This window comes from Meriones unguiculatus, chromosome 12 (assembly GCF_030254825.1).
Source record: "Meriones unguiculatus strain TT.TT164.6M chromosome 12, Bangor_MerUng_6.1, whole genome shotgun sequence".
Taxonomy (NCBI): domain Eukaryota; kingdom Metazoa; phylum Chordata; class Mammalia; order Rodentia; family Muridae; genus Meriones; species Meriones unguiculatus.
This window is the reverse complement of record NC_083360.1, coordinates 64,868,230-65,981,265: the sequence shown is the minus strand read 5'-3', so window position 1 is coordinate 65,981,265 and position 1,113,036 is coordinate 64,868,230. Positions and strand designations below refer to the sequence as shown.

The 1,113,036-nt window shown below is 40.6% G+C and overlaps 4 protein-coding genes, 1 non-coding gene and 2 pseudogenes across 13 annotated transcripts; 5 read left to right on the top strand and 2 right to left on the bottom strand.

Annotated features, from left to right (window-relative positions):
• The first annotated feature begins 12,737 nt into the window (after window positions 1-12,737).
• Window positions 12,738-50,699, top strand: Haus6 (HAUS augmin like complex subunit 6). 3 transcript variants are annotated; one of them, XM_021649770.2, is made up of 17 exons: window positions 12,738-13,127; window positions 14,799-14,894; window positions 18,091-18,169; window positions 19,643-19,775; window positions 22,269-22,413; window positions 23,614-23,679; window positions 24,153-24,201; window positions 25,650-25,823; window positions 26,445-26,638; window positions 27,887-28,013; window positions 29,104-29,206; window positions 34,826-34,907; window positions 40,216-40,282; window positions 40,856-41,032; window positions 44,709-44,844; window positions 46,137-47,135; window positions 47,898-50,699. In XM_021649770.2, exons 1-17 carry the CDS (start codon window positions 13,000-13,002, stop codon window positions 47,945-47,947), a joined length of 2,805 nt encoding a protein of 934 aa, XP_021505445.1. In that variant the 5' UTR covers window positions 12,738-12,999; the 3' UTR covers window positions 47,948-50,699. The 3 variants fall into 3 exon arrangements, with proteins under 3 accessions (XP_021505445.1, XP_021505449.1, XP_021505451.1); XM_021649774.2 differs by having other exon boundaries at window positions 12,994-13,351; XM_021649776.2 differs by lacking the exon at window positions 12,738-13,127 and having other exon boundaries at window positions 18,037-18,169.
• LOC132646882 (small Cajal body-specific RNA 8) lies at window positions 40,008-40,138 on the top strand. Its single transcript, XR_009585221.1, has one exon. It is a non-coding gene; the product is annotated as a small Cajal body-specific RNA 8 (non-coding RNA).
• A 1,239-nt stretch (window positions 50,700-51,938) lies between the features above and the next one.
• Window positions 51,939-53,535, bottom strand: Rraga (Ras related GTP binding A). Its single transcript, XM_021649765.2, has one exon. The coding sequence runs from the start codon at window positions 53,280-53,282 to the stop codon at window positions 52,341-52,343; it is 942 nt and encodes a 313-aa protein (XP_021505440.1). The 5' UTR covers window positions 53,283-53,535; the 3' UTR covers window positions 51,939-52,340.
• A 3,014-nt stretch (window positions 53,536-56,549) lies between these two features.
• On the top strand, window positions 56,550-184,884 carry Saxo1 (stabilizer of axonemal microtubules 1). 2 transcript variants are annotated; one of them, XM_060365812.1, is made up of 5 exons: window positions 69,462-69,778; window positions 72,298-73,478; window positions 153,696-153,875; window positions 161,087-161,289; window positions 183,526-184,884. In XM_060365812.1, the coding sequence occupies exons 2-5, from the start codon at window positions 73,438-73,440 to the stop codon at window positions 184,527-184,529; spliced, it is 1,428 nt and encodes a 475-aa protein (XP_060221795.1). In that variant the 5' UTR covers window positions 69,462-69,778; window positions 72,298-73,437; the 3' UTR covers window positions 184,530-184,884. The 2 variants fall into 2 exon arrangements, with proteins under 2 accessions (XP_021505462.1, XP_060221795.1); XM_021649787.2 differs by lacking the exons at window positions 69,462-69,778; window positions 72,298-73,478 and adding an exon at window positions 56,550-56,609.
• Window positions 167,562-173,586, top strand: LOC110556147 (large ribosomal subunit protein eL8-like; annotated as a pseudogene).
• Window positions 184,885-197,111: 12,227 nt separating the features above from the next.
• On the bottom strand, window positions 197,112-1,101,523 carry Adamtsl1 (ADAMTS like 1). Of its 6 annotated transcripts, XM_060365806.1 has the most exons (30): window positions 1,101,360-1,101,522; window positions 863,521-863,640; window positions 563,258-563,385; window positions 533,871-533,916; window positions 485,663-485,899; window positions 437,853-437,979; window positions 424,835-424,909; window positions 419,651-419,808; window positions 406,481-406,592; window positions 401,799-401,937; window positions 389,974-390,024; window positions 385,484-385,688; window positions 383,851-383,998; window positions 380,748-380,832; window positions 362,350-362,651; window positions 351,604-351,733; window positions 319,170-319,380; window positions 295,843-296,022; window positions 290,754-290,907; window positions 288,810-289,935; window positions 273,229-273,356; window positions 253,416-253,544; window positions 242,449-242,628; window positions 239,575-239,709; window positions 211,805-212,017; window positions 210,163-210,343; window positions 207,239-207,446; window positions 202,331-202,440; window positions 201,387-201,607; window positions 197,112-200,086 (listed from the first exon to the last, which is right to left on the bottom strand). In XM_060365806.1, exons 1-30 carry the CDS (start codon window positions 1,101,444-1,101,446, stop codon window positions 199,980-199,982), a joined length of 5,433 nt encoding a protein of 1,810 aa, XP_060221789.1. In that variant the 5' UTR covers window positions 1,101,447-1,101,522; the 3' UTR covers window positions 197,112-199,979. The 6 variants fall into 6 exon arrangements, with proteins under 6 accessions (XP_060221789.1, XP_060221788.1, XP_060221792.1 ...); XM_060365805.1 differs by having other exon boundaries at window positions 197,112-201,607; window positions 1,101,360-1,101,523; XM_060365809.1 differs by lacking the exons at window positions 863,521-863,640; window positions 1,101,360-1,101,522 and adding an exon at window positions 594,515-594,945.
• LOC110561653 (nucleoside diphosphate kinase B-like) lies at window positions 812,039-812,492 on the top strand (annotated as a pseudogene).
• Window positions 1,101,524-1,113,036: the final 11,513 nt, after the last annotated feature.

The window sequence follows — 1,113,036 nt, the reverse complement described above, 5'->3', positions numbered from 1 at the left end:
AAAACGAGAAAACCCCACCAAAACCAATGAAACACACACACACACACACACACACACACACACACACGTACACACACACTCAAATGAAACAAAATAACAAGAAAGAGTATGTGACTTTACCTGTGTCCTTGTTGTGGGGGCTGGGACTCCCAGGCATTCTGGCAGTTGTGTGGCAGTTATGGACTACCAGGAAAGGCAGATCATCCATGGGTCTCTGCTCCTTGTTATTACTTTTTTCTTAGTTCAGATCAGCCATAATCTTACCGTTCTGTACCTGTGGGTAGTCTATTGATGGAAATATTTGTATTTGCAGGTATGAAAATGTTTTTTTTTATGTTCATTTATTTGCTTTAGTGGACCTATGGGTGCCATGATGGGTGTGGAACGGAGGACAACTCATGGGAGTCCATTTTCTCCTACCATGTGGGTTCTTCTGTCCAGCTCAACTCATCAGGCTTGGCAGCAAGCACCTTTACCTGCTGAGCCATCTCACTAGCCCAGTGTTTTTCGTTTTGAGATGGGGTCTTACTGTGGTGCTCAAGCTGGCCTAACTCCCAGACTCAAGCAATCCTCCTGATGCAGACTTCAGAGTACAGGAACTCTAGGTGTTGATACCTGGCTGGGAGAATTCATATGTAATAACTACAAGCATGCTTTTTTTTTCTCTTTTCTCTCTCTCTCTCTCTCTCTCTCTCTCTCTCTCTCTCTCTCTTTTGAGACTAATGTTGCTACACCGCTCTGGCTGCCTTTAATCCTCTGAGGACTGAGATTATAGGCAAGTGTCACAATGCTGGCTACTTAATTCTCAAAGTATACTCTTGTGTTTCTCCATGACAAGAGTTTCGGTGCCAATTAAACTGATTATGAAAAGGATACAGGTTTGAAATTTATTCTTCCTGAGCAACAGAATACAGACTACAGCTGGGTGTTGTGGTACACAACTTTAGCCCCAGCACTTGGGAGGCAAGAGCAGGCAGATCTCTGTGAGTTTGAGGCTAGCCTGGTCTACAAAGTGAGTTCTAGGACAGCCTAAGGCTAAGCAGAGAGACCTTGCCTCAAACAAAACGAAGCAACATCAAAGCCAGGCTATAATGCAGATAACTTTTAGAAGAATCCCCTGTGGTTTATCGTGAGCTGTGAGTACTGGCTGTGGTTTTGTCTGCCTGTGTCTTTGTTTAGAGAATTTGTGCAAGCATGCTTTTCTTTGGCTTATCAATGTTTGGTGTCTTCAAATCTCTCAGCTTCACTGGAGCACAAACTGACAGGAATTTTAATTTTAACAGATTTGCTAGCATGTTATCTTACCATGGCAGGTCAGTAAAGCTGTCTGAGATCTGGTGTGGTGAGCCAGAGTGAAGAACTCTGTAGTTACTCATGTGCAAAAACAAAAACAAAGATAAAAACAAGAAGACAAAAACAAACAAACAAAACAAACCCCACCGACCAACCAACCAAAAACCCCAAAGAAACAAAAACTAAAGAGAATATGGAGTATTGCCCATTAGTCTCTTTAGTTCCCTCATCTTTTACAGATCAGTGATGTCTCTACAGATGGCGATGAAATACTGAAGATGAGGGTATCTTTAAAATGTTTCCATTTTGGCTGGGCACGTCTTTAATCTCAGCAGTAGAGAACCAGAGGCAGGTGGATCTCTGAGTTTGAGGCCAGCCTGGTCTACATAGTGAGTTCCCTTGGGTTAAAATTTTTTTTGTTTGTTTGCTTGTTTTGTTTTGTTTTATTCCTCAGCCTCCCCAAAAGCTCAGACTGTAGTAGACACAAACCATTATAGCCATACAAATGGTCTTCATTAGCTTGCAGTAGATATGAGAACACCATCTGTGGGACAATGAAGGTATTGTCTCTAACTGGCCAGCACAGGTAAGTTCATAATGCCAGCACATGATTAGGAAAAACACATCTTCTTTGGTAAGACACTTAAGTACTGAGGAGCTAGTGAAGTAAAAAGAGAAACTGAATTTTGGGTTTTTCTTGATACTCCTTTTAGAGTATTACTTACAGAGGAGGGGAGAGAAATACAGATCTTTAAGAAGCAGAGTCTGACTGGTGCCTGGGAAAGCAGGTGTGGGAGGAGAGGAAGTCTCTTGCCAGCTGGACCTTTCTTGGCTCCCGTGGGATGGGCCAGTTAGATCTCAGATCTGATGCAGTTCTAGGAGTAACTCAATACTGAGGCCTTTATCTGTGATGGTCCTGTGAGGTGTCTTTGACCCAATAAGCTTAAATAGTCATAGCTCGTGTCTCAAGAAAACCTTCAGGCCATAGGTGTACACTTTCCAAAGATGTTTTATGTGATACGGGGTATTCTGTAACATTTAAAAATGGCTATGTGTTAAAGATCTTTCTTACTCTTCTTGCTTCTTCTGAGATTCTGATACCGTCCTGGGTTATAGCAGTTATTTCTGGGATAATCTCGGGCATATTTCCAGGGGTTTTGGTGCAGGCTAGCCTCAAATTCATTGCAATCCTCCTGCCCTAGTCTACTTAGTGTTCAGGATATACAGGATTTTACAGCCACTTTGGCAAGTTGAGGAGGCCTTTTAACCTAAATTCACTGTCTACTTGGGGCTGAGCTATAAGGCAGGGGTAGTGTTCAGGAGAAAAAGGCCAAATTGGGATCATACCCTCAGTTAGTAGTGAGATGGTGACAGGCAGGCCATCTGTGTGCTGCTGAATTTGACAGGTAATAATGATGCTTGGCACAACATATATTCAGAAAGGTGTCAGCTAGGTGACCAGTTGAAGTGACAGGAAGTCAGGGTGAAGGAAGATGTTTATGTTTCAGAGTAGGGTAGACTGAAGTTTTCCTTCCTTCCTTTGTTCCTTCCTTTGTTCCTTTCTTCCTTCTTTCCTTCCTTCCTTCTTTTCTTCATTCTTGATAAGGTTTTGCTAAGTAGCCCAGTCTGGTTTTGAACTCAGTATGTACTGAACTCACTCTCCATCTTCCTCAGCCTTCCAAGTGTTGGGACTGTAAGATGTGCTATCATGCCCAGCTGAGATTCCGCTCTCAACGCTTGCTTAAACTGGACCCTCAGACTAGAAAAAACCAGGACACAATAAGATGAAAAGCTTTGTATCTCACATAAGAACCTAGTCTTCATAGAGAATGAACCTTCTAGATTCTAGCTTGCTACTCACTTCATGAAAGTTCTTTTGGAGTGAGCGAGATACAAGATATTGGGCCCATATCAGTAATCTGGGTTGATACTGAAAAAAAAAAATGCTTCACACTTATTAGGTGGAAACAATGTGAATATGAAAGCAGCTACTATGTATGTATAATATATATGATAGATATGTAGCTATATTAACAAAGTAATAATATATTTGAGTTCCTGATAGTGTAAGGTATGAACTCTGTCCTTGTATAAAAATAAAGAACAGAACTTGTATACTCTTAGAACAAGATTGCCAGTGAATATTTGATAATGCTCCACTATACCTCTATCTATCCCTCACCCTTAGTGATTGAGGCTGCTAATTCTTTTTTTTTTTTTTCCTTCTCTTCTTTGAGATAGGGTTTCTCTGTGTAGCCCTGGCTGTCCTAGAACACACTCTGTAGACCAGGCTGGCCTCAAAACTCAGAGATCCACCTGCCTTTGCCCCCCAAGTGCAGGGATGGTTTTCACTTTTAAAGAGCATTCTTAAATGCTTCTAATGCAGGTGACCCAATGACCACATTTTGAGAAACAAAGGAAATAGGAAGCAAATGATTTTAATCTGAAACAGAACATAGAGTGAGTTTACGTTATGTATATAAGTAACACAGAGTTATCTAGAGCCTTAAAAAAACAACAACAAGATTTTCTGTGTAGGCTCTGTAAAATATTTTAATTTTAGAAGATCCTGGGCACAGGGTCTGGTGGCGCATGGCTCTCAACCGCAGCTACTCATGGTTCTGAGATAGGTCAAGGAAGGCCTGGGCTGCAAAGTGAGTTCCAGGTCAGCATATTTGACACAGTGAGATATTTTATCTCAAACAAACAAACAAACAAACAAACAATAAATAAATAAATAAATAAGGGCTGTTAATACAGCATAGCATGCACAAAACCCCGGGCTCACTCTCCAGCACCCTAGAGGGGAATCAAAGGGATCTGGAGAGGCAGCTTTTAGTGGGAATGTGTTCATCTGGCATGTGCAAGACCATGGCTTCAGAGCCTAGCACGGGGAAGGAGAGAGAGAGAGAGAGAGAGAAAAGGATCGCTCAAATGAATCTGGTGCATAGGAGTGAGCCCTGATTTTGATTAGTTGGTTAACAATAGATGACAATGATCACTGTAACTTGCACCCTATCTTAAGAATTCTAACTGGTTAGACAAGAGCAAACTATTGCGTTGCTCTACAGAGCATCCCATTTAGTGTGAGTGAGTGGGACCAGGTAGGTGTGCATCAGCTCACTCAGCTGTTCCTAGTCGTTCAGTATAGGCAGAGCCAGTGAGGCAGACCTAGGCACTCCAGACCCTCTGGGATGCAAGCACACTCGGGCTCAAAGACAGCACTGTGTGCACACATTTACCAGCAGGTTAAATCCCTACGGATAGCATTTCTGTTCCTGTAGTTGCCTCATATCCAGGACCCAGGGCCACTGCCCATCCTTGAAGGAGAAAAGGGCACCACATCCTCAATGGGTTTAGTGCCATCTTGTGGCTGTAACAAATTCATGGATCTGTGCTGTGTATCGTCTGAATGGTGCCCCCTTGGGGTTGCATGGTGAACAGTCTAAACAATATGCCGCATCTTTGACTCAGGGAATTCTGGTTTTCATGAAAGAATGAATAGCAAGCAGGCTTTCTGACCCTGGGGAGTGTCTGTGGCTGCCTCATTAGTGTCACAGTGTGCATGCCGTACTGACCCCACACTCCATCTTGATAGGCATTTTCAGCAAAACACTGCCTACACTCCTGCTTTGGCAGTACATAACTGCTTATTCATGCCAACAAAACAGGTATTTGTTTTCTAATTCTGAGAAATGATTTTTGAAGCATTTCCCAAAGCCCTGCAAAAGTGGTAGGCAAGATCACCAGCTTAGAACTTAAAATTCACCATACACGACAGACTATGGCTACTTTCCGCTGCCCCTTCCCTCCTCCATTTCCTTCATAGCACATAGCTTCACAGTTGAGTCGGGGACAGCCTAAGACGTCTAAAGGAACTTGCACACTGAATTCGTGTGGCTATATAGAAGGTGAATTGTTCATATGCCACTCCTAAACCGTCCCAAGGCCTTTAAGTGTGTGTGTGTGTCTCTCTCTCTCTGTGTGTGTGTGTGGTGGAGAAGGAGGTGGATGTGTTGTTGGCTTTAGGGACTAGAACTCTGCAAGTGGAACCTTCATTCCACAAAGAGTCTGCAAAGGGTTGGTATTTAGGTCACTGTTGTTTCTTGATCCCCTTTCACGAGTGTGATCACACCACTTTTATTCTGCCCCTTATAAATTGGATATTTCAGATGAAGAAGCAGGTTGAAAAGAACTAAAGAGCACAATGGGGACTTGGCTCAGTGTCTTACTGATGTCAGATCGCATGTATATGGTTCCCATTCTAGCATTCGAACTCTAACAAGAGAAAACCACAGCTGGCTTTCTTTGTTTGGCAACTTGTTATAAATTAAAAAAAAAAAGTGTTAGGCTATATAATGTCTATTATTAGTCCTATGATTGTTTTGGTGGCATTATCTAACCCCCTATCACAAAAAATAAGACACAAACATCTGTTAGGTTTATAATTCTCTTATTTACCTTGGGCTGGTCAAATATTTTCCTTACATTGTCTCAATATCCTCACCATCCATCTCCCAGCCCCCACCCAATGCTATCTGCCTTAACCCTCTTCATTTGGTCTACCTTCCATACATAGTTCTGTGGTCCTTGCTCTTATTCTTATTCTTCATCTGGGCCTTTTCATGCCATTATTGGAGTCCTTTCTTTTGGACCACGTGGCTTATTTTCCATACTAACCCATTGTGGTGTCCTCCTTCTTCCTCTCTTCTGGTCGGTCTTTCTCCCATGATTCTCTCTTCAACCTCAAAACCCAGGGACCTTAGCCATGCCTACCCCATTCTGCCCTACCCGGGTGTAGGCCATTTAATCAACCAATCAGGTATGTCTTAAGCAGGTTTACACAACAAGGATAGGCGTAACCGTTCCTTGAGTACAAGTAGCATGCATCAGACCATCCTCCAACAGCAACTAGAAAATGTCCCTGTTTATATCTTCTGTGCGGTAGCTTCACGTTCTTCTTTACATTTAATAAACATAAATATAGTCAGCCAGGCATAGTGGCTCACTATAAAATCCCAGGATTTGTCAGGCTGAGGCAGGAGGGACTGCCACAAGTTTGTGGTTATTCTAGGCTATGGAGTCACACACACAAAAAAAAACAAAAACAAACAAACAAACAAACAAAAAACCCAAAAACATATGCACAGAAATATTTTGTTATTATATAGATTTAGTAAGATAGAAACGTATGAACGAATGCATATTAAAGGCAAACAGTTTGGTGGCTGCTAAAGTATACATTCTGTAACAATAGCTCAGGGAAGAAACCAGGCAAGTCTATCTTCTAACCTAAAAAGGCTAACATGATAGTTGGCTTTTCTGGCTGATGCTCCAAACCAGTTTCTGTAACACGGCTAGCCTCTGTGGATCTCAGATCGATAGGACCTTTGCAAAGTGAACACTGCTGAAGGGCTAGAATACGAGTTACTCCATCAATGGAAAACTTAAGGAATACGTTGGTGAACATTGTCCCTCAGAGGCACAGTTTTGTCAGCTCCCAAGTTCTTAGGGAAAAGAACAATAAAGGACACAAAGAGATAAAGGGCCTGGTGAACAAACGAAGACTTTCCTTGTTCCCCTGCCCCTCATTTCCTGCATACTGTTATGGAATAAAATATGCGGAGTGCCAAATTTACCATTCTGGGGCTTGGGGAGGGCTCAGCTGGTAAAGCGCCAGATTCACAAGCATGAGGACCTGGATTTGGATCACCAGCACCCACATTTAAACCAGGAGCTGTGATGTGGTCTGAAACCCTCGTGTTGGTGGAGGTGGACAGAATCATGTAGTAGGCAGAACCTGGAGCACATTGGCCGGCCAGCCTAGTGGAGTCAGTGAGACCTGAGCTCAACGAGAGACTCTGCCTCAAAAAGTAAATGAAGAGGTTTGACGAAGACACATTTGGTCGCAGGTGTGGGCCCATGTATATACACACACCCACATGCCACAACATCAACATTTATTTTGATCATTCTAAGACAGGCTTGTGCTATGTATCTCTGTCTGGTCTGTACAATATAGCACAAGCTAACCTGCTTTTCATTTTTTCAGACAGGGGTTTCACATAGGCCAGGCTGGCTTTGAACTTGCTTTGTAACTGAGGCTGATCTTGAACTCCTGATTTTCCTGCCCTACCTCCTAAATGCTGGGGTTATAGGTGTGAGTCACATACTCAGCTCATCTAAGCTATGCTTTTGATATGTAACTCAGCAGCATTAAATATGTTCACAATGTATTCAACTATCACCATCCTTCATTCCGGTAAAATGTTTTGACTATATTTTATGCTACATGGTAAAAACATTAACTCCTTAACCCATTTCTTCATTTCTGCCTCTTTTTTGCAAGATGATGATGATGATGATTGTTGTTGTTCTTGTTAGTTATTTTGGCTATTAGGCCGACTGTATCTCACAGCTCCTTCCTTTATCTTCTTGTATGGTGGTGGTGGAAAACAGGGCCTGTGAGAAACACAAGCTGTACCAATGAGCTACACTCCTGGCACCTTGTGATGACCACTTCAAAGTTTTGTTTGAGGCAAGTTCTATGTAACTCAGTCTGGTTTTAAGTTTACCACCATCCTGGCCTCTGTCTCCAGAGTGTCATATTTCAAAACTAGGAAACATATTGCTGTCTCAGTTCCTAAACAAGTCCTACAAAGGTGGAACACCATTTTTTAAAAAGAAAAATAATAACCCAAAATACTTTTTTTTTTAAGATTTATTGTTTATACAGCATTCTGCCTGCATTTGTGCTTGTGCACCAGAAGAGGGCACCGGATCTCACTACAGATGGTTATGAGCCACCATATGGTTGCTGGGAATTGAACTCAGAACCTTTGGAAGAAAGGCTAGTACTCTTAACCTCTGAGCCATCTCTCCAGTCCTACATTGTTTTGTTTTGTTTTTAAGGCATATCTTACTATGTAGCCTGGCTGGCCTGTACTTATAGAGATCTGCTTGCTTCTGCCTCCAAACTGGTGGGATGAAAGATGATTCACCTGGCACAATTAAAAAAAAAAAAAAAAAAACAAAAACTTTCATCAAGCCTACTCTAGTAAAGAACTAGTGAAGAAAAGTTTCAGGCTGGTATGGTGGCCCCTGCCTATATTCTCACCACTCCAGGGGCAGCACAGGCATGAGGGCTGCTTTGGATCTGAACTTTCACTTCACTTCCCACCTGTTCTTCCTCTGACCTCAGTCAACACCTGGAAACCAGTGCTTGTTCTAACATCCAAGGTTTTTCTTTTACAGATGCTTGATCTCACTACCATTGACTTGACATCTGAGATTGATGAAGTTCCTGATATTATACCATTGGAAGAGGAGGACTGAACCCAGTGACATACTCACAGCCTTGTCCTCCTGGGCAAAAGGCTACCCAACTAACACAAGGAAAGACTCTCTTTTGCTGAAAATGTACTATGTATCAGGGTTTTTTGTTTTGTTTTGTTTTATGTTTGCATCTGTGTCTGTTCCTGTGGCTTTGGAGAATGTTAATCTACTCTTTTTTTTTTTTTTTGGCTGCTTGTTCTTAGTTGCAAATGATGTGAACTTCTAAAAGAGATCTTGTCTGCATCATGTATCATTTTATATAATCCTTTAATGTTTAATTGCTGAAATGCCTTTATAATAAAATTGGGCTGTAGGCCAGGGAGATGGCTTAGTGGGTAAAGGGTAAAGGTGCCTGCTGCCAAGCCTGATGGTCTGGATTTAACCCTTTAGGACCCACATGATGAAAGGAGAGCGTTGACTCTCTCAAATTGTCCTCTACACACACACACACACACACACACACACACACACACACTAACAATATAAAATTTGGGCAGTATAATCTTGGATCAGAAATTTTTTTTATTTAACTGAACATTTATTTTTTGTTTCTTATGATATATATATATTTTTAAATTATCAGTTGTGTTGAAACTTGATTCAGTCAACAGGAAACACAAACTAAATCCCAAAGTGTGTGTGTGTGTGTGTGTGTATGTGTGTTTCCCTTCCCATGTCTTCTTAAATTTAAATTTAATTTTTTTGTTTGTTTGTTTGTTTTTGAGACAGTGTTTCTCTGTGTAGCCTTGGATGTCTGGACTCAATTTGTAGAGCAACCTGGCTTCAAACTCACAGAGATCCACCTGCCTCTGCCTCTCTGAGTGCTGGGATTACAAGGCTCACCCCACATGTGCCTGGATATTTTTTTTTAAATTTTTTTTTTAATTAAGTGTGGTTTTCTTTTTCTTTTCTTTCTTTCTTTCTTTTTTTTTTTTTTTTTTTAAAGATTATTTCATTATGTATACAATGTTCTGCCTGCATGTACTTGTGAATGCCAGAAGAGGGTACCAGAACTCACTATAGTGAGTTGTGAGGCCACCATGTGGTTGGTGGGAATTGAACCTAGGACCTCTGGAAGAGCAAGCAGTGCTCTTAACCTCTGAGCCATCTCTCTAGCTTCTATTTTTTTTTAAATCTTATTTTGCCTCAGCACTAGATTTGTTATAAAGATTAAGTAACTGAATTTGTGAGAAGCTTAGTCACACAAAACATTGCAGGTCACAAAACAGTCTTAAGTATTATTTAGCTAAATATATTTCAGAAACTAAAATATAGAGCTATAATTTAGTAACTATGAATGTTCTTACTGCCTAGGTTGTGGTCAAAAAGTACCATTTTGCACTACAAGAAAGCAGGGCTTCTGGAAAAAATGGCTGATTCCAGGTGTGCGGCAGGGAGCACCCAAAATAAACCTTCAATTTCTTGGGAATTTGAGTAATTTTCATTAGACAAATAAAGGATAATTTGAATGTCTCTATGGATAACATATCTAGCAAATTGAATCCTATAAATATGTGTAATTCCATGAATTCATGTATGGATATGTGAGATGTGGAGGGATTGGGCTGCAAAGTGAGGAAGTTGACATCATGCAAGTGTTTCAGCAATAATGACAACATAAAGTGTAAGTGGAACTTTTACTTGCCTGTTTCAGTTATTGTCTCTGAGGCTCACTGCCTCTGTCTGCTCACCTAGTCCTAGTCCTGGAAGCTTCTAGCCTCTGTACCATCTAACCTAGGCCTAGAATGTTTTCAGCCTCCGAGACTTACTACTGAATAAACTCACCCTTTCTTTTTCTTGCCGATCTCTGGCTGGCTGGTTCAACTCAGCTTTTCTGACTCAAACTCCTCTCCCAGCTGACTTATTTATCTGGCTTTTCTCTCAGCCCCTGAATTGCTCTGCTTCAAACTAACTGCAGAATTCTTTTCTAACCCTCCGGCTTCTTATTTTCTGAGTCATTCTGTCTTCACCTGAGTTCTCTCTCTGCAACCCTTCTTTCTATTAGTGTCCTGGTAAAACTGTCTTTTTTTCTCTGTAAAACTACCTCTTAAATAGCTTCCTTTTCCTCTCTCTTCTTGTCAGAGTTGGGCATATCCTATTTTGTCAAATCTTCTCTGATTTGTCACCTTTTCTGCCACCTAATTAGACATCACTTTTAAACATGGGTGCTTCCTTCTACAAACTTTACCTTCATTTGGGATAAAAGGCATGTACTACCACACCTGGACTTAAGCTTTTCTTTACTTGATACTTGCTCAATGCCAGGCTAGTTTTGAACTCAGATCCATTTGCCTCTGTATCCTGGGTTAAAAGTGTGTTTGTATTCAGGCTGGATCACCCAGACCTAGAAGATCTTTGGATGTGATCTCTTGCCAGAACAGAATGTTCTGAATTAACATTCTTATGCAATAAAGGGTTTCATATCCTGAGAGTGGGTATGTTGAATGAGAGCCAAACTTAGAGAAGGTCAGTTAGCTGAGAGGCCAGGATACTTAAAAGGTCACCTATGTGAATACTTATATCACCAAAACCTCCTGTGAGCAATGTCAGACCTCAGAATGAACTCTGGTGGTCTGGAAATCTCATAGATGTCTTCTACATGAACTACACGATGTTAATTTCAAAGGCGCGGGTGCTTTTAGTAAGTCAGGAGGCAATAACTGCTTGACATGGTAATGTGAAATATGGTATCTCTCACTCTATAGAACGTGTTCTACGTGGGGTGTTGGAGAAACAATACCCATCATTCAGAGTGCTAAAAGGGGAAGTTGTATGCTTAGCAGAGAGCCAGACTTCAGTACAGCAAGATGAAGTCTGGCCAGTGGTGGCTCCCACTAATCCCAGTATCTGGAAGGGGGAGGCAGGATTAGGAATTCAAGGTCATCCACTGAAAAGGGAGTTAACAGCCAGAGGAGGCTAAAAGAAATCCTGTCTCAACTCCTAACCCCTACGACCAAAGAAACATGTGACAATAGAAATTTTGCCAAACATCCGGGATGAGGAGAACAATAAACAACTCCACTGGACTCGGTGGCTCTTGCCTGTAATTTCCGTACCAGGAAATTAGGTACAGGATTACAGTAAATTCGACGCCAGCTACACACCGAGTCGAAGGTCAGTTAGGGCTACATAGCTGTTGGGTACCTGCAAAAGATTTCGTTTTCAGACTCCATTTATTTATAGGAAAAACTAACTTCAAGATCCCAGGCCCGAGGGAAGCTGGGACTTTCCCAGTTGCTGAAAAGTAAGGAGACAGTTGTTTCTAGGACAGCTTTTCCATCTCGCTGGCAGGATGAAACAACCAATTGCCTGTTATGCCCTAATAAAGTAGGTGCAGCTGGCTCACTCTTTTGATCCCTTACCACTCTGAGCTCTGGAACAAATGTCTAGGAGGATAAGTTAAAGGCCTTGAGGCCAGATGTCCTGGATCAGATCCAGCTTCCAACAGAAACTCCCTTCCTTAACCCACGATGTTAAAATTTGCTTGGATGACCCTGACACTCACCAATGCCCTCTTCCGCCTTTCTGGTTTTCACCCTTTAAATATGCAATACAGCTTCCCCTCTGGGACCAGGTTCAGATCTTGAACTGGCCGCCTCTCTGAGTTCAGAAAATAAAGCTTTATTTTAAGCTTCTGCTTCTGAAGTGAGTTTTCTCTGCTTCCACCCCTGACTCAACAATAGCAAGACCCTGTCTTTTGTTTTGTTTTTTTCAACAGGTTTCCCTGTGTAGTTCTGGCCGGCCCGGAACTCACTCTGTAGACAAGGCTGGTTTCGAACTAACAGAGAACTCAGCCTCCCGCCTGCTGGGATTAAAGGCATGCGCCAACACAACTAAGTTCTTGTTTTAAAACAAAGGTAAAAGTGATTTGTTCAGGGCCATCCGTCTGCATTACTCACTCCAAGGGCCTACTGTGTAGCTTTTAACGAACAGTAATCACAACCTGAGTAACAGAAATCAAAAATTCTAAGTATCCAGAACCTAGGTCCCCAAAGACCCTGGAGAAAGTTGCTGGCCAAGCAATGCTTTGTGGGTCTTGTAGTTTCTCTGTGTAGGGAGCTTAGGGCGCATTGCATGGCGGGAGATAGAGTCTTCTAAAGATGACCAGTCCCGGAAATCCGGTGGCGCCGGCGCATTGTGCTTTTCCCTAAGCGCGGGAGTCTCAGTTTGCGGGTGGAGCCGCCGTCACCGACTTGGTTTCCCGGTCGAGGTCGGCGTTTTGTGGTGGTTTGGCTCTGGGCGAGGAGGCATCGGTCGGCCGCGGCGGAGGGGTAGCCGTCGCCCCGGACTCCCCGCAGGAGGGGTCCAGGGGTCCTCACGGTCGCTGGGCCTCCGCTTTTCTCCCTCGCTGACGCCGTGTCTCCTGAGAGGATGAGCTTGTTCCGGAACTCTGCTTTCGAGAAGCAGCATCTCTGGATGTACCTTAAGGCTCTCGGTTTGAATACGAGTTCCGGCACCGCGGTCGGCGGAAAGATGGTGCCGCACGCGCATCTTGGAGAGTAAGGAGACCCCTCCGTGGCGGCGCGGCCCGGGTGGCCAGTCACTGGCGGCCAAACCCAGCGGCGGCCGGCCTGCGGCGGGGACTGTTGGCCACTGTGTAGGGAGTGTGGGGTGCGCTCAATAGGAGTGTCCTGTAGTTGAGGCCAAACAGCGGGGCTGCCTTAACTCTTGCCTTTGTGGCTGCAGTTGGTGGGAGGCGAGAGGAACTCTATGCAAACGCCTAGTAAGTAGTTAACTTTGGGTTTAAACTTTGAATCCAAACGAAAACCTGTTACAGTGTTACAGTTAGCAAAAACATAATAATGTATTAAAATGAAAATAAAAAAAATCGATATCCTTTCTTTTGCCACTTCTATTATGGTTGACACCACTGTTAGGACAAATTAATGAATGATGAGGCCCACAGCAGATCTTATATGAAAGGTTTATTAGATGGAGATGGAGAGAGGGAGACATGATAGGAGAAGAGAGCGGGGCTCTCCGATAGAAAAGGAAGAGAGCCCAAGAGAGACAAAGTAGTGGGTTGATCCTTTCAGGTGTGGCCACTTGGCCAGCCACACATGATGACATCTGGGTTGTTTCTGAGACAACCCAGAAGTAGGTGCCTAAATACTGACATTCCTCCCTTTTTCTGTAATTTAAAAATGAGGAACTTGGGCTGCTTCTCATGTAAGACAAGTTAAAGTTTATAAATTTAGGTTCATCGGAAGTAGCTCTTGTTTGCTATGCAAGGGGGTAAGAGAGAAATAACAATACAAAAGTTCGACTGGTACTCTGTACTCAGATCGCTGTCAGTACAGAAATCAGCATTTGAAGACACGTATATGGTGCACAGAAAGATTATACCCACATATTTCAAGAATTTGTAGTTTGTATGGGCATCTATTTGTGTAACTTCTGTTACAAATTTGAACATACTAAGCTGACCAGTTGTTTCAGTCCAGGGTATTTTTTTCAAATACTGCATTTTGAAAGTCTTACTAGTTTTGTTAAGGAGTGGACAAGAGGGGAAGAAGAGTTGCATAGTTACACACCTCTGTAAATTGGCAGTGGGAAGGAAAAGAGAGGTGGAGGTGATGTATGTGTTCTTTGAACAGATACTTGCTGAATGTAGTGCCTGACCTGGGATATTTTTTGGGGGCCAATTTTTCTAGCTTCTAGATTGAAGTTTTGTATATATAATAAGGGGGGGTCAGATTATTACAGTTTTTAAGATAAGCACACAAAATACACAAAGATGTACAAATTATACATTTTAAGAAAATAGTGTAGTAGAATTTGGGATGATTGCTATCTGTAAAAGTCCTAAAATAATGCCCAGCAAATATCAAGTTCTCAAAAAACGTTAGCTTTTATCACTGCTCTTAGTAAATGTTGATCAGTGCCATCTTCATCCTGTCAGAGTCTGTAGTCTTTGCTAGCTGATTACGTTTGTCCTTTCTGTTTAATGTTTCAGAGTCATAGAGCAGAGGCTAGTTTTTATTTGGATCTCTATTTTTCAGAATCAGAAAATAAAAGCTTTTATGCTTTCCTTGAGTATAAAATGTACTTGAAAAATTAATTCACCTTGACCTCTTGAAGAGAATGAAAAATACCAATTTGAGTACAACATGTAGGCAGTTTATGATGCTGTAGAGTTTTATTAATGGTTTATCTTTGCTTACCATTAGGAACATGTTTGACAAACTGAACCGTGATGCCTTTTATATAGTTTCCTATTTTTTGTTTCAAACGCTGAATGAGTCTCGTGCCAAAGAAGTTTTCAGGTAAGAAAAAAATCTTTCTTTTCTTTCTTTCTTTTTCCTTTTTTTTCAAAGTCATTCTCAGATTTGAAATAGACTTTATGTAATCCCGAATTCCAACTTTGGCCATTAATTTGTTTCTAATGGATGCAATAAAATTTTGGTATGAGCCTTAGGAACTGTAGTGTTTAACTTTGATATAGCTGGGTGAGGACTTGGGTATGTGTATGTGTGTATTTGTGTGCTTATCTTAAGCACACAATTTTTTTTGTTGATTTTGTTTCTTGAAATTTGTTCCTGCTGTTCTTCATGGTCTTTTTCTTTCTTCTTCCTTCATCATCCTTGTCATCTTCTTCTTTCCTCCTCTTCTTCCTTTTTCTTTGTTGTCGTCATAGTCTTTGTCTTCTTTTTTTTTTTTTTTTTTTTTAAGGTTTTTCCAGACAGGGTTTCTTTATGTAGGCCTGGCTGTCCTGGTACTCATTCTGTAGACTAGGCTGGCCTCGAACTCAGAGATCTGCCTGCTCTGCCTCTGGAATTAAAGGTATGTCACCACTGCCCAGCCTGAATTTTATTTATGTATTTAGTTTAGTTTTTTAGTTTTTTTTTTTTTTTTTTTTTTTTTTTTTTTTTTTTGAGACAGGGTTTGTCTGTGTAGCTTTGGCTATTCTAGAACTAACTCAGTACACCAGTCTGGACTCAGACTCTCAGAGCTCTGCCTGCCTCTGCCTCTGCCTCCCAATTGCTGGGATTAAAGGCATGCACCACCACTGCTTGACTTTAAATCTTTTTTCAGTGTTGGAGATTGAACCCAGGGCTTATACATGCTAGGCAAGTACTCTACCATTGAGCCACAGCCTCAAACCCATTTTTTCCCCCTCTTTCGGTTTTTTAAGACAAGGTTTCTCTGTGAAACAGTGCCTGGTTGTCCTTTGAAGACCAGGCTGCCCTCAAACTCACGGAGATCTACTTGCCTCTGCCTTCAAAGTGCTGGGATAAAAGGCATAAGCCACTATGCCCAGCTTTATGGTCTTTGTCTGATGTGAGGTTTGAGACAGGGTCTTACTATGTTGCTCTGGCCTAGCCTAGAACTCATTATGTATAATACAAACACATAGGCTAGCCTTAACACATAGAGATCCATCTGCCTCTGCCTCTGGATTAAAGTGCTGGGATTAAAGGGTATGAGCCACCATATCAGTTTCATGGTATGTTAATTAAAAATTAAAAATTAGGCCAGGCTTGTTGGTGCATGCCTGTAATCCCAGCATTCAGAGAGGCAGAGGCAGGCTGAGCATTGTGAGTTCAAGGTCAGCCTGGTCTACAAAGCAAGTCCAGGACAGTGAGGCTACACAGAGAAACCGTGTCTCGAAAAACCAAAAAACAAACAAACAAACAAAACAAAACAGAGAACCCAAAACCAAAAATGATCAAAGTAAAATTGATGGATTGTGGATTGACATACATTTTTTTTTTTTTCTCTCTTTTTGGGAGCACTAGAGAAATGGCTGTGATTAAGATCACTGGCTGTTCTTCCAGAGGACCTGAGTTTGATTCCCATGCCTACATTTATCTTCAGCCATCTCTTAACTTCAGTTATAGGGGATCCAACATCCTTTTCTGGTCTCTGAAGACACTGGGTGTGGAAAGTAGTGCAAAGATATACATGCAGGGAACACAACATAGACATAAAATAAAAATTAAAACTTTGGGTTTTATTTGTTTTTGTTTTGTTTGAGACCAGAGGCTCATTTGTGTGTTCTAGGTTGGCCTAGAGCCTGTTATGTTGACCAGTTTGGCCTTCAAAAAATATTTCAAGTAAACTAGGTAAAACTAAATAAATAGATAAATAAATCTGTGACAGGATGATCTTAGTTACTGTTCTGTTGTGAAGAGACAACCATGACCAAGGCAAGTCTTGTAAGAGGGCTTTTTGTCATGGTGGGAAAGCACAGGAGCATGTCAGGCATGATGCTGGAGTAGAGCTATATCTTGATCTGTAGGCAGATGGGGAGTGGGGAGAGAGAGAGAAACCTCAAAGTCATTAATCTCTTTTTTTTTTTTTTCTTCCTTTCTGTCCTGGAACTAGCTCTATAAGAATTCAGGGATTCCCCTGCCTCTGCTTTCCTAATGCTAGGATTACAGGCATGTAACACCAGCTGGCTAAATCCTTCCAGTCCTATTAAAAAGAGTTCTTCCACTTCTTGGTGACTACATTCAAATATGAGCCTATGGGGCCATTGTTATTCAAACCACCACAAGAAGATTTTTTTCTGACTTTTTTCCTGATGAAAAGCATCATGGTTCATTGTGTTTTAGAAAATGTAAAGACAGAAGTAAGCATCATTCCTAAACCCACAAAGCTGAGAACATAACTTCTTATATTCTGGCCTTCAGTTCTATTCTTACAAATTTATTGTTGTTGTTGTTATTTTCTACTATGTATTGCGTTTACAATCCTTTGCTAGGCATGTTCTCTACTACTGAGTGATTACCCAGCCCAGTTTTTCCCTCCCTGTGAATATAAAGCCAGGTTCTAAAAGTACAGACAACTTGATTCTACTTTTGAGAGATGGGCTATCTCTGTAGCCCTGGTTGGCCTGGACCTCCCAGAGATCCTCCTTCCTCTCCCTACTGCAGGGTTAGAGGCATGCACTACCACATTGGGCTCAAAGCTTGTTTCTTCAAATAAGTAATTATGTCTCAATAAATAATTGGGCAAAAAAGATTACTGAGAAAGTAATAGGTAAATTATAAGTTCCTTTTAAATTTAATTTTTTATAAGTATTACCCCCGGCTGGCCTGGTAGCCTGTGTAGATTTTTAAATCACAGAGCTGTTCATGCCTCTGCCTACCCAATGCTAGGCTTAAAGGCTTGCACCAAGACTGATGTATTTGCTGGTAAATCTCTATGTAATATATAACTTTTTGTAATAAAATGAACTGTGCTTATAAATATTGACCTAAGAGAAAACTATTTCCTCATAGATTGATGTCTTTAGCTGAATCTAGGAACACTAGTTTAATTTATTTTAATGTTTCTACCACGGGGAATAAATTTGATGTCTTTTAATTTTTGCTAAATTTGTATTTTGGAAGGTAAAGTGGCTTGAATAGATATAATCCCCATAGATTCATGTGTTGCCTTGGTCATTGTATCTCTTCACAGCAATAAAATCTGAACTAATAGTGTTCATTAGTCTACTGCTGTTATGTTTTTAAGAGATTGCTGGCCTCCATTTGACCAAAAACATGATATGGAATTCCGGAAACATTGCTGTGAATGGTTAAAAGAAATTTCTGTAAGTATTGCCTTTGTAAAATAGAAAATGCAAACTTGAAGAAGGTCCAGGTGTGCCTGTAGTCTGAGGGTCTGAGAGGCAAAGAGAAGCAGAAGGATCTGTATAAATTTAAGGCCAATCTGTTTTCACAGTGAGTTCCAGGTCAGCCAGAGTGATATAATGAGACTGTGTTACAAAAATAGATACAACAGCAGCAGCAATAACAGTATCCCTTAAGGCTGAGAATGTAGCTCAGACACTTGCCTGGCTGGGGAAGCCCCATGTTCCATCAACAGCACCCTAACAAAACATTCTACCCAAACCAAACCAAGAACAACAAACTACTGAACTATATAAACTACATTAATGCTTTTTGATAATGAAACCCATGTGATTGAGTGAGTGTGTATGTATACATGTGTGTCTCTAGGCCACAGGTTAAGTTTGGATGTCTAACTTGATTATACTTGTGTGTGTATGTGTGTGGCTGTGTGGCAGAGTTTCCCTTTAATAGCTCTGGCTATCCTGGAACTGGCTCTGTAGACCAGGCTGGCTTCAAACTCAAGATCTGCCTGCCTCTGCCTCCTGAGTGCTGGCATTAATGATGCGGGCCGCTAATACTATCCAAAGCTGGTTCTTCGGAACTTGGAGCTTGTCTGTTACTGCTTGTTTAGCTAGCCAGATTGCCACCAGAAATCTTGTTTCTGCCTCCAGAGTTCTGGTCTATAGGCAGCTGCTATGTCTGTCTGGCTTCTTTTTGTATTCTGAGAATTTTAACTCTGGACCTCATGCTTATGTGATAAGTACTTTGTCTACTGAGCTATCTCTCCAGGCCCCAAAGTAAAATCTTAAAAAAAAAAAAAAAAAAAAAAAAAAAAGATGGGTTTTACTATGTAGCTCTTGCTGGCCTGAGACTAATATGTAGATGAAACTGGTCTTGAGTTCGTAGAGATCTTTCTACCTGCCTCTGCCTGAGTGCTCAGCTTAAAAGCCTGTGCTACCATTCACCCGTACTGGCTTTAGTTCTCTCCTGACGGGATTATAAGTGTGTACCACTCTACTCAGCTTTGTGTTCTCTATTTTCCTTTCCTCTATGCAAATCTGATCTTTCCAAGCCACTGCTATGAAGGGGGCATATTGAGAGTTTACTGCCCTACGGAGAGGAACTCATGTGTGGTCTCTACTGCAGGATTATCACACACCTTTTAACAAATACAGGGATGGGACTGAAGAGATGGCTCAGTGATTTAGAGCACTGGCTACTCTCCAGAGGACCCAGGTTTAATGCCCAGCACCCACATACAGAGCAGATCAGAAGCTCCAGGTCTAGTAAACTCCAGTTTTAGGGGATCTGATGTCCTCTTCTGGCTGTAGCTATCAGTGCATGCATCTCGTACACAGGCATGCATGCAAGCACCCATACAAATAAAGTAATGAAATAAGTGGTTAAAGATCTGACAGATAGTTGGTTGAATGACCTGTCTTTTCTCTTAGGCTGAATGTGGAAGTAGTTTTCCTCAAGTTGTCGGCTCACTGTTTCTTTCTCCTGGTGGTCCTAAGTTTATTCATGTGATGTATCATTTGGCAAGATATGTTGCAATCAAATATCTTAAGACAGAATCTAACAGTAAGTTTACTTATATTTTGTTTGTATTCTTAAATTGTTATTCATATATATATTTTTTTTTAATTTTTTTTTTTTTTTACTTTTTTTACTTTTTTTGTTTTTGTGCCTTGGTGTTTTGCCTGCACGTATGTCTGTTTGAGGGTGTCGGATCTTGGAGTTACAGACAGTTGTGAGCTGCCATGTGGGTGCTGGAATTGAACTTGGATCCTCTGTAAGAGCATTCAGTGTTCTTAACAGCTGGGTTATCACTTTAATCCTATTATTCATAATTTTAAAATCATGATCAAAATGACTTAAGCCATTCATTTACCTGAAAAAGCAAATGGTTAATTTTTTTACTCATCTATGTTGGAAACCTCATAATGAACCTGTTAATATTTGTGTTATTTTAGTATGTTCTGGTGCAGGGATTGGGGTACATTTTCCATAGGAAGGTCAGATAAGTAATTTAGGCTTTATGGATCATAGAGGTGTTTGGTATACTTTTCTCTATTTTGTTTTGTTTTTACAGTACTTTAGAAATATAGAAGGTACAAGCATGGTGGCACATGCCTGTAATCCTAGCACTTGGAGGTTGAGGCAGGATGAACAGAAGTTTAAGCTAAACTGTGCTATATAATAAATTCCAGGCAAACCTGCACTACCTAGTGAGAACCTACCTTAAAAAACAAACAAACAAAAAAACCCCCAAAAAACTATAGAAACCCATCCTACATTGCTTGGCTTAAAAAGCCATTGGGACAGATTATACCTCTGATCCAGCACAGTGAATGTTGTTAGTTTAGTTTGGTTACTGGCATTGGTTGATAATTTTTATTTCAAAATTTTTTAATTCATTGTTTCATAAAAATCAGTGAATTCCCAGAGCTAATAAAAATGAATGATATTTGTAGATTATTAGCTGTGCTGCTATTTTATTTACTCATAAAATACAGACAGGCAGAAGTGTTGAAGCATTAAACCCTGCTGCCTTCTGACTCCCTCACCTCGTGTAGCTCATTTTGTATAGGTAGTATATTTATTAAAACCGAAATGTGAGAACTCACCCCTGGTTTTTGTTGTTTGTTGTTGTTTGTGTTTTCAAGAGAAGCTTCTTTGTATTTCCGATTATCCTAGAGCTCACTCTGTAGACCAGACTTTCAGAGATCTTTTATCTGCCTTCCTGTCTCCCAACAAGTCCTGGGATTAAAGGTACCCACTACTACCACTGACACTTGACTCCCTGTTCTTTAACTGTGGTTTTTTTTTTTGAGACAGGGTCTCTCTACCTAACCCTGGCTGTCCTGGAATTCACTACGTAGACCATGCTGGCCTCTCACTCAGAGACTGACCTGCCTCTGCCTCCAGAGTGCTTGGGACTAAAAGTGTGTACTACCAGGCCTGGCAATTTTGATGTTTTCAGTTGTATAAGCAACAGTGTAATCAGTAATACAAGCAAATGATTCTTTCTTCTCTCTTCTCCCTCTTTTTCTCTATCTCCTACCTTCCCTTCTTTTCTTCCTAGCCCTAGTCTCCCTAGTTCTAGGATTATAGATATGTATCACTTTGCCCAGCAATTTCTTTGTTTAAAATAAATAAATAAATAAATAAATCAGGCCGGATAGATGGCTCAGCCATTAAAGGCTAGGCTAACAACCAAAAATATAAAACAGCAAAACCATATGCACATATAGATATGAAGACATACACACATATATACATTTTAAACAGTAAGTAGATCCAGAAATGGTAAAACATACCTATAGTTTTATTCCTACAAGGCTGAGGCAGGAGGATCTCAAGTTTTGAGAGCTTGGGCTGCATAGTGAATTTAGGCCTCTTGATGGGTTATATAGGAGACCAAGTCTGGTGTGGTGATGGATGCTTTTAATTCTAACACTTGGGAGGCCGAGTCAGGAAGATTGCTAGTTTGAGGCCAGCCTGCACTACCATTTAAATTCCAGGCTAGCTTGTGCTCATAGTGAGACTGTCTCAAAAATACTACCCAAACCGAATAAAAAATAAACAAAGCTTATAAGTGAGACTATAATATAACCTTGGTTTTGGATCTTTTTTCTACTTTGTGTCATTTGGAATCAGTTCATAGACCTTTCTCTATTTTTATTATATTGAGCAAACACCCTAATACAGCTGAGATTTTCAATGTCTAGGTGACTTCTGAATTCAGTGAACTAATTTCCTTCAAGTGGTTGTACATATAAGGTTTCTGTGCAACATGCTGGGGTGTGGGTAAGTTGTTTTAAGTGCAGCGTGGAGACCCCAGCAGAGAAAATAGCCTTATCTGTATTGTTGACTTGTGTTTACAATAGGATTTCCAGGTAAAAGCCTGGCCTCTGATGTGTTTGTTTGGGTTCCTCTTCATTGGTCATCCGTAACAGTGAAGAGTTGCGTGAAAAAATGGCACATTGTATGTTTTTTTTTTTCTTCTCCTGTTTGTCTTACTGGAAGAACAAGCTCACGGTGATGTTTTCTGTGATCTTGCCTTCTATATAGATTCTCAACATTTTGCAGAGACATTTAATGCAAAGCCACAAGATATGCACAAGTGCCTTGCCAGAAACCATATAGCATGTAACAGATTTTTAAAGGTTTTGCAAAGAGAACATTCTGTTGCCCAAATATACCAGGAAAATGGACAGTAAGTAATATTTTAAGGTTAGAAAATGTTTTCTTTTTGAATAAACACCAATATTAAATAAGCCCGGAAATAAGCTATGCCAATTTCAAATTCTTGGCTATTAATACTGTATTTTAAGTATATAATTTTACAATATTTTGCAGATGCGTGTGCCACTGTGCCCAGCTTAATTATACAAAAAAATTTTTTTTAAAAATATTTTAAAAGATTTATTTGTTTATTGTTTATACAGCATTCTGCTTGTATGTGAGCCAGCAGGCCCGAAGAGGACACCAGATCTCATTATAGATGGTTCTGAGCCACCATGTGGTTGCTGGGAATTGAACTCAGGACCTTTGGAAGAACAGCCAGTGCTCTTAACCTCTGAGCTATCTCTCCATTTCAATTATACAAATTTTAAAATTATTTTTATTTTATCATATGGGTGCTTTGCCTGCATATATGTCTGTACACCACATGTATCTGGTGCTCACAGAGGCCAGAAGAGGGTATTGATTCTCTTGGAAGTGGAATTATAGACAGTTGTGAGCCACCAAGGTGGTGCTGGGAATTGAACCAGAGTCCTTGAAGGGCAGCAAGTGCTCTTTCTATCTATCTACCAGTCTACCAGTCTGTCTGTCTGTCTATCTATCTATCTATCTATCTATCTATCTATCTATCTATCTGTCTGTTTATCTATCTATATCATTTTTAGTTGAGAGGGTCTCATCATGAAGTCGTAGATGCCCTGGATCTTGACATGTAGATCAGGCTCGACTTAAACTTGTATTCCTATTGCTTCTGCATCCTGAGGGTTGGGATAGAGGCACATGGTACAAGCTGGTTCATAGTATTTTATATGTGTGTTTATCTACTCAACAAATCTTTGTGTTTTTTGTCTGTGTGCACTGTTGTCACAGCATGAAATACGACAGCAAGACTGTCAAGGAATAGGGCCGTGCCTTTAATTTTACCTGTAAAAGTAAGCATGTATTGTGTGCATACCCTTCATATTATGCCAATGGAAGTCAGAGGACAGCTTTTTGAAAGTTGATTCTCATTTGCTTTGTGGTTCTGGGTATTGAACTCAGGTGGTCAGGCTTGGTGGCAAGTGCTTTACCCCACTGAAGCATCATGCCAGTCCCTTTCATTTTTACTATAAACAAGTGGGCCATACGAGTTAATTACAGTAGAAATGTTGTTTTCCGTTTTTTCTTACAGTCTGCTCCTTAAGCAAGTACAAAATTTGAGATTAGAATGCATGACTCTGGAAAACCAAGTTAAAAGGTAAGTGACTTTTAGAGCTGAAATTTACCTTACACAAAGGTTAGAGCTTGAATTTTACAAGTGATAAAACTCCTAAAAATGGAAATAGAATAATATGTCATTATTTTGTTGATGCTAAGACTAGAACATATTCTTTTTCCTCATTTTTAATAAAATTCTAAAAAATTATTGCTTTGAGTTTGAGGTCTTTGTTTTTGAGACAGGATCTCATTAGGTACGTAGCCTTGGCTGGTCTGGGATTTTATGTAGATCAGGCTAACCTTCAGCTGATAGAGATCTGCCTGCCTCTGCCCCCTGAGCGTGAGCATCAAAGCCGAGCACCACCACACTCATTTGACAGCTTAGGTGTTGTTAGTATTTTTTAACTGAAATGTCTGTTTGTAGACTGGCAGACCAATTGGTTTCTAGGATGTAAAATTACCATGTGATTTTTTTTTTTTTATGACTAATTCAATTGTTTACTTATTTATTAGAATGGAGCCCTGTGATGACCAGAGTAATATACAACAGAAAATTGAAAAGGTGAGACACTTTTTTTTAATAGCACAGGATCGCTTTATTGTGACTGTCTCTGTAGGGTATTATTGTTAGCATTTTTCTAGATCAGTATATTTCAGAAACCTGACAGTGTAATTCCAAGTGAGAAGCAGCAACAGAGAACATATGTAACAACTTTAGTTTTGTTTAAAAATTTAGTTTACAAATATGCACACCCACACATGGGAGATAACAAAACATTAATGGTAGGGCATTGATGGAAAGATTTTGTTTCTTGTATTTTTTAAGTTTTCCAAAATGAACCTGTAGCATATAAGGGCAAAATGTTACTTTAAAAGACAAAGGAAACAGACCTGGTCCTGTAATCCCAGCACTCTGGAAGGTAGAGGCAGGCAGATCGCTGTAATTTCAAGGTCAGCTTGGTCTACAAGGTAAGTCCAGGACAGCCAAGGCTATACAGAGACGCTGTCTTGAAAAAACAAAACAAGTAAATAAAGACAAAAGAGCAGGAGAGATGGCTCATTGGTGAAAAGCACTGTTTGCTCTTCTGGAGGACCTAGGTTTGCTTCCCAGCACCCACATAGCTCCTCATAGTCATCTGGAACTCCAGCCCCAGGATACCTGATGTCCTCTTCCAGCCTTAGGTAGCAGTGGGTGAGTGTGGTACACAGACATGTGCAGACAAAATATGTACACATAAAAAATATTAAAAATTAAATAGGAAAAATATTATTAAAAAATATGCCATTGCTTTCAAAGGAAGCTAAGTCCGTAATGTTTACACTCATTTTACCATCACTGTGAAAAGGAAAGATGTGACTGTTCCTTACTTGTGGTTTTGTGAGTTTTTTTTTCCTTACTGAATCCCGCTTATTTACTTCATCTTTCATTTGTTTTGTTGCCCTGCCTATTTTGGAACTCACTATATAGACCTGACTGCCTAGAACTCATATCTGTCTGCCTCTGCCTCCTGATGCTGGGCTGAAAAGCATGGGCCAATATGTCTGGCATTTATTTTCTTCATTTTTGAGTTTGCCATATAACACAATTCTTGAATGGTTGTGTAAAGACACTTCGTGTTTGTTTGAAAATTGTAGAAGCTGTATCTTCCCTAAGAAATTCCTTAGTTCAGCTCTGGTGGCACAAGACTTTAATCCTAGCATTTGAGATGTAGAGAGACAGGCTGATCTTGGAGTTCTATTTTAGTGTGGTCTAAGCCAATTTTTTTGCAAGCCTACATTATGTGGCAAGACCCTGTCTTAAGCCCCTTCCCCCAAAGACGAAAAAAAATCAAGAAAAAAGTTTCTCAAGCTCCTTTGGAGATAATATTTGTATTTAAACAGACTACAGTTACTTAATTTTTGCATCTGCTATATTTCATTCGTTATTAGGGTTGAACCAATATTTATGCCAATGTTTTCTTAGTATATGTATATGTTATGTGTGGATTTTATATTGTTTTGTTTTCAAAGGTTCGGGCTTTGTGGACTTCAGTAAAGGGGATGTTCATGCATTTGGAAAAGGAGAGAGGAGTTGACATTAGCCCAGTCTTCAGTTTTGTTAACCAGTGTGTTCTGGATGGAAATAATGTTGCTGTTAGTATTCCAAGGCTCTTACTTGACAGACTTGAGACCCAGATGTGTCAGGTAAGCTTTGCTGTTAAAGAAACGTGTTAGAACAGTGTCACTGCTTTTTCCATTGTCATCTCAGTGATTCCCCACTGCTTCCAGCATTTGTGTTTTTCATTATCTCTAGTGAACTCTTCATAGAGGCACTTCAAGCAGGTAGCCTGGATCTATTTGCTTTTGTTATCTCTTCTACCTTTAAAGTTTAATGGAGAAAGCTTAAGATTGCTTAGTATGAAGATACTACTGTTATGTAGGTGCCACATGTGTACCTCGTACCTATAGATGCCAGAAGAGGGCTGCATCTGGTACGTTAGACATGGATGGAATTAGAGACGATTGATAGTAAGCTGTCATGTGGGTCAGAACTGAGCCCAATACCTGCAGGAGCACCAAGTGTTCCTAACTGCGAAGCCATTTCTCCAGCCCAGCTATTTATTTTTTTCCATCTATTTGTATTTCTTTTCTGCTAGATTTTAGCCTTTGTATGATAGAAAATTATATGCGAATTCTTTGACAATTTTTATGATTGAAATTATTTACATAAATGATTGATTGATTCCTTCTTTAAGATAATATATAATAGTAAAAAACTTAAATAAGAACCTACTCATCTTTGCTTTTTTCCTTTTCTGAATGTAGTTGCAGATAGGAAATGTTTATGAGGCTGGAAAATTGAATTTCTTAACAATTATTCAGTTGTTAAATGAAGTCCTGAAAGTAATGAACTATGAACATTGTAAGGCTGACCGAGAAAGGCTGACAATAGACCTTCACTACTTTGAAAAAGAAACCAAATTTCAGAGGGAAAGATTATCGGATATGAAGCATATGAGGTACACAGAAAGATCTTTTGTTATTTTACTGTAGAGTGGATAAGGTGGTTTCCCCAGCAGAAGTTATGTATAATTCTTCAATTTTGGGGAATAAGTTAAGACATACTGGTTTCCAAAAGCTTTATGTAATGAATTTCCAGAGAGACGTGGGAGGTAAAGGGACAAGTAATATAGGGTTTTTGTTTGCTTGGTTGTTTGTTTTTTGTTTTTTTTTTTGGTTTTTTTCAAGACAAGGTTTCTCTGTGTGGCCTTGGCTGTCCTGGATTCACTTTGTAGACAGTGCTGACCTTGAAATCACAGAGATCTACCTGCCTCTGCTTCCCTGAGAACTGGGATCACAGGTGTGTACCACCATGCCCACTTTTTATCTTGTTTGGAACAAACTATTTGTCTTATGATAATTCTTTTTGTTTTTGAGACAAGAGTCTCACTTTGTAGGCCTGGCTGGCTTGGAACTCACTATGTGGAACAGTGTGACCTTGAATTTATACATTGTGGTACATGCCTGGAATCTTAGGATTTGGGAGGCTAAGGTAGAAATACTGTGAATTTGGAGCCAGCCTGCTCTGTACAGTGAGATTCCATGAAAACTGCACTTTAGAAAAATTTCTTTTCCTTTTTTGTTTTTTGAGACAGGGTTTCTCTGTACAGCCCTGTCTGTCTGGAACTCACTCTATAGATCAGGCTGGCCTTGAACTCACAGGAATCTACCTGCCTCTGCCTTCTGAGTGCTGTGATTAAAGGTTTGTGCTACCACTGCCTGGCAAGAAAAGTTTCTTTGTTGAGCAGGGCAACCAGAAGCTTGGGCTTCTTTTAGAAGTTGATAGAGAAGGTGTAGAATTCAGACTGAAGATAAGAGCTGGCAAAAAAGAAAAAAATGCCAGGCCTGGTGCCAAAAGCCTATAATCCCAGCACATGGGAGACAGAGGCAGGAGGATGTTGAGTTCAAGTTATCTGCTAAGTATCCTAGGCCAGCCTGTACTGTACATGACCTTGTCCTTCCCCCCCCCCCAAAAAAAAAGTTTGTTTTTACAATAAGTAAGTAGAGTAGTAGATGTAAGATTGCTTTTTTGTTTTTAAGGGAGAAAAAGTACATTTTAAATTCTGAAGAATCACTGTGAGAGTTAAATTTATATGTAGTTTAATGGTTAATCTGTTTTATATCCTTCTCTGCCCTAGTACTATTGTCTTAAATTGTGCGTAACTTTATTTGTTCTTCAAATACAATTATTTCTTATGATATCATAGGTATAAAATAAAAGAGAACATCACTGCAGTAAAACATTCTATTGCTGAAAAGGAAGGACAATGGCATACGAAGTGGAAAGGAGTGCTTGGTCTGTCTCCTTTTTGTCTGTTTAAAGGCGGGGCTTCAGTAAGTAATGTAGACTTGTGTTTTGGAGAAGAGTTTTGGCAGTTCTCTTGTCTTTTAAGTTTTAAGTCTTTTAATTTATAATGTTACAGTAACCTAGGAATGTTATGTATGTGTATATATTTGTTGTGTTTACATTGAAGTCTAAGCTTTTTTTCAAATAATTGTGTATTGTGTGTAGCAGCACTTATGTGTCATGGTGCACATATAGAGGGTACAGGATGATTTTGTGGAGTTAGTTCTTTCCATCCACTTTAACCTGTGTTTCTGGCATTGAACTCAGGCCCTTAGTCTTGCCAGGCAAGTGTTTTTATCTGCTGAGCCATTTCATCAGCCCAAGTTTGTTGTTTTGAGACAGTTTCTTGTACCTCAGGTTGGCTTTAAACTTGATATATAGCTGATTATGAATATGAACTGCTGATCTTCTGAATCTGCTTTCACATACTAGGATTGTAAGCCTGTGCCACCATGCTTGGCCCAGTGGCTTTTTCCACACAGGTACCTGTTATGCGTGTGCTGGGCTGACTGGAATGCACATAGCCAGAGCACTAGGATTATTGATGTGTGCTACTGTGCAGTTCAGATGTTTTAACTTCTGTAAGTTTCCTAAGTACATAATAGTTTTTCATCGAGCTATTGTCATTTATAGTTACTCATTTCAAATTCAGAGGCTAAAAAGAATACTAGGAAGTAAAACTTGAAACTTGCTTATGTAAATTCTGTATTCTTTGATTTTAAAAAAGTGTTTGCAGGGGCTGGAAAGTTGGCTCATCAGTTACGCTCATTGGCTGCTCTGCTAGAGAACCCATGTTTGATTTCCTAACATCCACATAGTGGTTAATAACCAGCTAAAACTTCAGTCCTTGGCTGTCTGATGTCCTTTTCCGGCTGTGGGTACCAGGAATACACATAGTGCACAGACTCATGCAGGCAAAACATTCATATACATACAAGTAAAGAAAAAAATAGTCACAGGATAGATGTTTGGTAATTCATTGTTAGGGAGAAAATGCATTTGTAGATGACCTTAGCTTTGTCATTGTGCTTGTTAGTGAGTGTGTTTATTTTAATGTTGTGAATTCTGTGTTTTAAGGCTGTGGATCTTTTGCCTCCCATGTCTCCCCTTTCATTTGATCCTGTGTCAGAGGAAGTATATGCAAAGAGTATACTTCTTAAGTATCCTGCTTCACTTCCAGGTTGGTAAGCTTTCCCCATTCCATTTTAAAGACAGTATCTCATTGTGAAGCATTGACTGAGCTGGAACTTGTAAACCAGGCAGGCCCCCCGGAACTTGGAGCTGTTCTGCCTCTGTTTCCCGAGTGCTGGGAGTACAGGTCTGCACTACTGCACTTGGCTTATTTCTCATTGTTTATAATAGTTATTTATATTTTCCTATATTTTTTACATTTATGTGTTTGTGCATGTGTATGCTACAGTGTATGTGTGGCGGTCACAGGACAACGTGGTTCTCTTTTTTTTTTTTTTTTTACCATGTGGTGTACCCTAGAATCAAACTCAGGTAATCAGGCTTGGTGGCAAGTGCCGTTACTCAATAATCCATCTTGCCTGCTCTCTAGTTATTTTTATGGTGAAATGTATAGCACATAAAATGAATGTTTTGGAGATAAACATGTCCTGGAAAAAAGGATAGAATCCTATCATTCGCAAAACATGAATGTTTCAGCTTCTTTGACAGCTGGGATTACAGTTGTGAGCCACCAAACCTGGCCTTTACTTGGTATTGAACAATAGTTGGCTTGGATTTAGAATCCTAGGTTGACATATCTTTAGGACTTTGATGGTAAAGTTTGGTTTTCTGCCTTAAGTTTGAGAATTTGTTTTTTTATGTCTTCTCTAATATTACTTGTCTTTCTTTTGTTTTTTTAATTTTTTTTCTTCACCATTTATTCATAATACATCCCGATTGAAGCCTCTTCCCTCAACTCACCCAGTCTCACCCTCTCTCCCTTTTCCCCTTATCCCCTTCCCCTAATCCAGTGAAAGGGGGAGTTCTCCACTATTGCCATCTGCCCTTTCATTTGATCCTGTGTCAGAGGAAGTATATGCAAAGAGTATACTTCTTAAGTATCCTGCTTCACTTCCAGGTTGGTAAGCTTTCCCCATTCCGTTTTAAAGACAGTATCTCATTGTGAAGCATTGACTGAGCTGGAACTTGTAAACCAGGCAGGCCCCCTGGAACTTGGAGCTGTTCTGCCACTGTTTCCCGAGTGCTGGGAGTACAGGTCTGCACTACTGCACTTGGCTTATTTCTCATTGTTAAGTCTCATCAGGACTGCTTAGATCCTCTTCCTCTGTGGCCTGGCAAGGCTGCATCACTAGGGGGTGAGTGATCACAGAGCAGTCAACCGAGTTCATGATAGAGGCAGCCCCTACTCCCCTCACTCAGAGATCCACATGGAGACTGAGCTGCCAGTCAGCCACATCTGAGCAGGAGTCAAGGTCTTTTCCATGCATGGTCTTTGGTTGGTGCATCAGTCTCTTCAGGACTCCCTGGGCTCAAATCTTTCAGTTTTGTTGGTCTCCTTTTGGGGCTCCTGTCCCTTCCATGTCCCTCTAATCCCGTCCTCTCTTCCTCTATAAGACTCCCTGCACTCTGCCCAAAGTTTGGCCTTGAGTCTCAGCGTCTGCTTTGATCCCTGTTGGGTGACTCCTTTTAGAGGACCCTCTATAGTAAACTGCCATCCTGTTGCCTCTCTTCCACTGCTTCTAGTGTCTATCCTGTTTGACATTCTGAAGTCTTTCATTTTTAAAAAGATTTTGTAAAGTGTGTGCGTTGGTATGTGGTTGTCAATGGAGGACAGCAGAGGTGTCAAATATCCAAGAGCTAGAGTTAAGACATTTGTGAGCTGCCTGATGTAGCTGCTTTGAGCCAGATTCTGGTCCTGTAAGAGCAATAAGCATTTTCACCTGCTGAGCCATCTCCAGCTTCATATTTCATTTTAAAATTCTTTCCTTCCGGAACTCCTATTAGGATTCTGTTTTGTGATGGTTATTGAACATTTTGTTTTAGCAGTGTCTAACTTGTATGCCAAGCCAGCCTCAAACTTGAGATTTCTTGCCTCAGCCTCAGAAGTGCTGAGATTACAGGTGTGTGTCACCATGAGTGCCAAGGATTTCTAATTCTGTCCTCCATCTCTGTTAAGTTCTCATTTGTATATACAGATTCTTCAGTTCTTGAACTTTGTTAATGTCCGTTTTCCTTAGATCTCTTTTATAGTTCACTACTTACTTTTAGTTAGGTTTAATCTGTCTTTTTAACATATTTTAACACTTAGTATTCATTACAGTTTCACTTTCAGAAGTCCTGTTTACTGCCCTTTTTCTGTCTTCTTAGTTTTTTATTAGTTTGCTGTGTGTATGCGCACATGCGCACACTGTGCAGTACATTTAAGGAGGGGACTTCACAGGAGTTGGTTCTGTCCTCTCAAGTGCAGCCTGGAGTTGAAGATGGAACTTAGTCAGCCGATGTTTTTCCTGCTGAGCCATCTTGTCAGCCTGCTATTTCTTAGTCTCATAGAGCTCAGGCTGGCCATGACTTCAAATAGCTGAGAAGACCTTGAACTTGTGATCTTCCTGCTTCCATCTAAGTGATTACAGGCATAGGTATTATAGAGTGCTGTAAAGGGAGCTGGGGCATTCTAATGTTGTAGGCAGTCACTGCAACTGAGTCATGTCCCCAGACTTATTTACTTTCATAGTCTAAGTCTCATACTCCCCCCACTACCAGGATTTCTCTGTATAGCTCACTTCTCTGTATAGACCAGGCTGGCCTTGAACTCACAGATCCGCCTGTCTCTGCCTCCCAAGTGCTGGAATTGAAGGCTTGTCATGTGCTACCCTGCCCAGCTTGCTTATACCATTTTTTCCTTTTTTTTTTTTTTTCTTCAGTTTTAGGTATTTTTACAACTATGTTTTCTTTTTGATTCTCAGGGTTGTTTGCTTCTTATTGAAATTCTTGGTTGTAGTTCTACCTTTAGTGGGTCTCACCACATGGAGGAGCTTATGCTGGCCTGGAACTCACTATCTAGCATAAGCTAATCTTGAACTCAGCTTTCTTTTTTTTTTTTTTTTTAATTATTATTTTTTTGTTTTGTTTTGTTTTTTTCAAGACAGGACCTCTCTGTATAACCTTGGCTGTCCTGGATTCACTTTGTATACCAGCCTGGCCACTAACTGATAGAGATCCACCTGCCTCTACCTCCTCCTCTCCAGTGCTGGGACAGTGGGACCACAGGTGTGCGCTACTGCCTGGCGCTTATGAACTTTTTTTTGTATGCTAAACAGAGAAGTTTCAGCTCTGCCTACCAACAACTGGTGCTATTTATAGTTGTATATAGTAATTCGTTTTTATGGTGCTCTACTTTTGTGATATTTGTGTTGCTCTCATTTGGAGAATGTTTTGTGATTCCATAATAATCAATAGGTATAGAGGGTTTTGAGAAGGTGCAGTTGGCACCAGCCAGTGGTGGTGCATGCCTTTAATCCCAGCACTCAGAAGGCAGAGGCAGGCAGATTTGAGGCCAGCTTGGTCCTTCGAGTGAGTTCCAGGACAGCCAGAGTTCACAGAGAAAGCCTGTCTCTAACAACAAGAACAAAGGTTGAGCTGGCATAGTACTCACACTACTATAATGGATGAGTGTCTTTTCACAGCGTTTCTACTGGATTCTTATGCAGTGGCGCCTTAGCTAAGTGTTCAAATTTGGGAAGACTTTTAGGTGTTAACCTGTTGAAAAAGGAGAGTTCTCTCATCTATAATTTAGCCATGGCTTCATTTACCAGTCTCCTTTCTTGTCATGTCTTGGTGATGTATATTTCCTACTCAAATGCCATAAGGCATGGCTCTTATGTTTTGGCGAATGAAATCTGTTCCTACTCTCTCGGTGACTTTATGTCTTTCCATTCTTTCACTGGGACTGGTGTCTGTCTTCTGCCTCCTTGTATACTTCTGGCATCCTAATGTAACAGAGCAGAGCACTGCAGTCACCTCTATTCCTAGACTGACTGCTTGATGTCAAGGTCTCTTTGCTGTGTTAGTATGGTTGTGGCACATAATTGTTTCATAGGTTGGTGAAAAATGTATAGGCTGATTGATGTCATAAGTGTATTGAAATATGGTAAGTACCTTTTTTCTTTGCTTGCTTATAATTGTTAGCACATGATTTATTTACTTAAAAATGAAACATGGGGGCTGGAGAGATGGCTCAGAGGTTAAGAGCGCTGGCTGTTCTTCTAGAGGTGCTGAGTTCAATTCCCAGCAACCACATGGTGGCTCATAACCATCAGTTCCCTCTTCTAGCATGTAGGTATATATGTAGGCAAAATGTGTACATAATAAATAAATCTGTAAAAAAAAGAAACATGGTTATATAACACTGAATGTGGTGCTGATGATCAAACTCAGGGCCATGTACATACGTCATCTCCCCCACCTTGTTTTGTTGTGTTTTCATGGTTTCGAGACAGGGTCTCAAATTCTCAGTGTAGCAGAAGCTGGCCTTGAATTCCTGCCTTTGTCTTCCAAGTGCTGGACCTGTGCAAGTCCAGCACCATGCATGGTATATCAGTCTTTTTGTAAAAGCCTGCTACCACATAATCTGTTAAATCTTTATTACTTTATCTTGACAATTCGTGGATTTTCTTTCCCCAGTTATTATTTTATGTGTGTATGCTCACTACAAAGTGCATGTGGGAGTTAGTTTTCTCCTCCATATGGATTAGGGGAGCTAATTCAGATTGTCAGGATTGGTGGCATGCACCCTTACCTGCCGCGCCAACTATGTCACTGGCTCTATATAGGTTTATAAGAAACTTTGTCCTGTGTGGTAGCTGTAGGTGTGTGAGTATCTGGTAGGGTCTCTTGCTTTTTTACAAGTTTGCAAGGCCAATTGACCTGCAATCTTCCAGTTTCTCTGTCTCTGTCTCCCATTTCCTGTTGGGGTTCTGAGATTATGGCTGTGTTGATCTCAAGTCATCAGGTTTGTTTTGGTTTTGTTTTTTTTTTAATATTTTTTTATATTTAAATAATTTTATATATTCACTTGTATCCCAGCTGTAGCCCTCTCCTTCTTTCCCTCCCAATCCTCCCCTCCCTCCTTCATCTCCTCCCTGCCCCCTTCCGAGTCCACTGAGAGGGGGTGTCCTCCTCTCCTTCCATCTGGCCCTAGCTTATCAGGTATCTTCAGGATGGTTGCAATGTCCTTATCTGTGGCCTAGCAAGGCTGCTCCTCCCTCAGGGGAGAGGAGAACCTCTTGAGTTCATGTCAGAAAGAATTCCTGTCCCCCTTACTAGGGAACCCACTTGGATACTGAGTTACAATGGGCAGGGGTTGTAGGTTATATCCATGCATGGTCCTTGGTTGGATAAACAGTCTCATAGAAGACCCCCATGCTCAGATATATTTGGACCTTGTGGGGCTCCCTGTCCCCTCTAGGATATACTAATTCCTCCTTCCTTCATATGATTCCCTACACTCTGCCGAAGGCTTGATTATGGGTCTCAGCATCTGCTTTGATACACTGCTAAAGTCATCAGGTTTGAATGGCAAATTGCTTTTACTCACTGAGCCATTCTTTTGGCTCATTACTTGTGTTTATAATTTTTCTGTTTTCTGTGTAGAAGCTGTTAGAAACAATTGGGTGTGAAGTTCAATGATAGAGTACTTGTGTAATGCTAGCAAAGCCTGTGAACAGACCTTGGTTTTAGGTGGAAAAAAATAGGTGTTGTTATTTCTAGAGGCCCTTGACTATTAGACTACACAAACATAATTAAAATAATAAATTTTGTACTTCCTTAGATACACATAAAGAGCATAACCAAGAAAATGGTAGCAGAAAAGAAGCTGAGACCCTAGGAAGTGTGTGTGATCTAGCCAACAGGTAAAACATTTGACTTTCATGCCAACTTGACTCTAGTCTCATCTTGAGCCAGTTTAGAACTTTGTACTGTAGAATAGTGCATAATTTCTTCCTCTCAACCAAGCTGTTTTCTACTGCAGACCCACATTTGCAGGAGATGTTCAATATTTACTATATTACTATATCTGAATATTGGGTTTTATGGGTATTATCTGAGTTTTGAAGAAAGTGCAGGTTTGGAAATTATATAAGGTAAGTTTGGAAATTTTTGCTCTTTAAAAAAATATTTATGTATATGAGTGCTTTGCTTGCATTATGCCTACAAGACAGAAGAGGACATCAGATCCCATTATAGATGGTTATGAGCCACCATGTAGTTGCTGGGAGTTAAACTCAAGACCTTTGGATGAGCATCCATTGCTCTTAACCACTGAGACATCTTTTCAGCCCTTTTGCCATTTTCTATGTATGTGAACTATTTTAAAATCACTCTTAGCTGGGCAGTGGTGGTGCATGCCTATAATCCCAGCACTTGGGAAGCATAGACTGGGTGATCTTTGTGAATTCAAGGCTAGCCTATTCTACAAAGTGAGTTCCAGGACTGCCAAGATTACACAAAGAAACCCTGTCTCAGGGGGAAAAATTACTCTTTAACTATAGAGTGAGTCTAGATTTGGGGGGCAATTGAGATCATCTGGTTTGGTGGGGAAATTTGAGTCTAGTACTTTCTATTGCTATAGCTCAGTCTAATTTAGCTTTCAGTTCGTCTACCCTTTTCCTGCTTTACCTGCACTGCTTGCTCTTTTCATCTATATTACAGATTTTTAAAAGAAAATTATTTGTTTATGTGTATTAGTGCTTTACTTGGATGTATGTAAGTGCAGTGCCAGGTGCCTGTGGAGGCCAGAAGAGGGTGCTATATCTCCTAGAACTGGAGTGATAGTAACATTGTATGTGCTAGTAACCACAGCACATGTGTTTTGAGACAGGGTTTCATTTGTGTAGCTCTGGATATTCTTCAATTCAAGCTGGCCTTGAGCGCTGAGATTCAAAATGTGCGCCATTAAGCCTGCCTTATAATGAAGTTTTTGATTTTTTTTTTTTTTTTTTTTTTTGAGATAGGATTTCTCTGAGTAGCCTTGGCTGGACACTCTTTGTAGACCAGGCTGTCCTTGAATTCACAGAGATCCACCTGCCTCTGCTTCCCAAGTGCTGGGAATAAAGGCATGTTCCACCATGCCCAGCTTTTGACATTTTATAAAAAGTTACATTCTTTAGAAAAAGTACTAGAAGATACCTGATTTGCTCTAATGCCAAATTTAACATGAAAGACTTAAACTTATTTTGTTACCACTTCTTTCAGGCATTCTATTTTCTTTATTGCCTGTTTTCTGTTACCCAATATTAGCTCTTATCAGTGAGATAGCTTTGTTTACTACCAAGCCTAAGGACCTGAGTTCAGTCCTGATCCTTCAGACCCATATAGTGGAGAGAGAGAACTGCCTCCCGACTTCCACATGTGTGCTGTGCCCCACCCCCAGTAAATAAAAAATAAAGTCCAAAACTCTGAAATAAATGTAATCCACATGGGTAGTATATATTTTACTGCAAGTAAGAATCACTCTATAACAATGAAACAGGCATACTGAATAGATCCTTGGGTTTATGTTCTACAACTGTGGCGTGTGCTTGTGTATGCATGCCTGCATATGTGGAGGACTAACGTCATAATCAGGTGTCTTCCTATATTACTCCCGCCTCGTATTATTTCTGTGTTGATGGCTGAGTGCATGTGTGGGGTTAGAGTGACAACCTGTGTGAGTTGGTTCAGTACTTCCTGTTACAGTGTGGGTTCCAGGGCGCTTACTTAGATTTTCAGGCTTGGCAACAAATGCTTTACTTGCTGAGCCATCTTGCCAGTTCCCAGCTATTACATTTTTAAAGGATTTGTTTTATATGTTTATGGGTGTGTGCATGTGAGTGCAGGTGCCTGTGGCGTTCAGAAGAGGGTGTCAGATCTTCTGGAGTTGAGTATGCTAGTGATTGAGTTTGGGTCCCCTGAAAGAGTAACACCTCCTGAAGCTTGGGGCCATCGCTCCAGTGCCACCATATATCATTATTTGATGTTTGGCTACATAGTAGGCTCCTTTTACTACAACTTTCCCATGGAAAAGAGGGACAGATATGAAAATAAATTACTTATGAAAAATTTGAAGGAAAGATTACTTGAAAATCATATGGCTTGAGTATAATATTTAGTTAAAAACCATGAAAAGAGTACAATTTTAAGCTGGGTAGTGTGCTTGCCTTTAATCCCAGCACTCGGGAGGCAGAAGCAGGCAGATCTCTGAGTTTGAGGCTAGCCTGGTCTACAGAGTGAATTCCAGGACAGCCAGGACTATAGAGGAAAAACCCTGTCTTGGAGGTAGAGGGGAAGAGTACAGTTTTTTAGAGTATATTATTAGCCCTTTGACAGGTAGTTGTCATTTCAGGTAACCAAAACACCCTAAGCCTTATTGCTGGTTTTGCTTAGAGTAAGCTGATGGAGATAGCATTGTACTTCAAACCAACATTCAGCAGTAGTAGGTCATTCCTTTCCTGTTCTTTGTGAGTGCTTTATAGCAGTTTTGCAAAATTTCCAAATGTATAGTGGTAATGCTGTTTTACTGAATTTTTTTTTGTTGTTGACATTTTTGCTTTTTAAATCTTTGCCCTGTAGTTCACTATGTAGACCAGGCTGACCTTGACTTCACAGAGCTCTACCTGCTTCTTACTTCCTGGGTGCTGGGTAAAAGGCATGTGGTACCACACCTAACATTTCTCAACTCTTTATCTCTGTTCTCCTTTTTATTTACTTTACATCCTTTCTAAACTTCAGTCTGGTCTTTTTTTTTTTTTAATATTTATGGATATTTTAAATTAGAATATATTAACTATACATGATAGCTTATTATATATTCAAATATCATCTTTATTTTATTAGTTCTTTGAGAATTTAATGCAGTCTATTTTGATCTTATTCACCCTCCAACTCCTTTCAGATCTACTTTTAACCTTCTGCCCACACAACTTCAAGGCTTTGCCTCTAGTTGCTGGGGACGACGTTGTACCTCTAATAATTAGTTTGCTTTCCATAGTATTTTATTATTGTTGTGTGTATGGGTATGATATGGGAGTTGTGTGCAAATGCCATTATGTACACATAAAGGTTAGAGAACTTGGGTCCTCTGAAAGAGCAACAAGTGCTCTTGACCACTGTGCTATTTCTCCAGGCACCACCTCCCTCCAAAAAAAAAAAAAAGACCAAGCAATGAAAAAACAAAAACTAAGCCCTCTTACATAGCTCTTACTGGCCTGGAACTCAATGGGCTACATGCAAGACTGTCTCTCTAGGAGAAAAACCCACCAGATTAATTAGCAAAGTGTTTACTTGTATTCTGTTTCTGAAAAGTAAGCAAAGTGCTTGCTTTTGGCAGTAGTCTCTGGTCTCTTTTTTTCAGTCAAAAAAATTTGATTTTAGAATTTAAAAGGTCTTTTGAAATTAAGATGAGAGTTACTTTTTGTTTTGCTACAGGGTCTCATGTAAGGCAGGCTGGATGGTATAAATTTACCTTGAACTACTTTTTTATTTTATTTTTTATGTGTATAAGCGTGTGTGTTGTGTGTACATGGGCCATGGTATACATGTGATGACTGTGTGTGTAGTCCTGTGTGGCTGGTTCTCTCCTACCTTTGTTTAGGTTCTAGGTATCAAACTTAGGCTATCAAGTTGCATTGATGGCCACCACAAGGTAGAGTAAACCAAAACTCTGAATGAAAGTGTTTCACTCTATATGTAACATAGTTGCTATAGAGCAAGATTCACAGGAGAAACTGATTTTGGACAAGAAATACCAAGTCTTTTGTTAGTTAAAAAATTATGCTCCGCAAAATTATTTTATATGCTAATACATGGGAATAGAAGAAACCTTAGTATTATCTAATCTCTGAAACGGTTAATATCTTATAAATTACTATTTTTAATATTAAAACAGACAGGATATTGCATAATAACTTACACGTCTATGAACATACATATTTTAATTACCATAGTGGATATGTTTAATGGCCTAAAAAGGGAACAATATAAAGAGTATCTAATACAACCACATTAGCATTGGGAATTAAGGTGGGTAGGCTGCTATTTGCTTTTTTCATATTTAAAAATAAATTTATATTATGATTTTTAAAATTTAGTACTTTGTACTAAAATTTTCAGAATTTCATGTAGGACAGTATGTATACTTGATTTTATCCTTGTAATGGGATTTTTCTTTTTTTGTTTTTTTCCAGACAGAGTTTCTCTGTTTAACAGAGCCCTGGCTCTCCTGGAGTCTTTGTAAACCAGGCTGACCTTGAACTCAGCGAGAGCTGCCTGCCTCTGCCTTTTAAGAGCTGGGATTAAAGCATGCGCCACCATGCCTGGTCTTGCTATGGGATTTTTAACCTATAAGTGCTATTAAAAGCCCCCCCCCCAAAAAAAAAAACAAACAAAAAACAACAACCAAAAAAACAAACCAAAACCCAAATCAATCTTCTAAAAGGAAAAAAAAAATTATTACCTGTGTGTTGGTGGGGGGACACAAGTATATTTGTGTGTGTGCAAAAGTCAGAGAACAACTTTTGAGAGTTGCTTCTCCTCTATTGTGGGGTCTGGGAATCCAGCTCAAGTTCTTAGGTTTACATGGTGAGTATTTGGCACTGAGCTGCCTCGATAGCCCTGTTCCTGTTTGAGACAGTCTCACTTTGTAGACCAGTCTGTTTTAGAACTTGAGATCTTCTTGCTTCAACTTCTGAAATGCTGGTATTATAGGTATATGCTACCATGCCTGGCTAATACGTATATATGTCTGTGTGTGTAGTTTTTTTTTTTCCCAATTTCCATTAATTTTGGCTCTTGGGGCAATGTTATCTTTAGTCTAAAAGAATATTAAAGTCTCTGCTACTGTGAAATTGTATTATTAGCATGCTGAGGACATTGTAATAATGTAGTTATAGTTAGTTGAATTTGTTTTTTAAGTTATTTAACCTTATAAAAATGCTATTGACATAAAGATACATAGTGAGAAAGTTTGAGTTAATGGGGAGAGTGATACACAACTTGGGCAGAAGTACTGCTCTAATTGTCACTGGACCTCCCCAGAATAAATTGCCTTTCGATGACCAGGGCGAACTGAGTGAAATCGTCATGGACAGATACGGGGCAGACAATTTCTTAAGTGCTCAGATACATCAAGTTAGTGTGTGTCTTCCTATGCATAACCTGGATTTGCTGTCTTTTTCCTTTCAGCCCTGCTGCTTTCCCTTTACAATGTGCTTCATCATCAAATACAAACAGTATCATACTACTTGAGAAGGTATCGTCTAAAACAGTTTTCATTTTTGTTGTTGATTTATTATGAGACATAGCTTTGCTAGTTGACCCAGGCTTCTCTTGAACTCACTGAGTAACCCAAGCCAATCTTGAAATGGCAGTTCTCTTGCTTCAACCTCTGAAGTACTGGGTTTATGTAGGTGTATAGTAACTGGCTTTAAAAAGTTTCAGTTAATTGTGACTAGTGGTTTATAATAAAATGTTTTTGGTAAATAGGTTAATTATATCAGGTTTTTTTTCTCTCATTTTTTTTTTTGGCCATTTCTTTTATCTTGCTAAATGAAAATGTGGGATTATTGGCTCTGTCAGTGAACACATATTTTCGCAAGATGCCAGTATGGTGATCTACTACTGTGGTCCTGGTGCTTGAGAGGCTACAGCGTAAGTGTCTCCAGTTGAGGCTAGCTTGGGTTATATGACAGACAAGTCCAGCTTGGCTATTTAAAAAGACTCTGTCTCCAGAAAGGAAAATAGTCCTCCCACTTTTAACCTATGAATCTGCAATGAAGAAAGCTTCAAAACTGATCATTAAGTTATAATGTATGTCTCTTTTCAGGATCCAACTCCCAAAGAGAAAAATATGATGACTTACAAGAAAATACCACACTTGGAAGTGGAAGACCCTCCTTTATCAGATACTGCAAAGAATGCACAGAATAGTGTGTTGAGTGCATCGCTGCCAGTGAAAAAGAGTGATCCATTCCAGAAAGAGCAAGATCATCTGGTAGAAGAGGTCAGGAAAAGATTATTAATAAATACACTTACATATTTGTGATTTTCTAAGTGGTGTTGGGATCAGAAATGGAGTACAGTTAATTGTTGACAAATTTGAGGTAAGAAAAGTAACAGTAAAAATTAAGCCTATGGCTTAAGAGATTATTAGTGGTTAAGAGCATGTACTGCTTTTGCAGAGGACCTGGGTTCTTTTCCCAACACTCATGTAGTACCTCACAACTGCTTATAACTGAAGATCCTGAGATTTGATGTTTTCTTCTGGCCTCTTCAGCCACTGCATGTCTATACATGCACATACACATAATAGAAATAAAAGTATATGTAAAATGTAGGCTAAAGTAAAATCAGCCTTTTTTAAAAAGTAAAAATGGCTTTCTTAGAGATCTATTCAGTTAGGATTGATACATTATTTATAGTTACTTCCCATTCTATAAATATTCAACATATAATACATATCTGGTAGTGATAGATTAAACATTGCATAAATTGTTATGTAAATGCATTTAATAATTATAGTCATTTGAGTACTTTCTTCATGTTTCTTAGCTTTTTTCTTTACTATAAAAACTAGGACTGGAAAAATAGCTCAGCCATTGAAAGTTAGACTCACAACTGAACAATAAAAACCAAGATTTTGTGATACCATTGAGTGAAAGTTATGTTGACTTTGTTATCTAAATATTTCAAAGGTGATTAAAGTCATTGATATCTATTCATTGATTTTTTTCTATAAATTCTTTATAGTTTTAATATTTGTATGTTTGCCTACAGTATGGTAATATGTACATACATATGTATGTATTGTTTGTATGTATGTGTGTATGTATGTGCACCGTGTGTGTTGGATCCACTGGAACTGGAATTAGATAGTTGTGAACAACTATGTGGGTGCAGGGAGCTGAACCAGGTTCTTTGCAAGAGCAACAGATGCTCCTAACTTCTGAACCTTCTCTCTAACCCTTGATTTAAAAAAAAAATTTTTTTTAATATTTAAATTTTTTTTGATTTATATATGTGTGGGGTTTTTGTTTTGTTTTGTTTTTTGAGACAGGGTTTCTCTGTGTAGCATTGGCTGTCCTGGACTTAATTTATAGACCAGGCTGGCCTTGAACTCACAGAGAACCGCCTGCCTCTGCCTCCCAGAGTGCTGGGATTACAGGCCTGTTCCACTGCACCTGGCTGTGTGAATGTTTTACCTGCATCTCTGTATATGCATCACATGTGTGCAGTGCCGAAGAAGTCAGAAGAGAATGTTAGATTCTTTGGAAGTAGAGCTACTGATGGTTATGAGCCATCATGTGGGTCCTGAGACACAAACCTGGGTCCTCAGCAGGAGCAACTGCTCTTAACTGCTGAGCCTTCTCTTTGGCTCCCTTAATTTTTGTTTTTGTAGATGAAAAGTTATTTTATTAAATACCTTTATTTGTGTGTGTTTGTGCGTGTGTGTGCCTCTGTGTCCAAGTAGAGGACAACTTTGGCTGGTTCTCTTTCCCATTGGTCTCTGGAATCAAATTCAGGTTGTTGCAGTGCAGCACGTGCCTTTACCTGGTAAGCTGTCTTGCCAGCCTCTAAACTACTGATTTCCTCAGGTAGCGCTGCTTTTTCTTTTTTTGGTCAAGTAACTTGATCAGTTACACAAATTAAATAAAGCTTATGCAAATTAAATATTCAGGCCTTTTATTGTTGTTATCTTGATTATTTTATACTCTAGCATTATTTTAATTAATGTTTGGTTAAGCAATCACAACATATTACAGTTTATTTCTGAGTGACTTAAAAATAGGTTTTAGATTAATTTGGGCTTTAGCATCTCTTATCAGTTCCAGCCCTACTAAATTAGCATTGTACAGTATCAGAGAATGTGATGAATGCCAGTTATTGTCCTGTTTGTAATGAGACTAATTTTATGGTTTCCAAATGCTTCTAAGTCTCTAATATTCTGTCAATTTTCTTTATTGACTGTACACTAAAAAAATAATCAGTCCTTTTAAAATTGGAATTCCCTAATTATGGAAAGCAAAGCACACATTTTCAGTTCATAGAATTTAGATTGCATTTGGGAGGTGGGCGCAGGAGGATCAGGAATTCAGAGTCATTCTCTGCTAAGTAGTGAATTCTAGGTAATGCTAGGCTATGTGAGACCCTGTCTCAGAAAACCAAACAAAATAAAAAAATATGGGCCTGAGAGATGGCTTAGTAGTTAAGAGCACTTGTTGCTCTTCTAGTGGACCTAGGTTCAATTTCTAGCACCCACAGTTCGGCTTACGGCCATCCGTAACTGCAGTTTGAGAGGGCCCAACATGCATATGCTGCATACATGCAGGCAGAACATTCATACACTTAAAAGAGAAATAAATATAAAAAATGAAAAAAGAAAAACCCAAGACATAATAAAAAAGAATTTAGATTAACAAGGGAATAGGGTGGAAGAGAAGAAGAGAATCCTAAAATCTCATGAAACTGAAAGTAAAATGAATATCTATCTGTCTGTCTGTCTGTCTGTCTGTCTGTCTAGTGGTTTGAGGCAGAGATCCTTGAACTGATGGTTTTCCTGTCTTTGTTTCAACAGTACTGGAATTACAGGCACACATCACTGTGGTCAGTGAAGTGAACTTAGTTTTTAATGGTGTTTGTGGCAGGGGATTTTAATATTTTTATTTCAAGAAGCCATCTGGGGCTAGAGAGATGGCTTAGCAGTTAAGAACGCTTTCTGTTCTTACAGAAGACCAGCGTTTGATTCCCAGCACTTACACGGCTGCTCACAACTTGCAGTCACATGGGATCCAGTGCCTGTTCCGGCTCTGTGGGCACCAGGCACATGCATGGTGTGCATACATACATGCGGTGAGGGCACTCCTACACCTGCAAAATTAATTAGAGGGGAAAGCGGCACTCTGCTTTAGTGGCTAATTTGTATAGTTTTGGGGTTTGGTTTAAGGAATTTTAGTTTGCATGCTGTTTGCTTTCCAGTGGGTTAATAGAGAGTACAAGTTTCTTGTTATACATTTTCAGTTCCTTATTTCTTCGCTAATTTAAATCTGATAAGAATATTTCTGACAAAAAAGTCTGCATCATGTTCTACTTGGTAATGGAGGTGCTAAGAGCAGCTGGTGGATGCTTTTGATGCAGAAGTAGGGGTAATCTCTGAGTTTTGGCCAGACTGATACTGTCTCAAAGCAAAAACAAAGAAACAACAACAAACATAAAAGTCTTACTGTGCAAATGGACTGTATGAAGAGTGTGCTTGCTTAAAATTGTTATTTTGATGAATCCAGAGTTGTCAGAACCCAGGTCACTGTAGTTAGAGTGGACTTAAGTCTTCCTGAGTATAGCCTGGAACATATCTTTAATCCCAGTACTTGGGAGGTAGAGGCAGTTAGATCTCTGAAAGTTTGAGACCAGCCTGGCCTACACAGTGAGTCCCAGGACAGCCAGGGTTACACAGAGAAACTCAGTCTTGGAAAAAAAAAATGAGTACAACAAAAAATAGTCTTGTGCTCCACTTATAGCAGGGTGACACCTGGACTACCTGTAGAATGTCAGGGAGCTTCTTTGTTGCGATTAGCTAGTAATGGGCTGCTGACTGCTATGGTTCCTACTGGAGTTCTTGTGGTATTTCTGTCTGGCCCCATCATTTTTCTTTCATTTCTTTTTTTGTTTGTTTCCTGTTGCAGGTTGCCAGAGTAGTTCTATCCAATTCACCACAGGTCTCTGAAGGAAAAGAAATAAAATTGGAGGAACTATTGGACACTCTGATTTCTAACCCTTTCTTAACCAGGAAACAAATACCCCGAACTCCAGAAAACTTGAGTAAGTTAATGTTTTCTGTCTGATTTCCTACCATAGACTCATGATATGACAGTTCTTTGGAAACAATTTAAAACTCTATTTCTTGTTTAGTTGGCAATGGCTCTTTTTTCTGATATAACAGTTATGTTGAAGTTTTCAGCATGATCACTTACATTTATGTAACACTCTTAATCAGTAATGTTTTGTGACTTCAATGTACCTATATAGAAGCATAATCAGTCCTCATAATCTTGTTTTGGTTGTGTTACTTGGCTATTTTTCTGCAAAATATTTTATTTGGCCACTTGAAAAAAACTTCTGGGGCCAGTTGAGCCATCTTCCAAGTGGTAAAAGGAGAGAATAGACTCGTGGAAGTTGTCCCCTGACCTCCATGCATGCACCATAGCATGTGGGTGCTCTCCCACGCACGCACTCCTGCACATGCACGCTAAACAAGCAAACAAAGAAATAAGGAAGTAGATGTCCTCAGCGGCAGGTCAGACTTCTGTGTTTAGGGAATTCTGCTTGCCAGTCAGTAGTCAGAAGCAGCCACCACAGAGCATGTATCTTTGCCCCATGGCAAAAGCAATCATAGCATCGAAAGCTTCCCCGAAGTGCCTGCAATTGCTGTAGGCAAACCTCTGATACTTACTTCCTTCTTTAACCAATGCAGGTCACTTGTCTTGAATGATTGAATACAGTTTCTTCTTTGCTGCTGATTTAATTCATAGCTGGGAACACCTATGTGTTCCACCAGCATAGGTTGGTGTTCTTCAGATGAAAACCTGTGAATTAAATAGGATCCTGCAGTGTGTTTTTCTTTAAAAAAAAAAAAAAAAAAACAACAAAACAACAAAACAAAACAAAACCCCAGTATATTTAAGAGCCTTGCTCATTTGTTGACACATTGTTTATAGCCATTTCTATGCTGCAGTGTCAGATTTGAGGAGTTGTGGGAATGCAAATGGTTGGCAGAGCCTAAAATATTAGTATCTAATCTTTTATATATAAAAAAAAAAATCTGTCCATTTCTGGGATAGACAAGAGGTTATGTTTTGCATGCATGCAATCACATATATCAGCAGCGGGGACATGTGTATACATGTAGGCATGCTTGTATATCAGAAACAGTAGTTGTTATGTGTCCTGACTGGAATAAGTTTTCTGATGTTCAGGTTGTCATGCTGTTGCCATATGTATGGAACTCGGACTGAGGCAGTAGCTTTATTTTTAGCACTAGAATAAAGTATTTAATTGCACGTCTGTGTTTGGGAATATGTAAATAGTGGTTTCTTTTCCCTCACCTTAATTAGTAACTGAAATCAGGAGCTCTTGGAGAAAAGCTGTTGAAAGTGAAGATAACAGAAGTTCAGATGAGATTCTAGTGGATGCCCAAGCTACAGAAGTGCCGTCAGAGTCTTCATCTATATTGAAGAGTCAAAGGACATTTAACCTGGCTATTTTTTCCCCAGAATCTGATTGCTCTTATTTGCCCGAGGAGAAAGCTGTTTCTGATCAGCTCAAAGTTGTACCTCAGAGATATTTGGGGACAAGTCAGATCAGTGAATCCCCAACACAGCTTGATGAGTCAGACTTGATGAATAAGAAAATGATTTGTAAGGAAGATTTAGAATGTACAACCCCCAGCCTTTCAGAAACCAGACAAAAGGAACCATTCTCCCTTGCTGTGGGCAGAGGACTAGATGAGATGTGTACAAGTGAAAAAGACTCCGTTCGAATATTGGAACACTCACAAGCTTCTTGCAGTGAACCTTCCACACGTAAAACTCTGCTGTGGGACTCCTTTCAGAGGTTGAGTGGCATTGGCATATTACATGAAACTCTTCCAGAAGAAGTTGGTCACCTAAGTCTTAATAGCTCTGCTAGTTCAGAGACCACTCCTCAACTGGAACGAAATAGTTATGTGCACAGTGATGCCTTTCCAGATGATGTGGGAAAAAGACAAGCAACCCCAGAATTAGATTCCAATTTACAGGCTATTTTCAGGAGTTATGAGGTTCTAAAGAAATCTCTTAACAAAATAAGAAAAGAATTTCACCAGTCTAATCCCAAGACACCTGGACAATACAAAGTAGAATTGAGCCCTGTAGCCAAAGACATGCCAGCAGATAATACACAATCTATTTTGGACACCGAGAATTTGTTTATTGACTACACAGAGCCATCTTCCCACATGTCCCTTGATGAAAAAACACAGTCTGTATCACCACTAACTAAAGTTTCTTTGATGGAGCAAAAATTGAGGACCATGTTACCATGTAGTCCTGGGGAATTTCTGCCTAATTTAAAAGGTAAGAGTTAACCAAGCCTGAGCTTGGATCCTTTTTGAACCATTCTCTTAACTTTTTTTCCCCGCTAAGATAGAGTAGCATTGTGGTACCTACCACGGGCTAGCCACAAATTCACTATATAGTCCAGGCTGGCTTCAGACTACCATGTAGTCCAGGCTATTTCTATTTCTATTCACTTAACTTTTCATAAATATAGTATAAAGTGAATGTTGCATGATCATGGTGGGTAATCTGACAAATATAATCTTTATACCTCATGTAGGGTAGAGGACCCCTCACTTTGTAGGTACTTTCAGAATGTACATCTATGGAGAGAGACAGACTAAGTCTGTTCTTCCAAATATAGTTACATTTTGAGATACTGGGGTTAGAATTCCAACACTGTGTGTTGGTGGGTACAGTTCAGCCTATAACAGTATAAGTGATTGAAGCCAAGTGTTCCACATTTTATTAATCACGTTTGAAAACTGTATAATAAAGAATTAAAATTCTTGGTTTCTTAGGATGGATTTAGGTCTTGTTCTATAGATTCCTTTCAATCACTTTGGTTTTCTTGTGATAATTAAACACTTTTTTTTGAAAAGTATTCCTAGAATGCATTGATTTTTAGAGGAAAGGCATTTCAGTAGAAATGGTAATTTTATTTATTAGTGAGTCTTGTATAAAGAGGGACTTCTAAATCAAGAAATTTGCTACTACTTGAAATTGTTCCTACTTTTCTTTGTAATACTTATTGTCCTCTTTTAAAAATCAATTTTTCAGAAGAAGAAATCTCAAGTAAGAGCCTTGAAACAAGAGATTCTCTGATTTGAGAAGATGAAGCATTTTCCAGTTAATTTAGCTATGATGCACTTACACTGAAGCCTTGCCGCGCCACTGCAGCTGATTTGTACACACACATTGGAAGTCTTAAACTGTTTCCAAGGTCAAAGAAGTTCTGAATGTACTTTGGCCTCAATGTTTAGGTGTTTAGGTCTGTTTTGGTAAATATGAGGTTGAAATGTGAACTTTTATGAACAGCAAATGTCAAGTTTTGGGAATTCTTAGAATAATCTTGTAACTTAAGTAAATGGCAAATATTATAGTTTTGTTAACATAAGGGTGAGCTTGTAATATAATAGCCTCATCTTTCACTTTAGAGAAATCATCTTATTGGATCTTTATGTAATATTCTGGTACTAACACAAATGAGCAGAGTATAGTGCCTTTGGATATATATTCAAAACAACACATTCTAAAGTTTCTAAAACTGTAAGCAGGTTTAATGAATTCCAAGTGTATTGATCCTGCAGAATGATTCTGAAGGAATAAAATTCATGTGATACGTGAAGGCAAGGTGCAGTGAATTGAAAAAAAGGGGAGTGGGGGGAAAGGTAGATGACCACACTGTATTACTTAGTCTAGAGTGAGGATTTAATTTGTTTATATTTAACAAGCATGTAAATGAAAACTTCACAAATCTGTTTTACTGTTGTCTATGGGTGGTATGTGGTGGGTGTTATTTTGGGGAAAGTAAGATTTTTGTTACTTGCTGCTAGACAAAGTTCCACAGTGCCTACAGAACCTTCTAGAAGCAATGTGCTATAGAAACTATATTCCTGTCAGAGCCCTTCATTATGAGAGTCAAAATATCAAGTATCTGGATAGGTTGGATTTATGAGTCCCTAAAATTTAGGTCATCTGAATGTTCCTGACATGATTATTTCCTGGTTCAGCACCATGAACATAATATCAAATTTGTTATTCTCCAAAAGTACTTATAACTTAGTACTTTCAGTGCCTTCCTATCCAGTATCTACCTTTGATGACTAGGAACTACTCTGATCATTTCAGGTCCTTCCTTAAAAGCCTTAAATGATGGTTCATTGTAATTGTAGAATTGGACTCTGATTTCCCTCTCCCACTGGAATCGGGCCTTGCCCTGCCCATCTAGCTCATCTCGGTTCATTCATTATTCTGACATGAGAAATTTAGTAAGTAACCTTGTTATACCAGTTAGTTTTTAAATTTTTATTTTCACATGTGAGAATGTTTGCCTGCGTGTCTGTGGACCTTCTCAGTGCCTGGTGCCCATGGATACCTGAAGAGGGTGTCAGATCCCTTGGACTGGAGTTACAGACTGGTATTGGCTTCCATGTAGATGGTGGAACTTGAACCTGGGTCACAAGATGAGGAGTCAGTACTCTTGACCACTGAGGCACTCTCCAGCTAGTTATAGTTCCTTTAAAGCCCAGAACAGGACTTAATCAAAACAAAAACAGCTCAGAGCAAATCTCATTTTCCACACTGAAGTCTTAATCTGCATTCCCTAGATCCATGGTCTTATGTCTTTTCTAAAGTATATTGTTTAACTGGTTTGATAGGTGTGAGAGAGGGGGAGGGGATCTTGCTGTGTTTGTTCAGGTAAGCTTCAGTTGACAGCATTTTTTCTGCTTCGGCCTCCCCAAGTGCTGGAACTATAGATGTTTGCCTAGCTTTTACTTAGTATTCGACCTCTCCCCCCAATTGAAAAAGTGATCTCTGATCACAGCAGCTGTATACATATTTAGATACTTATCTTCTTACCTATGCAAATACACACACACCAGGGGTCACACTTCATTGTTAAGTACTGGAATTTTGTGTGCCTCCAGGACAGAATAAAAGAAGTGGTAAATAAGTAGTTTTTTCCCTTGGTTATATAGAGTGCACCTTGTTTTGTTCACAAAGATAAAAAGCTGTGCAAACAGACTTCTGCATTAAATAAAACTTTAGAGCAGGTATGTCCTAATTACTGTGGGCTTGTGAGTGCTCAGTATGTACTCTCGGCCCCAGCCCTTAATGTTGCTAAGCATGAAAATGTTACCAAGTAGGACAAAGAATAGTTGAAGTTAAAAGAGCTTTTGGGGGCCAGGGAGTAAGCTGGACAAAATATACCTAACAAGCATTTTGAAACCTTATTTTTCTTAGCCATAAGGTATGACATCAATTATCTAAAGTGTAAACATGTTTCAAGGCATTTAATGTGTGAAGACAGTATAAAGTTCAGATGCCTGGTTGCTCTAAAGATCATCATTTTATGCCCTGAGAGCTGGCAAGTTCATGCTCTTTAAGTAGGAAATGTCTATCCGTAAGTGTTTTTACACATTACTGTCTAGAATATTCAGTGTTTTACCACCTGTCTGGAATTCCCTGTATTTAAAAAGAATTATGCCTCAACCCCACCACTGAATTATCACATACAAAAGTACAACTTGGTAGACTTGATTTTACAAAAGTCTTAGTGATATAGGTAAGAGTATTTTGTTACTGGTATTTTAATCACTAGAATCTAGATTTACATTTGAGGCAGGGTTTTGCTATGTATGTAGCTTTGGCTGGCCTGGAATTCCTTTCGAAGACCAGGCTGGCCTAAGTGAGTGACTGGTCTTTGTCCCTGCCTCCAAGCTCTGGCATTTTCAGGTTGTGATGTCATGTCCAGTTTATACCATACATTTAGTAGCTTCTTGCTTTTCATGGGTAGGGAACCTGTCATCACACCTACTGTCAAGTGTTTAATAAAAGTTTAAATTATGTACCGCTTGATTTGAGTTGATCAGAAGTCTCTGCTCTAAAATAGACTACTTAATAGCCTATAAGCCATTACTAGAACTGGAATGGGGCAGTTTATGTTTGTATTTTTACCATATTAGGAACCTCAGAATCCTTTCTCACAAAATAAGTAATCTACAAATCTAGTCATTTTCATGCAATTTTCAGGTAAATACAAATGGCAAAATACCAATTCTGCAGCCTTGGTTTATAGATTTGGAATTATATGAAGAAATAATCTATACCTAAAATGGTAGGAATTTTTTTTTTCCTTTTGAAGCAAAACCTTACTATAGCCCAGGCTATCCTTACATTTATGGTAATCATCTTACAGACAATGAGCTGCCTAGAAAGGTTTTAATTTTTTGTTCTTTAAAATAACTTATGTTAATGAAGGTAGAGGGGCGATGGTTAGGAGGCACAAAAGGTCTGGTCAGAATGCCCTCAATGTCTCACCTTAAGTCATGCCAGTTTCCTTATGTATCCGAGACAGAAGTAACCAGCCCTCAGGCTGTGAAGAAAAATACGAGCATGTCAAGTACTTAATACCTGGCATTTAAAGGGCTCAGTGGGTAGTGGTCAAAGCTAACCAGGTGCATTCTGGATGCTTTGTTTTAATCTTTTTGGCAATCTTATATAGTGGTAGTCTTACTGTATCCACAAACAAGAGAACAAGCATAGTGAAATCAAATGTCTTGTCCCACTTCAAAAGGATTAGAACTGGAATTTGAACCCACAGATTCAGCTGTGCTAGACAGGCACTCTATTACTGAGCTATAAATCCCAGTTTTTATGTGCTGCTGGTGTCTGAACCCAGGATGTTGTGCACTGCTAGGCAAGCCATCTGCCAGTTGAGCTACAACTATATAAATATCCAGACTTGAATTCAATTTTAAATATTTTTATGTGTGTGGATATTTTGCCTGGTGATTGATTGCGGAGGCCATAGAGGGTGTTGGATCCCCTAGAACTGGAGTTACAGATGGCTGTTAACTGCCAAGTGGATGCTGGGACCTGAACCCAGATATTCTGGAAAAGCAGACAGTGCTCTTAACCACTGAGTCACCGCTCCAGCCCCTTGAGTCTTAACCACTGCTGCCATCGCTACCAAGCACTGCCGGAGTGATGGAGGCCAAACTAGCAAGATGGGAAGTTTGCCAGTTAAACAATACTTGTGGAAAAACATTTTTTTTTTTTTTTACTACTAGTACCTTCAAATTATTTCAAACAACATTTTAAACTGCCAGTAATAAATGTTTATTCATGATTGAAACCAAGGAGGATTTAGAAATACATTTTAATACCTTGCTGATAAAATAGTAACATTCCACCTTTGTGATCTGATAATACAGAAGATATCTGCTTTAATATTATCTATTATAATCAGGTAACCGAGACATACACAAACCACCTACTTTAGTGTTACACCACACCAACTTTTCATAAAGGCCGTTTTGAAGCTCTCTAACTGGATAGCTGAGCAAATAGCGTCCAATGCTAAGACTAGGGAAGAGGTGGGATAGTAAGCACACGTTTCAAAGCTCACTTTTAAGCACATGACTTGAATATCAAAAGCAAAGGATGCAAAAAAAAAAAAAGTAATTCAGCATTTTACTAAAGAGCATTTGGCATTATTCAACGCATGAGGAGGCTGTGCTTGGGGCCATCTACTCTCTCTAGCTTCTCAAAGTGTTTCCGGGCATTACGAATGTTGATTAGAGTAGCTGCAGAAGGGATGGATGGATCTGACATGACCACCATCACATACGTGTTTGACGTGAAGATGTCGATGAAGGCAGCGAAGTTAGAATTCCTCACTTCCATGCTCTGGAAAGAAGCAGCCAATTTGCTGCAGCTTAGCTTGAACTGCTTGATGATGTTGCTGATCTTCTCAAAGCGGTGCACATCTCGCTGCTCTTTGCACTGGTAGTGGGAAATCACCAAGAACGTAGCTCTCTCGAACAGCAGAACTTCATCAGCCTCAATAATCTGGGCAAAATTCCTTAGGTTCATCTCCAGCTGCTGAACGTTGGGGATCAGCTGATAGACGATGCTGGACCAGGCTTTGTAGAGCGTCTCATCCCAGATGGAGGTTCGAAAACAAGCGCACTCCAGGGGGCGAGACAAACGCCTCAGGTCTTCCTCTCGCTCTTTAAAAATCAGGTCACGTTGATCTTCCTGAACCAGATCCATTTTGTGCACCAGGCAGAAGATTTTGGCATCAGGTGAATTCTGGAGGATGGCTTCCAGACACGACTGGTAATAATGCATGTCCTTTTCCAGTTCGCGGCTCTCTACGTCAAACACGTATATCAGAACCTCCACGTTACGGAAGATGTTGTCCCGCTGGCTGGTGAAGTAATTCTCCATAAAGGTGTCCTGGCCGCCACAGTCCCACAGGTTCAGCACCAGGTTCCCCAGGAATCGGACGTGGGAGTGCTCCACATCGATGGTGGCACCCAGGCGCCTGGTGTCGCGCGCAATATAATTTGCAAAGATGATCGACCTCATGCTGGTCTTCCCCGACCCGCTCTTTCCCATCAGCAGCACCTTTTTCTTCATGGCTGTATTTGGCATCACCTGCCGGCGTCGCCACGGACTGGGCCTGAGGCTCGGCCTAACGGGGGACCGACCGAGGATGGGGGCGGCGGCTCAGGAGGGCTGGGCGCCAGGCACCGCCGGGCAGCGGGAGGCTGAGGACGGGAGCTCCGGGCAGGAGAGACCGCGGCGAGGCGAGTCCACAGAGCCGGAGGCAATGGCTGCAGCCACTCTGAGTCGGCGATTGCCGATAATGATGCGATCAGCTTCGGCCCGGCCGCCACCCACTTCCCGCCGGTGTCTCGCGAGAACTCCGAGCTCTTGCCGCCACCCAATTCCGGTGGTGGCATCGCGAGAACGTAGGCTGCGCTGTGGTGACCTGCGGAATTCTGAGACACTGCTTCTTAAGTTGCAACCTAGCATTCAGGCGTGGAGAGTTAAACGGGAGAGGGAGCCCGCACCGGTGTTTTGTTTTGTTTGGGTTGCTCTGGGGTTTTGCGGGAGGGTTCGCGCGAGAATGGGGGGGATAATGCAGCCCTTGCGTGGCCAAAAGTCCCCACACGCCCACTGCCATAGTCCCCTCACGGAGAGTTGTGCTTCAGGCCTGAGAAGCAGGCAGGTGGAGGCAAGGCCTTAGCTGTCTGCCCACAAAGGGATGATGAACCAGCATAAAGAGGTTTCGAGAAGCTAAGTAATTGCCCAGGTCTAGGCAGTACCTTACCAGGTACTCCAAGTTAGTCCTTTTTCTATTTCCAGAAAAGTTCCTTTTTCATATCCTGTTTTCTCATAATCTCAGACTTGAGAATTTGTAATTAGAATCCAAAACTTGAGGAAAGGGTAATATGAAACAGTATGCATTAACCCCGTCCTCACAGTAAGCCGAACTCTTTTCAAGTGAGGAAATCAGACCTTAGGAGGTTAAAAAGTAAAGAGTCTGACTTCCAGGGTTTTCTTCAAGGAGAAATCATCAGTGTCATCCAGTACACTCAGGATGAATCAGTAAGATTGCCAGGGCACTTCAAATTCCTAAATTAAGACACTGCATACTGTAAAGCCTTTCTCAGGCTGTGTGCTACACGTGCGTGCACAGGTGTGTTGAAGTAGGTGTCTTATTTAGGGCTGGCCATTCATTAGTCACCCTCAGCATTTTGACCAATTATGAGTCTGCATTAACTGCTGCCCACTACAGAGAAAATCCTCTCTGGTTGAGGCTGAAGGCAGCACTCCTCTGTGTGTATAAACATGAATACTTAGAGGGAGTTTGACATGTCCATTTAGCAAGATAACTGCAGTAGGTTCTTCAACTTTTCAGTACCGGGCATGAATTCTCGCCTTTGGAACAGGCGGTTCCAATCCAATCCAAGAGCGGTTGTTTAACCCCATAACCTTTGTGCTGTTATTGTACCAGTGGGCATGGCAAGTTGGTACTGTAGCATTCAGAGTTTCCCACTGTGTAATGCTACTGATGACTTTCCCTGCAGCCTGCTTAGTACCCTGTGGCACTATGAAAACTAGCCAGCAAGGAGGATGTGTTTAGATCAGTTCCAGCTTGCTGTCCTTTTTAAATTTTTTTTTAAAGTTTTATGTCTTTATGTCCTGCAACCAAAATAATTCTGTTTTAAGCATTAGGATCTTAATATCTACTTATGGCCAGTAACCGAGAGTGATAATCTGTGTCGTTTTGGGAGCCTCTGGGGCCTTCCTGGCCCTGATGCCGTGTCTGAACTGAGTTTTTGTCTAATAACCTACATCTTATGGGGGAAGTGTTGTCCACCCATGCTGGGTACCTGTGTTCAAAGTTATACACACACATATACACTATGTAAATATGTAATATATATATTTTATTTAAATATATTTAAATTTGCTTACAGTAGAGGAATGTTAATTTAGAACTTGGCTGTTTTGGCAAGAGAGCATATCCAAAGACCTTCTAGGTCTGTGTGATCTGGCTAGAATACAAACATGCCTTTAATCCAGGAAATAGGGGCAAGCAGATATGAGTTCAAGGCCAGTTTGGTATAGTAGAAGTATCAGGTAAAGAAAAGCTTACAGTGATGGTGTTGCATGACTTTGATCCCAAACAGTGAAGGTAAGGTTAGTTTGTAGAAGGAAGCATTCATATTTAAAAGTGATGCTAATTGAGTGGCAGAAAAGGTGACAGATCAGAGAAAGTTGACAATAGGATATGCCCAACTTTCCCCGAGAAGAGAGAGGAAAGGGAAGCTGCATAAGGGGCAATGAGAGAGAGAGAGAGGAGGAGGAGGAGGCAGTTTTACTGGGACACTAATAGAGAGGATGCAGAGAGTGGACTCAGGTGAAGACTGAATGAGCCAGAGAAGGAGAAGGAGCAAGGAAATTAGAGCAGATTTCTGGAATTAGTTTGAGGCCAAGGAGAGACTAAGAGAAAAGCCAGATTGAATAAGTTAGCTGGGAAAGGAGTTTGAGCCAGAACAGCTGAATTGAACCAGCCAGCCCAGAGCTCAGTAAGAACAACAAAGGGTGAGCTTATTCAGCAGTAAGTCTTACAGGCTGAAAACATTCTAGGGCTAGAGTAATTGTGCAGAGGCTAAAAGCTTCCAGGACTAGGCTAGGTTAGCAGACAGAGCAGTAGTCCTCCAAGACAATGCCTGAAACACGTGAATAAAGGTTACCCTTACAGCTTACAGGTAGAAGGTTTCCGTAAGTGCTTTTCTCACATCCTTAATTTTGGCTAACAAACTCCCCACCCATTCCTCACCCTGTACACGTACTCCCATCACTGCTTAAACTTTTGACCTCCAGTATTTCCTCTTCTCTGTTTTCATGTTGTATGTATTCTACTATACCTTCACCCATTAAGAACTGTCACCCCCTCCCTAGGCCCTTTTTAGCCTCCTGAGTTCAACAGATACTCCAAAGTAAACACACAAGTCTAAAAGTCAGTATACTTTGTTTTGTCTATTTAGTGCTTTAATATTTTCATATGTTTCAGTAATCTCATATGTTTTGTTTTATGTCTGTCTGTGTCTTGAGTGTATGCCTCATGTGTGCAGGTGTCTGAGGAGATAAGAGAAGGCATTGGATTCTGAACCAACATTATAGGCAATAGAGAGCTGCCATAGTTGTAATTGGGTGCTAGAAACCAAACATGACTTCTCTAGAAGAGTGAGGAATACTGATTATAGTGAGGATTTTTGGTTTCTTTAAAAACACATAAATGTTGTGTAAATATATATATATATTTAAATCCCAGGTGTGGGATATGGGGCTGCTTTATAGATTGACCACAGCAGCTAACTATGATTTGTCTCATGTTCTAGCAAAGTCATGGTTTTGCCAGCTGAGGATAGTCTACCTTTTGGAATTTTGGGGACTCTTCAGAGGGTATGTAATGCCAAAGCCCCAAGAGGTGGGTGGCTACTTCTCCCAACCTTCCACACCCCACCCCACCTTACCCTACCCTACCCCTTGGCTGCTGCTCCTTCTGCTGCTGTTTGCTGGTTGGAGATATCCTGACAATGAAGATCAAAATTGTCCCAAGGACCTTGATGCCCCTAATCAGCGAGAGCGACACCTCCTTTCCCCTCAATTCTTCTTTCTCTCCTACCTAGTATTGGGGTGTTGGAAGAGATTGGGGTGTTGGAAGGTTGGTAGATATAAGAACCCAATAAAGTATTCAAAAGTCCGGCTACAGCTGATAACTCCTGCCCTGCCTCTCCAATCCCTAGTGTTTTAGTTATCCTGTGGTGAGAGGAGTGTTTGTTTTGCTCTGTCTGGGCTGTTGTCAATGCCATGTGTGGCTAGACTGGCATCTTTTTTTCTAAATCTGGGAATGTTTCTGTTTGATTCCTTTGAAAACATTTTTCATGTTTTAGAATGAGATTCTTTTTCTTCAATGCCTATTATCCAATAAATTTGGCCTTTATTTTAGAATGTTATGTGTATCTTGGATTTTCCATTGGAGCCTTCTTTTTTTTTTTTTTTCCTTTATCTTCATTGGACTGTTCCACTTTCTCCATCTTGTCTTCAAAGTCAGATATTCTGTTCCCCTATCCATTCTTGCTGATACTTTCCAGAGTTTACTTGATCTGTTATGTTTTTTTTTTTTACTTCCAGATTTCAGATAAGTTTTTTTTTTAAGATTTATTTATTTTATGTATATGAAGACTGTTTTCATGCACAGCAGAAAAGGGAATCAGATTCCATTATAGATGGTTGAAAGCCACCATGTGGTTGCTGAGAATTAGACTCAGGACCTCTGTGCTCTTAACCACTGAGCCATCTCTCCAGCCCTCAGGTCAGTTTTTCTTTAACATTTCTATCTCTGTTGAATTCCTTTCATACCACCCATTGTCTTTCTTATTTCATACAGCTGTTTGGTTGTGTCTTATAATTATTGTTTTGAGTTCTCTCTTTCGGTGTGTTTCTGTGACCACCATGGCCAGCAGAGTAATGACATGTGGGGTTCAAGAGGTAGTTTGTTTCAACATGACTAAGTAGCCAGTGTTGGTTTAAACTTTGGGCATCTGACCCTAAGTAGCTTATTTTAGATGTACTTAAGCACAGCACAATTTGGTCAAAACTCTATTGGTGGCAATTAACTTAATCATGTGTGCACAATAAAGTGTGCAACGTGACTGCATTGGAACGCTTTGTGAATTACATGTGACATCTTCAATAAAGATGGGTTCTATAGATTGACTGTATGGGACACTTTCCATAAAGATGGGTTCTATAGACTGACGAACTCATGATAAGGTTCTAGAGGAGGATCCACTGTGGCCTTGACCACACAGACAGCCCATTGGTTACCAGGCTACTAACCACATCTGCTTCCAGCCTTCAGGCTGATAACAGGTTATACATCCTTCCCTGTGAAGGAACAACCCTGTGTGTTTAACATTCCTGGCTCCCCTAGTACCAATCTGTGAGCACAGTGACCTCTATGCCTCCCAGACCGCCCCACTCCACACTTTTTTATTTGTTTAAAGAGAAAATTGTGGCTGTATTGGAGGCCAAGGTTGAATGTATTGCCTGCATGGCTAGTCTAACTAATATAGGTGAGCATAACAGAATTATAAGAATAGCTAACTGAGGACCAACGGGAGGGAAAAGCCATCTTAGCCATGGTGACCATTCAAAGGTCACTTGAGAGAGTTTGTTTATCTTTATGAAGATCATTAACTTGACCATCCATAGTATAAGAGAAATCTGACACATTAAGGCAGCACACACCAGGGAACTGTTGACAACCAAGGTTGTGCTTGAGCAACAGATAATATAAAGTAACTGTAAAACTGTGGTTCTCAGTTCACCCGTATCTTGATTAATTTTTGCTCACGTTTTTGCTGCAATAGTAATAGTTTTACTAATCATACAGGCCATCTGTGAGACCTCTCTATTTTCCAGTAATCATTCCTGGGACTGGACTTAAAAAAGCCTAAAAACAATCCTTAGCATGGGAAAACATCATACTGTTTTTTAGTATAGGTGTGCCTTTTATCCCTCATGACAAAAGGCATTTGGAGTCTTCACCGACAAGCTGAGGATTAATGTGGAATATAGCCAGGAAACATACCAGCATCATTTTGGAATCAGTAGTACAGTGTCCTTGTTCTTATGTCATCTGCTTACTCTTCCTCTTGGGTGTTTCCTCTTGATGGGTTTATTTTCTACCTTCGGATGCTTTATTTGTCCAGTGGTCTCTGTGATGCTGTCCAGGTCAGATGCATCAGAGCAGGAACCATCTGAGACTTCGTTTTCTGGAAAGTCATAAGCATAGCCTTGCCCTGACCTGATGTTAGAAGAACATCAGGCCTTTCCATTGATTAGTTTTTAGATCTTTCCATTTAACATGTACTTTTGGCTGTGTCTCCTTTAAGCCAAAATGCTTTGCGGTAGCAGCAGCAGTATTATCCTTTAAAGTGAAAAAGTTGAAAGTTAGCCTGGCTAAATGCAGTGTAGTATATGGAGATTTAGGTGAGTGCATATGTCTTTTTATTTTCAAAATTTGCTATTTAAGCATTTGGTGTTGTCGTTCTACAATAAGCCTAACCCTGTAGATAAGGGATTTCAGTAATGTGATTAATATTAAATAAATTGCAAAATTCTTTAAATCATTTGCTAGTATAAGCAGGACCAATATCAGTTTTTACTCGTAATTGGAGTCCTAGAAAGGAAACGATTAAAGAGCTACTTGAAAAAAAGTCAAGTTCCAGATATGACACAACGGTATTTTTTCTGGAGCCCCCAGGTCCCATGCCACACCTGGGCTGTGCTCTGCTGTGGGAGGCTTGGGGGTCCTTGTGCTCTCGCTCTCCGGGATTTCATCCAACTCACTCTCACTAGAGGTCATTGCTGTAGGGTTAATACAATTTGAGGAAGTTACGTTGTCTTGATTTTTTTCATAGTTCTTACATTACTGCCTTAGATGTATGCATCTGACCTTATTTCTTTGATATGTTTTATTTTTTAAAATATTTGTTTTTAATTGTGTGTGTGGCTATGTCTGTGCGTGCACAGTTGTATGTGCATGTATACATGTGACTGTAGGTGTCTGTGGAGATCAGGGGCATCAGGTTCCCCAGGGAACTGGAATTTCAGGCCCTACGAGCCATCTGACACAGGTATTGGGAACCTAACTCCAGTCCCCTGAAAGCAGTACATACTCTTAACAGCTGCGTCATCTCTCCAGTCCCTTGCTTTATTATTATTTTTTTTTTTATGAGCTGCCCTCTTTTGGTCAAAGTTTTTGCATGTTCAAGTGGGGCCATGGATGTGGTAGGGTTGACTGTGTGGTCAGCACCTATTTCCTCAGACTAGGAGCTCTGGGTGCCTGGAGTATACTTGATATTGCTTCCAGAGCAGGCCCTTTAACTGGGAGAGCAGCCACAGCTGTTTGATTTTCTTACTATGCAAACATACTAGCCAATTACTAATGGTGGGTGCTCTGACTTTAGTAACTATTGCGGGATAAACAACCAAGAAGAGAGTGGCATATGCTTGGGTTTTAGTTAATAATGTTAGGACCAATGAAGACAATGATGAGGCACACAGCAGATTTTATATGAAAGAGGTTTATTAGATGGAGATGAAGAGAGAGAGAGAGAGAGAGAGAGAGAGAAGGAGAGAGCAGGACATTGATGGGGGAAGAAAGGGGACGCCCTGACAGAGAAAGGGGAGAAGGCAAGGGCCAAGAGAGCAAGAGGGCAAGAGAGGGACAACGTGGCAGGTTGGTCCCATTAAAGGAGCAAGGTAACCATACCTGCCAGGTGTGGCCACCTGGCTGGAGACACATGATGACAGCATAGATTGCTAAGCAACCCAGAAGCAGGTGCCTAAATACTAAGAAATAATATTAGTCAAGGCCAGAAGGGTAGGTAGATTGAATATTAAGTATCAGATTGACTTTGAAAAACTAGGTTGTATGAGGGTAACAGTTAAATTTGATCAACTTCAGAAAGAAAAAACTTTAAAGTGGGTAAAATAACTAGGAGGCAAAGTACTGACATGGTCAGGGTCCACAGATTTTAGAGATTGCTAAAGCTGTGGAACATTAATTATAATTAGGAAGTAAGGAGAGTAGAAGAGGATAAAAGAAAGAAGTCATGTAATAAGTGTGTGGTGTAGGTCATGTGGCTGAAGAGTAGGGTGAAGAATGACTAAGAGTACACTGGGTGGGGACATAAACAGTGGTCCTAACACCTAACTGAACAATGTAAAAATGAAAGCAAAACCATCACGAGACACACATGCTAGAGGGCAAATCAATAGAAAATGAGAGAGAGAGAGGAAAAGAGAGGGAGAGAGAGATTGATGGAGTGACTTGCTGGCACAGCTGCGTTGAGTTGAAAGAAGTTCTCAGGTCCCTCTAGTAGGCTCTAGTAGGTTCCATGTGGGTCAAAAGCAGGGCAGAAGAGACTTTGGCTTCTGCAGCTTCAGTGTTCTTGTGGTGTGAGGGAGGGGAGGTTTTAAGTCCTTTCCTAATATGACCCATGTTGGCATAATGTTCTTATGGAGTGCATACAATTTATCCTTGTTCATTCAAATGCTGATTTCTCTACCCACACTACCTAGTTTCAATCTGGACATTGCATTGTGATGCTTATTCTAAGCATCACCTGTCTCAAGTTTGTGTAAACTTGTCACCATCTGTTCTCTGAAATTGTCAATTAAACAACCAGCCAGTGATGTGCAATGGTGAGAATAGGGTAGGCCATCCTGGTCTGGAGGGGAGGATAAAGAAGCAGGTGGGAGGGGTAGGAGAGCAAGATTGGCAGGACAGAACTTCGAACCAGGAGGAGAGATGAACTGGGCCTAAGATATGACTAAAAGCAAGTATATTGGGTGAAATACGAATGGTAGGAAACCATGTGGGCTTGGAGGTTTAGGATGGAGTAACTATTGTCCAGCATTGTGCCCTAGGTTACTTAAATAAATCCTAGTCTCTGTGTGGTGATTTTGGTTTAGGAATAACTGCTGATTAACTAAAAGATAGATCAACAATAAATATTACTAACACATAATAGACCTCCCAGACTGCTGCTCATTGCTTGGGGCTTTTCCTTGTCCTGGATGGATGGCTGGTTCACTACAGTCAGGCTGATTCTATTTACTTATTTTTATTTAAACAATTTTTATTACATTTAAAATTTTGAATGTGAGTGGGCATGTGTATGTCATGGTGTGTGTGTGAGGGCCAGGAAAGAACTTTTGGGAGTTGATTTTCTTTTATCAGTAGATGCTGGGGATTGAACTCAAATTGCCTTGTCTTGGTAGCAAGTGCCTTTACCTGCTGAGCCAACTTTCTGGCTCTGATTTTTTAAAAAAACAAAATAATTTTTTTGCACTAAATGTCTTCATTTACATTTCAAATGGTAATTATAATATTATTTTTTAAACGTTTTTAACTTGGGGGAAACATGCCCAGGCACTCCTGCCTGCTGCTGTGTGTATCTTTAGGCTTGGGTAGCAAATTCTACCAAGAATTTTCTACTAAGAATAAGCCTGATATGAAGTTTTTCAGTTAGATCTTCCCTTCTTTCCTTTCTTCCTTCCTTCCCTCCTTCCTTTGTGTTTTCTTTTCTTTTCTTTTGTGTGTGTGTGTGTATACATGTATGTATATTTATTTTAAGGGTTTCTCTGTGTAGTCTTGGCTATCCTGGAACTCAGTCAGTAGACCAGGCAGGCCTTGAACTCACAGAGATCCACCTGTCTCTGCCTTTCAAGTACTGGGATTAAAGGTACCACACCCAAACTGGATTTTCACTGATATAAAGAAGTAGTCAAGCAATGGTGGTGCATACCTTCAATTCTAGCAGAGGCAGGTGCATTTCTTTGAGTTTGAGGCCAGGCTGGTCTACAGATGGGTTTCCAGGATAGCCAGGGCTATACAGAGAAACCCTATCTTGAAAAAAACTACACACACACACACACACACACAAAGATAAAAGAAAAGAAAGGAAATGGTTGGGCTTAGTGTTAAGTGCTAAGGAACTTATATAATGTTAGCGCTAAGGAAGTGAAGGCAGGGGTATTGGGGAAGGGTCTTGTGCACTTGTTTTCAGATGCCGATTTCAGTGACCTGAGATCTGGTTACCTCCCTGCCATGGCATTGTTATACATGCATGTTGAATCATCTTTGTATTCCTGTGAGGAAAGGAATGATCCCCGCTTATCCCTGATTGGCTAATAAGGTTGCTGGTAGCCTGGGCTGGGTAGAAGAAACGTCTACCAGGTTTGGGGTCTCAGGACAGCCATGAGGAGAGGACAAGGCGAGGAAGGAGACAGAGAGGAGAATAGGAAGTTGCCATGGGGTGATGAGAGCCAGGAGCACATGGCCAAGAGCAGCTTGCTCTGAGGACTGGCCTAGTAGAGCAGAAGCAGCCCAAATGGAGAATGCGCAAGCATTTGGGACTTTGGATGGGATGCAGACAAGATAGCTTAAAAGGCTGATATTTGCCCAACTCTAGTGCTTCAAGGCTTATTTTAAATCTAACAAGTTTCTGGGTCTTTTATTTGGAAAATAGGTGGCTTAGGAATAACTGCTGCCATAATAATTTCCAGTATTAATTACTATGTACAGAATAATTAATTCATTTCATAAAGGGGGATCAAGAGTTCAAGGACAGTCTAAACAAAACAAAGCACAAAATGAAACAGAGAAAGATTCAAGAGGTGAGTCTGAGCTCTGGATCAAGAGACAGGCTGGCAGGCAGATGTGACAAACTATTCACTCCAGGCAAATGGTAACAGGACATTCATTCAGAACCACATCAAAGTGGCATTTTGACCATTCACATTCGTTGCTTTTTCATGGTTCCCCAGATATCCGGTAGCGACCGTCTTAAGTCATTCTGAATGCCCACACCAACACCATGTGGTCTAAATGTATGCCATGCTCTTATGATTTCCATTCTCTCACCAGGACTTATGAAAAAAGATGGTTTATTTAGCTTACAATTTTGGAGAAATAAGGCCCAAGTTATCTTAAACCAGGTGCAGAGTGTGCGTGAGAACAAACCAGCTTCTAGAACATCCTCTCATGAGAACTACCAAAGAGAACTGCTTTCTGAAGCAGGGCTTGACTCCTAAAGATCCTACCATACCCGAGGAATTACCACAACCCAGGAGCGTGCTATCTGTGGGTCAAGCCATCATTAACAGTGGCTACTTTGAGGACATAAATGACACTCAAAGAACAATCTAGTTATCAAATAGAAGAAGGTGAGCCTCCCACTCTAAAGTTTGTAGGCAGGCTTTACTTGCTCTTTCTGTTTATAATATGGAGCCTCAGTCCTCAGTGTCAGCTGTTCCCCTAGGCTAGATACTGTGATTTATTGTTTCTGGGGAATGAGACTGATAATCTTTGATGGGGTAATTGCCCACTAATGTGAAACTGGAGGGAGGGAGCTGTGGGTATGAGTGTTTCTTAAAGAGATTCTCAAATGCTCCACCTGTTTATAGTGTGATTTTTATCCTGTCATCAAAAGAAACAATTTTACCTCGAAGGAATAAGAGAGATGGCTTATTTTGGAGCGTATGTAAGTGGCGATGGCCTTGGAACATAGATTTCTGTCTCTCCAAATACAATGTTCCAAGGGAAAAGCAGTTTCATGACATTTCTATAGTAACAGAACAGAGAAAGTTATTAAGTCAAGGGATTTAAAACACACATTGGTGTAAACATCAGAGAGGCAGGTTGCGTCAAGATGGGGTACTTGTTATAGGGCTTGGATGCTGTCCTTTAACTGTGGAAAACTAGGATTTTGTTAACATTCAAAACGATTTTTATCTGTTTGTCAAATGTTAGGTCCAAAACAGATGGGGCAAAGAATTTAGAAGGCTAACCATTGCCCAAGGTAAAATGCTGGAACAACAGCATTGCAACCGCTTCTCATCACTGATGGTTAATCAGCCAGTCAGCTTATTCCTCAGTATTCCCCCCTCCTCCCCCCAGGTATTTATTCACAATATCCAGTGAAGCCTTCAATTCTTTAATGATTAGGGTGTCCTGTGACAAGAATGAATTTCCTTGGCTTTTCCTACTATTGGCTGAAGATTCAGCTTTATTGAGTCAGCTAAGTTAGTTGCTATTTTTGTTTTCCTACTTATCTTACTTCTTATCCCATTTTAGAATTTACCTTCTTGGCCAGGTGGTGGTACAAACACCTTTAATCCCAGCACTGAGGAGGCTGAGGCAGGTGGGTCTCTGTGATTTCAAAGCCAGCCTGGTCTACAGAGTGAGTTCTAGGACATCCAGGGCTACTCAGAGAAACCCTTTCTTGAAAAACAACCCCCCCAACCCAAAAACAGACAAAAAGAATTTACCTTCTCATCATACTAACCTCATTTTAGTGAAAATTTAGGTTAAAGAAAATAAGTATATATGTTGAATCTTCCACTCTATTTGGACAAGAGAAAGATGGTAGTCAAAATATTCAGAACAACAGCAACAATTTTTTTTTTTTTTTTTTTTTTTTTGTGACAGGGTCTTGTTATGTATCTCAGACTGGCCTCAAACTCACCATCCTCCTGATTCTGCTTCCCAAGTGTTAGCATGACAAATGTGCACAGTCATCCCTAATCCAAACAAGAAAAATTTGTTAATGACTCCGAAAGGGATTTTATGCAGGAATTTCTCTATTTTGTGTTGTTTTTGAGACAGGGTCTTTCAATGTAGTTCTGGTTATTTTGGAATTTGCTGTGTAGACCAGACTGGCTTCAAGCTTACTGAAGTTTGCCTCCCTTCAGAGTGCTAAGACTACAGGTGTGCACCAGTATGCCTGGGTTATGTGGGATTCCCCTCCCCACCCCTTATTTTTTGCCATGATGGAGAACAGATCTGGGGTCCCATACTTGTGAGGCAATTGCTCTACCACTGATCTGTATCCTGAGCCCAAATAACTGAACAAATTAAAATAAGGTATAACTTACACATTATGGAAGTCTTCTATTAATGTTACTCCCCAGTTTTATTTTCATGGTTCAATTTAAATATCTACCACCCTACAACTTTTGTTTTGTTTTTCCAACTTGTGTTCAGTCTCTGTCTGACTCTGAGACTCAGGCAACTGTTGGTTTGTTCTTCTTGTTTATAGACTTACCTTTTCTAGAATTTCATATAAATGGAACTATATATGTATGTAAATTGTACCTTGTTTCTTTCTCTCAGAATACTCCTTTCATTACCAAATAAGTATGGAGTCTCACATTCTATTCATTCACCAGATGGTAGAAATTAGGGTTGCTTCAAGGTTTTCGGCTACTATGAAAAATGCCAGTATGGACTATCCTACATATATATCTCTTCTTAGAATTCACCCTCTCAAAAAAAAAAAAAAAAAAAAAAAAAAAAGAATTTACCCCATTTTAGTGGAATTTAGGAAAACGAAAATAATTACGTGTGTGGATACTGTCACTTTATTTGGACAAGAGAGAAATCTTGAGCCCAGATACTCAAAACGACAGTTTTCTTTTGTTTCTGTTTTTAGACACATTATCATGGAGGTCAGAGTTCAGCTTGTGGAAGTCAATTCCCTTCTTTTATCACATGTGTTCTGGGGATTGGCCTGTTAGCAAGTACATTTACCATACTGAACCATCTCACAGGATTTTCTGTAGTAAGAATTTTGGTATCTTAAAAAAACAAAACATCCCAGTTTTGTTATGTAAACATGTTTTTGTTTTATTCCCAGGTGTGGGATATGGGGCTGCTTCAGATTAACTATAGCAAGGCCTTTGGCAAGTCCCAGTGATGCCCCTTACCTCTGATTTCTGTTCTCTTACCAGATCTCTCTCCCTATTCCTAATTTTCACTCCTGCTCCCTTCCCAATCCTTTTTCTACCCAGTTCCCTCTCTCTACTCACCTCCAATGCCTATTCTATTTCCCCTTCTTGGTGAGATTCAAGCATTCTCCCCTGGGCCCTGCTTATAACTTAGCTTCTTTGGGTCTGTGGATTATGACACAGTTATCCTGTACTTTATGGCTAATATCCACTTATAAGTGAGTCCATTCCATGCATGTTTTTTGGGGTTTGGGTTATCTCACTTGGGATGATTTTTCCAGTTCCATCCATTTTCATGCAAATTCAGTATGTCCTTGTTTTATAGCTGAGTTGTATTCCATTGTGTAAATGTACTACATTTTCTTTATCCATTCTTCAGTTGAGGGACATCTGAGTTGTTTCCAGTTACTGGCTATTATGAATAAAGCTGCTATGAATATAGTTGAGCAAATGTCCTGTTGTATGGTGGAGCATCTTGAGTATACGCCCAGAGGTGGTATAGCTGGGTCTTGAAGTAGAAACTATTCCAGATTTTCTGAGAAACTGCCAGACTTATTTCCAAAGTGGTTGTACAAGTTTACACTCTGACCAGCAATGGAGGAGGAGTGTTCCCCTTTCACCCCTGGACTTCCAGTGGAGGGATAAGGACACCAACCTACCCATAAAATATTCTACCCAAAATTTGCCCTGCTTACAAGATGTGCAGGGACAAAGTTGGAGCAAAGATTAAGGGAATGGCCACCAAAGATTGGCCCTACTTGAGACCCATCCCATGGGAGAGAACCAATCCCTGATGTTATTCCACTATGTTTGTAGATAGGAGCCTAGCATAACTCCTCTGAGAGGCTTCACCCAGCAGCTGATGGAAATGGATGCAGAGACCCATAGCTAAATATTAGACAGAGTGAAAAGTTTAAGTTAGGCAGAATATAACTCCATTTTAAAATAAAGATTTTGACTGGGAACTGGATTCAGGTACCAGGAAATATCACAGAATGTGCACCTGGCAGAAAACAAAGTTAACTCTCCTAGCAACAGCCTCCAGGAAATATAACAGAATAAATGCTTCATAGAAAATAGAGACAAATTCCCTGGCAATAATCAATGGGAATTGGTTGAGAATCGGGTGGGAAAATTCTCCCCAATGTTTCAGATGTGGTGTGGTTTAGAAAAATAGCCATTGTGATTATATGCCTTAGCCATTGTGATTATGTGCCTTAGAAAAGGTCACCCCGCCCTGCTAAACTTCACCCAATTCTGTAACACCAAGGCTTGTGCCCCCCTGCTTGCTGCCATGGAAATCCCTGGCTCAGAGACTTTCCCTTTAAAAATCCTGTTCACTCAGAGCTCGGGGTCCCACTTCTCTACTGCTGCGCCAGTGAGACTTGGGTCCCGAGTTCGATCGCTCTCGTAATAAAGCTCTCTTGCAATTGCATCAAGTTGTCTCCTGGTGGTCTCTGAGGGTCCCGTGAACCTGGCATAACAAGAGCTCTGGGAGTCCTATGGAAGAATTGGGGGAATGTTTGAGGAAGCTGGAGGGATCAAGGACTCTACAAGACCTACAGAGTCAACTAACCTGGTCCCATGGACGCTCAGAGAGACTGGATCACCAAAGAGCATGCACAGACTGGTCCTAGGCCCTGTGCACATATGTAGCAGATGCACAGCTTGGTCTCCATGTGGAACCCCAACAACTGGAGTGGGGGTGTTACACCCAGTTCGCGAGCCCTCAAAAGATCTACAGGAATCGACTCTGTTGCAAAACAGATGAGGGTCTTTTTATTGTAAATTACAAGCTGCAGCTTGGGCCCAAAACACCCACCGCTGAGGCAGTGGGAGCTGAGCCCCCTGTGCCCAGGTTAGTTGGGTGATTTATGGATTCTGGTCCCGCCCAGCATGCCCAAGGCAGGGGCGATTCCTGCCTGGCAAGCATCTATTGGTCAAAATGCTACATTTTGAATTGGTTGGCTATAGGAAGGTCCCCAGACCATAATGACCTGGTGTCCCTCCCTAGGGGGATGGGCCAGTTTCCTAGCAACTGTATCTCTAGTGGGTGGGGAAAGAATGCAGTAAGGTGGTCCTTCCCCTCAGGGCATTACTAGACTTCTCCACCCATAGTTCAGGCCTTAATAATAGCTGCTAATTTTTAATCTTTTTGGTCTCTTAGGGGCCTCTCTGACTCTGATGCCTCCTTTTGGATCTTGTTTCCATAACTGGGCTACTTAATGTGTTAGGGCAGTGGGTACCCATGGGGGACCTCTCCCTTCTCTAAGGAGAAGGAAACAGGAGAATGGTGGGGAGAGATTTTGAAGGGGGAACAGGGAGGAGAGGAGGGAGGCTGCAATCAGGATGTAAAGTGAATAAATAAATTAAAAAAAAAGAAGAGAAATTGGAGATATCCTGATGAGAGGAACTCGATGCTCCAATCAGCAGAAGTCTAAAAAGATTCCAATGCCCCCTCTCCCCACTAACTTTCTGTCTCTCTTACCTGGTGTCAAGGTGTTGGAAAGGATTGGGGTTGAGAAGGGTAGTAGATTTAAGAACCCAAATAAAGTAGTGCTAAAAAAAATAGTGCCTACAATTTTCTTATTTATTTATTTGAGAAAAGGTCTCACAATGTAGCTCTGCTTGGCCTGGAACTTACTGTGTAGATAAGGCTGGCCTCAAACTCATAGAAATCCACCTGTCTCCCCGTGAGTTTGAGGCCAGTCTACAAAGTGAGTCCAGGACAGTCAAGGCTACACAGAGAAACTGTCTCGAACACACACATAAACAAAAAGCAAAAACAACAACAAATATCCACTGGTCTCTGATTCCTTAGTGGTGGGATTAACTTACTAATTTTTTTTTATGGACATATTTTTTATTCCTCTTGGGTAAAAAAAAGAGTTGAATTGCTGGGTTTATATAGTAAATAGTGTAACTTTTAAGGAAATGGCCAAAGTATTTTCTAAAATGGCTGAACTATGTGATACTCCAGCTAGCAATCTGAGGAGTCAATACATCTTTCTTGTCCTTGTAATACTGGATTGCAGTCATTCAAATCAATGTGTAGTGGAATCTCACTGAATTCACAATCTGTTTACCCCTAATGGTTATTGTTATGTGTTTTGTTGAGGACCACCCTTGTGCCTGATTCACGAGACACCAAAAGACCACCAGGAGTCGAATCCTTTCCAAAACACGAGGATCTTTTTATTACAAGCTATAGCTTCTGCTAACACCTTCACCGCTGCAGCGGCTGAGAGCAGAGTCTCGTGCTCAGGGTAGGTGGTTGATTTAAAGATCCAGTCCCTCCCATCGCACCCAAAGCAGGGGAATTCCTGCCTGGCAAGCATCTATTGGTTGAAACACAAAAGGGGATGTTGTATTTTAAACTGATTGGCTGTAGGAAGGGCCCCAAACCATTAACTGTCTGGCTTCTTTGTTTGGCTGTACTAGGGGAGAGGGGCGATCTGGGCCAGTTTCCTAAGCAACCGTATTTCTAGTGGGCAGGGAAAGAATGCAGTAAGGCTGGTTCCTCCCTGCAGATGGCTGGATATATCTCCACCTGTCTGGCCTTTTTCAGGCTTGTGCTTTAAACGTTAATTCAATAACCCAAAAAACGAATTTTTAAGTCTTTGGTCTCTCACTCTCAGGTCTGGTGACTTGCTCTCAGCATGTAACCATACAACTGTTATTTATCACAGAGGCAGGGCACATAGAAACCAGCACAAAGGAAAGCTACGCAGGCTAAAGCAGTGGTTCTCAACCTTCCTAATGCTGTGGCTCTTTCATACAGCTCCTCAGGTTGTGCTGACCTCAACCACAAAATTATTTTTGTTACTACTTCATAACCCTGATATGCAGGATATCTGAAATGTCACCCTGAGTAAGGGTCGTTCCACTCCCAGGTTAGGAACCACTAGATTAAAGGCCTCAGGGAACTAGGGGCTAGCATGCTAGAGGCTTTTGCAAGAGGCATTGCAGAAAATCAGCTCCATCCCCGACCAAGACCTGGTAGGAGCTCTCAGCACAGTTAGTTTTTAGGATGATTTCCCCTCCCCTCCTACCTCCACCCTTTTTCTCTTTCCCTTCTCATTTGAATTTGGAAAAGAGTATGAGTGCAACCTGCTACACTGCAAAAAGCTGGCTCTGCTTGTGAATAGTGGGAGCCATCGTGGTGTCAGAGAACTTGGTTATGAACCGACTTGCTGATGGAAGGGTGGCTGTGGTTCCTGTGTCTAAAGAGCTATTTCACTGAGAGGCTGATTTAGAAGTGTATATAGGGTGATCACATATGGGTGGGTACCTTCTCCTCAGTGGAGCTAGATGCCTCAATGGCTAATCTCTGATCCTAAATTTATTACTGTGTGTGTGAAGTCAATTTTTTTCCCTTCCAGATTGCTTCCTGGGCTAGAACTCAGATTGCTAGGTTTTCATGTCAGTCACATTGAACTGCTGAGCCAGCAGGCTGGTTTAATTGAGCTTAGTTGCATAGTCATGAGATGATTCACAGTTCTGCTAATCTTCAAGAACAAGAAACATTTTCTTGGGCTATTTTTAGCACTGATTGGTTTGTTCTTGCGTAGCTTTTGACACAATGAGAAAGCACAAGATATAGGCAGGGAGCAGCAGCCTGAGGTCCCCTTGCTCACCACAGCTTTATACTGGCTGTAATGAGAAAAGAACTCATGGCCTGATCATTATAGAAGACAAGGGCCACATGAAGCTAGCGAGTTGGGAAATGAGTTCTCTCCTAAAAACCTGGCTTAACTTCTGCTAGCCTGTACATGGATAAGGTTTAGGTAGCAGTGGAGAAAATGCCTGTTGCCAGCACTGTTTACTCTGTAAAGACTACACGGTGACCCTGCCCTTACAGTGTGTGCAGGCTTTGGTTCAGCTTCCAAAAGCTCCCATTTCTCTCTGAGGCCTCCTTTTCTCTGTCCCATCTCACACTTCTGCATCCCCAGACAGGCAAGAAGTAGCTTTGCTCTTCTCAAGAATGATCAGTAAATGGTGTGACTGTCTGAGTGTATGTCTTTGACTTTCTACAACGCAGGTTGGGAAACGGTAAATAGTTAGAAAATAAATATTTAGCTTCTGTGGCCGAAGAGACAAAATCAAGAATGTTTCTGTAGAATGTGACAATTAAATCTTCGTAGACAGTGATGTTAGAATTTTGTTTCACAGATCATGTGATATTGTTTTAATTTTTCAACCCTTTCAACCTGTCAAACACTCTTAGCTCAGTGGCCCTACCAACCAGCTACCAAATGGACTTGGACAGCCGGCAATGGTTTGCTTTTGTTTTAGAATGGCATGCAAGGAAAATACGAAAACAGAGCACACAACAGCTCAACTCTTCTGCAGTCAATGAGTCCTCAGATACTTGCAACCCAGACTGATTATCTGAATTCCAGCCCTCGGACCCACATGGCAGGAGGAGGGAGCCAACCCCTGCAGGTTGTCTTCTGACTTCCACATGAGCCAAGGCACAGGTGGCTCTCTCTACCACAAAAACAAGACAGTATTATCCAAATCTAGACATTCTACTACAGTAGTATTCTATACACTACAATACTTTTTCTTGCTTTGGAGAAAGGGAAATGCTATATGGCCCAGGCTGGTTTGAAACTTGTGATCTTCTTGCCTCATTGTTCGAGCTGCTAGGATTCTAGGCACATGCTGCCATGCCCAGCCCTAGAGCAGGGACCCTTGACCTTGCTGCTTTATCACCAGAAAAAGCTGCTATCTTGTAAAAACATGGTTCCCAAAATAATTCTGTTTTTTTTCTTTGAAACAGAGTGAAGTCTCACTTTGCAGCCCACGATGGCTTTCGGCCAGCCTCCTGCCTCAGTCTGTGTACAGGGATCACAGGCCTAAGCATCATGTTGTGCTCAGACTAGCAGTTATTTGATACAGGAGATTCCTGGGCAGAGGTCTTCAGCAGTTTTCAGGACCAGGTTAGCTGTTAGGGAAGCGAGGTGAGAGGGCAAAATAGAATCTTCAGAGTGGTGGGCCTCGAAGTGTGGGCTCTGCTCCAGCTTTGTCATCACTAAGAACTTGGAAGGGACACATTTTCTGGAGCCCATATCACAGAAACAACAGAAACTCAGGGTGGGGCCTGGCAATCTGGTTTTCATCAAGCCACGTGGTTCTGATGCGGCGAACATTTGAGAAGGCCCTGCTTCCAGGCATCATTACCAGCAGCTGGAGAAGCACGAATCACCTGAGCAATAAAGGCTGGGCCCTCCAAGACTGATTTGTTCTCAAGAATGGAGGCCTGTGGTTGAGAGCAATTCCAAGTTGCAGACAGCCTAGGTCCAGATTTTCCAGGAAGATCTGGAAATGGGACTCAGGGTCAACATTCTGGAGGTCAGGGCATGTATTTCTTTAAGGAGTATAATGTGTCCTAGAGATGGCAAGTGCCACCCTGACAAAATACTTCTCAGCGTCTTTGCATTATGTGACCGTGGTGTTGGTTAACTCTGGGACCCAGAGGCTTTTCCAAAGCTCTCCAACATGTCCTCCATCTTCCTTCCAAGGTCCAGTGGGAGAGTCCCTGTTTTGGGTCTGCCAGGTGGGGCAGTTTGTGATGGCTGACCTCACAGGAGTCCCTTGTGATGTCATTGCCACCTCAAGATGCCCTGAAGGTCACAGAGGACTCAGCCCTGGGCCCTGCGGCTTGCAGGGCCAGGCTGCTGCTGGCAGGTGCATGCTTCCCAGCGTTAGCTGCGGGAGCCGCACGCAGGCGTGAGCCAGCCTGGCGTGCTGTCTGCTTAGCAGGTGCTGCTTGTTTGCCCAACGCCAGCTTCAGGAAGGGGATAGACTACAGAATTTCGCAAAAGGGCCACCTAAGTTTTCTTCTGAGCAAGTACAGTGATCGCTGTCCCAGGCAGCTGGGATCCTGGAAGTTGCCGTGGTGGAAGCTCCGAGGTGAAGGATGGTGAGGAGGAAGTGCATCTGCGAACTGTGCTCCTGCGGGTAAGGAAGTCCCCTCCCCCCAACCCCCCAATCTGGTGAAGGGGCCTGATTTTCACACTCCCTAGGGAGCCACGCCGTTTTTATGGAAAGAAGACAGGCTGTGTCTACATTTCACTGCTTCGCCAGGCAGCACCGCGCCGGATTTGGGTTTTTAGACTGTAGCGTTGTCTACTAATATCTGATGCACACCTGTTGAGTGCATCAGTGCTATTCAGGGTTTTTGTTTGTTTTTTGTTTTTCGAGACAGGGTTTCTCTGTGTAGCCTTGGCTGTCTTGGACGTGCTTCGTAGACCAGGCTGGCCTGGAACTCACAGAGACCCCCCTGCCTCTGCCTTCCTGAGTGCTGGGATCGCAGGTGTGCGCCACCGCGCCGCCTATGTTGAGGTGTTTTTGTGTTCCTGCAGGGTAGAGATTCAGCATCCTTGGGAGTGGGCTTGGCTCAGCCTTGCCTACATGCTGGCAGACGGGATGGAAACCCTGGCCAGGTTGGGGCCAGTCTTGTTTCTTCAGTTGCAATTCTTGGGGTTGGGGAGAGTCCTTCTGTGGGAGTTTCCCACAGACAGAAGCTGGTACTTTGTCCGGGAAGCACTCGGCACTGGAACCCGTCCCGTTGCTGCAGTGTTGAAGTGAACAGTAGTCACAAGGGAAAGGACTTGGCAGTTTTCTGCCCAAGCTCAGCCTTCCTGCCACTTGTTTTCAGGACCATGATGAGGTGAAGCAGGGTGAAGGCGGGGCTTTGGAGAGAAGCTTTGGGCTGCCATGTCTGATTGGTCCTTCTGTCTGCTTTCCCGGGGCACCTGGAGAGCTGCAGGACTAGGCCAGCACTTAAGAGGGTGGGTTCTGGAATTGCTTCCCAGGCTTCTTTCTGGAGAAGACCAAGTGAAGAGAGTGGGCTTGGGGTCAGGCCCCTGGGGTTGTCACTATGGGATCTTGGATAGGCGACTGAACTGTTCCCCGTTAAAATTTCCCTACGAGTTTTCCCCACAGGACAGTTCTAAATAAAAGGGTAATGTGTACGCCTGCTGCACGTGGACTCTTACTGTTAGTATCCTGAGACCTGCAAAAGGGTTTTCCAACTGTAGCATGTTACACGAAATAACATTATTATTGTATCTGGGAGAATACATGAAGAGGACATTCTGAAAACAGAAACCTTTGAAATCTCAGGGATCGGTGAATAGACTGCGGCCCTGGCTGCTCATTAGAGTAGACTGGGGAACCTTCCAACGGGTGTCACTGCTGCTGCTCTTAATGAGCAATCTCTAACACAGTCCCATCAGCAGACTCCAGACAATTATTGCCGTTTCCCAAAATTCAGAGCCCTGCCACAAGTGTGGCTCTTGCTGTCAAGGTGTGTCAGGTGGGACTGCCCCAGTGTCCATGGCTAGTTTTTCACACTAGTGAAAATTCAGTGTTTGCTCTAAGACCCACTTCCTCTTGGGGCCCTTTGCATCACTCCCTGGCTCCTGCTCTGCTCTCAGCCTTGGAGTTGGAGTCTTTGAATTCCACTTTGCACAGTATGCAGTCTAGGTAGGAAGGCAGGGATGCTCCCTGAAGGGGCACTCCGCCTCCTGCCACCCCGCCTCCCCCCACCCCACCCCTACCTGCTGTCCTTCTCAGATTCTCTTTTCCCTTCACCCTGCAAAGTTGCTCCTTCCACTGGATTGGTGTTCCTCCCTTGCTGCCTTCTCCTGTGTCTATTCCTTTACGGTTCTGTCAAGTGCCTCTGGTCTGACCCTCATGGTGGCCAGCCTCCCTGCCTCACCTCTGGTCTTTCTAGGTTTTTCTCCTGTGATTTCAGTGGGGCAACTCAGAGGCCCAAGCAGACTTTCTGGTCTCCCCTCACAGGTTCCTCACTCTTGCTTTTCTTCTCTTTATGTAAAATGCTTCTGACCCTTCCTCCTGCCTCCTAACCTCTAAGGTCTTGTTCAAGTTACAAGGCTCCCATTAGGCTCGGCCCCGTAGCACCCCAGCACAGAGGGAGGACCCCATTTCTTCTGCTCTGCTCCTCTAGTTATGTGTCTGCCAGTTTCCTATCTAGTGACGGTGTGTTCCTGGAATGCTGAGCTTCGTGCTGGGTACTGACTGCTCAGGAGGCACACCTTTGTGAGGTGGTGGATGGATCCGCCTGCTGAATTAACAGATTGGAGTGGGCTAGGGACATGCCATCTGGATGCTGTTGTCTACAATGGCAGCCGTGCGATGCTCTTTACTGCAGTGAGTCACAAAAAGCAAAGTGAAAATTTTACTTCTCAGTTGCATTAATCACAGTTTGGAAGTTCAAAAACCACTTGAGGGCTGGAGAGCTGTTTTAGCAGCCAAGAGCACTGGCTACTCCTCTGAAAGACCCCAGGTTCAGTTCCTGGCACTCACAGGCAGCTTACACCCATTGGTAACTCCAGTTAGAGGGAATCCAGTGCCGCCTTCTGGCCTCTGTGGGCCATGGCACACACACAAACATGCACAGGCACACAGGCACACTGGCACAAATATACACACCAGTTATTTTTTATTGAAACTTTTTTTTTGTTGTTGTTTTGTTTTCTGTGTAGTCCTGGATGTCCTGGAATTCTTTCTGTAGACCAGGCCGGTTTTGAATTCAAATATCTACTTGTCTCTGTCTCTTGAGTTCTGGTAGTAAAAGCGTCCACCATTGTGACCTGGTGCGCAGGCGAAACACTCACACACATAAATAAATGAGTAAGTGCTTATCATACTGTACTGAGTATGTGGAATATGTCCATCACTGCAGAGAGTTCCACTGGCCCAGGCTGCACTTCCCTGCTGCCTCCCCAGGTAGATCTACTCAGAGGCTGGTGGGGAGATGGATTCTATAGGGGTTCTCAGGCTCTAGAAGGCTAACGTTTCAGACATTTCTAATCCAAGGAGAAGGTGAGGCAGGGTCTGGAGGAAATCTGTGTGGTGAACTCACTTGGAGAAGAAAGAGAGCATCCAGTGGCAGAGGGGAGATGCAGCTTCTGAAGGAGTCACCGGGCCACCTCTAGCCATTATTTGTAGCCTCCATTGTTTTAATCCAGAGATTGCTTTTGAAAACCAGGACCTCTGGGGTAGGAAGGAAGCCCATACTTAATAGCATGAAGATTTCTTTGATTTTTTCTTGTCTCTTTTCCCATCTCCCTCTTACTTACCTTTCTTTTTTTTTTAAAGACACAGAATTGTGTAGTCCAGACAGGCCTGGGACATACTGTGTATGACTTTGAACAAACTCCTTTTCTTTCTGTGTTCATTTCCCAAATCCTGGTACAGGCCTGTACCACTATTCCCAGCTTTTCTTTGGTTTTTTAATTTTGTTATGTAGCCCAGGCTAGCCTTGAACTCCTGATTCTATTGCCTCAGGCTTCCCATTGCTGGGATTGTAGGCATGTATGCATCAGTGGGGAAAGGCTTCCATTTAAAAAAAAAAAAAAAAAAAAGGCACTGTGCAGGGAACTAGCCACTAAAGGGCAAGTTCTTAGGCTGGCCACAAGATGGCAGCATTTTCTCAGCCAATCCTCCTTGCTGGTTCTTAAGAAAACCTTTGTCCTTAGGAAGTTTTCTTTAATTTTTTTGTTTTTATTTTTTTATAGGATTACCTTAAGTTTTCTAAAATGAGCAATTAGTCAGCGTTTAGGTCCATGCTTAGCTGAGGAAGGTGTTATTCCTCAAGGAGATGAACACAGATTAGAATGAAGGTGTTTCAAATATGTACCACCAGAGATTCCAACCACTCATAAAACTAGCGAGCAAGCTTTACTGGTATAAAGAAGCCAGAAATAGTTCCCCATATCAACACACACTCCACACGTTTCCTCAATCAAAAGCTGGTAAGTGGGATTCCACAATTGAATACTATAATGCTTTAAATATGATCGGTACCAAATAAACAAAAGTTACAGAAAGATGGTAAAGTCATCTTTTCTTTTCTTTCCTTTTCTTTCTTTTATTTTTGCTTTATTTTTTTCGAGACAGGGTTTCTCTGTGTAGCCTTCAGTGTCCTGGACTCAATTTGTAGACCAGGCTGACCTCGAACTCAGAGATCCACCTGCCTCCGCCTCCCTGAGTGCTGGGATCACCTGTGTGCACCACTGTACCCGCTAAGTCAACATTTTTTTTTTTAAAGCCCAGATGTTACTTCTTTTCATATACCTGCAGTCACACTCTCCCTGACCCACCTCTGTGCGTGAGAGAGACAGAGAGAGACAGAGAGAGGAGAGAGAAAGAGAGATTTTAGTGGCATAACCCCACAAGAGGGGATAGTATTTCCAAGTCTATCTGAAAACCACTAGTGTTGCCTGGTATTAAAGGAATTCCCACTTTGGAAGTTCTGCAGTCTTACACCACATTAGATTTCTGGAATTTTTCAGAAAAATTCAGAGCAGCTCCTCTCACTATCATGTGGGGTTGCCAACATGGGAAACGTGGCTTAGTGAGGAGGTGTGACTGGTCTATCTAAGCCTCTTCTCCCTGGGGAACCTTTTCAACTTAGTTGTCCAGTTTGCAACGGAGAATTGGGGCTAAGTTAGCATCTGGGGTCAGGGCTGTGCACTAGACAGTCAGGTGCTCATGTGCCACCAGAGCTGCAGATGAGAGAGTGCTCTCCTGCTCTCTCATCTCTCGGGGAAGGAAACAGAAGCATGGAGCTGAAGTTTAGAAGGATACATTTTGTTATATTGGGACATAAAGTAGGTCAATCAAAGCATGTTCATGTTTAAAGGGTATCAGACATTGCCAGACACTGTAATTCATTCTGGTGTAATTTCAAACACCATGCGCCCACCTTTTCTTCCTTTTCCTCTCCTTTCTGACAGGGTCTCCCTAGGTCGCCCAGGTTGGCCACAAACTTGTGAGTCTTGTGCCTTATAGTTCTTATGGATGGGATTACAGGCGTGCACCGCTGTGCCAGCTTAAAGATGCACCTAGAGGTCAAGTTGGCTCATCAGGTAAAGGTGCCTGCCATCAGTCCCAGATCCCTGGAGCCATGTGCTGGGAGGAGAGAACAGATTTTCACAAGTTGGGCTCTGATCTTCACACATGTGCTATGGTGCCATGGCACACATGTGCCTCAGTACATGCACACATAAGACAGACGGACATAAAAGAAGATTTAAGGGGCTGGAAGAGACCGTCAGTGCTTAAGAGGATTTGCTGTTTCTGCCGAGGACCTAAATTCGGTTCCCAGCATCCACATGGCAGCCCATAAGCATCTGTAAGTCCTGTTTCAGGGGATCCCCTCCCCCACTGGCTTCTTCCAGCACCAACTACACACAGGGTGCTTAGACACTCAAACACATAAAATAGAAACAAAAATTTACAAAAATATATATTTTTTTTACTTTTTAAATATTGTGTGTGTGTTTGTGTGCACCCGCCTGTGAGTTCAGCTGCTCTTGAAGGCCAGAGGCATCAGGTCCCCCTGGAGCTGGTGTTACAGGTGGTTGTGAGCCTCCTTTGTTGGGTGCTGGAACTGAACTCAGACCCTCTACAAGAGCAGTTTATGCTCTTAGCCACGGAGCCATCTCTTTAGTCCTGACATACATCATTTTAATTTTCGTTTGTGCTGTGGACCAAACTCAGGGCTTCACACATCCTAGGCTCCGGCTCTGCTGCTGGACTGAGTCCACACTGAGCCATCTTTGTCCGTCAATCACAAGATGAAGGCTCCTGTCCAACTGAGAAGTATTATCTGATGTAAAAAATCTAGCAATCCTAAAAGCTTTTTAGTAAAGCAATATAAACAGCAAATCTCCCTCCCAAGATTAGAATGTAGTACCTCTGCTTTTTCTAAAATATTGATAAAAATGTAGATGTTAATGAGGGGTTGGCATAGCTTGCTTTTATATCTGATTATTTTATGGCTCATTGTGTATCACTTAAGAGGTTTTGTGCAACTTGCAGGAAATTCCAGGATAGGAATGGAGTTGTATCCTGGACTGTTTATGTGGCATTGGTCAGATGCATAGCATCTCATAAAGAAGTTAGCCCCAGAGAGGACTGGCCAGTTGCTGTGGAGGATGTGGATTTGGCTGTTTCTGGGAGCGTGCGGAGGAAGGTGATGTCCAGGGCAGCCATGTATCTGCAACTTAAATCAGTTATGTGAACCAGGGAGGAACTTGTTATTTTAATTTTGGAAAATATTTTCTTCACATTGATGGAAATTTCCTTAACCTTAGATTTTATTTTCTTAGAGTCTCTGTTACAAATTAAAAGGAAGGGGGAAAAAAAGAAGAAAAAAAAAGGACTTAGTTGGATATTACATGTTTCAAGAAGAATTCTTGTTTTTAATTTAAATAAAATTGACTTCATAAATCCTGATTAAGAGAGAAAAGAAGAGAAAAAGCTGAGAAAAACACTTCACAAATACTTGCTGATGACTATTTATAGAAGACAAGGGGGCAGTTTTTCACTTTATCATGTTTGTTTTGTGTATTTTCTGTACTTTTCATGTTAAGCTACTTTATAAGCTCTTTAAAATGTGGACTTTTGGATACCAAAAATTGCTCACATATAGTTTTCATATTAGATAGAAGGCTCTGTATAGTTGGTCACACTACAGAGGACATAGGGCAAAGCTTTGTACTAATTCAGATAGTGTCAGTTAAAACAGTTCTACCATGTAGGCTGAGAATGGATCTGTTAGAGCATGCTTGCTTTAATTCCTCTTTTTTTCCTCTTCCCCTTCCTTGGAAGATCCCTTCTCTGCAACTGGCTCCTTAATAGGCACATCACCATTTCCATCGCTGATGTTCAAAAATTTATAGTTTGGGAAGATGACATGTCTGAAGGAGGAAAAGTAGCCACCCTGCAACAGATGAAGGCGGGAAGGTTTCAGAGGTGGGGCGGCAGAAGGGGGGAAGAGAGTTTGCATGCTTGGTAAACCGAAGCAGCCAGGAACCTCAGGTTCTGAATCCTGGTTCTTCCCGACTGAGCTCTTGCCTGCCATCTGCTGTCCGTGTACATTAGGGGTAATAGCAATACTTATTCTCAGGGGAGGCGGGGGTGGGGAGGGATGCGTGCTCTGAGGAGAAAGGTGGTGCTTGGGGAGTTGGGCAAGCCACTTGCTAAAGGTGTTGGTCCCAGAAGAGGGAGACTGTGTCAGAGGCACACTACAGAGGGCCCTGTGGCATCGTATTGGCATTCTGGCCATCTTTCCTTTATTTTCCCTCCCCTACCTCGGGAACGGGAACTTAGGATCTTCCCACCTGAGCTGTGAGATTACAGGCATGGTCCACCACACTCAGCTTTCATTTTCTTACCTAGTAATGGAATGATCTATGAGAGCAGCAGAGCATACACATCAAAAGATCTGGATACATACAGATGCTGGACCCTGACATGAGTTCACATTCCAGCCTTAACACAGCCTGGTTGTGTCACACTGACCACATTACAGTGAGGGCTGTGCTTCTATGTGCCTCACTGTTCTCATCTGTGAGGCAGACACGGGAGTAGAGTCTGCATGGCAGGGCTGTTGTGAGGCTGGAGTCTTTATAAAGTAAGAAGAGAGGGAACACTTAGGAGGGTGAAGTTAGCAAGTGTTGTTAGTGAGTGTAGACAAAGGTACCAGTCTGTATTCCCAAGAGAGGAAAATACCACTTTTGTTCTCAGGAGGCTGTGTGTTCTGTGGGAGAGAGCAAATCTTTTTAACTGGCAGGCAGTGAAGGATGCTTCCCAGAGAAGTTAAACCAGGGGACTGTAGTTAAATGGTTTGGGGCGGGGTTATATTTGGCAGTTGGGAACGGCTTACAAAGGTTTGAATAATTAAAAATTATGTAATGTGTGTACATCTAGGTGAGGGGACAGTTTTGTGGAGTTGGTTCTCTCCTTTCACCTTTGTGTAGGCTTGGGGGATTGAACTTAGGAACTCAGGCGTGTTTGGCAAGCACATCTGTCTGCTGAGCCATCTTGCTGGGCTGGCTTGCAAGGTTTAGTTCACTTTGTACTTCACTTTGGTAGGCCCTCTGCTCTGTTGGGGACTTGCTTGTACCTGAACCCAACAGTCACTACACAAGTTCAGATTGACAGGAACAAGCACTCGGAGAAATGTCTACTTGGATTAGAACTTTTCAAGTCTTGAAATCAGTGACTGTGGGGATTAAAGCCATCCTCACTGCATAGCACAATCTACCATTCTCTTTTATCACCTTTTCCTTTTTTTTTTTTTTTTTTTAACTGGCTCTTTCAAAATTACATTATGGTTTCTGTGATTACTGCTCCAAAGGGAAAGGATAGTATTTCTAAGTGGCTGTCAAGTTAACCACTTAGCCAAATACATCCATATATTTTGAATATCCACGCATCTGAAAGCCCCTCATTCTAATGTTAACAAATTGAATTTGTAATGTCAGAAATGAGTTAGGTTTCTGTTTGTGCTGGTCAATTACTTAATTTCAGAAATGTTACACTTTATTGGATGATTATTTTTAAAAGTCACAATTTTTCCCTGCAACTACCCATTTTCTCTTTCAAGTATGATGTATTTTCACTCTGTTCTCCAAATAAAATCTACCTAACACCTGGGAACAAAAGTTCAACATGAACAGTAAAGAATTAGCTGAAAATTCAGTCTTTAATCCTGATTTAATTCAGAGAGCAGCTGGGGTATAGAAAAAAATCTAGGGATGGTTGAGTGGGGAACCCTGGGATTCCTGTCCTGGGCTTGATAAATTGTAAACCTCACCAGTCTGTTCAGGGCCTTCAGCATCCTTGGGTTCTGTGTGTGTGTGTGTGTGTGTGTGTGTGTGTGTGTGTATCCTGAAATTAGATGAATCAGATCACACTTTATTTATTTACTGTGTGTACATGCATGCACCTTGGTGTATGTGTGGAGGTCAAAGGACAAGTTATGAGTTGGTTCTCTCTCCTTCCACCATGTGGAATGTGGGGATTAGAGTCAGGTCATCAGCCTTTGCAGAATGAGCTTTTAACCCTTTGAACCATCTTGCTGGCTCCACTTTTGGACTCTTTGGGGATGGAAGGATGGTTCAGTGGTTAAGAGCACTGGCTGTTCTTCTGGAGAACCTGCGTTCAATTCCCAGCAGCCACATGGTAGATCACACCTGCCTATAATTCTAGTTCGAGTGTCTGACACTCTAACATAGACATATATGCAGGCAAAAAACAACACACATAGAATAAAAATAAATTAATTATTAAAACATTACTGTCTTTCTCAGTAAGACCCCAGGGTTCTGTCCATGACAGTGAAGAAAGAAATGGTGCTCTTGCCGAGCATGTGGGTATTTGAAAGCCATCCTCCCACTTCAGGGGCGGAAGCTGGAGGATGATGAGTTTAAGGTCAGCCTGAGCATCATAGAGAGATCCCGATTCAAAAAACTAGACTGATCTTCAGATAACAAGTTTGGCATCACTTTCTGTGATAGTGACTGTCTGGGATCAGAATTTCTGTCTCAAGTCTCTGAAGGTGTGTGATGAGGACTTTTGGAAACTGTGGGTGAACTTAGTGGGGAGAGAAAAAAGTGAACTGTGTCATAGACCTGGGAAGATATTTTTTCCAATTTTCAGAAAACTCCTGAATGATTAGCCAGCATGTTTCTTTCATGGGCCCTGAGGACTTTTAGGCATGTCTGGCCTGTTTTCATAGGGTATTCTAAGTTTCCCCCAAAATCAACATCGGCAGGCACTCCAGCTGCACATCACCTTTCACTTTAGACCATTGAAGACATTAATTACATTTTACTATCCCCTTTCTCCCCTCCCCTCCCCAATCAGAAGAGGGACCAATTGGCCTTCTAAAAAGATAGTGAGAATATAATTAGATGGATTCTCAGCTCATTGAACAAGTGGGTCCAAAGAACATTGATGGTTATTGGCTTACTTGGAAGAGTATCTCCAGTATGAGGCAACAGGGCAAATCATGTATATATAATTACAATTATTATAACACTTATAAAATTACATTAATCATGTATATATATATGATAAAAATTGGATGAAGATATAAAAGGTACCCTTGTCACATGTACTAAAAACACAAAATGGAAAGAGTGTAGCAAGTATGGCAAATGACAGGATCAAGATCTGAATTATCTTGACAAGGTAGAGCGTTGGATCAAAATCAAACTGAAACTTAGGTGCCAACCTGAAGCTCTATGTTGGGGTGAAAAGCTCAGTAATATATGTTTATAATGGGGGATGTTCATTTAGGTCATTCTTTGTGGAAGGTGCCTTTGGTTTTTATTCAGTGATGTACCATGAAACTTTATTCCAGGCTAGATGGAGATAAGATGTCCATAGCAGAAGGTTCCATTGCTTCATATGCTCTGGCCTGGTCAGCTATTTTCTTCTAAGGATGCTAGCACATGACCTGGATGTCTAGATTATGGAGAATACATTCTGGAAGTAATAAAACTCAAACCTCAGAAGATCAGAGGATGGTCAATGTTTAAAGCTGAATTTTATGGGGAGGTCTTATGCTTATCCTAGGTTGTTCAGATAGAAGAGAAACAAGTGAGGGGTCACTCTTTGAAAAATGGTTTGTCAGTAAAAAAACTCCAGAGAGTTAGGTCTATAGGAGCTTGTAGGGGACTTTCTCAGATCATTGAGCTGAAAATAGGTTGGCTAGGATTTTACAAAAGGATCCTGCACCAGTCAGGAGTTTGACAAAATAGACTATCTCCAGGTCCCCTCCCCCACTTTCATACTGGCAACTCAGGTTTCTGGAAAGGCAGATGAGCATTCATTTTAATATGACTATTGAATTTGAAAATCAAAGAAAAACTGGTGCAGCCAGCTTTTACATGGTGGCATGTAATACGGAGGAATAAGATGATGTCCATGTGGTGCCTGAAAAATAATAAGGAACTTCACAGGGTCATAAGGCATCCATCTTTAACATCTAAACACATGTTCAGACCGTAGCCATTTGTTTGGAGCCTCTGCTATGGAATCTGCCTTTTTCTCTGGTCAATTTGCTTATTCTGAGTTCTCTGGTAACCTCCTTTGGGTAAGTGCAGAAAAGCTTCATCCATGGCTTCCATGGCTCTCTCATTTCATGTTCACGTGAAGATGCTTTTGTATGGTAGCTGGAGACATTAGGCGCTACAGGAAGTATGCTTTGATGGGAAAACAAAGCTGAAAGTTAAAGGTTTTTGACACATATTACACCGCAAATCGGGCAGGACCTCTATTTCTTCTCCTGTCACACTTTATATCTACCTTAAAGCCTTTTCTAAACTGAGCTCTTGTCTTGGAGCCTTTCTTGCCCTCAGCCCCAGCAAAGTCTTGAAATTCTGACACATGAAGGAATCAAGAAGTTCCATTCTTTTCTCTCCTTTATCTAGATAGGGAATTTACAAACCAGTGAGGTGGCTCAGCAGGGAAAGGCACTTGCCGTACAGGTCTGCCCACTGTGTTAGATCCCCGGAACCATATAAAGGTGAAGGAGAGAACTGCATTTACAAAAAGTTCTCTGGCCTCTGCATGCATGCCCCCGTCACCATACACACACACTAATAAATAAGAGGAACATAGGAAATGAATTTTTCCTGAGAAATAGGAAATGCCATAAATACCTTTAAACAGTATAGCACAAGAAATAAAAATCCATCTACCCTAGTACACACTGAAGTATACATGCTCTAAGAAACTGTGTGTGGATTCAGTCTCTGGAATTTCATTTTTATCTTTTGTGTGGCCTTTTGCATGGATGTACGTATGGGAATCATGTGTATGCTTGGTGCCTATGTATGCCAGGAGAGGCTGACGGATCCCTTATAACTGTGGTTATACAGGTGGTTGTGAACTGCCACGTGGGTGCTGAGAACTGGACCCAGCTCTTCTGCAGGACGAACAAGTACTTTTAACCACGGACCATATTTTCCTCCCCTCCCTCCCTCCTTCTTTCATGCCTTCTCTCCCTCTCCTCTTTTCTTTCCATCTCTTCCTCCTTTTCTCTTTTTTCTCTTTGGTAGTTGAGATTGAACCACGGTCTTGAGTATTGCTAGGCAAGTGCCCCTACCACTCAGCTATATTTCCGCCACCCCACATGTTTCTGTCCTGGTGTCCTTAGCTTCTTTAGCTTTGGATTGAGGCTGTGCTGGTACAAATGAATGGTCCTACAATCGTTATTTGATATGGAGTTGAAGTAAGTGAAATGGACAGTGACTGGTTTCAGCAGGTTTAAACAAAGAGAAGACTGTAGGATACCTTGCAGATTTTTTTGGGAAGTCTTCCAGAGAAGTGCAGCAGAAGCCAGGATGTGGGAGCCACAGCCCAGAGGATAGCCAGCGAGCAGAGGGTGACGGCGGCCGCTGTTCCTTCCTCACTGAGGATACTGTAGCTGTAGCCATCACTGTACAGGCTGGGCAACACAACCAGTGTGCTTAGGAATTCTCTACTGTCATCCTATTTAAAAGTTGTTATTTTATTGTTGCAGTCATTATTTATTGTGTGTGCACATGTGTGTGTCTGTGTACATGTGAGAGAGATATGTGAGTACAACGCACACGTGGAGATCAGAGGACAGCTTGCTTGAGTCAGTTCTCTCCTTTCACAATATGGGTCCTAAGAACTGACCTCTAGTTTTCAGGCTTGGCCCCAAGCATTTTTATCTGTTGAGCCACATGGGCAAGCCCCTGTGTATTTTCTTTCTTTATGATTTGAATATTGTAACTGACAGATGGGAACTTGAAACTGAGCCCGTCTTGGTTACGCGCTGACGCCTCACAGCAGCAGTGTCTCACTGGTCTCTGTAGAGGGAGGTGGACCCCTCTCTACCACGGGATTAACACAGTGGGAATTCATCAGATAAGAGGTAGCTAAAATACGGTTGGATGAAAAGAATTTGTGTTTTAATTTTATACCAGTTATGCAACTAAAAGGCTCATGTAGGCTTGGACAAAGGTTCTCATCTGTGGCAGACATAGATGCTTCAGTCCTTGGGGTCTATCCTGTGCAGTTGGTTTTGCAGGATGCTTAGCTATATATTCCTGTCATTAGATGCTAGTGACATCTGTCTGATTATAACAACCAAAACTGCCTGCTACGAACAAAGAGGCTCTTGTTGCCAAACCTGAACACCAGAGTTTGACTCCTGGGACCTACATGAAGGAGAGAACCAGCCACTGAAGGTTTTCCTCCACCTGCCACATGTGCAGTTGTCGCCTGATGTGACATTCCCAAGCGGTGATGATTTGGTAGCCACGCACTGATGCCTTTAATCATGAGAGTGGATCTCATTTTGACTGTTCCTTGTGTCATGGTGGTAGACATCACCAGCACCTGAAGGTGCAGTGTCCTCAGCCTTAACCGTCCCCCAGAATCCCCTGGAAATCTGTACTTGAAGGACACTGATTTCTGGGCTCTGTCTCCATATTCCTTGGTTCCATGGGTCTGAGGCCTTAGGCCATCCGATCAATTAACTCTGAAGCCATGGGGCAGCAGGCTGTACTTTAAGAAACATGATGCTAATTTGATGAGAGAATTAACAAAATAACCTTGAAAACTGAAGACCTGTGTTTGCTGAGAGAACTGGTGCAATTTTAAGATTTCCCATCTTCCCAGATCTTTTTTTTTCTTTCTTTCTTTTTTTTTTTTTTTTTTTTACTATTAATCACAGGTTGTTTACTTTGTATCCCAGCTGTAGCCCCCTCCCTCATTCCCTCCCAATCCCACCCTCCCTCCCTCATCTCCTCCCTGTCCCACCCTACCCCCCTCATCTCCTCCCTGTCCCTTTCCAAGTCCACTGCTAGGGGAGGTCTTCCTCCCCTTCCATCTGACACTACCTTATCAGGTATCTTCAGGCCTGGTTGCAATATCCTCCTCTGTGGCCTGGCAAGGCTGCTCCTCCCTCAGGGGCAGGGAGAGGTAAAGGAGCCAGTCATTGAGTTCATGTCAGAAATAGTGCCTGTTCCCCTTACTAGGGAAACCCACTTGGATACTGAGCTACCATGGGCTACATCCGAGCAGGGGTTCTAGGTTATATCCATACATGATCCTTGGTTGGAGAAACAGTCTCGTAGAGGACCCCGTACCCTGATATATTTTGTCCTTGTGGTGCTCCTGTCCTCTCCCGGTCATACTAACTCCCCCTCATCTTCCCAGATCTTGATAAAAAGAAACAAGGTGAAGATGCTCTCTGTGTTCTGGCAGCGAGCTTGGAGGCAGCATTCATCACCCTGGGGCCCCATCAGCAGGAAGTGTGTTCTCTGTCTTGAGCCCTGACTTGCTTGGGGAGGAAGTTTTAATTCCCTAACTCCCTGTTGCATTGCTCAATCCCCTCAGGGTGGTTTTAGTGCTTTCTGGACTTGGCAGGCCTGTTCTGTGATCTTGATGATGGTCTTCCTGACCACTGTGGAAGCAAAGGGAATCTCTTGAGCAGCCTAAGCTCCCGTCTTCCTGTGGAGCCTCAGGGGTGGGAGGTCTGATGTCCTTACGGTGTGTGTCCTCAGCCTCTGTAAGTCCTTCCACAAAGCTGTGCACAGTTTAAAGCATTCAAGGGTACTCACCTGAGTGTGTGTGCTTGCGCATTTGCGTGTGAGTACGTGTATGTGTGCTGAGTGGGTGTGTGCAGGGATGCCAGGGGTTGATTGATGTCCACTCTCTTTCTCAACTGCTTCTTGTATTTTTGAGACAGGATATCTCCTTGAACCTAGAGTTGACTGATTTGACTAGACTGACTGGCTGGCAAGCTCCAGCCATCCTCCTGTCTCTGCAGCCTAGTACTGGGATAACATGCTCAGGCCACCGCACTCGGCTTTTTGGCATAGGTTCTGACTGAGCCATCTGACTCCCCTGCCTCTTGGTTCGGTTTCCACCTCCTTCCTAGCTAGGACTGCTCATAGTACTATTTACAGCAGCATGTGACTTGAGCCATTTAAAATAGGAGCCCTCAGATCCCCCACCCCATGAGAACAGAGTCTCGTTATCGATGGCCTAGGACTGGATATGTAGCTCAGCCTGGCTTCAAACTCGTGGAGATCTGCCCGTCTCTGTCTGCCAAGTGCCAGGATTAAAGGCAAGGGCCGCCACACTTTCTAGCTCTTTGCCTACGGCGCTCTATTGACTTGGGGGAGACTTGGCATTCATCCCCATGCAGCCTGTCTCTCAGACTCACTGAACCGTGCTGGCTGTCCTAACATCCTGGCTGCCGACAACAGTCTCTATATGAACGACTCAGACCCACCCAACTATACTACACACTAATATGCCAACCGAGTAGGGCCCAAATTTTCTTTCAGATAAATAGACTGGTTTTTAATATCCTGGAAAACCTTCTGAGTTAAAATCTTGAGTTTCTAGATTCTCTTAAAAAGAAGCAAACAAACCAAAATGACATGGCAGTATTGTGACTGTTTTTGTAAGTGGCAGTGGCCTGGTTGTGCCCTGAGAAGACAGGTATGCTCTTTCCAGATTGTTCTTGGTGAAAGATAGAGGGGAAATACCATGAAAGTTTATCCTCTGATTTCCCACAAGAGGGCAGTCTAATTTCTAAAACGGTAGCAGCACTAGGCTTTGCAAAGCTGCGGATTTGACTTTGCTGAAATCGTTTGTCCAGGCACCCACCTACGTTTGCTTCACGCTTTACAGCCATATTTTCACCAACTCCTGTCCTCAGGCCTGGTTCTCTCAGTCCCACTCCTGCAGCTCCCCAATCTTCACAAGTTACTCTGTGGAGATCAAAAGGGGGGACGTTGATTACGTAGCTTCAGAACCACAAGTTGAGCTGAGATGACAGCTGTGGAAGCTTAATAGGGGCCTTGTGAGTCAGGATTCTTTCTGGGAGAACATCCCAAGCCACAGAGCCTCTCAGCCTAATGCCTCCTCTTTTAGCTAGGGGTCCTCTGCCTGAGCTGGTCTCCATCTCTCTAAAAAGCTGAAGATGAGCTTGAATCTGATCCTCTCGCCTCCAACCTCTCAGGTACTAGAAATATCAGCTACCCACGCCAGGATATCTCATGCAGCTCATGGGCTGTGGGCTCGGCAAGAACTCTACCAACTGAGCTATGTTCCATCCCTTTGTGGTAATTCTGATTGGTATAGAATCCTGAGGCAGAGAATGCAGCCCCAGGCATGCCCTAATACTGACTAGGCCCCAAAGAGATGCTATGTAAACCCAGATGCTTGCTAATTCAGAATGAGCCACATCTGCCGAGGAGACCCAGAGAACTCACATTTGCTAACCAGCATATTTTTCTTTCAGAAACAACAAAACAAAACAAAGCCAACCAGGTCAAAATATAAATCAGAAACCCACACAAGGGTGGTGATAGAATTGGACATTGAAGATTCCATGCATTGTATCCAAGCCCTGTGCCCAGAGACTGCATAGTTGGTGCCAGCCCCCATGTTCTAGCAGTGCTATGGGTAACTTGCTCTAGTTACTTGCCTCTCTGTTCTCTGGTCCCCCTCTCCACACCTACCCTGTGTAGTCCGCCCAGATTTACCTGTCATTAGCTGTGCCTGACCGCCATGTTTGTTTGCATTGACTTGTAGCACTTTCAGCTTTAGATCCTGTTCCCATTTTATCTATTTCAAATTATTTTAATAATTCGGCCGCAGGACTGTGACAGGCTCAGGATCCAAGACACCCCCCAACCTAGGACCTCTGAAGATACCTGAAGAGATTTCAATGGTTTGGAAAAACTAGTTTAGCCAGCTGATGGTGGCTGTGTGCTTTTAATCCCAGCACTCAGGAGGCAGAGGCAGGCAGATCTCTGTGAGTTGGAGGCCAGCCTGATCTACAGAGTGAGTTCCAGGACAGCCAGGGCTACACAGAGAAACCCTGTCTTGAAAAACTGAAAGAAAAGCAACAAACAAACAAACAAACAAAAAAACAAAAAGCAAGACCAAAAGAATCCTGAACTCATTGGTTTTAATCCTAGGTAAAACTAATATTGAATTGGGTGTACTGGATATAATATATCCCCTGTGCAAGCACAGGCACAGGCATACGCGCACACACACACTTGTGTTTGTGTGTAATATATATGTGTCTACATGTAATATAGACACATCTCATGTAAGCTAATATATGTATAAATACCTTGTTGTGTGTGTCCTGTTTTTCACCCTAGTTTCCACCACCTTGCCCATAATCACCGAGGCTACTGACTCTGTCTTGGGTTTTACAATCCTGGGCAAAGAACTTGACTGTCTGTCGATGTTGTTGTAAGTGCACTTGGAGGAATCTCCATGTGTTCGGGCGTGTCTCCTTCAGTTATGTTAAAGTCATCCGGGCCCTGCGTTTCCGATACAATTGGAATGTTTGGTCAGCATTGTGTTGGGTCCATCCCTGCCTCCCCAGTGCCTCCTTACTCTCCTGAAGGAGAGTGGGCACAGATGCCTCATTAAGTAGCTTGATAGGATTTGGAGAAATCGGGCAGTTAGAAAATGAGTTATTTGGTACTAAAGGGCAGTGAAGCGTGTATTTAAATGTTTATTTGATACTTCAAACCTGGCTTTGGCTCATGGTGCTATTAGGAGAGGTAGGAGACCTACTTTTATTTTAAGAAGGATTAAAATCTATGCAGCTGGCCTGCTATGCAAGACTGCGATGCAATGAAGCCCAAGCGGACTTGAGCTTTTTTTTTTTTTTTTTCTTGTAATTGTTTTGAGAGTTCCTTAATATTTTAAAGAGATTATGTAAGGTGATATATGTAAATTACTCAGCCCAGAGTCTGGTGTGTGGTGAGATGTCCATCATATGGAAATAGCCACAGTAATTGGGTCTAATGAAAGGTTTCCTTTCTGTACTCACCGATCCCGATAATCTCGCTGAAAGTTTCCTAAAACAGCTGTATATGTCTACTGAGTTTCTGAAACATATCCTCAAGATAGAATTATGAGCTTTTGATTTTGTTTTTTTTAAATCTTCTGTCAGTTTCATATATGAATGTATTGTGCTGTGATCATATTCACCCTTTACCTTCTCACCCCAAGTCCTAATGGTCCTCCTTTTCCTGCCCGGTCCCCTTCTCTGTTGTGTGTGTCACTCTTGCTTTGTTCTCCCCATCAGTAGGCTTGCCTTTTTGTTTCTTTTTTCTAAGAGGATTTCACTATGTAGGTCAGGCTGGACTCCAGCATTTGCGATCCTTCTGCTTCCTGGTGCTGGTGCTGGCATTACAGGCATGAGCCACCAAACTTGGTTTGTGACTGCTTTTTACCAAAATCCCCTACTTTTTTTTTTTTTCGGGGAGCGGGGGTACAGGTCTCATACAGCTCAGGCTGCTCTTGAACGCATGGTTAGCAGAGACTGACCTTGAATTCCTGGTCCCTCTGGGCCCACTTCCACTGAGGTCACAGGGGTGAGCCCCTACGCTCAGCTCCCCTTTTTCTAAAGTGCTTCAGTCTGGGAAGCCAGCTAACCAGAGCATGCTTCTACATAAAGAGTAAAAAGTACACACGTTTATATAGGATGAAGGAGTGAGGCCTTTGGCCACAACTTGAGTGTTTCGGGTGTTCAGAATCCTTTGGCTTCCAGTCTTGTTGCTGTGGTAAAGACCGAGCTTTTCTAGCAGCGTGGTTATGGTTAAAGGGAGAGTTTGCTGAGAATCACAGGACACAGGCACAGGCAGTGGCCACTGGGTCCACTCCAGAGGTTTATATGAAGGCGTGTTCAGAAGCTTGACGAGTGTTGCTTCCAACCCCAATTACGTAGCAGGGCCCTGTGCAGGGGTACCCATGTGACACTGGCTGTAGAAACAGTAAGGAGTACAGTGAGTTTACTACATCATAGTCTTTTTACTTTCTTTTTTCAGTTAAAAAAAAATAAAACCCAAAAAACCTCAAACAAACTCAAAACCAAAAACAAAACAAAAAATAAAACCACCCACCCACCCACCCAACTAACCAACCAACCAACCAGCCAACCAAACAATCAACCAACCAATCAACCAACCAACCAACCAACCAACCAAACAAACAAACAAACAAAAAAACCTCCCCAAAACCTCTTTAACAGGCTTCAACTCTTTGGAAGGTGAACCTACTCTTTGAAGTGATGAAAGTTACAGGAGCAGAGGAAACTCTGGCTTTGGTCATGAAAGCGTGTGAGGACTCCAGGGTTCTCACAGCTGCTTTAGTAGGTAGAGGGTGTCCACTTGGGGAATCCCACCACAGGAAATCTCAGCTTTTCTTCCTGATGTTTGTTCCATTTCATTCTGTGTACTCCTCGAAGTCTCAAATGCCAGATCGTGTCTGTTACTTACAGTTTCCACGGGGGTCTCTGGAGTTTGCCGGAGGCCGAAAAGCATCTGCAGTTTCCCGTTGGCCACATCTTATAACCCGGGGCTTCTTTTTGGGCTGTTTATGTCATCACTAGAATGTCTCTGGGTATTGCTAGTTGAGTTTTCAGTTTCAGCTGGAGCTGTAATCTCAGAAGTAGGGAGATTCCCTTTACTTAAAGTCCAAGGTCATTTTGGGAATATTTTTTTCTTTTGCTTGTGATGGTTTGGGGCATTTGAATCAGTTTTAACCTCTCCCCCTTTGTCTTTTGGAATTTTGCTGCTATTTTTCTTGTATTTTCTGAATGTGGATTAACATTAACAAAATTAACAATAAATCATAACATTTATTTCTTAGATGCACGGAGTGGCTTCAGTGTAATCTCGTTTTCATGTTTCTTTCATTCTCTATCATGGATGAAAAACTGCAGGCAATAAAGATGGAAACTGATTCAAATGAAGCATATTTATTTTCAAACTAATGAGGGCTTTCATTGAGGAATACCATTGCTTGCATGGGTGAGTTTGGAATTTTTTTTTGGTGGTGGTTTCTCTGTGTAGCCTTGGCTGTCCTGGAACTTGCTTCTGTAGACCAGGCTGGCCTTGAACTCACAGAGATCTGCTTGTTTCTGCTTCCAGAGTTCTGGGATTAAAGGCATGTACCACCGCTGTCCCGCCATTTTTCTTTTTCCTTTTTTTTTTCTTCTTTTCCTGAATTTGCATATTTTGACTGAGCAGACGGATCAGTTCAGTTGATGACCAGTTCCTTTCAGTTTGAGATTACAGTCTAGGTGCTCCTGAATCTGTTCTAGAAAAGGCCCCTTCTAACAGCTGGGCCTTCCCTCTCCCCTCGTGATTTGTTGCTCTTCATCCAGGGTCAGTCGTAGTTGGGTTGAGGGGAGGTTACTGTGACAACAGCCTCACAGGAGGTAGGAAGTCATGAGACCTGGGCCCATTTCTCCCAGCTCTGTTGTGGTTTTGCATTTCTCTATAGCCTGGTAGCCCATGCTTCAGGAGCTCTGAGGCCTGAGGCTTGCCAAAGATATCAACCGACTTCTGACACTCCAGGGTGTTCTCTGTTTCACACATTCGTTTCCTTCCTTGATTTCAAAATTCCTTGTTGTTTGCATGCATCTTCATTTAGGTTTTTATTTTATTTTTTAATTCCTTGTCTCTGGCTCTTATAACAGTTGAAGATAATAAGTAAGATTTCCCTTAGTATTTGAATGAACACAGGAACAACTATTTTATTTTAATTTATTGGCGGAAATCAATCTGACTAAGCTAAGGCCCATTAAAATGCAAATGACTAGGAAGGGAAGATTGCTCAGTGGTTGCAGTCTACAAGTATGAGGACCAGAGCTTGGATCTCGAGAACCCACCTAGATGCTGTGGTGAGGTGAGGTGGCCTGCCTGCTACAATTCTAGCCTCGGAAGGCAAGTGGCAGGAGATCCCCAGAGCAAGGTAGTCTCAGAAGTGACTAACTGTATACTGGGGACCTTTTGTTTGACGGACAGACCTTCCCTCAGTAAACAAGGCAGGAGAAGGATGGAGGAATGACTGATAGGACATCAACCTCAGGACCCTAGGGGCCTGTACATGTGTATCTACATACATGTATACCACACACAAGAAAAAAAAATGACCAGCTGCCCCAAATCTTTCATCAATATCACTTTAAACATTATAGGGAATTGTGCTTTGATTTATGACATGTGTAACATTAGTTTATTGTTTTCAAAATAAACAAAAATTAAAGGAGGACCAATGAGATGTATTTGGATGTTAAACCTGGGTTTGACCCTGGGCCCCGCAAGGGGTACTTGTGATTCCTGAAATTTGTTCTTTGACCTGCACACAAGTTCTGTGGCACAAATGCGCGCACAGACATGTGCATGCACACATACTTTTTTTTCTTTCTCCAGTGCTTTATTTTTTTTCAAATTGAAAAATTTGTAATTTATTTTTTTTATCTATTTATTTATTACAATTTATTCACTTTGTAGCCCTGATGTAGCCCTCTCCCTCATCTCCTCCTTTTTCTATTTTTTAAAAATTTTTATTAATTACACTTTATTCGCTTTGTATCCTCCCATTAGCCACTCCCTCCTCCCCTCCCTATCTCACCTTCCCACCCCCTTCTTCACACATGCCCCTCCCCAAGTCCACTGATAGGGGAGGTCCCCCTCTCCTTTCTGATCTTAATCTATCAGATCTCATCTTCTTGGCCTGGTAAGGCTGCTCCCCCCTCAGGGGGAGGTGATCAAAGAGCAGGCCAATCAGATTATGTCACAGGCAGTCCCTCTTCCCATTACTATGGAACCCACTTGGACACTAAATTGCCATGGGCTACCTCTGTGCAGGGGTTCTAGGTTATCTCCATGCCTGGTACTTGGTTGGAGTATGAGTCTCTGGGAAGACCCCTGTGTTCAAATTTCTGGTTCTGTTGCTCTCCTTGGGGAGTTCCTGTCCTCTCCAGCTCTTACTGTTTCCCACTTCTTACATAAGATTCCATGCACTCTGCCCGACAGTTGGCCATAAGTCTCAGCATCTGCTTTGATAGTCTGCAGGGTAGAGACTTTCAGAGGCCCTCCGTGGCAGGTTTCTAGCTTGTTTCCCGTTTTCTTATTCTTCTGATGTCCTTCCTCTTTGCCTTTTGGGATGGGGATTGAGTATTTTAGTCAGGGTCCTTTCTCTTGATTAGTTTATTTAGGTGCATAGATTTTAGTAGGTTTATCCTATATTACAATATATGAGTGAGTATATACCGTGTATGTCTTTCTGCTTCTGGGATAGCTCACTCAGGATGATCCCACCATTTACCTGCAAATTTCATGATTTCCTTATTTTTCATTGCTGAGTAATATTCCATTGTGTAGATGTACCACAATTTCTGCATCCATTCTTCAGTTGAGGGGCATCTGGGCTGTTTCCAGCTTCTGACTGTTACAAATAAAGCTGCTACAAACATGGTTGAGTAAATGTCCTTATTGTGTACTTGAGCCTCTTTTGGATATATGCCTAGGAGTTGTATGGCTGGATCTTGAGGAAGCGCTATTCCTAGTTGTCTGAGAAAGCACCAGATTGATTTTCAGAGTGGTTGTACAAGTTTACATTCCCACCAGCAGTGGAGGAGGGTTCCCCTTTCTCCACAACCTCTCCAGCATGTGTTGTCACTCGAGTTTTTCATTTTGGCCATTCTGATGGGTGTAAGGTGAAATCTCAGGGTTGTTTCGATTTGCATTTCCCTGAGGACTAATGAGGTTGAACATTTCTTTAAGTGTTTCTCTGCCATTCTATATTCCTCTACAGAGAATTCTCTGTTTAGCTCTGTTCCCCATTTTTTAATTGGATTACTTGGTTTGCTGCTTTTCAGCTTCTTTAGTTCTTTATATATACTGGATATTAGCCCTCTGTCAGAAAAAGGGTTGGTGAAGATTCTTTCCCAATCTGTAGGCAGTCGTTTTGTTTTGATGACAGTGTCCTTTGCTTTACAGAAGCTTTTCAGTTTCATGAGGTCCCATTTATTGATTGATGCTCTTAGAGCCTGTGCTGTTGGTGTTCTGTTCAGGAAGTTCTCTCCTGTACCAATGAGTTCTAGGGTCTTCCCCACTTTTTCTTCTAACTGATTTAATGTCTCTGGTTTTATGTTGAGGTCTTTGATCCACTTGGACTTTTGTGCAGGGTGATAAGTATGGATCTATTTTCATTTTTCTACATGTAGACATCCAGTTAGACCAGCACCATTTGTTGAAGATGTTATCTTTTTTCCATTGTATGGTTTTGGCATCTTTGTCAAAGATCAGGTGTCCACAAGTGTGTGGGTTTATTTCTGGGTCTTCTGTTCAGTTCCATTGATCCACCATTCTGTTTCTATGCCAGTACCATGAGTTTTTATTACTATTGCTCTATAGTACAGCTTAAGATCAGGGATGGAGATACCTTCAGAGGATCTTTTATTGTAGAGGATTGATTTAGCAGTTCTGGGTTTCTTGTTATTCCATATAAAGCTGAGAATTTTTCTTTCCAGGTCTGTAAAGAATTGTGTTGGTAATTTGATGGGAATTGCATTGAATCTGTAGATTGCTTTTGGTAAGATGGCCATTTTTACTATGTTAATCCTGCCAAGCCATGAGCATGGGAGATCTTTCCATCTTCTGATATCTTCTTCTGATTATTTCTTCAGAGATTTGAAATTTTTTTCATACAAGTCTTTGACTTGCTTGGTTAGGGTTACATTTGTGGCTATTGTGAAGGGTTTTGTTTCCCTAATTTCTTCCTCAGCCCTTTTGTTTAAAGTCTTGGAGAGTTCAGGGATACAAGGCACATATCTAAACATAGTAAAGGCGATATACAGCAAGCCTATAGCCAACATCAAACTAAACAGAGAGAAACTTAAAGCAATCCCACTGAAGTCAGGGACAAGGCAAGGCTGTCCACTCACTCCATATCTCTTCAACTTAGTGCTGGAAGTCCTTGCTAGAGCAATAAGACAGTTGAAGGAGATCAAGCGGATGCAAATTGGAAAGGAAAAAGTCAAATTATCACTATTTGCAGATATGATAGTATATGTGAGTGACCCCCAAAATTCTACTAGGGAACTCCTACAGCTGATAAACACCTTCAGCAAAGTGGCCGGGTACAAAATTAACTCAAAAAAATCAGTAGCCCTCCTGTATACAAAACACACACACTTTTTTAAAAGGAAGTAAAAGTTCCAGGATTAAAAGTTCAAACAGTCCTCATATTCCCTTTTTTTGGTCAGTCTTGGGGTTTGAGTAGGCCTTGGGCATGCTGGGCAAATGCTCTATGACTGAGTTATTCCTAGCTCCTCTTGTGGCATCTTTTGTGATAAACTACAGAAATACCCGTGTGTGTGTGTGTGTGTGTGTGTGTGTGTGTGTGTGTGTATGTGTATGTATATGTGTGTATGGCCTGCTTTTTAAATAATGTGAGACAGAATACACACTCTCATGTTTAGTTCCCTGCAACAGGCCATAGGGCTGCCTTTAACAAAGACTCTCGTTCAGACTCTTCGCTGTTTTGTAACTCTATTATTCTAGTTTTTAAGGTAAGTTTAGTTGTATGGTTCAGAAGTCCCTCAAATAATAGTGGCTTAACAAGATAGAGTTTTTCTGTCATTTGAGAGATGTGTAGGAAGCATGGGGACAGCAGGGTGGCTTACAGTGCTAACTAGGAGCCCAGGCTCCTCCTTTGTCTTTTGGTGTTTTGCCTCATTATACAGGATGGATGATTAAAGTGTGTGTGTGTGTGTGTGTGTGTGCTCGTTGTACTACCGGGAGGGAATAGTCTCCTCTAACCTTTTACCCTGTACTGGAGACCTCACAAGTGTACCGTGTTAGACTTTCTAATTGGCACAGCTGAAAAATAGGGATCCAGGTGCTGCAGAAATGGCTTAGAGGTTAAGAGCACTGTCTGTTCTTCCAGAGGTCCTGAGTTCAATTCCCAGCAAGTGGCTCACAACCATCTAGAATGGGAACTGGGGCCATCTTCGGGCATGCAGGTATACATGCAGATAGAGCACTCATGTGTGTGTGTGTGTGTGTGTGTGTGTGTGTGTGTGTGTGTGTGTAAATCTATATCTGTCTATATAGTGATCTATTTACCAAGGAAGCAGAAGTAGGTATCTAATGTGTTTTGCTACAATAACTCTGCTCTTAAAACAAAGCAATTCAATTGCCTCCAAACTTCCAAATCATCATGAGTTTCAAAATACCTTCTAGATCCCTTAGAAATTCTGTTTCTAAGTTGTAAATGCAAAGGCTGCTTTGCCTGGCAAGGGCCATGTAGCCCAGATCTTTATAAGAACAAAATGAATGTTGTGTGAGCTCAAAGGCAGTTCAGCACCACTGACTGATATTACAGTTTAGCTGTATTTGAATTGATCATTTAGGTCAGGGCTTTAGAGCTGGTGGCTCATGCCTGTAATCCTAGCACTTTGGAGGGATTTCCCAAGTATCCTACTGAAAAGCAGCAGGACTGCCATGAGTTCAAGACCACCCTTGCCAACAAATAAACCCTGCTTTAAATAAACAACACACACACACACACACACACACACACACACACACACACACAGGTTTATCAACTTTCTTTAAAGAATCATATGCAAATATTTTGCAATTTGCAAACTGCTGTAGTTTGGATCTGGAATGTTCCTTAAAGGCCAATGTGTTAAATAAAGGCCTAGTGTCTGCAGTTCAGTGCTCTTGGGAGGGACAGAAATGTTAAGAGGAGGAGGTGTTAGGTCCCCGAGGATGTTCCTGAGAAGAGAGTTGTGGGTATCTGGCTCTTTTTTCTCATTTCCCAGCCATGATCTGAGCATCTTCAATTTGCCATGTGCTGTGCCTTTGATGTACTTCCTTGGCACAGGTCTAAAAGCACAACCAACCATGAATTGGGATCTCCAAAATTGTGAGCCAAAAGAACCCTTCTCTCTCTGGAAGGTGATTGTGCCAGATATTGATGTGATGGAAAACTGATGCACACATGACCTCCTATGAAGCTTTGCCTTCATTTCCTAAGAGCAGGTAAAGATGGCACATAGAGCATCGCATAGTCATGCCTTAGTGAGACTCTACCTGTCACACTGAAATTTGGGTTATGCAATAGTTTCTATTCTTTCAGCAATTTCAAAGTATAAAGATTATTCTTAGCTTTGGAAGCTGAACACACAAGGAAGCAATCTGAATTTAGTCCAAGGATCATAATTTGACAGTTCTCAGTTTTAGTTGATGTTTATAGAAGTTGTTCCTAAGGAGGTGTAAGGTTCTTTAAAATGAAAATTCATTGCATAGGCTAAGATTCTGGAACAGACCAGGGGGGCGGAGTCTAAGTGCTTAGAACTGAGTCAGACTTAGTTTTGAGGTCACAAGGTCTAAAATATGGAAAAATGTCTCACTAGCTTAAGAAAATGTCTGTGTTGTTTAAAGATGAAATTCTAGTGTGATAATATAGAGGTGAAATGTGAAACTTCCCATTTAAGCCAATTTTAAGTGTACAATTTAGTGACACTAAGAAATTTACAGTGTGGTGAAACTATTAGCACTCTCCGCTTCCAGAAACTTCCCACCAGCCCAGACCGAAACTCTCTACTTCACACATGATCACTCCCTGTACCCCCTGCAACTCCAGGGAGTTTTGAAATCAAGAAGCTTGAATCCTCTAACTTCTTCATTTTCAAGTCTGTTTTGGCTATTTGGGGTCCCTTGGGCTTCTATGCAAATTTTAGGATAGGTTTCTATTAAAAAAAAAGGGGCCAGGTAGGGTTTGTATTGAATCTGTAAATTACTTTGGTTAGCATTGTCAGTTTTAAGCTTTGGTTTGTGTGCCTTTAAAGGCAGAGCTCTCTCTCTCTCTCTTTCCAGCCATTTATATAATCAAGTCTTGTAGTCCATGAGCATGGGATGTTGTTCTTTTTATCTGCATTTTTATTAATTTCTTTCAGCAATGTTTTATAGTTTTTAGTGTATGTATTTTCCTTCCCTGGTTAAATTTATTCCAAAGCATTTTATTTTTCTACAATTAAAATAATTGTCTTAATTTTCTTTTTAGATGTTCATTGTTAGTGCACATAGATTCTGCTAATTTTTGTATTTTGCATTTTAAAACTTTACTAAAATTGTTAGCACCGAGAGAGTAAAAATGTTTTAGCATTTCCTATATAGATAGTATCTGTGATCAGAGATAGTTTTACGTCCTTTCTGATTGCATGATTTTACTTTTTTATTACTAAGGGTCTGGCTAGAACTTCCAGGATTATGTTGGCTACTAGTGCTGAAGTGAGCACCTGGGTTTCTTTCTGATTGTAAGGAGGTCTTCAATCTTTCATCACTAAGTCTGATGTTTGCATATGTCTCATACATGTTCTTAATCCTATCATAAACATTTTCTTCTAACTTAGTTTTTTCTTAGTCAATGAAAGATTGATCTTATCAAGCTGGGTGGTGGTGCACACCTTTAACCCCAGCACTCGGGAGCCAAAGGCAGGCAGATCTCCAAGTTTGAGGCTAGCCTGGTCTACAGAGCAAATTCCAGGATAACCAGTGCTACACAGAGAAACTTTGTCTTGAGCCCCCTCCCCCCACCCTCCAAAATCAAGTGCTTTCTCTTGAGATTCACATGGAAGTGCATTACCATGATTTCTGAGATCTACTTTAAAAGTCTTCAGCAAAGTAGAAAGAATTGATGTGTGGTGAGATCGGAATAATTATGAGGAACGGATGACACAGAGTTAAGAATTAATCATGCAATTACTTCTAACTATTTCTATTTGATTATATTTGGATATTTACATAATGAAATTTTTGAAAACATTCATCTAAGTTTTCTTGCTTGCATGCCCTTTTAAACTGTCTTTTTGATTTTAAAGTCATTGTTTTATTTCGTTTATTTATTTTGTTTTAGGAAGTTTTGTGATCTTTGGGGTAACATACAGTTATACTAAAGTTTTTCTCCAACATAGAAAAGAATGTCCTTTTGCTCTGTGTCTAAAATTTCATTCTTTCCTTAAGTACTGTATTTATTGCCAGAAGCCAATGGGTTCTAAACTCATCATGTATTAATATGAGTATGTGTATGTTTGCATGTGCATGGGTATACATGGTGAGTGTGTGTGTTGGGGGAAGGGTGCACCTACGTGTGTGTATGTGTGTGTGTGTTTGTGCGTGTGTGTCTGTGAGTAGAGGCCCAAAGTTGATGTCAATTGTTTTCCTTGGTAGTGTCCTACTTTACAGAGTCAGTGAACCTGGAGCTTACCAACTCCTGCTGGTCTAGCTAGCCAGCTTGCCTTGGGCATCCCCTGTCTCTGCCGCCCAAGTGCTGAGAGTCCAGATGACCTCCATATCTGTGGGGCTTTTACATGGGGTCTGGGAATCTGAACTGCAGTCTTCATGCTTGCATGTGAAGTGCTTTACCCGAGGGGCCATCTCAGGCCCTATGCAGACATTTCTATAGGGGAAATATTTGAGAATGTTTAAAAAAACACTGTAATTCCTGGGTGCAGGTTCACGAGGCCTAGAGTAGGACTTGGTCTTTGGAGGTGACTGGGCTGTAGTCAGGTGAAGGCTTAAGAAGGGGAACAGGGGCTGTCTCTGACATGAACTCAGTGGCAGGCTCTCTGATCACCTCCCCCTGTGGGGTTCAGCCTTGCCAGTCCACAGAAGATGATGATACAGCCAGCCCTGATGAGACCTGATAGGCTAGGGTCAGATAGAAGGGGAGGAGGACCTCCCCTATCAGTAGACTAGGGGAGGGGCATAGGGGGAGAATAGGGAGGAAGGGTAGGACTGGGAGGAGACGAGGGGTGGGCTACAGCTGGAATACAAAGTGAATAAATTGTAATAAACAAACAAACAAACAAACAAACATATACATAAAATGTAAAAAAAAAAAAAAGGAACTATAGCAACTCCCTTTGTATGTTTTCATCAGCCTGTATTAGTAGGTGTCTTAGGGTTTCTGTAGCCGTGACGAGACACCATGACCACACAAACTCTTCTAAAAAACGTTTAAATAGGGCTGGCTTACAGTTTCAGAGGTTTAGTCCATTATCATGGCGGGAAGCATGGCAATGCACAGGCAGATGTGGTGCTGGAGAAGCAGCTGAGACTTCTACATCTGGAGCAGCAAGCAGCAAAGAGAATACCGCTGGGCCTGGCTTGAGCATTTGAAAGCTCAGTGACACACTTCCTCCCACAAGGCCATACCTAATGCTGCTGTAAATACTGAGATCCACGAGTCTATGGGGTCAGTCTTACTCAAACCACCACCGTGGGTGAAAGCGGGACTTGGAAGCAAAAGTCCTAGTCAGAAAGTGAGCCTACATGCTTGACTGGGATAGGTCCAGTCCTATCCCGGCTCCAATTTCCCCTTAGAAAAACAAGGCCAATGCTAACCTTCCCAAGTTTAGAATCCCGCAAATGAGGCTTTGGCTGATGCTACCTTCAGCTGGGGGTGAGGTGGGGGTGCCATGGGATGTGATGTTGGTCACTGTAAGTGGGGAGATTACTGTGGAATAAGTATGTACTAAAGGGGATATTTGCATGTTTACATTAGGGGTTCATAAGATAATTTAGAGAACTCACCGAGAAATAACATTCGAAGGTTATTTGGGAGCAAGAAGGTGTTACTTCATTAATCAATTATATATTATTTAACTAAAACCCCAAAACCATTAAACATTAGTAGAGGCAACATGGCATTCTGGCAACATGGCACAGGAGGTGCTGACAGATTGCCAGGGCCCGAGACCCCCAGGCACTGAGATCAGCCTCAGATCACATCCCGGGCTAGTGTGGGGCTGCTAACAGGTTCCAGGATTCAGAGGGGAAAAGACCTGAGAGAGAGCTGGGGCAGCCTTTCCTTTTATGGATGGCAGAACTGAAGCCCTGAAAGGAGGCATGCTGACCCTGAACAGAGAAGTCTCCTGCTGGGCCGGGTGGTTTCCATTTCCCTGGGACTCAGTTAGCACTGCAGAACCGTCAAAACGCATAACATACTTTCCTGCCGGAAGCCACATCCTTCAATAGTGATACCCAAAGGTGGCTCCCTTGGTCTTTTGATTGTTTTGGAGAGATGCAGCGTGACTCCCTTTATTGCTACAGCCATTGGGTGGTCTACCAGGGAGCACATAGCATAAATAACAACTAATAAATAATTTTACAGCAAAGGTCCTAAATCTTTCCAGATAGTGTACTGGTGTGTGGCTGTCAAATGCCAGGCAGGTCCTAAGAAAACAGTAACTTTAACCCATCCATCTTTTACAGACAAGGCACGTCGTTGTCATAATTTTTTCCTGAGGTTTTAACGGCTCAAGGGGAAAAATGTGCATGTAAAAACACACATACGAAAACACGCCCTCCTCTGCATAGTTTCCCTAGCTGGCTTCATGATAACTTCTGTTTTTAAATACATTATAGCCCATTTGGAATGTTCCTTCTTTGGCCACAGTAATGTGTTTTATTTTGTTGCCAAGAATTTGAGCATACTTGATATTTTTGAAATACAATTCCTCTGATTTCTGCCTTCTTGACTCTCCATACTTTTGCATTTAAATTAGTATCAGTAATGCTCAGAAGATGGATTTCACTCATTGCCCCGGCTTGCTTTTTTCCTCATCAACTCTTGACCGCAAATGACCTTGTGTTATACAAGTGACCTTGCGTTCTGTGTCACCAATAACCTTTAGTTTTCCTGATGAGCTGGGGGATTCTGGATTTTTCTTGTCTGGAATCTCTCAAGCTTTAGTTTCATCTTCTGTAACTTCGGGGATAAAAATGTCTGCCACATAGGAGTGATTTCACAGACAGTAGCTAATACAATTCCCACCTTCCGGTAGTGTTTTGTAGCTGTCATTCTTGCCTTCTTGATGTTGTGTGCTGTCTTCAGTTGAAATTCCACCCATAGCAATACCTGTTCTTTCTTTCTTATTGTCACCCTGAGTCTTAGAATGGAAGCCATGCTGCTCATTCTTTCTTTTTTGTCTATATGGTGCACGTGTGATTGCAAGCACGCGTCCACACACAGGCAGATGCCAGAGGAAGGTGTCGGCTGTCCTGTTGTATCACTCTCCCCGTCATTCCCTTGAGACGGGGTCTCTTACTGAACCTGGAGCTAGGCTGGTGACCAGCAGGCTTTAGCAATCCTCCTGCCTCCACAGTGCTGGAGATACAGATGCCACTGTCATCTTGCCAGCCCTTGCTCTACATCTGCATGGTGGGCCATGCCTCAAATCTGTCCTGTCTGGCCTTAGCTGGGATGTCTTTCACTCTGGTGACTACAGGGCACATGTCTGTCTCACCCTCTTCATGCTCCAAGGTGGTTGAGCCACTAGACTGAACGCTAAGAGGCTGGGGCTGCTAAGCCTCACCAGCTGCTAATAGGACATTGACACAGGGCTGCCCACACCGTAGCTGCGATCACTTGTGTAATCCCACAGAAGGGTGGGACAATTTAAAATGAAATCTTAAGTAGCCATAGAAGTTCAAGTTTGAGATGGCTGTCATCTTCTTCATTCTTGCTGTTTGTCCATCCATTCTCTCATGTTTCACTTGGAGAGGCCCTTGGCTCTTCACCTGAGAGGGTGTGGCTGCCCTGGGGTAGGAGATTGGGGCTTGTAAAGTAGTGGTTAATTAGGGCAGTCTGACTACATACTTCCTGTGTTTTAGGGCTTGGCTTGTGTCCTGACTCTCCCACCAAAAAATGTTGAAGGTCTAATCCTCAGAACCTTAAAAAGTGACTTTATTTGGGAAAGGGTTTTTATGGAGGTCATCAAGGTAATGTGAGGTCATCAGAACAAGCCTGTATATTAGGACTAATATTGTTAAAGGTGATAGGTGGATTGAGAGAGACAGACATAGCAGGAAAAGTCAGACACAGAGGATCTCATGTATATCCCATGTACGTTCATTTGAGGCTCCTGGAAGCTGGAGAGAGGCATAACATAGATTTCCCCCAAGAATAGAAGGAGCTAGCACCTTAAACTCTTCTAGAACTATGTCTTTTTTTTTTTTTTAACTCTGAGATAACAACTTTTTTTTTTTTATGTCTCCATACAGTTTCTTTGTATCTTTCCCCTCATTTAGTGTGGAATTTTTTTTTTATAATTTTATTTTTCTCATTAGTTACATTTTGTTAATTCTGTATCCCAGCTGTATCCCTCCCTCCCTCATCTCCTCCCTGCCCCTTTCCAAGCCCACTTATAGGGGAGGACCTCCTCCCCTTTCATATGACTCCCTTTTGTCAGGTATTTTCAGGACTGGCTGCAAAGTCCTCCTCTGTGGCCTAACAGTACTGCTCCTCCCTTGGGAGGTGGGGAGGTCAAAGAGCCAGTCATTGAGTTCCTGTTAGAAATAGTCCTTGTTCCCCTTACTATGGGAAACCTATTGATTACTGGGTCACATCCGAGCAGAGGTTCTAGGTTTTATCCTCTCATGGACTTTGGTTGAGTGTCCATCTCAGAAAAGACCCTGTGCCCAGATACGTTTGGTCCTTGTAGAGCTCCTAACCTTTCCACATCAAACTCCCCTTCTTTCATATGATTCCCTGCACTCTGCCGAAGGTTAGGTTATGAGTCTTAGTATCTACTTTGGAGCACTGCTAGGTAGAGTCTTTCAGATGCTTTCTGTGGTAGACTCCTGTCATAAGTTCAATGCACATCCCATCTGTCTTTCTAAATGAGGATAGATCATCATACCCCGTGTCCGCTTTCTTGATTATCTTCTTTAGGTGTATAGATTTCATTATGTTTATCCTATCTTTTAGGTCTATATAAGCGAGTATATTCCATGTTTGTCTTTCTCCTTCTGGGATACTTCACTCAGAATGATCTTTTCTAGATCCCACCATTTGCCTGCAAATTTCATGATTTCCTCCTTTTTGATTGCTGAGTAGTATTCCATTGTGTAAAAATACCACAATTTCTGTATCCATTCCTCCGTTGATGGACATCTGGGTTGTTTCCAGGTTCTGGCTATTACAAATAAAGCTGCTACAAACATGGTTGAGCAAATGTCCTTATTGTGTACTTGAGCAAATTTTGGGTATATGCCTAGCAGTGGTATAGCTGGGTCTTGAGGAAGTGCTATTCCTAATTGTCTGAGAAAGCGCCAGATTCACTTCCAAAGTGGTTGTGCCAGTTTACATTCTAGAACTATGTCTTAGTTTCTTTATCTGTTGCTGTGATAAGATACTCTGACAAAAGCAACTTCAGAGGTAAAGGGTCTATTCTGGTCCACAGTTTGAAGGTATAGATAGTCTAATATGGCCTGGGCTTGAATCATGGTGCAGGAGCTTGAATCAGTGGTTAATATGACATTCAAAATTGGGAAGCAGAGAGCGATGAATGCACGCTGCTTCTAAGCTTCCTTTCTTCTATACAGTCCAAGATCTCAACTAGGGAATGGCCTTCCTACCTCAATAAATAACAGCCAATATTCTTATCCCCACAGGCTTGTCCAGAAGCACACCTCTTAGGCATCACGTTGACAGCAATAACCATGGCAAACAAATTATGATAGCATGTATAACACATTAATGGAAGCCTTACAGGAAGGTTACTATACAATGGGAAGGAAGCAGATACGTTCATTATCTCTGGCTTTTTTTCTTTATATGATGTAACAGTGTGACAACTCCTACCTACCTATTGGGTTATTTTGATAATATAATGGCACTGGTGCTTTGGGGAGACCTTTGTAAATCGTGCCCCATTCCTGCTGTTATTCCATAGACTTTTTTTTTCTTTCCTTGACCCTGGATCACTTTCCAACTCAGTGGTCTCTCGTTGCCTACCTCCAGAGGTTCTAATTATGAGTAGGATATGACTAGGTGACCATCTAGAGTGTCTACCCATCTGAGAGGCTGTTTGAGGTTGAAGTGAGGTAGTATGGGGAAAGAAACTTCTTTTCTACATGGCACATAAGTTATCTCCCCATCTCTCATCTCCCCATCTTTTAACAGCCTCTTCAGTCATGAAGTGGAGGTGATGTTCAGGCATGCAAGAGCGCATTGTAGTTTTCAATTCTGCAGAAAGCTGTGCACCACCCATCTGCTCAGAGCCTCCCAGTGATACTTTGTAGACAGTCACTTTACACCAGCACGGGCTGTATTGAATTTGCTACTCTGCTTAGGAGTTATTATTTTATTTTATTTTATTTTTTACAGAGTCTCAAAGTACTAAAACACTTGAAGAGCAGTGAACATGTACTCATAATAACTAAAAAGCACATTTTCCTGAAGCTCATGTTCTGTAATTAGAATTGGCCATCTCTATGAAAAATGTATATTTTGAATTTCTCTATGATAAATCTGTATTAATAACCATAGATATTGTATGACTTAGGATCCCAGATAACATCAGTAACCTAAAAATCACAGGGCCCTTTATAAACATCGAGTCCTATGTTACAAGACTCGAGCTGAAGTTTAATTGAATTAGTCATTTGGTATCGTCTGAGGAGTCAGTTTTCTAGTTCCACTTAAAAAGCAGTGGGGTAGGGAAGGAAAGATGTATAGAATGTTATGTTTTGGCATAATTTTATTTTTTATTAATTTTTAGCCATTCTCAGCTTACTCCATTATAGGGAGGTAGGTATTTGCTGTTTTCCATGAAAGTAATGATAGGTGGTAGGAGGGATCCTTCGTTTCTCATTGTAAGTGATGTAACTCATTCTAAACTGGCTTGTGCCTTGGAAGTCAATTGATCTTATTTCCTATTTTTTTAAAAGAATGTGTAATTCTCTTTTTAAAAAATATTTATTTATTAATATGAATGCTCTGTCTGTGTGTACATCTGAAAGTTAGTAGAGGAAATCAGACCCCATTACAGATGGTTGTGAGCCACCGTGTAGTTGCTGGGAATTGAACTCAGGACCTCTGGAAGAGTAGACAGTGCTCTTAACCACTAAGCCATCTCTCCAGCTACCCCCTTTAAAAAAATTAATTACAGTTTATTCACTCTGTATCCCAGCTGTAGCCCCTCCCTCATTCCCTCCCAATCCCACTCTTCCTCTCTTATCTCCTCCCATTCCCCCCTCTTCCCTATCAGGTCTCATCAGGACTGGCTGCATTGTCTTCCTCTGGGGCCTGGTAAGGCTGCTTCCCCATCATGGGGAGGTGATCAAAGAGCCAGCCACCGAGTTCATGTCAGACAGTCCCTGTTCCCTTTGCTAGGGTCCCTACTTGGAGGCTGAGCTGCCATGGGCTACAGGAGTTCTAGGTTATCTCCATCCATGGTTTGGGTTGGAGTATCAGTTTCAGAAAAGACTCCTGGGCCCAAAGACCTGGAGGGGGCAGGAGCTCCACAAGGAGAGCAACAAGAAGGTTTAATTTTCATAGGGCAAAGGTCAAAACACAGAGGCAATTGCCCAAGGTTGTTCTTCCTTTCCCCTTGATTGATAATTATTGTCTTCAACTGTGTTCAGATTCTCCGGTTTGCATTACCACACTATCTGGTAGTTAATAGAAGGTGACTCCTTATGAGTAAGAGGAAGATGTTGTTTTCCTGTGCATGGAAGTCCAGGGTGTGTGCCAGCGTGCATATCTCTGAGTATGTGCATGTAAATGCAGAGGCTAGAAGCTATGGATCCTCCTGGAGCTGGAGTTACAGGCAGTTGGGAAGTGCTGGACCACATTTGAGTCCTCTGGAAGATCGGTGTATGCACTCTCCTCTGCTAAACTGTTTCTTCAGTCCCCGGGAGTCCAGTTTCTTTCTTTTACCCTTAAAAATAATTTTGATATTCAAGGTTAGGCTGGCTGTTGTAGAGAGGAGGCGCAGCACTCGCAGAAGCCAGCACCTGGGTGGGGGCACTGAGGAGGAAGCTCCCAAACCGTCTCTCCCTTACCAGATCCCACTGCTGAATGTGAAGGGCGTTACACAGCAGGCTGGGCAGGTGAGCCGCCCTGCTACACCTGGAAAAGTGAAGTGAGGTCGCCTTTCCTCGCTTTAGTCAAGCGATGCTTGTTTACGCCACAGTGCCAATGGCAAACCTAGAGAGTTGGTTCTTGCAAAGGTTCATTTGTGAGCCATGTCAAGTCAGAGGCTTATTTTTGTTCGGTGATGCAGTGCAGGGATGTGCTACCTTACAGGTCTCCTTCGTGACATTCATTTTTTTTTTCCAGGCACAAGAAAGGGGGAGAAAATGTGGTTATTGCCGAGCTGAGGCACGTAGTCTGAAGTTGGCTGGATTCCGTCATGCTGAGGCTTACCTACCTTCTGCAGCCAGGAAGGCATGGCACAGCCTTTAGTAACATCCTGGTTAATATCCATGCCTGGCAATCTCTTGGTTGGTGGCTTTTTGTTTAATAAAGGTTTATAGGTGCTTATGTACAATGTCAGAGGGATTGAGAAGTTGATTCAGAACAGTTATTCGTACCAAAAAACCACCCGAATTGTGCTTCTGCCAGTAATCATAATTTCTCCATCAGGGCCGAGACAGCGTATGTAAAAACCTTCATGCAACTAAAACAGGTGCCTTTCTTCTTTTGCTCCTGTCAGAAAACTGTCGTGCTGATTTTATTAGAATACTCTCCTTGACTGCTGTCCCCTGGAAGTGTCAAAAAGAATAACCAATTGATGGTATCTTTGAAGTGAACAGGGCCATCTTAGACATGTTGCATTTGTGCAGTGAATGTGACAGTCCCTCCTCTTCCCCTCCCGGCATTGCATTCCTGCTGCCAAATCTTTCTGAACTTGCACTGTGATCTCAGGTGAAAACTTTTCCACTCTCTGTAAACACTGTGGGGTCCTTTTTTTTTTTTTTTTTTTTTTTCTATTTGGTTTCAGTTCTGTTAGGTTGCAGGGGGGAATATTTTCTGCCCTGCATTGCTGGGAATTGAACCTAGGCCTTCCTTGCTTATGCTAGGTAAGTGGCCCAGCACTGAGCTTCATCCTCAGCAAACGTGAACTTGTTTTGAGTCAGGTGTCTGTGCCCTTGTTGGCTGCAGAGATGAGCTTCAGCTGCCCTCAGCCTAGTTTGTCTCAAAAACGCTACCTGCCTGCCTTTGCTGAGGCCCCCTGTGCTGTGGCGGGGTCACTGGCTGTAGTAGTTGCGACTCAAAAGCCTTTACCTAAGAAGGACCTCAATGCAATAAATATCCTCGAGGGATAGATTCTTGCCATGGGCTAAAATTATTGCCATTATTAGAAGAAAATGTTTGCTTTCAATGAATGGATGGACTCAACTCAACAGTAATGCTATTATTTTTTTTATAGGAACAAATGAAAGGATACATTGTGAAGGACATTTTGTCTGAACTGGAAAGCAGTAGGTTTTCCTAAAAACGAAAAAAAAAAAAAAAGCAGTTTGTTTTATGATCATGTTGTCATAGAAGGACACAAACATGAAAGCCCATTTCGATGCCTTTAAGCTAAGGATCTGTGCTAAAAAATGAAAGCGCGCAATCATGTGTGAAGAAAGGATAGTTCTGTTTAAAAAAGTTCCACGACTGGCCTAATTGCACTTTGAGTACTCTCTCGAGGGAGCAATTCTTACTCCTGGGTAGGAAACCATGGGCGAGTTCAACCATTTGGTTTTGTGAAAATAAACTTGCTTTAATTTATTGACATGTTAGACATTACCTGCCCGCGTTTCTCATACTTTTCCCTTGACATGTGTCTTGTGCGACGGAGTTGCTGCCCTGTAGTCTATGTGTTTTCAGAGAAGTTGTGTTTGGCTAAGGAATGTACTGAAATGGTTGCACCTTGTTCTCATTAGGCTTTGGAATGTGGCTCCTGGAACAGTAAGAGCTGGGGCCGGGGTGGTGGCTAAGTCCCCGCTCCAAGACAGGCCCACTCTGCTCCATTCTGGACTACCGTCTGGGCCTCCGTGGGCAGTGTGCCAGGAGAGCACAGCTGGGGGAGCCTGCCACCCAAGCCCAAGGCTGCTCATGAGACCTACCTCACGGACCATCCAGCCACAGTTGCCCCAGTGGCAACTAACTACCAACATCCTATTTTGCATGGCCAGCACAGGGAGGCTTGTGTGGGCTTTGACACAAGCAGTGGACAGTGAAGAGAAACTCGGTCTCAGCCTGACGGCTGGACTTCCTAATAGAGCTTCTGCTTGCTCAGTCCGGTCTTTTTACCCTGATACCTCTCCCTAGCTCAGTTTCCCACTTGAACTTGGCCAATAACTTTCTAGTCAGACCTCCCATTCTGTTTTATTGGCCATACTGTTTGGGCTGGGGAAGTCTTTTAACAATGGCTGGCCTTTTCAGAGTTCAAGATGAAAATTCCTTTGCATGTTCCATCAAGGCTCTCTCTTTCAATATTTTGCCTCTACTTTCTTGTTCATCCTATCTCCTTTTATTTCAGGCTCTCGGAATATAAAGTATTTTTGAAGGTATCTTTGCATCATGTTTCATTTTATTTATTCCTTGACTATCTTGTCTGGCATAATGGTCCATCTGGATAAACTCTGCCTAGGCCAAATGCTGTATCATCTTTGAGCCTTCCCCACTTCCTCTCCTGGTTCAGGTACTCACTATCCTATTTGCCCAAGAAGCTTATGGATGTACAGCCATGAAAGCAAGTAGGTACTATGAGTACTTCTCCTGATTAGATTGTGAGCAACTCAAGGACTATAGCTTTCAAGCGGTAGCTCTGCTAATGATCACAGGTGTTTGATAGATGAATTAAGATTGCTACAGTGCTTCTTGGAAAAGCATCAAAACCAGCCCCCTGTTCAGTGAGTTACTACAGGAGACTGGAATGGCTTTGATGTTGGTCCCATAGCTCAGTGAGTGCTCAGCTGATGGTCCGTTCATCTCCACATAGAACTGCCACTTCTGTGTGGATCTGACGTATAAAATCACAGGAAGCTGCGTTCCACATCCCCTGCCCTGTGTGGTAATGCTTGGGACTCAGTGACAGGTCTCACTGTAAGCAGCAGTCCTCCTGGGCCATCTTGTATGCTTCATTTTGAAGAAATTTCTTCAAAGTGCAGTAGTTACTTTTCTATTGCTCTGATGGAACACCATGACCAAGGCAACTCAGAGAGGAATGATTCTATTTGGGATGTATGGTTCTAGACTAGTGGTGCTCAACCTATGGGGTCCAGATGCCTTTGTGGTCGCCTATCCAATATTTACATTGCCTTTCATAGCAGTAGCAAATAATTTTATGGTTTGGAGTCACCACAACATGAGGAACTGTTTTAAAGGGTTTCAGCACGAGGAAGGTTGAGAACAGCTGTTCTAGTGCTCTAGAGTCACCACTGTTCTAGAGGCTTAGAAACCATGGCAGTGGGACAGAGGTGGCAGGTGGCAGGCAGCTGGAGCAGCAGTTGAAAGTGCACGCCTCAGATTTCAAACAGGAAACAAACAACCCACCCTGCAAACTGCGGTGGTGGGCCTTTCGCCATTCAAAGCCTGCCTTGAGTGACATTCTTCCTCCAGCAAGGTCCTGCCTCCTAAGCTTCCTCAAACGGGACCAAGTATACAAATAAACTTTGGGGAATATTTCATTCCAGCCATCACACAAAGTTTCCCCAGGACGCTGTATGGCTTCTTGGGGTGAGAGCTTGTGCCTGTCTCCGAGGGTTGCTTGTCTTCCTGTGCTCTGGTACTTCCTGTCTGGGGAGGAGGAGCTTTTTTTTTTTTTTTTTTTTTTAAACCAAAACCAAACAAAACTCACTGTGTAGCAGTGGCTGCCTTGGCACTCACATCTGCTTGCCTCTGCCTCTCTAGTGTTGTGATCAAAGTTGCATGCTGCCACACCTGGCCTGAAGACTTTTGTTGCCTGATACAAATTGCTGTGGAATGCCACGAAGCATGACATCTAAATTCGTTAGGCTGTTTTATTATGACTTTTTTTTTTTTTTTTTTCCTCCCGGTGCTTTAAACAGTTGGCCAATGGGTCTGAATGCTCTGCAGCTTGGGGGAACAGCTGTGTCCTGCCTGGCTGGTAGCTGGTTTTGGCTGAGCTGGGTGGAGAAGTTCTATGAATTGATACACTTCAGGCTGCCCTGGTGCTCGGTCAGGGGCCTCCCAGTGTCTGGGATGGAGCCTGCCTCTGGGGGCGCAGGACTGTTTTGGGCCATGAGAGTTCTGCAGGTCCAGGAGTCTATGCTGGTATGAGATTTTCTTCCTCCTCAGGAATAGGGGTTCAGCCCACTCAGCTTGTGAGAGTCACATGTTTGTCTAAGCTTTGCGAGTGACAAAGCAGGGAAAAAAGTTGAGCAAAGCTGGCTGGGTGTCTGGTGCTGGCACATACTCAGTTGTTCTCTTTATCACTTGTGAAAGAGCTCCCATTATCCTCTTGGGGTGGCAGGACAATCGAATGAGAGTGCAGGGTAGCACTCCTGAGCCATGCCGGGCCCTCAGGATCATACTTACAGCAGTGTACAACATTCTGACTATGCAGTTAAGGAACACACAGAGAGGGACACAGGCTCCTGCCTTTTCAGACAGTATTAGTGTCACGCCGGTTCCTAGCACCGCTCCGTTCAGAGGCAGCAGACTCTATAGTGGGAGCTTTACCTGCCATCTTTCCCAGACCTACCCCGGGATCCTTTTCAAAAGGCGCTGTAGGGTGGGCTGTGCTCCCAGCCACCTCTGTGACCTTGGAGTTTCTAGTCCTCTGTCTGTCTACATTTCCAGACCCATTTGAAAAGGGTGTGGGCTGTCACCCTGGAGATGGAAAGTGTTGTTGTAATGGGGTGTTTTCTGACGGAGAAGGGCATGGGTGTTATGACTGTTCCCTCCTTCCCCTCTTCTGTCTTTCCATCAGCAAGTTAGTTAATTATCACATCGCAAGAACTGGGAATCAAGGGGCAGACTCCTTCTGTTAAAGTGATTTCGTGTAGATGTCATCACGGCCATTTCCAGAGGGGCTCGGGAAAGACTTTGAAGTTGCTTTCTAACAGGCTACACCTGCTTTGCTGTCAGATGTTGGGTCAGACCTGAATTTCTCAAGTCCATTTATTCTGCAGCTCTCAGGTAATGCTCTACCAAAGAAGCTTATATATTAGAGGTGAAAATCTCTCAACTATGTTAAAAATACCAGTGGGAAGACCAGCAGGTCACATACCACAGCATTAACTTTCAGATGGTAGGACCCCAAACAAACTTTTGTTTCTTGATGCCCTTTGTCCTTTCTCTGCTTTTTACTTTTGAAAAAAAAAAAAAAAAGCCTCACAAAGCAAATGTGGCACTGCTACTTAGTATTATAAAAAATTATGATGTTTATGAGTCTCAGTATCTGCTTCGATACCCAGCTGAGTAGAGTGTTTCAGAGGCGCTCTGTGTAGGCTCTCATCCTGTTTTCTGTTTTCTCCCACTTCCAATGTCTATCACATTTGCTTTCTGAGTGAGGATTAAATAACTTTCCTAGGATCCTCCTCCTTGTTTAGCTTCTTTAGGAGTATAGATTTTAGTATATTTATCCTATATTATATGACTAATAGTCACTTTTAAGTGAGTATATACCATGTGTGTCTTTCTGCTTCTGGGATACCTCACTCAGAATGATCTTTTCTAGATCCCACCATTTGCCTGCAAATTTCATGAAATTGCTGAGTAGTATTCCATTGTGTAAATGTACCACAATTTCTGTATCCATTGCTCTGTTGGGGACATCTGGGTTGTTTCCAAATTCTGGTTATTATGAATAAAGCTGCTACGAACATGGTTGAGCATAGCCAAACTTTGGACAGAGTGTAGGGAATCTTATGAAAGAATGGGGAGATAGAAAAGACCTGGAGGGGACAAGGGCTCCACAAAGAGACCAACAGAATAAAAAAATCTGGGCCCAGGGGTCTTTGCAAAGACTGATACTCCAGCTAAGGACCATGTATGGAGATAACCTAGACCCCTTGCTCAGATGTAGCCTATGGCAGCTCAGTCTCCAAGTGGGTTCCCTAGTAAGGGGAGCAGGGGCTGTCTCTGACATGAACTCAGTGGCTGGCTGTTTGATCACCTCCCCCTGGAGGGAGTGCAGCTGTACCAAGCCAAAGAGGAGAACAATGGAGCCTGTCTTGATGAGACCTGATAGGCTAGGGTCAGATGGAAGGGGAGGAGGACCTCCTCTATCAGTGGACTGAGGGAGGGGCATGGGAGGAGAAAAAGGAGGAGGGAGGGTAGGATTGGGAGTGGATAAGGGAGAGGGCTACAGCTGGGATACAAAGTGAATAAATTGTAATAATAAAAAAATAATAAAAAGTAAAAGCAAAACAAAAACCCACTAGGATGTTTAAAGAGAGGGTGACTGGCCAGTAAATTAAAGAAAGTTAGAGTGTGGAAAATCCCAGAAGGCAGGCATGGCAGTGCAGGCATGGCCCAGCCAGGATGGGAGCTGTTCAGCCCCAGTGCACATACTTCTCCCAGTCCCTGCCTCTGTGTAGAACTGTGGGATAGGAGTGGGGGTGTGGACCTCTCATATGAGCTGGGTGTTTCACCAGTCCCATAGCAGATTCTGTGGAGAATTAATGAGCTGCTAAGACTTGGCACCTGCATTTCTTCAAGCTTCCTTTCAGACTACAGATTCCAAAGATCACCAATGTAGCCTCTGACTACCTCCTACTCTCCTAATTTCTTCTCATCTTCTCTTTCTTTTTTCTTTTTTTTTTTTTTTTTTTTTTGGTTTTTGGAGACAGGGTTTCTCTGTATTGGTGGTGACAGTCCTGAACTCACTTTGTAGACCCGGCCGGCCTTGAACTCACAGAAATTCACCTGCCTCTGCCTCCCTGAGTGCTGGGAATAAATGCATATGCCACCTTGCTCACCTCTCTCTTTCTTCTTTTTTTAAATTAAATTTTTATTTTTTTATATTAATTACAGTTTATTCTTTTTGTACCCCAGCTGTAGCCCCTCCCCTCCCAATCCACCCTCTCTCCCTCTTCTTTTCCTATGTGCCTAATAGGGGAGGTCCTCCTCCCCTTCCATCTGACCCTAGCCTATCAGGTCTCATCAGGACAGGCTGTATTGTCCTCCTCTGTGGCCTGGCAAGGCTGCTCTCCCCAGAGGGAGGTAATCAAACAGCCAGCCACTGAGTTCATGTCAGAGACAGTCCCTGTTCCCCTTCCTAGGGTACCCACTTGGATACTAAGCTGCCATGGGATATATCTGAGCTGGGGTTCTGAGTTATATCCATGCATGGTCCTTGGTTGGAGTATCAGTCTCAGAAAAGACCCCTGTACCCAGATATTTTGGTTCTGTTGCTCTCCTTGTGGAGCTCCTGTCCTTTCTGGGTCTTACTATCTGCCCTTTCTTTCATAACATTCCCTACACTCTGCCCAAAGTTTGGCTCTGAGTCTCAGCATCTGCTTTGATACATTGCTAGGTAGAGTCTTTCAGAGTCCCTCTGTGGTAGGCTCCTGTTCTGTTTCCTGTTTTCTCCTTCTTCCAATGTCCATCCCATTTGTCTTTCTGAGAGAGGATTGATCATCTTACCCAGAGTCATCCTCCTTGCTTAGCTTCTTTAGGTATATAGATTTTAGTACCTTTATCCTATATTGTATGTTTAATATCCATTTATAAGTGGGTATATACTGTGTGTCTTTCTGCTCCTGAGATATCCCACTCAGTATGATCTTTTCTAGTTCCCACCATTTGCCTGCAAATTTCATGATTTCCTTGTTTTTAATTGCTGAGTAGTATTCCATTGTGTAGATGTTCCACAATTTCTGTATCCATTGCTCTGTTGAGGGACATCTGGGTTGTTTCTAGGTTCTGGCTATTACAAATCTCTCTTTCTTGAAACAGGGTTTGTCTATGTAGCCCTGTCTTTCCTGGAACTTCCTATGTAGACGAGGGTGGCCTCAAACTTGAGAGATTTGTCTGCCTCTTCCTCTTGGTGGTTTCTTTCTTTAAAAATTAAAAAAAAATTACATTTTATTACTGTTATGTAAATGTTTGTGCCTGTACATGGAGGCCAGATGTACTTTAGGTGTCATCACTTTTCACCTTAATTTTTTGAGACAGTTTTTTAGTGAAATGTTCGGCTAGTGAGCTCATCTTTCGGCTAGATTGGCCATAGAACTCTGGAGAACCTCTTACCTGCTAGGCTTATGTGCTAGGTATGTGCTGCAACACCAATTTTTTTTTTCCTTTTTTTACACAGATTCTGGGAATCCAAACTCAGGTCCTCACGCCCACACAGAGAACATTTCACCCACTGAGCCATCTCTTTAGCCCCAAGTTAAGGTTTTTAATTATTTGAGTTTGTTAATTCTGAAGTATCGACAGTTGAACAAGCCAGAATATTCAAAACCTTGAAATCATTTCCTTTTTTGCCAGGCAGATTTTCTTTCTACCTCATGTCAAAACAATTTTCCCCATCTGTCAGTGGGATTGTTCCTGCTCACTCTTCTACATCATCTTACAACAGACAGCTATTACCTGAGTCTCCACTTCTGGACCCTTGGCCCTTCAGTCCAAGCTACATTTCCTAGAGAACAGAGCTCATCAGGACCTTTCCAGCCCACAGCCTTCATCTGCTTCCTGTTGCTCTTAATTAAGCAGAGAATCAGCAGGTTTCAGTGCTACCCTGAGCCTTGGACCAACCACAGGCCAAGGGATCTGGCAGAAAATGGCTGTGGATCATCATATGGCCTCCTTGGCAGGGATGAAGTGTCTCTTCAAATACTTGCTCAGGTTGCTCCCACCAACTCTGTCCACTCTTGCTCATGCACTCACTCATCCCAGGCTATTTCCTGTGAGGGCTGCACTTGCCACGTGACTTCCCCTTGGACAAACCACAGAGACCTCATTTTCTTTCTCTCACTTCACTAGTATACTAAACAGTTGGTCTGGTAACCTGCTCCACAAATGGGAGATTCATGAGGGCAGGAGTGTCCCCCCTCTTGTTATCTCCCTGATGTCTAGCCTAATGTTTTGAACTATTTTTGCTGAATGCAATTGAGTAATTTGCATTCAAAAGTACTTTTTTTTGGCCAGTGAGATGGCTTGGGCATGATGGTGCTTGCCACCAACACTTTATGACCCAGTTCAATCCTGGAACCCACATAATGGAGCGAGGGAATCAATATCCTCAAGTTATTCTCTGACCACCACACATGCTGTTGCATGTGCACAGCCCCCCAAAGTCACCAATGTAATAATAAAACAACCCTCCCCCAATGTGCCTTTAAAAGTGTGTGTGTGTGTATGTGTTTGTATGTATCTATATAAAATTATGTGGGCACACATTTTCAATGGTGAACATACGGTGGTCAGAAGACAGTTTTGTGGAGTCTTTCCTTTCACCTTTGAATGGCTTTCAGGGATGAAACTGAAGTCATCCAGGCTTGCATGGCAAAATGCTTTTACTCGCTGGCACCAAAAATGCATTTTATTGAGTCATCTAGAATAGGTTTAAGAAATAAAATATTCACATTTTTCTCTTTGTGAAGAATGCAGAGCAAAACCGATGTGTTACTATGGTAGCGTGCTATAAAATGTGTGTGTGTTTTCATGTTTTCAGCCACTTTACCTAGTCCCACAAGTCTACTATTTTCCAACTCAGAATTTCCTAGAAAAGAGAGTCACTCAATTCTGTGAGGAAGTGGGTGCAAGGAGAGATGGACATGAAGAAATGCTTTGCTGTAGACCCAACGTGGCATCAACTCTTGACTCCTGCACAAATTATTTCACCTCTCTCACAGGACTTCGGCTCTCCCTCTGCAATTGATATCTGCCTGTGCTGTCGTGTGGGCTATGGATGGTGGCTGTGAACTTCTAGTACTGTATCAGGGACAGAGTGGGCAGGCTGGGAATGCAATCATGCACACCAGTTTTCTTACCCATTCCAGGGTTCGGTGAGAAAAGTGGTGCATCTGTGCCTGCAGCTGCAGATGAAAACGACTGGGGTTCAAATGCTCACCCTACATGGTGACCCTTATTAACATGTGACACTGTAAGACAGAAGAGGGCGACACTGATTCTGAAAGCAGAGCCTGAGCTCAGGGAAGGAAGGGACAGGTGTTTGGTGCTAGTCCACACTGCACCGCCCCCCCTCCCCCCACCCCCAATCAGGCCGCTCTTCAGGCGGAACCTGTAGATCCTAGGACTTCCGGGGTGAGAAGGTAGGATGGGTCCTGTTTGCTCGGTCATGGTGTGAGTGCTGTGAAAGGCTCGTTGGAAATCGTGCAGCTGGAGACCCCATATGTGCACACAGAGCTTCCAAGTGGTCCTCATGCTTACTGCATACAGCTCTGTTGGCGATGGCATAGGAGCAGACCCAACAGTTGCACCGAGGGCAAGAGCCAAGATGGTAGAATAGCCGTGAGCAGTAGAGGCCTTTCTCATGTCCAGCCTTGCGCTACGTCCTCACTTTGCCTTGGTCTGTGGCTTGGTGGGGACCTGGCTGACAAATCGCGAGGATCCGGGTGCAGTTGGAGGGCAGCAGGCTGTGTGTGCACACATGGCAAACACGCCAGCAAAAGGCATTTCTTCTTATCAGCTTTCACTCGTTTGATTACTACCGGGCTCACCCTTTTGGAATGTGCCTGCTGAAGAATGAAGGTTTATCATGCAGTGTAAGATTTCAACCCTGAGGTTTAGAAAAACCTCTCCGAGCTAGGGGAGAGTTACAATTAACCTCGTAAAGAGCACAGATGAAAGTCTTTCCTATCGTTACAATCAAAGACACTTTAGGCCACTCTTGCCCCGGTGGAATAGTTGCTTTTTACAGCACGTTTTAAAGTTTTATTTCAAAAACAGCCAGCGTCTTGAAGTAGAAGGCCGCGCGTGTGCTCCCCAGGCCTCCACTTACAATGTGTTTTCGGTTTTCTTAATCATATAACCAAGTTCTGGCTACAATGTCAATCGCTACCCTCCTGGAGCTGCATGCAGAAGGTTTTAGCTGTGACTCTCTTGTGCCCCGCACAAGATCTTTCCCACATCTTCCTGCTACTCCGGCTTCACAGTTAGCCTTACTATTTTAGCAAATATTGCTCTAGTTAGCCCTCCTTTTCCTTCCTTCCTTCCTTCCTTCCTTTTTCTTTCTTTCTTTTTTTTTTTTTTTTGAGACAAGTTTTCTCTGTGTAGCCTTGGCTGTCCTAGACACATTTTGTAGACCAGGATAGCCTCAAACTCGAAGCAATCCACTGCCTCCACTGCCTTGGGATTAAAGGCGTGTGTCACCATGCCCGCCATCCCTCCTTTTTCATTCAGGTAAACTGAGTCCTGAGAAGTGATAAACTCCATTCCGCCTGGTGTTTCTTTCACTAGACTCAGAACTTAGCTGCCCTTCAAACTCAAGAAAGCAGTCTATGCAAGTGCTGTTGTGTTAAAGGAAAAATAACACCAGCCACCCATTACAAGCCCTCTAAAACCCCCAATCACTTCAGTCAGGTGGTGATGGATTCCATTTTAGGTGGCAGCTGTAGGAGCGCAGGAAAGTCTGTGATTACTGAGGGAGTCACAGCAGGTGTTCACCGTCACCCCAGGCAGAGGCTGCCATCTAAACTTCCAAGCCTGGCGCGGTAGATTCTTCTTGGCATAGATGGTGTCTACATGTCCAGAACCATTTACCAGCCCTTGCACTGCCCCCTCTTCCCATGCTCAGGAGGAATTTCCCAAGTTGATACCATCAGGTTAATACAGATGAAAGATTAAGACTGTGCCAGGCACACAGACAGTGTTCAGTGTCAGTTACTTACTATGCTGTCCTCAAAGATGAGCAAACTTACTGGCTATAAACTATATTTATGAAGAGAGGGCAGAGACCCCATGAAGAAGTTTCTAGCAGGTCTATAGAAGTGGTGGAGCTTTACCTTCCAGTGATGTCAGAGGAGGAAGACAGGAGGATTAGCTGTAAGCATCATAGATAGCTGAGAGTTTTACGTTTGTGAACCTTTTTGTAAAGATATATATTCTACCAGAAGTCAGAAGTTGTACAAACACCTGTAGCCTTGTTTCCTCCTAACACCTTACCTAGTTCCCCAGGACTTTGGGGGGATCCAGTTAGACAAACTCCTTAAATCCTCTGTGTTCTTTCAGCAACCTTAGGGGCTTATCAAGTTCTGATTCTAGATTCTAGCACACATGTGGAGTGTGTGTGTCTTTTTTTTTTTTAAGGTCAGAGTCCTGTACAGATGTGACGTGAAGCAGAAGCTGGTTCTTTTGCTCTTGGTGATTGGTCAGTTAGCATAAAGCAGGCTATCTTCAGATAAGATAGTGGTTTGCCTTTATCTTTTATAATGGCGTCTCTTATTGAATGAGTGGGCTTACATCACTGGTAAACATTACTTTCCAGAGGTAACATGTTGAAAGGGACAACTGGAAGGGAATGATTTCAAAAGATTCCATTTAGGCAAAACATTTGGAGAGAAACAGAGGGAAAAAAAATCTTTAATGAAATCAGAGACCACTTTGACATATTGAATTATAAATACATAGCACAGAAACATAATTTTGTTCAATCTGCTCAGCTGCTGTAACAATTCAAGTCTCCTACTTTTTGGGGGTAAGGGGAAGGGGAGTCTTATACCGGTGACTTCATTCCCTAAGAATCAAATGCTTGTTTAAAAGTATTTATTTTACTCAAAGGAATAAATTCAGTGAAATAAGACTATTTTCCTAAAATCATCCCATTCATTGGCAATTTATTTTTCTTTCAGTTTAATGACATTATGGGAGCTTTGGCTCAATTTTTGAAGCTCTTCACAAAAGCACAGAGGAAAATGAGGTAGATTAGCACTGCTGAGCACTTTTTGATGGTGGATACAAGAGCTGTTGAAATCTGGCCATCAATAGATACCGTAAAGATTTCAAGAGTTGAAGCAAACAGCACTGGAATCTGGGGACTGTTCAGTTCACGATGGTAGGCATTGGTTTATGAGCAGCAGAGAAATTCCCACTGTTGGAATTAGCCATTGGTAGACTGGGAACTTCCTGTCTGCAGGCCTGGGTCTGCCATTTGTTGCTAGGTAGGCACTTTCATTTATTTATTTATTTATTTTATTTTTTTATTTTTTTTGTGGCTGGTCAGAGAAAAGGCACTTGCTGGGTAGAAGAGCTGTGGATGGTAAGACTGGGCAGAGGGTGTATTGAGAAAGCCAGATCTCTCCTTTGCCCACAGCATGAGGCAGGGTCCATGTTTAGAGAGGAAAGGCATTGAGAGTATGAACATCTGACATGATGTTCCTGAGGCACCACCTTTGGGTGCCTCAGCCAGTGGACACTATAAAGTGTCTGACAAGCTGCTTGAAATCAATAACGTAGATTTATTTATTTTCACTTTATGTTTTATTTAACGTTTTGCCTGCATACGTGCAAGTACATTGCATGTGTGCCTGATGCCCAAGGAAACCAGAAGAGGGTGCTGACTCCCTGTGACTGCAGGAATATAAGCCTGAGATCTTCCATGTGGATGCTGGAAACCTAAGCCGGTTCCAATGCACGAGCAGCAAATGTCCTTTCCAGCTGAGCCATCTGTCTAGCACCATGATCAGTGACTTTGAAGGCACTCAGAGATTCCCAGGCCTTTTAGTGACTATATAGGATATCATACTTAGTATGGAACCCTAGAGGGGGACGTACAGACCCCCAAACAGAGGAATGTACAGAGCTCAGGACCCTTTTCAAGAGAAGATGGTAGCAGCTGCCCTTCAAGCCACACTTGCAGGCCCTCAGGCTCTACTTAAGTTGCTGCAGGTTCGACTTTGAAACCACAAGCAGAAATGGAAGGTTGTGTCTACACCGAGCATAGACACACACATGTGGGTGGGGGAATAGCACCAATAATCAAGACCGCCTCTGGCCAGTACTTATTTATAAACTCACTGGGAACATTCAGTTATCTCCCAGACTCAGGAAGCAGGGGAGGAGGAGGAATCTCATGAACTCCTGCTTGGGGTCATCTGATCTCCATGATGACAGTGCTGGGTGATCCTAGCCAGTCCCTGTGTGGCCCCAAAGGGGTCCAGACATGCAGGGATTTGTTTTTTTTTTTTTTTTTTTTTTTTTTTATGCAAGATGAGGAAAAGGGCGTGTGGGGTGGGAAGAATTATTAAATAAATGCATTCAGAGCTCTTGCCAGAGATTAACATGGTGTAGCACAATGGTTTTCTTTTTACCTGAATTAATTATATGCGACACTTAACATGTTGAAACAGCAAGCCAAACATCTGGGGTTTTATGGATGGTGACATTTATTCAACTGTTTGTTCTCCTTGCTTTCCAAGTAAGTCCCCAATCATCAGGTCCCATACACTTGTAATTTAGTCAGAGACCTTATATCCCCAACTCCATGCTTGGTGCTCATGCAGGAGGGCATTATATTCTGAGAAATTCCCTTGAACGTTCCTTAGAATGACACTGAATAGGATAAAAAGGGTATTCCTTTTATGAGCCGACTAACTCGTTAATTCCAGTTTTGTTGCTGATTGTTCTATAATATTGATTATGAAATTAACCGTCTTGGCCTGGCCTCCTTGACTGGGATATTGGTGTTTGTAGCAGTGTCTGTACATGGATCTGTCAAGTTTGATGGCCAGCTTAGCTCTCAGAATTGCACAAAGAATGAGGCAAAATGGCATATCAAAGCTGTAGAAACTGTGCACATTTTACAAATTGTTCATCTAAAATATTAAGTGTAAAAATATTAAAATATTGAGTGTCTCAGTTATTGGCTTAGCTGGTTATTTAATAGCAAACAAGGTACCTTTCCACTCAGTAGGAACCTAGTCCAGGGGACATGCACTTTTTTGAGGTTTTATTTTTATTTTTGTTTATGTGCTCATACTCACACAAACACATACATGCACAAGTTCTTGCAGAGGCCAGAATGGGTACTGGGTCATTTGGAGTTGGAGTTACAGGTGGCTATCAGCTTTCACCGTGGGTGCCAGATACCAAACTCAGGCCCTTTTGGAGGATCAGCAAGTATTCCTAACCATTGAGTCACCTCTCCAGCCCCATAAGCAACATAGGGACTAATGCTGCATTGAGAGCAATCTCAGGCTGTAAGGCCACTGTGCTCAGTGGTGAGATGCCGTGTCTAGGAGAGTCTTTTGTTTTAAGATAGGGGATCAAAGAGGCCTGAGTGGGTACTTGTTATGCCTGTAGGAGAGCCTTGAAAAGATTTGTTTGGTGTAGCTGTTGGGTTTCTTCAGCTTTCCCAAGGTCCCAAGCGTTCTTGAGAAGAGAGTAAAACTCCAGTCAAGTATGTAGGCCTGCTGCTTTTTGGCTGGAGGATACTGTGAGACCATGTGGTAACAAGCCCAGCGCAGCTGACGGCACCTTCAGAGCGTGAGAAGCGAGGCTTCCTCTGGCTGTCGGCTCTGCACTTATCATCAGTTTAAATCAAGGGCCTGTTTTGTCCCAGGTGGTTGGACTGGAGCCCTATTGGCCTCGAGGGGAACACTTGCTTAAGCAGATACACTCTTGTTTGTGTAGGCGCAACCTCTCAGGGATTTGTTTTAATTTTTTTCCTTAATTTGAAGAATTTAAGTCTGCAAAACAGAGAGAACGGAGTGACCCCCCCCCCCGCAAGTCCAACTCTTTAAGCATAGACAGCGATGAAAGTTTGACCACATTTGGTCCATCCATCAATTCCAGCCATCATGTCATTTCACTACTGCATTTCTCGTCATGCATCTATAAAAAAACAGTTTCGGATGCAATCATGATGACACAATCATATCTAAAAATCCAAGGATTAAAGAACCTTTTTTTTTGCCCCTTCTAAACCCCAATTCTCTATGAGAAATTGCTAACATACAGAAAATCAAAAGAATTTGAAAATGAATGGCTCCCAACATTGACAAAGCTCTCCTGCTCATCCCACCATTCATCCCACCAATCTATCCTTTCATGTATTTGAAAGTAAATCATGGAGATCAGTAAATCTTTCCTGTGAATAGTTCAGCATTAATTTCAAAACCTAGAGTACAACAGCTGCTTACTTTTACCCTTTGAAGTAAACTTTGCACTGAAATGCATAATCCCTCAGGCATATTTGTTGAGTTTTGACAAACTCAGGTGCCTAGCCTCCGTTCCTATCTAGATAAAGCCACTGCCAGCACTAGAGAGTACCGGTGTACCTCTACATCAGCCCTTCCTTCTCTCCCTGAGGTAATAGCTGATTTGATTTGTTTTTTCCACTGAAGATTAGCTCCTATTATCTGGTTTGCTTCCTCTCCTTTGAGATTCTCTCTCTCTCTAGCCTCATTCACCTCCCTTCTTTCTCTTTATCTCTTTGGCACCTCAGGCTCTCACCGTGTTATTTTTGCTTGTCAAAGAATGTCTATCTGGCCATCTGTTTCTCTCCCAGCAGGCTGGCCTAGCTCGATTTCCCTTACAAACTACTGTCCTGTGATGAGCATTGCTTTAGTTGACCTTTCTTGTGGCCCTCCTCAGTGATTTTTTGTGAGCTTCTACTTTCCCTTTCTTGTTGCTTTTGCCACTTGATTTTTAAAAAAATATATCTGTTCTTTGGGAATTTTACATGTATGCAATGGGTTTTGATCATATTCACCCCTAAAGTCCTCCTAGCCCCCTTCCTTCTGGACTTCATGTCCTCCCAACCCCTTCTTAAAAAAAAAGCTACAGAGTCCAGCAAGCTTCTTTTCTCTCATTCTTAAACATGGTATTCTCTATAAAGTTTTCTTTGTATTCCCTTTCACTTCTGGCAACTTCATCCATGTTTTATGGCTCCGTTGTCAGTCCGGATGTCTTCCAAATATGTTATTCCTTCAAGTCATCAGGTTCAGCAGCCCGTGGACATTTCTGCCAGGATTTCTTTGCTTCCCCCCCCCTTCATTTGATGCCTTAAAAGACATGGCTAAACAATCAGGTGTTCTTTGTCCTTAAACTTGGTGTGACCTCAGAACCTTGCACAAACAAGGCAGTGGCCTCTGCTAGTTGGTGTATCATTTTATCAGTTACTTTTCTATTGCTATGGCAAAGCACTATGACCAAGAAAAACCAGTTTATTTTGGCTTATCATTCCAGAGGGGATAAGAGTCCAACTTGGCAGGGAGACATAGGAGCAAGCAGCAGGTGTGGCAGCTGGAGAAGCGAGCTGAGAGCTCACATCCTCATGGCAAGCACAAAGCAGAGAGAAAACTGGTATATCCGAGGCTTTGAAACCTCAAAGCCTACTGCCAGTGATGTACATCCACTAGCATGGCCACAGCTGGAGACGATGGGAGATAATTCATTCACACTACCACAATAATCATCATCTCCTTCTTATTCTTCTCCAGTAGCCCACTGAATCCATTTAGTGCCGTCTGCATCTGTATAGGTATAGGGCCTTCCTTCCACTGGAACAAGAACAACCTAACAACAGCCATACCCCTGAAGAAGATTGACTCTTTTTTTCTCAGTAGCTATCAACTGCCAATAGCTCCTTAACTAGGGGTGGGGCTGTGGTGAGTCCTTCTTCTATCCATGCTGGAATGTTGATGGGCTTAGTCCCATGCAGGTCTTGTCCATGAACCATGGCTCCTGTGATTTCATGCATCACATAGCCACAATGTTTCATAGCATACCTCTTTATCCTCTGGCTCTTACATCTTTCTGTCCCCTCTTCTGTGATATTCCCTGAACATGGCAGAAGTAGTAGTTATGGGGTGATGTAGCTCTCTCTTTTAGGGCTAAGCACTCAATTGTCACGTATACTTAGCACTTTGAACAGTTATCAGTCTCTGTGTTAATTGCTGTCCATTTCAAAGAGGAGCTGCTGTGACCAAGATTGAGAGCAGAACAAACGTATTTGTATAAACCTAATTATTTAGAAGGCATTTGGGTGACCTGTCCATTTAGTGAAACAACCATAGTAGGCTTCTCTCTAGGGCCTATGATTTCCTTAGTTATAGGCTTTGACCAGATATATACTAGTAAGCACTCATTCTTTCCTGTAGAGCAGACCTCAAGTCCAATCAGAAAGTAGTTGGTTAACTCCATAACAATCATGCCACTATTTCAACAGTGGGCACATCTTGATTGGCAGGGTGGTACTGCAGCATTTACTGCTGTGTAAGACCATTGATGTCTTTTCTGCCCTAGCAGATACATAATACCTTCCAGCACTATCCAAACTAGCTGGCAGGGAGGAGATTTTAGGTCAGTTGCAGGCTGCTTTCTCTAGGTCCTGCAACCAAAGTGTGTCTTCAGCAATAGGGCCTAGTTGTGGATCTAGTTGTGGAGGGCAACCAAGAGCAATGGCAATAGGTTGTGTTGTTTTGGGAGCCTTTGAGCCCCCACCCACTTTGACCAATAATGCACAGGGAGTTAGTTATTCTATGCCTGTCACTGGGATTTTTAATAACCAATGTTTGTAGGGACCAGCATTTAAATGCCTTCTTTTTAGAAAGTTATGCATTTTAATTGGGTTATAATCCACTGGTTTTCAATAAGATCCTTAATTTGTCTGTAAATTCTTAGTTTTGGTTAACCCACACCCTACCAGCTCCTTTAGGCCCCACCCCCATCCCTGTGTGAACTCTTCATCCCTAGAGTTCCCTCCCTGTTCCCTCTCTCTACTTCATATTGCATGTATCATCCCTTCATTTACTTAGGGCCTCTTCCCCTATCACGGCTTTTCTAGCTTCTTTCCTAGCTTCCTGAGCTTTACAAGTCCTCCAGATAAAACACACACATCTCAGTTTGAAGCTAGGCTCCACATACAAGTTATATGTGACATTTTTCTCTCTGAGCCTGTGTCGCCTCACTTCATACAGCTCTTCAGTTCTACCCATTTTCCTGCAGATTTTGTGGTTTGATTCTTCTCTACACCCAAATAAAATTTCATTGTCTATGCAACACATTTTCATTATCTAGTCATAAATTGCTGGATATGTGGACCGATTATTTCCCAGCTCCAATGAATAGAGCCACATGAACGTGGATGTGATAGTATTTCTGTAGTAGGATCTGAGGTCCTTTCCATATGCCAGAAGTGGTATGGCTTAGTTATATGGTAGTGCTATGTTTCATTAAAGAGACATTCACACTGGTTTCCAGAGTGGGTGGTCTCAGTTTATACTTTCACCAGCGCTGGATCACGGTTCTTTCCTTCCCTCCTCACCAGCATTTGCTGTCATTTGTTTCCTTGACAACAGTCATTCTGACTGACATGAGTTGAAGTCTCCAAATAGTTTTAATTTACCTCTTTCTGATGGCTACTGCTCCTGAACAGTTTTTAAAAGGCTGGCAAGATTTAGCAGGTACTAAGCCCAATGACCTGAGTCCAGATGGCAGGATTAAACCTGGTGAAGGAGGGAACCAACTCCTGAAAGTTATCCTCTCATCAACACAGGCACACAGTGGCATGTCCCCCACTCCTCCATAACCAAATTTACAAATATAAAAAAAATTAAAAAGAATAAGACCACAAAATATTATAAAGAAAAAATAAGTTTTTCAATAGAAAAATAACGGTTGTTATTATCATCACATTTTCATACATGTATACCCATGGTACATTTCTCATATTCAGTCTCTTATTAACATTTCTTGTCACCCCTGACATCAACTACTGGTCCCCCTCTTCCCTCAAAGACCTCATCTTTCTACTGCATGTCTTGTTTACATGTATGTTGTTTAATTTCCCATTAGGTAATATTTAAGGTTATATGTTCATCAATACATGCAAGGGTTGTGATGTGCTTTTTGTTACCCCGGCCCTGGTCCCCCGAAGGCTTAACCACCACTAAAGTGTTCCAGCTTGTCACCCCTGCTCCTTCACTGTCATGCGGATGGAGTATTCACTGGAGTTATTTGTATTTTTTATGCTTAAAAAAAAAGAAAAAAAAGAAAAAGATCTGTAGGTAAGGTGAGGTTAGGGAGTAGGAGGAGTGTTGTCTTAAGATTGCCATGAAGTATATGAATACATGTTTAAAAGTTATCTTGTTTTCTGTTGAATGCTCAGCCATAAATGAGACCTCTATATCACCTCCTCCAAAGCTCAGGAAACATTATGGAAGGGAGAAAGAATGTAAGAAGTGGAGGGTGGGGCAGAATGCAGTTGAACACCGTCTTCAAGGCATGGTGCAATGGTTGAACTCTTTTTTTTTTTGTTATTTTTTTATCTATTAATTACAGTTTATTTACTTTGTATCCCAGCGGTAGCCCCTTCCCTCATTGCTTCCCAATCCCACCCTCCCTCCCTTATCTCCTCCCTGCCCCTCTCTAAGTCCACTGGTAGGGGAGGACCTCCTCCCCTCCTGTCTGACCCTAGCTTATCAGGTTTCATGAGGACTGGTTGCAATGTCCTCCACTGTGGCATGGTAAGGCTGTCCCCCATCAGGGGGTAGGGGAAGGTCAAAAAGCAGGCCACTGAGTTCATTTCAGAGACAGTCCATGTTTCCCCTTACTAGGGTACCCACTTGGATACTGAGCTGCCATGGGCTACATCTGAGCAGGGGTTCTAAGTTATATCCATGCATGGTCCTTGGTTGGAGAATCAGTCTCAGAAAAGACCCCTGTGCCCAGATATATTTGGTCTTTAGGGAGCTCTTGTCCTCTTCAGGTCTTACTCTCTCCTCTTCTTTCGTATGATTCCCTGCACTCTGCATCTGAGGCTCAGCATCTGCTTTGATACACTGCTAGGTAGAGTCTTTCAGCAGCCCTCTATGGTAGGCTCCTGTCCTGTTTCTTGTTTTCTCCTACTTCTAATGTCCATTCCATTTGTCTTTCTAAGTGAGGATTGATCATCTTACCCAGGGACCTCCTTCTTGCTTAGCTTCTTTAGGTGTACAGATTTTAGTATTGTTCATCCTATCTTATGGGTCTACTATCCACTTATAAGTGAGTATATACAGTGTGTGTCTTTCTGCTTCTAGAATACCTCACTCAGGATGATCTTTTCTAGATCCCATCATTTGCCTGCAAATTTCATGATTTCTTTTTTTTTTTTTTAAATTGCTGAGTAGTATTCCATTGTGTAAATGTACCACAATTTCTGTATCCATTCCTCCATTGAGGGACATCTGGGTTGTTTCCAGGTTCTGGCTATTATGAATAAAGCTGCTATGAACATGGTTGAACAAATGTCCTTGTTGTATACTTGAGCATCTTTTGGATATATGCCTAGGAGTGCTATAGCTGGATCTTGAGGAAGCGCTATTCCTAATTGTCTGAGAAAGCCCCAGATTGATTTCCAAAGTGGTTGTACAAGTTTATGTTCCCACCAGCAGTGGAGGAGGGTTCCCATTTCTTCACAACCTCTCCAGCATGTGTTGTCACTTGAGTTTTTGATCTTAGCCGTTCTGATGGGTGTAGGATGGACTCTCAGGATAGTTTTGATTTGCATCTCCCTGATGGCTAAGGATGTTGAGCATTTCTTTAAGTGTTTCTCTGCCATTCTATATTCCTCTACAGAGAATTCTCTGTTTAGCTCCGTACCCCATTTTTAATTGGATTACTTGATTTTATGCTTTTTTAACTTCTTTAGTTCTTTATATATTCTGGATATTGGCCCTCTGTCAGATATAGGGTTGGTGAAGATCATTTCCCAGTCTGTAGGCTGTCGTTTTGTTCTGACAACAGTGTCTTTTGCTTTACAGAAGCTTTTCAGTTTCACGAGGTCCCATTTATTGATTGTTGATCTTAGAACCTGTGCTGTTGGTGTTCTGTTCAGGAAGTTGTCTCCTGTACCAATGAGTTCTAGGATCTTCCCCACTTTTTCTTCTAACCGATTTAATGTCTCTGGTTTTATGTTGAGGTCTTTGATCCACTTGGACTTTAGTTTTGTGCAAGGTGATAAATATGGATCTATTTGCACTTTTCTGCATGTAGACATCCAGTTAGACCAGCACCATTTGTTGAAGATGCTGTCTTTTTTCCATTGAATAGTTTTGTCTTCTTTGTCAAAAAATCAAGTATCCATAGGTTTGTGGGTTTATTTCTGGGTCTTCTATTCAGTTTCATTGATCTGCCATTCTGTTTCTATGCCAATACCATGCAGTTTTTATTACTATTGCTCTGTAGTACAGCTTGAGATCGGGGATGGAGATAACCTCCAGATGATCTGTTGTTGTACAGGATCGTTTTGGAGATTCTGTTTTTTTGTTTCTCCATATGAAGCTGAGAATCTTTCTTTCAAGGTCTCTAAAGAACTGAGTTGGTATTTTGATGGGAATTGCATTGAATCTGTAGATTGCTTTTGGCAGGATGGTCATTTTCACAATGTTAATCCTACCAATCCATGAGCATGGGAGATCTTTCCATCTTCTGATACCTTCTTCAATTTCTTTCTTCAGAGACTTAAAGTTTTTTTTTTCAAACAGGTCTTTTACTTGCTTGGTTAGAGTCACCCCAAGGTACTTTATGTTATTAGTGGCTATTGTGAAGGGTGCTGTTTGTCTGATTTCTTTTTTGGCCCTTTTGTCTTTGGTATACAGGAGGGCTTCTGATTTTTTTGAGTTGATTTTATATCCTGCCACTTTGCTGAAGGTGTTTATCAGCTGAAGGAGTTCTCTGGTTGAATTTTTGGGGTCGTTCATGTGTACTATCATATCATCTGTGAATAGCGGCACTTTGACCTCTTTCTTCCAATTTGTATCTCCTTGATCTCCTTTAGTTGCTTTAGCTAGGACTTATTGCTTTAGCTGGGACTTCAAGTACTATGTTGAAGAGATATGGAGAGAGTGGGCAGCCTTATCTTGTCCCTGATTTCAGTGGGATTGATTTAAGTTTCTCTCCATTGAGTTTGATGTTGGCTATAGGCTTGTTGTATATTGCCTTTACTATGTTTCGGTATGTGCCTTGTATTGATGATCTCTCCAAGACTTTAAACATGAATGGGTTTTGGATTTTGTCAAATGCTTTTTTGGCATCTAAGGAGATGATCATGTGGTTTTTCTTCTTCAGTTTGTTTATATGGTGGATTACATTGATAGATTTCTGTATATTGAACCACCCTTGCATGCCTGGGATGAAGCCTACTTGGTCATGGTGAATGATGTCTTTTAGGTGTTTTTGGATTCTGTTTGCAAGTATTTTATTGAGTATTTTTGCATCAGTGTACATAAGAGAGATAGGTCTCAAGTTCTCTCTTTTTTATTGTTGTTGGGTCTTTGTGTGGTTTAGGTATCAAGGTGACTGTGGCTTCATAGAATGAGTTTGGTAATGTTCCTTCTGTCTCTATTTTGTGGTATATTTTGAAGAGAATTGGAGTTAGTTCTTCTCTGAAAGTCTGGTAGAATTTTGCACTGAAACCATCAGGCCCTGGGTTTTTTTTTTTTTTTGGAAGGGAGACTTTTGATGACTGCTTCTATTTCCTTGGGGAATATAAGACTATTCAATCTTCCTACCTGATCTTGATTTAATTTTGATAAGTGGAATCTATCAAGAAAATTGTTCATTTCATTTAGATTTTCAAATTTTGTGGCGTATAGGCTTTTGTAGTAAGACCTAATGATTGTTTGGATTTCCTCAATGTCTGTTATTATGTCCTCCTTTTCTTTTTTTTTTTTTCCAAAAATATATTTTTTATTTTTTTTATTTTTTTTTATTTTTTTTATCAGTTACATTTTATTAACTCTGTATCCCAGCCGTGTCCCGATCCCTCATTCCCTCCCAGTCCCTCCCTCCCTCCCTCATCTCCACCATGCCACTTTCCAAGTCCACTGATGGGGGGACCTCCTCCCCATTCATCTGATCCTGTTTTATCAGGTATCTTCAGGACTGGCTGCAAAGCCCTCCTCTGTGGCCTAACAGGACTGCTCCTCCCTTCGGGGGTGGGGAGACCAAAGAGCCAGTCATTGAGTTCCTGTTAGAAATAGTCCCTGTTCCCCTCACTTTGGGAAACCAATTGGTTACTGAGCTACCACAGGCTACATCTGAGTGGAGGTTCTAGGTTATATCCATACATGGTCCTTGGTTGAATGTCAGCCTTTTCATTTCTGATTTTGCCTATTTGGACAGTTTCTCTCTGCCTTTTAGTTAGTTTGACTAAGGGCTTATCTTTCTTGTTGATTTTTTCAAAGAACCAGCTCTTGGCTTCATTGATTCTTTGAATTGTTTTATTTGTTTCTAATTTATTGATTTCTGCCCTGATCTTGCGTATTTCCAGCTGTCTACTCCTCTTGGATGTGTCTGCTTCTTTTTTTTTCTAGTGCTTTCAGGTGAGCTATTAAGTTGCTTGCATGCAATGTTTCAAATTTCTTCTTGAAGGTACTTAGTGCTATGAACTTTCCTCTTAGCACTGCTTTCATTGTGTCCCATAAGTTTAGGTATGTTGTACCTTCATTTTCATTGAATTCTAAGAAGTATTTAATTTCTTTCCTAATATCTTCCCTAACCCAGTTGTCATTGAGTAGTGATTTGTTCAGTTTCCATGAATATGTAGGCTTTAGTTATTCCTGTTGTTGTTGAGGTCCAGCTTTAGACCATGGTAGTCAGATAGGATACAAGGGATTATTTCAATCTTCTTGTATCTGCTGAGGCCTGCTTTGTGACCAACTATATGGTATATTTTGGAGAAAGTTCCATGAGGTGCTGAAAAGAAGGTATACTCTTTTGAATTTTGGTGAAAAGTTCTGTAGACATCTATTAGGTCCATTTGATTTAGGGCCTCTGTAAGTGCCTTTATTTCCCTGTTTAGCTTCTGCCTGGATGATCTGTCCCTTGTTGAATGTGGAGTGTTGAAGTCTCCCACTATTAAGGTGTTTGGATCGAAGTGTGATTTCAGCTTTAATAATGTTTCATTTAGAAATGTAGATGGTCTTGTATTTGGGGCATAGATGTTCAAAATTGTGATGTCCTCCTGGTGTAATTTTTCTTTGGTGAGAAGGAAGTGCCCCTCCTTATCTTTTTTGATTAATTTTGGTTGAAAGTCTATTTTATTAGATATTAGGATAGCTACTCCAGCTTCTTTTCTGGGTCCATTTGCCTGAAATACATTTTTTCAGCTCTTTACTCTGAGGTAGTATTTATCTTTGTTGCAGAGGTGTGTTTCTTGGATGCAACAGAATGTTGGATTCTGTTTCTGCAACCATTCTGTTAGTCTGTGTCTTTTAATTGGAACGTTGAGTCCATTGATGTTGATAGAAAATAGTGACCAATGAATGTTAATTTTTTTTTATTGTGGAGTTGGTGGTGTTACTGTGATTCATTGCTTGTCTTCTTTTAATTTTTTGTTGGGAAATTATCTGTTTCCTATGTTTTCTTGAGTGTAGTTGTTTTCGCTGGATTGGAGTTTTCCTTCTAGTATCTTCTGTAGGTCTTGTTTGCTATGTAGATATTGCTTAAATTTAGTTTTTTCATGGAATATTTAGTTTTCTCCATCTATGTTGATTGAAAGCTTTGCTGGGAATAGTAGTCTGGGTTGGCATCTGTGGTCCTTTAAAGTCTGCATGACATCTGCCCAGGCCCTTCTGGCTTTCATAGTTTCTGATGAGAAGTCTGGTGTGATTCTGATAGGTCTACCTTTATATGTTACTTGGCCTTTTCCCCTTCCCTTTAATATTTTTTCTTTGTTCTGTAGGTTTAGTGTTTTGACTATGATGTGATGTGAAGAGTTTCTTTTCTGGTCTAGTCTATTTGGTGTTCTATAGGCTTTTTGTATGTTTATGGACATCTCTATCTTTAAGTTGGGAAAATTTTCTTCTATGATTTTCCTAAAAATATTTTCTGGATCTTGGAGCCTGGAATCTAATTTTCATGTATTCCTATTATTCTTATGTTTCATTTTTTTCATGGTGGCCTTAATTTCTTGGATGTTTTGTGTTTGTGACTTTTTTTATTTTTTATTTATTTATTTTTATTATTATTAATCACACTTTATTCATTTTGTATCCCCCCATAAGCCCCTCCCTCCTCCCCTCCCGATCCCACCCTACCTCCCCTTTCTGCATGCATGCTCCTCCCCACGTCCACTGATAGGGGAGGTCCTCCTCTCCTTCCTTCTGATCTTAGTCTATCAGATCACATCAGGAATGGCTGCATTGTCTTCTTTTGTGGCCTGGTAAGGCTGCTCCCCCCTCAGGGGGAGGTGATAAAAGAGCAGGCCAATCAGTTTATGTCAGAGGCAGTTCCTCTTCCCATCACTATGTAAGCCACTTGGACACTAAACTGCCCTGGGTTACATCTGTGCAGGGGTTCTAGGTTATCTCCATGAATAGTCCTTGGTTGGAGTATGAGTCTTTGGGAAGTTCCCTGTGTTCAAATTTTCTTGTTCTGTTGCTCTCCTTGTGGAGTTCCTGTCCTTTCCAGCTCTTGCTATTTCCCACTTCTTACATAAAATTCCATTCACTCTGCCTGACAGTTGGCCATCAGGCTCAGCATCTGCTTTGATAGTCTGCAGGGCAGAGGCTTTCAGAGGCCCTCTGTGGCAGGTTCCTAGTTTGTTTCCTGTTTTCTTCTTCTGGCTTTCAGAAGCCCTCTGTAGAAGGTTCCTAGGTTGTTTCCTGTTTTCTTCTTCTTCTGATCAGGATGGGGATTGAGCGTTTTAGTTAGGGTCCTCTCTTTTGCTTAGTTTGTTTAGATGTACCGATTTTAGTGGGTTTATCCTATGTTGTATGTTTATATGAGTGAGTATATACCGTGTGTTACACCAAGGCACTTTATGTCATTTGTGGCTATTGTGAAGGGTGTTGTTTCCCTAATTTCTTTCTCAGTCCTTTTGTCTTTTATATGTGCCATTTTTTTGCTTCTGAGACATCTCACTCAGGATGATCCTTTCCAGATCCCACCATTTACCTGCAAATTTCATGATCTCCTTATTTTTCATTGCTGAGTAGTACTCCATTGTATAGATGTACCACAATTTCTGCATCCATTCTTCAGTTGACGGGCATCTGGGCTGTTTCCAGCTTCTGGCTGTTACAAATAAAGCTGCTACAAACATGGTTGAGCCAATGTCCTTTTTGTGTACTTGAGCCTCTTTTGGATATATGCCTAGGAGTGGTATGGCTAGATCTTGAGGAAGCGCTATTCCTAGTTGTCTGAAAAAGTGCCAGATTGATTTCCAGAGTGGTTGTACAAGTTTACATTCCCACCAGCAGTGGAGGAGGGTTTCCCTTTCTCCACAACCTCTCCATGTATTGTCACTTGAGTTTTTGATCTTGGCCATTCTGATCGGTGTAAGGTAAAATCTCAGGGTTGTTTTGATTTGCATTTCCCTAATGGCTAATGAGGTTGAGCTTTTCTTTAAATGCTTCTCTGCTATTTGATATTCCTCTACAGAGAGTTCTCTGTTTAGCTCTGTTCCCCATTTTTTAAGTGGATTACTTGGTTTGCTGCTTTTCAGCTTCTTTAGTTCTTTATATATACTGGATATGAGTCCTCTGTCAGATAAAGGGTTGGTGAAGATTCTTTCCCAATCTGTAGGCAGTCACTTTGTTTTGATGACAGTATCCTTTGCTTTACAGAAGCTTTTCAGTTTCAGGAGGTCCCATTCATTGATTGTTGCTCTCAGAGCCTGTGCTGTTGGTGTTCTGTTCAGGAAGTTGTCTCCTGTACCAATGAGTTCTAGGGTCTTCACCACTTTTTTTTCTAGCCAATTTAATGTTGATGGTTTTATGTTGAGGTCTTTGATCCACTTGGACTTCAGTTTTGTGCAGGGTGATAAGTATGGATCTATTTTCATTTTTCTACATGTAGACATCCAGTTAGACCAGCACCATTTGTTGAAGATGTTATCTTTTTTCCATTGTATGGTTTTGGCACCTTTGTCAAAAATCAGGTGTCCACAAGTGTGTGGGTTTATTTCTGGGTCTTCTGTTTGGTTCCATTCTGTTTCTATGCCAGTACCATGCAGTTTTTATAACTGTTGCTCTATAGTACAGCTTGAAATAAGGGATGGAGATACCTCCAGAAGATCTTTTATTGTAGAGGATTGTTTTAGCAATACTGGGTTTCTTGTTATTCCATACGAAGTTGAGAATTTTTTTCCAGGTCTGTAAAGAATTGTGTTGGCAATTTGATGGGAATTGCATTGAATCTGTAGATTGCTTTTGGTAAGATGGCCATTTTTACTATGTTAATCCTGCCAAGCCATGAGCACGGGAGATCTTTCCATCTTCTCATATCTTCTTCTAATTATTTATATCTTTTTTATATATTCTTTATATAAGATTCTCATATCTTCTTCTAATTCTTTCTTCAGAGACTTGAAATATTTTTCATACAAGTCTTTGACTTGCTTGGTTAGGGTTACACCAAGGTACTTTATGTCATTTGTGGCTATTGTGAAGGGTGTTGTTTCCCTAATTTCTTTCTCAGTCCTTTTGTCTTTTATATACAGGAGTGCTACTGATTTTTTTGAGTTAATTTTGTATCCAGCCACTTTGCTGAAGGTGTTTATCAGCTGTAGGAGTTCCCTGGTAGAGTTTTTGGGGTCACTCATGTATACTATCATATCATCTGCAAATAGTGATAATTTGACTTCTTCTTTTCCAATCTGTATCCCCTTGATCTCCTTCAACTGTCTTATTGCTGTAGCAAGGACTTCCAGCACTATGTTGAAGAGATATGGAGAGAGTGGGCAGCCTTGTTTTGTCCCTGATTTTAGTGGGATTGCTTTAAGTTTCTCTCCGTTTAGTTTGATGTTGGCTATAGGCTTGCTGTATGCTGTATATCACCTTTACTATGTTTAGATATGTGCCTTGTAACCCTGATCTCTCCAAAACTTTAAACATGAATGGATGTTGGATATTGTCAAATGCTTTTTCAGCATCTAGGGAGATTATCATACGGTTTTTTTCTTTCAGTTTGTTAATATGGTGGATCACATTGATCGATTTCCGTATATTGAACCACCCCTGCATACCTGGGATGAAGCCTACTTGGTCATAGTGGATAATATCTTTGATGTGTTCTTGGATTCGGTTTGCAAGTATTTTGTTAAGTATATTTGCATCAATGTTCATAAGGGAGATTGGCCTGAAATTCTCTTTCTTTGTTGAGTCTTTGTGAGGTTTAGGTACCAAGGTGACTGTGGCTTCATAGAATGAGTTTGGTAATGTTCCTTCTGTTTCTATTTTGTGGAATATTTTGAAGAGAATTGGTGTTAGCTCTTCTTTGAAGGTCTGGTAGAATTCTGTGCTGAAGCCATCTGGTCCTGGGCTTTTTTTGGATGGGAGACTTTTGATGACCCCTTCTATTTCTTTGGGGGATATAGGACTATTTAATTGATTTACCTGGTCCTGATTCAGCTTTGGTAAGTCAAATCGATCAAGAAAATTGTCCATTTCATTTAGATTTTCAAATTTTGTGGCATATAGACTTTTGAAGTAAGTCCTAATGATTGTTTGGATTTCCTCAGTGTCTGTAGTTATGTCCCCCTTTTCATTTCTGATTTTGTTGATTTGGGTGGTGTCTCTCTGCCTTTTAGTTAGCTTGGCTAAAGGTTTGTTGATCTTGTTGATTTTCTCAAAGAACCAGCTCTTGGCTTCATTGATTCTTTGAATTGTTTTATTTGTTTCTAATTGATTGATTTCAGCCCTGAGTTTGAGTATTTCCAGCCGTCTACTCCTTCTTGGTGTGCCTGCTTCTTCTTTTTCTAGGGTTTTTAAGTGAGCCATTAAGTTGCTTGAATGAGCTGTCTCAAATTTCTTCTTGAAGGCACTTAGTGCTATGAACTTTCCTCTTAGCACTGCTTTCATTGTGTCCCACAAGTTTGTGTATGTTGTGTGTTCATTTTCATTGATTTCTAGAAAGGCTTTAATTTCTTTCTTTATTTCTTCCCTGACCCAGCTGTCATTTAGTAACAAGTTGTTCAGTTTCCATGTGTGTGTAGGCTTTTTGCTATTTCTGTTATTGTTGAGGTCCAGTTTTATTCCATGGTGATCAGACAAGATACAAGGGATTATTTCAATCTTCTTGTATCTGTTGAGGCTTGCTTTGTGACCCACTATGTGGTCTATTTTGGAGAAGGTTCTGTGAGGTGCTGAGAAGAAGGTAAATTCTTTTGTGTTTGTGTGTAAAGTTCTGTAAATGTCTGTTAGGTCCATTTGATTCATGACCTCTGTCAGAGACATTGTTTCTTTGTTTAATTTCTGTTTTGTTGACCTGTCCTTTGTTGAGAGTGGGGTGTTGAAGTCTCTCACTATTAATATGGGGATCTATATGTGGTTTAAATTTTATCAATGTTTCTTTTACAAATATGGGTGCTCTTGTATTTGGGGCATAGATGTTCAGGATTGTGATGTCTTCCTGGTGGAATTTTCCTTTGATGAGTATGAAGTGTCCTTCCCCATCTCTTTTTATTAATTTTGGTTGAAAGTCTATTTTATCAGATATTAGAATGGCTACTCCTGCTTGCTTCTTGGGTCCATTTGCTTGGAAAGTCATCTTCCAACCCTTTACCCTCAGGTAATGTCTATGTTTTTGTCTTAGGTGTGTTTCTTGTATGCAACAGATTGCTGGGTTTTGTTTACGTATCCATTCTGTTAATCTGTGTCTTTTTATTGGAGAGTTGAGTCCATTGATGTTGAGAGAGATTAATGACCAGTGGCTGTTAGATCCCTTGATTTTTGATGTTGGCTGTGGTCATCAGGTTGTGTGCTTGGTTGCTTTTTGTTTTACTGTAGTAAGGTTAATTATTTCCTATGTTTTCTTGAAAGAAGCTAATTTTTTGGGGTTGTATTTTCCCTTCCAGTGTCTTCTGTAATGCTGGATTTGTTTGTAGGTATTGTTGAAATTTCTTTTTGTCATTGAATATCTTGTTTTCTCCATCTATGAGGATTGAGAGTTTTGTGGGGTATAGTAACCTGGGCTGACATCTGTGTTCTCGTAGGGTCTGCATGACATCAGTCTAGGCCCTTCTGGCTTTCATAGTCTCTGTTGAAAAGTCAGGTGTGATTCTAATGGGTTTGCCATTATATGTTACTTGGCCTTTTTCCCTTGCAGCCTTTAGTATTTTTTCTTTGTTCTGTATACTTACTGTTTTGATTATTATGTGGCAGGAGGATTTTCTTTTCTGGTCAAATTTGTTGGATGTTCTGTAGGCCTCATATATCCTAATTGGCCTCTCCTTTAACTTGGGGAAATTTTCTTCAATCATTTTTTTGAAAATATTTTCTGGGCCTTGGAGAAGGGAGTCTTCTTTTTCCTCTATACCTATTATTCTTAGGTTTTGTCTTTTCATATTGTCTTGGATTTCTTGGACGGTCTGTGTCAGGAATTTTTTGGATTTAATATTTTCTTTGACAGATACATCAATTTCTTCCATTGTATCTTCTACACCTGTGATTCTTTCTTCCATCTCTTGTAGTCTGTTGGTTATGCTTACCTCTGTATTTCCTGTTTTCTTCCCTAGATTCTTCCTCTCCATTATTTCCTCCATTTGTGTTTTCTTTAATTTTTCCAATTCTATCTTCAGGTCTTGAGTTGTTTTGTTTCCTTCCTTCACTTGTCTGATTGTACTTTCCTGTTTTTCTTTTAGTTCCTTCAACTCTGTTTCTTTTATTTCATTCAGTGCTTTAAGCATTTCCTTTCTAAAGGCCATAAACTGTTTGGCTGCAGCATCCTCTATTTCTTTATGGATGGCAATATTCTGTTTGAGTTTATCTTCCTCTATGTCTTTATGAATCTTATTTGTTTCCTCTGTTATCATCTTCATGAGCATAGTTGTTAGGTCATCTTCTTGGATTTCAGTTATGCTGGGGTGTCCAGGGCTACTTGCCCCTGGGTAACTGGGTTCTGGAGATGCCATATTGCTCTGTCTTTTGTTGCTTGAGCTTTTACGCTGGCCTCTACCCATTGTGCTATCTTAGGTGTTTGGGGTTATTTTCTGGTGGTTCCTGGAGATCTTGTGGCGGAGAGAATCCCCTTTGCAGAAAGCTGTTTTTTCCTGAAGGATGTCTTCTCAGCTTTTTGGGTGTAGTCCCTGGATGGCTGGCGTTTTTTCAGGAGTTGCTGCTGCTCACCTCAGGGATAGAGACCTGAGTGGTAACTGTGGTCTTTGTTAGTCGAGAGGGTTCTCCTCTCACCCAGGGAAGTCCTGAGGACAGCTGTCCTGTTTCTGGGTTTCTTGCTGTAAACTTAATGATCAGCTGTTGTGACCCAGTTGGACATCTGTCGCACAGCAACTGTTTGTGCCTGTGTCTGGAGCACGGCTTATTGATGGCGGCTCAGTCTCCACCAGCTGGTTGGCTGCAGAAACTGCCTGTGTCTGGAGCACAGCTGAGTGATGGCGGCTCAGTTCCGCCAACTGTCTGGCGCTCAGAAACTGCCTGTGTCTGCCTTTCTGGTCTTTGGGAGCCTGGGTGTCTGCCTAAACTGGGTAATTTTCCTGAGACCTTTTCGGGGTGGGGGTGTCGGCTGAGTGCTCTGAGATCAGACCAGCCGTTTCCCTCCCTGTGTGTTTGCACCGGACAGTGAAACTCATTGGCTGGTGCCCTGGTGCCCTGGTGCCCACAGTTCTATCTCAGGCGGCGAATCAGGCGCACAGGCAGGCAGGGCTCTATGCTGGAGCCTGGGTCCCCGGCTCTGGCTCTGGGCTGGCTCCTAGGGTGCCCATGGAACCTGAGTCTTTTCCAGGGGATGTCTGGGTGACCTAAGGTGGGTCCCAATCGTTTCCTGTACCGTGGGGTTATCTCTCAACTGAAAGAGAAAAAAAAGCCACTGGCTTGTGGCTCTGGGCTGGGGCTGGGGCTGGAGGCCAGCAGACAAGCGTCTGGCGGAACCGGGATCTCTTCCGAGGTTTAGACGGGTGAGTTAAAAGCTGATTGAATCCCCCACCGTGGGGTATCCTCTCACCTGGGAAACACAATGACTGTATTTTATGGCCGCGAGTTCTGATTGCTGGTCACTGTGCTGATCCTGCTGCTGCTGCTCAGAATGAGAGTCCTCCCAGCGCCGCCATCTTGCCCCCATCTCGTGTTTGTGACTTTTTTTTTTATTTTACTTTTTCTTTGAGAGAAGTATCAATTTCAGCAAGTGTATCCTCAGCACCTGAGATTCTCTCTTCCATCTCTTGTATTCTATTGGTGATGCTTCCCTTTGTGGTTCCTGATCTTTTCTCTTAAGTTTTTCAGCTCCAGGGTTTTCTCTGTTTGTGTTTTCTTTATTTCTTCTAATCCTGTTTTCATGCCTTGCACCATTTCCTTCATCTGTTTGAATGTGGATTCCTGTCTCTCTATGATGGTCTCTTTATTGTTTGTTTCCTTTCTATATGCCACTAATTGTGCCTCCAGTTGTGCCTCTATTTGTTTGACTATATTTTCCTGTTTCTTTGAGAGCTTTGTTCATTTCTTCATTTGCCTCCATTTGGGTGGCTATTTCTTTGAGAGTTTTGTTTGTTTCCTCTTTATGTGCATGTAATAACTGGCTAAGCACTGCTTTAAAGTCATTTTCCTGTGTTTCTGATGTATTGAAATGTCCATTGATTTTGGGGGTTGCTGGTGGAGCCATGATGTCTTGATTTTTGTTGGGTGTGTTCTTATACAGACCTCTGGCCATCTGCTTATCTGTAACCTTTACTGTTTGTTCCTGGCATCTGTGGTTCAGACTGGAACCATCTTTCTCTGGTATCTGGAGTATTCTTCAGGAAGATGAGAGAGGTCCACTGGTTTGAGAGTGTGTATTGGTGCTTCAGCTGTACCTGAGGGAGGAAAAGCTGCTGGCACAGAATTGCAGTTGCAGGGGGAGCAAGTGTGTGGATGTGCGTAGAAGTGTGTCTTGAAGGAGGGGGTACTAGGGAGTATAGGTACTTGGGATATGGGGGAGGGGAGCAGGTGCAGGAGGGGGGTGTGGATGCTAGTGCTGTTCCGTTTGCAGCCGCCAATTTCCTGAACACCTCTACAGTGATCTACAGTCTGTGGCTGGCCCTGTGGGCCGGACTCTGTGCTCTGTGGCTGACGCTGCAGGCCAGACCTCTATACTCTGTTGCGGGCTCTGTGGGCCTGGCACTGTGCTCTGTGCTAGGAGCTGTGGGCACAGTGGGCTGGACTCTTTGCTCTGAGTCAGGCGCTGTGGGCCTCCTCGGCAGCCTCTACCTCTGCCAAGGAGGGAGAAGGGAGGCCTGTTGTGGGGAAATGCTGGGGGATTGAGTGTTCTCTGTCTCAAATCTCAAGCAGGGAGATCTGTGCTTGGAGCAGCTGGCACTGTGATCTTTGCGAGGAGCTGGGTGCACTGTGGGCTGCCTCTGCTGACTGTGGTGCCTCCACCGCTGCCTCTTCAGGTTACCAGGAAGTGCCTGGGAATTGAGTCCCCAGGAGGAGTCCACGGAGATGTCTGCGGTTGACCTGTATCCTATTGGTCTCAGTCAGGGTTTGTCCCCTTTCTCCCTGGAAGCCTTGGTGTCATTGTTTTGGGTTCTGCTGCCCCTCCACTCACCAATTTCAGAGTTTCAGATCCTCTGCCCCTCAGATATGGTGTGTGCCGGTTGCCGCCATCTTGGATCCCAACCAGTTCTTTGTATGAGATATAGTTCTGCTCTCCCCTGCCTACAGAAAGTTTATGCAATTGTACCATTAATCGACATATTGCTTTAGGAAATTAAATTTCTTAAACCATTTTTTTTCAAGTATAAAGGAGCATCAACAGCTATTTAAATGACAGTATCGTTTATGCCTGAAGGTTCAACATGCTTGAATTCTCTTCTTTTTTTTTTTTTTTTTCAAAGTTAGTAAACAGCAAATGTGAGACTGTATCATCACAAAAAAGGACTCTGCAACCGGTTGTTAAGGCAATAGCATACTCGTGGTCTCGGAGCCCTTCCCACTGATGTGTCACGGTTGAACTCTTGAACTCATAGCAGTTGTGATACCTGCACAAGACCCACACAAGACTTGGCCCCTCAATGTCCTAGAGAAGTTCTTGAGGCCCTGTCTTTCCCTGAGGATTTATAGTTAATTGTTAAAAGAACATTTTTTCAGTGGTGTAACTATTGGTAAGATGTTTTTGTAAAAAACCCTTCGCTCTTGTTTCCTGTAAGCAACCCTAATTATTATTATTATTATTATTTTTTCTTTTTTTTGTAATTGAATTTTTTAATTTTTATTTTTTTAATATTAGTTACAGTTTGTTAACTTTGTGTCCTTGCTCTATCCCACTCCCTCTTTCCCTCCCAATCCCACTCCCCCACCCTCATCTCCTCCCTGCCCCTTTCCAAGTCCACTGATAAGGGAGAACCTCCTCCCCTTACATCTGATACTGGTTTATCAGGTGTCTTCAGGACTGGCTGCAAAGTCCTCCTCTGTGGCCTAGCAAGGCTGCTTCTCGGGGCGGAGGGGGGGGTGGGGGAGGGGGAGGTCAAAGAGCTCGCCATCGAGTTCATGTCAGAAACAGTCCCTGTTCCCTTTATTAGGGTACCCACTAAGCAACCCTAATTAAACTCATTGTGTCTCACACACATATACACAAATGGGACTAGAAGGAGACTAATTGGGAAGAGAAAGGGGATTAGTGGGAGTTGAAAGGGGACAAAGTAGGTTAATGGGGTGAAGATGGTCAAATATATATATGTATATATATATCATAATAAACCCACTATACTATACTATTAAAAATATAAAAAGTGTCTATTTTGCAGTCTATAAGACCATTTTACTTGACGCTTATCTTTGGGTATGTTATGAAGATAAGAAAACAAATTAATAGATACGTTAAAAGCTTATAAACTACTGCTGATAGATTGATTGACATGCTTTTGGGAAATTTTGGCTCTGTCAGTTGGCCTGGATTTCTGGAACTGTGAAGAGAGCAAACTTTCTGCTCCAGGGACATGGATCCTCATCTTAAGTCCTGCATTTAGTATCTCAGTTTCTGTTCTCCAGCGTAAACTAGCAGTGTAGAGTGGCAATTTTCATGGCTTGAGGGAAATCCATGGCTTGGAAATCCTTGTCTCCAGCACACTGAGAACATATTTCTTGCAGCAAGTGTCGTTCCCCACCCCCAAGCAGCTGTGATGGCTCACAAGCTTCCATCCACTGGGAAAAAGGAAAAACAGACTGAAAATCCTTTAAGAGCTTGAACTTCGAGTTCTAAATTGGGTAGAAAGTGGGAAGCCAGTTACGTGGGAGGTGATACAGGGCTGTGAGTGAGGCTGTTACTGGCCAGCTGTGTGACCCCAGGCAGGGACGCAATGTCTTTGAGTCTCAGCATCTACATCTGCATGGTGAAGCAGAGAGGCTGGCTGATCTCCAGGATCCTCCATGATCCAGCAGTCTGTATTCTTCTCTGTTCCTATTATTACTTTAATGAGAGTCTCCTGTTTACACAGTAAAGGAAGTCCCAGAATTTTCAAGAGTATTTGGAATTGTATCTACTTTTTGGTTTGTGCTGAGATATTTTCTGTGTCGTCGGAAGACTGAGTACAGCTGACGAGAACTTGTCTGGACATGTCAAAGATCTGTCCTTTGGGTTATCTGAGAAACCAGAAGCAGGGTTAGTAGCGTACAGGTGTATACCTAACTAATCCCTATGGCAGATGGCTGTAATGAAGAACACAGTTTGGCAACATCAGCTTCTGGCCACATGAGCTTGAGAAAGATGCCATCTCCTAAGCCTCAGTTTCCATGTTTGTTAAATGGGGATTAAAAAGAAATGCTTCCCTCATAGCATTGGCATGACAATTACTTGGGCAAAGAGAGAAACTCTTCCCTGTGGTGCATAACAATTGCCCCATACTTGAAGCCTATTAAAGATAGAGTGTTTAGCAACCAAGTTGTAACCATGGAAATTAATAAGAAGAACAATTATGCAAAGCATTCTAGGAGATAAAGGGTACCAAAGAACACTTGTACAGTAGGGTAAGTATGATTGACCTTTTGTTTGTTTAATTTTTTCCTTTTTAGAGTACTACATTTACATTTTCATTTTACTCTCCCCATTCCAACTCTTCCTGTGTTTCCCTGTCTAAAGTTCGTGACCTCTTGTTTTATAATCATTGTGTGTTTAGGCACACACACACACACACACACACACACACACCTACCACACCACAGAGCCCACTAGGTATTACTTTTATGTATATGTGTTTAGGGCTATTTGCAACTGGACAACCTTGAGAGGTTGTCCATGAAGAAGAATGTAGTCTCTCTCTCCCAGGAGCTACTTACTGATTGCCCATAGCTCTTCATTTAGGGGTGGGATCTTGTGAAGTTTCCCCTATCTGAACTGGCATGTTGACTGGTGGTATCATTATATAGGTCTTTTTTAGTCAACTGTACTATTTAGATTTCATGGGTACTGCATCGCTGTCACACCTAGAAGACACTCTAGCACCGGGCGTCTTGGTCCTCTGGCTCTCCCAATCTTTCTGCTCCTTTTGCAGTGTTTTTCTGAGCCAGGTGTAGAGGTTGTATTGTAGCTATACCAGCTGGGGTTGGTTTTCTCCAGCCAATTAAACAGCTATTGGTTACCTCCAGGATAAGAGTGTCACTATTACACCATTGGGGTTATTTGGCTAGGCCAGTCATATTGTGGTTCCTAGGCTATATTTAATTGTATGTTTTGTAATAGCTAGTAGTAATGATTTTGAATATTCTTAGTACAAAGAAATGTTTGAGGTGAGGGACATGTCAGTTAGTTTGATTTGATTACAGTGTATTTTATACGTGTGCAGAAATGGGCTCTAACACACAAAATACGTACACACAAAATACCAGTGAAAACCAGAACATTTTACATGGTGAGCAATTAAGAGGGTGAAAAACAGGTGGAAACGTATTATTATTCAGTGTCTGAGCAGAGGGAGTGTCACAGTCAGTGACAGTGTCCAGTGGGCTCATCAGTAGCCCTGAGGAGAGCTCGGGGTAGATGGGCTAGTAAGATGGCTCTGTGGGCAGATGGTGCTTGCTGAGCAAGACCAGCGACCTGAGTTCGATCCCGGAATCCACATAAACACGAAGGGAGCAAACAGACTGTCAGTTGTTCTTTGACCTCGACACATGTCGTGGCTTCCCTCCCCGGCCACCTGATTATTTAAAATATTTGGATGTGGTGGCATCTTGGATGGGCCTTTGAAAGGGAAGCATTTTGTCAAAGTGGAGTTACAAGAGAAGAGCAAACGCAAGAAGTGATACAGGCTCGCCAGGTGGAAGCCCCAAGCTGGAGGTTGAGATAAATTGTGGGAGAGCTTCAGTTTCAAGCCTTTTTAATGTTTCTGATTATGTCACATGAAGGCAATTTTAGAAGATTCAAGGCTCCATTTGCAAATTGGAAAAAAAATCTTGTTTTTTGAGAGAAGTGTTGTATAGCTCAGGCCAGCTATGAACTCACTTTGTAGCTGAAGGTGGCTGCTTTTACCTCTGGAGAGCTGAGATCATGGGCATGCACCATCAGGCTTGGTTAAGAAATATTTGTAAGCCTTTGGGTCCAGCTACATTTATAGAAAAACCTTGAACACCTATGTGCTGGCAGCTCCTTTGAACCTTGAAATTCTAGTCCCTGGCTTTCCAGGGTAAAGGCTGCTATCACATGTGGCTGCTTGAAATGTGGCGAGTCCAAACTGAGATACACTACAAATATTCAATAAATACTGGATTTCTAAGAGTATAAAATAAAATGGCACAATAATTTTTATACTAATGGTTTGTTGAAATGAAAGACTTTGGAAAAAACTGAGTTCTGTGAAGCTTTACTTGTTTCTTTTTTACCATTTTAATGTGACCAACAGACTGAAGGTGGCATGTGGTTTGTATTTTATTTCTATTGAATGGCATTATTTGAGGGAACTAGTCTAACTCCTGTCATTCCTTCTAGGGTAACCTGAGTCACAGATGGCTTGAGCCAGATGTGTGGTGGGGGAGTACCTTGTCAGAGGACCTGCGCTGTATCCACAGCTGGGTTGTGTCCATTATTCTGAGCTGCAAAATTGTTATCTGCATATGAGTCATTGGGTTGGATTTTTTTCAACACCCCCCCCCTTGGTTCTGACTCTAGTTTGGAGTCAGTGTTCAGAGTCAGCTATTATTAATTTTCTTGTGAATTTCGTCAAGTCCCTGTTACACCCTTTCCCAGGTGTCAGAGTAAGTTAGGACTGTTTCTTTTTCTCTCTCAAGTGGAAAGACTTCAGAGAGTTCTGTTGAATTAAAACACTTTTGCCCTCTCCGTTTCATCCCCTGCTATTGCCTCCATCCGGGCTTTTGTGAGTAGGCACCAGAGCAAGGTGGCCAAGGCAGCTGTTCAATGACATAAGCACCTCAGCTGGAAGGGCTTTCAGGAATTTTGCTCATGGTCATCAAACCGACTTTCAAATGTTCCAAAAGTGGGCATCTATAATCTTTGTGTAGATGCCACTAAAACAAGACTCTAAAGCTTTTGTACACATAGGCTGCACTAAGGGGACACATGAGTGAACTTTCTTTTTCTGGTGTCTTGTAAATATCTGTTTTTCACATGCATGTATGCCTTTAGTGTCTGTCTGTCTGTCTCCTTGTGTCTCCCTGTGTGTGAATGCAGGCACCCTTGGAGGCCAGAAAAGGGTATCTGATCTCCTGGAGACAGAAGTGATTGTGAGCTGCTTGATGTTGTTGCTGGGAACTGAACTCAGGTCTTCAAGAGCAGCAAGAGCCATTTAACAACTAAGCTGTTTTCTTCAGCCATGTAAACATCTTTCTTTTGGGAGTTCTTCCTCCTACATAGTACCCTTCTTCTGTCTCCCATTCATCTATTATTGGAGTCTATCAGATGCTAGGCTAGCTGCAAGAATCTGAGACCTCAGACTTAGTCTCTATCCCTCGGGGCAGGTAGATGACCAAAGACATGGATCTCAGAGTCTTGAGAGATCTCACAATGCTACAGTACAGGCAGAGGAAGGAGATGACCCCCTGGAGCAAACTTAGACAGGGAATCATTTATTTTTTACTTAAAATTTTTTAAAAAGGTGCCATACATAAGTACCGCATTGCCAGTTTTCCCCCCTTTCCCTGTAATGCCTCCCATTTCCCTCTGACTCCCTCTCAGGTTTATGGCTACTTATATTTAATTATTGACACACACACACACACACACACACACACACCCCACACACACTGTGCTGAATCCATTTATTGTTCTTTGTACGTACATGTGTTTAGGGTTGACCAGTTGAGGTTGGATAAGCTCTGAGGGGGCTTGACCCATGTATAAGACTGAGTCCCTCTCAGCTACCATTAAATACCTGTAGTTCTTTATCTAGGGCCGGGGCCTTGTGAAATTTCCCCTATCCAAGTTGATATATTAACTGATGGTGTCATATGCAGGTCATATGTTTGAGAAACTGTATTGCCAAGATTTAATGGGTACAGCTTTCCTGCTGTATACAGGTGATCCTACCTTCTGGAAGATGTTCTGATTCTCTGGCTTTTGCATCTTTCTCCTTTCTCATCCATAATGCTCCCTGAGTTTTAGGTGTAGGATTGTGTTGTAGATGTATCAGTTGGAGCTGGGCACTCCATGGCCAGTTGTTTTCTGCATTTTGACCAGTTGTGCATTCTAAAATTGTACTTTTAAAAGATTTATTTTATTTTATGCATTTGAGTGTTTTGCCTGCATGTACACATGTGTGTATGTACTCTATGTGTGTGCCTGGAGCTGGCAGATGTCAGAAGATGGCGTCAGATTCCTCTGGGACTGTAGCTATTGATAGTTCTAGGACAGTGTGTGAGTATTGGGAACCAGGCCCTTTGCAAAAACAAGTGCTCTTCACTGTTAAGATATCTATCCCCCCCCCAGTTATCTATTTCTGTAATGGTCTCTGTCTGCCATAAACAGAAGCTTCTCTGGTGAGAGGTGGGAGCTGTACTTATCTGTTATATGAGTAAGTACTTAGGATGTGGTTGGGAATTAGACTGGTTTGAGAAAAACGGCAGGAGTGAGTTTTGTTTGCAGTCCATGATCTCATCACCCACAGGAAGTAGGCTAGGTTTATAAGCCTTGTAAAATTCCAGGTATGAATTCCCTCCTGTGGGTCTTAAGTCCAATTAGAGAGCTGTTGGTTATATCTGGGACATAAGCGCCACTGTTGCAACTTTTGGGATATCTTGCCAAATGAAATATTTTTTGAGCAAAAGTTTTTTGATATGTCAAGGTAAAGACAGATGTTTAGTTAACTAATAGGTCTAGTAAATAAAACCTGTTTAATAAATGTATGTCAATACAAATCTCCTTTAACGGAACTTCAATCTGTAATGGAAGCTTATTGCCATATTGAAATCCACTTTAAGATACAGACCACACTGCAGAATTTTTCTGTTAAACTTATTTTTCTCTTGGAATAAGTGGTTATAATATATTGCACTTAAAAGAAGTAGCCACAGTACAAAAAGAATATTTCACTGGTTTAAAAGGCAGGGGCCCTAAAGAGGGAGGAAAGATTGCTCTGCCTGTAACTTTCATTATACTGAAAATGCTAGGTTTAGTAAGATCTTGACTTTTCTCTCAAGAGTGTGGGTGAGCAAATTACATGTGCAGTGGTATTTTTGTTAAGTTGAACTTCCTGGCTTGGTTTGAGGTTTGTAGGAATCCTAAAATGGTTGGCTTAGAGTAAAAACTCAGATAATTGGACTGATTGTGAACTCAGAAATGATGAGAATATCTCTCATATACAATGAGAGCCATTTCATTTTATTTTGTGAACAGCAGTTTATATCTAGAGTGAACTTATTTATGCAACAGTTATTAAACATTTTATAAATATAAATAAAATACCATCAATATCATACATTAAATGCTAACAATGTATGCTTACAAAAACAGTAGTTTTATTGATCATTTAACACCATAAAGTACAGGGTCTGTAGACGATCTCCCTGTATACAGGGATACAGTGACCTCCTCATCCCTGGTTTCTCTTTGTATTTTCAGTCACTTCACAGTAAAATGCAGCCTGGCCATATTAAGTGGAGGGATCTAGAAGTCACTCATAAGTTTAAAATTACATGCCATTCTGAGTAGTGTGATTAAATCTATTGCCAGCTCACCAATCACCGCTTTATCCACTGTGTCTACCCCGTGTTGCCCTCCAATATTTAGTTAACTGTTCATCTATCAGATCAACTTGTGGTATTGAAAGAATTATACTCAGTAACCCTTGTATTACCTAATAATAGTCTCAAAGTACAAGAGCATCTGGACACACCAAAGGGAACTAATAAAGTGCCTCCTTAAGAGCAAACGTGAGTCCTCAACTTAATGAAGGAAAACGTCATATGAGGTCACTAAGATCTACACTCAGTTATGACTAACCTCCTTCTAACCTCTTTTTGTGCCTGATTTACAAATTAAACTTAGACCTAGGTAAGTATGGATCATATAAATATGGTACAAATAGGGTTTAGCATTGTCTACGGCTTCAGGAGTCTGGTGGTTTTGGAGTGTATCCATAAAGCTGAGAGACTATATATCAAACATCTAACATGAGTCAAAAGCATTTTACAATAAAAACGAACAGTGATCAAGGCAGAATCTGAGGCCTTTTCTATTTACGGCTTTACAAATGAAACAGAAACGGACGGGAGCGTCACGTGAAAGCACTTGCTGTCCAGGTTGGCTGTACTTTAGAGAGGGTCGCACAGGGCGGCAGTGGTGGCGGTAATACAGCCGGGAACTCTGAACTAAGTGCAGGGGCCACTGGGCCGCTGCCGCTGCCGCCTGGAGTGCAGCCTGCCCGTCTTTTAACCTTTTAAAAAAGCAATGGACTACTTTGGGGACAATTATAGAGTTACAGAAAATAAGGTAGCTCGGAATTAGGTACCTTTTCCTATGCGTGTAGTTTTTCCTTTTATTAACATTTTGTTATTAGCATTGCGATTTGATAGGTAAACAAATCAACTTTGATAAATATAAACAAAATTTAAATAGATATGCATAACACATATATTCACTAAATATATTTAACATATTTAAATATGTCATATTTAATATAGTATTTAATTTTAAAATGTAAAAAGATGTGTGTATATGCATATGTATTATTTGCTGGTGCTTATAACTGAACCTAGGATCTATGGCATGCAAATCAGGTTTGCTACCACTGATCTATGTACCCCCAGCTGTCATTATTTTATATTATGGTTATTATTTTTTTTGCCAAGTGTGGTTGGATCACGCGCCTGTAATACCCCAGGAAGGCTTAGGCAGAGGATGTTTAACTTTGTCGGAGACCAGCCAGGGCCACATAGCAAGATCCTGCCTCAAATTTAACTGACCAAGCAACCAAAACAAGAGCTTTTTCTGTATTGTTACTTTTATTTTTTTCTTTTGATATTTGAGATAGAGTCTTACTATGAGGTCCAGGCTCACCCCATACTTCATACATGGGCTGCTTCTGCCTCTACTTCCTCAAGTTCGGGTATCACAAGCTCTGCCTTAGTTCTGTTGATTTTTGCAAGTGTCTAGATCCCACATGTTCTCATTTGCTTCCTGTTGTGATGAAACACTATGACCAAAAGCAAACTGGGGAGGAGAGGGTTTATCTGGCCCGCCACTGAGGGGAGTCAGGGTGGGAACTCAAGCGGAGTCCGTGGAAGAATGCTGCCTACTGGCTTGCCTACTGGAGCAGCTGTTTTTGTTTTAAATACAGCACAGTTCCATCTTCTTAGGGATGGTGCTCCTTATAATGGGCTGGGCCTGTCACAGACATGCCCACTGGGCAATCTGATTGAGGCAATTCTTCCAACAGACTGCCTTTGCCCAGGTGACTGAGTTGTAGCAACTTGACCTGATGCAGGCCTCGTGTGCTTACTGCCTCAATCTCTGTGAACACGTGGCTTGGTGATATGACAGGTCCTGCTGGGTTGATTCTTGTGTGAGGGGAGAGTCATGTTTAAAGTTCTAATCTTTGGAGCAGATCATGATGTCATGTCTTCACCAAATCCAGGGATAGCTCCTTCTTTTGACCAGGAGGGCCAAGGAAAGGGGTACTTGTGATGTTCTCCTTTCTAGAGTTAGACAGGAAGTGGGGTCTAGGGTGGACCTCAATGGCCTCCAAGGGTACTAATTCTCAGGTAGTTACCTAACATTCTCCCTCTCCCCTGTAAGAGCCGAGACTCTAAAATCCCAAGCTGAAATGACCCCAGAGGTCCAGTTCCAAAGCTGTTCACCAGAGGAGATTGTGTCTAGCTGGAACTGAGGTTGCATCCCAATGTGAAACTTCCATGCAAGGGGCCACACTTAGGAGAAGAGAGGTACCAAACCAGAGCCTGTCTGGCATTCCTGGCTTGGGGCCAGGAAAGGACCAAGGGTATTTCCATCTTCTGACCAAGGATAAGAGTGGAACTCCTGCACTGGGGATCTGGAAGCTGCCAAAGTAATTTCTCTCTCTAGTTTTTCAGAAGAGCAGTTGGGTATGGTGACTCTCAGAAGGGTTAGACACCATAGCCATTTATTATGATAGACTATTTTAAACACTTTCACAAGCAATGTGACACGTGACAGTTGAATGTCAGCCATGCTGTGTGTAATTTTACGGTTCACATATTTTGATTAAACAACTGATGTTTTAATTTTTGACATCCACATAATATGATAGAGGGAAGAACAGGTTAAATTCTGAATTTCAGTGGCAACAATCACTCTACCTCCAACTTGGAGGACATGGCATTTTCAGACTGGATGCATTCCTTTCGAGAAAGCAACATAAAATAAAAAAAAAAGAATAAAAATAAATTAAAAATATTATTAAAGAAACTCAGTATAATTACAACTTAAAAAAAAGAGTAATGAACCAAACTCTCCACTTATCTTTTGTAGGCGGCATCACTGTCCACATCTCCCTACGAAGATTTATGACAAAACAGAGAAACCATGTCTTCTCTCCGAGTACACCGAGAACTATCCAATCTACGACTCTTACCTGCCCAGAGATTCCTTCAAGCCCAAGTTGGTATACGAGAAAGGAGCCATCCCAATGGATGGCCTGACGACATCCAGGTGAGGGCAAACAGTGCTCAGGGGCAGATGGTGGGCACGAAAGCAGTAGTGCCAAGTGTGATGATGCCGAGGAAGCAGCGTGCAGCGTTAGCGCAGCGTGACGTGTGCTAATGTGTTAGTTAGATAGCTCTGAAAGAGATTTTACACTTGTTAGCTTCCTTAATGGTTCCCGAACACCCTCTTACGGAGAAAGAACTCTTTCTCGTTGAAGTGGGGGTCAGGAGACTAAAGTGGCCTGTCTAATTAAAGGTGGGAGGTTAAGTATTCAAAGGGAATGGGAGGGATTGCTGCTGGAAAAGGAATGTTCGGCTTTGTGAAAGGCTCCATAACAACTTGGGTGGTGAGAGAAGACTGACAATAAAGAATGGCTCTTGTGATGTTATGCTGTGGGTTTTGAATTGGAGATCTCACAAACGTTCAAGATGTGCAGCGTTATGACAGACATTTATTTTCTGTCCTGGAAGTACAGGAAAGAGTGCCTGAGATGCAGATGTTTGGGGACATTCTTGTTCATTGTCCATATCTTAGGAGAACAAACATCCATCCATCCTCTACAGGGGGATCCCTGTCCCACCTCCCAGCTCTGAGGCCCTCAGATGTGGAAGCCCTACATACCTTCTTCCTTCCTGATGTTTCGCAAATCATAAAATTAACCTCTGACCTGAGCTGAGTTATCTTTGCCCAAGTCATTTGTAACAATAAACCCATCTCCCAGCAGGTGCCCCGCCTCAGCCAGAACCCCTCCAACAATAAATCCAGTTTACATCAAGAGGTCCCCAGCTACTGAAAGAATTCCCCAAACTAGTAATGACTACAGAGCTTTAGAAAGAGAAAGGGGTAGAATCCAGTTATTAATGGGGAGTAAGAAAAGCAGGCCTGGGAGCTGGGGCATGCCTTGATCCTAGGGCACTTGCTTATGTGGAAGGTCCTATGTTCAAGACCTCAAACTGAGGTTGGAGGAGGAAAGGTGATAAGGGAAATTTTTTCCCTTTTATCCTACCCTAGGATCAGGCACAAACTCAGCGGCAGTCGCTCTCCTGTACCTTCACTGCCTTTGCTTCTCAACTTGTGCCTGCTGGGGTGATTTTCACAGACTGAGGAAAAGTTGAGCTACTTTCAGGAATGTAAAGTAGTCTGCCTCCCCAGGCTTTTAGGGGATGGGATGACTATCTGCATAGCCCCGGCCTCCCTCCCCCCTCTGCTCCCATAGCACCTTGCTCGAATTTCCTTATCTACAGGTGGACTCTGCAATGATGAGGCTGGTCGCCCAGCTCCCACCTGCTGCATGAAAAAGTCATTTGGTCCCGGCTTGGCTGAGTTTGGTGATTAAGTCCAGACACAAAAACCACCTGGCTTCTGGAAAGGTTATCATCCCAGCACGAGGCATGATTACAGCTGCATACAACCCTTACTGACCATAAATTGTGGGGATTTAAAGCAGACGTCAGAAAGGGAATGCCTGCGATTTCCATCCCTTCTTACAGGAAAACCTCTCTCTCTATATATACATATATTTTCTTTTTTAAAAAATTTGCAGTCTTTAGTAATTCTCTTGCAGAGGACTTATCTTTAGTTCAGCTAAATCCATCATCAATTTATGAAGAAAGTTTGCATTTCTAGCCTCACTTCCCACTAGGCATGCCACTGGACGAAACATGTGGAGCCCACTTGGGACAGTATTTCTGTTGGCTAAGCCCGCTTCAGTAGTGTTAAGTAGTACCCTAAGAGGGAGTAAGATATGGACAGCCAATTGGAGGTGCTTGTGTGTGTGTGTGTGTGTGTGTGTGTGTGTGTGTGTGTGGTGGTGGTGGTGGGGAAAGAGATGGATTGAAGGTAGGGGACAGGGTTACAGGGATAGTGGGATGCTGGGAGTTACTAGTATAGACTTGCTTATTGATAAGACTTATTGATAAATCGGGGAGCTTAAGGGAGGCAAGAGCTAATTGATTTTGGTGGGCTTTTCCACAATCAAGAAGGATGCAAGAAACGGTAACGAGTTGAGTCTTAACATGCTGGTTCAACTGTGTGGGTTTTCTTTGTGGATAGAGACTGGACTGTTACTCAAAGGGACAATGGTGGGGTTGCCTGTGTTGTCAGCGTGGGCCTGAGGACTGATGAAGACAAGCAGCTAAGGTTCTCAGCACTAGGCGTGCCTGGGGAACTTGAGAGCCTTCCACTTCTTTGATGTGCATTCTCATTGAGTTTGATGGGCATTTCGTTCATTATTTAAGAATCTTCTTGTGTCCCTGGTGTTCTGTGTCCCCGGTGTTCTGTTTTCTTCTCTGCCCTAATCTTCCCTATTTTTGTTCAGATTAGATGGCTCTTAATAAATTTTCAAGTTCACTGACAGTTTCCTCCTTTTCCTAAGCCCAGTGAATTATTTTTTCTCAGATAATGTAGTTTGTATCTATCTATCTATTTATTTATTTACTTACTTACTTATTGAGAGGAGGTCTCATTCGGTATCCCAGGCTGGCCTAAACTTATGACCAGACTCCCATTCTTATTCCAAGTGCTGGAATATGGGGATATTAGGGGTGTACTACCAGGCCTGGCTTTAGCTTTTTGAATTTCCATTTGGTTCTTTGGATAATAGCTTTTATTTCTCTTGTGTCATTTTCTAGCTCTTAGTTTATTATGACCTTATTTTGCCTTTTCCCATTAAGCATAGTTGAAACTGCTTTGAGATCTTTGCTATGTTCAACATCTGGTCTGCTTGAGGTACATGGGTCACATTTTCCTACAGTGTGTCAAGTTGGTTTGTGTTGGTTCTGGACTGTATTGTGAATGCTTCGTTTTGATTGCTTTCCTTTTATTCATTCCTCTGAAAAATGTTTTTGTTTGTTTGTTTATTAGACAGGTAATTTGACTAGGCTCAAAGTGCAAATTTCATGTCTTGAGTGGCAGCCCAAATTCCATTTTAACTCAGTTATTTTTAGTTCAGAAGCCTGCTTCTGGCATGTGAGGCAAGCAGGGATCCAGGCCCAGCAACATACAGAATGTTGGCTTTAGTTCCTTTCTTTCCAAGACTGCCGCATGTTTGCTTTTCTGTGTTTTTCTTTTTCTTCTTCTTCTTCTTTTTTTTGACCAAAAAGAATCTGGCACAGGCTGGTTTTACCTGCCTCATCTGGCGCAGGCTGGTGACTGCTTTCGGCTAGAAGCTGCAACTCACAAGTAGTTTATGGAAACTGAAGGAGCAAACACAGCCAGAGCCATTTCTTCTCCCACCTGCTGGCTCTGCTCCAGAACCTGTTTACTGGGCTGACTGTAGTCCTTTCAGTACTTAAACATGGCTTCTTCTAGGCTACATGGAATGGTGACAATGTTGGCTTCTGCCTCAGCGGGAATTGAGGAGTTGAGATTAGAGGAGGAGATAGCATTGTGTAATCTGAATCCTGGGTGGTTGTACGAACATCTCCTGGCTTCATGGGTGATGTCCGTTGGGATCAAGCTTTGTATTTCTGTTGAGAGATCCTTCTTAGAGTTCCGGAAAAGGCTCTGCAGCCTGCCGAGGATGACACCTTTGAAGGTGTCTTTTGACCTGGGGAAGTTTAAATTATTACATACGGAAACAATGAATTAAAGGCAAAGAGCACCTCCCCACCCCTTCAAGAGGAGATGGCTAAGATGACAAAACACAAACCTGAGGACAGTCACCGTGGTTAATCTATTCATGCAGTGGGCTAAGGATGAGAAACGGAGATTGGCTGTAGGATGCCTTGGCTACTATGTGGGGTAGAGCCAAATTTGGTGGTTGGGAGGAACAGAAGTTATGTTTATTCTTTCTAGAGGAGAGAGGGCATGAGGCGAGGCCCAGGAGAGAAGAGTCTCTTGAGTGTGCGTGCATGTGTGTTTATATTAAAAATAAATATATATAAATAAATATTATAATATGTTATAGAAATTATATATATATTTGTGTATATATATATATTGGTTTTCAATACAGATTTCTATGTGTAGTCTTGGCTGTCCTAGAACTTTCTCTGTAGACCAGGGTGGCCTCAAATTTACAGAGATCTGCCTCTGTCTTCCAAGTGCTGGGATTAAAGGCATGGGCTTTAATACTGTGAAGTATTTTGTTTTAAAAAATTGTAAGATATTTTATTTTTGTTTTAATTATGGGAAAGACTGGGGCAAGCTTAAATATTGGCAGAAAGGAGACCAAAGCCATAGGCGAGGGGATGGTCTGTGAATGAAGTTTTTAAGAGGGCAATTTAGGGGAAGGGTGACAGGGATCTGCTTTGCAAACAGGAGGGGGTCTTCCTAGGATACATTCCATTTCAACGGGGTTGATTCCTTGGCTACTATAATTAATTCTGAAATTTGCATAAATATTAAACTGTTAAAAAAAAAAGTAAACGTTGCTTGGCTCCCGTAAAACTTCTCCATTCCCCACTTTCAGGCAAATGTTTTTTGTTAGCAATTATGTAATTTCCCCTTTCCTTTTCCCCCTCTTCTTGCCCAGCACCTTTCTTCAGCCTTAGCCAGATGATTTGAAATGAAGTTGCTATAACTTCCCCTGCAGGGCTGTTTTAACCCAGACTTGAGTCTAGTTTAACTCTTGGCTCTCCATGCTGGGCAGCTTTTTTAGCTATCTACCTAAAGGGAACTTGGGTCTTTGACCTTTTTTCTTTTTATTCACAGTCACAGGGAGGCTAAGCACTGGGACAATGTACCACAGGGAGAAGCCACTGATGTTGAAAAAAATGTTGTTAAACTTAAGCAATTTCTGGGAAGAATAAATTTTTTTTTTTTTTTTTTTTTTTGCATGAACTTAGAGGATGTAAGTTTATGTGTGATTGGGGACATGCAACTATGCTGTGGTTAATGACAGGTTTCAGGGAATGGGTCCCAACATAAAAATCTAATGAGGAAACACATAAATTCTGATAAAACTCACTCTCAATCCATGGTGACTATTTTTGGGCCAGATACAAATGAGTCCTCTCTCTTGAAGGTGAAGGGGTTCTCTTCCTCTTAATCATTTGCCTTCTCTGTAGCTGGTCAGTGAATTCAAATATAGGTGCACATTTATAATAGGATTTGAACTCTTTATGCAAGGAAATTTAATAATAAATCTATTCCCCAAAACGTGGTGAGGAAGAAGTTTTATGTCTGCTTCTGTCTTGAGGAACAGCTTGAGGACAGCCCTTGGGCTGGTGAGTTTGAGCATTCCTTAGCAGTTTTCTATGAGTGAACAGTAGATGGGGGCATTAAGCCTGCTTCAGCTATTAGTGTCTGGAGACTCTTGGAAGATGGCACCTCAGAGAAGAGGTAGGCTTTTCAAGATAGTCATAGAGCTCTGGAGCAGAAGGACTCAGCATACAAGCTTTTGGACATCTGGCTTTGCTCCTCAGTGCTGGCCTTTGGTATCTGCTGCTATTTCTCGGAAGTACAGTGAACCACAGTCTGGGTAGCCATGACTTGAACACAGTTAAGATGGCCTCAGAAATCCTACTTTAGTCATGGAATTAGAGAAACTTCAGCTTCCCTTAGGTATGTTCTCTTCAGAAGGTGAACTTTCAGCAGGAAGTTAACTCTCAGGTTAACTGGTTTTCAGATGGGGTTTCATGCATTTTCATTAGTCTATTCAGCCCATAGAGGCTTAGTGTCTCCTAGTGCCTTGCTGCCATTGGTTGAGTATTAAGCAATCATTATATATGAGGGTCTTTGATCTAAGAAGGCTAAAAGTGTGGAGCTGACCCTTGGCTTCTTATTTAGCTTTTTGTCAGCTTGTTTCCTCCAAAATTCCTGTTTATATAATCAACTTCCAGATGCTGGGGTCACTTGGCTTCTCTTTGCTGTTAGCCCCCAGTGAGGCCACTGAGAAGGCAGCTAAGGCTGCAGTTGCTGTTCTTGCTACTAAGATATATTTCAAGATGTACCTAGAGGGTGATATGCGAGTGCAACGGAAGCATCTCCCATTTCCCACTTGCAGCCCTAAGGAGACTAATTCTCATGCTTCCATGCTCAGGACCCGCTTTGGGTTTATCGACAACCTTGTGTGTAATTCATGCAAGACAGAAGTTACAGTGGAGTGTGTTGCTCTTGCTACTCAAGCATGGCTCCGTAATGCTGCCCCAGGTTTCAGCCTGGAAAGTAGGTTTTATTAGTGTTTAGCCTAATGTTTTCCTGTCCGGAAACCTTTCTCTTCCATTGACAGGGCTGTTCAAGCAAGCACCTTTAGGTTAAAAAAAAATCTGCTTTTCCCTTGTTCTCTTTGGCCAAATGCGATTCAGGAAAAAACAGTGTTTTAATTTTAATTTAATTAATTAATTTTTTTGAGGCTCTGGTAGCATACAGATATAGGCAGTGGAAACTGTTACAGTGGGAAGGACAACTGGGTGTTGCCTGGGTGATGGGCAGGTGCCACCTGGGCCTGACATGACTGCAGGATGATCCGGGAAGGAATTTTTTTTTGCTTTGGTGAAAAGCATTCTGTCTTCTCCATTCTACTGCTTTCTTACTCTTTGATGTAACAGGGGCACTGACAGCAGCAGAGAGCAAAGAAATGAAGACTTTGTGTCTCTATTGCATTTTTTTTCTCTCGTCTGGGTTTTCTGTAAGGCTGAGTAGAGGAGAGAAATGTTAGTAGAAGCTCAGAACACAGAGAGAAAGGTGACTGTATCTGAAAAACAGATGTTAGCCTTACACAAGGGGTTGGATGGAAGGCAGGCAGGGGATCTGCTGCAGAAGAGCTTTCCTTCTCAATGAGCCTCATGGTTGACATACTGTGTGGGCAAGGATGGGGAGTAAGTCAGGGGACTGATCTGGGAGAACTTGTATATCGCACTGGAGAGTGGGGTTTTATCTGGAAGACATTTAAAGCGGTGGGCCAGCTGATCAGATCTTTATTTACTCTGGATACACCAAGGCAACTGAAACAGGACTAGGAAGATCAGGAGAAAGGCTGTCACATGGGCCAAGTAAAAAATGTTTGGGGTCTGGGCCAAAGGGCAAAGAAAAAGCAATGAGGTAGAGGGGCTGCTCCTGGTAAATGATAGACCTCTGTGGCTTTGAGGGGAGGCTGACACCCAAGGGGTCAAACATGGGCAAACATGGGCAAAAGTGAATTATGGTGTCATGCTCCAAAATAGATGAGAGGAAAAGAGCAGGTAGGGAGGTAGAGTAGGCATTGTGAGAGGAGTGGACGACACTGTCTTTTTCTGAAAAAGGACCCCAATGACATGTGCTTATTCTCTTCCCAGGAGAGATTTTGGACTTCACAAAATAGCACCAATGAAATTCCACGAGCGTGAACCGTACATTCCAAGCGAAGAGCCTATGGATTTACTCTCAACGTATAAACAAGACTTCAACTACATCCGTGGCAGTCAAGCTGGCCCCATCAAACCTCGGGACAATAAGTTTCCACGTGGTGACAAGATACAGTATCTGCCTTCTTACAAAGGTGAGAGGACTGAAGAGAGGACAGGCCAAGGCTATAGACCACCAGGAGATGGTTGTATGCACATAACCCTAGGGCAAAGGTCAAAAAACCACTTCCTGCCAGCCAGATCCTGCTAACAGCCTGTTTTTGTACAGATGGGAAGCAAGGGATGGCTCTGTAATTTTCAATAACTGAAAAAAATTATTTCAGGACACATTGACAGTTACAGCATTTAAAGTTCAGGGTTGACAGGCACATTATGTAAGAACACAGTCATATCCATTTTTTTTTTAAAAAAATAAATTATTTATTTTTATGTGCATTGGTGTTTTCTCTGTATGTGTCTCTGTGAGGGTGTCAGAGCCCCTGGAACTAGAATTACAAACAGCTGTGAGCTGCCATGTGGGTGCTGGGAATTGAACCTGGGTCCTCTAGGAAGAGCAGCCAGTGCTTTTAACCACTGAGCCACCTCTCCAGCCCCATATCCATTCTCTTAATGGGTCTGTGATGGCTGCTTCTAGATGGTGTTGGCACAGCTTACGCGGTCCTGGCGGAGACCCCACAGATGGCAGACATGCACACTATCTTGACTTGATGGAATATATTTTATGATCCTTGTCTTAGCTTTCTGTTTAATCTTACAACAGGGAGTCTGTTCAAATTTAAGCTAATTAGGAATATATAATTTGATTGTTTAGTTTATCCATCTATGAGAAATTTTGAATTAACATATACAGACAGGAAAGTAAATGCATTATGATAAAACAGATCAATGAATTTTTACTGTACACACTGTGCTTGGCCAAGAAATGCTAAATCTACAGAAGTGAACTCAACCATTGTGCTTTTTAAAAAAAAAATTTTTTTTTTCTTTTTGCCCGTGCTGGGGATTGATGCCAGGGCCTCCCAAATGCCAGACAAGTGGCCTGCTATGGAGCCACATTTTTTTGCCCCATTATACCATACCATAGTAAATTAATATCATAAATTAGTTTTGCCAGTCAAATTTTTTTTATGTTATACTGATTTATTCTTTTAAAAATATCTTTATTTTAAATTGACAGATAATAGGTTTTATGAGGTGGCATTTTGTTACGTATGTGTATTGTATAAAGATTTCAAAATATATTTACTTTTAATTTATGTATTTAATTTACTTTTGATTTATATGTATGTATGTATGTATGTATGTATTTGTGTGAGTCTAAGGCAAGTACAGGTATGCCCGAGGAAGCCAGAAGGGTTTCGTATCTCCTCAAATTGGCATTACAGGTGGTTGTACAGCATGGATGCTAGGATCCATACTTGTGTCCTTTGGAAGAACAGAAAGTATTCTTAACCATGGAGCCATCTCTCTAGCTCCTACTTTTAAGATTTATTGTTATTTTTATCATGTAAGATTTTGTCCTAAGTGTGCTATGCTAGAAACACAGACATATTTGTGTTTCTTCAGAGTGCTAGCATTTATTGAAAAACAATTTGTAAGCTGCTTCGGATTGATTGGTTGCACATGGCCAATTAGTCTTGATTTCCCTTTGAAGCTGGCCAGGAAAAAACACAGTGTCTTTTATTCCAATCCAACTACAACTACGAATTCTCAGATCATTCCTTACACATCACCTGGCAATTATATCTCTCTATATGTAGGCTTCAGAATGGCTGCAAAAGCTCCAGAGGCAGGGGCTGTTGTAAATGCAGAGAATCTTTGCAGGCAGAGAGCTGCTCGCAGGGTCTGCAGGGCTGCATTGCAGAGGTGTGGGAACTGCAGAGGTGCAAGGCAGTAGAGGCCAGGTGTGGGACTGGGTCCTGATGGAAGACAGGATGGATCGATGGAGGGGGCGATTTGGTTGGCCTCATCAAGCAGTAGGGACTAGGCTGAGCTTGAAGTCTCGGAGACAGGTGGGAGTTCTCTGCTGGTGGATCTCTTGAGGGACATCGTGGGTGTTCAGATGACATGTCTGTGGGGTCATTGTCATTGCACCCTTATGTATCCTACTCCATAAGGGTGTTACACTTTGTTGGTCTTCATGTGTTTGAGAAGTTCTTGGGCCTGTTTTTCTGATGTGTTTTTTAAAAAAGAGATTTACTTTTATTTTATGTGAATTGTTTACCTGCATATATGTCCGCACATTATGCGGATGATGGGAACTGAATTCAGGTGCCCTGCATGAGCAGACAGTGTTTTTTGCCATGGAGCCATGTCTTCAGCCTCCTGATGTGGTTTTAGTACATCCATGTGCTCACGTGTTCCAGGCTACTTTGCTAAGTTTATAGATGGCGTCTTTGAACTCTTTGGGAAAAATTGTCATTTGTGTTTCTTGGTTAGTGCTAGACAGGTAGTGACGTCAACAGGAACAACAGAGTGCAGAGTCATCCTCCATCTTCCTCTGCCCTCAAAATGGACTCAGATACCGCTTTGTAAAATGGAGTCAAGCAGGGCAAGGCACAGTCTGAAGTACTGTCTCCTGCAATATGGAGTAAGCCTGATCTCTACAGTTTCAATTGGTAGCATAGTCTTTTCAAACATATCTTTGGGGTGAAAACTCTTCTAATCCTCTTAATTATTGCTTTTTTTGTTAGCATATGTTAATTGCATAAACAAATGAGTTTCACTGTGGTGCTTTTCATACACGTACATCATATACTTTGAACATATTCACCTCTCTTTTGTTACCCTTCCTTGTCCATGCCTCCCCTCTCCTACTGGGCCTCTTCCTCTTCCAAGTAGTTCTCTTTCTTTCTTTTTTTCTCCTGACAATGTTTGAAATATGCATGTTTGTTTTGTTTGGTATCTGTTATGTACTAGGTATGGTGAAGGAGCATAACGACCAGTCTCTGATCTTTTAGGAGACAAACGATGCAGCCCTGTGGATTTGGCAGGAAGAGTAGCAGCCCGGATTTGGTGGCACACAGCCACAAAGCCTGAGGTCAAGGAGTGAAAAACTGGGCTTCTCACCAGTAGCTCTCCATGCTTGTGATGCATCCTGTTGTCCCAGGAAGACAAGCTAAACAGTTGATGTGGAACACTTCGGGGCCTCTGTGGGCTGTAATGGAGGGCTGCTTTTATTCCTCAAGTCAAGTGTGTGGGCTGGAGATGGCAGAAGAGGTGGGTGGCTGTGATGATGTCAGACTCTTTCTTAGGGGCTACAATCCGTTTGTCAGGGAATCTGCATGTGGGCATGTGGGTGGACTTCTCTCCTTAGTCCCGGAGCTGACCTGAGGTGACCTGCATCCTGCCCTTTCGCTTCCCTTTTGTTTCGCTATTTTCCGTTTTACAGCCACGTCTGTCACGCTACACTCTGAATGTTATCAAACTCTGAAATGGCCCTCCTGCAAAGGGCTTGTAAACCTCAATATGCTATCTTTCTGTCTTGCTCTGTCTACACACATGAGCACAGTCCAGGGTATCGCTGGAACCCCTGGTGCCTTGACACTTCGGCCTTTTCTCCGCCCTCAGCCTGTCCGTCCCTGCCCACGTAGCCTCTCCACCCCCGATAGTTCATGCAGCCCACTTGTTGTTACCAGTGTCTCAGGCTTCCCCCCTTCTCTCTTGTTGTTGCTTCGTCTAGCGGAATCCCAGGTCTGCCTCCGTAGGTCTGCGCTCAACTCTCCACTTGAGCATATCTCCGACCTTTCGTCTCACATCTAAGCTTCGTCTGAGCTTAGAAAATGATAGCTTGCCATCCGCTCATGTAAGTCCCTTCAGTTGTTACGGTTCTTAAGATGCCAAATCTTTCCCGACTCCTCTGTGGTTGTGCAGGTTCTGGCACCTGCTTCCTAAGCCCCTTTGCTTCAGTCTACAGTACTTTCCTCATTCTCGTTCTTTTCTTCCTCTTCTGCCAGAGGACATTCATCGTCAGTGTGGTTCCCTCTGTGGTACCTACCCTCCTCCAGCTAGTGGCTGCGATGACATGCTGTCAGAGGCTTCCCCAGGACCCCCCACAGTGACTCCACATGCTCAGAATACCCCAGCACACCTCTAGTGATTGTGTAGGCTTCTTCTCAATTGCTGTTGGCTTGGGAAGACTGGAAGCATCACTCTCTCTCTCTTCTCTCCCTCTTCCTCTTCATCCAAAGTTTTTGTATTTTTGCAGTTTGTTTTCATTTTTTTTTGTATTTTGAGACAAGTCTATATATGAGTCTCACTATTTAGACCAGGCTGGCCTTGAACTCATAAAGATCTGTCTGCCTCTGCCCCCTAAATGCTGGGGTTAAAGATACGAACCACCATCACCAGCTTTTTTTTTTTTCAAATTAAAAAATAAAATACAATTACAGAATTTTCCTTCTCCACCTCCTCCCTCTAACTTCTCTCACATCCTCCCCTATTTCCTCTCAAATTCATGGTCTCTTTTTCTTTAACTATTATTGTCTTACGTAGGCACACAAACACATGAATGCAACTTGATGAATTTGTTTGGTGATATATACATATTATCCATATATATGACCCTCCATATGAATGATTTCAGGGCTGACCACTTGGTATGGGGCAATGAATTAGGGGGCACACACATATTGGCTGCTTTCCTCCCTTGACAGCCTGCATAGCACCTTCCCGTACTATGAAATCTCGTGTGTGAGGCTTTAAGGTCAGCTCCAGCTCCTGTCCTCTGAGCCCTGTGTCCAAAGCATCATCAGCAACAGGGACTTAGACTCAACTTCTGGGAGGCGACTAAGGTAAACAGAAAGAGTGTCTTGTTTTGGGAATCTCTTAGACTCTCTTAACCAGCTCAAAAGGAGGTTTCTCATGCCTGGGGCTGGGGTTTTGTCAGATAGTCTATGGCTTTTGGCAGTGGTGGTGTATTATCTCTTTAAGTGCTACAACTTCAATGAAAGTACACACCCAAACACATACATACACACTTTATGCACATCTATCAACAAACGTGCATACACTTGTATATTATATGTAATTTTAACTAAATATAAACCATGATTCCTTATGACATTTTCAGGCATCCTGTTATCTATCCTTCCTCCATGTTCTTTTATAATGATCTCCCTCTCCACCCTAAATTAAAGTTACAGGCCTCCCCCCCCACATCTTCCCACTTTCTTCTTTTTCCCCTATAATTCTTCTCCACCCTCATGGTCACTTTTTTCTCTGCTGTTTTTTTTATAGCTTTTCCGGGTTATAGGCTCACGTCTGAGGATTTGGAGCTAGGAACCACAGATAAGAAAAAAACATGTGACACGTGTCTTTTTCTGAGTCTGGATGACTTCACATAATGTAACATTCTCTTAACACCCACATTAACCTAATTCAGAAGGAGCCAATCTGATCTGGGCATTCCCTTCTTGAGATGGTCTTCCTAGGGGATGAGGTTGTGACAGGTTGACAGTAACGATCATAGCTCCCCCACAGCACTGTGGGCAGGTGCTTTCTGGAGGACACAATACAACCCAGCACATCACGGGGTCGCGTGTGCCTCATTAGGATGTGAACTCATTTTCTGTTTCAGCCAGTGTTTGCCTAAAGGTGGAAACGGAGGTTATCTCAGAACCTGGGAGAGCGGGACAGCTGAGCAAAACCGGCATAAGCAGAGGGTAGCAGTAGGGACCTCTGATAGAGCATGTTTAACCGTAAATGATCCCTTCCTCCATATGCTTGTGGGTAAGTCTCAGTGAGGTTATAGGATCTGACTGCTCAGTTCAGTCTTCTTGTTCCTGCTCGAGTGCAGTGACAGGTCTGGGGATAAAGATAAACCTGGCTTTTCTTAGGCAGTAGCAAGGATGTAGAAAGTCCTGTGGTGTTTTTTCTTCTGCTGCTCCCAACAAACTATTCACCCCTCAAAATAAATACGCAGAAATTACAAAAGTAAGTAGTGAGGCTTCGACCTCTTCCACTTCTAGCTTTCTTATTCACCTCCTTTGTCCATATAGTTCCAGCCCAAACCATCCACTGTAAAACAATAGAATATTCTGCTGTTGAAACTTGGCTTATATTAAAATGGAACAGTCCTATGTTCTTTGATTTTCCCCTTAAGGTGTGTAGGCCTGTCAACCATTTGCTTACCAGAATAGAATTAATAAAGTATCAGTTAGATTACTCAAGACCAGGCATGCATCCATGGCAGCCTCACCCCCCGACATATAGATGAACTTCAAGTTGGATTCCTAGTTTTCCTAGGTTTAAAAACAAATGAGCGTGTGGTTGACTCAGGTGCTGGTTTGCAGTCTCCGTATTATAATAGTTATTTCTTTTGTTTAAGTAACACCATCTTATCCATTTACGCTGCAGTGAGAGCAAACCTGAGACAAGTGTAAATAGTAAGTTATTTCTCACAGTGATGGATGTTGGGAAGTCAGTTATTGAAGAAGCATCAGTAAGTTCAGAGTCTGGCGAGAGCCCTATCCTCGTTCCAAGATGGTACTTTGTCAAGTTGTCTTTATAAGGTAAAAGAAAGGGGATAAAGCGTCTGAATGAGTTCCCTGTAGCCCTTTCAAGGGATTATCCCATTCACCAGGACAGGGCCCTCATGACCGAACTGTTTCTACAAAGGCCCATCCTCTTCATATCACTACAGTGGAGATTAAATTTTATCATTTGCATCTGGAGTGGAAGGTGTAATTCAAACCATAACAAATACTTATATTTTTTAAAATGGGACTAGTTTATTTGATTTCCAGTATGACATCACAGCTTCTAAAAGCTGTGCTTTTAAATTTGTTATGCCCATTCCCAGAATTTTAGCACAGGGAACCACAGCAGAGGTATGTACTTGAAGGGATAAATAATGAATAGTTCTGAACCACTGCTTGCAGGGCTCTAGATGACAGTCAGTGTTTAGTTAAATCCAAACCCCCATCCTTGCAATTACTCCATGGGTCCCAGCCAGGATCCGGGAGTGAGGTTGGAGGAAGGCCCATGACATTTACTCTGCCCTTGAGTCAGTCCTGAGCCACTTTCTGCATGTAACAGGCACCCTACCCTACCTTCATTTTTTGGTTTATTGCCCCTTGAATAACTTAACTCTTGTGAAAATTTGCTGCTTTAGTAAGTCTTTCCCCAGTAATCTTTATAATTTCTGGCCATATATTACTGTCTGTCAAGTAATAGGGCTGTCAAGGAAAGAAACCAAAGACTAAGGTAATTAAATATGTGCATTTTAATGGATGCCATTTATATTTTGCTTATATGTTTTATTTATATTATTTATGTAAGAAAAATATTCAAATTTCCTTTTCTACTAATGACTAGTACATTTACTGTGGTAAAAGAAAGAAAAAGAAAGAAGAAAGAAAGGAGAGAACCCACCAATAAAATATGCTCAGCACCATTTGGTTGTAATTTGTGACATTTTCAAAACACTGTGCAATTGAAAAGATTGAGAGTGTAATTACTTGATGCTCAGTTTTAGGCTTTGCTAAGTTTTTTTCTTTTCTTTTTTTTTTAGGACATTATTATTGAATGGAATCCCTTTTAAAGAGGTTCTTGCCAATTACCCACATGACACTCTGACCCTGAAGGGCTTTACTGGTGTGTGAATAGTTTGTCATGTGGAATTCTGAGGTTTTTCAGGGCCTTGTGGAGTTTGATTTTTTTTTTTTTTAAATAGTGGCTGGGTGGAGGAAGTCAGGATGCTAAATAATAATGTGGTTTCAGTTATGTTGTTGGTGATCAGGAGTCTCATGAGGCAAGTTTGAGCTTAGGAACCTGTTTTCATAACACTTCATCCATCAGAGGAGAGGCTCTGTTCTACCCACCCGTAAGCATCTCAAGGCAGTGTGAAGGTATCTGCAGGTAGATGCTGCATCTCAGGGCGGCCTGACGTGTGGTGGGTTGAACATGTGGTTTGCATTCGGCAAGATGGTTCCTGCTAAGGCCCCTAATGCTTTCAAGATGCTGATAGAGCCATTAATGGCCTTGGAGAAAGATTAGATTTTCAATTAGAACGAAGCCAATTTTGAATAGCTAGTTGGTAGTATTATTGGCCTAAAATAAACTTAGGAGTATGCCTGGGGGGTGTCGAGAATATTGGGGGTTTCTGGAGTGGCAGAAGCTTAGTCGATCCCCCTCCCCCAAAAGCAACTATAAACCTTGACAAGGTGGTAAAATCAACTATTGCGTGACTCTGGAAATCAACCAAAGGCATGGGACAGATTGAGAGCATTTGTTCAAGAGAAATGATGGACTTATAAACGGGGCGTTGGTGGGATCTATCCTAGGGCTCTTTTGTCAGCTCGCCCTCTTCCACCAGTTCCATTTGCCTGGTGCCTCTGCTAGGGCAGGGAAGGCTGGAGGAGGAAAAAAAGCAGTCATGCTGTTAGAAGGATCTGAGGTTTAAAGAGTTTTGACAAAAAACAAGTTATTTAATAGGAAAACCATTCAGAGATGATAACTTGTGCAACTAAACCTAGGTTTACAGGTCTTAATTGTGATGAGCAACATAAGCAGATGGATGAGAAATTTCACAGGGAGATGCTCAGAGGGTGATAGGCTTGGTGATCTGAAAAGCTGTATTTGCAAGCCAGGCTGTGCGCTTTCTCAAGAACCATCAGAAGGGCCTTTCTATCTACTCAAGTGATCTGGCTGATTGTGAGACCTCATATCTATGCGGCAGAGGCATGAAAAAAAAAAGCAAGTTAGGATTTGTAAACCGCTTGATCTGTGTACTCTCTAGCTCCCCACAGATGCACTCCTCTGACTTGAGGTGCTTCAGTCTAACTTACCATCAATCATGGCTTAAGTATTTAAGTGACAGAGGATGAATCTCAGGAAGTTGACTTCCCAGGCAACACAGTAGTGACCATGCACTACAGAGGAAAAGATTATAGAATGGGTGCAAAGAGTTCCCAAATAGGAAAGATAAGAACTCCTAATGTAGGGAGCATATATTATCTAAGGCACTATGGCTTTTACAGAGAAAGGGAAAGGAGGGGGGGGAGAGGGAGAAGGAGGAAAGAGAAATCATCAGAAAGAGGGATGTGAAGGCCATGCACAAAGGCAAAAATCAGTCAAGAAAAACTGTCTTTGAGGGACCCCAGATGTTAGAGATACAGAAAAATATTTGAAAGTAAATATTGTATATATATCTAAAGAATATTATAAATATATCTAAAGAGTGGTTAGAAGTCATATTTAAGGGAATGAAAGCAACTGTGATAATTATTCATCAGCTAGGGAGTACCACTATATAGAACTCATAAATAATAAAATGAAAGATCCAGAGTTGGACAAGCAACATTTTTTTTTTTTTAAATTAAGAAGTTTACCAGCAATTTTGAGTTGACAGAAGAATCAATGAAACAAGGGCAAATCAATAGAGGTTATTCAACCTGAGCATAAGAGAACTTTAAAAAAATAAACAGAAACTAAGAGATTCAAAAAAAGCTGTCAAGATTACCAACATACTCATAATGGGAGTCCCCAAAAAGAAGGGATAAAAGGGCAGTTAAAGAATTAATTGCTGAAATATCCCAATCTTGTGAAAAATTTACCTATATACTCAAGGGGCACTATGCAAATAGTATAAACATGAAGAGATTCATGCATTATTGGCAGACTGGAAAAAATAGTGTTATAAATATAACTATGTAAATATATGTCTTTATACAGGTAATTTTTTTTCCTTTTTCTTTTTTTGAGGCAGGGTCTTGAGCTGGCCGGGAACTCACTATGTAGTTTTGGCAGGCCTTGAACTTGCAACAATCCTCCTGCCTCAGCTTCTCAAGTGCTGGTATTATAGGCATAAGCCATCACACTCAGCTACTTTTCTCTTTTTCACTCCTAAGTTTTAAAAGCCAACTATTCAACAAATTATAAAGTAGGGAGTTTGTTTTAGGGGAAGGTAAAGTAGAGGTGAAACATCAGAAAGTCAGTTAATTAAATCCAGTCCTCCTACTTGTCCTAAACTCAACAGAAACAAAACAAAATAAGCCTAATCCAATCAACCAAATAAAACAAACACATGTAGATTAGAAGTGAGTCAAGAGGGCTGATGCAATGTCCCGGCAAGGAAAGGCTCCCGACACCGCATCTGTCATCTGCATTCAGTCCTGCACGTGTCCCCACAATAAATAAGGACAAAAATGCAGTTAAAAATCTAAATTAAGGATAATATTTTCAGAATGTATGAAGATAAAGCAAACATAGAACAACTAAACGAGGGCTTTTGAGATGGCCCAGTGGGTAAAGGCACTTGCCACACGAATCTGGGGACCGACCTTAATCCTTGGATCCCATGTACAGATGGAAGGAGAGAACCGATTCCACAGCATTAGCCTTGGTCCTTGACATCTGCCATGGCACACGTGCTCACACACACACAGAGCACATACCCATTGTAATAATAGTTCTAAAATTTAAAAAAGCAATGGGTCTGTTTGGTAGGTGTCAGTCCTGAAGAGTAACACATAACATCAGTTACATTTCTATATATTGGCCTTGGACAACCAATCTGGAATTGAGAAAGACATCTTTGGGGCTTTGAAACACAGCTCGGTGGTAGGAAGGGTAGAGCATGCTCAACTGTACTTGATTCCTAGCATCATTCAAGCACAGAAAAAAATGTTACTGGAAGAAACAGTTCTCCATGCTGAGGAAGTGCTTTACTGCTGAGACATGGGGATGGTAGCAGCTATCCCCAGCTCCCATCTGAAATGCCAGGCCTAGTGGTGTGTGCCCATAGCCCCAGTGAGGTGAAGTAAGAAAGTGAGCTGGGGATTCTGGGGCCTCCCTGGCCTATCATTCTAGCACAAATGGTTAGCTCCAGGTTTAGTGAGAGAGAGAGAGACCCCATCCCTAAGGAAAATAAGGTGGAGAACATTAAAGGAATTCAGCAGGCATTGCCTTCTAGCTTCCACATGCACACACATGAAAGATCAACAGAAGTCACAAAGAAACCTTAGAGCTAAACTACCCTATATATCAAATGAACTCAGTAGATATTGATAGACCTTTCCATTTAGTGACTGCAAACATAAATGTGTGGAACTTTCTTCAAAATAGATCATATTTTAGGCTATGAAGATGTCTTAAGTAAAATTTAAAGAGAAAAAAAATCTCACTGTTGCTTTTTATTTATGTATTTATTTTTTTAGACAATGACTCACTACATAGCTCTGAATGGTCTAGAACTTCCTATGTAGACCAGGTTGGCCTTTTACTCACAGAGATCTGCCTGTCATGGTCTCCTGGGTGCTGGGATTAAAGGATACTATGCCAAGCATATCTTGTATCTTACCAGATTCGAATGTAACAAAACTAAAAATCAATAACATGAACAACTCTACGAACAGGGAGATTAAACAGGACACCCTGGAATAACCAGTGGATTAGTAAAGAAATTAGAGAGGTTAATGAATTTCAGGAATCAAATGAAAGTGGACAACACAGCATCAGGATCTGTGGGAAACAGCCCAAAGCATTCTACCAGGGAAGCTCTATGACTGTGAGTGCTTATTATATGAAGGCAGGTAGCAAGCATATAGCTTGATATTGCATCTCCAGGTCTTACGAAAGAAAGTAAGGGCAAGCTGAATCCAAAAGCAGTAGGAGGAAAAAAAAAAAAGGAATGATTGTGTCTGAAATAATGTAGCAAAGCCACTCTCTCCTCTACCCCAGTAATTTGCCCACAGGAAAGGAGGCCAAGGGGAAGGAGGTGGCCCTGGGTCCTGCTGTCATGAAGAAACAGGAAGCCAAAAAGGTGGTCAATCCTTTGTTTCAGATAAGGCTCAGAAACTTTGGAATTGGACAGGATATCCACTCCAAAGAGATCTCACACACTTTGTCAAATAGCCTGCTACTATAAGCAGCTCAAAGTACCTCCTGCCATTAACCAGTTCACCCAGGCCCTGGATGGGCAAACAGCTACCCAGCTGCTTAAGCTTGCCCATAACTACAGGAAACAGACAAAGCGGGAGAAAAAGAAGAGGCTACTGGCCCATGATGAGAAGAAAGCTCATCCCAACTAAGTCCTTTGAGCAGGGGTCAACACAGTCACCACCTTGGTAGAGAACAAGAAGGCTCAGCAGGTGGGGATTGCCCATGACGTAGGCCCCATTGAGCTGGTGGTTTTTCTATCTGCTCTGTGTTGAAAGATGGGGGTCTCCTACTGCATCATCAAGGGAGAGGCCAAGCTGGGGCAGCTGGTCCACAAGAAGACATGTACCACTGTTGCCATCACACAGGTTAACTTGGAAGACAAGGGTGCTCTGGCTAAGCTGGTGGAAGCTATTAGGACCAATTACAAGGACAGATATGATGAGATCCGCCACCAGTGGGGAGACAACTTCCTGGGTCCTAAATCTGTGTCTCGCATTGCCAAGCTGGAAAAGGCAAAGGCTAAAGAACTCGCCACTAAACTAGGTTAAATGTACATGGCTAAGTTTTCTGTGCATACATATAATTACAAAATAATAATAAAAAAGCATAGCCAAGCCAATACAGAGGATCTCAGAAATGGACACTTGGCATTTTGAAAAGATAAACAAGATCAAAAATTCTTTAGCCAACTTAGCTGAGAGAGGACTCCTGTTAAGACCCATGTTAGTAGACTTAAAGATGAAATCTCTGGAGATATTAAAACAAACGCTGAACTCTAAAGGATCGCCAGGGGTTGTTTTGAAAACCCATACTTCAATAAATGAAAGAATTTAGTAGAAATGAATAGTTTTTCAGCTCTGACTTACTATAGTCAAATTAAGAGGAAGAAGCAGATTAATAAAGAGATGAGACTGAAGTAGTGACAAAGTTTTCTAATAAAGAAAACACTGGGAAAGACAGCTTCATTCCTGAATGTTACCATATTTCCACAGAAGAACTAATTCTAATGCTCAGACTAGTTTGTAAAACCAGAAGCAGTGCGTCCAAACTCATTCTGTAAAGGTCAGTAGCAGCCTGATATTTTAACCAGACTAGGGTATAGCTAGAAAAGAAAATAGCCTCAGTGACCTTTATGAGCCTAGATTCAGATGTCTTCAACAAAACACAATTTAACAACAACATATTAACAAGAATACTATAGTTTCATTCCAGGGATGATAATTTGATAGTCATGAAATAGTATGATTTAACACATAAATAGAATAAAGCACAAAACTCCCAATGTTCGGTAGATGACTCTTTAATAAAAATTAACATTGCTTTCTGACCCACGACCCAAAAGAGGTACCATTTCAGGATAAAGTCTATATGTAACAAATCTGTAGAAAATACCTTGAGTGTTGAAACTGTATTTCCTCTAAAATGAGAAAATAAATATGACAGGGTACAAGACATTCTCATTCAATATGGGAATTAAAAATTTTAATAATAGTAATATGGCAAAAAGAAATACCAAATAACCACCCCACAAACAAACAAACAAATGAACAGCAACAGCAACAACAACAAACAAAACAATGAACCAACCAGGATAAAATTCAGGAGGAAGTAAAATATTTGCAGATGCTAGGATTCAAAATTAGAATGTATTCAAGATTTGAACAACATACTTTTAGGCACAGAATATTCAACAAAGTAGCAGGGTTTAAAATAAACACTAAAAAAAATTGTGGCTTTTTAACACACCCACAATAAACCCAGTGAAAATGAAAATAGTTCCATTTACAAAAGCTTAAAAAAAACAAAACAAAACAAACCCAAACTGCCTAGCAGAGAGACCTTTACAGAGAAATTTATAAAACACCGAAAGACATTGAAGAGGATTCTGTGAGATGGAAGGGTCTCCCATGTCTATGGATCAGTAGAATTCACATTGCTAAAATGGCCACTATATCAAAATACTAATGACCTTCTCAGCTTGAAAAAGAACTCCTAAAATACATATGGAAGCAGGGAGTACCTTGAATAGCTGAAACAGTCCTGAACATAAGAGTGAAGCCGGAGGTATCTCAGTACCTGATATCTGTCACACTGCAAGTAAGGGGGCGAAATCCAGCAGTGTCTAGGAATAAAAACAGAAACATTGACCAATGAGGTAGAGATGAGTGCCCAGAAATGATTCCAAGCACCTATAGACGCTTGATTTTCAACAAAAGTTATATCCTGGAAAAGAGAGCTTTTAAACAAATCATGTTGGAAGAACTGAATATTCACAGGCAGAAGATTGTCTCATAAAAAATTCAAAATTGATGGGAGACCTTATAAATATACCTAAAACATTGAAACCACTAGGATAAAACACACCCATTGCTTATTTTTAGCTGTGACCAAATGCCTGACAAAAAGCAAGGGGAGAAGGTTGGAGGCTACAGTTCGTTATGGTGGTTTTATACCCAAAAGTGTACAGAGCTCATATGGTAATTCTATTTTTAGTTATTTGAGAAACTGCCATCTTGATTTCCAGACTGGCTGCACAAAGTTACATTCTCACGAGTAATGACTTAAAGGTTCTTATTCTCTAACATGCTTGCCAGCATTTGTTGTCATTTTTTTCTTCTTGATAATAGCCATTTTGACTATGGTGATATGGAATCTTAAAAGTCTGAGTTTGCATTTCTCTAATGGCTAAGGATGTTAACACTTAAAAAATATTGTTGGCCATTTTATTTCTTCCTTTGAAAACCTTCTATTCAGTTCATTAGTCAATTTATTGATTAGATGATTTACTTATATGAGGGTTATTTTACTGTTCTTTATATATACTGAGTACTAATCCCTTGTATGATATGTAGTCTACAATGAATTGAGTACACACACATGCATACATGTTTCACTTTCTAGGTTATTACCTTACACTGGCAATTGTTTCCTTTCTTGTTCAGAAGCTTTTTAATTTATATGATCCAATTTGGCAATCCAAATAATTATTTCCTGTGTCATTGGAGTACTGCCTAGACCTTGCTTTTGCCTTCATATTGAAGTGTTTTTTTTTTAAAAGCTTTTCCACCAACAGTTTCAAATATTAAGGTTTTTTATTTTTGTGCAGGGTGAAGGATGTGGATTTAATTTCATTAATCTACATATGGAAATCTAGTTTTCCTAGCAGCATTTGTTGAAAAAACTGTCTTTTCTCCAGTGCATGTTCTTGAAACCTGGCTATAGCTATGTGCATTTATTCCTGGATTTTCTATTATATTTTGTTGGTTGGCAGGTCTGTTTTTGTGCAAGAACTATGCTGTTTTTGTCACTATGGCTTTGTGTTTTGCTGTTTCTGCTAAGGATTACTTAGATATTCAGGGTCTTTTGTGCTGCTGTCTGAATTTTAGAATTATTTCTATGGGTCTGTGAATAATGTCATTGAAAATTTGGTGGGGTTACATTTATTCTATAAATGGCTTTCAGTAATATTGCCATTTTTACAATATTCTGCTTTTGCACGAACATGGGAGGTCTTTGTATCTTCTAATGTCTTCTTCAAATTTCTCTTTGGTATCTTAAAGTTTTCATTGTAGAGATCTTTTCTACCCTTGATCATGTTTATTTATTATACTACATATTTATTTAGTTCTTTTGAAATTATGTGATTTTTTTCTTGACCAGTTTGTTATTAATACAGAAAAACTATTCATTTTTGTAAGTTTATTTTGTAACTTGCTTTTTTGCAGAAAGGCTTTTTCAGGCCTAAGCATATTCTAGTGAGTCTTTAGGGTCTGTTATGTATAGAATCACATCATATGCAAATAGGAATAGTTTGACTTTTTTCTTTCCTATGTGTAACCCTCCCCTTTCCCTTTTTCTTGTGTTATTGCTTTGGCTAAGAGTTTAAGTTCTATGTTGAACCAGAATGGAGAGAGTAGTAGTTGACAATCTTGTCTTATTCCAGATGTTAGAAGAAATTCAATTTTCTCCAGTTAGTATAATGTTGTCTATAGTTTTGTTGTATACAAACTTTAATATGTTGAAATATAGTTCTTCTGTTTCTAGTTTCTTCAGGACTTAAAAGAAAAATATTTATTTTATGTATGCGAGTGTTTTTCCTGAGTATATGTGTATTGCATACATGCAGCGTCCATGGAGGCCAGAAGAGGATATTGGATCTCCTGGACCTGGAGTTCCAGACAGTTGTGAGGTATCATGTGCATGTTAGAACTGAACATATGCTCTTGACAGCTGAGCTTTCTCTCTAGCCTCCTCAGGGTTTTTCTGAAGGGCTGTTCTGCTTTGTTAATGGCCTTTTCTGCATCGATTAAGATAATCATGTGGTTTCTGTGCTTAGGTCTATTTATGTGCTGAATTATACTTACTGATTTGAGTAAGTATACCTTACATCCCTGATATGGAGTCAACTTGGTCATGGTGTGTGATCTTTTTAATGTATTGTTTAGTATGCAAGAATTTTATTGAACTTTTGAATGTTTTCCTTGGGGAAGTTGGTCTTTAGTTTTCTTTCTCTGTTGTGTCCTCTCCTGGCCTGGTTTTGTTATCAGGGTGGGGCTAAAAGTCCTTCCCAAGAAGGTATCCAACCCTCTGCTTGTCCAAGCCTAAGCTTCTTTGAAAACCCAGCAGGCTCTCTCTGACACCAGCATAAGGGCATGTGCTGTCAGCTTGGGCTGCAGATTCAGAAACTGAGGCATAAGCAAGCCATCTACCCCAAATCCTAAGGTCCTGTAGACAAACCAAGACATGATTCTGCCAAAGTTCACTCTGGAGGAGCCAATGAGGTTTTTGGGTGTGTCTGCAGAGCATAGGCTTACTAACAGGGGTGTGGGTGTTCCCTCAAACAGGCTATACCTGTGATTACTGTGTCAGTGCTGCCTGGCCTTTTATGTTCATTAGTGTTTGTTTTAATAAAATCGGAAACCCCAATGTTTTGTGCATGTGTATTTAAAAACTACCATATCCTTATGAATTTTTTCCGTTATTACCATGCAATGGTCTTTTTTTCTCATCTAATTTTGAGCTGTGATAATTTCATAAATTATCAGAACAACTATACACCAGCTTACTTTTTGGTTGGGGTTTGCTTCGTAGATTAATTTTTATCAGTTGATGTTCAGTCTCTGTATCTTTATTAATAAGACATGATTCTTGGAGACAACAGATTTATTTTCTAATCTGGTAGTTAGGGCCACTTACATCTAAAATTATTGACAAATGTTCACAAGCTCTTCATAAGGTGTTTTTCTTTTCCTTTTCTACTCTTTCTCTCTCTCTCTCTCTCTTTCTCTTTCTTTCTTGTCTCTCTGTCTTTTTCTTCCCTCCCCCTTTTGACAATATCTCCTGTAGCCTAGGTTTGCCTTGAACTATGTAGCTAAGGATAATCTTGAACTTCTGATTGTCTCGCCTCCACTTTCAAAGAGCTAGAATACAGTCGACACCACCATGCCTAGCTAATTTCCACATTTTTTTTTTTGTTGGATTGTTTTTTCTTTACTCTCCTCTTCATTAGTATCAGAGGATACTTGTTTGTTTTGTTCAGCATGTTAGATTCTTCTTTAGCTTTGTTAGTCATTTATCTTATGGAGTTTGTTTTGCTCTGTGATCTGTATTTCCCCAATATGTAATATTCCTTTAAGTCTTCTGCAGTGGCAGCTGTGAATGCTCTTATTTATTTATTTTTTTGGAAGAAGCATTATTTTTTTCTACCAATTCTAAACGATAGTTTTCCTGTATCTGGTACCACTGGTTGGCAGTTATTTACTTTCAGGGGGTGAAGTGTATCAGTCCTGGCTTTGAAGGTTGCTGGCTTTGAGTTTTGCTGACCATAGAGCTGATGTTATTCTGATGTTGCTGTCTCAGTAGGTGAGTTGGTGTTCTCCTCTTATTAATATTGTTTCTTTGCTTTGTATTTTTGATAAACTTGGCTATAATATGTCTTGAGGTTATGGCTATTTGGGATTTTTAAATGCCTTTGTTTTTTTTTAATGTAAATCTGCCCACTAAATTTAGAATGTCTTTGCTGTAATTTCACTGAATAGTTTGTTCAGCTTATTCCTAAGCAGAGTGTTTGGCTCCTTCTATCATATGGATTCTGAGGTTTGCTCTCATGACCATGTGTCAGAGGTCTTAGACATTATGGTCATGCAGATTTATTTTTTTCCTTGTTGACATTTATTTGATCCTAGAAAGATTGTTTTTATTTATGCAGGTGTAAGTCTTTCTCTCTCTCTCTGTGATTGTCCATGGAAGCCTGAAGAAGGAGTTGGATTTCCTGGAGACAGGGTTAACGGTAGTTGTGAGCCGCCCAACACAGGTGCTGGAGCTGAATTCTAGTCCTCTACCTCAGCAGCAAGCACTCTGAAGCCCTGAGCCATCTACCTCTCCAGCCTCCTTATTGAAATGCTAGTGTAGTTTTATCAGCTTTGTTCTCCATACATGATAGTGTTTCTTCCCCTTGGTTGAGTCAGTGGGTAACAGTTTCTTCCCAATGTATTCTGTTTAATTCACTGAGTTTTTAATTTCCAATATTTCTTTTAAGAAAAGAACCTCATTTTCTTGCTAAATGTTTCTTCTATGTTGCTGACATTTTCTTCCCTGCTTCTGCTTTTCTCTTCCATTTTGCTGACTTTTCTTTCATGATTTTCTTTTCTAGGGTCTGGACTGAATTCATCTGCTTGTTTATATCCTATTCAGATCAATGATAATTTTTATCATAAAACTTTAAATATTATCAGACATTTTATTTATTTCAGTTCAATAGTTGAGTTATATATAACCTTCTGGTAAAGTCGTTAAATTCCTTTTTTTTTCAGGATTCTTGTATTTCTCTATTGGAATTTATACATCCGCTGGTTTGGATATGTTTTTTTGGATTTGGGGGTTCTTCTTGAGCAGCCTACTCTTGGGGGCTCACCCCAAGAACCACTCAATGAGGAAGAAACAATCTGTGGTGACAGAAACAACAGCACAGCACAGCAGATGCCAAAAGACAAACATGTAACCAGTGATTATGGGTGTGAAAATGGCAGCTGCTCGGTTATGTGCAGTTAGAAGCCACCCAGGGTAAGAGTGGAAATAGCAAATGATGTACCGGAAGGAGATGAAGCCAGGGGAGAAGACACAACAAAGCTGAATAGACAAAGGCAGAAAAAAGGGTAGGGGATAGAAAAGAGGGTAAGAGAGAGGAAGAGAATAGAGCAGAAAGGAAAAAGCTAAGCAAGAAAAAATTTCTCAATAGTATGATAGTTCAAGGCCTAAATTAGGAAACTGCCAGAAGGGGAGTAATAAATGGAAATGTAAGGGTGAAAACATCGGGAACTAGAGTGATGGCTCAGTGGTTAAGGGGTGCTTGCTGCTCTTTCAAAAGACCTGGGTTTGTCTCTTAACAGCCATATGGCAGCTCACAACCACCTGTAATTCTAGTTCTCGGTGATCCAATTCTTTCTCTCGTTGGGCCACCATGGTGTCTGGTACCCACATGGTGCACATAAACTCACAGAGACAAACATGTATACACATAAATTATTTTAAAAAGCCAGGCATGGTAGTACATGATATGAGGTTAATCCCAGCACTTGGGAGGCAGAGACAGGCAAATCTCTGTGAGTTCTAGGGCAGCCTGGTCTTCACAGTAAGTTCCAGTCCAGCCAGACTACACAGGCCCTGGTTTCTTTGTTGTTTAGTTAAGAGAAAAAAAAGTCAAATAAAATAAAAATACTACTATATGTAGAGATGGGAAAAAGCAGTAAGCACAAGGGAAGAAAGAAAAAGAAAAAAATGAAGGGAAGAAAAAATTGCTGAAGAATAGGGAAAAATGTAGAAATGAAATGAGATGAATGTATAAAGAATAATAGCAAAAACAAAAACTATACAGCAGTCAAGTCCCTTCAAGCCTGTAGTAATAACAGTGTAAGCTGAGGTGTTGGGCATCTTCTTTCTGGGGATGATGAGCATGAAGGGAAGGGTGGTTGCTTGAACTTGAAATCTGGTCTTTCTTTGGTTTATACCACTGCACTGAGTCTGTATTAAACAAGTGTCTGATGTCTGTCAGACTTGGTTTCCCAGCAACAGGTTTTTTTCTTTGAGCATGAGCAGCCTCTGCACACTTAGTTTTGTATTCTGCAGGCTGGGCACATTCTCTTCTCTCATGAAAACCTGGTGACTGTTAGTTGAAGGATAATAAAGCTTCAGGCTTTCCCACTTGTGCCCGAGTTCCCAAATAAAACACAGAGGGCTTAATATTATTTATAAACGCCTAGGCCACAAGCTAGGCTCGTTCCCTGACTGACTCTTATTATCCCTTTATTCTAACCTGAGTTCAGCTACATGACTGATTTCCTCTCCTCATTGTCTTACCTCCAGTCCAAGAATTCCCAGACTCCCCCTACCCCAAGTCCCTGCAGGAAGTCTCACCTTTTAATCCTGCCTTAGCTATTGGCCATTAGCTTTTTACTGACAGCTTCTTTTTACTGACAGCTTCTTCACCCCAAGACTTCCACAACCTTCCCAACTAGCACCACCACATAGAGATACACAAAGCTCTAGACCCCTGGTTCTCAACCTGTGAGTTGCAACCTGTTTTGGGTTTCGCCTAAGACCATCAGAAAACTGAGATATTTACACTATTGTTCATAACAGTAGCAAAAATATACTTAAAAAGTAGCAACAAAAATAATTTTATGGTTGGGGGGGTCATCACAACATGAGGACATGTATTACAAAGTCACAGCATTAGGAAGGTCGAGAACCACTACCCTAGAGCATCACAGACTCTAGCAGGGCTTGTACAATAAGATCAGTGAATCTCTGTATGCATACATGAAATGTTACAGTGGAACCCAGCATACTGTACAACCAGCATATGCTTAAAACAAAGACAAAACAACAGCAGCAAAAAACTGGAAATGTGTGGTGTTCTGGATTATAGAAAGGTTTCATAGGTGGTGTGTTTTGTTATGCAAATCATACCTCTACAAAGCTGTTAAAAATTATGCCCATGGCCCTGACTCCTATTGATTATATAAGTCCAAGGCTCCCGAGAAACTGCTTGTAGTCTTCCTGTCCCTAAAGCTATAAGAGAGTTTGTGGGTCTTGAGGGCTAGGCTCATCCCTGTGCTCTTCGTCTTGGCAATTGGTGAGTATACTGAGGCATTGCAAGCCTCAGCTGTGAGACAGGCATTAGGAAAGAAAGGCAGTCTACACTGTGCTTACTGTCCTGTTGCTCCCTACTGGACTTTCAGTCTCCGAGCGGTCCTGCAGAGTTGAGCTAAGGTTCACTGATGTATCTGTGAAATCTCCGGGGTAGATTTCTTTTGTGTTGGGTCCTCTCATCTTGGCCGTGCCAACCCACCATGGTGACTCCTCTTCAGATGAATGTATACTTGATCCAGCTGCTCAGTCTTCATTTCTCAGACACTCTGAAGTTAGCCTTTCTCTACAAATCTTCCCTGGTTATTCTTTCTCAGTCTTTATTTAGAAACTTTCATTCCCCTGGTTGTGACTGGGAATGTTTGGAAGCTTGGCTGTGGAGTCAAGTCTGTGGCTTAGTTTTGGGCAAGCATTTTAGTTTCTCTGAGACTGTCTTTTGGAAATCTGGAAAACAGAGACAACTGTAATCATCACAAAGGATGACTTTGGAGATGTCACAAGATTATATACAGAATGGCTTGAGCACAACTGGTTGGGACAGAGTGCCCTCAGGAGTAGAGTGTATTTGACCATGGCCTCTGAATCTCAATCTGGGCCTCTGAATCTCAATCTGGGCCTCTGAATCTCAATCTGGGTTTGAACCCATGTTTGTTTTTATTTATTTATTTTTTGATTTTTTAAAATTTGAATCCAAGTAATCAGGTGTGAATTGCCGAATTTCTCTGTGCTTCTGTTTCTGCATCTGCAAAGTGAGTGTTTTGATAGTATATATTTCATTAGAGGTTTCAGAAGACAAAATGTACTAACAAACAAAAAATATAAGGATGGGGAGCTGTTGCAATTCTGTCTTTAGGCACTCCCTTACTCTTACTCCCCTGGTAGTGGTGTAGTTGGTATATGTGGATTAGATATAAGCATTACAGGGGCACAGTAGTAGTTGCTCTGACTAGGTAAGCCTGCTTGGCTTTGCTGGTGGATCATCTGTGGTGGGCCATGATGGTGGGTGTTACTGCTCCCCCCATGCCTCTTTCCACATCCTCTCCAGCTGCCTTTGGGTCAGACTCTGCTGGAATAGGCTCCATAGATTCAAACTCCAGGTCTCTGTGCACAGCATTGTGGTGTGTGAGGAAAACCTGAGTAGGCTGGTCTCCCCGCACGGCAGGCTGCAAGCACCATGCCGTTGAAATAGCAAGCTTGTACATGAGATGGTGGCAGGAATCTCTTCATTCTGTCATGTCACAGATCTTCACAGGAAACTGGCGCATGGCTTTGGGGCTCTGTAAAACACATGCAAGTTAGGAGACAGGATAGATCAATGATTACCTCTCCTTTACTTTCAGCTGATTATTTACCCTGGAACCAACCAAAACGAGAGCCTATTCGTCCGTCACACAACTACCGGCCACAGTCTACCAGCTTTGAAAACAGAACCACACATCAGGACGACTATGCCCTGAAAGGCCTTGTGACTACTGTGAGCTGTAAGCCTGCACTCAAGACAAAGCTCTGTAATGTCCCCTTTGAGGATCTGACTAACTACAAGATGGACTATGTGCCCCACCCGATGGAGAAACCCTTTGTTAAAGAGGCAGAAAAATTTAGACCCTGTGACCTTCCCTTTGAGAACCTGACCACCCACAGAGAGTCCTTCCGAGGCCTCCGGGGGGAGCCTGCCAAGAGCTCAAAACTTCCAGCCAAGTGGTCTGCACAATGTATACCTTTTTCATACACCACAGAGGTCCAAGAAAAGTACCAAGCTTGGCCAAGGGTCCCGTTGTTTTCCAAAGAGCCCATCGAGTATATCCCTTCTGATGAGAAGATGGATCTTCAGACAACTACGCAAACCCACTACAGATACATTAAGGGTAGCCGCGCTCAATCTTGCAAACCCCTGCTTTCTGTCAAGAAGGGTGGCCACTTTGAAAGCTCCACCACCACCAAGGAGGCCTACAAGCAGTGGGCAGTCGTGAACACAAAGCCGATCAAACCCGTCCCCCATCTGTCCCTGCCTACTGAGCCTTTGGACTACCAGACCACCACCAAGACCTGCTATGTGCCCCACCCACCGACCAGTACTAAAAACTACAAGCCCCTCTGGACTGGTCCTCGGAGAAATGTCCCCGTGGAGGGACAGACTACTTACTCCATTAGCTTTACTCCCAAGGAATTGTGCCTGTGCCCAGCGTCATACTCAGAGCCTCCTGGCTATGTCTTTGAAGAAGTAGATGCTATGGGGCACAGGATATACAGGTCAGTTTCTCAGCCAGGTTCTAGGCAGGACAGCTGTGTTTCTATACAGGATCCAAAAAAGCCTGGCCAGAAGGAACTGGAAGTGTCAGCCTGACTTTGAAAAAAAAAATTAAAACAACAACAAACAAACTGCACAGTCCCTTTAAAAGCAGACAACTAAAAAAATTACTCAGTGAAGAATTTCCCAAAGTAAAAACAAAAATTAAACCACCTACCTCAAAAGGCAAAACATTATCACCAGTTCCAGGATGGCTGAATAACGTGAGAATTACTTGAATAAAGAAAAATGACAGGTACTCATTGGCTGATTAGCACCCCATGTAGCCCCACCCACACCCCCTGCTGTATCTCTTTAACCCTTTCAGGTCCCGTTTCATGGCATCAAAGATGATCAGTGACATTTCTGTGATCTTGATCTAATTTAATTATTGTATCAATTGATATTAACCTTTGCCAAATTTGAAGTGCCAAAGAATAAACTTTATTTTGGGGCATTGACTTTGTATTGTAGGTTGGTTTGTTCACTTCTCACTTGATTTCCATATAGAGAGCAGTCTACATGGGACCTTTAGAGAGATTCCATGCAGGCACCTTATTACTTCTTGGCAATGGAAGAGGTTCCTTGGGCTCAGTCTGGCATCCTGGTCCTGTTTGGGTTGTCTGAGTCCAGAGCTCCTTCACAGGACATCTTGTCTACTACTTGCATACCATCAAGGATATTTTATTTGGTGTGGTTCTTGTCAGTCATGGGCAAAGGAAGAGGAGGAGGTCCTATGGGAAGGAATTCTATGGGTATGGCTCTGGTTCCAGGGAGAAGAAGGGAAGAAAGAGACCCTTGGCAACCAGAGAGTTAGGAGCTGGCCCCAGAGCTGTGAGCAGAACCTATGGGATCTTCTAAATGCTCAGAACACAGAATGGATTGCCCTAGGCAGTGCAGATTTTAGGGAAACTCTGGGCTTGCTTTTCCTAGCTGTGACCAGATCTGTGATAAAACTTGACATGGTAATGTCATACCAGGCTCCGCCCTGGGCATTTCTTGGGCCTAACATTTTTTTTTAACCAATTTTTGATTTTTAAGGTTAAGTAACTTGGATTAGGCAGAATTGAGAAAAGCTATTTCAAGGGGGCCTTCTTTCCTGTCCTAGATAGCCAGGTGATGCCAACCAACACCTGCTTGACTTTCAAGTCCATTTGAAGCCTTAAACACTCTCGTGGTCCCAGGGAACATGGAGATAGGGTGGAGGATGTGGGAGTTCAGCTTCAGACTTTTTGGCTTAGACCAAGAGGTTGGGTGTTTCAGTGAGGAGCCTGTATCTTCTTCCTAGGTCTCCATCTGTTTATGGCTGCCATGCGTGGCCTGAGCTATTTAAGTTCCACTTGTACCATCACCATGAGCTTAGTTGTCATCCATTGCTTCAGATCTTCATCATTTATTCCCCTTGTTGGTCTGAAGTCTGGTGTGTATACCTACCTCTATGGGGCAGGGAAGCTCAGAGCGTCAAGCCTGCTCCAAAGCCAAACAGGAGAGAGGCCAAGCCACTATGTAATCTACATTTTCAGAATTCAGGCCTGCATCTCCACCATGCAGGCCTCATTCATCTTATGTGTCTTCGACATCCTGGCTCCGTGAACCATGTCAGACCATATCTCCAAGCTTCCTGGGATCTAAGTTCACGGAGAACACGGAAAAGGGTGGTGCCAAACATGACTCAGATGAGAAATGTGCTCTCCAGAGCTCATGGATTGCAATGTGGTACTCAAGTGGCAGTGTTCAGAAGTGCAAGTGTTTGGGAAGTAATCGGATCCTGACGGTTCTAATGTCACCAGTGGATCATGGGATTCATAGCTGAATGGCTGTTGATGACAGGTAGGGCCTAGAGTCTCATTAGAGGAACTGGGCTCCTATCCTGGCAGGGTTTATTTTTGTCCCAGTCCCTTCCTATCTCTTTTTGCTTCCTAGGTACCATGTGATGGTCATCTTTTTCCCCACTGTGATGTTCAGATTCACCCCAGGAGCAGGAAAGTAGAGCAAGTGACTATGGACTATAACCTCTAAAGCTGTGAGCCAAAATGCATTCCTCTTCATCAAGAAAAAACATGCCTTGGTACCCATAGAGTGCTGGGAACAGGACGTCTGAAAGACAGATCTGTCTGGAAGGCTGAGGGGTAAGGCCACCTTTGCTGGCATAAGCAAGTTCTCTGGAACTAAAGAGAGCACATGGATCTCCTAAAACTGAAGGTGTTTATACCTGAGATGAAACTGAATTTTATTCAGCCAAGAGATATGCTTCTGTATATAAAGCAAAACTGACACAGTGACTCTTGGAGGCAAACCAGCCAAAACCAGAATAATCTGGGAAAAGGTGACTTGGGCCCATGGAAATATTGCCATGGTCCATGCTAAAGTCTGAAGCAATCTTCCTGCAAAGGCCACTGGACAGAGCCTATGATGCCTCACTCCTCCTGGATTTAATGACACCAGATCATTAATGGTTTGGGGGCCTTCCTATAGCCAATCAATTAAAAATGCAACATCTTTTTTGTATTTCAACTAATAGGTGTTTGCCAGGCAGGAATTGCCCCTGCTTTGGGCACGCTGGGAGGGACCGGAATCTTTAAATCACCCAACTAACCTGAGCACGAGGCTCTCGTGCTCACCACTTCAGTGGTGGGGGTGTGTGAGCCCAAGCTGCAGCTTGTGATAGAAAGATGCTCATGTGTTTTGCAAAAGACTCGACTCCTGGTGGTGGTCTTTTGGGGGCTTGTGATTCGGGCATAACACTATCTTAAAAAGAATTACTTTTCGCTCAGATATTTTGTCACAGTGATAACAGGGTCTACAATAACAGTTTTTATTTTTGTTGCATCTTTAAAAAAAACAAATTATTTTATCTGAAAATGCTTATGTAAATTCAGCCGTCTACACTGCATACCCCAGTTCACCATTGCACCTTTACAGATATCTCCCAAGCAGGTCGTTGTGGGTCAGAGGTGACACAGCTGGGTGGGACTATTAATTGTTTCTCTCTGACAGCTTGTACCTTCCCTTGTTGGATTCTGGGGCTATGGAAGCTGTGCTTTATCTGTTTTTGTTAATTCTTGTCTTTACATTCCATTACTTTGGATGTGGCTTGCTTGGGTAGCTGTGTGGATTTTTAAGTTTTTTTGTAGTGTCTCCCTTTCTCCCTTCCCCTGTTAGATGACAATGTTTGGTAACCTTGAGACTTTCTATGTGCTTGCCAAGAGCAAGCTGTTGAGGCAGGTAAGGGCAAGCACAGTCCCAAATTGCAGATTAATGGTTCCCTAGCCCCTCCAGCTATTGCCCAAGGCCCACATCTGCTTAGCAGGCAGGACTTCAAGGGGGTGGGGAGACAACAGAGGCCCTTCTGAGCATAAATGCTGGAGGTGTGTGTGTGGGGGAGCAGGAGGGGTGTTTTCTTTGGCAGAGTAGACCCTAAATTTGCACGTGGCTTTCTGAGCAGGTGCTTGGCTCCTCTCTACCTTGGGGGGTGGGGTGGGGGTGGTGCAAAAGTAGCCTAGGAGCCTGCGAACCTTCCAGAACTTGTGTATTGCATTCTGGAAAAGGCATCGAGGTAATGGTAAGCTGGACTTTTCTCTGCATCGTGTCCCGAGCCCCAGGTGCCCCCAGTCCTTGCCTCTGGATCTTTAGAGACTGACAGGAAAAATCCTGATATCTTTTCCTTGCCAAGCCTCAGAGAGGCTCCAAACCCAGCTTCAGTTTTTCGGAAGGACACAGGATTCCCAATCCTCTGCTTGAATCTGCATTGGCTGCCCTGCTTCTGCCTACCTGCTCTGGGTCAGTGTTGCAGTTTCCCTGACAAAGGAAGGTGTAGTTACCTCCTATTTCCTAAATCCCTATCCATTTCATTACAGAACCATAAACAGGGAGGCCACAGTAGTCTTTACAGGCAAACAGCAACTTGAGTGTTAGAGGCTCACAACATGCCTGAAAAATGACTGAAACCTGACTTGTGTGCCAATGGATGACTTATAAACTAAGAAATGGAATTTTTCTTTGGACTATGGGTTCTCCTGGGTTTAAAGAAGAAAAAAAAAAGACATTTTATTTTACAGTTTCTAAGAACGGTTCAGTGCTTACTGTTAAATTGGAGCTCTTCTTTCCTTAGCAAAGACTGCAACACTTTGCATCGTCGAAGTCACTTATTTAGAAACGTCAGCTGTTCTAAACCAAGCAGAAAACCTAGAAACCAGCAGGAACCTGGAGACCAGCTGCCATCAAGGTGCCCAAACCACCCTAAACAGGATAACCAGGCGCAGCCGCTCATCCAGTGCCTCTGCTGCCTTGGTCTTCGCACTGAGCTCTGGTCTGCAATGCCGCTCCTCCCAAAGACTGCATGCCCAGGCCCGGGGTCCTTGGGGCTTCATGGCACAGAAAAGGGGAGGCATCGGGTGGAAGATGTCCTGTGCAGATCTGTTCTCCTGCAGCCTCAAAGCTGTAAATCCCTTTGTGGGGAGGATGGTATGTTGATCTTATCAGGGGCTTCTGGATGCTAACTTCCTTCAGGAGCTGTTATCAGTGGGTCTGCTTTCCAGACAGGAGTTTCTGAGCCCACCTGAGGTTTTTGGGCTATTAGCCTTCCAACCACAGAGGCGTTTGAGGGGTTACAGCTAGAGAGAGACACATTTATAACAAGGAAGGATAGCTGATAACTTGGCAGTGAGAGCAGAGACCAAAAATATTTTAAAAGGTGGAAATCAAAAGTATAGTGGCTCAGAAATTATGACTCCAATGTAATAAAGAGAAGTCTATATATGTGCACACATATTTTATTAAGTCTGGGAAAAATATACTATGGTTTGGGCTTATGACCCCAATTTAGGAAAATGACTAAAAAATTACACACATACATTTTTAAAGGCTGGAAAAATGCATCAACAGTGTTGAATAAATGAATTCCCATTTGTCTCATTTATCCAGAATAACAAGGGAATGGGGATTTGCAGTATTTTAATATTAGGTTAACAGACAGGTAGTGTGTTTTAGCCTTTCCTAAGGTGTTTTCTCGTGGACTGTAAGCCCTACGATACAGTCTTTCTGAAGCAGTTCATTAGACACGTGTGGAAAATGCTTCCTGGGTAGCTTCCCAATGCACATCCATAATGCATGTTTATATTTTGAAGTCTCTGGGATGCTCTACAGTAAAGAAACCTTGTTTAACTTGTATAACCCAGAGTAGGAATTAACATGCCTTCAATAATAAGTGCTCAAGGAGAAAGAATTTATTGGTTCAGGCAACTGGTCCATCTAGGACTTCGTAGTTGGCTGTAGGTGTGCGAGGCAGGGGCTCCAGCAATGTGATGAGGTCTTGTTTTTCTTGTCTGTTGGCTCTATTTTCTTCTCAGTTGCTTTCTAAGGCAGGCCTGGTCAGCACGAGCATTTCTAGCGATTCTAAGCTTACAGCGTCCCCTCACCTCGAAAGCCCAGAGGTTCCAGTAAAGATCCTGGAGTTGAGTCTCTTGCTGGCTTTAAGTCTCATATTGATTCCCAAGCCGACTGTCATGGCAATAGAAAAATGCCTATTGTCCAGGTCTAAACTGGGGTCCACCCCTGCACTGGAGTATGTGTGGGGTCAACCCATGTGAACCACATGAATAACAGAAGGCTGGAGGTGGGGTGAGCTCTCAAGAGAGAACTGAAATGTAGTTTCCAGGGAAGGGAGGAATGAATGCTGAGCAGACAGAAACATCATTTTTAAACTCTGACAATAAGTCCTTTTTATTGTGTAAAACCTATTGGAACACACATCAAGAAATACTGCCAAGTGCTCATCATAAATTTTTTTTTTCAAGTAAGTTTGGAAGACAATAAAATACACATGCCATGCAAACATGTGGTGTACTCTCCTTTGATGATCTGGGAACCTCACTGGACTCTGCAGGGCCTCAGGGTCCTCCCTGAATGTTGAAACATCCTGGCTGTTGACTGCTTAGATTGTGGCTTCTTGATAAATGGGAAGTTAGGTACAGCCAGAGTGCAGGCTGAAGGGAGCCTGGGAAAGTTTATGACGGGCCATGGGCTTGTGTGTGTCCTATGGAAAACCCCGTGGACTACTGTGAAAGCACAGTCTGTGCCATCTCCCTTAATCCACACGACTGTGCCCGGGCCAAGCAGGCAGCCGAGGCACAGATAGGTTAAGCAACGTGGCAAATTCTTCACAGGGTTGCTCAGATTAGATGAAATAATTGTCTATAAGGTGAACCCATGGGACAGAAAAGCACTTTTTCTTCTTTTTTTTTAAAAAAAATATCACTTATTAAAATTTGTTCAATTTGTATTCTGTAGCCCCCTCCCTCATCTCTTTCCAAACCCACCCTCTTCTCTCCCTATGCCCCTCCCCTAGTCCACTGATAGGGGAGGTCCTCCTTCCCTTCTATCTGACCCTAGCCTAGCAGGTCTCCTCAGGACTGGCTGCATTGTCTTAGAAAAGCACTTTTTGAATGGTCCTATGGAAGAAAGAGAGTACTAGAGAGATGGAAAGGCTATTTAGATTGGGAGAAAAGGCTCTTTAGGATGACTTAAAGATATGTAGTAAAATAAAATAAAGATATGTAGTTTATAGATACCTTACTTTGAGTATGGTAGCTGTGGGGTGTGTGTGTTTCTGTGTGTCTCCTCTCATACAACTTGCAGAGGTTAGCATTCAAATTTATCCTGTTACATGTATGAATATGTGTGTGTGTGTGTGTGTGTGTGTGTGTGTGTATACATATGCCTGAAAGACAGGGAGGAGGGCAGGAGAAAAGAAAGGAGAGATAGGAAAAATAAGAGAGAGAGAGAAGAGCCAAAGATAGAAACAGAGAAAGCCAGAGAGATTCAGACTAAAGCATTGATTAGATTACAGTGGGCTACTTTACACAGCATCCATTTTCTTGGAAATTCAAGAGAGGAAGGGTATTTAAAGGGAGTGTAAAACAACAAAATTTTTTTGAGGTGGGTTTTTTGCTATATAGTTGAGCCTGGCCCTAAAACTCACTATCTTCAGCTTCCTGTGTATTGGGATTACAGAAACGCATCACCGTACCCATAATTTCTCTGTTTAAAACAGTTTTTTTTCATCACTGTAGAAAATGGCCCCTTGAGAAGAGAAAAGGTATTTTTCAACTTGTGATTTTATAGTTGTCACTTATATCATGTATATCTCCAACAATGGTATTTCAGGAGATTTTGAGTTTTGGTTAACAGGTTCTTGAAGAGTTCATGATTCTCCTACTTTGCTGTGGGTCTAAGGCTTGAGTCTCTCTGGGTACCCTTTTTGGGTCTGTGTAATTCCTCTTTCAGAGACTGGGCTGGCCGCTCTTTCCAATGCACTCTTGCCCCTAAGGAGTGCCTCCAAGTATCTCTTGGTTGCTCTGCAGCAACTTCCTCTCAGCCATTTTCTCTGCTTGTCAGGTGAGTGACCAGTGTGATTTATAACTCCAAAACTCTGCCTCCTGCCTCCTGTGTCTCACCACATTCCCCTTTTGGACAACCTAGTCTTTTCTCTCACAGTCCCATGTAGCTGTCTTAACTCTGGTCATGGGATGTCCTGCTTATCCAGCAATGACCCCTCCTTCCTCCCTCCCTCATCCTTCCTCGTCCTTCCCTCTATTCTTCCCTCCCTCTCTTCCCTCCTTCTCTTCCTACCTTTCCTCCCTTCCTACCCCCTTCCCTCCTCTCTTTCCTCTGCCCATCATCTATCCATGTATTCATTCCTTAGAAAGTACATATTTTGAAATACACTTCAGAAAATGCCAGATTTTCATCTGAGTGTTTTAGGCTCATATCTTGCCCATTGAACTTTCCATGAGGGAGATAGGTAAAGTTCAATCATAAAAATTCATCATAATAAACAATTAGACAATACTGTGCAGCCTAACATTAAAAGAAACACACAAATCATTATTAACACGAGTGTATGACTTGTCAGGAGGCCACAAGCACAAAGCAAATCAGGATGGAGTGGAATTCAGGAACTCACTAGCTAATGGAATGGCTAAGAAGGGAAGAGGAGGAGATGTGTGAGGTTTGAAGGATGAAGCCAAGTGGATATCGGGGAAACAGCTGGAATAAGGGCTCTGATCTGAGAATATTTCCGTCTAGGTGTGTCCAGGAGAGGAAAGGAGGCCAATCAAGGGGTGCCAAGGTCAAGCTTGGGATTGGCTAACATGGAGATCTGGCCTGTGAAAATTAGCCCTGTGGTCATTCAGACTGCTTGAGGAGGCTGTAGGTGGCCTGGCTGAACCAGGCCCTGCTGGCAAGCACACTTCATGGAGCACGATTCAGGCTCACCCTTACGGAGTAGAAGTGGGAGTCATAAGAGTAGTGTTACATTCTGGATATGTTTCAAAGGCAGGCCATGGGTGTGACTGATTGGCGACCAATCCAGAATTTTGTCTGAATAATTTCAGGGTCTTAGTTGTTATCCTGAGATTAGGGAGGGGTAGAAGTGGGACATTTGGATGCTGGGCAGCTAGCGGTCTCCTGTAGAATGAGGCTTGGTGCCTCCCGTGGTCTCTAATTGATTAGTGGTAACTGTGTTGTCCTGTGACATGGAAGCTATGTTCTCTGTTTTCCCTCCTCCAGCCCCCTCACCCCTGGCCCTCTAGGAGAAAAGGGCTTTCTGCCATGGTGTTTTTCAGGCACTAGGGATGGGTAAGTAACTTTGGTTGTGCTGGATGATTCAAGAAAGAGAGTGGCAATTGGTGCAGACGGCAGGCTTAATTTTGTCCTTTCACCACAAGTCCTGTAAGTAGATATAGGCAGTGGGGGAAGGGAAGAAGAGGGAAAGGAGGAGATAGCTTTGCAAAGAGTCTTTTTCTTTGTCAGCAGGAATTGTAGCTGGGTTTAAAGCAGGGCTGGTATAACCTGCATCATCCTTTGAGAAAGGAAATTTCTTGTGCAGAGAAGTCTTTTTTTTTTTTTTTCCCAGAATAGTAGATGTAAGTTATTTTGGTAAAAGCAGGCAAGAGGCTGATGTGCTGTGTCTGTACCTGTATGGTCTGACCATCAGCAGCAGTGTGTGACCCCAAGGCCAAATTCTAGAGTAAGCATAAATGTTAATCAACCCAACCCCAAAACCATTTGTATAACCTCCTCCTTGGATCTGAATAAGTCCTATTGTAAATATACAATTGCTCCAAGGTTGGTGTTCCCATGGTAACAACTGTTGAAACCTCCTCTGGTTGGGCTCAGAGAAGCCAAACCAGCTCTAGCTAGATTTTGATCATGATGCCACTCCATTCCCTGGGTAAGGATTAGTCTGTTTCTGTTGTTAGAATGTAGCAGAATAAGTAATTTACAAAAGAGAGAAATTTATTTTCTCATGGTTCCAGAGGTTAGGAAGTCCAAAACCAAGGTGCCAACATTCTCTGGGGGCTGCTTTCAGGTTCCAAGATGGCACTTGGAATGCTGCACTACTTCCAGGATGTACATTTAATTTCTTTCCATAAACGTGAATCTGTACTGAGGTTTCTACAGAGACAACAGTTCTGTCTTAAATTGAAATGGATAGTAGGAGAGTAGAGTGAGTTTAAAGGGCTGTCGCCAGGGCCAGGTGAACTTTGCAAAAACTCCACGTAAGAGGATGAGGGGAACAGGGTAGGCTTTGCCTGTGGGAAGAAGCCCCAGAGACTTCCCCAGAACTCTGCAGACTTCATATTTGAAGTAGGATGAACTGTCATTTGTTATGGGTTATGTCAGGTGTCTGTGTGGACGGCAAGCTCTAGAAAGACAGGGGTTGGGTGCTCAGCCCAGTGTACTTGGGTCTAGAGTTGATGGCTTATTAAAAAAAAAAAGGCAAGGAAAGGAGTGTGATGGGAGAAGGGGCCGTGGAATAAGGAAACAGGAAGTTAGAGGCTCATCTGGCAGAGAAAAGGCAGAGTGAGAATCACGAAAAGACAGGTTGTTTTCTATGCCCACCGTAATGGGTGAGGGAGGGGACAAAACAGACCCCCCAATGAATGGGAGATTTGGTTATGGGGTCCTGCTTTTAGGTGATCATCTTTCCACTCCAGCAGGGAGGGGCCTGTGTAAATGGAAGCATTCAGAATGGGAGTCCTTGGAGCTGCCTTCTGCCATATGCCCTTGCGTTCTGACCCAATGATCTACAGCCGCAGGACAGGATTATATGGATGGTGGGTAGAACAACTTTATCTTCCTCCACTGGCCTCAGCTAAGTCATTTATTGACCTTTCAACTGCTCTCCAAAAAAACAACTGTGGTGGGAGTGAGTGGCAGAAAAGCAGGGCGTGACACACCTCTTGACCCTGACCGTTAAACATCGCATGGAGTTGCTTACCTGGTAACTAGGTTGTTCACGGCTTGTCTATTCTCCTTCATGAGATTTGTAGAAAGGTCAACCTTGGATATCATGAGGTTCCAGAGGAGGAGGTGATTTCCCAGCATACTCTCTGGTCTGAATGCTGACTGGGTAATCTCTGAGGCCTTAAGCATTCTGCTTAAACAAACACTATTTACGTTCAGCAAGAGAACTATTCCCCATTGTCTGTTTTTCCTAACTCACATAAAACTGTACATTTAACTTCTGTTTACATATATATAAACTGTATCGTTAGGAGTAGCTTGGGAAATGCTTGGTTGGAGATGAATCTTGCCCTTTGAAAACAGAAGAGTGAGTGACAGCTGTATATTGTCTTATCAGAGGCGTGACACATGTGGTTGATTAGGACCATGTGTTTCACAGAAGCCATCTGAGTGAAGCTATAAACTTCTGGTTGACAAGGAAGGTGACAGCCCAGTTCTCTTTAGTAAATGGTGGGTTGCCAATATCTGCCTTCCAAGTGGAGGGCTAATGGCAAAGCAACTGAAAAACTCGGGGTGCTGTAAGAAGCTGAGAGAGGCTAAAGATAATTTGTGACAAACTCTGTGATGAACTGATCTAGACTTGACCTGTAAGAGCATCCCTATGTGGACAGGAAGGATGGGTGGGAGGGAGCAGAGGAAGAGATTGGGTTAAATTTGGTCAAATTCACCTTACATTTGATTCCTCATTCTTTCCAAGACTGTATCAACACTGGTCATTTCTGAATTGGCACTGTGTGAGTTGAGACAATCACCTTCTCCGATTTAACTTATATCCAATTTATACTGAGCCTGAATCATGAAGTCATTTATTTAGCTCAGCTAGCTCACTGAACAAAACGGGGTAAGAGAGATCAAAGTGTTTGTTTTGCTTTTTAAGTTAGCTGTCTACAGGCTAGCTCACCAAAAAAAAAAAAAAAAAAAAAAAAAAAAAAAAATTAACCCGAGAATCATTAAGTTTGATTATTCCTTTTTGGCTTATTTGCAGGATGAAAAGATGGGCTATGGCGAAAAAAGTGAGAATTGCTATTTTAGCCCATGCTTTAGTTGTATATTTGTTTAGGAGTACTTTCCTATGTTTTACAGTAACTTCAAAGGAAATGGTAGTGATGTGTACATTTGGGTCTGTTGACTTCAGTCAGGGCTTTGCGCAGAGGTTCTAAGATAACATTTTCTCTGCGAAGCATTTATCAGTGCTTGTTGGTCATTTTGTGGGTCTGAGTTGGCTAAATGCTTTCATCTTTTTTTTTTTTCTCTCTAAGACACAAAGTTTGGAACTTGATCGCTAACGTCTTTCTTGTTTATTCTACTGGGCAACACTAAGCTCTGAAAGACAGACTGGTTTTCTTCTCAGTCCAAAGTGGAAACACAAAGATGATGGTGGGAAATAACATGAAGTAGCCATAACAGTCTTTCATCTCCCTGCCATTCCAGGGTTAGTTTGGACGGTGATGATAAAGGCGATTACCACCAGTGAGTGCTTGAGCATGTGCGGCACCTGATAGGTCCTCTGCCGGAAGGAATTAGCACTTTTTTCCCCACACCATGCACCCTGTGTGGGCTGCTGCCTTTACAGGCCAAAAGGCTGAAGTGTGAACGAGTTTTGGTAACTCTTGACCATTCTGATCCTAATGTCCTACATCGTTGGGGGCTCATTTAGTTTGTTCTGGTTGCTTATGATAATCAAGGACTTTAGTATAACTCTCAGATAGCAGCTGGTCTAATTTCCAAGCATTTACACAGCTTCCATAAATGTTTCATAACTGTCATCTTTTAGTAACCTCAAATCAGTGGGAAAGGATGGTGTGTGTGTGTGTGTGTGTGTGTGTGTGTAGGTGGCCATATGCACATGAGAATAATTGCGGGGTTGTGTGAGGATTGAATGTATTGGCTGTGAAGCTCAGTCTCCACTTAAAATGCATAACCAGGATTCTGTTATGAGGCTGCCTCATACCATGCACACCTGCTGGCCGGAAGCCATGGAGTCATCATCTATCACGAGACAACCTTCCCTTGCTTTCCTTCTAGAAGGTACTATGGCTTTCTTGTTGTCTCCTACATAGGGCTGGCAATAAGATGACCAGTCTTTTTGGTAGACAGTACTCAGCCAGAATGTGTGTGTACCTACCATTGCTTTTCCTCTGGGTTCATTTACTGAGCTGGCCTTTCTGAGCATGGGCCCCCAGCTTCCCAGGGAAAGGCCAAAAACTGTAATTCCTCCATTTCACCAAGAGATTTGCAATTTGTTGGGAACCACTCAATTAGTGAACAGGGCCTTTTTCACCCTTTGCATAAAACGTGAAGGGAATGCTGAGTTTAACAGAGACTCTGACACAAGATTTAAATAAATAAGCTGTATTATCTGTACAAAAAAATATAAATACAGTTTTGTGTTTTAGAGGAGGAAGGGCCTCCTTCCACATTATCCAGCAGCCCCGATAATTTCTGGTACTGCTGAGTCACAATTCACAGAACAAATATTAAATGTACATTCATCTCATGCAAGGAGCACACTGCTTTCCACTTCAAACCTAAGCTCTCCAACTTGTTCTGAAAGGCAGTTCCAACCTCACATTCTGACACATGCAAGATCTGGAAGATGCCTCTTCTTAGCAAATTCAAACATTGGCCACCAATTTTCAATAGCTACAGAACTAATCAACTGTATTAGTATTACAGAATTTGTGTTCGATTCATGTATAGCTAGTGTCACAAACAAATCAGCTCTATTGCCCGACCCCCACCCCACATTAGCTTTTGCAATGTACTCTGTACACAGAGAATAATTAATCAGAGTTCAACATCAGTTTTGTTTCTTTTAAAATTAGGAAGAATACAATTATCGCCAGAGTTTTTAGGAACACAGCTGCAGGAAGTTAATAAAATTCCCCAAAGAGTTTTTGTTCTTTCTGGATGACAATGTACAATTACTAATATTGCACTTTTTTTATACAAGAAATCCTAATAAATATTCACAAAAGATATACATAGAAACACTCTCTTTTATTTTAAATAAACATTACACTGATTTTTAGTAACACATTTTTTTAGAGCCTATTTTTGTGATGAGGAAGAGGCCCATCCTAATTGTCCACCGCGCACCTAGGAAGACACTGTTGTGGATATAAACATGTTTTTGTTTTGGTCCCAGGTGTGGGACGTGGGGCTGATTCAGATGGTCCACAGCAGCAGGCTTGGAGAGAAGCTCTTTGCCAGCTGCAGATAGTTTGAATCTGAGGACTTTAGAGAGAGATTAAATGCCAGAGCCCAGAGTGTGTGAAAGAAGAGAGAAAGAACAAGGCCTCTCCTGCTTCCCCCTTCCTGCTTCTAGTTGCTGTTGTGAAACAAGAAGTTGGAGATCCACTGAAATGAGGACTGGAATGGCTCCAAGGGACCCAATGACCCTGATCAGCAGGAAGCAGCTAAGAAAGAACTGTGCCCCTTCTCCCATTAACTCTTTCTCTGCTACCTGGTGTTGGGGTTTTGGAAGGGATTGGGGTGGAGTAGGAAGAAAAAGATATAAGAAACGTACATGAGAGATTTTTAAAAGTACGCCTACAAGACACAGATTAAGGTTGTCTTCCTAACTTAACTTCCCAGCTGGCTGGGAAATGTAGCCTTGATGTCAGTGGTGGCCCTGCGGTGGTAGCATTTGGTGAGTGTGCATGTGAGCGGTGGCTCGTCTGATGGCCACTGGGCTCTGGCTGCCCAATCTGCCTATCTAAGACTGCTCAGGGGAGGAAGCAAGTATCGCTGTCGAAGCTTCTCTGCTGAATGAGGATTTGCCAAGGGCTTTTGTTTTAGCCATGTCTGATATATGTTGCTGAATCCTGTGTGCTTCTTGGCCCACTGACTGGTGAGCTAATTACCATAGGCAGATAGCATTTGTGTTGGGAGGATCGCTGAAAAGCTTTTGACCTATCCTCTGGCTTTACCATAGCACCTTATCACACCCCTCCCCCAAGCCTGCTGCGTGACCAGGATGCACAACAGCTCTTCTGTGTTACTGGATGGGCCCACAGGCCCACTGTGTGCGGCTGGGATAGACAAGGCACACTGTGGGCATGCACTGACCCCTCTGTCCTCTCCTGTTTCCTGGCCAGCTCTGGTGGGAAGGGATCCCACACCCGTTAGATGCTTGCCAGCTAACAGATTGCTTGATGAATCCTTTGTGAGCAATGACTCTAGTCCCTGGCCCAATGGGCAGCAGCAGAGTCATTCAGATAGAAAACACAGAATACTCATGCTCAAATACCTTTGGCCCACAACAGCAGTTAGTCCAGGGCTAGGGACCCTTGATTTAAGCGAGGAGATGTTCCGGGCTGCCTGACTACACAGCCAGACCCTGACCCCTTGCTGGGTTTTCCACAGCTGCAGACACAAAGGTTACTTGGTAGAGTAGAGCACGTCTGTAATCCCATGAAGGGCTCACCTTCTATCATGCAGCATGGGCACCCCGAGAAGACGCTGAATACCCTTCCCCACCTTTGCTAAACCCACAGGACTGTGCACATGTACCAGGGCACAGGCTTGTCAGATGGGTCCCCTGTGGGCTGCTTGAAAATCTGTCCTGCCTGCTAGCTCCTCCCATCAAGGAGCACACACAAGCTTCCTTCCCTTCCCTTCCTTTTGCTTCTGTCTTCTGTATAACTGCATGCCTTCTGTCTACTCTGTTCGTCTCTTTTGGTGAAACCCGCCTTCCCCATAGTTCACTTCTCTTCTTTCTTGGTTTCCCACCCCAATTCCAGAAGAACTAGATTCTAGCCTGGTTTCTACTCCAGCATGGTGTTCCCCTGGTTCTTACCATCATATCACCAGGAAACGAAGGAATGGCACTCCTCGTCGGCCTGTGCCTGTCCTTATGTGTTACCATCCTCAGCTCCTTGCTGTCCCTTATTGGCTTGCTCTCCCTGTGTCTCTGAGACGCTGAGTGGGAAGGAGCCAGCTCTGCAAGGGAGCTGCTGTCTACCTGGCCTGCTCTGCAGCCTCCTTTAGACATCTCTTTTTCTATTCTCAACACTTGCCTCCAGCTAACTGAATAAGAAAACATGCCAAGGTCCTCAGGAGCATGGGTGCAGGTGGACATGGGTGTGTGGGGGAAGGAAAATAAATAAATAAGAGGAAGAATGCATAAGTCATGTCCAAGGTGGCTGTATGAGTCCTTTGTGTGGCCAGGGTAGAGTTCGGCCCCGTGCCCTGTCTTCATGCTTTGCCACATGTTCCACAGCAGCGAGATCGGAACTGGCCGAGCTGGCAGAGTTTCAACTGCCTCACCTTCTCGCAGTACCTGGTGGTGTCTCTGCACTCAGCTGAGAAGGCAGGAGGGGAGGAAGGGGACAGAAAGGAGATGTGAGACAGAGGCTCCTGGACGCAGCTGCTGCTGAGCAGCCGAGGCCCTCGGCAAGATGCCTGTGGGGTCTACCTTAGCCATGGTTCTCCAGCCCCTTTGGACAGCCATCCCCCTGGCAGAGCTCAGCCCTTTGCCATCCCCCTGCCCACCAGTCTGCAGTGGTGTGGCTGGCTGATGGGGGCTATCTCAAGGCCGCCTTTTCTTCCTTTTGTAAACTACTTCTACTTCAGAATGGCAATTTTAATGTCCTTTCTCTTGGGATGATCTTATCTCCTTGCTTGCTTTTGCCCACCCATGGGCTGTTTGATATTTTAGTGAGAAATGGCTCCCTGAAGGACAGAATTTTATTCCTTATGAGAGAGCAAGCAAGGGCCTGATTGAAGGTCCATATCCTCAGGTGCAGCCTGAAGTTGGTAAGCTTTTTAACTCCTTGCACTGCTGGAACTTTCTGAACACGGCAGCCATCTGACAGGAACATCAGCACTTCACCAGAATAACAAGATCACACATCTCCAGTGAGTCAAAAGGGATGGGCCATGTGCCTACAGGCTATCGGTCTCAGTGTTGGCAACTGACTACCCGGTGAAGTTCAGTGAGGGGCAAAATTGGGCTCCTAAAGTTACTTTTTATCATCTATACTTTGCAAAGACTTATCATCGCCCTTTGTGGGGAAATATCTCCAATTTGGGTGTGGGAGGAGAGACTAGAATAGAAACACTGGTCTGGGGCTGACAGGCTCCAGAGCTGAGGGTGGAGGGAACGGAAGGGCAGAACCCAGGGGCACCTTCTCCTGTTCCTTTCCAGTGGACGTACATGGGCTGGGAAGGAGGGGTCAGCAGGTTCTGGTTTGGTGGGAAGCAGAACAGTGACAGGCGCAGAGCCGGCTGAGTGGTCTGTGCTCTGCATGCTTCTTCAGTGGTACCAGTTAGGAGCCTGGTCCCTATGGACCACTGTTTAGTCTTCCCCTGTGCACCAGCCAGGTTGACAGCAGGTGAGCTGGAGTTCGACCTTATCCAGCCCTTGGCTCCCCCAGGGCTCTGGATGAAGACAGTGGGAGCCCCCGGGACACATCCTGGCATCTTTTGTGGTCTGAACATGCGTACGCAATCCTTGCACACACCCATGTACCCCACTTAAAATGTTCCATCCTTAGGGAACTTGATCCAATGCCCCGTGTTCAGGCTGAGTCCCAGGGATCGCCCTCTGAACCCGATGACCTGTGGGGAATTTGCAGAATGTTCTTTGGGATTGGAACGTACTGTTTTCACACGGAGTGATGTTGCAGCGCTGCCAGTTGGCAGGCCGGGGCCCCCAGGAACACAGGTGCTCGGGCACAGCCTTGTTGGTGCGGGCATGAACGCACTCCACCCGCCGGGACTGGAAGCCATAGTTGCCACAGGTTGCGGTGCATAGGGTCCATAGGCTGACTCTCCAGTGTACACTGCAGGCTTCTGACCAGCAGTTTTGGGTGCTCACAGGCCTGTGGGAGGAGAATGGCAGAGTTCAGGCCTATCTCTGTGGGAACTAGCTTTGTACACAGACTACAAACCTAGAGATATAGGTAAGGGGAGATCTTGATTTCTGCTCTTATAATGAAAGAATGGGCAGAAATCTTAAGGGGCCACTGTCCTGAACATTCATCTGCTCTTTTCTACAATCCTTCATGACCCAAGAACAAGCTCTACTGAGCATGGAGACTAGCAAAGGTGGAACTTGGAATCTGGTCTTGGGCTAAGAGGTAGAAGTAAGGAGCCATTTTCCTAGAAGGTCATCTACAAGGGGGTACACTAGGGACCAGGACTAAATAGGTACAGGTACAGGTTGAGACCCAGGCATAAAAGCCCTCATATTGACCTAACTTCTAGAGAGAGACCAGCAAGATGCACTTGTGGAGCTCTGGTGGTCTGATGGCCATGGGGTAGGTGCCTCTTTGTCACCTAGACACAGGCATGGATTCCTTGTGGAGTCCTTTCTGAACCCCCTTACGCGTGCTTCAGCCCTGAGAGAAGAAAGGCCAGTCTGGCTTATTCAACAAGCACAAGTGCACTGTTTTCAGGAGGCAAGGGACTCAGGCTAAGATGGAGGAGGGCAGGAGAGCTGACCCCTTGTGTGAGACTGGAGGAGCAACCACATTCTTTCATCATGGTCTTTTTGTGCTGTTGATAGTGGGGCTAGGTAGAGGTGGACAAGAGCTTTGGCTTACCTGGGGAGGGCACTGCACTGCTCTGATGGTAAGGTGATGCCATCCCGGGTCTGGCAGAAGACTTGTCTGTGTTGCACAGCAAGGCGAGGGCCTATGCAAGGCCCATTGCACTGGGAGGGAAAAAGAGTATAGCATTTCATCTATGTCTAAGGTGGAGGCTGTAATGCTCAGGCTACTTGGGTGGCAGGATCATTGAGTAGGATCTCATTAGACCTGTGGCTCTTCTTTTTCTTCTTTGGATCAAATAACAGATACTCACTGGCATGTGATTTATGCCACAATGGGGAAGTTAACTCCTATAGTTTGTGGGCATTGTGCTAGGGAATGCCAGGGAAACTGTGATATAGACCAGAGAAGGCTGACCCGGATTAACCCTTGAAACTACTGTGTTGGGACCCTCAGTACCCTATCTGGTCACAATGATCATTTTAAATATTTAAAAATATATATTTTTTTAGTACAGTGCATGCAAGGCAATGTGAGTAAAATAAAAATATTGCAGTGAGTCCTCAGGAAATGAACTAGAGGTGTGACCTGTGCATGGTGCTACCATCTCTTTAGAAGGGACCTGTTCTTGGCTAACACACTGTTGACCATTACTGTATTTGGTTAGAAGACTGCAAGTTATATGTTCCGAGCTGTGTACAGGTAAAGGAAAAGCAAACAAGGAAAACACATCAACTAACTCAGCAGCCTACTTCCACCCTCTCCTCTCCAGACACAGCTGATGCCAAGGTTGAAAAAGAATCACTGTTCCTCTATTTTTGATATTTAGTTTCCTTATAGATTTGTAATTATAATTAATAAAAATAGTACTGCTACAAGCATCTGATGGGTGCTGCTTCATGCTTCCGGGCATGCGACTTTGTTGGGTATATGTTTGTATGGACTCTACATGTCCAGGTTAGAGAGACATTGTCTACTTAGGTTTATAAATGCTTTTGTTTATTTCTTCTCCCACCACTGGTAGATGGGGTTTCCATTTGGTTGAAATCTTTGGAATTTCTTGGATGGTTATCTATTTTAAACATTAAGCATTCTACTAAGTATATATTAATGTCTCATCTTGGTTTTATTTGTATCCCCCTTCCTACTAAAAACATTTAATACATTTTTATTGGATAACTTTTCACTTGGATAAAGTCTCCCCCAGTTTTTTTCTATCTAGTTCCTTTAGTGTCAATTATTTTATAAGTTTCTTGTGTGTTTGGACCCTTGCTTAGATAAGGGTCTTAATTATTTTTCTCTCTTACAAAGTTCACCTCACTCACTCCACTAATGTCTTCTCATAAACACCAAACTTTGATTTAGTTCAATTTATTAATCACGATTATGTGTTATTGATTTTAAGTAAATTATTCTGTTTTATACTATTATTCTGCCACATGTAGATAGTCACTTGTTACATAATGATGGAGGCACATTCTGAAATTTTTTTTTTTTTGGTAAGTGATTTTATTGTTATGCGAATATCATATTTAAACCAGGATAGCTATGACATCATCAGGTGATAAAATATTTAATTAAGTGTGTGTGTGTGTGTTTGTGTGTTCACCATGTCTGTTCAGGAGGCCAAGGACCTCCTTAGACATGGAGTTACAGGTGTTTGTGAGCCACCATATACAGATGCTGGGAGCTGGCTCTGTCTTCGCTGAGCTCTCTTAACCATGAAACTATCTCTCCAACACAGATGATATAATCTTACGGGACCACTATTGTATGTGATAGTTAGTCATTGGATGGAGTATCATAAATAGATTCATGAATATGCAGCTTTGGTATCCAGAGCAGAACTGTTATTCTTGGGGCATGCAGTGATTGTTTTTCATTTTTTAAATTATTAATTCTTGGGCAATTCCATATATATGTATAGCAAATTCTAGTCATATTTTCCCCTCCACCATTTCCTTTGTTTTTGCTTTCTTTTTAAACTTTTGAGGAACTGACAGTAGCTAAACTCCACAGTGGCTAAGCCATATTTTATCTCTTATGGACAACACACTAAAAATTCGTTTTCTTTATCCTTACTAAACTTTTTTCCCCCTCCTGGTGCAGAGGATTGAATGCAGTCTTTTGCATATGTTGGGTGAGTGCTCTCCCATGAGCTTCTGCCCCAACCCACAACTTGTTACTTGATAATCATCATCCTAATCCCTAAGGATTTGTTAACCTCTGATCAGAAGTATTGGTGTGCAAGTATGTTCTTCTATGCATAGGCTGCCTTTCACTCACTCAATAGTATCCTGTGATGTGCAGAATTCCTTCATTTTGATGTATTTCTGTTGTCTGGTATGGTTCAAATAGATTTCAGTTTTCATGTTTGGAATTTAACTCCCATTTTCATATGTTAATGGCATTTGGGGGGGTTGAGCGGCCCGGCACTGTGGGGAGGTTAGGTGTTGATGATATTAGTGGCTTTGTAAGAGTTGAGCTTGCTTTCTCACAGGTTGTGCCTGACATGGCAGAAAGTTTTACCATGTAGGCACCAACCCTTGATAACGCACTTCACAGTTTCTGGACTGTTAAGAAAGAAATGTATTTTTTAAAAATAAATTATCCATATGTGAAATTTTGTTACAGTAACAGAAATGAACTGTCGTATCTAAGAAATTATTGCCAAGCCCGATGTCCTGAAGGACCCCTTTTGTTTTCTTCTAAAAATTTTATTTTTAAATAAAATTTATATGGTGTAAGGGACTATCTTCATTTTTTTGACATTACTCAACATCAAATGTTGAAAAATGATTTCTCCCCCCCTACTAAATGCTCTTGGCACTCATGGGAGGGTTTAGTGTTTTTTTTTTAAAGCTCTGAAACACAAATTATATTGCATGTTGGATAGAAATGTGTGGGTAGCTAATTCCCACAAGTTTAAAATTTCTAATTGCCTCCAAACATTCCAGGATCACACCTGGCTAGTCAGAAAAGTCACTCTGCCAATTAGTGCCAGTCCCAGACAAACCAAGACAGACAGATGCTCCTCCCTGTCGTTGGGCACCACCCGAACATCAGTCTATTGGTATCTCCTACATGATAGATCCCCAATGTTTCTTGAACACAGAGTTTGGGAAGAAAGTAGATATACGATGATATTAATTCTTACAAACACCTCTACACCCAACTCTTGTGCATGTGAACAACAATGTAAAGTTGTAGAGGGTGACTTCGGGCACTTGATGAATTAGGTGTAAGAGTAGGGTGACTACTCTTTTAGTTTATAATATAGGCCTTATGCCAGGACAGAGGTCTGACAAGTTCGCAAGTCTCACTTGGACCAGACATAAAAGTGCAACCATGACCATACTCCCCTTGACTTCCTTCCTCTCATCCCTAGAGTCTTTTGTTTGTGTTGGTGTCCTTTTAAAATCACAACTAAACACAACGCTTCTTCTCAGTGGATAAAAGTTAATATGGTGCCTCCATTATATCTAAAGAAGACTCCATTTCTGGCATCTAGACAAATGGGGACCGTTCTGTTGATCTTGTGATGCTTAACATTAACTTTTGAGTCTAAATTACTGTGCTTAAGAAATAAATAAAACCTATATATCTGTCTGTCTGTCCTTACTTGCCCAAGGACAGACAACTTCCCAGAATGCTGGGAGCTGTTCTTTTAATTTCCTAATTTTATACAATTTCAGTGAATCTATTGTTCACGTAAGGTAACAAACCATGTATTTTTGCAGATTCTTTAAACAAGCTTGCTTGCCTATGATTTCACATCAGCAGGATGTATGCTTGACTGCGTGTAGGTGGGATGTGTTCTCAGTTACATGTGGGCAGGACATACATCAGGATGTGACTTGCTCCTGATTGCATGAAGGAAGTGTTCAAGCCTTGTGAGTTTTACCTTTATAAGCCCCTTGACTAATGTTATTTGGAACTATACCTTGGGAATCTCAAGTGTTGAATATAGACCTGGCACCAGTATCTGAATAAAGCCTCTTCTTTGTTTAAAACTTATTGATGTCCATCCTCTTTGCCTTTCTGAATAGGGATTGAGCATCTTAGCCAGAGTCCTCCCTCTTGATTAGTTTCTTTAGGTGTGTAGATTTTAGTATGTTTATCCTATATTACATATCTAATATCCACTTACGAGTGAGCATATACCCTGTGTGTCTTTCTGCTTCTGGCTATACCCTGTGTGGACTTGGGAAGGGGAATGGGTGGAGAAGGGGGAGGGAGGGTGAGATTGGGAGGAAAGGAGGGAGGGAGGCAGCTACAGGGGGATACAAAGTGAATAAACTGTAATTAATAAAAATAAACATAAAAAATACAAAAAAAACCTTATTGATGGTTAGACTAGTGAATCTCTGAACAACTCCAGACCCCTTGCCACCTCACTTGGGACTGTGCATGTTAACATCTAGGCAGAGAACTGCGGAAAGAGGCATAGGTTTCGAGGTGCGTCAGCTAGGCTTGTTCATCCTTTCCTAGCTTGGGATAATGGTTTTCTACCGAGGATGCAGATCAGAACCTCGAGGACAGTTCCTAAAACCTGCACGAGTCTCACTGCAGTGTGGTTGACTTAGACCATTTTTAGTCTGTGGAACTGGTGGAGAACCCCAGCCCAGAGCAACAGTGCAGTCTCCAGGAGGTTCTCCTCTTAAGTTCCCAGGACCATTTCGAGTTCAGTCAGAGGAAGTGGCCTTGAGGAATGTCATCCTGAAGATAATATATGGGGACCCAATGATGCTAGGAGGATGGGAGATCTTAGGGTCACAAAGTCAAAAGGAAAAACCAATGGGCCTGAGGAGTGGGCTAAAGCCTCAGAACACCCTACACCCATTGGGACAGGGTTTTTATCTACAGACCTTCCTTCAAAACAAAACAAAGCAAAGCAAAGCAAAGCAAAACCAAACCAAACCATCAACCAACCAACCAACCAACACCTCTTTGGCTCCTCACCTGGCCCCAGCTGGAGAAAGCCCATTCCACACACAGCTGCTGGTTACAGGCCTGGGTGTCCACAGGCCGTTTGGCCAGTTGGGCACACATGTCGTTGGGCACTGGGGTAGATATCCCAGAAGCTTTCAACTTCTGACAGGTCACCCTGCGGGTCTGGACACCTCCACCACAGCTTCGGGTACAGGGGGACCAGGAAGTCACCATCCACCTGGGGAAAAGAAAGAGCATGAGGGTAAGCCTTACTGCAGAGGGTAAGGCTGGGGGGAAAGGAACCTTTCTTGTCTCTTTCAACACGCACAGGTGTTGATATGAGGGCTATTTCCCCAAGATTTACTCAGAAAAATGCAAGATGTCCACACAGTGTCTCTGGAACCTGTGAATGCTAACTTGTTTGTAGATACCGGCTTTTTGATGCTTGCATGTGAAATAGGGTCTCATTACATAACTTACTTGGCTTTGAACTTGTGATGCTTCTGCCTCAAGTGCTGGAGATATAGGCATGCACCATAGTTAGGATTTTGAGATGAGATTATATGAATGGACCCTATATGCCCTTATCAGAGGGAAATACATATCGGGGAGATGTGTCAGGCTGACCAGGGAAAAGGAGCTGCAGCTTTATGCAGCCACAAAGCAGGGACTTTAGAGGTACTAAAATGTGAGAGTGGCAAGGAGCAAATTTGCTCCTGCAGTCCTTCTAAAGGGCACATGGCCCCATGGATGCCGTGATTTCTGGTCTTCAATGTGGAGTTTTATAATGCCATCTGGATAGATTATTTTTTTCTTGCAGCTCCAGAAAATTAATAAAATCTGGATGTTGATGAGAAAAATAATATTTTGAGGTTTGGTTGCTTTAAGTTGCCCCAAACAAGTGAAACTTCACTTGAATGCTTTTAGGTAGTAACCCACTCTGCAGCATGTAAACCCAGGACACTTTCCTCCAAAAGCCAGATCCAAACGCCTGTTGCCTCTCGATGTAGGAGATTAATCTGGGTTTCACTGAAGTCTGAAGTTTTGTCTGGAAGTTCTTTGGTCACTTCAACCCTTGCTCCAGTGGTTATGTTCGTCTTTCAGAAACAAAGATCATTCTAGATTTCTCGGGTAATTCCTAGTTAGTAAGTCATATATCTTGCGGAGCTTTATGTGGAGTATAAAAATCCATTCTCAACTATAAGTCCCTAGAAGTAAAACTGACCAATACTATGACAAACGGGCTTTTCTCATAAAGCCATTCTATAACCTGGGGACACTGTGAAGTCCTTAGTTCATTACTGTATATGTAATGGTGCAGGAGCCCTTTCCTGAAAGACTGGGAAGCAGGACCAGGCATGAGGCTTTTCAGCCGATTACATAGGAACACCACACTGGTTCTGTTACCTGGAGTCTGGGACTAGAACTGTAAAGGAGAGGGAACAGCTGCCTGAGTTAAAGCTGACTTTGGAGGATGGTCTGAGCAATGCCTATGTGTATGTGTGTACAAAGGAGGACACTAACGTGGCCCTCAAGCCTGACTGGCACTCTAGTCAAATGGAAGCCTATGGGGCTTCCCCGCCTAGTGGGGCCACAGAGGAGAGATTCTGCCCTGCTTCAGGATCCGCAATTGACTCAGTTTGTGGCAATTTCTGTACTTTTTGGACTGTGACAGATGACTGTATGTGGATTTCTAGGCCAAGGAAACACTGAATTTAGGAAGTAGGAACAAGGTGTTTCAGAGCCTCTGGAAGCACTGAAACCAAAGATGAGATGGCCATTACTACTTCAGTTGCTGAAGTACATTGGGCTGATTAACTCTGACCATCACCAAATCAAATCACAGCACTCCTGGCACATAAAAGATCTCTTCTTCATTTCACGCAGCTTGGCAAGGGCAGTCTTCCAGATCCTCCTGTCCCTGGTGAATGTCAGGCCTGCATTTCAATCAACTTTGATTTCTCAATATACATTTCAGTGGTGTTTTCAGGAGCTGGGGTGGGGGTCTTGAGAAAGGAGAGCTGTGGGCTACGTTACTGCTCAGGAAGGGTATAAAAGGACATTAATCATTCCCGTGGAAGCCTTCCCGTCAGCAAGTCAAACTGCTGATATTAATGAGTGTTTCATATTTCATGGAGTCTCTCCTAGTCTCAGCTGCTCCCTACGACTCAGCTGGCAAAACACAGAGCAGTTCCTGAGGAGTATAGGAAAGTCCTACAGACAGGTCATAAAGGGGCACTGGAGGTCCTAGCCAAGTCTCCCAGGGTGCAGAGCGCCATGCTGGTGCCAACTCCAACCCCATCCATTATCCTTCAGCTACTGCCTGAAGACGTGGGGATACGAGCTCACTGGGACTTGTAGATTCTCGAAGCTGGAGTTACATATGAGAGGATGAGATGTTGGGTGTCACTGTAGCCTAAATACAGATCTCAGATGCAGACACTATACATCCAGAGTTAAGGTGACTACAGAAAAATGGAGATGTATTCCAAGTTTAGTGAGATGCAACTATTTGTAAAAAGATAAGTTTTTGTATCGAAACCAGAGTACTGCCTAGCAGAGGTATTCAGACAGAAAGAGGAAAGTTGGGGTAGAGCCCGGTAGTCCAGTAGTCCTCGTCCTTTCAACATTTCAAAAGAAAATATGTTTTAAACAGCCCAGAGAGTCAGGTTATTATTGCAGGATGGGAGTTACCTCTGGCCCTACCCTGGGAAGTATTTCTTTACTGAGCAGACTCTCGGGCCTTGAACGCCCAAGTAGCCAGCAGCTGGCTGAAGGGTGAGAGAATGAGTAGAACTGAAAGCAAAGGTCTGCTCTGAGGATACTTCTAGTATGGTGGATGGGTGCCTATGGGAAGGAATGGCTCCTTGAATTCCATCTCCTCTTCCAGCATGGTGATAGATGACTGGCTCAAAGTCAGGGCCAGTGGTTGGGGGAAGGACAGGGACACTTACCGAGAAGGACAGTCTCTCCGGTTGCAGGCAATGGGCTGCACAGCAGGCCGAGGCTTTCCTGCACAGTGCTCGGGGTCAACCTCCGTGTTGTTCAGCAAACACTTGAGGCGGGGCTGGTGAACCCCTCTATTACCACAGGATGCTGAGCAGGTCGCCAGTCTATCCACAGACCACCAGTAATCTGTCATAGGAGGAGGATCAGAGGGGAAGAGAAGCCCGTGTTACTGCCCATGCTAGTCCTTTGGCAGAAGGTAGCTGGGGGCGGGAGAGCTGAGAGGTGCTATTTATTATACAATCAAGCCACCTCCCGGGGGGGTGGGGGGTGCAGGGCAGTGATATTCCAACAACTGTGGGCAAGGAACCTCAGTCAGCTCATCCAGAAGAAGAATTCGGCGCCTCTCACCTAATCACTGTGAGGACTGAGCAAAATGGAAGGAAAGACCCTAGCTCCATGGAGTACCTGGCACACAGCATTCAAACAACCGCTGTAGTGCTTATTATTTTTAAACATACTTGCTCAAATCCTTTTTTTTTTCCTCTTCTGGTTCACCAGACAGTGACTTTATTTTTCTAGAGAGAGAGGCATAAATATACCAAAGTACTTATTCATATCCAAAAGCACAGACTTGAGATGGATTTTTGCAAATTTTACGAAACACTATTTATCCAGAGAGTTCTCATTTACACGAGACAATGATGTAAGTGAAAGAGTCCAGTTCTTTGGTTTTTCTGTTTGGGGACCTGTGACGGGCCGGGGCCAGGGCTGGGGAGGCTGTTAAAATAAATGTGGGCTGCTATATTTTTGGTGCACGCTTGCGAGTGCTGTTAGACCCTGAGGATAGGCAGTGAGCAGAGGGGCCTTTGCTTTTGTATTTGGAGAGCCAAGTGGTAGGGGAGGTTTCTCCAGCACGTGTGTGTGCTCGGAGGAAGCTCCCTCCTTTCGGGGAGTACTAGGCAGAACAGGCCATCCTCCCCGCCGAGAGTCCTCGGCTTGGGAGTGTACTCCACAGCACTTCCTTAACAGAGTCATACAGGGCACAGTGGACCCAGCCAATGGAAAGCGGCCTCCCACATTCCATAGAGAGGCCAGCCCGGGCTATCTTCATCTCATTAGTAACTGGCTGGTGCAGAGGCTGTGGACTTGCTGACCTGCTTGTATTCCTGGAAGGCTCACGCCCGAGGCATGCCGGCGAGCTGCTCTTTTCTTTTTTTTGTCAGCGCCAAAAGAAAAGCCCTTTGCATATGACTATGGCTGAATCCCCTGGAATGTGAGGAGCCTGCTCTGCTCTCAGCAGGCAGAAGGCAAGCGACCAAGGTGGTTAGGTCAAGACATGCTTTTTAAACAGAATCAGTAGAGAAGACATGGATTGATTTTTTTTTTTAAAGTACTGTGTGTGGTCTTTCTTAGTTAAGTCAGCTTAAAGGAGACCCGTGTAACCCTGATAAGTAGTCATGACTCCTCCGACCTGACTTTTCCAGGTCCAGCCGTGCGTTAGGTTCCAGCCACTCAGCTGAAGGCCGTGGTGGCGGAAGTAAGGTTTCACAATACAGAAACGTTACTAACCAGAGACTAGGTCACTATGTTCTACCAGAGAATGGATTCCCAAATAAGTCTGCTGCTCAAAGGCTGGGGATTTCTCACCTTGGATCACCAAATAGGCCTTTTGCATGAGCGTTCCTGCTTCATTCTGAGCCAGGCAGCTGAACTCCCCCTGAGGTCCTCCACTGAGATTTGCAACATGGAGGATCTGTCCGGCTCCCCAGATGTGGTGGGTCAGCCCCAGGGCAGAGGCAATTGGCTGGCCATTTTGGAACCAGGTGATGTTGGGGGTGGGGTGGCCTTTGATGGGGCAGCCTAGCAGAAGAGAGAAGACAGTAATTAGCACAGCCAATAAAACCCCCATTCCTGGTGAGTTCAGGAGTGTTTCCATGGTGCTAGGAACTGTATACATGTCATGGCCTTATTGATCGTATTTTTATGATGCTTGCTTTTCCCAAGGAAAAGTGGGTGTTTTCACTCTCTAGACTTCTGGGAGGGCAACTGTTCATCATTTGGTTCAATAAAAATGCTTGAAGAACACAAAGGGACTATTTCTCTTCCTGCCTCTACACTAACTTCTAAAACAATGGCACAGTTGGTATTAATTCATTGAAAAGCCTTTTCCTGGTAGGTCTTCCACTGATTCACCAATTCATTTATAAAGGAAGTTTTACTTCAAATGTTGGGGAAGCCCCCCCACCCCCAACATTCTTAAAACTTAAGACTCACACTTTTACCAGTTAAAATCTAATCCCTGATGCTATGTTACATTAATTTGAAGTAATAGATTTTCAGCAGACACTAGGAAAATAATTTTGTACATTGGCCTCATTTGTCCACAAATGAAGAGCCTTGGTCTTTTGATGGCTCTAAACCAAGCATGGATTAGATATGTGCAACCTTACTCTATGTGGTTACAATATATTTTGATGCATTAGAATTTTAAGATATTAAACTGAACACATTACAAAATTGGTAAAATAGATTGCCATTGTGAGGAGAAAGATTCCCTCTGACCTTGGAACGCTTGCTGCATTTGCTGTTGTTAGCCTTGATGGCTTAGCCTCATTAAACAAGTTATTTTAAAGCTCCCAGAGCATGTAGAGAAACTGAGGTTTTCTTTCAGTTCAATTAGACAAGTATCTGCTTGCTACCTCCAGCTCTGGGGATTGCAGAGGAAGATGGGACCACCTCCTCTCTTTCGAGGAATTAAGGAGACAAAGGAATGGTGACTTCGGCTGCAGGAAGAAGGCCTGTAGAGAACAGTGTAGAGAGGAAGGATAGAGTGTGGGGGAAATAAGAGTCGAGTGCAGTGAAATGTGCATGTGCGAGTGCTTGTGAGCACACACGCATGTGCATATGGGCATGCGCGCACACACACACCCACACACCAATGAAACCCATTATTCTGTAAACTGAGATTTAACTAATGAGTTCACAGAAGTTGCATAGTCAGAGACCTTATATTTCAACATTTCCAAGGTTTGGGAAGAGATGGAGAGGGCTGCAGGAAGGAGCAAATACAGGAATGGCCAGAATGGTATTTGACGCAGCTGGATAGCGAGGCAGGCAAGTTCACGTACTGTTTACTTAGTAAGCATCCACAATTATTCATAATCCATGTTTCCTTTATTTCATTCATCATTCTTCAGGAATAACAATGTCTAAAAAATTGCTTTTTCCCATAGTCTATTCATTCAAATATTTTTTTCCATAAGATTTTCAAAAAGTTAAAAATAATTGTTTGACTAGCCCATTTTTGCACGTGTCTTCTATTAAAATTTATTTATTTTTATTTTATATGTGTGAGAGTCTTGCCTGCATATATGTGTGTGTGCCTAGTATCTTCAGAGGTCTGAAGAGGGTTGCAGATACCCTGGAGCTGGAGTAATGGATAGATGTGAGCCTCCATGTTGGTGCTGGGAACTGAACCCAGCTCTTTTGCAAGAGCAGCCAGTGCTCTTAATCACCGAGCCATCTCTCCAGCCCCTTCCTTAATGTTCTTTAGTTTACTTCAAAGTTCTTTGTGGTTCACTTTCACTCAGCTCTGTTGGAGTCAGAGATCATTTTCACTCTGTCACCTTTGATTCTGAGGATTTTGTCTTGGCTGCTCTCTATTACGATGCCGGGCACCCCTTTCTATCTGATTTTTTTTTTCTTTCTCAGAGCCAATCAAGTCCTGAATTACAAATGAAATGCTGGGTCTGAGGTGTAAGAACTTCAGCTCCTAGTTTTTTTCAGGGAATGGAAAGGGAGAGTTATGGCATAGAACAAAATGTCTAGTGCCTTTCCCCTCTCTCCATTCTGCCAATGAGGGTGTGCACAGCCAGCCAGCCAGAGCCAGCCAGCCATTCTGTTGGCTGCTCTGCTGGGAAGAAAAGGGCAATAACCCCTGAGGGATGCCAGAGCCATAGAGGTGTGAAGCAAGTTTGCCCCTGAGCAAATTGGGTATTTGCCAGCCCAGGCTGGGCTGTCTTCTCTATACCAGGACTTGAAACGGGAAATGTCCTTCAGGGTTAACTTCTACAGGCACACGGCAAAGGGGACCAACTCTTGGTGTCTGCTCAGTAGGCTTGGGGTCAGCTCCATATGGACCAAGTGCTTGGACTCAGTGGTTGGTTGGCTGGTTGGATGAACATGGGTGGATGGGTGGGTGTGGAAAATGGCCCTGGGAATGGTCCTGCAGTTCAGGTTGGATTGTAAGGAGGTGTGGGCATTTGAGGTCTTTGTTACAGGTTGTTGAATACACAACTAACTAAAGCATTCTTAAATTGCCTTAACCCTCCTAAAGCCATGTGCATTTGGTACATATGTGATGGTATTTCTTCCACATTAGGACAGTGATCACAGGTCATGTACTTTTAGTGTTTGAGATTATCCATCTTGAATTGAAATATTCTCTTAGGAAAGTCTATCTTTGGTCTACTTCTCAAAGACAGACACAAAAAACATGAGTTCTAACCAAAGTAAATAAAAAAAAGATATGCCTGTCACCCACCTTTCCCATTACTGTTTCTTTCAGAAGTTTTGACTGTGCACACAGGTATCTCTTAAAATGTCCTTTGTACTCAGAAGTACTGTTCTTAGTACCTATGTAGTACAGGCCCCTGAGCTTTTATGTCCATATTTATGTGTATGTCCCTGTCTCCGCAGATTGCCAGAGGCAATAGTCAAAATAAGAGTCTAACAGGAATCCCCACTGTGTATGTTCCCAGTGAATAATTATCCATGTTTCATTGCTAATGAGAAAACCTGGCTTGTAACAGGGTTCCCTTTTGTCACGGATATTTCTCATTTGTTAAGGTAAAGGACATATCAATCATTTTTTTTTTTGAAGCGGAGCACTCTCTCTCTGTGCCATTTACAAGGACATCCAGAACTCTGCTGTGTATTCCATGCTTCCAAAGAGGCCAAATAATAACTTCCAAATCCCAATTCCTTGCATTGGTGAGAAAGTTAGTAGTAGTTAATGCAGAGGGTATGAGGAGGGGCAGGAATCTCTTTCCCTTGCATTCTTCTCAACTCCATAAGTGCCAGCTCTTTCCATTCTTCAAGCTTCAGCGCCTTCCAGAGGAAATGGACAATCAGAGGGACTGACAGTACTAATTCCACAGACCTCAACTTTTGAAGAACTTGGGTTGTGAGGTGGCTGATGGGGAAGCAGTATTTGGGAAAGCTGCCTAGTTAATGAGAGTTCTGGCATTGGAAAGCCTCCCTCGATCAACCCTTCTTAACCAGAGAATGAAAACGCTGCCTTCAGGCCTCCATTCCTAGGCCCACTGTGGTTCTCAGATGAGCCAAAGCTAGTTGTAATCACACAGATGAAGTTTTGCTCTTCCAATTTTCATCATCACCATCATCATCTCCTCTTCTTCCTCTGACATGATGACTTGTGCAGTGGACAATGTTTAGAGTGAAGATGTACCAATTAAGAAAAAATTATATAAAAATTCTTATTTCTGATTACTCTGAGGGTGTATGTGAAACTGAGTCTCCTCCTAATGTCTGTAATACCCCTGTACATGATAGGATGCAGGTAAGAGACCAAAGAGCATTTGTGTGTAGGAAGCATGTGTCAAAGGCTGAGGAATTCTACATCATTTGCTCCACATCTGGCAGAGTCAGTGGGCTCCAGCAAACCCAGGAATTCAGTCCAGCTGACAGTCTTGCTTCTAGTAAATGCTCCTCACTGACTTTCATTAGCTCTGCATCCTAATTTTTACATTTTTTTTTAAGAACTGTAGTAGCCTGTCCCAGGGAGACAGCCCTAGTTTGACAAGTGAGGGAAATACTGGGTGGCCTGGTGGCCCTGGCTTCCAGCTTCCTTTCATGCTGTATAGGTAGGACCTTACAGGCAATGTGATGAGGCTGCCTTTGAGGCACTGAACTCACAGTGATCATTACTCAGTTGATTTTTGTTGTTGCTGTTGATTCAAAGGGCTGAAACCCACCAGGAGCTTGCTTCGTGGGCTCCTTTGTAGGTCTTCAGATTCATTAGCTGTCTCTTACTTGAGTGAGCCATATATCCAGAGTTGATTTTTGTGAGTTCTGAGCCTTAACGAGCAGAAATAAGGATTCAGAGCACATATCCTTCCCTCCCTTTCTCCAGGGAAAGGAACTAAAAACAAACAAACAACCCCCCCAAAAAAACAACAAAAACCCAACCCAAACAAACAAACAAACAAACAAACAAAAAAGCTCAAAAAAAAAGTGGGGGGGGGGGGCTAGCTTAGGTTGATACATCAATCACACAGAGCAAAGACCATACCTGGGCTTCAGGAGTTTATGAGGAAGAAAGCTTTGGAAATGGGAATGTACAGTCCAGGAGGAGAAGAAAGCAGTGCTGGGAATTTTCACTTATTTCATTGTATCTAAAGAAAGGGAAGGCTGTGGCAAGTTGGGACATGCTGTGTAAAAATATTAAAGACGTGGCATCATTACGTCATGAGCTGGCTCCAGGCCTGTCAGCATTTTCATTATAATTCTGTGTTTTTCACGGAGTTAAAATGTTACTATAAAAATGATGTGTGTTGGGATGAAACTTGGCACTCGGTATAGCCAGTCTGGAAGTCCTTTCCTTAATTTAATTTTACAAAACTGGAAAACACTCAGTCGGTACTTTAAAATTTATAGAGGCCTCTCTGGTCTGCCAGTGGTCTGAGCGGGTATGGGGGACCAGGCTAGGACCATGGGGTGACCAACCAAAGCAGGCACGCTACTTCACTGCCTTTTCTGGACCCTGCTTTTTTCAGCTTGTCCCCCTGGGCAACAAGTATGGTCTCTAAACTAGCAGAGAGTGAGTGGGAACTGGCATCAGGAAAGTGAGCTGGGAGAAATGATTAATTTATATTGGAAAACCCCAGTTCCTGACTCCCCATTTGTCAGCTGGACCCCAGAAGGCCATGGAAGAAGACAAGCAACTTTAATTTTCACTCAGATTTCTGGGACCTCCCAATAAGCTGGTCAAATAACCAGGCTAGGACTATTCCCATGTACATTTGCCCAAAGAAAACGAACTTTAAAACATTCCTGGAAAAATGGAATTATACGAGCCCATTTTCCATTCCCCAAATGTCTTTCTACCCCTAAGGGCAAGCTTTGGGTTTCCATTGGCAGAGGGTATACAAATGTCTCCCATGCTCCTGGGCATCTGGTAGAAGAACTTGATATATTTCTCAGCATGAAAAGTAGCTCTCTCCAGCTTTATAGCTTGATCGAGGGCTTGCCTTCTCTACCATGAGTTAAGTACTGTTGGTCAGATGCCCTTATATATACACCAGGATCTGGATAGGCCCTTACAGGTAAGGAAGGTGAGATGCCCATGTCTGTGACACAGGCACACCCAGTCTTGGCTGTGAAAAGAAGATTTCATTGTTTTCTAAGGAAGAGTTTGGTGGTGTTGAATACCATACTGATTCAGGGCTGCCTGGACCTGGCTTCAGGAGGGAGAATGGGGAGAGAAGAGGGAAAGGCAAGGTCAAGAATATTGGTTTAATTTTTAAAATTCACAGTAAAAATTGTTTGAGGTTTAACTTATCACAAGTGGATAACACCCAGAATTCCCCTGTGTCCCTTCCTGCCAGTAGGCTCTTGGCATGAAGCTTACCTCTTAAAAAACACATCAGCATTTTTAAAAAGCTTCAACTTTCTGGGTTTATAAATCCCTGGTTGACTTTACCTTCAGGCTGCTGGCAGGTGCTCCCTAGCCTGCAGGAGGGGAGGGCAGGATGGCCCCAGGGAGGCCTGGCTGCCAGCTGTGTGGGGCCCAGGGAGGAGTCTCAGCCCACTGACCAGATGCCTGTCTATGCACCCCCAGATGTGGATGACGGGGGGGCCACCCCACTCGAGTCAGAGCTCTTCTCTCTGCATCTGTCATTCCCAAGTCATGCTCTGTAAGGAAGGGGGCTGCTGTTTCATGTTTGGTTGAAAATGAATCATTACTCTAGGACGCTGGGAATAGAACTGAAGTGCAATCGCCCTGGCATGGAAACAGCAGTGTCAGGGTAAAAGCTGTTGACCCTGGGCAGCGTACATGCCTCTCCTGAGCAACCAATGGAGAGGCAAGCTAGAAAATACCCAGATTAGGATATGGGGAGTAAATACAAGCCTGCAGCTATCCAGAGCCAACATGCCCTCAGGAACTCAGGCTAGCTTTGGCTCTGTGTACCGGCAAGAGCCCTTGCAAAAGAAATAAAAACTCTACCCGAGGGCACACACAAAAGAAACCTTCGCTCAGAGCCCTGTATACACCCCATTTCAGTTCATTTCTACTGAACCAAAGCCACAGAACAGCAGCGGAGATGAAGAATGGCTAATATTCATAGCAGGTATCCTGAGAGGCTGCATTGGGGTTCACTGGTAGGGCACAGGAAGGAGCAACTGCTGACGAGGAATTCCAGAGTGTGGCGGAGGGGTGGGGCTTTGGGGGCAAGTGAAGACCTTTGCTGAATTTATTATTTGCACATAAGCCTCCTGGGTCTTGAGGCTCCGGGAACTTCTCAACAAAGTAAAGAAAATAATAAACAATGTGAGCGAAGAGAATAAGGACTGGAGTTAAACAGGCAAGGTGGAGGAGGGATGATAGCCACAGGAAGGTTTGGGAAGAATGAGGACCAGAGGTCAGCGGCAGCTCTGAGGAGTCATGCCACTGGCTGCTGGACGGTAACATCTGGCTTCTGGCAGGCAAGCTCCAGGAGTGTGTGGGTTTTCAGGAACCAGTAAATAGAGATATCTTAAGGAGCCGGAAACCCAAAGCTGGTATTGGGAAATCCGTGGCTGCCACAGGACAGCCATGTGAGGGGCTGATAGTGGCTGTTCAGATGCATTGATGGTTGCTTGCTACCAATATTGCTAGTGCTTCTTTGGCCTCTGAGGCACCTTGGTATGGTTTTGGATCTATCATGGATCTATATAATCCACAGATTCGCTTGGAGGCTCCCTGAAGGCATATGGACACGTAGCATGGTTTAAATCCTCTGGGCAAATTCAGACATTTGAAAGAACAGCTTGGATTTAGGGGCTGTAGAACCAATGCTGTCTGCTTAGGCAATCGTGATTTGGGTCAGTCTAGGCCTAGGTGAAGCAAAGCACACACTGTCCAGATGGGAAGAGGTAACTGCTAGGTTGACTTTTCTTTCTTCTGGAGACTTTGTTCTCTGGAACATGAGAACATCTACCTGGAGGCTGAGGTCTGGAGCAGAGAATATATTTGGGAAGGGTTGTGTACCTGGTCTCTGTATAAACAATGGAGGTGTCAGGGCATAATCCAGTATTTCTTTGGAACTTTCGAAGCCAGTTCTCTACCAAAGAAACCAGTTCTTTTATGACTGGCAGAAGCTACAAATGGCTATTTGTGGTAACTATTAGCATACCAAAGTGCATGCTGTCCCTCAGGCTCCCTCAAATATCTCAAGTATCTAAATCTTCTCACGTCTTCCCCTACTGTAAACTTCTCCAGTTCAGGATCTTCCTGCCCCCAAGCAACTCATTTCTCCTTATAAACCTGCAATTTCAGCTATCCTCCCTCTTTGCCCCTCTTTCTTTTGTCTTCTTTGCTCCTCTTTCTTTTGTCATCCTCTCTTGCTGCTCCTTCCCCCCACCTCTTCTCCTGGTGGGGCACAGTCTGCTGGCCATGTTCAGTCTACTTCTTTGATCACGTTTTCAAATGTCTCTGACTAGTCTCTCCCTTGTATCTACCATAAAAATATTCTCCTCATCCATACCTTGGATTGCTCATGTCATCATTTTGTATAGCAGGGGAGACTGAATATTCCCATGGAGTTAGTTTCCCAAATATACTCAAGTATGCTAAAGACATAGACCCCTAAAGGTTTAGGATTAGCTAGAACAGGGGCCCTTAGTTTGGATATCTATATTCTACTTTAATATGCAGATTTAGAATTTTCCTAAAATTTTACTATTAACTTTCTCTGAAGACCAAATATGGGAAATCCTAGATAATATGTACAGGAAAACTACCTTTTCCTATACTTCTGAGTTTTCCCCTCCCCAAATGCATTTCTGGGTTATGGTGGTGAGGAAAGGGTGAAGGACAAGGTTCTGAAATTACAAGTGTTTACAATAAGATGTTTATATAAGTTGTAATCTGACTGCCAGAGACTTGATTAGAGACTGCCTAGTGGATTAGTGTCATCGGTGCTGGTAAGAAAGCCAAGAGCAAGAGGGCTTTTATCAGCGAAGGGGTAGATAGTGAACATTTTGGACGGGGCCATATGATCTCCATCATTGCTCAGCTTTCATTGTAACTTGAAAGCAACCATAGACAATATTTAAGTGAATCAGCATGGCTGTACCCAAATACAACTGCATTTCTAAAGAGGTGGCAGTCTAGAAGTTGTAGTCTGGGACATGAGATCATCAGGGTTTCTATATGCTGAGAATGAACAGTCCAGTAAAACCACTAAATGCCTGTGCAGTATATATTTTTACCTCCAAAGAAAACAGCCATTTTCACCAGAGAAAGAATTTGATACCTCTTTTCCTAGTTAAAAGTCTCATTTTGCTACTTTAAAAAACACCAGCAAAAGTTCTTTATGGATTAAAAGTTCAGAAAAATATAACAACTAAGAAAACCCTCAATTCCCACTACTTGAGGATAGACACCTCTGGACACTGACCCTTCCAACGCCACAGGGCACATATTTCACTCGGTAGCTTAGTGAATCTTAAAAGTCTTTCCATTAATTCGTAAGAGATCTGTCCCATCCCTCAAACTGTTGCCAAAGAATCAAACCAGGATCTTTTATTTATGATATATCTACAGGTAATTACCCAATTTCCAGTTTGTCATGCACATAAACTATGGTAACGGCAATTTCCTAGCAGTTCTGTTCCCATGTACTGGTGGCTCATACATCATCTCACTGAAGGATCACAGCTGGGTTAATGAGTATCACTTGAGAATATTGATACAGATAAATTGTCACCCAGAAATGTGATGTTAATGTATGTTTCAGGCAACAAGGCATGATGGTTGGTATGTGATTTCATTCTTGAATTTTATAGTCAGTAAGCAGGACAATATCCTCCATCTTAAAAAGTTCATATCCCAATCCTAGAAACCTATACTACTTTGCAGGGTAACTATACTTTATAGCTGAGATTAAGAAAGGATCTTGAGTGGAGGGATTATTCTAGAATATTGGGATTAGTCCAATGCAATTAAATGGCTTCTTAAAAGAGAGGAAACAGAGGTAGTGTTAGAAGATTTGTAGTGCTCTGTCATCCTTAAAGATGGAACAATGGTCACAGCCAAAGTACAGGGGTAGCTTCTAGAAGCTGGTAAAGACAAAGGGATGGATGTCCCTTTAGAGCTTCTGGAAGCTTCTTGGAAAACCTTGATTTAAGTTTAGTTATGTCTGTTCTGCAACTCTGACCTCCACAACTAAAATTACATTTGTGTTGTATAGACCATGAAGTCTGTGGTACTTTGTTACGACATCAACCACCAATTAATACAAAATTTGTGTTTTTCATCTTTAGGGATTTCCTACTCAATAAAGAATATTTCTTTTTTTTATCTGCTTTATGTTGATTTCAGTAAGTCATTGGCTCTTCTAACTTTTCGTATAGTGTAAGTCGGTAAATGTTGATGGATTACAGATCTCTTAGAGATTCTGAAGTTTTATACTATTTCATGAGAAACAAAACACAGCTGGATTTGAAGTTGGGGCTTAGGAAGTGCCTGGAGCTCCTGGTCCTCGGCTAAGAATCCCATGTGGACAGCAGCAGTACAAAGCGTGCCACCACCAGGTTTCTCTCACTTAAGGTTGGAAGTGTACAGTGTACTTCCCACGTGACACTGGGTGAGATAGGACCTGTGAATGTCTTCCCACCGCTTACAGTCAGAGACCTGGCCAACCAGATGTTGCCTGACCCAGGGCCCCAGAGGCATTGCCCAACACCCCTTCTCCTTGCTCTCTGCCTTTCTAGCTTCTGAATTTGGCAGCAATCTTCTTTCTGTCTTACACCAGAAGTTCCTCAGCCTTTCCCCTTTCCTTCTTAAACAATTCAGTCCGAAACCCAGTGTGTGAGGCTGACTGCGGCAAAGTTCGTAGAGGAGGGGAGGTCACAGAATGGGGCACTGAATCTGAGCACTGAAGACTGAAGTCACACGAAGGATGTTGCTGCAGTTTGACTCATATGTTGGAACATTTGGTATTTGGAGGTGAATCCTGGTAGGTGTTTGGATCAGAAGGACAGATTTCTCATGAATGGATTAGTTTTTTTGTTTTTTTTTTTTCCTCACAGGAACAACTTAGGAAGAGGAGTCTGGCATCTTTTCTACACATTTGCTCACCCTTCTCTTTTCCACCAGGAGTTGAAGCAGAAAGACATCCTAACCAAGAGCTAAGAAGATGCCCATACTACGGTCGTGGAGTTTCAGCCCCAGAACCACAAGCCCTCTACCCCTCAAATCTTTTTAGAATGACTGAGTCTCTCTGTCCTTTCTCCTGTAATCGAAAACGGACTGAGATACTCATGGTAGTGGCTTAGTGGACGGTTAAGGAATACAAGTGGGATGAGGATGGTGTATGTGTAAGAACAAGAGACAGCAGTGAGAGGAGATCGCCTATAGAAGGGGCTTCAAATTAATAAATATATTAAGAACAGTAGAGACCATAGACCTACAAATACAGAAAGAGGAACTAGAAACCGAATTCTACAATGTTGTGTCAGACCTGGGGATACTAGGGAGAACTCATGGTTTAATACATAGATAAACACAGAAATAGTAGTATTGTTAAATGTGTATACAGCTATGCATATACATACTTACGCACACTGACAACAGTGACGCCCAGTAGTAACTTCCAGAAAGAACTATTCTGTAGGTCAGGAGCAGAGATGAGCCTAGAATATCTTTCTGGGCTAGGAAGTAAGAAAGTTCTCAGAGAATGACATGGCAGTGTCAAAAGATACAAGAGCTATTTTAAAGTCTCACTGACTGCATCTTGGAATTTCAAAATAAACAGGACAGCAAAAGATGATAGCTCTGTGGATGGCAGGAATCCACCTATAAATTATGCAAATATAAATGACTTTTAAGCCCGCCCTAGAACAGAATATTTACCATCACTTTAAAGTACTTCTTGAAAAATACTACTAATGGCAAACGAAGTTGAATAACTTTACAAAGGAAAACCCAGCAGACATTTTACCAGGTGATGAGAACGCACATTAGCTATGAGGGTAGCGCTGCTGTCACAATCATATGGCTGGATGCAAGGAGAAGAACCCAGCTCCAGGCACTTGTTTGTTCCTGTCAAACAGTCACAGCCTGACTCTAACCATGAGTTGACCTCAGACACACCTGAATTGAAGGATACACTATTTAAAAACAACAACCACAACAAAAAACCCAAAACAACTAAACCTATGCCCTTCAGAAGTCAAGGAAGTCCAAGGACTGTTCACGGGGGGGGGAGGGGGAAGAAAGAGAGACAGAGAGAGACAGAGAGAGAGAGAGAGAGAGAGAGAGAGAGAGAAGAGAGAGAAAGAGAGAGAGAGAGAGAGCGCACAACTAAATGCAATGCGTGGTCCAGGGTTGGATGCTTTTACTGTAAGGCTGCTACTGGCACAACTAGCAAACCTTGAGAAAATATATACTGAGCGATGGGGTCAGAAACTTATTCTTAAATGGACCAGGCAGAAAAATGAACCAAGTCTGTTGTCACTCTCTGGCCAGATCTTCGATCTTGGGTGTGAGTGCTGACTGCACAGAACACAGCCAACAGAGCTGCTGAAGTCTGCGAACATGGGCTTGGTGCTCAGAGCACTTACACACACATGATTTCCCATCATGCTTCCTTTCTCTCTCTACCCAGGGTTTGTCCTTCTTATAGAGTTCAGTGCCTGCAAGAGAATGTCTTTATTTCATTCAAATGTTGCTTCTTTCCCAATATTAGCAGCTCTTCCTTAAAGTTGAACAAAACTAGTTCACTGTCTCATTGCTTTATTGATTACAAAATTAAGAGTTCTTTGGAGCAAAGTCCAATGACCAAATTGCAATTGTTTAAATAAGCAATGCTCTACTCTCTAGGGCTACAGCAGAGTGACTTTAAGACGAGCCTAGAATAGCTTCTTGTGCCAGTAAGTAATAAAGTTCTCAAGGAATGCATGTGACAGCAATATGGGGATTATTTTAAGGTCTCACTGGGTGCATCTGGGATTATCTTTTTTTAAGTGTCAAAACAAAGAAAAGGGCAAAGGCAGCTGTCTGGATGGCAGGAATCTATGGAATATGGAAATAGAAACAGTTTTTTGTTCACCCAAGAACGGAATACTCACCCCTTGGTATGTATGCATGGGAGGACACTTTCTGGACCCCTTGGGTGTAGAAAGCAGAAAAAATGTTCAAGCCGCTGTATAAAATGACACAGTATCTACGTGTAACATGCACACTTTGTTCTGTGTGCTTTGAATCATATGTATCTCCTGTGTGCTTTGAATCATATCATTTTTTCCTGACTATTTTTGATCCATACCTGGTTGAATCATTGAATATTGAACTTACAGATACAGAGACCAAAATACCATTTTACAATCTAATCTAGTTCTGTATGGAGCCTGGTTAGGTTCTAAAATAAAAGATTTCTGCAGTGTTTGCTTAGGAAAAGCTTTGTTTTACTCTGCTTTCCATTCACACACCCCCCCTTTTTTTTCTTTCTGTCGTCAGGATGATTTTAGGGTTCTTAGCAGAAATGCTTCATTTACCCTGTGACACCCTGAATCTCCATCATATCACCCAGAATTAACTGTGGTGAGTCAGTCTCTGAGCCATGGAACTGGATGAGGATTTGAGAGACTAAGAAGGTTTGTTAGTGTTGAGAACAAGATTATAGGGCAGGAATTAAGAGGATGTGCCGTATTTGTTGTGCATATAAGAGTGCATTGGCCACCTTCTTTTGGGCCCCAAATCCTTTTCTGGGCTCAGGAAGCTGGCAGGACAACAGACACGCAGGCTTGTGCTGATTTATCTGTCTTGATATCACTTCAAAGGGTTACACACTGCACACAATGGTTCCTGCCAGGGTCCAGAAGGACCTCAAATGAATTTTTGGTCTTATCTCCTTGGAAACAAAATATACAGGGAGCTCATTATGTCAGAGCTGCCCAGCCAAGAGAGAAATAAGGAATTCCATAATTACAATGGATTTTCACATAAAAAGTCCTTGGTAGAATGATGACTTTGGGGTTGAACTTGTCATTCACATACCTTTCAGAGGTAAGGTGTTAAAAGTGAAGGTGAAAGACTGTGAACTGCTAGGTAGATGGAGATGAATTACAAAGTTCTATATTTCACAGTTGATAGTTCAGCTACTGTAATCATCATTTGTTCCCCTTGGCCCAATGCTTCTCTTAGGGTTTGTGCTCATAGGCTGTCACAGGTGAGGAATAGCCACAGGTAGTCCGTAGAACACCTTCTAAATGATACATTTTCCCAAGAAGAGTGAGAACCCTTTCTAATTTTAGGAATGTAATCCACAGTCCCTGCATGAACATGTCCTGGCAAAATGTCCCTTCTACCTTCTACAATACAAACATGAAAGCAGCTCTATGGAAACAAAGCTGAACTATACCACTATATTTCTTGTTAGGCTTTTAAAGATGCTCAAATGTTATTCTGGCCTAATCCCTTTGCCTTCTTTCTCTGCACATGTGGGAGAAGCTTTCCAAGCTGGCCTCTGTTTCTGAGGCTCAGTAGCTGAACACATAATCCATATCCTCCAGTGAGGGCCAAGATAGTATAGCCTTCTTGGTACACAGAAATGTACAGAAGACAGTTGTAGGGTTGAACCGTATTTCTAGATTTTATTCATTTGATTTTGCATACTCCATACACATTCCTGGTTTGGAATTCGATGGGAAGCAGAGGAGATGGAAATTCTTTCTGATACCTTTCTCTCAACCACCTGCTATCTTACAGGCAATGTTGCTAGTTTCTTACTTATCTGAAAAGCACCTTTTTGAAATAGAAACAGTTAAGTTAAGCCACACTTCAGCCCTTTTATATAATGCATTTTAAACTCTAGGGACCTTAAGGTTGAGGAGGCTCCCAGGATTCTATAGTTATAGACCCAGTGATGGGCAGAGGAGGAAGTTAGGGAGTCTATTCATGGTAAGACAATTTCTAAACATTTGCCTGGAAGGTGTAAAGGAGTGCAGGTGAGGTGGAGGCTAGTAGTGTTTCTCCTGCTGTATAATATGCAGACGCTAACTATGTAAAGAGACGAACTCATCCTACTTCTACATTATTAGCCAAATTCACATCTCCAAATGCTAGATGCAGCACACGAAAAGGTACAACATTGGAAAGCTGGCTGCCCCCTCTCCCCAGTGGACTTCACTGGGGGTCGGATTCTGCTGAGTTATACTTCCATGAACATCAATTATTTACACACACAAAAAGAAATAAAAACTTTGGAGTCCAGAGGTCCTGTGTGGGATATAAAATGTGTTCCTTGCTTTATTTGCATCTTCATGGCTCTCCAGCAGGTAGGGGTGTGTGTGTGTGTGTGTGTGTGTGTGTGTGTGTTTCTAATTACCACCTGTGCTTTCTTGGCTTGTCTAATCCTATAGATTCCTCTTGATGCTACTTAGCTTCCATTTCTTCATAAAGTCTTCTCAGATGCCATACTCTAGGGCAGACTGCATCCTATTTCCCCAAGGTCCTTTATAGAGAAAACACTCTCTATACTCCAATGAGTACAGGAAAATGAGAAATGAGGAATGGGAAGAAAGGAACTGTTTATAGCTAGGAGAGCTTCTAAGCGGCCTAGAACATCTCCTCAGGGTTTGGCCCTTTGATTGGGGGTTCTAGGAGCCCTACTTTGCGGTCATTCTTGCTTCTTAAGAAAAAGGCAACCAGTAACTTATAGAGAGTGGTTTAGAGCTTGCAAAAAATTATGCTTTATCTCATTTAGTTCTTGAGCCAATTATGAAATAGAGGTTATGTCCCTGTTTTAATAGGAGGGAAGGAATACTCAGAAAGGCTTTGAAACTTGACCAGAGAACAATCTCACAGTTCATGTTTGCATTACCCTTTTGGCTAAGCAGTAACCTAGACCTCTTGTTTAATTTATCTGAGATGAGCTGGAACTCTTTTTATTTTCCTTTCTTTTTTTATTAATTACAATTTATTCACTTTGTATCCCACCTGTAGCTCCCTCCCTCCTCCTCTCCCAAACCTGCTCTTCCTCCCTCTGCCCCACCTATACCCCTCCACCATCCACTGATATGGGAGTCCTCCTCCCCTTTCTTCTGATCCCAGTCTATCAGGTCTCATCAGGAGTAGTTTCATTGTCTTCCTCTGTGGCCTGGTAAGGCTGCTCCCCCTCTGAGGGGGAGGTGATCAAAGAGCAGGCCAATCAGTTCATGTCCGAGACAGTCCCTCTTCCCATTAGTATGAAACCCACTTGGACACTGAACTGCCATGGGCTAGCTCTGTGCAAGGGTTCTAGGCTATTTCCATGAATGGTCCTTGGTTGGGGTTTCTGTCTCAGAAAAGACCCCTGTACCCAGATTTTTTGGTTCTGTTGCTCTCCTGGTAGACCTCCTGTTCTCTCCAGGTCTTACTATTTCCCCCTTCTTTCATAGGATTCCCTGCACTCTGCACAAAGTTTGGCTATAGGTCTCAGAATCTGCTTTGATACCCTGCAGGGTAGAGACTTTCAGAGGCCCTCTGTGGTAGGCTCCTGTCCTGTTCCCTGTTTTCTCCCTCTTCTGATTTCCATCAGAACATTTTAGCCAGAGTCCTCCTTCTTCATTAGTGTCTGTAGGTTTTAGTATGTTTATCCTATATTATATGTCTAATATCCACTTATGAGGGGGTATATACCCTGTGTGTCTTTCTGTTTCTGGGATGATCTTTTTCAGTTCCCATCATGTGCCTGCAAATTTCATGATTTCCATGTTTTTAATTGCTGAGTAGTATTCCATTGTGTAAATGTACCGCAATTTCTGTATCCATTCCTCAACTGAGGGGCATCTGGGTTGTTTCTAGCTTCTGGCTACTACGAATAAAGCTGCTACAAACATGATTGAGCAATTGTCCTTTTTGTGTACTTGAGCATCTTTTGGATATATGCCTAGGAGTGGTATAGCTGGATGTTGAGGTAGCACTATTCCTAATTGTCTGAGAAAGTGCCAGATTGATTTCCAAAGTGGTTGTACAAGTTTATATTCCCACCAGCAGGGGAGGAGGGTTCCCCTTTCTCCACATCCTCTCAAGCATGTGTTGTCACTTGAGGTTTTGATCCTTAAGGAGAACTTGACTAAAAAAAAAAAAATAAGCGAATTTAACAAGCAAACAGTTAAAGAACTAAGAGCACTGTAATATGTGAAAGTTAATGAAAAAGTAAGCTGACTGAGGCCTGAATCAATCCATCATCCTCTTTATCCCTGTTGCTAGTACTTGGCCAACAAGTTGCTTCTCTGCTTCTTCAAGAAGAAAAGGGCTGGGGCAAGTAGTGGCCTATAGGAACTGAACATATACCATGTGCAGATAACCCTTTAAATACTATATTTGCCCCCTTCAAGAACTATGGAAGGCTACACAGCTATCCATCTTCATTTTATAGTCTAAGGCAGGAGAGCTTGCACAATTTGCCCAAGGTTCTCCAGCTGGACGTAGGTAGCAGAGCCAAGCATGCTGGTTCTAGCTTTCATCACTATACCATGCTCTGAAATGCATGGGAAGGGCCCCGTTGGGCAGTTTGGGCATTAGAGAATAGAAGGGAAGAGGTCTTCCAGGAGAGGATTCAACCTTGGTCTTTTATTAATTCCCAGAGTGGCTGTTTCACCCTCTCATCTCCTCCTTCTATTACATTGCTCTCTCATCATCACTCTCGGGCTGATGGTTTTACTTAAGCAGCCCCTTCATGTCTGGGCACATCTGGGCCAATACCTCTGTGTTCCTACCCAGGAGGTACCACACATGAACCCTTGAATAAGGAACTCATCTTCTGAGCTACTTAACGTTTGTAATGGCAGCCAGCAATTGTCCCTAAAATCTAGGGAAGAGCTTAGTGTAGGCTACAGTGAAGAGGAGAATTGATTCTTAGGTTTATAACAACAGAAGTGTTCCAGCCAAACAAACAAAACAAAACAAAACAAAAATGAGAACATAATCAGCTTTCACTTTTGTACTGGGCACTAAAGCTAGGGACACTGAACATTGCTTCTTATTTAAGTCTTACAAGAATCGGTTCTGTGGGCTGGGTTATGTATCAACAAGGAACCAGCTTCTGTGGATTTGTAAACGGGTCTTCCAACAGAGGTGCCTTTTCCTCTACAAAGCTGACTGAGAACTGAGGTGGAGAGTTTTCCTCTCTTTTCACATATCATAACGAACCCTGGGACACAATCCTGCCCTTTCTCTTCTCTATACTCCTCTAGGCGCTGTAGCTGCTGTAAAACTGCCACTCTAGCACCACACAAACACACAGAGGGGCACAGAACAGGGGGGTGTTTTCAAGAGCCATTTCATGGCGAGGAAGGATTTATTAGGGAAAGTGTAGAGTTCCTCGTTTTCCCAATGGTGGACTTTCAATACCTGTCTATTTCAGGGACACCAGACTCATTCATATCGTTCCTGTTGAGTATGCTAGGGAGGGCACTGGCCTGGGAACTCCGTCTTCATGCCAAGAAAGGGCAGGAGAAAGTGTGAGTGGTTTTTTTCAAGGTCCCATTTCCTGATTATCTAGAATCTTAAAATAAGCCTGTGCCTGGATACTTGCTATGGCCTGGAACAGTGGCAAGTGGGGAGATTTACTGCCTTGCTGTCTCTGTCCAGCTATTTTAAGTGTCACTTATTCTTCGGTGTCTTTTTAGATTTATGGATGTGTACTCCAGCCTGAAGAACTGGTATACTTCTTCCCATGGCTTCCCCATAAACACCCTTTGGAATACTGATTTCATTTTACATGCAATGTGATGCTGAGTTCAGTGTTGTCCCTACGGGTCTCTATTATCCACTTCAAATTTTATCATAAAAATAACGGATTAAAGTAAGTCAACATGGGCTGTAAACAAGCACAAAACACTGGTCTTTCTTCTTCAGGACAAAGCATATTCTCCTTGTGGGCAATGCAGTAGGAAACAAAAAATGTTTTCCTTGTTGCATGAAATCTCAGCCTCCCAGTGTGAAGGAGGAAACAGAGGCCAACTGTTCTTTGAAGAGGGTCAAGGTAAAGGTCTTCTTGCACTAGCTTTCCTCATCAAGGATGCTGGTCCTGCCCTTCAGGTTGCCATGCCCTTCCTCTGCATCACTTTCCCTGACACCTCTGGGCTGGGTCCCCATTGTGAATTAATTTTTACCTAACCTTTGGCCTTTGGGACTTGTTGCTCTCACATCTATCTTTGGAGAGGAAGCCGTGATGATCCTGGTCTTCCAAATGATTGTGATGAAAATTGCTTTCCCAGCAGATGTGGCCTAGAACACCCACTGATGTCATAGTGTGAATTTCCTCAGATCTGGTGTTAGGAAGTGCCTGATGTAGCCCATACCAAGGGAATCAGGAAGTGCGCTTCTAAGGGTGAGGGTGGAGGTGTGTGAGACGGATGAAAAAGCTGCAATTAGACTAGAGATCGGATATGGAAATGACTCAAGAGGACTAAGTCAAGGCCCTGCCACCAATCCCTGTTATAAACTGCTAGAAAATGGTTATGTAGCTCCTTTTCCCACTAGGATCTGGGAGCAAGCTGAGAGATATGTTGCAGACATGAAATATCTCAGGTAATAAATACATGTCTTATTAGCAACTTAGAGAAAAGTTGACAAATTATAGCTTTGATCCTTGCTCTGGAAAATACAGTTTTTGTATTATGGAACATAACTATATCCATTAGTTTACTTGCTGCACAGGGCAGGAAAATTGCTCTGTAATCACAAAGTAGAGTAGGTGCCACAGGGGCAGGCACAATGCACAGAGCCTAAAACAGTTCCTAGTTTTCTCCTTACAGAAAAGGTTTGCCCAGCCCTGGTGTAGAGTGGTCCTTAGGGGGTTCAGAGTGATCATTCAAGGCAGGGATTCTCAAAGGAGATGTCATAGAGGGCATGAGCCAAGTCTCAAAGATCTATAGGATTTAGTTTGAGGACAAGAGAGTGTTCTTTTATGCACAGAAAGCACAAGACACTGGCAAAAACCAGGGAGAAATTTGACAGAAATGAAATTATTGTATGAGACAAGATTTGGGCGTAAGGACACAGACACATGCAGATTTAGACTTGAACAACAAGTTACATCCTAAGATAAACTATTCTAAATAATGACATATTTCATTTTTTCCCACTCTAAGCATGTAGTAAGTAATGGGGAAGTGACTTTGGAAATCCATTCAACCCTGAGAACACTTTCTTTAAAAGTACTGATGCTTAGCTCCACCCCGAGAGATTCTAGCTTAATTGGTCTTTGTTGGAGTAGTTTTAAATTTCCCAGGTGGTTCTATTATCCATTTGGGCCTCTCTTACAGAGGGAGGAAATGGTCAGGCACGTGCCTGCCGAAGCTTCAGGCCAGGTAGGCTAGCAGGTGCCCAGCACATGTGAGTCAAATTAAATCAGCAATATTGGCTTGTACCAGAGCCAGCTTGATAAGCCTCTGGTTTACTAGAGTCAGCTATACAGCATGCCGTTGGCCACATGGCTTCCAATAAAAGAAATCACTCCTGCCTGCCTTTGCCTAGTCCTGGAAAAGCTCATGATGCTCAATGCAATATTGAGTCAGTTTATAAATTGGACATTTATAGATCTTTCTCTGTTGTTTTAATGGGACTATTTACAAGGTCTTACAAAATTTGCCCTCTGCTTGCTTGCCTATCTACTTGGCTCCCCAACCCCCATATTTTCTCTTTGTGACGCCACTCCAGCCACTCTGGCTTCTCTGTTGTACTTGGAGCACATGAGGCACGTCCTGCCTGTGCTGGGGAAGCACTTAGCATCTCTTTTGGCAGACATGCGCAGTGCTCAGGAGGTCACTGCACATCTCTGCTCATGGGTCATGCTCTTAAGAGGGGCATCCTCCTTCCCGCATACTTAACACATGTTCCCTTCTACTTTGAGGCGATTTTACATGAACACCACGAGCTTCATCCATAGACTCCAGCTCTGGGTCTTGTATGTTCCAGCCTTGGATTGCCCACCAGTGCGACAGTGTTTATTGGCGTGGCCCAGTTCTAACTTAGTGCCAGAGAAAGAAACGTTCACCTTTTTGGATGAGATTATGGATCACCACTGCTCTTAACAGAGGTCTCGGGCCAGTTGAGTTTTGTGGTGCCCAGCAGAGAAATAAACATCCAGAAACTGCAGGTGTGCAGGGGTGGCGTCTGAGCACAGCCTGTATGCCTTGCCCCTGGTGCCTGATGGGCTTTGGGGTGTAGAGAGCATGCTAGTTGCTGCGAGGCTGTGGTCTAGGCTAGGCATGTGCTGGGGCCCTGCAGAGAGAAGGACCAGGAACACTGATGATGGACTGGTCACCAACACTCCCTGCTCTTTGTAAAATCACTGGGCATGAGAAAATGGCTCCTGTGGGGCTGGGCCACATGCCTCTAGCAGGGATGCTCGTGAAGTCTGTGGAGCTGAGCTTGTTCACCCATGAAGGAGAGAGTGTTCTTAGAGCAGCAGTTCTCAACCTCTGGGTTGCAAGTACTTTAAGGGTCAAATGACCCCTTCACAGGGGTCATCTAAAACCATTGGAAAATACAGATATTTACATTACAGTTCACAACAGTAGCAAAATTACAGTTATGAAGTAGCAATGAAAATAATTTAACAGTTGGGTTCACTACAACATGAGGAGCTATATTAAAGGGTTGCAGCATCAGGAAGGTTGAGAAGCACTAGATAGAGCAGGCTGGCCAACCCCTACGAGCCCATTCTATAATGCTCTTACTTAGCCTCTGAGCGTCAACAAGATATAATGAAAAAGAAAAGTATACTCAACTTCTGTCTCTGTCTCTCTGTGGTGTGTAAGAGAGAGGATGGCACTGGATGCATTTCTCAGAACCTATCTTATTTTCTGAGACAGAGTCTCAGTGAACCTGGAGCTCATTGATTTGGCCACATTGGCTGGCCAGCAAGCACCAAGGATCCACCTATCTCTCTTCTGACCCACACAGATGCATGCCAGCACACCTGGCTTTTTACGTGGATGCTTGATATCCAAAGTCAGGTCATCATGGTTGTGGAGCAAGAGCTTTACTCCCTGAACCCACTCCCTCGCCCTAACTATTTTTCCCAACACACACACAGCTATCTATGTATTCTGTTGGCTAGAGTCACCCTGGAAAACTCCAGGACCTATAGAATGGGTTTTTTCCTCTTTCCCAATTGGTAGGACAGCCTTTCAGGGTCTCACACTTTAGGAAGAAGGAATGCCTAACTCAGTGATAGGACACAATGACAGTGGAAAGTGTTGTGACCTTGAAGCAGGATTTGTGATTCCCATTACAGACCTCAGTAATTAATAAAATTAATTACTGATTTAATTAATCAGTAGTTAATAAAACGTTTTCCAACATGGCTTCAGGTGAAGGTACCTTTGGCGCAGGGATCACAGGGCCTCCACTCTAAGTGCTCAGCTCTGTTCTGTGGTGTGGCTGCTGCTAAAGACAATGCACTCCCACTGAATGGGAGTAACTTGTAACATTATCATTCTATTTACAAAATGAATAGTTTTTGGAACTCTGTAATGAACCCCCTCAAATATGTTGAAGACTCTGGGTCACATAAAGATTTCTTAAATATAACACTCAAGAACAAAAAAATATGAAGTAGACCCTTACCAAGGTCTCAGTTTTCTACTCCCAAGAGACATCATTAAGAGAATGAAATGACTCCCTGCCCTTTCAGTGGACTAGGAGAAGGGGATGGGGGGAAGAAGGAGGAAGGGTGGGGATGGGAGGGAGTTGAGGGAGGGGTCTTCAGTTGGGATATATAATGAACAAACTGTGAAGAAAAAAAATAAAAATTTAAAAGAAAAAAAAAGAGAATGAAATGAGAACCACAGGTTGGGACAAAAAAAATTGACAATTATATATCTAATAAAAGATTTTTAAACTTTAGAAAGATTTCTGATGATTCAATTCTAAGTGAAGAAACACTCAAGTTTAAAACGTTGAAACAACTGAAATGGCATTTTGCCTAAGGTGTTGGGATGGCAAATAGGGAAAGTTGCTTAGCACTGCTGGTTATCAGAAAAATGTAAATCCAAACCACACCATGATCACTCCATGGCCAGTAGACTGAAAATATAAAACCATGACAGCAAGGAGAACAAGCTTTGCTGAGGGTGTGGAGAACCTAGAGCACCATGAGGTGATGATGGGGATGTGAAGTAATAGGCTACTCTGAAAAGCAGTATGACCATTTATTAAAGTCTTAGCCACACCTGCCATATAATACAGCCATGTCTCCCCTAGGTGTTTAGTGAGGAGAAATGAAAGCATATGTCCATTCAAAGACTAATGTACGAGTTTTTATGCCAGCTGTATTTTTAATAACTAGAAGCTGTCCATTCCATTTCTCACTTGGTGAGTGACTAAACAGACTGTAATATATCCATATACAGAGTGCTAAGTAGCAAAAAGGAGACATGCTTTAATGTCAAATGTGGTAGCATAGATGAGGCTAAATAATTATACAATGAAAGAAATCCTAGCTGGGAGAAAGGGAGTGAGCAATGATGGGAGAGGGAGGATAGTGTTTGTGTATGTGTAGCTGTCAAAATAAAAAAGAGTCGTATAAGAAGGCAAGTCCCCAATGGTATCAGGCCCTTTATGTAACACTGAAGACAATGTAATTGCCTACTCTGACAGCTAACACATCAGTGGTTAGCTGAGGCGGGAGGGGTGGGAGAGAGTAAGGTTTCAAGGAATGACTGTGAAGAAGGGGAAGAAAAAGAGATCAAGAAAGGAAAGAACACAACAAACAAACAAAAAAACCGCTTTATGTGGAAATGCTGTATGTTCAGTCTGTTGGCTATAGAAGCAGTTTCTATTTCAGATTATGTGTGATTTGTTTCATGTCAACTACAAAATGGTTAAGCATATATAGATACACATGTCCTACCCATCAATAAAAAGAATAAGTAGCTATCATAAATGGGCAGATGACATGGATGGGCAACTCCTAAGCAAAATCAGGAAACTGACAAATTTACTAAATCACAAAAGGAACAAAAGTAAGAATGTACTTATAAATAATGCTTCTTGTATTTTACATCATTGCACGCTACAATTACAGTGATAAATGTAAAATCTCTTGGTTATAACTCATGTAGATAACACTTCTGAGACAGGGGCCTCTCAGTTCTGGTGAGTATATAAGAGGCATACAATTTTTCTGGGGGGGGGGAGAATTTAATAATACATAGTAAAAATCCAAACACTATGAAGCTTTGATACAATAAATACTGTTAGGAACCAATCCTATGTAAACAGGGGTCACATGAAGATATAGAAGTCACTATATTTATTTTTTAAAATAGTGAAAAGACCAAAAAGAACACAAAATTCATCAAAGAATTGATTTAATAAGACACAGCATATTTTGCCAAGGCAGCCATGAAAAATGAAATTATAAAAAAGTTTTAGAGACATAGAAAGATGTTTGTTGGGTATCACCAACTAATAAAATCCACAAAGCCACTGTGCAAACTATATTTAATTTTAGGCAAAATAAAGGATATACATTGATGTTTAAGACAAAGATATTTGTACTCATTACGTCAAGGTTGAGTTATTAGATATATTTTCTTTTTTTGATTTTATTTTTACTTGTTCTACAATGGAGATATTGCTATGATAATTAAAACTCCAATAAAAGTTATTTCAGAAAAAAAAAATCAAGATTCTAGCCTATAAATGAATACTATTGGACCTGGTGGTCCTTCTAAAAACATTAAAGTTACAAAAGATTTGGATACTTTGGAAGTTTTGCTCTGACAATGGAGACTGTAGGGTACTGCTTTAGGGCTGGACCAAAGGTGGCAGTGCCACAGGACTGGCTCTTCCTTCTGGAGAATCTGGTATACCTTTGAACTCCTTTCAGGAAGGAGAACTATCACCAACTTCCAGAGAAGTAGTGCTTGTGTTGCTCAGGACAATGGCTCAGGTAGCCTGTGTCCTCTCTCTACAGCAGACCCCAGTAGGCATTTCCCACACAGAAACCACACAGGCAAGAGTGAAGAGCAACAAGAGACTCGAGTCCTAAATTTCTACTTTACATTCGTGGGAAGTAAGGCCTAGAGGGCCCACTCAAGTGCCATTCCATCAGCTGCAGCTGTGGCTTGAAGGGAAATCAGAGCCAGTGGGTCATATAACTAAAACGGCCATTTCTGGAAATAGATTCACTCACTTGCTGGAATCTCAACACTCAAGTCTCGATGAAGAAGAGCTAGCTCTGAGACATGGCTTTTAAGACTCTGAATCTCCCTTCTCACCTTCCTCTCGTGAAACAGGAGAACCAAAGCCTAGAAACCACTCTTCCTCTACCAGAGAACCACGTGGTACCACCATACATGATTAGGTTACAGGAGTTATCCCCATACACCAAGAAATACTTGAGCCTAACTCTGCTGGCTACAACAGGGCTGGAAAATGGCTTTTGTGCATGAAATTAAGTGGATCATGCTTGGATATTAATGAGTTTCAAGGTAGTGTCTGTCCTGAGTGACAAAAGGGATCATAATCAGGGATTTTTGGTGTGGGAAGAATGCTAAATAGTACTTTGATAGATGTTTTCATCTTGGTCTAGAATATATTACCCTTAAAATAAGATCAATCGTTCAGAGACTAGATAGATGCACCTTGAATTCTTATTTTTACTACATCATCTTGTAAACAAAAGCTAGGAGCTGGGCAGATGGCTCAGTGGTTAGGCATGCTCATTCCTCTTGCAGAAGATCTGAGATTGATTCTCAGCATCTGTGTCTGGTGAATTAAAACTTCCTATACTTCTAGCTCCAAGAGATCTGACTGCAATCATGTTCATATACACACATGATACAAAAGTTAAAAATCGCTAAGTATTCATTTTCGCATCCTATCATAGTACATCTGCTTTTCTTAAACTCAGAATTCAAGATGCTCTGAATTTGATGCTCCTTATTGTTTTAATTTCTTAGGAATTCAGTGTAAAACTGCCTTCTAGGGCTGTTTCTGGTAACAAGCCCCAGCCAGAGGAGCCAGGGGTAGGAACGTTTCCAACTGGGACAAACGGGTGAACAAATCTGAGTAAGTCAATAGCAGGGGAAGCTCAAGATGGACAGAAGACATTATAATTGTTGAACTCTGACTGAGCCTTGCTTATCTAGAAATTCCAGTCATCAGGCTCAAAGCAAAGTGTTGTACAATTATTTCTAGAAGGATCCCTGATAAATCTTTTGCATATTTCATTTCAGGATTCATAATACCTTTCTTTCTTTTCTTTCTTTCTTTCTTTCTTTCTTTCTTTCTTTCTTTCTTTCTTTCTTTCTTTCCTTTCTTCTTTTTTCTCTTTCTTTGTTTCTTTCTTTCTCTCTTTCTTTATTTTTTTTCTTTCTTCTTTCTTCCCCCTGAATGTTCATTTCTCCTGCATTCTGCTTATTTGAATCTCATTCATTTTTCTCTTAGCACACATTTCTATAGCATCATGGAGGCTGTGGTCTGTGGAAACCCAGTTCTCAGAGTCCTGATATTTGACACAATTTCCCAACCCTAATTTATCTCTACAATTGCACACAGGGCTCCCCTAGGTCTACAGTGCTGGGGCGGCACTGATTTTTGCCTTGGCTGTTACACTCAGGGGCTTTATGAACACTGGCTCACTGTCTCCTTCAAATGGAGCAGTCTGGATGTAGACTGGGATATTTAAGGTGTCTTAGCTGTTAGATTTAAATACCAGTCTAAGGTAACAAAGCATCATAAACCAGCAATGGAATGCAGCAGCAAGCACAATAAATCCTTATTGCCCATGGCTAAAATGAGGCAAAAATATTATTTCAGAATAAGGGAGAAAGAACTTACAGCTATCACAGAAAGGTGTGAGTCCATGAACCTTTCCTGGTACCCGAGTAATCCAAAAGAGTTGTTCAGCTTGAAGATCAGTTACTGCTATGTGCTTTCTTAGCGACTGGGCTCTAACTAACAGGATAATGAGGGGTCTAACCAAAGATGCTTACAATGCACACATTTAATTTGGAGTAAGTTTATCACTGGTAAACCAAAGAACTGAAATGTGAAGCATGTGTAGCTCCTGATCAATAGGATATAAAAAAGCACGATGCCAAGTTTTTCATGTATTGGGAAACATACTATGGCTGCTTATTAAGCGAATCAATGTCCTACCTTTACCAAGACCAGAAATAGTGAAGAAAGACATATTTTCATCTGTTGATAAGGTATAAGGGCTCCTTACTGATTCCAGGTTATAATGGAAATTGAAATTGAAGGAAATCTTTCTCTGCTCTTTAATTCTAAACCCACTGAGGCCCTTGGCCACTCTGATAGATAGTTGCCAGTGTGACTTAGAAACCTTCGGGTGGGAAAACAGAAGAACTTTAAATGTTGGAGTCAAGGGAATAGTTCTAGCTACTGCCATTAACATTTAGGGGCACATAGTATGAAGAATTTCTCCATTTTATGGGGTTAAAAAAGTGGTTGGAACCTTTGGTTTTTCTTCCTAACCAGTGTTAAGTCCTAGTCCACACACAAACAAACAAACAAACAAAAAAGCACACAGACTTCCCATATATTCCCCATTCTTTTATCTGTATAGCCCTGTCTTTCCCATGATTCCAGAGTGAGGAGTCCAGGGCTCAGATGTAAGCAAAAGACTCTGCGACTCTGGACGGTACCACTTATGTAGGCAATAGCTCGACGGCAAGGAGATTTTGCCTTGGGAAATCTGTCTGGGCTGGCTGTAGACACAGCACAGAGAGAGCTGGCCTAGATAGAATTGCTGGCCTCTGGGCTGAAAACACTATAGCTTTACCCTTAAAAACTGAGTCTAGCTGTTTCAGAGTAAGAAGTTAGAGGGTTCATGGTGGGGAGGAGACACAGAAGGGGTTCTTCACAGCTACCCCTTTCTGAGTTCAGTGAATCTCCCTGAAGGAGAGGGTCTGGGCCATGGCATCAGCCCAAGAGGGGCCATATTGGAATCCAGACAAACTAGAGTCCAGACTGAGAGCCGCACTCACCTCGTGTGGAAAGTCAGCCAAGTTTCCACTGGTGAGTCTGGATTCTGTAGGCAATTTAGTGATTTCCTGTTGGCTACCCCCCACCGCTGCCTCCCTCCCACCTGCAGGCAGTCACCCATCCATAAATCCTGTCCAGCCCTGGATTTTTGCCCAATGTTTCAGAGGGTTGGACTCACCAAGGAGAGCGGAATTCCCAGGATCCAGGACCAGCTGTGTTCCCAGAGGAGACATCAGCACTGAAGGAAGGTTCGGTCCAGTGGCTAAGAGCAAGGCCTTGATGTCTTCCAACTGTGTGGGGACTTGAGGGGGATCTGGGAGAAGACAGATGGTGAATCAGAAGGTTGATCATACAGGCTATATTAACCGGGAGAGAGGATAGGCATATCCCCCCTGTGTGTGTATGACAGACATTGCTGCAATTGTCTTGTAACCTCAGTTTTTTTTTTTTTTTTCCTATAGAGAAGGTATACCTATGAAGGTGAGTCTGAATTTCAAACTTAATAGTTGATGCCTGAAATAACAAGGTCTGTAATAAGAACCAGGCCTGTGACTTTCAGGAGTCCTCACTTTATACCCCTTTAAAGCACAGCACCACTGGGTGTTTCTAACAATGTAGATAAATTGAAACATGTTACAGAGATGATATTTTTTTTAAAGGACAATTTTAGCATTTACTATACGCCAAGTTGTGAGATAAGTAGTTTTCAACCAATTTTTTACTTAACTCATAATATCCTTAGGAATGAGGCAATTTGTAACTGTCCTCACAGATAGAATACTATTCAAGAGTTCATTTAGAGGGATTTGTACAAGTGCCTTTTTCAGTGAGAGACAATCTAGTTGTGAGGTTGATTTACTTTATGGCCTAATTCTTATGCCCAAGTAGGACCCAGATAAAACGGTTAGGCAGGGGTCACTGGGGGGTGTCATTTGAAATCTTCCATGGAGTTAGAGCTGCAGTCTTCAGCGGTAGGTTTGGACAGGCCCCTAACCGTGCATTTTGTTAGCACCTGTTAGCTATGTACTTAAACAAGTGTTGGTGGTGTCTACTTCAGAAACAACCTTCTCACCTTCCTGCCTTTGCCGGAGACGCCATAAAAAGAAGACAATGGTGAACGTGAAACTATGTATTACATAAGAAAGGGAGCGCCCTCGACCCTTTTCACAGGAGAAACGTGCTCATATTCAGGAATATGAATATTTGAACTATGTAGTTTGAATTACGGCTGTGCCACTTAGGTGAGTACTTAGTCTACTGGGGCTCAGCTGCCTCGCTAGAAAGATCTCTCTGAGTGAACAGCCACCATCAAAGTGTCTTTACTCATCTCCTCCTCCTCTATTTATTAAGAGCAAAAGGGGAAGGCTAGTCTCATCTGAGAGACAATCTATTCTCCTTGGGTCAAATGTCAGCCCCTGCTTATATTCCTAAAGCTTCTATGGCAATTCTCTGTGTGTGTGTGTGCGCGCGCGCGCCTATTTTATCTTCTCAGGGGAAATGTAAAATCTCCAGGAGCACATACCCACTCCTTTTTTTATCCTAAAACTCTAGCAGTATCCACAAATATCTATCCCCTGACTACATGAATGAAGGAATGAATGCCCACATCATTCCATGTTGAGCTTTTGCACTACATTACATCACAGGACTTGGCATGACATTTCAGTTTGGCATACAAAATTTCCCCCTTTAAAATTAAACCATATTATCACCGATGACAAGAAGAAGTGATATCCCCACGTTGACATTTGCTTTAATGAAATGCCTGTCAGAGCCTCTGAACAGTGACTGTTTCCTTCTGGGATGTTTGATTAAAATGGGAAAGGAGTCATGCTCCTCCACTGTATTCATAGTCATACTCTATTTGGAGTGCAGTAAGAATTGATAAAACACTTCATTGCTGATACCACAGTAGCAATCCTGGGCTTCCATCTCTGTTAGCAGAGACAACAAGGAAGGGTTACTGGGGAGAAAAGTCCCACCAGTGAGTACTATCACTCAGCGTGACCCTAGAATAACAGCTCGGTTGATGAAACCCAGTGGAAAACAAATGACATCCTTCTCGCCTCTGAGCCAACTTTCTGTGGCTTCCTATGAAGTCTGCAGCTTTAGGCAGCCACCAGTGAGATGAAACCGCAGCTGGGCCGTCGAAATCTGGGTGGGCGGGGGTGAGGGTGTATCATCAGCGGTGGCTGGGCAAATCCAAGCCTGAGTCCACAGTGTATGTTCATGTATAGATGTGTGGCACGGAATTATTAGTTCTCACATCTTGCTCCCCCTTCCCCTAGAATGAAAGCCTTCTCTCTGTGAGAGACTCAGGATACAGGCCTTAATTATTGCTCTCTTTTAAAAGGGCACGACCCCACCTAGAAGTGTCCATCTCACCCACCACCCCCAGTGAACAGGAAGCAGAAGTAGGGAAAAGGAGGTGTAGCCTGCGAGACAGCCTACCCCACCCTGGGGAGACATCATGGAGCACCCTTATTTGTAGAGACCTTCTATGTAAATGGTTATTTTACACCAGGACCTGTGACAGGCTTTTTAATAAGGAGTTCTTATGCCTGGGACATGCATGTGAAGATTTTAGGCAGACTAAACACTACCTGGAAATGGATGGAAAATATTTTTTTACACATATAAAATTTTTAATCCATGTTTTTCATATGTTCTTCAAAGAAAGGCCTAACATGGGAATTAAAAATAATTTTCTTCTGCCATCTCCATTTGATGACCCTGATTTCCTCAGCAACGTGGGCAATCCTCAGTTGTCAGGTTTCTTGTAGACAACAGCATCTAAGGTTTAAAAAGGTGAATAACACCCAATGCCACAAAGGTGACATCACAAGAGGTGGAGCCAGGTTTCACATTCAGCTTTGTCTAGTCTGGCCCCACACTTTCTATTTTCTGTTGGAAGGGCTGATTGTGGCAGGAGTGAATGAAGGGACACTGAATTTGTTCTATGTTCTTAAGCAGTAAGGTAAAATAAGAGGCAGAGGGTGGGTTGGTCACCACCCATGGCCCAACTGAGGCCATGGTTTTGAGAAGTTTTTACCTAGAATCAGGAGCTGTGTGTTCTCTGTCAGCTCTCCATGAAGATTGGCTGCCCTGCAGGAATACAGGCCCTGATCAGAGAAGGACACATTTGTGAGCAGCAAGGAGCCCTCGTGCAGATGGTGGGAGGCCCCCAATTTGGTTTTATTTCTGAACCAAGTGACTTCAGCTTCAGGCACACCTAGGAAGACAAAAATATGCTTGTCAGACAAACGTTCAGATGAACTCAGGACATTTAGAGCTTCTGGCCAGCCCACCCCACTCTGCAGGAAGCATCTGCCTGGGCGTCTTCTACCAACCTTCAGCCAAACCAAATACCACCTTGGATTTCTTGCTGTCTCTAGAGCTTTTGCTTTTTAAGACTTCTAGAGATGAGGCAGGAAGGGGGAGGGAGGCCAGTTGAGTGGGGAGGAAACAGTGGCAGCTGGCAAAGGGCACTTGCCAAGTTACAAGAGTATTCAAGTTCTTTGGAGAAAACATAAAATAGAAAAACTAAATGTGTAAACCTCATAAAAATGAAGGTCCTACAACTAAGTGAGGCAAACAGAATGCTCAGTAAGAAAAGCCAGATATAGGAATATATCCTGTCTGATTTCATGTCCATAAGTGATATACAAAAACTGGTAGACTGTGAGGTCTCATCAACATAGCTGTTTAATAAGGCCTGAGGAAGAACCACACCAATAGACATGCCAACATGGAAAGGGGAATTTCATGGGGCCTCAACCTTATACAAAGAACTATAGGTAACTAAGGAATGCTGAGATCAGGAGAAATAGTCCTCCCTAGGGAAGATCACCTAAACTGCTTATCCAATACCAAATGGCCAGCCCAGAAGTCATATACATACAAGCAACATTGCATAGATTGAGAGGAACATAGATAGGGGAAGGTGGGGGAGGCACATGGGAAGGATTGGAGGGAAGATGGGGAAGGAAGAAGTTATGTAATAATATTTTAATAAACAGAAAGACCAGGTAGCATTGATTAATGTTGTTAGTAGGTAGGAGGAGGCATGGTTCTTCTGAGGAGTGGAGTGAATACAGAAGGTTGTGACATGGAGAGGGACCCAGAGTCTGGGTCTTTGGCCATACTAGTTCTTGACCTGGAGATGCTTGGTTGTGTTGTGCTCTCTTGGCACCTTTTGGCTTTTTTCTTTTTGTAGAGACGTTGCATTAAAAATAAAGCCAAGATATGAAACAGCAAAATAGATGTTTGATCCAGACAAATAGAAGCTGCTAGGAAACATACTTTTATTTTTCAGGCTGCCATGGTTTATGTTTTTATGAAAGTTTATATGCATGCGTGTTCATCTGTGTGTAGAGATATGCATGTCAGTGCAGGTGCCTACAGAGGGAGGCCAGAGGCATCAAATCTTCTGGAGCTGGAGTAACAGGTAGTTGTGAGCTCCCTGAAATGGGCGCTAGGAACCTAACACATGTCCTCTGTGAGAGCAGTATACAATCTTAACCACTGAGCCATCTCTCAGGCTTCTGTTATTTGGATTTTGAGTGTCCTCACAAATCCAGTGTTTCCCCAGGCACAGTTTTCTGGTTGGCAGAACTCCTAAGAAGTGGGGCATAGTAGATTGTCTGTTGGGGGAGTACATTTGTGGAGGGATCACGGGACCCCAGGCCCTTCTTTATTCTTTTGCTTCCTGGCCCTGAGGTGTATGGTTTTATTCTTCTACACACCTATGCTGTGATCTATTATGTATCTACAGAATTCAGCCTCAATGTAACAAGCCAGTTGGTAACAGACTGATGCCTCCAAAACTGTGAGTCAACAGAAACTTTCTCTTTAGGAGTTGATATCTTGTGTGTATTGTTTTAATGTCAGAAAGGTGACCACATCAAAGGATATCTTCTCAAATCAAGAGAACATAAAGTGGAGACATCAGTAGCAGGAGAGAAAATGGACCAAAGGACAGGCCCCTGCTTTTTCACAGTCCATTCTGATATTTTGTCTGTGAGCTTCAGGGAGATTGGGTATATTCACGGGATGGGTGCCCTTTCTTGGAAGCCCGATGCTGTACTCTAGGTACAACCTAGACTGCTCAGGAAGTTTCCTTGAGGTGGATATTCAGGTAAGCAGTCCTCAGTTTGTGACAAGAGTTCCTAAGTGGCTTTCTGAAGAGGTTCCACAAGAGGATAGACTCTGACAGCGCTGAGAGACTGAAGGTCTAGGCTGCTGAATGCCAGGCTTCTAGGCAGCAGAAGCTTCATCTCTAATACCAAGCAGCCTGCTGCCCAGCCCTATTTGCTCATAGAACTCTTCAGCAAGCATGCAAGTAATGTTTAGAATGTCAAATACTGGAAAATGGGGTCATTGCCAAGAAAAGCCAAAGACTAAGACTTTTAGTCTAATGAGTTCCCAGAGCCAGGGCTAGACTTTGTCCTCAGGACAAGGCAGCGTTGTCTTGAACAGACAGCTTACAAGGACGGGCTTCTAAGCCCTTCAAGGATTGACCTGTGCACCCACTATTTGCCTTAATTGCCCAGAAAAAGTAGGGTTAATGGGAGGAAGTTCTGTTTTGGCTGCTGAAGCCTTGTCACCCCAGGGAAAGACATACAGCAATTCAGCTCAGTGATATAGGGCCTGAGTCTACAGGAGAGATGCTGAGGGCATCTCTAGACACACCTTGAGAAAAGATACAGGTGAGAGGCAGAAGAGCAGAGTTTCCATTGTAGCACCACTAGGGCGAGCAAGCGCATCACGATGTCTGCCCGTGCCAGCTGGGCCTTTGAACCCGGAGCTCGAAATTTTACATTCAATTTTTTTTTATTGGAAAACCCCTGAAAAGGAGTTGAAGGGGGGAAAAAAAATCCAGTTCTCTCTCAAAAGCATATGAGAAAATTAGGTCTAATAAATTATTTCTATGAGGGTTCACTCTTCCTGCACTGAATTGCTTCCATGTAGCACTTAGTAGTGGCATCTTCCTCGTGGTCCCCAGTGGGAACTAAAGGATGTTTTGGAGAAAGACAAGAGGAGCAAGGGAATCAGATGGCATGAGCCTTTCATCTGATCCAGAGGGAGTGCCACTCAGGAGAACAGAGGAGTGAGCACCCCCATGGCTGCCCTGAGGACCTGGAACTTACGTTTCTAGATGTGTGTCTATAGCTGTTCCTATGGCATGACACCCTTGGCCAAGAGATGCAGAGAGGAGAACAGATACATGACAGAGGAAGGAGAGAGAGGAGGGAAAGGCAAAGAAGCCAGGGATTAGAGGGGTCAGGGAGCTATTTTTTACTTTTCTGGGAACTAACTGAAACTTTCCTGTTCCCTGTATTATTCCTTGCTTGGTGACTCATGAAGTCAGGCTTCTCTATGAGGGCAAGACTGGGCATACCCTGGATGGGATGATTTCTCCAGTAAGATCAGAGGCCTCATGGGGGAAATGGAAGTGTTCAGAATAGGGATGGGCAGGGAAGTCATTTCCGGTCTTTACAATGCACTCCCAAGGAGAAGACGATTTTATGGAAACCTTTCTCTGGTCTGTTTAGTAGCAGACTCTCCTCAGGCTCACTCTTGAAGAGACCTGTATCATGAGCTTGTCAATGGATTCTTGCTGCTGTCACAGTTGAGGGAATTTCTCATCTGGGATGTGAACCTTAGGGCAGAAAAGGACACTATATCTGGAGTGACAACCAGCCCTTCCAGGATTGATTTTGACATTATGAACAAAGAATATGGAAGTAAAACAAGCAGTCACTAGAGAGCCAGTCTCCTTTCCCCATTAAGAGATGGCAACTCTGCTTTGGAGAGTCTCATTAGCCCCTAGGTATGCCAACAAATACTTGGAAGGGTACCAGATACACTAACCTAGTCCTGTTGTCCAGAATGCCTTGACACTTGAAGTGTAATAAGCTGTGAAAAAATAGTCCACTGAAGTCATTAAAAATTATACTAAGCACTCACATTACAGATATGTAAACACTCACTTTCCATAATGATCTCAACAGGGCATTTACTAATCACAACTCCATTATATAATGGAGAAAAGTGGGTCTTGAAGAGAGTAATACTTCTGGGGAGATAGCTCAGTGGTAAAGTGATTGTACAGCTTGAGATCTGGAGCTGGGGTCCCCAGTACCCATGTAAATGGCAGGGTGGGTGTGGCAGCTTGTCTGTAATTCCAGAGTTTGGGAAATGGAGACAGCTGATCTTCAGAGCAAACTGGCCAGCTGGTCTATCAAGTTTTTGGGCTCCAGGCTTAGGGAAAGACCCTACCTCAATATATATGGAAAAGGACCAATTGAGGAATCTACCAACCATCAATTTCTGGCCTCCTAAGATATACCTACACATGAGTACATGCATATACACACATACACATATCACATAAACGTGCCCATAGTCACATTAGTTTGGGTCCTTGAATGATGATCCACGAGTCTCTGGGTTAGTCACTAACCTACCAGTCTCAGGGTGGAGATCTAAATGGAGACACCTTCAATGTGAGGAAGCCCTTTCTCAACAAGTCTACCCCACAGCCTGTTATCATACCAGACTGCTTCTTCAGATGTGCCTTGCTGTGATTTCTAGTTATTGTGTTTTTTATTTTTTATTTTGTTATTGTCTTTTTTAGTTTTTTTTTCCCCCAGAGCTGCAGATCAAACCCAGGACCTTGTATTTGCTAGGCAAGTGCTCTACCACTGAGTCTGCAACCCTTTGTTGTGATTTCTAAACTGTTAGATTTTTATATATGGTTATATCATGTATATATATATGTATATATATGTATGTGTATATATATATATGTATATATATATATATATATTTTTTTTTTGTGGCCACTGCAGTACCAAAACTGGTGTGAGGAGTGGGACTTCTAGAAGCCAGAAGAGCTAAATTAGCTATCTGTTGTTGGAAAGTTCAGTCATGTTTTGGAAACTCTCTCCCATTCATGTTATACCATGCCAGTACAAACTACAGAGAGTTGTCTGAGAAACGGCAGAAAACACTGCCACAGGGTGCAGCCTGGAGCTTTACTTCTGTTGACCAGTCATGTGTCCAGGCTCCACACTGAATTTCTGGCACTTACTTGTGTCTACAAAGGGGACGCAAACCAACCTGTGTCTGCTTTATCCCCCTGTGGCATTTCTTAACAGCAACCCAGTGTTCTCCCTTGGAAGGATCAATAAATGGGTCTAGTCAGAATGGCTGGTAACGGGACCCGATTATAAGGATTAGTGCCTTTAATCTCCACTGAGCTGCCAGGAAGCGTGATGCTATAATATCCCTTTCTTCTTTAATATCCCAGACAGGATATTCTTGCTAACTGGACCATTTGTTATACTTGGAGGGCTGCTTGCACCGTGGCAGCTTGTCAGCACCTTGAGGTGGGGCGTCCAAAGGTGTACTTTTACATGATATGTTCTTGAAGTTTCTGAGGGTGTGTGTGAGGAGTGAGGGGTGGGGGTTGGCTTGGTACAAGGAAAGAGAATGGATACAGTAATTCAAATGTTAGTTTTGGTGACAAGTTTAAGGAACCACACCGGTCTCTGCAAGAGACTTTCAGCTTCCTTTTCATACTCTTCCTCATGAACCATAGCAGACACTGGTAGTCCTTCCCCAAACCTTTTTATTCTTTTTTATGAGTACTCCAGGAGGGTATTTCCCAGTATTTCTCATAATTGTAAATGTCCATAGACTAAGGTAAGTAAAAGTATTAGTGGCTTCCTTCGTTATGGCCCTCAAAAGCTTTCTCGGCTCTATCTTTCACCCTCTTCCCTGGGTCTGGTTCACAGGAGAGAGAGTCCATCCGGGGATACCTTAGACGTTCCACAGAATGAAAGCCTAGCACCCCACAACCCTGAATGATTTAGTGAGGGCACATGCCTTCTAGCCGAACACTGTAAATTCTTCAGAAAGTCCTTCCAATCTAAACTGTATCTGAACCATTAGACACTAGGGAATAGTAGGATTTACTTTACACTACAATCTAACCTACCCCGACTGCTGCACTCATAGCTGGCTCCCGAACCACTCATGTCTACACCTCTAGTTGTATTATATCATCAAAGCCTTCAGAAGCATTTAGGATCAAAAAACCCTTGCTTTTAGGACCCAAACTTGAACTGTAGAATAATCTACGGGCATTTGTAGATCTAGTCTGTGCCGGCTTCTTCCGGCCCAGCCTGACTTCCTTCTCTCTGCCCCTGCCAGCTGTGGTTCTTCTTCAACCAGATCTCACACCCCATCCAGAGTTCACACTGTCAAATGCAACATGCTCTTTCTGCCTCGGGCCATTTGCACACAGTTTCCTCCACTGATCTTCGATCATTTCCTTAGTTTTCTGAAAGAGTGGGTTGGATCACTTTTGGAGGAGGAGGAGAAGGAGAAGAAGCAGCCCCATTACTCACTGCTGATTTTTTTTTTTTTTTAATGCAGAAGGGTTGGGAAGAATGTCTGAGGCTGCATTTTACAAGTTGAGAGCACATGTGGAGAAAAATTCTTTAATGAGAAACTGCTAATGGCTCAAATATGTGAGGATGTTAGGCAGTCTAGGTAAAGCATGATATGTTCTTTAAATAGACTTTTATATATACTTTAAAATTAGGCTCATGACAGACAAATGTTAATTAGGGAGTGGAAAAGAAAGAAGAGGGAATGCAGTGATGAAGGGACCATATTGAAACGTCCATCATGGGGCAGTTTGAGGGGAACTATGAGCACATTCTCTTAGTTTTTCTGTATTTCCTCAATTGTCAAAAACACCCTGCTATTCTTGAATATGGAAATAATGACTCTCCCTATATGGGACTGTTTTGTTATGTGTTTCTTAACCTCTTTTCTCCCCAGATGGCGAGCTTCCTGGTTAATCTTGCCATCTGTGTATCCTTGGATTAGGAGACCTCTGATCTAACCTAGATTAGATACTCAATAAGATACTGTCGATGAGAGTTGCAAACAAACTTGACAGACAGCCTTTCTTCAAGCAGCCTTTATGGAGTCACTCCTCTGTCTCTTACAACGGCCTGGATTGTTAGGTCTAAAGTATTGCCAGCCACTGATGATATTACTAAGGGTAGTGAATCTTATCCAACCAGTTGGAAGGCCACTGAGCCCCCAATTAGAGACACAGTGGAGATGATGAGGAGTAAGAGAGGGACAGTTAAATATAGGCAGTTCCTGAGCCATGTCACATTTAGCAGTGTTGTCAGAACACTGGCTAGAAAGGTAGTGGGAATCATTTCCCTGCTGTTAATTATATCAAAACTGGGATTTCCCTCAATTACTTTGAGTAAATGTATGACTTAATAAGAGGCATAATGACTGAGGCACAAAGAGGGATTTAGTTTTAATTGGGATTAACAGACATGGTTCTGTGGGTAATGTTGTTTCAGCTAGACTGGCTGGCCACTGAGCTCCAGGGATCTGTAGCCAAATGCAGAGTAAGTCTGCCTCAACAGTTAAGGTGGAGAGTGACTAAACAATGTCAGCTTTTGGCTTCTACACATGCATGCTCTTCTCCACCCCCCCCCCCAATAAAACCCAACTCTAACCTCATAGCTAGGCAAAGGCAATCAGCTGAACTTCTGGATAAGGTCTAGGGGACTGGGTCTTGATTGCCACTACAGTGGGGCAAAGCATTGTTTTCATGTCCTAGCTTCAACCACCTTCTTCCTGACTTGGCATCTGGCTTTCATGATCTCTTTCAAATGTCTCATTCAGTGGTTCTCAACCTTCCTAATGCTGCAATCCTTTAATACAGTTCCTCATGTGGTGTTGACCCCCAACCCCCAAATTATTTCGTTGCTACTTCATAACTCTAATTTTGCTACTCTTGTGAATTGTAATGTAAATATCTGACATGCTGATGGTCTTAGGCGACCTTGTGAAAGGGTTTTTTGACCCCTCCAAAGGTCACCACCTTTTTCTCCCCCCATGCACCGGCCTGAAAGTTCTTGGTTCTAGAACATTTCCAGCATGATTTCTGTGTACACTGTAATGAAGATACGTGGTATCTTTAGCAACAGGGTCTTATCAACTAGTTCCGGTGGCAACCAGGAAGAAAGGCAAGGGTTTGGCTGGTTGGGGGCCTTTGGAGCTTCCCTGACTGACTCCTAAGGAGATAACTTTAACTCGACTCTGGAGTTTTTGTTTAGTAACTCTGGTCTTTCAGGAACAGCATCATTCAGAAGCACTCCCCTGCCACTCTCTTTCTCTCAACCTACAGTTTTTTAATTGGCTTACGCAGTAGTAAGCTTCCATATTGCGTTGACATACAATCTCAGTTTTGGCCAACGGTCCTTTCTTCTTCCTCTGCCTTCCCTATCCCTGCTTAAGCTCTCTACTCCTAATGTTTCCACTGTTTTCACATCATCTATGTTCTGTTGTTTCATCTACTTTCAGACCCATCCCACCGCCCCCTCTCCAACTTCCTTACTTCTACAGGTACTCCAGGTTAGGACGCAAATCTAAAGATCCGTGCTTGAGAGAGAACATACAGCGTTTTTCTATTTGAGTCTGGGCTATCTTGCTCAATGTAATTTTTCTGGCTCCATACATTTTTTTCCTAAAAATTTCATTTTTTCTTGACAGTTGTATAAAATTCCACTGTGTCTATATGCCACATTTTCTTCGTCCATCAGTGGATGGGTATCCAGGCTTGTTTAGTTTTCTGGCTATCGTGAAGAACGCAGCAATGAAATGCTTGAGCAAATACCTCTGTAGTAAGATACAGAGTTCTTCGAGTTTACACCCAGGAGGGGGTACTGCTAGGCTAAGCAGTAGATCTCCTTCTAGTATTTTCTGAGGAAAATCCACACTGATTTCCACAGTGGCTTCTAGGTTTAAGTTCCCACCAACAATGGACAAAGGTTCCTCTTTCCCCACATCTTCACCAGCCTTTGCCGTCATTTGCTTTCCTGATGATAGCCATTCTGACTGAGATAGGGTGAAATCTCAAAGTAGTTTCCGTTTGATGAATAATGATGTGGAACACCTCAAAATGGTTATTAGACATGTGCATTCCTTTTCAGAACCATGGCCAACTTTTCGATTGAGTTTGTTTGCTTAATGTATAGTTTTATGAGCTCTTTGCATAATATAATATTAATCTGCTAGGGGAGACAGAGCTGGCAAAGATTTTCTCCAGTTCTGTGGCCCGCCTCTTCACTTGATTGATGGTTTTCTTTGCTATACAGAGCCTTTTGGTTTCGTGAGATCCCGTTTCTCAGTTGTTGGTCTTATTTCCTGAGCTACTAGAAAGTCCTTCTACCTGTTGAAGTGTTCACCCCATTTTCTCCTCTGACAGTTTCAGGGCCTCAGGCCTTATGCTGAGGTCCTTGATTTTTTTGGAGTTGAGCTTTATGCAGGGTGAGAAGAAAAGATCTAGTTTCATTTGCTTTCATGGTAACAGCCAGTTTTCTCAGCACAGTTTGTTTAAGATGCTATCTTTTCTCTGTGTATTTTTGAGCTCTTTTTCAGTAGTCAGATGTCTTTTGGAGTGGGGGCTTATATCGGAGCCCTCAGTTCTATTCAGTTGATCAGTGTGTCTCTTTTTGTACGGGTACCACAATATTTTTATTGCTATGGCTCTGTAGTATTACTTGAAATCGGGCACAGTGATAACTTCCAGAAATACTGTTCTTTTGTTCAGTATGGTTTTGACTGCCCTTGCTCTTTATTTCTTTATTTAGAATTTAAGATTCTTTTTGCTATTTCTGTGAAGAATGATCCTGAAATTTTGGTTGGGACTGCATCGAATTTGTAGATTGGTTTTGGCAGATGGCTGTTTTTCATAACATTACCTCTTTTGATATGGGCATGGTCAATGCTTCTATCTCCTAGCATCTTCCTCATTTTTTTCTTCCTTCCTGAGGAAGTCTTCCTTTCCTTCCTTGTATGTATGTGTGCACATGTGTGTGAGGGTATACATACCTAGGACATGCATTCAGGGGCCAGAGGAAGACATCAAGTATCTTCTACTGCTTTTCCCCTTATTTCTTGAGAGCTTGTCTTTTGCTTAGGCTGTAGTTTACCATTGTGGCTAGGTGAGCTGTTAGGGTCCACTTGTTTCCATCCCTTAGTGCCGGAGTATGTGCAGCCATGCCTGGCTTTTCCATGGGTGTTGGGGGTTCAAACTCAGGTCCTCGTGTTTGCATAGCAGCAGTTTTCTTACCCACTGAGACATCTCCCCAACTCTGAGGCAGCATGGCTCTCTATTTTCCTCTGTCTGGGCTCCTTGGTCAGCCATCCAAGGTCACCCACGATCTAACTGCCATCCACCTTGTAAAGATTTAAGCCCTTCACATTCAGATTTAAGCTCATGTTATTTCCGGGACAGCAGCTGGCTTTCTAGCTTTCAGGAAAATTCACATACTGGCTTTCTTTTTCTACTTGGACCACCTTGCCCCAGTCCTTGCATGCCCACATTCTGTTAGTGTGGAAAATTAAGATTAAAATAAAACAAAACAAATAAGCCTAGCATGTCACCCAGCTGCAACCCTAGCACTTACAAGGCTGCTGGAGAAAAGTCTTGGATTTGAAGCCTGAACTACATAGTGTGTTCTAAGCCAGCCTTAGACTGCCTTAACAACAACTACAAAACCCCAAACACAAACAAACAAACAAAACCCACAAACACTACTGCAATGGGTACATAAGCAAACAAAATTTTGATTAGCTTGGTTTAATCAGTCTGTGTTATTTGACACTGTACCCCATAAATACACACAACTATGATTTGTCTAATAATGATGATGATGATGATGATGATGATGATGATGATGATGATGATGATAATAAACCCTAATGTCTCTTTTGGTCCACACAGACTTAGGCAGAATTAACCTTCCCTCTCTAACTTTCTAAAGCACCTTCACTTTCTGAATGAGGTTTGTGTTTCAGCTCTGGAGTCCCTGAGAGGAAAATTTGTATCTAATTTATGTTTGTGTTCCCCAGCCTCTCCCAAAGCTCTATCAATGTTGGAACAGGTCAACACAGGAATGGATTCCTCACCTGCCACTTGGCAGTTAATTGTCACATTCACTCCTTGGATGGTCCTGATGGTCCCGCCAATATCCATTGTAACTGTAGGCTTCTCTGTGTTGACCACAGTCATTCGAGATGATTTCACTAGTGGCTTTCCTGGAGATGAGAAAGAAAGCAAGCTGTCACTAACAGTGGTGTGGCCTGGGCTGCTAAAACACGAGGAGACCAACAGAGGACACATGTTCGGCTTGGGCATAGCCTACCATGCTTTGCCTTGAAATAAATTCTGGAACCCGTTACCTGCCAACTCATTCCTACCATAGACTTAACAGGAACAGAACAAAGTTGAGGAGTTTGAAGATAAGAGCATGGTGCCGAAATGAAGACAACATACACTTTCTAATCACTGAATATAAAAGACAAATTTTAAGGGCTTAATTTTTTTCTTTTCTAGATTCACATGTAGTTGTGAAAAATAACATAGAGCAGTCCTGCACAGACTGCATCCGGCTTTCCCTGGGTGCAATCAACATTATGAAACTACAGCACAGTTTCGTCATTTCAGTGTGGACCTTCACTTGGTCGAGCCACAGAACATCTGCCCCTACACGCACTCCTCATGATATCCACAGCCCCACCCCCTAAAGGCTTTGACCACCATGAGCCTGGCTTTCATATCCTTGCTTTCAGCATCTGAAGTAAGTTGTGTAAATGGAGTCAGACATTTGGTAGCCTGTTATGTGTGGCTCCCTGCCAGCTCTCTCAATTCCCTAGAGATTCCTATAGCTCTTTATCATATTATGGCTGCATTTTTTAATGGTGTGGCCCTTTTTATTGCAGAGTAGTATTCTGTGACACAGGAAAACCACAGTTTGCCTAGCTGTTTACCGGCTGTAGAGTATCTGGGCTGTTTCCAGATTCTGATAAAGCTGTTAGAAACACTGGTGCAGCTAGCTGGGGGGACATCTGTCTTCATTTCTTTGGCATAAATGCGTAGGAATGCAGTTTAAATGTCATGTGGCAATTCCCTCTCCTTTCCTCCTCTCGACCTTTTCTTTCTTTCATCGGATACTCGCACAGTGGTATCTTATTGTGGTTTAAGTTTTATTTCCCTAATGGCTGATGCTATCGGCTCCCTCTCACCTGCCTATTTACCACATGCACTTTCTTTCTTTCTTTCTTTTTTTTTTTTGGTGAAATAGCTATTCATGCTATTTGAACATTTAGAAATTATTAGCCAGAAGTTTAGTAAGTAGTAGAATTAAAACAGAAAAAAAAAAAAAAAACAACAGAGTTGAAGGTTTAAATTTCTTTTCAATGCTTGAGCTATCTGTTGTATAAGACCACGTGTTCAAACTACTGGCAATCAAATCTAGCAAAGAAATTGTCTCCCCAGTATCTGTGCTGAAGCAGGCTTGTTCTTTGTATTTAGTGCCCTTTTTACAAGGAGAAGAGGAGCAGAAGTCTTTCCAATGAATTCTTTCTCTTCTTCCTTTCAATCGAGGGTAAAGATTTCTTTATAAAATAAGGATTACCATTAAACTGTTCCGGGGGGGTGAATATCTGAAAGGTGACTCTGAGTAAATGGCACTCTTTCCTGCCTTCCTTCTCACAGCTGCATTATAGAGGGGCGCAGAATGTGAGGACGCCATCACATAGGTTAACACTGGCCAGCCACAGCCAGCTCCCCTTCTCCCTGGTTGTTATATAAACTCCTTCTGCACACCGCTCTCACATCTCTCCCAAGGCTCGGGCTGTGCGCTGAGGCAAGGGACGGGCCCACGGGTGCTCCATGGTAGCTCCCTCATCCACATGGATTTCTCTTTTACTTCCAGGGATAAAGGCTTTGCCTGGATTTGTTTTTCTTCTCCCATGATTTGTTTTTCGTCCCCTCCTCTTGGTCCAGATTTACACAACTGCTACCTTCAAGAATTCTTGTCAACCAGAAATAAAATGACTGGTCTGGAGATTTGACATTTCTTCAAGTCTCCTCGATGGTACCTGTATCTACGTGTTGCCTCATTAAAGGGTCAATTATACGGCTACACAGTCACCACCCATAGTAATATCCTATCTCACCAGAGGCCAGCCCTCTCCGTATCCATTTCCCCTCTTTCTAAACCTTCTTTCTAAACCTCTTTCTTAGTGGTTCTCAACCTTCCCAATGCTGTGACCTCTTTAACACAGTTTGTGCTGTAGTGACCCCCAACCATAAAATTATTTTTGTTGCAACTTTCTAACTGTAATTTTGCTACTGCTCTGAATCATATTGTAAATATTTTTGGAGACAGAGGTTTGCCAAAGGGGTTGGGACCTACAGGTTGAGAACTGCTCACTGTTCCTAGAGGCATGGTTGCTTTTTGTGGTGGTCACTTCCAAAAGTTCCTCAGCCCTGCTTTTTTTTAATGGTAAAATTCTAAAAGCATTCGCACATTTACACGCCTTCTCCAGGTAAATCTTGTTGGTGGAAGTGAAAAAAAAAATGGAGATGCAAAAAGGCATAATCTGGGCTCCAGGGCACTTAGAAGCAAGTAGACAATAATTATGACACCAACAGACTCTGTCAAGTTCCCTTCAAAGAGTCTGGATAGAAGCAGGGGGAAGCACAGAAAGCAAAGCTGATAGAAACATTATTTACCATTAGGGAAAGGAGTCTCAGAGAGGCAGGTATCTAAAGAACACCCCGTGTCCAGGAACCACTTCTCTGAAGGGCACCAGATCCCACGCTGGGATAAAATGATTTCTGCTGCAGCCGGGATGCACTCCGCTGCAGAAGTGAATGGTGCCAGCTGGCAGCTGCAGTGCCAACCACCATGCTCTATTTGAGTATTCTGTAAATGGATTACTTATTTTGCCATTGACGCTCCATTTTTAAACATTAGAATCTCACAATGCATGTTACAAGGCTAAATCCCAGTCCTCATGATGGGCTTATCAGTAGAATTTCTGCTAGCAAGCACTGTCAGGGCTTCCAAACTTTTTGGGTTTGCAGCAAAGCTACTAACAGGGGCTGGTCTTATAGGATCAGGATGGCTCTGATATCCTTCTTCAATGCCTCATCTATATATTTCTGGTTCTAGGCTACCAAGGCTTTGGAGATGAACAGCATAAATGTGGGCCACACGGCCGCCATCTTCACATGGACCTGGATGGCGTCGCTCGGAAGCCGAAGTGACTCCAATAGCTTGTGCCGCGGTGAGGGTGGCGCATGCTCTCCAGTGCATGCTCGTGCACTTTGGTGAGGCAGTCTTCTCATTCTCAGTGTGACACATCTTCTTGCATCCAAAAACCTGCAGCCACTACCTATTTTACTCTTGACTCTTAAGAGGTCTTTTATAGTCTAGATATAATGCTTCGTCAGATGTGTGCGCTGCAAATGCTCATCCAGTCTGTAGCTTTCCTTTTTGCCTTAATAGGACCTTTCACAGACCTAAATATCTGACTTTAATTATATCCAATTTATCATTTTTATGGATGATGCTTTGCTAGGAACTACTTACATACATCTGAGTTCTGAAGATAATTTCCTATGATTTTTTTTCCTAAAAGTTTTATGGTTTAGCTTTTACATTCAGCCTAGTGATGCATTGAGCTAATTTTTATATTTATGCATTATTTTATTGTTCTCAAGATTTAATTTTTATATCAGGAAATCAATTATTTATTGATTTTTGAAATTTGGAGTTCCTGGTTGGTGATTTTAAAATAACATTATATGATTTTAAAAAACAAACAAACTTTTGGGATTCCAATAAGCATTAAGATAAAAAATGTATTGGGTGAAAACAGCTATTAAAAATTCTAGTCAGCATCTTCCCTAGGATCTTTCTTGTTGTTTAGCATCTTTAGGAGTATAGACTTTAATATGTTTATTTTATATTATATGTCTAATAACCACTTATAAGTGAGTATATACCATGTATGTTTTTCTGTTTCTGGGATACTTCACTCAAGATGATCTTTTCATTTGCCTGCAAATTTCATGATTTTCTTGTTTTTAATAGATGAGTAGTATTCCATTGTGTAAATGTACCCAATTTCTGCATCCATTGTTCAGTTGAGGGGACATCAAGTTTGTTTCTAGATTCTGGCTATTGCGAATAGAGCTGATATGAACATGGTTGAGCAAATGTCTTTGTTGTGTAGTTGAGCATATTTCAGATATACACCTAGGAGTGGTATAGCTGGATCTTGAGATAGCACTATTCCTATTTTTCTCAGAAAGCACCAATTGATTTCCAAAGTGGTTGTACAAGTTTACATTCCCACCAGCAGTGGAGGAGGTTCCCCTTTCTCCACAACCTCTCCAGCATGTGTTATCATTTGAGTTTTTGATCTTAGTTATTCTGATGGGTGTAAGGTGAAATCTCAGAGTTGTTTTGATTTGTATCTCTCTGATGACTAAGGATGTTGAGCATCTCTTTAAGTGTTTCTCTGCCATTCAATATTCCTCTATCAAGAATTCTCTGTAATTGGTTTATTGTTGTTTCATCTTAAGTTCTTTATATATACTGGATATTAGCCCTTTGTCAGATGTAGGGTTGGTAAAGATCATTTCCTAAAAGATGCTCAATCCTCATTCAGCAGGGCAAACATGTTAGACATCAGAAGCAGAAGAAGACAGGGAACAGGAGAGAGGCCTACCTCAGACAGCCTCTGAAAGACTAAAAACCTGGCTCAGATGTAGCCCATAGACTAAGTCTCCAAGTGGGTTTCCTAGGAAGGACAGCAGGGGCTGTCTCTGCCATGAACTCAGTGACAGGTTCTCTGACCACCTCCCCCTGAGGGGAGGAATGCAGCCTTGCCAGGCCACAGAAGAAGACAATGCAGTCAGTCCTGATGAGATCTGATAGGCTAGGGTCAGATAGAAGGGGAGGAGGACCTCTCCTATCAGTGGACTAGGGGAGGGGCATAGGGGGAGAAGAGGAATGGAGGGTGGGATTGGGAGGTGATGAGGAGGGGGCCACAGTCAGGATACAACTTGAATAAATTGTAATAAATGATAATAAAAAGTTCTAGTCAGTGCTACCCATACATGAATTAATTTCTGTATAAGGTATGACACTCAGATAAAATCCCCTTGTTCATAGCCTATGGCTACCCAGTTGTTCTGATATACTTTATTGGCAGTCTGTCTTTTCTATCTTGGATGGCCTCCTCATTGTTGTCAAGACGAGTTGAGCATGTTTGTGCAGATCTGCTTCTGAGATCACTATTTAGTTTCATTGCATTTTTCTCGTGCTAATAGCATACAGCCTCAATTACTGTAACTATATAATCAGTCTGGCAAGCCGATGCTTCCTGCCTTATTCTCCTTTGCTACTCTACTGTATTGTTTTATAGTCATTTCAAACTAACTTGTGCACACCTATGAAGTCTTACTAAGATTTTGAAAGGAATAATATGAATTATATATATATCAATTATGGAAAAACCAACTTCTGTGTTGTATTGTGCCCTTTAGTCCATGAAAACCTTATGCCCACTTATCTTTACTCGTGGTTTGAAGATTCCAGGATACAAATCTTGATGTGTTCTGTTGGATTTTCACCTAGTTCTTTTCAGGGATGGCTAATACTGTGTTTTAAGTTTCTCGCATATGGAAATGTGGGTACATGTTGGTCCTAGGCTCTTTTTATTAGCTTTTTTAAAAGTACTTCTCATACAGACAATCTGTCCTTCTGAAGAAAAGGATGAGCTTTACCTTTTCCTTGCCATTCTGTGTGGAAATCCTGGGTGAACGTGTAAAGAATGGATGAAGTCCTGAGTGAATGTGTATTGCTTAACATGGCCGTGGCCATGTCAAGGTCCTCAGTGCCTCAGACCCATGGGAAAATGGCAAAGCCTTCCCCTGGGGAGAGGCTCAGAGGGATGGCAAAGCTGTCTTCTGGTCTGACTTTTGATTTTGGTGGTGTATGGAAAAACCAGCAACCACAGCTTTGTCCTCCCAGGTGACTGCAACCCGGGGCTGCTCCCCTTCAGAGACTTCCTAAGGAGACTGGTTAGCCTCCCCCCTGAGCTGTGAGGTTCTTTCTGCATTGCTTTGCATAGTTGGGGTTGCTCCATCCTAGTGAGCATAGCCCACCTCATCCTGGCTTTTCTGGACATGTGTCTCTGTACCTGCTCTCTTTTTACCCCCCTCTCCAGTGACAGTCAGGTCAAACACCAGTCTCAACAGACAGAGCAACTCCATATGTCTCTTATTTCCTTTCTTACATCATTGCACAGGCTAGATCTTCTACCATTATACCGAGTAAGGATAGTGAAAGTGAGTTTTTAAGTGATGAATGATTTAAAAAATAGCCCAGGTATTTTGTATTCTGTTACATGCCATCTATATTCTATGTGAGTCTTCTGTTTTAAGTGTTTCAGCCATTTTCTCTGGAACCATATAGAAACGGAAGCAGAGAAGGGTAGAAGTCCAGCTTCCTTGCTTGACTTCTCATGTTTCCCATGTCAGGGGATCCTCAGTACTGCTGGGCAGGAGTGGGCTTGCTGGATCTCCATTGGTCTTTACTGCCATCACAATGGAAACAGCCTTCATGACAGCTTCTTTGAGGTGAAGGTCGAGGTCCAGGCTCCCCAAGTGTTCTCATTAACTTCCAGTAGGGATGAAACTCCTCATTTTCTGTGATACCACCTCCATGGGTGTGTTGAGGTAGGTATCTCATTTTATACTGTCCATGAGGGAAGGTGAGTCTAGGCTCCTTCACCAGCCTGCATTACTATGTTGCATAGATCACAGTGTGTTTCTGTGATGTTTGGTCAGAGCTCAGCAATATTTCCTAAACATTGGTCTTGCTATGCTGTCTCTTTCCTGTTCCTTTTGCCAGAGAGAACAGGCTTCTAGTATATGTTTTTTTTTTCTTTCTCACATACTCATTGGTATTTCTTGGTAGCTCCCTTTTCCAGCTCCAAGTTTAGAGTTTATGATGCAAAAAGGAAGCCCAATAAATTCACAATTGTGTGAGCTGAACTGTCCCTCGGTTTCCAAGGTGTCTAGCCAGTCAGCTTTCATCATTCTACTTTTTAACCTTGTACTTGTACACACAATGGTCAGGGTTTTAAACTGCACTTAGCAATAGGCATAAGGGAACAGCACAACCACGTCTTCTAAGCTTTCTTTCCGGAAGTGGAAGTTCTTTGTATGCTATGCTTTAACAGGCTTTTTATCATCTGGGGAAAAAAAAATACAGCAGTGCGTGCACATGACCATAAAATACAATGCAAAGATTCATTTATTAAGCACCTTGGGGAAATAAGGGTCCACATGAGATCATTTCATATACCTGAAGCATAATCTTTTGTAAGCCAAATAGATTTAATTTTGTTTTAACCATTTAAAGGCAGGTCATTCTGGAGTGGCATTCACTCCTCTCATCCTTCATTAACTGAAGAAATTCTTGTTTCAGAAATGCTCTTTTGAGTCTGACACCTGCTTTTCATATTTTGCATATTCTTCCTCATTTCCCATGCGTGGCCACTCAGCTTCATATTTGAAGCTGTCCTTCTTTGTTTTGCTCTCCTGTTTGACTTGACCTCTGGTAGAAGTAATTAAGCTCATTGGAATTGTATTTAGGAGTGGAAACTTGGTGCAGGTGAGTATGGGTATAGGTTTTCCATGTCTGCTATGACTGTGCAGAGTTGTGCCCACCTACCATCCATTTAAGATCATGTGTGGCCTGGTGAAGAGGAATGATGAAGTACTATAATGATATGCTGACATATAAATGCAGGCAAATATGGCAGAACGCTGTACTAATAAATATCAATTCTAATTTCAAATCTAGCCCAACACTAATGGCTGCAATTAAATGCTGTCCTCACCTCTGTGGTCAGGGTGGGGTCTCCACTCTGACCTCACTACAGTTTTTTTCTTAAAACAGAACCTTTTTTATGAAACATCAATCAGAACACATGATTTGCCACTTAACATTTCTAATGCTTCTTCAATAGAATCCAAACAAAATTTATAGCTCCTTTTTCACAACTAACTGTCTTCCTTAATTGTCTGTCTTTCCTGCCTCATGGAGACCAAAATTCCCATAAGCCACTATATTCTATTTACTGGCCTTTGGTTTCTCTAGCCAGCAGCCCTGCTCTGTCTGGTCCCCATTCCTGATCTCTTCTACCTGCCGATATCTACATGGATACATTATCCTAGGTCTCTTTGCACATAACATCTCTTAGTGAGGCCCTTTCCAACCACTCCATCTAAAGCATGCACAGTCACTCCCTTGCCAGGCATTATAAATCTCACTTATTTGGATTTTTTTCATAAGACCATCAGAAATTAATGTTCTTTATATCATTTCCCTTAATCAAGCCTCATTATATAATCTCCCTGCCATCTAGTCCTGGCAGAAAGTAGGTCCTCAAAAAAAAAAAAAAAAAAAAAAAAAAAAAAAAAAGCTTTGAGAGGCAGACAGGTAAAACTATCTTTTTTGAATAGCCAGGGCTTGGAGGTTCGGAAAGGCTTCACACTTTGCGTAAGACCATAGCGCTGCCATTTTATAATGCTGAGCTGGACACCAGATCTTGGACCTATATCCAGTGTTTGTTAGGGAGGGTCCCTAAATCCTGATCCGCAGACTGGCTGCGGCAGAATCCCTAGGGCACTTGTTAAAGACATAATCTGTCCTTCGCCAATACAAGAGCTGCCTCACCGTGTTATAAAAACCATTGTGCCAATGGGGAAATGAGGCCAGGGACCAGAGCAGACCCACAATTACCAAGTTATTTTTCCTAGAGGAATTTTAATAATAAAGGTGGTTTTTATAGCTGCAAGTGTATGGCTATAAAATTCAAATGTCACTGAATTAAATCCAGCCCTTAATTAATTATACTGAGGTTGTGCTGAAAAGTAATGGCCTTGCCCACTATCAGTAGAGGTGCTGTTGTTAGCACAGGTTTCTACTTCTGTGCTTTCACTACCGTCATGAACCACTTTTAATACAGAGTGTAAAGGCACTCAAACATTTATAATCAATAGAAGTTTAAAATGAACAATTTTTCTTAATTAATTGACCCTCTCACATTTATTCCAAAAATGCTTATATGTATATTTTTGAAATTTCCAATACTTTGAGTTCTTTTATTTTTTATTTTTTTAATGAGACAAGGTCTTGCTATGTCGTTCTACATGTGGTCCAAAACTTGCTATGTAAACCAGGCTGGCCTCAAACTTATAGTCTTACTGTCTCTGCCCCCAGGAGTGCTGAGATTATAGATTTGTACCACCATACCCACCTTTGTATATGCTTTTGAGTCTCATTCTTAATTTACTTAATCTGAATCTGACATGCAGCAGGTGCCTTGTGAAAAGGGCAGACCAACGTATAGCTAACACTTGTATGTTAACAGCAGTGCGTGTGACACCTACCTGACATGAGTGAGGTCTTGTGATATCTTTAAGAGGAGATGCTCAGCAATCTAGGAAGCCCAGCTCCTAGAGAGTGAGGCCCTCTGGAGGCAGGCAGGGACACACGAGAAGCCTTAGAAGCAAAAGCTCAAAAACAGTTCTGTGCATGGTAGGCTCCTACTTCCTCTCCTCATATGTGACTCTAGGTAAAAATCAAAATTGCCTAGGAAAAATTCATGAATAAATACGTTTGAAAACTCTCCGGACCGGTGTAAACATGACTGACACAGCAGCTGGAGGAGATGGGAAGGTCTGTTAGCTAGGGTTTCCGTTACTATGATTAAACACTATGATCAAAATCAACTTTGGGAAGGTTGAGTACAACTCTCAGGGTAAACTCTGTTTCTCCTCACGGCTTGCTCAGCCTTCCTTCTTATACACCTCAGCACTAGCTGCCCTAGGGAGTGGCACCACCCACAGTGGACTTCGCCCTCCCACATCAGCTATCAATCGAGAAAATGCCCTACAGGCTTACCCACAAGCAAACCTGGTGGGGGCCTTTTCTTAGTTGAGGTTCCTTCTTCTCAAATGACTCTAGCTTGTGTTAAGTTGACCAAAAATTAACCAGAAAAGAAGGGTTGTTATTGGATTAAAGCCAAGAACAGACAGCATTGTCAAGTGCTCTCAGAGCTGTGCTGAAGCCTCTACCTTTGGTTAGAAGCAACATGGCACCTTCTGCTTTAGGAGTTAGGGCAGGAACTAAGTGGATGAAACCAAATCCCTTTCCTCTTTATCCTGGACCCACAGCGTGGTCACTCTCCAATCTGGACACAGACACAGACACAGACACAGACACAGATGGAGTCCTAGTAGATGGAACAGGAAAGGAAGTGTGTCACTTCTGAGGTCAAACTACATAATTCTTCTGTAAAAGAAGAAATAAACTATCATATTTTGTACACTATATAATTTGCATGTTTTTCAATGCAGTTAGCAAGTGCTAATTAGTATTCACTAACTTACTGAATGAATAAATGAATGAATGAATGAACCAATTTCTTATTTAGGTTCTTCAGTATGAGTCACAGATTTCAGGTGAAAGTGATCTCTCCCATCCTTAGCCACCAAAAATGAGTTAGGAAAATGAATGAGTTTAGGTTCTCAGTGTTCAGCTACAGACAACCCACACCAGGAAGTAAACATGTACACCTGTCCGTCTTAACAAAAGAAACCTGTCGTTGATGACTGGAGCAAAGGAGCAATGATGGAAACAAGAATTTGAGGAAGCAGGAGTGGGGATCACCTGAGGTCTAGAGAGCACGCACCAAGGAAAAGAGTTGGATCCAACTTTAGTTTTTGGCAGACTCTTCCAAGGATACTGGTCAGATGTGGAGTTTTGAGTCATATTAATAAAGACTAAGGAGTAAATATGAATGATAATCAGTGGTACCCCCAGTGGCGTAGGCATGAGAAAGCGCAGCTTATGAGTTGAGCACCTGAGAGCTCTGTTATTACACAGTCATACAAACTTCGCGTAGTTCTACAAATTTCTCTATGCTTCTACTTCTCTGTCAGAAGTTGCTGAAAGGAATAGGTGAGAAACCAGCCTTAGAACAAGTCATGCCTCTGTATAGTGTAGGGTTTCTATAAGGGCGAAAGTTAGCCTTGAGCCCCACTTGCTCAAGGACAGATAGCTTCCTGTAACGCTGGGGGCCATTGTTCATGTAAGAGAACAAACCTTGTGATGTTGTCACTTCAGTAAACAAGGCTGGTTGCCCCAAATGCGCAGGATGTGCTTGATCGCACATAGGTGAGAGGTACATAGGTGGGATTTATGTTTGCTCCTGATAGGACAAAGGTAGAAAGTAGCCTTGTAGGTTTTGCCTTTATGAGTAACTGGCTAACCAAATTCAGTACCATTCTTTGGGACTTCTGGGTATAGACCTGGCCAGTGTTTAATAAAGTTCACTTTAATTGGGTAATCGTGGATGTTGTCTTTCTCCTCACAATTTTCAGGCTTAACAGTTTCAACACTGGTAACTTTTACCAGCTGCATCTCTGCCACCACCCAATGAGGATGCAATGTGAGGAGCGGTGCTGGGAACTTCTGGTATAATACATGTAGGGACAAAAATGGTTAACAGGGTGAAGAATAAAGAGGAGAAGAAGGCAAAAGAGGTGAAGGAGTAGGGATGGGGGAGGAGGAAGTAGCAGCAGCAACAGCAATAATAGTGTAAAAAGAGAGAGAACAAACCTGTCAGTGAGCAGGTGAAGCTACTATTTTTGAAGAAGGATGGGAGTTTCAATGTATTTGAAAAACAAATAATTTAAGTATGATGGATTTTTCTCTAAACTTCAGTCAGTTCTGAGGTGATCCAAAAGGCTTAGAAGTCATCTGCCGTGGTCTTGTTGGAGATAAGCTTTAAAATCTGTGTCTCCAGAGAAGATCTGGAATCACCTAGGCTGGGCAGACTCTCATCTGCATGAGACCATCCAAAAAGACAGTCATGACAGATCTGAGAATCAGTTCAAGAGAAGGTGAAGACACTGGCGCCTGTTAACTGAAACGTGAGTCTACAACAACATTGAAGTTGAAAGCAATGAAATGCTGTAAACCTTGTTCAGTCTGAAATCTAAAATTAAGCAAATTATATTCATTCCAAATGCCATTAATAGACAATGCCGCACAGTGAGTATATCAAAGCATTGTCTCAAACACTGACTCTGCCTACCCTGCAATTGTCACAAGTCTCTTATACGTGCCAATGTAGTTACACCTGGGGGAAAAACTGCTTGAAATGGGAATTTTCAGTTGAAGTATTTAAGGTGCCTAGCTTAGGTTTAAAGTACCAAGATCAGCTCGAGCCTATGAAAGCCTTTATGAATATTAATAACATCCTACACTGATATTTGTTGTAATGGACACTGTCTGTCAATGTCAACTAGCTGTTTCTTGATGGCCAGAAGTATCCCAGGATCTTACCTCTTAGCAGTTTAACATGAATTGCTCTGTCACAGACAGCATGCATCTGTTTTTTCTCAGTCTGATTTCCCTTCCTAAAACCTCCCCCATTTTGCGGTTCTGGAATGAGCCCTTTGCTCTTCTGCCATCTGTGAAGGTCTCCTAGCCTCTCCTTTCTCCCTTGCACTTGAGCTCCAGTCAAGATCAAGTTTAGCGTGTTCTAGAGACAGTTCCATTTCATTTGCTGTTTTTAAAGACTTCACTGTAAAAGCTTCGTACTGCTTCCGTCTATTCCACAAAGGAAAACGTGTGTCAACTTTCCTTGCTAGATCTGCAGGTGAGGAGACCTCAGAGCTGGCAACAGTAGGTGGGCATTGCTGTCCTTTATTCGCATGTAAGAGAGCCACAGGATTCTCTGGTCTGTGAGAGCCAAGAGCACATCTATTTAAAGATCCTCTGTTTACAATCAAGCAACAGGTTTATAGTTCTGCTTCTGCTTCTAAATTTGGTAATGAGGCAAATGCATTCCCTGAAGTCTTCCATTATTACAGCAACTTCCCTTCTTTAGTAATATTAAAAAAGCAAATCTTTTCACATCCAAACTACCGCATGACTTCCATGGCTGCTGTTTAGCTAAATAAACTGAGATTTGACTTTATCAAACAGTGTCTTTGGGAAAGAAGGTGTGCATGTGAACAGAAGTACAGAAAATGGACCCTTAACCGGAGGCCAGTATTGGAGCACAAGCCTGTTTAGTCCAGGAAGAATTTTTAAATTTTTGAGTTGGATTAACTAAAAAAATCTGTTATATTTGAAAATAGTTTTTGGTTTTTGGCTTTTTTTTTTTTTTGAAAAATTAGTGCAATGTAGATTTGCACTTTATTCTTTGGCAGCAATCTGATGGAAATGAGTTAGTGTTCTCAGACGTTGTACACAGGCAAAATCATGACTTTGGGAAGAGGTCTTAATCCCTGGACCCTGTGACGTGGCAGAAGGAAATTAAGGCTGCTAGCTTGCTGAATCGAGAGATGATCCTACGTCGCCTGGGTGGGCCCGGTATAGTACCGTGAACACTTAGAAGACACACAGAAGAAAGTGCAGGTAACACATGTGAAGGGACAACATACTATTATTGGCTTGAAAATGGAGGACTCAAGAGCCAAAGAATACAGCGGTTTCTAGAAGCCAGGAATAGTTTTTAATGTACAATCAGCAAGAAAATGTGGTCCACATGCCTACATCACATGGAACAAAATTCTTCCACCAATTTGAACATCAAAGAAAGGATTCTCCCCTAGAATCTTCGGGGAAGAAGAGAGCCTATCGCCAACTTGATTTATTCTTTCCTTCAGTCTTTCCACTTACAGGACTGTCAGAACTATGAGAATATTTGTATTGTTTCAGGCCCTGAAATACACGGTAAGGTGTAACAGTAGCAGTTACACCATTGAATATGCACACTGTATAGACTGTATACATAGCTCAAATTATCCCCGCAGGAAAGAAGACATAGAGAAGAACAATGAGCAGCAGAATGATGCTTGGGTGGGTGAAGAGGAGAAGGTGGGAAGATGTGGGAAATTGTTGCAACTGTCTTTAACATGAATTAAAACAATAAAAGATATTTAACATCACCAGTCATGAGGACTGTGGTAATAAAAATGACAGACAATAATAAGCAATGAGGGCCTGGAGAAATTAGGGCTCTTTACACTGCTGATGGAGATGAAAAATAATACCATGGTTTGGAACAGAGTTGGCAGTTCTGTTAAAAAGTAAACAGAAGCCAGGCATGGTGGCACACGCCTTTAATCCCAGCACTCAGGAGGCAGAAGAAGGTGGATCTCTGTGAATTTGAGGCCAGCCTCGTCTACAAAGCAAGTTCCTGGATAAGAGAAACCTTGTCTAAAAAAAAATAAACAAATTTTCCACACAATGGAGCATTTGTACTTTTAGAAACGAATTAACAAAGAGATGAAACTTACAGCTGCATGTGAACTTGCACACGCATCTTTAGTATCATTGTTCATTATAGCCCAAACGGAAGCACACAAATGTCTACTCTACCACCCGAGGAAGAGATGAATGAAAGGTGGTCTATTCACACAGTGGACTATTATCCTACCTGAGGAATAATAGTCCTTAAAAAGGACTTTTGGCCATAAAAAGAACGTGGCATATGTGCTACAAGGGGGAATGGTATTAAAAGCATCATTTTTTATTATTTTGCCCAATGATAGAGGTTAATAGCAAAGGACAAAAGAATGTATGATTCTATTTATGTGAACTTTTCAGGACAGACAAGTTTGTAGAGACAAAATGCTTTGGAGTTTGCCTGGGAGATTGGGGACTGATGGCTAAGGGATGTGAAGTTGATTTTGGGAGGAATGAGAATGGGTTCTGAAGTTGAGTGTAATGACGGATGCAGAACTCTGAATATATCATATGCCACTGGCTTTTGTGCAGTTGTCTGGTATATGGACAGTCCCTTGATGAAACTTTTAAAAATGAAAAAAAAAATCCTTATTTGTGGGGATAGTTTCAAAAAGACACAGATTTGCTGAATAACTATCTGATCTCTACATTCACGATGGATGGATTCTGCAATACATAAATTATAGCTCAAGAAAACTGAAAAGGTTGGTGGTCATTCAGGGTCTCATTGTGGTTACTAGTTAACTTGTTCAAGTGTGAAAAGTAATGGGGATTTCCTTACCCTTGAATTTCTGCTTACTTGGTGTATTTTGGTACAAATGCTGTAGAGTCTTAAGCAGCAGAGGACATGAATGTGGCTCACAGTCCTTTCCTGAACATGTCCCAGCTGCCTTGATCCTATTACTAATCTTCCTAGATATTTCTTTTTGCCCATGCCAAGGTGTCATGTTCCTCAGGTTCCTGCCATTACCTCTTCTAATTAATCAATGGAGTTTGACACCTTAGGAGGAACAGACAGCAAAGGCTTCTGCCATTTCTGTTGCATGTTCTGCATGGAGTTCTAGACGAAAGATGCAAAGTGGGGATGGCTACGGACAGTGGCAGGCTCTACGGACATGGCAAAGACATGCTACATCCCTCATCTGCCCGATCCCCCATCCTTCTCCTCTACTGGACAGATGAGAAAGTTTTAATTTTTCCCATAGGGTTCAGATGAGCCTGCTTCCAACACTTTCTGGTCCCTTATTTGTTTCCTCAAGTGGCTGTACTCTCATTTTTTAGCTCTAAGTTTTATAGAAGTGCAGGTCTTCGGTGGCTTTTGGTGCTCTGTACTTGATGTCTCAAGGTCTTGGTCACTTAGCATTCTAGCCAGTAATAGGGTCCTCCTGATGGCAGGTTGACTCAGTCAGTGGCTAGTACTGTGTGACTCACACTGCCACTGAGGCACACTCAAACTTGTCTAGCTTTCCTTTTGATCTGGGCACTGGAGAAAAGTTTCATTTGTCAACCTTTGCTACTGGTGGACAAGGCCCTCTTTTGAGTCTAACTTGATGAAGAAAACTCTCTGGTTAATAACTGCTGGTTGAAAAAATTTGGGGACTGCCAATTTGAAATTACCTAACATTATGAAAAGCTTACACAATTCCTTTTCTTTTTATTGCAGCTACTAAATCACAATGAAAAGGGGCAGAGAATGAATTTCAAAACAACTACCTTTTAAGCTTTATTTTCTCAGCAGGGTCTCTCTGATCTCTTTATTAGTCCCAATATGTGTGAGCTACTCAATTCACATGAAGACAGGAAAACTTGCCAGGAAAGAAGAGGCAATCTTCTAGCTCTCTGCACAAACTTGAGATGAGCTCAGCTGTGCTCTCTCCTTTCCATGACAATACACCCATCCCTTAGCCCTCATCTTCTTCTCATTTTCCACTGATGATGTCAAGCTGGCCTTATAGTATCTTTTTTGTGATCTTATAAAATCAATGACAACCAGAAACACTTCCCTTTTGGGTATGACTTCAGCAGTGGTCTACACCTGGAGAGGCTCTCATCTGCATTGGCAAGTGGGGCTAACCGATGCAGACGGAAGCAATTTAGTAGGAAACTACTGCTTTTCTTCAAAACGCTGCCAGTGCCATTCTGATTGGGAAGGCTTCTGAGCAAAGTGGCTCAGCCCAGAATCTGACTGGCCAAGATGCTGCTCTAATCTCTTTACCTAGCCCTGTTATAGCTGCACATTAAGTAAGTGGTATTCAAAATGAAACTTGGGCCTCTCCCTGTTCTCATCACAAGCTACCTCCCTTGCTGGAAACAGGTCTCCTGACAAGCCACCTCAGTCCAGGTGCTTATGTACTTTACAGCTGGCTAATTCAGCTTTTCTAATTGTCTTGGAGACACTGAGAGAAATGTGCTTCAGAAGGTGCTGGTAAGCATTTTGGTCTCTGAAAAAAGGTTTCCCTCTGCTCTAAAGATTAACTGATTTTGGCTTGATATTACAGATAGTAGCTCTATCTAACAGGCAGTGAGCATGTAAGATGTGTTGTGCATGACTGTTCTGAGCATTTTTCATGAGCGAGTTAATTTAATTGTCACAGACTATTTCTGGGAGGTACTGGTGATTCTCATGATTGGACTGATGAAGAAATGAAGTCAGCAAATTAAGAAACAGCATAGGTTCTTAGGAAGGGGCCAAGTATGATCCAAAGTGATGTGCTGAGGCCCTCTGGATCTACATGAGGGGACAGCCACAAGACCAAAGCCTGGACTTTTCTTATAGAAGTATCGGGGCACTTTATTTCTCTTGAGCCTCAGTTTTCTTTCTCTTTGGCCTACATTTAAGCTGAAGTCCAGAAAAAAAGCACCGCAATTTCTTCAAGTGTGCAACAGCACTGGAATTTACAGGAATCTGACCACAAGTGAGCCATGTCCACACTTGAAAGACACCAGTGTGGAAGACTCCAGCTAAATACAGCGTGGACACAAAGCTGGGCTGATGCTTTTCAATCTTGGAGCTATTCTCAGGGGCTTTAGCTTTAGAAGAACTAGAGAAAGAAAGCTAACATTTACTGAGTGTGAATGATGTTGCCAGCATTGCTCTAAGCCTTTTTATAAACACACACACACACGGGGGTGGGGGAGAGGAAGAGACAGAGATTATAAGATAATTACACTTCTCCCTTTCCTTTTCTCTCTCCAAACCCTCCCATATATTCCTTTCTACTCTCCTTCAAATTCATGGACTCTTTTATTGTTACTGAATGCATATATATATATATATATATATATGAATATATATATATGAATACACACATATATTCCTAAATATAACCTCCCCAGTCCATGTAATGTCACTTGTATGTATGTGTTAAGGTTATTGTGTAATTCAAATTCTGTATCCCCCATATCTGGTTGCAGGCCTTGTTCTGAGAATCTCCTGTTTCAATGTTATATAAACTCTGCTCCCTAATTGTCCCCTGATATGCCAATAAAGCAGCTTGCAGCCTATTGCTGAGCAGAGGAGACAATAGGGCTGGACTTCCTTTCTGCTAACCAGCAGAGGAGGACTGAGAAGAGGAAGTAAGGGATGGGGCTATCAGAGAGGAAAGAAGATCAGGAGAGAAGCTGGATCAGAAAAGCTACAAAGTGCAAATATCTCTGGGATGTACACTGGGAGGAAGCTGAATTAGCTTAGAGGGTTAATAACTGCTCAGCTCTTGTGCTATGAAGCTTGTTAAAATAATAGAACAGAGTCTCAATTATTTGTGTGATAACTGGATTAAAAGAGAAACTGAGAATCAAACATAATTTTATAAAGATAATGTAAACAATCATGTACGTAATAAGCAGTATAACTGATAATCAAATGTAGAAGAGTCAATATTCATCCCCACCTCTTACTTCGGGTTATGTTTAGCTCATATAACGTATATTGCAAAGCAGCATCTTTGCTTTGAGATGGAGTTTCACTAGGGAACCTCTCCTCACCTGGAACTTGCTAAGTAGGTCAGGCTGGCCCAAAACTCTTATCTTCCTGTCTTAGCTTCTCAGGTGGTAGGATTAGAGGTCTGAGCCACCGTGCTGCACTTGAGCAGGACGCTAGCTATTTTTCTATCTAAGGTAGGTATATCTCCCACCTTCCATAATCCATAAGCTTGAGTTTTATCAGTGAGTGTTTTGGAACATTGGCTGCAGTGTGCATGAAAGTCCCAGATAAAAGTACAAACATGGTCTTAAGGCAACATGCACATTGTCAACCTTGCTTTTAGAGGAGCAGCTTGAAAGATTTGTCAGCAGACCTGGACAAACCCAGCAGCTAAAGGATGGGGAAATCATTCTCTAGATCCTGGGCATAGTGTTTATGGTCATATTTTATCACTAAGCCCCTTTCTCAGTGCCTCTTTAGCACCTCTGTTCCTTTTCTCTGGCTTTAAACCTCATGGCAGCTTCCACCATGGAACTCTTTGCCTTCAAAGAGTTGACGATGAGCCTGATGTTACAATAGCTTTGCTTAACTCCAGACAGGTTTCTATTCATTGTGTTAGATTCTGGCAAATGAGGGCATTTAGTCTGTGGCAGAGCTGAACTGTATCTAGCTCAATATAAACAAGAGAGTTAATCTGCCATCAACCAGCAAATGGAAGCATGTCAATAGTGCCCACATAAGTGTGGGTTTGGGAGAAGGGAGCAGAAGAGACTTTAGAAACTTGAAGATTTTTGCTGAGCATCTGGACTCTGTGTGGAGAGAATGAAGATTGGAATTGGAGTGCAATTAGGGGAAAGCAAATGTTACACACACACACACACACACTTTAATCCATGTCAAGGCACCTTAGCTTGCCTTGTTCATTATCGACTTTCATCTTCCAGACAAAGCTGCTACAGGTCCCTTTCCAGATCAGGCTTAGGTCATAGGGGCAAGAAATACTGTTGCAAAACCAGATATGAAAGGGAGTAGCATGTGTGACTGGAGAACAGTGTGACAACATAATCTCCACATGGATGGATGATGTCAGTGTGGGTGATGCCGGCTTTCCTAGCATCTACTGAATCATCTGATGGGAGCAGCGAGTGAAAAGAATAAATACAAACACATGCAACACACCGCCAAAAAAGCTGCTAGCCCAGGTCTAAGGAAAAGGGTTCTGCCTTGATAGGATCAGTTGGGCAACGGGGGTAAGGACGAGCTCAGCATTAGGAAATGTCAGTGCCTTCTTGTTCCTCACGTCAGCTAGGCAGAGGTGCGACTTCAGGTTGCCTGGCCTAAGAAATGAGGTGTTAGTGTCTATGGGCTTTCATAGTTTCAAAGGCAAGGATTTGCCTCAAGTTAAGAAGTTTTATAAAACTTACATTGCTTCAACACTGCAGCCTTGGAAGGCAGTGCCAGAAATTTTAGTCACAATGTGCAGAAAGTTTTGTTTAATCTGTGCAGATATGGGGAAATAATTGGCAGGAGTACATTTGAATATAACTCCAGTTTTGGGATTGGGTCACGTTTATCTATGTATCCTAGGCCCGTGTGACACATTGTAGGCATTCAGTCATAAAGATTTCTGAATATAACCGGACAGGTGTTTTCTTGTTACCTGCTAATGTGACAGCAATGGAGACAGAGTCATATCCCAAGGCATTTGTGGCATTGCAAGTATAGAAACCCACATCAGCTTCCACTGGTGCCAAGATCTGTAAGGAATCATCTGGCTGCAGAAGAATCCTGGAGCAACAGAAAGAAATAGAGATCTGGTCAAGTCAGCTGACTCCTTTTGGAGTTCATTTTGGGGGAGGGCATGTAGGGGTGTCTTGGGAACGATGTTCTAACAACCCAGAAAGACATGCTAGGATATTCAGGAAACCCAGGCTCTCTTGTTGATATGATTGGCATTTTGGCCATCTCAACAGAGACTTTGATTTTTTTAAAAGTTTACTGACCACCTGATCTAGTCATACTAGTTGGGACAGACAACAGTTATACACCAAATACATATAACACACAACATGAGATTCTGAAACAAATGCCTACATGGGTTTGAAAAAGAGGCTTATTAAGGAAAATGAAAAGTAACAAGGGAACAGTGGGTCCTGGTTGGATGGTAGGAAGATAACAGGGCTTCAATATATAAAAGAAGGCACCATTACAACATTACAGTAGAAGAGAAGAAAATTTGAAAAAAAAAATCATTGACAAGAGGATTATTATCTGAAAGAAATTACATGCCTTTCAATTCTAGGCAGTAATATAAACATCCATTGTTTTCATTAACCTGTAAACATGCATGCACACCATAGGCCATATTGTTCTCATCTATAGCAGTATTACAGGGGGCCTTCTCCAGAGACAATGTCCAGTATAATGAAGCAAAACTTGCCCTTCAAGGTTATGGAGAGACGATTCTAGAACAGCCATGTAATGCTTTAGATATTTTTGTCTATCCAAAAAGAATCACATGAGTTAAATTGTGGGCACCTATAATCAACTTCAAAACCCAATTCTAGTTTCTGTCCACTGATTTTCTCCTTCAAAATGGGTACCATTTCTAAGAACTACATGCTCTTACCACAGCAGGTTAATGATTAAGGATGGTGCCTTCAAGCTGATGGTTCAATGATTCAGCGAGGCTGACAAAATCTAGATATGGAAAATATATATTTGTAGAGGTAGGAATGTAGAGGTAGGAACATAGAAGAGTTAGAGAAACAGGGTAGGAACTAACAGATCCAGGGCCTGGGGCAGGCAGGTCTTAGGTAGACAGACCATTTATGCCTCAGAAAGGTATTTGTGACATTCCTGGACCATTCTTTCCACCTTGGTGTCTTTTGCATTTTCTTTTTTTTTAATGTTTAGTTTTTTTACAATTTATTCATTTTATATCCTGATTGTAGCTCCCTCCCTTATCTCCTCCTGGCTCCACCCTCTCTCCTTCTTTCCCCCCTCCTCTTCCCCTAGCCCACTGAAAGGGGACTATCTCCTCCCCTGCCATCTGCCCATAGCTTATCACATCTCTTCAGGACTGCCTTCATCCTCTTCCTCTGTGGGTTGGTAAGGCTGCCATGCCAGGGGGATGTGATCAAAGATCAGGCAACCTCTATTCATGATGGAAACAGCCCCTGTCCCCCTTACTTGGGAACCCCCATGGAGACTGAGCTTCCTATGGGCTATCTGAGCAGGGGGTCTAGGTTCTCTCCATGCATGAGCCTTGTTTGGTGCATCAGTCTCTGCAGGATCCCCCAGCTCAGAGTTTTTGGCTTTTTTTTTTTTTGTCTCTTTGTGGAGCTTCTGTTCCCTCTCAGTCCTTCTACCCCCCCCCTTTGTCCATAAGACTCCTTGCGCTCTGCCCAAAATTTGACTGTGAGCCTCTGCATCTGCTTTGATCCTCTGTTGGGTGGAGTCTTTCAGAGGTCCTTTGCATTTTCATAGTTTCCAAGAACTGGCCACTAGTGTTAACATTCATCCCTAGGAATCAAGCAGCCATGAGAGGGTCACTTGTTCAAGAAAGAGCGGGACTATTAAGGCTTGGCAGTTAACAGAACACCAGGAATCAGGTATCCTGCCCCAGCAACATTCTCCAACTGGATAATCACTCTTTTTTTCTTACTGTGTCCTTTGCAGGGTCTCTCTAGACTCAATGGCTTTGCAGTTCAGCACTACCTCTGGCCATCTCTCATTTTTTTCTATGGTGAATGACTAGTCTGGCAAAGACTGTGTCTCTTTAACTCTTTTTCTGATTATGGACCTATTTATTGTATTGCTATTTTTTACCTCTGTCAGAGGGAAGGCAAGGACTATCTCCCAATCCAGCTACGTATGGGCAGTTGTGTTTAAAAAAAAAAATGGAGAAGAAAATAGAACATCTTAGCCAAATGTAAGTTTTACAGTAATTTCCACTTACTTTAGTACTCTTCTAGACCATCACTATGTTACTGGGGACAGTCACGCTTTTAGAGCAATGGGCAGAGCTGAAATTGCATGGGTAATGACAGGAGAGAAAGAGGAGATTGTAATGTAACTCACCCACTCATTCACTCACACGTTCATTCATTTTTGGATATTTTTTCTCTAAGTCAGACAGTTACATGCCAGTGTATTTCAGAGAAGCTAATAAGAGAAAGATGGCTATGTAAGTTTTTATCTTTGATAGCAGCATCACTGTTTCCTAAAGGGATCTTATCAGATACAGCATAATGCAACAGCACTGCTAAGTCTCTTCAGGTGTTCAAGATTTAAAAGGTGTTTTAGATTTAAAATTGCAAAAAAAAAAAAAAAATAGTAAAATTGACCCATGATTTAAATCTTTATGATATCCCAGGAATATGCACACTTCCACACAATTGTTTTATAAGAATAGCGAAAGCAGACGGCATCAATTTAAATAGAACATAGTAGATCATATTCCGTTTCATCACACTGAGCAGGCAGGGGTTAAAGTTCACTAAATGCTCAAATCCATTAGCCTGCTCGCCTCCTTCCAACAAGCAGCCTTTCTCCTTTTCTTACAGGAAGGATTCCTCAGTACTTGGAGCAGGAGGCTGTATGATTGTTCTTTTGACCTTATTTTGGTCTTGCCAGGATCTAAGTACTGGTCCCTGGCAAACTGACTTCCTACTTTGCAGTCTATCAGCTACCAAAATGTAGATTCAATATGTTTCCTACTTAGCAGACAGACTACTATTCTAATGAATAATGCAGAGAACTTTCAAACCATTGTTTGGTAGTTATTTCACTTCTCAGTATCTCCTGTTAGTAATCAGGTAATTTGTAATGTTTGATTCCTGTGATTGTGTATGTGTGTGTGTTGGGTGTGAGGAAATAGAAGGGTCACATGACACTGGATCACAGATCTCTGAGTTCATTAGATTTCCATGTTCAGGTTTCTTTTCCACAGAACTATTATTTTATCTGATCTATACACACAAGTACAGACCTCACCCATACTGAGCCTGAACTTCTGTTTTTTTTTTTTTTAAAGGTAAAGTTTACCTTTCATAACTACATCAGTTCTTCTGAACGCCAACACAGCTAAAAAAGCCATAATGCCTAACCCCAAGCATGAGTCTAACTTTCTGGAAAAGAATTCCTCTATAGACAGAGGCAGTGTAAAGAAGGGAGGAGGTTCATTACTCTCGGCACAAACTCACCTTTTGCTCAGAAGATGGGAAGGAACACATAGTGACCATGACATTCAAAACTTGTTTATGCTTTTATCCCATAAACGGAATACAAGAAAAATAAGCTAAATATTTGTCTTTATAAAGGATTTAAATGTTATCTTAATAAAACAAAACCACATTGGCTACTGTATACATATAAAGTACTTGCATTCATAAAACTTTAGGTGAAGGGTACACAGTTATTTGCGGGTAGAGCCAGGATTTGAAATAGGCTTTCTTGTTTAATTCAACGTTTTCCTTCCTCCATTCTGTAATATATTCAGGACACATTGTTTCATCTTGTTTCTTGTAGCTAGAAAGCTGTTCATAAGTGGATTTTAGGTACATTGGTATATACAGAAATTTTATCCTTCCTCCTAACAATCTGTTGAGGCCAATATCCTTTTAGGGCAAGGGGAGAATTTGATTCCTGTAATTGTTATAATCTAGCTATGGAATTGGCAAATTGGGATTGGGAGGCTGCCGCTAGGGGGAGCAGGAGTTTGGGAGAGAGTTTTGGAGGGCTCTTGAGGAAGAAAGGGCTAGCTGTGGAAAATGGGGTTTGCTTCTCCCTAGCCTGGCAACTATGGAGAAAAACTCCTGGGGGGACTTTCTTCATTTTAGGCATCTACTCCATTAATTTAACTTAATTTGTTAGTAGATGATTTCTGTCAGCTTGCGATTAAGTTTTAGGTTTGATAGGTCTGTTTTGAATGGTTAGGCATAGGAACAGCGGGTTGTTTTCCAAGTGAAACCAGAAAGATTTTGGGGGGGCTGAATTTGAATTTAGGAAACCAGAAGGTGAGGGGACACAGAATGGGCACAATTAAAGCCTACGAAATGAACGCTAGCATGGTCATGCATGGTATGGAGGACTCCATCTAGACCCTCATGTACACCTCATTTCCCTTTTGAGTGGCTGGGATGAACTGCATTAATTCTTTGACTGTACTTTTGATCAGAAAGGACACATTTGGTTTTCTGAGACCTTTACATACACTTCTTCCATACCTTACTTTCAGATGGTTCCTTTGTTTCTTGGGCATTAGCTTGGGATAGAAGAGAAATCCTTCCACATCCTGTCTGATCTTCCAAATTATCCCCAACCCTGAACTAATCCAATTCTATTCTGCTAAGGTTCCACAGTCCGAAGGAATTCTTTCTTCACATGATCCCCCCAATTGTCCTACAAAGATCTTTTCAATCTATAGTGTACCTTTTTAATTTTTTTTTTCAGCTAGACTATAAATTATTAGCTCAAGGGTGAGGACTCTCTTATAGTTTCTTATTTCATGTTCATCTGAGTGTTATAATGTTGAATAAATTCTTGTTTAAGGTACCATCAAAGCAACTTGGCTGAAGGTGATCAAAACCACACTGAACCACATTGGATAGTACACTATTTGGGACTCTATGAACTGGGTTACGAGTCAGCTCTATCACGATTAGTTCTGTGGGTTTGGACAAGTCATTCTTTTAGCTTCTTAATGATAGCCTCCTCTGTAAATGAGAATTACAGCATCTACCTGGCATGTTGATCCCATATGCATTCCTGCATTTGAGGCACACAGGAAAGGCTGGGTACATGATATACCACAGAATTATAGCTATTTTTTTGTTACTGCTACTATCATCATCATAATTACTGGTTCTCCTTCATGCCTGGACCCACATATTCTGGATGCTGCACAGCAATGCTTTGATGATATTTAGTGTCTTCTATAGCCTAGGTCTGTCTGGATTTGTATTCCTCCTGCCTCTGCCTTCCCAGTGCAGGATGACAAGACTATGCTGTCGTATTCATCCTGGGGAGTGGTTTTGAGATGAGTGAATGGAAAGACAAGGAGCTTTAAGGCAATAGCATAAACACTGCACACAGAGGAGAGAGCAAGGGCTGAGTGTATAAGAAGCCAGGTAGAGGAGAAGAAAAGAGGCCAAGAGCCACACGGAGCACCGCATTGGCCACAAATGCCTCAGTTCTTGCCCTAAGACAGGAATCTCAGATTGAGGACGACTAGGTATTCCATAACCATTTTAGCACTGTTAAGCAATAAGTGAACAATTCAACAAAAAACAGCCAGAATCCTGCAATTTTAGAAAAGTATAAAACAACCAATTCAAAAGAATGAGCTCAAAAGCAGTGAATTTAGGAGCAAACAGGCAATCTTAAGAGCATGTACAAAGAACTTAAAAGTCCTGTGTAGAGTGAGGGATGGGTCTTTTCCTTATCTAGATGAACATTTAGATGTTATCTAGATGAACATTTCTTTTCCTGCTCACAGATTCTTGAGATTAGGGTAAAATGTACCATAGGGTAAAACGAGAACTAATGTTAATTGCACAGGTATACACATTTTAAATCATTTTATTTTCTCACCATGTTACTGGCTTGGTTTTATTTTCCTATTTCTGAGAGGAGGCAAAAGCTTAGACATAAGCAATTTGTTCAGGTATTGCATGATGGATGAGGAATTACTTTTGACCTTTAAAACACTTGAACAAATGCTGTCATCTACTGAGGTCAACTAGGAAGGTTTGAGGACTGCCTTTATTTTTGGTAGGTGGCAACTTCTGCCCAAGGTGGTAGTTATTTAGAGAGACGGACAATATGATGATTCAAGCCTCATTTTAGGAAGTTTGAAGCAGGAAGCGAAAAGACTGTTGTAAGACCACCTCCTTTGCGTGTGAGAATTCTTTTGTGAAACCAAATATCATAGTAGCCCAGAAGCTTGCAGTGGAGTTTTATTTTATGAAGATATTTCGGGGGAACTGACTAAGGTTTGTGAAGAGTTTCCTATCACCACTTGGCCAAAACAACTTTTCAGCCTTCAATGTTTTTTTCATGCAATTGCCAGTGAGAAGTTATTTAATGCTGAAGCTTTCCAATTGTTCAAATTGAAGCACAGAAAATATTTTTGGAATGGGAAAGGCCACCTGACCACACATTCTTACCCCTTCCTTATGTTTCCTGCCAAAGATTTTGCCTTTTTTTCTCTTAGAAATTCATAGGATCTTGAATTTGCTAATGTGGATCAAGTTTTATCAGCATGCTTGGTAATTCATTTCAAACTATAAGCTCTACATGAAATGTGTCTAACTGAATTTCCTGCCTGGGGGGTGGGGGCATCTTCAAACTCCAGCCGGAATATGCTTTTGTAAGTAAAGTCCACTGCACAGTGTGGGCACTGTCTTTAACTGTGCTCTGGCTATGAGGGCAGAACTGAGCAGCTGACACAGCTCATACCCCAAATGTTTACTGTTTGGCCCTTTGCAAGGAAAGTTTGCTGACTTTCAACATGCATTTTCAATTTTGATGTGTCTCAGTGACTTCCTCATTCATCAAAACAATACCCCACAGTTTTCAGAATCCTGCCATTCACCAAGGACTGCCCTTGTAGCAAGAATAAGTTAAACACAAGCGGGACCTGAAGACGCCCTCTCCGTAGCCACTGGCGGAAGACCTGGAGCTGACTCTATGCCTCGCTTGTGCTTGTGGGTGTCCCCTGGCGTGCTCTGCCTGCCCAAGTCATGAGCATCATTTCTGTGACCTCCACACTCTCCCTCAGTGCTTTGCTTTTGCTGAAGCATAAGTATTTATTGGGATGGTTCCTCCTTCTCTGGCTTTCTATTCTTACACTTTTCAACTGGGAAAAACATTTGTCATCTCCATTTCCTTTAGTTCTGTAAGGGAAATAAGCCAAACCAAATTGAAACTGGTTTATTTCCCCCCTCCCATCTTCCCTGCCTCCAGTTTTTATATTATCTACAAACTTGGAAAGTAGATTTCATGGACTTATGACTTTTACATATAGCATTATTCACAACTGTGGTTCTGAAATTGACCTTGGAGGGTTTTTTTTTTTTCTTTTTTCATCTCACTCTCTCTTCAATTCTGAGAAGTTTCCATCTGTGGATTCTCTGTGTTGCCCAAGTTAAAGCTTTCCAAATACTCCTTAATTCATCTCCTGTTCAACACTACTTTGGAACATTGTCCAAAGTGTTCTGGCCAGAACACCACTGAGAGCCTTACAGATTTCTCTCTTTTGCTAGATCAGGAATGATAGTGGAGAATGTCAGCAGGATGTGAGCGTGCTCTTGTAGTGCCTCTCCATCACACTGTGCGTTATTAGACTCCTTTCTGTCAAAACCCCTGCAACAGCTGCCCATTTACTTCTCACATTAAGAGGGAAACTTCTCTTCTTTTTACAGGAGAGTGTGGGTAAGGCAGGGACCCACAGCTTGTCAACACGCAAAGATAAGAGACTGTGGAGTGCTCAGCTCTAAATGGTACAGTTATAGCACCCCTAGCTCCATAGCTCGGGGATCATATCAGCAGAGGGGGTGGAAAGATTCTGTGAGCCGGTGGCAGTGAGACAGTATTTGTTGGACATGACAGAAGTATTGCCCACATGAATTCAAAGCAGCGGTGACTTCACACAGTAGATCCACACAAGATCAGGACAGCTAAACTCTCAGCACAATAGAGGAAGAGGCCCACGAAGTTCTGGCACTGGCTATAGAGCTATTTGGCAATTGATGGCTTCCTAGAAAGGGAGAATCAGTTTTCTTCAGGTATGTGGCTCCAGAGCAACCCATGCTCTAGGACACAGTCCTGCACACACACACAAAGTGACTCCCTGGGTTCATAAAGTTGGGAAGAAGAATGGTGGGGAATAGGGGAGAATTTGATAGGGAAAGGGGTGGATTTGATCAAAACTTACTATATGCATGTATGAAATTCTCATAAAATAAAATATCTCAGTAAATAAAAAGGAGTGAAGCTTCTTACTTTGTGATGTGCCAGAAGATCACGTGAGACAATGGCTGAAGGTCTAAGTGACAACGATTATGGATTCTGAGCATCCATCACGTATTTGGAGTGTTACAAACATTTTTTTTTTGGTTCTCTACCGCTATGGTTTGGGTAAATATCCTCCATGGTCCATATGCTAAAAGTTGGTCTCTATTCTGGGGCAATGTTGGGACATAGTGGAATCTTTATGAGGTGGAGCCTGGTGTAAGAAATTAGGTCACCCAGACTATGTGGCCTGCTTTCTGATCACTTCCCCCTGACGTGACTTCCCTACCAGGCCACAGGGGAGGAAGATGAACTCAGTCCTCATGTGAATAGATGAGCTGGGGTGTCTGGGTAGGGAGCACCCATATTCTGAAGAATAGGGGAAGCGGTATGCAGGAAGAAGGGTGGGACTGGGAAGAGAGGAGGGAGGAGTCTATGTCTGAGATGTAAATTGAATTAATTAATAAAAAAAACAGAAAAAAAAGAAATTAGGTCACAGCAAAGTGTACTTGAAGATCTATTGAGATTAGAATTCTCCGCTCTTTGTTTTTTGGCTGCCATGAGTGAACTATTTCTCTGTCATGTGCTTCTGTCATGATATACACAGGCCCAAAGCAACAGGAACAAGGGACAGATGCTGAGATTCGGAGACCATGAGTCAAAATAAACCTTTGCTGTTTTTAGGTTGTCCACCTGAGGTTTTTGTCAGTGATTAAAGGCTAACACATCTATACCCTTGCTGCTCAGAAAGATAAGATGGAAGTTAATGTCTGGTTTTACTGATATCATTTTAATTGAACTAGCAAGAAAATCAAGGTTTTAAAGGGTTACAGTTGACTTATTAAGTGGCAAAACTGGAATTTGTGTACAAGTTGCTCTGATTCCACTCAGACTGCTTTTTACTGCCTTCTGTAAATGGATCTGAAGAAAGTGAGAGAATAGAGTAGACAGAATGAAAAGAAAGGAATGGGTACAGGCTTGAGGTGTAAAAGGGGAAAAAAATGCCCAAGCATTCCCTTTCTCCAGTTCACTGTGTAGGTAGATTAGGACCTAAGAACTGTCTCCCACCCCTAAGAACAAAGGATTTTCTCCAGTATCTAGTTTCCTCACCTTCACCTGAAGTTCTTTTGAAAATTCTGTTATTTTAGGGGTAGTCCTGCTTGGATGCTTCAAGACCTTTATTTATTTAACTACAAGTAGTATTGCTACTGGCTCACTTTTAGTATAAGAATATTAAAACCAAAATAATCCTGAGGCTATGGTTTGGTCAGTAAAATTTAGATATTTTTTGATGGCAAAGATCAAACTTTATCTGAATTTGGTTAAGTCTATCACCGGAGCCAATTTTGCAGAATGTGGCCATTCCTTTCTACAAGGAAGTCAGCATGGTCATTCTAAGGACTGCTTCTAGTCACATTCAGATTGAGGAAGACTGAACTGTTTGCATATACTACATAATTTCTTGCTGTCACATAGGATGAAGGGCCATAGGAGAGGTTCTTCAGCTAGAGGTGTGCCATATGCTACACCCTACTAAAAAACAATACAGGCGAATTTCAACTCAACATGTGATGATTTATAAAGAATACTTAAACAATAAATAATTTAGCTTCTTCTTGCTTATGGTGTTGGCCTCTGAATATGTACATGCAACTTTGTAGACATACAAAGGGTGGCACTTGGATATAACAATTGTACCGCTGGCTGAGGACCGAGTGTGTGCCCAACTGTGCATATTAGTAGCTGGCTTCGTATAGGTGAAGGCAAAGCTACATCTGTAAGAAAAAGTTACCTCTAAGACAGACGGTGAAATATGAAAGTCTTACAATTTGGAAGCCAGCTGGCTGGAACACTGAGTAATAATTTGCATCAGGTTTAGTTGGCTCCAATGGCTTCCTTAAAAACAATGGCAAGCCCACATATTTAACCAAGCAAAATTCAATAAAGACAAATGTAAGTCAGAAGAGAATTCAGATTGCTTTGGCTTTGAGCTCCAAGTCTGTTCCATATTGTGGGATTTTGAACAAGCCTGTGTGACATCCCTTTACTACAATTTCAACATCTGTGAAGCTGGGATAGTAATGTTAAAGGGTTACTGTGAGGATTAACGGGGGCCTGAAACTCAATGGAAGAGCTCTAAATATTAGCTGTGATGATACCAACCATAAAGATTTCTCCATGGGTCTAGATGTCATGGAAGACAGGATGTCAGAAGGTATCTGCTCCCCATTTTATTTGATTATATTAGCACTTTCAAGTCATGTGTCCTGTGCCACAGAACCTGAAGACTCTCTGAAATGTCTCCAGGAGCAAACATGTGAGCAATGTGGCACTTTACATTGTTTCTCAACCTGTGGGTCATGACCCCTTCTGAGCCACATATTAGTTATTTACATTAGGATTCATAGCAGTAGCAAAATTACAGCTCTGAAGTAGCAACGAAATAATTTTATGGTTGGGGGTCACCACCACATGAGAAACTGTATTAAAGGGCCGTAGCATTAGAAAGATTGAGAACCACTGTTTGGGAGTAGATGTCATTCTCCAGCTCTGCCTATTTGGAACAAAAGCCACAGAGACCATGGCTTCCTGGCAATTAGGAACCTCCCTACTACACACTGGCATCCACTAAGATTCCTCTGTTCCTTAACTTCACCTTTGTGTGCAACAGGTTCTTAGAAATCTGGAGCAAATAAGGCAGATTTTAAACATCTTCCCTTGAGGAAGATCAACGCAATTCAGAAGGTAAGTTCAAAAAGTAGAGAGCTAATTCTGATGGACAATGGCATTGGGGGAGAAGGACTTCAGACTTGGGTACACGGGGGTCCTATATCTGATATAGCCTTTGGTGTAGGCTTCTTCTGAAGAAGAGCAGGAATTAGTCAGCCACAGTGGTAGGAAGGCCCCATGCAAATTCATAAGCTGCAGGTAACTGATTTTTGCTCAAGGGCAGGGTTCAGTGCCATGAGGTGGGATCTGGTGAGAGATGAGGCTGGAGGGATGGGCAGATGTTAGAGATAAAAGGTGCAGTGCATTGTGCAATGGTGACTGGAACTTATCCTCAAGTGATGACAAGCTGCTGAAGGAGTTTTAATCTCAGAACAGCACAGGCAGGTTTGCCAGAGAGATTCTCAGAAGCAGCACGCTGAATAAATATGGAGCAATAGGTAAACATCTAAGACTTCAAGGACAACAACTGTGATACACACACACACACACACACATATATCAGATAATACATATGTATATACAATATACATTACATATATAATATATATCACATATATAGTACATATTTATATTCCAACTTCTGTTTGTTTTGAATAACCCCATTTAAATGTACAAACCATTCTCTCTCTCTCTCTCTCTCTCTCTCTCTCTCTATATATATATATATATATATATATAACCTGTGTTTTATATATATATAAAACCTGTGTTCAAACCCCAGCTCTCCCAATACTAAGAATGAAATCTTGTGTAACTTAACATCCCGGGCTCAACTTGATTAGCTCTTTTAATAAGCCTCATTCTGCTCATGTGTTGTGGTTTGTGTACTTGTGTGAAGGTGCGCATGCTGTGCATACTCATGCAGGTCACAGAAGGACCGTCTAGTTTTTCAAAGCTTAGGAGGTAGAAGTATCCTGGCTGTTGGAATTTCATACCAACTGAGTCCTGAGCTGGCATGCTCATTTCTGGAAAGCAGCCTTATGTCCTATGTCTTATGTATCATCTCACCACCTAGGGCCTATCATTTGACTGCCCGGCAGGTACTGATGGCGTTCACATGATTGTAGCAATGAACCCCCTACCCAGCTCCTAGCTCCCGCTCCCACTTTGCTACAATTCCTATGCCACAGCATACATACTTTGCACTAGGCTGTAAAATTGGGAATGAGACTGTGTCCCTTGCTTACTTGCCTCCTATTCTCCCCAATGTTACCCCGATCCCTAGAGAGAAAAGCCCCCCCCTTGGGACTCCATTCTTTACTGCAGCCAAAGGAATCTCTTTCGGGGTTCTACAAGACAGCAAACTCATTTTCTTTTCCTTAGAGGTTTCGTATAACTTTCTTTCGCCCAGAAAGCCTTTTTCTGTTGGTAACACATTCTGAGCACTCGCCATCATTTGAATTCTGGCTTACGGGACATCACCCCAGAGTGTCACCAAGGCTTTTTCTATCAAATATTTGTCGTATTTTTTTGTACCCATACACTTATTACTTATTATTTTTTGCTTAATTTTTTTGTGTTTAGCTTCTTTCCCTTCCCTCTTCTCCCTGTCTGTTTCTTTACATTATTCACTGTCTTTTTGGTGTCAATTACCATCTAAGCACTTGAATTACAGTAGTAAAGAAAGGCTGTGCCATCATGGATTGATAATTAACAAATGAATATATGATGTATCAAATATCATAAAATCCTATAAGTCAAATATCAGAATTCAAGAGGCAGAGAAGAATTGGGGATTGGAGACCTGCTTTAGATGTCATGATCAGGAAGGCTCTCTCTGATATGTACTATTGGAATACAATCACAAGTGCATGGACTCTTGTTCCAGTCAGCACAGTTATCCCCAGCGCGTTGATACATATGAAGAGTTGGATGTATTGCTCTGTTAGCCTGATAAATATTGCCCGTATCCCTTTGCTTTCCTAAACAGATCATGAGTTTCATCAATGGGAAATGAGTCTTCTTTCCACTCTCCTCAGTATCTCACACAGGAAATCGGAAAACGAGGAACACAGTGAACCAGGCTGCCACAGTACACACTCAGGCCACCTTGGAAACTACCGCCTGAGAAGTTGACATGTGCTTCTAAGAATCATGTGAATCATGTGAATTCACTTCATGGAGTAAATTTTACATGTAACACCGGGTTAAGAGTATCTGAATTTTTATTCATTCTTTGGTAAAACTAATTTCTCTCATGTCAAGTTTTGGCTCTTTTTCTGGATTGACTTATTCTTGATCGTCCAGGATATTTATTATATACTTTAATATTTTGGAAAGTCTAACAGAGCAACTAGCAGCTGGATCTTGCAGACCCCTAGGAAGGTGGATTTGGGCACTAAGCAAAAACAGACTAACTGAACTAACGCTAGCACTGGACATTTCAGCACATCTCTTTCTGAAATTGAATGAGCATTTCTGAACTATGACGACAAAGTGATGAAGACAAGTAATGACACCCAACATCAAAGGGGTCACAAAAAGTTCACAGCAAAGTGTTCCCCATGATGGTCCCATGACTCATGCATGCTCTAAGAAGATATATTTATTCTCCTTTCTCAACTAGAACTTGGCACACCAAATAGAAAGCCAAGTTACAGCCATATTTGTTAGTGGCTAGCAGAATAAATTGCAAACACCATAACGTCAAACATCGGAAACAGAGCCTCAGGTTTTTTCTCGATTGCATGCAATTAATTGACAAGGCAAGTATTTTCAAGGCTAGATCTAGGGAAGAAAATCTTCACGGTGGCAAAAACTGCATCAAAGTGTGCATATATACATGCAGGCAAACGCTGATACATATAAAAATATGTAAATAAAAATGCACCTTGTCTGTCCACAGCCTCTGGTGCATTTCTCTCAATGCTACCATGTCTCAATCACTGTCCTGGGTGACTGACTCCAAGCCTTACTCTCTGTTGGCGAAGGTCCAGCTTTCAGATCCTTAGCACCTGCCTACCATGTTAAGTCTTCCGACAAGATTCCACTAATCCTCCTGCATCTTAAAGCTGCTGAAGCTAGACTCTCAACACCCAGTAAGGCAGAGTTTGCCAAGTGCCTGTTCAGAAATTCTTATTGTTTCTCAAAGTACTAAGCCTCTCCATCTCTCCCTTTCCCCCTCCCTCCTTTCCTCTCTCTCTCTCTCTCTCTCTCTCTCTTTCTTTCTCTTGTTCTCTCTGTGTGTGATCAGAGAAGTATTCAGGAAGCATTGTACATGACATTGTCTTCTTTGAAAGTGAGAACACACAATGAGATGCTTACAAAAGTTAAGAAAAGTGAAAACCCCCAAATAATTTCCAGTTGGGGAATTGTAAAGCACATTCAGGAACAGTAATCAGCTGTTAAAAGGGTGATATGGATCTCTACACACCATTGTAAACACATGAAATAAAAAGATAGTCAAAAGTTCTCGGCATGACTAACATCCCATTAAAAACCCAAATCCTAAGTGTGTATGGCTTTAAATAACACAATAAAATACAGAAAAACTCTAAAAGGATGTATACCAAATCATTACGAGTGACGGTCTCTGGGGAGTGAGACTGGGGACGAGGGAAAGTTGCACTTTTTACTTTATAGATTTGGATATCATCTGAATTGCTTTATAGACATTTTATTACCTTTCTAATAAAAAAATCAAGTTCTATATTAAAAAAAACAGACATAAAATACAGTGGTAAACACATCTGTTTAGCCTTAACAGAGCACTTTTCTGACTCGTGTGATCACCGAACCTCGATGTGTGGAGCACCCAGCTGTGGCTTGTGTAGGCAATAGTGGCGTGCCTGAGCTCTAGCCTTTCCCCTTGCCTTCACAGCCTTTGGGTTTTGAGCTTCTGTGGTCCCTCATGCATGAGTGAAAGAGGTTCCAGTGACCTCGGAGGTTGCCTGGCAATTTGTCAGGACCCCACTGTACTCCAGCCACTGCAAAACTGCAGGGAACGCTTTGGAAATGAAGCGCTGTTCTTGGTACAGAGGCAGCGCTAAAAAATGGTAGTCATTTCTACTACCATTGGTAATTTTAGTTTCATGAATGGCTTTGGTCCAAGGAGCCCAGTAATAGGACATGCTGTCATCCCGACAATAACATACCCAAGCGGAGACCCCGTGGGACGTTAGGATATATGGTCACAGGTCCAATAGAGGGTAAAACCTTCTGAGAACAACAGCTGAGTTCAGCTCAGACAGAGGACAGGATTGCCTGGCAGGGAGTCTCTGGGAGGTCTGGGAGACTAAATAAATGTAGAGATGGTGCCCATGTCCAAGCTTTTCCATGGCTCAGCTCGTGAGGCAGAAAAAGCAGTAAGGCTGCGGCTTGGAATGGTATCCTTCTACCCAACATTCGTGGTAGCGTTCTGTTCAGAGACATTAACATGCTTTGTTTTTACTTCAATACTATCTACTAGAAACAGGTCTGAATGCTAGGGGGCGATTGCTGGGTCCTCCTTGCCTTTTCCCAACCCTTCTCAGACCAGGGCTCTATGAGGCTCACCTGTCACTGAACTGCACCGCTTCTCCGTTCCTGGTCCAGTGGATGGTAGGCCTCGGGTTGCCTACCGCCTCGCAGTGCAGAAGCACACTCAGGGTCCCGCTGGCTAGAGCCACGGTCTGCCCCAGGTGGGTGACCACCTCGGAGGCTGAGAGCTGCTGTGCCGCCGAGATCTTCCGCAAGATGGTGGGCTTGCGGTGAGGCCTGCGGGAGCCACCCCCGGCCTCCCCGGAAGAGCTCCTTAGGGAGCTGCTGAAGCTGGAAACACGTTTGTGGGGCGGGATGGCCACGGGAGGGAACCTCTGCTCAGAGGGCTTGTGAAGCATGTCCTGGCTCTCCAGGTGGCTGCGGAAAATGTCCTGGGCCAGCTGTGCCACCAGGTGCTTGCTGTAGAGGTCCCGTAGCTCCTCCGGCTGCTGGGACAGGTTCCTGAGAATGTCATCCAGGCGCTTCTGTTCGGCCACCATGGTGAAGGGGAGGTGCAGGAGGGCCTGTTCAGCATTGGGATCCTCCTCCGAGGAGGCGTTCCTTTCTGCAGAGTCCTGCACCTCCCAGGAGGCCAGGAGCTCTCCTGGCCAGCCGCCCTGCTCCAGCAGCCTAGACACAATGTCATCATAGCGGTTCCCAGGGTCTGCAGTGAGGCCGCGCTTCTCGGCCTTGCTGCCGTTGGAGAAGATGCCATTTTGGTGTTTGTGGGTTTGCAAGGCCTCCTTTGGATTGGCCTTCCTCACCTGCAGGGCCTCCTCCTCCTCACTCCAAAGGCTCAGAGGCCTGGCCACCAGCTTGCGGTTGCCTCCAATGAGCTTAATCACAAACTGCTCCCTGGCGGGCCCTGCAGAACAGGTGTAGATGCCTGCATCTGAGGGCTTGAGGCGGTGGATCTTCAGGTAGCCGAAAGGGGCCACGGTGACGTGAGCCGAGCTAATGCTGTGCTGGCCGTCCTTCTCCCAGGTGATGAGGGGCTTCCGGAATCTGCGGGTGGGGCACCGGAGCACCACGGTAGTCTTGGGTAGTAGGTAAGCGAATCCTCCCACCACGAAATGCAGCTTCCTCTGCCTGCGGGTCTGGATGTATATATTCCGTGCAGCTGCGATGTGAGGGCCGTGCTTGGTGGAAGGCCTTCCAGGCCCTGGTTTGAGAGGGATGCCGGACCGAAGGAGAAAGAACCAAGAGCAGGGAAAAACCAGAGTCAGACAGGGCCACTAAAGAGGTGAGGGGGCAAAAAGCACCAAGGGGCAAGAACTATTCTGTTAATTTTGGCCAGGATTGTCATTTACCACTGCCCGTGGACCCGGAAGGAGCTGGCTACCGCTGTGGATCACTAGGCTATCCCACCTTCAAAACCTAGAGCACTAATGAGGTCTGTGGTATGGGGCAGCCCCACAGGAACTGAAGAGGTGGAGGTGCCTAGAGCCCAGAAGAAAGGCAGTTCTCATTTGAAGCATTTTAAAAAGCATGTAAAGAGAGGCGGGCAGAGGACAAAGAGAAGTGCGTTTCCCTGTTAACTGTCTACCCTTCTAGGCTATGCGAAGAAAGAGGTCCGTAATGTACATGGTGAGGGGAACTGAGAAGTGTTATACCTCTAGGGATTAACGTTACGCAGAGCAAGTGCGTTTAGAGCAGTTTTAAACCCCAGGTTGGGTAACATTAGACCTCATTAGGAATAAGCAGCCTTCGGTTTCCAGACCTCAGGATGCTAGAGGGGTGACCTTTGCTCTACCCTTGCAAGCTGTTGTTCCAGGGGAGGGGAGAACTCCACCTGGACACTGGCTGATTAAGAGTCCCTTTTCATCTCCATCTAGGCAGTCCAGCCACAGCTGTCCTTAGGCTCTGCTGTCCCACCATGCCCCGCTGCTCTGGGGCTCAGGGAGGATCCTTGCCTAATGGCTATGGCTGCTGTTACCTATGGGGTTCCATATCCCACTCCCAGAACTCTGACATACTCACTTGCACAGGTTGCCAGCATGCACGGTCTGATGGAGGAAGAGAAAGGCAGGGGAGGGCACAGGGTAGAATTGACAACAGTGGAGACCCCGGTTTTCAGCACCCTCTGGCAAATGGCACTTCGAGTCTGGGTGCCCTCCCCACAGCTCACAGAGCACTGGTGGAGGAAGAAAGGATAAACGTATGAAAGTCCCGTTAACTGGAGCAGCAGTTCCCTCCCTGTGTGTCACAACCCCTCAAAGGGGGGGAGAGGCGTGTCAGCTATCCTGCACATCAGATATTTACGTCATGTTTCATAACAGCAGCGAAATTACAGTTATGAAGTGGCAACAAACATTTTTATGGTTTGGGGTCACCACGAGATGAGGAACTGTACTAACGGGTCACAGCATGAGGAAGGCTGAGAACCAGTGGACTAGAGTCTCATGGTTGTTTTGTATGGTCCCGTAAATTCACTATGATTTGCCCAAAAAAAGCATCAGCCACCGAAAGAGAAATATTTACAATAATGTAGAATATCTGTCTTGCCATGAACTCAGTGGCTGGCTCTTTGATCACCTTCACGTGAGTGGGGATTCGGGGAACAGCCTTACCAGGCCCCAGAGGAAAACTATGAAATAAAGTCCTGATGAGACCTGATAGGCTAGGGTCAGATGGAAGGGGAGGAGGTCCTCCACTATCAGTGGACTGGGGAAAGGCCATGGGAGGAGATGAGGGAGTGAGGGTGGGACTGGGAGGGGATGAGGGTGGGGGTTACAGCTGGGATACAAAGTGAATTAATTGTAATAAAAAATTATATTAAAAAATGAATCTGTGTCTTGCAGCCATACTCTGCCCTCCAAACACTCTGCATTACTCTGAATTGTAAGGGTTCCTATGAGCATTTAACCCATTCTTACATACATGTGGCTTTAGGTTTTATACAGTCATAGAAACACAGAGTCCCATGTTCAAGTCTTAGCTCAGTTTTTCAATAGTTGGACAGCCACTGACGCTCTCGGCACTGTTTGTATTTTTATGGTTATTTTACAAGTCTGTGAGTTAAATAAGAGACTACAAGAAAAGACAACGCAAACCCAATAAATGATATGCTTCCCGTTGGATAAGTGCTGTCAATCTACTTTGTTTGGGGAAAATGTCTAGGCTCTAGAAATAGTCTTTCAAACAAGGAGACAAAAAGTCAACTGCACTGCTAAAAAGGAAGTAAATTAAAGTAAAAGGAAGTAAAGTAAAGGGAAAAGTCAATCAAAATGACAACGAGGTATCACTTCACAAATACTGGAACGACCATGTTAGAAAGAATAACAATAGTAAGTATTGGTGAGGCTGGAGAAAAAAATGAAAACCCTACTACCCCTACCCCCAACTCCCAACCCTATGCATTGTTGGTGGGAATGTAAAATGATATGCTCCCTGCCATCCACTTCCAGGCAAATGAGTTTATTAGTTTTGATAAAAAGAAAGTTTACTCTAGGGCCCAGGAATTCTACTCATAGGTGTCTACCTCAGAGAAATGAAAGCGCACATCCATACAAAGACTTACATGGAGATAGTCACAGCTGCACTGCTATTGTTTAACAACATTCAACCACTTTTAATAACCAAGAAGTAGAAACAACTCAATGCCCATTAAATTGTTGAATGAATAAAGCAAGTATATTAACAGAATATTATCCATCCACATAAAGAAACATGGTACTTATACATGCTACAACATGGACAAACCTTTAGACAATTAAGCTAAATTGAATTTTGTGATAGGTCAATTCTATGTCAATAAGGTTTGTTGAAAGAAGAAACAGTAGTTAAGGAATTTAGTAGAAGTGTACCCGTAGGGGGCAGGTTTTTAGATACTGTAAAACGTATGGGTTTTCCTGACCTCTGCTCTGACGATGGGGAGGGTCTGGGTGGGGTAAGGATGGCAAGCAGAGAAAGTCCTAAAACAAAGTAAGAGAAACCAGTGCACAAGACCAGTGTGGGCTTGGGACAAACCCAAGCCAGTTTTACTGACTAGTGGCGGAGGTGAGTGCAGGAAGGAGTGTGAGGAGGACTTTGGAGACCTTTTGTTTTCAGACAGGTTTGGAATTGGTCCACACAGCACTGGGAATCCGCGAAGGGGGAGTGACATGACGAAAGAGGTGTCTGGGGAAGTGAATCTGGCAACCCCGTGCAGAGGGGAGGGGAGTGGAGACAGGACAGAATGGAGGGCCTTGACTGCCCCTGCTTGAGAGGATGGAGGCCTGAACCTGGGTCATGGCAGCACGCCCCTGGAAAAGTGACAAGAAAAACAACAGAAAACTATCCCACACTTTGAAGGTTTATATGTGAGGATGTTGAAGTGACACTGATCCATGGGACAGGTGACTGTGACATCTGCCACCCCAAGAGAAATTCAAGATGCCGAGGACCGGAGTGGGCTGAGAGCAAACCCCTGCTTGTGTTGCCTGATGATCACGGATGCCAGATTCTATCTGACACTTGCTTGAACTTAAATTAAATGACAGTACCAGATCCAAGGATCAGGAGGCATGAGGCAAGGAGCCTGATAGCTTAAAACATGGCCTTTGTAGTTTGGTCAAGTGGAAAAACAGACCAAGAGCCAGACTGCAGGCCGAGGTCAGCTGCGACTATAGTAGTAGCACCCAGCGCCACACCTCTGAAGCAGGTAAGCCAAGCTGAAGTCAAGTCTCTCAAGCCATCCCTAGTTACCATGGTGAGGAGGTGATGCAGGGGCTGCTTCTCAGGGATGGGGACACCCAACACTGGAGGCCTGTCGTCCCACTCCTATTCCAACCACAGAGTTCTCATTTTGTTTTAGATTTAAAAATGATGTGTGTGTGTGTGTGTGTGCGCGCATGTGGATGCACGCTTCATTTGTTTACTGCACTCGAGGAAGCCAGAAGATGATATACACTGTTCTATTTTGTCACAGCCCATGACTTCCTTTTCTCCCTCACTGAACTTAGAAGCTAGACTGGTAGCCAGGAAGCCCAGAGCTGCTCTTGTGATTGGGAGGTTAGATCTCACCATTCCCAGCCTCTCCTCAATGCCTGCAATTCCATTCGCCAGCCCAGATGGCTCAGAGATTGAGATAGGGGCTAACTCCTCCTAGTTTCCCACATGTGACCTTTCCCCCCCTGAGGAAACCAGCCAAGCCTGAGAGGGAGCTGGACTACAGCCCTGAGCCCAGCCACTGAAGGCAATGGAGTGCTTACCTAGTTTCTTCTTTCTCCTGAAAGTGAGCCCAGAAGATAGAGAGCCACCGTCATAACAAGAGTTGAGTTTAACTAGACACAAGTACTTCATATGTCTCATTTAATCAAAGCTCTGCTTACATGATGGGTGTTGTTATGTCCATTTCAAAGACAATCAAACTAAGGGTTAGAAAGATTAAGCAATGAGCCTCATGTTATGCTGTCACTAGGAGACAGGGTCAGGGTTTGGGGCCAGGTTTGCTTGTCTGTGTGCCTGAACTCTTAACTCTACAAGATCCTATTCTAAAGGTCTGCTTCACTTACTGCTGTCCAGCTCAGTGGATCCTTTCTTTGGTGCTTAAACCACAAAGGGCCTTCTATAAAATCACTTTTCATGAATGTTCTGTGTTCTGCATCCTCTAAAGGCCACAGATGTCAGCAGGATGGAGGGGGTGACAGTTCTTATACATATATATATATTCCTTCTCCACTGTCCATCCATGACAGCCAAAAGACACTTTATACCAGGATTTACTACAGCCACTTGGCACACACACCAGGACTCTTTTCTGTGCTGGTATTTTTTTAGTATGTTTTAAAAATATATAACATCACCCAAATCAACAGTCTCCTAGAAAAACCAGCAACAACATGTCTGTGCACACACATTTATACATGCACATTTTCTTCCTCCACTCTCCCATTCTTGTTTCCTGCTGAAATACAAATGGTTTCTAAAAAACAAAAATAACCATTTTCCTTTCTGTTCTGAATAACCTGGGGTGAGGCACAGCTAGAGGTAATTTTGCTGATAAATTATGATGGGAATATTGGCTCCTTCACAACCCCAATGCCCTTAGTAGGCACCGTCAGATGGACTCTAAACAGGCTAAAAATGTACAAGGTAAGAATTCCATGCTGAGAGGCTGGGCATCTGGACTTTTCTGTCTGGAAGTGAGTGTTTGTGCGACACACTTTTCAACTATCAGCAGCTCCACTAGATTATAGACTAAAACGACCATGGGTTCTGAAAGCCAATCTGGATGCTTCTAGGCAAGAAAGAGAAAGGTTTTGCATATGATTTGGATGCAGCAATCTGTTTGCCAGTTGCTGAGTTTGCTTGTTCAGCAATGACTTTTAGATTTCTCTGTGGAAGACAAACAGGTCTTTGGACCTGGGTAGTTAAGGGTGACTCAAAGAAATTCTAGAGGCTGAAAAAAGTTGAGCTGAATCTTTGAATCCAGCTGCAAATGAATCCGTGCCATGTCAGAACAAGAATTACTTAGAGAAGCAGGTTAGTTGGAGGTGTTCGTTTGGTATCCCTAACTCCAGGCACCATCTGGAGCTGTGAGCACTGAGCCTTCACGTCCCTAAGTGCACAGCAATGGGGGAAATCAAGTGCTCTTGCTGGGAAGTTGTTCAAGTTTTAGAGTCAGGAAACTTACAGTAAAGAGGCAGGATTTCCTTGGCCTTCTTTTCCTAATAAATCACATCCTTTATTGTCCAGAAACTTGGAAGAGAAGGACCAGGGAGGCCTTGCCCTTCCTGAGCAGAGACTGGAAACATCTGGGAGTAGGACATGGGAGTGGGAGTGTCAGGAGGAGGAGGGGGCTAGCTGGAGAAAGACGTGAAGAACCTTGTATTCCGGGTTTGTTTGAGGGGAACCTTATTTATAATTGCAGGTTTTTGATTTTCAATTGTTAAGGAAGGGCTGGCTACAAAGCCTTGGTCTCCATAGTGAAACAGGTCCTCATAGCCTAGTTGTTATGCATCCTATGTTACAGGCCAATGGCATTCCAAAGTGCTCTTCCATACCGTCAGGAGAGCTTTTTTGGTCTCTTTTCGATACATGTGTTTGGGTGACTTTTCTTCCCTTCCATGCTTTCTTTCATACCTACCTCTGACCAGTCTGAGAGAAGCCACTCACTGGGGCAGTCATCTTTTTTGCATGCTTGCTGGGAGGTTGGTTTGGAGGCTGAACAAAAGGTCTCTGGAAGCTCCAGGAAGCTGCCATCAGCCATACGTTGTTTGCAAAGAACATCCCGTTTCTGAACCCCTCCTCCACAGGTCCTGGAACACTGGGGAAGCAAAAAGGGTCAAGGGTCAGCACAGGCAAGGACGCTGAGCACTACCTTATTCTTGTTTGAGTGAATAGTAAGGGTTTTTTTTGTTGGTTTGATTGTTTTTTTTTTTTGTTTGTTTGTTTTTGTTTTTTTAAATACAACTAGGAGTCAGGCCAAAGGGCTTCGTTTCTTTTCTTTGCAGTGAATTTTTTAACTCTCTGCTCATAATCTCAGGTATTTAACTTGAGCATCCAGGAATTCAGGAGCCCTGGAATCTTAGAAATTTGCCTCTGAACTGTGATTTGTAGCTACTCAAGAAAACTGGTTTAAAAGGTTAGTATAATAAAGTGTTCAACATATTTATGATCCAATGAAAATAATCTGTGCAGCTTCCAGAATGAGCAAGAGCGACCTCCTGCCATCAGAATCGACCCCAAAAAATTAATTTGCAGAGAGAGGAAAAAAAAAAAAGACTGTCTTCTTCCTCAATGTGGGAGCACTCACTCAACCACACTGGGCAATGTGAGATTTAGGGGCTGGCTTTCTGAAGAACTCATCTGGACTGGTGATTTCTAAGGGCACTGGGAGCTGGAGGCGCTGAAATCTGGTATGCAAGAAAAATAGCCTCATGTCAGGGGTTTTCAGGGGGACCGCAGTAAAACACTTTGTTTACATGGAACTTAATAGTTATAATCTGGCTGCTTGCGGCAGGAATGAGGCCTCCCGGGGCACAGACTATTGGCTTTTTCCAAGTATTTGTCCCTTCCCTTTTAAGGGCCCTCAGTTTTTAGCATGGTACATGTTTTTTTTTTTTTTTTTTTTTTTCTGTATAGGCTATATTTGGCAAACTCCTCTGAAAGCAGACACAGCCACCGGACTGAATGATGGCCAATGGGATATAAACAGACGGATGTATGCAATCACAAAGACCTCATCTAAAGGGAGATCAACACCCCACCCCCCCTGCCCGCAGGGATGGGTATGGTGTGCACGCGATCTGCAAAAAAGACAGAAGAGGTTTTCTTGCTAACTGTGAAACTCTGCTTGCCTCTGCTTATGCACGATACCTTTCTACTCATCAAAGCCACTGTAATTTTGAGATTTCTATTACTCCAGTCCAGCTCATATATACCAGACCATAACTTAGCTAGGTTAGCCAGGTCATCCCAGACATGTCAGGGACAACTTTCTGGTTTCTTAGGAACAGTCTCTAGTTTGTTTTTTTTTTTTTCCTTGCTGTTCTTGGGTTTGTGGAGACATTAAGCCTAGGTTTGAAAGATGGGAGTTTGCATTAAAGGAATGGCTTCAACAGCTTCGATGTCCCCCTCCTTGGAGGAGGTCTTATTAGGTAGCCAGTAAGATATTATGGTTAAAACACGCCCCCGTTCTCCCCTCAATCAACTGCTCATATAAGCAGGGACAGGAACGGTAGGACTCTAGCTTTTAGTCAGAGGACTGGGACCCAAGTCCTGTCAGGAAAGCCATTTGCATGACTCCCTAAACCTGGTTCCAGTGGCCCCACGCCTTATAAGATCATTATCCTGTGAGAGATAAAAAAAAAAAAAAAGACTTTATACTGTTGCCCTGTCTTATAAGAATCAAGTCAAGGGATTGGAGAGACGGCTCAGGTGTTAAGAACACTGGTGGCTCTTACAGAGGAGCTGGAGCCTACATGGCGGCTCACAGCCATTTGTAAATCCAGCCTTACGGTATCTGACATTCTCTTTTGGGCCCCTGAGGCATTGCATGAAGGTGGTGCACAGACTACCCATGCAGGCAGACTACCCATACACTAATAAATAATAATAATAATAATAATAACGAATCGAGTCAGTCCATAGGTTTGTCAATCATTAGACAGTAAAATAAACTTCAGGAAATCTGTCAATTCTAGAAGTGTAAAAAAAGTATTTTATTAATTTATTAATGTATATGTTACCTGTGTGTTATGCGCACACACACACACACACACACACACACATACACACACAGTATGCATATTATGGTATGCATGTAGAGATCAGAAGGAAAGTGTGTAGAATTAGTTCTCTCCTTCTGCCCTTAAGCAGCTCCTTGGAACCAAACTCAGGTCAGCAAGTGCTTTTACAAAATTTGCCTAAAAACATAGGTTGATACAGTGGTTTTTGGCCATTGTCACCCTGACCTGGTGAGAGTATTTTTCTTTGCAGGAGTTATTTTGGTCACTGCCCCATCGTAAGAGCCAAAGTCAACCTGTAAACCCCACCTACCCACACACAAGGTAACTTTCTGGATTGCTAGGAGCTGTAGTTCTTGAAAAATAATAAAGCCACATGGGAAATCATGGTTTGGCCCTTAAAAAGCCCCTACAACGCTTGACTCTTTACCACTTGCTGGGATTCTAGAGAGTGAGCGGACCTGACCAGAGTCTATACCTCAGTATGTAATTAAACCTTGTTTCAAATTTGGCTAAAAATTGTACAACTGTTTTTTCTCTCTCATGAATCTGAAGATTAACATTTAGAGACCCAGTAAGATGAGAAAAAAAAAAAAGACATTCCAACTCAAATTCTAGAGCTAGAATTTTCACCACAGGACTGGTGTGCTGCTGCCTCAGGGTGCGCACTGTGGGGTGTTAATTCAAAGCTCTGGGGCAGGCCTCCAGGCTGTCAGATACCCCTGCCCTTTGCAGTGAATGACCGTGCTTGATAAAGGGAGAGATAGCAAGCATTTTTATGGAAGCATCCTTTTGGTAAGTCATAAAAGTTTTTTTTTTAAAAATAATATATATTTTTAACGCTTCCCGTATTATTTTTCGGCCTGGCTCTGGGTTCTGGTTGCAGAGTATCCCGATCTGGCAACAGAGAGGATTTGATGAGGTCAATGCAACATGGTCCCATGTGGTTCTGCATCTCCTGAAAGAGCTCCTGGATGCCGCCACTGGGGTACGGAGACAGAAGGTCCCACCATCAGTCTCCAGGTGGAAAAGGATGAAGTGCTGGGTCCCAAGTGAGCTGGGGTGGGTGGGAATGACAGAAAATCTGTGTCACAAGATCTCTGGTCCAGCTACGGTTCGGGAAAAGGAGGTTTTTCTCCACGTAAGTGTTACTATTCTTTTTGCTGGGCTGCTAGCACCAGGCCAAGTGGCAGTGGGGAGCCCAGGGCTCCAAGGGTCAGGTGGTGAGTTGTGTGGCTGCTTTGGGAACAGCTAGATCGGCACTGGGGCAGGCAGAGAACAGCAAAAGCTCGTGGCTGCTCGGCGGCCGGGCCAGCTCCTGGCCACGGTGGTTCTGCGGCCTGGCTGTTGAGTCAGGGGGTCCAGGGAGGAATTCTTCAGGTATTTCCCCAGAGCTACAGCTCAGAATGAGCAGCCAGTCTCTTATGTCCTTCGGGGAAGTAGATGATGCTCGCCATTTTATTTCTTGTGAAACAGCGACTTATAAACTTTGGGCAGTGGGAGAGGCTTTGAGGGTGAATGCGTCTCACTGGCTGGGACCTAGGATGCTGGCAACAGCTCTATTTGCATGGGAAAAGACAGGTGACAAGCTCACGTGACTGACCACCTGGAGCCACCTTGAGGCTGTGTCACCTGCTTCTGAGGCAGGCACAGAAACAAGGAGAGCTTTGCCCCACACCTTCTCGTCGCAGTGTGAGGTTTTAAAACTTAAGTTTGAGATTTCCCAGGGTTGAACATGCTCCATCTTGATAGTCCCGTGCCAATATCCCTGGAGGCACAGTCCGTGAGCCCCACACCACCACACCCATTCAAGACAAAGGGAAATATCACAAGGCTCACTGGCTGTTTCCTGGTAATTGACGTTCTCTACCCGTTTTTCTCTTCTGACCTGCCTCAGAACACTTAGCACTCCCTGGTCAGACCAGAAGCTAAAGTAGTACTCGAGGCCTGGCACCTTGAGGCCTGGCACCTTGGCGCCTGTCAACAGGATTCCAACATCTAGGCTGCACAACAGAGCTGAGGAAACAAAGGGGCATCCCATGACACTGGGGGTCAAGCTGAGTGTTTGGAGAGATGCGGCATGTACCCAGGAGCCAAGGAGAACTCAGAGAGGCCTGGCTGCTCATGGGTTCCTAGCATCTGGGTTCGGGAGGGCTATAGAGCAGCCTTCTATTTGTGAAGAGAATTTCTTTTGGTCAGACCAGTGGACCTCTAAACGACTCCAATTGTTGATGTTATCTTGTGTTTTCTTTGTTGTTGTTTTTGTCATTTTGGCTTTGTGTCCTTGTCTTCTATCTGTACCTGTCTTTTAGACTCAAGGTGACTGACTGGATGGATGATAAAACTGATAAGCTAGATCACTGCTCCAAAGATCACTCCAGAAATGGCAGAGCTTTGGGGACAAGAAGTTTGATAGCATTATGTCGCAGAGTGCAAGGGTTGGGGCTCAATGGGCAGCTGTGAAGAGAATCCCCTGTGCTTAAGCTTGTAGGTGGGCCCCACTGCTGCTGCCCCTTCTTCAGCAGTGCAGCTGCGGCATGCATGTGCACGTGTGGCTGCAGCTGCAGCTCAAGCACCGTGCCCTGTAACCATTTACTCCAGCAGCTACCAGCGTGGCTCTCTTGCAGCTAGCGCTGGAGGAGGTAGAAACAATTGCTCCATCTCTTTTGTGTGTATGGACGGGTCTGCGACTTCTGATGTGCCTTTAAGTTTTGTGGCAAACAGGAAGCTGAGGTAGAATTGCATCGGGCTCAGTTGAATGTATGGTGGCCACTGTGTATCTCTGACTGGTTTTGAATGTGCCACCAGCTCCTAGGGCTCAGAATTTATCTCTGAGCTTTCTGACCACAGGAACTAATGTAAGAGGAATCCAAATGTCAATTGGGTATGGATAATATTAAAATTAGCTTATGTTGTTCTACTTTAGTGAAAAGCTGTCTCTAGAATGGGGTTATGGCTCACCCTTTTCCAGACACAGGCATGTTTTTAAAGTCTCTATGTCTGGAGTCAAGAGCTATGAAAGAAGGGCAAAGCAGAACAGCTACAGGAATCGTTGGTTTCATTTAATTGCTTAAAACTATTATATGAACTTTCTATGTTTAAAAAATCTGAAAGACCTGTAACAAATGTTAATTTAAAACTTATAAAATGGGTTGGTAATTAGAAATCTACATATAGGTAATATTAAAATAATGATATGACATGATTTAATTTTGGGATATAAGCAATATGTGGCTTGTTGCCATCTTTAGGCGGCCACTTGGCTGTTAGCTGCCTTTGCTAGGGTTGGAGAGGAAAGACAGCTTCACTACCATCTTGATTATGGGCAACCATGTGGTATGGGCTGACCAAAGAGACAACAGGTCTCTGAGATAGTCTGGACAAGAATAGATTATTTTTTGTTGTATGATAATTTCAGTCCCATCCTGAAAACAAGGTTTATGAAAGATAGGGTTTAAAAACAATGCTTGTTTAAAAAGGTATTAAAGATGTTCCTCCATGTGTTAATATACAAGAGTGTACCTTACTGGTAGCCAAACTTTGTAACATAAGAGTAATCCAGATGGTATTGGCTTTAAAGACATAAAGATTCATGTTGCCTCCTAGACTTTAGAAGGGCAGGCTATCCATACTGCCAAGGGTGAGACCAGAGAACGACCCAAGCTCCCTAGAAAAGCCAATACTGGCTTTGCCTTGTGTAGATTATGCTGTAGCCTGTATCTTCACTCTCGAAGTAAACAGGTACTTTATTTTTGATGTTGTAGGAACACACAATTGAGATATTTTAAACTTAAGGAGGAAATTTTGGAGTTTTACCAAAAATTTAAATGAAAACAACAACATCAACAAACCCTGCATATTCAGGAACAACTTTGAAAAATATGTAAGCTTAAAAGGCTTTGTGACATTTAAAATTTATAGAATATTTATTATGACATCTTAATAACTATGTGACATTGATAAGTACATAAGAGGCTAAAAATTAGGGCCATGGCTATGAGCACCAAACATTAAGCATCAGAGCCTGAGTCATGCAGCAAGACAATGACCTAAGCAGTCTGGCAGAAGGGTCTCTCCTTACCTAAGATCTACTCAGACTAACAGAGACTGATTTAAGAATGTATGTCTAACCTCCTTGTTCTTGCTAACATTGTTAAGCTGTGGTTATTTTGTTAAACTGAGTCCTACAAGACACTGTTACGTTCCATAATGGCACAAGATGTAAGGACAAGGAAAGTAAAGTTGCCAGTCTTCCTGCAGACTGTTCATTAAAAAGAGCTTCAATTTAGAAATTGTTATTTTTGTTATAAATTGGCCAATATGATTAAGCTTTAATATGTTCAGAACTATACTTGTATCTATGCAAAGTACTAATGAAATTAACTATAGAAAAAGCTTTATTTAGCCTCCTTTATATGTTTTCAATGCGTAACCTAAAGCAAGTAACAAAAACAAGAACAAAAACAAAAGTCCCCCCCCCCCCCGGAAAAAAAAAAGGAAAGGTTGTTCAGCTTATATATACTTAATAGATAATGGTCTTTAAACGTATCAGAGATCTTCTGAATATGGAATTTAAGATGTTTAAGCTTACTATGACAGACAGAGACCCCAGCTCCTAGCAGTGACCTCCCCCTTAAGATCTCTGAGAAGTTGATGGGGTGCTGTGTTGACTCCACTTCGATTTCAGTAAAGCTAACCACTGGGAAAAACTCCCTCAGTGCCTCACCTGCTGCCAGGACTCAGCTCACACTGTAGATAATCAGGGCACTGGAGAGCTGCTTGCCCCGCTTTGCTTAGACAAAGTAAGGTCAGGCCTTCCCATGTTCCTCCTCCACAGGAAAGCCTCTCAAGCTGGGCCACCGAAGACGGATGCTACCTTGGTAACTCTGCCTCCAAACAAAGCTATAGAGTCCACAAGAGCCTGGGATGGCCGCTTAGGTAATGGACTCATCTCTGTCAGTGTAGTTGATGCATAGGCCATTTGGATCGTAATTCCTGCTGTAATTCATCCTTCTCAGATTTCTGATTGCATTTATGACCACACTAACTGTAGCTTTGTCAGCAGCAGAAAAATCAGCTTCTACTACCTCCAAGACTGCAGCCACCTTATCAGTTTATCTAGAGTTACTAGGTCTCTTATTAAGGAAAGGCAGGCAGGTTTGCCTTGCTAACAGGATTCATATGAAAGGACAAACAGGTTTTAGGCAGAACTTTGCACTAAATGAACATACCTTGAAATGACTGTTCTCAGTAACTTCTCATGTCTTTGACAAATAATTAGATGGAAATGAAATGTTCTAAGGTATATAAAGGTCTGAAGGTATGAAAACTTATTGAAGTTCTGATGCTATAAGAAAATGTTTTAAGGCATGGAAAAGTGGAAAATGTTTTAGATTCCTCATTCCTTTTATGTTATCATTATACTATGATTACAAAAACTTGGAGTTTTAACATTGATCAGTGCAGAGCACTGACTACTTACTATTCAGTCACAAGTTCAAGATTTAAAAATGTTTTGATTGTCTAAATACAAGACTTAAAGATGCTCCCCATTCTAGCTCTCTGGACGGAGGCAAAAATGCTCATGCTTCCTAACCCAAAGCGATAGTTTTTGCTAAGATTCGAAGGTGTGAGTCTACTCTAGCTACATTACAATGTGGAGTTCTGTACAGGTTAATATATCTAGAACTTTTATCTCCTTTTATAAGCTAAAAATTCATGTAAGCTTCAGGGAATCAAAAAAGTCATAAACTTGCATCTACCTGCCACAAGCCAAATGGACTCCAGGTAAATACAGCCTGTCTCCCCACCTGCCTATTCCTGAGAACGGAGTCTCTGCCCTAGTCTTGAGACCCCTACCCTTTCCCAATTACTAAGAAAGTTCCAAATGTAAGATTTTCTTTTAAGTTCCTAAACTGTAACTTGTGTCTTTAGCCTATATTTGTCTCAGAAGGTTTCCGCTTGGCTGACAGACACCATCCAGGGAACACCTGTGGACTGCAAATTGCTATGCTCTGGACTTGCTGAAAGCTGATGTAAACCAGCCCAGCATATATGACTTCTCCCTGCCTCTTCATCTGGGTCAGCTAACCAGATAAATACCCAGTTGCCTAGCCTTTGACCAGCTTTTCAGCCTTCCTGGCCCCTGAAAATGATGCTGCAGTTTCAGCTGGAAATGCTTACAAAGAGAACGTGTGGTCCCTTGCTGACGTGCAAAGTCAAAAGGAAACTCCTTGGCATAGGGGACAAAATGGCTACCTGTAATGCCCATTGGCATGCCTGGAAAGGGGGCCTAGATTTATCAACAGGTAGGTTCATTAACTGAAATAGTTCCACAATATGATAGGGCACGTGGCCTGCTTTATGCAGAACAAAGAGATGTTACATGGCTTTAAGAATACATTACTATTTTTATATAAACCATTCAGGATTACAGTCTGGCTGTACTCAAAGACAGACTATTACAAAAATGGGACCTGAGATGGAATAAATGGCTGGTGTCCTGTTCTTTTCCAGGCTCTTTCTAGTTAGTAGCTCTAAATCACAAGGCATTTGGCCCTTCTTCGCTTGCTAATTACTGTTGGCTCTTGCGTCAACTAAGTGATAATTTCTGTCTGAGTATATTAGATCCCAATATAAACGAGCACCCATCACAGAGTCAAGGATTTTTATCCATGATACAACTCAAGGGGTGGCATGTAGGAGTCAAGGTCCCCACCTGTCAGCCCCACCAGCCCGAGGACAAAGTAGCTGGAATGCTGGGAGTTGCAGTTCTTAAATAATAACCAAACCACATGGGAAAAAAGGCGGTAGCATGGTTTTGCCCTTAAAAAGCCCCTACAGCATGTGACTCAATGCCATTTACTGGGATTCCAGAGAGTGGACCTGACCAGAGCCCATCCTGGTCAGTATTTAATTAAAGCTTGCTTCAAATTTGGCTCAGAATTGTAGCACTGGTTTTTCTCTTGAAAATCTCAGGACTAACATACTCTTACCCTAAGAGTACTTTATACTGCTGTGTAATAAGCTCCGCCTATCTTATTCTACTTGTTGCTTCAAGCCTCTCTTCCTACTTCTTTCAATAGAGACCACAAGCACTCCTCAGTCCTTGTGGAGGGAAGTCCAGAGCAAGATCCCAGGATGGTCTCAACCTGAGCTTTAAAAGAGGGCTAATGGCCAAGCCTGATTTTAGACTATCATCAGAAATTCTGGAATGTTATTCTAGCCTCTAGCACCTTCTCATCTTTTTACACATGACTTCCTGGGCCCTTCTCTGTTAGATGTTCCTAATGTGGCAGAGCAGAGAGAATCTCTTCAAACTAATGTGCTGCCACCATTTCAAATCAGAACAACACAAATACAGAAGGAAAAGCTGAGGCCCAGGGAGGCCTCCGTTGGCTCCTGTGTAGTTTGGTTGCACTGTGAATGGTTTGAGGCCATGAAGCTATTGGGAAGTATTAGAAGGGCTGTAGGCTTTTTCTAGAAGGACTTTAAACATAGAGCCTTTGAAATGGTTGGGAACAATAATGAACAACGTTTTAATTTACATTGAAATATTTAAAAATTAAAAATAAAATAATTACCTTGGGTTCCATAATAAAGAAAATCAAAATTATAGCTGGAATAATAAACAACCTTTGGTAGCCACACTATCAAGTAAATCTTTACTATCAAGTAAATCTTATTCCTTTGCAACAGATAAAGAAACTAAGGCCTGGAGAGATGAAGTTGCACAATTAAGGCCACACAGTGCTGGAGCTGGTTCATTTCCAGTCAGTGCTGGAACTCCAACAAGTCCATGCCAGCTTAACGAGTTCATATCGACTAGCGGGCTCTGGACACAGCTGCAGAACAGGCCTAAGCTTAGCCTACCTCCCCATGATGGCAGCAACTCCTCTTTGCTTGCAGAACTGAGGGAAGTGACTCGCACCTCTCCTTAAGGCCAAGGGCGCAGGTTTCTGATGTCTTCAATGGAGGGTTGCTTTGCAAGGCAATTCTTAGCTTCTACCCTGTGATTATCCTTGTTGGGTAGGAGTCAGCCCAGGATCGGTGTTTGGGTGCCAGCACCCTGAGATACTTTATTTATATGTTGATGACCCTGGAAACTTGTTGTGCCTAAGCTTTTTCTATTTGTGAGCTGACGTATATATGAACGTAGGTCCTATACAATGAACTGCCAGACCTCATGTGGTGGTCTTCTGAACACTTGATAATGGTCATAGAACCAAACAACTCCTTCTAAAGGCTTTCTGGAGTCTTTTGACTTTGACTAATATGTGGTCTCCAACTTGTGGAGTGTTTTTCCCCCATAATGCCTTGCACCTGCTGGAGAAGTACTCTCCCACTGATCTGCAGTACTCACCTAGAGCTATGGCTTCTTTGGGGGATCTGGGTGGTTTTGTGAAATTTTTATACTAAAGGGAAACATTTTACTTCTTAGATATAATTCAATAAACCACTAGAGGACTTCTCTCTCACTCTTGGCATACCTGCACTGTGCCCAGTAGTGCCTTCTGTGAATGCAAGGCCTCAACAAATGACTGTAGCACTAAAGTTGGTTCTCAGTACAAATTTGAATTAGTGGCTAAGAATTCCACTTACTTAGAATGTGTTTGTTATTATGGACAACTAAAGTTTCACCTTTACTTGTATTGTCCATCATATAATTTCTTACATTCAACTTTTTATTCCTGTTAACTTTATCTTCTCTACCCAACCAGAAAGACTTTCTAATCAGATTAGTTATAACTTTTTAGAGTTTTAATATTTCTTCAGAATCCTTTCATAACTAGACCATTAGCCATGAGGATTAATGATGTCGAAAGACTGCCAGAGGGACCATACTCCTGGTAATGGTTTCCATTCTGTGAATTACTAAAAGAGTTTTTTTTTATTCATAGCTGTTTCAAAGAAATAAGTTTATTGTGATAAAATTTTTGATTTTAGACTTTGATTTCTTCACTATGACAAAGTAACATGCTTACTTAAAATGTAGATGGGTAAATGTAAACTTGTCCCTAGCCAACTCTTTTTAAGTTTCATTTATACAGTTTTGTGTATTTACAGACTGTGTACATACACTCATGTGCTATTGTGGTGTGAAGGTCGGAAGACAATTTTGGGGAGTAATTTCACTCGTTCCACTATGTGGGTCCCAGCAATTGAACTCAGGTTGTCAGTCTTGGCCACAAGTATCTTTGTCCATTGAGTCATTTTGCTAGCCTCCAAACCAAACTCTAACCTTATTCTAAGTTGCTCCTCTTTGTCTTTCCAATCATTTAATGATGTCAGGTGCTGAATAAAAGTACATTTGAATTTTCTTGTTCTCTCATTTAACACTAATTTATGAGCAATGCTGTATATTATCTGTAAAACATATAAACTATACCACCTATTTAGACTACTGTAAACTTTTTCTTAACTGTTTTCCCACTGATATAGTCTAAGTGTTTTTTCCCTCTGCTCCCTAGCCTTCACTCATACATGAAAATCATAACTCTAAGATAATTGTATTAGGAAGAGATATAATGCTTCCTAGTTGAGCTGTGCAAGGCCTTGGGTTCCATCTCCAGCAATGCAAAAACAAAATCAATCAACCAACCAACCAACCAACCAACCAACCAACCAACCAAACACAAACACACACAAACAAAAAGCTGCTTTTGGGAGCTTCCTAGGCCATGAGGATGAGGCTGTCATGAATAGGTCTAAGATCCAGAGATTTATTCCTTCTACTATAGAGGTGAATGGCTAGAATGGTATCCACAAACTAGGAAGAGGGTCCTCACTAGACACCAAATTTTCAGATATCATGGCAGTAGACCTCCTCGGCTCCGGAACTATGAGAGGTACATTTCTCTTGTTTGTACTCTGCTGAGTGATTGCTATTCTGTTATGGCAGTCTTAATAGACTAAGGGATAGAGTCCTTAGTTTTCTTAGCCAGGACCTTGCAGAATATTCCAAGGTGGTATTTTGAAGAAAACTCTTCCCTCCCTCAAATGGGTGCCACAAACTTCCTAGTTGGACACAGCTGGAAAGCAGAGGGAAAGAACTACTGGAGTAGTATCCACAGGCCACCCTACCCCCCTCCCAGGGAAGAGGGGAGAGAATGCATAGAGATGGGCAGTAAAAAGTACCCAGAGAACTCTATGTCCCCCTCAGTCTGTGATGAACAGTAGTAAGAGTGATGTTTTTAAAACATAAAGCAGATCACACAATTTCTACATGTAGAACCCTCAAATGGTTTTACTTTGCAATTAGAATGAAAGACATCATGGTCTAATCACGTTCTACACAACCCTGGTCCTTTCCCTGACGGAACTTAAGAGACTGTCTAGCTTGGGCCCCTTCCAACGTTACATAAATGTAAGTACCAGGCACATAAAGCACGGTCCCCGCACAGTTCCATCTAGGCAAAGACACAGTTGTGACTAAGAGCACGTCTCTGCGGCCTCTTCTCTTTCTGCACACACCAGCTGCACTTGTTCCAGTTTTCTTTGTTCCTCAGGCAGGCAAAGCTTTTGATGCTGCATTCCGTCTTCTCTCTACCAGCATTCCACTCTGAGATCCACACTGCTTGGGCTTTTCTGATCACTGAAGTTCCACTCTGTTTTCAACCACATGGAGAGCTCATCCCTAGCCCTCCTGACTAGAGTAGCCCAAGCAGTTACTACTCCACTATATCTGTGTGTCTGTCCATCTGTCTGTCCAGCTATCCACTTAGCTGTCTAGTGATTTAGTAGTGCTAGGATCGAGCCCAGAGCTTCTGCATGCTTACCAGATATTTCCCTGCTGAACTATACCCCTAGACGGCATTTTGATTTTAAGATAGAGCTTTCCTCCTAGTGTTGAGACTGAATCCAGGACCTCGTGCTTGTTAAAGGGTGTGCTCTGCCATGAAGTCATATCCCCAGACCCAAACAGCAGTTTTAAATAGGTCTTATTCTTTCAGAAATCCTCATCCATCAACATGTTAAATATAGGAAGGAATAAATTTTCAATCCTCACTCAGAAAGGCAGAGAGGATGGACATCAGAAGAGGGAGAAAACAGGGAGCAGGACAGGAGCCTACCACAGAGGGCCTCTGAAAGACTCTACCCTGCAGTGTATCAAAGCAGATGCTGAGACTCATAGCCAAACTTTGGGCAGAGAGCAGGGAATCTTATGAAAGAAGGGGGAGATAGGAAGACCTGGAGAGGACAGGAGCTCCACAAGGAGAGCAACAGAAGAAAACATCTGGGCACAGGGGTGTTTTTTGGGACTGATACTCCAACCAAGGACCATTCATGGAGATAACCTAGAACCCCTGCACAGATGTAGTCCATGGCAGCTCAGTGTCCAAGTGGGTTCCCTAGTAAGGGGAACAGAGGTTGTCCCTAACATAAACTAATTGGTCTGTTCTTTGATCACCTCCCCCTCAGGGGTGTGTGGCCTTACCAGCCCACAGAGGAAGACAATGCAGCCAGTCCTGATGAGACCTAATAGAGTAGGATCAGATGGAAGGGGAGTAGGACCTCTCCTATCAGTGGACTGGGGGAGGGGTATAAGGTGGAGCAGAGGGAGGGAGAGTAGGTTTGGGAGGGGAGGAAGGAGGGAGCTACAGGTGGGATACAAGATGAATAAACTGTCATTAATAAAAATAAAATATTATTTAAAATATTTTTTGAGGCACACAGGATCCTCTTCAGTTTGGATACATACTCCAACTATAAGCAAGAAGCTGTGTATGAAAAGTTCTCAGATTCCAGGTATTCAGTACACACTTATTAAATGTGTCAATAAAGGGGTAACATAGACTGGTTTTTGCTCTCCTTCACACTTAAGAAATAGATGGTGAAAATAACTTATCTTGCTCCCGCAGTCTTTTAGATTAAGCACTCACTTAAAATAAGGGGTAGGCATATCCCAGATAGGCCCTGATTAAGGTAATTCTCTACAACCCTGTGCAGAAGTATGTAACGGCACAAGGACAAAAAGAGTTGTAAGAAAGAATTTTAAGATCATCTGGATGGTTTGCATACCCTAAAGCTTCGGGGAGATTCTGAACACCCACAAGATAAAGACCAGACTCTGGAAAACATCTTTCTGGGCCCTCATACCCTAGACTATGGTGATCTTTCTGGTTTATTCTTTGAGACTCTACCATATGCTAGGGTGCTAGTTGTAATAGACAATTCATCTGGGCACATAGATTTTTCTGCCTAGGCCTTTGGTCATGTTGTTCACTATGCTTTTCAGTTCCTTGCTCATGCATACACTCCTAAGGTATCCTAGAAAGCCCAGTTCACAGACCACTCTTCCCTAAGCCTCCTCAATCCCCTGTGTGTATTGGCAAGTGGTTCCCTTCCACCACACCCTGACTTAGGATGGGTATCTTATCTCTTCTGTAAATGCTCATAGTTTATGTGTCTGCTATTTCCTCTGCCTCCCTGAACACATCTAGGATTAGGAATCTTCCGAGAAAAGGGAATTATTCATCTGTGTACTCCCCTGTAAAGAGCATAGTGTCTGGCAAAGAACACACACTTCATCTTTGTTTCCTGAATTGATGATTGGGTGAATGAAAAGGCTCTAAATGCAGATGTTGCAAAGACGTAAAGCAAACAGCTGTGACAGATCCTCTTTTTATCAGACTGTTTGATCACTGCAGGAAGCTGTGTTCCCAGTCAGCAATTTGATTCAGCTCTTCTGCACATTATGACATTACAGGCATGGGTGAGGATTAACTCCATCCTATCTATCTATCTATCTATCTATCTATCTATCTATCTATCTATCTATCTATCTATGTTCTTCTTCTATTTATGTTCAGATCCTGTTCCTAAAGGTTGCATCATATTTGCTTAATACATTTCTCCAGTATGGATAAAAAATTGTTTATAGATTTCTAGAATTCATGGAAGATGAAATTTTGCATCAGAAAAGGCTTCAAAGTCTGTGGTAACTCTGTGACCATATTGAGATGACGCAGCGAGGCTTCAGTTCTTTAAGTGAGAGGCAGTATGCAAAAAGGAAATGTTTACAGAGGAAAGAAAGCAAGGGAAATTTAATAAAATTAAATGAAAAATATTTGTCTTCATGAATCATCATTTAAAATCATATTCTGGTATAAAAAGGTAAATCTCTGGCAAGGGGTACTTTAAAATAGAAGTAATAAAAACAAATAATAAAGATACCATTTACGCTGTATATATTAGCTGCCATACATGATTCATGGCAAGGTTGTGGCTTCATTATTTTTATAAGAAATTTAAGAAATATACAATAAAGAGACCACTTAAAAGCTGTATTTCTATATAAAAATATGCTCATGTGACCTGTATTTTCAAAGATTTCTCCATGATTAGCATGTCAATAAATCCTGCCTGCACTGATTTTTTTTTTTTTTTGGTAATGTTTCATTTGGTAGTTTAATTTAGAGTTGAGTTCATTTCCTTGGTACTTCAAATCATATTACTGTCCTTAATGCAAAATGATGTTTATTTTCTGTTTTTAAGATTAACTTTCCAGGTTTAACATGGCATGAATTGCTTATTATGCTTATAACTCATTTCACCTATTTCTTTACTCATTCGCTCTTTTACCAAACACTTGGCTACCCACTGGGTACTGGGTTTGACACTGGGGATTTTAGATGAATGTAAGTGGTTATTATATTACAGAGATCTGCCATCCTGTGAAGGAGAAGGCTACTGAAAAACATGATCAGTTTTGCAATGAGAAACTACATTAAAGAGTGCAACTACATCTTTATGGAAAGGTTGGGGGCAGTGCTGCAGAAGAAGCATCATGAATACTTAGCTAGGGAAACAAGAACGGGGGACGGCAGCTAACCACGTGGGGATGAGGCAGGGGGGTCATGAGACTGCAAGGCCAGGTGAGGGGCAAATAGTGAAAGGTCTTTGAATATTATCTTAAAATCATAAGGTGTCAGTAGGGGTTTTAGAGAGGGATAGCATGATAAAATTTGTAGGAAATGATGTAGGTGGCATAAGTCAGATGGTTTCAAAGAATACTGCCCAATAAAATATTAATTGGTATCCTCCGTGTATCAATTTCCTCTGAGAAAAAAACTGTCCAATTTTGGGGGGGGAGAAGCTTGTTAAGACACAAGAAATTAAAGGAGAGGTACAGCAGTTGGATATTCTAAGAGGTCGATATGGGGATGGCTGTGAGATATGATGAAATATTCTATCCTGCAGTAAAGCTGTTAAGCTCAGGAAATAAACAACTCAGGAGCTTCAGGAAGTTTCTGAAACTGACCAGATTGATTAGCTCCCCTTCCCCCACCAAGTATAAGGATTACTGAGAGATATTCTCAGATAAGCTGAACTTCCTGGAAAGAGAGACTAGCCCAGTGGCCTAGTAGAAGTTCAGACCCACTGAGCTATGTGGAAGGAATACTTTCCTACCTTTTGAAAGGACTGCAGGCTGTGCAGTGTGGTCTAGATTGGTGAGCTGTCGCCCATGCTGGGGTGGATTTTGCTTCCATAAGTAACCTTTCACCCATATTCCTATAAATAACCCCAATCAAATTCATTGTTTCACCAAGTTGGACTTTCAGTGGTATTAGTACTTTGGTCTATTGCTGATTCCAATTAGTAAGTAGATTTTAGTTCACATCTCTCCAGAAAATATCTGTCACTTAGCAGTGTTCCATGGAGGAAAGGCTTCTTGGTCAGATTCGCCCATAAAGCACTGCATATTGTACCCTGATTTGATGGCTCACCACACATGGCATTTTGAAAGCCCAGTAGAAGGTTTGTATTAAGGAGTTATTGATATCAGGTTGGGAGAGCTATGCAAGACAGCTCTGTGTATAACAGTTTGGTTTCTGGCTGTGAGAACTTGGATCAAGGCTCATGGAGAAAGCTGAGAAAGGAAAAGAATGAAGGCGAATTGCAGGAAGTGGAATTAAAGCAGACACGGGAGTTTCCTGAGTGTGAAGGACATAAGGAGCTGAAAAGAGCCTCAGATTCCAAAGAGGGAATGGCTAGATAGCGGTGTCTGCGCATGGCAGTGATCCATGAAGGAAGGCCAAGTTTCCTGGAAAAGGTGGCCAGGTATATATGGGGCTTAACGTAGATCTTTTGGGGTCCAGGCAAGTCAGCAATGTAGGAGACTGGGAAATTCTACATAGAGTAGAGGCCAAAATTGAGACACACTAAGTTAGGGCTTGTAGAAATAAAGGAAAACCAAGACTCAAATCTTGCTGAGAGCGCTGTTAAAGTGAGGGTAGTGTATATAGATCAGTGTTGCTTTGGTCACTTGCTGTGAGTTAAGGCTTCCCAACTGTAGAAACACAAGTCTATGCCGTGAGGCTTCTGGGTCAAATAGTCTGTGACGATGTGACATCCAGGCTCAACAGGATTCAGAGTAATTAAGCCAAAGAGCTTTCTGCTAGTAAATAAAATCAAAACCATTCCACATGTGAAAGCTGACTTTTGATCTCCATACTGTTACATTTATTGCTGCTTCTAAAGATAGGACTGAATATTTATTTCAAAGTACTACTGAAAATGCATTATGCATTTTAATAGTTTTAGGGAATAATTTCTTGAATAAATATGACTCCTAGCTTACATAGATTTATATTTTACTCACAGAGATCTAACATAACTGATGATTACTGTGACAGAATTCAACCCTCTAGTCCAGACCTAAAGGTTTGTGTGTATGCACACATGCACACGTGTGAACCTAGAAAATAAAATTTACTTCCTGGAGCACAGCTATCGCTAAATTTCTTCTTTTTTCCTTAATATCATCAGGAGACATTCCTCTCTCATGTGGCTTTTTACCCAGCTTAACTATGTGCATTTTTGAATTGTGATAAAAATAAAAGGTTTATGGGGAAACGCTGAGCTGATCACAGCTTTAAGCCAGGGGTGGAGTCTGTAGAAGGCTCGTGGTGACTGCTGGTCTTCTCAGCACAGATGTGTGCAGTATGTGCGCACACTTGGGTGGATGCAACCCTGAACATAAAACATTTGCAGTTCAGGGAGATCTAGATTACGCTCCAGAGCAAGCTGCTTCATTTCTGTGTTACCCCTCAGCGTATTTCTCCTTTTCTCCTCATCCTCTTTAAAACACCATGTTTAGAATTGAATTGAATGAAGTCATGCAGATGTATTTGTATACAATGCCACAGGTGGTACCTGTGTGGAGGATGGTAAAACGTAGGTTATCAATCAAAAGGACTGCTGCTGCTGGAGAGTAGGTGCTCAGCAGCCTGCTTTTGAGCAGACTGTGGTTGGCTGAACAATGACCAGGAAGGCTTCCATGTCTTGATCTGGCAAATGGGACTGGCAAATACATTTCTTAGAATAGCCAAAGGGACTTTGCTAATGTAGTAACAGTCCCATATAAGCAAGTGTGCTGATACAGGCACCATGGTCCTCATAAGAGGGATGCAGGTGGGTCAGAGTCTGGCCAGTTATAAAAACAATGTCTGGAGAGATTCATTCTGATGAGGGAAGAAGGAAACAGGAGAAAGTAGGAGATGGTCATGATCAAAGTTGAGGTGGGAGTACACACCAGGCACCCTAAGGTCATGGTGCTGTAACTCTCTAGTGTGAGCTTATCTCTTGGGCATTTTATAATACTTGTTTACAAACAATACCAAAGATGAAGACGAGAAAACATTTAGTAAGTTAGAAAAGATACAGTAGAGCAATGCATAGAAATAATTAAAATAATAATAATAATTATAATAAATAGCAAAACCTCTAAATATACAATTTTCAAGCTAGACTGATAAATAAAATAAATATCAGATGAGTTTTTCTGAGGCCAAAGATTAAAATACAAGATTAAAATATAAGTGGTGCACACTAAAAGATGGGTGTCTGACAACCAAATCAGATTTGTACTTTTGAATAAAACAAAAGTTTAACAGATACCTAGAATTCCTATTTGGTCTCTTCCAGACGAGCAGAATGTATAAGCATCACCTATTAGCCAATTTTAGGCAACTGCTCTACAAAGGACAAAGGATGTTGTGTTTCCATCTAGCAGATGGCAACTCATACAATACTTTAACTTTTCCAGGAAAAGAAACACACAGATAACGTTGGTGGCGACCCTGAGGTCAAGCAGAAAAGGAGGAAGAGTTTTCCCACTCAAATGGGCTGCCCATCAGGTTGTCTCTCGGCTTTAAAGGAAGGACTTGAAACTCCTATCTGTTGTTCTTTCATAAAAAAAAAAAAAAAAAAAAAAAAAAGGGCTCCAGGCTGGGTGCTGAAAGGAGCCCATTGGCAGACTACAACTAACCTATAAGGATCATGATGACATGCCAGGCTTTCTTGTCCCAGCCAAAAGTTCTGAGCAATCATAGGGCTAATGAGGCAAGGGGGTTTCAGGAGCTGGTATCTTAACTCATGGCATCCTGAGACCACAGCTAAGGGATACCTGAACTTCCTTGTAACTTACTCTACCTACAATGAAAACAATGACTTTCTTTTGTTTAAGAAGTGGTCAGTAAGGATTGAGCATCTTACCCTGGTCCTCCTTCTTGTTTACCTTCTTTAGGTGTACAGATTTTAGTATGTTTAACCTATCTTATAGGTCTAATATACACTTATAAATGAGTACATACTGTATGTGTTCTTTCTGCTTCTGGGAGACCTCACTCAGCTGGGTTTAGCTATTAGTATATGTACAAAATACTGTGGTTTTTATTTCATGTTTTTAGATTATAATATAATTACCTTCTGCCTTTTCCTTCCTTCCTCCAAGCACTCTCATGTAAACCTTCCTGCTCTCCTTCAAACTCATGGCTTCTTTTTTTCATTAACTGTTATTGTATACATATATGTGTGTATGTTTGTATACTTTTAAATTCCTAAATACATGGGTTCTGTACATAAAGATAAAAAAAGAAGTGGTCAGTAGGAGGTCCTCCCCTATCAGTGATCTGGGAAAGGGACATGGGAGGAAATGAGGGAGGGAGGGAGGGATTGAGAGGGAAGATGGTGGGGGTTATAGCTGGGCTACAAAGTGAATAAATTATAATAAATAAAAAATTATATCAAAAAAAGAAGTGGTCAGTAATAGTGCATTGGATCCAAGAGCTCACCTAAAGAAGATTCTAGGAAGCAATAGAAGAAAAATATTTCTGCTAAGCTTAATGAGATTTTAAAAGTGACCGACTATCAAATGATTAATAGACATGCTCTAGAGGGTGTATTCACTGGTGGCTTTCAAATTCTTTCTTATTGTTTTAAAATACTTTTGCTAATTATTTTGTTTGGTATACAAGGATATGCTTAAGTGAAATCACTAACCAATTGGATGAACTTTAAAGAGGTGTCTAATATTAGTTTCTTGGTTTGAAAAATAGGTCTAAACCTGTTTCATCCCTAAAGGTTTTGCTTGTGGAAAGAATAGAATAGGCCTTCAAAATAAATTCCTGTCTTCTTAGGTCAAGGCGGATGGGATCTGCTGTGTCAGAATGTTTGCTGTGGGGATGAGGCTGGCAATGGCAGCTGTTGACGACGGAGCCATACCTGTGGGATATGCACTAAGAACTGGGAAACATACTGGGCCAAAATCATTTATCAGCAGCATGTGTGGCTACTGAGAGGAAGGCAGAGTTCCCCTGAAGGCCGCTCCAAAGGCAACTTTACGAGCCACAACTGCAACCGTGAGATACAGCCAGGATTTCATGGCCTATAGGGAGGCACTCCGCATATCTCTGTCATAGAATAAACCCTGTTCACACAGTGCTCCTCACATAATGACAGAACACAAGCTCCTAATACTCATGATCCAGAGACTTAGTAGTCGAACAGTGGAGACTGATGTGAGCAGACTCCTCACTGTTTCTCCTGGAATGAGTTAACAACACAGCTTAAAGCCAACAGTTTCCTCCTGTTTAAAGCAGCTCAGTGAAAATACTCCAGAAATCAGGAGGGCCAGGCTCTTGTGTAGGATGCATGATCTTGAGCAAGGTCACATCTAGACCATAGTTGTGTGTTCATAAGTCAAGGGTACTTTTTACAGAACCAGGGGCCTGTAGTCACAAAAACTGGGTGATGGTCACCCCTTAATTGAGTTGATGGACTCAACCATACTATACACAAGATTTTAAGGGAAATTCACGAAAATGTCTATTTTTAGTTGTTTTTTTAAAACTATCACTCAGAGGGCCTCTGAAGGACTCTACCCAACAGTGTATCAAAGCAGACGCTGAGACTCATAACCAAGCTTTGGGCAGAGTTCAGGGAATCTTATAAAAGAAGGGGGAGATAGTAAGACCTGGAGAGGACAGGAGGTCCACAGGGAGAGCAATAGAACCAAAAAAATTGGGCACAGGGGTCTTTTTGTGAGACTGATGCTCCAATGAAGGACCATTCATGGATATAACCTAGAACCCCTGTTCAGATGTAGCCCATGGCAGCTCAGTATTAATAAGGGGAACAGGGACTGTCTCTGACATGAACTCAGTGGCTGGCTCTTTGATCACCTCCCCTTGAGGGGGGAGCAGCCTTGCCAGGCCACAGAGGAGGACAATACAGCTAATCCTGAGGAGACCTGATAAGCTAGGGTCAGATGGAAGGTGAGAAGGCCCTCCCCTATTAGTGGACTTGGAAAGGGGAATGGGAGGAGATGACGGAGGGAGGGTGGGACTGGGAAGGATACAAAATGAATAAACTGTAATTAATATAAGTAATAAGAATAAAAACCCTACCACACAGTATCTGGAAGGGACTGATTCTAGGACGTGTCTCAAGATGATGCTGAGACCCCATATCCATTGATGCTCCAGTGTGAATATAATATGATACAGTATTTCTATAACCTACACACCCCTCCTGTATATCTGATATTATCTCTACATTACTTATAATACCAAATAAAACACAATACCACATATTTATTAGGAAATTTAAAAAGAGTCTATACATGATCAATAAGCATACAAACACCACAGGCCTAAAAAAGAACACATAGTCGAAACTGGCTAAGTTGGAAAGCACGAAAACCACAGATACCAAGTGCTGACCCTGTAATATTTTGCTCACTCATTACTGTTTGATGTTTACTAAATCACCATTCTGTGATAGCCAGGAAGAAGGAAAGAAGAAACAGAAGACTTTTGGCTGCTTGGGCTCAAACAGAGATATACATCCTTTCCAAATTTCAGGCTTACTTTTGTGAACATTGTTGTCACTTTAAAGATATGTCTGATGTCCTAATGAGTAATGAACTACAAAATAAAGTTTCCTCCAAACGAACAATTTAAAACTTTTGTGTTCTTTAGAGGCATGCCAAAAGGCCATTTAATTTTGAAGAATGATAATTTTAATAATATATTACAAAGTGTAGTTTATTTTATTAATGGTTTGGTGTGTGTGTGTATGTGTATGTGTCTGTGTGTTTAGGATCCAGAAACTTTATAAAATGGCTGATAGTAAACAATTTAGGTTTTGTGAGTCATATTGTCTTTGTCACAATTGTACAATTCTGTCCTTGGAGAACAAAGTCAGCGACAGACAATATGAAAAAAAAAAAAAGCAAAAACATAGGAGGCTGTGTCCCAATAAAACTTTATTTACAAAAAAGGAGAGAGGCTAGATTTAGCTCACAGGTTGCAGTTTGTTATCTCTTGCTTTAAAACTATGGTTCTCAGACTTTCAGAATTCATAAGATCAGAGAAAATTTAAAAATCGGAAATTGGCTCGGAATTTCTGACTTAGATTAACTAAGTAAGAACGTCCTTACAGTACATAGAAGGAAATTACACTGGGAGGGGGACGTATTCCCAGGCCATGAGGAAGTTGAGGAGGAAAAACGAGGGATACATATGATCATATGTGATTGTATACATGTATGACAACCTCAAAATAAAGAAAAACGGTAAAAACCAACTATTAGAATTTGAAATAGCAGAAACTAGAAAAGGCATGAACCCTGAACAATTTTATCTTCATGGCAAACCTACAATAGTGCCTTTAATTGAAAATGTTTTCTTGCTTGGTGGCAGTTCATGAGGAATATATTCAGGTCAGCAGATGGACAGCATCTGTGTACTGCTTTTGGAGAACACTGGGCTGTGTCATGTAGAAAGAACATAACATTTACAATGAAAAGGTTGGAGAATAACTAAGAAGAGAGAGACAGCAGAACTTGGGTGTTCATTTAAGCTATTCTGAGAAAGTATCATTTTGTCTTGGATCATTGCTACCAACAAAAACTACATTTGGCAGTAACCTCAGGACTTACCAGTTGCCACTGTGCAGGGTACCAGGCTGGCGGGCAATTGAAGCGGTTGCACGCTTGTACTGTGCTGGGTTTAGGGTGGTGACACAGCTCATCAGCCAGGACAACCACCTCATTCATCTCTCTGGAGAGGAGATGGGAGCAGACAACGTCTCTGGTTTGCAGGCCAACCCCACAGGTGAGGCTGCATGGGCTCCACTTGCCAATTTCCCACCTGAGAAGAAATAGGACAGAAAAGAGACTAATTGAGTTCCTGTGTAAACACTTCACAGGCAATCAAAACCTCTTACTGGGGATTGGGAAGGTTCTCCAAGACTACTGGTTAGGGATTGGGGTCCTAAGCTTCAAACCCAAACATCTCCTTCATGCTTAGAGTTCATCCAGAATAAAGGTAAGAGGTTGATAGAACAGCCAATGTTTATTTACAAAACCACTAATAAAGATTGTAATCTTGTCTATTTTGTTGGAACGTGCAAACCTCATCATAACAGGTGAGGGGGTGTATCAGATGAGGGGTAAGTTGTATAATACAGGATTTAGGGCTCATATTTTCAGCAGTGGCTAGAAAGGCTAGAAGAAGCTTCTCTGCTTATTTCTCTAGCCCCCATTATATGTGATATGGAAACATTTGCGCTTCTTATTCTTTGGCTTCAAAGTGAAAGGTCATTGGCTCCAACTTCCTTTAAACTTCCATCATAGCATAGAAATGTCTCTGTCTTCTGTATAAATATCATCGCTGCCTGGAGCTGGATAATGTAACCCAAGCAGAGGCTGCAAAACAGATCAGTCTTTCTGAAGGGAAGTGAAAGGAGTGAGCGGCTCATTATCTGGACGTAGAAGTCAAATACACAGATGAGCTGAGTGCCTGAATGGGCAGTTCCAATTGGCCGTGCCTTGAAAAGTACATTTATGGTGAGCTAAGGGCCTATAAAAACAACCCCACTGCATTTCCCTGTCGTTCGGTCCTCTTAAACTGGGCAATAAGGACAAAGGTCAGTTGCCTGCGCTCTGACTCAGAAGAGCTCTCTAATGGTCAGTTTTAGGTTTTCTGTTCCCAAATTGAGACACAAGATTGCATAATTGGTTGTCAGCCCTGGAAAGCACAGTGGGGCATCCTTCAGTAGCTCGACCTTAGGCTGTCTAGGTTTTTCAGTGGGCCCAGAAAATGGGAAGGTTTCTTTAGCTTTGATGATTTTCATCAGACTTGTGACACTGGGTAGAAGTTCCCATCTTTTCTTGTTACTCTAGCCTCCCACCCCTACCCCGCCCCCACCCCATCTATAATGAGCAGTAAATATAACCAACTCCTTTGTTATTTCCATTTACTCCTCATGGCCCTCTACTACCATCTTTGTGAAAACTGAACCTAGGTTCTGGAATATGTTTTGCTCTTTCTTCCTGTTTCAAAATACCCTTTATTTCTATTACATATCCATTTATATCTGCTACAGGAACGGGTCATCATTTTTTCTCATCTGGATTACAGTTTCCTGCCTTTCAAGTTACAGTGTCTATTGTCTCAGTTAGAGCCTGTGTTGGAGTGTGGTTTATTCCACTCACAGAATCCAAAGCAGCTTCATCTAGGTGGTTCATGAGAGAGCTAATAAAGTCCTGATAAACTGGCAGAAGGAAAGAGTTTACCATTAGAGAGGGCATGTAAGCCTATCTTACTAAGTTACCTACGGAAAGATAGGTTTCATTGATTTTGCTCATTTTATAGTTGAAGGGATTTGAGAAGTGAAGTGCCTTAAGTACCCAAGTACCTATAATTAAGTAGTGAATCCAGGGCTGAAACCTACATGGCTATATCTGACACCTAAGCCTTTGTATTTCCTAGTGTGTGTAATGTTGTCTCCAGGAAATATCTAAAAAATCTGCCATAACCATTCACAAAAATTTCAATGGATAGAAGAGGCTGGTGGACCACAGTTCTTATGGATTCCTGTGTAAATGTCTATATTTATGGACCTCAAGTACAGTTAAGTCTAAGCTTTAAAACACATGGGTTTGAGATAAATGTGTACGGCCTTTATCACCCTTTCCTTCCAAGTTGGATTCTCCAGTGAGTTTGAGGCTTCCTTCCCCTCAGTAGAATGAGACAGAAGTGATACATGTGACTTTAGGGGCACGATCAGGAAGGGTGTGGGCTTTACTTTCGCTCTGATATCTTACTTGTGCTGAGGAAGGAAGCCACCATGTCATGAGCTCAATCTGGAGGAAGAATCCTGCAGCTGAAGAACCACAGCATTCTGACACCACCCACTTGACACGATTCTGTGGGAAGCACCTTATAAGCACATGACCCAGTCCCAGGCCAGCTCCAGATGACCTCAGCCTCAGGCAGAAGCCAGGCCAGACCCACCTTTGCAGGATGCTTCCAAATTCCTTTCTCAAGTAGGCAACCAGAGCTGACAAATATTGACAAATATTTAGTCTTGTAAGCTTCTTGGTCACGGGTGCATTTGTTAAGCAGCAAAAGATAATTATATACAAATATCCATCTTTCCCCAATGTAACCTATTCATAGGGACAGACAGACAGACAGACAGACAGACACACACACACACACACACACACACACACAAGAACTTTCATAGAAGCACCATGCACAATAGTGCAGAGTGAGAAACACTTAAATATTGATCCACAGGTAAATAAATAAAAATGTAGGATACAGTCATAAAACAGTGACAATGAATTGTTACAATGAATTGTTGAGTCTCACAAACATGGAAGTGAGTGACTGAGGCCACAAGCACAAAGCTTCATACTGCTGCTTTACAAGTCAGGAAGGTAGTTAGCATTGGTGGGTAGAACCAGAAGGGGAATATGTGGGTCTTCTAGATGGGGGAGCAATCTCAGAGCTGGGTGTGGCTACTTCTGAAAAGGGTCACTGGATCGGGGTACACACTTGGGATTTGCGCACACTTTCCTGTGTGCGTTCAGAAAAGGTGTTTCCCTCATCTCATCTTCAAGTGAAGTGCTCGAGCATGGATGTAAAGCAGAATTCACTCTCCACATGACTCATAAAGAAGCTGCCTCTGTAGTCGATGCTGTCCCAAGGGTAAAGCTTGTCAGGGTTAGGCTTTGTACCCTCATCCCCTGCCCTTGCTTCATTCCTGGCAAAATCTCAGTAACTAGGTCCTTGAAGCAGAGGCATTTTGGCAGCTACAAGGCCAGTTGAATACCATCAGAGAAACTCAGCCCTAATAAAGCAAGTCATACATCCTCCAGGAAGGGGTCAGCAGCAGCCGTCTGTGTAGTAAGCACTTGGCTGATTCTGGGTCAAGAATAATTTAATCAACTTTGGCCAAAGGATGGGAGGAAGGAGACATTCTCCTCAGCTCCTGTACTATAAAGAGACTGCAACTGTGGGCTGCAGATCTGGCAGGTTGCTGATAACATCTGACCCTTATGCCTTTGGTCACTTCTAAGAGAGGTGCTGTTCCAGTGGAAGTCAGCTGGGGCAAGATTAGCCATGGCTGACCGTGTGAGGACACTGCTAGCTCTTCGTTGGGGTGCTGAGTCCAGCATGACATAAATGCAGTTTTGAAAAGGTCTGAGGTGTGCTCTGGATATATGGGCCTCCCCCTCTCTTCTTGGGTGAATTTGCGTATCTATTTCTCTCCATTTACAATGTCACTTCTTCCACTGAGTAAAATTCTCCATCCATATGGTTTCTTAGTACTTTCTTCTCTGGAGGGTCAACCTACTTACAATATCACTACCTCAACTCAGCTGCTGTCTTGAATAGTGCGTGTGGCTGTGTCTAATTTGTTTTGCCAGTTGTTCTACATGGGAGTGCATCTAAAAGATATATTAGAATTATAGCCCACAGGATCACAGAGTATGATGTTACATGGAAAAGGCTCGTTGCAGACGTAATTACTTCAGATGGTTCACACTAGATGCATTAGTAACTTCTCTCATTGCCATTACTAAATACCTGAGAGGAACAAATTAAGCAAGGAGAGGTTTGTTTTGGCTCACTGTTTCATTTTGGCTTTTGGTGGGAAAGACATGCTGGAGTTCAGGACACTGTGAGCTTGCAGCTGGGGATGCCTTTCAGTCTCAGCTACAGACCAGAGGCAGACAGCTGAGACCAGAAGCGAGACTGTAATCTTCAAGGCATACCTCTAGTTGCCTTATGTTTGGAAGTTCTATAACCTTCTAAAATAACACCACTCACTGGGAACCACCTGAGCTTGCAGGGAGCACATCACAGTAAAACTTGGTGTATAGAAGTTTCCTTCCAGGTTACAGCCTTTCTGGGAAGGATGTGTCTTTAAGACATGGGCTGTCAAAGGCAAGGGGCAGAGGGTGAATGCAGCCGGTAGGGAGCAGCAGGAAATGTTAAGACAGTATGTTTACAGTGAGGGAAGTTGCTTAGGACAAGAAGTAAACAATTCAAAACAGCTTCAGGAAGGAAGTCCCTGAAGCTGACTAGATTCACTATGCCCCTCCCTCCCCAAGGATACATAAGCAGTAAGAACTGCCAAGCCATGTTGCAAAGAAGACTCTCAGACAAATCCCAATGGCAAGAAGCAGCAGAAACCAGCTGAACTGCATGGAAGAAAAAGAGAGCCGCTGAGCGGTGTGGCAGAGGCTCAGACTACATGAAAAGGCTACTCTCCAACTTGTTGAGCTGTCTGCTCTCTGTGCTGTGGGCTCCAGGTTTCTAGCTTTTGCCTGATGTCACCCATGCTGGGGTGGACATTGGTGATACAGCTGTCTCAGTCATGTCTGCTCCCATAAATAACCTCACATTCATATTCCTGTAAGTAACTCAAATAAAACTCATTGATTCACTAAATTGGACTTTAATGGTATCTGTGCTTCTGTTGTCAGCTTCCTATTTGTGTGAGTAGATGTTTGTTCACATATGCCAGGAACAATGTCTCACACAAAAACCATTGCACAAGAGCAGGGTGCACATATATCTAACATCATTGCATTTTTATAAGAAAGAGGGAGACACATGGAGAGGATTCCAGAGGTAGAGAAAGGAATGACGAAGCTGCAAGCAAACAGTGCCATGGCAAACAGTGCCAAGGTTAGCTGGCAAACCCTGGAAGCTAGACATGTGAAGCCTGGCACCTTCATTTATACTTGAGTTTAGCTTCCAAACTGAGGCAATGCATTCCTGCTGCTTTAAGTCTCTTACGTTGTCATTCTCGGGTACCACAGTTCTAGGAAACCAAATCCCTGTAACCTTTGCACCTAGCATGGTGCCTAGAACGAAGCAGGTGCCCAGGAAGTATGTGGTGACTCTCACTGAGGTGAGTGGCCAGTGGTCTGCATGCGCCTCTGGATCTCCACTTGCAGTGGTGCCCTTCCTAGGGCCCACTTCTACTGTCAGCTGCAAAGCTGATGCCCCACAGGCTTCTTCAGTGTGGGCAAAACCGGTCCTAAATTGATGTCCTTTTGATAGACTGAATCCTATTTCATGTAAATATTTATATGTTTTATTGTAGTGCTTTGGCCTACTGGAGTTGGGGGGGTGTGGTAACACTCTCTTCCTCCTGCAAAATATTGGAAGTACTAATGGACCGTATGTTTTGGCCATTCTAATACAAAAAAAATTCTCAATTCTGAAGTGCCCCTGCAGCACTGATTTTGGCTGGAGAACCTTGGCCTTGTATAAGGAGGGCAGTAGGGCTGGTAGCTCTGCTTTCTTTCAGCTTCTAGGCTTTAGGTGTTTAGCTCATGGTTGGGCCCTTGGCCAACATTCAGTAAGATTTCGTTTTCTCCAGAATTCTTTTTCTGTACTTCCTTCCATTGAGCCCTTTGTGCTCTACTTTACTATGCCTTATGTCAAAATCTGCTTGTACGAAAGGCTCTCATGACCTGAAATACTGTAGTGGAATTCTCCACACTTGCCCATCTTCAGAGTTAATTGACTCCTGACTAAAGACAGACAGAGGGCGGAGGGGCTGCCTTCCATCTCAGTCACTGGAGTTGTCTTCTTTCCCTTTGCCAGCCTGAGTGTGCTTGGGGTGACCACGTTACGCAGTAGACTTGGCTTCCAGATTTCCTCAGGTAGCACTGGAGCTCTGTTCAAAGTCCAGCCTAATGAATAGTCCCGTCACCCTACTGAGGTCCGGTCAGCTCTTGGTTTGGGGATGGGCAAAACTTTTAGCCATGAACCACAAGCCGTAGCATGACGGCAGTCCCGCTGGAATCTCATGTGATCAGCAAGCAATAGGAGCAGTCACTGACAATTGCATAGCCCTATCAGAAGCCACAGCCTGGGCAAATGCTTTAAATGCACCAGTCCTTTGATCACCCTCACAGCCCTACGGGACAGGAATGGTTATTGCCTGTATTACAGCAGGAATTCAGGCCTGGAGAAGTTGAGTGAAGGGTCCCACATACATATGTCAATGTCAACCTGTATCACAACCAAGGCACTATGGCTTGGACTCAGGCCATAAAATACGGAGCTGCTCTCTGTCACAGGGTAGCACAATAGAGTTTCAGTTCTAGCTCTGCGTCATCCAGGCTTCATTCACTGAGGTCCCAGCAGAACCCAAGGGGTGAGCTGATACATGTGCTTACATAGATGATCCTATGGAGAAGATACTTGAAGTCTCCTGGTTTTACAGAGTGAGCTAACCAAGACTCTGAGGCATTAAGCAATCTGTCCCAAGTTACACAGCTGGTAAAAAAGAGAGCAAGGATTCAAATCCAGGCAGCCTGGCTCCTGTATATCTCATTATTCAACCACATCATCTCTGGAGGCAGGATAATGAACTCAGAAGAACAAAGCATCTTTGAATGGCTAAATCCAGGATCCCTTGTGCTCAGAGTTTAAGAAAATGACAAATGGCAGAGCGATAGCTCTATTTCTTACTAATACCGATAAACATGCTGACCCACTCAGGTCTTGCACACACTTGCAGTTGGCATTCCAGTGAAGCGGATATTGACATCCAAGTGGGCAAAGGTAGAGTGTAGTCTCCTGAGGAGACTCACTTGGCTTTTGAAATATGGCCTTTGGAGCTAAGTGGGCTACTGAGGCCCATGGTGGCTGACACTTATTAGCAGTTTCTTACAAAAATGCATCTTTGGCCTCATTATGAGAGTTGCTAAATCTTCTTTCCTACTCTTCCTGGGAAGGCACTGACCTTTACCTCCTAGCAACTCAGAGTACAAAGGCACAGAGTCTCCCTGCTTTGACCCATTACATTATAAGAAGCCTCTCCTATCTTAACCTTTATGGAAAAGTAGACTTAAAGATTTATCCAATAATTTTAAATGTAGTTCTTGTGTGAAGGAAAACCACTTAAACTTAGGCTTTTGTTACAAGCAGTCTTCAAAATTCTACATAACCATCCAACATCACATCTCTGTCTACCATTTTTATCATGATATTTAAAAAAATAAAGTTCCTCAAAAATCTTTGTATTCTTTTGACTACATCTGAGATCAAGAGGTAGACAGTGAATGGGATACTGTGAAGTGTGATGTTCTAATATAGAAAAGATTAAGGTAGGGTAGTCAGGTAATGTCTAGGACCCTTCTCCTCCTCAGTTTCTTGGAAGACTATTAGTCACTCCAAATTTATCTTCACATCTCCCAGTACCCAATCTACCCATTGCCCCAGTCTCCACAATGTCAGTTTCAACGCAAATCCAGTCAACTCTGACTTCTCAAAATTTCCTTTGGGAAGACACATCCTACAGAAAGGGAGAAAAAATGTTTACTATCTATCAAGGGATTAGTATTCAAAAGACAAAAAGAACTAAAAAATGTTAAAGCTCCAAAGAGCCATTAATCAAAGCAACAAATGGGTTAATCAATAGACAAAGAAGTAAAAATGGCCAAAAAAATTACACAAAAGTATTCAACATCTTTAGCCATAAAAGAAGTGAAAGTCAACACTGTTGGTTCAGACGGTCTGAAATTCATCTCTTGGACATAAACCCTGAGTAGATGTAGCCTAGGAGGAATATCTTCTGGTGCAAAGCAAGGCCACAAGGACAGGGAAGCGCTGAAGGAAGAATTCACGTAAAGGGGACAAAGATACTATTTGCTCCAGCTCTGCTAGCAATGAGATCTCAAGTAGCTAGGTAAACGATATATAACCAGTAGTGGGAAAAATTGTACATTCTTGAAGTGAACCTGGAGGATTTTGTTTCTATCTAGTGTTACCCTCCTTTCCGTGTCCTTGTTATGGCCATAGTTGAATGAGAAAACAAAACAAAAGAAAACAATACTGAGATTCCATGTCACCCAAGTCAGAATGTCTATCTTCAAGAAAACAAGTAAAAGCAAACGCTGGTGAGAGAGAGTAGGAGATAGGGTGGTGGCAGTAGTTGGTGCCCTGCTGATGGCGATGCAAGTTAGTGCAGCCATGGAGTCTCTCCAAAACAAAAAATTATGATGCAGCTAGGTCATTCCTGGGCATGTGGGACCCAAAGGAATCGAAATCGCTGCATAACAGACATTTGCACGTACATATTTATTACAGCACTATTAACAAAAGCCAAACTGTGAAATCAGCCCAAGTGCCCAACAATAGATAGATGGGTAAAGAAAATGGAGAACTACTCAGCTTTAAAGAGAAAAAAATGATGTCATTTTCAGAAAAAAAAAAAAAAAAAGGAACTGGATATCATCATGTTATCAAAATAAGCCAGACTCAGGAAGACAGCTACGTTTTTCTCCTCTGTGAATGATCTAGACTTAAAAAAGAGTAAGACGTAAAAATAGAATGGTGATTGTTTGGGTAGAGAAAGGGAGCCAGTAGACAAAGGGACAGGAGAGAGGAATGTGTGTGTGTGGATGATATGATCAAAGTGCATGGCATACATGTTTGAAAACATAACAAAACATGTAAACAAGTACACAGTGAACATATTCTAATGAAAGTACTTGAAGAACAAAACAGGAATGTTTGAATGGATCTATTTGGGAGAATATAGGAGACAAGAGAGAAGAGAGAAGGGGTCAAGAGAGGGTTCAGGTGGTAGTAAACATGATACGAAGTGCACTGTAGATATGTATAAAAATAACATAATGGAAACCATTATTTGACTCCTTCTGGAGTCAGAGCGGAGCTGTCAGTGGGGCATGCAGCTGGTATGGCCAGAGCTTAGCTTTGGGAGAGAGTGGGGAGCATCACAGCTTGGAGTTGAGCATTCCCAGAGGCTCTTCCTACCTCACCCCCCCAACCCCCACGCCGTTCTCCCCCCCTTGTAAGGGATGCACTTTAGTGTTGGTGGGGAGTGGCTCATTGGCAAGCCATCCAGTTCCTCACTGGGCCGGGGAAGCAGGAAGTCAAACATTCAGGCGAGACTGAACAAACAAACACAAATAAAAGTAATGTGAGCCAGGCTTCTTACTGTCTGTGGGGGCTGTTACAAATACGTGAAGGAGCAAAACCAGAGTAGTCCTTGAAGAACAGAGTTGGATTAAAAAACAGTGTGAACTTATGGCAGTGAGTGTGTATGTGTGTGTGTGTGTGTGTGTGTGTGTGTGTGTGTGTGTGTGTGTTGTGTTCAAAAGTAGTGTGAATTTCCGGTAATGCACGTATGTGTGTGGATGTGCCTGTGCATGTACATTTACATGTGCAAGTGTGTATGTATGCCCCATAGAGCTTCCTGTCCCCACCTGTCCAATGCTCAGGTCATAAGCACAGGCTGGGACACCCGGCTTTTATGTGGGTGCTGAGGCTCCAGCTCTAGGCCCTCATGCTTGCCATGGCAGGTGCTTCATCAACTGAACCATCTCTCCAGTCCACAACTCATTGCCTTTAATAAACAGCCTTCCCCATGTGTGTTCAAGGAGCTCTCTCTAAACAGCAGCCCTCCCCACATCTTGCTCTTGGACTTACCATGATCCAGAAGGGTGAGGAATTTCTCTTCTTTATAAATAACCCAGTGTGGTGTTCTGTTATATCAGCACAAGTGGACTAAGACATTTCACATGAAATACTTGTTACTTGCTATTAATAAACACAACAAACTTTTTAAAAACCTGAAGCTTTGTTAAGAATGCAAGCTAGAAAAACAATCATTTTGGCTCCATGTCCCACACAGTTCAGGCCTTCAAGTCCTTGGCTAGCCTCTGAGGTGCTTTTACAAAGAAATTTGAAATGCTTTTCTGGGTTAAGCTCAGGTTGATAAGCCTCAGCTTTACACCAGCATCTACTGACAAACTGCAGTGACGTCCAGCCTCTCAGGTTGGCTTCCAACCCTCTCCTTTGGCCTGTTCTTTCTGATCTCTGTCCCTGATGGGCAGGGGTGGGCCTTCTTCAATGTGTCATTGTCTCTTCTCCACAGTGGGGTTCATTTCTGTCTTTGGTTTCAAGTCCATTACACCATTGTTATTTTCTTGGACTCCTTTCCAGGGCCTCCAAGGCCCTTTTGCATCCCAGCATCTTTGGGAACTAGAATAGTGCCTGATGTTCAGGGAGGCCCGTGTCACCTTGGCCTTGGGCTCTGGCACCAGATTATTCACAGATGACTTGTGTTCTGCTACTCGTTATAAAATCTTGGGAAAGTTATTTAGCAATTTTCCACATTTAAAATAGGAATAACAGAAATTATGATTTCACAAGATTGTTATGAGGTTTAAGTGAGAACTTCTGGGTAAGGAGCTCAGGACTGGGCCTGGGACATAAACAAGAGATAGCAGAAAATGTTCCTGTTGTGGACTTAGTAAATACCAGCTAATGTGTGAGCACAGTGGTGAGGACGAGGGAAATAGTGTAGAAGAATTTTTGGGACATGTGAGAGAAGGGAGTCATGATTTTGGGGATGGACACTGAGGGATAGGGCATTGGTGACATGTCTGTCTTAACTCCCTTAGCGCTGGGTGCCTTGCAGTGTGACAATACATACATGGGAATAGTGCTTACCCAGGATACAGAGCAAAATTGACGGGTACCAAGAACACTCTGGCTACTAAGACTGTGGAATTTCAGAAAAATTTCAAGCTCATCACACCAGGAGTAAGCAAACAGGTATTAACATCTCTGTGTGTGTGTATGTGTGTGTGTGTGTGTGTGTACGTGTATGCAGGCCAGAGGATAATCACAGGTGTCATTCTTAAGGAACTATTCACCTTTTTTTTTTTTTTTTTGAGGGAGTAGGGTCTTTTACTGGCCTGGAACTTACCAAGTAGGGTTGGCAAGTTAGGCTAGCTGGACAGCAAGCCTCAGGGACCTGCCTGTCTCTGTCTCTGCTGTACTGGGAGGAGAAGTGTGTAGCACCAGGCCAGCCTTATTTTCCATGGGTTCTGAGGCTTGTAGATAGGCCCTCATGCTTAAAAAAAAAAAAACAACAAATAATAGTCCTCATTATCAATACTTAATAAATCACAAAATAAAGGCATCACTGTTTATTTTAAAAAAACAAGGACTTTGCCAACTGAGATCTCTCTTCAGTCTAGCCTCTTCATTTTTGTAATAAGCAAACTGACAATCAGAGAAATAAGCAGTTTCTTCAGAATTAGGAGTCGAGCTCAGGCTACCCTTTCCATTCTGCTCTGTCCTGAAGAACCAGAGGAGTGAATCATTGAGGGTTACGGAAAGATAGACAAAGAGACGTCATTACACATAGCAACAGCAAATAGATGTGCTACCCATCACCCATAATCGGTGCACTTTAGAAAGCCCCTTAAGGGGGCCTAGAAGAAACACAAAAGAGATCAAAGAGGATGGCAGCATAAAAACATGCTGGAAGGCCAAAACTTAACCGAAAGCATATATGATAAACAGCACCAGGAAAATCAGGGCTTGCTATAAAACTGTAATTGCTACAGCTCAGGAAACAGGAGATAGACCCATGCTTCTCTTGGACGCTGGTCAGCTTGGCATGAAGTTTTGGCTCCATAAAAATAGTTGTAGCCAAGATTACCAAACACCTGAGGTGGCAAAGCGCTGGCTTCTACACGAGAACTATGTGGCCAGCATGAGTGCTCCCACCATGCCAATTGCCTCGCCGTCTTAACCATTTCTCAGCATTGCAAAGAATACTGAGAGCTTTGTTTGGTATTCTTAATAAATTATTTATTTTAATTTTAATTTTATGTGTACGTGTGTCTGAGCATATGTGCTTATACCACGTGCGTACGAAAGCCTGTGGAAGTCAGCGTGGAGGTCAGATTCCCTGGGACTGTGGTTATTAACAGACAATTGGGACCCGCTATGCAGGTGCTGGGGACAGAACTGATTCTTCCATAAGAGCATAAATGCCCTTAAACACTGAACCATCTCTCCAGCCATTATGACTGGTATTTTCAAGGTACTGAATAGCTCTTGAGATCAAGTCATGCTTGTAGTACATCTATTTGCCATTTCGTGGGTAGTATGCTATTAACCTCTAATGTACCTCTTTCATGGTCAAAAGGCAGATAGCTCCAAGACTAGTGACATCTGTGCAAAATATCAGTGTCTTTTCTCATCTCCACACTCCTCTGTAACAATACCCACCATCTCCAACATCTACACGCTGGCTCATCTACACACAGTTTGATTTAATTAGAACATCTAAGCTCTGGTTCCCATTGTCTGATCATACTGTTTTGTTGTAGGAGACCATGTGTTAAAATGATATAGATTTTTTTTTTAATTTCCCCACAAGAGAAACAAAATTGTCACGTGCAGCCAACAGATGAACTTGGAGGGTATTAGATTAGGTAAAATAATTTAGGTACAGAGAAATAATGCATATCCTCACATACATGCAGAAGCAAAATAAATTGCTTTCATGAAAAGAGAACACAGCAAAGAGATTGCCAGAGGTGAGGAGGGTATGGGAAAAGAGAGACACAGAGAGGGGGATAACTAGTGGTCAGAATGTGCCGTGAATGGTAGGACCAACTTCTGTTGCTGTGCAGTACAGCAGATCACCACAGCCCATAGCACTTAACTGAATATCAGAATACCTAGTAAAGATGATTTCTTAATGTTCTCAACATGAGGAAATGGTAACTGAAGTGATGTATCATGTCAGTTACTCGATATGATCTTCCTGATCAGGCACAAATGTGCCTATGAATAGAAACGTTCACCGAGCCTGACAAATATGTGCAATTAGTAAATGGCAATTAGACATAAAAGGGAGAATTCCTGCTGCCTGCTGTAACTCAGATTTGAGTTTCCCTAGAGCTTAGCAGTGTAGACATAAACTCACTTTGATTCTCAGGTATTTGATATTTTACTTGGCTTGTCTATATTTCAAGGTGGAAATTTTTTATTCCAGGTTTCCAGAGTTGCTTTTCTGTGGTCAAAGTCACAGAATAGATTTCTGGGGTTGTCAATGTAGAGCTATTTGTTGTTTTGCCCAAACATACATTTTATTCCTGCTTTTCTTTTTCTTAATTTTTGCTAATTTGACTAGTGTCTGTACACTAAACTCCCATAGTGAAACCTCTTCTAGACTGATCTCCTTCAAATAAGTGAACTTCTCCTGGGTCCAGTTACTTCCCAACATGCTTCTTTGGCTCCTTTGATTTTTCACCTTTGAAAATTTATTTCCAACATTCCCTGCCTAAAAGCACTTTCTTTCTTTCTTTCTTTCTTTCTTTCTTTCTTTCTTTCTTTCTTTCTTTCTTTCTTTCTCTCTCTCTTTCCTTCCTTCCTTCCTTCCTTCCTTCCTTCCTTCCTTCCTTCCTTCCTTCCTTCCTTTCTTTCTTTCTTTCTTTCTTTCTTTCTCTTTCTTTCCTTTAATTTCTTTCAAGATTTATTTTATTTATTTATTATTTATACAGTATTCTGTCTGTATACCAGAAGAGGGCACCAGATCTCGTTATAAATGGTTGTGAGCCACCATGTAGTTGCTGGGAATTAAACTCAGGACCTTTGGAAGAATAGGTAGTACTCTTAAGCTCTGAGCCATCTCTCAGGCCCCTAAAAATAGTTTCTTGTTCCTACCTGAAGGTCTGATTCCAGCCCTTTCCTCATTGCACTCCTTGCAGCTCTGAGGCCAGTACCAGGGCTACCTTGTGATCCTATTTGTTCTTTTTTTCCTACTTATCATTCCAAGCAGAGTACAAGGCTTTTGTGATTTGGGATGTAGGGTTTTAGAGTTAAGGAAATGGTTTGAATCCATCTCATCAGGACAGATATCTCTATATACACAGTGTTTACAGATGATATTTCTCATGGAAACTCTACAAACCTAAGTACTATATTTCTTTTAAGGGTTGAATTGTGACCCCCCTCCCCCCACCCCTCCATGTGTACTGAAAGGCCAAACCCCTAGCATAATCCACCAGAGTGTGCTCTGATTTTACAGAGATAATTTTAAATGAGGTCAACAGGACAAATCTTAATTTAAAATGGTCTCCTACTTAAAGGATTAAGTTGGGCACAAAGACATATGTGAACAGAAAGAATATGACCACACAGAAGATGATAATCTTCTGGTCGACAAATGCTAAAGACTGTTGCAAATCCTCAAGTTCTAGGGAGAAGCAACCAGTCGCCCTCTCTAGAGCCTCTTGGGAGCACGGCCTTCACATCTTCACTTCAGACTTCTGGCCGGTAAATAAACTGTTACTAGAGATCGCTCAGTTGCTGTACTCATTTGTGGAAGGCCCAGAAAATGAACAGGGTCCTTGGAGTTAGTTCTTGTGAGCAGTTTTAAATTTGCCTATGGTGCATGGACTCTTACATTTAGAAGTTTTCTAAGAGAAATGCTTGTGAGTGTCAGCCCTTTGTGTCAGGGTTCAGGAAGAACATGATTGATCTTCCTCTTTTATCACACTGTAGGACTTGAACAACTCAACCAACAGTCACATGTACAGTGTGTTTGCAACTATGCAGTCATTGCTCAAAGCCTCATGTTATATATGAGACTGAATAATTAGAACAGACACTTAATGGCTTTGATAGTCATTTTAAAGACATTGTGATACAGGTGATGCATGCCATCCATTTACTTATTCATTTCAGTAGTATCCGTTGAGTACCTTGTATGGGCTAGCCGCCATGTAAAGGGGCAGAGTAGTTAACAGAACCAATATGAACCCTATTCCTGAGTCTCCAATTCTAGACTATGAAACCAGTTAGTGTGTGAGCCGAGAATATGGGCATAGGCATCAAACCCTGGAAGGGCTTTCTGGAGCCAGTGAGTGCTGGGGTGAGTCTTGACATGTGAGTGGTAGTCAGCCAGTGGTGTATGCAAAGAGAAGTTCAGCAGAGTAAGGTAGAGGAGAGCAGGAGACACTTGAAGGACTGAGAAGTTTAATCCCACCTTGGGGCTGAAAAAAGTGTTGAACAGAAAGTTTAGTATATCCCTGGAAAATTCTGGTCATGTTTGTCTTCTTCAATGTACTTGTAAGTACTATAAGAGGGACTGGAAAGCAAAGGCACTTTTGGCCACCGAATCCTTCATGAGAATGATAACTTGAGATCACTGCATTATAAACTCACGGCCTCTGGGACACTCCTGGGTATAATATACCTAATCAACTGAGAGCTGAAATGATCAGTGGTCTCAAGAGCTGTTAGCTTTCAATAGAGTCCAACAGGACTGTGGAACAGGATGGCATGGTGCTGCACACAGGCTTTTCACCCTGACTTATCAGCCCACAAATCCATTTCTAGTCTGGCTATAATTTTCTTGAAGATATCTTAGTGTCTCTGTCTCAGAGGTTTGATAGATGAAGACACAGAAGTATCCAGATCTTGATGTAGGGGGCAATTAATTCAATCAGAGAATCCACGTACACAACACATACACTGAAGTTAGACAGAGACATACATGCAGACATTGTCATACACAGACAGAGACAAGAGGCATATACTCACAGATGTTAGACATAGATACATCACATTCTCAGAATCATACACACAAAGAAACAGATATACAGACATACACATGCAGACACTGATGTTACCTTTTGACATACATACAACTACACGCACATGTGCATGCATGGATGCATACATATATGTACATGGCCACTCCCCCCCACCCCTACCTCTCTGGAGAACAGGATGCTGATATTCTCCTTGCGCACAGAGCACCTGTTCTTTCTAGACCTGGAGTTTGTTTACTTGTATACCACAAATATTTTTATATTTGCCATGCAAAAACTACCTAAACGCATTTTTCTAATTATGTTCAAAGACCTCTTTACATAGAATGTGTTTTACTTCTGACATGAACTCAATGGTGGGCTCTTTGACCTCCCCCACCCCCGAGGGAGGAGAAGCCCTGCTAGGCCACAGAGGAGGACTTTGCAGCCAGTCCTGAAGAGACCTGATAAACCAGGGTCAGATGAAAGGGGAGGAGGTCCTCCCCTATCAGTGGACTTGGAAAGGGGCAGGGAGGAGATGAGGGAGGGAGGGTAGGATTGGGAGGGAATGAGAGAGTGGGATACAGCAGGGATACAAAGTTAACAAACTGTAACTAATATTAAAAAATAATAAAAAGATTTTAAAAAGAATGTGTTTTACTTGTAGACATTTTCTTACTTCAGGTTGCTTTATGGGACTGTATCTGCCTAAAAGTCTGAGCAAACAGAAACCTCATATTAGGATTCATATTGGCTTGTTAAATCCCTCAGTTGTTTTTGATTTTACATGATGCTATTTATTGCTGGGACTGTTACACTGAGACTATTTTTAAACATGCTTGGATCTGATAGAACTGATAAAGCAACCTGATTTCACTTACCAAGGAGGAGGCACATGACCATAATGTGAACACATTGCACTGGGCCAAATATTGGCTCACAGTATGCCAGTGCTGGACTCTGCTTCCATTAGTGTTTTATAATGTTGGGCAATGTTGCTCTCTTTGAATGTCAACTTGTTTACTTCGGAATCAGAACGATGGTAATTACCACGAGAGCTTGCAGTACCTACCAGGTACTGCTGAAAGGACGTCATGAGTATTAACTCATTTGTTCTGGCCATGCTGTTTCGTGTTGGGCCACTTGAAGCAACTTAAAAAGATCACACAGTTAGTAAGGATGCAAGAGCTAGCCCTATACTTGGTCTAGAGTTTTGACTTGAGTTCCTCTCTGTCAGCCTCTAGCTTGATCAGGGAATAGAAGCAAAGCAGCCAAAGGCAGCTGCCATTGATATTCTTGTGTTCATTGTTGCTATAACATTTTTCATGTACAAGAGAGAGCAATAGTAAAATAGGTCTTTGTGGTTTCTTTTTTGCTTATTATTTGAATTTTTAAATTTAAAGTAACTACTCTATTAAATTTTACTTTTTACTCCACTTATAATGGACTGTTTGACTTCATGCAGCCCAATATTCCTCAGGTCACAAGGACTATTACATACTTTTCCAGCTAGGAAGGGTTAGGCACTCTAGGAGCTCAGTTCTCAATGACAGTAGTACCCACGTGGCCTGTGGAAAACCATGGAGAGTGCTTTAGTCCATGCACTATGAAGATCAAATGAACTTCTAATTTATTTATACTACATTACTAGGGAAAAAAATCCCCAAACTCTGTGAATGCTGTCATTTTTAAATTTCCTCCTTTTATTTCTCACTTTACTCATTGTCCTCGACTCTTCATTCCCAGACAATCATGAGTCATCGTGATACTGCGCATGCAAAGTGTGAAAGTCTGTACCTGAGGTAACTGGTCTCCCTGTAACTCCACGTTATATTCAGTGGTTGCTGTTGAAGACTAAGCCACAGAGAAAGAATAAAAACCTTTTGCAGAAACGTAAGAAAACCCTTTCTTCTTCTAGTAAAGAATACATTCCATCTACCTGTGACTATCTGGGTCCTCAGGCCACCCGTCACTTTAGTCAGCTTCTTACTGTGCCCTCAGTGACTAGGGTCTCTTATATACAGCCTGGAAAGCCAGATGCTTATCCAAAAAGCCTATAAACTAGCCCTAAGGTGGGTAATGTTTAATTCTTACTTTGTGGATAAGAAAGGGAAGATGGTCAAAGAGCGGCAGAATCAGTGCTTGAACTGAGAGTGTGGCTCTCAAATTGCATTCTGACTCACTACAACAGCTTCTAAACCTTCCTGTTTATGATAAACTCCAAGTTCAAAGTTGGGGATCATTTTCTAGGCTTTTAATTTGAGCATTGCCAGCCAATATCTAGTTGGGCAAGTCACTTAATACCTTTGGCCTCTCTTTCCTCAGATAAAATTTGAGAATTGGACCAAGTCACACTCGGAGAGTCTATAACCCAAGGCTCTGACAGGGACTCATCTGTCAAAAATTCCAGACAAGCTGATTAGCCAAACTTCTTGCAGATTTCTGGTTTCTTACAGAAATGGAAATTGTAAACAGCGAAACCCTGTTATCTTTCAGTATTGAAGTGATGGGATATAGCAAAAATTAAATAACCACCAAGTTCTTTACATGGCCATGATCCCTTGGTCACCAAAAGTGAAGAAAACCTGCTTCCAGAACGTGGCTGGCAACATTGTGACCCACAGCAAATATGGGTTTTCTGGTGTAATGATGATCCATCAATATTATCTGGCAAAAGGCAGAGGACCTAAGGCATAGGCCACAGTATCTGAAGGCATAGAATATGGACTTTGGAGAGTAAGTCTGTATTTACAACAGCATTTTCAGGTAGCGAATGTGTTTTGTGAACAAATGAGTACACTTAGCATTTAGAAAGTGCAACCATGGCAGATACTCCTCAGGTCATAGACTAGGGCTTGGGAAGTAGGGGGTTGTTCCCAAATGCCTTATGGGATAGACTAGCAATTATGGAACTGGTACAAATGTTAGGGTGAACTTCCATTTAGAATTTATTTACAATAAGAATTATGGAAAGGGAATTCTGTGTATTTCAGGATGCAGACAGATGTAACCAGACATTATCACTGTGGGCACCAGGCTTCAGCAGGCTTGTGTTCCTTTATGTCAGGAGTACAAGGCACGAAACCACTTTCTCCACCTGCCTGATATGCAGCTGCAGCAAGACGACATGTGGTAACCTACAGTCTAGTTTTCGCCAGTCTTGTTCTGCACAACCACCTTCCTGGAGATGGTGAGCAAACAAAGGGGAGCTGAAAACCAGCACCTCCTCCTATAAATCAAGGTGGGGTCAATCCAACCCACATATGGTTTTACTTCCTCCCAGCATGGGTCAGCTCTATCATCAGCCTCCATCCATTTAAAGAAAGAAATGTATGACAGTGACCATTTTCACATAAAATATTTCTAGGTGGTGCCTGGGATGCGCCTTCAAATCTGTGTAAGTGTCTGGCAGGTAACAAAGATAAAAGGAGAAAGGGAGGCCTTCCTGGCCTCCGAGCTGTCAGCTTACTGTCTCTCTTTCCCACAATTGCAAGCAAATGGACTCCCATTTCGGAAAGCTGCAAAGCGTGGGGGCGCATCTTCTGAGAAGATCTGGTTCTACGTCAGCATCACCCCCATATTAGAATCCCAGCATCATTTTATTTTTTTCTCACACAGAAGAGCGTTGATAAGTGGCAACGGTCTAACTATGGTATTTAAAAAAAAAATCCACAAGCACCTTGCTTATAACAGTTTCCTTCTGTGATTTTTATCCCAAAGCTTGATGAAGTTTAAAACTGGGGAGAACGTTCTGTGATTTTCCTGGTTTGCTCAGCCAGGGAAGGAGCTGAGGCAGGAAAAATGTGATAAGTGGGGGAGGAGTAGAATGTCTGTTACTCACAGAGATTATTTTTTAAGTTGCAGGGAATTTCTTAAGCAAGTGCATTTGTCAAACTACTTTTTTGTCATTAAGAATGTCAATTTGATCTCCTAAAGGGCATCCAGGGCGTATCACATCAGGAATTACGTGTGGACTCCTCTCATGTGTGCCTCTGTTACTACTAGAGCAGAGACCCATGTGGTGTTTCTTTAAGGTCAAAGCATGACTTTCCTGACCCTTTCTTTACTCTCTAAATTTTGAAACAACTTGAAGTTTGATTTCCAAACAAATGTCTCTATGACACCGCCCCTTCCCTCTCTGTGTTAGGCAAAGCTTCCAATGACACTTGCACAGCAAGCACTCTTGGAAGGTGGATCAGATAGCAGAGCCCAGAAAACCAATCTCCTGAAATAGCTCATGTGGCAAGGGATGAAGGGATGGCTCAAAGAAGGCTAGAGAATAATAGTTCTGTATCTTGCACTTACACAGCCCTAAGCTTCACAGAGCCAGCAAAGCTTTGCCAAATGTTCTTAACCCAAGAGCTCATGATCCCTGAGTTTACAGCTGAAGATGATGGCATTAGATTGCATGAGCCAAGCTGTCCTTGTATTTCCCACAGTTTCCCACTATTCCCCCATGATGCAAGGTAAATGAAATGCTTTATATGTCAAGCCTCTTACCTTTTGAAATAATAGAGCTGCTTAAGCCAACAGCCTATCCAAGAGAACTCACAAAGTATGGAAATGATAGGCAGATGGTGTCTGTAGGGACAGAGGTCCAGGGAAACTCCAGTAAACTGTTTTGATTCTCTTTTACCAGTTGCTGTAATTTCTGTTACAGCAACAATTTCTATGTCATCTCCCTAGTTTTTAAGCATAACTAAAGGGACCCTTGCATAGGAGAATGGAGTGTTTTAAGTCTTATGTGGGAAAGAGAAAGGGAACAGATGGCCAGGTACAAACAACTCTGTAGGCTTTTGAAAAGTCTATCCCGAGATTCTTAGATCCAAGAGCATGCAAACAACATGTTTGATCAGAATTTTAGGAAAACAAAACTCTTTACATCTACAGCAATAAGAGAATTATCTGGGCCTTATTGTGCTTGATCTAAGTTAGAAGACCATTTGTTTTGTTTCTATGTGCTAAGTGTTCATGTCTTGTCCATGGCCCTTATGCCTGGCATGGTGCTGAACGACTGGTCTGTAGACTGATCTCCCAGTGTGCTTTTCTTGCCTGTCCCGGTATCTGTGTCTCAGACTAATTTTTCTTCTCATCTAGAGCCTACAGCAGAGCAAGAATTAAAAAAAAAAATGTTCACTGAACTAAGCTGGATTTTTCCTTTAGTCAGCAGAAAATTGCTACCCTCCATGGGCCCGAGTTAATTCGGGGATACTTTTGGATCAGACATTCTCAGGCACTCCAATTTTCTGAAGTCCACAAAAATTGCCTGCTTCCTCTGAATAGGGACAACTCTTTATAGAGATATATAAACCTGTCCCCTTCCACCCGCATGAAATCCCCAACTAATACCTGTTAACTTAATATATGCTAGGCACCACACTAAACACTCCAGGTTTAAAGGGAACAAATGGAGTTCTGAAGTTACACAAGCTCTCTGCAGCCAGGCAGCTGGCAAATTCATATGCACTAGATCTTAACCCTAATTTGTGCAAGTCCATGTCCTCAAGACTGGAATAAGAGCTTGAGGTGAGAAATACACATCTTTGTTTGCTTATCAGCTTAAGCAGTTTTGCATTACTTAGTTGAATTGAACTGAGTGGATGAGGAGGGAGGATGAAGGAAACTGGAATATTGTGCTTTGTATAATAGGAAGAAAAGAGCCAGCTAGGGAACTGAATAGTTAGGAGGCAAAGTGCTTTGAGAATAAGCCTGTAGAGGGGAGAGGAAGAAGACATTACCAAACTATTGAAAAGAACGGAAAAGAAATAGAGGCAGTGACCCAATTTTGCAAAGAGGAAAATGTGTGAGAGAGTGTGTGTGTGTATATGTGCATTTCTGCATGCACATGTTCAAGAGGTGGTGACAATTTATCATCTTAGCACACATTGGCTCAGCGCAAACTGGGGCAATGGTTGTTTGTGTTGGCAGACCAACACGTCAAGGTGCCAAGGCAATCCGAAGCATCTTCCAGATTTGCAAGCCTAGGCTACATCTTTCTTGATGACTCAGGATTTCTTCTTCTTCTTCTTCTTCTTCTTCTTCTTCTTCTTCTTCTTCTTCTTCTTCTTCTTCTTCTTCTTCTTCTTCTTTTTAAGGGAAAGGCGTTCTATGTGTAATGAGTCAGCATTGGGTTTTAAAGGATTCACGCAGGTCTATTTGAGCCCTCTTTTCACATGCTTCATTTGTTAAGGGTTTGGCTTTGACCTGAGAAGTGTTGGCTTTGAGGAATTTTTGACTCTGTCCCAATCAGTGAGAGCTTTCTCCAGCAGCTGCATTCTGTTCTTGGTAACTGGAAGCACGCGATGAAGAAAGAAAACCTTGTAACTTGCTTGTTATGGGCTATAGGCAACTGGTGTTGATACTTTTCCCAGAGGTAATTCCTGTGCCTACAGGGAGTGTCGGAGCTAGGGAAGGTAGCACCTGCAGTGATAAATCTACAACTATCATCGATAAAGGGAAGAAATGACCCCCTAAGCTTTTTTATAATTTTATTTATTCTTTTCTCCTACATTACATTCTGACCAGTTTCCCCTCCCTCCATGTCTTCCAGTTCCTCCCTGACTCCCAAGCTCTTAGTGACTGCTTTGGAATTATGTATAACTTGTGCCAAATCTGGACCTGCCACTTGGGGGTTACATGTCTCTCTAAAGCAGTGGTTCTCAACATGTGTGACCCCTTTGGGGCTCGCGTATCAGATATCCTGCATTTCAGATATTTATATTACAATTCACAACCGTAGCAAAATTACAGTTATGAAGTAACAACAAAACAATTTTATGGTTGGTGTCACAACATGAGGAACTGTATTAAAAAGGTTCAGCATCAGGAAGGTTGGAAAATCACTGCTCTAAAGACTTATTTAGCTTATATCTAAAGACAGCACAAGAATAGGATCATCATAAATGTACGGGGAAGTTGTATACTATAGTCTATATGAACAGATTGGCTCCATGCCCAGTGTGGTGGCTTTGATGATAAATGTCCCCTTTGGCTCATGTATTTAAATACTCATTTCTCAGTTGGTGACAGTGTTCAGAGAGGTTATGGAACAATTAGGAGATTTCAGTATAGTAGAGGAATTACCTCACTGGGGGTGGGCTCTAACGGTTTATAGCCTCACCTTATTCCCTGTTCTCCCTCTCTCCTTCCTGTGTGGATAAAGATGTGATCAGACAGTTTCCTCCTGGCAGAAATGCCTTCCCTGCTTTTATGGACGTTAGCTCTCTGGAACCATAAACCAAAACAACCTCTTTAAAAAATTGCTTTTGGTCATGATATTTCATCACAGCAGCAAAAGAGTAACCGATACAGAATGTCTGGCATATTGATTGCAACAAATAAATGTTAAGCATTAGAAAACTATGTTAAGCATTAGAAAACTTCTCACTGGAAGTTGGCCTCAGGCTATTGTCTGTACCACAACGGGATTTTCCTTCTCTCTTCTCTTTGTTTTCTTTTTCTTTCTACCTTTCTTATTCCCTTCCATTACACATCTATGAAACCAATCAGCTAGGAATAACACAATTTATATAAACCCCCTGATTTTGTTTCTACTTGTCATGGGATTCTTTTGACTGTCAGCACAACGTTGCTCATTCTCTGTCATCCTACTTGCCAAAAGGACTTACCTCCCACCCCCACTGAAGTTCCTAAGACATTGATATGTTTAGGGATTGTGGTGATTTGAATAAGAATGGACACCATAGGCTATATGTTTGAATGTTTAGTCATGGGGAAGTGGAACTCTTTGGTAGGATTAGGAGGATTAGGAGATGTGGCCTTATGTCACTAGGTGGGTGGGAAGGCAAGGAACATGTAGTGTGGCTGGGAGCTGGGTTAATTCAGAGCTTTGGTCTGCTCTTTCTGCTCTGTGTTCTTAAACATGTCTTTTGTCTTTTTGTGCTATGCCTTTCTCAAGTCTTTTTATAGCTTGCTCTCTCAGTTTGAGGGACATCGAACCCTGAGAATCTCTTCATCTCAAAGTGTGCATCAGGCCTTCTGCTTAAAACTTCAGGACTGTTTCAAAGCCTTGGACTTCCCTTAACTCCAGGACTTTAGAAATAGATTGTAGGAAAAGGCAAAAAATGTTTGAAATGTGAAATCCTTACTTTTCGAGGTACCACTTCAATGCTGTTAACCCTTTTGTAAGCAGGAAGATTCCTGAACTGTGAACCTCCCAATGTTTCATCACTACAACCATAGAAAATGCTATCTGGAGGTGGCATGCCCACCCTCAAGGTACCTGTGAGCAATGGGGTATATGACTGATATACATATGACAGCCCCTGGGGCAGTGAAAATGCAGGGGCTGTTTAACTGAAATCTACCTTGAGAAGGGCAGTTTGTAAGACATCGAGGTTTAAGGAAAAGAAGTCTTCCTCTATCAGTGGACTTGGGGAGGGGCATGCATGCAGAGGGTGGAGGAAGGGAGGGATTGGGATGGGAGGAGGAAGGGAACAAGGGGGGGATACAAAGTGAATGAAGTGTAATTAATAAAGAATAAATAAATTTAAAAAATGAAAATAAAAAACAAAAAAAAATAGATGGAGCTGAGGTTAACTCAGTTGTACAGAAAATGCATAGTATGATTGAAGCCCTAGCTAGAATTCAAGCACCAAAACAAAACAAACAAAAACTCAAACAAATGAACAAGTGCTGATGCCCAAAGGAAAAAGCCTTGACCATCTCTAAGTCCTGGCATTCCCAGATTCAGAGAACAAAGCAATATTTCTTCATGATTATAACCACAGCACAATGCCTGGCATGGGAAACAGTCAATAAATACTTATTTATTGGAGACTGAACAAAGAGAAATTCTGCTTATCTTTAAGGGCATCATAAACTTCTAAGTAGAGGGATGCGGGGTGTTTTATATTCTTTGCACACATACAAATGTAATTAAGGTGTTGTGAAAACATTCACCATTTCAGTCTACAGCTGTCCTCAATGCCTGAATGCCGGGGCTGAGTGCTTCCTATGAAAAGTGAAATCTTATTCTCAGTACGTGTTTTGGTTCTTTATCATGGAAGCCAGTTCCTGTTTTGTGCAGAGATGTTTCCGTGTGTTAAATTTGATTCCAGGTATACATTTTTCCCCCTAATAGGATCCACCCACATTTTCTTTTTTGCTTGCTAAACTTTGATTCTGTAAGAAATAATCCCTATCTTCGAAGGATCCCAGAATGCCAGTGCTTTCAGGGCCTCGGTAATCAAGTACTATTGGCTGGCTTGATCATGACCTCCTTCATGATTCCCTTACTTGGAACGCCATTGTCCCGTCAGGATAGGCTGAGTTAGCACATACTGGGTTACTCGAGAGAACAAACAAAATGCTAACACTTGTACTGCTTTTGTCAATGAAAATATCACACAGAATACATCATTTCTGATTCTTCAACAAGAAACAGTTGAGATATATCAGTGCAACTAAAAGCTAGCCATCATCACTGTTTCATTGTCTTAGGTGGTCAGTAAGAATAATCTTTATCCAAGCAACACTGTTTTTTTTTTTTATGACTCTGTTTAAGCTCCTTTATTGAGCTTCACTTACTGTAGGAAATAAAGTCCAAGTACCTTTAGGACGCAAGGCCTCCCTGGGTCTGGCCTCTGCTTGTTCTTTTCAGCACTCACTTCCTATATGTTTTCCTTTCATCTGAAACATGTCCTCCTCCTTTTACCTGGATGAAACCCACTTTTATGCGTCATCATTTAGCATGGGCTTCACCTCCTCCAGGGAGAAGCCACCTTGAGGCCTCATGCTTTCTCAGAATCTTATAATGGGCTTATCCCCATCCCTGTTTTGAGAGCTTTCCTTAACAAGTGACATCTTCAAGATGGGTTCTGTGTTCTGGTCATTCTGAGGACTGCTACCAGCAGCCTGGTGGACATGAAGATGCCCATTTCATTTTTACTTTTTCAGAATTGAAATGGAAAAATCCTCTGCTTTAATTTTCATGCACAAAGCTAATAGCAGTCAGTGGTCTATAGAAAGACTTCACGGAGTTTAGGCAGGGTTTTATGGTCTCAGGGGATGCCCAGTTATTTAGGTATGAAGAAACCAGAAAAGACTTACTGCTTAGGACTCGATGGATGGGGTTTCCCGAAGCTGTTGTTTTCACCTTTTTAGAATGAATCATATATTATTTCAGGTGACATGTTTAGAAGGTACATTTAGTCGCCTCATTTTCTCTTTAGCTTCACACAATGAAATCTATGCATACCAAGTAATTTTAGTCTCCCGAATATGTTACTTTGTTTTTGTTGTTGATTTCAGAATGTTACTAGAACAATGCAAACATTCCTAGTGGAGAAGCAGCCCAGGCTCCCACTGGCCCAGTGAGTCTCAAGAATTAAGAAGCACGTTCCTCTGTTGTAACCTGTCCATCAGTGGAAGAAAGGGAAAGGGTGAAGCGACACGTGGATGTGCCGGAGAAGGTGTGGCAGTAAGAGTTAATACTCTCAAGATACAGAACATGGCCCCCAAATCTAGGCTTAATTTCTGTGGTGTTGGTGAGCTTTGCTGTGCTTTTGCTTTACGTATTTATAAGTTAGTGTGGACAGAGTCAAGAGGTAGCAGACGGACGCTTTGGAGAACCAGCAGAGGTTAAACCAGTCTTTGGAGTACCTGATGAAAAAGTAACCCTTAAAACAAGACCAGGGTGCCTGAGAGGCTTTGAAAGCTCCATCAACTGAATGAAAACGTGGCCGTCTTAAAAGGCGACACCATTTGCTCTGGCCATTTTAAGTGAATATAAAAGAAAACTTGAAATTGGAAATCACATGCTGTCAATGTGCATGGGTCTTGTTAGTGCACAATAAAGCGGGTGTTCTGGTGTGCTTTTAAAGAGGGGGCTCTGTGACCCCAACACTCCCCTTAAATAAGGATTCTCGGCTTCTTTTATTCTTGTTGGTTCTAAGAACAGTCCTAGGAAAGAAATTAAGGCTGCTGCAGGAGGTAGAGAGAGGGATAGAGAGAAGGAAGAGGCTGAGTATCATTCTTGGAACTAGGAGATCCTCCTCCACTGTTTATCTCCTCGCCACCACTCAGCTGTTCTCTGCTGCACAGAAATAAGAGTTTAGTTTAAGAAGTATGTTAGAACAAAGCTGCAGAAATTGCCTGGAATTTCCTTCATTTTCAGCCATCTGGCTTTCATTGCTCACTCTATTCCCCTCCTCCACATACATTTACCAAATCTTTTCAACACACACTGGCCAAGCTATCAAATGCTTATAATTAATAACAGTCATACTTTTTTTTAAAGTAGTGATTTCTGGCTTTCTTTGGCTGCTCATGTCACTGCTATTATAAACCAGGGAGATAGTAACTTATTTATTAAGACTTAGCTCAAATCTAAATCAAATTTAAGTCTTGAATTTAAAAATGTCATGCTTTCATTTAAATTATGACTATTATTTCTCAGTCAGTAAAACTAAAAGATGACAATGCATTTCTCTAAGTGACTGACTATGGTGATTCTGTTTTTATTTTTCTTCATTTTTAAATTTTGGGACAGACTTGGGTGCTCGGGTACCTCACAACCCTCTTGATTCTACTTCTGAGTTCTGGGATTTTAGGCATGTGTTCTTATACCAGGCAGAAAAAAACCTGTGTGTATGTGTGTGTTTGTGTTTGTGTGTGTGTGCTAGTCTGACACTGAGTTACACGGCAGCACAGATCCTATTATTGCTATTGTTTTATTGACAGAGTCTCACTCTGTAGCCTGTGCAGACATGGAACTCACTACTTAACCAAGGCTCACCTCAGCTCCATGGTAATCCATCCACTTGCCTCAGTCCCTCAAGTATTGAAGCTGTAGTTTGACTCGCCGTATCCAGCATTCTAAAGTACTACCCCATTTTATGGAAAAATAAAATGAAGAGACAAAAATGTCTATAGCTTCTCAAAAGTTAGCTAAAAGTGACCAAAGAGGCTTAGATCACAGCTCTCCATGTACTTGCTAGTCTTTTTGAGTGTCCTAGGGATGTGAAAGCCCTATCGTGAGCAGTGCTACGTGAAGAAAAAAATATTTTCTCAGAAATAAATGTGGTAAAATCTTTGTTACAAATATCAAAGGCTTTCATATTTGTATGTGTTCATAAACATATGAAAATTCATGGAAAGGGGTCTTGAAGTGCATAGACAAGCTACCAGCATGGTGCTCTCTGGGCGAGAGAGGATGGGAAAGGTGACTGAAGAAAGGGAGGCAGCACTTGCCTTTCTGTCCTGATTACTGCTACTGCTGTCCCTGAGGAGTCTGTAAGGAATCTTGTTTTAAAAATACAGGGATACAGTGTAATCACCTCATTTCTACCCTTCCTTGCCCTTCCAATTCTTCTCACGTCCCTACCGCCTCTGGAATTCATGATCTCTTCTATAATTATTATTGTTAGATTGTTATACACACACACACACACACACACACACACACACACACACACACACTCTTACTGAGTCTAGTTAGAGTTGCTTGTATGTATGCATGTAGGATTGGAAAACATACCAAAGGCCTCACCCCTCAGAGCCGGGATTGTCTATAGTTCTTCACACAGGGGTAGGGCCTTATGAATATTTCTCCCCTACACAATGGCATGTTAGCCAATGTGGTCACTGTGCAGGCAATGTGCAGACAACCATACTGTTCAGAGTTCATGACTGCAGTGTCTCTGTCACGTCAAAGACACTATCTCACAGCAGCTCTTTTGATTCTCCGGCTCTTCCGATCTTTCTACCTTCTTTTCCTTGATGCTTCCTTGAATTTAAAAAAAAAAATAAGACTCTGCTTGAGCTACTTAGATAATTAGAACACCCAGAAAGCTTTAAAAAAATAAATTTAGGAACAGAGACTAACTTCTTTCCCTACAGTGGGTCTTGGCTCCTTCTAAAAAAAAATCTCCAAGCCAACCTCACCCACTGATGACCCACTTGGGAAAAATAATGTAGCCAATGAAACTCAAGTTGCTTAGTGTTAAATATGTACACAAAAGTTTTTCCTTCTCTATGATAATAACTCATTTCCTATCAACTTTGAAGAAAGCTCTCAATGGTGCTTTACAAGCAAAACTGCATCCAGTGCTTTATGGCCAATTTTCAGAAAGGTTGCAAATGAATAAATATCTTCTTTTCTCCACAGCCTGATCCCTCCCTCCCAGAATCAAACTTTCTACTAGTCAATGCTAACAACTACTCAACCTCTTTGCCCTTGGCCCTTCCATCAATGCTTACCTTGTGTCTTTCTTTACTTTGAGTATACTTTTCTATATATAAGTGATAACATAAATGCCCTAATCTCAAATTTACATTATAGCTTGACAAGGCCTTGAGTTGAAGAAAAAGATCCTAATAATGGAATTTTAAACATCGCTTAGAAGATGGAAGAGAGGGATAAAGAGGACAGAAATAGCAGTGAGGCCTTCTGGCTCTCAGCCACAGCATGCTTTAAATCTTGCCAATTACAAACACAGTTTCCCAATGAACAATCATCTGCCACCTGTTGGTTCCTAGATCATAGAGATCAAGAGAGGAGGATCAAGACATAAAGCTGAGAGCAACAACTTTACAAGTCTAGCCTCTTCAATAGAAACTACTATTCACTTTAAGTTATCTAAAGAAGGTAAGCATGGAACTCAGGGAGTCATAGGAAAGAGTTGGGGAATAGAAGTACTAGAGGGGACATGAACTCCATGGGGAGACCAACAGAGCCAACAAATCTGGGCCCAGGGAGACCTGCAGAGACTGATGCACCAGCCAAGAACCATGCATGGAGAGGCCCTAGACCCCCTGCTCAGATGTAACTTATAGGCAGCTCAGTGTCCATGTGGATTCCCTAGTAATGGGAGCAGGGGCTGTCTCTGGCATGGACTCAATTGCCTGCTCACTTCACCCTGTGTGTTTGGGGGGGGGGCTTGCCAGGCCACAGAGGAAGAAGTTGTAGGGAGTCCTAATGAGACTTGATAGGCTGGGGTCAGATTGTAGGGGAGCAGGGCTCCCCCTTTCTAAGGAATAGGGGAGGGAGATGGGAGGAAGGACGGAGGGTGGGATTGGAAGGAGACCATGGAGGGGGCTACAACCAGGATGTAAAGTGAATAAATTATAAAAAAATAAAGTTAAATTAAAAAAAACAAGGTAAGCATTATGCATGTGCACACATATGCACTCAGGCATACACACAGAAGCTGGAAAAGCCAGAGTCCTTCCAGCTTGCAAACAGACCTGTAAGTGACCAGGCCTGAAAACTGCATGGGGGAATGCTGGGGAAAGTCAGACATGTGCTTCTGATACAAACTCACCTTTACACAGGGGAAGCCAGAAGGAGCAAGTGTGGGCCTCAGAAGCTGCTCCAGAATGACAGAGGCCTTTGGCACAGTGCATGTTACAGCACTGGTCCCGGCATATGAGACTGGTGATTTTCCCCCCCCACTGGCAGTCATCAGAACTGACAACTCCCTGAAGATGGAGGCTTACCTTTTCCCCGAGTCTCCTCACAGACACCAAAAGTGAAGATTTGTAGCATTTGCTGTGTAGAAATGCTATGGTTTTCTTTTTTCCTCTTTTTTCCCCCCCAAAATGTGTGGATTTCAATAAGGCTAAGAGCATAAAAGACTATGTAGAAAGTTTTGCCCCATCATAAGATACATTAAAATACATAGGGAATGCAGAAGTTTGCTGAAGAATGGTGGATCAAAGATCTGAATAACCTCTGACTGGATTGAGGGTGTAGAGGAGAAGGGCACATGGCTACATCTCTACCAAATACATGTGTGGAAATCAGGAAGGGAAGACTGCTCTAAAGTTATCCTGAAATAGTCCACAGGAGAATCAATTAAAAAGGACCAGTGTAAATTAACCTTACCTAATTAACCTTAGTTAGCCCTTTGAGAATAAGAGAGTATGCTTGTGTCCTATTATTATTAGTTATCATCATCATCATCATTGTTACTATTTTCTGCTCAGATAAAGAATGGATTCAGGGGCTACACATGCCAGCAATTTTTACCCACCCCAAGTACTGACTCCCTAGCCTTGCCTCAGCTCATTATAGCACTGGAATGTGCTAAAATGACACTTCTTGTTTTCTAATGACGGCAAACAAGCAGGACATAAATGACAGCACTTGACAACACACAGAAGAGCTGATAGCTGTGGAAAACTTCGGCCCTTGGGATAATGAACAATCATGCGATATTTGTATGGGGCATGGCAAACTCATGTTATCTTGTTCAGTGATTTTATTTTGTTCTTGGGGGAACAGAGAGTAGTCAACTTGATCAAGGCTACATAGCTGGCTGGTGACAGGTAGGTTGAGACCCATCCCTGTTGACCTTCTATCCCAGGGTCTTGCAGCCTTCTTTTAATATGAGGGACTGTCAACAAGTAAAGGAGTCTGTATTCTTTTCTAATGAACTAAAGTCAGAGGGTCACACACCTATGAAGACTGGGGGGTTTGAGGTAGATGAGGGACTAATTCTGGCAGGGACACATGGTAATAGCCATGCTATACACTTGCTTGGGATTTGATGCACTGGATCTCTCTTCTCTCTCTCTCCAGCACTTGACTCTGTTTTCCTGGCTACTGTTCTGATAGGCAGGGTGCTGTTCAAGGCAAGTGGATGGCCTTGGAGTATGTGGCACTGGTGGCCATGTTCCCTTCTATATTGGAAGGGGAAGCTCAGTCTTGGCATGCAGACCAATACATGGAACAATTACAGTGACCAGAATGTCACTATAGGGATGTGCAACATGACTGGAAAAGGCCTGAATCTGTCTCTTTTAAGTCTCAAAGTAAGGAGTCTTCTGGAGCTGGCTGAGAAAGAAGACAATCAGCACAAAGACTTTACCAGCAAACTACTGTTAGCACCTGTAAACAATACAGCGACTCTTCTATGATGGATTTTGCAGAGAAATGAGAAATATTCAGAAGCAACATTCCTTTCATATCTAGGACATGACCTTATCCAGTAATGCTCCTCGCTGAAACTGTAGATGTGCAAGTCTGGCTTTAGTTCCTCAAACATATCCCTTCCAAACCAGAATCATACAGGAGGTTTGCTCCAGAAAGTATCTAAAAGGCAAATTTCCCAAGACACCATAAAATCGTGTGTACCAAAGCAGTGATTGGATTGGTTAGCGAAGACTCAAGGTTGGGTGATAATGAGACACAGGCAAGGCTGAACAATGAAATGCCTAATTGATTTTACGCATGTGGAATGACACACACACACCCTGGAGCATGCTAGAATGAATCTGCATGCTGTGTGCACACAGATTTCACAGCAGGTCAGTTATGCCACCCGGGCACTTCAGGACCTTATACTCTGTAATTTGGAAGCCAGTTTATTACTATGGTGTAAGGGCTTGGGATGCAGGCTTAGGGCTAGCATAGATCATGAAGTTTGTGGTCATGTAATTTTCACTTTAGGGGGAAGCAACAGAATGTTACATGCACATAACAGCCCTGCCACAAATTTGCTTAGTGTATGGAGCCTCTGGACTATCTGACCATTGATTGGGCTAGAATTCCAGGGCCCTGCTTTCAATTAAATTTAAGTGGATTTGACTAGGAGTTTGAATTGATGCTAATTGGTTTTCAAAACATTGGGTAACAGTAAGCGTTCCTGTGTTGCCCATAGAGAGATGCACCCAGTTCAACACATGCTCCTGGCTGGCAGGGCAGCAACACATCCCTTACCTTGCTGGGCAGGGATCCAAATTACAGGATCTCAGGAGCTGCGGGGGCCTTCGGCTGCTCACACACAGGTTCTCATCCGCGAGCTCCCGGGTCTGTTTGTTCAGGCAGCTCACCACGGCCTCCTGGACACCTGTGTACAAATCACACTGTCAGGCCGGAGTGCAGAACGAGCGTGTGCTGGGGTGATGAAGTGTAGACAGGCAGCTGGTGGGAGGTCTCTGAGAAGGGGGACCCTCGCTGCACAGGAGAGGCTACAGTCGGAAGCACGGTGCTGCCAGTCTCGTTAAGCAACATTTGATCTAGGGCTGGGAGTGTAGCTCAGTGGTTCGGTGATTGCATAGCATGGGTTTGAACTCAGAGGTGCCACAATTCTTTTAAAGTAATCATTTCACTTGAACGGAGAAATGAGCCTGGGGCCTCTCTCAGTAGACTTCTTAAGGAGAGCAAGTTTCTGAAAACGTAGGTGGCTGAAATGCTTTAACAATGCTACCAGAGGGTCCGGCCACTCTGGAAATCAGTGTTAAGAAGGCTCAAACAGTTAAAATAAATCTACCATATAACTATACCAAAAGGACTTGCTCTTACTCTTCACAGATACTTGCTTGCTCAGTCATGTTCATTGCTCCTTTATTCATAATACCCAGGAAATGGAAAAAACCTAAATGTCCTTAACTGATGAATGGATAATAAAGATGCGGTATGTGTAGAGTATGGAATACTATTCAGCTTTAAAGAATACCATGAACTCCTCAGGTAAACGGGTAGAACTAGTGAAGACCATATTGAATGAGGTAACCTAGACCCAGAAAGAAACATAACATGTTCTCTCTCGTCTGAAGTTCCTAGTTTCAAATCTTCAAATGTGAGTATATAACATGGAGTATCTGTAGGAACCAGGAAAGAGATTATTGCCAGAGTAGGGGTATGGGAAAGAAATAGATGGAGGATACAAGTGATTTAAAGGAGAATGTGGAAAAATGGGGAGAGGCTTTAACTAGGAAGTGGGGAGATTACTTCAGAAAAAGGAAGGAGGGTAAAATAATAATGATGTCTGAATAATGATACTTGAATTATTTACCTAAAATTATAAATAAATATGTATATACATACACATGTATAGTTTAAATGAAAATTTCCCATCTGGGATGATAATGCTTCCTTCAGTATCCATAGACTACAAAAATCCAAACACCAGGCATGAGAAACCCATTTTGAATTGTTGGTCAGGCTTGTTCAAGAGACTTCCCAAACATAGGCTATAGCTGTTACACTTGTTTGCTGCCTAATGGTTAAAGACGTGCTCTTTGGATACATGTCTGAGATGATCTGAGCTGGTTCTGATCTGAAAACATCTTTCTCTAGAACTAGTTTTTATGATAACAGAAGGCACCATGCAAGCCTCAAAGTGAGGGAAGCAGTAAATAATTCTATTCAGTTGTGATGCCCATGAACTAAGACAACATTTAGCATAAGCATGGAAACACTAAGCGTACAATAATGGTACACATACCATGGTGGTAACCAAGAGCTCTCTAGTTGGACTTAAGGCCTGCATAACAAGAATGAAATCATGCCTGGAAAACCCAGCCAATTAACCAGAGTGTGTGAAATCATGTATTCTGATAGATTCTATTACTGCCACTTAACTAAACCATCCGATTCCTAACTACATTCTAAATATCTATCCATATACTCTCTGCAGAAAAATGCACAACCTAGATGGTGCTAGTATAGCATTTTGAGCAGTGGTTGACAAAGGTTACTTAGATAACTCAAGATGGTCCACAGGGCACCCTGTGGAGACTTCCATGGAGCACAATACACTTAACTGAGGCCATTTTTTTCCAGACATTTTTTCCAGACACTGTAGCTAAGTACTTACATGCATCATTCCATTCACTCCACAATTCTATGAGGCAAATACTATTTAAACCTCAGGTTTACAGAAATGGAAACTGAAGATTAGAAGCACGAAAAGACTAGCCTGAGGTCAGGCAGTTGCTGAAGGGTGAAGTTGAGTGTGTTTGAGGCCCTATGAACTCAACATTAACTCACTGACAGCATTAACATTTAAAAATACCAAGAGGCGGTCATATCTGCTTCCCTGGAGATCTTCAGAAATAACCTAGACATTTGTCTGGAATCATGTCAGCAGCATGCAGTTTAAGGGAAGTGGCGAGACAAGACATTCTTGTGAATTCACTCTCAGCCACGTATAGTTATGTATGCAAAGATACCCACATCTAAAGACATGGTTATATTCTTAGAACTTTGAATGAATTTATGCCTGATATATGGATATCCTATTCTCTCTCTTCTGTTGCTTCATCACGTGATTAATAACAGAATATAAATACCCACTACTTGTTAGTTTTCTTCTAATCTGTCCTTGGTTTCTCTAAGTCTCTCAAACTAGAGAATGCGTTCTAAGTCAATGTTACGTTGACCTAGGTCACCAAGCAAGGACATCACTTAAAAAGAATCCAAGCTGACTTCCTTCCTTCCTAGACGTTATTTTTGTCTTTAATAGGTTGTGGTATTTGTCATGTGGGCGACATGCAGTTTCAACATTTAATTTCTTTCCCCTTAAGCTTTTAGTCTCTAAATTTTCTTTAATTTGTGATGGTTAGTTCAAGATGAACCATCTATGATTTATGGATATTGAAATCATTCTATCATAGTATGAAATGCCAACTGTGGGGAGATCTCCAAATCTTGAAAATCATGGTATTACCACATAACAAAACAGATCACAAGATATTGTTGCTACCATCTGTGATTTCCCAAGGGGATGATACAGGATTCTTAAAGCCATGATGACAAGCCACTGCATGCAGCTTACTGTTATGGTTTTAATCTGAGCTATCCCCTGGAGGCTCATGAACTGGGGATTTGGTTTCCAGCTGAAGGGAATGGCATTGAATCCTGAGGCTACCACCAATGCTGTGGTAAATGCCACCAAGCCATAGAGCCACTAATGCCAACATGTGATAATTTAATGCAGAAGGATTGCAGCACAACAAGGTTACCAAGACTTAACAAATTATCTGTAACCTTGTTGGCTGTGATTGCTCACACCTATAGTCTCAGAATCCAGGAAGGTGAGACAGGGGGACTGCTGCTAGTGTGAGGCCAGGCTTCTACACAGAAGGCTTGTGAGTTCTGGGCCACCATGGGCAACAGAGTGAGACCCTGGCTCAAAAAGTAAGAATTTAAAGTCTAAACAACAACACAGTTTTCTGACCAAGTCAGTAATACCCTTGATAGATTCGTAGTATGACAGCGAGGTTTAGGGAGGAAAGTGGGTCACTGGAAGTGTGGCCTGGAAAGATCCATGAGCCAAATGCTCTCTTTCCCCTATTGTCGAGGATTATGTGAATAAATTTTCTGTGCTTCCTGGTCCTGCTGCCGTGACATTCTACCTCACCACAGGCATACGACAGTGAAGGATGCTAACTATTGACTGGAATTTTTTAAAACTGTGAGTCAAAGCCAACTGTTCTTCTTCTTTTTTTTAAATTATTTTTACTTTTATTAATTACAGTTATTTACTTTGTATTCCCCCCCTGTACCTCCCTCCCTCCTCTCTTCCCAATCCCACTCTCTCCCTCTCCCCCCCCTGTACCCCCCTCCCTCAGTCCACTGATAAGGGAGGTCCTCCTCCCCTTCCCTCTGATCCTAGTCTTCCAGGTCTCATCAGGAGTGGCTGCATTGTCTTCCTCTGTGGCCTGGAAAGGCTGCTCCCCCCTCAGGGGGAGGTGATCAAAGAGCAGGCCAATCAGATTATGTCAGAGACAGTCCCTGTTCCTAAACTGTTCTTCTTTGAGAATGTTTCCCTCAGGCATATGCCACAGTGATGAAAATACTAGCAACCCTGCTTACTGTCCCAAGCAGAATCTAGAGCTGTGTTATGCTAGAAATAATTTTCTATATCCAATGCACAACAGTTTTCACAAGAAGTGGAACATCTGGAAATACATCTAACTACACAGGTGAATAACCCTCCATAGTAAAACCATAAGGCACTAGAACAAGAAACCTGAAAAAGCCACTAGAAAAGGCAAAGACCTCACATACTCATGGATAAACACATTTAATATTGTAAAAATATCTGTATTAAGGTGCTTTATAGATTCAATCCAATTCTAATGACATTCTCCACAGAAAGAGAAAACATAATCCTAAGATTCATATGTAACCACCAAAGGCCTTAATCACTAATATAGTCCTTAGTAGGAAGAACAACACTGAAAGTGTCAAAATACCAATCTCAAATTATATATCTATGAAATCAGGTTACACTAGCATGAAACCAGACCGATATTCCAGCAGAATAAAACAGAGGACCCAGAAATAAGCCCACAAGGTTGTAGCAACCTGATCTTTAACAAAGATAGAACAACCACACACTGGAGAAAAGACAAACTCTTAAGATGTATCTGGAAAAACTAGACTTTCATGGTAGGAGAATGAAACCAGACAGTACCTCTGCTTTTGCGTGAAAATCATGTAAAATGGATCGAAGACCTTAATGGGGGGCTAGAAAGTTCACAGGTGAAACACTTCAAGATATAGGTGTACGCAAGAACTTCTGCACAGTTTCCAACAGTACATGGACCAATCTCCAGAACTGCTAATTGGGGCTACATGAAACCAAGGTCTCTGCCCAGCCAAGGTAACAAGCCCTTGAAAACTTGTACCAGTCAACGATTAATATTAAGGATAAACAGAGAATTGCAAAAATTAAGCACCGCACACACACAACCAAAATACGATCAACAAATGGGCTAATGAACCGAGTAGACAGTTCTCAATACAATAAATATACGGTTGGAGAGCTAGCTCAGTGCTTAAAAGTGCTTGTGGCAAAGGTCTGACGACTCAAGTTCAGATCCCTGGGGCCACGTAAACAGCCAGCTGCAGCAGCATACATCTGTAAATCCAGTGCTCCTGTGTTGAGATGGGAGGTGGAGAGGAGGACTGCTGGACGCTCACAGGGCAGATAGTCAGGATTTCATGGCAAAGTGGCAGAAACAGGACAGAAAGTCAGAACCAACTCCTAAAGTCATCTGTGACATCCACATGCATGCTGTAGCACTTATGTGCATCAACTCACACATAAGATGCAAGCGAACACACACATTGACACACATCATACATACCGAAGAAGGAAGAGCAGGAGGAGGATGAGAAGAATGAGGATGATGATAATGATGATGATGATGAGGAGGAGGAGGAGAGAATACAAATGACTAGTAAATACTGGAAAATGTTAAATGCCTGTAGCCACAGGAAATGTAAGCTAGAACCGCTTTAAGAGTCTATCTTACTCCAATCAGAATATTTCTTATAAAAAAAACAAAAAACAAACAAACAAACAAACAAACAAAAAAACAACAAAGGGCAATGAATGTTGATGGGGAATGTGGAGAAAGAGGAACTTCTGGTGGGAATGAAAACTTGTACAGCCACTATGGTAAATAGTACTGAGTTTCCTCAATACACTGAAAGTAAAAACGTCATCTAGCTGTGCCATTTTTGGGTATATAACCAGAGGACTGTAATTAGGTATACCATAGAGATACTTGTATGTCCATGTTTATAGCTGCCCTGTTTATAACAGCCAGGAAATGGAACCAGGTTAAGTATTAATCAACAAACAGCTAAAGAAAATATGTTGCATATATACACAATGGAATTTTAGATAGCCATAAAAAATAAATTCATTGTATTTGTAAGAAAATGGATGCTACCAGAAATCATTATGATGAATGAAATAAGCCAGTCTCTGAAAAACAGATATGTGTTTTCTCACACATGTGGAGTCTGTGTGTGTGTGTATGTGTGCGTGCGCGTGTGTGTATCTACATATGTGTATCCACATGTGTTTAGGGTTGGTGTATAGGTTACAAAGCGAGGAAGGGGAAGAATAGATTTTCCGGGGGGTTGGAAGTAGGGTAATGGGTTACATATAAAAAGAAAGTAGAAATGGCGACTCTTTGGAGGAAGAAAGGGAACCAGCTGGAAGGTGCATGATGGGGAAGGGAAGAGGAGGAGGGAGACTAATTGAGAACAGAGTAAAATGGCCATGTGTGAAGACACCATGATGAAATCCAATACTTTGTATGCTACCCTGAAAATAGATAAGACACTTTCTACTAACTTGTTCATTTAATAGCACTGTAGAGATTCTAGAAAACACATTTGGGCTTCATTCAGGCTGCAGGAAGCCTTATGAAACAAGGTCTATCTCCAGGAACTCTGAGGCAGTACATGACCAGAGAACTTGAGCCATTTGCCTTACTTGATAGTGCCTGCTTTAGGTGAGTGAGAGCTGGAATTTGTTTCTACTCGGAGAACTCTTTGTTTACAGAACTTAAGCCTTTCCAGAATTGCAAGGAGTGGGGTACAAAAGACAAGGTTTCTGCAGGACATCAGGAATCTCCCCCCTTGGATTTCTAAAGTCCAAATATATACTTTAGCATTAAGCACAGCAGATCAAAAGCACCCATGGGATAGCCACAGACTGAGATCAAGAAGGTCTCCAGAGTTATTAAGTTTTAATCTAAGGTATTATAAAACAATGTGCCAGGCTCGGCAACACTGTGTATTAAGTCTGTTTTGCTGTGGGGTCAGTTGCCTGGGCATTCTTAGACAGAGGAACCCAAGTCATACTTCAACAGTACATGGGGCCAACCCTGTGATCAACATAGTTCACTTTTCTATGATGAATATGTCAATGACTAATGGGACAGGCCCTCTAAACACGGAGGGAAATGGGCTGAAATGGGAGGGATGGGATGCCTGGAGAAAAGAATCATGGGGTGAGGTGCTGAGGTGGGGAGTGTGGAAGGAATGGCCAGGACTCTTTGTGCTCCCTGCGTTCCTGGCAGGGAGAAAGGCAGAGACATAGCACAGTAGCTTTCTAAGTTCATGCTCCTTGGAGAAGAATAACAGAGTCCTGAATCCACATATACCATGTATGTTATATATGTGTGAGAGCATAGCGTATGTGTGTGACATGCAAACATGCAGACTCCAGACGAGGATGTTGGCTGTTCTGTTCTATTATTCTCTGCCCCATTTCCCTAAGACGGGGTCTCTCACTGAGGCTGCAGCTAGGCTGTCAATCAGCAAGCCTTAGCACTCCTGTCTCTTCAGCTCACAGTTCCAAGATTACAGGCATGCAGTTACCCAGCCACACCCAGCTTATATGTGGTAGTCGGATCTGAACTCAGATCCTCAGAGTGGCATAGCAAGCACCCTTACCCACTGAGCCATCTCCATGTGGCCCTGCAACCAATATTATGAAAGCAACGGAGAACCTGTGTTCAAGCGTAGTATATCCCGGCTCTGGGTTCTCCTCTTCTGACAGATGGAGAAGAGAGGAGAGAAAAGGAAAAGTAGCCACAGGTCCAAGATTTCACCCTAAATTCCGCTGAAGTTGGTTCCCTGTTTTTTCCTAAGCTAGACCTTAAAGTTGGTTTGTTATCTAAAGTCAACACCACGGTGCTGCTGGGATTCAGAACTGCTCTCCTGGACCACATCTATCAATTCACACGAGGAAATTACAGCACGACTAGTACGAGATGGTAGGGTGCCATTCACAGGTCTGAGGACTTTTATCTCCAAGCAAGTGGTCTCTTCCGTGTTTATATCTCCCAGAATCGCATGATTGTTGCATGATATTTGATGACAGCCTTTTGAACCTCAGCCACCAACTACAGATGGAAGGTGCTAACTGGTTCCTTCTGGTTACTACTTCTTCCAGGTGAAAGATTACCTTTGTTCTATCCAAATCATTGCTTCAGATTATAGAAACGGTAAAGTAGCCTGACTGGCTCTATAACGCCAACTGATTTAAAATCTGTTCGTTAATTCTGTGCATTTTAGGTAGGTTTCAGCAAGAATGATTAATCGTATAGGTAATCTTGTGATTTTTTATTTTTGTGGAAGATCAAAGTTGGTAATACAATATTTACCGTCACTGACAAACTGATTTGAAAATATACATGTTTCGTACATTGAAGTGATTTGTTAGTGCATATGGGCATCATATGGAAGATATAACCCAAGCATATTTTCACCACTTTGGAATTTTCAACTCTAACATTTTAGGTGTAAATATATTACCTTGGCACATTGTGCTCAGTTGTTGACAGTTAAAACCCAAGAGATTTTAGTAACTTTGTCCTCTCTTGGATATATATGAAGAACAATTTATGTCATACAAAACTTTTCAGTTCCTATAGGTAGAGATCAATTGTATATCAAACATTTGAATTTTATTTCTTAATGAGTTTCTGCTGAAAATTCTTAAAATTAATATTTTCAACATACGTATGCATATCCCCAAAATTCAATTTGAAACTCCTGGCTGGGTCAAGTAGAAGAGTTAACTCTTAAAGATAAAGGTATTTGGCTATTTATATATCCCATTACTGCATCTATTTTTCCACCTTCTTATAAAATTCCAGGCTTGACTTAGAGCTGAGAACCATAACAGAGAGACCATGGCATGCTTCTGAGGACATTTGTTTATATGATGTTTATATGATGTACCTTCAATTCAGGTGATCTTGGAATTTGGGGGTAACAGCACAACCATTTGAATTGTGAGTCATTCCTTATATTTAACAGAGCAACTGGGTATGGTAGTGTATGCGTGGGGTACCAGCACTCGGGAGGCTAGGCTTGCAGACTCCACAAGTTCAAGGCCAGCCTGTGCTACAAATCTCTGTTTTAAAACACAAAGCACAAAACAAAAGAAGCAGTAGTGACACCAGCTACATCCAGCTTTCCCCCTGGCCTCTTGGCTCCTATAGGAGCTCAGAGAGCAGTGAAGTTTATTTAACACATCATTCTCCTTAGGCACAAAAGAAAGAAAGGGCATCCTCAAAGTGAGGGAACCACCCTGGATGGATACAGCACATTAGCCGAGTTCCAGGAAGCTGTCTCTCAGGGTCATCTGGTATTTTAGAGTCTAAAATACCAGGGCTCTCCATGAAAACACTCCAACAATTCCAGTCCTTGAAATTGGAAGATGTGCAAACAGACAAGAACCTTGAGGTCAGAACTATTAAATGTTTAAAAAGAACTGCTGGAGAAAAGTACATTCTTTGCTAGAAGTATTCATTCCCTTTCAACTCCATGTGAATGGACAAAGTGGGCACATTTATTCTCACATTCTCGACCTGAACAAAAGATGCTTTTTAAAAGACTTTCCCAAATGTCATGGTTTAGAAAGCAGTTTTGGGAAACTATTTGACTATTCTCCCTGCCCTCTGCAATGGTTAAGTGAAATCTTTGCTGGGCTTGTGGATCCTCAACACTCCCTAAGACTTTGGTGTGTGTGTGGGAATCAGTCTGCATCTTGTCACCCGTCAAAACCTCTCTTGGGACTGATATGGACAATAGTCGCAATATCAGTCTCATGTATTTGTTCACTGTGGCAAGGCATATCATAATCTTGAAGAATGAATTGATTTTTCCAGCATGCTTTCCTTTCCCTAACATTTTAAATAAAGAATCACGGAAGAGGGCTGGGCAAAAGCTTCAGCACAGAGTGCTTGCTGTGGAAGCATGAGCATCTGATTGTAGATCACCGGCCCCCCACCCCCTAAAATGCTGAGCATGGCAGCGTGTGCCTGTGATCCCTGCACTGGGGGTGGGGTGGAGTGGGCAGACACAAATGGATCCTGTGGGCTTGCTGGGCAGCCAGTCTCGCTGAAGCTGCATGCCTCTGGTTCTGAGAGAGACTGCCTCAAACATAAGGTAGAGAAGTAATTCCGGAAGACACCTGACATCAACTCCTGGTTTCTCTCTATACGTGCCCACATGGGTTGGTGCAACCACGCAGGCACCTTCCCTGGCCCCCTCCAGAATCGCTGAATGGATTAATTAACTTGGTTTTAATGTTCCTTCCATACATACATCAAATCATGCACTACTCCATAGATACATGCAGTAATTGCTCATCATTAATACAATAAAGTAAGCGTTACTGAAGTTATTTTTAGAGAATCGTGGACATACCCATGGGGATGAGGTGAAGATACATGTAAACATTTGATATTAAATAACATTCATAATGGGAAAGCTTCAGGGATTCTGTATGAGCCTAATGAAGGTACATTATGATGAAAAGACTGAGTGCAGACAGAAAACAGAAGCCTTGGCCAGGGCCCAGTGCTCTCATTACTATCTGTGAGAGATGGAAAAAGTCCCCCTGTTTCTCTGCATCCTGGTTTCCCTCTTACAGAATGAGCAGGCTCTGCCTTTGGTCACTGCTCTCCTGTTTCTCTAGCTCCTGTTAGGTACAGTGAGTGTTCATTGTCTTTAAACACCCTCCTTTAGTTGGAAGACAAAACAAGAGGAATACATTTCAGGGACTCTGCTGCATTCTTGAGAACTGTAGAATGTGCTGTGGTGGGGTTTCCTTTCACCCCAAATGCACTGAAGAAAGACACAGACAAATAAGACCGAACAACGTCGAGAACAAAACATTGGAAGGACAGCTGCAAGCCAAGGCATCAGTTGGGCTGGACGCTCACAGCTGACGTTGAGAGCCACTCGGGAGGAAAGAAATCCATCAGGGTTTCATTTGGGATGTTTTACGTTTAGAATAGCTGCCTCTCCTTTCTCCACTTATCAATCTTGGACTAATACAGTCACCTGCTACAGTTGCATGCAGGGACAGAAGAAGCCAGGAACATGGTAGGCTCTGATCTGGGCTCCCCTCCTTACCTCCTCCACAGGACTCAGAGCACCTGGTGAAGCCCTCATATTCCCAATCATACAGCTCGTCCAGGTCCGGCAGGCCACCCAAGAGTCCGTCTCCATTGTCTGGGTTAAATTCAGGAATTTCCCCGTTGCATGGTCCGGCATAACAGGTACGCTGCGAGGCTGGCTTGGGCCCTTCACATTCATCCATAGGCAGGTCAGCCACGGACTGAGAGAAAGACAGGAGCACCTGGCATCTTACTGTTCGCACCTGGGTTCCCACACCACAGGTGACAGTACAGGCCGACCAAGCTTCTGGAATGAACCTGCAGTTGGTAAGCAAACAAGAGGACAGGATGAGAAGCCCCAGGCAGGAGGCTACGGGTGCTGTGAGGGGCTGCATCGCACCTGCCTCCGGGGCCCAGAGCTGTGTACCAGCATGTGCGTCGGATCCTCCACCCAGTTCTGGGCTGGCAGCTTTCCTTTAGTTCATGAGCTCACTGGCCACTGATTCTGGAGTGCGTGTTTCGGGAGTGTCATGTGAACTCCCAGCTGCAAGCCATTCCAGCCACAGACCACCTGCTCGCTCCTACTCTGCACCCCTAGAGGCAGCAGGCCACTGGTGGGTCTCCTCACGCTAAGTCCCAGCACTTGTGTCTCTCGGAGGATGCTGGCTCTTCTTACACCAGACTAATACCGACACTAAAAACGATAGCAAAACAAGCCTTTGGAGATGCTGCAGAAGAGTTTTCTCTTGGTTTGAAACTCCTATCTGTAACTTTTCCTAGCTCATGTTCAGTATGCTTCCCAGGATTTATTTTTGTGCATAAAGACGGATTTTTTTTTTAAGGTTTCCAAGAATGGTACTGCCTTTCCCCTCACACATTCTTTGAATCAGTCTGAACTGCATGTCTTTTTATATCACATAGAAAGCCACACTCAAATTGAAAGCCACAGGCATGTTACAGTAAACAAGAGGTTCTGCAGCCACACACGTTTGTTCCATATCCTCCTCCACCTCCAATCCTGGAGAGGAGCTACACTAGTAAGAACTCGGTCACCCCCCCACACCCCGACTTTCTCTAGAATGTATGAAAATATCCAAATTCCCCAAAAGCTTTTGCTCCTCGTTAATCAGCCACGACCATAACTTCAGTGGCCTTGAGAATTCCCAGGGGAAAAAGCCCAGAGGGAGCCATTAACATTTTCTTAAAAGTTAGTATAGCAATTTGGAAAAAGAACTTTGGGATGATTACCATCCCACCATGATCCTTATGCTTTCTCACAAAGAGGCATGCTGAAGAGACAGGCAACTTGGCTTCGTCACTGTGACTTTGGCAGAAAATGAAGAACTGGTAAGAAACTTAGGGCATTAAATCTCGGGTGAAAATGGGTCAGAGCTGGTTTAGGGACACTGACATTCTAACAGCAAACCAAGCCTTTGTTCACACAACAAAGATGCTTCCTGAGTCCGAGGTTGGCCTTCTGAGGGACAGAAGGGATCAGTCTGCCCAGGAGGACTGTCCTTGCCCAAAGCACACATACTGTTTAGGGGTGTCATAAAAGACCCTTCCCAAAAGAGCCTCACTCTAGTTATCTTGGAAGAGGCACTTACTTGCAAGACTGAAAAGGTTATTAGACCATGCATGGAATGGCCATTCAGGATGATCGCCAAGAAAATTTCACCCCAATATTATATCACATCCCTAGTCTTTGGCTTCTTTATCTTCTGTCATGGAGACATAGAGGCAAATAGCATTTCCAAAAAATTTCAAAGCCTTTTCTCCTTTAAATAATGACACTTGCACGGACTCTTTTGAAATACAAAACTGAAATCCATTATTGAAATCACTTTAATTTTCTTATTGCACATTCACATACGCCTGCCTGGCTCCTGGAATAAGAATCATGATAAACGCACAGCCCTGGCCTTTACAGCGCTAATGTGGGCATAGAAGGAAGTGCGCTAAGGTCATCTTGTATATAAGAGAGCAACTGATGAACGATGCAGTGAGGACTCGTCTCGTGATACCTATAACAGACTTCTGTGATTAGCACACTGGAAGAGAACCAGCAAGCTTTTCCTGAAAAGAGCTAAGTTAGAAAACAGTTTCGATTTTGTGTGGGCTCTGTTGCAGACACTCAAGTCTGCCATTGTTGGAAGAAATGAGTAAGTAGATGAATGGGGCTGTGTTCCAGCAAAAGTTTAGTTGTAGAAACTGGGTAAGGGAAGAAGAGGGTGTAGGATGCTTATAAAAGGACCTGGATCTGGCCTGTGCCCAGAACAGAATATCTGCTAAAAAGACCAAATATTCTGAGATTCATAGACAGTTCCCAAAGTTATTTTAGGTCTAGGTAGTGCTCTCTCTCTCCATATATATGCAAATATATATGTATATATTATACAAATAAACATATATATATATTTATATGTATATGGTAGCCAGAGTTTTTGTTTTTTTTAATTTTTAAATTTATTTTTATTAGTTTATTCACTTTGTATCCCAACTGTAGACCCCTCCCCCATCCCCTCCGAATCCCACCCTCCCTCCCTCTTCTTCTCCTATGCCCCTCCCCCAGTCCAGTGAGGGGAGGTCCTCCTCCCCTTCTATCTGACCCTAGCCTATCAGGCCTCATCAGGCCGTTTTTGTGTTTTATTTTCCAAAGTAAGTCTTAGAATGACACAAACCGTGTCCTCAGCTCTCCCTGCCTATAAGATGAATGCTTTTGCACTTAGTCTCTTCCCAGAATTTGGCTAACAATTTCCCCAAGTACACAGAGCCCTCATTAAGCCAAGGTTTAAAAGTAGTCTATGGTCTATGGCTAGAGCCACTGCAAGAGTCTATGGTCAGAAGAACCTGTGTTTAGGAGTCAGGAGTAGACTGGATTGTTAGTTCATGCGTTCAGGTGTTGTTGTGGAGATGTGTGAAGATGGGACTGTCTTTGGGTTCCATGGGCAATTAGGGCCACGTGCAGCTCTGTTAAAGAGTGAGGGGATTGTCTATGTGGTTTCCCAGTGTTTGTAAAATGTCATGGCAGCAGAGGTGTAAATAGGTGACCTTTTGGTTACGAGCACAAGCTGAACTACTGAACCTGTGAGCATAAAGGCTGAGCTATCACTGGGTCCGTAAATAGACAAGGTGATTCTGTTACCAGATGGCGAGGTCTGCCTTCTCAATGAGTTGTAAACTCGGTGTTGTAAACTCGTGCGTAAATCTCAGAGGTCTGATAAAGTCATGTTTTACCTGTAGATGGTTATTAAGTCTAAAGTGGGAGATCTTCCATTCTGCCAATCATGCTGATATCTCTCTATTTATATTGTATTTTAATTTTTTGGCTTTGATAATAATTATTTTTACAATAAAAAGTTGTTCCTTAAAAAACAAAACAAACAAACAAACAAACAAACAAAAAACAGATACAGAAGCCCAGGGGACCTACAGCAGCAAAAGTTGATTTTTCTAAAGTAGTGTTTCTAAATAAAAAAGAATATGTAAATTCACACACACATATATACGTAAGACTATATGGATGGTATGTTAACAGAAAAAAAAACCCACCCCTGCCTCATAAAAAAAGGCAAGTAAACTGTTTTATCCCAAATGACAGTCTTATCAAATGCAAAACAGCTTCACTGGCATAGATCCCAACCTGCTATCCTTGAGACCCCATCAGTTTCAGTCCAATTAAAAACAATTTGATTTTGAAGTGGTGCTGTCTCTTGGCAGTCATTTTAAGTTCTCTGTTGCACGCACTATGTGGTATAATACATTCTCCTCTCACTGAAGCCAGGAGATTATATTTCAAAGAAAACCATCTGATTCTACAAATGGCTGCATGAATGAATGCTTTTCTTCTGAAGCTTTTCTCCACGTCCCTACATTGTCTAACTCTGCATTTGCTATCTTGAGTCTTGTGGCCACAAGCGGGAGGAAGCCAGGTCACAGAGAGGGCAGCAAGTAGAGAGGTTCAAATGTAATGTTTTAAAGTCTCATCCTGAATATCCCTTGCTGAGTTAGGATCTTTATAGTACGTCACTATATTAACAGTCCCATGTTCTTACTGAGGTTTAACTTGGGCATTTCAAAAGTTCTTTGTGTTACTATAGCACTGCTGGATGGATGATGAAAAATGGCTGCTCCAACGAAGTCTTCAAGAGATGGGTGTGAACTTCAGAGGTGGTGATGTGATCGCCACATTTAGTTTTTTCATTCCTAAGATCTCTCTCTTTCTCACACTACACACACACGCATACACACCACTTGGCAAATGAATGAAGTGGGCTTTTGGTCTGGCCTTTTATTGAAAACTTAACTGCTCATTTCACTAACACAGAGCTTCTGATTTAGACTTATGACCAGAGTCCCTTTTATGACACAGAAAGCAGTGACAATCACCCTCACATGTTAAGATCTTAATAAGTTTAGTTTATTACCAACTATTATGAAGTAGGGGCATGCCCTGAAGTAATAAAAACAACCATTTGTTAATAAATGGCTAAACAAAAATAATACCCTCGTGATTGATTAGCCGTCTACATCAGCACTGAGCTTGGAGTTTTATGAGTATGTTCTATGACTGACATATTTAACTTTCCCCTTCCCTCCACTGCTTTGCTTTCTCCCTCCCTCCCCCTCCCTATCTTTTCCATTTCCCCTCCCAGCCCCTCCTTCCTTCCCTCCCTTTTCCAGCTCTCTCCTATACATAAACCTGTTTCAAAAGGTGCTGTTAAGAGTTGCAGGAGATGGCTTGGAGGTAAAAGTCCTTGCTGAGCAAGCTTGGTTCAGCCTGAAAACATGAGTTTGATTCCCAGTATCCATGGTGTAAGGAGGGGACCAACTGTCAAAGTTGACCTCTGACCTACACATGCATGTTCATGCACACGCATACACATACACGCACCCATGTATACACACACAGTAATAAGGATTAAAAATGCATCCAGATTAGTCAATGTAAGAATAACTTTTTAGGTGTGCTATTTTTGAAAAAGATGAATTTTTATGTGTATGCTTGCATATATATTTGTGCCTGGTACGTGTTAAAACATCAGATTCCTGGAACTGACTAAATGTTGTTTTTAGCCACTGTGTGGGAACCGAATCAGGGATGCTCTCTCCAGCCCGGCAGGAATACTATTTTCCTGCTGATTTCAATCTCAAGCACTGGTTTCAAGATTCATATTGGAAGTTTCAGGGAATCACACTATAAGCATCGAATGTTGGTAGTTTTTAGTTTTAGTTCATTTTTCAGCTATGAGTCTATAAGGGTTACAGCTTCCTCATTTTTCTGGTACATATTTATGTATGGAATTTGTGGCATGGCAAGCATAGCAAGAAGAGAGGTAGGAAAAAAAGGGGAGCACTTGGAGAGGGAGAATAAAGAAATGCTCTAAAACGTACCACAGAGGAAAAGGAAAACCCTGTTAAACACATCGTCTTTAAAGGCCTTTTATTGACTCTGAGTTATTTTACCTCTCTATCGGTTGCATAAAACTGATAATCCAAGTGATTTTCCTCAAGAAACGCAGATCAATTACCTTATGGAATGCAATGTTTCACTGTTTTATGCAGACACTGATTTTGCATCTACTTGCAAATTCCTTCTATTTCATTTTCCATGGTTTTAATTAGCCATGGTCAACTATTGGTCCAAAAATATTAGGTAAAGAGCTAGAGAAAGAATTCACAGTTTTAAACTACTTTTAAAAAGTATACTATTTGATTCAGATCACTTGTTATTAATACCTTAATTTACATAATTTTATATTATCTATTTTAAATAAATTACTATTGCCATACTTGTTTTAGTACCAATGGTAGTATCAGTGTGCATATAATCAACAGTGATTTTATCATTCAGTGAGCTTCATATTTTTCACTTTTTTAATGCTTCAACTTCATTTTCTTTTGTATTTCTTGTAAAGAATAATTAAGTTTTATAAAATAGCTCATACTTTTGTTGGCTTGGAAAAAAGTATACTATTATAGTCACTTTATTTTGTTATTGTTAATCTCATTGTGCATAACCTATAAATCAAACTTTATCATAGGTAGACACAAATAGCAAAATACCGTATCTATAGAATTCAATATTGTTTATGGTTATGGTCATGCACAGGGGTCCTGGAGTGTATCCCCGTGGATAAGAAGGAATAAATCAAATGCAAATTTTGACAAATATTCACTTTATGTTTGCACCGAAATTATGAAGTTTCTTTGGAAAACTTTATCAGCTTTTAAAAAGAACATTTGTTTTTTAATTTTTTATGTGAATAAGTCTTTGTTTCGATGTATGTATGCACACCATGTGTATTTCTGGTGTCTGTGGAGGCCAGAGGAGGGTGTCAGATTCCATGGAACCGATACTACAGGTTTTTTGGGAACTGCCACACACGTGCGCAGGTGGTTACCAATTTGGGTCCTTTTCATGATCAGTTAGTATTTTTACCTTCTCAGCCATTCAGCAGTCCCAAAACATCATTATCTCCTATTAGTAACCATAGATGTATCTATGAAACATTATGTTGGAGAAATAAAATATAAAAAAGTCAGCCCTGAATTAGCCAGAAGAATGTTACTGGGGGCAAACGTTCCCGGGGGGGCAGACTTGACTGCTGATGATGTGCTTTTCTGATGTCTAACCCGAGCTTCCTTTTTCCTATTCTATTTATGTTTGAAAAATTGGTTCCTTTGCTTCCGGGTAACCCTTGAAATAAGAGAGAAGTTAGAGAGTAAAAGCTTTTGGACCAGATACAGCTACTTAAATATATGCTGGGCATTTGTGAATCTGAAGAAAAATGTCAGCGAATAAGAAAAAGACTGCAGCTGGTAAAAGGGAAACTACGGGAGGAACAGCCTTCCCTCTGTTTCTGGTCTTCTCTAGCTTCCACCTCTACACAACATCAGAAAGGCTTACATAAGGCTCCTTCATGTCTCCAAGTGAAAGATAATTTTTTTCCCCCAAAAGCTTTCTAAAACAAGCAGGTTAAAAGAAATAACTACAAAGGGAAGAGAACTTTTCCATTGAATCATCTTAGGGCTTCTCAAATTATTAGTATAATCTGCAGTTTTACAGGAACCTTAAAGATGATCACCAAGGAATATTTTTGGCATCTTTGTCAAACATAGGGTGGTGATAGGTGCTTGCCTGCTGGGGAGAACTTCAGTGGGAGGGGAGGGGGTGAGAAGGGAAGGATTAAAACTTATCATATGTTTGTGCAAGACTATCAAAGGATAAAAAAATTACCAAGTTTAAACAGGATTACTGAAAAGAACTAAAGTGTGTGGACGGTAACGACCCAAGACACTGTTCTCTATTTCCTCAGAACCTATGTCATCCCGAATAAAGGAGACTCTCACTTAAAGGGCAAGTTCTGTAGCTGAGGGCACCAGGTCTGAGGCGGAACCAGGCAGTGGCCCTCCAGCTGTGTCACCTCAGCCTCCGGAGCTGCATGCTAGCGATGCAGCCCATACTGAGGTTTCCAGGGAAAATGTTTCCCAGCTCACTTCTCAACACAGTCTCTGGCAGCACCAGCTTTCGTGGATTCTCCACATCCTTTAAGGGTCATTCCTCCCTGTGATTGAGCGTCACGAACACTGTGGTGTGTCTCAGTAGCAAGACTAAGCACAGAGTGATGGATCCTAGAATTTAAATGAATGAAAATTTGGTAGAGCCACCAATATAACCTATCTGGAGAGACAAGGGAAGAGAACCAGTGGCTACTCTTGTCTTATGCTGTTAACCCCTACTAATCTGAAGGAAGGACCTGGTTCCTGTACACACGATGCAATGTGGGAGAGCTATCCTTTAGAGGCCCGTGACGGAATTCATGTGGGGATCTCTGAGAGTCAGCGGGCCTCTGTAAGAATCTTTCCATGGCTTTCTTGTAGAAAATGCTTAGTGCCTGAAGTAAAAGAGAACTGAGTATATTAAAGAGACATCGCCTTTCAGAGGACTTTTCACCGGGAGGAAATCTCCTGGGTGGAGCCGCTGAACTGTGAGCTGAGATAAACCTTCTCCCCAATCCCCACAAGGTTGCTTTTGTCAAGGCATTGTCACAGTAACAGCTTCCTTCTTGAGGCACTTTCTTGAGTTAAGTGACACCAAGCTTAGTCACCTTCCCTAGGTCCTTTGTCCCCAAACCCTAAGGATTGCTCTACCTCAGAGCTCAGGTTTGCAGCTTCCAATGGATTCATTAACTATTCCTAATTTCAATTACCATTGACAGTAAATTTCTAAGTATTTCATCTTAGAACTTTTTTTTAAAAGAATAAGTATTAATTTAATCAATTCAAATAAATAATTAAAATAATATTAATCTTATTTAAAGAAACAAACAAACCTAGGGCTGGTGAGATGGCTCAGCAGTAAAGGTGCTTGCTGTCAGGACTAAAGACTTGAGTGTGTGTGTGTGTGTGTGTGTGTGTGTGTGTGTGTGTAGGGGTTTATGCATAAGATTGGAAGTTGAATACATTGCTGAGGGAGGGTATCAAGAATTCCATTTTGGGGGTCTGGGAAGATGGAGCACTGGGTAAGAGTATTTGCTCTTCAAGAATGAGGACCTGAGTTCGAATCCCCAGCACACAAGTGAAAAGGTGGGCATGGTTCCATGTTTGCATATGACTTCATGGTTGTGCTCGTGGGTACATGTTCACATGCAGGTAAGAGTGGGGTATTGGCTGTCTTCCTCTACTGTTCTCTACCTTGTTGCCTTGAGACAAAGTCTCTCATTAAACTAGAAAATTCATGAGTTAATCCTGATTCCTCAGCTTCCTTCAATCCTTAATTCCAACTGACAGGCCAGTTCTATCCGTTATCCCTTGAAAAACTAGTTTAACTTCATTAACTTTTTTCCACTGTCCTTTTCAGCGCCAACCATTAAATAATATTGGCTAACAGTTACACTTACTGCCATATATATTTCAAGTACATAATTCACCAAACCACTGGGAGATGGGCGCTGTGGGTTATGCTGTAAAATGGGTATCTTTTCAGTGAAGCTCCAGCAGCTCCTACAGGGGTGGTCTAACTCTATAAGAGAGACATTGTAACTCTATAGAGAAAGAAAATTCCCTGTAATGGGCTGGTAATGACACAGAGTTTTCTTGTCCACAGTTATGCAAATTTTTTCCTGTTGGTGTAAATGATTTTGGCTTCTGGAAAATATGAACCTTTTTAGTCCCAACTCTCTGTTTGAATTAGTTTCAACATCTTAATTGAGCTCCCTGAATAATCATGAGTTAAGAAATTTGTTTGATGTATTCACTTTGTGTTTGTATGTGATTCATGGTATTTTTGAAAATTGTGTTTTCACTGTGTTATCTTCACCCCAACATCTAGACTGAGGCACAGAAATCATCAGGGTCAAAGTGTTGACTAGACAAACTGAGTCAGTACGTGGGCCCTGGCTTGAAGCTCTTCTCCACGCACCAGCCCCTCAGTGGACTGCCAGTGAGTAAGACCATGACTTTTCTGGATGACCATGGCCGCTGCTTCTCTGTCTCCTGGCTCTGCTCCTTTCAAGCGTCATTCTTTGAATGGTTCGCCACGGTGCTCAGAGACAACGTCTTCCTATGAGTACAATATGCTGCCCTCTGCCTCCGTCTCTCCCCTCCCCCCTAGCCACACATGCCTGCTCTTCCACTTCAGTAAATACACGCAGTTCTTCCCTGCTTCGAGAGCCGGACATCTGGGGCTGCTTTCTGCGTGACCCTTCTCTGTGTCTCCGCTTAGATTAATTTTCTCAGTTATCCCCAGGCCTCAGTTTGCATATTCTTTTTCAAAGAGGCCCTCCCAAACCCCTAGACCTTGGTGGACTACCTAAGGGAAGCCTTTCTTCCTTTCTTCCTACTGTGTGTGTGTGTGTGTGAAAGATGTCAGCCTCAGTTGCCATTCTTCACATGCTATTCACATATAGATATATTTTAATGCGGTTTCTCTATATAGTTCTTGCTGTCCTGGATCTATATAGTTCTTACTATCCTGGAGCTTGCTAGGTACCAGACTGGCCTCAGACTCACAGAGATCCTCCTGCCTCTGCCCTCAGAGTGCTGGGATTAAATGCATGTGCAACCACACTCAGCCTCACCTTGATTTTGTTTTAGGCAGGGTCATTTATGGCTTGCACTCACCAGTTAGGATAGACTGGCTGGTCAGTGTGCCCCAGGAATCTGTTCCTGTCTCCCTGATGTTTGGATCACAGCTGTGTGCCAGCATGCCTAACTTTTTAATACAGGTTCAGGGGAACAAATGATGCTTTTGTGGCAAGCACTTTCTTGACTGAGCTATCACTCCTTCCTCACCTGTTCTTCCCCTTTCTCCCTTCTTCCTTCCCTTCCTATCTTACTCCCTCCCCCCTTTTTTCCTTTGCTTGAGACAGGGTCTTACTTATAACCCAGGGTAACTTAGAACATACTATGTAGTCACAGTCAAGACTGGCTTCAAATTTGTCGCAATCTTTGTGCCTCAGCTACCCATATACTTGGGGTATGGTGTGAGAGCCAGCACACATAGCCCAGTGTTTGATTTTTGGATGGTAGTTACCTACCTTTCATAATTATGGGGTTCAGCTTATATTGGTGAGTTGTTGGGTAGCCAAGGAACTTGAGGCAAGTTTAAACTCTCTGCTAGCCCTTTTCTAAAACCTCACTGAAAATACTGCTCTTATTTGTAAAAGAGAGGATTTGAAGACAGATGCTGACCTTGTAATTCATACATGACTTTTGGGTTAAACATTGCCTTATCTTACTGCTATCTATGCACTCAATAGAGAAGGCCTTGGAACATTCTGGAACTCCTCTGAGGTTACAGGGACTCACCAAAAGCCTTTATCTTTTTTTTAAAAAAATTTACTTAAAAAAACTCAGCACACACAAAGCTTTTGTGGGGGTAAAGTGATATGCTATTAACTGCATCTAGCAGATAGAAACAGAGCCAAATTACCATCCTCACAGATGACAGAGGACGTGACACTGCCTCAGACCACCTTTCTGCACTTTTCTGGTGTGTGTGAATGGAGCATGATTTGCAGGCCTGCTTTCCCTGTAGGATCCTCTGTCTGTTTAAAAGACCTTATCCCAAAGGGCCTAAAGACGCCATGTGGCTGACAGCTATCAGCGCATCTGTGGTTCTCGGCTTCACACCACCATGAAACTTTAAGGCCCCAACCTTGATAAAAATCTAAAGCACTGTAAACTTAGACTACTCTGTGTGACCGCTTCTTCTTCCAATGGAGTGAAATGAGTTTATCTTGCATTTCTGTAAAGCTTTCTTTCCTTTAATTCAACAAGTTTGGCAGAGCTTTCCAATGAAAAGTTCAGTTCATTAAAAATGACCTTAATGGACTTAACATATATTGGTGGTGACAGGGTCCATACTTTATTTTGGCACACGAGGACCCTATTAATTTGTCTTTGTCACTCTCTGGGGCTCAGCTGAGCAAGTGCTGGGAGTGAACTTTCTGAAGGCAGCTGCAGAGTGAGCCACGCTGGTGATGGTGGGAGGCGGCTGATGAATACAGGACTTCTTGGATTGCAATGAAGGCCTTTACTGACCGCATAAAAATGGCTCTGTCTGTGCTTTTGACTTTATTATTGATTTTGCTGTCTCTGTGCATGCTGGGAGCAATGAGTGGGGATCATGTGTACTAACTCAGAGTGGGAGGAGGCCGCTTTCCCACAGAAGCAATTTCTGAACCCTCCTTACTTGTTTTTGTTTTTACAATTTTCCATACATTTCTTCCTGATTAAAACACAAGTGCTATCCTTTGTACGATAGAACAAACTCTGGAAGCATCATGTGCAAGAAGTCTTCAAAGAACTTCTGACGTCCAGGGGAGTAGAGGCGGGACGATGGTGTGAGAGGGAACCACAAGCTGGGTTTCAGGTTAAATCTTGTGGTTCTTAAACGGCTTTAGAACAAGATGTATTTACAGTGTTGATTGTAATAGATTTCAACTCTCTTACGGACTCTCTAGGAAAACCAATGATTTGAGGAAAGATTCAGCTATGGCGACAGGTAACGTATTCAACGCGACCTACGCTAGCTACTCTACATACGCTGATTCTCCTCTTCCAGCACTGTAGAGACCATGGTGTTCAATTTACAAATGAGGAAATGGAGGCTTATGGGGTCCAGTGATTTGCTCAGGCCCATGGTTGCTAACAGAGACCCTAGTTGTGGCCCACACTTAACCACTGGGTACTGCTGCTATGTGGAGGGATGGCTGATGGCTTTTAACCCTTGGTCCTAACAGGGCTATGTCCATCTTAGGACACTTGAAAACACTCCTCACCAACTCATGGGTGGCAACTAGATGCATCTGAGAAAGAAGAGTGAGTTTAGGAAACAGTGGGTGTTTAGTATGGTTTCAACATACAGGTTTGCCCACTGAGGAACAAATGTGACAGAAATGTGTGGTTGTATGCCATGGGAGATCCAGTCATCTTTTCCCAAGTAATAATTTTTATATCAGTGCCAGATTCTAATAAACCGTCATAAGCTACCAGCTATTGGCTCACATCAACATGTTCCTTCAAACTTTACCGTGTACATACTCTGCTTTTTTAATTTATTTCTTATTATTTGTTTACTATCTAGCTTAACTATTCTGATAGCTTAGATCAGAGTTAGATATAATTCTAACGTAGATAGTACAGAACTGGGGTTCTAATATCAATCATACCGCACATACCAAACATCAAATAACTATCAATTAATTAATTAATTAGTTAGTTATTTTATGTGTAGGAGAGTTACGCTTTCATGTATGTATGTGTAGCACACATGTGCCTGGTAGCTAGAAAGGCCAGAAAAAAAAAACACAACACAACAAACATTAGATTATCTGGGACTAGAGTTATAGACAGTTGGGAGCTGCCGTATAGGTTCTAGGAATCAAGTGTATATCCTCTGGAAGAGCAGCAAGTGCTCTTAATTGTTCAGTCCCCAGCAACATTTCCTACACCCTGTAGAGCACATTTATTTAATCTGTGGACACAAGGCCAATATTCAGGTTTGACTCACAATTCTATTGCTTCTGTGACAAGAATACCCGGAGGTTTCTTTCTTTTAAAACCTTTATTGTCATTTCTTATGTGCATGGGTGTTTTGTCTGCATGCACATCTGTGCACCATATGTGTACCCGGTGCCTGCTGAAGCCAAAAGAGGGCATCAGGCTCCCCGGAACTGTAGTTATAGAGAATTGTGAGCTACCATGCGGGAGCTTGGAATGAAACTCAAGTCCTCTGGTGGAGCAGCCGGTGCTCTTAGCCCCTGAGCCATCTCTCCAGCTTCAACCCTGAGATTTCTCAAGAGTAAAGCACTGCTGGTAAAATTTGAAACATCTGCATCTTCCAGGCTGTCATGGGTCAGTTTAGCTCCAGGTATTAGAGGCGTGAGCAGTGAGCAGGTGGTGTGCTCTTCCAAAGTTATCTATCATGGAATGTGTATTAGTTGGAGAACGAGTATCAGCAGCCTGCTATATCAGGAAACACACAGGGCAGCTATGGATGAGGCCGGGAAGGGAGGAGACGAGACTGTAACCTATGAGGAGATAATGACTGTCTGCTCAGTGTGAGGCATTAGCTCACCACATGCCAACTTCTGAAACTAAGTGCTTTCATGCCTTTTCACCCCATGCTCCTGATGCTCAACCTGCTGCTGCTCCAGCATCCTTTCTGGTCACGTGTATTCTACAATATACCACGTAATTTCTTGCTATTATATGAAATGGCTCTTGATTCTTAAACTATGTCTATTTCTATGCATGGAGAAGATATTTCTTGGCTCGGTCGTTGAAGATTAAGACTCACAACCAAAAATACAAGAAAAAAACTTTTTCCTTTGTTACTTTCTATGGCCCAAGACTCAGGAAGAAAACACAACTCAGGTATCTCATGCTGAGAATGTAAACACCAGTACTGTCTAAATCCCTCACTGATGTTTGATTCCCTATCCCCACTTTGGGGAAATCTAAGAAGTGATGCCATACAGCTGAGATTTTTAACCGTTTTTTAAAAGTGCGCCTTCTTGAGCACTAAGTTAAGAAATACACATTATCTAACAACTTACTAGGGTATAAAGAGTAGCTAAATATATTGAACCATAGTCCTACGGGTATTGAAATGCTACTTCCCACAAGATAAACAAGGCATGTAAAGACTGTAGGATCATCATGGGGACTCTTATTGGTCCTCCGGTTTCCACCTAAATTCTTGTGGGTTCTAAGCACACAAACGCATGACAATAATTTCCTTTTGTCTCTTACTGAATCTGCCCTGTGGCTAACCCAATGCCATGTGGCATCCAGATATCCATATCCTTCCCGAGCGCTTGGTTTTCTTTTCTTTTCCTCTGTTTATGTCAAGGTTATTTGTGATGATACATTTAGTGCCTGGCTATCACATCGAAGCTTCCAAATGACTTACTAACCAAAAGTATTGACTGAAAATCTGCTAAGAAAACTCAAAGATATTTAAAATGCAAGATCGAGGCAGAAGTACTACCCAACCTTACTGTATCCGGCTTTCTGCCTGGTGACTGCCAGCTATTTGATGAGGGGATGGTTAATATTAGTATTAATATATTGGCTACATTGAACGGGAAAGGACATCTTTTCATCATTGCTTACTCTGAACCACCAAGGAAAAACTACCAGCAACTGAAGTATAGGTGAGAAGAACGAAGCTAGTAGTCCTTCTTTCTCTGCCTCTGATGTCTAGAAGGACAAAGCCAGAGTGTGTGGTGCATCTAGACCGTACCTTTGCATGTTGCAAACATATCTCCTTTGAAAGATACCCTCTAGGACATGAGGTGGTCTGTTAAGGAGTTAAGGAGACAAACATTTTTTTTCCTATTCCATGTCAGATCAGACTTTGAAAAATATCCAGATGGGTAACAACTGTCTAACATTTCTTTAAAAGTCTCATAGATCATCATCGTATGACACATTTTCTTTTCCTTCAGGAAATTAAGCTGTCAAAGAGGTCATAATGTGTATTTGTCGAGTGGCAGGGACGGTAGTGCATACATCTCAGCTAAGGCTGCAGGTGAGGCGAAAGACACGCGATCGGGAATCTATTGGTACTAAGTTTCAGTTTCTACCACCTTCAGAAAAACCCAGAATCTTAACTGTGGATGTTTACCGCCAACCAGGTGTGTCTTCTTAGAGGCATGGATTCCCATAAGTGGACTTGCGATTCCTTTTTTTTTTAATCTAAAGATGATGAATCTGCCATAGTCCATCTGCCTAGGATACATCTTCTGTTGTTGGGGACAGAAACAATATCTGAAAATGTTTGTGTTTTGTTTCTGAAAGTGCTGGGGGTGTATGTTATCAGTGAGCTGCAAACTCCAGCCCTCGGATGAAACCTAATATGATGACTGTCATGCAAAATGATCCAATCTGTATACTTATTTCAGTGCTTCTGGGAGATAGATCTGGATTCACAAATTTCACACAATGTTTGGGTTAGTGGACCCCACAAGTGAGAACATTCTTGTGTTCTTCAATACTCTACTTATTTCTTGGCAATTCATTATAGGTCTTTTATCATAGTTTTCCTTTAAACATATCTCAGAGATATTGCCTTCCAACATACTTCCTGGTAATGGTAATCAATTTTTCCTTTACATTTTGGGGCTACTAAGACTATCTAACACTCAATAAGGGCATTTTCATATGCTAAGGGCTTAAATAGAGTGATTTTCCTGTATTTATTTAATGAGACAGGCTGTTGATAATATTTTCGCTTTCCATATGGGAAATTCAGTGACATTTGCTGCTTTCCTATATAGCTTTCCCAAGCCTGCTGGAGCTAGTACAGAAGATATCAGCTCTGGACCTCTGTTCCCTCTAGCCCCAGAGCAGCAGTTCAGAACTGACAGCCGCTGCTTCTACACATTACCCTTTAATTTAACCAATGTGAGTCTCTTGGTGCAGGAAGAATGGCTTGCTGACAGTATATCATTTTTTCATTGTGCTTTGGAGAGTAATTATAGTTGTTATACACATTTGGAAGCATGTCTATGTGTTTTTTTTTTAAAGAAGGAATTAAGACCATGGAAAATTATGCTTTTAAAATTCATAATCAATTAAAAAATGTGACACTTAAGACCTATCGGAGGGCTCAGCACATTAAACATGTAAAATGTATTAGAATGTGGAAAACATATAGCTTTCATTACCTAATTCTACAGCTGTCATTTATTTCATTTTGGTATTAATGTAATTGTTGTTCTGAACATAACTGTATGCATTTCCTTTACATTAAATTGGCACTTCAATTACAATCTACTTCAGCTCAGATTAATCGCACCAAGATGGCAATTCTATTACATGAAGAGTGAAATTTAATGACTTAATTTTATATGGCTATAATTTCAATGGGTAAAAGTGTGTTTAGTTGCTTTAGCTTTTTTTTTTGTAATTAAAATTAGGCATAATGCACCTTAATTGGAATGCAAGTGGAAAATATATATCATAAAATATGTACGATCATGGTGTATGAAATGCTTCTTCATAAGCATTTAGTTCCACTTTCAGGTTTCATGGGAACAATATAGACTAATCAGAAAGAAGTATAATTTTGGATGCAATATGTTTTTGTTCAGCAACAAGAATATAACTGTTATATTCTTAAACATTAGTCAGAATGCAGTATTACAGACAGATATGCCTTAGACCAGATGGCAGAATCTAAAGTATAGGGAGAGAGATTGTTTACATAAAAAATACACAGTTGGTTGGGAACATGTTTAACCATGGGATACACATGAGGAGCAAGCAGAGGCAGTGAACACAGCCCTTCCTCTGTTTCAGACAGAACTCATAGTAGAGTTACTGGCCTGACAGCCTACTCAGCAATACGATCTGTCAAACTAGATCTGGGCCAGAGACTAGGCTCTGGCCAGGGGACTAGATCCTGGCTGGAGAAGGAGGGAAAATGTCTTCATCTATTTGACCAAAGATTGCTTTGCGACCTTCAGTCACCATCTTTCCCCCCAAATTTGGCCACCTTTAGTTGGTTTTTCTTAAAAAAATTTTTTTTATTGTACTTTACTTTATGTTTATTGTAGTAAATAAATACTTTATGTTGAATTGAATTGTTCTCTTAAATCAAATCATGGTCTTTAATGCATGTACCATTTTGTATTTTTATTTTTAATTTCTGGAAAATCAAGTAGTTTGGTACAATTGCTTTGCAAGTGACCACTGATTACTGAGATTTGTTGATACTTCAGAACACAATTTTACTTCCTAGAAAAATCTTTTCAGATTTAGATTCAAGCAGAATAAGTTGGAGAAAATCATATTTGAATATCTTCATTTATATCTCTAGTAAAATTTACACTTTGGCTTGAATCTGAGAATTATGGGATACCCTATGTGTTCTACTGAGAATTCTTGAAGATTGCATCACATGTCCCGCCACATCCATGACTCATATGGATGGACCCTAGTCTCTACATTAAAGTGACCTAGAAAGGCTTCCAGCTATGCAACAGCTTTTGCCATATATGGGATAGATCAGTAAAGTGCATTTCCTTGTGTGAAAACTGTAACAGATATGCCTGTCAGTGTCTCTAGTGGAATCAAGGTATATGGACCTTCCAGCAATCTGCTCCTCTCTCTCGTCTGTGTTACTTTTCTGAAGTCTGGGGTAGATCTGTACCTATTGGTCCAGATTTCATGGTTTACAAAGAGAACTCAGATAGGACCGTAAGTAACTGGGTAAAAGCTACAATCCTTCCAATCAAGAGGTAAAGCTATTATATGCCCTTTTACCTGTATATATCTATTATTTATGCCTTACTTTTTGTGAATTTCCATACTGCAAAGCTCAGGGATAAGGAAAGTGGAATGGTTCTCAGATTTTCATATTAAATCATTCTGTCTCCTATCCATCCATCCACCCACCCTACCCACCCATCCACCCATCCATCCATTCATCCATCCACCCATCCATCCACCCACCCATCCACCCATCAATCCATCCATCTACCATTGTACTGAGGATTAAGCCCAGACCCTTGCAAACACTGGGAAAACAAGTGCTCTGCCACTGAGTTCCACCCACAGCCCCTCTAATCTCTTTTCATATCATCAGCCTGAAGTTTCTCACCTTTGGCTACTTGACAAAGAAAATGAATCTGGAGAAGTGGAAAAGCATCTCCCTTTGTCAGGCAAAACTGAAAAGATACTTGGTTTCAGACAGGAAGAATGTGAGAAAATTCTAACTCTCATCTGAATGCGACTGAAGGTTTGACCAGCACTTGGCAACAGATCCATTTCTGATTGGGAAGCCGAGAGGGCTCATGCCTCCTTGGGCAGATAGTTGCACACAGCTTAGCATCCATGAAAGCCACAGCAGTGAGACCCTGCTAATTCCCTCCAGGGCCTTCCCCATTCTGAACTTACGAAGGCTCTTCAGACACAGCAGCTCCTTCCTCTAGCTCCTGGGCTTGCTTGAACCATGGCAGCTTGGCCTCTACTGGAAGTTTCTCTGAGAATAAGTACAGCAGGAAGAGAAGAGATTAGAATCTCCTTAGGGCTCAGGGCAGATCTTCATTCTCAGCAATTTCTAGCTTTGCTGCATAGATAGAAGTCATGCTAATAATTGCAAATATTTAGTGTTGTGGCAAATAGTAGTCTCTGAGGAGAGCTGGAGCAAGAAGGCTTGCCAGCAGATTTGAAGAAGACTTCCTAACACTCATCTCTACTCACATGCTTCTCTTCTCTACACTGAGCTGCAAAGTCCTTTTGTATGAGAGTCCCTGTTCGAAGCACTGACAATAACCATACAGAGAATCAACAAAGCTCCTTCGACACCTTTTAAAATAAACACAAAACAATTGATGATATTGTGGCATTTTTACAACTGTTTTGCCTTTTGGCTAAGTGTGACCTCATTTGCATTATATTAAAATCAAATAAACTACCATGCTGAAATTTGTAAAACATTGTTTTAAAGTTCTGACTTATTCAATATCACTCCCAAGGTTCGGTAACAATGGAAATATGTGCACCTGAAGGACCATAAACCGTGATGTGATGTGTTTTACCTATTCATCTAGCCTTGGGCAAATAACTCAAACGATCTTCTTAAGTGCTTCCTGGGGAAAATGCGGAGGAGCAAAAAAAAAAAAAAAAAAACAAAACAAAAACCTCGGGAGGTTCTAACTTCTCCTACAGAAGTAACTGCCAAGATTTTCATTTCTGATATATTTATTAAGGTCCTTTATGGGCATATTTGCCTTTATAGTATGAGCCAGTGAAGCTCTGTCACCATTTTATAGCATATAATTGGGAAGATGAAAGAAATATGTCCACATATGCATGCACCATGGAGTTATGTGGTATTTTAATGATGCTTACAGAGTCAAGATCACTTTAGCTGTGAAAAATCCAGATTTTCTTCTTGATAGTTAACTACAGACTGACTTTTCTTCCCTCTAAAGCTACTCGATAAAGATAGAGATAATAAAGAACTGGCTATTTTTAGTTGGGTTTTCACTACTTGTCTTTGCAGCTAGAAATATAGAAAGAAACGCACAGCTGCCGAAAGTCAAGGCGACTGGCTTGTGGGTGTGGACCGCCTGCACATGCACCATTTTATAACTCCAGCATCCACTTTAGCCAAAGGACAGCCAGCATAACTGAGGGTCCAGCTCGGCACAACCGCAGTCTTGCAATACTTCACTACTGACTTGAACCCATGAGTGCCTATGGCCATCTCATGTGCTATTTGAAGACACTAAAAAGTGTCTTCAATAATCCACTTAAAAGTGATGTCTGGAGAAAACCTAATATATGGCAGGGAGCAGACTATAAATCCTATTGCATCATAGCTATTGTAACCTTCTCATAATCTCCGATGTGCATACCATATAGTGTTTTCCACGTTTTACAGACTTAGACTTAAAAATTATTAGGGCAGCCTTACCAGGCCACAGAGGAAGACAATGCAGCCAGTCCTGATGAGACCTGATAAGCCAGGGTCAAATGGAAGGGGAGGAGGACCTCCCCTATTAGTGGACTAGTGGAGGGGCATATGGGGAGAAGAGGAAGAGAGGGTGAGATTGGGAGAGAATGAGGGAAGGGGCTACAGCTGGGATATAAAGTGAATAAACTGTAATTAATAAAAATAAATTAAAAATTAAAAAAGAAAAAAGAATAATCTTATGTCTTTTGTTTTCCTTTTAGACTATTAAGAGCTCGAAATGCTACTCAACCCCAATAATAAGTATAATGCAGGACTACTATATGGCTGATTATCATAGAAAGATAATGTCTCAAAGAAACAATACAAACAAAGAAATGGGAACTATGCTTCTCATTAAATATTAGAAGAACATATCATAGAGAATCCTGAACATCTAAATGGTTTGTAATTTTGAGTTTTCATTTACAGACCAACAACACTGACCAGAAAGCAGATCAAAATTTACAGATCACAAAGACCCAATATAATTATAATGACCCTTGCCTAAGTAGAGTTTTTCTAAATTCTTTTTAAAATTTAAATAGTTTCTGACATCTGTTAAATTCAGATATATACATATCACAGTTCTATTCCAAATTATACTTCTGGAATTCAGTCTCATATTATTATAAGTTTTCCACATAGAAATAGTTTTCTGCTTCCTTAGTTTGATGTTTGTGACTTCCTAGCATGTGTCGGGCTCAGTAAAGTAGGATGTTTGGATTCTCTCCTTGTTTTTAAAAGTAAGAAATGTGAGCAGTAAATTACACACATAATTGTAGATATGTAACTATATATGTATAATCTGGGTTTCCTTTATGAAGATAAACCCAGTATTTTTCAGCAGTGATATTCAGACAGCTTTATGATTTGGAAGACAAATACATACTTAGATTTCTATATCTGCTACTTCATAAAGAATGTAATCAAGATCATTTGAACTAGTAATCATCATGTTAAGTGAAATTAGCCAGATTCGGAAAGACACAGTTTCTCTCACAATCAATACATACACACACGCACACACACACACCACACGACACTGAAGCACACAGAGGGACAGACGGACACACACATACAGAAGGAAAGAGAAAGACAAGACATACAGACATAGACACAGAGACACACACAGGCACACGCATGACACTGAGGCACAGAACAACTATTTCGGCAGAGAAAGTGGACCAGTGAGTGACAAGAGCAGAAAGGGGCTGTGGTGGGGTGAGTAATAAAAATAAAAGATATAATGATATATACACACATACATAAATGCATCTATATGAATGAAAATGCCACAATGAAAACTATTATTTTACACAAAACTAAAAACATTGTAAAATAAAACAACAAAACATTTGAAAATGCAAAAAAAAAAAAAAAAAAAGAAAAAAGAAAAGAATCAAGTCTATTTAAAGTAGCCTATGTTATAAAGAATCATTGCTTAGAACATTTGGGATATTTTAACCCAATCTGGGGAGATTAGAGTTGCCTGAGGATCCATTGTTGCCAAGGTCGGGTGAAGGGCTCCTGTGCAATTACCTCTGGGTTTGTAGCAGGGCGTGGGTATGATGCATTCTTCTTTTATGTGGGGCTTTGTTTTCGCACTGCAGCCTCCTGTGTGCATTCCTCGGTGGTCAATGCAGAGAACCACGCGATATCTGAGTCCCTGGCCACAGGTCACCGTGCACTGGGAAGAAACAGCAAGAGAGAGAGAGAGGGAGAGAGAGAGAGGACTCATAGGCAAAGCCCGATTTACTTATTTGACTTTCCACCTAAAACTTACATAATATAATTCTTAAAAAAAAATAACATACATGAGTTCTTCTGGTGGATTTAAGCCACTTCTCATCAGTTATTAGATCTGGCTTCAGAGGTTGAAAATTAACTTAATTTTAATTTAGTTGAAAATTAACTCATTCCTTTAAAATTTTAGGATACGATTAATTAGTGATTAGTTGTACTGTGTGCTAAGACACACATACAGTACCATGAAGAAGACACAAACCTATAGGTACACTCAACTTCGATTACCCAAGTAACTTCATTTAATCACTTTGCACATATCTGTCCGAAATATGAGAACTACTTACTCCTGCAAGGATATTAGGAGGTGTTAAACTTCTACCATAAGACATTTATAATGCAGCATAGGGAATGCAGCTAAGATGGGAATAATCGTTGGCGCTCAGTGGGCAGACAGAGAGAGCATCTCTGAGAATTCCACTAGTCCTGCGGCAGGTCTGATAGAGGAAATGCCCGGTTCTTGAATTTGTCATGATAGCTGCAGTGCAGAATGTTTGGTTATATCTGTTACTGTTTCTGTGGAAAGGACACGGTGGTTTGCTTCCACATCTTTTTATCTCCTCCATTTTCTTTTTACAATGTATGTGGGAAACCAAGAATAACTGTGTGTGTGTGTGTGTGTGTGTGTGTGTGTGTGTATGTGTGTGTGTGTGTGTACAGTGCTGGGGACTGAACCTGATCCTGGGGCCTCAGATATACTAGGCAAATCCTCTATTGTTGAGTCATATTACCGACCTTTTTTAATTTACTTTTTATTTTGATACAGAGTTCATCTCTGTAGTCCAAGCAGGCCTTGAACTCGTATCACTCTCTCAAGTCATTGGGATTACAGACTGAGCTATAGGCCCAGCTAAGAATAATGCTTTGAGCTCAATTATAGCAATGATGAAAGCTAATGTAGGTAGCATTTTTGGTATCAATAATTCTACTTCATATCCATTCTTAACTATTGTGCTGTTCTCATTTAATCCTTTTTCTTCTCAGTGAAGATATACATAGTTACATTTTTTTCTTTTTACTCTTCACAACCCTTTTACATAAGACACAGTCTAATAAAAACGAAATTAACCAAGCCTCTTATAGAAGCAGCTCTCACAGATTAAGGATCATTCAACACCAATAACTCTTGGAAGGGACTTGTTTCCCAATAGGGAAGAGAAGAAGCCAAGTTGAAGTAACTTGAAGAAAGTTTAACAAACATTTGGTCATGTTGGACTGGGACCTTCCTCCTCCAGGAACTAAGATGGCGGGTGTTGAGCCACCTAGGGTGGAGAAGGCTGATGCTGCACGGGGCACTCAGTGGAGCATGATGGCGAGAGGTAAGAGTGGACTTACTCTCCTACTGAACAAAGAAAGAGGGCACAGTTACCGGAGACCACTCCTGTGCCAGCCATTTAGGGCAGTCAAAAATGTTGCAGGGCTGCACGATGGGCATCTTAGGGGTGTACATGCATTTCCACTCTTCCACTGAAGTGACATGCCCCAGGATGTCCTCCTCCACACAGGAAACTGCCCGGCTCTGGGTGCCCCCCCCACACGAGGAGGAGCACGCGGTCCACGGGGTGGCCTCCCACCTACAGAAGCAAGGGGAGTCATCAGGGTGGACATGCAAATTGCCAAACCTCCTCAGTGACCTGTCACACCAACCCCACGCCCTGAGCTGGCCATTGGTTCTCCAGAGAACCGAAACTCTCTATTGGCTGAAATTTCATTAGGACGGAAAGCTTCAACCTTGGCAAGACTGTTTCATACATCTCTACAGAAATGTAGGAGATTACAATCTGGGGAGCAAGCCACAGGATGCCTGGGCTGTCTGTAACCTATCAACAATGGAGGTTCGGTTTGCAGTCCTCTTTCTGTGGTTTCTCTGTACACAAATACTATGTGTATATAACACACATATATATATACGTGTGTGTATGCTTACATATGTATTAAAGCTTAATTATTTTGTACTAAATCCCAGTATATATTTCTGTAAAGACTAAAACTGAAATAAAGAACTAAAACTTTTGTCAAGATTTGGGTGGATATCTTTTTCTTTAATGTTTTACTTTCACTTCTGGATTTTTTTTTTTTTAATAGGAAAAGCTCATACATTATATCCCCACATAAAAGCTCTTTCTTTCTCCCTTCTGCAACTGTCAGCTCTGGGATTCCACACACTCAGCACAAAGCTGTCTACTCAGCCTGTGCGTCTGCAAGTTGAGGAACATAAGTGTCAATAACAAGTATTATTTTCTAGCTGGTGACAGACCCACAGACTTCCTTCAGCGAAGCACTCCTCGACTTGTAAACATGCTTGGTTTTGGTTGAAAGGCTTATGGCAACTGAATAGAGATATGCTGATAAATTAAGGCAGAAAATAACAAGATTTCCAATGATGCTTAAAAGAATTTAACCTTTCTCTTTCTTTCTTTCTTTCTTTCTTTCTTTCTTTCTTTCTTTCTTTCTTTCTTTCTTTCTCTTTCTTTTCTATTTTTCAGTTTTGTAGCAATTGGGACCAGATCTTCACCTCCTAATTCCTTTCTCTCCCTCTGTAGATTTAGACACGTAGAACTCCTGGGAGCATCATGGGACCCAGTGAGCTATCCTTGTTTCTTATATGTACTTTCTCAATAGTTAGGATTGCTATGGAGGCTTAAGAGTTCTTAAAGAGTCACGAGAACTCTAATTTTAATGGGAGAGCACCAAAAGGACCCTGAGTAGACATACTTCAGTAGCTACAATTTTAAGTATCACATAGTTAATAACTGTAATAATTTTGTAAGTTTCACATATACTGTGGACTTCATTTCTCTTCTGAAGGAGCCAGAATAGTAATGCACATTTCCTATATTAGAGAAGTTTTTGTTGTTCTGTTTTGTCTGTGCTGTTCAGGTTTAGGCACGGGCCTTTGTCTCCACTGCCAATAGACAAGCTATGCTGCCAAATTCAGTACTTTCCCCCAGAAGACACATAAAAATGTTATTGTGGGGAAACTGAGGTTCTCTGACCCTTACAAGATTGAATAAAAGTTATTTCAAGGGAATGGAGTGGTTCTGCAGAGTTCTTCTTGCAAAGGATGAGACAGTTCTATTCTGTAAATCTCCATATGACTTCCTGCTGGAGGTGGAGAACAGGCCTGGTTCAGATGGAAGATGGGCTGAACATGTATGTATATACTCAGGCTACATTTAATCTGACAGTGGAACAGGAATATTTTAATGGATATTTAATCACCTAGATGATTGCAATTCTATAAGGGAAAACATTCTCTAATTGGTACTCTAAAATCTTAAAATTTCACCCCTTATGAAAGGGAGAATGATTACTTTCTGTCTTAATGCTAGCTGTACCCATGTGTTTCACAATGTATGCATATTTTAGTGTCATTATCATAACAAGACAGATAAGGATAATACTACTTTGCATAGCATGGCTCAAACTTACAAATTCAGGTTGGTATGCGAAATAGTATGTGACTTCTCATGTAATAATAAAGAACATAGAGGATTTTAAAGCACAGCATATTTAAGTATGTTAAAATCTAACAAAAGGTGAGAGATGGCATTCTTTTGTCAAGAGATATTAAAACAGTGAACAGCATGAACACTACAAATAAAAGAAAATATATCCAAGAATCTTGTCCTAGAAGAATATAAATGAATTTACATGCCATACATTTCAGCTTGCTTGAGTTTTAATCACCTTAAATCTAGACTATGTTTAGTTTAAGAATGTTTCAAAATTAAAAAGAATGTAGAGAAAGAGATATGAGCTCACTGTCAATTAAGATAGTTCATAATGATGTATTGTTACACTGCAATTTAGGCTAAAGGAAGGGCAGAGGGCAGGAAATTACAACCTAAAGTGTATTAATTGTGTATTGTATCTATACTTGTGTGAAACCTGCTTAAATGTTTTAAAGAGGGAAGTTTTCTGCCTTAGTTATCAAGACTTTCTATTTGAAAACTATGTGAGCTTTAATTTTGTTAAATGATAAGCCATTTATAGGAATAGCTGCCATTTGCTAGAACTTTGTCAGCACAGCCTACTTTGTGTATTTGGAACTACTGGAAAACAGAAGTGCAAGGGGCAAGAAATGTAGCCTGTTTGCTAATGGATCTGCCCTCTTCAGCTGAGATGCATAGACATATCAAATAACTACACAGGACACTGTGCAAAAACCAGCCAAGTAGAAAATAGGCATTTGAGGCAGCACCAGAGTTTAGACACTCAAGGGAAGTCTTACTCTATAGGAAGTCAAGACTACCATGTGAAAGGTATTACTTACACCAGAAAAAAAGTAAAGAAGAAAAATTGTAGAATATGACAGGAATCTCAGGATTTCCTGATAGGAGAAACATAAACTCAGTGCTCTTCACACTGACACCCGGCTCTACGTTTGTTTTAAGGTACATGGCTTTCCTCCATACGAACAGAGCAAATGTCCTAGCATACTTACTACTCTACAGATGCAGAAATGGAAATCAAGGAAATCTTGGCTCAGTTATGTTTATCTTTAGATTTCTTTCAGTACATTATAGAGAAGACTTCTGGACAAAGATACCCAAGGAGCATTCTGAGGTCATTTATCATTTTCTTTAGCAGGTCATTTATCAGTTTCTTTAGCATTTTTCTTATAGCTCTGTAGGAGCCAGCTGACTGGTGAGGTAGCCATTTTGCAACAATGGTATCTAGTGTCGGCCAATCTCCCTTTGAACATGGCAACTGTAGTGCTGACAAGACCGTCTCCTGCCAGTCACTGGGAATTTTTTTGCTGGACACTGGACAACATTATATGCATTTATACACGTGTGAATACTTACATAGGACACACTAACTCATATCTGTGAACATGCATGTTTATTTATCTAGGTTGCTGAGCTAGGACTGAGAGACTGTAGGATTAACATCTAATTAAATTAGAATAGATTAGGAATTCAGAGACTTTCAATTAAATGTGCTGAATGTTGCTGTTCAAAAACAGTTATTTGCTGGCATGTTTTAGTTTAGGATTTAGCAAACTACTGCAGATTATGTTAACTGCTCATGGTCTCATAGAAACCTGGGACTCTAAATAGCAGCTGAGTCCCTGGGGGCCAAATTAGTAAAGAAAACAGCAGAGCTATTTAAAACTAATTCCAATTTCTGCTACCTGTGGAGCTACTTCCGATACAGCAAGCAACACAACTGGTAACCAGTGCGCTTCTCAGCAAACCCCCTTTTCTCACAAATAGAAAGATAAAAAACCATTTAAAAAATATTTGAATACCTTTTCTCCTAGTCTTTAAAATATGCTTTAATGAAACAATGCAGCAACTGATCTTTACATGTTGGGGGAAAAAAAAAACTTACTCTGGAAAATGTTCTTAACAATAAGAATATGAAAATACCAGTAGGTGATTGTAATTCTTCAGAAGTAAAGAAGGCACACAAAGCCCCTGTAGGAATAATTCCACGTCTGGGATTTTATGCTGTGGTGTTGCGATCACACTTGGGGCAGTGTTTGTTTAAGTCAGCAATGGCTCGGCAGTGAGCTGGCTCCTACCCACAGGAGCCGGAGAGGGAGTGAAAAGGGAGGGAATGGAAGACATGGCAGAAACGGACGTACCGTAGCTAATTACGGTGGGTTACCGTGTCCACTCCAATAAAATGTGCTTCCATCAAAACGGTTTCTGAGCGACAAGCCTACACTATGGGGAGGCCAGGATTAGTCAAGAGGAGAGCTCAGGAGGGATTTGCAAAACCTACCTACCACCTACCATCTCGTTTGCAGGAATAACAGAATCTGCAGCTCTACGTTTTACATGTACACACTAAAGCATCAGAAGACCGGACTGCCCGTTCTGACATCAGGACGGTTGATTTACGTACCGAGGAAGGGGATGGTAGAGGTCATAAGGCATGATCTGCTTGTATCCGCCGCTGTTAGAAACAATAATGCCAGCCCTCTGAGTAGAAGGTACACACAGCAAAGTAAACACTACATGATTACGTCATACACATTTCTTATACAAGTGCAAAACAACATCCATAAATCATCTCTGGGAACAACACTGAAACAGTTCGACATTTATGCTAGTGCGTGCTGTGGGCTGGGGAAAGCTCTTTGAAAACACTATTTTCTATAACTAGTCCTCTGATCCACGCAGGAAACACCACTGGAAAGGGAGATGGTGAGAAACCTTGGCACCACATTATTAGCTATGGCACAATAAGCTTGTAAATGTTCTTTAATCCCCCAAATTATCCATCCTATGAGGTCATTATTATTATCATCATTATTAATGTTACTTCCAGATGCCCGTGGAGCAATTACAGTTACCATCTCACTGTTGATGAAAGAGAAAGCTCTGTGAGCAGGAGGTTATGGACCACAGAACTGACAAGACTACAACATGCATCAGCAAATAGGCTCCCACTTCTGGCAGATCTGAAGCTTCACTAATACCTGGAGAGCAGCCACTTGGATGTTTCATCAAGGGGAGGGAGGAACTACCAAATGTTATAGGCAACAGTTAGCAAGAGCGAACTCCTTACCAAAAGGAAGTAATGAAACTGTTCACAAATATGAAAGTGTGTTCGTCTATGAAATATTATACAGCGCTCATGCTCACGGCTTTATCAGGCTGCTTCTGATTGTTGTGGCTGTCATTAATACCCTGGCGACCTGGTGAGGTTCAGAGACTGAGTGCTGCCACAAGACAGGCATTATGTGCTGCGTGGCTGAGGGATGAGCAAGAAAGGACGGCATGGGCTGTGTTGAAGGTCTTCGGGTATCCAGTGCACTAGGTTACCCAATTCTTTGATTTCAACTAGTGTCTCTCATTGGTAACATGGTGTCCTTGCTGAGGACTGTACTGCATTCCCCCCACCCCCCGGCCCCCGTGGTGAAAAATGTCTTACTACCTGGCTGTCGAGATGCTAGGGTGGCAGAGGCTCCCATCATAAGGAGGAAAGAAAGAGCACAGAAGGGCACAAACAGAAGATGGCTTATTTTCATATGACAAGGGAACCCCTCTCTTGAACACTAAAGAGAGCCGTATATTCTGCTTGTGTTTCTGGGATGCATGTGTATATATTTACATATCTACATAACAATTAAAATATGTTCAGTATGTTTACACTAACATCTAAGTGAACAGATTTCCACCTTGACTCTGTCATCTGATATGGGTTGGTATCACACCTTTAAAACTACAGCTACCAAATCTAAACATTTCATTAGGAAAACTGGGCCGGGCTTACTGTGGATCAGACAGCAGAAAACACTGACTAGAAATTATGAAAAGAAACAAACAACAAAAAAAGAGGACTGACTGTAAGGCCCTAAGAAACTGACTAAAATTGAAGGAGATGCATGAGAGAATCTAGGTGCATTTCAGAGAAAGTAGAAATGGTCGTAAAAGCAGATTTCCCAGGATGGAATGTTTATTCACTAACTTACTTTACAGAAGTAGGTTTTCTGTGTTTATTTATTTGACTATTTTTTTTTACCCATTTCCTGATAAAAATGTTCATGGTATGCAAATGAGGGAACACACCTGTGTATATTCTGTCACAGTGCTCAGGAGAGAGATACTGCAATGGGCATGAACTGTGTGGGTCTTTAACACAACAATGAAATGATTATCATATTGAATTTTGTCCCAGCTTTAGGAGTTAAATATCCCTTTTTGTTTCTACCTCCTTCTGATAAAAGCTTAATCCTGGTTTTTGTTAGAAACACAAGATCTCTTTTAAATAATTTTTTTGTATGTAATAATCAAGAGAATTTTTCTTTTAAAATGATAGTATTTTAAAGAATGCTAGTATCTCAAAATTCTTTTAAAACCTTGGAATATATTGTTATTTAATAGAAGCAAATTAAGGTATAAATCAAATAGGCTGAAGTTAGGTTTTACCTAACTGGTGTATCTATTCATTTCTATATCAATTTCTAAATGCAGAAATGCATACCATTACCTTCTCCCCTGGAAAAATTTATGGCTATAATTTGTCATCTTCAATATGAAAATGAGCTGTTGCAGGTCTCTGTCAACTGATTTATCGGCTGATGATATTTGAAATGGAGATAGTAACACTGAATAAGACAAGCTGAGCTGAAGAAAGGGGAGAAGTGGGGAGAGTGCAGAGACGTTGGGATGTTACGCTTTGCTTTGGATTGATTTAGAAGTCATGTTTGTATTTGAACAAGAATCTTTAAACCTATAGGTCTGTTTGTCTTTCTGTGGCATGGGTCATGTCGAAGACTCTGAGGCACCTGTGAAAACAGAGCTATAGCAAAACAATGGTGCTCTGTCCAGCCCTCAAATGCATCTTCATGAGCCTGGGCTCTGCTCCCTCCTGCGGCTCTGGCCACAGCCCTGATCTTTGCCTGCACTGTGATGGAGGGGAAGGGAAGCTTGCCTAACATCCTCATTGCTTACCTTTAGGACACATTATTATTATTATTTTTCCCTCAGTGTACATCATAAAGGATGGTGGAAAGAGACACTGCTAAGGGACTTGATGAAACTCTTCCCAGGTTTAGGTCTAAATGTGAGTGTGTTTATGTACATACATTTAGACATGTCTCCGAATACATGGACAGGAGGGAAGGAAGTGAACACAGTTTTAAAAATTATCACCAAGGGACACCGTAAGAGCAAGGCACTCATTCTCCACTGCTCCAATAACCTGACCCCTTGAATATTTTCACAGTGGCAGTGACTCTACTCCATTGTAAGGAGGGTTGAGAGCAGAAGCCAAAGATAAGAAAGACAAAGACACTTTCCACCTAATCGACCCAAAGCACCCAGTTTACGCAACTGTCTGATGTTATGACAGGTTCTTATAATGAAATATGACACAGAACAGAAATGTACAAAGCACTCTGGGCCACCTTTAATAATAAAGTACCTGATAAAATAAGTATGAAATAGAATATATCATTAAACCCACAACATTAGAGAATTTATAATTCACACTTCATCTATAATACAATTATCAGCTTGTGTATGTGTGTTCCCAGGTCTATACACGTAAACAGATAAGCACACATGTGTATATACCTAAATGTATATGTATTCTCACACATGTAGTAGGGAAATACCTAACAACCCTGGTTTGTTCCTATGGGTTGGATATTTTTCTTTGCAGTAAAAAACATCTTCCTGTTTTGCAAGTTCTAAAATAACGTGTCTCGTACAACCTCAGCAATTAGAATACTGAAATACAGTAAAATTTAAATTAAAAAGTATAACATGGGAGCGTTTGGAATTGAAACCAACGAATTAAATGAGGTCATCACCTATAATTCTACATGCCACCTAAATATCAGTGAGGCTTTGAGGAGTGATCTAAGATGCACTTTGAACAATAGCCATGACCTTAAGAATTCAAGCTAGAATCGGGGTCACACTACTCAGTTGTGGAATTCACGTATTTCGATAAATATTTCCTTACAAGAAAAACTCAAATGTAATTCATGCCACAGACACCTAACACACGTTGTTCTCTCTTTCTCTCTAAATACATATATGTGCATATGTATTATATATATATATATTATCTATATCATATTGCATCATATTGCTTCATAAGTGTGCAACCCAACTCACTTTGGGCAGATTTGTGTCCCAGATTTTAGCTGGCTCCTCTTCACCTTTTCCATGGTACCAAACATTAAGCCTCAAAAACTGGGAAACTACAGTTGTTGTTTTTTTTTTCCTAATTATGAAGTTATATGTGCTACAGTATTCTATGAGGTTCCATCTTCCTTAGATGATTTCCAGGCAGTATGAGAAACCACACTCTTCCTAACTAGCACTGCAGAGACTAAGGAAATGTCAAAAGAAGCTCAAGCGTTTTGATTTTCCCTGAGAGGCGGAGAGAGAGGATCAGGGTCTAATGAGGCGAGGACTACATGAGAAGCTTCCGAGTTGAATGTCAGTGTTCTCCTTGCTACATCCTTTCTATGTATATGACCTTGAGTACTGGACATCTGTATCTTTGTTTCCATCTTATGAAAAACCCAAGCGGTGGACAAGACATGAATTTTAAGATGAAGGGAGAATGGAAGGCAAGAAACTCAGGCTTGGAGAATTTGTATTACCTTTTCCTGCCTGGTGGCTGTTGAGTTGCAAGCTTGATAACCTTAAGAAGATTGTCTCCAGATTCTTCCTGCTCTAACACCTGTCAACGTTCCAAACAATGGGTGCCCTTGACAGAGAGTCAGGTTGGAATCAACTGATAAAATATGTTATATAGCAGTCCTTATTTTTTTGTGTGTAGCCTTTGCTGTCCTGGAACTTGATTTGTAGACCAGGCTGGCCTCAAACTCACACAGATCCACCTGCCTTTGTCTCCATGAGTGTCAGGATTACAAGCATGTGCTATCGTACCAGGTGGTCCTGAATTTTTTTTTTTTAACCACAGTAATACCAAATTATGGTGTAATTTGTATCAATCAATGATACCTGGGTTGCAAGGGAACCAGGCTCAAGAACCCTGATTCACTGACATGATGTAAAAAAAAAAATTATCAGACAAAAACTCATTTCCTCCTATAAAACTAACTTCTGAAGAGTTTTAGCATCTTAAATGATAAAAACTTTCTGCAATTTAAATTTCTGGCATTTCCTTCTTGACATCAATAAATGCCATTTCTGTATTACTTTTAAATAAGTAGGACTGTTTTTTCCTTAGGATTTATTTTCCTCTTCTGTTGCATGTCCCAGAAAACGGCTCGAGTGAACACCAATACTTGAGACTCCATGGAAGATGCTTGCTTCATCTGGATTCTGCTCACTTTGTCGAACATGCAAACTTGCAGTGAAACGGTTCTATGTCGCTTTGGAAGCAGACCTCCCTGGCTGCCGAAGGCAACACGCATGACTGGGTGACTGCGGGTGACTGGTAATGGTCTCAGGGCTGCATTTCTGTAGCGTGAGAGACACCGTGGAGCTGGAAGCATGGAGCTCCATATCCTAGCTTGCTTTGATGGAGCAACACTCAGAATGCTCCTTACCCTCTCTGGCCTGTTACCCCCACAGGGAGCAGAAAACTAAACCAAAGTAATGAACATGTGAGCATCTGAAAAACTTTTAATGGACATGATTTTGGGCAGGTCAGTTTAGCTGCCTGAGTCTAGCTGTGTATTCACTGAATACTGGGCACCTTTATGTCACAGAATCCTCACAGTACCTGCCAAGAATGTTATGTTTTTACAGATGGGAAACTAAAGGTGTGAAGTAAAGAAATGTCTTACACAGTGGTGGGTAAAAATAAAAAATGAGGATGACATTCCCTTTCTGAGTAACTCACAGGGCGATTAAAAGAATTGCACAAATTAGTTACACGTTTTAAAAATTTGAAAGGTAATATAAGAAGGGAGCTAACTGTTAGAATGAACTGGATTGATAGAAGACATGAATTTCTTGATAACTGAGTTATAGGTATGGTCAATTATTTCACTGTCAGGTAATGGGTGGTGTGTCTGTGAGCTTTGGTTCTCTTTGATCACACACCCTGAAATGCAGTACGACTTTGCTTTGCTAGCCTAAATAAACCTACAGAGGCAGAAATAAGATTTATTTTTACCACCTATTTAAATGAGATTGGTCAGATGAATGTTGTTAGTTTTCTAAATCATTCATTTTTTTCTAAATCAGTCATTCATTTGTTGCAATAAAACAGAGTACTTCAAGACGTGTATTATTATTTTTTTCCTTGCTCAATAAGTCATCCATTTTCTAGCCCTTGAATAGGGCTTTCCCTTTAGGAAACCAAAACAACAAAATCCCTTATGGGTTGAATGGCAATGGCTCACAGCTGGTTCACTTCAGGAATTAGTCTAAGTAAGATCATCTCTACCTTAAAATCCCAATAAATGTGATTTAGCTTCAAGGTGACATTTTCCTATGAATTGTCTCCTATCGTAAGAACTACTTTCTGGGCTCAGAGAATTTTAGAGTTCCATCTTTCCTTCTCATTGGTTAAAAACAAAACCAAAAACAAAGCAAAACAAAATACCCCTAACACCCGGAGAATGGTTTTTCAAGGTAGCATCAGTACTACCAGCTGGGCCGTGCTCTCAGTCATAGCTGCAGGAACATTTACTGAATGCTTACTGTGTGTCAGGCCCTCCACTAAGCCCTGCAAATGTATGGCAGCATTTATTTCTTGTGACAATTTTATGAGGTAAGGTCTGTTATTATTGTCACTTTACAGGATGAAAATCTGAGGCTTAGTGAGAATAAGTAATTTGCCAAAGGCTGTTCAACTTATAGGGGCAGATCTGTAGCCTCAAGCCAAGTCATGTCCCTCCAAAGCTTTCATTCCTTCCACCAGGCTCTACTGTTGGTCTCCCAGTAAGCATGAGAATCCAGTTGTGTGTTGTTTTTTTTTTTTTTTTTTTTTAAATGCCTATGCCTCTCACTGCACTGTCTTTGCAGATGTAGAGTATTTCTTTATAGTTTTACTAGGATTCAAATCTAAGACCCATTTTCACAATTTGGTACTAACCAAATTGCGATTTAAAAAAATTTTTATTATTAATTACACTCAATTCACTTTGTATCCCCCCATAAGCCCCTTCCTCCTCCCCTCCCGGTCCCACCCTCCCTCCCCATTCTTCACGCTTGCCCCTCCCCAAGTCCACTGATAGGGGAGGTCCTCTTCTCCTTCCTTCTGATCTTAGTCTATCAGATCACATCAGGAGTGGCTGTATTGTCATCTTCTGTGGCCTGATAAGGCTGCTCCCCCCTCAGGGAGAGGTGATCAAAGAGCAGGCCAATCAGATTATGTCAGAGGCAGTCCCTCTTCCCATTACTAGGTAATCCACTTGGACACAAAACTGCCATGGACTACATCTGTGCAGGGGTTCTAGGTTATCTCCATGCCTGGTACTTGGTTGGAGTATGAGTCTCTGGGATGTTCCCTGTGTTCAAATTTTCTGGTTCTGTTGCTCTCCTTGTGGGGTTCCCGTCCTCTCCAGCTCTTAGTATTTCCCACTTCTTATATAAGATTCCATGCACTCTGCCCGACAGTTGGCCATAAGTCTCAGTGTCTGTTTTGATAGTCTGCAGGGCAGAGCTTTTCAGAGGCCCTCTGTGGCAGGTTCTTAGGTTGTTTCCTGTTTTCTTCTTCTTCTGATGTCCATCCTCTTTGCCTTTCAGGATGGGGATTGAGCATTTTAGTCAGGGTCCTCTCTCTTGATTAGTTTCTTTAGATGTACAGTTTTTAGGAGGTTTATCCTATGTTATATGTCTATGTGAGTGAGTATATACCGTGTGTGTCTTTCTGCTGGATTTTTTTTCTTTTTTGTCAAAGTGAAATAGAGCTGGAAAAACAAAACCAAAAACCACAAAACAGCTGACCAACCCCAAACACCACCTGGATCATCAGAACTGCCACTTGGAGCATTCAAGTTTAGGCATCTGTTGGACATTGTTGCTCTAAATTCCCAAGAGGAGGTGGAATTTAGATGCAATTTTGTTTACTAGTGGCTGTGCCCTGGTAGCATAATGAGAGTGTTTTACACCTGTCTAACCCTCACTGATTCAAGCTGCTTCATTACTGCCTTGGAGGGAAAAGCCAAAGGTGTATGCCACATCAGTCTGTAAAGGTGGCTCTCTGCTATTTTCATAGTACCCTGCACAGGGTCTCCATCAGCAAAAGGTTGCATGCTCCCTACTTCAAAGTGCTCTATGAACACTGTGCTTCTTACATGGGCAAGTGAAACCTTCTTTACCACAAGCAAATACTCTGAGGCTTTCTGGCAACAAAATAGGTAATGACCTTCCCCCCAAGAGACAAAAGTAGCATGAGCCACTGTACAGATTTCAACAAGGCTGCCCCTGGTGTAAGGGAGAAGCGACAATTATAGCAATGCAGACAACATGACAGGTTTGACATGTGATTAGATCTCGGATGTCTGTGGCATGGGAGAAGGCTCATAAGTGTTAGAAGTACAAAACAGAGGACTAAGCGTGCAGTGGACCCCTGAGAGGTGGGAGTGGCATATCTTTGGACTTCCAGGAGTGCTCATTCTGGACTATCAAGGTACCTGCAGCAGACTGTGTAAGAACACGGGATCACCCTGTGACATCATGGCCCCGAGTTGCCAGTGAAAAACAGTACTATTTTTAGCAAAAAGCCATTAAAGCTTTATACCTCTCCTTCCCTTTCCTTAGTCTGATGTGTTGGCTCCCTTTGGGGGGCCACTTTTGGCTAGGAAATGAACTATTTTATCACTTCATAAAAATGACTGCATAAGTGACATGAACAGAGATCATCAACTCCAGTGAGAGCAATGGCTGGGCAGCCAGCTAAGGTCTACCACTGGGCAGACAGGGCAGCATTCTGAATTTTTGCCTCAGCAGGACATCAAGTTACTACATGGCCTGGGTGTTAAGGCTTGCTTTTAGAAGAGGAAACGAAGGGTGAGGAAGCACTGAATCCCAGGTGTCTGCTCTGTGTAGGAGAGTCCCGTCTGTCCAACTGACAAAACCAAAAAAAGAAACAGCGAATGCAATAAACAATGCTCATCCTGGGCACTGGGGAATGTTAATGAATTCCATTATTTTCATTAAAGCCGTTTGGCTTATCAGTGAACGTTGAGAAGCAGAGAAAGTGATAAAACCAGAAATCCTTTTGAAGAGAATAGGCCAGATGCTCACTGTCTGTTCAGGATCATCTGTAGCCATGGCAGCTGGCTGGTGTGATGTCATGAAGAATATAAGAACAAGAAACAAGAGAAGGGAGGAAAAGCTAAACAGGAGATGGGAAGGCAGACAGGGAAAAGAAGGGAGGACTCCCACAACTGGACAAATGGTAAGTAGTGTGGCGTTCCCGAGGGAAAAGCCGAGGCTTGCTAGTTATTAACTTAAAGTTGAAAGATTATTTAGAGTCATTACTAAATATTATGTGTGGTTCAAGCGTGTGTGTGTGCGCGTGTGTGTCCAGGTGCTGTTATAGCAGGGAATGTCAAAGGACCACATTGCCCTACTATGGAGACTACTATTTAGTCTTTTAAGGCAGAGCGTCTCACCAGATCCGGAGCCAGGCTAGAGGCCAGCCAGCCCCAGGGGTCCTTCTGTCTCCACTGTGCTAGCTCTGGAGTGACAGGCGTGTGTGGCCTTGCATAGTTTTGTATTTGGATGCCAGGGCTTCATGTTTAGGCAGTGAGCTCTGTCACCTACCTGAGCCATCTCTCCAAACCCTAGTGTCATTTTTGCTGTTCATGGCACATCTCTCTCTTGAAAGGGAACAAGACTTGAATTCATTGTCTGATATGATTTTACTTCTATTTTATATAATGAGCCCCAGATCCTAGGGTTTATAGGAAAGACAGGAGATCTAAGTGACTATATATAATGATATTTTATATAACAATATAGGAATTAAAAATGTGTGCTTTTATACTAAGAATGCCTTTGTTTTTGCTCTTTGAGGATTTCTGATTTTGGACAGAAAGGTGTTGTTTTAATGTCATTGTACCCCTTTTCACTTAATAAGACACCATTAAATCTGTAAAAGTTAGAAATCAGTTGCTCAGTGACTTGATTCCATTGTCCAACAAGATGATGGAAAGTCTCTCCTGTCTGCCCTGAGCCGAGCCTTTCCGGGGTCCTCGTGGAGTGCAGAAGGTAGTGCCATGAACTCCGCAGGAAGCCTGGAGCACCTTAAGCTGAGCTCTACACTCCCCTTCCCCAGGCTGGCTTCCCTCAAGCATCTCCTACTGCTAAGTCTTAATTTTTACAGCTTTCTCTAATTAGATCTTCAATTAAAAAATAGTTTTCTAGCTTCCAACTTCTTTTTTTCTTTTCTTTCTTCTTTTTTAATAGCCACCTGTCCCAACATTTATGCATGTGCTATATTAGACAGTTTAAAATAACACAGGGTATAGACTGAACAGGCACTCTTCTTTCAACCTAACTTTTTTTTTTTTGTCTTTGGATAATAAGAAATGGGCCAAAAATGTTACTCCCACAGAGAAGAGTGGGTAAAAACCAGAGACTAGAAACAAAGGCTAAATTTTTCTCGTTACAAACATTTTCTTCAAATTGATAACAACGGTGCTTTCATTCCAAACCCTCATTCATGGCCATGTCTTCCTGCAGGCTGCTTTTCCCAAGTGAGGAAAAGCTGAATGGAACTGTGGGGAAATGGATCTCTCTCTCCTAGAAGCACGCATATAAAATTTCACAGACGTGTATATGTGAGATTTTCAGTCTCCCTGTGACTAAGTTGGAATAATGAATACTCATCTGAATTAAGGCAAATATGCCATTTCCTGTTATAGGTATGGATAAAAATTTATAAATAGTGTAATTTTAAAATCAGGCTCAATTGAATTGGTTATAATTATCATAGTTAAAAATACTTCAGTTACTCAATATTTCTCAAGCAAAGCCAAGCAAAAACTTAACACCTTATTCAGTTTTATTTCATACCGATTGTTTAGTATTCTGATGTAAGCAGGAAGCTAAATTAAACTAAAATTTAAAGCTATAAGGTATCTATTCTTTTTGTTCCTTCAATGAGTTTACTTTTATGAGGTATGTATATGATTTGTAAACACTAATTATTAATAGCAAGTTCAAATTACATGTGTAATTTAGAATTTATGACATAAGCTCAAAGGAGCACAAACATACATACTTTAAAATGTCAAGAATAGAAAAAAAATCTTCACATCACTCCAAATGCACAGATAGAATGTTCTCCACCTATAACACCCGTGTAACAGCCTAGCTCTTTAGAATTTTTCTTTCATGCATATATAGTTAGCAAACTATGATTTGAAATATAACAGATGTCATTTATAAATAAGAAAGGATGTTTTGGCCATTGGCATTTGTGACTGATGATTGCTTTTGTGGAGAAGGGTTCTCTTAGATCCTCTCTAGTAAGCTGCAGATGAGTAAGCTGCAACTAGCAAGAATCACTCACCAGTGTTTAAAGAGCTAAGCAAAGGCACCCCACAAGCACCTTCTCCACCTGCACATCCACAATTACTCATCATCTAGACATTTCATTACCTCCCCTGATTCCTGATCTTGCAATTAATCAGGGAGCCAATTATGGTTTATCCAAAACAAACACCAGTGTGTGAAGGTGTAAAAGGTTTAAATCCTTAGATCTTCTAATTAAAAAGATCCTCAAGAAAATTTCACTTGGAAATAAGCCCTGGCTTCTATTTAGCAAAGGCCGAGTTTGTTCAAAGGTGGCAAAACTGTCTTGAGGCTGGTGATGGCCCTAATTAATTGTGTGAATTGATTATGCTAGAATGGATCAGCTATATTCCTGACATGCAGCCTTCTGTGAACACATCCCTGATCAGAGACAGGGAAAAGAACAGGAAGAATTGTGAGGCAATAAGTCATCAAATTGGCTATGACACCAAGATGATCACTGGGCAGGACTTTGTCAAAGAGAGAAATAAGATGTCAGGATGTGAAAACAATGAAAGGAGAAAGAGTGTTCTTCATTTTGAAGAACACATTACAGAAAGAAAGTCCATAAGCCCTGAGGTAGCATTGCATCACCTAGGAGCAAGAGCTAGGAGTGTGGGTACCATTAACGTACAGGCGGTGGGGACACTGGACAGTAATCTGTCATTTATTTGTAAGTTAAACATTCACTTTCCTCTAAGAAGTTAATTGGGAACCTGATTTCTGTTTCTGCTAAACAAACTGTTAAACTGGACTGACCTGGCTGGACAAGGATCCAAGTTGCACTCCTGAAGCTTAGGTTTGGGCTTGATATTCTCTGGGTAGTAGTGACAGTACTGGTCGGCGACCACACGGCTGCTGCGGAGATCGTAGCACTCAGCAGACGTCAGCTGGTAACCTGTGAATAGCAAACCAGCCAGGCTGCTCAAAGCACGTGTCAGCACAGCGTCCTTCTGTATGACTCTTGGCTATCTCCCATTAGTGGAAATTATTCCCAATGCCTAAGCCATTTCCAAGAGAAAACAAATATATAATTGGAAGGCTCATTAATGTTGTAGGACTCAAACACTACATTTTTCTTGAGTAATCGCGCATTTTAAATACTCAATTATATTACAGGGCTTGAGTTATGTAAGACCATAGTCAGATTATAAAACTCTGTGGTAAGAAATATTGTTTGTTTGTTTATTTTATATAATATAGAAATATAACAGAAATAAAAACACCAGTATGTTCTTTTAACCAAGCCTGTTATATGAGGATGCTAAATTATCTCTGCATCTCTGGGGCCTCCAGGAAGAATAAGCTCATAAATTACTAATAAAGTAAGCAAAAAGTGACTAAATAAAAACAAAAATAAATCTCAGTGTTCCCTCTTTGAACAATGGAGATTTATTAATCCAGTCCCACCTGAATCAGGTATTGCTGAGATGCCTAAATTCAACCTGAATGAGTTAAACTGAGGAAATGGATAAAGTCCCCATAACAGCTACCCGGGATCCAAGTTTCTTGCAGAATTAAACAACAACAAAATCAAACACAACAAAAAAATGAAAATAAAAAATCAAAATGAAAAGTCTTCCTGAGTCCTCCTTACTACTTAACTTTTACTTTCTCCGAAATATTTGGCCTTTCCTCCTCAAATTAAATATATGGCTCATATTCTGTAGACTTCCTTTTCCACTGTTTTGATAAATCTCTCCAAAAAGTCACTGAGTAATACTTAATTGTATTTATAATGTGTTTGATCTTTTTCACCTGTTTTGTGATGTTATGGAAAGTAGTGACCAACACTTGTCAGACTCTTGGAGTGAAAACAAATAAACATCAAAAATTTTAAAATATTGCATCTCTCTATTCCAGACCCCTCCCTCCGCCAATATTCTTCCTGGCAGGTTGATGAGTTATTACTAAATATGTATTCGGAAACAAGATTGAAATCATTGAGGGACTTGCAAAGGTTTCAGAAAGTCAGAAGGAGGCTTTTGATGCCAGATTTCCTGGCTTGAGGCTATGTTCTCAGACCACCCACAAAATGTTAATTGTTCATTAAAGGCCTAAAAAAAGACCTTTAAAAATTCTACTGGGAAGATGAAAAGCACAGAGAGAAGCAAAAGCGGTGGGCAGGAACACACATCCATCGAATGTTTGGCTTTGCAGAAAAGCTAAGTAACAAAACGACATTTTAGAGAAGTCAACATACTTTGATTTTTCGTCTCCATCGTCCTCCAAAGCAGCTAAGGTTAGAAGCCAAACACTTAGGAGTTTTGCAGAGAATAGTTTCTACTCAAGGACAGAATTTATCAGGTGGTGAAACATGGGAAGACAATGAATTATTAGGCTGAGACTGTGGTGTTTGAAAACCATCATTCCTCTACCTAACCCCAGGTTTTTGGAGCTCATACATACAGTGTGACTTAAAGACATAGAATGAAAGTACAGGACCAGCATGGTCAAAGGACACTGTCCTCTGAGGCTTCCCAAGGAGCTCTTGAAGAGCATTCTTTACACCTGAAGTGGCCAGCCAATGGAATCTGACAGCAGGAACACACACAAGGAGCCGCAGCTTATTTCTCCCAGAATTTCAGACTGCTCCATGAGGTGAAAGGAAGACCCTGGACCCATCACACTTCCCAGGCCATTTTTGCGTCTACTTGGGCCTCCTGATAAGCTTTCCTGTGAATAGAGGCTTGACACTGGCAAATCATAGCTAGCTCTACTCTTATGTGTGAGTAAAAGGAAACCCAGTGTAACACTATTTACTTTATTTAATAGTAAGCCATTGTCAAGGTTGCTGAGATTATATTGTCACAACAATTCAATGTGAAAATGATACAGGGTGCATACAATCGCATTGCTGTTTTATGAAAGGTATGGCTTACATTTAAAAAGAAAAAAATATTACATTAGATGACCTTTCCTTTAAGCTTGTTTTCTCTATGACTCATTCATAGATGTGCAGAAATTTATTTGCATGAAACACCATCATAGTTGAGAGTTCTGTTCCTCTTTCTTTCCTCCCTCCCCCTCTCTCTCTCTCTCTCTCTCTCTCTCTCTCTGTGTGTGTGTGTGTGTGTGTGTGTGTGTGTGTGTGAAGCATGCATATGTGTGCATGTGGTAGCCCCAGGTTGATAACTGGAACCGTCCTCAATTGCTCCTCTTTCAGATCCTTCACAAGATTTCTCAACCAACCCCAGATAGGCAGCTACATCTACCCAATATTTACCTAGATTCTGGGCATCTGAACTCTGGTTATCTTGATTTCATGGCAAGCTCTTTGACTGTTGAACCATCTCCTCAGCCTGGCAGGTTTTTTTTTTTTTTTTTTTTTTTTAATAATTTTCTATTCAGGTCAGCTAGATCAACTATAGAAATACTACTGTATTGAAATGCAAACATACTTGATGGCAACTTGACTTATTATTTTTAAGTTAAAATCTATGTTGATTAGGTAAGGCTGCTTCCCCCTCAGGGGGAGGTGATCAAAGAGAAGGCTAATCAGTTCATGTCAGAAGCAGTCCCTGTTCCCATTACTATGGAACCCACTTGGACACTGAACTGCCATGGGCTACATCTGTGCAGGGGTTCTAGGTTATCTCCATGCATGGTACTTGGTTGGAGTATCAGTCTCAGGAAAGACCCCTCTCCCCCTAAGGCCTTACCAGGTCACAGAGGAAGACAATGCAGCTACTCTTGATGAGACCTAACAGACTAAGATCAGAAGGAAGAAAAAGAAACCCTCCCCTACCAGTGGACTTGGGGAGGGGCATGCATGGAGAAGGGGGGAAGGGAGGGATTGGGAAAGAAGGAGGAAGGGAACTAGAGGGGGGATACAAAGAAAATAAAGTGTAATTAAAATAAAATAACAATACAATTAAAAAAAGAAAAGAAAAAAATCTATGCTGATTAGGTTTTTGTTTTGTCAACTGGACATAAGCTAGGGCCAGTTAAGAAGAGGGAAGCTCAGTGAGAAAATACACCCACCAGATTTGCCTATAGAAACTTCTGTGGGGGACTTTCTTGATTAATGATGGCTATGAGGTGGCCCAGTGCGCTGTGGGTGGTGTACCCTGGACAAGAAGATAAGAAAGCAGACTGAGCAATGCTTCTGTAAGAGCTCTGCTTTGGCTTCTACCTTCAGGTTCCTGCCTTGAGTTCCTGCCCTGACTCCTTTGGATGAGGGACTGTGCTGGAGAAAAATTAAGCCAAATAAACCCTTTCCTCCTCTAGTTGCTTTTGGTCATGGTGTTTCATCAGGGCAATAAAAACCCTAACTAACACAAAATACAACACTGCTTTTAGAACCATGTCTATTATTCTGCTCATATTATATAGAGAGATAACATAGCTTTTAGTGAATTCTGTCATATATTGTTAATGTTTAAAAAATGCAATCTTTTACACGAATTTTGAGGTACTATGATTTTAACTATTGTGGATAATTCTAGTGTGTGTGAACTATTTAAAGTTAGTCAATCAACCAGCTTCCATGAAACTAGAAAAAGAATGTGTCAGATGTACCAATTTTCAACAGAATATATATATATATATGACATATATTATATATATAATTTTGAACCTATTAAGATTCAAAACAAAAAATAACCCACAAATGTTGACAATCTAAAATATTCACACACCTAATTTTCTGGAAAGATTTTGGTAATACATTCATCTACGAAAATTCCCAAACTCCTTTATCTAGTAAGCATACTGTTGAGCATTCATGCCAAGAGACATTGTGAAGGGATAAAAACATCTGAGCACTAATGTTGTTTATTACATTACAATAGTATAAACTTTAAAGAAACCAAGTGACCTCCTACAAGGAAACGATCAAACTATTAAAAAATATTAAAGCAAGTATGACATACCCACTAAAATGATAAAAAACAGAAAATAGGAAGAAACCCTTTTTCTAGTAACACAAGGCACTGTGTGACGTGGTCATGACAGCACAGGGTCAGGAATTCACTCTGTGAATTTCCAGGAGAGATACATTGCAATGACTATATGGAGTGAATACATGCCTTCCACTGTGCGGCGATGGGTGGAGCCAAAAATAAAATAACCTAGTTCAAGCCAACAATGAAGTGAACTGTTTTCTGGTCATAAACTTTCTCTAACAGAGCAAGCCTGACAAACATCATCACTTGCTTCCTGAAGAAGTGACATCACTTCCGCCAGACGAATCTACGCTTAGGTGAAAGCAAGCCCCACAGGGTAAAGCTGCTGTTGGATATAACATTATAGACCAAGCTTTCGATGATGCCAAAGAAAGAGGTGCTTGCTATGAGCATCCACAAAGGAAAGGCTTCCTGGGGGTCACCTTGGGTAGCTTAGGAATTGGATTCTTCCATGCTGAAGTCTCTCTACTCTTACAACACCCAGCCTTTTCCTCAGAAAGGACTGGGCCATCAAGGATAAGCCAGTACTGTTACCTCCTCCACAAGTTGCTGAGCAAGGGAAGAAGTCCGTTTCCCTCCATCGGTGGATGATAGGCTGGTAGAAGGTGAACTGGACAGTGCTGTCCGCAGGCCCCAGGTCATGGATCTGCAGGAATAAAAACAGGAAAGTTGGGCATATGACAGAAGCAGGGCTGGCTGTTGGGTCTCTGATAACCTGGGCTCAGAATTCATCATATGCAGAGGTCTTGGAGATGTAAGGACAAAGACACAGCCACTTACCCCATTATGTACTAGAGAATGGTCCTCACCATATTTTTTATCATCCTTACCTCCACAAACGGATGGCTTAGAAGTATGGAGAAATCTCCGTGTGTGACTCTACTACAGTTCCTCCCCGCCCTATTTCTCCTCCTCCTGGTAGAGACTATAGAATTATGTGACCTTTTAAATTTTCATTCAGAAATAAACGATGCAGTCAGGCATGGTGGTGGGAGACAGAAGCAAGAGGATCTCTGTGAGTTCAAGGCCAGCCTGGTGTATATATTGAGTTCCTGGAGAGTTAGGGATATACAGAGAGACCCAGTCTCAAAAACAAGAAAAACAAAGCAAAAATGGAAACAGGCAATTTATTTTAAGGAAATCATAAATGCCATACACTACAGAAAATAAAGGATATTATCTGTAGTTGAGAAAGAGAAAAATTTCAAGCATTAAGATGTTTTTCCCATTTAGGGACATACATGGGTCTTCCTGTCACTGTGGTGATTCATGTATCTGGATGTGCTAAGTCACCAGTTGGAAGCTACTGAAGTGCACATTCTTGGGCCCAAGCCCAGAGATCTGGGCAATTCTAATGTAGATATTATGGAATAGCAAATGTCAAGATACCAAGTTATAAAAGCAACTACTTTCAAATAAAACTGGTGCTTATGGAAATTAAAACTTGTTTTTAAAAGAGGGAATATGAGACAGTAAATTTTTAATGGTTCCTAAAATTACAAGGTTGAGCAAACATACTTAAACTACAAGAGAAGAAAAAGTGCCTAACACGAACAATGAATTTCACAAGGACTGGATGATGTGACAGTCAATATTTACACTGCTGGGCCAGGCTTGGACTATTTGTTATATTAAGAGAGGTTCTTGGAATAATGACAGAATTACTTCTCACTCCAGTTTTATATTGTGATAATTAGAAAAGTATCAGGGTCCAGTTGAATCACATGGCCTAAAACTTTGTCAAGTGTTCGTAAGTCTTCCTAACGTCCAAACTGCTGCCCTCTGTTTAGGGTAAATGGATGGAGGTGGACGTCAGGTTTTAGTAAAGACAGCCATATTTCTCTGCTGCCAATCTCAGTAAGTAGCCCTAATGCCTAGAACTAAGGAGAAACAGGAAGAGTGGCTAAGAAGGAGTGATAACCTGTGAGTGCCAAACTCTACACTGACTTTGGCGTTTATATGAGCAGATGGAACTGTTTCTCTAGAGAGGATGGGAGGACCAGAGAGGAGAAAGAGAGAAGGTTCAGGAACCTACAGATGGGCTCATTCCGCACCAGGACTCTGATGAATGGACTGTTTTCGGGCCTTTCCAATTGGAGCAAATATTGAGACACACATCTTTCAAAATGAAAGCAGCCAGTGTAGTAAGTGCTTTTACCAAAGAACATTCATGACCTGTGCATTCACCAGTGCATTACCTGAACATCAATCTTCCATGGTCCCGCTTATCAGACACACGGTACCTAACTGCTGGCTTAGGGATCCAGCATTCACTTCATCATTTGGTAAGCATTTGTTTGTTAACTCCACCATCCCTTCAGTTCCTTCAGAGATGTGGTTCTCAGGCGGGAAGCCCTCTGAAAATCAATCTGGCACTTTCTCAGACAACTAGGAATAGCGCTTCCTCAAGATCCAGCCATATCACTCCTAGGCATATATCCAAAAGAGGCTCAAGTACACAATAAGGACATTTGCTCAACCATGTTTGTAGCAGCTTTATTTGTAATAGTCAGAAGCTGGAAACAACCCAGATGCCCCTCAACTGGGGCATGGATACAGAAATTGTGGTACATCTACACAATGGAATATTACTCAGCAATGAAAAATAAGGAAATCATGAAATTTGCAGATAAATGGTAGGAATTGGAAAAGATCATCCCAAGTGAGGTATCCCAGAAGCAGAAAGACACACAGGGTATTGATGATAACTGGGAAAGGATCTTCACCAATCCTATATCTGACAGAGGGCTGATATCCAGAATATATAAAGAACTAAAGAAATTAAAAAGCAATAAATCAAGCAATCCAATTAAAAAATGGGGTACAAAGCTAAACAGAGAATTCTCTGTAGAGGAATATAGAATGGCAGAGAAACACCTAAAGAGATGCTCAACATCCTTAGCCATCAGAGAGATGCAAATCAAAACGACCCTGAGATTTTACCTTACACCCATCAGAATGGTAAAGGTTCAAAACTCAAGTGACAACACATGCTGGAGAGGTTGTGGAGAAAGGGGAACCTTCCTCCATTGCTGGTGGGAATGTAAACTTGTATAACCACTCTGGAAATCAATCTGGTGCTTTCTCAGACAATTAGGAATAGTGCTTCTTCAAGATCCAGCTATACCACTCCTGGGCATATATCCAAAATATGCTCAAGTACACAACAAGGACATTTGCTCAACCATGTTTGTAGCAGCTTTATTTGTAATAGCCAGAACCTGGAAACAACCCAGATGTCCATCAACAGAGGAATGGATACAGAAATTGTGGTATATTAACACAATGGGATACAACTTAGCAATTAAAAACAAGGAAATCATGAAATTTGCAGGCAAATGGTGGGATCTAGAAAAGATCATCCTGAGTGAAGTATCCCAAGAGCAGAAAGACACTCATGGTATATACTCACTTATATAGACCTATAAGACAGAATAAACATACTAAAATATGTGTACCTAAAGAAGATAAATAAGAAAGAGGGCCCGGAGTAAGATGATCAAGCCTCACTTAGAAAGACAAACGGGATGGACAGGGGAAGGAGGAGAAAACAAGTAACAGGACAGAAGCCTACCACAGAGGGCCTCTGAAAGACTCTACCTAGCAGTGTATCAAAGCAAATGGGGAGACTCATAACCAAACCTTGGTCAGAGTACAGAGAATCATATGAAAGAAGGGGGAGTTAGTATGACCCAGAGAGGACAGGAGCTCCACAAGGACAAAGTATATCAGGGCACGGGGGCTCTCTATGAGACTGTTTCTCCAACCAAGGACCGTGTACAGATATAACCTAGAACTCCTGCACAGATGTAGCCCATGACAGTTCAGTGTCCAAGTGGGTTCCATAGTAATAGGAACAGGGACTGTCTCTGACATGAACTGTCTCTGACATGAACTGATTGGCCTGCTCTTTTGTTACCTTCCCCTGAGGGGGAAGCAGCCTTACCAGGTCACAGAGGAAGACAATGCAGCCACTCCTGATGAGACCTGATAGACTAGGATCAGAGGGAAGGAAAGGAAGACCTCTATCAGTGGACTTTGGGAGGGACATGTGTGGAGAAGAGGGAGGGAGGGATTGGGATGAGAGGAGGGAGGAAACTACAGGGGGGATACAAAGTGAATAAAGTGTAATTAATAAAAAATAATAAAAAAGAAAAAATATACAAAGTATATAAATAAAAGGACTCTCACTTGAACCCAATACCCCTGGAAAAGTAGGGAAAATAATTTGAGAGTGGTTTTTCTATTTCATTTTCTCCTTACATGGTATATATAAGGTTTATGATGTGTTTCCACCAACTGTAACCTAGCTGGAGTCAAAAGGGCACCAGTGGGTCCCAAAGTGTGTTTAATCAAGGCAGTTGACACTGCGGGTACAGCTCACAGACACAGCAACGACCCACCCAGGGCTCTCTTACTCTTCTGCCCCCAGCAGAGCAGCTGCTGTTGTGGCGGCCATGACAGTCAGCACCCTACTTCCCACTTATTTTGCTGGACTCTTTTTGCTGGAGACCTGGGCAGACGATGGCGGGGGTAGGGGTGGGGGCGGGGGTGGGGATCATAAGTAGTTATGATTAAAAAGAGAAGGCAAAAAGATGGAGCAGGTCCTTTTACAGGCTCGCTGGAAGCCAGCGATTAAACTCTCCGTAGCCTGTGAGGAGGGAACGGATGACAAGAATGTTTTTTGGTGTTAAGGGGGGAGAGCTGGCAGACACAGCAGGTTGTTGTCATGTGTGGGTCCATGGAGATTCTAAAGAGTGAGTACAGGCTCTGAGGCTTAGAACTTATATCCAAAGAGATCAGAAATGAAAAGGAGCCTCTTCAAATAGACGAAGTGAATCATGAGAATGAAGATCTCTTGCTTCATAACCTTGTTTGGGTCTGTCCATATGCGAAACATTTCTGCTTTTCCTTTTTCCATAGTCATGTTTCCTGATTAACAATGACAGCAATGGTTATCATTTACTGCATTCGTGCTAAGGCTGAGGTATATTTTACTTATATTATATCGGATCTTAAGACTGTGATGATCTGTGATGATCTTCCACATTTACTTTTTTTGTTTGTCTGTTTTTGTTTTTTGAGACAGGATTTGTATGTGTGTGTGTGTGTGTGTGTGTGTGTAGCCATGGCTGTCCTGAACTCACTCTGTAGACCTGGCTGGCCTCAAACTCACAGAAATTCTCTTGCCTCTGTTTCCTGGGTGCTGGGATTAAACACATGGGCCACCACCACCCTGTCACATTTAAATCACAATGAGAAAAAAATGATGCAGAGAGGCTCAGTGATTTGTTCAAGCTGCACAGCTAAGAAAGAGTGATGTAGAATTTGGATTGAGGTTTGTGTATCTCTAAAGATAGTATTCTTTTGTTATGGTACCACCGACATCCACAGTGGTGCCATGAAGAAATGTGAATTTACCTTTTATTTCGTATCCTTATTCCCATCATCATGTCTCCTTCAATTTTCATTTTAAAGCAGAGACAAGTGCTTCAAATAAAGATAAGGCCGACATGACGCGTATCTTTGGTGGTCTAACAGTTGCTCATGGAGCTAGGCCAGCCATCGTTGTGTGTTCTGGTTCTCTTCATTCTGGGCTGCTCAGTCCTTGTTATCATTAAGCTCTGCAGTCCCACGAACTCTAAATCCTCAGCCGTCATGTGCTAGCCCTCAAGAGAATTTGAAAAGCTTCAGTCTGACAACCTTAGAATGTTGGTGCAGGGAGCAGAACACATCTGGCATATGTAATTTTGACCTCCTTATGCTAATAAGAATAAAAAAAAAATGTTCTGGACCAGTCTCTTCTTCCTATAATTGTAACAGCTCAGTATTTCTAACTAAGCTTAAGGACTTCGCACACTGAAAATGAATGGGAAGGCTCATGGTTGACAGCACCTTACAGATGGGATTGGAGGAGGGCATATGTGCTTGTGGAAAGGGGAGATAGTTGATCTCTGAATCTGTGTCCAGCTCAAAGAACAACGGAGACACTATAAACACATGAGGACAGAATCAAGTCCACCGCGGTCCCCCCAGGAATACCCCTGCAAGCACCCCCTCTTCTCTCCCCAGAAAAGGGGGACTTGTGAGCTTCCCTCTGTTACCCAGCTAAGTGTCTTTGCCCCACTGATGCCAGAACCTCCAGTCAGGACTCCCCTCCCCCAATATGCAGTAGTGGAGCTGCTACCCAGGGAGTCCTGGGTGAGCAGGCACTGACCAAGACCTGCTGTGTGAGCTGACTCACACTCACGGCAATGCTCTTGTGGCATTCTGTCTCCCACATGACTTGGGAGGGCTTGGAGACTGTGGGCATAAATCAACTTGCCTCCTAGGACAAGGAGAAAATGAAACAATGCCCAGGTACCCGCTTCTTAAATGTCTTGATCTACTGTATCCAATTGAAGGCTATTTTGGCAATTGTCAGAATACTGCTTCCTTAAGTGTGTGGAAAAAAAAAGGTTTTAAATGCTTTTGTTTGAGTTTTCAATGATAAGCAACAATAATAACCCAATCTTTACAGCATCAAGTGTCTGTGAATTAAGTGGGGCATTATTGTTTCTTCACTGCTCCTTTCCATAGTCCCTCACCTCATGATCCTCCTGATCACCACTCTTTGGCATCATCTCCAATGTTTGCCATACAGCAGGCAACCGAACAGTTGCTAAATAAACCAATGTATTGGTGAACAAATGAATGATATATGAATCATAGTTTTTTTTAAAGTACTTTTGGAATAAGCTTTTATTTGTGATAAGTCCTAAGACCTCTGTTATATTTTAAATAGACTTGACAATTTTTTTAGAGACATTATTTACTTCCTCACAAAATGATACGTCTCCTGAAATGAAGCAGAACATTAACGGCAAACTCCATCTAAGACCGCTCTCCACTCTCCTTCCAAAGACACCTCTTGTGCTGACAAGATGTCTGAGAAGGTGAAAGCACTTGCCAGACAAGCCTGAAAGTCTGATTTGATCCCTGAAACCTAAGGTGGAAGGACAGAACTGGGTTTGGAAGTTGCCTTTGACCTCTGCACGTGTGCTATGGCGCATGTGAACATACACACAAACAAAAAAAATAATAATAAATAGAATACAAAAAAAACATCTTGTGTCTCCACAGGAAGGGTAGTAAGCAGAAAGGGCTTGGAAGAAGTGCTGGCTGTTAGTGGAATGCAGCATGACTCAGTCTCTCACTGTCAGGAATACTTGACGATTTTAGCATTAGGAAATTCTGGATTAAATACTTAATATTTGTTAGCATTCAACTTTGCTTTTCTACACCTTAAAGAATTTTCAAACACTCTGAGACCTGTAACACTTAGTATGCCACAGACAATGTGGCTTCCAGGTGGCACGGGATATGGTTCTAGCCAATGCTACTATGACTCATGCCTAGATGCTGTTCTGGGAACAACAGAGATCATGAACCAAGGAATGAAATGGTTCAAAGATGAACCCAGAAGGAAATGGTAAGCGGAAGAGTAGATCTGAGGCTAGGCAGACCACCCTCGTGTTCAGGAGGAGGGCAAGGACGTGAAGGAGAGTAGAGACAGAGGTGGGAAGGGCCAGGTAGCACAGCAGTAAGAGCGAAGGGGTTTCTTCTACTCAAATTCCTGCCGTCTAACAATGCATGAAGCCCAGTGAGAAATGCACCATCCTCAAATCAGATCATTCCAAATCCTGAGAGTCTGTTTGCAAACACGGGATACTTGCAACGGGAACCACTATGTGCCCAGGTCGAGGAGGAGGATGAGCCACTTGAGTCACTATATAATCACTGGCTGCTTTTCTTTCCTATAGTTGACTTCACTTTTCTTCTCCTTGAGGTTCCCTGAACAATGATTTTTCCTCCCTGTGAACATGGAGTAGCCAGTGACTAGCATTTGCCAAGTCTGCAGCTTCAGAGCAGACACATATAGGGCACAGGGGTAAGGGTTTACAACCCAGCTAGTTAACCCCAGGGATTCACACATCTATGTCACAGACAGTCCATTTCCACATCTATTTATTTCATTGGTCATACCTGCCAAATTGTTGTTGGGATACCAGTAGTAAACTGATTAGCCTGTGACCGTCTTCAGAGAAGAGCATGCACTGTGATTGATTAACTGAGAGTTAAAGCATTTCAAAAATAAAAGAAGGAAGCAATTTGATGCTGTCCACTTTTATACACATTATCTCATTTAATCCCCCACAGGGGCTCCATTTGGAGTGATCCTATTTTATTACTATTTTATGAAGGAGTAAACAGGCTCAAGTAGATAAAACATTATTCAAGAGGTCACACAGCCAATAAATAGTGGGACATAGTAAATTCTAGAATGCTTACCCATCATAGCACACTAGCATTGCCAAATTTGCTTGTATGACCAATGTTTGGAGTTTAAATTTTTTTGGAAGACATACTTCTTTAGGGATCAAGATAAGTAAATGTAACTAAGGAACACTAAAAAAATGTAAAATATTGTACTAAGAAATTGAATAATGCACAAATGAATGGAAAAAATATCATGCCTATGTATTGGAAGAATGTTAAAATGTCTACATCACTCAATGTGATCCACAAATTCAAAGCTGTCTTTATCAAAATTCCAAAAACATTTTTCATAGAAATTCATATAGGACAGAAAACTTTTGAGTAGACAAAGCAATCCTGAGCAAAAACAACAAAGCTAGAGGCATCACACGACCTGATTTCAAAGTCTACTCCAGTGCTCCAGTGATCAAAACAGCAAGGTGCTTGTGTAGGCACAAAACTTGAACTGGTGGAACAGAATACAGAGTTCACAAATGAACCCAGGAATTTATAGTCAATTTCACTTTGACAAAATTGCCAAGGACACAGAATAAGAAAGGAAATATTCTCTTTAATAAATGGTGTCTGGGAACTTGGTTGTTGCAGTTCAAAGAATAAATTAGGTCTTTATCTCTAATTATACACACAAACCAGCTCATACTTTTGTACACAAAAAACAAGATTTGAAATGTAGATCATAAAACTATAAACATACTAGAAGAAACACTGAGAGTAGTTTTTCTCAAAAGAAAAAGCAGGAAAAGCAAAGTAAAAACATGATATTGTACTAAATTAAAAATATATTGTATTCAGCAAAGGAAACAAACAACATAATAAGAGAACATTCCAGAGAATGAGAGTTATGTGTAAACCATAAGTAGCCAATATCCAGAATACTCTAGAAACACAACTGAATAGCAAGAAAATAAATGACTTGACTTAAAACAGGGAGGAGAAGCCTTGCTAGGCCACAGAAGAGGACATTGCAGCCAGTCCTGAAGAGACCTGATAAGCTAGGGTCAGATGGAAGGGGAGGAGGTCCTCCCCTATCAGTGGACTTGGAAAGGGGCATGGGAGGAGATGAGGGAGGGAGGGTGGAATTGGGAGGAAATGAGGGAGGGGGCTATGGCTGGGATATAAAATAAATAACCTGTGATTAATATAAAAATAGAAGGGGGAGATAGCAAGACCTAAAGAGGAAAAGTGCTCTACAAGGATAGCCACAGATCTAAAATATCTGGGCAGGGGGGTCTTTTCTGAGACTGATACTCCAACCAAGGACCATTCATGGATATATCCTGAACCCTCTGCTCAGATGTAGCCCATGGCAGCTCAGTCTCCAAGTTGGTACCCTAGTAAGGGGAACAGGGACTGTCTCTGACATGAACTCAGTGGCTAGCTCTTTGACAACTTCCTCTGGATAGAGGAGCAGCCTTTCTGGGCCACAGAGGAAGACAATGCAGCCAGTTCAGATGAGATTGGATAAGCTAGGGTCAGATGGAAGGGGATGAAGATCTCCCTTATCCTTGGGCTTTGAGAGGAGCATAGGAAGAGATAAGGGAGTGAGGGTAAAACTAGGAGGGGAGGAGGGAGCAGGCTACAGCTGGAAAACAGAATGAATAAACTGTAATAAGAAAAGAATATAAAGCTTTGTAACATGACAACTAAACTCCTAATTTTGTCATCATTGGATTTTCAGCTCACTGTGAAGAGTACAGTGATAGTTTATATTTTATCCTAAATTTGTGGGTCAGTAGGAGAATTAAAGTCTCTTGTTTCCAAGCATGGCAAACTGAGTTTGATCTCCAGGCCCCACATGGTAGAGGGAGAAAACTCCTCCAAGTTGTCCTATGATTTCCACATATGCAATATGGTATAGGTATGCCAACAAACACACACACACACACACACACACACACACACACACACATGCACACACACACGAGAGAGAGAGAGAGAGAGAGAGAGAGAGAGAGAGAGATGACACACAAAATAAATAAGATAAAATTAAAAAAAAGACTATGACCATATCTATGACTTTGACTTAAATTTTTGGTATTGAATTATTTGTTTTGCCTTTAGCATTAAAGAATATCTCAAAGTAAAAAAAAATAAAATATTAAAAGTATTACATATTTTAAATATAAATATTTTTATATTTATATTTAAAATATAAAAAATAAAAAAAAAAGTAAAACAGGCAAATGATCTGAAAGGTACTTCCTAGAAGGGGGATTGCAAAGGGCCAACAGACTTAAAAGCAAACACCCAGCACCACTGATCATAATAGAAATGCAATGAACCCCACAGTCACCTGTTGTCCTATACCTGCCAGGATGACTGTTATCCAACTGAGGAAAGCTACAGTTGGCAAGAATGCAGAAAGAAGGGAACCTTTCTACTGAGTGTGGGAATGTAAATTGGTTCAACCAAATGAATAAGAATTTTCCAAGAAGCTGTAAAAATAGAAATACCATAGAAGTATGTATAATGCAATAATCCCCATCTGGGTGTATAAGCAAAGGGCATGAAGTGTGGATGTTGAGGAGACATCTGTTCCCTTGTGCCCATACTCTCATCATTCACAGCAGTCAAATTCGGAATCAACCTAGGTCAAGATGAATTTTAGAAGTTAAAATTGGAAGATTATAAAATGATAATCATTTACTTTTAGGTACTTTAATGAAGAAACAGAAATGTATTTCATTATGAATCACTGGTGAAAGGGTGATTTTATTTTATTTTTCTATATTTCTTAAATTACCTGGCTTATTTTCAAATTGGTATGAATACATTAAATTTTTTACATAATCTCATTTAGAATAATTTTACATTCATTTAATTCCAGATGTTTTCCAATGAAAGCTTAGGGAAAAATACATTCTTAGGAGAAACACAAAAATAGAGAAGAGTTTTGGACTGGCAGAAAAGGAATATGACAGTAGTCCAAGGTTACCATGGTATGACCTCAGGAGAGTCTCCTGAAGCTGAATTTCATGCTGTATAAAATGTCATCCCCGCTATTCTTACGCTGATCCTGTATGAGAAGTGGAAATTTCTTATTCTTATAGCATTTATTCATGCTTCGTGGTTTTCTCTTGTTGAGATATGAAGCCAAGTACAATACAGCCCCTTCTCTAGAAACAATGAGTGGGGAGGCAAAAACATATTTGGGATGAAGAAAGAAATGGTAAGGGAGAAACAGGGATTTGTGAAGAAGATGCCAGAGGAAAAGAGAGGAGCATTTCAAGTAGAGGCCACGATGTTTCTCCAAGACTATGAATTCTGACAGTGTTGGGGGACTTGCCAGTCTCTCAAGCCTCAATAGAAGGGGCCACCTCAAAAGTAAGGATGGAATGACATCAAGAATCCTGATTACCAGAATAATAGGTGCTGTGCTGTGAATATACATCTTAAGCTCAAAGGGGAAGGACTGTGAAGGGTTCTGAAAAGGGAACAAATAATTCTAGAAAACCATTTCTGAATCCAATTATATAAGGGACCTGAACTGGAAAAAATTCTGTATTTACAGTATTAACTTAGTCAAGGAAATGCAAAGGTCTAAACTAAAACAAAGGCAGCCAGAATGGAAAAAGACCAGTATTGAGAAATAGTATGAAAATAGAATAAATTTTTTTGTGTAAAAAAGGGAAACCAGGTGATTCAAAGGTTTCTGATTTTCTTGGATAGGCTTTATATACAATTTCTATATATAGAAGGGTTGAGAAAAACCAAAACACTGTATGTATAGAGCCTAGATTTTAGATTCAAAAATACACATATATGCATAGTCATATATGCATTATGTCATAGAAGTACAAGCAGGATGATTTAGGTGGAGGAGGGGAACTATCAAAAATGGAGGAGGAGGACTGGGAAGAAGAGTGGTCAACAAACAAGCCACAATGACAAATGTCTAAGTGAAACCCATTATTCTGAATGCTAACTAAACGTAATTAACAGCAACATTTAAAAAGATGGAGACGATAAAGGAAAAATACGGCATTGTGGGTTTCTGAGTCTCCTTAAGTTGAATCTTGGATATGCTGACTTCACTATACTTGTAGAGGATCAAAGGGATGATGGGCAGATGGTAACTAGGGGGATGGAGAATGTTGGATGATGCTACGAACTATTCAAAGATGCGTAGTATTACCGGAATTCAATTCTATACTTTCAGCATGCAGATTAACGGTTGTAAGGCCACCAGGGAAATGACTATTCTTTAAATGGTCTATTCAGCAGTACTCTGTGGGTTTCGGAGAATTAATATATAGCTTGTTTTTTTTTTTTTTTTTTTTTTTTTTTTTTTTACTAGATGTGCTATTGTAGGCTATCTCTAATAGTTTGTAGCTTCTTGTTCATATTCATATGGCCAGCATCTGGACTGAATTAAGAAGAGCTACCATACAGATGGAGATAGAGGACAGTATTCTGGAACCCTTCTTCTATACAACCTCACTGCCTATCACATTTTTCTCTATGCATTCTTACTTTCAGCTGCCATGGGGTCACCAAATCTTTGCTTAAATCAAATGTCCTCTGGCTCCAGGTCTTATGATGAAAAAATTTATGGAGTCCTGGACACATTACAAGTTTTACAGCTTTACAGCTGAAACCCTTCAGGTCCTCCTGACCTACTAAAGAAAAAAAAAGTTTTATTTTATTGTGATTCCCAAGTGTTCTCCCAGGGTGTGCATTTTTCCAATAGAATGTCCTGTTGCTTCCAGCAATGTGTTTCGTATTACCTTGAAGAGCAGGGCAGCTCTGATACAAGGAAGCCAGTCAATCTTCTTGCCAGCACAAGAGAAAACAGAATTTGCCATTGGAAACATGACTGGTTGGCTAGGTCTGTGGGTTATCAGTTTTCATTTCTCTCTTACTGGTGATAACTTATATTAGCCAACAACTGTACCCTAATTATTTAGAAATGATTTCTATCCAACAACTAATGATAGATATATTGGATATATATATATATATATATGCATATGAGGCCATTTAATTAATAATATATTTGAAGACTCTCCTTGAAAATATCTTATGTTCTCATGAAATCCAAGATGCAGCTAACAAAACTCTTGAATTAAACATTTTTTGGGAAACAAATGATTATATACATATTATCTATCAATCACCTGACTATCATTATCTATCTCTCTCTTTATTATCTCTATCACCTATCTATCATTATCATCTATTATATATCATCTAAATATCCATCATCTATCTATCTCTCTATCATCTATCAATCATCTATCTATCCATCTATCATCTATTTCTATCACATCTCTCTCTCTATCATCAATATATCTACCTACCTACATCTATCCTCTCTTTCCTTTAGAGCTTATAAGTGCCATCTGTTTTGGTGTAGCTTCTTATCAAGAAAGCAAACAACCTTACCTTGATGATGAAATCTGCTGTTAGTGGCCCGGCCATCCTCAGTATCTCTTTGTCTGGAAGTTTCTGGAAGTCCACTGTAGAATTGTCCACAAGGAAAGTGCCTGTAGAGCTCAGACTGTTTTCACCTTTAGTCCCCTGGAGCGTCTTGGTTTCCAGATCTGTATAATTAAAGGCAAGAAGAGGAGAAGCAGGTATGCCTGGGGCTACCACAGAGCACATGCAAGCATATTTTATGAATTAAAACTTGAGCTACTTAATAGAGGAGCATTATTCTTTTGATAGCTGACACTGTTGAAATTGTAATATAAATAAGATATATAAACATGCCTATGTCATACAGAAGATTATGTTGCATTTGGGATTATTTTAAAACTATCCAAGAATCCACGGCTCCCTGTCAAAATACCCTTTGACTTTCCATTGACCTCATCTGAGCATCCCACTTTACTGTAACCCACTCTTTTGGCTAACCCACGTCTCATATATATATATCTACCTGATTTCTGTCCTGTTTGCCTTCAGCCCAGCAATATTCCCAGTTTCATTTTTGCTTACTGAGGTAGGTCTAGGTACATCCGTGTGTTACGTCAGCATTTGTGCAACTTCCTGTTCATGCGCCGACCTACATCCTTTTATACTTTCTGTTGCTTACTACACATATGTTGTGTATGGATATAACATGGAACCTCTGCTCGGATGTGGCCTGTGGTAGCTCAGTAACCAATTGGTTTCCCATAGTAAGGGGAACAGGCACTATTTCTGACAGGATCTCAAGGGCAGGCTCTTTCACCGCTCCCCCTCCGAGGGAGGAGCAGCCTTGCTAGGCCACAGAGGGGGACTTTGAAGCCAATCCTGAAAATACCTGATAAACCAGGGTCAGATGAAAGGGGAGGAGGTCCTCCTCTATCAGTGGACTTGGAAAGGGGCAGGGAGGAGATGAGGGAGGGGGCGTGGGATTGGGAGGGAATGAGAGAGCAGGATACAGCTGGGATACAAAGTTAATAAACTCTAACTAATATTAAAAAAATTAAAAAATTAAAAAAAGAATAGGTGCTATCCATTGAGTCCCCCCTCTTCTTAAAATGACTTTTGATAATCAATTTTATCCACATATGATATTTATAAATGCTTAAGGAGAAAGAAATGGATTCTAGCACATTCAATTTGTTCAGTAACACAGTCAATGAGGTGTCTTTTGTTGTTGGAAATCATAGCATGCTGAACATGATTGTGACTACATATGCATATATTTGCGAATGAAGTTACTGTGATTATATATTGATATATATTAATATGTCACAATATATATTGATTATGTATGAATTATCTCATATAAGCACAAGCAGGAGGATTTGGGTACAGGACGGGAACTATCAAAAGTGTGGAAGAGGGCTGGGAAGAACCATGGTTATTATACATATAGTGACGAGGCTGTGATATATATCACAGAGAGGACAAGGTTGTGACTGAGGTTATTTAGGTTAATTGTGGCCTCTATGAAGAAAGACAGAGGGACTTAGGCAAATTATTTCTACAAGAAATCGCATGAGAACCATTGCTTCTGTCAGGAGTCCTTCCATAGAAAGATATGGGAGGCTTTGTGACTCTCACCGCAGCTTTAAGCGTGGCTCCTCTCTTCTATTTTGCAGAGTGGGCTTTTGGCTTAAAAACAAACATAAAGCCTCTGGAGATGCTAGAACCCTGGATATGCACCCTAGTTCTGAGCACCAGAACCGAGAGACTGCCCTGCTGTCCTTCTCAAGATCCATCTGATTAAAGATGAGCTGGGGCTGGAGAGGTGGCTCAGAGGTTAAGAGCACTGGCTGCTCTTCCAGAGGTTCTGAGTTCAATTCCCAGCAACCACATGGTGGCTCATAACCATCTATAGTGAGATCTGGTGCCCTCTTATGATGTGAGGGCATACACGCAGACATTATATACATAATAAATAAATTAATTAAAAAAGAGAGACAACCTGCTGTCAAATAAGTAACTGCTAAATTTTGATACAAACAGAACATACAAAAACCTCATATTTCAACAAGAAAATTATAAGCCATTCAGCCAGGTGGTGGTACATGACATTAATCCCAGCACTCAAGAGGCAGAGGCAGGTGGATCTATGTGATTTCGAGGCCAGCCTGGGATACAGAGCAAAACCAACCAACCAAACAAACAAAATAAAGATGAACTGGTGCAGCCAGGCAGTGGAGGTGCATTCCTTTAATCCCAGCACTCCGGAGGCAGAGGCAGACAGAACTGAGTTTGAGACCAGCCTGCTTTACAGAACAAGTTCCAGGACAGCTAGGCCACACAGAGAAAGTCTCTCTCAAAAAAAATAAACAACAACAAAACAAACAAACAAAAAAAAACAGAGACAGAAGGAGAGAGGTGGGGGAGAAAGGGAGAGAGGGAGGGAAGGAGATAGGTGCCTCTGTGTGTATATGTGCGTGTGTGTGTGTGTGTGTGTGTGTGTGTGTGTGTGTGTGTATGGGTGTTTTCCTCAATCTCTCTGCACCTTATTTTCTTGAGACAGAGTCTCACGTTGAACCTGAGGATCACTTCTTGGGCTGTGGTGATTGGCTAATGAGTTCTGGGGGACCAGCCTGTCTCTGCCTGTAGTGCTGGGCTTACAGAAACAACTATTTTTTCTTTTTTGAAAATTTTAAATTATTGTTATTATTTTCACTTATCTTTTTAAAAATTTCATGTGCATTGGTGTTTTGCCTGCATGTTTATCTGTATGATGGTGTCGGATGCCATAAAACTAGACTTACAGACAGCTGCAGTCCACCATGTGGATACTGGGAAATGATTCCCAGGTCCTCTGGAAGAGCAGCCAGGGCTCTTACACACTCCCACACTGCTTTCTTACCTGGCTTTTTACTCAGGTCCTCGTTTATGCACAGCAAGCACCTTAATAACTCTCTAGACCCCCAGTTCATCAGCTCCTTTGCAATCATAAAACTAGGAAGTCCAGGAGATTAACATATTAATAAATATAAGATTTTATTTTAAATATTTCTTCAGCAATGTCTAGTCATTTTCCCATGTGGTGACGACAATCTCAGCCTGCCTATTTTATTTCAGTCTCCGCCACTGCTGACAAACTCCATTTTAGAGCGCGGTTGTTAAACAGCAGATAGCTGTGTCCTGTTCTCAAGGGGATAAACAAATCATTTGGATGGTATAAAGTGTACACATATATTATCTCTTGACATGTGAACACTGGACTTTCTGGGACTGTTCAGGATTAGAAAAGAACTCAGGTCCATATAAGGATGACTTATCAGTGTTTTCTTGTTCTGTCTAAACTGTGCCTCACGTACTCCTTGCTTCACATGACCTTCTAAACCTCACCTCTTTGATTAAATGGCTTGTTTTTGTTTTTAGAGAGACTTAGTAGGATACAGTAACTTTTACAGGCTCCGATCTATCTTCCTCTTGTTTATCTGATTATAATGATCTTTATAGTCTAGTTGCCAGAAAGTGATCCCTACTACTTAAACTGTCTTCCTGGGCATGTGGGTCGAAGAGGAGGCGGAAGACCGTAACTGCCTGTGGGAATTTAGAGCAGAGTGAAGGGGACCAGAAATGCTGAGGGATCAACTGAAGAGAAAGCCTTTAAGTGAAAGTGAACTTTAGAGGAAATGTTACATAACCCCCAGCCTTTGTCTTTGTTTACAGACCATAATTTTCTGGTTGTAATTTACAGATCTCTCTCTAACTAGCACGGAACCATAAGGAATAAGATGTGGCTGTGTATTGTTACCTTGGAAGGACTAAAGGTCGGTTCTTAGACCAGTGGTTCTCAACGTGTGGGTACAGGCCTTTTTGGGGGGTCACATATCAGATATCTTGCATATCAGATATTTATATTATGATTCATGTCAGTAGCAAAACTACAGTTATATGAAATAGCAATGGAATAATATTATGGTGGGGAGGGGGTCACCACAACGTGAGGAACTGTATTGGCTGCATGAGGAGGTTGAGAATGGTAGATGAAGCTACCATTTTATCTTGTGCTTTTTAAAAACCATTTTATCCAAAACCCTACCACTTATCTTCAAGATACGAGGTCTCTGAATTAATTCACAGAATTGAGTATTCTACAAAGGTTTGTTTTAAATGTCACAGTTTGTTACTTCTATGTATTTGTGGGTTGATGAAGTAAAGATTTAAAATAAGAAAGGAAAAGGAAAAGAATGAAGAAGAAATGAATTTTAGAAGGAGGAAAGGAGCCAGCCACTTAGTTCATATCAGAGATGGTTCCCTGAGGGGGATGCAGCCTTACCAGGCCACAAAGGAAAACAATGCAGACAGTCCTGATGAGACCTGATAAGCTAGGGTCAGAGGGAAGAGAAGAACCTCCCCTATCAGTGAACTTGCAGAGGGGCATGGGAAGAGATGAGAGAGGGGGGTGGGATTGGGAGGAGATGAGGGAGGGGGGTACAGCAGGGATACAAAGTGAATGAACTGTAATTTATAAAAATCTAAATGAATTTTTTAAAAGTGAAAAAAAGGAGGAAAAGGAAAAGAGAGGAGAGGAAAGAAAAAAGTAAGAACTATAAAGAAAGAAGACAGAATTGAGGTAATGGTCACAAAGGCTTAGTGACTCAGCCACATGCATAGCCCATGAATGACACACTGGCGCTGGGTATTTGCATGTTCCTGAATGGCTTGTGCCTGGAGATCATGGCTGCAATGGCCTCTTCCGTCTCATCAGGCAGCCATTCAAACTATCATGTCACACTGTGGGGGTAGAGGTGGAGAGACAGGCTCTCCTGTGCTTTAATCCTTTCTGGGAACAAAACTTAATAGTGAAAGTTAAAATTTCCAGGGACTGCCTCTGACATAATGTGATTGGCCTGCTCTTTGATCACCTCCCCCTGAGTGGGGAGCAGCCTTACCAGGCCACAGAAGATGACAATGCAGCCACTTCTGATGAGAACTGATAGACTAAGATCAGAAAGAAGGAGAGGAGGACCTCCACTATCAGTGGACTTGGGGAGGGGCATGCATGCAGAAAGGTGAGGGAGGGTGGGATTGGGAGGGGAAGAGGGAAGGGCTTATGGGGGGATACAAAATGAATAAAGTGTAATTAATAAAAGTTAAATAAAAAAAGATTAAAATGTGAAAAAAAAATTCTAGTCCCCCACGGAAAACAGTGGCTCTACTTACACAAATGATCTGGCCCCTTTAAGACAAGGCGGATGTGTCTGCTTCCATAAGGAATGGCAACCACGGTGTCATCCGCTGGAAAGAAACAGAACAAAGCTTTAAGAGTATATAGTTTGACATAAATATATAAATAAATAGATAAATAAATAATAAAATCACCAACAATAGATCTCAATATTTTTTCCTTAGTGTTTGAAATGTGAAAGCCAATGGTTTAGAATTAAAATGCCTACTTTCTCCAAAATAAAACATGCTAAAGAAGCTATTGCTGGGGCTGGAGTGATGGCTCAGTGGCTGTTGTAGAGGACCTGGATTCGATTCCAAGCACCCACATGGTGGTTCACAAATGTCTGTAATTCCAATTCCAGGGGATCTGATACCCATGTCTGGCTCTACAGGTATCAGGCATGCTCATGGCACACAGACATATAGATAGATATGTCATCATACACATCAATAAAGAAGTGAAAAAACAAAACAAAACAAAACAAACAAACAAACAAAAAGAAGCTATCACTGCTTAACTTAGGGGGAGTTAGGACTTTTAAAATAAACATTTTTTTAAGTGATTTATTTTATTTTTTAAGAGAGTAGGGGTTGTGTGTGTGTGTGTGTACATGTGTGTATGTCTAGGTGGGACTATGTGCGTATGTGCGTGCACTCGCCCATGGAGACCTGGGGAGGGTGGCAGGGGCCGTGGAGATGGAGTTGTGGGCCATTGTGAGTCACCTGACCTGGCTGCTGAAAACTGAGCTTGAGCGGTCTGCAAAAGCAGTATGTGCTTTTAGCCACGGAGCCATCTTTCTAGCCCCCTCTACATAAATTTTGGTTTAAAGATGGCTTTGCAAGGAGCTCTTTTTGATTTTAAATTGTCATCAGATTTTCCTGGATTACAGCATTTGCACTGGACTAAAAACAAAGCAAGTCCCAGTGTTCAAAGGATGATGTTCAATACTAAATTCGTACGTCTCTCTGTCAGCATTGTGGCTCAGTGGGTGGACAAAAACAGTACACTGTGTGCTTTAACCCTCAAAACCCTTCCTTCTCATTCCTGACTACAACTACCTTCATTCTTAATGAAATACTATGAAAACTTGGTAGATGATAGTGTGATATTTTCCCACATTTCCCGTCTCTGTTTTGAAATACCTTTAAAAATCTGGCTCAACCAACATTATTTTTACCATATATTACCCTACCTATAAATTGAGCACACATTCATGGGATGCAGACATTTAAAAAACAAGGAGGTTGGAGCTGTGGCTCAGTGGTTTACAGAGTTCTTGCTGTTCTTCCAGAGGACCTGAGTCCAGTCCCCAGCACCCACCAGCATCCGTAACTCCAGCTTCAGGGATCAGATGCCTCTGGCCTCCCCAGATACCTACACTTACATGCATGTACCCATTTGCATATGCATACAGCCGCACATAATTCAAAATAAAAATAAAGCTTGAGAAGTGATTGAAGGTAGATTACAATCACCCTGATGGCATCATAGACATTATCATTCAAAACGTCATCTGTGACAATGCCTAATGATTACGTTTGCTGCATGTCTACTTTCACTTAAACAGTTTACTGCTTCACTCATGACTGGTGACATGAACAAAGGGGATTTTATGATGAAAAAATGGAATCTCCAGAAGCATAGTAACTAAAGCAAGAGCAAGTGGATAGAAAATCACTCGAGAAACAAAAAGGCAAGTTCTTAAAAGATGAACTGTTATAGCCAGAAATTATGTGTGATTGTCTATTCCTATTTGTATTTCCAGCATTAGACACTATCATGGTACTGGGATAATTAGGTTTGAATAAAAGATTCTTAGTGGATGTTAGTTCAGCAAGCAAACCACTGAAGTTATCCAATGAGTATTATTCAGTTTGTGTGCTTATAAAATAAGGTGACATCTAATACTGCCATGTCTAGCTATGAATAACAGATACACATACAGTTATGATGTTTGGAACACAGCAGGTACTTAATATACTTATTTTCCTTCCTTTAATCCAAGACTCCAGGAGAATGGGGTCAGCCAGGCAGAGAGATGGCTCTGAGGTTAAGAGCACTGGCTACTTTTCCAGAAGCTCTGGGTTTGATTCCCAGAACCCACATGGCAGCTCACAACTGCCATCAAGTCCAGTTTCAATACCTTCTTCTGCTTTCCATAGGTACCAGGCATGCATAGGGCTGAAATATTTTTATTTTATCTACTGCTAAACACTGTAAGTTCTCTGGGATATAACCTGATGATTGAAGAGGGTGAATCATGAATCTTCATTCCTGCCCTGAAGGGGTTACAATTATTGATGATGCTGCATATTTGACTCACTTTGTGACTTTAATGTTGTTTTGAATGCCATACGTTGTTGATTAAAAGGCTATATTTCTGACAGCTAGGACTTTGTGGCATATAAACAGAGTAAAGGAAAAATAGACGAGAAACACAGGAACATTAAGACTGAGCCTACAGAACCTTAAGTTCCATAAAGATGTGCATTTTGAAGTTTGCAAAAGAAATTCAAAGAAGTTGAAAGACTAGGATTTCCAGAAATAGCAAGTCTTTGTTTATCCATAGGTCAAATGAAGTCCAAGTGAAAGGGAAGCTTTATGCTTGGCACTGCTGTGCTCAGCTGCAGTCTTTTCACCCCCACACATGGGCCCAGCTCCCGCCTTGTTAGAAGTAACTCACATTCCACATGCTGAGCCAGTAACACTGCCTTTTGGCTAATGCACTAAAACTTGTATGTTCCAGTGGGGAGAGTAAGGAAGAACCCGGAAGGCTGCAGAGTGTGTGAGGCAGGATGAAGAAAGCCCACTAAACAAGAGGGAAGAAATATCTTTTGACACTTTTCTGCAGGTGCCTACTCAAAGAGGAAAATGAGTTAACACAGGTGCTAGAGTGATGAGCAGCAGTCAACACAGAGGTCAGAGGAGCTACAGTCTGCTTGCGTGTTGTGAGAAGATAGACCTGACAGTCACCGGGAACTAGTCAATTCGTTATTTTGTTCTACAAAGTTCTTAAGAGTATTTTCAAGTCACCCTTCATGTGAGAGATTAAGGAATTGAATAAATGAGTGAATCATTAGCCTCAAAGATGGTATCTTAGGGTTTCTATCGCTGTGAAGAGACACCATGACCACAGCAACTCTTATAAAGGAAAACATTTCATTGGGACCGGCTTACAGTTCAGAGGTTTAGTTCATTATCATCATGGCAGGAAGCATGGTGCTAGAGAAGGAGCTGAGAGTTCTACATCTGAATCCACAAGCAGCAGGAAGAGATAGTGAACCACTAAGCCTGCTATAAGCTTCTGAGACCCACCTCCTAGTGACACACCTCCGCCAACAAAGCCACACCTCCTAATATTGCCACTCCTGATGGACCAATGGGGGCCATTTTCATTCAAACTAACACAGATGGTTCCTGAAAAAGGGACTGTAGGAAAAAATAGGAAATCCTGCTGACTATACTCTATTCATGGAAACTCTCAAAGCCCTTTCATTAATCTCCATTAGTCCCTTAGCAACACTGAATCAAAGAAACCATTTCAATCTGTTTAACCCAGGGTATATCCAACATGTATATCATAAGAATTACTAATAGCATCAAATGTATGTAAGAACATAATGTCGGAAATGGGCTCCTGATGTGACAATCCTAAAGACAAGTATATACAGGCATTGCTAATTGGACTCAGTAGGTTGCACATAGTCTATACTAATTCAGTAGCAATTTTGGAAGAAGAAGAAGAAGAAGAAGAAGAAGAAGAAGAAGAAGAAGAAGAAGAAGAAGAAGAAGAAGAAGAAGAAGAAGAAGAAGAAGTCATTGAATTTGAGAGGGGATACGGGAAAAGCATGGAAAGAATTGGAGGTGGAAAAGGGAGGGATGAATTGATATGGATACAGTTTTACTCATACATGACATTCTCACCTATTAAAATATAAAAAAGGAAAATGGGAAAACTTAAATTTCATTTTTCATGTTGATAGAAAAAGCTATTCTTTGAGCTGGAAAACATTGCTGCATTTAGTGATAAATTCTCCCTGATTTAGGGTGGGCTAGAGGGTTATTCTAGTTGGTGTCACTGTTATAGATAGAGGTGTTTAGGAGGTTCCAGGAAACAGTGTATTGTGATGCCTGCATCCTCAGAGACTAGTACAATTGATGCGGTTGGCCACACCTCACCTCACCTTGCCACACATTCCTCTGAATGTCCTCTTCTACAAAGGCACACTGTTTCATGATCCATTGTACCTGTCCTAATCTAGTCTGGCCTTGTTGACAGAGTCATGATGTCAGCCTTCGGGACATATTTTTAGGCTACTAATCAATATTTTCATAGAGATTAGATAACATGTTTCTGTGTTAAATAGATAAGCTCCTTATGGGAATCATTAATTCTGTCATTTCACATACCTGGGTTTCAACTGACCTTTCACAAAAAATTGTTACCAAGGAATGTACTTAAAATATTTCCTTGAAAATTTCATAGTGTGGCACATAGTTTCTTCACTTTTCTACATAGAAACCATTGGAAAAGAGTTTTAAATTCTATCAGTGTCCTGAATTGATGAATCAGATAATGGTAAGAAAGCTAATTCTTCAAAAATATGGGTTTGTTATCCTGAAGTCTGAGTTTTCCTTAGTTTTAGATCTGCTGGTAAGTTCACATTTTAGGGGAATCTTCCCAAGAGATAATACTTGATATTATTTTTTAGATGAAAGGATAAATGTTAACACAAAAATCTGCCAACATTGAGGGGTTTTGATGCTATGTCTTACATCTTTATCCAAATTTTAGTGCTCTATAAACACAGCCAGGAAAGCAGGAGAGGCTTAAAAGATTTAAGCTTTTCAACCTTCCATACCACCCAAGTTTATCAGTAATTGCATAATGAAAGATAAATGCTAACTAGGCCAAACAATGCTTTCTCCATTATCAATTGGAACGTTTTATCTTTTTTAGCAGCCTAGGCCAAAAACTGTGTAGTGCTATCAAGAAGTAAATTTCATCAGAATAAGCTCTGTTGTCAAGATAGTCTATTCATTGATTCTAAGAAGAACACATTCATATTTTACATTAAAATATATTGCACAATACTGTCTTAAGTTCTCTGTTATGCAGACAGTAATTCTACCTCATTCCTTTTTAGCTGTATAGACATTGACATCAAAATTGCAGTGTATGACTATAAAATTACCAAAACTTACAATATTATATTAAGAAACTAGCCGGCACACTGGTAAAATGGGTGTCTAAGCGTTAAAGAAAATTCCACTGTGGAGACTGCCAAGTCATGAGATTTAGAAGAGCTATACAACATCCTCATAAAGAAGTTAATGCTGTTTGGGTCTACATAATTGCAAAGATAAATGAAGAACCCAGCACCAAAACTTCTACTTTCAGCCAAGAAGAAACAGGGAAAACTGTTTAATATCATGCCTAAAATAACCAAAAAATCAGACAAAATTTAATGACAACATTCTGTTTAAGACACTGGACCTCAGGTAGAGAAGAGCAGTGAACCTGAGAGTCAGGAAGCAAAGTAGGTATAACCTAGTATGTCTTATTTTCTTGAATGGGTTTTCTGGCTGTGGCTTTGGGAGTGGAAGTCTGGGAGAAGTTGGTAGAGTCTCTGAGTTGAAGAGACAAACCTAAGAATCCAAGTGATGAAAGCAGTTAGAATTTCTTGAAGAAAAAAAAATCACCAAAAAGAAAGGAAAAGAGAGTAAGAGCAAGAGCCAAGAGTGAAAAAGTGAGAGAGAGTGAGAGAGACAGAGAGGACACTAAGGTGGTCTTTTAACCTATGTATCAATGCATCAAAGAAAAGACAATGCCTTAGTTTGGGGAAAGGACGACACCAAGAATTAAGGAATATATTATAGTCACACAGGTCTGAAAGAATGTCTTATCCTACCAGTCAGAACTGAAGACATCATAATTCATGGAACATTGAGTATTTAGAAGGGTTGTAGAAGGTTACAGTTAGCTCTAGGTCAAGCATGACTTTGATTCCACCTACCAAATTGTAAGACTCCAAAAGATCACATTGAGTTCAAGTAACTTAACTGCTCCCGGAACAAAGCTTAAGCATTTTTATAGGAATACAAAAATATCTCATACTCAACAAAGTAAAATCTGCAATGACTGGCATATAGTCAAAAATTACCAGACATGTAAAGAACCCAAAAATATAGCCCAACTGAAGTGAAAAATCCATCAATCAAGACACAGAATGGACATTAAAATAGTCACTATAACTATATTCCATATGTTCGGAAAGTTAACTACTGAAAAAAAGTCTTTAGTCCCATAAGACTTCACTGGTAAATGCTACTATGCATTTAAAGAGGAATATTTCAAAAATATTATTAATAAATAGCAATTCTATATGTTTTTCCAGAAAATAAAATACAAGGGAACATTTCCAAACTCATAATATGAGGCCAGTATTAGAAGGATATCCAAACCAATCACAGACTGTACGCCATCCCCGAATACAGACTACTGAATTTCATTAAAAGGGTGCAAAAACACTCAACAAATATTTGGCAAATCAATTATCAATCTATGAAAAGAATGGCTATGACTAATTAGGGTTTATCTTGACCAGTTTATCCCAGCTTGCTAATAAAACTATGAAGAGTTTGTCCTAGAAAGATGGGGCTGTTTTTTTTTTTTAATCTGAAAACCAATTAATGTAACCTGTCACAAGAAAAGCTATGTGATCATACCAAGTGAGACATAAGAGACATTTGATCAAATTTGATATTCATTTATGATGATAAATCTGTGTGTGTCTTTGTGTGTGCACACTGTGTCTCTAAGAATCCAAGTAATGAAAGCTTTAAGCTTTCATTTACTGTGTATATATGAGTGTGTGTCTCTGTGTGTGTTCATTGTGTGTGTACAGTGTGTGTGTCTGTGTGTATGTATGGTATGTGTATCTGTGTGTGAGTGTGCATGTGCAGGTGTGTCTGTGAGAATAAAAAAAAAACTTTGTCAATTTAAAAAAGAGTTCTAGTAACAGCCCTTCAGCTGACATCATACTTAGTAGTGAGAAATGGAATTCTTCCTCCTTACGAAGGGGAATGAGAAAAAATGGCATTTACTTCATAATCACAACATCAGATGCCCTGGATAAAAGAAGGTCCCCCAAAATTTGACTCACAAATTGAAACTGAAGAAGAGGAAAATAATCCTTATCTGTAAACAATATGATTTTTTATGTATCAAGTCTCAACATTTACCAACACTCAAAGGGCTAGCAAGTAAATTTAGCTAGACAGCAAAATACATGGCAGACATACAATAAATAAAGAGTCACATTTATATAAATTGCAATACCTAATTGCAGGGTCAAATAATAAATATAGTACCATTTTAATTGATGAAAAATACAAGAGGTATAAACCTAAAAGCAATAAGATCTGTCTGCTGAGGGCGATGAAGGATGGATGAAGAAATTAAAGAAGAGTTCATTAGTGAAGAGATATGATGTCTTGACAGGTCAATGACTTCATATACTAAAGTTGGAAAGTACTTTCCTCTCTACAAAATCAGTCTGAAGAATTGATGTACTTTCAGTCAAAGTCCTGGGGAGAACTTTTGTAGATATGGACAAGAAGACTATAAAACTTATGTAGAAAGGCAAAGAAGCAGAAAAGAACAGCTGAAATTACTTTCAAATGAAGAATAATTAAAAGCTGCAGGGCTTACATTACCTTGTTTTGAGACTTACTGCAGAAGGACCACAAGAAAGGCCAATAAGGCATACTGGTGTGTAGAATTGAGAAACTAAACTGAATTACCTTCCTCTTTTTTCCAAAATTACTCTAGCCATGTCAAGTTGACATAAAAACTAGCTAGCAGAATTACCCAATCTCAAGTGGTCAGCAGTAAACATGTGTGTGTGTATGTATGGTAGCAGCAGTAAACAAATTCAGAGAGAGAGAGAGAGAGAGAGAGAGAGAGAGAGAGTAAAATAGTAATAATCAAAGAAGAAGAGGTTATAATTTTGGCATGGAAGGAGTTGGACAGGAGAGTCGGAATGGAAATAATGTAAATACAATATTCATGCATGAAATTCTCAGAAACTCTTAAGAGTTTCAAAAGAAATTTAAAAAGAGCTCAATTCCAAGAAAAATGTTTTGTTTTAGTTTTACTTATCAATGTACTTCAGTTTTACTTAATTTTTTCACATATACAAAAGTATTATATGATTAAATATGTCTAAATGTAAAACAGATCATTCTAAAGTAAGGTATGAAGTAAAAATCCAGAGTGATCAGAAAGCTATTATGTCCGGATCTTAGTTTAAATGACAGTTCCTTTCCTCTTTCTGTGGCACATGGAATAATGGCACATGTCACAATCAATGGTGTTCTGGACCCTGAGAAAAGAATAGACCTAGAGCTGAACCTTTCTTGTCTTACCCACAGCTACTTCTCCAAGCCATCCCCACCACCACCTGGCCTAGCTTCCTACAATAGCTTCCAGACTGCATACCCCACATCCACGGTCATCCCAACTCCACACTCTGCTCCAAAATGAAGAGAGATCCTTTGATCCAAGACAGGCCATTCTGTTCAAAGTCTCTCACAGTTCCTTATCTCATTCAGACTAATCCAAACTCCTTTAAAACTCCTTTAAAACATACTCATGGCATTCTTCACCTCACTGCCTTCCTGCCTTCAACATTTCTCTAGGCTTTTTCAGACTCTTCATTGTCCCTCATGGAATTTGTCACAAGTGTATATACTTTGGGACCATTGTATTTGTTCTTTCTGCTTGGAATTCTCTTCCAACTGATGTTTGCATCATGACCTCCTTTCACCTCTATCAACTATCAAGCCCTTTTCCTACTACCCTATTAACAACTGCAACTTATTGCATTGGCTGGCAGCTCCTGCACATCTTGTGTTTTTCTTCTTCCTTGATTAACTGTTGCCATCTCTCCTAGGACCCAATGACACCCATGCACTTTATTTGTTTATTTGTTTGTCTGAGAGTTCTTCATACTAGTCTGTAAGTCCATCAGAGAGATGGGATTTTGTTGGGTTTGTCCTTTGCTGTGTTTCCAGTGCTGGCAACAGTACCTCAGCATGTAGCCACTGTCTCAGAAATGCCTGCTGTTGAATGAATGTAGGTTTCTTTGAGTTGATTGTGAGTACAGCATGAAGAAGTCAGATTCAAGGTACAAATTTTATTACCACCTCCCTTTTTAATTTTTTTCTGTATTTTTTTTTTTACTCAGAAGGCCTTGTGTTTTATTATAAACATACTGCATCTCAAATTTTTTGAACCTGGATGAAGGTACTGGAATATGCTAACCCACAGGCATTATGAATCAACTTGCAGTCTCTGAGGCACATCCTTTGAATTAGGATATTTTATCTCGATATAAGTTAGCTTATCTGACCTTTGCAGCTCAAGGAGTGTGGCAAGAGCACCTAAGGAGGTCCTGGTGTTTTCAAAACCTACAGCTACATTAGAAAGTTCTGCATATCAGACACAAATTCATAGCAAATAGGCTGGATAAGGACGTAAGGGTCTAGGAAGACTTATTGCCACACATGTCAATAAGACTTATAAGAAAAATGAGTCTTTACATTTTAAGAATCAAAAGCAAGGTAAAGCTAGCTAATTATTTTTTTCTCATTGATCTAAGCAACTCAAGAATTGAGTAGGAAAGGGAGGATTGACCATTATCACTGGAGTCTCTTCCTATGGAAGTGGAGTGGGCAATTATAATGTCTTTTGATAAAATGGTGGCTTCCTTTTCATTCACCAGCAGCCATTCAATAAGTTACTTCTATTTTTCTGTTTTTGCTCTGGCACTTTCTGCAATGGTTTTTCTCCACTCGTCTGTTTTCCCTTTGTTCCCATGAGTTTGATAACATAAGAAAAAAAAAAAATCCAAAAAACCTTGGATATAAATTTAGAAAGAAAATGAGTTCAGTGTGGGGAATCCGAATGCTAGGAGTTAGAAGTAAGCATGTGGCTGGCTTATGGCTCCTTTTGGCAAGCCATGGGGAGAGGCCTGGCAACACTCCTCCTGAGCCTCTAGGGTGGAGCATGCTCACCTGACCAGCACAGTGCCTGTTGAGCAGCTAATCACCCTTGCCTGTGGGCTGCCTTGAAGTCTGTAAATACGGGAAGGGAGATTCTTCTGGGGTGGAGGAAATCCACGTGAGGCAGCGTGCTCAGCATCTGCTATAGATTGTGGTGAGGGGCATGGACTTTATTGCTATAAATCATTTTGTCATGAGGCATCATCGGAGCTAAGGTAAACGAATCAATTGCATTTTGTCATTATGTACAATCGTCAGGTTGTGTATTATATAATTTACCCACTGTTGGCCTTGAATGGAGTCCCTTTCACTGAAGGGTATGTTTACAGAACTGGGGATGACACATGGCTCTTGACTTGCCTCGGTCTGTTCTTTCAAAGCTTCTCCTCCTTCTTTGCAGTGACTCAGGGTTTGGGGTCACCAACTGCCCCCAGTAGTAGGGTAGTAGGAATACCTACAGGAGCGCTCTTCTGGCTGTGCTATGAGGTCAGGAAGGTGTAGGCAGATAAAGGAAGACCCCTAGTAAGACAGGTTTTACAAGTCGCCAGAGAGCAGTTGTTGCACACATGCCTATGTTTTTTTCTTCTTAATGGCAATTCCGGCATCCCTGGACAGTAGGCACTGATTCAATCATGTAACCAATAATTAGAAAGAAACAAATAATTAGAAACAAATAATTCTTCAGCACTCCTTAGAGAATTCTGTTATCAGAAGAAGAAAACAGGAAACAACCTAGGAACCTACCACAGAGGGCCTCTGAAAGCCTCTGCCCTGCAGACTATCAAAGCAGATGCTGAGCCGGATGGGCAACTGTTGGGCAGGTGAACGGAATTTTAGGTAAGAACTGGGAAATAGTAAGAGCTGGAGAGGACAGGGTCTCCACAAGGAGAGCAACAGAACAAGAAAATTTGAACACAGGGAACTTCCCAGAGACTCATACTCCAACCAAGGACTATTCATGGAGATAACCCAGAACCCCTGCACAGATGTAGCCCAGGGCAGTTCAGAGTCCAATTGGGTTACATAGTAATGGGAAGAGGGACTGCCTCTGACATAATCTGATTGGCCTGCTCTTTGATCACCTCCCTCTGGGGGGGAGCAGCCTTACCAGGCCATAGTAGAGGACAATACAGCCACTTTTGATGTGAACTGACAGACTAAGATCAGAAAGGAGAGGAGAACCTCCCCTATTAGTGGACTTGGGGAGTGGCATGCAAGCAGAGGGAGGAGGGAGGGTGGGATTGGGAGGGGAGGAGGGAGGGGCTTATGGGGGGATGCAGAATGAATAAAGTGTAATCGATGAAAAATTAAAAAAAAGGGAAAAAAAAGAGTGACACTTTAAATGCACTTTTTAAATAAAAAAAGTACTTAACCCCAATTTCAGAGATTTACAAAAGATTTCTGCCTCTATCAGTTCTGGTTTCCATCCTTAATTCTTTATCATATAAAAGAAGCTATGAACATACATGAGCGACATATATGACCAAAGAAACTCTTTCCTGGATGTGCTGTATTAAGGTCTGAGTCAACCTATCCTTCGTTTTCGCTGCCGGAGTTTTTAGAGGTTTTAGTTTTTCAGGGAATCTCATTTTCCCCCCTGCCCCCAGGGTAGTAAATATGCGGTGAACTTCCTAAGTAGGCATCTCCAATTCTTCACTTGCTAAATGGTTCCTGGTCACTCTTCCTGTCTCTATTCCCAAGGGCGCCTCCCTTTTGGCAAGGTGCCTTTTCAGGCCTTCATGGAATAGTTCTCCAGTGCTTTCCAAAATAACTCCATCTGCCTTTTCTCTTGACATTCAAGTCCATTTAAAGCCGTCAATTTGCCAAATGTCAATTGTTTTCCTCTAACTAGTCAAGAAATAAAGAGAACAAAAGCACACTCAAAAGCTTGTTCTCATTTCCCAGGCTAGGATATGAAAGAAAATAAATATTGGAAAATGATATACTGAAGGGTTGTAGATAATGAAAACATTAGGCCAGGGTCAGATAGCTCTAAAAATTCATTCACTTGCGTTTAAGGGTCATGCTTCTTTCTGTGCAGTGGTCCCCTCAGAGGAAACTATTATAAAAATTCACGTGCAACTCTATGGTTGTAGATACCATGGCATTTATGCCTTCTGCTCTTGCAAGGCTCAACTGGGAAGGTATCCCTGATCTTCTGAGTTGATCTGTCCACCTGCTTTCTAAATATCCAACCCCAGAGTTGGTCAGTAGCATGATGGGACTGCAGAGGAATGGCCAAGTGTTTAGGTACTGGGATCAAACTCTGGGCTCAAATATTAGCTCTTTATGTGACCACAGAAAGTCATATCATCTGGGAAGGTCTCATCACAGCCTCTGTGAGATGAAAATGAAGACTATCTTGTCACCATGTTTCTATAAAGACTATGTGAGGTGATAGTGTAGAGTTCAAAGCTCATATGGGTATAGTAAGCACACGTTACTGATCTAGGACACCAAGATCATTAAGTGGCTTCACAAAACTTTGGCCTACTATTAATTCTGAAAGACCCTGCTGTCAGCACTGATCACAGGCCACCTTGTGCATGAGGGCCATGTGATTTTGCAATAGTAGGGATGAATTTGTGCTGATCCCCCCCCCCCCCACACACACACTGGTGATACTTTTACTAGGCATCTCAGACTACATATCTGACAGGAGCTAGGATGCAGTCTGTACTTCCACTGAACAGGAAAGGCTCACACATCTTTAGGTCCATGTCTACTTCTCTCCCATGATACCCCAGAAGGAAAGAGGTTACAACTGGCAATCTGACTTGTCCTACATAAACCCACAAAGCAGGAACATTCACCCCAAACTTTCAGATTTTTCTCTACCTCGGTAGATGCTTTATTCACCAGTGGCAGAGAGGAGCCACAGCTAGGTAAGGGCTGAGTAACAAGCCGATAAGGACAAAACTGCTCATCTCTGTAGTGTCTTACATTTAGTTGCAGAGAGCTGGGATTTATACTGCCCACGGACCAGCCTGCAGGTGGACCCATCTCCGTTGCAGACTCCACAGTTATCTTCCTTAGCGGGACTTCCCAACTGGTGATCACAGCCAACGATCTGATAAGAAAGAGAAATGTATAATTCAACAAGGCACCATGCACGGTGGGGATCTTTAGTAAGGCCAACGGCTACCAAATGATGCACACACACCCAATCTCTGAGAAACGTAAGATGTGCTTTCTTTCCTTCTTTCTTTCTTTCTTTCTTTCTTTCTTTCTTTCTTTCTTTCTTTCTTTCTTTCTTTCTTTCTTCTCTTCCTTCCTTCCTTCCTTCCTTCCTTCCTTCCTTCCTTCCTTCCTTCCTTTCTTTCTTTCTTTCTTTCTTTCTTTCTTTCTTTCTTTCTTTCTTTCTTTCCCTTCCTTCCTTCCTTCCTTCCTTCCTTCCTTCCTTCCTTCCTTCCTCTCTCTCTCTCTCTCTCTCTCTCTCTCTTTCTTTCTTTCTTTCTTTCTTTCATAATGACTGCCAGTTTAATTCCTCTGGCTAAGAAATCCAGAGATAATTCCAGGTTTACATTTCTTTTTAGTAGCTCCTCATCAAGAGTTCAGTGCCTTTGTTGCCTGCCTCTACAAGCTGGTTACAAATTAATTTTAATTAACTCCCACTTACTAAAAATTCTGCAGTCCTTGGTGAGGCACATAAGAAAAAGGCAAAATCAAAACATACCACACAAATATGAGCACTGTTGAGTATTTTGAGATATGTGTAATTATATAGGTACACACGTACTTAGGAATTTTCCTAAATATGTGAGCTGACCATTAATATGCTGCATCTTAATTTGTTGTTTAATTGTATAATATGGAATGAACATCATTTCCATAGATAAGTGTGAAACTTTCCAACTGAAAAATAAGCATTGGAAAATGGGTCAAAATCCAAAATCCAAAGAGATGCTGGTAACAACAAAACTACCTAAAAGAAAATACCACTAGGTAATTAAAAGTAAAATGAAGTTCTAAGATACATCAGAAAATGCTAAGAGAAAGAAAGCAGTACCCAGATTCAATATCAGAGAAAAAAGATTTCAAGGCCTGGAAGGTGAGGTTGGCTTCAGGAATGTCTTTGCTTCCAATGCAGCACCACAAACTCGTTTCTTAATCTCCTCATCTCTTCCCAAAGCCTTTCCAGCTCATCTACTCCTTTTATCGCTTCTTCAGGGTTCAGATGCCTCGCATGAGTGTCCTCTTTAGGTTCTAGGCTGGGCTGAGCAGACTCTCCTCTAAGGCTTCCATCAGCTTCCTCCTGCATACTTTCTCCAGAAGCCTGAAGATTTTTCTCCTGCCTGCTGTGGTGGATGTTCCAAAGGATGGTCTTCATCTGCCTTTGGTGTGTTCTGGGGTGTTCCTTCGTTCTCAGCACATTTTGCATGTTGGGCTTTTTTTTTTCATCAATTACACTTTATTCATTCTGCATCCCCCCATAAGCCCCTCCCTCCTCCCCTCCCAATCCCACCCTCCCTCCTCCCTCTGCTTGCATGCCACTCCCCAAGTCCACTGATAGGGGAGGTTCTCCTCTCCTTTCTGATCTTAGTCTATCAGTTCACATCAAAACTGGCTGCATTGTCCTCCACTATGGCCTGGCAAGGCTGCTCCCCCCTAGGGGGAGGTGATCAAAGAGCAGGCCAATCAGATTATGTCAGAGGCAGTCCCTCTTCACATTACTATGTAACCCAATTGGACTCTGAACTGCCCTGGGCTACATCTGTGCAGGGGTTCTGGGTTATCTCCATGAATAGTCCTTGGTTGGAGTATGAGTCTCTGGGAAGTTCCCTGTGTTCAAATTTTCTTGTTTTGTTGCTCTCCTTGTGGAGACCCTGTCCTCTCCAGCTCTTACTATTTCCCAGTTCTTACATAGAATTCCATTCACTCTGCCCAACAGTTGCCCATCAGGCTCAGCATCTGCTTTGATAGTCTGCAGGGCAGAGGCTTTCAGAGGCCCTCTGTGGTAGGTTCCTAGGTTGTTTCCTGTTTTCTTCTTCTTCTGATGTCCCTCCTCTTTGCCTTTCCGGATGGGGATTGGACATTTTTGTTAGGGTCCTCTCTCTTGCTTAGTTTCTTTAGATGCACAGGTTTTAGTGGGTTTGTCCTATGTTGTATGTCTATATGAGTGAGTATATACCATGTGTGTCTTTTTGCTTCTGGGACAACTCACTCAGGTGGGCTTTTTTTTTAATTTATTAATCCTGTAGGTATCTGGAGATTTCCCTCTCTTCTTGCACCTCAATTTTATGTTGCGCCCAAAAAGATCAAGAGTCCTGAAAGAAGCCAGGCCACTATTCTCTAGCAAGACTGAGCTGCTACTGATGTATTTCATTTCAAAGGGACAGAGTTTACAGAATTTGAAACAAGCTAAGGGTAAAATATATAGTATGAGTAAAAATATCTTTAGAGTTCAAGTATATAGGCCAGAAGATTATAGAAGACAGAATAGGAACTGGGAAGCGTAGGGAAAATAAAAATAGATCTTAAACTACTGATGTTCTGGAACCTTAATGCAAAAGTAATTCTCAGTGTCAATAAGTGATGTTGTTTTCAAATTATAAAATACACAGCTGTGAAGTAACTGCATCTGGAAACATTTTATCAATAATCTCTAGTTCAGAATGTTAGAACACAAACTGCATTAAGGTTTTGTACATTAGGTTCAATAATGTATTTTAAGAAATCAGAAGGGTACTGCAATAGTAAGTTAACATTTCTTTAGTGCTGTTACATTATATTTTTTCCAGTAACACTAACACAGGTGTGTGTGTGTGTGTGTGTGTGTGTGTGTGTGTGGAGTGAAGTGAAGGTATGGCTCTGTCTAGCTCTTTCCTATATAAAGCAAAAACAAACATCTCATTTACTTTCAAAATGACCACACAAGATACCTCTATTTTACAGTTCAAATTGTGTGTTTTGCCCAAGGCCACTTGGATAATAAGCAGTCATTGTGCAAAACATTCATAGTTGGTTCAAATCAGGCTTATTGAAACCATAAACCTTGACCAAGTAGGCAGACACGCGTCCTTGTAGCTTGTATTCTCTCTTGTGTTTAGAGAAACGTGGCACATCCACACTATACCCGTTTGTATATCTTGGTATACCAAAGGCTTGTCATGCTACCAAATTTCAATTACTTCAATTATCGTTTTTGATGAAGTAAGAAATGGACTGACATTTCAAGAGGCTTATCACTAGTAATTACAACTTCTTTGACAGGCTTCTGTAAAACTCTAGTAGTCATTTTCAAAATTTCAATCTGCAGATGTGTCTCCACATAAATGGACCAAGAATTTATTTACACTTGTATTTTTAAGGACAGTGTGAAATGGAAATTGCTGAAATACCTACTTCAAAAAAGTGTAACCATTTAAATAATTTTTTTGAAGACCTACAAAGGGTTAGGTGCTATACTAGGAGCAGAGTTCAGTGATAAAGTATGTATGGGCCCACCTGCAGGAGGAAGATAATATCTAAATCATCAGGAGCCAGATAAGAGGATGATTATGAGAAAAAAAAAACTACAAATATAGGCACATAGTATTCTGAAAGCATAAAACAGGGTGACTTTGATGAGGAAAAACCAGAGAGAATCTGACTGAAGGAGAATCTTCTGTAAAAACATACGAGCAGGCACATGCAAGAATGTGGTACTCTTCTGCCTATGCTTTTCCTAGCAACAAATCCTGTGGAATCTTTGTAGAAAGCAAAGAATGCCTTTGTAACGAAAACCTCAATACGCCTACGAAACATTTGTTTCTGGTGTATGAACACATCAGTAAATGTGTTAGATATTGGGCACGTGTGAAATCACTCCTGTGTGAAAGTACAGCGAATACAGCCCGTTTCATTGGGGGAGCGTGAGAATCAGAAGAAGGATTAGGGTTAGCCATAGGGTTAGGCTTACTGTTCACGGTCAAATTTGATTGCCTAAGCATTTGCAAGCAATCCAATGGATGGAGAGGCAGAGTTAATGCTTCAGGGGTACATGAGGCTGCAGGGCTTCACATGGCCGCAGGGGTACACACGGCTGTTATATTCACAGCACACTCTTTAGAAGGTGCTACACTAGATGTTAGCTAACTAGAAGGAAGAAAAACCCAGAAGTAGGGGAAAGTGGTCACAAAATTAGATTCATCAGTGACATTGACCCAAGAGACTACACGGTGACCTAAGTCACGCCAGGCCAGGGTCATAGGTTCAGTGCTCTGTTGCAGGACTGAAGGGAGGCAGGTTTAAGATTACAGGATCCTCACCTATGTAGGAGGACAAGATGGGCTGTGGGCATGAGAATCTGTGCTCTTGGGCACCTCAAATCTAACTCGATTCACTCCTTAAGTTACAGAACTTTCAGGTTTCTCAAAAGGTTTAAGTTTCTCTGGGAAATTTTTAACGGACTCTGATGTCTCTGATGGAACCAGAGGAGACAATCATAAAAGACCTTCCATAATCCTAAAGACTTCTTATGGCTGCAAAACCATGTTAAGAAAGGAATAACTTAGCTTTCTTAGATCCAAAGTAAAAGTCATTTTAGGAATTGCTAAATAAGAGGTGACATACGTTATGAGTAACTTGGCCAGAACCTGACTTATTGCTCTCAGGGTGGGTGGGTGGACCCTAGGCTATGAACCTAGTCAGTTCTGAGGATTGCCTAATTTCAGTGCTTAAACACAAATATCTCCCTGACACGATTGCTTTTTTACTTTTACTTTTCTTTGTATCAATTCCCTTTTAAGATGCCAAAATATTCTAATTCAATTATTTTAAAATGTGGAATACTTTATCATCAGATAAAATGTTCTTATTTTGGTCCAACTAGAAAATTGTTTGCAAGTATATCAAGATTATCATTCTTGACATGTTTTAATCTGATGATTATGAATAATTATTAGGCTAATTGGAAATTAAACTGTTACTTTCAGATATATTATTAACAGAAAAGAAAGTAGCCAGGAATGTAGAAATGGGCTGAATTGGATAATGTAATGCCAGAACTTTCTGTGCCTTTGAGCATTTTATACTTTCTGTATGGAACTCTCTTGATCAATCCTTTGCTTGGAGGATGCCTTTTGCTGGTACAAAGAAAGCCTTTTCCAGGATCTAATTATCTTCTCTATAGCTTCATGCTTTCTGAACCTTTTGTTTATGGATAATAGAGACTATGAATTGCACCTGGTATAGATGGTTCCGTGTTCTTCTCTGTAATGCAGGCTCTAGTTGTATTGGGATGGTAATATTTTGAGTTAAAAGAAGGTATTTCTCCTTGGCCATACATCTAAATCGTAATTGTTAAAACATAAATGTAAATACAATGTGTCCCTGGGAGGACTAGTTAAAGAATCTGACTTAGCTTAGGAAGGCCCTCTACTACCCTCTGCCTGCCTTCCTTCTTGATGGTTCCTGGAACCATCTTGAAAAACAAGACAATCTTGATAATGAAAAAACCATGCTAAGGATGGAACAGCACAGAGGACAGAACCTAGTTCCTATACCACATTGTGACTAATTATAGCTTAGCTTCTTCTTTTCCCCCCAAAAGAACATATCTTTATTATTATAAGTAACTATTATTTTGGATTTTTTTAAATTTAATTTAATTTTATTAATTACACTTTATTCACTTTGTATCCCCCCCATAAGCCCCTCCCTCCTCCCCTTCCGGTCCCACCCTCCTTCCCCTTTCTGCATGCATGCCCCTCCCCAAGTCCACCGATAGGGAAGGTCCTCCTCTCCTTTCTGATCTTAGTCTATCAGATCACATCAGGAGTGGCTGCATTGTCATCTTCTTGGCCTGGTAAGGCTGCTCCCCCCTCAGGGAGAGGTGATCAAAGAGCAGGCCAATCAGATTATGTCAGAGGCAGTCCCTCTTCCCATTACTATGGAACCCACTTGGATACTATGCTGTCATGGACTACATCTGTGCAGGGGTTCTAGGTTATCTCCATGCCTGGTACTTGGTTGGAATAAGAATCTCTGGGAAGACCCCTGTGTTCAAATTTTCTGGTTCTGTTGCTCTCCTTGTGGGGTTCCTGTCCTCTCCAGCTCTTAGTATTTCCCACTTCTTACATAAGATTCCATGCACTCTGCCCAACAGTTGGCCATAAGTCTCAGCATCTGCTTTGATAGTCTGCAGGGTAGAGCCTTTCAGAGGCCCTCTGTGGCAGATTCCTAGGTTGTTTCCTGTTTTCTTCTTCTGATGTCCATCCTCTTTGCCTTTCAGGATGGGAATTGAACATTTTAGTCAGGGCCCTCTCTCTTGATTAGTTTCTTTAGATGTACAGATTTTAGTAGGTTTATCCTATGTCTAGATGAGTGAGTATATACTGTGTGTGTCTTTCTGCTTCTGGGACAGCTCTCTCAGGATGATCTTTTCCAGGTCCAACCACACACCAAACTCAACAGTTACAGAACTGATACAGACATTGATCAATGAATACATTTGCCTGAATATTAAACTGTGTCTAATTTGAGATCTATTGTTCTCCCTGGTCTGGAAAATGAACTTCCCAGACAACATATACTATCAAATAAAAAAAGCCCAGTGTCAGATATGGGTTACTTATTTGTGAGATGTCAGTCAGTGGGGGTCCCATAGTACCCCCTTCAATCATTACAGCCTATTACCATTGTTCTTGGCTATCCTGTGGAACCTAATGGTAAGATTCTGTTGCTGAAGATGCCACATGCCTGCATCATAAAACATGAATAAATAAAGTTAGTGCTGACCTCATAGATTCATGCCCATTGCCTAGCTTTCATAGTGTTGCAAGATTCTATGGATGCCACTAGGGGAGAAAATTCTCCAGTGGTCTTACCGAGCTGTGAACATTAATGACCACTCTGGCAAGATAAGCCCACTGGTACAACAGTGGCACGGGTGTTATAGGAGTAATCATCCACTTCCTGATGGAGTTAAGGCCCACTTCACAAGGTGAAATTTATTCTTGGCATTATTAACTGGACCAAACTACTTGACTGGTTTGGTCATAAAAAGTGGGGGAGAACCTAATGCTCTTAATCTGCTAAAGGGAAATAATATTGTGAATCTTTGTATTTCTGCCACTTAGCACCTTTTATGGACATTTGAGATACACAGTGAGTGCTGAGGAAGTACCGAGCCACAACATGCCAACTTGCACATAGTGGCTGATTTATAATTTCTATTCAGGTTACAGATATGCAAACTTAGTTTTCTTCTCTTTTCCAGAGTGGAAATTATTGATGACAATCATTGCTCGCTTGCTTTCTCTCTCTTTATCTCTCTCTCTCTCTCTCTCTCTCTCTCTCACACACACACACACACACAGAGACACACCACAAAGTGTGTGCACGTGTTTATGTTTGTGCCTGTGTGTATGTATCTGTGTACACACACACACACACAAAGGACATATCACAAATGCTAAGGAGCCAGATTTAAATCTCTGTCCTGACACGCAAGCAGGGATTACTGTAAAGGGCTCAAGTTTACTAGAGACTATTTCCCAGGTGCACCTACACTAATTATTAGTAAAATGTCATAGAAGGATATGTTCAGGTCACTGAGTTCCCAGACACACCCCATTCTGGACAAGACACTAAAGTGAGATAATGTCCACTTATTATTTTGGCAACTACAAGGAATCTTTGGGAAAAAGGATAGAAATCTAGCTGAATATTTTGGCTTTATGAAGCTTCTTCATATTCTGGTACTAAATATTAGATGGAGCAGCAGCCTAAGCTCATTTTCATCCAAAATGATTGCACAGTGCAGCTAAGCTCACAAGATACTTATTCAAGCACTAGAATGTGTAAGCCATTCTACAACAATGCACAGACAGGCAAAATAGCACCGATGATGTCCTGAGACTAACTAGTATTAATAATAATCTTTTGGATGTTTATATGCAATGAATAAGTGACAATGTTTGCCTTTTACATTTTAAATGCATGATTTAAAAAAAAACTTTTATTAATTACACTTTATTCACTTTGTATCCCCCCATAGACCCTTCCCTCCCCCTTCTTCACGCATGCCCCTCCCCAAGTCCACTGATAGGGGAGGCCCTCCTCTCCCTCCTTCTGATCTTAGTCTATCAGATCTCATCAGGAGTGGCTGCATTGTCATCTTCTGTGGCCTGGTAAGGCTGCTCCCCTCTCAGGGGGAGGTGTGCATGATGTTTTATATGCTCTGTTGCATACATGTCTGCACACAGACATCCAGCCACTTTATTTATGAGTAGAAAATATGGACACAATACTACCAATGCTTCTTCATTTCTCAGGGCTTGCTAAAAGCCATAGGGAAGGGGCTCCTTAAACAAAAACTGCTACTATAGTCCGCATTCCCAGTTGGCTCACTGACTTTCAACACATTTTGCAGGTTTTAGGCAGCAGGCCTTCAGTGCATGCTGAAAGGGCTTTCTTCCTTCACTTTCTACAGCTGATAGCAAGTGAATAAGTGAAACATAAGACTGGAATTCTCTAGATGCGGTAATGTATAAAAACATCTTGACTGGAAAAAAAACAAATTCAACAAACCAGTCATTTTTATAACACAAATAAATGTAATCCATAAGCAGATGGTATACCCTAGATAAATATTCTTAGATGGGTTCACGCTGGCCCTATTTCAAATGGTTTCCCATAAAGACCTCAACTGCAAGCATCAAATACTGAGCCAATGATGTCAAGCTTTTCATGATCCAACCCATGAGGTAAGATATTGTTAAATTCTTCTATTTTCAGCACTGGGAAAGACAAATATGGAAAGCTAAACTGCAAATCTGATCAGAGCACCTCTGAATTATTTAATCCAGACAAAATTATATACAAAACAGTATGCTCTGACAGATGCTATACTTTATTTCCTAGTTATGTTTAGAAGTGGGGGGGGATTATAAACTATCCAATTATATTATTCAAAGATTAAGATCTTTACAATAAAGATGTATAGTACATATTTCTGATGTATTATAATGAAAAACTTTTAAATGGGTAAATGAAGCCAAAAGAAAAACCAAGACTAGGAAGAATAAATCCAGACTCAGGGAAGCCATGTGCATCCCGTGAACTTGCGTAGACTTACTGCATGGTAAGTGGGTTATGCCCTGTGTTTATATTTGAACTTTGCCCAATAAGAGAAAGAAGAACCCTATTGGACCTTTACAAAATGTATAGGTGATCTGTTCCTTGTAGTAGACATAACTAGTGTCTGTGTAATGAATGGATAAAAAAAAAATGGGTTCAGGAAAACCTCAAAGGACCCAAATGCCAGATGGATATTTTCCCAAGGACCTCTAATGAGGCATAACGGTTAGAGAATATTGGATACAAGGCATTTTAAGAATCATAAACAAATCATCTAAGTACAAAGCACTGGGGTTGTCTGCCCTAGTCCCAGGGTGAACACTGGGGCACGTAGGACTAGGCAAAAATATGGCACACGCACAGCTACTTTTCCCGCCCAGATCCATAGCAGACATTGCTGAGCAACTGCAGCATTCTTTGCGACTGAGCTTTTAGGTTGCTCTAGATGCTTTAAGCCATTATTCTCTAGGAGCCAAATCCAATAGACTATGGTTGTCATATGAGAAGACTAAACCAATTTACCCTTCCAGAGCCAGAGAAATAAACTGGCTGCTTCCCTTTCAGACAATTCTCCACAAATATTATTTTTTCCACAAGTACTACTTCCTTTTATACTTGAATGATTTTGAGTACAGATTATAACACTGAAGCTGAGGAGATAACCTCACCAAGATCAAATAGCTAGGAAGTAACAACCTCAAAATTCTGTCTTGTAGAACGCCACGGACCACAGGGAAGTATACTGTGAAATATGTGTATTGCAGCGGTAATGCTCAGCTTGAATAGTATCATCTAAAGCACCATGACCAGAGCAGAATACATGCACAGGGATGGATGGATGGTTTCATGTGCAATTTGTGACTTGGAAGCACATGTAGGGATAGGATGAGGTATCACACTCAATCTAAACTTGTGGTCTACACCCCTTTGCACCCCCCCAACAACAGCATCAGAGCATCACACACACACACACACACACACACACACACACACACACCATACTCCCTGTCTTATACCTGTCCTACAGTTTGCAATGGGCACCAGGTGTTCTCCCTTTATGATTATTTTTTGAGGGGAGGAGGTTCTAACTAAATTTTCAGTATGAGAAAACAGGATCCCTTCAGTTCACAAAGGCACCCACAGTGGCCTGTGAGCTAGGTTGACTATTTTCAAAACCTTAATGGAAATATGTTTATCTGCATTAAAACCATATAAGGTAACCCAAATACCATATAAGGTAACTGCTTAATTATATAATAAGCTGAAGGCTGGTCTTTGCTGAATGTATTTCTTAACTGCAAACTATGGTCTTTAAGTCACAAGTTGGAAATCAAATTATTGCTTAACACATGTAGTGTTTTGAATTGATGCTGACTTCCAAAACACAGGGTCCACATAGAAAAAAAAATACAGGACACTTTCATATTAAAATTACTTATATAGTGCTTTGTTTGTTGTGTAAATATCCTTGGGAGAAGTAACATATGAAGCTGTTGATTGTACCCAAGTTAAACCAAACCACTTGAATCTAAGCAGTATGGCTGTTAAGGCGCTATGGAGAAATCAGATAGACTGTAGGCATGGTCTCAATCAAGGGTGAAGAGGATGAATCTCACCATTTTCCAGAAACAGGTGAGAGCAGAAAGGAAGTAAGGTCATAAAGACTAAAGGTCAAAAGGGCACAAATAGAAGGACTGAAGTAAAAGGAACTAATATCTGAACTAATATGGATTGAAACTAATATGCCAAATATCCGCTATATATTATGTCTTCTCACTTCATTCCTTTAATAATGCTGAAAACTAACCAAAATCACATCTGTATTAAAAACATTCTGCGATCCTTCTGAAAGGTTAAGGTACTTGCCCAAGATCACATTCCTAAGACATGGTATTGTCAGAGCTGAAGTGCTGGAAGAGCAACAAATATCAGTAGGGAGTCAGTCCCTCCAGACTGTGACATAGTGTTTCTTGGTGGTTTGAATCACAAGAAACAGGGGGGAGGAAGATGCTCATGGTTCTGTCAGTCACGCCTTGTTGCCCAAAGCAACACGTCTGCGGCTCTAAGGTAGCCAGGATCCAGGAGACACACACATACTATCAGAGGATGCTAATAGCTGATTAGCCTAGTTGCGGTACGGGGCAGCTCTCCCATATTCTAATAGATCATTAGATAATAGGAATTTACGTGAAAATAGAATAGGCCGAAGACAGACTTTTTCCAGAAGAATCCTTCCTATATATGGTATTCTGTCCTCTGGAGCTTGTCCCTCAATTATAAGACTGCCTTCCCACGCATCCAACACCATTAGAAGGACCCACAAGATCCTTGTCTGCCCAACTGAGTCTCCCTTCTGACTCTGTCTCTCTCTAACTAATTTTTTCTGGTAGTTTTAAAGTGAACAGAATGTGTCCTCCTCTTAGGACAACCCCACTTGTTGTCTCTGACTGGAATGCTCTTCCCCAGACCTTTTTTCATTGGTCTTCCTGTCTTTTTAGTATGTGCTTGAAGAAACATCTGCTGCCTTAGGAAGACCTCAGTTGGCTAGATATTGTATCTCATCCCAGTCCCAAGTTCTTTGATCTTGTTCTGATGTCTTATTTCAAAGAACTAATTTTATATAAGTAATATAATATGATATAATATAATATACCTGTATGTGGTATTTCTTTTTTTTTTAATCTTCTAGAATGCAATACCACAAGGACAAAGACAGCTAATTATCCTGAGAACAGTGTCCGCACACAAATATTCAGCACACAAATAATAAATATCTCGTGAATAAGTGAATTAACTTCATAAGCAGTGACATGGATGACAGGGATATATTGTGATTTCAAAGAATGCTCCTCTTTGTCCCAAACTACGACAATATGTTAGCCATCACAATTTAAGCCCTACCCCATTAACTCTAAAGAAAAGGGAGAATGGGAGGAACATCTCTTAACAGCACTGTAATAGGAGAGTTTAACCCTCATTTCTCATGTTTCTTCCCTGTCTCTGGCCAATTATTCACTATTCCAGAACTGTCTGGAGTGCAGAAATGAGGTAAGAATGCTCATTTCTTTTAAGGGTGGGTCTCTCTGACCTAGGCACAGTCTCTGGGCTTTGTGCCCTTGCTCTTACAGAAATTTGCATCTGGAGATTCATTCTGCTGTTGGTCTTTTTAAGACTTGATACTTGGTCCAAGTATGAAGCTTGTGGACTTCAGCTTGGGTAACCTCTCACCCAATTCTCCCATTCCCTTGTGGCTCTCCTCTTTGGCTGTCTGACCACAGCCCTTCCAGCTCCAGTCTATTTGTTCATACCTACCCAGAGATAAGGGACTTCAATGAGCTGTATGTTTAAATTGTAGAGGACAGCCTAGTTATACAGGAATGGATTTTTTCCCAGTGCAGGTTTTATTTTTTATTTTTATTTTTTGGGGGGAGGATCCTGTTATGTATAAAAACCCCTTAGTAGCATGCTCACTGTCCATTCTAGAGAACACAGGTCATTCCCAATGTTCTTACCTGGTAAGTATTCATGTGTATCTGTATTAACATGCGTGCATATGCACGTGGAGGTTTGAGGGTGATTTTAGACATCTTCCTCAATTACTTCTTGATCTTATTTTACCCTTCTTTTGGAGACAGGGTCTCTCACTAAACCTGGAGCTCACTAACTGACTAGTCAGCAAGTCTCTAGATATTCCCGTTTACACCATGTCTAGTTTCTTATGGTTGGGAATTGAACTCAAGTCCTAATACAAGCATCTTTCCCTAACCTGAGCCATCCTCAGCCCCCATGTTCTTACCTTTTTATATTACAAAGCAAATAAAAGAAAATCAAGACATCAAAACTAGTGTTATGGGACATCAAGAAGAATAATTAATTTTTCAGGTTGCAAATATTTTAAAGAACTTATCCTTCTCTGTCTTTATTGGAGTCAGGAATCTTATCTGTCTCATGGTTGAATAAATACTCTGCAAGGGAAAAGGAGCATGAGGAGGTTCGATTTCCAGCAAGTACTCACTCTCAGGTGCTCCTGATCTGATTTATATTTCTCCTTTGTTTATTCCAGGTTTCAGGCCACATTCTTGTGTAAATTTATTGCTAAACACATCTGGATTTTTTCCTTTGCATATTGTTTTTAGTAAAATTTGTTTATCTAGTAGTCTCTAGCAGAGAGCCTAAAAATTACTCCAGTATAGACACTGGTGCTTCCAGACACTAGTATTCATTCTCTGCAGATGGCCAGGGACCTTTCTTTAACAGGCTGCGTTCTCTCTTCCCTGCTTCCAAAATTAGGGTGTCTGGAGAATGCGAAACAAAATTATACAAAGACCTGACCTCTGGCCTTGCTTCTGTCTCTCAGACTGTGAAGTACCCAAGAGGGAAAGTGTTGGAATTGGCCCCACTTCACATGGCATTAACTGTAATTCTTTGTGAATTGTGGTGACATCATGGTATACTTTGACATCACTGCTCAGACTCCCTTCTGCTGCTGGGCATACAGTGTTTGTTCAAACACAGGAGTCCTTTGTTGGGAAGGAGGGATAGCAGCTGTTCTTCTGTCCGGGTAGAATGTGCCTGTTCAATAAGCCACCACAGAGCAGCCACTCTGCTGTCATGGCCGGCAGTTGCTTGTGCATGTAGCTCTGGATAATTTTGTTGACATTTTGATCTAAAGAGTTCAAAATTCCAGATCTGGGTCATAATTCAACACATTTTTTTTTCACGCAATAAAGCTCTCATTTAAAAGTCAGTAACTATCTGAAGTTAGACAAGAGTGCTAGTCATATATATGTGTTAAGGTTAGAGAGGACAAAAAGGAAAGGCAGGGAGATGCAATGCTAGCTTAAGTGTCCTGCTGTCTCAGATACCTAGGGAAGAGGTCTCCTGCTACCCCTTTGCTGTCAATCCTCTGCTTGATCATCTCCCCCAGACATTACTTTCTATCAGTTTGAAGCTTCTTGGAGAAAGTTATGTGTATTATTCAACATCTGTTAAACTGGCCCCAACAGATAGACTTATTTTATTTCAAATAAAGATTACGGATTGCTCTATTGCCATTTCTATCCATACCTATTGAATCTCTTTTAGGTAAAGCCTGAAGAAATCTGGTCAAAAACAGAGTTTATCTTAATATTGCTTTTGTAGAATAATTCCAAACCTTTGTCCGTATGTTCAAAAACAAGACAGTAACTTTTTTTTTTTAGACCAGCTTGAGCCAAAGGTTGTTAATGTAAGTTTTCCCAAGGAAATAAGCCATACCATAAAGTAGTTGAGTGGGACAGTGAAGTTCTTATTGAACAAAGAGTAAATTTTCTACTCTGACCCCTAAGAAACTGTGCCATTGTGTGAACCTCAGTTCTATCACGAGCCTTACAGTTACTGCTCTAGATGTATTGTGTTTATTACTACTAAGACCACATACTATATCACAGCACACTCTCAACATGCTCCCTTCTTGTCTACTTCTTAGCTTTAGGCATCACTACATTTTACCAAGAATCTGTGTATTATACACTCCTAAGAGTCGCTATGCTCTTTAGCACATTCTACTATGAAAGAGGAAAGGTGACGTTATGGGGTAATGCATGACTCCTCTTGGATGTGCTAACTCATTACCATCTGTTTCGATAAGTCACGTTGTTTGAATGAAATTAAGTTTCTCATGAGTTATAAAAAATAATGATCTATTTTAAGGACCTAGGATTATTTGATATCACTTACATAAAGATCTAGGACATTTCATATAGAACATAAAATTTTCAAATAGATATTTCGGAATTTCTGAGATGCTTGTGTTTTTTAAATCTTTCATCTCATAGTCCACATAACTGTCAAATCATGTGTGTTAGTAATGTTGTGGGAGGCATGTAGTCATTTGTTTCTTAGTGATCTAGGTCCTATACACTAGTGGTCTCACAGCTCTGGACATAGTCAAGTTTTGCAAAGGCTGCTTTTTAGTTCTTCTAGATTTGACCACAGTGGATGTGAAAGAAGATTACGATTCTGCTCTGTAGAAGAAATTAATTCTGTGATATTATTAGAGTGGATGGAATTCCCATAGAAAATAGCTTTTAAACTCTATCCTTACATACCACATACAGTTAAAGGAGCCCAGTGAAATGGCCAGCACCAAGCTAGGTTGGCTTATAGAGAAACTACTTATAAGAAGTTCAGTGGAGTCTGTTAGAAATTAAAGTTAAAAAGTTCCCTAGCATTGCTGGGGAGTGGCAAATCATCTCTTCTAAAAGTTACTCAGGTGAAAGAGAGATGCTTAGAACTTAGGAGAGTCTTAACTTTCCAACTTCAGACCACTGATCCAAGGTCGAGGCAGGAACTACTTTAAAATATATCCATGTAAGCAATAGTCACTAAGTCTTTTTCTTAATACAGAATAAAGTTGTCTCAAATATATTCTTTTTAAGACATTAGATGCTAGGAAAGTCAAATTTTTAGGGGCTGTGCTTTTTCTACCAAAGTCTATTCATATTGTATTAAGTAGGGGTACTGACAGAAAACAGATAATCAATAGTTCATTTGTGTTTAGGAATGTTCAGCATGCATTAATTTTTCATGGAAAAGAACCACTGAATCTAAACATTTTTTTTGCTTTTTTTTTTAAAGGAAAGTAGCATTGCTAAAGCTGTGAATTTGATTTGTATAGTCATGAAAATTAGCAATAAATCAATAAACATGAATCACAAATTACAGACGGGAAAACTATGAATTGGCTGATTTTTAATGGGTGCCAAAATCTCTGGGTCAGATGAAAGGTTAGCTGCCAGTAGCATGACTGGACTGGCTGGAAGAGTTAGTCAGTGACAGTGTGGCCACGCTTCCACAGTCCAAGCTTGTGGAGGGTATAGCCAATCAACCTCATTTTGCTGCATCACTGCACTATCATGATAATGGCCAATGAGCTGTTTTTTTCTTTCATGTTTGACATAATAAGTCCAGTCAAAGAAATGACTGCATGCATTTTTTTTTTCTCATTCAGAAAGATTAAGAAAATACCAGTGAGTACCCACGTCTCTACAGAGAAACAAATCCTTGTTTTGTTTTACTGTGACCCTGTTTAAGTCCAGATGAAACTGTGTTTCAAATCTGACAATAAAACATTCATCACATTTCTAACTTAAGAACACAAATGTAATGAGAATATTCAAATTTAGAAATATTTGAAAATATAAGTTTTTACAGTATTTGTAATTATTTTTAGTTAAATCCTACAAGTTATCTGAAAAGCATTTCAACACAGAATGTATAAATATTAACACAGAAAGATTCTAACCCTTCTAAAAGTATTCAAAGTTCCTGCTTTTATGTCCTAAATTTAGGGCTTTGTTATGGGCCATAGACAAATAAGAGATAGGATACATGTCTCATGCAAAACAATAATTTGGCTACATTGTACCTTGTAGTATTTCTACTGCATGCATTTTTATAATGTATACTTGAGAGAACCTTATTTTATTTTAAAAATAGATAAAATGTATCACTTTCAAGATACCTATAAAACCCTGAATAGAAAAATCTTTAAGTTTTATATGGATGGTTTTATCGTGGCAAGGCAGGACAGTACAGAAGTTTCTCCATTTTCGATTCTTACTGAAGCCATTTTAGGTATGACAAGAATTTGGTCTCCTTCATGGGAAGCATTGTGGAAAAGTACTCAACTCTATTCTAGGATCCTGAGATCAAGAGTTCCTAGCTAGCTTAGCTTCTGTTAAACTGCTTGCTTGTGCGAAATCTCCCCCTTACATCTGCTGGGTGAGATACTAAAATGTGATTTTTGCCTTTAAAAATCCCTTACTTTAAACACTTGGTGCTGAACTTGGGTCACGAATGTCTGAGTGTAGTCCCTGCTGCCTGAAATAAAGACTTCCAGTTGGTCATAAACTGTGTCTGAGTGGTCATCTCTGGTTGGCTCCCTGTAACACTATCAGATATATTTTATAAAAAATATGATCTTATCACCAATTCTAAGGTTTCCCAGGGTTATTTCAAATTGATTTTGAACATGATATTGACATAATCATCGTGCAATTGTTAATATCATAATTCTTTTATTTCAAGTTCATTATCTCTTGTAGGTTCAGTCAAGTTGCAAAGAACCACTTAGTCAATATATATCTCAGAGTAGGGGAAAATATTTGTTAGTCTTAGGTAAGAATAGTTATGAGTAGAGTGCTGTACAGAACAATTGGGTATTGAGTTGTCAGATGATTGTCCATCTTTGGTGTTTGAATTATTTTTTAATAAATACAAAAAGAGAAAGTAGATTGCTAATTGTTAGCTGTTTTTTTCTTTTCCTACTAATAGTGGTTCTTTAATTTGTCCAGGGGTAACTGCAGAATCTGCGTAAGCAGAACGGTAGCATAAAAGTTACTTGCAGACTGTAAGCACCACAGGCCTAAGTTGACTTTGTTGTTCTTCTTCTGGAGTTCTTGTCCCCTCTGGATCCTTCTATCCTTTCCTCCCACTCTTTCACAAGACTCTCTGAGCTCTGCCTAATGCTGTGGGTCTCAGCATCTGTTTCAGTCCACTGCTGGGTGGAGCCTCTCAGAAGACAGTTATGTTAGGTTCCAGTCTGCAAGCATAGCAGAGAATCAGGAGTGTCAGCGGTTGACTCTCTCTTATGGGCTGGGTCTCAGGTTGGGGTAGCCATTGGTTAGACATTCCCTCAATCTCTGCTTCATCTCCATCCCTGAATTTCTTATAGTTAGGGTAAAGTTTGGGTTGAAGGTTTTATGGAAGGGTTAGTGTCCCACTCCCTCCATTGGAAATCCTTCTTGGCTATGAGGTAGCGCTTTGGTTTCCATGTCCCCTGCTACACCAACCAAAGATCAGGCATGGACTGAACCTGGGCCACTGATACATATGTAACTAATGGGCATCTTGGTCATCATGTGGGTCCCCTAGCAAGTGGAGTTGGGGCTATCAGTTGCCTGATTTTGGATCACTTTCCCCTAGTTGCTGCCTTGCCTGGAAACAGAGGAAGAGGATTCCCCAGTCCTAATGTGACTGAATATGCCTGGGTGGATTGGTAAGGGTTTTTCCTCCTTTTCTGACGAGAAGGAATGGGGGAAGAAGGTGGGCTTGGAGGAGAAGAGGGAGAGGGTGCATTTGGGATATGAAGTGAATAAATAAATAGGAAAAAAGAAACTCAAAAGAACGTTACTTGCAGAGTAGAAAACCCTGCTAGAAAATTACAAACTAGGGCAATAAGCCCAATGATAGAAAGAGCAAACAAATGAGTGATGGGAAAAGGATGATGGTGTTTATGAAGGGTATTGTGTGTGTCAGGCACAGTTTGTTAGTCCTTTATAGACTTTGTGTAGATTGAACAGTAAATCACAATCACTTTTGTGACTATACATAAGATATAAACAATCAAGTTCCTAAGTCACCTACTTAGGAATTCTGGTCTTTGGGATTCTGGCCTTGTAACATGCGCTTCCTACCACCCTATAATCCACGACACTGGCGGATGCTTACGCCAACAGTGTGTACATCCAAAAAGCTGGCACTAACCAGATGCCCGTGTGAGAACGCACTGTTTATTGAGTAGGCTTATGAGGAATGTTTCTGACATTCTCCTTGAAAGCCTAGCCCAGCAGCAACCTCTCACTAACGCTGACATGGTTTCTTAGCATCAACTCAGAGTCACCAGGGAAAAGATGCTGAAAAGTTTCTCTGGAGACAAAATATTTGCCCCAATCCCAAGGCTTTTCTAATCCTATGTAAGAACAACTTTTCCTGAAAATATGTTTCTGATGCTTTCCTGTAACTTGGCTTCAGCACTGACTAGGCTCTTACCTGAAAGAGAGGGAAGAACATCCTAAAGGAGTAGCTAATGATGGCAGGAGAAGAGTGAGGGGCCAGAGAATGGAAACAAACTGAACCCAGCCCAGACACATCTGGGCGACCTAACCCTGCAGAGACCTCTCATTAGAGCTTGCCAAAAGCCAGTGATTATAACCCCAATGTGAACTTCTGATTTGTACCGCACAGTGTCAGAAGGAGAGGAAAAGTCAATTCTGAAGCATGCTGACTCCAGCACCCATCTCTTATTTCCATGGTGGCTCAGGGGTCAAGTATCATAGCCCGAGGCAAGCCAACTGTGTCACATCAAACCATTACCTTAGCTCTCCCTCAGTCAACGGTAAAATGCAAACACTGGAGCAAGAGAATAGAGCATGCTCCCACCATAGGAATGTTCCACTTGGGAAAGTTACAACGTTGCACAAAAGGAGAAAAACTGGCACCCTTATCTTCCAGAGTTTCCAAGGTAATAGCCTCAGAGGTGATGAAAGTACAAAATGAGGATTAGTGGAAAGTTATGTGCACAGCCTTTATCCTACACATCTCCCCTAAGGTTCAGAACTATTACTAGCATAAGTGTTTTTCTCTCCAGCCATGTCTACATGCAGCTCTGACTCCTGATCCAGAGTAAAAGCAAAATTTAGGGGTGGGGGAAAGGAAATACTCAAAGATGAAATCAAAAGCATCCAATGCCATTCCTATTCTATTTTTTTTTTTCAAAAGTGCAAAACCCTCTGGTTTCTACAAATAAACATGTTCTTGACAAACAAATACCAGCCAGGTTGCATTCCTGCTTGGAAGACAGAATAGCTTTCTCAATTACCATGCCAGCCATGAAGTCTAACTAGATATTGAGGGCTCCATTTTTTAAACAGTCATTTAAATTGTAGATGTGGCTTCAGCTGGCCCAACTTGTGCTTGCAATAGTAAATCAACATGTGACGGGTAAGGAGGCGGCCATTCTCTGAACCATCTCATTAGAATGTAAAGAGGCACAGTTACAGTTTTGTTTCTGTCTTCTTCCCTCTGCAGACATGCATGTCACTATTTTCATGGCTATTTTCCGAGTTTGGGAATAGCAGAGGGACAAAAAGGAGGGGACAAATACTGGGGAGGGGAATTCCCAGAAGTCTCAGCATCACCATCTCCATCACAATGAGCAAGTCTCCGCTCAGCAAACTGGGAACAGTATTGTACTAGCTGTGGGAGGGCAAGAGGCTTAAAGGTCACAGCTGTTCTTTAGAGGATGATGCTATCAGGCTGAATCTTGGAGAATTGTGGGTATAGGACTGGGAGGCAAAGCACTGGGAGTTTAAAATGGTGCAGTACTGGGAAAACCAGTGTAGAAGTCCCTGAGAATTTTAAGCACAGAATTGCCATTTGATTCAGCAATTGACTTCTCTGTCTAGATCCTGAATAACTGAAACCACTGACAAAATATGTGCTTGAGTGTTCAATAGCAGCGTTACTCATTACTGCTAGAAGCAGACAATGCCCCATCCATTATGAAATGTTACTATAAAAGAATGGGATTTCTCATCTAAGCTAAATAATCTACATAATAATTTCTGATCAATATGGATGAACTTTGAACATTTTATATTTACCAAGTGGAGAAAATACCCACACTGGGCAGAAAAATCAATTTTGTATGATTCTACTTATGTGAGCACTAAAATAGATAGACGCAGCCGGTAGAATGGGGGATACCAGGAGGTCAAGAAAGGGGTGAATGGGGAGTTAGTCATTAGTAAGTGTGGAGTTTCTTTTGGAAGACAAGCAAGCTCCTGGGGTGCCTAATGGTAATGGGTATACAACCATGTTAGTGAATTCAGTATCACTGAACCACATGCTTAAAAGAGGTTAAAATGGCAAATTGTGCGTTACATCTGTTTTGCCACAGTGGAGAAGGAGACAAATTTACACACACACAAATAATCAACACAAGGAACACACAGATGGAACAGTGTAATTAAATGCATCCATACAAGTAAACATGTGATAATGTTTGTTATTTTTGCAACTCTGTGCTGATGTCCTTATTCTGCCCTGGCTAGCTCGATGGCTCCTTTACGTAGATATGGAAAGAGAGGGGCCTGTGTGTTTGACCTTGCCATTCTTCCACAGAGCAAGATCCATATGGACTCAACTATATGATGTCTATAGGCTGCTGTGGTATCAGGATAGTCCAGAGCTCTGTGCACTTTGGAATTAGAAGACATAAATGGAAATCCAAGTCCTATTACCCATCAGCTGTGTGGCTTTGTCTGCATCACCTCATGTCTCTGTTTCTTGGCCTAGCCATCTGAAAAGTGTAGCAGCCACTCCTCTAAAAGATGAAGAATCCATGCAAGGATGCAAAGCTCTTAAAGTTTAAGGATGAGAGCAGCTACAATGACTATTAATTATAATAAAAAACAACAACAAATTATCCACGGAAGCAGAAGACACAAAGGAAAGAAGAAATATGAAAGTGTGTTAAGAACTGTTCTGTAATATTCTTCAAAAGCCAAAAAACTGGGAATACTCAAATATACACAAAACTTATTTAAAAAAAAATCAAACACAATTAAAAGAAAGAAATAGATTTTAAAAAATAAAAAAAGAGAGGGGCTTGGGAGGAGATGAGGGAGGGTGAGATTGGGAGGCAATGAGGGAGGGGCTACCGCTGGGATGAAAAGTCAATAAACTGTAATTAATATAAAAAATAAATTTTAAAAAATTGTCAAAAAAACCCCAAAAACCAACAACGCAAGCTACACATGTTTAGTAATGACATTGTGAAACCCATCACTTTGAATGCTAACTTTTTAAATTTTATTTTTAATTTATTTAAAAAAAATAGAAAAGACAACTGAGCTCTCATTTCATCTGAAAGGTTATTATTTACTATTCATGTGACTTAATTTGCCCTTTTAGAAGATATACACAGGTCTAAGATGAACAAGAAAATTGAGACCACTCAGAGAGTATAAACCAAACATTCAGAGAAAACTCACTGTCACAAATTAACTGCGGCTGCTGATGGCCTTCCAAACCCATCACTTGTCCGTATCCTGCAGATTTATCTTCATGGGTCCTGTACCTTTCTATGAGGGTGGAAAGTCTCCACAGGCATAATGACAGATGATCTCTAGGAACTCAGTCCTTTATCAGTATGGACAAGACAGAGAATCACTCTGTCTGATAGACTTGACTAGTAGAATGAAAGGTTCTTATGTGCTAGGTTTGGGATACAGATGGGGCTGATTTCTCATCAGCCTGCAAACAGCTGATGGAATAGGTGAGACGTGAGCTGTGAATTACAGAATGGCAGCGATACTTTAAAACAATAAAGGCAGGCTGCCAAGGTCCCCCTCCCCTGCCAAATCGGAACCAGACTGGAAGCCCAGTCTGGGGCTTGAGTGCAGGTGGGTCCCGATTTTAGTGTGGTACTGAGTTAGGCACATTCCTCTAGGCTGCAAAACAGAGTCTTCTTTCCTAGACCTTCACAGAGTCTTGCTGGAATCCATTAAGAGCTTGTTTGAGCCCTGGTGAACTTTTGGCTGAAGAAGAGAGGAGGCTCTCTTTGCTTGCGGAAGGTTCATCTTGTCCTAGTACAAAAAGATTCTGCTATGAACCAAGACGGGGGGGGTTTTCATGGCTTGTTTATCATCATTAACATTTGAGTAGTCCCAGCCTTTTGCATTTATCCAAAGCATGGAGGTGGTAAGCCCCTGCCCAAGGAGAAGAAAGACCCAAGGTTTATCTACTCACTCACAGCAGCGGACAGTAGCAAGCCTACATCCATTTGCAAACTAGGAGACATTTTTTATGCATGAGCTTTAATGTGACTTTCGAAATAACCTTGCTGCAATTATTTCTTCTCACAGGAAAGACGTAGGGTGTTATTCAGCCTCAGTCTCTAACCACAATTTCAGGTTTTTTTTTTTTAAGCTGTCAGAACATTTATCTGATAATTTTGCTATGTTTCAGTACTGTAAATTTTTCTTTCTACAGAGATTTAGATATTACGTGAAATACACCCAGTAAGATTAACTACTCAGGCATGTCCAGCCATGGCCTGTAAGCCACACGTGATCAAGGACAGCTATGAATGCAGTCACGTGATGTCATAAACTTACTCAAAACACTATGAGATTTTTTTTTTTTGTTTTGTATCTCATTTGCATAGCTCTTGGGCAGCACAAAGTTTGTGGAATATAGATGATAACGTCATGCAGTCATATCAATATGTTGGACACATCTAAACAGGCCAGAGCCCTTATTTAAAACACTTCTAAGAAAAGCATGCCATGACCATGATCACCCATGGAACACCCAGTGGCTATTGCTAGTGAACATCTCACTAACTAGGACAGACATTTTGGGAAGGGAGAGAGAAAGAATATTACTGGATATGAACGATTAAGAATGAATGAGAATGAATATGACAATGTTGCAGGGGGTCCCACAGATACTGTAGCTGCATTTCTTGATGCCAGGCCTTTCCGTGTGATTCCGCTCACCCTGTAAATACGTTTTTGAACGACTCATTGACGTTCCTGCCATAGATCTCTAGTCTTTCAACATTCCATTTTTCTGGGCCCAGGCTAAGGAGATTCAAATTATTTTTCTTCCACCCCAAGAATCTTAAAATGGAACAAATCTATCTTATTGGGATGGGCATTTATCCTCCTAGGCTGGAACTGAACATATGATGGAAAATTTACTGAACGTGTGAGAACACACTCTCTGAGTAACCCCTCTGCTCACATCATATGTATCTATACCTAGAGTTGTTCCTAACTGGATGATAAGATCAGAGCTGCATGTGTTGTCACTTGAGTTTTTGGTCTTAGCTCTCGAGGCACTGTAGAGAACCAAGGACAATACATGGAGATGATCTAAAACCCAGACTCAGATGTAGCCCATAGACTCAGTCTCAAAGTGGGGTCCATAGTAAGAGGAGAAGGGGCTTTCTCCAGCATAAACTCAGTGACAGGCTCTCTGTTCACCTCCCCCTGGGGGATGCAGCCTTGCCAGGCCACAGAGGAAGACAATGCAACCAGTCCTGATGAGACCTGATAGACTAGAGTCAGATAGAAGGGGAGGAGGACCTCCCCTATCAGTGGACTAGGGGAGGGACATGGAGGAGAAGAGGAGGGAGGGTAGGGAGGGAATGAGGGATGGGGCCACAGCTGGGATACATATTGAATAATTTGTAATAAATGAAAAAAAAAAAGATCAGAGCTGGAAAATCTTCACAAGCAAACAACGACCTTCACTTGTTCAACCTCTTGATAGAGGCGAGAAAACTCTCAGCTGGAATGTAGCTAGTAGATATGAGCACTGCTGTTCTTCTAAAGAACCCGGGTTCAGTTCGCAGCACCTACATGGTGCTCTCAACCATCTGTAACACCAGTTCCAGGGAGACTGATGCCATCTTCTGGCCTCCAGAGACAGCACATACTTATAGTGCACAGACATTTGTGCATGCTTTTCATAGAAATAAAAACCACCTTCAAAAAGAGAGAGAAGGAAAGGGGGAAACCCAAGGCTAATGGGACCCCAATGCACAGCTAGAAATTCTCACAGACTAATTCTCACAGGGAGAGAAAGGAGTGATTCAGTAGGTAGCATGGCCAAGCAAGATGTAAGCTTTAGAGGCATGCTGACTGAGAGTACACCCTAACTAGCCACCAGCTATGCCGGCTGAAGCAAGCAAGTTACCACTTGGGCTGTAGATGGGTCTTCTGGGAGGCTTCACATGTGTGTGAAGAATGTCACACACATCTGAAATAATACAGGTTTATGTATTACCATGTATTGTTACATAATGTATGTTTATGTATTATTATTTGTGTACTACAATGGTGATGATGATGGTAGTTCTTTCTCTGTCCCATTAGCCACACCTAGACTATACGTCCCGTGGAGAAGGGCAGACATAAAAACAGCCATGGGCCAGGCTGTATGTTGTATGGATGTGCAAATAAAGCTCCTAGGGCTTGGTACCATTTCCAGGCCATAGCAGTTCTTCGAGCTGTCTTTCGGTTAGTGGTGCCAGTTAGAAGGGCAGAGAATGGCATGATGTGAGTGTTTAAAAGGTTATATTTTCACGTTATGTTGAAAATATTACGCTTAAAGTCTGCAACTCTCAGATGTCCTCTATGTGGCTCTGGGTGGAACACGAGCTGCCCGTAGGGTCTATCTGGATGGAACATCGCTGGTTTGCAATTCCTACTTTAAAGCTGTGACAACCATCGGTGGGAGAAGATGAACAAGCTCTGTTTTGAAGTGTAGAGAGACACTTGAAGAGATCCTCTGGGAAGCGGAAGTCTGAACCTGAGCAGCCTTGACAAAAACCATTCAGCTGGCACACTGCCAACATGCTTCAAGTGAGCGTTCAAGTAGTTCTCAGAATTAAGAGAAGAGAAAGGCTGAGCATGAAGGAACTCGGAGGTCCTTCTTCCTGGCGGGACCACAGGTCCTCTGAGTGCCAATGCTCTCAGGTATAAATGAATCTGTATACGAATCCCTTCCCTACCCAGACACCTTCATGGGGGAAGACAGGCAGGAGGACTATGGAGGCCCTGACACTGGGTGGACTTCCCCACCTCAATGGCAACTTCTATATCCTTCCTTTTTGCAAAGTAAATTTTTGCTATGTGTAATCAGAAAGTAAGTAAGTTAGAAAGACTGGATGGTTGGATGGATAGATAGTCAAATGGATGGAAGGAAGGAAGGAAGGAAGGAAGGAAGGAAGGAAGGAAGGAAGTTAGGAAGAGCAGCCAGAAACTTTGCTCAGAGGATAAAGGTGTTTGCCACCAAACCTGACAACTTGAGTTCAGTTCCCAATACCTACATGATGGTGGGAGAGAACCAACTCCTGTATGTTGTCCTCTGACTTAAACATACATAATGGCACAAACATGTGTATGCATGCAAACACATGCACATTAAATAAACTAATGTAAAATTTTGAAAGAAAATTAAAGAAAAAAGTAAAAAAACAAAAAAAAAAAACCAAAAAAACCCTCAAAAACAAATAAACAAACAAAACCCCAAAAAACTCTGGTTATGCTGGTGACAAACACCCATAATCCCAGCAGAGGCAGGAGGATCTGGACTGAGTTCTTGGGCAGCTGGACTACAGTACTGAGTTCAAGGCCAGCCTGAGTTCCATGGCCAGCCTGAGTTCCATCGCCAGCCCCTCCTGTCTCAGAAAGACCTCACAGCCATCACTTGGATTGCACAAAGTAGAGAGACGTGGTTGCTCAGACGTGATCTGTGCTTTCCAATAAAACCACTCAGAATGATGACCAAATGAATAATCACAACTAAGCAAGAGTACTGACATTTCCGGCTAAGGAGCTGACAGCCACCTGAGAAGGTGAGAGGTAGCCGGAAGCCTTCCCACTAATGAAGGCTTAGGGAGCAGCAAGGACAATGGTCAAGTACAGCTGACTTGTGAAAATGGACCCTTGCCACATCTTCCCAAGCCTCCCTCCCCGTCCTGCCTCTACTTCTTTGCCTGAGGTATCTGTTTCTTCCTTTCAGTCTCCATAAATTCAGCTGCCCCAAAATGTGAACGTGTGCGAAAGTGCAGGCACCCACCCCGGTGCACATGAGGCCAGCCAGCCGTCAGGCCCTGGCTGCTGTGAGATACCACGGCATGAACGTGGAGCAGCTTTGTGCCTGCATTTCTGCGAGAGTGGAAATGTCCAGTATTATGATTTTAGTGTTTTGCCTCGTTGGCGGGGTTTGCTGCTTGGGCTTTCTTTTATAATATAACCATTTTTAAATGAATGGAATGTTCCCGTGATAATCTGGCCATAAGTCAGGGGCTGAAATTCACTTAGCAATGATGAAAGAGGCAAGAACAAATAAACACAATGAATGCAAACACCTGAAACTGCTCCCTGGGACGATCTTCAAAACAGATAGACATGAAGCATGTTCTCACTTAATCCCGACCGACCGGGAAAACCTGTGCTGGAGTCTGCCTAGTTCTGTCACTTGCTAATTGAGAGACCTTGAAGAGGTCTCGTTCTAACTCCAGTTTTTCAGCTCTTGATCCCTGAGATGAGGAGATTTGGCTGGTGATTTCCCCAAGGTCCCTTTCTGCTTGTGATTAGCTTTTTGAGATGCAAAACTTCCCAGAAGGTCCTAGAATTTGCGCTGGCGTCTCTGTTCTGCCAACCACACGGAGCCTTTCTGGCCATACTCCCTTGATTTCTGATTCTGAGGTGTTCTCTTGGATCATAAGTAGGTCAGACTGCAGTGAAAACACTTTGTTCCCTCTTGATTTGGGCTCCTTGGGGCAGCAGAACCAAAAAGGCAATTGAAGGACAGGTGGGGTTTATTAAACTAATTTTAGGTGCTTGTGTGGATTTTCCTGACTGGCAAAAAGCCCTTATTAGGATTGTTCCAGGACAGTCTTTGGCAACTTGGATGTGCTAAAACTTGGGTAAAATTATATTCATGGCTCAGAATCTGGAAGGTCCCTGGTGCTTTAAATTGTTCTTATTAAGGATCTTGACAATTAAAGTAGCTACAACATTTTAAAAAATCATCCCTTTATCTAACATGATGTTTCCTTGGAAGCATGCCAATTAGCCCTAGAATAATTACTAATTGCTTTTCACGTTTGATTTTTAACATTTGAAAACAATTACATGAAGTGTCATGACACTCAGTCTCACAATGTTTTCTTCAAGCCTATTTGGCCTAGTTTTAATTTAACTTTTTTCTTCAAAGCCAGGGACAAAGTGTCAGATCTTGTAAATTTCTCCTGTATGTAAATTGCCATTTAAGATTCTGATTTTATAAAAAAAAAAGATTCTGATTTTATGATAAAAACTTGATAACCATATTAAATTAGAGAGAGCTGAACTGATTAAAATGGATGACTGAAGATCAGCTAATTTTGTCATGGAACACCCCCCTAGGTACAAACACTTGTTACATCTGTCTTTTAATATACAATACAGAGAAATTCCATCTGCCTGTGGTGTTGACTAATCTATATGACCTTTGAAACCTGGCGTTTTGCACAGTTCATCTCAAGAAAGCTCTAATTGCTTCAGCAATGAAGGATAATCCAGAGGATCTGGTTAGCATACAAATTAATCAAGCAGTTCTCCTGGTGGGGAATATTCAGGGATCCCTTTAATCATCTCTTAAGCTATGGGATGGAGGGCAGGAGCCCTCAAATTCAAGACTGCTTTTGCTTAGTACATGACAAATATATCTGAGTTCACCAAACAGGCTGTTTCACAGCCCACAGGAAGTGAGAACAAGGCCCACATACATATATTAAAAGATAAAAACAACATTTAAGATGAATAATTCATGTGAGTTAGAAAGGACTTGGTCATCAGGGGACAGAAATAGCCAACAGAGAGGTTCATTGATTCACTAGACCATGCATGTAATGGTCATAATGAGCCACACAGTCAACAACACGAGTAAGCTACGTTCACTGTTCAGTGACAAGATCTCAACTTAACAGTACAGATGATCGTGAAGAATAATAAGAGAGAGAATGTGGAGGAAAATGGTTGCCAGAGCAGATGTGAATGTTAGCTCCCTGGGGACTCTGAATGAGGGAGCACAGAAGGAAGGTGGTGGCCTTAGAGCAGGACAGTGATGCCTTCCCCACCTCTCCTAACTGGGTTTCAGTGACCTTCGCTTCTGTCCTTGTTTCCCATGGGCCCCTGCACTGACAGTTGCTTCCCTAGGTTTTGAAAAGAACATCTGGTATTAGTAGGCACTTAATAGATGTTGAATTAGTAAATCCACAGCACCTGATCTGTCATCTTTCCCTTCTGTGAACGGTAATAACATCGCCATTTTTGAGTTCATTTGAGGATTAGATTAAAGGCCATAACATAGATAATGTTCATACAGCACAGTGCTGTTACCATTTCTTTGTAAGATTTTTTTTCTCACCCACCCCCGAAATATCTCAATATGCACTGTCAATCACTCCCTGTCCCCTACCTGCTCCCTGGCATAGATACCCCAAGCTCATGTTTGTCTCCCCAGAGTTGCTTGTGCTGGACATTTCACGCCCATATCGAACGACAGAATGCATGACTGCTACAGATTCATAGGTAGAAGAACCCCAAATTCAATATATTACTGCTATTGGGAGGTGGAACTTTTGGGAGATAATTAGTATCGGGCGAGGTTTAAGGGTAGGGTTCCCATGACTGCATCAGTATCTTACGAAAAGAGGAAGGAAAATCCTGAACAAACCATGTTTTCTCTGCCTATGCTCTGGTATGCTTCCATGAACCAGAAGCCAGCATTATCTTCTTAGACTTTCTCTATTCCTATCAATTATCAGCTATGACTTAGTAGCAGCAACAACAAGCACACACACACACACACACACACACACACACACACACACACACAGAGAGAGAGAGAGAGAGAGAGAGAGAGAGAGAGAGAGAGAAAGAGACAGACAGAGACACAGCGAGACTAAGGCAGTGGCTCTTTGTTACTGGCTTCTCTTATAATACTTTGAAATTTATGTTAGTTTTTTTAATTTTAAAATTAGCATACAAGACATTAGATTTATTTACACATTAGCAGGTGATATGCATTCCAGTTGTTTCTACTTATTAGCTAACTTACATGCAGTATTATAAACATTTGAGAATAGGGTATTTGTATGAATGTATGATTTTATTCTTTTGGGTTCATATCTAGGGGTAGAATTGCTGGGTTACATGATAACTCTATGTGTCACCTTTTGGGGAACTGCCAGGTTTTGCTTTTAAAGGAGTTGCACCATGCTTCAGCACATCCTCAGCCACTTCTCATGGAATTCTCATCAGTGAGGTGATTCTCAATGTAAATAGTAAACAGGGGAGGAGGGGGAAACTCCCATTCATTTTGGATGCCATCTACAGAGATGGGATCCTTGGGGAAAAGGTCAGAGTCCTTCTGGCTGCTGTAGTCTTAGCATACAACCTAGGGATCATTCTCTGGATACTTTCTGAGTGAATGAATAGCTCCAAATTGTCACCAGGTAGTAAATAACTGACTTCATTCAAGAAAAGATCTGTCCTTTGCCCTCAGGTCTTGGGAGATAATCTTCAAGCTTTTGTAATGGCATGATTAATAAGAATGCCTTTGTCTGGGGACTGGGAATGTGTGTCTGTTTTCACAAGATGATTTGTGAGAGTGTCGGGCCACATGATATCAGGTTGACCCCTGGAGATTCTGAAAACCAAGGTCTGCTACACAGGTGGTCTACTGTGTCACTGGCACCAATCCTCAGCAAAAGTTATGAACACCCAGAAATGCACTGTGGTACATTTTCCTGATGTCACTGTTCCATGAATACTGTGACACACTTATTGAGGAAGAGTTACCTTCACTGTCCTACTGAGAAAAGGCATAGTGGCATTTGACTTTCTCCTGGGCCCTGTTCTATGCATCTCTTTCCTTGGTTTGTCAGCATTGCCTTATAATAAACTACAGCTACAAGCATAACAGCTTTCTATATTTTCTGGTTGCATTTCTAGTGAACTATCAAGGCTGGACATAGACCTAGAGACCTACAAAATAAAAAATGGCGCCACAAGTGACTGTCTTAGAGATGCCCAAATTCTTGGAGTCAGTGTTATTACTAACGGTGGTAAAAGGTGATCAGCTAGCATTTACTATATTTGGTGTTTCAAGCAGCCCTATGTGTCATTCCTCAAACAAAGCATCAAAGAATGAACTAAGAAATCTGCTTGATAAAGATAAAACGTTGATTTAACGGAACACAGAATTTATAGGCCCTGAGGATCTCCACTGGAGAGATCTCCTACCTCATACTCCTACCTCTATTAAGCGATAGGTACTTCATTATGAATACCTCTCTCCTCAAGAGGAGAGGAGGCCATGCAACAGAAATAACATAGTCTGATTTTAGCACGGCCTTTTCTTGTTGTATACCCCTGTGATATAAATCCCCTCATTTTTAAGCTAGAAATAAAATTATGTCACACTATGAGAACAAAAGCACATGGTAAGCACGGCCACACTCTGAGATGTGTCCAGCATTAAAATAATAAAATATGAATTGTGTCTATTATAAGTTAGATTTACTGTCATACATACTTCACTGTCTTTGGGCAAAGAAAATCAATAGAAAACTAAGTTTTTCTTAGCCTATGTTTAAGTTGAAAGAATAAACTACATAGATATGCTTTCCATATATGTATTTTTATATGTATTTTTAATGTTGGGGATGGTGGTAGTACATGTCCATAATCCCACCATCTATGTACCTAAGGCAAGAGGACCCAGAGTTCAAGACCAGCCTGGACTACATAAAGAGTTCTAAGACAGCCTACATATGTAGTAAGGCCCTATTTAAAAAAAAAAGTTGGGCTTGTTGATGTAAGCCTGTACCTCTAATTAGGTGGAATATAGAAACAAGATTGCAAGTTCAAGGCCAGTCAGTGCTACAGAATGAGTGTAAGGTCAGCCTGGACAATTTAATGAGACCTTGTTTTAAAATAAAAAGTTAAAGAGAGGCTGGGGATATGGCCCAGCGCTAGGACAGTTCTTTAGCATATGCTACACACTGGGTTCTTAGTACTGAAAAAAAAAAATTCATGAAGCTTTAGTTACTCTCCACACCACAATTTGAGCAATGAGATGTAAAAATCTTCCTAATGAAACCAAGAAATCCTTTCCATTAATAGCAATGGCATTTGAATATGCATGGATACTGAAAGATGGCTGGATCTTTGGAATGTTCTCTATATGCTTTAATTTTCAAAAGCTGAAGATACTTCAATGAACTTCAAAACACTAAATACTGTTTGACTCTATTGTTTCCCAAAGAAAACAAACGTTGATGCTGACTTGTCACCCAACTGATACATAGTCACAGAGAAGTCTAATCTAACACATTGTTAGATATAAATAGCCTGCTAAGTATGTTATCTTGATGAAAACAAACTTTTCATCTAAAAACAGAGTTAAGATAGAAGACAAGGTGCAAATTCACTGAGTATCCTGTAGCAGACCTTGTAACAAATGTAATTGTTTTATCGTCCCTTTAGAATGGCCACATGTTAATGTTGGTCCTTTCTCCTATGTGCAACAAAATTGCACCATACTTTGGCAAAATGGCACCATACAAAAGATGGCAGCACCATACTTTGTAAAAAATAGAAAACTTGACATTATCTTCAATTCTCTCCTTTTCCCTTTCATGCTGCATTTAACCAATCACCAAGTCTCCCAATTTAGTATCAGTAACCTCTTCTTTTCTTTTTGCTCCACTACCGATCTTTGCCGTATTCCCATCCACTGCCTCACTGCACATGGAAGACTCTCGCTAAGGTTTACATATCACCCTATCTTCTTTCCACTGAAATTATTTCAATGCCACTGTATCACCATCCAAACAACACAATCTTAAATTTCTTATATATGTCTTCATGAGCAAGGTCCCAACAACCTGTTTTGTCTTCTGCCTTCTCAAGTCCTTCAGTTCTAGAGACTAGCCTGGTTTTTTGGTCACCTCTGTCTTTGAGCATGACCTCAGGTAACAGGTGAAGATTCCTCTCTGTGTACTACATTCTACTCTACCCAGAACCATGGCAAAGTATAGTCTGATGATTCTTTGGTTTCGGATTTCTAGTTTCCAGAAATATGAGAAAATAAATTCCTCTGGTTTTAAGTCACCATCAAGAAAGACACCATGCAAAGAAATGTGGTCTCTAAGTGAGGCCAGCTCACATGACCCACACAGAGGTAGCAAACATGGAAAAAATGACCTAAGATGCCTCACATTCTTATAGACTAGAATAAGTTAATATCATACTGGCAATATACCAGGCTAATAACAAAACGTGATGCTCATGAACAGAAAATAAACTGGGACATTCTTTGACTAAACACTAAGGTAAGGGAAGGTAGCTGAATGGTTCAAGAAAGTGAGAAATAGAAAGACTCTACCCAGCAGTGTATCAAAGCAGATGCTGAGACTCATAACCAAACCTTGGGCAGAGTGCAGGGAATCATATGAAAGAAGAGGGAGTTAGTATGATCTGGAGAGGACAGGAGCTCCACAAGGACCTAATATATCTAGGCACAGGGGTCTTTTCTGAGACTGTTTCTCCAATCAAGGGCTATGCATGGATATAACCTAGAACCCCTGCTCGGATGTAGCCCATGGCAGCTCAGTATGCAAGTGGGTATCCTAGTAAGGGGAACAGGGACCATTTCTGACATGAACTCAATGGCTGGCTCTTTGGACTCCCCCTCCCCAAAGGAGGAGCAGCCTTGCTAGGCCATAGAGGAGGACTTTGCAGCCAGTTCTGAAGAGTCCTGATAAGCTAGGGTCAGATGGAAGGGGAGGAGGTCCTTCCCTATCAGTGGACTTAGAGAGGGGCAGGGAGGAGATGAGAGAGGGTGGAAATGGGAGGGAATGAGGGAGGGGGTGACAGCTGGGATACAAAGTAAATAAACTGTAACTAATATAAAAAAATAAAAATTTAATTAAAAAAAAGAAAGTGAGAAGTCAAGCCCATACTTAGAAAGAGAACCTAATTTACAATGACGTAAACAGGGAACAGTTAAACCCTCCCCCTGCAGAGTGTGAATTCTGAGACAGTGGGACTGCTCTTTACTTTTCTGTCCATTTAAATATGTCCAATACTTATCACATCATTAAATACCAAGTAAAATGTTGATAAGTGATTAGATAAAATTCAAATTATAGAATTTCCCCACAAGTTTACAAATGCACCACCCTTGGGAAAACATTTAGTTCAGCTTTGCCTTCCCCTTAACTAACACATAACAGAGCCTTGCAAGAAACAAAATGTCCAGCTTCAGTAGCTATATTCAATTAGTTTTATTAGCAGCTTTCTTTATCTTTAATGTATCAGGCAAAGGGGAGAAAAACAGACTTTGCAACATGATGCTTCCACGTGGAATTCAGTTATAAAACATGGGGAGAAATGGCCAACTCATCATATCTGACATCACCACCTTTGGACTTACTGGAGGACATTTGATACTAGTGACTCAGGTCACAGACGGAGATGGAGAAATAATCATTTCATTTAATTCATTTCGAACTGCTCATTTCAGGAATTATTAAATATGAAAAGAACTTTGGTGGAAGTATGGTTCATTTTTAATGCTGCCACGAAGTAGACATAAAGACTAATTTCCTTTGTTGTTTACCTCTCTACTGTACCACTCATTTAAAAACATCATCAAAGGCATGGCTTGAAAGGAAGTCTCCTTTTCATTTTTATAATGCTTTGTTTTCTGAACAGCATCAGGAAATACTATAAATGTGTGGATTCAATATAAAAGGTTTGTCTGCATTCATACTTGTTCTTTCAATATGCATATAGTAGGTATCAGCTGATGAATCTCATTAATTGTAAAACCAAAACCAACTTGTCTATTTTCTTTCAAAATAACTTCAAAATTATTTTTAATGGCAGCACACATTCTATCTGCAGACATATGCCATTCTTTAAAACACAGACTGGCTTTGTACTTTACACCATATATAAATGTGGGCATCCGAATAATGAAAATCATTGACTTACAAGCAGAACTAACAGAGCTGATCCTGTTTGTGATGGTTCGTTACCTTTCCACAGGACACAATTCACTGCCCTGGAGCTGGAGCGGATAATGGGATAATGTGGAACTTCTAGGTGAAGAAGGCTAGAACAGGAAATCGGGAGGTTTTTCTACTCACGGAGCCAGTGTCCCTTGTGATAGGCATAAACATACGGAACCACGCACTCCATAATGCCACACAGAGTGAAAAGACAAAGATAAGGAAGATCTTGGGGACTGTAACAGCTGGTATTTACTAAGCTCTTGGTCACTTACTTTCCACAGAATCTTATCAGTGACAATTATTCTCATAATGCAGAGAGGAAACTGAGGCTAATACTTTTTATTTTATTGAAATTAATTTTTTTTCATTCAGTATATTCTTATTATCCTTTCCCTCACCTCTGCTCTTCCCCGTTCTTCCCTATCTCCCCTCTCATCCATATCCACCTCCTTCCTATCTCTCCTTAGAAAACAGACTAGATCATCCCCTCACTTCATCCCACCACACACACTCAGTGCTTTATCCCAGCCCCTGAATATAGCAGACACTCCCTGGGAACCTGTCTCCCACTCTGGATAGGAAAACAGGCGGGGTAACTGAAGATTTCACCACACTCTCCTCTCCTCCAAATCAATATCCCAAGTCTCATGCCCAGCTCTGCTCCTGGTACTCCCATCCCCAGTCGATCACATAGATCTTTCCCTGCAAACTTCCTTCCCTCCACTCATTGCTTTACACCAGCCCCAATTCCATCAGGCATTCCTGGCAACATACAGCACATTCTGGCCAGGGAAGCAGGAAGCCTGACCACAGATCTTCACCTCTTATTCCTCTCCTCCAATCCCATCCCCTGGTATCACCCTCATCTCTGTTCTAGACCTCCTGTTGTGGCCTCCCTCTCCTCTCAACTAAGCTTGATAGAGAAGCAAGCAGGCTAATGAAGTAGGTGGGTAAGCTTCAGATCTTCACTCTCCCTCCTCTCCTTTATATTCTTTCCCCATTCTCTGCTCCCATCCCTAGGGGACTTAGAAGACCCTCCCTTCCTCCAGTGGACTTCTTCATCTCTCCAAAATTCATCCTCATCCCCATCAGCTGCCAATACCTAGAAACTCATTTTACACACAACACCAGTACGACAGCTATCAGGATCCCAAAAGAATTCCCTACCAGGGAATACACAGCTACCACATTCTCCTACGAACCAGAGAGGGCAACAGAAACCAAGGAACAACACACCCTCCCAACAAAGACAAGACCAGATACCAATACCTAGAGTCAGAATCGCCTCAAACTCAGAATCCAAAACACTAGTACAGAAACACAATTAATGATAACCAGGACAGTACGTTTCTACTAGAGCCCAGCAATCCTGCTATACTAGGCTCTGAGTGTTGAAACATAGCTAAAGCACCAAAGTAAGACCATAAAGTAGCCTTTATGAATACGATAGAGGTCCTTAAAGCTGAAACAAATAAATCCCTTAAGGAAATCTATGAGAACACAAAGAGTAGAAGGAAATAATTAAAACAGCTCAAGACCTGCAAGTGGAAATATAATCTACAAAGAAAACCCAAGTTGAGGACTATCTGGAAATGAAAAATTTAGCAACTCAACCAGGAATCTCAGAGTCAAGCCTTACCTGTAGAATACAAGAGATAGAAGAGAGAATATCAGGCCTTGAAGACTTATAAAAGAAATGGATACCTTGGTCAAAGAAAACGTTAAATCTAAAAACAAAAACAACAACAACAACGACAAACTCCTGGCATAAAATATCCATGAAATCTGGGACACCATGAAAAGATAAAATCTAAGAATAATTGGAATGAAGAAAGGAGAAGGTCAAAGGCACAGAAAATATTTTCAATAAAACTAAAGAAAAAATTTCCTAATTTAAAGAAGATGCCTATCAAAGTACAAGGAGCATACAGAACACCAAATAGACTAGACCTGAAATGAAATTCCCCTTAGCACATAATAATTAAAACAACAAATGTATACAACCAAGAAAAAATATTAAGATCTACAAGAGAAAAAAGACCAAGAAACATATAAAGGCAGACCTATTAGAGTTATACCTGGCTTCTCAGTGGAGGTTCTAAAAGCCAGATGAGCCTGGACAGATGTACTGCAGACTCTAAGACACCACAGATGCCAGCTCAGACTCCTATACCCAGAAAAACTTTCAATCAGCATAGATGGAGAAAATCAGACATTCCATGATAAAAGCAAATTTAAACAACATCTATCAACAAATCCAGACACCCAGAAGTCACTAGGAGGAAAACCAAAGCTAGTGAGATTAACCACACCCAAGAAAACACAGAAAATAAATAATCTCAGACCAGCTGCTGCTGCTGCCGCCACCTCTGCTAACCCTCCCTCCCCAGTATTGATAAAGCTCGACACCAATGGACTCAGTTCCCTAATAAAGTGACACACATAGACCAACAGAATGGATGGGGAAACAGTATCCATCCTTCTGCTGAATCCAAGAATCCCAACTTACTAAGACATCACCTCAGGGTAAAAGGATGAAAAAATATATTACAAGAAAATGGAACTAAAAAGCAAGCTAGTGTAGCCATTTTAATATCTGATAAAATAGACGTCAAACCAAAATTAATCAGAAGAAATAGAGAGGAATACTACATACTTTTTTTAGTATTCTTTTTGTAAATTTATTTTTTATTCACTTTACACCCTGGTTGCAGCCCAATCTCTCCTTCCCTCCCAGCCCCATCCTCCCTTCTCTATCTCCCCACTTGCCTATTCCTCAGAAAGGGGAGCTCCCTTTCTCATCTAGCATAGCTCAATCAAGTTGCATCAGGACTGAGTGTGTCCTCCTCTCTTGTGGCTTGGCAAGGTAGTCCCATCCCCTACAAAGATACTACATACTTATCAAAGAAAAAAAAATCCATCAAGAGGACATTGCAGTTCTTAACAGTTATGCACTAAACATAAGGGCACCTGAGTTCATAAAAGAAACAGTACTACGGCTTAAATCACATACTGACCCTCACACACTGATAGTGGGAGACTTCAATACCCTACTCTCATCAATGGATAGGCCATCCAGACCAAAACTGAACATAGAAATTCTGGAACTAACTGACATTATAAACCAAATGGAAATAAATAGATAATTGCAAAACATTTCACCCAAACACAAAAATATACCTTCTTCTCAGCACCTCATAGAACTTTCCTCTAAACTGACCATATATTCAAACAGAAAGCAAGTCTCAACAGATACAAAAAATTGAAATAACACTCTCCATCCTATCTGACTTCCCCAGATTAAAACTGGATATCAGCAATAAAAGAAATGATATAAAGATTAGAAACTCATGGAAACTGAACAACTCACCGCTGAATGAAAAAAAAATGAAAAAAAATTGAAAATTTTCTAGAATTGAATGAAAATGAATACACAACAAATCCCAAATTACAGACACAATAAAAACTATTCTAAGAGGCAAGTGCATAGCACTAATGCCTAGATATAAAGGAAAATGGAGAGATTTCATAGTACTAACTTATTAGTACAACTGAAAACTCTTGAACAAAAAGAAGATATCACAATCAACGGAGTAGTAGCCAGCAAGAAATAATTAAACTCAGGATTGAAATAAATAAAAATAGAAACAACAAAAACAATAAAAAGACTCAATGAAATGAGTTGGTTCTTTGAGAATATCAATAAAAATTGGCAAACCCTTATCCCTATTAGCTAAAAGGCAGAGATAATATGTAAATTAACAAAATTAGACATGAAAAGGGGACATAATTACAGACATCAAGGAAATCCAGAGACTCTTAACTTTGAATACCTGTACTCTACCAAATTGGAAATTCTCAAAGAAATGGATAATTTTCTTGATACATACTACTTATCAAAGTTAAATTAAGATCAGATAATCAATTTAAACAGATCCATAACACCTAATGAAAAAGAAGGAATAATTAAAAGTATCTTAACCAAAAAGAGCCCAGGGCCAGAAAGTTTAGCACAGGATTCTACCAGACTTTCAAAGAAGACTTAATGCCAATACTCCTTAAATTATTCCACAAAGTAGAAGCAGAAGGAACATTGCCCAATTTGTTTCATGAGGCCACAGTTACCCTGATACTTAAAAACCTAACAAAGAAAGAGAATTACAGACCAATTTCCCCAATGACCATAGATTCAAAAAATCTCAAAATACTTGCAAGGTGAATCCAAGAGCACATCAAAAAGACCATCTATCATGACCAAATAAGTTTCATCTCAGAGGTACAGAGATGGTTCAATGTACATAACTTGATTAATGTAATCAACCATATAGACAAAAACCTACACAATCATCTCATTAAATGCAGAAAAGGCCTTGACAAAAATCTGACTCCATTTCATAATAAAAGTCCTGGAGAGATTAGAAATACAAAGAGAAGGCCTCAACATTATTAAAGGGCAGTTTACAGCAAGCCCATAACTGACATCAAATTAAATGAATATAAACTTAAGGAAATTCAACTAAAACCAGGAACAAAACAGGGTTGTCCACTCCCTCCATATTTATCCAGCATTAGCTAGAGCAACTGAAGGAGATCAAGGAGATACAAATGAGAAAGGAAGAAGTCAACATATCTTTAATCACAGATGATATGATAGCATAAATGTGACTTTAAAAATTCTATCAGGAAACTCTTAGAGCTGAGAAACACTTTTGTATCTAGCAGCTAGATACAAAATTATCTCCCCAAATGAGTTGCCGCCCTATAATCCAATGCAAATGTCCTGAGAAAGAAATCAGGGAAACAACACATTTCACAAGAGCCTCAAATAATATAAAATACCTTGGGGTAACTCTACCAATGAAATGAAAGACATGTATGTAAAAAAAAATTAAGACATTGAAAAAGAAATTGAAGATTTCCCATGCTAATTAATCAGTAGGATTAATATAGTAAAAATGGCTATTTTACCAAAAACCAATTTATTGACTCAATGCAATCTTCATAAAAATTCTAACAAGTCTTCACAGATCTTAAAAGGATAATTGTCTACTTCATATCCACACACACACACAGAGTAGCTAAAACAATTTCAAATAATAAAAGAACTGTGGGACATTTCATTATCCCTGATTTCAAGTTGTACAGCAGAGCTATAGCAATAAAAACAGCGTGGTATTGGCAGACAAACAGACATGTTGATCTATGAAATCAAATTGAAGATTCAGACATAAATACACACACTTATGAAAACCTGATTTTTTTTTTTAAATTAAAGAAGCCAGAAATAAACCCTGGGGGGGGGGGGGGAGACAGTATCTTCAACAAATTGTTCAGGTTAAACTAGACAGCTGAAGATAGAAGAATCCAAATAGATCCATATCACCCTTCACAAAACTCAACTCCAAATGGATCAAAGACCTCAACCTAAAATCTGATAGAAAAGAAAGTGGAAGTAGACTTGAACTTATTGGCACAGGAAAAGACTATCTGAACTGAGCACCATCAGCACAGGCACCAATATCAATAATTAATAAATGGGACCTCACGAAATGGAAAAGTTTCTGTACAGCAAAGAGCACGTCAGTCAAAGAAGTAGCCTACAGAACGGAAAAAGATTTTTACAACTACACATTCAATAGAGGGCTAATATCCCAAATATGTAAAGAACTCAAAACACTGGATATAAATTAAGCAAGTAACCTAATTAAGAAATGGGATACAAGCTGGGCATGGTGGCACATGACTATAATCCCAGCACTCAGAAGGCAGAAGCAGGCAGATCTCTATGAGTTCTAGGCTAGTCTCATCTACAAAAGTAAGTCCAGGATAACCAAGGCTACACAGAGAAACCTTGTCTCAAAAACCAAATCCAAACCCAAAACAAAACAAAAAGAGAAAGAAATAAGATACAGATATAAACAGAAAGATCTCAAAAGGCTGAGAACCACCTAAAGAAATGTTTGTCACCATTAGTCATCAGGGAAATGCAAAGTACTTTGAGATTTCATCTTATATCTGTCAGAATCACTAAGATTCGATAAAATAAACGACAGCTCACGCTTGTGAGGATGTGGAGTACAAGAATGCAAACCATTGCTGGTAGGAGTGCAAATGTATACAGACAGTAGGAAAATTCGTGGCAGTTCCTCCATAAGATTGGGATCAAACTACCTCAAGATTCAGCTATACCACTCTTCAACATATAGCTCAAAGATACTTCATCCTACCATAGAAATACTTGCTTACCTATGTTCATAGATTTTCTATTTATAATAGCTAAAAATAGGAAACAACCTCAACAGAAGAGTGGATAAAGAAAATGTGTTACATTTACATAATGGAGTATTACTCCAGCTGCTAAAAAAATCACGAATTTTGCAAGTAAAATGGATGAAACTAGAATATAATCATACTGAGTGAGGTAACCCAAAACAAGAGAAACATAATATGGTATATTCAGTTATATGTGGATAATAGCTTTTAAATCGATAATAACCAACCTGTAATCCACAGAACCTCAGTGGCTAGATACAGAGTTTGAGACTGGGAGGCAGATTGCACTCCTTAGGAAAGGAAAACAGAATAGATAATTATGGGTGGGGGTGGGGACTAGAATGGGAGGATCAAGTGTAGAGTGGGGCCAAATAGGGATGAGGAAGGGAGTATAGGAAGGGACAGCTAAAAGTAAGGAGCATTTGAATGGAAACCTAATACAGTAGAAATTTTCCGAAATATATACATATATAAAAAAAGATGTAAATGAAATTGCTAAATAAGGGGAGAGACAGAGCCCCAACTGACCATCTCTGATCACTAACTGAAGTTTCCAGCACTGGGATTGGGTTACATATAAGTGAGTTGTTAGCCAAAGAAGTCCCATGAAAACCCTCAACCCTAGTCTGTTGACAAAGGGGGCCCATTGTTGAAGACAACATCCACATAACTCATTAAGCTTGGGAAAGTCAAGCTGGTGCCTATATAGATCCATTGCCCCTACTGGCTAGGAGGTACTCTGCAAGATACCAAAGAAGAAACAAACACTAACCCAGCCACGAATCCTTAGACATACAATGGTGACCTGCCTGCAAGATAAACTGATGTAATCGAGGCACAAAGCTTGTGGGAGTAACTAATCAATATCTGATTTGATTTAAGGTCCATTCCATGAGATGGAACCCATTCTCATCTCTGCTTGTATGACCAAGAACTTGAGACTAGGTAGCCCAGGAACCTAGGGGAAAAATCAAATACTACTGTTCTACAAAAGGACTTAGCAATTAAATGATTCCTAATGACATTCTGCTGTATTCATGGGTGAGTGCCTTGTTCATCCATCACCAGAGAAGTTTTCTCTTGAAGCAGATGAAAACAAATGCAGAGATCTATAGCCAGACATACACAGAGAGTAAGAGACCTTAGAATACTTAGTAAACAGGATGCTTTCATCCTTTCAGGACTCAGGAAACCCCATGGAAGAGGAGATGGGAAGCATGTAAGAGCCATAGATTGATGGCATCAAGGAATTAAGGCCTTCTAAGGATAACAGGACCAGTGCACATATGAACTCACAGCGTGCACAGGGCCTTAAAGGGTCTACCACATGGAGCCAAAAAAAGCAGACACATGCTCTCATTCATAATCCAGAAGCTATCTCCAATTAACAAGCACTTATAACTGAAAAGTTAGTTTTCTACAAGGGAATCTCACTAGCCAGTAGGGATGAAGGCTCCAGGTAGACACCAACTTTACTTCTCCATGTTCAATGAGTTTGTGTGTGGGTTATTTTTAGCAATAGGGCCTTGCTTTCAGCCGAGGCTTGTAATTTTGCCTAAAGTGATACAGCAACAAAGGATGAAGCTCAGCTTGTGGCTCGTCCAGAGCCTCTGGCCTTAAACATTCAAACTTGTCTTCCTATTCCTGCCTTATCTACATCTTTCCTGCAATAAGCAACTAAACATCTCAGTGTTTATCAACCTAAGACAGAAGGTAAGGGTGCACACCCTCACAGTCAGCCCCAGGGGAGGATTATCAGATCTGGGAAGGAGGGAGGGAATGGGAGGGTGGCTTAAAAAGCTATAGTCACTAATCTATTGTTTTCATAATAAATCGATGACAGAATTAAAGCTGGACAAAACTCTTAGCCCATGGGATGTGCTGAAGAAACAACACTGAGAGCATATTTTCAGAATGTTGATAAACACTGCCACTCCCTGACCTTCAGTCTGCTGTTAAATAACTGTGAAGTCCCTGGGAGAGGCACACAACTCAATTCAGCCCTGCTCCTTGAGGGTGGACTAGGTAATTCTCAAAGTAGTGTTTTCCAAAAAGCGCTTCCTGAAAGCCCTGCTAGTGACAGTTTCTGTGTTCTGGAAGAAGAAAGAGAGTACAGGGAGGTAATTGTCTCACAAGGTGTAGAGTTGGGTCCTCATGCCTGTCTAGTTAGGATCATTTTAACTGTGAAGCAATGGCGGTGAGAGTAGATAGACATTGCTCTTGCTCTGTTTCTCGTGTGCGGTTCTGGGAATGAAAGACGGGATCTTAGGGATGCTAGATGAGCAACCTACCACTGTGCTATCCTCCCTCCATCTTCCTCGCTTTTTTTCCTTCCTCCTCTCTTCAGCCTTTCCTTCTCTCCCTTGAAACCAATACTCTAGTGCCATATTACTAAACATCCTCAGGGTCTTCCACATTTCCACAGCTGTCTACAGCTTCACAGCAGTGACCTCACTCGGTACTTCATGCTTGGCGGGACATTCTCATTTAGACTAAAACAAAGTATCAGGACACTACATACCTTGACCAACATAGAGTTGGTAAAAAAAAAAAAAAAGGGCCAGATTCTACCTCTTATCCTTTATCTTTAAATCCTACCCTCTCCCCAATCTATAAGTAGTTCATGAATTTGGCTTTGCCATAGAATCATAGTGTGAAAGACTTAGAACTCATACATTTGAATGTCTGGTGGATGAGGCTTAAGAGCTGTGCCTTATAAGTGTTTTCCAGATGATTCTGGTATGTAGCCAAATTTGGGAACTATTACCAAATGAGGCTCATCTCTGGTGCACCTGGCTGTGGCAGCAGTAATAGGCTCCTTGGAGTCAAGCAGGATCAGGTAACCCTGGGCAACTCATATAATCCAATTAGCCTCTATTTCTACATCTGAGAAATGAAGGTAGGTAGCATTGTCTGACATGTGAACCACAAATATTTGGAAAACTGCATGTCCATTGAGAATAAATATATTTATTCATATATATTTATAGATAAATTATGTATATATATATGTATATCTGCTGCTATAGGCAGAAGGGTAAATAAATTGCCTACTGTTTCGTTCTGCTATTATCAAGAAGAAGGAGGTGTGTGGCACAAATAGCAACATTTCTGATATTTTCCTGATGCAAAGTGCCAGCCAACCCTCTTCTTAGCCTCACAGCCAGGCCTCAGGTCTCCAGAAGAGGAGAGTCTCCTTCCTCCTCTTCTGGAGCTGTCTTCTTATTAGTAAAGCTGCAGGACTCCGTGCTTCTGTTGAAGAGCAGAGACGAAGAACAAATAGTTTTGAGGAATTGGCTCTTAGAAGGGGATTAGACAAATGGAAAGAAAGTAAATTTGTGCTTGTGAGTGAGAAGTCACTGTAGCCCTGCATCATTTTCTAACAAGGTGATTATGTCAAATTAAAAAAAATTACTCTTCATAGTTTGTGATTCATATTACTGCCCTCATAAATATTCAAAGCTGCTTTTGAGAAATTCTAAGACAAAATGCCAGACAAAAAGCTAAGAATCTTTAACAAATGGTGTAGGAAAGAGAAAGGAAGAAGAAGAGGCTGGAAATGTATTTTTCAGGGAACCAGACCAAGTTTATATAATTGTACATTAAGTTACCAATTCCGAACTGCATTTTAAGATAAGGCATTTTCTTACTAAAAATGAAAGTACAAATCACGGATACAAATCCAGCTAAATACTTTACAACTAGGATAGAAGTTGACTATTTTCTCTCTATAGAAAGGAGTGCTTCAGTTTTTCTTTTGTTGAATAATCTCTGTCTCATCCTGAGGGTGCACACAGCGCCCTTAAGATCTCTATCCTTCCATCACTTCGGTGGCCTCTGCCCATATCTATTCCTCCTTCAATCACCTCTCCCTCCTCGTCCTTCTGTTTCCTTTAGAAAATTTAGGTTGGCTTGACTGAAACACACACATGATGATAGAGCAGGAAGCACCGAGCTTACACCCTTTATGAATCCACATCAAGTTGTAGTATTTGATGTGTTTGGTCTGATTAATTTATTGATTTATTTATAATTTATTAATAATTAATCAATTAAATTTATTTGTTAATGTAGTGCTTTCACAGCCCTCCTAGTGAAAGTGTCCTCAATCCAGATGTAGTGTTCTTTCTGTTCCTGCTGTCGTTACCCAGGGCAGCACTGATGCTTTGGCCTCCTGGGCTGGTACAGGACCCTCCATTACAGCTGGCTTCAGTGGCTCCAGGGCTTCTCATCACGGAGGCTATAATGATCTTTTTTAAAATTCATTTTTATTTTATATATTCACTTTACATTCTGATCATTCTAAAGAAGAATTATGAGCCTGTCTTTCCATGTTAAAGTCTTTCTTGGTCATTTACTTCAGATATTGTGCTTCTATCTGCCATGTAAGCCTCCATGATTATTTACAAAATTATCTTTTTTTTTCTCACTTTCAACCAGTAGTCCAGTCTTTCTCCAACCAAATCATGCTACTTTTTGGAGTTCCAATGAAATTTAAGTTTTCCTGCCTCACGATGGCATTGCCCCTCACATATAAAATAAATCAGTACTCTTCAGTTCTAATTTTTATATATGGATCACATTCATTTTAAATCTGTGATTCTCAACCTGTGGGTTATGACCCCTTTGGTGAGTTGAACAACCCTTTCACAGAGGTCACCTAGGAACTTTGGAAAACACAGATATTTACATTACAATTCATAACAGTAGCCAAATTACAGTTATGAAGCAGCAACAAAAATAATTTAATGGTTGGGGTCACCACAACGTGAGGAACTGTATTAAAAGGTCACGCACTTGGAAGGCTGAGAACCACTGTTTCAGACAATGCTATAATTTACATTTATTCCCAAATCAAACAAATCACAGTTGTGTAAGTCTAAATTAAAGAAGGTCCGTGTAGGCTTATCAGTCCCATCTGAGCACTATCTCTCCATACTTATTCATGTAGAAGTTTTTTTTTTTTTTTCCAGCTGCTGAGATAGGATTCTCTTTTAGTTAACAAGGTACATGAGGCCAGCTGGCAGGAAGAACCCAGGGAGAAAACATGCCAGGTTGTGCTATCATGCAACAGAAACAACTGAAACCTAATTTGCTGACCTGTCTTGTTGATTTTGGATCATTCGCAAATGTAGTGTTGTAGAAACAACACTGACCTGGATATCAGAAGACCTGGAGTTTAGTCCCGTTTCTGATGTGATGTAATGGCCACACGATCACGCACATCTTCTAGCCCTTGGAATTTTCTTTGTAAGCACTGAAGCGCTGCACACAGACAAGAGGGCGTTCCTCCCCCCGCTCTCAGTGCAGTCTTCTCTAAATGTTTATTTGCTTTGTGATTTTTTGCTATTCCTATTTTATTTTTTTACATATTTCATAATTCCATTTCAGCAAATCAAGAGTCCTTGATGGCAGGATGCTTAAAAATTGATTTGTACTTGTGTGTATGTATCTGTGTGAGCATACACCATGTGTGTGCGGGTAGAGGTGGGAAGAGGGTATTCCATTTCCGGGAGGTAGAGGGTCAGGTGTTTGTAAATCTCCTAACATGGTGCTGAGAAAGGAAGCTGGGTCCTCTGGAAATGGACACCCTTAAGCCTCTGAGCCGGACATCTCTCCTGCCTCACTAGGTCTATTGATGAATAATCAGAAATAATTTAAAAATACCACAAATAATGTTCTATACATGTTGCTTTTAAAGGTATGTAGATACTGAGACCCTTGCAATCTTGAGAACAGTGAAAAACCTATATTCACGTTTACATCTGGAATTCATATATCACCTAGAAAAAGAAATAGCTGATATATGTATCTCTTCTCCCTTCTCCTCTGGGAAACCGTGCACATGCTCCTTCCTGCATCACTGTTCTAACCTGTTCGGAGATAATCTGCATCTGCTTCCCCCTCTCACACATAAAACCTTCTCTCACATCTTATAACAATTTACATGGCATTTTTCTTATAAATCAATATGTAGATTAAAGTTCTTAAAAAAGTAAATTTAAAACAAATCACTGAAGCATGTTTCATATTTTTCTCATATTATAAGTTTTTATACCATGGAGTCAGACTCAATCAATGTCTTCTCACTTGAGGCAAACATTCTTAAAATTTCTGTACTGTGACACGTAAGAGAACATTGTGGATAATAACATTCAGAGGACCTTCTCACTCTATAATGTAGATTGCTCATCACATTCCAAAAGGCGAGCCTGCAAATAAAGTTCATGGCAAACACACTAACATAACTTGTTGCCTTGCTGAGTCTTCAAATACACTCTGATGAGTTGATGGCAGAAATCAATCCCTTTTTATATATTCTTGGATTTTAAGTGTTACTTGTCTGACACCCAGCCTAATTCTTAGATGCCAGGCCTTGCTTCTTGCTACTTAATTTGTGTGAATTTTCAATATAGTTGCAAGCAGTAAGGTGAGTTCTCCTACCCAAGTCACTCTGAAATTTTATGTAAATGAAAATGGATGTCTGAAAACACACCTAACACACCTCTCTCTGTCTCTGTCCATCTCTGCTTCTGTCCCTCTCTGTCTCTGTCTCTCTCTCATGCATACACCACACACACACAAACACACACACACACACACACACACACACACACACACACACACACACCCACAAACACACACGCTTCTTTTCTCCTGTCCTTCCTTCATCGACCCCTTTCCAATTTTCAGGAACATTTGAACTATAGGTATTTTCAAAATTCATCATCAAAGTACAATATTCAATTATTTTATTCTCTCCCATTCAAGTATCATTCAATGAATGAAAACGCAAACAAACAAGCAAGCAAGCAAACAAAACCCAACTGCAGTCTTAACACCAGCATGGAATACAGCATCCATGCCATTCACTTAAATTACCATCTTCGCATCTGTAACTCTTTATAAACTCCCAGAAGGTAACTGAGTAACTCTGAGGAGCTTATCTACCTGCAGGCACAAGAGCTCTGGACCAGTCTCACGGTGAGACTTCAGCACTTACTTGGCATAGGCCGCTGATGCACATATCCAGTGATTCTGTATAGCATCGTGTACCATCTAAGACCTTCGGTGCTAGTTCAACAACCAGGCTGGTTCCTTTGGCTTGGCACTTGAGTGAACAAGGGTTGTCAGGGTCGTTAGCCACAGGAAGCCATTCATAAAACTGGCCGTGGTGCTTGACGTCGTTATGAGCGGAACACTGCTGAGCTCGGAAATCACCTGCTTCTGGTGGGCAGTCCTGCAGAAGATGGTGAGAGGGTACAAGTACACATCATAAGAAGAACCCCAATTAGAAAACTGGAACAGTTGTATGGTCTGGGAAGGTCACAGAAGACAAAATGAATGTCCTAATTATTACAGATTGTGCCTCTTTAGAGGTTATGTGATTATTTGGGCCCTTAAAATATAAAGATCTGATAGAGAAATAACCTTGATAGACTTTCTTATTGAAGGCAAATGAGAAAGTAGTTGAGTTGACATGAAGACAAAGTAGCCATCTTGAAATACTTTCTGAAGATGTCTACCCATCCATGATCTCTTCAACATTGTGACACTTCTAGTTTTGGATAGCTGAAAGTCTCTCTCTCCATCCTGAAAATTAGAGGCATGTCAATGTTTTGTTTGTTTGTTTGTTTTTTGTCATACTGGGTATTGACATGATGGCTTTATATAAGTGCCCTAGGCAAGAGAGAGGAGTTCTGTTGTTGAGCTACAGCGTTAGATCCTTACATTTAAAAAATATTTTATGAGTTCGGGTGTTTTTTCTTGCATGTCTGTCTGCACACCATGTGCATGCCTGGCACCTGCAGAGACCAAAAGAGGGCAGTGGATCCTTGGAACTAGAGGCCCAGATTGTTGTGAACTGCCATGTGGGTACTAGAAATTGAAACCAGGTCCCCTGGAAGAGCAGCTAGAGCTCTTAATCATCAAGCTATGTTTCCAGCCCCACCTAGACTTTTAAAATTGATTGATTGATTGATTGACCTATTGATTGGTTGATTATCAAGGCAGGCTTTGCTTTTCGCTTTGTTGCCCAAGCAGATCTGGAACTTGTGTTCCCTCTCCCTCAGCCTCTTGATTTCGGGGTTGAACCATCACACTTATGTAATAGGTATTAGAAAAGAGTTCTGATAATTTTATTTAAAAAAAATATGTGGTGTCATTTGTGGTCTGTTTTCTAGAACTTAGGTTTCATAGCTTCTAAAATTAACATGGGGAACAGAGAGGAGAGATCGTCCTTTCTATGTGAATTGCTTTAGGCTCGGGCAGAGTGGCAGAGAGAAGAGAACATCCAGAGACAGGTGTGTGGTGGTGAGACTTCTTACATCTGACTTTCCATGCTGTGGACAGAGGCAAAAAGAACACTCAGCTCACAAAGTGTATGGGAAGTTCATGAGCATAGACTAACTATTGAATGGCACAAGAAAGATGTTCAGTAGCAATTCCTTTGAATATTTAATGAATTGATTGACAAAAAGAACCAGAGAATTCGGACATTCTATAAATTTAAATTTTAAATAATGTTGACAAAAGCTGATGAAAAATAAAATCCTCTAAATGTATATTTCATAAGGGGAAACTTAAAATATGAAATTATAACTAGCAATAGTCATTGTCTAATTGAAGATAAAAGTCAGAGAGAACAAATGCAATCATGCTTTCAAAAGGAGAAATGGGAAAAACTGGAGGGGGCTCTTTAAGTGGGTAGGGAGAAGGAAGTTCAGTACAGGAGAGGGAAAAGGGACAAATAATACTAAGTATGTTTTAAAAAGCCTCAATGAATCATATTAATTTATATTTACCTGAAATTATGAGCAAAACATGTATGTGTATGTACATATATTAATGTGTACAAGTGCATATATATATCTGAATGTATGCACATACATACATATTTACATATGTACTTGAAATGATGTTATCATACTTGGGCTGACAAAATGTTCCCTACGAGCTATCTAATAAAATCTCTAGTATCAGGCATGAGAACTTTCCTTTTGAATTGTTGGTTAGCAGAGTCCAAGAGACTCACAAAACAATATAGGCTATTGCTATTGCTCTTGGTTGCCTCCCAAAGGTAGAAGGTAAGTCCCTATTGCTGAAGACACCACACACCTCTGACACATAGCCTGGAAGATTCAAGTTGGATCTAACTTTGAAAGCCTCCTTCCTACAGTTTAGTTTTCACAGTATGAGAAGGTGTTATGAAAGCTGATAAAGGAGGGAAGCAAACGATGGCCCCACTCAGTTGTGATTTCTATGAATTACAACAATGACCAACATGACAAGATCTTTCTAAAGGTACAATAGTGGCACTCATATCTTGGTGGTAACCAAAATATGAGTTAGAACTGCTCAACAGAAGGGGAATCATGTATGATAATGAAAACCTAGCCAACTACCAAGTGATAGTGAGCTTGCAAATCTTAGAGGAGAACCTATTCCCTTCGCTTCATCAGATCAGTGTAATTTCTAACTGTATTCCAAAACCTATTCTTAGACACAAGGTAAGTGTAGCTTTCACTCCTCAGTCAAGAAACTTCTCTTTGTAGAATATGGAGACCATCAGAGAAAACTCGTCAACATGCAGAGCTTAACTGATTGTGGGGTACCCAACACTCCAGTGGAGACAGCTACAACACAACTCCCAAATCTAAGGCTCGGAGAACCAGGAAGTGCGCTGTAAGATTGTATCTCTTAGAAATGACAGAGAAGCTACATCTATATCTCAGCAATATGGCTTTCTAAATAAGATCTGACCAAGGACAACACCAATGAGTACGTTAAGGTGGAATGGGAAATCTCACAGGGCCCCACATGTAGACAAACAGCTGCTAATGACTGCTAAGAGAGGGAGAATTCGTCTTTCTCAAAGATGGGCCTCTTAGATGGTTATCTAATACCCAAGTGGTCAGCTCTGAAATCATAGACACACAATGAACACCAAGCTGACTCAGCAGGTGTATTTCTATATTTACTTATATCTACTATTACTATACTACTACTAATAACAACAACAATGATAAAACAGGCCATGTGTTTGACAGGGAGTGATGGGGAACATGAGAGGGATGAGAGAGTCAGGACATGAGAAAGGCTGGAGGAGAAAAGGGAAGAAAGAAAATGATATATTTTAATTAAAATTATAAATACTAAACCACAAAGGGCAATAGTGCTTTTACTTTAGGCTGGAGTTTTGATAGTGTCTTAATTTGATTTTCTCTTACTAGGCCAAGACATTTGGACCCAAACCACTTGAAGAGTAAAGGTTTATTTTAGCTTGCAATTCTAGATCTTAATCCATCTTTGAGGGAAGTCACGGCAAGATCTGAAATAAGACCCATGGTGGATGTTGTTCATTGGCTTACTCTCAGGCTTGGGTTTAGATAGATTTCTTACACAACCCAGATCTGTGTGACTCGAGATGGTGTCACCCACAGTGGGCTAAACCCTTCCACATCAATCATCAATCAAGACAGTCTCTTATGGTCTTGGCCACAGACCAATAGGGATCTGGGCAATTCTTTAATTGAGATTCCCTCTTATCAGGTGACTGTAGAGTGTATCAAGTTGACAATAAAAACTAACTAGCACAGATAGGTAAATTTTATTCATTATCTTCAGAATAAGATTCTCGATAAAATTCTGGACTATCCACCTATGGAGAGGCTTTCCTTACAGCCTTTTATCTTAAATGATCTGTATGTTGTCAGCAATTCTCATTTATAATGTTCTCAATCTGAGAGTTAATTTATTCAGTTCTTTTCCTGATAAACTCATTATTGTTGGTATAATGTTCTTGTGGAATGTATATAATATATCCTTTTTCATTCAAATGCTTTTTTCTCTACCCCACTATCTGGTTTCAATTTAAACATTACATCATGATGTTTATTCTAAGCATCACCTGTCTCAAGGTTATGTAAATGTGCCACCATTTGTTCTCTGTGTTGTCAATAAAACAACCAGCCAATGCCAGACAATGGAGAAAATAAGGTGGGACATCCTGGTCCAGAAGGGAGGGGAAAGAAGTGAGTGGGAGGAGTTGGGAAGAGAGAGCTAGGAAGAGAAGACCTGGAAACAGAGGACGGATAAACCAACCAGACCTAAAATATGTCTAAAAAGCAAGTATAATGTGGGAAATCTGAATGGGAGAAAGCTATGTGGGCTTAGAGGTTTAGGATGGAGTAATTATTGCCCAGCATTGTGCTCTAGGTTAATTAAATAAATGCTAGTCTCTGTGTGGTGATTTGGGTATACAGCTGGTTTAGGAATAACTGCTGTTTAAGTAAAAGATAAATCAATATTAAATATTAATAATCAACAACACATTCATAGAAGCATTAGAGAATGCTTTTGCTATTTTTTTTAATAAAATTCCATCTTGACTCTTCTATTACTTTAGTTTTCTATCAAGTAGCATGTAATGCTCTGATATTTGGGGAAGGGGTATAAATTCTTACTGGGCAAGGTAGGATATAGGTAATTAAACATTTATTTGGTATAAACTTAAAATGGCTCAAAATAGAAAGTAGAATTTTAAAATATATTTTCTTATTAGTATTATATTTGTTTATTGAGAATGAAATACAGTAGTAAGAGAAAGTCCAGTTTTTATAAAATATTATCTATGCATAAGTACCCAACAAGGTCCATGTGACTTTAAGTATCACCAGAAAAGGTTCATGCCTTTACAGTCATATGACACTGCAATTGGTACTGGTTAGCTTTGTAAGTGCTAGGATACAGTCTAATCTTGGAAAGGAATCATAAATGAATGAACGTGTGGCACATGTGCATATTATATACTACATTTGCTTTTTTATTGTAAGAAAATCAAATGGCACACTTTGCAAATCTTCAGAGACTGCACACGATTGTTCTAACACCAACTTGTTTCAGAGCCTCTGTTCTGAGAGAAAAGTGCTCATCAGCTGGTTTAACACAGGCTCTTTGGAGATCTGTATTCTACAGGTAATATTACCTTTTGCCTACTATAAGAATTCTACCAACATTTGTTTAGGCCTCACTTCTGAACTTCTGCCCTAAAACAACCCTTATAGTAACGTTAGTCCAAGATAAATATCTCTAAATATCTCTTTCAAGCGGCTACTTTCCCATGTCAGCAGGTTGAATAAACCTGGCTTTATATCATCCACAAGTTAATAACATTTAAATCAAGTATTTGATATGATATCTGTCATTTCAGCATCTACTTGCTTACTCTGTAGTGCAGAAATACTGAAGCAGACTCATTGACAGAGAACATTAGGGAATTGCTTCAGACAGTCCCAAATCCCTCCCCTAACTATCTGTGCTTCTATGGACATAACTGAACTAGCTTAGAAGGGAATTCCGAGGTCAGAATTAATCATCTTTGCCAGGCAAGAAGACTGACAAATAACTAGAAGGTATACTAGAATGAACCAGAGGTAATTTTCTGCATTTTTCCAATTCCAAGAGTAGAGTCCATTGTATTTTCAAATGGAAATGGTACATCATTCCAGTAAAGACATGAAACTCCTACAGACTCTTCAGTTCCTTCTGCTTGACAAGCTATGTTCACATGTTTCATAAAATGTTTAAGACTCAAAGTGGTAGAAAGAAAAATGAATGAAAAACTCAGGATGTTCCAACGAGGGGTTAAGGCTTCTCATAATATTTCCTATAAGCCCACACCTGTTTGTCTATATCCCCCATTTTTATTCATTATTAGCCAGATAGAGCCAAGTAATTGTGGTAATGATACTCGCTTTTTTGCCCAATGCTGGAATGCTAGTAAAGTTAGGTATGCCCTGGTTACTCGCATGCCTCACTGGGTGCCTATGCCCATTGATGCCCCTCACGCTATGACTCTCTTCAGACAGAAAAGGGATCTTGGAACTACAGCCACCATTGTTACTACCATCTCATTGACGGCTGTTGGAGCTACCACCAGGGCATTAGCCATAAGTCATACTGGGCAGACGGCTCAGACCCTGAATAATCATTTAGCCAATGTAGCTCATGCCTTAGTTGTACATAAAGGAATTAATGCTCAACTAAAAGGAAGCTTGATGGTGTTCAATCAGATTTGACCTCTTGCAGGAGCAAATTGATACCCTATGGCAAATCGCTCAACCTGGCTGTCAATGAAAGTATGCTGGACTTTGTGTCACTAGCATACAACATGAGAATTTCTCCTGCGCTGCAAATCTGTCTAAACAATTGTTGAGCTATATTTTAGGTAATTGGACTGGAGAATTCGATACTACGATGGAGCAGCTGAGAGTGGCCATTGTCACAGTAAATTCTACCGGAGTGGACGCAGGACTAGCCACAGGATTATCAACATGGATTGCTGCAGCCATGAATCATCTGAAGGAATGGGTGGGCATGGGAGTGTTAGCAGGCCTTCTGGTGTTGGTCTCCTTGGTTTGCCTGTGGTATATATGCAAGATTAGAGTCTCACAACAGTGTGATGCAGCCATGATCATTCAGGCCTTTACAGCCATTGAAGCAGGACATTCTCCCCAAGCATGGTTGGATACCATAAAAAGCTAAAATGATACGCTCAGGATGCGAGGCTAAGCACTGCACTCAGGGTCAGCCGCTTTGGACCCAGAGAAGAGCATGTCTGATTGCATGCGGGTTGATGCCCCAGGTCCCGCCTCTGAGAAAAAGGTATCGGACGGGTCTGATGCTCTTTGGGTGGATGACACCTAAATGAACATCTGTACAAAGTCCCAATTTATTTCTAATATCAGAGATCAGACCTCTACTCTTGCCTGATGCGTCTAAAACAAAAAGGGGGAACTGTAGAGAGCTGCGGAATGCTATGCCTTAAAGATGGAGCTGGTTTCTGCCTTCCACCTTCCCGATGGTGAGTGCTCTCTGTCACGAACAACTCCACATTTGGCTAAGGCCGAGGATCTGGCTTGCTTCTATGTATGTGGACCTATCTGCATTGCCCCCGTGGCACGCCTGGGTTGGCTACCCAGAGGCTATTTAAGCTGTGGGCTGGCTTTCCCCGGGGTCCGAGGATTGTTCAATGTTCCTGAATAAACTGCATTGAAAAAAAAAAAAACAAAAACAAAAACAAAAACACTTTCTGTGATAAAACTAGTGAACATATTCAGATATTGTAGAGAATCGAGGTGAAACAAGTGAATACCTGCAAGGACTGGTTCTGAGAATACCCCTGATCCATTTTATGATTCTTTCTATAGTTGTAAGTGTACTCCTGAGAGTCATAATGCGTACAAATACCTTTTCATACTTTTATCACCTTTGTTTTTCAGTCAAAGTTTTGTAGAGTTGTGAGGATGTATTTTGTGAAACCACGGATGCACCTGACTTGGAGTTCAGAGCGGGAAACTGAACTTGAGCCTTCTAAATATTTGGGTTTACTTGTACTTGGCAAAATGCACCTTCCTGTTTTAAGAAAAGGATTAAGAGGAATTATAAAAGAGGCCAAGAAAACTCCTTGGACACCTAGTAGCTCTTAGGAAATAACATACTGATGATTTAAGTGTAAATGATTCAGAAACATATGAATCAAATTTCTTGTGAAGTACTCACACTTAGAAATTAAGGGAGGAATGATTTGGCAAAAGACTTTTTGTTTGAACCAAAAACTTCTCAAGTGTCATTCAGGACATTCATTGAAGTCCTAGAGGAAGCTCAGAGAAAGTCCCAGTAGCCTCTTTCCCACAAGTACCCTGATGAACATTATTATCATCATCAACAACGTAGCAATAAATAATAACTGGGTTCCTGTAGAGAGCTACCATCTACAGAGATTTTAGTTTTTAACAACAGTTTAGTGTCTTACAAGCATATATCTCAAGCATTTCCCAGGTCAGGTTCAGAAATGAATGTCCTAAGTGACCTTTTCTTGGGTATCATCTTTGAGAAAAAAGCTTTCAGGGATGCTTTTTAGCACAAGCCACAGTTCTGAGCCTTTGGGTATAGGAAATGCAGAAGGTAAAGAACCCACATAGCTGTCATAAAATATTAAAGGTAGAAATAATAGTCTTTCAATGTGATATTTAAAATAAAAGCAAAACCATATATATATGTATATATATATATAAATGTATATGAATTTTTTTTCACAGAAGACAAAAATCATAGGAAAGTCAGTGACTGGGTCAAACACATCCTACATTTTACAAAAAAAAAAAAAAAAAAAAAAAAAACCAAAAAAAAAACCTGACAAAAACATTGTGGGAAGGATGAAGTGGATAGTAGATCCTCCCTTCCTGTTCCCCTATGGCTCCAGAAGTACTGTCAATTAGAAACGGAACAAGGCAAAGAAAAAGAGAAGGGGGAGGGGGGAATCTTGAAACTCTAACACACTTGTAGACACCTGATGCCCTGTGTACGTAAAGTTACTGGACAAGAAACTGTGCATCTGTGAAATATTTTCAATTTTGTAATAGATGATCCTGCAAATTACTGTAGTTAGCCATTTATTATAACACATTTTTTTCTTTCCAATTCTTAAGCATTTAATCCTAACCATGTCAAAGCTGTGTTCTTTAAGAACACAAAAATACAATCTGACCTTTTGTTTGCTCCCATAATAATTCATACAGTACGTGGGGTTCTGCCATATATGGACCCAATTCAAAACATTCTCTAGTTAATCAACCAGTCTGTGGGAAAGATACGATATAGCCCAGATGTTCCCTGATATTGATTCATGGATCCGATTACACCACAGGACAGAACAGGCTCAGCCTTTCAGAGCCTACTCACTGATTATATCTCAGCAGCTAAGGTGACACAAATGAAAGGCCTTAAGATGGATTTTTTTAAAACACACGGATTTGGAGGTCAGCAGAAATATCACTTTTTAAAAAAATTTTTCAATGTATTTATTTAAACACTAAAATTTTAACAGGGTGTCATGTAGCCCAAGCTGACCTCAAATTTATTATTTGTAGCTGAGGATGACCTTGAACTACCGATCTTCCTCCCTCCACCTCCCATGTGTTAGGATTATAGGTGTCCATCACCATGACTGGATTTTTATGTTCATTCTCTTTAAAGAAGGCATGTTCTTCCTGGTGGCGGTCCATCTGCGTTAGCTCTGCTCTTAAGTATTTGGTGGATGTATTACTCATTTAACTTCGCATAGGAATGACATGGCATAAATATTCTGTCACTGTGTTTTAAAGCTCTTTTATTTTATGTGTATGGATTTTTGCCCACAGGTAAAAATCCATTTTTGCCCACCACAGTCTTCTCTAGCCAACCAGTGTCCATGTCATCCTTTTCATGCCCCGATACCTTAAAGCTATGGTTCTCCAGTTTAAGGGAGAATTAAAATCACCTGGAGGCCTCATTAAACAAAATATCAGAAGCCCCTCTTGTAGAGCTTCTTTCTGACTGAGTAAATGGTGAGGTGTGGGAATTTAAACTTCAGAAAGTTCCCAGTGATGTTCATGCTGCTGATCTGGTAGTCTCCACGTGAAAACTAGAGAATTGTTGACTCTAGTTCAGAAGTGCCCTGACTGTCTACAACTCAGGCTGAGCCATCATGTCTAATGCAGGTCCTGGAGTGGGTTCCGCCCTGTCTCTGCTCTTCTGGGTACTTTGGTCAATGAAGCAGAGTGATCTTTTTAAAGAATTAAGCAGATAGGTCATGTTACCCCCATGCTTCCTCAACTCAGAAGCCGGCTCCCATTCAGATCAAAAGCCAACTCCCTGTCTTAGGAGGAAAGATCTCCTTTGTCTGTTTGGTCTGAGAATGACTGTAGCCCTTGCTCACGTGGGCCTGCCCCCACTGAATTCCTTGACACCTCATGCACTCAAGAACGTTCTTGCCTCAGGGCACATGTGGCACTTCTATGCCTTAGAGTTCCTTTTCGTTATATTATTTTTTTAAAGTTATCAAGTTATGTTACAAATTTTATTTTTGATCATCGTAAATGACTTTATAATATGCCACAAAAAAATATTGTCAACATTTGGCCCTGACTTAGCTACTTTACAGAGAAAATGTAAATTCTGCCAGCATAGTCAGCATCAAGGAATTCCTTAAAATTTTAAAGAATACCTAGAATTGACAAGGATTTAAACTCTTGGCTCTTATGAAATAATGTTACCTCAAGATCCAGCTATGCCACTCCTGGACATATGTGAAAGATGCTCAACCACACAACAAAGACATTTGCTCAGCATCTTTATTCGTAATACCTAGAATCTGGAAACAACCTAGATGTCCTTCAACTGAGGAATGGGTACAGAAATTGTGGTACATTTACACACTGGAATACTACTCAGCAATTAAAAACAAGGAAATCATGAAATCTGCAGGCAAATGGGTAGACTTAGAAAAGATCATCCTGAATGAGAAGCAAAACAACTCTCACTTATAAGTATATACTCACTTGTAAGTGGATATTAGACATATAATATAGGATAAATATACTTTTCTCTATATTCTATATTTACCTTACCAAGTTTTATCTCAAACATCACCTTCTCAATGAGGCCTATTTTGCCCTCTCTACATAAAATTTCAGCCCACTTTCCCTACCAATTCCACACTATCTTGCTCAGTCTTCCTTTCTTCTATACCACTCAGTCACCTTTGAGTGCACTCTTTGATTTACTTATTTATTATGTTTGGTTTTTCATTGTCTATTTCTATTTACTCTGTAGAAGAACAGGGGCACATTAATATTTGTTGACTGACTGAAGAACAACATTGAAAATGGAAGAAATGCCATCCTTTTTATTACAGAGATGCCAATTCTATTTCTTAAAGTTTCCAGCATTTTAAATGTTGGTTTCCTCATTGACAGAATGTTCAATTATTCCTTTTTAAAAAATAAAGCCATAAGAATGCTCACACATTTTAGACATTAGGAAAGTTGAATAGGGGTCTTGCCTACCTTCTGAATAGGCAGATTGATATTTCTTTCCCCCATGTAAACAAATTTAATAGGGCAATATTAAGAAACATAAAATGTGCTGAAATCATTTATTATTTAAAAAATAGCCAGCTGTTTATAAATTTTATTAAACACTTAAGTGTTACATGCATGCACCATAAAGTGCTAATGTTGAGGTAACAGGCTTTCTCCCTCCAGTTTTGGCCACCTGCTTATACTAACATCAACATCATCATCAAGAGCATTTATTTGTGCTAAGGCTGCTCCCTGCTATGTAAAGTGAAATTAAGCAGACACAGTCCCTGCCCTGTCTAGACAGTCTGTATGGATACAGTTCTATTATATTTCAAGAGCATAATATTTAAATTTCTAACATATCACTATGAGTGCAAAGAACAGAAGACAGGGTTGTGTTTGGAGGACGGTGCCATAGCAGGTAAAAACCGTTTGTGGCTCATTTTCCATTCTTTTTCAAAGGCCAAGAGGCTGTCTGTTTCCTAAGTCAGTGCTAAAGGTTTGGAACACTGTGTTTTAAATCAGATAAAAACCATATACCAGTATAAAGGCACTTGTTTTTGTTCTTTTCACCTGGCGCAAAAGGTTTGTGTTGTTTTTTGTTTGGTTGTTTGTTTTGTTGTTTTTTGAGCCAGGGTTTCTCTGGGTGGCCTTGGCTCTTCTGGACTCACTTTGTAGACGAGGCTGGCTTTAAACCCATAGAGATCTGCCTGCCTCTGCCCCTCTGAGTGCTGGGATTACAGGCTGTATGCCTGGCTGCTACAAAAGGTTTACAGATTTTGTTTTCACTTCTTTTCCTCCAATTTTAATATTAAGAAATGGCAGATTCAAAGGAAAAAGAGTGCTCTTGAAAAATAAATCACTAACTATTTTATTGACTGACTATGGTTCAGGTTCACGCTCAGTTAAATATCTTGTGATTGTGAAAAGTAATGTAGCACTCCAATCTATCCCGGCTTTGGGTGTGCCCTATGGTGTGCGCAGTCTAGTAGATGCCGGCCATGCAATGTTGAGTAGCTTCAATGCATGTCCACCCGTGTCCACACTGGACACGCAGAACATGTGCACAGGGACATAGCAGTCTCACCCCGCTCGCTCTGTTACACTGTCTTATCTGGAAACAAACGGTTTGTCTGGCTAGTTTTTAATGTCTCCAGGCCTCTAAGAGCTGATCTAAGTAAAAATATTGAAAACATTTAGTTTTAAAAGTTCACTTTCCTCCCTCTTTTGGATAGCTTTTATTTCAGTGCTTTTATTTTTTCTCCTTTGAACAATGCAGACATTGGAATCCAGTTCCCTAGAGGTATTTGTAAGACTGGTTATAGTTTGTCATGTTAGACTCTTAAATTCTCTCAATTTTGAAAATATTCATTCCTTGAGGCTTTTATTATTTTTAGTTTCTTTCTTTGAATCTGCTCCAATTTAGCAGTATCTTTTCTTAAATCAGCATTTCTGACTTTTTATTATTTTTTACTATAGTCCGAAATGAATGTTCTTCACTCCATCCCCCAAATTAGCATATTTGGCAAGGTAATTTGTAAGGCATTTTGTAATAGGGCACACTATTTCATTTTATAAGCACACAATTATACAATGCTATGTTCTCAGACTGCATTTCACCAAATAGCTGTGGTGGAGAGGCAGGTTAGGGGAAAGCAATCACAAGGGGACATATTTGCTAATGAATACTTAAATGGCTGATACTTCTGGTTCTTTATGTTCATTTATAAGTGGGAAGGGGTGAGGTTGATGGATGACAAAAGGCAAACAAACATGAGGACTGAAACTGCTTTGGAACAACTTCTCTTCAGCTAGTAATTTACAATAAAAGAGGCAAAGACGTGGTCAATGCTAGTCCAAAGGCAGATGTTGGAGGCAGACCGCTATGCTTAATGTATCTTTTCTCCTTCTTCTTATTTTTAAAATACAGAATTGTAGACTTTAAAGGGAACAGATAAATGAAATTATTTAAAATATAAACAAAACAAAAATTTAAAAAGGAACAAGGATAAATGCAATGTAGACAAGTTTGAGAAGACCCCAGCAGCCAAATATCTTCTTCCCTCCTTAACCATCAACAAGCCACCTGGCTGTGGCTGTGGGCTTTACTGCTTTCTGGTTCTCTTCGAACCCTGACAGTACCGTCCATTTTCCAAGCATGATGTCTAATCTCTGCTGCCTTTTTGGAGATACGCAACATGCAATGTATCATCATGAATGACATGAAATGCCATTGGACACTCTTGTGGTGACATTTGTGCAGCATCTAATTTTGTATTAACCTGGCTAAGTTTCTAAAAACTCACGTAAGGCTTTAATTTGAATCACTCTTGCTGCAGGAGCAGCTTACTCAAGAGTCATGCTGGGACTGGAGGCCCTCAGTTGGGAGACGACCATAGGGAAATATATTGATTATTTAACCTGAAATGGTAAAGCATTTCTTCTCGCCCAGGGTCTACTCTCACACAGACCACTAACATGAGTTTTGTGTGTAAGAGATGGGGAACATTTACACGTGTTGTGTTTTCCAAAGAGAAGAAACAGTGGACTCTCAGATGGTTACAGAGTACCAGTAGAGATTTGCTGAGTCTTTCTTACAGACATTGGGATGAGGCCAACTTGTGTTACTATCAACCATGTGAAATAAAGCTGCATGGCACTTTTCTCCATTTCTTTCCTATTCTCTTTTTAACCTCTACGTAGGTCTGAATTACTCCTGCAAACATAAGCATGACAAATAATGCCACCTAAAATACTTTTTGTAGCAGAAGTTTCTGGAAGCATCATTGTAGACATGATGACAATACTTTCCAAATAAAAATTCAGAGCCCATACCTTGCTCCCTCCAAAATGACTTTGTTTTGTTGTTTAAATACAAATTTAATTAAAGTGACTTATATGGATGTCTTAACATATGAATATAATCAAACAATACTAAGTGCCAAATTGACTGGGTTATAAGTTTAATGGATGACAACACTCAATTTTGTTCTTATGTGCTCACGGTTCTCAGTTTGTTGATCTTGGAGCATGGACATGTTTTAAGAAACTAAGTAGAATCAGAAAAACATATTTCCTAACACTGAAAACCCCAGTGATTCTGGGTTGTTCTTTGAAGCTTAAAGCACAGGCCTTGAGCGCCAGCTCATCTTGGAGCATTCTGCATTAAGGTTCAGTTTCTTTCTTCTCCTTATGAAAGACCCATTTCCTTCTCTATCCTGTGTCTGGGAAAAGGTAAAGAGAAAAGCAAGCTGTTTAATCATATCTGGAGTGAAGTTTGCCATAGCCAGGATTTCTGCTTAATCATGCTCATCAACTATTAATAGCTTGCATATGTTCACAACCCACAGAGACGCTTAGTAAGTACCAGAAGCACTAGGCTATAGTAACCAGTCAATGACAATCCTTGTCTTCATGAAGTTTGCAGATTAAAGTAGGAAGACAAAAGCTGAGCCCAATGACATCACAGCTTTCATTTTAGCTAAGGAACTGCAGGCAAGGTAGGAGACAAGCTCAACGCTGAAGAATTCTTTTAGGGTACAGGCAGCTACCCATCCTATTTGGGCTCCTCACCATGCTGAATCTGGACATAGTAGCAAAGGAAACTAAATGCTCAAACTCTCCTATTCTGTAAGCCATCTGTGTACTTCCAGATTCCAAGACTGACTCTCTGTTTTCTCCTTTCTTAAATGCTATCTAAGGCAGCAAAGAACTCAAGAAGTTCTTCATGGAGCTGACCTACATTTGCCTTCTTTCCATTTTCCTTCTTTCTTGTCACCAGCCAGCCAACACTCGACACTGGAACATTTGCCTTTCTCTTGATTCTTTGCTTATCTGGCAGATATGATCCAAGATGTCTTTTCCTGGCCATCTGGTTGGCTTCCTGCGTGTGCAATTGTCACTATTCAGTTTTCTCTGACAACTCCCTACTGGCTGCCCAGTGAAGAGGTTATGTAGCACCTGCTTTGTATCTTGTCTTTGCACTCAGCATGTCCATTGGGCTTTCTGTCTCCTCCAAAATAATGAAATTGCAAAAGACTATGTCATATCCCAAGGTTTTTCTATAATGTTGGAACAAAATGAATACTAGTTATCATCTGTCCAAAAAGAAATCAAGGGACTTCATTTGTGTTAGAGTGTTGGATAAGCTACTCCAAAGATGCTCCCAACTACACACAACCTACAAACACTAGCCTTAAGTAAATTTAAAAATTAAAAAAAAAATTGTTAAATACACAAACGATGACAAGAAGTTGAAGGAGATTCATTATAATGGAGCTGTTGGTTTCTGGAGGCTTAGAAATTTCCTTTAATATCCTGTAGAAGAAGGGAGCCAGGGTCATGTCTATGGACTACAAGTTATTCGAAAAGAACAAGGAGCTCATAATGCAGATTGTAAGGCAGAACTCCCAGGGAAATAATAAACTAGGGAAAGAAAAGACACTTGGCTTCTCTTAAAGGCCAAACTCTGAACATAGTAAAAAAGGTCAATGTTGCCAGGGCATTGGGAGAAATGTCCATAAGGAGATGGATCTCCTAAGAACAGAATGTTTTCTGATAAGCAAAATCCTGAGTGACTGTAAAATGGCTGACAATCACTCTAAATTTGTCAACATGAGGTGAGTTTTAACATCAGCTACGCCCTTGGGTGGTAGAGATGCACTAATTTAGGACCATCAGGTATAATAACTGTATGACTGTAGTGTGGCAAGCTGACCGTGAGAAAGCTTGTGCATGATGGTACGTGGTGGTAAAGGCGTATAGGGAAATGCCTACTGATTCCTGCTCAATTCACAGCTTTAAAGCAGATATTAAGACTCATAACCAAACCTTCATCAGAGTGCGGGGAATCATATGAAAGAAGGGGGAGTTAGTAAGACCTGGAGAGGACAGGAGCTCCACAAGGACCAAATATATCAGGGCACAGGGCTCTTTCATGAGACTGTTTCTCCAACCAAGGACCATGTATGGATGTAACCTAGAACCCCTGCTCAGATATAGCCCATGGTAGCTCAGTATCCAAGTGGGTTCTCTAGTAAGGAAAGGGAACAGGGACTATTTCTGACATGTACTCAATGGTGAACTCTTCGACCCACCCCCTTCCCCCGAGGGAGGAACAGCCTTGCTAGGCCACAGAGGAGGACATTGCAGCCGGTCCTGAAGAGACATGATAAGCTAGGGTCAGAAGAAAGGGGAGGAGGTCCTTCCATATTAGTGGGCTTGGAAAGGAGCAGGGAGAAGATGAGGGAAGGAGGATGGGATTGGGAGGAAAAGAAGGAGGGGGCTACGGCTGGGATACAAAGTAAATAACCTGTGATTAATATTAAATAAATAAAGAAAGAAAAAGAAAAAAAGAAACATAAGGGTTTTCCCCCTTAGATTCAAGCATCCTCCCTTAAGCTCTCCTTGTTACTTAGCTTCTTTGGGTCTGTGTTTTATAACATAGTTATCCTGTACTTTATGGCTAATATCCATTTATAAGTGAGTACATACCATCTCCATTTTTGGGGGGTTTGGGTTACCTCACTCAGAATGATCTTTTCTAGTTCCATCCATTTGTCTGAAATTTTCATAGTGAAATAGTATTTCATTGTGTAAATGTACCACTTTTTTTTTTTTAAATTATCCATTCTTTGGTTGAGGGACATCTAGATTTTGGCTATTATGTATAAAGCTGCTATGAACATGGTTGAGCAAATGTCCTTGTTGTATGGTAGAGCATCCTTTGGGTATATACCCAGGAGTGATATATCTGGGTCTGGAGGTAGAGCTATTCCCAAATTTCTGAGAAACCTCCAGCTTGATTTCCATAGTGGTTGTACAAGTTTGCACTCCCACCAGCAATGGAGGAGTTTTCTTCTTGCCCCACATTTTTGCCAGCATGTGCTGCTGCTTGAGCTTTCTTTTTTTTTCTTTTCTTTCTTTTCTTTCTTTTCTTTCTTTCTTTCTTTCTTTCTTTCTTTCTTTCTTTCTTTCTTTCTTTCTTTCTTTCTTTCTCTCTCTCTCTCTCTCTCTCTCTCTTCTTTCTTTCTTTCCCTTCGCCATCCTGACGGGTATAAAATGGTTTTGGTGGGTGGGTTGGTGATCTCCTCCATTTGCTAGAAGTCTTATCTAGATTAAGAGTGTCCTCTTCATTCTCCATGGACCCTGCTACTAGGAATCTTATCTAGAGTCTCCCTCATATCCTCTTAGAGGCCCATCTGAGTTAGGTCTGTAGCTTGTCGCAGTGATGTCCCCACCCGCCATTTCTCTTTTCTCTGCAGGCCTCTGTCCTCCTACCCCTACTTTCTCTGATCTCTACCCTTATTTCTCTCTGTGCTCCCTCTTCTACCTTGTTCCCACTCTTCAACCACTTCCTCTGTCTATTGTATTTCCCCTTGGGTCCTTGGGTTATTTTTCTTCTTGGGGTCTGTGCACTGTGGTATGTCTATTCTGTACTAGATGACTAAAATCCGCTTATAAGTGAGCACACACCATGTGCCCTCTGTTGGATGTAGGGTTGTTGAAGATCTTTTCCAATTCTGTAGGCTGTCATTTTGTTCTAATGATGATCTTTGCCTTACTGAAGCTTTTCAGTTTCATGAAGTCTCATTTATTAATTGTTGTTCTTAGAGCTTAAGCTGTTGGTGTTCTGTTCAGGAAGTTGTCTCCTGAACCAATGCATTCAAGGTTATTCTCCACTTCCTCTTCCATTAGTTTAGTGTATCCAGTTTTATGTTGAGGCCTATGATCCATTTGGACTTGAGTTTTGTGCAGGGTAAAAAGTATGGATCTATTTGCATTCCTTTACATGCAGACATCTAGTTAGACCAGCACCATTTGTTGATGATGCTTTCTTTTTCTTTTCTGTTGTATGATTTTGGCCTCTTTGTCAAAGAGTCAAGTGTCTGTAGGTGTGTGGGATTATTTTTGGGTCTGTGATTCTATTCCATTGACCATCCTGTATGTTTTTATGCCAGTACAACGTGATTTTTATTACTATTACTCGGATGTGCAGTTTGGTCCTCATGTGGGTCATGAAGACCCTAACAATTGGAGCAGGAGGTGTCTCTTATTCTTTTTCTGAATTTGCATTCCTTTCCCCTAGCTGGGCTGTCTTGCCTGGCCCCAGTGGAAAAGGATGCACCTAGTCCTGCTGCGACTTGATGTGCCATGGTGGGTGGTACCCATAGGAGCCTTCCCTCCTCTGGAGGGGTTGAGGGACATCATCCTCTGTAACATTATTTCCTATAACCACTAGTTGGAAGAGGAAATGCATCTACAGTAAATTTAAACACCAATTCTAAAAGCCATTGGGGATTTCAAATATTTCATAAGTGATCAGATGCTAGAAAACTCAATCATGGCTTTGTAAGTCTTACATATAGCACAGATGACATTCACTGAGACTGAGAGAGTCATTTTCTGCTGAAAGTGTTTCCCCTTGTGGACTCCTATGTAGATAAGCATATGAAAAAATAGAAGCTGTGATCTGCAAATGAGAAAAAGCAGGCAGTATTTGCCTTTCTGGGCCTGGATTACCTCACTTAATATTTTCATTTCTAGTCACTTTCCTGAAAGCTGCATACCTGTATTTTCTTTGCAGCAGAATAAAACTCCAGTGTGTATATACCATGTTTTCATTATCCTATTATCGGGCTTATTCTGTCTTCTCTCAGCCGTGAACAGCGGCAATAAACACAGATGAGCAAGTATCTCTGTTGTAGGGTATACAGTCCTACCCAGCAGTGGTATAGCTGGGTCCTACGGAAGATCCACTTTTAACTGTGTGGGAAACATCCACACTCATCTCCACAGGGGCCACACATGCTTACACTCTACTGCACTGAATGGGTGTCAGTTCCCCACACCCTCTCTAGAATTTGTTACAATTTGTTTTCTTGATAAAATCCGTTCTGACAGGGTTGAGACAGGAATTTCAGGGAAGCTTTAACTTGTACTTCCATGATGGCTAATAATAATGAATACTATAAAAGTATTGAATGTCTGTTTATGTTTCTTCTGTTGAGATTTCTCTGTTCAGCTCTTTAGTCCATATTGCTCATTGAGTGATTTTTTTCTTTTTATTTAAACTCTTGGTATATTACAGATATTCATCTGTCATACAGATTTCCCTTCAGTTGGTAATGTACATCTTCACTTGGTTAACTGCTTCTGTTACCATACAGAAGCTTTCTAATTTTACAAGGTCCCATTTGACAATAATTGGCCTTATTTCCTGAGAGTTTGGAGTCAAAGTCAGAAAATGCTTAAGTGTGCCTGTGTCTTGAAACGTCTTTCCTACTCTTTCCTCTAGAAATGTTCAGTGCTTTGGATCGTGTCCTAAGGTCTCTGATCCATTTGGAATTGATTTTTATTTTATTTTATTTTATTTTGAGCAAGGTGAGAGATGGCAGAGGCATTTCATCCTTCTACATGTGGATATTCAATTTTCCCGGCACCATTTGTTAAAGAGACTGGCAATTCTCTAATGAGAATTTCTGGCATTTTGTCAAAGATCAGGAGGCTGCAACTATAGAGGTTTGTGTCTGACTCATCTATGTTGTCCTCATGGCCTGCACGTCCGGTTTTGTGCCTGTGTTTATTTCTACAGCGTTGTGCAGCTAGAAATCAGGTCAGATGCCACCATCTCCAGCATTACTCATTTTGCTCAGGGTGGCTTAGCCAATCAACGTCTTTTGAACTTCTCATTGAATTTTAAGGTATGTTTAGAAGGGTATTACATCGAATCTGCTGATAACTTTTGCTCAGATAGCCATTTTCTCAGTTTTGACCCATTTCAGTCCATGAACAATTGGAGAAGGAAGGCTTTCCATCTTCTAGGGTCTTCTTCAATTTGTCATGAGGGTTTTTAAAGTTTTTATAACTCAAGTCATTTACCCCTTTGGTTAGGTTAATTCCAAGATATTTCTGAGGCAATTTAGAATGAAATTGTTTCTCTGGTTCCTTCCTAATTATGTTTGTGATCGGCATGAATATAGAATTTTGTGTTGATTTTTTTGTCCTGTCACTTCTCTGAAAATATTAATTAGTTGTAAGAGTTTTTTGGAAGTTGTCTTTAAGGTCTCATATATAGAATCATATTATCTGCACGTGAGGATACTATTATTTCTTCTTTCAGTTTTTACACCCCCTTTCTCTGCTTCTTCATCTCACTGCTCTAAGGCCTTCTAGCACTATACCGAATAAAAGCGCAAGGAGTGATCACCCCTGTCTTGTGTCTGGTTTTAGTGGAAACACTTTATTTTTTTCCACCTAATTTAATATTGGCTGTAGTTTGCCGTATATAGCTTTTACTACTTTATGTTCCGTCTATTTCAAGTTTCTTGAATTTTATTAGGAAGGGATGTCGGATTTTATAAAATTTAACTTCCTTTCTGCATCTATTACAATGACCATGTAAGAAAGGTTTAGCTCAGTGGGTAAAACCCTATTTGTTAATGGATTCTTTTTTTTTTTTTAAGAATGGTAAACATTTTATTATTAGTAGTAGTAGTGTTTTTGAAAACTATACAAATTATAAATTTCAGATTCTTTGAGATTTCCATGCTGTATCTGAAAATCAATTACTGGATTCTGATACATTATTACAATAATGCTTAAAGATATATTTTTCACTTTTTTATTAGGCACTGAATTAGTTTTCAGTGTTTCAGCCAATCATAGATCTGTGAAGGACTCATATGACCCAACCTCTTCATGCTGAACTAGGAGCCACTAATAAGTTCTGAAAAGAGACAGAAGTGATTATTAGTTATGCACCCATGGATAAGCTCAATGTGTTAAAAAAATAGTAGTAAACTCTTATCACATCACCAGCCCCAGTTAAACTTAGTGAATCACAAACAAGGTAAGAATACTTATATGTAGGGAAAAGCTTGAGTCTTGGAGTTGGTGGGAAATGAAGGATGAGTACAATAGTTAGAATCCACTTCATATAATGGTGACATTTTCAAAATAACAATTTCAATAAGGAATTATGTACTTTCTGTAATTCTCATTTTACCCAAGCTCCTACTACCTTCTATGCATACATCTTTTGACTTCCTAGCAGCCTTCTTATACTCTTTTTTTTTTATTTTTTATTTTTTTATTTTCGTTGGTACTTTATTTTTTTAATTTTTCATCAATTACACTTTATTCATTCTGCATCCCCCCATAAGCCCCTCCCTCCTCCCCTCCCGATCCCACCCTCCCTCCTCCCTGTGCATGCATGCCACTCCCCAAGTCCACTGATAGGGGAGGTTCTCCTTTCCTTTCTGATCTTAGTAAGGGCCTGGATGGATATCATGCAGACCCTAAGAGAACACAGATGTCAGCCCAGGCTACTATACCCTGCAAAACTCTCAGTCCTCATAGATGGAGAAAACAAGATATTCAATGACAAAAACAAATTTCAACAATACCTACAAACAAATCCAGCATTACAGAAGACACTAGAAGGGAAAATACAACCCAGGAAAACTAGCTACATTCAAGAAAACACAGGAAATAAATAACCTCACTTCAGTAAAACAAAAAGCAACCAAGCACACAACCTGATGACCACAGCCAACATCAAAATCAAGGGATCTAGCAGCCACTGGTCATTAATCTCTCTCAACATCAATGGACTCAACTCTCCAATAAAAAGACACAGACTAACAGAATGGATACATAAACAAAACCCAGCAATTTGTTGCATACAAGAAACACACCTAAGACACAAAGATAGACATTACCTGAGGGTAAAGGGTTGGAAGACGACTTTCCAAGCAAACGGACCCAAAAAGCAAGCAGGAGTAGCCATTCTAATATCTGATAAAATAGACTTTCAACCAAAATTAATAAAAAGAGATGGGGAAGGACACTTCATACTCATCAAGGGAAAATTCCACCAGGAAGACATCACAATCCTGAACATCTATGCCCCAAATACAAGAGCACCCACATTTATTAAAGAAACATTGATAAAATTTAAAGCACATATAGATCCCCACACATTAATAGTGGGAGACTTCAACACCCCACTCTCAACAAAGGACAGATCAACAAAACAGAAATTAAACAAAGAAACAATGTCTCTAACAGAGGTCATGAATCAAATGTTAATGGATTCTTTAAATTTTTTTTTCCATTTCTTGCCTTTATTCTGTTTAAAATTATTTCCTTCTACTTACTGATTTTAGGTGTAGCCTGTTCCCGTGTTCCCAAGGCCCTATAGGATATCATTAAGTTATTTACTAAGAATCTCTCTGATTTCTTTTTATAGGCACTAAGAATTTAAATTTTAAGTGGCTGCTTTTATTGTATCCCATAGATTTGATTATATTGTATTTTAATTAATTTCTGGAAAATCCTTGGTTTTCTTATTGATTTCTTTGATGAGCCATTCATCATTCAGAGTGTCTTATTTAATATTCATGAATTCATAAATGTTCTATAGTGTCTTACTGTTAATGTTTGATTTTAGTCATTGTTATCTGAGTAGAAGAAATAATTTAAATATTTATATATTTCTTAATACTTGCTTTATGTCCTACTGTATGATGTATTTTAAAGAAAGTTCAGTGGGCTGCTGAGAAAAATGTATGTTCTGTAATATTTGGATGGAATTTTCTACAGATGGGTCTATTAAATCCATTTGACCAGTCTTTTCATATTTTTAAGTGTTTTATTTTTAACTTATGTATTATTTAGTAATTTCATTGATTTATGATACCACTTAATTTATATGTTTTTCTTTCTGTTTATTTTTGCCTGAATGACCTCCTGATTGACGATAGTGTGACACTGAAGTCATCTGCTATTCTTTTTTAGGGCTTATACTTTGGCTTTAACTCTAGTTATGAGTTCCCACGTGTATATATATTTAGAACTGTAATGAGCTTTTGACGGATTATTACCTTGAGCAGTATGAACTGATGTTCTTTATTGCTTCTGACCAGTTGTCTTTCAAAGTTCCCAACAGTAACACTCATGAGTGTTTGGGACATAATTAACTCATTGTGGACACTCAAAATGGGGTTGAGTTAGCAATAAACAACTAAAGGATTAAGAAGAACTCAGCTTATGAAAAGGAAGCAAATGTTTTCAAAATATCAGTAGGCAGAATAATAAATAGAAACACAAGACAAATTGTTTAAAGAAACAAAGTATCCAAAAAGTCACATAAAATTCAAGACCGAGGGATGAAGTTATAAAAAAAAAAAAAGGAAAGAGAAGAGTAGAACTGGAAGTGAGAATTATGTGCAAAGAGTGATTCTTGCAGAAATACTTAAAAACAAAAAAATTTCAGCATTAGTATTCTACTACTGAAATAAAATAAATAAACAACCAATTTCTACATAGATTGTAGTTAACTACAAGATACTACAATATACAAGATAGTAAATGCAAAATGAAAGTCAAACATTTTTATAGCACAGGAAAAAAATAAATGTCAACATAGAGTTAAAAGACAGATTTAATCTAATGTGAAATTTTTTAAGGAAAACTAAAGTATACCCATTACTATAAGCAAAACAAAACCCAACAATAACAATGAATTATCATTAAAAATAAACATCCAAAATACGAGGCAGAAAAACAAATGGCTGGTGAAATGCCTCAATGGGAAAAACTGTGCAAGAATGAGGACCTGGTTCTGAATCTCAGCATTCATGTGGAAAGGCCAAGACTGTGCTGTAAGCTCACTGCTAATGAGGGAGAGTCGGGAGGTTTGCTGGGGATCTGCTAGTTGCCAGCCTTGTTCCAGATCAACTGGGAGACCCATCTCAGAGGAATGAAGTGGAGATGATGGAGCAGGACACTGGGTGTCCTCCTCTGACCTTCAGGCATGTGCACAGGAGCTCACCTTAACAACACACATGCAAATGCCACACACATGAACACACACACACATACCATAATCTGAGAAGAGCTATGAACTAAGAAAGTGTAGGATCTAGGAAAGTCTAATATCTTGAAGCATAGCTAAGTAAGCATTGACTGCATGAAGTGTCTACTCTGGAATCCATAAACATGAACTGATGACTATGTTAACTTGTGGGTTAATAGACTAGAGCTGAACACTGACAACAATATACCAAAAGAGCATAAGGAGAGTTAAAAGACAGGGAAAAGAGAATCATTGGATAGGAAGGTAAAGAATTATTTAAACTTATTCTCTAATTATACATGCTAAAATTTAGGGCAGCTACTCAGAAATTACACATATAATTTTATTATATATATAATTTTCAACTAGAAGATAAAGAAATAAAGAAAATGTTTCCAAAGTTCAAAGGAAGCATGAAAGGGAATGAAAATGGACAACAGAAAAAAGCTGGTTGAAATAAATCCTAATTTATCAGTAATCATGCCAAACACAAAGACAGCAAAGATCATCTGGGTAAACAGCAGCAGCTTTTGTATTAGATGCTTATAGCAAATATAGCTATTTAACTTTCATTTGATTAGGCTAGCCTGTTATATCATTATCTGTTCTTTCAATTCCAATCTTCCTCTATATTTGCTATAATAAATATACATATATACATCAAATAATACAGACTTCATTACAAAATAGTGTAGCTATCGAGAAAGATGATCAAGGTAGTTACTAAATTATGGGAAAAGGTTCAGGTCTTTAGGAAGACAAAATGAATTTAAGGTTTGGTGTGAGTTTAAGGCTACACTGGGCTATAGTATGAAACATAAAAAAAAGGAGAGAAATGAACTTTATCATTTATCTATTTAAGAAAACAGACACAAAATAGTCCACATAGACTGCCAAGTGAAATTAGCAAAGTCACCCATACGAAAGAGTTTAAAAATCAGTCCCTTGAGTAAGCTAAATATCCCCAAAGAAACAGAAGCTCATTCACAGCCAAAATATTTATTTATTGTTTTTTATTGTGTATGCACGTGTGGTGTACGCCTATGTGTGTTTGCAGGTGTTTGCACATGCAGAGGACAGAGGTTAATGTCTAATGTCTTCTTCAATCTCTCTCTGACTTCTTCTTCTTCTTCTTCTTCTTCTTCTTCTTATTATTATTATTTGAGACAGGGTCTTTGACTGAACCTGGAGCTCACTTGTTTGGCAAGACCAGCTGACTGGCCACTCCAGAGCTCCTCCATCTGCCTCTCCAGTGCTAGGCTCTAGAAGTGCCTGCCACCACACACACCATTATTTGGGGCAAGAAAATAAACTTGGGTCAAGCTTACGCGGCAATCACTTTACTCTCAATCATCTCTTCCACCCCTTCAACAATGTTTGATACGCTTGTGTACGGAAGCTTACTCCTCTTTCCACACCAGAGAATGCATGTTCTTCTGACAGATATAGATACTAGAACATAAAGCAGAATCTTAGCAATTTCGTTTAAAAATAGAGTGAAACATTGTTTTAAAATAATGTAATTGTTAGAGGTTAATAAATATGTTAAACTCTCATGTATTTAGAAGTTAACAGAACAGACTTGTAAGTAATTTATACCATGTAGAAAATATAGAATTTAAAAACATGTGAGACTAAATCACAGCAGCAAGAGCCTTCATAGTACCACGAGAGGCCTCATGAAATGGAAAAGATTCTGTAAAGCAAAAAATGCTGTCAATAGAACAAAACAACAGCCTACAGACTAGGAAAAAATCTTCACCAACCCTACATCTGACACAGGCCTAATATCAAGAATATATGAAGAACTCAAGAAATTAAACACCAACAAGCCAAATAATTCAATAATAAAACAACGGGGTACAGAACTAAACAGAGAATTCTCAACAGAGTAATATTGAATGGCCAAGAAGCACTAAAAGAAATATTCAACATCATTGATCATCAGGGAAATGCAAATCAAAACAACTCTGAGATTTTATCTCACACCTATCAGAATGGCTAAGATCAAAAACTCAGTGACAACACATACTGGCGAGGATGTGGAGAAAGGGGATCACGTCTCCAGTGCTGGTGGGAGTGCAAACTTGTACAACCACTTTGGAAATCAATCTGGTGCTTTCTCAGAAAATTGGGAACAGCTCGACTTCAAGACCAGCTATACCACTCCTGGACATATACGCAAAAGATGTTCTACCATACAAGAGCATTTGCTCAACTATGTTCATCGCAGCTTTATTTATAATAGCCGGAAACTGGAATCAAACTGTAGGTCCCTCAACTGAAGAATGGATAAAGAAACTGTGGTACTTCTACACAATGGGATACTATCTGGCTGTTAAAAACAAGGACATCAGGAAATTTGCAGGCAAATGGATGAATCTGGAAAAGATCATCCTGAATGAAGCAACCCAGACACAAAAAGACAGACATGGTATATACTCACTTATAAGCAGATATTAGCCCTATAATATAGGATAACTACACTACAATCCACAGACCTAAAGAAGTTAATAACAAGGAGGACCCCAGGGATGATGCTCAATTCTCACTCAGAAGGGGAAACAGGATAAAGACCAGATGTGGCTGAAGAGAGGGAACAGGACGGGAGCTTCCATAGATGTCCTCTTGAAAAACTCCAGCCAGCAGAGGATCCAAGCAGACGCTGAGACTCAAAGCCAAACTTTGGGTTGAGTGCAGGGAGTCTTATGGAAGAATCAGGGGATAGAAAGATCCAGGGAAGACAGGAGCTCCACAAGAAGACCAACCAAGCCAACAAATCTGGGCCCATGGTGACCTGCAGAGACTGATGGACCAACCAAGGACTATGCATGGAGAGGACCCAGGACCCCTGCTCAGATGTAGCCAATAGTCTCCATGTAGGTCACATAGGGGACCAGGAGCTGTCTCTGACATGAACTCTGTTGTCTGCTCTTCTATCACTTCACCCACAGGTGAGGCAGCCTTGCCAGTCTACAGAGGAAGAGGATACAAGCAATCCTGAATAGACTTGATAGTCTGGGGTCAGTTGGCAAGAGAGGAGGTCTTCCCCTCCTCTCTGAGGACTAGGGGATGGGGTAAGGAGAGAGGGAGGAGTGAGGGTAGGAATGGGAGGAGATGAGGGAGGGGGCTAAGATCAGGATATAAAATTAATAAGTTAATTTATAAAAGAAAATTAAAAAAGAAGTAGGTAAATGGGAACTGAGTAGATGAGAGAAAAAAAGGAAAGAGTTTCTGAAAGAGCTTCACTCAATGATAATACGAATAAAACAGAGGTCTTAAACATAATTAGAGTTGCAAAAGAGAGGACACAGACAGAGCTAAAGATTGCCATGAGAAAGTCTGAGCCTCCTCAAACTGATGTATATGAAAGGAATCAGACAAATGAGGGGACAAAAGAATTCCAAGAAGAAAGAGAAACAGCAGGAGCAGGTGTTCATGGAGAGGCATCTTATGCTGGGTGCAATTCTTACAAAAGCCATATAAGCCCCACATCACAGTGGAGAAAAACAAGGAAGTGGGTGGTTGAGGCAACCTTGGCCGCCAAGCTCCTTCTCCCACTATTCCACTGCTCTCTTTATCTTTTAAACAGATTCAATGAGTACTCAACTCCCCCCGCCACCTCCCACACAATTCCTAGATGGTGATTTTATAAGCAAGGGGTGTGCTCACCCTCAAGTGGCAGATGACCCCAGACCATTTTATTTTCAAATTGCCTGAAGAACTAGGAAGAAAAAAGGACATTTCCCAATCCTCCAAAAGCCTCTGGTCATCACACTTTTTCAGTCAACTTATCGAAAGGTAACCTTGTTTGGTTTATGTTTTTGTTTGAGGATACCATATTTAATAGATACTGTTGGCTTGTTAACATTGAACTCCTACACAACAGCACTATAGTTCACAACTCAAGGAACCTCCTCTAACAGCCATGTCCTCTCTGAGCTACAGCATAACCTTCCTGAGCTTAGACAATAGACAACAATTCAGTATTATGCTTACGGGCCATTTTAAACAGCAAAACCTCTCAAACAGAAACACAAAATAAGTGGGGGAAATGTGACCTTAAGAAGACAAACACACATGAAAGCCTACTTTAATCGTGTGAGAGCTGACTCAAGTAGGCAATGTCACCTTGTTTGACCCCAGCTGGAAACACAAGCTCACTTTTTTCCCCCTCTGCCCTTTCCTTGTCCGTGAATGACCACAAAAGCACACCACAAATACTTACGTGGGCATTGCAAACACATTTTAGCAAGTAGGCAAATCTAAAATGACCTGAACTCATGAATAAATCATTTTTGATGCCTTTGTCAAAGAGTTTCACACACTTTTACCTGCAGTAAATATTAACTTTGTTGGCTTTCTTGGTATTCCGTTTCTTTATGTGCTTTGGAATTTTTATTTGTCGACTCAGAAGGGTCTTTCCCCTCTTCTAATAGTTTTATGATTATCTCCATGTGGTTCACACGACTCCCTGTCCAGAGTCAGATACTATACTGGAATTTGGGGATTTGTGCCATAACAAGGAAATTTTACATCCGGGTCTAGAGTCACAATGCAGCTTGAAGAGATTCCGTTTATGAAAATACCTACATTCTCCAACTAGCCTTCCTTAGACCTGTAACTACAGACAATGCTTTCATCCCAAGCAATGCAATCTTTCAAGCCCAGAGGCCCATCCAGGTTTCTGACATCAAGTTCCTCACCTAGCCTCTGCCCGACTTCTCTTGTGAGGTAAGCTGAGCTCTGGTTGTCCTCAGGGGGTGAGAACGCTTGCTGACCTTCGCACACTTCTGGACTTGGAACCCAAAGCTGTACTGTCAGCACAGATCCTCATCTTTCGTTGTGATCCATTTGTGGTCTATGGAAATTTATCAAGTTTTTGAAACTGGCTATACCTTTATATTGATTTTTGTCATTTTTATAAAATGTTACCTGTTCAGAAAGGAAAGAATTAACAGAGCTCAGTTCCTCTCTTTTGTTTTGCTATTTGGATAGCTTATCTCATTTGAATTTGATTTAGAGTAATAGGAAAGAAAGTATGCCTCAGGTCTTTGAAAGAAATACCTTCTTGATCATTAGGACTGTACTATAAATGTATATGTATATGTGTGTGTGTATGCATGTGTGTTTGTGTGTGTGTGATGGAAAATTTTCTCCCTTGGAAGTCTTAGGGAAGCTTAGTGGACTTCGGAGACTTCCTATCAGAATGCAGGCACTTGAAGCGCCATGTGGTACAGAGCTCTGTCTCATCAGAAGCCTCAGGCAGGATGCTCATAATGAAAGCAGAGCTGTTGCAGGCAGAGCACGGCTATACCTCTGGAGCTTCTGCCCATCTGATGGCATAATCCTATATCGATTGAAAGGTTTATGTGAAGTATTTTCAAACTTATAGTAGCTCGAAACTGCTCCAAACACTAATTTTAAGGAACTAAAAATCAAGTCATAAGTGATGCACTTTGAAATAGACTGCAAATCAAGTATCCTCATTCAGCAAGTATAATGGGATAGACATTGGAAACAGGGGAAAACAGGAAACAGAATAAAAGCTTGCCACAGAGGGCCTCTGAAAGACTACCCAGCAGGGTATTGAAGCAGATGCTGAGACACATAGCCAAACTTTGGGCAGAGTGCAAGGAATCTTATAAAAGAAGGGGGAGATAGAAAGACTGGAGGGGACACGTGCTCCACAAGGAGAGCAACAGAGCAAAAAATCTGGGCCCAGCATTTTTTTTTCCAGAGATTGATTCTCCAACCGAGGACCATGCATGGAGATAACCTAGAACACAGATGTAGCTCATGGCACCTCAGTGTCCAAGTGGGTACCCTAATAAGGGAAACAGGAGCTGTCTCTTACATGAACTCAGTCCTGGTGAGACCTGATAGGCTAGGGTCAGAGGGAAGGGGAGGTCCTCCTATCAGTGGACTGGGGGAGGGGAATAGGAGAAGAGGGAGGGAGGATGGGAATGGGAAGAGACAAGGGAGGGGGCTACAGCTGGGATAAAAAGTGAATAAATTGTAACAAAAAATTTTTTAAAAGATTTAAAAAAAGAAACAGACTGCCAAATTATTTAAAATTTTCTGTTTGGGCAAGAATTTTTTTTTTTTTTTTGTACTAAGTGTACTGCTAAAGAACAGAGAGTTGGAAAAATAAAGGATGTAAGTGGTGATGAGTTAGTTGTGAAGGTTATTCACAGTAAAGAATCAAAGGGGAAGAGACGTTATTAATGTCTTTTCTTCCTTTCTCTTCTCATGACCATGTTGTACTCAGAATCCTGAACTTCATTGGGATCTTGAACCATTTACTCTCTAAAAGCCACACTGGCCGCTGCTTGTAGTAAAATTATAAGGAAAATGTAGCAAGACTTTAAAGAAAGCCTCTCTTAAAAGCTATAGCTTCCTTGGTAAAGAAAGAAGATACGTAAAATGCAAAAAGCACATAAAAGGCAAAGTCTCCAGAATAAAGAATTACTACATGGTATCAAAGCTAGCTCATTAATGAAACAATGGCCCAACTCATAACGCTTAGCACCAAGGCCTGTGGGAGATGTCGCAGGGCAAACCCCCTCAGTATTGCTGTTGTTTGACCTTCAGCATATCTGGGTGTTAATCAGAAGATCTGATGTTGCTTATCATTTTCAGGCTCATGGAAACCAGGCTGAGCATAAGCAAGTATCTGCAAGTTAGCAGCCTATGCAGGGCAGCTGGTTTGGTTTCATTCCACAAGGCACCCTGCCAAGGGATGAACAGCAGTAGTCATTTCTCTCTAAATCACTGTCAAGACCCCGCTTCAAGCTGCTATTTGGTTCACCAGAGGCCAGCACATGGCCTACGGAATCCAGAAACTGGGACTTGGGAAAGGCGATGCTGAAGAGTACTGACTTCTACATTTATATCTTCTTGACAGGCAGAGAGGCTCCTAGGGACAGGAGCAGGGATAGGGGAGTGGGGGCTGTTTTTAGCTAGGGTGTTTGCATTTGTTCTTCCTCCTGTATTTAATTTGCACATTTAAAGTTCTCAGAAGTTCATATGCTTTTAACCTGGTGGAATTGTAATTGCCACAATAAACTCGAATATCTCTTTTCTTTAAAACAGCATATGTTGTGTGTTTTTTTAAAAAATGCTTGGCTTTTAAAAGCTTCTTCTATTTCAGTTTTGTTCCTTGCTAAATGAGAGTTAGCTTAGACCATCTCATGCTTGTCTTTCAGTGTTAGGAGCATGGACTTTGATATTTATGAATCTGGAAGGGCCATGTTAAAGCATGTGAGCTATTTCTCTTTAAATGTTTCAATTTCTTTATCAATAAAACTGAGGTAGAACCCATTTTTCAGAGAACTAAATGAGCTAGGCAGTGAAAGCCATGAGACACCACGATGACATATGACAGATATGAAAAGAACCTTGGTTCCTTTCTTCTTCTGTTATTCTACATGTATGACTTTGACTCTGGGATATATGAACTATTTTATCTGTAACTTCCGGGGAGAGAGATGTGGTGTAGAGAAGCTATCATCATTGCTTCTTGCCCTTTTGGCTAAGATTGAGTGAGAAGCAATTGCTGTTTGTGGAAGGCTATGGAACTGGCTGGCAGATCAATTTTCCCCAATGTGATATATATTATAATTCTATAGAATGAATGATTCATCCTTGAATTCTCTTCATCATTTGAAAGCTTAACTGATGAAGATTTCGACCTGCAGAAGTCCTTCAGTTAGCATAGTACTATTACTACTGAGAGGCAGACCTGCCTCAGGTCTATCTGAACATTCACCCTAGTGTATCACAAGCTGGCATCACTGTAGAAGCAAACCCTGGGGTTGATTCAGTAGACATTTCTGCTCATGTGCAAAGTCATAGGACAGTAGATACTTGACGTGAGCCATCAATACATGGAAGTAGCACAGCCATCAAATGAAGCACTTTGATGTCTTCTTGGTGGTCAGCATCAGAGTCTAGAAAAGCCAGCTCAGGTTGCTCCAAATCCATTCCCAACCATTGTCAGCACTCGTTTGACAGTCCCTATGAGATGGTGTTTAGTAAAAAATCAAGTATGATCAATTTAGGGGAAATGATACCAGAGAGATGCTGCCATGCAGAAGCCAGTTGTATCAATATATTCTCTTTTACATCTTCTGTAAACATTTGGAGTTCTCCATACACCTTGAGCTAAGGACAGAAATGCAACTGTCCTTAGCTCGGGGGGAATTTAGTTGGTCTGGAAGAAAATGTGCAGTTTTCATGAATGTTAAGGCTGACGGGATTTTCTTGGTTTCTGTTTCACTGGTTCCCACCCTCTCTAAGATTGCCACTTTCTTTATCTTTGCCAAGCAAATGTCAAAAAACAAAACAAAACAAAACAAAACAAAAGCCCCCTGAGCAGTGCTCACACCCATATTTGCATCATGGCACTCACTCCACAAAGGTTCGCTACGTTAGCAGGGCTTGCTTTAAGATTTAGGAAACTGAGGCTACAAAACGTTAGAGAGATTTTACCCCAGAGTTTGTACCAAGTCTGAGTTCTTTCAACAGAGCAGTGTTTACACCTGACCTCTGCTGGGAGAGGTCAGGTTTGAGGGAAGGGATACAAAATTAAGAACACATGAAGGAGAAAGGAAAAGTGGAGAATTAGGAGCCCAATAAAGATATGTCAAAAAAGCATTAAGAGAGAAAGGAAATGTGGGGAGCGTCAGCAGAAGGCTGAGGGGAGAAGAAAAGCAGAAGGCGCAGCCCCTGAACATGGGGGGCAACCCAGTGAACTTGGCTGGCAGCCCAGCCACGAGCACAGCAGAGAGACCTATGGCCACGGGAAGGAATCTGTGAACCATTAAAAATTGTTTATTTCTTTATGCCACAAATGATAAAACAGTCATAAAATGCAACGGTTGTTTTCCCAGAGTAATTGCTGTGAATATTTTCAACCGTTATTCTAAATGCTCAGTGTTTAACTGGTATAAAAGAAATGATGTGTTTTGAACCAAAATCAACCTCCAGTTGTCACACAGCACACTGTGTACACACAGTTAGAGATTAATTTACTCCCAAGATCTTCAGAGCTTACTTAGTATTGATGCTATCACAGGTTGCTCTCTCCTGCAAAATACAAGTCACCCATCATGGCTCTCCTGTGAAAAAGTGTTTGTCTTTCTTATCTGATTCTATCACAAATAATACCAATGTAGTAATAATAATCATTACCAGGCATCCAACCCAGGGAAAGAAGACACTGTTAAAAATACTCTCCCTTGAGGACATTGTTTTTCCCCCCAGTGCCCAGTAGGGAAAGGGCACACAGAAAGCCAAAGACCTTTAGCTAATTTAGTCACCGTCCACATTGACACTGGCTTTGTGATAAACTGTAGTTCATATGGTAGATAGGATGGATCTCTTGGCTATCATTCTGAGCCTGTGGACCAATTCTAACCCAGTAATTTTCTGACTAAGAATAGCCAACCATTATAATGCTAAACACCTAACTGCCTAACCGAAGAAGCAGGCACTGCATGAAAAGGAAGGAGCTTTGTACGTCTGTACTTCAGCCAGAGATGAGGTCGCATCTTCCTATTCTAGTCACTTGCAAAACAATGACAACTTCTCCATACTGCCAGAGGAAGGCTGATCTTCAGAGACTCAAAATGATCTAACAGTTTACTTTTTAAAAATAATGTCTTCCTTAGGGCTGGAGATACAGATCAGACATCAGAGTGCTTGCCCAGCATGTATGAATGAGAGACCCTGGGCATCCACAGAACTCCATGGAACCCCATAATCTGTCTACCCTGGCACATGCCTGTAATCCCAGCACCTGGGAGAGGGAAGCAGGAAGATCACGAATTCAGTCTTCCTCGGCTACCTAGAAAGCTGAATACAGGACAGCCTTGTTTGTATGAGAGGTTGTCTAATACTCAAAACCAAAAGAAGTAAAAATGCCTCCTTAGGGCATTTTGCAAGAAGCTGGGCAGACGCTGAAGAAAGGCAGGGTTGTCATAGCAACTTGTCATAGGCTGAGTGGGCTAAATGTTGGAAATGTATTTATATATAATTCTGGAGACTGAGAGTCTAAGTTCAAGGTGCCTTCCATCAGTGCGGGTTGCCTCTGACACCTCTCTCCTGGGCAGAGGGAGGACTGCATTCTCTCTCTCTTCCTCCCTCCCTCCCTCTCTCCCCATCTCACTGCTATCTGCTTATGTGTGTATTTGTACATCCTGACCTCCTTAGTGGTCATGCTGTATTGGAACCCAAAGTAGTGCCCGTGAAACTCGATTGCCCCTATAAAGATTCCATCAGCAAAAAGGGTTACATTCTGAGCTACTGGACTGTTGGGACTTCAATGTGCACCTGAGGGATGCAAGGGAAGCCAAGGTGGGAAGGGAGAGCAGAGGCAATGCTGCTAAGGGCAGTAACACATCATAAGTCTGGCCTCTGTGCTCCTCAAGACAACCCACGATTTGAGATTTTTTTTAATGTTTCAAAAACAAATATAAAACTCATAGAGTAACTTAAAACGCATCCCTCAAATCTCTTTATTTTAATATCTTATTAAAATTATACCACTGACAGAATTATACTACTGACCCTTTTGTTTTTCTTCCTAAAAACTTAGAAACACTATAAGGAATGAGAAATGTAAGTGAGTCTTCACTCCTTCAGTCGCTCTCTGTCTGATTTTAAGTAATCTCTGCAATCAGTTTGATGCACATCCTTCTGGGCCTTGCAACTGTGTCACATATACAGGCACAGTCCACTTAGGGGGATTTATAGCTAGATCACTGTAGCCATCTGGTTTTTCAAACTTAGGAGAACCCAGAAGACCTTCCTAGGTTTGTGCCTATCGCACTGCCTGTCCTTTTACATGACTGTATAGCATTCTGGCATTGCTACATCCTAGTTACTTAGCTGACTCTCTTCTACTTGTTCCCACTTTTAAACTAACAGAAACCCTCATATTTATGGTTGTGAGCCTAGCCTTTAGTGGCTGAGCCATATCTCCAGACACACTGAACCCCTTAGAAGAAAAAGTGTGGAAGAGCCTTGAACTCATTGGCACAGGGGACAACTTCCTGAACAGAACACCAACAGCACAGGCTATAAGAGCAACAATCAATAAATGGGACCTCATGAAACTGAAAAGCTTTTGTAAAGCAAAGGACACCATCATTAAAACAAAATGACTGCTTACAGATTGGGAAAGAATCTTCACCAACCCTATATCTGACAGAGGGCTAATATCCAGTATATATAAAGAGCTCAAGAAGCTGAAAAGCAGCAAACCAAGTAATCCAATTAAAAAAATGGGGTATGGAGCTAAACAGAGAATCCTCAATAAAGGAATATAGAATGGCAGAGAAACACTTAAAGAATGTTCAACATCCTTAGTCATCAGGGAAATGCAAATCAAAATAACCCTGAGATTTCACCTTACACACATCAGAAGGGCTAAGATCAAAAACTCCAGTGACAACACATGCTGGAGAGGATATGGAGAAAGGGGAACCCTCCTCCTTTGTTGGTGGGAATGTAAACTTGTACAACAACTTTGGAAATCAATCAGACATTTAGGAATAGTGTTTTCTCAAGATCCAGCTATACTATTCCTGGCACATATCCAAAATATGCTCAAGTATACAACAGGACATTTGCTTAACCATGTTCATAGCAACTTGATTTGTAATAGCCAGAATCTGGAAACAACCCAGATGTCCCTCAACTGAGGAATGGATACAAAAATTGTGGTACATTTTCACAATGGAATATTACTCAGCGATAAAAAAAAAAAAAAAAAAAACAAAAAAAACAAGGAAAACTGGAAAAGATCATCGTGAGTGAGGTATCCCAGAAGTAGAAAGACGCACATGTTATATACTCACTTATAAGTGGATATTAGACATATAACATAGGATAAACATACTAAAATCTGTACATCTAAAGAAGCTAAGCAAGAAGGAGGACCATGGGTAAGATGATCAATCCTCACTCATAAAGGCAAATGGGGTGGATATTGGAAGAGGGAGAAAACAGGGAACAGGACAGGAGCTTACCACAAAGGTCCTTTGATAGGCTACCCAGCAAGGTATCAAAGCAGATGCTGAGATTCAGAGCCAAACTTTGGGCAGAGTGCAGGGAATTTTATGAAATAAGGGGGAGATAGAAAGACCTGGAGAGCTATTCCTAGTTGTCTGAGAAAGCGCCAGACTGATTTCCAGAGTGCTTGTACAAGTTTATATTCCCACCAGCAGTGGAGGAGGGTTCCCCTTCATCCACAGCCTCTCCAGCATGTGTTGTCACTGGAGTTTTTCATCTTGGCCATTCTGATGGGTGTAAGGTGAAATCTCAGGGTCGTTTTGATTTGCATTTCCCTAATGGCTAATGACATTGAGCATTTCTTTAAGTGTTTCTCTGCCATTCGATATTCCTCTGTCAAGAATTCTCTGTTTAGCTCTGTTCCCCATTTTTTAATTGGATTACTTGGTTTGCTGCTTTTCAGCTTCTTGAGCTCTTTATATATACTGGATATTAGCCCTCTGTCAGATAAAGGGTTGGTGAAGATTCTTTCCCAATCTGTAGGCTGTCATTTTGTTATGATGATGGTGTCCTTTGCTTTATAGAAGCTGTTCAGTTTCATGAGGTCCCATTTATTGATTGTTGCTCTTAGAGCCTGTGCTGTTGGTGTTCTGTTCAGGAAGTTGTCTCCTGTACCAATGAGTTCTAAGGTCTTCCCCACTTTTTCTTCTAACCGATTTAATGTGTCGGGTTTTATGTTGAGGTCTTTGATCCACTTGGACTTCAGTTTTGTGCAGGATGATATGTATGGATCTATTTGCATTTTTCTACATGTAGACGTCCATTTAGACCAGCACCATTTGTTGAAGATGCTATCTTTTTTCCATTTTATGTTATTGGCATTTTTGTCAAAGATCAGGTGTCCATAAGTTTGTGGGTTTATTTCTGGGTCTTCTGTAGCACTTCCTCAAGACCCAGCCATACCACTCGTAGGCATATATCCAAAAGAGGCTCAAGTACACAATAAGGACATTTGCTCAACCATGTTTGTAGCAGCTTTATTTGTAATAGCCAGAAGCTGGAAACAACCCAGATGCCCCTCAACTGAAGAATGGATGCAGAAATTGTGGTACATCTACACAATGGAATATTACTCAGCAATGAAAAATAAGGAAATCATGAAATTTGCAGGTAAATGTTGGGAACTGGAAAGGATCATCCTGAATGAGCTGTCCCAGAAGCAGAAAGACACACACGGTATATACTCACTCATATAGACATATAATGTAGGATATAATATATAATAACCTACTAAAATCTGTACATCTAAGGAAACTAATCAAGAGAGAGTACCCTGACTAAAATGCTCAATCCCCATCTTGAAAGGCAAAGAAGATGGACATCAGAAGAAGAAGAAAACAGGAAACAAGTTAGGAACCTGCCACAGAGCGCCTCTGAAAAGCTCTGCCCTACAGACTATCAAAGCAGACGCTGAGACTTATGGCCAACTGTTGGGCAGAGTGCATGGAATCTTATGTAAGAAGTGGGAAATAGTAAGATCTGGAGAGGACAGGAACTTCACAAGGAGAGCAACAGAACCAGAAAATTTGAACACAGGGGTCTTCCCAGAGACTCATACTCCAACCAAGTACCATGCATGGAGATAACCAAAACCCCTGCACAGGTGTAGCCCATGGCAGTTTAGTGTCCAAGTGGGTTCCATAGTAATGGGAAGAGGGACTGCCTCTGACATAATCTGATTGGCCTGCTCTTTGATCACCTCCCCCTGAGGGGGGAGCAGCCTTACAGGCCACAGAGGAAGACTATGCAGCCACTTCTGATGAGACCTGATAGACTAGGGTCAGAGGGAAGGGGAGGAGGACCTCCTCTATCAGTGGATTTGGGGAGGGGTATGGGGGGGAAGAGAAAGGGAGGGTGCAGTTGGGAGAGGACAAGGCAAGGGGCTACAGCTGGGATAGAAAGTAAATAAACTGTAATTTATAAAAATATATATAAATTAAAACAAAACAAAAAACATACCAAAAGTATTCATGTTCTTCTTTGTATGTTAACGAAAAAGTAGAGAAGGTTAACAGATTTGTTTCAAGCATGTATTTAGTAGTGACAGTGCTCAAACTCAGGAAAGACCCACTGATTCAGTGATTCAGCATGGCTACCGGCCTACAATGTCTCAGAACACAAAAGTGAAGAAGAGATCTTTGCCTCTCCGCTACTTCTTTGATCTATACACCTCAGTCCTCTCAGACACCCTCCAAGTACAAAGCACATGAAGAGACTGGAGAGAAGGAGCCCTTGATTCCAAATTTCCTGAGTGGTTCTCAACCTTCCTAACGCTAGGCCCCTTTAATACAGTTCCTCACGTTGTGGTGGCCCCCAACCATAACATTATTTTGCCGCCATAATGTAAATATAAATATAAAAAAAACTTAACCATGATTTTGTTACTTTTATGAACTCTAATGCAAGTGTCTGATAGGCAGGATATCTGACCTATGACCCCAAAGGGGTCGAGACCCACAGGTTGAGAAATCTGCCTAAATTGGCTTGGGCATGTCCTGGATGACTTATGATCTCAGAGATGATATCAGCAGAAGGAATTTTTCCTGTTTCCAACTGCCCAGGACAAGGCATGTAGAGCAGATGGGTCTTGTGAGAAGCAGTTTCTTTGGTCCATGCTGGAGAGAATGAGTCAGCCACGGGGAGAAGGAGCCAGGACGCTGAGGGTAACCTTGGAAGCCCCTCTGGTAGGTGGGGATCGTGAACGTTTATTAGGAAGAAACCAACATTCTTTCCCTCAGAATTTCCTTTCCACTTAAGAGACTTTGTACTTGAGGTTAAGAAATCCCTCCATGCCTCCTATATATTTTGCCTGGGAAGGGCTGGCTTGCAGCCTAGGAGAGGAGAAACAGAGTGGGTGGCGAGAGCAAGCTAGTTTCTTGTCAGCCCCTCTCCTCCCAACAAAGCCCATCACCCCGAGTGAGCAGCTAGGAATGCCCCTATAAATAACACACAGGGTGAGCCCAGATTTCAGCTCAGATAAATATCTCACCTCCTTCTCCACAACAGGCCTTGTGCTGCACCTCATAAAACCACACACCAGGGTCTCAAGCAATCTCGGCCCCTTCATGCCTTGCCCTTCACACATACTAACTAGTCTCCGATGTCACCTCAGAGAGAACTTCCTGACCACCCACAGCAGCCTCCTCGCATCTCTCTCCACCACACTACCCTGCTTTATTTCTTCACAGCCTCTATCATGTCTTCTTTATTTGCTTGGATATTTACTCTGTCTTCACCAGCCGACTGTGAGCTTTGTGCGAGTCTGGACTGTGCCCTTCTCTGTGATTAGCATATCCAGTGCCTAGATAGAGTGCCTGCAGTGTGACAGGTCTCAGTTGGAGTTGTTATGTGAATTCCTCCCCCATTTCTCAAAATCATCTCTAATTGTAGCTTGAAACCTAATCCCTCTCAACCTCCATGGATCCACTCACAGGACATTTTACTTGGATGTTATTCGTTTATCACGCATCAAATTGTGTTCACAGCACTACTGATGCTTTAGTAATTTTTTTTTAAAAAGATACCCATAGGGCAAAAGGAAGATACATCAGTTTCACTTGTAAGTAGGTAGGTCCATGCAACCTGTTAAGTATTGGTGTCCTAATAACGCAGTATCAATTTGAAAGAGCAACACATACCACTCCCAAGAAAGTATTTTGCTTCATTCACAATTCCCTTTTTCTTAGTAACGGATGAAATTGCTTGCTGGGACTATTCAGCTTCTCTAAGTGTCGATCACATCAGGCAGTATGCTGGATAATTTTATGTCAGTTTGACACAGGCTGGAGTCACCTGAGTTGAGGACAACCCAATTGAGAAAAAAAAATGCCTCCATAAGCTTGGGCTGTAGTCAGGTCTATAAAGCATTTTATTAAATAGTGTTTGATATGAGAGGATCCAGAGCATTGTGATTGGGGCCATTCCTGTCCTGATGTTCCTGGTTCTATAAGAAAACATTCTGAGCAAGCAATGGGGAGCAAGCAAATAAGCAACATTCCTTCATGGTCCTTGCACTAGATCCTGCCTCCAGGTTCCTGCCCTGTTTGAGTTCCTGTCCTGAGTTCCTTTGATGATGAACAGTGATAAATAAGTGTGAGCCAAATAAACCCTTTACTCTTCAAGTTGCTTTCATCATGGTGTTTTGTCATAGCTGTAGTAAGTCTAACTAAGACAGACCATGTCACTGTTACTCTTCATCTGGCATTGGTTACTCATCACTCTTGTTATGAAAACCAATGCTCCCTTAAAAGTAAAGATGCTATAGAAAGTGCTTGAGAGGTTTGTATATTGTTCAGTGGGTGTCAGGTATTGCTGTATTTTCATGTTTAAGATATCCTAAGGCAGTTCTGAGTTTGCTGCTTCTGAGGTCAGTTTTTGAAGTATGGTGTTAGGCACAGGACTGGATATCACATGTACATGTTATAAAATAATCAGATGGGTTCTGATGGGACATTTTGGCTTTCTGTGCCCACCTCCACATGGACAGTGCAAATCACACTTTATTTAGTTATGTGTTTATGGCTTGCCTTTCACAACAGACTCTTACTTCTTGAAGAACAGGTGTTCTGTCCTTATCCTGATAGCAGCAGCTCCTAGACTCTCGAATGCAGAATAAGAGCTGGGAATTCAACAAATGTTGGTAACATATTTAATTTTATAGGAAAGGAATGAGATTGACCCTGTCAAATAACATCACATCTTACTTTCAGCTTCCAGAACAAGGATGACAAAGACCATAAAAGGACAGTAACAAGATAAGAAGAACATTGACCTATTCTCCACTTTAGATACCTTGGATTGAATGACAATGCACAGACTCTAACGGACTCCCACAGATGATTTTACTGCATCTGTCCAGACTGTAGGATGTGCCACTTTCATGAACTCCAAAAGTCGGTCTCAAAATCAGGCCTAGGAAGTCCTGTAGCAAAGCTGTCATTCCTCAGAGCTTTTATATTTGACCCTGAATATAAAGCAGCAGATGTTATATGACTTTATTTCAGGCAAAAGCTGCCTAAGGAAAATGGACATATGGACCAAGTGGGAATCCCACCATTAACGATCTTGTGCTTTCCACAATTTTTCATAGTCTCAAAGATGAGAACTAAATAGATGGGTAAGCTGCAGCAAGTTGAAGACTCCACACCAACTGTCCATGTTGGCTTTCTATTATGGGCTATAAATGTTTTCACCGTGGTATTCACCACTTATATTTTTAATGATTTATATTCATATCCAAATCCAGTACAGTTTACATACGCTTTACAAGAACTCAAAAGTTTGAGGTGAAAGAATGCATGAGGTCACTTGGTTCAACTTTCACAATATTTGGATGTAGAAGAAGCTCAAAGAAAGTTATAAACTTGAGAAGGTCACTGTGTTCTTTCTGGCCATGAGACATCTTTGTCTCCTGAAAAAAAAAATTACTGTCCACAGAAACAATGCTGGGGACGACAGAGAGAATTGTGTCGAATGGAGGATGAGGCAAAACAGCTTAGAGATAGTCCATCTCTAAAATCTGTTTCAAACCTTCCCACCAGTGCCATACTGGCCCAAACGACCACAGACACTCGCCTATACTACTGCAAAGTCTCCTAGTCAGAAAAGTCTGTCTCATAATCCCACAAGTTCAATTCTGTCCTCCCTTGCTTAAGTTTTCCAGATACTGTATGGAAATATAAGCATCTGGTAGTGTCTTGCATGAGCTAGCCCCTTCCAACTAGGAAATACCTTAGGTTTGCTTGGCCTCTTACACTGTTGCCTTCATTCAGTAGACTCTAGACACACTGCCTTTATTGCTCTGAAAAGCCTGCCTTTTCAATCATCCAAATATGAAGCATCCATCAACTCTGAGTTTCTGCACAACACTGAGCATAGCTTGATATGCTTTTCTTCTCTTCCTCTTCCTTCCTTCTTGCTTCTACTTCTTGAACCCTTCCCTTTTTGTATAGTTCTGGAAACTATAAAGCCAATGTCTCATGAATACTAAGCAAGCATACTACCAATGAGCTAGTTCCATAGAAATATTTTTAAAACAATTTGCATGTTTTTATCATAGTCCTCCATTATAATAAAAGCTTAAGAAGAATTAGATATTGCTTATCCATATATTCAAGGCTGTAAAACACTTTTATTGATCAATAAATATTTTGTTTTAAGGACAGTAAATTGTTTCAGTGGAACAATATAATCTTAATAAAGTATTGAAGAACACCAAAAGCTTCCACAAGCACCTTGACCCATTATGGTGCCAATTCTGGCCATCATCTCCTAAATACCAATTTGTGTGTAGACTAAGAAAATTTGGGAATAAAGTTTAAAACTAATAGGTGAGTTTTCTAAATACTCATGGAGGGTATTTAAAATATCGAGTTAAGCTTGAAGGGTTCAGGTTTGAGGTTTAGTTTTAAATAAAGAACTACCTCCAGGAGGTCCAGGACTGGCATCCTGAGATCTAAACATCTTGCTTGGATGGTTTGTGAGTTCTGTTTGTTATTTCTTTCAAGTGGTCTGAGTCTTGTTTTCCAGGGAGGACCTTGCTGCTTTCTTAGAAACAAGCACCCAAACATTGATGGGGCAATATAGATGGGGCGGTGTCCTTAGGGATTGCAGTAGTTGCTCTTGCTGTGATAAACTATCATGACTCAAAGCAGCTTACAGACTAAAGAGTTTACTTTGGAGCATAGCTCCAGAGGACTAGGAGTCCATCGGGGCGGGGGTGGGGTGAGATGGAGGGGTTAGTGTGGTATAAGCAGAGTACATGCCAGTAGGCTCAGGAAGCAGAGAGATCACATCTCCAGCAGGAAACATCGAGTGACAAGAGTGACGTGAGAGCTCTAAGCTGCTTCTTCCAAGAAAGCGACACCTTTCACGGGCTCCACAGCATCCCCAAACAGCACCACCAACTGTAGGCCAACTTTTCAAGTACCTGAGCCACAAGGAACATGAAACATTTAAGCCACCACAGGAATGAGAAGACTTCGGGCTCAGTTAGAGCCAGGACCCTGAGAACTTGGGAAACACTGTGGAAACGTTGATGCTGCTGTCTTGATATAGCTCATTATTTATTTTTATTTTTTCAACCTATGTGCACATGTGTGTATCTGTGTAAATGTATGTACACATGTGTAAGGTGCCTACAAGGCCATATTGGGACATCAGATCCTCTTGAGCTCCAGTACAGGTATTTATGAGTCACCAGACATGGGCATTGGGAACAAAACACTCGTCCTCTGCAAGAGCAGCAATTGCTCTTAAGTGCTGAGCCACCACCCCAGGCCCTGGAAATCAATTTATTAAAGCCTTTGAGCTGCTTTTTTTTTTGTTTTGTTTTGTTTTGTTTTTTCTCAGACAGTCATAAAAATTGGAAAATATTTTCTACTCTTCCTTTTGCTTTGGGGAACTAGAGTCTAAAAAAAAATATGTAGTATTTAACAGCTCTACAAAAATAATAATGAGTTGAATTCTTTAAGACATAGTGGTTCAAAAGTGTCCCAGAAAACTGCCTAGGGAAAAGGTGTAATCCTGAAAACCAGCTGAAGGACTCTCAGCTTGCCAGACTTTGCTGATTTGTCCTAAACATTTCAAGTTGAAAAGTAGGATATGAAAAAGAGCCTTTTTTAGGAGATTTATTTATTTATTTATTTATTGGCACTGTTGCTTCTGTGAAGAAAAATCCTTCAATTATTTGAACACTCTAGGTGCTCATAAAATAATCCAATGTCAGTTTGATTCTCCAAGCTGTAAAAATTGGGCTCATGTAACATTGTAGATTGCAAGTGATTTGAGGTCAGCATTGATCTGAGCCAGCCCATGAAAGCACTCGAAACAAAAGTAAGGAACTTATGGACATTTCTGAAGAGCTCTTGGACAGAACAGACATTCTGCTGCTTAAGATGCGGACAGCTCATATAGAGTCCAGCTCAGGTCATTTTCTCTAGCCTCCATACTCAAAAGGCAAGAAGCAAGAGAGGGAGAATTGGGTCACAGCAAGTTTCTTTAAAAGGAAAGAAAGAAAGAAAGAAAGAAAGAAAGAAAGAAAGAAAGGAAGGAAGGAAGGAAGGAAGGAAGGAAGGAAGGAAGGAAGGAAGAAAGAAAGAAAGAAAAACCTATTTTCCAACATAGTGCTACCAAGAAAGGGCGACCAGAAAAAAAAATCAATAAGCTTATGCACATTTCCATCAAGATATCTTTTCATGCCATTTCAAGGTGTTTTGAGCTTAGGCTTTTACAAGGTGAAGGTGTCCATCATTCCAACCCTTTTCATACCATTACTGTCAATTCGATTTAAAGAATGCAAAAATCTGTATTTTTCTTAACAAATCAACAATTGAATGATGTATATGTGAGGAGGAAAGTATAGATGACAATGATGTACACTGTATTACCTGACATCTTCTATCCTAAATAGAAACAAAGATCTAGCTACACAAAGGTTTTCATTGAATCATGATGTCTACTTCCCAGTTTCACATCTGGTTCACACCTGCCTCTCCTTGAGCATTTGAAACTCTACAGAGCATTTCCCACTTATTTAACTCTGCCATCTGTGCTGCAGCCTTCTTTCACATGCAATGTCCATGCCTCAGTGTTTCTCAGTTTCTCAGTATTTCTGTTAAGTCTTCAAGCCCTGGGAATTCTCATCTCTATAGGACCAGCTCTCTTTATTGCCCAAAAAAAGTTCTATACTGATTGCTGATCTCCTCTTTGGCCAGTTCAGGACTTTGCGTTCACTTCCTCATTTTCAACTTGCAACTGTCTTCTGAGAATGAAGTATACGGCCTTTTTCTTTGTCAAGATGACTTCATTTGTCACCTTCTCCAGCCATGGAGAACCATGATGAGATCCAGGGTGTCCGCACCACCTCACATCACCATTTATCTTTCATTCTAAACTCAGCTTTGTCATTTCTTAATGTGTATATGTGGTGCTGGGACTTGAACCCAGAACCTTACACATGTTGGCTAAGTCATGTTCTGCCCGTGAACAAGAGCCCCCAGAAGTCTCAGGTTTGACACAAGCAAGCATACCTCCTTTGAGTCTACACATGAGATGTTTCTTTCGCACATTAAGAAAAAAATAATGCTGGTATTTGAATATCCTCTAAAAGCGATAGTGCAACTTAATTGCCATTGTTAGAGTATTAAGAGGAATTGTGTTCCTGTCAAAAGGATTAGTTCAGCCCATTTGCCCTGACTCACCCAAACTGCCCTTGCCAGATGCTGCGACCAAAATCCCGAACTTCTCAGTGTTCAGCACCAGGTTCCAAATGAGCCTTCAATATTTATAAACTAGCCAGCCTGTGGTATGCTGTGACAGCAGCACATGAACATCCACCCCATTTCCTCATTAGTATACTTCTTCATTCTGTCCCATTTTTCTTTTATTCCTAATAAAACATGAAAATTACTCCCCTATTGGTTTCTTCCTCCTTTATTCTTTAAACTCTTGGCAATATTTTTTTTCCTTTTAAACAACTTTTAGATTCTCTCCTACATTCTTCTGCCTCACCCACAGTGGTTATTTGATTCCTTTCTTTCTCCTTCTTTCTCTTCCTCCTCCTCCTCTCCTTCTTTTTAAATAGCTGGATACTGACATCCCAAGAAGGCCCAAAGCTCCTTCCCTCATAATTCTGTACTCTACCTAACATGCTGCCTTCAAATGTTCAAGCTCTGTGCTTTCTGTTTTGAAGTCCTGTGGCTTACGCCTTCACTTCTGTGTGTGTGTGTGTGTGTGTGTGTGTGTGTGTGTGTGTGTGTGTGTGTCAGGATCCTTTCACCTACTCATATAGATCATCTACAAGTTGAGCTTGCTAGTCAGTCTCTCCAGTGCTCCTAGATTAAATATTAAATTTGTTACCTTTCTAACAACCTCTTCAACTGTCATTTCTTTTTAAATATTTTACTATTTTATCTGTACAAATGTCTGCACATTTGTCTATGCATCATATTTGTGTCCAGTGCCTGCAGAGGCGGGAAGAAGACACTGTGTCGTCTGGGATTAGCATTGCAGGTGGTTATGAACCACCACGTCGGTGCTGTAAAGTGAGCTTGGGCCCTCTGGAAGAGCAGCCAGCACCCTTAACAACCACTGAGCATCTCTCCAGCCCCCAAACTGTATTATTTCTGATAGTGGTTCTCATCATTCATTTAGAATTCTGGACACTCATTTTGTATTCGGCAAATATCCGTTATGCACTTAGTTTGTGTTCATGGACAGTTCTAGTCCCCAGGAACGAGACTGAACAAAATGAATAGGCCTCTTGCCTTTGTGGAGTGCGCAGAAGAAAAGTGACCCGCTAAGATGAATTTGAGTAGAGAAGAGTTCTATAAAGAAAGGTCAGTGCTGCTTGGTGCGGTGCTACACTTCTTTAAGCTTATCATCTCAGGGTAGAAGCAGGTGGATCTCTACGAGTGTCAGGTTAGCCCGGGCTACATAGCAAGTTCAAGGCCAGCCAGGGCTAAACAGTGAGACCCTGTCTTTAAAAAGTTGCTGAATGAAACTACCACTGTGAGGAGTGGAGCTGAGTGGTAGGACAGTCACATCAATCCCCATTCAGAAAGGCAAAGAGGATGGACATCGGTGGAGGGAGAAAACAGGGAACAGGACAGGTGCCTACCACAGAGGGCCTCTGAAAGGCTCTAACCTGCAGGGTATCGAGGCAGATGCTGAGACTCATAGCCAAACTTGGGGCAGAGTGCAGGGAATCTTATAAAAGAAGTGGGAGATAGTAAGACCTGGAGGGAGCAGGAGGTCCACAAGAACAGCAACAGATCCAAAAAGTCTGGGCACAGGGGTCTTTTCTGAGTCTGATACTCCAACCAAGGACCACTCCTGGAGATGGCCTGCACAGATGTAGCCTATGGCAGTTCAGTATTCAAGTGGGTTCCATAGTAATGAGGACAGAGACTGTCTCTGATTGGCCTGCTGTTTAATCACCTCCCCCTGAGGGAGGAGCAGCCTTACCAGGCCACAGAAGAAGACAGTGCAGCCACTCCTGATGAGACCTGAGAGACTAGGATCAGAGGGAAGGGGAGGAGGACCTCCCTTTTCAGTGGACTGGGAGAGGGACATGGGTGGGAAAGAGGGAGGGTGGGATTGGGAAGGGAGGAGGGAGGGAGGTATGGGAGGATACAAAGTGAATAAACTGTAATATATATATATATATATATATAAAGATGTCCAGGAGGCCACTTTGAAAAAGGGACATGCCAACTTAGTCTAAATGTAAAAGTGCCAATCAGGCAAATGATGAAAAAAGTTTCCAGAACAAAGGGATTAGAGAGTGTTCAGCTCTCATGGCATGCTTATGTCTTTGCTTCCTTTCTTCCAGCTTTGCTCTAACTCCAAATGCTTGTCTGCTCCTGTCTGCTCACACAGTGACCTTAGTCTTTATCCCTCTAGGATGTATTTCCTCTGAGGCTAAGCCCTGATACATTGACTATCCCATATACTACCTGATCCAATGCAACTCAGCCAGTGCTGCAGAACTTACTTTCTGAACACAAAACTCCCAGCACACCCTCAATTCAGAGCTTCCCCCCCCTCAGAGTGTCCACTGGACCCACAGACTTGAAAGCCAACATTCATAGCTCTTCACGGTATGACCTTAAAATATATTTCAACACTTTCCTGCATGTTGGCAGGCACAAGCCACTAACATGACTGTACAGTACATCTTTAAACCCTTCGGCTTCCAAAAAGGCCCATGATGTTCACTCAGTTGGCATAATTGTCATCTCCTCACACGCAGCATAGGCCAGTCATGCCCCTCCAAGTGCTATCTCGTTCCGTCTTTTCCTTTAGTACCCTTCAGAATTCTCTGTTGTCATCCCCAAACAACTTCCTCCCTACCGGCGCTCGTCGTGATTGCCCAGGAATGAGGTTATGTGTCCATCTATCTCCCTCTCTCCACCCCACACTCTGCTGCAGATGTTGAGGGCAGTTACCATGTGTTATTCCTCCCCGTGCTAGCACAGTGCCTCACACGTAGCCGGCATTAAATATTTGTCGGACAGATGAAGGCATTCAGCAAACCTGAATCTGATTAGCTGGTATTTATTTCATGATACTCCAAGTGTTTTCCTTTTTAAAATTCCTCTGCCTCATTTCTCATGAGAGCTCTATGTGAAAAGACAGGGCAGGGGGAAATGCAGTTTGTTTTGAAACAGTCTAGCTAGTTTTAATCTGGTTGAATGAGCAAAGGTTTATACTGAGGACCAGTAGAGAGGGCTGGGTAATCAGTACAGAACACAATAAATAATTTTGTAATAGACAAATTGATTAGCTTCCCACTCAAGACCCATAGCACTTCTTAGCCTATCCCATGGCCTAAATATTACACTCTCACAACCAAAGGAGCTCACACTTACCACGTTACTGCATGTTCTGTACCGGATATTTCTTCCTTCACAGCTCCTAGGTCACAAAAAGAAAAGAAAAGAAAAAAAAAATAGCAATTTTCATTATTACCCGTGAAAGGCTCAAAGTTCTGAGCAATTTTCTCTAACAATTTGTTTTTAATTCTAATTGTAATTCTAATTCTAATTGTTTTTCTTCTAAATAAATTCTTTAAGTCACTGCATTAAACACTGACTAGAACAGATCTAAAGAAGTTGGATGTATAAATTACTTCTGTAAAAAAAGAAATTAAACATTTATTTCCTTTAAAATTTTAAGAGCTGAAGAAGATTCAGTTGATATTTCTGCATGGATAAGAAAGAGAGGACCGCCAGGAACACATGCAGAGGAAGAGGGATTGGCCGTTAATGGCTGCAGAGGGAGGGAGAAACAGTTTTCTTCAGGGACGTTGCCTGTGATAAGCTATCCGAGTTCCAGTGGGTGGCCCTCTACTCATGCACATACAGGTAGCAGGTGGGCACCACTAACTGAAATTAGTGAGTTGTATGTAAAGGGAGCGAGGCTAAGTAGAGAGAAGCATGTGGACAGCAAGAACTGGAGGTGGGGAGCGGCAGTGTACCTAATGAATACAAATTGTATGTGTGCATGAGATTCACAAAGAACAAACAAAAAGCATGTTTAAACAACACACCACTATCACTTCATTTATTTCCTTGCAAGGAACTCCCATCTCTTACACCGTTTTGTAGATTGTTTTTGCCTTTCTACTTAAAGATTAAAAAAAAAACAAATAAAAACCTTCATTCATAGTGTGTGTGTTTGCTTGAGTGTGTGTGCATGAAGATCAGAAGACAACTTGGAGAAATCAGTCCTTTCTTTTCACCTTATGGGTTCTAGGTCTCAAACACAGACCAACAGGATTGTTGGCAAATATCTTTACCCACTGAATTTAATGGCACTGTCAAGTATACTTTAAAGATACTTTATTGACAGGTATATAATATTTCATCAAATGATACAATTTACATGCCCACATTCATCCCTTGTCAGTTAAGGGCTTTTCAAAGGATTCGATAAATATAACACACCATCTCCCCGCACATGTTTTATCCAAGTTTCTGACCATGACTTGAAAATAGATAAATTTCTAGAAGCAAAATTCCTGAACTAAAGGGAATAAACTTTGGTAAGGCACTTGAAAATTATTGCCAAATTGCATTCCATAATGGGTGTGCTATTACTCCTACCCATACTACATGGGAGTTTCCATTTTACTAAATTCTCATGAACAAAAATAATTGATTTTTGCTGAAATATCCAATGATGACAACTCAAGAACAATAGTGTTCTACTCTATTCAAGTACACCCACACTCTTCAGAAAGCAAGGACATTTTTATTTCAGAGAATTATTATGCAAGTAGTTAACAGGTATGGAATTCCATATATAATTTTAAGTTTGTTACATGTTTTTCATTTCTCCTCAGTTTGCTGAGTGATAAGCTATCACCATTGCACTCATTTCACAGATGAGATTATGCTTAAAGAGGATTGTCAAAATCCCACAAGAGCTAATTGGTGGAAGGATACTGACACAGGGCCACTTGGCTTTGAGCTTTACATTTATAATCATATCTTCCTCCTGCTCCCAAGATAGCAAATATTTTGGAGCTACAATTACAGGCTAGGAATGAACTGACTTTGAAAATACAAAGTAATAAATATGACTTGGACATATAAGTAAACATAAAAATAATGATTGTGGTAGATACTAAACATGTTAACAAAAACAAAATGTTAATAACAGAGACAAAACAACAAGAAATCTGAAAACACAATTACGCAAGGATTACAGAAAAAGAGAGAACTGACATAGATGCATGGGGTCAACAAGACCAGCAATGCTCTAGAGTCAACGAACTTGAAACTGGTCATTGGCTACTGCATTAATAGAGGACAACACTGAAGGTTTAGCTCATATGAAAAGCATCCCTCATCTGATGCCATGTTGGCTAAGATGTTTTCCAAGAGTGGCCTAACTCTAATGACTGCTGAGAGGTAGAATGTTGGCTATATTGGCATTAGTATGCTTTTCCATGCTTGAATAGGCAAGGGAGACCACAGGGGGTGTTAAAACAGAAAATGTATGATAGCTCTATACTAGGAAAGCTGAACTTTACTTGAAAAACTGAATTCTGTGTAATCTTTGAGGCAAAAATGTAATTTTCCATCTTTTCATCTTCATGTTTTAAACATCTCTCCATGAAGATAATAATGGAAATACATCCGAATCGGGAGTTTGAAGATCATAATCATGATTTTGCTCTTTTACTTGAGTCAACACTTTGCCTTTAGGATTAAATCTTAGGTTTAAAATTAAATTAAATTCAAGATTTTTAATTTGGTCTCCCATCAAATAGCATCAGAAATGTCACCATAAAGCTTTGTTCAAATGACAGAGCCTATTACAGTGCATCACACAAAACAAGTCCAAAAACAAACAAACAAACAAGCAAACAACAACATGAATTTACCTGCTTCAATAATTTAAATAAGTTTTCTTTCAGAGATTTGAAACTTTATCTATGTAAAATTTACCAGAATAATAATAATTAGAAATAAGAGAGATAGCATATGGTATAAAAGATTGGCTGATACAGAGGAGGACAATGCAGCCAGTCCTGATGAGACCTGACAGATTAGGGTCAGATGGAAGGGGAGGAGGACCTCCACTAATAGCGGACTAGGGAAGGGGCATGGGAGGAGATGAGGGAGGCAGGGTGAGTGGGATTAGGAGGGTACAAGGGTGGGGCTACAGCTGGGATACAAAGTGAATAAGTTGTAATAAACAAAAACTTATATTAAAAAAAGACTGGCTGAAATACTTTTGATTGAGGCAAACAAGCAAAATACAGAGGGAATGCTTTTTATTTTCCAAGGAATATCCTGTAATTAGCTACTATTTAATATTATATATAAGTTACTTATATGCCTAAACAACTTCTTTTTATATGTTATCCAATTAACTTGACAAAAATATGGTATTAAAGTGACAGTGTTCAAGTTGGCAAATTTGTTTTTACCCCTCCTCCTCCTCCTCTCCCTCCTCTTCCTGTTCCTACTCCTATTGGAGATTGAACTCAGGGTCTTGTACATTCTAGGCAAGTGTTCTAGTAACCAAGCATAGCCCTAGCCTTGACAAGGTACTCATTATTTAAAGATATTATAATATGTAAATGATAAATTTAATAGACACACCCTGGCCCAGTGTTTGTGTAGTATCTTTAACTTTTCAATAACTGAGGTTTATTATTCTCACTTTACAAACAAGGAAATTGAAGCTGAGAACATTGAACAGGTTTAAAGCTACATACACAAAGAAGAGAGCCATGGATTTGGAGCGCTGGCTTTGACTAACTCTGAAGTAAGGCAACAGGAAAAGGAGTATGATGTGAATAGGGTGTATGAGACAGTAATAGCATATATGACTGTGGGAAGCTAGAAAAGGAGAAGGTCTGAGGGCTACAGTTCATCAGCTGCTTCTTAATTCTAGTAAATCCACTTCTTATAGCACAATATTACACACACACAAGGAGATCTTCAAAGGAAACACATCCATCAATCCATCAGTCACACACAGTGTGGAGGATTTCAGGGCAGAGGTTTTTTTTTTTTTTTTTTTTTTTTTTTGAGACAGGGTTTCTCTCTGTAGCCTTGGTTGTCCTGTTGTCCTGGGCTTGCTTTGTAGACCAGGCTGGCCACGAACTCACAACATACCTGTACCTCCACAAGTGCTGGGATTACAGGTGTGCACCACCATGCCAAACTCTGAGAAGCTAATTCTTAAACAATCAAATTTATTATATTTAAATACAGATTATTTTCTAAGTAACAAAGTGACACTTTTATGATGAGATTTAGTTACTGTTGAGTACGAATTTCTCCATCCTAGGCATATGTCAAGATGCAACATCTCACCTGAGAATTATATAGTCTGTTCTTCCTTCCTCCCTCCCTCCCTTCTTTCCTCCCTCCATTCCTCCCTTCTATTCTTCTTTCCTTACTTTGTTCCTTACTTTGTGTTTTTAAATTTTTTTCTCTTAATTTTATTTTTTTTCTTCACAATCTATTCATTATAAATCCCGATGGAAGCCCCCTCCGTCAACTCTTCCAGTCCCACCCTCCCTCCCTCTTCTGCTCATCCCCTTCAAACTTTGTTCATCCAAAACATCTGAGTGGGTTCCTTTGTATTTAGGTGACTTATACCACCTCTAGAGATGAAAAGCCACAGAAATTTTGACCCAAATCGTTTCTGAGAGATGTTACTGTGCTTCAGTAGAGCGAGATTTGCAGGGACACAGTCCCCCAGTGCAAACCGAAGCACTTGGAAGACTGTGCTGAGCTAAGCACAGTGCCAGGTGAGCGAGCGCAGAGGCTGGCTCAAGTGTGAAATACAGCAAAGACAAAGCCTGGAATACATTACAGCCCCCACTGACCAGAAGATGTGTTCATTTCAGCACCTCACTGTTAGCCTACCACTGACCTAGAACTAACTCAAGCTCCTCTCTCAAAGAACGGAAGATACCCCAATCACAAAGCGTTCTTAATGCGTTAATTAGTCTTTAATTCTCTTATGCTGAGATTAGCGTGGCCTCGGGGTAACTTTTTTTCTAACACACGAAACCCTCAGACTCCTCTGGCTTCTGGTGTTACTGTCCTGGTTTCAATGATGGTAGTTTGGCAACCGAAGAAGAGATGACAAAGTCAGGAAGAGTGTCATTCTCAACAGGGGTTTATTCACACATGGAAGGCTCTGTTCAGCCAGCTAAGTTCACTCTAGAAGGGGTGTACCCTCCCTTTCTCCAGATGCAGCTGCTCTGAGGTCACCCGCAGGAACCCAGTGTAAGCAAGTGAACTGTAAGGGGAACGGGTCCTTTCGGGAACCACCCCATCATGCCAACCCACTCAGCCCTTGAAGACACAGCCGCCTGAACTTCTGGGGGCTTGTAAATCTGCCTCCAGCTGCCCACTGTCCTCATCTGGGTTCAAAGAGGATGTTGAAAACCTGGCCTGGAACTGGCGCCCGTGCGTAGCAGCAGGGAACATCAGGTCTTACCACATAGGGCAGAAATACGTGTGTGATACCAGGCCACACATGCATAAGATGAGGAGCTCTCAGGAGCTAATCTTTCCCTTAGGCTCCGTTCCATGCTTGCATATAAGAGCGCATCCCTTTAAGCGCTATCTTTTACTCCACATTTGAAAGAGTTAATAGTTATCTCCAGTGTAGTTTCTTAAACAAAAGGCAAATATATGTATATATATATTAATAGTAAAACACTTTCAGGGAGGGCTTATTTCAGCAAGAGCCAATTAAGTACTGTCTCTTCAAAGTGTCTTCACAAACCCTTGCTTACATTGTATCTCCAGTATATTCTGTCTTAAAATAATTGGAAATGTTCTAATATGACGATCTAGTGGGTACTTGATTAATCTCGGTAGATCTGAATTGCCTTCAACAAGCAGTGAGTGCCAGTAGCTCTGGACCGTGGTCTTGAGCCCAACTCTCTCTATCATGTACCCCAGAATCATCTACTTCAAATATTAAGAAATTGGCTTACAAAATTCCCCTTAAGCTGGGTGCGGTGATGCACACCTGTGACACCAGAATTCGGGAGGCAGAGGCAGGCAGGTCTCTGTGAGTTCGAGGCCATTCTGGTCCTCAAAGTGAGTCCAGGACACAGAAACACCCTGTCTTGAAACAAAGCAAACCAAAACTGAACAACAACAACCCCCAGAATTCTCCTGAATCAGTCATGTGATTTGGTAACATCTAGCTAGGAAACCTGATCTTAGTGAAAGGCATCTTTACTTTTCTTTTTAGCTACATTTCTTTGTGGCAACATTGTTGATCCTCCCCCCACCAACACACACACCATTTGAGATCAAATTTCATTCATTCAAAAAAGCCACTCAAATTTAGCAAATAATGCATCCTTACTACACCGGTAGAGAAGTAACCTTAAAACGCAGGGCTGAGCAGGCAGTGGTCAAGTGCGTGCTGTAAAAGCACAAGGACAGAACTTCAGACGGGCAGTGCCCACCTACTAGCTAGAGATAGCAGTAGGCACTGTAAAGCACTAGGGGCATAGAAACTAATGGGTCCTAGGGACTTGCTGGCCAGTTAATACTAGGTGTAGTGACAGAGAGACTTGACCTTAAAAATTAGGTAGAGAAAGGAAGAGTAAGACAAACCACTGTTGACTTCTGACCTCTACACAGAAACATGTCTGAGCATGCATACCTACACACACACACACACTCACACACACACACATACCTATACATGGGCACAAACACATGGACACAGTACATGCAAACATGTGCACACATTCACACAACAAAGCAAACCACAAGAGGAGAGAGACAGGAATTCCTGGTGCTTTGGGACTTTCAAAAGTATATAGAAAATATCTCTATCCAGTGAGCATTTGGCTGAAAGCCCCCCCCCCCCCCCCCCCCCGTCCTGTGCAGAATGCCTGTTTCTTTTTTACCGACTCTTCTATTAGGTTTTCAGGCAGATTAGTGCTGAAGGGGATGCTTTTTTATCCCGGGAGATAGGTATACAGACCAAACTATATGACAGCTTAAAAAGTGTATCATTTGAAAATGCTTTCTGTTCTAAAATTTCAAGAAGGCATGCTGCCTGCTGCCATCTTTCGGGAGGAGAGCTGGCTGGGGATGGAGAGCCCTGAGTGATTCCAAGGCATCACAACTGCCCTAATCTCCAAAGCAGCCTAATGAGCCCAAAGTGTAGTCCATTTTAAAGCTGTCTTTTCAAAGAAGTTTTAAACTGACTTAGGGGCTGGTGGGAGCATAAATTAGGAACCAGAGTTACAAGCATTTGTTACATATTTTTGTAACCTCAGTTATATATTTCAACACGTCTGCTCCGTAACAACTTCCTGGTTTAAGAACATACTGAATGCGCTGGCAGCTTGGGGACCCCGACTTGGTGTATGAGGCAGGAGGGAAAGAAAGAGGAAGGGAGGGAGAGAGAAAGAGAGAAAAGGGGGAGGACTAATGTGGAGGCTCAGTTCAAAATGGGGATTATGTGGGTTCAGGGAAAGCACTTTAAGTCACACTGAAATTTGGCCTTTCCTGGGGCTGTGTAATCTCTTTTCAACCTCAGACAACAGTGGCCTGGGGGAGGGGCATAGGAGAAGAAGAGGGAGGAAAGGTGGGATTGGGAGGGACGAGGGAGGGGGTTACAGCTGGGATACAAAGTGAATAAACTGTAATTAGTAAAAAATTAATTAATTAAAAAAAAGAAAGGTGTTTGGACCTTTTGGCATATTCCTGAGACACAGTCAGGGAGCCACAGTCCTGCAAACTAGAAACTTAAAGACATGTGAGAATCTTTTATGCTGAAGTTTAGAGTTTGTCTTGAGAGGTTCAAATTGTTTTACTTGCCATTATGAGTGTTTAGTATGTTATAAATCACAACTAGAGAAATCGCTGACAAGCTGTTTCCACAAACAAGTTTGCTTTCACATATATGACCTGTTCTTTATGTAAAAATGTGCTGCAACAAGCTAGCAGGCATTCCCAAACACAGGGCAGGCTTATGCATGTGTGCTCACAAAGAGAAGAGAAAAGGAACAGCAAGAGCTATCATATTGTAAACCATAAGGACGATGTCCACCTCAAGTGAGGCCAGGCACTGCTCAGTGTGCACAGCTGAGACCATCTAACGAACCAAATATAGTCAACACTCCCACAGTGAAAATGAGCCCTCAGACAGTGCTTCCTGGTTAACAAGCTTTTGTATAATGCTTTCTGGTTTATAGTCATCTAACACATTCACTGAACACTGAGTATAAGCCAGCAGGGAGGAAGACATTGAGGAAGATACAAAAAAAATGATGAAGTCCCTTGACCCTCAGTGCAGCTGTTAGTTAGCTGAAACAAACTGACAGTGATCAGAATTGCACATGCAACAATTGGCTGCAGAAGCAAGGAGCGGATATAGTTTGGATATTCAGTTCCAAAGGAGTTCGAAAAAGAGCAGAGAGAAATCACCTTTGTAGAGATGCCTTAGTTGGGGCACTCTGTGAAGGGTAGCAAGAATCTGACTAGAGAGAGGAATATTAGAGAACAAGCTCTCTTCCCCTTCTATGCCCAGTAACACCCAACATTGATGAGTGTTTATTATGTACAGGTGGGACAAGGTAAAAATCATAGACTCGTAGAGAGGATGGGGCCATAAAGGAACTATGACATATCCAGACTCTGTGAAGGTGGTGATATCACTTTATAGACATAGCTCAATGTTGAGGTGGAGGTGGCTTTAAGTAGCATTAAGGATTCCGATTAAACACCATGGGGCTGGAGAGATGGCTTAGACGTTAAGAACAATGGCTGTCCTTCCAAAAGTCCCAAGTTCAATTCCCAGCAACCACATGGTGGCTCATAACCATGTAAAGTGAGATCTGATGCCCTCTTCTGGTGCACAGGCACACATACAGTCAGAATGCTGTATAAATAATAAATAAATTAATTAATTAAAAAATACCATGGCCGGGAGGGTACTGTAGGTGTCCTGGACCACACATCAGAACAAGAGGCCTAGCGATCATGATTTCAAAGGACTAGAAAACATCTCTGTAGCTGCCCAGGCCTTTGATCACTTTCAGAAAACCCCATTTTGTCTCTTGGTGATCTATGTGCTTACTCTATGAGCTGCAGTGCTTAGCAAGATGGCTGTTGTACTGTTAGCATTCTATAAGCATTTCCTGAGCTCATGGAGGGAGAGAAAGATGAAAGAAGAAAGAAGGGAGGGAAGAATGGAGGGAGGGGGGAGGGAGGCAGGAACTAATGGCTAAAGTAGAAGAGAGGAATATGTAGAAGAAAACATTATGAAGATAATTTCAAGTGAGCCTTAACTTTCACCACCACATTTGTCCCGATTTTTGAGCCCCAAATCTTGAGGTAAATCTTTTAACATCAGAGAGAGAAGAAAGTTCAAAATGAAGCTAAGTAGCCACCCAAGGGCAGCGCCTTCCTTCTCCTCTGTGGCTGGCTGTCTTTATGAGTTGACACCCACGGGGATGCCTTCCTCGTCTAATGCATTTGTTGCCTTTCAGAGATGGGAATGGAGGAGGTGGAGGTACAGGATAGGCCGCTGCCTTTGCTACCCATGGGGAGGATGGACATTTATGCTGTCTCTTTAAGATGCACTTCCATGTCCTAAGATTTACAGATGTTCTTATCTTTGCTTGGTAGCCAAAAGAGACAAAGAGAATAAAAACAAATGTGTTTTAACAACACATCCAAGGTCTCTATCCTCCCCATGAGGAAAATGTTTATTATGAAAAGCTAGTGCTCTCTCTAATAGACTCACCAGATATAACACTTGAGAACTTAGGAATTATCTTGGCCAGAGAAAAAGTTCTCCAGGCTTTCTGTGTCCCCCAGATGTCTACTGGAAAATGGGGTTCTAGCCAATTACAGCAGTTTCTCTTCAATCGATTCTACTGGGCTGGTAAAAACAGCTCACTAATAAAGCACTCTCCCAGCATGCATCAGGCCCTATCTATTATTTAAGAACAACTTTGGGTTTGTGTGACTTTATCTATGTAGCAACAAAACAGGCTGTGACTACACATCTGGAATGAAAGTGTCTCTTTTTCAGGGCCACACCTTTTGATTCTTAAAGATGAAGGGCATAGCTTTTCAATTACTTCCCCCTGGAGGGACTGCCTTGCCTGGCCACAGGGGAAGAGGACACCTCCACCCTGATAGGACTTGATGAGCTGGGTTGAATGGGAAGTGGAGGGCTTCCCTTTTCTGAAGAATAGTGGAGGGAGATTGTGAAAGGGAGGGAGGAGGGATGGGGCTATGACCAGGATGGAAAGTGAATAAATAAATAAATTAAAAATAAATAAATAGATGAAGGGCACCTTCAATATTCTTTCAACATATATTTACTGAATTCCTCTATTGTTCTAGGCCAAGAAGTGCTTGACGACTGTGAGCACGCTGAAGAAAACAATGACTAACGTCACAAAGAGAGACAACAGTGAAGCCAAAATTTGAAGTCAATTGTTTTATAACAAACGAAAGAGATCATTTACAAAGCAGGCTTATCACTATCTCAGAGGCAATGAAACTCTCACTTGGGAGCCCTGATGTCTGTAGCATGGGCATCTTCTCACCTTTTCTAGGTTTTACCCAGACTGGAAGTACAACCGTAGCCCCAATGTGGAGACTGACTCTGCAGCTCTCTGAGACAGCAAATGACGTGATGATCATGCATGGATCATCATACTGTTCTACAGTTATCTTTCCTGTCCTTAGGTAAAGCACCTCTCACTGTGTACACTATCCTCATATTCCTATCTTTCTTTTAATAATACCCAAGCCCTTCGTGTCTATCTAACCATTCTCTATCTATATGCCCACTTGCCTGCCATTTATCTCACTGACTAGAACTATGCAAATAAGTTACATAACTCTTCAGTTTTCTTTAAAATGTTTCTTTTGAGGATTTTTATACATGAGTACAATGTATTTCCATCTTATCTACCCTCTTTTCCTTCAAGCTCCTCCAAGTCCCCCACACCCTCTCAAATTCATGAGCGATTCCTCTGTAATTATTACTGTGATATGTCCTACTGGGTCCAGCTAGTATTGATGTATATGGGTGGGCACAGGGATGACCACCTTGGCATGGGCCACCTCTCAGGAAGCTTGATTCTGAAGAAAACTCATGTGCTCTCTCTCAAAAGCCTTCGATATTCTGTAGCTCCTCAACTCAGGTGAGTCCTTGTGAGCCCTTTTCTATTCATGCTGAGATGTGGGCTGGCGTGGCCTTCCGTTGCTCTAACGTGGGCAACTATATGGGTGAAGATGCATTCAAGTAGAACCAGGAAGTATTTTTCTTCTTTCACTATTCAGCCAAGGGGAGGGCCAGTGAGATGGGTGTTGAATTTAACGTGAAGAACTAAAATTTATATCTTCCATAAGGTCAATGATATTTTTGGAGGGAAATGTCCTAGACTGTACAAACGATACAACCCCTGAAACACTTATCTAATCAATCACCAACAGCACTGGAACCATTTTCGTTGTCACTTTGTTTTTAAGATGGGAACCCATGTAATCTAGTCTGACCTTGAATTAGCTATGTAGCCAAGTATTATCTTGAATTCTTGATCCTTCTCTTAAGTACTGAGGTTATAAGTATGCAGTACCATGATCAATGACCTAGAGGCTTAAAAGACCATATGATAAGCATAATTCATGCACTGAAAGAATATCTCCAAAGTTATTTGGTACATTTACCACTAGGGCAGAGCTGACCTTGAGTGTAAAACTATACAACTACCTAGAAAAGTTATCCATGTGGCTCACAGTGAGACAAGACTCTTACCACATTCATATCTTGGCATATTAGCATCCATGTTTCTCTCTTACATAGCAGACAGTGTCACTCGACAGAAAACAGAATGAAGAATTTTAGCATAAAAAGGAAGAGAATTCTTTTTCTTCATTATCCCACTTTAAAGACACATACTTCATGTTTTTCTTAAGTAGATAAATAGTTCTAACCCAAACACACATAATTTAAAGAGCTTTTATATAAATAATTTAAAGAGATTTTACATAAATAAAATGATTTAAAGAGCTCTTAAAAAGTCCTGATGGCAGAGCTCTACCCGTATAGATTTCTTTTCATTAACTGGTCTCTTCAGGGCCCAGACTTTGCATTTTCCAAAGCTTGCTATGTCATTTTAAAGTACAGCTACCTCTGTAACAAAAGAAGGAAAAGGAAAGCACACATCATTTCAAAAGATACAGAAAAATCAGTTGGCAAAATTTAGTGTCTTTCATGAGAAAATTCCCAAAAAGTTAGGAAAAGGAGGAAATTTCCTCAAGGCATAATACCCTTCTTTCCAGAAGCTAAATGCATACTCTGGCTTTTTCTTTAGGGTCAGGAATAAAGAGACAATCCTACAAACCCATTTCTGTACAAATGGTCCCAGAATCCTAGCAAGGACAACGGGACCAGAAAATAGATATAAGGTACCCAAATCAAAGTGGAAGAAGAAAAATAGCCTCTGTGGGTGGCATGCCACAAAATGTTTTTGCAACTAATTTAAAAATTCAGTAAAATTACAAGAAACAAAACACATATGAAATGAGTTGTAATTCTATACATAGGTAATGGACTATACAGAAAGGTCAAGGGTCATACTGACAACAGACTCAAGAAATAAGTTACAGGGAAATAAGCTTAATTAAGTAGAAAGAGATTTAAAACTTTGATGAAATAAACTAAAGGTGAAACAAAGAAGCTCAAGGGCATTCACAAGGGGGGGACCTGACACTGCCATAATGAGCAAAGCTATTTGTGGATCCAATTCAATCCTTCTCAAACTTCCAGCAACATTTTTTTTTTCATAATTAACAAAGAGAACAAGTCTGAAGTCCATTTGTAACAGAAAAGAATCTCATTGGTGAAAACAATCTTGAGAAATAACAAAGCTGAAGATGTCACAGTTTCTGGTTTCAAAATATTTTTAAAAACTACAGTAAATAAAACAGTATGGAAGTAGTATAAAGCCTGATAGACCAGTTCAGCAGAGCAGCTCATCCGGAAGTAAAGTTGCTTATCCACAGCTGACTGGTTGTTGACAAGGGTGCCAAGAATACACCAAGGGAAAAGGATAGTCTCTTCAACAATTGGTTTTGGAGAAACTGGATATTCACATACTCATACTAAAGAATAAAATTGGAATCACCATTCACCCGTATGTAATAATAACTCTGAAAATGTGCCAAAGATTTACTTATGCATGAGACCTGAAATGATATGCTCTCACCACGATAATACTACATAAAACTACCTTTAGGCATCATTTCTTGAATATGACACCAAACTCACAGACAACAGGAGTGAAAAAACAGGCAAGTAGAGCCACACTGGATTCTGCAAAGCAGACAGCAACGAAAGGGCAGCTAACAGGACAGGCGGCAGCATTTGTAAACCACACTGCATAAGTGACTAACCACCAAATGCATAAGAAGTCCCTCAGTTCAGCAGCAAAAAAGGCAACCTGATTAAAAATGAGCGGTTTTTTGGATAGATATTTCTCAAAAGAAAACATAAAATGTCTTAAAGGCATGTGACTCGATACTCAGTCTCACCATCTCTCACGTAAATAAAGATCAAAGCTACCTGGTGCTGAGGAGAGGGCTCAGTGGTTAAAGCATTTGCCAGAGCAGCAGCAAACACGAGGACTGGACTTTGGATACCCAGAATCTACATAAATGCCACTGGGCATTGGGTAGCCTACCTTTAATTCCAGGACTTGGAAGGCAGAAACAGGAGAGCCTCAGCACAACCTGACTAGCTAGAGTAGTCAGGTTGGTGAGCTCTGGGTTCAACTAAAAGACCTTGCCCCAAGAAATAAAACAGGTGAGTGATTGAAAAAGACTTTCAACTTCAACATGAACCCCCCCTCCCCATCCCATAGATGCACACACATATGCAAACACACATACACACACATACAGAAACGTGAGGTATCATTTCATTTTTGCTTGAATGACAGTTTTTAAAATGACAAAAGATACATGTTGGTGATAAAGGAAATACTTTGTAACAGAATTTATTATACCAATCATGAAAATTAGTGAGTTTCATTATGGTATTTCTAAGTTTTCTTATATTGCGATTCTACTGATTTACCGTCCCCAATACCCTTTCTTGCTCATTCTTCTTTTGTCTTCACTTTAGTCCCCCTCCCTCTCCCCAATAGTTTCCTCATCTGCTTTCGGAGTCTTTTAAAATCAATTCATATGATTAAAAAAAAAAAACCCACATCTTATGACACCTATCTTTCTGTATTTGGACTTTTTTTGCTTGACATAATGGTCTCCAGTTGTGTTTATTTTCCCATAAAGGATATGGGAAAATATGAAAATATGGTTTCATTCTTCTTTATGACTGTATAAAACTCCATTGCATGTACTGCATGTATTCACATATGGATAAAATTATATACATATATACACGCATGTGATTTCCTTTATTCATCTGTTGATAGGCACCTACACTGATTCTATAACTTAGCTATCATGAGTTGGGTTGTGATGAACATGGTACTCAGGCATAGCTTTTGCATGACTTCACTGCTGTTGGAGACATGCCCAGGGGTGGTAAACTGAGCGAACCGGAACCTTCACACTGTTTTCCATTGTGGCTGCAGCTATACACATTTGCATGCCCACCAACACTGCATACGTAGGTGTCCTTGGGAAGGGAACACTTGCACACTACCGGTAAAAGTATGAAAGGGTCTTCCATATGGAGAACAGCAAAGACATCCCTTTAAAAACATTAAAAGTAGACATACTGGGGGATCTGACACTCTCTATCTAGACACTATCTCTCAGTAGTGAAATCAAGATCATAGCGAAATGCCTGCACCCCCACAGTCACTGAAACATTAGTTATTCTAAATGTTCACTGATGACCAATGGACTGATAAAGTATGGCATATTAGTCTGCCTTAAAATGAAGGAAATTCAAGCTGGGCATGGTGACACACACCTTTAATCCCAGAACTCAGTGAGGTGGATTGCTGAGAGGCCAGCCCCGTCTAAGTAAGTCCAGGACAACCATTGTCTTCTGTGGCCTGGTAAGGCTGCTCCCCCCTTGGGGGAGGTGATCAAAGTGCAGGCCAATCAGTTCCTGTCAGAGACAGTCCCTGTCCCCATTACTATGGAGGCCACTTGGATACTGGACTGTCATAGGTTACCTCTGTGCAGGGGTTACAGGCCATCTCCATGAGTGGTCCTTGGCTGGAGTATCAGTTTCAGAAAACAGCTCTGTGCCCAGAATTCTAGGATCTGTTGCTGTCCTTGTGGAGCTCCTGTCCTCTCCAGGTCTTACTATCTCCCACTTCTTTCATGAGATTCCCTGCACTCTGCCCAAAGTTTGGCTATGAGTCTCAACATCTGCCTTGATACCCTTCAGGGTAGAGCCTTTCAGAGGCCCTCTGTGGTAAACTCCTGTACTGTTACCTGTTTTCTCCCTCCTCCAATGTCCATCCTCTTTGCCTTTCTGAATGGGGATTGAGCATCTTAGCCAGATTCCTCCTTCCTGATTAGTTTCCTTAGGTGTACAGATTTTAGTATGTTTATCCTATATGTCTAGTATCCACTTATGAGTGAGTATATACCCTGTGTATCTTTCTGCTTCTGGGATACCTCACTCAGAATGATCTTTTCCAGTTCCCGCCATTTACCTGCAAATTTCATGATTTCCTTTTTTTTTTTTAAATTTTATTGCTGAGTAATATTCCATTGTGTAGATGTACCACAATTTCTGTATCCATTCCTCAACTGAGGGGTATCTGGGCTGTTTCCAGCTTCTGGCTATTACAAATAAAGCTGGTACAAACATGGTTGAGCAGATGTCTTTGTTGTATACTTGAGCATCTTTTGGATATATGCTTAGCAGTGGTATAACTGGATTTTGAGGATGCACTATTTCTAATTGTCTGAGAAAGCACCAGATTGATTTCCAAAGTGATTGTATAGGTTTACATTTCCACCAGCAGTGGAGGAAGGTTCCCCTTTCTCCACAACCTCTCCAGCATGTGTTGTCACTTGAGTATTCATCTTAGCCCTTCTGATATGTGTAAGGTGAACTCTCAGGGTCATTTTGATTTGCATTTCCCTGATGACTAAGGATGTTGAACATTTCTTTAAGTGTTTCTCTGCCATTCGATATTCCTCTGTTGAGAATTCTCTGTTTAGCTCTGTTACCCATTTTTTAATAGGATTACTTGATTTGTTGCTGTTTAACTTCTTGAGTTCTTTATATATACTGGATATTAGGCCTCTGTCAGATATAGGGTTGGTGAAGATCCTTTCACAATCTGTAGGCAGTCGTTTTGTTTTGATGACAGTGTCCTTTGCTTTACAGAAGATTTTCAGTTTCTTGAGCTCCCATTTATTGATTGTTGCTCTTAGAGCCTGTGCTGTTGGTGTTCTGCTCATGGAGTTGTCTCCTGTGCCAATGAGTTCAAGGCTCTTCCACACTTTTTCTTCTAACCGATTTAATGTGTCAGTCAGGTTTTATGTTGAGGTCTTTGATCCACTTGGACTGTAGTTTTGTGCAGGGTAATAAGCATGGATCTATTCACATTTTTCTACATGTAGACATCCAGTTAGACCAGCACCATTTGTTGAAGATGCTATCTTTTTTTCCATTGTATGGTTTCAGCATTTTTGTCAAAAATCAGGTGTCTATATGTGTATGGATTTATTTCTGGGTCTTCTATTTGGTTCCATTGATCCACCATTCTCTTTCTATGCCAGTACCATGCAGTTTTTTATTGCTGTTGCTCTATAGTATAGCTTGAGATCAGGGATGGAGATAGCTCCAGATGATATTTTATTGTACAGGTTTGTTTTTAGTGATTCTGGGTTTCTTGTTATTCCATATGAAGTTGAGAATTTTCTTTCAAGGTCTGTAAAGAATTGTGTTGGTAATTTGATGGGAATTTCATTGAATCTGTAGATTGCTTTTGGTAAAATGGCCATTTTCACTATGTTAATCCTGCCAAGCTATGAGCATGGGAGATCTTTACATCTTCTAATATCTTCTTCTAATTCTTTCTTCAGAGACTGGAAAATTTTTTTTTCATACAAGTCTTTGACTTGCTTGGTTAGGGTCACACCAAGGTACTTTATGTCTTTTGTGGCTATTATGAAGGGTGTTGTTTCCCTAACTTCTTTCTCAGCCCTTTTGCCTTTTGTATACAGAAGGGCTACTGATTTTTTTTTTTTGAGTTTATTTTGTATCCAGCCACTTTGCTGAAGGTGTTTATCAGCTGTCGGAGTTCCCTGGTAGAATTTTTGGGGTCACTCACGTATACTATAATATCATCTGCAAATAGTGATATTAAAAGGAATAATAGTACCAAAGGTAGTGTGTGGGTGTCTGTGTGTGTGTATTGAGGGTGTGGGGGAGGGTAACCGCAAAACTTTACTTAGTTCAGTCTAGATTCAAGCCTGAAATATCTGCTCCACTCTGCAAAAACATGATTGCTTCAACTGACCTTGGTTGTATGGTATAAGGTTTCTATCAGTACATCATTGTTTTCTTCTTTCTTCTTGGAGTATATATTAAGGAAATAAATATACATTTTAATACCATGTATATAGATTATAAGCAAACCAGGAAACACGTAAGTATCTGCTATGTGTTAAACACTGGAAAGGCAAAATAAGAATAGTGCTTATAATATAATCAGGAAAATAAAAAGGATTCCTTAGTTAAGGTAGAAAGTGTTGAAAATAAGGTTGTATGAGGTTACAAAAACATAAATACAACTGACCATCAACTTTACTATTCATGAAAATTGGAGAAATGTTTTTACTTTCGCTGCAATCAGTACACATCAATGATAAAATCTTAACTGGTTTATTTCTAGGGGAAGACTCTTTCCCTTCTGCATTTAGAGCTCCACTTGTGCCTAGTAATTGCCTGATACATAGTGAGAGCATAATGAATATTTATGGATGGATGAATTAAAATTGAGAGGAAATAAAGACTTTATAAGGCCTACCGAACCAAATAAGGAATTTTTACATACTCAGGGGGAGGGAAAGCAAACTATGAGTTACAGATTCCCAATATAACAAGTAAAGGTTTTAAATCAAACACATTTCTCAACCATCTTTTATTCCAACAAACCGGTTTATGGGATAAACCAGACCATAAATTGGTCTTCAACATTCAGTCGTTACCCTTTGTGCATGCCTTTCCTGAAAGGAGATCAGATCTTGGAACGATGCGTTCAAGATATATGACCTGGAATATTAGAAGTCCTACAAGTACGTCTAGACTAGGCAATGCACCACAAAAGTGAGAGGATGACAACCTCAAGCCTCTAACCTATGTCCTCAAATGAGCAATCTCGCTCACAGAAGGCAAAGACCACCTTATTTAAATGGCACATGGATTCATACCCACTCTCAATGTGTATGTCTTTATTTTAACAAACTCCAAAACATTTTTAAAAGGAAAAAAAACCCACATGTGACATTAGATGAAGAAAGGGAGATAGATATTGCTTCAGAGTTCACTAGAGCTGCAGACTTTAAAATCTTAAAACGAGTCCCATGAGGCTTCAGTGGATGTCATGATGAAGATGAGATGTCATTAAAGAAGACCAAGACAAAGAGTATGCATTTAAGAAGCCAATTCTTATTGGTGATTTTTTTCCTTTTGGTATACTATTTGGTATAGAAACTGGTCACCAACTAAATTCTAAATTTACGTAAGTATATATATTTTCATGGAAGAAAATCTGTTTACAAATTCAAAGAATGTAGCTTACTTTTCCTACATAATTACTATAAAAATGGGTTTGAAATAATATTCTCCATTCCTATGGAGTAAGATTTCTTGGAGCTATTTATCTTAATTTTTCTATGTTTATGTTGACATCATTCTGGCAGCACATCTTTTTGGAATAATACAATAATCTTATCATTTTAGGCACTCCCCATAATGTGGTGATGATTTTTATCTCTTGTTCATCTGATAATTTTGTCCAACTCAAACATTCAATTCAAAATGTATTAACTTTTGAAAAGGGCTATCATTCTTTATAAGTAGGTATTTTTCTATCTATAATCTATTTCTCTATCTTCATCTATCTAGCTAGCAATCTGTCTGTCTCACTTAAGTCCATTATTCAATCAGAATTTAATGAATATTCATACTTTCAATGCACCAATAAATATATATCGTTAACCTATTCATCCTTAGATTAATCAATTTGTTAGGTTAATTTGAGTTTTCAGAAAATAAAAAAATCTCTCAAAAGATGCTTACATCTTTTTAAACTCATTTCCCAAAGGTTAACTTTGTTCTTAAGAACATTCGGCTATTTGACCCATTACCATCTCAAAGGAGCTGCAATTCCCCTCTTGACCTCGGACTTGGCATGGACCTAACACAGTGGTACAGATGATGCTACTCACAGTATTAAATGCCTTAGGCATCTGGAACTCCTTATGGGCAAAGTGCAGTGAACTGCCTGAAGACAAATCTAGAGCCCTCAGAGATGGATATGGACTATCAAATTTAAAAGAGAAAGTAGGAAGATGAATTCACCATAAACATTTTGGCATAGTTTATGAGAAGGGTGAAGAACTGGAGAGAGAAAAAAGCAGGTTTTTTTTAAGGTAGTTGGCTAATTGCTTAATTTACTGGAAATAAAATAAAATAAAGTACCACCACAAGAACAAGTGAAAAATAATAACAAATATTATATTTCACTTGGTGATGTAAGATAAGCAATAGCCACATTATCTGAGTTACTCAGTGAAACTGTATCTAATCTTACAGAAATCAGTAAAGGTCAGAGGGTGAAATGAGGGTCATGAGTAGAAGTAACTGTGAGTGCTCCAAAACTGTGTTAGGCAAATGCATCCCTGTCTAGAATAAGAACAGGGAGAAATCGGGAAAGGATTGTTTTCAGTCAGTGTCTTCCAGTGCCTGGCTTTTTCTGCACTAAAGCACCAATAGTTGGTTGAAGGCTTTATTGTTATGCTTCCCGGCCTTCACTGAGTTCCTTTTCCACATACTCATCAAATGAACACTTGGTATATTCTCCACAGAGGTTAAAGAAGGCTTTCTAGCAAACTTTCAGTCTGTGAGAGGTCATATTTAACTCCAGAAACTGAGAGGTGGCCATCTATTCCATAACATCTGGGAAATCTAACTCCATTTATAGTTTTATCAAGGTGGAGGTAGGGTAATTATTATTGATAGAGCTAGAAAATTCACACTTAAAAAAGACCTAAGAGATTGTATGGCCAGGCCTGAAAGATTCAAAGAATCAATTCGCCTTTGGTTTCCCTCTCTGTAAAATCTGCAGTGAGCCAATTTGTGCCACCAGGGCATAATAGGCTAGTAAGGTCCCACTGTGGGATGCTCTTCCCAGAAAGCTATCTTTAACCACAGATTGAATAGCTGAATCAACCGCTATGTTGCTTCTATCAAGAGGACCAGAATCTAAGCAGTTTAACCTAAACTTACCCTGTGATCACTGGTAAACTTGTATGGTTGAATTGCCCCTGCCCTCATTACTTGACTATTTGCTGAGTGATAGAATCTAACTTGTGATTTAGACATATCCCACCATTTCTTTTCAATCTCACTCATTTAACATTTCTAACGCAATGTAACATTCATACTGCTGGGGCAATAGGAAAGCTTCTCACACCTTTCAGTTTTGGGAGTTCCGTGTTTTGGCTCATTCTCATTGAATACTCAAAGATGCTAATTTGAAAAAAAAAAAAACTACAAAGTAGGCACATTCTAAATTTGTATATTTTGCTGTTACCGATGTCAGATTGCTATCTGTTATATTATCTGCATGTAGCATCATGTATTACACATTTGGTAAGCTTTTTATGTTTAAGGTTAATGAAACAGGTGAATCACAAGTTGGAATAAACTCCATTCTGTCCTTTCAGGTTCCAGTTGACAGGCAGCTGGAACCAAAAGAAGATGGCCTTGCCAATGGAGGCAGTCCAATGAAGCTGTCAATTGCCAGAGTGGACAAATGTCAGGATTGGCTTTACAGTTTGCAAAATATGCCTCCTGGTCATGTTTTGCAGTGTATGGCACTTTCAGTGAAAACCAGTTAGGAGCCGAAATTGTTCCCTTTGCTGGATCTCAAGATTCAGCTCTTAGTATCTCTTACATGCTGTTAAAACCCCATGTGAGCAAACAGATGAATTCGACTCACACTCTGATTTCAAGAGTTTCCCACTGCCGACACTTTCTCCAACTTGCATCTCACTACTTTTGCTGTGTGTTTATGAAATATGAAGGAGAGGAGTCATAAGACGGCTGACAACATGCAGGCATGATCAGCTAAGCGTCCAGGGAACAAACTGAGGAAAGCTGGATGACAGCTGTCAGAAAATACCAAATACATCCAACTACAATAGCCTGTACAAAAGGGAAGTTTTACAAAGGGGGTATGTCGGGTGTGACTGGAGGATTGGCTCAGTTTGAGGAGCCCCTTGCTCTGAGGGAGAAGGAACAGAGGGACTCAGAAATCAGCGCTGTACTTTCATTAAGATTTTAAAGGGCAGAAAAAGAAAAGAAAGAGACCCAAGCGAAAGATACCCAGAACCACTGGCGGGGGCGGGGGAGAAAACACCAGGGAAACCCTTTCTCTTGGCACTTGGCACTAGGGTAGAGCAGCCACTGGATGCCACATAAAATAGACCCCTGTTGAGTCAGCCACTTGGTTGCCTGAGACCCTCTGGAAACCACACTCACAGGGAACTCCGAAGAAGTGTCACAGGCCTACACCCTGAGAGCCAGCCAGCAGAACACCTCCGGCGGCCAAGGAGGAAACTCTCTGTTAGCACTGTGTGGGTTTCAGTAGAGTAGAAGTTTTATTGATGCTGGAGTCTTCAGGGAACAGGGACTGGGGGTTCATCTGCTCTGGGAGACATGATGAAGACTAGCAAGGGGCCGGGTCAACATTTGCAACCCAACCGATATCTGTAGTCTCAATATCTGTAGTCTAATTTCCCAAAGGTCAGCCTGGTTGACAATTAGGCAACTAGGCCTATGAGGCTTGACCAGTATCAGAGACACACAGAAGGATGGCTGAGAGGTACAACACGCACCTGGCAACCCAGGAGAGAATACCCAGAGACTGGAAGCAGAATTAGGCCAGACTGCATCCACACTTATCTCCCATGCAGCCAGGCTCACACTTAATCCTTCTTTACTTAGTACCCAATATGAATTTACCAGGCCAGCTCTGTCTTGCCCGGCTCTTGTTCTCTCTCTGATCTTTCCCCACCCCACCCCAATTCTTTCCTTGTTCTATTTCCTTTACATAAGCTTTCCTAAATGACATAGCCTAGTCTGGTTTATGGAATTACTGCATCTTAGCATCCTGACAGTTCAGATTGCATTATTGTTTTAGGTTATCTGACTGCATGCCTTTCCTTTCCTTTTCACTTTCTTCACCCCTGGCCTCATTCCCTCCCATTCCTTCTGTCCTCACATCTATGCATACTTTCCTTCTCTTCTCTTGTTCCTATACACCTAATACAAATCACTAATCTTAGTCCACTGTTTTTATCATTTCTACTCTTACACATGGCAACTAATACATTAGCATACATAGGACTATCGGTGTATATTTACTTCATGAAGTGATTGGTGCATAAACGGTTATGGCTTTTTATTTGACTATTACTGTTCTGTATGAACCTACCCCTTGATAGTAACTTTACAGAAGTATTCTGTTCTCAAAGGAGATCTGGGGAATAAGCCTGGTGCCCTGAATACCAGTCTAGCACAGGAAAATATCTTAACTCTGCTACAACCTCATCCCTCTTTACCACTGCAGACATTTTAGACAGAAAACAAACATGACTGAAAAACCAATAACCAATAACCTCCTCAATGCAAAATCACAAGAAACACAAACAACAATGATTATCTGACTCCTCCAAAAATCACCAACTCTACATTAAGGGTTCCAATGGGAGTAAATTGGGAAAAGTCACAAAGAATTCAAAAGAGTGGTTGTAAATATGTTAGGAGAAATCAAAGAGAACACAAATTATCAAAGAACACAAACAAACATCTGGGTGAAGACAGGAGGTCAGTACAAGCTATGAAAGTGAAATTTGGTAATGTGACATGCTGAAGAAAAGTACACTGAAAATGGAAATTCACTGCATCAAACAAACAAACAAAAAAGCTCCATGGGTAACAGAATAGGTCAAGGAACAGACAGAATATCAATAATTAAAAACAAGGTAGAAAAATTGAGAAACTCAGAGACATTGATAAAGATAAATACATTTAAATGTATGATAGAACACATAAAACCTATAAGTAACTATGAAAGGATCAAATCTATAAACCACAGGCACAGAAGGAGAAATTTCATGTTAAAACCATAGAAAGCATTTCATATTTTCCCTTCTATTGAAAATGGATTTTCTCATAAAACATATTCTAATTACAATTTCCCCTCCCCCCTCTCTACTTATCCAAGTTCCCCCCCTCCACTTCCCCTTTCCTCCAGATCTACTCCCTTTCTATCTCCCCTTGGAAAAGAACAGGTTTCTAAGAGATGCCAAAAAAACACAAAAAAATAAAACATAGTAAGAGGAAACAAAAACTACCACGTAGAATTTGGACAAGGCAAACTAAGAGGAGGAAAAGAGCCCCATGAAAAGGTACAAGATTCTAGAACAGACACAGAGGACCTGTGTGCAGACCTGTGAAGGCACTCTGCATGCTGCCTTAGTTTTTGTGAGTTCAGATGAGCTTTGTGCAGTTGGTTTAGAGGGCCTTGAATGCCAATTCTATAGAAAGAGAGGCTGATTTAGGTTCAGGGGTGTTTAAAGCACCAAAGAGACAAGAGCAGAACCCACCCCCACGTCATCATGTTATAACTAAAACACTCTACAGAACAGAGAATGTATATGGAAATCTGTAAGGAAGAAAGAAACACTGTCACACACAAAGGCAGGTATTAAAAATCTTATCTTTCGATCATCCTGAGTGAGTTGTCCCAGAAGCAAAAAGACACACATGGTATATACTCACTCATATAGACATACAACATAGGACAAACCCACTAAAACCTGTGCATCTAAAGAAACTAAGCAAGAGAGAGGACCCTAACTAAAATGTCCAATCCCCATCCGGAAAGGCAAAGAGGAGGGACATCAGAAGAAGAAGAAAACAGGAAACAACCTAGGAACCTACCACAGAGGGCCTCTGAAAGCCTCTGCCCTGCAGACTATCAATGCAGATGCTGAGCCTGATGGTCAACTGTTGGGCAGAGTGAAGGAAATTTTATGTAAGAACTGGGAAATAGTAAGAGCTGGAGAGGACAGGGTCTCCACAAGGAGAGCAACAGAACCAGAAAATTTGAACACAGGGAACTTCCCAGAGACTCATACTCCAACCAAGGACTATTCATAGAGATAACCCAGAACCCCTGCACAGATGTAGCCCAGAGTAGTTCAGAGTCCAACTGGGTTACATAGTAATGTGAAGAGGGACTGCCTCTGACATAATCTGATTGGCATGCTCTTTGATCACCTCCCCCTGGGGGGGAACAGCCTTACCAGGCCATAGTAGAGGACAATGCAGCCACTTTTGATGTGAACTGATAGACTAAGATCAGAAAGGAGAGGAGAACCTCCCCTATCAGTGGACTTGGGGAGTGGCATGCAAGCAGAGGGAGGAGGGAGGGTGGGATTGGGAGGGGAGGAGGGAGGGGCTTATGGGGGGATGCAGAATGAATAAAGTGTAATTGATGAAAAATTAAAAAATAAAATAAAATAAAAAAATCTTATCTTTCTTTTTCCTCTTTTTGTTTAGTGAGAGAATTTGACATTTATTCCTGAAAAGACAGCAAATTTTGGAGGTGAATTTGTCAATCACAGAAAGGCCAGCTAAGAAAATACAAACTGTTCACTTCATACCACATCATGAAATACTTAACACTTTCTTCCAGAAGCTGAAAAATGAAAAAAAAATGATGCCCAACATTGTACCATAATGTCCAGCAGGCGAAATAAGATCAAAGAAAGACACAAAGGCACAAGAGAAAAGAAACTTTGTTCTATAGTTTTCAAATAACAGACAAGAGTTTTACACTGGAATCCTAAAGAATATACAAAAATCTACCAACATTAATAATTCGCTTCAGAAAAATTTGATATGATATAAAATAAATGTTTCCATATGCTTGTATTCCCATATATGTATGTTTTAATATTACTTAGGGAATAAAAACTAAAATAACATTTACTACAAAAAAACCCAACCCATCATCAATTAACATATGATATACATGACAATTACTAAAAATTAAAAATATTACTGAGAAATATGAAAACTTAAATATGAGAGAAGGATGTCATGGTCATGGGTAAATATTCACAATATTATTAAATGTATTGTTTTTTCTTTTTTGGCTCTAGATGCCTTGCTTTTATTTTTTATTTATTATTATTAATATTTTTCCCTTAATTTTAACTAGATTCTTTTCTCACATAATATACTCTGATTATGTTTTTTTCTCCCTCTATTCCTCTCAGTTCCTCCTCCCATCCCCTATTCTACCATCTGGATTTACTCTTTTTCTATCTTTCATTAGAAGTAGGCTTCTAGGAGAGAATAATAAGATATAATAATATAAAACAAACACTGTTGTGTCAAATTTGGACAGGAATTGAGATATACTTTAAAATAACTGAATACTAATGATATCAGATCCACAGTCAAAACACACTAAAGATTAACCAACTAACCAACCTGTTTGTTGCCTCCTAGAAACATACCTCATCATCAAAGGCACATGCAACTTTAGGGTGAAAAGACAGAAAAGGAGTTCCAAATTAATGGAACTAGGAAACAAGAACCTCTTATATCTGAAAAAAAAAAAAAGAAGCTTCAACCTCACAACTTGTCATAAAAAATGTCACTTCATACTGACCGAGATGATTATATAATTTTAGATGTGTGTGTGTGTGTGTATGTGTGTGTGTGTGTGTGTGCTGAACATGGGTACACCAAATTTCACAAAACACAATTCTATGAAAAGTCATAAATTCACTCCAAGACAGTAGTAATAGTGTGTGAATGTAATGTCCCAGTAAATCAAAAGGTTATCAACAAATTTCTTGAATCAAAGATACACCATAAGAACTCTGAAAGGCTCTACCCTGCAGGGTATCAAAACATATGCTGAGGCCCATAGCCAAACTTTGGGCAGGGTTTAAGGGATCCTATAAAAGAAGGGGGAGATAGAAAGACCTGGAGGGGACAGGAGCTCCACAAAGAGAGCAACAGAAAATAAATCTGGGCCCAGGGGTCTTTTCTGAGACTGATAATCAACCAAGGACCATGCATAGAGATAACCTAGAACCCCTGCACAGATGTGGCCCATGGCAGCTCAGTCTCCAAGCAGGTACCCTAGTAAGGGAAACAGGGACGGAATGGCCTGTTCTTTGATCACCTCCTCCAGAGAGGGGAGCAGCCTTACCAGTCCACAGAAGAAGACAATGCAGCCACTCCTGATGAGATCTGATAGACTAAGATCAGAAGGAAGGGGAGGAAGACCTCCCCTATCAGTGGACTAGGGGAGGGGCATGCGTGGAGAAGGGGGAGAGTGGGTAAGATTTGGAGAGGAGGAGGGAGGTAGCTACAGAGGAGATCCAAAGTGAATAAACTCTATTTAATAAAAAATAAAAATTAAAAAAAATTAGGGTGGAAATTATTGAAATAGAAACCATAACAGTAATACACAATGAAACAAAGAGTGGGTTCTTTGAAAAGACAAACATGAGCGATGTGTCTGTAGCCAAACTAACAAAGAGAGAAAGTATCCAAATTAATACAATCAGATGTAAAAACTAATTCACTACAACACATTCAGAAAACCCTTAGGACACACCTTAAAACTACTTCCTTAATTTTGAAAACCTAAACAAGGTATGTGAATTTCTAGATTCATATGACCTACTAAAATTAAGCCAGGATGAGAAAAAAAGCAAAATAGATTTATAGCAAGATATATGATTAAAGTAATGATAAAAGTTATCTCTTGGCTAAAAACCATCCAAACCTAGAGAGTGTTCCTACTTGTCTCACCAACTGTGACTGAACAGCCTGCTCATATATCCAGCAAAGGACCAAGCCTAACCATGTCTCTTTAGCACTGTCACAACATCAAAACTCCCCTCAGAGGACCTGCTTCCCCCTAATGAATGGACTGTCAGAGATCAATGGGCACTAGAGAGTTAGGGTGTATCCCAGTTGGGAGAGCACTTGCCTAGCATGTGGGACCCACGGTTCATCCCTCCTGAAAAAAAAACAAAAACAAAAACAAAAAAATAGCAAATGAAGGTACCTAGGAGGAAGAAAAGATATTGCAGAAAGAAGTTGTGTTTTAAAACCTATTTCTAATATCCTTGAAGACACAAGAAGACCTAAAACAAGATAAAGATAATTAAGAGATCAATCAACTAAAATAATGCAAATATGGGTGATGAAATTGTAAGCACAATTAGGAAATGATTACACTATAGAAGAAAAGAGTTTGTCTACTGGCATAGGAGATGGAAGGTCTTTAGAGTGTTGTAACTCGCAACAGAAAGACTCAGGAAAGTTCTGGAGTATTCAGAATATAGATCCTTTGCAACTTATGGTAGGGTTGTTATCTAAAAAGAAAAAAAATTGAAAAGTAAGAGCTAAAAGCATTGCTTATGAAATTACTCCACAGAACAGAAAAGGAAGGGAGGTTATCAATCCCTTGTTTGATGAAGCCAGTATTATCCAGAAACTATAACCAAAAACGCTACAACAGAAAAGAAAGGTACAGGCTAAAGTGTCTGTCTCATTTGCAAAGAGAATCCATGATTATATTTAAAAGACTGTTCACCTTGATTAAGTTGCCTTCATTCGGAGATGGAAGCATGTCAAAACATGTGTAAGTCAATAAATTATCTCACATAAGTGTGAGATAATCACAGAAATCACAGGATCATCTTAATAAATGTGGAAAGGGCTTCTGACATAACCCAGTCTCCCCTCATGAGAAAGCCTTGAGGAGGCTGAGCAACTTCCCTCACACAGCAAAGGTTCTCCATCATAAGCCTGTCTCCAACACTAAACCGAATTAGGAAAAACTCAAGCACTCCCACTAAATTCAAGACAAGCATGCCTACTTCCTCCACTCTTAAAAAAGGTAATAATTAAAGTCTTAGATGGGAATTATAAGACAAGAAAAAAAATAGTTACACTACTCCCGAGTATTTACCCAAGGAGTTCAAGTGAACATATCACAGAGACACATGCACATCAAAGTTTATTGCAGCACTCGCCACTAAATCATGAAACCATCCTCAGTGCCCAACATAGAGATACAGATACAGATACAGAACATGTATAATGCAATTTTACAGCTAAAAAGAACAGTTATGTCTTTTGCAGGAAAATGTATATAACTAGGCTTAATCCTATTAGTCTTAAAAGAAATAGTGTTTATTTTTATCTCACTTGTGATTCTCATGTTTTATACAAATACATAAACTCTCTCTCTTTTTATATCATATATATATGATATCATATGATATATATATGTATATATATATATATATATATATATATATATATATAATATGCAGACATGATCAGCTAAGAGTCCAGGGAACAAACTGGAGAGAGTTGGATGACAGCTATCAGAAAATACTGCATACATCCCAGTACAATATATATTATATATATATTAATATATATATGATGTAAAAATAAGAGTAAATCTGTCAAAGTTCCAAAAAGGGCAATTATAAGAGTGAAAGGGGCCAAAAGGGAAAGTAGGGTGCTATGGAGGGACTGTCCTCAACATACAATATACACTTGTATGAAACTTTTTAGTTAAGACTTTAAAATGTGTCAGAGAATCAGTGTATACATGGATTCTTCTGCTTCACACTTTATACTGCATAGTGACTTTGACTAAATGTTCCTTCTTCATGCTGCCTTTAACACTTTTCACTGTCAAATAAAATCTTTCATTAAAAAATATTGCCATGGTACTTTATATTTTATAGTTTGGAGACAAATCTAGTCATAGACCACACAGCTCAGAAAGCAGCTTTGAATTATTATTACTCTTAGTAAAAACTTTCCATTCTAAGGCCCCAGGCATTTTCCATTCTGCCCAGAAGACGCTAGCAACTTCTATATCTGGGTTATCTCTCTTTCCAGCCATGCCACAGCTTCTATTGAAATTTCTATCTTTCCAAACCTTCTTATATTAAAATCCATCATCTATTGAACTTAACAGCTTTAAGGAATATCTGGTTACTAGAAAGGCTCTAAAAACAAAGCCAACATATCACTCATTTGCAAACTCTCTGGTAACAATGGAATGTTGATGCTATTATTAGCACCATAACTCATACATTCTACAAAGAGTTCCATGTCTTCATTAATGAGTCCAAAACCATTTCAAATAATAAACTGTTCTTCCAGAAGTAACATAAACAACTTAATTTTCCTGAGAAGTAATATGACTTCTCTGTTGTTTGTTACATAACACTATTTAAATACGTAGTTAGAGATGACCTTAACAATCCAAATACCTGTAAAGCTTAATTTGTTGTGTCTTCCTTTTCTTTCCCTTCCCTTCAATTACTTTAAGAGTAACACAATGGTTTGCGTAACCCTACCTACAAAACCCTGCTTCAGGGTAGCTACCTCTGACTCTGGAAGTCCCTAGAGGAACAGGACTTACTTGCTGCTCAGGCAGCGTCTCAGGGAGTAGGAGGCACCTCCACCACAGGTCCGGGAGCACTCACTCCAAGGGCCCCAGGCATCCCAGAGGCCTTCGCGGTCCTCCTCTGAGCGCACGGTCCTGGAACTCTGCAAGGAATGAGAGGACTGGTTAGCATCATGGTCCCTTCCTAACCTGAACACTCATCCTAACTCTGGATGCCTGTCTGTCCATGACGGCCACACGTGAAATGAGAGCCTGCACCCAATTCTTTCACTTTAGTAATGCATGTCTATTTGACTAGAGGGATATTTGAGTTTAACTATAATGGCAATGACCTAAGATAAAGATCGTCCTAAGAGGCCAGTTGGAAAATAAAGGCATGAACAGAGGTATCTAAACGAGAGACAGACAGACTGTACTGATGTCACCTTGCCCTGGATCCCCGTCCTCTCCTTCCTGCAGGGAACTGCGGCTCTTGAAGGTTAGGCATGCACCCAGCAACACAGCTTCCCAAACCCGACCGTGGCGTACACAACCAACATCGGAACAATTATATGAAATGATCTTAGTCAGGCAGAGATTTCCTCCAGGTAAATGGATTGGTTTGCTATTTAAAAATTTTCTAGGAAACAAACAGGGCATCAGCTGTAAAGGTAACTGCTGTAATATTCTGGTCTCTGTGTTGGACTTCACAGTCTTCACAGGTAATGTTTGGGCTTTAGCTAACAGCAAAAGTGGCACCGTTAGAAACTATGAATTTGGATGTAGATTCTATGTTTCACTGGCTTTTAATCAAATATCTTATAACCCCCTAGTCTCTTTCTACCAAATGGAGATAACATTATAGCCATGCCATAACACACACACACACACACACACACACACACACACACACACACACACACACCCTACCTAGGTGATTAGCCGAATAATTTTAAATTGACCTTTAGTGCTGGAGTAAAGCATTAATTCTATATTCTGCAGCAATGTGAATAGGGTTTTAACCGACACATACCTAACTTAAATCCTAAGTCACTGAAAGGGGAGCAAGGATGTGTAAGGTTGTAAGCCAAAGATATGCTCCACTCAGCACATCAACTCAGCAGAATATCCTGGTTCCAGGCCCTCCTGGCTACAGAAACTTCTACATAGACCCTTTGTGGTTGTTTTCTTATCCTAAGAAAAGTGAATACAGAAAAGACATCACATTAATGACTCACTTAGGGGATTAAAAGCCAATTCGCAGAGAAGTCAAAGTAGGAACAACTCAATGTCTATGCATAGATGGATGCAAATAAAATGTAGAACAAGCATGCAATGAGATGTTACTCAGCCTTAAAAGGAAACTGTGACCCGTGTAACAACATGGGTGAGCCTTGAAGACACTATTCTAAATAAGATAAGCTAGGTGCAAAGGACATACACTGAGTATGACTAGAATATGGCTGCCTAAGGTACCTTGCATGAGTGATTCCAACTGCACAGTACCTTAGGTGGCCATATTCTAGACACAGAAAATAGAAGGTGGTTATTAAGGACTAAGACAAAAGGCCTAAGGAACTGGTGTTCATTGGTTTAGATTTTCCATTCAGAATGGTAAAATCTTCCTCAGATGGATGGTGGTGGTTGATGCACGAAAATGTGAGTGAGTATTCTTGATGCCACTAAGTTGTGTGTACCTAAAAGTGGTTGAAGTGGTCAATTTTAAGTACTTTTTATCACAACAAATATTTTTAAAAATCATGTAAGACCAAAATAAAAAAAAATCATTTAAAGCCTTTTTCCTAGTCTTATTTAATGTTATTTGCTTCTTATTCACACCATCTATCATCACAGCGGGCATGGTAAGGTACAAGAGATATGCTTGTAAGGTAGTTGGAAAATACATGATAGTTGTTTCTGTCGAATGTAGTCGAGGCCCTATACTCTTCGGGTATTTCCCTGCAATCCCTGACTTCTCACAGTAGTGTCCTAAAACTACCTGCATTACTGCATCTCTAATAAGCTGCCAGAAGTTGGAGGCACAAAGCACAGGTAACAGAACATCGTCAGCATCCTCATAGCCTGTGTCCTACCTGAAGAAGTGAAGTCCAAAGCCCCATGAGTGCGCTAAGGGGCGCTCAGAGTCCCTATATTAGCTAGTGAGAAAGGAGTTCACATACGCATGTCACACCAAAGTAATTTCTTTACTTTGCCAAAAATCATCAGGTATTTTGGAACACACTTTGTTTTGCCCTCTGTGAGCAGATGATAGGATTGTTGAGTCAGTCTTGACTGCACAGACCTGGAACCCCAGATTTTTAAGAGCCTGAGTTTGGAAGATCAAAAGTTCAGGCCTGGCCTCAGTTATAGAGAGTGCAAAGCTGCCAGAGTGACTCAGAAAGACCCTGTCTTGAAGCCAAGTAAAATGAAGGCCGGGGCTACAGCTCAGTCAGCCACAGGGTACTTGCACAGCATGTGCAAGGTGCTAAGTTTCATCTCCAGTTCAAGAGGATCACTGGGGGGCCCTGTAGAGAGAAGTACAGGGATCTATTGAGGAACTATTTCTGTAACAAATATATGTTTTTGTGATGTCATTTTCCTTATCTTACTCAGATGCAGTGTGACCGAAACGGAGGCAGTATACAAATACTGTGATTCACAAAGTGAGTGAAGTGAGTCAAATGAGTGTGACAACTTTGATGAGATCCAAATGTGACACTAAAAAGGCAAAAAAAAAATTTATTTGTAGCATTTTAATGTGAACTTTTTCCATATGAGGTGAGGCCAAAATATTCAATGGAGTGTCCCTCTCTGAGGAACACACTTAGAGAATGATGGAATGTTTTGTGTGTGTGTGTGTGTGTGTGTGAGTATGTGTGTGTTTTAAATAAATCACTGGTTCTCAACTCTCCTAATGCTGCAACCCTTTAATATGTTCTTCATGTTTTAGTGAACCCCAACCATAATTATTTTTGTTGCTACTTCATAACTGTAATTTTGCTACTGTTATGAGCTGCAATGCAATGTTCTTGGAGATAGAAATTTGTCAAAGGGGTCGCAATCCACAGGTTGAGAACCACTGCCTTAAATGGATGCTCGGCTCTGCCATTGCTATTTCATGTGACTTGTCAAAGGCAACACTGGAAGGCTCTACAGTCAGATTTCCCTGACTATATTATTGCCAGATTTCAAGTTACAAGGGTCATCACAATTAAATACAGTGAGTACCCACATTTCTCTGAAAGAGATCTTGTGCTGGTTTAGAGATGAGGTCCAGATCTACTTTTCAGAGTAGAAGAAATTCCAAGTTCTCTTTTAGTAAGTAGGATAAACACAGTTTATTCCAACTGTGTTTGTGTTTAATGTTAGAGAAAGTGATTTTCCTCCTCTTTGACTGTGCCAGAGTTCTACATCTGCAACCAGAAACAACATTTGAGCAGTTTCTTAAAAGATTTCTTAAATGATCTTAAGATCATTTAAAATCCAGAATATTTGTTTATTGCGGTTCTTAAGGCAGTCTTCAATACAAGCAACTTTTTTGTCTGGCCGATTGAGCTTTGTTTATTTTTCTCTTTTGAATATGCAGCCCTTTTGACTTTTTGGCAGCATATTTTTTAGCTTAGTGTTTTGAGTTGATCAAATTATTATGTAGCACACAAATATGGAACCATATACAGAAAAAACATATAAACACTCTCATAAATACACATGGAAGTGGATATATATACAACTACTAACCTCAAAGCACATAATTAAAGTCTAAAATGAAGAGCCATCAATTCTAAACTGGCTTAACTTAAGAGTAATGAGTTAATGATCATTTTGCAATGATCCAAATTGCAAAATTCTAAAATCTCTGCCTTATTTTGGAGTAACTCTATTGTTGGAAAAGGGCCTGCTGGCTGGCCTTTCCGGTTCAGTTTGGTTCAAATGGATGTGCAGAACAAGGGATTTCTCCTTGCTGACACTAAAATATTGATAGGAGGGAGGAGATGGTTCTAGATTGTGCTTCAGAGGGAAAAAAAAACCCACCAATTTTTAATATGAGCTCAAGCTGTAGATCCTGCTACAGACCCTGGCCTTGTCCTTTCATGGAGGCCTATTTGCTCTGTGCTTCTGCCAACAGGTACCTATTTTGTAGTTTAATGCTTTGTTTTGTGACTCGCCCTGAGTTAACCACTCAACAGTATTGTTTTAAGTGTGTAAAATATGAGTTATATATTTATGGAAAACTGAAGCTCATTGAAAAAATAATGGTAGGTATCAGGTAGTTATAAAGCAATGCTGGATGCATCTGAAACCAAAAATCTAGACTTCTATAGAGCCAGTGTGTTCCAATTTGATTCTTACAATATCCATGTAAAGCTTTAATTTTAGTGTTTCAAATAGTCATGCACACTATTAAACACAGTGGTCATGAGATTGTCTCTGAAAGCAGAATAAAAAAAAACCAGTAACAATGGGACAATGGCCTTAACTAGCAACATCAGCGACAGAGGAAACAAGCATGAAATTGTCATTAAGTCAATGTTTAACCAGTAGGAAAATTACCACGACCAGCCAAAAGATCGCCCATATCACCAGACTAGTGCAACTGTTAGCCCCCACCACCTGAGCTTTCCTGTAGAGCTGATAGTGGTTAACACAGAGAAAGCAGAAAGATTTTAGAGCCACTGGTTGGGGAAGATGGCTGCAAAATAATGTTTCCTGGGTAATGCAGGACCTCTGCGCTCATAGACCTCTGACAAGAGTAGAGCCAGCCTAAGACCTTCACAAAATAAAGCCAGTCAATTGTGCCTCCTCTAGAGGGGTGGGATCACTGGTGAGGAGACAGTGACAGCTGATGGCTACTTGGGGGGGAAGGTGAGACTCATTTCCTTTTCATCAGTGTGACTTTTTGTAGATGACCAACGTTTCAGAGGCGGCTGCTCTACACTCCTGTGTGTAAGGGTAGTCCTAACTGGACATGGTGGCTACGAACAATGATACAGATACGAAGTTGAATTTGGGGGCGCTGCCTGAGAAGAAGTGGTAGTAGAGGAAAAGATGGATATAACCTAAATATGTCATAGGTATGCATAAAACTATGAGAGAACAATTTTTTAAGTGAAAAGGCTGTTGAACAGAGGGACTAGCTCACTTGACGTTGGAGTGTTTGTTTTATTTCTGTTATTAGATGAATGAGAATGGTCAGTAGGCATCTGATCCCCCCCACCATTGGACAAGTCAAGCAAATAATGAGAGAAGGAAGGCCCAAGTCATGGTTCTAGAATCATATAAAATTGAGTATCTTTATAAAATTACTCATTAGAAAATATCATGTCTGTCCTCTCCAGGTCTTTACTAACTCCCCCTTCTTTCATAGGATTCCCTGCACTCTACCGAAGATTTGGTTATGAGTCTTAATATCTGCTTTGATACACTGCTAGGCAGAGTCTTTCAGAGGCCCTCTGTGGTAGGCTCCTGTCCTGATACTTGTTTTCTCCCATGTCCAATGCACATTCCATTTGTCTTTCTAAGTGAGGATTGATCATCTTACCCTGAGTCCTCTTTCCTGTTTATCTTCTTTAGGTGTATAGATTTCAGTATATTTATCCTATCTTATAGGTCTATATAAGTGAGTATATACCATGTGTGTCTTTCTGCTTTTGGGATAGCTCACTCAGGATGATCGTTTCTAGGTCCCACCATTTGCCTGCAAATTTCATGATTTCCTCATTTTTAATTGCTGAGTAGCATTCCATTGTGTAAAAGTACCACAATCTCTGTATCCATTCCTCTGCTGAGGGACATCTGGGTTGTTTCATAGGAGCTCTACAAGGACCAAATATATCAGGGCATGGGTCTTTCATGAGACTGTTTCTCCAACCAAGGACAATGTATGGATATAACCTAGAACCCTTGCTCAGATATAGCCCATGGTACCTCAGTATCCAAGTGGGTTCTCTAGTAAGGGGAACAGGGACTATTTTTTACATGAACTCAATGGTGGGCTCTTTGACACCCTCCCCCTGAGGGAGGAGCAGCCTTGCTAGGCCACAGAAGAGGACATTGCAGCCAGTCCTGAAGAGACCTGATAAGCTAGGGTCAGATGGATGGGAGGGGAGGAGGTCCTCCCCTATCAGTGGACTTGGAAAGGGGCAGGGAGGAGATGAGAGAGGGATGGTGGGATTGGGAGGGAATGAAGGAGGGGGCTATGGCTGGGACACAAAATAAATAACCTTTGATTAATATAAAAAATAAAAAAGACAAAAAATTAAAAATTAAAAAAAAGAAAATGTCATTTCTAGGTTTTCAGTGCCATGTACTGACTTTTAAATGAAATGGTTGATGAAGCATATGCTTTTTCATTGGAAAACTCAACAACCAATCACCCAATATCATTGATCCACTGCTCCAGGCCAGTCAACAAGTCTAAAGCATAAAAATATACCAAGCTCATAAAAATATAACAAGCTGAGGTGGAAGATCATTACATATCTTCTGTGAATAGCAGAACTTTCGTTAATTCAAATGGTGTCATTTTCTTGCCACTACTGGCTTATCTAAACATGGTTTCCATCTGATGATTCCGGGATGAATTCCAGAACCAATTATGCCAACAAAGTCTCTGGTGAACAGCCCTAAGACTGCTACAATAGGCAAGTACTTGGATCAAATCAAGCAGTGGTTTCCCTGCATTTCATTGTCCAGTAGAAACTTAACCTTAGAAGGACCCATGAACCTAGAAATCCAATTCATTGGAACCTGGACAGGTTATCAGATTTATAGTATTGGAGAATGAAGCACAAACTAGTAAGGAAATTCTCTAAAGTTTCAATGGCTTAGAGGCGGGCATGTATAGATTATTTGGAAAACATTTTTTCCCAAATGTTGTAGTAAAAGGTCAAACTGTAGAGAACTAAAGAAAAATGAAAGTGGGTGCTGAGGAAATGGTTCATAGGTGTTGGTAAAACTGAAGTCATATAACAGCTGAAATTATGTTAGAGGCAAAGTGGCTATTGGACATCAGCAGAGCCTCAAAAACAACAAAATGGGCTACAGAATGAAGCAAAGACTGCTGTTTACAATTGCGATATCAGCAGGAAGGAACCTGAGCCTCTAGTTTTCTTACTATTTATTCCAGACAGACAGCATGTAAGTCAAGCCAACTGGAGCTGTGCATGCGGTTGCACAAATTGAAGTCACACATTGCAAAATCCTGACAGGGACAACTTCTTCTGATGAGGGAACTGGTTTTCCCCAGTGTGACCATGCACAGTAGAGAATGATCCACAGAAAAACGCTATCCATGCGTGACTCGAGCTTTGAGGAAACAATCTGCAGACTGAATTTTTAACTTTTCTACACACATCAGTTCTCTCTCAGTCTTATCTAATCCTTGGCTTCTTTTAACAATGTGGAATACAGGTTCTGCTGCCAGTGGGTACATGGTAAGGGCTGTGATCTCCTGCCCTTTGGAGCTTAGAGACATTAAGGAGTAACTGGGTTCTTGTAAAAGTCCATTAGCTTTTGCATGTACTTCCTTAAGGAGTATGGCGTATGGATACTGAGGAGTGTGCCTTCAAAGACGAGGTTTGCTGCTAGCTTTGCTTTGGAAATTAGAATCATCTGGTTCTTATCAGAGCTGCATTGTTGAGGGATATGATGAACTGCCAGTGACATAGTGCACAGTCTTACAGGGGCCACTGCATTGAAGCCTGCCCTGGCTACTGAGGAGAGAAGCCAGTTCTGTAATAGGGCATAAACACTGTCCAGGACAAATGAACTTTTGGGTACCAGTTTATCCTATCTTTCAATACACCTTTGCACACATTCAAGCACATTCTTTTCACAACCTGGTAGGGTACCTTATACTCAAGCCTGGATGGCTAGTGGCAATGGAAAACACTAGGAGGTATTACGTAGCTCTGAAGAACTTCAAGACTTTCACAAATTATTGTATTTAGTCCTCATGATGAGCCAGGCCATTGTGCGGACCTCCCTCTCATTTTACAAATAAGAAAATGGATTTTCTTGTTTGATCAGTTTGGATCATGTACGGGAAGAAGAACGGCAGCTTGGGAGACAGGTCAACTTCACTAGCTAGATACAAATCAGCTTGGCTTGGGCTAGGGATAACATTTGTGAGCCAGAGATTTTTCCATCTGCAAAGTGGGAGTGTTGCTACTAGAGCTCTGCAATATGGGTGTTGATCATTTTTTCTCTTCCTTCATGCCACCGATACACACACACTGCCTTCCTCACAAGACACACCACTAGTACTCAGTGAGGCAGGTTTTATAATCCTCAATGCTTTAAATTTTTAAAAATCATTTGAGATTTAATCATGTATAGGTGTGTGTTTGTATGTGGATAGGTATGTGTAATGGTGCCCCGTGGGGCCAGAGGCATCTGATCTGAGCCATTCTTTCCTCTGACTCCCTCCCCATTTTTTAGAGAGTTTATGTCACATAACTGGAACCCAGGTTATCCTCGAACTTACAAAGAAGCCCAGACTGGTTTAAATTGCTGGCAATCTTCTGCCTTAGCTCCTCAGAGTGCTGGGATAAAAGTGTGAGCCACAACTTCCCAGCTTCTCACTCCCCTTTGAACAGCATCTACCAGTACACAAGGTCATTCTAAAATGACAAGAATCAGTGCTGTTGTTTCTACTTTTCAAAAATTATTTGTCCTTAGCTTCTTCCCCACCCTTGGAACAACAACTTGGAGACAGAATTGAGACAGTTTCATTTCTTTTTAGGAAACAAAAACCTGACTCTGCTCAATGTCAAATGCTTCAGTAAGATTTGCATTTCAGAACTATAGTAAGCTAATGTTTTTGTATTCTATCCAAGGACAAGGCTGGATTACAGCTCTCCTAGCTGAGAACCTCTGCATATTCTGGAAAGTACTACCAGAACACCATGTCATAGGCAGCTGAATTAAAATCAATAACTGTTGATATGAACAAAGCTTAGCATTCAAGAAGTTTGCAACTGATCACGGGAGGGCTTAAATTAAAATATTTTATCCCTCTCAACTTGTTACTTTAAAAGCATTGACTTAGTTCATAGAAGTATTCCAAATGCTCCACTGTGGTACCAGTAGAACATTAATATAAATACTATTATGCATTTTCTGATAGAGATTACAAAACCAGGATAAATATATAAACATATGTAGTATCTTATCTATATATCTAGATCGTAGCTACCTAGCTATAGAGATACAGATATAAACACACCATAGATGTAGATGTAATAGACCGTAGATCTAGATATGTGATAATATGATCTGGATGACTTGAAGAAGACGTGCCTAGCCAGCCCGGTTTTCTTTGTTTGTCCTCTACAATAATTTGCATTTTTATAACAATTATAGCTCAAGTACTGAAGCCAGACACTGACCAAGTATAAGACTGAGGGCAGTATTAATTTCATTGCTTTCACAAAGAAAAGAGAGCAAAGGTAAACTGCAGGGTCACCAATTCATTTTAAAAATTCATCATTCCTACGTTTGTGATCATACCCATCGTCTTTACAACTCATGTAGGGGTATTTGGACATCTCGAGGCTATTTCATCTCAGGTGTGAAACAGTAGCTACCTGGAGTCCTACGAGTGAGGCTGCTGTTGCTGCTACTGCTGTTGTTTCTTCCTATACTGAGAAAAGGAAAGCACTCTCCAGTGGACAACAGTATGTAGGCAGGGCACCAAGAAAAGCATGAGGAGCTGTTTGCACACCCCTCCCCACACTACTCAAAACAGGCACACTGGAAACTCCCCCTCCAAGGAAATTCCTTCCCCTGCTCTTTTTGTGAATTCTTGAGCTCCTGGTGAGCCAGGAAGAAGTTTCAGTTTCCATTTCCATCTAATCTAACTCAAGCTCTGTCCAAACCGTGAGTCCAATCAGCCACAAATATTTTCTGCAGCACTGGCAACTTTTGCCGAAATGAATTTACAAAACATCTGTAGTGCTAAGGAAACATCTGAGGCCCTGGAAAGCGTATGTTGGGGTTGGAATCATGGAGAAAGCATTCCTTATGAAAAAAAAAAACAACTTTTTTTATTCAGTGGAAAGTTAAGAAATTAATATGGCTTAGGGCTTGATGGACAAAAGCCCAAATTAGAAATGTTACTAGAGAACTGGAAGAGATGGCTAGTTACCATGTCATTGTCAAGCAAATTGTTGGGAGAACTTGGCCAGCTCTTGTTCAACTGACCACTGTGCCATTGGTGTCCAGAGAAGTTTTAGTGAGATGATTCTAAATGAAGCTTCACAGGGTTCTGGTGTAATTTAGGTTCCCCTCCAATATTCACATTAGATAAGTTCTCAAGTGTCCATTTCAATATTATGGGACAATTAGGAATAATGTTCCTCAAGATCCAGCTATACCACTCCAAGATATATATCCAAAATATGCTCAAGTACACAACAAGGACATTTGCTCAACCATGTTCGTAGCAGCTTGATTTGTAATAGCCAGAATCTGGAAACAACCCAGATGCCCCTCAGTTGAGGAATGGATACAGAAATTGTGGTACATTTACACAATGGAATACTACTCAGCAATTAAAAACAAAGAAATCATGAACTTTGCAGGCAAATGGTGGGAACTGGAAAAGATCATTCTGAATGAGGTATCCCAGAAGCAGAAAGATACACATGGTATATACTCACTTATATGTGGATATTAGACATATAATATAGGATAAGAAGCCAATCAAGAAGGAGGACTCTGGCTAAGATGCTCAGTCCTCATTTAGAAAGGCAAAGGGTATGGATATCGGTAGAGGGAGAAAACAGGGAACAGGACAAGAGCCTACTATAGAGGTCCTCTGAAAGACTCTACCCACCAGGGTATGGAAGAGATACTGAGACACATAGCCAAACTTTGGGCAGAGTGCCAGAATCCTTATGGAAGAAGAGGGAGATAGAAAGACCTGGAGGGTAGACAGCATTTTACTTTGTGTACCTTGCAGGCAATGGGTGGGGTGGGAGGCAAGCATGGGTAGTGGAAACAGCTTTGCAAATTTGACAGTTTGGGCAATAAATCCTTCAGAGTATCTACTTAATGGCCTTAGTAATACTTCCTCATTCTAAATGTAAACCAAACCAAGCACACACCTCAGTGATTCCAAAATTACTCTGAAGCCAGGAAGGCCCAGGTTAAGAAAGATATGGACTTGAGCAGATTGTCTGCTGCCTGTGGCTGCTTCTTCTCCAGAGTTAGTGTCTGCCACAGCTGTTGATCTTTTTCTGTGTCTACCAAAAACTATCCCTCAGCTTCCAAATTCCCTACTCCACAGCTCTCTGCAGGCTGAGCCTTTGGACAGACTTGAGGCTTTTGAATGAACGTGGAGTTCAAATCCTCCAGGCTTGGCTTTTTCTTCTTGCTTCTGTGAGTCCAGGCTGGTGCAGCAAACACTTGTTCAGGCTTTATACTTTAATGGGAAGAATAAGATCAAGTAACCACAGAATATTTGTTCAATATCCTTTATATTCACTCAGGGTCATCAAACCCACTTCAGCAATGTCTATTTCTTTCACCCTCACCTCCTTCAAACTCTTAATTCCAGTCTTACTGTTGGCACCTTGTGTTTTACAGCAACCTTACCATCTGATTTATTTATTTATTTATTTTCTTTTACTCTCACCTGTCTGTCCTCCATACTGTTGCCAGCTATCTTGGTAGAAAACACACAGATGAACTGTTCACTCCTTGCTAAGAGACTTTCTGCAAGTATAGCTGGTGGGATCTAATAATGGATTCCAGGTGGGCTGTGAACGCTCAAAAACCCTATGCAACATTTGGGGCATATGTGTGTTATTATTATACCTCTGGAAAAAAGATTCATAGCTTTCATCAGGTTCTCAAAAAAAAAAAAAAAAGAGGTTAAGATTCGTTGGAAATAGGATAAAGTCCAAATTACCAAAGCAGAATATAAAATCTTTTTCTAGTTTGACCCTAAATGTTCTGGGTTCATAGCTGCTGCTCCTGATGACACTTCGCCCTTCTTGGTCATACAAGGTGCTCCCAGATCCTTTAACACTGTGCTCACTAGCTTGTTGCTTTGATTCTGATCTCCCTCATCTTCTTCACACCTGTTTTATTTCCCTTGACTTGTGTCTTCCTGTTCTTGCTCTCTGGTGCAGCTACCATGCCTTTGTCTAGTGAAACTTCCTGTTCTCCAGGTAGAGCACCACCTGCTGCTCCTGCACGTTTGGAGCACATTGCTAGGACTTGATGCTATAGCTTCCTGAGCATTTGGGAGTCTTTGCATTGCACTTTGCTGAAACAGCTTTCATCAGAGGCTGGGTGCTTTGTGAGGGCCGGGACAGAGATAAATACGCAGTTGTCCTCCAGTACCATGGGGGACTCTGAATATCTAACCAGTGTCAGTAAATATTCCTGGAGCAGAAGGCACGCTAGGACAAGTTGTGGTTGAGGGCCTAATTCATAATGGCTGGCAGTTTTGCCTCTTGTTCATGTACACTGTTTCTTTAAAGCCTGAAAATAAATGCAACCTGTAGATGAGCGAGGGAATGGGAGAAGATGCAGGTAAGCCTGACTCCTAGGAAAGAAAGGCAATCACATCTTTGTTTACTCACACAGCTCTTAATGCCAATATTGAATTTACCCAAAACGTTTAAATCTGAATGGCAATTAACTCGCCAGATCTTTCCTTAATGTAGCCTAATTCATGCCCCCATTGAGTATTTGTCAAATCACCTCAATAGTCAGTAACAGGCTACCCGCTGCTCCACATGGGAAGAATACTCTTAGGAGGTAATGTGCTGGGATTAGAGGCTACACAGACAGGAATAGTGTGGGCGCATGAGGTTCTGGGTAAATCAAGGGTAAAGGTTGCAACCAATAAAAAAGCTAAATGGTATAGTCAAGAAAGCACACAAATTAGTGCAGTACAGAATATAGAAAAATCAAATTAGTCATAACCAGGAAAAAATAAATTTAACATAAGGAAGAGTTTTAGACTGGGGACAGTACATGCTATATAAATCTAAATCTAAAAATTCTAATACTAGACTTATGATGTTAAGATTTTCAGAGGCAAGTTATTGTTGCAAAACCTTGATAGACAGAAGATGAATAGCATTCAGCTTCAACAATAAATTCTGACCAGGACTTGGCACCAAGATCAATGGTCAGTGTTTCACTGGTGTGTGTGTGTGAGAGAGAGAGAGAGAGAGAGAGAGAGAGAGAGAGAGAGATTGTGTGTCTGTGTCCATGTGTGTCTCACTGAGTCTGTATGCGTTTGTCTGTCTGTTTGTTCTCTGTGTATATGTGTGTTGTGTTTATGTTTGTGTGCAATCACATTTGAATTTAAAGCATTTCTGAAGGTGTACATGGATAATACTGACGGAAAACTTTTAGGCAAGGACACAGGCTGGGCATCAGGTCACAATGGGTCATTTTGGTACATTTGTTCTGACTTAACATGGCCATTGTTGTATTTTAAATAACTTAGTGTAGTGTACCCTAGTTTGGGCATCAAATCACTTCTGAGGTGCCTAGACCTCTAAATTAGCCTATTATGAACATTTATAAATATTTTTCTGATCTATGAGGCAGGACTCAGGCATTGCCTTGGTTTAACTCACAGAGTTGCTATAAAGATTTCCTTAAAGGTAAAATGGTAATATATGAATGACTATTGGGTGGTATAATTGCTACATCAAATTTAAGAGATGGGTGGTCTTATGGCTTATATCTTATTTTTTTTTTTTAGCAATGTGACTCTTGAACCCGATAATTTCCATTAGGATTCTTTTCTTTCTTTCTGCAGTTCTCTTCACCCAGAACCCATGGAAGACATTAAAGTGACTTCTCAAAAAAGATAAATGCGAAATTATGCTCTATAGTCTTTATTAATAAATGTTTACTATTTAATTCCTTACAATCACTTGTAAGCAAAAGTCAGCCAGATGCTGGGATAAAAGGCAGATTTGCTTTTTTGTTTTTAGTTTCCACAATGAGAAAATTCTAATCAAAGTGTTAGAGAACAAGATTGAATTAATTATGAATGTTTCCACGACACTGAGGTCCCAACAATATTCACAAATTATACCAGTTTAGAAACTACTACTGTCACTTTCTGTCCCCCACTATGTGGCTTCAGCAGTAATTTTTAAGTTGTTTTCTAGTTGTACTGATGCATTTCCACTTATATTCTGCCATTTATTTTGCGAGCCCAGGCACTGTCTCTGAGGATGCTTTTGTTAGAACTACAGCAAACTGGCACTCTGCGCTCTCTAGCTAAAGGAGTGCATCACAGTAACTCCTTGCAATTGCTCTTTTCTCTCATCTGGAACAGAATGCATAATTCTGTAATTTTGAATCAGTAAAATGTATTTTGTCTCTCTAAACGGATGGAGTTTTCAACAGTCCATTCTAATTCACTGTCACCAAAATAAACAGTATTTGTCTCCTTGGACTGAGCCAGGAAATAACAACGGTGGTTAGCATCAGCCAGAGCTTGTTTTCTCGAGTCTTTCCAGTCAGGTTCAACAGACTTTTTTCTTCTTCTTCTTCTTCTTCTTCTTCTTCTTCTTCTTCTTCTTCTTCTTCTTCTTCTTCTTCTTCTTCTTCTTCTTCTTCTTCTTCTGCTTTTTGAGCTGGCTAACTTCCATGAACTGTTGGCATTTTTTTTTTTTATTCACAGGTGAAATTTTTCATTTAGTCTTGTGCATTTGGGAGGTGAGACAAGGTTCTGTTGTTTGCAAATTCAATAACAACACCAAGAAGCCATTAGTTAAAACACTTGGTAAATGTTTATTTGTGTATGAAATACAATACAGTACTGTATTTGGGATTCTCATAAGATTCCTTAGTGTTTGAAAACTTGGAGCAGATGCTCTGAGGCTTTATATAGCTGGTAGTTTGCTTTCAACATGAAAGCATTTGGAGCCTGTCACCTTTATATTTTCAGCAAGATGCATTAGTCCTTCAAGCACCATTTGAAATTATTTAATAGAGTGATAATATTTATGTGCCTTGCACAAAACACTCTTAGCAATAGGACATGTTAATAGATTAATGTCTGAAGTCATATTATGGTCATTATGGTCACCAAACTGTCTCAGAAATATATTAAAATGGATGCCAGCCACAGACAATATCAAGGTTGCTGAGGCGCACCCCAGGCACCTTTTTAAAAGCCTGCTTTGTAATAAGCAGGGGGAGTGAAGGCGTTAAATCATGCCTTACTACTGCCTGGCCTCATAGTCTTACTGTCTCTGGTGCTGGGCCTCAGAAATCAATTTCACACATGGCTGCTATCAGCATTCTTTGAGCTATTAAGACAAAAGCACTTTCTCCTCTTTTTATTAAAACCAAGTTCACTTTTATCTTCCTGCTCCTGCTCTTTGCCTCCCAGTCTTGCCTTTCCATGCTGTCAGTGGTGAGTAGCCTGCTGACTCCTGCCTGCCTGCCTTTCACCTCAAAGCTTCTGGGAAGGCTAATCCACCTCCCTCGTTGTCCCCACTTCCTCACCACCCCTGAATTCCATCATGTGGTGCAATCTGGCTTCTGCCCACGTCTTGACTGACTGGGCGCCCCTGCCACTCATCTGGATCCTGTCATTCACCACATCCTCTGACCTTCCTCAAGTCTTGATGTGCAATATACTCCTTGGCAGCCACAGCTTGCCTGTCCCTCCCGCTGTCTTTTCTTACTCATCCTTCCTGGTAAATGCTGGAATCTCTGAAGGGGTTTCCCAGTCACCTCCCCCCACCCACCCCATGGTATGATGATCTTCTTGACCTTTTCTCTTTCTCCAGAACTATCTTTTGTTTGTGTTTTTGGTGACTTACAAAGTGACAGCTTTCCCAATCTCTAGGATATCATTCCATTCCTTCAAATGCCTTGGCAGTACTTTTAACTCAGCATTTCTAGATCCAAACAATATTTGGGGCTCCGATCCTAATATCAATATGAAAAATTTCCCCTCCCTCAAGTCTCCTTCATCTGTCCCATCCCACAGACACCTATATTCACTCTCACACATTCGATTACCTCTGATATGTGTTCTCCTTTGCGGGGTACATCCTTCCTGTCCCCACTTCCCACTCCTTGTATTAGTGCTCTAGAGTGAACATTTCTTACAGTGGACACAATACACCACGAGCTTTCCAGACTGCTCATGACCTTGGCCCGATCAGTGCCTCCACAGTGTGGCTGTGTGCGCCTAGACAGCTGTGAGTGAGGGTGCAATGTGGTGTCTGATAGAGCCTTGCGTTCCAGCTGAGGAACTGAGCCACAGTGAAGTCACAGCCAGAACCAGTAAAAGGAGTTTGTGTGATGCATGTTGCGTTTTGGTTTTCTAGACTTCAGGGTACTTTTATTATTCATTTGAAGCTCACTTCAATGGGCACTAAAAACATATGGACATTTTTTTGGGGGGAACGATGAGGAAGGGAAGTTGCTGCCAAAGGAATAAGTGAGGAATTAATTTTACAAGTATTTCAATAACAGATAAGAGGAACTTAGACTCCCCGACTGATTAAATGAGCTACGGCTCGGTAAGAGTTAGTCATCCAGACCCGAATTAAGCTCAGCTGCCTGAGGACAGCAGCGGAGCATCCAAAAATGTTGACTCTGATATGGTGGCCACTAAGAAAAAAAGGAAAACCAAAGATTTGAATGACGAGCAGATTCAGAAGACTGGAGGCCTCGGAGTGCCTGCCTTGCTTTATCTGTTTTCTCAAGTCAGACTGAGAAAGGCTCGAATTTCTACCTTGTACTAAATGTTTTGTTCTTTCCATGGCCTCCATTTTTTTTTTAATAATTAGACATTTACCCATTCAAATGAGTAGTTTTAATATTATACTACAGTTTTCACAACTGGGCAAGCTTTTTGTGCACACCAATACACGTGAGGATCTTAATCTTAAAACTATGCATAACCATTCTGTCTGACATGCACACCTACAACTTATATCCACAATCCATTCCCATTCACTGGAAGAGCTACTGGAACCAGCACATGACCACTATTGGAGGTCACGAGGCTCATTGAGTTTTAATGTTGTTAGGGAACATTATAGTGACTCTTCAGTGTTGAGACCATTCCTGGGTCAGGGCAGGTGTCTGCAATCTTTTCAACTTTCTTTTAGAGCAATGTTGGCTTTTTGTTTGTTTGTTTGTTTGTTTTAAGCCTGGCCACATATTCAAATTACTTGGGATATCTACCTGGACTCTTCTTTAGACCACAGTAGCTGAAGCTCTTGGTCAGGTGGTGGTAAGGGTGCCAGAAGATGGCCAGACAATATTCAATCCAGAGTTCTCAGTGCGCTTTGATAAAGAAGATGATCAACGCGGTTGGCATTTATAAGCGGATTCATGGGATAACTTTCCTGAGCTAACCTCCAGTTTTTTTCTGTCTTACACTTACTGGTTTCAGTAGATCCAAAAGCCCCTCTTCCATGTGAAAGAAGAATCATTTTTCTTCTCATTCCTATTCTCTGAGGTTGCACAGGGAAGCTGTTGTTAGTAAGCAAAGCTGTCAGCTGTCTTGAATGAAGAGAAAGAGGGTAGTTCTGAGAATGAAGTAGAAACATTTCAGCATCTATGGTAAAATAAGAATGGCTGTGGTGTTTACTGGGTCCTTGCTACCCAAGTGAGGGCCTGTGCTAACTATGTTGTGTGAATCATTATATTTAACTTTGTTATGATTTTGGATGTGGGTGATACTGCTGACAGCTGTTTAATAGGCAAGGACACAGGGGCACAGAAGATTGTAGAAAGGTTATCATCCTAGCGGGCGGGGCTAAGATTGAATACCAGGCCATCTAGCTCAAGATGTCTTGTTCAGGAGCTGTCAGAGTCAGTGTGTTTGGGAATTACATGGAGATCTTACAAATTACCCAAGCCCAGGCTCAATGAAATGAGAAGGGATGATGTATTCTTAAGTGTAGGAAGATTTGGAAGTAGAGAAAACAACAATGACTACACTATACTAGCCTGCAGATAAGGAAACCGAGGCACACTGAGACTGAGATAGGTAGATCCTTTTGACCTTGATAGGGAAAAGCATGGGCTCCTATAAGTTCTAAGTAGAGACTATCCATTGCTCTAGAACAAGACAGAGTGGCAAAAAAAAAACAAAAACAAAAACAAACAAACAAAAAACAACAACAGCAACAACAACAAAAAACCAAAACAGAACAAAAAGCAAGACTGCACCAGAGGAGGCTGCAGAGGAAGGATCGAGCAGGAGGAGGGCTATATGATCTTATCTCTCTACAGGACTCTTCAGCCTGCCTTATCAGTCAGACACTGGAAAAATCCAGAAAGCGTACTCTATCAAATGAAAGACGCCTAAGACTGAAGTCACACTATTGTTTTATATAATATTATGCATTCTTAAAGAAATGCCACCCACTAAACTGTGACCTGCTATCAATTATAAGTGCATCCAAGTTCTAAAGTCAGGGAAAAAAATCTGTGTATCTTAGGATCGATGAAATACGGTACAAGCTGTGAACTCTCATGAACTTGGTTTAGAAACTGTGGAAATCACTCAGCATGTTGGGGAGGCGCCTGCCAAAAGAGGCCAAAACATAGCTCAAACAACGAGGAACATAATCTGTGCTGCATATTTTAATATGATTTGTTTGCAGTAAGAATTGAATACACAGAGATGAAAGGTTGAGAAACTCACACCACCTTTAGGCTTCAGTACTCAGTTTTCTTATCTGTGAAATAGGTGTGGCAGAGTATTTTCTAGCACAGATAAACACGGCAGTAGTTGGCACACGGGTCCACATGAAAAATCACATTTTTCCTCTTTGCCAAATCTGGAGAGATGTTTACACTGTTGAAGTCCATTTTGAGGAAGAGAGAAGGAAAGTAAGAGTGGTGGATGTCCAAAATTATTATGAAAAAAGAACCATATGATTTTAAACATAAATACCTGTTTGATGTTGTTGCCAGGAAAGTCTATGTTATGGGGCAAGGCCAACCCAGAATCAGCTTTATACTAAAGCTGTGTGAAAAGCTTTGTGTGCAACAGAGCCTATTTGCTCATAACCAGGAAGGAGGACTATCCCCAAGGACCCCAATGTCTAATTAAAAATCAGACTCCTTGCTAGGTAAACTCACACACAAATACATACATATATATATATATATATACATACATATATATATATTAACATGTATTTCAGGCTTCTTTCTAAAATTTGTGACTTTTTTTCAATCAAATGTCACATAAATGAAATCTCTAAATTCACAGTTTTATACTAAAAGTGGTTTCTCTTCTAGTGAGGATAACAGGCATTAATCAGAGCAGATGACTTAAGCATAGGTCCACAGTGCTATTTCCTTACTGGATATCCAGCTGTTTGAAAAGGGGGAACCTACATGTGGAACCCAGATTAGATGGTGTGGGGTGTTGAGAACGAGGGCAAAGGCACATGTTGAAATCCTAGAAAGATTTATGGCTGGGACATGAATCTGAAGGGTTTAATAGGTTCTTCTGATGAGGGAAGAGACAAATTAATGACCAAACACGAGGAAACATTGTTACAGCCTTAGATTCCAATAATCAGGAGAAAGTACAAAAAAATCATGTCACGATACCAGCCTGCTTTGACAAGCTTACCAAGAGAGAGTAGAGTGATCAGTCTGAAACTGTGAGACCCTCTTCAGAGAGAATGGTTCCATATTCACCCTTTGATGGAAAACATTCTTAATTATTTTAGGGTATGGATATATTTGTTTCTCTAAAATGCCTTCCGTAACTTTTTAAAGAGATAGACCTGTACTTTGGCTCACAATATTTAACAAGGAGATCTTGAGTTAAAATTATTCACTCTTGCACACCTTCACCCTACAAGCATTTCCGGGGCACCTACCCAGTGCCAGGCTCTAGCTCTTGCATAAGCAGTGGGACCTGAGCCCTAGTACCTAAAAGGAGTCCTAGCCAATCCTGAGTTTTAAGATGAAAGAGCCCACAGGTGGGTGTCCTACCAGTGGCTCTGCAGCCTGCTAGCAGACACTCCTCCTTGGCATTAGTGCATTTGTTCCTGTTAGCTCCCTGGTGCCACACTGGAAGAGGGCTATAGTATAACTTCTGGGCTCCTCTCTGTCTTCTTCACTCTATGTGGCCCCCAGAACTGTCTTTCTAGAACAAGTACTGTAGTCCTTGCTCCTGCTCATGGCTTGAAAGGTGCACTATGGCCTGTCTGTGCTCTGTCTCCTGAACTCATCTTCCTGTTTTGTCCTTGTCAGATCTCTGCTGAGCATGCCCCCTTCCCTCTCTCCTTGGCTTGGCTTCGATGGAAATGCTGCTTCCTTCGGAGAGAGAGCCTGACAGAGAATATGTCAACATCCTTTCTGTTCTTCTTTCTTTTGACCCAGGGAGAGAGACTGGCATGGAGCAGGCCGATCCATTGCAAAAATGTCAGTGATACTCAGAATAGGGAAAAAAACAGAAAGGACCCAAGTTAGTTTTTCAAGAACCATACGGATTTTTTTGTTGGTGTTTTTTTTTTTTTGTTTGTTTGTTTTTGTTTTTAATTTGCTTACACCTGGCACTTTTGGCTTTTCAATTAACTTTCAACTTCTTCCATGCATGAAAAAAGCAAAGTGGAGGGTAGGGGTGGTGGGACAAGATTAAACTCATTTAGTCTGTTTGTGCATTAGAACTGATCTTTGCCAGAACTTCCTTGCCCACATGAGACACCTCCCAGTTCACTGGTCTGTGATTCCCCAAGGCTGTTATGAGGAGGTAGATTGATACACATGAGGTGTTTTTTACACTAGTGCAATCACACTCTTTAAAATTAATTATCATTAACATTGATATCATTGATTAACAAATCAATGATATTTCATGTATTTATTTATTAATATCCTTAGATAGAAAAAAAAAACCCACTGTGTATTTTCTTTACTTCCTAACTACCTGCAACCGTCCTTTAATTTTTTTTTTTTTTTAATTTAGGGGTCTCTGAAATGTAAAACTTTGTGAATCCCATTTAAATCACAATTTTGCTTCTTTTAAAGATTCTGTAGCCTGGCTGGGGATTCAGCTTAGTGGCAAAGTGCCTGCTTCAATCTGCAGCAGAAAAGATCCTACAGCTTGTAGCTTGCTGTAGCCTCACCCAGCTGAGGTGAGAAAGCTTCCTGAGGGAAGAGCACAGCAAGAGGGGCCTGTACTCTGCTGATGAGCCTGCTGTTAGCTTGAGTGAGGGGTTAGGTTAAAGGTTTCATTTCTTTAGCATAGCCGTAAGATGGAAAAGACAGGTGTTTATGTATCAAATAAACACAGAGACAGCATAACACACTTGTTAATCTTAGGTTTCAGCATTGCTATTTAAGAAAAAGAGGGCTTCAGGGTGTGGGGGGAGGCGCAACTCAGAAAATGATCTTAAATATAAATCTTTAGAGACTTAGAGTTTTTCTAACACATTCCTTCCCGAATCACTATAAATAATGAATTAATATGTCTATTTCTTTAGGCAGAGACACCCTTACATCAGCAATAGTTAAATATACAGTTTAAAGAAAATAATATCATGACAGCAACATAAAACCAGTGGAAAGCACTGGCCAGTTAATTCCTGTCTCGCCTGCCCCTATCCCAAGCCCTTTCTGATATTACATGTAGAAAGACCCACTTTTTATACCATGCTTTCTTTAATGCAACCTACCCAGCACCAAACATAGGGCTGACCCTGGAATTACACAATTTTACATTGATTCAAGGGAGGCAGCCAACTCTTAGAGACTAGCTACATTCAAGACCCTTAGGAAGTTACTTTTATATATGGGCCAACAAATTATTCACATTTGTTGGTTTGGAAGGAAGGAAATGACATTTTACTATTGTGACACAGCTTGTCACCTGGACTACAAGGTCATAGTGCAGCAACCCTCTCCACCTCCCAACTAAGGACAGCTCCAGGATTCTAGAAAAGAGTGACCTAAAGGAAGGGAATCCGGATTTTATGGTTGTCCCTACCTAGGAGTGTTTACTGACAGACATGACTCAAATTTCCCAGCCAACGCTTTGTATTTTAAATTCAGTTATTTGTGAAACAAAAGTACAATGGCGGACAACCAATTCATTTATTCACACAGCAAACTTACATTAAATTAAATCATACATTAGTTAAATCAAACTCTGCCTGCTGCCAAGGAGGCAAATAATGTGGGGGTGGGGGTAAGAATATGATGACACCAAATTCCTGTCTCCAAAAAGATCATTGGAGCATATAATAATCATTCCCGTCATTGGAGGCCACATTCAGTATACAGGGTGCAAGATTTGGTAGTCTAAATGCTACCAAACACTTCTACAGAACAACCAGGAAATTCAAAGCATGTTTGTCATCTCAGACAAACCCCAAGCAAGGTCTCAATGACCAATGGCTGTAACAAGTGATAAAGCAGGAAATTTCTCCGAAGTTCCCTTCCAAATCTCACTCTAGTACCTGAACAATGGGTATTCTGGTTGTTTCCATTACCCTCTTCATTTCTGGTTCTGCTGATGAAGTTCAAAATTTAAACAATGCATGTAAAGACATCAAATGGTGGCTGAGATTATAGCCTACGAAATGGGTTGGGAAATCAGATACCCAACCATACTTTTCTATGAGAATGAAGTGAAGTATATTTATTTTATTGGACAGTTTGAATTTATTATAGGTTGCTGACAATTTCCTGTCTCATTTCTTTCATGCTCTTGGAATTTATGTCAGGATGTCCTAGGTTATCACACTCCTTTGTTCTAACATTTATAGCAGTAGGCCAAACTAACTTAAAGAAAGTCCCTAGGCAAAAAAATTGAAGGGAAAATACCCAAAGCCTTAGTAGGAGGATGGCAGAAGCTTTGGAAAAAAATCTGAAAAAGCAATGAAGATGAAAATGGAAAATCCGTGAAAATTAATGTAGTGTAGAATTGGCGAGCATATCACTCATTTCTTTAAACAAATAGAAGAAAGAACCCACTTATGAGGTGCACCCAAATAATTCACAGGTGGCAAAACTATGAGAGCCCTAAAATTTCTTGCTTCAGAAATAAAATCAATCCATTTTAGAAATGACCTATTCCTCATACAAAAGATTTTCTGTTGTTTCTTTTTTCTTTCCTCTGATACACAAGATCATTTAAGTCTTATTAGAACCAAATTATTTTAAGAAGACTTCAGGTGAAATTCTAATAACTCCCTGAGGTTCAAACTACTGTGGTATGTTCAGATGTATAATTTCAAATAAAGTGTATTTGGTTTTGCATAGATTTTTGCATATTGCCTTGCTAGTAGAATATAATAAAAACAAGAGACTGTAACCTAGCATCGTGCAGCCCCGTAAGAGAGGGACGGGTAACTCCCCACATACTGTTCACATATAATAATCATTCTTACAATAATAACAATTTTTTATCTCTTTGTTTGTTTGTTTTGAGACAGGGTCTTGCTCTGTTATCCTCCTTTCTCAGTTTCCCAGTTGGGCAATCATTGGCAACCATGCTTAGCCAAAGATTTGCTCTGAAACAAAAGTTTTCGTAAAGAATTAATCTTAACTATGTAACTGTTGCAGTGTGTTTTCTTATACAAATAGTTATTCTTTTTGTTTTGTTTTGTTTTGTTTTGTTTTCTGAGACAGGTTTCTCTTATGCAACCTTGGCTGAGCTGGACTCCCTTGGTAGACCAGGCTGGCCTCAAACTCACGAAGATCCTCCTGCCTCTGCCTCCCAGAGTGCTGGGATTACAGGTGTGCACCACCACACCCAGCCAAATTGTTATTCTTAACTGCAATAATTTTGAAAAGTGTTGATGTTTGAAGACAAATATTTACTGATATCATTTATAAAAAGAACATGTTCACAGTCTGAGGGAAGCTATAATACATTTACACAGAGTTGTTAGGGTTTAACGAATAGCATCTAAATAGGTATAGGTGGCTTATTTGTAAATGAACCGGTTTGGAGGCTAGATAAGAATGATAATGTGCATTACAGAAATGTTGTCCATGAAAACATTATTTTTTAAAGGCAAAATTAATATTCTAAAAATAACAAAATGCCCAACAGACCTCTGAGATCATTATTACAAGTACTATGTCTTATTCTGTCTTTCAACCTTTACCTACTGCTACAGATTCTGCCTCTGTATTGATCAGATGGTGAAAGGTAAATGACTTTTGTCTGGATAGTCTTAATCGCCTGAAGTGTGACAACAATCACATTTATAGAAGAAGAAGAAGAAGAAGAAGAAGAAGAAGAAGAAGAAGAAGAAGAAGAAGAAGAAGAAGAAGAAGAAGAAGAAGAAGAAAGCCGCTTAAGCCTGTAACAGTCTTTTTCTCTCTCAGCATCCTAGAGTGGCGATGTGTGAGGGCGCAGACAGGAGTGGAAACTGTCTTCAGTTACGGGCTTAGGCGATGGAGCCGGGACCAGTGCTGGAGCCCAATATTCACACTGATGTCAGAGCTTCTCCTCAGCAGCGTGTCTCTGTGAGAGTTTTGTTGTGGACTGAATACTCCCAGGGTCCACTGTGACTGGAGGCTTGGACCTTAGGTGGCAGAACTAGATAACGATGTGGATCTTTAAAGGGCGGAGCTACACTGAGGACTCAAGGTCACTGTGGAGATTAGTGAAGAGAAACCATGGGATGCCAGGCTCCAGCCCTGCTTCTGCTCGGAGATGTAAACTTTTTCTCACTTGGCTATCTGTGCCGGGAGGTGAGGCAACTCTCTCCACACAGCCTGTACCTACCAGGCCAGGTGCATTTTCAGCCCCCAGAACTACACACTGAAGAAACTTCTGACTCTTAGCTGCCTCCGGGATCTTGCTGTAGAGACGGGAAAGTGATGGAGATTGCTCCAAGAAAAAAAATAAAAATACATCAGAGATAATTTGAGAGCAGGTATAGTCAGGAAGTAGGCTTTGCTTTTTTTGCTGCTGCACAAAAGTCTCCTTTGCCTTCGGGAGCCCGCTTTTCTTTGTCAACTGTTCAATTTTTGGTTTTCTGGTGTTCTGTCACTGGAGTAACTGCAGTGTTAGATCTTGGATTTCGCTTCTTGGTGTCTTTTTTTATTTTTTTTATTGCCTTTGCCTTGCTTTGGATCTGTGTGCCTATATGGCGGTAGTTTGGTTGTCTGGAGCTGGGGTGCGGGAGAGGAGAACTCAGATGACTTGCTACAATCTTACGCTGTTTCCTTTTCTCCTTGCCATTCCTCTATGCACCCATGGATTCCATGCACGAAAAGTTGATCCACTCTTTCTGCTTTCCTGGAGAACCATCCCAGCTGCTACTTAGCACACTCAGAGCATGCAGTAAATAACAAACGGTAAAGGTTAAACCACCATTAAGGTGGTGTGGCATCTTCTTATTTTTCTTTTTCCATATAATAAATGGAAAGAGCTATTAGCGCTTACAAGTATGTACTAGAATGCATAAAATCTAAATTTGAAGCATATGTTATTTATAAAGGTTTTGAGCATTTAACACATTTCCACAAATTTTAGGATTTTCACATAGCAAAGGCTATTTCCCGTATTTAAATGAGCATTCATGGTGTAGGTTCCTGAGATCTGGAGTCATCTGGAGACCCAGGCCACTTGGTAGCCTGATTTCCTAAAAGTTTAAACTTTTTTTTTGTACTAGATTCTCTAATTTTGTTGAGCAGGTATAAAAGAGAGCTTCATTCTTGGAAAATCAGCTGTGAGGGGTCCATATGACCCTTTTAACCATACTGACCTGAACTCAATTGAGTAGCATAATCTAGCCACAAGAAAGGTTGGGAGAGCTAGTTATTTCAATGCCCAGTAGTAAAAAGAAATAGGTGAATTAGTAACACTGGGTCTGTTTAAGTGAGCGTTTATAAATACTTTGTTTTGTGAAACTGTAGCTAATGTAAATACTGTGTTCTCCCCAGGACAAAGTTTGTGAAAGGAAATATACTTAAGACCTTAATGGATAAAAAATATACATGAAATCTGCAAAATGATTCATTTTAATTGAGAACAGCCAAAGGAATTACTGTTCAGTTACTATTCACTGTGTGCCTGTACATATCTAAGACAGAAACACAAAGTAGGTGTCTTCTCTTTTGAATTCATTAAGTGACTTTGACATGATCTTGCTCAAAACAAAAAGAGTGAAATGCTTCATGTTGAAAGCAAAGGTTCACAGTTTTCTCCTCCACCTGTAAGATTACTTGCTGAGTCATTCTTCCTTACCTACTAGCTCATTTGACCACATTGATTGAGATTCTGAGAGCAGTAGGAGGAGCATATATCACCCATTCTGATGTCCCTCCGTGGCTTTATAGGGCAGACAGAAATCCAAGTCTATCAGAAGAAATAGAAGCACAGAAAATGCAAGGACAGAAATAGATGCACAGTAAAACAAGAACTATAAAGCTACATGTAAATATTTTAGACAAAGCAATGAATTATAATTTTAATACCTTCTGAGACATGATTTGGTGCTAACTATGTATGTAGCACTGGTAGGATTTGGGGTGGGGATATTTAAGTACAGAAATTATGGTATTTCTTATAAGAAAGTTTATAATTAATTATTGAGATATCTATTTCTTTGACCAAACCAGGGAATATTACTGAACGTAATATAAGAAACAGTTAACCCAATTCATAATTTCTGAGCTTCTTGGAAATAAAACCAGTAAAAGGTCAAAGGTCACTGTTGGCTGCAGACTAGCCACTGGGCAGCTCCTTGACATGGCCAGAAAACTTGTAACTAACTAACTAACTAACTAACTACCCATCATTCTGGTTGCTCCAGCCAACAAAGACAAAAGAAAGTGAGAACAGTTAAGCTTTATTCGATGTAGGTTTTAATCTTGAAGTTTGGGAATTGGGGCGATTTAGTCATTTATTTTTGAGCTCATGGAAAGAAGGGGTTGATAGCAACAGCTTACCCAGTTAGCAGGCCGGCTCCCCACACAGCTGTGCTGGCCTATTTCAATTAGGATCCTTTCAGACTTACATCACCTTGGTATGCCAGGCCTAAGCTGCTCATGAGCCAGTACTGCCAATCAAGCCAAAGTCCGACCACATGGTACAGTTTTTATGATGTAGACAGAAAATGACATGAATCTGTCTCACCCTGGTCAAAACACAAAGCCTGAAGGCAGCTTTCTGAGGAAAATGAGTAAAGATGGCAAGTCTGAAACTCGAATCATGCACATGTCCCTGAGGCCACCTCAGCACATTCAACCAGTAGGTCATTCGTGGTGATTCAAGGACCCCTCCCCGTCAAAATGAGACTCATGTCCTCATTCTGAGAAGAGGTCACTCTAAGGTCACTTGGCTCATGAGACCTCAGAAATCGGAGAGTACATTTGCCGAGGAAAAGGCAGAATGGAACTCAAATAATTGAACCCAAGAAAGTGTCAGTCCTGGAACCTGAGAGATACACAAATTAAAAGCAGAACTGTCATTTGACCAAAGAAACTGGATTGTGCACATGAAGTCAGAGGAGAGAAATGGGAAGATAGAGCCACACTGGATGGAGACGATCAGTCCTTCTCTTAGTCAAGCTCACAGCAGGTCTCATATCTGTGTATAAAGGACATCGTCTAGATGCTTTCACATATATAGTATCTTATGCTCATATGAAATCGCACAGACCCTTACTTTAACTTTACAGAGTAAGAATGAACTTGTGCAACAATGAATGCGGAAGACTGATTTCCACATTCTTCACAGACATTTATAGAGGGCACCAACATGATTTACCATCATATAATGGGACAGACACGCGCTTATATTTGTCCCTCATCTGCTCAAGTCTTTACTATCCATAGACTTTTCCAAGGGTAAACTTCCCCAGTGTGACAGGTTTCTTCTGTGGTTCACTAGTGACCACTATTGGACATTCTTCCCTCCACTAATATGAAATGGTACACTGGTTCTCATGAAAGGGATATTGGCCCTTGACATCAAACTCACTAAAGATGGGAAACCAAGATGACAAGGAATGACACAAAATTGTAAGGAAAGTAATTTTATAACAAATTCTATTACTCCTATAGATTTTTAAGGAAAGTCCTTAGTCTTGATTTAAAGATTGTATATATATATATGAGAATAAAAAAATAGATGGAGAGCAAGCAGTTATTCAGAAGGCTTGTACATGCATGCATGTCTGCACGTGTGTGTGTGTGTGTGTGCACGCACACACACACACACACACACACACACACACACACTTCTGGAACAGGACACAATCTGTTGTAATAAGGCATTTAACATTCATTCCACAGGCTAATGGTGCTTCTCACCATCCAAGACAGATTCACTTAGATAATAGTCGAGGAGAATGCCAGAGGAGCTGAAGGGAATGGGCTATTGTGTTTGACCAGTTTCCATGTGTAAATTAGTGTAGAGACGAAAAAGAAATTCAACAGAAAAACACATGTACTTTATTATAATTCCAAGTGTTACTGTTGCAACCCTCACAATAGCAGGGGAAGGGCCTTGCAGTCACTTAACAGAAACACAAAGCAAACTCGGGCTTGATTAAATGCATCTCTGACAGGAAGAGATTCAAGTGTAGATGGACACAAGTGTCAATGGCCGGTCATGGGTTTTGGCACATTTCTTTTGATCTAAACAATTGAGACAAAAGAGAGAAGGGTGGGAAGACTGGGGAAGTTGGGTAAGGACAGAAACTTTAATATGACCTGAATAGCAAGATGAAACCTCTTGAACACTTTGCTGAGAGAAAAAAAGAAAGTCTATGGTGACACGATTACTGTGCATTAAAATATGGACAGTAAGCTAGGACAGACACTGGCACACAAGGGCCCCATTGTCTCAGGAATAATGTTCTATGAGAAAAGAGGATTGTGCACAACAATAAGGCTCCATATCATTCTGCATTTGTACACGTTCAAGAACCAAGTTCTAATACAGATTATGTAGCTGTCAATGAAATGAAGTATCGTTTGCTCGGGTAACAACTGGGCTTGTCGCTAGACAGACAGGATAGATATGCTTAGTTAATTCTAATACTAGACAGACTCTTGTAATATATGAAAGAAATATAGAAATAACAAATCCTCCAATTAAATTCCTGTATCAAGCCTGAAAGTTGAGCCGATGACGTCACACTTCTGGTTCTAAGTCGACCACAGGTCGAGCTAAAGTTCACTTTCTCTTAAGCCAATGATTCATTTTGGTACAAAGCTAAACAGAGCATTTAATGACGAAGCACAGTGAGCAGCCGTTGCACCTATCTTTAAAGGCCTTACTGATCTGTAAAGCTGGCATGTCTCCAATGAAGAGTATGTCTTTAACTCCTGAGCACCTGATACCCACAGTACAAAGTACATATAAACTTGATTTCCCATCTGTAAAATGGGCTTAAAAGTATCTCTTTTACAGGGCTATTCTGAGGAGCGCCAAGAATGAATTTCAAACAACTAACCTAGTGTTTGACATCTTCAGACACAACCTGCATGACAGCCATTATAATTCTTTCTTTTCTAGCACAATCTTCAAACTCATAATCACTTAAGCATATGCTTAAAACAAGTCTTGGTGATTTCATTCTAATTCCATAATGTAATCATTATAATTCAAACATATATTAAATCGTTTTGAAATACACACTTTTTTCAATGCCAGTCTAATTACTTGCTCAGATATATGAATATTCACGATATCAAAAGGGAATGTAATGTATTTACCAAATGAGTAGAAAATCAGTCTGCTGATGAATGAGAGTGTTGTTTAAGTATAATGAAATCATAATTCCACATGAAAATAACATAGCCCGTAATGTGAACTGGTAATTTGCTTTATGATGCAATTTAATGGGAGAATAACATACATTTTAAAAACAATCACAAAGAAGGAAAGATGAGACAAACTAATGATGTATGCAAGTCACATACCCCCTATGGAAAAAATGAGACACCTTTCCCAAACTGCCTGCTCCACAGCCGTAAAGCACACCTCCCACACTGCTGGTTTTAGTCCACGGCATAACTAATGCTTAGTCTACTCTTGCTCACACCTTAGTTTTTGTTTAAGTATTCATGAAAATCGAAACTGTTTCTAATTGCCAAACAGTATTCCAAGTTTGTAGCTACAGCGATGCAACTGATTAAGATACGACAATGCAAGAAAATACTTCATTGCTGTCTAGTCACTGCATCCCACTGATCTTCCTTGAGTTTTCCAAATTGTCCCAAATGGTTTGATTCCCTTCATCAAAATTCCAGTGTCGATCAAATTTGTCAGAATCAGAGCAGAACAAAATATTCCTTCCCCATTTACAAAACAGCATGTCCTAGACAATGGTTGTGCTTTTACCTTGGTCCCCCCTCTGAAGACCTTCTGGCATGCCATAGTTGTGACAGGGAGAGCTAGAGTCACGTTTCTTTGGAATTGGTGTGTGCAAATTTTGGAAGCAAACCTTCAGATGAGGTTTACTAAACTGCCTGCCCAGAATACTCTGGTTTAAAAGAAATGTGCATTGCTATTAATATTTTGAGTGTAGATTTTTTTTGGACAGTATATGTTCATTTTCTGCCCATAAAACCAAGTATGACTCACAATGGAACATTTACTTTGAGTCAAAAATGCAATCTGTGCTGATGTTCAAGAGACGAGCCTTATCACTGTGACTGGTCGTCAGAAGGACAAGAAGTCATCGATCCCTGTTTGCCTTCAGAAGTAGATCTGAGATCAGAGACTTTAATCTTCAGTTCATAAACACTAGCATTAACTTGAACCCATAAACGAGTATAGTAATTAAGGGCTATAATCTGGGTTGACTGTAAACAGGGCTCTCGTTCCTTTTTTTTTTTTTTTTTTCACCTGGTTCAGTAGTCCTTATGTATAGAGGAACGTAATTCAGGCAAGGCACTGGGGGAACAAGAAGCAGGCAAGCTCCTCACCGGCTATCCTTCAGAACACCCAAAACACCACAATGAGTTTGATCTCAGTACATCTGTCCCCCAAATTCCAGGCAAACACCCAACTGTTCATATAGTTCTCAGCACTACTAACTGCCATATGTCCTGAAGTTTAAGTCTTGCTGTGAGTATCATTATGTACCTGTAACTAGTTTCAGAAAGTCTTTTATATTTGATTTTTCTGGGAAAGTTGGGGTTAAAATTCTCAGAGGAGTTGAGTTTGTATTTTGTTGGGTTTTGTAAACCCTGCAAATTCTTTTACCTGGAGTTTGAAGATCACACACACACACATACACACATACACACACACACACACACACACACACACCCCTTCCAAGAGCACCCAGACCAAGTGGCAATAGCAACGTATTGAAATGAAAAGGCATTTACCAGGAGTAGGAAAGCCAGAAAGAGCAGCGGTGTGCCAGGAGCTGCCCGACGGCAGCATTCCATGCTTGGATCTTTGCCGGAATCCGAATCGGACACTGAATAAGCTGCTAACGCTCCTCTGCCCGGTGCTGTCACATCCAGCGCTGGGGCTCGCACTCCAGCCCTGCCTATCAGCTTCCATCAGCCTCGCTCACATTTCCTGAGCGAGGGTGGGTGGGTGGATGGGTGGGGGGTAAGCTGAATGGAATCTCTCTAGAGCAGGCAGCCAGCCAATCAGACTCCTGCTAATCAGACATGCTGAATAACAAAGCGGGGGTGGGGGGGTGCAGAGAAAGTGAACAGTGTGAGCAGAAAAGAGGGAAAGGGACGGAAAGGCAAGGGAGCAAGGAGCTGATCTGAGGAGAGATGTGCAGAGGCAGAAGCAGTTCTGCGCTCGGAACCAACCTGGTTAGTGCTCTTTGAGGCTGCGGGGACGCGATTCTGTTTGCCGTTTGCCTGGGCTGGTGTCTGTTGCTCTGGAAAGTACAGTAGCTCCCTGAGATGGTGCATTGTTCCATTCAGGAGAGAAACTTAATCCCCGTCAATATAGAACATATGCTATAAAGGGACCAAGCCCTACTCGGGACTGAATGTGCCCTTTAAGTGTATTCGGTGCGAGCACTCTCCTTCTCTTCCATAAAGTGCCCTTTTACTTTCCCCTTTGAGTGGAAAAGAATACTATAGGTGGTTTTGAAAGGTCCTTACTAAACCTAACAACGGCGTTAGTTATTTTCTGTATTAAGGTCTTGGTTTGAAAATAAAGGGATGGCAAAGTACTTTCTTGTAGAGTGACAAGTTGAAACATCCAATATTGATGAGTTTTAAAGGTACAATTAGACTCATTCAGAACCCTAGTTTAAAAGGAACCCTTGACAAAGACTTCAGGGTGAGGATACTCAAATCTGGGGTGAAACAACGCTGGGTTTTGACTCCTTGCCAATATTTAATTATTTGATTTAGCCCATGACAGGAAAGAAGGGGTGAATTAACCCTCAGTTAACCCCGAACCTTCTTCAAAGGATACCTGACTCTGGTTTTCTCACAGCTTTTGTGATGTAAAGAAGGATGACTGAGGTACTACTTCTTTCTCTTTGCTATGACACGATGATTGGGCAGAGAAGGATGAGGCGGTGCCACCTCTTTCCTCAACACTTGGAAAGAGGGTCAGACAGCTTGACCTCTGAGGTGTCACCCAGGGGTAGGACACACTAATGAGCTCCAGGGTGACCACATGGCCACAGGAAAAGGCCAGAAGATGCTGAGCCTGCTGCATCCATGTCAGGCAAAGCCCGAGTGGGCTAGGGGGTATTTTATTACACTATTAGACACGTGTTAAATGTTCAACAAGGCTGCCTTTCCTCCTTATCGGCTCAGGAACTCATCCAGTTTGAAAAGAATAAAGCAGTAAGCATAGCCCTGCATTTCCGCAGACGTGTTTCCCTTGCAGATCTGACAGCCCAGAAATACGCAGTGGAAGAGCGAGAGGGCACTTGGAATGCACGCTCTTCGCTTTCCTTATTAAAATCCACCTCCCTCTAATAGGTGTGCGAATACGGGCAAGCCTGCCATATCCACACCTGCTGGAGGCCTTGCAAAGAGGGAAAGAGAAGCAGCTTGCTCAGCTTTGCATACTCTTCCCATGTGGTGTATCGATTAGAGTGGAGCTTTTAAAAATCTCGCTTTCAACCTGTCATGAAAGTTTAGGGCCTAGGAGGACTCACCTTGGTCCTCAACAGTTTATGCTGAACTTGGAAAGCCCTCACCTATAAGCCCAAGAGGTCTTATTTTTGAAATATGTTTTTCCCTTTTAGAATGATTAGTTTCACAAATCTCTGAAAAAGTACAGAATGTGTATAAGCTAAACAACACCGCAAGTAAATGGAGCTAGGCTGGGTAGTATCTGCAGTCTTCACCACAAGGGTGAAAGGTTGATGGACTGAAATAAACCCTCAGACCTAGGCTATGTCTTATGTCTTTCTCTCTGTCTCTCTGTCTCTGTCTCTGTCTCTGTCTCTGTCTCTCTCTCTCTTTCTCTCTCTCCACACACACACACACATACACACACACACACACACACACACACACAGAGGAACATTCTGCCACAGAGTTTTCCAGGCCTCTTGCGTCATCAGCGGAAGAGTTTTAGCCACTTCTACGAAATGGAACATCTCACTTGGCACCACTTTCTCCTTCTTGTGAACACTCACACATCAGACAGTGTCAAACCAGAAGGAAGAACAGGTAAGGTAAAAGGAATATTGTGAATTATTGGAATTGAGGCACACCGTGACACTGTGAATAGCAAGATGCTATTTGTAGGGAAAGAAACTGACGTGATCAGAAAATACCACTTCTGCGCTAACCCAGATTCTTCTCTTTGGAAATAGTCTTCCGAGTTTTAGTGTCACGTCAGCATACAGCAAGGGGGTCCCTACAGTGAAGCCCCAGAATAATTCAGCAGTGTAGTCAAGATGTCAATTGTGAGTCAAACCTATGGAGGATCCCAATCCCAATGTCTCAGATGTGGTCACTAGGCTCACAGCATTTTCTTTTCTATGAGGAGTACCAAGAGACATGAGAAAAATCAGTTGCTTACTCTGTGGCTCATGTAGTACAAGGGAGATGCCATGCTTAATTTAACTTAAAAAAAAAAAAAGAACAAAACCAACTTGGGTTTGAGTCACTGGGAAGAGTTTTTAAGATGAGCTAGCAGATAATTTCTAGTTTCTGTGATTTTGGAGACTTTTCAGTACTTTGTAGACCTGCTTAAGTGTTCCTACTATCCAGGAAGTGTGAAACTGGGGCTCAGAGGCAGCCCGATAGAGGCCCCACAGGCTGGAGCTGGCCGCAGAAGCAAGTCGTCCAACTTTAGGTCCACTCATCTCATACCTACATAAACACAGTTTCACCTACTTATTTACACACACACAGATTCCGAGGTTGGCACCGGGTAGAGGGTGAATGAGGCTGCTTATGGCAGAGGAGAAAGAGCAGAAATGGAGACGACCGGGGTTTCTTGTGTGTGTGTAGCTTACCTGGCTGTGGAAAGTATCTTGTTTTAGTCTGCAGCTTCTGTCTCCCAACTTTGTCACTTCTAAGAGGTTTTAAGGGCCAAGGGAAAAATAACATAAACCCTAGGTAATGTAGATCATAGTTACAGCAGCTGGGGAAAGACCACTTATGGCATTGAGCAGGGCGTTGGCCGCGTTCCTTTTTTCCTCTTCAGGTATCTAAATTAAAGCCGTCTGCAAGTGTCTGTGCACAGCAGCCCCCAGAAGCTGTGGCAGCCGTCAGCCTGGTTCCTGGTTCCATGCACAATATATTAGGTGAAATGAAAGCAGCAGCAAGAGCGAGTGTCAGGGCTGTCTGAAGCATCATTCCAAATGGTATGGATTTAACAATACTTAATTTAAAAAACACCAGCTTGGACAGCAGCAAGCTGTTAACAGTCAGTGTGCTTTATGGCAGGAAAGAGTGAGCTAAACGTTCGGAATTTCTCTCCCTGAGGAAAACGCCTCACAGCTTTTGCTCCAGAGCCACCTGTCTGGTCCTTGAAGTTGGGCCTCTTTGCTTAGCCCTGCAGTAGCAAAAATTGTAGGGCATAGACAGGGGTATTTCTGGAGAGTCTTAGGCAGAGGGGCTTTGAAGAGCTAGGAAAGAGCTTATGTTCTCCTCCTTGAGGCAGAGATAGGAGCAAGCCAGCCTTGTTTTTTGCCATGGGGCTGTAGGGGAGCTGTTTGAAATTAGTGGATTAGTAGAGAGTGAAATGGTGAAATGGTGGCAGAAGACAGAGACAGAGGCAGAGCGCGTTCTCCGGGGAAGGACTGCAATCTGAGTACAGATTTCAACTCACCCGGTATCCGTTTAACACCAAAGTGCTTTCACGACAAGTTTCGAGTCGCCCTTTGCAGAAACCGGTGAGGGAGAGCATGATTCTTATCTAAAACTTGCAAGGAAGACCTGCTATTCTCATGCAATAAATAGGTACATTAAAGTTTATCAGGTGGGTAATTTGGAGAATCTAGCTCCAGGCTGTTTGTCTTTCCCAAGGACCACTGTCTGACAGGCTGGCTGGCAGAATAATAGGTGTATATGTTTTGCATCTTCAATGTGGCCCCAGGCACAGCCATAAGTAGTTGGTATTTATTACTTAACTGCAATCCGCTTGTCAATCCTCAAAGGCAGATACCATCGATTAGCCTTATGTAGATACCACTTATAAGGCATTAACAACCATCCCCTTTCCCAGCCTGTGCCTTTCTGCTTGGCAGAGGCCTCAAACTTCAAAATTACATTTTCCAGACTCCTTTGCAGCTAAGATGCAGGATCTAACTTAGATTTGCTCCCTATGAAAATCTGCCATAAAATCCAGAAGGGGGAAATGAGGCAGAGACTATGCTTTGCTTTCATTGTTTATAAAAATGGCCACAGAACTATATGATTGCAAACTAGCCATTAAGTACAGGGCATTCATTTTATTAGCTGGATCAGAGAAAGTGGGCACCATTCTTGTCACCCTTTCATTTGCACAGCCTCTGCAGCCCCCCCCCCCCCCCCCCCCCAGATAACTTCCTGGCTGTGGGAGAACCAGCAGTTCCCATGGTGCTATGTTTCTGAAAAGTAGACTGGGACTCCTCAGAAAGCTTGTATTGCAATCTTTTTTTTTTTCCCTTGGAAACTCAAACTTCATGGTATTTACTACCCTACAACATCACTTTTTATTTAAATTGACAAGAGTGAATTCGGTTCTCTACAAGAATGCTAACTGATACATCCCCTTTGACAGAAGAGAGCCGTAAAGCACAGGTGAGAGAGGCTGCCTTTCCAACTACTAAGTTACATGGTCTCTGAGTGGCACAGAGGGTTCTGGGAGTTCAGAGTATGAGCAGTCATGGCTAGTCTGAGGGCTTAGTGAGGACAGCCCAGAAAGATAACGAAGACAGACTCTACAGAAACTTGCAGGAGATTTTAGAAGAGCAATCCAAGAGGCAACAAAAAGACAGCAGTGAGTGAGAACATGCGTTTAAACCCCCAGCTATGCCAGCACAGGTTATGTAGTGGGTATGTTTTCAAGTTCTTGCTCCATGAGAGCCTTCTAATTTATGTTACTTCCTGGGGAACTCAGATCTGATTTCCTTTATCTCTTAATGTCTGAGGGCACCAAGGGCATCAGCTTAACTCCTTCCCCACTTCCAGGTCTTATATACCTTACCTGATGTCTGTTATGTGCATACTGTAGGCAGGTGGCTAACATCCTTGACATCAGCCAGCAGCAAAAGCGAATATGGGGACTTCTGGGAAGGAAATAGCTGATTTGGGGCAAGAGAGTTCAAATCCTAGTTGTTATACTTATTCTTAGCAGGTCTTTAAGAAACAAGTAGATGAGAGCAGGTGTCTGTGTGTTTTGCGGGGTGGGTGTGTTGTGGGGTGTGTGTGTGTTTACTAGCATTGACGGGATTTGAACATTCAAGCCCCGGGTCAGATGTGTGCCTCCATCAGGCTACAGTCAGCACAGTGAGATGAGGGATTTGCCATGTCTTCCTCACAGGCTGATACAAAGAGCCCAAGGAAGCATTACCAATCTACAGACACACACACGAGCTGTTCTGTCTCTTAAGTGTTCTCTGTCTATGAACATTTGAATGAAACTCTGCAGGAAAGTGATCATAATTTTGACTCTAATCACAGTACATGACTCCTTTCCTACAAACCACAAAATAAAACTTAGAAGCGAACACTGGAATGAACTGAGAAGGTGAAATTGTCCTGGACCTGTAAGCTTGAAGTCAACGCTCTTCGTTGTTCTGTGTGGTTGGAGCTGGGTAGTGGATCTCAGAGGTTTACTACTGAATGATACTCAGTGAATGCTCACTGCAGACCTACTGTGTGCAGGACACAAGTCAAGAATTCTCAGAGTGAAACTGCAGATTTTTCTGGGCTCCTTTTGACACAGAATGACTTATCAGTGTAATTGCTCAGGTTTGAATTATGGCTGTAATATCCATATATTAAACCCAAGTGTAATGTATAAATCCAAGGGCCTTGATTCTTAGTTCCGCACTATTTCCATGACATCATCCACCACAGATAAAATAATTATACCAGAGCCAGACAATAAGGTGAAGGACTGTTAACAGATTTATAGACAATACAGAGTGAGCAGGATGGAAACACAAAAGCCAAATTCCTCTTCGTGGCATTCAAGGACCTCCCTGATCTGCTTCTCAGTCTAAGAGAGAAGACAGTTATCCTCTAGCCCCCTTTGAAGTCCCCTGTTACCCTGGAACCATGGCCTGCAGCTCCGGCGGACCTGTTCTTCCTGTCCTCACTGCAGAGGGCTTTCATGCTATTACTGTCCTGCTTGTCAAGGACAATGTCACCTCCTCCAGGAAGGCTTTCTCTAAGGTCGTGGTCATCAACCTTTCTAATGCCGCAGCCCTTTAAAACAGTTCTTCATGCTGTGCTGACCCCCAACCCTGAGATTATCTTGTTGCTGCTTCATAACCGTAGATTTGCTACTGTTCCAAATCATAAGGTAAATAGCTGATATACACAGTACATGACTCCTTTCCTACAAACCACAAAATAAAACTTAGAAGCGAACACTGGAATGAACTGAGAAGGTGAAATTGTCCTGGACCTGTAAGCTTGGCTGCTATCTGGCCTGGAAGTGGGTTGTGACCCACATGTTGAGAATCACTGCTCTAAGACATTTGTTCTTTGAGTTGCTTCTCCTGGCTCTTTGCCTGATGATCTCCTTAAGTTTTTAGACATTTGTAGACATTCTTTACCCGCCGCTGATACCAGCCATTCTTCTGATAGAAGATGTTTCCCTGCTATTATTATTGCATTGATCTATTATTGCATTGTTTTTGTAGGATGGACATTTTAAATTCCTGATCATTGTTACTTCTGATTTGTTTTTGACTCCATACAGCTTTAAAAGCTATTGTTCCCCCAGGGATGACGTCTTTCTATTTTCTAAATTATGATTTCAGCTCTAACTGTGTAGTCGGCTTCAGGAGAAAACTCCCACAAAACTGCTCTTCATGAGCACAGGTATTGTTGACAAACTTTCTTCTTGTTGCGAGTGAATTAACGTACGTCCACAGGATATGGGAGGGACAAAGAAAAGCAAGCCAGAAAGAAAAATGAATCAGGGAAAAAGCAACCAGGGACATTGCAAAAGAAACGATAGTCTCTGAAACTAAATATATATATATGTATATTAAATGTAAAATATAATTTAAATTTCAGTAAAACTCCTAACTCATGGAGAATCAGAATACTTTTCCTCAAAAACAGAATTGATCATTGGTCTTCTCTCTCTCTCTCTCTCTTTGTTTTGCTATTTTAGCTGTATTTCTAAATTAATAAGTATGTTAATGGTTTTTACTCAAAATTAAGATCATCTCGTGACATTTATAAACATTGTGATGAAGTTAGTAGAACCTATTAAATAATGACATGATAAAAGAAATTTTTAATTTAAATTAATATTAGGAGTTTATTTTCTAAGTTATTTGCTTTTTATATTTGACAAAAATTATATATACTTCGTACAACAGAATGGTTTAAAGTGAATATACACTGTAAAACAGATAAATCAAGCTAATTAATGCACATATTATCTCCTATGTTTAGGATTAGTTTTTGTGCTTAGCTAATATATATATTTTAAATTTCCAAAAAAGGCTTGGAATCTGTTTCCTTTTTGAAATTATGGTAGACCTTCCTAGCAAACAAAGACTTTTGTGAAGAAATATGGAGGTTGAAAGTATGATTAAAAAGAAAAGCAAAATCAAGCTACAACTCAGGGAACTGGATAAAAGCCATCGACAACAACAATTCACCATGGGTGCAGGTGTCTTGCGGGAAAGCTGGGGTGTGGTAGAGGAACTCAGGTAAAGGATTCCGGAGTTCTGCCTCCTTCACACATCCATTTCCTCTCCATTAAAATCCACATCTGTTTTCCCGGTACAGAAATGAGCGGTGACCGGAAGAGCTGAGTCCAGGAGGAGCCGTGTTGTTTCCATTAAGACTTCCGGATTGCAGCCAGTCACACGAGCTTCTGGGAAACAGCTGGTCAGGACACAGGTACCAACCTTGAGGATTCTTGTGTTTAAGGGAAGCATCCAGCAAGCTTGCTATGAGACACAAGAGCATTCACAGAGGATCCTTGTTGAGGACATGGCTGTGCCTAATAAACGGGCAAGCCCGCTCTGGGCTAGCGACTGCTTTCTCCTATACTTCCTTAGGGGGAAAAGCGAGAACCTCCCCAACCAAATGCTTCTGTAGCCTGGTGGTTGGTCACAGTATCCTCTCCCCCCATGGTTCCTATCTATTTCGCTATTACCATTTCCTGCTACTTGAACCAAGACAGAAATGTCTGTCAGATTTATCTGACTCAGAGCAGCTTTGTGAGATTTTTTTTTTTTTTTTTTGTCAACATGGTCACACATCTGCTTGTAACAGTTTGAATTTTAAACCACAACCTGCATTTTCAGGGAAACTTTATTTTAAATAAGATTTCTGTGACAGAAAAAAAAAATTAATGGTCTCTCAATATCTTTTCTTTCTACACTCTGGTAACAATGTCTTGTGCACATGGCCGCTCTGACCGTGGAGAGGACTATGTGTGACCATGAGCCCAAATGCTCACCAAGACGATGGAAGTGGAGGAAGCAAGTATATCTGAACACTTGACCACAGGGAGAGAGCCACCCCTGTCTCATCTTCCTGATTTTGTGGCTAGAATGGTGGTAGGAAGACGGGTGCAGCCTCCTCGAACCACAAGAATGTACTCTGAGAAAAGAGCCTTCAATGCCCAATGCTCTCAAATAGCACAACACACCTGGAATTCCCTCCTGCAGACTACAACGGGAGAAAGATGAGTGTGTGATACACATGCTTAAAACACATGTGTGGCAAGAGTATGAAAAAACAATTAAGTAGGCAGGCAAGGCTAAGCAAGCCATCTCATACTGGCCTTTTTCACAATAACTACAGGTGATCTATGAATGAGCTGTGTGGCCAATGTCTAATTTTAAAAACACATATACCTAATTACTCCTGAGATCTTAAAGACCTAGATGATTTTCTTCATCCTGTTCGAGAACATAAAAATCTCTGAGACAAATTCTTAGAAGATAACGACTGAATATGAAAAGTATGTCTTTGCAGAGCTAGTGCATTTCATTTTGTAGGTAACAAGAACCACATAACTCCCTGAGTTGCTCTCTCCCCTTTACTTCTCGGCGGCTCAGAACAGTAGCTGTGCTCAGTTATCTCCTTTTCCTCAGTCCCTAGTTTTAAAACCTGTTCTCATCTTTTGTCTTCTGAATTGTGTAGTTTGAGGTCCCATTGGAGGTCGTTCAGTTTTTACACTGCAATTGTGTTCCAAATAATCTTTCAGTTCATTTGGGAAAAGGTGGGTGATAATTGCCACCTCCACCACCACTACCACCACCACCAGCGGAGGAGGCAGCAGCAGCAGCAGCAACAACAACAAAAAGAAGTTCTTGTAATTCTGATGAGGAAGTAGGTCTCAATGACCACTTAATAAGACTTTACTTACACAGTGATTTTTTTTGTGCCAAGACACTGTTCTTAGGGTGATTAAGCTGAGTTTTGTTGTCTGTCATAACTAACTTTCAAAGCTTTATATTTCTCCTCATAAAAGTCACTTGTTCCTTATGAGTTACTTCATGGGAATAATATCATTCAAATGGAAAGGTTTGTTGCCTCATCATCCAATTCAATATCTTCATAGAACCTAAATAACATACAATGGCATTCTAGCTTCTTTTGCATACATTTCACTGAATTCTATGTTAGACCTAGCTGGAGAAATTTTCTCCTCCACCTCCTGCAACAGGTGACACAGAGACAGAGAAGGAACATAGACAACCTGTGTCCTGACATCGTCTGCATCAGGTTCTTATTGGCCTGGTTGCTCACAGCCCTAAAGTTAATGAAGCTTGAGAAGCTGTGTGTCGCTAGGAGCCTGGAAGAGATAGTCTGGGCATTAACTGCCATTATTACTGCCAAAAGATAAAACACTGAAACAGGCTATACTTGAAGGCAGCATATCTTATCTATTTCTTCCTAGTTGGGACCTAATCTATGTCTGCTGAAGTCATAAATTTAAAAGCATTAATTCAATTACTCAAAAAATTAAACAAAGAATCATGACATGGTTCAGCAATTCCATTCCTGAATATGCACTTAAGAGAAAGGAAAGTGGAGCCTAAGGAGTGTTTGTACATCTATGCTCAACACGGTATCATGTACAATAATCAAAGACAGATGCAAACTGAATGTTCACTGACAAATGAGTAGATAATAGCACATTACTTATGAGAAGTATTACTCAGCCCCCAAAAAGATGGGAATTCTGATTCAGGCTACAGCACAGATGAGTCATGGAGGCTGACATGATCCTCCTATTTAATATACTTGGAATAATAAAATTCACAGAGACAGAGGGAGAGAGTGGTATTTTCCAGGAGTTTGGGAAACAGGGTGTAATGGGTCAGAGTTAAATGGTGAGAATGAGGAAGTTTCAAAGTAGATGATGAACATTAGAACAAAGTGAATGCATTCAATACTGCCTAGCTATACACCTAAAATGGTTATGTTGGCAATTTTTATGTTGTATAGATTTACCACGAAGTATTTTTAAAGAAGAGAGAAAATCTGTGGAAATCATCTCCCGCTTTAAACTCTTAAGTCCCAGAAACCCGACCCTCGATGTGACGAGGAACACCGAGCTTATCTAATGACTCAGTTTCTTGCAGTTGAAAACCCAGCAATTTTACCAGTTTATAGCTATCTCACCCTAAAGGCAAAAGGCTAGCTAGCAAGAACGAGGGATATGCTTCGCCAGACTGTTTTCACACGTGCAGCAGGGCCTCAGCCCCCTCCAGCGCACTCTCCCAGGAGGCCTGCGCTCTTGCACAGGACTAACGCTGCTCATAACTTCAAGTATCTCCCTATCTGCATTCGTATCTATCTTTGTGTGATTGAGAGACTCATTTCAGTGTGCTCCTGCAGTATCTAGCAGAGGGCTTAGGAAGCATGAACCCGCACATACATAGTGGATACACACACTCTAGCATTCAGACTTCATACGAATGCGCACATGTGTCTTCATGTATACACATCTCGAGAGATGTTTATAAATATTTTCCAGCTGTCAACCAGCAAGGCAAAAAACCTGCTCCCTTTCTCGTTACTTCTCCAGGACCACTCTTGTGACTCCCTCACGCGTTCTACGTCTTCATTATTTTCACACCCGAGGTCTCCAATCAACAGGTCAAGATAAGACACTGCTTTGCAAATGAGTGCAGTGCCATTCTCTTTTAAAATTTTATTCTTGGATACAAGGTTTCTAGTGAAAGAGTTGGGCAGATTTAATTAAAGGGTAGAATCAATTCGTCTAAATTTACCTTACCTATAGACAATAATAATGTGTATGTCTGCTAGTAAGGGCATACAGGCAGAGATAATAGTGTGATGTAAACGATGTGCTGGTTGGCTCAATTTAGCCATTCACATTGTCATGTATATTTCAAAAATAGGCAGTGTATGATAAAGACATGCAAATTTTGTTAATAAAAACAAAATACATGATGTTTAAAAATAATGAAATTCTACCATAAGTCAATAATCAATAAATCAAAAGGTCTAATCATTGAATTTTCTCACCAAAGAGAAAAATATTTCTTGGTATATTATCAGTAATTCCACAATTTTTAAAAAAATGCCTAAGATATGATATATAATAAGATTTGATACTGAAGTGTACACACTTTAGTAATAATTTTCTTAGCAATGGAATAAGGGTTTGTGTACAGGAAAATTCTCTGCTCTGTGGAAATCAAGAGTGTCGTCACGCAAAATTTTCAAGAGTCTGTTTGAAGAAGAACTTAATTTTGCCACATATGAAAGCTATGAGAAGAAGCCCGGGTTACAGGGTGTCAGGGGGCAAGAAGCCACAGCACCCCAATGTAAAGCCTGCATATACACCCAGTAAAGTTTGGAATTTGAATTCACTCTGCCTCAGATTTCATTTTCTCCCTATTAAATCAGAGTACAACACAGCCATCACACAAGCTGCTATAAATAATTCTTCACAACTGTCTGCTTCACTTTGGAGTGTCCTGGCCTCTCTCCAACCATAAACCTGCATTTACTTTTACCACTGAAAGGCCAGCCCAGTGGATTCAGACTGAGGAATCTGAATGAGAGTGGGATGCTCAGACAGCTCCTCTGCCTGCAGCATCGTTCACAGCAAACAAACAGGGCTTTCGTCAGGGAGCTGGGCAAGTCCTTGAAGAATCCTGACAAGATTTATAAATAAGATACAGTGTTTATTTATTATTGAAGAAAACTTTCCATTGTGCTTTCCTTCGTAATATAATATGGTCTATATTTTTTGCCAAGAGGAGGGTGTGGTTGCTCAGTGGCTTAGCTGATCATGAAATGTCATGCTTCAGACTTGAGTCAGAGCATCAAAACAATGCAGCTCAGGCCTGAGGATGCCAGCGCGTCCCCTGCTTCTGCTAGATCCCACTGTATCCAAGTGGGGGATGTTGGTAGCCTCCCTCCTCAGCATGCCTGCTCATGCCCCAGGTAATCTGCTGGCGAATCTTGGCTCTGTACTCACTCACTTCACCTGTTTATTTCTTCATTCTGAGGACATCATTCTTTGCAGCCAGACTTTCACCCATATTTCCCTTATCCCTTTCTTCCCTCCCTGTATTTTCAGTTGTTAATTAAATTTGAATGAGAGGAACCAGGCTTTGTGATTGCTGTCCCAAACTCCTAGCGTTATGGGGTAATGAACTCTCATTTTAAAATAATGTTCCATGTTCCAAGTGTACATTGCAGGGCTTTCCCTTTGAGAGCATTGGAGATTTTTTTTTTTTTAAATAGAACTCGACATACTTTAATATTTTCCCATAGAATCTGATTAAGCTTCAATAGTTTAGTTAACTAACTCGACTAAGAGTGTGCTGATTTGTTGACTTTTGCATGTAAATTTCCTAAATGCAGGAACTTGGCATCTCCTAATCACCACTGGAACCCAGGCACCCAAAACAGGGCTGTCCTGAGGGACCCAGCCAACATTCATGATTAAAATAAGAAGTGAGAGGAGGTCCCCCATTCAGCAATGTGCTTGAAATATTAATTGCAACATCCTTAGCATTGAACTAAGGTTCAGAGTGGCATATCCGGCATGTTCAATAAAATACCAGCAAGAGCCAATGAAAGATAAAAAGGACACTTTGTTTTATGATGTCTTATTTCCTGAATAATATCATTTTAACCTAGAAAAATTTTATATCTCTTTAGTATGACCTGGTTGACAGCAGATATTAAGTTCTCAAGTTCATATTTGATGAAAGTTGGATGGTTGAACACACACAGAGCTATTGACTCAAACAGATGTGTGAATTATAAAAACAGGGTGTCCTCGACAATTCAGTAATTATGACAACTTTTAGAAAAACATACAACTTTTATTTTTAAAGGTTCTTTTTGTTTCGAACATATCTGCTCAAGGCAGCCGATATTGTGTATTGAAATATGGGTGATACAGGATCATGACCGTGCACTCAGAACATGCAGGAAAATATTTTTTGTCATAAAATCAAAGAGCTGCTCAAGGCCTTTCTAGTTCCAAGATTTTATTGCTCTGGCCTTAAAAACTCACCCATGAGGAAAGAGTGCTTTTACAAGTCATTCAGATTTCTTGCTGCCATTGGACAGAATGCCTCCTCAGTCAACATCTTTCCGGCCCAACCCTCCTCAGCATATTTTAAACCTTGATTAAGCTGTCTTCTCTAAGGAATGCTCTGGAAATCTTGTGAATGCTCTGAAAATCTTGTCAAGGAAAAGCTAGCATGTGCCATCGCTGAATGTACAAACCTTACACCCAAGTGCTCGCATCGTACACCCTTAACTCTATGGGGTGAGTAAGTCACCTTTAAAATTTATTTATTTGTTTATTTATTTATCACAATTTATTCACTTTGAATCCCAGCTTTAGCCCCCTCTCTCATCCCTTTCCACTCCTGCCCTCCATCCCTCTTCTCCTACCATGCCCCTTCCCCAGTCCATTGATAGAGGAGGTCCTCCTCCCCTTCCATATGACCCTAGCCTATCATATCTCTTTGGGACTGTCTGCATTGTTTTCCTTTGGCCTGGTAAGGCTGCTCTCCATTCAAATGGAGGTGATCTTTTAACCATGAGTTCATCCACTAATAAGTCAGAGAGTTAATTAGTGTGCTATTACCAGCATCAAAAACAAGAGAAAACATATATAACAAAATACCAAGTATATCTCACATAATAAGGATGTAACTGTTTGGTAAAACAGTGTGTGTGTGTGTGTGTGTGTGTGTGTGTTTTAGTGTTGGAATATTTCCACTAAGTCACCGCCATGTAAAATTATTTAGTCCTATAAACACACACACACACACACACAAATCTTTTCAAACTATTGATTTCAACAAAAAGTTTTCTTAAATTCTTTTAAACTCCATCGTCCTTCTTTAAGACCCTGAGATCCAATGGTCAACTTTTACAACAGCAGAAACAGGGTAGGATGTGAATGGACTGGTTATATTCTTCAAAGGCATGGAAGGCAGCGCTGCATGGATCTAGCGATTTAGAATTCCAGAAGCCAAGATCACTGACCCCAGCCCCTTCCATGAAATAGATTTGATTGCAGAGACACAGGCATATCCTCTTCTCTGTCCCTGGGGGACGGTGGATGTCAACTATGCCTACCAGAGATTGTGCATGAGCTAAGACAGAATGTAAGCAACCTAAGGAATTCTCAAAAGAAACAAAAACCTTTTTGTATTGAAACACATTGTGCATAAAGAAAATTACAATTAGGAATTCTTTCTATATTCTGAGGAGAAAGGCAAGGTGCAGTTGCTTTTCCCAACTCCTTGTCCTCTAGCTTCTTGTGCTTTTGTTGAAAGAACTGCTCACAATCCATTCTGGTTTCTTGAGAATAGAGAGATGTTTCATAGGTGAAAGTATTCTATGCAGAAGTTCTTCTCTTCTTTGTTTATGCCTGGTAATATTGGGTTATACCTATGCTTTTGTATCATTTCATTTGATATTAACTGATATATTGGTACTTGCTCCTAGTTCTCAAAATTGTTTTCCATGTTTGCATCTCAGCTTCGTGCTAGTGCCATAATTCAAAAGTCCAGGCTATTGCAGACTTTCGTAGAAGTTTATCTTAAATGAAACCATTAGGTATTCCCTCCACTTACTCTTACTCAGCCTGCAAAGAGTGTTCTTGTGATCATCCCTTGGGTAGTGCAGTTCACGACCTTGGTGGCCTGGCTAAGAGATGTTGTGTAAGAAAACGGAAAGTCTAGTAGCCTGACGAATCAGAGAGCACTGATGAAACATGGAGCAGTGAGTAGTGCTGTCTGCTACAGAAGGCGGTATATATGTGAGGACCTAGACCAGGCTGTCGGGCACACACGGCTTGGTGAGCACCAACGGCACTTGTAGAGACCTTTTCTGGAGTCCGAGAAATAATTACAGCATCTCTAACCTCAGAGGAGTACAGAAAACTTGAAGGCTGTTCAGAGGAAGTCAACGAAGATGATTAAGAATTGAATAATGGGGCCTCTGAGAAAAGGTATAGCCAAACTGGAGTTACTTAGCCGGGATTATTTATCTTGGTGAGGACACATCCAAGGTGGGGCTTAATGTGGCCTTCAAGAATATGAAAGGTAATGGTGACTAACTGTTCTTTATGACCTCAATGAAGAGAACAAGTTGAAATAGGAGGGCTTTTAGTTAGAGATAAGGAGTTTGGATTATGAGGTATCCAAGACACAATGAATTACCTAGCACACATTTTGAGTTTCCTTCTTTAACATTTAATCAGCAGGATATTAACCCTAGATCTTTGAGCCATTTCCATACTGCTGGAGTAGGGAATTCTTAGTAAGTCAACTGAAAATTTTTAGATATGTCTATATACGTACACATTTGTTTTCTACGAAGAGAACTGGCAAATTTTGTTAGGTGAGATCTATGCTATAGATGCCTTTTTTAAAAAAAATCACTGCTGCAAATTTTCGTTTATAGTGTCCTGGGTTTGAATCTACCAAAGAGTACCTTGTTCTGGAGAAGGAGAGTGGACAAGATGCCATTTCAAGTCACCCTAGTATCTTATCAAATGTTTTGGAAACTTTGAGAGATGTGTGAAAAGACAGCAAAGAAGAAAGGAGAGTGGGAAGAAGAGGCAGGCAGGGAGGGAGAGAGACAGAGAGGGGGAGACTATCAGGACTTCAATGCTAGTTTAAAAATACACACAAGTGAAATGCATTTATGAATATATTTAGGAATATGTGTCATAAAACGGGGTGTAAGTGGTACTCCTTTGGAATGGTACCAGCTTAAAAACATTTGTAGCATATGAGCACATGGGAAAAAGGTATTCTGTGAAATATTTAAAACATATGGGTTTTGTTTGTATTTCTTCCAAATGTTTGAGAAAAGTGAACAACTTGTACCTGTATACAATCGTGACTATGAATGCACTACTCTGTTTGAACAAAAAATGTATTTATAAGTGAGTCGTAAAGCACTGAGAGAAATCATAATGTTAATAAGTAGGGGGCTATCAGGTTCCATATTAAGCCTCTCATACCTGAAGCTCACTTCGCAATGAATAGCAAATTTAGCTTGATGGATTAAGCAGTTTTCAATAAATTTAAATTTAGGAGATCCACAGGAAGTGATGTAATAAAACTCATGATTAATTAGGCATGTAGATAATGCTCACACCCACTCAACCCCATGAATTAGGTGGAGGAGAGAAAGTGCTGTATTAATGAAACAGGTGAAACACAAAATTGCACTTTGTCTCCCCTCAGTATTTGAAGCAGTAACAGAGCTCAGTGTTTGTGAGGCCTAAGATGGCCCTCAATATCGCCTGGGGTGATGGTGGTTGATTTGGAACATGCTTGCAATCATTTTTGTTTGCTGGTCATTAATCTCATTTCCTATAATTACTTTATAAGATACAATGAAACCTCAAATTTTCATTAGTCTTGGTTTTATTATCAAAAGGAAAGGGTTTAGTGCAAACTGACAAAGAATTTGAGAACCAGGAAGAAATGAGAGGTCAGACTCAAACTCTACTCTCTAGAATTCTACACTCACCGCACCAAATGCCAGCCTGTGTTGTCAGAGACTAGCAGATAAAGAGGTAATGTGGACTTCTGGGGCATGCTTGAGATATTTGTATTAAGGCTTTGATCTCCATCCTTTTTAAACTTCAAGAAGAATCAAAATGAACCAACAAGCTTAGATAGCATTAATTAATAACATGTGAAGCTAAACATTTTAAGTTTTATTTCTGGAGTAGCCAGATAAATATTTTCACATGAAAAGCTTTTCGAGTCACACAAGATTAAGTATTTTTAAAAAGTGGCAATAGTTTCTCTGAAAGATGCCAAGCAATACTTTGAGTGAAACATTATTTGTGTCCCATTACGTGACCAGAATAAGCGTGCAAAAAATGACCTCATGTAGACACATATGGCTTTATACACCATGTTACAGACACAACGTAGGTGCTATTGTATATATTAAATGAACTCTAAATGATGATGAGCTAAGAGATGATAATGGTGATGGTGATGATGATGACAGAAGGCCACTGTATATGGTTGTCCTACTATGAAAATCAACACACCAGTGAGTGCACATTGACGTGTGCATGAGGGTGCCTCATGCTTTTTATACATTCATGCAAACATGATGATTTTCAGAGAAGAAATTTCCATATGGACTTTCTCCTAAATCTGGAGTTCAGGAGAATTCGAATATATTTGCATGTTCTGACGGCCTCCGATCTCAGTTCTGTATTGTGTATGTGTGGATAAATATTTGTGAATGTGCACACACATGCGTGCACATGTGCATGTATGTTTGTGTGTGTGTATATGTGTTCATGTGTGTGTGGATGCGTTTTCATATGTGTGTACATGTGTTTGTGTACGTGTGAGTGGGTATGTAGAGGCCACAAGTCAACTCTGTGTCTTCCTCAATCATTCTCCGCCTTGTTTGCTGATATAGGGTCACTCACTGAAGCTGGAATTAGCCATGGCAGCTATACTAGCTGATGAGCAGGTCATGAGAATCCTGTCTCTGCCTCTCAGGGATGGGAATGCAGACCTTCCTCTTATAGGAACACTGAGGGATCAAACCCAAGTTTTCATGCTTGAGCAGCAACCACTTAACCACTCCCAAACCACTTCTAAATCATATTTCTTGGAATTTCTCAAAGTACCTGAACTTTGCCTAGGTGAAAAATCTAGGGGGAAAAAAAACACCTCAGGATACCAAATAATAGAACAATTCCAAATACCAGATTCAAAGATGGCTCCTTGGAATAAAACCACATACACTAACACCACAGTGCTTGTCTTAAAAGTCAAAGAAATGATTCTTAATGATATTCTGCTATACCCTAGTTTTATATAATTTTAACTATATTAAAAACATGGTGTTAGAAATAGATTTTTATAAAGATTAATTTTTAATTTTTTTAATTTTTAGCTATGTGTTGTGTCTGCCTGTGGGTATAGGCAGATAGCCTGGAGCTGGAATTAGAGACAGCTGTGCCATCTTATAGGAGCTGAGAACCAATGCGGGTGCTAGGAACTGAACTCAGGTCTCCTGGAAGAGTAGGAACATGATCTTAATCCATGAGCCATCTCTTCATCTCTGGACAGAGGATATTTTCATCGACACAAAGATTCTAAGTCCAGCTGTACTGCAGCTCAGTGGCATCATGCTTGATGACACTTTATATTTGACTACATTGCTTCTCTAATCTCCCAACTCAGTGTTTTGTTTGTTTGTTTGCTTGTTTGTTTTTTAAGTTAATCACTTCTGAAGACATCCAGTAAAAACAAAGATTGGCAAGTTTGGTGTTTCCCAAAGATCTATGTATTGAAAGCTTTGTCTTCAGCCCCTGGCTGTACTGGCAGATGGAGCCCTCAGGAGGTATAGAAGTTTAGGTCAACAGGGAAGAGCTCTGAAACTGGCTGGCATGACACTCCCTCTCCACTACATGCTACTACTGGGATGTACTCCATTACCATAAACCCAAACATTGGCACCAATGAACCACAGAGGAAAAACTCTGGCTAAAAGGCTAAAATTAACCCTTCCTCCTATTTAATTGATTATTTTGACATAGTTACAGAAGGATGACATATATGTTCCTATGTATTGATGTATGTACGTGTGAATACGCTTGAATCTATCTTTCCAGCATTAAGAAAGATAATTTTTTATGCAGCTTACTTACCCATTTTAATTAAAAATAATGGAGCTGGTCTTTCATTGACTGATTCTGACTAAATCGTAACAAATATTATAATACTCGAATAACAATGCTGTCATGCTATACCTCCAACACATTTTGTTTTAATATTAGGTTTGCAGAGATATCAGTTAAATAACTAACATCCACCCATTTCAACTTTCAAGTCTAGGCATTTTGACAAACGCTGCAGTCATGTAACTCCCCAGACAACCATAATGCAGGATACCTCCATCACACTCTGAAGTGCTTGTGCGTCCCTTTGTTAATCTCCCTACTTCGATTACTAAATACCCACTGTGTGGACAGAACACATCCGTTTATTCATTTAATGGTTAGTGGCTATTTGGGAGGCTTCCACTTTGGGGTGGTTATAAATAGAGCAGCCATAAACATTCCTATACGTATATTTGCCTGGAGATACATTTTCATCCCCCTGTATAAATATCTCAGAATGGATTTCTGGGTTATATGGTAAGTGCACGTTTAACATAAGCAACTGCTAAGCTGTTTTCCAAAGTGGCTCATTTTACATTCTCACCACAGTGTTAGGGCACCGGCTTCCTGGCATCCTTGTATCCTTGCCAGCTGTTGATACTGGTAGATGTTAAAGTGTCAGCCACATTACTAGGTATTGTAGCAGTCTTATGTCACTGTGATTTCAGTATGCCTTTTGGAAAGTTCATGCAAAATCCTCTCGTGTGAATTTGCCGGATATATCTGTCTTCTGACTATTTTGATATGTTGTCCGGTTTATGCTGAGTTGTTCATTTTCATATTACTGAACTGTAGAGAACTTTATATATTCTGGACACAAGCCCTTACAATATTTGACAACATGAGATTTAGTAAAACCATTTATCAAAGTGGATTGTACCAGCAAAGGGGTATTAATTATGCTTTGATCTTTCTAATTATTTATGATTTGAGTAAGGCAAACACATTGCCTCTCAGAGAAAAGCAGCATATATTTAAGGCAAAGTATAGCCATGTATTAAACATTCCAGAAACTGAAAAGTAAGTGGCCCTAAAGATAAGGACAAATCAGTCTACAAGTGAAGATATTCACAATCCATTATTAAAATTAAATAATTGAGATGTTGACAACATTTTCAGGATAATTTTTGCTACTTAATCAATAAATGATTTCTAATATCCATTTCCAAGGGAGTTCAAAGTGTTGAGTTATACTGTCACAAAATTCCTCCATAAAAGCCCTCAATTCATTCTTTTTACAGAGTCAGCATTCTTCAACACCTACAGGAGTAAATATAAAAGTTAAAAGCATACAAAGTTGCCTGGGTAGGGAGGTGGGGAGGATCTGGAAAGCATTAGTGAAGGGTAAAGAATATAATCAAAATAATATTGTATGAGAAAAAATTTAAACACGCATACACACATATAAATACACATATAATTTTTGAGTAGCTGCTTCTCTCTCTGGCACTGAATAGTATTTCTCCATTGATGGGCATACTACTTGGGACTAAAGAAAGTTCCTGTATTTTATATCATAGATACCTTTTCTCACAGAAAGGATATTAATCATCAAAAATTATATTACCTAATACTAATAATAATGGAAATGATCTCACTACTGAGAAATAATCACAGAATCTTCTAAGAAGACAGATCAGCATGATGGCGTGATCCTAGTTTTGGCACATGGTGATTCGTAGAAGGCAGCTTGTTAGAGAAGAGGTTGCACTGTGGGGACCACAGAAAGAACAGTGTATAGTGTGCAGATTGATGGGCAATAACATTATTTACCAGTGTGGCATTTAGAGGTGGGGAGAAACCATCCAGAATTATGTTAATATTTATAACTCTTCAGGTCCTTCATTTTTTTGCCACTATTTTAATTCACAGTGATGAATCTTAAGGTCAACTTTCAAATGTGCTTTTGGTGGGTGACTTTTCTAACTGAATGTTCAGGGGATTGAAAGTGATACACTTGAAAGGTAGGTCCTGACCTTTATAATTCTTTCCTCTCTGCTCCTGGCTGCTGTGACACTTGGCCCTGATCTCACTGTAGTTTTCAGGCTTCTTGGTTTGTGATTACATTAGCAATCACTTCCCCTTGACACCAAGTGGATGACTGGCTCATCCAGTGTTCTGTGTCCTTCCCACGGTGGCTCGCTGGCAGCATGGTTGTCCATGCCAAACTTCTCTCTCCAAGGCTCTTTGACATTTTTCCTGAGAAGCTCAGCAAAAGCAACACAAAGGAGCAAAGCCCTGGAAATATTTTAAACTGGGGCTTCAGATGTTAACAAAAGGACTCCTTACTGAGGCTTAGGGCTTTGTTTATTAATTGTTTTATGTTCTCCCTTCTTTTCTGGTTAGGAGAGAAGGCAAATCTTTTGTTTCTATAGAGTCCTGAAAATGTCAGGGCTATCAAAGCTTTCCACTGAAAACTTTTGGACAAACCAAATGGGACTTCTCATATGCCTTGTGCATGAGTCCTCATCATCAAGTTTTTGTACATCAAGGTTCAGGCTCCTTTCACTAGAGAACTTCTGCCATTGCCCCCCACCCCAACCCTCTTGGGAGCATACATAAAGAGGGATGCAAGGAGCAGTGGGCAGAGCCAGGCTGGTCATTCCAAGAAGGCATGAGCAAGCAACCTTGGATATTTGAGAGGAATTTGTATAGATCTGTCTGAGGTCAAGTCCTTCCAGGGACCTGCTCAACCTCCACCCAGGTGGCAGGCCAGGCTTTGGCTTTACATCAGGTGAGTCAAGTTAACTTCTTAAGGAGCACTAAGACAGTATCCTTACTTTTCTTTTGATGGTTATCTTTTCTCTTATAGAGGTCTCTGTTATCCTTGCTTTCCCTGACTCCCCAAGGTATAACACTCATTTTTCCCATTATCTCAATGAATAATGACACAGAGGGCACGAAGCCAATTCTACCAGCACTTTACACTTTCTACAAAATAAAAAGGCACCAAAGAAAAACAGTCTTCAACCCTCAGCCCCAGGGATTGTGACTAATTTCCAAGCTCTTTGCTCTGTAGTAGAATTCTGGCTGTCATTTCACATTTGGCTTTTTATTTTTTTCTTCACAGAGCCCTTGAGCAAACTTTATTTACAGTGTACACGGACTTTCATTACTACATAATGCAGAAAATATTTGCTTCATTATGAAGCCAATTGGATATTTATTTTGATTTTTGTTCCTTGTGGTAAACAGAACTCAAAACACTCTCTACTACCATTGTTCCAAACTAGTCAAAAAAATATGTAAACAATCAGCATAGCGATTGTGTGGCCCAGATCTTGTGATTGCCTCACCTCCCCTCCAGCTAAAGGAAAGTTTTGCTTAAAAAAAAAAGGAAGAAAAATAAGTTTATGTCAAATTGAAACTTTAAAGCAACTCTCACTCATCAAGACTGTCTTCAGCTCATATTCGAGCCTGCCCTTTTCAAGATGTCACTGCACAATAACATCTTTCAAGGTTGTTTTGGAATGAAACTTTTTATTTGGATAAGGTCCAAAAGCAGGTTTCGTTTTGCATCAGACAAACAGAACAACGTCAAGTGTGAGCCTCCTATCTGGTTTAGAAGGACAAAGGCAGAGGAACGCATGTTTGTACCCAGATGCCTTTGTCTCTAGTAACATATGGGACACTGGCTTTTCTGGTTTTCCTTCCTTCAAGAACCAATGTGTCCTGCGTACCTCCTGTGGCTTGAAAAGATTGTCCAGGCTTGGAATGGACCCACCTAACCTTCTGTTTGGTCCAGTTTCTGCATATTCACAGTACAATAAACGTATCAGCCCTAAGTGCCTGCTCAGCTCCCTTGCTTGTGGACTCTGTGATAAATACTTTTTTATAATTTGATAGACTTTTGATTAATGCTAAATCCTGCCCATAAAACCCATACCTGATTATTTTTGCTTTTTAAAGAAAGAAAAATAAATCCAGAGTAGCACAGCGATTTTAGTTCATCTTTTTAAAATGCTTTGAGTGAACCACAGATGCATGCCAGCACAAATCCAGACTAATATTGATGTCAACACCCCCCTTGGGCATACCTTCCCACTGAGAATTTGGAAGTGAGATTTACTTTCCATCTTAGACTTAAGCCCACATATAGTGTTTCTGGAACTTTAATCCTAAAAGATCATTGCTGAGTTGCTTTTTCTCGTCTCTATCCCAGTGGGCACTTATTAAGGTTCTGCCTTCCTGCTGGAGGTGACCAACAAGCGAGCTAATGTGCTGGAATCATGAGCTAGGTTCTGGAATCAAAGCCTGGCTCTGTCACTTCCTGGTTACATGATCTAAAGCAAGCTACCAAACTTCCTGCTCACAGCTCTGCTATAAAACAAGGAACAGCCTGTAACAGTGCATGTGTCTGCAATTGTAGCACTTGTGTGGTAGAGGCAGAAGGTTGGTGAGTTCAAAGCTAGCTGGGGCTACAAAAAGACCTCACCTTAAAGAAAAGAGTTGGGGGAGATATATCAACACAATATGATTATAATAAGGATTAAATGTAAGACTGCCTAAAATATTTGATATAGAAATATACATATCTTTTGGGTTTATGCATATTGTTCTGCATCTTTTTAGGTGTAATTTTTCCACTTTACAAGAAATATTGGTATTTTAACATATTTGATTTTTTTGCATGATCATAAATGTGCTTTATTTATAATTTATATTTTCATCTTGATGTTTTTGAATACAGTATAATGAGAATACTAAATCAGCATCATAAATTTTCATATTAGTAATAGCCTAAAGTAAATTATTGCTCATATATTAAATTTTCTATACGGACACAAGCAACAGTCAATTAATGACTATTCAGAAAAATTTCAAATGATGAAAAAAAATTCAAGATGTCACCAGTCAGTTAGAGAATCAAATACTATCAACAGGTGAAACATTTTTATGTGTGTGGGTGGGGGGGTACTATATGTGTGATACACATGTATGGAATATACATATATTCACGGGCATACTTGTATGCACTTACGTGTGTGCACATGCACGGGGAAGAACCATGTCAATGTCTGGAAGCTTTCCTCGGTTACTCTGTACCTTGAGATTTAGAGACACTGAACTTGAAGGTAGACTGGGTGGCCAATGAGCTTCATGGATCCACCAGTTTCTGCCTCGCCCTAAATCTGGGGCTACAGGTATGACCACCACGTGTGGGTCTGGGGATGTGGACTCACGTTGTCTTGCTTCCTGTCTTACCAGGTGAGCCATCTCCTCACCTGAGTCCAGAACCTTGTAGGCAGGAATATTGACTAATACTTTCTTCTTTGGCGAACATTTGCTAACTTTTCATTTATGGTAGAATATCTTTACTTACTCAGTTTCTTCCTCAAGAAAAGGGAATGTCAAAATGTTGAAACCCTAGAATAAAGCAAATGCTGGTGTTTACTATCTGTTAGCCATTTTTTAAATATAATAAGATAGAGTGGGAGAGATGGCTCAGTCTGACGAAGAAGGGAAAATTACTGAGAAGTTCCTAGAGGTCAGGCTCTGTGTAAGATGCTTCATAACTGCCATTTTGAAATTCTCACATCGATCTTCTGAGCTGCTGGGTGATGGTTCCCTTCTATAGATGAGAAAATTAAAGCTTACAGATATTAACAAACTCCCACAGGTTCATGTGCTTACTACGTAAGCAGCAAAAGTAGGGTTTGAAATTACTCCTCCCTGTTTCAGAAATGTATGTTCCTTTAGCATCGATTTTCATGTGAACAAAAGAAAAAGTATGTGTATCACTCACACGTGACATACCACCAGTTTTCATTGTTGTAAATTTTTCATTTAAGAATAAAAATACCAATCTTGAGGTATTTTCAAACAGCTTCTGTGTATTTCACCTGCGCACCTTTCTCTGTCGTAAGAATGCTCATCCTGAGAGGCCAGGATTAGGATGTTTATCTTAACATAAATAATTTGTGGAGGAAGAACAGACGCAAGCCATGGTTGTGTGACTAAACACCAAACAGATGGGACATGGGCACAAAGGTAGGAAAACATTCTTAGGACTTTCGCACCAGAGAAAAATGGCCGTGTTTATCTCTTACCTCCTACCTTAGCGAGAGCTAAGGCTATGGAGTACTTAAATCGAGCCGTGCCCTTTTCTCCAATCCATTACAAGCCACATTCAATTCATTTATTGAATGAATTGAATGTCCAGTGTGGTGGGTAACATGACTAACCTCATCTCACAGATGAGAAAAAAAAAATAGTTATGAAGTTAAAAGTTAAATGTAATTTTCCAAAGTCAAGTGGAAAGATATAGATCTAGGATTCAAACTCAGGCAGTTGAACTTTCAAATAGAGGTTCTTAAACACCAAGACACTCTTCCATATGACAAATCTAATATTATTCCTTGTCTGTGGTAGGAATGGGTCTTTGTCCAGAAGATTAAGAGTCCGCCTGGCTTGTTCGACAGTGATGGCCAGATTCTTTCTTCACTAGCTCAGCTTGGTGATTTGGTTCCAAAACTGACCCATCTGTAGTAGCAGCAAGTGTGCTTAACTTTAGAGTCATCTTTCCAGCTCCTTGGTCCTTTTTTTTTTTTCCTTATGGAGTATACAGATCATATATTCAAATGCATACTGGCACTGTTTTATGAAAGATGAAAGAACACCGTTCTAGCTAGCTTTTCTCCTCTGAGTTGGTAGTTTCTACTTTGGCAATCCAGAGCTGTAGGCCACACGTACTAAATTCTTGAGTTAGGCCCTACATTCCTGACAGAATTTTCTAGACCCTTATAGAAAATTTGAAAAAATGGTGTACACCACCTATGCTGAAAAGAACTGCAAATTAACAATTTATTCCATTGATTCACCCTGCTCTGATTTATGAAGTCACTTTCTTTCCTGTAATCTCCGTGTTTTTCAAATGTTCCCTCTGTGCTACCTTCCAATTTTGAGTGAGTTCTAGTCCTCTGACCTTCATGGATTATCCTAGAACAAAAGAAAAAACCCTGGGATGAGCACTGCCTTTGCCTTTTAATCTAGTCTGGCTCACCGAGAGGGTTCAGTTTTCTCACAGATAATTCTTTAACATTTATATAAGCCCTGGTATTCATTACACACTGAAGGAAAGAGACTAAAATAATGTATCCTTAGCTAGATCATAAAAGACTGTCAGCTCATCAGTGACTTCCTATGACGTCATCATCAGGAGAGCTGGAAGAGTTAAGCTCCACGCTGAAGATGAAATTACAGCTTCGGCATTGACTCACTTACGTGGCCTAGCGTGCAGAACAGCGCTGACTTTAATATATGTTCCCTTATCCCTATAAAACACATCAAAGGCCAGAACTTCAAAGCCTCGCATGACCGGCCATTTGGAGAGAGGTATATCCGGGCCCCAGAGGCTTCATCTTAAGCAGATGGTAGTGGCAATGGTGAGGCTAGAAACTTTGAGCATGGGCTTGTAAAGCCACAGTTTAACACCAGTCCTGGCTCAGGAAGGGGTGGCACCAGTCCTGGCTCAGGAAGGGGTGGCAGAGAGGAAGCTGGACCCTTCACTCTGTTTCTAAAAATCAGGTACTGAGCTGACTTGAAGCAGGTAGTAGAGCTGAAACGCAAATTCCGGTGTGATTTCCCTCAGCCCTGCTCTCCCGTGGAGGGCAGCACCTATGAGCCTAGGGACCTGTATGCCACTAGGTGGTGCTCTCTTTACTCCTGTCCATTAAAAAAAAAAATAAAGAGGAAAGAACAAGGTGTCAGGTCTGGTGCCTTGCCACAGAAGCTAAAGGCGTGTCATTAAACTCATTTAAAAATACTGATGTTAAACTCTACTGCAAGACTGTAGGAACACCTAGCATACCCAAGAGATAGAATAAATATTAACAACATAGAACAGAGCACTCAAGATTTCATCTTCCTTCCTTCCTTCCTTCTCTGTCTCTCTCTTTTTCTTGATGGCAAGGGGAAGTAAAGCTATGCAATTGAAATGCCAATTTCTAGTCCATTGAAAAGACAGTTCCTAACGATCTTGAGCCTTTATAATTTTCTTTGAAAATCTGAATAGAGGTGGCTTAGGCCTTGAGAGGCCTGTCCATGCTGATGTCCTTAATAAACTGCAGACAAAAAAAATCAGAAACAGCAAATTACACACACACACACACACACACACACACACACACACTGTCTCTTTCTCCCTCCCTCCTTCTCTAAGAAGATAGAAGCTTGGAGTCTGTCACATGGATTAGAACATTCTTTCATTACGTATCCTAAATTACTTTGAGCATGTCCTTTAAAGTTTGAAGTGAACTCTTTAGTATGGTGTTTCTTTAGCATCATACTCTAGCTAAGTCTTCAAAAGCTGTTTTGTGGGGGGTGGGGTTATGGCTCAGCCGGTAAGTGCCTGTCAGCATTGGGGACCTGAATTTTATGCCTAACAGCCATTTAAAAGGTCACATGTGAAGTGGTCACGTGTGCACGGTGGTGCACATCTGTAATCCCGGTGCTGGTGGTGAGGAGACAGGCAGGTCACTGTGACACCCTGGCTAGCCGTCTGATCCAAACTGAAGGACTCCAGGTTCACTGAGCTACCATGGGTCAAGGAATTCCCATATGAAATGACTGAGGAAGACACCTGATGTCCACCTCTGGTCTCCACCCTCATCTGTACATGCGTGTGTATGAACACACATGCATACACACCAAGATACTTTGAGTTGCATCTCTCAGAGGTGTTAAGGAAAGACAAATTTTCATCCAGCAGGCCACAGAGAAAGCCAGCCATTCTTCCTCCACAGCTCAGTGTTACAACTGGTCTGCATGTCGGCACTGAGCACATTACCGTCACACCAAAGCTCGAGTTTTTATCTCACGTTGCCATTTATCAGCATTATCATCTTTTGCCTTTTAGATATCTGTACACTTGTTCAGCATCAAGAACTTAGTTAAAATTCAACTGAAGCCCCTTTGTTCAGGCGACACAGTTCTAAGTGCTGCATTCAGCTACATGGAGAGACTGTATTTTCAATCTCGCTCTCTTCTAAGCTGAGGCCATTTCATTTGAGGCCTCCAGGGACACACATATTTAAAGTTTTTGTCTTTTTAGCATCTCCTACTATAGAAAAAAAAAGTGGATTCCTTTTACAAACGCAGCAGGCCTTTGAAGGGGCCTCCTGCCATTCTTCATCTTTCGACATTACACATGAGGCTCCAGCTTTGTTTGTATTTTCTGTAGTGAATTCCTTTCCTTTCCATGCCAATCCATGGTGAATTTCAAAGATCTTCCTTTCTATTCCCCAATAGAGGGAAGGAGAAGCCTGGAATCCCGTCTTATTTTAAAAGTGATTAGAAGTAAGATGCGCATAGCAGCGTAGTGCCTGAAAGCTGGTATTTACCAACTCTCACAAATCTCCCACAGGTATAAATTTCCCCACAGAGATTCAGATGTTAGAAGGATGAAGAGAGTGGGCATTTTTCTCCTTTTATAAAAGCCGTGATTTTGACTACAAGTTTGTGCACCCAGAATTATCATCAATGTTTAGTGCCAGAATATTCTCGTCACCCACCCGTTCCCTCTTCCTGCTGCCCCCAGCCCCTTATACCTGCACAGAGGTATTCTGGATACCAGATATAAATGAAATCATATATGACCTTTAGTGCCTTATTTCTTCTACTTAGTATGTTTTGGGGATTCATCTATGTCATACCATAATCAGCACAACATTTCTTTATATGGCTGACCAATATTCTAAAAATTTCTTTTCTAACTTCCCACCGTAAATTGTTACTTTTCTTAGTCAAACAGACAGCATCAGCCTCGTAAAGAGAATATTAAACTGGGTGTTAGCTGTTGGGTAGCTCAATTACAGACATCAAGTCAACATGTTTCTGGTATTTTCTGCTATTTAAAAAATAAAACTCTTCATTATTTCATCCTGCCACTTCTCAGTGGTGATCACTGGAAAAAGTAAATGTGTTAGATCTCTCTTCAAGCTTGTATGCATCATTTTTAAGTGTGACACACATTTAGCAAAGCCCAACTTTGAGAAACTAGGAGGAATTTAATTTTAACTTAAGGTAATATACATCTGATACTATCTACTGCTTATTAGAAGGCAGTGTTTCTTTTATTTACCTAATAATTTAATAAGATGTTTTCCACCAAGTAAGTTTGTCAAGATGACAACTCTATTTGATGCTGTTGAATGGGCGGAAGAATGGATGGACAAGTGGATAATGATTCAGATGACAGAGTAAAGATCTTTAGCAACACCAAGTAATCTGCAGTGCTGATATGGATTACATCCTGTATAGTTCAAAGCATTTATATTCAAAATATGGAGTTCAAGAATATACAAGAAGACACTATGGATAACTCATGATGACTTCTGGAACATGGACCACATATGTATTAGATACAAATGCATAACTCTTGTGTGGTGAAACAGTCATCCGTCTGCGTCATAATACAAAATAATATGTAAACGCTCGCACTTGTGTTCTCTGATGAGGGACAAAAATTCAAACTATCTTGGTTTGAAAAGGTTCCAAATACCAGGCACTAGGGACTCGGGAGGTGGAAAGTGGTAAAACTGGTGAGAAAGAACAAATGAGACAATTCCTTGCTACAGTGATCATTTATTAATATTGTGAATGTGCTTTCCACGTGTGTATATCTGTCATGTATGCTTCCCTAACTGAACATGCTTAGCAAGGAATCATAAGGAAGTTCAGTGTTGGGATGTAATCTGTTCTTCACTGCTTTGTGTCCTCACTACAAAAAACAAAGCAAAACAAAGTGAAGCTAAAGGACAAGGATGATTTCATTTTAGAATGGGGATGTGACAGTTGACAACGCAGAACAAGGAAGACCCTGGAGGTGCAGTCATGATCTAGTGAGGCCGTCACTGTTTCATAAGGACGTTTAAGGAATGCACTGCCAAATAACTTTCAAAGTCATTTTGCTGAAAAACAATATGGATCCATGAGAAAACTGAGAGAGAGAGAGAGAAAGAGAGAGAGAGAGAGAGAGAGAAAGAGAGAGAGAGAGAGACCCTGTATAGATGAGGGTGGGGGTTGGGACTGTGGCATGCTTGGAGACTGCACACCTGATGCAGCCGCTGGCGTCATCATCAGGAGATGGCTGCCCAGCGTGTGCTGACTGCGTGCAGCCTGCTCTGTGGGTAAGCTGAGCACAGGGGTCCTTACTCGCTGAGCCTCTGGCTCTTAGCAAGGGACTTGCAGCCAACAACAGCAAATGGTGGCAGCCAGGAGGAAGCCTGTGGAGCTGCAGCCCCCTCTAGGGTAACATTCTCAAGCCCTGGAAGAACCCAGGACGGTGTAGCTGGGACAAGGCTGAAACCTCAGGGAAGGGATTTCACATTGCGGAGGTGGTTCTAACATCTTGCCTTCAGATCCCGCTGATACCAAAGGACATTCACCCTTCACCACCCAAGGGACCAGGAGCCAGAGGTCAGTGCCTATGGGTGGCTGTCCTGGTGGTGTTGGGTTCCCCCTGAGAGACCAAATGATGCTGCTCGTCTGAAGACAAAGATGTAGCTTTGCTTTTCAGAGAAGGCTCTGTTTTCATCAGAAGTTACTTTTTAAAGGCTAAAAATTCTGAGGCCTCCCTCTGCTTTTTTTTTTTTTTCTTTTGTTCCTTTTCGATTTCTTCCTCTGTTCCACTCCCTCTTTGTTCCTTTCATGATTAAGGCCAGAAATGAGCAATGAATGCTTTCCTGTCACGTAAGGCCAGTGACGATAACTTGATGCTATCTGCCTTGACGTGGAGAATAAACACGGCTCAGGATACCACCTCCCGGCACACTCACACCGTGGCGGTGCCTCTCCCCCTACCCCACTGACTCAGAGTGACCTGGCTCCTCTCCTTGTCACTCCAGCAGGCAGGGGTATTAGCAGGCAGGGATGTATCCCTGCCTGGGGAATGGTGCCTGGCCTTGGCACTGAGTGTGTATCAGTGTTAACAGCTGGCACATAAGTCATGCTCAGTAAGGATTTAGTGGCAACATTCAGTCTGGGATTAGTCCAGCAAACAGGGACTAGCTGTCTTCTTGCCAACACTGGGAAGCCCAAAAGGTCATGTGATCTCCTGGGATTAATCCCGGTATTTAGGAAAATGTCTTCCTTATCACCACTCTGGATCAAGGGCTTTGCTTCTTTGATGAGAAGAAATGGCTTCTAAATAGCATGTGATCTAGTGTTGGGGTCACCTCCTGCACTTTGAAGAGTGTGCTCCATAAGTCAGACACCGCAGAGCCAGTTAGCTAGGGAAACATACCAAGGAGAATTCAGTGAGGGAGGGAGAGGGCAGTGGCATGAGGCCGGTCAGCAAAGAACTTCAGTAGGAGAGTTTAGACCTGGCCATGCACCGTGAGAAGGCAGCTAAGGCTTCTAAGTGTTGTGTAACAAAGGATCCCAGTGCAGTCCAGTCTTGACTAAAAGCAGTCTCATTGGTGGAAACTGGGGGTGGGTGAACCAAAAGCCGAATGAGAAGACTATCGTTGGAAGTGGCACAACAGGCTCCATGCAGGCATTAATGATACAGCATCTATAGGACATGGTGATATTTGGACATGGTGTACACAGAAAAGGAGATGAGGTAGAAGATAGACTACAGCTTCTCCAGAGCAGTGGACCGAATGCTGCCGCTGCCACTAAAGCTGGCAACTTAGGCAGCAGGTTTCCTGGTAGAAGAAGAATCCAGCTTGGAAATGCGTCGTGCGAGGCCCCTGTAATGGACAATGCCCCTCACTGGGAATCCCTTGAAAGCACTCCTATTTCCTTTTCCAGAATTACAGTTGTCCTAGATGTCCTAGTTGTCCTAGTTGTCCTATAGCCAGTGACTGGCAGCTGCCCAGATCCAATGCCCAGCCCCTGGCTTCACTCTATTGCACATCCATGAAGTTATCCTAGCATTAGAAGTCGATCCCTCTTACAGCTGGTTTCAATCTCACGGTGGGTCAGCTTCTTCCTCTGGGTTCTTCTTGACCTCTTTATGCCCTATCAGGCACACCTTCCACAGTAATTCCCCAAGAGCCTCAACGGGCAGCTCTCCACCACAGAGACAGCTTCTAAGAAATGTTATATTAGACAGAATAAAGCAAAATGAGTTCATTGAGGAAGAATACAACAAAAAAAAAAATAGGTATTTCTGGGAACTATATATGGATTTTCCAAGAGGAAGAAGAAGCTCATTAGGTCAAATGCCACAGGCACAAGAAAACAGGTTGAGACATCTGAGCACAAAGAAGGGACCTTGACAAAGGCAGTATAAAATATCAGTGGGGAAAAGAAAGTGAGCAGTGGGTCAGCAAGTTAATTAGGAGCTTAATTAATTAATAAGAGGAAGTGGAGGATCAGGGTAGACTACTGTTAGAAGTCTATCTATGGACGCTAAGAAAGGAAAAAAAAAAGGTGGCGTACATCCAAGAACTCAGGATCAAGGGTGCTTGAAGAGAGAAGAGCTGAACTCAGGCCAAACAGTAAAGCAGTAAAGGTTGATGCCAGTGGGAAAGGGAGGCAGCAACCCTGGCTGCAGTAGAGTGAAAAGGGTTTTAAAGTGCTAAGAGGTTCCACTGCACTTCCCAAGTCTGGCCCCAAATCCCCACTGAACATCTGTGTAATTTTCACCAACCTCAATTACTGATCATGTTTTCTGCTAACCTCTTTTAAGGAGTCTCAACTGATTCAGACCCCTGGAGGTATACCCATTCTGTTTCTGGACCTTGTTCTTCCCCATTCCATAGTCGCCCATTCTGGTCCTACCTTGGGTGTTTACTGCTTTAAGATTTCTCCCTATCCTTTTAGGGTAAAAGATTATAGGTTATTTAAGTACATTCTTCCTTGCTCTTAGTTCTGGCCTCAGAACCTTCTTCAGATTTCAACTGACTTCCATTTTCCCCAGGACTCCATGACAATAATTCCCTCTACTTGTGCAATACCAGCAAGGTCCCTCCCTATCTTTGCAGAGTTTCCCAGCTTAGAAGTGAACTCAGATGCTAAAGAATCCTGTGTATGAGAGGCACTGGTTGTGAGCCAGAAGGGATGATAGCAAACTGGGAAGGATACAGGGTGAGATAGTGGAAGACGGTAAAGCTGGACTATGAAAATGATGTGGAAAATCTACTCAAAGCAAGCATCCCAGTAAGCAAGCACACTCCTTAGATACTACTGCCTTCAAGGTGGAAATGGGTCGGAGATAAGAACCTCATAGTTTTCTGAGTCATTTCTCAATCTACAGAAACCCACCAGTCTGTCCACCATCACATCCCACACTCTGTGTTTCCTGAGACAAGGCCTCATCTGTCCAAAACTTACCCTGAATTTGCTATTGGTCTGAGGCTGGTTTTGAACTCCTGATTCTTGTGAGTCATCCTCCAAGTACTGGAATTATGACAGCTACATTCCACTCTAAGGAGAACATACTTTATGCTCTTTTAAACCATAGTCAGTTACAAGTATTTTCTGTTCTCATTTGTCCTGTCTTCCTGCTCAAGAAGACCCAGGAACCTGGTTTTCTAGTTCTTCTATAGACATAGTTCTATAGACATCAAATAGTTCTTGGCACATAGTAGATAGTAATTCAACCTTTCCCAAACTGAATTTTTATTTCCATAGTTGAGAAGTAAGAAGTTGTATGTTGGGGTTTCTGGAAATAAAAACATGTTCATGACTAACTTGCCACAGCTGCCCAATTTCGCCACAAAAAATGGGTGTATAGGCTCATGCCCCAAACATTTACAACACAAGACCTTATTGAAGGAAAGGACCTCGGACATTCAGTCTCTTGGGGGTTGTCTTGGCCAGCGTGAATGTGTATTCTTCCCTGTGACTGCCCTTTGTAAAATGCTGCTGCTCTGGTCTACAAAATAAATGCCTTCCCTAAGTTGAAGCGGTCACATAAAGTTTCAGAGTTGTCTACTAGACAACTTGTTATCATAACCCATCTGCATGAAACACTCAAATGTACAGTTTCTAATAGCTCCTTGGGTTGTTGGAAAGATATGAGGACAGCAATTAACATTCCCCTAAACAGTAAAGTATTCTATAGGCACACTTTGTTTAATCCGTAGGAATTCTATGCTCTGTATGTCAGGACATAATACACATTGTAGACCAGGTCTGTTAGAGTTTTATGAGCCATTTGGTTGAAGCTTGTAGAACTACTTGAAAGTTCTTCTGCTTTACTGCTAACTGAAAAGTTTAGAATCTAGCCAGTGTTTTGGGCTTAATTAGGGTAGTGTGAATAAACTGAGTTTTCTGCTTAGATCCCTGGGATTAATATAAAACTGGTTATAAAATCATGGCTTCCTTTTCAAATTGTGCCTTTAATTTGACCTTTCTGAACAGTTGCCAGTCAGTTCTGAGGTATATCACTATTTTAAACATATCCAGATTAGGGCTATTAAAAGAAGCTTAGGTTCCTCAGTTTCCTCTCACCAGAGAAGTTCAACATTGCATGTTCAAAAACTGTCAGCGTTACACAGCAATTAATCCATTATATCCCCAGGAAAGTTTAATAATTTATATTAGAGTTCACAAACAAAATCCAATTGTTTGCCAGAGGGAACCAGTAACAATTCTCTTACATTTACAAAGGGATTTGTCCTTTTAGGGGAAATAACCACATGCATAGGTACGACTTGATTATTAGGGGATAACCATTGAGAATCAATCCATGGTCGTTAAAATCGTTCACAAGCTTTTCCATCCAGAAGCTATCCAAATGGAGTGGTTTTCTTTGTGTGCTTTTAAATGTGATCAGAATGGTAAAGGCTGATAGACAGGTCCTTTTTAACATCCCTGACTGTTGCCTCCCCTATCTTTTTAAAAAATAAAAACAGATAAAGAGCAAGTTAGTCGGTTTAAAAAGTCTAACTAACTTTACATATTTAACATGGCCTATGTGCCTACTTCAGATGAGAGTGCCAAAATCATTTTTTTATTATGATAGAGCTGTCTAGTGGGGGAATGTTGCATGTTTAGAGTGAACACAAAGAAAATGCTACTCTTTTCTAAGTTGTTTAGCACGAAGTTTCAAAAGCACACCCTCAGTTGGAAACACAGGAAAGAGGGACATCTGCTACTATCTGAAGATACGGCATTCCATAACTCAAGGGACTAGCATTAATTTCAACTCAAAGAAGAAAAGATACAGAAAATCCTGCAGAGGATGAGCTCCAGCAGCATTGTGAAATAAGGCACTCTCTTCCACGCTGCTTAAGGAATTTCATATACATAGTAACTGTCGGCCTCACCATCTGGTTTTCTTTTTCTTCTTAAAGGAATAAAAGAAGTGGGCTCAAAGAAGAAATGCCTCAGAATTAGACTTAAAGATAAAATAACAGCTCCCCTAGATATTGACTTATTATTTTGCCGTGTTCTGTGACGATATAGAAAACTGAAGTTATTACCAACATCAACCACAGCTTTGATAAGAACAGGTTCTATTAAACTAATCTTACTCATTTTATTTATGCAATCGTAGATGGCATCATTAGATAAACATGATGATGAGTCCTAATGCTCAGGTAGATACAGGCCTTCTTCACATACCTCACGTTTGTTCCTTGTAAGAGCAATCATATGAGTAGCAGAAAATTCTTGGAATTAAAAAGAAAATGAGACTAAAGCGTTAGAATTTAGGTTGACTATCTCTACTTAGCATTAACTTACATTCCACGATTATGCTCAATTTGAGAAATGCTTATAATAATTCTTGGTGGTCTGCCATGGAACACAAACAAAAACCTACCCAACTCAACATCTACAGGAATATCTATCTATCTATCTATCTATCTATCTATCTATCTATCTATCTATCTATGCCCTGTTATCAGGGCAAAGATAAAGGAGGATATTAGAGACTCCATACTTGATCTTGTCAGCATTTTAATCCGACAAGATTAATTAAAAATGCCATCGACAGTTTATACCCCAAGATGAGTAGACTTTAAAACATCTGGTCAATGATAATGGTATACAGCATCTACTCAGCTGTCATTTTTTTCTAAAGATCATTCTTGGTTTTTTTTTTCATTTTACTTTGTTTTTTTTTTATATTAGTTACAGTTTATTAACTTTGTATCTCTGCTGTGTCGCTCCCTCATTCCCTCCCAATCCTACCCTCCCTTTCTCATCTCCTCCCTGCCCCTTTCCAAGTCCACTGATAGGGGAGGACCTCCTCCCCTTCCATCTGACCCTGGTATATCAGGTATCTTCAGGACTGGCTGTAAAATCCTCCTCTGTGGCCTAGCAGGGCTGCTCCTCCCTTGGGGAGCGGGGAGGTCAAAGAGCCCACCATTGAGTTCACGTCAGAAATAGTCCTTGTCATTCTTGTTTTTAATTTTTATTTTTTCACAATTTATTCATTATATATCTTAACTGAAGCCCCCCTCAACTCCTCTCAGTCCCACCCTACCTCTGTCTTCCCCTCATCTTCTTCCCCTAGTTCACTGAAAAGGGCAGATCTCTACCATTGCCATCTTCTTGTAGCTTGTTAAGTCTCATCAGGACTGTCTGGGTCCTCTTCCTCTGCAAGGATGCAAGGCCACATCACCAGGGGCAAATGATCAGAGAGCAGTCAACTGGGTTCATGATAGAGGCAGCCCCTGATCCCCTCATTCGGAGGTCCACATGGAGACTGAGATGCTTATTGGCCACTTTTGAGCAGAGGGTCTAGGTCTCCATGCATGGTCCTCGGTTGGTGCGTCAGTCTCTGCAGGAACCCCTGGGCTCAGATCCTCTAGCTTTGTTGGTCTCTTTGTGAGGCTCCTGTCCCTCCATGTCGCTCTATTCCTACCCCTCTGTTCTTCCATAAGACCTCCTATGCTCTGCCCAAAGTTTGACCCTGAGTTTCAGCATCTGCTTTGATCCCCTGTTGGATGGAGCCTTTTAGAGGACCCTCTATAGTAGGCTCCCAATCTGTTTCCTCTTTTCCATCGCTTCTGACATCTATCCTGTTTGACATTCTGAATGAGATTTAAGCATCCTCCCCAGGGTCCTCCTTAGTGTTTAGCTTCTTTAGGTCTGTAAATGGCTATCCCGTAAATCTGTATCTATCTGTAAATGGCTGTAAATGGCTAATATCTGCTTATATGTGAGTCTATACCAAGCCTATCTTTCTGTTTCTGGGTTACCTCACTCAGAGGTATTTGCCTGCAAATTTCAGGATTTCCTTGTTTTTAGTTGCTGAGTAGTATTCCATTGTATAGATGCACCACAATTTCTGTATCCATTCCTCCATTGAGGAACATCTAGCTTGTTTCCAGATACTGGCTATTATGAATAAAGTTTCTATGAACACAGTTGAGCAAATGTCCTTATTGAATGGTGTGGGGCATCTTTTGGGTATATGCCCAGGAGTCTATTAACCTTGTGCTTAGTCTGCAAAGAGAAATCTATCAATACGCAAGGGAGAAGAGTATTCCTTTGAATGTGTGGCAAATTTTTGGTTTTCTAATGACTCATTAAAATTCAGAGGTTTTACTGGCTTGGGAAAAAGTGGCGATCACATGTCACATGAATAAAACCACTCTTGTTCATGCAGACAGGAGCTGTTCTGCTACCACCACAGTTCAGTCATCATGCCACACTTGGGTCTGAGGAGCCTGAAAATATGTTCCCCATTCTAGTGGGTGAATAGCTGTTGGACCTGTAAATAAAGCTGTAAGAAATAGAGGTAATGATGTGATGTACACAAAACCTTGGGGGAACTGAGGTGGAAAAGAGGAAAGCTTTATAGCTCAAAGGAGTTGAGCCATAACATAGAACCAACAGTTTAAGGATGGTGTATTTGGGCTCTGGAACAGGGAGAGTGTTTCAGCATTTGGCTCTGTCATTAGGGGATGGGTCGACCTAAAAAGTGCTGCATTTGTCACTCCTAGAAGTGTTGAAATACAGGCTGGTGACCACCTGCCAAGCAATGAGACACAGAAATTCAGCTTTGTGTAGCACTTTGGACTAAAGACATCTAGTGTTGCTTCCAACTCTAAGATTTGGAGTGTCCTGCATACAGATAACTATCCTCATTGTAACTTCTTCCAAATAGTAAAGATCTGTGTCTTTAACAATTTCAGAGAATGTCCATAATTTTCTCTGAATGAATGTACAAAGCTTAATCGAAAAAGAGACTTAGGAATGATGAGCCATAGTGATGCACTTTTAACTTCTTCCAGTAATCGAATATTTTATGAGATTTGCCTCTAACAGTGCAAAATACTCAACAGCCATCCAAGAAGTGCTTGTTTGTGTTTAGATTCTGAACTTATAATGTCAACATATCAACAAATAAGAGCACCTGTGAGCCATTTCTTAGCCAAAACTTATCCCTGCTTTGTGTTGAAGGAAGTCTGTTTTGATCTTATCTAGTAGGTGAGCTGAAGTTGGTAGGACAGGTTTGGTGCATGAATGGTATGCAGCTCGGTCTCCAAGTGGGTTCCCTAGTAAGGGGAACAGGGACTGTCTCTGACATGAACTCAGTGGCTGGCTCTTTAATGCTCCCCTCCCCGAGGGAGGAGCAGTCCTTATCAGGCCACACAGGACAGAAATTCAGCCAATCCTGATGAGACCTGATAACTAGGGTCAGGTGGAAGGGGAGGAAGACTGCCCCATCAGTGGACTTGGAGAGGGGCAGGGAGGAGATGAGGGAGGGTGGGATTGAGAGGGAAAAAGAGAGGGGGCTACATCTGGGATGCAAAGCAAATAAAATGTAATTAATGTAAAAAATAAAAATTTAATTAAAAATGAAAGAACACATTATGAGCATTCTGTATATCTAGCTATATAGCCTATTTGACACTCCCCGACTAGTGAATACATCTGGACAGTTTGGCAACATTTCCTTGCCATCTCTGTGGGGACTTAACATATGCAAATATAGCATAACCTATCCATACTGTTTTATAGCTACATAGATAACCCATAAATCCTAGAGGTTCAGTATTCCTACCCATTTCGGGCTCCAGTAGTAGTAATAATGAGCACTGGTGAGCAGTACATATGGAGTTTACTTTCTCACTTTTTCAATCTCCATTCAGCAAAGGTTTATTGACCCTTTGACTAGTACAACTTTCATCCCATCTTGAGGGGTGCCTGCCAGTATGAAGAGTTTTCCCATAATCAGTGCAGTTGAAAGAAAATGGGCTAGCATTATCTCATTATTATTGTATAGTAGGATACAGAGTTTCTTTTAATGCTGTGATGAGTGGAAATCAAGGGAATTATAGAGGTGATCAGAATGGGATGAAGCCTTGGAATGAGCTCATGAAACTCACTGAGATATAATTAGTATGTTTTCAAAACATGCTTTAGTTTTCTATGTACAGAACTTCTTCAAAAGTCTATACTGAAAGTTTAATATTATTGTTATTTAGGGACATGACTCTGAATTGGTAACCTTTAATATAAGCAATGTAAAGAATGAAAATGCGCCAAAACCATTCAATGGAAAAAAGACAGCATCTTCAACAAATGGTGCTGGTCCAACTGGATGTCTACATGCAGAAAAATGAAAATAGATCCATATTTATCACCCTGCGCAAAACTAAAGGCCAAGTGGATCAAAGACCTCAACATAAAACCAGATACTCTAAATCGGTTAGAAGAAAAAGTGGGGAAGAGCCTTGAACTCATTGGCACAGGAGACAACTTCCTGAAAAGAACACCAACGGCACAGGCTTTAAGAGCAACAATCAATAAATGGGACCTCATGAAACTGAAAAGCTTCTGTAAAGCAAAGGACACTGTCATTAGAACAAAATGAGAGACTACAGATTGTGAAAGGATCTTCACCAACCCTATATCTGACAGAGGGCTTATATCCAGCATATATAAAGAACTAAAGAAGTTAAACAGCAACAAATCAAGTAATCCAATTAAAAAATGGGGAACACAGCTAAACAGAGAATTCTCAATAGAGGAATATCGAATGGCAGAGAAACACTTAAAGAAATGCTCAACATCCTTAGTCATCAAGGAAATGCAAATCAAAACGACCCTGAGATTTCACCTTACACCCATCAGAATGGCTAAGATAAAAAACTTAAGTGGCAACACATGCTGAAGAGGTTGTGGAAAGGGGGGAACCCTCCTCCTTTGCTGGTGGGAATGTAAACTGGTACAACCACTTTGGAAGTCAGTCTGGCACTTTCTCAGACAATTAGGAATAGTGCTTCCTCAAGATCCATCTATACCACTCCTAGGCATATACCCAAAATTTGCTCAAGTACACAACAATGACATTTGCTTAACCATGTTTGTAGCAGCTTTATTTGTAATAGCCAGAACCTGGAAACAACTCAGATGTCCCTCAATGGAGGAATGGATACAGAAATTGTGGTGTTTTTACACAATGGAATACTACTCAGCAATAAAAAATGAGGAAATCATGAAATTTGTAGGCAAATGGTGGGATCTAGAAAAGATCATTCTGAGTGAGGTATCCCAGAAGGAGAAAGACACAGATGGTATATACTCACTCATATAGTCCTATAAGATATGATAAACATAATGAAATCTATACACCTAAAGAAGATAAACAAGAAAGAGGACCCTGGGTAAGATGATCAATCCTCACTTAGAAAGACAAATGGGAGGTGCATTGGATGTAGGAGAAAACAAGTAACAGGACAGGAGCCTACCACATAGGTCCCCTGAAATACTCTGCCTAGCAGTGTATCAAAGCAGATACTAAGATTCATAACCAGACCTTCGGCAGAGTGCAGGGAATCATATGAAAGAAGGGGGAGTTTGTATGATAGGAAAGGATAGGAGCTCTACAAGGACCAAATATATCTGGGCACTGGGTCTTTTCTGAGACTGACACTCCACCAAGGACTATGTATGGATATAACCTAGAACCTCTGCTCCAATGAAGCCCATGGTAGCTCAGTAACCAATTGGTTTCCCATAGTAAGGGGAATAGGGACTATTTCTGACAGGAACTCAATGGCTGGTTCTTTGATCTCCCCACTCCCCAAGGTAGGAACAGTCCTGCTAGGCCACAGAGGAGGACTTTGCAGCCAGTCCTGAAGATACCTGATAAAACAGGGTCAGATGAAAGGGGAGGAGGTCCTCCCTAATCAGTGGACTTGGAAAGGGGCAGGGAGGAGATGAGGGAGGGAGGGAGGGATTCAGAGGGAATAAGGGAGTGGGATACAGCTGGGATATAAAATTAATAAAATGTAACTAATAATAAAATTAAAAAAATAAAAAAGAACAACAACAAAAATAAGAAAACCAACAGTCATGTGAAAAAAGAATGAAAATGCTAAACACGGCAGATAAAAAGGTAACTCAGAAATATTAAGCACAGGAAGCCAATGCTGTCTACAGAAAACAAATGCTATTGGGGAAAGCTTACCATATACATTTTGGCCTTGCCATTCACAGTGCTGTTGATAGGTCTGTGATACAACAACTGGTACTTAAGAATGCAGACGCCTAGAACCCCTCCAGACATTCTGTACATGTCAGGAAGATACTCAGGTGATTCCCATGCATTAAAAAAAGTACAGAAGCCATTGTTCTAAAAACATACCATTAAGTCAGTGGAGACTTCAAATGCTATGATTTTTTTAAATGAAAAAGCACTCCAATGTTCAAAAATGGAAATGAAATGTGGAGGCCCTTTTCCCCTAAAGGGGAATGATAAATTTGTAAGAGAATTACTTATGCCTAATGAATAAAATTAATGGTGTTCTGCATTTTAAATTACTCTTAATCTTCTTTCCAGGGTCCATAGAATCTTGAGAGCATTGTTCAACTGAAATTTAATTAGTAAGTAGAGATTCAACAGTCAGTTTGGTTTAAAAGGTTTCCTGTGAGGGTTGTCCTCACACAGGCGCATCGTACACTGACAAAGAACCCTAAGCCTTTTTAAAGATACATCCTGAGAAGTTATGCCTTCTTCCTGTAACCACAGAAAACTATTTTAGAATCACGATAAGCTTGTGCGAAAATATGGAGTGAATGCTATAAAAGTTATGGAGTCATATTTTGATTGACCGAGAGGTTATGGTTTCCAAGCAAAGAGTGTAGTGTTTCCAAATATAATAAATACAGCTGATGTAGTGGCAAAAAAAAAGTCATAATGAAATGCTAAGTTTACAGATGCAAATATATGTAAGTGCATGCATGAATATGTATATGTGTACATAAAATACTACATGCTCTGAAATTCTATGAAGTGGTGGGGTTAAGCAATTGGTAGTAACAATTAAGTAATTGGTCTGTAACAATGCTATAATTTAGACACGTACCATTAACAATCTCACTGATAACTCATTGGAACTCATAGCTGCCTTTTGATTTACCTTTGCGCTGAGTGTGGTTGTGACTCCAGGAACATGTTTATGCACCAAGCATTTCGGTGCGGGGCAGCACTAGCTAATCTGCTCAGTTTTTGAACTTCAGGAGTTATGCTTTGAATTACGGGAGATTTATGAAGGGAGCAATGGCCTTTTATGGATTACATGCAAAGGATCAGAATGAGTAAGAAAGAAGGCATTCAAAAGAATTGAGCCTTTTTATTTATACACATTAAGAAAATATACAGTCAGGATGGCCTGAAATCACATATATTACCTCATTTTTATACACTGAACAATTTATCTCTTCTTATTTAGATACTACTGTTAGAATATGTTTAACTGATATACAATGTGTTCTAATTTCCATTGTCTAGGCTCTTTCTTTCTTTCTTTCTTTCTTTCTTTCTTTCTTTCTTTCTTTCTTTCTTTCTTTCTTTCTTGGCAAACAACAGAATCATTGTAAACTTCAGGGACCATGTAACATATCTTCTAGATTGTCTTTAATGCCAAGCACAATGCCAGGTACATGACAGATTTTACAAAAACCTATTGAATTTTATGAAAAAAGTATATAATGATCTAAAATTACTTTACCATGCTTGGATGACTGGAAGATGTATAAAACAAAAGGTAACCCTCAAGTAATCACCTAGAGTGTTGTGGGGGTGCACAAGGTGGATGGAAGAGAAAGGTGGCCCGCTGCCTGACAGCTCTGGCGAAGCGGAACTTGGAGACATTAAACATCAAAGGCCTCAGCTAGGCACAGAGAAGGCAGAGGCACACATGAAGCACAAACTGTATTCTACTGGAACACAGTCATGGGAAAGGAGGGGGAGCTGAGTAGGTTTCATCATCTTTCTATTCATCTTGAATGGCATGGTAGGCTCTACCCCTGCTTTAGAGCAGAGAGCCAACAGAGCCGCAAGCAGGAGTCAAACGTTTTGGCTAACCAAAAGTCTAGCAGACTGAAACCTGGAGGACGTAGTGCTTACCGCTTAAAGGCAGGCACTGTGCTCCTGTCACGACATGGACACTCTTGAGACTTGAAGAGAGCGAGAGAAGTGTGTGGGCGGCAGTACTGGTTAGCTATTCTAGTGCAAGGAGAATTGCACTAAAATGTTGTTAGCCAAAAGGCAGCAGATTGTTGAGGTTCTTAAAAATCCAATTGCTCTTCTGTACACCACCTGATTAACTTTTACAACTCAAAAGCATATGGCAATTTCTACAATTTTTTTGAAAGAAAAGTCACACATTTATATTTTTGTTTAGCTGTGAAATAGCCAGATTACCTGTTTTCTCAACCCACCAAATTGCTTTCAATGCAAACTACAAGAATGATGCTTGGAACCACCCATCCAAGGTGTATTTGATCTGGGTTAATCTTACTACATGGGAGGCGGAAGTAAGCAGATCTGTCTCTGAGTTCTAGGTCAGCCAGGGCTACAGAGTGACACCTTGTTGTAAAATTAAACATAAGCTACTCAGGCAGTGGGAGAATATAATACGGATGAGATGTATAGCCACACTTCACACTGCAGCACACGGGGACACTTTGGTAGTCATGTCACACAGGAAGCCAAACACTTATCTACCTCTGCCTGGGTTAGGTGACCATTCTTTTTTAAAAAATTTGTTTGAAAACATGGACTGTGCCAAATACTCAGTGGTTTATCCAAAAAACAAGGACGGTAGACTAAATTCCAAATCCCCGAGAAAACCCTTCAGCCTCGTTAAGGGACTGCCTCATTTTGAGTCTTTATTGCGTCTTGTACAAGGCATCTTTTGTACTTGCTTGCTGTAGGTATAAAATAATTTGTGAGACAGCTTACATGTGCATTTTATTTTTCATACTTCTGCATCTCTTTCAAAAGTAAATGTATTGGAGATGCATATATTTGTTAAAGTAAGATAGAGTTGAATGTGTTCTATCTTCTACTATGTGGCCAGGTATGTAGGTCTGAGTCCTTGTTTTTTGTTTGTTTGTTTGTTTGTTTTGTTTTTTTCCCAGAGATTAGACACTTTAGAGCTCTTTAATTGGGTGTTTGGAGCAGGTGTAAAACCAATTTTTGAGAAGCAAGCCTCCATGGTTGTTTAAGTTGTTAGAGCCAGAGGAGATCCCTCATGCCTATAATCCCAGCACAGCTTATGCTGGGACGGAGCTACTTTTAGATCCAGGCCAGCCTGGGTTGCAGAGTGAGACTGTCTCAAAAAAGGCACTCAGCTTGCTAGGATGTGCTTTGAGTGGGTATGCTCAGAAGCCAGATGAAATATGTGAATTGACGCTTCATTAAAGGACCTGAGTAGTGCTGTGCAGAAACAACCATGAAATGTTCCCTGCTGTGAATGTGAGGGATATTACGGTTTAAAGAAAAAAGGGTGGATTACAGGCACCCTGAACACACTGCCTAGAAAAAGCCTGCCCTCTGAAGGGAGCCTGGGTAGGTATGTCCATAATAACTACTTTTGCACTTCTGTGACCAAAATACATGACAAGACACTATGTAAGGACCAGAAAATTTATTTTGTTCCACCATTTTGTAGGGGATCAGTCTCTCTGTGTGCAATGGCAGACCAGCTTGGTTCACTGTGGCAGGAAAGTGTGGTGGTGGCTATGTACCCACCACAAGCAGACCGAGAAACAGAGATGATGACTGACACCAGGGAAATGGTCATAAGCCCCAAAGGCTCCCCCCTATTGGCCTATTTCTGCTAGTGAGACCCCACCTTCTAAAGGTTACTCAGTGTCCCCAGATAGCATCATCAACAGGGGAGCAAGCCTGTGATCCCAACATGGGTTTATGGGGGACATTCAGATTCAAACTATAACATTCAACAAGAACCACCACCAGAGAGAGCATAAAGCCCCCCCTTTGTCTACTGTGACGGAATGAATAATTTTAATTCTTTATACTAACAGGAAAATGTAGGTAGGATTTTCCTCCCCACATATATGCAATGGGCTTTGCTTTTCCTGTTTTCTGACTTTGGGACCCATTGTTGAGTACTCTCCCAAGCCACCGGTTACTGGAGGTCTTTTCTGGATAACTGCATATCCTCTGGCAGTTGCCTCACTTTGATTAGGCATTTTTAAAATTACGTCTTGATTTATGGTCACACACGCTCACTGTTGCTCTGCTAAGCTGTGCTTGCTCTCCTGGGGACTGTAAGTCTGGCCTTTCCCATCTCTCTGCTGCCTTCAGAGTTTAGCCCAGAGCATTCGCTGTACGTCACTGGGCAGTGTATGGATCTTTTCAGAGCAAGAGTTCAACAGGGCATCTGTCCTCCAGTCCTTCTCTCTTGGGCTTTGATTGGCTGAGAAGACCATCAGAGAGACTTGGAAATGGAAGAAACATTAATAGCCCAGCTTCTTGTTCACTCCCTTACCATTAGGCCAGGCCGTATCTAAAATATCCCAGACACAGGAAAATTGATCTTATTTTAGAAGACATTCAGAGATACCACTGAAGTAATAATTTCTTTGAGGTTAAATTTAGCATATCTTTGAGTAAGTAACTAAAATGTTCTCATGTTGACTTACATTTTTTTCCCTTCACTCAGAAGCACTGGTAACATAGCAAAACCCTGTCCATTAGCCTGTGCGATAAAGACCTGAAGGATAAATGCCATTAAAGGATATGTTTATCTTAATCTCATATTGGAACACTGAAGATATGAAATTTAGCACTAAAGACACACACACACACACACACACACACACATATATCTTTAGATTCCTTTAAAATGTCATGGAAACCATGTTATTTTGTCTCTGCACTGAAAAGAAGATATGGATTTCTTACACAGTTTACAAGACTTTTTGGCCTCGACATCTAGCTATCTATAACAAAACTCAGGCAAATGAGGCCTTCTTTTACTCTGACCTCTAAAAGCACATCCCTGTGCTTATGTTAAAGGTGTAGGTCATTTTTGCTTTGATATGTACCCAGCCAATTGGCCTGTGATGTCCTCGAGGCACTGCAGCCATCCAAATGCTTAGTATAGTTCTTGTCTCTAACTGGGAGTCTGTCTGAAGTGAGTAAGTGAATAATAAACTCATTCAAGGCCATTCTCACTCAAAAAATAGAGAGATAGAGAGATGGTAGATAGAACAATGAGAAGACAACATGGATTTACCTATTTAATTTTTTTTTATCTTCTGAAAGATGGTTACTTTAATTTTTGTAAACTGCTAAAAGTTTTGAAAATGGCATATTTCAAAATAGTGTAGCCATGCTAACGCACGGAACACACATGACAATTCTTTTTCTTTCCTTCTTCTACTTCTTCTTCATTATTATTATGATGATGATTATAATTATTATACAGTTTATTCACTTTTGTATCCCGGTGGTATACCCCTCTGTCATCTCCTCCCTCATTACCCGCTATGGGGAAGTATTTCTCCCTTACTATCTGACCCTAGCCTATCTGGTCTCATTAGGACTCCCTGGATTCTCTTGCTCTGTGACCTATTAAGGCCGCCCCACCAACTACAAAAGTGATCAAAGGTTAGACAACTGATTTTATGTCAGAGATTGTCCCTACTCCCATTACTAGGAATCCCACATGAAGACTGAGAAGCCTATGGCTATATTAGAGCAACGGGGGACCAAGCATGGAAAGTACCTATTTAATTATTAAGGAATATGAAAATACAGATCTCAAGTACAAATCTTAGATCGCAAGATATAAGCAATTGGCTTAGGGGCTTGAGGGCAGTCAATTTCTAGCTTGAAACTCTCACAAGGATCGTGCCTAGCCAGGTGACCTATAACCACTTAAAGCCCTCTTTGCTAGGGTCTGGATAATTTATGTTTATTTTTCCCATTATTTTCTGAAGTATACACGGAAAGAAAACCCAGTTTAAATTGTCTAGAAAGTAATTTTGCTCTCTGAAGCAATAAACCATTCTTAGGCTGAAAGCCAGGTTAGTTCCTACACATGTAATAATCCCCTAGGACCTGGAGGTCAATAGCAAATGGCTTTGGAAATTTTAATTAAAGAGATTTCCCGGAAGGAAGAAGGAATTAAAGAAATTGCCTCTACCCCACATCCTATACCAAGGTCTTAGATACAGCACACGCTGAAGTCTAGAAAACAAGTGGGGCCTTCCAGAAGCCTCTATGATTAACACTACTTAACAATTCAAGTGTTTTTTCAACCATAAGGAAGAACAGAAGAGGGTGAGATTCTGTATGGAGTCACTCATCAATCACTAATTATGTTCTATTCTATGTAAGCCTGAGACCATGAGAATTAAGGATATAGAAGGAATGAAGACAAAAGCCTTTTCCACAAGGGGCTTTTTAAAAATAATAGGATGATGAGAAAAATTGCAATAAGTTACTCAGCAATGTGATAATGGCTCAAGCAGCAGCCACACCACATCCTGCAGGAATAATAAGGAGAGATCTGCCACCTCTGAGGATACCTCAGGAGGGTTTGAAGGGTGAGTTCAATTTAAGAACCAGCAAAGACGTTCTGGGTGCTAGGGGAGATATGCAAAATGGTACCAAGGAAGCAGCAGTTAGGAGGTGGGAGCCAGGTCATGGAATGGACTGGTAACAAACTGATAAAAATGACAAAACGCTTACAGGGAAGTGGTCCGAGTGGGCCCCTAGCACAGCTTAACATTATTCAGAGAGGAGGCCATGTGCCTTTCATGTAAGATGCATGAAGCGCCCAACAGAAGACAATGAAGAATCAGACCAAGAGAATGGGCCTCTTGGGATGTGCCTAGGAATTCCAGGAACCTCATCAAAACTCAGAGAATAACAAGTTTGCAAAGCATGCTTTCCTCTTTCAAGGGAAAGCACAAGATATGAATCAACAGGCTGGTCACGGTACAGTTGTAACTGCAGAAAATCACCAGGGAGATTTGATAGGAGACTCGGGAAAAATGAAATGAAGATGAGCCGGATGTGCTTATAAGTTGCCAATTTTATTGCAAGTTTAACAGATACAGGTCATATGACATATGTTTAGCTACCATCACATTAAGGATACCGAAGAATTCCTTTATCCCACCCAAAATTCTCTCATGCTACCAGTTTATAGTGAATTTTGGCTACTCCTCCAATGCTTGGAAACACAGATCTGTTCTGAGACACTAGAGTTTTGTTCTCAAAGTACGTCAGATGCATGAGTTATTTGATGCTAACTATAGCCCTCTGAGAGTTGCTCCTTTCACTTAGCATAACACCTCCGAGATCGCCAGTTACTGCATGAGTCAGTAATTTATCTCTTAGTCCAGGTAGACTAACCCATTACATTCTGCTGTTGAGTTTCATCTTGGAGAATTAGGTGAATGATTATAAGGAGAGGTGTTATGAATAGTCATGTTCGTGGTTTTGCCCAAACATAAGTCTTTATTTCTCCAGACTAATGTCCGACAGGGAGACTGCTTGATTATGTGGTGGATATATTTTCATCTTCGTGAGAGGAAAACAGTAGTTTCTGTTAACCCTCCTCCTTAGTCTCCTGTTGTATGGCTTCTCCTTTTGTTGCTACATTGAAGACGCCCTTGCTACTCCTTGCCCAATTTTAGGTCACAAAGATTTTTCTACTCTGTTTTCTATGAAAAACTTAACAGTTTTGTTATTTAAATATATGCCCTATTTTCATTTAATCTTTGTAGAAGCTCTATGGTTTTACCTTGTGGTTTTGTTTTTTTGGCATGTAGAGATCCAGTTTGTTCATTTGTTTGTTTTTTTGTTTGTTTTAGAACAGTGTTTATGGAAAAGACTGTTTCATTTCTATTGAATGGCTTTGAAATGCTCCAAAGTCACTTTGGCCATATTTGTACTGATCTATTTGTGGACTGTTTATTCTCATTCTCTCTGTCTGTCTGTCTGTCTGTCTGTCTGTCTGTCTAGTACTACAGTGTTGTGATCACCATAGATTTATATAGTCTTAAAACTGAGTAGTGTAAACTTTACTTAAAAAATGGTTCTAACTGTTCTAATTTTCTTGCCTTTTAAGTTTGTCCATATGCTCTGCAATTGTGATTAGAATGGCAGAAAATAGAGCCCAATCTGAGAATGTTGCATCTTCACATTAAATTTGCCATCGCATTCATCGGGTATGCCTTTTCGCTCATCTAAGACTGCCTTGATATCACTCACCAACACTTTATTTAATTCATAGAATTTATTTTACATAGAAGCTTTATTAAACTTCACCCCATTTTGTTTTCCTCCACTTTATCCCTATTTCTTAAACAGTGGTTCTTAATGCAATTTTTCAAATTTTATTCAGTTTTTGAAACAGTATGTAGAAATTTACTCGTTGTTTTGTGTAATCCTCTCGTATCCTCTCACCTTACTAAGAGCACTTTAAGAGCTTTTAAATTATACTTTTAAAAGATTATTCATTTTTTAAAAAGTTTATGTGTATGTCTGTGCCTGTGTGAACATATGTGTCTCATGGGCATGCATGTGCCTACAGAGGCCAGAGGGTATCGGATCCCCTGGAGCTGGAGTAACAGATGGCTGGTAGCCAGCTGGGAACAGACCCCAGGTCCTCTGGAAGAGCATCAACTGGTCTTAGCCACTGCACCCATCTCTCCAGCTCCTTATGCATTTTTACTTTTTTTGGTAAATTCTTTGGATGTCTTATTAATAATCACACACTGTGAACAGGAATACTGTTATGCTTCCTTTTCAAGCACTTTGTTTTTCCCTTCTTTATTGGATTGACTTTCAACAACAGGTTTAAGTCTGAGTGTTGAGACTCAGCCATGCTAACCTTCTCATGGTTAGGGCGAAGCATTCTGTCCTCCACAGCAGGCACACTCTTCCCTGTGTAGAATTTCTATAGGTGACCTTTGCATTAGAAGGTTCCTTTTAGTCCTAATTTGCTGAGAGATTTTATTGTAAATGTTGAATCCCGTTAAATGACTTTTATACATCAACATATATTTTTCTTTGAACTGTTAAGATGGTAGACTGACTGAGATTTAATAAAGATAATAACTCATCCTAGCATTCTTAGAATAAATTGCGCTTGGTTGTTTCATTCCTTTTCTCTAGCATTCAGTTAGTTTTAATAACATTTTGCCAAGGACTATTGTGTTCTGTAGTATTTTTCCTTATTCTCTTTGGTTTTTATATCAGGTTCGCTCTGGCCTCATAAAACGAGTTTGGGAATTTTCTCTCCTTCTCTAACTCCTGGATGACACTGTATTCAATCTCTATTATTCTTTCTTTAAATGTTTGATAGAAAATTCCAGTGAAACCATCTGGGTCTAAAGATTGCTTTTTTGGCAGGATTACTACAAACTCACTCTCTTTAATAGTTAGAGCGAAGCTCAGGTCATCTGCCTCAGCTGAGTGGCTGCACACTGTTTGTGGTTTCCTGTGACTCAGTGCACCTCATTTGTGCTGATGAATGGAAGCGGACAGAGATGCTTATTGTTTTTCTATCCTTTCAGCTGTATTCTGCTCTCCTTTTCTGCGTCGGCCTAGCCTGATGATGTTTTATTTTATTGGATTTCCAACCAAACAACTACCTTTCATTTTTATTAATGGTCTCTGCTGTTTTCTTTCTTTTAATTTAAATTAATTTCTGCCCTGATCAGCATTTGGCCTTTCTTCTTGCTGCAGATCTCATTTAATCTTTCTAGTTTTGAGCTGAAAGTAGATCCTGAGGTCACTGCTTTGTGACCTTCCCTCTTTTCTCGGTACCATGAATTCCCTTTCTGATGGGGACTCTCACAATTTTAATATGCTGTGTTTTAATTTGCCCCCAGCATACTAGTAAGATGTAATATCCCTAAGTGCACATACTATAGAGTTCTTGATTTCATGTTTAAACCATGGCTTCCTAGCAATGCTTATTCCATTTCTAAATATTCTGGAAATTTTTAAGAATTTTTTTTTTGGTATTTCATTTGGTAATTTAATTCTGTCCTAATTAGAAAACATACTTTGTGTGACTTGGATCTTTTCACATCTATTAAAGCTTGCTTTGTGGCCCAGAATGTGGTTTGTCTCAGTATGCTGTTGACTAAGTCATTAGCTGGTTGTGTTTTTCATGCCTTCCATGTTTTGTTGGGTTTCTGTCCTGCTCTTCTATCAATGCTCTGGGTGTTTGTCTCTGCGATTTATCTATGCGTGCCTTCTGCTTCAGGTATTTTGAAGTTTTGAAGTTTTTGAAGTTCAAAAAGGTTGTAATGCCCTTGACTTCTTTATCCCTAAAATACACATTCTGTACCATTGATGATATTCCTCACAGAGAAATCTGTTAATATTTTGCCTCATATTTATAGACCCATTGTTTTCTCAAGATTAATGTTGTTTTGATATATTTAAAAAGTACACTTTTAATACACTGACACTTTTAATACACTGACACTTGTATTTGCTATTTTATGGTGCTGCAGATTCCATTGTGCAGCCTCATAGCTCCCCTTGATTTCATTTCGAATCTACTTGGAGAATCTCTTCTAACATTTGTTGTAGTAGGAAAGTGCTACTATTTAATTCTTTCAGTTTTACTCTATCTGAAAAGGGTTTGTATAATGTTGTGTATCAAATACCTTCTGGGTATGGCATTTTTGGCTGACATTTTTTTTTCCTGGTACTTGAAAAAGTAGTGTTCCGTAGGGATCACACTTCAAGATACAGGCATAGGTAGTTGTTTTCTGAAGAGGTCTCCAGTAGTTCAGGAAATAAGACCAACACATGACAAATGGGACCTCACAAAATTACAAAGCTTTCTGTACACCAAAGGAAACTGTTAATCAAGTGTAGATACAACCTAAAAATCATGAGAAAATCTTAGCCATTTATAAATATGAAAAAAGGTAAAGATCCAAAATATACAGATAACACAAAAATATATTAAAAAACTAATAAAAATTAGCCAAGGAACTGAGCAGAGAGTTCTAAAAACAAACAAACAAACAAACAAACAAACAAACAAGTACAAATGTTAGAAATGGTCACCATCTTTAGCCAGCAAGGAACACAAATTAAAACTACCCATGATCCCATTTCACCCAAGTCAGAATGCCTACCTCCAAGAAAATGATGACAACAAATGGATCATTTGGATGGGTATAGAGAAAGAAAAATCCCTTATTTACTGATGGTGGAAGAAGCAAATCGGTGCAGCCACTATGGAAATCAGTGTAGAAGCATCTCAAAAAGCTATAAATAGAGCTAACATATATCCAGCTATACCACCACGGGGCATATCAAAGGATTCCATATACTACCACAGAAATCCTTGTATGTCCATTTTTACTGTTGCTCTCTTCACAATAGCTGGGAAAGGAACCAGCCTAGACATCCCTTAACTAAGGACTGGATGATGAAAAATAATACACCATGGAATTACAATTATCTACAAAAACAAAATTACAAAATGTACAGGAAAATGGATAGAACTGGAAAATATTATATTAAGTAATATTATGTAAAATGGTCAGGATGAGAAGTGCCACACATTTTCTCAGGGATTTATATAGTTTTAAGACTATATAAATCTATGCCCAACACTGTGAATTTTACTTTGCTCAGTACTGACGCTTTTGTATTCATGTAAACATTCTGAAGCTTTGCTCTGAGTTACCTTCAAATTACCTCAAAGTTGTTCTATCTTACTTTTAGAATTTATTAGGCAGGATCAACATCATGTTTAGGGGAAAGCTAATGATTCCCATCGCTGAGGCAACACTTTCCTAACACCCTCAAAGCCTCACAAACTGTAAGGCTCATTAGTTTGGTTTGTTGCAACAGGCATCACCCTTGCACTTTGTCGGTAGGGCTCTTTTTGCTCCAACCCTCTTGGCAATGGGTGTTTTTGTTTGATTTTCTTTTCTTCTTCCATTTTTTCTTTCTTTCCCTCCTTTTCTCTTTTTTTTAATTTCCTTTCCTTTCTTCCCTTCTATTTCCTTCCTTTCCCTTTCCTTATCTTTTCTTTTTCATGTGTATAATCTGTTCAGCTGGGTGCTCCAGGAGGTGGGTCATTGGTAGCCTTGTCTCTGTGCAATTTTCTCTTTGTCAGTGTTATGTGAACTTTGTACTAGTCTTCCCAGGTCACAGCTCGTTTTCACAACTCGGTGAACATGCTGGCTCTGCCAGTTTCTTATTCTGTTCCCACAACCAGTATATTCATTCATGGGAGTAAGCTAGAGCAGCCAAAGGGTTTGCCTAATCTGCTCAGCATCAACAAGAGGTCACTGATTAGTATCCAGTATCTTGAAAACCATTGCAGAGCCTGACTGTTTTTACTTAGCTTCAAGCATGAGAGGAAATCTCTTACTCCATCGTAGCCAGAAACTTAATGCCTCTACATCTATCTTTTCAACTATTTATCTATCAATCTGTAGATCTATCTATCTATCTATCTATCTATCTATCTATCTATCTAATCTATCTATTAAAATGGGGTCTCTTTGTACAGCTCCGGCTCTCCTTAAGCCTTCCAAATGCTGGGATTGTGACAATATACTACTATGCCAGGCTCTTTATTTTTTTAAAAAAATACTTAATTGAGCTATTTATGCTGAAAATATATAAGTATTGTATCTGAGAGGAGGACAAACCATGATATTGTATGAAAAAATCCATTTTCAAGTAAAATTAAAATTATAAAAAAAATAGAGAGGTTGCATATCCCTAACAGTTATCACTTTAGAATCATCAATTAAGGGAGGGAATATTTTCTATATTTTGGATGCTGATATTTTCATTAATCTGTGTATTTTATGTAAAATTGAATACTTGGTTTCTTTGAAGAGTTACAATTTCAAATTGATGTGATAAGAGCTTTAGAATGCCTGTGATATTCACATTTGAGTAGTCAACTGCTAAGAGAGTTTTTTAAAAAACTTACAAGAAAAAAAAAAAAAAAAGCAACCATGCCTGCCATCTCATTGCCCCGGATCAAAGGGCAGTTACTTTTGCTTTCCTGCCACTCACTGTGGTCTTCCAACAATGCAGATTTTGCAATTTTCCAAAAGATTTAGTTTTTTAAAATATATTTTTTCTGCTTTTCTTTGAGAAAGAGAAAATTTAGCCAGGATATCACACTGTGGCCAATCTTTTATTTTAAAGCTCTGTTGGAAACCCCATAAACATGTCTTAAATAATTCTACCATGATGGAAAGCAAGAGAAATGGGACGGGAAGCTGTGTGAGGAAAAAGACTTTACAACCCAGACTTTGAAGCCACAGCAATTCAGCAATAAAAGAGAATGAAGAGTTAGGCTCTGGGGTAATTGAAACTTTTTCTATATCTTTCCCCCACTTAAAAAAAATAAAACATGAGTCAATATATTGTACCAGATGTGCTGAGACAATGTTCCCAATAGAAAACACCTAAAATGCAATGGAAAATATTAAAAAATATTTCTTTTGTTTAAATCATTATTGAGCTGGTGGTAAAATAATAATTACAGACATGGGATCGGTGTATAAACGTGTTTTCACCAAGACATCATCACTCTAAAAATTTTAACAAGTAAATTAACAGTTATAGAAGAGGTAATCCCACTCTGTAAAAGTTACTTTAGAGCACAGAACTAGGGGAACAAGTCCTTAATTTTCTGTGATGCTACTAAAATCTTGACAAGACAGCACACACACACACACACACACACACACACACACACAGAGAGAGAGAGAGAGAGAGAGAGAGAGAGAGAGGGAGAGAGAGTTTCTTCTCTTGCATTTACATCTTCAATCTCACTTTTGAGCCTAAATGCAAAAATTACATGCAAAATATCAATTTACACCCCAGAAATAGAGTAAATGTTCACATTGCCTTGATACATCCTGTGCTAGAAAACAAAGAAATTTTCATTCTTAGAATGTGTGTTGAAGACAAATCCAGGTCCCCTGCCTGCTGGGAGGCACTCTGTCATAACGCTACCTTCTCAGCCCAATCCGAGGAGACTTTTAAAGATGAATGGAATAGGGTCAAACAAAAACAAGGCCGACAGGATAAGTCACGAAGGGGTTCCCATTGATTGAATATAGGATAATTTGAGAATGAATCCTGTGAGCAGGATACCCTCTTGATGAAGAGGAAAGTTTTTGCCTTGTTGAAACACATACACAAACAAAGAGTAACTCAATTAGACTGAACATTAAAGCACACAAGTCCTCAGTCTTGCTGAAAATAGAAAAATAAAAACCACCCTGTCCCATTAGCTATCATTGTTAGTTAATAGGGTACATACACATCCGAAAATTGAGAAACAAGGAAAGAAAGGAATATTTACTCTGTTTCCTGCATGAATTCTACTTGACTGTGCTTAAAAGGTTGATGAGAAAAAGGTCTACGAAAATGGAATTAGGTAATAAATGCAAAATTCATTACAGAATTAGAAAACCATTGTTTCGTGGCTGGGTTGGTGTTCCAGTCCCTCCCCTGGTGGTCTTGCCTGGCTATAGATGCCCAGTTCAGACTCTGTATCCCTCACTGCTAGGAGTCTTAACTAGAGTTACCTTAGCAGATTCCTGGAAGCCTCTATTGCACTGGTTTCTAGTTCATCCCTGAGGCGTCACCAAATTCCAGTTGTCTCCTTCAGTACTCTTCCCCTCCATCCTGCCCACATGTGACCCCTCCTGTTCCTATCCCCGCCTCCCGCTCCCTTATCCCACTCCTGCCGCTGCCCCAAAACCTTCTGCCTATGCTTTGTCCTGCCTGCAAGATGAGGTGCCCAACCCCATTGTCAACAGAGAGGCTTCATCCACCAGCGCATGGAAACAGATTCAGAGACCCACAGCCAAACATTAGGCAGAGCTGGAGAATCCTGCTGAAGAGAAGGAGGAAGGATTAGAGGAGCCAGAGGGACGGAGGATACCGTAAGAAAACCCACAGAATCTGCTAACTCATAGGAGCTCACAGAGACTGACCCAACAACCAGGGAGCCTACAAGGGACTGACCTATGCCCTCTGCATGTATGTTACAGTTCTTGTAGGACTCCTAACAGTGGGAGCAGGGGCTGTTTCTGACTCTACTGCCTGTTTGAGGGACCCTTTTTCTCCAGCTTGGTTGCCTTGTCCGGCCTTAATACTAGAAGATATGTCTAGTCTTACTGCAACCTTTCTATACTGTGTTGGGTTGAGGCCTGTCCTTTTCTGAAGAGAAACGGAGGAGGAGTGGGTGAGGTGGGACAGAGAGGGAGGTAGGGGAGAGTCATATGTACAATATGGATAGATGTTAAAACCAGTCAATAAAGGAAAACTTGATGGCGGGGGGCGGTACTTTCTCTTTACTTGAGTTTATTGATTAATTTTAAGATTATGTTTGGGGCAATTAGAAGCTTTGTACCTACAGTGTGGCATACCAGAATCAGAACTCCACACCTCTCTTATGGAGTAGTTTTCCTGAAAAGCTGAATTTAAGATTTATTTATTTGTATCTTATGAATATGAGTGCTGCTTGCAGGTGTATGTAGCACGGGCATGCCTGTTGCCCTTGGAGGCCAGAAGAGGGTATCAAGTTTCCCCAGAAACAGTTACAGTTTTAAGTTGCAGTGTGGGTGGTGGGCATTGAATCACGGGCCTCTGCAAGATCAGATCATCAAGAGCTCCTAACTGCTGAGTCACTTCTCCAGCCTTTAGAAAAGCTGAATCTAAATTCAGTGTTTTCAGCTCTGAATTTCTATTGCCAAGATAACCAAAATTAGATGGAGACGTTAACAACATGAGGAAGCAACTTATGTAACCCAGAATGAACATTTAAGAACCAATGACTCCGTTTCTCACAAGTCAGTGAGAATAATAAGAAAAGGAAGTCAGGGCAGAGAGATCACTAGAGAATAAAGGAGCCCAAAGACAAACCATGAAGGTATAGTTCTTGTTAGTTAATAATTTGGTGAGAACAAAATAATGTGAAATTAAATAGTTGAGATTTGGACTACAAAATAAGTATTAGGTTATATTCAAGTACTTTTAAAAATTCTCTTTATATAATAATGGGTAGGTTAATGCATATTCTAAAAATGTCCAAGTCACTGGTGTCTTCTGTGTAAAATGACATGCCTAACTAATATTTGAGATTGTACTTCAAACATCTCACCTTGAAACACAAATCATGGGCAGGGGAAGGATAGTTAACACAAGAACGGTCCCATGTTAGTGGCTTCTGAAGGCGTGTCATGTCCTGCACTGTTCTGGTTAGGACATATTTAGTAATTCTGATAACCTGTCTTCAAAGGCTAAAGGGGCAACAATGTGCTATAATCATATTGGATTGATTTAAAAAGCTGAGGCCTGATGATGCTCGAAAGCGTGCCAATGAAATCCGATACAGTAGCTGTTAAAGAGATTTTGGTATCTTAGGAGATCGAGGAATTAAATGGTGATCTCTAATAAAATACTCAAAGTCAGGAAATATAATAACAAAATACTCAAAGACAGTGGAAAGCTTCTTCCAGTGTAACAAAGGACATCTACAAAAATTTGTGCTAAGAAGTACAAGTGGATCTATAGAAAAATGTTTTATAATTAAACTCTGGGAGAAGGCAAAAATCCTGTGATCAGTGGCTTATTTAAGGTATCTATAGTTTGATGACAGTAAAGAAGTAACATAAAAAGTTAAAAGGAAGTTCTCTCTCTCTCTCTCTCTCTCTCTCTCTATATATATATATACACATGTCTATATGTCTCTTTCATATATTATATATTTATCATGTATGTATGTATGTATATTGGACACACATATGAGATAAAGAGGAGGGATGAGGAAAGGAGTTAAGAGGAGAGCAAAAGGCAGAGACTATGTGCCTACGCATTAAAACTGAAAAAATTGCTACTCTGAGTACCAAGACTACTAGACAAAGTGTGCTGCCAGGACTGAGCATATTGCAGAAAATTAGCTTAACTTTAATTTTTTTAATTAGCTCTTTGAAAATGAAAACTACAATGTAATTTACTCTTATTTGCCTCTCCCAAAATTCCCTCCAGATTTGTCTTCCACCCACTTTTATGTCCCTCCCTATTTTGCCCACTAAGTCCAGTTTTTGCTGCTCATATATTATTGGGTGTGTGGCCTTCCCCTGGAATAGGGTGCATTTAAAGACAACTTACTCTCCCTTTCCAAGCAGCTATCCATTGTCAGTAGCTCCGCAGCTAGGGAAAGACTTCACATCCACCTTCCACTGTAGCTTGATTTTAATGGCTTTATAGGATGTAAATGGAAGCATATGGTTAGAATTTCATGTTTTGATTAAGCTATCAGATTTTTGGAAATTTCCCAGCTGTCATCTCCTGGCTGTGAGTTTCTTCATCTATAAAACAAAGTATAGGTTATACAATCAAGAAGATCCTCATTTGCTCTGATATTAATGAATTCAATGAGCAATTATCAGAAATGGGGTTTTTAAAAGTTGATAACCTAGATGCAGAGAAGAGTTACTAGAGGTGAGATTTGGGGAATGCTGGTCAGGGAGCACATTTTTACTTTAGTTGCAAAAGTTGTTCTAGGTATATTTAATGATGCATTGTTTGCATGTATATACATACAAGCCTGTTACATGAGTGTATATTTTAAGACAGATAAATGACAGCATTTTGAGTGTGGCCTCAGAAAGAAATGACAAAAGCTTCAATGATAAATATGTTAATGATAAATATGATAAATTACTCTGATTGGCTCAGAAGTGGCTCAGTATTACTTTTTCAGAGGACCCAAGTTCCCAGTACCCCATCTTGTGTGGCTCACAGTTGCTTGTATGTCCATCTTCAATGTATCTGATTCCCTTGTCTGGCTTCCTTAGGCACATGTAGAGATTATTAAACACACAGATATTTTAATGTTTAAAGAAAGAAATAGAGTCAAGCCAAGCTTTTCAAAGCCATGAAATAGTTAAAAGGACAAACAGCCACTGATAACATTAATTTACATGATTAATATTTGACTTCCTCTTTCACAACTTCCATATCCAAATACAAGATCTCTATCACATAGTTTTCACAGTAGTATCACACTAGATCTTGGCAAACTTGATCTGCTGGCAATCACTTTTCTACTTTTCTCTTTTTACAAGCTTTTCTCCCCCCCCCTCCCTTTTTTTCTCTTTAAAGGTAAAGCCTGTAGGAACACGAGTGTGGCAGGTCTTCTTTCCCCCATCTAACCTGTTGTTTGCTGGACCAGAATCTGTCATCCCAACACATGGGGTGGTCCAAGGCCAAGCCTGGCCACCTGAGGCTAGAATTTAGGCTGAATTCAGAAAGGTTTGGAAAATGCTCCTGGCATCCCTGTTTTCCATTCTCATTTTTTTTTTTTTGCACATCTCAGTATTGGAGGATAATTTAATGTTTACTATCTAAGTCACAAAACACAGATGCTGTGTTGAGGTAAACAAATTGATGCCACAGAGTAGCAAATTAAGAGGTATTTGTAGTAGCTAACATGTCAAGTCATGTGATTCTTTGCCCTCAGAAGACATTATTTTCACCTTCTGTTTCTGTTTCATTGTAGCCAGAACTGTGTAGTACAATGAAGAAAATTACACACGCCTACAGGTAAAGCCTTAACCCTTGTATCACAGGGTTAGAGAAAGCATGCACCAGGACACTTATAGGCTACGGGTAGGGTCTGGATCTAGTAATAAAGGAAGAGGGAGGATCAGAAAAATTCTAATCACTTGCCATAGGGAGAGAAATGAATCAGTGAAGATGGAGCAGGGTGTCTTTGGAACCTGGGGAGACAATCTGTAAAATGAAGAAATGGAATAAAGGAATGAGTAATGGTTTCCATTCCAGTGAGCCAGGAGTGCCCAAAACACCTAGTTTGTTCAGCTCCTGAAATGGGAGCTGTTGCAACTCTCAATGGTGGCACCAAGAGACATAATGGAAATCCCACTGATGAGCTTTAGTGGAAAGAGGTTGGGTTTTACTTCACTGGGCAGAATGCCAGGGCCCTGAGAGGAGAGGTGATGAGAGAGGAGAAAAACTGATTAAGATACTCAGACTATTTCCTGAAAGATGCTTAGGTGGATTGAAAGAACTGGGCTGGAAAGGAAAACCTAGGCAAATTCATCATTTGGCTATCCGGAAAGAGATCAAGATTAACAGGGCACCATCACAGAGGTAGACATGAGCCTGGTTAACAAAACCCCAGTGTGATTTAAAACTGTGTTTCTGTGGGGCCAAAGCAGCTGGAAATATGTTAAAGCTACACACTCTGGGCTAAAAAAAGAAAGAGGCTATTTAGACTCAAATATTTATAAAATTCCATCTGTTATTTGGTATAATTACTTTATTGGTAAGAGGAAAGAGGATTTCAAATGTTCAGCTTAATCATGCCAATTAGAAAGAGATAAAGGGTGAAATAAAGAGTAAATTGCTTCTATATAGAAAGAACTTTCTAAAAATTTTAGATACTTAAGTTGATTTAGCATCTGATGAAACATAAAAAAAAGAATAAATGAGAAAATTCCTATGAGAGAAGACACAGCAACATTGCCCTGAAGAAAATGACAGTGTGATTTTACTACGTCACAAAATAATAGAACACAGGCCACAGGCTCATTACCTCTCCCATATCTTGCCACATAAAACTGCATTTTGGAAATTCCTTCAATTTTATTTTTACATGAACAGCTCATGTATTACCATCATCATCCACTCTCCCTCCAAAAATTGCTCTGAGCAGAAATGAAGAAATATTTAACAAGAACCAAAACCTTCTTAGGTAACAAAACATTGTCACTTTAAAAGAAAAAAATTAGAAACCCAAGACAAGGTTATGTAGTTAACTGGGAAAGGGAAATGAGATGGAGGCAATGGGATGTTAAGGGGAAGGAAAAGTCAAACTGTATTTAACATGGGCATCTATATCCAGCTAGTCAGTGTCTTCAGGATGCCATAATTAATTCATTCATTTCCGTTTCATCAATCAGTCATTAAAGCTGTTTTCAGTTACAGTTTACCATGTATCCACCTCAATGTTTGGTGCTGCAGGGTGTAGGGAGCTCAGGCAATGTCTCCTCCCTTGAGAAGCCAGCATAAAGTTTAATGGTGAAAGAATGAGGAAAATGAGCATCAACAGAAAATATGATAAATGGGCTGTCATTAGGCTGAGCTTGACAAGAGTAGCTTTGGAATCTATCATAGAAGCCTAGATCTAACTCATACCTCTATCAATTACTGGAGGTGTCACTTGGAACAAACCCATTCATTTTACAAAACCCTTGCTCTTTTACCTACAATGCAAATAAAGGAAATGAATTGGCCTCTTCATTTTGTGAAAATTAAAAGCACATCAATGACAGATACCAGCACTCAATGATGACAAATTAATATTGACAACAGCAGCAGTTTTGATGCTGACCATCATCCAAGAGTAGCCACAGTGTAGGTGTGCATAGAGCTTATGCTGGGAGGTCCTATAGAAACTGCCTTTGAGTGTTCAGTCTAGGGAAGGCCCTGGAAAATGGTGGTCTCTATGCTGAATAATGAGAAAAAGAAAGTCACTAGAGCAATGAAACAAAGGCCCAAGGTTAACTGATAGCGTGACTCATGCAATGGACCTCAATTTTCAAAATGACAGAAGAAAGATGGCAAAGACATAAATATATTATAGAGATGTTGAAAAAAAGTTGAACCTCATTCTGAAAGTCCAGGAAACAGAAAACAGATAAGCAGACGAAGGACATGATGGAGTGAGATGATACATGGACATTAAAAATGGCTTAAACACAAATGAGGGAAGTAATGGCTGAAAAGACAGCTAGCCACAGACTGCCTGCTTAGTCTTTCTGGGAGGACGAGTATGGCACTAATGAGTGACAGTCAGTTGGAGAGAAGCAGATGGCTTGATAGATGGTTGAGTTGGAATTGCTACGTTTTATTAACCAATTAAACAAGAAGGCAGCAGTACAAGTCAAACTCTGCATCTTTGGCTGTAAGAATGGAAGGAAAGTGGTGCTATCACTGTGAAAAAAAAATAATGGCACAACAAGTGGAAATGCAAAAAGTGTGACTGTGAGCCAACATGTGCTCTGGACAATCTCATGCAAACTCAGGAGAGGAGAATTTGAGAGGAGACAGGGATCCAAGAGTTCTCACAGACTAAGGAGAAGAGTAAGAATATAAACACACATGAGCAGATAGTGCCTAACAATTCTGCTTCGCTTTAGACAGACACGACCCATTACAAGACAAGACATCTTAATGACACTTGCACATTTAATATTCACAGGTACTAGAACTGCCAATCACGAACGCTTTGTGTCTCCCCAACCCTCTAAATTTAAAAGGGAGCCACATAAAAGCACAGCTGGAGTCGGGAGGTGGGTCTTTTCTCACCACAGTGCATTTATAACTGTCTTGAAGTATCACATCAAGGTGACAGTTACAAACATTCTCATGAAACAATTCATTATGAAGGAAAGCCTCCAGGGGACAAAGTAATCAAGGCGCGTTCTTTTCCGTGCCGTCTCTCTATCTTAGTTAGGGGTGTAAGGTGCCACCATTACCCATTTTCTCATTTTCCTACTCTGCAGAAGTTAGAAGAAGCTGATGTTTGGAGACAGTCCCAGTTGGTGCATGGGATGTTGCCCTGGACTCTCCACCATCCTGATCACAGGTGACAGTTCCAGGAATTGGCTGCTTGTTTGTTCCATTGCTGCCCTTCGCTGTTTGCTGTAGCTGCACTGGTAGGTACCCTGACAACTGAGATTGCCCCAAAGAACCCGACGGCCCTCACCAGCTGGAACTAAGTCTTTTAGTTTCTCTTCTAACCTTCTTTCTCTCATCCCTCGGGTTGGGGTGGTGGTGGAAGGGAGATAGAGGCTTAAGGAACCCCAAATAAAATAGAGTTTAAAAACAATGCCAGCACACTAGTCTCTGAACAAGCAGAGACCCTTCCCTGATTTCCTCCTACAATAAGGAATTTTGTCTGAGAACCATGTGTGATGCAAGCCAAAGCAGGAGATCACCCAGGACTCAAGACAACCAGAAAAATCACTGGCTTCTGAGCTGGACAGAGTAACCTTTATGGCTTGGAACTCATTTGTTAACCCTGGTAATCTGATACATTCGCTTTGAAAGCTCGGTCACAGAATATTCTAAACTAGGAGCTGAAATGTAAGACAAATTGTTGTAGGTGGATGGAACTATAGACATTGACAACCTTTTGTCTTGATGTTTTTAATTGTTTTAGAGTAAGGTGAAAGCATTTTTACTTCTTTCAGCTCTTGCCTGTGGGTTTGTAGGTTCCCTAGCAGCTCAGAATGTAATTAGGTCCACCTCTGTAGCTCTAGGAAGGAAGGCCTACAAAGTTGATATGCTGGACATTGGTGTATGTTGGACTGAAATTTTCAACCATGGTACCTTCAACATGCTTTTCTCAGATTGCATCCTGGGGATGGCATGTGACATCACCTTACATTGTGCTCTTTCTTTTTTTTTTTCCTTTGTCACTTGAATTTCATTTTACAGGTCCTAACACAATGCCTCATATGTAAGACCTGATTGACACTTGTTGAATAAATAAATTAATTCAATTTTATTGATAAGAAGTTTTGGTGTCTTTATTTCTTATCTATACCAGATTAGGTCATTGCTTTGCCTTCCCATTCCAGCAGCCCATTAGACTTCACCAGATCCAACTGATGCTTTTCTCTTTAATTCCAATGGAACAGACATTGTCAGGCTCCAGGTCAGCATCTTACACTGTGGAGCAGAAAATATAAAGGTGTCCCATGTGGAAAAAACAGTCTTGTGGTAAAATGACTGAAAAAGTTCATAGGTCTCCATCAGACAGGTCTTCTCAGGGGATTGTAGTATTTAAATATACATGATAACTGCTAAGAGAGGAAATAGAACATGCAAATTGTTTATATTTATTTAATTCTGATAACTAGACTAAGGATCCAGAAAAGAAAATGCTTGCATAGAACAAAGTAGAGAAAAAAATATGCATAGCTAGTATAGGACAAATATATTTTTTAGGTCATTCTTATATGAAGAAAAACATTTTAAGTTATTTTTAGCTCAATATGATCTCACCCTCCTATTTTATTAGACTGACAATATATAAATATATATGCATATTTATTTTTATATAAATTATATTTATATATAATTTATATATTATATATACATATAAATATATATATATTTTCAGAACTGTGGGACGGCAACCATTCAGTGTGATTGAGAAGCCTGATTCCACTTAATCTGAGGAATTTAGAAAAGAGATAGTCTATCATGGATCTGATGGGAAGAGGAGAGAGAGTGTTGAAACCAGACCATAAAACCAGCTGTTGGTTCGAATATATTTTCGGTGTCATTTTACACGCAGTTGCATCTTGATGGATACTGCCCTGGGCAAGACAATTCTGCATTGCTCCAGGGGTCTTTAAAACGTACACACCTCATTATGGGCATTAGACTCAAAATGTTCCATCTTTATGGAGGCTGTGAGAAAGCACTGAGCTGAATCCAGTGAGGTTTACTCAGTGATGAATGACCTCAAGACATCTGGAAATCCAGTTTGGAGGAAGACAATAAGGTATAGATGCTTACACAAACCTTGTAGATGTTACAAAAATATAGGCAAACACAACCCTTAACCAATTTAATTCAGTGTATTTAACTGATTCCTAAGACAAAGATTTTTCTTTACATATTTCAACATCTGGAATTGAGATAGGTCTCTCAACCCAATAGGAACAAGCAATCATTTTCAGGAATTAGAAATAAAGACCTGTGTCGTTACTTGGTTTTGGTTGAAATTCTTAAGAGAGAATTGTTTTCTTCTTCCTTCGGGTTGATGGTGAGGGAGGCACATTTTCCTGCTGCCTCCTTTCCTTCGCAGGGTTTTTTGTTTGTTTCCTCAGACCATAGGCAAACATCCCTGTTCTGTACAAGTCTATTATTAGATTCTTCCCTTCAAGTTTCTTTTCTGTTTAGGATGCTCATAGAATATTAATGCATCTTATATCAAGGCCTCATTGATTTGGTACCAACACAGGCTCAAGAAAACAGGGGCTTGCAATGCTTAGAGGATTTACCCCTTCCCTTTCTCTTGGGAAGAGGGGCAGGAAACAAGGGTTCCTTCCTCCAAAGAAGATAACATCATATCGGAGGGGAAGTCAGGCACTTTCCACTGAGATACATAACTTTCTATACCATTGGGAATTATTCAAGACCACCATCTGTAGACAAGAGTAACAGAGTAAGAAAAGGAGAAATCAAACTTGGATAAGGAATCTAAATAAACCCACACTTAGTCTAATTTATGCACCTTATTTGAAAAAAATAACAGATCCTTGTTAATGGCATAACATGGGGAATTAAAATTAATACCATATATTCTTCTAGGAAGTAAGGAGATCTGAATGAGCCTAAAACACAAGTAAACATGGTGTAATTAAACTTAAAACAATATTCTGAGGAACTTTCTTCAGGAATGTAACAAGTAGGGATGCTTGAAGTGACAAATTATTTGAAACAGTATTTGCAAAATGTGAGTGATTTAAGTTTTCATGGTTAATGTATTATTTTTGTGCTAGGGCACAGTTTTTTTGTTATTGGCAATATTTTAGTTAGCTATGAAAAGAACCTAGTAAAAGCATGTTAAGTGCAAGAAGCCAAAATTTCAAAGATATTGGGGTAATTCCATTTATAGAAAAAGTTCCAAATAGGCAAAAGTCCTATGACAGAGGTGTATTAGTGGGTGCCTGAAGGTTGGAAAAAAATGGAGAATGGCTGCTAGTGGATAAGGAGCTTTTTTCCAGGTAAAGGAAATACTCTGAAATGGCTTTTTAAATGGTTACTCTATTTTTTAAAATATACTCAGAGATTTAAGTCCGTACCTTTAAGTGGGTGTAACATATTATACACTGGAATGGATAATGGTCTTTAAAAACCATTAAGGCTCTGACTCTGTAAATCCTACTTTACATGGGGAAGGCGTTTATGCAGTCAAACTAAGAATTAGGAGTGGGAAATTATCCCAAAGTAAGCAGGTAAGCGCTAAATGGAATCTCACTTGTCTGCGTAAGGGGGAGATTTCTCTGGGAGAGAAGAGGAGACAACATGATTGCAGAGAGAGAGATTGGTGAAGCTAAGTGACCTGAAGTAGAGGCAACCTTTCTGGGGAGCTGGGGGGCTGCTGTCTTGCACACCTGATTCTGACCAGTAATCCTGGTCTTGAATTTCTGGGTCTGTGAGACTTATGTTGAAACTAACTTTGGCTGGATGTGATGGTTCATGTCTTTAATTCTAGCACTCAGAGGCAAAGGCAGGCAGATCTCTCAGTTCAAGGCCAGCCTGTTCTACACAGCGAGTTCCAGGACAGTGAAATGCTGTCTCCAAAAAGCAGCAGCAGTAGCAGCAGCAAAAGGAGGAGGAGGAGGAGGAGGAGGAGGAGGAGGAGGAGGAGGAGGAGGAGGAGGAGGAGGAGGAGGAAGAGGAGGAGGAGGAAGAGGAGGAGGAGGAGGAGGAGGAAGAGGAGGAGACAACACTAACTTTGTAGTAATTTGTTATAGTAACAATAACAAAGAAATACTATGTGAATTCTATTCCAATAAAGCAGTTACCAATGAAGATTTTAATACCTCTATAAGTACTGCACATTTTTGTTCATATATCTTAATATTTTAATGTATTTTTTCTTTTATATATGCTCCTGAAATGGAGCATAAGTTTTAAGCAGATCAGGGTTGTATTCTACCTGGATAAAATAATGTTAACTGAAGAAAAAGTTCACCAGTGCAAGGGACTTGGGTCCTAAGGAATATAGCAACTTTGCTGTGGATCTGTCTCATTTTGAATTAATCTAGGAGGAGCACCCTGTCTTCTAGAGTTTAGACGCCTAATCACCTCCCTACAGAGCTCTGTGTCTGCAACCATGGTCCCTGACTATCTTGGCATCAGCTATGAAAGCTATGAATGCACAGTGACAGACATGCCAAGAAGCAAGCCTCCAGCTTAAAGCAAAGGACAGGACGCTCTGCTGACTGCATAAAGTATGATCCCCTGCCCCTCTTAGGTTACAGCAGATAGCTCCATCCAAGTCCTCCTGGGGTAAGATCCGGCTTCAAGAATTTCCAGCCTCACTGGTTTAATTGAAATGCTGATCAGCATCAAAGAGTTCCTTCTAGAGAAAGGCCAGACTCAAGGGGAATAAGTAAGTTCAGGAACATCTGGAGAACAGCAGACAGCATCCAGGGATCCTGCACTTCCCCTTTGATGTCAGCATCACCTATGCATAACAACAGCAAGCTTGTAAATTTTCATTCAGCTTCTAGGACAGCACTCACCCAACAGCCATCTGTGTCACAGATCCTAAGCAACAAAATGTGTCCCTGTTAAAGTAGGCCAAATCTTCCTCTCCAACTAGGTTGCCTACCATTGTCCAGTTGCAAATCCAGACTCAGTGCTCTCTGCCCATTTGCCATTGGGAAGTGCACATCCAGATAAATCCAGTTCATAAAGGATAGCGGTCAGTCCTGAAACTACAAAAGCGACTGTGACCTGACTCCTCTGGAATTGTCACATAGGTGCACATTTGGAAAATGGGTCAGTTTCCAAGACGCGCTTAAAATGCAAATTTCAAAAGCCTCTTTTGGAGAGAAAACATGGTCTACAGTGCTGTCTGTAAATGACTTTTATTAATTGATAGTCAGGACTTCTAAATAAAGCACGAGAAATCAATTTTTCCTTGAATTCTGTGTGCTCCAGGTCAAGGCTTTGCCTTGCAACAAACAATATTTACATTTTGCAGTTCTAAAAGTCTCTAGTTGGAAAAGCAGATTTAAAGCAACTGTGGTAAAACAGAACTTTCCCTTCAAACCTGGGTAAGTTCGCCTGACTTCCTCTGCGCAGTGCTCTGAAGCACATTTTACAAATCTTACGGATGCTTTTCCATGACATAATGCAGAAAAGCTGAAATAATACTAATACACCTGGAAACGGATACGGACAAGGCAGAGATGAAAGCAGGGTATGAGGGAGGTCGCTGACAGATCTGTTCTGAAAAATGCACTATTTACCAACTTGGGACATCAACCCTCAGAGAAGTTAATAAATAAGACTGCCCAAACCTAGGTTCCCAAGAATCCTTGTGAGTTATTCTTGCTGACAAATGATGACTCCAGGACTCTATGAAACAACCAAAGGAAGCAGATGCAGCTCTGAGGCCTTTCCGCTGCAGACATTTTTTTTCCCCACATCCCTATTTACATTACCATAAGGGGGAGTTTTCTCTTGGCAAAAGAGCTGATTAAGTGTTCCATTTAATAGTGCAATGCAAAGAATGCTTTCTTCCATTTCAGAACGGTTGTTCTTATGCTGTCCCAGGCAGTTTTAAATGGAGACTTGTTCTGGGTCTATGTTCTCACTATGTTCTGGGTTGTTGTCGTTTTATAGTCAATGCCATCTTGACATCTAGGACAAATAATTAAACTCACGTTGAGTTTATGTCAACTTCTGTTTATCTCCACGACATTATGTTGGCCTGCTGTCTTTGTAGTTTGAGAATTCAGAAGTTGACTTTTCTTGATAACTTTAAAGCAAAATAGTTCATAACTTTCTTCCTCCTCATCTTTCTTCCTCATTATTCCTTTTGGACTGTCTGTTCTTTCTCTCTCTCCCTCCTTATAATGTCAGAAATAGTATATTTATTCAATAAATAATATCTGAAAAGCAAATATGTACTTACTAAGGCATGGGAAAAGAAAAATAATACAGATTTAGCTAGTGAATTCAGGGATCTTAGCTCTTTACTAACGCACATAGATTTTGTAAATTGACTCCAGGAATTAAAATAGTGTAACTTCTAGCTAACTAACACTGTTAAACAGTCCACCCAACTGTGTCCTTTTTCCTCCTTTGACCCTCTCCATTTCTGTCCAAGCTGTACATTAGAAGCTCTGCTTTCTTGTGTTATCCCCTTCTGGCACTTTCTCTGTCTGCCACCCACAAAACCTGGAGCTGGGATAAACTTGTAAAACCAGTCAGAAGCCTGACTCAAAAGTTAGGACCTTTGTTCACAAACCATCAGTCAGGGTAGAGTGGGCTTTGGGGTTTTTGTTTGTTTGTTTTTTCATTTATCAATCATGTCATTAAGAACCCAGGTTTTCTCTCCTGTTACTACTGTTGTCTCTTAGTATCTGTTTACACCTCTTTCCTTTCAAGATCTAGGAATACTGATAGGTGTCCTGGGACGTAAGAGAAAAGGGAGCCTACGTTCCTGTGCATTTCTCCCTGCAAGTAACAAAATCCTGCTTCTGAAGCCCCCAGCAAGCTTCTCCTCAGAGCTCTCCCACCTAAATCTACTTTGCGGTCCCACTTCCAGCAAGACACTGGCAGAGGGTGGGAGTTTACTGGGTATAGTCGATGCTAGGGATGATTGCTAATGCTCACCACATTGTCTCTCCATACACTGACTAATTTCACAGATGTAAACTAGAAAGGAAAAGAGTAGAAGGTTGTACAGAGATGATTATCCTAGCAAATGAGTTATCTAAACTTATCCAGAACGGAGAACTTTCCAAGGAAAACAAACTCTTAGTGCTGGAAGCCACTGAGTCCTGAGTCCTCTATTCTAGGGGCCCTTCATTCCCTCCCAGGCCCAAGTTACCATGTCCTACTCAGAATAGGTTGTGGCAGTGATTCATTTGTGGACAACTGAGTAAAATGTATCGGCAACAGCACTTTCAGCATCCAAATTATCATGAAAACATACTGTCTAAATCAGTAATAATAATTAGCATATTATGTATCTTTCGTACACAGAATGAAGGTGGAGCGAGAAGTTCAGAGATTATTCTTTGTTTAATCTTCTGCTCATTCATTCCTTCATTCACTCATCACACTGGATGGACTATTCATGCTCTCTAGGCCAGTGTAGCCCAGGACCAGCTAAGACAAAGACCTGCTGTTCAGATGGGAGAATGAAGGAGGCACAGAGGTACATGGAGTTGAACTAAAGACTCTTTCAACTAGACATAAGATTGAACTAAAAATTTCTTCCACTGACTTATAATCAAGGTGATTCTTTTTCTTCTTTGACCTTAAGAGCATCCTGTAAAATTAGAAATAGATGAAATACGTTCACAAATCATAATTTTATAATGAATGATGCTTCATTTATTTAGTCTATTCCTTTCGCTTCTCCCACCAACCTCCTTCTTTGAGGTTATGTTGTAAGCTACAATAGAAACCCAATATGCAGAGGCCTAGGATAGAAGTTTCCCAAACAGTAAATAGGAGAGATGAAAGTAAGGGCTGTGAGCAGGAAGGATGGTTAAAAAGTGAGTACTGTTTGGAGGGGCCCACATGCAAACCCAAAGTATAACGTGGAATGAAGCAGTGCTTGTTTGTTTGAGAGAAGATTCAGAGGTGATGCTGATTGCATGGTAAGTGCTAGACCTCAAAGGTTTATTAAGCAACCAACTACGCCACTCTTTACTGCCACAGAGCTGAGCTAGTGAAGAGCCACCTTAGTAATCAGGTTACTGAGAAGCAACTTATTAGCTACCTTGAGTAGTTTAAATGTTTTCATCCATGCCAGATCACTTTGGTAATCAGTTATCACTATAAGTTAACTGTGCTCATATCACTCATCTGATTTGCAACAAATACAGGAACTGAGCCTCCGAGAATTCAGAGCCTACTCCAAAAGAAGGAAGGAGTCCAGAACTTGAACCTAAACCCTCTGTCTTTGGCAAATGTATTCTCTGATGTGCTGTGTTCTATTTTTTAAATTGAAAGATCTTTCAAAAACTAAAGAAAAAAATTAAATAACAGAAATATATTTTAAGTGTTGATTTTGGAAAAGGCAGGAAGTATTAGAATGATTCTGAATATGATGAGTATATGACGAGAGCAGCCTATATTTCCATTCTTTACACCAGTATCTTTAATACATGAGTTTTTCTTTCCACATATTCTCCCTATAAGGATGACTTTTGTTTGGGAGGTAAGTAAAATCCTTTGGGCATTTATATTGGGGTGGGAATTAAAATGATCGTATGAAAAAAAAAAACAAACTTCTTTAATTTGATAGAATCAGAGATGGCGTGCTAGACCTCTTTCTTCAGGAGACAGATACAGTCTCTGAGAAGTTCAACAAACCAACATTTCTAGCAAAAGCTGGAATGCTGGGAGTTTTCCCTGCCCTTCCCAGCATGCACAGAGTGCTGTGATTCCTAATTGCCTGTAAGTTTCCTAACTTAGGTTTCATTAATCATAACAGTGATATCTGAAAGAAATACATCACTAGAACCATTTTCTTCATGTAGACGTAAAGGAAATGTTAACAACGATCCATGTAAAAATAATCAGTAAGAAGAGTGACTCCTGGGAATTGAGAAAACCATATTCAGGACTTTTGTATAGAAAGAGGACTCATGACTTTTTAAAACCCTACCTAGCGTTTACAGTCTTCAATAACTGAAACTGTAGGATTCTGTAGTGCAGACGATGATTTTAGAAAATTTATCAAGCTATCCTAACAAGGACAAAACTCTCTAGAAACATTTCTCTAGTTATGTTGCTAAAAATATAGTGGGGGATAAAGAAGGAGCTGGGGGGAGTGGAGGGAGGAGTAAATGGTGAGGATCTATTGTATGAGAGAAGGATCTATTTTCAGTTTTAAAAAAGCTAAGATCTCAAAAACAAGTAAAATAGATTTGAAAATACTAGAGGTTTGGCAGGGAAAGATGTAATAGTGGCTCAAGGTATCAAAAGTGTTCCCCCTGTTCAATGTCAGATAAAAATAAATGAGATCCTCCCCTCCAGGCACAAGGCATGGTTTTGCTGTTATTAAATAGCAATGGTGTGAATCGACAAGAGGACAAGAGGCCCAGCTCACTCACGACTGCCAGGAAGAAGGGCTCATGTGGACCATTCATCTCACAGCCAAAGCAATCATTTTCCTTTGATGACCCCAACAGTCAGCGCAGAGTTAACCACCGTAAACAGATTAGCGCCTCCAGTGTCTCAGGCTCCAGTGTTATCCCATCCTGTTTACCTTGGAGCGCTCCCTTGTACGGCTTCCATTAGTGAAGGCTCTCATGTTGTGGGGCTCCATGGTGAGGAGTTCAGAGGGTTTACCTATCTGTCTGTATGCCAGTGTGTGTCCCAAGCTGTGTCCTGAGAAAACATGGCTATCCAGGCTTTTATTTTCCTCCTTGGGGAAGATGGTAGAAGTTGAGGGTTAGGGCTTGGAGTTTCGGGGGGGCTGGGGCTGAGGAGTTAGGGCAGAGTTTTCTCCCAAAACATCCTTACTGGGAGCTTGTCAACATATGAAGAGGGCCTTATCCAAGGGCAGCTGACTGTCCTGGCCTGGGCATGCGACTCTGCAGGCTCCCACTACAGATGCTTGCCGTGGGATGCGGGAATCCTGTGCATGCTGCAGCATGAAAGCTACAGTGACCAAGGCAAAGGGAGCTTAGGTCCATGTGCAGGGTTAGTTCAGATCATCTAAAAACTCACCAGCACAAACGGCCCTTGTTGATTTATGTTTGCCATAGAAACACCTGTACATTTTTTAGCAGGAGGGACTGAGCTAGTATTTATGGTCACATGGTTTCACACCATGTGACACCCAGAGGAAAGGTGACTTCCTCTACGCTTGACCACATAGAGTTGGATGTTCTTTTTTATATCTTTTTTAAAAGGTTTTAATTGTTGTGTTTTTCTTTTTAATTAACTAATTATTCACTTCACATCCGGATTATAGGCCCTCCCTTCTATCCTCCCATTCCCATTCTCCCTCCCACTCCCCACATCCCTCCTTGCCTACTCCTGAGACAAGGAGAGCCTCCCCCTACCAACTCAGACCAGCACAAGTTGCATCAGGACTGAGCACATCCTTCTTCCCCTGTGGCCTGGTGAGGCAGCTCTACCAGGGGGAAGTGACTGAGAAGCAGGCAACAGAGTCCATGTCAGAGACAGCCCCCACTCCCCTTTCTATGAGACCCCATGTTGGTCTGGCTCCCCATCATGCCACATACGGTTATCCCTTGGCATTTTTTAAAAGGGTAGCCTGAATGCTACGGATTATCTAACCATCTTTCTTCTCCTTTGTTTCAGCTCTTAGAGCGTTTACAATCAAACTCATTCAGCACTCTAATAAACACACAGTGGCCTAGAGCAGAGAATCCCTAACAACTGGCTGAAATAAAATACTCTAATCTTTAACTCTTCTAAAGTTTTCCTTGTATTTATTCATTTTTTAGTTCATCTAATTGTATATCTTCTTTTGTATTTGTTTTTGAATATCAGTTCTGGAACAATGTAAGCTGAAGTTTTAAATACATTATGATTTTCACTATGAAGGTGCAATTTCTGTTTGTTTTTTTTTGTAGTGATGCCAGCTATATGTTTATTTTTTCTTCCATTTTTTAATTTTTTTAATATTAGTTACAGTTTGTTAACTTTGTATCCCTGCTGTATCCCTCTCCCTCTTTCCTTCCCAATCCCACCCTCCCTCCCTCATCTCCTCCCATGCCCCTTTCCAAGTCCACTGATAGGGAAGGACCTCCTCCCCTTCCATCTGACCTTGGTTTATCAGTTATCTTCAGGACTGACTGCAAAGTCCTCCTCTGTGGGCAATGTCTGTTTTTAAGGGAAGTTTAGGTCATATCTGAATACAGACTCTTAAAAACCACTTAATGAAAGACTGTAATTTCCTTTCTCTTTAGGATATTCAGTATGTGTGTGCATGAACATGTGTGTGTGTGTGTGCATACTTGTGTGTTCACATGTGTGAAGACCAGAGGGAATTCGTAAGTGTTGTCCCCAAGGTACTGCTTACCTTCTTTGTTGAGACCGAATCTCTCACTGTCCTGGACAAATAAGCCAGAATGGGTGCCAGCACTGGGATTGTAAACATGCTTGGCTTTATTTTATTTTTTTAACAAGGGAATCTGGAGATCAAGCTCAGGTCTTCAGGCTTCCAAGGCAAGCACCTTATCAATTGAGTTATATCTGCTTCACCCTAGTTTTTGTTCAAATACTCATATGATGGTTATAGCTCCCTTTATTTGTTAATTACTTACTAAAATTTATCTCATGCTCAGAAACTAATCTATTGGTGTGAAGAACGTGTGATTTGAATTATTTTTTCTGTCTATAGGCTTGTTATAAAGTTTTATGTGTCCATAAAATAAATGAACTCCTTGCCATTATGATTTAAAATATGGATGGAGACCATATAAATGATGGTGTTTAATTCCCAATTATATATAACTATAATGCAACTCTGAACTATGGCTGAATGAATTATCTTTCAAAATTAGAATGCAGTTGAGAAAAGGTAGAAATACTACTTTTATATTTAATAAAACAAAATCAAATGATAGTTAATGATATTTAATAAGAATTTAAATTAACTTTAAAATACTACAGAAGAAAATTTAGATAAAAGAATTCGCCACCAAGCCTCAAGGAACCTGCATGATGGAAAGAGAGAAACAACTCTTGGAAATCGTCCTGTGACCTCTACAGATAGACTGTGGCATGAGTACATGCATACTGTGCTGGTTAGTTTCATGTCAGCTTGACATACAGTAGAATCACTGAAGAGAAGGGAGCCTCAATTAAGAAAAAGACTCCTAATTTCTTTATGTTATTTGTGGCTATTATGAAGGGTGCTGTTTCCTTGATTTCTTTCTCAGCCCTTTTATCTTTTGTATGCAGGAGGGCTACTTATTTTTTGAGTTAATTTTGTAGCCAGCCACTTTGTTGAAAGCATTTATCAGCTGAAGGAGTTTTCTAGTGGAATTTTTAGGGTTACTTACATATACTTTCTTAGCATCTGCCAATAGTAATACTTTGACTTCTTTTCCAGTGTGTATTTCCTTGATCTCCTTTAGGTGGGACGGGGGGGGAGCAAAGGGAGGGAGGGCAGGATTGGGAGGAGATGAGGGAGGAGGCCATAGCCGGGATACAAATTGAATAAATTGTAATAAACTATGGTAATAATAATAATAATTAATAATATAAAAAAAAGACTCAATAAGGGGTCATTTCACTGTGGGTGAGGCCATTCCTGACAGGTAGTTCTAGGTTGCATAAGAAATCAGGCTGAGCAAGTCATGAGGAGAAAGCCAGAAATCATCACACTTTCACGGCCTCTGTATCAGCTCCTGCCTCCAGGTTCCTGGCTATTTGAGTTCCTGTCCTGACTTCCTTCAGTGATGAACAGTGATGTGCAAGCGTAAGTTAAATAAACCTTTTCCTCCCCAAGTCTCTTTGGTCATGGTGTTTCATCATAGCAATAGCATCCCTAACTAAGACACATACATATACACACTAATAATAAATTGATTTTTTAATTAAAGAAAGTATACTTATGCATTAACAACATAAGTATGAACAGAAACAATATTTATTAGAAGTCTTGATATTTTATTTTGATATTTTTCTTTTTTATTATTATAATTTATTACAATTTATTCATTTTGTATCCTGGATGTGCCCCCCTTCACCTCCTCCCAATCCCAACCTCCCTCCCTCTTCTCCCCCTATGCCTCTCTCCTAGTCCACTGATAGAGGAGGTTCTCCTCCCCTTCTATTTGACCCTAGCTTATCAGGTCTCATCAAGACTGGTTGCATTGTCTTTCTCTGTGTACTGGCAAGGCTGCAGAGAGATCAGAGAGGCTGTCACTGAGTTCATGCCAGAGAAAGCCCTTTCTTCCCTTATTAGGGAACCCACTTGGAGACTGAGTCTATGGACTACATCTGAGCCCGGGTTTTAGGTCCTCTCCATGCACTGTCCTTGGTTGGGGTATCAGTCTCTGTAGGCCTCCAAGGGCTCAGTTTTTATGGCTCTGTTGGTCTCCTTTTGGCGCTCCTGTCCCCTCCAGTTCTTTATATCTCCCCTTCTTTCATAAGATTTCCTGTACTCTGCCCAAAGTTTGGTTATGAGTCTCAGCCTCTGCTTTGATACCTTGATCAATAGAGTCTTTCATCTTCATCGGCCATCTTTGGTAGGTTCCTGCCCTGTTCCCTGTCTTCTCCTGCTAAAATCTATAGTCCTAAAGAAGCTAAGCAACAAGAAAGACTCTAGGGAAGATACTCAATCCTCATTCAGAAGGACTAACATGATAGACATAGGAAGCAGGAGAAGACAGATTTGGTATTTTAAATAAAAACCTAGGGAAACTTGTTTATAGAAAATATTGTTTATAGAAAATAGAAAGTTTGAAGAAGAAGAATAGGAACAAGAATGAAAATTACATATATAAAAGGCATGTATTAGATTTTCTCAAAATGTTGTCTGATCTTGTTGGTTAAACTGCGAGATCCTCAACTCACAGGTCAGTTTTGTTTTAATGAAACTTTTCTAAGCTTAGTTAGTTAAGAAAAATTTCCTTTCTGTAGAGTTGGCACCAATTGAACTAGTAAGTAATAGATTAAGTTATAGAAATATCTTAAAAATTGAAAGCAAGGTATGGCAGCTAAGAACAATCCATGTTCTTTGAAGGCTGAGGGAGGAGAATCAGAAGTTCAAAGCTGTCTATGAGACCATGTTTACAGAACAGAAAAAAGAAAACCAGTGACTTCACTGCTACTTCATCACTCATAATCTGTTATTGCACAGATTATGAGAGGATCCAAATCATCCAATATAGAAGTAAGGCTTCAGTCCTTCATGAAATTTAACTATAAAAATAAAAAACTGGACATGGGAGCCATCATCAAGTTGCAAAAGGCAATCTCCCCCAGCTCATACTCCAGATGAATGCCAATCCATCTACGCTTTTCTTGGAGACACGGAATGGCTGGAGCATTGTGGCATTCCTACTCTGCAGCTGATTATTCTGCAGCTGGTTGTCCTACCAGCAGCCACTTCCCATTGCTGGAGGGAGAGTCTTTGCAAAACCCTATAATCCATCAAGACTTGTCATCCACTTGTGCCTCCCAGCAATGGCGGGTGAATGAAACCTATGAAAACCCAGAAGGCCCAGATAATCCAAAAAAGGTGCTGACTTGGATGAACACTTTGCTCTTTCTTCATGAGAGCCACAGACGTTTTGTTATTAGAGCCAAGCAGATTAGGATGTGCTGTTTTCAGATCTGAAGTAATATTTCTAAATTTCCATCTAATGTTCTGCCGAGTGGACAGTGGGGGCAAGACTCCTCTTCTGGAGGCCATTGAAGTCACTGGATTCTCACTGGCTCACAGTCATGGAGGATGCTTTTGATACCTACCAGCAACTCCACACTCTTCTTCCCAGCCTCTGTGACTAGACCTCCCACTCCACAAATGGGATTCTGAATATTTCCTTCTTGGCATTAAGTTCCAACCCATTTTCCATTCTTCTTTTCCTGACCTTGACAGAACTGTGTGCTGTTCATTATCTACCAACTGCTCCAAGTGTTTTCCATCTTCTTTCAGTAATGTTTTCTGTTCTGCCTGACTAATAATTTATGAACATTTATCACTTTCTTGTTCAAGGACTCCATAGAAGTGTGAATTTTCTGTGTGATGAGGAACAGCTCTGGGAGCAAGGTGGCTAAATGCACTGACACAAGCAGCCTCTGGTGGTCTTCACTGGAAAGGGTCAGAACCTGGTTGTGCATCTGACACGATGGTGTCTCTTCCCCGTCTCCCTGTTGTTCAGCCAGCTGTGGACCTCGCTGGCATTGAGAATAATCCTTCCCATCCAGGCACTGCTCCTGAAGTTCTTCAGTGTGGACACACACACAACAGGAAAACTCACTTGCTGGATCTGTTTGGGATGTTTGGTGCAAAAGAAAAAGGGGTTGTGTCCACATTCAGTGGCCATGAAACCTACTGGGTCATCTAGTCAGATGCGGCACTTGGATCCTCCCTGAAGATTTTACAAAGTGACTCTCAGCTCCATTGTGTTGTGGTTCATGATCTGGACTGACACTTACTTTTGAAGATACAGAAACAAGCAGATTGGCCCTCAGATTTCATCATGTCTCAATGTCCTGTGAAGCCAATGGCCTCACCAAGAGACACTGTGCCCAGCTGAGTTGTGCTACCACCTGCAGCTGGTCATGGATCGGTTCTATAACTTGTAACTATGGGAAAGAAAAAAAAAAAAAAACAAAGCCAAAGCAAACTCTCTTTTTTGTTTGTTTTGTTTTGGTCAGTAAGTAGGTACCATTGTAAACAAGCAGGCACCACAGTAAGCTGCTTAGATGATGTGGAGCTGGTGGTTCTGAACGGGCCCTGGTAGAAACTAGCCCAGGCATGTCTTCAAAGCAAATCCATACATAGATGTTTCTCCTTGCAAGAAAAGCCAATCAGAAAGATACAGCTCATCTAAATATGAATTTGTCTCAAAATATGTAAACACAATTTCTGGAATTTCAGAGAAAAATATTTTAAATGTGTGTCCTTAATAGAAGAAATAAATTTTAAAAGTTAGAACACAGGAAATGTGAACAGTTCACTCCCCTGCATCCAAAAGCTAGATACCCAATAGTCTTTTAAAGCCTCCATGATAGCTACAAAAGATGATTGTGAAATAGGTCGGAAAGAAAATCGGTAAAACATCGCCTTATAAATAGTGTTCTTCCATTATACTGAAGCAAAAACCCAAAAAGAGAAATCGAAAATTTAAAAATACATATTGGAAAATTTAAACTCCATTTACAGTGAATACCACCAACAAAGTATTGAGAACAGCCTAAATATTTAGCTACGGTAGAACTGCTAAATCACTAGTGCATAGTCATATGTTACGAGATTATAGGTCAATGGAAAGAATTGGATATAGCGCATATGCTAAAAGGAGCAAATCTAAAAAATAAAACATTAACAGCTAAAGCACATTGTATAATGTTACATACTAATGAAATAAAAAGTGAAAAAGTAGCATACTGTCAGGTATAATCTATAGATACCTACATGCTTAGTAATAATTTAAAAAATACATGACATTTCTGGATGCCACATTTAGAGTCATATGTTTGGCAAGGAAGGGAGAGAGTGAAACATGGCTACATAAAAGACTTCAAATGTATGTTCAACAAATTTGGCAATATTTGATATTTAGAATGGAGAGACTTAGGAATGGCCGCACAAGTTATTATTTTTGCTTATATATGATTATATTTCTATTTATAGTCCTATCTATATGATTATGAATTTAAAATATCTAACAATGAATCAATTTTACAGATATGCTTATATTTAATAAATTTTCATAGGTAAATTATATATTAAATAAAAATCTAATATTACCTGTCAAATTATTTAATTGACTTGTGTAAATACATAAAATAGAATGTCATTATATATTGATTTTAGAAAAGTATTCTTCACCCATTGACATTTACTGAACACCCTTTCTACATCAGTAAGTAGACTCTCGAAACATCATCTATAAGACCATGACATGTCCTCACAGAACCGTCCTTAGAAGTTTTGATTTTTGCTTACAGAAAGCACAGAAAATCTGTGTGACTATTTAATGGAGGAAAAGGAAAGATGACTGCTAAAAAAAAAATTTTTTTTTTTAAAGAAATCCAGCTCCTACTGCTTGAGAACAAGTGACAAAGACTGCTGGAAAGAAAAACAAACCAATGAAAATCCTAAGGACTCTGTCTACAGATCCCAAAACACCAGGGGGAAACACAATGACCATGAGCAGAGAACTCTGGATTCAAAATGAAACAGTCACTTTTAACACGTAAAGAAAATGAATGAAAGTCTTAGCTCCGTATGTAAAAACTAAGGCTATTTGAAATGCACTGTAAGAAGAGTGTACACAAAGAGCTCAGGCAAGCACTTTATCAAGCATGAAAGCAGTAGGGGTGTCCCCTTATTAAATAAACACTCAATACTCTCAGAAAAGAGGGAAATTCTTTAATTTTTTTTATAAAGAAACCCGATATCAAATCTGTGGGGAGGCCGCCTACTATCTTGGAACATAGAAGTGATTTTCAACCCTAGTGTCCCTGAGTCTTTAATGTGATATAGTGCCTAACTATGCTGATTCTAGCAATTATCTTACCACTAACCACCATGGTTAAGAAATCACAGAGGGCTAGAAAGTTGAACCATATCAAATCGAAGGTTCAACACTCAGCAATTTGTCATCTCACTGCCTTTATTTTGAAATGGTATAACTAGTGATCAGTTTCCACTAACCAGCAGTGCATTTCCAATGTTCTCTAAAACAATATCTTTGGCACTCTTTACCAAACAACTGTGTTAGATAGTGAATCCTGAAGTACTTTCTGTGACAAAGAGGAACACAAGACTGCTTCTAATATCATGCTGATTAAAAGAAAAAATACAGATAGGACACATTAACACTTTGGAATGCCTGATTTATTTTTGCCCCCATTGACCTCAGTGGTATTTATATGCTTCCTTGAAATTATAAATACCATTGTAGCTTAAAATCAAGAGGACACAAATTGGGGAAAACTACTCGGGAAATGAGAAAGAATAATGAGTGTTATCATATCATTTAGAACAAATTCTGCCACCATCCACCTAGAACTCTCTTCCTGTCCCATGTGTCTCTAGTCTGGAACTATGAACTTGACATGCTTAAAGTAAAACATCAGCCATGTGTCACCAGGGAGAGCAAAACAGTTCATGATGTGCTGAAGATTTCAATTTTTATTTGTGTTCTTTAAGAAGACGATTAAAGCTTTAGGTGTGAATAATTATTCTTTTTTTGTTGGAATTAAAACTTAATATTCATTTTACTGTTAATATTACTAAAAGCATTTGGGATTTGGATGGAGATGGCATCAGAACAGGAGGAGCTAAATAGCTGTGGTTTTTCATTATTACATCTCTTCAAATTACAGGTAAACAGACATCCAGACTGAGTGCCAAGAATTTGCTATAATACATTATCCAAGGTAATTTCAAGAATTGACAAAAAAAAAAAGACAAAAATCCTTTAATGCCCAGAAAAGTGATTTCTGATCATTACTTTCCATGGGAATCTGGACTTAACCAAAGGATGAAAAATACCAACCCTGCTCTCAGTGGATGGCAACACAGTTGAAAGTTGATCCTGGAGGTTAATCTGGGTATCTGGAGAGATGATAAAACTAGAGAACCAACAGTGAAATGTAAAAAAAAAAAAAACAAAAAAAAAAAACACATTTGGAAGGCAATTTTGGTGCAGAAACTGGAGGATTACATTTGCCCTGGGGACCACCTGTGCCTCTGCTTCTCTGCTTATCCTTCCTTTTGTCTGTAATCTGTCCCCATTTGAATGTATGAATTGAAAGATCAAGAAGACTAGCATTCATCTTTCCATCCCCCATGGACTCTTGTACAAACAGCAGAGTATAAAGAATGTTTCTCATTTAGTGGAAACATTTTCAGATAAAGGTGCAAAGCATAGAAGACTTACAGGGGTGGTTAGCAGGAAGACATTTCCAAGATAAGTGGAAAGAGAGTTGGCTATAGAAAAGGGGAAATAATGTGATCTAGATGTGTAAGCAGGGTTGAGAAAACTCAGTAAGAACAGCAAGGAGAGAAAATTTTAAGAGTGAAAAGGTGGTAGTGGTGACAGATGAAGAATAAGATCAAGGAGAAAGAATCAGAAAGAAATCCTCCTTCCCTCCCCTAAGGCAGTGAGTAGTTCTCAACCTCCCTAAAAATGTGACCCTCTAACACTGTTCCTTATGTTGTGGTGACCCCAGCCATAAAATGATTTTTGCTAAGGTTATGAATCGTAGTGTGAATGTCTGATATGCAAGAAAGCTGATACGGGACCTTGTGAAAAGGTCATTTGACCCCTCAAAAGGTTGCAACCTGCAGATTGAGAACCCCTGCCCTAAGGGTGACTTCCAAAACTGAGGAGCCTAGCAGATAGCAGGACGCTCACGAGTCTATAGGGGCCAGAGGAAGTGAGGTCACATTCCCAGCTCATAGGAGAGAGGAGTCTTTATTCTCTATAGATGTGACAATATGTATGGGTTCTGTGTGAGGACTCCCACGGATCTAGGAAGGAGAACGTTGAGGACATTCAAAGAGAAGGAACTAACAATGACTGTGCATCACCTTCCATAAGCAGCCATCAGGCATTGCTACTTGCTGTTGTAAATAAATTTACTCCCCAGGGCAGCAAGTATGGTGTCGTCAGGTCTGGACAGCTTGTGGGAATAGCAGAATCTGGGTCATGAACTAGAGATGAGGCCTCTGGAATCGAAAGCTGCCTTTAATCAGCCCCCAGGTGGTACATAAGCACAGGGTGTTTGAGAAATGCTGTTTTTGGTTTACATGAAAAGATGTTCAGAAGTCTAGGAATGTTTCATTATTTCTTCATACCTGAACTCAGGCTCATCAGAAGCCAAGTGTCTCCTAGGGGGAACAAGAACTACTCAATTCTTGTCACCTCTGGGCAGGGCAGTGACTTTCTGTTTCATGCTGAGGCAAACATTTGACTGAGTGGGGATCTAACTTTTCTCAAGTAGGATGGTCAACCAAGACAGTTCCACAAGCTCAGAAATCCCACATGTGTTACTGATTGCTTGGTAATAAATGATCTTCAAAAGCGGTGGTTGGAAATAAGTGTCACTTCAAAAATTCTTCTGATTCTTGAGTCTGCTGGGGCCATTCTGGTCTGGGCTGATCTCTGGGCTCAGCTGGATAGTCAAAGAAATATTTCTTAATCCCAACCCCACCTTTTGTGCACAAACTTCAAATTTTCAAGCCTTCAGCCATGCTGTACTCAAAGGGAAAAAAGGCCTTCATTCTAGGGTGCCCATGCCTGTCTTACCTTCCTTTCCACAGCTGAAAACAGCACAGACAGGCAGCTGCCCTAGCACAATCAAGAGAAAGAACAAAGAGAATTGTCATATTTAAAAAAATGCCCACTCCGTTGGCGACCTACATTTTATTTAATATTTCTTCACTGCATCGACACACTGCTATTCTATAATTTAATATCATCAGATTAGGAAATTTAACCTCAGAGTATTTAAATGATTCCCAAAGAGGAAGCATCTCCAGTCAGAATGCAAGGGCGGTTGTCCCAGCTCCAGCAGTGTTCCAGCGTTCAAAGCACTACTATTCCTCTCTTCAAATAAAAACTATGCTCGCCATCCTTAAGCTTGACATGTGACAGCCTTTGGAAATGTGTCCTCAGGAGGTCCAACCTGCTATCCTGACCACTGTCCATTGTCACTCAGAACGTCATTAGTGGGAATCTCTTTCCAGTGTGTGTTCATGGAACTGGAGGTAATTTCAAGAAACTCGCAAGAAGCATACCATGATGCTGCTTGCAGACACCTGAAGCCCAGGTCACTCTTCTGCCGTTAATTTTGCCTACTTGTCCCTGAGTTTTATGGCTCCTTTGTTTCTTTGGAGATCCCTGACATTTCTTTTCGTGCTTTACGGTAGGGTCATGTGCCTGTAGGAGGTCGCCAAAATCAACATTCCACCCACTATTCCCAGGCTCCAACACTACTCACTGTTCAAAAAAAGGTCACTCAACCACAGTCAGAAGACAAAGTAGCTAAATTTAGACCAGTATTTTAGAATACTCTCTCCTGCCAGGATCCTGGCAAGATGAAACTTTCTGAACAATTCTGATTTAGAAAACTCCAAACGGTAAGCCTAAGAGATAAGGCAGAGTGTGTGGTAGCTAGCATTGTGGGCCCTTCTGGAGACACATCAGCAAGAGGTGCTGTTCCTCACCATCCTAAAGAGCATGTGTACTGGAGCTCAAAGCAATGCTTTGCATTCGCCAGCCGGGAAAGCATGTTTTCAGTCACAGCAAGAGTTTAGCTTTCAAACGCGGCCACTTTCCAAGGCACGTGGCCAGAATCAGCAAGTAACTGGTAATCTTCGTGAGTTCTTCAGTGAACCTACGTTCATAGTTGACTGTTCATGTGTGGAAGAAGTCCTCAGCATGTAGCCTAGATGCAGTATGAGGATACTTCACTGGGCTCCCTATGAACAGTATATTATAGGTTACAGAAAGGAGGTGCAAAATTTAATATATATTTTTGCAGTCTTTGCCTGTCTTTAAAATGGCCCTTACTGGTAATGGGGAAATCATTTTCTGAGATAATGTTAAGAGTGTCAAAGCACAATTTTCTGTCCTTTACTCAAAATGAAATTTAAGTGGCATGCAGTATCTTGTTGTTTTTAGGATTAGCATATACTAGTTGTATAAATTTGTAAGTTTCACTGCAATGGTTGGTTACATATATCCTGGCCTGGTAATAGCCACCTTCCCTCTGACTTCTCTTTCCCTCTTCCTCTTCCCATGTACAAGTCCCTAGTGCTTTTCCTTACCTAAAAGACTTTCTTTTTTTTTTTTTTTAAGTTTTTATATGAAAGAAAACATGCTTCTTGCTGTTCTGTGTTTGGTTTGTTTTGCTTAACATGATATTCTTCAATTCTATTTCAGGTTGATTGGATGATTTCCTGACATTCCATTAAGTGCGAACACCAGATCACAGGAGGCTTCTCACCCTCTGTAAAGACAATTCCTCCTTCTCTAATCTCCCAAGTTACCCAGCCATGTGGGAGCCTACACACACACACAAACACAAATGCATGCATGTGCACTGCATGAACATACACATGTACACAGGGACATAGAAACAGAGAGAGAGAAAATAAGAACCAGAACTCCCTGGATTCAAATTTCTCCTTGAATAAGCATATGAATGCAGTGAAAAAAAAAAAACTCCCATTTCTCCAGGATTTTGCTGTATAACTTACGAAATAGAATTATTAATACCTGCTTCAAAGAGTCCCTCAAAAGCTGAAACTTCAAATTCCAAACAATATCTGGTACAAAGTAAGCACACGTAAGTGTTAGCTGTGGATGCTACTATCATAGCTTTTAGAAAGGATGAGCTGCTAACTCCCCCAGGAACAAAGTTAATCTTTAAACCTGAGGGGGAAAATGAATAGGAAGAAAGAACAATAGCCTATAGATTAGACTTAAAGTTCCTGTCCATCATTTTCAAATTTTAAAACCACTTATATGAAGGAAGTCTGCTTGCCTTGGGTCAGATAGCCAAGGAAAGGTGGAGTTTGGCCATATGAAACTCAGTGTTCTTTTTTTTTTTTTCAAGTTAAATGTATGAACACTATCGTGTCTCCTGTGGTATTTCCACCCACTCATATGCATTCCACTTGCATGAGTGCAGCCAGAAGGACAATTGAACAGAACAGTCTGGAGAAAAGTCAAATCTAATGTGCTAGCACATCCTACGGGGAAAAGGAAGTGGGCTGCAGGGACCAGGGCAGCACACCTGGGGTGTCTGTGAGTCCAGTTAGGGCTCTTCTGAGATACAGCGTTCTCCTCAACGCATAGGCCAGTTTCCCTTCCTCCACGGTGTCACAACTCATGTGGCCACTGTTCTGAGACTTGTGTCCACCTGAGACACTCTACTAAATGAGAGGGAGATGGGGAGGAAAATGGAGGTGAGTTCAGCCTTAATGAGAAAAACATGAGAACGCTTTTTTCCAAAAAGTTCTAATATGTAAAATGTGAACTCTCCAGATTGGTTGAGTCATTTAGGAGTTTATTTATGAAAAATAAATGCATTTTCTTCCTTTCCTACGTTTTTCATTAAGCTGCTCTTTGCTTCATGGTAGGTAGCTAATTTTTATGTTCTGCTCCCAGATGGAATGGCAGGAAAGCAACATCAACAAGTAAAAGATTATTTATAACTTTAAAATAACAGCTTCGGTTATTGGTGGGAGGAGAGAGAAGAAATACAAAAGCATGCTGCCTTATAATATCCATTTAAAGTATAGACATTATCCCTTTATCTGTTCCTGATCTCCTGGACAGTTTGTATTTCAACATTTATCAAACACCATTTATTCATTTTACTTTGCCCCATTCATCACTTCTGCTTTACCAGTTTCAAATTGTGTGCAACCTTCCAACTCCTTATGTAACCAGTAAGTTTCTCTTTTGAAACCTACCCTTTCCCATAATCATCTTTCTGAACACTTAATCAATAGGTTATGTAAAACAGAGCACTTATGGCCTAAATACATGGAGGGAAGGTGATTAAGATAAATAGTGAAAAAAAAATCTTAAACTGGTTATAACAGGTGAAGAAATACGAACACAGGAGAGAAAGAGGACAGCATGAATAAAGACTGGGGGAGAGAGAGAGAGAGAGAGAGAGAGAGAGAGAGAGAGAGCAGGAACGTGCTCAGAATTTCTTATTTTAACAGCCCAGAGTCCTAAAGTTCAGCTGTCCCATTCAGTGCGTGCTTTATTTCTTAAGCCCATGGGATCTCAAAGCAGGAAGGGAGACTTTAGTGAAAGCCCTTAAACCCCAAGGGATGACAGAGTAAAGGAAATGCACTGAGAACACACAGACAGGAAATGTTCCCATTTCCTCACTTTCTCCCTCACATTTGTCCCTCTGTGCAGCAGTCTAAGTCTGTCCCATGACACAGTTCAGGTCTATATTTGCATTTACACCATGTTCATCATTTTCTACTTCCTTTTCTCCTTGCCCCTTATAAAATCAGTTTCCCTTTTCTTAGATTCTAGACCCTGCAGGAAGCTGGGGAATTCTTTGATAACCCCATCAGCTTCCCTTTACCTTCTTCACATTGCTACATGGACTTCAAACTCACCTCCACTGTCATCATAACAACAACAGCAACAACCAGAACAAAACCCCAAAGCTACAACTAATTATCAGTAAAACTGGTTTTCATCTGATATTCACAAGTCAGGGCAGCCTCCATTTTACAAACTAGAACGAGAGAGTGCTGGACAACAATCAAAATAAAATGTGGGAAACCAGGACAATAGGCTAAAGCTATTTGGCTAATGTCAAGCTACTGCAGAGTATTTTCTTTTCTTTCTTTGCTTTTTTTTTTTTTTTTGATACTTAAAAGGATACTTGTTCATTACACTGACTCTTAGAGATTGAAGTCTCCTGTTTTCAGGAAATACTGATCTGTCCAGGGATCATCTCATTCTTTAAAAGTTCCATTTGCTTATCTATCATTTAGCAGGAGTGACTCCATGTTGGTTTGACTTAGACTAGTAGTTCCTACCATAGGAGCTCAGTGGAAACAACAGCTTCCATTGTTTCAAGACCGTGTGTGTGTGTGTGTGTGTGTGTGTGTGTGTGTGTGTGCCTGTGCCACAACACTTGTGTGGAAGTCAGCCTCTAAGGCCAAACAATGAAGTGTAGGATTGGATTCCCTGAAAGTAGGCTCTGAGAGGCCATTGCAGGAAGCTAGGAAGCCTAGGTTGAAATGAGGAACTCAGAATGTTGGAGAACCATGGGATATCTAGCAAGGAAACCTGATGGCATGGGATGGATCTAGACCAAGAGAGAAGCCATGTGTGCCTCCAATCAGATCTAAGGGGTGAGGCCGCCTTAGTCCTAGACAGTAGGCATGGAGCTCCAGGCTTTGGTGTTTTTCCTCTTGCCCTTCACCCTGGCTTTGGTCTGATTGTTTACTTCCATGCACCATTCTTTGTTTCAGAATGGGATGCTTACTCTGTGTCATTGCATTTGCCATCTGCTTACTTCTTGCTTCTCTCTGGCCTCAGACAACTTTACTCTATCAAGTCTTTTTACCACTAAGCTTGCCTTGATCTCACTGGCTCTGGTGAGGGTAAGAAGCTTCTGCACATGGACTGGTCAGGGAGACTTAGGCAAAGGAAGTGAAGGGCTTAAATAGGTAAAGGAGATTTCATTGTGTATTTTAGAATAGCTGTATGAGAGGAGCTTTAACTATTTCACCAAAGAGAAATAGTATTTGAAGACTTGGACATGCCAGTTACCCATTTTTGAACATTATATAAAGAGGAAGAAGGAAAGCCTGAAAAGGGAGGTAGAGAAGGGACTCTTGTTCTGAACAGGAGTTGGTATGGGAAATAGAACATTGCCTGGGAGATAATTTGGATTTACTTTGCCATCGCCTGAGAGATATCATCCCGTCCTGGTTGGATAGACTGCATTTAATGTGGCATAAAATGGGAGACTGTCAATGTGTAAAAAGTGGTTTCTATAGGGTTATATTGGTATCACCTATTTTAAAACTAAAATAAAAAGGAAATAGCATTTTTCAATGTCTCAACTTTAGAGCCTTTCTGCTTACAATGCCAAAAGTCTTGAATTTTTTTAAATTTAAATTTAAATTTTTTATTAATTATAGTTTGTACATTTTGCATCCCAGCTGCAGCTCCCTCACCCATCCCCTCCCGATCCCACCCTCTCCCTCTTCTCCCATGCCCTTCCCCAAATGATAGGGGAGGTCCTCCTCCCCTTCCATCTGATCCTAGTCTATCAGGTCTCAGGACTGGCTTTTTTGTGTTCCTCTGTGGACTGGTAAAGCTGCTCCCTCCTCAGGTGGGAGCCCTTCTTCACCTTGTCTATCTTGACAGTAGGAATAAATTACATGGCTCCAGGGTCCACCCACATCAGGCCTTTACAGATTTCTAAAGACAATCACTATTTACACTGAATACTCTCACCCAAACTCAGGCACCTACCTGATAAATTTAGACATAGAAAATCCTACATCCATGATATCAATGAATGCAAATCAGAATTTGACATGCTGTCACACACATGTAACCCCAGCAGCAGACAGGGACAATGCAAGCTTGAGTCTAATCTAGGTTACAAAATGATTCTGTCTCAAAAACAAAAACAAAGGATACAAAACAGTAATTTAAATTTTTATAAACTTATTGTTTTGTAAAACAGAGAATTCAAAAAATCTGGATGGAAGTAGTCATTATTCTACCACTAGAAAGAAAAACTAGAGTAAAATCAACTATTATAAGTCCCCAGATGGCCACTAAGGTGTCTGGCAGTGTGTGTGTGTGTGACATGCCCTAACTCAATAGCAACCTAAGAAATAGATACGAGATTGTAATTACCATCCTGTTTCACAGTTTATCAACTCAGTGAGGTGACTTGTTTAGACTCATAGAATGAGAGGAGTTGAAACAATATAATCCAGTTTGAGACTAATGATCTTAATCAATGTCTAATATTTCTTAATACATATTTGAATTTTTACTTGTTTTTAATATGTTGAAATTTTAGTATTTTTAAATTAATATTTATAGTTTTAAATATATATTAGAAATTTTAACTATATATTAGAAATATATAGATAGATAGTAAGCTTACATAAGGTTAGATAGGCCTATTTCTCCTAATGTTTATCACTTCTTCATTGAAAACTGTTTCTTCTAATTTTTTTAGATACATAGTATACGGATGTGTTGTACAGTCACTCTCCTGCACCACACCAGTATTTCTTACTCCTACCATAACAGGCCACACAGACATATGAGGCTAGGTATAATTCCATGAACATATAAAACAGGCTTTCTTTGAGGACTATGTCAACTTAGTCTTGGTCATCTCTTTACTTATAAAGACAAATAAATATCTCTACTTGAATAACCACTTTCATGATGGTTCAAAGGAAACACCAAGGTAAAAACTGCTGCTTAATAAGCAGTAATAAGAAAGGGTGGTGATGAATGAACTTGGACCACACAGAATTACATAGAGACCTTTAAATTTTTCCTGGGCTCAGGTTGTACTAAATTGCAATTAAATCAGAATTTCCTTGAATGGGACCAATTATCAATGTGTAAATTTTCCATGGGTGACAAAAAGAAAGAGAAACATTGGCAGAGTCCATCTCAAAGGGAAACTGGAAAATTCCAAGGTGGAGTCGAAAGCTGCTCACATGGAAAACTCCCTTTTATATTTCCTACTCCACAATACTGCCACAGCATTTCTCTTTCATGGTCTGGAGACTATTGAGATTTCAGTTCAGAAGGAACACAAGTAGAAAGACACATGATAGCATCCCTTCTATTTCTCTCTGTTCCCACTAGCCTAGTGAAAATTCTGGAAAGAATGTCATGAGGAACAAGAAAGGACAAAAAGGATGGATTCTGCATGTGGTGACTTGAACTTCAGTAGGAACTGTGTCACAGTGCTTTCCTTGCACTAGTTGGAGATGCCTTCACCAGAGGAACATTTTTGGTGTAGTAGAGTTAGGTGATGAAGTTGGTAAGGTACTGAATTTATATCTCCAAAGTCTCCCTTGATTTTAGAAGCGTCTCTATTGACAATACCAAAGAATACACCGTTATGAAAAAGTATAGTTGGGGCAGTGGCATACTGCTGGAGTGATAGTTCAGCAGTTATGAGCTCTTGTTGCTCTTGATGAAAGGACCCGGTTTGGTTTCAAGCACCTGCACGATGGCTCACAAATTCTGGTAACTTCATTTCCAGGTGACGTATCTTAGTGTTCTATTGCTACGAACAGACACCATGACCAAAGCAACTTACAAAAGAAAGCATTTAATTGGGGACTTGCCTATAGTTTTCAAAGGGTAAGTCCGTGACTGTTATGGTGGGGAGCATGGTAGCAGGCAGGCATGGTGATGGAGCAGGATCTGAAAATTTATTCATATCTGTTCCACAGGCAGGGGCAGGGCCTAACATAGGCTTTTGAAACCTGAAACCCCATCTCCAGTGACACACATCCTCCAACAAGACCATACCTCATAATCTTTCCTAAATGACCCGCCAACTAGGAACCATTATGGAGGGCATTCTCATTCAGATCAGCAGTAGAGTTGGAGCTCAAGAGACATAGTACAGATTTATAAACTCTCTGTTAAATCCAAGGGCAGAAAGAGCTGAGGACCTCACACTCAGATGCTGTCTTGGGAAGGAAACTTAAGATAAGATCCAAAAGGAATGTGGAAAACATAAGGGTGACTCAACTACTCTTAACACAAGTACAGACACCCCCCATCGTCCTTTCAGAAAGGTAAGGACTCATAAACAATATTAAATGATTTTGCTAAATGATGATACTTTTTTTTGTAGATTTGTACTAGCTTAGCTTTCATATAACCTCACAGAAAAGTAAAAAGCTTTGGCTAGTGCTTAATCTAGAATAAATTCCCCCTGAATGCCAGTCGGGCCAGTTAATTTAGCGTTCACTTTGCAGTACAGAGATTAATGACCAAAACATTGAGTAATAAGGACTCAAGTAACTGAATCTTTGAATTGGATGGGGACAAATCTAGAAATAATCCAAGTAAAACCTGTAATTTTCAAAATTATTGCAGCAAATTCAAGAAAATAAAGGATTCTTCAGATCATCAGCTCTGACCATCAGACCCACTCACATTGTAGAATTTACCCCGGGCCCCAGACAGGATCATGCCTGTAATATAGCCACAGCTTCAGCATTGGGAATAAGTAGGTAGGTGAGATAGACCCATGGTCTTCTGCTTTGTCTTATTTTAATGATATTTTTTTATGACAGTTTTAGTTTTATTATGATTTGTCTCATATCTCAATGTGGAATGAGAAAATAGGGTCACGTATTCAGAAAGCATGTATTTTAGATAGCCCCACTTTTAACCAGAAGCCTCATGATTGTATTATGTCCATGATGGATGGTGGCAAGCCTTTAATTAACAGCAGACCCAAAGACCTTGATGATAGATTGTGGTGATAATGTGCTTTTTCGAGGTTGGTCTTATGAAATTGGGGGTTTGGGTGTATGGTAATGGAAAGGACCCAAACTAACAGACTGAAGACTTCGATTCAAGTCCATTGGTAAGACCTCTGGCTGGGGTCAGGCTGCAGCTTCCTCTTTCTAGTTTTTCTCTTGTGAAAATAGGTAATATCTTTTCTTCCATAAGGTGTTGATGGTAATCAAATGAGATGTTTATCTAGTGGTCTTTGTTACCTGCAAAACTGTGTAGATAAAGAGGTGAGGGTGGAGAGAGTAGGAATGGAAGGAATTGGAGGAACAGTGGTAAAATAAAATAAAATAAAAGCAAAACGAAGAATCTAGATGGTAGTAAGCTGTTTTACCTGATGATTATTTATACAATGAAGAAATAGGTCATATAACAAAGATCTTATTTTGCTAGCAGGGTATTTTTCTCTAATCCTGACAAAAGGTTAGCTAGCAGATTCCCCTTTGGTTTTCAGGTAACTGCTGCCTCAGTCTGTTCTTGTATTAATTAAAAACTCCTGGTTCAAAAATGCTTGGAAAGCTACTGTTGTTCAGTTACTTGAAACTACATCCCTGCTGTGGTGTCCAGTGGTGAGAATGGGCCACGCATGATCACAGGCCTGATAGCAGAGCTGAGCCCAAGGGCCTTGTGGGGGAGAAACTTGGTTTTATTTATATAACATATCTACCCTGTAAGTTCTGGGTTTCATCAAAACCATATCTGGCTCCAGAGAGATATTCTAAACTAGAATAAGCCTTGCTTTCTCAAATCTTAATACCCACATTTATTTATGATTGCAAAATATGTCTTCTAAATTCAGAACATAAAAAAAGAACCAATAAACTTTATAGTGATGTGTATTTCACAGTTTTAAAACCATGTTTAATATAACTTTATTATTCTTCTGTATTTAACAATATATGTTCAAAGAATTACCTAAATCTAGCAGGATAACCATACTATTATGCTTTAGCAAACATAAATTTATAAAGCAAATAAAAATACCCAGTAAATGTAAGAGTAACAACTCGAAAATATAAAATTCCATTAAGAGGAAAAGCCTTGTGCTTTGTGTGTTTTTAAGGTTTGGCAATATATTCAGTTTGCAATGTGATATAAGTTTGAGATGCACTCCACCCTTATTAAAATACCCACTGCAGGAGACAGAGGTTTGGTACATAATCACAATGTATTATTCTAATGATGGAATGCATGATATCTATGATAGCTTTATATCAAAAAACAAACATAAATCATGTTTCAAAGTAGGTCCGAATGGATAATGCATGTCCATTTTAAAAGCTCAAAATGCAAAGCATCAAAACATGAATAAAATTATATGAATCTTTCACTCAGAGATTTTATTCCACCAAAGCCAAGTATTGCTTAAAGTAAGGAATAACTTTCAATTTAGAAGTGGTGTTATTCAGAATACCAAATAAACAAAGCTTTAGGTTTGAAAGTCCCTAGGAATTTTTATCAAATCCATTGTTCTTTTAGACAATGGTTTGCAAGGAATTGTCTCACGACAATTAGAACGACATCTAAATATAACTTCCTCTTTTTAGAGTATTTTCATCTAAGTACTTTTTTTAACTCACATGTAAATTTATGGTTTGAGATGATCACTTGAGAGTAGAGTTTTTCAATCCTCTATCTTGAAAAAGAAAGAACATCTGTTTCATCTGTGCAACAAGTTAAAAAAACTATGTCCAGTTTAGTTCTGGCATTGCTGAATTAAAAGTGAAAGAGCTGAGCTCTCTTTCAGTAAGAGTTTTTATAGCACATAGAAGGAAATACATGACCACCCACAACCCCAAAGAGAAGATGCTGCTTAGGTATATATTAATTCATGAAATAAGGCTATGCCAATCTCTATAACTAGTCCTGTTCCCAGGAGTATAAACAGCTATCAGTACCTGAGCCGTTAGCAAGCACAAGGCACCTTGTTTAGTGTTTAGCATGGTCATGTAATTTACAATTTTGGGCAGATGCATAATTACAATCTATTTATAGGTGCAATCTATTTATAGGGAAAAATTGAGGCTAATTATCTTCCCTAAGATCTCACAAATTGATAGTCAATCGCTCTAACTGAGTCCAACCCAGGCAATCTGATTCAAGAGCCTTTGCTAACCTAGTATCACTTATACATCAAGTATAAACTTTTTCTAAAATTGTGAATTCGCCCTTAAAGGTATTAATTTTAGCAAATCCCTCCTCTCTGTGAAAACTACACTTAACTGCTCTGTTTCCACATTACTGGATTATTACTTAGCTCTGGTTTTTGCATTGCTATATGCAGATAGCTTTTTGCAAATGAAGAATATTAATTCCAGAATAGAGTTCTTATTTTGCATATAAACAATACTAATCAATAGTCAAAAGATAAAGAAGATATGCAGTTTGGACCATCAGTGAATTACTATGATGCATACTTTCCTTGTAAAATCTTGGGCCAGGTATCAGACCCCTAAGCACTTGATTTAAGTAGTAAGTGATTGATAGCTGTAATTTCACTACATCTGCGCTAAGAGAATGCTCTTGAGATGACTGGTTATTGTAGCACGTGCTTATACAGTGATCATTTCTAAAATCAAACGTATTCGCCGGCCCTAAAAATGATCACTGCCTCTCCACAGGCTGCAGCTTATGATACAACTGTAAATTCTCAACTGAAAATAGTGTTTCGCAAGCGAAGGCAGGAAGTGAGCATAAAGCCCGCAGACACACTTTGTGGGGGAAATGACTCTGCTTTCAGTCCTGCCACTGTTAGCTGACTGGTGAGTTACTCGACATCTCCTTAACCTCTCAGATTTCAACATCCTCTCCTAAAGCGGTGGAATTAGAATCTGTCTACATAGAGCATACACGAAAGCATACACAGTGCTGGACATGCTGTGCTTCTCTACGTGTCCTTGTCTCCTTCGCCCTGGGTTTAGGCTGCCGGCATCCTGCAGGGTCACACCCTTGGATCACAGCACACAGCTGAGAGCAGGAGTCCTTCCTATGGCTTCACCCGTAAGCATCTCTATGATGCAAAAACTATTGTAACACATATTCATGATGACAGCTGTGTGGTGCTCATGTGAGGTGGCTGAATTTTCGTCTCCAGAGCCAGGGATGCATGTGATCCAGTTTAGGAATAGACCTCTGTGTTAAAAATGCTCCTCCATATCCAGGAGTGCCTGCCTGACCACACAGCTGCCTGCCCATTCAACTCTCACCTGGACTGGACACCAGGCTCACACACTAATTGTGTCTAGGAATATCATTTGACTCCTTTTATTTTGCCCCTATTTCCACCCTTGTTCTGACCAAGGATAATGACATCATTAGCGCATGGTGTTACTTAGAGGATTAGGAATAGTGTGGAGTGGGGTGGGGAGGTGGCTTAGCTGTTAAGAGTCCTTATTGCTCTCTCATGGGGGACTGGAGATCTGATTTCAGCATCCATGTTCAGTAGTAGTATCTCCTGCTCTGAGAGATCTGGCTTATTTTTTCCAGCCTTCTCAGGCTCTCTCATATACTATCACACAGGTACACACACAAAAAAAATAAAAGTATACCCTGTATAAAAGAACTTATATGAAAAAGGCATTTCAATAACAAAGGATGGTACCTTGAGGCTGTTCATTAAGTCATTTACATACACATTAGAATATTAGGGAGAATATGAATGGTTTAGCATTTGAAAGATTGCTTGAAGGTACTTTAATTCCACTAACTAAATGACCACGCATCATGAACTGAAAAAGCATGAGTAGAGGATTAAAGAAGAAACAGAGCTTTGTAGGCAGTGTCACTGTTTAAGTTCTGAGTAAATCATGGGCAGGAATGCATTTGTCAGTATATGAATGACACAAGGATGACCCAGTTCCAAGTTTTCAACTCTGAATGGTTGGTGTCTCAGAAATGAGTAAGTCATCTCTGCAATAAAACTTTGAAGTGTCATAATAAGTGAGAACTCGTAGTGCTTGGGAACAATGAGAAAAAGGAACAGAAATGGTAGAGAGATATGGGGACATGTGATGATGACTTCCCCACATGGACAGAAGCAGGCTATGGGAGGCTTGGCTTTTTCTGGCATGAAAAATTTAAAAATCAAATACAAAAAAAAGCAAAACAGAAAGGTTACAGACTCATATCAATTTAATTTCCCTAGTTTCTCCCTTGGTTCCATTCAGAAAAGCATCACTCTAGTACCCCAACATGAATACAAAGTAGATTGCACCATTCTTACCATCTGTCAAGAACACACCGCAGGGAAATTGTGCTCAAACACTGCAGCTTAACTCTGAATCCTATTTCTTCATTGTATTTCCCTCATGTGTTTTCCTTTTCTGTTTGAACACCTCTAACCCTTCCTTCTAATTAAACCCAGTCTAAGCAATCACTTCTTGGTTTGCATTTTGAAATAGTGTTTTACCATATAGCCCCAGATAGTTTTGAACTCATATGTAGGTGAACCTACGTATTAATTTATGGCAATGTTACTGCATCAGCCTTTTGAATTTAGAATTATATGACTGCCTTAATGCCTCCCTGAAGCCTCACAATTCCTTAAACACTTTTTCTCTACACTCTATGATTTACACTATATTGAATTTTGTGTCAACTAGTGGGTAATTTTTTTTTTTATGTTCAGTTTTACTCTATCTGATGTGCTCCCAAACAACACGATGTCTTTGACCTTAATCGTGATGTCACATCATGTAGTCTTCTATGATATGCCCTTTTCCTTGGTGTTTTTTGAGAGATAGCTATGTTGATAAGCATGCCTACATTTCCCTAATTTTATGAGCCCTAATAGCACATAAAGCACCCTTTACTTCTCTGGCCTTCTGTTGATGGAAACTTAGTTTAATGCTGTAAAGAAAAATGTGGTTAAACCTGTACTTTTCTACAAGAGTGTGTGGCAAAGCCTAGCTTGAGTATACTGGGTGCCAAAGAATGTGGTCATGGCATTAAATATGATAATTTCAGTATTTTGTTTGAGCATCCATATATATATATATATCTATATATCTTATTATTACTATTGATCATATTTTATGATGGCTTTCATAGATTTAGTGATTTTTGATGAGAACTCATGCTCCTATGTTTTCTGAGGATTAAAGCCAAGGATTACATATCTGAAAAAGGACTAGGTTGCTAGTTTGTGTGTGTGTGTGTGTGTGTGTTTGTGTGTACGTGTGTGTTATTACTCTTGATGTATTAGCAACATGGCCCCACTTTAGTCTAAGTTGTCCCTGAGCTTTTATTTGATGCCCCATATCTGAACTAGTCTATTTGGAGTACAGATCAACACAAGGAAGGACATGGCACCCCTCTGCCAGTGGCTTTCTCACTGCTTACTTCCTCACTGGTGTGTGGGAGTCTTCCTGCTTTTCCTTGGATCCCTGGCTTTGTCTCTTGAGCATGAGACACCTGGTCATCATAGCTTCCATTCACACTTTCTCTTTAATCTTAGCCTCTAAGAATTTCTTTTAACTTTAGACTTCACCACACATTCAAATGCAATCACAATACTGCAGTGAGTTTCTCCCCTTGTTCTCTATCTAGGATTTCTGAATGCATTGCTAGGAACTATGTTCCCTTTCTTTTCCAGTGGAAATTAATTCAGCTCCTCCTTTGTCTGTGGCATCCAGATTTTTTTTCTTGCTTTTCATATTTCATCACTTCTTCCTTTACCAAAATTCTCTTCTTCTCTATTCTTGAACTAAAGCAGTAAACTAATACGTGAGGCATGTTAGAAAAGAGAAAGTCATGTTAGAAAGAGAAGGTCATCGGTTGTGATTCTCTGAATCTTCAAATGTTGATCAGAACTTGTTGCATGGTACCCTCCTTGTTTCAGAGACTCACAGGTGTCTTAGACAGACTGCCAAGACCATCTGTATTACCTGCAGCTGTGTGCCATGTCCTGTGTTAAGTGGCTCATAAGCATTCCTTACTAAAAATGTGAGGATTCTATTCCTGTTTTAGAATGAGTAAACCAAACCACAAAAAGCTAAGTAATTTAACTCAAGGTCCCACAGCTTAAAAGAGGCAGGGTAAAACCAAGCGACCATCTGGCTTCTAAGCTCAAGTTCTTTCCATGCTGCCTCCCAAAGAGTTAATTAAGTCTTGTATGTCTTGGTCAGCTTATACAGGCAAAAGGAAACTCAATTGCCTGAACAATAGAGTTTATGGTTGTTTTGGTTTTTTTGTATGTTTGTTTGTTTGATTTTTAAATCATTCCCAAAAGAAGCACATTAAGCATCAGAAACAATTTGGGACAAAATCTTTGCCATGTGGCTTAGTGGGAGCAGATTAACCCTCAGTCAACACCTCATCTATTCCAAAAGGGCCTCCTGTTTTAGAGAAGGAAATGATGAGAGTTCCCATCCTACCAACTGTCTCAGGACATTCTTGGTCTCACTGTCAGTTTCCTGGGCCTCAGTGTCACTCTGCCATAAGGGAGAGAAGGGAGGTTTCCATTATCAACCAACACCACCTTGGCTAGAGGGAGTCCTTTTATTCTCAACTAGAAAGACAATCTGTTTCACATCCATCACAGACATTCCTGGAATAATTTGAAATGCCAACATTATGCTTATTTGGTTATTTTTCCTTTGGATACTTGGTTGGATTGCTTCACTCTATTACAGTAATCAGCAGTTTGGTGCTTCCCTTTATTTAAATTTAAATTATTGATAATTCAATAAGCAGAGGTTATTTGGGGTTATGATTAACTACCAGGGACCTCTAGTCTCAGTAGTTTGATGGATGTGGGCACTGGCTCAGGACTCACTGAGGGAAGAAATAATGACATATTAACTGGTGCTACACCCAGGCTGCGTTTACCTTGTTCCCCACAGTTAGCCATAAGTGACATTAGATTATAATTGAATTTCTGAATAGAAATTATAACAACATGTCTAGAAATCTCCTCCTTTGGTGTTAACACAGCAAGCTGTCAGCAAAGCGCCAACCTTTTAAGAACTAGAACACGAAACAAAGACTGTTTTGCTATTCAGCAAAGTCCCTCTGAATAATTAAAACACATCAGACCTGAAGATATGAAATGTAAGAGGAGTGGACCATGGAAAGAAAACGTTAATTGTTACAATTTTCATTTCCTGGGTTGGCCTTTATTTAATCAAGCAATTATTCTCTGTTAGTGCAACACTAGACATATTTGAGATTTCTAGAGATTCATAATATATTTGTTCCAGCATATTAGGCACCTCATCAAGTCTGAGGGTCTTTTTCCCCCGATGACTTCTAAACTGATTTTGCAACTTTCTTTCGGTGCCAGAGTTACAAGAGTAAAATTTTTTCATGGATCTTAACTCACCTGTGCTAATCATAGCAGAGAGTCTCCGTGACCATTTGAGTTTGAATTGTCACCTTTTGTCTCAACTGAGTCTTGGAGTAAGGAATTTGAAATGGTCAGTAAAGTAAATGCCCAGTGTGCGTGTGTTCCGAGGTGCTCGACAAGCCTTTGACCCTATCTTTTTCTACATGGAGCACAACCTTGACCTAACAGAACTGCTCCCTCCAGGCACAAGAAGTCTTTTATGCTTCCTTTAACCCTAAACAGAGGGCCTCTCCTAAGCAGGGATTGGAAATTGTGCCAAATTGCACATAATTGTGCATGATGAATTCGTAATGCAGGCTAAAACTTGCTGGAAACTCAGCTGAGACCACCAAATTCATTTACTTGGGTTTGGTTAGGGGCCAATCCTTTATTCACTTCTCTACAAAGTCTCTGGAGCTTTTATTTGCTCACAAAATATCTGAATCCAGCACTCGAATTTTTCTCTGCATGGAAACTAAGTCAGTTTGATGTTACTTTTCAGAGTTGTGTGCCTTGAAGTCCTCAGGGGAATTAAATGTTGGAAAAAAGAGGTGGTTTTGGAGTAGAACACAAACAAATCTGGATGCTGAAAAATTAAATTTCCCTCATTACTTGTTTTAAGGAGCAACACATCATTAAGTTCAAAGTCATTCAATTGGAGAACCTACCCACCCCACCCCCAGCCTGTGACCACAGACATTTATAAAAAAATAACCTCTAATTTAAAAAAGAGTCATATGGATATTAGATATAATGGTTATGAAAAAAACCTCTTAGTATAAAGTGCACATATATCAAGTGGAACTCGCTAGAAGGAAACACAGCAAGATTTTCGTATCAGCTATTTGGGGGAATGGGATGATTATAGGTGATGTGTTTATTCTTCTATTTTCTAAACTTTCTATAATGTGAGAAAAACTCTTTTGCTGCTGCATCTGGCTTCGTTTCTTCTCAAGTCATTCACATAGTGCTATGAAATGTGAGCCTGTCGACAGTACAACATGTATAGGCGCCCATCCCCAGGAAAACAACGTCATCTTGTAGCCTTGGAACTCCACACACTCCATGGGCTCAAGATATACTTAACAATATCCATGGCATAATAACAATTACCCACTTCCCCAAGATAATATTTCACCAACCATTAATTCCCAAGACTGCCTCATGATGAGATGTACTTATCTATTCAGAAGCAGGGAAAAGAGAGCATGGGAATTATCAAATGTACTCTTTGGTCCATTTTCCTAAGAGGAAAGAGAAAATTCTCAAGGTTTGTGAGGCACAGAACCTAGAAGATTGCTTCTTAGGCTGCTCCTAACATCCCGTGGTGATCATGGGCCTTGGCATGATCGTTTTTTCATGAGAATTTTCAAATGTTCTTATGAAATGCAGTCTGATCCTGGTGTTTTCTTCTTTGCTGTCTGCTTTACCTCATAGGTCTTACAGAGTCCTTGCTGTCATGTCCCAGACGAGCCTCTTATGCCTTCCCCTCTGCTCACTGGGAAGTTAATTCTTTTTTCACCAGGCACCTCGCTTACGCACTTGAAGCATGCTTATGAGGTAATATGGGACTGTTTCATCTTCCAGAAAAGGGAACTGAAGCTGAGACTTTAAAATTCTTTACTGGATTCTTGTATTTATCAAACGATAGATTCACAACTGGAACCAGTGCCCTAACACTGCATCTGGGCTCTGAAACTGGTTTCTTATTCTTTCAATATGATTTTGCAGAGATCCTTGATCAAATGTCTTCAAGTTATTTTCACTCTACCCTCTTTCAATTCAGCTTACTCCTGTCTGGGGTTAAAGCCACTGAGTGAGTTGAACATTCAGAGCAGTGGCTTCAGGGCACAAGGGGTATGGGGTATTTCTCAGGAAAGCCTCACTCGACATATGAGCCTTCCATGGACAGGCAGAATCCTGAAAATGTACATCTGGCTATCCTCATGCTGAGTAATTCCAACAACAGAAGTCACTTTATACAAAACAATAATCAAGTGACTGAACACTGTGCAACATGCTTTGTTCTCTAATCCTCATGATAGTTCAGGAGGGTTGACTAATTACTATGATTCTTGATATATTCTTATTGTTATCAAGCTTAAAAAAAAAAGCTCCAACGAAAAGAGGTGAAACAACTTTTCCAATGTTAAGACCAGAAACCAGGTGTATCAAATGTCAGGGCAGACATTAGAGGTGGAGTTGATGAGGCAGGAGTGGGGATTGCATGACACCTGACACAGTGCCTATTAAAACTCCTTGCAGACCCTCTTGGGAGGGGATTTGTGGCATGATGCTCATACTCTCAGGAAAACACCCATAGAAAGTTTTAAAAATAATACATATTTTCCTATTTCTCAAACAGCATGTAACAGGTTTAATATATAACCTTCAGGACCGGGGTAGCTGAAAAGCTCTCAAAAGATGGGAAAGATCTGAAAACATATTCTTCTGAATGCACAAGAAGAGAAACTGCAGTCATCTCTCCCAGGAGAAGCCAGCAGTGATGGCAAGCACACGAGATAAAAACCTCTCTGTGTTAGTAAAATCCACCACCAGTAGCCATTGTCCTTCTCTAATGTGGAGCCTATTTCTAAACCCTAAATCACTGCTAAACTGTAGAAATGTTCCTTGAAGAGATGGCTGTCCAACGTTCTGAGGTCAGGGTTAGATTCTGAGTGCAGGAGAATGGTAAACTGGGGCAAGGTTTAAATGCAACCCCCTTAGCAAGATAGCCCAGGGCCAGGTACGCTTTTGTAGTAAGAAACCATTCCATCCCGTGTATTGTTATGGTTTACATGTACAGTACAGGTTATATACATTGCTATGAAATTAGTGATGGGGCTGAGAAGATGAATCAGTGGGTAAAGTCCTTCCTGGGTACGCCTGGGAACCTCTGTTAAGATCACAGAACCTCTGTTCAGCAAATCCAGGCCTGTGGCTACACTACACTGTGACATCACTACTGAGGGGGAAGACACACAGATCTTGGGTCTTGCTGGCCAGCCAGTCTAGCCAAACTGCCAAGTTCTAGGTTCAGTGAAAGAACTTGCTTCATGAAATAAGGAGGATCAAGGATGAAATAAGAGATCAAGGATGACATGGTGTCAGCATCTTGTCTCCTCCTCAGGTGCCCACACCTGTACAAATGTAAGAGCATGCAAACACACACACACACACACACACACACACACACACACACTGATTGGGTTTGTCTTTACCTAAATTACTAATTAGGAACATTGCAGTCTATCTGCTGGTAACATATCCTCCCAAAGGGGGAAGAGCTCAAACTGAAGGCAATTCAAATTTCCACTCACTCAACTCAACCCAGTCTGGAGTTAAAGCCACTGAGTGAAGTCACAGAAATTTAATATACCCCCATGACTCTGAGTGTCTGTTTTAGGCAATTACAATAATCCCTACTAGTCACCATGTGATAGTGGGAAACAAATTTTTAATGATCATAATTGAAAACATACACTTACACAAAAACTTGCATGTGAATGTTCATGGTAGCGTTATATTACTATGGCCATTGCATGAAAACCCAGATGTCCACATGATGAAAAGAAGAACACTAAAGGATATGCACACGATGGAATATTATTGAGGTATTAAAATGAACTTGGTACTGATACATGCCGTACCACCGATGAATCTCAGAGACACCATGTTGTTTAAAAAGCAGACGCAAAAGGCCGCCTACTACATAATGACATTAGATGAAATGTCTAAAATAGACAAGGAGAGGCAGAATGTAGATTAGTCATTTCTAGGAAATAGAGGACGGGAAGAATTAGGAGTGATAGCATAATGTGCGTGAGGTTGCATTTCGGAGTGGAGAAAGCCTTGTGGAATTAGAGGTTAGAGTTGCACAACACTGAATATAAAGTCACCGAATCTTACACTTTAAAAGTGCTGAGCTTGATGCTAGCAGAATTTTATCACTATAAAAGTTGCAAAATAAAAAAAAAAAAGAAACCCTTAATGGTCTTCATTTTCCCATAGGAAGAAAAAAAGAACAGGAAAACAACAGAATCCAACTGTCATTTCCTCCATATGTGGGAAAAATAGTTGTATAGTTAACTAGCATTCTTGAAGTTCTTCCTCATGCCAGGCCCCATAATGCACCTAATAGAGCTCTCATTACTTCTCAGACAACGGTAAGTGTATCCTGGTATCCTCAGCACAGAAGAATGTACCACATTTGTATGTCTAGTAAACAGCCCAGCAAGGATTTGAACAATTAGTTCAGTCTTAGTCCTCACTGTTTAAAACAGTCTCTTTGGAAAACAAGATGAGAGGTTAGAAAAGCAACAGGAAGTTTGCTCTGGATTCTTCGGAGGCTGTGAGCAGAGATCTGGGAGGGAGGGAGGATTAGGGTCCGAAATAACAGCAATGTTCTACTAGCACAGTACATTCAGTGGTTCACAACCATAACTATGACTCTCGTTTCATCTGTTCCTGTCCTAAAGGTTATGGAAAAACACATGAAATCCATATTCCACCTTGTAGCTGGCAATACTTAGACTTTTGAAACTTTGCCATTATATTTGACTATACTTAAGGACAAATAAACAACAGATAAAATTTAGAGATTCAGATTAGCCTCAGGGAAACTTCAAATAGTTAAAATTAAAAAAAAATTAAAAAAACCTGCAATGTCACAGGAATGTTTACAGCTAATCTCTGGTTGCAAAATATACCATAGGACTCCAGTAAACATTCAGGCATTTCTCTGGTGAGGAAAACCCTGATTGGAAAAAAAAAAAGTTTTTACCCTTTGGGAATGCATGGGATGGAGAGCTCTATCCTTGTCATTTTTTTTTTTTTCAATGCAGTTTATTCAGGAACATTGAACAATCCTCGGACCCCGGGGAAGCCAGCCCACAGCTTAAATAGCCTCTGGGTAGCCAACCCAGGCGTGCCACGGGGGCAATGCAGATAGGTCCACATACATGGAAGCAAGCCAGATCCTCGGCCTTAGCCAAATGTGGAATTGTTCCTGACAGAGAGCACTCACCATCGGGAAGGTGGAAGGCGGAAACCAGCTCCATCTTTAAGGCATAGCATTCCGCAGCTCTCTACAGTTCCCCCTTTTTGTTTTAGACGCATCAGGCAAGAGTAGAGGTCTGATCTCTGATATTAGAAATAAATTGGGTCTTTGTACAGATGTTCATTTAGGTGTCATCCACCCAAAGAGCATCAGACCGTCCGATACCTTTTTCTCAGAGGCGGGACCTGGGGCATCAACCCGCATGCAATCAGACATGCTCTTCTCTGGGTCCAAAGCGGCTGACCCTGAGTGCAGTGCTTAGCCTCGCATCCTGAGCGTATCATTTTAGCTTTTTATGGTATCCAACCATGCTTGGGGAGAATGTCCTGCTTCATTTTTAAAAATATTTTCTAGAACAAAAGGGAATATGTCAATACTGCTGTTGCCAAAGGGATTGCCAGTTTTTGGCTTTCAGTGCTGTTTGCCTTAAAGCTTTTAATCAAAACTTTCAGGTTTTGTTTTTCCCCCCCTTATATAATTCTTCTGATTTAATGGAAAAACAATACCTTGGTGAGAGTAGCCTTGCTTAGATTTTGAAGCGAGCGCCTTCAAAGGAGTTTTCTGATTAGGACATAAAGCTCTAGGTCCTTTCCTTTAAAAAGCATTTCCATGCATACTTCCGATAGCCGTCGCTTCTTTGCAGATTCAGAGAGAAGCGACCCTGGTATGGCTTCCATGTGTGTAGGACTGAGAGATGGGGGCCAAGGACAAATTGGAGGCCTCTGAGCTTTGATAGTGTTGTTGAGTATGTATTCAAATTGTCCCATGTAAACATTACTGATTAACTATTGGGGGCCCAAGTAGAGCAATTTACGCTAGGGGTGGTGGGATTTAAAAAAAAAAAAAAAACTGAATAGAGATCAGCACAGATGTCTGCAATGTGTGTAGTATGTGAAAACTTTTATGCTTTTTAGAGCATGAATTAATGGGCCAAAGATCATTCTTTCTGTGTGAGGCTCACCAGAGCTTGAACTAAACTCTTCATTTATTTAGAACTGCTCTTTTATTATACTTTCTTAAAAGATTATGCTATGATTACGTCATGCCTTTGTTTCCTCCTTCCCTTCCAGCCCTACCCAGGTATTCCCCCCTCCCCTCCTTCACACACATCTAGCTCTCATTAGAAGTCATGGCCTATTCCCCTTTTTTTCTTTAATTGTTGTTTCTGAGTCCATATATTGCTACCTGTATGTTTTCAGGAATGACCAGATGCTATTGAATAACCATTCAGTGTGCATTTAGCATTCATTTCCCGTAGTTCTTCATCTATGGTTTAGGCATCATGATCTTTCCCCTTTCTGCATACACATGTCTATTGGTATCTTTCTTGTTTAGGTCACCTTTAGGTAGGCATATTGGTGTTACTTCTAGGAGGCACAATCTCACAGCAATCTTCCTGTTCCTCTGGCTCATAAATTCTTCCTGTCCCTTCTTCTTCAGTGATCCCCAAGCCTTGGGTGCAGGAGTCATGTTGTAGATTTATCAGTTGGGAATGGGATCCACAACTCTGCCTTTTGATTAGGTGTGGTTTTCTATAATATCAACCTATTCTTCTTAGCCTACCTCTCTGACTGGGGAGCTTTTTGCTGCCATCATATATTAGATACCATCTCATTGCTGTGACCAAATATGTGTAAGAAGCAACTTAAAGAGAGACAGATTTATTTTAGGTTCTCTCCCGAGTGTGCAGACCACTATGGAAGTGAGGGCACAGTGGTGAGAGAAAGTCTCAGCCGTGATGGCAGTTATGTGAGGTAGCAGAGAGCTGAAAACTGAGTTCACCTCACTCCTTCATCTCTTTTTGTGCAGCCTGGGTCCAAACCCAAGGGTTGGTGGCCCCTACACTATCGTGGCCTTCTTTCCTCAGATGAACCTGTTTGGAAATGCCAGTATGTGGGCCCTATGTGTCTGCATATTCAGTTGACAATGATGAGTCCCCATCACACCCTCAGTGTGCATCAACTTAAATGATTCATTTTAATACTTTCTAGAAAGTGGTACTATAGTAACTAGAGACAATATTTTTCTTTTTTTGAGGGGGTTTATAAAGCATGTATTGAGTAGATTCATGGGATTTTTTTTTAAGGTAGTGATAATAGTATCTTAAAATAAGAATCATTTCATGGTATCATTAAGGAAAGGGAAAAAAAAAAGACTAAGCCCAATCCAAACAGCCCCTTTGCAGTCTTTATTTCAAGGTGCATCATGGTGGGTACTCTACCATGCATTCATGCATTCAGGAACATTCACTCCTTCAAGAAGACAGTGACAGACTGGTCTAAAATAAGGGTTTTTTTAAATATGGTTACATTGTTTAATTGTTTTGTTTTTAGAGCTGGGTATTAAACTCAGGTAATTCTGTCTGATAGACAAGTGTTACATCACAAAACTATATTCACAGGTCATTTCTTATTGCCCTTCACTTACTACAAAACCACACTAAATAGGTTGAGCAAGATCCCATAATCCTATCTGTTTTTGAAAAGGTATGTTGCTATGCAGTGATAAGTGATGTGGCTGACATCACTGCATCCAATGTTTGAGCCAGCTTAACTTTCTTCTTGTGGGACTAACATATACAATATCATTTCATTATCCTGCTTAAAAGATTTTATAAAAAATAAAATATTATATTTGGTATTACATATTTCCATGATAAAATAATTGCTTCTAGAATTTCCAGAATAACTAATATTTGTCTCATTTTTTAGCACCACCTGAGAAATGTGATACAGTAAAACCATATTACAAAACAGGCAATCCCAAGGAAGCAAAGAACAGGATTCTGACCCTCTCCAGTGAGGTAGCCTTAGTCCCAGGCTCCAAAGCAGGGATTAATGTCATGGTCTTGTGAGGTACACTGGAATCCAGCCTGAAGAAGAATGTGCACTATAAAAGTGCTTTTGCGTCTCTTCTTTATTTTATTTTATTAATTACACTTTATTCACTTTGTATTCCCCCATAAGCCTCTCCCTCCTCCCCTCCCAGTCCCACTCTCCCTCCCCCTTCTTCACGCATGCCCCTCCCCAAGTCCACTGTTAGGGGAGGTCCTCCTCTTCTTCCTTCTGATCTTAGTCTATCAGATCACATCAGGAGTGGCTGCATTGTCATCTTCTGTGGCCTGGTAAGGCTGCTTCCCACTCAGGCGGAAATGATCAAAGAGCAGGCCTATCAGATTATGTCAGAGGCGGTCAGTCCCTCTTCCCATTACTATGTGTTTCTCTTCTTAATCCAATCTTCTTAATCCATGATTCATCACACCACATGACACACAACATTCTCCCACTGTACTTCTGTGTTTTCTCTCCTTGCCACTAGAACCATGCTGTCTTGTATATTGCTCTCATGGAAGTTTGAGTATTACAGTAAGTAAAAAACTCTTTGTACTAAGCAAAATATATTATCATTTATAATAGTAAAAAGAGAAATCCACAATAACAACAAGGGTTTTGAATCATTATTCCATAAAAATTATTGCATCTCATAATTAGATGCTAATTATGAGATGCTAAAGAACCTACTTAAACTTATGCACTAGACCAGAAACTTAAACAAATGCACTGGACATGTATGTAACATTCTCTGCTTAACCACGGAGATCAGTTCCAAGGAACCAACAGGTGCCTGAAATTGAAGCTAGTCAAAGCTTACATGACACTAAGGATTTTCTACACACATAGTGAAGACACAGAGACAAACATTATATACTTGAGATAAAATTTAAATTATCAATTAGGCAAAGTAAGAGTTTAAGAATAATGAAATGGAAGAGTTACAACATTATGATAACTTCTACTTTTAAATTATAAATTTAAACTATAAGTGATTTAAATTATTAAACTATAAGTGATGCTTAAATTGTGGTACATCCATACAATGGAACACTATACAACTATTTTAAAGATTATGTAGAAATGTGTATATACACTTAATATATACATATACATGTATGTACATGTAAATGTATCCATAGAAATAGGCTATACTGAACTATGGAAAATGTAGCAAAAATACATTATTTTCTTCTAGAAAAATTACTATTTATAGATATGCTCATCTTTAAAATGTATAAAAGTATGTTCACTAAAACATTAACAATTACTTAGATTTCTGTAAGGCAAATTTATTACTGTTAATTTTTTAATTACACTGATATTTTTAAAGTTTTCTATAGCATGCATGCCTTAATTTTATCAATAAGGTTATTTCCAATTTTCAGATAAGATTTTTCACACTTAAACTCCCTCACATACACAAATAGGGTAATTCAGATGTTTTATAGCACATCAAAATGAAAGACATGACTATGACTTTCCATTGCCCTCTGGTGGAAAAATAGAGTAATTTTATGGGCATACTTATTAGCTAAATTACACCGATTAAATATTTGTTTTCTAAGTCAGATAAATGATAGCTTTAGTACCACAGGCAGACTTGTCTATCTTCATTCTTGATTAAACCTTGGAGGAACTAAGACAGAAAAGTCCTCCTGATCTAAAAAAGAAAAAAGAAAAGAAAGAAAGAAAGAAAGAAAGAAAGAAAGAAAGAAAGAAAGAAAGAAAAGAAATTAAACATGCCTGTGTAAAGTTATCAATGCAATTCTTTGGGGGATGAATTTCTCATAGTTATCTCTGTTACACTTCAAGAACTATTTCTGTCTTCAAGAACTATTGGTCACTGACAAGAAAGAGCACTTGAGTCAAGGTTAAAGATTAATTATACTGCATTTTAAATGCATTAGAAAAAAGCAAACACTTAAAATTTTCTGGTCATTACTACTGCTGAGTTAAGTGTCTGTTACTTTACTACTGTTAATCTTCTTGGCGCGGTAAAAACGTGCTGCAAAAATATCCACAAGATAAGACTATGAAGGAATTAGTTCCCCCAGTTTGTCTCTCTCTGTGCATGGACACACATACTCTAAGGTTATGGGTGGCCACACAGAGAAAGCAAATGGCACAGTCCAGGATGGAAATTTACTTTCCTAGGGGTACTCACAGAGACTTCATGTCAATACTCTAGAGTTTATGCCTCTACCACAGAAGGGACATCTAGTCTGTCACAGTTTGTTCCTACCTGTGTGAAGAGCCTGTGGTGGACTTAGTCATGACATATCAAACATGCATATCTGCTTACATGTGTTAAAGTGTGTGTAAGAGAACTCTTACGAGACAAGGTAGGAGGCTGGAGAGATAGCTCAGTGGTTAAGAGTGCTGGCTGCTCTTCCAGAGGACCTGGCTTTAATTCCTAACACCCACCATGGTAGCTCTCAAGCATTTCTAACCCCAGTCCCATGGATCCAGTGCCTTCTCTGGCTTCTAAAGGCACCAGGCACACAAGTGGTACACAGAAATGCACCCAAAGACACAGAACAAACAAACAAGGTGTGTAATATAGATCGCATCCTATCGGAAAGGCTTGGTGACTGAGAAGGAGCCTCCTGAACCTTTTCCTTTTTGGTACCTCATGTACCTGTCAGCCGATCAACAAGGAAACAATTTCAATAGCAATCACACCTTGCAAGGGAAGCCTTGAAGCACTAAAACACCCTTACTACCTTCTGCAAGATCTTCATAAAAAAGTCTTTGGACCACACACAAATTTTCTTATTTGATCTTTCACCTTAAGTTATTTTTCTCTCCTCTCAGGGAATCTGGTGCTTTAAATCTTCCCCTGCCAGATGATGGAGTGTCCTGCATTGCCTTGTTAATTCAGATACAAGGCATTTGTTTCAAAGAAGAAAATTCATATTTAAGAATGCCACTTATTATTAATGTCTCTTTACAATTTTAGCTATTTCAAGACAATGACATTTCAAATACATTCAAAGGTCCTCTGCTTTTGAAAGTGCAACTTCTCTTCTATAATGAAGATGCAGATAAGAATTTGAGTTTCATCTCTGTACCTACACAATGATATGTCTCTGGTTCCCTTTAGACACAATTCTGCTTCTGTTACCATTATTTGGACAGAAAAAATTGAAGGCATCATATCCAGGTTTTGCCTTGGGACTATGCCATAAAAATGTGAGGCAGACGTGTCCCTCCATCTCACTCATGTCTCTATCTATACATGGCTTCTAACCACACTAAAACAGTATCTTTTCAGCCTGGACTCTGTCATTTTGCCCCGCTTGTTCCAAATGTGAGATAATGGATGTCAGAACAAACTTTCTAGCACTTGTTTTATGCTTAAAAAGCCCCCAAAGAGTAAAAAATTTCCCAACTTTCCATTCTGATAACATCTTGAATTAGACTTAAATTATTGAATTTTCAAAGAAAAAAAAAACAGCTTTCTTTTCGCTCATCTTCCTTCTCCATGCTCAGCCCACCCACCTTCAAATTAACATCACACTGCTGGTGCAGGTTGCAGGGAGAACTGGAAAGGTCAGGGTTCTTATTTTCTCTGGGGCATTTCTTAGTATTTTCTGATTTTTCAGATAGAACAGCAGCAGCAGCAGCAGCAGCCTGGTATACACTTTGATTTATCCTTGGATGCCTGAAAGAATAAAGCCATTGTTCCAAGGTGTGCAGCCCAGAATGTGTCTGGTCCACGGCAGCAGCATGAATGGGATTCTGTGGTCCTTACACACCTGGGGACCAGGTGGGGATGTATCAAAACAACCAGGAGAGGAGAGCGTGCGATGGACCATTTGTCACATTAGCTACACTTCTTTGAAAGTCACTCCTTCTTCACCTCTCTGTGGGTGTTTTTCCACTTCTAGCAATGCTGTGGCAGAGCTAACCACAGGCTAACACCCACATTGTGTCTTCTGTCTTCAGAGAATTTAAATTTGGGCCCAGTGTATTTGTGAAAGAAAAATGCCTCAAGGACTATGTGGGACAGAATTCTCTCCTTTAAAACACCAGGCAATAGGTGATGGGCCCTAGTCCTGTTTTTAGGATTTGTTCCTGAGACAGGGTGATCTAGGAAAAACTGAATACTGCCTTGACTTCATGCCAACCTGAAGGAAATGAGTAAATGAATTATTGGGCTGAATTATCTGAAGCTGGTATAGGGTTCGGGAAACTAGAAAAAGGCACTAAATTTCTTTCACTAGTAGAGACCACTTTGAGGCTCTCTCGCAGATCATGTCATTGTATTTTGATCTGGATAGAACTCCCCCTCCCCTTTATACCTTAGCTCAGCATACTCATAACGAAGTAGGTAACTGAGGATCAATGGGGTATGAGTGCAGATTTGGCTGTGGAGAAAAACTCAGGCAGAACCTGAGTTTAGAAGTTTGCATGCCTAAGCAGCCTTGTTCATGAAGAGTAACCACCAGTGTTCTCTGGGCATTCATTTAAATGAAGCCAGAAAGTGATGACAAGCGAGATGCGGTGGTCTGAGATGATCATTATTTGCAACGTGCCCTCAGTGTGCCCATGAAAACAAGAGTGATGGCTCTCTATGTACGTCTCATTTACTGGAGACAAGTATGCAGCCAGTGAGGTAAAGAGGGCTGACTCCAAAGAAAGACTTTATAAGTTCCAGCCACACAACCGCCATCAGTAAATGAATGATTTAGGGGAAATTACTTAAAATTGGTGTGTCTTTCCTTAACTTCAAAAGTGGGTGCAATGGCAGGACTTATCTCATGAAGTCATTATGATGATGAAATTAGATAATGCATATTCACTGAGAGTGACTGGCAACACATGCTCAATAAATGGTTAGTTATTATTTTTATATAGCTAGTATATTTTATAGAGCCACAATAATGTACAGTTTATAGTATTTAAATTTAAAGTAGCCTTATATATTTATACAAGTGTGTTTCCTGGGGAAAAAAAATGAAGTTCTAGGTTCTTGACCTGGCTTTGCACATGGAACCTAGGGCCCATATCACTCTGTGAAGCATCCAGCAATGATTTTGGCTAATTCTTTCGTGGAGCAAAGTTAGCTGTAGAGGTCTTTGTATCCCTTACTTGTTTTTCTCAGAGTTGTGTGACTTAGCAGGTCTCTGACACGTACAATACATGCAGTGTGCTGCACAAATACTTTATTTTTGTTTCTCCACCAAAATGTCACAAGACATTCCCGTTTTATGGATGATGACAGTGAAATTTAAAGATATTCAGTGAGTTCCCTGACATCGTTACGTTCCCAACCTATGTGATGAAAGCAGTGTTCGTTTAATTCAGTGTGCTGGCCCAAGGCAGTGGGACTTCCAGTCTGTTCATCTAGGGACCTGTTTAACAAGCTCTGTAACAATGGCCTCGGTTTTAGCCCTCCAAGTAAAAGTTAGGACAACTATAAAGAGAAAATACTAAATCAGTTCTCTGTTAGTAACAATGGTTATTTTCACTCCTAAAAGATTAATAAGTGTGAGAAGCTAAATTTAAACCTACAATTGGCTAGAGATTAAACTAATACAGCTCTGTTTTGGAAGGAAGCTTTTAAAAGGCCAGAACTCCACTTTTCAAGTTAACGGGATTCAAGCTTTCAATGCTTTCCTTTCTCCTTCCTTTAACTAAATTCAACTTTGTATTTTTCATCTTGTTGTTGGAGTCTTTCCAGGTCACCTCTGTTAAGCAACACAAGGCCCTTGGCGCTGAGCTTTTGGGAATGTGCCACATCTGCCTCTGAATGCCTGCCTGCCCACCTTTGACGCTGCAGTCAACACCCAAGTTAAAACAAAGCAGGGCCTGAAGCAGAAAGCGACTCAGAGCACAATGTGTCCAGCTTACCCACCCGCAGCCTCAGTGATAAATATCCTGAGCAGGAAGACCTGAAACCCCCAAAACAGTTCAACATTTCAATACAGGGCGAACCAATTTTCGTTCAGGGGACGAGAAAGAACAGTGCTACATAAGAGAAGAAGAAAGGGATAAATGATGATGACAGCTATGCTGATTCATTGTTTTTTTAAATAATTCTGAAACATTCTAACTATTTTGGTGTCATGTAGATACTCTGCAGAGCTGAAGAGATTTTGTTCCAATGTGTGTATGGACTTTTATTTATAATAAGGTTTTCATTTTGACATGATACTCCAATTTAAAATGTGGAATTCTTCTCTGCCTTAGTTCTCTAGAATTGAGTATGTAATTCATCATCTTGGTGGTCCCAGGAAAGTGCACTGGAATTCTCAACCCAGTTTTTAATAGTTACATATCTACCCATATGGTAACAATATTACCACAATCAATCCCCGCTACCAGAGACATCAAATAGTTCAATGTGCCCCACACCCAGAAATATCTTCTTGTCTCAGAGAGGTACATTTCCATCTCTAGATTATCAGAAGAGAGTTAATTCGATACAACTGAGGCTAACATGGCCTACTGAATTCAACCTATTGATCCAAAGGAGAGCAATGTCCACTCACTCGATAAATGCAGGGATGTTTCCATTTAAAGATGACCCCTTTGCAAAGCTTGCAGCAGTAAGAGATCCACGTCTCTGCTTTACAACAATAGCTTCCTTATTGCAAGGAAGAGAGTGCATTCGGAGACAAGGAATCGCTGCTACTGGGAAACAGATGGAAACAGGGAATGTGCTGTGGGCTTCAGGCTCCACAGGGTCACCTCCAGTCTAGGGCACTGTTGGCTTCCACAAGCCTTTCAAGTATCTAATCAGAAGTAAGCGTCTTCGGTGCTTTGTTTTCTTATGAATTAGCTGATGACTTAAAAAACAAAACAAAACACAAATTTTAAACCTTTCTGTGTTTCAGTTTCCTTATGCAAAAAGGAGAGATGCCAACTAACAAAGTTCTAAAGGGTCTCTGCGTTCAGAGGTTTCAGCCAGGTGCAGTTTATCAAGCAAGATTTTCTCCACAATCCTGCGCCAGTAAACAGAAGCCTCAGTGGCTATCATTTTCTAGCTGTTTTACTCTTCTAGAATCTGGGCTAGTTTCCCATGAGGTGTCTAGCCTCATCAATGGCCTCTGATATGCATCTTCAGATGAAAAACTTCTAAATAACCTTAGAGTCATCCAGCTCATGAGTAGAAAAAAATTCTAAAGAGTATACTCTGATATTCTGTCTCAAGAGTTTTACTCTTGTTATCTTACAATGTTCATTGTTCCTCCTGCTTCTGAGGGACACATTGGCAGGAGGGTGAGGATGCTGATACTTCCTACCGGGGTCCCCAGAGGTCTGGTGATGTGCTATGTTCAGGAGTATAAATAAGAAAAGTGAGGGCAAACTCACCACTAATAAATGATAACAGAACTCTCTTAGTTGGAGTGTTTATATTTATAAATGGCTCCATACCCATAGATGGTATAGAGCAATCAGTGCTGCTGTATTTCCATGTGTTTGCTAAATTAAAACAAATAAGGACTGTCAAAGAGAAGAAGACTAATGACCAGTGGGAGGTAGAGACTAGAGAAAATTAGGAGTGGGTGAAACCAGGAACAGGGAAGGGAGGGGGAGCAGTAATGAGAACAAAGTGAGAGTACTGGGCCAAGTTTCAGAAAGTGGCCTCAAGTTCTGACTTAGTTTTACTTGCAGAACTTGAGTGGACTTTCTCCCCTAACCACTGATCTCTGGTATCAGTTGTCACCTGTATTCATGGCTATTATCTTAGTTTGCTGTTTATTGCTGTTATAAATGCCATGATCACCAACACTGTGGGAAGAAAAAGATTATTTTCATCTTACAGCTCACAATCTATCACAAAGAAGTCATGGCAGGAACTCAAGATAGAAACCTAGAGGCAGGAACTAAAGCAGAGACCAAGGAGAAGTGCTCCTACTGGCTTGTTCCCCATGGCTTACTCAGCTTGATTTTTTGTACAACCCAGGCTCAGGGATAAGTCACCCACAGTGGACTGGGCCCTCTCATGTCAGTCACTAATCAAGAATTTGCCCCACAGACTTTCCTACATGCAGGTCTGACGGAGGCAGTTTCTCCAAAAAACCCTCCTATCAGATGAGCCTAGCTTCTGTCAGTACAACACAGGTGCTAAGTGACTGATGAAGCTCAGGGCTTGTTGTGGTACCAATGACACTTAAGATGTGAAATGCAGTAGCAGATACTGGGAAAGGAGATGATCTCATGTCTGGAAGCCAGGTCTACTAACTCTTAAAACATCTCCCTTATTTAGTGAAAGGCATTAGGCATTATCATAGGATAATCTATGATCATGATTATATAATATATCGTGTGGCAGAGGACTAGATCTAGTAGGGAACTGAAGTCAGGGTCATGTTGAAGAAAGCAAAGCCCACAACTGTTTCTTATGCTGAGTAGAGGCATACCCCATCCATGCAGCCTTCAGAGAGGGCCTCCTGAGAACACTGTATAAGCAGCTCCGTGATGATGGCTTTAGCGCTTTGAAGCTCCCCTGAGGAGCATCCTCAGCCCAAGAACTCAATTGAGATTTGGGACACTATGTCGTGTGCTCAGATTTGACCCCTGATGTTGCTCACGCTTCTGCCTCCAGTTCACTGCTGCTTTTCCCCAGCTTCATAGGCCGACTCCTGTGTTAATTCCTCCAGATTTTTCCTTGCCAGCCTCAGCTCTTTACCATCCTGAGAAGCCCAGAATTGGTTTCCTGCACGTGGGATCCTAAACTATATACTGTGATTGCTCTCAACAAAACCTTCTTGTGAATTTCATATGTCAAGTCAATTTCGTTGACTTGAAAGATTCCAAGTGTAACAGACTCTGCATGTGATTAGGCCATTTAATAATAGGTCATTAAAAATAACTAAAGTGAAGGGCTGAGAGATGGCCCAATAGTTAAGAGCACCAGCTCCACTTCAAGAGGAATTGGGTTCCATTTCCAACATCCACATGGCATCTCCTAACAGTCTGTAACTCCAGTTCCAGGGGTTCTAGTGCTCTCTTCTATCCTCTGTAGGCACCAGGTACAAATATGGTAACATACATGTACATGCAAAAATACATATACATAAAATAATAAAATTTTAAAAATGAAAAGTAACTAAAATAAACAAGAAAGCCTACTATAGTCAGGAAATATTAGTTTTCTCATCTAAGAATCTGAAGCTATATATATATATACATGTATATAATATTTATCTATTGATTTTAATATATTTTATATAATTTATATTTTTATATGTATGGGAAATTATTAGGTTAAAAACCCCCAAAGATTCATGACTAAGCTGAACAAAAGAATTTCAGCCTTTGAGTGAATAAAAGCTTTTCTCTTTTTGATGATTCAGACATCCCCCCCTCATGACAAGGAAAGCATTTGTGGACAGTAGAGATAGATGGTGTGCTTTCACCCAGGTATTCCGTGTTTGCTTTAGAAAGATGCAGTACTTCTGGGAGGAAGTGGATTTAGAACTTGGTACTGAAGATGGAGAAATGAAGTTGGATTTCATGAATAGACAGCTTATGCAACCTCACAGGAGAATTCTACACAGATCACCATGAGCCCTGCTTCTCAGTAGAGCCAGCATGCCCATTCCATTCCTAAGACAGAAAGCTGTTTTAGCAATGGGCTGAGCTTGGTGTACTTTCTGCATAATCAAGGACTCAATCGGTGGACTTCTTCCAACCGTCAGTGCACAGGGATACTGAGCAGAGGAAATGCATCAGAGTTTATTACATCCTCTAAGACAAATTCTAAGAAGCTTACAGAGCATGAATGGTGTTCCTCGTCACTGCTGTGACAAAGCTTTGAAATAAGTTTTCATCTCCTCATTCTTAAAGTGTTTGCTGTGGCATAGACATGAGAGAAGGTAAGAAAATCCATAGGCAGGTTTAGAATTAAGAGCCTTGGTGCTTCATGAGCACTCACCAGCAGTGGCACAAATGTATTCTCTGGGAGTCATCAGTCAGGATTATGTATTCTCTTGGTTTATCCAGGGAGGTTGATTTTAAGCCAAACTGGCTCCTGCTAGACTGCTGCTTGTAACTGATACCCTCTTTATTGATCATTGTTGGGGCTAAGATTGAGGAGAATGAAACCTCATTTTTAGATATTCATATGTACAGGAGGGAGAAAGAAAAGCAGAGTAGGAAAGGTTTAGGATCAGATTTGAAAACTTAAAGGCCAAAGCACTTAGGTGGATGAAGCTTTCCTTTAGTAGAACTCAAATCCATAAGATTCTCAAAATGTCCTAGCTGATACACATGTTAAAGAGAAAAATCTTTGAAAGACAAAAAACAGTGAGTAATATAGTAAGATTAGGCTAATAATCTCCAATCCTAGCATAGGGGACTGACCATATAGAGTCACTGGGATAAGAATAATTTCCAAAACAGGGCAGATGAAAATGGGATTGTGCCTGGAACAGCAAAGAGAATGGGTTTTCTAAACCTATTTATTATTTGGGTATTAATATCTATTCTACTCTAAAGAGTCTAGTTTAAGGCTGAGGTGGGTGTCCCAGTGGAAAAATGACTTGCCAAGCAAGAGTAAGGAGTTAAGCTGTATAACGCAGTAGCATACATTTGTCATCCCAGTGCTATCGTGGTGAGGTGGGAGGTGGAGAAAGACCCCCTCAAAGTTCACAGACTAGCTAGCCCAGCATAGGCAGCAGTAAACAGGACAAACTGGCTCAAATAAGTTGGAAGCGGACCAAACCTCTGAGCCCGTCTTTTGACCTTGATGTGTGCATGGTGACATGCATGAACCCTCAATCTCACAAACAAGTACACACACACACACACACACACACAATAGGAAAAGATTTCAGTAAAGATAGAACAGAGTATGTTATGATATTTTATGCCAGGAAAATATTAACAAAAACAAATAGATATAACCCAGCGTACTCTTTACCTAAACAGTAAATTAGTGCCTCTGCAATTTTGATTTTAGGCACACTTGGAATAGCTCTTTCCTCTTCCCTTTCTTTAGTGTACTTTTTTCTATTTCTATAGGAGTAGTGGTTTACCTACCAGTGTCCACTGAACTTCCAAATGGTGTTATACAAAATTGCAATGCACTTGTGTTCAATTGAAAGTGACGGACCGTGGGTTTTGATTGGCTTTCCTAAATACTGAAAGAAAACCTAAAAGTATTATTGCATTTACATTATTTAACTACGCGTTTATTAAACATACACAGCTGCTGAAGTCACAATACAGTGTCAGAGGTCATCCCAGAAACCCAAAGGGCTGCAGTCTGGGACATGGAGAATGAATACAGTGTCAGAGGTCATCCCAGAAACCCAAAGGGCTACAATCTGGGACATGGAGAATGAGAGTTAGGAGGTTATGAGTTGTGAGGAACTGAGTAAACAGAAGATTAAAAAAAAAACAATTCAGATGAAAGAAAGAACATGAAATGCTCAGGAATGGGCATTTTCCACAGTGTGATTGACTATACTGTAGAGCAGAGAGAGGAGCATTGAGAATGGAAATGGAGAGATGATCGGGGACCAGCTTGGGAAGAGATCTGAAAACCATTTAAATAATTTAGTTTTAGAAGAGAGGAAAATTTGAAGCTGTTAAAATATTTGGAATGAGCACATGAATGATCCTGACAGATCATCTTACTGCAATGTTGGATAAACCCCAAACACAGCAGATGAGTTTCAAAACTGTACTTAACTGTTGCGAGATGGTGGCTGTCCAGCTTGGTAGTGACAGCAGCAGGCATGAAGCTAAAGAAAGAATGAAGGGTTTAGAAAGAGAGGCAAACACTCTTGATAGAGCTTGGTGATGATGGGTTATAGGGAGTACAGAAAGAGGATGAGAATATTTAAATGTAAGAAGACTGTGAGTTCAGCTTAGGTTAGGCTGAGTCTTCATCTCTGTAGAACGGTGAGAGTGCTGAACTTAACCTTCTATAGAGTCTTCTAGCAGGGGAGCCCAGCTACACACAAGCCCTTGCCCAAAAATGGACTTCCACTATCAGGGAAGGTCTTCTTCTTTGACCAAGCATGCAGGTGTTTTAAAAGGAAAACACATTGAGTGGGGAGAAGAAAATGAGTTATTTTACTTATCTCAGACTTGTCTAATCTAATACAAAAATTAGTGAGGGGAGAGATGTGGTAGTGAAAATGATCTCACACCTAAGAAAGGTAGCTAGGTGTTTGAATTTGTAATTCAGAATTTTTATCTGGTTAAAGACAGAGATTCTACTAATGTAGAGAAAGTATGTACAGTGAGAAAGGCATGCAGCCTAAGAAAGATTCCAAGTAATTTGCATTCTGAATTGGGCAAAGACGGAGGCAACTGGATGAGAAAGAAGTAGCCAGAAAGTCCAGATAAAACAAAAGAACTGATAACCTGGAGGCGGGGGTGGGAGCAGAGCTTAGAAGACACCATTTGTTGTCTGTCTACCAGGATCATTGACGGATTTCAGCAAGTAAATGATCCATGCTGTGGAGAGAGGAGTCATGCAAGCTGTGAATGTTCTATGGAATTTATCAAGAAAGAGGTTAGCACTGGCCTTGCTGACAGGATTTCAAATACACATGAGGAGGAAACCCAGTTTGCAAAGGGTTTATCACTGGGAGGGGCAGGAGGTGAGCATGACTCGGGGTTAAGGGTTTTAATGGAGAGAAAAGAGATAAATGGAAGACAGAGAATCACATGAAGTAGAGGATAGATGGGTTTTAAAATACATAGGAGTGCCTTTAATGCATTAACAGACTGCTAGAAAGAAGCCATTAGAGTAGAGATAGAAGACTAAAAACAAAATCAGCTACCTGAGGTCTTCAGGAAAAAGGCAGGGAGAAGTGAAATAGTCCTACAAGTAAAAAGTCAAGAAGGTTGCTGAGAAAAAGGGGTCCAGCTTATGCATGGGAGGTCAAGGGAGTTCCAGACTGAAGACTATGGTCTCTGCTAAATAAAAGAATCAGGCTGCTGCTTTTTAAAACGTCAGAAAGAGAACAAAGTATTCACTATGGGTATCAAAGAGATAAAGTGAGAAAACAAACAGTGATTAGATATTACTTGACATCTAGTTTAATAGACTGATGGTTCATTGTAAAAGAATCTACAAATAGGTATGATTTTATTCGTCAGAACCTTCCTTCATGTGCCCTTTCATCTTTGTTCTACTATCCAATCAGTTCCACTCTTAAACCTCCATGCCTACCTTATCTGCCAGCAGCCAGCCTAAGTGGAACACAGCATTTCTGTTTTGTTGTGATGGAGTCTGGCTGTTCTCCCAAGTTCCATAATCTATCTGTCATTTCTACCATCCTTTATTATTATGTATCCACATGTGTCTCTTAAAAATAGAGCTGTGGCAGATTACCCAGAGGGAAAGTGTCTTTTTAAAAGTAACCATAAGCCGGACATTAGGGAGCAAGAGAGTCATTGGAACACACAGCTCTAAATGGAATGTCAGCATCAAATTCCTACAATCTAAGCTCAGGGTGTCCCAAAGAAAAGTAGGCAGAAAGAGTGTGTAAGAGCCAGAGGATTCAGAGGACGTAAAGAGGACAAGGCTCTCCAAATCAACAGAACAAGGTTCATGTGAATTCACAGGGACAGAAGCAGCAAGCACAGGGCCTACACTGATCTGCACTAGGTCCTCTACATATATAATATAGCTTTTAGCTTAGTATTTTATGGAACTCCTGAGTGTGTGAATGACTAGGTCATTCTTGTGCTTGCTCTCAGGGCTCTTTTCCTTCTGTTGGGTTGCCTTGTCCAGCCTTGATGTGATGTTTTGTTTTTTTGTTTTGTTTGATCTTTGTACATTTTATTTTGTCACATTTGGTTGTTACCTCTTATAAGCTCATTCTTTTCTAATGAGAGACAGAAAAAGAGTGGATCCAGAGTAGAGGAAAAACTTGGAGGAGTGGGGAGGAACTTGAAGGAGTAGAAGGAGGGAAAATTGTAATCAAGATACATTGTACGAAGAAAGAATCTATTTTCAATGAAAAACTATCAATATACTGAAGCCTGTTTATGTTATGTATCATTCCTACCTTGTTAAAGTAATTTTCAACTTTCAACTTCAGCTCTGGGAGAAATGGTTAAGGAAACATGATATTTCAGCATTTGTCCCTTGTGCCACTAACTGGAAGTTAACCTGGGCTTAGCCATATGAACTCACTTTGCTTTGTTTTCTCATCTGTAAAATGGGGAGTTTTAGAAAAAGCAATATGATAAGCAACCTGTTGAACTAACTCAAGGTCAGTTAATAAATCAAGAGGCTTGGAGGAGTCTGGAAAAGTGATGCTTATAAATGTGGTCATGTTATCATTACAATGATATTAAGATATCAGATATTTTTGCCCCCACATGTTCCCAATGAGAGGAACACCTCTACAAACACAATGTAATATTTATTTACATAAAGACAAAAGATAGATGTCTAAAATTTAGTCCAACGTTTGAATCAGTTCATATGTGTGGTTAAATCATTTTACCCATCTATAAAAATACATCATGGACTCCATTATAAATTAAAAATTCTGCAGAGTAAAGTCTGTGTATTGTCTACAGAATTTTATGCAAAGCACATGCTTTTGCCTTTACATACTTAGCTCTCAAGATGGTTATCTTGAATATCTTGAATTTTTTTTTCTCAGGGTTCTATAGCAAATTATATTTTCTCTTTAAAAATTTGAAACACTAAATGTATAAGGAAAACTCAAATATCTACACCTATAATGAGTAACTTCAGCAGCTTGGGCTATTTTTTTCACCATGCTAGCCTAGACCTACGCATACACCCAGGCTGCTAACCCTTGTTCAGGCAAAGGATAGCTATGCCCAAGGAAAACAGAAGTTGTGACTCCCTCCACAAATCAATGTGTTTAAAGCTCTTGATGATCCCCATAAGCAATCCTTTTATAGCCTGTCTTAGAGAAAAACAAAAACAAAAAACAAAAAAACAAAAAAACACAGCTCTTCTCTAAATGCAATTTAAAGTCATTTCTTGGGTCCAGCTTCACTGAACACCACTTGCCAGTGGTGTTTTAACTGTAACTTATTTAAATTCCATGACATTACGTTTTTGTGTAAAGATTAAATAAATTATTAAATTCCAGTTTTAGCTGTGTGCAATGTGATAAAACTTGACCTCCTTTCTTTGTCTTGCAGAGACTTGTTTCCAACCTCTTTTCAATGCTAAGTTAATTAGTCTCCCCCATAAGAATGTGATTTCAAACTTTTCTTACAGAAAACCAAGGGACAACAGTTTTCTTTTGTCTTTTTGGAAATGTTTCTATAACCTTTCAACTTCAGTTAGGCAAATATCAAATTTTACATCTTTTGGTGCTAATGAAAAATCTAAAAATACTGAGAAAATATTAAAACATGAAAGGTCCTCCAAGTATTTTTAAAATCTTGTAGACAACACCCATGGCTTAAAGTTCCATATCATTTTAATTCAATCAACTACAGGGAATTTATTTTTTAAATTGTTCCTTAACATGTACAGTCTTTTTTTTCCCTCATCATTATTCTCAAAACAGCACAGTACAACTATTACTATGGTATTTAGATTGAGTTAGACATCATAAATAGACTAGAGTTGGCTTAAAGCAAATGGAGGGCTACACACTCATTTTCTACTCAGTGGTGTTGTAAGAACAATGTATCCGTGGTTTTGGTATTCGTGGAAGCTCCAGAACCCTATGGACACGAAGGAATGTCTGCTTGATGAATATATCCTCATGTGGATATGGCATTCGTAGTTGAAATTTTCCCTCTCGAAGAATTTATTAGAATGGAAAAAATGGCATGGATATTTCACAGAGGTAGTATATAGGGATATTGTCTTGAATTTGTCCCTAAAATGTGTGGACCCCACAGGGATATTCAGAATCTGTTTTCTTTACCGAGTTATTCTGGAGTCAACTAGTCTCGAAAGGCTAGGCTACAAGAGCAAACTTACATGGTACCTCTGTGTAAATTACCAACACGTGGTAAACTTCACTATGAAGGCCATGATACATTTGTTCTCTGTTGGAAACCGGTCAGTGTCGGTAAGACACTGGTAAGATGAATTATAGCTTAAAATATTTTTACTCTGTTATTCTGGTCTCTACTATCAGTAAATTTATACAAATATTCAATTAAAATAAATAGGTTGCCACTGTGCTCATAAGTACTGGTGCCCCATGGATTAAAAAGCTTGCATATTTAGCTAAGGTTTGCTATTCCTTTAATTATTGAGGCCAATACACTAAGATACTGACATACTTTCATAATGTATTTCAACTTTTGTGAAGTACTGAACTATTGAGAGTTTTTATAATATAATATAAATAATAAATATAATATAGTGTAATAATTATATACCTATTATTAAACTATAAGATATAATAATTATAGTAATGTCACAATATAATTATATTAAATATTATCATACATTATTTACATAATATGATCTATTATATACAATATATTATCATATATTAATTATATATTTATATAATTATATTTATATATAATATAGAATGATATATAATATATAAATTTATATATTTATATAATTATATTATATATTATATAGTTTTAATATAATTAATATAACATTAATTATATTATATATTATATAGTTTTATATATAATATAATTAAATTATAATACTTTATATTATGATATATAATAATAATATGAAATATAATATATAATATATAATAAAATATAATAATATATTACATCATATCATTATATATTCTCATATAATGTATAGCATGCTATGTATAAATTATATATAATTGTGATCATATTATTATATTATAATAATTGTGATTATATTATATTATATTATATTATATTATATTATTACATATATATTCCCTCAAGAACCTTTGATAATTATACTTACAAGGAGCTATCTTGGTTAAAACAGTAACAGAAATGTCACAGATAAATGCTCAGAGAAGAAAACAATCAGAAAGTTTTCCAAATGAAATCTTTCTCTCAGGAACTGACTGCTAGGCCAAAATCTCTCACCCTTACTGAGTTGTCCTTCCTAATTTTTTTTTCTTATAATGGAAGTGGCATTTTGGAATGAAAAGACTGAGAAGACTTGATTCTAGCTGATTTCTCCTTTCCTAACTTCCAGGAATGGTTCTAAACTGGTAGCAAAATCTGCCTGTGAGGGGATGATGCCTGTGAGCATGGAAGAAACAGCAGAAATTAGATTAACTGGATGTTTTTAGGGAATAATTTGTAGGTAGGCTAAATATTAAAATATAAACAAAATGTTGAGTGGAAAATATAATTATTAGGACCAAGAACCTAAGTTTTATAAAGTAGCCAACAATGGAAAAACTAAAGCATCTCAAGGCTGGATAGGATTGTTCCTTCATGATTCACGGAGAAATTCAGAAAGGCCAATTCCCTGCTTCTATGTGCACATGTGAGTATCTCTCTGTTGTGGGATCTGAAACAGAGTAGGGGCATGGAACTTGTCAGACCTTTGTGTTTCAATCCCACACTTCAGCAGAGAAAATGAGTGTTACTCCAGAGACCAAAGGCCAACCATTCAGGCCTTGTCCACACTCTGTCTATTTAGTTTATTATTTTAACTACTATATAATGGGTAGGTATCACTATTAACAACAACAACAATAATAATAATGTTCCTCTTTTTCAGAGGATTTGGGAAATTAAGAAAACTCATTGCAGACTTTCAGGGTGATATGTGTATCTTGGATGGGGAGAGAACACAGTCAGTTTCATTTCTATGACTGAGGAGTCTCTATTAGTATCTTTCTTGATTTCTTTTAGATTAATTTTATTTGTGATCGTGTGTGTGTGTGTGTGTGTGTGTGTGTGTGTGTGTGTGTGATGTTGAATACATCCACCACACATATAAATGCAATGGCTGTGGAGGCCAGAAGAGGGGTCAGATCCTCTGAAGTCAGAGATACAGAAGGTTTGCTAGAAATCTAACCTGGGTAGCAGGAACCAAACTCAGTTCCTCTAACAGAGGAATATGTGTTCTTAACTGTTGAACCATTTCTCTAGCCCATGTAGTTTGGTTTTAAAGTTAGTAGGTTTTTAGACATGGCTTCTAATCCAGGTCAGACTCTCCAAAACTTCTGCTGTCTTGGTTAGATCTGACTACTTCTGTTGGGTTATCACCCATCTTATTAAAATTACAATGCCTTGAAAGAGACCCCGTAAATATGATCCCCCCACATTGTTCACAGAACTCAAAGACAGACCAGTATCTCTCTCTTTCCACTAAGTGTTCTCCTCTTTTTATTTAACACGTTCACTAGCCAATAATGTATCCCCAAGAAAAGGGTGCTTTCCTCTTTTCTTTACAATGGAAAAATGCACATAGTGGATATTTTTTGAGACTATCCCCCATCCAATTCTTGACTTGCACTCACAGGTGAGCACTAGGGAAACCATAAATATTAAACACGAGGTGTCTCTTCAATAGAAAAGGTGTATACCCATTTTCTGGAAACTGGAAATCTGGGCATGGATAGAGTTAATAGCCTTGTGATTTGTGCCATCTTTAGGGATAGGCCACAGCTGAATTCACTCAGCCTACTATGTTATTACAGACCATTCATCTGAAGACTTTTATCTTGAGCATTATTTCTCAGGCAATAGGACCCACCCTTAGGGAAGATGTCATATGTACCTTATAGCTTGGTGACCTCTATGGTGATCTGAACCACACTAGATTCGCCCCTATTTCTTTAAGCTTTAAAACCCATTCTTATGGAAGAGGTCACATGTAGTTTGCAAAAGAGTTTTGGTATAGTCACACCTTAAGTTTTATTGTGATAATAAACTAAACTTTCTGCCAACGTTTTGCTATACTTAAATATGTGACTTAATGTGCCAGGGTGCGTTCATTCCTGTTGGGGGGGCAGTTCTCTGAGAAGAAGAGGGAAGGGAAAGGAGAGAAGGGGATGTAAGGGTAGGAATCCGAAGAGAGGAGGGAGGGGCTGTGATCAAGCTGCAAAGTAATTAAATAAATTTAAAAAGTGGAAGAAAAAAAGTGTGTCTAAAATAAGATGTCCTGGTGTCAGACTCTAGAAGTTTGAATCAACGCTAGCTATGAGTCATGTTGAATTGAATTTTGTTTTTGCCTGGATCTTCTTGTATGTATTATTACTCTGCTGGTCCTGGCATTGAAGAGACCCCAAACACTTTTGGTTACAGGAACTAATTGGAGTATTTTATCATTCATTATTGTTATTGTGCCGGGGAGTACATGTGTGTGTATGTGCATGCAGGTGGTGTGTGTGACTGAGCTCACAAATTCATAAGCAAGAGGACGATGCCAGGTGTTTGTCTACCTTAGTCTCTTTAGAGAGCACTCCTTACCAAACTTTACCTTGCTGGGTTTTGTCTTAACTGGTGGCTTTCTGGATCTATCCTTCACTCCTCTGTACTGGAATTACAGGTGTTTGTGGCCATGCCTGCTATTTTTTTAAACATGGATTTGGGATCTGAATTAAGGTCCTCATGCTTGCACAGCAAGCACTCTCTCCAGCTCCAAGGTAAGAGTTTTCTGTCCCTGTCTTTGAATATTGTCTCTCTTACTAACCAATCATTTATCATATTTGGAAAATTATCTCAAACTATCTTTGCAAAATAATGACTTGGTATTAATATATGCTATTAATATTTGGCAACACAACAAATAACCACACCCACTTTAAAACAATGGCAACTTATTTGTTTACTTGCTAAGCAATTTGTGATACAAATTTCCTGGCATTCTGGCAATTCGTGCAAAAATATTTATGTGGTGAGGTGGAAAAGAGAAAACAATGAATAAAAGTTGTATTACTTATTTCTTGCTAGTTGCCAGAGGTAGGTGTGTGTGTTACTGGGGTTCTCTAGAGGAACAAATCTTAGAGTGAAGAAGTCAGAGCAGTGGTTTAGTCTCATACAGAAGAGGCCAAGAACCCTGTAACTGCACAGTCCAGGAGGCTGAGTGCCCCAGGATTTCTTGTCTGTCCACACAACCTGGAGGCTTCCTGGAAACCACTGGATGCTCAGTCAATGACAGAAGCCTGAAAATGCTCTCTTAGAAGACTAGTATCAGTGAAAGAGTCATCATCAGTAACAAGGTAATTCAACTCAGCTGCAAGAGGAAAGGGCCAAGCTAGGAAAGTGTGAATCGCCTTCCTTCTGCCACTGGTCCCCCATTCCTTTTTAAAAACTCAGCTGCTCTCCGATGGTGCTGCTCACATATGGAGGAGAGTCTGTACATCAACCAAGGCAGTCAGGACCACTCTTCAGGCTAGGCTCCAACCTCGGGGGATTCTAGCCATTTTGTGGCAATCTGAAATTAAAAGCAGCCACTGCGTCACTCTAAGTTCCTAATCCTGTTTTGTTCCTTAGATGCTTGTAGCTGATGTTGAGACTCCCATGTTCATCAAGATCACGCAGGGTGAGGAGTCAAGATTGTGAACTCAGGTATATCTGGTCCCTGAGCTTGATTGCTTTTCACTATGCCAAAAGCTTGGGGATAGTGACATTCAACCCAAGCTTTTAATGGACCAAGGAAAGTGATGTGTGCAGTTTCATCTATGGAAATTATTGTGTTGGTTGCAAAATAATATTGTTTTATTACATTTATTTCCTTGTGTGTATGTAGTTTAGTGTGTGTGTGTGTGTGTGTGTGTGTGTGTGTGTGTAGTGTGTGTTTGTATGCCATGGTATGCATGTAGACATCAGATGACAAGTTTGGAGTTGGTTTTCTCCTTCCATGATGTGAGAATCAAACTCAGGTGGTGAGGTTTGATTGACAACAAGTGCCTTAACCTGCTGATCCCTCTTCCTGACCCTTGGTCCCAACTTTCATGAACTTTATTAATTAAGTGCTCAATAAACTCTATTCTTTATGCATGTATTTGGTAACTTTTTGGAAAAGATTGGACCGATGCTTTTAAAAAGAGTGAAAGAGAGCATAACTCAAAATACATGGTAGCATGGGGCAGGCCATATTTTTATTGCTGCTTACTTTTGCAGAACTTTCAAATTAACTTCTCTATATGCAGCATGCTCACCCTTAACTATAAAAACCCTGAACACTTTATAGGAATTGCACCCCTTTCCAAATGTTACGTAAAGTGTATGTTTGCAGCTCTCTAAGATACATGGGTTGGGCGGGGTCCGGTCAAGAATAAGAAGGTATGATGATGAGTTGCCTTTTGTAGTTAGGTAATATATTGACTTTGGGCTTGTGCTAGAGGGATTGTTTCTTGCCTCCAGCTCCTGAATTTACTATAGCTGCCAAGCACTTCCAACCCCCCCCCCCACTCTCAATCCTAGGGCTGGAAAAATTCCACAGCCCTGAGAGATCAAGTTTCGCATCAATATTTTGGTGGGCTCCCTGCCAATGCCTTATCAAGGAAAAATATAATTATAGGCGAGACTGCAGCAAGCTGATTCTATAATATTCTCCCCTCCTGTCTCAGCTGCTAAAATATAATATAATAAAAGTGATATAAGATACTGCATCTGCCCTTTTGGTAATTCTATTTTCAATCTAGTTCCAATGTTGGATGGTGGACGACTCCAAGCTGTGCCAAAGCTACTGATGCTCAGCCCTTAAAACTTCAGTATCAGATGCAGGAGAGCTGAGGCTTAAAATAGAACTCTGATGGAAAGGAAAGATGGCAGGGGATAGACTTGGGGTCTTAGCGGAAAACGTGGCTTTGTTTTCTTTTGAGAACTGCTTCAACAGTTCAGCTTCTACATCACAATAAAGTGAGCATAAGTGCTCACTACTGCATTCATTTTCTTTATGAGTCTTTGGGGACTTAGCTTCTATCCCCCTATATGGCTAACTATAATACCAGGACTAATTCCCATTGTTCATTCAGATTAGGTTATGCTAAGGCTTGCTCTCTCGTACACCTAGAAGGGTACACACTTTGACCTGTGGTATCCTAGAAACTATAACATCGTGTGGTTGCTTATATGACACTTACAAAATTAAATGTAGGCCCAAGCAAAGACATTTGTATGGTACTTCACTGATTATAGACTCAAGACTAAATGCCTTAGCATGATACCAATGACCTTCCTTTCATCTTGGCTCCCCTCAGTGTACTTCCTAGGTGTCATTGCTAGCTCTTCTCTATATACATACTATTCTTTTTTTTAAATAATTTTTATTTTTAAATGATTTTATACATTCATTTGTATCCCAGCTGTAGCTCTCTCCCTCTTTCCCTCCCAATCCTCCCCTCCCTCCCTCATCTCTTCCCTGCCCCCTTCCGAGTCCACTGAGAGGGGGTGTCCTCCTCTCCTTCCGTCTGGTCCCAGCTTATCAGGTTTCTTCAGGATGGTTTCAATGTCCTTATCTGTGGCCTAGCAAGGATGCTCCTCCCTCAGGGGGGGATACACATGCTATCCTATCTAGTCAAGTCACTTTGTGTAATTTCTACACAACTTTCAGATCTTCATACCTTTGCTATCTTGTCACACTGTCAATCTTAACTCTGATGCATCTCTTCTGCTGAATGGTCCCTACAACAAATTACATGAGAACTATACTCCCATGTCCTATGTCTCTTTCTCTAGCTACAACAACTCCTTTGGAAAAGGTCACTTATCTATCCCTGCACTGAGCATCTTGAGATAGTGCCTAGCATATTACTGGCACTCAAACACTATTGGCCAATCCTGTTGTGTGCATTTACATCTAGAAAGGCTATGTGCTCCTTAAAACATCGTCTTCATTATCTCATCTAGGGCTACACTCTGGGTGGTTTCTCTGTATAACTTGGATGTACCTTGACAATAAGGAGTGAACCTGCAATGAATTGGGAGATCCAAAATGGCAGTGCCTAATTCTCAGGGCATCTGAACAACATCTTATCAGTGAGAGAATAGTGACCAGTAGGCAGTAATATTGATTCCCAAACCCTGACATCTGTCTTTTTCAGGTGAGAAGAGAACCCACAGGGGAATGCCAGGTTTCATCTTAGGCCACCAGCTAATAACGGGAAAAATTCCTGGCTCTTGCCCAGCATGGCCGCAGCCCTAGGCCACTATCTGTGGATACCTTCCTGGTATCAGCAGCTTGCAGCTCCAGTCTCGGGAGCTCACTCTCACAGTCCTGTGGAGTGGATACCTTCCTGAACCAGGAGGTGTAACTCCAATCTTGGGGTCCACTCTTACCATCCCATGGACCCCAGGATCAAATATCCGAGGAGACCCATGGGCAATTCCCTGAGAACCACCCACCAGTCTGAGAAGGGCTTCTGCAGGAACATCGAGCTTTCTGCTCTGAGCTATTCCCACATCTCCAAGAACTACAGGAGGCAACAGATCTAACATATAACACCAGAGACAACCAGATGGCTAAAGGTCAGAGTAAGAATACAATCAACAAAAGCCAAAACAATAAAACATTCCCAGAATCCAGATATCCAATGACAAGCAGCCCCAGATGCCCTAATACAACTGAAACACACAAAAAAAAAAATTACCTTAAATATATGCTTTTTTTTTTTTAACAGTGGAAACCTTTTAAATCTACACTTTGGAAGATGATAACAAAGGAAAAGAATAAGATCATAAAGAAATACGGGAAGATACAGTCAAACAGATTGAGGCCTTTAGAGAGGAAATAATTAAATCACTAAAAGAAATATAGAAAAGTTCAAACAAACAGTTGAGGGAATTGAACAAATCATTTAATGAAAGGCAGGAAAATATAAAGAAACAGGTGAGGGAAATCAACAAAATGGTTCAAGATCTGAAGATGGAAATAGAAACATTAAAGAAAGCACAAACTAAAGAAACCCTGAAGAGGGAGAACTTAGGGAAAGAAACAGGAACTACAGAGGTAAGCATCACCAACAGAATACAAGAGATGGAGGAAAAAAACCTCAGGTGTAGAAGACACAGTGGAAGAAATCCATGCATCTGTAAAAGAAAATGTTAAATCCAAAAAAAATCCTGACATAAAACACTCAAAAAAATCAAAAACTCCATGAAAAGAAGAAACCTAAGAATAATAGGAGAGAAGATTCCTGGCTCCAAGAACCAGAAAATATTTTCAAAAAAATCATAGAAGAAAATTTCCCCAATCTTAAGAAAGTGATACCGATAAGCATACAAGAGTCCCAGGGAACACCAAATAGATGAGATCAGAAAATAAAATCCTCCTGCCACATAATAATCAAAACACTAAATGCATAGAGTAAAGAAAAATATTAAAAGTTGCAAGGGAAAAATGCCAACTAACATATAATGGCAAGCCTATCAGAATCACACCTGACTTCTCAGCAGAGATTATAAAAGCCAGGAGAGCCTGGGCAGACTTCTTGTAAACCCTAAGCGACCACAGGTTCCAGTCCAGACTGCTCTACCTAGTAAAACTTTCAATCACTGTAGATGGAGAAAACAAGATTTTCCATGACAGAAAAAAATTTAAACAATATCCATGCACAAACACAACCCTACAGAAAATAATAGAAGGAAAACTCCCACATGAAGAAGTTAACCCCCCTCTAAAAAAAAACACAGGATATACATAACTTCACTATAGCAAAACCAAAAGTAGACCAGAACACAAACACATTACCACAATCAACATCAAAATAAAAGGAACTAATAGTCACTGGTCATTAATATCTCCCAACATCAATGGGCTCAACTCTCCAATAAAAAGACACAGACTAACAGAACAAATGCAATAAAAAGACCCATCAATCTGCTGCATATAAGAAACACACCTCAGCCACAAAGATAGACGTTACCTGAGAGTAAAGGGCTGGAGAAAAGTTTTCCAAGCAAAGGAACCCAAGAAGAAAGTTGGAGTAGTGATTCTAATATCTAATAAAATAGACTTTCAACTAAAATTAATTGAAAGAGATGAGGAAGGACTCTTCACACTCATCAGAAAAATTCCACCAAGAAGACATCTCAATTCTGAACATCTTTGTCCCAAATACAAGGGCAACCAAATTTGAATAAGAAACATTAATAAACCTTAAACCACACATAGGTCCCCACCCACGAATAGTGGGAGAAATAATTACAATAACAGATGTCATGAATCAAATGGACCTAACAGACATCTACAGAACGGTTCACCCAAACACAAAGAATATACCTTCTACTCAGAACCTCAGGGAACCTTCCCCAAAATTGACCAAATAGTTGGTCACAAAGCAAGCCTCAACAGATACAAGAAGGTTGAAATAATCTCTTTTATCCTATCAAAGCTGGAACTCAACAACAAAAATAGCAAAACGTTTACACATGCATGGAAACTGAACAACTCTCTACTTAGCAACAATTGGGTCAGGGTAGAAAGAAAGAAATAAATTAAAGACTTCCTAGATTTCAATGAAAATAAAGCCACAACATACCCAAACTTATGGGACACAAAGAAAGCAGTGCTGAGAGGAAAGTTAGCACTAAATGCCTTCATAAAGAAATTGGAGACATTTCATACAAGCCACTTAACAGCACACATGAAAGCCCTAGAAAAAATAGAGGCAGACACACACAAAAGGAGTAAATGGCTGGAAACTATAAAACTCAGGGCTGAAATCAATAGATTAGAAACAAAGAAAACAATTCAAAGAATCAATGAAACCAAGAGCTGGTTCTTTGAGAAAATCAACAAGATAGACAAACCCTTAGCTAAACTAACTAAAAGGCATCCAAGTCAACAAAATCAGAAATAATAAGGGGGACATAATGACAGACACTGAGGAAATCCAAAGAATCATTAGGTCTTACTTCAAAAGTCTATATATCATTAAAAAAGCCTATATATCATAAAATTTGAAAATCTAAATGACACAGATAATTTTCTTGATAGATTCCACTTACCAAAGCTGAATTGGGTAAATAAATTAAATAGTCCTATATTCCCTAAGGAAATAAAAATAGTCATCAGAAGTCTCCAATTAAAAAAAAAAAAAAAGACCCAGGGCCAGATGGTTTTCACTCCAGAATTCTACCAGCCCTTCAATGAATAGCTTATATCAATACTCTTCAAACTATTCCACAAAAGAGAAACAGAAGGAACATTACCAAACTCATTCTATAAGGCCAGTCACCTTGAAACCTAAACTGCATAAAAAAAAAAAAAAACAAAGAAAGAGAATTTCAGACCAATTTTCCTTATGACATTGATGCAAAAATACTCACAAACCAAATCCAAGAACACATCAAAGATATCATCCACAATGACATCCCAGGCATACAAGTGTGGTTCAATATATGGAAACTGAGTCAGCAAATCTGAGGCCAGAGGGGCCTGCAGAGACTGATGCACCAACCAAGAACCATCCATGGAGAGAACTAGACCCCTTGCTCAGATATAGCCTTTGTGAAGCTCTGTCTCTATGTAGGTACCCTAGTAAGGGGAGCATGGGTTGTCTGACATAAACTGGGTTGCCTGCTCTTTGATTATTTCCCCTCAAGGCCTTACTAGGCCACAGAGGAAGAGGATTCAGGCAGTCCTGATGAGACTTGATAGGCTAGGGTCTGATAGGGGAGGAGGACTTCCTCTTTCAGTGGACTAGGGAAGGAGATAGGGGGTGGGGAGAGTAAGGCAGTGTGGGACCAGAAGTAGATAAGGAAGGGGCTACATTTGGGATATAAGGTGAATAAACTATAAAAAATAGTAGCAATAAATGAGTTAACCTGGGCATCATATTGAGCATGCTGAGGGCCTTAGTATGTATGGAAAAGCCTGTCCCACCTGTTACAAGCTGGTTCAGGTATGAGAGTTGGCTCCACCCCTCTCCTGGGCAAAGCTGGCCTGGGTGCAGGAGAGCTGGAGGGTTGACTAAACCAGCTACCACCCACACCCAGATCCAGGGCTTTGGGATCACCTACCCCAACATCTACCCCATCCATAAACTGCTGAAGCACTTGAAGGGGCCAGTCCTGCAGATCCAAAGCTACAGGATCTTTATTTAACAGGACAACAACAGGCTATCCCAGAGGACTCATGGTGAAAATCCAGTATTGATGGTGTAGTAGAAGGCAGAGGCCTTGAACAAGACCAGTGACTTATTACAATGAACATTTGCAAGTCTGAGTAAAAGAGTACATTGACACACCATGAAACACAGCAGCTTCCATGGTGAGGCATTTTATGTATGTATGTATATATGTATGTATGTATGTTTTCTTTTGCAGGAGGAGGTTGCAAGGGTAAATATGGAAGAATGGGAAGATCAGTGGGATTGGGGTGTGTGATGTGAAATTCACAAACAAGAAGTTAAAAAGAGTTTATCATAGTCTTACTACTTCCTACTCTTTTAATTCGTAATACTGTTCCTCAGATCTGCAAAGTGCCAATATTTGCCTGAGAAGACCATAATAAGTACAAAATGCCTGGCAGGCATATGACTCTTAGCAAATAAATCAGTAAACATAGGAAGCAGCAGAGGAAGCATTGAACAAGTGAAGTCCTGAGTACGTTTGTGTTGTTGACAAAGGCACAGCCATGTTAAGGATCCCATCGCTTGGCAAAGTGTTCTTCAGGAGACTGAGTGTGACTGTTGACAGTGGCTGCAGAAATCATCCAACATAGCTTTCTTGCCCCAACCTCCTGGATATTTATGGCCTGAAGACTGCTCTCCTATAGAGACTGCTCCTACTGAGTTTAGCTAAATCTGTCTCCTTGATCCAACTCCACATCATAACCCCTGCTTCCTTCTTTAGCTCTATGTATGACCCCACCCTCCTCTTCAGCTATGAGCAACACCCTTTGCTCTCAGTTCAACCCTACCTAATAAATAAGCTAAACATCCAGAGTACTATAATTTCTCCAGCAGAGAACCAGTCCACTGATTCCATCTTTTTTCTCTCTGTCTGTCTGTCTTTTTCTTCACTCCCTCACTGCTCACCAGTCAGGTCTAAGTCCCTGAAGGCCGTACAAGAATTCAGTAAGTAAGATTTATGCCTGGTACAAAATTTTCCAGTATTTGGTTCCACATAGAAGAAGGTTGTTGCGGGAATGGGTTAGGGCACTGGTTTCCACTGACGAAACACCAACTAGATGGTGTTTAGAGTGGTAATCAGCAAAGTACAGGCATCTGTGGAGATAGGAGAGTGACATAAAGCCAATGGATGTGGGGAGTGGTTGGACCCAGGCGAGCGGGATGGGAAAGGTAGGAAGAGCAGTAGTAGGAAAATAAAAGAGCTGACACCTGACTCCTGGACCACTGAAGCTCCTGGACACGATTGCTGGCATTGGCAGAAGACACACTGGGTGGTCTGCAAACACTCACTGCCACCACAGATACCTTGCAAGGTATGTTCCACCTCTTCTTTAAGATAAGGAAGCTGAATTTCTGGAGATTACGTAACTCATCCAGGGAGGCAAAGATGTACATGGGAGTGTCTAGATTTACCATCAGTTTCAGAAAAGCTAGAGTACTCGTTCCACACTAGAATTGTTCCACCAGTTCCTAAAAGCCATCAAATAGCCACTGGCCCAGCCACCACCATTGCTTTCCTTTTATAAGTTGACCATCTTCAGACATTCTATTTTTGAGTTTTGTTTATACATTTCTGAAAAATGATTTCATCTGTTCTTTCACTCCTTCCCACAAAAATGTCAAATGTAACCCTATAATGCTAATGAGAAAAAAAGGATTCAAAAATTAAATTCCCAAGAATTACATGTGACATATATGTCTGTTTACTAAGGCATGTTTATATGTTAACAACACCAAGCCGAAAACGTACTAAGTGAAGCAAATTCTGTGCCTACTACCTAATTTTAGCCACTGAAATAGGAAACACATACACACACAAATTGGGATGCTGCTGAATGAATAGAGCACACATCAACACATGAACACTATGTATGAATGAATTAAAGTAACACATATTATGGGGTTTGGTTTGGGTCAGAGCTTCTGTTATGCAAAACTACCTTAGTATTGCTAATAAAAATGGTGTGGCACCTATTTTAATTTGAAGCCTTACGTCATGTCTTCATTTTGAATACTGAACCATGATTTTTAAAAAGTAAACTTTACATGACAGTTAATTCATATCCTTCAGTGCAACATAATGTGGAAAACATATTTTAGCACACTTATATCTTGAAATGATGCCTGCCTTATTTAGGTTTTGCACTGCTGTGATAAAACACCATCAGCAAAAGCAACTTGGGGAAGATAAGGTTTATTTTACCTTATAGCTTGTAGTCCATAATCCATGGAAGTCAAGACAAGAATGGAAGCAGACTGAAGTAGAGGCCACAGAGTGCTTGTTTGGTCCCTTTCTTACAGCACCCAAGACCAACAGCCTCAGGTGGAGCCAGCTGCAATGAGCTAGACTCTCCAACATCAACCATCAGTCAAAATGCTGCCACACCTTTTCCCACAGTCCAATCTTGTGGGAGTATTTTCCTCAATTGAAGTTCTTTCTTCCCAAATAACTCCAGATTGTGTCAAGCTGACATAAAGCTAGCCACCACAGTATTTTGTATACTATAAAGGCTTATATGCTATATCCAATTCACATAGATTATTATTAGGTCACAGCTAAGGTCGTTGGGCACGGAGTAGAGAAGGAGTGGTAAGAAAGAAGAAGAGAATAGCTTCCACCGTTGGTATTGTGATGCTACAATAGCAATATCTTCACTCTACAGAAAGCGGCTCACTGTTTTCATGGATGACAACAAATATGTTCATCAAAACAGTGAAATGCAATACATTGTAAGCACCTGAACTGGTCCTTGGCGAGGTCTTTGCACAACCAAATCCAGATCTCCCTAGTTAGCTTTCTTCTCAAGTTTTGCATGATCATGTTACTAATGATCTTTTCACTATGTACTAGTCTTTTTGACAGATTTGTGACAATATTCTTCGAGACTTATTTTTGCCACTATATACATCTTTTACATAGAACTAGATTCTATCTTGCTTTGAACAGAAAAGCCATCTTAAATGTGGCAGGGATTACATAATAGCATGCCAGGCACTTGAATGAGTGAGAAATCAGTGTGGCTAGGTTGGTAAATAAGTTATATTTTGTCCCAAGATTTATCTTTCTAATTGGCTGGCACATTTGAATTCAAAATAAACTTGTTTTTCATTAATCTTTTAAAGTTCAGTCAGCACCTTTCATAATCATTATTACTTTAGGCCAAGGGCACCCACACACCAAAAACTATTATCCATCTGCCTAACGAAATGAACTCCTGAAGCAAGACCGGGAGACAGAAAGCCAAATGACATCAGTCTCTGCTTCTCTAAAAACTCATCGATGTCAGTCTATTCTTTAGAAATCCATACCTAAAAAATGAGAAGAAATATCCTATGGAAAAAAGAATGTTTAAGTGACTTAATTGACCTCCTTTACCAAGGAAGGTCCCCAGGCTCTCCTGCACTGAACTGCATGGTCAGATTCTAAATCGCCAAAGTTAACAGAGGAAGTATGCTCAGGGGGCCTGGATCTACCAGGTATTCAATCAAGGGCCTCTTCAGTGGTCCCATTTTCAGACTAGATCATTCATGGTGAGAAAAACTCATCCACATCATGCCAAATACCCATCAGTCAAATTGCATTTACATCTCACGTGATTTTGTAAAAATACCAGAAGAGCAGGGGCCAGGAAGTTATTACATCCACAGGCGTGTCACTGCTCTTTAGCACAGAGCTGTATATAATTAACAACGACTTACCTTAAAACTCAATAAATTTGAAAAATTTTATCAGCTCTTACTAAACTTTTCCTTATTGTAAACTGAATTACCATTCTTCAGTTGAGAAACAGATGTTAAACATATAATTTCGTTGGCTTAGTTGCTCTCCCATATTAGCCAAAACAAGACTTTTGGATGAGTTATTTAACCTGGTCTCAGTTTTTTTGTTTTGTTTTTTTGTTCATGGTTAAACTTGTATGTCCAACTTCAAGCAACAGGTCATATTTCACTTAAATAGTAATAAGCTGCCCTATATTACAGACATTCGTACGTCAAACTTCTATATCAGGGAAATGCACCCCGAGAACTAACCAAATGGAGTGAAGAGCTCACGTTTTCAGATGGGGTGCTCATTGTGCAAAGCGAACCCCACAGGCTACATTTACCACCACGAGGGGAGGGATGAGGGGAGCCGTAGAAGCTGATGCACGATTTATAAATGAGAACACTTTAATACCCAAATGTTCTAAATCAGTTGATTACTATATGAGATGTCAAATGTATGCTCAAACGTATGTTCTCAGAGTCAATTGAATTCAGATCATACTTACACCCTGTGACCTGAATTTATTTTAATTATTTAACATCTGGTCTCAAATTCTTGCTGCCATTTCTCTGTATGTGTGTGTGTGTGTGTATTAAAAGTTGTACAGAGAGGAATACAATGCAGCCAGTCCTGATGAGAACTGATAGAGTAGGGTCAGATGGAAGGGGAGGAGGACCTTCCCTATCAGTGGACTTGGAGAGGGGCATGGGAGGAGAAGAGGGAGGGAGGGCAGGATTGGGAGGGGACAAGGGATGGGGCTACAGCTGGGATACAACGTGAATAAATTGTAATTAATAAAAAATAAATTAATTAAAAAAGTTGTACATATAAAAACAGCACAAATTAAGTATAAAATATGATGGCTTTTGATAAACTATGCCCAGATAAAGAACAAGCAGCATGAACAGTACATAATATTTCCATGCATCCTTCCTTTTAGTCCAGTCTTTCCCTCAGAGGTAACCACTGCTGTGATTCACTTTCAAAACCATTTATCTATTCTTACACAGCCTAGCTCTTAATCCATCTTATTTCTATTTTTTTTTAAGAAAACATCTAAGTTGTTTCTTCATCCAGCCTTGATATGAGGGTTTGTATCTAGCCTTATTGCATTTTGTTATGCTGTGTTTGGTTGGTATCCCTGAGAGGCCTGCCCTTTTCTGAAAGGAAGTGGAGGAGCATTGGATCTTGGGGAGAGGGAATGTTGGGGGGTGGGCTGGGAGGAATGGATGGTGGGAAGGCTGTAGGGGTCAGGAAGTATTGTATGGGGGAAGAATGAAAAATATGTCACCTTAAAAATAACAGAACTTTGTCACTCACAGTTTTAAACTCTACAAAATCCAAGAAAAAAGGTGTTCATAGATTGTGTGCTGATGGGCTGTTTGATTTATATATGATTTGTTAACTCTTTTATCTTTATTACTCATCATACGTCTTGTCCTAAGCATGCCTGTGTGACATTAATAGACCACATCAACTTTCTCATGCGTGGTGTCCACGTGCCACATCTCTTTCCATCATTCCTAAAACTTACCTGTGCCTTTGAGGCTAAATGTCTTATAGAGAGCACGAAAGTTGAAAGTTCCTGTAATCTTTTAATTATTCTATCAGTAAGAACTGCACCAATAACCGCCAAAGTAATTATGATAACAGTTGTTGTTACATTTTCCATTATATTTAACTGTGATATTCTAAACCTCTTCCGTATTCCTGTCCTCTCTCCTTGTGTTCTTTGGGATAGACAGTTTCTAGTGTTTCCCTGTAACCACACTAAGAGAATTTTAGCTTAGGTTTTTATATTATACACATCAATGCTTGCATTGTCACAATCTTTTTGGAATTTGTAACATACTACATCACAATGAGCAGAAGTATTTTGAAACTGTATAACCCTCCTAGCCTGTCTCCTCGCTTTATGTTAAGGTTTTTGTTGGCTTTCCACCCACCTACACACATCATAATGCAAGGCTGACATTTTACAATACAAATCAGTTATCTGTCAATGAGATTAAGGACAACCTTCGGTGTTTACTGCCTCTTTAGCCATTTATGGTATTTTTCATTTGTTTCTTCCATCAGATTTGGGATTCAGGGTTTTGTCATTTCTCTTCATTTGTACAACTTCCTTCACCATTTTATAGTGTTTGTGGCTGGCATCAAATCTCAGCTGTCATTTCTTTGAAATGAGCTTAGTTCACTTTCATTCATAAAAGGCAGTCCAATTGTGCATTTTTTTTCTTTTTCTCCTTAAAACCTTTTTTAAAAACTGACATATTTGGGTTTTTGGCTTAAAACAACAAAAATTATGACCTCACAAATCCACAAAGCAGATGCTGTACCACTGTATGGATTGTTCATTCTTTGTGCAACTCATAAGACCTCATTTAGGCACTGGCACAGTAGGAGGTCTTTACAGAAACTCTGCTTCCTTGCCCATTCTGCTGACAAAATTCAGTCCTTCCTGGTTGCAGGATGAAGGTCAAAGTCATCATTTCCTTGCTGAATATCGCTGTCCAATAAGGACAGTTCTTAGCTTCTAGAGGTCATTGTATTTTTTAGCTTGTGGCTCTGTCCTTTATTTTCAAACCTACCAACAGTGGCTCATGTTCGTTGTATTGGTTAGTATTAGGTCATCTTGACACAAGGTAGAGTTGTTTAACAAGAAGGAACCTCCACTGAAAAATGACCCCACTATATTGCACTATGGGAAAGTCTGTCCATTTTCTTGATAGGTGATTGACAGGGAAGGCCCATCACATTGTGTGGTGGTGGCATTCTTGAGCTGGTACTGCCAGCCCAACCATTATTTTTAAGAAATCAAGCTGAGCAAGTCATGGTGAGCGAGCTAATAAGTAACACTTCTCCATGGCCTCTGCTTCAGTTCCTGCCCTGCCTTCACACTTAGTAATGGAGTGTGAACTGAGAGTTGTGAGCTGAAATGAATGCGTTTCTCCCTAAGCTGCCTTTGGTTATAGTGTCTTATTGCATCAATCGAAACCCTAATTAATCGAAAGACATCTGCTCACATATCAGAGAATTCCTACCTCTTCTTATGTATTCCTGACTCTGGCTGGAATAGCTTCTCTGTTTTGAAGGACATGATTAAATTAAGAGAACCTGAGCCTGAGGTGGGAATTCAGCAGCAGAATGGTTATGTTTCCTGTGTTCCGCCACCAGCACCACAAGCAGAAAAAGACAACCTAGATAATCCAGGATTGCTCCTCTTCTCCAAGTTCTTACCCTAAGTCCCAGATCTACAGATCCCGTTTGTCATAAAAGGTTACCTACTTACAGGCTCAGACTGTTGGGGCCCCTTAGAGAAAGGCACAGCATGCTGCCAGTCCCGGCTGCCATCCTGGTGAGAACTCAGAGGCTGTTACTGTGAGTGAGTTGCTTGGCATGGATCTCAACCAGGGAAGGTTGTGCTCTTCTCTGAAGAGCCAAATCTGCTCCAGTGACTGTCAACTTTTTCTTTTATTCTACCCACTGTCTTATAATTGTTCTTACTGTAAATTTATACAGCTATTTGGGGTAGGGCCAGCCATCACTGGAACTCAAACCTCCCATCCTTAGCTTTGATTTTATAGCCTGAGAAATATTAGTCCCAATGTTCACAATGCCAAAATGATTGATGGTAGCAGGATGACTAAATTGAAATTGTTTTACACTTGACCTATTGCAAAGCGACACAAATAGAGAATGCAAACATAACTGAAAGAGTAAGTTAGGAAGTGATGCACTGTAGATTTACACCCATGTCCTGTTATTACCTGTGCTATCAAAGTTGAGTTGCTTATATTTTTTCCTCCTCATTTTCATTATTTTTAAGCTATAACATCAAGAGCATGTGCACTGAATAAAATTGTAGCTATGTAAGTACTCACAGGCAGGTGAGCAGATCACTTCCCTTCAAGTTAGGTTGCCTGTATCAGGGAACTTTGAAAAGTACATCTTAATGCCAGAGATCTGTACATTTCCTACAGGTGGGATGTAAAAAGCTCTGGGTACATTTTCTAATCTCATTTGTCCTTCAGAGATCTGATGTGCTCTGTAGCAAAAAGTGCTGTCCTTCACTGTCCTGGTCAGGACTCAATGGTTTGGCTACGCTGAGTATCCTGAGGAAGGCTGTGAAATGTCCCATGAGCAGTGACTCTTCTAAATTAATGTTTTGCAAACTTCAGCATATATCCAGATAACCTCAAGGGCTTGCTGGGCTTCATTCCCAGATTTTTTTTTTTTTTTTTTTTTTTGATTCAGTGAGTCTGGTCTGGTGCCTAAGAATTTGCATTTTTAACAAGTTCCCAGGCAATACTGAAATGGGCAAGGACCACACTTAAAAACCACTACTCTAAACATTTTGGGAATGGTAAAAGAAAATAGTTGTGCTCATCCTTAAAGCACACTTCTGGGCTCAGACTGTTGGGGCATCTTGGAGAAAGGTACGAGACGCCAGTACTGGCTGACATCCCGGTGGGATCTCAGAAGCTGTTGTGGTGGACAAGATGCTTGGCGTGAATCTCAACCAGAGAAGTTTGTGCTAAATGCACTGCTAGGTACGGGCCAATGACGTACTATCGTCCATCATTGAAGGGCCATCGTCCTTCAATGACAATGTTGAAGGACGTATAGTCAACTCACCCACACAAATTAGCATAAACTGGCTAACTTTTCCCAAGTCACTTATTACACACTTTCCATCTTGAGAAACACTTTATAGTAATAATCACTTCCAAATTCCACGTCAGGGTTTTGATTGCAGAGAGAAAGAAATGAAGTTCAATGGGGCTAAAAAAAAGAAAAATGTATCTCCTGCCCAAAGATGGCATGGAACCATATCAGAACCCTATCCATCTATGGTGCACCATCATGGAGGACAAACAGGTCTCTCCTCACCATCAAAACCTGGGGGAAATCCTACTCTTCAGACGCTAGAAATCAACGGGATCTCAGACTGGCTACTTGCCCTTAGTAAGTTAACCATAAAACAAAAGAAGCTGATTGAGCCCAAGGAATTTTAAAGGTTATGTTACCATTTTCCTGGATCTGTTACTATCGAAGGGAAGGGTTCACCTATCCTGGCTCTGGTGGTACAAGAAAGGCCTCTAGGGACCAGGCTGGGTGCTCAAGCATGTAGTTTAATAAGGTTGTATGTATGTGGTGGGGGGTAGAGAGGTAGTCACCATTAATAAGCTTCAGATGAACTCTGGTTGAACAGAACAAATACCCTGTACGCTTAACAAATAAAGGCTTTTCTGGGATCAATATTTGTAGTCATTTGACCTAGATATTGATGCACTCAAAATGCTCCCCAAGTGGTTCTCATGGGTGTGCAAGGCTAAGATTCTTGCTTTAAATGATCCTTGGAGTCAGTTGTTAGGGATGATAGCCATGTAACTCACCCAGGGTGAGCTGATGCCTTTCTTAACTCTGCCTGAGAGCAGAAGCTCCTGAACACTTCCGAAATGGTCAAACCTATGCAGGCATCTTTTGTAACATCTTTTCAGTTATTCAGGTAAGACTTGTGTGTATGATGACTCTTCTCCAGGTTTCCCCAAGAAGCCTGGATATCAGCCTCCTCTGACATGCTGGCAAGAATGCGGAATCTCAGCTCCCATCCTAGGCCTGCTGATTCAGAACGTCTGGAGTATAGCTCAGCAGCCTGTGCCTTTAGAAGTTCCATAGGATTCTGAGACATGCTGGGCACCAGTGCTTAAAGCACTGTTCTGTCTTCCGTGGTTAGAGCCAGGAGGCCATCTGTATGGCAAAAAAGCATTTGTTTTTGCTGTTGTGTGTTAAGTTAAATTTGCATAAAATGTGAAACTTCTTTTGAGATTATTAAGTCAGTGCAGGCCTTTGGTCAAAGGCAGTGTGAATCAGGATACCTTAGCACTTGAAAGAACGGGTGTGCATGTAGTGGTGGGTGATGGACAGAAACTGCACATTGTAAATAAATAAATAAAAAGTCATCAGAAACACTTTATGCTAGAGGGGAAGCCACAAGAGTGACTCCCATAAAAATAATCAGTCATCCCTATGGAAAGTTGTATGTGGTATACTTTCAAGAAACTGCAAGACAGTGGGAGAGGAACATGGCAGATGAGTCAACAGTTTTGAACCCTGTTTTCAAACTAAGGGTGAGAAATTGGCTTCCAGCTGACACAATACTGTACTTTGCACAGAAGTCTGTGTGACTCTGGCAATATTTAAAGTACCCAGTGGGGATATCTTGGCATAGCGTTTGCTCTTCTCGATGTGGTCGCCTCTGGTAAAGTCATGTGCACCCTTTAAGCTACTGATGAGCTAGAGGAATTTGGGTTCAAGATCAAGGCCAGTGTGCAAGGCCACTCTTTTCCAGCCACTTCATACAACACTTGCTCTCACAGAGCCTCCCCTCACATCTTCTTACATGCTGTTCGTGTGGTGTTTTCGTACCTATACAACAGAGGACGTCAATTCAGCTCAAGGAGGTTTGCTCAAGTAAATGCCAGGATGGATATTGCTGACCTTTCACACACAGCACAGGGCTTTAGTCCACTCGAAGGCATGGTCAAGGCTGTCCTACAGAGAATACATTGGGTATCTCTCACAGATACCCCATGGTCAAATCCCTGAGCTTGACCATTAAGCCCATTCGGATGGGCTGCTTCATCTTTCCCCCTGCCCTTTACTTATGTTAATTATTTGTCATCAGATGTACACATAGTCATCCTCTAGTGGGCTAGGCATTTCATGGGACCTGGGACTTCAGTTACCGTCATGCTCAGCAACCAGAACATCATGTCATGCTTTTAACACGCATGTAATTCTCTGTGCTTTCCCGCGCTCTGCCTTGTCTATGGGGTTCAACGTGCTCACTTGCCCACTTGGCAAATGCCTGCCCAGCCTTTAGATCAGGGCTGTAGGCCTTTGTAGGCAGATGGGGCTCTTTCCTGCGGCTCTATACACTGTACGATGTGTATCTATTACACACCGTCCTATACCAGCCCCCTCCGCCGGGCTGTGTAAGTCCTGAAGGTAAGTCCTGCCCCATTTTCAGCAGAGCACCTACGGGGCTTGCCGGTCCGCGCTCCAGAAACGCTTGACGTACTCTAGATGATCCCAGCACTGCCAGCACTGGATTCCATTAGGATCCACACTCTGGTTCAGAGAAACCCCTGGAATATAGATCAACACTGAACAAACAACGGGGTTGGATTTGTTCCGCCATTTCCAGCTGCTGTACCTGTTGACTGTACCTGTTCTGCTCTGATGATCCGTTGACTCGACTAGTCATTCTTCCTTCTACCTTCCAAAGGATAAGGGGATAATAATCCAGGCCATTCTGAAGCATCCTGCTTTAAAAATGATTTAATTTTTAATTATGTGTGTTAGGTTTGGGTCACTGTGTATATGCACATGAATGCAGCGTCCAGAGAGACGAGAGTAGAATCTAGGAAATCAGATCCCTTAGGGCTGGGGTTACAGGCCTGTAAGCTGCCTGGACCTGAGGTCAGGTCCTCTGCAGGAGTCGTGTGTAGTCTTAACCACTGACCCCTGTGTCCGACCCCAGCATTATATTTTCATAGTATATATTTTCTTAGAATGAAAGAAACATTTTCTCAAAGATCTTCTCAAAGTAAGGGTCACTCATTTAATCATACAGAAAAGTCACTTTGAATTAATACACATATGAATTATGGGATATTCCTAAAGCATGTACTAGTAACTGAGATAGGATCTTTTTGAAGTATCATACTTTTCATTAGAGAAAAATGATTTTGTGTTAGCATAACTAAAGACTAGATATCAAAAGAAAAATCCAGGTCCAAAGACAGCTAACATTTTTGCCAACAGCTTTAACACACTTGGAAGCAGTTTGTTCTTCCAGGAGAGATACATGAACTATCTTTAACATTTTAAAAATGGGGACCTCTTTGAGAAAACCTTCAATTTCTGGAACAGTAGGAGATAAATGTGAACCTATAACAATGGAGGAATTATTGATCCTTCATCAGCTGAAGTTTCGTTATTTCAATGTCATATAATAAGCAGGCCTGGGTATATTACACAGGAAATAAAATAAACAGCCCCACTGTCCAAGAGTTCACAGGGCTTTCTTTTCCTTTCTTTCCTTCTGATAGCCCCTTTATTCAGGGCCCACAGAGGTCGAGGTGGGGGTAGAATTGGCCACATTCTGGACCTCCTCTTTCCACTAGCACTTCAAAGCACCCCAGGTTCACGTTGCTTTGCAAACAAAGAGGGTTCCATAGGAGAGTGAGGCAATAGAAAAAAGAAAAAAGGAAAGGAAAAAAAAAAAAGAAATGTCTAAAAGCCACTGTTTTACAACAGTGACAGACATAGAGAGGACATTTGGACGGGAAAATAAAAATATTCAACATTATATATAAATAGAGCCTGAAAGATTTATATGTCCCACAGGCCAAGGCTAAATGCATTTTATTGGTGCGGGGCAATGTAAGCGTCTAAGGGGGGAGCGCTGTGGAAAAGGAGCTGTCACCTCCGCAGCGCTCCACCTGAGGGGCTCTCTCGGGGCAGGAAGAGCTGACTGTCTGTGAGAGAGAAGGAAGACGTCTTAGCAGGGGGCGGGAGAGGACAGCGGGAGAGTCCAAGCCCGGGTCAGAATTACAAATGGACTCTGCTGTTATTAAGTGGTAACAATGTCGCTGCTAAATCCATTAATGGTCATAAACACGTCACCCTTCTCCTCCTTGGATGGGGCTGTCCTCCTTTCTCTGCTTCAGCCGTGCCAGCTCTCCCGTCCGCTATGGCTGTGCCCACGGCGGTCTCTCCACCCCTGACCCTTGTCGTTCTTGTCTCCCAATGGAGGGCCTTGTTCCCTTGGCCGGGTGTTTGAGCACCTCTGGAGAAAGGTACTCCCGGCAGTGCTGCCGACCTCCAGGGACTGCTGGGAAGCCCAGGGAGCTCTGGGGCCAGACTGCTAGTGGAATGACCTTGGCCTCTCATTCACCACAGGACAATCCAGAGCGAGGGGGTCGAGAGAGGAGAGAAGGCCTGAGTTGTACTCCTGCCGGATGAGGTTACAAGACCTGCAAAGGGAGGGGAGAGTTTGAACTCCAGGCTAGGAAGTAACCTGAGGTGGGAAACTTGACAACTCTTTAAAAGGAAGTTACCGCAGCTTTACTCTAAACTTTTGCTTTGGTCCCTGTATTTTCTTAATGGTTTCCTGATTAATTTAAGTGTCAAACCTGGAATTCAGTACCTATTCCATATTTCCTCTAATGAGTGCCTACTGTTTACCCAGACAATGGAAAGCATTTTCTATGCGCTCTTTTTTAATCTTTGAAGACAGTCAGTAAATAGCAAAAGTCGAACGAGTCAGCTCCCAGGTTTTTCTTCTCAAGCATTTAAAACGTCATTTTGTACTCAATTTTAATAAGTTGTCATTCAGAAACAATCAATTGTACTTTTCTGGAATGATTTCAGTTAGACGTCTAATCACTTTGGCCCTATCTCCTTAACATGTACACCATGCCAGTCAATTATACTAGTAAGAACCAAAATATAAAATTCCTTGGTAATATTTTAAAGTTATACAGAAATTGGCTTGTTTCTGTGAACATTTTCTCATTATAGAAGCTTCAGGTGCCCGTGATTTAAAAGATAGCTGTAAATCCAAGGCACCATTTATATTTGTATGAAAGGTGAAACGAAGGTATTAAAAACTAGCCGAGCAAATGGTTATTAGGGTATTTTATATACACCTAACTTTTATCAGCCCCAAGCAAAAAAAAAGTTTTAAAACATATTAAAATAAAGTAGCTAAAGTAGCTGATTGTATGTATATATATATACAACCTGTGATATTCCTAACACTCTGGCATCAGAGTGGCATGAGCCAGGGCCTCACATAGTTTACAGCTTCTTGGCAGATGGAAGAACATAAAGAACCAAGAGACACATAGTCCGTTTACACATCTATAAACAGGGAAAGTGCAGAGTAAAAGCCTCCCAATGTCTTCCACCCAAAGCCCTAAGGAATATGGTATGTTTTCATCAGAAGAGGGGCAAATCCTCTAGACAAATGGGCCTCGGTGTCATGGGCTAGGTATGGTGGAGAGCGTGCTCTTGTTCCAGGATGTCATGGAAATTGAAGTATAACTTGAGAAGGCTGAACTGTGACCCCAGGGCTGCCCAGAAGGGTGGATTCACTATCCCTGTCCCCAAGCTACACGTCCCCCTATGGCTTGGAGAATTGCTGGGATGACTTAGGAGGGAGAGGGTATAGGACGGACCTATACACAGCATCTAATGAAATGGGGACTCCATGGAAACCCAAAGGTGGTGCAGCTTGAGCTGTGATGATGAAGAATGGTGTTCTTCCACACTTTTCTCTGATATCTACTCTATGGATACGATAATAGTAATTCTGAACTTCAGGAGACTTGCCCATAACACACAATATAGATTATGGGTGCAGATTGAATTTAAATAAAGCTTTAATTAAAATAATGTATTGTGATGTTAAAGAAAGGCAAAAAGTAATAAATAATTGAGAAACAAAGACAATAGACTTTAGGACAATTTCTTCTACCATTCACCTCACCACATAAAGGAAACCCTTTCCTCTTGTTTTCTAAGCATTTTCTTCTGATAGTTTTATTATCACTGTAATCTCCTGGATAATCAAATTCAAATAATATGTAGTAGTTTCTAGTTACAATAGGTAAGGATTTGGGGTGTTCATATATTTGTACTTCTTAATAATTTTAATAAGCTGCATTTCAGCAATCCTACTATTGTACTGTATTTACATACTTGAACATTTGCAAAGCTGATACACATTTTTTGTTTGTTGGTTGATCTGTATTTTGGTTTTGGATGTTTTCAAACATCCAAACATATCCCTGGCTGCCTAGGTCTTTTAATCCTCCTGCCTCTGCCTCCCAAAGTGATATGGTTACAGATATGTACCACCGCTCCATGCTTTGATAACATTTGTCATAAAAGTTTTCATATATATGTATTTTAAAAGGTCTTACCAGTCCACTTGGCAGAATAAAAGTATTGGCTTTCACCCTAGGGCCCAGGATGTCACCTGGCTACAGGTTCTTGTTCTTGCGCAATTAAAATGACTTCCATGGACTGTTGCTATGCCTTAGCTCAGAGACTCTCTCAACCCAAATCAGAGCAACTTCTCCTTGCAGTAACTGGCAATTAGCACAGAGACCTTTAACTAGTCAACATGCAGAGAATAAAAGATTATGGAGAGCACACCTGCAAATGGCACATTCATCCAATACCCATCTCCCCTAGGCTGGGGGAGCTTTGGGGAAGAGGGGCTGGAAAGGTTGTAAGGGCCTGAGGTGGTTAACATCAAGGAGACGGCATTTTCCAGACACGCCAGGGCAGGTGCACACATGAACTCACAGTGATTGTGCCAGCTCCAAGTTCTAGCCAGAGCAAGTCCTAGCATAGACGTGGGGAGATAACCAGCAAAACCCAATGCTGGCTGGGGCATTATTGCCATCTTGATGCTGCTGGGAGTTTACTTCAACGATAGGACCCTCGATAAGGTGACCACCTTCCAGGGCAAGACCCGCTCCTAAGAATTGCTGGGCAGCACAAGCTGGACTCAGTGGGGGAAGGAAATTTTACAGCAGGAGTAATCTCAGAATCGGGTGGAGAGAGATGGGAGGGTAGAGACGGTGGTAATGGGAGGAGTTGGGGGAGGAAGGTAAAATATTCAAAAAAATTAAAAAATCATTAAGAAATGAAAATTAAACTAAACAATGTACCAGTATTTTAAATAATTGTGTACCTTTCAGTGGAAGTTGGTTTGGGTTGATAACAAGTTCGTGCTGAATCTGTTTTCAATATTTCATCATTATGACTACATACATACAAACATTCATTAATAGCTTCCTTGTGAGTTATTTTTCACTTAGAAATTTGAAAACCTTGTCCTGCCCTCTAGTCAGTCCTGTTGCCACTTTCTAACACAATTCGGATGCTCAAGTCTCTGCAATATTTTAGAGTGGCTTCAGTTTTCAGTGTGGACCTGTACCCATGCATAGGTCCCAATTGTGGTTATTCTATGATTCTTATTATTCTGGCTTTGGGTCCCTGGTCCTGTTCTGTGGCTTCTAGTATTCTAGCACCCTTGGGATTTTCTCATAGCCACAGCTTGCCCATCACCATCACCCATGCCTCCTGGTCTTGACATTGAAAGCAACAGGCATATACTGCCGAGTACGCAGTGTCCTCTGATTCATCTTTTCCCAGGGCAGCTGTGGAATGACTGAGAAACAGCCCAGGTCCCTGTGCTCTGCCTCTGGGCCCCCTCATCTCATCCATGGTATGGGGAACTGCCTGACTTTTGATCAACACATCGATAAAGACAATGCCTTTGCTAAGTTTGATATTTAGCCTTCGGTTGCTCTGGTAAACTATATGGCATAAACAAACAAAGGAAGATCTTCTTTGGGCTCATGGTTTCCATTAAGGCTGGTTGGATGCACTGCTGTGGATCTGAGACAAGGCAGGATATCATGGTGGAATGATAGAGACTGCTTACCTCATAGTGGCCAGGAAAAAAGAAACACAGGAAGAAATGTGGCCTAGCAGATGAGGCAACTATCTCTGTTGTCTAGCACTCATGTTACTAATAATCACAGAGCTGACGAAATTACTCTGAGACTTATTTCTTTGTCACTTTATTAAAAGAGAAACCAAGGGTTTTCACTCTACAGGGTAGTTTTGCAGAACATATAATTAATTATATCTACACCTAGTAAGTATAAAACACACACACACACACACACACACACACACACACACACACACACCTCTTTATTCAATTCTTTGAAGCTTCTGAGTCAAAATCCAATGCTTTATGTCCTATGGTCCCTGCTACCAGATTCAGAACAATACCCCGCCAGAGGCACTTATTTTGGCTAAGTACCTATTTGTCAACTGATTTTCGTTTTCTAGTATCTCATTCAATTAAGGAGGAAGGGTCCATATCTCTATACTACTCACAGGCTATAAATGTATTTTTATTTTACAGCACACCAAGCTTTGGTGTTGTACACACTAAGCCATCCCTTGCTTGCCTGTAATTGCCTCTCTCTGTGCTCTCATTTTAACGGTGACTCTCGGGTTTTTACCTTTCCTTCTAGTCACCACTTCATCCTAGTTGTTAATTCTCACTTTAGCCTACTGGGAATCTATCCCAGCAGAGAGAGTTTCTGGCTGGTTGTAGCAGACTCCGAATGAGAAACAATGGGTTAGCTGAATGGAGACTAATTCAAACCTGCAGGTCTGTTTTTATGATACTACTTTATCATCCTCTGCTAAGGAAAGAGGTAAAAATAGGAAGTGGGGTTGAATGATAAATACTGCCAATAAAACAATAGCATCGAGTCCCCTGCTCCAAAAGGATACCAAATGATTCCCAAAAGACTTCTGCTGAGGTTCAAAGAGTTCTCCTTTCTGAAATACTAGGTACAGTATTTTTTCACAGGGTAAATAGAGCCCAAGAGATAGTAAGTCATTTAAACACTTCTCTCCTTTCCCCATCAGTTAAGAGGAGCCAACTTAATATATTTTTCTTCCAATTGAGCCCAGGGGACAGTCTTCACTACTGGGGGCCTATAAAAGGTATTTAGGCATCTAACCAACAGTGAAAGACAGATGGCAGGTTCCTCAGCCATCGCAGGTTCATCTGAAGGATGCATATTAAACCCGTGCCCTTTTTCAGAGCCTTTTGACACACAGCGCTTTTGAATTTGACCCCTTTAATTTTCATGTGGCAACTTACAGCTCATGATGCCTTGGGGCTAGTTATAAGTAGTTCATGTCTGAGATTACACATCTGATATTTATAAAAACACAAATACTTCAGGCAGGAAATGACAAATCTCTGGTAAGCTATTTTCAGGTCTTAAAGGGAAAAGAATGAAAGAAAAGAAAAAGAAAAAGTTGGTGATGAACTAACCACTGAGAGTAAAATGATGTTGCCTTGCTGCATATTAAAAACAGCCCCTTCTAACAAAAATGCCAAAAGCTATTATCTACACAGTTTAATACTGGCACTAAGTCCCTGTCAATCGCCAGTAATCTGTAGCTCTACACAGCACTTTGCAGGACAGGACGTGAGATAAAATGAGCTGATTTAATTAGACTTTGAGTTGCCGGAAAATCGTGACTCTCTAAGTCCAACTTCTCTATTTTCCAATGAGTTGCAGTTGGAAAATATGACCTCAGGTGATAACATTTCCTTAACTTTTATGTATCTCCTTTATTGCATCCGAGGAGCCTGGTGGAGATGATGGTGGTGGCCAGTGGCAGTTGTGGTATGTTTTCTTTTAAAAAGTACTCAGCATCAGCATTTGCCAGAAAGCATTGTTTAAGCCTCTAAGAGACAAAGTCCCCAATGCAACCCTGCCTCTTCGGCATCAAAGATATGGATTTATAATCATATTTCACTGCCAGGAAAACTAAGAGAAACAAAATGGGGGGGGGATGATTTCTTCACCCAGGATAGCCTGCTCTATAAATATTCAACCTTGGCTCTACAAACTGTTCAGAACCAACCATTGCAGCAGTGCATTTTAGGTTGGTAATATATATGACTAAGAATCACAATTCATTGAACTATTAGCTTTTTAAAACATTTTCCCATTAGAACTGAGGTGCAGTGGAAAGAGCATTTGTTGCACACACATACAGCCTAAAGTTGAGATCCACAGAACCATGGCAAAACTTCATTTGAAGATTTCAAATATATTGCAAAGTTGAAAGGGTACAATGTGACATTATGCTCTTATTTTTCTTATAAGTATGGCATATTTACTTCACTCGTATTAATATAGATTTATAAGTATTGCTACTCTTTCTGAAGCAGTTGAAAGTGACTGTTCCACCTGACAGTCAACTTTTCTTGCCCCTGGCCATGCAGCCTTGCAAGGCCACAGAGGAATAGGGTCCAGGTAGTCCTGATGAGACTTGATAAGCTAGGGGCAGATGGCAGGGGAGTGGAACTCTCTTTTTCAATGGACTAGAAGAAGGAGATGGGGGGGAAGAGGGAAGGAAGGTGGGACTGGGAGAAGTTGAGGGAGGGAGCTACAATTGAGATATAAAATGAGTAAGTTGTAAAAATAAATAAATATTAAAAAATAAAGAATTTAACATGGATTCTGCCATGTACCAGTTATCACAGACAAAGAAATTTAGAAGAATCCTCTAATACAATCTGCCATGTAGCATATAAAATTCTCCCTGAATGTTGCCTAAATATTTGGTTTATAATCACTTGTTTATTGGAACTATCATCTAACAAAGAGCCACATCTTGCCTTTGGCTGCTGTGTCCTAATTCAGAACAGTCTCTATCCCTAGAGCTATTTGATTTGTTTGTCCTTTGCTAGTCTTGACTTTTTTAAAGAATTTGTCTGATTATTTCCTTGATATATAATTTAATTCTTTCATTTCATAAGTCTTCTGTCAAATACTTGCTCTAAAGACGCCAGAAAAGGCAAATATTTTGGGCTACCATATTTCACTGATTAGTCACTTTGCATTATACCATGTCATTGCCAGGAGACATTTAGTGCCAGATTGGTCCATTGTCTGTGATGTTTGGTCAGTTAAGGTGCAACACAGCAGGGCTCTCCACAGTAAGGTGTATTTACTCCATTTTAAAATCAGATGTTATTAAGATATTATTTATAAGTCATGATAGACTCAACTAGCACAGAGATATTTTAACCCAGGATCTATGCATGTGTTTGTACCATGACCCTAAACTCTCTACAACTGTGTGGGGGAAAAAGTTGTCTGAAGACATATTCTAGGTAAAAATGAAATCCGTGCAATTTCAAACAGGATGAAGACAAAAATGTGATTAAGCACAATTGCAGGTGAAAAGTTTCATTCTTGAATTCTACTTTAATGCCATCAATTTTACTTATTTTGCTCAGCAGTTTGGTACCTCCTGCAGTGTGACTTCTCAATGTGCCTTCTTTGCCCCAAACAAATCATCACTTTGGGAAGGCAAAGCTCCATGACCATTGTAACCATGACATGTAGGAGAGCACAGAAGATGACACTTTGAAAATACATTAGCAAAACTCTGTTGAGATAGCATCATGGCACACACATGGCAAAGAGGAATGGAGAGGTGAATAAATGAGAGGCAGAGGAAAAGAGCCACACGTTAGGATTTAAGCTGATGCTGGTGTTTATGGGAGGAAGGGAGAAATGGTGCAGAAGAAAAGGGCAAGGGAGGAGGAGGTAAAGGGGGAAGAGAATGGAGGGTCTGTCTAACACAGGCAAAGGAGTGGGACCATGACAGGCCCTCATCCTCCTCTTGCCACCTGTGGAGATTCCATAAAACATGCTTATTTAGCTTTCTCCTGCCATTACTCTTTCATTAAGTCATATCATGTGACTTCATTCTGCAAAGTTTTATACCATGAAGGACTTTGGAATGTGTGAGAGGAAGACACAGAGCACAGCCTGTACTCTACCCCTGAATCCTGCTGGCCTGTCTAAGGAGATTTTTAGCCTGTTACAGCCTTCCTTTTTTCCCTAAGACGTCATGTTGGCTCCAACCATCCAATGTCACCACCACCAGATCATGAGGCAGAAAATTCACTAGGTCATATGCAAATTTAGAAACAGGTGACCCAGCTGGGAAGATGAACAAGACAAAGGAAGGTATTCATACCTGGGTGGATTCAGTTCCACTGCTCCCCAGATTTGGCTACCAGAGCCTGGGCAGGATTGAGTCTCTCTTTGCCCTCTGCGGCTGAGCAACACTGCTGCTGTTTTTAGCACAGGGAATGAGAGAATACAATAAGCACATGCAGGGGAAAATATTCAATGAGGGAACTTCCCTTACCTCATGTTTCCAATCTGAGAGGAAACCTGAAAGATCCAAGTTTATAAACACCCCCTGGCGAAGCACCCTATTCCAGTAATAAACTGGATTCCATTTGAACTTTGAGGAAACCACTCCATATTAACCTGGGATTCAGATGGTTTTGGCATGAAGTTTCAGGTTGGCAATTTCAGGTATTTTGCTCATTTTGGCTCATTTATCCCCAATAATGCCTCTATGTTTCATAATGAAAATCTCAGCACAAGAGCACTCTCTGTAAGCCTGTGCAGCTGGATGACAACTTAGATTCATGGGTTTGACTCTATTTTTTTTTCTATTAGCTTCAAGGAAACATTTCCCCCATTATTTTAAGTTTAGTATACTTTAATATGGCTATTACAATATGTCACCCCCTCCTCTACAGCACCTTCCAACCTATTATTGGCTGATCAGAAGCATCGTTTTCCTTATTTAGCACTTGCAAATCCTTCAGGTGTATAGGCTATATAAGTAACACATGTAGTGTCTACAGTGAGAACCCATGCTTTGGGCGGAAGGTAATACATCTCGATAATAACTAGTCAAAAAGAAGTTTATTTTTCCTTCATCTATGCACCAGTGCCCTCCTCATAATCCTGCAGAGAGGAAGTAAGATCAAATGGCTTTTGAGGTTCGCAATATCTTATTTCCCACACAGTTCTTTGTTTTCTTACTCTGTTGCAGCCGGAGACAAATCATAAGTTCATCACAGTTCCTGCTCTGAGCCACAGAGCCCTTTCTGTGTGTCTATAGACATTTTCCTCTGAGCAGGGCACTCAGAGCCTCCTGTTAACAAGCAGCCTCACTGGATACAACTGGATGGACATGACTTTATCTACTTATAGATAAAGATCCCCTGGGAAATAAATTGAGTATTCAAGACATCCCAGTCTATACTTTATAAGTACATACACCTTCTCTGGGGCTAACAATAGGGTAGGTTTTCTAGACTTGAATTCACCTAACTACTACCTGTGAGCCAAATCCAGACTAAAACATGTTTCATTTTTTTAAATAAAGTTTTATTGAAATGTAGGTACACCCCACTTGTTTACATATTTTCCATGGTTACTTTTATATTATAATAACAAAGCTCAGTTACAGGACAAAAAAAAAAAAAAAAAAAGGTCTAAAATAACCATCTGGCATTTTACAGAAACATTGACTCTGCCCCAGCTGATCACTATTTTTACTTCCTTTTGGGGGTATACAGTCCTATTCATTTGACAGCTATAGCTGATCAAAACTCAACGTTGTATTTATCCTCTTAACATACAAGGGCACTGCCTGCCACATCTTAACTCAAATATGTGATTCCTATGGTGGAAAGTAGGCAGCTTCAAAAGCTTATGTGATGATATAGTTAGAAAAATCTGCTTAGCTTCTGGACATGTAATTCTGTAAATTATTGCTGTGAATGTGACCTGATCCTAGTCTCTAAATATATTCATCTCCATACAGAATAAGTTGGTATAGGCCAGTTAGTTACTCTTTCATCTCTTTGTAGGCTGACTAAATAGGAAATATTGACTCTGGAGTTAGAAAAACCTGGATTCTATTCCAGACTCTGTAATTTTCTTTCTATGTGACCGGAGTTCAGTTTCCTCATTCATCAAGGACGTACCTTGGCTTTATTTAGCTCTCTATCACTAATCATTCAATATAAATAACTTATAGGGGGGGATTTATCTTGGCTCACAATTATAGAGGCTCCAGATCATGATGGATTAGGCCAATGCCTTAGCCCTCCTGATTAAGGCGCTAGACTGCTATGGTAGCAAGATGTATGTTGGAGCCAATTTCTTACTTCATGCAGGAAGAGAAGGGGGATGAGGAGTGGGCTTGCATCCCACAATCCCCTGTAGGATCACACACTCAAAACCCATAGGACTATATCTTTAACCTGTGGACCTCCAGGGGCCATCACCTTCTACCCTACAGCAGCCTACAATTGATCTGTGCCTTCTCTCCAAAAAAAAAAAAAAAAAAAAAAAGTGAGGAAGGAATGGCCAGTATTTAATCCTTTTTTTTTTTTTTTTTTTTGGTTCTACTTAATCTGGCTGCCTCCAATTTCTTAATAACCACAACTACAACCAAGAATCTGCCTGTGACACTAGTTCTCACTAACAATCCTATTTATCACTCAATCACTCCCATCCCAGATGGTGACATGGCCAAACCTCTGCTGACAATGTGCTGTTCACCTACTTTAGCCAGGGGTAGGAATGTGAATGTTTAAATGAATAGTTCTTAGAGGGTTACTGGAATCTTCCTCTAAAAATTCTCCCACTCTGTCTCTCTGACCTCTGTCTCTGTCTTTTTCTCTGTCACATTTTTTCTGTCTCTCCCTCTTTCTTTCTTCTGTATTTTTGAACTGCTGTCTTTATAATGTTCTTCTTTCTCTTAAAAAATCAGATTTTATTAAATCAATATTATGCCCTGCACATTAGAAATACATGGGTCATAATTTTACATAATCTTCACATTCATTTGGCACAATATTTTTCAAAGTAAAGAAACTCACAGCCACAGAGATTAAGGAACTCATACACAAGCTCACAATGCCAGCCAATTAGTTTTCTTAAACTTGGCCCCCATGTCATTAACTTTCCTATCCATAGCACGTCGGTTATTTAACTCCTGATTCTTCCATATCTAATCCCAGCTAAATAATCCTGGAAGAAACTTCCAGAAAAATGCCTTCAAATAAGCTGGAAATCCTGGCTATTACTCTTGTTTCACCCATCATTCTTCTTAACCTGTGAATCTTTTCAAAAGTTGGCAGCTTTCTTTTATCCTCTTTCTCCTCTTCCTTCTTTGGGAATTATTCTTTCCTTCTTTTTTTTTTTCTATGATGCAGTATAGACAACGAACCATAGAGAATTTCACATCATATTCCTAAGGCAACTATAGAACATGACTAATAATGTATAAAATATTAAGAACTTTAACTAAATTCCAAAGATATCCTTGTAGAGGATATCATATTTGAAAGTTGAGAATTTCAGACATACTGCCTTGAAAGGATGATGAAGAATGGCAAAGTCTGCAGCAAGCAGGCAAACAGAAACAGGCAGGGAAACGTCACTTCTCTCTGAATCTCTCAGGATGCTTTGCCTAGCCCACACCCTTCTATATACCTAGTTGGCTTTTTACTACGCAATGAACTGGGGATTATTTCCCAATGGCAGTCCTAATATTTGTGTTTTCTCAATGCCATGTTTTCACATATGTGTATGTGCCAACTTCCAGTATTGTTGACTGAGTATTAAAATAAGGTTTTATTCCTACTTGCCTAGAACTTCCCAGTCATGAGCTTCACTTAATTTCATGTAACGTGTAACATCCCAACTAAAATTTGTCATCCACTTTCTCCACACCAACTGATGATGTCACACTTGGGTCCAATTATTTAAACCCCAGTCCTAGACATGTTGCAAAGTAGAAACCACACTCAGCACAATACTGGAAGACACTACAAGAAAGTCTTATGTAATTTAATTTGCTAATGTTAGCTTGCCAATAATCATATATACTTCAGGGTGTAGAAGAAAAAGTTGAACAAAATTAGAAAAATCCGTGGTTATTTTAACAGCCATGTAACTAATCATGATCAGGCTACTGTTCTACTACGGCATCTTATACACAAGCGTCTGACACCAGGAGAGCTAGTTCTTGGGGAGAGACATATCTTGGAAAAGTAATAAATAGTCCTATTCCTCTGTAAATCCTACAAATCACAACCATGACCAGCCTGGCAACATACCTCCAATGGTGTAGTAGGGCCACTTTTGTCTCGGGTATAACCAACAACTATGTAATAGGACCTAAGGTCTGCTCAAGAGGAAGGAATTCCTGGATGGTACTGTAAACACAGCCAATTACCATGGTTGGAGAAATAGTAAACCATGAAGGGAAATTAAGTGACTGTGTAGTTTCCAGCCCCAGTGGATGGATACATCTATAATATAATTCCAATACCCGAGACATAGGTAACAGTGTGGAAGGGAAGGAAGAGAGACTGTAAGAACCTGAGTATGAGGACACTTGCTGCTAAATAGCATCTTCCAGACATGACAAGAAAGGTGAGCTCATGAAATTCAACACTGTGGCTGTCAAAAGAAGACTTTTATAATGATACTATCCGTTAACATGCCAGTGTAGAAAAGGGGAATTTCACAAAGTTCTACCCCTTAGATAAAGAGTTACTGGCAATAGATAGATAGAGGGAGGGAGAGAGACAGACAGACTGACAGACAGAGAAAGAGAGAGACAGAGAGAGAGAGCAGTCATCAGTCTTCTTCAGGAGGAGCCCCTTCATAGTTATTGAATCCTAAATGGTTATATATAAGAACACATAGATAACAGAAACATTAAATGTGTGTGTTTAACAATAATAATTATAGAAGAAGAGATCATGAGGTCAAATTTTTTAAATGCTCACAATAATACTTGGGTTAGAATAAATAAGAAAATATGATTTTTTGAAAATAAAACAGCAAATCAAGATTTGTGGAATGGAGCTCAAGCAACACACATTGGGAAATCTAGAAATTTAAAGCCACTATAAACATACAGTGACTTTCGTTAGATTAAAGGCTAAGGACTGACGTACAGTTAATCTACAGACTCAAGGTAAACCTGGTAACAAAACTTGAAAAATTACAATGCCACCAAACAGAATGTTTAAGGCAAATTCAGAATATGATTAATGAATTTTAAAAACCACCACTTATACGTATGAAAGAAAACCTAGGTAGGGAAATTATATTTTCATAGATGTTAAAAATTTAATACATTCAAATGCAATACTTGACAAGCCTGTCTACAGATACTTTGCTATCCCGATAAAATGTATAAGGGCTTTCTCTCTCTCTTGAAAGAAAACAATACTGACTTTAAAATTTAGATGGACCACCCCAGACTCCCAGCCTGCCTGTTGAGGTATGTTGTGTGAAGGTGTGTCTCTCTATGTTCACTTGTTGCTAAACTGGCAAAAAGCTAAATGCTAGCTTACCAGCCAGAGCTTGGCACTGTTGCTTTTATGGTTCCTGACTGGTCTCATGGTTTGTAAACATTCACTCTTCCTCTCTTGCCAATTGGATGCAATACAGATCTGATGGCCAGTAGGTGGGCAGAGTGTGGGGGGCAGAACTTCTAGGAGAGGAGAAAGAAAGAAAAAGCAAGAGTTTTGCCACGGACACAGGAAGAAACAGATGAAACCGGGTGGAGAGAGAGGAAAAGAACTAGTGACATGGTGCGTTGTGTGCTAAAATAGTAGGGATAAGTTAGATAAGCGAGCTGAGAGTCTGCTCAGCAAAATGCATGCAATTTCAACATTACCAAAAGACTCATGTCTTATTTAAGCCACTGGTGGGTCCAACAAGTCCCCTTATTCCTGTCCCAGTGTCAGGCCAGGTCCCATAACGCTAGGCTACAGACAAGGATGGATTCACCCTCCAAAGCTCAGCTCCAGAATGTCGCCCACAGTCCTATCACTAAGCACGCTCAGATCTAAATTTCAGGTGAGTCTTATAGACTCATATGAGTAAACATTATAAAATTCATGTTTTCTCTTATAAAATGATTGTAGAAAAAGTCATTCTATCCAAACAGTAACCTAAAGTGTTCAACAAGGGTGGCAAGGGTGTCTGCATCATATAAAATAAACTACATCTCAAGTAAAAATATATTAAAAGCAAAATAAAAGGTTGTTAAATAATGACAAAAAAAACCCACTTTGTCGGGAAGATGTATGATCATATGTATATATCTACCTAATTTGGAAACAGTATATACATATATAAAACAAATACTGTCAGGTCTTAAGAGAGAAACAAATGTTAAGAAGATTTAACACAGAGGTGATACTTCACCGTCAACAATTAAAAGTACATTAGGCTAGAGTTACACCAAGGTACTTTATGTTATTTGTGGCTATTGTGAAGGGTGTTGTTTCCCTAATTTCTTTCTTAGCCCCTTTGTCTTTTGTATACAGGAGGGCTACTGTTTGGGGGCTCTTTGTTTGTTTGTTTGAGTTATTTTTTTATCCAGCCACTTTGGTGAAATAGTTTATCAGCTGTAGGAGTTCTCTGGTAGAATTTGAAAGCTATCCAGAATATATAAAGAACTCAAGAAATTAAACACCAACAAACCAAATAATCCAATTAAAAAGTGGGGTACAGAGCTAAACAGAGATTTCTCAACAGAAGAATATCAAATGGTGGAGAAACAGTTGAGGAAATGCTCAATGTCCTCAGTCATCAGGGAAATGCAAATCAAAATGATTCTGACATTTCATCTTACACCCATCAGAATGGCTAAGATCAAAAACTCAAGAGTCAACACATGCTGGAGAGGATGTGAAGAAAAGGGAAACCATTCTCCATTTCTGGTGGGAATATAAACTTGTACAACTACTTCGGAAATCAATCTGGCTTAAAATTTGGGAATAGCACTATCTCAAAACCCAGCTATATGACTCCAGGGCATATATCTGAAATATGCCCAACCATACAACAAAGACATTTGCTTATCTATGTTCATAGCAGCTTTATTAATAATAACCAGAATCTGGAAATAACCCAGATGTCCCTCAACCAAATAGATACAGAAATTGTGGAACATTTACCCAGTGGAATACTACTCAGCTATTAAAAACAAAGGAATCATGAAATTTGCAGGTTAGTGGAAGGAAATAAAAAAGATCATTCTGAGTGAGGTAACTCAGAAGTAGAAAGATATGCATGATATATACTCATTAATAAGGAGATATTAGCCATATAATATAGGCTAAACATACTAAAATCTCCAGACCTAAAGAAGCTAAACAACAAGAAGGACCCTAGGGAAGATGCTTAATTTTCATTGAGAGGGCAAACAGGATAGACACATGAAGTGGTAGAAGAGAGGGAACAGGGTGGAAGCTTACCACAGATGTCCTCTGAAAGACTCTACCCAGCAGGAGATTGAAGCAGATTCAGAGACTCACAGCCAAACTTTGGGCAGAGCACAGTAAGTTTTATGGAAGAAAGGGGAGATAGAAAGACCAGAGGGGACAGAAGCTCTGCAAGCAGACCAACAAAGCAAAAAAATCTGGGCCCAGGGGGGCCTCCAGAGACAGATGCATCAACTAAGGATCATGCACCTAGACCCCTGCTCAGAAGTAGCCTATATACAGCCCAGTCTTCATGTGGTTACCCTGGTAAGGAGAACAGGGCGGTCTCTGACATGAACTCTGTTGCCTGCTCTTTGATCACTTCCTCCACATGGACCTACCTTACTAGGCCACAGAGGAAGAGGATCCAGGGAATCCTGGTGATACCTGATAGGACAGGGTCAGATAGGGGAGGAGAACTTTCCTTATCAGTGGATTAGGGGTGGTGAATAGGAGTGGAGGAGGGAAAGAAAGTAAGACTAGGAGGAAGTGAGGAAGGGGGCTACAATCAGGATACAAAGTGAATAAATTGTAAACAATGATATTAAAAATAAATAAAAATAAAATGTGATTTTAAATCATAAAAAAAAAGAAACTACATCAGGCAAAAACTCAATACAACAGTTGATTTGAATGACGCTCTAGATCTAAGACACCCAGAGAACATAAGCAGAGCATTCCATCATATAAGCGATCAGGATTTTTTTTTTTTAAAGGGTGGGCTGGATCAGGATTCTCCCTAAGATGGATCACAGATTTAGTCATTAAGAATAATTTGACCAAATTTAAGAGGACTGACATTACATCATCTTTCTTTTCTAGCCACAATGAAAGGAGACTAGAAAAATTTAAGAGGAAGAATCTTGGAACCTCACAAATATGTGAAAATTAAACAACATACTTCTAGGGAGCCAATGAATTATTTAAGGAATTAAACGTCTCAAAATTATCATTCAGAGAGGCAATAATACTAGTTATTCCAAAACCTTTTTGAAAATCTGAAGATGAAAGAGCACTTCCAAGCTCATCTTATAAGTTCAGAATTACCCAGATATTACAAGAAAAATCCCAGGCTGGCAAGCTTGATGAACATAAATCAAAATGCTCAACAGAGCATTGTCGTAGTGATTTAACAGTGAATTAAAAGTATTATATGCTATGACCAAGAGGAGGATTATGGAGGCTGGGGAGATGGCTCAGGCAGTAAAGTATAACACTCAGCATACAAGTTTGAATTTGAATTCTTAGCAACAATATAAAATGCTGAGCATGACATAGACCTGTATCCCAGTGCCTGGAACGTAAGGTCTGAAAAGTCCCTGGGCTGGCTGGTCCACTATCCTGTCTGAATTTGTGAGCTCTACATTCACCGAGAGAACTGTAAATGAGCGAGACACTTGCCCTCTTCTTGCTTCTACACACAGAATGCATACATTGATTCATACTTGGATGTATAGGTACACATACACAAACACATATACCTCATATACACATGTGAGAGGGGGCATTGCCCACAAGATACAAGAAGTGTTCAATGTAGGAAAAACAATACAAGTGACACATCATGTTAACACACGGGTATTTATAATCATGTGAACCAGACACAGGACAGAGGGGCAAGTCTATCCCATGGGCCAAATCCATGCCAAACTTAATTCTAATATTACTCATAAGCAAAATTTATCTTTTATATTTAAAAATTATATGAGTATCTCAGAAAAGAGTTAACATTATTCTTCTTTCTTTGATGTTGAAAAAAATCTTAGCCATTTAGGTTTAGAAAGAGTGTACATCAATAAAATAAAGACCATATATTTGCAAAGAACATATCTCGTAAGCAGTTCACATCCAAAATATGTGAGTAATGAAATCCCTTAACACAAGAGCATGGCAAACGAAAAGTCCGGTGCCAAGAATGGGTTCCCTCTTTTGGAGTTGTTGTTCAGTGAAGTCCTGTGCATCTACAAACATTATAAGGCATAGCCAATGCTCTTGGCTAGTCTTCCAGGTTTGACGGGAAGACCCTGTTGCTGAAGATCCCACAAGCTTCAGTCATAGAAGATGGAGAAATCCAGTTGGTACATAACTGGAAGCCCCTTCCTTCCTGGCTAGCTTTCACAGTGCTGGAAGGTGCTGTGCACACTAACAGAGGAAGAAAGTAGTCATCCATTTGACTTGGGTCTGGAACATGTAAGTTATAATAAAGCCTGTTCTGGAAAGGTGTGTTTACTGCTGCAATAGTGGCATTGATGTCATGGGAGTAAAAAACAAAACAAAACACTTTTTGATTGGATTGAAAGCTATTCTAAATGACGGAACCCATAACTGGCACCATTGAAAGTCCCCAAAACCTGTAGGCAGGTAGGTAGGTCATAGGTTCTAAGGAAGAGTCTACTACAACCATTCTATTAAATGGATATAGCACCAAACCTATTTCTAACGACTAATTGCTATAATCATAGATTAGTTCATATTTCAAGTCTTATCAGAGATTTGCTATGTAGTAAATGGTAGCTAACACAGAGACCCAAAACTTGTTGAGGTGTGGATAATATGAGACTGAGGGTTACTTAGCCATAAATGTGATATCTAAATCACACCTCCTCCTCCTCCTCCTCCTCCTCCTCCTCCTCCTCCTCCTCCTCCTCCTCCTCCTCTTCTCCTCCACTTCCTCCTAAGGCTCAGGGATCTTTGTTGAAGAAGGAGGAAAAAGACTGTAAAAGCCAGAGGTGGTGAACGACTACAAGAAAACAGTATTTTCTGGACATAGCTGGGTAGTTGCACACATAAACTCAAAAAGTTGTGGCAGCATGCACAAGACCTACAGAAGTTCAAGCCAAGAGTACTTGGGCAGCAAAATGGCTTTTTGATTTTTTTTTTTTTAAAGAGAACACAAAGTACTGTGAATTTTAAGGTAGGAGAGGATCTGGAAAAAGATTAAAATCTCTATTGTGTGGAATTTTTATGCCAAGAACAGAAGAAGAAATAAAAAAAATAGAAAAAGCAATTAGCAAGAGCAAAACTCCAAATAATCTAAATTTGAAGATAAGCAAATTAAAAAAGTTGAACTACCTTACAATCCAGCAAGTATATGTCTGGGTTTGTGTCACAAGAATAGGAAATCACAGTGATGAAAAGCCGTGTGCACTAACATTCACAGTAACATTACTCCCAAAGCTGAGAGGTTGAAACAACTCAACTGGCCACCAATGTAACATGTATATTATGTATACATTAAGTAGTATGCAGTCATTTAAATTAATAAGTCCTGTCTTAGAGAGCACAGGTAAACCTGGAGAACATTATGCTAAAATGAAGGCACACAAAATATATGAGAGCATATATATTATCACAACACAGAAGAGAAATGTGTTTGCACGTATTGATGTGTGTGCATGTGTTTATGTGTATATATACGTATGCATATAGGTGCACATGCTTTTGTGTGTGCATGCATGAGGAGGCCACAAGTGAACCTCAGGTATCATTGTCCAGGTAGGCTAGGACGGCTGGCCAGTGAGACCAAGGGATCTTTCTGTCTCTGCCTTCCAAACACTGGGATTAACAGTACAGACTGCACAACACCAGATTCTTTTACGTAGGCTCTAGGAACCAAAATCAAGTCCTCATCAGTCTATAGCACTTTCCCAATTGAGATATGCCTCCTAGGCCAGGTGAGAAAAACCTTAAAATAAAATCGACATGGGAACTCAGAAGGTTAAGATAGTTTTGAGAAAGCAGAGTGAACCGTATGCTGAACCTAACTGACCTGAAATCTTTTTAACAAGCTGCACAAAGATTAGTTTCAAGAACTCGGATGATTTCACTTCTTTGTCAGCAGAACAATATTCCGTTGTGTAATTGTACCACGTTTTCATTTCCCATCCATCAGTTCATAGGCATTTAGAGAGTTTTTCTGGCTATGATGAAGCTGCAAGTGAACATGGATAAGCAGGTACCTCTGTAGTGAGCTACAGAGCCCTTTGTGTATATGTCCAATAGGGGCACACGTGGAACACATGATCAATTCCCTGCCTTTTGAGGGACTCCACACCGATTTCCACAGTGGCTGCATACGTTTCACTCCCACCAACTGCCCATAGCTCTCTCCCTTTCCCCATGTCTACCTCAGCATCTGTTGTGAGAGGGGTTTGATCTTGGCCATTTTTGATTGAGGTACAATGAAATCTCCAAGAAGTTTCAATGTGCATTTCTCTAATGACTAAAGATGTTGAACATTTTTTAAAAAGTTTCTGAAATAAATAAAAGTTTCTGAGCCATTTGTATTTCATCTTTTGAGAACTCTGTTCACTGCCATACTCCATTTTTAAACTGAATTTTGTTTTCTTGATATTAAGTTTTTTGAACTCTTTGTATTTTTCTAGATACTACTATCTGCCTGATATATAGGCAGAAAAAAAAAATTCCCCTGTTCTCCAGGCTGCCTCTTCACCTAAATAATGGTGTCTATGTTTAACAGAAGATTTCTAGTTTCATATGATCTCATTTGTCAACTGTTGGTCTTAATGCCTGTGTTACTTGGGTCCTGTTTAGAGGGGTCCTTTTTGTCCCACAATGTCAAGTGTATTTCCCTACTTTTTCTATCAGATTAATGGTAGAATGTCTTATGGTATGGCCCTTGGTCTACTTGGAGTTGAGTTTTGTATAGTATGCGTGATAAGAATCTAGGTTTTTTTCTTAATCATCCAACCACCCAGTTAGACCAGCACCAAAGTTTTTAACCTCTCTGAGTTTTGATTTTTAAACTTATTGCTTCTTTGTGAACTTCACAACATGCGCCCCAATCCCAGCCATCCCCCCATCCCTTTGTACCTGCCCTCTACCCTTGTAGCCTCCCCTCCCCCAAAGACAAAATTTTTCTTGGAAGCTCTAATGTGTCATAGGTGTCCCACAGTATATCCTTTTGTACACACATCTTTACTTGCCAATGTTCACTGCAGTGACTCATTGGTCTGTTTGGGGGCCTCTGGATTCTGCTACACCATCAATACTGGATCCCCACGGAGACTGCTCTAGGATATCCTGTAGTTACCCTGTGTCAGGGAGACCCTGCAGCTTTGGTTCTGCAGGACTGGCCCCTTCACACACTCCAGCACTTCACAGATGGGGTAGATGCTGGGATGGACCAACTCAAAGCCCTGGATCTGGGTCTGGGGTTAGTTCAGTTGGTCAGCCTGCCAGCTCTTCTGCACCCACACCACTAGGCTGAGCTCTGTAGCACTGCTCTGGCTCTCTTACACAATGCTGCAGCTGGCAAGAGACCAAATCTTCCTGTCATGTTCCTGGGCTGGCTCACCCATGCCAGCAGGGCCAGATATATTATGTTGTCCAGGAGAGGTGCAGAGCCTGCTCTCCTGAGTGCTGCAGCAGGTGAGGGGCAGGGACAATTCTGCTCTCATGACTTCAGGGCCAGCTTTCTTATCTGCCATAAGTAGCAAGGGGTGGGGGAGGGAGGGCAGAGCACTGGCAGGACCAGATCTCTCATGCTCACACCCCCAGGGCAACTCCTGAACCAGTACCAGTTCTTATGATACTGTTATTTATTTTTTCCTTCAGTGTGTATTTTTGGTTTCTTATCAAAAAAAATCAAGTAGACATGGATATGCAGACTTATATCTGACTTCTAAATTCTAGTCCACTGATTGAAGTATCTGATTTTGGTTTGTTTTTGTTGTTACTGTACTGCTATTATTACTATAGCTCTAACATGTAGTATGACTTAAAATTAGGAACACTGCTACCTCCAAAAGTTCTTTTATTGTTCATTATTGTTTGGCTATCCTGTTTTGTATGAGTGTGTGTATGTGTTTCCAAACAAAATTTAAGATTAAAATTCCAATTCCTGTGAAGAATCATGTTAGAATTTTGATGGAGATTATATTGAATCTGTAAATTACTTTTGGTAGCATAGCCATCTTCACTATATTAATTCAATCCCCCCAAGATAGGGGGTCTTTCTATTATACAGTCATTAAAAATAAGATTATGACATTCACACCTAAATTAATGAAGCTGGAAGCAATCATCCCTAGTGAGGTAACCCAGACTGAGAATGACACCACATGTGGAGAGAGATGTTAGCTTTGAACTTTAACATATGCATATTTTAATTGAAATACCTACTGAGGTTAGGGTAGTAGTAAGGGGCTGGGCTATGGAGAAGGAAAGGCTCTTATAAGGAAGGGTATACAGAATAAAATGTTATAAAGAGAAAAAGGGGAAATGGAACGGGGTTAAATGTGGTGGGGTTGGGAGGAAAAGACAAAGGGAATATAGAAATAACAAACACTAAAAGCTCTTTTCAAAAGTGATATAGAAACCTACAGCTGTAGAAACTTCCTAAACTATATACGGATATATGCATACACATACAAAAGTTGGTATAGATGGTGTTATCATGTAACAGGAGAACCAAACTCGACATAGCTTGCAAGAAAATATATACCCTAGTTCCAGGATTGGGTGTTCACTTTTTTAGCCTTTGGGCTCACACAGACCTGAGAACATTACAAGCTATTGTAATTGTTCTTGGTTACTCTGCAGAACTTTATTATAAGGCTGCACTGCTAAAGATGCTGCATTCTTCAATTATAAAACATGGAGAAATAAGATGGAGCTAACAGAGGAGAAAAGTAATCATCAATCGTATCCAGCTGCGAGCCCTGTAAGTTACAATTATGATGATGCTCACTGGTGTAACAGTGACACAAATGTTATAGGATAAGCAACTGCCTTCTGCTTGGAACTAACACCAGCTTCATGAGATGACTTCCATATTTGGCACTGTTGATGAGCTAAGAACCTATGGGTAGATAGGTCCTAGGTCCTAGGGAGAACCAATCTTAATGACTTATTGACCATAGATCTGTGAATCTTTCAAGCTTCATCGAGGACGATTCATTTTGCAGTAGATGACACCACAGGTGGCCAATGCCTAGAGAATGAGACACTGAAGCTCTCTTTGCCCTGAATGGGATGCCTATATCAGATCCCTCCCTCCAAGGCTAAGGGATCTTTGCAGAAGAGGGAAATAAAGATTGTAAGACACAGAGGTGGTGGATAACTACCATGAAACCGTTTTCTGTGCACAACAGGGCAGTTGCACTGTGCATATAAACGCATAGCAGTTGGTATAGTGCACATAAGACCTGGGCAATCTCAAGCCATACAAAATCCCAGCACACAGGGGAAGGGAGCTGGGCACTAAGTTCTGCCACCAGCTGAGGAGATTTTGTCACTTACTAGCAGCTGGGAGAGAGAGAGTCAATCTTTTAAATTTTGTTTAAAAGCCCTGATAAGTTTGCCACTGTCCAAATCAGACCCCACACCTAAGAATAGTTTAACAACACAAATTGGTCTTGATGGGGAGAAAGGAGGAGGAGGAAGAGAGATGGGGGATGAGGATGATTTGGACATGAGCAGTTATGAAAGTGGATCTGGGAGAAGCTGTGGGAGAGGTGGTAGAATATGATCAAAAAAACATTGTATGAAACTCTCAAAGTATCAATAATTATTATTTTAGCAAGAACAGGCATACGTTAAATAAATATTCTAATGTATGATATTATATTTGAAATGGTCCTTGAAAAGGTGTCAATATAAGCTCTTAGAGTAACCCTGCTGGAAAAATGACACAGTGACACAGGTAAGATAAAAAGATGCAACCTTAACTCTCACTGTAATAAACATTGACTGGAAATTTGTCATAAATCCAGGCTATTACAAAATCTTGTAGCGACATGATTCCTTCACCTTAACATACCTACCCAAGATCTATTCATACTGGCTAAACACATTATCCATGCTTTCTTTCAACAGCCACAGCCATCAAACAATGTGAAGAAGAAAAAAAATCCAATACTTTGGATTAAGTGAGTATTTCTTAGAGCACCTAAGTAAAAGAGCCACGGGGGGAAAAATGATATACACTGGAGTTTAATAAACAAAGATTTATTGATAAAAAAATAGCAGTAAAATGCAAAAGGGACCAGAGGTTGTTGCTAAGAAGTACAGCATATGCCAACCTCTGGATTTGGTCCTTGGCATAAAAAATACAAGAAAAGAAAAGAAAAGCATATATTGGGAAAAAACATTTGCTAAACATACATCTGGCAAAGAACTATTTTCCAAAATACATCACAAAAGCTTAAACTTAACAATAAAAAGACAAACACATAGTTAAAAAAAAAACTTTGGAGGGGAAAAGCCCAACTCATGAAAGCAGATGCACACATGGCAAGTACACTCGAGGAGATGTCACTGGAAAAACTTTGAAAAAGACGTGGTGGCTGTAAGGCAACTGGGAACCACACTATGGGTTGAGAGGGAAAATGATACAGTCACTTGGAAGTCAATTGGATGGATCCATTGAGGGCTCATCACAAAGCCATATTCTTCCTCGTAAGAAAAGATAAAGCATTTGTGCATAAAGACCTGCGCACCCAGATGTGTGCAGCTGGATGTGTAGCAATATCACTTGTAATACTTACCAAGTGAGAAGTGTATTCAAAGGCCCTCTGCCTCCCTAATTGATTAATAAGTTGTATTATGTCCATTTAGTGAAATACTACTCAACAATAAAAGTGAAAACTTTGCCGACGTAAGCAAGACCATCAATAACTCCCCAAAATGGTTTGCTACGTGAAACGAATTAGACATAGGTATAAGAAATTACACATTAATTAATTTCATTTGAAGACAGCTATAAAAAGGGCAAGTCTACAGTCAGTAGTTGAGTTACGTGGAACTGAGGTAGGTCAGGGGTAGGGTGAGTTTCTGCTACCCTGCACATTTGAAATTTGGTGGCAATGAAATTGTCCTGGAATTTTACTGTGGTTTGTGGCAATTACAATATACATTGAGCAAAACTCAAAGCCACACACTTAAAATGTGTATATTTTGATGTATGTAAATTATCCACCAAAAAAGGCTGTGAATGTGAAACTAGATAAAAATGCTTCGAAGAATAGTTCTTATAAATAGCTATAAAGCAATGTGTACAATTAATCGAAGTAGTGGATAAGATAATTCACACTCCCATTTGATTCTTCTCAGCTTTATTATTATGGGCAATGGATGAGTAGTCTTTTGAAATTAGTTTTTATTCCATCTCTAAGTGCTCCCCACTGAATAGCATGGCTTCTCTACATAAAATACGCAATGCAGAGTCTGCCCAGATGGACAAAAGATGTATTGTCTTCAAATCACTGGCTTGGCTCTCCTATACTCAGCTTTTACTTCAGATATCCAAGCTTAAAAGCAACCAGATGAAGTTTTATGGAATTTTTAAAGAAGGGGGGAGGAAGGTCGGGGGAGAAGACAACGATGAAGAAGAAATAATGAAAACAACTTTTGCTCATGGGAGGAAGTTTCCTGTGCCAACTCTTGGTTCAGAATGATCTTTTCTTGGCCAAATTCCAAATTCTTCCAAGTACAGGCTTCTAATGGAAGCGCTGACATGAGCTCCATCGCAGCTCTTCAAACAGGGTGATACAATAAACGCGGGTGAAGCCACTCACTGTCATTTACAGTGAGTCGCTTCCTCAGCAACAGTTACCCTCACCTCAGTTACTGCTCTTGTCATAATAACTCGCTAACGTGACTGAAAATCACCACTTCCCCGAGCTCCACATTAGTATCTTCATTATATAATACAAATTAACCTTGATGATGAAACTTTTCAGACCAGTTTTTCTCTACAGCAGTATAATAAATCTCCCTTCTTTTTTTTTTTTTTTTTGCATTAAGCTCAAACCTTCTGTTTATTTTGCCTGTTTCCGCTGCATTGTGAAATAACCCAGACAGCACAGAATTCTTTTGAAAGTACTAGCTCTTTCCATGAGGACACAATCAATGTCTGTAATTGAAGAGAATCTAAATGAAAAACTTACTGATTTGGGGGCAAGAAATATTAGCTCAGCATCCACATGTGTGCCTTTGTATTCTGCATTTCATGCCTTATTAACAGCTGGACAACTCAGCGAAGCTGCAGGATAGCCACATGTTAATCAGAAGTGTAACGGAGGGGAGGCACCGGACATACATACACTGATCCAGTGTGTATTTTTATAAATGCCTCAAATAAGAATAACGACCTGTGTTTCCTTACCATAAGGCATTTGCAATAAGTAGACTAATTTGCAGCAAAGTCACAGTTCTTGCTTTTGCAATACAGTGAGACACCGAAACCTTCTTTCAGCTTTTTCTCTGAGGCTTCATCATGGATGTATTCTCCAAGCACCAGGCAAGACTTTCAAAAAGCAATTCACATGTGTGCTCAGAAGGAAGCATGGCTTCCTTTTTTTTTTTTTTTTTTTTTTCAGGAAGCATGCCCTAAACTTTCCTGAATTTAGTCCATGTAAGATTTTGCTCTATGGGTCTTGCTGCACAGGTGACAATGATTAAATCTGCTGGGATAAACTCAGACATGTGATACTCAGCAGGACAGACTGGTCATTCAGAAGAAGGTAGCAGGGTGTGGAGGCTTCACGTTCCGTTCTGTCTCTTGAAATTTGGTCACAGCCAAGGAGCTAGCTGGGGCTTACCACGTGGTTGGCACTGTGCATGTACTAAGTCTGGTTTCAACTTTCAGGTGTGACCAACACATAAAAGCGGACATCCTAATGCTACTGCATTTGACACCCCCACTCCTAAAATCAGAACGATGCCAAGGACTGCATTAGTTGGAAATATATTGTCAATTGGGAAGATGACTGTAATGGGAGGGGATGATGCTCAGCCAAAATCGCTAGTGCTGATTTCATTACTCCCAACCAGTTTCCAATTTTCTGCTTATACAGAAAAGTCTCTCTTTTGTGAACAGCTCAGTCGTTACTGTATTTCAGAGCACAGCAAAATGTTCAGTATGTGTGAATATTACAGAGAGTTATAATTAACCCTGCACTATTCTCTCCTGCAAACATCCTATAGATAAAAAGGAAAGGGGATTTTGTTTTCAGTACCTTAGTCTAAGTTTTATATTTCCTTTTATTATTTTGCATAACATTTTTTTATTTTTGAAATTATAATATAATTGTATCATTTCTCCTTCTCTTTCTTCCCTCCAACCCCTCAAATGTATCCAACTCCCTTGCTCTCTCTTAAATTCATGGACTCTTTTTATTTAACAGTTAGTGTGTGTGTGTGTGTGTGTGTGTGTGTATGTGTGTGTCAGTATGTGTGCCTGTGTGTGCACATAATACATACATACAGCCTGTTCACTCCACATAGATTTTATTTTTCTCCCTTTATCGTCATTTCAAGTTACAGAAATAACATTTACTCATTGAAAATATTATATTAAGATGAGCGTTCCCCTAGTCAGTATGTGAGGCAGAGCAAAGATTGGTATAGGTTTAAATTGCTATTGTCTTTAAGAAAAAAATAAGCCTTTAATTAAAATTTTAAAAAGGTGATAGAAGAAAAGAAAGCAGCAGGGGGAAGAGCAAGGAAAGATGGGTAAAGAGAGATAAACAACTAGAATGAGCTTAATACTACTCAGGAAAACCATCTTCCATGACAGAGTGGGGAGGAACGGGTCAGCAGCCAGGGGATATATTTCTCTTTTTTCTCTTTTTTGTCTACAAGCTGCAACATTGCTGTGGTTCTGCCTTTTCTACGGAAATCCCAAGACTCTGGCATAAACGAAGAACAGGACTCTTCCCAAGTGTTTATTAATGCCTGTATCTGCTAAAGTGGTACTTGCTGATGTACAGGTTAAGTCTCCAAATCCCACTGATTTCAAACAATTCTTGCTCACATTTAAAACTTATGAGCACACTTCACATTTGGCAGCCTTCTACATTACTCCTGCCTATTACCTATGCTCATTTTGAGACTCGGGCTCCTTTCTATATTGTGGCCCCACTCCCTTGGAGTTTTTCTTACTTAGAACAACAGAAAAATGGGGAAAGAATTATCTGCCTCTTCAGCACTTCCCAGAATGGGAAGGATCTTCACCGATCTTCATACTTGCTTTGTCTGCAATGGTTGGTTTTCCAGTTAGGTTCATGGAAACTGGAAAGCGTAGTCTGCGTGGCAAGCTATCTCCTCACAATAACCTTGTGGAGATGAACATAAATCTTCAGTGGCTAGCTACGTAGTAGCTCTTCCATATATATGTTTTAGGTCTTCACATGTAAATTATCTTAAATGTCAAATAAAAAAAAATACACTGTTGGAGGGGTGAATAGATGACTCAATGGTTACGAGCTCATATGGCTTTTGTGGAGGACCTGAGATTAGTTCTCAGCACTCATGACACTACCTGTAACTCCAGAGCCGTTGGATTTGAAGATCTCTTCTGGCCTCCAGGGGTATCTGCACATATACAGCAAATGTACACATGGACACAGTCACACACAATATGATTTAAAATAAAATAATGGATATTTTAAGAAAATATTAATTAAAGCAATAGGTTGATGGGATTAAGGTATTAATGTTATTAAGGCTGGTGCAGAAATCGTTCCCTTTTAGACTATTACTCATATTTCTTTGCTTGCATTCATTCTTTACCATTATCAGCTAACAGGTTAACAAATAGTCAAGTCTCCACAAAAGTTTTTCTCACACTAGAAAAGATATGAGATGGCAAGGTCTATAGATTTTAGAATTCCATTTGAACTGTCCCATTGGAAATCTGCTATAATCTGTATGTACATCTATCCCTCAAATTAATAATTCAGAACTATAACATTTCAAGGTAAAGCTTTAGGAAATGGACTTCCAGAAGGCAATTAAGTGGTGCTGTCTGAGCCATTGTGACTGTTATGTCCCCTTATAAAAGAAATCCTAGAGGCTGGAGAATTGACTCAGGGAGTAAATAAAGCACTTGCCTGCCACGCAAGTGTGAGGAGCCACAATCAGATTCCCAGAACCCAGGTAAAGAATGGGTGGGCACAGGACCCCATCTTAAATCTCAGCACTTGGAAGAAAGAGATCAGAGATCTCCAGAGACAGCTGGCTGCTGACTAGATAAATAAATTGGTAAGCTTGGATTCAAGTGAGAGATCCTGCTTCAAATGAGAGACATCTAGGAAGGAAGATGTTAACACCAACCTCTGGCATTCTCGTGCATACACAGATCTGCCCATGCACTCATACTCATGCGTACCCACTCTAATCCACACACACAGACATCCACACACACATGCATGCACACATGAACAAATACACAACCCATATTATATGAAAAAATGAAAAAAGAAGCCCCATAGTCCCTTCCATTGTATATGGATACAGTAGCAAGGTCTTGAGCATACATCAGGAAGTGTGCCCTCATCTGATACCAGATCTGCCAGCACTTTGTTACTGGACTTTCCAATCTCCAGACCTGTGAATATAAGTTTCTTTTATCTAGAAGATATCCAATCTATGATATTTTGTTATGTCAGAATAAATGGTGAAAGGCAACACTTTTTAGATTCTTAAGAGAAATAATTTTGTATTGATGGCTTCAGGTTATGAACCTCTCCAAAATTGCAGATCTGAAACTCTATTACCTGGGGTTTTAGTACACAGAGTTAGCAGTGCACATGATAACACAGGATCAATCTAAATAAGCAGTTGTGGTGGAGAGGAAGCAAACTCCTTGGGGAATATTTCCCTTTTGTTTGTGACAACTCTACTATTTCTTTCAAGTTCTGGAAAAGGTTGAGTGTTTGGCTTTGAACATGATCCGATTGCAAACGGGCTTGTCTACACGTTTTTACGTGGGCCTGCTCCTTTATAGTTCACCATGTAATCAAGTGACAAGATATACAATGAAGGGGGGGGGATCTGCACCAAACATGGTTGTGCTCTAGCTTTTTCGTGTTTTGAAGAAAAACTACCACCGATTTGCCAATGGTAAAACACACTGCCTGCTGTTAAGAAGTGATTACGTAGTCTTCCTTTGATGGTTTTGTTTTGATGATTTTTATCTCTTTTCATAGAATTAAGTTTTAAGTAACTTAGTCGAACTTACAGTAAAAGTCTGCCGAGAACGATGCAGAGGGGTCTGCTAGTGGTATTCCTTCACTTGATAGACATTTATTAGAAATTTATGGCACTGAGATTTCATACAAGATGTGGCTATATGACCTCAATCCATACACCATCGCTTTACACAACAAATACCCGTCATCACTGGGTAAATGATGAAGGAAGAAATAACTCATATATAGTTTTCTTTGTCTCATGTGATATTATAGACCCACTGGAATGTACGCTAAATATATTTGTATATATTTAGAATCCCAAATGTAGAAAAAAAAATGTTGGCAAACAACTTTCTCATTGTAGTGTTCAAGATATGTTTAATGCTACTGAAAACTCAATTTGCTAAAAGATACCTACTCCTGTTGAAAGACTGCTACAAAATATCATATGAACCAGGAGAAATCAGCGCATATCTGATGAACGGTTACCCAATTTAGTTGTTTTCTAGTATAAAAAAATTAAGCCACGCCTGCTCTTTAATTACCTCCCCCTGAGGGAGAAGCAGCCTTACCAGGCCACAGAAGAAGACAATGCAGCCACTCCTGATGAGGCCTAATTGACTAGGATCAGAAGGAAGGAAAAGAAGACCTCCCCTATCAGTGGACTTGGGGAGGGGCATGCATGCAGAGGGTGGAGGAAGGGAGGGATTGGGACGAGAGGAGGGAGGGAACCACAGGGGGGATACAAAGTGAATAAAGTGTAATTAATAAAGAATTTTTAAAGATTAAAATAAACAATAAAAAACTTAAGCCGAGATAGTTACGCTGCCATGTGCTCTTGGAACATAGTTTGGCTCTCCATCTTTGTAAACATACACTGAGAATGAGCCAGTCTGTCAGCCGAAACGGTATTTGGTGATTTAGAGAGGACTACACGGCCCTTTTCTCTTTCTGTTTTTTTTTTTCTGGCTAACCCGCACTCCTGGAGGAAAGAAAGAATATATTCCCCAGAGCCTGGGCCGTGAATGGAGGCATTGTCCACCTAGGGAGGACGGGAACGTTTCACACGTGCACCAGGCCTGTCTTGTCAATGTGTGCTCGTCCTTAGGCCCCTAAATATTTTTGAATGGCTAATATCTTATAAGGTGACAGAAAGAGAAGCTCAGTAGATGTAGTCCGTGTATTTTTGTTAAGCTACAATGAATCTGCAATTCAAAAAACACATTTGCTAAGTAGGAAGGGCATAAAAGTGAGTGACTTAGGGCTTAATAAACACCCAATGAGAGTTATTAGATAGTTACAATTAATATAAGTACCAAATAATGCAAACCCAATTTATTTTGAATATAAATTGCTTCAAATGAGGCTACATCGATCGAGATGTGAAAATAAACAAGGATCTCAATGCTGAGCATAATATTCAGGCTCTAGAGCTTATGCCAAAAAGCAAAGAATTTACCCCGGTGAGTTACACTATCAGAAGGGTTCCAGTTACTGCTTATTATAACCCATATGTTGTAGAAACAATAAAAATATAATTCCTAAAAAAATGACTGGCAGTTCTAAGCATATTGCTTAATTTTTTTAAGCTCCACATTTATTTTGTAAAAAGCTGTTTATAAATGACTATATCAGCAAGTTTATAACAGCAAATTTCTCGCAGTTTACAGTAAGAGAGATAATTATGAGAAATTGCAACTCATTTCTAAGGAATCTTTCATTCTTAGAGAAAGCCATACATAAGAACACTTTGAAATGCTAGCTTGGCATCTGGGCTCCTTGCCTCACTTTGAGGAGATTAAGACATTCAGAGAGGTAGAAATACATATTCTTTTAGCAGGGCACACAAATAGAAGTGCTGGGGCTATTCATAACTGAATTTCCTATAACTTTTCTTTTAATTGGAAGAAAAAAATTTAAAACATACACATTGGTACTATTGAGGAACTGGGTTATTTACATAAGATACAGAACATTTAGAGATTCCATTCTGGGATATTCTTTCTATATTTTCATAGACTGCCTCTTATAAGTGAAAATGTCTATAGTACCGAACACAATGACAGGTTAATTTCTGCGAACCATGTGTTGAAGCACAGTAATGCACAAATTTTACATTTCCTGTCATTTGTCCTCTCTTCTGGTGGCAAGAAAAATGTGCTTCTGATAAATTGTGGAGACTGAGGTAATCTGAATTCAATTTGGTCACTTGTAAAACTCTGGTCTTATGTTTACCAGCTCTCTCACCTGTAAGAACCATAAAAGATACACGTTCTGATACCTCTTAAATACATCTGGAACTGAGCTTGGCTGGTGCCTATATTATGAGGTAAGCAATTGCTGCATGATTGACTGTATTGCCCTGAAAATATTCCCCAAATGACACTGCACCTAACTTGGCCTTAGAAGTCAAGGCCAAGATTCAAGGTAGGTCTAATTCATTTCAGAGAAGAGCATATTCAAATGAGGCCTGTAGAGACCAGGATGGTGACTGCCATGTGCCACCAAGGCTCTTTAGGCAAAGCACATAGACTCCAAGTCAAATGAAATAGTGCCAAGGCACCACAGCCTCCAGTTTCTCCTGAGCCTGAGCATATTGTCTGCAGGTGAGGTGCTGAGGGCATCAGGCATAAACCATTCAGTGGTGAAGACCTGGAGTAATTGCCCAAGGAGCCCAGATCTAAAATGTGACTCTAACTTGGCAACAGAAATCTAACATCTAACGGACTGCATGCCACCTGTCTAGAGAGAGAGCTGAGGTGGGGAGAGAAACCGCCCACATGAGTCACAGAAATGGAAAAATTCCAAAGAGACATCTGTGAGTCAGGTTGCGTCTGTCATTGAACTGAGCAGCTGCTTGCCCCTCTTGAAAGGATACCATCTTACCACGGGGAAGAAGATGGTTGCAAGCTCTGCTCCCTGAGGGCAACTCCACAGAGACATCAGGGTTCTATTGTTTTAGCTTCACAGATTTGTGAAAAATAGAAACAAGGGAACACTTTAGCTTCTAGACCTGGTTTCAGTGAGCCTGCAGCCCATGTAGAGAGCCCACCCTTTAACTGGCAATTCACACATTCTAGAGGTTCACAAAACATTATTTTTAATTTTGAATAAACAGCCAGTTTAAGAAAGGATTCAAAATGCCATGCCAAAGAGACCATAAAATTCCATAGCCACGGACTCGAGGGAGGAAGCTGCAGGCAACTTAGCTCATACTGGCCCAACAGACTAGATAATAGTTAGCTTAGATAAAAGCCCTTTCCTAATTATTGCAGTTCTTAGCTGAAATGTGTGACTTAAGTGATCAATGACCATTAGCTTTCTATTCATTCTCACCAATTAGGGGTCCACACAACAGTAACAGCTATCTTGTGACCTCTTCAATTCCTCTTTAATTCCTTTTTAGCCCATGAAACCAGGCTTGTGGATGCCATTTCAGGAGCATCAGGAAACAAGGATCTCCATGTTTGCTCTTTGCAGCCACTAGCATTTTGGCTTGTGTACCTTATTGTTTTGTTTTGGTTATTTTGAGACAAGGTTTTGCTATAATCCTGGCTGGTCTGAGACTCACCAGTATACTAACCTGATCTAGAACTATCAAGGATTCTTTTGACTTTGCCTCGAAGGCATGGGTCATGTTCTACCATAGCTGGCCTTAAATAAAATCTTAAATCTCATGTTAGAAGTGCTTCTGCTCACCTTGGCGTTTAAAAGTTGGGCATCCATCACTATCTGCTAGAATCAGGTACATTCTTAAGTCTCACTTTGGCCCTCTTAGCTCTTGATGTCTGGAGTACCCAACACTGATGAATGTTGGTGCTGACAGTGAGACCCAGTCCATCGTAACTTTGCTACAGCAAGGGCATCTCAGAGCCCTCACCATCTGCCGTGTTTCTTCTACCCAGCCACAGCTGAGCCTGGTGAGAATTTATGAGAACAAAAAATATATATGCAAAAGTAATCTTTGTGGGTAGGGGAACCTGGAAGCTATACCACCACAGATGGCTGCCCTTAGAAACCCGGCTGATTTTCCCACAGTCTGTGACTCAGACATGTGGAATCTTCAGAAACACAGTCCTGCAATCAAGTTCTAGAGAGTAACTGAGAACAGTGGTTAAAGTTCAACATAGTATCTAATATTTGGGGGTCTATGGGACCTCACTGGCCAACAGAAGTGATCCATTCCTGGCACTGAGCTTTGGAATAGGAAGGGCTAAAGGGGGAGAGGAAGGAGAGAGCAGAGGACGGGGGGGGGGGAGTTAAGGAAAGAGATAACTAATAGTAAAGATCTTTTCAAACAGTCATATTAAAAAACTAATACTGCAGAAGCCCTCAAATATAAATACATAGATACATTTTAAAGGGAGTTACTTTTAACAAGCCAACAATGCCCCACTAGGCACCACAGGTTAACAAAGAAAAAGCCTGTTTTATCTGTTTTCAAGCCATTTGATGCAGAAATTTCTCAGTGTTCCTACAAATACAGTATCTCATCATAACATTTAAAAAGGAACAGAAAAGCTTTCTAATCTTAGCAGACATTTAAATGAACATATTGTGTTCAAAGAACTTATGTTGAATATTCATTTAGTCATTCATTAAATACTTGCTGAGAAACTATTAGTGTTAGGCAATCAAATAGATCAGAATCCCTGGCCTCCTGTAGTGGAAAAGACAACAAATGCGTCTCTTGTTGAGTAGGAAAATACACAGCATGCCAGTGAAAAGTATTCAAGAGGAGAGAAGAATCCAGCAGAGCACTGCTAAGTGCTGGCTATGAGGAAGACTGTAAACCAGGCTGCAATGGAGTTGTGATAGTCAGCGCTGGTCTCAGGGCTTTCCTCGCTTAGAGATCTGAAGGAATTGAGGTAGCAATGCATGTGGAGTCTTGGGAACCCAGTAACCAGACAAAGCCACAGAGAAAAGGAAAGGCATCTTTAAGAAATAGGAGGAGTCTTAAATTCTGCTTTCTAAGTGAGGATTGATCATCTTACCCTGGGTCCTCTCTCTTGTTTATCTTCTTTAGGTGTATAGATTTCAGTATATTTATCCTATTTTATAGGTCTATATGAGTGAGTATATACCATGTGTGTCTTTCTGCTTTCCAAACCTTCAGCAGAGTGCAGGGAATCATATGAAAGAAGGGGGAGTTAGTAAGACCTGGAGAGGACAGGAGCTCCACAAGGAGCAAATGTATCAGGGCACAGGGGTCTTTTATGAGACTGTTTCTCCAACCAAGGACCATACATGGATATAACCTAGAACCCTGCTCGGATATAGGCCATGGTAGCTCATATAGCCCATGGTAGCTCAGTATCCAAGTGGGTTCTCTAGTAAAGGGAACAGGGACTATTTCTGACATGAACTCAATGGCGAGCTCTTTGGCCCCCCTCCCCCGAGGGAGGAGCAGCCTTGCTAGGCCACAGAAGAGGACATTGCAGGCAGTCCTGAAGAGACCTGATAAGCTAGGGTCAGATGGAAGGGGAGGAGGACCTCCCCTATCAGTGGACTTGGAAAGGGGCATGGGAGGAGATGAGGGAGGGAGGGTGGAATTGGGAGGGAATGAGGGAGGGGGCTATGGCTGGGATACAAAGTAAATAACCTGTGATTAATATTAAAAAAAAAAAAAGAAATAGGAGGAGTCGAGTGTGGTTGAAACTTCTAGCAGTTTTCAAACTGAGTTCCTTTGGCCCTCGAATTTTCAAATGACATTGGTAGTACTTCCGCTAAAGACCAATAGAGAATATTACCTATACCAACATGCATTTGCTAGAGGCCAGGCACCATGCCAAGTTGAATGTTCTACCTTATTTTAACCTTTATAACAACTTTTAGTAAAAATACATTCTTCTTATAATCATTTGACAGAAACAAAGACTTGGCAAGAAAAAACTTTCCCAAATTTAAATCCTGGTTTCACACCTTGAAACCAGGATTTAAATTTAGGTAACATGAATATGAATCAGTATCCTATATTCCAGGAAGCAAGTGGAAAGGCAGGGTTTTAGGGAAGAGAAATGGGGAAAAAAAAGGGTATTTTAAATTTCATCTGCTTCCATCCTTTGTACAGCAACCCAATATCAGTAAATGTTCATTGTTCATCAGAAAAATCACCTGTGACAAATGTCATTAAATTAGAAGTAGAAAGTCCTAATGACAGTTACTATATTCCCTATAAGAAACAGAGGCCCATTCTGGGTTAATACACTCGGGGCCCTAGATAAAGAGACATTAAAGCAATGTTCCTGACTTTGGACTTCCCCCATGTCGAGTGTGTGGAAACCAGTTCAAACACCACTTCCCACCCCCGTATGTGCTTCTTCTGAATGAGCCATTTAGACAACGGTCAGAAATAAAAGCGTTTTACTCAGATGACTGAGACATGACTCTTCATCTAAGGAGGCAGATGGATGAGAGTCCAGCAGGTTAGAGAACAGTTAAGAGAAGTCCTTGCAACAGAGATGGGAACCAATGTCATGGTACAGCTTTGAAGGTAATGGAGGGAGAAAGCCATGGACTGGACTGAGTAGATGTTACAGTAGAAGTTGAAATAGTGGAAAAAGTCTAGAGAATCTGGGAGTTAGAAACGAAGAACACTGTGCATGGCTAGAGGACCAATACTTCTCCTTTGTATCATTTGTAAAAATGTCCAGCAGGTCATTGTCTCAATCAAGCTGCCATGACAAATTGCTACAGAGTGAGTAGTTTGAACAGACGTCTGTCTATCTATCTGTGTCTCTCTCTTCTTCTTTTTCTTTTTCTGTCTCCTTTTCTTTCTCTTTCTTTTTTAGTTTTATAAGCTAAAAGTCTACGACCAAAGTGACATCAAGTTTGATGTCTCCTAAAGTTTCTCCCTTGGCTTGTTAATGGCTTGAAATCTAGAGTTATGCTCACATGACTCCTCCTGGGTGCACTTGCAGGAACTCTTCAGTTAGGCTAGGTCAATCCTTAGGACCTCAATTATCCTGAACTACTTTCCTAAAGGCTTTACCTACAGACAGAGCCACAATGAGCTTAGGGCTTCATCATATGTCCTGAGGGTGGCCACAAGCAGTACATAACAGTAACTGGAAAATTGGGTAGGAATCTGAGTTCAGATTGGATGATGGGGTTTATCAATATATCAGCCGAAACTGAACCAATTGTGTTAATGAGATTGCTGAAGTTCACTGTGGCAAGGGTAGGTCTGAATTGTTCTACAATGCCAGGTGACACCAACATTGAATAAATATGGGACGCGGTTTCAGGAGCCATATAATTACTTAAAACATGAAAAGATATAAGAAGACAGGAAGGAATGGAGGGAGGAAGGGAATAAGGGAGGAAGAAAAAGAAAGAAACAAAGAGAGAGAAAGGATGGAAGGAAGGAAAGAAGGAAGGGAAGGAAGGAAGAAAAAGGGAAGAAGGAAAGAAAGGAAGGAAGGAAGGAAGGAAGGAAGGAAGGAAGGAAGGAAGGAAGGAAGGAAAGAAGGACAAATGAACGGTTTAGAAGGAAGGAAAGAAAAGAAAAAAGGAAGAATATTCAGGAAATTGAGATCCCAAGAAGTTCCAAAACATTATTAGAGTTTAAATGAGAGTAAACCTCTTTCATTGAGATTTAATTGTGAAATATCATCAAATTTGCCAGAGAGGTTCTTAGTAACTCATGTTGCTTGAAGTCTAATATATGCAATGTTCTGTTTATGTTATTTCCTTCCTTCCTTCCATTCTTTCTTTCTTCCCTTCCTTTCTTCTTTTCTTCTTCATCCTCCTTTTCCTCCTCCTTCCACCAGGGGATAACTTGTTTCATATTTTTCTCACTCGGTGACCCAGGCTGAGCTCATTACTGCTGTACAGCCTTTTATTTTTTTTTAACTGAATTAATCTCTCCAGAAGGGAGGAAGAGACTCATGACTCTAGATGTAAGCAAAAGGTCACATGTCTGGAAGAACAGAAACTCGGATAATTCTCTATGACCCGCCCCAGCTTTATAAACAAGGAAAAAACAGTTGCTGGAGGAGGAGACTATGGTCTGCAGAGCTAAGGAGAAGCGATTGAATTCGCAGACTCCATGAGCTACATGTAAGTTGTGCAAAGAGCTCCACAGCCCACTGTCTTCCATGTTGGGGTGCGCTTTTCAGTGTTGTGGATGCTTCTTTAAGTAGCTCTTAGCCCATTCTGCCATTATCACCCTCAGGGAAAATTCACTGGTCCACCAAGTTGTTACTTTGCTTCCATTTCTGGCTTAAACAGGTGAGTGTGTGTGTGTGTGTGTGTGTGTGTGTGTGTGTGTGTGTTTGTGGTGTGTTCTGTTTGTCTCCTCAAAAAAACAGCTAATTGAAAAACAGGCTAATCTTGAAATCACAGTTACTTTCCTGTTTCATCATTATAAGTGTTGAGATTACAGGCAGGCGCCACCATTCCTAGATGAACATGGTGTCTTTACTGAGCATTTCTCATCTCTTTACAATACCCAGTTGTTCTAAAATCCTCATATGTATTATAATTGCACTTTGCAAGCCAATGAATAATTCTGATAGAGACTATCCAAACCACATTTCCTTGATGCTATAGTCACATTTGCCCCTCAATGGCTAGCTGCTTCATCATCACCCTCTGAAGGAATGTTCTTCACGTTCTGTATTCCATGCTTGATTTTATTTAGGATGCTTAAATAAAGTGCATACCCTATGAGCACCAACTACACTGGCTCATGCTTTGCTTTTGGTAAACATGAGTTCCCTTAGGACTGTAGTCTGGTCTACCATAGATGCTCTTTGGGACTGTGGCTATTTAAAGTGGCCACACACTGATAAAAGGTTGACCATGGGCCACAGTAGTACTAACCCAAATCCTCTGACAATTTTTGGAATCTACCCATCACTGCCATGCACATACTAAACTTTCCAGATGCAAATGTTTACTTGAGAAACACATGTGTGGATTTCTAGAGTAAATAGAGAGAGTGAGATGTGTCCATAGTTGAAAGGTCTGTGGGTTAGAATTCACATGTTGTATGCCTAAATGTGTCTGGAACTTCCTGAGGGATTTCAGGAAAATCACTTAACCTCCCTAACTCAGACATGGAATAGAAAGTATATTATTTACCTGCTTTAGATTGTCCAATCATGCTTTGCTTTTTATAGTCTTAGATACTGTACAACTCAAAGGATCCCCAGGATATTAGAAGGATATTAACGTATGCCAAGCAAACTGCAGCCTGAGATGTATCAAGTTTCCAAAGGTCCTTGTTTTTTTTTTTGTTTTTGTTTTTTTGTTGTTTTTTTTTTCCTGAAGAAATTTGAGATCAGGGATGATATCTGTCCTGTGACCACATGAGCAGGCGCCTCTCTATTTCTGCTTTACAGGGCAGACTTCCATTGCTCCCTCGCTTTCTATTCTAGTTAAATATGGGGTCTTCCTATCTTCTCTCTCACCTCCCCATTTAATAGGAAACACATTCTCTTTCCTTAGGACACAAATAGAAGAAAAAGAAAAAAAGAGGAGAGATTTAAGTAGAACTGCAGAATCCATACCTACATACAACTTGCTAAATATATAGAGAGATGAAAATAGCCAGAGCTGAGAGAAAGGGAAAAAAAAGAAGAGTGTTTTAACAGTAAAGTAAAACCACAACTAATGACTTCAGGAGACAGGAGCTAGGTGGACAAGCAAAGCACTGCAGTTTTAAATATATGGGATTTGGCTTCACCTCCCCAGTAAGTGGCCTGGCATCAATTCAAATAGGCTGGTCTGGCACGCTAGTGCCTCTGAGAGGGACCACACTGGCGGATGGAAACGACCACAAAAGCCACAGAGAAAGTGCAGGCTTCCAAAGGCAACAAGGAGGCAACCAGACTGGCAGCTAAAACAATGCCAAGGCTCCTGCATCAGCAGGGAGGAGCCAGCCTTGCCAAGGCAGATTTTCTTTCTCTGTACATTGGGATGCCCAACCATAAGCCTGATCAGTGGCAGGATGGGCAGTGGGGTATCAGGTACCCTGGAGGAACCCAGACACTGATGGCCCAAGGGCTGACCTCAAGGGAAGACATCACTCAAAGGATGAGGGCAGAACCATCTCTAGTCCGGGTGCCATAGTGCAGAAAGCTGAGAGAGTCATGTTTGTGGAATATTTCTGTGTACTAAAAAGAGGCAATAATCTTTATGGGCTTCTAGCTCTGGAAAATATTTTTCTATACAAACAAGTTGTTTTTCATGCCATTGATGACTGCCAAATGATTTGGTACATGAAGCATTCTTGCTTTACACTGCCTGAAAGTAAGGAATCTACTTCAGAGCGTGGAAGACACAGCAGGGGGCTTTTGTTGGCCACCAGCCACTCTTAGCATCTATGGTGGTGTCTACACAATGCCAACTCTGCTAGCTGGAAAGCTGAAGTGGAATTAAAGCTTTTTCCAAGGCTGCACAATACATAATGGTATCACTATTTGCTCTGAGTTGGCTGATGTCTTTGATGGTCTAACAGCCAGGCTTAGTTTTCTCAATGTTAAAACGAGGGCAAGAACTAACTTCTGAGGTTTCCAGAGGAGGCAGCTCAGATGAATTATGTCCAACTCGTTGAATGAGTTAAAAAGGCCAAGCACTTGTCAAACGTGGTACGTTCTCTAGGAGACAAGGAAACAACCATAATTGTGGAGCTTATGTGTTAATTGTTCTCCTTTCCTCTCTCTGCCTGAGGAGACCAGAATATGTAACAATAATTATAGCAGCAAGTGCGACATTTCCCACTGTTCTGTACACCTCACACAGGAATTGTATTTACCATGAGGGTTAGGTGCACTTCGACCAAGACGGCACATCTGAGAAGCATCAGGAGCGTCTGTGGCAAACAAACAGTAAGTCAAAGCAAGTATGATATGGAAGAGTTGAGTTAGGTGATGGAGCTGTTCTTAGTCAGCCTTTCGGTGCCAGGTGGAGAACTGGAAGAGGGGTTTGTAGTGGGCAGTTTGACCATACAAGGACAGGGTCCTCATATTCCTAAGTGGGACTTGGTCTAGATACATAACTTCAGTAGTCTTACAGACTGTATATTAAGGACGTATGACCATATGGCATCATCTAGGAAGAGGATAGAGAGAGCAAGAAAATGGATCTAAGACTGAGCCTGAAAGAATATATGGAAGACAACAACAAAGACGTAGACAGCCAAAGAAAAGCTGTCTTACTAGGGCAGAGACCATTGTTAGAAGGGCATCACTGACTGTGCTGAACAAACCTGGCAGGTCTGATAAGGACTCAAAAGTGATTACTATACTTGGTGAGATGAAAGTCTCATGGGCAAAGGTCTCTGTGACAGGGTGGGAGGCCAAACTAAGTTAAAAACTCCCAGGACATATTCATGACAAATGAAGATGCCTGGCTGCAAAGAGCAGAAAGAGAAGAGATCATTTGTGGTGGGGTGTGGCTGACCAGAAAGGCATTGCAGGCTAACCTCGCTTATTTAGTGCCTATCTAAGCACCCATGATGCTGCTCCAGGAAGAAGAATCCAAAAGTCAAAGGAAGGCTGGGTTGTGGCAAGGGATACGGGCAAGCATGGCAGGGTGTATGTGTGTGTGGGCAGGAGAGGGAGAGGTGGGAGGGTAGGTGCACGCATCTTTGCTGAGCGGAAGTTTCTTCAAGGACCAGAAGGCAAGAAGCAAGGATGGACTGACAATAAAGGAGCAGAGAGATGGAGAGCCGCAGGTGAAGGCCTTCTTTGGCATGCTCACCCTGTATTTCCCGGCCCGTGCTATTGCAAGAGCACCTGACGCAGGATGCTTCTCTCCCTAGGGTCCTTCTGCTAGCTGCAGCTCATTTTCTCTCTCATCTTTTACAAAATTACCCTCTCACTTCATTTTACAAAGCATCGTGACGCATCTTTTCCTTTGCCTTTTTCCCCCATAGGGTTAGACACCTTATTTGAGAAAGTTATTTTTTGTTGCCTGTTTCATTGTGATAAATACAGAAAACACGAAATTTGCCCCTTGGACTAATTGTATATACACAATTCAGTCTCACTCGGTGTATTCATTTAATATGTGCGGCTATTGCCAAAATCCATTTCTAAAGCCCCAAATACAGATTAACTCCTCATTTCCCTGCCTCCCATCTCTAGAATCTCAACCTACTTCTAATCTATGAATTTGCCTCTTGTAAGTACCTCAAATCAGTGGATATTTGTCCTTTATTCTTGTCTTACTTGCGGTAATACTTCCATCCACATTATATGTCACTTTCATTCACTAATTAAATAGGATCATTACTTGAATGTATTGCATTTTTTTAAATCTATTCATTGGCCCTCGAGTTGCTTCCACCATTTGAGTATGCATTTGATGGCGAATAATGCACTATGAGCATGGGTGGGCAACGTACTTGTTTGAGTACTTGCTTTCAGTTCCTCTGAGTATATACTAAGAAAAAAAAAATACCCTTACCATATGTGTAGTAACACAGTTGGATAAGATGGCAGCCATCTGAGTTGTAATTGCCAAGGGATTTGGCACATTCCGAACCTTATAGGACAAAACTGTTAAAATAATTGAATGTGTTTTGTTGGCCGCTGACACCCAGGCTGCTCCTTAATTGACATTGGATTTGTTACTATTTTTTCAGAAAGCCCAGGTATATTCTAGTTGGTCACAGCCCACCTTTAATCTTACTTATCTGCCTTGAGAGACAGAGATCTAGCAATATTTTTGTTGCTTAAAATTAATTTATGTCTATCTGAGCTCAGTAAGATGTACTTTGTACAACCCTGGGTCTGTTTGCCTCTTCCTTTTTTGATCTCATAACACCTCCTACTGTTTGGTTCATTCTTATAAACTCGGATTTGGCTTTTCTGAAACAATGTGGTAATTTTGTGTATGACTTTTTAAAGCGATTACTAAGAGATTTTCTGTAGAGCTGACACCATTTCACATTCCCACCAACAGTGCATAAAATTTCTAACTTCTCCATTTCTTACCAATACATGTTATCTTCTGTTATTGTTGGTGCTTTTATTATTACTATTTTGAATTTTACCATATGAAGGATATATCACGGTAAGAATGCACATTTTCTATATATATTTTTAAAAGGCTCGTTTATTTTTATTCATGCCTATGGATGCTTGCCCACATGAGTTTATGTGTACTATCTGCATGCAGATGCCTGGAAACGCCAGAGGAGGGCATCAGAACTAGATGTAATGCAGTTAAGAACTGCCACATGGGTGCCAGGAATTGCACCCAGTTCTCTGTAAGATCAGAGCATGCTCTTAGTTGCTGAACCACCTCTCTCGCCCATAATGTGCATTTTCTGAATGACTGGTAGAGGCTGAGTAATCTCCACAGAATTATTGGGTAGATTTTATCTCCTTTGTTGAACTGCAGACAAAGTCTGATGCTCATTTCTTAATTGAGCTGATTATTTGTGAACTCCTCAGCTATTAAAGTTCTGACTCTCATTCAGTTCAGTGCAAGACGTGCTTGGCCAAAGGACAAGATTAAGCTATGATTTTGTTTTTCTTATGACAGTCTTAAATATTCTGAAAATCTGAAAGAACTATAGAGTAAATACCACCAAACTTATCTCTAACTTCTACAACTGGTATTTATTATATTTCACTTATAGCAATCCATTATCTACCCTCCTAATTGTTCATCAATTAGTTTGGTTGGCGGATGCTTTTAAAAATAAGCTATAAACACCAAGCAATATTTTTAAGTGAACAAAAAAGTATAAGTCATATGTGTAAGCTTGAGGAAGGGGTACGGTGATCACAGACATTTCTCTGGCAGATAATGCACAAGAACAGAGAGGAGTTAAAGTCAGTGGGGGTGGGGTTAATGCTTTTACTTTGAACATGTCTTAATGAAATTTCTTGGGAAAATGAATCAAAGCAAACAGTCCCCGGGTACAGGTAGTGTTGACAGGGAGATGTCACTATCCCAGCACCCGGGCTGTATATTACGTTAGCTGCTCAGCAACATTGCTGGCTCATCTGGTCCACGTGGAAGCAATGAATCCTTAGGCTAGACGTAAAACTGCCCGAACCCCGTAGTTTTCAGCCCTTGCTCTTACTGTCTTTGTCCTTCTGCTCCTGCAGCACCAAGTCCTTGGTCTTCCCCACTGGGCTGTTAATGCCTTTGAAGTCAGGGGCCTGGTTCGATTCCTTCCTATAGCCACCTCCTTGGCATAAGGACAATAAGCATGTGTTTAAACGCGAAGGCCCACAGTGGATATCAGAAACCCCAGAAAGCACCTTATCTCTACTATGCGACATTAGGATCCCTTAGACCCAGCACTGTTATTTCTACCCAGGATCCAAGTACTACCTGTAAAGAGATCCCATAAATACCACCTAGAAATCAAAGGTTCATGTTTCTTCTTCTTCTTTTTTTTTTTTTTAATCATTAACCTAACACTTACTCAGTATCTTCCATCTTTTCTAAAGTCCTCATGTGTAGTTAAGCTTAGCTGAGTACATAGCACCCCTTTTCTTTGCTCTAGTGGGTACACACACACACACACACACACACACACCAAAGAGATTGAGCTCATTTTTGAGATATCATGAAAACTAAGAAAGGAAACATTCATTCTCAAAGTCCCAAATACATACTTGTTCGGAGACCTGGAGCATGACTCAGAAGGTAATAGGAGATATAATCTCATGATAATACCAAGAGATATAATATGTTTTCGTTGGAGGCAACATTTTAAACTAAAAAACACGAAAAACAGCCAAAGAAAATGTTTGTGAAATGTGACATGAAAAATCAAAATCAAGGCCCTTTGATGGGGCAAAAGTCAGTGGCATTTGAGAAACAAGACCACAAGCGGTTTGAAAACAGATTCAAATCTCTTTCTCATTTATGCTGCCAAAAGGCTCCACTGGTCTTTTGACAAACAAAGTAGATGGAAGACTCACCATGGGCCTTCTAAGATCAGGAGACAGGCAGTGAGGGAGGGTGAGTGGGCGGGGAGTGAGATTTCTGCAGAGCTATGAATTGCATCCAAATAAATAAGATTTAATAACAGTATACGAGAAGACAAATTCCTCATTTTCACTTGTCTCGGGATTTGCAAACACAGATATTTCCTTCAGAGAGGAAACCGCCGTATTTATGAGTGGTTCCTATTTCACACCTTTATTCGTACATATCCTGAAATGTAAAAGGCCTATTTCTTCTTAGGTAGGAAATGCTAAATGCACTGGGGACTCAGAGACAGGCACAAAGCTCTTCTAGAAGTCAAAGTTAACATAAGTAGTTGGTCACAGGAGTGCAGCCTAAAACACAAAGCCCTCTTTCTGACTCGGCAGAAATTAAGCACTGACATGTGAGACCGGCTGAGAGTTTCATCTGTTTTTACTCTCAAAGCCTCATTCCCTTTTTTTTTTTTTTTTTTTTTCTGAAGCATGTGCACACGCACATCAAGCTTTTTAAACTTCAAGATGCCGATGTGCCTGCTGGAGGGTGATGCATGTAGCAGCGCCCTCTTGTGCTCACTGGGTTAAGTTACAGCCAAGAAAGACGTCGCAGGATGAGACTTTTTTCCTTCACTTTTTATTTCTGGCTGCTAGAGCACAAAATAATAAATGTGTGTGTGTTTTACTCTTATGATGCTAAAAATGTTAACTATTATAATTTTTATTGTATTATTGTGTATTATCATAGGAAGAACCTGCGAATGATCTGCCATTCCAAAACTTCTATGGCATTTACAATTGCAGCGAGGATCTTCACAATGTCACTGCAAACGGAGGTAAGACATACTTTGACTACAGAGATATTACTTGTTGCTTGGTGGGTATAGATGAATTGGCTTTAGAACATTTGCTCCCTGTTGCCAGTATAAGAAAACAGACAAGAGTTTATCTCTTGTACTTGATAATATTTTCATTCCTTTGTATCAGATTTCAGTTTATCTAAAAGTGAATTTAAAATGTGAGAAATTGAAAGGGATGGCGTCTCCAACAGAAAAGGAGGACGGAAGGTCAATACCATGGGAGTTTATGTGTATACACAACATAATCACATACATATATATACACATACACACACAACATGCACACACATACATACGCACAACAAACGCATACACACACACACACACACACACACACACACACACACTTATTCACTTAAAGTACGTTAAACCTCTTGGGCTGACAGTGCTTTCCACAAAGGCTGTAAACTAACAAAACCCCGAGTACCAGGCATGAGAAACCTCCTTTTGAATGGTTTGTCAGGGTAGTCCAAGGGACTCCCCAAACAACAGAGACTATTGCTGTTGCTCTCGGTTGCTTTGTCCTTGTTGCTGAAGACACCTCACACTTAGAACACAGGGCTCTGGTGATTCAAGCTGGACGTGACCTGATAGTCCCCTGACTGCAGCCTTAGCTTTCCCCAGAAAGTACTGTCTGCCAAGAGAAGGGGGCAACTGATAGTTCTATAATGACTATGCTATAATACTTTATAAGTGACAACAATGCAATAAATGGTACTCATGTGTTGATGGTGACCAACGCCTATCTAATTGGACTTAAGGACCAGTCAAGAGGGAAGAAATCGGGCCTAGTACTAGAAATCTAGACTAGGTGGGTTATGGGCCTTAGAGAAGTATGTCCTGCCACCACTGTGGTGGACTAACATAATTTCTTACTATTTCTAAATCTCACCTTTATACCCTACCATCAATCATCAAAGACACTTCTCTTTACAGCAAATGGAGATTATCACAGAAAACCAGCTGAACACAATGCAGAGATAAAAAGACTGTGAGAAGCCCAGCACATACATATAATACACACACACACACACACACACACACACACACACACATATATATGTAAAATTATAGCTCCTGCAATCTGTGGCTCAGTGAATATCATAGAAGAAGTCACAGAAAGATTGTAGGAGCAAGAATACCAGAAAGTCTGCTGTGAAACAGTCTCTCTTGGAGTGGCTTCATAAACAAGACCAGACGATGGCAATATCAATGGACATCTTAATATGAAACAGGAAAGTTTTGTGGGCTCTTCCTCTAGATAGAGAACAACAGGCAACCGATGACTCTTGAGAGAGGGATAATTAGCCACTCCTAGGGATGAACTCTCAAGGGCTATCCAATAAAAAATGGACAGCCCTGAAATACACACAAACAACAAAATACATAACTACACAAACATCAAAAATAGGTCTAGTAGGTTGTACTTGTAAACACACACACATATACATATAAATAAAAGAAAAAGAGGCTATAAATTTCAGGGGCTCATGAGAAGCTTTGGAGAGAGGAGACCTGGAATGGCCTGCCAAGAGAAAATATAAAGGGGTAAGTAGATGAATTCTATTTTAATCAAAATATATAAAAACAAAATGGAATTTTTAAAAAGGCAAAGCAACCATTTCCTTTCTTGACATCTACTGTCCAAGACCTATGTGCACTACGTGAATTAAAAATTATGCCAAATGCTGTCCTCATGATTCTCTTTGTCCTGCACTTTCTTTTTTATTTATTAATTGGTGTCAAATATGGTCCCAGACAATGGCTGTTTAAAATAGTTGTCAATAGAAACAAAAAGGTCTCCACAAATTTGAGTGTATCAGACAAAGATGCTTAACATGTTGTCTGTTGAGAGTTTTCTAGTCTTGTCTTATAACAAAGCAGAGATGCAGGCTATTTAAAAGAGAGAAGATTAGGCCTATACCCGCACAACTGACGGACTGTTTGGGAAAAATGCAAACCTAGGAAGTCTTACTCCAAAGCTCACACTCTTTTTCACTGAGGAGACACACGCTTCCTAGACAGAATGACAACACACACAGAACACTCTGGAAGGGTGAGCATGTGAACTGGCATGTCAGCTTGTTGCTAAGGGACCTAAGATGAGGATAGTAACGTGCTATGTCTATGTGTGGCCTTCAGGAATAGACCCTACTAGGGAAGCAAGGAAAAGAAAAAAAGACAGACATGCAGAAACAGGACTGAATGGACAGGGACTTCTGGTGGACTCCCAAGCTCAGCATATTTATGATATCAAGATGAACAGAGGGGTGGGGTTATTGCAAACAGCTGAATGTACAGATGGATAATGGAGGCAGGGTTTGTTGTAAATGGCTGGATCAGGAGACAGGTTTAGCTAGTCATGGTAGGAGCCGTCTCTGTAGGGGAACTGTCTTCAGGCTGTAAATATGAACTATGATGGACATTTTGTACAAACAATGTCAGCATCCACACACACAACAGAAGGGAAGGCTTTACCATTCCTCCCTGGGTCAGAGCCTATGCAGTCCTTGACACGGGTATCTGCGTGTTTACATTCACTCAGGACTTCATTCACTCATGGCTTCCTTCACTTCCTACAACAATGTGCTTGCAAAGTTGTATGGTTTCAAAGAGTGCCTCATCGATGTGCCATAGAACAACAACCCTTTCCTCTGCCCAAAGCTCCTCCGAGACCTTTTCCAGGAACAGTTAGTAAAGGAGAGATACCCATGGGAACTTTGGAGATGCTCCACTTAACAGGTGAAAAAAAAAGAAACTAAAAAAAGCAGCTCCGACTAGAAAGAAGGGATGGATGATGATAAGCTTGGGCTCTTTACAGGATCTTCTGCAACCAAGCATTCTTTTCTACTGACGTTCGCACAGTAGCCAAGGATACATAGCCCACATCACTGCACTGTGAATACGGCTGATGCCCTGCTTTTCTACAAGCCATTTCTCCTCCTGGGATTTAGAAAGTGATCAGTGACAGTATCCATAGCGATTGTGAAAGTGAGTTTCAGCTTGGCTTTCAGTAAAGAAGTGCAGGCCATGCTGGGGCTGAAGCTGCTCAACAAGACTAGCTTACACGATCCCCGGGACGAAAATGACACATGCCCAGGGTTATACACTTTCTGATCCAATAGGACAACTAGTGTGGTTTATTTTCTCTGCCTCCTTAGGGCTGCTACTTGCTGCTAGACTGATCTATAATGATTTTCGCCAGTAAAATCATGAAACCATCCAAAGGTATGCAAAGGAGGAAGAAGTCATTTCCAGGATAAGAACCGCTGCTTTCATCCCTTTCATCCGGAGGTAACCATATCAAAAGCTTGCGTGCTCGTGTTTCTGCTTTCCTACACTAACGGAGGCTCACACACTCAACTGAGGTGTTGCTTCTCTATATTCCGCGTGCACGTGTGTGTGTGCATGTGTGTGTGTGTGTGCGTGTGTGTGATCACAGCATGCCTGTGTAGGTCAGAGGATAACTGACAACTATTGGGAGTCAGTCCTCTCGTATCACTATAATCTGAGAATAATGAGATTCAAATTTTCAGGCTTAGTGGTGATCACATTCCCCTCCGAGCCATCTCTCTGGCCCCATGATTGTTTTTGAAGATGTCACTATTGGTATTGATCCTGCAGTTTGGTTTTATTACTCATCACAGATTGTGACTAGGGCCCAAACTGACAGATATAAACATAACATTCTGCATAGTAATAGTAAAAAATTAGCATTGTGTAAGGCTACCCATTCTCAACCTCCTTACTAGTAATCTATCCTTTCACTTTTTAAGCTTTACAAACATGACTTGCTTTCAAGCACATCATTTTAGTTTAATTCTAATTTTTCTATGTGTAGTAAATTAGGTTGAGCTTTTTCATATCTAACAGCTATTTAGGTTGTATTTCCATATTCTTTGCTCTTTTTTTTACTGGATTATGTAGCCTTTTAAAAAGAATTGTAGAAAATTCCTGAATATTAAAACTAGTAACCCTTCAAATTTCTTCCATACTGCTAGCTCCCTCTCTAAGCTCCCATTTTCCATCTTTATTTTTATAATACCTTTTGCCATCTAGTTCAAAGAGCTTCACCATTGAATATTCACTTTTCTATTAGCTTTTTGACTATCTGTCTTATGAAGAAGCAGTCTTAACATTTTTTATTTATTTTATACTTATACTTTTAATCGACCTGGAATTCATTTTGGAGCATGTATGGGCATTAAGGTTTGTTTCCTCCTGCGTGGGAAAGTCATCATGTCAGCAACACTCTCCATTTGTATCTAGGCAAACCAAACTTACCCCCAAGACTTGAAATGCCTTTGGCTTGAAGTATCTGTCAGCACTTCCTTGCCTCCATCTCTGGACCATCATGATGTCACAGCAAGATCTCTGGGAATGCTGCTGCCAGTTCTGTTCTCTCTGGTTATCTTTATAGAACTTTTGATAACCAGTTTCCCCATGCTACTCTTTGCCTATCATTTCTTGGTTCTTCTTAGACCCCTATAAACTTATTTCTTACTTCTACATAAACCTTGAATGCATTTTATCTAATCCCTTTCTACAGAGAAAAGAAAAAAACCAACCTAATTGATATTCTACCGTAAATGAAACTTAGAAATAGTTAGGCACACATGCTGCTATCCTGCTCTCAGGAGTGTACTCACAAACTCTGTTAACAAGCTGTGCTTCCTGCCCAGAAGCCTGTAAAAGCTCATTCAGTCTGCTTAGAGTTCAGAAAGTCACCGCAAAATTCCAAACGTGTTTATTCATTAGCCATATGAGACATCTTCCTAGTCAGAGAGTCAAGGTGTTCTTTAGTTCAGAGGGATTTGTTTTTGTTGTTGATTTCCTCCTCTTTCTAATGCCCACTTTTTTTGGATCCAGGGTTTCTGTTAGTGAGTGTTGTGTATACTGGCTGTATACCATGAGCCTCAGACAATTCCTTATTATTTTGATTACTTTGATGACTTTACTTCATTAGGGGTATTTCTGCCCCTCAAATTTCTAATCTACTTTGGGATTTCAGTTTTCTGGCACAATTATTCTCCTAGTTGAGTTAGCCATAGCTTTTTAATTATAAACATTTGTTAATATTATTATTTGTAGAAGTGAGTTGGATTTTGAATTGCATGTCAGGCCATAGGGACAACTTTCTGGGTGTTTTCTACCATTCCTGCTGCTTGTAGAAATTTTCTCCTGGTTTTCCATCCTCTGTATCTCTGGCATCTGCCACTCCAGGTTTGAAACAAAGGCACACATTTTCAACCGAGAGTTATCTCTGCTCTCTCCTTTGACACTCAAATGAATCAAGCTCGTAAACACACATGCCCAGAGGGGAATCAACCAGTGATGAAGACTAGCAGCTTCTCCCATGCTGGCTTTTCAGTCTACAGCTCATTAGACCCCTACGGCAGAGGTAGAACTGCCCCCTTTGCTCTATTTCTTCTCGAGGATGAAGACACTCTGTCTGTCACTTGTCTATGATTTCTTCAGAAGGAGCCATCTCTCAGGGACATAGCAACAAAAGTCTAGATTTGGGCTTTGTCAAGTACCTACGGGTCTCTCTGCAGATGAGGAGCCTCTATAGAGGGGACAATTTCCAGACTTCTAGTGTGGAAGAAGGCTGTCTATGTTTGGGTCTTCACTTCTGCTCTAGGGTTCAATTTTAGGTCTTCGGGGAGTTACCAGAGACACAACGCGCCCTGGGTGCTCTGTTTCTGGTGCTTCCTAGAAAAGTCTCACAGTGTGCTACAGGTATCTTCCAGATACGGAGAATCAGAGTGACAGCCATAAGAAGTTAAAAACCAAAATGAGAAACTGGACGGAGTGTCTAGAGAACACTCTTCTGTGTGCAGCTCAGCACTATACTGTGCAGTTAGTGTGGACTCTAGGTAATGGAGGGCCAGCAGGGCCGGGAGAGACGACGGAGAGCACTTGTTGCAGATGCTGAGGGCAAGCCCTTGCCTTTGTGAGAAGCAGATATTTTTGAAGAGACTCACAGTACAGACCCCATCAGAAAAATCTAAGAAGGATTCCAGGCAAGTCAGAAACGTATCCTTGGGTAAATTCCATCCCTGTCTATGAACTACATCCCAGTCAATAACTGAACCCAGGCCAATATCTGTACCCTGAACTATTCCTTCCAAAAACTATTTCAGCTCAATAATTTCTGAGGCATGTATTTTGATTTTGGAATTTGGTTGTGAGTAACATGAGGAGCCCTGAGACCTATCTATCCTCAGAGTTTTCAAGCAGTGTAATGTTTGACTACTCTTGACGCACAGTGCTTCAGCAATGCAACAGAAGAATTTCTGTGAAATATAAAATTTTATAACTAGGCACGAACCAACAAGAGAGGGCCAGAATAACCTATTTTTCCCTTTGATATCTTGACCTAATCAGAAAGAATTCAAATCAAATGTGGCAGATGCTGAAATCTGTCAAATATAGGGATGGGTATAAGGTGTTTGGAGTGTCTTTCCATTCCATTTTTTTTTTTTTTTAGTAATCTGTATTAAAGTCAAAAGACATATGTTGAATGAGTACAACTTTCTACAGGAAATCACCTGAGAGTCAGACCATTCAAATGCACTTATAATTTGCCAGCATTCACTTTAACAAGTCTGAAAGGTTCACCAGTGATTTAAGCAAAAGGGAATATTTTTACAATAGCCTGTCATTTCTATTATTTTCTGCTGACAATTCCTTTGTCATATTTCAGGACTAATGAAATAACTACACAGTTGGTTTTCTTGTTTCAGGAGGCAAAAAGTAGGCTTTCTGCCCCAGTGGGTCCTTCCAGGGCACCAAGAGCTTGGGTCCTTATGACATTCAGTGGCCTTAATAGTCCATTACCTCCTACTCCATACTGAAACCAACCCCAAAACAGATGATACATATTTTCAGGCTGTGTCCACTTACAAGGTGGACATATTTATAAGCCTTCCCAACTGTATACTTTGTTCTCTTTGTTCAGATTCTGTCAGAAAACAAACAAACAAACAAACAAACAAACCTACATATTGCCACATAACACATGCTTGAGAAACTTTATTTTCTGATGCGAAAGACGCAGGAGCACCTCTGCACTGACAAAGCTCACAAGCCTGAAGGAGCCATGAGGTTTCCCCCACCCCACTGGAGGATGCATTTGCTGAAGTTCAGGCACAAGAGAATTCTGCCAACGTTGTATGGTCTGGCTGCAGTGTTAAAAGCTCCTGCTTCTCCCCCTTTGTCTTGGCTTTCCTGACCTCCCTTCCTTCTTTCTTTATTCCTTCCTTTCTTTTTGCTTTTCTTTATTTTTCCTTGGTTAAAGAATTTAGTTGTTGTGCTTTTATTTTTTTTTTAAACTAAAGGTTGCCATTGTTAAGTACTGAAGTCACTGTTTATGCTGATACTTACTCTTTCAAAGTATAAGACAGAAGAATACCCTGGAAATTAAATGGGCAAATGGGCTCTGGGAAGCCACATGGGCTGGTTGAATATTATCTGGCTTTACTGACTACAGAATTATAGAATGGGAGCCTACGTCACCTACACACTTCACAGTCCATGGCTATCGCGCACCTGTTTTGATGCTGCTTGAAGAAAAGGGAGAGGAGAAAGTTCATATCCCCCTCCTCCTCCCCGGCTTCTCACTGACGTCCACCCATAAGCAGTATTAAGTGCTGAAATTTGAGCTATTTCTGAAAGCATCCAGACTAGGAAACCAGTGGATTACTGTTTTAATCTAGCATCATTCAATTTTTTACAAAACAATTAACTTAAGATTTTAATAAGAGATATATTTCTTGAAAGTCAAAATACCCCAAGGCAATATACGAATGAGAAGCTTCACATGATCTGCACACACACACACACACACACACACACACACACACAAATAATAATAATGAGCTTTGGAGTTCCTTCCCTTGTCCATGGAGAGGAAAGCCAGATGACACCTGGGCTAACAGCTCAGCTCACTCTTCTACGCAAAATACTCTGTGAACTGCCTGTCGCCCTATATGATCTGACTCTCCTGCCCGCTGGCAAGGCCTCTTTCACAAGCACTTTAGCTGCTCTTATCCCTTGCTTATAGCTGGTCCTCACTTGCTTATGTTCTAGCTGGCACACCCTGGCCACATGGTCCTCTCACAGCCTTTGCTCCATTTCTGCATGGTCCTTTCTGGCCTTCCTTTCTGAGACATTCCTAGACGTCCATGTTAAAACAGTATTCTGGGGCAAAGGAGAAGGCTGAGTGGATAAAAAGCGCAAGGGGCCACGGTTCAAAGTCCAAGCAGGCAAGCAGGCACTTAAATGCTATGGGGCGTGATGGCACACCTACAGTTCCAGTATTCTGGAGGCATAGGCAGGATAGACCTGGAACAAACTGGCTAGCCAGACTAGCTTTGCTGGTGAGCTAGTGACACTCCAGTGAGAGAACCTGCCTCAACATATAAGGATTGATCAAAAAAGATAATCCTAACCCTTGACCTCCAAATGCATATCAATGTACGCATTGATATGCATGTGCTCATTCACATCTGGACACACATACAGAAATGTGTATGCACACACACACAAAACACAAGCAAAAAGAAAGAAATCAACCAGAAACCTCTATAATTTTAGCACTTCTTGCCAACTGGTGCTAAGCTTACAATTGGGATCCTTGTCACCCTAATAGTAAACTACATTACAAAGGAGATTTGAGCCGCTGCAGCACAGCACACCTAGAATGCCAGGTTTCAGTACAAGTTTGTTGATCAACATAGTTAAAGGTTGTTGGAGTCAGTGAATGAATACATGTATAAATGACATGCTGTCTCAATGCCTTAAAAAATGTAATTTTGATGATGATTTGAAGTTTGCTTTCTAAGCATCTGAACGAATATTTTAGAGAAAAACTATAGCTGCCTTTATCGGTCACTGTTAACATTGGAATGCAGGATAATTGCTACCGTGTTTCATTATTTGTGAATGAAATCTTCCATATCCCTTGCCTTCAATAGCTTCTGCAGTTGCAGTGCTTACCCAGTGGTGCTTAGTCCTTTGACTGCCATCCGGCTCTTTGAAAAACTAACTCTAAAGAAATCCACTGGATTCTACCAAGAAAAATATATGTATAACTAACCTCAATAGAAAACGTGTAGGTGTATGAGCCTCCCAAGAGCCCAGCCAACTCTAAAGGACCTCATCAGCAACCTTTAAAAAGATACATGGGTATGTCTTGGAGCTATCAGTAGACGTTCTCCTGTCTTCAGTTGCACAGCCAGGACACTGTTCATGGAGTCACCCATGCTCTTCATGCAGTGTGTGAGAGAGTATGTTCCCACCAGAATTCATGTATCAAAACAAGCGGAAGCACAATGGAGGGACATTGGCTTGCATCTCAGCCATGTCACTTTGCAGCCAGCAGACTGTGTGCAGGCAACGGAATTTCTCTCTGATTCACTTTTCACGTCTTTAAAAGTGGGGGGATTTGTCTTAAAGCACAGTCATAATTAAATCAGATGTGGGTAAAGTCTTTTTTGGTCCTGCTGACTTCACACAAATAAATATGACAAATGTAACGGCTCTTCTTTAGATAGAATTCTTTTATCACATGTTCTAATTTGGTACCCTTAGATCATACATTATATATATATATATATATATATATATATATGCACACATAGATATGAAAAATTTTAAATAATATTTAGTTTCCATATAGGAATACATATTGGCCTCTCAGCATTTCATTTTGTTTATACTGTTCTAAAAATGGAACTAATTCAGGCTTTATTACAGTTCACACAGAATGTAAGATTGAATCATTGTTGGATTACACACAGAAATTAACCCAATTGTTGTTCTTCAGACTGGCACTCTATCTGCTGCATTATATCAGCATCATCGAGTAAGAGTCAAAATTACATTACTCTAAATGTACACCAGATGGCTCTGGAGTGACATGGTTATTAAAAAAAAAAAATAGAAGTCTCAATTGTTTATAGTTTCCCCAAGGGCAGATCTGTGTCTAATATGTGCCTGTAATTTATCCACGGCAGCGGCAGAGGGACACAGGAGCAAAACGTATTTTAATTTATGGTAATAGCAACAATTTGCCATTCTTTTCAGAGCATTAGTCTCTGCTAATTTGTTTAAAAAGAGTTCAATAATGACCACAGAAAAACAGCAAACAAACAAATAAAAAAAATGAAAGTTGACATTTTGGGGTTTTTCGGGTGGGAATGAATTGATTGCAAATGTCTTAGTTTGTTTTCTATGCTTTGAGATAGGCCACAACCAAAAGCAACGTGGGGAGGGCGGGTTTATTGTGAATTACAGTGTGTAATCCATCATGAAGGGAAGTCAGGACGGGTACCCTAGGTAAGAACCTGGAGGCAGGAACTGAAGCAGAGGCCATGGAGGAACGATGCTCGCTGGCTCGCTCCTCATGGATTCCTCAGCCTGCTTTGCTCTAGCTCCCAGGACCACCAGCCCCGTGCTGGCACCACTCCAGATCAGCTGGTCCTCCTACAGCTATCATTAATCAAGAGTATGCCCTACAAATTTGCCCCAAGGCAATCTGATGGCGGCATTTTCTCAACTGAGATTCATCTTCCCAGATAACCATAGCCATGTATCAAGTTGACAAAACAAACAAACAAACAAACAAAACTAGCTAGGAAAGCAAAGGACAAGCAAGAGCTGGCACTGTGCTTGTGGGAGCTCGGTTTGGTGTAAGGATGCAGCGGGGTGAATGTGCCGCTGAGAGGTGAGAGAACTGGATAGGAACTTCAGGCCAGGTGCCTTTACTTGTTGCCCTGCAATGAAATTCCATGGCCAAAAGCAAGTTGGGAAGGAAGGCTTACACTTCCACATAGTAGTCCTTCATTTAAGAAATCCAGGCACAGAGGAAGAAGATGAAAGACAATCCTGATGAGACCTGATAGGCTAGGGTCAGATGGAAGGGGAGGAGGACCTCCCCTATCAGTGGGCTTTGGGAGGGGCATGGGAGGAGATGAGGGAGGGAGGGAGGGCGGAATTTTGAGGGGATGAGGGAGGGAGCTACAGCTGGGATACAAAGTAAATACATTGTAATAAATAAAAAATTATATTAAAAAATTTTAAAAAGGAATCCAGGACAGGAACTCAAGCAGAGGAAGAACCGAGAAGCAGAAGCTGATGTAGAGGCCATAGAGAGGTGCTGCTTACTGGCTTGCTCCTCACAGCTTCCTCAGCCTACTTTATTTTTTTTTATTTTAATTAATTAATTTATTTATTTGTTTACGATTTATTCACTTTATATCCTGATTGTAGCCTCCTCTCTCAACTCCTGGTCCCACCTTCCGTCCCTCTTTCCTCACTTTCCCCTTCCCCTAGTCCACTGAAAGGGGGAGTCCTCCTCCCTTGCTATGTGACCCTACTCTATCAAGGCTCATCAGGGCTGCCTGGATCCTCTTCCTCTGTGGTCTGGCAAGGTTGCCCCACAAGGAGGAAATGATCAAAGAGCAGGCAACAGAGTTTATGTCAGAGATAACCCCTACTTGCCTTACTCAGGGACCAACATGGAGTCTGAGCTGCCTATAGGCTACATCTGAGCAGGGGTCTAGGTACTCTCCATTCATGGACCTTGGTTGGTGCATCAGTCTCTCTGGGCCCTCTTGGGCCCAGATTTTTTTGCTTTGTTGGTCTCCTTGTGGAGCTCCTCTCCCTCTGGGTCTTTCTATCTGCCCCCCCCCCCCGCTTCCATAAGACTGCCTGCACTCTGTGAGTGCCTGTGAGTCTCAGCATGTGCTTTGATCCCCTGCTGGATGGAGCCTTTTAGAAGGCATCTGTGGTACTCAGCCTACTTTCTTATAGAACCAGGGACCACAAGTCCTGGGATGACACCACCCTCAATGGGCTGGGGCCTCCTCCATTAATCACTGGTTAAGAAAATGCCTACAACATTGCAAGAAGGAGAAAACAGGAAACAGGACAGGAGTGTACCACAGAGGGCCTCTGAAAAACTCTACCCAGTAGTGTATCAAAGCAGATGCTGAGACTCATAACCAAACTTTGGGCAGAGTGCAGGGAATCTTATGAAAGAAGGGGGAAATAGTAAGACCTGGAGAGGACAGGAGCTCCACAGGGAGAACAGAACCAAAATATCTGGGCACAGGGGGCTTTTCTGACACTGATACTCCAACCAAGGACCATGTATGGAGATAACCTAGAACCCCTGCACAGATGTAGCCCATGGCAGCTCTGTATCCAAGTGGGCTCCCTAATAAGGGGAACAGGGACTGTCTCTGACATAAACTTAGTGGCTGGCTCTTTGATCACCTCTCCACCCCCAGTGGGAGGAGCAGCCTTGCTAGGCCACAGAGGAGGACATTGCAGCCAGTCCTGATGAGACCTGATAAGCTAGGGTCAGATGGAGGGGGAGGAGGACCTCCTCTATCAGTGGACTTGGAGGGGGGCATGGGAGGAGAAGAGGGAGAGAGGGTGGGGTTGGGAGGGAATGAGGGAGGAGGCTACAGCTGAGACACAAAGTGAATAAACTGTCGTTAATATAAAAAATAAAAAAACTACAGGCTTTCCCACAGCTTGATTTTATGGAACATTTTCTTAATTGAGGTTCCCTCCTCTCAGATGACTTCAGCTTGTGTCAAGTTAGAATAAAACTGTCCAGCTCGGGCAGACACAGCAGCATGTAAGTCTGAGACTTTGGAGTCAGTGGTGACGCTATGTATTTTTCCTTTGTTTTCGGAATTTTAAGGAGCTGTTACATGGTGACTATAGTGATTGTGGCCTAACCCATTACACAGATGCCCAGGCTGAGCCTGGGGGTGCTATATCCTCAACTCTCCTATCCCCATTTCTCAACCAGGGCATCAGAAGTACATAGTTGCTCATTTTTTTCTCTTCGCTGTCATGATTTTCAATTCTGGACTCAGGTTTCACTCACATTGAAGTATTGTGCCTTTGTCAAATGCTTTTTCTGTGTCAATTGAGAGAACCATGTGTTTTTTAGCTTTCCTTTCGTGAATGTGATGTATCATGCTGATTGATATGAGAGTATTAAGCCAGTCTTGCATGTCTGGGGTGAGTCACAATTGGTTTTAATATAAGATTCTTTTGCTTTACTAATTTCATTATTTTTTTATTGAAGGAATTTCTATTATGTAATAGAAAACCTGTAGCATTCTATTTTTGCAATCTCTTGTTTTTTTTTTTTAATTTTTTATCTTAGAGTTGATACAGATTGTGACCAAATAAACAGTGTTTGCAAGTATTTCTTCTCGCTCTGTGTTTTAAAAAAGAATTTACTAAATATTGCATCATTTTTTTATTAATGTTTGGTAGAACTCAGCCACTAAGCTATGTGGTCCTGGGATGCTTTTTAGCCGTCTCATCTCCCCTTTTTATTTATTACTGGTGAGTTCTGGTTTCTATTTTTTCTGACTCACTCTTGGTCAGTTTTACTTTTATATTTATTTGTTCACTTATTTACTTGTGTTTGTGTATGTTTACTTGTGCATGTTTGTGTGCTCGTGTGCACACGGTTACACATGCATTCATGCGGAGGCCAAAGTTCAAGGCCGGGCGTCTTCCTTAATTGCTCCCCATCTTAGTCTTGAGACAAAATTTGTCACTGAACCAAGTGCCTGGTGATTTGGTGAGACAGGATGGTCAGTGCACTCTAGTGAGCTGTGTGCTCCTACCCCTACTGTGATTCCAGGGTATGTGCCTGGCTTTTTAAATGGCTCTGAGGCTTCTGGACTCAGGTCCTGATGCCTGGGCAACAGGTACTTTTACTGACTAAGCCATATCTCAAGCCGCAAGCTGTATTTTTCAATGTACTCACCTATTTCTTCTTCAGTACCTAATTTTTTTTTTTGCATTTGGTTATTCATAATTGTCTCTGGTGATCCTCCAGGTTCCTGAGGCATCTATTATAATTTTCAATATATTTGAAAATATTTTCTTATGTTCCTTATTATGCTGGCAATGTTCCTCAGCTCTTGATGCTGTTGATTGGATAATGGTGTGGCCAAATACACAAGTCACAGCAGACTACAAGCTATTTCACAGAACCATGTCAGAGATGTCAGACTTACTATAGCCTAAACTATATTTTCTTATACGCTTGAACTCATAGAAATTACAACAAACATTTTTTGGTAGCTGGGCCAAGGGGGGCCTGCAGAGACTGATGAATCAACCAAGGACCATGCATGGAGACCTTGTGCTCAGATGTAGCTCAGAGGCAGCTCAGTAGCCATGTGGGTTTCCTAGTAAGGGGGGCAGGGCAGTCATTGGCATGAACTTGGTTGCCTGCTGTTTGATCACCTCCCCCTGGTGAGATGGCCTAAGTAGGCCACAGAGAAAGAGGATCCTGACAGTCCTGATGAGACCTCATAGGGTAGGGTCAGATAGTAGGGAAGGGAACATCCCCTATCAGTGCACTAGGGGAGAGGCATAGTGGGAGAAGAAGGAGGGAGGGTGGGAGAGGAAGTTCATGAGAGAGGGGGCTATATATAGATGGGATACAAAGTGAATAAATTGTAAATGATAATAATAATAATGAAAAAATAAACCCACAAACATTCTACCACTGATGGTCTTAATAGCAGCAACTGATTAATCAGTCCTATTAGCTCTGCCTTTGGCTACCTTCTGCACAGACGATCCCAATCCCACACAGGTGTAAGCCAGACATCTCCACTCCATTACCATAGCTGTCACAGTATTTTCCTACTAATCCACTTTCATCCTTCATTAAATGACATTCAACCATCTAAAACCTCATGCTATGCCTAGGTGCCTTAATGACATTATTCATGGCTATTTATGCTTTCCCACAGAGTGGCATTAAAATCCGTCATATTCTCTGCTTCAACTAAACTAGGATTAATAATAGAACTAGCCAATAGTCAATCCCACCTTGCTTTTTTCACATCTGCCCATGTGCTTGTTTTAAAGAATTTTTAAATGATGTGAGTATGTGTAAATTTGTGCAGGGGCTATGCAGACATATTTGTGTCTTTGTGTGGGTTTGTGCATACAAGCGTACTTCCCCACAAATGTCAGAGGAGGAATCCAGATCCCCTGAAGCTAGAGTTAAAAGTGATTGTGAGCTGCCAGACGAGGATGCTGAGAACTAAATGTGGGGAAAGCAGCGAGCACTTTTCAGCACTGAACCATCTCTCCAAAAGTGTGCTAATTTTAAAGCTGTACAGTTTATCTGTTCACAATCCATTTCTCACAATATCTGGAACTAGCTGACCTAGGCAGAACTATAGCATTCGGTATTTCCCATTAACAACTGGAAGTTGAGACTTTAATGGGACACCATTCCAAATGCTCAATTTTCATATGCTGCATAGAGTATGCAAAATTGTCTTTTAATGTTTTTAGAACAACCCCAATTTCTCCCACTAAGTGACGTAAATGTGAAACAACACCTTTTAAGAATAACAGTCGAATGCCTGGATACTGATAGAATCTTTATAGAGCTCTTAATCTCAGACAACATTACTCTCATAAATACTTCTCAAATAGCTACAGCTAGGATTCTCTCCAACTCACTGCCGTCTACCATAAGCACCCCCTGAAACTACCTCAAGTATTCAACTGTCTAGCTCAGCATCACAGCAAATAACAGAGTGACTGAACTTTTAATTCTTACTTGAGTCTTTTCTTGCTGCATCTGGCAGGTTAAGGATGTGTTGGCGTTGCTTAAATGTGTCTCATAATAAAATGTTACCTACTTTATATACACAACTTTAGCATTCAAGAAGAAGTGCATTTGAGAAGGTCTGAGTAGTAGGTTGAAGAGAAGTTGGTCAAAGAGAAGTTTCTACTGCAAAAGTCAGGATTAATGCTAACTGGAAAGTCACAGTTGATGGAGAAGACATAGGACACCTAAGACAATGTGGCCAAAGACATGAGTGGGATGAAATAAGAAGTGGGGGGAGGGGACTCCTGCAGACGCCGTGAAGAAGAAAGATGGAGTGTCTAGGACCTTGAGTTAGATGATGCACAGCTGGTTAGCCACCACCATGGGATCTGAATCCAGGAGTGTCTGAGTCCAAAGATGAGGCTCGTGCTCAGCACCCTCAACTGCCAAGGAATCTGAACTGCATCTTTCATGACGGCTTCTTATAGACAAAATCATGTTTGGGGAACATTAATGATCTTAATCTCTGTTACACAGTACTTGAGATGTAGGAGCCATATAAAAATAGGCAGAGTGTATCGCGGCCGCTGAAAATATCCACGATGTCATTCTAGCGGGGTCATCCTGAGGCTGCGGGCCGTTCAGCCTGCTCCTAGGCGAGATCCCACAAGCGGAAGAAAGGCAGCTTATTTTGCTGAACACTTTGGGCGTGCGCACAGTAGGGACATGCTGTCCACACAATTGCTCGTTTACATTAAAAGGCAGAGGGTGCCCTGTTGTACAACTTCTCTTCAAATATTAGCTTCCCAATGGAAATTTCTAGTCCTGGCATTTTGAAGGCAATTATTAGGGAGTACTTTTGCCCTCTCTCCCATTAATAACCATTGTATGATTTGATTTTTTTTACTTCCCTCAATACTGACTGATCTTGTCTCCCATTTTTCAACAACCCCAACCAGCCTCTCGCTGCAGGCGGGACCCATACTCAGTCAGTGCTATCAGAGTTCCAAGATATACTTTCAAGATGGATTCACTGAGACTTTGGCGACATTCTCGACCGAAGTTATCAGGCACAAAGGAGTCTCACATTCACTGTCAACAGTATAAAGTGGGACCACTTTTAACGTAAATTATAGGGTCCCGTTTACACTTATTCTCTATTTCTATTTCCTAAATTCAAAACTACATGGGAAGATCCTGAAGATTGTAATTACCAAGCAATTCCCGGGCACATCCATTTAAGAATTTTTAAGGAAAACAGTGTGGAAGCTGTTCCTATGGATGGAACTTGCCAGCGTCTCCCACACCCGTGACTTTAAATCAGAATTTTAGATGAAAAGCATATCGCATCTTGAGCAATAGAACAGTCAGGAGGGTAACTCTCCGGGGAAGAGGGCTGAAATTCTTCATCTGGCCACGAGAGGGCGGGAGAGTGCGAGCAATGACGTTTCACCGCCTTTTCTCCTAAATCTGGTGTACCCTGACTAGAAAAGGATAAATGGAAGAGTGGGTCGAGATTGTGATGGATTTTATCAAGCTAATTGCGTAAGGGTATATGAAAGATACTGTTTATAATAGAAATATTATTAACAGGAAGAATCCTGGTTTCCTGGGGTTGTGAAATCTTTCCAAACGCAAACAAAATACCCAGCTGATTATTTACAGTTAAAAAATGATGTTTCAGTTGTATGGCTTGGCAGTAAATTAAATCTTTGTACCTCGGGGGCAATTTATATTAACTTACTGAATAAAAAAAACATATTGTAGATGGACAGAATTACAGTGGTTTGTTTGTTTTTGGTTTGGGATATTCTTTCTTCTAAAGCGCTCAAAGGGTTCAGCCACAAACTATACACAAAAGATGCCACACTGTTTCTCAAAGCCCCAAAGCAATGCATGTCAACAATGGGGCATGAGACATGAGTGAAGTAAGAGAGTAAAAACCAAAGTGCAGATAGCGGCGTAAGTGTGGATACTGACATGGTGCAAATCCCGGCTCTCCCCACAAGATGCCCACTGACGAGCGCTGTCATAGTCCCGAGGTACTAAACAGATGTGCTGTATCAGGTCGTACCCATCGCGTGTGTGGTGATTTATCATAATTGGTGGCGATCCCTGGGGCTGTAAACGCGCAGGCAGCGCCGTCATCCATACCCCCATGGCTGGCTGTGCACGACCCTCTTTCTAACGGTCCTCGTCTATTCTGGAAATCTCTAAGACTGTAACATCAAAGGACACATCATGCTATCTTTTTTTTTCTTTTTAAATCTAGATCTGCTTTCACTTGCAGACACAATGCATACAAGCCTGGAAGCTTCTGAAGCGGTCCTTGAAACTCAAAAAAAGACATATATACTCTAGGCAAGCTGTCCTCTGAGAGGCTCCACCCAGCCACGTGTGGAAACACATTCTGAGACTCACAGCCAAACTTTGGGTGGAGCTCGGGGAGCCTTGTGGAACAGTGGAGGGAGGGGGGATATAAGGACCCTGAGGGAACAGGGGCTCAACAAGAAGACCAGCAGAGCCAACTAACCTGGGCCCAGGGAGACTGAGGCACCAACCAAGGACCATGTATGGACTGGATGGACCTTGGGCCACCACACATTTGTATGGGATGGGCAACTCCATCTTCATGTAGGTCTCCTAGTAAGGGGAGTAGGGGCTGTATCTGACTAGGACGCTGTTGCCTGCTTTTCGATCACTTTCCTTCTGGTGGGGCTGCCTTGCCAGACCACTGCAGAGGAGATTGCACTCAGTCCTGATGTGACTGGTTGTGCTGGGATGGGTAGATGGGAGGAGCTTTCTGAAAGGTGGGGAGGAGAGCCGGGGAAGGGGGGAAGATGGAGGGAGGGTGGGACGGAGAGGAGAGGATGGAGGGGGCTACGATTGGGATGTAAAATGAATAAATAAATAAATTAATTAATTAAAAAAAGAAAAATAGCACAAAACAAATATCTAAACAAACAAAAGCAAAAACAAACAATCAAAAACCCTGGATTTTTTTTTTGTGTGTTGGCCAACTACACTTGGATATAGGGCCTGGGTATACCAAGGAAGATTGTCTGTTCCAGTTGTAGGATATTTAACACATGAATATATGATATAAGGGTATTTTCACTCTGTGGATGAGCAGTTACCACATTAATCATATGCATTCCCATGATGGATGAAGGAAGGAACCTCTGTGGTTTTCCATGACAGAGGTGTATATCTGTTGCATTTTGCACCTATAATGGAAAGATGGTGGTGAAAAAGCACATACTCTTTCATTGTTAAATCTCATGGCATTATGGACAAGAAGCCTGTTAGAAGACTTTTGAAATGAGGTGTGGGGAATCAGGAAAGCCTTGTCTAGCTGCTTTGAGAGGTACTTATCAGTGGTTTTCAGGTAGAGTTCATGGTGCTTGGGCTACTGTGTGCCTTTCTGTTCCTGAGGAACCAAGACACTCTCTCATTCAGTGAAGCATTCAGGCTGCCCGTGTTTCTCTGTGCTCCCTAGAAGTCATCAAAGCACGTAGAACGTTTGCTGGACAATTGTTGTTAAACATTAATCTGTATCCCTATAGGGCTTGCATACATTATTGCATCCTGGCAACTACCGCTATACTGATCCCGTCAAGCGCCACTGTATTCTGGTTCTGTAGGGGTATAAAAAGACTCATTGCTTGCAATAAACTTGTCACAGCCTCAGTCTTGCTGGGATCCGGACCACCCCCAAGAGACATATATTATGTTCTGGGTAACTGATGAACACTACAGTGTCAACAGTATCGATTGCTCGGATAGCAATACCCTTTGCACTCTCCAAAAGGTTAAACATGACCAATGTGTAGGGTTTGTTTTTTGTTTTTTTTTTTTTTCTTCTTCATAGTCTCCTGAAAAGATATCAAAGCTTAATTGGGTTTACAAGCTTCTGAAATAAGTTAGTACAATAAAGTTAACCACGGCCACATGGTTACACAGTGAAGTCAACTGTTGCTTCATGACTAAGCATTGAAGCCAGCAGGCAGGCTCGCAGCTTCTCATCTCTTTAAGGAACGTACAAAAAATGTGACAGAACATACCCCAAGTTTGAAAGAAACTGCAAGCAAATATTTCCCATCCTGTGGCAGAGTTTGTCTCTGTGCCTCTTGGGAAGGAGCAGCCTGTGAAGTGAGAAGTACAGGCTGTCTCACCCACAAACACTTGGGGGATGTCTGGGGATACAGCTAGGCACAGCAGTGTGTTGGTCTTATCACCAGAGTACCACTCACAGATCCTGGGTGAGCTGTCAGACTCCGGAGAATTTAATTTGAACAGCAGCCATCATTATGGGGTGGGAGGTAGCAAAGCCATTGCCATTAGAATCAGAAGAGGCAAAAATGGAAGACTTAGGGCAGCAGTTTTAGGAATGGTAAGCTGGAAAAGGGTACCAAGCCTCGTGAACGTACTTTTGAACAATATAGGAGTGATTAATAAATGCTAAAAAGAGGAAGTGCCGAAAGCAGATTTCCGAAGACAGAAAAAACAAACAAACAAAAAACCTCCAGAGACATTAGCAAAGCCATTGAATAGTCTTCAGCCTGGCCTTTTGTGTTTTTTATGGCCTCTGGTTTTTGTGGTTTCAAAAGCTGTGGTAAGGTGAAGGGTCATGAATACCAAACACCCCTTAAATAAGACCCAGGGCCACCCTGCCTTCAGTAGAGAGCTGGGAAACTCCAAGAGAGTGGTCAGCCTCCTCTTTATTCTTGCTACTTGCAATTATGTGGCATTCTTTATGACCATTAGAGGCAATAAGATACATATTATATGCGTGACTATATTATGTATGTTCTATAATATAATGCGTATAAAATGTGGCAGCTCAAAACATATGGAGGAAATAAATACATTAAGATATGCCTCCTCGGGAGGAAATGGTGGTGTTTCTACAGCAGAAAACTGGAAAGACCTATCTCCAATTCTATTCAGTCCTTGGAAAATTCCTACCCACATCATCAAGAAGAACAATCTTAATAGGACATGTAGATAACATCTAATTTGATAAGTGAAGATAAAGGCACACCCCCCCCATACGCCTTCTTCCCAGGAACCCAGTAAAATCTGAAAAATGTTTAGAATTCTTTAAATAATAACGGATCAATAATGATTCCTTAGGGCGTGTGTGTGTCCATACTCAGGAGAATCTGAGTTTGGTGTACAGAGCTATTACATTAATTTTGAAATATTTCTATGAATCTATAACTGTTTCATAATCTAATGCTTATTTTAAGATATCACAGGAAATCTGTCATTCAGTCTCCAATAGAACACATTTGACACATTGATAGAATACTGGGGATGTAGGGTTAAGATTGAGGGGAATCTTTGTTCCGAGTCATTCAGGCAGCTAATTTTAAGGATTGCTGAGTCAAGTGGATAACACACGCACGCACGTATTTTTATGTATTCCTAAAACTGGTTAGCTGAATGTCCATCTAGCTACTCATTGCTCAGTAAAATGGTAATGAGATGAGAACAATTTCTAGTCTCAAGGAGAACCAGGGATATATTCTAGAGCTAGGCAAAGCAAATTCAGTTCTCACCTGGACACTCTTCTTATTAGCACGCACACTAATTCAGTTCTAACACTGCGCCTTTGTCTATGAAATGGGGCTCGAGGTGTGATGAAGAACATTTGGGCCGTATCTGTAAGAACAGATGCTCAAAAAAGTGTCATTTTCCCTTTTCAACTACTTCTCTTCTCAGCAGCTGCTGTCTGCATGGAAGTCTCCCAGGGCTTACCCTGAAACATATTCCCAGCACTTCCCTTGCCAGCATAGTTTTCTCCTAGGCTTCCTTATCTTCATAGATGGCGCCTTTAGCCCACCGTGTACTCAGGTGTTTTTGCCATACATGTGAGTGTCGGCCATGATCCCATCCTTTGTCTCCTGCTTATCTGTGCATCCCTTCGTTACACCCTCTTTATCTGCGAAGTCATTCATAAGTATGTTCACTCCCGCTGCCTTGATGCCTTCTGCTAAGTGCTCTCCACACATATCCAAAAGCCACATAGTTTTGCTTTTTTGTTTTTCTTGTCCTGTAGGCTTCCTCTCCCTGGCATTTTTCAGGGGACAGATTTCAAGCATGAGTCAGGGCAGGTTACTTCCATTCTTAAGACATTTCAATGCTGAATCATAACTAGGAATAACAGCAAACCCCACCATATCACGCCAGCTCTCTGGCTACCTCAACACCACAGGATTCTTTTGGGCCCTCAGCAGAGGAGCCATTGCTGTAGATAGAATGGTACATGTGTCCTTCTCACTGTCCACATCACAGCCCAAGGCTGGTTAAGACCTTAGGAGATCGATGGCGGCTCTCTGTCTTCATCCTTCCCAAAGAAGTTTTTCATTTTGCATCTCACTTTTGCTACTAGCCTTACAATTGTGAAAGCCCCTGGAAGGAAAGGACAAAGGTTCCTTATTCACAGATAAAGCTCTAGAACAGGTAAAGAGCTTGCTCTGGGCTACACTGAGTGCTTCTAAAGACCTCCAGAAGAGAAGAAGATCCATTCTATTTAAAACACATATTGATATGCTGAAATAGGAAAGTGAGATATTCTCTATAACCAAAGTAATTTTTCTATCACTTACTACTGTACAATTGAGCTGGATGCTATTTCTCTAAATAAAGATGCCAGAAAACATTAGGGTAATAATACCACTGCTCTCATGGATATTTAGAAAGACAGATGATTTTGGTGACCCAGACATTTCCTTTATCAAAATGATTCAAAGTAGAGATAGAGGGAATATGAATGAGTCAAACTATAGAGGCCTAACTTCAGATATTCATTCACTCAATCCATTAATCCACTTACTCACTCAATCAATAAACAGATATTGATTGAAATTTAACAATGACCCAGTGCTTTGCTGGATCCTACCCATAAACACACACACATGCATACATATATGTGTATATATGTGTGTGTGTGTGTGTGTGTGTGTGTGTGTGTGTGTATGTATCAGCTTAGGAAAAAATCAAATTTGTCAGAAGACGTAAGTTTAATAAAGAAATAATTCAGGCTCGGAGCCATGGGTATGAGAGGACAGAAACAGAAATAACAGCCAGAGAAGTAGGAGGTAAGTGAAAACTGCTATTCTAAAAGACAGATAAAACAGGATCAGATGAATGGGGAGGAGGTCCTCCCTATCAGTGGACTTGGAAAGGGGCACGGTGGAGATGAGGGAGGGAGGGAGGGACTGGGAGGGAATGAGGGATCGGGACACGGCTGGGATACAGAGTTAATAAAATGTAACTGATAAAAAAAATTCTGTTTATCTGTCAAAAAATAAATAAATAAATAAATAAATAAAAGACAGATACACAAAGGCTTCCAAGTGGGCTATTGGCTTTATACTTCAGAGGTCAATGTTGATGCTAAAAATGAGAGTTCGGGTTGAATGGCCAGGGTAAACACAGGACAGGAATATAATTAAGGGAGGAGGGGGAGGGTAGAAATGGAAGCAGCCAGAATAGGGCACACTTGAGTGGTCTTGTTTCTAAGGAATAGTAAGGAGAATGAGCCAGTCCATACAGTCCATGACTTCCAAGGTCTTCTCCAAAGGGAGTAGGAGTGAAATGACTGGAGTTTGAAAAATATATATACTATGGAAGGAGAGCTGGTCTGAGGCATCAGAAACCTCTGCCCAGTCTGGTAAGGAGCTTAAGAAAGGAAGTGGTATATTAAGCAAATTGTTGCTTAAACAGAATTGATAAATGTTGTCTGGGTTAGAATATAGAAAAAATCCCCCAGGGAAAGGGAATGTTAGGCCCAAATAGGTATTCCAGATTAGCAACTTTCAGCCTTTCAACTCTCGTTTGCTGTAAAATGTATTCTCAGTTACTTGACGAAGAATAATGGAATATTAATATCCGATGCCTAAAAGTGTATGGCATAAAGCTACCATGAATCAGACACCCCTCTATTGAATTCCAGTTTTAGTCATAACAGTGGAAGCAAAGGCGGGGGTAAAGCGTCTATGTTTGAGTCGCTGTGTTATCTTTCCAATCTTCGGGCAGTGTCTGATATGTACACGGCCTGGCACATTTCAGGATAGGTCTGAACAAGGCTGGAGGAAGGCAGGTTTCACGCTGCATCTTCTCTCCAGCCTCGCTCATGCATTCCACCATGCACTGAGCATGTATTGTGTGCCAGGGCCTCTTCTGTCTGTTTGCTTGTTGAGACTTTACATTCCAGCCAGGCAAGGGTACTTTCCCCAAGCATGACATTACTTTGGCCTCTAGCCAGGGGCCTCCACCCTTCCCTTTTTCAGCTTCCAACTGTCATTCTGTTCTCAACTGCAGAATTCTCTGGAACTTTTGGCCTCCTCCACATAGATCAGGCAACATAGTGAAATGAGAAACTGTATACAGTGTATGGCTAAAGTATCCCAGGTGTTTGGAGTAGAAAGCAGATAGTGGCTCTGGAAATGGAGAGCAGTTAGTGGGTAGCAAGGAGCCCAGGAAGAGTCTAAAAGTATGCCCATGCCTCTGGCTTCTTCCTGTGTGCAATGGCCTTTGCTTTCCTGGAAAGTAGTCAATTAATTAATGGGAAGGAAAATGTCTATGTTACTTATTAGTGCTTCTCTGGAGAAAAAAAATGTGTGGAATGCTTGTTGAATGAGTGGGAAAATGCTGGAAGTACAGACAGATCAATTTATAATTTCAGGGCTGGAAGGGACCGCTGTAGATTTTTTAATATCCTGTGTTCTTTCAGCGTCATGTAGGCCAAAAGTCACCAAGTTCAGGTCACAAAATCTCCAATGGGATACAAATTTTCTTTGGGCAACAAACTTTTATAAAAGGTTATTCCTGTGAGAGGTTCAGTGGGCAAAAAGCTGGTAACACCAGTCAAAGCCTGATGACAAAACTTTGATCTCAAAACCCACACTGGAAAGGTAAACCCAACTTTTGAAAGTTATTCTCTGATTTCAACATGGGCCTTGGCATGTGTACCCCGCTACATATACACCCCCCTCCCATACACACACGCATGTACACAGACACACAAATGCACACACACAGATAACAACAGCAGCAACAACAATTAATAACAATAAGCTAAAAGGAAGTTATTACTTATGTTGGTCTGAAACCCGTCTCCTTTCAGATTTCTCTTCAGGCACGTGGGATGGGGGGGGCCTTTGAAACAAACACAAAGCCAGTATCGTATCTCAGCTTCTCATCTTTTAGTTCTTTATTAAAATTATGCCTTTGTGAACTTCTCCTCTATGTCATAAATGGTCTCCAATTCACCCTTCAGCAGTAGTTCATACAAATCAGTGCTCCAGCTTTCTGGTGCTTTCCTTTAGCCTAAAGTAATAGCTACTTGACTTGCAATTGTCTTCAATGGCTCTAACTAGAGTGAAGGGTGGTGCTTTGGGGATGGTCTGACCTGCACTGATACAAAACTGTCTGTGAGAAGAAGTCATGTTTTCTTCCTCACATAAGCTGTGAAGGGTCTGTTCTCTATCCTCTGCCTATATAGGTGGGATGCCTTACAGTGCCTGTGGTTAAATGCTTAGTTGCTACTACCATGGAAACCTGTAAAATGAAGTGTATGTCAAGGAGACGGGGAGAATGAAAAAAGAAAAGTTAGAACAATCTGAGATGGTGGAAGGGAACCCAGTGATCCAGAATAAAATAAAATGATAAAACAGAACGAACTAAAACGATGAATTGTCACAGATAGAACATGTTTGAGACTACGTGGCAGGAACTGAGTAACCAGGGGAAAATTACAGCCACAAGTTGAAGGTTCTGAATCTTAGTACTTTCATATGCAAATAAGAATAACAAACACATTGTAGAACTGAATTTTTAATAATATTCCCATTTATTCTTAAGTACTTGATTAGAATTTAGGAGTAGAACTTATGGTTTGTATGAAAAATTGACCCAAGCAGGACAGAAGGATATAGCCTTTGCCCTAGTCAGACTTGAGGATGTATGAAGGAGGGAAGTAAATCAAAAGAAGGGGCTGTCCTCTCTTTCCTGCTCTTCCTTAGGCAGGTACCCTAAACAGAGGCTATTGCATGGATAAGCACTACCCAAAGCCCTTGTAGTAAGAGCTTGATTTTCAGGATGTAGTGGTGTTGAAAGGGATGGAAGCTTTAATCTGTGTGGCCAAGTGGAAGGGAGTTAATTGACAGAGTGCCTTTGAAGGACACCTGGGGCCTTTCCTTTCTGCCTTTACCCCTGTTTCCCTGAGGTAAGCTATGTCTGCTGCCCTGTGCTCAACTTATGGTGTACTGTCTGATCATAGGCCAAAATCCAATAGGACCACTCTTTGCTCCCACCAACACTAGTCAACCCACACCAGCTTTTAGACCATGGCCAACCTTGAGCACACTTTCATTGCCATCAACGAACATGGTGATCAGCATGACTTGGTGGGTGAAATCATCAAGTACTTTGAACAAAACGGTTCTGCCTGCTGGGCATGCAGTTCCTTTGGGCTTCCGAAGAACACCTGAAACAGCACTACATTGACTTGAAAGACCATCCTTTCCCACCAAGGCTGGTTAAATACATGAGCTCAGGGCCTGTGGTGCTCAAGGTCTGGGAGGACCCACCGTGGTGAAGATAGGCTAAGTGATGCAGGGGAAAACCAACCCAGTCGATTCTAAGCCAGGCACCATGTGAGGGAGCGTCTGCCTTAAAGTTTGCAGGAACATCATTCATGGCAGTGACTCAGTGGAAAGTTCTGAGAAAGAGATCAGCCTATGGGTTAAACCTGAATAACTGATTGACTACAAGTCTTGTGCCCATGACAGGGGTCAATGAATAGAGGTGGATAAAATGGGGTCTTTTTCACCATTAGTGATGGATTCCTGGACACAGCTCTTTATTCCATGGAGTGGATCTTTTCTAAAACTTATTCATCAATAAAGACTTTGGAACTAAAGAAGTACAACAAAACAAACAAACAAACAAACAAAAACAACAAACGAACAACAAAACTCCAGTAGGGCCAGTCAGTGACAGACTGAAAACCTTGGAATCTTGAGTCAAAATTGCTTTCTTGCTTGTAACGTACCTGCTTCAGTGTAGAAACCTGGCCAGCACTGCAGCCTTTGCAGAGTTTGAGTCTCGCTACAGCCAAACACGAGACATTATGAAGTTGACGCTCTGTCTCTAAGGGAGAAGGTTTTAATATCTTCTAGTGACATTTTGAAAATGCTTATGTGATTATTACTACATATTCTTTGGTATTTACATGGAAAATAGCTCTTGCACTTCCAATTTATTTATTTTACTGTTTAAAAGAGACATTTATATGATAGACTAAAACACTAACTCTCTATATGATGTTTTTGCAGTAAAAATGGAAAAACACAATTTCAGTTCCAAAAAACTGGCTGTATTATTCTCTTACTGGTTTACTTAATAAAAACTCTTTGAACAGCTTACACCAAGCAGAATTTGTGGTTAAGGAATGAAAGAAGACCCTCAAGGAGCCACCAACCATGCCTGTCCTTTCCTTGTCCTGAAATGATTATGACACGATCTGTTATAATTCATGCCATGGAAGCTTCTGTGGGAATCCATGTTAGGGAGAAAAGCCTCATGAAAATGACACAGGTTTTGATATATAGCCAGATTCTCTACCCTTCGGGAGGATGGGTAGCCTGCCATCTTCCTTAGAGTTGGCTTAAAAGTACATGAGATTTTGACTTAAAAATAACTAATAATACAATTCCTAGGGTAAATATCATATATTATATTATATATATGATATATGTATATATAAGATATATATCTTAATGGTAAAACTCAAGTGTAAGTATGGAATTTATTTCTGTTTCATAATTATATATAACTTCAAGTTAATTTTACACAGTATTTTCAGTACACCTGGTGTTTTGGCTATGACATGTCATGTGAGGTCAGATGTGGAATTATCCACATGTGACAAACGTCTCAGATTTTGGAGCATTTTGAATATTGGATTAGGAATTCAGTCTGTAATTAGAAATAAGAATATTGTAGAAATGAAAATAAATAAATAAAACACAAGAGCAACCATTCGGAAAAGAAGAAAAGATCACCGTTGGATAGAGATGAAGGAGTTATGAAAGAGGTAGAACCTGCAAGAATTGATGTCAGCATCAGTGGGGTGAGTTCAGAAGTAAAAGTCATCTCAAACCAGGATGACCAAAAGCACATGAGACAGAGAAAGGAAAAAAAGGAGGAAGACGAGAAGGAGGAGGAGGAGGAAGTAGGGAAGCAGCAGAGAGTGTGGTGGGATAAAGTGTCACCAGTACATTTCCCATCTCAGAAACACAGTTAATCTAGGTTGCCTCAAAAATTACGCTTTCCCTATCTGCTACCACTTGGCTTCTCCTCACCTCTCTTGGAAAATAGGTGTAACTAACGGGGAAATGGCGGTATGCTTGCCAGTCACGAGGCTTGACTCTAAAACTTAAGTTTTACTGAGAGACTAGCACCCATTTATCTGTGGTTACAAAAAAATCAAGAAGGCTAATCAGTACAAACATAGGTGAAATGTATTCTCTCAACTCGCAAGGGCTTTTGGTATCTTGATATATACCTGAGGCAAGAATAAAGAAAGATTAGTATCTAGGGATCTTTAATTGAACTGCACAGAACAACAATTATTCCACAAATGATTATAATTAATATTAACTGTCTTAGAGCAAAATTCATCCTTTTCCTTTCCACATTAATTATCTCCAGCATTACTGAAGTGCTTCCGAATGAAACAATACTACTGTCAAGCTAATTTATGGACGCTCTGGAGAATAATTGGGGATCTTCTGAATCAGCCACAGTTCAGCATTATTAATACTTTAGAGAAACATGATTGTATCACTTTCAAATTTGAGAGACAATTCAAATTGCGCTAATAGCTCACTGCTTAGGATGTGACACTGGCAAAGCAATTCTTCTGAGTGAACGAATACGTATTACAGTGACTTGAAAATTGTTGATAATTTATTTTATAAAAGGGATGTTATTAGGACAATGCACATTTTCATATACATAATATTTTATATATACTGTGTATGTTATATATTATACACATATATGTATATAGGTTAGGAGTGAATTTTAATCTTCACAGATGAGATTTCACTTTGCCTATACGTTCTTAGTTGTGCTCACAATCTAAGCCATGAGGTATCCCTTGCCAGGTCTAGAACAAGCTAGTGCTTCATTTTCCAGATTTTCACGAGGCCATACTCACCATCTGGGGCACCCCCCCAAAAAAAAAATGACCAAAGCTTTCTCCATGTCAAAATGTTATGGTATCTATAGGCCAACCTTGCAGCAGCGCCCGTTCATTTTTAATTTAGGTTTATTTCTAACAGGCATCAAGTTTTGTTATCCTATAGCAATTCAGGTAAAACCAGTACGTATAGGATATATTTTATAGACTTTGGAGATATAGGAATATAGGCTATGATCCTTAGGCAAAGTGATTGCTGCAGAGGCAAGAGGCACTGAGTGCTGCTGATCCCTAGAACGCACATGAAAGTCAAGCATGTATCTCAGCACGGGGAGGAAGGGGTAATGGATCACGGTGATCCAGATGATCACTGGCCTCCAGTCTTGCCAAAATGGTGAGTCCCAAGTTTAATGAAAGGCCCTATCTTAAAAACATGGTAAAGAGATGGATAGAGATGAAGGAAGCCATCTGACTTTGACCTCTGGCTTCTACCTGTGCTCAGCTGGGAGACCATATGCACAAAATACACATACATGAAAGAGTGTGAATAGACATGGGGGAGAGCACGTGTTTTTTATTAAAGCCTTGTTAGGCAAAAAACAAACAAACAAACAAGTAAAAAAACACTACTCCAATGCACATAAAAAGAAAAGCTTTGTTTAGGCAGATATTCAATGAAATAATTTACAATATTAAAAATGGCAAATTTTGACAAAATATAAAATAAAGATTCATGACAGGAAAATTATAGCTTCTCAGGTAGGCAATAGTCTTGGGTTGTGTGTCACTAAATAAAGGACGTGAGCTATGATACCAGAGCATTGGTATGGTAAGATCTTGGTTGGCTATGCCCAGTGTCCGAAGATAAAATTGTGAGCATGCTTTCATTTACTCCTGTATATAGTAAGAAAAAAAATGCATAGGCAAATGAGGTAATAATTAGAAAAATGGCTACACTGGGCCTGGATAAGCACTCTAAGAAATCCAGATCTTATTTAATTGAGGGTTTGGACTTAGATTTGAAGCTGATTTCTGGAATGGGTAAAGGCTTTCGGGGCTATTGAGATGGAATGTGTGTGCTTTGATGTGAGGACATATATGAGGAGGGATGAAGAGAATACTCTGATTTACATGATCTTACGTTCTGAGATTTAGCTCCAAATACAACAGTGCTGGAGAAATGGTTAAGAGGTGTGGGTTAATTAGGTTGGGACCTGGCATGATAAAGGGCGGGGCATTGGTTAACTACTCTTTTTCTATCCTTGTACCTTTTGCCCTGTGAGGACATGAGGTTCTGTCCCTCCAGGAGACAGCAGCAGAGGTGTTTCTTAAAGGAGAGAGTGGCACTGTACCAGTCACAGGATGTGGCAATGACTTCATCACAGCCTTCCTCGGTTGAAGAACTATAGGAAATGCATTGTTCTCTTTTTCTGTGTTTCCCTGCTGGTCTGCATATGCAGCATGAACACGCAGATGACCATGAAGGTTAGATGAAGATGTCAGACCCTTTGACATTAGAGTTACAGACAGTTGTGAGGTACCCCATGCGAGCGCTGAGAACTGAACCCGGGTCCTCTGCCAAGAGCAACAAGTGCTCTTACCCACCGAGCCGTCTCTCTAGCCCCAACTGTCTGCTCTTTATAAATTCCACGGATTATAGCATTCTACTAAATCATCACAAATAGCTAAGCACTGCCCACACAACTGCTTATTTAATGAGAAAATCGTCCTGACCTCTGAAGATCAGGCACTCTGCAGTCTCCAGCTTGATGTTAGAGCAGGAAAAAGAGAAAAACCCACCAGCCATAGGCTGTGCCTCATACTCATTTGGGACCTGAAGTCACTCCCTTTGCTAAAGAAAATAACACAATATGAAGAGTCCTGGGCTAGGAATGTTTCCATGTGAGACTCAGCGGCAGTCACATTGCCTCTGCGGGAAAACCTCACTTCAAAGCTAACCTTCAAAAACGTCCCACAGGTGACTTTACAAGAAAACGAACTTAAAATTTCCACAAGTCACCAAAGCCTTGAGGAAACAGGCCCAAGAGTGTGAGGCAGAGAAGCAAGGCCTAGGGAGTTATAAACACGCTCACCACACATGCTACAATTCTTAGTATAATACACAAAAGACGCAACTACAGAATAAATAAAATCTGTGAAGTAATAAAAAAATGATCTGTACTTACCAAGATCACCTGAAAATCAGCAAAATTGAATTTCTAGTACAATAGCTTAAATATAAAAAACTCAAGATTATTACATAAACAACACTTAGATTTCAGTGTGGCAGAATTGTCACACAGGAATAGGGATGAATGCATGCAGCAAATGGTGTAAAAAGGTGATAAAGAAGCAAAAAAAAAACCACTAAAATGACATTTTTATTTATGACTATTAAAGAAGGTGACAGAGACACTGGATAAGACGCAGGTTTTGAGATGTATCAGCTGAAAAATGATGAAAACCACAAAACCTTAAGTTTAAAGAAACCCAAAGTAGATCTCAGAGAGAGTTAATCAAAGCAAGACGAACTCCCGGAAGCATCACATGAACTACAAAGTTTTATAATCAAATATTTGAAAGCAGACAAAGAGCAGAGTAAGCTTGCCTCCCTGCCTTATAGAGGATTAATTTCAATCGCTAGGTGATTGTGGTTGCCACAAAGGGAAGGGCAGTGCTATGAAGTGATGTGTACAGAGGGCTCCGCCAGTAACTCTGAGCCTAGAACTCACGACCACTGTTTGTAGCTTAGGATAAATTGGTTTCCGAAACTATCCTTTGCATGAAGAAACATTATAGAATTCTGGATTACAAGGAGGAATGGCAAGAAAAGATTAGGGATATAGAAGGAAAGACAAACAACCAGAATCAAGAGTATGCAATATAAATAATCAATGGCAGGGTAAGTATAAAGACAAGACAGGCCCTCAGGGAGGCAGAGGCAGGTGGACCACTGTGAGTTCGAGGCCGGCCTGGTCTACAAAGTGAGTCCAGGACAGCCAGGGCTACACAGAGAAACCAGAAAGTGAGTTAGAGAGAGACAGACAGTCACACACACACACACACACACAGAGAGAGAGAGAGAAAGAGAGAGAGAGAGAGAGAGAGAGAGAGAGAGGGAGAGAGCAGGACAAAATTAACAAAATTAGAAGAGAGTGGCTAGCAGTGGAACTTTGTAAATTTTTTGTTTCTGAGATGATTGAGGGTACTGTTTGACTTTAGATTTAAATACATATATTTTTTTCAGGATAATTTACAAAATAAACAGAGAACACAAGTCTGAAACTATTAAGGGGAGACACAGATGAATCTATTCAAATAAGCCAACCCATAGTGAAGGATAAAATGATTAATATGGAATAATAAAAATAGAAATTAATAAAGATTACATAAATGGGCTAATTTATAAAGTTGGCTGGACTGGATTAAGACTAGAGCCAAGCAAGCTATTACTATAACAAGAGCCTTGCAAAGAACAATTTATTGAAAATTAAAGAATATAGAAAATTTAACAGGAAAAAGGCAAACAGAAATCAAATGTACTTATTTATATGTAAAATAAAATAAAAAGCAAGGCAAATTATCACTAGATATAATGTCTAGTAATGAAAAGATGTTTAAACACACAAGTTTTAAAAACGAGGAAGTTATAATTCTAAAGTGTATATACTAATTCATATAGCCTGAAATATGAAAAGTAAGCATTAAGACTATAAAAATACAGAGACAAATATATCACCACCCCAATAAACAGCAAAAATATGAAGAAAATAATCACTCCAGAAAGTGACTGAAACATACACACACAACTGGCCGCTCCGTCGTAGGCCAGACACAGAGAGAGAGCTTCAGTGCATTGGGAAGACTATAAATGCAATTTAAAAAAAGAATATACAATGTGATAAACCTGTGGTCATGATAAAATATTATTCAAAACATGTAGAAAGGAGTGGAAGACTGTTGCTTTTGGAGACAGGAGACGACGAGGAAAATAAATGCACAGAACGCTAAGCCAGACGGAAGTCAGGTGAGGTCAGACTACGCAAAGGCCAAGAGAGTCAACGCCGTCTAACACAGCCCTAGACTGTAAGAATAGGAAGGACAGGAAGGGACAGCATATGAACACATAATGGCCAACATACTCAGGAATTAAAGGAGATAATCTAATCCGCATACCTAAGAGTCACAGTGACTCTTAAAGCAAATAAAAGTGTGTTTACCCTCGGCTGTACTGCCGCAGATGGCAACAGCAGTCATCTTGTCCAGTTTGGCAGGGTTTACAAACAAAGGAGGGAGGGACACGTGATTTAATAAAAACAGAATCATGAGGTTCCTGTCATCTTAAAAGGATAATAAAGGAGGGCATGCAGGATTATTGCAGAAAGGCATGCGGCATGTCGTTGCACGTGCCTGAGTCTGTTGCGTAAGGGCTGACTTGTCTTGGCTTTCCTTCCTTGGCTCCAAGGCTTTCCTGTCAGAAAGAGCCTGACGCTGTCGCCAGGCTTCTGAAGTGTGTGGAGCTGGCTCCACTCACACCTTGTGATAAACTCTTGTCCCATTAAAACTCTTTTGCATGTGTTTCATCTAGAGGCATCTAACAAGCATGTAAGAGAATTAGTAGGGACAGCATTTGCTTGATCGACAGCTATCCTGTGGTAGAATCTTTAGCCCTGCCTGCAAATGGGTTAAAATGAGACGCTAAGGAACAGTGCACCTCGTGATCTTTTCTAATCTCAGATGGAAGGCAACTTCTTCCTTCAAACAGAACACAGCCAGAGGCGGGGAGCGAATGAGTGCCCGTGAAAAGGAACAGCAGACGCTTGACACAGGTGTGGCACTTTCTTACTTACTGGGTGTTGTCTCACTGAGGATTCTTTTAGGAAAGGGAGCAATGTCTGGGTTCGAGGATTCATTGCAGGTTTTAGTGCTAGTGTTTACAACAGTTTGAGAATCTAAAGCAGATATCACATTGACTCTTCAGGTGAATATCTATGATCTGGCAAAAGTGGCATGCTCTGTTGGTCCTTGTCCTGCTACTGTCCACCTCAGATGATAATGACTGAGATCTCTATGGGCTGGGGGATTTGCAGGTCTCCTGTGCTGAGGTCAGTCTTAATATCCAGAAGGACCAGGACAAGGGACACACAGAAGCCCTCACATCACAAATCTAAATAGTTAAAAGGTCACTAGTCAGTTAATAAATCCATAAATAAACTATTATACTTATTACCTTGGGTAACATGCCCTCACCACAGCAAAATTGAAAGAGTATAAAGTTTTTCTTCTGATTGATAATCAGGAAAACATCAAAGATGGCTGACTTTGGAACTGGGGAGATGGTGCAGCAGTTCAGAGCCTGTACTGCTCTTGCAGAGGACCAGAATTTGGTCCTTAGTACCCATGTCTGAGCCTGCAACTGCCTGTTAACTACAGCTCCAGAGACATTTGAAGCCTCTGGACTCCATGGACGCTTTCATTAACAGACACATGCAAACATGTACATAATATAAAAAAAAATAAACATTTTCACTGACTTTAATTATTATTATGTACCTGAGAATTCTTTGACATTGATAGGGCAATAGTTTTAAGATGGGACATAAAATAATATTCCACATAACTTTGAAGTATTCCAATATGTTTGCATGATGTTTAGAAGACAGAAATGACTACATAAACTAGTTTCAGTACTTACACAAACTCTTCTTATTAGTGTTCAGTGGTTATTGTGTTGTTTTATTACATTATATACATTTTCCACTCTAAAACTATTTCCTATAAAGTATTTTTAAAATATTTTTTTAACTTTTGTAGAACGAATCAGTCATAGGTTCATATTTTGAATGTTTTATCCAACAAAACATTACAAACTAACTAATAGCAGACAATAATTCACACAAATATAAATAGCACAGATTCAAAATAAGTTTTGCCTATTATTCCTTTCTTTGTTATATCACAAAAGTTGTTTTTTGTAAATTTTAAATAAAAAGGATTATTTTTAAATGGTGAGAGAGAGAGAGACTGGTTATGACATGGGTACTGGGAACTAAACTCAGGTTCTTAGCAAGAGCAGTGGCCATTCACTGCTGGGTTTTTAAGAATGTTTTTATGAATTGAATCTAAATATTTTAGTAGTATTTACTTGGCATTGCCAGGGGCTATCTAAAAGTGGCTCTGAGGTCAATTTTGATGAGTTTCATCAAAACCTTTCATATTTGGGGCTGGGCATCTCTTTCAGATTGTAGAGTGTTTCCAACATGCATGAAGCCCTAGGCTCAGCTCTTAGTGACACAGAAGAGAGCCAGGCCACGTGGCACACACCTATATTGCAGCGATGCTGTAATTTTAGGCCCTAGAAGTGGAGGCAGGAGGATTAGAAGTTCAGGGTCTTCCTTGGCTAAACAACAAGCTTCAGGACAACCTGGACTACATAAGGCCCTGTCAAACAAACACAAAAAATTGTGTTTAAGAACATCCAGAAATAAGGAGCATACTTTTTGAATTGTTCTAATAACTGCCATTGCTATGAGCGTATCAGAGGTTATACCTGGCAACAAATGCCCTTAGCAATAAAGAATAAGCCACTAAAGTGAGTGGAATTTCAATTTTCAATTAGGGAGATGTTTTAATTGGGGATAAGTAGAAAAACTAAGTCTATCAGTATTTTTGTATTGAAAATTTTAAATTCCTTTCCTATTGTGCTTCCGTGTTTTCTGATAAGCCCAGTATCAGAAGGAAAAGGACACAGAGATAACTCAACCCTGAGGAATGAGCTTAAAGAAGCTCACACACACACACACACACACACACACACACAAAAACATGCTTAATTTTTTATAACGTGGTTCAAAAGTTGATTTATTTATGTTTTGCAAGCTGAAAAGGATCTTGTCTTGCTTGCTGTTATTATTCTCCTTACCTCAATTATCCCATTACCTCAATATGGACAGCTTTTATTGCCTCTTGAAGAACAGTACTTACTACTTTCCTGATACTTATTTGGCAACTTCCCATTTTTTATGTGTCCATTTGAAAATGTCTCTGTATTTCTACTTCTGTTACTTTTGTTTTATTTTATTGAAAATAAAACTTTCATGAAATACCTTCTAATTACAGTTTTCCATCCCCCAACTCCTCCAAGATCTTTCCCTCCTCCATTCTCATCCAAATCTACACCCTTTCTGTCACTTTTTAGAAAACAAACAGGTATCCAAGGAACAATAAGAAAAGAAAAGAGAAACAGAAAAAGAAATACGACAAGACAAACACACAAACGGAAGAAAAAGAGCCAAAGAAAATGCATGGAAAACACACAAAACTGGGTATCATTATTACATATGCAAAGTGCCTTCAAGGTTAAAAATGGGGGGAGGGGGAAGAAAAAAGAAAAAGGCCCTGGCAAAATAAATGACGCGAGGAAACTCTAAAGGTGTTAAATGATTTTTTCAAGTTAGAAAATTAGAAATTTAAACTCTGTTTGGCATTTTAGGCTTCTCAGGTACACCTTGCCACGTTAAGAACCTGCCAGAACCTCCATCACAGTTCCAAAACTGTGCACGGAAATCGCCCCGTTTTCCAGTGACGGACACGGAGCAACGCAAACTAAGACATCCCTAGGCAGTCCTGTCCGTTGCCAGGCTGAGAATCCCAGCCAGTCTCCGGCCTAGCATCACTTCAGCCAAAGCTGTGTGCTTCCTCCACGGAAACGTCACTAGGGGGCGCTAGCACGTCGCAACACACAGGCTCCTCAGCCAGGAGCCGCAGTGTATGCGTGCATGCGCGCGCGTGTGTGTGTGTGTGTGTGTGTGTGTGTGTGTGTGTGTGTGTGTGTGTGTGTGTGTGTGTGTGTGTGAGAGAGAGAGAGAGAGAGAGAGAGAGAGAGAGAGAGAGAGAGAGAGAGAGAGAGAGAGAGAGAGAGATGCCAACTACATTTTAGCCCCTGTAACTGTCACTTGCTATCACTGCTTCAACGCAGCAAGCTGCTTAACTTACAAGTATATTTTGTAGGAATTCGAACAGAAATAGAAGAGGAAGCATATGAACTCAAAGCATGTCTCTCACCGAACGAGGTGACTCAGTTAAGAAACAGGAATAAAGTCTCACTGTATAGGTGTGCTGCCATAAAGAATAGATGTAATGAATTATTCTTCCTCTATTCCTTACTTTTTTCCCTCTATCAGATCTATTGAATATTCATTCATTTAATAACATCTACAATTACTCTGCTGACAGATGGAGAAAAAAAAAATTTAAGATAAAAACTAGACCTCTTAGAGGGAGACAATGACCTAGTTTACTCTTGTTCTTTCTAACACTTACGTTCAAAATTGAATGAAGAGGGTCCCGGGTCCACAACTCCCATCTGAACTACTAACGAATGATAGGCTCCGGGGGAAAAGGAAGCCATTTCTACAGTTGTGTACCCAAAGGTAAGGACACCAGGCTCCTGAAGACAGTTCTAAACCCATGGTCATCCAGAAAGTTCTGATTGATCTCAGGGGTGGGGTTGGGACAGTGGCACAAAACAATACAAAGACATGAATGTTAGAAAAGGATTTGTACAGTGAAGGAGGGTTAGGCAGGGGTGGGAGGAATAAGAGATCTTCCAGGACTTGGAAAAGAAGTGTTTCAGAAAATGATTGAAGATTCAAGTGTGTGCCAATGCACACATACTTTTGATTTAGTTCCAGAATTGTTTTTGACATCAAAATTTGTTCTTAATAGCTTTGTTTCCTTTAGAGGCCATCCCCCACCCCCAAATAAAACAATCCTGGGAGAATTCTGGTTTCTATCCCTGAATGAGACTCATTTCTGGCAGCTTGAATCAAAACTAAAAGGCACCTTTCTTGAGAACACTGCCCTGAAACAGGTGAATTTGAAACTGCAGTTTGTTCTCAATTTCACGGGGTTTAACTGTGCTGCTAAAAACGGGCCTTAAAATGTAAAATAACTCTAGGAAGGGGAACAGGGACTATTTCTGACATGAACTCAATGGTGAGCTCTTCGACACCCTCCCCCGGAGGGAGGAGAAGCCTTGCTCGGCCACAGAAGAGGACATTGCAGCCAGTCCTGAAGATACCTGATAAACGAGGGTCAGATGGTGGGGGAGGAGGGGAGACGTCCCCGATCAGTGGACTTGGAAAGGGGCATGGGAGAAGATGAGGGAGGGAGGGAGGGTGGGATTGGGAGGGAATGAGGGAGGGGGCTACGGCTGGGATACAAAGTAAATAACCTGTGATTAATAAAAATAAATAAATAAAATAAATGTAAAACTCATTTTTAACATTGTTGTTCTGGGAACATTTGTTTTAAGTTTCATTATTTAATTGTCAAGGGATCATCTAAAGCCATGCTTGCAAAGTATAAAAGGAAAGAAACTGATAAGCTCAAAGTCACACAGAGCTATTACTGGAGGCAGATAGTAACGGACAGTGGACTGTCCTCTGCATGGAAAGCACGCTTCCCAGGGATCTCGGCACGTCTGCAACCAAGCACTCTTTGCGAATTCACGCAGGGACTCTGTAGATGTCAGTTTGGCTGATGGTAGGGATGGGGTCCGTCACCAGGAGATCCTCAATACCGGAGCTATCGGAAGTTTACAGGGACTCTCTTCTCTTCTCTTCTCTTCTCTTCTCTTCTCTTCTCTTCTCTTCTCTTCTCTTCTCTTCTCTTCTCTTCTCTTCTCTTCTCTTCTCTTCTCTTCTCTTCTCTTCTCCCCTCCCCTCCCCTTCCCTTCTTCCTTTCTTCCCTTCCCTTCCCTTTTTCTTTCTTCCCTTCCCTTCCCTTCTTCCTTTCCCTTCACTTCCCTTTCCTTCCTTCCTTCCTTCCTTCCTTCCTTCCTTCCTTCCTTCCTTCCTTCCCTTCCCTTCCTTCCCTTCTCTCCCTCCCTCCCTCTCTCTCTCTTTCTTTCTCTATTCTTCAGCTATTTTAAAATAAGATGTTCTGTAACAGATGCTGAATGATGCTAAGTGAGAGCAACTTTGGGTATGTAGCATGCTGATTTTTCCACTTCGGTGACTTCTGACTTGGCTTAAGAAAGCAGGTGCTTGAGAACAGAATCTTGAGAATGAAATAAAATAGAAAAATGGAACAAGAAGTCTGCTTCATAGAATAGCTGGGTATGAAAGGTATTATTTTGTGAAATAACTATTGTTGTTTTTGTATTGTGTAAAAGGGGTCCACATTCCCTATTATTTTGATAGTCATGTCACAAAATAAAAAAAAAATAAAAAACAAAACAAAACAAAACCAAAAAAAAAAAAATCAGCTCTGGCCAAGATGTTAGCAAGAGGTATATAGTTAAAAAGCCAAAGACATGTTAGGAATGAAGAGGCAATAGTGACAGAAAATGTCATTGCTTTAGAGAAAGAAAGAGAAACTAGCAGCAAGGACTGAGGGATTTGTTACCCTCACCTTGTATTCTAGGGTTTAAGCCTGTGGTCTAGGAAGTGGTTTGACTAAAACAAACTTGGGGTACCTTTCCCTCTGCCTCTGCCTAGCCAGCTTCCACACAGTTTAAGTAATTTAAAACACCCTGCCACTGTCCACCCTCCTCATATTTCCTCACTGTTTATGTGGGCAATATTGTGTTCTTTATATGTATTCACTACTGGCAAGCATATCTAGTTCTCAGACCTGCAGCTCAGAAACACTGATGTGTACAGAAAAGATGAAAAATAAATAAATAAAAACCAGAAAGGGTGAAAGTCAGTTGCTCTCTGTTTATAGGTAATCTAGCATAAATGAAAGCCACACTGAAAAGATAATTAAATCAAGGAACTAAATGTTACTCCACTAAGACAGAGGAAGGAATGGTGATGAAAACTTGGTTACACAGATGATAAAGTCAGAGGGACATGGAAATGAATGGGAAAAAATTAAATCAGCAAAGTTAAAGTTAAACTTAAATTTTTAAAGGTCAACCGTTTATCTATGGAAGAGACTGAGATGGATAAAGTGAATACAAATAATTTGCTTAGAAAGAAGAATTAAGTTGATTAGGCTTTCCCCATAGATTTATTAAGTTAAAGCCCACTTTAGATCTGGACAGAGGCTGAGCAGGGCTCAGGTTTTTTGTTTGTTTGTTTTCATAATCTAAATATTTATCTTACTCTCCAGTGAGTCTACATGACTCTGAGGAATAGGTTCAGATTCTGTAACAAGAAAGCATTATACTGCGCATTCCAGTGCAGCATCAAAATGATGGTAAATGTCATATCCAGCAGAATAATAGTGAAGTCCGTAATGATGATCTAGGCTTAATAAGAAGCCCAAACAGATCCTGCCAGTCACCACAGTCAATCCTGCCCAGTATAAATTTTATGTGCACACTTACCTCAAAGCTTTTTCAGCTATAAACAAAACACCTAACACACCATTTCAGGAAGACAAAAGTAAAAATCCTTGTGTAGGGTTCTTGAAAGTTCACACTATGCGGACTTGAATTCTCAATGCACACAGACATGTTGGTATAGATCATGACATAATATGAATCTCTGAACTATAAACACAAGATACTATGTTTCTTTATATAGCATGCCACAGTTCCGAAGGACTTGAGTATTTCGTTTTTCTCCAAATCCTTATAAAATCATTCATCACTCTCATCCAATTTTACAGATGAAGAAGTCAAGGATAGAAGGTTAGTGTGTCTCCACAGTACAGATGAGACAGTGTTAGACATCAATCAAAGCCTGGTCTTTCCAATTTCCATGTTTCAAGTACCAAATACAACTCACTGGGATCATTCTGGCACAATGTCCATGATGAAATAGTTTTTACAATGCTATCTTATCTACTTTGCCTTCAGGCATCTGGCTTACCTTTGTAGCCTTGAATTCCTCCTTTCTAGCAAGTATAATTGCTGATGGAGAGACAGGAAAAACACATTGCCATTGGAAAGGCAAAACTCAAAGTGAGATGCTTAGAGGATAAGTGCTAACTCTATTATATAAAGCTATGAGAATAGATTCACTGATGTATCAAATAAGTCAGTAAAATATACAAGAAAAATATGAATGTTATTTCTTAATACTAGATGATTCTATTTCTGGAAATTTATAATCTTTTATCTTTAAATTTTGACTCAGGCTATCACTAAGATTACAAGGCATATATCTACAGCTCCTACCTGAGTATCCAATTATGCTTCACTTTCTACAATAAAAAAAAGAAAATATAAAACAGAAAAAATTTGATATTGTAACTTACTCACTTATTATAATTTAAAGTAAAACTACATTGTGAGTCAGAATCCCAGCTCTAGCATGGGCTACCTTGAGCCTCACATGCTTAGCTTCTCCATATGTGGTTTATTACCTACAAATTGAAGATCATAGTATTACCCATCTCATAACATGGCCTCCAGAATTCAGGCACACACACACGGCACTGTGTGTGTGGCACACAATTGATGGAATACAAGTCTTCTAATTTTATTTTCATAACATTTTTCTGAAGACCCAGTTGATGCTGAACTTTTCCTGTTGTCAGAAATCTAAAGATCCATGGGCTGTAGTGCAAACCCATTCAGTAAGACAGAGCTATAAAGCACTACTATCCAAATTGTCACGTGAATCCTGCCACCAGGAGTCAAATAGCCCCTCTGTACATTCAACGGGTAATTTCATAGCCACCTACCCAAGGAACAGTGCTCACATTGTTCTAACCTTAGACACTAAGTGTATACTTCAGAAATATATACTCTTTCATATTTTTATTTGGTTTAAACAATAGCTGCCAGCTGTAGAGCTCTAGGTAGATGAGAGAGAACATGCAGAGTATTGATAATCAGCTGTAACATAGCTCAGCACAGAGCTCATTAGCATCCATATCAGAAGCAGGAGACCCCAACCATCTAAGGGACCCAACGGTTTTTATGAAGACACACAAGCTTGAAAAGGAACAGTGCAGGGTTTCCCAGATGCTGTCTGGCTCCAGAATCTACCCTCTCATTAGAGAATACAATGTTTCACTGAGGGGTGCCACATTTCTTCCCCTTTCTAGTTTTACTGTTAAATGCTTTGCATTTGTATACATCTACATTGTACAATGCCACATTGTACAATATGTATTTATTCTATCTTGGTTTTTTTTTTAAACTCTTATGTTGTTTAAAAAGGACCTTGCACAAAATGAACTGAATACTTTTTTTTTTCTCTGAAGGGATATAGAAGAGAAAAAAAAATGGAGATAAGGCCACAATCCTCTGCTCTTAGAGCATTTAAAATGTCAAGCATTATAGCATTATTCTGCATCTTATTGGAATTAAAGAGTTTATTTGTCCTCCATTGTGGATTAATTCAATATTCAGAGGATTCTAATTCCAAGCCTGTATCATAAACACTTAAGCACATAGTAGATTTTTAAAATAGATTTGTGCTGAAATGACTTTTAATACCCATTTGGTCACTACCTAGATAGAGGGTCTTTTTGCTGTTGACGGTGGTTTCAGAGAAATTAGTGAATTTAAGTTCTAGGTTTATTTTTACTCACTTAAGAATAAGTACTTATGTCACATAAAGTATGAAGTGAGTTACTTTTAAAACACTGTCAAATATTGGGTCATAGTTAGCTATTTATAACCATAGCCTTTTCATCTGCTATCTTTTGTCTCTTCTCCTCCCTGCTCACTCCATAGTCTACTTTCTTTCTTTCCTTTCATTTGACTTTTCAATAGGTTTGTTACAGGATCTATTTCAATTCTGTCTACTTCAAGAGACCTCAGGTTAGCTATCAATTCTACTGTCAAGAATGATTGGAGGGAAATTCAGAAATATGAAACAAATTCTACAAATATCAAAATTCTAAATATATGAACGTCTTCATTCCTGGGTCAATTGTCTAATTTAATGTTTCATTTCTTAACTTATAAAATAAGAACTTATCTCGTAATGTTACCAGGTCATTAAATGAGACTTTTTTTTGTAAGACAAATTATTGGACAATAAAGATGTTCAATAACAGATATTTTTATATGATTACACACTTGCAATTTAATTAAAATGAGGACTTTAAAAACTAGCATGATATAATATTAACACACAAAAATCAGTAGCCTTCCTAAATAAAATGACAAACATACTAAAAGAGAAATCAGGGAAACAGTACCTTTTGCAGTAACCTAAGAAAAAAAAATTGTATTAACTCCAACCAGTTGAAAGTCTCATATAATAACTTTAAAACATTAAAAGAAAAAATTGAATAAGATATCAGAAAATGGCCAGACCCCCTATGTTCATCGCTTGGTGGAATTAAAAATATGAAAAGGGCCATCTTACTAGAAGCAACAACCGATTCAATGTAATCCTCACTAAAATTAATACAACTCTTGACAGAAATTTAAAAATCAATCTTAATATGAAAATAAACAAACAAAAAACTGGATCGTTAAAATAATTCTGAATAATAATAATAAACTACTAGAGATTTCAAATTGCATGACAGGGCCATAGTGATAAAACATCACCGTATTAGCATAAAACAGAAACATTGATTGATGGAATTGAATTGAAGACCCACACTAATTCCATATACCTACAGAGAGAAACCTGATTCTTGACAAGGAAGCCCAAAAATACACATGAGAAAATACAGCACCAACAAATGGTGCTGCTCAAGCTGCATAGCCGCATACAGAAGAATGCAAAGGGACACGTATACTTCTGACCCTGCCTGAAACTCAACTCCCGGTGTTGATAAGACCAGCTACCTTGAACATAAGAGAGAAAGTAGAGAATATGCTTGAACTCATTGGTACAGGAACGGGTTTTTTGAACAGGACACTGATGGCCACGGACATTAAACAATTAATAAATAGCACTAACGATTAATAAATGGACCACTTCATTAAACTAAAACGGCACTATACAGCAGAGGACACCGTCACTAAAAGTGACAGGCAACAGAATGGGAAAGATCTTTACCAATTATGTATCCGACAGAGGATACATACCTAGAACACACAAAGGACTAGAATGCCTAACATCAAGAAAACTCATAACCCAATTAAAAAGGAGCTAGAACTAAACCAAGAACTCTTAAAGTCTGTGAAAAACAAATAAGGCCTTTTCAAAAGCCACATGGAAACCGATTAGAAAGTTCTTAAAATATGTAGTAGAAATTAAATGGACCACCATATAATGGCAGAGACAATGCCTCATCTACACATCACACGTTACCAAGAAAAACCTCCAATGCTAGGGATGGCTTAGAACTTGTTAAGTTATTGCCAAACGGGCTCCCATAGGTTCTCCTAAATATCACAGGCCATCACCAAGGCTAGTCATTACCCCCTACAGCCTGATGGCAAGTTCCTATTGCTGAACACGTCACTCACTTATTTTTCAAACCTTGAAAAATCAGGCTGATACCCCACTAGAAGGTTCACTCCTACTGATGAGTGTTCTTGGTGCCAGAAGGTCCTCTTTACACTACTGGGAGGTGATCATCAATCTTAACTCTCAATGAATACTGTGACCTACAACAGCAATCTGCCTGCAAGATATATTGGTACAATAGCAGCAGAAATGCCATGAAAGTAACAAAATACTTAAAAAAAATGGATTCAAGGCCCATTCGATGATATGGAGACAACATCCGTCATTTAAAAAACAAGAACTTCAATCTAGGTAAGTCATGGGCTACAGGTGGAAAACTACTACAACTATTCTGCTCAATGAACACAGAAATAAGATGACTCTTATGGACATTGGCACAACCATAGATGAGTACACAAAAAAGGGGAAGTGGGCATAAGGGCCCGCCCCTAACTACAAAGCTATTTACAATTGAGAACTGTGGAATGAAGATAAGTGTCCACTTCAGTGGGGGCAGGAAGAAGCAGGAAATGTCATAGGCCTTTGTGTGAAGAACAAGCATGAATGATTTGATGCTATTCACACACTGCTCTGGGATCAAAGTCTGAGTTTAGACATATCCTAGTCAGAAAGACTGAATATTTCTAGAGTCTTGTCTCTCCTGAGAAATTAGTTTCAGTTCAATTGCTTCTGGGAGGCAGAGTTTCTGGTTCTGGCTCACTAATTTCCAGGCACTTTGGAAGGAGCTTTTTACCAAACAATCTGCTTATTATTTTCACTCTATCTATCTTTCAACTCTATTTATCTAATAAACATATGTACCTACTCCATAGAAAGAAATGGGGGTAAAAGTAAACAAAGAAAACATGATCCCAGCTTTGAACAAATGAATCTACCTGGAAAGAATTATACATGCAAGTGAATAAGGAGTCCAAAACAAGGCTGCTGTGACAGACCTGTGCTCAGTACGGTGTGGAGGAGCAGACCAGTCATTACCATTCTGCATGGGGTCTTCAATGAGCTTGAGAGATGGTAGTGATTAGGCATGAAAGAATAATTCATCGGACAAAGAGAGTTAATGTGATGTTCAACTTGAAGATAATCAAAACATTCTAAGATTAAGACTTTACCCTGGCTCCAAAGGACTGGGGTGTCTTTGAAGACTGTGTTGCTATTAGCTCAGTTCCATAGCAAGTTCCCAATACCCGTTTTGATATTCAATGTGTGCTATGTTTAAAGAGATTCTTTGCATTTTAGATAGTCTTACAGTTCTTTGCATATCAAAGAAATCAAGATAGCAGTTTAAATTTCTTAACATTACACAGCTTTAATGATTTAGAAGCAGAATTTTAGCTTTCTTTTTATGCCAATTTCATACGCTTTATATATTAATGCAAACATTGTATTTATCATTAAGTGCCTGGATTTTCACTGTTTATGTCACCAGCATCATGATTATCGAATATACAAAACGGTGTGTAAACTGAGTCATATGAGCAAAAGCAAATTACATTGGATAATTTTATGACATTTATCAATTTAATATTTGCAATTTTAAAATCCCCTCCTTATACCTGTGTGTGTGCATAAACTGTTTAAGAAAATCAATGTACTGTGTTATTATTCATATTTTGCACATGGAGAAACTCAAGGTCAGTTGGTTTGATCATAATTCAAAGTCATGTCATGCAGAGGAAGTAGGATTCAGTTGAAATGTATGTGGATCCCTAAGTTCTTTGTTCAGAAATATCATATGATAACAGTATTAACAAGACTAGAACAGAGTCAAAGGGATACTTCTGAGTAGCTTGAAGTTTTATGTTCATAAAGCTCAGGCATTGCCCTAAAATCCTGTACTATTAAGACAAGATGAAAAACGTTTGAGATCCTGATGTCTTGAAAGGGCATATGCAGTGCTGTAGTAGGTAAGGTGGGACAGAGAAAAGGGGGAAGTAAAATGTTCTTAGGAGCTTTCCAAAAACATTTGGCAAAATCCACATAGACTCTCATTTTTAATGAGCGAATACTGGGAAGCTACATGAAAGCAATGAGGTTAAAAAAAAAAAAAGGAATCAAGATAAAAAACAACTTAGCATCACAAAGCATGCCTCCATCATCAGAGACAGCTCAGAGGCATCCAGCCCGGCAGACACAGTGGAAGATGCAGGACTAGAGTCATCAAATTTATCACTCAGGGAGGATCCCAGGAGGATTCAGGCCAGCACTTCCTTAACAATGCCAACACACTGAATTCATTTCTGGACTAAATTTCACTCAGTTTGGAGAATCATCTTTTCTTTCCCCTTTAACTCCAAAGCACTGACAAACAGTCCATCCTTTCAGGAAGAAACTGACCTCTTAAAGTTATAGCACATAGGTGAATTTTCAGAGGGACTTAATCAGGAAGCTTTCCAGATTGAATACTTCATAGCTTGCTAACTTTCCTCAGTGTTGAAAAAGCTCAGCGGAGGTGAAAGCCGGTACTCGAGCACTGGGCATGACATGGCTGTGTCTCTATCCTGTGCAAATCAAATCACGTGATTCTGAGTCACCATGCTCATTGTTCTGAGTAAGAAAGTCACACTCAAAAGAGGTATCATGATTCTTTAGGCCTCCTTTATTTACCCCTTTATTCTACTGTTTTTATTCTATTGAACAAATTGGGAAAAGACATTATGATTATTTCTATACACTCAGATCTATTAGTTTTCAACTTACTCATAAGTAGAACTCGGTTGATTTGCATTTACCCATTTGCTGTGGTGTTTCCTTGAAGAGAAAAGCATAATTGCACTACCTTAATGAGGATTTGCAACAGTGTGTCAGTCAGAGTCACATGACCTTACTGTAGCATACATTTGCACTCCACAAGGAGTGTCAGCACAGCTCAAGAGTGTGGGTTGGGCCAATTTGGGAATGCGATGATTCATAAAGTTTTAAACTTCCTACTTAATAATCATTTTCAAAATCAAGTAGTGTAGTCCTTCTGGTATCTCAAATACAAAGTAATAGCTTTTCAATAAAACTCTAAAAGATGCTTAGTTCAGTATAGGAAGAGAGTGCAATAATCTAATCAAAATGATAAAGTAAAATCATCTGTTATGATTTGTTCATTGATTTTACAAACTCAGTTTGTAAATGTCCATTTGGCATATTGCACACTCCTGAAGTCTGCATTGTTCTGAAGTTCAGGCTCCTGTTCTTGCCCTCAAGAGTAATGTCTTTTGGGAAATCAAGCTGAGGGCCATTAAGATTATAGTGAAAATAGAAGCCACACCTGTCAATCATATAAAAAAAATACAAAAGTACCCACATTCCATCGATGAATATTGCTGTTTCCATTTTTAAAACTCTACTTTACTTGAATTGTTTATGCTTCAAGCTTCCTTCTGCCTCCCAACCTTTACATGGGAGAGAAAAGGCCACTGGAGAAAAGGGACCCAGACCCCTTACTTCTCCCAGCTGTTTAGGGGCAAGGGATACTTTTAGGGATCTCTACCAATCTCCATCAATTGCAGGTGCAGCTAGAAGTCTCCTCCACCTCACTGCGCCCCGACACATTTCTTTCCATCTGTCTGCTCCAAACCGTCACACTGTCTCTGTTCTTTCCAAACGGTTACATGCCACACGCCAACACCAAATGCCACACCCTCTCTTTCTCGGCTCTCATATTAATACTCTCAGAGTCCTAGGCCACGCCCTTCTCCAGGAACCAGCAGGTTCCTGCTGCACATGGAAGGCCTTACCAGCTGGCAAAAGCCACGCTCCACAAGAGACAATTAATAGGTATGGACAAACTATAGCCCAACTAAAACTCCACATTTGGGATTAAAACGAAAACACGTTTATATAATGGAGTTTACAAAGAAACCAAAACTTCTATTACAGAATATTATTTGGGTTTTGACCATAGCTATGCCTATGATACTCTTTAAAATCAAAGGAATGAAAGTAACTTTAAACCATAAAAATTTATCAGCCTAGCTAGGGCTTAGCACCCAGCCTGAAACACATGGCTTCCATCATCTAGTTACCAAATCCTTTTGGCAGGCACACGGTGAGGAGAGGATACAGTCTGAGAGGTGATGCATAGTTACGACCTTGAGCTTATACTTGCAGTACAACATTTTAAGAAACAGTTCCTACCATAGCAAGGCTTTTAGGCATTGACTCTTTCTTCTTTGGATACTCAAGTTTGTCTCACCCTTAAGCTCTAAGAAGCACAATAATTACAGAAGACAAGATAGTCACTCATAAGAAGACACATTTAAAGGCATCAGAGATGCTTACACAGTAGAATGATATAGATACATCAGAATCCACCACATTTAGAAAATAAACAAACAAACCATCTGTCTACTTAGCAAAGTATCTGTGACACAAAACTAGAACTCCCTGGTCTTCAATGAACACAGCAAGAAAAGCTTTTACATTTAAAATAAAAAAATGGAAAACCAAGGAACCCTCCTCCATGACCAAAGTCCAAATTTCCCAATCCTGAGCTCTGTTAATCCTGGCTCTCTATTATTCTGAAAAGCACCTCAGAACACTGACTGGAGCAATCAGTGTTGACATGGAGGGCCTTCTGCTCTCCATGGTGCTAGCTGTAGTTGAGAGGAACAGTTGGACTGGTTAGTTCACTCAGTGGGTGTGGCTAATGCAGCCCATCAGTTCAGAGCCCAGCCTGGGTAAGTTCTCTATGCTCCCTAGGCTTCTCACAGTATGATACCTTGGTTCCTGCAGTGGGCCCATCTGAAGACTTAGGAGCTAGAGTGATAACTCAATTAGTAAATTACTTGCTGTTTAAGTATGAGGATCTAAACTCTGGTCACCAATGACCATGTATAAAATCCAGGTGTGAGAACATGCATTTCTTCCCCGTGTTAGGTAAGTAAAAACAGGAAGATCCATGGGCTTGATGTCCAACCAGTCTAGCTGAAGGGGTTGGCTCCAGGTTCTGAGAGTCCTTGCCTCAAGCAAAGCAAAACAAAGGGCTGGAGAGATGGCTTATCTGTTAAAAGAACTGGCTGCTCTTCCAGGGGACCCAAGTCCAATTTCCAGCACTTACTCAGCAGCTCACAACCATCTGTAATTCCTGTCCAGGGTATTTGACACCCTCACACAAACATGCATGCAATAAATAAGATAAAATAAAAATTAATTATTTAATGAATTAAAAACAAAACAAAACAACCCTCTTCATAAAAAAAAAAAAAAACAAAAAACAAAAAAACAAAACAAAACAAAAAACCCAAAAAACAAAAAACAAAAATCAAATAAATGGGGAGATATTGAAACCTGACACTGACCTATGGCCTATACACACACACACACTCTCTCTCTCTTTCTCTCTCTCGCTCTCTCTCTCTCTCTCTCTCTCAATAACACATGATCACACCCCAACTATATTTAAAAAAAAAAATTAGATGGTCCTCTATGACCTTAGTGGGATCTGTAAGGCCTCAGAAGTCAAGAAGCCAAACACTCACCATGTTCCAACTATCAAAGACACGGGCCAGCCCAACTTCTTAAATCATGAAATTACAAGTAGTTTTGAATACAGGGGTTGAAGTTTACTGCTGCCTATCTCTAGAGACCTGATACAGTCGTGTTTGTGGATTTCATTCCTACAATTCTAAAGGCAAAACTGCAAATAATGAATCCGATACAGATACACTTAGAAAATATATGGGACATTTGTATCTGTGGATTCATTTTTTAAAGCGTTTAAACTTAGATTTTGCTCTATAACATACAATGATGAGAGTTACTACTCTTTACCTCAAGTACAGAACAACCCTGATAGGCAAGAAAATGCTTTTCACTTTTGTAGACTGGTCTCAAATTGTCCAAAGGGGCCTCAAACGTATTATGTAGCTGAGGGTGATGAACTCCTGCTCTACTTCTCAAGTACTAGGATTACAGGTATGTGTGTGTGTCTTTGTGCATGTGCTTGTTTGGGGGCTATGGGCACCTGTGCATCTACACAGAGGTCAGGAGAGGACAATGGGTATCTTGTTGAATCTCTTTCCGATTTCTTCTGAACCTGAAGCTAGGCTGACAGTCATTAAACTCCTTTGATCCTCTTTTCTCAGTTATGGGTTACGTGTGTGTTCAGCCACGCCCAACTTTTTACAGGGATTCTGGGGATCAGAACTCAGCCCTCACAACTGTGCAACAGATGATCTTACACAGTGAGCCATTGTGCTGGCCCTGTGGTGGCTAATTTTGATTGCCAACTTGATAAGACTTAGCATAACCATGAAACCAATTTGGGGTATATTACCTATGAGGGATTATCTAGATTGGTTTAAATGACTTGGTGAGACCCAGCACTATCTGAAGGCCTGGGATATTTATTAAATGGACTGAAGGAAGCAAGCCAAGCTGAGCACATTCTTCATTCCCTGATTCCCTAGTGTGGATATGATATGCTGTCCTGGCTCTGGGGCCATTCCACCCAGGGTTCACATGTACTGGATCCCCGGAACTGTCAGCCAAATAAGCCCTCCCTTCCTTAGGCTGCCTTTGTAATATATATATATATATATATTTTGTCACAACAGCCAGACAAGTGATCACTACAGCTGCAATGCCTGGGTCAAGTATACATATAATACTGAAACTCTTACTAAGCAAAGAAGTAAGGAAATCAGGTGTGTATGTGTATTAACCCTTAACAGTAATATTAAATACTGTTGCATTTAATAGTACACTTTTCCAGCACAAAAAACATTTCTCAGCTATGGGCTTTTAGCCATGGGTATGTCATTTTTAAATTTTAAGTAGGACTGACAGTAACATTGAATTCAAAAAGAACCAAAATACAAAAGCCTGAATGACTTTATATCTGCAAGTCACTTTCTACGGCTTTATTTTTTCTGAATTGCTCTATATTGTATACATGAACACTTCTGAATTAACACATGAGGATACACTGCTGCATTACTGATTAAGAGTTATATATTTATAGACTCATCATCCTAACATTCTCTCTTCAGCTTTGAAAAGCCATTATACACCAATTTACATAATTCCACCGCAAAGGAAAGCTTGAATACTGTAGCTGAGAATCCAGAGTCTCTTAACTTGCTCACTCATTTACTGACTCGCTCAATCATTAACATAAACAGATAATCACAGTCCTTAGCTCCCTAACTCACCGGTAGTAAAGAAAGAGGACACTAAACCCAGTGGATACAATTAGCAGGTGATTTAGAAGCACTTTGATGGCAAGGAAAAGGAGGCAAAGGCAGGCAATTATTTTGCATGGTCATGTGTGAAGTAAAGCAGGCAGGAAGGCTTCCCTTGATCTGACATATCTAGAAGGCTGAGGAGAGGAGACTTGCCAGGAACCAAGGACCGATAGCACAGGGTGAGGGTAGGGTATAACACACATGGTGGAGATGGGAAACCTAGTATAAATGGCGTAATAAAGAGGCTTGGTACAAGGAAGTCTGGGACAAAGAATAGCATGGGACAAAAAGTGATCCAGGAGAGCGGGATAAGCCTCCCAGATCTCAGAGCCGGATTTGGAAAAGACTAGGAGCTTGAAGAGTGTGTACAGATCACCATGGTGGGAAAGCACTGCTGAACAGGATGCCTCCACCTGTGGAGTGTGGCAAAAGAGAGAGCAGGATCGGTTCTCACTTCTAACCATTGCAAAGGGAAGACAGCTACATTGCTATGTTCACACAGGGACCCAATCAGGACTGGGAGACTGTTGCAGGATGTTGCTAGTGGAGATGCCGCTCTGACAGACATGCTTCTCCTCTCCTGCTGCAAACTGAATATTGTAATGCTATTTGTTTTTTTTTTTTTATCCTTTATTACTTCTCCCATGTTGGTGGCCCCTTTAATTCCTCACAACTGGCTTTGAAGTTTGTAGCCACATCAGACCTTTAATAGATTTTAAAAAAGAAACAAAAATAGTAAATGTGTTGGTAGCAAGGGCTAGCTGGCCTTCATCCAAGGCAAAAAAGCTGTTTTTGCATCTTCATTGCCAGCAGAGTACCTCATCTCTCCGCCCCTTCCCAGTCTATACTTTAAGATAGCCTCTTTGTCCTGTATATCATCAGCATTGTCTCTGATAATATCACTTTAATATGATCCTTCTCCATTCCTAACTATCTGGATTGTCTTTCAAAATTACTCAAAGCCATTCTCCTCTTACAGTGACAGATATCCCATTGGCTTTAAATCATGAGTGTTGTTTGGTTCTTTGGTGATGAGTTCCAAGAGAAAATGAAAATCTTGAGCAACAGAAGTTTTGTCTCCTTTTTAAATTTTTGTTATTATTATTTTTTATTTATTACAGTTTATTCACTTTGTATCCCAGTTGTATCCCCCTCCCTTATCCCCTCCCAATCCCTTCCTCCCTCTTCTCCTCTCATGCCCCTCCTCTAGTCCACTGATATGGGAGGTCCTTCTCCCCTTCCATCTGACCCTAGCCTATCAGGTCTCATCAGGACTGGCTGCACTGTCTTCCTCTGAGGCCTGGCAAGGCTGCATTCCCTCCCCCTTCCACTAGGGGGAGGTGATCAAAGAGCCAGCCACTGAGTTCCTGTCTGAGACAGCTCCTGTTCCCCTTACTAGGAGATCTACTTGGAGACTGAGCTGCTATGGGCTATATCTGCAGACGGCTAATATCCAGAATATATAAAGAACTCAAAAAGTTAAAGAGCAACAAATCAAGTAATCAAATTAAAAAATGGGGTACAGAGCTAAACAGCAACTTCTCAATAGAGGAGTATTGAATGGCAGAAAAACACTGAAAGAAATGCTCATTTTTCTTTGTCTCCTTCTTAACTTAAGCCAGCCAGGAAGCCTGTAAAAGGCACCTCTGGGCTGGTGCAGTTCTTCAGTGTCTCAGTATAGCTTTGTTAGAATTCATCAGTACAGTTTACCCCAATATTCTTTATGTATTTTGGTTGCCTTGTAAGCATATATTGTATGTAAACTGAAAAACAAAAATTGTGGAAAGTGAGAAAAAAAATCAATAATCTCCTTTGAAGTGTTTGCAATGCTTGAGATAAAAGCTACATAATAAATATACATGGATAAATAAAATTAATAGTAGAGAGATAAAAGCATGGAAAGCCAGATTTTTATTCTATGTCAATTCTTCTTTAAGACAGTACTTACTATAAATATTTTCTTGGGTTAGCAAAAATGTAGTATTGAATACTTGTCAAGTGACCCATAAATTATACAGTGAGAGAGATTTAGAAATGTCTGTTCTCCAGCATGTCAATTCATTTAACTAAGAAAAACACTAGTGAAGAGAACAGTTTCCAAAACTGTAGTTCTTTTTAACAAATATGTTTTGAAAATCAAATCCTAAAAGGATTCAACAAGCTTAATATACTCTCCCACATTCAGGTCTTATGGCTAGAGGAGTTTTTCAGTGCTTCCATGATGTGTTCAAACACATTAGCTATGTTTACAATTATAATCTAGACAGCCAATTGAGTATCTTTCTTTATTGGGTGAGAAGAAATTGAAATGTAAACAGCTTTTGCCCAGAGAGCAATTCCACTTAGAATTTTGCTTTTTTAACATGTTCCAATCATTTGTCAGTGTATTGAGGGGAACAAAAGGATAGAAGAATAAATATAATAAAGACACTGTAAGATTCAAAAGCTCAAAAATCTAAGTTAAATGGGCTTAACTTTCAACATGGAGGGTTCAATATAAGAAAACAAAATGACCATGAAATGCTCTACTCTCATGGGACATACATTCTGTCAGTGTCAAGAGTCACATCCACAATTCATAGGTCATACCATCCCAAGTAGAGCTTAATGATATTTATCATCTGGCCAATTATGAAATTATCCCTAAAACAGCAAACTTTCCTTTGCAAGAATCCAAGAATACTTTCATTATGCTCTTCCTTTAGGGTCTCTTTCAAATGTCATGTTATCGTCTCCAAAAGCAGAGAATATGGGCATAGCAAAAACATTTCAAGGAATTAAGTAATTCAGGTTTCTGGATTAACAAGCTATCAAATCCTTCTAAGAATTGATGTCAGTTGCCATAATTATTTCTGGTCTTAAATGACAGCTTAATAAGCATGCCTGGAAATTCACCGGTATCCATGCTGGCAAGCGTAAACTTGAAGATGGTAATTAGACATAGTGACAGCACCTTCTTGCCAAGGCCAATGCCTAAAGGGTATTTTCAAAGGGGATTCTGAGGCTCAGTTAAGATCCCTGTTTTTTTGTTTTTGTTTTTGTTTTTGTTTTTTGGGGGTGGTGGTGTATATATTATTTAGTTATTTATTTATTCATTCATTTTGCAGCGTGATCCCAGCACCATCCCTCATATCCTCCCAGCCCCACTCTCACACCCCCTCCTGCATGCATTCCCACCTCTCCTCTGAGCCCTGTTCTTCAGCATCCAAAGTGACAGATCACTCACTCTCTCTAGTCTCTTGTCTAAAATTGCCAGTGTCCTTCACTGAGATGTTTACCTACATGGCTGAGGAAATAGCTGCACGCAGTCATTCTCTATTACCAGGGAGGACACCGCTTCCCAGGAGCTTGCTGACTGGGATTCTTCGTATCCTCAAAGGTTTGGTGCGGCCTTAAGTCTAAGGGACATCAATGACAGCTTTGACTAGCAATCCTTTCTGAGGGTGCAACAGAGGGAGGGAAAAGCACACAAGCCAGTTTCTTCTTTCTCTTGCTCCTACTCACTAGGGAAACAAATAAGCCTGCAAAGTAGCTATTGTGCGAAATATCAAGCCCCATTCATAATCATCTTTGACTGAATCCCTTCTCAACTGCTATATCTAGGAGAAATACTATAATGACCTAAATACTTATTTAATGCTCCTTCCCTGAACTCCTCATCACAGTAAAACCCATTGCAAGAGGATAATTTTCACATGGTTATTTATAATATCATCCTGGATTTCATGTGCAAATGTGAATTATTTTGACACATGTAGGTTGATTAGCAAGAAAACAGGTAACCTTGTTTGCCTCAGGGGTGCATTAAATCAAAAGCCATTAAAATCATACTTCTGTACCTATTGGTTCTGCATCCACAGATTCAGTCAAGTGTAGATTAAAAATATATTAAGGATGAGTTGGATTCCAGCCTGGTCTACAAGGGAATACAGGGCAGCCAAGGATACACAGAGAAACCCTGTCTTGAAAAACTATGTGTGTGAGTGTGTGTGTGTATGTGTGTGTATGTACATACATGTATATATGAATATATATATACATATATAGTGTTAATTGTATCTGTAGTGTGTGTATGTATATACATATACATATGTATATATGTGAACATTTATCCTTTTCTCCATCATGCCTGATATGTGATGGTATAGCAACTATTTACATGGTATTAAAATTATTTTGGATATAATATAGAGGTGATTTAAAATAAATAGGAGCCTATATGTGGAATATATGCAAATACTAATCCATTTCCTATAAGAGGCTTGAACATCCAAACAATCTTGTCCCCATAACTGCCTTTAAGCGAGATCCATTGCTCCTAAGGTTTTAGACTGTGTTCTCTGTATTCTGGTTAGGAATGATGACACATACCTTTAACGACAATATTCAAAAGGCAGAAGCATGGTGGACTTCTTTGAGTTTGAAGGCATTCTAGACCCTTTCTTAAAAAAGCAAACAAAAAACAACTCAAAAGTTCATATTCTGAAATGACAATGAATTAGCACCATCTAATGGTAGGTAGTTGATGAAAACGGTCTTTTCAGTCTTGCCACAGGATTTATGAATATTTGAAAGAAAAAGGAGTTAAGGTTAAACCAAAGAGACTGGTTTTAGAATGCACTGGGGAAAGCTGAATAAAGCAAACATAGTACTTAGAGAATGTATGCACAATAAAAATTCTGGTAGTCAAATTTAAAATAGCATTTGTGGTTCTTCACCAGAATCTTCATGATTTACTTAATGGGTTTAACCATGGAGAAAGCTGTCACTAGACTCCCTGCCAGAAATTCATGCTTATCTTGTAAATAGCTGAATTCTTTCCCTGTTTGGGAACAATCAATAAAAGCCCGGCTTGAGATCTGGTTGAAAGCAGCCACTCTAATTAACAAAATAAAGCACATAATTCAGACAATCATCGTTGAGTCCTCTGCTTAAACTGCAAGAGCATGCTGGTCCCAGTGACAGTTCCTAACCCCTGCTGCTGAAAAGTGACTTCCAGGGAATCAAGTTGGCTTAGGCGGATTTTCCATTTAAATGGTCAAGGATTAAAAGGAGTTGGTTGGACAAGCATAACTCATTCATACAACATTCCACTTCAAATACACATTCACATCATGATATCCTTATGAAAATAAGCTGTCTTCTTAGTCCCTGGAATCTAAAAGCGAAGGCGGACACTAAACCATTCTTGATTAATGCGTGACATAGTTGGAGGACTGTGCTACACTTTATTGCCCCGTATTTCTGAACTCCTGTGATCCTTGCATCGCGTAATGCAGCTTGCAGAGCTGGGTACCCCTTGAGGTTATCTACACAGAAACACACATTTCATTCCAAACCTGACCAGCATTCCTGTCCTAGATAGATTCATTGTGACAACCTTTAATAGGGCAAACTGCCAATGTGTTGTCATTTTAACAGCCTTGTTTCCATACAGCACATATGCTAACATGCTTATTTGACTTAGTTGTTGAGAATGATTTATTGAATAACACAGGTTGGGACCTTCAAGGGGCCGTTCTCAAAGTGCTTACGAGCCTTCAGAACTCATCAGAATCAAAGCAAGAAATTCCACAAGCTTGCAAATCGTACCTTGTTAAACAGTTAAACTCTGGAGCAGAGTAGAAGCAAGAAATGAGTTAGGGAGCTGAAAGAGTTAATTCCTAAGAGAAATACATTTACTTTAAGTTTTTATTGTGCACACACACTGGCAGGGAGCTGCGTGAATGAAGAATGAGAGGCACATATGTACTGCAACCTGTGATACACACATAGTATTCTATTTTTATTTATTATATTCATTTGATTATTTATATAAAATTGAGACGGAAAGGCATTTCATTTTGCCCTCTGGGATAACTTAAAAAAAATTTCTTAGATGTTTTTGATAGAAAGACTTGTACGTGCTTGCCAGGTATCTTGAGAAAAATCTTGTGTAGACACAGACACCTTATTACAGAAACAGAGCAGTTGGAAAGTTTGCTGGTTTATGAATGGCAATGATGGACTTCATCAAACGATCATTATCAAGCTTTGTGAATTGATAAAGTTATATCTAATAATTTTCAGCATGACTCTTCCCACTAGTTTCAAGAGCAGTTTTCTGATGATCTGTGCTGGACAATGTTCTCCATGCTCCCACCCCCACCTCTGTTGGAAGCAGTATACAGCTCAGCCTGGCAACTGTGGAGTGGAACTAATTTCTTCCTCTTAATGCCTGTCTCCAATTAGCTGGTGGGAAACACAAATGATTTTCGTAAGAGCCTGCTTTCCCATTTACTCAAGCCTATTATCATTCTTGCCCAAGCATTGCACAGCCACTAATTGTCTTGGGAAAGTCTGCTGGGCTCCCGTTACCTAGGTAAGTTATTTCACATACCCAAGCCTCAGTTTCCTCAACTGAAAATGGGGATTATTTCTACAGACACACACCAGATTGCTAGATGACGGATGCTGCCAGCAGCACTGAGATTTGTCTGGTCCATGTAGTGCTTGGCAAATCAACCATCCCTGCCATGGACTAAAATGGGAAAAACACTTGAACAGACGGTTACTAGAAACTAAATAAATCACAAATGGTCTGTACAAACTCCACAGACCACACACCTCTTCCTCATACATCTCTGGCAGTCTTGCTGCAAAGAACTCACTATCTCAGGTGGCTGCATCGATGATTACGATGATCACACTGTCTATCTCACCTTAGCAATTGGTCCTAAGCCTTTCACTGATTTTTTTTCCCAACCATTTGTCCTCTTTCTCATCCCATCAGCTCAAACTCATCAGTTATAATGCAGCTATTGAAGACAGTACTCTCTATTCCATTTGCTCACGGAAGGTCACCTGCACAGTTCTTGTATTTGCCAATGAGAAATTACCAGAGTCAAGGCAGACAGTCAAATCCTCAAGAGTTTCTGAATGCTGTTACAGAGTAATGCCTCTGCCATTCACACCCCTCTCACTGCCGGTGCCTACGGATTAAGCTAGGGGGTGGGGTGGGGTCTGAAGGATGTCTGGGCTCTTAGTAAGAGTGCCACAGTCAATGAAAGACACTGTGGGTGGCTGGGGGACAATGTGCCAGCCATTACCATATTTCAATTAATCCCCTGATTTCTTTTAAGCCAGAGATGTTAATTTGTTTTTTGTTCCCTCACTCATGACTCCAATGAGTGATGAGAGTAGAAGTGACTTTTTTAAATATTTTATACACTCTACAGTGTCTATTTAAACCTCATGTTTTCAAATTTCTGTAGCATAGCTGGGATACCCAGGATAGAAGGCAAAGTGGAAGAAGAGGCCTTCCCCGACCCCCTTCTCTTCCTCATAAAGAAAAATACTGTGCTGTTCATCTATGAAATATTTCGATTTGGTATATACTTATAAAAATGTCACCATATGAGGCAGGTAATATGGCTCATCAGGTAAAAGGGCATGCAACCAACCTGACTATGTGAGCTCTGTTCCTAGGAGCCACACCATAGAAAGAGAAAGCCCACTCCTGATAGCTCTTCTTTAATTTCCACATGTATCACACCCCTTGAAAATATATAAATGTAATATTTTTCAGTTATTATAAAGGTTATGCTTAGGAAAATTTGCTTTACTTACCTGTAAGTCTGAAATAAGATTAAACTAATGCCTTCCTCCCATTGAAATACCAGATCCCTAGGCCTTCTTTGGTATCATAAAACAGAAACCATAGGTAAAATACTTAGTGGGTGAAACGACTTCACACCAAAATTGCTATCAGTCTTTGAAACCTTTGAGCAATCATTTGGAGAATAAGACATGTGTCCTGCTAGTGGATGAACTTTGGAACCCTTCCCAAGAAAACCAAGTGCTTGTCACTTCTGTCAACATCTCTTACATTGAGGGATTATTTGTTGAATAATGACATAAACTCCTCGTTTTTCAGACAGTTCTGACAACTGAAGCAATAGGGAGAGTTTATTCCTTGGCCAAAACCTATCTGAAAATCAGTGTCTTCAGTTTCAAATTACAAATGAATTTCTTCTCCTAGTCCCAGTGTTTAAATGGTTTGAGCTATTACAACTGCATAAAATTTAATCCCATTGTGAAAATTTGAAATAATAAATAAAAAATGTAAGTTCAAGAACGTTCAAACTACAATTAGAATATTAGAATTGTATCTCAGTTAGCAATCAGCAATCTGCTTTGTTTGTTTGTTTGTTTTCAGAAAATGCTGAATTTTACACTAAAGTTGCTGTGGAAGAACATTTAAGATTTGATTGAGCTGACATAGAGGTCACCATGAGCTCCAGGCTGGTTGGTGATCAGGTCAGTACAGAGAGCAAAGAGCGCCGCTTCAGAGTCCTGCTCAAGGAGACTTGGGAGCAGACAACTCCAGCATGGCATTCTTCATGCCATGATGAGAATTCACAGAAGCTGGAGTGGTGGGAAATGACAATGCCAGAAACCGTATGCCTTTCCTGTCCCAGGGCACAGAGAAAGAGAGCAGAGTGTATTTTATATTAAAAGACAGGCTTGGGAATCTCAGAAAAGGCATTGCTTATTTTGTCTTGGTGGAAGAGGGTATCAAGTCATAGACAGTGTGTTCCATGGTACTGGTGGCTGCAGAAGAAATGGTGGCATGGCATTTAGCCTTATGCTTAAAAGGACAAAGCATGCTACATACATCTATACTGCAAGAGGAAAATGGTGATTTGTCTGTCAGAATTACTTGTTTTTGACCATGCATCATTAGAAGGACAAGGGCTTCACAGTTTTACCATGAATCTTCTGTATGTGGCCTTTCTTTGAGAGATAGGTAGCAATGCTCTGGGTCCTTGCCAACACTGGCAAAAGACACAATGGTGATTTTTGTTTTTGTTCTGTATACATTGGGAATGGAAAGTAGGTCCTTGCACGTGCTAGCCAAGTATTCTACCACTGAGCTCTATTGTCCGCCACATTTTTGACATTTTATATTGAGACAGACTCTCACTCAGTTGCCTAGGCTGGTCTTGAATTCACTTTATACTACACAGGTCTTGAACTTGTGGTCCTTCTGTCTGAATCTCTGAAATCATTGGGACTCTAGGCCTACACTACCAAGCCTAGCTCTAAGTTGCCTTTTAAGTGATCATAGACCACCATGTTAAAGACCTTTGGAGTGAGTTACCACTTGAGGGGTCAGGTTCAATGCAGCCTTTCCATCTTCAGCAGTAAGCAACCCAGAAAAGAAGGTAGCCGTCCTCTTGCCCAAGCTACTAACATGGACTAAATCATCTGAAAGAAACTACAGAAACTTTGTGTGTAAGAACAGGGGAGCTGGGGACACAGATAGATGTGAAATAGAAATCGAAGTCTGTGTACATGGCTGTGGCAGTAACAAGCACCCCCACCCCTACATTGGTACTTGGGGAAAAAATGACAAATAGGGAGCTGCAGACATGGGACCTGCTTTGTTCCATTTTAGTGCAGATAGAAGATTTTTATCGTTTACTTCTTCGGGGGGGCAGGGTTGCAGAAGTGGGGGTACACAGACATGAAAGTGCTTAGAAGTGATTTTGTTTGGAAGGCATGATGTGAAACTTCCAGAGAATCAATAAAACATGTAGGGGGGAAAGAGCATAACCAAAGTCTATACTTCAAATGGGCAGAAAACTATAACCAATTTCAATCTAACTTTAAGAGAAGATGCTATGTCTGTCAAAAAAGAAGCACTGTGGTTACTAGCACCATATAGGATCATTTGGTCTGAGGAAGAGAAAAGAAGAAATTTGTTTACTTGTATCACATTAGAGGTGACAGAGAAAATATGTGCTTTAAAAATATAATAAAAGCAAGTCCTGTGAGGTTGAATCATAATCTCTGCCCGTGTGCAGGCAATTGGTAGAGTTCTTGCTTAGCAGACACAAAATCCCAGGCTGTTTTAAGTTCTTGGGCATAGTGCCTCTGCACACAGCCAAGCCATCAATGGTCTATCATCAAGAAGCAGCTAAACGTGCTCAGCTCCCACCGCTTCGGCGGTGGGGCTGTGTAGACCCAAGCTGCAGCTTGTAATTTACAATAAAAAGACCCTCATGTGTTTTGCAACGGAGTTGATTCCTGTAGATCTTTTGGGGGCTCGCGAACTGGGTATAACATTTGGAGGTTCCACCGAGATTCTGGGGCCCCCCAAGACCTCAGGACTGATCCGGAGGGTCTCATACCAGCTGGTAAGTGTCGTGTCTGTGTCTCAGTCTCCGTCATTGTCACTTTGTGCGGTGTGCAGTGTTCCCGTTGGCGCCTATCTTTTGTATTCTGTTCTGCCTGGAGGCATCTGTATGAGTGACTAAATGTGATTTAGACAGACGTGTCAAACAATCACAGTCACTGAAGTTGAGAGAGAAGTCCCCCAACTTCATCAGTATCTGGAGGTGGTCTAGAACCACCCATCACTCTGAGGCTTCTGTGGCAGAGGAGCCAGAGTGGGAATCTGAAGGTCTGTTTTTAATTTGGCCAGCTGGTGGGTGTTTTTTGTATCAATGTCTCTGTGCAGTATTTGTTTGTGTCTACCTTCTGTTTTCTGTTCTGAAAGGCCTCACGAAACTTGTTTAAAATGTGTGCCTATATTTTTAACCTATGAACGCATATGTATAGGTTACCACGTGGTATATGAAGTGCCTCAGTGCCTCACCGCCATCTTGACTTTACCATGTGGGTTATAATGTGACCGCCATCTTGGTATGGGTAAAAAAAGAAAAAAAGGAAACCTTGGTCAAATAATTCTCATTTCCTTCTAGGTTAAAAGGATGAGTTATTTTAAATTGGTATTGGTTTTAGAAATTAACTTGTTTGCACTGGTAAATTCTGCTTTTAAAATCTGGTTTTGATTTTAAAGATTATGATTATACCTTGTGACTTCTCTCCTATAAAAGGTGTACTTTATTTTGATATTGCAAAAACGGGTTTTAAAAAATTATTTAAATGTTTAAGGCTATAATAAAACTTCTAAAGTTTATCAGGCATTTGGGTATGACAATGATCTTGGGCAGTCTAACAGAAAATTTAAAAGTTTCTCGATACTTTGGGGGAAAAATACTTTGGTATATTTACTAAGTAAAACTGAGCCATGTGGTTTGCACTAATTGAGAAAATTGCAGTTTTTAGAATGTGTCTTATGGAGAGCTGTTTGTTAAGCTGCTTTGTTTATGGAAAACCATGTTACCACCCTGGTCTTTACCTTCAGAAAGAAAAGAGAAAGTTTCACCAAGTTCCTTAAAGCTTGTTCTAAGTTCCTTAGAGTTTATGTGACCTTGGACCATCTTATCTGCTACAGGGAAGTAATTTTAGAGAAAGAATTTGGCAGTTTCAAAACTCCTCTTTGTATTAATGTAACTTGCTTTTTTTTTTTTTTTTTTTTTTTTTTTTGCTTTGCCTATAAAAAAGCAAATCGTAGACTCTGGGCTCCAGCAGGATCATGTCAGAATGGATAGGATTTTGATGAGAGTTTTATGTTGTCTGAAAAGCAAGAGAGAAAGCAAAAAAGTAAGAATGTCTGGTTAAGCCAGAAAAAGGAATCTAGGAACCTGAAGGTATATAGAACATTGCAGAAGGTTAGCGGATGTATTATAAAAAGCCAGAGAGTTAATATGATTAAGAAAAAACTGTATTTAAAAATATGTTATAATTCATTTAAAAAGGCTGGTGAGTCCTCATTGCAAAATGTTTTCTTATGCTCTTTTAAGGGGAAAGAATTCTGGCTGATAGGTTTGGTGTGGCCAGAATAATTCATAGTTTAAAATTGTTCTGTTCTGTTATGCAGTTGGTTCTAAAACTTTTTTGATCACTATGTTAGAACTTTTGGTTGTGTGGGATTGTGGATGCTTCACAATGGTTGCTGTATCATCAGCAACACCTAATGGCTATGTTTGGTATTGTCAGTCTCGGCCTGTGCTAACACGTGGCTAGCTGCCATGATGGTTCAGCAATAAAGAGGGTGGAGCTATGTATTTGCTGCCATTTTGTTTAGGTATCTCAGTTATGTTCAGTCATCTGATTTGTGCTAAATGCAAAGCTTTTTACTGTTCAATTTTAATGCAAGTGGTAGGAGCAGCAAGATTTACTAGCCTCTCTATGAACTGTATCTGATTAAAAGGTTTGCTTTGATTTTAGTTCAGAAAGAGCAGATTTAAAGTCATGCTAAATTCTGCAGTTGAGCTTTACCTAGTGTCTTTGTTTAGGTTTTTTTTAAGGTTAAGCCTAGGACGAGTAACATGCATCTCAGAAAAATGTCAGAATTAGATTGTATAGCATTCTGTTTTATAGGACACAGTTTAGAGCAGATGATAAAAACAGAGTAACTCAGATATGCTGGCCCTCAAACTTGTCAGAAATCTGAATATGGCATTTTAACTGTGTAAGCTTATTGTGACAGAAAGTCCCGAAATCCTGGCAGTAGCTCCCCCAAGGTCTCTGAGAAGATTTGGGCACAACAACAGATGACTGCGACTCTGGATTGTGGTATGCTAACCGCTGGGCAATACTGCCTCAACTGGCCCACTGCTAGGGCCCAGCCTAAACTGTGGACACCTGGAGTCAATGTTTCACGTTGCTAAGGGCGAGGTGAGGTTATTCTCTCATTTATTTCTCCACAGAAACAGTCTCTTATCTTCTGTACCTGGCTGGACTGCCTCTGTTCAGGATGCTGTGAGACACAGGAGCCAGGGACACACTGCCTGTAGGTGATGGACTAACTAGTCATCTCTGTCATTTTAATTGGCACATAAATTGGGATATCTATTTAGCTTATAATTTATCCTTCTCAGGTCTCTGAACACCTTGATGGCTATGCTAAGCTTACGGTAGCTTTGCAGCTAGAGAGAAGACAATTAGAGCGACTGTTAGCTCATTGATCAGTTCATTAGCTAGAACTACTGGGTACTAGATCTCTTATTTAGAAAAAAAAACAGGTTTGCCTTGCTCACAGGACTCATGTTAGTTGCCTGTGTCTTAAAATAAATAAATGGAGCCTATGTAGGGTCTGAGGATATAGGAGTTTAGAACAAAAAAATCTAGAGAGTGTTCTTTAGTCTGAGAAAATGTTTCAGGGTTAATAAATGCAAAAAATTGGAGAGTCTAAGTAGGTATTTTAAGGTATATATTTATGAGTTATAATGATATAAAAATATTTTAAAACATGTCAAAAATGGGAGATATTTTAAATTTCTCCCCCCTCTTTGCTACTGTTGTGCTTGCTTACGTTATAAGATTTTAGAGGTTCAAAATTTTGGCATTAATCAATAGAGTTCTGATAAGTTGATGGAGCAATGACTGCTTATTATTCAGTCACCAGGTTAAGATTGTAATTTCCTTTGGTTGGCTTCTGGAAATAGACTTTAAGGTGCTTCTCGTTATGTTAGAAACATCTGTTTAATGTGTATATCTGACCCAAAAGTCATAGCTTTTAGTATGGTATTCTTAATATCTGCCATTTCTGGGGTAGATTTTGACACAGGAATATATTAAACCTATTCCTTCTGGTTGCTTTGTTAAAAAAATGGTCCAAGCATCCAGGGTTTAGTACTAAAGCCAGTAATATATTTCTGCCTAACTTTCCAGTGTAAACATAAAGATGGGGTCTAAAAGTAGATGCTGAATGTATAAAAAAAAAATGGCCAAGCTCCATTCGTGGCTAATTACCAACAGCTATGCCCACAGAAGAAATGTTACCGTGGACACACTTAAGTTGTTTATAAAAGTTATAAAACAGCTAACTGATATGCATTCAGTTGGATGCAGTTTTACCTGTTACTCTCAAAATGTTCGATTTGCTGATATGTTACATTTCTGAGTATTTAAAATTATGTATTTCCTTTTGTGTACTAAAAAATTTCATATGAGTTTCAGGATGTGACCTGGATCTGGCATAGCTCAGAAGGATCACAGATGAGATTTTCCCTGATCTTTCCCATTTAATAGACAAATTTTAACTTCTGTCTCCAGTCTGAATTTGTCTCAGCAGATTTTCACCTGTTTAACTCTGTTCCGGGATCAGCTGTGGACTGCAAGCTGAAATCTGGACTTCCTGGAAACTGACATGATTGCTCCCTGCCTCTTCGGGTAGATCAACTAACCAGATGCTTGGGACTGCCCTATTGCCCAGCCTTTGACTGACATTTCAGCCTTCCTAGCCCCTGATGCCTATGGTTCAATGGTCAGCATCGAAGAAGCTCCAGAAGACGGATCTTCACCCAAATCCCCCCTAGCAGGCTGAAATGCTAAGTCAAAAGGGGGCTCTCTGGCATTAGCTATTATCTTGGGCATCTGCTTAGCTGAAATGGAAACTAATATTGCAGCAACTGGGCTAAAAGCCTAGAGAGACCCTAGAAAAAAAGGATATTAGTTCTCCTTGGCTTACTAACCCTATATCTACCCTGAAGGGACCCCTACTTATTTTTATTTTTATTTTTGGGCCTTGTATTTTCAATCGCTTAATGCCTTTCATAAAAAAAAAAATGCTTGAGAACAATACACTAATGGTACTCAGATCCCATTATAAAAAGGTAAATCTATAAAATACAAGGGGTCATGTCTGGAAGACCCAAGATTGGGTCTTCAAATGATCATGGGAAAGAGGGAAATGAGAGACCAAAAGATAAAGTAGCAGCTATCATTAAGACCTAAAGTAGGTACAGTAAAAAGTTAGTAATGCCCTGAGGGGAGAGCTACCTCACTGCATTCTTTCCCCACCCACTAGAGATACAGTTGCTAGGAAACTGGACCCTCCCCCTAGGGAGGGACACCTGGTCATGGTCAATGGTCTGGGAACCTTCCTATAGCCAATCGATTCAAAATGTAGCATCTTGACCAATAGATGCTTGTCAGGCAGGAATTGCCCCTGCCTTGGGCATGCTGGGAGGGACCAAAATCTATATATCACCCAACTAACCTGGGTGCAGGGCGCTCAGCTCCCACCGTTTTGGCAGTGGGGCTGTGTAGGCCCAAGCTGCAGCTTATAATTTACAATAAAAAGACCCTCATGTGTTTTGAAAAAAAAAAAAAAAAAAAAAGCAGCTAAACACTGCACAGTTTGGGGTTTTAGCGTAATCTTATAAACAAGTAACAAACTCCTTTAAAAAGGTATGCTTTATTGAGCTTAATTGTCTCTTTATATGAAAGGCATTTAATACATAGAATCAGTAATTACTCTTTGGTATCCCAAATGATTTTCTGACTTGTAATTTAAATTCTAGTCTCTCTTCTCTCTCTCTCTCTCTCTCTCTCTCTCTCTCATTTTCTTTCGTTCTTTCTTTCTCTCTCTCTCTCTCTCTCTCTCTCTATATATATATATATATATATAAACACACACTATATATCTACATCTTTACCTATAGATATAGGGGGGTTTAAAGACTGTTTCAAGAACTATTCAGTTCTTTACAATTTTAGGTATTTGTGAATCGATTTAGATTACTAATTTCTCTAAAAATAAACATAAATGGGGGTGTTCGAAATAATGTGAAAACAAACTGAAGGTCTTAGTTTTGTTTCTGTGATAGAAAGTAAGTAAACAAAACTACCCCAACAAAAAAATTCTTAATGAAAAAAAGGTGTTATTGCAGTTTACAATTTCAGGTTATGATCCATTCTTGTGGGGAAGTCAAGGCAGGAACTTTACACATCGCATGACATAATATTCAATCATGGAGAGAGAGGAATGCATACATGCTTGCTTGCTGCGCTAAACTGAATACTTCACCATTATACAGTATATTATACATTCCCTCTGCCTAGGGAATGGTGGTGCCCACAGTGGCCCGAGTCTGTCTGCAAATATTAATTTAATAAAAACGATCTCATAGATATGCCCATAGGCCAACCCAATGAAAGCCATCCCTTACTGATCCTCTTCTGAGGTGGCTCTAGATGGTGTCAGGTTTTCAATTAGAACAAACTGTTATACTGAATTAAAGAAAGAAGTTGCAGTTTGGTAGGGTATTTGACACTCAGAGTCCAGCATTTGCAGTGGGACTTTTGCTTTCTTTAAAAACTCAGTTATGTCATGTAAGCATTTTTGTTTTGTTTAATTGCAGGTGTGGGATATAAGGCTGCTTCAGATTGTCCACAGCAGCTGACTATTTGACTTGGGGACTCTGAGAGGGGTGTCATCTTTATCAGCTGCAGATAGTTTAGTTCTGGAGACTCCAAGAGTGTATAAATGCCAGAGCTCAGAGTGGGACGAGGCGGTGGGCAGTGCGCTCTGAGGAAGAAGGCAACTGCTGAGGTTTGATGAGAAGACAATAAAAAGTTGAAGATACCTTGAAATGAAGATTGGACTTGTCCTAAGGACAACCAGAACAACAGGAAGTACTCAAAAGAGAACTACGGCCCTTCTCCTCATTAACCTTTCTCTCCTACCTGGTGTTGGGGTGTTGGAAGGGATTGAAGAAGGGAGGGAGACAGAGGCATAAAGAAATCCAATAAAATAAAACAGATCAAAAGTAGACAACAATTATAGATGAAATTATTTTGGAGGAAAGGCCTTACAAAATGGCATGGAAATGTGCTAAAAAGATGTGCCATTCACATATGTTAATTATGTATTTCAAATTGATGTCACATTTAAAAAATTTTATTTTGTACTCAAGAAGTTTGATCTTAATTATTGCTTATATTAGCACTGACATTTTAATACTTCTTATTTTATTACCTCTGGTGTATTTTCTATCATTAATCTTAATATCTATTTGTTGTTTGGCAAAAAGGACAGACTTAGCAAATGGTAGACATCTCATAAACAACAGATAGGGGATATGCAAGCTGTGTGGGAATGAGAACTTGGAAGAGGGAAAAATATTTTTCTTCCGTTCAGGATAATGGTTTTCAGTTAATTCCAAAGGTCAATTGTAAGAAATAGTCCCTTCCCTTAAATACTGAGATTCATCATCCTGACACTGTTTACCAGAGTTGCAGTTCATGAACTGATAGGAGGCTCGTGACCTTGTGTTCAGCTGCCATGCTGTTCACTAGTCCTTAATTATATCTGAAGGCAAACATGTGAGCGCTGAGCCTTCTCGTGTCATGCTTCCATGAGTTTTCAGTTCCATCGTTGCTAATAAAAACAGCATTTGTTCTATGCTATTTGTCAGGCATCGTCCTAAGGTTTTATTACACACGTATTATAAAATCTTTCAATCACAAAAGTACAGGGAATAATAAAGCAAATGCTTATGCAGCCACTAGACATGTAAACAAACACTAACATTTGGCCATATTTTCATTGTTAAAGATATTATAAGTGAGGTTAAGATATGCTATGCATAATGACCCAATTCAGTTCTTCTCTTTTCCTTCCTGTCCAGAGTGTAGCCAACAGTACGAAGGGAGCATGTTTTTTCACAAGATGTTCTTTCAATAACATTTAATGATATTCAAATGATATTAAAACTAACGTAACATCTATCAAAATGCTATTATTTCCTTTCAACAGTATGTATTTAAATGTATACTGCAGATCATTTCTACAGTACTTCGTTGTACTGTTTGTATGCATGTTTCAATGCATTTACCTTCTAATAGATACTTGATTTTTCTTGCAATTTCAGTGTACGGCATGTAGATTTTATTGGATATTTGCATATTTCACTAGAACAAATTCTTTTTTTTAGTATTTTTAAAAATTTTATTACTGTTTTCCAATTTCACATATGTTCACCCTGCACACTGATCACGCTCATGCTCCAATTCCCTATTTACCCCCAATACCACCCTTCACAAATACGTCTCAGGTTTATGTCTATTCATTTAGTGTTGTGACTCACCAAGATTAAGCAAGGCCATCTATGTCACCTTGAGTTTAGAGGTACCTGTAGGAGCCTGGTGGCTCAGCTAAGACATACAACTAAGGCGGTGATTTCTGCTTCTCCCAGAATCTGCAGAGCCAACTGTAAAGGGCAGAGTGAGTTCCTCCCATTTCCTTGACCAACTGTAGAACAAATTCTTAAATGAAGATTAATGGGACTTAATACATTATTCAATTTAATTTTGTGTACACTGATAAGGTTTTCTCTAAAGAGGCTGCATCAGTGTATATTTTTAAAAGCAATTCAGGGGGCATTTTCATTACCTTATTTCCTAATGACATATGCCTTTATTAGTTTTTTTAAAAATTGCCAATCTAAATAAATGGCTTTGAATAAATGCTCTTTCAACATACTAATTCCTGAAGCTTAGTAAGGCTGATTAGCTTAATGCATAGATACCATGCATGTCTCAATTTAATGATCCTTCTTTTTTGCATACTACCTGTCTTGCTAATAAAAATAACTTATAAGCTTTGCTTGTATGCTATAGCCATCTCTTTTTCACTATATTGCTGCAATTAACATATCTTAGCAACTATGTTGTCTTTTTTTTAAAAATGTAACTTTGAAGAGTTTTCAGACATACAAAATTGTTACTGAAAAATAAAAGCATCAATTTTATTGATTGGGGCTTTTATTGTTCGGGGCTCTTCATTTCATTATGAAAACCTTCTCAACTACAACTCATAAATAAATTCTTACACTTTATTAGTGGTATGTCTATGTATGTAGGCATGCATGCTACAGCACATGTGTACATGTCAAAAGGCAACGTTGTGGAGCTGACCCTCTTTTTCTATCTTCATGCAAATCCTGCAGATCAAACTCAGGTCTCTGGGCTTCTTCCAAAAGCACTTTTACCTCATGAGCTATCTCACTGAGCCATGTTTTCATATTCAGATTTTAAGTGATTTATTTATATTGTACATATACTAGATAATACAAGCCTTAGCCAATTATTTGTAATTGTCTGCTCCTACTTAAAGATTCCTCAGTTATCTACATTATTGTCTGTGTTCTGTCACTACTCTCCCTTAATTTTCATAGGTTCGTGATATCAGTATTGTCAGAGAAAGAGCTGTCTTTCTCTTCTTCAATTTCCAGCTATTCTACATTGCTAGATTGAGTTTTAGGGAAACTGACATCTTTATGAAGATTTGCCATTCATGAGTATTGAATATCTCCCTCAATGTAGGTTTATTCTAATAAATCTCAATAGAGTAAGTGATATGTTCCTTGTCTAGTAGAATGGAGGAACTAACAGAGGATCTTGACTTACAAGAGTACAGAGGAAGCCTGGCATATAAGCATCACAATTCAATACCGAAACTCTCCCAGAAAATACAAGGGTTACCCACTCACCATCTTAGGGACAGAAGACTGACCTACATATTTGGTAGCAGCTAGATAATCACAGGATGACTAATTCATCCAATAAACAAAATTTGGTATTTCATATAATCATGTTTTCCTCTACTCCTCGCCCCCTCATTCCCTCTAAACTCAGTTTGCCTTTCATTGATGGAATTGGTGTTTCTGTGTGATACAACCTATAGCATTCTGTCAGCTCATTGCTTATCTTTACGTAGTCACTGCCACTCCATTCATATTTTACTCCCTATTCAGGACGGGTCTTTCAATTTCAGCTGCTATTTTAGTAGTATCTTTGCAAGCAGCATTTCACATTAGTTGTTACAACCTTAAAATGGAGCTATTTTTGGCTTTCTTGGATAATTTTGAGGAACTGTATTAGTTCTTTAGTAGATTTCTTTTGTCCTTCCTATATAAATGTAAATATAACTGAGAATATCAGTCTATAAAATAAAAGATAATGAAATATGAAGTTATATAAAATATATGCCAGACTTAAAGGCCTTTATCTAATACACATATTTGTTCATGACCATCAGACTCATAAAACACTAAGCAAGTTTTATAAACTCAGGTAGCTAATAACACTTAACATTCCGCTGGGTAACATTTATATCCTGTCCAGGGTGTTCTGATATTTATTAAGTCATCTATAACTCAACTATTATGCAGCGGTTTCCTCCTAATTGAAATGCTTTTTCCTAGAAGGAGGAAGGAGGCTTAGACTCAGAAAGCTAATGAAATGTATAAGGATTGGGAAGCATAGAAAGTCACAAGATTTTCAGGGCCCTCCCCAAGGTCATGAAAGCATGAGATAGCTGAGCTGTCTGAACGTTGTACATACAGCTTTAGTGGTACAGCTGTCCTGAGTCCTCAGTCATGCTGGATGGGCCTTTTGGTGACATAGCTGCTGCCTTTGTGTTACCCATTACCTATGCTCCTTGTAAGTAACTCAAACTTACTGCTGCCCTGAGCTACATTTGGGTGGGATGTGTTCTATCTATCTATCTATCTATCTATCTATCTATCTATCTATCTATCTATCTATCTATCTTCTTTGATTTGTCATCAGTACCCTATTTGGGGCAAAGAGACCCTTGATTCAAGTTCCCCCAGGAAGAGTCTCATATCAATGTAACTTATATGTTATACTTCAAATACTATCTTCTTTGCTTGTACATATTTGAGACAGACAAACACAGAGAATGCTTAGCAATCCACGATCCTACTTTTGACATTTGACCCTTAACAAAGTACTTAGAAACCTGGGGACACTGCCCCCCCCCCAGCCTGTACAGAACTTCATGCACACCCCTATCCAAACCTATAGCTAACAAGAAATTCTTAGTACTTTTTTTTTTAAACCAAATTATTCCGTAATAGATCTAGTAAATCTATCAATCAAGTGGATGATCTGTCCTGGACTAGCTCAGGGTGTGTGCTCAGTAAGACAAACTGTGTCCCTTGAGAGAACTACTTGGGAAAAATCCCTACCATATTCTTACGCCTCTGCATTATTAGAAGTGCATATGATTAAAAGTCAAGTGCATCATGGGAAAGGGCATATTCAACGAACGAAAGCTTACATACCCCCTCCTCCAGCCCATACTCAGCCTTGGATCCATAACAGAAAACCTCAAACCAGAATGAGCTGCATGCTTGCTCAGGGTCCTCTGCCTTTTATAAGCATGCTGTGGTGTCCTTCCATTCTTCCTGTGATGAGAAACCTTTGCCACTCTTTCAGTGTCAACTTCTTCAGGCTAGAAAGATTTGTTCCAGATGGCAACCACAGGTAATTGTTAGGTCCCAAACCTCAAAAAGGCAGTGCCACTAAATATGTCCCCAAATGACAGTCTGGGTTCAGCTCAAGCTGAATTCTGATATGGTAAAGAGAATAACTGCTGCAGGATACATAAAAGCGTACCCTCAGCATTCCTCAGAAACCAGTGAAACAGGTTTCCATATGCCACCAGAGAGCCATCACTTCTTATCTCTCCCTACAACCAACTATGGCAAATTTGGCATCTAGCTCCCAATTAGCACACACCTGTAACACATACCAAATCAAAGCCCTATGCTAATCTCCAGGCTCCTTTGGTCCTAATACACTTCTGTAACTGCAAATCAGAGCCACCCAGCTCTTCTGGCCTGAAAATACCCTCCCTGATACCCTGAATGGATTGTTTTAGATGGAATAAACTCTTCCTTTCCCATCCACTGAGCAGTCCAGAATGGCAGTTTTCCCTAAAACCTTGCTTACAGTGAGATATTCACAATAAAAGAAGTTTTGGTGGCCAACTCAGGTGATACCCGTGTGTCGTATTGCACAGAACTGAAGACTGAATTGGAGTGGACGTTTTCTTCTAGAGCTCGGGCCCCTTTACTGCATGTTTTTTCCTTTGGGCAAACTTACTTAAAAACAAAGTGGTCACTTCAAGGCTGAAGCAGCTCACTAGCTGAGTAAGAAAGGCTGAAGCAGCTCACTAGCTGAGTAAGAAAAGCTCTGCGGTTTTGTAAAGTGCCTTCAAGGAACGTTACTCCATGGTAAGGAAGGGCAGTCCAGTCGCTGCGTTGGCCAAAAGTAATCTGTTAGTTGGGGCTGAATGCGCGTATGTTTTGATATGTTGCTACCCTCCTTGTATTTACGCTCCCTTGATTTCTAGCATTGGAATCAGGTTGGAAGTATAATTAAGCAAATTAAGTTATCTCCAGGTGTTAGCACTTAAATTGTTTCCCTTCCCTCCTCGGCAAACATCGAATCGGGGTTGCCCAAAGCCCCAAGAACACATGGAAGTCGTTTTATTCCATTTTATTTGAGTTTGTATGTGTTGCTTGGACTGATTTAACAGGTCATAGAAATACTCTGACCCTCATTCTCTGCTCTGTATCTACCAAGGGAGGATTAAAAAAAAATGCCTTAAACCATTTTTAATAAACTACATGTTTTCTTTCAGTTAAGACTCAGTAAATTAGTAAGAATTAGTGACCTGCTATCCTCTCTCTGTACACAGGATATATACATATATATTACATAAATATACAAATATAGAGACTTCTGAACATGTCCCTTCAGCCTCATCCCTCTTCCACAAAACACATTTTACTGATCATCCGAAAGAACATTCTACCCTCAACTAAATATTTAACTAACTTTTCTTTCTACCAACACAGCCTTAAATAACCATGTAGGGAACCACAAAGCGACAAGCAAACGAGGTTTGTTTTAATTACATACCGACAAAAATCCCATTCTGTAATGAATTTCATGTTAATTATTATCCTGGATGTTATATCCGGCTAACAACCAAGACCAACAACCCAAACCAATGTGCCAACACGTGATCTGCGTCTCTGCTGCTCCAATAATGAGTAACAGCTTTCGATGAACAGTCTGTTTCTTCTCCACAAACAATGCAAATCACAAACAGGAGAGCTTCGGGCTGCCTAAAACCTGTTGCCTGCTGAGCCTTCGCTTTCTGACAGCAGTTGCTTCTATGGTTTCCCTGAAGCACAGGGAATAGATTCCTCTCTCATAGAGGAAGCTACTGGAAACAGAAGAAAGCAACCCAGAAAGCTTCTCTAACACGATGTAAAATTCAATCCTTGCCGGGTGGCTCTAGTTGGGAAAAGTAGAGACTGTTCCCTCAAGGTCAAAACTGAACTTTATTTATTTAGGTTAAAATAAATCAAGCCGCTTTTAGGTGAAAGTGTTCCCCAAATAAGGTAAATTAGGCTGTTTGTTGGTCTGTCTTGTCTTTTCTTTTTACATATTGTATATAGGTCCTTTGCTTGGGAAAAAAAAAAAAGGTGTGCGAGGTGGGGGGGAGAGGGGGAGGTCTGAGCACCGTGCAGTACTGAAGGCAGCCAGAAGAGGGCATCAAATCCTCTGAGCTTGGAGTTACAGACGGTTGTGAGCCTTCTTGTGGGTGCTTGGTATTGAACACATGGCTTCTCAGGAAGAATATCCAGCCCTCTTAACTGAACCATTCTCCAGGCCCAAGACTTTAACTTTTTTTTTAAAGAAATAATAATGGTTTAACAATTATTCTAAGTTTTGAATGAAAGATTTTAGACTTTCCAATAAAGGATAAATAAGAAAAGAAATATTTAAACAAATATTACTATCTTCAGGCAGTGGTGGTGCACACCTTTAATCCCAGCACTCAGGAGGCAGAGGCAGGCATGTCTCTGTGAGGTTGAAGCTAGCCTGGTCTACAAAATGAGTTCCAGAACAGCTAGGGCTGCGCAGAGAAACCCTGTCTCAAAAAACAAACCAACAAGCAAACAACAACAAAAAAATAAAAAAGAAAGGAAAAGAAAAGGCTAGCAATGTGGTTTGCCCTGAAGTCTGTCTGTTCAAATGTTCTCTATACTCTCGGTAAGTTTCCTTCCACAACTATGAATTTCCAGTTGGCAAATATCCTTGAATTCACATCATTTGTGATAAATCTGTACACAGCTTAATATGACATTATGGCAGATAAGCCCAAATGCCCTTTCATCTCCTCATCAAAACGGAGATCATTCAAACCACTTTTGCAAGCCTGTGTGCATTTAGGATTTTTATGTAGTTGACAGGGCCGTTTCCCTGAATTAGTCTGTGATGGAATTTTTCTTGCTCTCGAGATAAAATTCTAGGAATAGGGCAAAATAGAACAGCCGCCCCGCTGTCCCCCATCGCTGCCCCCTCAGCAAACACAGCATGCAATTGTGGGCGCATCGCACAGCGCTTGGCCAGGCGCTGGCGAGCCCTGCGTCAGAACGGTCCTGAACTTAGGAAGCTCAGCTGCTTCTCTGACTGTGGAGGTGAAACCTGTTAAAAAGTCCTCGGGCTGCTAAATTGGCTTGAACTGATGCGGACTGGCGTGCACAGACAGTGTGGGTCTGCTGTTTCCCCCCTCCCTCCCTCATGCTCTTGGCCAACGAGTTGTATGTCAATATGTCTACACCGTGTCTACACTGGCGTGAGTTCTTATTCACTCTCTCATTCCCCAAATTGCCTTCCCCCTAGAAAGTAAACAAAGAGGATGAAAAGAATGTCCATGCCCCTAACTAATTTTTCTAAGTGTTGTAGCATGTCTGAACTCTTCCCGACAACAAGCACAGTGATTGTGTGATTTGCCTTTTAGTATCTACTTATGATATGAAGTTACATTTTAGCAAAGCTTTATATCTCAGGGGACAAGCCACGTCCTCGGATAGAGAAAAGCCTCCCTAGGAAATAGGATTTCATCAACTTGCAAGAAGGCTGAACTTTATTCCTGTATTTAGGAGGCCTTGACATTTCCTTTTCCAATCTGCTTTCTAGAAGAGTCATAATTTTAACTACTTGTTTTTGTAGGCGATTCCTTTTCGGGTTCCATATCTCTACCTACTCTTTATGTCTGACTTTATCATCAGTGAAGACTTCAAAGCAGCATGCAGTGTTCTCATGGTAGAAATCTATGGAGTTAGCTAACTACACGTTAGCTCTGTCTGGTGAAATCGTCGGTGTTGAACGAGGCCGGCAGCTCTTTTCAGTGGGACTGCCCTACGACTGACTCATTATGTTCATAATCAAACCACACTATTCAACTTCTTTATGTTATGAGAGTGACATAATAACTAGACTCCCATGGTGATTTCACATAGTGCCCAATCTCAGCCCTTCATAGTTGGCATTTCAGACCTCAGGATGGGGCAAAACTAAGATATAGCTGCAAGATACTGTTCGTAAGAAAGAACCCTAAGTGCAGGTGGTAATGTCTATGCACCATACTACGTCATAATAAAAGCTTGATGGAAGCAAAGGGAATATAAGACGCTAGGCGCTGCATTTTCAGACTCATTGGTGAAAATGACACACACGAAAATTAATTACAGGATCCCTGAGAATCGTCACCACTGTACCTGCTCACGCCTGGACGCCCACCTTGAGAGGTTCACAAGAGTCTACCGCCCAAAATGAGTGAAGTACAAATGCCCCACGTGGAGAAGATGTAAATGACGTAAATGACACAAGCAATGCTGATAGCATCTTGGGAATCACTGCAGAGGGAAGCAATTTACTTAGCATCTATAAGAGAAAGACTATATGCAGGATATAGCCAGAAAGTGTAGTGAGGGAGAACAGGCTAGATGAAATAGACCTAAAGGCATCTTTGTGTTTGCTTTGGGATATTGTTTTTCTGTGTTCCTGCTATTTGACGGTTGTGTAGGAAACCCACAGGCCTGTGTAGATAGCAGCCTCTAGCCAGGAGGTCTCCTGAATAAAAGCTCTGATCACCCAGAGCCACAGTCAGGTCTCAGAAGCCTATGGTCCAGCTCTAACGACATAGCCCCAGTTGCACCTCAGAATCCAAATGCCAGAAGAAAACGGCCATGGCTTGCTGTTGTCAATCAACAATACTTATTTTCATTTGAGAGTTCATTTGCTAGACCTTCTAAAGCAAATAAACAAACCTCAGACCAAAATGCAAAGCAAAACAAGAATCCTACCAGACAAAAAAGCATATTTCATATAATAATTGTAACTCATACTTTGAAGTGAAAGGATCGGCAGTGGTGCCAGGAATGGAGGATGTTGGGATTCCCATCAACCAATAAAACAATCTCCTTTTTTCTTTACTCATTTAAGTTATTACCGTTGCATGTTTAGACTCTGGCAAAACATCAGATATTTTTGAAAGTGAATCCTCCACAAGCTGCCTCAAACAGAGTTTAACACTCAAGTAAAACATTTAGAACCTGCCAGATGCCGGAAACGTCCGGAAGTTCGCCCACGGAGTCTGTGTGATGCCTTTTTTGTTTTACCTTTCCCTCTTACATGCACGTGCAGGTGTCACTCTATGTCTTGCCTTTATGTTTGCTAGAAACGACCGCCATTGGCCAGAATCAGCCACTAAACTGCTGTGTTTCAGTGACTAGATAGAAGAGACACTGTACCGGGTCTTCAGGTTTGTGACTATTCAAGAAGTCAGACAGGAAATCTTCATGAAGGCTCTCTCTTCGAATCAGGGTGAATTCCCTCAGGAAAACAGCCCCCTGGCTTTGGTCTCCGCATACCTAGAGAGATAAGAAAGCTGAATTAAGCCTTCAGACAGAGCCTCTCGGGAAAGGGCATGGGGGATTAACATCTCTTAGTTGTAAAACCTCTTGGATTCATTTCAAGTCCGATTAGAGCAATGAAAAACAATGTACACAAATACAAATTAATGTGAGAGGCACGAGGATCTTCTGGCATGTGGCCTCTCTGACAGATGCCAGGACAGTTCCCTATTAGGGTGGAGCCTCTTCACGAACTGGTTACCCATGATGCTGAAGTTCAGTGATTATAGGTTATTTTTTTTTTTTTTTATAGTCAGGGACAGGTCCTATGCCACTGGGCCTATGTAGGTACCGCATAGAAAGAGACTACCAACTCTTAAGGATCCATTCCTAGAACAACAGGTCTGAGCCCATAGGGAAGGTCCTGGTGTCCTGTTAAATGTCCACCAGATACAGAAGCCCTGGCCTGAGCCCAGAGCTGACTTCCTGGAAGAGCTTTAGAATGAGACATGCATTGGCTGCTCCAGAAGGAGGTGCTGGAGAACTCTTCCATGGAGCTTATCACATAGCAGGTTCTTTACACTTAATCTTGCAATAGCCTCAGAGGTGTCTCGTAGCAGCCACACTTGACAAATTAGGAACCGGAGGGACAAAAGGTTTCAGGGCTTTGCCAAGTGAGTAAGTGTTGAAATCAGCATTCAAATACAGGTCTAAGCCTAAAACCTTTATCCGTTCTTCACATCATTTGCTATTGAGCTGCTCAAGCCTTCCTCTCTTGAGTGACACATTATTCTTATGTAATGTCTATAAATCGAAGAAATGGCCACTTTGCCCAGGCTTCTCAATGTCCCCCGACCCTTTACAGTCAAATGGCAGGAGTAACTGCGGCAGCTTGGATTGTCCAGAAGACATACCATGTGGACAATAAGTACTCAGCAAATACAGACAGCATCGTTACGAAACCATGTCCTGCTTAAGAAATAAGGACAGATCTGAAACTTTCAACATCCAGGAGGTTTTTGTTTTTGTTTTTAACAATATTTAATAAGGATATACGCCTATCCATCCAAGTGTTTTCATTTTCCTGACTTCTATTTCAATTTTACAGTTTTACACAACACTGAAGTTAGCAATGAACAATGTGAGGGTGCGTGTAAATTCACGAATGTCTGCGATAGCTCGTAATGAATTAAAGAAATTTTAAACCCGACATCTTTGGGAAAAGAGAACAATTTCCATAACGTATACGTGCTATTGTTCCCTGAGGTTGAACATCCAGGACAGTTTTGTCACGGGAAACAGCATCTCACTTCTAACGTCTTTCCTTCCTGGTGTCACTACCCTGACCATGTTGCTTCTCATGGCAGAAAGGACTTTGCAGTTGTAATCAGGGATACCGAAGAGTTGACTTTGACACAATTAGTATCTGGAAATGTTTAAGTGAGCTCAGTGTAATCATGAGACATTGCCAGCAGAATGTAACAGATTTGAAGGCAATGGGTTCACACCTGGATGAGTACAAAAGATTAAAACAAAACAAACAAACAAAAAAATGTAACTAAGAGCTTAAAAAACACAGAGAATGGTTTATGACCTTCAGCAGGCAAGGAGATTATTTTCAAAGCAATACCATCTTGAAACAAAATCCATCTAATTTTATTTAGGTATAAATATTCATAAAGGAAAAAAAACCTGTAGGAACCAGTACAGCCCTTACCACACTGTTTAAGTAGCACATTCCTGAGCATGCTCAGGTCAAGATTATAGTAAACAAGGACAGATGGCTGATAGGCTTCATTTCTGAGCAGGCTTGGTCACAGAGTACATACTCAGAATATTACAATGGTAGACACGAAATCTCTGGGTAAGTTATGGTTTTACATAGAATTTCAGTTGAATCATCTTTTTAATTTTTATTTTTTAATTAATTAATTTTTATTAATTATACTTTATTCACTTTGTATCCCAGATGTAGCCCCCTCCCTCAGCCCCTCCTAATCCCATCCTCTCTCCCTCATCTCCCATGCCCCTCTCCAAGTCCACTGATAGGGGAGGTCCTCTTTCCCTTCCCTCTGACCCTAGCCTATCAGCTCTCATCAGGACTGGGTGAAGTATCTTCCTCTGTGGCCTGGTAAGGCTGCTCCCCCATGGGGGTGGGAGGCTGTGATCAAGAGCCAGCCATTGAGTTCATGTCAGAGACAGTCCCTGTTCCCCTTACTGGAGTATCCACTTGGAGACTGAGCTGCCATGTCTACATCTGAGCAGGGGTTCTAGGTTATCTCCATGCATGGTCCTTGTTTGGAGCATCAGTCTCAGAAAAGACCACTGTGCCCAGATATTTTGGTTCTGTTGCTCTCCTTGTGGAGCTCCTGTTCCCTAGTTGAAACATCTTTAAAAGGGCACTGTGAAGATATGATAAAATTGGATTTTGCTCAGTTTGGGAGCTAATAAGAGCTTTTCTTTGTTGGGAAAGAAGTTAAAGTCATGACAAAAGGGTAACTCAAAGTGTCACAGGGACTTAAGCTGCCATTGCTAGCATGAACACATAGAGGAACACGCAGGATTCTTAAAAGTGAAGTACATTTTTCCTGCCAGTGAACTTGAAAGAGGAACCCAAGCCCTAAAGGAATTAGGTTTGGCCAATACTTCGATTTTAACCAACTGAGAACCTGGGAATTCAGCTACACCTTGCCAGACTTTTATCCTACAGGAATTGTGAAATAATATTTTCATGTCGTTTTTAAGCTACTATGTCTGTGGTAATTTGCTATGGCAGTTGAAAAGGAATACCACTGTTGAGAGGTAGGGCACAAAAAAAGGTTATCTTGCTTCTTCTGTGTTAATTTTCTGAGAACCAAGTGACACTAATCATGCAATATAGAGGTTACGAAAAGCCTTCCTTAAAAATGTGTCTTTTATGCAAAACCATTTCTGCTGACTTTAAAATTCACTGTTACTTAATTATTTTCTCTTCAGGATCAATCACTCAATCCTCCCTTGAGTACGTAGTTTAATACTCCTCAAAACTTGTCTCCATCATCAAACTTCCTTTGCCCAAAGCTTTCCTCATTCCCTTCCCGCTGACTGAGTTTCAAGGTCACAGAACTGCCATATAAGACTACTCATGGCTCTTTTGTTCCCAAGCAAGACACAGTCTAGGCAAGAAAGATCAATGCTTCTTTACCTCTTTCTGGAAAAGTGAAAAAATTGAGTTCAACATGATGTACACTACACGCGCAGCAAACACAACCTGCATGACATTCTCAATACACACACAAATGTGCTGCAACTTGAGTATTTTCAAAAGGATGTAAGCACGGTGAGGACTCCTGAATGCTACATTTAGTGAAATATTTTTTTTCTTCTGAATCCACCTCTAATAGTTTGAAATTTTTTGCCTATCATCTAAAACATTCATTCTCTCTAAGTCTTCATTGCCAAGGTTCATAAAAGAAAATTAACAAACTTTGTCCATTTCCTGGGGGAAAACTTTTGTGCCTATAGCAAACTTGTTTTTCTTTGTTCAACTGATTAAGGAAATATGAAGAAATTCGTATATCCCAAATAGACAGTGAAATATTGAATAATTACTAATAACACTAAAAGACAACCAGGGGTCATTTTGTCCATTTTGTTTATATCCTAATTCTCAATCATAATTTTGTGTTTAGGAAAGAGTGTGTCTATAAGGCCAGAGAAATGACTTAGACATTAAGTCTACTTACCGCTCTTGCTTCCCAGCCCCTACACCATGGCTCACAACTGTCTGTAATTCTGGTTCAGGGATCAGACACCTTCTCTGAGGGCACTGAATGCACATGGCACACATAGACACACCTGGGCACACATATATCTCTGTGCTTTTAGGTCTTAAGAATATCAGCATACCTTATGGTTCTTGCCAGGATGCTCAACTCGTGAATCATTTTTATAAGGCATTAACTTGAATTTAACCCCAGGAATAGATAAGAATATACAAGGCCAATGTATTTCTTTTAAATATACACATACAGTGCCTATTTTTTCAATTTAACTGTGTTTCATGAATATTATTTCTAATTATGTAATTTAAAAAACTATGTTTTTTGCTTAATATTATTGGTTTTGAGTTATTTGCCTATTATTCATAATTATAATTACTTTTTGGCTATTAAAGCAAACCTGGTAGAATAGAATAGAGGAGAGGTAGCAGGTTGTGCCAATAAACACATTTCTACATCAAGTTCAAGGTAACTTTAAAAAAAGCTTTCCCTCTGAAGCGCTGCCATTACTCTACTCTTCTACCTGTTTTCATGTGCACATATTTGCTCAAGTCCTAGTGTCACCACCTTTCCTATGGAAACAAGGAACAGACTACACATTCTTTTTCATGCCATAGATTAGCTATGTACACCAACATTTGGCAAAGAAAACAACAGTCGCTCATCAAAGCAACCATCTTCCTGCCATGGTGAGAACAGACCTGGATAACATTTCCAAGCCCCCTTTTTGGCTAAGAAGGAAGTAAAATGGCTACGGGGCACAGCCCATTCAGACACACATAAACACACAAACACCCACGCACACACCCTACTCCTCCCTCTATGCTCTTTCAGAGTTTGTTTCATTTTAAATACACTGCTTCATAGAAATCCAGGGGTCAATTTGTTGACAGTAAAAGAGCATAGTTTCCAGAATAAATGCATGCAGGAAGACTTGGCCAAAATCAGTTCACTTATCTAAGTGATCAAGAAGCACAGATTTGCATCACTGTCTATTTTAGAGCCTATTTGTGCAGTGAACTTATCCCTAACCATGCCATCAAGAACTTGCAGGCAAGAGCACGGAAGGTTATGAGAATACAGGGCAAGAATGATTAATTCATTTAAAAGGAATTATGCAAGGATTTAAAGTGGAGTTAAAGGGACAACGGGAAGTTACCAAATGGTCAGCGGGAAGGGTGTGAGGGGGAAACACTTGACAGCAGGAAGAAGATGCAGCCTGGGTAACATGAGGCATGAAGGGGTTCGGAAGACATGCATGTGAGTTCATGGAGCAACAGTGAAACTGAATCTGTACGGTAGGCCTGGTCACACTTAGACCAGGGTGAAACCATGAGAAATTTGCTTGCATGCATATCCTAGGAGACTATTCTGGTAGCTGTCAGGAAGGAAGCCTGGAGGTGAGAGTTTTAGATAGCTGGAATCTATCAAATGTGAACTTGTGAAGACCTGAGCAGCTGGTGAAAAAGGAAAAGATTACAAGACTTGGCAGCCGACCACGTTCAGAAGGTACATTTCAAGTTATGACTCTATCTTCTTCCTGAATTTAAGCATTAGAATGGAGAGTGGCATGCAAAACAGAAGGGTAAATATAAGAGGATCGAGTACTTGAGTTCAATGAGAGGTGTGGTGAGAAGTGACTCTAAAGTCTTGGGAAAGAAAGATGAGGATACTGCCTAGGACAGACCGGGCTAAGGACTGCTTTGTGGCTATTGACATCACATGAGGCCAGGATGATGCCTAACATTAATGAATAGCCAAAGCAAAGAACGGAGGGTGAAAGTCATAAAACCTGAGGCACACTGTTATTTCACGAACACCTTGCATCCATCTCTGGCGTCTCATTCATAACAGGAGAAAGTGTTAACAAGAAGGATGAAATCCATTTGGACTTTGCATTTTAGACCTCCTTCTACTGGCTGTCTATGAAAATACCTTATATCACTATAGTGGACAATTTGCTGCAGCCTGCAGGTTCGCTGAGGACAGAGGCCATGGACAATTGGCCAACTTCCAGAGTCTGAATTCAACTAACTTTGACTCAGACATTAACTTTTCCAGGGCAAACTCAGATTTTACAAATACTATATTCTGAGGTGAGACCACATTTCCTGATTTGAGGGCTCCTGGGGCTCCTGGGGCTCCTGGAGATCCTGGGACTCCTTTATTTGATATGTCAAGAAGTACTTTGTAGTCATAAGGTAATTAAAATATAATCATGACTATCACTCATTAGCTTTAGGTTTCAGTAGCATTAGTTCTGAATATGAGAAAATGGAACTGTGTGGTTTGAGAGGATTTCGTATGTAACCAATGGCTAAATCAGGTTGAGGGACTAGAGATGGTGTCTTGAAGAACTGAAACCATTGACCACCAAAAGCCCCATGGCTCACCTGTGAAGAACACAAAATTGTTACTGAAACACACGTCTATTCTGATTGGATTTCTAGAGCCCCAAGCAGCTGTTCTATAATAGAAGGAAGACTGTTTCTGCCAGCACATGTACCCAGTCAAGAGGATGCCCTCCCACGGCAGTCTCGCCTTCCTGCTTCAATCACCGACTCCTGTCTTTCTGACTCTTGGGCTGCCAAGGTACTCCTTAAAGAATCCTGGAATGAAAAATTTGTAGCTTCCAGAAGAGAGTCGTATTGCCTCCAGAAAGGCATAGAAGCAATTTCTTATCGTGCTGTTATGTTCTCTTTAATGGGACCAAGCAATAAACCTCACTAAAGATAATTTTAAATGGACATAGGTAAGAGCAGGAAACTGGGTAATCCTTCAAACAACTTTCCACCCTTTACCCCAGGAAAGTAGAGGGAGGTAAATATGGCTTGAACCTAAAGCAAAGCCATTGACTAATAAAACCATCTTTTGTATCGTATATTTGAGATGAGAGCAGAGACTCAAAGCTAGTTCTGAGACTTGCTTTTGTCTTCCCCTTCACATTTGCTACATCACACACTGGCACCAAAAAGTCTTCAGCCTGACTTAGCTTTCAGTGTCTGCAGGGAATACTGATTAGGATTAGGACTCTTCTGCTCATAATGAACATGTTTGGTAAAATGAAAGATAAAATACTCCCATTCATATTTTCCTACTCATAAAATGTTTTCGATATGGTCTGTGGCTAGCATCTGGAAAGCTGATATCCAAAGCAACTGGTTTGAATTTTTGAATCTACGTTATTAAAGAAAAGCCATAATTCCTCTAATAATTGGATGCTTATAGCTGGAATTTTCATGAAACTATAATTTTCTTATAATTCTAGGGCATGTTGTACCCTCGTAGGCTGGGAGGAAGGGCTGCAGAAATAATTGAAGCTTAAACATACAAACATGTCCTCAAATTATCAGTTTATTGTTCTTATTTCTTCATGTAGCTCTTCTGTGAAAACTGAAAGGTAGCCAAGCTTATATCCCTAGGGAAGGATTTGGGTTTCAACTTTACTTACAAAGTATAGCACTGAAACCACAAAACTATTAAATTTTTTTTCTACCAAAAGAATTTTATAAAGTAAGTTTTATGCTCATATTTTTGTTCACAGTTTACTAAGAATTAAGATAGTGAACCTATAAATTCTCAGTGGGTTAGAATAATATCTCAAACAACTTTAATAACTGGCCACTGTATTATCCAACTATGAACCTATATTTAAATATCAGGGAGTAGTGAAATAATTGAGCTCTTGGCACAATAAGGACAATGAACTATTTATTGAACAAATAACTCAACAAATATCTTTCTGGGGTCAAAGTGATCTTCAGTTACAGCATTGGGAATGACTGTGAAGCAGGAGGGAATGATGGCAGCCCAGTTCAGTTCTACCACATCATGCCATGTCCATTGGGTCTTTAAAGCCAAATGATTCAGAAATTAAGAGATGTGTGGAGAAAGGGATAAATGAGAATGGTCTAAGTGAAATTAAAAAAAAACAACAACTACATTTTCTAACAAGCTGCTTCTAAAAAGCAATACATATTAATGTTTTAATTAAAATCTTATCATTTAGTAGCACGTGCTTAATTTTAGTTAACTTCACTTGCATGTAAATAAGTGTCTCTGGCTTTCAGCTGTGATAGTAGTTTTGTTCTCTTAGGACTATTCTAATGGCTCAAATGCCATGAAGAATGGTCAAGCTTACCTTCACTGATCTCCATTCATTAATCTAGGTAACTACATTCCTGGCTTGAATATTCAAGAGTAGTGAGATAAATATTAGTGTGCAGTAATTCGATTACAAGGGCTAGGAAACATCCTGTGCATATAATCTGAGTAAAAGTTTGTCTGGTTATAACAAAAGAAAAAGAGTAGTTCAGAGGTTAATAGAGTCCCTAAGTAGTAATCCCTATAGAAGTCTACAAACTCATTGTCACCAATCAGAGAGGTTCAATCACATCATCAGACATCAGCAACCCCATTTTGCCTAGACTCAAACTCCCAGAGACCTCTAGCCAGCTCTGTAGTGTACAAATCATTTCTGCAGAGAGCAGAAGGCAGAGTCCCTTAAAGCTGTGCTTCCAATATTGAAAGGGTCCAGTTGGAAAACCATTGCTTTACTTGGAACATATTTTTGGTTGTTGTGTCTGAACAAAGACTCTTAGACAAAGACTGTGACACTAATATACCTAGCCATGCCTTCTGATGTAGCAGGCTTGTCTGAAGTCAGGGGAGAATGAAGCCTGGGTTAGCTTCAGGTATCCCCAGCATTGTGACGGCTGCCAACTATGCAAGCTGATTAGCACTGTTACACTCCCTGGAGGAAAGGCTAAATATGATCCCCAAGAAGGTCAGAGGGGGGAGTTCATAAAAGCATTCTTGTAACAATATTTAAGCCACTGACATTTATATACCTGGTGTTTGGAACGTAAAAACATCTAGAGTATTCTGTTTGTTCTTCTACCAACTTTAATTACCATTTCTAAGGATTGTAAAGATAATTGCTAAAATGTTAAGAGCTGAAAGAAGTGAGATGGAACATGCTGGTCCAAAAATGTTCAGCTGGGCCTCATAATTCTTGCTACAGATGTTCTTGCTTAGCTCAGGTCTGATTTAAAGAAACAGCTATAACATGGTTGGAGGCAAGGTGACCAGATGTAGCTGAATTTAAAGACCTATCCCAGAATGTCAATGAAAAGACGCCACTTCACTAGCACAATAACCATTATGTATAGGAAGCAAAAGTTAAAGGAATATCTACCTTGGCTTTATCCTAGACAGATACATACTTTGACGTGAAAGTTATTCTAAATAATAGAAATAGTCAAACAGAAAAGATTGGGAATGGTATAGGCTAATTATAGATAAGATATGGAATTTCTGTGAGTTAAAAAAAATTTAACACCAACAATGAAATAAAAATATTGAGATGATCTTCAGAGACATCTTCTCAACAATCAATTCAGAAATAAATTTCCTCCCTAAGTGTGAGGCATGAGTAACATGAGTCTCAAGATATCTCAAAACCTATATATGATGACAAAGTTATCAAATAAAACCAGAATGACTTTATTCCCCTAGTCATATGTAGTGAAATCTCTTCATCCTAATCTTTTCTGATCACTTAAACCCATCACGAGGGGAATGGTGCCTCTCCCATAGAATTCTGAGGACTCCCTAATCCACAAAGCATTGCCAAGGACAGCTGTGATGCAACTTCATAGGTGGGTAACAGAAATGTGGCATTAAATAGGTAGGGTCTTAAAATGGATGGGCACAGTTTTGTCATACCAACAAGACAAGGAGAAACACATAGGACCTTGAAGTTGTATCAATGTATGTGCTTACATGCCTGATTTAATGTAAAATAAAGGACTCATACTATGCTAGGAATCAAGAAAGCTTAGCTGTTGAAGATTTTTATTAAGATTTATTAAGATGAAGAAAAGCTGAAGAAACTATCTGTATATCTGTATATGCTTTCAGTTGTAGAAATAAGCCTTTGGGTGTGTACGTGACATGTGTTTATATACGTCAGCATTATTATTGAGGCTTTTGTAAAGTGAGTCACTCAGCCAATAAGTTAGAAGTCACTGTACTGCCCATATGCTGAGCCAAGTGGAGGATCAATTAGGCAAGGAAATTTTCTCTCCTTCTATGTCTCCTATCATGGAGTACTTCATCAACATTGTCTTGGATGCTACATTCTACATGTATGTCCTTGTTTGAATTAAGGCACATTTCTCATGGGTTATATTAATGACTAACTAGCACAGCAGTCTTACCAATGTAGATTCATCCATTCCTGAAAGGGTAAGAGAATTATATCTTCTTAAGGAGTCTCCATTGTTTATCAAACTTTCCTTAGCACTGCACTGCAGCTTGAGGCTCCTCCTCTCTAATACTTCTAGAACCCTTCTCTCTAGCTCTCTGTACATCCCATCAAATGATTCTCTTTCCTTACTAATCCTGTGCCCCCTATCAATTTCCAAGAGAACCAGAAATAACATCTTATTGTAGCCTTTTGACCAAGAACTACTGTATCAGATCCAGTATTTTCATTTTGCCTTCCTACCTATATCAAAAATTCCACAAGGTCTGTCTCCACAATGGGTGGCAAGGACATAGTACTTCTCTCTTCTCCCTTCACATCGAAGGCAGTTGGACTTGTCTACTGTGTTCTGAAATAATGATCAGTAGATGAGAGAGCTTTCTGGCTCAACTCTGTCTTTTCTAATCTTCTCACAGTTAGCCCGAGGCCAAGCTCGGCCTCATTCCAACATTTTTTTATTCACCTGATCACTGAAATTCAGATGTACATAAAACACCGTAATCAGCTAGCTCAGTGGTGCTAACTGCTTACAAGAGTCCACATACTAATTTGAATTGATTAGTGGAGATGTTACCTTTTACAGTTTCACAAATTCTAGAAGCGTTTCTGCTGTCGGGAAGTGTCACGACCAAGAGTTAAATATAGAAGAGAGTAGTTTGGTCTCAGACAGATGTACGTTCTATTTAAAAGTGTTCAAAGTACAACATTAGGAGCTTTAGGGTTAATGATAGTGTAACTCAGATGTATATGAACTCATCTCCACCTTTATTACCCCACAAACACATGTTTTAAAAAAAAGTAAACACATGAAATTACAAGACATGTATATGAGGGTTTAAATTGTATTTTTGCACTAAAGAATTTCAAATATTTGCTCAGTATCTCAAGATTTGAAAGCACCCAAGAAGGGTATAGTTCCTACTTAACGCATAGCAAGCATTCTTAAATGCCTTATTCTCTCCTCCACACCTACTCCATCATTCCTAGTGTACTTCACACAAATGGTTGCTTTTTCTTCAAATCATTGCCTCTCACCTTCCAGGTTACTTTTAAAACTCACCTATGTATTTCTTAGAGGAAACAGAAGAAGAATTTTGCATATATTTGTGTATTTATGCTTTTTCTTCTTTCTAGTGAATTCATATATGGAAAAGAAAATAGCACGTTTAGGTACACACATGCATATGTGAAGCACCGGAGTAGAGACAGCAGGAGGCTGGAACATGCCCTAAGACTATGCCTTCTAGAGCTCAGACATTGCAGCATTGGTGCTGAGCCCAGCCAAGCATGAGGCATGTGATCAAGTCACCTCAGGCATGCTAATCCAACTAAGCCCCCAACTGAGTGTGGCTGGACTGAAACAATTGTCACCTAGAGCAGTCATCCAGTCCCATCCCAGGCTGGTCGCAAAGCTCTAGAAGGTAATAATCATGTGGCTATTACTTTATGCCTTTTGGTTTTGAGTTGATTTGCCACTTGGCAATAACAATTCATACGCCATGGTATTGGATGCTGAAGGGAAAAAGGAAAAGCATGTTCATGCTCACACCAACTCTGAGAAACACAGGGCTTGTAGGGCATTTCCTTTCCTCTTGTTCATATCTACTGAGTAACAGGATTTAAAAATTTTTAATTAATTATTTATTACAATGTTTTCACTTTGTATCCCGACTGTGGCCCCCTCCCTCTTCTCTGCCCAATCCCTCCCTCCTCTTCACTCTTCTTCCCCTATGTCCCTCCCCTAGTCCACCAATAGGGGAAGTCCTCCTCCCCTTCAATCTGACCCTAGCCTATCAGGTCTCATCTGGACTGGCTACATTGTCTTCCTCTGTTGCCTGGCAAGGCTGCATCCACCAGGGGGAGGTGATCAAAGAGCCAGCCACTGAGTTCATGCCAGAGGAAGCCTCTTAAAACCATTGTAGACACTGACCTTCAACTGATGCTGTGAGAAAGAAAACAATCTTTTGGTGGATCTCTCTGATTTTTAAACTCTCATGCTACACAGTTCAAATTGTCTGATGTTAGATTTTTCTGGTATTCTTCTCTGGGTTTCCATTTCATGTAGCTAATAGCCAAGCTAGGTGCTCATGTTGTCATATCATGGATGACATAGTTATTATCATATCAGTATAATATGTAATATATGAATATAAGTATAATTTCCTATAGGAGTCACAAGATAAAGGTCTTTCTGTGTCTTGCTCAGTGTCCTGTTCCAAACACAAACTTGAATATAAATACATGGAAAACATGAAATATAAACAATATGAAGTCATTACTTCTTGATTAAATTGAAATTTTAAAGACTCTTCTTCATTCAATATTGTAAAAGTTTCCAGAACCGCTGCTTTTCTACAAACTCTTCAGCAGAAAATATTTTGGGAGTATTCTATGAGTCTTTAGTTTTTAATCTTTTCTTCCTGTGTTGAGCAAAGCAGTTTCAATATCAAAATGACACAATGAGGCTTTGGGGATCAAGACCCATGGATTAGGGCCACTGTCAGTTTACACTATATTTTAAGATTGCCGTAGACTGGCAAAGTGTTGAGTTCTATACATATCTCAGTGATGAATTAATAAAGACATATGCTATCAGTTATTGATTTCAGAACATTTTTACAGTTAGACAGAGGCTTAAAATGCATCCAATTAATTCCCTCTGGAGCCCAAATAGAGTAGACTGATATTTCCAAGAATAAATTTCTGAAAAGTATCAATGTCTATACTGGGGAATGTAGACTTCCTGGTGTCAGCCCTATGTCCTTTCTGCCTCAAGACTCCAGTGTCCTCTGCTTTGTTTGGGTTTTCTTTCCAAATAGCTGGCAAGTCTAGGAGGTGGATGACATGGGGTCATAGGGAACAATGAGCTCAGTGAATAAAGAGTGAAATGTGGCTAAAATAAAAGGAGGATGTCGTTCACAAGTAAAGCATATGAAAGCTTTGCTTTCCTAATTCCAAGCCCTGCAGACCATAAACACAAAAAAGAAAGTTCAGTTTCAGGTGGTGAACTTTAAGAAGTACCATGAGCAAACCAATGATTCCTGAACAAAGTGTTAAGCAGTTAAGCAACAACTTGATGTGGGGGTTGTTGAGGGTGGGGTGGGGTGGGGGTTGAGGGCTTGCCTTGCCTCTATTTCTAACTACCTGCCTGCCTTTATGTTTATTTGTTTTTGTCTTCTAACTTGCATTACCTTTGCTGTTTCTGCCAAGCTCACAAGGACCTTTCTCCCACCCTGTCACTCTTGTGCCCCTAGTCACAATCTCCTGCTGGTCACTATCCTTTGAGATCCCCCCTACCCTGATTTTCTACAATAATGAGAAGACTCTAGCTCTCTGGCCATTCTTTGACTTTCTCTTCTGCAGACCGCTCTTGCACCTAACCACAGGTGAGCTCAAGGTCGTCCAGACAGGTATCTTCCTCTCTGTTGTTTCTTCAAATGCAACCCTGTTAGTTCGAAGAAAGCCATTTCCTCTGGACAGATGACTTTCACATTCTGATAGATCATGAACCTTACCTGAGTATATCCGTATCCAGAGTTGGAGCTTTGCTGTGACTGTCATGTCACCGTTCTGTCTCCTAATATTGTAATTCCACTGGTACTTAGGAGTCTCTTCTATTCATCATTCCCCTGTGGGACCTCTGATTCCACCGGCACTGTACCCACAGGGGCCCTGCTGTGTAATACGATGCCTTTCCTGAGACCTGCCCTGCATGGAAGAACTACTTCACCTCTTCCCTGAGGTGTAACGTGGGTACCACGACTTAAAGTGATCTGTAACTCCTTCATTAGGGATGAGGAAGAACATAATATGATGTTCTGAAATTACGGAAAGTGATTTGTATCGTAGGAGGTAAAATACAGTTTCATAGTATCACTAATAGCAGGATTCCTTTTTACATTATGAATTAATAGAGACTGTCCATTCAAATTAATTAGTACTTCCATCTTGGCTGATTTACTTGGCTCAGAAAAAGTGTGGATGTTCCAATGTAAACAGCACTGTGCGGGGGTGTATGAGACATATCTCAATTTGTTGAGAAATGACTTCTGGCTCCTCATCTTTAAACAAAAAGCATAGAATATTATTACTTCTCTAATGACGTGCATTTTCATTACTCTTCTGGTCACTTTAGGAACTCATTTTATCCTCCAAGTAAGATCAAGAACCCTGATCTCCTGATTATGCTGTAAACCCAAGAACAATATCTGAAACTTGGTGTGAGAATTTTCGTTCATTCATTGGATAAAAACAAATGTATAGGTGACCCAGTGGTTAAGAGCCTGCAATGTTCTTGTAGGGAAACTGAGCTCAGTTCCCAGCACCCAAGTTAAGCATCTCACAACTGCTTATAACTCTAGATAAATGGGGTTCTGATGCCTCATGCCTCTGAAGGCATTTACATGCATGTGCACAAACCCTTACACAACTAAAATACATACAATTAAAAATAATGAAAGTAATTTTTCCATTATAATCATACACAGAAACTTTTCCTTATTTTTTAAGATTTTCTTATATATTTCTATTTTTTTCTTTTTTAAGCATTTTTTCTTTTCTTTTTCCTTAATTAATTCAATTTACATATGGGTGATAGGCCCCTCCTCTTCTCCTCCCAGTCCCACCCTCCTTCCCAATCCCCTCTCCCCTATTCCTTAGAATATGGGAGCCCTCCTACCCAGACACCCAGCTCATCTAGTCACACAAGGACTGAGTTTGTCTTTCTCCCCTGTGGCTTGGTAGGGAAGTCCCATCAGGGGGAAGTGATCAAAAAGCAGGCAACATAGTCCATGTCAGAGAGATCCCCTACTCCTGTAATGAGTGGACCCACATGAAGCCTAAGATGGCCATCAGACTTATCTTTTGGGGGTCTGTACATTGTAGTATGTCTATCCTGTACTATATGACTAAAATCTGCTTATAAGTGAATATATACCATGAGTGTCTTTCTGGATCTATGTTACCTCTCTCAGGATGATCTTTTCTAGTCCCATCCATTTGCCTGAAAATTTCATAATTTCCTTGTTTTTAATGGCTGAATAGTATTCCATTTGTGTAAATGTACCACAGTTTCTTTATCTATTCTTTGGTTGAGGAACATCTAGGTTGTTTACAGTTTCTCGCTATTATGAATAAAGCTGCTATGAACATGGTTGAAATATAAATCTTAACAATAATAGCACATTGAGTCTCAAGAGAAGCCCCTCTACTTAATAAAAACAGACCACTTAGATGGTGTCTTGGGTTTGAAATTAGCTACTTAGCAAGTAACAGAGGCCAGACACAGGAGCATTGACTTGGTACCTAGGGAGAGCTTTTTCCAGATTTAGTCCTTCCAACTTTGAAAAGCCATGAATCAGCGAAAATTATCATAATTGTTCCAAATGTTACTCTGGATTTTTTCTGGATAATGGGTGTTTGGCAACAGGCTATCTGTGGGATTTGCTTCCCCTATACCGTGGTTATGCAAAAGTCTTCTTGCTTGTGTTCAGCATGCCTGGACCTCTGTCTACTTCTTAAGATACGAATTATAAGCCTTTTGACCACACACTGAGAGCACAAATGATGGGCAAGCAAATACATTCATTCTATTTATTCTGAATAGGTAAAGGAATATTGTGTAACCCCCCCTCAACCTCTGAATTAAAAGATTGCCTCTTGGAAGGAGAAGAAAAGCTCACTCAATTTACAATGCTTAAGAAGCTCATGCAACTAATAAAGCTTTGGAAGCTCAGAAAGATGTAAATTCACAAGTTTCCATATGGACAGTTAAATAAATAAAATTCAATTGTGTGCTGCATCACAGTCATGCTGTCACAAAGGAATCTTGTTCCATAATCTATTCCTCTTCCTAACTCTATTTCCTTTCATTGATTTTTCTCTGTGCTCATTCCTTCATATTGAAAAAAATAAAGAGGTAGGGGGTGTGTGTGCGTGTGTGTGTGTGTATAAAAGAGAGAGGGGAAGAGAGAAAGAGAGAAAGGAAGAGAAAGATTTCTCTTTTGTCTAGGAGCCAACATTTGCCTTTCTTTCATAAATATTTTTCTAAATAGAGTCCTTTATTTAAAGACGTTACAAGTTCAGAAATCAGCAACTCTGTCTTCTGATATCACCATCCAACTGAAATTTCTCTGGCCATTTACCAAATTACATGAACCAAAAGTTAAGTCTCAATTCTAAGAGACGTTTGTCAGTCTTTATCTTACACATATAACTGATGACCCAGACGGCCACGCCCTTTTGCTTGAAAATATCTTTCTTTCCCATGACCCCACATCCCATAATTCTCTACAATATTCCCCTCTGCTCACCCCTAAGAGCCTACTGTACTCTACTGTTTAATCTTTATACCACTTTATATCATTCTATAAGCTGTTCCTGTAAATCTTTCTGAAGACCAAGGATTCAAACAATGTTGATATAAATGTGGGTAATGTTGACATGTGGTCCCAGCAACCACATTTCAATACCAAAGTTCTATTGATCATAAAATTATCCTGTTTTTAAAAGCCTCTAAATTGTTACTGTTGGGCCATGATCTACCACTGCAGCCTCTCCCCACTGCCTTCCTTCTTTGTACTGACACAAACCTGAATGTCTTGTGGATCCCCAAATATAGCACGGTAATCTTCTCTTCACGACTTTGCACTTTTAAGTCTACCTGGCCTGCTTAAGCACCTAAAGAAGTCCATCGGCTTAATTTCTATCCAGTTCAACTCTTTCCTTACAAGAACCTGAGTTCCAGGAAACAAAACTCTAATTCTCTCATCTCCAAAGTCCTAATTCTAGTGGAGTATCCTGGAGAAGTTAGCTGGTAAAGCTTGAAGAATTGGTACCTGAGTTACTCCGCTATAGTATAAGCCCCCACAAAATTCCCAGCTCTCCATAAACACTTCCTAACGGAGGATATGATGATTAGTAGTCATAAAACACAAACTTCCGTGAGATCGGTCCTGAAGTTATTTTTCACTTTTCAGTGTTAAAGTTGTAGATAAAAGAAAGCTCTAGAGGGTATTAATTTATTGTGTATAGAGTTAGAGCCTATCTTATGCTTAATCAATTGGAGTTTAGGCAAATTTGAAACTACTAAAATATTTGCATGTTTTTCAAATGGCTTCACTAAACTCCTTTAATTTAAAAGTACCCCTGAGTACATTACTAAATGTGTTAAATGTGTCACGCATTACAAAATGGATAATCATGAAGGCTTAGCTAATGAGTCATTTGAAGGTCCTGCTTATTAATTTTTATAGCCTCATTGCCTGGAACCTAATCATGAGCTGTTATCAATACCCTGGGAGAAATTAAAAGAATCCTCATTTATTCAAGGTAGGATTTCTTATCACTGTAGGTCTCAATTCTTCCCCTTAGAGACGTCATGGGCACTGCCAACACCAATCATTCTTCAAAGACGTGGCAGGCTTTTCTTTATACGCCTGCAGATCCCCTTTGGGTTTGCCTTTCATATCAGATCTTTAAGAGACATTTCTGTTTTATAGTTACCAAATAAATTCCTATACTCTGTTAATCATTTTCTTTTGGCTGTCAGTGAAGTGTAGGTGACTAGATGTTAAACAAACATTCTTTTTTAAACTCAAACTGAAATTGGGATGTTCCATTTGTTTATACTATGTAGACATGAAAAAATGTGAGAGTTTCAAGTTCCCAAAGGCCCTTGCTTTCATTTACAAAATTCTATTTCTTTCTATCTTTTATTTTAGTATGTGTTGTATGTGTGTATATATGTGTGTGTATGTGTGTATGTCTGATGTATTCACACATGTGTGTGTCATGGTAGGCATATGGTGGTCAGACGATAACTGACAAGAGGCAGTTCTTGCTTTCTACTATGTAGGTTCTGGGGTGGAAGTCATTTCTGCAGGCAGTGTGGTAAGTGCCTTTCTTTAGCTGCTTAGCCACATTGCCAGCCTTAGGCTCTCATTAGACCCTCATTAAACCCTTGTTATGGTGTTTCTGTTAGGAAAACTGTGTTTTCTAAGATTTTATTCTTGTTACTGCTTTCTTACCACCAGTGTTACTTCTACCACTGTTTTACTACTATGGCTGCTTTGTAGAGACTGTGACACACACATGCTACATAATGGTAGATGCCACAATAAATGTGTTTTCCCCATCCATGAAACACAATGGAAGGTAGAGAATGGTGGAGAACAGCTTCCTCAACTGCCAAAGAGAGTAACATCAGTTCTACGGAGACAGAAGCTCTGTGTGTGCTTGTGCACTGAATTGTGAGATATACTTTCCAGCACGTGCCCTGAAAACTGCAAACCACCCACCTTTACTTCTAGAACTGCTTGTGAGCACTCAGCGGAAGTCCAGTCAATGGGAGAGTCTCTGTGTAATAAGTAATTTGGTCGCCCTGGTCTTCTGAAACAAGGACATTGGTCCGTCAGCAAACACTAATTGGGGCTTTATTATGTGTGTAAGTCTCTGTGGGGGCTCTATTCAGGCTGCACAATGTCTGTGAAAATAAGACTTAGAAGGTAGCCATTTCTTCACTTCCTTTAGCAACGTTAACAACAGCAAGGAGGAGGCAAAGCCTGCAAATTATGTTTTATTCCTTAAAAATGCCAGTATATGGCTGTAACTTCACTCCAAGAAATGGATTTTGAATGGAAACCAAGACTATGCTCAGCAGGTGATCTCCACTTCCTTCCCACCAACATCTTTTCTGTTCGGCTGCTGCTGAGCCTTTCTATTTATTAAAAAGGGTTACTTGATGACTCTTCCTTCATTAAACACCATGGCATGCTAAGATTCTGATGATTTACAATAGTATTCCCAGAGAGAAAGCTGTTTCCATAATTACAAAGTTAACACATGCCGTGACATGTTCTACCCCATTCTTCATCTAAACAGAATATGCTATTTTAATTTTTACATTTAAAAAAGTAAATTATCAAATCTACTTCATCTGCCTATGCCTGCCTTCTAGTTCCCCCTTTACCTATACTACTATTCCCTCCAAACTTCATGTGCTCCCCCATTTTAAAAAGCTATTGAATCCATCCACTTTTGCCAGCAGGTGCATGAATGCAGCAGCATCAAATGCATGTACAGTGGCCCCTCTGGTTTGACCTTGTGCAGGCCTTGTGCATGCAATCAAGTTGTTGTGGGTTCATGTGAGTGACTGCCTTTTCTTGTCCAGGAAACATTCTTTGCTGTGGTCATCTTTGACCTCCAGCTCTCAGTATTGTTCGAGCTCCCTCTTCTGTGATGATCTGTGAGGCTTGAGCTGAAGAACAATATTACAGATATTTCATTGGGGGTATCAGCATTTTATTCTTGATCAATCAAAATATCATGTCACGGAGCTACCACAGAGGGCCTCTGAAAGGCTCTACCCAGCAGGGTATCGAAGCAGATGCTGAGAATCATAACCAAACTTTGGGAAGAGTGCAGGGAATCTTATGAAAGAAGGTGGAGATGAAAGACCTTGAGGGGACAGGAGCTCCACAAACAGAGCAACAGAATAAAAAAAAAAAAGCAAAAAAACAAAAAAACACACACACACACAAAAAACAACTGGGCAAAGGGATCTTTTCTGAGACTGATACTCCAACCAAGCACCATGCATAGAAATAACCTAAAACCCCTGCACAGATGTAGCCCATGGCAGATTGTTGTCCAAGTGTGTTTCCCTAGTAAGGGGTACAGGGGCTGTGTCTGGCATGAACTCAGTGGCTGGCTCTTTGATCACCTCTCCCTGAGGGGGGGAGCAGCCTTACCAGGCCACAGCGGAAGACAATGCAGCCACTCCTGATGAGACCTGATAGGCTAGAATCAGATGGAAGGGAGTAGGACCCCCCCCATCAGTGGACTTGGGGAGGGGCATGGGGGGAGAAGAGTAAGGGAGGACAGGATTGGGAGGGCATAAGGGAGGGGGCTACAGCTGGGATACAAAGTGAATAAGTTATAATAAGTATAAATACATAAATAAATAAATATGTCACCTCTTGCTATAAATCTTTATTCATTTCTTTTGTCAAAATCCCTATTTTTTATTCAGATTTATCCTAACTTTTCTAAAACTTAGTCCAACTTCTCATAAATGTCAAGATCAATTTTTCCTAACTATCCTTAATCTTATACTTGATAGGATTAAATTTCAGAAAAGTTGAGTAGCCTGCCCAGTGACAGAGCTGTAGTCCAAAGCCAGGGATGTGTTTTCTTAGAAATGAAGGCACAAAGTTACATAAATACATATTCTTGAGTATTTAAACACATAAAACCCTCTGATGAGAGCTGTTAGAAATTCAAAGATAAAATTTGATGCCTCACAATTATATTATTTAAAATCAGAGACAGAGAAGAAAAGAAAGAGTAGTGGCCACTCAGAGATGTAAGATAACGAGTTTGCCTTATATTTGTACTAACCATCTCAAAGCCTACAAGGAGACTCCACCTTCTAACTCTGGCAACCAATGATCTGTTTACTGTTTGCATATTTCTGCCCTTTTTGACATAGTGCAACATTAGGAGCTTATAATAGGTCACTGTTTTCAGAGTGACTTCCTTAATTTGTCATTATGCATTTATAGTCCATCAGCATCCTTACATGGCTTCATACTTCATTCTTTTTTATTACAATAATATTTCATTCACATACTGAAGATAATTTTGGTGGCTTCAAGATTGTTTTAGAATTATTATTTTTACTATGAATATTTGTGTATGTGTGTGGTGGGGGAAAGGGGTAACAAGCTATTCCTGGAGTCCAGAAGAAGGTCTCAGAGCCCCTGAAGCTAGAACTATAGGCTGTTGAGAGTCACCTGACTTGGTTGCTGGGAACTGAACTGTGGTCTTGTACAGGAACATACATGCTCTCAAACGCTGAACATCTCTCTCCAAGCCCAACATTCGGTTTTGGATGAATATGAAGAAAGCAACTGTAAGTGGTCGACCACATTATGCATTACATGGTAAAATTATGTTTTGTCTTGTAAAACATAAAAAAAAACCCTGCAAAACTTCATTTCAAAGTAAGCATAAAAATTTTATAATATCACAAGTAAGAATGGGAGTTTCTGCAGCTCTGACTCCTCCTCAGCAAGAATGATCGCCAGGCTTGGAGATTTTAAAGGTATGTGTAGTTTTTTAAGTGCTTTTGAATTACCGAATAGTTAAATCACAAACCTCATTAGTTTTAATTTACTTCTCCAAGGAGAGGTTATGTAAGCATGTCTTCCATGCTTGCCTCCCATCGGTAGGTCTCTTTGGTGCTACGTGATTTGAGGCTTCTGCCTACTTAATCATTTGCTTCTTGATGTTAGGTCCTCCCTGGATACTCTAGTTAGAAGATTTACATCATATATGTATCATGCACATGTTTCCTTCCAGTCCAGGGCTGCTCTTTCCTTCTCCCAACAGCATGTTCCATAGACCAGAATGTTTAAGTTTGAGAACGGTCCAGCGTATTACTTTTCCTTTGATGGTGTTATGTCTATATCACATCCTCAAATACAAAGTCAGATAGATCTTCGTGCTTTTGTCTAGAAGATTTATGGTTTGCATTTTACGTTTATGCCCATGAACCATCTTTGGGTCAGCCGTTGGGAAAGCTTTAACAGCTATGTGTGGTTTCATTTTGTTGCATGAGGTCAATATCCAAGTGTTCCAGTACCACCATTTGCAATTCTAATGGCAGTGGAAGGCAAATGTCTTTGCAGTTATTGGTGGTTTAATGAATGAAATTAGCCTAATGATAAAACATTTTTATTTTTAATTCTCTGAATCTCCAGGAGTTGTGATTCTGAGCCAGTATTACCAGGTTATACTTCCATAACAGTGCTGTAGATCTTGTGCTAGCATGAGGCCCTTTCATCTCTTCATCCAACAGCAACACTCATGGTCGCTTCCAGGAGACTTCTTCCATTTGTAAGCTTGCTTCTGGAGACAGCCTGTTGACCTTCTAATAGTTCTAAGTCCAAGGGAGAAGACATTTTCATTGTGAAACTCCAGCTTGCTTCAGGGGAACTCCACCATAGTCTTTGTGTTTTAAGACACAAAGTACCATCTGAGGCTTGGCAGCCTGGAAGGAGTATTGACTTAATTTGAAGAGCAGAGATATCCATAACAGAGCTGGGCGATTCTGCACTGGGTGTTGTATTCTTACGTGTATTAATTCTATGCTTGGAACAAACATTAAAATTCTGTACTTCTGAAGACCTCATGTCTTCACAAAAGATAGTCTTAGTTCACCAAAAGTGAAGATAAGCAGTGAGAAACTACCCGGCAATCTGGAAAACAGCAGGAAGAATGAGGGAAGTATTGGCATAGACGAAAGTGACTTTGCCTACTTGTCAGTCCCATCAAACAGAGACTTAGGATACTTGTAACACTAAGTGACTTTCCTGGCCTCTGTAGCAATGTCTGTCTAAAAAATTATTTATTTTTATAAAGCATTTTTTAACACAAAATCAACAGAGAAGTTGACACACAGCCACTGTGGCGATACTAAGAAATTGCCATGAAAGCACTGATCCAAACAGCACTGTCTGTCTTGCAGGAGTGTTTGAGTCAAGTGTTAGAACATTCCCACCAGAAATTGTTTTGACAGTCTTGAAATGTATTTTATTTGCCTCCTCCCCATTTTTCTTCCAAAGCCAAAATTAATTGTTCCCTCTATTACAGTCCCCTTACTCCTTTTAAATATTTGTGAAGGAAATGTGGCTTTCTTCAAATTATTTTCATTCCTTTAACATGTATAATGAAAGAGTCTGTTTAAGGCATTCACTGAAAGAATTACTTAAGCTCCAGCACAGCCCTTCATTATTGACAAGGATAAAAGAGACAAAAGGTGATTTGCACTTGAGAATTTGCAGCATGATTGTCTCTTAAACAAAGCCAGCAGCAAATAGACTCAAAGCAGGCATCCGCAGAAATGGGAACCATCTATAAAGCATGCACAAGCCTACATTTGGCCCATGGGGTTCTGACAAGAGAGAATGCCAATATGATTCCTGCAGGCAGAGTGAGAGCCCTGTGTGAAAACAAGTGCCCAGATCTCCGAGACTCACTGCTAAGCAACGCTTACCTCTCCCAGATCCTCCTCTCAGCTACCACAGAAAAGGAGGAACATGGAACCTGCTGTCTGTGGGAATGAACGGAAGACATACTTCAGATTGGGAAGCTGCAGACCACTTCCCCAAATCCTTCAGTGTGAGCTGGTTCACTCACTCTCACACATAGTAACAAAGGGAGAAGCTCCACAGCCTGAACACAATGCTTGTGTCCTATGTTTCTGGCTTGCCTTGCTCAGTGTAGATAGTTTCTCTGCAAACTTTTGATTTCCAATTGATTCTACATTGTCCAGGCTCATCACTGACCTGTCATGCTGGGAAAGAAATGACTGCCTAACAGCCTTTCACATCCTCATCACAGCTCACATTTGCCAAGCTCCTAAACCATACAGTAGTGCTTACTCTAGGTTATTTAACCTTTAAAACCATATCAAAAGCAAATACGAGCTCAGTTTCCTGGACTAGAATACATGCTCAGGAAGACTGGGGTGAACACTGGCTGTTCAGTATTTGAATTCAGGCTTATTTCATTCCAAGGTCTGGAAAGTTTTAAGCACTTTAGTGTGGACACACATCTGTAGCCTGAGTCACTTGCAAAGAAGATGACTTGATGATGTGACCCCATGGAAAGCCATCTTCATTTTTAGATAACTGAGATGGCATGTTCAGGAACTGAGTGAACTATAGGATTACTTTGTTTCAAATACAAAACTTTGTGTTTCAGTTTCCTCAGTTGTAACTACTTCAGGATTTTTTTTTGAGGCTGGAGTAAATATTAACTGTCAAAACATTAGAGGAACATTTAGCCTATCAAAGAGAATCACTGAGTGTTTACTAATATTGTTTAGCTTATAGCAGTCTGATGAGAGGACTATACCATAATAAAGTATACAAAATTACTCTTGACACTGATGGCTTTATTTTTGAGACACACACACACACACGTAGAATATACTATGCACAAGTTTTATAGAGAAAGCAGGAGGATGTGAGTATTAGCTCTTTGTCATCTCATGTAACTGCTGTTAAGCCACGTGGTTCTAAGCTTTGCTGTGGACAGAGCCAATAAAGTTGGAGTCAGTCAATCATTGCGCCAATTTTTTTTTATTTAGTTGCAAAAGCATTTGTTCCTCAAGCATTAAGAGTGCCTGAGAACGAGAGGTTAAGTAACTCACTTAGAGGTTAAATCAATAGTTAGACTAAACACAAGCCATAATTCCCAATTCTCAATCCACTCTGCCCTTTGACTCAGATTCTTCTTTTGACTACATTCTTGGCTGTGTTTGAGAATAGTCATTACTCTTCAAATCAAGGGGAAGTAAAATATCTACATAGAAGTTATGATTGCCTCAGAGAGAGGGGAGGAATCAAAAGTACTGATGCCACTTCATGAATTACTTTTTTCCTCAAGCCTTTGTACATACTAGGTAAAACTATCACTGACCTTCATCCCCAGTCCTTGGATTTTGGGGACAGATTATTAATGTAGCTCAGGCTGGCATTAAACGTATGATTGTCTTGTCTTTCCCACTACAGAGTGGAATTGCTAATTCTTAATAGCACACTTGGTAGTTAATTACTTTTGAAATAGAATAAGATAGAGGAAACCAATTATGAGATACCAATTTATTGATTTATTTAGTGATTTATTAAAGCACTAGTTGTACTGCCTATTTACCAAGCATGACACTTGCTACCTGAAGCAGGATGACCTGGAGAAATAACCATAACAATGAGTCATTGTCCTTAAGAACCCTCTACATACCACATACACGTCTCTGAAATCTCTCTTGCTCACCCACCCTACTTTAGAGTATAAGATGAAAATGCAAACTGGACCCAAGATTGAAGCCTTTCAAGAGCTATCCTGGCTTCAGTCCACTATTGACATCTCTCTTCCACCATCACTGGTGCTAGGATGCTTATTCCAGAAATTTTCTACAACACATACATAATTTGGGTTATACTAGTATAACACAAGTTAATATTTATATATTTTCACAAACATTACTAGTTTATCTTTTAATGACAACTGTGATTAAAATTTCTTTCTGAGGCCCATTCTTGAGCATCTAGCTTATTTCTTGGGGTCAAGGAAATATATAAGGCAAATTATCTAGAGCTGAATTATGAACAGGAATCTATAATCATGAACTACTCGGTTATGTTATGGAGATTGAAAAGCTTAGATTCAAGAGAGTTTTAATTTAATGTACTTAAACAGATGGCAAATGTTAAGGAAAGAAGAGTCAAGGTTAATTCAATGGTTACTTAATCCATTCACTATTTCTTTGTCCTTTGATGGCAAAGACAAGTCAGAGTGGAAGAAACAGCAGTGTGTGTGTGGGGGGATATAGAATGGAGCCAAAGAAGAAGCATGGATCCTCTCTGTATTTTTCATCACAGAACACACTACAAACCAGAGAAAAGGGAAGGCTTGAGTATTCTTGGAGGCCAAAATTCTATAACCAGAAAAATTGTTGTTAGCATTTTCAACACGCACAGCAAGTTACTACAAAAGAAATGGGGAAGAACACCTACTTCCCGAGTTTGGCCCTGTATCAGAGACCATGCCAGGTGCTAAGGGTTTAAAGTTTCATGTAAAACTGGCATAGCTCTGAGAAGCTCTGTTATAGTCTTGCCTCGGTGAGAACATGTTTACTTGTAAAGGCTGAATCTCTTGCTTGTGACTGTACAGGATTTATGGGGATGTTAGGATCTGGCCACTTCCAACAGTTCACAACAGTAACTCCTTTCTTAGTAGTGTTTGCTGGGAAAGTATCTGTGAGAGGCGCTATTGGGTAACTGTTGTGAAGAATCTGACAACTATGACGTTGTTGAGGGGTTCCTCCAGTCCAGTATCTCCCCTAGGAACAGGACAGCAGTCTGGAGATGGAAGGCTGCCCACCAGGAGGTTATTCTGGACACTCCTGTGTAAACTAGGCTGCTGGGCCCCACTATGCTGCCTTTAGCTTGTGGCCAGATCTCTAACTGTGCCCTGGTGCTTCTTTGAACTACTTGAACATCCAGGCCAATGATTCTGCACTCTGGAAAGCCTGGCCACGTGCTCCAGGGGAGAACAGCATGGGGAGAGAATCCAGAATTATTTGCTCAGGGACTTCTTTCCTGCTCTAGAGTTTCCAGGCCATGGGAGAATATGTTCCCAGGATGAAAGAAAGTCTAACTTTCTTCTGATCTCACCCCCTACATTTACTCTGAGCTGAACATTCTTGCGCTGGGATGCAGAAACCACACTGCGTCCCTGAGGAGCTTGAGGAGGGCAGGAGTCTGCTCTGAGCAGTCGGGCTACTGGCTCTTCATCCAGTGTTTGGTCCAGCATAGTCACTCAGTGGGAATTTGTGACTGTAGCAGAGCTACGTTCTGTTTCCTGGATGCTCAGTCACATGGTGGACTGTCCTGACTTAGAAGGCCTTCTCATTCATTCTGTATGTTCTTGTTCATTCTGTTTTTTTTTTCCAAACACTTCACAGATGCTGAATGGATTACATGAAGGGAGCAGGTACACTCTAGTTTTCCCCTGTTGGTTTCTGTTCCCAGTTGCCTTATTGGAGAGTGTACCATACACAGTTTGCTCCAGGGCTTCATTTTCCATTGCTGGATTTTTTATTCTCATAAAAATTTAATATATCATTATGATTTTCTATCTATTTTTGAGCAAAGGATTATGAGTATAAGATATAAACTGTGATGAATTTGGTAATGAATTGTCTAGATTTGCTTCATTAGCTTTCTCAAGAAACCCCAATTTTATGGGTAGTATTTGTATCTTTTATATATATATTTTTTATGTAAGCTTTCATAACAAATTTTAATTAATTAATTTATTTTATTAATTACAGTTTATTCACTTTGTAGCCCAGCCGTAAAATTACTTTATTTTTGAGGTTGTAAAATAATTGCATCATTTCTCCCTTCCCTTTTCACTCTGAAAGCCTTCCCATATACCTCTCCTTGCTCTCTCTCAAATTCATGGCCTCTTTTTTTCATTTGCTGTTCTTATATACATATATGTATATATGTTTACATTCATGAATCATACATACAACCAGCTCAGTTGGCACAGTGTTACTTATATGTATGTTTTAAGGGCTGGTAAGTTTTTGATTGTGTCAAACAAACAAACAACCCACAAACCCAAACAGCATAGACAAAAAGCAGAAAACAATAAACCTTTAGTCCAGAGAGCTGTTCTCTAAAACCTTATTTAGTGGGTCATTTCCCGGCTGGCACCGGGAAACCTCGATTTTACCGGTATTCCATCGTTTTCGGAGCTGATAAAGAATGACTCGTTGTGTGATTTATATGCAGCACTTGCTTTCCTTCTGGGAGTCTGAATTTGGGATAGACAAACAACGGGTGCCGTCATAACAGGCCTCCATTGAACATATGAATTCTCCAGGAGCGATCACACCGGCGGACATCCCTTCACTCACGTTGTCGCATACTGGGATGACAGACTGGGAGCAAGAATCTTGGAAACTAGCCTCCAGGGGCTGGAGCCATGGCTCAGCGGCTAAACACAACTGCTGCTCCTACAGAGGACCTGGGCGCCATTCCTGGCACCGACCCGACACGGCAGCTCACAACCTTCTGTAACTCCAGGTCTGGGGATCCAACACCCCTTTCTGTCCTTGGCAGGCACCAGCAACACGGTTCACAGGCATACGAGCAGAAAAAATACTCATACATGTGAAATAATAAAATAAATATAAAAAGAGAAACTAGCCACGGGCTTCCTCTGGGCTTTGCCCCATCCACTTTTTCCACGTGATGATTTGACACTGTAGCAAGGCCGTGAATGCTAAGACTTGCCGAATCCCATACATTCAGCAGTCACTGAACCCGAGGAAGCTCTTGGACTCGGGAACCCAGAGCCTGAAGAGGCTGTTCTGAAACCTCACACATCCTTCCTGTTACTGCCATACCTCCCCATTTCTGTTTACTTTGTATTTTCTCATTTTTGTCCAGGGCTAACTTCCCTCCTGGGGTTTGTATTCCTCAGTTGTAGGCTAGGGCTGAGACTGCTTTGCACCACCCATTCAGTACAGAATGTACACAGAGACAATGGAAGCTACCTTAATGGACAAATGCCACCCAGTTCTCTCAGTTATAAGGTCTAGATCACGATTTGACTTAACATCCTTTTGCTTGACTCGTTTGAGTGTGAAGCCATTGCACTGGGAAGTTAATAGATTTATAATATTGTTACATTACAGTCACACAGCAATTAGACAGAATTTTGTACGCATCATCTGATACAAAGGTTTTATAGCTTGTCATGCATTTAGCATCTGTTAATTCATCACTCCCTGATTGCCTAAAAGTTGCATAAAATTAATTTTATCAGAGTATTCTATTTAGAGGTATTTTCTATTCTAGAGGTAGATTTTCCAGAATTTTATCAGATTAGGAATGTGACCAGATGTTAGAATGTAACAAAAGAGATGTTGATTTGCCTTTCAATAGTTGCCTTCTATAACCAATTTGGAAACTTCATCACAATGAAATGTGTGTGTGTGTGTATCCCATATTTGTGTACAGCAAACGAAAATGTTCTTTTTTAGAAAATATTATGTGTATGGTTGTTTTGCTTGCTTGTATATCTGTACAATTTGCATGCAGGGCCCACTGTGGCCAGAAAAGGGGGCTAGATCCTCTTGAACTAGAGTTGTAAACAGTTGCGAGTCACCATGTGAGTGCTGGGAATTGAAACCCTGGTTCCTCTGGAAGAGCAGTCAGCGCTCTTAACAACAAAGCCATCTCTCTTGCTCACAAATAAAAACACTCTTGATATCATTAAATCCCCTGAAGATGACTGAAAATGCAGATATGGGGGTTTGTAGAATTAGATGCATGTGCCACGTACAGCCTTCCCTGCCTACGAGCCTTAGGTCAGGGGCATTCTTTCAAATGCCTGCTTCTCTTCTCACATTTGGAATGGTTGTTGATCTCTACCAATGGAATTCTTAGTACCCTAGTGGGGAAAAAGTGCCTTAAAGTGAAATTTCTGCTTATTAAAACTAACCTTACTGGCTAGATAGATAGTGAAACAGAATACAGGCCTCTACCACAGCAGGCATTCCAACATTTCAGGTGGGAATTCTTTCTAATTATTTTTTCTTCCATGGGGTTTATTTTACACATTGTTTTAGCTTTCTCCCAAAGTCATTATATAAATCCCACTGGAAAAATTCATCCATTGCAGAGCCACAAAATGTTTTCTTAAAAATTCCATCACCCATTTTATGGCTGGTAGCAACTCCAGAAAGACATGCATGCAAAGAGATTTCAGTTGGGCCTGTGTTTACAATATTAATGCATCAGAATTATTTTAAATGTTTTTTTTAACTTTCACAAGTTTTCTAAAGATTAATACCAAAAGCTCAAGGCTTAGTCCATCCTGAATTTAACTAAATAAAATTACAAGGATACCTCTTTTTATAAAATCACTATTTTAAAATAGTCATTGGTATCATATATGTTCAAACTGACATTTTTTTTTCTTACTTTGAGTAAAAGAAAACACAACCAATAAAACAGGAAGGAAATGTACTGTTAGCATCTTTATTTCAGGAGCCAGTCTATACATGCCCGTCTCTTCCTTGAGTGTTCTCTTTCCCCACTTGCCACCTTCCCTATGCCCATGCAACCTCCATCTCAGTAACAGTCTGGTCATGGTCCTTGGCGATGTCAGCCTCATTTAAAATGTTATTCAAGGACAAACTTCCCATAGAGAGATTGTTGTATCTTTGGGTTTTGTTCCTAGAGAACCCCCAATTGACCTGCTATACCATAAAATACAAGGAGAAAAGTCAAACTAACTTACTGGGGCTCTTCTAATACCTTAATTAAAATAAATGATACCAAAAGATGAGCATGGGTACTAATACATATGCTTTAGTGGAGTATAAAGAACATGGAATCTGGAAGGCAGTGGGTACTTCCTCTGGACGACAGGAACCAAGTTGTACCCTATTTCTAAAATAGTTTCTACTTCTGACCAGTTACTCCACGGAGACCCTGGTTTCTCTGGCTTCTTAACCTATTTTTGAGGCTGCCATCCCACCCAGGGTTACGTTTCTGATAGAACTGAGTAAAATCTCCAAGCAGCTAGTGTCAACTGCATTTCAAAAAAACCTTAGTGATACAGGCTTCAGCCCCCAAATCCTAGCAGGCCATGCCCCTCTCTGTGCTTCATCTGCTCGTGGCCCAAGTCTGTGGCAAAAATTAATCATTCATTATCTCTTGTGGGAGTTATACGAGACAACAGCCAGTTGGAAGAAAAATGTTCCTTCCATGTCTGGTTGTAAAGCTATATTTCACATAATTTTTGCTGGGCTATATTCCTAAGATCCTGTAAAACAGCAGTTCTCAACCTGTGGTTCGCAAACCCTTTCACAAACGTCTATCTCCAAAAAATTACCTTATGATTCATAATATAGTGAAATTGCAGTTATGAAGTAGCAATGAAGATAATTTTACAGTTGGGTCACCACAACATTAGGAACTGTACTACCAGGTCACAACATCAAGAAGGTTGGAAACCACTGCTCTATAACCTCAACAATGTGTTTTTCTGGCCACTTGAAATATTTAATTTGTATGTTTTAGAGAACTTGCTAACTTCTCTCCGCGAAGACAAGCCTTTGGAAGCCTTCACCCTCATTTGACAGCTGGATCATGTACCATCCCAGGGGCTGTGAGCCTGATTCTACCCACAGGGTGTGACAAATGTGTATGCATGACTGGCCAATGTAGGAAAAGTTAGCACGATGACTGGTTAAATGAGACAATGCATTGAAAGTACGTAGTAAATGTTGATTTATATTTTTATCTATCATACATTTCCTTTATTTTCTTTAAGAAAATGGCTGTCTGAGTCTTCATAACTTTGTACAAGAAAGTGCTCTTTAATGGCCACATTACACCCTGTCTGCCAGAAGAGGAGAAACAAGAGGAAGACACAGCTAAGGAATCAGAGAAAGGCCCAGTGAGGTTAGAACAGACATCTGAACAAGCACACTGTGCTAACCCCATTTCAAGAGGCCCAAGGGTTCCATAGGCAGTGGTCCTTCACCTACACCCCTCTCTGAGCCAGTGCTCTGAGGTGCGATAAATGTCCCTGTTCCTTGAACTTAGTGATACCATCTACTATAATTCTGATACATGTGAAGACATGGGCTCAGCTGTGGACAACTGGAGGAACACACTGTTGACAAGGGCTACTTATTTGAGATGTCTTCTTATGTGCTCTGCCTGTCTTAGCTTTCCCTCCTGTTGCTATAGTAACCAGTCTCTGACAGAGCAACAACAGGGAGGAAGAAAGAGCACCATCTGGCTCATGATTTGAGGAGGTGGGGAAGTCAGACAGCAGTTTAGCTGCTCACATCACAGAAGCAGAGAGTGATAAAAACGTGCTGCAGACCAGTTCCCTTTGTCCATCATTATAGTTTAGCATCACCACCAGAGACAGTGCCACTCATAGGCAAGCCTTCCACTTTGACGAGTTCAACTAAGATACTTTCTCGTAGCTCCTGTCCAAGGGAACAACACTAACAATTGCATTTCTCCCTTTCCTCTCTCTGTTTTCCTGGGGAACAGGGGTGATTCCTGGATTCTAGGCCACTTCCTGTTGGATACAAAGCACCCACTAGATGCTGTTTGTGTTAGTTACTTTTTATCATAGTGACAAAATACCTAAGAGAGTCAACTTTAAAAAAAAAGAAATGTTTACTTCAACTCATAGTTTCAGAAGTATTAGTCCATGGTCACTTGGCTCTGATTTTTCTAGGCCATATAGTTTGACATGGCACCATCACAGTGGGAAATAGGTAGTGGAAGAAAGACGCTACGTCATGGTCGGGTAGGCTGGAGAAGAAATAAATGAGAGAGACACACACATACAGAGACACGCGGAGAGAGACAGAGAGAGAGGGAGAGGGAGAGAGGGAATGAGAATGAAAAAGGAAAGAGGAAGGCTCAAGGGTAAGATATCCCCTGCAAGAGATATGCCTCCAATAACCTACTTCCTCCAAGTAGGTTCCACAAATGTAACAGTACACTCATCAATAAACTAACCTATCTATAAAGTTAGCACCCATGTTATTCAATTATCTTACTATTAAATGAATGGGATAGCTATTTAAGAAGGTTGTGCATTCCTCTGCCTTATGACGTATAGGTTTATATATCACCTGGGAACTGATACAATGAAGAGGCCAAACCCAAAAAGAGATGAGGTTGCAAAACACAGTGAGGGGAGAATTGAGAGGAGACCATCAGTTCTCCTTGGATGCTTTTACTTCTTTTGGGAGAACAGCTGGACACCGATAAGCTATAAGAACTGAAAAAACAAAAAAACAAAAACAAAACAGCAATTGCTGTCCTTTGAACTACAAAGGACTTGTCTTTAAAGGGAATACAGGACAAAGTACAAATATCCTTATGAATTTCTTGCAAGCTCCAATAGGCTGCAGTTCTGTACCTCAGTCATGTAATATGCGTTCCTGATAAGAATTTCTGCACGCAGAGAAGCTTTTAGGATTTCATAGTTTAACACCAATCAGAATTGTGTTCTGAGGGAAAGATATATTTAGCAGGTGGGCCTTTTGTCTCTTTTAATCATAATATTATGCTAAGCTGAGCAAAGTTTACCCTTCTCTAGACATAGATATGAAACAGAGTCTGCCACTGGTAAAATAATGTGTTATTAAAATGAGAAATTCCTTCAAATTATTTAGTAAAAATAGGAGAGAGACATACTTACACTATTAATGTATCTTGGCATGGCTTATAGAAAATTTTATAGGTTGTCTCTATGCTTTTGTTATAAATTCATCCAGAACACAATTTCTTTCTCTCCTGAAGGAAACTGTCCCCTGACATGCTCTTCTTCAAATAAGATCCACAAAAGCCTTGTATATTATTTGTAAGGGCCATGTCTTCCAGACCGACTACCTATTTTATTTTCTGGACAGCATAAGGAAGGGAGAGGGGAACTTGGGTGGGAGGTTAAGGGGAGACAATGAAGGTAGGTGGAAGAAAAAGGAGGAGAGAGGGAAATGGGGAAAGGAAGCAGAAAGGAGAAAGGTGAGGTCCTGGAACCTGAGGCATCCTCTAGCCCCTTAGAGTGGTATCCACTGCCCTGATTCATACTAAACAGCTTTGCCGCTTTTTCCAGGTCTGAGACGTCAGCTGTGCTGTCAGTGTAAATGTGATGCTTATCTCCTTCCCAGTCCCCTCAGTTTAAAAGGAAGCATAACAGTTTTCTGGTTTTTCTATTGTAATATCCCAGGAAAACTATAATCTCGGGTAAGTCTTCCTGAGCCTTTCCTGGCTTAGAGACAGCATATACCCAGATGCCTTTCTTCTTAAAACACCCTGATGACCCTGCAACACAAAGCACTCGATAACTTTATGTAGCCAACATAAAAGCCAGGGGAGCACCCATTAAGCAACCTGTCCCCTTTAAATGAAAAATACACAAAATGATGATTACTTCATTAGTTACTTTTCTCATTCTTGGGACAAAATACCTGACAAGGGCCACACAATGGAGCAAGGCTTATTTTGGTTTACAGTTCAATGAGAGAGCCCATGATGGTAAGCAACGCATGGCCTGGAGCTGGAGGCAGCTGGTCACATTGCCTCTGCTGTCTGGGGAGCACAATGGGATGAGGGCTCAGTTAGCTTTCCCTTTTTAATTAAGTCTTGGGCAAATCCCTGGGGTGGTGGTGGGGTGCTGATGCCCAAATTCAGAGTGAGTCTTTCCTGCTCAGTAAAGTATTTGTTTCTCAAAATACCCAAATAAGCCACGCTGGAAAGTTTGTCTTTATGGTGAATCTAAACTCCATTAAGTTGGCAATCCTTCTCATTTACTTGCAAGTATGCAATCTAACAAAGTCAAAAAGTCTCATTTTAACCTGCGGCAGCACCATACCATGAAAGGCGCATGGGAGAGCAGGCGGGGGACCCTGTTGTGGGGAAACAAAGCGAAAGTTGCCCCACACAGTACTGCAAGGCCATGGCCAGTGTGCTCATGGTCATTTCTCCTTCTCGGTGGGCTGCCAAAGTGATACGCATCTTTTGTCTCTCCCCACCCAGTTCTGAGGTCACTGACCTTCTCAGTGCTGACAGGGAAGACTCCTTAAAACAGAGATGACAAAAACGGGAACATTTTCCACACGTAGCTTGCCAAGCATCTCAATTGGATGTGTCACTTTTCAAGCCCACCGAGCTAGAGAAATATTCTGGCATTGGTGAAAATGTTTGTATTCTCCTAGTGTGTGTGTATGCATGTGTGTGTGTGTGTGTGTGTGTGTGTGTGTGTGTAGAAACATGCATGTGACTGCACTACACCCACACATTCCATTTGTTTAAATTTTTCTTTAATTTTCCCCAAACCCACTCCGTTCACAAACACCCACGTCCACGCCCATTTTACATGATTATTACATCATAAAAACGATGTCTCCGGATGTTGTGTGAGATGCAGTAAATCTGGCAGTGCAGATATTGAATCACAAAAGGGATTTCCGTAGGCCGTGAAGTAAATGTCTTTCTCACCCATTTTCTCCGTGCAAGCCTCCCTCTGCTTTTAAAATAGACTGGTAATGGCCACATGCTTTCATTTGTTCCCCTGTCGCGTCCAAACCCCTCACTGCTGTGCCATGTATGACATACAGTTACAATCCAGGGGCCATCTTTACAGATCCCACATGACTTTATGCTGGCTGCATCGCCTCTTGGCAGACTCGGGATTGGAAGACCTCCCTTGTTGTTTCTTTCCCACCCAGGTTGGCAGCCAATGCAGTGGTTCGGAAGAAATAACTTGTGTAGGAAAACACCCTCAATCTTCATAAACTGCAACTATTTCTTGCAATCTGCATTTTCAATAGTTTCAGCATACAGACTCATAAGCAGACACTTGTTTACAAAACGTTCAAAGACAACTAATTAAGATGTACAGAGTTGTTTAGATAACCACTTGGTTTTATGGTTTGCCCTAATTATGAAATTACTCAGCCTTCTTCCACCTCTATGCTAGCACACCAAGGTACCATTACTTTGGGATTTCTAAGGCAATATAATAATATTTCATATTAAATAGCTGTTGTTCCTATGTGTTCCAAATGGCATCCACTGTTTTTACTCCCAAGGGTTGGAAGCAAGGCTTGAAATTTGCTCATTGCATGGCAATTATAAGTGGTTGGCACTCTGCTATGAGTGGAAGATGCAAAGGAAGTTGGAAGAAAAACAAGAAAACAGATGGCTGCAGTAAAGGCCATGACAAAGGGGTTTCAGAAGCATGTGGAAAAGTACTGACCCCTAAGGGGGTGTCTGAAGAAGGTTGCCTAGGAGGAAAGCAGTACTGGAATTCAATCTTAAAAGAACTGGCTGCTTATAAGGAAGGTGTTTTCAAGAGAGATTCTATAATGTATAGCGTCAAGGTTGGGTTTTTTTTTTTTTTAACATGATGCCTACTTAAGCATGTTGTTTAAAGTAACACAGCCTTTCCACTTATAGGACTACAATAATTAAAAAATGATATCTTGTGCCCATTTCAAAGCATGTATGCCCAGGTGCTGCAAAATCCTGTAATTTCATCACTTGGGAGGTTGATGTAGGCTGACCGTGAATTAAGGTCAGCCTGAGCTAAACAGTAAGACCTTGTCTTTAAAAAATTAAAACCAAACCAAAATCTGTGGGTAAATGTTTAAAGCACTATTATTTGCAGAGGTCCAAAAGCTTAAATAATCTATATGTCTATGAACTTATGAGTGGTTACATGTTATATTGTTCAACCCTAAAAAATATCTCATATTGATTCAAAATAAAACAAAGATGAAACTTGAAAATATTATCAAAAGAATGAAAGTGCCTAAGGGCTGGAAGATACAGTGCAATTAATAAAATGCTTTTCACACAAGTTTCAAAACGTGAATTTATATCTCAAAAACTCACATAAAAAGACAGGTGCAATTGCATATGTCTCTAATCCCAATCCTGAGGAGGCAGAGACAGGCAGATCCCTGAATCTCACTTCTGCTCTCTATATATCCAAATCGGAAAGCTCCAGGTTAGCAATAAACCTAGTTTCAAACAGGTTACTCTCCAGAATTTGATGGTAGGCCCTGTTTCTAAAGATACTGCAAATCTAAATAATAGAGCAAGGAGAACTCAAGCTGGTGCCCACCTGGACTCTTCAACCCTTCTATCTATCTGTCATAATGTTTGAAGGCTCTAAAAAAGCTATCACGAGACAAAAACAATCAACTCTCTTATCAGTTATAAATTCCCAAACTTACAATAATGATTAGCTTGACAAGATATGCCCACAGGTACCATAGTGTCTTGAACGTTATAAGGGTAACCAACCACTTCAGGACTGGATTGAAAGACTGTTCTGTCACTCATACCTGGCACTGTTAACTGATCAAAAACTTATGATTGGCTAGGTCACAGGTCTTCAGAGATAACCTAGTACCAGTATTCTAAGTGGACATAGTAAACTGTTCCCTAAATTCTCATCCTTGTACCTGGCGATTAGTCATTTCTCTCAACTCATACCAAAGGAACCTTTTTGCCACAGATGGCAATTAGAACATAGACCCACAACCACCAAAAGGCTATAAAGTATCTGGCCCTAAATATGACATTTATACCATTGAGGCTCAGGGATAATAGAGGAAGAGGAGGTGGAAATGCCTCTAGAGCCACAGCGAGCAGATTTCTGTAGTGAAACAGTATTCACTGGACATGGCAGTACAGTTGTACCCATGAAATCACAGCTGCTGTGACTAGTTGTACAAGACTTACACAAGATCAAACCAGCAAACCCCCCAGCATGGGTGGGAGGCAGGGCTTATGAAGCCCCACCCCTAACTGAGGAGCTATTGAAAACAGATGGATGCTAGGGAAGGGAGAGTCACTTTCTTCAGGGATGAGGCCCCTGAGAGGCTAAAATGCTCCAGTAGAGACATCTACACCCATGTACGCGCAGGCGACATTAAGTGACTGGTTGGATTTTTCAAAAACAGCTCATGAAATTGAGAGGGAATTGGTGAAGTGATAAGAGAGGCAGCATGGAATTTAAAACAATAAAATATAAAGCTACTAAGGAAGCAGCACATCAGTTTCTGCTGTGTGTTTGTGTGTGTGTGTGTGTGTGCATAGTAAAATAACTAAAGCAAAAAGCCCTTTATCATATGATTATTTTTATATTAAATGTTCAGAATAGGCAATTTCATACAAACAGAGTATAGGGTAGTGGTTGCTGCAGACTGGGAAAGAAAATCACAGAGAATAACAGCTCACTGGTACAATGGTTCTGTTTGAGGTGATTAAAAATATTCTAATGTAGCTGGGTGTAGTGGCACATGCCTTTAATCCCAGCATTCAGGAAGGCAGAGGCAGGCTGATTCCTATGAGTTTTGAGGCCAGGCTGGTCTACAAAGCAAGCCCAGGACAGCCAAGGCTATACAGACAAGCCCTATTTCATAAAACAAGTAAAAAGAAAAAAGAAAAATATTCTAATGTATTTTGAGAGTAGGGATGCTTGGAAATACTGGTTGGGTAGCTTAATAGGGGATAAACAGCAAAAACAGCCACCGAGAATTCACTAGTTTCAGCCTTTGTGTGGTTTTCCTCTTACAGCAGGAACCCTGGCCATGTTCTCCCTGCAGGATATGCATCAGCTGCTGCTGTAACATGTATTTCAAGCGCATGACAGCAAGAAACTGGTGGGAAATAGGATCAGATATTAATAGAGGCTATTTTGTAATGCTGAGTGTTCAGTGGGCTTTCAAAGGACTTTATTTTTGTTATAGGTTTTGCTATTTCTTACATGTTCTATAATGACTTTGTATTACTCATGTAATTATAGAAACACATTTTAATCAGTTGTTTAATGGGCTACAGGCTGTGAAATTGTCTTTACTTCAAAGCTTCCTTTTTAAGATCTGTCCATTTTAAACAAAATAGTGGGTGGGCATTTCAATCTCCAGGCCAACATGACCAATACAAATTCATTAATACCATGAAACAAATTAGTCTGCATTTTCCTTTTTGCGGTACTTCAAGCTGTCTTGTGAAAATGGAATCATTTCAAACACATGGCTGGGTTCACTCTATGCAGAAGCGTCTGTATTTGTTTTAAGCAAATGGGAGAAAAGTTCTTGATGACATTTTGCTAATACCAGTTGAAGATTTCAAACTATTTCTTTTTCCTGGAGCCAACCGTGTCCTTTGGAAGTTTCTTACCATCTGCCATCAATAAAAAACAAGCTTTATCTCATAACACAGCTTTTGAAATCTCACTATATGACTCCAGCTCGTTTCTTTTGAGGAAAACAAAGCCTTTGGTTTCCTTGTACATTCTGGAAGATCAAACTATGTTTCTGTGAGACCAAGGCATGCAAGGGTTAAGAAAGGGTCTGGGAAGGGCCTCATATTGGGCATTTTAGTATCAAACATTAGTGAGTAATATTACTAATTATTAATTTTTAAGATACATTAATCTTATGATTGAAGATTTTGATAACACCCCCTCCCATTTCCCCCTCCAACTCCACCTCACATAACCAATAAATCAATCTCTTTCTCAATTTCATGCCATCTTTTTAAAAATTTGGAACCCATGTTTGACATTTCTTGGGTAACCAGGAACCAGAAACCTAGGGTAAAACCAAAGATGACTGGTCTTAAAAAAAAATTCAATAAGATGATACCTAGTGATAGTCTGCTATACTCAGAGATCAGTGCCTTATCCATTCATCATCAGAAATGCTTCCACCAGCAACGAATATGAACAGATGCAGAGACCAACAGCCAGACATTATGAGAGGAGATAGTCTAAATTGGAGGTCTCTATTAAATACCTCTACTCAGAGCTCAGGGAATCCTGTGGAAGAGAAGGTAGAAAGATTATAAGAGTCAGAGGCTATGGAGGACACCAGGAAAATACAACCCTCTGAATCAACTAAGCAAGGTGCATATAAACTCAGAGACTGAACTTACATGAGCCTACATGGGTCTATGCCAGGTCCTCTGAATATATATGATAGCTATTAGCTCATATTTTTATGGTACTCCTGACTGTGGCAATGAGTGGGTCTCTGATTCTTGCCTACTTTTGAAGCTCCTTTCTTCCTGTTAGGTTTCTGTGTCTTTAAATATGAAAACTTTTGCTTGGTCTAATTATAATCAGTGTTTGTTACTTTGTGGGTTGTTTACTCTCAACCAGCCTTATTCTACCCTTCCAACACCCCAACACTAGGTAGAAGAGAAAGAAGAATAAAGAAGGAAGAGGCTGTTGAGTTCCTTGGTCATCACCATTAGGATATTCAATTTCTTCTTCTCAACTCTGCACATGCTCTTTTGACAAACTGCAACAAAACACACAACAGCAACCCGAAACCACCACCACCAGGAGCAGTAGCAGCAGATGTCACAGACTCTTTCAGGGCTCTATCATTTATATACCCCCAAGAGTCCCTAGGATTCAAAATGTCATCTACTTGTAGAAACTGTCTGCAGTTGGCAAAACCATGCCCCTGCTAGAGCATGAGACAAATCATAGTCAGCTGCTGTGGACAATACGATGCTTTCCATATCCCACACCTGGAATTAAAACAAAAACAGATTCTCATAACTTTTCTGTGGGATTTTTTTTAAGAAACAAAATTTACAAAATCTTCACTACATCTTATTATACTTTATTTTGCCATGTTTAGTTGTTAACTCTTAGAATCCTGTACTTTTCTAATGAGAGTCAGAAAAGGAATGGACCTGAAGGGAAGGGCAGGTGGAGAAGAGCTAGGAGAAGTAGAGAGAAGGAAACTATAATCAAAATATATTGTATGAGAAAAGAATCTACTTTCAATTAAAAAATTATAATCTGCTGAGTCCAGTGCTTTTTAAGTGTTATATGTTGATTTTCAATATATCTAGTCAAGATGTGGATACCAACTCAGTTTGTGAAGAATTAAGGTTCCATATTTCTAATAAATGTGGGCATATGGCCATTTAATAATATTATGCAAATATAAATTAGCATATTTAAGAAAGACTGCAAGGTACTGCATATAAGTTTTACCGTGTTATTTTTAATTTAGACTGTTTTGTGGCTGTCAGCCTTTTACATAAAACAAACACATAAATTCTTGCTCCAAAAGTTAAACATGGCTGTGGTAACCAAGCTTCCAAGATGATCCCCAACAATCCCTACATCTAGGATTTACATCTTCTTTTAGTCCTCTCTTCTACTGCTTGGGGGACCATATACGACCCAGAAGGACTAGGAGAAACACTGTTGGGCTGCTTTTCCACAAACCAGGTAACAAAAGTACAAGGGCTTACATCTTAGGCTCTCTTTAAAGCTCATTCGAATCACCTTCTTTGGGCAAAACCAACTGATAGGTCACACAGAGGGCCACTGAGTAAGGAAATAGCACTCTCTGCCGTTATACGCATGAATGACCTTGGTTAGGGTCCTTCAGCCCAGTCAAGTCACTAGATGACCTCAACAGAGGCCGTGTCTCTATAGCTACAGGGAAAGCATGATGCGCAACTTAGCTAAGCTGCTGTCAGATCTTTGATTCTTAATCTGAGTTTATAAAAGCTCATCATTTTAAGTGATTTTTTTTTACATGGTAATAAATACCAACTACAAGGTCAGAAAAGATACATAGAGAGAGTAAGCCCATGGCAAATCAGTCTTTTCCTAGAGCCTGTGATACTGTTTTGAAAGGTCCTTTTTCATATCTACAGGTGGAAGTCTATGTTTGTAATCTAGGACAATTTTTGAATCTCTTTTCTCTACAGTAGTGTTAGACGAGGATGAGCCTAAAGCTAGCACCTTCTCGTAGATAGAATGCCAAATTTCATATTTGGAAACATCATTGCTCAAAACCCCTGTTCTCTAGCTCTGGTGGCTAATCTTGACAGCTTGACACGCCTTGGAAAAAGATCCTCCACTGAAGAACTGCCTCTATAAAATTGGCCTGTGAATTTGTCTATGGAGCTTCTTTTGATTTCTAATTGATGTAGGAGGGCCTAGCCCAGGGTAAGTCGTGCCATCCTTATTCTGTTTGGCCTGAGCTATGTAAAGACGGGAGCTGAAAGTGAGCTTGGACCATTCATTCCTCCGTGAGGAATGACCAGCATTCCTCCATGGTTTCTGTTTTAAACTCCTGCCTCGGCTTCCCTCAGTGACGGACTATAATATGTAAATTAAAATAAACCCCTTTCCCAACCAAGTTGCTTTTGATTCCCCTACAAATCTAATAGTGACTAAAATGGTGGGAAGACACACCTTGCCTCATCTATAACATATACCAAACAAGGAAAGCAATTTCATGATAAAGATACGCAGAAAGGCAGTACCTAATTCACAGGCCAAACTCACAATGCCTAGCCTACCTCTACAATAAGAAAGTTGTGACAACCTGAACTTCTTATTATAATACCAGCAGAAGCCTTTATGGTTTCTGTTGCTGCCCTTTTTGTTTTAGTTCTCAAATGTTCCTGGAGCAGGTTCGGTTATTGTTGTCTTTTACAGATAAAGAAATTACTGATGACATAACTTTCTTCAAGCCTTACAGTCAGTCTATGACAGGAGCACACAACTTTCAGAGTATGTGCAACTGCATTTCTTCTTACACATAACAACGGCTGTTATGCCAATATAATATTCATTCAAAAGTCACAAAGTGTATTCTGTGGAAATGGCTCCTCTTCATTATTTGCCTTTGCAGCTAAGAAGCAGAGGGGACTAGAGCTACTTTCCAATCAACTACCATTTTGAATGACGACGTGAGAGTTGTGAGCCTTTGGCTCTACTCCATGTCAGTGCAGATGACACTGCAGCATTTTAAGACCTTCTTAATCCTAACAGCTGAGTAGAGCAGGATAAAATTGTCCCCTCCGCACTTTGCAATCTCAACGTTTGTCCAGCCCGTTTCTATGTTCATCTTTGTTTTCTGTTTCTTGCTTCCAAACACGTTTCTTTCTCACCCATTAAAAAATATCTCAGACTGAAAGCTGGTTGGCCCACTTCTCTAAGAACACCAGTTGTATCATGAGTAATGACTGGGTACTTTCATAGGGATATTCCTAACAACCGGACTGAGTCCAGCTGTCATGTGTTGCCTAAACTGAATATTCAAACAAGGTGGAAAACACCAGACCTGTGTCCTTGGATACTAGGAGCTTCAAGGACTGTTTATTGCTCAGGATCTTAAATCAAAATAGACAGAGGCTTCTCCCTGGGCTCTCTGATCCCAATACACATCGCCTTAGTTAATGTTGTCAACGTTCTGCAACAGATCTGTTTTTTATATGAATCACCCTGTGAAGCAGAATGGATGGCTGCCATTTCATCTCTGAATAGCAGCAATAGCTCTTTTGCAGTTAAATCAGGATGAAACAGTTTATGAACATGTGAGTGTTATCAAATCTTTCTCTGTCTACTAGATGTTTCTACAGGAGTTAAATTTTGTATTTTAGGTAAGTTCTCATCCAAAATGGATTCTTTGCAATGATGATGGCCGGTCTTAGGAGTATCTTATAAACACATCTATTAAAAAGAACCTTAAGATCTCAAACTTTTAAATAATCAAGAATTGAAGCAAAAGAAAAATTTAGTAGAAAATTTCAACAATCCTAGGATGCTTTGGGACTAAGATTCATAGCTCTGAAGTGTGGAAGACAGATAATAAATAACAGATGCAATAAATAAGTAAAGGTGTCCTCTGCATCTGTGGTTTCAACAAACTCTTCAACAAATAAATGCATAAAGTTGCCTCTGAGCCTAGCATGAATTTTCTAGTTGTCCCTGTCATTATTCCCTAAATGAGATAGAATAATGACTATTTGTATAGCATTTACATTGTATATGCATTATAAATAATCGAGAAGATTTAAAGTATGTAGGAACTGTACATGAGTTACATGCTTATATTAGTGCTATTTTATGAAAAGGATTTGAGAAAGCTTGTGTTTTGCTATCTTTGAATGGTCCTAAAAGTAATCACCATGAGGGATAACTGAGAATTTCTCTTACATGCCCAGTGCCATAGGAAAAGAAGATGGAGAGGGGCGCTGAGAATTCTAGAAGGCTTACTTTTTAATAAGCTAGCAAAAGAATCTTAATAATAATATGAGTTTAAGTGAGATTCAAGGAAGGTGAACAAATTTTGTTTTGGGTACCTAGAAAATAGCTTTCCTGTCAATGGAATCAGATAATGCCAAAGGCAAGGCAAAGGTATGGTTCCAGATGAGAACCAACAGTGAGCCAGAATAGGTGGGCCACAGAATAGGGCAGACATGCTGATGTCAGGTGTTGGGAGGCCGTTTAGAGAATTTTGAACTTAGCTCTGATACCACAAGGACTTTATCAGGATAATAACCTTTACTGCATACTTGGGCTATGGAAAGGGTCAAAGGAATAATAGAGACACCCCTAAACCCATCCTGGTCCTCTGGATTTCATAATCTTTCTGCTCCCTTCCCTTAAAGTTCCCTGAGCTGTAGTTGTAAAGATTGTGTTGAATGTGTTATCAACTGGAAAGGGGTGCCCTATAGTCAGGGACTCTCTGCATTTTGGCAACTGTATGTTTCTGTGATGGTCTCAATTTTCTGTAAAAGCAAGATTCTCTAATGAGGAATGTACCCATGAAACCTTAACACCATGGCTGCCTAAACAAGACCTACTCTGTGAAAACATAGTTGGGATTCCAGTGAAGATGAAGGAAATCTTACAAGGACTCACATGTAAATAAAAAGGTACAAACAATTAGTGTCTGCTAAAAGGGGGAATATCAGTCTTCTCCAGGAATAAGCCTTTTGATAAGTTATTTCTCCCAAATGGTCAGCCATAAAATAACACACACACACACACACACACACACACACACACACACACACATACACACATGATCAACACTAAATAGACTCTGTGTATGTGGATGCAAAAATACTATATATGTGTAACAATAATAATTAAAGAAGAGACCATGATCTTGAGAGTGAGTGAGAGTGACATGGGAGAAATTGGATGGGGAAAGGATGGGATAGAAATGATACAAATATAGTACTCAAGTATGACAGTCTCAAAAATAAAAGTAAATGTTAAAAAATAAAAAAAATCATATTGAGAAGTGAAAAGCAAACAAACACGGAGAGATTTTTATGGGAAACAAAGTGATGCAAAACCAGTGAGAGCATGAAGCAGAATAAGGACAAAGGGGATTCTGAATATGCTCTGAGGGTACAGATGGGGCCAGTGCGGAACTGGATGGAGAATTTGAAAAGTCAAAATGGCTCCAAGCTCCAAGACTTTAGTAATCTGAAGGACTTGTGTAATTCTCTTAAGGTGGAAGGCAGCTGTAGGTAGGAAGATGGTTCTCTTTGACATTTACTTTTGAGATGCCCAAATGTAAGAAGAGATGTCAGAGGGTGGCCTACACCCAAAAAGAAATGAACGTCAAAAACTGGATTCAGTGGGTTACAGATAAATAAAAAGGACTGAAGTTAGGAAGTGGAGGAGTTAGAAGGAAAAGCAGGAAGTGAATATGATTTAAAATACATTGTATGCATGCATTAAACTCTCAATGAAATAACATTGTATTTTAAAAACATATGTCATGATAATGGTTGGGCAGTAGAAGTAAAAACAGAAGTTTGGACTAGAGGTAGGGCATTTTAGCAAAAATGGGCTGATGTTTGGATACCAGAAGTGATATCTATCATATAAAGTACACACCCCTCCTTCCTGAGCAGTTGGCTTGTGGGGGAGCAGCTGCTGGCTGAGGAAAGAACAGAAAGGGGGTGAGTTCCTGATAGCATAGGGAGAATACTTCTTCTGAGCATCCTGCCAACCTGCCAGATGGACATGTGTGTGAAATAGAATCATAGTAACCAAAAGCCTTTATGTCTGGAACACAAATCTCAATTGAAATAATCAGTGTAACTGTTGAAAATGTACTTGTTTTGTTCCCAGAATTGTATATCCCAAGGGAAAAACACTATGTCAAAGCTATTTACATGTCTCCTTCTCACTTTCTGCTTCTCACCATTTGAGAAGCTACTGGCAGAAAATATAGCCCCGTTAATGGCACATTAACTATCTGTAAGCACCTGTGCCTATGGCTTACTCAGGGGACACTATTCTTATTCATAGTTTTTCAAGCTATACCAGAAATGAGACTTCAAGTACTTAAAAATAACTCAGCACCTCCTCTCCACCACACAATATCACTAATGGTGTGTCCCTCTCTCTGCTTCCTCTAGCTGTACCAGTATAACATGGCACATTTCTATATTGTAACTTCTACCCTACCCAAATAAACAGAAAACAGTAACCCCCCTTAAACAGTGTCCTAAGGTACAACGTAGTAAAGCTAGCTAGCATTGGTGAGAAGCACCGCTATGGGGAAGTCATTCTGTGTTTTATTAGAGACCATGAGTTTGAATACTAGAAAGAAAATGCTGCCTGTTTCAGTCTCCTTTGAGGGAGAGTATGTGTGATGGCGTAAAGCATGGGCTCTGGGGCCAGGCTCAACTCAGTCAGGTTTAATTCCAGCTTATTACCAGCTCTGGGATGGGATGCAAGGTGCGTGCCCTTTCTCCAGTTCCCCATTCCTCTTTGGAGAATGATGATAAGCACAGGATTCACTTCAGACAGACTATGATCACTACATGCACTAATATTCGTGAAGTCAAGAAATGTACCTGGCGCACAGTGAATCCTTCAGAAGTGTCAGTAAGTTAAGATGCTGAGATTTTTAAATATTTTTTTCTCTCTTTCCAAGTCTATTTTTTTTCTTCCATTTCTTCCTACCATGAGTATATGTTTTTAGTAATCTTTATAGCGTTTTAGAAAGTGCTGTTGGTGGTTAAATGTGCTGGACTTTAATTCCCATAACTGTAAACTTGCTTCTCTCTCAGGCTCATCTCTGAGGTAGTTTCTGAGGCATGCCGGGTCCCCCTGCTTGCCTTCCAGAATTGCCTGCAGCGTGCCTGGTGCTCTTCCAAGCTCTCCACGGTCAGCCAAGTAAGGTTTAGTGTTATTTTTCATCACCTTGACGTCAGTGAGAAATATCACTAAATTAATGCAAAAAAGATGTTCAATAGGATTTCATGAATAACTGAGAGCCCACTGCAAATACAGAATCATTTGTGATGTTTTGAATTGACGGAGATCTGTCTAGAGACTTCCAGCAATTCATAAACCGACATCAGCTGACTGATTTAAAGTTTTGTTTTCTAAAACCTGGCAAGCTGGAATGAAAGTAGACCCCTTTCCAGGCAAACACCGCAAATTGACTCAATTATCATTTACAGCTAATGAATTCACAGCAGGTGGCATCGAAAGTCTTTTATAGAGAAAGTTGAGCATGTCAGTTTATGGCTAAATGCTCTTAATTTGCCCTAAAACATGACAAAGAAAAGAACTGCCCCTGTCTCTTCAGGTCTGCATGTTTCTGACTCCCACCCTCCTGTCATCTTTCACTGCTGGATTTGACACCTTTCCCTGTGTGTGCAAAAGTTGTTCCTCTTGAACTTGGGTGGGGAAGTTTCTCCCACATGATTCTTACAGGATGCCAATATTCATCAGCAAGAACTCAGGAATATTCTTCTCTTTTTTTTTTTTCTCTTCCTGCTCGATAGTTTGAACTCTGGGATCTGATGTGGTATTCTTATTTCCACGTATTTAAGAAAATACTGCACATCCCTTCTGTCTTTCTAAATGAGGATTGATCATCTTACTCCATGTATGCTCTCTTGATTATCTTTTTTAGGTGTATGGATTTCATTATGTTTATCATATCTTATAGGTCTATATAAGCGAGTACATACCTTGTTTGTCTTTCTCCTTCTGGGATATTTCACTCAGAATGTTCTTTTCTAGATCCCACCATTTGCCTGCAATTTTCATGATTTCCTCCTTTTTGATTGCTGCAGAAGGCATCTGAAAGACTCTACCTAGCAGTGTTTTCAAAGCAGATACTAAGACTCATAACCAAACCTTCGTCAGAGTACAGGGAATCACATGAAAGAAGGGGAGTTAGTATGATGCGGAAAGGATAGGAGCTCCACAAGGACCAAATATATCTGGGCACAGGGACTTTTCTGAGACTGACAACTCAGCATTATTACATACTATGACAATCCTGGTTCCTAAAACCTTCTTGCTATTTCTAATTATCATTTTGTCTTGTTAAAGTCAGAAGAAAAGTGGCATAGACTAGATATTGGAGCACTAGAGACTGACATCAGGCCTACCAATACTGGTTGACTAATCTTGCAATGATGATTTCCTTTCAATTCTGTTTCCCTGTCACTCATTCATCACATTTGTGTTAAACTCTGATATGCCAGCTCCTGTGCTGGGTCACAAGAAAACAACACTGAATAGATGAAGTTACTACTAGCTTTGTAAGGTTTATCCTGGAGGGAAAAGTTGATATTTTGGCAAGTAATTCCTCTATAAATCCCCACCAAGTGAAATTACTCTGTGTTTTGCTACAGTGCCTTCTATTACACAAACCCCAGTTACATTGTATTTTACCTATTGGCTTTCTTTGTGCTTTACTTTAGGCATATTCCAGAAAGAAGTGGTCAAACAAGGATCAAGTGGTTTTAGGTAACTATCTCGGTAAGTATAGATGATAAAAGTGAGATAGGGAATTCAAGAAACCTGATAAGAGAGGTGTTCATTAATAAATGGCTTCACTAATGACTCAGGCTCAGCCCTCACCCAACCAACATCCGGGAAACTGTGTAGAAACACATCTCGATTTAATTACTCCAGAAAGGCATGAGAGCAGAACTAGTCAATCCCTGCTCACAGAGTGTGGCCTGTCGTAGACTCCACTGAACTTCCAAATAGTTCTTGCAAATGTCAAGGCTGCAGGTGTTCACCTTCAAGATCAAGGCAAGAGTAGGTAGGACCTCAATGACACCCACTACGCTGCCCCAGTGCCTGGACTTCCCAGAATTCATAGGACGGAGTGATTTCTCAACACCTGTGAATGAACAGATAAACCTCTAATACAACAATATATTGCAATAAGTACTTGAAACAGGTTCCTTTTTCTCTTTCTTTCTTTCTTTCTTTCTTTCTTTCTTTCTTTCTTTCTTTCTTTTTCATTTTTTTAAGGCCAAACAGGTATAGGCCACCTGTTGAGAGGGCAGCAGTTTTGTGCAATTTCAGATACAAAATTCACTGATTAGATACCTCAACAGATGGTTCGTGTCTAATTATTGCCCATAGACAGTGCCTTTATGGGAGACCCCTCAGTGTCTTTAAGACTTCCCTTGGCATCAACAGTTGACATTAGGAGATGCTGACTCCCATTTCTTGTTTACCTTTGGGGCTGCATGAAGCTGTAAGGGCCCCCTAAATACACAAGACTATCTGTGGAGAATAGATGCAAGTTTTTATATTGCTCAGTCTGGAATGGGCTTAGAAATTTACTACTCTGATTTTAAAATCAAACATGAAATTTTACGGGTAAATATTTGCTTAACAATGGTGATAGGCTTCACACAGTTTTCTTTTTGGCACAAAATGACTTCCCATTTCATAGGCACATAAAATAAGCACATAAAATAGTTAAAAAGACTTCTTGGACATCAAATAACCCATACTAAACATACTGATGAGTTAAGTGTAAATAAATGAGAAACACATGGATAAAATTTTCCTTAAATACATAAAGCTTTAGATAGTCAATGAAAGAGAGACTGACAAAGCGCATCTGGGGATTTGCCCACTGCAAAAGTTATTTTTAGTTTGGATATTAAAACAAATTACAATTCAGCGTGTTTAGCTTAAGCATAAACTCTTGTTTTATAAATTAATGCCGGTCCTATCATGACTGGAAAGATAGTACAGACAGTTATGAGAACACAGCCCTAACCCCTGTGAAGGACAATTCTTCAATAATCATTTAAAATATAAAGGCCAATGATTTTGCTGTGATTTTTAGAAAAAAAAATAATATTTCTATTCTTCATCCTGAAAACTGAACACCTGGAAATGGTACCATTTTCATTGTAGAGAATGAAATTTTGAATATGTTTTAATATACGCTAAAACGGATTAGAGGGTAGATGTGGAGGTACTTGCTTCCCTCAAATTTGTTAGTAGAAGTTAAGTAAAATGAAGACGTCAGGGCTTGGTGGGAGCTTAGGAACAGAATATATGATTGGCATAGATGAGGACGGGGTTTGATCTCTGATGCCAAGGAAAAAAACTCTTTTGTACCGCCCTGAGTCAACTGGTCAGTATTTCCTGAGGAGTGAGGGTGGGCTGAGTTGTGGTGGTCACATACAAACAGGCTTGTTTGTTCCTCAGCTACACTTACGACGGGCACAGCAAGCTGTGACTGAGAAGGTGGTACACATTAGGCTGGAGAGATGGCTCAGCAGTTAAGAACACTGTTTATACCTACAGAGGACTTGGGTTTGATTACTAGAACACATACAGTAGCTCAAAACCATCTCTGACCCTAGCTCCAATGGATCTGATGTCGTCTTCTAGCTCCGCTGATGTGAGGCATGCAAGTAGTACACCAATATGCATATAAGGAAAACGCCCAGACACAGAAAACAAAACTAAAAAGTGGTAAATTTAAAACTGAAAAGAAAGAAGGAAAAGACCACCTTGGGCTTCTACCCTTTGTAAACACTGGGCACATTCCTTAGAAGCATAAACAGTTGGTTTCCATTTACTCCAAGTCTTCTCACAAGTCAAGTTCTTGGTCTCCAAGCAAGGGACAGCAGCAGCTGCAGTCCCGACCATGGGTGTTTCTTCTTCAAAAGAGGCAATAAACTGACTCAAATCTGGACCCTTCAATATCTATGGAACATGGTGTTCCAGTGGGAGCTGTAGCTTTCTCAAAGGCTTCTGCAAAGGAGGTAGTTACTATAGACCTATCTCTTTCTGGGATTGTTTCCTGAACTAGATTTAAATTTTAGCCCAAGATCCCCACAGGCTGCGTTTTAAAGCTGCCCAGCCCTAGACTCTATGTTCAGTATTCTCTGGGCCACAGCTCATGAAAGTAGGTTCTTTCTGAGAGTTACCTTACTGTCCAGGAACCAACATGAGTGAAAATGGCTTTGTCATCACCAGCTGGCTTTGAGATACACAAGAGTTGAGAACAAGAGCCTGTAAGGCCGGCTGGCCTCAGAGCAAGTTCAGCAACTGCATTTGCTTGTTCAAATTATTCAGAGTGGAGCCCTTGGGCACCCACGAGGAGAGAGCGCAATTTAAAGAAAATCGAATTACTGAAAATAGTCTATAGGGAAAGAAGCAAGCTATGAGGTAATGAATAAACAAAAGGCATCTGGAAGCCAGGGCTCACTGTCATCCTTGACAAGCCTTTTAGTCTCCCTCCCTTGCCTGTCTCTCACTTTGTTTTCTGGCTGATTATCTATTCCTTTCATCTCCCAAATTAATTTGCACAGAATCACACACACACACACACACACACACACACACAATACTATCACTAATGAAAGAAAGTATGGTTCCTTCTCTGGCTGTCTCTGTTCTCTCTGCTTACAGGTAGAGGCAAGCGTCATTAGGAGATGATTGTGATTCACTCCCATGTGGATGCCAGAAAGTGCCACATACCACAGAGCTCCAAGAGTGCCAGACAGTCAACAGCTAAACTTTTGGAGGAACATTTCAGCTTCCATCGAAAATAGGCAGCAGGTGGGTCGCATGGAACTGCAGTGGTGTCTCAGCCCTGTCCGTGCGCTGAGCAGGTCAGTCCAGATGCCCCTTTTGCTCAGCTTGAAGCCCTGGGCACAGAGCTTTCTGGTGCTCACCAGGACACACACCTGCCCTCCAGTCAGAGTCTAAAGGCATGCAGGCGAGCCGCCTTCACAGTGAGCACTCACTGTTTCAGGGAAAAAGGCAACACAAAACACAAATAAAACTTTATACTTTTCTGGTCTGAAATTCAAGGAATTCTATGTTTCCTTTCTGCTTTGTTTTTGTTTGATTGCTTAACTTATTCTTATGTTTTCAAGCTGTTATTTCCTTTTCCCACATTCAAACCTGTATTTTTCTCTTCTTGGGCCCTAGGGTTTTGCTCTAAATTTTCATATTATTCCTTTATCTACCTGAACCTTCATCTCCTTGTTGCCTAAGGCCCTGCCGTGTGTCATGGGTCATGCTTCAGGACAGCACACTCCTTTCAATATCATCTCACAGTGGATTTCTTTCCAGACAGGTCTGCTTCAGCTTCATGCGTGTAAAGAAGCGCTTCTGGCATAGGAGGAAGAGGTGGATGTTGGCATTAACATAAGCAAGATTTGCTTTCAGGAAAGCAAAATCCCCCAGCCTTAGATTCAATCAGTGCAAAGCACAGGCTTATGAACCATCAGGCTCACAGGTGGAAAAGGAAGACTACATCATGGATTAAGTGTGGGCACTCTACCCGTGAGTCAGAAGACAACTGCAGATGTCTGATCCACTAATCCCTATGTCCTTAGGACAGGGCAGAGGTGAGTAAGTCTGCAAGAAAGATTGGGACTATGTTAAAAAGTTAGAATTTTTAAAAAATCAAGGAGAAGAAAAAAATGGAAAAAAATAATATTCTAGTCGCACAGAAGCTAAAGAAAGTTGCACTCAGAAGCCCTACTTAGACAGTCCATACCCTATTCACTCAAGGGAACAGAGTTCTTGTGGATTTCGCAAGATCTTTCAGGAATTTCTGATCTAGACTATAGACCTGGTAAGGTATAATCCACTTGGGTAAACAGGGATGGGTAATGTAAACCTACTCATATAATCTAAACCCATGTATATTTACATTTAACTGGAACAATTAAAACCCCAAACTTAGATGTACAACCGGCTAGCTGTTCTCAAAGTGCTCATTGGACATAAGCAAGTGGTTCTGGGCACGACATTTCAATACCAAGAGGTTAGGCGGAGTTCATTTTCACTCGTCTACATCCCTCCATTCTGATCACAGGTAATTGTGAACTGGCTCTAACTTAAAGCCAAACAAACAGAGCCGTGAAGCACATGCAGGCTTTACAAGCTCCACAATAGCATGCCCTGCTTATTTGGGCCTATTCTCCTTAGCACAATAAATGTGTGCAAAGCAGAGTTGAAACCTGCCCTGAGAAAGCAGGGCCTTGGGCTCCATTGAGAAGTGCTGTGTGGACAAACAAAGCTCCCTCTCTGCAGCTTTACAAATGATCGGTTTTCACTGTGTAAGATGTTTTCACTGCATTCTTAAAGCATCCGCTGAGGCAAAACAGCACGGGCCAGCAATCCCAGTGCCACATTGAATCTGAAAACAAGTGTCTATTCATGAGAGCCTCACCCTCACCCCTTGTGAGTTGCTTTCATTCAGAAGCAGGAAGAACAAGACCGGGAATCAGGGGACTGAAGCAAGAAGCTTGGCTTAAGCCCTGTGTTCCCACTCACCCTGCGGTGCCCCTCTCTAAGCTACCCAGGGGGAAACTGGGTAGCTTAGCAGTGTAAGAAGCTCACAGGGAAAAGGTGATGAGAGCACCTAGGAGCTTAAAGATAAGAAACATCTGCTTAGAGAACAAAGTTACTCCTGACCAGTATTGTGGAACAGCCACAGAACAGGGCACATGACTGCTAAAACTTACGCTCTTGGCACACAATTTGTTTGAGGAGGTTTTCTTCTTTATTTCTTTTTTTTTTTTTCCTTTTTTTTTTTTTCTTTTTCTACAACCCTGGCCTGGTGCAGACTACTGATATATGTTCTACTCTCCAGGGAAAAGCACTTGACTCTTGTCATTGTGCATTTCCCAGAAGGAAACACATGTTTGCAGCCTATGATGCCACAGACTTGAACAGATTTATGTCTATGTCCACATTCTGATGAGGTTCTATCTATCTCCCCATTCTCCCCAGGGAAACAGCCTGGGACCTCTTGATTGTGACTGTCATCATGAGTAGGGTGTGTTCAACACTCTGTGAGGCCAATTTACTTTCTGCTGCTTATGCTATGTCATTTCTCCACTACAGTAATATTGTCCGAAGTACAATATTCTCTGTGCTGAGACATCAAAAACTAACACAATGGCATCTTATAAATAAGGGACTCTAAATACCCTGTTACAAACAATAAGGCGATTTCAACTTTGTAATATTATGAAATAATATCCATAACTTGTAAGGCAGTGAGAATAGAAACTGGCCATTTACTGTGTGATGTTCTGAGAAGGCCTTAAGAGATGTGGCTTCGCCTTCTCTTTCCAGGCCATTCTTTTAGGATGCTGTCAGACTAAACAATTACGGCCAAGTCATGATTATCCACAGTGATCAGGTCATGGATAATTAAGGCTTACAGATCATAAAGACAGAAAATTAGAGCTAAGGGGAAACTCAGCAAGCATGTAGTCCAGCTCATTCATTTTCAGGTGAGACAATCAGCATTCAGGAGGGGAGTTGTCTTGTACAAATGAATACATCTCACAAGGGATAAAGGGTATACTAGCACCATTTCCAACATAATTTCCAACTTCTTCCTTTTCCCCCCTCTCTTCACAAGCTGCTTATTTATTTATCCGAGCGTATAAGATTGACCTCTTTTCCCCAAAGTAAAAACTTTTTATGGAGTGCACACTAACCACACTTTTAAATTTAACTGACACACATTTCTTCTGTATGTTCTTTGTTTGAATCCCCAGGTAGGTAATAACAGAACTGATAGGTGCAGAAAGCATAAAAAGGGACTTAGGAAATGAATAATTAAATATGAGATCTTGACAGTCTAGCCAACTGGCTCCTAAAGGAGTCAGCTTAATACCTGTGCCATGGCCACATGCAGGTTACAGAAAATGTAGGTGGTAACTAACAGTAGGCAGATGGGAGAAAGTGCTGAAGTAGAGTGAAAACTGCAGGCACTCTAGCACCAAGTACAAGGTTTCCTGTTCAGGATGGAGTAGTGCCTTTGACTTCATGATCCTGCTGGATCAAAAGTTTTCCAATGAGAGGAAGTTTACATAACCTGTGAGACAAGAAAAAAGTAACCACAAGGCTACTCATCCATGAATATTCATTGATGAATACCTGAAAAGAAGAGTGGTGTGGGAATGGGAGAACTGGCCCACACCTCTGTCAAAATCTGAACAACCTGAGCAGACTTACTGAACCTTCCTAGGAAATGCCAATTAGAACTACTTTGAGATTTCACCTTACTCCAGTCAGAATGGCCAAGATCAATAAAGCAAATGATAGCACATGCTGGCTAGAATGTGGGGAAAAGGGAATATTTATTCATTACTAGTTGAAGTGCCAACTTCAAAATCATCATGGGATGTGAAGATTTCTCAAAACTCTAAAACTCAATCAATGACAAGATCTAGCTATACATTGGCCATGTATTCGAAGGATTCTACATCTTACTGCAGAGACACTTGCAAATCCATGTTCACCGACATAATAGCCAGAAAATAGTCATAATAGCCAGAAAATTGACACAGTCTAGAAGCCTATCAACTGATGAACCGATAATGGAAATGTGGCAAATTTACACAATGGAATGCATATTCAACTTTTAAGAAAAATAAAATTATGAAAGGTAAATCATTTGCAGGTAAATGGATGGAGACAGAAACAATTATCCTGGATGAGGCAACCCAACCCAGAGAAAAGTTGACAAATATTGCATGTTTCTCTTATATGTTAGTGATAGCTTTTAGGGTTTAGATATCTGTGTTTTCATCTGAATAATCATAGAAGTTAGGTATCTAGTAAGGGACCAGAGGGTGGAGGTTATCTTTCAAAAAAGGGGAGTATAATATTATAAAAAGATAATGAGGAAATGAGAATAGGAGGACAAAATGGGGGGAGAAATGAGAGAGCAGGGTAAAGAAGGAAGGGCGAAAGGCCTTTTGCAAAGCTATGTGGAAACCTACTGCTCTAGAAGCTTCCTAAAACATATACATATATGAAAGAAATCCAAATGGAATCACCATACAATGGGGAAGACAATTCCCCAATTGGGCATCTATGTCACTAAGAAAAACTTCCAAAAATGACTTGCATCTTATTGGTCAAAGGGGTCCTACAGACTCCCTCTACCGCAAAACATCATGATATATTGCCTAGACTATTAGTTCCTCTCCATAAACTGGTGGTAACATCCCATTTCTTAGCATACATTTCATTAATGTGGAACATGGAGAAATTGAGTTAGTGCCAAACTAGAAGCTTTCATCCCTGCTGACTGCAATTCATGGTGCCAAAAGGTACTTTGCATGCTGTCAGAGGGGAAAAGTAACCATCAGTCTCTAGCTATGAAGACTGTGACTTACAACAACGACCTGCCTTCAAGAAACATTGTTTTAACAGTGGCACAAACATTATAGGAGCAACCAAGTACTTTTTGATTGGATTTAAGGCCTATTCCATGATATTGAGATTATACATGACACTGCTAAACTAGCCAAGAACCTGAAACAAAAAAGGTCACAGGTATAGAGGGAAAACTTACTACTATTATTCTACTAAAGGAATATAGCAACAAAATGATGCCTAATGACATATCACTTTACCCATACAGCAGAACATGACTCATATCTTATTAGACAAAGAGATTCACAATTGGACAATGCACAGAGTGTGAGAGACTTTGGAGCACTTATCCTTAAGTGGGATGTCATTGTCAAACCCTCCCTTAGAGCCTCAAACATCTATGCTGAAGAGGAGGCGGAAAGACTGTAAGAGCCAAAGGTTCTGGGTGACTAAGCAAAGGGTTATCAAGACGTATGAACTCACAGAGACTGTGACAGCATACATCAAGACCTGCACAGGATGAAGACAGACAAATATCCCAGCACTGAAAACAAGAAGTAAATGATAAAAATTCCACCCCAACCAAGAAGCTATTTAATTTGGTAGTCAGTTTTCTCCAATAGTGTTACTGGGTTTATGAACTACCAGCAGCGCAGGCCCCATGACTAGAAATAATCCATCTGTTTTGTTTTCTTTTGTTGAGCATTTTCTTTTGTCTAACTGATTTTCTTTATTTTAGCTTGTATGTCTTTTTGGGTTTTTTGTTGTTGTTGTTTATTTTGAGAGAGAGAAAATATGAAGTTTCATGGGTAGGGAGATAAGGAAATCTGACAGGATTTAGAGAGTCAATGTGATCAAAATAATTACATATAATTTTAAAAAGTAAAACAAACAAATCTTCTCAAGCGGTGGCTTTCCATGAACTAAAACTTGAGCTATTAGTTGCTCCATACATATCATATAAATTAGTGCCACAGACTGTTCATATTTCTCATGCACATGAGCACACATACAATCAAATGCATTCAATTGATGTGTTCCACAAAGCCAAATTCTTATTGGCAGTAGAGCCTTGAAAATGCTAATAAACATATTTGTCTACAAGGTTCCAACAGCCCTTGAACATTCTCACTGATCTGATGAGAAAGGGAAAATCAATTTTCTCCAATGCAATGCCATTGGGAATATCAACCATATCCAGGGTAGGTCCCATGACAAAGAGTAATTAGTCAACACAAACAGATCCCACCTCTCCTACAGCTTTGAGTACTCTTTGGACTAGAGTTCCATAGAGCACACATTCTGAAACATTGGCCTAGGAGATATCAATATTTCCCCTGGCTCATAAATTCTTAAGTGTGACTGCATGAAATACAGGTTGAAGAATTTATAGTTTGGCTATTGAAGTTTCTCAAATCATACACTGGTGATTTTATATAGCAGGCACACAAATGCTGCTGTATACTGACAATGATAGATATTTTATAGCTGGAAAGCCTAACATACACAATTTTCATGCTTTTAGAAGCGTGAGATCAAGCAGAGAACATCATCCTGGGGTACTCACTTGTGAATGAAGTTTAAGAGTGTTGTGTAACAATGTTTACCAAACTTGTACTGCTGAGATTACAGGAAGAAAAATCTGGGCTCTATTCTCTTCCTCAGTTCATTAGACTACATCTGCATACTTAACATCATTAAAAAAACCTCCAAAATATTATAATTCTTGAGACAATGTATGTATCATGTCTAACTTTAAGAATGTATGTAACATGTCATGAGCTTTAAAAATCACATATATTATTGAAATTGTCCCTAAAACCATCAGTTAGCCTAGTTGTAAGCATGTAAAATATGTCTAATGAAAAGTGTATATGGAAATGACCTAAGACCCTTGCACAGATGTAGTCCATGGCAGTTCAGTGTCCAAGTGGGTTCCATAGTAATAGGAACAGGGACTGTCTCTGACATGAACTGATTGGCCTGCTCTTTAATTATCTCTCCCTGATGGGGAAGCAGCCTTACCAGGCCACAGAAGAAGACAATGCAGCCACTCCTGATGAGGCCTAATTGACTAGAATCAGAAGGAAGGAAAAGAAGACTTCCCCTATCAGTGGACTTGGGGAGGGGCATGCTTGCAGAGAGGGGAGGAATGGAGGGATTAGGACAGGAGGAGGGAGGGAACCACAGGGGGGATACAAAGTGAATAAAGTGTAATTAATAAATAATTAAAAAAGAAAAGTGTATATGTCTTTAATTTTAAACTTAACACATGTTTTGTGTGTGTGTGTGTGTGTGTGTGTGTGTGTGTGTGTGTTTTACCTTTTCCAATCTCATTTGTGACTATCATCAAGGATCTCCTTATCCTGGAAAATTCTGGCCTCTTTCCTTAATATGAAATTTCCTAGGAATAGGAAATTCTCGCTTCACAGTCCGTCTTTCAGACAACTGTCACAGAAGTGTGACATGCACATGTCTACAGGAAGGAGGCAAGTAGAGCCAAGGGAATCCACTCAAATTGACGAAAATTACCCAGCGTTGCCACAATCTAGTCCAAGGGTATCACAACTGGGCTCCATGACTTTGAGCTGTTTCCTTTCCGAGTTACCTCTGTAGAGCAGACCTATTTTTAAACAATGTGAAAGGTGTTTGGATCGCCATCAAATACAGATTCCTCCATAAGTCATTCAGTCTTTTATCTCATGACATGCGTTATCTTCCCAGTGTAGTGATCCTATAGCTTCCATATGCATACTGCACCTTCTCAGTGTTGAGTGAGGTCCTCCAGCTGGCATCACCTGGTATGCCCATCTTTTCTTCACTGGGGCCTTTCGTCTAGCCTGCCCTGACGTTGGAAGGTTAGTGCTGTGCTTTATTACTGATTTTTTTTATTCTCTGACCAGATTCTTACCATCACCAAGACACTGCTCATTCAGACTCTTTCTTGAAGCATTTTGAATCATTCACATGGATGAGGCAAATAGCCCTTTCTGATTGTCAACATTGTCATGAATTTTATTGCAAAGTGTCCCTAAATAATTTGTTAGCCAACGTACAAGCATGTAAAATACTTATAATGAAAAGCTTATACACCTTTAATTTTAAACTTAATGTGTTTTCTTGACTTTCACAATCTAGGTTGTGACTATCATCATACCACAAATAGCCATGCATGTACATGGCATAAAGAAAATAGTACATAATAACAAAAAATCATGCCTTTATCTTAAACACTTGAAAAAGTAAATTTTCAAAAATAATGAAATTTTATACTTTATATCATATAACCAAGATACATTATAGTAGAATTACTAGATTTTGTACACACACACACACACACACACACACACACTTACACACACACAAATGTTTAGGAGAATAATAAAATATTTCAGTGGGTAGAGGTTACTTGATATACAAGCTTCAAACAAACTGCTCATAATTAATGGGATGGTTAGTTAATTCCAGCTTCTTTTTTATAAGATAAGGAACAAGAGTTTCTACTTATACCATTAATATTCTGTAATCTGGAGGTCCCAGACAGTACTCCAGGCACTGCAGACCTCAGTTCAAACTCTAGAAGTTTTGTTAGTGTGGAAGAAGAGAAATGACTTCACAGAACTTGTCTTAAGACTTCCAGACACACATCACTGCAAGTGTTAGTTAGAATATCTACTGCTGTGATAAAACACCACGACCAAAAGTGACTCAGCAGGAAAGGGTTTATTTGATCTTCACATCTCAGTCCATTAGCTAGGGAAACCAAGGTGGAAACCTGGAGGCAGGAACTGAAGCAGGGGCCATGCAATAATGCTGCTTACCTGCTGGTTTACCTCAGGACCACCAGGGCAGGTGCAGTACTAGTACCCTCAAGAATCTGGGCCTTCCCACATTGATTTTAACGAAGAAAAGGTTTGACAGACTTGATGATAGGCCAAGTTTATGAAAGCCTTTTCTCAAATGGGATAAAGGCCTTTTCTCAATTAAGATTTCCTCTTCCCAGCTATGTCTAAGTTTCTGTCAAGCCGAGAGAAAACTAAAGCAACACACTGCCTTTGTAGCACACAAACAAAATAATAAAAACATTTTAAATAGTGTTTGGTAGTAAAGCTAAAATATCCAATACTTTTTCAAAAGACAATCCAAATTATGTTAGAAGAAACTAAAGTAACATGTGCAGATGCAGTGTAGTTCAGTGTTGGAACACTTACATAGTATGTTCTTAAGGTTTAGGTCCTGGCTTCAATCCCCAGCACAGAGAGGAGGAGAAGGAAGAGGAAGAAAAAGAAGAGGAAGATAGGGGAAAGGAAGGGAAGGAGAAGCTAATGGGGAGGGGAGAAAAGGAGGAAGGGAAGAGAGAAGAGGAAAAGAGGAACTTATTTCCAAAGTCCAAAAGATTGCCCACAAGAGTTAATGGGAAAGACATAAAATTATTTCAAACTTGTTCCTTAAAAATTGCAGACTGTGAATGCCTAATAACTACTCAGAAATAAACAGCTTATAGACAACCAGACACAATGAATTCTTGCTTTCCTCTCAGACTAGGAACAAGACAAGAATATCTCCTTTCAACACTAATATGCCATATGATACTCTGGAGGTTCTAGCCAGTACAGCCAGGCAAAACACTAAAATAAAAGACAGGTAGAGAGGAAAATCAGTTACTAAATTGCTTTTCTTCACTGAGGTTGTCATTTGCATGAATAATTACAGGGACTGACAAAATAAGTTATTAAATTTGCTAAGTCTGTTTAGCAAGACTGTGCCATGCAAAGAATGTGCCATGCAAAGTCAATATTTATTAATGAACAGTACATCTTATTAGTGATGTTATCTGAGAAGTGAAACTTAAAACAAAACATAAGTACATCAAGAAAAACAAGTAATCAGGAGTCAAATCAACAAGAGATATACAAATTATTTACCCTAAATGCTATAGAGTAATGCTAAGAAAAATCAGAGATTTATGCAAAGACATGCTTCCTTACCCTCTAAACTGTCCATTTTGTTCAACAAACTCAGTTACTATGTCAACAGAATGTCTGTATAAATGAAAAATTAACCTCAACATCATCTGGAAATATAAAAGGTCGAGGATAGTCAAAATAACCTTGATGAAAGAACAAAAACTCATATTCTCTGCTTTAAAAAGATACTATAAAAATTATATAAATCATTCTGCACTAGAATAAAGACAAACATTTAGCTAAAACAAGTTATAGAAAATATCCACAAAACTACGTTTTGCAAACGGCACTAATGTAATTCAGTGGGGAGACTGAATCTTTTTTATTTTTATTTTTTTTCAGTAAGCATTGCTATAAAAACTAATCTTCAATCTGAAAATAAAATAAGCTTTGATTTCTACTTTTGAACATATACTTAAAATTTTACTCAAAATGGATCAAAGACTTAAAACTGAAACTATAAAAATTCTTAAAAATATACATTGGACAAAATCTTAGCTACCTTGGATGCATACAAAAACGTCTCAGCACATACACCGACCACCAATTATAAACCAAACAGGAGGCAAGTTGAACAAATGCATTTGGTCAGTAGAACTCTTAAAAATGGGTAATAAACATTAAATATAAAAGAATTACAAATGGAGATTTATGAGGGATGGGCTGAGGAGATGGCTCAGATGGCTAAACACTTGCAGTCCAAATGTGAGGTCTGGAGTTCAAATCTCCAGCACCCATGTGAAAAATGCTGCTGGTCTGGTGGTCTTGGTGGCTGCATGTAATCCCAGAATATATGACACAAAGGCTAGGTTCCTATAGAAAAAGATAGGCAGCCAGAATAGTCAAGCAAGTGACCTCTAGACCCAGGGAGAAACACTGTCTCAATATTTAAGTTGGAGAGAGAGACAACCAATATCAATCTTAGGTACTCGCCATGAACACACATGCATGTGTATCCTCTCAAACATACGTGCACACATACATGAACTCTGTCTCTGTCTGCCTGTCTGCCTGTCTCTCTCTCTCACAGACAGACACCCTGCATATACATATACATATACATATACATATACATATACATATACATATACATATACATATACATATACATATACATAGAAGAGATAGAAAATATAAGAGTGGTAAGTTCTCACATGTAATGATAATAAAATATCATTACCCCCCCAAATGCCTATTAAAACAATATCATGCTACCTCCCTTTGATTAGACTGTCAATTTGGAAAATTTCCCATCGAAAGTATTAGCAATTATGTGACATGAGTATAGTTTTGAACATTTCTGATAAAAGTTTAATGACTTGGAAACACAATTCTTTACAGACCTTGAAAGAACAATTCTCAAATTCATGTAGAAAAACAAACAAACAAACAAACAAAAAACCAGAATAGCTAAAACAATCCTGTACAATAAAAGATCTTCTGGCGGTATCTCCATCCAAGCTGTAATATAGATCAACAGTAATAAAAACTGCATGTTCTGGCATAGAAACACACTGTCAGATCAATGCAACTGAATTGAAGAACCAGAAATAAACCCACACGCCTATGGGCACTTGATTTTTGACAAAGATGCCAAAACCATACAATGGAAAAAAAGATAGGATCTTCAACAAATAGTGAAGGTTTAACTGGATGTCTACATGTAGAAAAATGAAAATAGATCCATATTTATCACCCTGCACGAAACTACAGTCCAAGTGGATCAAAGACCTCAACATAAAACCAGACACACTAAATCTGTTAGAAGAAAACATGGGGAAGAGCTTTGAACTCATTGGCACAGGAGAAAACTTCATAAAAAGAACACCAACAGCTCAGGGTCTAAGATCAGCAATTAATAAATGGTACTTCATTAGACTGAATAGCTTCTGTAGAGCAAAGGAAACTGTCAACAGAACAAAATGATAGCCTATACAGTCTGGGAAAGGATCTTCACCAACCGTATATCTGACAGAGGGCTAATATCCAGAATATATAAAGAGCTCAAGAAAGAAAACACCAATAAACCAAATAACCTAATTAAAAAATGGAGTGAACAGAATTAAACAGAGGAATATTGAATGGCAGAGAAACACTTAAAGAAATGCTCAATATCCTTAGTCATCAGAGAAATGAAAACCAAAACGACTCTGAAATTCCATCTTATACCCATCAGAATGGCTAAGACAAAAACTCAAGTGACAGCATATGCTGGTGAGGACATGGAGAGGTACATTCCTCCACTGCTGATTAGAGTCCAAACTTGTACAACCACTTTGGAAATCAATATGTCGCTTTCTCAGAAAATTGGGAATAGTTCTACCCTAAAACCTAGCCATACCATTCCTGGGCATATACCCAAAAGGTACTCCACCATACAACAAGGACATTTGCTCAACTATGTTCATAGCGGCTTTATTCATAATAGCCAGAATCTGGAAACAACCTAGATGTCCCTCAGCTGAAGAATGGATAAAAAAAAATGGTGGTTCATTTATACAATGGAAGATTACTAAGTTATTAAAAACAAGGAAATCATGAAACTTGTAGGCGAATGTGTGGAACTAGAAAAGATCATCCTGAGTGAGGTAACCCAGAACCAGATCCACATAGTATATACTCACTTAGAAGCAGTTATTAGCAGGATAACCATACTAAGATTCACAGACCTAAAAAAGCTAAATAATAAGGAGGACCCTAGGGAAGACATTTAATTTTCATTCAGAAAATGGAATAGACACTGGAAGTGTCTATTGAAGAGAGAGAACAGGGTGGGAGCCTACCATTGATGTACTCAGCAGGAGCTCGAAGCAGATGCTGAGACTCATAGGCAAACTTTGGCAGAGCACAGGGAGTCTTAGGGAAGAAGTGGGGGATAGAGTGACCAGGAGGGTACAGGAGCTCTACACGGAGATCAACAAAGTCAACAAATTTGGGCCCAGGAGACCCTGCAGAGACTGATGCACCAATCAAGGACGATGCATGATGAGGACCTAGACCCCTGCTCAGATGTAGCCTATAGGAAGCTCAGTCTTCATGTGGGTTCCTAGTAAGGGGAGCAGGGGTTATCTCTGACATGTACTTTGTTACTAGCTCTTTGATCACTTCCCCCTGGTGGGGCAGCCTTGCCAGGCCACAGAGAAAGAGGAGGCAGGCAGTCCTGAGGATACTTGATAGGCTAAGGTCAGATGGTAGGAGAGAAGGGCTCTCCTTTTCTGTGGTTTAGGGAAAAAGGATGGGGGTGGTAAAAAAGAGGGAGAGTGGGATCAGGAGGAGACGAGAGAGGGGCTATAATTGGATAGGAAGTGAATAAATTATAAAAATAAAAAATAGTATGCAAAGTTTCTTATCAAGTTAAAGATACACTTTTCACATAACCCCACAATTCTACTAAGAGAAATGAAAGCATATTGCTACTAAAGAACCTCACACTAAAGCAGTACTCATAGCAGCCCCAAAGCAGAAACAACCTCAATACCTAGCAAAAGGTAGAGTGATTAAGAAATTGTGATAATCCCCAAGTGGAGCTGTAAACAGCAAAACTGACACTTATTTAAGGTCTTTCATGCACCAATGAAGCACAGTCAGGACTATGTAAGACCATTTGTTCAAATTCCATTTGTAATTACAGTTGTAATTCCATTTGGACAAAACTCATGAAAAAAATAATCTAATTCTGACTGACACAATATATCTATAGTTGTTAGTAAGAGGATGTAAGCTACTGCAAAGATCACAGAGGTAGGGGATGCCTACATACATACACACATTATCTATCTATCTATCTATCTATCTATCTATCTATCTATCTATCTATCTACTTGCCTGTATATTTTTTTTGAGACAGGGCTTCTCTGCATAGTGTTGGCTGTCCTGGACTTACCAAGCTGGTCTCAAATTCACAGAGATCCTCCTGTTTCTGCCTTCCAAGTGCTGAGATTACAGGCGTGCGCCACTGTGCCCAGCTGGGAATAATTTTTGATGAGACATGTTCTGTATATCTTGATAGTATATTTGATACATGAGTGGAAATATTTTTAAAACTTATAGAAATATACAGTATAATAGAAACCTTATGAAGTGTATACACAGATAGCTCATAACCCTGAATTCACACCCCACCCCTCATGCACAGGCAAAATCAGCACCTTTCATTCTATTTCTATTATACTTAAACAGAATCAATTACTAGCACATCTAGTTAAAGAATGTAGACCAGGGGAGAAAGCAATTAGTCATTCGGAGTGAATAATGAGAAATTAACTGGGAAGGGACACTTGGACAGTTTCTGGTGTTATGAAACTACTGAGCTTGATGTGTGTGGTAATGTGTTGACAACTGTCAAGCCCGTTTCAAAATTCTTAATGTGAACATTATACAACCATTACACTTCAGAACAAAATTTTCTAAAACACAAGTCTCCAATGAGTGCATTTTAAATACCTTAATGAAGAGCAGATTTCTGTTAACTAACATATCTTGAAGTGTGCTATATAACATTACACATCCAATAGCTACACATACCTATTCTAAGTGAATTTAAGTTGAAAGCATAAATCCTAATTCTATTAGCCACATTTCAACTACTTAACAGAGATGTGAGCCAATGGTAGCCACATTGCATGGGTCATTCCCTTCACTGGGGATTATTGGACAGCAGTGGCATATAAAAATGTTGAAATGCTGGGTTAGTGATGAACATTAATTGTGTATCTACTAGAAGAAGAAGATTAAATAGGCAACAAGAACAGGGTGTGGAGAGATGGCTCAATGGGTTAGAGCACTTTCTGCATGAGCAATGTCCAGTGGCCAGCCAGCTTAGCTCAAATGGAGAGCTTCAGTTTCAGCTAGAGACTTAGGAGACTTCGGCAGAGAGTATGAGAACATTCTGACATTTTCCTCTGGCCTCAGCCATATGCACATATGCACACATTTGGATATACCACATAAATACAACTTAAAGAAAAAGAAAAAAATTGCAGCAATTACCATATACTCAGCCACTGAGATTATAGTTCATGGAATGTGTAGGGAACAGGTAACTTACTATATTTTTTTTTAGAAAATTTTCCTCTTACTAAAAATAGATCCCTTTCTCACACGATGTATTCTGATCACAGTTTCCCCTTCCTCTACACTTCCCAAATATTTTCTCTGATCCAGACCCACTCCCTTCCTGTTTCTCATTACAGAAGGCTAGGCTTCTAAGGGATAAGAACAAACATAATAAAATAAAATGTAATACAACAAAAACGAAAACCATCACGTTGAAGGCAAAACAACAGAAGAAAAAGAGCCCCAAGAAAAGGCACAGGAATCAGAGATCCACACATTTATGCAGGAGTCCCATAAAAATACTAAACTGAAATCTATAACATGTATGCAGATGACCTGGTGCAGACCTGTGTAGGCCCCATGCTTGCTGCTTCTGTCTCTGTGAGTACACAGGATCTTTATTAAGTTGATTTAGAGGGCCTTGTTTTTCTGCTGTCCTATATACCCTCTGGCTCTTAACATTCTTTTCTGAATCCTTCTCTGCAGAGTTCCCTGAGCTTTGAGGAAAGGCATTTAATGGTGACAGTCCATTGAGAGCTATGTGTTCCACGTCTAAGCTAAGTGTCTCTCTGTATTTTTCTCTCTGCAAAATATCTGAATGTGGGTCTCTGTATTTGTTGCCATTTTGAAATATTCTAAGTTATTATTTGGTGATAGTGCCATTCGAATTTCTGCTACCATTCTTGTTTGTATAATTTGAGATGATATAATTGACCTACTGTGGGATATTTCAATTATATTATGTCATGTGTTCCTGTTCAGCTACCAGCTAGAAGATGAAAAACAAAAATGCCACTGTCGTCCTGAGGTTGAATTAAAAATATCTGTGTAAATTCAATTTATACTTAAGTGGCCTGGGTACAATGAACAAACCAGAGGCAATACTAAATCGTTAACTGTGCATGCAGATCTAAGCTACCATCTTCCACTACAAAATGCTTGTTTTTTAAATAGAAATGTCTCTTTCTGGGACTAGGCCAGTAAACCTACATAATGATTTTGAAATATGCTGTCACTCTAGCATTGCAAAACTCATCAGAGGTGACATAAATCACATAATGATACTGCTCCCTTGAGCAATTCTGGGACACTTGTTGACATTATGATAATTAAGAAAATGATTAAACTTACCAAGTGTTCTTAAATCCACTAGATAAAATATATGCATGCAACACTTGCTGCTGATTTCTATTTTCACGTAATTTCCTTAAACCAGACTGTGTACATGATTTCCCCAGAGAGCTTGCTACTAAATGTAATTCTGGTCTAGAGGGTCTCAGGTGAAGCCTGGAGATCTGTTTTCTGGCACCTCTCCGATGCCACTATAAACTGTGTCATGAGCGACTCTTGAGCAGCAGTCTTGTAGCTTGAACATATGCTCTGTACAGAAACACAGGATGAAGGAAAACAGGCAAAATATAGAAAGACCTACTTAATTCTCTTCTTTATACCCTGCACTCAAGCGGCAGCTGTGTGGATCTGACCGAACGAGATAGCATCAGACTGAAGAAAGTCAGACAACAGCCAACACAGAGTATTCTGTGACTCCACAGACCCACACACATAGAGTAGATAGCCCATGCAGAACACATAGGTGAAGGGGTGTGGTTAAAGAAAGGAGAGAACTGAACTAACTGCACAGAGAGCAAACAGTTCACGGAGTACTTCCCCGTAAGCATTTGAAACAACGAATAAAAAAAGTCATCATTATGAATGATACTTTATCGATGATAACGGTAGCTAGTGTCCACTGATTCTTTCACCTCTGCCATCTAACGTGTAAAACCTGCTCTGGACGAGGTAATGCTCAGCCAAAATGACTGAGTGACTTCATGTCTCAGAGCATTCAAGAATGTGTCAGTGCCTCAACTTAGAATCCTATCTGAGAGGTCCCATCTTCCCAACTCTCCAGCATGGCCCAAAATTCCTGCCTTCCTTTCTTCTGTGAACTGCCTTCTGCACAGTGCCTACTCTGTACTTCTCTCTAATGGACCGGGTCCTCATTCAGCTGCTCTCTTCTTTAGTACTCAAATCCTATCTTTTCCAAGATGGCTGATGCAGGGTGTGCTTGAGCACACAGTGATGCTCCTCACTGCAGAGCGAGTCATTTGTTTCTCCAAGGCCAAATCTCTGCTCTTCACAAAGTTTTTTGATGTTATCACCAGGAATGGCTAAAAATGTTAGCAGAGTTTATTTCTCTGTTCCTAAGGAAGTTATGAGATCGGGACAACTGTTTTCATCACTAGGGGGACTCTATATAATGATTATCACTGTGAAGAGACGATGCATGGGGAAGCGGTGATGGATCAAATACGAATCTCATAAACTTAAAGAGAAGTTGAAACTAAACACGTTTAGAACCATTTTCAGTGCTATCTTCTGCTGTCTTAATGTGAATGACTGCTCCTTGACAGGAGTTGGCTCCTGGCAGAAGGGCATGCAATATGTCCATTCTATCCAGACTAAGTGGCATCTGCAAAATTGAACTCAACCTTTGTTAGTCATTAAGTGCAGCAGCTGTAGAGTTATCTGAGGAAGATGACAAGATAAAGTGCACGGACCAGAATACAAAGAATGTTTTCTGACTTTCTCATTTGCCTCTCTGTGAACTATTTCAGAACTGTGCTTGTATGAGCTTCGCTCTAGAAGGCAGTATGGAGAAGAAAAGAGTTGTTGGGGTGTACACCCTGGCTGACCTGCTGTTTCCCATGCCGTGCAATGAAGAATTGTCCCAGGCTACAGCCTCAGTACCATTCCTACAAGGGCACCATAAACCCAGGCCATTGGCCAGTCTTCAAAAATGGCACAGCTACAAAACAATGTCAGTTGCAACACAGCCCTAATTTTCCCTGTCAACAGCCTTGTCCCACTTCTCAGATATTACTCCTTGTTGCCAAGTCCATTTTGTAAATGAAATCTACCTTTTGAAAAATCACTATATGAATATGTCAACAGGTCATGAAATATTTTCATTACAAATCTTAAAGAAAACGTAGCTCTGAAGAAACAGTTTGGAAAACGTCTATTTCATTAAGTGTAAGTGTGAAATCTTGATGGAAAACATTTACTTTGGCAACTTTCTATTCTGCTGGTGGCCCCAAAGTATCCTGACTGGACTATCTTTATGGGCGGCACGCTGGGGACTCTGGAGTGAATGAAAAACACTCTGCTAGGAACCTCTGGATCATGAGCACTGGGAAGAGACTGGGATAATTTTCATGCAAATTCCAGGTGTGAGCTTCTGAGGCCTCTTTGCCATTAGAATCATTTCTCAATTGTCTACAGTAAGAGGAAAAGGCAGTGGATGGACCAGAAAGAACAGTGAGTTTCCAAGTTATTAATGTTTGAGTTTGGAATACACACACACACACACACACACACACACACACACACACATGCTCCCCCATGCCTGTCTCCTTCATTACTAGGGCCATTTTCTCTTTCTTGGTAGTCTTGCCACCCTTCTCTGTCATAGAGATCTGCTTTTTCTTTGTGACCCACAACACACAGCACTTTGCCTGTGACTTATTTTTTCCCCCAAGGAGAGAATCTCAACTTTTAGTTCTCACACAGCTTTGGGTGCTCCATTGTTTGTGTCAGGGTCAGCTATGATCATTTCTGTGTGCCATCCTTCCCAGCTATCTTGAGGGCTCCACAGGATAGAGCCAATGTCTAATTCATGTGCTAGCTCAGGAATTAGCCAAGCCTCAACAATGCCTCGCTAGCACTAAACGGCTAGAAGAAACAAACAGTACACTCCAGAAGCAAGTGAAGGAGTGTATAGTTGTTAAATTACCTGATTAGAGATGAGATGTTTCAGAATTCCACAGTTGAAGTAACAGTGGCCATTCCCAGGTGATCCAAGCAGGAGAGGGTGACCTGAGGATTTTTAGACCAAGCTTGTCTCATCGCCTTGTGTTTTTCTCTAGCACATACTCACAGCATCAGTGAGCATCCACACAGCTCAGTTTTGGAAATAATATTTGGAAACAGGTTCTGTCTTTACAACATAGATGGGGCTCAGCCTTAGCAACCATTCCTTTAGCCACATTTTCCTGCGTGTTTTGTGGATGCTGTTAACTCAGCAAATGAGGAAACAGAACAAAGAGCAACTGATTTGTTTGAGCTTCCAAAACTAATCAATGGCAAACCTATGATACGGACCTAAGTACCACCGACTCTCTAATCTCTTGGTGCCAAAACACCGTCTGGTGATGTGATATTTTGTTTTCTGGAGCACACACAATGTTCTCATTCCATAGAGAAACCTCAGGATAACAGAAGTTAAAGAGCACATTTAAAAGTCTCAAAAAAGTACAGCCTGAAATATTGATACAAATACCTGCCCCCTTGATACTTCTAAAAATACATGAAAGAGGGACTGACTGACAAGATGGCTCAGTAGGTAAAAGCCCTTGTTGCCAGAGCTGATGGTCTGAGTATGATCCAAAGACTACTTATTATGTGGAAGGAGAGAACGGACTCATATGTGTAGTCTGACCTCCACACATGAGTAGCATATGCATGCACACACACACACACACACACACACACACACACACACACACACCACTAAATAAACAAATGTAAAGGAACAAAAATGTATTATAATAATTGCTTTCATACTTCATTTGTGGTATTTTTTTTTAAATGAGGACAAAACTGACACAAAGAATTTAAATCAAAGTTTATACTAGTTCATACCAGTAACTATTTTTAAGGTGAAAAATTATGTCAACATATAAAACACAAGCATAAAATAAAGAAAAAGAAAAGAGAAAATAAATGGGGAGTACAGTAGGGACCACGGTTGACAATTTATATTTAATATTTTATCAACTTGACATTAGGTAGGCTGAATGTACAGACTTAATCAGGCATTCTTTTCCATCAGAGAAAAGCTTAAATAGAGGACAGCACGGAGGTACATCTGTTGCACTTAGTGAGGGGCAAAGTGGTACCAAGGGCATTCCAGGTGCTCATAAGCAAAACAACAAAAACAACCCTGTAGGAGTTCTGAGGACCATCCAGAAAGCCCCTCCCCACCCCAAAGACAGGAAGGAGAGGAGGCTGAAATACAGCTAAAAAGTTTTCAAAACATCAGGCTGAGATGGAATTGAATATATTTCATGTATTACAACATTTTACTGTGGTAAAGTAAAACATCATTGCAACCATTTTTAGTTGTACTGTTCTATGCATTAAACACATTCTTATAGTTTTACAGCCATCATCCCGGTCCCTAACTAGAATGTTGTCCACTTGCCTTTTCATGCATGTACACAAATGTGCACATATACCTGGGCACAAATGTTTATCTATACACCTATGAACACATATACACTAATGCTTGTACACACACACACACACACAGAGAGGGGGGGGGAGGGAGAGAGGGAAAGGAGGAGGAGAGCTCTATTTTCTATAGGACTAAAATCCTGTTCTCTGTACATTTTTATTCTCTTTCCTATTGCTTTGAAAAAGCTCTTGGGTATGGTACTGCCTGGCTCACCTACTTTTGTTTCTGATTGTGGGGTGCCGGTGCCCACAAAAATCTATGCTGAGACCAATGTAATGAACCAGTTACCTTAGGCTTTCTTTTCCTTGTTGAGTTCCAGGGTTCATGTTTTAGCCTTTACTCCACTCACCTATATTTTTAGACATGTTGCACTCTTTCCCCGCTATGATTCTTGGCACCTCAATCCAAGATAAGTTGCTGAAGTATGTTGCTTATGCTCATGTATGGACTTATTTCCGGGGTTTGTTTTTTGTTCCATCAGTCCATGTGACTGTTTTCATGTCTGAACATACTATTATTTTATACACTTCAGCATCGTCTCAATAATATTTGTGATGTATTTCAAATTAGGATAACATGATGCCACATGATTTAATTGTTCTATATGCTTTAAAGTCCTCAAAAATATTGATTATAAGAATATTTATATTTTATGAGCCTTCTGAGTCATCCATTCACAATATCTTCCATCCTGAAAAGTAAGTACTGGCTGACAGTATTCTGAAGTTTTGAATTATTTCATTGCAAAAGACCAAGAACCTTTGTACTTGATATAAATACCAAACCAAATTTCTTTGTTATTTACATTTATCTTAGTAAACACTCTTAGTAAAATTCCATCAATACCTCACTCATCTCCACGTACTCTCTATAAAAACACTATTTATATTATATGACTTTATGCATTCTGAACTCTACTAGAAAATGCTAAAATTTCTATCACAAAATAAAAGTGACAACTATATTATAGTGCAGTACTAACTCTGTTAATAAGAAAGTGTATTTCATGATGAGAAAAGAAAGGTTGAACATTTATTGGGAATTCAAGTAAATTTATAGGACGTACTCCTTTTATAGTATTCAACTTTCCATAACCTAGGTGTATGATGCATTAGAGACTTGATAAACAGGTGAATATTTACTATCTACAATTCATCAACTCAAGAATTATCCACATATAAAACTCAATGGCTTTAAAATGGAAAACACGCTATTGTCTATACATTATGTACATTCTTAAACACATTTTACAAAAAAAAAAAAATTACCCAAGATACTGCTTTAAGATGAAGTTAAGCATGAAATGATAGCATTTTTAGAATAGCATTATGAAGGAGAAGATCATGATGGAAACTAACCAGTGTATAAGTGAGGGGGGAAAAGGGTAAAATGAATTACTACAATAAAGCAGCTGTCTTACCCCAAATCAAGCAAAAATATCCAATAACAAATTAAGCCAGCCCCAGGAGGATGTGACTGGAAGGCCAATGTTTGAGTGTTCTTAAAATTACAAGCAATCAGCCATAAGGGCCACAAACTCTTCTGTTGTAAACGTGGAAAACATTAAAATGAGAATTTCAGTGTTCACTTAAAATTCAGTTTTAAAAGATAAAGTTAATGTGCATGAAAAAATCAAAGCATAACTTATCATGAAGAGCTGGTGCCTAATGTTAGACTGCCATAAATCGCATTTTGTCCAACCCTACACATTTTGGTTACACAAAGTCATCTTAAAGCTTTCTAAAATATATATAAATCAATTTTACAAAACCACTCAGTTACCAATAACTTAAGGCTATATTTTAACATGTTCCCTATCAGAGTGCACAATACAGTTGACCTTGAGGCTTCCTAATATCTGCTTTTTTCTGTGATTACATACCAGAAGGTTGAAGGATACAATTACCATAGTCATAAAATGCAGACAAGCAGAATTGAGGATATTTTGCTGTCACATTTGAGGAAATTTAGGATTATGTGACAGCTCTTAAACTGAATCCAATTGCTTTTCCATATTAATTCATTATAAATCACTACATACCATGCTACCATAGAATTCAACTTTAGTCATCCAGTTTTATTCATGTTGTCATAGCATTCTTTCAAACTGCATTGCAAGTACAGGAGAGTTGAAGATCTGGTCTTCTGGTAGTGCCTGGTGGGCATCCCTCCCTCCCCCCCCCCCCGCTTGGTCCTGAACATCTTATGTCTATATCACTCTGACAGGCCATTTCTGCAAGTCAGCTCAATCAAGATGACCAACAGGCCCTTCAAACTTAACATGACTAAAAACTGAATTCCTGATTTTGTATTCTTCCAGTCCTTCTGGAAAACTCAATGTTGGCCATCTCCAGAGTCCTGACTGTCATATGTGCAGTCTGACAGTGGCTCAGGATGTTTGCACTTTCAAAATGTGTTCTGCAGTTTGGTCTCCTGCCACCTCCACTGCCATTGACTGTGCCTGAACCAGCTGTGTAGTTCTTGCTGGCACTGGACAAAGAGCCTCTGTAGTGCTGTTCCTGTCCTTAGTACCATGTTGCCAGCTCTCTAAAAGGTAGACAGAGCCAGCCTTCCTAAAGCTAACCAGGAGTGAGCATTTCTCTGACATTTCACAAGAGTTTGTTTACACTCAGTCGTCATCATGTAGTTCTACAAAGAGGGAAGTACTTCTCAATCTCTGTTGCCAAGGGGTCAATAGGGGAACAGAATGAGTAAGTGGTGCTGTGCCCAAGGTCTCAAAATTGTGACTCAATCCCAACAGTTCTCACCCTGACTAGTTCCACTGTTGCTTACTCTGAAGGTACTTGCCTATCTCAGAGTAGAAACAGCATCTGCAAGATTTACACAAACTGTGCCCCTTTCAACACCCTGTCTGCTCATTTCTTTATCACTCTACTCCCAGCTCAACACTTCTTGCTCTTTTCCAGACACAACAGTATGCTCCCACAATAATAGCATGAGTTGCCCCTTTGCTTTGAATGCTCACATGGTTTTCACAGATGTCAGATTATTAACACAGCCTTACCCATTTGCCCTAGAAAAAAATTTAATACTAGTCTCACTTCACTTCCCAGCCCCCTTGAAGGTTTTATTTAATTCTGACATTTAGAATCATCTGACACTTGTGCGCATATATAATTTTCAGAATGTACGTTGATTTTCTTGCCACTATTATATATATACAACACATGTATAATTATATGCATTAAACACACATACACATTGCTTGTGCACATGTTCATTTTACTGTCATAAATGTTAAACTGCAGTGAAGATTTTTATCATTCATTCTGGTTTCTAGCACACAGAACAGTGTTTAGTACTTGGATGGCTAAAAAGAAGCAAGGGTGGGAAGTTGGTCTGTGTATTTTAATTGACTTTGTATAAAGATACTCAAGCATCAGATATGACTGTGAGCTGAATGCAAACAGAACCTGGGGAATTCTACCAACACCCCTCTATCTGACTGCAGACACAGAGCAGAAAATCTCACTGTATCTATATGGGAAGCAGTGATTTAAGATGAGAGTATTGTATTTCAGCTCAGCCAGGCAGGGAGATCCCTGTAGGAAGCATTTAAGAAATAGGGAAGCCAATTTATGATAGAAACTTTGCAGGAGGAGTCTTCATCTCCAGAACAGAAGCAAGCACTTTGATCTGTTCTCTGTGTGGTAAAGAGATATTTACATGTGCCCGCAGGGACCATGTGCATGAATGTGTAAAAGCAGAGATAGATTTAGTGTCTTCTCAATCACTCTCAATGTTGCTGTCTGAAACAGGGTCTATCATTAAACCTAGAGCTCATGAACCGGGACTCAGCTAGGTTGCCTGGCCACTGAGCATCCGGAATCCACCTTTCTCCTCATTCCTGATCCACACACTGGCTGAGGTTACAGATGCATGCTGCCATGAGCTAGACTGTAGATGCTGTTGACCCCAACTCATGCTCTCCTGTTTATGGGTTAGGCAATTTCCTGACTCTGCTGCCACCCCAGCCCTAGAAGCAAACATTTAAAATTGACAAAACTTCTCATTACACTTCTTAATTGTCAAAATTTATGGTATTTGCTATTTTTGCAAATAGTGAATTGAACAAGTGAGTTGATCTTTAGGGCTAGAATGAAGGTTCTGTGGTGGTAGCAGCTGTAGAAGCTAACTTTAATGACAGAAGTAACATTGACAAGCTACACAGCATACCCAGAAACATTGCTGGACAAGGTTAGTCACACAATTCCAAACAGGAGGCACAAAATAATAAATTGTCCCTCATAAAGAGCCCCAGTTGCACCAACTCTAGAGCTGGAATTCCAGATGCCTGGAATCCTGTCTTTCACAAAACTCTTAAATGCTCTGAGATTTCAGAGCCCCATACAAGCAAAGGTAAGCATGAAGTTAGCTAACACATCTGAACCAAACTAGAGGGTAAAAATCAACACATTAAAACCATGCACCGATTTTTCTCTGGTGATTTATAGCAGGGCCAGTCATACAGGAATTTTATCCAGTACAACCAAGTCATAGCGGTATCGAGATATTTCGTAGCATAACTCATCATTTTAGATGAGTACTTAAAGGTATCAAATTCTTCAGTGTTGCAAATTTCAGTCCTAAGCTCACACATTTGATTGAAAATGCTTGAAAGCACAGTTCCAAATACAAATGTCTTCCCAATGTTCACCTTTCCTGGCTCACCCACTGCAGTTTCAAGGCCATAAGGATAACAAACATTGACCTAAGACGTGAGCAAACTTAGACACCAAGTTGCATGTTGGCCCCTAATTCTCAAAAGAAAACTCCCTTTTCTCTCCTGTCCTGTGTTCTACACATTGCTTTACAATCTTCCTCAGCAAAGATGTGCTTTTATTTTTTCCACACACTCCATCCTTACCCAGGATTTTGCCTAGGGATGTACTGCAGTGGGAATCCAACTTCCTCACAATGTCACTTGTCACATAACATTTGTAATTCACAAACTGTTACATTGGATTCCATTTCTGAGTATGTTTTTTTTTTTCTGTATTTCTTACATTGTCAGTAGTTTAAGGACTTCTAGGTATTGAAGATCAGACGCTATTCATTGGTCTCTTTACCTCTCTATACTTTCTTGCTTCTGCCTCTTCAAATTGACAGGGTCTCTATCCTCTTCTGGCTTTCAGGAGGATACTGGAGTAATTGGTCCAAAGTATGTTTCTGCCTATAGCATGTGCCTATCTGGGAAGGAGCTAGTGATGTTTCGATTCTGGGTAGATTCGGGCCTTAGGAATGTTTCAAGAGTAGGTAAGTGATGGTGCTCTCAGAGCCTGTACCTCAGCATGCCCTTAGGTAGCTAAAGATGGTGGGTTGCTCTGTATAACTGAAAATAATCCAAATGCAGATATGAACCCGAGTTTCCTTTCCTCCTTCTTCAAAGCTTAGTACAAACACATATGTAGTTTCATGGTCCATATCCTTTACACAGCATTTCATGTAATAAAGGAATTTCTATACCTTCATAAAACCTTCTTTAATACAATATGAATTAAATTTTCAATATGAAAAATAAATATAATTGAATATCAACTTATTTTCATTGTGTTCTTGATCATAAAAATCATCAGTCTCTTCTTTTAAAGTAAATAATCACAATTATAAGAAAAACAGTTTAATACATAAAAAGCTGCCATATTGGAACTTCTGTGTAATAAATATTAGTAAGAACTCCTCACCAATTATAACCATGTACTCCTAGTTCAAGTAAAGAGGCCATCAGAGTTTACCTATGATAAACAAACAAACTTTTACTTCCAATAATCTATAACTTTTTTCATTTATTAATAAATTATTAAAAGAATCCATATATAACTTACATAATCTTCCATAACCCTGTAAAATTCTAACAATTATGTTTAAAAAGAAATCAGGGGTTATACTTTTGTTTTCCTGATTAGGGTTTGTCTGAACAAAACAAGATATCAAATAATTTTTCATTTTATTTTATTTTTTTAATATTAGTTACAGTTTCTTAACTTTGTATCCCAGCTGTAGTCCCCTCTCTCATTCTCTTCCAATCCCACCCTCCCTCCCTCATCTCCTCCCTGCCCCTTTCCAAGTCCATGGATAAGGGAGGTCCTCCTCCCCTTCCATCTAAAATCCTTTTCCTGATTATGGTTGAATCAATATCAGCTTCATCTAAATAACATGCATTTGATTTAGGATGATGTGGGGAAAAAACATGAGAAAACCTGTCATTAAGATATGCATATTGAAAGTTTTACCAGGATCCACCTGTGTACAATTTTGGTGAATACTTGTTAAACGTTTAACAGGTCTAGTGAGGCCTCTTGGATGGGAAGTCAGCTGTTGGACAATTAGCTGTTCTTAAAGATTGGGAGTGTTTTATAAAGTGACAGCAATATAAGGCAGAGAAACAATGGAAACTGATTTGTATTAAGGGTTGAAGTCGTCTGTCATCGCAATGCAAGTCTAAACATGAAGGGGGAATTCAGGTATCACATCTGTAAGCACTACAGTGCATCATGGGCCAGAGAAGTTCTTGCAAAGAGCATGTTTCCCATGTCTGCCATCATCCAAAGATGCAAAGTGTGTAAACATTACAAAGCTGTGCAAATTTTTCTTCTTTTTTCAGAAGATTAATCGGTTTGAGATGTCAAGTCATCCTTATGTGGAAGGTAGAACCGGAATGTTCTGGTTTAAGTAATATCTAGATGAATAATGTGCATTTTAAAAATTGAGTCTCCGATACATATGATGCTATTAAATATTAATATTTCAGATCTACACTTAAAGAATTTTCATATCGTCATACCACTGGCTTCACAAAATGAATTTAGAGACATTCCCTCCTCTTTCCTCTTCCTCCCATTAAACTGAGTCATCTGGAGAGTGGCTGGCTCTCTCCAGAGGTCAGATAGGATCGAAGGGAACAATTTGTTGTCGTAAGACTTTATTGCAGACTCACTTCGTTGTCAGACTTACTCTTACTATAATCTAGCCTAACCTACCAATATCCTCTAGGTTCACTTATAATAACTGTTATGAATCTAGAAATTGCAACTGCTTATTCTAAAGTGTCCAATATAGCAGAGTCTAAGTAAGAATCTAGATTTCAGGAGTAATTTCAGTGGTATCTGTAGTACTCGCCCACCTTTGTTCTATTATCCCACCACACGGGGTCTTCTCTAGAATTCTTTTGGTGAGTTTAGCTAAGGGTTCGTCATTCTTGCTAAATTTCAAAGACCCAACCCTGCTTTAATGGATTTTGTGTTTGTTGGGATTCCCATTTCATTAATTTCAGCTCTGGTTTTTGTGATCTCTCCCTCCTTATTGGTGTCATGCACTGACTGTTCTTGATTCTCTATGCCCTCAAAGGGCAACATAATGTACTTTTATCTCAGCTCTCTGGTTTTTGTTTTTCTTTTGTTTGGTTTTTTTTGTTTTGTTTTGTTTTTTTGTTTTTTTTTAACATATGCACACAAAGCAGTAAACATGCCTGTAAGAACTGCTTTTGCTACAGGCCACAGAAGATTCTGGTATGATGCATACTCATCTTCATTTGAGCCTAGGAAAAATTTAAATTCCTCACATAATTTCTTCAATGACCCACATGCTGTTCAAAACAGTATTGTTCAATTTCCATGTGTTTGTATATTTCCTTTGCTGGCAATTTCTAGTTCCATTTGCTTAAAATCTAGTCAGGTGATAGACATTATTTCAAGATACCATATTTGTTTAGAAAAGCTTTATGACCTAAAATGTCTGCTTTGGAGAAAATTTCATGGAACGCTGAAATATATGTATTCTGCAGTTGCTATATAGAGTGTTTTGTAGACATCACTCAAGTCCTTTTATCTGAAGTACAGTTTAATTCTGAAGCTATTTTGTTAAAGTTTTTCTGAATGAGGAATGGGTATTTAAGTAATCCAAGCCTTTACGTTATCTATTACATTGTCTTCCATTTCTCTTTCTCTACTTTCTGTGACATGTGCAAATGTGATCAGCCAGCCTCATGCTCCTGTGACCTGCCATTTCTTTCCCACCACATGGACCTTTTCTATCAAAAATAGCTAAGTTATAGAATAACCTTAAGTGACCATCAAAAGGTAAATAGGTGAATAAACTATGATATATCGGTCAGCAATGAAAAGCACAAATTGTTTTGCTTGCATGAAAATGAATGGAATCATGAAGTTAAGTGAAATAAGCTAGATTTAGAAAGGTAAAGATTGCATGTTTTCTTTCATACTTGGAGCTAAGAGGGAGAAAGATACATCAAAGTGAAAGGAGAATTACCAAGGTAGTAGGTAGTGACTGGGGAGAGCAGGAAGACTAAAATGTTATTAGTTGTGGTGTGTGTGTATTAGATATCTATGTATTTGCTGTATGTAATGTGTATGTAATATTCATGCATGAAAATGTCACGGTGATTGTGGGTCATCATTTTATACTTATCCCAAGAAATAAAATATTTCAGTGCTGATATGAAAATGAGAGAACTTTTTAAAATTCAAATTGCAAGTTTTGTGAGTCAGGATAGTTACATTGTACTTAGAGTGAAGGATGATTACAAAGCAGAAATGACACATGAGTTGAAACCAGAAAATCTACATTCCAGTCTAATTCTACTATGTGGGGAAAGTAATTCTTTGGGCCCCAGTGTTCTCAGAAAAGGAAAAAAAAAAAAAAAAAAAAAAAAAAAAAACAGTTTTTGGCACATAGTATATTTGCCTTTTCTCACTGGTAGTTGAATTGATTTTTGACCGTGTTTTGTAAATCATTCTTTAAATGTAGCCTTCCAGCATTAAAACTTGTCCCTGATCAGGCTGAAATCACATCATTCCCAGTCATCTGGCTTCTTGGCTCTTGTCCATGCCCTTGCTGCTATGTTGAACCTTTCTCTGTGGTGATGTTTATTTGTTCTTGCAAAGGGGATAAAATAATGCTTGTTATGGGATAAGTACTTCTCCTGATTGGATTTGAGACCTGCTCCACAGGGAGGAATTTCATGCTTCTACTGTAATTCTGTTCAAAAGCCAGTGGCGGATGAGGTCAAAGGTCCTCAGGGAGAACATGCTGTTGCTGTTTTGATAAATGCCACGTGGTCAAACTGACTTCTAGATGTTTATGTTCATACCTAGTAGACCTGGGATGTTTGATACCTTGGTGAGAGAAGCTTCTCTTTGTGGAGGTTGGGGAGGAGCAGTGGATTCAGAAATGGACAGCTGAACAAAGCACAGAGTAGGGTGTGTGAGTGTTCAGCATGCACCTTTAATCCCAGCACTCAAGGAGGCAGCAGCAGGCAGATCAATGTGAGTTTGAGGCAAACCTAGTCTACAAAGTGAGTCCAGGACAGCCAGAGCCCAGAGCTACACAAAGAAATCCTGTCTCAGAAAAAAAAAAAAAAAAAAAAAAAAAGGCTTTTCTCTGGCAAATGGATGGAACTGGAAAAGGCCATCTTGGGTGAGGTAACCCAGACCCAGGAAGACACACACATGATATGTACTCACTGGTAAGCAGATATTGGCCATATAGTACTGGCTAATCATACTACAAGTCACAGGCCTAAAGAATCTAAGTAATGAGGAGGGCCCAAGGGAGGAAGCTTGAATTTCACTCAGAAGGGGAACTATAACAGGCAGTGGAAGTGGTTGAAGAGACAGAACAGGGTAAGAAAGGGATTATAAGGGAAACAAGGGTGGGGAGCAGATGTGGGGAGAGCAAGGGTGGGTGGACAGAGGGCTTGCAAAAAGAAGAGAAACTGTAGGTGGGGAAATTTCTGAGACACGCTGGAGACCTACAGCAAGGTAGGCTTCAGAGATATTATGGGAGTGACACCCCGAGTAGCAGGAATCATGGAGACTGAAATGCCACTCTCCAAGGGGACAGGCTTCCCAGTGGAGGTGGAACACTAACCTACCCACAAAAACTTTGGTCCAAAATTTACCCTGCCTACAGATGTGCAGGGAGGAAGATAGAGCAGAGATGGAGGGAATGTCCAACCAATCCCTGGCCCAACCTGAGACCCACCCCATGGGAGTGAGCCAACTCCTGGCACTAACAAAGATACTCTGCTATGCTTGCAGTCAGGATCCTAGCATAGATGTTTTCTGAGAGGCTCCATCCAGAAAAGGATCAAAACAAATGCTGAGACTCACAGCCAAAGACTGGGTGGAGCTCAGGGAGCCTTGTGGAAAAGTTGGGGGAAGGATAAGAAGGACCCAGAGGGGAGAAAAGCATCAAAAAAAGACCAACTGAGCCACTAACCTGTACCCATGGGGGCAGAGACGGAAGCACCAAGCAAGGACCATGCATAGATTGGGTGTAGGCCCCCTGTACATATATACCTGATGGACAATTTGGTCTTCTTGTGGGCTCCCTAGTAAGGGGAAGCAGGGTTGTTTCTAACTTGGGCTCTGTTGCATGCTTTTCGATCATTTCTCCCTGGTGGGGCTGCCTTGGCTGCCCCCCTTGGAAAAGGATGTGCTCAGTCATGATTCGACTTGAAGTGCTAGGATGGTTTAGTGGGGGGGAGGACTCCTCCTTTCTTGAAGGACAGGGAAGGGGAAAGGAGGGAAAGGAAAAGAGGGTGAGACCAGGAGGAGAGAAGGATGGGGACTACGATTGGGATGTAAAGTGAACAACTAAATGCATAAAGTTAAAAAAAAAAAGTTCTGTTTCCTAGGTACTGAGTTGCTCAAACATACTTCAAAGGGGCCTTTAAATAAGCTGATCTATAACTGGAACACTCAAGTGCTTCTGTCCAAGCAGCAGAGCTTTTAATCTTCCTCTGCCCTGTAACACTCAGCTCCTGGAAGCGGCCTTCCTCACACCATACCATGAGTATTTGTTGCTGAGTCTTCATCACATCTGTCACAGCACGGACAGGTTACCTATTGTAATCCTCGGGTGTGTTCAATTGTCTTTTTCTTAACGTTTTAAGCTTTTTAAAAATAAGGTCTTTGGGGGGGTCTTTTACTTGCTCCTACCTGATGAGGAGGATAACAGGTGAGGGCCCGGAGATGCGATCTGTTATTTGATAATATGCAGAAAAACTGCATTAATATCATAGCAAGCAACACGGCTGTAACTCGAATTTCATAAATTTTCCTAGGTATCTCCCATATAGAACAAGGACTTTACTGGACCTCAACTTTACTGGACCTCAGCTACCCAAGGAAAAAACAAAAGACCACAAAAACAAGCCTTTGCTTTAGAAGGACTTGAGGAAGCCACAGTTGGTAAAAAGCCAGATTGTTTGTAAAGACAAATAGGAACCTAGCAAAAGGGAAATGAGGTCCAATTCTTGAGCCAGTTTCAGCCAGAGGTGATGTTGAAATTGTGTGACATTGTTAGCAGCTCGTTCCTTAAGAAACATCCTTACGTAGATAGGGCACTACTCCCCTTGAATTCACGTGGATTAAACACCTACTTCAGACTCAGTGGACAGCATTTTCAGCAGATACTGAGTCATCTCTCTACATAGAGTCTGCCCCAGCCAGGCATTTCCTACTTTAGTTCAATTTTCAGATTGGAAACGCCCCACAGACTGGATCAGCCTCCTTCTGGGATACAAAGCCCTCCCAGGCAGACCTGGGCCAAGATCATTACTTTCCTTCTTAATCCACTTTGTGATGTTGGCTATGATTTCTGCCTTTTCTTCCTTGTAAAATAAAACTGTTTTTCTACTTAGATAAATCAATGCAGTCAGCTAGGGTACATGCCAGAACTAAATGATTTTGGTGTGCTATAAAGAAACAAAATAGACTTTTATAAAACCTTTAGATTGAAACTGACTTCTTCAAACTGTACACATTAAGCCCATTTTATTACACAGCGACCAAACCACACAGCTTCAGAAGGGTGGGATAGGATGGAGTGAATCCCAGATCCTCAGTGGCTCCCACACATGTTTAACAACCATGACTTTTCTTTCTCCAGTTTATATTCTTTGGATATCAGCTCTGACTCAGATTAGGTGCTTAGTTTTTATTTATTTATTCATGTTTTGTTTTAAGGCTTACAAAATGTATCTTAGAGACTTTATGCTATAGAGATTCTATCAAAGGCTGTGACTACTACAGTCTTATTAGACTAAATGAATTATATGGATATCAATAGTCATTATAGGAAAGAAATTTGTATCGGGGTTCATTGAAAAGAAGGTCTCATTTCCTTGCTATAAAACTTTCATAAGTAAAGAATGAAAGAAAGAAAAAAGATGGAGAAAAAAGGAGAAGCAGCTGCTGGGCAGGAAGCTATTCCTCTGCAGGCTCCTGACAACAGCTAATATCCTCTTGGCCTCTCTGTTTAGGACACCCCACGCACCAGACATCTCTATTTATTCTATGCCCCAGTTCTTGGGTGCATACACAGCCTGGATTGTGCTTCCGGAATTACATTCACAGTTTTGCTAAATAACTAAAAAGTGTTGCCCATGTTTTAATTACCTTTCTGTGGCAGTGATAAGATACCACAACCAAAGCACCTTAGAGAAAGAAAGGGCTTAGTTTGGATTAGGTTCTAGAAGGTTCTAGAGTCCATCATGGCAGGGAAGCCATGGCAATAAGAAGGGAAAGCATAGAAGTAGGAAGAGGAGGCTGACTGGTCACATTTTTATCCATACACAGAAAGGAGAGAGAGAGAGAGAGAGAGAGAGAGAGAGAGAGAGAGAGAGAGAGAGAGAGAGAGAGAACAGGAAATAAGATTTCATAATGTTCCCAAGCAGTACTACCAGTGGGGGGATGGGCAAGTGAAGAAATACATGAGCCTGTAGGGAACAGTATTCATCCATGAAACCATACCCCTGAAGCTGAAAAAAAAAAAATTGGTAAGTGGGATGCAAGTCCATCGTTAGAGGAGTTTTAGCTTGAGTCAGCTGCTCGGCATCTTGGGCGTGATTTGTAACTTCATGTCTCCTGTACTCAAAGTCTAGAGAATTTAGAGATGTTCCAAGAAACAAACCTTAGAGAGGCAGATCACTTACAGAAACTTAAACAGACATGCCTTTTCCTATAACTGCTTCTACTTTAATGGCCTGAAGCTTAGAGTTTCTACAAAAGCAATGCATAAAATAGACCGAGTTCCTGTGTGAAGCCACATCTTCGCAACAGTAGCCTAAAGCAAGATTTGAAGCTTCTGAAGTAGAATTTCCATTCTCTACCTAGTCCCTGTAATGTACCCAGTGCTACCTTATTTAGCAAATAGTGACCCTTGAGTCTCTGTAAGTTAGCTTACTTCCTCAGTGCCACTCGACTTATGGGAGTTGGAATCTATGACTTGTTCTTTTTGTCAGAAATCCCTCAAATATCCCATCTTGTCTCCCATCTTAATGACGTTCTGTTCCAGGATGTCAAAAATATATGTATTTTCAAATGGATAAATCTGTCAATTGAAAAATGGCAGTGTGGTAGGCAAGATAAGGTTCCTGGAAAGAGGTAGATATGGTGATTTGATGGAGAAAACGCTCCTCAGAGGCCCTTAGGGAGTGGCATTAGTAGGAGGCGTGGCCTTGGAGTAGGTGTGGCTTTGTTGGAGGAGGTGCATAACTAGGGGGCGGGCTTTGAGGTCTCAGAAGCTCAAGCCAGTTCTCTTCCTGCTGCCTCGAGATCAAGATGTTGAACTCTGGGCTCTTTTTTCCAGCACCATGTCCACCTGCAAGGCACCATGTTTCCTGCAAGCCATGATGATAATGGACTAAACCTCTGAACTGTGAGCCAGCTCCAATTAAATGCTTTCTTTTTTAAGAGTTGCAGTGGTCATAGTGTTTCTTCAAAGCAATAACACCCTAAGACATACAGTCACACTTGAGTCTTTCCGGGGGGGGGGGGGGACTTAGAAAACTCATGCACAATCTGTGATCTGAGGATAACTCACCAAGAAGCAGCTCAGTGCAGGAAGCAGCATAACACAGAAGCTCCCTATGCCTACCTCCTGTATCAATGAGGTGACCCAGAGTACCTAGTCCTCCGTGTCACATGCTGTGCATACATCATCCAGGAGTAATAGCAGCCTTCCTCTGAGCTGTGCAGTTTCTGCACACACACACACACACACACACACACACACACACACACACACACACACCTTCCATCCCAAAGTCTTCACTACTTTACCAAGCTTAATCACAAATACAACTGTGGCATGTGGAATTTCCTATGCATGTATATAAAATACTAATGTAAAATATACATTACTCCTTTAGCCCCTTAATGGGTCTATAAATATCATCTAGATTGATTTAGAAGGCAGCTCTTTAGAAGAGATCCTGTGATGAAGCGGAAAGCAGCAAAGCCAGCTCTAGTGTAGATTTCTATCAGACTGGACATCCCACTGGCTGAATCATTCATTTCCCAGGCTCCTCACAGGCATGCAAGTCAGGTTATGCATTGTTGAGTGTCAGGAAGGGTTACTTTGAAGAGTTGACAGTTGAGTACATTTAGTCCTCAAATTCCAAGGAATCCTAGAATTTAAAAGGAAGAAGAGTACATTGAATGCCTGAGAGTTGTTCTGTGCCTCTTACAATGTCAAAAAACTGGATGTGCTTCATTGATGAGGGCAGCAATTCTATTCATCTACCCAAGGAGAAACCATCTTGTTAGTGCAGGCACCGTCTAGCTTTTTAAATGAACCCCAAACAGAAGCAGACAGGATGGTAAGCATCCTTAATGCTGCCCACAAGCAGCAAGAGAGTGTCAGGGACAGAATGCACTGAACAGGGTAAATGTTGAGAGGGAGCAGGATAGGAGCCTCCTATAGAGGGTCCTCTGAAAGGCTCCAGCCAACAGAGGATTGAAGCACGTGCTGAGACTCATAGCCAAACTTTGGGTAGAGCACAGGGAATCTTGTGGAAGAAGGGCGGGGGTGGGGGGGTTGGGGAGAAGGACACAGGAGAGAGAACAGGAGCCCTACAAGGAGATCAACAAAGCTAAAAAGCTGAGTCCAGGGGTCCTGCAGAGACTGATGCATCAATTAAGGACCATGCATGGAGAGGACTTAGACTCCCTGCTGAGATGTAGTTTATTGGCAGCTAGGTCTCCATGGGATCCTAAGTAAGGGGAGCAGGGGCTGCCTTGTCATGAAGTCAATTGCATGCTCATTTAGCAATTGTCCCTGGTGATGCATCCTTCCCAGGCCACAGAGGAAAGGGATCCAGGCAGTCCTGGTGAGTCTTGATAAGCTATGGGCAGATGGCAGAGGAGGATAACTCCCCATTAGTGGACTAGAGGAAGGGGATGGGGGGAAGAGGGAGGAAGGGTGGGACTGGGAGGAGTTGAAGGAGAGGGCTTTAGTCATGATATATAATGAATAAATTATAAAAAAAGAAAAGAGAACAAAAGAAGACAAAGAGTATTGCCTAGAAGGGAAGACAGTTCCACACATTGCTCACTAGTAAAGCAGAGAATGGTGAGGTGTTCCTCATCATCTTTCAAGAACATGACCACTTTCCGTCTAATTGTGACCAGTCCTTCAAAGAGAAGGAGATTCTACACAAGTGTCTGGGTACAAGTAATCCAGGATTTGTTTTTTTCCTGTCTGAATGAGGCTGACTCTGTGGGAACTAGCAATGATTGATTTCCAACAGTACCAATATTTAAGGCACATTACTGGTAAACTACAAAACATTTTGTATATTATAGACCGAATCAAGTACATCATGAGGAAATTCCTACAGACAGCCCACACTGCAAACAAGTAAACCATATTGATTTTAAAACTGAGATTAAGATTTTCAGGATTTAGTCCCTTAAACATAGACCAGGGCCCTCTACAGGAGAGCAAGCGCTGCAAGGTCAGCCAGGCCATTCAGGCATGAGCTATTCTGATGTGATTCTGATTTGAAGCCCTGCCTCAGTTATTTTCTGCCTCCTTTTACATAGTCGGCAATGTGACAATAACATGAAATTGCGGTTTTTATTAAAAGTTGCGAAAAATGTAAAAAAATAATAAAAATATTAAGAAACATAAGAACTATCGGTTGCCACTGAAAGTAATGGAAATAATCAGCAAGGCCTTCAGCCAGGCTTTTCTTCTTATTGTAACTATCACCTCCCTAAAAACTGAAGAAGAAAAAAAAAAGACAAATAGTGTCCAAAGTGGAATCCCCATGGCTCATGGCTGTGGGACCACCCAGAAGAATGCAATGGTGGCCGTATGAAGGGCAGCGTTCCTGCTCCAACAGTTGCCAGCATAGCTGAGTGCCTTGGGATGTTTCTGGCACAGGAAAGACTTGGAACCATTGTCTGTCTTATATTAAGTTGGAGCTCAGAGTCCTTTCTGCAAGCGGAGATGGAGCTAGAGATGAAGTTGTAGCAAAGGGCTCACAGACAAGGCCATTTACCAGCACCCGTTGGGAGGTCACTGCAGCACTGATTTCCAAATCCCACAAGCCAGGTCACCCCGGAAGACCCTGGACCTCGGAGGGATAGGGTGCAAGCATACAGCAGTCAACCATGCTGGAGAAAACACCCCGTTCTTAGGGTCACCCCTACTCTGCCGGGCATGCACAGATGCAGACAGCCCTTACAAAATGCCACATCACCAGAATCTACCGCTAGTCCTGTCATTACTAGCCTTATAATATGTCAGCCTACCTTTTTTTTTTTTGCATTTTAACATACTGCAAATTGTTTTTTACACTTGAAAATAGAAAAAGCAAAATATAGCCACTTGCTAATTTTTTTAAATTTTATTTTTATTATTTTTTTATAATTTTTTCACTTTACATCCCAATTTTAGCCCCCTCACTTGTTTCCTCCTGGTCTCATCCTCCTTCCCTCTTCCCTTTATCCCCCTCTCTTAGTCCTCAGAAAGAGAGTGATCTCCTCCCCTACCATCTGATCTCAGCCTAAAAAGTCTCATTAGGACTGCCTGCATACTCTTCCTTTGTGGCCTGGCAATGGCCCCCTCTGCAATCAGAGGAATGTGATCAAAGGGCTGGCAAGAGTCCATTTCAGAGGTAGCTCCTGCTCCTCTTTCTAGAAAACCCACATGGAGACTGAGCTGCATGTTGGCTAAATGCGAGCATGGGGTCTAGGTCCTCACCATACATGGTCCTTGGTTGGTTCATTGGTCTCTGAAGGCCCAGAATTGTTGGCTCTGTTGGTCTTCTTATGGAGTGCCTGTCCTCTCTGGGTCCTTGTATTCCCCTCCCCCACTCTTCCCTAAGACCTCCTGTGCTCTGCCCAAAGTTTGACTATGAGTCTTAGCATCTGCTTTGATCCTCTACTGTGTGGAGGACATCTGTGGAAGGCTCCCATCCTGTCCCCTCTCTTCAGCTGCTCCCAGTGTCTATTCTATTTGCCCTTCTGAACAAGAATTAACCACCCTTCCTAGGGTCTTCCTAAGCTTCTTTAGGTCTGTGGATTTTAGTTTGTGTATCCTTTATTATATGGCTAATATCTGCTTATAAGTGAGTATTATACCATGAGTGTCTTTTTGGTTCTGGGTTACCACACTCAGGATGATCTTTTCAAGTTCCATCCATTTGCCTGAAAATTTCATGATTTCCTTGCTTTTAATAGCTGAGTAGTATTCCATTGTGTAAATGTACCACAGTTTCTGTATCTATTCTTTGGTTAAGGGACATCTAGGTTGTTTCAACTTGTACTTCAATTTACCTATTTTTTTTTTTTACAAAGAAATGCTTTGTGTAAAGTAAGTACCTTTGCTATCCAAAGCATCTTGACAGTAAATCTTACTTGTACTCCCTTTCTCCTTCCCTCCTTTTCTCTCTTCTATCCCTCTGATTGTTTCTGTCTCTCTCTGTTTCTCTCTCCTCTCCTTCTCTCTTTTCTGTCTCTCCTCTCTGTCACTCTCTCTGTCTTCCTCCCTTCTTCTCTTTCCCTTCTTCTGTCTCTCTCCCCTCTTCTCTGGCTCTCATACAGTAGTCTTTGCTTCAAAGAATTTCTTCCATGTGCACATGGATATTATTTGAAATGACCAGGCCAATCTTTAAGCATTTTGGACCTAAAAATATCTGACAGCAGACAAGGAATACAATGAAGTCGTAGGTTCTGTCCGGGATTTTCATGGGAATGTCGCCAACTTGAGTACACGATCTTCCCCACAATGGCTCTGTCTGCACTGATCTCAAAACCTTAGATGCCGATACAATCTCCTCTCCTTTCTGTTTTCTTCATCCAAGCACACTTGATCTCTGACTTCTTTAAGGTCCTTCACCCTGCTTCTCTTTATGCTTATTTTGCCCTCTCTTGGCCTGTCTAGCTCATGTTTTGCAGCTCTGGCATAAACACAATCCTTGCTCAAATCATCGCTTTTCTCTCTGCCCTTGGAGCTGAATTACTCAGCAGTCCTGAGGGTGTAATATGTGTCCTGCTGTGCCTGATGCTGCCGGCTATTTAGTGAACCCCAGTGCAACTGTGGAGGGAGACCTTTCACTTAGCCTCTCCGCCCTCCCATTCTGCTCATGTTTCCTTCCTTCCATTTCTCTGATGTCCCAATCTCAGTGAATTCTGAAGCTTCTGACTTACCTATAAGTCCGTTTATCTAGGAATAGGCTTGGCTTTATTATCTTTACCTAGGTAATCATACATTCTTAGTCTCTATTTCCTCATCTTCACATTTCTTCCAAGACCAAACTTATCAAAACTGGGCAAAAACTATCAGCTGTCTTTCTCCCTTTTTGTGTGTTCTTCCAACGAGCTGCAGTCTGCTGCTGTTCCTCTAGAAGCATGGCCTTTAGATATGAGGTGGGCTCCTCCCTGGTCTCTATGGAATGAGTAGCCATTCCTGCCTCTCTTCTCCATGCGGTTCCATTCCCTCCTGTTTATTGCTTGTCTAGAGCCTTAAAAGTTTCAATTTCTTTGGATTAGATCCTCCTCCCTATTCTTTTTTTTTTTTCTCTACACTCCATCTCTGTGATTTCTCAGTTACATCTGCAGCTCCTTGTGGAGGATACATCCTGATGGCTTGACTCAGTGGTCAGCCACAGTAGATGTCATGCACTCATCTCCCATCACAGTATCTGAACTTGGATTCCAAATGTGCCAAAGCTACCCCCATCTATGATCTTTAACACAGGCAACAGCACCACATTCATTCCATCACTCAAACCAGAAAGCAAAGACTCAACTACGGACTCTCAGGGTCCTGTGACTCATAGCCGATCACTGAATGCCATGATGCCCCTTGTAAACAGCATGCTTCTCTCCTGTGCCTGATGCAGTCCTAAGTCTCTAATCTTCTTTCCTTTACCACCAGTAAGGTAATCACCCCTTAGAACCTTCTTTTGCTTCCCTATATGCTGTGACACAACTTTCAACTTCATAGCTTCATGCTTGCCATTTCCTTAATTCTAAATACTGACGAACTCCAAAGATAAATCAGTATCACCATAGCGATAGTAGAAAAATATCAATAACTAAAGAATAAAACCAGTTATTGGATAACATCATACTTAAGAATTTTAAAGTGGAAATGTGAGCCACTACTAAGTTTTGAAACAAACATAAGGAGTCTCAAAGTCACTTAAAAAATATAAAATACGGTTCCATTGATCCTCCTCTCTGTTTCTATGCCAATACCATGCAATTTTTATTACTGTTGCCCTGTAGGACAGCTTGAGATCAGGAATGGAGATACCTCCAGATGCTCTGTTGTTGTACAGGATCGTTTTGAAGATTCTGGGTTTTTTCTTTCTCCATATGAAGCTGAGAATCTTTTTTTCAAGGTCTGTAAAGAATTGAGTTGGTATTTTGATGGGAATTGCATTGAATCTGTAGATTTCTTTTGGCAGTATGGCCATTTTCACAATGTTAATCCTACCAATCCATGAGCACGGGAGATCTTTCCATCTTCTGATATCTTCTTCGATTTCTTTCTTCAGAGACTTGAAGTTTTTCTCAAACAGGTCTTTCACTTGCTTGGTTAGAGTCACACCAAGGTACTTTATGTTATTAGTGGCTATTGTGAAGGGTGTTGTTTCCCTAATTTCTTTCTCAGCCTTTTTGTCTTTGGTATATAGGAGGGCTTCTGATTTTTTTTTGAGTTGATTTTGTATCCTGCCACTTTGCTGAAGGTGTTTATCAGCTGAAGGAGTTCTCTGGTTGAACTTTTGGGGTCGCTCATGTATACTATCATATCATCTGCAAATAGTGACACCATAGAAGACCCAGAAATAAATCCACACACCTATGAATACTCGATATTTGACAAAGAAGCCAAATCCATTCAATGGAAAAAAGACAGCATCTTCAACAAATGGTGCTGGACCAACTGGATGTCTACATGCAGAAAAATGAAAATAGATCCATATTTATCACCCTGCACAAAACTAAAGTCAAAGTGGATCAAGGACCTCAACATAAAACCAGATACCCTAAATCAATTGGAAAAAAAAGTGGGGAACAGCCTAGAACTCATTGGCACAGGAGACAACTTCCTGAACAGAACACCAACAGCACAGGCTCTAAGAGCAACAATCAATAAATGGGACCTCATGAAACTGAAAAGTTTCTGTAAAGCAAAGGATACCGTCATCAAAACAAAACGACTGCCTACAGATTGGGAAAGAATCTTCACTAACCCTTTATCTGACAGAGGACTAATATCCAGTATATACAAAGAACTAAAGAAGCTGAAAAGCAGCAATCCAAGTAATCCAATTAAAAAATGGGGAACAGAGCTAAACAGAGAATTCTCGACAGAGGAATATCGAATGGCAGAAAAACACTTAAAGAAATGCTCATCCTCATTAGCCATCAGGGAAATGCAAATCAAAACGACCCTGAGGTATTACCTTACACCCATCAGAATGGCCAAGATGAAAAACTCAAGCGATAACACATGCTGGAGAGGTTGTGGAGAAAGGGGAACCCTCCTCCACTGCTGGTGGGAATGTAAACTGGTACAACCACTCTGGAAAGCTATCTGGCGCCTTCTAAGACAAATAGGAATAGTGCTTCCTCCAGACCCAGCTATACCACTGCTAGGTATATACCCAAAGTTTGTTCAAGTACACAAAAAGGACACTTGCTCAACCATGTTTATAGCAGCTCTATTTGTAATAGCCAGAACCTGGAAACAACCCAGATGTCCATCAAAGGAAGAATGGGTACAGAAATTGTGGTATTTTTATACAATGGAATACTACTCAGCAATCAAAAAGGAGGAAATCATGAAATTTGCAGGCAAATGGTGGGATCTAGAAAAGATCATTCTGAGTGAAATATCCCAGAAGGAGAAAGACAAACATGGGATATACTCACTTATATAGACCTATAAGATATGATAAACATAATGAAATCTATACACCTAAAAAAGATAATCAATTGAGCAGACATGGGGTAAGATGATCAATCCTCGTTTAGAAAGACAGATGGGATGTGCATTGAACATATGACAGGAGTCTACTGAGCGCATCTGAAAGACTCTAACTAGCAGTGTTTTCAAAGCAAAGACTCATGACCAAACCTTTGGCAGAGTACAGGAATCATAAGAAAGAAGGGGAGATAGTCTGATGGGGAAAGGATAGGAGCTCCACAAGGACCAAATATATCTGGGCACAGGGTCTTTTCTGAGACTGACATTCAACCAAGGACCATGTATGGATATAACCTAGAACCTCCACTCAGATGTAGCCTGTGGTAGCTCAGTAACCAATTGGTTTCCCAAAGTGAAGGGAACAAGGACTATTTCTAACAGGAACTCAAGGACTGGCTCTTTGGTCTCCCCACCCCCAAAGGGAGGAGCAGTCCTGTTAGGCCACAGAGGAGGGCTTTGCAGCCAGTCCTGAAGATACCTGATAAAACAGGATCAGATGAATGGGGAGGAGGTCCCCCCTATCAGTGGACTTGGAAAGGGGCACGGTGGAGATGAGGGAGGGAGGGAGGGACTGGGAGGGAATGAGGGATGGGGACACGGCTGGGATACAGAGTTAATAAAATGTAACTGATAAAAAAAAAACAAAATAAAATAAAATATAAAATACAATAAGACAGTATCAGAGAATATCACAAAGCATAAGAATAAACTTGTGACTTTTTGTTTTGAAAGTTTCTATAGTATATAACTGTGTGTGAAACAGATTGTAAAGTTATATATGCACTTTCTGTCATTTTTCATCTTAGTAAGAGCATAGATTTGCTTTCTGCATAGCTATATTCTAAATAGCTGTTCTTATATCTGCAGATAAGTTTAGTTCTCACCCCTCATCAAGGAAACTCTTTTTTCCCAATAGATAGAGACCTTTACAGAAAACCACAATCCATCAAAATGCAGAGTTCTGGAGCCCAGTACCAGTGGATGTATCTACTATACAACTCCCACAAGTAAGGCTCGGTGGTCATTGTGGAAGAGAGGGCAGACAGACTGTAAGAGCCAGCAGAACAGAGTTTGCTGCGTCATGGTTTCTCCTAGGAATGTCAGAAGCTGAATCAATAAAGTCCGACCAAAAACACTGCCTAAGCAGGGGCTTCCCAGGGACACCATCAATAGGCATGCCGATCTGGATGGGGGAAAATGGATTCTGGAGGACTCGGAAGGCTTCTAACCCTGCACAAAAGACTACAGGTAACTAAGAAATGCTGAGAGCAAGAGAAATATCCTAGCCAGATAAGAGCATGCCAATTGGTTACCCAATATCAAGTGGTTAGCCCTGAAAGCATTTATATACAAGTACCATTATACTGACTGAGCAGGTTGTATCTACGTATTCAGAAATTTATGTATTTATATACATACACATATGTATATAACAATTAATTTTAAAAGAGGTTGTGAATTTGAAAGAGGGCAAGGAGAGATAGACAGAAGGGTTTGGAGGGAAAGTGTAATTTATACCATGATATTATAATCTCAAAAATACTCTTCACCCTTCTTTCCTCCTCCCTTCCCCCTTATTTTCCATGCCCCATCTCCTTCCCAAATTGATGACTTCTTATTTCTTTGAATATTGTTGTTACATATTTAGATATAGATGCACAATATAGAAATACAATCTGTTTTTATTTGTATGTATTTGATTTCAGGGATAATCACTTTGTATTGCAAAAAATAATTAGGGAGCTCTTCCTTATAAGAGGCTAATTCTTTCTTTCTCAGTGATCATTAGTTGCCTGTAATACTTTGCCTAGGGGTACAGCTCTAGGAGATTTTTTTTCCTTCTATGTTAGTATGTTTATTGATAATGTCATTGCTCAGGTCCTGTTGAGGCAACCATTTCTAAGAGACAGTCTTACTGTAGACTTCTTGGTCCCCTCTCTTGTTCAGTCATTTTGGCCCCTCTTCCACTATGTTCCTGGAGGCTTAGGTTCAGGAGTTGTATTGAAGATATGCCCATACTTCTATGTACTTTTATTATGTGAAATTTGTGCCTACATAATTTACATTATCCTAATAAACACATTGGAAAAAGGAAATAACATATCTTTGATTTATTAAATTCTAATTAGCTAATTAGTTAAAATTATAAGATACATTCTTATTTTGTAATTAGTTAAAATTGGCAATTAGTTAAAAATTGTAAGAAATATTTTTATTTTGTCCTCAGTCTTTGACATCTGGGAGGGTAGGTGTATTATACTTAGATCACACTTTAAATGCGATGACTTAGTTCTCCAACATCTAAAGTGCCTTAAAGCCACATGTCATTAGGGAATGTATTTTGGTGACATGGGTCTGAGCACACACCAGATTCCAGAACAATCCTTTATCCCTTTGGGAATTTACCCATGCTTTTCTTCACACCCGAAATCCCTTCCCTTATACTGACTTTTTCCCCCTTTAAATAGCGTAATGTGAATCCCTGGTCATCTTTATAATGTAAGTTCAACTCAAAGGCCAACTGCACTATACACCTTCTCTGGCTGTATAGGACATTAGACACCCTTCCCAGAGGTGTCAGTGAAAAGCTTCCAAGAAAACTCTGTGCCACATAAATTGTTCTTGTACATGCTGTCTTGACTGTTTAGGATGGTGTTTTGTTACAGGTGCAGACAATATCTCATTTGCAATGAGACCATTAGAATTAAGTATAGCTACCAATACTTTCAATGTTTTGGGAACCTGATAAGGACACTGAAATTTCTGGATTGACAATGTGGAAAATGTATGGAAGGATCAGAGCACACAGACATAGCTTGTGCTAAGAACCTACAGAACCTCCATTGTCAGAACTTATAGGGTTGGATTTCTGCATAACAAGCCTGGGTCTTCATCTCAGGGTGTGTCATTCCTAAGTATTCATACCACTGCTTATTAAAAGAACTGTCACCTTAACAAAATGGCTGTTTCTGAGTCTGGTGGGCTGGGCCTTATGATTTGCAGAAAGTATTTTCTTGAGCAGCATGCCCCACTATCTTTAAATGACTCTTCTTATTAAAACTTCCCCAAACTGAGCTTACAGCTTCACTTTAGTTTTGCTTTTCTTTTTCCATTTTTTTTTAAATTCCACACTGAAAGCTTTTCCTACCTACTGTAAATCCTTCACTGCACTGTCAGCCCACCCCCCTCCTGAGTGTATCCCTGGAGAGTTATAGAAGAGATTACCACAAGGCTCTAGAAAAGAACCCTCTTATGCTTCAATAGCGGCATTAAATCACCCATAAGCCTTCTCTTCTCCAGGGTAAACAAGCCAAATTTCTTTAGCCTTCCTCCATAGATCTTTTTTTACAAGCTTTTAATCACCACCTCCATATGACCCTCTCCAGGACTCTCAGTCAACCGCTGTTGCAAAGCTCATGGCTGAGGATGGCTCCAAGTAAGCCCTGCTCATGTCTTCCTGGGAAGTGCAACCCAGCCTATCGTGGAACAAGCTTACGGAGGCTCAAATACAAATTAGCATGGTGGTAACACTCACAGTCAGCAAGATGCTGTTTATACTGCTCACTTCTGGAATTCACTGTACTATGGGGCATATTAAGCTTGTGTTGCTAACCCCCAGGCTGTCTGGATGACTAGCAGCAAGAATGATACTCGTTATTTTTGTTTTAAATGTGTTTAGTTGTTTTTGCCTGCATGTGTGCCTATGTGCCATGTGTGTCCCTGGTGCCTATGGAAAAGTGCATTGATGCCCTTGAGTTGGAGTAACAACGGTTTTCAGCTTTCCTGTGGGAATCAAGCCCAGGTCATCTTCAAAAGCAACTCTTCAAGACTGAGCCATGTCTCTAGGCCAGGAATGATTTTCATGTGTCCTGTGCCTGGTAACATTCTATTCATTCTTTGCATTAACTCTTGAAATAAGTACAATAAACCAAATAATCATCGTTATTTGATTACAGGCCTAATAAATCACAGATCTGGGATTTCAACCTGAAGAGGCGAGTATCCCTTGCAACACTTTGCTTTCTGGCTTAGTAGCATGCTTGCTGAATCTATTGTTACCATCTTTATTAAGACCTCACTGCCATAAAATGTTTTATATCTAAGAACTGGCAACCAATAAGTGCTAGTACAACATTTCTATAAAATTTCTAAGTACAATAGCCGTTGTTAATCACCTAAAAATATACAAGTAACATATCAGCCAAGAGTCTTCTAATAACCACATGTATTGGATATACTGAGGGATATATTACAAAAAGTATTTAGATTTCCCCCAAAAGGGCTGGATTGTGATCAATAAAATAAAATAATAAAGATATCACCTAGATGTTTCAAAACTACCATAAAGCTCAGTAGAGTTAAATGATCATACCTTCAGGTTGTGGTGAACTTTTATAACTATCTTTCCCTTTGTTACTTTGAACTAATTACCCTGGTGATACTCCATCCAGGCAATATGGAAAAGTTATCACTTTATTATTGCCACATCTATGTTGAATCCTTACTTTATTTCAGAGATGCTTTATCCCAAGACAGAGATGCTACAAGTGTGATGGTGCATGGGGCATGAATGTTGACATTTCCCTCAAATTGTTCTATGCAAGATGATTTGGATGAACATGGTGCCACTGTGGTCACTAATATCATCTCATATAACATTGTCTTTTCTATATGGGCTCTGGATATCTAGCAACTTCACTCAGTAGAACAGACTGGTCTCTTATTTGAAGAAATTCAACTGCTTCATCTTCTAAGTGCTCCAAAGGGCACCATATCCAGTCAGCTTCTTTTCTCAACTTATTTAATTATCGTGATTAAATGAAGGGTGACACTGCTTTTAAATCATTAATTAAATCATTGGGAGGGTTTGAGACAATATTCCCGCATCCTGGATAGCTTCAAACTCTACTGCTCTAGAGCCTCGAATCCTCTGCTTCTACCTCTCAAGTACTGAGACTGCAGATATGGTCCACCAGTTTATGCAATGGTGGGATAGGACACAGGGATCCATGCACAGTAGGCAAACACTCTGCAAACTGAGCTACATGACCATCACCTGTTCTTTCACTCATTTCTAGTATATAGAAAAAAATCCCCATTTTACACAGTGTAAACAGATCATCACACACAGAGACTTGAGCAGACAATAGTACAATATTAAAATGTAAAGACATCGTTTTTCTTCTCTTCGTGTTGATTTTACAATTCTGTTTGATCTATGGCCTGTGGTAATGACTTTTCATTGTTTGGTAGTGACATAAAGTTCACATTTAAGTTAATTGAGTTATACAATAAGCTGATTTAGTGACATATCAAAAGTACCACAGTCCATGAAAATAGCCATACGTATAAGGAGAATGTGCAAATGATTGATTGTTAAGCAGAGAGTGATGAAGCACTGTGAGTTAATCCACTCTTATTAAAGATGAAAACCTAAATCCTTTAAAGGCATTCAGTCTTCTTGCTCTGTGACTAGAAACTGCCAGAAACTTATTCCATCTCTCCACACACAGGAAATCCTTCCTTGTACATCTCCACTGAGAGGGGAATCTGTCCCTCTGGGTGCCCATGATTCTGATGTGGAGAGCCAGCCTTCATGTTTTGGAGTAAACTATGAAGATGGTTTATATGAATTCACTTTCCCAGCTGCAGAGAAACTTTTGGACACTTCAGTTAATTTTCCCTAAGGTACCGGTTGATTCACACACATTTAATAAAAACCCACATCTTTTTTCAACCTTCTTCTTTTTCCCAGATTGACTAAGAGCTTACTAAAACATTCTATGGCCAATGTTGTTGTGAGAATCAATTACTGAGCCACAGTGTGATCCTGTTGGAAAGGAGACACGGTCACATTTGACATTTTCTTCCAGTTTCTTTAGTCAAAGACAATCCAAGAAAACAGCATTCTACTTGGTGTCTATGAAGTTTTCTAAGAACACACACACAAAACTGTAATCAAACATTTGTAAATATCAAAAAGATATCACACACGTATGCACATGTGCAAACTAAAAGAAACAAAAGGACTGTTGTGATTTCACAAAGTTAGGCACAAATCACAAATTTTATGTCTTGTATAATAATTCCTCACCTACCCATCTGTGCATTCATGTAGAGAAAATTAGGTTTGTGTTACAGACACATAAAAAGGAGAGTGAGTTTCTGCTCCAAAGATCTTGTATTTGAATTATCTATCAAATTATTAAAAGTAAAATATAGAAGCTGTTAATCAGAAGAAAAGTAGCAGGACTTTCAGTTTATGTTCATACAAATAGCCTTTTGCAATTAAATCTCATGAAATAAAACCTATCAATTGTGAATGATTTAAAAAAAAAAGAAAGAAAAGAAAGAAAAGAAACTAAATAAAACAAAAAACCAGAAAGTTCCCAAACACTCCAGATCTTAGATTCCAAGGAGTTCTAGATGGCTACTATGAAATCACACAATTGAGAATCATCTGAAACAGGAGAAATGGATGTTTTGAAAATTTTTTCATCCATGTCTGTACATTGTACATTGATCATTCCACTGAGCCACCCTCTAACACATGCACTTTTCTCCTCTGCCATTTGAAATAAAGAATCCCATCTGGCTGCACATCCCCAAGGGGGATATTCAGGACAGCTCAATGTACTTCCAAGATCCACAACTTGCTTATTTAGAAAGTGGGCTTCCATGTGGGGCTACAGCTGGATAATCTTTGTTTACCTGCTTCCATTTTCACCCTAAAAAAAGAAAGAGATCATCGTATACTGCACAGGAAGGCAGGGATGGCAGGTAATGAGGGTGACATTTTTCCAGCTGATTTGCAGATTCTGAACTGTCAGAAAAACTGAAGTCCCAGTTCTGGCATGAAAGACCAAGACTGAAATAGATGCAGACACAAATCTCTCTACCACAGAGGAAGGAGCTGCAAGAAACTCTGCAGCTCTGTGACCTCCAGAGCCCAGAGCCCGGAGCCCGGAGCCCGGAAGTCTTTACCTCTAGGAAGTGCTCCAAAGGTGGTTTAGCTCTGCGTTTCCAAGTCATTTTGTTTAAATGAGTGCCATCAGTGTGTGCCACCTGTGTGGACTATCCCAGAGGTCTCCTTTGTGGCTAAGCAACTAAACCCTTCTATACTGTCCCAAAGGATACGTTCCCACTCTCCTGGCATGGCCCCATGAGCTTGTTCCCTTGAGACACTGGCCTCACAAAAAGACAGGAGCACCGAATAGCTCCTGTGGCCTCTTGCAAAACTGAAAATGAACACCTCATGAGCATGTTTGGATGAAAGAAAAAAAAAATAGATTTAAGAATGTAAAATTCTTAAGGATATAGTATTTCCTCCTTGTTTCAAATGACCCAACACCAACTTTAGAAAAATGTATTTCAGTGACTGTAGGATGTAGTGACGTTCTGCATACACTACAATCCAGCTCTTTCAGGAACCCGCTCTCACCCCTGCTGAGAGACCATGAGGCTCACTTGTGATTCACATGTAGGTGCATGCTTTTAACCTGCACAGCACCCTATATTTCAGGGCAGTCCCAGACAACGATCATTTCTGCAGTAAGTTAGTGGTGTGGTCTGGAAAAAAAAAAGTAGCATCAACTTATGGAATAAAGTGAGGCTACCTGTGGGTTTGCTCTAAGCAAATAGACATTGCAAGAGCTCAGAAAAATAAGACATCAGTGGGAATAAAGGAAAAGCCGTACTTGATCATACACATCAAAGCACTTCCCAGATACTCTCGTTTGATGATTGTCAGGGAGGTAAAATACCTAATGTCACACAGCTATAAGGTTGTATAATTGATTGGGTGTGGTTAAAGAAACTTTTCTTCTCTTTTCCTGACCCTCATTCTGCCTTGAGAGGATCAAAATTCATATTTTCCTGATCAACAAAACAGAAGAAGAGCATTCCTAGGGCACATGACACTAACATTCTTGTTGTAAAAAGGGTTTGAGTCACAGAAAAGTGCCATTTTAAATTGCAGAATTATGTTCAAGTTCTGTTTTTATTGTTTTTTAAAGTTAGATGATGTAGTAACTGCTTTTTAGCTGTTGTAAAGAAATTTAAAAGGAAAGAAACACGAGCTTGCCATCACTGGTTTTTCTGATTCAGAAAGGACATGCCAAAATCACAATAAGATCATATGTGCACATATTAACCATGCAAATGATTAATCAAGTCTCAATGCTTAATATAAAACATTACAAAGAATTTTCTAAGAAAACCTAAGACTTTCCAGAAGTTCAGGATAGGCAATATGAGAAGATTATGAAGTAAATCTGACTAAACTTGGTAGGATAAACATGTCAAAAGAGAAAATAAGATTGTTTTTGAGCAGTCTGAGTGTAATAAGAAATAAGTGGCAAGCAATCCTTGTTCCGCTGCCAGATATCTATAGGCGGTTTACCTAAGTAGCTGTGTGTTTGGTCTTGCCCAGCATGTCAGAAGCTGACACAGCTAATTAGGATAATCATAAAGACTGTGACCCTTGCTGGACAGGAGCCAAATTCTTATGCATTTCTGAAATAAAAAAAGGCAACAAAATACTTCAGGTGGCTTAGCTCATAGGGTCATTTTATGGATTAGCTGAATTACATACAACAGCCACTGAACAGACATGAAACAACCATTCATTTTAACTCATGGGTACAAAGTTAATGCAAACATAAACACTTAATCTAGGTTAAGGTATTGAACATAGTCTCTAAAGTGAAAGCATATTTACCATGTCCTTACCATTTTTTTACATAAAAGAGATGAATAGAGAGTCTAAAGTAAGACAGGCTGAAAATCAAGTTATGTTTTTGTTTTTAATTATATATTTTAAACGTTCAAAGTTTAAATGAGGCCAAGTAGAAATACACTTTTATAATTTCAAGCGAAAATAATGAAACCCCAGCACTTGGGGAGGCACAGGCAGGCAGACCTCTGTGAGTTCAAGGTCAACCTACTCTACAAAGTGAGTCAAGGACAGCCAAGGCAACAGAAAGAAACCTTGTCTTGAAAAAAACCACCACCACCACCACTAATAATAATAATAGTAATAGTAATAGTAACAATAATAACAATAATTAAACCATGGGCTGCACAACACTCTGAGGCAAGATTTAATGAGGCCAAGGACAATCCATTCAAAAGCAGAACTTGCACTTGCTTTCATCTATAGACTTGAACCTGACGTCATGCCATTTCATGCATGTGGATGCACAGGTTGTATGGGTGCAAAAACACCTACTTTATGGCTGTCTGTGAGAAAAAAAAACATTTTCTTAATACATCTTTCAATATGGTATCATAAGTTTTACTGTGATACAGATTAGATATGTCAAAATGTTCCTATTCTCAAGTGTAATTTTCTCATCAGCATTGATTGATAACCCACTGTAAATGTCACTTTTGTACAGATTCCATCATTTAAATATATGTGATACAAAACACAAGACAACAAATTTTGCCAAGTACATGATATAAAGAATGGCCTTTTAAAAATCTGGCTTGCTTCCATGTATGTGGACCTATCTGCATTGCCCCCGTGGCACGCCTGGGTTGGCTACCCAGAGGCTATTTAAGCTGTGGGCTGGCTTTCCCCGGGGTCCGAGGATTGTTCAATGTTCCTGAATAAACTGCATTGAAAAAAAAAATGTTGCTCATGAAGCTCCTGCAGCTGTGGATTTGTAGAGCCAGTCCTTTCACACACTCCAGAAGATCTTGGATGGGGTAGATGTTGGGGTGAAGCTGGAAGGTAAATGAGTAGTTCAATCAGCTCTCCTATTCCTACACCACCACGGCAGACTCTCCAGCACTGCCTAGGCTAGCTCACCAATGCCACAGCCTGTAATGGATAGGGTCAACTCTCCTACTCTCATGTCCTTGGGCCAGATCACCCATGCCTTCAACATAGATCTACTGTGTTGCCCAGGTAAGGTGCAGGGCCCACTGTCCCAAGTGCTGCAGCTGATGAAGGACAGGGCCAGCTCTCCAGCTCTCAGAAACTCCTGGTATAGTGTTGACACACTGTGACACACTACAGCTCCATAAGATTCTTTTGTTTGTTTTAAAATATTTATTTAATTCTAACTTATTTTATTTACTTTTGCAGGGGAGGTTGTAAGGGCAAAGGGTAGACACAAAGGGACAGGAAGATGAGTGGGATTGGGGTTCATGATGTGAAATTCACAAAGAATAATATATATATTTCATTTCATTTTAAAAATTTTTCCTAGTTTGGAAATACATACCAATGGAAAAAGTATATATAGTATATAATTAATAACCAGAAAGAAAATTCATACTCTAGTGAAGATATTTGCAGTATCAGAAGCTCCTGTGAGGTTCTCCTTCATATGCTCATCTTTCCCAGAATTCCATTGTCCTAAATTATTAGTTTATTGTCATTATTTTTACTTGTAAACAACAAAAGTTAGCTTTATTTGATTATTGCAGTCTGTGTCCCTGTGTTTAAAACCCCAAAGTTAGATCCCAAATTTAGTTTTTTACTGTTTTCTTTGTGTGTGTGTGTATGACATGTATGTAGATGAAGATATTTGTATATGTATTTGCTGAACTATTGAAATAAAAGTAAAGCCTTTGTCTAAGAAAAAAAAATAGTTCTCATATTGATTGGACACCAGGATAACAGTCTGTCGCAGTTATAAAGGTGACCTGAGCTATATTGCTTAAAAAATCCTTCAGTATAGGAGTAAATTTATCTTATTGTAAGGAGACTCACTGTGTGTCATGCTGGAAAATTGGAAATGTTTGTAAAGAAGAAAGTGAAGAAGGACAAGAGAGTGGAGAGACCAATGCAAGAGAGGATAATCTTGAGTAAACATTAACACAACATGATGGCTCAGGCCTAAACAAGAGTGCTCTTATCATTGGCAAGCTTGTTTCAACACAGCAATGCAGGAATCCCCACCAAATTTCTAAGCATTTGAAGCTTTCAACCTTGGAAGTTCAGGGGGGCTAGAAGACTAATTTGTTAGGATCTTAAAGCTGGCAGTTCCATCTGCAGCCTCTTTTGCTCGAATTATTCTTGTTAAAGATTTATGAGAGGCACACACTTCTCCTTGGTGTATTCATAAAAGAAAATGATGTACAGATGCAAATGATGTTTTAATATAGTCTTTCTGTGTATTCACAACAGAAGAACAAAGAGTTCTCAGCCTGGGAAAACTCGGTGAGACCCATGTCATGGTCAATGGTGTCAGGTTTTACATAATTTCCCCTCAATGAGACATTCCGGTATTCATATTGTATCAGTCAAAGTCTATTGCACTCGTAATTCTTGCTTACAGTTATGTTCATTAAAGGGGGGCATGTTCACAGTATTTACAACATTGGGGCATTATATTCTGAAACACAACAAGTGGTATCCATACTAATGAAACATAATAGTTTGTCTTCAATTGGGAATATTAAACAAAGATCACCTGAAGAGGAAGGTAACTCACCCATCTGTCCTCTCCTCTTGGTAGACATCTTATTTTTAAGCATCCAGCAGACAGACTCATCCAACATCTGGAAATGTACTCTTTAGGGATGAAAGAATTTCTCTCCTGATTTTTAAATAAGATAATTAGACTTGGTTTGCTACCTATGTAGAAAGGAATCTAGATTCATATTCATTTATTTTTTTTAACTATCTATTCTCCCATCTAGTCATCCCTTTACTCATATATGTGGCAAGTGTTTATTGAGATGTGTCCATGTTGTACATTCTGTGCTAGGTATTTAAGAAACAATAAATAGGAAACAGATATTCCCATCCTTACAAATGACAGCCTAGTTAGGAAGATAATAATAAACTATGAGAAAGTTACCTAGTTATAATTATGGTTGACATAGACACCTTCAGACAGAAATGCTATAGGCAATGGAAATGCATATGTGGAGATTTAAACAAAACAAGGAGTTCACAGAAAGCGATCTGCTTTAAAAAATGACGTTAAATCCAAAAGGATAAGAATTAGCCAGATAAAAAAATCCAGAAAGACAAAATCCTAGAAGGGAAACAGCATGGTGCAAAGAAGACTTGGTGTGTTCAGTGAAAAGAGCTGGCACTCAGGGAAAATGGGTGCTGGCAGCAAGAGGTGATAATCGAGCAGCCCCTGGTGAAGCAGAGCCACGCATGGGTAGGCTATAACTGGCATCATTTTTCAAAAGTCCACTCTAACTGCAATATTAGGAAGCCGACTAAATCATGAAATAGAATATACCCTTTGTTTCTATACTCCAGTCACACTTACCTCTCAGGTAAGGAGGAGCGGTTTGCAGGCTCACTGTAGTCGGCTTTCCTGGTATTCACAGGAGTTTTACGAAAAAGATTCAAAACCCTATGCTGCGAGAGCACAACAATTTGTGTACTATTTACATTTTTTTCATACAAAAATCATTTCTTAGTCTCACATCTCAAAACTACTTTGCACCCCAAAATGAATTATTATGTGTGTGTGGGGGGGGATAAGTTTTCTGTTGGGATATTTGTAGAAGTTTTTCTATTATGGTTAGGAGTCACCTGACCCCTGGCTGTAGACAAGCCCTACAGTCATGAAAAAAAAAAGTGCAGTTATTCTTCAGACTGGAGAATACAATGTCCTTAGATGGACTATGTTCTAAGAAACCTGATTCTGCTTACAGAATAGGTCACCTTACAAGAGGATGCTCTCACCTGGACCAGGACCATAGAAACCTAGCTGGCTGTTTCCAGATGCCTCCAGAAACTTTCCCTGAGAGATTCCCAGTTGATTAAAGATAGAATCAGATGAAAATTTTGAGCTTGCTTTTCTTTGTCATCCTTCCAAAATTTAGTATTTTCACAGTCTGTTCTTGAAGAAAACATGTAACAGGAGACAAGTGAACTAGAGAGAAGGAACATGAAGTGAGGGCAGAGAGCTGAAAGCCAGAGCTGTTGCTCCACAGCCTAGGGAGTGTTCTGAATGCAATGCAGTGGGACATCTCCCTATAGTGGTTCTACTTGGAGGGTCTCAGGACTCAGACACGTGTTTGTGCACTTATGTTTTCTCTTTGGCCATTTACCGCACTCTGAATTGCTGCCATGCGAAGATTTGAAAGTTCCTACTACCTAAGTCTCTTTTTATTGCCTCCTCTTTGCTCTCTACCACCCAGGGAAGATATCTTGCCAGAACACAACCCTCTCCCTATGTGTTGTTTATGTGGAGAATGTATGAGCAAGTGCCAATAGGTCGACCTCTGAAAGAGGAATTACTCATCTGCTTTCTGGAGGGAGCTGTGGGGAACTGCAGACTCTGTAACAAATCTACAGAATCAGAATACAGTCAAGCCCTCACTCAGGCCAGCATGAGCCACCTGAGCCCCGGCCTCCCTCTGCAGCCACCAAAGAGGTTGTTTCAATTTCCTTATCAAAAAAATCCTTTCCACATCAATAATTCATAACATCGAAGAACATGCTTCATTGCTAATTTACCGAGCTATGTTAAAGGAGCTTGTGATTTGTGCAACAGATCCTAGTAAAGAATTTTTGCTTATGTTTTCTGGACAATGTCTCAGACAGTGATTTTGTTTTTTTAATGTTGCAATGGTGAATTCAAGTCAATAGTGAATTTTAAACATAAAAATACTAAACAAAACATGAAAGCTTAGCTGTTAGTAGACTACTTCCAAAAGAGCTTCAAGCCTATATTTTGATTATTAAGCCTTGCAGGGATTGCAAACGGATGGCTTGGACTTGTAAAACCTTGGGGATTTAACCAAAGCCAGAGCTCCATCCTAACTTACTTCACCATGCTTCTCCATCATGAATATCCCCACTTCCACAGGCATGTGCAGAATCAATGATGTGATGCAGAATGCACAAGACAAAAAAAAAATCAAAAAACAAAAAACCAAAACCCTATCAATTAGGTGGCATCTACAAGCTTTGAAAGACTCTGGGACATCAGAAGGGAACCACAGAAAAGCAATGATCATTGTATTAAGCAGTTAACATATTGACATTCAAGTAGTTTTATGGGCTTATTTATAGTTTGTAGAAGGGTTTTTAGACTAGTCTTTATAGTTTCCATGAGAGAACTTTAATCTGCAAAGCATGATGAGGTTGAGCCTATTTTATACACTACCTCTGACGAGCCTATGGCAGCACTTATGACACGGAACAACTGTAAAACAAGTATGATGATTACAAACAAATGCTTTGAAAACAGAGCCAGTAAAACTGGCCTGGGTCTGTGAAGCCCTGAGTCTTATGTTTTATTACTTGGTCTGTAAGGGCAGCTACATAGCTGCTTTTAACTAATGCCGAGAAGGTACTAAAACAACATTGTTACTACTTTAGTATTTTGGTTGAGATACTAGCCCTGGCTCTTTTAGGAGAACTGTTCACCAGAGGCCATATTCCATGTGCATAGCCTCGTCCATTTTCTGCATGCTGCATCAACCCCGAGGGAGAGAGGCTACTCGAACCTTGACCCACAGTGCTGTCCACTTCCTTACTCAGTGGCCACAAATCCATTCCCTCTGGTAGTGCAAGGACTACACGAACACTGAAACACTGTGACACTTGATATGTCAACACTAAGTACTTTCTTTTCTTTACAGTTCTTTTTATTTGTCATGTAATGTAATAGACACAACACATATGTGGAGTAGAGGAAAACATGTAGGAGTCACTTTATTTCTTACACCATGTGGGGCTTGGGGATCAAACTCGGGTAGTCAGGCTTGGCAGCAAGTGTCCGAACCCACTGAGCCATCTTTCTAGCCCTTAATACTTTTAACACCATCAGAACATTGGCCTGAATGTCGAGAATAGTAAATGTAAAACATTACATTTAAGAAAACTAAGACTTCCACTTAAAAGCCCCTGTCTGGTGACTGTTCTGCAGAGCAGAAAATCCAGACTTGCTCATATAAGAGACTAACCAGAGCCTAGGACACTCTAAGTGTTCAGAAAATATTTGTACAAATAATTAATAAAGAACATAACATGGGAGTGATGGGAAATGACAGTTGTTTGAAATGTTTCTGTTTGGAGTGGTTTATTAACAAAAGACTTGGGCATGCAACAGTCAACTGAATATATTTGGAGTGAGACAAGAATGGTTGATAATTAAGAAGGTGGAGTACATTGTATTATTACAATATACAATTTGACATGAGATCAGAATATGTCTCTTGTTTGCAAAAATTAAGAGAGTGTCACGTATGAAACATGCTGAAACAATTTTCTTATAATTTTTGGAAATAAATTCATCTGTTCACTGTGAAAGAGCATGACAAATGTTAATTCCCAATAGAACTTTTTTTCTCTCTTTTGAGAAAATAAAAGTGCAATATAATGAGCAATGACAGAGATGCCTCCTCCCTCCTGTCGTCTTTGTCTCGATATAAAACTAAGGATAAGACTCAGAGCAGAAAACACGTGTGAGACTGTCCTGACCCCAGGCATGACAGCTCTGTGTAAATCTTGACATGACAGCCTAAATCTCGACTCAGTCTTCCAATTCGTCCCCTACAGAAGCTCTGGAACAGAATGGCATGTCTGCTGATCCCTTACCTTGTGGGGGTTTTATTTTGACCCTGTTTGGCCAAGGCAACTGTCAAAAATTAGAGGAAACAAAAGGATAAAATCTGAAGAAAGTTAGATCAGTTTCTGGATCAGAAATTCACATTCAAGACTATTGACTCCTGAAAACATGGTGGCCACCATAAGGCAGTGGAGATGATTTTATTTTTATTTCTGCTGATTGTAATGTTTTTCCAAAGATTCAGGATACACGCAGCTCTAATTTCCTAGAATGTGCCCCTAAGCCCATATGTAAAAGCGTATCTGGAATAACTAAGAAATACGATGCCAGAAAGACTTTAAAAACATTAAAGTTTGCTACTGCTGGTACAGAGTCCACTGTGCTCACAGGTCACTGTCAGCAACTTCAAGTGTGGGCTCCAAGAGGTCAGTCACTACCAACCTCAGTATCCAGCTAAGAAGGCCTGAGGCACGGAGCCCTTAGGTATGGTCAGCACCACAGAGCCACTAAATCCAAGACACGAAGGCTTGTCTAGGCTAGATCAACCTTGAGTGTCCCAGCATGAGCAAATCCATCCCCCTTCGTGAAATCACACATCCAGGAATGATTGCCCAAGCAAGTTTCTCTGTGTCAAGAGATCAGGTGTCTCTCATCCCTCCCCACCCATTGTGATCATCACTGCTTTGCAGCAGCCTTTTCTGCCACTCAGCCAGTCCACGGGAGCCAAGAAAGGGCATGTCACTTCCTGTTCAGCACTTGTTCTTTTTTCCATCAGGCATTTCTTACAGCATGCGAGTGTACAAACTTTTTTGGTTCTGCTTTCTGGTCTAGGCTGGAAGGTCCAGACAGGCAAGGGCCATGTCTGCAAATGTAAAAAAAAAAAAAAATGTGATTGCTAGATAGACATTTGTTGACTTGCTGATGGGTTGAGCTTATGATCTTCCAGGGTCAGGTTGAAGAGCTCCTGTTGCTACTGCAAAAACATCAACCCTGCTTAGTCTAAAAAAAAAAAAAAAAAGAAGAAGAGAAACTCAATGTTCATCTCTTCATATGTTAAACTTCCTACTTAGATATGAAGAGTAACTTGAAAACTTCTAAGTACATGATGCTTTCCTCCATCGGCCACACAGAGGGCCAGTGAGATGAAGGTAAAACAGCTGATGCCAACCAATGTCCACCTGAGAGGACAAGAGAAAGTACAAATGGGTGCAAATGTTCTGACAAATCCAAGTTTTCCAACTAAGCTTCACAACAGCTTTCTTTTTTTTAAATCTATTTAAATCTATTTACTCCTAAATAGTAGACACAGATTTAATACCCTAGCCTCATTTCAAGAATGCCACTTAATCTAGGAATCTCTTGAGTGCACTTTTAAACATTATAAGTTATACATATCCTCCATATTTCTCATTCTCTAAGGAGGATCTTATCCTGGGGCCAAATGCATACAGCCCAAGAGCACATGCCTCAGAAGCACTAGGCTCATCTAGATGACATATTCTACCAGGGCACATCGGCTCCAGGCCAGAAGAAAGGAGTGCTGACGTATCTGTGTACCAAGTTTTATAGTGTAGTCATTTTAACTGTTAATACAGGGCTCTGCTGACTAGAACGGACTCTAACAGAGCAATCTAACGTTCCTGAGTTTATAAATGAACATAACCTCATAGGTGACAATGCAACGGCTGCTTTGCCAGCACCACGAATGTAGAAGAAATTTTTTGTTTCACCAAACCATTGTTTTGATGTGGAATTTTGGTACCATAACCATTCTGCCCTAGAGAAATGGCCTCATAGCTCATTCCCCACTTCCTTGATGGGAGTCCTGCTCTGATCCAGGCCACTATAGACACTGTCCCTTTAACTGTCTACTGGGCTTTGTAGGAATCATGCATTATAGAAAATTATATCATCAGATATCCAAAGACCAGCTAAAGTGGACTATAAGTGTCTTTATCACAGGTTGTTTTTTTTAACTTGTTACAACAGTCTTACTTGGAGAGAATATAAATTCAGCTTCATCAACCCAGAGCTTCATTTATTGAAATAAGAAAATGTAAAAATAAATAGATAGCTAAATAAATAAATAAATAAACAAACAAACAAAAACAACAACAAAAAACAGCCTCATCTGTCTGCAGGTCTGACTCCATAACTGATCTAGGATTCCTGGGGTGAATACAAAAACTTTTTAAATAATTTGTTTTTGAGGTTACTGTAATTATATCATTTTCTCCTTCAGATCCTACCAGATATAACTTCTTGTCCTTTCTGTAGCCTAATTCTAAAAACTCATTTCACACAAGGTAACAGATTGTTGAGCCCTAACACGAGCTTCTAGAAATTTGTGAAAGCTTGCATTAGGCACTCTGGTCTTCTCCATACTTGCCTTTAGAAAGGATTGCCACTCATAGAACTGAAAAGTCAGTGTAAAGCATGTGTTATATTGAAGTCTACTAGTTTTTGTGTAAGACGCTATAGTTTTACTTTTATTCCAAATAATTTAAGTAAGATAGCTTGTCTTCTCTATGAGACTTGAAACTCCACACAAGTTAGCTTCACACAGTGTCATCCTAGCTTGTGAGAAAAGTCAAATTCTATTTTAAAGCTTCCCTTGCATGACAGAAGTTGTTAAATTTGCTCCCAAGAAACAGGATCATAGATAATGCATCTGTCCTTCTTCCTGCGGCTTCAAGTGGCTTTCAGAACTCAGCTGCCTTACATAATGAAGTATTTTCATGCCACAGAAGTGTGAAAACAGCCAGCAACGTCAGGACTGTGTATTCTGGCCGCAGGGCCCTTTCTTTCTGGCTCTTGGCTCTGGCCTAACCCTTGTCCACATAGTAGCATCGTCTCCTTGTGGTCACAGGTAGCTGTGTCATCTCTGGCCTGATTTCAATAAACACAAAGGTCCAGACAATAAAAGGAGATGTCTTTGCCCTCGGCTATGTTTCAAGAGCAAGAAAACCTTTCCTTCAGATAACTCCAAGCAAAAACGTCCCCTTATGCCTCATTGGTCAGAACAGTGATGAGTTTTCATTATGAAAATGAGTGCAGGGGAAGTAGAGCACACACACACACACACACACACACACACACACACGGCACAACTATTTGCATCAGGCAGGCTACATTATGTTTCTCAAAAATATATACCCAACTCCACACTCCTGGTAACTATCAGTGTGACAGTGCTCAGAAGTGGGGATTTTACACACATAATTGAGTTAGAGATCCTGGAAGGTCATGTTACATTTAGAATGAGCCCTCAGTTGAATTACTGGTGGTTTTGCAAGAGAAAAGAGAGCAAGATCAGAGATACCCAGAGGGAGTCAGATCCTGGAGGGTTCATTCCATCTACCAACCCAGGAGCACCAAGCATTGCCAGCAACGTTGAGAAACTGGGTGAGAGACAAAGGATGGGACTAGCCAACCCTGGCATTCCCAGGCAGAACCACTCAAGATGATGCCTTGAAAACAGAATTCTGCCATTTCTTGAGGAAACTTTCTAATGTTGTCTTTACCTTTTTTTAAAATATAGTACATTACTGTTTCCTATAGTTGTTTTATTTTTCAGCAACAGAAAATCTATCAAAACTTCCCTTTGTACCTGTTGATTAACGTTTTCCTATTCCTCCATCTCCCTCAGAATCCAATTGTAATAAAAAAGGACTTTATTTATTAATAGTTTGAAATTTGCAAACAAATATCAAGGATAATACAGCGCTTATATACCCCATAGCCAAATTCGCCCAATAGTATAGTAATGGTATACATTATACTTATAAATTTGTATGTTATACATCTTACATTACTGATAACTTTGTTACAATTAATTAACCAGTTTATTGCTGAATAAAATCAATACTTTATATTTTCTTTTTAAAATTTTTATTTTCTTTTTTTTTTTTTAGTTTTTTTTTTTTTTTTTCATCAGTTACATTTTATTAACTCTGTATCCCAGCCGTGTCCCGATCCCTCATTCCCTCCCAGTCCCTCCCTCCCTCCCTCCCTCATCTCCACCGTGCCCCTTTCCAAGTCCACTGATGGGGGGGACCTCCTCCCCATTCATCTGATCCTGTTTTATCAGGTATCTTCAGGACTGGCTGCAAAGCCCTCCTCTGTGGCCTAACAGGACTAAAATTTTTATTTTCTATTATTATTATTATTATTATTAATTTATTTATTGTTTTTTCAAGATAAGATTTCTCTGTGCATCCGTGGCTGTCCTGGACCCACTTTGTAAACTGGCTGGCCTCAAACTCACAGAAATCCACCTGCCTCTGCCTCCCTGAGTTCTAGGATTACAGGTGTGAGCCACAATGGCTGTCTCCTCTTCATATTTTCTTACATTTTGCAATTTTTTGTTCTATGTTGCAGCACTTAAAATATATATAGAATGAAGTAGTATCATTATAAAGATTTGTACAGGCATATATTTTGTTTTAAAGGAAATATGGCTTGTTTGGGTTGATTAAAACAAAACAAACAAAAATAACCTCCAAACTTTTCTTCTAGAGTATTCCAAATGGCCCTGCAAAAACTATGATCAAATTACCACCATCAAAAGTGTAACATTGCATACATACTAAAATCTGTACACCTAAGGAAGCTAATCAAGAAGGAGGACCCTGGTAAGAAGCCCAATCTTCATACAGAAAGGCAAATGAGATGGGCATCAGAAGAGAGAGAAAACAGAAGAGGGAACAGAACAGGAGCATATCAAAGAGGGCCTCTGAAAGACTCTACCCAGCAGGGTATCAAAACATATGCTGAGATTCATAGCCAAAATTTTTGCAGAGTGCAAGGAATCATATGAAAGAAGGGGGAGATAGAAAGACCTGGAGGGGACAGGAGCTCCACAAGGAGAGCAACAAAACCCAAAAATTTGGACACAGGGGTCTTTTGTGAGACAAGGATCATGCATGGAGATAACCTAGAACCTCTGCACAGAAGTAGCCCATGGCATCTCAGTGTCCAAGAGGGCTCCCCAGTAATAGGAACAGTCTCTGACATTAACTCATGGGCTGGCTCTTTGATCACCTCCCCCTTAGGATGGAGCAGCCTTACCAGGTCACAGAAGAAGACAAAGAAGCCAGTCCTGATGAGACCTGATAGACTAGGGTCAGATGGAAGGAGAGGAGGACCTCCCCCATCATTGGACTGAGAGAAGAAGAGGGAGGGATGGTGGGATGGGGAGAGAATGGGGGAGGGGCTACAGCTGGGATACAAAGTGAATAAACTGTAATTAATTAAAAAACTAAAAAAGAAAAAAAAAGTGTAACATTGTTAAATAGAAAACCCAGCTACTCCTCCAAGGCAATGATGCTAGTAGTTTGATCTAAAATGTGTACTTCTTTCTCAGGACTGAATGATTCTGAAATTAGGGAGTTTCACACCCTGGCTCACATGCCACAGCAGATCTTATCTTCTCCTGGGGCTTCAACCTCAACTGGGCTCTGTATGGAGGACTCAAGTCTGCCTCACATTAGGGGCCCTGGTTTCTGCATGCATGCCCTGTGGGATTCTGAGTTGGGGATCAACCATTGAAAACTGAACTCATCCTTTTCTCCCAAATCAAGTAGTTGAGGACTTTTTTTCTCAGTAATATGGAACAGTAGATTTCAAAGTCCTTCTTTATCCTTCTTTGCCTACACCAAAAATCTGATTATGTCCTCAGTTGCCAATTTGAAACTTCTCAGACATGCTGTATGGATTTTCAAAAATATCTCATGGAATTAATTTTAACATTCCACACTCAGCCAGCAAACGTCAGGACCAACCAATCAACATCCATCCCTAGAGCCTCAGTTTTATCACATCCCTCTCCCTTCTCACCTCCAACATCAGGAGCTGTTACTTTCTGTGGTGGCTATTGCCTTTTTGCACCTCCGAGAAGGCTCCTGAGCTCAGCAATATTGCTGGTTTTGGCTAGAGGCTTCTGCGTCACAGGGACTCATCATGAGTATTCCTGAATTCTGCTACTAAATGCCAATAACAGCTCTCTACTATGTTATGATAACAAAGACACTGGTCCCTAGGGTGGTAGAATCTCCCTGGTTGAAAACCACTGCCTCAGATTTCATTTTTCATTGTCTATTTTTAAACCTAATTGGCAGTTCTCAATGTTAAATTCTCTCTGTTCAAACAACTGCTACGGTGGCTGCCATTTCATGACCCTGCCAGAGCTCTGCACTTACGCCTGCATCTGTCTTTCTGTTACTTCACATTTCAGTGTTTCTGAGGGCCACAGGATCACGTGTAGTCTCTTTCTAAGCCATTCCTCTGCCTTCAAAGTTTCTACAATAGAATCCTTTTTGACACCTGACCTCAAAGTTTATTCTAATCCTCATTATGTTACCTTTAGCATAACTGCTAACAACCCGAAAAGATACTAGACTGTCTAATTTGGTCATCAAAATTGTTTTCTACAGTTCTACAGATGTTAATTGTGTCATGGAGCAGCTTCATTATCTTGCCTGAGCTTTAACTTTCTTCTATGTCAAATAATTGTTTACTGCACATAACGTGGCTGTAAGATTTTATATAAGCAATAATCAGGTAACTATTGTTATCATTACAGTTTCCATCTTTACTAATACAAACTGCCAACTGAACAAAAAATAAGGTCTTAACAAATTTTATTTCTTGCAACAGGGACTGCTGTTTCTTTTATCCTAGCACACTAATGGTGCTGGTCTGGAAACAAGGCCGCCAATCTATACGTCTTAAATATGCAAACAGGCATAACTGTTTCAGCCAACTGGAGGTGAGTTGGAACTTAGGCTTCAGCCAATAAGATGAAAGGTTTTACACATTTTGTTCCTCTCTTTTTGCTGCTGACATGTCCACATCATGATTGTATCGGTACAACTATCTTGAGTCACAAGTAGAAGCCATGCTCCAAGGAAGCAGATCAACAAGCTACATGATGGGCATGTTCCCAGCACTGTGGAGCCACCACAGAGATCAGGAAGAACCCTACCCCAAGCCAGATCCTGTGTGACAGAAATGCATAGCTATTTGGGGGGGGGTCTCCCTTTGAGTCTTCTCTTCATTGCAGCAGCCAAACTGAACTAACAAACAACCTTTATTTTATGAATCATCTATCATTTAGTCTCAGCTTATCATTCTTTTTAAAGAAGTGTGTGTGTGTGTGTGTGAGTACACGTGTGCACATGTATGTGTTTTCTTCTAAGAACTTGAAATAAAAGTTTAAAAAAACATAATAAAATAAGTCATTCAGAAATAGGACAGCTCTCTCCATAATTGCCAAAAATAGAGCAGTGCCTGCCCCCATGTAGGATACTAATTTTAAGACAAATGGTTTCCCCAGCATCAACCCATCTACCTTGTCTGTTTGCATTGTCCTCTCTCTTTCCCCTTTTATTTCAAACAAGTTGAGTGAAGTGTAAATACTGAACTTAGTTAGGTCAACATCACACAGAAAATAAAGACACCAGGTGAGCCCTAGGATTTAAGAGGCCATGCAGCTTTTCCTTGAAGAATCAGTTCTAGGCTAAATTAAACCAAACAGAGCAAACCAAAAATGTAAAGTCTGGCTCAGAGAAAACGACAACTAGTACATCTGAGGTGAAAGCAGAGTTAAATCCTCTGCAGAGAGTTATGGCCTCTCACCATATGTGCAAATTTTTACAAAAGGGCAATGCTTTTGTGTTTGGGCAATGAAATTCTCGCCGGGATCTACCCATTCATCTAATTTAATAAGCATTCATTGATCATGAATGGGCATCTTTGTGGACAGGCTTAAAGCATAATGCCAAGTTTTAGTCAAAACCATCTCTCCAGATTTCTTTTTCTTGCCGAATTTGCCCAGAGTTGGCGAAATCCCTTTCTTTTGTGTGAACACTTCAGAACTACACTTATTGTTGCCCTGTTCACTAGTGCCAACTCCAACTGCTAAATTAAGAGGTATTTAAATAGTAGTAGAATAACCAGGCACATCAGGGTGCGTGTAGGAAAACAGTAACATCAAATCCCCACACTACCCATTCTCGTGTAGTATTGTTCTACTTTCTGATCAGTAACATTTTGATATAGAAAATACTAAGTTGATTTTTCAAAGCCTCATGGTACATAACTATTCTAATATTGTATCCTTTCTAGCTAATATGGAACTAGAGGCCCAAGTAGGTAAATAAAGTATAAAGTATAGCCATGTTGGAATAGGCTAATACGTGGCCAAGACTGCAGAAAGCACCATCCTGAATGCCTCTGGCAAGGCACTTCCCTCTAGTTTCTACTCCATTGCGTTGCGAATCAATACTAACATTTTAAATTAAGTTGAATTATTTCAAATTACATGTTCCTTGTTATAAAAAGTAATAAAACCTTGCTGTGTAGCCCAGAAAAGCCACACTTTGCAGAGGAAAGGCTTCAGATTGGGGTTCCACTGACACACACTGTAGGCATAACTCTGGCAGTAGTTTGCTATAGTCTTAGGTAAATTCAGGCCATGTAAAATCTAAGGGGTTCAGGGCTGAATAAAACTCTTTTTTTTTATTTTATTTTTTTCTTATCAGTTACATTTTATTAACTCTGTATCCCAGCCGTGTCCCGATCCCTCATTCCCTCCCAGTCCCTCCCTCCCTCCCTCATCTCCACCGTGCCCCTTTCCAAGTCCACTGATAGGGGGGACCTCCTCCCCATTCATCTGATCCTGTTTTGAATAAAACTCTTAAGGGTACCTAATAGCCTTTAGTTCTATGGTTCTATAACTAGTAAAGAGATCCTTGAATATCCTGACTTTTGCTTGACCATTTTAACTGAAGCGTATCCAGAATCAGGGTCTTTCTTGTTTTCCCTTCTTCACACTGCATGCTAGTAAGATACTTAAAAACTTGTGTGGAAACAAAAGCCATCCCAACCTAATGAGTACATCATGAGTATTGTCTTCTACCTGAAACTCCCTGCACCAGAACATAAGCCAAGAGCTATGAGGTCCACCTCAAATCTAGCCCAGAGCCTCCTTTCTCAGAAGGAAAAGCAAACCATCCTTCTACCACCCAGTTTATTGGAGACATCCCACCATCACTAGCCCTACCAGGTGTGTTCAACCGATGGCACAAGATAACTATGAATGTGGCTCAATGAATTTGTAGATGACAATGTCGTATTGAAATGCCCAGTGTTTGGTCGCTGTTGTCAGGTATTTGCTGATGTGCCAATATACTCTGTTTCCCTCATCTGAAATTTTACTTTTTCCTTCAGGGCTCAACTTGAACCCCAGCTTTGTAAAACAGCAGCTGTGTGCTCTTAGTGCCTTTTGGACCACCTGTTTAATCCATAACCACTTGGCATGTAACTTTGGTGAATGCCCACTATCTGAACTAGATCAAAGGCTGTTCCCTACAGGAAATATGACAGACCTATTTTTATATCTAGTGTAATAGCCTACACATAGCAGGTGCTTAATAAATATTTGCTGTTGATTATAAGGATGACAATGGTTCCTAGGGATGACAAAGGGAAAAAACTATGAAAAGAAGTTATTGGGTAGGAGAACATGCAACCATACAGAGGAGACATAATATGCCTATAGAAATTGGATAAGGGATATAATAGAAAAGGAGATAAGGAAGGGGACAATGATTATCATGAAACAGGAAAAAAACAGATCTCTATTTCTAAATTGCAGTTATTCCTTTTCCAGAATCCTAATGTATAATTTGAGAGAATTTCCTAAAATCTGAAATATATTTCTATTATATGAAATGCGTGACTGACAATGTGAGAATGACTAGTCTCATATGGATCGATAATAAACAGTTTATAAATACAATTCTGGGTAAATTTTTTCATGTAGTTAAAAAAAGTATCAATCTGATTTTGTTGCTGAACAGGCTTTCCGAAAGTCACAGGCCTGTTTCTAAGCAGCTTCAGGAGTGAAAAGACGGAGGGCACTTAGTGTAAACACATTTGCTCTAGCATGGGAAAGGTCATATTGTCTAATTAGTTCATAACTTCCCTCTCTTCTGTGATAAACACTTCCTGAAAGCCTGTGTACAAACACTAATTTTTAAGAGATCCAACTATTTTCTCAGAGTATCTTTCGCCTGATAATCAAATGACAGCGTCTTCCAGTTGTTGAGAGGAATCTGGCACGGTGGTTCCCAGTGAAGGCTCATCAGACAATCTCCTTAGAAAACCTGAGAAAAACGTAAGGATCCAGAAACTGTCGTTTAAGTGGATATATGTGCATGTGTGATTTCTTATGTTCCAGGTGATGGCGATAAGCAGCAAGTTGAGCAAAGAATGATCTGTGTCACCTTGCTTTTATCTCTCAGGTATTTTACTGTAGATGATTCCTTTCCTAAGGGAATCAGCATTTAATCACCCAGCTGTGAGGCTAGTTTTAGTCATTCCCTGCTACAAAAACATTTACAAGGGTCCCTCTATGAACATGCTCTTACCTAGCAAATTTATAATGTTCAAGAGCTACTAAGGAGGATGGATTTGGGAGGATGTTACTTCAGTGAGCCACAAGACATTTAGAGTTCATCTTGTTGGCCTTCATTGGATAGGTGGTTCAAACGTATAATTCCCTGCTTTCATGAGTCTAAGCTTCACAAAATACAACTTCCATTGGAACCTGTATCCATAAAGAAACATAGAAGAAGTAGAAGCTCTAAGAACCAACAGCACTTTGGTTATTAGAGCTGTCCTGGTAGCTCTGGTATAATTCTGAGCACACAGGTGCTGCCAGCTACTGAATAGTGAGCCAACAAGTACTCCTTGGTTTCCTTCTATTACATACTGTTAACGATATTCTGCTCTTCTTGAAGATAGGAGCCAAGCAGAGCTGTCCTCTGAGAGGCTACTCCCAGAAATGGATCCAAACAGATGTAGAGACTTAGAGCCAAACATTAGACAAAGAGTAGGGAGTCTTGTGGAAAAGTGGGGGCACGGTTGGGAGGACCCAGAAGAGACAGGATTCCCACAAGAAGCCCAACAAAGCTAACTAACCAGGACCTACAGGGGCTTGTAGAGACTGAAGCACCAACCAAGGACCATGCATAGACTGGACATAGGCCCCCTACACAGACATAGCTGATGGCTACATGGCTCAGACTTCATGTGGGTTCCTTAGTAAGAGGAATGGGGACTGTTTCTAACATGGACTCTGTTGCTTGTTTTTTTTTTTTTTTGTTGTTGTTGTTTTTATTACTTCCCCTTGGTGGGGCTGCCTTGCCAAGCTACATGGAAAAAGAATGTTCCAGTCCTGGTGCAACTTGGTGAGCTGGGGTGAGTGGGTAGGGAACCCCATTTTCTGAGGAATAGGGGAGAGGGAAGAAGAGGAAGAGGGAGGACCTGGAGGAGAGCAAGAAGGGGACTATGATTGGGATGTAAGGTTAATTAACTAACTACTAACTAACTAATTAAAAATAAAGAATTTAGGGAGATGATTCTCAAAAATGATGCACCCAGCTACTGAATAGCTAGCCAACAAATACTCCATTTAAAAAAATAAATCAGAAAAAAACATCAAGACAGAGACACATAACAGGATTGTCCCTGGGAAACCAGGATAAGTTTGCTCCCTTTGCTGACATACATGAATAGAAATATATAGGACACTAGCCCTTAAAAAGAAATGTGCTAGGTTCTATGTGCCAAGGAGAGAGAGAAATCAGATTTGGTTTTCTGAGCAGCTAGTTGTCTTTAACTAGCCTTGGAAATAAAGTTAATATTTAACAGTGTTTTTTTTAATCATAATTTTAATTATTGGCCCATGGTCATCAGTACAAGAAGCAGATTAAAATAAACTATATTTCTCTGCATTTGTGAATATCTAAGTAAGGTTGAGTTTTTCCAGTTTAATTTTTTTTAAGTTACACAAACAAGAGATTTGGAGAAATCACTTTGTGCCTTGTGTTGTGTAAAAATAATTCCTTGTGAGAAATTCTTATCTTGTAGATAAAAAAAAGCCCATCTCATAACAAGGAGAGTTCATAAAATAAAAACATGCTGAAAAAAATCTTGATTACTCTTGGTTCTACCAACATTTCTGAAAGTAACAGATTACTGTGAGTCTTTGAGAGGTAAATTATTTTAATAACCTATAGGAATATATTATCATCCAAATACATCAAAAATATGCCCTTTACCTGTCATGTGTTATTGTGCAGGATGACATTTTTCAAACAAAGTAACCATGTGTTTATATATTAATCACTTAATAGCATTATGAAATAAATGTGCCAAATAGAAGTGAATTTCCTCTTAATGGCACAATACATCATTCAATTGCAACAGTTTGTTCCTAAAGTAATGAATCATTTTGTATCTTTTCCCCCCCTATAAAATTCCAAGATAGGGTCAGAGTATTTGCTTTGAATACTAGTATATACACAGTCTTGGGCTACCATACTCTTTACAGAAACATCAAAGCTACGATTGGAGTTGGTGCTTTATTGAGCCCTCGAGAAGAAGTACCTATCTTATAGCAGGCTGTCCTCTCACTTTTTTAAATCAGGTATCCGTAACTGAGGAATCACCATCAGAAATCAGTGAGGTTTCCACAATGGTCTCCCTATCATGGTTCCTTTTTACAAAGAAGTGAAACTAACACACACTTCACCTTACTGATGGTGTACCCTGTTCATTACCAAGCCAATCTCCTCCAAGGTTCCAAGCGAAAGCTTGGTGGTAAGATGTTCCCAGTCAGACGGAGAGGCGAGCTAGTGGAAGTGAGCTTCACCCCAAGCCGGAGTTGCTGAACCTTTTCCCTAAGCTAGGCTGCATCATACAGCTGATTTCTCGATTCTTTGTCCTTTCTGTAGTCCCTCTTTGAAATCCTGCATGCATAATACCAGCTACAAAAGCTTCAATATCAAATTGCTATTAGGTTAAAAACTATTATGATTGCCAATGTGTTTAGTGCTAAATCAAGTCAGACATTGATTTAGAATGAAAAAAAAAAAAGTCTCTGCAAGCTGATCTTTCTGGGAGATTGGGGCCTTCTTGATTTCCTAATTAATTGAAATGCTGGCAGGAAGGGTTTTGGTTTTGGCTTTGGAATGTATGGCTAACTGACTACTCTATAATCCCTAGAGGCACAGAAATGGGTACTGGCCAAAACTGCCACTTTGAAACATCCCCAATCCATTGCTCCAAATTAATAGTCACCTTGGTGTCAAGAGACCAAGACTCTCCAAGTCTCCCTTAGATATATAACATGAGTAAATGGTGTACTTGGTGACACTGTCAGTGACAGGCAGGCATAAGTGGTGGCCATGATGGCCACAGCTAAAGGTTAGATTAGGACATGTCATTGGCATTCACAGATACTGCTTCTTGTGGGCAAGGATTGAATCACATGCCTCCCAGTGAATGTTGCCAATTTTGTATCAAAATAAAAGACTGCATCATGCTAAAATACTTCACATTCTTGGTATATATGGTAGGCTAGACAAATCCAAAAATGGAGTCAGGGTTATGATGCTTGGGTACTGTTTTTCCTGGAGAACATATCTATTTTAACTGTGTGCCATTTGTTTTCTTTCTGTAATAAATCTGGGTGCTATTTCTGTATATTCTGTTTGAATAGGATGTATTTTTCTTACAAAGAATAATTTTACCTCAGGAATGTCGGCAGTTATTGTGAGTTTTTGTTCAATACATGGCCTTTTAAGTGTGTGTGTATGTGTGTATGTGTGTATATATAGGAGAAAGAGAGAGATAGAGAGAGATAGAGACAAAGAGAGACAGAGAGAACATTTCAGTTCTAGTAGCTTGGAATCAGAGAGCTCCTGTAAACCTTGTGATAATAAAAAAACTTAAACCTCTAAAAAAAAAATGTCTAAGTCATATCTCTCTTTTGCTTATCCTGTGTAGTTCTGCAACATTTTCAGAACAGTCTTCTACTCACTTGACTCCCCATAAGGAAAACAAGTGCACTTTAGAAAGAGGTGAGCTGCATGAGCAAGAAGAGTCCTACGACATGGAAGTTCCTGTGACTGTCCTGAAGCAGAATTCTATACTTTCACTGTGAAGGACTAAGCAGTTTCAGCCAAATTAGTCATGAGCTACAAACAGGTGTGTAAAGATCATGGGACATTTGATCATCAAGATAGGCTCTGAGAATCCCCAAAAGGCCATAGGAAGAGACTAAATAACTACTAGTAAGGTAAGGATCAAATTAAGGGGCTTCAAGGACACAACACATATTCTTCTTCATTTCTTAGAAATAAGCTTTTCCTGATTCAACCAAGATATAAAGTTTTGTGTACACAAATTGGTGCACTCTCTTTTCTTCAGTTCTAATGCAAACACTGTTAAGATTTTGGAACCAAACCTGCTTCTGGGTTGCCTAGTAACCTATGATGTCATCTTGTTGCTGGCCAGGTGGCCACACCTGGAAGGCATGGTACCTTCCCCCTTAAAGGGACCAGCCGGCCATGTGGTCCTTCTCTTGGTCTCTCTTCTCTTGGTCCCTTCTCTCTTGCTCCCCTTCTCTTGGCTTCTCTTAGCCCTCTCCCCTTTCTCTATTGGGGTGCCCCTTCTCTCTCTTTCCCCCTTTCTCTCTTTCCCCCATCATGTCCTGCTCTCCCTTCTATCCCTCTCTTTCATATAAAAGATCTATTGTGATCATCATATGATTTAATTCGTCTCCAACACACACTTCTAAGAGATTAGTAACTTTGAGGACAGACTAAATTAGGATTGCTAGAAAATCAATAAGCAAATCACCTAGGAAGACTTAAGAGGCCTGGGAAAAAAGAGGTGTCTTTTGAGGTTGTTCAAGCCCAACTTAATAGGCATGACTCCAGTATCAATGCTGTCTGTGGTAGCAGTTTCTCTAGGGAACAGGAAAATGGATGCAAAAATGGTAGCTCACTCTGTCTCTGGCTGTCTCTGTCTCTCTCTGTCTCTGTCTGTGTCTCTGTCTGTCTGTCTGTCTCTCTAGGGAAACAGAAAGTGGAGGACACTAACATTTTCATCAGGGAACTCTAAAAATAGAGTGAGGGAAGAAAGAGGGAACATTAAGATAAAATTTTCAGCAAATCGGCATTCATCTTCACACGTATTCTCACCCATGACCTTTATACTACAGCAGGAGAATCTCCACATCCAATTATCTAGAGGAGTCCTGCATGGCTGTAGGTCCTAACAAAAGAACACATTTAATCTCTCCTAAAAGTATTTGCTTTGTTTTCCCAATACACACCACTGGCCTACTTAGTGCTAAAATGCACTATTGTTTGAAGCAATTATCTAAATGTTGATTAAATAACAAGCCTTTGGCTAAAGCCAAGTCAAACCTACTATGGTCAGAATTGACACTGTTCCACAACCACTAAGGCTAAAAATAAAAATGTGCTATTAGACCTAGAATTCCTTGGACTCTATGTATGTTTGTTTTTAAATAAGTACCTTTTCAGGCCACTCAAGTACAAAGTCAGCAGGAGGATGTTCATGTTATTTTTGTACATCTCAGTGCGTGTACATGCGTGTGTGCATTTGTGTGTGTGTATGAGCACGCATGCATGCATGTGAACATCAGTGCCTTCCCCTATTGTTTTTCATATATATATTTTTTCTTTCTTTCTTTCTTTCTTTTTTTTTTTTTTTGAGACAGGCTCTCTCACAAAACCTGTTGATTATCAGCTGGCTATACCGGCTCAGCCTCTTGGTGCTGGGATTAATGGTGCACACTTTCAGGGCCTGACATTTAAGTGGGTAATGGGAATTGACTCCCAGGGGCTCATGGTGTTACAGCAAGCGCTTGACACCCCGAGTCGTCGTCACAGGCCCAGTGACGGCCGTGCTCTGAAGTGCGTATTACTGCAGGGACAGTGGGGCAGTGATGAGCAGCACACTGTGAGATATGGCCTTTGGGGAAATGAAAACCTCACGAGACACAGAAAGGCCCTTTCCTTCCAGACTCTCTCTGTGGCTCTTCCTAGAACTACCCTTCCTTCCACTCACTGCTGTCCAGACACTTGTCTTCTTTCAGTTCTTTGAATTAGTGGCATTTTGTGCTCGGAGAGGCTCCTTCCTCCCGCTGTTCTTTATCTAGTTGACTCTTCACGTTTTAATGTAGTCGTCTTTTATTTGAGGAAGGCTCACTGGCCTCCTCATGGGTCCTATGTTTACTCAACTCCTCCTGATAAAACATTCATTTTTATTGTTGGGCTTAAGAGGTAATTGGGGACTGAATATGAAACTTGGTTACCTGAAAGTTTCAGACTAGTTTAGCTTGCTGAGATGTTTCCATTTCTATTTCACTCACGTATCTATAGCCTTGAAACCTGGAAAGAACCCTACCTTTTCATCATAGATAAGTATTATTCCTTAAAACATACTTTGAACAAGCAGAGGACCTTCACATAATAGGAAAAATATGCTATTAATAAAATTTCATTTGCCAAATTTGAGCTTTAGAGAGTCATTTATTTTTTAATTGACAAGAATTGTTTATACTTCTGGTATGTACCATGATATTAGCTTTATGCATACATAGTAGAGTAATTAAATCAAGCTAATTAACATATAATTAGTTCAGAAACTTATCTCTTTAGGCTTAGATTTGGTGATTCCCTAAAATGAAATAATAAAACATGCTTTGCTGTCTAAACCTGTCTTAGCTCATTTGAAGGATCCAAACAACTCAATCTGAAGGCATACCACTGATTTTGCAAAGCAATTCATGTTTGTCCTCAATGACATGTATTAGAAGAAAAATGGAAAGGCCCGTTAACCACAAGCTGGAGGGCCAAGAATAAAGAAACATTTTTGGTACAGTGTTATAATGATGTTATCCCTTGGTGCTGATTTTATAAGACTGCTTGTTTTAGTGACCAAATAAATTATAAAACAATATTGTAAAAAAACAAAGAGTGTTATTTGTTTCCCCTCACTTGAAAATTATGACACACTATCTGCAAGTATTTGATCCATTTAAGATGTGACCAGATACAAGATGATAATTAAGAGATAAAAGGGAGATAGGAAACAACTTCAGAGGATGGCAAAACTTTTAAACACTTACAAAGAAAAGACATATAATTGAATGTTTCAGCAGAAGAAAGTTTTTTTTTTAATTTTCTTCCTATGACAGTTTAATAGACTGGAATTCTTTAGCAATTCAGTTTTATCAAGCTATTTTCTCCTGAAGTCTCCACATGATTACATATTGTCTAAACCATTTAGCAAATTTAATACTTGCTTTTGCTCTAATAAAACTGTCCCCAGGCTTTCTTCTGAGTTTATGCTTAAGTTCTTTTATTAACAAGACTAAGAGCCTGAGAAAAGAATCTCAAATTCCCTGCTCATACAGGACAGGATAGGTGGGCCTCCCAAACTCTTTTGTATCAACAAGCCTGTGTATCTTTGTGGCATAAAGCCTGTTCACTTCATAAACGGCTCAGCCCCATGTCCCCTGTTAGTACACGAATACTTTGATAAGTATTGTGATGAGCTTGCAATTCAGGAACTTGCATTATATTCAGAAATCAGATTCCATGTGTGTTTGGCCTTGATTACATAAACGTGTGTCTTCAACTGAAAAGAAAAGTTCTATCTACGGAATGACTAAGAAGAGGTAGGAAAAAGAATTAAGGAAGGATTTGATTCCCCACACTGCTTCCTCAGTCAGCTGGAGGCTGGTGGATTGGGGAAGGACTTCAGGGCAGCAATGACATGTAAATATCCCTCTACAAAACAAAGAGTCCCTGGTGAAAAGGGGAGGGGACTACAGCACCTCCTCCCCATCCTTATATCTGTATTGAATCTGAGACTTCTCTACCACTGAGCTACCACCTTAGACCTCTTCTTACTTTTATTCTACGACCTGCTCTCTGGGCTGTCCAAGCTGGCAGCCTTGAATGCATTCTACAGCTCAGTCAGGCCTTGAACTTGTGATGCTCTGATCTTGGCCTCCTTCTGGAGTGACTGAGACTGGAGAATGGCATCACCCAGCCTGCCATTTCTCTTGCCTTAGGCTGCCCCTAAGTGCTATATCTCACCATGGTAATTGCTCAGACAACTATAACTTCCTCAGGCCAATGTGAAGTGGGAGAAGTTCTAAATCCCACTTCAAATTCTCTCCACCTTCTTTTAGATTGTCTTTCCCCAGTGGCATAGACAAGGTACTGAAACAAGCCTCACTCTGTAGAGTGGCCTGGAGTCTCTTGGTTTTAGGGAAACAGGAGAAGGAAAAGTGGGGCATGCAGGATTCTCTGTTTTAATCCTTCCTCCTCTTACCAATGCCTGTTATCACCTCTGAGGCAGCCATAGCCTTTCCTGGGAACATTTTTCAGAAACATCCCTGATGGCCACCTCTGCCTTGTTCATTAATACCAAGCCAGTTCCTGATTACAGTCTGTCAGAGTGTTTATTATCTTCTTGTTTTAAGAGGCAGGAAAGATAGGAATGTTCCAGTCTTGACATGAGGCGCCACGTCTGCCGTAAGCTTAAAATAGTACATAAACGGCATAATAATTGCCTGGCCCAGTTTAGCAGGCAATAAGAAGACCCAGATAGATGAGGAGATAACTATCTTCTTTCAAACAGGACCCTCTGAGAAGTTATATAACTAACTTTTTAATCTATAACCAGCAGATCCTAGAAGTTGCCAATAATCATTTTCTACCAGGACAAAGAGCTTGTGCTCACCACGTGAACCATAACAACCACCACCTGTTTTGAAAAAAAAAAAATGAGACTTAAGAACAGATATTTCTGTTTCAATAGCAAACTTTAGCTCTAAACCTGTTATGATTAGTGACATCGGTTTGCAAGTGAAAAGAGAAAGGAATGTCCAGACACATCAAAACTTATCGGAAGGTCCCGGAGGGAACACGTAGCTGCAAACAAGCATCCCTCTGTCCTATTAAGGGGTCTCTACTTCTTAGGCGATTTGTTATAAACCACGTTTCAAAAACCGCTACTCAGCACGAGAGAAAAATGAGGTGTGGAGGGAAAAATTCACTGTGAACAGAGTAACTCTTGCCAAAACTGTATATTAAGATTTCAGAAACCTGTAACCAAGCTGATCGGATTGCAGGACAGGCTCACAGAGCTTCTCAGAGGCAGTATGTATGGAAGGAATCACCCATTCGAGCACAGATTTTATGGCCCCGGCCCAGGCAGCCTGGTCCAGTGCACCTGCAATGGGACCCGAACATTAGTATTTTTAGTAAGATTTCAGGTAACGGTGATTTATCTGGGCGCAGATGTTTGTGAATGGTACTGGAATTGTCATGGCCTGATCACTAAATAGGGCGTTTTAGAACAGACGAAAGAACACTAGGCTTTTCTTACTGATGCAGTGCTCGCTTGCATAAAAGTAGCTAATAAAAATACAAAGAAATCTGATGATCAGTCTCACCACCAAGGTGGATATGCATTTCAAGAGATCCCCTCTATAGGACCTGTAGAGGGACCTATTCTTAGGAACTCAGGAAAGTAAACAAGATACTGATAAGCATCTCTAAAACACCATCAGCATAACAGGGATAGCCTGTCCCTTGCCAGATCCCAGGATTACCACGTGCATAAGTGCACATGGACACATACACAGGCACCCCTCTTTTATAATGAGAAAAGGTAAGAAGACGAAGCTGTGTGCCTATTCATTGAGCTGTCTACAAAGCCTTGGCCTTATGGTGGAATCTTGTACGAAAAGAAAAGCAATTAGCATAGAAAAGTAAAAAAGGTTTTTCCTAATTCTTGAAAATGAAGGCATCACTGGGAAGTTATGGCAGCCCTAAGCCAAGGGAATCCATGTTCTGCGTATTCCCACTAACATACTTGCAGGACACTGGGGTGATCCCCTAGAGGCAGCCAGCAACTGTTCTCCTTTATAAGGTAGTATCCAGAGACTCTATGTGTGAGGAGGCAAGAGTTATATGGGACATATCTTTAACTCCCACTCAGTTTTGCTGTGTACTTAAACTTCTCCAAAGTAGAGTCTATTAAACTGTTGTAAAGTGTTGTTTAATGTAAACACAAAGGTGACTGCTGTGACTCTCCTTTCCACACAAGCCAGAGCCTCTCAGCAACCTCCCTTAGTGCCAAACAGGCACTTAAATCTTGGAGTCCACCTTCACTCATGCTGCATACATGAGCATAAACATTGAAGGTAGGGAAGGGAGAGTCTGAGTATAGGACATGTCTGATCATTTAAAGCTTACTCTTCCCATCCCCTAAACTTTTAGTGGTTGGGGCCAGAGCAGCTCTGGAAGTCCCAGGTTGTAGTAGAAAGGTAATCTTGGCTTTAAGCAAGTAGAGCTTAAATCAAGGGTCTGTTTAAAAATTGGTGCTATGTCCCTAGCAGCAGCTAGAGTACAAATTCCTCAAAGGTCCTCACTGTGTTAGGAGAATGTTCACAGCGCATGTATGTGTTCTAATGCCCATGTTCCTTCCCCATAAAAGGAAATTGGCCTCCTTATGCTCTCAGTAATTAAAAGTGCAAACGTGTGGGGCAGTGATGCGTAGGCCTTTAATACTGGCACTCAGAAGGCAGAGGCAGGAGGATCTCTTTGACTTTGAGGCCAGGCTGGTCTACAGAGCGAGTTCCAGGACAGCCACGGATTCACAGGAAACCCTGTGTCCAAAAACCAAAGGGGGGCGGGGCAGGGGCAAGGCTCTGCATCAAGACTTCCTGCTTCCTGAGTTCAAATCTGAACTTCACTTCTGATTGTCTCACACTTAGTAGGTGTTTACACTTTAGTTTCTTAGCCTAAACGACGTGGATTATATCAACTTGGGTTCTTTTTTATTTAACATTATGAAACAATATCAGTTTTGATCTTGGTCTGTCTGGATCAGCATTCTGGGTACCGGTTAGTTTGGCTTCTGTCTCCTACCCTCACTGGACTCCAGATGTGGGCTTGCGCTGTGGTCACATCTGAAGGCTTGGTGGCAAGACACAAGCCAGGGAATGCGCCCTTAGGATCGCTCTAGCAGAACTCTTGGTAAGTTTTGTTCCCTTTGCTTAGATGTTCCTTCCAGACCTTGCTCCCTCATAAAAGCAGAGTACTCCGCATAAAAGCCACAGCCATTTTTTTATAACCCTGAACTGGAAGGAGCATCCCATCATCTCCTCAATACTTTCTCAAACAGGAACCGCTATGTCCTGTTCATATTCAGAAGAACGAATGCCTATAGATAGCAAACATCTTAGAATCAGTCCCCTTCTTTCTGACCCCCAATGATTCCCATCCCTTTCCCTTGGAATATCCAGCCACCTACTCCCAAGGCCTCCAGTTGTTTCACACAAAGACATCATGGTATGTAAATCAGGTGCGGGAAAAATGGTTCCAGTCAGCTGTGGTCCAGAGCAGAACCCAGACTGTGAAGGAGAAGACAAACTCCATGTTCCACATAAACCCTGTTGCACTGCTGACCTGAAGACAGGAAATCCACTACATACCATCTTTTTCAAATTGGAATAAATGGAAAGTGCAGGAAATTACTGATCTACAGAAATTCTGTCAAAAATTCAGCCAATGCCTTGTTGAGGGCAGTATGAGTAGGTCTCAAAGCTAAGATTAGTTCTCCCTATTTCTCAGCTGTGCCCTTTGGGCTCCATTCTGGCATACACAGCATAATGCCTATGAGTTCCATGATGCTAAGGATACCAGCCCAATGCAAATCTATAAACTTCTTTAAAACATCATGCAGTTTTTGGAGATCTTTTTGTAATATTTTGAACGTGAACGGCATTGTGTGGTGATGTTAACAGGTTGGGAACACCTTCCTGAACTTATTTTTCTGTTTTGGGTTTTGTTTTTAATTTTTTGTAATTAAATAAAATATACCAATGCAGGCCATGGCGGTTATGCCTATTATTCCACTATTCAGGAGGCTGGGGCAGGAGGACTGCCAGAGTTCAAGCAAGTTTTGGCTGCAATGTGAGACAATTCCAAAAGTAGAAAACAAAAAGCCAAACTTTGGGCAGAATGCATGGAATTTTATGAAAGAAGGGGGAGACGGAAAGACCTGGAGGGAACAAGAGCTCTAAAAGGAGACCAGTAGAACCAAAAAAGAAAAAAAAAAACAAAAAACAAAAAACAACAACAACAACAACAAAAAAACAAAAAACAAAACAAAACAAAAAAAACCCTCTGAGTCCTGGGGGCTCTGAAGAGAATGATACCCCAACCAACCAAGGACAGTGCATGGAGAGGACCTAAAACCCCAGCTCAGATGTAACCCATAGACTCAGTTTCCAAGTGGGGTCCCTAGTAAAGGGAGCAGGGGCTTTTTCTGACATGAACTCAGTGGCAGGCTCTTTGATCACCTTCTCCTGAGGGGTACAGCCTTTGCCAGGCCACAGAGGAAGACAATGCAACCAGTCCTGATGAGACCTGATAGGCTAGTGTCAGATAGAAGGGGAGGAGGACCTCCTCTATCAGTGGACTTGAGGAGGGGCATAGAGGGAGAACAGGGAGGAAGGGTGGGATTGGAAGGAGACAAGGGAGGGGACACAGCTGGGATACAAATTGAATAAATTGTAATAAATGATAATAATTTTTTTTAAAAAAGTTGTAGCCTGATTTGCAGCTGAATGGTTTTCTCAGACTGCTTCCTGACAGAGCTGTGGGATCTAAAAAACTCATCTTATACAATGTTTGTTCCTCTACATGCAAGCACAACATCTATGTATGTCATTGTTACAAGTTGTTGGAAGACCTCAGTAAAATTTCTCCAGAATCTACTAGAACTAACCCATGTAAATCACATCCTCATGTCCCTTGCAGGTAAGTCATTTGCTACTGTGGACACTTGCTGACGTGGTTTAAACACTAAGTCTTAAGTTTGTTCCATATCCAATACTTGCTCATTGTGATTTTTTCACTTTAGCATCTTTGCCATGAAAGAGCCTAAACGTTTTCAAAGCAATCAGGTGTTGGCTGTCTTTTGTTTAATAGTTCCTCCTCCAATTTCTCTCACTTCTGTTACAATTAAGTGTTACAAGGGAAAAGAAACTGCCCAGCATCCCCAACACATAGCTTGTAGCCCTCCAAGCATGATGGGCATGTTTTCTGCATCCTCCATAACTACATGCCACAGTATTGCTAGACTTACTGGAAAACTGTTCTCCATCCTCCCAGTGTCCAATAACAGTTTTTCACTTTTCTGAATTCAACGCTCTCTGCAAAGCTCAAAATTATGTGACCTCTGTGAAGTCTCTGCCCACTATCTGCTTCAAAATCCATCCCAATGCTTCATTTATTATTGGCAATATTCATACTTCTATGTACCAAAGTCTATTTCTATGCTGATACCTAATAATTTTCTCTCAAGCACATGAACTTTAAACAGTAACATCATAGGTTCTCTGGATCAAGACTCTTGGTACAAATTTTCTCGGTGCCCTTAGCGCCAAGATTCTCAAGAGATTGCAGTCAAGTTGATGGCTGGGAAGTAGACTTACTAGAAGGCTCCGCTGAAGTAAATGAGCAAGGAAATTGCTTCTTGACTCACATCTGGGGTTAACTGGCAGGTTATGGTCCCTTCGATAAGAACAGCTCTAAGTGGCAGCTGGATTCTCCTATGACAATTAATCCACGGAAGAACAATGGCACAGTCAAGAAGAAATCCAGTCTTAGATGAGCTACACTTGATGACATTGAATAATCATATTTTACATATTATCCAACATGCCACATCCTATAAGAAAGATGTAACAATCAGAAGAGCTTACACTTGAGCAGAAGAGATTAAAATAGATATAAATGCCACAGGAAAGAATTATGTGTGATAATCCTAAACACTGCCTACCACAATATATCAAAATCTCTGTAAAGATTAACTGAATTAGAACATAAAGAATATATAGAAAGTATAATATATATAATAAATATTATATGTACATTGTATATATATAATGTACATATAATATATAATGTATATATATATAATTACACTACTATGTCTATGCTAAGCAGAAGACAGCAAACATTCCATAAAAGGCCAGAATGAAAAATTAATCTTTTCTATATGCATCTTTGCATCTCTATTACATATTCATTTTATGTGTGTACTATGGGGAATTATTTTTCATCTTTTAAGAATGAAACATTAATTCTCACCGTAAGAGTTTTACCAAAAGAACCCACACATCTTACCTTGCTAATTTCTGGCATTAAGACACAAGTTTGGGGGCAACAAAGGAATGATCATGTTTATGCCATATATCACCCCCATTGTCTGTGTACTGAGGGGAGAGAAAGGCGCTTTCTAGATTAGGGACAGTGCTTCATACACCAGGGAACAATAACCTCTTCCTACAACAAATGCCACAGTTTTCCTTTACCAAAACAATTTTAATGGAAGCAAGTAGAGAAAGTGGACCACAGAAACTAAGGAGGAATCTAGAAAGCTGGGTAGAATTACCTAGGTTGATACCCAGCCAGTCCATAGCTGCTGCACACAGGGAAAAATAATGTGATCTATTACACTCAAGAGAAAATTTGATCATGATTGCATGCTTAGCTCTAAGATAAAATTTCCAGAAAAAAATGCACATGGTTCTCATTGTTAGATTTGGTGCCAAATCCAATAGAATAATAAGAGCTGCCACAGATAGGAAGTTAAAAGTGGGAGGATATTAAGCCATGACTTGTTGATGCATCTATCCTGTCAAGCTTCAACACAACTTTTCCAAATAGACCCGCCCACCTGGAAACGTTATAAAATAAATCATCATTTTAAAACTAACCAGGTATTAAAATTAGGTCTGGGAAAGGAGGTTTTGCCTCCTGCTGGATTCAGTAAGATGAAAAACCATGTTAGTATGCCGAAATTCAAAACAAATATGGCTTCCTCCATTATCACATTACTGTTTCTTTGTAGAGTTTTGAACTTGGTACAGGGCAACATTAGCAAGATATTAGGCATGAATGTAATTTCTAAACTGTGATCCGTTATTACTCCCCACATGATGCCCTGGTGTTGAAAACATTTCCTCCCGAATCCATGCCTTTGCTGAGCCCGAAAGAGGAGAAAACTTGCAATACCCAATAAGTTGTACCTTCCAGGACAGAAAAGTATACATGCCACGGACTCACCACTCAACTAATATGAAAGTATGCAGTTTCATCATCCCAAATTTATTCACAGATAATTTCCATTTGAGTAAAAATTTCTACTACAAAAACAGTTTTTGCAGTTTATGAATACTGACTTGAAATCTGACAAAACACAGATCTCCTAAATACCGAGATCATATTTTTCTGGCCATTCACAAAATTGAAGTTAAATGTCTTACTTTGTTACCAACACAGCCATCAGGTATGGTTTTCACATTATGCTTTGATGTAACTTAGGATAATTACCTCAGAAAATCCCTCTCTTTTGAAACAGATGTTCCAACAATGTTTATTCCATACCTATTTACTATATCTGGGGTTGAGGGAGAGATCAGAAGCTAGAGGAAAAAACTACAGAATGCCACATACATCAGTCTCTGGAGTCATGCAATGCTCCCTTAAGAATACTAGAGAAAATATTCATCTTCAGGATAGTGACTTCATGCTTCTAATTATAGAAAATCACCCACTTCATTCCCATTAATGAAGACCATGAAGACCCTACCATGAAGGACATCGGTTTTTAGAAAGAAGGCTGATACTGAAAACAATGACAAGAGTTCCTTATGTCTCCCAACATCAAATCAAATTCCAATGCCTCAATGCTTGGGCCACTTATAGAACCCAAGATTCTACAAGAATGCTTATGAGCTGGTCCTAGTACCATGGATCCAGAATTCTCAAGATCACTAACTCTGTGTCTATCTCCTATATGCCTAGTACCTATACAGAGCACCTCCCAGAAATGGTGGAACTTCAGTACATATTTTCTGACTCTCTGAAGTTTACTCTGTATCAAGAAAATTCCTGACTCTCAAATCCTGGGAGAATTTAAGAGATGTACCTCAAGGCATAATGGATACAAAAAAAAGGGGAGGGGACTAGATCTATCCTAATAGCTAAAGAGAGCTAATTATCCAGTGTCAGTGCATTTGAAGGGATGCTTATGTTCTGTAGCAAGGCTGGAGCCTGCATGGGGAATAGTCCTGCGTCTCCCTATGCATCTGTGGGATTAAGGATCAAGCCATCCTTATCACAATTCCGATCTGAACTATCAATTTTAGGATCTAAGTATTGTTTTTTAGTTTGAGGAGTCCTAGGTATTTCCACCAAGTGGCTTTGAGTGAGAAAGTCCTGGCACTAGGAAAAGAATCTTCATGGCAGGAAGCCTTTGGGTTACAGCCTGCTCTATCACTAAGTTAAATGCATTGAAATGATAACCGAAACATTCAAAGACCAACATACCAAGCATAGATGGTGAGAACACGCATCATACCCACTGTACTAAGTCATCATGAGGCTAATGCAATGGTCAGTGTAAGGTAAACGCAAAGACCTTAGACCACCACCTGTTCGGAAGACGTGACACAAAACAGATAAATGTTAGAAACAAGCAATTGTGCTCGAAGCTGTGGGTGACCGCAAGGCAGAGGCAGAAATATGTGGCATGTGGGAGGGATCTTTGCACATTTAGAAGCTAAGTTTAATCCCAAGTTCATCACCGTATGAAGTTAGCCACTTTCACATCCCTCTCCCGTTTCTTTCTCCGGAAACTTCCTGAAACCATTTACCATCCTTCCCTCTGTAGTCACATCCTCCCAGGAGAAGTGCACAGGGAGAGACACACCATGTACCAGATCCTGCTGCTGCTCTTCTCCCGATCTTAGTTCCCACTTTGATAAACCAGGATGTTACTACCTACCCCGTGTGGAGGCTGTGAGACTTGTACAGTGTTTCAGCCCTGTAAATACTGAATATGCCCCTCAGCTTAGGGCTGCCACAACTCCCATTTCCATCCTCAGACTTTCCATAGCTACCCTGCAGATCAGTTCTATCATGATTTTTCTTGATGCTCTCTGCATTTGTGGGTTTTTTTTTCCCATTGCAAATGTGAGTAGAGTGAGAAGACTCCACAGAGTAGGTGAGTTTCCACAAGCTTCATACACTCCGAGAAATGACTCTGATGCTCAGAGAAAATGCTTTTGATGCTTTTCAGTCCAGCAACTGATGCCATACTAAACTATTCAGACTCAGGCTGTCATCAGCCTCGCCGGTCTTGGCCTACATTTAATCCCTCTACAGGCAGCTCCCACTGATCCAACATGATCCTTCAGCATTAACAACTCTGCTTCGAAGCCCAGTTAAAATACTTTACACACAGAGATGGCTACATTAAGATTTCAGCCTGCAGTTTTCTGGGCCATTCACATTTACTCACTTTGCGTTGAAATCATGTCGGTTTTCAGTGCTTGAAGTTTAAGCCCTTAGTGAGTTCCTTTTTCACTGGTATATTGTTTTAATCTTTTTTTTTTTCTGTTGCACATAACACAATACTACAGACTAGGTGACTTATAAAGGAAAGACATTTATTTCACCTTACTAAGCTAGAGGTCCAAAGTTAAGGGGGCACATCTAATTCTTGCTGGCAGAATTCCAAGGTGGTAGATGAGTGATCCATTACAAGGGGTAGGAAACTTGCCATGTGTGTTTCTGGTCTTTCTCCTTCTTATAAATACACCAGGCTTCAGTTATGGGGTTGCCAATAGAATCCCCCTATCTAATCCTAATCATGTCTACCCCTTCAAAGACCTCTAACCTTCCAGAACTTTAAAACAGTTACATTCCTACCCACTCAACAGGGATTAACTATCAACACAAATTTCCAGACATGATGAACCATAAGTCCTATTTAATTTTATCATGGAAATAATTCAAAGTCCTGAGTTCTTTCATCAGAGAAGTTAAATAAATGTCTTCCAAGGATTCTTTTGAGTAAATAAGGATCACAGTTATGTTTGCACATTCTAGACAATCAAGATTCTTTTTTCCTAATTATGCTTTGATGTGACTTGAAATCCTACCTACAAGGCTGCTCAGACAGTCCTGAGCCTTCAGTGGCACTGCCCTTCAGATTCAGCATTCAGGAGCACTGCAGAGTCCTTACAGTACTTAGGGGTGACATCCTGGAAGTGACTGCCATAAAGGACAAGGTCTTGGGGTTGAACAGAGGCAATGTTCTACTTAATTATCATTGATTTTGAGAATATGAGGAAGTTCTACCTGAGTTAGTTAGCTATGTTCATGACTGTTGCTAAAGTGTGGAAGGTAATGAGAGGAAATCTTACAGGACAACAAGCTGCAAAAGCCTGGTGATCACCCCTGCTACTCAGACAGAGTATGCATGTGCTTGAATTTCTTGTAGTCATGAGTTAATTAAAAATGACCTCAAATGTCACCTATAATTTTTAGTAATTATGTACACATAGAACAAAATTAACAGTATGCATAATAACTTTGTGTACCATTAGAAACCAGTGCATTTATGTGGACATGTGTTGCTTAATGACAAATGATATTCTGGGGAATTAATCTTTAAGTGGCTTCTCACAGTCTGAACATCATAAAGTATGCCAACACAAATTAAAACGGCAACTATGTCATAAGCCCAAATAATCACACAAGACCACCATGGTGTAGAGTACATCATTGACTAAATATTGCTAAGCAGTGCATGACTTGATTAAATGCTAATCTCCCGAATCTGCATTAGATAAACTGCAGCACGGGATTTTAGTCATAGGAAGTGATTGAGCACCATTTGATTTGTTATAGTCTGTTTTCAGAAGAAGATGCTAGCCCAAATGCCACAAAGACACAACTAACCAGGTTTTTATTTTAAGCTTGAGAACATTCTCATTTTAAGGTTTTGCTGATGAACTGGTTCTATTACTATAAAAGCCCTTCAACAGCTGGAGAGGTATCTTAAGTCATTAAAGACGAGGCTCACAACCAAAATATAAAAGTCCTTTGTTTAAAATTTTATAAATTTTTCTTTGTTGAACTATAGAGCTCTCCCCATGCCTACCTCTCTTCATACCTGTAGAGGTATGAAGGAATATTATTGGTCAGTCTTTGTTCTGATGACCTCACAGTACAGATTATAAATAGTATGATTTGTTTGTGAAATGTACCTACAGCTCATGTCTCTACTTCTCCACTGTAAGAGGTAACCAGTTACTGCTTGTTCCATAGCTGTGAGACACTTCTGCCACCATGCTTTCTCTGACATGATAGACTGCATGACCTCAAACTGTGAGCCTAAAGGAACCCCTTCTTCTTTGAAGTTCTTTCTGCCAGATATGCTGAAAGTGGCAAGAATATAAGGAACACATAAATAAATTTCTGACCACTTAATGGGCACCTGATTCGGTGCTGAACAAGTCTCAAAGTTCCATCTGGTTTAATTAAAAACTAAATGTGATATAAATGAAAGCACTCTGCCATATACGTATAGAGTGCTCCATATATATTAACATAGTTATTAAAATCATCACTGGCAGTTCTTTCTTTGCTTATCAGCATCACTTATCACTGCATATACATTTTCATAAGTACAATTTTATATGGTGAGATTATGAAATGAATGATTGCTAAATAATTGCGAAATAATACCTTCAAAGTACTTAAAACTAGAAACAGGCAGGAAATGAAAAATTACAAAGTGTGAGCTAAAATAATTGCTATGTGAGTAAATTATGGTGGGAACAAGGTTAGAATAAAAAGAGATTATCCTAGATTCATATCATAACTACAGATACTTTTTTACAAATGCCATTTCTGAGTAAAATGTATAATTATGCACAAATTTCCAGACATTCTTTTAGGAAGCACAAAACACACAAGAAAACAGACACAGCCCCCACTTCATAATTTTTAATCAGCCACCAAAAAAGACTCAGAGGACTGAAATACTCCAGAGGACTTTGAATCTTGTGGGAGAAGCCCACCTACATCTTCTTTTCTAATACCAACCAAAGATCACAGGCATGTGTAAGGGTTCAAGATTGGGGCTGCTGCCACCTGTTTCAACATTCCCCTGACATAGACCTATGGCACTTCTCTTTCCTCATGTTCTTAAATGCTTTCATTGTTGGAAAACAACATTCACATAAATGACTGGGTGTTGGTACAGCCCAACACAGGGAAATGGGTGGAGGAAGATTCCACTTACCACGGGCTTGCCTAGATGCTGCTTCCAGACACACAGCTAATGCTTCATGAAAAGCAATTTTAGTGACTCAGTTTGCTGATCACTTGCCTAGAGGCCATGACCTAAATGCATTGCTAGGTCCAAGTTCTCCAGATGTTCTTGATCCTGTTTGGAACACACATGCCAGAAACCCTGGAAAGCAGCAGCCTTTTCAGAAAAGCAATTCTGACTTGGTGGTCAGATGGGAGCCATCTGTTGGAAGACACCACCCTTCCCAAACCCACCTTTCTTGCTAGCCACAGTGGCCTGAAGGTCATATTTCTTGGAAGACCCTTCCACAGGGGGATTATCTCTGGCAACCCTCAGTGAGTATTTGTGTCTATGGTCCAACTGCAATTTTTGGATTTGCAACCAGAGCAAGCTGTTTTTGCAGAAAAGAGGAACCTTCTTATTCTCACAACTAAAGTTCTTAATGGAACTCTTTATACTATTTATTTAAAGTGGGTGTTTTTCTCTATAATGGCCTCCTTGACTAAGAGAGAGCATTCTTCCAAATTTCTACACCTAAAGCTCTCAATTGCTGTCACACCCTTGTAATTCTAGGTTCCTTTCTCCAAATGACTCGTGTGGTGCATTGTATCATGGAAAGTACTGTGGGCTAGACGTAAGACTCTGGCTTCTGAGTTTCTTAGCTGCTCTGAGAACTTGGGCAAGTCACAGAAAAGACCCTCGTTAGCTGCAGGCTTCCCACATGAAAAGTGAAGGCATTAGAGGTCTTTACTGTTGCTTCGAGATCCACTGCACAGGGTTTTACATGTCTTGTCATGTAGTATTCCTCCTTGACAGTTTTCAGCCCAGACCCAGACTCTGAAAGCCCAAGAACATCTTAGCAAAAGCCAAGGAAGACTGAAGACTCTGGGTCCTCATGGAAACTACCTCGCCACGATGTGGAAACTTGAGCCGCTGTGTCAAGGAAACTGTCTACCAAGCATCCTTCTCACATCTGTGTGGGGCCGCTGTACCCAATCAGGGGAAAATACACTCCTCCTGCCCACAATGTGCAATAATTGTTTGCCTGACCTACCCGTGGCCAAAAGGAGTTCATTTAAGGTGTTAAATATTTCTTCTACTAAAATTTTTAGACAACATTTGACTGAGTCAAGAATTATGACAATTATTTAGACAGAAGTTTTGCTATTTTTGTCATAAATATTTAGCTCTCTAATCACCTTGAACTTAGTTCCATGGATAGAAGAGGACTTTTGTGGCATGTCTGCCTTGCTCCAACATTAGACATGTACTCTAGACTATCAACAAAGCATTTTAAGCATCTTTATATCACGGTTTACACATGTGTATGTGGTGTATGCGTATGTGGGTTTGCATGTGTGTGGTTGTGTGCGTTTGTGTAGGTGCATCTGCACACGTGTTTGCATTCATGTGGAGGATGTACACTGATTTCTGGAACTTTTCTTGATCATTCTTCATTTGGTTTATTGAGATATGGCATCACTGAACCAAGAACCTGGCAATTTTGGCTAGTCTAGGTGGCCATTTGGACTGGGGATCCCTGAGTGCTGGGGACTACAGGTAGCTACTACAGCTATCTCTCTTATATGTGTGGTCCAGGAATACAAACTCAGGGTCTCATACTTTCTATATAAGCACTCTTATCCACCAAGCCATCTCCCAGGTCCTGCATCATTTCATGAACAGTTTTTCTTTACTATTTTTAGATATCACTTTTGTCATCCATAAGATCTCAAAAAATATAACTGGGAATTCTGGGTTCTATTTGTGTCAAGGTTCATGTCTTCAAGAAATTGACCACCTAAAAAACGTACATCCAAATACAATTATCACATAAAATGTATAATCAAAATAAATTGTGCAAATTAAAGCTGTGACAAACGAAAGACTATCAGAGCATTGTAAAGTGGTGTTTGATTTTGCTGATTATGTGACGAATACCCTTACGTGAAAGATCGCACAGACCGAGTCAAACACATCCCATCCTGGAAGTTGGATTTGCAGTAGTGGGTTCTCCACCCATTCTGCCGAGGCTATTTAAATTTCTGAGGTGAAGGAAGCAAAGCAGAAGCACCTCAGATTCCCAGTACCTTCTCTGTACCCCAACAACCCATGGGATGGACAGCGACCCTCCAGCAGGTGTCGAGTTTTGGCCCAAGTCTTACTCTGGTTCACAGTAACTTCTCATTCTGATTATGAGGGAACTAAGACGAATCCTAAAAATTCAGAAGTCTTTTCCAGAGTGAGGCTATTTGTTGCTTAGTTCTTTACTTGGGTGTGTTCCTTTTCCATAAAGCTGTTCTCACTGGTGTTTAGTGCTCCAGTAACAATTTCTCTAGACTTGAAAGCACACATATGTGCATGCCCATGTACACACACACACACACACACACATACACACACACACGTATACACATACGTATATATATATATATATGCATGTGTGTTATGGGTAATTGGTAAACTTTCTTCTTGCCACTGCACATCTAAGTTTATGACAATTTTTATGCTATGTGGAGCTTGGTTCTAACCCCTGCTACTCACACTCCGAGACCATGACAATTTTATAAAGTCTCAGGGTTCCATGAGCCCTCATCTGAGAGACTTGGCAAGTCATGAGATTGAATTTGAAAGGCAAGCCAGCAAACAGTGCTTGATATTCCAAACTGCCCCCGAGGGTAATTTACCACACACTGTATCAGTCGTGGAATGAGAAAGCATCATTCTTACTTAGATTGACTTTAAATTCCCCATATCATTGATGCATGCGTTGGAAGCTTGTCCTGAAGTTTGTGAAGTTAAAAGTCAAGTGGTGTTTAGCTTAGCTCTTCCCTGTGTACTATTCCCTAAATGCTAAGGGATGAAAACATGTGTGTTAAGGAAAAGTGGTGCATTCGTGGTTGAATGGTTTTATCGGCAAGGCTGGAGCCTAAGAACAAGATGACTGGCTGGGTGAGCATTTGCTTCAGCCTTATAAGGCCCAATAAGTTCACATATTCATTGAATTTAAATTCAGTTTTACATGTCCATTCAATCTCTGTGACCAGTTTATATTTGCAGTCACCAAAGTAAAACTGATGTCCCTATACTGGATTTACTTTTTAGTGTTTTTCATGTGTATCTGTCATGTGTTTATATCTGTTGGAAGACATATATGTGTGGTGCACATGCATGCATGAATGTGTGGAGGCTCAAGCCTGACATCAGGAATCTTCCACAACTGCCCTCCTACCTTACCCTTTGAGGCAGGGTCTCTTCATCAACTTGCTGATACAGCTAGTTTGGCTAGCCAGCTTCCTCTGTAGAATCACTTGTCTCTGCCCTGCAAGTCTGGGATACAAGAGAGATGACACACCCATCCAGCATTTACACGGGTTCCGGGGATACAAACTACCATCCTTTTGTCTATGTAACAAATGCTTTAAGCATGAAGCCATCTCCCCAGCCTAGAGTAAATTTTTAATTAACACAATAATCTGAAAATAAGAGACAAGGAATTTCTCATCTCTACTATAATGCTCTATCTATCTATCTATCTATCTATCTATCTACCTATCTACCTATCTATCTATCTATCTATCTATCTTTACTACAATGAACCTCTTATAACTAATTAACTAAAATAGACAAACCTGATGATATGTTTGTTAACTGGCTTTTTCCCAGGCACTGCTCAAGGTACTTGGAATATAGCATGAATGAGTAAGCCTTACACACTACTGTGAGATGAAATTGGTTAAATATATGTTAATAATGCTATAGTTAATGTCTTTTAGAAAAGGTCTTTTGAAAAAATGCTCCATGTTATAAGGACCAGAGAAAGGATAGATCATTTGCTTCTTTGGGTATAATCAGAAAGGACTCTGGAGTGAAATGATGGAAAATTGTAAAGGAACATAGAAGTTGAAGCCAAAATGATAAAAAAAAAAAGAGAAAGAAAATGTTATGTAATGCAAAGATGGAAAAGGAAAAAAAAATAAGGAGAGGGAAATGGAACAGCAAATTGCATGGGTAACAAATTGTATGAACTGACAAAAGACAAGAATGGACAAGTGAGCAGAGGAAGAATGGCAATATAGCTAGAGCTAGAAGGCAGAGCAGCAGGCAGGCAGTAAGAGACATGTAGTCTGTGATAAACATTAATGTCCATTACTGCTTATCTCTTCCTATCTCTGAACTGTCTTCTCAGCCGGGTTAGGCACTATCATGTGACTAGTGATGGCCCTGACTAGTAAAGGTGCTACGTCCAGGCCAAGTCACCTAACTGCTTGGAGGGAATCTCAGGTACAATAAGCAGCAGGACGCACGAAGATGGAGAGTGAGTTTGGTTCCATGAGTGGACTACTGTCCATGAGTCCCCTGCTGCAGGTCTGACTAGGCCTTGCTGCTGACAGTCTGTATTGAACTTTTGACATTTGGGTCTGGGGAGACTATGAATTGTCTCCTATTACCCAAATGTTCCAGCTTGCTAAAGATGAGAGACAGCTCAGCCCAGAGAGGTGATTATGATGATGACAATGAAACCTAGGGATGTGTGCAGAGCCTCAAAGCCCTGCTAATGATTCTGTATCTCAGGTTGAGAACACCAGCCCATTAAATGGACTTATAGATTTTAAACCAGGTGTGCATGAAACTATTGATCCAAAGTTTGTGTAGTGTGGTTTAGAAGGGGCCACCAAGAAAATGACAGATGCCTGAACATCAGTGGTATGCCTATTTCATCCAATGCCTGAATGTCTCCTTTATTCTCTTTTTCCTTTAGCTTAGCACTCGGAAGAGTCATGGAAGAATATTTTAAAATCTCACACTTCATATAACCTAGATGTCCCTTTATGACACAAAACCACCAGTCCACTTTTACCAAACCTTCTTCTGATAAGCACAGAACATGTTTCTTATGAATTTATGCTAAAGAATGAGAAGGAAATGCCTTTGAAATCTGATTACTTCAGATTCTGTGTCAGATGGTTTGAGGCCAAATTATTGTGGAAAGAGCAAGTAAGTGAAGTTTAAATACTTCATAATTTTTCTTCATTAGCAAGTTTTGCAGGCTTCACTGAATTTAATGAAAGAAGTACCATGTAAATCAAGTCTATTCTCCCCAGGGGGATTTTTTAAAATTCTCTTGGATCTAAGTATGGTCCAGTGTGTCAACATTCAAAGGTCAGAACATTTAGCTTAATTAAACTCCTCTCCAGTTCCAGGTTCAATTCTGTGACTGTGTTTAAGGATTCAATACCATAATCCTCATCACTACCAGAGTTCCCCTGGCAAGTTTAACCTTAAACCTGGAGTCTACAAGAAAATAAAAGTGTAAGTCATGAACCCTGCAATTACTTAACCCACCTGGGCTTTTAAATAGTGAAGGTGACTAAGGTAGCAAACTACATAAAGAATCATCAATCAATGTGAGCATGAAGGATGTCTCTGTTCCCTCTTGCTTTTACTCTGAGATGGTTTTAAAATGTCAAATATTTCTGACTTCACTCTAAAGGAGATTAAACAGTCATGTATGGAAACACGTGACACTTATCAAGGTAGATTCCACATTATAACTGAAGACATTACACTGTTGGAAGCCACAAACTTTTTTAAAATATTTTTTTTTATTTTTTAACTTTTATTAATCACACTTTATTCACTTTGTATCTCCCCATAAGCCCCTCCCTCCTCCCCTCCTAATTCCACCTTCCTTCCCCTTTCTTCACCCATGCCCCTCTCCAAGTTCACTGATAGGGGAGGTCCCCCTCTCCTTCCTTCTGATCTTAGTCTATCAGATCTCATCAGGAGTGGCTGAATTGTCATCTTCTGTAGCCTGGTAAGGCTTCTCCCCCCTCAGGGGGAGGTGATCAAAGAGCAGGCCAATCAGTTTATGTCAGAGTCAGTCCCTCTTCCCATTACTATGGAACCCACTTGGACACTGAACTACCATGGGCTACATCTGTGCAGGGTTTCTAGGTTATCTCCATGCATGGTACTTGATTGGGGTATGAGTCTCTGGGAAGACCCCTGTGTTCAAATTTTCTGGTTCTGTTGCTCTCTTTGTGGAGTTCCTCTCCTCTCCAGATCTTACTATTTCTCACTTCTTACATAAGATTCCCTGCACTCTGCCCAACAGTTGGCCATAAGTCTCAGCATCTGCTTTGATAGCCTGCAGGGCAGAGCTTTTCAGAGGCACGCTGTGGAAGCCACAAACTTTAACAGAAATAATAAACTCTGTTTTTCTTTCTTTTTAATGATATTTTTATGTTTTTAATAAAAATATAACTATACCATTTCCCCACTTCTCTTTCCTCCCTCTCACTCAATCCATATCCATTATCTTTTCCTCAAATTCTTAGCCTCCTTCTCTTTAATTGTTCTTTTATATACACATACACACAAGCACATTTTCATGCATGCCTGCATGTATGGACATACACACACACATTCCTAAACATATGAATACAATGTGCTGAATCCATATAATGTCAGTTGTCTGCATGTGATTTTGGTGCTGACTGTTTGGTATTAATTAATCAACTAACAGAGTCTTCCCTGTAAAAGACCATTTTTTCCCATTTCCAGAATTCCTTTCTTTTTTAATTATTTTTATTTTTAATAATTAGTTTATTCACTTTGTATCCCCCCATACCTCCCTCCCTCCTTCCCTCCCAATCCCACCCTCCCTCAGCCCCACCCATGTCCCTCTCTCAGTCCATTGAAAAGGGAGGTCCTTCTCCCCTTCCCTCTGACCCTAGTCTATCAGGTCTCATCAGGAATGGCTGCATTGTCTTCTTCTCTGACATGGTAAGGGAGGGGCACAGGTGGGAAAAAGCAAGGGAGGATTGGGTTGGGAGGGGAGGAGGGAGCTACATGGGGGATACAAAGTGAATAAACTGTGATTAATAAAAATTAAAAATTAAAAAATATCTGTACTGTACATGAACTGCTATACAATACATAGAAGGAGGGTCTATGGCTTTGAAGAACCCAGATTAAAACCACTATGATAAAAAAATAAATAAATTTTATGTTTTTTTTTTCTGATCTACTCATAAAAGGAAATCTTTGGCAAAATTAATCTTAAGCCTTAAACATTTGAAAACAAGAAAATTCATGTGTTTGATTTTTTATAACTTTTAAAATAGCTGAGTGTTTAATTATATACCAATATATCAGAGCATACAATGGTGCCTTGTTCTAAGGAAACTGAGATTAATGTTCAACTATTTTAGCACTGCTGAAGATGAAGTATATCAATTCTAAATACCCTGTTTAAAACATTCGACTAAATAGGTGAACTAAATGATGAACAAGTGAAAATGTAAAACCAGGTTATTTATGTATATGAAGGTCTTGGGTCTATCCTATGGCGTTCTGTGGTCCCAGCTTCACTGTCTGTAAGGTGAGAGTCTGGGATAATCTGATTGGCAAATGCTGACTCTAGATTTCTTATTCTGCATGTTCTATTGGCCAGAAGCAAACCCTTTAATTATGCTCCTATTTCCAGAGCTGTATGCGCACACTCTGGTGACATCATAACTACCTCATGGAAGCTTAAATAAGAAGTGATGCATCACTCACACATCCACTATCTCACTGCCTCTAGTCTTTGAGCAGAATTTCTGTCTGCAAGAAGACACAGACCTGTATAAAAGTAGCCATGATTCAAAAAGTCCTAGGAACACATGGTGTATGGGAGAAGCAGTGGATTCTGAGTGGCATTTAAGAAAGCAGAAGACAGATGTGTTCAGAAATTCTACATTCACTTAAATCCAAGTGGTGAGCTGAAAATGCAAACAAACTGCAGATTGTTGTACCTCTCACACACTCTGGTCATTGTGCTCCATAATCACTCATTTGTTGAACACCTGTGTACCAGACTTAAAGCCTCAAAGGAAAGTTCCAGGGAACTGGATAAAGGTGAAGACTTACTTTGTTTGTAACTGAAGTACTAACTTTCATACAAAAGTCTGTTGGCTCCTTAAGATCAAGGCAAGTAACATGGAGGGGGAAGAGACAAGCTGAACCTTCAGCAAAGAAAATCAACTCAAAAAAGTCAGAAGCCCTCCTGTACACAAAAGACAAAAGGGCGAGAAAAAAATCAGGGCAACAACACCCTTCACAATAGCCACTACTAACATAAAGTACCTTGGGGTGACTCTAACCAAGCAAGTGAAAGACCTGTTTGAAAAAAACTTCAAGTCTCTGAAGAAAGAAATTGAAGAAGATATCAGATGGAAAGATCTCCCCTGCTCATGGATTGGTAGGATTAACATAGTGAAATGGCCATCCTGCCAAAAGCAATCTACAGTTTCAATGTAATTCCCATCAAAATACCAACACAATTCTTTATAGACCTTGAAAGAAAGATTCTCAGCTTCATATGGAGAAACAAAAAACTCAGAATTGCCAAAATGATCCTGTACAACAACAGGTCATCTGAAGGTATTTCCATTCCTGATCTCAAGCTGTACTACAGAGCAATCATAATAAAAACTGCATGGTATTGAAATAGAAAGCAGAGAAGTAGATCAATGGAACTGAATAGAAGACCCAGAACTAAACCCACACACTTAGGGGCACTTGATTTTTAACAAAGAAGCCAAAACCATTCATTGGAGAAAAGACAGCATCTTGAACAAATGGTGCTGGTCCAACTGGATGTTTACATGCAGAAAAATGCAAATAGATCCATATTTATCACCCTGCACAAAACTAAAGTCCAAGTGGATCAAAGACCTCAACATAAAACCAGATACACTAAATTGATTAGAAGAAAAAGTGGGAAAGAGCCTAAAACTCATTGGCACAGGATACAACTTCCTGAACAGAACACCAACAGCACAGGCTCTAAGATCAACAATCAATAAATGGGACCTCATGAACCTGAAAAGCTTCTGTAAAGCAAAAGACATTGTCATCAGAACAAAACGACAGCCTAAAGACTGGGAAAGGATCTTCACCAACCCTATATCTGACAGAGGGCTGATATCCAGAATATATAGAGAATTAAAGAAGTTAAAAAGCAATAAATCAAGCAATCCAATTAAAAAATGGGGTACAGAGCTAAACAGAGAATTCTCTGTAGAGGAATATAGAATCACAGAGGAACACATAACGAGATGCTCAATGTCCTTAGCCATAAGAGAGATGCAAATCAAAACAGCCCTGAGATTTCACCTTACACCCATCAGAATGGCTAAGATCAAAAACTCAAGTGACAACACATGCTGGAGAGGTTGTGGAGAAAGGGGAACCCTCCTCCATTGATGGGGGGAATGTAAACTTGTACAACCAGTTTGGAAATTAGCCTGGCACTTTCTCAGACAATTAGGAATATCACTTCCTCAAGATCCAGCTATACCACTCTGAGGCATATATCCAAAGACGCTCAAGTACACAACAAGGACATTTGTTCAATCATGTTTGTAGCAGCTTTATTCATAATAGCCAGAACCTGGAAACAAACCAGATGTCTATCAACGGAGGAACAGATACAGAAATTGTGGTACTTTTACATAATGAAATACATACTATTCAGCAATTAAAAACAAGGAAATCATGAAATTTGCAGGCAAATGGTGGGATCTGGAAAGATCATTCTGATTGAGGTATCCCAGAAGGAGAAAGACACATGGTATATACTCACTTATAAGTGGGTACTAGACCTATAAGATAAGATAAACATACTAAAATCTGTACACCTAAAGAAGATAAACAAGAAAAAGGACCCTGGGTAGGATGATCAACACTCACTTAGAAAGACAAATGTGATGGACATTGGAAGTAGGAGAAAACAAGTAACAGGACAGGAGCTTACCACTGAGTGCCTCTGAAATTCTCTACCTAGTGTATGAAAGCAGATACTGAAACTCATAACCAAACCTTAGGCAGATTACAGGGAATCATATGAAAGAAGGTGGAGTTAGTATGACCTGGAGAGGACAGAAGCTCCACAAGGACCAAATACATCTGGGCACAGGAGTCTTTTGTGAGACTGTATCTCCAACCAAGGACCATGTATGGATATAACTTAGAACCCCTGCTCAGATGTAGCCCATGGTAGCTCAGTATCCAAGTGGGTATCCTAGTAAGGGGAACAGGGACTATTTCTGACATGAACTCAGTGGCTGGCTCTTCGATACCCCCCCCCACTTGAGGGAGGAGCAGCCCTGCTACGCCACAGAGGAGGACTTTGCAGCCAGGCCCAAAGATACCTGATAAGCTAGAGTCAGATGAAAGGGTAGGAGGTCCTCCCCTATTAGTGGACTTGGAAAGGGGTAGGGAGGGAGGGTGGGATTGGGAGGAAATGAGGGAGGGGGATACAGCTGGGATACAAAGTTAATAAACTGTAACTAATATTAAAAAATAAAAAATTAATTAAAAAAGAAATATTTGGTAATGCAAGAGAGAGAGAGAGAGAGAGAGAGAGAGAGAGAGAGAGAGAGAGAGAGAGACGAGTTGAGCCTGGGTTCTAGACAGACTGCCACTAAGCTATGTGCTCTAATTACTTCTGTGTTTCTTCTTGATACAAGGGATGGAAACAAACTCTCTTTAAGAAAATTAAATGTGATAGTATTTTCAAAGTATATGGCCTATAGAAAATGCTCAATCAATGATGCCACTTCCCAGCCTTCAGTTTTGCTCTGCATGGTGCTTGACCATTCTGAAGACTTGTCTGGAGAGCTAGTCAGCTTTCAAGAGCTCCCTAACCCTCTAATGCTCATTCTTCTTGATAGGCTTTTCTCCCACCTCCTGCCAGGGTTCTTGTTGTCATTGGTCACCGTGGAAACCTCACTTGGGAAGCCCGCCATAATGCATTGTGACCTGATTAGGAGTTCATGACTCTTTGTCCTCACTGGAGTCTAACCATCCAATGACATAATTCAAACTCCTTTGCCACTGCCTGCTTATTTATGACAACATTCCCAGAGAACAGGCACTGTATCCAATTTACTTCCTACCATCAACAAAGGGCTTAGCACTCAGTAGGTTCTTTTCAGATACTTGTTAAATAATGAATGATCTGGTCTTTTTAGACTGTTCATTACATTTAGTGTACTGTCCATATTTGGGTACCCAAACTGCTGCTTAAATTTTCCTCCTTCTATCCATACTTTTGTAAGCCCCGTTGTCTTAATACTTCTAACAAATTATATGTAGTTCCTCCTACCTTCCAATATTGCAAAAAACATCAATATTTTATCCTTATAAACTACGTGATCTATCAAACTTAGCATTCCTCAGCCTCTTTGATACTGACAAACATAGGTTTTCATTGGTGATAGAGGGATGTCAAAGAGTCTAGGGCCTTGGGTCAGCAGACTTGGCTCAAGTCAACATCTGCCTTAAGACTGCGAGGTAACTCACTGTGATCTTCCTGTGGCTCTTCCTTGCCTTGTCCCATTGCTCATTGTGTAGACCTTTTCCTATCCTGTTCTTCATTTTCACAGCAGTATCTATGAATGGCTGTATAGGTGTTCCTTTGCTACTTATAGAATCACCTTCTCCCATTTGGTCTCCCATGGAAGCAGCCAGAGTTCTGGGAAGCACACTTTCTGCTAACATCACTTAGTCTTGTCTTCCCTTATCCTGTTTGTCTCTCACCATTTCTATTTCACAGTTCTACTCATCAAGGATGTGTTTTTTTTCCTCTCTGTGTCTCTTTCTGTCTGCATCTGTGTGTGTGTGTAAATTTTCTCATATTCTATATAAAACTATTTTATTCCTAGCTGCAATTAAACATTGTCTTTACAGTGGATGAAAATAAATTTTTGTTAAAACATCCATAAATTCAATCTACATTTTCTTTTGTTTAAAAGTGATTATATTAACAATAATTAAAAGAACTAAGTTGGTGTTTTGTTGTTGTTGCTTTTTGTTTTCTGAGACAGGGTTTCTCTGTGTAGCACTCTGCCTCCTCTGCCTCCCAGAGTGCTGGGATTAAAGGCCTGCGCCACCACACCCAGCCTTGTTTGTTCATATTCATGTGTATGTATGTGTTTGTGTTTGTATTACCTAAATATTGACAGTGTGCCACTTGTTTTAATACCTATTGGCATTCTTTTTCCAATTTTAGTATCTGAGTTATAGTATAATAAACTGGGGAGTTTAAAACTCCCCATTTAAATTAAATAAAACTTCTCCAAAACATTATTCTTAAATATAGACTCTGTCATATAATTTTTCTTTATTGTAGTAAACCTGAGTTACTCAAAAGCCTCCTTCTACCTTCTAATTTTGTTTTAAAGAGTAAGGTTAGTTTGAAATATTCTAAATGTATATGCTTAAGTGCATCTGTTAGCTATACCATAATGCATCAGAGAAAGGGCATAAGGCCACAGTACTAGGGGCTGAAACTCCACAAGCCAGTATAGGATTTTTATCATTAACCATCCACACTTCAATCAAAACAGTATATCTCCAGCGCTTTTCCAAAGCCCAAGCCCATGCTGTGGGAAAGCAACTACTTGTGTTGATGAGAAAGGGGTGGGGTGTGGACAGGCATAAAGGTAGACCATGCCCAGATATGCAGCTTTGTCAGAACTGGCCTGAAGAGAATTCTTCCACTATAGTCCCAGAGACAAATGGAGTAGTTTTCAATTAGTGGAAATGGTGACTATTTCTGGAGTATAAGCAACCTCCATCATACACTTACATAACAACACTCGGGTAGGACTCATGCCTGCTTCGTTTAAATGGACAAGCAGGTCACAAAAGCAACACAAGAAGTCAGAGTAAACATGGGCTGAACTTGGGGAAGAACTTCAAAGCTGGTTGTCAAGAGGAGGTCACAGAGGATGTGATGATGAGTAATTCAGAGCATGGGTCAAAGGTCAAGGCTGGCAATGAACTATAAGTCATATAGTTTAACAGCATGGAAATAGAATTTTGGAAACACAAAGAATGTCACTTTGGATGAATTTTCCAACTCTAGTGCTATGTAACTCCTACAAAACAGATCATCTATGCTGCCTAGAGTTCTTCTCAGCCTTGGATAAAAATAAAAATGCTCAGTAACAGTTAACATTTATAGAATTTTCACTCAGCATCTTGTGTGAACCAGTTCACTTAATAACGATAATATGATGATTGTCCCCAAGGTCACATAGCTGACAATTGACAGGTCTTAGACCCATAGATTTCTACCCATAAAATACCCATAGAAAACATGAACAAGGCCATGTATATTATAAAGTAGCTCTATGTTTACAGGTAGGTTTATGATTGATAATAGAAAATATATATTCAGTAGTAGAGACAGCAATCTCTACCTAGCATCATCACAGACCTCTCCACACCCAACCTCTGCTCCTTCAAACCCCACTTCTATAACAATTATTACTAGATATTTTAGGGCTGCTTCCTGGGGCCCAGCAATCATAAGAAAGGTAAGTTCAGTTACCCATCCCCAAAAAGAACATTAAAGAGACATGTAGATGTTAAGTTTTCAAACCTATTTTATTTTAAAGAGTTTATTTTAAAGAGACATAGGGGTTTCCTATGTCTCTTTCTCCCTTCTCTGCCCCAATCCCTTCCAATATCCAAACACCAGTCAGGAGAGAGAGAAGGTTAGTGGGGAGAAAGGATATAGTCCTTTTCAGTAACTTCCTGCTGGTTAGGGTCTTTGGGTTCCTAAAGGCCACTAACTCCATTCCCATCCAACAACCTTAGATGGAAGAGAAAGAAGGTTATAGGGATGGGGGATATGGATCTCTTTAGAAGTAGTTCCTTGGGGGTGGTTCCACTCTTTGTCTTCAGTGTACCAGCAGTCCAATCAAACATCCACAGCAACAGCAAACAGAAACCAATAGCAAACAGCAGCAGTGAGACAAAGCAGCAGCAGGAGCTGCAGAGCCAAAGGCAGCAGAAAACACAGTAAACTCGAATCACTCTCTGAAGCATTTCTCTCTAATAGCATCTTTAAGTGAAGCAAAGTGATGCAAAGCAAAACATAGCGTTTTCTCACTGTCTGTGGGCTCCTACGTATATCTTCTTAAAAGTCCACACAATGATGTTTTTCAGCTGTCCAAAACCCTGCCGCCCCGCACCCTCCCTCTCCACATAAGACAGTTTCCTGTTGACAAGAGTCAAGTACCCTATTCCAAGGCTGTTTATCATCTGACAAAGCTCATGGGCCTGGCACCAGGCTACTATCAGCTACAGACAAAGCATTCTTTCATCTCACACTTGGGACTACAAAAAGTTTCCACACAACACAACAAACACTTCCATTACTGAGACAGGTATTGTTAACAGGAAAAGTTTATTCAGTGTGACTACACTGAGAAAATATATTTTACAGGTAGGTCATTTATCTGTCTTCTGCCTTATCTCTCTTCCTAGACTGTCTGTTCTTACTGATTATTGTTCTTCCTTGATATACAACTTCTTCTTATATTCTACCTGAAACAGTTTTCCTAGCAACACTCTTAAGAATCAAAACTCTATCCTAAGATGCCTTTCCCTTCTCTGTTCCTTGTAGTATCAATAGCTATTAGCTTTAATATTCTCTCCATTACATAGTTCTACATCAGGCCTTCCCCCATAAGCTACATACATGGTGATAGTCACTGTCTTGTTCATAAAAGACCAGTTCCCATCTATGTCCAAGCACTGAGAGAAGACAGTGTAATTTATCTACAATTCATATGCTTTGACAATTATATTGCATTGAGGTTCAAACATTGGTACTTATATTTACAAAGCAAGCATGTTACCAAATGAAATATCTCCAGATTTCATATTTTTTCCCTTCTTGTAACAAGAATTGATTTTTTTCCCTCTGTTCATTTTTTTTCAAAGGTCAGGATGAAAAGTGATATATGGTTTACTATAGATATCAGTCATTTTCCTTGCTTTCCTGGCATCCATTCTCTTTCTAAGAGCAATGGCATCTTGATTTTCTTTTTGGAAACCATACTTACCTCACTAGCTACAATATTGGTAAGTGTGCCAACCTAGAGTACTTATACTTCTGGGTCTAAAAATGGGGAATTGTACTAGTGACTTTTCTATCTATGTGACAAAAATATCATGACCCACGTAACTTATTTAAAAAAGCATGTAATTGAGCTTATGATTTCAGAGCACTGAAGTCAGTGATGGTAGAACAAAGGTATGGTAGCAGGAATAGCTGAGAGCTCAGATCTTCAAGTAGAAGGCAGAGAAGGAGAACACTGAGAATGGCACCTCTCTTTTAAACCTTCAAAACCTACCCCAAGTCACATACCTTCTCCAAGAGGTCCACACCCCCTAATCCTTCCCAAATAGTTCCACCAACTGGGGATCAAGCATTCAAACATGTGAGCCTATGGCAACCATTCTCATTCACATTACCACAAGCGCTAGACCAAGCCAAATCACAAAGTCACTCCCTAGGATTTATATTTGGGAAAGAGTGATACAGAGAATGTAGCTATTTCATCGCAGAAGAAAGTCTTGACTTACTGTCATCAGGGTTCTCCTGAGACATGCTGGTCTATATCATCCCCAAAGGCAGAGTCACAGTCTTTTTTATGCATGTTACACATCATTTAATGGCCTGCAGATACTTCTCCTCTTTGGGAAACCACAAAATCTGTTTCTGTCATTTGCATGCACATCTAACAAGTGTTTGCTAAAGAAATGATGACAAAAGAACATCAAAGGGAGAAGTTTTTCTGGGTTAAAAAAAATAGGTAACTAAAATTCCCAGAAACATGAAAGTTTGGAAAGAAATATGTGTTCTACATAGCCAGCTAATAGGCACAGTGAAGTCCTCTGTATCTAGGTCACAAGACATGTGAGTCAAGCTAAAGAACAAATGATGTGGCATGGAAGGATGATTATGGCTTTTATTGGGAAGTGACACAGTTAGTGGAAGGAAGAACAAAGCATATTTTTGAAGAGTATCTTTTTTTTTTTTTTTTTTTTTTTTTTTTTTTTAGGAAAGAGAAGTATCTTGAGGATGAGTGGCAAGCTTGAGAACAATTATCAACATATTGGAAAACCCTCCTGGCAAACCTTTATTGCGAACCCATTAAAGATCTACAATGCCTAATGCAAACCTTACTGATTACTGGGAAGAATGCTCCTGAGAAAATGTAAACCCATTCTATTGGCATATTTCTTAGGAAGGTATCAACAAGTCTCACCTAACTCATTCGATCTCCTCTGAATTTGGAGCTGTGTTTGCAATGTGTGTACACTATCTTGGTTTTGATTAGTATAATAACACATTCAACTCTACTATTTTTATTAATATTTTCTCTTTACAGCTATTCAGTGGAGGTAATTTTTTCCCTTTATTCATCACATATAATAAAGATTGTAAGCAGGGAAGAAAAGAGGTAGACTGTTTTCCCTTAAGAGAGGGTTTTTCATATGTGCTCTGTAATTTGTCATCTAAAGGAAAGAGTGTATCATCACCACTTTAAAAAATAAATGAATTACATGGGCTTGATGCACAGCAGGCTCACAGATTTCATGTGCCCTTTGTATTGAACATATGCTTGTTCTCTGCTGTCTTCTCTCCGATTGTTCTAGACATGCGGGAGATAAAACAGACAGGAAAGTGGCCAACAGCACAGCAAATGGCTTGATAGGTCAACTCACTAATAAGACACAAAGTCAGAAACCTTCCTTCCAGACAGGAAATTAAATACTTAGAAGGAACCCACCAACCCAGTCCACAGCCTGACATCTAAGACTTTCCTCTCATTACCACTTGACCTCTCGTTACCCAGACGACTTCATAATATCATATTAATATGAAAAGAAAAATCCAACATAGCTGAACACATTTCAGGATTACACAAATTCTCAAAGCAATACAGATATCATCTTCTTTCTTCCAAGAAAGGCCGGTCAGTGTGGCATTAATGAGTCTAGTGCTAGGTCTATATTTCCTCAGTGCTATCAACCAGCTTGCTAAGGATCCTTTGCTAGCAAGACACCTTCTGTCTGCTTCTCCCTTCCTCTTGCTGTAGCCCTGTCTCCCAGCCGCTCGCTTCTGCATTTCCTGTGGTGTTCTGACAATACTGTTGTCACGGTTTCTCACTTGCACTCCTTTCTTTTAAGTATTGTAGCTTGTGTTCTCTGTAGGTACTGGCTTTTATTAGTGAATGGAAAAGTCCTTGGATTCTCACAAGTGAAGGGATGTGTGGAAATGTGTGGGATGTGTGGGCATAATTTTATAAACATATATGGATATATTTGGTATTAATTATTTTTTATTTATTTACAATTTATTCACTTTGTATCCCAGCTGTAGCTCCCTTCCTCATGTCCTCCTAATCCTGCTCTCCCTCCCTCTTCTCCTCCCATGTCCCTCCCTAAGTCCACTGATAGGGGAGGTCCTCCTCCCCTTCCATCTGACCCTAGTCTATCAGGTCTCATCAGGAGTGGCTGGATTGTCTTCCTCTGCTGCCTGGTAAGGCTGCTGCCCCCTCAGAGGGAGGTGATCAAAGAGCTAGCCACTGAGTTCATGCCAGAGACAGTCCCTGTTCCCCTTACTAGGGTACCCACTTGGACACTGAGCTGCCATGGGATACATCCAAGCAGGGGTTCTAGGTTATCCCCATGCATGGACCTTGGTTGGAGTATCAATTTCAGAAAAGATCCCTGTGCTCAGCCTTTTTGTTCTGTTGCTCTTGTGGAGCTCCTATCCCCTCCAGGCCTTTCTTCTCCCCCTTTTTTTGTAAGATTCCCTGCACTCTGCCCAAAGTTTGGGTATGAGTCTCAACATCTGCTGTGATACCTTGTTGGGCAGAGTCTTCCAGAGGCCCTCTGTGGTAGGCTCCTGTCCTGTTCTATGTTTTCTCTCTCTTCTGATGTCTGTCTCATTTCCTTTCTGAGTGAGGATTGATCATCTTACCCAGGGTCCTCCTTCTTGCTCACCTTCTTTAGGTGTATAGATTGTAGTATGTTTATCCTATATTATATGTCTAATATCCACTTACAAGTGTGTATATACCATGCATGTCTTTCTGCTTCTGGGATACCTCACTCAGGATGATCTTTTTCAGTTTCCACCATTAGCCTGCAAATTTCATAATTTCCTCATTCTTAATTGCTGCGTAGTATTCCATTGTGTCAATGTACCACAATTTCTATATTCATTCCTGGTATGAATTCTTTTAATGGAAATCTATTTCCTTACTGGGTTAATCTGGCTATTCTCCTTTATTTTACATGTTAAGAATGAAAAAGCCTGGTCAGTGCAATGACCCAGCTAGTAGAGGTGCTGGACACCAACACTTGAGTTTGATGCCCTGAACCCATATGGCGGATGGAGAAAACTGACTTCTATGAACTGTCCTCTGACCTCCACATGTGTCATAGCATGTATATGCACATACATACACACACGCTCATTCATGCACAGTACCTTTTTTTGAAAAGAATGGAAAAGCTAGAACTATATGACTTAAAAAGTGATCCAATTATTATTAACAGAAAATATTTAATAGATATACTAATTTATAACAGGAAATCAAATTTTATTAATGGATAATTCTATTTGAATTTTAATTAATGAAACTACAGTAGGGCTAATTATTACATGTAATGTAAAAGCATTATGATGTCATTAAGGCCTCTTGCTGGGGACAGTAGTTAGAAGCAGTATCTAGCTTAGAATAGCAGGTACTTGGAGATGAAACAGGAGATTTTTGCCAGGGTGTTCCATCAAAAATTTTAGAAAATGTTGTTTTCTTATAATAATATTAATTGCTCTTTGTGAAATGCTTGCATGTGCTCTATACTCAATGCAGTATAGAGCTATAAGAATCCTCTGTGGTAAGTATTATGACTTCTTTTATTCTTATAGAGATTAGAACACACTAATTCAGGAGGTAGCACCTTATTTACAAAGGTCATGAACACACATGTTTTGCTGTGCTGAGACCCTGATGGGATACAATCTTATTTCCAAAGAGAGACATGTCTTTAAATGTGGAGTCTTATTTATCATCAACAAATAATAAATGTTACCGTCATACGTGCAGATAAGACTTGCAATGAATTAGCTTCCTGGCTGGCATATTTATGAAGAACAATTGTTCTCATAATCATAATAAGATACTTCTATATTCCCTTACCCATGTATATGACACAATAATTTTTAATCACAACCAATGTTGCTTTGGGTTTTATTCAGCAAAAAAATTGGCCATTATAAAATTGCAATCAACACCCTAGTTTGCTACATTTTTTTATCAAATTAAAAGATTCTTAGCCCCAATCTCCACAATCTAATTGGAGAGCCTATTTTTAGACAAATTGGCTTGATTCAGCTGTTTTTATTTTTTTTTCTCCCTTTGAGCAAGTTTTAGCTGAATTCCAAACTGATTGGGAGATAGCCAACACCATATTCTACTCTTCAGCATGTATGTCGAATTCCAGTGGCACCAGTGGAATGCAGAGAACCCTGAGACCTTCATTATCAAAGGGTCAAATTTTAGGCAAAATGGCTGTTCAAGTGAAAGTGTGCATCGGGTCTTATCTGAAATATCAAGGGGATTAAATCAGAAGGCAACTTAAGCTATCGTCTCCAGTCAAGAGGAATTGCTGGTATATTGTAAACAAAGTAGTTTTCATCATTCCTCTGCGGCTTGTGTTACCCGAAAGAAATGCAAAAACAAATGCTGCATTGCTGCAGAGGGCGTACATCTTACAACTGTTTACCATAAAATGCAAAAGGAGGTGGTTGTGAGAGGGGTTTAAAAAATAAAATATGGAACACAAAGGTCTAGAAGAAAGGACATGGGGGCACAGGGACACAGACTAGGGGGCCTGAGGAAGGGAAAGAGGAAGAAAACTGCTTTGGAAACTACAGTTGCATTACCAACTGACAGTACCTTAAGCACCTTTAGTAGCATGCTAATGGCCTTTCAACATTATGGCACAACAAACTTCTCCCAAGGCCAGTTGTGTCTGGCTCAAGAATCTCTGGCTTTAACTTTCACCTCAGCGCCCTTTCCAAACAATTAACAAAAAGGTTGTTACTACAACTAAAATGGTACAGGACTCAAATCCACCTATCTTGAAAGGGTCTCTGCTACCCCTAAGCCCAAGTTACCTCACCTCTTGGTCTGTATTCAAGGGAACTAATAGCATCCAAGGGAAAAACAAGTCAGGGTCTGTGCTCTTCATCAGAAGTAACAGCATTTGATCCCTTAATGAAAGCTAGGGACAGAGTGGGAAGAGAATGGATGAGGAGCTAAAAGCAGTGGGAATTCTGCAGAAATTTTAGTTCAAAGCAACAACAAAGCCTAAAAATAGTCTGTGAAACTGACAAACACATAATTTACAATGTAAAAGTATGGCACGGCTGAAGCAAGCTTCTTCATGAGAAACAAAGTGATGATATTAACAGAATTAAAGGACAAAATGAGGTATCCCAGACCCAGAAAGACAAACATCACATGTTTTCTCTTATTTGTGGTTCCAATCCCTTAACATTTAGATGTGGATATATAACCTGGAGTCACTGCTAAAACCAGGAGAGTAAAAAGACCCCAAGCAGAGGTTGGAGATGAATCAGTAGAATGGAGAGCTGTGAGGAGAAAACATTTGGAGGGGTGTTTCAGCTGTGGAGGAGCAGGAAGGACAATATATCAGGAAAAAGTGGAATAGGAAATAAATAATACTAAAGGTGTTTTTAAAAGACATAGGGAATCATTTTATGTTTACCTGAAATTATACATGTTTTATTTGTACGTACCCAAAGAGAAGTTCAAGCGAAGTTACAATACGTAGGCTGGCAACGCTCCCCCAAACAGCCACAGACTAACAAAACTCCAGGACTAGTATGAGACTCCCAAACACTGTAGACTATTTCTGTCACCTTTGGTTGCCTCTCAGAATTTGAAGGTTAAGGCCTTACTGTGGAATAAATCATACACTTTGGACAGAGGACTCTGAGGAATCAAGCTGGAACTGAGCTGGACGCTTACTCCAAGGGGAAAGGCTCTCATCCTTTAAGATGGTGCTATAGCAGCTGCTAAGGGAGGGTGGCTATCAATCTTCCTCCCCAGCTGGGTTAAAACACCTACCCTATGAACCCCAATGAAGGCTGCAATGGAGAGTTAGCCACAATGGTACAGTAGGGGCACTTTCATCTTGGGGGGCAACCAAAAACTGTTTAACTGGATTTAAACCTAGCCAGCTGCTCGTGGCTGGAGAGGAAAGCTTGCTTTTGTCGGTTTCTTAAATCATTGCAGTTACTGACTTATAAACGCCTATCTTTATATCCACAGATATCCACAGAGGGTTGCTCTCACCCTTTTCCAAAGAAGCTCTTTTTGTTTTTGATTTTTTTTTGTTTCTGCTTGTTAGTTAGTTAGGTTTTGTTTTTGTTTGTTTGCTTGCTTGTTTCAGACAGGGTTTCTCGGTGTAGACCTGGCTGTCCCGGAACTTGCTCTGCAGATCAGGCTAGTTCAGACTCAGGGAGATCTGCCTGGCTCTGCTGGGCTTAAAAGTTTGTACCAGCACACCCAGGCTCAAAGAAGCTTCTTTTTGCCACAGATGAAGACAATTACAGAGAAGTGCAACTGGTCAAAATGTAGCAAATAAATGACAGCAGGGTACCCAACCCCACCTGACACTTCTATGACACAATATCTATACCTAATGCTTCAGGCAAAATTATTGAAGAGGGAGTGGAAAGATTACAAGAGCCAGAGGCCTGTTGTTGTGTCCCTGGTCATGACAGGAAAATGCCGCCTATAAACTCTCAATGATATGGTCACATGAATAAGATCAGCAGAATGACAGTCCATTAAAAATGCTAGTGTTGACAGGAAACTTCACATGGCTCCACCCCTAGATTAAAAACTACAGATGGTCAAAGGCCAATGAGACAGGGAGAACCAGTTTCCTCTAGGGACAAGCTCCGAACAAAATATTCATTCCCAAGTGGTCATCTCTGAATATATGCACCTATGAGCAAAGCTAAATCGACTCAATAGGTTATACATACATGCATACATGTGTGTGTGTGTATATATATATATATATACACATACACGTATGTACATATACACTTGTAACAAGAGGTAATGAATGTGGAGGGCAGACATGGGAGGTGTTAAATGGCAAGAAGTAGAGAGGAGTAAGGTCGATGCAGTGATCGTGTATGTTCTCAAAAAACATCAAACTATTCTTTCTGAAAAAATCTCATTTTTGTAGAGCAGTACTTAAGAGCCTTTCTAAGGGCTTACTCAGCTGGAGGAAGAACCTCAGGCAAAAAAAATGTGTAAATCAGTGTCCTAATCCTAGGAAACAACAGAGCCAGGGTTTGGATTTAGATAATCTAAATTAGAACCAGCATTCAATCTGCTGTGTCACAAAGAATATACTATGTCTCAGTTTCTGCAATCTCATATTACAGAAAGATTACTAATTACAAATCTAGCTTTCCTATTGATTTAAACAGTCTTGGCAACACTCGTTCTTGTGTGTCCTCTATTAGAAAATACTTGGCCAATAATCAGTAAAGAAAAAAAAAACGCAAATTAAAACAAATTACTATAATTTTGAAAATAACACAGTTATAAGTTTACTTTTCAGGTTTTTTTTTTTTTCATTAATTCACACAGAGCTATTTCTAATGAGCCCAAACTAAAAGGGTTTTGTGGCACTTAAGAATTAAGCACTTCTTTTTCTTTGGTCCAAATATGCAATTTCCTCCTTGTTGAGCCTTTCAGTTTATCATGGTCCTGCTTCAAACTGCCGGCCTCAAATTCCCTGGCTGCTCCTTTTGCCAGCAGAAATCAGACCTCATTTTCTCAGCGCATGGTACCTTCCCCTAATCCAAAGTACTTGGAACAAGAAGTGTTTCAGATTTACGAGGTTTCTGCTGTTTGTTCATTTGTTTTGATTTGAGACTATCTACCTAGACCTTGCTGCTTAAGCATCCAAATTCTAAAACTAAAATTCAAAACGTTCCAGAGCCCAAAGCTTTTATAGTGTAACACATCAGAAGTCTCAGACTGCAGAGTTCGTCCAGGTTTGGGGATCAGGAATGTTCAACCTGTAGTGTGCATCTATCTGTGCAGAGGAAATCTGGCAACTGCTTTGAAAAATATTGCTTCTCTGCTGTGATCAGAACCCACAGAAAAGGCAATGTCCGTGTTCCTGTTCTCTCTAGCCCTGCCCAGCAGAAACAGGATTCCTGCAGTTAGGCTTAGGGAGAAGATAGAAGCTAATGCCAAGGTAAAGAGTAACTGAAAAAGAAAGCATTACTGGACCTTAACTTCAATAGAAAAAAAAGAAAATTCTCTCAGTCCAGCTGAGCACCATCTTCTGAAGTGAAGAAGAAAAAGAGGAGGAGGAGGAGAAAAACAAGAACAAAGAGAAGAACAAGAAAAAGAAGGACGACAAGCAGAAAATAGACATTAGTAGATCATATTTTTTTCTTTAAGATAGTTAACTTTCTCCCAGCTTGGTTTCAGGCAAAAGGATTTTTGCTCCTATAGAGGACTAAACTTCATCTATTTCCTTCTTAGTTGTGTACTTTTTCAAGGATTTCAAAAATGGAGAAAACAATTGATGAGTCATCTTTTATAAATCACTTCAAAATATTAAAATAAATTATTCTGTCTACCTGAAGTATTTATTCCCGAACTTCAAAGCACTGTGAAAGAATGGGTTGGGAATGAACTTCAGCATTTTTGACGTTGAGCCTGAGCTTGCCAGTGACATGACAGCATTCATATTAAGTACTCCTTTTGTGTCAGCTTCATCTGAAGTAGAGGGTATTTAACTCTCAAACAATATGCATAATGCTTAAAATGAATACTCATGTAAAGAAGAAAACTAACACAAAGTCTGGCTTCATGTGACCATTTCGGAGCTGCACTGAACCGCCTACTTATTATAGGAGTGACTTCATGATTGCTCCCTTAGCAGACTCTTATAATGGCTGCTATTGTGGCCTCCCTGTCAACACCGTCAAAGATCCGTGATACTAATAGCACAGTTAATGAAATATAAAAAGGGAAGAATATCCAGGTTTTACACAATATGTTAGATTCTTATATGTTTCTCAACACAAGCATATAAAAATCTTAGATACTGTAGAAAGATAGTTTTAATTATAAAATTCTGGACAACAGTATTTTTCTAAATAACACGAACAAGATTTTGCAAAAATATAATAGTCTACTTCATCTACAAAAATGATCACCCAAACAGCACTTTATGTGAAAGATCTCCGGGTGTTACCCTCCCCAAACTTATCATCAGTAAAAATATCTATGTCATTTTTATGAGTGAAATGATGAAAAAAATGGTTAATAAAGGCCAAGTTTAAGGCTGGTAACAATAATAGAATAATGTCTTTTTCACTGCATTTGAACAGGTTTCCAGAATATGAAAATTTATAAGCAAAAGGCATGAAGGCAAACATATTTCCAACAGCCAAATAATTTCTATTTGAGTACAACTCTAAGCAGGCGAGCTTATTACTACACTGTTGTGGACACATTAAAAGAAGGAACTTTAGTCGTTACTAAGCACTGGTGTATTCAAAGGACCTGCTCACCTTTAGACGACATTCACAGAGAAAGCACTTCACGTGGGTAAGAAACAATCACAACCAAAGATATAATTTAACACACTGAATATGAGTAAATGTCACACTTTCCTCTAACTTCATAAAGGACCAGCTGTGTGCCACACCCTCCTGCATGATTTCATAATTCTAAGAACTCCACCCGACAAGATAACCTACCAGCATTTTTATGATCTCCTTTTCTTCCATGGAAAGCTGTTATTAAATCTCTAGAGAAGTGCATTCCCTACAAGCAAGAATATATTGTTTGCCTCTGTCATCTTTTAACACAGCATTGGGAGAGAGTAACATTATTTGTAACTCACAACATGGCTAGTTACTTTTCAAAAATATTATCAAACACATGAAAACTCCTCTCTCCATATTTGCAATTTGCCTTTCCATTTGATTTTCAAAGTCACTAAAGGATTGAATAGAATGTGATCTAGCATTATGTTAAAATTTAGTCACTGTAACAGAGTTGAGAGACTGGAACTTTGAGGGATGAGTGGACCATGGACCACAGACTGTAAGAGTCATAAAAACATGCATGTGTGTGGAAGCACATAGTCAGAAAAATGCAGAAGGAGCCGATGATAGGATACTCTGCTTTCTGTGAAAGTAAAACCAAGCATCTTCAAGCTGTTTCTTATCAATAATAATAATTGCTGCATCTTTGGGCAATGCAGTAGGAAACTGAAGTTACCCAAACAGGGCCATCTAGAGAATGTTACAGAAGCCATCTATAGAATGTCACAGAAGTCCTGACCTTTAGAAAGTATCCTATGTGGTACAGGGAATTCAGGTATGCCTCACACTGGCTTCTGAGTATTAAAAGTTGTCACTGCATAGAACCAGCTACAGACAGAACTGCTAAACCAGATTCTTCCCTGCCTACATGTAACCATGCATCTCCGACCACTGCTTTGAAGAGAATGTTCCAGTTCTATCTGTCACATAGGAAGGATGAAAGTTGAGAGTCTTATCGATACTACTTCCAAATCAACCACGAACTATATACATCAAACTGACAAGACACCAACCCTCTCTTAATTTCAGTTGCCTCACATTATGTTTTATTTTTATTTTATATGCATAGGTGTTTCGCCGGCATGTATGTCTGTGTACCTTGTGTGTGCCTGGTACTCAAAAAGGCTGGAAGAAAGAATCAGATCCTCTTGAACTGGAGCTAACCACTATATAGGTGCTGGAAAGCTAACCTGGGAATCTTCATCTAGGATGAAAAGCCAGTGCTCCTAACCACTTAGCCATCTCTCCAGCCCCTACCTCATGTTTAAGTGGGGGTCATTGCACAATCCTAGGGATAAAACACCCCTAGCACATTCCTAGCACAGTGTCTGAGGCAGCAGACAGGTCCCTAGAGGTGAGCTCTATGCACCATTTCGCTAAATTCTACAACATAGTCCCGAGAGCAGGTTTCATGCACCTAAAGAACATTTGTGATTTTCCACCAAAAATTAATGTTTGCTCTATTTTAATGTATGATCGACTTGGTTTCTGAGGAGTCTGGTCACAGATAAACAGTGTGTGTCTTTTATCTCTAATATCTGTACTAGACAAAACTGACACAGTAGATAAGATAGTCCATGGCAAAGAGTCAAGAGCTGACATCAGAAAGATGAGATCTGATAGACTAGGGTCAGATGGAAGGGGAGACGGACCTCCCTGATCAAGGGACTGGGGAAAGGGCATAAGAGAAGAAGAGGGAGGGAGAATGGAATAGGGAGGATATGGGGGAGGGGAAACAGCTGGGATAGAAAGTGAATAAGCTATAATTAATAAAAATAAAAATTAAAAAAATAAAAAGATAAAAGAAAGATGTGGACAGGAACAAATCCATATTTATCCCTCAGAGAAGTAAATGCAAAAGCAAAAAGTTTATCACCCAAGTCACATCTCAGCTTAGGAAAGACAGAAACAACAGCTGTGACTTCACCAAGAGATTTCTATAAGATGCCATTTGGCTCTCCTGGTTCTTTTTGTTGTTATTGATAAAGAGACTTTATAGTTGAATGTAACAACCAAGAAATTAAATGTAATAATCTCAACTCAAGGTAAATCCAATCAGCTTGTAGTGGCATATTCTGAAATACAACTATCGTGGAAAGTGTGCTGACGGTCACCAACTTGGAGGGCCCTAGTGTGGAGTAGGAGTCCATGGACATGAGTAGTATGATAAATTAGTTACTGTACATCGATGGATTGATTAAATTAGGTGAAAGAAGTCAAAACATCCCATTGATTAAACAAACTAATGTGATTATGAATTGGGTGGACTTAAGCGAGTACTCTATTTTCTCTTGCATTTTGTGATTCTTAAGCAATGAACATGAGGTTTTTAATGAATAAGTTTAAGTTTGTTTGTTATATTGTTTCTTTTGCATACATTTTCAGTGTGTTTCAGAATCACCTCAAGGGATGAAATCCGGCTTTTCAGAGTACATAACATTGATATAGTTACAAAGATTTAATTTCACACAGGGAAAGGTAAGAGTAATTTGGTTTAAAACAAGGACTAAGAATGAACACCTTGGAAAGCAGCAATGGGAAAAAATAGCTCAACAAAGAGTGTTGCTACCAGCTTTCACATGAGGGGCAAAAAAAATTGCCGGGTTAAGTGGCTCACGCCTGTAATCCCAGCATGTGTAGAGGCAGAGGCAGGCAGATCTCTGTAAGTTCAAGGCCAGCCTGGTCTACAAGGTGAGTCCAGGACAGCCAAGGCTGCACAGAAAAACCCAGTCTCAAAAAAACAATTTGTTTAAAAAGAATCATTCTTCTAATATGTTGTCCGTGTGTCTTATGTAAAGGGGCAGAAAGCTTACGTCCACCAACTTCAGTAACAAACTTCTTGTTCTGACCCTTGTTACTAAGACAATCATTAGCAAACCTTCTTATCAAAATGGCTCTTCTTGGCCAGTGAAATGATTTACTGTACTTTATAATGATGGTATTATTAGCCATCATCTCCAGTGAAGTTATTTCTTTCTAAATAATGATGGGATTTTTATATAAAGAAAGCTTACATAAACACTAGCTCATGAGGCCAGGTCCGAATGCTCTTGTGGTTTTCTACAACAGTGTGATAAACTCCAGGGACACTTAAAATACACTCTCTAAGTTCTGTGCTCTTGAATTCTGTATTTATGGGAAAATATATTATTAAATAAGTATTTGAAATCCAGTATGATACTTGCCACTAAAGCAATGAGATCAGTATGTGGTAACATGAACTCAGAATCGTGTTATGCTTTGAGCTGGCTTGAACATTACAGTCTTTTAATTTAGTCAGTATTTCTTATTTTATCTTCTGAAAGGAATTTCGTGGAATAAAACAATGCCAATTAAGCATCACTTAACCTTTTCTAGCACCTTCCAACTCCCAGATACAACCGTACATGTTTTCAAGGATGAAATAGAGCCTTAAATGTCAGAACACTGGAATCAGCAATCAATATCAGGCACATATATTCAAAACCCTCACCATTAAATTAAGAGTGAATTTTTGCAATGACTGGCTTAATGTGCTAAAACATAGCTCTGTGATTCAAAGAAACACAGAAATCTAGTGTTCCAGGGCAGGGTCTGAGACAAGGCAAACCCTCACATTTTAGGGTATCAGAAGAATTAGTAAGTAAATGGGGGTGCCTGGGGACACCACTGCCCAATCCCTGCAGGCTCAGTCTGAACTTGACTTTGGCAGTCAAGCAGGGGATCTGACTCTACTGGCTTTCAGAATAGAAACAGGAAATGGGGCTACTGGCTCCTAATGAAAAACAAGCTTCCTTTTAGTTGAGCATTAATTCCTTTATGTACAACTAAGGTATGAGCTACATTGGCTAAATGATTATTCAGGGTCTGAGCAGTCTGCCCAGTATGACTCATGGCTAATGCCCCGGTGGTAGCTCCAACAGCCGCCAATGAGATGGTAGTAACAACGGTGGCTGTAGTTCCAAGATCCCTTTTCTGTCTGAAGAGAGTCATAGCGTGAGGGGCATCAATGGGCACAGGCACCCAGTGAGGCATGCGAGTAACCAGGGCATACCTAAATTTACTAGCATTCCAGCATTGGGCAAAAAAGCAAGTATCATTACCACAATTACTTGGCTCTATCTGGCTAATAATGAATAAAAATGGGGGATATAGACAAACAGGTGTGGGCTTATAGGAAATATTATGAGAAGCCTTAACCCCTCGTTGGAACATCCTGCGTCAGTTCTAGAACTAGCAGTGGTGGTGTCCGAGGTCTGAGTAGGTTCAGGAGACCATTGCCCCCAGGGGCGAGACGTGCTCCATGTAAATTGACTAACTCCATGTTTTCCTCCACTTTTGAAAGTCATTTAAGGTTCTTAAATTATTTTTTCCCTTTTTTTTTAAAATTTTTCATCAATTACACTTTATTCATTCTGCATCCCCTCATAAGCCCCTCCCTCCTCCCCTCCCAATCCCACCCTCCCTCCTCCCTCTGCTTGCATGCCACTCCCCAAGTCCACTAATAGGGGAGGTTCTCCTCTCCTTTCTGATCTTGGTCTGTCAGTTCACATCAAAAGTGGCTGTATTGTCCTCTACTATGGCCTGGTAAGGCTGCTCCCCCCCAGAGGGAGGTGATCAAAGAGCAGGCCAATCAGATTATGTCAGAGGCAGTCCCTCTTCACATTACTATGTAACCCAATTGGACTCTGAACTGCCCTGGGCTACATCTGTGCAGGGGTTCTGGGTTATCTCCATGAATAGTCCTTGGTTGGAGTATGAGTCTCTGGGAAGTTCCCTGTGTTCAAATTTTCTTGTTCTGTTGCTCTCCTTGTGGAGACCCTGTCCTCTCCAGCTCTTACTATTTCCCAGTTCTTACCTAAAATTCCGTTCACCTGCCCAACAGTTGCCCATCCGGCTCAGCATCTGCTTTGATAGTCTGAAGGGCAGAGGCTTTCAGAGGCCCTCTGTGGTAGGTTCCTAGGTTGTTTCCTGTTTTCTTCTTCTTCTGATGGAAGCTTGATGGTGTTCAATCAGAGGATTGACCTCTTGCAGGAGCAAATTGATACCCTATGGCAAATCGCTCAACCTGGCTGTCAATGAAAGTATGCTAGACTTTGTGTCACTAGCATACAACATGAGAATTTTTCCTGTGCTGCAAATCTGTCTAAACAATTGTCTAGCTATATTTTAGGTAATTGGACTGGAGAATTCGATACTATGATGGAGCAGCTGAGAGTGGCCATTGTCACAGTAAATTCTACCAGAGTGGACGCAGGACTAGCCACAGGATTATCATCATGGATTGCTGCAGCCATGAATCATCTGAAGGAATGGGCGGGCATGGGAGGGTTAACAGGCCTTCTGGTGTTGGTCTCCTTGGTTTGCCTGTGGTATATATGCAAGATTAGAGTCTCACAACAGCGTAATGCAGCCATGACCATTCAGGCCTTTACAGCCATTGAAGCAGGACAGTCTCCCCAAGCATGGTTGGCTACCATAAAACGCCAAAATGTTATGCTCAGGATGCGAGGCTAAGCACTGCACTCAGGGTCAGCCGCTTTCGACCCAGAGAAGAGCATGTCTGATTGCATGCGGGTTGATGCCCCAGGTCCCGCCTCTGAGAAAAAGGTATCGGACGGGTCTGATGCTCTTTGGGTGGATGACACCTAAATGAACATTAGTACAAAGTCCCAATTTATTTCTAATATCAGAGATCAGACCTCTACTCTTGCCTGATGCGTCTAAAACAAAAAGGGGGAACTGTAGAGAGCTGCGGAATGCTATGCCTTAAAGATGGAGCTGGTTTCCGCCTTCCACCTTCCCGATGGTGAGTGCTCTCTGTCACGAACAATTCCACATTTGGCTAAGGCTGAGGATCTGGCTTGCTTCCATGTATGTGGACCTATCTGCATTGCCCACGTGGCACGCCTGGGTTGGCTACCCAGAGGCTATTTAAGCTGTGGGCTGGCTTTCCCCAGGGTCCGAGGATTGTTCAAAGTTCCTGAATAAACTGCATTGAAAAAAAAAGAAAAGAAAAGAAAAACAAGAAACTTGGAGTATCATGTACACATTGCCAGGAGAGTGAACAAGGATTGATGGTTCATCAACACTGTTATCACCAAGGTCTCTGTAGGTACATCTCCACTGCTTTCATTATTCAAGACAGTCTTTGGTGCCAGCCCTTTCTGAAAGACCATTTAACCTATTTCCTCTTCTTTTTTTTTAAATCTTAATTTGTATATATTCATTGTTCTGAGTGCTGGGTTTCACAAAGACAGTCAAATGCCAGTGTATCGCTTTTGCTACATTCGACCTCCACCATTCCCCTATCTCCTTCCTCCCTATTGCTTCTCCTGCTCTTCTTCCTCTCTAGTCTCCCCTCTGCTTTCAGATTAGATATACAGACACACACACATGCATAAATATGCATTTGTGTGCCTGTGTACTTATATGAATATTTTATGTATTTATATAAAATCTAATATTCACAAATGCAAAAAACATGCAATATTTTTCAAAATTATTTTTCAATTATTTTGCTTAATGTATGGTATCTAGTTGCATCCATTTTCCAGGAAAAGACATGATTTTATTCTTCTCTGTGTGCAGGTGTGTTTATACATATGTGTATGCATGCATGTGTGCATCTGTACTTGCAACACATTTTCTTTATTCATCTGCTGATAGGCTCATAGGTTGGTTCTATGACTTGGTTTTTGTAAATAACATTGCTATAAACATGAATTTCAGGTATCTTAATGGCATTCTCACTTGGATTTCTTTCCTGTGAGGTGGGTCATGTGATAGTTCTGTTCTCAGTGTGCTTGGGCTGATTTGTTTTGAACACCCACAATGACTTCCATAGTGACTAAACTAATTCTTGTCCCACCAGCAATATAAAAATGGTCCCTTCCCTCCACATCTTTATTAGCATGTAATTACTTATTTCACACATGCTATGTGCAATCCAAAATGACCCAACTATTACATTACTTTCCTTATCCATAGATATTAAGTTCTAGTTCCTTTAGGGTACCTATCACACAAGTTGATACTTTTTCGCTTTTCTAACAAAACAGTAGTGTCAGAAGCCCATGATATTTAATTTTCTGTAGATACTTTTACTGCTTCTGATGAAGTTATTCTGATTAGCTGGGTTCCTTTTTCCTCCAAAAACACAGTAGTTCCCCCTTTTTGTGGCTCTGCTTCCTGGAATTTCAGATACCCATGACCAACCATATCCCAAAAGTACTAAGTAGAAAATCCAGAAAGCAAGAAATTTGATGTATTAAATAGCTTCTACTGTAGCATGTTGATATAATTGTTTATTGTATTAACATTTATTATTGTTAAATTTTAATTGTGCCTAACTTATTAATTAAACCTTATTATAGATAGATAGATAGATAGATAGATAGATAGATAGATAGATGTATACATACACACGCATATATGCACATAGCATGCAGTTGTTAAGTATTGTCCAAAGTTGAAAGTACGTTTGAACATCTAGGACCTTCTCTCCCACAAGTATGGGGAGTTAGGGCAACAGTAATATGGTGACATGATACAGAGAACCAAGTGAAGCACAGTGATAGGCACCCAGTTTGTAAAACATGTTCCCCACAATCCTTTGCCTCTTTAACTTTCAACACTACATCTTTTGTCTATTATCAAAATGTATGGATACTCTCTGAAATCTCTCAAAGAGACATGATATAAAAGAAGTTATTCTTTCCCAGATAAATCCAAGGGATTAACAGAAACTGGTTTCCTAACAAGCTGTAAATCTGTCCTTAATTTCAGGATTTCTATTATTTGACTCATAAAACACTAACATGGCTATAACAAGAAAACCCAATTTGCTAAAGAAATATCACACATTTACATTTTAGCACATTTTTATTTACTTTTATAATCTCGCCCGACCATGGTAGTGTCGAGTGGCATATGAGGTAATGTTTGCACCTAGTCAACAGTCTCAATTCCAGACATCTGCAATAAAAAATTTTAAGGCCAAATACTGGTACTGCATACACACCTGGAGTTTGAAATAAGTTTTTGTGCTACAAGGCACTCCCAGTATTTGTTAGCAAAGAGTGAGGGCTCCTCTGAAACCCTAGAAGTCTATGAGGCCCCTGAGCAGAATGGTAAACACATTTCCATGCCTGCACCATTTGAACTCAATGCATATTTAATTGGCCGTGCACCGTAACTTTGACATGAGCACTTGGTAGGAAAGGGAGATGATGAGGACTCTTAAACCACAGTGGATTACAGACCATTCTGCTTCTTAACACAGTTCCCATTGAGTGGTGTGCTCCCCCCACCCCCCACAGTGCCTTTGGCTTCATCCTTTGGAGCATACTTGGCACTGATTCTTTTGGGTATCTACAAATATTCTAGACCTCACCATGTGCAGAAGTGAACTAAATGTTTGGGCCAGTCTTTACATGGCCAGCTGCAGAGTCATCAGTTTTATTCCAAGGACAACAGTTCCTGACTCTGAGAAGTTAAAGGACTATGTATTTTCTAAAACCTGGATTGCCACGGAGGATATGTGACCGATATAATATTCCTTAACTCCATCATGAACACCTTTCCTAGTCAAGAACTAGCTTCTTCCATTTAGGTTTCTATTCCATTCCGTTTCATTCCATTGTGTTTTGTTTTTGTTGTTTTATTTTTCAAAGACTTTCTGAATAGTAAAACCATTTGTCATTTAACATGTGTCACAAGCAGTTGTAGAGGAACCTGGAATAAGAGTGCCAGGCCAACCAACACATTTCACTGTTTCCAGGTGTTGGTTTCCTCAAGAGATGAAGGGGCTGGCATCCGCAATTCATTCTAATAAAACTCCAGTGGATGGCCCTAAATCAAATGAAGCACACTTTAGACACTCCTCCAATCTCACGTTGCTCATTTGTGAGAGGGCTTGGAGTCTATGACCACTAAGCCTGCTTCCCTTGTGGTAGGGATGGTGTACAGCTTTGCGATTGATGCCAACCTGTTCAAACAGATGAGAAATCCTTTTCACTGAGTTGTTTGCATATTTGCCAGGCAAGGCCCTTGCTAATGCCTCTCTTCATTTTGTAACTCAAGCTCATCTCTGTAGTTCTCGGGACTATAAAGTGCTATTCCCGATCTTACTTTCCATGCCATTCATTCTGCCCACTTCAGTGCTGTGACATGGAGAGAGAGAGAGAGAGAGAGAGAGAGAGAGAGAGAGAGAGAGAAAGGCTGTGGTGAATGTGCTAACTGCTTTTCCTGGTTACCTAGTGCAATGTTTGATATTTTAAGAACAGCTCTCAGTTATGAGAAAGGCTTTTCTGGTGAACAGGAGCTTCACAATTTTACTCACTGCTTACACAAATTTCACTTAAAATGTGCATTAGGCATGAATTACTTGAAAAGAGAAAAATGTCAGTGTAAGTGCTAAAGGCAGAGCTGAGAAATTAAGCTGAATTTTAGGTTCTTACACAACTGCAGTGGTGATGGAACTGAAGGAAACACAAACTTTCTCAGTAAGTAGGCAGGAAATGTATTTGCTGGCTTTCTCTCTGTGTAAGAAGCCACTGTGCTTTCCCCAAGACCTTCCCTCACAAATATGCATTATAGTAACTTACTATTTCACTCTGTGAAATGAGAAAATTGACTTTGAGAATGTAAGCACCATTCAAAATTACAAATATAGATGAGGTGAGTTAGAATTTCGATTCGGGGCTCCATAACTGTCAGTGAGGCATGGTCCAGAGGGGCAGAAACAGAGAGCAGTAGCATGCCCATTTGAAAGTACGTACTAATGAAATGATGTACACATGTCAATTGCTATAGAAGCGATAGGTCTGTGTCTCAGAATATGGGGATATTCTGAAAGGCAATTTGATAATAGCTCCAAATTTCAATAATCCAGAGAGCAGTTTCCAGTTCTAGGAGTGAATTATTTGAAAATAGTCATACATATGGCTATGTGTAAGAAAATCAGACATGCCCCTCAGAATATTTATATTAGAAAGGTTTGGAAATAATTTGTAAATTATATACTGCTCATATAAACTCTTACACATCCCCATAACAAAATATAATAATACAATCCTTATAGTTAAAATTTATGAGAAAAATATGTCCAAAAGAGACTAATAAAGGAAGAATAAAAGCAATGGTTTTTAAATAGCAGCACATATAGTGCCATATGATTTACTCAAGCCAAGGGATCAGAGATGATCAAGATTATTAGCCAGATGCACTTCACTCACTGTGAGGGATGTGCCAAGCCACTCACAGCTGCAGTTCAGGGCTGTGGGGAAGCCCTGGTTCACCCCTGTCTTCCTTCACTCTGTACTGTGTTGTTCTCACAACTAGGGGGAGGATCCTAAACTTTAGAAAGAGCCTGGCTGTTTCAGAGTACATTTTTGTATTCTTGACTGTGGTTCTTAAATATTAAAAAGGGGGAAAATGGGACTATTCATTGTTACTGCAAAACCAACATTCACTTAAGTTGAGTTCTATTATTTAAGTAGTATATACTTAAATTCAAATCTAAAACATCATCTCTTTAGAAGCCAGTTGATACATCTATAAAATATTTTTTTTTCTAAAATCAATTTCATGACAAATTTCAAAAACATTTGTTACCAACCAAACATTTCAAAGGACATTTTAAATTTTGATATGTGGGATTAAGAAAGCAACTAAATAAATTTAGCAAAATATTCCTGAATTGTTGTCTCAAATAAATCTGATAAACAGACAAAAAAAATATGGTTTCTTCACACTTCTAACAGCCCAATTCTATTTTGTAACAAAATCCCCTACTATATTCCATTTTAAAAATCTGAAAATTTAAAGCTAATTGCATATTTTAGACTCACTAGTCCAATCTGTTATGTAACATCAGAGCTCTTAAATAGTAACTAAATTTCTTTTCCACACATCCCTGAGCTTGAACCACCAATCTTTCAGTTAACAGCCAAACACGCTGATCAGTTATGCCACAGAGACTGATCGAGGTATAGAATCTGAGACTCATAGCCAAACTTTGGGCAGAATGCACGTAATCTTATAAAAGAAGGGGAGGGATAGAAAGACCTGGAGGGGACAGGAGCTTCTAAAGGAGACCAACAAAACCAAAACCAACCAACCAAACAAACAAACAAAAAACAAACAAACAAAAAACCCTGAGCCCTCGGGTACCTGCAGAGACTGGTACCCCAACCAAGGACAATGCATGGAGAGGACCTAAAACCCCAGCTCAGATGTAGCTACAGACTCAGTCTCCAAGAGGGTTCCTTAATAAGGGGAACAGGAGTTTCCTCTGTCATGAGCTCAGTGACAGGCTTTCTGATTACCTCCCCCTGGGGGTTGCAGCCTTACCAGGCCACAGAGGAAGACAATGCAACCAGTCCTGATGAGACCTGATAGGCTAGGGTCAAATAGAAGGGGAGGAAGATCTCACCTATCAGTAGACTAGGGGAGGGGCATATGGGGAGAAGAGGGAGGGAGGGTGGGATTGGGAGAAGACAAGGGAGGGGGACACAGCCAGGATACAAATTGAATAAATTGTAATAAATGATAATAATAAAAATATTAAAAATATATTAACAAAATTTTAAACCAGTGTTAGAGTTCACAATCAAATGAACATTTTAATGCAATGCATATTATTTCTTCTTGTTGTTATATTTAAAACTAAAATCTCAAGGGTTAAAGGACACATCTAGATGAGACTGAGCTTGAACAGTTATGAAGTAGCAACGAAAATAATTTTATGGGGCTAAAGGAAGACCTGCATCACCCATCATGCTAAGTCAGGGTAAGCTCAGACTGCTTCTGTATGTGAATGGTGTTTGTGAATGGTCTGACTATGACGCTGAATGCCCGTCATGAAACTTAAGGCAAATGAGTACTCTTAAATAATTAATTCCCTATATGTGTGCACAGGCAGCTCATGAACCGAATCAGTCGTTTAAACTGAGCCTGCAATTCTACACACTCTTTGGTAGTCTCCTTTCCTGCCTAGTTTGATTCTTAATTCTATTCATAGTCTTCATGTCTGACAGAGAGAGCCACAACTCATAAATATTTAAATGATATTTGACTGAATGCTGTATAATTTAGGACTTTACCACAAAACTAATGTCATGTCACATCAGTGATGATTATACATAATGGGAAAGGAAACTATCAAACAATACGAAAGAACATCAGTGTGTACGAACGAATATACATACTGATATGTAATTACGCATATAAAAAATGCATATGTATATCCTGTAATTGAGTCATGAATTGTGTTTTTTTTTTTTTCTCTTCATACAAACATCTGAGCATCTAGTCACTCTGCTCCAAGGGCATATAATGAAGCCTCCAATGGTGAGCTCTGTTCATTTGACTTAACAGAATTCAAATCCAAGGAGAGTTATTTACATGAGATGGCTGCCCTAAATGACTACACCCTTATAATAAAGGTGACCTAGAACTTAATACTCCAAATTGCTCATCAGCTTCCAGGGACTCTATTCCTTAGTAAAGAAGAGAGCCGACTTAATTCCCTAACAGACTCAGTGTTAGAACCCTACTGCTAAAGAAGCACTTTGGCCTGCTACTGTAAATGTTTCTAAGAACCTATGTTGGAGGAAACCATAGCTCCCGGGGAGAACCTATTATTAGTGGGCGAAGTGGGCATAGCATTAAATTGAACCGCACATTTGGATCTTTACATTTGTAGATTTAGTACAGCTCTCTCAGATCTTATTGGAGAAGCTGTGTGTGTCTGTCTGTGTGTGTGTGAGAGAGAGAGAGAGAGAGAGAGAGAGAGAGAGAGAGAGAGAGATCTGAGGACAGAGGTTAATGAAAAAACTCACAACAACTGGTTAAAGCAAAGGGAGGAAGTATCTACAGAATGCTCCACCACAAACAGGGTACCTCTATCACACATCACACTTCCCCTCCAAGCCTCCAGGACAGTCACAAAATTGCTGGTGGAAGGATTTTAAAAGCCGAAGGTTGGGAAAGACTGGGGGTAAACCAGTATCTCCTGGAAAGGACCAGGCCACCACAGTCATTAACTGAGAGCACCTGGGTTGCCTTAACAAGATCAGGCCATTCAACATTCCATCACAGATTGGTGGGGGCACATGAGCCATCGCCCCTAGCGGATGAACTACTGACAGTTAATGGCTGTGGGAGAGAAAGAGTACATTTCCTTAAAGGGTGTGGCTCCTGATAGGTGGAACATATACCAGCATATGACCCCACACCCAAGGATGTATGTACAAAATTGATTACGTGAATTAAAACACTGAAAGGACATGAAGCTGGGAGGAGCCATAAGGTCAGAGGAGATCTGGATGGAGTTTAAGAGAGAAGGGGAGAGGTTAAATATGATCAAAATACATTGTATGTATGTATGTATGTATAAAATTCACATAGAATACACAAAAATACCACATTTAAAAAGGATCAAAGCAGAAGAAAAGTTCAGTCAGAACCGGTGTCTGTGTGTCTGAGGAAATAGGCTGGTCCTTTATAACTCTCAGAGACCAAGGGGCCTCAATCTGTGTAGTATAGAGGAAGCTTAACATCCCGTTGCCTTCAGGTTTCCAAAAGATAAAAATTCAAAGCTTCTGAATTATAACACATTCATTCTAGACCACTGCAATGGTCCATGCAAAGGATATTCAAGATTGATGAGAAGCCAGGAGACACAATGAGGCACACAAGGAAATAAAGTAACATGAGCAAGAACTAACATAAAAAAGCCAAGGCCCATAGTGACTTTAGAGACTACAACCACCGAAATTGTTCTAAGTATCAATCTTAATAAACAGTAACTTGCAATATCTCCGAGGGAAAGGAAATCATAAAAATGATTCCTCTTAAAAAAAGTAGCAAAATCTATTTTTTTTTTTATACTTACAAAGGCTGGCAAAGCCAAGTGTCATTAGTCACAAGCTGACCACTAGTGTATGGTGAGAGCATTCTTCCTGGTTTTCAGGCGAACACCTTTCCACTATATTTAAAAACAGACTATCTAGAAAGTTCAAGCAACATATTTAAAGATGTAAACATAGAGTATAAAAATGATACATGGGTAAGAGATGTCAGCAAACTGGACAGCTTTACCAAAACTCATTCCTTCACAAAAACACCAATTTTCATATTATGCACAGGCAATAAAACCTTCTCTGGAGCTACCAAATCCAGGTAAAGCCAGGAGGTCTACATGGAGAACAGAAATAAAGAGATACACCACCAAGAAGACATAAAGAAAAATACCGCTTCTCACCCTGCTCCTGAACCAATGCAGCACACATGAAAAAAAGAAATTCTCCATGTCGGGTAAACACTGAAGCAAGCATATCAATGACTCTGCTGTTAAGACATTAAGATATTTGCTGTTTTAAGCAAATGTCTCAACTATCCATTCACCCAGTCACCAGCCTGTCTCATTTAGGGACTCCAAATTGAACTTGCCTGTGAATAACCACCAACCCAACCACAGACTTTGGTTAGACTAAGTAGTCAAAGGATTTCCCACTTGTAGTCAGTCTAAAACACTCAGCGAAGAAACCTATTTCTTCCAATTCACACATCCCAAGAGAATCAGCAAAGCACACAAGCACCAAAAAGACAAGGTAAGAAGAAAGTCCCTAATGAAATGTTTGACAAAAAGCTCAAAAGGAATGAATCGAGAAAATTCAAGTGTGCTAAAACACAGGCAACAATTCAACAATATCAGAAAAACAATAGATAGACAATAGTTTCAATAGAGAGATAAAAACCAATTCACAGAACCAAAGACATTCTAGAATTGAGGAGTGCCATAAGTTAAAAAAAAAAAAATGCAGTCTATGAGCAGCAACTTCAGATTTAATCAGGCAGAATAAAGAAATTACATAGTCATTACCAAGAGGAAAGGAGGGAAGAAGGAAAGTCATATAAGCTAAGGAATTCATGGAGCATCATCATGAGAACTACTATATGACCAAAGAATATTAAAGAACATAGCAACTGAAAACTTCTCAAATCTAGGGAGAGATATGAATTCAAGTATGTAACTCTCAAAAGTTTTCACAGGTACAACCCAAATCAAATGTCACCAACACACTATATAGCTCAATTGTTAAAAACTGTTGACAGAGAATTGTAACAGCAACAACAGAAAAGAAACTTCATATATAATGAAGTATGCCCTGTAAGATCAGCAACAGACTCTGCTGTATTACTCAGGGTCCGCTAGAGGAACAGACTCCACAGAATGAAACACAGACTATTACATCATCAACAACAGAGTCTTACTTTAGGTTCCAGTGCACAAATAAGCTACAAGAAAGGTATTAAAAGAATAACACTGTTGTCAAAATAGAAAGCAAAGAGAGAGCATAGGTATACTCACGTCAGACAAATAAACTAAGATTTTTTTTTTTACTTATGAGGAGAATTATATAGACAAAAGTCACTTTGTTGAAAATATAATAAGCATAGATATATGTGCCCTCAGATTCAAAAAACCAAAATACAAAAACCAAAATTTGACAGAACTTAGTGGAGAAGCAGAGAGCAATAGAGTAACAGTTGGCAATATTAAAACTCTACTTTCAAGAATGAATGAAGCTCTCCAAACAGAAAACTAACAAGGAAACATGGTTCTTGAACTACACTATGGGTCAAATGCACACAAATGACTTTACATATACCATTCTGCCCAGAAGCAAAAGACACACTCTTTTTGAAAGCATGCAAAACATGGAAGGGGGAGCTCACACAGAGACACATACAAACATTTAACACATATAAGGAGACTGTAATTAAGTCATGCATCTTTTCTATCTATTATAGTAAGGAAGTAGAAACCTGTCATAGGAGAATAGATATGTGCAAACTAATAACCAGAATAAACAATGAGTCAGAGAAGAATCAAGAAGAAAATTTAGAACTATCTTGAGACAAACAAAAATGGAAACATACCATTACCAAAACTTATGGGATGCAGTAAAAGCTAAGATGAAAGTTTGCAGCAATAAACACCTACATCAGAAAAAAGAAAGCTTTGACTTTGTACCTCAAGGAAATATTTTTTAAAAACACATTAAACCCAAAGTTAGTAGAAGGAAGGAAACAGTAAAAATTCAGAGCTGAAGTGGGTGAAATGGGGACTGTAAAAATAATATTAAAGAGCAATTACATGGAGTTGTTTCTAAGAGGTAAACAGGATCAACAAAGTATAAAGAACTCTAAGAAAATGTTTTTTTTTAATTGCCACAAATGACAGAAACCATCCAACTATGCCCCAGAATAGAAAGAATCTAAACGACTATCAACGACATGCCATCAACTTGAATAATGCAGAAGAAACATTTTTTTTAAATTCTAGAAACATGCAACCGAGACTAAACCACCAAAAAACAGTCCTCGATAATCAACAAATAAGGAGTAATAAGATTGAATCAATAATTTTTTTTTTAAATCCTAAGATAGAAAAGCCCAAATACAGATTGTTTTTTTTGGGGATGATGCCATTCTTTCTAAAATACTAATAAAAACTGAAGAGGCGTCATAGTCACTTTTCTGTTTCTATACAGAAATACTTAAGGCTGAATAGGTTAAAGAGAAAAGAAATTTATATAGCTCACAGTCCTAGAAGTGATGGTGTTAGCATCTCAGCGAGAACCCACGTGTCACAGCCACAGAGAACCCGCTGCATGTGGATAAGATCTCATAGAAAGACAAGAAGCAACAGGTTTGTGAGAGGCCCAGGCTCATTCTTTGCATGAAGCCTGACTCCACAGGGGGAGAAGTTCAGTAATTCTTTCTACAAGTGGTCTCTCTTAGACCTGACTAGTTACAAGGTGTCCCACTTCTAACAGTGTCTACTGATCTGCTATACTACACGGCAGACCCCTCTTGGAGTGCATGAAACTATGGAGACACAGGCCTACCATTTCCAAACCATAGTGGGATGAATACCAAAGCCAGATGAGAATACCTTAAGAGAAAAATAGAAGAGCTATTATCCCTGAAAGCACAGATGCAAAGATCCTCATAAAATACTCAAAACCAAATTCAATAGTGCATTACAAGGACCACAACCATGACAAGTGATGTTTATATAAGAAATATAAAGATGTTTTGATACATGCCAATTAATAGATGTGATATACCACATTTGGAGAACAAAAGATAGAAATCATGCTTTCAGGGTTGGAAAGGGAAGGGGAAATGATGTAATTATATTATGGTCTCAAAAAATAATGGAAACAATAATAAAATGATAAAAAAATCATATGATCATTTTAAGAGAAACAAAAAGCATATGTCAATGTGGAATAATTTGCTGCGATTAAAAACTTGCAACAAATTAGATGTAGAAGGTATGTTGAGGATCTCCTGTGGCAAACCCACATCTGCCACAGCCAAGGATGAAGCACTGGGCGTATTACAGTATCTACTTGTGCTACTTTGTTCAACACAGAGGTGAAATCCATAGACAAAATAATTATTCAAATAAAATTAAATAAAGGCACCCATATCATAAAAGAGGGGGAAAGAATCACTGTTTGTAAGTGGCACAATCTTATTCATATTTAGAAAGCCCCAAAGTTACTGCCATAGAAACTGAAAGAAATGTAAGAGAAGGACAACATACAAAAGTTAATACACAAAACCAGCTGTGTTTCTTTACATGCAAATGGTATGTAAAATAGGATGCCCAGACATTCCTGTATACAATTACATTTTTAAATATATATACATTAAACAAACCATGTGTGGTTTCACATGCCTGTAATCTGAGTGCTCCGGAAAGAGATAGGAGGATGGATTTGAAGTCAGTGTTGGCCACATAGAGAATTCCAAGCCACCCTGGGCTAAACAACAAGACTGTCTCAAATGAACAAACACCTGGGAATAAATTTAATCAAGGAGAAATAGTTGTGTGATGAAAACTGTGAGAGACTGATGAGTAAAATTGAAGACAAGACTTCAAGAAATGAAAAGATACTCTGTGTCCCAGGATTAGAAGACAAAATACTGCCAAATACCTATATTACCAGTATTAGTTACAGTTATTTAAAGGAACAGAACTAAGGGAATGACTATATATTAAAAGAGGATTTATTAGGGTGGCTTACAGGATATGGTCTGGCTAGTCCAAAAATGACTGCCTCTTGATGGAAAGGCCAAGAATTTTGTCATTGTTTAGTCCACAAGCCTGAATGTCTCAAGCAGTCTTTAGTCCACATTGGAAACCTAAAGAAGTAGGTTTTAATACCAGCAAAGGAATGTCTCAGAATCATGACCAATAATGTTGCCAGCAAGAGTGAGGAGAAGCAGACAAAAAGCCATAGCTTCCTTCTTACTCATCCTTTTCTGTGGACTGCCATAGGTAGGTGTGGCCCACGTTTAGGGTGGGCCTTCCTCCTCCAACCTCAAATGATCCAGATTTAGGGTAAATCTTCCCACCTCAAATGATCCAATCATGAAAATTCCTCACAGGCTTGTATTTTAGTTGATTCCAGATGTAGTCAAGTTGACACCAAAAATATCCATTACATTGCCCAAAGTGATCTAAGGATCTAACATAATCTTTATAAAAATGTGAATGTACTTTTGTGCAGACAGAGAACAGAAACAATACTAAGTGCACCAGAACTATAAAAGATCTACAAATAGCTAAAACAATGTTTAGCAAGAAAAACAAATGTGGAGACATCAGACTTCCTAATTTTAAATTATACTATAACTCTATAATCATCAAAAAAGTGTGGAATAAATACAGATACAGTGACCTCAGGAATAATTCTACACATACTCAGTCACATGGTCAACAAATGGTACTGAAAAATACACATTGGGAAAATGTAATTTATCCCTTCAACAAATGGTGTTGGAAAACTAGGTATCTACATGCAAATCTATGATTCTGAACTTCTATCATACACCAAAAAACCAACCCAAAATGGACTAAGCACTGAAGCATCAGACCAGAAATCATAAAACTCCTAGAAGATAATAGGAGAAATCTCCATGATACTGCTCCAGGTAATGATTTTTTTAAATGACACCAAAAGTACAGGCAAGGAAAGGAAACCAAGCAAGTGAAACTATAGCAAGTGAAAAAGTTCAGCAAATAAAATTCATTAAGATGACATGCAGAATAAGCACTACAGAATGGAGGAAGGTTTTTATAAACAAGTTATCCAATAGCAAGTTAATGCCTACTATAGTCAGAATGATTGTCTTTTCCCAATTTACATGATGAAGCTGAATGTATAAGGTAGGGCCTGTGGGACACAATTAGGCTGTGCTGTCATGAACAAAGTTAAAGCCCTTTAGAAAGGGAGGATTTATTTGTCCTTCTACAATGTGAGAACACTGTTAACATCTGCCATCCATGAGGATTACTGTAGGAGAAATCCAATCCAATGTTTCCTTGATCTTGTACTTCTCAGCCACCATAACTAGAAAAAGAAATGTTTGTTGTTTATAAGCTGGGAAATTTATGACATTGTATTATGCCAACCAAAACAGCCAGGAGAGTATGTAATATGTAAAAGGCAATGCACCAACTCAGTAGCAAGAAAACTGTCCAATCCGAACATGAGGACATTGAGATCTGCAGCACCCACATAAGAATCCAGGCTTATCTATGGACCTGTAATCCCAGCACAGAGAAAAAAGTGAATCCCCTGTAGTTTGCTGGTGTTGTGTCAGATTCACAAGACCCCAAAAGACCACCAGGAGTCAAGTCCATTGCAAAATACATGAGAATCTTTTTATTACAAGCTATAGCTTTGGCTCACACCCTCACCACCACAGCAGCTGAGAGCAGAGAGCCTAGTGCTCAGGTTTGGTGGGTGATTTAAAGATTCTAGTCCTTCCCAGCATACCCAAAATAGGGGAATGCCTGCCTGGCAAGCTCTCTGGCTTCCCTTGTTTGGCTGTACTAGGGGAGAGGGCCAATCTGGGCTGGTTTCCTAGCCAACTATATCTCTAGTGGGCAGGAAAAGAATTCAGTAAAGCTGGTTCTTCCTTGTAGGTGGCTGGACATATCTCCACCTGTCTGGCCTTTGTTCAGACTTACGCTTTAAACTTTAAACCAATAACTCAAAAAAAAAAAAAAACACTAATTTTTAATTCTTTGGTATCTCACTGGCATCTAGGAATTGGTGAGCTACAGGTTCAGTGTTGTCTCAGAATATAAAGTAAAGGCCAATTAAGAAAAATGCTTGAAATGCACTTCTGGTTCCTACATATACATGCACCCTAGATTTATATGCACATACACACAGACATGTACACAAACATAGCACACAAGCATAACATGTACATCAAAGTATTAACAAATAGACCAATAACTAAATGGATTTTTTTTCACAGAAGGTATACAGATGGCCAACAAAGGTATGAAAAGGATTCAACATCATTATTATCTGTGAAATCCAAGCTGCACTCAGTAAAATCTCATTGCATGTTAGTGTTACTATAATGAAGATGAAAATAATGATTTGTAAGAACATAGAGAAAGATTGGGTAGTTCAGTGGGTAGGAGTGTCAGTTGCTACAACTAATCTGAAATACCACATGGATATTCTTCAAAAGATTAAAAATAGAACTGCCGGATAACCTGGCATTATGACGTTTGCACATGGGAACACAGAGAGAGAGAGAGAGAGAGACAAACAGGGAGAGACAGAAAGAGAAAGAGGGATAGACAGACAGAGATAAAAAGACTTAGAGAGAGTGATGCAATACAGAGAGAAAGACAGACAGAGAGACACACAGAGAGAGACAGGCAGAGAGAGAAAAACAGAGAGACAGAGAGACAGACACACACAGAAAGAGAAAGAGAGAGAAAGACTGGCATCACTATCTCAAAAAACATTTCGGCCCTACTATATTGCTTGTGCGCAATTAATAATAGCGAAGTCAAGGTGTGGAGACAACTTGTGTCCATCAGCAGATTACTTCATAACCCTGAATATATAGAATGGTGCGCATCCGTTAAAAAGAAAGAAGCCCTATCATCTCAGTGATGGACTTAGGGGACATGCGATGAATGAAACAGACACAAATAGACATTGCCTCAGTTACACGTAGATCCTTACGCTGAACAGTTTTATGTCAACTTGACACATGCTTCACTCATTTGAAAGGAGGAAACTTGAATTAAGAAAAAGCCTCCATGCACTCATGTAATCCCAGCACTTGCGGAAGCAGAGGCAGTTGGGTCTCTAAGTTTGAGGCCAGCCTGGCATACAAAGCGAGGTCAGAACAGCTAAGGCTACACAGAGAAACCCTGTTTCAAGAAACAAAGAGAGAGAGAGAAAGAGAGGGAGGGAGAGAGAGAGAGAGAGCCCAGCCAACTGTGGGTGGTGCTACCCCCTAGGCTAGTGGTCCTGGGATCTATAAGAAAGCAGGCTGAGTAAAGCATAGGAAACAAGCCAGTAAGTGACAGTCCTCTGTGGCCTCTGTATCAGCCTCCACCTCCAGGTTGTTGCCTTGCTTGATTTGAGTTCCTGCTCTGACTTCCTCTGATAATGAACTATGATGGGGAATATTAAACGAAATAAACCCTTTCCTCCCCAAGTTGCTTTGTTCTTGTTGTTTCATCACAGCAATAGTCATCCTAACTCAGACCATTCTAGACAAGTCAAACTCATGGTTTGTTATTGGGGGTGGAAGAAGTACAGGTGAATAATGACCAAAGTCGATAAAGGTTGAGTTACATATATTAACTCTGGAGCTTTGTAGGTGGCTTATTTGGTAAAGTGCCTGTTATGCAAGCATCATAACTGACATGGGGATTCCCAGGACCGCAGTGGTGTGTGGTGCAGTGGTATGTGTCTATAATTCAAGAACTGACAGGGCAGAGGACAGATCCTTGGAGCTCACTTGCCAGTCCACCCAGCTGATCAGTGAGCACCAGGTTCACTGAGAGACCCTGGCTCAAAAAGTAAGGTGGAGAGTTATTGAGGAAGTGAGGAAGATACTTGACCTCAACCCTGTTCTCCATACACACAGGAGTAAACACACACACACACACACACACATTATATAGTGTATTGTGCAGTTGGAAATGACTAGAGAGTAGAACTTAAAAGTTCTTGCCAAATACCCAAAGGGGCAACTATGCAAAGTGATGGATACAATACTTTTGACAATGAAAATGTTTGACAATGCAAACCTTTTCAAATGTATAACTATATTAAATCATCAAACTATATGCCTTCAAATTACGCATTTTTTTGACTAATGATACCTCAGTAAAGCAAGAAAAACTTTAATTTGTTTTTCCAATTTAAAAAGACATGGAGTGGTGTAGGGAGAAGAGGTAAAAGCCCAGAGGAGAAGCAGCTCAACTTGTGCCCATCTGCATCTCTTTGTAGCTCTATCCTAATGGCAAGTCAAGGACCCCTGTTGCTATAGAGAATGATAGACATCTACCAAGACCCTGTCTGTGACTCTACAAACAAACTCCAAGGTGCTCAGATTCTAGAATAGAAAGTGCCACTCTCAGTTCCCCAAGGAAGCCTACAAACTTCAGTTGCTTGGCTTGGAGGCATCTGAAGACTTGGCCTTAATGAATAATCCTTAACTAACTGTAGTTCTCCTACTCACTTTCCCCATATTATCACAGCCCCATATGCCTAACTCAATATTCCCTCCCCTCTGCTGTTACCTAAGAATCAGAGACATCCTATCCACATGAAACCTCCCTCTTCCTCTGAGGTTTCAAAGAAAGGACCCCCACTCTGCAGCACGGGCCTAAAGCAGTCTCATTAGGACCCCTGCCATGCTATCTGCCTATCTATAGCATAGAGACCTGACTCTTCCTCAGAGCTCCCACCATGCCCTCTCTGGCTGTATTCCTGCCGATGGTGTTAGTACTTGAAATAAACTCTTTACTCAAAAGGCCAAACCTTCGGTACCCCACCCCACCCCTAACCTGGAACCTGACTGTTCAAGAAGTTCTTGCCTAAACATGATTAGAATTCCATAAAACCAATGTATACGGTATATGCTCTGAATCAGCCTTTTCCCTCAGAAAGTGAGAGAAAAGATGGAACCTTCCTGACCATCGATCGCATTTTAGCTATTGGAAATGCATCTGTGAACAAGCATGTTGAGTACGCAGTCAAGACAACCATTAAAACAACTAAAGTTTATAAAATAAAATTGAATAAAGGCCCAGCCAGAAAAAAAAATCCTGCAGTTACTTACATCTGGCCACATTTAAGAAAACTGCTGTTGACATGGAAAAAAAATTCTTTCAAAAAATCACATAAGTGCTTACTTTTTTAGTAAAAGCACAAGTGGTTTCTGGATTAAGGATTATTTTCTCTTTTCAATGTCTTTCCTCATGGGTTAAGTTACATATGTACCATTTCTAAGTTACTTAGTTAACTGTGACTAAGTGTGTCCTAGACTGAAAAGCCCATTTAAAACCAGAGTTAAAGACAGTTGATAGTTTTCAGTCATATAAAGGCTAAGAAGCCAAAACAAAGAACAAAGCTACTAAACTAGTACACAGACTCCATGGACCTGGCTCCTTTCCAGTGAGATAAATAAATAAAAAGAGTCTCTGTTTTGTTTGTTTGTATGTTTCAGATTCTGATGTAATGATACTTTGTTGCAAACCATCCATATTATAATTGTTACCTGCCATTCAACTGAAACAAGATTATTGTCTATGATGGACAGCCATGCTTGCAAAATTGAAAATAGTATAATCTTTAACATTATCAATGTCCCAAGGACTACGAGTTTTTCCAGTTTCTTTTATAAAACTAGCATCCTGTTTTGTCAAGTGTAAAATTTTTGTCATAGCATGGACAAAGCTGTATGATTGTCTATAATATTCTAAGCATCAAGTTTCCCATACAGTTATAGGGAAATGCCTGTCTGAATTCTTAGAGCTCCAGCACAATTGATTTGAAAGCAACTTAGACAAACAAGGAGAATGTAATATCTTGTTTACAACCATTCCAAATTAAGTCATATCTATGTGCCAAACACAGTAGTAAACCCTTATTTTTAAGGAAAATGCCTATCATATAATCAGTGCTTTCATATTTGTGGATGTTGGTGTATCATTTTATTCAAGTGTATTTCTGGTTTGTATTTCCTGGCATAGAAGTCATCTGAATGCACTGGGAAGATTTTTAGGAGGCTAAAACATTCAGGATGATGTGAATATTACTGTAAAGGTTATGTTTTCACTAGACTAACAATCATTAGCTAACTAGCAATCATTCATGCACACACCCAGAGACAGACAGACAGACAGATAGACAGAGAAGGAGAGAGAGAGAGAGAGAGAGACAGAGACAGAGAGACAGAGAGACAGAGAAACAGAGAGAGAGAAAGAGAAGTGGTATCTATCTATACCATGGGAAAGCTCAAACTTATCATTTCTGGGTAAGACATGAACCAGCAAAGTGGAAAGGGGGAATTAGAGACAGCAAGGAGGCAGGTGAATATGACAAAGCACAATGGCATGCACATATGTCCTAAAAAGATCTCAACATGAGAACTGAACCCCAACTGCTAGTTGTAGTCGAGAAATAGTGCCCAAGCATTATAAAATCATTCAAATTTGCCAAGAATCTAAACTCTGTATTCATAATTGAAATCTGCAGATTATTAACTTCTGGTAATTAATTTTAACATAAAATGTTAAATGGGCTCAAGAAAGCATATCAATTATTTTTTTCTTTTATTGACAATAGTTTTTTTTTACAATATATTCTGATTATACTTTTTATCTCCCTAATCCTCTCATTATTCCCCACCTCCCCTCCCCAATCTGATACTTCCCCTTTCTGGCTCTCACTAGAAAACAAACAGGCATCTGATCAATAATAATAAAATAAGACAAAACAAAAACAAACAAATCAGAATAGGACAAAACAAATAGGAGAAAAAGAGTCCAAGAACAGGTATAAAAAACAGATATAGACACTGAGATACATGCATTTGCACATTCAGAAATCCCATAAAAAAAATAGAAAACCCGAAGCCATAATGCATACATAAAACCTGTAAGAAAAATGAATGAATGAATGAATGAATGAATGAATGAATAAATATTATGTTTTAAAAGCCCTGATACATTATGGGACATAGAACCTCCAAAGATGCCACTGAATTCACTTTCTCATGGCCATCTCCTGTGGGGCATGGAGCCTACCCTTAGGAGCAGTTTGTTTCCCCAGTGAGACTCCCTTGGGAAAACTAATTCCTTTTGAAAGTTGTTATAAACTGGAGACTGCTTCCGGGTTAGGGATGGCGGCTTGTGTTTGCCTCTCCTTTCAGCTCTAGGATCCCAGCTGATGCAGACATGTGTGAGCATTGTACACGCTGCCAGTCCCTGTGACTTCATACAGGCATCAGTCCTACTGTGTTCAGAATGTCTGATTACCTTGGTGCCCTCCACTAGGTGTTTTACTTCTTACTCTTTTTCCACCTCATCTTCCACAGAGCTCCCTGAGTCCTGAGGGCAGGATTTGTTGGAAACATCCCATCAGGAGCTAAGCTGAACTGTTTAAAGTCAGTATATGGCTCAAGAAAGAACTCTGTTTCAATATTCAAAGGACACTTGGCAGTTTGCTTGACAATATTTTTGGCACCAAATCCCATTATGCACTCTCAGAATGTATCAAATAACATTATGTTCTGATATTTATTTTATTTCCTCATAGCTGAAAATGCTTCAAAAACAAGTAATGGGCCACGTTTCAGAAAACAAAGTGTTGGTGTATAAACCGAACTAGTTAATTATATGTACATATGTATGCATGCAAACAGATATATATGGACATAATAACCAAATTTACTAAGAAGCAAATGTTTAGGAAAAGCTGTATTGTGACAGCCTGGCATATTGACAATTAATTGCACACAAAAGTTCCAAATAGTTGTCTTTCTGTTTCCAGTTATGTACTGGATACATTAGACTTAACTCCCCACCCTAAAACTATGTCATATAGTTGAGTGGGAAGGTCATATAAGCATATTGTTTGGTCAAATGCAATGAGAGAGGTGCACACAAGAAAGCTTAGAGACAGAGGAACGTAATAGAGTCAATGGACCATGCAGACATCCACCCAACCCAAGATCCGGATGGGAACAGACCAGGGACAACCTCTATACCTAGAAGTGTGGAGACAAAGGAAATAGGGACATGAGGCAAGTCAGCTAATGCCTACATGTGACAGCCAGTGAAGTTTAAGCTTAAAGATGGCGTAGGAAATGGCAAAGACCATTTCCAACTGTCAAGACCAAGTTACCAAAAGAACGTGTATTCCATGACCAAGTGTTTCCATTTGAATATAAAGACGAGTGAGTCATTAAAGGGCTTTAGAGAAGAAAATGTCACAGATGCTGATGTGTGTAATTTGATAAAGCGGTCATTGCCATATCTGAGAGATAACCACAAGGCAGTCCAGGCAAAGAAGAGGGTCTTGAGGACTTGTGAACAAGAGATCATGTTCTCTAGTGTTGTGATGGTGGTGGCGGTAATGGGATTAGGGTAGTGGGGGTGGAGGTGACAGAGTGGATATTGGACTAGCAATTGAAATAAAAAAATAAAGTACAGGTGACCTAAAAGGGAACTAAAGAAACATGATGAACTCAAAGTAGATAAATGCCACTTCAAAACCCAGGGGGAAGGTATAGCAGGCATTCAAATATGCAGATCAGTCACAATGCCAAGGTTGCTGAGGATGAGTATATGGAAAGGTAGTTTCAGAGTGTGATACCCATATTTTATTTTTCTAGATATATTAGTAGGTAGAAAGAATGAAAATCTGTAGTTGCTGGGCTGCACTAGCCACTGTGTTTCATGAGCATCATAGCCAGAGAAGATTGGTGAGTCCAGTATAGCTTTTATAGCATGTGCTATGTGGACTTACCACCAAAAACAGTTTCCATATGCTTGAAATAACTTCTTTAGGAAATTACATTCTACTTCATTACTGTTAGTTAAATAGTAATCTTCAAAAATTACCCAGGATTCGACTTATTAAAGACAATTTCTAAAAACGTTCATAAAAATAATAACATATTGATAAGGCATTGCTAAACCTTTGGCTAAATATTTTACCACATTTAGAACACTGTTAAAGTATTTCTTCTGGTCTCATTTTATGAAGAACAAATAATATTTAATACTTCACAGTACTCATGTATATTTTCTTAACCTTAAGGCAAGTGATCAAAGGTTTAAAAAATTACTACATGTGGCCTTAACTCATACTAATGGGCATGTATTTACTGACTGTAGCTCCTTTTTGTGTATGAGACTATGGCTGGGTGATATGTCTGAAACCAGATAGCCTCTCAAGCAGTTTCTCCCGTCTGCATCCAGGAGCTGCATTCTTGGCAATTCAGTCTCAGTTTCTATTCCAGGAAGATTATCACATTGTCCTCTCTGTTGAAGGATAAAAATTGCTCAAGAAATGTTCTGCTGTATCACACCTCCTCCCTACTTCCTTCAAAGCTTTCTTCTGTTATCACAGCAAAATCAGATTTCAACAGGCTGTCTAGTGAGAACTCCATTTGTTTCTTCTGTTTCTGCAGAGTTACTATCTGAGTGAAGGACTCTGCAGAGTTAATTCATGCACACAAAACATCCTCCAAGATGGAAATGCACTGGCTCAGGAGGTTAGTGCCCAACTTGGTGGGAGGAGGTTCAAAGCTTTTATCATAAAAGTCCTTAAAGCAGTAGTCAGGAAAAAAGAAAAGCCCCACAAGAAAGACCCAACGAAGCATATCAGCCGTGGTGTTAGAGGCCAGTGTTATTAATGAGAGCTAGAGTACTAGATGATAAATAAATTAGAAGTGATATTTAAAAATCCTTCAAAAGCTAATTTTTATCCAAATTTAATCATGGATACAGGTTTTAAATTCACAGGGCTAGTTGGTATGTGAAATAACCCTTCGCAGCACAGCAACAATAGTTTTAACAAAGTCCAGAATAGATATATTTAAAAGCAACCCAAATAAATAAGAATACTGCAATCTGGTAGAGAACCTACCTAAAATAGCAGAAGAGCTAAACTAGGAAAACCTAGCAGCCAATGCCTAGTTTACCAGCTGGTACCACACATGGAGATTGGGATGATTTGGCTGGAAAACCTAGAAAGTGGACTAAACAGGATACTAGACAGCCATTCATCATGGGTTAAGCAAGCACAGAAAAAATAATATACTGCTTTCAGCATACCCTTCCATATCTTCTCTTTGGGTATGCGTTTAGAAACAACAATACTTTAAAGAAAACACACTCATACACATAGACACCTGTAAGCATTCATAGACATCTAGGGAAGTTTGGGAAACTCCAGCGTCCCACTATACCCTGAGTGGTGGAGAATACAGCACGATGGAACCAGTAATGAGATGGAGAATAAAGATAGGCTGAACCTAAAACCCACAATAAGGTAACAGAGCACCCGAAAATATGTGCTCTTTTATGTCATCAATGAGTGAAGTTCAGAGACCCTGAAGAAAGTAAAAGGTCCTCAAAGCTCTATTAGGCAAATGTCTGTTTACCAGACCTTAGAGTCAGCTGAGAACATCACCTTGCTCTCCTACTCTTATATTGTGAAGTTAGAGTCCTCACTCTAAAGTGGTTAGCATATCTGTAATTCCTTAAAGATGAATAAGTCAGAAAAAATTACTACTACTGACTTCTATTGAGCTAGTGCCATGCAGCAGGCGTGTTCCACAATCCTTCACACACAGTCCTTAGAATGAAGCAGACACAGAGGCTGCACAGTTCACAGGTGGGAAGTGAGCAGGCCAAGAGTGGGCTCCACACCCTGTCTTTTTGCAGCTACCAAGCTTGAACAGACTTTTCAGTATCTCTGGTAAATAAACAGGAGAAAGGAACCTCAGGCAAACAAGAAAAAAAAAACAGTCAGCATTTTTGAGAAAAATATCAAAAGTACATGCCTTTTATAAATGATTTACCTTACTGAAACAGTACTTCAGAAAACTAGTTGGCACCCTGGGTTACAGAAAATTTCCTATGACTCACAAATGACAAAAACAAAAAAATTAATGCTAAAATTAAAAATCAAGACAATATAGGAAGGGAAAGAAAGGAGAATCCATCTGTAGATAACCTATTCGTGAAGTACTCAACCTTTTTTTTTCTGCTTTATAACACTATTGCTGTAAGGGTTGAGTGTGATATGGCACTGCTCAATAAAAGTTAGCATTGCTATTTCTCCTATTGCTCATATTTAAGAAACTACAGATATACTAACAAATTTAGATAGAAATCTAATTTCAAAATATAAAGAGAAAATGTAGAGTGAATTTGATTAGTAAATAGAGTAGAACAAATTTATTTTAATTTTGTGGGTTTCTATGACTCAATAAGTAAACAAACCTCTTCTATGAGAGCACTATGGAAAATAACCATTACTGCTATTTATTCGTTGTGTGTGTGTGTATCCTATAGCTTTGCTAAAGTGTTAATGGTGCCTTGGGATGGTCACTTATTAATATTCTGAAAGTTTCCAGGACTAAAATTAATCTGGATCTATCTTAGGCATTGATGGATTTCAGAACTTCTATAATTCAAACTAGGTTTTCAACAGTGTAACCAGTGGCCGTTTTTGCTATACATTGATTGTTAATAAGAAGGCAATTTACTTCTTTTTCACTAGTTCAAAAACAAAATCACAGTGGACAATGATAGGCAGGTTGAACCCTGCTTGGGAGGTGAGAGCATCAGAGAAAAGTGGGTGTGGCTTAATGTCTTTTTATAGGATCTGGTGACCATTGAGCCAAGACCCCTGTGGGGTCTATGTAGAATGAAATTATCCAGTATCTCTTATGGTGACCACATGGTCAGCCACATGTCTGTGAGTAAGGTACTTGCATGCTCTTGGGGACTATAGCTTTTACAGGATAAATTATTGAAGCATTGTTGGGTCGCAATTCTGAAAATAGCTTCCTGTAGACTCTGAATACCACAATTTATCATATAATGGAGTTTTAAACATACCACAGCAATATTTAGTAGGATTCAGTTGGTTTGGAATGCCTCTGAAGATTAGATAAACTTAATATAAAAAGTGGTGTAGTTGTTTTTATTTCTTCCTAAATCAAGATAAGTATATGACATCAGTTTGTAATCAACATTGATGGCATATTTTTTTATTCTAAAATTCCAAAAATGGTGTGCAATCAATGAGAAATCAATATGCATGCCTTTTGTCTATAATAACTCATCAGTGTTTAATGTAAACATATTCTCTAGAGATTGAAAGTACAGAATATGCTAAGCTTAGATTATATCATATTTCTTTTTTATAAAAAATAAATGCTTTGTTTCTATTGTAGCACAAAGATGTTTCCTTCTGAATATCCATAGTATAAAGAATTGGGATCATTCTACTAAATATAAGTCAGAAAATCGGTAGAAAAGAAATTAAAATTACCACAAGCTTGAAAAAAGGTTTTATCCAACAACTTCATACCATTTGCCTTCTAAGTTGTGCCACATACTACATTGGCATTACAAAAGTGCTCAACTGAAAAAAAAAAAGCCATGAAGTCAGTGTTTTGAAACAACAAATATTTTCCCAAGAAAAATCATAAATAAAATAAGTAAACATTTTTAGATCATTATGGGTTCACTTGGAATTATAGGAAGCAATTTTTAAAATCCTGTTTAGCTTTTATCAGTTCATATCACCTCCCTTTAAAACATTTATTTTATGTCCATGAATGTTTTGCCTGCATGTATGCTCGTGAGCCATGCGTCTGGCACCCACAGTGGTCAGAATGTTGTACCAGATCCCTTGGAACTGGAGTTACAGGTAGCTTTTGTGCTACCTTCTGGGTACCAGGAACTGAATTCAGGTCCTCTGCGAGAACAAGAGGTGCTCTTTCCTGCCGAGCCATCTCCCCAGTACCTAATGGTAATCCTTTATTATAGAATGTTATCATCGATAAAATCCCTCTACTATTGTTCTTATCTAGTTTCTCATATGATCATTTGGGTTTATATGTTCTGACTTGGATCGTAAATTGGGTCGATTTCCCGTGTGCTCCTAGACTATTACGGAGAGGTGGCAGGGCCTCTCAGAGGCATGTCCTTCAGGCTATTGATACTGTGCTGAGGTGATGAGGGAGTGCCAGCCCTCCTTCTCTCCTCTTTCTGTAGCTCTCCAGCTAGGAGGTTAGCAGTTTTGCTCTACCACAGGCCAGAAGCAACTGGGACCAACCGATCCAAGATGGTAACCTCCAAAAACTTAAGCCAGAAAAGAAAATTTCCTTTAGAATTTGATTTGTCCCTGGTATTTGTTATGCTGGTTTGTTACAGTGCATCACTGTATGCTGTACGTAGTTCGATAAAGTTTGGTCAAATGTGTATAGTGATGTAGGAACTGCTACACTCAAGACTCGGAAGCACTTCATAACCACACAGGAAACATTTGGGTTGCCCTTGTACAGCTGTGCCTACTTCCCCCTGCCTGCCCCTCACTGACCACTAGCAAGCACTAACTGTTCTCTATTACCTTAATATCAACAGCTTTCGTTATGTAACTCTAGGAAATCTGACACAGAATAATGGCTAATGGACCATACAGCAACCTGTTTTAAATGCAACATTTTTATGATTTATTTTGTGTGTGTGTGTGTTTGTGTATATGTGTGTGTGTGTGCAAAGGAACTGGGATGCTTGTGCCTTTGTATGCAAGAAGAGGAAATCTGGCTTCTATTTTGATATTTATCCCTTCAGTCAGCAACATGGTGACATCAGGGCTTAAAACTTCCCGACAATGCATTAATTGCTCACATCCTGCTGTTTATCATCTGAAGTGCTTTTCCACCTTCCCTTATAATTGAACTGCCACTGCTGCCAAATTGTATCTAAACAGTCATTTGTCTGTCACTCCTTCTCTATGCAAGTCCCTTCTTAAATGACTACTTACGCTACTGTATGCTCTACGAAGTTATTTTCTCCTCCAAGCTTCCAAATATTCCTGACATAACAGCTAATCTCTACCATCCAAAAATGTTTAAAACCCCCATTTATTTTAGAGGACAAGTAAGTAAAGTGATAAGTACACACTGAAATGTTATTCATAGAGTGTATGCAGAGATGTATAGGGAGTCACAGCATAGTTCTTTTTGTTGTTGTTATAGTTATAATTAAAAAGGGAGAAACTTCATCTTCTGAAAGGAAACTGGAGACAATTGAGACAATCAACATAAATTAAAAATAAAAAGGACTTTATTAAAATTGCTCAAATGGGCCTCATTATCTAGCTTGCTTATCTCAGAGGCATTTTGCCAAATGGTAGTTAATTGTACATTTCAGTGCCTTGATGGTCAGGGGGAATTCTATCTCCTTCAGGCCAGCCCTGACACAGGGTGACTTCATGAGAAACAGTCTCAACTGATGTGGCTCCTTGAATACCAACCGACAATGACTTCACCAGGAAACTTGGCAAAAAGACTGTGTACTTGGAGTATGATGTCACTGCTCAACCCAGGAAATAACTGCATGCTCTGCAAAGTTGTCTTCAAAGGAAAAGAAACTGAACATGTTCAGGAAAATAGATGAAAACACACTTGAAATTTTTAAAATATTACTGTAGCAGGAGTCATAGTTTAAAACTTCATCCTATGGGGCAGTGGGTGTAGGGTGACAGGCCCAAGGAGTCTCCACATAGACTGTGAGCCCATTAGGAACTCAGAATCTCTCGATTCTGTGCAAACACATGCCAGAATCTCACACTGCTCTGTTGTCCATCCCAGTTACAACTCTTACAAATTCAGATCATGCTCTGTAGGAGGCTCTCTTGATGGCACACACCCAGCTGACCCTAGAAATTTGCTTCCAGATTTGATGTCTAAAGCTGAAGGATGAGAAATGGGGAATGTAAGTGATCATCTTTAACCAGGGCTTGTTTCCATAGACAAACATCATAACTAAAAGTTGAAAATAACAATACTCCCAAACATGGAAACTGTAAAAGAGGTGTATGTAGGTTGTATTAAAGGGAATCTTATGACAGAAAGGGGAGACAGAAAGACCTGCAGGGGACAGGAGCTCTACAAGGAGAGCTACAGACCCCAAAATTCTCAGCTCAGGGGTCTTTTCTGAGACTGATACTCCAACCGAGGACCATCCATGGAGATAACCAGCACAGATGTAGCCCATGGCAGCTCAGTGTCCCAGTGGATTCCCTAGTAATAGGAACAGGGACCGTCTCTGACATGAACTCAGTGGCTGGCTCTTTGATCACCTAGGGCCTGGCAGCCTTACCAGGCCAAAGAGAAAGACAATGCAGACAGTCCTGATGAGACCTGATAGGCTAGGGTCAGACAGTAGTGGAGGAGGTCCTCTCCTATCAGTAGACTAGGGGAGGAGCAGGGAGGAGTCATGGGAGGAGATGAGGGAGGGAGGGTGGAGTTGGAAAGGGATGAATGAGGGAGCTACAGCTGGGATACAAAATGAATAAACTGTAATTAATAAAATGTAAATAATTTTTAAAAGGTACCTCATGATTTTCGTAATGGAGCTAAGCTTCCATCCCTGACTGTGATCTCAACTCTGCAGATGTTCAGTCCCTGCAAGCTAGGAGAAGATGGCTGTCCTGGAAATAGACATGGCAGTTGGGAAATCCAGGTCTAATCCATGGCTCTACCATACATTGTGCTGTGTTTTACACTAGGCTCTATAAAAATCCCCTTTCAGTTATTTGTTTTTATTTGTTTGTTGTTGTCATCTGTTTTGTTTTGTTTTTACCTGCACAGTAAAGTTAAACAAGACTGAAAGCTGTGAGGGAATGTGTTCTTATACAAGAAAGCTCTGTGTGAAAGTGAGCTTCTAAGATGAATGTGAAAATGCTACTTTAGTGATCTGTTTTTACCACAGAGTACTGAGAGGAAACACTTTCTTGAAGACTGTCACAATGGACCACAGCTGAGGTTGCTACATCCTCCTGCTCCACTGCCAACAAAATGAGAAAACCTCTAGAGGAAAAGACTACAGAGGAATGAAGAGGGCTCGTCTGGAAAGTACTCTTCAACCTGGATGTACCACATTACTCCCAGGGGTGCTGCGAGCCAGATCCTGTTAGATTAGCAATCACAGGAGCTGAAGGAGGAGAACATCTTTCTCATTCATGATACCTGTAAATCGTACAGGAAAAAACAACATTGCATATCGCTTATCTGTTTCGTACAAAGTCCAGTGCTGCACGTGAAGGGGATGAGTTAATGTATTAATGATAAAAGATGACCATATCCTGAGTCTCAAAGCAGGTGTCTTATGGAAGGCCACCCACACCTTCAGCAAGGACTTGGGGATTCCCTGTTCTCCTCTGATTTGCTTTCTACAACAACTAAGACTACACTTCTTGATAATTCTTTTCTGTCCCCTTCCATGGGGACAGGATGCCAAATCCTTACTAGGCAAACAGTTACATGGGGCAACCAGCATGCACTAATGTTCCTCAGGGATAGATGTATCCATCTAACCGAGTTCTAGTCATTAAGACGTAAGGCGCTATGGGCTTCCCATAATTGTTCTTCATAGCAGGGCTGTGTTCTTTATCTTTTCTTGCTATATGAAATTTAGTATGATACAAACCTGAAAACTGGGTTAATGATAACATCATGGGGGAACAACAAGGGGGCACCCAGAAACCCGCTTGTATTATTAATGTTAAGAAACACATTTTTGTATCTTTTTAATTAAAAATTTATTATAGAAAAAAACTTGCAAATACAAAACATCACACACTGAGATTAGCTACACCCAAAGCCTATCCATCTTAAAGATCTTCTACACAGTTACAACAGCCATTCTGAAGCTGTGCAGCTTCACACTGGATTTTACAATTTACTTTCAAATGTAGTTTTGTGCATTTAACCAACATCACGAGAAATCCAAGACAGAACTAACCAGAATTATAAAAAACAATTTTCTTTATCTAAGGAAGGGCTAAAGGCAGATAATGAACAGGACTTGTGAAAGAGAATTCAAAGCATTTTTGTTCTTTATGTCCGACAGTCCCATTTTGGGTTTGCTGCCAATCTGAAAATATTTATAACTGATACACTACTGTTTCCTGTAGCAACTCATAGACAGACTTGAAAAGTAAGTTCTCCCACAGAAAAGCATAAAAAAAAATGTCCTCATGGAAAGGTCAGACTGAGGTGTCATGATGTGAGATGAAGTGGCGGTGTTGGGGTAGGGGAACAGAAAATACAGAAAAGAAAATCAGCTTCAAACTAAAACTTTAACCATGGTTGTGACATGGTACACTTTTTTTTAAGTTGTTGTAAAGATTTAACTATTTATATAAACCAATTAAATTTTAACTCGTATATAAGCCCCCAATGTTATAGTTCTCTAAGGTGAGAAAGAAGTGTGACCTTAAGTCATATCCTACATAAAAAGATGACATTAATCATTAATCAAGTCACTCCAAGTCTAAACACTTTGCAAACCTCTAGGTATGAGTTTAACTTTTAGTTTATCTTATGTGAGAACTTAAGTCAAACATTCAATATATTTATAAATTCTTTCACATTTCCTTTCCCCACATTTTTTAAACTATGCAGAGAATCTTTTGAAAAACTGAAAGTAGCCCTGGACCCCATGGCAGTAGCGACCACTTTAAGTTTGTTCTTCCTTAGGTAGGAAACTTTCAGCCATAGAAAGGGATGTTGGTTCAAAAGGTCTAAATTCTGGAAATGATTGGAGATACTCAGCTCGATAATTTTATGCCGTAATTTACTAAGTTGGAGCTAAGCCAAACTCAAACTAGGCAGAAATGTCAAGTATGACCATATTAATACCTAACTGACATGATTTCCTCTTCTCAACCGTGACCTGAAACTCTAATAAGCTCAAATGTCTCACAGAATTTCTTCAGGTTATCCACATACTGTTTATGCCAGGTACATCTCATATGGTCTTAAACATGCCTTCCCAGGCTTCCTTCCCTTTACATGGGAAGAAACATGGGTTTTACTTCTATATAAATCCGTGTTTTAAACCACCTTACTTGAACTTCCCTGGAATGTATTTTACATAAAGCATATAATGACACAGAAATTGCAGCTAATTAATGTAATTAGGGACAAATAAAGGAAAGAACATTTCGTCCAATGCCCAATTAATGAACTATTCTTCATCTTGGGATATGCAAGTTATTTTGGCTTGGGATCTAGCCTAAAACACTGCTAACACTATGTGAATTTTTCTTGGAAGGAAAACGTCAACTAGAACAATCTTCCTGTAATAAAAATTAATGTGATAAAGTTGCTCAGAAAACTTGTGCCTTCAATAAACAAGACTGCTAAGTATTTCCCAAGATGGAAGGGATGTTTCTACAAGTTGTTTCTTTCCCCCATTATCTCATCTGAACATTAGTGGAAAAATAGATCATAAACTCATTTACTGGGCTCTGCTGTCCTGCATTGTGAAATACCAAACTGCTGTTAGTAGGAACTCAGGAGGTGGATTTGTATGAAAGGAGGATTGTGCACTCCTCTCAAACACATCCAACTAGCTGGTGGTTGAATGGAAAGAGGAGAAATGACTGAAGATACCAAAGGAGTAATGAGACACATTGGCAAGGAAGACAAACTAATGGCTGGCCGAGAGCATAATAAGTGAGTCAAAGTGCTTTGGTGGGTGTATTCCTTTCCCAGTGCAATTACATGTACCACAAACTGAGTAGCTCAGAACAAAAGAGGCTAAATCAAGGTGGGCATGGCCATACCTCTGACAAGTCTAGGGAACAATATTTCTCTTCCTGGTTTCTAGAGGCTCCTGATAACCCTCAACTCATCTTGATTTGTGGCTACCTCATGCGGCTCTTTGCCTCCATCTTTACACGGCCTTCTCTGCATCTCAGTATGTTTTCTTCTCTGTTAAGGATACACGTCAGTAGATTTCTGGCTCATCCTAAATCAGTGTAGCCTCAACTAAATAACTTCATCCAAGTTACATTAACAAAGCCCCTTTCCAAAATAAAGATCAGGCTGAAATGTTAAGTGGTGCTGAACCAGGGGGCTGGGAGGAGAGACTATTAACCTGGGAACTGTGGAAAGCAGAGGGCATATCTGGTTTGTCACTTCTTTGACCGCTAAAATGAGACCTATGAACAATATAAGAACAGCATTCTATGCAGTTGAGAGGATAAGGAAGTTTGTGGGCATGAAATTATTAGCTTATTTGCCCATGGGAAAAAACCTACCTGAGTTAATCAATTTAAAAGAATTCATGGTTTGAAAGTAGCCAGACCATGTGCCTTGCCTTTGTTGCTTTGGGCCAATAGCAGCACAGCACATCTGATGGGAGTACACAGGAAACCTATTCACCTCAAGGCAGCTGAGCAGTGGAAAGCTAGACAGGAAGGGGTCAGGGCCCAAACAGTCCCTTCCAGGGCAGACACCCCCCCACACCATGAACTAATTATTCTCTACTAAGTCCCATCTCCCAATGGGTTCCCCTTCTCCTGGTATAACCACAAGCTAGGGGCCAAGCCTTTAGCACAAGAGACTCTGAGACCCATTCAAGTTCTAAATAACAGCAATGCAGTTTTCAGACAAAAGATTTCTAAACTCAGTAATAGCGGACAACTATGCTGTGTGTCTCTCAGAGTCCTTTAGCTAAAGTGTACTAGTGATGGGAAGAACCAGCACATGACTCAGGAGTAACAGCATCAGTGTCTGGAGCCAGAACAGGCAGAGGACTGTTTCATGAAGAGGCATTGATTTCCCAGCAATATTTCCAAGAGTAGAGGTGGGTCCTCTCTGGGTTCCATAGGAACTCTTTGCTGGTTTTTATACATTTAAATGGAAATCTAGGAGTATATAGATGGTTCCTTAGTAACGTGTTTGCCTTGCCTTAAAAACGTGAACACAGGAGTTCAAACCCCAGCAGGCACACATCTGGAGCCTCAGTGTTGGGCACACAGAAAAAGACAGGTCCCTGGAGCTCACTGGATACCCAGTTAGTGAGGTTCAGATTCAATAAGACAGCCTGCCACAAAATGTAAGGTGCAGAGTGACTGAGGAAGACTCCGGAGGTTGATTTCCACCTTCATGTGCACCTGCACATGACATGTACAGGCACATGATCAGGTCCACCACACACTCTAAAAACCTACCCATCTTTTTACCTTGTCTAAACATGTGGACACTGGGATTTTCTCGAATTCTGTTTGCATTTTGACAACAATGTCGGTTAAATTATACATTCTGGATGACCTGACATCTCTATGGTTTCAGCTTGTGCATGGTCATGGTCATAGCTCATGGACACCTATGTAGGATGATCTTCACTGCTGTGAGCTAATGAAGAAAGGACAGTTGTGAATGGAACAGTTAGCATTCATGTTTAAGCCAAGGGAATTCAACAGCCCATTTGTTTCTCACAGACAAATCCAAGGAGCAAAATGGAAAAAGAAAACTGAGTCATCAAAAACGTGGTGTGTCAGCACACAAACTGTTGACATGGGTAAAGTCAATAGGGCCTCCCACGAGAAAAGGAGTTCACTGTAGGCTTGGCTTGGCTCTCCTTTGCAAGCCTTTTACTTGATTCAAGCAAAAGCAGTCTCAGAAAATCCCATGGTTCTAAGAAAAACTCACTAACAAGAACAGTGTCCACTCTATCACACCATGAATTCTCTCAATACTATCGTCAACCCTATTGGTAGCAGGCAGTACAAATGAACAAACAAAATGCTTAAGATCCACTTCACATTATCCTTTAAATGTGGGTAATCAGGCAAGACGTTTGGAATCATGTTTCTGTAAAACACTGAAGTCATGATTTCTAATGGATCTTCTACTCACACCAAGAAATAGGCAAGGTTAAATTTATTCAGAAAAAAATTGACTTTCTGTGGAATAAAATTTATAACAATTATATAAATGCATACATTATATAAATTACATATATTATAAATAATATAATATATGTAAATATGTAGAGAGGGATAAGTATTTAAAGGAAAGATAGAAAGAAACTCAATGGACCGTCAATAGTTTCTTCCAGAAAAAAAAAAAGTGGATTAGAGAAAAAGACTAATGAAAGAAATTCATACAAAGGATGTATTTATTCTAGATGTTAGATCTATAGGTAGTCTACAATTTTTTTGTACCACTATTTTTCTTTTATATTTTAAAAAAGTTTTTCAATTTAAAAACTTTTAATTTTAAATTTTTTAAAATTTAACATGCCTATTATTTGATAAATTTATAGTAAGTATTTGATATTCTCCCTCATTCATTCTCTTAGCTCCTCCCAGATCCACTTTTACCTCTCTGCCCTGCCCAATTTCATGCTCTTTCTCTTTTCCTGATTTTATTTTGTTTTATTTTTGTCTTGTGCAGGTCTTCTGCATGCATCCACAGCCGCTGTGAGTTCATGAGTGCTGTGATCCTTTTATGCCAGAAGACACTATTTTGCTCTGGCCCTCCTCTACTGCTGGCTGCTGAACTCTTTCTTTCTACTCTTCTCTGATAGTTCCTAAACCACGGGAAGTGGGATAAGATAGATGTCTAATTTGTGGATGAGCACTCTCATGCTCTAATGCACTTTGCTTTGATCAGTTGTCCCCATCCACTACACAGAGATACTTCTCTACTGAGGACTGAGCAATAGACTGAACTAGATGGTAAGACCCTCTTGCTGAAGTCATCTCGCCCTTTGGTCACAGGACATAGAGAAATAAGTTGGTACTGACTAGGAAGCTTCCTATCTGCTGGCTCATTTGCATAGTACTGGTAGGTGCTATGCTAGCTTTTGGCAGACAACAGTTAACAGTACCCAGATGTGAATCCTGGGAACTACAAAAAGAACCACATGGCATAATATATACATGGTTATTAAAGTGACACAAATATTATGGGGTAGCCACTTTCTGGTTGGATTTAAGACCTGTTTTGGAAACACGTGTCTGGAGCTATAAGTTCTGTTAAATTCTCTTTTTTAAAGCCACGATTACTATAAATATAGCATATGATAGGGTTTTGGAGGAGTGTGGCAGTTAATGGTGTCAACCTGATGGGATCTAGAATCACCCATGGGCCAAGCGCTTATGAGGAATTTTATTAATTAAATTAGCTGAGATGGAAAGACACATGCAAAATATGACCTACAGGTAGCCTAGATATAAGGAGGTTAGAATCATTTTCCTATATACTAGCTTTCCTGTCTGATGACCTGTTGGTAGGTTACAGCTGTTGTAGATGCTATCTTCCTTTGCTGATATCAAGTCCAGATCTTTAATTTCCAGAAAAGACTGGGGAAGAGTGGCTCTCCAGGAATCTTCCAAGCCTTTGGCCCCATATTGGGACTGATAAACCATCCAGCCTCAGGAACCAGGAAATGACCAGGTTTCCAGACTCGCCAGCACAAAGATAATATTGTTGGACTGCTAAACTGTAGTGTGCAGACCGATTGATTGCATTCCTTTGAAATACATATTCATCCTATCAGTTCTCTTACCAGAGAGAACTGACCAGTAGAGATTGTGATGCCAGGAGTGGTTCTAGAGAAACAGAACTTTAAGGATAAATTTCTTTTGTGAGCTTGGTGGTATCTTGGACTTGCTTTCCAACTTAATGAAACCTAAAGTTGTTGCTAAAGAATTCTCTGATACCATGGGAAAAAAAAACACTGAAAATCCGTGGAGTAAACTATTTAAAGAAGTATGCAGCATAACTGCATTGGGTATGCTTAGTTCACCTATTATGGAAAACAAGGAATTTGGTGGCTCTCTATATAAAAACTTTTGAGAGTTTGTGGGAAACTAAAGAATAAGATCATGCCGGCTTGTAGCTTCTAGCATTTCTGGATAAAGTAACAAAGAAAAAGAATGAGCTCAGAGATAAAAAGTTCCCACCTCTAGGTACACATAAATAATATAAAGATTTCTAAGTGTGACAGAAAAGAATCAGAGTCTTCTCTCTACCAGCCAAAGGACACAAGTTTTTGAAAATGAACCTTAAACCCCCATCATGTCACTGGTTATTATAAATAATACATGAAGAAGTCCCAGCCTCAAGCATCCTAGAAGTTAAAGGCACTGACTGGAAAAGAGTGGGATCCTGTAACTCAGGATAAAGATGAATAGAAGAACCCTTAAAAGGCTGAAAGCTTTGAACATTCAAATGGGTTCATTTTGCCTAGGGAAGTGGTCTCCTCATCCTCCTCAAAAACTGCATCCCCATTTTCAAGGAATAGTGAAGTCCCAAATTAATGTGTATTGTTGATATGAGCATGCCCATGTCAAGAACCCCAGTGCTCCAGGCCAATGTGAGTGGCAAAGATTTCCCCATTTGAAGCTCAGAGGGATGGAAAAACCTCCTATGGGTATGACTACAAATGTTGATGATGTATAGAGAAAATGTCCATCCTAGCTTTTCCTCCTAAATGTTTACAGCCCCAAGACTGCTCCTCTCTAGAGACTGGCTCCTGTTGAGATTAGCTAAAGCTGCCCCCTTGTTCAGCTGTATACCACACACCCTGTCTCCTTCTTCGCCTGAATGCAATAATGCCAACTTCCTGTTCAACTGTGTATGATGAACACACTCAACTTCAGGGTATCTGGCTTCTCCATCAGAGAGCCCAATCCACATGTCCATTTGGTTGTCCTTTCTTCTTCATTCTTCAATCCCTGGAGCTGTGCAGCACACCCACTGAGGTACTGCCTGGGTAAATTGGCCCTACCTTGTCAATGGAACTGCAGTGACATCTCCTAGAAGAAATGTCAAGCAAATGTGCCTCATGGGGCATCATACCCATATTTGCCTTAGAAATATGACTAGACTCAAGGCTAAGCAAGGTCCTCAAAGTGAGGAAGAAAATGTGGCCTATGAGGAGGTGCACTGTACCCTCAAAAATCTTAATAAGTTTTCTAATTCAAGCAGAAATTTGGAGAATATGTGTGGGAATAAATTTTAAAGATACTGGATAATTATGAGAAGAATACAGAATTAGATCAAGCCGAGTTAATCCACACGAGCCTATTAAGCAGTGGTACTGGGTTTAACTTTGTAGTTCTCACTGTATAAAATGGAAGTCTGCAAAGAGTTTATTTGATGTGATGGCTGAAGTAAAGGTAAAAAGATGGTATGATGTGAAAGAGTTTGAGTTTCCTTATCTCACATGGCATAGTGTTGATAAAGGAATACAAAAATTTAGGAATTTGGAATGTTTAAATGGATTTGCCATTTAAAATCCAAGCATCACCATACTCTGACTCTTCTAATCTTCCCCCTTTTCTATTAACATTCCCTGAGCCTTAGGTGTGAGTGCTTTGATGATGTATCCACTGTACTGAGCTCTACCACTCTGGATTTTTGATTGGTTGTGGTTTTCTGTGGTGGTCTCCATCTCTTGAAGAGAAATTTCCTTGATGAATGTGACGACTCTATGAATTTGCGGGTATAAGGGCAAACATTTACAGGTCGTTGTTAGGAATTTAGTGGTGGTATTGTAAACTAGTGGTGATATATTCTCCTATAATAACCATGACTTTACCAGCACTGAGTAGTTATCTAGGTTTCTAGTACCAGCAATAATTTCACTCATGCTGAGGCTGTCTTAAATCCAATTAGAGAGCTGTTGGTTACTGACAAGTTACTAGTGCCACTACTACACCCTTAGAGTTATTGAGTCACGTTGGCAATTGGTGTGGTTCATGGGCATCATAGCTAGCCAGGACTCTTGGTTGTTGACTCTCCTTTGGAAACTTCAAGTTCAATGAAAGTTTGTCCTCTGGGAGGGAGGCATTCAGGTCAGTTACAGCTTAAGGTTTCTGAACCCCCTTTCTGAAGGGCATGTTGTCTTCAGCTATGGGGACATATCTTCTACCTTCGGGGGGAGGGGTATAAGCAAAGGCAACAGCAATAGGCTATATGTTTTGAGAGTCTCTTGGATAGCACTGGTGAACAGCTCAAACAAGAGCTTCTCATATTTGATATTGGGGTTTTGGTAGCTGGTTGTTGACTCCTGGAGGGTGTACCATTAGTCCAGTATCTCATAGTAACATCAAAAGCTACACCCACTGTCTCACTATCATTATTACCCAAATTTGGAGAGAATAAGGATAAAACCAATGGACATGGCTAAATAGATATGAGGGATGGTGAGGCACAAGGCTGCAACCCTACACAAAGAACTACAGGCAACTGAGGAAAACTTGGAGCAGAAGGGAGAGGGGTTCTTCTCCAGGGAAGACCACACCGATTGGTTGTCCAGTGCCAAATAGTCATCCCTGAGAACATATATTCAAGTAATATTATACAGACTGAACAATTTATATATATATATATATATATATATATGTATGTATACACGTTATGCAATAACAATCAGTAAAAAAAAAAGAAGACATTAATTTGAAGGAGAGTAGCAATTAGTATATTGTGATTTGGGAGGGAAAAAAGGAAGGGAAAGAAGAAATTTAACTGTATTACGATCTCAAAAATAAAAGGAAATTGAAACCTAACTTTTACAATGGGAGGACACAGTATACAAACCCTTCGCTAAAGTTGTAAGAAACCTATTTGTGAGAGCATCATTAAATATTTGAAGAATTCTGCAATTGATCGCCTCCTAATATAATATCTTATAGCAGGAAAAACTGCTGTTATATCAGATAGCCTAAGCACAATTGATCTAATTCAATCCTACAGGAGCAAGAGTCAAACTGCAGCACTGATTCGTCAAAGGAAAGGTGTTATATAACCACTGCAGTGTACAACACGGGTAAAGCAATCTTCCTTGTAGTTATAGATGCAAAACACTTCGAATTAAGGGAAGTCCAGTTCCTCTTAAGAAAGAACCTTGACACAATACTGAAAAGTTTTACTATTAACCTTCTTTTTTTACTCTTCAAAGGGATCCAAAACCTTTTGATGGAGTAACTGTACACTGGGTAAAATGAAGTAACCAGGCCCTACAGAACCGACTAGTTACAGATTCTGAATTGGCACTGATCGAGCACTGTGACTCTGTAGTTTAGATGGGAGTTTACAAAGGTCAAGTGATCGATGGACTTTTAGTCAAAGTCTGACTCACAATGGGGCTAGCATGTCCTCAAACTCATTTGAGACTATTGTTTCAGCCCCAGAATGAATAAACTGGGAACTACATGCTCAGTTGGCAAAACCCCCACACTGGTTCCCTGACATGTAGAGTACAGCCTACTGCAGAGAGAAAGGCCAAATAAAAGCCATTGGAGCTGCCTCTTCCTGGGAAAACAGTGAACCAGGAAACCAAACTGTACCCCCGGAGGTTTGGCAGAAATTGGTGCGACCATCAGTGACTTAAAAGATCTAGGGTGGCCCACCATATTTCCTTTCAACTCTGTTTTGCTTGTTAAGAAGGCGGATTATGGAAAATGACAGTGGATTATAACAAACTTAGGCAGTGACTTCAGTTGCAGCTGCTGTGGCTTCCTTGTTTGAGCAGATTAACAATCTCATTGTGCCTGGAATGCAGCTATCTTGCAAATGCTTTTTTTCCCCAGACATGTGCATGAAGACCACCTTGAGTAATGTGTCTTTTTCAAGCTTGTGAGGCCATCAGCACACCTTTACTATTCACTTCAAAGGTGCAGTAATTCTAAAATTTTGTGTATTGGCTGAGATCTTGATTCCCTGTCTCTTCCATGCATATCACACTGATCCAGTACCACAATAAAATGTTGATCTGACCAAGTGGACAGGAAATATCAACCACTCTGGTACTGCTTGTAAGGCATATGTGCATCACATAATTGAAAGTAAATCCAACCAAAAATCAAGAGTTCTTCACTTCAGTGATATAGGGCATGTACAGATAGTCCTTCTAACATGAAAAGTAAATTGTCACACTTAGCTTCTCTCACCTCTAAGAAAAAAATCATGGGACTTAGCAAACTTATTAATATTTTAGAGACAGCAAATTCATCACTTGGATGTGTTACTTCAAGCCATAAACCAACTGACTTGGAAAGCTGGTGGTTTTAAATGGGGCTCATATAAAAGATAATGGCTCTTCAGCAGGTCCGGGATGCTGTTCAGGCTGTTCTGCACTGTGATCTTATGATCCAGCATACTCAATAGTAGTTGAGGCATCAGGGGCAGAAAATGTTGTTTGTAGCTTTTGGGAGACCTCTATAGATGAATAAAAGTAGGAGGCCTTGGGATTTGAGAATGAGGCCCTTCCGTAATCTGCATATAACTGTTCTCCCTTGAGACACAGTTTGGAAAGAGAGAGTCCGATCTTAGTGGAAACACTGACAATAGACCATTAAGTTACTATATGAACTGAGCTGGTCCTTGTGACCTGTGTGCTATCTGATACAAAAGCCATGGATTTGAACACGCACAACAACAGTCCCTTATCAAATGGAAGAGAACTATTTGTGATCAGACCTAAGCAGGTCACAAGAGCACAAGAAAATTACATGACAATGTTGTCCAAATACCTATGGTTTCCACTCCTGTTGTAACGCCTCTGTCTCCAAACATGTCCTTGTGGGCTCATGGAGTATGTTTCACAAACAGCTGAATGAGAAAAAAAAGACTAGGGTCTGGTTTACAGATGATTTTAGATGCTAGGCACACAGCACCCAGAATTGGAAAGCTGCAGCATTACTGCCTTCCTGAATAACTCTGAAGGATACTGGTAATAGGAAATCTTTATGGTGAGAAAGACTTTGGTCAGTGCACATGCTAACGTGGCATGCCTGGGTTGGCTACCCAGAGGCTATTTAAGCTGTGGGCTGGCTTTCCCCAGGGTCAGATGATTGTTCAAGGTTCCTGAATAAACTGCATTGAAAAAAAATTATTATCTTAATTAAACTCCAAAAGACATAATTTAAAAGCTTTACTGGATGTTGGATTGTGCTGTGTAAACACTGAAGGGTTATTTGTTTTTCAAGGATTTTTATCACAAAGGAGAAATAAAAGGGCAGAAACATGTAAAAATAAATAAATAAATTTCTAAATGTGAAATCAATTATTAACTCACAGGCTATCGCCAATTATTTTGCTGGATGACCAGGGAAATAGATGTAGTAAGATTAGAAAGAGAGTTATGCTTTAGAACTTTCCAAATGTATAATCGACAAGAATATTATTGTGTCTCCTATAAATGATCATCAAATGTGATTGCAGTAAAGTTAGGGTTCAGTAATCAAGTAGATAGGATTCTCCATTCTGTGGATGGTAGTCACCCTCCTTCCCTGGCCATTTCACTCTTTGCCCATGTTTAAAGTGGTCCGAATGACCATTTAATGACATGGAAGTTCACTCACCAAAGCTGACATGACTGAAGTGCTGGTGAATCACAAATGTGCCAGCAGGAGAGACCAAAATTGAAACCCTGGTATGGTTTTCCTACTGCTCAAGTGGTACCCTTCCGTAGTCCTTACAGTTCCTAGGAACACCTGCAGCTGGGGTGGGGGATCAGCTATTGGGCATAGGGGCTTTGATCAAACCTGTAACAGTGAAGGAGAGCCAGTTAAGCATACAGTCATAGAGATGACACACTGTCCTTGGCAGAAGGACAGAGAGTAAGGATGCCCCACAAGCACCTGGAGGTATCACTTTAAAACTGTTTCCACTCGCATGCACAGAGACTGAGGCAAAACCTTACAAAATTTCCAAGAGTCGAATTACACAAAACTCACGTTACTCAATACCCAAGAACCCATGTGAAATGAGTTTGCACATAAGGCCCTAGTGCCTTATGTCATTTTACAGGACTGTTCTGCCTCCCTGACTGCAGCACCACAGCATCGTTTAAATGCTCAGCTCCGGCACACACCCTATCTAAATTAGAGATGAGTGCACACAACTACTTACTGGAACCTCTGAAATTCTTAAATTATAATTCAAACATTCGACGTTAACAAAGAACACTTTTTCCAAGCATAGTTTCCCTTGGTTTTTAAGCCCATGTGTATTTTGAGGCTGGGGGGTGAGTTGGGGAGTGCCATGGGAAGAGGAACCCATCTGTTTCTGATTATTTTTGCTTAACTCTTCAGGATATCACCAGAGAAGTCACCAGTGTCCACATCACTTTCTCCTCTACTTAGGTTTCTATTACTTCTTTTCTTAAAAGCAAGTAGGTGTACCAAGTCACAATTAATTGCACATGAATGTTAGTTATGACACATTTAGTGCTGTAGTTACTTAGTTATTTTTAACTCAAGCCTCAAGATTCACACAGCTTGATCAGAGGTTTTAGAGTCTTCCTTTTTTCCTAATGTCTAGATATTATTATTTTAGTAGAAACTATGTTTGACTGTATTTTAGGGAAAATAAAAATAAGGAAGTATTATTATGATATACAGTAGAGTATATACAGTACAATAATTCTCAACTTTTCATCAGCTTTCATAAGCATTTATTATAACTGGTGCCTAACAGAGTATAAAGAAATGGAATTTAAATCAAGAACAAAAACCCTATTCCACATGCACAGGGGTAATATTAAACAAGTTTATACAATTGTTTAAAAGTAAGGATCCAACCAAGGACCATTCATGTAAATAACCTAGAACCCCTGCACAGATGTAGCCCATGGCAGCTCAGTCTCCAAGTGGGTTCCCTGGTAAAGGGAACAGGGGCTGTCTCTAACATGAACTCAGTGGCTGGCTCTTTGATCACCTCCCACTGAGTGGGGGAGCAGCCTGACCAGACCACAGAGGAAGAAAATGCAGACAGTCTAGATGAGACCTGATAATCTAGGGTCAGATGGAAGGGGAGGAGGACCTCCCCTATCTGTGGACTGGGGAAGGGGCATGGGAGGAGAAGAGGGAGGAAGAGCAAGATGGAAAGAGGATGAAAGAGGAAGCTATATCTGGAATACAAAGTGAATAATTTTTTTCATTTTTTTAATTTAATTTAATTTTATTAATTATACTTTATTTACTTTGTATCCTCCCCATAAGCCCCTCCCTCCTCCCCTCCCAATCCCACCCTCCTTCCCCCTTTTTCATGCATGCCCCTCCCCAAGTCCACTGATAGGGGAGGTCCTCCTCTCCTTCCTTCTGATCTTAGTCTATCAGATCACATCAGGAGTGGCTGCATTGTCATCTTTTGTAGCCTGGTAGGGCTGCTCTCTCCTCAGGGGGAGGTGATCAAAGAACAGGCCTATCAGATTATGTCAGAGGCAGTCCCTCTTCCCATTACTATGGAACCCACTTGGACACTGAACTGCCATGGGCTACATCTCTGCAGGGATTCTAGGTTATCTCCATGCATGGTACTTGGTTGGAGTATGAGTCTCTGGGAAGACCCCTGTGTTCAAATTTTCTGATTCTGTTGCTCTCTTTGTGGAGTTCCTGTCCTCTCCAGATCTTACTATTTCCTACTTCTTACATAAGATTCCCTGCACTCTGCCCAACAGTTGGCCATAAGTCTCAGCGTCTGCTTATATATAAAATAAATAAATAAATAAAAAGAAAAGGTAAGGATCCACTGTTTCCCCCGTAAAAACAATGCTACAGAATTGAGAACTCAGGTCTTGAACAATCCATATTAAGCTAACATTAACACAAGAGACCTCAGCTTGGCAGTGGCTATAACAAAGAGTCAAAACGCAGTAACAGCAAAACATGCAAGGTGATACATGAGTTCAAATTCAGCCCAACTCAGGGGGCTACTCTCTGGTTAACATGTAGGTCAACTTTACAAGAGATGAAGCATCTCCTGGAAGAACTATTGATGAGAAAAAAGAGCCCAGGCATGTGAAAGAGAGAAAGAAGAGTATGTGAAAAGATTTGAAAGGAGAAAGGGGAGAGGAAAAGTGCTGTAATTATTATATCAACATTTTTTAAATAAATAAATTTAAGAAGATAAAGCCACACCAACAACTATGTACCTCCTTGGTTTATTTTCCTTTACTCTCTTCAACACCATTACAGAGATAAATATGCTTTCAAGCCTGAACTCGGAACATATGAACAGAGGGTCTTATCTGCATCCTTGGATAAAACAGATAGGCTGCTAATGGTTAGACCTGCAGAGACCACAGTGGCCAATATATACTGTGAATAGGCATGTCCCTAAAGGTAAAGCACTCAGTCCCACATGCCAGCAAGTAGAAGTGAAACCCATGGGAAACCTCCCACACAACCCACTCTAACCTACTGCCCTTGTACCAAAAGTCACATGGAATACATCACAAAGTATAAAACTCGCTGCCAATACCACTGGCAGCTTCTCACTCTTCAAGAGAGTACCTTAAGTTTTATTTGAGGAAGGGGAATACAGTAAGCCAAATCTTGACAAAAAAAAAAAAAGAAAAAAGAAAAAAAAGAAAAAAAGAAAGAAAGAAAGCAATCTTTGTAGGCCATAGTTAGGGTGGAGAGCTATCTGGCAGACAGCAAGGGTTGTACCTGCCCCTAAGCCTCTGGTGTTATTGTTGGGTGGAAAAAAAGTGAACATGAAAGCTGGCTAAGGGAAGGTAAGAAAAGAGATGTCTCAATATGATCAAGCAGGTATTAGCCCTACTTAGATTGAGAGCTTGTCAGGGCTGACAGGGCCTCAGAAATCAACCTTTCAATCCTCTTGCCTCTACAGATAACACACAAAAGCTTCCCCAAATTTCAAAGTTTGTCTGAAGCTGCTCTGCCCTTCATGTTGGAATGCCGGGCCTTATTTAGCCCCCACCACTAAATAAGAGTCATTGCCACATCTGGACATCTATGTATTTCTAACATTTCTAACAATGTTCTACCTAAATTCAATCTGCTTTGAGCTCAAGGGTCAATGAATATAGAGTACACCTCAATAGGTAGAGCCAAGAGAACCACAATCAGCAAACCAGATGCCATGACTGTCTAAAAGGCCAAGGAAGTACAGATCTCACCTATTGTGTGCAATTGCAAAGGAAAGTGATAACAAATCCAAAGAGAGAGATAAGGCAAACTGTTTTTATATGTAGACCCATCTCAAACAGGAATACAATTATATAGCAAACAGAAAGGAATTATTCTTAGAAAAACGTCATATGCTTATCAACAAATTGGAAGAGCAGACTGAATAAATAAAGGGTTTTTTGTTTGGTTTTGTTTTGCTTCAAGGCATAAATACCAAATGTAGAGCCTTGAGGTCTATCTGTCAGGTTTAAGAAATAGGAGAAAAACCAACTGATGGAGAACAATCAGTAAAAGGAGGAACAAAAGAGTAGATCACAGAGTGGACAGACTGATAGATGGGCTGTGAAAAACTGCTGGGGAACTGGGAAATCCTGGAGTGTATATAACATGGAGACGTGACCTGGCCCACATTAATAGGATCACCCAGATTATATACTGAGAAGAGTGTGTTAGAAGTTGAGGCTGGTTAAGTAGCACCTTTCCAATAATCAAGGTGAGACATAGCTTAGCCAAATGCACTCCCAGTGGGGAAGTGAAGCAGGAGTCAGGAACAACTGCAGGGCTTCTGGTCTGAACCAATGGACCACTAAGTTGCCTTTTGGTGAGATGGCTCATAGCAGCTGTGATGCCATACCAAAGTAGCTATACAAAATTCACTGGTAATGACATAGACTGCCAATATCAAAGCCATCAATTCATTACTACAGATAAGAAGACAAAGAACAGAAGGAGACAGGCCAGAAGTGAAACAGAAGCATGCACTTTTAAAGCTAAATGCTTCTGGCGGAGGATAAACCACCAGTCATGAAATTATTCAGAAGCCTCACAGGGGAGCAGCAAGCTGAACAGGTGTCCAGATAGACAGCCACACCTCCTCCTCAGGAACAGCTCAGGTGTAGCCAAAGGTGCTCCATGACTAAGACTGTGAGATTTTAAATGCTATCACAGAAGAGAGTTGGAGAATGGGCCCATACACACAGAAAAGAGCAAAAGGACCAAGGCAGAGACTGAAATGAACTCTCTACAAATCCAGGAAGACTAAGGAATTCTGGAAGTCACCAGAAGCTAAAGGGACAAAGAATAGCCTCTCCCAAGGACCTACAGAGGAAGCAGGGAAGCTCCTGATGACTGAGATTTTTATATCCCCATTCTCTGACATGTAGAGTTATAACTTTCACTGTCTTCTTTGCTGTTGTTTGATACAGGATCTTGCTATAACACAGACAGACCTCAACCACCTGGTTTATGGTCATGTACTCCTACATCTGGATGTTTGAGAGTTTGTTGTTTATCTTGTTTTAAGCCATTTGGTTTGTGGTAGTTTGTTTTTTTTTTAACAGCATTTATAAGAAGCACATACAACTTCATCTAAGGCAATGGTTCTGAACCTCCTTAATGAGGTGACCCTTTAATACAGTTCCTCGTGTTGTGGTAACTCCCCAACCATAAAATTCTTTCGTTGTTACTTCTTAATTATTATTTTGATACTGTTATGAGTTTTAATGTAAATATCTGATGTACAGAACATCTGATATGCAGCCCTGGGGGGGGGGGCAGGACCCACAGCTTGAGAACCACTGACAGGAGCAGTGTCTGCCATGCATACTGCTAGGCTGAGCACTCTCTATGCAGGAATAAATAGAATTAGTCCTATCCTCAATGATTATGGATCCTGTGTAATTAATCTGACAGAAATGATGTATAAAACCCAGAAAATGAGAACTCAAAGCACTTGCAAAAACATGTCCAGCAATGTTGGGAAATTACCAAGTTCAGCTTCCGGCATAGGCAGTCTCCCACATCCTAAGTCTAAAGGAATTCCACTGAGACCCTCTATACATCTCTTAATACAAAGGAAACCCATAATCTGAATAACAATTATCTGACTACTGAGCTCGCAATAGCAAAAAAACATAAACCATTCCCTGCTCTAAGGAATGTATTGTCCCTACCCAACCTGCAGAATAGACTTGAGAATAGAAGCTTAGTGTTTCAGAGTCACTAACAATAAATTTTATGTGGCTATTTGGGGTCCTCAAATGAGGAACCGGGGTTCTGAGATGAGTAAAGTATGTCAGGCTGTTCAAGGGAGTCTCAACCACTATCATAGAGAGGGCAAGGGTGATGCGTGGAAGAGGACGAAGGCAGAGATTAATGTCTGTCATCTGTTCCAACCTCCTAGCCTCAGAGATACTCATGGAATTAATTCCTCTGAGAGGAAAGTTTTATACAGTTCTAGAGAGGAAAACTCCACTGTAACTTTTTTTTTTAATCTCAAGAAAGGCTTCTAACTGAAATCAACCAGGATGACAGAAGCCTAAGTAATCATAAGAACTGGTTAATCACTCCATACAAACTCAATTGTTTCTCATCATCTCTCAAAAATTGGCTTTAAAGAACCACATGCTCAATGTTCAGCCTGATCTACTCCCTACCCGAGGCCCCTGTGGCAGTTTGAATAAAAGAGCCCCCAGAGGCTCAGATTCTTGAATGCTTGGTCACCAGTGAGTGGAACTGTTTCAAAGGATCCCAAGGATTAGGAGGGGTGGCCCTGTTCCTGTAGGTGTGGCCTTGTTGGAGGAAGCGTGTCCCTGGAAATGGTCACTGAGGTTTTAAAAGCCCATGCCTGGGCCAGTTTCTCTATCCCTGCTTCTTTGTTTGCACATCAAGATGAGACTCTCAACTACTTCTCCAGCACCACACCTGCCTGCTGACATGCTTCCCGCCATGATGTTAAAGTACTGAGCCTTTGAAACTATAATCAAGCCCCCAATTAAATGTTTTCTTTTATAAATTGCCTTGGTCACAGTGTTTCACAGCAATTGAGCAGTGACTAAGACAGCCCCCATTCCAGCAGCTGATCAAAGAGTGACCAATGGTCCTGGAAGTACCAGCTCAATTCTCAAAGGCCACAAAAACCACAATGTAGTAGTATACCTTCAAGGAAGAGACATGGAGCTCGGACTGACAGGTTTCCAAAATCTTAGCCAGATAGCATTTAGCCATGAGAAGTGATCTCTTTGGGGGAAACAAAAAACAAAAACAATAACAGAAGTACAGCAGGAAAAGCATGATGCCAGAGATGGCCAAGGATGCTCACAAGTGGATTGGACTGAAAGGCCCTTCAAATACCCAGTCTGCAAGGTCCTGCTGAGCCCTCGTCTTTCATCAAGAGTGAGCTCCAGCCTTAACTAAGACCATTTTTCATAATGTGCAGGAGAAGATGATGATCTACCAACTTGTTTCAAATCATCAAAACTACAAGAATCTTCCAAACTATAAATCTTAAGTTTGGGAATTTATCTCTGTCTAACTTTGATCCTCAGTGGAACTTAGCACAAACGTTCTTACTTGATTTGTTGCTGTTTAACTTCTTGAGTTCATGGGAGGGAATAAGGAAGGGGGCTACAGCTGAGATACAAAGTAAGTAAACTGATTAATATAAAAAATAAAAATTATTTAAAAAAAAACTTCTTGAATTCTTCATATATTCTGGATATTAGCTCTCTGTCAGATATAGGGTTGGGGAAGATCTTTTCCCAGACAGTAGGCAGTTGTTTATTCTGATGACAGTATCCTTTGCTTTACAGAAGCTTTTCAGTTTCATGGGGTCCCATTTATTGATTGTTGATCTTAAAGCCTGTGTTGTTGGTGTTCTGTTCAGGATGTTTTCTCCTGTGCCAATGAGTTCAAGGCTTTTCCCCATTTTTTTCTTCTAACAGGTTTCATAGCCAAACTTTAGGGAGAGTCAGGGAATCTTATGAAAGAAGAGGAAGATAGAAAGACCTGGAGGGGACAGGAGCTCCAAAAGGAGACCAACAGAGCCAAGTATATATATATATATATATATATATATATATATATATATATATATATATATATATTCCTGAGCCCTGAGGGCCCTGCAGAGACTGGTACCCCAACCAAGGACAATGCATGGAGAGGATCTAAAACCTCAGCTCAGATGTAGCCCACAGACTCAGTATCCAAGAGGGGTCCCTAGTAAGGGGAGCAGAGGCTTTCTCTGGCATGAACTCTATGGCAGGCTTTCTGATCGACTTCCCTTGGCAGGAGGGGTGTAGCTTTACCAGGCCACAGAGGAAGACAACGCAACCAGTCCTGATAAAACCTGATAGACTAGAGTCAAATAGAAGGGGAGGAGGACCTCCCCTACCAATGGACTAGGGGTGGGGCACAGGGGAAAAAGAGGGAGGGAGGGTGGGATTGGAAATAGATGAGGGAGGGGGCCACAGCTGGGATACAAATTGTATAAATTGTAATAAATGATGATGATGATAATAAAGAATTAGATGGATGATACAAGGAAACATCTCGAGAGCCCCTCAGTATATTGACAATGCCTCCTAACCCATAAGCTCAGAATACATTTTTTTTTCTGCTGAAGAGTTTTATAAAAGAGCTAGGGGAGCTCAGAAACTACTGAAGAAAGAGTGGGCTCAAATTTCTGCTCCTATTCCATGGCAGGAAAGAATGGCCAGGTTACCTCTGGCTCACACAGAATGATGGCAATGTCATTTCATAGATCAGTTACAACTGCATTATGAAGCAGACACACACTGGGCCTCTTTTTTTTTTCTTCTTTAAACAAACAGACACTATTTTATGAACAGTCCCATGAGACACAGCACTGGCCTTTATGTGTAGTTCATCAAAAGACTAAGACTTATCAGGTGATTTGAGATCTGAAAATAGCCCATTGGTAAAAATGCTCTATTTATTAAGGACAATGGTGCCAGAAGCCCAGCCAGAACCCTCTCCAGGCTTGCATTCAACTAACAAGATGTTAATCTGTGCCTATCATGAACACAGCTACACAAAAAAAAAAATCTGGCAGGGAGTTCTTTTGCTCAGGTTCAAACACAGAGTATTTTTAATCCATTTCCCTCTACCCTGTGCCATCATGTTTTACTTTATAATTTTAAAAGGTGATGTGAGCAAAAACAAACAAACAAAAACCTAAACTAGAACTCTCCTGCTAGTATTTCAATGGTCCCCTACCTCCGAGTCTTGGATTACTTAACTACTCGTACGTTCTTGAAAGTGACTTGCCAATTCATTTGCATCCAGGCATCAATTGCAACTTACATGTATGTATGACTTCCCAAGTGTATTATGGCTTGAGTGACTTTCTGGACTTGCAGATGCCCTCATGATTGATCTCTGCTGCTAGGAAGTGTGGCTATGACATTAGGACTGGGGACCTATTAGAGTCTCCTGAGGGATGAACACTAAATATAGGCAGGAGTTTTGTGTTCCACTCCCTGTATACCATTCTAGCAACTCAAAATTCTCTTCCTCCATCTGCCATACAGTGCCAGGCACCAGGGTGACACTGGGAGCCATTAACCAGACCCCTGAATGACCTCCCCTTGAGCTTTGTAAATTGGATTTTACATGTTCCCAAGAAATAACACTTTAAAAATATTAATTTAGTTTTTGCTGAAGCTGTGAATGTCTGATATTTCTTGAACTAATACATGATCATAGGTGCTGCTGTGGTTACCAGGGTGTGCCTTTGTTTAATAAACAAAACTAACTTTAGGACAATTTGTCACTGCTTAGTTTTAGGGGAAAAAAAGAAACATTTAGTTACTTCTTTATCCATCAGTGCTGCATAAATCTAGATGTGGTGTTGGTCTTAGTCACTGTTCTATTGCTGTGAAGAGACCTTATGACCAAGGCAACCCTTATAAAAGAAAGCATTTAACTGGGGAGATGCTTACAGTTTCAGAGGTTTAGTCCATTATCATCATGCCAGGGAGCACGGTGACATGGTGACATGCACGAACTATTCTTATTCAAGTCACCACAGCATAAATGGAGTGGAAAGCAAGCCAGTCCTCAAGCTCAAGTTCACAGTGTTACAGATGGCAGACATGCACCAAAACACCAACAATATTACAACTGGGTATTTTGAGATGAAACAACAGAAGTGAGCCAACATCAGCTGTGATAAGACATGGAGAGACAGGATTTTGGAAGGAAGTGATATTTAAACTCTGGGCCAGAGAGATGAAAACACAGTAAGAGTAAATGAAAGGGCCTCCCAACTGAGAAGAGATGGTATTAGATGTCTGGCCTGGAAACAAACTCGACTCTCTTCCGATCATGATGGAAGGTCCATGGGAGGTGGCGGAAATGCCATGTGGTGTCGATTCAGAAAAATAATTCCGGAAAGGTTGCCATATCTTGAGAAAGATGTGTACATACAGGTTCAGGAAATTTAAAAGATCAAAAGATGCTTAATAGAGCCAAGCAAGTAACAGCCTCTCCAAACTGTAGTATATGTAAACTGTCAGAAGGAAAGTTGGCTGAGCACGGTGGTACAGACCTGAAATTTCAGCACACAGAGATGGGGCTGGGCAAGTTTAAATGATAGGCCACCTTAGCATACATAGCAGGACATTTTCTCAAATGAAAAATAAACAAAATGGCACCACCTACGTGAAAAGACAATCACAAAACAAACCACCCAACTTAGTAGTAAGGCAAATACACAAATGTTCTGGCTAGTTTTATGTCAACTCGACACAATCTATAGTCATCTGAGAGGACGCAACCTATGTTAAGAAAATGCCTTCACACATGCACACACAAAGGCAAAACACCAATGCATGTAAAATAACGTTTAAAAACCATTGAAAATTTAACAAAAATATATAAACAAAGAAAATGCCTCCATAAAATCAGGCTGTAGGCAAGCCTGTAGGTCATTTTCTTAATTAGTGATTGATGAGGAAGGGGTCAACCCATTGGGGCAGGGCGCTCTCCCTGGAATGGTGATCTTGGGTTTTATCAGAAATCAGACTGAGCAAGCCATGAGGAACAAGCCAGTAAGAAACACTCTCCCATGGTTTCTGCATCAGCTTCTGCTTTCAGGTACCTGCCCTGCTTGAGTTCCTGCCCTCACTGCTTTGATAATGGATCATTATATGAAAATATGAGTGAAATAAGCCCTTTTCTTCCCAGTTGTTTTTGTCATGGTGTTTCAACACAGCAATAGTGACCTTAACTAATACAACAAAGAAAAGTAAAGTAAATACTGCCAATATAGAAAACTAAAACACAAAAATAACAAGAGAGGATGGAAGGCTTTAGGAAAATAAAGCCAGCAGATAAAAGCTCACAGAGTGAATTACCAATACCCATCTTGAATATGCACACAGTAGGTTCCTCCATTAAAAGATATGGGATAACTGAAGATCTCCTTTTGTTAGTTCTAGTTGATAAAATAATATGGTGTCAATGGAAAACTCAGTCCACCACTTTTACAGTGAAGGGGTGGAAAAAGATAAGGCGGGTAAATGGAACTCTGAAAGAAGCAGGAATAGCCTTTCTCAGACAGCATACGGTTTAAAGCAAAAACCGGAAAACAAAACTGAAAGAAAAAAATGTATTACTATCTAACAATACAGGATCTGGGACAGGCATGGTTGTTGTATCTAAAGTCACCCCTGCTATCTCAGCTACTCTACTTGGGAGGCTGAGGCAGGAAGGTTGCTTGAGCCCAGGAATTTGAACCAAACTTGGAAAGTCACTAAGACCTTAACCTCAAAAAGAAAAGAAAACACGGTAAGCAGCTCAACAGGAGGAAATGACCACCCTGGCTACTCGGCTGGAGTACCCATGTGTGGAATACAAACAGTAGACTAAAAGCTAGACCACACTACGATCATTGTCCCAGACACCCCACTTTTGTCAGGGCAGAAGACATCCAGACCACCACCTCAAAAATAATAACAATCATCATCAACAAAAAAACACTGCAGCTAAACCATTCTATAGACCAACCAAAAGACAGTTGCGAAATAATTTATACACTATTTATGGTCAACGATAGAGTACCCTGCCTGGCTCAGTAAACTGATTTCTTTTCTCTCTGTCTCCGTCTCCTCTGTCTCTCTGTCTCTCTCTCTCTCTCTATCTCTTGGTTTTTCAAGACAGAGTTTTTCTGTCTGTGTAGCCCTGGCTATCCTGGATCTCATGCTGTAGACCAGGCTGGCCTCAACCTCAGAGATCCACCTGCCTCTGCCTCCCAAGGGCTGGAATTAGGTGTTCAACTAATATTTTTTTACAAAAGTAACAAAAACTTTTATCCTTATTAAATGCTAATATTATTATACTGGATACTCATGCAAAAGAAAGAAATCGAATCCCTATATGTCTTACTGTATACAAAAATTAACTCAAAAAAGACCAAAGATTTATTTTATTTTATTTTATTTTATTTTATTTTATTTTATTTCATGTGCTTTAGTGTGAAGATCCCTTGGAATTGGCTTTACAGACAGTTGTGAGCTGCCATGTGGGTGCTGGGAATTGAACCCAGGTCCTTTGGAAGAGTAGATAGTGCTGTTAACCACTGAGCCATCTCTCCAGCCCCCCAGACCAAAGATTTAAATGTAAGACCCCAAACTAAAAATACAGAGAAAAATTTTCAGGACGTTGGCCTAGGGAAAAAGTTTCTTAGATATGATCCCAATAACAACTAAAAGCAAACAAGAAATCACCTATATATATATATATACATATATATATATACATACATATTATAATAAAACATTTTTGTATCAAAGGAAACACTGAACCAATAAATAAATAAATAAATAAACTACAGAATGGGAGAACTACTCATCTAATAAGCAAATGCTTCCTAGATTATATAAAGAACTGAAAAACTATTAGAAAAAGCTCAATTATTTGTTCAGTGTCAAGTGGTCAGCCCTGAAAACATACATACAAGCAACATTATGTGGACTCAACAAAGTATATTTAGAAATATATATGCATGTACAAATAATATAAGCATACAATGGAAATTGATGAAAAAGGAAGCCATGACTTGAAAGACAAGAGGGAAGGGGTCTATGGAAAGATTTGTAGGGAGGAGAAGGAAGGGGGGAATATTGTAATGAAGTCATAATCTCAAAAATGACCAAATGAAGAAAACATAGAAAAAGTTCAGGGTATGAGGGAATGGGTCCTAAGGTGTTCGCCATGTGAGAATGAGGGCTTGGATTAATATCCTGAGCGTGCAAATAAAAGCTAGGTGTGGCCGTGCACATCTCTAATGCCTGCGCTGAAGAGGAAGGGCACAGGTGGACCTCACAGCTTGTTCCCAGCCAGTCCAGCCAATCAGTGACCTCCTCCAGATCCAGTGAGGAGACTTTGTTTCACAGAATAAGGTGAGAGCTGAGAAAAGAAAACACTGGATATTGAGTCCTTGGTCTTCATATGCATGTTAAATATGCATATCCTACACACAGAAACACATTTGCACCTGTGCACACATGCACACTGGTAAGGATGCAGGAACTGGAAGTGTCAGACACTATTGGTGACAATGCCAATTAGTATGGCCTTTATGGAAAACAGTGAGGTAGAGACTGCCTCAACAGTTTACAGCAAAAATGTCCCCTCCAAATTTCTTTATTGGCTAAAAGACAGAAATGGCCTTAGCATTTTGGCGTCCTCATCCTGGCTAAAGGTCAGAGATACCTGAAGAATCTAGGGCCTCTGATCCCTGACATGCATCAGAGAAAACTCTGGCCTGAGTGGAGACTCAACATACCAGTTAGAGAAGGTCCATGACCTGGCTTAGGGACCAGTCCTCTGGAAGGCACAACCACCCCTAGAAAGGCAAGATTGACTTAATCCATGCTAAAGAGATGGGTAAAATAATTAATTATTCCTTTTATGAGATACTGTACTTTTTCTTCTTAGAATTTCCACCTTACCCACTAATACAGTCCCTACAGGCTAAGCTGCCATCAAGTTCTTCTGGGTCTATCCACCTTTCTGAGTCAAAGATGCAACTTTTCTATTTTCCTTTTCTTTTTGTCCTGTCATGCTTTCCTTTGGAGTTAGCTAGAACTGAAACATACTTTTTTTGAAACTTTGAGTGACCTTACCCTTTCTCTAAAGGCACCCTTCTGGCCTGCCATGTGGCTGCTTGTTGCCATGTGGTGGACCTGCATGCTAGGAACTTCCATGTCATGGCTTTTTTCCTTTCTCTCTTTTATTCTCCCTATATTCCCTCTCAAGGAAGTTGCTGGGATTTACAGCATGCCTGCCCTGGGGTTGGGTCTTACAAACCCTAATAGAATTGTCCTCAAGCTTACAAAACAAATGGGCAAAACAGAAAAAAAAAGTTTGTGACATAAGTTGAGGTTTTTTTGTTGTTGTTGTTGTTTTCTTTTGTTTTTCTCCTAGGCAGGGTTTCTCTATGTAGCATTGGCTGTCATGGACTGGCTTTATAGACCAGGCTGTCCTCAAACTAATAAAGATCCACCTTCCTCTGCCTTTTTGAATGCTGGGATTACAGGCCTATGCCACCACACACAGCTGACATAAGTATTAAATTGTATATTTTTTAATTTATGAGTGTCAAAGTTCATTTTAAATGCTTTCACAGTAATGTCAGGTTATTTATTCTAAGGTATACTTATGGATAAAAAATAAACAACAACAAAAATATACATTGAGACTATCCCCTAGAAGTCTCAAGAAAGCTAATGAAAACAGAGCCAAAGCAAGACAGAAGTGTTCTGGGAATAACACGATAGTTAGCACCCTCTTGAACTTGATTTGGGCAATGAGATGTGAGCAGAGTGGTAGCCATGACCTCTCCGTGGAGCGTCTATGGAGAGCAGCTGCTCCTCTCCCAGGCCTGCAGCTTGCCACCTGTGGCTTGATGGAGCTTCCATCAGCAGGGAGTCTTGTTCCAACACCATGCACCCACATGTGGCCACAGGGAAGCCACGCAGTGAATGAGGTGGTGAGCCACCAGGCCTGCTTGCTACACATTCCAGCCTCTCCTGGCACATTCGGAGCTTCAGAGGGAAATGTCTAAATACGAGCATCTGGTTTCAGCCGCCATCAACAAAAGTACCTAATAACAAGTACCTAGTGACAAGCAACCTTGATTCCTAAAAGAATATTCCCAGTGATCACTTTTCATGAAATGTACAGTATTTTACAGTGACTGTTAACGGTTTCTCAAAATGTCTTTCCATGCACTCACAACCCATGTGACAGCATACGAGGAGTGTATATGTGTGTTTTGTTTGGCTGGGTTGTGGTAGGGCTGAGAACATCCTAAATAATGACACACAAAACATTTTCCTTCCTCACCACCCAGAACCCAGCAACAGTCACTGAGTCCCACACGTGGAGAGGTGTTCAGGGGCACGTAGCCTGTTTTGTCAAGTGTCAGGTTCCTGGATGCACAGGGTGCTTTTCTAAATCAGTATCTGTTAATCTTCCAGGGCATGGTGCCTCCAGGGGAAAATACACAGAAGCCTGCTTCCAGCAGGTCACATGAGGGTGGATCAGGGCTGAGGGCTCCCCTCTCTCCCAGCTCAGTCCCTGTTAGAGTGACTGAGCTGAAGCTGTTCCCAAACATCTGAAAACCATTTGCGCAAAACAGAGGTTACTACAAATAAAGAAACTTTAAGCTGGTGGTTCGTATCTTTAGTTCATGATGTAACTAGACACTAAAATAATAGTGTATGCTCTAGTGGGGAAATTCGCTGCACAGTCATGAGACGTGCTAGCCCACTCCCACCCAGGCCCCCGCCCCCAGCAAACTGAGAACAAGTCACTCAACTTCCTAGGACTTTTTTTCTCTCCTCTATAGAAAAGACAGGACAGATTAGTGTTTCTACAAATGTGGCCTTTGGTCCACCCACGTGTTAATGCTCTCTGGGAATGTGGGGGATAATGGTGGGAAATGCACTTGTAACAAATGCAGATTCCTGGGCTTTCCTACTTCCATTGAATCAGAGTCAATGAGAATGAGTCCCTGGAATCTGCAGTAAAACAGGAAGATTGCTCAGTGGGTAAAAGGTGCTTGCCACCAAGCAGCATGACTTGAGTACTATGTCCAGAAGCTATATAATGTAAGGAGAGTGCAGACTCCTGTAAGCCCTCTGGCCCCCACACATGTCATGTGAAGGCAAACACACACACACGCACATACACACACTTAGCACACAATAAATGCAATACACACACAAAAAAAATATTTCCCTGCTTTTACTTATCCAGCAATAGCCATTAGTGATCTCTGTGCAATGCAGCAGAGATGACTTAGGAGCACTGAAGTTTGTGATCACAAGATTAAGTAAGTCATTAAAGCAGTGGTTTTCAACCTGTCAGTTGCCACCGCTTTGGGGGTCAAATGATCCTTTCACAGGGTCACCTAAAACCATCAGATAACACAGATATTTCCATTGCAAGTCATAACAACAGCAACACTACTGTTATGACGTAGCAATGTCAATAATTTTACGGTTGGGGTCACCACAACATGAGGAACTATATTAATGGGTCACAGCATTAGGAGAGTTCGGAACCACTGCATTATAGCTTCTTCTAGCCACATGGATCCAAGGTCATGGGCAGAGTAGCCCCAAGCTACTCTGTTAGCCCCAAGCTAACATTCCACCACCCAAAAATGAAATGACACAGTCTCTAATCAGATATCATCCCAGTACAAAACAAAGGGTTAAAACTCATGGAACCAATGATTATTCAAAACACTTCCCCATTCATTCTGACTCCTCTTTATCACCAAACAAACAAAAAAACATACAAAAAACGCCTAAATGTCTATCAATCACACCTTGGAGAACACACACACACACACACACAACACACACACACATATATACACACACATTCCATGTTCTCACATAAAATTGTGTCCAAATCTGAACATCAAAATTGGTAAAACAATAAAACATTTCTATGTCCCATTTCTCATCACATAGGTTAGGATGTGTTTACTTAAGCAGAAAATGGAAAGCAAACAGTTACTAAAAATGTGAAAACTATTATAAAGATGAATATAGGGATGGAGAAAGATCTGTTATTGTGTTTAGCCACCAGAAAGCTATCTGTAAGCAAGATTCCATGTTCTTAAAAATACATCCCAACTGCCTCTGCTGTACAGAGGGTCTCAAATCCAGAAATAGGTCCTAGACCTCTACTCAGCCTCTATCCAGGTTTGATTTTTTTTTCTTTGTTTCATTTTGTTTTGTTTTGTTCCTGCTGTTTGTTTGGTTTTGTAACATTGACAATGTGAGAGTCAACTAAAGACCTTGTGCGAGTGTGCCGCATACCAGAATGAGTCCTTGGGATTTGGAGATGACTCAGGATAAGAAAATAGAAATAATGAAAGAAAATAAATAGTGCTGACTTCCCGTTAAACATGTCAGGTTGGACACGATATTCCTCGCTTCTCTTCCAGATGTCTGCTAAAATAACAGTAAATAAATAAAGATGACAAGGGAACTGGAAAGAAGACAGTGTCAGACAAAAGATGCCAATAACTTTTGGGAGTGGGAAAACTTGGTGGGGATTGTTACTGACTAGTGGAACTGTGCCTCTAGTGAAGCCAGAGGATGGGAAGGCAGGCCCACTTGGCCTACGGGACTGCAGGAGGGCTTTGCCTTTGGGGGTGCCTGGTGTAATGGAAAGGGGACTGAAGCATGCCTACAGCTTGGTGTATTGCCAGGGAGTCTCTATAAGGACCACTGTCAGAAAATAATACCAAGAAAATACTTCAAAAAGTGTAGACATGACTTACATGTGTCAGAAGAATATGAAAGAAATAAATATGAATATGAAAGAAATAAAGACAAGAGCAGTAATAGACAGATATGCAGTCCAGGACAGCAGTAACAAATAGGTGTCCAACAAAAGGCAGGCACATCAGACATCGGGGAGGAATTATGAAAAGTCTGTGAGAGTCAACATTTTCCAAGTGACATAGATTCGCTGAAGGCTACAAATAATACAGCACGATGAATTTAAATAACCACACCAAGGCCCAGCGTCATGAACCATTTGCAAGGCTGTTGGACCTGTTCCAGTGCGTTACCTTCATCCACAAATAACTGATTGAAACATGGATGTGCTCACTCATTTCCTTGCTCACTGAGTTTACTACCCTGCTTCAGTGTCACACTGTAGAGCTGGGTCACTGACAGCATAGCCTACAAACCTCAAAACATTTACTATATCATCCTTTGTGAAACTTTTTTTTTTTTAATGATAGGCAGGGCATACATTATTTAATTTCAGAAAGAACTATCTCACACAGAATTATGTCAGATAATACTTTATCTGTTTTAGCACATTGTTGTCACACTTTATATTTAGCTTTTTTTTTTTCCTTTTTAAAAGACTAGTTATTCACTTTGCATCCTGATTGCAGCCCCCCTTCTGAGTTCCCTGCCTCATATACCCCTCCCCACCATTCTCCCCTTTTCTTCTCCTCAGAGAAGGGGTGGACCCCCATGAGTACCAGCGCACCCTAGCACATTAAGCCCCTGCAGAACTAGGGGTACCTTCTTCCACTGAGGCCAGGCAAGGCAGCCTGGTTAGGGAAAGAAGATTGAAAGGAGGTGTCAGAGTCAGAGAGGCCCCTACTCCAGTTGTTGGAGGATGCACATGAAGACCAAATTGTGCATCTGTTATATACGTGCAGGGGGCCTAGGACCAGTCCGTGCATGTTCTTTGGTTGGTGGTTCAGTCTCTGTGAGTTTCCTTGGGCCCAGGTAGTTGACTCTGTAGAGTCCTTGACCCCTCCAGCTCCCTTAATAGTTTCCCCAACTCTTCCATTGGACTCCCAAGCTCTGTCTAATGTTTGGCTGTGGGTCTCTGCATCTGTTTCCATCAGCTGCAGGGTGAAGCCTCTCAGAGGAATTACACTAGGCTCCTGTCTATAGGCATAGCAGAATAACATTAATAGTGTCAGGGATTGATTCTCTCCCATGTGATGGGTCTCAAATAGGGCTAGTCTTTGGTTGGCCATTCCCAAGATCTTTGCTCTATATTTGTCCCTACACATATTTTGGCAGGACAAATTTGGGGTCAAAGGTTTCGAGGCAAAAACCTTTGGGTCCTTATCCCTCCACTGTAAGTCCTGCCTGTATGTAGGATATAGCGACTTCAAGGCTCCATATCCCTGCTAAAGGTCTCAGCTAGGGTCACCCCCATAGATATCCTGGGGCCTCCCCTATCCCAGGTCTCTGGCACATCTCAGGTGTCTGGCACACTCCAGAGATAACCACACCCTCTGATTTCTGTTCTCTCATTCAGGTCTCTCTCCCCTGCTCTTCCTGCTCCCTTCCCCATCTCTTCTCCTACATAGTTCTCTCCATCCATCCACCTAAATGCCTATTTCATTTCCCTTTCTGAGTGAGGCACAACAATTTTGATAGCTTTAGATCATCAAACATGGAGTAAAATTCTGGAAGTTTCCAGAGACAACAACAAGAAAATTCATGCTAAAGACACAGGAAGTAGATGAAAAAAGTGCACTGGCCACCTCAACAACAATATGAAACGCTAGAAAAGACTGAGGTTTAAGGGAATGTCAGTGAGGGCAGGGTCAGGAAATAATTTATTTTCAACTAAGGGCTGTATGCCATGGAAAAGAAACATCAAGTGAGAGAACAGAATAATTTTCCAAATACTCCCATTTCTTTGCTGGAGGCTGCACAAGGATTTGAGGAAACATAACACAGAGAAGGGTCCCCTCCTACAGTTCTGTGGGTGGCTGTGCAGGGAACAGCCAGGTAGGGAGACAAGACCTTGAAGGAAGAGACTCCAGCAGAGCAGTGGGTCCGCCGTGACCACAATCATGCCTCCGCATGTGGAAAGGACCTGAGAGCTCTACGCAAGCTTCACAGTAACACAGGAGAAAGGGCAGCGGTTACATAAACGAAGGGCTTCTATTTTAACCAAGGCGATTAGTAACTGCAAGTTTAGATACAGAGCGCAAACGAAAAGATGCTAAACATCCAGAGTCAGAGAGCTACTAATGTCAACCGCTATGAGATATTAATCCTGACCCTTCAGAATGGCTAGGACAGCAACTAGATAATGTCAAGTGTTGGTGAGGATGTGCAGGAACTGGCATTGCCAGGCTTTGCTGGTGGGAAAGTTATAGCAACCCTGGGAGTTGTTCAGAGATTAAGCACAGTGTTAGGTATGTGCCAAGGAGAAACGGATGTATGTCCATACAATAATGTGTGAGCGTTTATGGCAGCATTATTGATAATATCTAAAAAGTGAGACAAAACAAGATGTCTATCAACAACTAAATGACAAACTCTATATTTAGTAGATGGGATGCTGCTCAGCCGTGGAAAAGAACAATTGACACAAATATGCCACAATTTAGATGAACCTTGGAAACCTTATACTAAGCAGAAGATGATTATAAAAGGCCATATATTAGAATATGCTACTCCTATGAAAATCCAGAGTCAATCAATAATATGGATTCATGTTATTTAGGACTACAGTGAAAGGAGAGTTACAAGGTTTGGTGGTTTGGATGAAAATGGCCCCCATAGGCTCATATATTTGCATGCTTGGTCCCCAGTTGATGACCATTTGGGAAGAGTTAGGAGGTCTGGCTTTCTTGCAGGAGTTGTGTCACTGGGGATGGGCTCTGACGCCTCTTCTCAAATGCTTTCTTCCTGCTCCCTGTCAACCAGGATATAGAACTCTCAGTTAACTCTGCAGCACCATGCCTGCCTGCATGCTACCTTCCTCCCCACCATGATGATAATGAACTAACTCTGTAACTCTAAGCAAGTCCCCAGGTAGATTCTTTCTTCTATGAGAGTCGCCTTGCTCAGGGTGCCTCTTCATAGCGATAGAACAGTCACTAAGGCACGGGGGTGTATCTACAGGAAACAGTTCTGCTGTTAAACATGTTTCTTAATTTTTTTGCCTAGTAACAAAAAAAAATTTTTTTTCATTAATATGTATTGGTATGCTTTAGAGATATTCGAAGGTATCAAAAAGTGTAAAATTGAGCTTGGTGATGATTGCACTTATCTGGAAATCTAACAGAACCCACTGAATTATGCATTGAAGTGGGTGAATTATGTGGCATGTGAGTTACAAGTCAATAGCTTAAAAGAAGATTTAAAATGTACTAGAAACAGAACGAGCAGCTATTTAGACTGTAATGATTATAATATATGCGTATCACCATTGACTCTAGGGCAATAAAGACAACCAAAGAAAGTAGCTTGTGAAGTTACATAATACTGGAATTTATTAAAATCCACTAAGAAATCACAGAGTAGGCACAGCGGCACACAAATCTGGAATTATACTTGATAAAAGGTAAATGAAATATTTCAAGCTGAAGAAAACTAAAAACATCAATATGCATGATTGTGCCACTAAAGAACTGTGGGAGGAAATGTGTATCATTAAACACTCGTGTCTGCAAAACAATAGCCCATATCAATGACTTGAAAATCTAGAAAAATAGTGATATAAAAGAACACAATAGAGTAAGAAAAGATAATAAAAATAAAGAAAATCAGTGAGACAAAGGGAGAAAATCAACAAAAAGTGCCAAGTGTGGGGCCTGCCAGATGTCTCAGGGATTAAACACTGCTTCATCAGAAGAGAGGACCCAGGTTCAGTTCCCAGCACCCACACAGTGCCTAACAACTGCCTTTTAACTCCAGCTCCACAGATCCAATACCCTCTTCTGGCCTCTGACGTTACCAAACATGTATCTGGCAACCGTGAAGTCAAACATCCATACACATTAAAAACAATGATGCCTTAATAAAATGAAAAACCTACTGAGCACATTGACCAGGAAAAAGAAATCAATATTAGTATCAGGCGTAACACTATAATATAACCAATAATCTTTATAGCATTATACTTGATAAGAGGACATTATGAATTACATTATGCCAATATATTAAACAGGTTAGATGAGATTAGAAAACATAACCAGAGATGAAACAGGCCATCTGAATGACCTATCTTCTCAAGAAACTAAACTTTAGTTATGAATTTTCTCACAAAATAAACTCTAGATCCAGATGGCTTCAAGGCTGACTTTCCAACTATATGAGGAAATACTTATACTCAAGCTTCCAGAACACTGAAAAGTAGAATTATTTCCTTTACTTATTTAATGAGGCCAGCATTACTCTGATACCAAAACTAAAAAAGAAAAAAAAAAGATTTTTCTGAATTAAAAAAAAAAAATTAAGGAAAAAAGTGAAGCAGAAAAATATCACACATGGACATGGATACAAAAGAATGTAAACAAAGTTTAATAAATTTAACCCAATAATATTTTAAGTGTTCTTTTTACTATCTTGTTTTCCTACATGCATTTATCTGTACCCCATGCATGCAGTGCTCAAGGAGGCCAAGAGAGAGAATCAGATTGCCTGAAACTGGAGTGATGTGGGCGCTGGGAATTGCAAGAGGGTCCTCAGAAACAGCAGCAAGTGCTCGACCAGCCTTTGAGACACCTAGAAGATGAGTCAAAGGCCTCAGCTTGTGTCCGTCCGTGCGGAGTTTCCAGAGAGCGCTGCCAAGTGGAACAGTCACCGAAGAGGAAGAACCCACCCTAAATGTGGGCTGCCCCATCCAGTAGGTTGGGGAACCACAAGAAATCAAATTGGAAAAAGAGAAATCCAGCCAACATGTGCAAGCCCCAGCCTTCCTGAACAAGTATGTCTTTTGCTACTATAGCCAATTCCAGCTTCTTCAGCCCTTCCATGAAGACACACTAGGAAGTATCCCTGGAGCTTACAGACCTTCCATTATTGACTGAATAGCCACTGGTTCTGCCTCTCTAACAGTCAGATAGCAACCATTAGACTGTCCAGCCTCCAATGGTCCCATTTAACACACACACACACACACACACACACACACACACACACGTACATAGTCTTCTCTCTAGACGGCCCTAATACCATGATCAAATTGAGTTCATCCCAGAATTAGAAAAGTGGGTTTAACATCCAAAATTTAATGAAGATAATTCATAGTATTAATAAACTAGAAAGAATGTATGTTTGTGTGTGTGTGTGTGTGTGTGTGTGTGTGTGTGTGTGTGTAATTAAATGCAGAAAAGGCATTTGACCAAACCTACCATCTATTTTATGGGCTTTTTCCCTTTCCTTTTATTGCTTTCCATTTCTCCCCACCCCTATTTTTTCCAGTTTGAGACAGGGTTTTGCTATGAAGTACTGGCTGACCAGTACCTCAGCCTCCTAAGCATTAGGATTACAAGCACATACCATGACATCCACTTTTAACATCATTTGTGATTTCAAAGCTCTCAACAAATAAAGAATGAAATAAATTATCTCAACCATCAGTGGGAACATACAATCTAGAGCCAATATCACATGTGAAACACTGTTTCTTTCCTCACAGATCAAGAACAAGCAAGACCCCCCTGTTCAAATGAAGCCCATAGGCTATTCAGTTTCCAAGTGGGTTACCAAGTAAGGGGCACAGGGGCTGTCTCTGACATGAACTCAGTGGTCAGCTCTTTGATCATCTCCCCTGCAGGTGCAGCCTTGCCAGGCCACAGAGGAAGATGATGCAGCCAGCCTTGATGAGACCTGAGAGGCTAGGGTCAGACAGAAGGGGAGGAGGACCTCCACTATCAGGGGACAAGGGAAATGGTATAGGAAGAAAAGAGGGAAGGTGGGAGGGACTGGGAGAAGATGAGGGAGGAAGCTGCAGCAGAGATACAAAGTGAATAAATTGTAATAAATTAATTAATTAAAATTTTCAAAAAGAACAAGCAAGGCTATTTGGTTATATAATTTCTGTCCAGACATGAATTAAGAAACCCAGACAGTGTTGTTATTTATGCATGTCATGACCATTTGTGTAGAAAATCCAAAAGGAAAATAATAAAATAATACAATAATAATAAACAATAATAGTTCATAGATACTTATAAATAAAATAAATACCAAAAATCTCACCCAATAAGTGGTTTGGTAAGGTTTCAGAATACAGTAACAATGTTCATAACAATTATATTTTTACAGACTAAAAAATGAAAAATATAAACTAAAAAATTAAAGCACATCACCATTTAAAATAGCATTGAAGGTGAAATATAGAAGAGCAGGGGTAAAGTCGCAGTGGACCACTCTCTGACCATGTTTGAGACCATGGGTTACAGCCCCAGCATAAGTAGGAAGTGAGGAGGGAAGAAGAGTGAGGGGTGGAAACCACAGGGAGGAAGAGAGGGAACATGGAAGAGGAGAGAGAGAAAATCCAACTCAAACTTGTGTACTATTTGTATACTGAAAATCATCAGATATTACTTAGAAAAACTAACTCAAACAGAAGTGCACAGTACTCATGGACTGTAAGACTTCATCTTGCTGATGGCAAACCTTTCAAAGCAGATCTAGAAATTGATACACTCCCAAACAGCTCTCTGCCTGCATTTTTTTTAAAAACTGGTGAAGGCATATAAAATGTATACAGGATAGCTAGGTCAAAATCCTTAAATCAAAAAAAAACAAAACAAAACAAAAAAAAATCCTTAAATCAAGGACAAAATTACAGATTTGAACTTTTGATTTCAAGACTTATCTAAGGGGTGCAGATCACCCCTTGCCTGGCATTGTTAGAGATACTGGGTTCAACCCTCAGGACTACACAAAAACAAAATTCAGTTAAAAAATAAAACTATAGCAATGCGGTACCTCCAAGCATGGTGGCACAGCCGTGCACTGGAATACAAGGAGGAATCTGGAAGTAGACCCATGTGTATACAAACACTGATTGATGAAGGTACACAATTTGATGGAGAGAGGATTTTTTTTGAGTTGTACTACTGTTGCATATCCACACATGAAAGACAAACATAGAACCATATCCTGCGTCATATATGAAATGTAACTGCAAATGGAACATACACTAAATTAAAAAAAAAACAAAAACCTAAAACTATTAAACGTTATAGATAAACACTTGCGCCTCTGAGCCAGATGAACATGTCTTAGAAAGGACATATTGAAAGTCAAAATCTCCTTAAAAACAATTCGCTGAGTCCAATTTCATTGACATTAGAACATCCCTGTGGCCTTGGTGATGTGGTGTGATTCCGAATCCCCTGGGAGACATTCCTGTAGCAGTACTTACGGGAGTACCTGTGGGAGTACTGACGAGGGTACCTGTGGGAGTACCCGTGGGAGTACCCGTGGGGGTACTGTGTGGGCATTTTCAGAGTGTGTAACTGGGACAGGGAGACCCACCCTGAAGGCAGGTAGCACCATTCCATAGGCTAGAGCCTTGAACTAAATGGAAAGGAGGAAGTAAGCTGAGGACCAGTGTTCATATCATCCCTCTCTGCTCTGCTTCCTGACTGTGGACACAATGTATTCAAGTACCTCACAGCCCTGTCATCACGCCTCTCCGATGTGATGGACTGTGCTTAAACAGTGAGCCAAAGTACACCTTCCTTTCCTTAGGTTGCTTTTGATAGATATTTTTGTCACGATAAAACAGAAAAGTCACTAAACACTACCCAAAGATAGTATTTAGAAAAACAAAAAGACACACCAAAGACTTGTAAGAAAATAAATTTAAAACATAAGTTCGATAAAGACTAGTGGCCAGAATATATAAAGAATCCTTCACAGTCAACAATAAGAAAACAAATAACCTAATAATGAAAAGAAACGGAGATTTGAATAGCAAATTTGATAAATAAGAACACAGTCATGCACCATATTATACATTCTGGTGACTATCAACATGACAGTGGTTCCATAAAATTAGTCACAACACATGGACACTGTTTGTGTGAGTAGTCTGGAAAACTGATAAAATTATCTAGTGATGTACTTTTCAAAATATACTTCCATGTCACCAGGTGCCTGATTGAGTAGTTTCCAAATGAACTAATGGGGAAATACTCAACATGTTTAATCACTAGGGGATTGTAAATAAAAACCGAGACCAAGTTTCCATTGTTTGCATGGCTAAAAGACCATCAGGTGTTGGCAAAGGTGCACAGGAAGTACAACTCTCATGCATCGCTGCAAAAGATAAAAAATTCTACAGTATTTATCTCCTTTCACCCACATGGAGTCTACCTCCAGACCTCTGTGGATGCATGAGAGAAGAGATGGCACCAAGGTGACCTCCTGAACTTACTTGTGATGCAAGAGAGCAATAGTAAATAATAATAATATTAAAATAAAAGAAGCATGTTTGACATTTTTAGCAATTATGACTTGTTTATTTCTGGAAATTTTCATGTAGTATTTTTGGACCCCAAGTAACAAAACTACAGAAATAAAAACCTGTGAGACCTGTAGATAAAGAGGGGCTAGCTTCTCTAGATCCTGTGGAAACTGGAATTTCTTAGGAAGGTGGACATCCTCTATGATCTAAGTCAACCATTAAACTCCTAACATTTGTCAAGAGACAAATGAAACCAGTGTCTATATATGTGTGCCCAAATGTTCAGAGACCCTTCATTTCGAACAGCCATGGAGACAAGAGATGCGCAGGCTCTCCATAGGCACAAGACAATACATGATAAACTGTATGACAACCACCTAGGAACAAAAGGCAAAATGTTACTGCTGCATGTTACAGCAGGGATGCTCACACAATAATTATGCCGAGGAAAAAAAGCCAAATCACATAAGTGATAAGAGTGTATCATTCCAAACAGAGAATATTATGAAGTGTAATTTATACAAAAAAAAAAAAACAAAAAAACATTGTTATTTTCCTGATGATGTTGGCTTCAAGGATGAGAGGGAGGCATTTTCAAAGGCCGTGACAAAACATGGTGTCATTGGGGTATGCCTATATTAAAGCTTGCCAAGTTTTACATTTTAAACATGAACAGCTTACTGTGTGCCAATTATGTCTCAAAATAATACCAAACAAACAAAAAAGGCTGCCTCTGGGTATTATAGCATTCACACTTAGGAGATTCCTTGCTTGGAGCAAGCAGTTGAAGTAGTAGATTTTTTTTTTTTCAAAGCCCTGAGCTTGTTTTTAAACTGTGCAGAGTTGTCATTATTCTGGCAAAATAAAGGATAATAAAACAACAGCAATTATACACCAACAGAATAAGACACAAGTAAGTCTTCATGAAGGTTCTTTATTGAGAATGAATCCAAGAATCAATTCTTTCTGGCATTCTTGAAACTATGCACTTCACCACTGAATTCCCAAGGGCGCCAATTGACATACTGCCATGAATGAAAATATTCTTTGGTTTGAATGAACCACCATTGATTACAAAGTACCATTTTAAAGCAGTAGTAATGGATGCCTTTTGTTGCCAACACAACAGTTGAGCATCCTTATCTGTGCAGTGAGTTGCTAGGCACATCTTTATGTGGGAGCAAGTTGGGTTATGAGGTTAATCAGTAAAATGAGGTTATTCAGTAAAACAAGCAGCCTGATGGGAACCTAAGGAGTGAGGTGAAAGATCTTACAAAATAGGAGGATAACAGTCAGAGGCAAAGAGAAATAATTCCTGAAACAGGTAAAAAAGAGAAATGAGAAGAAAGAAATGTTGGGTTTCCAAACAATTCTCATACACAATGGAATTGTTCTTTAGACTACTGGTGCAGTTTTGTTGGGAAGCCTCTTAATGGCCTCACTCCTGCTGAGGCTTCAAAGGCACCCAAGAATGGTCTGATAATACTAGAGGCCATTCTTTTATGTAGTGAGTGTTTTAATTTTAAAAGCATAAGGACCTCTCAAATTTCTATCAGTGTTCAAACCATATGACACTGGCTATTGTCCATAGAGATTTCTTTGCTTAATATTAAATATCCTAAAATTTCTGATCTGTTTCAGTGACCTGAAAAAAAAATGCCTGTGTTTGGGTTTTGCTAAAGGAAGACAACATACATTTAAGTCAGCTACTGTAGTGCCTGCCCAAGAGAACCCTCAAAGGAGACTTCGATTCTACCAGGATCTGTCAGAGCCCATTTACGACCTTAAGCTCCTCCCTACACACTCCTGACAGTTCTGCCAGCTTCCTCCTGTGGAAAGCACCTGTGAGGAGTGGAACAGCAGAGTCCCCTTTATACACACAAGGCCCAGATTTCTCTTTGTAAGCTTCCTCCAGGAGGAGTGGTTGTGAGGAGGGCAAGGAGAACGAACAGGCGTTGTTTGCTGTTTGGGAGATGAATTTGCTCTGGATGCCAAGAAAGCGCACGATGACTTTAAACAGGTTTGAGAAAGCACAGTGAGAAAACATTTGAAACAAAACGAAAAAACCCACAAGCCTAAGAAAATTCATTAATTGGTTATTCACCCTCGTTGGATTCAATATCAGCAAACAGTTTATACAAAGGATGAGGTGGCATCCTATCCACGTGAACATTTTAAACAGGATGACGAGGAGTTGTCTTGGCTTGCTTGAGAACCTGTCTGGTGTCGCAGGACCTTGGAGAAATTAGGCCAAGGCCCACTGTGGAAATGAGGAAATGAGAAGCTAAGAGCCTCAACCAGTGACTTGGTAAGAGTCAGCGCTGGAGCAAGCTTGATGTCAAGTCCCCTGTACTTACGTTTAAGTCCTCTTCATTGTTCTTAAATATAGATGCGGGTCATGGTTCTGGACCACCTGCTCACCTCAGAACAGGGCATTTTCCAGCCCTGGCTTTCAATCAAGCAGCAGAGTGCAATCACGTGACCACGAGAACTCCTATGGCCATTCTACTGGGCTTTGTGGCTGAGAAAGCTGTCATGGATCAAGGATGGCAGGCGCAAAACATGCTTATAACTAACCATTGTTTTTAGTATGGTCAATCCCAATCTAGGTGGGAGCCTGAAAAGTTCCTTTACTGACCTGTAGTCCTCAGTCCCATCCTGCTCTGGGCCCCTCAGGAGCATTCATACCTGATCCTGTCTCCAAAAGCGTACCACTGCCATGAAAATGACCATTAGCACAGACATATGAGAACAAATTTCAAAACCTAAATAAAAGCAAAGAGGGAAATCTCCCAATCTGAACAAGTCTCCAGAAGCAAAACAGTGGAAGGGAGGCTGTCTGGCGATAACCATAACTCCCGTCGAGAGTATTTGGGCATTTTCCCAAATTTACCAAAGTAATCCTGTGAAAATCAAATCTATGTAGGCTAAATTATGAACAAGCCGCCCAAGTCATGGGTACTAATTAAAAGTTACCTGACTCTCCAAAGCAACCCAAAGGTGCCTCACACTTTGGCAAGACCTAGTTCCTTAGTAGATGTCCCAGGGTCTTGCACTAACACCTCTGTGGAGTTTATACTGTCAGGGCCCTTCCAGGGAATCCGAGGAATCCCCACCTTATATCTGGCCTCGCAAACACGATGGGAGGATTTGGAGTGGGTGTGGCCAGGACCGAACCTCCAACCTCCCGGGCCACCCCCAGCCCTATACCTTTGCAGGCTCCAGGGAAGCCCACCTGTCACACACTTCTCACCCCTTAGACAGCCCTCCCCGACACAACGGGACTCCTGCTGAAGCGAGGACAAGTGTGCCAGCGCCCAAGCCTCTCCCAGGAAAGCAAGAGAGCCAGCCTCAGTGAAGGGCTGTCTAGAAGGAGTACGGGTGGCAAGTTCCCGAAGACATGACAGCACCCAGCCGCGGGGCTCAACCCCCGCCTTCTCCCCTGACTCTGACCATCTGGGAGAGGGACTTGGTTGTGTAGCTGGGACAGGGTCCTGGAAAGTTATGCCCAGAGCTAGACCCCGCTGGCTTGGAGCTAAACGCCATCCCCCCCTTCAGCTTCAACCGTCCACCACCTGTCCCGAGCTCCCAAGGGGGCTCAGCCCCGCGAATGAGCTTCGCGGAAACAGGGCTCCAAGAAGTGAGTGAGCTCCAGCCGAGGCCAGGAGAGGAAAAAAAAAAAAAAAAAGGTCGAGGGGTCTTGGAGTCGCACCCAGTGTGTCCTACCTGTCCGGCGACACAGAGGAGGCACCAGGTGCTCCCGACGAAGCGAGCCAGAGACCCCAGGCGGCGACGCGCCACTAGCTGCTCCATGGTCCCGGCGGAGGCCGGGAGGGGAGAGTGCGGACCCCCGGCTGACCGGTGCAGCGCAAGAGCGGGTGGGCGCGTCTGCCCGGAGGCCGAGCAGGCCGGCGACTTTGAATGGGAGCGCGTGCGCCCGGCCGGGGGCGTTCCGCGGGAGGGCGCAGTCCCCGCCCGGTGGCGAGCGACCCCGCCCCGGCACCCTCCCGCCCCTCCTTCCAGGCTCGGCCAGGCGCTAGGCGCAGCTCCGTGCGCGCGTCCTGGAGAGCGAGCGGGGAAGCTCGCTGGTCCTGTCTTCTGGATTGTTAAAGGAGGGTCCGGGCTGCTGCCTGCCTCGTTGGGGTTCGGAGTGCCACCCCGCCCAGCCCTGAGAGGGAAAGGCCCCCTCCTCGCGTGCTGGCGCTCCCCCACCCCCGGCCCCGGGAACCTGTGCTTAGGGCCGACCCCGAAAAGCTCACTCCTCTAGCTGGTGCCCAGCTGCCCTGCCGGCTGCCCCAGTTTCTCCCGGGCCAGGGGACCCTTGAGAAACTTATCCTCTCCCAGACTGGGACAACGTCTATTCTTAAGCGTTTGTCCGCAGGTCGCTCGCTGTGATTCGGCCATGGGATTCGTTCCCTTTGCGGGGTGAGTCTGGCCAAGGGGAACCGGCTTCTGAACCGCCTGGACCCTCAACAGTTGAGGCACAGCAGCGGGTACCAGGAGATGGGACCAAGGAGATTAAATTTGTCGTTAGTGTTCCCTCCCTTTCTCTGGTTTGTGCCCCGCTTTTATGACACTTCAAGCTTATTCTGAAACATGGTAAACTTGGCGCTCTGCTGTGGTCTTCTGCCGCCGGGCCCCAGCTCTTCTCCTCCCGAAAAATCTGGCGGTCCCGAGTCACCCGCCCAAAGAGGCTCTATAAGAAAGCAAGTCCCTACCCTTCCAGCGGTCTTCCAGGCCACCCCACCCCTCTCCAACCTTGGCAGCAATGCTGGAAGAGGCGGGGAGCTGGCCCCACTTGAGTAAACTTGATGATAAGGGGAGTCAGCCCTGCCCTCCTGAAACCACTTCTGTGAAGTTCCCATGTGCGCTCACTGGGGTTAACACAGCTACGAATTACTTAAGACGCTGACAGACTCCCTAGCAACCATTCACGCACTTCGCGTGTTCCTGGAAGCCTTTCTACCCACAGGGCCCATCATCAGTCCAGAACACGGAAATGCCCACGGTCTGCTGACAGAGAATGAAAGGCAAAGCCATGGCCAAATTACTTAAGGAAATGCATGCTAGATTTTCCAACCTCTGTCTTTGTGTTTGGACTGGTGGTTTGTGTTTGTTTGTTTTGCTTTTTTGTTGTTGTTGTTGTTGTTCTGTTTTTGTAGGTGACATGGATTGTTTTTCAGAATTTACCTATTTCTCAAAATGTGTATTTATTGAACTCCCAAAGTATGAAAAACATACTTGTGTGATTTTGCATTTCGAGATGCTAAGCCCAGAAGTCAAATTGTTATGAATTGTTGAGCAGCTTTATACCACGTTTAAAAAATGTAAAGAGGAACGAGTGCCCAACCTCACACCCATTCCCCGCCCCGCATTCCCCCTCCAAAGACAGCACAGAGGCTGTAAACAGGGAAGATTTCCTTATAAGATGGAAAATGCTGTGCCAGGACCGGTGAACCACAGGCTTAGGAGCAGAAGAAAGAACTGTGTGGGTGGGAAGGAGGTCCTAATGTGTGATGGAGTACCAGGCTGAAAGCAGGAAGAGCCCTGGTACAGCAGTGTTAGGCAGCAATAGTAAACAAAATAGTTAAAGAATCCACAAGGTGGGTATAGATCATCCCTCCTCCCCTGACATACAAGAAAGCTACACTTGATGGCTTTGAAGCTGCTGGGGGCAGGACCAAGACCAGGAGGAGACACAGCCAGAGAAACTCTGGAACTCAGAGGGAGTTGAAACTCTGGAACTCAGAGGGAGTTTCTATCTCCAAACCCTCAGATTTTCCAATCTAATTCGATAGACACCGCACTATGTGCACGAAGAGACTAACACCCAGGGACACAAAGTGACATGTTGCCTCACCTCCCTGCAGTTAGCTCAGAGGAATAGAAAGCATAACATTCTATTCCTCAAGCAATGAGATAATAGAAATCTGAAGTTAATTAATATGGGAGTTGGGTTGTAGGGTTTTAAAAAGGTAAGTTCAAAAGGAAGGAGACACCTAAGAAGATGCTGACATGTCATTGGCCATGAGATCAAGAGGCCTTCCACGAGTGGATCAGTCTGGCTGCTGCAGAACAGAATGGCTGTGGGAAAGGTACCACAGAGAAGGAAAGTATTGTCTCTCCTCGTGTGTTTTGAGGAGGTGGCCCTTTCTCAGAGCATCTCCTAGGGTACACATCCAGATACCTGTTCGAGGACCAGACTCAAAGTCTGTAGGGACCCCCGCCATAAGCTCTGAGACCTCCTGCCTGAGACTTTGGAAGATAGTGTTTGGTCAGCACAGACCCCGGAGGAGGAGCGGGTCCATTGTTGGGCTGGCTCAGACTCTCCCTGTTCCTCTCAGTGAGACTTCGCCTCTACAGAAGGTTCACTGGGTTTCAATCCTTCCTCCACCTTCACTTTTCTTTCTGTTCCTTTTATTCGATCATCTTTCTTTTACCCCTCCATTTCAAAAACACTCTCCCGTTAAACTCACCTCTCACCTGTTGGTCTTTCTTTATACCTCAACTCAGAAAGACCTGTTACCTGCTTTGGCCTGCCTTACAGAGGCGAGCCCTGCAGGAGAGTACCACAGTAAAGGCCAGGTGTCACATAACATCATCTGTGCCAGCCTCAGGTGGACCTTCACTGCCCACCACTCACCAACCTGCACTCCACAGACCTTCAGTTCACTCACATCAGCTGATGACTATTTCAACCCTTCCTTTGTTCCAGAAAACCCACTTCATGTTTTACTGTGTTGTTTCAGACACTTGGGATTCTAATATTTTTTGAAAAAATAAAAGAATTGCTTTCATCAAATGTATTTTATCCAGTACCATCTGGACTTTCTGTTTTCTCTGTAAAGATGGGGCTCTGGTCTAATCCTAAATTGCTTTCGAATTGCCTGTTTATGCTTGACAGGATAGCTTCCTTTACCGTGAATCCTCCTACCTCTCAGTATGCAAATACATTCAAGCCTCTTCCTCCAAAAAAAGGAAACAAAGGGGCTGAACCTCCTTCAGTGAATATATCTCTGTCACATTCTTATATTGTCTTTTGTCTTCCTTCCTGTTTATCAATCTACTCCCGTCAGAACTGGGCCCCAGCATCTCTATACAAACAGAAACTGCTCTACTCACCAATGACTTCCATGCTGATACCCTCCCCCCCCCCTTTGTCCTCACAGAATCATGGGGCACAATTGATTATTGCTACCATCATGGAACCTTCCTCTACTTTGATGTTCTGTCATTCATATGCCATTTCTGGGAGCTGACTTTCAACCATATCTCTTTTCCTCCAGATCCCCCACTCTAACTGACTCATTATTGAGTGACTTCCATATCTGAGTTGACTATTCCTCTTTATATAAGAGTTTAATTCTTTATTTATATGCGCTGATATATCCGTATTCTTTTCATCTAGAAAGTGTTTGGATTTATGACCATGCTTTCATTAATGAGATTCATTGACTAGAGTTCAGCCTCTCCTAACTCACCGGGTTGTGTATTCTGTGAAAACTGTTCACTATTCAGCCAAATTCCCAATGCCTAATCAGCCAAATTCCTACTACATGTTTGACAAGCTGGTATTTGTTTAGCTAATAAGTGGGTGAATTAATACTTCATTCAGAGGGATAGTGTGTGAAACAACAGATAGAGCCAGCAAATCCTTGAGGAGAAGCATTTTATTCAGTTGCCTTTTAACCCAGTATCGAATAGGATCACCCTAGGAACATAGTATTAATAGCAAGCACTCAGAAGCATATCACTAAGTTAATGGACAGCATTCAGAGTTCACTAGGAAGAGACTATCTAATTATGTAAATTTATAGAAAAAGTTCCAGTACAAATCCTTAGCGCTGTTTATAATTCCTGAGTTGATAATAAAACTGTCAACAAATAACATCTGATATAAAACCAACCATGTTCATCACCATAGTGATGCCCTCAATAAATTATATAAATGTACATCCAGAAAGCCCACCAGGCTAAGAAGTGATCATTTTCCCCCTAAATACTTAGAAACAGAGAAGAATGAGATCTACATTTTGTTACTCAGAGCTAAGACTTATCTAAATTGTCTTTAATGAGTACATAGGATACAAATACAATGTTAGGCAAGAAAAATTTTCTGATAGCTGGCTCAAATCCTCTTTTATTCCCCTTTTGGTCTTTAACTAGCTGGAAATGCCCTCCTTGTCAGCCTTTATTTGCCTCAGCAGACAAGTAAAACACAGAGCAAAGCTGTTCAGTCAAGCAAAAGGTTCATTTTTGACAAGTTGAATGTTATACACATTGTTCAAAGAAAATATACATACCTGCCTTACACGGTTCAAAGTCTTTTCCGTTGAGCAAGACTGTTTCAGCAATAAAGCAGGCTACAGAGACATGTGGCTTCAACTATTACAAACTGTTAAATTATGTGCACAATAAAAATGATAGGAAACATAAAGTAGAATCTCTATAGCTCATAGAAATGACTCAAAGCCGTATTTCAACAAAGTAAACACTGGAAACCAACAGTTTTATATACTTTCTACCCCAACTTAATCGATGTTCTGATTTTGTCTTTTCTATGGATTTTTCTTTGGTTACTATATCTCTGGGCTTTTACCTAGTAAGCATAAATATTAGCTGATTCTACAAAAACATGTTTATTTGAATTAAATTTCAGATCAAAATACTTAAAATTACTCTGCTTCCTTCAAAGGGAAGCACAGGGTCTTCTGGGACTCTAACTTATCAGAAGGCTTATCTCTCTGTTCTGTCACACTCCCTGTGAGCAGGGTTTGAGCTCACAGCCATTTTCTGGCATGCATCTCACTGCATTGGTGCTCTCCTGTTAGTAATATACATACTTAATCTCTTGATGCTGGCTTGCAGGAGGCTCAAGTCTAAAATGTGACAGCATTTGTTTTTCTTACCACATAAAAATGACATCACAAACTGTTAAGAAGTTAAACCATATATTATGGCTTCATTTAAGAGTCACCGTTTGCGTCATATGACTGCCCAGCAGGGACTGAATCCAACACACTTAACATTCCGGAGCCTAATAACATACATAAGCTCCTCTGGGTGCGGCCCACTGGGTGTGGTTTCATCACACAAAAAAATCTTATATAATAACCTCTCCAAAACTTTTCATTCTTTCTCCATGTGTTGAAGGATTTGTGCAAATAATATAGTAAAGGACAAGAGAGACCATAAAAAAAAAGTAAGTTACACTTAGAACTGACACATTGACATTTCTCATCTTCTCGTGGGGCCTCAAAAAATGTTTACCTGAAATTAGCAACAAGGTTTTCATAATTTAGTCAGTCTGTCAGCAATATTCAGTCTTCATTTCTTCTTAGCCATTCTGAGATTGTGAGAAAGGAGACAAAAATATGATTTCTGTTCTTTCAAAATACATGCATATTTTTCAGAAAATACAGGTGTGAAAAGAAATCTGTATCTTCACAATTATTCTCATCAATTATCCTCCCAATTATTCGACATCAGCCTTTAGAGAGCAGAGTTCTTTTGCAGTATCTTTTGTATTCTAGACACAGTAAGCACACAATAAGCATTCGATGAACCACACTGAATATTTACTGTAGTATAAACCTTGCTGATGAGCTCTATGAAAGACATGTGCTGTATCTATGTATACAGGATGCCTAAGGCCAATATGTCCACAGTCAGAATGTGAATTCTCCAAAATGCTGATGAACCAGTTCTAATGTATAACCCAAAATATAAGTGCCTTAGTAAGTACATTTCAATCGGCTAATTAATGTTTATTGTGGTGGTGTGTTCTCATAAAGCACAGTGTCATTTGGGAATCCAAACATCATTTAGTTTTGGTACACTTTACTCCATTACATCACAGGCCCAAGAGCAGCTACTGCCCCAGGCTCCCAGGCACCCCTATGAGCTGTGGGAAGTGGAATGCATCTTCTAAGTACAGCCCTCAAGTTCCCTGTGTCCAAAGCTTCCAGAATAACCCCTGGTTGCTGGAGTCCATGCACTACAAATGCCAATTACTTCCATTTGCATACAAAATAACACTTCATTTTCAGTTGTCACCTATGACTGGAAATTATAATCATAATCAACTTTTTTTTACACTTATAACCAGTGTCCAAACTAAAGAGGAACAGGTATCTTTTAAATAGATATTGGCCTCAGTTTTCCTAAAAGCAACACCATATACTGCTCTTTATTCATTTTGAAAGAAATATTAGTTTGTATAGATGGACACAGTTTTGTTGTAAAAACCAAACCTAACACTACAATTTCGATTGCACTAGGAAAATCGCACAATGAGAATAAACATGTTGGTATAGAGAGGTTTGTTTGCTTGATTTCCTTCTCATGAACAACTTAATAAAACAATTTCTTACGCACTAGAATGAATACATTATGGTGTGAATTATAATTTGAAGACAGTTCTTACTTCTGGCTTGCAACTAAGAACCTGTGTCTCACACATGCTGTCCTTCCTTAAAGGTGTCGCCACTAATGACTCAGAAGAACGGGAACACAGACTGAGACACGACTGAGGGTTATTTCCTAACTGCGTTCCACAGAGCTTGGAAATTAAAGACAAGAGCAAGGAAATTAAAACGCTGTCAAGAAAATTAAAGGTACCCCGTTTAACAACAACAATAAATAAAAATGACCATGTTTCAGGAGAAATTAAGCTAACCTGCTTTGTAAGTTGTGAGGTGCTATCAAAGATTTATTCATTATTCAGGGTAACCCTGCTCTGTTCCCAAAGTATTCAAGAGAACTCACACAGATACACTCAAGGAGAGGGCTAGAGAAATAACTCAGCAGTTAAGCGCACGTACTGCTCTTGCAAAAGTTGGCTCACAACCCAGCATAACTCGAGTGTGGGAGAATCTGACAATCCCTTCTAGTCTCCACCAGCATTTGCATTCACATGCATATACACAGGCATGCACAACTATACATATTTCATTAAATGTTTAACTAATATTCTTAATATTGTCAAGATTTCAAGATACACCACTATTGAATATTCAATATTAAATGGCCAGCCCTGGAAACATATACAGACTAGTGACATTATACAGACTGAGCAAAGTGTGTTTATGTGTTAAGGAATACATATATGCATGTATGTATAACAACACACACATATGTAGGTAATAACAATTAAAGAAAAAGAGGGCTATGAAACAAATTAAGTGAATATTAACTTTCTTTGGTCCATTGTGTAATTATGGTGGAATGTCAGGTTCTTTGCTTTTTGCTATTGTTAGAATGTTTTTTTACTTGGTACAGAAGCTGATATCATAATTACATGAAGCCATGAAGATTTTTTTTCCTTTTTGAAAAACAAATTATGAATGAGAAAGAGAGGCAAAGATTTGTGCTCAGGGATGAAGTGAACACAAATACAGTTTGTATATATGCATATAAGTATATGGACCCTGACAAACTATGGTGCTCAAGGAGGGAAAAATCAGACTATAGGCATATAGAGATTATCATGGGACTTGACAGAATTCAGAAAAGCTTTGTGTTTGTCCTTCTATGCTGCTTCATATACGTTTTATCAGACATGTGCTAGTTATTAGCATTTAATTGTTATTAGCAGAAGTGACAGTAAAATCGAAGAAGATAGAATTGCTTGTTATTCATAATGTCTACAGCTTAGGAACAAAAGTTTTGAACAATTTTTTTCCCTCTCTAAATTGTCCTTTTAAACTTTTCAAAGGAAAGTCAAGACTTGAAAGGGCACTCCTGTGAAAATTTAGCATGGAAGTGGAGAGGACTGTGCATGTATAAAAGAAAGTATCACCCTGAACAAGGACCAGATGGCTGAGGAAAGAGAGGGGAGCCCCTTGGAATTTATCTGGGATTTCCACTGGTTTCAGCCATAGAGACATGAGCTAGGAGCCTACAGCTGGCTTGAGCCAGCAAGGGATTGGGGATGGGAAAGAAGTCATAGCCAGAAACAAACAAACAAACAAACAAAAAATCCCCATACCCCAGTAGCTGCTGGAGGTAAACAAGTAAACCTCGGCCACCAGTATGTGGCTGAAAGGATGTGCATGGTCCCTTCGGGCAGTTGAGGGAATGACAGACAACTAAGCATTTCTATAAAAAGTAATTTTCATAAAAATATTAAATGGTCATAAAGTAGCAAGATGAATGCCCCCAGAGACCTCTTCTACCTCATCTTCCCAGGCACTTTTGCTCAGCATGTGCTTCCCTCCAAGACCGCCCCTGAGACAGTGGCCATCACACACTGAAGAGAGCCATCTCTCACCTGAGAGAGTGGCTGTCACACACTAGGGTGAAATTATCTGCTGCTTCCTTAATACTTGGACTCGGCTGTGAGTCCTAAGAACTGTGTCATCTGATAAATTCCCTTGTACATATTAGACGCTTCCTCCTACTCCACGAGAGAAAGGGGAAGCAGAGAGAAAAAAATGAATTTTTGGAGAGGAAAACAACAGCATAGAGATTCATCAAGTTCGGAAACCTTAGTAAAGACTGGCGGCAGTTGTTTGTCTATGAAATTATACTTATTAGAAAGAAATCACAAAAAAGCACGAAAGTGCGTGTTTTTAAATGTCTTTATGCTCAGGAGAAAGAAAACAACACTGTCTAGATTTATGCCCGGGCACTTGTGCACCTATGGAAAGAAATGTAAAACACTGCGAAGGAGCATAGAACAGCACAGCACACCTCGTCTGTTTAACTGTATTACTCGAAGACTTTGCTCTGGATGCAAATGTTATTTCAGTGATTTTATCTTCTTTCAAAGGAGTTAAGAGAAAGGTAAGAGAGAGAGAAATCAGTGAGCAAACATAGGAACCAGGTAGGGACCTCTGAAACACATGCCTCAGCTGCAGCTGCTTAGAGCAAAGACTGTATCAACCTACATGTGCAAATGGCAGGGCTGGCCTTGAAGACCCTTGTCCTCAGTCACTGACAAGAGCCTCACTGAGGAGCTCCACAGATTCTGAGTGCTGTACCAAAGACTGTAAAGCTCTTTACTAAGCTCATCTTAAGCAAATTTTAGACACAAAAATAAAGCACAAGGCTTATCCTTTACAAAAAGGTAAAAGTTGTGAAATATTTCAGGAATTTGCTCTTTTATGCAACATTTCCACTTTCCTAAATATTTTCACATACTTTCTAAAAGATGTCATTTTCTTTTAACCTTGATCCTTAAGACCCCAAACAAAATTAAATATGCAAACTGAGCAAATCTCCAAATGTTTGCTCATTAATTATAACCTATACATATTAATATTGAATATCATCTATATTCAAAATTCCAGTTCCCATTTATTTTGCAAATTTGACAACTACATATTTGCATTTCTGTACAGAATTTCACAGGTCGCCACATCCGTTGATTTATTCCAGGTAGCGGCTATTGTTTTTGTTCGTCTGTAACAAAGAAACTGATGTCCATACATACTTGTGCACATCCTTTTCCCACTGAAGACACCTGAATCAAGTCACATAGCAATAAACTCGTTTTTATCTTATGAGCTTTACCGAAAGACCCTACATAACACCCCAAATCTACAATCTTTATTATTTTTTAATTTTAAGCATCTCCTTTCCATGTTTTAATATTTAACATCAAACAGAAGAAATAATTTGCTTTAAAATGTATCATGTGAGCAATATCAACAATAGCTTCCATGTGGCTCCAAATAAGATGAATTTCCATGTAAGAAAATGTCAGTGCTCGTTGTGTCTCCCTCCAAACGATGATGGCAGTAGAAGTGATGAGATCTTTCCTACTTCATACACACACACACACACACACACACACACACACACGTTACCCTACCAGAAAGGAGTCTGAGGTGGACTTTCCAAGAAGAGGGTGTGGAATCTGGAGTTTTATTTCTTCCCAAGATCAAGGTGGCTTACCAGAACAAGTCTCTCACTTTGGAAGATTATAGTTCAGTTTTTGGAGTATTGGGAGCCATCAGATATGACTAGCAAGATGGAGAATTAACAAAGGAAAATGAAGACGATCTGAACCATGAAGGATTCTGCCAGTGGATCTGGGCTCAGTGCCGGGCTTAAAAGGTGAATGTTTTATTACTTGGCAAGATTCTCACCACATGTCACTCCTGATGCCTTGGACATTCTAATCTTTTCATACAACAATTCTATAAGGTCTCACATTGCTTCTCGGTCAAGAACTGAAGACATATTTCACTGGCACCAGAGAAGTCCCACCCTGTGTGAAGGAATGAATAGGAAATGGGAAGTCTCACTGAGAGCTCCTCTGTGAATTTGTTTTTGGAGATGCTGCTATACCTAGTGGCAACATAAAATCAAATGGTAATTTCCCCACTTCTCTTATGTATATCCAACAAGGATGGTAAATAACAGTTTCAAAACTAAACTAGGCCTATTCCTAGAAGCTCTAGCCTCCATATAATCTACTCTAGGCCTAGGATGTTTCAATCTGTAAGACTCGCTGCTGAATAAGCTCACCCTTTCTAGCTCTTTCTGAATTCTGGCTCGCTGGTTCAGCTCAGCTGTTGTGGCTCAAACACCTCTCCAAGCTGACTGATTCAAACTGGCTTCTCTCAGCTTCTGACTGAATTGCTCCTTGGCCTCATATTAACTTTAGCAATATGTTCTAATCTTCTGGCTCCTTCTCATTCTCTGGCTTGTCTGTATTCACCTATGTCAAGCTTGTTCTCTCTACAACCTGCCTCTATAAAACTGTCCTGGTAAAACTGCCTCTTCTCTTCTCTCTGCACTGCCTCTCTTAAGTTGCATTTTTTCTTTCTGTTCTTGTGAGAGTTGGTTGTATCCTGTTCTGCCAAGACTTTCTCTGGTCCATCACTTTGTCTGCCTCTCAATTAAACATCACCTTAAAAACATGTGTGCTTCATTCTACAAACTAACTTGACCTTCATTATTTGGGATTAAAGATACGTCAGTCCAGCCTGATCACACAGACCTAGAAGGTCCTTGGATGTTATTCCTTGCCAAAGCAGCCATGTTACTGGATTAGAATTCCACTACACTTGAGAGAATAATATCACAGAGGAAAGGTTTATTTTGGCTCATAGTTTTAGAGGTTTCAGCCCATAGTGCTGAGCAGCATGAACGCTGGGTCTGTTGTGAGCAGAACATTATAGTTGTAAGAATGTGTGGATGATAAAGCTGTCATAGACAGAAGTAGAGAGAAAAAGGGAAAGACTGGGGACCAGGGATAACCTTTAAAGGAATGTTCTAAGAGTGCTTCCTCCAATTGGATCCCAAGTCCTAAGTTTCCACAACCTATTAAAATAGTGTCACCAGCTGGTTACCAAGAGTTCAATACATGAGGCTGTGAAGGACGTTTTACATTCCAAGCCTAACACATACAAAAAAAAAAAAAAACACAAATTCAGAATGAAAGCTAAAATTT

Excerpts from the sequence above, each read along its gene's own strand:
- Adamtsl1 (XM_060365805.1), bottom strand. The coding sequence starts at position 1,101,446 with ATGGAGCAGCTAGTGGCGCGTCGCCGCCTGGGGTCTCTGGCTCGCTTC. Across the intron at positions 380,833-383,850 it reads GCCCTGCTACAAACCCAGAG|AGAAACTTCCAGTAGAGGCC; the intron begins GTAATTGCACAG and ends ACTTATTCTCAG. Across the intron at positions 239,710-242,448 it reads CACACAGCTCCTGATTCTAG|ATCCCCCTCAAGTCCCCACA; the intron begins GTAAAAACTTCT and ends GTCTTCTCCCAG.
- Rraga (XM_021649765.2), bottom strand. The coding sequence starts at position 53,282 with ATGCCAAATACAGCCATGAAGAAAAAGGTGCTGCTGATGGGAAAGAGC.
- Saxo1 (XM_060365812.1), top strand. The coding sequence starts at position 73,438 with ATGGTGAGGAGGAAGTGCATCTGCGAACTGTGCTCCTGCGG. Across the intron at positions 153,876-161,086 it reads GATGGCCTGACGACATCCAG|GAGAGATTTTGGACTTCACA; the intron begins GTGAGGGCAAAC and ends TTCTCTTCCCAG. Across the intron at positions 161,290-183,525 it reads GTATCTGCCTTCTTACAAAG|CTGATTATTTACCCTGGAAC; the intron begins GTGAGAGGACTG and ends CTTTACTTTCAG.
- Haus6 (XM_021649770.2), top strand. The coding sequence starts at position 13,000 with ATGAGCTTGTTCCGGAACTCTGCTTTCGAGAAGCAGCATCTCTGGATG. Across the intron at positions 14,895-18,090 it reads CGTGCCAAAGAAGTTTTCAG|AGATTGCTGGCCTCCATTTG; the intron begins GTAAGAAAAAAA and ends TATGTTTTTAAG. Across the intron at positions 23,680-24,152 it reads CTGGAAAACCAAGTTAAAAG|AATGGAGCCCTGTGATGACC; the intron begins GTAAGTGACTTT and ends CTTATTTATTAG.